The sequence below is a fragment of the Gopherus evgoodei genome, chromosome 7, assembly GCF_007399415.2.
Source record: "Gopherus evgoodei ecotype Sinaloan lineage chromosome 7, rGopEvg1_v1.p, whole genome shotgun sequence".
Taxonomy (NCBI): domain Eukaryota; kingdom Metazoa; phylum Chordata; order Testudines; family Testudinidae; genus Gopherus; species Gopherus evgoodei.
Genome location: NC_044328.1, coordinates 124298256 through 125334866, shown reverse-complemented (window position 1 = coordinate 125334866; position 1036611 = coordinate 124298256). Strand labels below are relative to the sequence as shown.

The following is a 1036611-nucleotide window of genomic DNA, read 5'->3' as shown; positions in this document are numbered from 1 at the left end:
GCCAAAACATTTCTCAAAAACAAATTTTTTGCACAAAATTACATTTCAATGGAATCATAGAATATCAGGGTTGGAAGGAACCTCACGAGGTATCTAGTCCAACCCCCTGGTCAACGCAGGACCAATCCCAACTAAGTCATCCTAGCCAGGACTTTGTCAAGCCTGACCTTAAAAACCTCTAAGGAGATTCCACCACCTCCCTAGGTAACCCATTCCAATGCTTCACCACCCTCCTAGTGAAAACATTGACCACCCCATTCCCTGTCTCCCTTTACCCTGCTACTTCCCTTTCCCCAAACTTCCTCTCTCCTGTAGTCATTCTTTTCTGGCTTTCTCCCCCTGAATTCTTTGTCATCCTGTTCGCTGTGAGAGTGACTTCTGTACACACTGCAAGCTGTTTGGGGGGCAGGGACTGTCTTTTGAATATGTGTGTACAATGGAGCTCTGAGGTCTGAATTAACTTCAGGTTGATACTACAGTACAAATAATTATGGGACATGGTAAATAACATACAGTAGTAATAGGTGAGTGCTGAGCGCTCTTATCTCTAGGCAAAGTCAGGGGGATTTCATGGCACTAGGCACCTTGCAAGACCAGACCCTAACTTTATGGCATTTCAGTGCCCTATATGAGGTACAGTATCAGAGGGGTGGCCGTGTTAGTCTGGATCTGTAAAAGCAGCAAAGAATCCTGTGGCACCTTATACACTAACAGACGTTTTGGAGCATGAGGTTTCGTGGGTGAATACCCACTTCATCGGATGCATGTCACCCACGAAAGCTCATGCTCCAAAACATCTGTTAGTCTATAAGGTGCCACAGGACTCTTTGCTGCTTGTATGAGGTACAGAATACCTAAAATGTCAATTTAAACCTGCCAAAAGAAAATCAGTATCAGAAAAATGATTTAAAACTGGAATCAATGTGCTATGGAAAATGCTTTCCAGGTTACCTGCAAATCATTTTTGGTTTAATTGCTTTTGCTGTAAGGTCTGGAGTGCCCTCAATTGTCTGGCTGGTTGGTACACGTGCAGTAGGTTTAAAACATTTTTTTTAAAGTAATCCAGACTTCTAGGGCTAAATTCCCTGCTGGCGTAGCTGCATTGAAATCAGTGAAATTGGTCACACTTAAGCAAGGGCGAATTTAGCCCTAATGTACAGGCTGTCCCTCTTGGCTCAGTTACTGGGAGCATATGGCAGGAATTGCAACAGATGGTTCAGTTTTTTAAAAATTGTGCAGTTCACTCTTATTTTAAAATGATGTGGGTCCAGATTCTCTGCTGTACCTCGCTGGGAGCAGCAGAACTGGGAAGCAATGACGGCTCCATGATCTTCTGCTCTAGTCCCAGCCTGGAGTCTGCTCTAACTTGTCCCAACTATTTGTGGTCCCCAAAGGTCCCTGTGTCAGTTGGGGATCATCAGAGCACACTGTGCTCCCTTCCCAGCCAGCACAACCTTTCCTGCCACCAACACACCACCTGCACTAGGGGCTACCAGGATGGAGGTGTACAAGCTTGCTGCAGAGTCCTCTGTGCCCAGGGAATCCCCACTGGGGACTTGTGGGTTGCTTCCCCAGCCTTTACAGTGCCTGGGTGGCACAAAGCACATTGGAGGACAGGCTTAGAACTCAAAACAACCTTGGCAAATTAGAAAATTGGTCTGAATTCAACAAGATGAATGTCAATAAAGACAAGTGCAAAGTACTTCACTTAGGAGGGAAAAATCAAATGCGCTGCTACAAAATGGGGCATGACTGGCTAGGCAGTAATGCTGCTGAAACTAGCATTTGGGATTCTAGAGGATCACGAATTGAATGTGAGCCAACAATGTGATGCAGCATGTTTAGTATTGAGAAAAAAGATTGAGTGGGGACCTGATAACAGTCTGCAAATATGTTTTATAATGAGCATGGAGATCAATTGTTCTCCATGTCCGCTGAAGGTAGGGCAAGAAGTAATGGGCTTAGTCTGCAGTTAGGGCAGTTTAGGTTAGATATTTGGGAAAACTTTCTAACTGTCAGGGTAGTTAAGCACTAGAACAGGCTTCCAGTGGAGGTGGTGGAATCCCTGTCACTGTTGGTTTTTAAGAACTGGTTGGACAAACATCTGTCAGGGCTGGTCTAGGTTAACTTGGTCCTGCCTCTGTACATGGGGCCAGACTAGATGACCTCTTGATGCCCCTTCCAGACCAACATGTCTATGGTTCTATGAAAAGGAGTTGAACAGTACCGAGAACATGTCCTCTGGTCCCAATGACCTGCCTACAGACCAAATTCACAACCAGTAGAACTCCACTAGTAACTAATAAGGTCAACATCTGCAGCACTCTACAAAGCTGGATTCTTCAACTGGCCCAGCACACCGAGGCCTGGCCTGCAGGGACGGACGGCGGGTGCGTGGCTCCCCTGGGCTCCCTCCACGGAGGACCCACCGCTCCCAAACTCTCAGGGGGAGACCCAGGGCCCCAGGCAGACTGGCCGGACCCCTTCTTACAAACTGCTGAGCCCTCTCAACTCCTAGTACCTTCAATGGGTTCTCTGCACCATACAAGGATCAGGCCCATCATAATCTGAGCCCAAGACTGGGATCCAGGAATCCTGGGGGCATTTACTGGGTCCTGTCACTGACTTCTTGTGCAACAGTGGGCAAGTGATGCCACTTTTCTGTCCCTCTTTTCTCCCATCTGTATAGAGGGGACATTTATCCTGCTTCCTCACATGGCCTTAAATGATTAGTGTTAGTGAGACCTGAAGAAGAGCTCTCTGTAAGCTCAAAAGCTGGTCTCTCTCACCAACAGATGTTGGGCTAATGAAAGCTATCTCACACACCTTGTCTCTCTAATATCGTGGGACCAGCATGGCTACAACACCATATACAATAGTGTTTCCAAAGCATTTGGGGCTCCTGAGATGAAAGGAGCTAGAGAAATATAGATTGTATGTTACATTCATGGCTATATTGCCAGCTCCCTTCTGCTACAAAAATCACATTGTGGCTACTTCCATTTGCACTGGGGCGATATTTCCCATCCTCTGGGGCTGGCCCCCTGAGGCCCTGGGAAGGGGGCATGGACCTACCTCTTAATTGTTCACTACTCTCAGCTTTCATTAAAGCCAGTCTCTAACTGTTATGGTTGGAAAGAAAAGCTTCCAAACGTGCCCTGAGTGTAGCCAGTGCAGAGGTGTCTGCCTGCCTTTGCAGAAAGCCTGAACAATAAGGCTGGGCTGTACATTTCAGTGGGTGCTAACTGAGATGCCAATGGTGATGCTTCAAACATTATATATTTTGTAGCTCAAAGCATGTAAGAAAAGAGAGAGGAAAGTGCATATTATGAAGATTTATAACAGCATGTCTCAAAAAGTGGGGTTTGCACCCCTTGGGCATGAAAGATTAGCTGGGGAGGGGGGAGGCGATCAAGAAATTAAAATCGGAGTTTGATTCTTGGCTTTGCCACAATGTCCCTGTGTGAGCCTGGGCAAGTCATTTAATCCATTTGCCTCAGTTTTCCATCAAGAGAATGGAGGTAGCCATCCTGCCTTACCTCAAAGCCCTCCTTTAAGGAGGCATTCATTAATGTTGGTGCGATGATCGGATACTACAGTGCTAACGGGGGGACTCAGAGAGATGGGCCCGGAGAACATCCGTGAGATGAAGTTTGGGAGCACTGTGCATTTTGGGAGGAAGAGGGAGCCAGGAGGCATCCCCTTACCAAACCTAGCCTAGGATGCTAGCATTTTGGGTCCTTTGGCAGTGACCGCGGCGGCCAGATCTTTGGCCGCTCCAGTTGTAGTCGGCATTTAGATGGAGGGACCTGGGGCAGGGGGCATGGAGAGGGCAGATTGCAGCAAGTAAGGGGGGGCGCAGCACGTGGGGAACCACTCACCGCCCCAGCTCACCTCTGCTCCGCCTCCTCCCCTGAGCATGCTGCCCCGCTCTGCTTTTCTCCCTCCCAGGCTTGCGGCGCCAAACAGCTGATTGGTGCTGCAAGCCTGGAAGGCAGGAGAAGTGGAGTGGCGACGGTGTGCTCGAGGAGGGGGGCGGAACAGAGATGAACTGGGGTGGGGAGCTGCTGCACAGCTCCCCGGACTGGGGGGAGCGCCTCAGGGTGGAGGGCAGGTGGAGAGATGCCACAGGGCTTGGGGGGGGGGCGGCCACAAGGTGGAAGTTTCGCCTAGGGCATGAAACATCCTTGCACCTGACCTGCCACCACCCCCGTCTCCTCATAAACCCTCTCTTTCCAGAGGGAAACGCCCTGGAGCTATCTACAGACGTGTCATCCTTCCATGGGTTATTCTGCAGAAGAGGATGAAATTTGAAGCGGTATTATTGTTTGGTGAGACAGACACCTCCAGCAATAGGCTCAGAAACAGAGCGGGTAGAATAATATTTGTCAGAGACAATATACTTGACAAAAATTGTTGGCTTTTTTTGTTATTTAAATTGTTCTACATGTTTTTGCCCCACATCATTCCACCAGCCCTTTGCAGAGCTGTCAATTCCAATTCCAGCTTGTCTCATTTTTAAGTCTATTCCCCTTTTTCCATAGCAAGCCGAGCTCTTGCTTCCTTTTGATGTTTCAGCCTGCTGGGATGTGCAAAGTGGCAGGATCCCTTCTCTATTGCACTGGTGTATACAATCAATGAGCTCCAGGGAAGGTTGAGGACAGTTCCTGCCTAAACTTTAATTACCAGGCTGGGTGGCTTTCAGTTACACGGCAAACATTACCGAAATCCCTTCTGGGTACAAATACTGCAGTATGCGCTATTACTTACCAGCTTTACCAAGCGAAACTGGAATGTGTTCAAGAGTCTTTTCTCCTGAGCAATTCAGGCAATGTTTCTTAATTCTGATTGGTCTGATACGTCGTATGGTATAGTTCCTATTCCCTGACTGGCAGAGCACGTTTCTTGCATGAAGTTTTGCAGAGCAAATGTAAAATTCTGTCTCTGCAAACATTTCTGGCAGCAAAAGTCAATGGCATGAAGATGCTTGGAAAGCCGACACACACGAGGGATGTGAACATACCTGATTTGTTTAGGGCTCGACTGTGCACTTATGTTGGCCCAGCCCTCAGAGTCACATTTCACTGCCTCAGACACATTGCCCCCCAGTGCTCTGGAGGAGCGTGAAGGACGTTATGCCCATTTAAGTGGTGCAGCGTACGAACGCTGTTCAGCTTCTGTGTGCAGGTGGCGGGGTGGGGATGCAGGCAGAATCGTGGCTCTGCCTACTCTGTGCCTTTCCGGACACCTGGCAAGACAGGGGAATAGCTAGAGTGCCATCTCTGAACTCCCCTGCAGTGGGCACTGGAATTCAGTCTGGCCTTTCAGGGCCAGTCTTCAGGGAAAATGGTGCCTGGGTGAACTTGTATTTTGGTGCCCCCAGTTCCCGCTGTCTCCCTGGGCTCCCCACAACCTGGCACTCATTCTCCCAAGCTCTTACTGCATCCCTGGCCCCGCTGCCTCCCCACCATTGCCCTGAACTCCCTTCTGTGTCCTCGCACCCCAGGCTTACCCTGCTTCTTGTCTTTTGACCATGATGTCTTCCTCCCCATCCCCCGACCACAGTGACCTGGGCGGTTGCCCACCCATAAGACTGGCCCTGCCTTTACAGGGCAATGCAAGGAACGAGAGGTTCCCGATTCCCTTCTGCTGCCCACCCCATACCATGCTTGTAAAATCTAGACTATCGCCTTTCAAATTTAGACAAATGTTCATGGAAAATTTCTCGTGTTATTCCCCCAGCTCTTCCCCTACTTCTCCCCAGGTGCTGTGCAGGGCCAATCCCTGGCCATCTGCAATCTGCCAGCAGCCCCACTGCAGTCAAATAAATTGCATGAACAAGGCCAGCAGAATGTGGCCTTTCTAGGGAACATTTAACATCAGCTGCTGCTGCTGCTGCTGTGACTAAATTACAAGGCAGCGGACCAGATCCTCAGCTGGAGAAAAAATCATCATAGCCCCTTTGTACTCACTAGAGCAATACTGGTTTATGCCAGCTGAAGATCTAACCCCCACAACAAGAGTTTACATCACAAATGATGCTGGAGTCAATGGTGGGCCCAGCTGCTGCTGTTCAGATTTTGCTTAGGCAGCCCTCTTGTGGCTCTTGACAGGGAGCGCTTCAGCTCAGGTGAATTACAGCCCTTCATTAATTCTGCAGCCATCTCCTAGCCCACTGATAATAACCCTCTGGCTGGTATTGTCTAAGCCCTTTTGACAACAAAAGGGGAGTTAGGAAACGAAATAAGTGTTTCTAAATGCCATGTCACTGAAGGACTGGGCTATAAAACAGGGATCTATTTTACGGCATTGTCTTCTGCTTATTAACCAAACCCTTTTCTTTGTGGCTAAATGTGCCCTCACTTGGGTCCTTTATTAGGGAGACAAAGTGATGCTTCCACTCTGGCCTGCAGACCTTACGGTTATTGAAAATAGAGATGATTATGCCTCCAGCCTTAGTTCAAGACAAGGATGGGGAATTTCAAGCTGTGCGGAGCAGAACAGCAACTCAAAACAAGATGAATCATGCCATAGTGCTTCGTTTACTTGAATTCATTTATTTATCGCACTGTGTAGGTTTTCTGCTGCATAGTCCATTAGCATTCTCATACTGGTAAAATGTATGTGGAATATTCACTGCACAGTTATTCTGTGATACACACACTTCGAATGTCTGAAAAAGCAGCAAAGTAAGCCTAGAGGCTCATCGAGAGCACTCTGTGTTCCATCCATACATGCTTGTTGTGCTCATTATCACAGCCCTCTGACTAACATATGAGCGTTGCTTTCCCACTTGTGTCACATTGCTGGGGTAGTTTGATTGAAACAGCTTTGAATAATTGTACAGCAGTTCCCTTCCTTGATCAATACAATAATTTGTAACTATCACATGCATTTTCATTGTCCTCCCACCCAGGAATGTAAAACTGGGCATTAGGTACACACTAAGGTATTTCTAAATAAGCCCCCTCCCTTTAACCTTTGCATTTTAGTGAGTTAGTTGCTAGGTAACTGACTAAGATTTATAGTCATCTATTGTTAATTTCAGAGGCTGTCTTCAGTTTCACCATAAATAGTATTTGGGAGTCAACTTCGCAACAGAGCGTAAGAAAACCAACCAGCCAGTTTTTACCACGTTGAGACAAACACACTCCATGCAGGTCAGAGCCAAGCAAAAACAGAAAAACTGCCCCCCCACCCCATCCCAAGGATTTGCATGGCCCCTCTGAACAGATCCCATAATATACCTACATTCAGTCAAATCTTCAGTGCCCTCTGGCACCAGCTCACAGAAGTGCTTGTATAGCTTAGCATCCAGGGTGCACTCGGTCTGACTGCATCCTGTTTACCACTCTACTGGTACCTCACCTCTCACATAAATACCCACCACTTGTTTTTACATTTCCTTGTCCTTTTAAGTTATTGCTCACTAATGAGGCAGAAATGACAGGGAACAGCTCGTCTGAGAATTGCATTCCTCTGCCATAAAGAATAGGCTATTCTGAATATAGCTAAATTTTGCATATGTTTCCTTGTGGGTTATGCTACTTGATGCATTTGTTTTAATTAGGGATTTAAAGCAAAGGTTAAATAAATACACAGAGATGGGTCAGCAAAGGGGGCTTCTTTAGCCATATGTTGGGAGTAATAAAAGGAAATGAATGCCCTGTACATAATTCTCTCCCTTTCCTGCAGTGACCTCTAGTGTGACCTAGCAGGACTACTTACTTGTAGTCTCCTCCGGTACTACCTTAGTGTTGGATCTTAACTGAAGCAGAAAGATCTGAGATTTGGAGAAATCCATAGGGATGGAAGCAAAGGTGAGAGGAACTATATTAAAGTATTTAGAACAGAGTTATGCTGATGTTCGCTTGGGAGTGCAATGGAAGAGCCAAAGTCACTTTATTCAGTGCCTCAAATTACTCTTGCAATTTTTTTAATCCTCTTGGCGGTTTTCCCTCTGCTCTCTGCCTGCCTATTAGGAATAAAACACAGTATGTTTTTCAAGGCAGTAACCAAATGTACTTAGCACACAGACTGTTCTCCCTGATTTTTTGGAAACTGTGGGAGTAACAGAAGGTAATACGCTACTCTAAGGAGGAGCTGTATTTCAGAAACTTTTTTTTCCTTTTGTACGTGTGACAAAGTGGGAATTTTTTGTAATAATCTTGTGAATCCTACTTGTGCTTCAGTTTCCCTATATAATGTGAATGGCCACCCAGTGGGGGATTCAAGAGTTAAGTCTGCTTTAGGGGGCTGCGCAGGGCATAAGAGGTGGGTGTTGCCTTGCTGTCTAGCTGTAATAAATGAGTCATTAAGGAACCAGATGGCACCTTCTGAAAACAATGCAATCCGTGCAGAAAAGAGACAACAGCTGGCCTCAGTGACCAGAACATGAACACCTAGGAAACCAGAATCCAAAGGAAGAAGGTTTCCCTCTGCCCTCTCAGCTGGGAAGCTGTCCAGAGACCAGCTCGAGAACAAAGGACTGAGAGGTGACACGCCAAGGATAAAGAATGAGCTTCTAGAAGAGCCTGGGACTGCCAAAGAGGTCAGAAAAGAGACAGAGCCTGAAACGTCGTCTGGTGGATTGCTATGGCTTGGCCAGATAGCCTGCGTCTTAATGCTGATTCCTCTATGCTAACTGAAGGACTTCCGACCTTGTGTTACACTTCACCGTTCTGCAAACACTTGCTACAGCACATCAGTCCCTGAAGAGTGCAGTCTCTAACCAGGCATCTCTTTCAATTGGACCAGGTGGGCTGAGCTCATGGCATGAAGGAGTGCTGAAGCCAGGTAAGGCTGCATGGCCTACCATGAAGGAAGAGTGGGACCCCTTGGGGATCCAGCACACTGAAGGGATTCCTCTAAAGCAGGGGTGGCCAACCTGAGCCTGAGAAGGAGCCAGAATTTGCCAGTGTATATTGCCAGAGTGCCCCAGTAATATGTCCGCAGCCCCCATCAGTGCTCCTTCCCCTGCTCCCAGCACCTCCTACCCACTGGCAGCCCCTCCTGATCAGCTGTTTTGTGGCATGCAGGAGGCTCTTGGGGGGAGGAGCAAGGGCACTGCAGGCTCGGGGAGGGGGCAGGAGGGGATGGAGTGGGGGCAGGGCCTCTGGCATAGGTTGAGCAGTGAGCACCCCCTGGCACACTGGAAAGTTGGCGCCTGTAGCTCCAGCCCCAGAGTCGGCGCCCGTACAAGGAGCCACATGTTAACTCTGAAAAGCCGCATGTGGGGGCATAGCTCCGACCCTGTGGATCCGCGGTGGTACTTTGGCCAAGACTTTCAGAAATATAGGAGCCTCAAGTTAGGCTCCTAAATCATTATTCCTGCTCGTAAATGAGTGATGTGACTTCAGTGGGAGCTACCTATAAGATTCAGGCCACTCAGGTGCTTAAATAAGGGCGTATGGTCTAGCTTCAAGCTCCCCATTTGGAAGCTCTTGGCCTACATTTTGTTGACATGCAATGCAGTGCAGTGCCGGGTTTTCAATCTATAATTTTTGTAAAACAATTTGAACATGTTTAGGTCACTTATATTCAGAAACGCAAAATATAAAAAATCAAAGGTGGGTTAGCTTGGAACTTGGTGTTTTCTGGGCTGTGAATTGAAACCTATTAACCAGTGGGCCTGACATCCAGTTCAAAGAAGTTCATAATGCAATAGTCATTAGATCCTGGTTATGAAGTTTACGTTACATTAGCATGTGAAGGCCCTAGTGTGCTAGGTGCTGTATATACACATAGCAAGAGACACTCTCTTCCCCAAAGACTTTACAGTCTGACTTGATGAGCCAGCCAAAGGGTAGGAGGGGAAACAGAGACTTACCCAGCTCAAGTGACTTACCCACATCACACAGGAATTCGGAGGCAGAGGTGGGAATAGCCCCATGGTCTCCTGACTTCCACGCCGGTGCCTTATCCACTAGACCAGTGGCTCTCAACCTTTCCAGACTACAGTACCCCCTTTCAGGAAACTGATTTGTCTTGGGTACCCCAAGTGTCACCTCACTTAAAAATGACTTGCTTACAAAATCAGACATAATACACAAGTGTCACAGCCACACTAGTACTGACAAATTGCTGACTTTCTCCTTTTTACCATATAATTATAAAATAAATCATGCCTCCCCCCGATTAAGAAACACTGCTATAACATAATATAAACAAGTCATTGTCTGTATGAAATTTTAGTTTGTACTGACTTTGCTAGTACTTTTTATGTAGCCTGTTATAAAACTAGGCAAGTATCTAGTTGAGTTGATGTACCTGCTAGAAGACCTCTGCGTACCCCCCGGGGTACACATACCCCTGGTTCAGAAGCACTGCACTCGACCATATATAAAAGACACAGAAAACTCATTCTGTTAAATGAAAAACCAAATCGTGAAATCAAAGTGCCCCAATTTATGTCACAGAATAAAATCTTCTCATACATCTTCCCCAGTACAGGAATAAACTCATTAAGGAGAAGGCAATTATCAGCCTAGTAAGGTCAGATAATTAAGAGGCCCTCCACGGTGCTAGCATGCATTCTTATTCATTTCAGTTACACCAACCACGGAAATGAACTAGCTCTGGAAAAACCTATAGTTTGTTTTCTATTACACAGCACAAATCTGTGGATGCCGATAGAGGTGTTGGAAGCACTTTCCTAAGATGATTGAAAGGGACTGGTGCAATTTGATCGGCAGAGTTTACAAATGCTAGTGTCATTTCAAAGGAAGGTATCAGAAACAAGTGCATGCTGGCCTAATAATTAGTTACATTTTCATCTTAGTTGGAAGAGGAAAAGTTACTTGGCTTGGAAACCAGCAGTACCATGAGTCATGACACTGCTTGATCCTGTTGTACAGCTTTTGTTGTTCTGAAAGATGTTTGTGTTTACAGAGTTATGATATATGGGGAAATCCATGAAGGAGGAAGAGTCAGCAGACCAGGCAAGAGGGAATGAAGGTGTCAGGGTTACCCCCAACTCTGAACTACTGATGTGGGGACCCGCATGAAAGCCCCTCTAAGCTTATATTCTACCAGCTTAGGTTAAAACTTCCTTTCCTTGTCCTTGGACAGTATTGCCACCACCACTAAGTGATTTATACATAAATTCAGGGAAGGGTCACTTGGAATCCCTATCCCCCCAAAATATCCCTCCAAGCCCCTTCACCCCCTTTCCTGGGGAGGCTTGAGAATAATATACCAACCAATTGCCTGAGCAATGTGGGCACAGACCAGACTCTTTATCTTCAGGTCACTGAAAATTAATCAGGTTATTTAAAAAAGAACATTATTATAAAGAAAAGAGTAAAAGACTCACACCTGCAAAATCAGGATGGAAGGTAACTTTACCAGGTAATAAAAAGATTTTAAACACAGAGGATTCCCCTCTGGCTCAACTTCACAGTTACAAAAACAGGAATAAAATTACCTCTGTAGCATAGGAAAATTCACAAACCAAAACAAAAGATAACCTAACGCATTTCCTTGCCCTACTTACAACTTCTGTGATTTTAGATGGATTATTCCAGGTATATTTTCAGAAGATGTTGGCTGCTTGGCTTCTCTCTCTGTCCAGAGAGAAAACAAAAACAAAAACAAAACAAGGAGAGAACAAATTCCTCCCCCGCCTCCAGATTTGAAAGTATCTTCTTTTCTCATTGGTCCTTCTGGTCAGATGCCAACTAGGTTATTTGAACTACTTACCCCCTCTTAGGTAAGGTGATTAAGTACAGCTGCCAAGGAGGGATTTTATGCTACCCTTCTCTCTGTATTTATGAGAGAAGGCAAATCTAAGACTTTCCCTAGAGGTGGAGTTGGGGGAGCCACATACATGGGAAATATCGTGGACGTAGTGGCAGATGTATTAATTGTGTTGTAGTAACAGCAAGAGGCTCTGTGAGCTGAAAGTTGTAGGAAAAGGACACTGTAGTCGCCACTCTTGTAGAGAAAAGTTCAAATTTATTTTCTTGTTCTTTGCTGGCATATTGAAGTCAATGAATTTGCACTCATTTACAGTGGCAGAGCATTTGGGGCATAGTGCACTTGGCTTATTACTTGTGAGTTCAGTTAAGCATTTGCAAGTTCAGCTGAAACAGCAACATTTCATTTGCATCTGAATTTATCTCACATAGGGCCAAATTTTCAAAGTCTGGCCCACGTAGCTATGTACATGCAGCTATATACGTCTAATGCACAACCGTTTCTGGTTGAATGGCCACATTGGGTAGATGTGCATGGAAGCCAGGTATGTGCAAATGAATGCGATCAATTGCATGCTCCTAACGTTGAAAATCTGGCCTATGTGTAAAGGTTTGGCATAATGTGAAGACTGTAGTACAAGAGACATGACATGTATTTATATGATGGCCACCAGCTTGGCCAACACCATGGAATGAAGCAGGGTGCTCCTGAAAAGCATGAACTGCCACAAGCTTGACCTCCAGCTCTCTAGCTGGAGCTATAAAAGACTCAGATCCTCTGGACTGGTCACAGAGGGAAGTTTGTAACACACACTCCCCAGTGGATTATATATATACCATACCTGATTAACCACGCTAACTCCTGGCTACTCACCTGACTGCTGTGACGAGATCCAAAGGCTGAATCTATGTGCTTTAAGCCTCCAAGTCCAGGCACTGCCCCTGCCTTGGGATCTCTCTGCACACGTTTGGGGTGCAGGACCTCTAGCCCGCTTTCCATCCTGACAGCTGATCCCTCCACAGTCCAACAATCTCAACCCTGGTACCAGTGCTGACTCCCAGATTTCCCCATTGCTTAAACACACCCACTCCCAGAACTCTGAGTCTACAGTGCAACTCCTCAAGGGCTGTAAGATAGCTGGAGTGAGCATGAGCATGCACACGCACACACACTTTGCACAGGATTCTAAAGCACCATTGCTCTTTCCTTAAGACCTAAAGCACAACAGAGACCCAGATCATTTAGAAAACAACAAACATCCTGCACACAATGACCCTCACCCTAGCTTACCCTTCCCTGAGGACCATCCGAGTTTAGGTAGGCAGGGTCCCCCATAGCTTCATGCCTCTACTTAGAGCGGGCAAAAATGGCAAAAGCTCTCAAATAGAGAAGCCCTCCATTTTATAAACTTGGTCAGGTGACTCCCAGCTCACCTTCCTCAGGTGATCACAGACCCCAACCAGGTGACTTCATTGCTGGGCAACTTCTCCCCTGACAAACTGTTTCTCTTTGGTGTGAACTAGGGTATTCTCTAGGTTGTTTGTATTTGACTAGAGGAGCTTTCCAATGCAAGGGCCCTCTGGTGTCAGTCTTGTATCACCACTCCTTGGAATTTCAGCCCAACACAGAGGTGAAAGGACAAGAGAGAATTTGCACCTTGGTAAAGACATGTACAGACAGTGCTTAAATTATGTGGAAAAGTAGGGGCCCCCTAAATGTCAAGTGGCTCACTTTAATTTAAACAGTAGTGGGAAGTAAGGGGGCCACAAGACAGAAATGAGATAGTCCCTAAAAGAAGGGGGCCCACCTCTTATCTCCACCCCTCAGTGAGAGTAATTAACCATTGGAACAATTAACCAAAGAATGTTGTGTATTCTCCATCACTGGCCATTTTTAAATCAAGTTTCGATGTTTTTCGAAAGCTCTGCTCTAGCACTTATTCTGGGGCAGTTCTCTGGCCTGTGTTCTACAGGAGGTCAGACTAGATGATCACGGAGGCTCCTTCTGGACCTTGGGATCTATGAAAATTCACTCCCACCCCCACTAATTCAAGCGCTGCATACAGAAAGTTCACAATCGCACACAGTATTTGTAAATTGTCAGGCCAGTATTCTTACATTTACCATTCAAAGGTGTAATCTGCACTATACGTTTCTGCATTTAAAAGTATTTCTGGAGACTAGGACTGTCATGGTATAATTCCCCACTCTGAACCTTAGTGTCCAAAAGACGGGGTACCAGCATGAATTCCTCTAAGCTCAACTACCAGCTTAGTACTGGTAGCGCTGCCACCAACCAGGAATTCCAGTGTCTGGTACACTCTGGTCCCCCCAAAACCTTGCCCAGGGACCCCCAAGACCCAGTCCCTCTGGATCTTAACACAAGGAAAGTAAACCCTTTCCCTCACCGTTGCCTCTCCCAGGCTTCCCCTCCCTGGGTTACCCTGGAAGATCACTGTGATTCAAACTCCTTGAATCTTAAAACAGAGAGGAAAATCCACCTTCCCTCCTCCTTCTCTCTCCCCCTCCCAGACTCTCCCTGAGAGAGACAGTAATCCTAACACAGAGAGAAAATTAACCTTTCTCCCCACCAATTCCCGGGTGGATCCAGACCCAGTCCCCTGGGGTCTCACCAGAATAAAAAAACAATCAGGTTCTTAAACAAGAAAAGCTTTTAATTAAAGAAAGAAAAAACAGTAAAAATTATCTTTGTAAATTTAAGATGGAATATGATACAGGGTCCTTCAGCTATAGACACTGGGAACACCCTCCCAGCCTAAGTATACAAGTACAAATTAAAATCCTTCCAGCCAAATACACATTTGAACTCCTTCCAGCCAAATACACATTTGCAAATAAAGAAAACAAACATAAACCTAACTCACTTTATCTACCTAGTCACTAGTCTGAACTTATAAGAGCCTGTATCGGAGAGATTGGAGAGAAACCTGGTTGCACATCTGGTCACTCTCAGAACCCAGAGTGAATAACAACCAAACACTAACAGCACACACACAAACTTCCCTCCCTCAAGATTTGAAAGTATCCTGTCCCTTGATTGGTCCTCGGGTCAGGTGACAGCCAGGCTCACTGTTCTTGTTAACCCTTTCCAGGCAAAAGAGATATGAAGCAGTTTTGTTCTATTAACTCTTATCTGTTTATGACAAGGACAATCTCCAGTACTGAGAAATGCTGGTGCCGAATCTGTGCGATTACTAAGTTTTTCCTGCTCAGACGTCTTTGCAAAATAGGGAATATTGGCACAGGTTAGTTCTTGCTGTTGGGTTGGCAAGGTGTTCCCATGAAATCAACCATCGTTCTCTGCTACACCAAGTGAGAGCAATTAAAGAGTTTTACTTAAAATATTCCCTTCTGTGTAGTGCAAAAAAACCCAGCAGTGACAGCAGCTTCAAAGAAGGTTAGCAGCTAGCAAGCCTGGATTAATATAGGACAATGAGGCAAAAACCTGATTAATGTAATTGTTCATCAGAAGTGTAGTTAAAGATTATAGAAGGATGATGAAAATGATGAACATATGAATGAACCCAAGTAATAATTTTTATTTAAGGAAGAATACATATATAACCCTACCCACAGTCACACACAGACACACAAGGACTTTGCATGCAGGGATTACTCTTTAGACATCTGGGTTTTGTCCCTAGCTTTCTTGTCAAAGACGAATACTTTTATACACCAACCACTAACAGATGCCTAATTAGTTGTAGTTTGATATCATTGTAGGCTCTGATTCAAGCCAGGCACGGATTTGAGCAAGTGAATAGACTTCACATGCTAAAAGGTTAGGCACACGCAAGTGCCTTGATAACACCAGGACCTTAATGGTGAAAATGGACAATCTTAAATCACAGCTTGCCACTTGCCTAATCAATGCTTCCATATGTGCACTGCACCCCATCTAGATTTTGTCTTAAAGGAACAGCTACTGGGTATAGGAATCAATGTTTACATTAGAGAGAAGTAAAATTTTAAACAGAGTTTGATACATGCTTATATATGATTTATTTTGGCTTTTAAGATGCAATCTGGAAAGAAATCTTTTGCACATTGATTCTATCGTATGTCCAAACATGGTCAAAATACCCTTCTCACAATACCTCATTTCAACTTCTTTTACGTGACATTTCACCAAAATCAACATGTTCCTGCAGAAAGTTTCAATTTCAACAAAACAATATTTCTGGTGGAAAAATGTTCTATTGGAAATTATTCAACTGACTAGACTATGAACATACCACAGTTTAAAATTAGCTCTAAGATGACTAAACTTATGCAAAAATGCAGCAGCTGGTCCAGTAAAATATATTACCTCACCCATCTTGTCACTCAGGAAAAATAGGGCCATTTTCAGAGACTGTTATGATTGTGACGTTTATGATGATTTTATGCAATAGCCTGAACCAGCCTCACTGAATTAATTAAATTTTACTGATCGAAGTTGCAGTACTGTAGGCGTTCTCTGTATTAAAAAGGCAAATATTTGTGTAGTATTGTGGGATTGTATGTAAAATCTCTAGGGAGGAGAGCAGACTAATGTAAACTCTGGGAAGTTATAAGCTTCAAAGGCCTATTTGAAACAATGTTAACTTTTAGAGTTAAATGGGTTTCCTAGGAAATACTTGGAAGGGAGTGTGGAAATGCAATTTTCCCACCTCCAGACTGAGCCCTTTGAAGCATCTCCCTGAGGAAGGGCCCTTTTGTCTGCTGACCACCTGTTACATGAGGAGGGATTGAAGACCCAAACAGTATAAAGAAGTGATCGAGGGCAAGTCTCCCTTAGAGATGCTAGTGACACAGCTTCAGCTACATGGCTGTAGCGCGGTAGTGTAGACACTTGCTACAGCAGTAGAACAGGAGAGGTTCTTCCATGGCTGCAGTAAATCCACCTCTCAGAGGTGGTTGCTAGGTTGATGGAAGAATTCTTCTGTCAGCCTAGTGCTGTCTACACCGGGGCTTTGGTTGGCTTAACTAAATTTCTCGGGGGGGCGTGTGATTTTTTTCCCACCCTTATGCAATGTGGCCAGATTGACCTAAGTTTCAGATGTAGAGCAGGCCTCACAGATTCATGGGTGTGCTCCTCACAGATTCATGGATGTGCTTGTTCTCACTCAAGGCAGTTTTGAGCTTGTAACCACAAAAAAACACTTGGTGGGGTTTGAAGGACTGTCAGCTGCCAGAGCCCTTGTTGACGCTGGGGTGATCTTTGAAAAACATACAGTAACACCTCACTTAACAGTGTAGTTATGTTCCTGAAAAATGTGACTTTAAGCAAAATGATGTTAAGTGAATCCAATTTCCCCATAAGAATGAATGTAATTGGAGGGGGTTAGGTTCCAGGGAATTTTTTTCACCAGACAAGAGACTACATATATATATGCACACACACAGTATAAGTTTTACACAAACAATTTAATACTGGTACACAGTGAGGATGATTGTGAAGCTTGGTTGAGGTGGTGGAGTTAGAGGGTGGGATATTTCCCAAAGAATGCCTAATTGCTAAATACTGAACTAGCAATTGGCTGAGCCCTCAAGGGTTAACTCTCATACTCTACAAGGCAGCAGGAATGGAGGGAGGGGAGACAGCATCGCAGACAGAGACACACACTGTGTGTATGTGTGAGAGAGAGATGTGCATTTCACCTTTAAGTACACTGCCTTGTTAATTAGATCAGCTTGCTGAGACTGCAGCTGCTGCCAGCAAGCTCCCTCCATCCTGAGTCCCGTTGTGTGTCCCCCCTGCTCTATGGAAGATGGGGTAAGTGGGGTGCAGGAGGACACCCTGATATTAGCCCATCTCTTTCACCCTTCCCCCTGCACAGAAAGCAGGAGTCTCAGGGAGCAGCTCCAAGGCAGAGGGCAGGAGCAGCACATGGCAGTAGGGGGAGGGATAGCTGCAATTGCTAGCCTGCTGACAGCTGCTGCACAGGGAACTTAGGGGAGTGGGGAGCTGATGGGGGGCTGCCGATCCATCCTGGTTCCAAGCCCCCACCAGCTAGCTGCAAGGGGCTGCTCTTCCTGCAAGCAGTGAACAGAGCAGGCGGCTGCCAAATGATGTTAGAAGGGAGCATTGCACAGCTTTAAAGAGCATGTTCCCTAATTGATCAGCAACGAAACAACATTAACTGGGACAGCTTTAAGTGAGGAGTTACTGTACTGGCATATGTGTAGGTTCTTCTATTGTTCTCCGTGTGTTTTCTCTGTATTGCTTTCACCTTAAGAATAAATGTGCTTGCTCAGAAAAGGGTATGTGGTAACTTTAGAGAAGGCAAAACAGGCCTGCTGAGGTAGACAACCTTATTGGGGTTATCACACTGTAGGCCGGGAGCTGTGCAGTCTGGAAATACCCTAGTCAGGATGCAGAATGAGACACGAATCTCTGCCCAAGAGCGGTGACGGCCGGGGAGCCGAAAGCCTGTGAGAGGGTGCCCTTGCTGGACCGCAAGAGGACATACAGGTACCGTTGCTCTGAATGGTGACAATGATCATCTTGTTTGAGCTCCTGGGTAGCACAGGCCAGAGAATCTCACCTAGGAATTTCTGCAATGGAGAGACTCACTGTCCCACACAATGCAGGTAAACACTCCTGAGTCCAACAAGATTTGAATGGACAAGAGTGTATCTTTTAGCCAGGGCGGCTCTAGGGGGGACCTTGTGGGGGGCTATAACCACCCCAACATTTGTCTTAGCCCCCCTGTAGCTATCCTGTAGCAGCCGCCGGTCTCCAGCTGCCCAGCTCTGAAGACAGAGCGGAGAGAGCAGCACCTTCTGGCCGGGCAGCCAGCTCCTGCAGCGAAGCCCAGGTAGTGGTGCTCGAGAGCAGCCCCTGGCCCATGTCCCCACCCACTGGGACACACCATCCATGACAGGTGGAGGGTCTGGGGCTCCCCACAGCAGCCTGGATTGACCCACTCCAGCCCAGGCTCCTGGGCCCTGCTCTCTGGGGTTGCTGTTCCCTGAGTGCCACGAGGCACTGCTTGTCCCAGATTGGGTCTCCCTGCCCAAGCAGCTCTTACCCTCCGTGAGCAGCCAGTGCCACGCACTGCCTGGCTCTGACTTCTGGCCTCTGTCCTGGCCAGGGGGTGGGGGCAGGGCCTTGGGGGTGCAGAGGAGGAGCAGGGCCTCCGGGGCACAGCCTCATGGTAAGGGGGGCTAAGGCCCACCTCAGCCCCACCACCACCAGGAAGAGGCTGGCACTACCCCTGTCTTTTAGACAGACCTTCAGTCTTGATGTAACAACTCCAACTATGTCCCTTGGTGAGTTGTCCCAAGTGTTAATTACCTTCACTGTTAACAAGTCATATTTCCAGTTTGAATTTCTGTGCTGTTGTCTGCTAGATAAAAGGGCCCCCTAATGAGAGAGATTGGAGGGGGAGGGATAGCTCAGTGGTTTGAGCATTGGCCTGCTAAACCCAGGGTTGTGAGTTCAATCCTTGAGGGGGCCACTTAGGGATCAGGGCAAAAAATTGATCCTGCTAGTGAAGGCAGGAGACTGGACTCAATGACCTTTCAAGGTCCCTTCCCATTCTAGGAGATTGGTATATCTCCAATTATTATTTATCTACAGTCCAACCGGGAGGGGCAGAAGCAGCCAAAGCAGGGATTTCTGCACTGGGTGGAGCGGGGAAGATGGGGCCCAGACAGAGCCTTCCCTCCCTCTGCACTGGTGTGGACCCAGAACTGTGCAGAGAAGGGCCCCCCACAACACCCACACACTCTGGGGGCAGTAGGACCCTGAAGGTGCTTTCCCTCTGCTCCCCAATTTGGCCTTGGGGATAAAATTGCAAAGAGGCCAGCTAGAGACACCATTTAGATTGTAAATTCTTCAGGGCCAGGACAGTGTGTTCCTGGGTTTGTACAGAGCCTAGCACAATGGGGCCCCATTCTTGGTTGTTCCTTAGATAGTACAATAATAAAGAAATAATATTAATAAGCTAAATAGTTCTGGCTCCTTAAGTCTTGCCCTTTAGCATATATCTACCCTTCCTCAAATCATTCTTGCAACTCTTTAACCTCTCGCCAATTGTCGGAAGTGAGCACACCACACCTGGTCACAGGATTCCAAGTAGTGATTTCCCTGATCTATAGAACATACTCCTCTCATTTAAAAGCAGGAAAAAGAAGCATTCACGCAGGAAGTGAACAGCTGCAAAGTAGCTGTGTTACACAAGAGATCAATGAAACCATGGCATGGATGAAATATTTATGTTTAACACATAGGCATAGAAGTGATACAGGAGTCATCCTGCTTGTCGACAAATTTTTAGCTGTGCACCAATTCTTTGAGAGCCAATCACAGATGATTTTGGGAAGTTTAAGATCTGGGGGTGAAATCCTGGCCCCATTGATGTCAATGGCAAAACTCCAATTGACTTCAACTGGGACGGTACTTCCTCTAGGTGTCTCCATGGCCCCATTGAAGTCAACGGCAATGTCGCATCCCTCCTCTGTGATGACAGCTTGCAGCAGCCTTTAGGGTATGGCAGGGCTTTTCCTTTTCTCTGCAGAGAGTCTGTTAACCCTTTCTTCCCCTTGCTGATGAAAAGGGCAGGGTACATCCACCCCATCATAGGCAGCTCTGTTATTAATCATTATTAATAGTGTTTGCTTTATCATAGCATCCTGGAGCACCAGTCATGGACCAAGTCCCCATTGTGGCAGATGCTGTGAAAACATATAACTAAAAGACAGTGCCTGTCTCACAGAGCTTACCATCTAAGTAAGCTTTGTCTCACTCTTATCCCCTGCCACCACATGCCAACCAGCCCCCAACCCAAACTCCTCTCAAGATGACCCTGCAAGGGATGGGACAGTCCAGAAGCAAGAGCTGGATTCTGCAAGGTGCTGAGCGCTGCAGCCCCTCCATCCAGCCAGGCACTGAAGCACACGCTTCACTTGTGGTAGTTTACTTCAATGAGACAACTTGTGCTCAAAAATAAGCAGGTGTGCAAGCGATGGTCTGGAGTCAGAGAGCTCAGCACCTACCAGATTTGAGCCCTAACAGCCTCAAGGGATAAGGAACATGCTGGTGCTTCCGGAGATGCCAACATGGTGGTCATCTTAGTGCATGTTCTGTATGAGACCCCGACATTGTTGTACACTCCCCGGCTAAGCAAACACATCTCAATTCCCTAAGAGAGGCGGAATGCTAATTTATACAGTAATATTTCCTACAAGGTATACACCAGTAGATTAAGGACCAGACATTCTCTAGGTCTTTTAACCAGCATTTCATGGGGGAATTCACAAAGACAATGGGAACAATTCACTAAGCAGGCAGGCTGCTTCACTCTGCTCTGCCTGAGGGGACAGAGCCTGCCCTATGCCTACCTCCTCAGAAGCACCCCAAAGCCCTGCCCCTCCATGCCAAACTTGCTGCAACAGGTTGCTTGACTACCCAGCTCAACCCTTCCTGGCAGTGATTTAAGTCTCTACCAGCTGCTCTGGGCACCCGAGCCAACCTGCCTATGCTGCCAGGGAGGGCACATGACTGCTCTTGCAGCTTCCCTTTGCTTTCCCATCAGAAGTCATTTTTCTGCGGGGAAGCAAAGAAATCTGCGGGAGACATGAATTCTGTGCACATGCAGTGATGCAGAATTCCCCCAGGAGTACACTACTAGTGGCAGCAGAGGCATGGCTTAGCTGTGCCAAGTGAATACCCACCAGTTTCAAGCAGGTTGGGGAATCTATTAGTGCTTGCCTACATAGAGCATTAGTCCCACCAGAAGGGTGTAAATTTTAGTCTGCACTAACAGGCTGCGAACTGGCCTGCATGGACCCTGCTGGCGTGCATTAAAAGTTCCCTACTGCACGTTAACATAGCCCTGTTTCTAACAGTTCTACGTTAAACAGCCCATAGGAATTTTTAGTGCATGCCAGCAGGGACCACATGGGCCAGTTAGTGAGTGACACAGTTCTGCAGACTAAAACATACACCCTTCTGGTGCAGACTAACACATCATACAGACAAACCCTAAGATATAGTATTCTTGGTGGAATGTATCATTGCTTGGTAACGTTCCTGTAGGATATTGTTATGAAATCTCCCTGCCTTGAACCCAATTTTATTTTGTGTTCAGACTTCCTTACATATTTAATATTCATCTAGCTTTTCATAGTGCTATATAAGGTACATCTATATCACCCAGTATCTGAGCCCCTCCCGACCCTTATCAGATGGATCCTCCTACACCCCTGTGAGGCAGGGCAGTACTATTATCCCCATTCTACAGACAGAGGATCTGAGGCACAGAAAAGTAAAGTGATTGACCCAAGGTCGCACAGGGAGTTTGTGGTAGAGCAGGAACTTGAAGCCAGTTCTCCCAAATCCCAGTGTAGTGTTCTAACTCCTGGACGATTCCCCCTTCCAAACAACATCCATTTTCGATTAACTCTTTAACTCAGCATGGGCCTTATTGAAGGTACTACTCTTTTTCCACCAGTGGAGGATGTGACACATAATATTTCACCTTATTCCTACCTTCTGAAACTTTTGATAATGTGGTATTACGTCTCCTATGTTTCCTTCATTCCTTTGCACTGAAGAATTCCAGCAATCAGAAGCTTGGGAAAAGAGATGTTAGTGGAACATTCACTTTGATCAGCAATGAATTATTTCCACGTGTACAAAGTATCCGGTCTCTAGAATAGCGCGCAGGTAGTGAGCCGCGATGATGGCAAAGAAAGACCACAAATGCATATGCTACAGAGCTTTTCATTTCCTTTTGGTGATAAGAAAAGAAAAAAATAACCTTGTACAGGAAAGTGCTTGGAAAAAAACAATTTTTAGAAAAATAATGGCATTGGTACAGCAAAAAATATAATTATATTTACTTCACAAGAACTAATATCTCAGTGGTCCCCACCTTTGTTTTCTAACTTATTTAAATCTACCAGTGATTCTAAAGATAAGTAACTATAAATAATTCCCTTACATTTTATTTCATAATTTTAGGTTTCTCCTGCCTCTGTTGCCAGTGGTTATTAAACGACATGGTAGAAAGGAATGCGTACAGGTCTAAATAATATTTCTTTTTTATAAATACTCATTCACTTCATTACAGAAAATAAAATCAGCCTGTACTGTCTAAACATTAATTGAGCACCATTGTTTTTCTCCTAAAGTTAGTGCAATTTTCCCTTTTTCCCTACAGGACAGAAGCTTTAATGATGAGTAGTTATCACAAAATCATAATTTCCTAGCTACTCTCCCTCTTCCCCCTCACCCTGTTTTTTTAAAATAAAACATACTTTGAAATGGTATTTTTGGCATTTTCTCAAAAAATATTGTGGGTGTCATTTCATTACAATTACTCATATACATACAACCCAGGTTGGTGATAAACTATTAGTCTGCCTGTCATATGACCACATCCTACTACTTGGTGAAATATAAAATGCAAAATGCATATGGGATAATGTATCTTCTTTTTGGATCCAAAATATTACATGCATGAATTCTTAGGCAGCATTTGACAAAGTAGGCGAACGCCAGAGTTTCTGAGTGGTGGTTTGGCATAATCTTGTTGACTTTAATAGAGCGATGCCAATTTATTCCCACTGGGGATCTGGCTAGAAATTTTCATTCTAAAACAGACCAAGTTTAAATGGCAGAATAAAGATGCTGATAATAGCCTAGCAAAGGCATGGATTACAAATCAGTGGACATGATCATGAACAGATTAGACCCAGCCCGGGATGGTCTAGTTAACAATTAGTCCTGCCTTAGTGCAGGGGAGTGAACTAGATGACCTATCGAGGTACCTTCCAACTCCATGTTTCTATGATCGTAGTTTATTGATACTATAGTTTTCAACAAACTGATTACATTTGCTCGCCTTAGTGATGGCTGAAGTATAATGCAGGTTAACAGGATCTCAAAAGGTTCTGAGGTTGGGTTTGGTAAGTATGTGCACCTCAATGTATAGGTATTTATCCAAATTTTTGGATATACTCTTTGGTTTCACACATTGATGAAAGTCCCATGATGTTCCCTTCCATACTGTTCCTGAGAGTTCCTGGCTTCTGATCACACCCGAAATAGTGAGAATGGGCAATATGCTCCTACGCGTAGTAAAACTGTAGGGAAAGAACTAGGGGTCAGAGTCGCCACCACACGATGTACTGGGTAGATGGTCTACATGTAACAGGCAGCAAGGCTGGTGACATACAGACAAAGACCACTTCTGCAGTCTTTACTCAGCCAAACTTTGACTCCAGTGGGAGCTATTCTTGAACAAGGACTACAGAATCAGTTGTGCCTGGATGGAAGAAACCCAAAGAGCACAGATGCCTTGCTGGGGAAGAGCAAAGCGGTGCACTAGTATATTAACCAGTGCGTGTAAGTGGGGCCGGGTGTTTGCACATACAAAGTGATCTGATTGAAACACCTTGTAAGTCTGAGATGAAGCTTACTCATCCACTCTTGTTTGCAGATGGCCCTGTATGTATAGAAATCCACGGAAGCCCTGCAGATGTCTGCTGATACTGAGTTACTGCGGCCCAGAACAGTAACTTATACATTGCCTGGTAAAATAGGATGTTTTTCCAGCGTGTCCTGGCTGCTCAATGACCCCTCCCACATTTTCACAGACCCCACTCCCAAGATGATGTTTAGAGGCTTGATGTCCCAAGGTGGCAGGAGCATAATGCGAAGTAGGTGGGTTTGGCTTACGATTTTGTGGCAGACTTTGCTATGCTTTTCAGCATACATGTCATGGGATCATATGGCCCAATCAGACTGTCTTGGACAAATCCAGCACCCCATATCCGGACAGAACCAGGAAGTTCCACAGCTGATGCAATTAGAATATACTAATTTAAAAAATGTAACCAAGATTTTGTGAGCCTTAAAAATGGGTTTCAAGTTTTGGACCCATTAGCAGGGTGAGATCCTAGGTTTGGTTAGACCTTAGTTTGTCTTAATTGGCTCATCGATCCATTCCCCCCTTTTATCTATGGTGGCACTGTATCTAACGGTCTAAAGCTACAGAGAATTAATACATACATTGTGGTAGCACCGAACCAGCAACTGTTAGCACTGGCCACAGAGGTCATATGAAATTAAGAATATACCTAAAAGATAGTGACTGATAATACAGCAAACACTCTATTCATTCTTCATATGTTCCCTTAGTGCTGTCTGCCTAATAAGTAAGTAAAAAAAACAAACAAAAAATCCCAACCTGCTCTATTTTCCTTATAAAAAGATTGTACTGAAATGCCAAAAATACCCCTATGCAAATTATGTAGCACCTTGAAAGGGCAAAGCAGCCTGTAACAAGAAGACAAATTACTGATTGAAAGTAAACAACTGAGTACAGTGACAATGAAGTATCACTTTTGTCATAATGCTACATATAATGTAGAGTACGTAAAATGCAGTGGTTTGACTGCAAGGTTTAACACAAAAAACAGTAAAAGCAGCCTTAATATAAACATTTTACGTACAAAAATATTAAATCAAAATAAATAATTCCAGCCATAAATATTATACTTTACATCATTAAGAATATACAATATCTATACATACACACTCACACACACACGCACACAAGTACAAAAGTAGAAGGCGGAGGTATTGCAACACTATCCTTCATCCATCTCATCTCCCTGCTTTCAGAAAACCTGAAATATACAAATAAGTTACATGGTTTAGTAATTGACTTCTCATATCAGAAAAGCGTGGAGCCAGAACTGCTTGAGGATACCAACTCGAAAATCAAATCTCCATCTGAAAATGTTATGTTATATCTGCGATTGTTACAGGTGGCACCTAAGGTTGCAAGAGCTGAAAAAGCAGAGAAAACATGCTTCTCCACCTCTTTCAGTTTGCATATGACAGTTCTGTATGTACAGTCAGTCTCACACTTTCCCTGAGCTTGACCTTGCTCCCATTCAAGAAAAATTGACAAATTCCCATGAAATTTAATGGTGCAGAATCAAGCAGTTTATGGTGTGATCCACTCTACACGGGATGGGGGAAGCCATCAAGGAACCACAACCGTAAGTGTAACCGGATCCTTGATTCTAAGGTGCAGCTGTTTCAGCCTGAGGACCAGGTGTGAGTTAGCGCAGGGGCTCTAATTGACCCCAGATGGCTATGGTACTCCAACTGAGAATGGATGGAGCACAGCTCTTGGTACTTCTGAGTAAAATCAGCTCGTCTCCAGTGTGGGGTCTTTTGGACAATATCTTAAAAATGGAGGCCCAGCCTACATGGAAAGGGGGGACTAAACTTTCAGTAGGTAATTTGAACATTAAAGACTGGACCCATGTGATTTACCATTGCACTTACCATGACTGCACGTGCAGATGAATATTTAGATGTCTAAATCCCCATTCTGCACATGTAATTTCAGTAGCTGTGTGTACAATCATGGAAAATGCAGGCATAAATGTAGATCCACAAATAAGCATGCCTTTTTGCATGTGGACCTTCTCTGAAAATTTGGTCCATATGATCACTGGTATTTTCTTCAAGTAGAGTGATTTGTCCCGGTGTCTAGGACATAAAGCAATTCCCTGCCTTGTGTTGTATGTGTCGGCTGGCAGTCCTCTCCATCCCAATGGTGGCTAAGTATCCGTGAAGTATGGTTGTTTGATAATCCCTTTGGATTATATACAAGTCAAATTTTAATACCAGTGGCGTTTAAATACTGGGTAACATTTTCAAAAGCACTTAAGTGACTTAGAAGCCCAAAGCCAAAGTCCCATTTTCAAAAGAAGGGTAACATTTTAAAAAATGCCTGAGTCCCAAGCAGACAGAATTCAAAGTGCCTAAATCTGGTTTGAAAATAGGACTCAAGAATGTTTTTCTTTAGCAATAAATTCCTGGAACCATTTCCTTTAGCACCAAAACAATGGGAACCTACCATTGCTACAACACTTGAACCTCGAGGCCTGTTCCAGATGACGGAGTGCACTTTCCACAGTAACCACCACATTTCCCTATGACTTTGGTACCATCCTGTGGGAAAAATCAAAGAAATGATGTCTCAAAACCATGTCACACCAGAGGAAATCAAATGCCGCCATTTCCAGATACCTGAGTCTGTGGGTGTTTTAATAATAAACCTGAAAAGTTTATTGGAAGGGAAAAAATCCCTCCCAAAAATCTATAATGATTTACAAACTAACAGCTCTTTTTCTCTTTGATGCAAATGTAAATACATTTATGGCTAATAGGTCAGATGCTGGCCCATCTGAATGCAGACAAAGTAGAGTATTTGTGAACTGCCAAATGAAATGACCCCCAAGGAGCAGGCCATTTGATGGGAAGTCCTTTAGGCCTGAGCTTTCTCCAACTTCCCCCACAGAGAGAACTTTCTCATGAGTGAATTACTTGGCTCCTCCCCTTGGATAAGAACACAGATTAGACATGAGAAACAAGAGAGCTGGAAAGAAACTGCACCTCTAATGTTACTGAGCACGTGAAGGGCAAAGAAAGATCTTTGCCGACACTACATCCAAGTGTTTATTTGGAGGGGAAATGCCTGGTGTGGCTCAGCAGATGAAAAGTGATGCTGTGGGAATGTGGAGTTTGCTAGATCTGGCTGCTATTCTCCCAAATTCCTACAGCACTCTCCATCCTTTCTTCGCTGTAGACCAGGGACGGTCAATTATTTTTTTGTCAAGGTCCAAATTTCTTGGTCAAGGTCCAGACTCCGGAGGAAAATAATAAAAAGCCAAATAACCCCACCACCAACCACTCACTACCTCAAGTAAATAAGAATGATTTCTGGGTCTGTTCAAAAGCGTCTGGCGGTCCAGATTTGGCTGACAGTCCACCTATCAACTACCCCTGCTGCAGCCCACTGACAGATGGTGAAAGACAGACAAGAATGAGAAGACCTTAGGCCTGAGTCTGATCTAGTTAAACCAGTGTAACCCCATCAGGTTCAATGGATCTACACCAGAGTAACTGAGATTTGAATTTGGCCCTCTCCACCTCGTTTGTCTACATAGCATGCCCCCCCTTGGTCCTTTGCACAAACAGACACTCTTCAGAGGGGAATTGTGCCTTGAATTACCTGACAATTGGACGTAAGTGCAGTGGAAGCCTGCACAGAGCACTTATTTTTAAGCGTATGAACTCTCTCCTGTGCTTGGTGCTATTGATCTGTGATTGTAGCAGACCACTCTCATCTCTGATTGGTGTTCTTCTCTCCTTCGGTTTGCTCTGGCACTTACACCCCAAGAAGGAAGCCAGGCAGGTTGCCAAGGGTGATTAAACTAAGCCATGTCCCTCAGGGCTTGTTTTAATTCTGCCAACCGTAATTGCCTCATTTGCCTCTCTCAGCACCTAACTCAATTGCGGGAGGTTTGCTGCTGAAGCTTCTCCTTCCTGAAGGGGAGCTGAATAGATCTGTCCCGGCCCCAACTCAGATCCAGGATTTGCGTCCTGAGCTCACTGGCAGCTAAAGCGGAGCAGAAGCAGCTGTTCCTCTCAGTATTAGGTACCAGTGATGTCATCAGGTGTTGCAAGAGATACAGAAAACCCTGAAACTGACCAGTCTCAGGCTGGATTCTGCTGGGCCCTGACATGGGTGCAGAGTGGGGCGCGGCACAAGGAGCTTCCTCCAGCACTGAGCTGCCTCCAAAAGGACCAGACAGAATTGCTAATCTTTCAGGAAAGAGAGGAGAGGGGCAAAGGGATGCAGAAGAAGAGGACAAGGGCATGGCTGGACTCCCCGGCACAAAGGTGAGAGCAGAGATTGCTTTGTTCCTATTACTCTAGGGGCACACAGTGCCCTCAGAGGAGCCGGAAGGGGCAGAGAAGAGGGAAAGCGATGCCTGCTCCCCCCGCACACTCCATCCACTGGTGAGCAGAGAGGGACTGGTGCACAGGAAGCACGGGCATGGTAGTGCCCCTTGTGCTGGGGGAGTTCAGGGAGGTATTCTGCCTCCTGGTGCTAGCCCTGGGACAGCACAGCGCCTCACCACCCCTCTGGATGAGCTCTAACCAGGCACAAAATTGACTGCCAGATCCAAACCCTCTCCCCCCGCCACCAAAATATAATCTTTAGCAAAGTGAGATAAAAAGGCCTAGAAAGAAACACTGACATATCACACCATTGTTATGAGAGTCCAAACTGACTAGCATCAGGAGAAAGCACCAGCTCAAACACCAGTGGCATTATCCTTATCGAAGAGCTCCTGAGTTTGGACAGCACCTAATACAACAAAATCGTAGACTTTAAAGGTCAGAAGGGACCATTATGATCATCTAGTCTGACAGGGTCCTGGGCCATAAGCATGGCTTCTAGGCACTATCACAATACAAATAATAAATGGTGTTATGCTGGATGGTGTGAATGGCTGCCATCAGGTGGGGCTCTGATCATGAAACCTGGTTAAATGGCAACTGGAAGAAGCAATTAATCTCCTTTTATATAGTGATAGCTAAAACAATAGAAGCCACTGCCCAAGGCATTGGGGTACATGGCAAGCCTGAGCAAGAATTAATTGACGGAAATAAGAAGGATTTCTTTGGCTCTGATTGCAAACACGGCACCAAGGGCTTGTTTGACACACCGTGTGTGTGTGTGTGTGTGTGTGTGTGTGTGTGTGTGAAGTGAACAGACTGTGAGAGAAGCAGTGGTGAGCATGACCCTGAGAAAGAGATCTGAGAGACAGAGTTCCTTGGGACACATGACTGCCTGGAGAGGCAGGCTTGGAAGCAAGGTAATTGCCTGCCATAGAGAAACAGGCGGTGGTGTACATTCTTTGTAAATAAACAGGATTGCATCAAAGAATATACCTGACTTGTATCTTCCATTCTTCCTAACGGAAGCAATCCTGCAAAGCCTCGATAACTGGCTAGCCATTTGGGCCACGGTGCAACAAGAATAATAATAACCAAGCCATAGAGCAGAAAAGTAATGCAAGGTATAAATGTTACATGCTTATGGTGACATGGGGTTGTAGATGGGGGCTCTCTGAGGCACTGACATCTGGATAATACCGCACACTGGAAATAATGACCAAAATGACTTCCAAAAGTTAGCACCGATTCTCAGAGTTCAAAGCATGATTAATATCTGGAGGGGGGAAGGTGTGAGAGGTGAATATCCACAGGGAACATCCACCTCCCATTTACCATGTGCTGCAAGCAATTCACACCGTGTTTGTGCAAGCCATGAAGGGCTCCATCGGATGAGATGTTGAGCACTGTGGCCCAGGTCCTGCCAGGCATGTAACTTTGATTTCAGTGAGATTGCTCTCACGCTGCTCGGCGCCTGGCTGGATGAAGCCCCAAATATAAAGTGGGAATCTGTAGTGAGCAGAGGGCTGATCCTCACGTTCTTATTCAGGGTGCTGGCTGGAAGTTTGAAAGGTGCCTATGAGAGTCACATGTCCAGTTCCTCTTGAAACCCGCAGAGGCTCCTCTGAAAACCTTAGCCATGAACTCTAAGAGGATGCAGCCAGAAGACATTACAGCCCAAGATTGACTCTTTTCCTTAGTTCTTTTCTTCCTCTCTGCTAGCTTCAGTCTTTATCTTTTCTCACTTCTCCCATCCTATCTTCTCACCTCATACCCTGACACCCTCTTCTCCCACTCTCTGCCACCCCTTCTGCCTCTTTCTCTTTCTAAGTAATACAGTTCAGGGCAATTGCACCTGTATTTCCACCTCTGTGGTCCCCCAAGGGCACCTACTCTAGGCTCCAGGCTCTTCAGCCATCACCTCTCTTGGGTGGAGACCCGTACCTCTCTCCCTCCTGACCAGGGATTTTCCAGACTGCATAGTTCGCTGCTTACACACATGCTAAGAAGCTTACCAGAGATCACCTTCCAACTCTAACAAGGGCTCTGGTTGGAGTTAGTCCTTCAAACCTCCCCAAGGGGTTTTTCTGTGGTTACAAGTTCATAACATGTATCAGAGGGGTAGCCGTGTTAGTCTGGATCTGTAAAAGCAGCAAAGAGTCCTGTGGCACCTTATAGACTAACATGCATGCATCTGACGAAGTGGGTATTCACCCACGAAAGCTCATGCTCCAATACATCTGTCAGTCTATAATGTGCCACAGGACTCTTTGCTGCTTTTAAAGTTCATAACAGCCTCAACTCAGAACAAGAAACTGACAGCACAGATCAGCCTGGGCCTTTGATCCCCAACCTTCGGAAACAGGTAATGAGCAGACAATAATCCCTTCCCCCGGGCCTGGCTTCAAAAGGTTGTGTTTTGACTAACCAGCAGATGGTATTTGTATTCACCTCCTCCTAGAGATTCCCAGGAATTCCGCATCATGCATATTGTCCCAAAAGATCATTCTTGTCTGCCACATCGTTCGATATAGCCCCTTGATCACCACAGCCCACAATAATGCAAAACCTCGGCATTCAATACATTGGACTCCAAAGATACTTAAACTTAATTCAGTAAGGTTTTCCAAGCATATTGCAGGAAATTGCGATGCCTGTCACAACCAGCATCTGATACTTACCAGGGATAAGCCAGCATCTAACCCTAATATCTACCTGTGCTAGACACAGATGGACAAACACTCACTGAGTGGGTCTTTAAGATTACCTGCTCTAGCAGCCAAAAGAGTTAAAGCAGCAAAGAATCCTGTGGCACCTTATAGACTAACAGACGTTTTGGAGCATGAGCTTTCGTGGGTGAATACCCACTTCCTCAGATGCATGTAATGGAAATATCCAGGGGCAGGTATATATATGTGTGCTAGCAAGCAAGCTAGAGATAACGAGGTCAGTTCAATCAGGGAGGATGAGGCCCTGTTCTAGCAGTTGAGGTGTGAAAACCAAGAGAGGAGAAACTGGTTCTGTAATTGGCAAGCCATTCACAGTCTTTGTTCAGTCCTGAGCTGATGGTGTCAAATTTGCAGAACAAAGACTGTGAATGGCTTGCCAATTACAGAACCAGTTTCTCCTCTCTTGGTTTTCACACCTCAACTGCTAGAACAGGGCCTCATCCCCCCTGATTGAACTGACCTCATTATCTCTAGCTTGCTTGCTAGCACACATATATATACCTGCCCCTGGATATTTCCATTACATGCATCTGAGGAAGTGGGTATTCACCCACGAAAGCTCATGCTCCAAAACGTCTGTTAGTCTATAAGGTGCCACAGGATTCTTTGCTGCTTTTACAGATCCAGACTAACACGGCTACCCTCTGATACAAAAGAGTTAAGCTGCTTGAGGGCAGGGACTGTCCTCTTCATTACGTTTGTGTACAGTGCCTAGTGAAATGGGATCCTGATTCTTGGCTGGAGCCTCTAAAAGCTCCTGCAAGCAAATAATAATAGCCACACCCCTATTATTGGTTTTACTGATTAATTTCATGACCAAGAGCAAATGTTATAGATAGAAAAGGCCAATGATGTCAAATTTTGCAGCCCTTACTCAGGCAAAGCTCCCAGCAAGAACTTTTCCTGAGGCATGGACACAGAATGTCCTGGTTCCACATCCTGTCTGGCACAGGCTCCTTGCAGAAGGATTCAGAAGCTAATTAAAGACACGTCTGCACCACAATGTTCATTGATTTTAGCTTCCCGATTAAACAGACCCATTAATTAATTGCAATAATTCAGATCAAGTTAAGTTTACTACACCTGTCCTACTCCAACACACACACACACACACACACACAAAGTTATGGGCTATGCTTCACATAACTAATGCCTTACGTTAGATTTTATTATGACGTGTTGTTAGAAGAATGATTCTATGCACCATAATGTGGCACATGGTAATTAGGTACCTCACATTAGCAGGTATAACCAGATTCAGAATTAATACGCTCATTCTCTTACTGAGGATTTTTGGATTTCCGACACTGCGTAATTTCCTTGCGAGATCCATTTTGCTGTTTCTGTTAGCGAAAGGCCTGTTTTGTAAAGGTCAATGCTAAAGCGACCCTAAAAAAACATAAAAACATATCGGTTATCACAAAGATGTACCTTCTGAAATGGCTCAAGCAAAAAACGCTCTGAGAGGGATGCACAAGGAACCTGAGACCCCAGATAACCCCAGAGCCATATTTAAATTATGTTATTCTTCATTGTTGCAAGCATGCTTCTGTAACAACATGCCACGGTGTCATTTTTCTAACAAGATCTTGCTGGCGAAGTTTTCAATTTTTCCAGGCCTTGAGAGTGATTAGTACATATTGTACAAATCACAGCATGACTCAGATTAAGAATTTCTTTCATCTGGGGCTTCAGAGGAGGGGGCTGCTTTTCCACCATTGGCCAGCTGAGGGCATTCTTGGCCTTCCCATTGCAAGCTGCAGAACCTGGTATGCTTCATCAGCTCCTGGAACATGGAACAAAACTGCATCCAAATCAACCTCACTTCATAGCTTTTTTTTCTCCCTTCTCACCTGCAGAGGGCATCCATGTCCTTATTTTGTCCTATCTTCGCCCGACCCCAACTTAAATAAAAATCAAAACTCTGTTTTGTTTGGTTTTTAGATATGCCCTTAACTTAACTGTCCTTTTTTCTTCCAGAAGCAAAAAAGGCTCACAAAATTAAGGGGTAAGTCTGCACTTGATGCCCATGCAAAACTCTCGTTGGCAAATGCCCACCTGACTTTGTGCTTTGAGATCCCCCTTTCCACCTAACCCAAAATCTGTGAACCTGCTGGCTGTTATCTCAGCCTGACCCGGAGTCCGAGATGGCTGCTCTGCTAGGAAAAGGCAGACTGCGGCTAGCTGTGCTCAATGTATTCGCTTCCTCGGGAATGTGAATTTCCAGTTAAATGCCAAGTATCTACTTAGGTGGATAGAAATCAACATTCCTGAATGTTCCTGAAGTAACAAGTCAATCCCTGAGACGTGGTGCGGTACAGAAAGACATCAGCTCCAAAAGTTGGAAGGCAAGGAACTGGAGAGACCTCTCTTCTGCTGTCAGCTTCCTGGACTCTTCACTAAACCTCACTCCCAGACCCTTCCCCTATGACTAAGGTCAGGAAACAAGTTCTTACTATCAGAATTGATCATTTGTTATTTTTACTCCAGAATTCAACAGTGTTTTAAGCTGGTTGTGATGGAAGCTGATAACACCTAGGAGGCAAAATGAGGCACCTGTAACATAATGTAAACTAGCTTTCTACTGACATATTGTATTTCAATATAGTGTATATCACGTCACATGCCAGGGTGAAGCTACTACATGCTAGCAGGAGTGGCAGAAGGGCCCTAAAAGTGTGTGTGTGGGGGGGCTACCAAATGGAGGCTCCGCCCTCGCACCACCCCTCCCCTCCCGAGGCCCCACCCGCACACCAACCCTTCCCCCATCCTTGCACCACGCTTTCCCCCTAAGATCCTGCCCCCCACTTGCTCCTCTCCAGCCTCTCCTTCCCATTGCTAGGTAAAAAGTGGGAGGGCCATGGCCCCTGGTCCCCCAGCATGCTAGAGCATTTCCAAATGTGCACAACCACACATTTCCACCTCACTGGGCCTATCCTTCCCTCCCTTTCCTCTGCAGGCAGCACAAACACCTCCACACTTGGCCCCTTTGCTCTCCTCTCTCCCTCTGCTGTGTGTGCCCCAACACCAGTGCACTGCTCCCCTGCGGTGGAGACCAGAAGATATCACAGACTTCAGTAGATTGATCGATTCTGCCTTCAGCGCCACCATCTTCCTTGCTAAACAGCTCTACTGCTCACTGGCTGCACTCGTGCTCACAGCCCCCCGGCCCCTTTTTTGCTTCTGACTCTCAACTTCCTCCTGCTTGCATTCTCTGCGGGAACAAGTGTGTTATCTGAAGATGCCTCTGTCCACTGCCTTCCACTTGCCTCAATCCTCTTCACACACCTTTCCCAGCACTGTCTTCTTCAACCTGATCTCCGACTTGAGGTGTGTCTCTCACTCCTCTCTCCTAAATCCCCTATATCCTTCCAACTCTGAACCTTCCTCTTCCATCCGCCCTCCCTCCTCGTTAACCACTCTCCCTTCGCCTTCAGATATGCCACATTCCCTCTGGCCCCCAAAACCTTCCTGCAAGCCTCGTGACAAGCCCATCTCCATCCTCCATTTTGCCTCTAGGCTTCTCAAGTGCATGATCGCTGTTTCTGCTCACCTGACTTCTCTCTCTTTAATCTGCTGTTTGGCTCTGTCCCCTTCCCAGCCACACCTCCTCTTTGGTTGCATTTTTCTTGGCTTGGCTGGTAAAGTTGTCCTCTCTCTCTATGCCTTAGCACTCTGTGACTGTGCTACTTTGATCTCCATCCTTGTTCTCCAGCCGCTCCTCTGCGCCTCTATCTCTAGTGCAGAAGTCCCTCAGGGTTCCCTGATTGGCTCTCCCCTTTTCTCTTTCAACGTCCAGCCTGTGGGCCCTCAGCCACTCTAACAGTTTGAAGCATCACTGGTATGCTGATGATTCACAGATCCACTGCTCCACCCCAGACCCGCTCCTGCAGTTCAGTTACATCACACATCTCTGACTGTCTCATACTGTGGCTTTCAACCCTGGGGGTCCACAGACTATGTCTAAGAGGTCTGAGAAAGGTTGTCGTTACCAGAGAACAGTGGTTTTCAACCTCTGGTCTGCACACCCCTGAGGGTCTGCAGACTATGGCTAAGATTTCCAAAGGGGTCTGCACCCCCATCCAACATTTTTAGGGGTCTGCAAATGAAAAAGGTTGACAACCACTGATCTAATAGCTTAACCTAGCAGAAGAATGGTTCAGAGCTTAAGGTGCTAGCTAGGGATTTGGGAGATCTAGGTTCAATTCCCTACTTCGCCACAGACTTCCTGGGCAAGTCATTTAGTCTCTTTGTGCCCCACCTGAAAAGTGGGGGTAACAGCACTGCCCTATCTCACAAGGCTGCTGAGAGGATAAATGCATTAAAAAAGCAAGGTGCATAGACACTCCTATCAGGAGCCAGATAGGTATCTTAGATCAATAGATCCCACCAGTGCAAACTGAATCAGGCAAAACCACCCCAATCTTTATTTTTTAAGCCTTGTTTCCCCTTTATTGTCAATTCTCTCTCTCCATGTTGGGCTGTTGGATCAGGCTTTATGGAATGTCTCTTTCTGAACCCTGCTGGTTGTCTCCCAATAACCCAATGGCTGTTTGCAGAACAGAAAGTACACTTTGTACAGACAAAAGAAAGTTTCAGACTGCTGAGATGGGAATGTGACGGTTGTTGGAGCTGGGCTGACGTGATCAAGAGTAATTAATAGAAAGTCTGAACATAATAAATGGAACCAGTCCCTAAGAAATGTTATTGTCAAATACCTGTGGGCATTTGGCTGCACTGTAGCAGTCCCCCGCAGTGGCATAAGGAACAGGTCGTCCATCGTGTGTCCGTGAAAACTGTAAATCAGTTGCTGAGAAAATTATTTGGTGAACAGCATAGAGAGGGCAGATGGGGAGAGAGAGAAATTTGAACATGTTATTTGCTAACCAGTACATCTAGGAAATTTGCTTTTATACGTTTATCTAGGGAGTTCAGCAAGATATTTTCTCTTAGCTCTGCAGCAGTAAAACCCAATTCAGCAGGATGCTTAAGAACATGTGTAAATTCCACACACAACTAACGCACTGGACAGAGTGGGATTCCTCACATATTGAAAGTTGTGCATATCTTCAAGTACTGTGATGAATTTGACTGTGTAGAAACAACAACTAACATGGACATAATGGTTTTATTCTCACAGCAGAAAATTTCCCAGTAATCTGAACCCACCAGTAACGCAAAACACATGAAATCTAAAGGGTATATTTTCCCTTAGACAAAACACAGTATTGGAACAGAACAAAACTGTTGTTTCAAAGTTAGAAGGGCTTAGTGAAAAATGCCAGCTGATTGATTTCAAATAATGTACAACTCAACAAAATCAGACTGGGATTTTCAAAGGAGACTATGGAGATTAAATGACCATTTCCTTTTGTATTTCGATGGGACTGGGGTGTATCATCACCTTAGGCTCCTTTGAAAATCTGAACCTCCTGGTTTCTATAACTCACAGGGGCGAGGATATTGCCAAGCTGCCTAGTAATTTGCAAAGGGAGTGATCATGTGAGACTGGTTTATCTGGTCAATTTAAAAATCTGCAATCTTTGTCCCCTCAACGCCAGTACTAATCCTATGTTGCATTTTTAAAATATTTACTGAAAGCTGATACTCAGCCAAAGTCTACCCTTAGATGTAGGTGTGTGGGTCTTCTCCTGGAGTCAATCTAAATGGGCCATCAGACAAGCACCCCCAGCTCACCCAGCGTCCATGGGCATGGCAGGCATAAGATTTATATGTCCCATCTCCTCCCACTGAAGCCAATAGCACAGCTCCCGTCACCTTCAACGGGAGTAAGTTTGGTTCCCTAGAGTTGGGTCAATGCCTACTGCAGTCAAGGGAAATACTCCTATTGACTTCAATGGCCCTTAAAGATCACAGAGTTCAGTTCCAACTGCACTAATGGGAGTTATATACTGGAGTGCTCTATGCAGGAATGAGCATCTCTGAATCCCTGGGGCCCCAACCTGCAGTTGCTGCTAATGGCATGTGTGAGTGAGAGAGAGAGACGCAGGGCCAGGCTCTCCAGGGCTATATGTGCCATTCGATTCCAATTTAATATAAAAATATCAACAAACCAACACATAAACCAGGCTGAGTTCACAGCAAGGTAACGGATAATTCAAAGGAATGAGAAAACTGTCATTATTCTGTGTTTTTAATCTGTCTCAAGGTGATATAGTTTAATCATTCCTAGTGCCCCTAAACTGCTTTTCAGGGTAAAGTTCTGATGATTTGGGGTGACCAGGTATAAAATGAAAGCAGGTCTTTCACAAGACAGCCCAAGAACAAGGCACACTGAATTCCCTCTCTCTGTCTGTACTTACAGCTCCATTTGGGTAAAATACCTTGTTTTTACTCACTTATTATCTGCATTGTGTTCAGGTCCAGCCTGACTTTGCTGAAGGCAGAAAAACCAGCTGCTGTGTAATCTTTCCTACACTGGCAGTCTTCTCGTCTGCTCCCGTTATACGGACATTCAGTCGGGTTATGTAATCTAAATCAAAAGAAAACCCTTTCTACTCGTGACAGGAAAAGATCGCCATGGAAAACAAAGCACCATGAAGCTCAGAGCCAAGAGATTGCTTACCTGTAGCCGTACACTTCAGAGAAATTCTCCGCATACCCACTGACAAGTGTCACATACTCTTTTGGGCTGTCAGTCTGCATCCCGGCACAATATATCTGAGAGTGACAGAGATCATAACTTTGTCAGGCACTGACTGTGAAAAGCATGTGACTAGAAAACTGATGGTGGGAAATGCGTAAGTGAAGAGTGCACACAAGATAATCTTGCAGCTCTAAGAAATGTGGAATAGGTTGCCGAAACACACCTTTAATATCCTTCCTTTTACTTTAAGGTAATATTCACCATCTTCAATGACACCTTTGAGTCTTTTAACATCTTGACAGCTGCTTGGTAATTCACCTGAAATGACACCAAAATAGTTGTAGTCAAGTAGTCATTGTAGATCACCATTCCTTCTGGGAGCACTTAGGGCCTGATCCCATGAAGCATCTAAATATGCTTAACTTTGAGCATGGGAGTGGTTCCAAGGAAACCACACACAGGTTCAGTGCTTTGCCGAATCAAGGGCCCGATGCGGGAAGTGCCAAGGACTGCAGCCCTCACGGAAGTCAACGGGAGCTGCAGGCACTTGGTGCCTCTCTGGCCCCACCGTAAGTGGAAAGCACCAATCCATAGACTTACAGTCATAGATGTTGTGACACGTCCTCCTCTCTTCCGGTTTTAAATCAGCATGGCACAAAGCGCTCGCCTGGTCATCATTGGTCAAGCATTGCACTGATCGGTGCATCACTCCAATGCCACAAGTCACCGAGCACTATCAAATAAAACACCGTAAGTACTGTGCCATTACTGGTGCTTACGGTGCGAGGCAGGTAAAATGCAGACCGTTGGTTGGTGAAAATCAGATTGCCAAGGCCCCAGCCCAGTATGGCACGTGAGCACACGCTGAACTTTAGACACACAAGGAGTCCCATAGTTTCAGTGGGACTACTCACCAGCCTTAAAGTGCTTTGCGGGATTGGGGCAGAAATGGTTCAAGGTAACCATATGCTCAAGCAAAGAGTCCCAGTGACTGCTCATTCCACTTGCTCAACCCAGTGGATTGACATTGTTTCGCACCAGCAGAGATGCATGACAGAGAAACATTCATTAGGGAGCCAAAATCCAAGCAAGTCTCTGCTTACGAATGTGAAGCTCTGCTCCAGGTCACAGAAAGGCCCCTTTGAACAAACATGGGTTTATGTATGATTTCATATGCAAACTGCGCAAGAGATCAGGTGAAATGGTAGCTACACCTGGGCTCTCTTTGAAACCCAAACTCAAAAGGAAACTCAGGGGTAAGAACTGAAACCAAAGGAAGTATTTACACCAGATCCTGTAAACGGAAACCATCCAGTTTTGCGCAGCTCAAGGCCTGAATTTTCAAAAGCCAAGAGTGATTTTGGATGCTCTCTATGTTTGGGTGCCCAACCTGAGACACCTTAAAAAGGACCAGTGCTCCCATTAAGTTTTAAAATTCAGGCCCATCTATGGTATCTCAGGATGGGCAGCCAGAATCACTAGTTCCTGTTGAAAATTTATTCCTAACCAGTGCACAGTCAGATGGCGAAAATGTTCTTCATGTGTTAGAACCAATCACAAATGATCAATTTGTGCCTGTCACAGTGGTCATTCTGTATCAGTCCCTAAACCATAACATTTCAATGGGAGCAGAGTGGGGCCCAAGCTTTGAACAAAGCTGAGAATTATTTCCACACTAAATTATTTTGAAAATCAAAGGCTGGCAAACCCATGGTAGTTTACAATGTTGATAAGGACAATAGGAGAAACCAACAGCCAAATTTTTACATTATGAAGGGTGTGTAACTCCCAAAAGGAATTCTAATAACGCAGACAAATTTCACAATGTTTTGCTTGACTCAATTCTCATAAAGATTTGATACATATCCTTATATGCCTGAGATGTGTTAATGAATCAAAGCCATTGGGGAACATAATGTGTCGAAGAATGGCAAAGTCTTCAAATGTGAATTGTCGTCTTTTAACTAAAATCTGATCTGGTGGTTTAGGACCCAGAAAAGGTTTGGCACTATAATAATTTTACACTGAAAGGCTAGATTCTTTTCACTGCTCTATCATAGCACTTGAAGTAAGGAGGGAAAGGAAAGTGTAATTCTTTGTGTGTTGCTCAAAATTTGTCCAAATTTTGGAGTATTGATTATTCACATATTAAGCCTTGAACATCCACATGAGTGAATTTCATTCCAAAACACACGGCCAACCATTGCTTTTGCTAGATCCCAGTCAAAAGATCACTTCCTCTTTTTTGCCCATCTGTGCAAAGGGTGCTGGGATATACAAGCTACCTGGGGTGGCAATAGTAAGACAAGCAGAGCACAAAGGGGAGCTGGGAGGAAGAGATCTGTGTCACGCAGTCTTGCTAAGACAGAAGGGGAGAGCAGAAAGGAAGGGCCGTAGGGTTCAGAGAACCATTGATGGTTCTGTCACCTGGCTTCAGCAGCAGTGCTGTGATCATCAGAGCTGTCAGCTGTTTGACAGCTGGGTGTGGGACCTTTGAGAACAGACTCATAGGCTAAAGCACCATTGCCTGAATGTGTGTTAACCAACGCATCAATTTCGGGCCAATGTTTTGACCTACTGGCTCAACTTCAAGCTTTCTCACCCCTTGGTAATACTGCCTCTCTCCAGGCACAACGCAACATTAAACTTACGCTTCCCCAGTTGCCAACTCGCCACGTTGCCAAAACTGGACATTCCCCAAGGTAGCATGTGTGGACATTTGGTGGCTGGGTGCCAGGGCAGTTGTCTGTATTCTGGTAACCGTACTCGTAATGGTCCTTCTCGGTGTAAATTTCACTGCATGAGACCAACCTTTGCTTATAGCCCTTGCCGCAGGTCACAGAGCACTGGGGAAATGAAGGAGTTTGGTTAACGTTGTGCATGGGCGCGCACAGCGTGTCTTTGACACAGGGAAAAAGGAAGGCTAGTTTGAATTTTATGCCTGTTATGGAGGCGGTGCGGGGGAAGGGATACTATATGCTTGTGCTCAGAATAATCAATAAATGACCAGTACACCTTAAAGCATAGTACTGAAGTGGCTGCTGATTATTGTAGTGGCCACTGGCAACCTACAAAGCCAAGTGCTAAAATTAGCTGTGGGTCACACTCTGACCCCCCTTACTCCCTCTGAATGGTAGCTCAGTTCACAAGTAGTCTCATTTGGACAGATCCTCGGCTAGTAGGTGGAATCCATGTGGGAATAAAAATGCTTCAAGTTATCAACCAGGACTGTACTGGAAACTGATCTTTACTTTTTAATATCCTCCCTTTTGTTCCTCTCTCCCACAGAGAAACTACACAGAAAGAAACAAACTAATGATTAGTATCCAGCACCATGCTGCCAGCACTAATTACTGCTCCAGTACACCAACCCAGGCTTTTCTTGGGGAGGAGGGGGCAAAGGAATGGTGCTCCTGTGTGGAAAGACTTGAGTTTTTTGGTGACATTTGCACCAAGCTGAGGATCAGCGTCACTCCATCCAAGCCAAAGGAACTCCATTGATTTGCTCCAGCTGAGGGTTTGGGTCTGGCGGTTCAGAGGGCACATTCAGACCCTGATCAGACTAATGATGTTGAGGGTCCCACTCCAATCATCAGAATGACAATCGCTGTGGTAGATTCCCTATCGTGCTCACCTCAGACCACTCCCCTGTAATCCAGATGTACTCGCAAGGCGGTAAATTGCAGCTCTCCCTATCAGAGGGGCGCTTGCTCGCATCACAATTCACGCTGTCCTCCTCTTGGTTATTCTGATTCACGCACACAACTTTCCGGTACCGGGACCCTTCCCCGCACGTTTTCATGCACTGCCAATAAATGAGAGAGGTCAGCACAGATGTCCCAGAACTTCATTTTAATTCACGTAGTGACGCAAAAACATTTCCCCAGGACAAATGATAAACTAGTGGTACTTATGAATGCTGTTGCTTTCTACTATTAGTTATTTGTATCAGAGGTAGCGACTAGCAGCCACAACTGAGCTCAAGACCCCACCATGCTAGGCACTGCACAAACTAATAAAGAGAAAGCGCCCAGGTCTTGCAGAGCAAACAATTACATAGTAGGGCTGCCAATTTTGGTTGGATGTATTCCTGGAGGTTTCATCACAGGACATAATTTTTAATTAAATATTCATATTTAATTCCTGGAGACTCCAGGCCAATCCTGCAGGGTTTGCAACCCTATTACATGAACAAGACAAAGGGTGGAAGGGGAAACAGAGGCACGAAGAGGTTGAATGACTTTCAAAGGGCCACACAGCTAGTCAGTGGAAGAGCTAGGTATATAACATAGGTTTTTGGATACCCAGTCCAGTGCCCTAATCACTCACTAGACCCTACCTGCCTCTTATTGTCTTTCTAACATGCCTATCTTATATCCAATTAATGTAAAATATGGTTTTGCTTCCTTTTGGCCACTCTTATTTTGAGACTAGGAATTGTTCAGGGGCTGCTCGCAGCCTGATGTAACAAGAGTTGGCAAGAGTCAATAGGGTGGAACTGATCAGTTTTTAAATGCTGGTGAATCCAATTTGTTCTTGGCTACCTTGCGCAACCCCTACGGAAGAATTAACTTCACTGTGGGTTTATGTATTTAGATTTAGCCAACAATATACTGAGGAGAATGGCAGGTAAGCGGCAAGGTAAGCAGGTAAGGTAAGAATGGCAGGTAAGTGAAGGGTAGACAGAATGTGCATGGAAAAATGAGGGGAAGATAAACTTGGGACTCTCGTTGATGGATTGGCTGGAGAATGCACATTTGAGGAGAGTTGGACATGTGATAAGAATAGGAGAAGACTGACCGGCAAAGAAAGCATTGGAGGAAAGGGACTGCAATGGAAGAAAGAAGATACAATGGAAAGACTCTGCCAAGAGACGACTGAAGAGAAAAGGACTTGAACTCCAGGGCCTATAACCATAGAGGTAGATTGACTTCTATATTTGGGGAGACAACTCCAGCCAGGCCAACGGGGCCGCTTGTGGGGGGCAAATTCTACACCTTTCTGAGACTTATAATTTGGACGAGCAATGCTCCCCCATAGCCCTCCCCAAACTATGTGCATGCCTATAACCTGTGCCATGAACCAGAAGGAGTGGCAAATAATCATGGGCACCTCTGACACCATGTAAACGGGGAAAAGGAGTTGAGAAGTGAAGTGAAGTGGGGTTTATGTATTTAGATTTATTAAAAAGCACCTATCACCAATATTAAAAAATAAAAAGTGATTTGTGTCCTACACAAAAGATGGGAGCCCAGAGAAGGACTCCGGAAGAAAGGTTCCTCAATGATTGCTCATTTTGAATAATAAGCTAGCTATGTACTGTACACATCTGGCACCCTTTACAACAATATTTCAGTGCTTCACAATCTTGAATATATTTATCCTTCCCACATCCTTGTGAGGCAGGGCAGGGCCATCACCCCCATTTTACAGAAGGGGAACTGAGGCACAGAGAGACTATGCAACTTGCTCAAAGTCTGTGGCAAAGCAAGGACTTGAACCCAGGTTGCCACTAGACAAGAGCCCTAACCTCTGGACCAGTCTTTGCCTACTGCCCTACAACCAAGCCCAGGAACCTTTGCAAAATACCCCAAAGCTCAGCAGACTTGGGCTTTGTTGGGCCAAAAGTAAGGGGAAGTGAGACTTCCAGAGTGAAGCAGAGCCATCGGGGGGGGAGCAAGTGGGGCAATTTGCCCCAGGCCACGGGCCCCACAGGGCCCCGTGAGCCCTGGCCCAGCAGCGGTCTGGGTCTGTGGTTGGCATTTCGGTAGCGGGGTCCCTTCAGTCGCTCCGGGTCTTTGGCCGGCATTTTGGCGGCGGGGGGCCCTTCAGTGCTGCCAAAGATGCTGATCGACTGAAGTGCCCCCCACCACTGAAATGCCACCGAAGACCCGGACCGCCGCCGGGTGAGTACAAGCGCCGCAGCTCCCCCACTTAATCCCAGACCCTCTGAGTCCTCTGGGCAGCACTGGAGTGAAGGGAGCCTGTCAGCTGACCCCTTTCTTTTAAACCTGGGGTCTGTCAGCTCCTCTGATTGCAAACGCCACGTCACCCCCGATGGAGAGGAGCTCTCTCTCTCTCTCTCTCTCACAGCCTGGGCCCAAATCACGGAGGGCTTCCTCAGTCAAAACCAACATTTTAGACTCCACTTAGAATCTGACTGGAAGCCGGTGCAGACCTGGGAGCATCAGCACAGCACGTTCACTGTCTGATGGTGCAATTTACGTTTCCAAAAGATCTGGAGGTGTAGCCCCCAGGGGGAGGCACTGCAGCCGTCTTGCCTTGAGGGGACCCAGGCGTGGCTCATTGGAGCAAGGTCCGCATTTCAAAGGAAAGGTCGTCCCCGGTTTCCCAAGCACTGGTGAAGAAAAAGCAGCCCTACTGAGACTGTTTGGACTGTGGGAGGGCAACTGAGAGCAGAACGGGAGCTCTTCATCAGCCAAAACACGCTAGGCAAACAGGTCCTGTGTACATGCTTTACCCACCCTTGGCTGGGCTCTGAAAATCCCTTGATCAATGGATGGAGAGGTTCACTACTGCTCCTGAAAGGGCCTTTCCAGACATGTTAAGGCCCAATCATTCAGCCCTCTCTGTGGCACTACTCCCATGAGTAAGGGCTGGAACAGCAAGCGCCTACTTTAACTAAGTTAAAGTAAGGGGAAAGGGCAGCTCCCCAGCCCATGCTAAAAGTAGAAGGAGAGCTCCCCTTCTCAACTTGGCTTGAGTAAAGCGGGCTCCCCTCTCTCCTCCTTGACTGGTGCCTTGAGAGGCACCACTGCTTCAATCTGGTTTAACCACTGCTGCTACAATGCACAATGCCAAGCCCAGCAAATGCTTTCTAAGCCTTCTGCAGCCACAGGAGGCAAACCGGACTCGTCTCCTTGTCCTCTGTTAGTGGAGAAACACTCTGGTCACAGGGTCGCGCTGAATTAGGGCATGGCTCCTTCCTGCACTCACACAGATAGAATGTGCTTTGAGAAGAGAACCTACCAAAAATATGGAAGGGTCAGAGCCATTGACAGCAGAAAGGTCAAAATAAAAAATTACCAGAAGCTGCTAAGCTTTCAGCTACCTGGAGTCGTTAACAGAACATTTCTTGAAATTATCATTGGATATAATGTGCAGGAATTGTCTTCCTCTAAGCAAATTCAATCGGACTGCACGCACACACACAAATCTACATGCCAAGTTACCTAGGTTTCATCCAGCTAGCTTCACCATTTGTACATCATTTTCAAGATCTCTGAACCAGTCACTGCTTTCCTATGAGCGAGATCTACCAAGTACACCTAGGCGATAGGCAGTACGATCAGAACCTTTTGTTTTTAATTAGCTATCAGAACCCAGACTGCAAATTATTTCTTGAGAAGGCTGAAATAAAATGTCAATAAGTAGAAGTGCTGTGGTTACGAGCAGCATAGCCCTTTGGATGCAGAGGGCTCGCAGCAAAAGCAAGTTAATGCTCAACATCAATAGTAAATAGTAATCATGCAAAACTGCAAACACCCCCACCCAGCAGCATTTATTTTGGAGGAGTCATTTAGCAGCTCTGAGGCAAGAGTCAATATTAAAAAATCTGCAGTCTGGCAAAAGACCCCATGGGCTACATGTGCTTTCAACCTTATTTACTCTCTTGTTGTAAGTCCCTAGAGTGGAAATTTCCCCTAGGTCTGAACTGAAATGTAGCACTCCTAAGGGGAACAGAATAATTTGCTTGACTGTGATTTCCCCAGAGAGCGAACCAAATGTGCTGTATTTGCCCTTCTCGGGTATCGCCTCATGGTATAAGGAGAGAACTCCTTTATGTTACATTTAAAAGTGGGTTACTGGCTTCCCTAAGCACAGTCAACAAAAAGCATTAATTGTCACCTTTCCAATGCAGCCATAGTGCTCCACTCTAACTAGGGAGCTTCTGCAGAAACCTGGATGAGGCGGGACAGCGAATAAGTTGTATGAATTTTAAGCTAGACTGATGCCAGCACCAGTAAATAAAGAGAAACTTCATATAATACCAGCAATAATACCACAAGCAACAGGTACTGGAAGCCCCCTTGCTAGCTGCAACATGTACTAGAAAAAGTTCAGACTGTCACATTGTCCAAGAGGAGGAAGAATCCTCAGACACGACTTCCAGTTTGCCCTTAGATGCCATGAGGAAAAGACAAAGTGACTGATAGATACAGTGACAGTATATTGCCATATTGTGCTATTAATTTTTAATTTGGGAGGAAAGAAGATCTTGCAGTTAAGATACATGGACTGAGACCCGGGAAATGAGATTCCAGTTCCTGGCTCTGCCACAGATTTCATGAGTGACCCTGGGCAAATCGCTTCATCTCTCAGTGCCTCAGTTGCTCACCTGTAAAATGAGGAACCTTGCCATGTACCCTAAAGGGCAAAAGACCTGGGCAAAGAGGAAGGGGAAGTAAGTCTAATGCATCTCCTGTCTTTCTTCTGTCTTGTCTATTTCAGTTCTGATTTGGCAAGATACTTAAGCAGGTGCTTAACTTTAAGCTCATGAACAGAGCTGGCCAAAAATTTTAACTTTTTTTCCCCCACCAAAAAAATTGCAGCTTTAGGTCAACTGAAGCATTTTGTGAATTCATGTCAAGCAAGCAAACAAAACAAAAAAAGTGAAAAACAAAATCAGAACCTTTTGTTTTGACATTTTTCAATGGGCATTCTGCCTAAGTTAGGACGGAAAATTTCCCCTGAAGTAACAAATGCCAGAAATACACAATTTCATATATATATGTATATTTGTAATTTCCATTCTTTTGCAGCATTCTTGCATAAGGATGAACATACAAATTCTTTCCCTCCCAATTTTGTGCTTTTCCTTTTGGTCCCACCTAGGGTGACCAGATGTCTCTATTGTATAGGGACAGTCCCGATATTTGAGGCTTTGTCTTATATAGGTGCCTATTTTCCCCCCATCCCCTGTCCTGATTTTTCACATTTGCTGTCTGGTCACCCTAGTCTCACCCCCATTTCGTCCTTGAAATTAACAGGCCTTTTCTACTGACATCCATTTCATGGAATCACTGAGTAGAAGGCCAGAAGGGAACATACAGCATGATCTCCCCTCAGGCCCGCCGACAGAAATTCCAGGCCCCAAAGCAGAACAGTTAGTGGGTCCCCTAGAAAGGGATGACTGAGGTTTGATTCATGCAGGACGGGCTGGAGCTGGGCCCCATGCTGCTGCTGGTCTGTGGCCACATGGGTGCAGAGCTGGACCACGTGCAGTGGTTGGTGCAGGCATCCACAAACCTGGACGTCGTCCGCTGACATTTGGGTGGTGCTGTGTGCCTGTGCTGGCTGGTGCCCAGTGAACTTCCGGCTGTGCTGCTGGGTGCGCTTTTCTGGCATGGCCAGGGCTTCCACCTGCCTGCCCGGCTGCCTTCACCGCCGCCGGTTTTTAGCCACCAACTCTGTGGATGCTCAGGGACTGGAGCACCCATGGGAAAAAATGGTGGGTGCTGAGCACCCCTACTGGCAGCCTCACTACCAGAACCTCCCCCTCCCCCCAGTGCCTCTGGCCCTTTGCCGGGCCCCGCTGATCAGCGCCTCCTCCTCCCTCCCAACAGCTACCGCCTGCCACAGATCAGCTGTTTCTTGGCATCTGGAGGCACTGGGGGGGAGAGGGGAAGAGCAAGGGTGCAGCATGTTCTGGGGGAGGGGGCGGAACTGGGCAGGGGCAGGAAGAGGCAAGACCTCGGGGGAAGGGTGGAGCGGGGTGGGGGCGGGGTCAGGGCAGAGCTGAGGGGGATCCCCCCACCCCCACAGATTAGAAACTTGGTGCTGGCCATGCACGCCTAGGAGCCCTGTGGCCTTTCCATGGGATTTAAAAGGGCCTGGGGCTCCCAGCTGCCACTACTGTGGCATCAGCCCCCCAGGCCCTTTTAAATCACCCAGGCCCCTGGGCAATTGCCCCCTTTCCCCCATCAGCAGGCCTGTCTCCCCTATATCAGAGGCCACCAACACCATCCAGCACCTGCCCACTCAATCCAACCACCTCAGCATCCTTGGTGCTGTAAGAAGCCAGAAGAGTTAATTAACTGATATAACAAGAGATGGTTTCCAGGATGTTCCCTATGGCTTTTCACTGGCAAGACTAGAGTGGTGTTCTAAAAAATTAAAAAGAGGAAGACTAAACAATGCTTGACAAACTCCCTGTAACAAATGAAATCAGAAAGTGAAGGGTGCTATAATGTTATTTTAGGTCATGCCATTCGTGTCAGTCTGGGTTTACTGCATTCCTTGTTCAGAGCATACTAAAGCAATCTGTGCCTCGGCCCTATGAATAACATGCAAGCTACAGTTATAGGTGGCAAGGATGTGATTTTGCTTTAACTGTACATCTGACAAAATAAAAACTACTCCAAGGACTTGGAAATGGATACAAAGCAACAAATTCGAAATGGGCAACGTCCGCAGTGGGTTTCAATTAGTGATTCTTCATGGGCAAGGAGGGTTTTCTCTCCCCCCTCTATCCCTAAAGCTTCCTTGGAATCCTACATGTCACATGCTTGAGATCTCCAGAGTGCACACAGTCTGGTGGGGAGCCCTTTAAGAAACCAATGTGAACATCTGCCTCCCACAAAAGTGGTAGGAAGAGGAGCAGGTCATTCTCTCCAGTGGCAAAAAGTGAGAGAGGGGACCACAGGTTGGAGAAGTTCCTTTAAGGGCTAATTATGTTGTTTGGTAAGTACTAAAACTGCATGCTGGTTGGTGATCTACTTTCCTTCTCGCTTGCACATGGGTTTAATGTGCCCTGTAGAAGAGAATGTGTTGTTTGGCCTTTTGCACAGCTCAGCCTTTTGCAAAATTTCTTTTCTGCTAACACACTTCTGTCTGAGGCAAACAGCTCATTGTCTATTCTGTTCTGCCTCTGTTTCTTACCTTACCTCAGTCTTGTAACTGCAGGGTAAGATCTTCAGCAGCAGTAAATTGGTATAGCTCCATTCAAGTCAATGGACCTATGTCACTTTACACCAGCTACAGATCTGATCCTCAAGGTTTCTAGTAGTCTTGGAATCATTCCTCCGCTGCACCCACATATGAATCTATCATCATTACAGCTTGCAAACATTAAGATTATGGCACAGCTAACAGAACAAAGTTGGTTAAATTTGTCTGTAACATAGTCCATAAGGCCAAGTACTACAGGGCCGTGAGGTATATACAATAATCCGTGATGCTGCAATGCGTGAGTGTACCGTAGAGTAATTAATCAAGGATGAGCTAATAAAAGAAAGAATGGAGTTGCTGCTTTGACCTTGAATCTTCTTGGTGCAGGTGAAACATTCCACAGCCTTTGCAAGACTAAAATTTTTTTATTTCCTCTGTGAATTTTTTTTCTTTATTTCTTGTATACAACCACAGAACGATAATAAAGAAAATGGGAGTTTTCGAGCACATCAATATTCTAAGCAGGTGACATAGTAAATGGGCAGCGCTAGATTGTCCTTTGCATTCTGAATAGCAGGGATCAGATTCTCATTTAAATTGAAGACCCCCTCTGGCAGCATAAACATGCCTTAAAGAATTTATTCCTGCTTTAAGACCCTTTTGCATTGCAAAAGCATTGTAAAGGGGCCTTAGTGTAAATGAACACCAGGCCCTAGATCGCTTAATGATTATTCTGCTCTCCTTATGGAATGGAATCTGCACCACTGCAGCCTTCATTACTAACCACAATGTACATAGGTTCAGGACATGGGCTCTGATCCTGCACCATTAAAGTCATTGGGAGCTTTGCCATTGATTTCAACAGGTCCTCAATGCGCACCAACCCCCCACTGATATCAATAAGGATTATGTGCCTGCAGCAGGAGGCAGAGCAAAAGGCACATTAAGCAGGTTGCCATTTGGATTGAAGAGGAGATTCATGAAAGGTTTGTTACACATGAGGATGCAAAGCAATTCTCCTCACAAAAGCAGCAGAATAAAACCCTGTACTTGAAGCTCTCTATGCTCAGAAATCTCTCAGCCATTGCTTACTATGAAATATCCAGCTCCAGGGGTCTCACTGAGAACGGAATGGCATTTAAAAAAAATCCCATAATTAAATATTGACAAATTTTAAAGTTATTTCTATTTTGCAGTGTTTGAAATAGACCCACAACTTTCATTTTGCTAGAAATCAGCAAAAATGTCTGCAACAAATGAAACATTTCAAAAAAGTCAGCAGGTTGTCAGATTTTTTTCAAAAAAATGCCATTTTTTGGACAATCCAACAGAAAAATTTCGAACAGTCCCACGCTCACCCTTTATCATCTCCTGGCCTGTTGTGTAACACAGGATTTCTTTTGGGAGCCATGCCTCTCCCCTCCCATTCACCACTGTACCACTTTGGGGAAACTACAGCAGAAAAGTAATGTTAGGAAGTTGTGTGTTTCAACGGTGTTAGAATGTAACGTAGCAGCTGGAAATAAGGGGGAGGAGCTAGTACCATGTGACCAGTCAATTGCCAATTGATTATGCCTTGAGAACCTCTGACATAGGCCATTTTAGAACAAAATTGGCTGTGTTCTCATTTCTAGTGTACATTTTGTGAACGGGGATTTATAGACAATCATATTTATCTTCAGAAAAATAATTTGGCATCATATTAAGCTTTCTACATTAATAATTGTCTTTGGGTCCTTCATGTTGGTGCATTAGAAGTCTAAATTCTGACTGCGGATGGCCTAAGAGGCATAAAAATCCTGCATTTAGATAATCAAATTGGCAACCTGAATATCCAAACGCCTATTTAGACAGCTGAAGAGTGGACGCTACATCCACTTGTAGGCCTTGGTAGACAGTAAGAATCCATAGCTTCCCTGCTGACCTTAGAAAGGCCTCTGGTTTCATCCTCATTTGCCCTTGCTATATTCACAGGGTCCAGCAGGTCTGTCATAATCTCTGCTATAACTATCATCATCCCACTTAGACACATTCTAGTAGGTTTACCACACGTAATGCTGAAATTCTAACAATGCCTGATACCGCATGTAACCTCAACAGACTTTGGTCATCGGCAAGCGGGACAGAGCCTAGGACCTCTTCAGCTTAGCATGAGCTAAAAGCCATAATGCTCTTAGCTAAGGCTGTAGAGCAGACTCAATAATCTCTCTCTAAGTGGTCTCGGTGCCACTAGATGGGACAGAACACCACACCCTGGAGGTGTGTGGGTTACACACGTACCGGTCATAGTAAGTGCACAAAGTGCAAGAGATCCGAGTGCATCTTGAATCTAGGTGTGTTTCAAAAATGGCGGACTGGTGGAGTAAGGAGAAGAACTTGTCATGTTGGATGGGGAGAGTTATCATGTTATGGGGGGGGAGCAGGGTGGAGGGAGTTTGGACAAGTATGCCAAAGGCACATAGATGACTATGTAGTGTGGGAGGTTACTTTCTAAATGCACAGCTTACACAGCTTCCTACAGCTCTGCAAACAGTGAAACTTAGCTCAAAAAAAGTAGTTACCAAATTATTACTTCAGTATGTGTACGGATGGGAGACTCCCGCCCAAAGTCAGCTACTAATGAACAGGACTAGCGGAGTGGAATCGGGTGCAGCGCCAGCAAAATTTGAAAAATACTGACTTTGCGCAGGTCCTACCAAAACATTCCACAGCACGCACATATAAAACTATACTATGCATCTTCTCACGCTCCAGTGCTTTCTTTGGTACTTTCTAAAAAACTGGCACAATCTGCACACAGATCGCTATTTAATTTATGCCACGCTTTTTTTTTTTGTGGCCATCCAAAGTTTTAAACTTAAATGCGTGCATGCACATACATACTCACACACACAAATACACACTCAGTCTGCATCAAGGCAAGCTCCAACCCTGCTTAGTGTAAACCCTGGCCATCTGACAATAATCTTTTGAACAAGCCAGCCATCTCCTAAGTCTCTCTTTAGTTCACACTTCACAGACTGAGTAATGTGATACTGGTAAACGTCAGGAAGAAGGTCTTACTTTGGTATGCTTTGAATACTGCTGAAGCTGCCCACTACGGGACCTTTTTACTTACAGCTTGCCATTCCTCCATTTCCCAGCTGTAACGGGGACATTCAGCAATGTAGCATTCCTGTTCAGAGACTGGTCTTGTGAATTGGTAACAGTCGGTCTCCCTGGCTGTTTTCTGAGTGCCCGTGTGGCAATAAACGTTTCTCTGCTGAATGCCTCCTCCACAGGACACGGAGCACTAAAAAGGGACAACAAAAAGTAAGTTGCAGCTTTCCTTATTTTCCTTGTGAAACTCTCCATTGCTATAGTGAACCTCTCTGATTTCAGACGAGGAAGGGAGCCGAGATACGGCTCTACTTCCAGTTCTGAAAGACATTTAACACTTGTCTGAGCTAGCAAGCAATAGCACCTAGACATTTAAAACTCTGACTCCTTTTGATGCAGAAAGTTCTTCTCCATGTAAGAAAACATTTTGCAGGGAATCTGAATGCACAGGGTGAAGTTCTGGCTCCAGTGAAGTCAATGGGAGTTTTGCCATTAACTTCAGTGGAGTCAGGGTTTCACCTATAAGATTTATACTGCAAAAATCTCTAAGGATAGCAGCATTGTTAAAAAAATCACAAGATGCTAGAGTCAGCAGGAATTGTATGCTACTCCTTGCACACTCCGTTCAATAGTTTAAATAAAGAAATCAAACTTTACAGAAACATCGTTCAGTAGACTGGTCAGCCTGTAATGAAAAGAAGCACGAATTATATAGCATAAGAACTAAAGCAATGAAGATTTGCAGGTAAGAGACTTCTGGAATTACTTTTAATTTTCATATACACCATAGCAAATTACTACATACTGCATATCCCCACAAACTATTTTTGTCAATTAATTGCTTTATTTTCACATATAGTAGCTTCATTATGGCATGAGCACATTTTTATTCACTTCTAGTCATATCATGAAAGCCTGATTTTAATCATGATCAAAATAAGTTTTTTCTGATTTTTGAATATTGATATCTACAGCTCACTGTTTTCAATAGCTTAATTTTTCCATACAAAAATACTTTCTGCTAACATCCCACAATATAATATTTTTAACTGGTACTTAACTTCACTGCTCTATGGATTCTTTATTGTTAGGTCCTAATATATAGTTTGTAAATGTGGAACAAGATTAATAAAGATTAGATAGAAGTGCGTATAACAGAAGTGCATAGTTGAAATGTAGATATTATGATTAACATTTTGCTTCATTAAAAATTAGTAGAAAAGACCTAATTAATATATGAGATATTGAGAAAACAAGTTCATAATACCACAAAAATAAGCCTTATTAAGTAATGGAATTAAGCAATTTATAATGTGCAAGGAATCCTCCTCCAAAACTTTAAAAAGTATTCTTCTGTAATGCAGTGTTTCCTTTACTATCTGAACACATCAGAAAGCAAAGGAGATTAAAAAAAAAACAACAAAACCCCCCACAAACCCCTGACTGTGAACATTCTCCTGGTTATAAATATTTAGGAAAGGCTGGTTTGTGTAACTTGGAAAAGTAGCACAACGCAGTTAGATTCCTATGATTTGTGATGTAAATACATCCCACATGCTGTAGTGCTTCTATTATGATTAATAACATGGTTTATCTTAAACATTCCACAAGGGAGAGTGAGCTGAATAGTAGAAACACAGTTGGAGAAACACATCCATTTTTAAATAACTTTTGCTCATAAACTTACCCACCTACAAAACACACATTTGCAAGACTGTTGCGATATTGACAGAAGGGGTTAAAGTTGCAGCTCTGTCCTAGAAGAGCCTGATCCTGCATTTGATATCGAATTGAACAGGAAAATGTTATACAACATAGTGAGCCAAAAAGGACAATGATGTCTAATTTTAGTAATGGGAGTTTATTGTATGTAAAGCTGTAATAACTGTACTCCAGTTTACTGTATGTAAAACTGTAATACTCCCAAGGACCCGACAGGGGCTTTTAAGCCGTGGACACAAGCCCCCAGGAAAAGATTTTGGCTAATTTAGGGGCTCACCTGGAATGAAACCCTGGCTCAATTGAAGTCAAGAGAAAAACTCCTGCTTAATTCAATGGAGCCAGGATCGCACCCATTTGTGAGCTTAAGTAAGGAAAAATCTTTTTCATCAACTTGACTGGGACCAGGCTTTCACTCCTGAGATCCCTGCTATACTGTCATGTTTATCCAGAACACATCCAAAAATCCCCAAAGATACAAGGCTTCAAAACAACTTCTTTGGCTTAATCAATAACAGAAGAGAAACTGCAGCCGCTGTTAGAACATTAACATTGGATGGATGTCATTTTTCTTACAAATCAGAACGACGTCATCTCTAAGGTTCTGAAAAGAAGGAAGTTGCGAGTTTATGGGCTAGAATTCTTTCAAAGGGGCTACCACACCTAGCGTTCAGAGCCAAAGGTGATTGAAGTCAATAGGAGTCAGTCCACTGACTTCAGTCTGCTTTGGATCAAGCCCCTAACCAGTATGCAGCCCTCTCACTCCGTGTATAACGTTTACATATTTGTCAAAGTACAGATAGGATTTTACAGCTGAGTTCCTAATAATAGAATGATGCACTATTATAAATGCCCATTTAGACAGAAACTCTGTCCTACAGCATTTTTAACAGTGATCATTGTTTTACCAATAACTCTGTTGATCTGAGAAGAGCAACTCTGATTTATACCTACTAGATATCTGGCCCTAAGAGCGTAATAAACCTGATACTACCGTTCTCCCCCTGTTCATGTAAGGATCAGGGCGTAGTTACTATGCTCATATATTTATCCTCTATGGGACAGAACAAACCTGCCACTTTTTTCACCATAGACCTCGATGTAGTTTAGCACAAATTCTCCACTGGCAACAGAGAAACACAACAGTAAAAATGGAACATATTAACTCCTGTTACGCACAAGTTTATCATTGAGAAAAATATAGGACCAGGTTTCGGCCTGAAATCTACATAAAGAAACAGACAATTTTCAGACTACAGAATAAGTATTGTTATTTTTAAGCTGTCAGATGTCTCGGGGCATTTCCTTAGTTAAAAACACAGATCCATTCATTACTGGAAGAGAAAAACCTTTTCAGATGAATGCATAAATTAACAAATATTTTGCTCTAGGAAGGAGGATTTATAATTATCTAGAAAAGAATTGCCCAGAATTTAAATACAAGCAGTCCAGATAATAGAAAACATACGGGACTGGAGCACTCTCTTATACTTCGTGCTGGCTAGTATTCATTATTAATCATTCACGTACCATTTCTAAAAGGAAAAGGAAACAGCCACGGGCACACACAACACAAACGGTGTATGTGTGGTGACAAAGAAAATGTACGTGTATTTTAAAACTCTGTCTTACATCTCACACAGTCTATTGCTGGTTTACCCACTACAGAAAAAGACAATCTCATGGTAGCATAGCACTGCGCTTATTTTTACAGCTGATAAGATCTACGAAAAAACAGAGTGCTTCCTTGATGGTATCCAAACAGTTCATAGCAAAAATTTCAAACAGCACATAGCTCATTTCACTCCTGATGTGGAAGGATCACACCAGCTCTCTGCTCTCTCTTTAACATGGAGTGTGAATGGTGGCCAGGTCTTGAAAAAGTGACAAAACGTCACTCTCCTTGAAAAAGGCATATACAACTGGCTGTAGTTTTGCCCATATTTATATTAATTAGGGACCTTATCCTGCAGTCCTAATTCAGGCCAAACGCCCCCTGGTTGTCGAAGCCAGTGAGCCATCTGAATATCAACTCCAGATACTTTCCTGCCACCGTGCCTGGGGCTGTATCCTGTATCTCTAAGGTCCTGCTCCAAAACCCATTGAAATCAACGACTGAACTGACTTCAGGACGCACTGGATCCAGAGTGCGATTGCTAATTTCTTCTGTTTTAGACTCCAGGCACATTAGATATGTGTTCAGCGTTACAGAACGCAGAGCTTTACTTTTTTGCTGTCAAGTTTCCAATCAGAAATCAATTTCTTAACTCATTTAACCATTTTAGTTACGTCTTTGAGCCCAAATAAAGAGCAGATATTTGAAAAACTCTGGGCCCAGGCTTTAGTTGGTGTAAATCGTTACAGCTGCATAGGCGTCAGTGAAGCTACATTGATTTACACCAGTGTGGGATCTGGCCAAGCTGACTTCAGTTGACCAGTTATACTATTTAGCAGGCTTCAGGATGTATCATACAGAGAAAGCATTTTAATCGCTGCTGTTCAGCAGTTTATAAACAAATCACTTGTACCTTCAAAAGTATTTATCATAAAAGGCACTTCTAGAAGTGTGACATGCATGGCACTATGGCATGACATTATTCAAGCCTTCTAACCGTTCCAGTTTTACTATATCAAACGTAGACAAACTCTGCCAATTTACTATATGGTGACTGGCTCTGTGTTACAGAGAGAATCTAAGGAAACAGGATCATAACATTATTATTTTTAAATGATCTATTTTGCTGTTATAAGATGCATTTTCATCTTTGCTTTTATAGCTAATGTTTAGGGCCAGATCCTCAGCTGGCCACGCTGGCAATGCTCTATAGTATATAAAGAATACAAATATTGTTTAATTGCCTAGTCATAACAGATGACTTTAGGCCATAAATCACCTCATATTCTCATTAAACTGAGCTTATTTCTCAAATTGAATGAAACAGAATCCTATCATGCAGCAGCATGTTTTGAATTTTAAAGCATTTATCTTTACCAATTAAAATTAGCATATTTTTAAGCAATCAACAGACCGTTGTGTTGGTACGTTGACTTTTATTAGCTACAAAATTTGCTTTCAGGAGCAGTCACTTTAAATAAAGTGCAGATCTGATATGATTAGACATTTTAATGGTCACGTGATTCTTGTAGGCTCATGGACAAAATTAAGGCCTCAGTAGTGCAAACAATAAGGCACTGTGCTTAACTTTAAATCTGGGAGGAGCCCCATTGAGTTCAACCGGGCTGCTCGCGTGCTTAACATTAACTACTTGTATATTTTTTGGAGGATCAGTGCCTAAACAACTAAACCTGTGTAATGAATATATGATTACCCCACTCTCCAAGAAAGAAACACAAATATTGTACAACACATATTCTACTTATTCTAAGAGGAGAATAAAATATCCAAGTCTGAAAATAATGATGGCTTTAATGCTTTTTAAATTTAATATTTGACATTTGATAAAAATGTATCTATTAATATTAATATTTGTCAACACAAATGCATGTATAGATGTGTTCATGTTTTATCTTTTAGGGAAGGATGCATACAGCAAGAATCTTAGGGTTTCATTTAGAAAGCAGAGAAAGATTGTGAATGAATATGACATTGTACAAGTTAAAAATTAATGTACTTATGGATCTTCAATAATTTGTCTGAGTTGCACATCATTAAGGTACATGCAAAATGGAGATTCAGAGGTAAAAATAAATCTGATTAAATAGGTTAAATTTGGTGTTATGAAAAATATGAAATTTTAGTTTCAAAACCCAAATTCCACTATCAGTATTAGCGAAAAAAGGATGAGAAAAGCAAACTGATATTTTTCATGCCTGAAATATTTCTCAATAGTTTAATATCTGGAAAGCAATGTAAATAAAGAATCAAAATGGATTAAAGTTATGGTCTGAGCAAACAGCATACTTGAAAAATCCAGACTTTCCTACTTTCCCGCAGCCTATGCACTAAGCATCTGATTTTGTACTGACCCAGAGGAAAACTGCTGTTACAGTATCAGAGGGGTAGCCATGTTAGTCTGGATCTGTAAAAGCAGCAGAGAGTCCTGTGGCACCTTATAGACTAACAGACGTATTGGAGCATGAGCTTTTGTGGGTGAATACCCACTTCGTCAGATGCTGTTACAGTGTAATGCGTTTGGAAGAACACAAAACTGAGCGAAAAGTAGGTTTTAAAATGAATAGCTCCTATAGATTTTCTCAACTTTAATAGGAAAATGATAAACAAACATTTTAATTTCATATGCCTCCAAATTCATCACAATTGTACTTGGGAGCCAACGTATTTAAAAAATAAGGAAGAAGGAGGAGAAGAGAGTCTGCTTACTCATACACAGCAATGCCTTTTCCAGCAGCAGTCCAAGAAATTTACAACAGTTGCTTTTTTGTTAGCAGTTGATCTCCTTTTTGTATCGAAAACAGTGCTAGGGCTTCAGCTGATATAGATAGTGCAGCTCCATAGGCTTATCTGGAGCTGTGCCGACCTACTCCAGCTGAGAATGTCACCCAGAACATTTATACTTTTATTGCAAAAGGACTGAAATTACGCTGGCGACCAGATAAGGAATATCTAATGGTGAAAAAGGTAAAATGTTGCATCTCACCTGTCCCCAGTCTCCCGTTTTCCACTTCGGACATCTGCCCCCTCTACACTTTCTTTGCACGTTCGGTTTAGCAAGGTGCTTGCAATAATCGTTCTCTAAGCGGTTTCCTTCCTTTGACAAGCAGTACACATTTCGGTGTTTATGTCCCCGTCCACAAGAAGCAGAACACTGGAAATAGAAAGCAATGAGACAGTTTTAATGCAGTTAGGGCTACATTGTTACATACATCCAATAACTAAATAGGGTATTTAAACTCAATGTAACAGGCCAAAAAGTATGCCCTCCGTCTCACCATGGTAGCCATTAATGATGAGGGGTTGTAACTGAGGACAGAATTTAGCCCATGAAAAATGTCCTCATTTGTATCATGTGTTGCATCTCTTTCTTTCTTGTAAAAGTCTTTCTAAGAAGAAAATACCAACAACAACATAAAGGAATAGGATAGAAATTGGCATTCAGCTGGCTAGATTCTTGGCTGATATAAGTCAGCATGACTCCAGTGACTTCAAAGGACCAAAGTCAACTTACAGCAACCGAGAATCTGGCCTTTAGTATGACACATTCTACCACTAAAAAAATTAAAGGGACAGAGTCCTTTTTGGGTAGCCATTGACTTATGTGCCAAGCGAGAGTAAAAGGCGAGTAAATCAGAAGAGCAACATACTACGCCCACTTTGCACAAATTAAAACGACTCCACAAGGAGTGAGGCAGTGGAGAAACAAATCCATAACCTTCCAAACGCCACATTTCTAAAGCTATGTTTGTTTTAATGTTATACTAAACAGTGCAGACTGATTTATTTTTTATTAAATAAATACTGAAATCGGGCAAGCTCCCACTTCAGATTTATATGTTTTGAAACCGACTCAGAAGAAGCCAAGACGACAGAGCATAAAGAATCAAAGCAAAAAGCAAAATCAGCGGGTAGGTGAGCTGTAAGCTTTGTAGTGAAGCAACTAATTTCAACCTTTTTCTGCAGGTTCATTGAACTTTTTCAAATGTGACCATTTCTGGCATGCCAACCCTAAGCAACTTCGCTTTGATTTCAGATTAGTCTCCTCCAAAAGATTTAGGACTCAAAAGGGGTCGGGAATCACGACAAGAATTTAATATGACAGTTTCTTGTTGAACAAACCCCTTACTCAGCATGATGCGCTGAGAGATTCAATTTCAATTTCTTCATTACATGTTAGGCAAGTCATTGCATGTTATATCACAACCATACTGATTTAATCCTTCAATGCAAGCACAGGATTTCTGCAATCTCTCGGTATAACAGTTCTCCTGTTTTCATTTTAGAATGGAATGAATGCAAGAAGATGGAGATAAATAATGTCTAATAGACCTTAGGATTCTTCCTTCCTTTTGATGACTCTTATCAGTGCTTTTACTAAGAAATAAATCAAGCCAAAAGTTTTCCCTCACCCTAAATTGGTAAATAAAAACACAAGGATTGTACATGCAGCAGCTTGGAGGTTACATTAGGTCTAGAAATTGGCCAGAGCCAACCCCCATCTATTATTATTTTAATTACAGCAGCTGGGTTCAATTATGTAGGACACCGTGCTGACTAGTCATCAGAGAGAGTTCCTGCTCTGAAAGGCTTACAAACTAAATAGACCAGATGAAAGTGGGGAGCAGGGGAGACAGTACATAAACAAAAAGTACAAACTGAGGCAAGGAGATATTTTAGGTCCCAGATCAGGGAAGCCTTTACACGCACGTTTAAGTGCTGCCCTGAATAGGGATTGTTCCCTGAAGCAGAGCCTAAATTACTTGCCCAAAGACACATAGGAGCTAGGAATTGAACCCCGATTTCCTGACTCCCAGTCTAGTGTCTTAAGAACATAAGAATGGCCACACTGGGTCAATCCAATGGTCCATCTAGCCCAGTGTCCTGACAGTGGACAATGCCAGACGCTTTAGAGGGAACGAACAGAACAGGGCAATTACCGAGTGATCCATCTCCCATCATCCACTCCCAGCTTCTGGCAGTCAGAGGCGTAGGGATATCCAGATCATGGGACTGCATTCCTAATTATCTTGGCTAATAGCCATTGATGGAGCTATCCTCCATGAACATATCTAATTCTTAACCAGTAGATCATGCAGATGCAGCATATGGGGAAATCCAGATCCAAACCATGTGCTTGGCCCCAGTCACTGTAACGTGTTACGTTAAAAGCCTGAAAGTAAACACACCAGTCTTTGAAGGCGTTCAGATCCATATTTGAACTCCGTATCTCAGGCCCAGCCCATTACTTTGTAAATTATTTGTTAGGATGACCAGCTGGCTGTTCAATTCTTATTCCTTTTGATCTATAGCTCCTTTCATCTCAAAGGATCCCAAACGGATGTGCAATCCACGGAGCAGATTTTTGGAATACTTACACAGATTACGTAGTAGTTACCGACGCTCATCTCATTGACTTCAGCTGAGTGTTACTCAACACGCGAAAAATTGCAGAAACTGGTACTGTGTAAACAGAGTATCCCCGAAACATGACATCCCTTGACATCGAATGAAGGACAGTCCACAGCACATTTGAAATGGGGGAATGGAAAGTTTGGCCAAAGCTATTAGGTTTAATCCTTACTCGTACAAAAAGAGCCATGGGATATTAATTGGTGTAACAGAGCAGATGTCCAGCACCCTGATTTTTAGCATCTCCGCCAGAAGACACCCTCCCCTCACCCCACATCAAAAATGGCATGGTGAACAATCTACCTTGGAAAGCTAAATAACCAAGTTGACCTCACTGGGAACTGAACCTGCGAGGCCAGGTATTCAAATGCTCATGTATTTGAGCAATCAGAGTGGGAGGAAGCCCTTGTGTGTGATTGGGAAAGGGGAAGCCAAGCACCATCTCAACTGTAAAGTAACACAGTCTACTATGGAGCACCCAAAGAACAGAGAAGATGACCCAAGATAGGATGCAGTGGTGCCTACACAGTGACCATAGTTAGGCTACCTCATTCCACCATGCTTTGCGTCAGTGGTGGGATTTGAGCAGGCTGAACTTTCTTCTGGATGAGTCAATCCACTGTGCCACCCAAGAGAAGACCATATGTATTTTCAGTTAGAAAAGAGTCTAAGTTTTCCTAAGAGTTTTGTTGACGTGTACTGTAGTTTCAAGGTCGGTCAAAAAATTGCTCAGCCTCACATTAAAAAACAAAGAGAAAACACAGTTCCTTCCTCCAACACAGTGATGTCTTAAAATTATGGAAATCCACAATCTTGACAAAATTTCAGACATCAGCCCAAAAAAAAAAAAGGTCAGAATTTTTTTCCAAAATTTTGTTTTGCTTTTTTGCCAGGCTTCAGAGCTGGTTAAAAAAAAAAAGTCAATGATATTTTTCATTGGAAACTCAGTGGCTTTTGTGAAAAATGTTCAAACAGCTCAACTTCAAAGCAAATGTAATTAAAAATAAATTGTGTCTGGGCAGCAAAGATTAAGAACATTCTCAAATATTGTTACAGCCAAATACCTTCTAATGTTTTCATTCGGTTACCGTCTTTGGACTAAATCCTGCCATTAATATTTAATACAAATTTCCACTATCTTCATTACACATTCCGCACCTGGAATGGAGGCGGACATGGCTCTCAAACCTAACAGTGAAAAATCAAATAAATTCCTAGACTTGATTAGTATTTTTCCCCAGTCAATGGAGAAATGTACATCTTTAATTTATAAATTTTCCTCCCATTCATTACATAGAGAGACTAATAACAATGCTCATGCATAGCACCTTTCTAGGGAGCTGAAAGTATTTGACAAATATTCAGTCTTACAAGAACTGTGGTACTGGTAGATACGGTGCCAGTGGTAAGTGTTTTTTTATCCTCATTTTACAGATTGATGAACAGAGAGATACAAGGTCCAATCCGGTGAGATGCTGTGAGCTCTTATAGAAGGTCAACACCTTACAGGATGAACTCCCATGTGAGCTGGGGTCACACATGCAATTCATTCACAGTACCAGGAAGAGTATCCAGAATATGTGACTCTAAGACCTATGCTCTACATGGGAAAAGAGTTAGAATCATAGACTCATAGGACTGGAAGGGACCTTGAGAGGTCATCTAGTCCAGTCCCCTGCACTCAAGGCACGACTAATCATCTAGACCACCCCGACTGGTGTTTGTCTAACCTGTTCTTAAAAATCTCCAATGCTGGAGATTCTACAACCTCCCTAGGCAATTTATTCCAGTGCTTAACCACCCTGACATGAAGTTTTTGCTAATGTCCAACCTAAACCTCCCTTGCTGCAATTTCTCTGCCTGTAGCACACAATAGTTCAGTCTCCTGTCGGCTGTAATATTTTAGTTATTGAGTTTAGTGCATGGGTGGCATGTGATATATGTGATCTGATCTGATGGCCCCTTCTGATCTTAAACTTGATGTCGCTAGGCGAGTTTCACACGCATTTACATGCACGTAGTTGCATTCTGACCTTAAGGTCTAGGAGTCTATGTACATTTAACTAATTTTGCTAATGCTTGAGTATAATTGGTATATTCTCAAGATGATGTTGTCTGGTACCAAACATTCTTCTGTTCTCCCTTTCTAGAACATAATTGAAAAAGAGACAGCTGTGCATAAACATTTTTTGATCTAAGCCATATTTGCTTTCATGTATATGTGAATTGTAAACTCTTTTACTCTTAAAAGGAACAATAGTAGGATGAACAATCAAATGAAACGAAGACTCTGAGGACTGAAATTCCCTTTGACAAGAGCACACATTGTGATGTTTTAAAAATTCTTTTTAGCTATTTCCAGTTTTTTTGGGGCACTATTTTTAAGCATATGTGATGCAGAAAAAAAGCTTAAGGATGTGCTTCACTTCTACTGTATGTGATTTATGGAGGTACACACCAAGGTGGTGCACTCTGACTCCTTTTATTTCTAACACTGGAAGAACTTTGCATGTCGATAACAGAATTTAGAATTCTTTTATAGCTGGAAACAACACGGTCCGCTTACATTTTATGCCAGTAACAGCTCCACGGTGAGGTAAGCTTTGACCTTGGCTTCTTTAAAACCTGTGAAGTTTACGGATGAAAACACTTCTTTTTTCTTGTTTTGTTTGTAGAAAATACTTCAAAGCAATGGGAAAAGGGGGGATTGAGACTCTCTTTTCATGGAATATCAGCCTGATCCAAAGATCATTTAAGTCAATAAAGAGACTGCTACTAACCAAAATTGGCTTTGGATCTGGCCCTAAATGTGCAGCAGAGGTATTGGATGGATGGTCTTATGCTAATTGGGTTTCTGGACTTAAGAGTTGTACTCTCAGACATGCTTCGTTAGTCTAACTCTGTTCTCACTGACATGCTTTTGTAGATTCAACCCTAACATCTTACAAACTGGGCAGATTGTCTGGTGTAACAAAGGAAACAACAACAAAATTAAACTTAAATCTTGCAGTCTCGCCTCATGCAAAACTTACATTAGCTATGGCTGGGTTTAAGAGAGTAGAAAGACTCCAGGAAGTTGATACCATGGGGTTTTTCATGTACTTCGGAGCTCAAATTAAATGGAGAATTCCCATTTGTCCGAGAGAAAGAATAGCCCAGAAAGTCAACCTGAGCTACTGCAATTAGTCAGCATAGGCAACTGCCACTGATATTGGACACTGACTGAGGACTGCAGAAGGCCCTACAAGCAAAACTGGGCTCTAGGTTGTACCAGCATAAAATGGAGTCACTCCCTTGAAGCAATGGGCACTCAGCACCTGGCGAGATTGGGCCCTTTGGTACCTATATGAACGTTTGAAACATATACTGACAGTGAACTTAGAAGTTCAAGTGAAGTTTTTCTTGGGTCTTTCAGAACTGACCCAAACCTTTACTCTCTGCCACGTGGGGCTTTGGAAGGTGGTAAAGATCCTCCCTCTCGCACCTACATGTGCTAGCCTGAGCTAGAGAGGTGCTTCAGAATAGCAACAAAGTCCCAATCCACTCCCAACAGGCTTAATTCACTGCCAGCTAGGGAATGTAACTTGGATCTTATCAGCACAAACTGATGGAACAGTGGTGCTATCTAGCAAAGCATTCCGTAGGCTGATTTCTAGTCAATTTCACTTTTGTTTGCTGTCAGTTTCAGCCTTCTGCTTCTCATGCAGGTTGCTGCAATGCTGGGGTTGACAAAATAAATGTCAAAAAGTGTTATTACTTTAAAAATAAACTGTGCCCACCACCTTAAAGGTGTAGTGAAACATTTCTATTGTTTATTGTTATCGTTATTCTTTAACATGTGTATAGCACTACAGTCATGCCTTCTGCTTTACACAGAGAACAAACAATCTCTTCCCAGAAAAGCTTAAAATCAATGTCCTGGGTGCATAGGTTTAATTTACTTCTATTTTTGGTGTGATTAATTATAGTAAGGCACCTAGAGTCTTGGAAAGGTGTCTATTTTAAAATAACAAACCTAAAATGTTCTACTTAAATTAAATAAAGGTTCTTATTAGTTGTTCCCATCAAGGTCAGTGAAGCTTTAACTCAGAATGTGAAGCAAAACGTTTCCTGAGATGCAATGCTCTGTTCCATTGTCCTGGCGCTGGCATTTTCATTTTCACAGAAATTTGCTTTCTATTTCAGACTTCAAGAATTATGAAGATTATTTCACTGTTACCAAGTATGTGTGAATTGCATCAGCTTATTCCTCACTGCATTTCCTATGTATAAAATCTGGAAGATAAGAAGCCACCTGCTTCATTAAGGCTCTTACAAAATGGAAAGTCTGCAATAGATTCCAAGATTTCTGATTGGCTTAGTGCATGAAAAGAACGGAATATATACCCACAAAGACCACCTAGGTTATAAAAGATTTCCACAAATTATAATCAGTTAGGACCAACTTCTGCATCTGGATATATGTGGATGATACCAGTGCAAGAACTGACCCTTATAATGTGCATACTTTATGCTGTCTGTATTTTGAAAATGGACAATTGGCTGTAACTACAGGGCAGAACTGACAACTCCCACCAAGAATCTGGCTAATTCTTCAGAGTAATAAAATTTTATAGAGTGCTGTCAAGGCCATTTTTACAGACACTGTGCAGCAGCCTTACAATTTGGGGAGTATTAAATGTAATGAATGCAAGCTGCAACAAAAGGGCTTCCTAAGATAATTATAATCAGTTACCTGAAGAAGGGAGGGAAAAATCAAGCTAAACACATCTTTATCAGATTTTGCAATGTGCAACTTTTCAAAGGCAATTAAAAACCCATTTCTGAAGGTTTACATTTTCACATTTTTAGGATCATACTAAAAGTAAACGCTCAGTCGTCCTACCCAAAAATCTTAGCTGAAACATGCTAGATGAAACAAAACAGAAAAACTAAGGAGGTTAATGTTTCTGCTTCATACAACGCAGTGTCATTTTACATTAGAGACTAAGCTACTGAAATTCAATGAGCCTCCTTAAATGCAGCTGTAACCAGATCATGGCAATCAAATAGCTACTGCACTTTGCTTCTGCATTGGTGCACGCAAACAGATCGGCTCACAGATACTGCTGGTGCTCTGCAAATGCGGTCCTATGAAGCACACAGCCTCATTTCTATTGTCAGGAGGAAGATATGTTAAGACCTATGCAAATATGTTAGCAAGATTAGCATGGATAGATTCTGGCCAGCTGGCTGCTCCATTGGACCACATGGATTTTTAAAAACATATTAAAGTCTTTACATGGCATTCAGCAACACCGAAACAACCTCCAAAAGTGGTGTTTGTACAAGGACTTAATAATTTCATAGGCCCTAATTCAGCAAAGTATGTAAGCACCTGCCTACATGAGTATTCCCATTGACGTCCATGGGTCTAGGCACTTGCTTAATTAGGGCTCTAGTTTTCATATAGAATGACCTCACCACGTTGGTGAAACTCCTGGTGCTAATGATTGCAGTGCTACTAGTGCATCTCTACTGCTGGTGTCCCTCTCTGGTGACAACTCAAAAGACATGTCAGCTATTTACAACTAACATGGGAAGAGTAATCTTTATATTAAAGAGACAGAGCTACTGAAGCCGGGACATAAACAAAAATTACTCCACAGCACCAGAGTCTACCAACATCCTCCCCTTCCCCCAAGCGATGTACACGGTAATACTTTCCTTTCCACCGACACTATAAGAGAAAAGAGGGAAGTGAAAAGTAAATGGACATTGGGATTTTTCTTGAATGGGATAAAATTAATATATTTGTTAAAGAAAATGCACATGCCTGCTACAGAACACCACGTTGTTTAACTAATAGTTTGTAGACGTGCTAGAGAACACTTCAGACCAGATTCTGCCTCCACTGAAGTCACGGGGTTTTCTTGAGGGTGACCCGGGCAGAACATGCCTATGTTTCCGTAAGGAACGTTACTGCCATGGACACAATAGTGTTGTATCATGTTTGGCTTTTCAGCCACATGAAAAGGTGGTTTTACAATAGACTGTTTGGCTTCTTTGTACTTCTGCCATCCAATCAGAAGTACAATGAGTAGAGCAGGTTGACATTTTCTGGTATTTGAATTTTTGAATCAGTTTTTTCATTTCAATGACAAAACCAAAAAATGGATGAAATGTTCACAATTTCTCCTCCTCCTCCATAGCTGCTGGAATTAGGAGTGTTGTGAGTGTTCCTGCACCCCTTGGCTTGAAGTGATTTCCATTAAACACAAGAGTTATAGTTTGGTTCAGTGGCTCTCAGCACCCCTACTAAAAAAAAAACTGTTTCAGCGCTCCTGTCCTCCTCCACCTCCTCACATTTTTTGACAAAACTCTAGTGATCAGTCCTGCTGACAAAAAAATTCATTGACTTCAAATGGAGCAGTACGCACTCAGAATTGCTGAAAATCAGGGCCTTTGGACACCACGCTGCCACAGCGGGACACATCTCCAGTTGGGGTATCTGACTACTTCCAGTGTGGGTAGACATACGCACGCTAGCTCTGCTTCAGGCAATCTGCTAAAATAGCAGTGGATTGGTGGCAGTGGGTAGTGGCATGGGCTAGCTGCCCCATACGTACCGAGGGTCTCCAAAGGGATTGTACCTGGGTGGCTAATTCAAGCTGCCGCCCCCACCTTCACAGCTATGCTGCTATTTTTCCCATGCTAGCCCAATCAGAACTAGCGAGTGTACATCTACTGGAGCTGGGAATTACACCTCCAGCTGCAATGGAGACGTACTCCAAGTGTGTAAAGACAGGAACCCATAATCTGAGGCACCTAAATTAGTTAGCACTGTGGAAAATTTTACCTTAGAATACTGTGCAATTTGTACAACAGAGATGGATATGTAGCTTATTTTACTGGTCCCTCAGGGTGTGTGTATACTGCACACTAAACCCGGGCTCTTAGGTCAAACACTCAGGACCCTACTGGGGGACTGGGTCAGAGCCAGCCAAGCCCTGCAAAATGATGCGAGTCAAAAGGTCTGTGTATGGACACGTTGGCATGGCTCTGACACCGGATCCAGTAACCATAAACCCAGGTTTATAAGGCAGTCTGGACGCTCAAGTGCAGGGTTGGAAACACTGAGTCCACGAGCCCAGATCCCATAAACTTGGGCTCACATTATGGGGCTATAAATAGCAGGGTAGATGTTCCAGCTGGAGCCTGGGCTCTGAAACCCAGCGAATGAGGCTGACCTGTGGTCTGAGACTTGCTGATGCAGGGTTTTATTTTGCAGTGTAGACGGACCCTTTGTGCACAGTGTAGCCATACCCTGAGAGATGGCCCTTGGTCAAAGAACTCTTTGGTGGGGACGTTGCGCTAACTCTTCAAAGACCTGAGCCAAAGCCCACTGAGTTCAGCGGAAAGATTCCCAGTGATGTCTTCACGCTTTGGATCAGGTTCCAACTGCACATATCTTGGGCAATAGGGAGCTCTGAGTACACCACAAGCCAGGAAAAAAAGTCACCTACTCATCTTTCTCCCTGCAGCAGCCAGGTCGTATTTGTAATAGCCCATATTTCCTTCTAAGGCTGTTCTGGACTATCTGTTCTGCACTGTCATTATATTCTGTGTTGTGATGTGCCACTGTTGCATATGTATCACTACATGCAGAATTTTCCCAGGTGTCCCATGGTCCAAGCTATTTAACTTCAAAAAATAATACCTCGTAATGACCTCGGGTTGCACTGATGCAGGCAGCATTACCGGCGCCATTTCCCCAGTGCATTAGCTACTGACGTACTTTCAGTCAACATGAGGCTTGCACGTTTTCCTTCCCTCTTCATCCTCCAGGACAAAGTGATATCTAAGTTACGTGAGCAAGTTGGTATGTGAAAGTGTAAAGGAGTCTGCGTGTCCAGGGAAGCGTGCTTGACATGCTGAGGAACTGAGTTGGTAGAGGGTGACCTAATTTAACAGACATCACATTTTTATAATGATTAAGTATTTGTACTACAGTAGTGCCTGGAGGCCCCAACTAAGACTGTGATTTTGTTATGCTCGGTGCTGTACAAACACATAGTAAGAGACAGCCCCTGTCTAGAAGAACTGACAATCTAAATAGGCAAGACAGAGAAAATAACTTGCTACAGGGATTTGGTAGCAGGGCTCCCTTAAAACAGAAAATATCTTGTTAGGACTTTATATTAAAATATATCATCGTTCACGTACTGTCCAGAGGCTAACATATGGTGCTTAGTATCTAGGAAATCATGCATGCAGCTAACCCACCTATTACTCTTTCTAATACTTCAGCAATGAGGAACCAACTACTATTGTAGTCTAGGTATTTATGTATAAATTTGCAACATGGGAAAAAAATATGTGCAGGCTTCAAATCACAGCCCAGGGATCCAGCTAGCTTGAAGGCATTGCGTTCTTCATCTCATCCATGGTCATTCCATTTCTGTGTTACTGCCCTTCATGGTTTCCTGCCATCTGGCACACTGTTCAATTGCTGTACAGGAATTCAGTGCTTTGGGAGACAAAATGTAACCTTGGGGATAAATGGCAACCATTGCTGGTTTGCTTCCTCCTGGCGGGTGGAATGAGGATTAGCTGAATATGCTGAAGTGAGTACCTCGCTCTCCGAAATAACTTCATGAACCATCAGCATTTGCCAACGCAACTGCTAAATATCCTTTTGATCAAGTTCATGCCAATGTGCTGCAGAGACCAGCAAATGTCCAGCTGATGGGAAGAGGGGATACTAAAGAACTAGTAAAGCACAACTTGCTATATAAGAAAGGAAGAAGAGTTTAATGCACTTGTCAATTACATCCTTCGTGCCCAAGGACTCTTGCTCCCTACCTGATTTCACTGCATATGCAAGAACTTTGTGTGGTTATATAACAAGTTGGAGGCAGCCACAGGAAGGGGTTTGAGTGAGAGGCTTGCTGCTCCTTGGAAGAAGGAAGGCAAAAATTCCTAATGTAGGAGCATGCAGGGGTCAGCAACCTTTCAGAAACCTTTCATTTATACGTGGTAATTTAAAGTTTTGCATGCCAGTAATACATTTTACATTTGCAGGGGCTGGTGGATGGAACCCCAGGCTGGCAGCAGGCTGAGCGGACCGGCAGCTGGGACCCCAGGCCAGCACCGAGCTGAGAGGCTCAGCCTACTGCCGGTCTGGGGTTTCGTCCACTGGCCCCCTGCCAGCTGGCCTGGGATTCCCCACTGCCGGCTCCGCTCAGCCTGCAGCTGGCCTGAGATTCCATCCATCCAGGCAGGCAGCAGGCTGAGCGGGGCCGGCGGTGGGGACCCCAGGCTGGCAGCAGCGTGCCACGTAAAATCAGCTTGCGTGCCACCTTTGGTGCACATGCCATAGGCTGCCGACCCCTGGGCTAGACTAAAAGAGAGCGTAGGACAAAGAGCAGTATGAGAGCATGCGTAGCTGATCAGCTCTGTTCCCAGACACAGATGTCATGGTATGACAAAGAAAATACTAGGGGAGCTAGAAGAACAGGAGTACTTGTGGCACCTTAGAGACTAACAAATTTATTTGAGCATACGCTTTTGTGGGCTACAGCCCACTTCATTGGATGCATAGACTGGAACACATAGTGAGGAGATATATATACACACAGAACATGAAAAGGTGAAAGTTGCCATACCAACTCTAAGAGGCTAATTAATTAGGATGATACTTCATCTAAAAAAACACCCAAGAATCTACGTGTTCAAACCAAATTAAATTATATGATGGTTCATTTAAATGCACTATCATCAGAGGGCCAGATACTGAGCATTGTCACTCCATTGACTTCCATGGAACTAGAAGGGGAGGTTTAGCCCCATACAGAATCAAGACTGGAAAAGTGCTGAATAAGGTGACGGTGATCCAGGAAAATACTTAAGCTTGTTTAAGCACTTCAATATTCCCCTTGAGTTCAGTGGGACTATTCACATGCTTCAAGTTAAGCAGACGTTCAAGTGCTTTGCTAGATCCGTTCCAGAGTGCTCAGCAGAAAAGCTAGCCTGAAAGAAGCCTCTCTCTAAGGCTCTGTCTGTGCTATCAGACTGCAGTCTGGGTTCGAAGTATGATGGATGTTAAATGCTGTTAGCCAGATTCTGGCTGTACGGTAGCGCAGTAGAGAACTATTTTGTTGGGGGGGATAGGGGGTGGGTAGACAGTCTGCGATGACTCATTCAGGTATGCTGCAGCAGCCAATCCACGAACCAGGACTGGGTCAGATGACCCCCCAAGCACCTATTTATTGCCACAGAAAGAGCAACAAATCAGTCTGTGCAGTGTCACCACTCAGCTGGGAACTCTCCCTCTGCCTCAGGGTGTTACCGAATGCCGAGCTCCCAAACTATTCCTGCTCCTGGCTCAGGTTTCCAGCCTGTTCTCACCAGCTGACCCTACACCAGCATCCACTTACCCAAACTGACTCCACCCCAGTCTCAGTGAGTCACCCAGCAACCTCCTGACAACCACCAACACTATGTCTACACTACTGCGGTAAGTCACACAACTCCAGACACATGAACAACATAGCTGAAGTCAATGTACCTTAAGTCAAGTTACCGTGGGGGGTCGAGGGGAGAAACTCTCCTGTTGACTTATTTTACTCTTCTCGTCGGGGGTAGAATATAGGGGTCAGCTGAGAGCGATTGGCTATCGATTTGGCATGTCTCCACTAGACCCACTAAATCGACCGCCGGTGGATCGATCTCAGAGCAGAGCATCGATCTGGGTTGTAGTGTAGACCTGTCCTAAGCCTTGCTCTTTGGAAGCAGCGTAAGATGCTGGATCACTGACAGAATTTCAGTTAAAAGAAGCCCATGGTCTGCAGGTGGATCTGCCAGCAGATAATGCAGTTGAAAAGGAGAACAGGTGTCATATTAACAGTCATTCATATTAACACAGTCACAGTCAGATAAACTGCTTGATTTTCTTAAGGAGCTTTTCAACAGAACATGAGCAAAGTGAAAACTACTACTTGACTTCGAATTGTGCTAAGGTCAATTCTATGCTGATGGTCTGAGTCGTGTCAAATGCCACAATCCCACCAATAATAAGATGTTCCGCAACAGTCTTTAAATGAGTATTTAAAAACCCTCAGAACATTTTTCCTGTATTCCTGTTGACAGAGTCTTAGAGAAGTAAATGGAAGAGTACTGTGACACTACAAACCACGACACAATCAGAACTCTTTGGGGTTTGCATGTGTGTGCACACAGCACCTTTTCACACAACTGTCTCTTCTCATCTAAGGAAAAATCATTTTAATACTGTGATAAAAGAGTAATTTTATCCATATTCAAATAATGGTATGAAATTAATTTCTTCAAACACTATAAGTACTTTCAACTGCTCATACTCTCCATTCCAGATAAAAATCAAATGAACACTGTATCAGGATTTCAGGATTAAAAACAATGGTCATTTATTACGCAGTAAACCAGTTTGTGTCTAAAAGTTAGATTTACTGTAACCACTTTAACTTTCAGTTCCTGGTGTTTTTTCCTTCTGGGAACTTTCCAAGATTATTTGTTTAAAATCAAGAAAATATACAGTGTATAAAGAACATGAAAATAGTGCCTCCAAAAATACATATGTCCGCAAAATTTCACAAATTGAAAGGTAAGGTTGCAACAGTAATTCTAATCCCTGTAACAAAGCTTCAAGGAAATCCTGGTCCAGCGACCACTTCCTTCTTTTGCATTCTTCGTTGCAAAATTCAGCCCTTATTCAAGTCAGCAATTAAGCATGTGCTTGACTCCTAATGAAGTCAACGGGGCCTTAAGCACATGCTTAAAGTTAAGTACATGCATTAAGTGTTTTGCTGAACTGGGGCCCTAAACTGTACATGTTTGTGAGACGCAAAACAATATTATAACTGATGTTTAGTTTGTATAGGGCCATATTGTGAGTGTAACCCCCTCTGGAATTAGTTGTTCCTGACATATTACTCTAAGCAACTCGCCCTTGGACTATAGCAGCAATCGCCATAGAGGCTCAGGACTCCCATTTCCCAGACTGCCTAGAGTGCAGGCTAGTGACAGAACAAGCTCGAAGCTACGACCAGAACCAAGCATTAGCCAGAGCTCAGATACAAAGGGTTGGGTTGTTGGAGTGAAGCAGAGACAGAACAAACATCACAGCCTGAGAGTCCCCATGAAACTTCCCATTCCTACCCAGAGGGAAATGAACTCTGGCGGTGGTCACTGGGTCACCGATGGGTGACAGCCCAGAAGAGACTAGCAACCCAGGAGGATGAGGAGCAATTCCAGGTTAGGTTACCAAGAGCCAGCATCATTTTCTCTGGGACTCCAGACTAGGGAGCCTCAGGACAATCCTACCCTTTTAGGGGCGAAGGCCTTGTAAGAAATCCCATGTAAGTTTATTTTGCTTGTGAGTTTTAAGCTGGCCAACAATCACAGTGCTGCATTCCCCAGTAAAGAACTGATTCTCCACTCGCACACTGCCCAGGCAAGTGCTAGGAGGGATTGGGCCCATAGGAAGTGCTGACAGGCGGAGAGTTTCAGGTATTGTTGCTATTTTATTATTCTAGTTACATCTATTCTTTCCTTGCCCCTTTATCCTCTTTGCCCTGGGCCTCATAAAGTCCCTTTATTATTGTGTTATTACTTTGGAGACTGCAATATTTATGTTATCCCTACATTCCTAGTATAGTACATGGTGTTAGATGTTTCCCCAAGGGACAGCACCCTCTGTATCCCTGGCTGAGGGAGGAGTCACATTGGGTGGAGGCACCAAGTGCCAGAATAAAGAACCCATGGCCCTAAAGGAAGAGGGAGAAGCCGCTCTAAGCAACAGGGAGAAGGCTTGAGTCAGGCCCCAGGGCTGCGTTCACATGGACTCAGGGATGGATTTGTGACTTTCCCCCTTACTCCACGAAGCCAAGACAGTAATTTGCTACTGGTGTGGGACTATAACAAAATTACCTCCCCCGCTGTGCTGGCGCAACTGTGCATGCTGGCAGAGCCTCGCACTTTGGCAGGAGTGGGGGAGGTGCTGATCCCTCCGTGCCTCTCCCTACCTGCTTTTATACAGGGTTCAGGGACTCTGTAACCTGCTGAACATGCTTTCTCCCTCTTTTCCAGGCAGAGAGCAATGATGTGTGGGATATGAAGGGATGTGCGGCACTGCACAGTAAATCACAAACTTGCCCGTAGGCTATAAAGAACTACCTTCAGATTACAGCAAGTGACCATTTCAGAACTAGCGGCTCCACACCAGAACCGGTGGCTTTTGCTCAAAGCTCTCTCAGTGGCAACACACCTTTTATCGTAACCATCATGACTATTATACCCAGCACTGCTGAGCATAAGGGACAAGACTTCACGAGGCGTTGTGCGCATGGCATTATGGTGCCTCGTCCCTGTTGTGGAGGGCTGAGCACTTGCAGCTCCAAGGCACAATGCCTGAGGCAAGCACCATGTCCGTGGAGAGGAATAAGGGGAATTGTTTTTCTTAAATGCCTGCATTAAAATCAAGTCACCTCTTCCCCAAACCACACAGACAACAAACCATCCATCTGTGCCACGCCAATACAACAGGAGCTTTTTTAATTTTAAGTTGTCATGTTTAATTGAGGTTACTTAAAAATCTTCTATTCTGCAGTGCGGTCACCTGATGGGCAGTGAACGCATTACACAAAAAAGCAAAAATAGGCACAACAATCTGAAAGTGACTGTGCTCTCTCATGGTCATTATGGGAGCAGCAACAAAAAGGAGGTGAATGGGCTTAACCTATTCTGAACTAGATGGCTTCTTCAGGCAAGGACTGTCCCTTAAGTAGGCCCAAAGCCAGGTTGGAGCCTTTGGGCACTCCCACAGTACAAATAACATAACATAAGAACGTCCACACTGGGTCAGAGCAAAGGTCCATTGTAGCAAATCCAGGATGAATGGCTACAAAGGAGGGGGGTAGTAATTAGTGTCAGGGGGTTAAAGGCCTCTCCCAATCCACCGAGGAGAGAGAACCATGGGGAAATAAGGTTCAGTTGGAAAAGGAGTTACCAGGGAACTAATTCGGTTCAGCTGGCTCCAACTGCTTGAGACCTTTTTAAACCCTCCCCGGCGTGGAAGGGGCGGGGGTGAGAGTGAGAGAGAGAGAGGCAGGGAAGCTGCCAGTAAGTGAGGTGCAGCAAGGCTCTGAACCCTTCCAGCAAGGAAGGCTGCACTCTGTCCCCAGAAGGGGAGAAAACCAGCACAGGGGACTGATTGAGGGAAGGAATAGCCAGACCCTGTGCTAGCTAGAAGGATGTGCTTTGCCCAAGCCTGTGTCTTCCAGGCTAAAAAGGACTGAGCTTGCTGAGGAGAAGAAGGTACTTTGCCACACAATCCAGTCCAGTATCCTGTCTTCCGACAGCAGCCAGTGCCAGGTGCCCCAGAGGGAATGAACAGAACAGGGAATCACTAAGTGATCCATCCCCTGTTGGCCATTCCCAGCTTCTGGCAAACAGAGGCTAGGGACACCATCCCTGCCCATCCTGGCTAATAGCCATTGACATATAGGAACTATTCCTTAAACAGCACCAAGCTGACCTCATCTAGAGGAAACCCCCGTATGATCTGTCTAATTAAGTTGCTCCAATCTGGTCTTGAAATGAAATGCTAGAGAAATCTGACAGTACTCTGAGGTGGTCCTACTGGAGTATGAAAACATTTAATATTTTTGTGATTGGGCAACTTTTTTTGGGACACACTTTTATGATACAAAACAACCTACCTAACCCCCGCCATAAAGCTCACTGAATCCATAAACGACCCTAACTGTAGCTGCAAAATGCTTGGGTTTCTATGCTTTTTGTAAAGGTTGGATTTGTGCTTCTTGCTCTATATGTATGATGACTGGAAGCTCAACATGGTGAAAGATGGGGGGCTGACCTAGGTGGTGAATCATGGCAGAAGACACTAGGTAAGGAAGCAGAAGACACACGTCAACTCCAAATAATGGAAACTTGTTGGGGAAGATGATATTAAGTATGAGGTTAGAAGATAGCAAGGAATCTTCTGTTGAGATTTGTTTAGGAGGAAACAGAAAAGGGAACAGTCGAAGAAGATTGGGAGTGGCTGTGTCCACGCATATGGAAGTCCAGAAAAAAAATTTGTTAGGGAACTGTATTTAAGAGCATAGTGATGAAATAATACACTGTTATCTACATTTCTCATTTCATCCCATGTCATTTCATAAGTTATGTACATCGAGTGATGGAATACACCCCTGTATTCAGACCCTACACATTATTGTAATAATCTTTGTACATAGCATGCCGTGTAAGGTATCATTTGAAAACTCATAATTACTGATCAGTAATATCCTGGTAAAATGCATGTAGCACCATTATGTGTAAAGTCATGAATATAAGCTGAAATCATGACTGAAATGTGTTTCCTAGATGAGTCTGGGGAGTGGCTAAACCTGTTTCTCAAAGACAAAGGGCAAGATGACACCCCAGCCAGGTGTCAACAAAGCTAATGGGCCAGCACCTGTCAAGTGGCCATTTTTTGGCAAGAAGAAGGGGTGAAGAGATCTGCATTGTAGCAAAGAAACAGCAGGAGGTCTCCTTCCTCTGCCAGACTGACTGTCTCTTGGTTCTCAGCTGGAAAAGCTTTTCAAAGAGGTAATGAATATATAAAACAGAGGGGCAAACACCCCACGACACCCCTTTCTCTCTCCCTGCCCATCTTATTTTCTGTGCCTAAGGAAACAGCTGTTGGACTCTGGGGAAGGGTCCTGACCTGCAAGTGTGGTCAGTAATGCTGTTGGAAGCATGTGGTGAGAAACTTTGATGTGAATCTAACATTGTTTGTCAAGTTAGGCACTCAAAGGCATTTTTATCTTTATTTTCTTGTAATCATTTCCGACTTTTATTCCCCATTGCTTGTACTCACTTTAAATACATCTCTCTGTAGTTAATAAACTTGTTTTATTGCTTTAACTAATCCAGTGTGTTTAAGTAGAAGCATCTGGCTAACTCCATTTGGGATGGCAAGTTGTATGTATATTATTCCCTTAAAGGAACAACAGACTTAATACATTTTAATTGTCCAGGAGAGGGTTGGACAGTACAAGACATAAGTTTTTGGGGGGAAATCTTGGATTGGGAGTGTGCTGGGATTACCTGGCAGAGGTAACTAAGGCTGGTAAAAGTCAGAGTGTAACCCAAGTGTGGCTGGCAGGTTGGAGTTACACACAAACACTCATGATGTGACTTACATGCTGGAAGACTGTTTGTGAGCTGTCCAGGTTGGGAGCTATACTAGTAAGGCATTGCTAGGCAACCCAGGTTGCAAGGCTGGGGTGACACAGCTCCCCACTAGTCTGGCTATCACTCCACTAGGTCACACACAGTACTGTTGAAATTCAGCCATCTCTGGGGTGCTTAGAGGTAGCTAACTGGCACATGGCAACTGCTAAACAGTGGGCAAGAGGCAAAGGGGGAATGTTGGTCAAGGACAACTGGATAAACTCCTAAGGTGGCACCTTCAAGAGCATTCAGCATTGGCCTAGCTCTGCTCCCAGTGAAGCCGATGGAAGATTTATTATGGACACTAATGGCAGCAGAGTTAGGCCTGCACTGAAAATCCCAGCCCTTTAAGCTCATGAAGACCACAGTGCTTTGAGCTGATGGTGTCAAGGTTTGAACCTAGGGCTCTAGTGAATCCAGATATTCCAGATCTGATTCCTATGCTATTAAACCAATCCTTTCGTATTTCAGGTAACGTGGCCAAGGTTTTGGAGGTGCTGGCACTTAGATTGACATGAACTGGAAATGCTGAAGGAAAAGGACCTCATGTCCAATACTTCTGTTCTGATCACCGAGGTGACAGTGAGATTTGACTCAGCTGTAAGTGGTGGTGGTTTGGGGTGATCTCCTCAGTTCTGGAATATACTGACAGGAAGCAAGTTTTGGTGGAGTCAACGACTGATGAGGCAGAAAGTGAGGAACAGGTTGAAGCATGAGAGGCACATGGAACAAGGTACCCTCTGCAGATGAGTGATGCCCAAGGCTGCATTTAAGGAGGTGAGGAAAGGGAAGAGGGCCCAACAACGGAACCCTGAGGACATCACAGTGAAGGAGTCCATGCCTCAGAGAGCTCACAGTCGAAATGGGCAGAAAATGACTTTCACAAAGGGAGAGGATGGCTTAGGAGATTGTGAATAGAATATGGAGCCTCTCACTTTATTTGCTGTGACTTCTTATGGAAATATTATGTTTTGTTAAGCCACCTACTTCTCAATGCATCCCTGAGCACACACTATAATACCACCCATCTATCTGGCAATGTTAAGGACCGTAGAACCTTATGTCTGTCTTTCCTCCGCTGCTACAGTATTTTGTCCCCACATGAAAGTGTCCACATACCGATCATTATTATTTCTATAGTGGCCGTGGAGGGAGGGAGGACATGACACTTTACAGAGCTGTAAAGTTCCCTGCTGTAAGGCGCGCACAGTCTGAGGAGACATCAAAGAGGCAAAGAACAGGGGAAGCAGTGCAAAGGGAGAGGGAATAAGCAGTTCTGTTGAATATATATCTCGTCAGTTTCAAGGGTGTTTTTGTTACAGCAAAAGTAAGCGTAAAGGATCATGCAGCACCTGGGTAATGTTGCTGTCATAGCAAATACATTTTCTGAGGAACAGAGGAGACTGGCAGAGCTATAGTCAACCAAACGTGCCTCTGGTTATCACTTAGTATGTCAGTTCTCAACATAAGAACAGCCATACTAGGTCAGACCATAGATCCATCTAGCCCAGCATCCTGTCTACCGACAGTGGCCAACGCCAGGTGCCCCAGAGGGAGTGAACCTAACAGGTAATGATCAAGTGATCTCTCTCCTGCCATCCATCTCCATCCTCTGACAACAGAGGCTAGGGACAGCATTCCTTACCCATCCTGGCTAATAGCCATTTATGGACTTAACCCCCATGAATTTATCCAGTTCTCTTTTAAACGCTGTTATAGTCCTAGCCTTCACAACTGCCTCAGACAAGGAGTTCCACAAGTTGACTGTGTGCTGCATGAAGAAGAACTTCCTTTTATTTGTTTTAAACCTGCTACCTATTAATTTCATTTGGTGACTCCTAGTTCTTGTATTATGGGAATAAGTAAATAACTTTTCCTTATCTACTTTCTCCACATCACTCATGATTTTATATACGTCTATCATATCCCCCCCTTAGTCTCCTCTGTTCCAAGCTGAAAAGTCCTAGCCTCTTTAATCTCTCCTCATACGGGACCCATTCCAAACCCTTAATCATTGTAATTGCCCTTCTCTGAACCTTTTCTAGTGCCAGGATATCTTTTTTGAGATGAGGCGACCACATCTGTACACAGTACTCAAGATGTGGGCATACCATCGAGTTATATAAGGGCAATAATATATTCTCCATCTTATTCTTATTCTCTTGCCGAAGCATAACTGCTAAGAACATTATCATTATCATGGCACTTAAAATAATGCTGTTCTCCAACCCATGTTTTAGGCAAAAGTGCCTAAAACACTTTTAAAAATCTGGCCCTAAATCCCTTTTGAACATTTCTGTTGGCTAAAGTCGTCTGATAATAATGATTGCTAAATAAGGAGGCCTGCTGGCAAAAATCACAAAGTAGATCATGTTGAAATTGATAATACTCTTCTAGAGTTATCTCAAATACAGTGCACGAGCCAAATTCAACACTGACTTACACCCCACTGCCAGGCAGCTCTGTGACTGTCACAAATGAAACTCAGGGGACTGCATTGGGTAAAATAACTGCTTCATTTGACCCTTTGTGTTTTCTAATCAGAAGAGACGTGAGCAGGTTGTGAAGCCTGTGATAAGTAATTCCTTCATTACACAGATCTCATATCAATGTACAGCTGTGCTATCTACTAGTGTACACTAATGCAATCATTTATTTTCTTGAAAAAAACATATATCCTGATTATTTACCCTCTAATCACTGTATGCCATTAATTTGAAGTGCTCTGTTTTAATAGGATTGTTTGCAGTGTTGTTGTATCCTCATGATTTGGCAAACCAAAGTCTAGATTATTGGTAGGCTTTTGATAAACTGTATGCAGCCAATCAGATGTTGTTTGCAAATGCCATTACAGGACTCAATGCCCGGACTGGTCTGCCCACATGGATCCAATGACAGAATGAGGGCCACAGTTGCTCCTGCAAGTATTTGACATATCCCCATTAAAATCGCTGAGTTCAATACTCATGCAGTGAGGGTATAAAAGAGACTCACCTCAATAAATACATAGCTATTACTAGTAGGTACTCTATGATTTGCCTACTCTTTCAAAAAACTGGCTTTCACAACTTTACTGTCCAATTTGCCACGACCTCTGTGTAAGGAACTCACATCAGTTTCATTGGGGATTCTATTCTCAAGAGGTGAAATTCTGATCCCACTGAAGTCAGTGGGAAAACTCCCATTGACTTCAACCGGATCAGGATTGCACCCAGTTAGTTTTTGGATACATGGATTCAAGGTTCTGAGGGTACTGATTCTTAGCGACCTAGTTTTTAGAAGTGTGTGAATGTTTCCCTTCACCATTTGCACGTACATAAAAAGTTGTTCTTTGTCAGCCAACTTCATTACGCATCTGAATGTTAAGAAAGTATTAGTTATCCCCAGTAACAGTCTTTATGTGTGTGTGTCCTAAAAGCAGGTCTATCAGATGGATGATAATTCCCCCAGTGCTTGAACACTAAATGTTCTTGAATAAACAAGGAGTTTGAAAGGTACCACATGGTTTTATGATTCTTTTGTTCCCCTGGAATGCACATTACAAAGGTAATGTTTGGTGCATTTACACCAGCCATGCCATCTGGTAATAGTATGATTTCACACACAGCTTTAAAAACTGTATATATAAAATCTCTATCTATCGGCTACATCCTGAAATGTTTAGGTCAGATAAAACTCAGCCCATCTGATTTCATAAAAGGACACTACAGAATCTGCCTGAGTAAGGACTGCAGGACTAAATATTAATAAAATGAACAGTCTAAGTTCTGATGTTTTACATAATACATTTCAGTCAATCATGCAAGAACACTATCCAATTAAATACTTGCATGAAATGACTCCTCTGTACATCATAGTCACAGTGAGAGGTCTTAGAGCAATAACATTATTGCAGAAGTAACTAAATGTCTTTCTAAATATAGTTTATATTACTTAGTATGAATGACTGATTTCCTTAGAGAAGCACTAAATAAATAATGATTTTTAAAAAAAACTGTTGACAGAAGATGTAATCTCACACCACCTATTCAGAAAATCTTGCCATCTTACAGCATTAAGTGTATTATTATAGTTTACCATAAGACTCAAGAAATTATACAAATTCATTTCTGATTACATTCTACTTGTCTTTAATTTTCACTGTTCAATGTTAACATTAAACGTAAATATATGCAATATTTATATAAAATTAAATAACAATATTGGAAAAATAAATACACTTTATTACATAAATACATAAATCCACACTGCTGAAAAGTTTCAGCTAATACTATACTCTTGTTTCAAAAGTGACCAATCGTATGGTAGAGACACTCCATCTGAACAGATGAAGTATGAACAGCTACCGAATGAAGTCTGCAATCAATGTCAGAACTAGAAGCAAGTGAGGTGATACAATAATAAAAATTGGACTCTCCCTACGACCTACTGTAGTAGCTCATGGTAATCTGAAAATGAGAGATAAATATACATTTATTATATTTTTCAGGAGAACCAAAACTTTGGTTCCTTGTTGAGCCCACAGATTATCATCCAGGTCCTCAAATACAGCTAGGGTGACCAGATGTCTCGATTTTATAGGGACAGTCACGATTTTTGGGTCTTTTTCTTATATAGGCCCCTATTACCCCCCATGCCCGCCTCGATTTTTCACATTTGCTGTCTGGTCACCCTAAATACAGCTCTGGAGTCACTTATGGCAGAGCTCGGGCAAACAACAGATAAGATACTCGACATGAAAAATCAAGACCCTACATAGGAACAATAGTGGCTCAGTTCTGAAAATCTTTCTCCAGCGGGAACTTTGCAAGAGAAAAGATGGTCGGAGTGGGTGACGCTACTACTGAATGCTTTGGTCACAAGATTCTCCACTGAAGAGTTAGGGCAAACATTAATTAACATAAGACTAAGAACACAGTTTACAGATGCATGCACCCCAGTGCTGCAAGATTGATTCTGCACACCTGACCCAGCTCATCGACACCTGGCATCAGTGGGAGGTTTAGCTGGGGAAGGAATGCAGGATGGAGTCCTGTCTACCAAACACTAGGGGGCAGATTCAGCTGTGATGTAAGCGGGCACAACTCCACTGAAATTGACAGTTACGCCAGAGCTGCGTACAGCCCTGTGGTCTGTTCCCGAAGATAATGCCAAATGCTGGATTACACCAAAAACCAACAGAAGAGTCTATCCATCTCTTTTGGGTCTTGCAAACATTCAAGCACATGAACTAGAAGTTAGCAGCAATTTTCAGTATGTAGTTGTGGGAGAAACCAACTGCACTGGGTACTGAGTAGTGCTCAGCTCATTCACTGTCAGCACCAACTCTCAGTATAAAAGTGATACATTAGCACCTCAAATTAAATATCTCAGATCACTGTCCCTTGTAACGATGAAGCACCATATAAATACTATTCAGCAATGTTATGGCTATCACATAATTCACTGAGGTATGAAAAAAATATTAGAAATGTTACCAAAAGCATCCACAGAAACTACAGTGCTGTTAAACTCCAGCAATGTGACTTTTAAAACCATAGTGTTAAGGAAGTCAATATATTACAAAAAGGCCTTTTTTTTTTAATAAAGTGCTTTCAAGTCAAATCACTTTAAAAAGCCTTCAGGTACGTTATAACAAAATATACAATACATTTTGACACGTGTTTGCATGTCATTTTAAAATGGTCACATCAAATGGTTTTTATTGTATCTAGTCAGTGTCTCAAGTCCCACACTCACTTCAGTGTAAGAGCTCCTGTTAGCAACCAGCACTAGAATTCCACCTGTCCTCAGGTGGAGAGGGCCTTTTATACAGGAAGTCAGTATTATTCTGTGGAGTTCACCCTGCAGAGCAGACAGATCCCAGGCTGGGCAGGGTAGAGTTTTAAGCTACAGGACACGATATAATGGTCCAGATCATCCCCTGCATTAGAGCCACTTTACACTGCTGGAGCTGTGGGCAGCTCACTCCAGTGCAGGAGAATCGTCCCAGTGGCACAGAGCCACATAACCACTCCTATTCCACTCCCCTCCCAGAGGTTGGAGAGGAAAGGTGACCTAACGTAAGGGGGCTTCCCTACTTCCTGTTGATCCTTGGCTGCCATAATAGTTCCACACGGGCAGCTAGTGTAATTGAGAGCAGTGGTTGGTGATTTGACCAACGATCAGAGAAATATGCAAGGGTAACTTAAAGCTGCTTTAAAGATGGCCCCTCATCAGTTGCACTGTGAGGTGAGAATAAAGGATGTTATATGTTATATGTATAAACACACATGTACATACATGGAAATACATATACATGTATATATGCATTATACTAACGTAGGAATGTGCATGTGTTTTCTTTATGGGTGTGTACACATTTATAAATTAATACACGCACTTATAAACACATGTACTTGCAAATGAGGGCAACTTAGCACCAAAATCCTCCCGTAACTACAGCTTTTTTTTTGGGCAGAGAAAACGCAACATGTGCACTAAGAAGTGCACAATAAAATATTAATATAAAATATAATCAAAACTTTCATTTAAATGTAAATGTACTGCTTAAAATGCCAGGTTTTAATTTGCATACAAAGAACTCAGTCATAACCAAGACTTGTAATGCATAGTGCCTGCAACGTAGTAAAATGTACAAAGTTGGTTATCTAGCAGAAAGTGCCTTTTAAATTAAAGGAGTTTACCTTGCTAACGTAAGCCCTTCCTGAATGTGTCACTTTGAATATACTGTAAATAATCTTCTTTAAGTGCAGTTTTATGACACAAAATATTAACACCTTGGCTTTAAGCATATTAGATTTGTTGTTATGGAACATTTAAAAAAGAGAGTCACAAAAATAAATATGTTATGGTCGTACCGAGCTCCATGGACCAGCATTCCAGGCTGCATCTCTAGGACAGTCCTGCATATTGCACTGCTCACGGTCTGGTGGTTTGTCGAGAATTTCACAGCTCAGATCGGGAAACCTTTCACCGTTAGGGCGCTGGCACACCACAAGCCTTGTTTTTGTTCCTGCACCACATGACTTTGTGCACTAGAGAAAGGAAACCAACAGAGAATGCAGTAGTTATAATATTAGTAATTTGCATATTGAACATTGTCTGAGCCAACTCCCATTGAAACCAACAAGAGTCTTTCCACCGATTTCAGGGTGGAGCACGACAGGCCTCATAAAAGGGTCTGTTTTTCTACATTTCAGAAGAGACCAGAGATTTCTGGGGGCCACTATTTTTGGGTGCTCAGAATAAGACACATTAAACAGGACCAATTTTTAGAAAGTGCTAAACACCAGCCCAGTGCTTTTGAAGATGTCTGAAGCTGGACACTAAACTCACTAGAGCCGGTTGACATAATTCAAATAAGTAGTTTCTCTCTCAAAAAATGGCCTTTTTAAAATAGAGTTTTCAAAATCTGCCATTGTCTGGAAAAGTTTCTGTAACATACTTAACTGAAAACATTATCAGACACTTTACAGAACAGTTTCAGCTCCCAAGAACTCGAGTTTCCGGAAATGAAACATTTTGCTAATCATTGCCAATATTTTTTTCTTTCCTTTTTCAACTCCCTGCCCCCCAATTGAAAACCTTGGCTTATGTCTTTAGAGAGACAGGAAAAGGTTCACTGGCTCTCACCTCTCCCCAGCTGCCATAAGCCCACTGAGGACAAGGGCCAGATTCACATGATCTCTGCTCAACAGGTTTTGCTTTCTCATCACAGTTACTTGCAGTATATCCGTTTTCATCCTGGCACACCACAGCCCGCCGCTGGAATCCCCCAGCACATGTACTAGAGCACTGCAAAACACAATGACCCGTAAAGTCCAGTTATTGCTTCGCTTTCACCGGCTCTCCTGAAGGACCATGAGCACACTCAGCTCTGGGAGTGCGTTCGCGCAATAGGCAGCGAAACTCCCACCTCTTGCCAAAGGAGCTAGAGTCGTTAGAAAAATGTAAAGTCTCTGGTATTAGCATAACTAACATCCTTTTACCTTTGCAGAAAAAAACCAGTGGGTGCTCAACACCCATTGGTAGCCCCACTGATCAGCTCTCTCCCCTCCCTCCCAGCGCCCTCCACCCGCCACAAATCAATTGTTCAGTGATGTGCAGGAGGCACTGGGAGGGAGGGGTGGAGCGAGGGCAGGCACACTTGGGGGAGGGGTGGGAAGAAGTGGGGGCAGGGCCTGGGCAGAGCGGGGATCGAGCAGCCCCAGCGAAATGAGGAAGCTGGCACCTGTGCTTTGCCGTCTACATAAATCAGGCAGAAAAGCCTGTTGTTACCATCAAATCCCCCACGACGCTTTAGGCCCCAGTTCAGCAAAGGAATTATGCCTGGGCATAACTAAGTGCCTGACCTATTCCATTGACTTCACTCACATATTTAAAATTCCTCCCACACCTCATCACCTTGCTGAAGTGGGACTTTAGCATGCACTGTTTCAAATCTGAGTTTCATTGTTTGTGTTCAGAGAAAAAATAAGTTAGCCTCAACTGGAGTACTGTGTCCAGTTCTGGGCACTGCAATTCAAGAAAGATGTGGAGAAATTGGAGAGGGTCCAGAGAAGAGCAACAAGATTGATTAAAGGTCTTGAGAACATGACCTGTGAAGGAAGGCTGAAAGAATTGGGTTTGTTTAGTTTGGAAAAGAGAAGACTGAGAGGGGACATGATAGCAGTTTTCAGGTATCTAAAAGGGTGTCATCAGGAGGAGGGAGAAAACTTGTTCACCTTAGCCTCCAATGATAGAACAAGAAGCAATGGGCTTAAACTGCAGCAAGGGAGGTTTAGGTTGGACATTAGGAAAAAGTTCCTAACTGTCAGGGTGGTTAAACACTGGAATAAATTGCCTAGGGAGGTTGTGGAATCTCCATCTCTGGAGATATTTAAGAGTAGGTTAGATAAATGTCTATCAGGGATGGTCGAGACAGTATTAGGTCCTGCCATAAGGGCAGGGGACTGGACTCGATGACCTCTCGAGGTCCCTTCCAGTCCTAGAATCTATGAAAGTCTCAGTTGTGTTTGGTCACTAACCCTTAGCAAGGAGCAGAGCTGCATTGCTCCAGGAGAAGACCAGGAACCACATGGTGACTCAAAGGCACTATCTGATCCCTAGTTAGTCCTTGACCTCAGGGGAAGTAATGCTGCCAGCCCTATGCCTGGCAGGTTACTTACCCTGCCGTGTCTTCTGGTGCTTTGAAGGAGCAGAGCTAACAATCTACCCATATGCATGGGCAGAGGAATAGATGGCCCATATAGGTAGTGAGTGCAGGGGAATGAGGTGGTACCTAATTGCACATTTGTGCGGGGGGAAAAGGAACGCAGGGTTCATAATTTGGCTTGAAGTAAATAAATTGACACTTACAGCACCCCATGGGCCAATTCTCCACTGGTTGCCTCCTGGTATGTGCGCAGGGCCAGCATTCTGATTTAGATTTTCCCCTGGGTGGGGTTTCGGTGGATGCTCCGGGTATGGGAAAGGGTGGATTGGCCTGCCGGAGTCATGGGTGTTCTGACAGGAAGAGACAGAGCAATCCTGGTCCATTGCCGGGAGATCATCTGGATCGCATTCACTTCTATCAACCACCTGGTCGCTGAAATTCAAGCAGACTACCTGCCGCGTTGCTTTACCTTGGCCGCATGTCACTGAACACTGCATTGACAAGTGGAAACGAAGACACTTATTTCCAGCCTGGAGAGATGCTTTTTAAAATGAAATCACTTGCTAATGAAAAGAAGTTGAAACACTTCAACTTCCTTGCCTTTCACCTGGATGACAGAGTACATGAGAAATATATGAACTAAATTGAAGGAACAGGCCATATAGATTATATTGTGGTAAGAACTGGATTTGCTTACAGAACTCCACTCCAGGGCTTTCCATTGTCCACACGGCGTTACGGAGCACACTTCTGTCGCTGAAGGCTTAGGGAGGTGAAAACAGGCGGCTTCATCAGCCACTGAGCCCTGATCATCACGACAGCTGACATATCTCATCCTAGTACCTTTCCCACATGTCATAGAGCACTAGGAAAGATCAACAAGTAGTTTAGTGAGAAGTCATCTCTTGTTGCGCGACATCACAGACTTTGGGATAAAAATCAAACCAACGATAACTAAAAATGTGTCATCTTATAAAATGTAACCATTGACCACACACTTACGGGTGTCCAAGATCCAAATCTCCATTGTGTCCTGTGAATGCTGGGCATAGATCTTTTCGTTTCTGGAGCAGCTGGATGGAGAGGACATGCTGCTATTTCACAGTCCTAGCAAACAAACGTATGAGAGGAAATGAAAAATATTGGATTATTGATTTGCAGATGCTCCAGTTAAGTAATTTCCCCAATGTGGTTAAGAAAAAAGGAAAAATATACAGTGCCCAACAATCTGTTATTACAAACTCTTCACTTCAATAGAAGCAGGTTCTGCTCTCAGGTCCTCATGACAGATCTGCAAAATTTGAAATCAATACATTGCAGGGGAAGAGGGGAACTGAACTGCATCCAGCTTTTGATTTGCCAGTATCCTCAAAATTACCAAACCTCACAATCATATGTCATCTGCATTTATGATGAAGAACTTTCAAAGAAAGGAGTTTTGGGGACAAGAGTAGATATTGTCACCAAGAAGGCATTAGGCGTTCCAACACCTAACAGTTTTCAATGGCCATTGGGCTCCTAACACCCTTAGGCACTACTGAAAAATACCAGCCAAACTAATTTTTTTAATCACATGAAAAAATTGGACCTGGAGCAAATGTACACAACATAAGTCACGTTGGTTTTGGAAAGAAAGAGATGAATTTTTAACCTTCCTCAAACATGTTCCAAATAAGGAACTGCCTGGTCAATGTCTTATGCCGCTTTCAATCAGGCTTTCACAAAGCAGTGTGGGTGAGAAGATGGAGCACTGAACTGGTACTCAGGAGCCATGGGTTCCATTCCTGCATCTGCCACTGGCCTGCTGGGTGACCTTGGGCAAGTCACTTCACCTCCCTATGCCTCAGTTTCCCCAATTGTGATCTAGAAACCCCCTTGTATTGGTGAGTGAAATGCTGAAATCTCTGCCAAATGTACCTTGACTGAAACAGAGAGTCCCGAGTGTATTAAATGTAATAAGGAATCCAAAATAACTGGAACAGAACATGGAGATGGAATGTGACCTTTACATATTGCCCATGAGGAAAAATGCTTCCATTTTGCGAACTACATACTTTTAGCATGTACTCTCCTCCTCCGAAGTAAGACACTGTATTCTGCACCTTTGCAGAACTTTTCCTATTGAATGGCATCCAGATACCATCCACACTGTGACACACAGAGAAGCTGGATTTGGATGTAGGACTAGACTGTGATTCTATCCTTCTGAACTGGAAGCTTGATAAACTGATTGGACAATCTCAGGAGTTCTGAGAGCCAGAATTGGTGAGGTCAGACAGGAGCCATCAGTATAATCTGAGCTGCTTCTTGTCTTAACTTCCTTAACATCTTTGGAATTACTGGAAAAGGAAGGAAAACCTACATCTTAAAACGACAAATGGTAGCTGTTTCTTCTGTGCAGGATTTACCAACACACGAAAGTAAGCTTCCTATATGGTCAGGGCGATGAACCAATCAATGGGATATAAAGCAGGAATAATTGAAGCTACCATACCAAATTTGGTGCATCAAATGTATTTGTAATAATTTCTGATCCAGGATCTGAACCTCTTTTCTTTTTTGGTATGAGGGGTACCCATTCTGTCACTTCTGGATTGATTACATCATCCCCTCTTGATGCATAGTGCTCTCACGAGATTAGTTACTAAAACGGAACTGCAAGGGAGGCAGAGATTGAAACTGAATGGTGTAACCATCCTCAATACGTGAAGAATCCACTGTCACCCAACCCTCCTGAAAAATAGACAGATGGGAACCAGAGCGAGGGAGGAAAAGGTATAGATCCTTGTAGATTAATCCAAGATCCTTGACTGTGGCATCAAATCGGATGCTTTTGCATATGTCCTGATTGGGAGTTTACCAAAGAGGATGATGGATCAGTTCTCTTCTTTTGATATCTCCATCTCATCTAGGATTGGTCAGAAGATCTCTTTTGATAAAAGTATCAGAAAAGTGATTCCTCTATCTCGTGGAAGAAGGGTGAGGACAAAACTGCTTCCTTCTAAATACTAATATGTCTATAAACTCAGTGATATAACAGTGGATCTTGAGCCTTTCAATAAGTGAAGACACTCATCCATTATAGTACTAAACAAACTGTCCATCGAATGGCAAATCTTCAATGGTCGCCTGTACTTCCTTAGGCAAATCTGATGCAGACACATTTCATAGTAATAATAGCTCTAGCCTCTGGACAGACACCAGTATCAGCAGTGTCCAGAGCATCCTGCAGTGTGGTTTTAGCAATTAAGTGACCTTCTTCACAGATTGATCTAAATTCATTTGTAATTTCTACAGGTATCTTGTTCTTAAAATCAGACAGAATGGCCCATTGAAGAGTATCATATTTAGACAGCATGGCTTGATAATTAGCTATCCTAACTTATAAACACTGAGGAATAAATTTTCCTTCCAAAGATGTCTAGTCTCCTTGATTCTCTTTCTTTGGGCGTTGACTTTCCTATTTGTTTTGATTTTGCATTTGCAGCAGTAACAACAAGTGAAGATGGAGTAGGAGGAGTATAAAAACACTCTAAACCCTTGACTAGTACTGGATATCTATGATCAGCACACTGCGAACTAGTGGAAACTGAGACAGGATCTTTTGCCAGATCTAAAATTCCTTCATTTATAGGTAGCGTGACTCTCCTCTGTGATGCTGGTTGTAAAGCACGGGCAAGTTATGTATACAGTAACTCGAGTTCTTCAAGATTGTACTAGGGGAGCTCCATGTCAGGATGTGTGTGTACAAGCATGCTCTTGATTGGAGCTTTTTTTTTTGGTCAGCAGTGCCCTAGGCATCCTTGTAGTCTGGTAGGAGGGCATACAGGGCGAGGAAGACCCTCCGCTGCTCCATTTTCTATTCATGAGCCAAGAGGCAAGGACAGCGGAGAAGGAGGGTGAGTAGTGGAGCACCCACAGGGACAAAACATCTCAAAAAAACCCTCCTGCTTCTCTACGGGTAAGTAACTGCTCCTTCTTCGAGTTATTGTCCCTGTGGGCAACATGTAGCCTGCCCACACTCACCAGCCACCGCAGCTTGCTGGGGACTGAGGACAGGGCCCTGCTGGCCAAGAGTCAGCATGCAGTGGGGGGCTGCGCTGATGGAGCAGCAGGGGGGGCAGCCGGCCCCATGCACTGCAGCTTTGCCTCGTCACCAGCCTTACACACCCATCCCTATTGCCGGCCACTGGACCCACAGGACCCACCAATACTGATTTTGGGGGGGCTGCGGGAGAAACAGATAATATGGGACAATTTGCCCGTTTTTAAGAAAAAGTCGGGACACCTGCAGGACGGCTTAAATACGGGACTGTCCCTTTAAAAATGGGACCTCTGGTCACCCTAGGCATGCTGCATAGTATAGAATTGACACTAGGAAGCTCACTGTGGCTTCGACGTCAAAAACAGAGCACGTGACAATTACAACAAGGCTGTACACATCCATTTCATGGCATACGTACACGTTCAATCCTCACCAGATCTGGCAGAAATACACACTGGAACCCCCTGCCCGCTGCCAGGTTTGCTATCAGAGAGCATTGGAGCAGAACAGGCATAGCCTACAAGCTCTGCTGCTCTTGCCTGAGATCTGCCAAAAACCACTCAAGCTGGCCACTGATGGGCCAGCTACACTGCAATTAAAACTCCGGGGCTGGTCCATGCCAGCTGAGTCAAGCTCACGGGGCTGTTTAACTGTGCTGTAGACATTCGGGGTCAAGCTGGAACCCAGGCTCTAGGACCCTGTGAGATGGAAGGGTCCCTGAACCAGGGCCGGCTCCAGGCACCAGCCCAGCAAGCAGCTGCTTGGGGTGGCCAACGGTGAGGGGCGGCAGGTCCGGGTCTTCGGTGGTGAGTCCCTCACTCCCTCTTGGAGTGAAGGACCAGCCGCCGAATTGCCGCTGAAGACTGAAGCGGTGGTGGTACAGCTGCAGATTGCGGCTTTTTTCTTCTTTTTACTGCTTGGGGAGGCAAAAACCCAGGAGCCGGCCCTGTCCCGAATGTCTGCACCTCAGTTAAAGAGCCCCACAGCTCAAGCCCTGTGAGCCAAGTCAACTGGCACAGGCCAGCCACAGGTGTCTAACTGCAGAGTAGACCTTACACCTTCAGCTGGTATAAATTAGCATTGTTCCACTGAAGTCAGTAAAGCTACGTTGATTTGCACCAGCTGAGCAGCTGGCCCAGGGATCTTCAAAAGAGTAGACCTTTGTATTGATTTACTAAGCCAGGGACAATTAATAAAGAGGAAAGGCATGCTTATTTTATCACTCTCACAAGAGGCAATGCCACGATGGGAACAAGAGATGAAGAGAAGTGTAACATTTACCTGTGTGTCTGTTGGCCGCGTAGCGGCATTACACGCATTGTCATCCACTACTGAGACATACGCACCGATGACACATTTCACTGCTCTCATTTGGTAGCCCTGCCCACATGTCATTGTGCACTGGGAGGGGGAAAAAAATAAGAAAGACGCGCACATGACTGAATAAAGATTTGACCTGGAAAATATTAAGTGGGGTAGTGTATTCGAAGAGCATCATTTCTTTCATAATATCCACCAAAAGTAAAAAAGCCTTTTTCTTCTACTTCGATCATTTCAACTTAAAAGTAGGTCAAAGTTAATTCACTGCTTCCGTCGGAATCCTGCATGCTTCATTTATCGTCTTCAAATATGGATGTATGAGTGTTTAAATGGATTTCCCATTCTGTGGGATATGAATTTAGTATAATCCCTGTCACATTGCTTTGCATGCAGACTGTGCAAACTTCCAGTAACATACCATGATCATGAATGAAAGGCATTATGCCGATCAGTAATTTGTGAGGTCTAGCTAACTTTTTTTTTAAATAACTAAATCATAAAAGTTACAGCTGCAATGGAAATCAAGATGACAGAATTCTCTGGAAGAAATGGGCACAGATTGCTTACTTTCCCCTCTGTGGAAATAAATTTGAAACACAACAAAAACTAAGGCAAAATTTTGAAAAAGGGCTGCAGAAAGTCAATGGGCACTGCACTTATGAAAATCAGGGCACTTCTTATTTAAAGGAGGTAATATTGCCTAGTGGATAGAGCACTGGCCTGGGATTCAGGGAATCTGGGCTCCAGTTCCAGCTCAGCTGTTGGATGACCTTGGCCAAGTCATGTCACCCCTCTGTGCCTCAGTTTCCCCATCTGTAAAATGAGGGTAGCAATACTAACCTCCTTTGTATAGTGCTTTGAGATGCCAAGCACTGTATCAGAGTGGGTATTACTATTATTTAGGTGTCTAAATATGGACTTCGTAGTCTAAGCTTGGAAACCCATTTTTGAAAATCTTGGCCAATCTATTAGAAACACAAATGAAATTTCGCATGGTCCTGCTACTGCTGTCAGCTCAACAACAGACCACTCATACCAGGAGCTGAAGGAAACAGAGTCTCTTACGTTACCTGTCCCCAAGGTCCTACTTGCCACGCTGCACACTCCTGTTGCTGACAGGTCTGCACAGAATTGGGCTTACTCTCCGGATCACAAAACCTGTCGTTTAGTCGATCTTCTCCAAACTGGCACCAAGTCTGGCGATGTTTGTGCCCTTTCCCACAGGTTACCAAGCACTGCAAGGAGCAAATCGCAGAGCCGGGGTCAGATCCTTAGCTGGTGTCAATGGAACTATGGCGATGGACAGCAGTGGAGAATCTGCCCGTGATATTAAAACCAGACCAGAAACCGCCACCAAACAATTGTTTGCTTAGAGGCGTGTCTTTAACTAGGAGGAGCTGGTTCACAGCACCGACTAGAGCTTAAAGAGAACTAGGGGGGGTCAAAAACAAACATACAGGGAGGGTTGAAAATAACTTCAAGTCAAAGAACATGGAGAAATATCAGGATTATTATTAATCATCCTTTTGGGTAAATCAATGTAATTAAGAATGTACAGTCCAACTCATACATGATCTACAGTGTAACTTTTCCTCTGCGTTGCTAACTTATGTGAGGTTGGCTTTCTAGAACTTCTTAAGAAGTGCCAGAAAGCAAAGGAGCAAATGACGGATGCTGTAGCATGAGGTCCAAAATGGGAGGTGTGCTGGGGAGAAAGGGTGCAGAAGCCCTTGCCTCCAAACCAAGCCAGTGCAGAAGGCAGCCATGATTTGTCTCCAAGGACCGAGGAGTCTGGAAGGCCACAGCCAAGCACTAGCCGGGCCTCAATGAGGACAGGAGTGCCGGCAACATCTCTTCAAAGATGTAACAAAGTGCTCCTCTTTCCATGTTCCCACCAGCCCAAGCTTTCCAAAGGCATCACAGCTCCAGGGACTGATGCTCTCTCTTCCTGCAGCATGTCTCATGTTCTTAGGCACCGGAGCAGGACCAAAGCCCAAAGTGTATTCACTGAGGGAGTTTTCCTCTGTCATCTCATTTATGTGACTCCTGAAATAACACGGCCCCTGGAGAAGTGAGTCCTGTTTAGACGAGCTACTGGGGTTTGCATTTGTGGAGCTAGGAAGCAGAATACCCTTCTCCATGAGTCCCGTCAAAGGTGACAAAGCAGCCCTGGAGCTGAAGTAATGCCTCATTTCCCTATTGTAGGCACATGCTTTCCAGAGAGAAAAAAGGCCAGTGAAGCTGGAGGCTTAGGACCAAAGACACTGCTTCCCCACTCCTCCCTCTATCCTGGCTCCCAACTTTTCTTGTGTGCGGGGGTGAAGAGAGTTCCTACAGAGCAGAGGGCTGATCCCCCAACGGGCATAGGACTTGGTGCAGCAGCTTTCACTCCTTTTTCACAGCAGAAACCCAGTGGTTCCAATGTGCCCCCTCTAAGGGAAAGGATCTGGTCTTTAGTAGCCGTTCATTAGTCATGGGTAAAGACAGGCACACCAGTGCAGGCTGACTACTAAGTGCAGTGCTGTACTCGGGTCGGTCCCAAGATATGAGACACACAAGGTGGGCGAGGGAATATATTTTATTGGACCAACATCTGTTGGTGAATGAGACAAGCTTTCAAGCTCCATGGAACTCTCCTTTCTTTGGTTTTAAAACACTAGACACTTACTTCTGACCAGTCACCTGTTTTCCACTGTGGACACAAGTAGTCACTACAGTGCTCTACAATGAGCTTCTCCTGCTGGCTGCATTTACTGTCATCCAGTACATCACTGAGGGTGTTAACGCAAATGGCTCGTCGTCTCCTTGTGCCACCACCACAACTTTTAGAGCACTGAAAGAAAGAGAAACTCAGTAAACACACATAGGAATTGTACTCTGGGCCAGGCCAATAGTCTATGTAGACCTGTTACCTGAACTAGATGCCCAGAAGGAGATGCAAGAACCCTCATAAAGAACAACTGCACAAAAGTGTCCCCATAGGGCAAGTTTCTTCCTAAGCCCAGGCAGCTTATGGCTGGTCTTGACCAGAAGTACAAAGGTTAGTATCCCTTATATATTCTTTTTTAAAATCTTACCAAGCACAGTAATATCTTGTGGCAATGAGTTCCACAGGTTTCATTATGGGTTGGGCCAAAAAAGAATTCCATTACAAGTTTTAAATTTGTTGCCTTTCAATTTCATTCAACTGGTGTCTCTTTGTACTTGTATCATGAGAAATGGTAAAAAGCAGTGGCCTGGTTTAACTTTTCAATACCAAACATTGTTTTCAGGACTTTGGAACTGTGCTCCGGCTCCACTCCAGCTCCAGGCAAAAACCTGCAGCTCCACGCTCAGCTCTGGGCTCTGCTCCAAAGCCCTGATTGTTTTACATCCTCTACCATTTATACCAAGGTGCGTTTACACTACTTGGGCACTTCACGTGGCCTCAAGATGTGTCAATGCCAAAGGAGTGTAAAGGGGCCTCAGTATAAATGAAGATCACGGTACACAGTATTTTAAAAAGTCAAGTTATTTATATTGCAGTCATGAAACAAAATCTTGTCTTTATTTCAGTCTGCATGCTAAGACCACACACAAACTCTTACTGATGGTGCTAGCAGCTGTATGTGCAGAGAAACATCAAGCTCTGTCTTACAGACATCGGAGGAATGCAGAAAGCAATGGCGGATGCGATACTGGGCAGCTTTGGATCCAGAGAACATGCTGAAAAATCAGCAGAAACGTCACTGTTTCCCAGTTCCATGTGCTGTTTATAGCTACCAGTTTCACAGAATAGGTCCTCCTGATGACGGATCCATGCAGGACTGACCGACTGTAGCGCACATCTAATGCGCTATTCCAGTACAGGGCTTCAAAGCAGCAGCAGAGTACTGCAGGACACTTTCCAAAGCCACTTTTATTACTAGCTTAGGCTGACCAAGTGCCTGCCCCACCCAAACATTTGACAGAGAGCTGCCAAGAATACATAGCCTGGAGATTTCTACTTGAAATAAGGGAAATTTCACCACTCAGGTGACATACTTACATCAGACCAGGCTGAATAACGCCATCCTCCTACATTACAGTCTCCAAAGCATTTTTCCCTAGTATTTGGCTTGGTTTGGCCATTGCAGAATCGGTCGTCGACTTTCTCTGTCTTCCCTTCTGACCTACTGTACTTTGTGCAGTAGACATCTAGCGTTCGGTATCCCAGCCCGCACTGCGCAGTGCACTCGCTCTTTCTAGCAATATGCCACCTGGGCACAAAAAGCCCCCCCCAAAAAAACCATCAGTAACTCGGCCAGTTTTATGCTATCTAAAATAGTAAGCCTGGAAGAGCACGGCAAATGCACCTGGTTTTGAGAGGAAAAGTAGAAGCAGAAAGGGTTGCTGCTTTTTAGTATCCTATGTGTATAATGCAGTTAGTATCACATTACATAAATAAGGCATGTACGTACTTTAATTACACAAGTTTTTAACTCATTACACCACCACCCAAAGCTTTGCATCTTCGAAGTGCTGTCTAAAGCATTAGCTAATTACTCCTTGCATCACTCTTGGGATGTACAAATGTATTATTGGCCCCTTTTTACAGATGGGAAAACCAAGGCAGTGAGTTTTAATGACCTACCCAAGGTCACAGATAGAGTCAGTGGCAGGGCAGGATTAGAATTCAGGGGTTCCTGGCTTCTAGGCCTGTGTTCAGACCCCCAGACTATGCCTCACCCTCAGAAAACCAAAAGCTTTCCAAAAACACGACATCAAATGCATTAGACTGTATGGGCATGAAGCATATATCAAACGTAATTCCATGGAGCAGAATGCTTTAGTAAAACTTTCAGCCCTCTGAAGTGGAACCGAGTGATTTGTGCACTGGTACAAGATAGAGTTCTATCAGGGATTAAAAAGCGCTTGCTCTCAGCTGGTGGGACTCTGGTCCTGGCGTTCGCCAGAGTGGCTTCTACTGCAGCGATGCAAAAATTAAGGCCATTTTAAGTGAGACCCTCAGGGTTTTTGTCCACCTTTCGGTTCTTGAACACATTTTCCTATCTACAGCCACATCCTCATGCTTTAGTCACCTTTCCTACCCTGAAGCTAGGAGATTCAACATCCTCCTTTAAGACTGAAATGGCAAGAATGCAATGTGTGTGGCATTCTCTCGAGAATACTCCAGAATCACCTCCATGCTGTTTCCAGGCTGGAGAGCTAAGGTCCAGATGTTGCTGCTGTGCCTGGACTTTTCCCATGTGGTTGCATTAAATTTATGTCCACATATATATGGTGCAGTTTTCACAAGGCACCAGAGGTCCAATTTTCACAGTTCCCATGGACTTTAGCTGGAGCTATAGGTGCTCTATGCTTTTGAAAAAAAAAAACACAGGCTCCAGATCTGCTTTCCAATGTTTCGATACCCGCCTCATGACTATAATAGATCTGTGCATGTGATGGGAGATTTTAATTCACACTATTAGGATTCCTCACTCCAGAGTTTGGGACTAAAACGTTTTCCATTATAAGGACTTGATATAAATATTAAATTATATCCCAGAGTGATGGATGGATGGCAGAAAAAGCATGGTTCAGTTGACGGGCCACTGGCTTGGGAAATTGGAGCCCTGAGTTGTATTCTTGGCTCTGCCACTGATCTGCTAGGTGATCCTGGGGAAACCCATTCACCTTTGTTTCCCAGCCTTTGTATTTACCTTGCAAACTCTTTGGGGGCAAGGTTAGTCTCTTAAAGAGCCGTTAATACAGATCCTAGCACAATGAACCCCAGACCAATAATAAATAATAATAATAATAATAAAGAAATGCATGTTTAGTCCTAAAGGCTTACTTTGATATTTGGTCATGAGCATTTGTGTTTATTCTCCCATCAATGTACTGAGGATACATGCAAGTAAATGACATTAATGTGATCTACACAGATATACTGCCCATGCGTCAGAGAGGGACTAGGCCCCAAGGCACTGAACGTTTTTCATAGCTATTGGGTAGAATCCTGCCTTTGCAGAGATGCACCTGCAGATCTGGGAGCAGAAGTTGGCCTTTCAAACTCTTTTGAGGGTGTTCTCCATGTTCCTCTTAAACATCCCCCATCCACACTCCCATCCGCTACACATACACACTCTTCTGGGTTTTATCCAAGCCCCCACACTAAGGATCATCCAATGGAGACATCATTTTTCCAAGTGAGGACTGCTAAACTGGTCTGCCTGTATCACTGCCTCTTCACCAGTTGTCCCCAAACCTGTAGGAGGTGCTTGTGGTTACTTCACTACAATTGCAGACTGGCAGGATATAACATGGTGAATGGGGCTTGATTACATGAGGTCCTGAGAGCCCACTTGGGACTTGAGGGCACTCAGCACCTCGCCCAAGCACCTTGCAGAATTAGGTCCACGGGAATTAATTAATGTTGACTGAAGTCAATGGAATGAGTCCCACTGACTTCAACAGTTATCGGATCAGAGCCCAGATTAGAGTCTCCTGTGTAAAAAATGCAGAGCTCCTTAACTTGGCCACAAAGCCAAACTCCAGCAGAGTAGCTAGGAAAATAAAATAAAGATCTAGAGCCAGTAGCTCCTGATGTACAGGTCAGTCTCAAATCTGTTATCACTTTCCTAACTTTGAGTGTTCCCCCCTCTGGAGCTTCCAAGCTGTTGAAATGGCAACTGAGTCACCTTTCAGCTGTTACAATGACAACCTGAGAGGACCATCACATTCTCAGTTGGCATCTAGATAAAAACTAAACTGGCCCAGCAGCAGCCACTTAACCCCCCCTCTGCCCTCAATTTAGTGGTGGCATCTCCATCCACAGAGGTTTTTAAGGGCCGGCTTGACAAAGACCTGGCTGGGATGATTTAGTTGGGCGCTGGCCCTACTTTCAGCAGGGGGTTGGACTAGATGACCTCCTGAGGTCTCTTCCAACCCTAATCTTCTGTGATTCTATGAAAAGTGTAAAAGTTAAACAGGTCTAGAAATAATGGTTCTTTCAGAAAGCTTCCCTCCCTCCCCCAAATCTTGTCAGAGGCAGTTGTTTGGCTAAGGCCCTTATCCAGCAAAACACTTCAGCACATGCTAACTTACAGCTCACGAATACTCCCGCTGACTCCAGTAGGACAACTCACATGCTTAAAGTTAAGCACATGCTTAAGTTGCTTTGCTGGATTTGGACCTACTTTTGTTTGTTTTTAACATTTGCAGACTGCTTCTCCTGGGAAGACAAGACCATCATGCAGTTCCCAGCCTCGTTGATCAAGTCAGGGTAGGACTCACAGGCTTTTGTCTCATGTTTCTACATTTTGCAGCATTGAATAAAGGACGTGCCCCTTGCAGTTAATGCTTCTTTCACCACAGAAAGGCAAGCTGAAGTGACGAGAGCAAAACACGTCCTGACTCCCTCCTACAAAGAAGCCAATGTGCACCATTAACTTGTGGCAGAATTTTCATAGAATATCAGGGTTGGAAGGGACCTCAGGAGGACCTCTAGTCCAATCCCCTGCTCAAAGCAGGACCAATCCCCAGACAGATTTTTGCCCCAGATCCCCAAGTGGTCCCCTCAAGGATTGAGCTCACAATGCTGGGATTAGCAGGCCAATGCTCAATCCACTGAGCTATCCCTCTCCTACATTACTCTGCAGAAGCCTACAAAAGCAATGTTATTGTCTGCTTCAACTAGCGTAGTTCACTGAGAAACAGGGAACCACAACAGGTAGTGAAAGGAAAGAAGACTAGGCAATCAATATATGGTGTAATGTATATACATGACTGAGTAGCATGCACCTTAATTCACATTCTGTGCTACAAGGCTCAGTTACTGGAGCAGGTTGGGGAATTCGATCACATCTTTGATCTGACACCATGAGTTGATCAGATTCTCTCGTACAAATGGGTTTCCTTTTTCTTTCCCCTAAACAGGAAAAAATACATTTTTAAACACATACAGGAAGTGATCCAATCTAGTCTCTCTTTCTGTTTTCAAAATAGCTTCTTAAAAATTCAGATTGTGCTCTGCAAATCTATTTGATCTAGGGGATCCACTACAGAGGTGAAATCTGCATCATGAACTCAAAAAAGATCCAGCTTATTTAGATGGACTTTAGTACAACTGGTGAATGAGAGAGAGAGGTAGTGTATAAGAACATAAGAATGGCCATACTGGGTCAGACCAAATGTCCATCTAGCCCAGTATCCCGACTTCTGACAGTGGCCAATGCCAGGTGTTTCAGAGGGAATGAAGAGAACAGGTAATCAAGCGATCCACCCCGCCACCCATCTAGAGGTACACAGAAGTACAGAGACAGATGCTCCTGAATGCTCACCCCAGCTCTGACATTGACTCCCGCTGCAGGTCTGGGAATGAGAAGGAAACTCTGTGCCTCAGTTTCCCCATTACAACACTGCCATACCTCATAAGGTTGTTGTGAGGCTCAGTGAATGAATGTATGTGAAGCGCTTTGAAGATGAGAAGCACCAGAAAAGTGCTAAACATTATCAGCTGGCATAAGGCAGCATAGATCATTCCACTACTACAGCTTATGGAAATGATCAAACTCATATAGGGTGACCAGATGTCCCGACTTTATAGAGACAGTCCTGATTTTTGGGTCTTTTTCTTATATAGGCTCCTATTACCCCCCCATCCCTGTCCCGATTTTTCACACTTGCTGTCTGGTCACCCTAAACTCATATGATAGAAGAAGCTCAGAGAAAACAAGTGAAAATGCATTTATTACCCAAAGTCCAGAAAATGCCGTGACTGATTTAAAATACTCTAAAGCACATACCTTGGCAAAGTTTACTGCAGGCTTGCCACGGGCCATAGATGTTCCAGTAATACTGCTGAGGTTTGTCTTCAATCGGGATATTGAATGTGTATCGAACATCAGGGTTATATAAATTACCCACTGATAGAATCTGGGGAAAACAAAGACACACACGGATAAACTAAAATCATCCAATCAATATCTGTGGTATTTTCACTCAAATAAAACCCAGCAGAGGTGCATTTGTGTGAAGGAAGTACACTGTACCTGAAGAATGATTTCTTGCTCAATGCGCTCCGTGGAATTAATCCTTTCGATTGTATTGTCTGAGCCACTGTATTCGATCACAGCATTCCCAACTTTGATTTCCCTTTTAAACATGCTGACGACAAAGTCTCCATTCAAGATGAAGGCTCCATGGCTGTTTGATAAGGCTGCGCAAAACAGGTACAAACAAAACCCCACACTCACATAAGTAACTCACGGACGCTGAAGCAATGTAGATCGAGCACTTGATTTGAGGTCCCATATACACACATTTTAAAATTATGGGGTCAGACCTCTGCTGGTGTAAACCGGTGGTGCCGCATTGGCTTCAGTGATTTCCCTCCCTGATTTCCAGTGGCGGAGGAGCTTGCCCATACGGTTTTGGAAACACCATGCTTGACATCAGTGGAAGCGGAGGGAGACTCCACATATTACAGGATCAGGCCCTTAGGCTGGAGTCATTGCCCCATGGTGGAGCCCAGCAGCCAGGCAGCAGGGTCAGGTGAGTCAAAGCAGTGATACAATTTTGCAGATTTTGAGACTTTTTTTGGTTAAAAATCCTTATTTTGAGCCCTGCAAAATGAGTTGTTTTTGGAGGCGGGGAGCCAGTAGCGTAGCTGGGGAGGGGGAAGTGGGACAGTGGCCGCTCCCTCACCAAGCATAAGTGGCACCTTTTTAATTTTACTCACCCGGGAGCGGAAAAATAAAAAAGGCGCCACCCGCTGCAGCACTTTTACTGATGGGGCGGCTCTCCAGGTCTTGGGCGGCACCTCGGCGGCGGGCCCTTCACTCGCTCCGGGTGTCCTGGGCGGCACCTCGGCGGCGGGCCCTTCACTCGCTCCGGGTGTCCTGGGCGGCACCTCGGCGGCGGGCCCTTCACTCGCTCCGGGTGGCTTGGGCGGCACCTCGGCGGCGGGCCCTTCACTCGCTCCGGGTGTCCTGGGCGGCACCTCGGCGGCGGGCCCTTCACTCGCTCCGGGTGTCCTGGGCGGCACCTCGGCGGCGGGCCCTTCACTCGCTCCGGGTGTCCTGGGCGGCACCTCGGCGGCGGGCCCTTCACTCGCTCCGGGTGTCTTGGGCGGCAACTCGGCGGCGGGCCCTTCACTCGCTCCGGGTGTCTTGGGCGGCACCTCGGCGGCGGGCCCTTCACTCGCTCCGGGTGGCTTGGGCGGCACCTCGGCGGCGGGCCCTTCACTCGCTCCGGGTGTCTTGGGCGGCACCTCGGCGGCGGGCCCTTCACTCGCTCCGGGTGTCTTGGGCGGCACCTCGGCGGCGGGCCCTTCACTCGCTCCGGGTGTCTTGGGCGGCACCTCGGCGGCGGGCCCTTCACTCGCTCCGGGTGTCTTGGGCGGCACCTCGGCGGCGGGCCCTTCACTCGCTCCGGGTGTCTTGGGCGGCACCTCGGCGGCGGGCCCTTCACTCGCTCCGGGTGTCTTGGGTGGCACTGAAGCTTCATTGCTGAAATGCTGCTGAAGACCTGCGGAGCGAGTAAAGGTCCCGCTGCCAAAGTGCCGCCGAAGACCCGGAGCGCCACACCATCAGTAAAAGCGCTGCAGTGGGTGGTGCCTATTTTTTTCCACTCTCTCTGTTCCCACCACCTGGCTATGCAACTGCAGGGAGCTGCTGTAGTTTTCAAAGGAGGGGATAGGGAGCAATAAGCAGGATAGGCCTTTTCTGGTTCCAGGCTGGGACTGAGAAGAGGAGCCTCCCTCTGTGGGAAGACGCCTCGGTTGTCCTAACTCACGTTAGCTGGGGGAACAGCTATGGCTTTCTGACAGCCTCCTGCATTGAGAGGATTTCAGGCCTGGGAACACTCTATCCCACAATAGTGTCTCTGATTTTAAATCAAGATTGGATGTGTGGCTACATGTTGACGGAAGTTTGGCTGTGCATGTGTGTGTTCCTTCTGTGTGCCACCACCCCAGCCCTGCGCAGACAGCTGGCATGGCAGATCTCGAGCAAATCGCCCAACGACCACAAGCTCCGTTAAGGGATGAAAGCAATCTGCTTTGATCTGTTTGCTATCACTTAAAATCTATCTTCCGTAGTCAATACATTTTTTTTGCTTTGTCGAAACCAGAGTGCCTTTGAGTGAAGTGTCTGAGGAAAAATCTCAGCTCTGTGAGCAAAGGCTGTTGCATATCTTTCCCACATTGAGGGTAAGGCAAACTTTATTAATGAGCTTACATTGTACAGATCCCTGTGCAGGGCAAGATGGCTAAATTTTGGGTTTATTATGCTCTAGTGCGGGGGGGTGTGAGCCTGGAGAGCTGGGAAATTGTCTGTCTGTCTGAGTGGCTTAGGTATAGGATTACTAGACAGCAAGTGTGAGAAATCGGGCAGGGGGTTGGGGGAAGGTGGAGGTAATAGGAGCCTATATAAGAAAAAGACCCAAAAATTGGGACATCTGGTCACCCTACTTAGGTACAGCACTGAGATAGCTCAGTTGGGTGTATGGCGCCACCTGCTGTCCTGCTGGGTGACAACAGGGCCTGGTGAGGCTGGCTGTGTCTCCAGCAAAGCGGTGTGAGAAAAGGGCCAGCCCAGCTCGGGGGTTAGAGGGGTGCAGCGGTCCCCCTGGGGGTGACAACCTGTCTGCACCCTGGAGGTGACAACCAATCACATGCTTTTCTGAAAGGTCTGCGCTAGGAATTATTTGGGGGCAATTCTCTGGCCTGCGTTACACAGGAGGTCAGACTCAATCACAATGGTCCCTGCTGGACTTGGAACCTATGAATTATTTAAAGATTATCTTGTAGATCCTCTGCCACTAAAACCCATTGGGTCTCTCAAGGAAGAGGAGCTGGAGGACAGCGGCAGTGACAATACAACTGCTGTGCCTGCAGCTGAGGACTGCTCCTGCTTATTGTGGTGTGCCACAGCTAGGGGACATTTACACTGCACACCCCTTATGGCGGTGCATAGAATAGAGACACTGCATGGCCCCCTAGCACAGATGCAAAACAGCTGTGTGGATGGTGAGACACTGTGTGAGCCAGTAGAGTAGAGACACCCCTGAACTCCTCAAGGATCTACCCTGCACCTGCACGGGTCTCTACACGCCCAAGCAGTGCCTCCCCCATCTACACAGCTATTTGTAGCAGTATCCCGCTGCCTGCCCACTGCTGGAGGTTTTCCTAGCCATACGGAACGCTGGAAACTTCCCTCCCAGCAGGGAACGACTCTGCCAGTGGGGAAAGGCTCCGGCAGCTCCCCATGGCGGGGAAAAGCTCTGGTGGTGGGAAGCTGCAGCGAGCTATTGGAGCCTTTCCCCATTGTCTCCCCGCTGCCAGAGCCCTTCACTGTCACGTGTAGCTCCACACTACAGGTAGGAGGCTTCTCCCTGTGGCGTGTAGCTACACAGACCCAACAGGCCACTGCCGGTGGGGTACAGGGTAGACAAAACCCTTCAGGGAAGGTGAAATTTCCAGCTCGAGTGAACATACCCATCCTAGCTCCGAACAAGAGAGTGTGCTAACACTAGATGTGTAGGTGGGGAGGCGCGAGCAATGAGAGGGGCTTGTCATGCTGAGTACAATCCTAGCAGAGGCCCTAGGTCCACAAACAGGGCAAGTAGCCCTTCCGGCTGCCATGGCTACACTGTGAGGTTTAGAATGTGAGGCAGGCAGAGCTAGCATGGGCATGCCTGGCTGCACGGGAAATCACAGCTTCCAGCTGCCGTATAGGCAGACCCTACGTTGGTCCCAGGCCTTTCAGAAGAAAGGCGGCCTGCTGGAGGTTGCTCCTAAAGACTGGGAACAGGCGGGGCAGCAAAGAGGTACGAGCTTGGTCTCTTTAAATGGTACACATAAACTGTACCTCAAATATTGCACAGATAGAGACAGGGGCTGGGCAAAGTTGTTTGCTGTAAAGGTTGTCAGATGGTAGAACCTTTGCATCCTGCATTTAGGTGCATCGGTAGGGTACGCTGCCTGGATTTCACCTTCCAATGGAGTTCAGCCAGCAGCATCTTTTTGTGTTTTATTCCAGGTCCTGAGGTATGCAAAAGCACTGACAGCTTAAAGCCTAACTGCTTTCTAAAAGGACCGGTTTCCTGCAAACAGCAATCTGCTGCACAACTTCACACTAATGCGATTAGGTAGCTAATTTCCTAAGTTAGTTTCCCCACCATTTCACCCATCACAGCTACATTACTACAAAGGCTCTCTACTGTAAAACCTAAAGCTACCATCAAAACATGGAAGGAGGGGTTGAAACATAACTAGGAAAGAGAATAAAGCAAATGATTGCTCAGCAGCTAACACGTACATGGCCAAAGGAAAATCTCAAAATGCAGGGTTCAGCCCCGACCGAATTCCTCCTACTGTGACTTAACACTATTAAGCAGCACTAAAACACATTAAAGGAATCCATTCCATTTAGTGCACCTTCCTACAACAATAGGGAGACCGGTTAGACATCACAGACTTGATGACAACATCAAATTCCTCCTAGATTGTTATGTAACTACTACAAGGTCCACAATCTCCAGGGCCTAAGATTTCACACAGTGAGCTGCGAAATGAGTGTTCACATGCACACTTTTCACTTGCTTTTATTCAGGCCTGATAGGAAAAGCTGTTTTCCTAGCAACATTCAGTTAAAGAAATCACAACTGGCCCAGACCTTATACTCTACGCTGCAACATTAAAGAAAATTTGACTTCATGCTTCTCAAGAAGATTAAAGCCCTCCAGAAAGAACTGAGAGGTTCTTCTGGGCACAGGGGCCTGGCCGGGGTAGACTGTTCTGAATACACAGCAGGGAACTATATACATGGAAGATTATTTTTCTAGGAAAGAGAAGAACAGGGAGGAATCTCTCCCTCTGGGGAAAGACAGAAAGTGTTTGGAAAGTTTTACAGTTCTCTTGGTAACAAAGCTTGCAGATTCATTCAGTTTTGCTTAATTAGACACTTGTAAACATGAATTCATAATGGACATAGCCACAAATTAATGGCAATATGTATATAAGGGCAAAATACCTTGAATGGTCCCAATCCTGGAATCAAATCCATACAGCAGGACCCTACTGGGGCACAGGGGTTCACCGGCATGGACCAACTGTCAGGAGTAGGGCCCAGGGCCCACTTGATTTTGCATTTCCTTTCCCTGCACTGTATTCTCATTGGCAAGATTCTCTAATGACTGCAAAGGAAATATTTTCTACATCTCAAACCATGCAGAACACCATCAGGCCACTGATTTTCTTTAGCATATCAGGCTAGCTTGAGCCCTCCAGGGCCTGCTGGACAGGAAGCGTGACTCAGAAAGTCACACCTCCCCCTGAGTCTCCTCTTGCTTTTAGCTCACTTTCCCCTTCAGGACTGCCCAGCCTGACTCTGCCAACTCACTTGTAGGGAAAGGGTGGCTCTACCCACTCACTTATGGGGCACAGAGTCTCTATTGTCTCTCCCCACTCCTGGAGTTATGCCATGCTGGGGGTGTTCCTTACACCCCACTCTTCCCTTGAGCATCTGTGTTAGGATACAGGACAATCTCTCCCATAGTAAATTGAGGCCTAAGTAGTGATACTACCAAAAAAAAAATCCATGGGTGAAATTAACTCCTGTACACAAGGCCTGTCCATCATGTGTGTCCTACTTTGAGGGCTTACGTGGAACTTAAGCGCTGCAGGGGTTACATGCCGGCCCTGTGCACAGGGATGAACTTCACCCCAAGTGAAGACAATATTCCACAGAATCATAGAATATCAGGGTTGGAAGGGACCTCAGGAGGTATCTAGTCCAACCCCCTGCTCAAAGCAGGACCAATCCCCAACTAAATCATCCCAGCCAGGGCTCTGCCAAGCCTGACCTTAAAAACCTCTAAGGAAGGAGATTCCACCACCTCCCTAGGTAACCCATTCCAGTGCTTCACCACCTTCCTAGTGAAATAGTGTTTCCTAATATCCAACCCAGACTTCCCTCACTGCAATGTGAGACCATTAACTCCTTGTTCTGTCATCTGCTACCACTGAGAACAGTCTAGATCCATCCTCTTTGGAACCCCCTTTCAGGGAGTTGAAAGCAGCTATCAAATCTCACCTCATTCTTCTCTTCTGCAGACTAAACAGTCCCAGTTCCCTCAACCTCTCCTCATAAGTCACGTGTTTAAAATAACACTAATCATTAAAGCCAACACACACAGAGTTATTTTTTTTAAATCTATTACAATAAAAAACAACCTAACAACAAAACCAGCCTGTTTTGACAAACTGATTATTCCGCCTTTGGAAAACAAGACAACGCCTATTGTCCAAAGAGGGATCCAGATAAATGCGAATGAACCACAGAGCTGCTGACCAACCCAAACAAAGGATGTGTGCAAAGGAAGAGAAACAGAGCCACAGTACGAGCACTCTGCAAATCAGCAGCAAAACTTCCTGGACTTCAATGTGGCCAGGATTTCACCTATCTCAGGATGAAATTCACAGCTGTGCAAAGGGCCAGCATGAATCCTATTGGGGGGAAACAGCAGGGCTGAAGTCGAAGACAGGCCTTACTGGGCATCTGCCCAGGTATCAAATTCACCCATAGGTGAATTCCCGCAGTGCTGGATTCTGCCATCCTTGCTGTCCTCACTCAAGCCATACTATTTCAGGAGCAAGTTACTGCTCTGCGTGAACTCGGGGTTAGAATCTTGCTGTCGTGTGTGCGCAATAGCTAAAGGTGAAGTTACCATTATAACATATCAGTTTAAATAAAACCAAGATGCTTAGGACCTGATTCTCGTTTACACTGCTCTGGCAGGGGTAAAGGGGAAATAGTGTAAATGAAGCTTAGGCCTGTTATCTCCCAGTGGAATAGTAAAATATATATATTTTGGAACAATCCCTAAAAATCTGTATAGAATTTCCATTGAAACCTTGTAAACATCTCTGTCTTTATACTCCAGCAAACGTAGCTTATGAAGAGATCTGTGTACTTGCTCTGGGACTCCGTAAATCAGAGCTCAATTCCTAGCTGTGTCACAGACTTCCTGAGTGACCTTGGGTGAATTACTTAATCTCCCTTACTTCCTACCTGTGGAAAGGGAATACTACTATTTCCTGATCTCACAGGGGCATTGTAAGGATAAAGTAATTAAAATTTGTTAGCCTCCCATGTACTACAGCAACAAGGACCTTATAAGTACCTAAACACAGATAGGAGAAGCAAAATTAAGGCTAGCTGAGAAATATTCCTTAGCTGAGAAAGGGCCACATAAAATAGCATGTGTCTCTACATTCTAATGGGCATTAAACTTACCAAGGTAGTTATCATCTTCTGGTTTCCCTGAGTAACTGTGCTGTCGCACATCAATATTTGTAGCACCAGCAGGTATGCGTACCACAGTGTTATAGCCTAAAAGATTGAGCAGAAAGTCAAGACTATTCCTCAGCCATTCCATTTACTTTTTATGGGAGGAGGGAAACATCTTTAAAGATTGTAAATGATCAGGCATTACACAAACCAAATTTTTCCTGGAAGGGCAGCATAAATAGTTACAGAATAGAATATACCAAAGCTAGAGGGATTTTGCAGCTTACATGCGTGTTTTCATAGACTGTATGTAGTTAATGCTTTTATAGGCTTGCATTTTTCTCTATAAGTTTTCTGGTGATAGAGTCTTACCATAATGCACTGTATTAAATGTGCCTGCAACAGTTTTGCATGAAGAATTATCGCCACCACAAACGCCACATTTGTCTCTCCTTGCCTTGGAATTTAGCACATGATCACAGCCAGCTTGCTATAAGAAAAAAAGTTAAAAACTAGATTGAACAAATATTAAATAGGACAGAATTTACAAATCTCCTAATTAAATCATATTAATCATCTGTGTACAAAGACCACCGCCAAACTATTTTTCCCCCCTTTTCCACATGTTTAGTTAATGTACAGTGTAACCATCTTACATTGAAGCTGTTTTTAAGCAGAGAGTCTCCAAAAAGCATGGACTCGTTATAATCAAACGTGGAATTTGCACACTGCAACATTATCACAATTTGGAATTTCTTTCCATAATAGTTTATTGTATCCTACTTCACTACTATTAACAATGGGTAGCAGTGTATGCTAGTGCCCCTTACTCCCAAACAAGGCTTAACATCAAGGGATCGTGTACTTGTGCCTGTGACTGTGCCACTGGTAGAAGAAGAAAAAGATGGCAATGTTATCCAGTTTAGAGATTGCCATGTGTACAAGGGAATCTCAGTTTGGGGAGTCACTGTGAATGGGTTGTTCTCAGATACAGGAGAATAGCATTACAATAATTGTGAAGAGGGGAAACAAATTCCAGCACGGTCAGACTTTCAAAAGAGCACAGGGCTAGATTTTTTATGTCCTTCCCACCCAAAATTGGGCTGAGATTTCAAGAGTGTTCAGCACCCAGAAACTGCAAGACTTGCGGACAGATTTTCAAAAGAGCTCAGTGTTGAGCTCTTTTGAAAATCTGGTGACTTATTAAAGTGCCAAAGTAGTTGCTGAGGTCTCTGAAATTTTCAGAGGGCTCAACACACACAACTAGAGCTGGATTTTCCAATCATAGGACACATGACCACAACAGCAAGACTTCTTTGATTTGCCTCGGGAAGAATCCACACTAGTACCCGTGAAGCCCAGATGTGGAAGTGGGATCGAGAACTGATCTTTTCAATAAAAACAAGAAAACAACCTAGTTAAACAGCGGAAGGAAATATTTACCCGACAAAGTCCTTGCACACAGATGTCATTTGTGTCTGGGCCACAAGGGGTGCCATCAACAACTCGGTCCCTGAGCTGATAGTAGGCTGTGTTTCCTGCTACCCTACAGAACAACTTGCACCGATCTTTCATTAAAACTGGAAAAGCAAAAGGTCACATTATTTTAATTCTACTCCTTTATGCAGCCATTGCAAAGAGGCTGACGTTAATTTCCTGACATACTCACTTCCACTGTACTTAGGAACCCAACGCACATTAGGAGGTAGACCGTTAATGTTAAAATGTTTCCCATCAAAGTCAGCGCACTGCTCATCTCGGAAGTCTTTCTTTACTTTAGAGCATGGTTCAGTGTTGCAGGATTTAAATTTCATTCGACGACCCACGCAATATTTCCCACCATTCTTGGGCCTGGAGAAAAAAAAAATCGCTTTAGTTCTAAGATGCAATGATCAACCACAAGCCTAAGATGCAATGCATCAACTGAGCCTCTATCTGAGTTCAATCTCACTCCCCCTAATATATCAACTTTTGGTACTTTTCATCCTCTGAGCCACTCAACCTCGCTCTCTCATCTCATGAAAGATGCTATTCAAAATGAGACTGGAGGCTAGGGAACCCATACGGTCATTCCTGCTGCAGCCAGGAAAACAGCTAGAATGGTACCCATTTTCCTTTCCCAGGGACTGCGTATGCTGCCTTGATTGCATGTGAGCACGTATGTTTCTCTTCCTGGGTTTGAGCCAGAGGGCTGGTAACAAGTGGCGGTGTTCTTATGATGATGTGGAGAGCTTGTATTTAACTATTATGTTGTTCTTTTATTCAGAGATTCGATAACACAGCAACCAGAGCCTGCAGCCATCCACAAGCTTTCCCCAGCCTTCCAAAAGGGAAGACGACTTTGGTCTCTGCTGCCACCCTCCACCTCATTACATAACAACAGGTGTTCTGCACTCACAGGGGTAGGGGAAGAAGCATAAACTTCTTCGGATCGCTCCCATGCTTGCGCATGATGGACCTGATTCAAAGCCTACTGAGCAAACAGGAGTTTTTCCACTGACTTCAGAGAGCCTCGGATCAAGTGCTTTGCTACCAGCCAGCGGTCCCACAATCACTTCCCTCTAACTAGTTCAGGACATTTATTATTTACAACACTTCTTCTGTTCCTGATGAAGAGCCTATATTTTGTTCTTGCATTTCCTTAAGAAAGATCTCAAAGTGACAGCTAAATACTGCAAGCAGTCAGGGAAAGGGGTTAAGAACAAAGACAAGGGAAAATAAAGATCTGGGCGGGAAAGGAGGAGTGAGGGAGAGAGAGCTGCACCCTACAGCTCATCACAACAAAGCCCTGATAATTTGCCACTTCCTCAACAGGCTAGTGGGATACCTGAAAGGCAGATAGATCTGGATACAAAACAGGACACAGCTCAAAGTGGGTTGGAATGCAGGCCTGAATATGGAGCTGCAAAGGGAAAACCTCAAACAACTTCAGAACTACTTTGGACTGAAAATCTAGTGAAACGATGCTCTCTGGTGAGATTTCCATTCATCTGCTTCTGGTTACAAATGAAACCTGGGAATGGTGGAGGCATTGGAGGCACACAAAAAATCCATAGGCGAGGGAGTCAGGGCAGGATGCTTAACAATCCTCAGACCCCAAAAAACAAGCAAGCAAAGCCCAGGGTCAGTTTGTTTCTATACAGCAGTTGGGAGGGCACTTGGCAGAAGACTTCATGGGTGGCAGTTCAGGGGCTCAGGAGAGATTGTACTTGGGCAGCTAGCCCGAGCCACCACCCACGCAGTCACGGCCATACTGTTATTTTTAGCATGCTACCGCAAGCAGACTAGCTAATGAATCAGTGTGTGCATATCTTTAAGGGAATCACCTCATTAGCATGGCAGACTCCACCCTCTTCTGAGGAGCACAGGGAGAGTGGGCAGAAAGAAAGTGTCCCAGGAGGAATGAATTCCCCCTCTGCCGCAGTCATTTTAAATTTTATGTTGGGAGAATCTACAGATAAAGATGGGACAATCCCTAGAGAGACATACACAGACCTTATCACCATAAGACTTTATAAGCATTGATGGCCCACAGCACCTTGCTGTGACAATTATTGTTTGCCTTCCTGGAGAGCCTAGGAGCCCTAGTTGATTCTGAGGAACTAAAACACCAACAACGTTTACCTTGCATAGCCAAGTAACAGCTTCTTCACATGGGTGAAAGTCTAGGCACCTCTTGTCAATTTCAATGGCAGAAAGTGAAATTGACAAGAGCCTTCCAGGTGGGCAGCTGTCATTTTGACTTTACTGATGGGGGGGGGAAAAAAAATTTCCCCGCAAAACTGAAATTTTTCCCACAGAAAGGGCACTTCCCATCAGGAAATCATTCCAGCAAACAGCTTTTGACCAGCTCTACTCATAACCTGCCACCCCAAAACCACTAGTCTCTTCTACATGAACCAAAGGAGACCTGCCAGTAGTAATGAGAGAATGAGCATTCCTGCTGTGACATTAGAGGGACTGATCAGAAAGCATTTTCAGGACAGGAACTCATTTTCAGACCTAGGAAGTCCCCTTTGGGATGAAGTTTATGGTGCTTATTGTCAGCTCAAAGGATAATATTTCCCGAAACTCTGGTAAAATTCTATCTGGCCACTTTTGAGGACTGAGCATGAGAAAGGATGTGACATGCCTTATAGAGCATGCAATCATCCAGTTTAAAAACAAACAAACAAACAAAAACACTTTTACAACTCCTACCCTTCATCATCGGCAGGATAATGGCTGGTCAGGACAGAAAATGTTTTTAGCATCCCCTCCCCAGAGGGAAAAAAAGGCTGAGTGGCACAACTATACAGTGCCCTCTAGAAGTTGGCCCCCATGGCAATCATCCTGCTTGCCCACTCCTAGAACTGGCCCCGATCACCTGCTTGTTAAATTTTCAAGCAAGCACCTTCATGTTTTCTTTTATGCTGCCTTCTTGCAGTATTCTTCCTCAAATCCCTCTTAAAACTCTTTTGCTGTGATGCCTACAGAAAACTCGACAATGGATAGGCCTTAAGAACAGCCATACTGGGTCAGATCTAAGGTCCATCTAGCCCAGTGTCCTGTCTTCCAACAGTGACCAGTGCCAGATGTCCCAGAGGAAATGAACAGAACAAGGAATCATCAAGTGATCCATCCCGTCGCCCATTCCCAGCTTTTGGCAAACAGAGGCTAGGGACACCATCCCTGCCTATCCTGGCTAATAGCCACTGATGGAACTGTAAAAGCAGCAAAGAGTCCTGTGGCACCTTATAGACTAACAGATGTATTGGAGCATGAGCTTTTGTGGGTGAATATCCATTTCGTCGGATGCATCCATTAAAGCTCATGCTCCAATACGTCTGTTAGTCTATGAGGTGCCACAGGACCCTTTGCTGCTTTTACAGATCCAGACTAACACAGCTACCCTCTGATAATTGATGAATCTATCTTCCAGGAACTTATCTAGTTCTTTTTTGAACCCTGTTATAGTCTTGACCTTCACAACATCCTCTGGCAAGGAGTTCCACAGGTTGACTGTGCGCTGTGTGAAGAAATACTTCCTTTTGTTTGTTTTAAACCTGCTGCCTATTAACTTCATTTAGTGACCCCTAGTTCTTGTGTTATGAAGAGAAAATAATGCTTCCTTATTTACATTCTCCACACCAGTGATTTTATAAACCTCTATCATATCTCCCACCCCCCACCCATCATCTCTTTTCCAAGCTGAAAAGTCCCTTAATTAATCTCTCTTCATACAGAAGCTGTTCCATACCCCTCATCATTTTTGTTGTCCTTTTCTGTACCTTTTCCTACTCCAATACATCTTTTTTGAGATGGGGCAACCAGATCTGCATGCAGTATTCAAGATGTGGGCATAGCAGGGACTTATATAAAGGCAATATAATATTTTCTGACTTATTATCTATCCCGTTCCTAATGAGAACCAACATTCTGTTGGCTTTTTTGACTGCTGCTGCACATTGAGTGGATGTTTTCAGAGAACTATCCACAATGAATCCAAGATCTCTTTCTTGTGTGGTCACAGCTAATATAGACCCCATCATTTTATATGTACAGTTGGGATTGTGTTTTTCAGTTTGCACTACTTTGCATTTATTAACATTGAATTTCACCTGCCATTTTGTTGTTCAGTCATCCAGTTTGGTAAGGTCCTTTTGTAACTCTTCACAGTCTGCTTTGGACTTAACTGTCTTGAGTAGTTTTGTATCATTTGCAAATTTTGCCACCTCACTGTTTACCCATTTTTCAAGATCATTTATGAATATGTTGAACAGCAATGACCCCGGTACAGACCCTGGGGGAAACCACCATTTACCTCTCTCCAGTCTGAAAACTGACCATTTATTCCTACCCATGGTTTCCTATCTTTTAGCCAGTTACCAATCCGGTTTTAACCAATTACAATCTTTTAACCAGAACAATGCTGACCAGTATTTCTGGTCATCTCCTTGTGCTCCCCGTCTGTCTGTTCTACCCACTTGTTGTCACCTGTCTTACATTTAAAACTGGAAGCTCTTTGGGACAGGGTTCTTCTTGTTCTGTGTTTGCACAGCACCTAGCAAAATTGGGTCTTGGTGTATGAGTGGGACTCCTAGGCACCACGATCATATAAATAAACAACAACAAAATAACGGGACACTGGAAAGAGCCCATTGGCAGATTAAGCTTTTGTGGGGCCCTGGGCCAGAGCAAGTGGGGGCCCCTCCCCACCCCTTCTGCCTGCAGTCCCCCCTCTGCCTCCTCCCACACTCCTACTGGGGAGCAAAGTCGGGGCTCAGGGACTTCCCCTGCTCCCTGGCAGGAGCGCTGGGTGGGTGGAGCTGGGCAGCCCCCGTGCCTGGATCCTGCACCTTCCCAGGAGTGCTGTGGGCGGAGCAGGTCAGCTGCAGGGATGCCTATTTTTCAGGGCCCCCGGGCACGGGCCGTGTTGGCCCAGTGGCTTATCCGCTTGCAGTTTGTTCTAGCCACTGTCTACAGCTGCAATTTAATCTTAAAGCTCCAAAAGGTGAAAAATTAGATTTAAGAGTAGAACTGTCAGATCACTCATTCCAATGTGGGTTTATTTGGTTGATAACACAATCAAATGTCGCTGCAGCTCTCCTTTATTTTCTGGTGTTACTGAAGGAAAGATACGACACTTTGAATGAAATCTGGGAGGAGCCAGTTTAGGTGACTCATGAAAAATAGTATCCATTAGCCAGAAGTGATGCAGAACAGAACATGCGCACACAGGGGCCGAGTTAACTTTCCTGAGAACTTTTGGGCATGGAAAATATCAGCCACCAGTCTCCATTAACTCACCTCTTTGCATTTACTACACTCTTTTTAGACCAGCCCATAACAGGGCAAGAACATTCCAAGTCGATAAATAGTGGCTGGGGCGGAAACGTTCTATCCTGCAGAGGGCAGTGTGACACAATCTCAGGGGAAGATTTGTAAAACTATAAATGGGAGACTGAGTGTAGACTGGAGCTTGGTGTCCATTTATGCCTCAAAAAACCCCTCCCCCTAAAATGACAGTAGCATCTGCTTCCCATTCAGGATGCCTATGAACAAAACAAATTGCAAGGGAAACTTTCCAAATTCAGATACATTCTGAGATTTCCCTAATGAGCCACAATACAAGAAAGTGAAACAAAAATAAATTGTGCAAACGTCAGAAGATCTTCAATGACTAGCATGACAACATGCAGCCTACCACTAAAAATACATCTTCCCGCATTTATAGCAATAATATTTAGCTCACATATAGTCTTTTTCTTCTGCAGATCTCAAAATACTTCATCAGTGGAAGCAGTCCCAGTAATATCTATTATACAGAGAGGGAAACTGAGGCACGGAAAGGCAAATGCACTTTCTTAGCAGGTCACTGGCAGAGCAGACATGGACACCAGGTTGCCTGCCTCCAAATCCAATGCCTCCCAGTCAACACTGCCTCGCTACTACTTATTACTCACTTTCATGCTCCCTTTTAAGATGAGTCAATAACTGACCATTATTATTATTTATTTGTATTACTGGAGTGCCTAGGAGTCCAGGGCATGGACCAGGACTCTACTGTGCTTGGTGCTGTACATACACAGAAGAAGAAAGACAATGCCTGCCCCAATCTAAGGATTAGACAAGAGACAATAAACACATCATTATAGACAGGCTGACAGGGAAGTATAAGGGAACAATGAGACAATATTGATCAGCATATCACATATCAGACACTCCATTCCCTACCCTGGGTCACTGAAGAAGAGATTATGGGTTGTTCTACTCATCTCTACATACCATTGTTAACACATGTATGGCGTATTTTTAGATAGATTAGGCAGGCAGGCATTTCATCTCAACCAACTACCACAAAAGAAATACAATGCATCGGTAGCTAAAAAGGCACCATTTTGCCTGTCAGTGATTGCCTCTCCTCAGTGAAATGAAGGTAGTTGTAACGTAGATCGCTTAATTCTTCTCTAGATAGAGAGAACTAGATTCTGGCTTTCGGCACAATTCTTTGCAAAGGGTGATGCTTAAAGTTGGCTTATTTTGGTTTGGTTTAACCTTGTTCTTAATCACCTGAAGCTCAAATCAATAGAACTGCAATTTACATCAATGTAATATAGTGTTCATCCAGCCTTTTGCACTGGGTAAGTAAATCAATTTAAAATCAACCCTTTAGCTAAAGCAGTACACTTAGACAAGCCCGGAAACACATTTCAGAGGAACTGTCTTCTCTGTCCTGTTTCCAAGGAGTTGTAATCTACTGCTGGCTACGAACACCAGTGACATTTTCTCACTTCCCACTCCCACACTGGCTCAGCTAATTATGGGTCCAACTGTTCTTTATCTTTGCTTTGGGTAGGAAGTGGGCAGATGAGTAGTCACACGTACTCCCATGTAGATGCCTCAGGAGAGGTCCCTTACTCGCTTATGCAGGCATAAAGTCTAAGTGAGAACCCAGCCCTCAAAGCAGGTAGCTAGACAGGGCCATATTGACCATCTTAGAGCATAATTCTTTGGAAAGAGAAATAAGAGGCACTCAGAACTGGGACAGATCCTCTACTTATGTAAATTGCATGGCTCCATTGACATCAATGGAGTTACCACAATTTAGATCCATATAGGATTGGACACATTGATCTTAAACCAGGAAATAAGAGCGGGGCTCTAGTTGTTGTAAACACATACCCATCATGCAAAGAGAGAAATACATTGCAGCTATGATACTTTAAAGCATAATGCTCCCATTATAACATATATCATTAACAGAAGCTGTATTTTTCATATTAAGGTAGTAAACAAGAACATGCAGGATTCTTGTCATATATAATACTAACCACTTCAACACCCATCTCCCATACAATTAGACCTCTATGCAATTACATTTTCCAGACATGATATTTGAGATTAGAGATAATATACTGCATACAAGAACCTACCATAAAACAAAGAATGCTAAAACTCACCATGAGCTGGCTGTCAGCTTTATACTTTGCTATTCATTTTCCCTTCTGCTAGTATTTGAGGCTTAAACACACTTACACTGATCTTTTTTTTCAAAACTAGCCCCAAACCACTCTGATAATTTTTGAGACACACTTCAAAAACTTTAACAGAGCCTGGTAAAACTGAGATGGCTGACCCTGACCAAGAAATCAGCTTCATATAAAATATTTTCAGGCACTGATTTTCATCAATAACATGTGACATTTTTAATGTCATGAAGAAATACTGGCATGTTAGCCATTCTCAACCAGCACGGTCGAATACTTTTTATGGACAGCCATCAACAAGTGGCAGATGATGGGAAATGAAGTAATTCATGAACACAAACCTGCTCATTCTATGCATAACCCTACCATTTCTGAAGCATCTGTACTAGCAGGTAACTTCTGTTGTGGACTGTTTCTCCAGTCTAGCAACATTTCCCTTCCAACCTTGCTCCACACACTCACAGCTAAATCCCTGCTAGAGATTCAAAGATCCTTCCATTTCAGTATGTGGCCTATTAAACCAAACTAGGAGACAGACCTGGGTTCTCATCTGTGCTCCCACGCTGACTTGTTTTGGACTATATAATGCACCCTATGTAAATATAAAGCTTTATTATTTTTCACATGTAGCTCTAAAGGCATCAGAGTGATTGTGTTCTGCTTCAGGAGAGCTGGACACAACCCCACTGTCCCGAGTTATTATACCAAGTCCACTTATGTATGTGCAACGCCTTTGTGGGCACAAGTGACATAATTTACATGTGCAACACTTGATGGTGCATACACAAAAGGGGTTCTGAGCATGCAAATTCTATTATATGCGTCCAGGTCACTGCATTTGCAAACGGGCACACAAACAGAGGTAATATACAGAAACACCCACAATGTTTTGCTCTAACGGGATTGATCATTTTACTGTTGCATGTTTCAAGCCAAGTGTTGCCCGCATACCATCTTCCTGACCAAATATTTCACTGTAGGGCTAGACTTCCACTTTACATGCATCAAAACCTGACCCACGAGGGCCGGGTCTTCGGTCTTTACCGACATGCAGTTCAATGCCCCAAACTCTGTGCACCCAATCACTTGTGCAGGCAAATGATGGGGTTTGCGCAGGTGTGTGAAGTGGAGTTTTGTACTCAAGTAAGACTGCCCAGAAATGTGGAAAGAGATGGCATGCACACCAACAGAGGCCACATTTTGAAAACCCGGCTCTGACAGATCTGACCACCCCTTTACCAAAAAAAGGCTGAACACATTTCAATGGGGAAAGGCTCCAAAGTATTTTAACTTGTAGCTCTATTACCAGCTAACCGTATTGCCAGCAGCTCGGCAGTTAAGCGGTTCAAAACATTTATTTGTAGATATGCTTGTGTGTCAACTCAGCCAGTTTTCAACAAATGTAGCTACTCTTGTGACAAACCAGAAATGCAGATCTGACTAGAACCACAGACAGGGATAACACAGACATCCAAACAGCCTTTCCTGCAAACGGGGCTCCCTGTGCTGATGATCTAACAGCTATGTTTTCTTCTGCTGTCACTACAACTATGCCTTTCTTTGACACAATGACCAGATACTGTCCGTGATATGCTGCAGCAGTTGGCTTTAGCTTTACCATCCTGCTGGATTTCCCAGGTGAAGGGTCTGGTCAGCTAATACATTCCTCTGAGTGCATGTCAAAACACAGTCTGCTTGCCTGTCGTAGGCTTACAGCTTCCTACTGTTCTACAAAGTGCTCAGCCATGTAGGTGTCAAAACACATTATAGACAGAGGCAGTAGCTGTACCCCAGCTAAGAGTTAGTGGGCTTTTTCCACTTTAAACGTTGGATTGGAGAGGATCTTCACTCAGCCAGTCTAATAGACTGTTTCATTGGCACACAAGGCGTCAACCTGCATGCTCATATAAAAAAGAGCTGCTTAAAAAGGTGAAGTCTTTTTTTTTTAATATACCAGGGCAAATAAAAAGTCATTTGGATCAGACTTCAGAAACTGGGGTTGTTTGTTGTTGTTTTCATCAGGGGTCATAACAGAGTCCAAACATTTGGGAATAAAACTGCTTTTCAGCTAGACTAGTGCTAGTTGATATTTTAGAAAAGAACGTTTTGAAAAGCGGGGGAGAGAGGATATGCAAAGGTCGGTTCTTTCTTTCTAACTTTATTCACTTGTATCACTCACGTGCACATCACAAAAATCTCATGAGGAGAACGAAGGTCCTTGCAGCCCACATCATATCATCACATTTAAATGGCAAAACAAGTCACCGTAAAACACATTTGGGCCAGTCGAAGACCAAAAAAAACCAACAACAACTCTGTGGAGACTTCATGGTGGGTTCTAGGGGAGGACAATGCCGGTTATAATGCTCTTGACAGAAATCAAGGAAAATAAGCACAAGTGACTGCACTCTGGGTGGGGTTTTCAAAAATGCATTAGGTTGTTAAGCACCCAGATTTTCAATGGGCGTTGTCACCTAACTCACTTAGGTGCTTTTGAAAATGCCACCCTACAATGTTTCTTAGGAAATACAAATACACACAATTTCACTTCTGAATTCCAGAAGGAGGTAGAATGGATGGGGCGAGGCTTGAGGTCCAGGAGGGTTCTTACCAGAGAATCTATCCATCCAGCTGCCTACTGCTCCATACCACCAGGAATGTATTTCACCAATGTTTGGCTGGATGACTACTTTGTGCAATCCTTTGCACACGTGGAATTATATTTTATCTGTGAAGAGCCATCCAGTTTCTGCATTGCTCGGTTGTTGCAAAACTGGTGGAGGCCGTCTGGAGTGAGAACGCTCTGATGCTTGTGTTTCTGGCATTATGCTCAGCATTATTTTAACGAACTTGTCAACGTCCAATTCCCTTGCCCTCAGCCTTTCCTTTACAGTGACATTTGCTCACGCAAACGGAGCGATCTCCATGTATCACTCTAATGTCAGTGTCCCTGGTCTAAACCTCCCTTCCTCAATTAACACTCATCTACCACAGACTTCAAAGAGCTGATAGCAGGTTTTGCAGAGTAATTCAGAAACTGACACAGACCCACTGCTAATGCCAATTTCCTTGGCAATAACCTTTCTGACTCTACCTGCAAGAAAGTGGAATGATTCCTGCCTTCAAGTGCTCACTCGACTCTTACTTTAAATTACTTTTTAAATTCGTGTTTTTGGCCAACTCAGCAGAACACTCTCTCCTGCCCTCAGCCACCTCTGCCCACTCCAAATCAGAGCCCGAAATGATCCCTTCCTCTCCTCCACACTCACAGTGACAGAGTGCAGGCAGTAAGGCAAAAACCCACCCAGTCACTGCATTAAACGGATTGTTTTCAAACCGGCTGCTAACATCCTACAGGTCACGTATTGATCCTATTGAAGTCAATGGCCACATTCCCTATGATTTCAAAGGGCACAAGAGTTTGCTTGACATGTTTATGATAAATATCTTTAAATGCCTTTTAAAAAAAACCAAAAGAAACAAAAAACAGGGTACAGATTTCCATAGAGCTTGTCTAGTCTGTGCCAGCTCATGTGTAAAAGCATAAAGAGGCTAAATGAATTGTTTGTGGAAGGAACTTGATTCATACAGTAGTCCTAGATGGACATTTGGTTGGTATCTTAAAACTCAGAGTTCCAGGACATTTGGAGCAGAGTCAGGCCAATGCTTTTGAGCAGCTCACCATCTCTTTTCAAATATTTAGATCTGGGTGGCCCAGTCAGTATTTGCTCAGTTTGGGCCCTCAATCCAGTGTCAATGTCACCACTCAAGCCATTTGTTTATCAAGAACAGCAGCAGGTTTGTCAGTGCTATTGTACTCACTCAGGCCTGTTGCATTCTCGAACCGCGGTTTTTATGCCACCACCACAGGTTCTTGAACAGCTTCCAAAGGGACTCCACGATCCCCATGCTCCATCGGTTACTGGCACCTCTCGCTCCTTGGGGACACACATGCCAAACTTGCAGTGCTGTACACAAAAGAGAGCATCACAGAACGACTCTTTTCCATTACAGAATATTGACGTTTTAGAGGACAGCAAACAAATTTCCCCCTCGGTTTTCAGCCCATGTTCATTTGTCTGTCTTTTCTCAATAGCTACATTCACAAGGAAAGGAACATGTTACAAAAGAAGCATTAACTTACTGTTCATCACACTGGCTGAAAAACTTGGGAAAACATTTTTAAACGCTAGAGTGCTTAAAATCCCCGGCGTCTCATCCTGCCCTCACTGAAATCAAGGGTGAAACACACAGGTCCCAATTCAGGAAACCACGACAGGCTTAGCTTACGCTTTAGGCACACGCGTACGTGCCTTTCTGACTTCAGGAATAATAAGAGCGAGTCACAGGGCGTTATACTGCTCTGCATGAGATTAGGGTGAAGCAGCAGGTTCAAAATTTCTGCATCCTTAAAAGGTGAAGACCAGACAGATTGCAGAGGCCAGAAGAGTGATTTATAGAGAAACGATAATAGCTGCACCAGCCAAAAAATACCCCCTGTTTACTGATCCTGAACTGTAAAGCAACACTCGTAGCGAGGACTTTTCAAAAAAAGCTACTTATCTGATTTTCTGGCTACAGGCTGAGAGCCACAATGCATCAGCACAAAGAGACAGATGATCAGGAATATAAAGAAAGAAAAATCTCCTGAACCGTAGAAACTGCCAGAATAAAGGTAAGGAAAACATAAGAAAAGTAGAGCAATAAAAACAAGTGGGGTTTCTCCACCCTCCAGAACACTTTTTCCACATCCCTTTACTTCCCCTAGCCTATTTCCATGTAAAGGTTTTGTTGGCATAGCGAAGTCAGGTCTGTGTGAGAAAAACAAAATCACTCCCCATAACCCACACAGCTGTGCCAGCAAAAGCCCTAGAGCAGATGCAGTTATACTGGCAAAAAAAGCCTTTTGTGGGAGCAGTTTATTTTGTCCAGGGAACTGGTCTAAGCGATCCTGGCAAAAGTACATCTTTTGCTGGTCTAAGCTGTGTCTCTCTCAGGAGGGTTTGCTGGTAGAGCTACAGGGGCATGGCAAACCCTCTCTAGTGTGGACACGGCCTGAGAAACAGAGTCAAATACACTGAATTCCACGGTGAAACGTCAAGGGGGCCAGGATTTCACCCCTAGTGAGTTTTGCATTGCCATAGCCCCTAGAAGCCCTACTCGGGGACCAGGACTCTACTGTGCTTTTTCACATGGAGGGTAATTAACCACTGACATAACTCGCCCAGGGAAGTGATAAATTCCTCCCACAATTGGTGCTGTTCACTGGAGACGGGATGTCTTTCTGAAAGACGTGCTCTGTCTAATCCAGCCACAAGTTACTGGGCCCAATAAATGCTCCCCTGCAGAAACTACTGGGTCAAATTCTACAGCCCGTGCTATGCAAGGGGTGAGACAAAGGGATCATAATGATCCCTTCTGGACTTCAAATCTATGAATGTGGCTATTTGCTACATCCTATTTTTACACTAAAAACAACACTCCAGAGCCTACAGTGGGGGGCATGGGAAAGGAAACAAAAGTGAAGGCTACTAGTTTGTGTGCTGCGCATCCTGTTGCCTTGGAGTACCGCCGGGGCGGGGGTGGGGGGGCTGAATAACGGATGCAGATCACCTAGGCTCCAACATCTAAGAAGAGTGGGATGAAATAGGGCCCTGAACCTGAAAACACTTATGTACGTGAGTAGCTTTACGCAATCAAGTAGTCCCAGGCCTTGTCTACACTACAGGAGGAGCTCGATCTAAGTTACACAACTTCAGCTACGTACCGCGGGGTCCATGCTACGCGATGTCAACCTGAGACGCTCTCCCATTGACTCCCCTTGCATGTCTTGTTCAGGTGGAGGACAGGAGTTGACCAGAGAGCGATCGGTGGTGATTTAGCAGGTCTTCACTAGACCCGCTAAATTGATGCTGATGCATCGATCGCCACATGTCCAACTCCTGATAAGTGTAGACAAGCCCCCAGTTACTCATGTAAAACAATTCACATTCGTAAGTGTTTGAAAGATTGCAAGCTAATAGCCTGATCAATGCATTTCTTATTTGGGAGTGCTTAAAGTATCTGAATGTTTAAAAAAATTCCACTTTATTGGCAATAGTGTTAAATGTGATTCTGGCTCAGCAGTCAATCCCTATTTATGGGAAATCAATCGGTTTCCCGCAGGTGCTTAATTGCTTTGGGGCCAAAAATGAATCAAACACCCTCCATCAACTTCGTCTGAGATCCATGGATTTTTCAGAGCCACTGCAACACGTACAACTATTCCTCTGACATCGCAACAGCTTCTTGAAACTCATGGATTTGGCACAAAATTCTTCTCAGAAAGTGATGGTCCCTGTTTTTGGGCATTTATAAAGGAATCAGCAAGGGGTTTCATCTTAACAGATGGGGCCTGTTTTCAGGGAATGCATATTTCAGACAGCAGGGAATGCTGGTACCTTCAAAATCACTATGATGCAATTTTTTTTGCTCTTTAAAAATGGCTGGTTAGTTTTATATCACATTTCAGGCACAATCAGAGCACTTTCCTAAAGCAAAAACCTACTAAAATCACTGTTTGTTCGCTGTCTGAGCAGTGCCTAGCACAATCTATGCCTAGGGCCGTTAGGTAATAATTATGCAGGAATAAAGACTGTAGGTGTATAATAAAAATGATCATACTTGGATTGAGAGTTTAATGACAGAAATACTAATAGTTTACACAAATACTTTGCAGACAATAACTCAGGAATCTTCATAAATAGCCTCATGAGGTTGCAGAAGCAATGTGACCATTCCCTTTTCTCAGATTATTTTTGACTGTTTAATCTGACTTCCTGGCTAGCTCTGGCCAGCAAATTCACCTAGAACAGGGGTGGCCAATCTGAGCCTGAGAAGGAGCCAGAATTTATCAATGTACATTGCCAAAGAGCCGCAGTAACACATCAGCAGTCCCCCATCAGTTTCTCCCTCCCCCTCACTCCCGCCCACCAGCAGCCCCACCGATCAGCGCCTTCCCCTTCCCACACACCTTCCGATCAGCTGTTTTGTGGCATGCAGGAGGCTCGGGGGGGGGGGAGCATGGCAGGCTTAGGGGAGGGGGAGGGGCCAGGAGGAAGGAGTGGAGGCTGGGGCAGGGCCTGGGGCAGAGCCAGGAGTTGAGCAGTGAGCACTGCCCTGGCACATTGGAAAGTTGGCACCTGTAGCTCCAGCCCGGGAGTCGGTGCCTATACAAGGAGCCGCATATTAACTTCTGAAGAGCCACATGTGGCTCCGGACACATGGGTAGGCCACCCCTAACCTAGAACATCCCGCCTCAACCCAGTTAGCTTGTGGATGAGGAAAGCGAGGCACGGAAAGCTCTTTGCACAAGCCCACAGATCCCAGGAATCCTCACTTCCCTGTTCTGTGCTCTGACCATCTGGGAAATCAAAGTTAAACCTAAAGAAAATGTAGGGCCCAATCCAACTCCCATTGAACATCAGTGGTGGTTGGATACGGCCTTTAAGATGGGGAGTTGTAAGCCTATCATAAAACAGGCCTCTCAATGAAAATGCTGACACACCCGTAACTACAGTGGCACTGTTCAAATATTTAGACAAATCACAAACCATTTATCAAATTAATGCTGTGTCAACAAACATTGCTAGATTACTGCTTAGGCTGGACTGGCACAAAAAGAAACCGAAACGGAATGGTCTCCATGGTAATGGAGTCAGAATTTGCTGATGCACCTAAGTTTCTCTGGCACGCTGGGCTCTGTTCATTTCATATTTAATTTGTGACTGATCTCTACAGCCACAAAGAACCTGTGGGGAGTTCCAACAATTTTTGCAGAATTATCCAGTAAAAACTCCATAGAAAAGCTCTGTAAAATCTCAAGAAAAAGCCTGAAAAGAGATTTCCCCTCTCACTGTCCCTGGCCAGGTTTTAGTCATCCTGAACGACTCATGTCTTCTCTCTCACCTGCACACACACATCCCGCACCACGCGCTGCAATAACGTGTGACCAAATCTTTCTCCGTTAGCAGGAACACTGCACACACACTGGCTAACTGTGCAGGATGAGGAGTGGAACTGGAGAAATATAGTCAGGTTTCTGAAGGGAGCTAGTTTAGTATGGCACCAAGGGCTCACAAATGCAGCCAGGGTTAGCTGCTACCACGCTAAACCTATATAAACACTGGCCTCTCCGCATGCTTAAGAGGGATCTCTTTCCTGCAGCGCCGCCTGCCTGCCCCTTGCTAATGAAGCAAGTTGGTCCTAGCTGCGTTTGGCTAGCTGCTCCCTATTGAGGATGGGGTCTATTTGCTGGATTCATTTGAAGATGCGCTTGTCCTCTAGTCTACAGCATGCCCTGGGTTTGCCTTCCTCTGCACATTTGATTACCAAGGGCCATATTGTTTAATAACAGCCTGCCGCAGTACAGCCTATTTTATTTAAAAGTATTATAACGTCTGTTTCTCCATTGCGAGCCCATTCCTGCCATCTGATGCATACATCACCGCCACTGACGTTTCGAGAGTTTAAGCACTGCAGGATGGGGCCCTATCCTAGTTGTTTTCAGAGGCACACAGTGTCAGTAGCTGTCAAAGGAAAGAGACACGTGGCATCAAGATCACAGTGCCGTTCCAGAGGAGAGACTTCCTGCAGAAATGTTGACTTCGGCAGTGAAGTATCCAGCCACACACAGGCTTGGCACTGATGACCCAGCGAAGCAGACTGAATAACTTACGAATATAGGCAACTAACAGAGCTCGACATGACTTACAAGCTTCACATCTGATGGCTATGGACACGGAACTCTGCCAGGAAATTACACTATTGATTGTGTTCAGAATTTCAGGATTTGTGGTCATAAATAGCACATCATTAAGGAAAGAAAGAAAGAAAGAGAGAGAGAGAGAAAGATGTTCCACTTTAATAAACAGCAAGATTAAATTAAGGAAATACAGTTGTGTTTCTTGGAAACATACTGTGAATATTCAAGTTGTGTAACTTTCATGTCTTTTTGTTTGTTTGTTATACATCTATGTTTAAATATTATTTTTATGTTTTGGAAACACATGAATTAAAAAACAGAAAAATATACAGTGCCTGCCAGAGTTTTCTTTCCTATGGGCCTGTGTCTTATGGAATGAGTGGAAGTGCTGTTGTTAATCCAGTTTTTGTCTGGACCAACTTCAAAATAACTTACACAGACAAATTCACGAAGGGAGATGGTGATGGTGGAGGAAGGCATTCTAACAGTCTACTTTCCTTTGTCTCTCCAAGAGACTCCTAGATAATTCACCCAATCCAGAGCCCAGGCATCAGTTGACTTGCTACTAAATAGATTGGCAGGAGGCAGACAAGTGTACCAAGACTTCACACATGCATAGGTTATCTGACTACCCACTGCCCTAAACAAGAAACCAAAAATCATGATTATGCCTCTACCGGTAGCAAAAAAAGGCAACCATAGTTGTTATTCTACGCTTTTTGAAATAGTTTCTAAAGCCGCTAGGTTAGCAGCCTCTTTTTTTTTGCATCGCTTATTTTAAAATCAGTGAAGCAATGATACTGTGAAACAAAAGTAAACAATCACCACAAGTATTCACCTAGCAAAGGCCAAAAAACAGAGGTTGGATTATTACTTGATTTAATTTGGTGTGGGCTTCAGTGCTCTCATATTCAAAATATGTGCAAGTTAATACTCCTCGGTTACATAAATAGCTTTGATTTAGGAATAAGATTTAAAGGTGGGGGATAAGATATCCGAGTTGTTTTAGCTCAGTTTGGACAGGAAAGCCCTTTGATTTCTAAAGAGATTTCCATTAAAAAAATGGCACTTTATTTTCCCTGCCAACCCATATATAACAGACTTTAAATAAGGCGACTTGAGGCCAAGCATTACTGAGAATGCAGGGCTGCTGGCCACATCATAGCTTAGTACTAAAATAGCTACTCATTCCAAAGAAATTAACTCCAGATTTTGTACATCAGTGTTTTGCAAGACACAGCAAAATACAGGGGAGGATTTTTATGCTGATCCAAACTTTGGAAGGGTAAATTAGACCAAAACGCAGAGATGCTCCCTCCTCCCACTTTTCTAGTGGGCCCTTTGGCCCAGATCCACAACGTGACTAAGACATTGTGATGCTCGGAGTCATGACATCTAATTTTTAGGTGCTTAGGAAGGAAAAAAAAAATCACAGGAACAACCACGCGACCCACACAACCTGAACTGGGTACCCAGACTCCCTATTCAATGAATGGGGAGAGAGGGGCACCTTAGAGTGTGATCCGCAAAAAGCCAGCATGCTAGGCAGGGACCCGCCAAGGGGAGATGCTGAGGAGAGGAGTGTATCCCAAACTCCATTGCCTTACGGGGATAGGCACCTAAACCTGGTCTGGGCCTGTCTATGCTAGTGATCCACAGCTGGGAACACTCTCCTGGACACTTAGGCATCTCACTCGTTCCTTGCAAGAATGAGTTAGGTGCCTCACTCCACACAAAGCAGCGGCAGTGGTGCCTGCTAGTTAGAGCACTCACCTGGGATGCAGAAGACCCAGGTTCAACTCCCCCCTCAGGCAGAAAAGGAGAAAGGATTTGAACAGGAGTCTCCCAGGAGAGCACTATGGGCTAGTCTGATGTGGGAGGGTCCTCCCTCAGTCTCTCCTGTTGAAGCTGTTCCACTGTGGCTAAATAGCGAAAGCATTACTGGGAGGGAGGGAGAGGCAGACAGAATATGCCCATTGGGGATTTGCTGGCTTACAAACAGAGGGTCCCCCCGGCACATAGCCAGACTTATGGACAATTGCCTTTAGATGTTTTTCAGACACCAGAGGCTTCAGCATCTGCCTCCATGTGGAAGAGCAGGTACTTGCCATGAACGTCCTTTGAGTCTCTGGGGGTGGTGTTAACACAGTGGTTTTATGCTACTGTGGCAGAGCAGCTGTTTGGCCCGTCTTTGGGCTCAGAACACCGCACCTGAAAGGCTGATTCCCACAATTTGTGCAGTTATTCAGTTGCTGGCTAGAGCAGAGGGGAAAAAAAAAAGAAAAGCACATGACTGGAGGAATGGGGGATGGTGGAGGTGGGGGGCACACTGGCCTGACTTCATTTTCAGGCACATATTTTGGGCTGAAGCGGTTTGGATGGTCTCTTTTTGCATCTGTGATTCATTAGGAATGTGACTGTCATTTCTGGATTTTGTTTTTAATTTTTTATTCCAATAAACACGAACAGATGGGATGATTCTAAAGCCAAGGGGTTCGGGCACCCAGATAGAAAGCAGTAAGCTGGGCCCACAGTCCAGTCTCCAGTGTTTATATACAGACAGAGCTTCACATCAGACTATCCCATAGCTCAGCAGTTCGGCATGATCCTGAGAGGTAGGAGACCCCTGTTCAAATCTTTTCTTCCCCTCTGCCTGGGGAGGAATTGAACCCAGGTAAGTGCTCTAATCACTAGGCTAAAAAAAAAAAAAAATCAGCTAAGCCGGTATCACCGCCAGCACCTCCTAGCTTTTGAAGGGGACTCAGTCCAGTAGGTTAACTCTGAGCAGGCAGCCCTACTGGACTGGGCTCCAGGGGTGAGACAGATACTCCTCTGCGTATTGCTTCATGCTTTGTGGCTTGCGCTGGGACTTGGGCGTCCATCCAGGTGCCTGAAGGGAAGCAGCCACATGCATGATCAGCGGCAGAAACTTTAGGGCCCAGGGAAGTTCTACCCCGAAAACTTGGATGCAAGTAAGTTGAGGCGCCTACAGGACTGGGTGGCAGCCGAGCGCGAGTTTTGTGGATTGCAGTGAAGACTAAAAGTGAGACTTAGGCCCAGATCTACAAAGGTGCCTTTCTCCCTGCTCACCTTCGTATGACTGGGCTACTTCCAGATTCCGCATTATGGGCCTTGTGATTTCTCACTATTTTTACCAGGACTGACCACGAAGATAGTTACTATTGGGATTAGTGCTCCCGCTCACCCACCCACGTTGAGCAGTCTAGGGTGACCAGATGTCCAGATTTTATAGGGACAGTCCCAATTTTGGGGTCTTTTTCTTATATATGCTCTTATTCCCCCATCCCAATTTTTCACATTTGCTGTCTGGTCACCCTAGAGCAGTCCCAATGAAGTCAGTGGGAGATAGCTTGTTGTTTTAACTTTAAATTTACCTGTCATTAATTCTTACCACGCCTGAGTGTAATACATCTTCTTTATTTACTACAATGCAATACAAACACACACAGTAGCAGATCTTATACACACACAGAGTAGTAAGGCATTATCTGTTAGTCTTATACTGTGAGCAATACCAAATGAAGTTGCTGAAAAGCAACTCATTTGGGATAGTAACTACACCCAGTAGTTTTTTCAAGATCAAGCCTGTATGTCTTTTAAAGGGTGAAATTCGCACTTATGCAGTGGGCCACCACAAGGTCTACACATCCCTGAAGTTCCACTTACGTCATCAAAATAGGGTTCAAACTGACCGCAATGATGCACAGGCCTTAGGCCGACTCTCTGACCAAGGGGGAACCTCAGGCAAAAGTGAATAAAATTGGTTAGAGCGGTAGACTGAGCCCACTGCCACACAGCTCCGAAGAGCAGTATAAAAGTGGGAATTTCACGGTTATTCCCATGACGTGCGTGGATGCATGAGAAGATGTACAATTTCTGTGCCTATGCTTTCTCATCAGAAAGAAAAAACAAAACGATACATTATGCCCATTGACTTGAATCATCACTTAGCAAAACATGTTGACTAGAAAGGTTTCAGAAATGCAGAAAATTTAATAATCTATTTATTTTATGAAAGTATATGGGTCAAATATAGCCTAAAAGCATTTTAATTAAAATGCATTTAAAAGATTGTGTATTAGACCAGGGATCGGTAACCTTTGGCCAGCAGCCCATCAGGGAAATCCACTGATGGGCCAGGACGGTTTTTTATCTGCAGCATCAGCAAGTTCAGTCAATTGCAGCTCCTATCCACCCTGGTTCGCTGCTCCAGGCCAATGGGGACTGCAGGAAGTGGCGGCCAGTGCATCCCTCGGCCAAAGCCACTTCCCGCAGCCCCCACTGGCCTGGAGCAGTGAACCGCGGCTAGTGGGAGCTGCAATGGGCCAAACGTGCAGACGCTGCAGGTAAACAAACTGCCCTGGCCCACCAGGGGCTTTCCCTGATGGGCCGCGTGACAGAGGTTGCTGATCCCTGTATTAGACAGTATTAGGGACAGCAAGTCTTCCAAGGCTATGACAACTATAACTATTACTGGTTATCCAGCATGTTACAAACGTAACTTTTTAAGACAAATCGTTGAAAACCATCAAGCTTACAGCTGCATGGGAAATGTTTTTGTTCTTACAAAAAATTCTGATAAAAGCTAAAAAGTTTTGGTTGAAATTTTTCTTCAAAATGGTTGGGTTCTCCTGGAAAAACTAAAATCCCATAAACTATCCCCCTGCCCTCCAGTTTTTGACACATGAACACTGAAAAATTGAGATCACAAACTGAAACATTTTGTTGAAATCAGACATTTCCCACAGACATTTCCATTTCTGGTGAAAAACAACTGTTAAAGAAAGTTTTAAATGAAACATTTTGACCAGCTCTGTATTCTACTCTGAAGTTGTCCAAGCTAAGAGCCAATTTTAAACATACTAATTACCAACTGCATATATTTAACTTCCTATGAATGGGAAAGGAAAACCTCCCAGAGTTTGCTCGAGTAATTCCATAAAAGTACAATTAGCTTTTCAAAAGGTAGAATGCATTTCAAACACACAATAATGGCAAACAGGAGATTATATCAGGAACAATTTAGAGGCATTTGAGAAAGGCATTTGCAGATGACATATTACTCCATTAATTCCAAGTTAGAGAGACTATCATACACTATCAGCACTGACAGGAACAGAACACATTACCTCCTACATCACAAGCCAGCATGATTATACTGTGCCACCATCAAAGCTATATAGAATTAGCCTTGGGTGAATTTCAGTTGTAAATTACACTCCATACAACTGAACTTCAGGGGATAAAAAAAGATTTTTGATTGATATATACAGTATGAGCCTTTTAACACCATTTTTATCTATAAGGGGATGAAACATCAGGTATTACAGACCTTTCCAGGTTCACACTCTGTCCCATCAGCCCAAGGTGTGTGTTGAGTACGACATCCTTTGTGAGATCCATCACTGCTGATGCACCAGAGGCGTCTGCACTGCATCTGCTTCATTTATTTAAATGATCATAGTATTAAGTAATGTCCGACTCGAGTGTGATGCACTCTGTTTATCACATGACATTTCACAATAGATTTGCCACCACTTACACAATGAATGTGTGCAATATAAAACAGGGCCGGGGAAGGGTGTGGGGGTGAGGGGGAGGGGAGTACTGAATAGCTATGGGGACATGGAGCCTTTCAGCTCTAAGATATATCAGTCCTGAACCTGGACGAGCGTGGGCAAACTTCTTCACATGTGTGGAGCCCACTTGAAATCAAGCTACCAGTAGAGCTGATTGGAAAATTTCTGTCAACAGGCGATTTTGACAAAACATGGGCTGCGCGTGTGCGTATTGGAACCAAAATCATGAAAAATCCCCCCTCCCCCCAGTCTCCTGCTACCAGTTCCAATCGAACCTAAGTTATGGTGGTGATCATAAGCTGTTCCCCTCTGGTAGCGTTTTGCTAGCCTATGTGAAATAGAACACAAAAATAGCCACTGGAATTGGCACTAACTGGTACCCAGGTGGGGAGTCTCAGCAAACAGCAGGGGACAATGTTTTTGCCTTTTACAAGCTGCTCAGTAGAACAGGAGTGAGGCATGCTGCAGGGCAGAGTGAGGAGTATTGTGTGATGCTTCTGTTTGATGGACAGAGGGCTTCTCTCTCCAGGGTAGTCATATGTTAAATAGCCCCTCTGTGGCTGGTCCACAGAGGACAGTTGCATTTTATAGCTCCCAGCTAATCATCTGGGGCCTGAATTTTCCAAAGGGACTAGTTATTCTGGGGTGCCTCTGTGTCTAGGTGCCCAACCTGATATACCTTGGAAGTTATGAGCACCCACCCTCTGAAAATTAAGCCTCTTTCAAGTGTCCCAAGTGGGACCCCTCCAGACTGAGGCTCTCAAAATCGCTAGTCACTCCTGAAAATGTGAGGAGATGGAGGCCCTGGAGTCAAACCCTGCCGATGGCCTACGGTAGTGGCTGTTATGGCGACGCCTTTTGCCACTGACAAAAATGAACAACCTGGGTACCAAACTATATGATAATGGGACTAACCCAGCAATGTTTTATTCCTATCGCATGTTACGAGCAAAACAAAGAGGTGGAAGAGCACTTACCATGTATGGGCAGACTTGAGAACCTGGTCCAAAAATTAACTCACATTGTTTATTAACATCATAAATTACTCCTGGGAGTTGCTGAGGCAAAGTGTAAGTCCTTGATACAGGCTCATCTAGTAAACATTCCCCATAACCAGTGCTTCAATAAAACAGAACAACAAGGTTAAACAGGGACTTGTCAGGCTAGAGCCCATTTCTTTTTAATGTATTCATCAATGCAGTATCTGTGTGCCACACAAAGGTTAACAAATTATTCCCCAAAGACTCCTGCACCAGACTGAAATATGACCATCACCCATTTTACACATACCCTGCTTACATGGTGTGCCCCAGATCCTTGCTTATAAACAGAACTGTGAAAAAAAAAACCAGATTGCCTTCCTCCCAGCCTGGGCCTTAACCCACAAGACCATCCTTTCTCCCTTGTTATTGGGTTGTCCTATTTAACATACACTACTTCAGCTACTGAGAAATACAGCACATTGCTTTGGGTACCAAGAGTGAGTGCAAACTGAAAGAGGAAATACTGAATATTCCCAAAACACAAGCAGTGTAAGAGCCACCTTGAGGGATACAAGCTCTCAAGTCTGACTGTACACAACATTGGTGGGAGCAGGTAAAGGCTCATACCAATGGGAGAAGAGGGCAGGCACAGGACATGTTCACTAAAAACTCTTCACTGTACGTCAGAAGAACTCTGAATGTTCAACTGACATCATGGGCACAGATCCTGGGCCACATTAGGGCAACTTTGTGCCATTCCGAGAGGTTGACGTGGCCTCAGAGCTACTTAATTAAGCTACCAGAGGGCTCCTTCTGCATAGGGGGACCCTAAAGAGGTGCAGTGCCTCTGTAGCAGCTGCTATGCTAACCCCTTCCCAGCTGCCCACATACGGAGTATGGCCAGAGGAAAGGTTGTGTGGCCAAGCCCCTTTCCCCCTTCATCCTGGGCATTCTCAGATGCCAGAATGGGCAGTCAGTGTAAACCAGAGCAACTTCAGGGCCTTTCTAATTTATTCCAGGGTCCAGGCTGGCTCCAGGTCAGCGCCAAGGCCTGCAGAGGTAGATTTCCTGGATTTTAGCAACTGCCTTCCTAGCTGGGCCAAGTGCTCCTAACATACAACTTGGTATCTGGGTCACAAAGCTTGGGAAACGCGCTGCTCGAGTTTAGCAGAGATGACGAGTTCCTTAAAAGTGATTTCCAGGGGGGTCAAGACTTAGCCTTCCCCATAGAGAAGCAACTCCTTGCCAGCTAATCATGAGACTGAACTGGCAGGGACTGAAACTCAGAAGCTGCATTTCTACACTATGTAAATGGGACACACACACATGCACCCCACTTCAGCTCCTTTCCAAATGATGCACACTTTGCTTTCAGTGTAACAAATGAGCTCTTTGAAGGAGGCTGTATATATAACAACACTGCGACATATATAATGTCTTACTCTAGAAACTCAGTAATGTATTTCCTACTACATTTTGACCACATCCAGGGGTTGGTATAGAAGTTCAGTGTTGGTGCCATGACATGTTGTTGATTTTTCCCTCCATCTTCTTTGCACTTATTATTGTCATCATGTGGCATGTTAAATCTACAAAAAGCAAAACAAGTCTAATGAAGTGCACATTAAAGACCACGCATACCGTACTTCAGCAGAAATAGAGTGTATAAAACATTTTGTCTCATTTTGAAACTGCTGGTCAATATTACAGATAAAGATAAAATTAGCCAAAATATTTGGAATAACCAATACACAGTAAGTGCTTTGGAACATTATAGGATTCTTGGAGTGTGCAGCCATTTGCAGCCAGAGTACACAAAAGCTTTCAACATCAGAAATCTAAGTGGCATTGTGGGTACTCCAGGTATTCTCAAGCCAAACACTTTGGGTAAAATTCAGATGCAGTTTTCTTTCTTGCTACCTGTAGCCATGACCCTGCAGGCATTCAGATCTCACAGGATTGGGCCCAATGTTATGCCAGTGACAAGTTTTCCCCAGCCAATCCAAACACTCAAAGACTTTGGCTGGGAATTTGAAAGTCAATAGGAATTCGGGACCTGACTCTCTTCGGCTCCTTCGTAAATCCCAGCCTTCCGCAAGCTGTGGTGAAGTTATAAAATATGAGCATCATTTTGGACTTACAAAGTTTGACACTGAGGCACTATCTGTACTGTGAATGGCTATTGGCGGCCAGTCACCAATACAAACCCCTAGTGCAGAGAGACACAGCTAACACAAATCGTGATTCGCACCAGTGCAGAATACCCGAGTTCCTAGTAAACAGCACTGATGCAAATTGTGTTTTACAGCAGTGTTGCTTGTGTTTTACAGCAGTGTTGCTTGTCTACTCTAGGAGTCTGCAAGCCATAGAATATCAGGGTTGGAAGGGATCTCAGGAAGTCATCTAGTCTAACCCCCTGCTCAAAGCAGGACCAATCCCCAGACAGATTTTTGCCCCAGATCTTTAAGTGGCCCTCTCAAGAATTGAATTCACAAACCCTGGGTTTAGCAGGCCAATGCTCAAACCACTGAGCTATTCCCCTCCTATTTTTTTTAAAGTCCCTAGTATAGTTAAGCCCTGAGCGTTCAATACCCTAGTAGCAGAAAGTTTCTAATGAAACTGAACTGTAGGTTTAGACATCTGGGGCCAAGTTTGTCCCTGATGTAGTTGCCTAAATGGAGTCACACCGGGGATGAACTTATATTTTATCTGGTAGGTTTACCAAATGCCATCAAGAATCAATATCAACATAAACCTGTCTGAGATTTGCAGCACACGCTCAACTGAAGAATGCTGCAAAAATGTCACTGACACAGAACATCTTAAGCGGCTTTGCTATTTGAAGCGGAAGAGGGGAAATGACTTGATGTGATCCAAAATTTGAAGGCTGATGAGTTTCTATTTCCATTAAGATTTCGTCCAGTGAGCCAAGTCTTCCCTCTGCCTCCCACACAGAGGCACTCCGGTTCAGGACCATCTCCTTGGGATGAAGTTTGTGAAATAAACTGCTGCAAGTTGGGGGTGGGGGGCTCAAACCTTGGGGATTGCCGTCAGGATATCAAATTAAAAAAATACAACTGCACTTAAATATACACGGCCCAAATGAAAAACCGTTTTAAGCAGCGAACGAGCTGTTCATTAGAACTCACCAATCCCACCTCTGAAGTCTCTGATCTAAAACACAGTATATTATTTTAATTGGTGACATAGCCATCAGATAGATGACACATCCTGCACTTGTAAGGCAAAGGACTAGGTGATCTAAGCCCATCTTTTTCGTCCCTACTTTCAACGATCAACTGGGGGCTCAACTCGATGTGGGGGCATCGGGAATCCTAGCTCCACAGATGGTCATGCTCATCCACATGAGCACGGCCTTGGTAGAAGCTGTCTCAGTCGAATGCCAATCGCACTAAGCGAAATTCATCCTCTGGCGTAACTACTCCATTGACTTCAGTAAAGTTACACGCCAGGGTAGGGTCTGTTCTGAGAAACGCGCAGTGGCAGGGGCCCTGAGGTTAGGTGGCAGAAGGGGAGAGGTTTGCCATGTTTACTCTGAGCTCTTCCATCATTGCAGCCCTGTGATGAGCGTGAGTGCGTGCCAGGTGAGCAAAGCATGCACCACGCCATAAAATGTGCTAGCTCCATAGGCCTTTGAGACCTTGGATCTGCTTGGAGACACCCTGCTGACTCCCACCTTCTGCCTTCAGAGGCGAGTTAGGCCTGAGAGGAAACGACAGTGCAGGAGAGGATACGTGTTCATTTGATTTGGGCAGGGGGATGGGAAGGGCAGCATCCTTTTCTCCCCTACTCAACTGCTACCCACAGCTGGGGACTCTCCCCACAGGTACCAATTTTCCTTAGCACCAGTGGGTGGTCATGCCCTCCCTTGCCCCCGCCCCAATTCTGGCCCCTTCCTGCCCCATTGGACCCCTCCCAAATCCTCATCCTGGCCCCGCCTCTTCCCTGAGTGCATCGCATTCCTCTTCCTCCCCCCACCCAGTGCTTGCTGCGCGAAACAGCTGTTTCGCGGCGCAAGCACTGGGAAGGAGGGGCAAGAAGCAGGACGCGGCAGTACATTCAAGAGAGGTGGCAGAGGCAGAGGTGAGCTGGGCAGGGGGGTGGGGAGGGGAGCTGCCAGTGGGTGCAGAGCACCCACCAATTTTTCCCCTTGGGTGCTCCAGCCCCGGAGCACTCACGGAGTCGGCACCTATGACTCTCTCTGACACACCCTCCCACCCATTCTGTGCTCCCCTGGGGCTGGGCCTTCTCTTGGCCACTCCATGCTGCTACCACTGGATCTGCCTTTCAGATGCTGCCTGCTGTTTTGCCTCCTTGTCCTTGCACTTCCTACCCAAGTATGCTCATTTCTTAGGCTCAGCTGTGCATTACAGAATCATAGAATATCAGGGTTGGAAGGGACCTCAAAGAGGTCATCTAGTCCAACCCTCTGCTCAAAGCAGGACCAATTCCCAACTAAATCATCCCAGCCAGGGCTTTGTCAAGCCAGGCCTTAAAAACCTCTAAGGAAGGAGATTCCACCACCTCCCTAAGTAACCCATCAATTCCATATAGCATATATCTTTGGCTATTTAAATGTAAACTTATTTGCATAAAAACATACACATGGCCAAGTTCATGCGCGATCGTAAAAGCAGTACTTAGTCCGTTATCTTCGCTAATTGAACAGCTTCTGTACGGATCACAAACAGTGCCCAGTTCAGCCAGACCTAGAAAGGCAAGGGCAGAACAAGAAGGGTTACAATAAAAAACAAAATACTGCTCAGAGTTAAGCACATATTAACATTGTCACCTCAAAGGAGTAAAACAAAAACAAAAATAGATGAAGCTTACCTAATGTATCACATTTGTCGTGAGCTCTACAAATATCCTGTCTGAAAGCAGAACAGACTTGACGCTTTTAATTTTCATGTACACGCAAGTTACAGTACAAATGCAAAAATAAAGAAAAAATAATTCAAAAGCAATTCTTGGTTCTCCAGCTGACATTCTCAAGCTGGTTTTGTCACATAAGCTGTTGGTGAACTGAACAAAGAGGTCTGATTCAACTGCCTATTTAAGTCAAATCGAGTTTTACCATTTGGTATTAGGCATTCAATGGCATTAGGAGCAGATCCTGGATACTACAATCAATCAATCAAAGATGCATTTAAACAGAGGGATAAATATTTACCATACTTCTTTTCATTGCTACACTACTTCCACAGTTGCAATCCAAACATTTATTGTCATTACTGGGCTTCCTCAAATCATTTATTTCTGATAATCACATGCATTACAAATTCCAACTGTGATACTCAAATGGCTACATTATTAATGAGAAAACTTAATATACCTGGTAACAAGTACAGCGGTATCATGTTTGGGTAGATTGTTTTCTTCAGGGTGGTTCTGGGAATGCTGCCATTGGCAAAAGTTTTTTAATGTTGTCTGGGCATTATAAGATATTGAAGGACCATCCTAGCCATAAAAAATATATATACAAAAATGTGTATTTTAGTTATTTATCTCAGTGTTCACTCCCTGTGGCAAACACAAAGTGGAAAAAATTCTTTCATTACCTGTTCATTATGTATCACGACTAATTTCACAATAACAATATTAATTAAATTTCCAATACTTGGGTCTTTATAGATAGAGGCTACCTGCATCAAAGAGAAATTTTCATAGTTAATGCTAGCTTCAAACAAAGAATCAAAGCAACACAAATTTGTCTTCTGTTCTCTGAATGAGCAGAGCATGGCAGCTCTTCGCTCTCTCAGTAGGTAGAATTTTAGCTAATGATCTGGTCATGAACATCATCTTGGTGCAAAACCTTGAGAGATTTAGCATCACGCCTTGAGCACAAAGATCCAGGGGCATTTGGAACCATTAAGTCTGTGTAACCCACCTCCTGGGTGTGGTGTTCTGTCCCATCTAGTGGCACCAAGACCACTTAGAAAGAAAGAGAGAGAGAGAGATTAATGAGTTTGCTCGGCAGCCTTAGCTAACAACCAGTTGGCTTTTAGCTCATGTGATAGAGGTTCATGCACTACACTCCAGAGGTCCCAGGTTCGATCTTGCCTGCTGACAACCGGGGTCTGTCAGCATTACACCTGCTCTTGAATGGGGTGAGAAAGCTAAAGAAGATGCCAGCAAAACCACCCTACCACTGCACACAAGCCAGAGTTGCCACTGGGACTCCTACTACCATAATGGAAAGTCAACTGATACTACCATTCTTCATAAGCTTTAAGCAGCAAAGAAAATTGGGTAACAACTCAACTTCTAAATCCTAGCATGTAGGAAGGGGGAGGGGATCCACCCTCATGACTGTGTACACTCGGAAGCCACATGTGGCAAGATTCTCATTCAGCTTGTACATCACACGGACCTGAGTGGGAAGGAGACTAGATCTCAAGGACAGCAGCATTAGGCTGTGGCAACCCTACTGCTGGAGACTTGGGGAACTGAAGGAGTGAACCACAGGAATAGTTAATTTGTGTGGTGGAGCCGGGGCTGGAAGAAGCCATCCAACAGGACTGGAAGAGTCTCTTGTGGGTTCTGACATTTTCTGTATTGAGGGAGGACATGACTGAAGTTTTGTCAATATGAGCCACATTCCATCTTTACCTAATCCTGACTTTAGTACAGAACTTGATGTACACAAGCTCTGAGTATCACACCCTCTTGGGATGGGATGAGTAAAATCCAAGGGGGAAATTCTTCCTCTATTTTGATACTTACTATTGACATTAATGTTAAGATATAGTGTTGCAGATTAGCTCCGTGGTAGGCAACCATTCTGCTGTCTGCCACCACCATGACCTCCACAAATCGAGGATAGGAGAGGAATCGCTTTGTTCTTCGGTGCATCTTGACATCACTTGTGTTCTCAGTCTTGTTGTTATATGTAGAAAATTGATTTCTTGCTATGCTATGTTTTAATACCTCCACGTCCGAGAACAGATTAATTCCTTGCCATTGTCTTCTCTGGTTTTTCCTCTTGCCCTTCCTGCGACTGTTTTCATGCCCTATGGTTTAAAAAAAGATGGATTCCTGATTGAATGCATTCAAAACCACACGTTTTCATGTTAGGAATACACTTTACTTCATACAACAGCTAGTAGCCTGTCTCCTGCACTCATTCAGATTTGTTCTAAGCAGCCATGCAAAACGAGGATTGCATGGAAAGCCACAGTTTAGCAAAGCACTTAAACATGTTCTTTACTTTAAAGACATGAGTAGTTCTATTGAAGTCAATGATGCTTAAAGCTAGACGTGTTCAATTGCGTTGCTGGACCAGGACCAGAGTAATCCAGTATGTAGGAAGAATTCATACTCAAAAATCAGCTAATTTTTTTTATATTTGTATCCAGGAATTTTAACTGTTCTGTCTGCGTACAGATTCCATGTGTGTTCAACGTGGCTATTAACCCACATAAGAGAATAAGGGCTATATCCTGCCTCTCTTACTCAGGCACAACTGAAGGACGGAATAAGGACTGCCAGATTTTGGCCCCAAAGACTGAAGTAATTACATGTGATTCATTTCTGTCTGTAACAATAGCATGGCTGTGCTTCAATTATTTTTTCCCTTCTTATTATTCTGTGCCACTGAAACAGTAAAGGTCATCTAATAACACAGCTGCCACTGACTAAAGAATAGAACACAGGAAGTTTCACATATACTGCTTTTGATATTCAATTAGGCACACCATAAAAAGGGACCTGGAAAGTATGTTAAAAGCTGATATGAAGATGACAAAGTGAGGAGGGTGCATGGGAAAAGAACACATATGGAACATGTACAATTAAGATTTACCATCTGATTACTACGTAATTATAGAATTATTTAAGTGTAAGAGCAAAATCACTGGTATTTGATACCATTTAAGTTTTAATCAGCTCATCAGAGGAAGTAGCTAATTGAATGTGATTCATCCAAGAGAAACAGTTCAGTACTGCTAAGTAACAAAGCCAAATCAGCACTGTTCATCTAACGGCCTATAGATCTCGTAGTCTTTGTAGCTTTCCTTTCATTTCATCATGCTGGTGAAAAATATCTCATTTCCTTATCTGACCCACTGAGAAGGGCACAGGAAGCAGAATATTAGGGAACAAAGGAACGCTCAGAGTGCAAACAAGATTTCAGCGATGGGGAACTTCTTGGCTATTTGACATGTGCCGTTTCCTTTTCGGATGTTTTAGTAATAAATTCCAAAAAACTGATTTTACAATGTTAATAAATAGCAGCAGCCAGCTAAGTGTATGACCCAATGACTGTTCAACTGAGAATGGATAATTTGCCTCCTCCATGGCAATACACGACATTCTAAAATTAAATGCTACCGTCAGAGCTGGCTCCAGGCACCAGCATCCCAAGCAGGTGCTTGGGGCGGCAATCTGCAAGGGGCGGCATTCCCTGTGTTTTTGCCCCCAAGCAGCGTGCCAAATTGCCGCCGCGGATGGCAGGGGCAGTCCGTGTGCCGGTAGGGCGGCACGTGCGTTTCTGTGGTGGCGGCAATTCGGTGGCAGCTTCTATGTTCAGCTGTCCGTGGCGGCTCAGCTTCTGTCTGAAGACAGAAGCTGCCTCCGAATTTCCACTGCTGCGGAAACTCACGTGCTGCCCTAACGGCGCACAGACTACCCCCGCCATCCGCGGCGGCAATTCGGTGCACTGCTTGGGGCGGTGAAAACAGTAGACACGGCCCTGGCTACCGGACAGCAAACAATACAGAACTCATATGAACGCCAGCCATGCTTCCTCATGTTTGGTGTGGACTACCTTATGACAGCTAACAATCCATGCATAACAGCTATTTGAGTAGGAAGCCTGAGAAAACCCATGGCATTCATATATAACTGGGTTGCTCTAATTATCCTGCACTAATCAGTGCTGTTAACTGGGCAGGATTCTGCTCTCATGGTAAACTAACTTCAGAGGCAGCATTGGCATACTCTTGATAAATCAGTACAGAAGCAGGGGGAGATGGATTAGCGTTCATGTTGCACTGCCTGTCAATACTCAGCCCGGACCAGGGAAGCTAATGATCCAACTAGAAGATCACATTAGGTGATGAAGCCTGGTCACATGCCACCTGCATCTGCTAAGAAGTAGTGCAGAAGCAGGCCAACTATACCTATATGTAATCCCCTTTTCTTTTCTAGTTTTGGGCCAAAAACCTTATAGCTGTAATTACAGCAGCTGTTTCTACTTACTGTGAGTGGATATGGAAACATTCCCAGCCTAGGGGGCAGCATACAGGCTTGACTGACTAGCAATGAATAGTTGCTATTTGAGCATCCTTGAGCAGTGGTTCTCAAACTTTTTTACTGGTGACCCCTTTCACACAGCAAGACTCTTAGTGCGACCCCCCTTATAAATTAAAAACACATTTTTATATATTTAACACCATTATAAATGCTGGAGGCAAAGCAGGGTTTAGGGTGGAGGCTGAGAGCTCACAAGCTCCCCATGTAACAGCCTCGTGACCCCTTGAGGGGTCCCAATCCCCAGTCTGAGAACCCCTGTCCTAGAGGGAGTGTAGGAAGTTGTTAACCATGCTCTCCAGCTATTCTGAAGCCAGTGTGGAAGTTTGCATTAAGGACAGACATTCTTGCATGTATACACGTACCCCTCAGTTAGGGCTTGGAAGCTCTTGACTAATCAGCAGTGAATTCTCTTGCCAGGGGTACAAAACTGGCAGCCAAGTTGAGCACCTGTTGGAGCAGGGGTGGGCAAACTATGATCTGTGGGCCAGATGCGGCCCACCAGCCATTTTAATCCAGTCCTCGAGCTCTCACTGTGGAGTGGGTCTGGGACTTGCCCTGCTCTGGTGCTGCAGCCGGGGAGCAGGGTCGGGGGCCATTTCATGTGGCCCCCAGAAGCAGTGGCATGGCCCCTTTCCAGCTATTACATGTAGGGGCAGCCAGGGTGCTCCACTTTGCACGCTGTCCCCACCCCAAGTGCCGCCCCTGCATCTCTCATTGGCCGGGAACTATGGCCAATGGGACCTGCAGGGGCAATGCCTGTGGACTGAGCAGCATGCAAATCCACCTGGCTGTTCCTCCAGGGCCGGCTTTAGGCCAATTCCACCAATTCCCCCGAATCGGGTCCCGCGCCTAAGAGGGCCCTGTGCCCAGTGAGAATCCCTTTCCTAACTAGAGGCGCCTTTCTAATTTTTACTCACCTGGTGGTGCTCCAGGTCTCGGCAGCACTTCGGCAACAGGTCCTTTGCTTGCTCTGGATCTTCAGCGGCACTTTGCCGGCAGGTCCTTCAGTGCCGCCGAAGACCTGGAGCGAGTGAAGGACCTGCTGCCGAAGACTCGGAGCACCGCCTGGTGAGTACAAGCCCCATGTGGTTTTTTACATGTTTTTTTTAAAATATAGTCCTACCTGCCGAGGCCCTGTCGAAACTGTTCGAATTGGGCCCCGCACTTCCTAAAGCTGGCCCTGCGCGCCTCCACATAGGAGCCGTAGAAGGGACATGCCATTGCTTCCGGGAGCCACTTGAGTAAGCACCGCCCAGAGCCTGCACCCCTGAGCCTCCTCCCGTGCCCCAATCCCCTGCCCCAGCCCTGATCCTCCTCCTACCCTCCAAACCCCTTGGTCCCAGTCTGGAGCACCCTCCTGCACCCTAAACTCCTCATTCCCAGCCCAACCCCAGAGCACACACCCCCAGCCGGAGCCCTCAGCCCTCTCCCGCAATCTGAACTCCTCATTTCTGGCCCCATCCCGGAGCCCACACCCCAACCAGAGACCTCACTCCCTCCCTCATCCCAACTCTAATTTTGTGAGCATTCATGGCCCACCATACAATTTCTATTCCCAGATGTGGCCCTCGGGACAGAAAGTTTGCCCACCCCGGAGTTGGATCCTGCCAAGCCAAGCCCTGCAGGGGGAAGACAGCACTGCCAGGTGTAACCCAGACCGAATGTGGGGTTGGCTCACAATATGGTTTCCTGTAATTTTACAAGTTAGCTGGACCTTACCGATCTGCAGCATTTCTATGGTCAAGTTCTGCAAGGTCCTTAGATCCAAAAAGGAAAAGAAGCGACTGGGGATGGATCACTTGATGACTCCCTGTTCTGTTCATTCACTCTGGGGCACCTGGCACTGGCCACTGTCGGAAGACAGGATACTGGGCTAGATGGACCCTTAATCCAGGGTTTCTCAAACAGGGATCGTCACTTGTATAGGGAAAGCTCCTGACGGGCTGGGCCAGTTTGTTTACCTGCCCTGTCCGCAGGTCCGGTCGATCGCGGCTCCCACTGGCCGTGGATCGCTGCTCTCGGAGCCAGTGGGAGCCATGATCGGCTGGACCTGAGGACGGGGCAGGTAAACAAACCGGCCCGGCCCACCAGGGGCTTTCCCTACACCAAGCAGCGACCCCCGTTTGAAAAACCCTGCCTTAGTCTGACCCAGTTAGGGTGACCGGATGTCCCGATTTTATAGGGACAGTCCTGATTTTGGGGTCTTTTTTTCTTATATAGGCTCCTATTACCCCCCGACCCCCGTCTAGATTTTTCACATGTGCTGTCTGATCACCCTAGATCCAGTAGGGCCATTCTTATGTTCTTAAGTAATTGTTCTTCCTCTAGCAATGAGTTACGGTTAAGGGGATAGGGAAGTTTGGTACTCGCTGCCTTACTCGTTATTGGAAGATGTAAGCTTACAAGTAAGTAAGTAGGGCAGTTGTATTTGTGTGACTATATAGAGGGCAGGGGAGGGTTGGCAGAGTTCATTTTTAAAATTTGGATGGAAAACAACAATACTTATGTTAAAGCTTTTTTATTTGTATCAATTTAAATTTTCACAGTTGCGCAAGGAAGTTATGAGTCATAAGTATTTGTTTTATTTTCATCTATTTTAAATGTTCACAGTTGCGGGAGCTTATGGGGCAAGGGGTCAAACAATTCTTTAATGATAGAGGAGGCTGAGATTCAAAAAGTTAGAGTTTTGTATCTGTTCAAACACAAATTGTCAAAATATACACAGTAAATAGCCTTAAAAATGAATCTCTCAGACTTTCTCAAGCAGCATTTTTATTGCTTTACCTATCTGTAAATTTCGATTCTCAATGGAAACATTTTGCCATGTGTGTGTGTGTGTTTGGTGAAATCATTGTTTACTGACATTTACGGATATACATCTAATCCTTTCATGTCTCTCTCTACAGGTGCACCAGAAAAGCACCAGTCAGTCATATTTATACACTGGGTATTCCAATCTCGTTACTGAGGGCTTGTACAGTGCTGCAGCTGCACAGCTATAATGCTTTAGTGAAGATGTTACTATGCCAACAGGAGAGGTTCTCCCATCAGCATAGCTAATCCACCCACCCAAGAGGTGTGAGCTATGTTGATGGGAGAAGTTCTCCCATCGAAGTAGTGCTGCGTGCATCGGGGGTTAAGTCGGTGTAACTACCCTCAAGCAACGTAATTGTAGTGATACATGTTTATAGTGTAGACCTGGCCTAAGAAACTAAACACAGTCTGACAGGGCAGCAACTGATTTAAAACCACTTGTGTACTTTGACAATAATGAACCGTTATCTTAACCCAGCCAGAAATGGGACACTTTTAATTTGCAAAAAAATAAAATAATAATATGAAACACTAACTGCAATATACTGCTCTCAAGCCATGCATAAAACTCCCAACAGCAATTGTGCGTACAAATTAAGAATGCCATATGGGTCTAAAGCTGTTGATATCTAACTTGTCACCATTAAGAAGGCCACCAAAGGGTAGAAATGTTGCATACCTCTTGAACAGATCTACATTCTCTAGTCTAATTAAGCAGAAATGAAAAACTCACACATCACCCAGAATACCATAAATTAATAGTGTGGGTCCAATAAAGGATATTACCTTACCCATCTTGTCTCTTGAATACTTTGGAGCCAACACTGCAAAAATCTAACTTAACAATGGCAAGCTTATTCTGATAACATGGAAAGCAATGAAAAACGCCTATATTTTGAGCTATAATAAGAGTGTGATGTTTTGCATTTGTCTACCACGTTGATACATCAACCGATAACAGGAAGCAAAATATCTGTCTGGCAATCTCTCAGTTCCTTGCAAATGACTAGAAAGCACCTACCTACCCATGACAGTAAATAGATGGGTTTAAGGAACAAGACATTGGCTTATTCACAATACAATCCAAGTCCCACTGACGAGATGGATTTTCAAGTGCCTGGCGTTTAAAGCCAAGCCACCACTAGATTAATAATTCAGGAATGAGCAAAGCTATCCTTTGTACAGCTTCAACAGTTGATATTCATTTAAACGTGGTCAAAGAACCAGTCTAACAATTTCCTAACACCGGATCTTTAAGCCACGTCTGTTTTTAATGATTGCTTCAGTTTAGCAACCACCCAGTACAGTACTTGATGGATCTAAACTCTAACAATTCATTTTCACTTGCAACAGGAAGGAAGAAATGAAGCCAACGGAAGGCTATAAACACCCAGTCCTAGAAATTTCATTCACACAAGCAAACAACATAGGTCTTGTACATAGCGCAGTCATTTACAGTGGTGCAAATTGGAGGTAAAATACCACCATCCTGTCTGACAGCACTTTACATTTACTTGGCACTCAGTTTGGCCAAAGGATGATTCAAAGACCATTGAAATTAAGTCAATGGGACTCTTTCCACTGAACTTAATGGACTTTGGACCAGACCCAAAGGCAATGGAGAATCAGGCCCTAGAGGAGTACTCCGACTGATTGCATTAGTAAGGGTGACAGGAGTGGACCTCGGGATTGCTTTTGAAATAGTAACAATTGTTATGCTAAAATCAAAAATTAAAAGAGTGATCACTTGTCCCTAATCCTTTCCACTTCCCCATTAACTTGTCCTTGGGACTAGAAAGCATTTTGCACAATTAAATAAGGCATGTGACAATGAAAGCAATCCCAGTTCAAGTTCATGGAAGCTGGGGTGGGGGGAGAGAAGCAGCTTCTTAGCTAACAGTATTAAAATTCCCTTCCAGGTTTAAAAAAAAAAAGTGCTTTTAAACTAACTTATTATCAAATGCAATTTGAATACATAGACCAGGTGTTTCTGTACTTAAAGACTCGCTGCTTGGTAGTTAGCCTATAAAGTCTCTATAACTACTCTGAGCCAGCGAAGCAGATGCTAAAGCTATAGTTAGGAAGTTAATTATTGCACGCTTTCATAAAGCTGAGCAAAATTTAACTGAGTTCCCTCAAGGCGGTTAAACACCTTGTGACTGGACTCCCTGGAACTGAAGTTGTTAGGGAGCGCTATAGGCAATTCACCCTTGCAGAATGGCTTTGCATATGTGCTTGGTTTCAATATACAGGCCTGATCCTGCTACCCACACTCACATGAACTCTCCGTGAAATCGCTGGAAACACACCTAGGAGTACTGGCTATAGAATCCAACCCCGTTGTTCTAACTCTCAATAGGAATTTTAACTCCGATTGCTACCAGTGACAATTATGCAAGGAAAGGAGAATAGACCCTCACAATGAACTTCAAAACAACACAGCAGTGTTTTAAACAGCCCTTATATGCTTTTATTTACCTCCCTTTAAAAACATCTAATTGTTTCAAAGTAGTGGTCCCCAACCTTTTTCGTCTGATGGGAGCCAGATGACAAGCCACGGAGGACGGTGGCGGCGGACGAGCGGCGGACAAGCATCCGCCGAAATTCCACCGACAAGCGGCAACGTCAATAGGTGTCACCACTGAAATGCCAACAAGTAGCATCATCCAGAGGTGTCGCCGCCGAAATACCGCCAAAAATCGGCGACGCCTCTGGATGACACAGCTTGTCGGCGGCATTTCAGTGGATGCTCGTTCACCGGCCAGTACGCGGGTGCACCGCATTGGGGACCCTTGTTTCAAAGAGTCTTTTCACTGACGTTCATGAAAGGTGCTAATGAGAACACAAGGGAAACAAAATTCCTCCCCCTGCCCAACACACAGGTACAAGGTGAGGAGCAGTAACACAAGCTTTGCAATATTGCTAATGTGCCTCAACCCTGACCTCGTGGGGCCATCGCTAGGAGTGAGAGGAACAGTTCAGATTCCATGCCAGCTGAGTCCTGGGCCTCGCTGAGGCCGCTAACAGGGGATGATGTTTTGATTGCGGTTTCTGTGATGTGGAGACCAGAATTAGAGGAAGACTCAGCATTTCATTTCACAAAAACAAGCACCGGCCACTGCCATTTTAGGAGGCCTCTGAACCAGTCACCTATAGATGGAAGAGGCTATAACTCTGATCCATCTATCCACTCCAGATTTCAAGAAACGTGCACACTTTTTTGACTGTAATTTATGAAGATTCCCAAGTCCACTGAGAAATCACATGCATGATGACAGGATAGTAGCTGTATTTACAGTCACAGTCTAGAAAAATATGGTGTTTACTGTATTTGGATTAAGCAAAATAAACAAAAAAATCCTACTTTATTCAAATGATGGGCATTCATTGAACTGTCCCAGAAGGCAAACTCAGATCCCATGAGGGAAGAGGACTGGACTCGATGACCTCTCGAGGTCCCTTCCAGTCCTAGAGTCTATGAATCTTTCCCTTTTAATGACATCAAGGCAAATTCTCTTTCTGTTACACACTGTGTAAATCTGGAGTTACTCTACTGTAGTCAATGGATTTATTCCAGATTTTTGCCAATGTAACCCAGAGCAGAATTTAGTTTTGGTGATGGAAGTTTGTTATGCTGCTAGGATGACAGCTGGAGACGGAGGAGTGAAAAGAGAGGGGAGCTGAGTGGCTTGCTTGGTAGCATATTCTGACAAATCAATCAATCCTAAAGGCAGAACTAATGTTAACTCCACAGGATGTTAACTCCACTTCCATGACTATGGATCCAGAGAACTGCAAATTGCTACAGTAGGATATAGAAAACAGCATTTATGGACTGAGGGGTGGGCGTTAAGATCAAAAACTAAATGGGAAATGAATAATTAAACCCAAACAAGAATCCAATGAAAAACAACATATTCTACGTTCATACATACGAGACAAAAATGATTGATAACTGTCTAATTACTACTTGCACTGCAAACCAAAGAAACTTCAAATACAAATCAATCTGAGCTTGCTTAACAGCATATACAGGTAAATTAGATCTAGAGTCTTTAACGGCAAAAAAATTCACTAAAAAGTTATATCTATAACTTACAGCGTTATGTGCAGACAAAACTGTAATACAGCAAAACCATACAACACAGCCCACTATTCACAGGCATGTTACAGCTGGGGGGAGGATGGAAATCCCATTTCACAAATGATTTGGAGATTTCAGCATTTGTTTTATTCCGATTAGGAACAAAACCAGAAAATTTCTAAATTCTCCACAAAGGCAAATTCTGAAAAAAACTTTGTTTCAATTTAACTTTTTTTATATAACATACAAGAATTTTGAAACAAAATGTCATTTCACACTGAAATATCGAACTGTGCCGTATATTGAGATGTCTGAGTACAGGACTAAGACCTCATGGCCCAAGTTCATCTCCTTGTTAATGGTCGTGGCTTATTTTGCCCCACTTGGAGCTTTTCAGTCTCTGCACCGACATATTTTGCAGGATGGCAAGACCAAGCCGTGCAATATTCTGACCATCAGAAACATCCAACCCAGAAGCATCTGCTCCAGGGACAGTTGCCCTGAATCCCGGGTTTTCTTCGTGAAATGTATCAAGCATGTGAACAGCTCAAAGCACAACACGTTTAATACCGCTCCTGCAAACACTGCATCTTCCTGTCTACGACGCTTGATTCCTGTGCTATGAATTCTTACGCACTCAAGCAGATTGCTGCAGGCAGTGGGCTAACTGCCAGCTATACTGGAGGAGGGTACCGGGTGGTGGGAGAGGGGGGTAATATAGACCTTCACAATTACCACAAATCCCCCCACCCCTTCTACAAAGCCCCAGCCAGGGCAAATTTGCTGACATCCCTCTCCCCAATCATTCCCCTTTCCAAATGTCTTGTATCTTCGCTCAAGCCCCTCCCCAAGGCTTCCCCAAGCCCATGTCCCTCCCAAAGACCCCCGTGCCTATATCCCCATCAGCCCCCTCCTCTCCTCACCAGACCCCCAAGGCTGAGTCACCTCCTCCACTTCTCCTCTCTCCTTCATGGGCGGGAAGCTGGAATGGGCAGGAGGCCCTGACTCAGTCGTTCCCGGAAGCCGGCTCAGCCCCCTGGCCTAGGCCGGCTCGGCACTCAGAGCCAGTGGGAGGGCAAAGGAGGGAAATTCAGCCCAGCCGGCTACTGAGAGCAGCCTTGTGGCCGCCCAGCCGGGGGACAGAGAAGTGCCCAGTGGGCCCAGCTGTCTCCTCCTAGTCCAACCCGGCCCACCAGCAGAGAAGCAATTGCTGAGTTGCACGAAGATGCAGCCTCAGGCTGTTCCCTCAGCTGTCTCCCTCCTCTCCAGAAATTGTCTCCACCTGCCCAGTAAAATTAAGCTGTGCAGGTGCCATTCTACTATTCCACTGCCCCGCTTCGTTCCCCTTCTTGGGCCTGCTATTAACCAATTGGTTCCTTTGGACTTCCCCTGAGAGTATGAGGAAGGGCCCAGCCTCCCCGAATTTCTCCTCTTCCGGATGTCTCTGCCCTGACACCCTTTCCTGTCCTTCCTGGTGGGCTGCAGTTCTGCTGTGCTGCCCGTCCAGGTCTTGCTACGCTGAGCTGTCACTCCAACCTCGAGTCACAAGGAGGCAGCGGTGGGTGGGCTGAGCAGAGAAGAAGCCATATGGGGCACAGAAGACTGCCTGCAGCAGTAACATGGCTCCAGCAATCTACGCTCCCAGGAGCCCAGCTTCTGTCTCAGTGCCGGGCAGCATGAGGTTGAAATCAGCAGGCAGCAGGGAAATGGAGAGTGTTTGGGGCCATAGGGGCACTCCTGCCAAAAATCACGAGTCAGGCCCCACACAGTCATAAAGGTTGGACTCTTTTTACAGACCTCCCAACAGTCTCGGGTTTCTCCGGACTGTCCCTCTTTGACCCCCATGTGCCCCTTGTCACAGTTAAAGCTGGGAACGTTTCCCACATTCAGGCCACCTGGGCAGGGAGACTGTGCAAAAGAGGCAGGTTGTCCCAGAGCCCCATTTGAGACAACCCCCAAACCCAGTGGTATTGCAACCTGGCGCATGGGGTCACAGCGCCACTCAGGTTTGGTTCAGCCACTCCTCTTTTTCAGTCTATGGAGGGGCAGCTGGGCCAAATTTGAATGACACTGCACCCTGCTTTAGCTACTAGAAGCATTGAGAGGTATGTTTTTATTTGCCTTTTGGGTTCATGTCAGGCTTTTCTTCTTCACAGCCACAAGGGCTAGAAGCTTGCTTCTGTAAGAAAGGAAAGCTGAGATTGCCACCTAGTCACATGACTCCAGTAGCTAGGGCTTTAAAACACACAGCCAATATTGTGAGACTCACAACAATACTGCAAACTAGAAACACAGACACAGAGACGGGAATGATTCCTGAGGGATGAGTGCCTGAGATGGGAGGCAGGGTAAGGCTGTGTCAGGTTGGGAGGGATCCTGCGGGATGTGGGAAGAGACATAATCTTGAGATATGGAGACAGAGGTAGGGGATCCTAGGAAAGGGGAGATTTGGACTCTGACAAGTTACATATAATCTCATTATCCAGAATCAAGTGTTCATTTAAAGATATTTCAATGGTGTACAAACCTCTCTCTCTCTCTCACACACACACACACACACACACACACACACGCCTTTTCAACGTATCTGGTGGTTAGCCACAGCCTGAGGCACATCCTAAAGTTGAACATGTCCCATCCCATCATAAAAATCTTACAATCAAATAGTGTGACCCCAGTTTCCCATCGCTCAAACACCAGTTTACAGTCTCTCCTGCACAAAGGAAATGGAAGACCCTCTACCCTCTCCTGTGACAAGGCCCCCACCAAGTCATTCCTCAGTCTGAGCCCCTCACCTATGGGTCCCCAGCCTCCCTAAATGCTTGTGAGGAAATATGCAGTAGGCCCATAAGCTTTAGAAATCCAGGCTCTGGTAGACTCAGGAGGGGCAGTCCCAGGCCAGTGGGAATGCCCTGGCTGCAGCTACAGCTGAGAGCGCCACCAGTAATCTCAGGGAGAGAGATGACAACAAAATGGATGATGGGAATGGAGGGTGCTCAGCACATTACAGGTGCTTGGCATCATCTAGGATCAGGCCCAAAATTAACAAAGGCTTAATTAGAACAGTGATCTGATAGCTCAGGCCATAGTACAAATGGCCCCAGGCTACGGTGACTCTCCAGTGTTGTGTTCAGCAGGAAAGGCCCATTAAAAGTTACTTTGAAAGTGTAATGTATTACAAATTACTCATTAATGGACCTGACAATCGGTGACATGTTACTGATTATTTCGGTCTCATGCGTGTCAGTTGCATGGCGAGACATATTTTGTACCATGACTCTTGTGGCATCATCATCATCAGAAAAGGACACTTTTTCAAGGAAAAAAAGGACCAAATGGAATCCACATAATATTAGGTCTACAGGTTACTTCTATGGAATAGGGTCTAGAACCACTTATGGTGTAAACGGATTGAATCCAATAGAGCTACACTGATTTACACCACTGAAGGAGCTGACCCATTTACTTTGGCCACCTTATCAATGCGATAACCACACATTCAACAGCCTATACCTTTGGGAATTGCAAGTATTCATCTGGCCAGAAGTCTGGGAAACGTGGGTGTCCTACAAGATAATAATGACACTCGGCATGACCGCAGCAAAAGCTGCCTCTCTGTTGAAGAGAGGAGCAAATAATTCACAGCTACTTTGCATTTCACCTGTCTCCTGGCTGGGAAAAAAACATCCACAATAGCTAAACAATCAAGCAGGAATTTAGAATGTTAAGTCGAAATACGCGGGTCAGAATTTGGGACTTCGCATTTGTGATACTTTCGCATTCGCTTTCAGGAGGTGCTAGAACATTCTACGCTCGAGAGTGGCTCCTAACGAGCACCGGTGCAAGTAAAGCTCGGGGACTGGTAAGGTTATGGAAACTGAACAGAAAAGGTTGCAACATAACCGCATTTCCTCTCCTCCTCCTATTAGTCCGTGTCTGCAGGGGACTCTGCTGTAGCAATTTCTGCCTGTTCTCCCACAGCTCAGGGCTCCTCTGGCCTGTACTAACCTGAGACCAGCTCTCATTTCTTACCACTATAATATGAAATAGCAGCACGGCCTTTTCCTGGCTCTCTTTCAAGGTGGGGAGGACTCTCATCTTCTTATCAGCATCGCACCAATGAGGTGAGTGCTGCTGTTCCATTGGAGAGTTTTGCCCCAGTGGATGCTTCTGCTTTAAACAAATGTCATTACAGGGCTAGGCCCAACATGACTTGCGACTGCCATCGGGTATGGCTACACTTCAAATTTCAAAGCGCTGCCGCGGTAGCGCTGCAGGAGCACTGCCACGGCAGCGCTTTGAAGTGTGAGTGTGGTCGGAGCGCCAGCGCTGGGAGCCGCTTCTACACCTCTACGGGTGTAGCTTGCAGTGCTGGGAGCCGCGTTCCCAGCACTGCGGCACTGATTACACTGAGGCTTTACAGCGCTGTATCTTGCAGCGCTCAGGGGGGTGTTTTTTCACACCCCTGAGCGCGAATGTTGCAGCGCTGTAAAGTGCCAGTGTAGCCATGGCCATCGAAAACCCACTGCCGCTATCTCCCAGTCCCGAGGCAAACGAGTGGAAGGGGACTACTATACCAGCAATGAAAGTGGGGACCACAGCCAGTGCTCACATTTGATCCTTGTTCCTAGATATGAGAAAAAACTGCTTGTCTGTTTCAGCCACAGCCAGAGCCTGTTATGCCAAATTGAAGGAAAAATGAGGTGTAGCCGGGGGAGTCTGGGTTTTTGCAGCTTCTTCAGGATTTGATAGCCCTGTAGTTTGTACTATAGCAAATCACCTACAATGTGTTGCTACCACTACATAAACTTTTCTTTCTTTCTTTCTTTTTAAATGTGAAGCTGGAAAGAAAACAGAGAAAGCATAATGAAAAGTCAGGTGGTAAGAGGACAGATAAAAGAACACAATTGGAACACAAAGGAGGAAAGAACAGAAACAGCTCGTTCAAAATATAACTCTTGCAAGGGGGTTGTTGTAAAAGATATAAAATTGGGAGTAAATAATAGGCAAGAACAATACAGAGAAAACAAAACACAACAGACAGGTAGAATTATAACAGAAAGCTCCAGACAAGCCACAAAAGAGTTGGAGCATGAATAGAGAATAGTAGCAAAAGATCAGAAATAAATTAACCAAAACTGACCAAACACACACCCCAGGAGAGATACAAGAGACGGAAAGAAAGGTAAGCAGCAAAAACCAGAGAAAGATGAAAAGAAAAACATGAGAGAGAAATAAAGAACCGTACAGCACAGCAGGGGTTGGCTTCCTATCCCTCACTTTCTGAAAACAACAAATCAAATTAACAACTTCAATAGAGACGGCAGGCTAGAAGGGGAAAGCCACAGATATAAGCACAACTAAGGAGTTTGTGTGACATGTACACACATACAGGTGTGTTTGGAAAAAAATGAGTATGTTAGAAGTCATGCTCATCCAACCCCCTCTGGAAATGGTATGGAACAGAATGAGAGATGAACCACAGTGGTTTATTTAGATATAGGGGAGGTTTCCTGTCAGTGAAGTAATAACCGTAGCTGGACTAAATCAAGACTGGATGTCTTTCTAAACAATATGCTCTAGTTCAACCAGAAGTTGTGGACTTGATGCAGAAATTATGGGTAAGGTTTCCTGGCTTGTGCCATGGACTAGATAGTCATAGTGCTCCCGTGACCATGAAATCTATGAATCTACACCAATCTGCGAGTGTACAGAGGTGAGCGCACAGTTATCATCAAGTCCATTGGACAATCTCTCAAGTGATTCTAATACGGATTCTTGTTCCTTTTGACAGCAGCAGAAGACCCCCCCCCTTCCATTGAGCTCAGGAAGCTCAGCTCTCCGCCTTCACTGAGCAGTCTCCCTTCTGGATTAAAATTACATTTTTTAAACTCTCAATCTCCACCTTGCTAATCGAGACTGCTTAAAAATCCAGTGGTAGTTGTAATACCTAGGGGAGAGTTTTGTGGGAATGCTCTGCTGGCATGAAGCAAGGAGAGTGAGCAGAGCTGCCGTGGACGGCTTGTCTACGTAGCACCCCCTAGTGGTATTTCACACCCACCCTGGCCAGTCTTCATTTTTTAAATGCTGTTCAAGTCAGTCTAGTTAGTTACTGTACCAGAGGCTGCATGGGTATAAATCAGGGGAGGAATCACCTCAGCAGGTCACCCCATGTTCAAGAAAGATTAATTTAAACTGGAACAGGAGCACGAAGAGCCTGTAGAATGATCAGGGGAATGGAAGGCCTCATCTAGGAGAGGAAAGTGGAAGAACTTGGCTTTAGCAATAAATAAATAAATCAATAAATCAGAGAGATAGGATTGCTCTCTATAAATACATGGGGAGGGAGGGGGAGAGGGTAAATACCAGGGAGGGCAAAGGGCTACATAAGCTAAAGGACAGCTTGGCACAAGAAAAAAAAATGGATATAAATGGGCCATGAACAAATTCAGGCTGGAAATCAGAAGAAGGTTTCTAATCATCAGAGGGCTGAGGTTCTAGAACAGCCTCCCAATAGGAGTTGTGGGGGCAACCAACTTAATTAGTTTTAAGAGAGAGCTGGACAAAATTTACGAGTGCGACTGTATGACAGGGTTGCTTGTGATGGTAGAAGGCAGCCCTGGGGCTCTCTTTCAGTTTATGTCTTATGCTCCTAAAGCTCATGCTTCAGGGTTTCAGCCAGCCACCTGCAGGGGTCAGGAAGAGATGTTTGGTTTTTATCTCCTTCCTCAGTAGCATCAGGAATGGCCACAGCTGGAGATGACATATTGGGTGGGATTGGCTCTGAGCTGGCACCAAGCATTCTCTCACTCAGGGGCTTGGCTGGTTAGTCCTAGCTCATATGCTCAGAGTCTAATTGATCAACAAATGTGGGTCAGGAAGGCATTTGTCCTCAGGTCAGTTTGGCAGTGACTTCGGGGGTTTTTCACCTTCCTCTGCAGCGTGTTGGTGTGGATCACTCACCAGGATTATTTGGGTAGATTTAATTTAATCATTTCCCTGATATTGTGGGTTGCATTGGACACTGGTGCCTCCTATTCTCTGGCACAGAAAAGTCTAGTCTTCTGAGGGCTGTGATACTTTGGTCTCCTTCTGGCTTTGAGGTTTAGCATGCATGGGCTGGGAGCTGTTGGTGGTCTGTGATACACGGGAGATCAGACTAGATCACCTTAAACGCTGGGACTCTATTGTGATGGCCAAAGGAAGGGAAGGGTTAGTGAGGGTACAAAGTCCGCCTCTTAACTCCCAAACTACTGTGGCAGGAAGCAAGACACAGAGAGAAGGATATGGGACAGGCCAAGAGTGAAAGAACAAGGAGAAGCTGCTATTAACAGCCTCATGACCTCAGCATAACTACAATAGTCTACTATACTGAACAACAGCAAAGCCTTGGCAACAGTTTGTTATAACACACATCATTAATCCATTAACCTGTATGGCAGAAGAGCTAGGGCATGTGGTCAGGAAAGCCCATATTGCATTGATCTAAAAAGCAGCTATAAGAAACTGCTAATTAAAATGTAGCAGAACCAAAAAGACAAATATGCCTGCATTCCCTAGCTGACCTGATCAAGTGAAAAGTAATAATAGTAATGATAAATGCTTCATGGAGATCACTGGAAATGAAAGACCCTACTTTATCCATCAATCATTGCTCGGGGGAAAAGCTTTTCTTAGACACTTGAGGATGTCTACAACTACTTCATTATATTAAGAACACACTTGGAAAACATTATGTTGTGTAGAAATCGTTTCGGTGCACAACAGCCTCTAAGAAAGAGAGATTTAATAAAGCCACAGTCTTGCAAAGGGGTCTGCCCATGCAAAGCTCATTGCAGATTTGGGGTCTAAGACTTTTCTGGAGTTGAATTTCCGCTTTTGGCGGATTTCCGTTTTCCCCATTAACTTGCAGTACAAATGGACTTTTCACATGTTGGCTGCAGCAACAGTATAAGTTTAATGTCATCTACAGATCCCAGGTACAATGCAACTGAGCTCATAAATTGTAATGAGATCATTTCCTTTCCCCCTGGCTTATGTGAACACGGCAGTTTGCCCAAAGGTGACTCCTAAAGATAAACTTGAGAAAAATGGAGCTGGGCTTTACTTTTTCCCTGAAGTAATCTGAGCTACTCTCTTGCCTCTAAGGCAGGGGTTCTCAAACTGGGGATCGGGACCCCTCAGGGGGTCATGAGGTTATTACATGGGGGGGTCGCGAGCTGTCAGCCTCCACCCCAAACCCTGCTTTGTCTCCAGCATTTATAATAATGTTAAATATATTAAAAAGTGTTTTAATGTATAAGGGGGGGTCGCACTCAGAGGCGTGCTATGTGAAAGGGGTCACCAGTACAAAAGTTTGAGAATCACTGCTCTAGAGGTGGTGAAGGTAAAAGAATATCGGTGAGCCAGTGGAGGGAAGTTCATATGGCCACTGACCACGCTGTGCTTTGCTATTTCAACGTCCACAGCTAACAACACAGCACCTGTCACCAGCACAAGATTCACTTAAAATTGTTGAACCGGAAATGGGGGAAGGGCAGAACCATGCTGCCTATTTTGGGTCCTTTGAACCTTATTATTTGGACAGAGCTTGAACTTATTGGGGCTTCTCCTTTTCCACACTGTGTGGAGCAATAAAGAATAAGCAGCAGAGGAAAAGGGGAAGCACAGCAGATTAGCAGAGGACAGAAAAAGACCTAGGCAATTATACAGAATAATACAGTGGGATGATTTCTTGTGAAAGCTAGTATAGCATGAACACCTGACCTGAAACTATTAGACGCATCACAAGGTTGAACAATATACGATCACTCCACAAAGGGAAAGACCCTAAATTGTATTCAGGGTCTTTCCATCTACCTTTGATTCAATAGGTTCCAAGATCTGCTGGTCCATTCCTCGAGGGGTTACTGGTGAATTGTGCCAGATTCTGTGTTTCTTTCCAACTGTTCTGAGTCTCCTGCATCTGATCTCAAAGAAGGGAGCAGAAACAGCTGGAAGAGAGAAACCAGAGTGGCATAGTCCAGCAGCAACCCTTGGAAGAACAAACAATAAAAGCCTTGTGAGATGTACTATTATTCCCCCAAATGTGTGTACACGTGTGTGTACCACCATTAAATCTCCCTTAGTCTTCGATCAGTGCCTTGGGACAGCTCCTTGAACCACTCTGTCACCATACCAGCTCTAACTATGTAGACAAAACCACTGCCTATACCCTCTCTCCCGCAATGAGCCACAAGTGTAAGATACAATGTAAATTCTGTACAACACTAATACAATACAAATGCATCACATAATAGTCCAAAGGAGATTCTCACTGTGTACAAGCTAATGCATACAAGCGGCCACATTCTGCCGCTCTTACATCAAATCATACCTTTACTCCATGAGTAACCCCACCTACTTGAAGAGTAACCATACCACTCAGCCTGAATAAAGTTGGCAGATTCATGCCCACAGTGTTTAGGTTGCAATATACCTCACAAGAGGCATCTGTAGGTTTAGTACACCAAGGAGTGGTGCCCAAACATGGGGAGAAAACAGGAGACCCAAGAAGTAAATTAATCAGTGAAAGCATTAAGTAACCTCTGGCAAGGAAGAGGAAAGGTTGGGAGAAGAGACAAGTCATTGCATTTTGGACCAGTTCAGGTAAGGAGAGATCGGGCCTAGAAAGACCACGATGGAAGGAATTATAGCAAGCAAGATGACAGAAGTTGAAGGCACATGTGAGTTTCAGCTGAAGTGCAGGAGAAATTGTGTATTTTAGGGCTTATGGTTAGGAAGGAAGAGAAGTAAGGTGGTACAGACACAGAAGCCATTTAAGGCACAAGAGCTCAGAGATGACTACTTTACCTCACAGTAGGCATGATTGGGATCAACGGTGGCAATGGTAGTGGTAGAATTTGGCCTCCGGTTGACCTTCTTAAGTTAGAAGTCAAAGACAAGATGTACCTCACCCGAACAATAGAAAAGACTATCCCCAAAGCAAAGAGCACCACACCTAGGGGTTCACAATAGCCCCTTCACTGCACACCCACGATTATTTCTAGCCCAAACAGTGCCAATGTCCCCTCCGATATCACGGTAAATGGTTTATAATTCAGCAATACAGAATCATGGAAGTGACTGTATGGGGAATAGTCAAACGAATACCTGAAGTATCGCAAGTGTGCCTTTCCCTTGGTGAGTCTTTTTGAGGTGCACTGTGTCTGTAGACCACATGTGGCTTATTGTGCTCTTCTTCGTACTCTTGTTCATCGGGCGATAGCAGCGGCTCCACAAAATAGTCCCCATTGTGAGACCTGAATGTGCCTAGCTGAGAGTGAAGAGAGAGACAAGTAGTCAGCTTCCAGTTGGAATATGCAAGAGACTAGGCCTACATAATTACCGTATAAAACAGACGTGGTAACATGCAGAAGTGTCTAGGGCATTTACACTTCCTTACAATGTTCAGTTTGGCAAGCAACCCCTACATCTGGGGTGGCTGAAAGCTATGGGCCCAATTCTGCTACCTTAAGTAGCACTTTACTCTGTATACTTTGCTCCCATTAAAACCAGGGAGATTATTCATGGTGTAAATTACTAGTCACCAGGAGTAAAATTCAGCCCTGTGTGAAGAGAGGACACATGTTAGACCCAGTTCTTCCTTCAGATATGTTTTCAAAATTACTCCTCATCTCAATGAGAGGTGCTGGAGTACATCTTAGGGCAGAGTTGGGCCCTATTACATTCTGCCCTCTCTGTTTCTCATATATAAGATATGCCAAGAGCAACTCTGAGCAGGGACAAGCTGAGCATGGCATCCAGTGGCTTGATCCGGGAAAGGAACTCACCTGGTGAAGCTACTGCCTAGGAGAGAATATCAAAGCTTCTAACCCATGTGACTGTGGAGCAGGCCATGGGGAAAAAACGCCACTCCCAAGCAAAAGTACACCATAAGACAAAAAGATAGAACCATAGAACCATATGGCTAGAAGGGACCACGAGGGTCAGCTAGTCTGTCCTCCTGCCAAGATGCTGGTACTAGAGCACCATCCCAGTTCTAAGCCACACAAGACACATATGCCCTGGCCTTGTGGAAAGTGTATCCACCTGCATCTCCGGGGACAGGTACGCTAGCGGCAGCCTGTCAGGGGCCGAAAGGGGGCAGGCAGCAGCTGCACCTGGTTCTCCCTGGGGAACCCCTTTAACCAGGAGGGTTGTAGGTGGAGGCTGCCCAGGAGATGGAAAGTATCAGCAAAGTGCCCAGGCGCTCTGGCCAGTGTCCCACAGGTCACCCCCCAGCTAGGATGGATCAGGATCATCCTTGGAAAGGCTCCCTGCTCATAACTCAGCTCCCTCCCCCCCAGGCAAGCTGAGGGCACTGTACTCAGAATTCTGCACGCCCCCCTGCAGTATGCTCCCTGAGCTGCCTCCATCCCTGGCTCATCCCAGCAGCTCAGGGGAAAGCAGCCAGAGAAGCCCTCCTCCCCCGCAAGCTTCCTGCACAGCTGTTTGTGTTGGCTCCTTCCCCCAGCTGGGAAGATGGAGAAGGCGTCTTGACATCTCCTCCGGCCTCCTTAAACCCCAGCAGACCTGGCTCAGGCTGGCAAAGTGCCTCGCACCTCCTTAAGGTCGTCCCCGGTAAGGGAGGGAGAGCTCTTAAGGCGGCACGCTTGACGGGTGGGGTGGGGGATTAGGGGAATTAAATCCTCCCCCCTCCATCTGGGGAGTGGTTCGCAACTGTGCCAGGCCTCGTCCTGCAGCCAGGGCACTGCCTGCTGCTGGGCTTCCTTGCAGCTCCCCTCCAGGGCCCGGCTCCTTCGCCTCCGCCCACCAAGGCTCAGCACAACCACAAACAGGGGACGTCGCTGGGAGCGCGCAGCCCCCGGGAAAGCACCGGAGGGGGGGGGGGGACTTGCAATGCGACTCCCCAGCAGCAGCAGCAGCTCGGCCACCCGGGTGAGTATGCGGGATCCCGGCTGCCTGCTCTGGAGGGTTCTTTTTTCCCACTGAATTGGCGGGGGGCGCAGCTTGCAGGACTGGCCCCCGCCCCCACTAGGGTGCCGTTTTGCCAGGACTGGGGACTGAAGGGGTTTGCCCCACGTGGAAATTTGGAGACCCCCCCCCAGCACGTGCAAGCTCTGCCGGGGTTTGGGGGGGGGCGCACCAGTGGCCCAGCACCCCCTGCCCGTCCCTCCACGTTGAGAGAGACGTGATTTAACACCCCCCCCCCCCCCGCTCTATTTAGGGCAGAGTTTCAGGCCAGACTTTTGCAACTCCTCCAAGTCAGCCCGGCGCAGGGTGAAAAACCAACCGGGCTGGCCTGGCCTGGCCTGGGGGTGAACTCGCTGTGGGCACGGAAAGGGGGCCCCGCTCCACCTTAACTGCGGCTGGCGTCCAGCCAGTGTGGCCAGCAGCCGCCGGCGTGACCCCACCTCCTTGCTTCCGCTCGGTGCTCCTGGCCACCGGCGTGTGAAAAAGCCCCTGCCCTGGCGAGCGCCGGAGAGAACGGGGCAGCCCCGGCAGAGGTTCCGGGCTGGGCGGACGCAGCCGTGGCCTTCAGTCCCTTCCAGTGCCACAGCCCCTGGCAGGGGAGAGCGCGGCGCTTTACCACCCTGAGCTGCTGGACATCCGCCACCCCACAGCAGGCGAGAGGACCGTGGCAAAGAACTCCGCATCGAGCTGCCTCGTGTAAACACAAACACCTGGGAGCCAAGGCTTGGAGAAGCTCAGACCTGGAAGTCCCCAGAGGCAGAGGGGACGGCACTTACCATGCCTGAACAGAGGCTGATGACCGCAGTGTGCTGGGGCTGGCCATTCACATGTCCTCGATAAAAACAGCGCTTTACGTCGCTGGCCTCCTCGCTGTAAAACCGGCTTTGGTTAACCCCCGGGGCTCCCAGGAGGCTGACCGTGAAACGTGGCGCGATAAATCCAGAATGGGCCGTGAGGTTGAACAGAAACTGCTCCCCGAAGGCGGAAAGCCGGTAGTGGGCCGAGGAGGAGTCGGTGGCCCAAGGGTCCGTGTCAGGATTAATACTGCGTCTCTTTCTTTTGAAGTGTTCGTGCGTGGGAAAGGGGGCTCCGAATTCGTTCACACGGGCGGGGGTGACAATCTCGAACTCGCGCAGTTTCCCCAACAGCTGGGCTGCAAACAGTAACACACACATGCCCGGTAAAGAACCGCTCTCGCGCTCAGGTCAGGCAAGATCTAGCTTTTTCACGCACACTTACCTTGGATGAAAGCAGCAAGGCCTGGCTGTCTAAAGTTGTATCTAGCAAGGGGGGAGGATATAGGTAGCTCTGCTTACAAAACAAATCAGTGCACCACTAGCTTGCCTGCACCAGGCACTGGTGGTGATGTAGTGGTACTGTATTTGCATTGCAGGAGCACCTAGAGACTAATCTAGACCAGGATCCCTACGGAGCTCGGTGCTGTACAAAAAAAAAAAAAGACAGTCCCTGCCTCTAGCAACCCACGAAGAATCCTTAGCTTTTCTATAAAGCCACCAGGGACTGCCAATTGCCCAAAGTCCTTCCTCCACTTAAAATGGGCTTCTAGACTCAGGTTATTTGGAGCTTCAGAAAGGTTTCAAGGAAAAGACGACCCTGTTCAGCAGCATTGTCCCCCTGTCCTGTGTGCACCGTGTTTTCCCAGCCTGAGAAAGGCACACAACTTTTTAAAGTTCTTGTAACTGGTGACTGAGGGCAAGCCAAGGGGAATCAATGAAACTGACACCGCAGAGTTGTAGAAATACCCCCTCCTCCCATGTTAAAACGAGGTCTCAGAAACAGCCCAAAGAACTGGAAACTTCCCCTGAAGGAGCTTTAGACGCCAAAAGCATCATCTTACCTTGTCTTGGATGCAGCTTCTGCTTCCTCGCTGCTGTGGTGGCTACATTCAAGACGTCGTGGAGAAAGAGTGTTCCTAATCCCAGTGCCCATAACACAAGCTGCATGGTGGTGCGAGTTGTTCCTTAGCAGAGAGCAGCCTTCCCCTCCCCCCTTTTAATTCCACCCCCGCCCCCGCCCCCACCCCTTGCTCCTGCTGCTGCTCGGAAAAAGAAAAACTTCAGAGCTCCCCCCCCCAACTTCACTTTATTAAAAGTGGGAACCGCTCGCATCCGATTTGTTCCCCCTGGGCTCTGCTGTGACCACAACTGCCAGCGGAGAGAAGATTAGCAGCAGCGGCAGGAGGAGGAGGAGGACTAATCGCGCACGGGGTATCGGATGCACCAGCATAGTGTAGTGAGAGGGGCTCGGGAACGAACAGGGAAGACCCTGCTGCGCTTTTGGTGGGCTGCTTTTTCCTCTCTCTCCCCCCCTTCTAGCTGGTGCCCTCGGAGGTCTTGGGAACCAGTTCAGGAGACCGGAGGGGGGCGGTCTCCGGCAAAGCAAATGCCCAGGGCCCGCCTCTATGGAGGAGGGCTCCTCCCTGCTTCCTTAGCATGTCACTTTCTTCCCTTCCAAGGAAGCATTGCTTCTGGGTTTCCAGGAGAAAAGACCTTGTCCGATTCAGTACCTAGGCCAGGACTCCTTTCCCGGGGCGGAGGGATGAAGGAGGGGGAGAGATTTACAATAAGCTGAACACTGCAGCAAGAATCACACTGTACTTTGTTCCCTGCTATGCACCTTTTTTCCCTTCTCAACTTAAAACTGCCTGATCAGAAGAATCTAATGATTCCTTGAGTCTTATTTGTTGTTCTGCACCTTTGTGACTTTGGATTTCTGAAAATATATGCAGCTCCTATAGACTTGGATCAGTTCATTCCTCCAGAAATGAATAGTTCATCTGAAAAAAACTCAGTATTAAATGCATTCAGAAGAGTGAGAATGAGAGAAATAAAAACAGCAAAATGAATGTGGCAACACCCAGACCTTGCAAACAAACTAATCTCTTTACTTTTGTTTATTGAAAGTACAAGAATTTTAAAAAATCAATTAACTTGCCACTTTCGATGCAAGGACAATTAAAATCAGTGATGTGACCCAGTTTTGTGTATAGTCAGTTTCATTTCCAGCAGCACCAAACATTACACCGACTCTTATTTTTTAATTCAAAATATTTCCATTGATCTTAAGTTTTATATAAAAATCTAGTTTAAATTGTGCTCCATATTTAAATTGAGGTGGTCCCTTTAATTTTTTCCCTGTTTTCAGGAAGGGGAAAAAACCTGTCAGATTTAAAGGCTTCTAATCAAATGAAAAAGCAAGTTACTTATGATCTCTCTAGCACTTTTAAACTACTTTACTCTCTGTGAACTTGGAGCAAAAGTCACCAGACTTTGCATAATGAATGTGAAGACCAACAAATTGTCCCATGCAAGGATATGCATGCTACGTCTCTTTAAATCTGTCACCTAGGCCAGCCAGGGGTGGGGAAACATTCTAGGCAGGTCTACAGTGAAGCTAAGGAATGGCTTTGTAGTTCTGATAAAGTTCCTTGTTCAGCATTAGAAGGCAGTGACCCTTTCTGCAGTTAGTTTAATTGTTGATGGCGTAGCAGGCTAGCAGAATGCAGACCTGTGTCAGAATAGCTGAACTGGAGTGTTCCTCCATGAATTGAATTGCCTCAGTCCTGCAGCTTTGCCTTATTTGCTTCTCTTTCTGTAAATTGCCTATGCAACATGCATCTGGATGTACCCACCGTTAATTGATTGTGCATGTACAAACAAGTTAAAATAAACCCTCAAAATAGGAAAGAGACCAAACCATTGTGAAGTAACTTCAAGCTGCTGGGCCCGCTTGGCGTTCCATGCAAACCCACTGTTTGTGCACGTTTTCGCCTGGCTTTTAGCAAAAGTGGGTCACCGCAAGTGGGTGGAGCCCCCACACTGGACCATGGACGTGTGGAGGCCTGAAAAGTCACCCCACGTGGGGCTAGTGTATGACCAAAAAGGGAATCCGAAAACAGCACTACCTTTAGTCCCAGCTTGAGGCTTCTCGCAGGCCCTGTCTGCTCAATTAGTGAGTCAGCAAAACCTGCTTAACCCTTCACAGCTTCACAGCAAGAGCAACACCTGCTAACCAAGTGTGGGGTGTCAGGCAAACACTGCCAGCCTGTGACAGTCACCATGTGAGTTTCCTGAATTCCCCCTGTGATTGCAGGAAACCACCATGCCTGTGAGTGACAATACATTTTCTTGGTATTGTGTCAGTCTGAGAGAAAACTCTTGGCCAGCAGCTTGGGACAAATGGAGGTGCTACCTGGGCAGGTAACAAAGGCTATGTCTTCACTGCAGCATTCACCTGGATATTGCTCTCGGCTCCACCACCTGCCCTGACAGGCTGACCAGATGTCCTGATTTTATAGGGACAGTCCTGATATTTGGGGCTTTGTCTTATATAGGCTATTACCCCCCACTCCCATCCCGATTTTTCACACTTGCTGTCTGGTCACCCAATGCCCTGAGTTATTGGTGCTTTCATCCCAGGTTAGCTGGCCCAGCTGGGGCTGTAGGCTGAAACCTGGGTGTTGCTTTCACTTGGGCTGGAAACCTGCCGTGGTGCCGTGAGGCTGCAGTTACTCATGTGCTGATAGCAGTGTTGGTTGTAGGGTATAAGTGAGACAAGGTGGGTGAGGTAATCACTCTTACTGGACCAACAAAAATATTACGTCCCCCCCGCCCCTGTTTATCTCAAGTGCTGATAGTCCTCCACTGTTGCCCCACAACTGCCCCCCTCCCTCCACTGCCCCCCTCATGTGCCCAGAAGGACAGTTTCTCCCACAGTTCACAGGGAAAGAATCACATAGCAGCACAAAGAACTCTCAGCCACACCCCTGGAAAAGTCCTAGGGTCGGTGACACACATGGGGGAATGCAGCACCAGCAAGGACTCAGGAACCAGAGTGCAGCTTTGTAGCTGGCTGCACACACCTAAATTAGGTGAACAGGTGGGGAAGTGGGGGCTTAGACCAGAGTGCTGATAACTCCACGTTCCCAGCATCTTACAATTCCTTCTCCCAAGACCAAGATAACGGGAGGCTGGTTGCAGGTGCTGAGTGACATCAGGCTGCCAGTCAGCAACACGAATAACGTCCTTGTGAAAAGGGGAGAGCCCTGCTGAGTACGGTTCCATTAGTGCTTTAATCAGAGATTGGGTCCGAAGTCACTATTATTGTATCACAGTAGTGGCTCAAGACCCCTTTCTCAACCTTTTTGATACCAGAGGCCGGCTTGTTGTCTTCTTAAACTCTGTCAGGGAGATCTCAGGGACTGGCGCCAGTCCATGGACTGGTTGTTGAGTAACACTGCTAGACAACACATAGTAAGAGAGAGTCCCTTGCTCAGAGGTTACGGTCTACATAAACAAGACACGAAGTGGGAGAAAAACAGTATTATTTCCATGTTACATATGGGAAACGGAGGTATGGAGACCTGCTAGGGTTTGTCTGTACAGAAACTCCGTGCACGGCAAGCCAGCATGTGAAGCTGCAGGGCACTAACTGGCTCTGTGGAGCCTGCTGCCGTGCACTAAACTTTCCATAGTATGTCAAACCCTACTGCAGAACTGCCAGGGTCCACATGGCCAGTTAGTGCACAACAAACTAGCGGCTGTAGAGTCACACTCCAGCTTCCCACGCAATAAGTTACCATGCAGACAAGCTCTTAATGATCTGACCCAAGTTGTACCATCCATGGCCGAGAGCTGGGAATAGAACCCAGAATTCCTAAATCCCAGTGCAGATCATTTACAACACAACCATCCATCCTCTCAGCCTAAACCCGTAGGAGGGACAGAAGCAGAGATGGTAAGATCTAGGCTTTGGAAATTAAGAGGGAAAGGTGAAGACACATATACACAAATTCATAGACTAAGGCCAAAAGGGACAATCATGATCATCAACTCTGACCTCCTCCCCATTGCAGGCCAAAGAACCTCACCCAACCACTCCTGAAACAGATATTAATAAGCCCCCACTTACTGAAGAATCTGAGCAGGAGACAGGGAAATTGGAAAGAGGAGCAATAAGGAAACTGGAAAAAGGGGGGGAAAATCAAGATTGTATCATAAATTCCTAAAGCAAATTATTTGCTCCCTTGGAGAATTTTATAATCCTTTGTTTTAGATTTTTGGGGTTAGAAATTGTAGGACACAATTTCAAAGGGACAACATTTTAAAACACATTCTAGCGGTGGTGTTAAAAATCACAATCTTGCATTACTGCTGTTCTAATCCATGCCAGTCCCCTTCCTGTTCAAAACAAGAAATGCCTCCCATGATGATACATTATTTTGAATTCAATTTCAATGTCATTTGAAAAAGCTAAATAATTTAACAGTAAAGTTCAAACAATACATGTTAATCATCCCAGATGATATGTGTTCTGTGCTTAAGCCAGTATACAGTCAGATGCAGACTGGCATTAAAGTTCCTCTCTCATTCTCGGAGGCGCGGTATTTGCCTATGTAAAATGTATTTTTATTGACATTTTGGATAATGTGAAATAAATTGTATATGGTTCATCATTCTGAATAGTTACTGCCATGGACTGGGAAGTACAACAGGAAAATCTTAGTATAAGTGAATAGATGCTCAACATCTGAAGGAACTAAGCCATAAATACAAACTCAGCAAAACACTTCCCTATCAGGGAGGATCTGTTACTACGTACAGTGTGCAAAGTCTCTGCACTCAAAGAAATAACTAAAGGCTGAAATCTACACAAGCAAAAATCCTGTGTGACAGAGGGAGTTTTGCCTACATAAATACGGCCAAAAAAGTCAAGCTGGGATTGCTTGATTTAGGGAGCGACAGAGCACTTAATCACAACACACAGACAGTACGGTATCTCAGGGAACAGACATAGGTTTAAGTAGAATACTCTTGGGGACACCAAACTTGCCTCTAGCTTTATAACTCTATTTTCACTGTCTTTTCTGGGTCTTATCTTTTTCTCTGTTGGGGTGACTGTGAGCCTAAGTAACTTTAATCTCTCTGGTCTCTGCTGTCCTGCTTGTCGGTATCAGCATTGTCTTCTTTTATCTGCTTCCACAGTGTGCTTGCCCAACTCTTATTCCACAAGGTGAAATGTTTTCCTTTGATGGTAGATCCTGGGTGCCACAAGATAACCAATGGCAGCAGCCAGGGTTTCCCTTCCTCTTGGGACCAGATTTAAATCCAGGAATGGAAGGCTCTCATTCCTCTTAACCAGCTCACTTGTTTCATAGCGTATCTTAAATTCTCTGTTATCGCATCCGCCCTCCACTGTTTTAGCAAAGATATTGCCCCTGTGCTCTCTTTTCTCTGAATTCAGTAACTTCTCCATGCAAAAACGGATATCCCTCCAAGGAGTATTTTCAGTCATTGTGCCAGAGCCTTTATTTAAAATCCGACAGCACCTGAACCTTTCCAGCCTGGCCAGGAAGTTGAACACCTGCAGGTTCTTGGCATGCACTTCATTTTCAAGCTTCTCTTCATTTCTCTGCCAGGCAAAAGCTTTTGATGGTGCACTGGTTAAAGGATTTAAATTCGTGGTCTAACTCCTCTGCGGGAGCCATTCCAGCTTCTGCTTTCTCCATTCAATTCACTGTTCTCCAAACTTGCCCTCACATAATGGACTAACCTGTGCCTGGTGTGGTGCACTGCCATGCTGGCTGAAGCAGGGCGATAGATCTAGGCACTTAGATGGCTGAAATCACTACAGTATCTGAGCAGCTCAGCCATTAATGGATTTTATCCTCAATGCCTGTACGAGGCTGGGAAGTATTAAACTCATTTTACAGATGGGGAACTGAGACACAGAAAGGTTAAATGACTTGCCTGTCACAGGAAGGCTGTAGCTAAGCTGGGTATCAAACCCTTGTCGCCTGAACACTAGTCCAGAGCTTTATCCTCTGACTAGACCATTCTTCTTATCAGCAAGAATTGTGCCTCTGGTAACAGAAGCTCCTCCTCCTCCCAGGAGCAAAGACGAATGATGCAACCTCCACAGTGAGATAGCTGCATGGGCTGATGGAAGAGGGCAGTAGTTTGATTCTGCCCTTTTCCTAGTAGGGGCTATTTTATACCACCCTCACCCCGGGGCATATGGAAAGAGCAGTCCTTGCTTTTCCTGGAACATGAGGGAGCAGAAAGGAAGTTTCTCCTACACCCTCCCCCTTGCAAAGTTCAGGAACAACCTGTGCCACTGTGTTTAATGCCTCCAGGTTTTCCCTCAGCAGAAGCTTGTGTATCGCATGGAGCCTGGAGGATTGCTTGATACTAGTAGGTTGGGGGTGAGAGTGGGAGAGGCAGGCTCAACGGTTATGAGATTGATGCAGAAAGTGGGTGAGGTTCTCCAGTCTGAATTCTGCTGGAGGTCAGGTGAGAGGATCCTAATAGTCCCTTCGGCCTTAAAATCTATCAATTTTGCAGGTCCAGTGCTGGCCCATCCCTCATTTTTTAAGGTTAGCTCTGAAGTACGTTTTCAGTATATTAATTATTTTGCTTATGCCTCCTTTAGTTTTGTTCACAGAAAGTTTGTACTTAGTTTGACCTAACTGCTGTATCTTGCCATTACATTACAGAGCTCAGGAGCAGAAAGCACATACAGATTCTATTTTAATGCCATGAAATGGGACAGAATTAAGGTTGCTGTGGGACACTTAATGCTGCATTTCCTGACTCTTGGGCAATTAAAACCTCAAACTAAACATTGCGTTAATTTATAGTCTGCATTTAACATGCTGTAAATTGAGCAGAATCTGAACACGTTTCTTTTGATTTTTGATATTACACATTCCAGGTGCCTTTGCAAAAGAAAGAAATAAAAAAATAAATACTGTCAAATTAAGAGTAAATATAGCAGATATTCCTTATCTCCGCCCCAGAAGACAACCTATGAATGCTGAAACTGATGCAGGTACAGAGTGTTTCCGCCCCAGAGCAGTGGTTTTCAGTATGTAGACCACAGATCTTTGGTGGGGTCCACAGACTGTCTAAGATTTCCAAAGGGGTTTGAACCTCCATCTGAAATTTTTTTAGGGGTCTGCAAATTAAAAAAGGTTGAAAACCACTGCCCAAGAGCTGTGTACTTTTCCAGTATTTCTTAACAGATGTTCCAATAAACTAATTCTCACAACTGTCCTGTGAGGTAGATATTACATGTATTATTGGCGCTTTAGAGATGGGGAAATGTAGTCAATCACTTGATTTGCCACAGGCCATGCAAAAAATGGTGCCATAACCCAATCTTGTGATCATTCCACTGGAACACCTCCCCTCCCATTCACATCTATATGCAGCACTGAACATACAAAGTGATGTTAGTGGGCCATCTGATTAAACATCACATTTTTATTTGAGTGATGTTTTCAGGCTTTTCCTGAAAACTTGGCCTTCCCCAACAATTATAAAATGGAAATAACTAGTCTTTTTTTAAAAAAAATCAAAACCAAGATACAGTACACATGCAAAAAACTCTTCTTCCGCAAATTGGCTTCTTTATACGCCATACATGACTTGAAGAAGAAGGTCACCTTTTACTCAATTGCTTTAAAATCTTCCTTCAGGAAATCATTAGCTATATTGTACTATATACAGAGTGTTATTAAATCTGCACTGATTATAAAACTATCAGAAAACAACTAATGGCTAAATGAGGGTAAACGCTTTAGGCTCAATCCAGCTTCCACTGGAAAATCAGTGGCAGCTGGATCGGATCCTTCATGTGCCTTCCTGTTGATATTTTACAGCACCACAGAAGGTTGAATAATATTCCCCTAGACAAGCGAATAGACCACTATTACCAGGTGCAATGGCTTGAAAGAACCATCTCTCTCCAGTATGGCTGCATCCTTTAGAGTTTATCACAGTAAAGCCGCATGTTTAAAAGGCAGGCCAAGTAGCTAAGGACCACAAATGGACTTTGGGGGAAATTTCTAACAGGAGCCCCACCAGACCTTAGAGCTACCTGAACTGCATAACTACCATGGCCTGAATGCATCTGTCTCAGAGCCAGCTTCTGGCATGTGGCAATCTTGCAGAAGCATGTAGCACCCCCGGCTTGGAGCATCTTCTTGGTGGCCAAAGCAGTGGCAGTAAAGTACATTTCCTCTGTAAGGCCCTGGTTCAGGAAAGCACTTACGCACGTGCTTAAATCCAATCCTGTTCAGCAAGGCACTGTAAGCATATGCTTACATCCCGTTGGCTTCAATGGGATTTAAGCACATATGTAAGTGCTTTGCCTAAGAGGTAGGCTTGCTTGAAGCAGGGATTAAGCTAGGGAGAAGATGGAAGAGGTGAGAGTGGCTGGAACCTCCTGGGAAGTGGAACCTTCTGGTGGGACAGCAAAACTGAGTCAGCTGGTACGACCTCAGTATTTCACACACTTCCTCTGAAAGCAGCATCAACTAGCAATAATCCCCCTAAAATTTGCTCCTCAAACTAGGTATAAGGAACTGCAGCTGGACATCTCCCTCATCCACAATAGCAATAGGCCTGTGTTCCTCAGATAGCGGGATGCAACTGGCAGGTGGGTGGTGAGGGCAGGACTGCCTCAGTTAAGAAAAACAAAACCAGGAAAATGGCATAGGTGAAATGGAAGTTCTCTCTCCCCCTCTCCAGCTGCTTCTGTTCCCCCCTTCTTCTCATGCCCCATACGTGCACACTGCTGTTGGGGAAGTAGCTGGTGCACTGCAGCACTGATGCTTAAACCAGCGCCTCCCAGTGGAGCAGAGTGGGATGGCAGTAGAAATGGACAACACCCCACTCTAAACCAGCCATAGCTTCTGGCTGCAGCTCCCCTGGAAAGCCTGCGGGCCTGAGATCAGCAAGGAACCCCAACTGGCATTTTGGAGTCTGGGTTGAAAGCAGTGGAGCAGCACTAAAGCAGACTCGTTTCACTAGCCCACAGTCTCTGGTGGAGTTTGCTGAACACGTCAGTCTGTCTGAGTGAGTAGCCCAGAGAACCAGGTTCAAATATTGGAAGCATAATCTTCTTTTAGAGCAATAAAGTTACCAAATACTTGATCATGAAAATAGGGTTCCAGGTGGTTTTGGAAGAATATTTAACAGAAGACCGCTCTGTTCCCTGAAAGGACCTAGGGAGTTTATATTTATAATGGTCTATTTCTTCAGAGGTTAAAAATGTATCAGTATTATCAGTTTTGATTAATCTAAAAAAGAGAGTTAGCAAGTAAACACATACATTCAGGAGGTTGTCTAAAATGAAATGGCCAGAGAGGAGTTTTCCTCCCGGTCTCCTAAGAGAGAATGGCTAGCATGATATTCCTCCCACAGTTTTATAATTACATAGTGATACATGAAAACTATCATGACAGTTCGCTGCAGGATTCTGTTTCGGAATCAGTTTGTTCCACAGATGAATTATTCATTGCATAAAGTAGTATAGGAAAAGCTGTTTTATTCGGCACTTCGCCAACCGGAATGCTCTGTAAACCGCCATTTCTGATCTTCATTGAAATTCCAGTTTATAGTCCGCTTGGCGTAGGGCCAGCATGGGGGTTGGAGTGCAGGAGGGGGTTTTGATACAGGCAGGGGCTCAGGGCAATGGGTTGGGCACAGGAGGGGTGCGGGGTGCCAGATCCAGGGGCACTCACCTCAGGCGGCTCCCCGCAAGCGGCGACCTGTCCTGGCTGCTCCTAGGCAGACATGCAGCTCCCATTGGCCGTGATTCACAGCCAATGGGAGCTGTGGAGCTAGTGCTTGGGGCAGTGTGCACAGCAACCTGCCGCACCTTCACCTAGGAGCAGCCGGGACAGGTTGCACTTGTGGGGAGTCAGTGAGGTGCACGGCCCCTGGATCTGGCACCCTGCACCCCCTCCCATACCTCAAGCCCCCTCCCACACCCAAACTACCTCCCAGAGCCCACCCCCCCTTGCACCCCAACCCCACACCCCACATCCCCTCCCGCTCCCAAACTCACTCCTTCTGAGTTAACTGGCATTTTTCACTTACCAGCACCCCCATTCCCCCAGCATGCTGGATAAAAAAGTTTTTATTGTAATTAATTTTAGCTATTTTACCTTCTTATCAGTATTGCTAACTCTAAGCACTGAAAAAATCATGAGTCAGGTTTAAAAAAATCATGATTTTTCTTTACAAAAAAGTGTGATCCATTTTGTTTGACTTTTTGCTTCTGAGCTTTTACAGTGCACATAGTGTCACCCACACACTTCCTGGGTCTGTCTCATCTAGTGGCACCAACACCGCTTAGAGAGAGATTAATGAGTCTGCCCTATAACCTTAGCTAAGGGCCAAGTGGGAATAAGGAAGGGTTGTTTACTACTTCTCATAACACAAGAACTAGGGGTCACCAAATGAAATTAATAGGCAGCAGGTTTAAAAAACACAAAAGGAAGTATTTCTTCACACAACGCATGGTCAACCTGTGGAACTCCTTGCCAGAGGATGTTGTGAAGGCCAAGACTATAACAGGGTTCAAAAAAGAACTGGATAGATTCATGGAGGATAGGTCCATCAATGGCTATTAGCCAGGATGAGCAGGAATGGCATCCCTAGCCTCTGTTTGCCAGAAGCTGGGAATGAGAGACAGGGGATGGAATACTTGATGATTCCCTGTTCTGTTCATTCCCTCTGGGGCACCTGTCACTGGTCACTGTCAGACGACAGGATACTGAGCTAGATGCACCTTTGGTCTGACCCAGTAGGGCCATTCTTATGTCACGCAGTAGAGGCTCATGCCTTTAGTTCCAGAAGTCCTAGATTTGATCCCACTCACGGTCAACCGGGCTCTGTCAGCGTTACAATAGCTCACGTTTTCAAGTTTTTCTCAGCAACCATGAAGTCTAGACTTATTTTTTCCAATGAAAGCTGAGCTTCTCACAATCACTTTAATCCAGGGACTGGGGCTTTCCTGAAAAAAAAAAACCCAAAACAAAAAACACCTCAATGTCATGAGATTCATGACAAAGTCCCAAGAGTTGGCAACAGTGAAGTGAAGGCAAAGGAAGCAACGATTTGCTTTGGAATCCAGCTGTTCCCAGTTTCTTTTTCATTGTATAATCTACCTGCTTTGCTTTTCAAAAATTAAGTAATAATAATCCAGAAGATGCCGGAGTGAAGACAACATAACTCTTGTAAACTACTCTGAAGTTAATAGATCAGTTGATTTACTGGACAAGGCTGATATAGTGTTGTTATTAATTATTTGATTGCAGTAGCACTGGGAATCCAAGTTGTGGGCCAGACCATCATGCTCGATGCTGTACAAAGTCTCTGCCCCAAACAGCTATCGTGTAGCCCTATTTTATATTGTGGAACTTGTGTGCTTTCATCCGATGAAGGGTTACTTAGAACTAACCATATGGTCATGTGTTGCACTTATCAAGGCACAGAGAATGTGTATATAATTACTGCATTATTTCCATCTAAAACATTTCATAACACAGCAACGAGAGCCTGCTGTCAGAAGCTGCTCCCAGCCCACGGTCCCCTCTGCAGTCCAAAGTCCCAAATTCCCAATTGGAGAAGGCCGACCTTGGTCTATGTAGCCACACCCCACAACCATGCACAATTCTGGCAGGTGCTTCACCCAGGCTGAAGGTTGGTATTGAGTTGTAGCCAGCTACTGGGATCAGCTGACCTCTCCATTAATTTTAAACAACCCGCTACCATACCTGCCATTTAGAACAGCGGTGTCCAACATGAGACCCTCAAGGGCAACTGAGTTACAAACGTTTACATATGGTGATTGAAAAATGGGCTCCAGGAGCATGATGCTTCAAGCTTACAAAAAAGGAAAGTGTTTGAATCAGCCTCATTGCTCCAGGGGTTGCTGCTTCCCCACATGCCTCCCCCTGCAGCCAGGTGCTCCAAACAACTACTCTCCCTTCTCTGTTCCAGCAGCTCAGCTGCGGGCCACCTGGTGCATCCCCGTTGAGAGCGAGGGAGAGGAGCTCTGGCTGCTTCCTGCCGGGCTGTGGGAGCTCCAAGGAGAGCAAGGCTGGAGCTCAACTGGCTCTGCCAGCTTAGAGAAATAGTTAAGGTATTGATTGCAACCCCTCGACCTTTTAAAAGGTGTTTGGCCCTCAGGCTGGACTCTTCTGCGTGAGAGCATTAGCCATTGTTTATTCTGGAGGATTCACCCTTTCTAAACATCACAGTGCCATTAAAAAAGGCTGAGGCGTTATCATTTGCAGCACAGTGGGTGGCATCAAGCTATTAAGGGAAACATTGAATGATCTACTAGGATTTTTTTCAGGGAGAAAAGGTTGGCTATTAGCTCCTCTTTATGGTGCAAAGGTAGCTTCCAGAGGCAGAGTGGACTGTCCAGCTAGAAGTTACACCAAGATGTAGATGCTTCCTGTATTCGCACAAATCTTCGTAGAGATCCCAAATACGTGCCATTGATGGCTGGTGTTAGAAGGACCATTTGACAAATCAAAAGCCATGCTCCTGAGGAGTGGTGACCTTCTGCATCCAGATCACTGTTCTTGGAGCAGAATTATCAGGTTCAATTGTCTTATAGCAGATTATACCTTGTGAGAGCCCGGGTTGCATACAGCTATAACTACAGCAAAGGTTGTGAAGGACAGAGCTTTTGGAATATTTGTCACTGACACCATCCTCACTCCATTCTTTGACAACTTCTTGTTTCCTGTACCTTCTATCCAGATATTCCTTTGGGTCACAGTCAAAACATGTACTCATTTTCCCTTTGCAGCCAATGCTCAGGTTAGCTGAGAGCTGTTTCTCTATCTAGGTGGACCTACACTATCACTTTCATAGATCAGAGTAAGCATTTCCTTCTGCTTCTATTAAAAACCATGTGAGGTGCATGGATCTCTCTTTGATCCAATTATACTTCTGCTTATTTTACAGCCAGTTAAAAACATGTAGTTTACAGCCAGTATACATGATCTGACAAAAATGATCTTCAGAGAGGGGGGAAAAACATGGATATAAAAAATAGAAAGCATAACACAATCCTGTCATTAGTTATCCAGCATCATTTGCTGCACAAATACTTTAAAAGTACCTACGGTAGTTTTCCTTTTCAGCTGTATGGTAGAAATGCTTTTTGACTAGTTACGTGATAACATGAAATACAAAATTTTCATCTGACATGAGTGTCTTTAATGAACCTCACTTTACAGCGTAAAGTGTCTTCAGGACTACGCAGGTCGGGCTACCACTGCCATTTACTAACGTAGGGGCCTCTTGCTATGCTAAATGCAATGAATCTGGTGGTCCCAGGTCCTGTGGCATAGCAGTGACAAAATAGTCACACAAATAATTCAGCAAGCTTATTTGGTAGCTGCTGTTTAGAGATGGAGACTGGAGTCTCCTTCAGTTATAAAAAAAAGGGAGATTCCCTTTGGTTTATGGCTGAGGTCAGTGGAAGGCCAGTGCGAGGAAGTTTGTATTGCAGCAATTTGTACCTTATCTTGTTTATAGATGTAAACAGAAGTTTTAAATTTCCATTACTGAAGCCGTCTACACAGACAAAGGGTTCAGTGGAGAGGGAAGTAGAGAAAGATGGGTAACTAATATATATCCTTAAGCATCTGTTGAGAAGTATAGTAAAAAGGTGTCATTTTTTTTGCAGTACGTGGAAGCGTTAGGACTTCATTGTAGTGAATCAAAAAGTAATCTCTCCTTAGCCTTCTATGCTCAGTCTGAGATCTCAGCAGTTCTCCAGGCATGGTAACTCGTAGCTCTCTATGGGCTTGATTCAAAGCCCACTGAGTCCTTCTGTTACTTTCAGTGAGGTTTAGATGAAGCCTTAATGCCCACACTGGCTAACAGCCTGCGGCACTTAATGTCACCATACGAGCTCTTCGCAAGCTTTCAGTGCTGGCATATGTACATTCTGCAAAAGCATTGTCAATGTGTTTGACTACATCAATCCCATGCCAACTCATTTCTGCATGTCCAATCTGTGGATAGGGGCCTTTCAAGATGAGAATTTGGCCCACTGAGTATGCCATCTAATTCACATGCATACTGTACAGTAGGAAATACATCTCTGACTCATTCTTTGTGACATGGGACCCAACTGGCATGCCCTCGAATGCGCCTGAAAAGGTGTGTGCTTACTCTTTTTCACCACCTTACACATTTGTGCCAGTTGGACCTATCTCTTGTTTCATTATTGAAGAATTCTAAGAGAACCAAGGAGGAGGTATTTTGGAATTATGAGCTTATTAAAAAAAAAACCTCTAAAAATACTCTACAGTTTTAGTAGCATACAGGCAAAAGTGCCAGAGAAATTCACTGATTTATTCCTGCTTTCACAATACTGATATAATTCAGTACTGGAGACAAAACATCAAGGGCACAGATTATCAGTGACTTCAGTCTAAAATTGGTTTAAGAAAGTAAGGCTAACAAAATAATCCCTAGTGATCACTTGTTTAAAATATGATATTTAAACATACTTTTAATCAATCAAAATAGATGAAATACAAAAGCAAATTCATTCTTACAGGATGTTAGAAGTGTGTTTAGGGTTAGGCTCTATAATAAGCACATTGGTAGAAAGTTTATTTTTAAAATCCCAATGCTTTAAAATAATGTATTGCTTTTCTCAAAATTAAAAGGCACACTACAAAATAGTTGTATTCAAACATCATTATGGGTAGTTTTCATGAGCATACAGCTCCCCTTTAATGTCTGCGTCTTTTATAATCCTCAGATTGTAACTAGTGAGACTGAAAATGACACTACTCACCTCTTTTAGAAATCGAACAGTCATATAACACTTTGAGTAACAATGGGGAAAAAACAAGGTAAATTGCAGTTTGCCTGCCATGGGGTTCTAGATATGTTGTCAACATAGAAATGATCTCCAGTTCACAAGTAACGCATTTTGGCAACTCCCTTGATACATCATTTCAAGTGCACTACATCAAACCCATCCCATGCATGGTCAGTTAAGTTAGCAGAAGTCAATGCAAACAGCAGAAGACCTGATGGATTTGAGGGACCTGTACTTAGCATAATTTGACTATCACAACATACCTCACAATGTTGTATTGGGCTCACCAGTTTGGAGAATTATGAGCAGAACAATAATAATCTAACTGTGAATCTCTAATAAGATTGTTGCTTCAAAGGCAAGTGTCCCCCATGTGGTCATGAGAGCTAAATGGAAGAAAGGTAAATGCACAAAAGTAGGCAAGAGACTCTATAGCAAGAATGCCATATGGTTACTGCCTGGGCAAATTGCAAGGATAAAGTTAGATTTCAAGCAGAGCATGGATGGTAGTTTGCCAGAGTAACAGCTATGGTATATGAGCAATGGGCTTAAATTGCAGCAAAGCCGGTTTAGGTTGGACATTAGGAGAAACTTCCTAACAGTCAGGGCGGTTAAGCACTGGAATAAATTGCCTAGAGAGGTTGTGGAATCTCCATCATGGGAGATTTTTAAGAGCAGGTTAGACAAACACTTGTCAGGAATGGTCTAGATAATACTTAGTCCTGCCTTGAGTGCAGGGGACTGGATTAGATGACCTCTTGACTCTATGACATAACCATCCCTGAGGGGCAGTACCACACAAGGAACTGAAGGCATCTAAGCAAATCCAAGGACACTGGTGCTCCATTTCTTGAGGGCACCCAAAATACTCTTAGTGCGGACAAAAGTAACACACCCCCATCCAATCACTGACAATTAAACACACCAGGATCAGCAAAAATATGCCCCAGCTCTGCAACTGAACAAGTCTTCATAGAAGGAACTGAAATGAAGGATAAGTGGCCATGTGATCAGAAAGGCATTGGCAGCTAAGAAACTTAAGACCACCCTGGCCCTCAAGTATAGTTCAGCTGGACCAGAGAATCAGTGCCTTGATCTTGAAAATCCTTGCAGTCTTAATATTGTCTTCCTCTGTTAACTGCTTTGAGATCTATTGATGAAAAGCGCTATACAAGAGTTACATATATATTAGTATTATCATTACTAACCGAATAGTTATAGAAGTGGAAACGTTCTTTTTCATGACACTATTTTAAATCAAGGTTTCCTGCCCAGTTCTGTGCATTCCGGAGTTTCAGACAGGACTAATCAATAAAAAGCAATATTTGGATTGAACAATTTAAGATTTGCTTATCCTGACTTAAACCCACATTTTCCTGGTTGTCTGTTTCAAACCTTTCAGAAATTCTCTGCTTGATAAATGTGGCCAGCCCTCTTATGCAAACTCCAGGAAGAAGTTTAGACACTAAGAACCTACATGTGTACATGACAGATTATTTCCTTTTGCCTGAAGGCCTTTGGAAGGTGCTTATCTGTGGCTCATTTGCCCCGTGCAGAGACAGAATGACATCACACTCAGAGACTGCTTAAATTGGTCTATTCATGTTTCTCTGTGTGATTAAAGAATCCCATTGAAAGAGTTTAAATGTTTAATATATTAATATGATTTTTAAACTATTCTTCTCCACCCCATCCCCGTGGCTGTAGATACTAATTACCTATATTTGATTGCACTGTTGGCCAAAAGAAGGCTATTGAAACATTAATTCAAAGACAGATAGGGAATATTTTCCAGAATTTAAAAAAAATATCAAATGCATTTTAAGTACTGATGAAGTCAAGCCATTCTGATATCTCAATATCTATTAATCAGAAAAAAATCCTTCACTGAATAGGTTGTTACTTTTTGTAAGGGATTTACTAGAGGAAAAATGGAGCTATATATTATTTGGATGTAGACTGTAGGGAGGATAAGCATGAGATCAGCTCAAAAACCAATCCAGGGGTTCTTGGCAAGCGTAGGACAAAGTGTGAGGTTTGCATTGTTTAACAGTCCGCAGTATTGCATGAATCCCAAATGATGTGCACAGTGATCTTTGAAAAGGACACAGGAAATCAGAGCTGTTGTTGAGTTAATGAAAATGAGAGGGGAAGAGGATTGAGAGGCAGGCCAGAGAGAGGGCTCAGTTTCCTGCCTCAGATGCATTTTATTAGGGGTACCCAGTTAGCATCATGCATAGGTTATGAACATGTATTAATTTGTAGGAGTTCTGTTTTAATTGGTCTGTGATTGCAGTTAGCTCGCTCTCTTTCTTAGTTCAAAACTGGGGAGAGTCAAGCTGACCTGTACTTTCAGCTCTCAGAGAAGCCTGAAAACTGGAACAGAGAAGCAGTTCAAATGCAAACACTGGCTACAGTAGACCTTTTTATAAATAGTTTAGAAGAACAGCACGATCTGTAGAAGCAGGGAATTTTCTTTTTGTTTTTTTCTTTCTACGGTGTGCTGCCTCAGTGTTTAGATTTGCTTTGCTACACACCAGCAGGCCTTGTGTTATAAAAGAGTAAAATCCAAATACAAGATTCAGCAAAGAACTTGCATCTGCTGAGGTTCCGTTGCAATCACTGTTTAAGCTCTTTGCTGAATTGGGGCCATTCTTCATCTGAACTCACCACCTGCAGTTGCCATTTTAGCACCCAACCCTACAAAGATTCACGACTAATCCTCCCTCACACTAGTAGTCCCATGATGCCACCAGAGCCAGACAGGACAGTGGAAAGGGAATCAAGGATGCAGCATCGCCAACTCCAAGTGTTCATGAGTTAGGCCCCCAGAAACCAAGACAGTCATGATACTTACAAAATAATGTTGGGTTCTTTTCATTTGCCTTTGGGATTTTGAGTCATTAGGGTTCATGTTTTCAAGCTTTTCACCACAGTTATGAGGACCAGAAACTTCTCTAACAAAATGAAAGCTGAGATTCTCATATGACCTGGCTGGAAGAAACCGTAACAATCACCAATAAAGTTTGCAGATGACACAAATTGAGAGATTGGTAAAGCAGGAGTTGGCAACCTCTGGCACGTGGCATGCCAAAGTAAGCACCCTGGCAGGCCGGGCCAGTTTATTTACCTGCCACATTGGCAGGTTCGGCCGATTGCGGCTCCCACTGGCCACAGCTCCAGGCCAATGGAGGAAGCGGGAAGTGGTGCGGGCCAAGGGATGTGCTGGCCGCAGCTTCCCACCTCCCCTGTTGGCCTGGGATGGCGAACCGTGGCCAGTGGGAGCCGCAATCGGCCAAACCTGCCAACGCTGCAGATAAACAAACTGGCCCGGCCTGCCAGGGTGCTTACCATAGCAAGCTGCATGCCAGAGGTTGCCGACCGCTATGGTAAAGAATGAAGACAACAGGGCATCAATTCAGCGCAATCTGGATTGCTTTGTCAACTGGGCGCAAGCAAACAATAGGCTTTTCAACATGGCGAAATGTAAATGTATACATCTAGGCATAAAGAATATAGCCATACTTACTGGATGGGGGACTCTAGCCCGAGCAGCAGCGACTCTGAAAAAGATTTGAGGGTTGTAGTGGATAATCAGCTGAACATGAGCTCTCAATGTGACTCTGTGGCCAAAAAAAGTTATTGCAATCCTGGGAAGCATAAATAGGGGAATCTCGAGTAGGAGTAGAGAGGTTGTTTTACCTCTGTATATGCACTGTTGCAACAAGTGCTGTTGTCCACAATTCAAGAAGGATTATTGAAAAACTGGAGAGGGTTCAGAGAGGAGCCATGACCATGAGTAAAAACACGCTCCTTCTACTGATAGACTTAAGGAGATTAGTCTATTTAGCTTCAAGAGCTAGTTAAGGGGTGACTTGATTACAGTCGATAAGTACCTATCTGGGGAACAAATATTTAATAATGGGCTCTTCAATCCAGCAGAGAAGGGTAGTGCCTGATTAAGGCTGCGATTCTGTCATTGAGGTCACGGAAGTCACAGACTCCGTGACTTTCCGTGACCTCCATGACTTTTGCAGCTGCAGTGGCCGGTGTGGATCCCAGGGCCACCAGAGCAGCTGGCCCTGGGGCCAGCCACATCAGGAGCTGTTGGAGCAGCCCCAGGGCCATCCACACCAGCTGCTGGTCAGGTGGTCCTGGGGCGGTTGGCTTCAAGGAGTGCCTGAGCAGTGGTCCCAGGGGCCTCAAAGCAGAGGTGTGGGGGAAGTCAGCCCCCAAGGCCAGTGCAGGGGCTAGCCATCAGCCCCCCGGCCCCCACAGCAACGATGTCCTGGGGCCCCCCAGAGCAGCAGTGCCCGGGGCCCCAGGAGCTGCTAAGTTTTAGTCATGGGTATGTATATAGTAAAAGTCATGGACAGGTCACAGGCCATGAATTTTTGTTTATTGCTCATGACCTGTCCATGACTTTTACTAAAAACACCCATGACTAAATCTTTGCCTTATGCATGATCGAATGGCTGCAACATGAAGCTAGACAAATTCAGACTGGAAATAAAGGATATATTTTTAACAGTGATAATAATTTATCGTTGGAACAATTTACCAAGGGTCGTGGTGGATTGTCCATCTTTGACTATTTTTAATCAAAATTGAATGTTTTTCTAAAAGATCTGCTCTAGGAAATATTTTGGGGAATTTCTATGGTCTGTGTTATACAGGAGGGCAGAGTAGATGATCTAAGGTCCCATCTTGCCTTAGAATCCATGAATCATACAGTCACATCACTCCAAGAGCTTGGGCTTTAAGAAAAACTGGAAATATAGTGGGACTTGCATAAAATCATGACAATGGGGAACACTGGGGCTGGTGTTCTAGCTAGCAGGTTTAATATGACATAGGGAGCTATACAGCTAAACAGGGCTAAGGTTGTCCCTGTGCCTTTCCCCCAATCCCAAGTTAACACTATTGCTTTGTTTTTAGATGTCTTTTAAAGAATGAATTAACTTCTTTTTAAAAATCTAGGTCAAAGTGTAGCTCTCACATTAAAAATAATAAAAGGTAGAGACTCATCAAAGGAAAAGGGTTTAGATTAATGTTAACTTTCACACTGCACATCCTTCAAACCTACTTTAAACACTCTAATGTGCAATCAAAAAATATACTCAACCGAGTAAATTCATTTTCTTAGCCTCTCTCATTTCCTGACTTTTGTGTCTTTAAACTGATAACCTTAACATTGCATCGACATGGGATTGAGGGGTTGTGTTGCACTTTTCTTTTGTTTTAAGAGAGGCATCACAAGGAAAACTAGCCATGGCCTTTCTTCAACTTGTACCTCCTCCCCTACCCCCAAATAAAATCTGGCAACACTAGAGTTTTCACCATCATGTGGCATTTGAATCACATTTCTCCTATGAGGAAATCAGTGGTAGCTCTAGAATATTGGCAAAGCTGATAGACATTTTTCAGATTTTGATTTGTCTGTTAGCTTTTTCTTCAAAAATTGGAATTTCAGCATCGAAATTGGATGTTTTAATCAAATATTATAGAGCTAGTTCAAATCTTTCAAAGTTCTGAAAATTTTCAAAATTAAAAAGTGTCAGGGAACATTTAAAACATTTTCATTTTTTACTGGTTTTTCAAACAGTTCTGTTATTTATGCCTTAAATTCATCCCTATTCTACTGTTAATCAGCCCACCCCCCATTTCATTCCACAAACACACCAAATTTCATTTGGATTCCTGTTGCATTTCAGATCATAGAATCATAGAAGATTAGAGTTGGAAGAGACCTCAGGAGGTCATCTAGTTCAACCGCCAGCTCAAAGCAGGACCAACACCAACTAAATCATGCCAGCCTCCCCCATTTAGGGTGACCAGATATCCCAATTTTATAGGGACAGTCCCGATTTTGGGATCTTTTTCTTATATAGGCTCCTATTACCCCCCACCCCATCCCGATTTTTCACACTTTCTGTCTGGTCACCCTACCCTCATTTCAACTTGAGACCATTTCTCCTTGTTCTGTCATCTGCCACCATTGAGAACAGCCGAGCTTCATCCTCTTTAGAACCACCCTTCAGGTAGCTAAAGGCTGCTATCAAATTCCGCCTCATTCTCCTCTTCTGCAGACTAAACAAGCCCAGTTCCCTCAGCCTTTCCTCGTAAGTCATGTCCTCCACTCCCCGATCATTTTTGTTGCCCTCCACTGGACTCTCTCAAATTTGTCCACATCCTTTCCGTAGCGGGGGCCCAAAACTGGACACAATACTCCAGATGTGGCCTCACCAGTGCCAAACAGAGGGGAATAATCTCTTCCCTTGATCTGCTGTCAATGCTCCTACTAATGCAGCCCAATATGCCATTAGCCTTCTTGGCAACAAGGGCACACTGCTGACTCATATCCAACTTCTCGTCCACTGTAATCCCCAGGTCCTTTTCTGCAGAATTGTCACTCACCCAGTTGGTCCCCAGCCAGTAGCAGTGCATGGGATTCTTCCATCCATTCTGTGTGGCCTAAGAGCAGAGCACACTCGAGTTCTGGCTTGGTTTCACGTATTACCAGTCCCATTCTATATTAGCTGAATGTCTGCCTGAGTTTCCCTCATATCAACAAACCTCACCGGCTCTTCTCACCCTCACCCTCATTGCTTCACATGTACCATAGATTTATTTGAGAGAGAGTCTGGCAATAAAGGAAACCCGCAAAGAGATGCACTTTTTTTTGGCACATCAAGACAGAGAATAAGAAGGGTTGAGTTTTACCTCGTCTGTCATTCTGAGTTGCCTTTATCTTTTCCCTCAAGCTAATGATACTGTGCTGCTGCTGTCTAATCTGTTTGGTACTGTGGAAGTTGTATTTATAGTCCAGTTACTATAATACTATTTATACTCTCGTACTAGAGTTACTAATTATAGTCCAGCAGCAGCACTCAGCTCCCCATTGTGCTAGGCACAAATGGCTAGTAAGAGACAATCCCTCTCCTTAAGAGATTGACAAGACAGATAAAGGCTGGGAGGGGAACCAGACCCAGAGAAGGGAAGTGATTGTGCCAAGGTCACACAGGAGCTCAGTGGGGGAGTTAGGACTGGAACCCAAAACTCCTGTCTCCCAGTCCATGCTGTCTCTCAAGCGTGTGAACCACGACAGGAGGAGGTTAACGTCATCCCCAAATCAAGAGGCCTCACTCTCCTTCCCTCTTCGCTGGTCACTGAATAAGAACCTGGGAATGAAGTGTGGGTTATCCCCATGGAAATGCATAGAGTACCGTCAGAGTACTTCAGCGCAGTGGTATCTTGAATGCTCATTACCAGGATGTCCCATGTTCACTCCATTGTTGTAAAAAAGAATAAAAAATGTCTAGGGCCAACCCTGCAAACGCCAGGGAATACAAGCTGGGTCATTCACTCCAGAGCTGGAGAATTCAGGACGTGGTTGTCATGAATCTAAATCAGATTCTTCATCAAGGCTATTACCTAAAGAGAGACCAAGAGACGTTCTCCTCCTTGCTCTAGCTCGCTAAAATGGCCTGTGCTGTCTATTGTCAAAAGACAGGGTCTCCCTCAATTCTAGCATGGATTAAAGCATCGTGGAGTGAGTGGCTGCTTCGCTACAGAGGTAACTGAGTCCTGGCAGGCGCACACAGACTGCCTTGCATCAGCAGCCAGCGCGGCAGCAGACCAGTACTGGGTGGCTCTAGAGGGGAAGTTCAGCAATGTTATGGGGCGGGGTCTTTACCCCTCCCAACAGCCCTAAAAAGACAACAGTGGTTTATTCTGGCAACATGTCGCTTGTTTGCTTTTCACAGCTGGGGCCTGATCCTGCCAAGGGCTCTGCATTTCTTGCAAAACATTCTCAACCACCAGGCATGTCTGGGGCTTCTGAAGGCCCCAGCACAGCTTCTTGGAGGATCAGGCCTACGGTGAGCAATGTCTTGGATGCGCCAAAATGCTCTGGAGACTGTTTTCTGCACAGCAGCCTATTGAAAATAATATCCAAATGCAGTGAAATTGGCAAACCAATCAGAGTACAGGGATTAGCATAAAGAATGGTAGGTCATGGCTATTGTTTGCTGATATGGAAATAACCCAAAAGTTGTCCCTTGAAATTCTCCATAAAGCCTCACATGTGATATAGGGAAAGCTGCTGCTCAAGGATTAGGAGGATATTTTCAGGACAGCTCGCTCTGCTCCCTCAGCCATGAGGCAGAAGTCTGAGTAGCAGTGATTAGATAATATAATGCAACATTAATAGTAACAGAAGCAGCCTAGTCTGGAAGACAGGAACTTCTGTGCCTTTTCCTAAAGGGAAACGTCCCTTCTCAGTGAGAGAGGAGAAGCAAGGAAGCATTCAAACAGTGGGTGGGGCACAGAAACAGAAGAGAGAACAGAAGCAAAAAGGAGGCAGGACGATGACAGAACAGATGAGAGGAAAGGGAAATCAAGCATTTCCATGTTTTATGGTACAGCTAGCATAGAACACAGAGATAGGAAGGACCTGCAAAGTCATCCAGCCCATGCCCTACCAGTGCAGGATTTTTGCCTTGAATGTATCCTGGAGTGTTTTGTCCAATCTAATTCCAAACGACTCAGGTGATGGACCTTCCAGCACTCCCCTGGACAGGATACACCCCAGCCTCGTGATCTCACTGCTAGGAAGTATTTACCGATGTTCAGCCTCCATTTTAACTTTGCTCAGATTCGTATGATTTTTCCTGGTCATACCTCCTCCTACTGCTGCAGGACTTGACAGCGTCTAGACGTTTCCCTTCCAAAAACCTTCTCCACTCCAAAAGCCCCTTTGCACCTGGGGCTGCTGCCGAGGCAGTGCAGAAGCTCCTTGAAGCAGGGGTATTCCTGTGGGGGCCCAACATAGGGTGCTCTATTCATTGCTGCAACGCCTCCTTGTGGCCACAGCTGGAGTTTAGCTCTGCCAGTCTGACACCCCTTCCTGCAGGTGCGCACTCCATCTGTCTCTCAGGACTTGACTGGTCCCTCTTCGTGGCTTGACCCTCTGGCCAGGTCACTGTAGTTTTCCCCTTCCAGGGCAGCGTGTACCAAAGTCTCTCTAGACCAACCGTTCTGGAAAGCCTTTCAATTCACTTCCCCTCGATGGTGCCACTTCCCCAGCGGCTGGTAAGGGAACCTGGGCCTGTCCTGTTCTCCAGTATCCTGCCCAGTGATCCTATAACCAGCAGCCAATGTCGGCACTGTCCCACCTCTTGCTGCTGTTTCCCTGGACTGCTTCCTACATTTTCCTCTGTCAGGCTCCTTCTCCATCCTCCTCTGGATATTCCTTTCCCTCCAGGCCAACCTCCCTTCTATCCCTAGCCTCAGAGAGAATGACTACAGACCTTGTTCCTGCAGCCCCTTTCTGCTTCCAACTACCTGGCTTTATAGAAGCTCTGCCTGTTTCTATCGAGGTGAGCGTCATCCTTTAATTAGTCCTAATTTCTTCCTGGCTCCTTCTCCAGGTACAGCTTAGGTTAATTGGCCCACCTAGCCATCTTAACACCTTCAGGGGCTGATGTGGGGTAAACACCCCATCACAGGGCCCATATATCTGCCCTGTGACCCCCTTGTGATTTCAAAGGGGCTTCAGGACAGTGATGAATAAGGCTCCTGTTTGCTGGAATCTGGACTCACTTCACATATGAGCAAACATCAGAGCCGCCATCTTGGTTGATACAATGAGCATTAGTTCTACAATGAGCAGCTACAGCTTGCTAAATAGCCAGGCTTGCTAACATGGGCTACAACAGAGTCATATCCTCTGAGGACTGGGCACAGTGTGTGTGTGTGGGATATGCAACATATACTGACTAATGGATTACCACTAAAAAGAGATATTGGGATCAATCCAAAGCCCATTGAAGTCAATGGAAAGGCTCCTAGTGACATCACTTGGCTTTGAATCAGTCCCATTAGAGAGAGCAGCTGGGGAAGTAAATAGTTTCTTCAGTGAAGGGAATGGTAATTTGTTGGTTAGGCCAAATACTTCACTGCAAAAAGTATAAATTGTTTATTAATAAAGGTTTTAAAGATCAGTTCCTGTTTTTAGAAAAAAAAAATCTCGCTAAGTAGATAGTCACAGCTGAGTTCCTGGAAGGAATAGAGGAGGGTTTCCTGGAAAGATAAACAAGTAAAACACTCAGATTTGATGTTTAAAAATATTAATTTGCAAATGAGAAGGTTCTTGGAGAATCTATCACTTTCATTTCAAATCTTCTCATACTGGTTGGTGCTTTCAGGAATAATCCTGCTTTGGCAAGGGAGGTAGAACAGGTATTTTAACAGGCCTTTCTTGTCTTACTTTTTGATTCCTGGTACAGAGCAATCTGAAAGTTTCCTCAATAAACAATTCTGCCCATGGCTAAGATGTTACCAGATAACTGTATCCACAATTGGACATTCAGAAGAAGGATGGTTAGGGCATGAGCCTGGTACTTAGAAAAAAAATTATATTCTGTGCTCTGCTGCAGACTCCCTGTGTAACATCAGGTAAGTCAGCTAGGCAAAGATTTTCAAAGGTTTTTTGGTGCCTGAAGAGACAGATAGGCACCTAATGGGATTTTAAAAATGCCTAGGTGCTTCACTCCCACTCAAGTCAATCAGAGTTCATTAGGCACTTAGGTGTTTGTGAAAATCCCACTAGGCGCTTAGTTATGTCTTTAAACACCTAAATAACTTTGAAAATCTGGGCTTCAGACTCTGTGCCTCTATTTCTCCATCTGTAAGATAGGAATAGTAGTAACTCCATTCCTCACAGGGACGAGGGAAAGATAAATATATTCAAGATTGTGAAGTGCTCAGATACCACAGTAATATGGGTCAAATAAATACCAAAAACACAACGGTACTTATTGATTTGATCTTTTGTATGATCTGAGGTCATATGAAATATTTTCCAACAGGTCCGTAGTAACAGAGCAGCATCATAACCATTGTCCTCATGTTATTAGGCATCACTACAAATGGTGGATCCCTGAAGCCCATTGGATTACTGTTTCCACTGGGAAGCTCTTTCGGAACTTGGGCCCCGGTCTTGCAAATGATTAACTTTGCACAAGTGAGTAGTGTCATTGGGAGGACGGGATTGCTTGCACAGATGCAGTTAAGCATGTGCACGAGTAGGATCAGGTTCTTGTAATCCATATCCTAAAGGCTATTAAACCAACACTCTACATACATTCATGTGCAAAATTAGACAAGAGAGTTTCAAAAAGCTGAAAGCGTGGCTAAACGTTAACACCTTTAGGCATGTGTTCACTAGCAAAAGTCTAGAGCTAGAAAACAGACGCACATCTCTGGTCCCACTGTCTAACCAGCCTGGCATGTGGCAGAAACACCTGGTCTTAGCAATAGTCATCAGAAGACAATTCTGGGCCCAGACCTGATATAGAAAACACACTCCGTTTTTGTGTTCTAGGATGATGACAACATTGTGCTATGCCTGAAATATCTTGCACGCATATGTTTTGTTTGTATACAAACCTGTACCCCACATCTGAAATACACTTGCATAGCATCATATTTGGCAAGAGAATACTTGCTAGAATTTCTTCTCTTGCACCAATTTTCTTTTGTATTTAAAGTGATTATTATTAGCAGAAAGTTCTGAAAGTTGTCTTTTGGGTAATGAAAGAAGATTTTCATACATTTTGTAAGAGGCAACCCACCATTCTCCATATTTACAATGAGATGAAGGAAAAGACAGTGTAATCATCTTTGGAAGCCTCATCGAGTTGTTCAACATCTTAGTCTTGTCATCAGCAGCCAAAAGATGACGTAGAGGAAGATATTTGAACTACAGAAGCATGTTTTCACAATGGTCTTTTGGGAAATACCTATTTTTAGCACATTAATAATGAAAATAGTACAGAATTGGAAATATATAAACACAAGCTGAAAATAAACCAGAAATGCATAAATAATCATAAGGAGAAGAAAGACACACATTGAAATCTCTGTTCCTGTTAACATAAAAGTCTGCAAAATATTATGGTGTCTTAAAGTTTAAGTCTACAGAGGGGGCCCGCCTCAATCTGTGGACTTGGGTCCCTGGTGGTGCAAATGGCAGGGGACAGTGTCAGAAGCCCTGTTGTGTTGATGAGCCTAAGAGCTGGTGAGTGCAGCCTATAAAGTGGACAAGGCCAGCAGGGGCTTGTGGTTCCAGAGATTCAGCATGTTCCCTTAGCAGCCTCCATGGGTGGGGTTCTATCTAGACACGGGCAGAACCTAAAACTGCTCTCATCTGTTAGAGTTGAGGGGATGGGAGCAGAGGGAGAACGTATGCCCTGAAAGGAGAGGAAACCCAAACAGAGTTACTTTTAGGCCCAGTAGGTTGAGTTTTACTGGCAATTGAATTGAGTTTTACTTCCTACGCAAGTTTTGTGTTTGTGGAAGGGCCCTAACATTCATTGAACTGAAGCTGTGTTTCTCTCTGCCCAGACTTGCCTCTTAGTTTGTATTTTAAACTATTGGGAGTAATTACTGAAAGTCAAATAGTACGTAACCCCCTAAATCACTAAAGTACTTATGAGACTTTTCCCAAGTGGTTTGACCAAGTTCATACTTCAAATGAATGACAAAGCCACCAGCATAACTCAGGGGTTTGTCACTAATTCAGTATTGGTGACTGCAAAGAAAATGCCTCTTCACTTTTAAAAACAATGCAGCTAATATTTTGAATCTAATTCAGGCATTGGTTGATGCCATCTTTATTTTTTTATTGGCCACCTAATACATCAGACTTTGCAGGAAGATGCTGCTACCAATGAGTCCTTTCCTATCTAGTCAAGAAATACTGGTTTTAAATGATCCATTGTTTTTACTCTATGGGATTCCCTGTCATAAGATCCCATTGAGGCTAAGAGATAAGTAGGTTTCAGGGGGAAAAAATTAGGAGAATTAGGAGCATCCTCCAGAGACATTTGAGTTAAGATTTTTTTAAAAAGTGTGTCAGAGATACAAATCCTCAAGTTTAATAAACCAGTCCACTGATCGATAGGTTAGAAAGACTCTTCCCCTCTGGAGAAATTATTCCTAATTGTCCATTACAGGATTTCTTGCACTTTCCTCTGAAGCTTAAGTTACTAACCACAGTCAGAAATGAAATACCAGGCTAGGTTATGATCTGGTATGGCAATGGTTATGTTCCTGTTTACAGCATGGGTTAAGAGAGAACATTAAATACAAAGGTAAAATTTAATTAAGTAGCAACCCCACGTAACTCTTATTGCCCAGACACCAACATTAGCCCATGAAAGAGATTGTAGGAGAACTAGAGCCACAGAATCATAAAGTTGTGATTCCCGGTGAAGAGCACAGCAAGAAATCCAGACACTGGCCCTTTTCTTGTCAAGCTTTGTCTTTACTGGCAATTAACATGGCAGCTGCTGCACCAAAAGCAGTAGTCAAAGCTAGCAGCCTGCCTGGCGATGAAGCTGGTGGCTGAGTGATAGCTGACATCAGTAGAGGAGATATCAATTTGTTAAATACACCAAAACAAGTTTGCTGCCGTTTTTTCTTTTTTTAAAGTCATACGTGAAAGTGAGGCCAGATGAAAGCTGACATTTCCTGGTCTGACAACAGATAGAATAACTGATCCAAAAATATTGCAGTGAGGAACTCACTGCCAGGTTTCTGTTTGGGTGGAGAATGAATGAATGAATGAACGAATGCAGTAGCTTCATGAAAGGAGATGTCGCATTACACTACTATACAGCGTTCCAAAGTATTGTAATTTGACTGCCTTCATCAAGTGAGGAAAGCGAAAACATCCACCTTGGCTGCCTTTCCGAAGAAGAGGGGCTCACTTGGCAAAGCCGAGAAAAGTGCTTTGGCTTCTTCCAGGTTGATCAGCTTCCGCAACCTCATGCAGGCTATCAGGTCTTGTGCTATCGTATAGCAAGGCCTTGAGACAGCGGAGAGCAGCACAACCAAGAATACAGAGAGAAATCTGGGTCTCTGTCAGTGGCTGGGACACAGGCAGACATGCCTACTGGCTGGAGCAGGAATCAAGAGCCCAGAGTCAGAGACCAGATGCCGGAGCCAAAGTCAGGAATCAGGGCCGAAGGTCAGCACCTGGTTTCCTGGAGTGAGGCAAGGCTGGTGACCTGCTGCTGTTGGGCTGAAGAGCTGGCCTGCTGACTCTGCCAACCAATTAGGCAGTGTAGCCAACCAAGTGGCTGACTACAGGTCAGCTGTGCTCATTAGGTTGCCCAGCGACTGACTCTACTGCAAGCCCTGTTTCCACACTGGCTCTGCCCAGGCTGCACTGGTGTACAGTGCCAGCAGCAGCTGGTTTCCCCACCCCGCTAGCCAGGGACCAGCCCCATGTATTCTTTTAGAACATGAACCCCCCCAGAAGCCCTCCCCCAACCCATTCCTCTACTCCTGATCCTGCAGCCACAGCATATTCACCATTAGATAGCTAGAAGGAAAGAGATTCTCTCCGTGCCTCCCAGGGAATTCAAGGGATAGTATATGGCTTCTCTTCAGAGGGCTACCAAATAGGACCGCTCTGCTTTCCAGTCCACAGAAAGGCTGCCTGACCTTCCAGCATCCAGGACATAGTCTCTCTCTGCCAGTGGCTGAATAATCAAACAGGGGCACATATTGTTTCATAGTCCTTTGTGTACCTCTGACACAGAGGGATCACCCAGCTCCAGGAAATCCATATATTCCATCCATCCAGACTGTGAACCCCTTCCTCATGCCAGTTAGCACTGACATGCCTGAGGAGTGCCCTGCACTCAAATTGCCCACCTACGAAAAATATTTATATTTTTAGACTAGACTACAGCATTGTGAAGTTTGTCAATACAAGTTATTCAAACAAATATTATTCAGCCAGCTTTCCGTTTCAGCCAGCTGTAGCCTCTCCATACTGTTGTATGATTGTGAAACTTGGGCACTGTGCCACTCAGTCTGGGCAAAGCTGGAGGGTTTCCACACAATATGCCAATGATGTATATTGGGCATGAAGTGGAATGACTTCATTTGTAATGCAGATGTTTACAGTCGCTCTGGTCTATAGACTACTGGGGCCATTGTCCACAGATGGTGTCTTACGCTTCTGGGACATGTTGCAAGGATGCCACAAGACAGTCCGGCAAACGCCGTTCTCCGGGTGGTTGGAACATGTGTGATAAAATAACACCAATCGCAGGTAGAGGCGGCCCAGAGGCAGCCCCCTATTACACGGGTTCATCAAGTCTGCTCTGATGTATTGTGGCCGCAAAGGAACAGACCAAATGGCGAACGATCACTATGGCTGACTGTCCAGCTAAGCATTGAAGAAGAAGCTTTTGGTTAAGGAGAAGCTGGTATTTTGATCTCCTACTTTTGGACAGTTTCTAGGGTTAAAAACAATTAGTTAGAAATGAGGTGAGAATAGTACCAGGAAGTCACTGCATTCTGTGGTTCACTTCATTGGCTGAAGTTAAAGGAAAGACTGATTGATTTCACCGGGCTTCAGATTGACCCCTATGGCCTAAATTTTCAGATGTGACTGGTGATTTTGGATGCCCAACTAGAAACACTGGAAAAAAACCCTGATTTTCAGAGGGCAGGTACTCAGCACTTTCTGAAAATCAGGGCCCTGTCAGGTGTTTCAAATTGGGCACCCAAAAACACAAGTCACTTTTGAAAATGTAGCCCATGAGACAGGCCAATTGTGCGTGTATAGGGCCAGATTTCCAAGACAGCTTACTTCCCAGCAGCTCTCACTGAAAAGAGGAGGGATGTTAAGAGCTTAAGCCAATCGCCATTAGAGATCAGGATGAAAATGAATCTACTGCAGGGTTCCTACATTTCCTTCTGAAACATCTGGTACAGACCAATGAGAGATTAGATACTAGACTAATGGACTCAGGAGCTGATCCAATATGGCAATATTTATCTAATAACGGGAGCTGCTAAGTAATGAACACTTCCAAAGGTCTGATCTGGATTTTTGAACTTCCATCAACTTCAATGGAAGCTTTGTTTATGGGAGGAACACAGATCACAACCAGTTCTGGACAAGGTGCTTAACGCTGGTGTTTGTTAATATCCACCACCTTCTAGACATGGGCAGATGCTCCTTTTTCCTAACTCCTCCTTCCTTCCCATTCTGCCCCAGGGTGGGTGCAATGTATTGGTTTACTTTTTGTCACCCTTTGCAATAATCTGGTTCCTCTTTATTTTTGTGCAGCAGTCTCAGGGCTCCAGATGAAGCACTTTGGCAATACAAGTGATTATTGTTAATTTATCAGCAGCCGATTTTGTCAGCCATTGATTCGATCTCACAACAGTTCCCTGCAAACCTTGGTTCTTTTAGTCGGCACAGGACTAATCATGCAACCTTTGATTCTGGTTTTGACCCACAGCAGTCACCAACCCATTCCCCAGGCAGCTAGGTTTAACTTCAGATTTACCACAGGCATAGGTGCCGACTCTGTGGTGCTCCAGGGCCGGAGCACTCATAGGGAAGTGACTGGCAGACAAGCTCTCCCCTCCTCACCCCCTCCCCCCAACTGAGCACACCGCATCCCTGCTCCTCCCCCTCCTTCCCAGCTCTTCCCGCCCCTCCCCGCTGCCTAACAGCTGTTTGGCGGCGCTTAGTACTTTCCGGGAGAGAGAGGGAGGAGCAGGGACACACTCCGGGAGGAGGCGGAGAAGAGGCAGGGCAGGGGCAGGGACTTGAGGAAAGGGGGTAGAATGTAGGGGGAAGGGGGTAGGGCTGAGGTGGGGAAAGTTAAGGTAGGGCAGGAACTTTGGGGAATGGGTGGAATAGGGGTGGGGCGAAGGCAGTGCAGGGGTGGGAAGAGGCGGGCCAGGGTTGGGGGGGTGGTTGAGCACCCACGGGGCAGATGGGAAGTTGGCACCTATGACCACAGCCTAGTCCAGTTTTGCCTTTATGGCCCTGCGCCAGCAAACAGACTTGCCACCTCCACAACTGATTTTCCCACATTGGGACATTAGCAGCTTTGAGTCTGCCAGAGGACTCCAGACCACACAAGTTTCACAAGATTTGGGGTTGCATTGAGGAAGCTTCATGTCCGCAGTATAGAATGGAATAACATACTATGAGCAATACTGCCATTTATACTCCCAAGTCCGGAAAGCTGTATAAAGGCCTAACTAACAAGCCCTGAGTCCTTATTCTCACAGCTTTTTTCTCTATTGCACCAATACTTACTTCACTAAATAATCAGTGCCAAAAATATTTATATATTTTAAGTGACACAAAACATTTCATGTGTCAAACTAGAAGTTACCCAGAAAGTTTCATATGGACCATCTGTATTTGCCACTCCATTATATACTTCCCTGAGTTCTGGGTCACAAATTCTATTTGTTTTCAAAAGCTGGCTAAAATATCATTTGGATTTCATCTTGCTGGCTTGGATACTGCACATTTGGCAGGGTAGGACTTCCTGGCTTTGCAGATGACATTTAGCAGCAGCAAGCAGAGAGCATTTAAGAGGAATACAACTTTTTAAGCAGTCTTTGGACACTGGGATGATTTTCAAAAGCCATGGCAAATACACTCAATACATCATTTGTTCTGTGTTACTCTAAAATATGTACATTCCCTGGGAAATATAAGTAAATCAGATTAAGCAAACAAATGTAAGTACTTGGTTAAGATTGGAAAATGGTTATTTATGAGGTAAATATGTACTTATACTGAATAGTAAACATCTCTCGTTTGACTGTAAAAATATCTGTTTTATGTAAGCACAGTTTTATCTAGTTGCTCTGGGCAATTGATTTCAAGTACATTTTTTTTAAATTAAAACAAAATCGCTCAGGCTTTGGTCTTATAATGTGGTTCTGATCCCACAATGACCTAAATGGGGCTTTATATGGGCATAGAGATCTGCCAAAAGAATTGATGCTTTGGATCCTGGTGAGAAACAGGACAGCTTATCTGCTGTTCCTGAAGATGCTGTTTGGTGGGTGTGCAACTGTGCATATACTTTTTCCTCTAAACGCTGCTTCTTCTTACAAAATGCTGGGTGATGCTGATCTTCTTAGCCTACCTGTCTCATAGGAATTCCATCTCAGATACTCCTTAGTCCTTTGCTTAACACAAAGCAGACAGAAATGCTAGCGCTCAATTTTCTACTGTGCTCATCTCTTGACTTGGGGGGCCTGGTGTGAGAATTCTCAGCACAGACATGTGGATCAGTGCTCTGGCTATTGACTTTTAGCTTTGATACCATCCCACATCATTAAATGTTTTTTTTTCCTTCTTCTTCTCTCATTTGGGGCTTAGACAGTGTCTTGACCTTTTCCTTTACTAAAATCCCTTGTCACCACTGCAAACGTACATCCAAAAGCAAAACCAAATCACACCAATATGGACACAGACAGTGCCTACTCTGTACTGAACACCAGCTCAGAGAGCAGACCAGAGCTCACGTAGTTGACAGTTCATACTCCAAACAGCCACTTACCTTAGCAATGCCCACAATTTCCACCTACTCTATTGCCAACAGAGAAATAACAATGTCCATTTTGTTTTCAGATGTGCCTTGTCTTGCTTTCAGCACTATGAGGAGAGTCAGAGAAGAACGAGGAAACTCCAATAAGTCTAGAGAAGGAAAAAAATCTCAGTAAGGTCAGAGTGGTGAACATCACAAACTTTGGCTGCTTATCTGAACCACATACATGTCCAAGCCTCACCAGGCCTCACCAGACCTGCAAAATCCCTCTCCCTGACAATGGGCTTCAGGACAGACCAGCCTCTGACACTCCACTATTACCTTTACATGATGGTATCATCTAAGGCGGATAATGTGGTCCCCTCCCACAGCATCTTTGGGAGTGCTCCCAGCAAGTAGGTCTAATGCCCCCTCACGCTATTCCAGGATGATCTTTTTGAGGGGTGGGGTATGGAGGTGGGAAGGGACAGCTGGTAAATGTGCTTCCCACCGAGGTACTCCTTGCTGCTGCTGAGTGATCAGGCTCTGTGGGCAGCTACAAGTCCCATACAACATTCTGAGCAGTTGCAAGTAGAAAGCCAGGCTCAGTTCCTGGGAAAGACACAGTACTTTTTTCCCAGTTGGCTCAGCAAGAAATACAGAATATACCCAACCCTCTGGACATGGCAGCTGACTTTCTTGAGCACACGGCATAGGGACTTAAACAACTACTGCAGAATCGTTGCAGGGAGATAGCATCAGCCCTGGGCCTATCACTATGCTGAGAGAGGTGGAGAGATCCAGATTATATTCCCGTCTTTGAAATCTTTCACTGATTTTAAAAAAAGATACAAAAAGCGGAAGCTCCAGCCATCAAAAACAGGCACATTGGCCCATGATCCTGCCAATACCTACACACAAAATGTTACACGCAAGCAATCCAGTGGAACCAGTGAGATGCAGAAGTGTCACAACAATTGGGTCCACGGTGCAGCTAATTTTGCACCAGTTTCTCCCACAGCTCTGCTTTAGCTGGAAATCTTACCAGACAGTCAGTTCCCACAAGGTTTCCAGACCAGAGAATTTGGAGGATGTGTCTCAGATAACTGAGTCTCTAAATTTTGACCATTGTTACCTTTTACAGGGATACACACTGGTTTGGGTCCTCTGGGATGAGGAATTTAGTCAGGAGAAAGTGTTCTTTTTACAAGAATCCTGCAACTGATATGACTGAGGGATCTGTTGCCCTCTGTAGTGTCAGCTATCTTCAAATTAAAGTTCCGCAAATCCATAATGGCCCAATAGATTCCAAGGCTGTAACAGCCCCTTCAATGTTCTGTGATAATAATCCATGAAGCAATGGCCGCTGCATTGACACAATAGACAGGACTGCTGTTCTCCGTTGTGTCAGTGATCCAGATATTACAGAGTTGTTCTCACATGGTTCCATGGAGACCTTTCCCTTTAAATAAAAAGTGAAAATACAAGTCAAATGTATTTGTGTTAAAATGTTGTTAAAGGTCGGCTCTAAAACCACACACGGAAACAGCCATACACAAAACCCCAGGACATTCTTACATTAGGGACTGCACTCAAATCTTCCAACTTATTGTACCCAGTTATCCTGGTACCTGTAGTAACCAGAGTTGATTTGAACTATTTCAATGAGACTTTTTTCAGCCTCAAAAGAGACTTTTTAAAAACATCAAACCCAAACATTTCTGCAGAAGATGTCCATGAAACATTGTTTGGCAAGTGAAGATTTTTCTTTTCTTTTTCATGTTTTTCCACAGAAAATATTTAGTATTTTCCAACCAGCTAGAACTGAATGGAATCTGATCTAGCTGGTAACTAAATTAGGGTGGGCTCTCTATAGAGCAGTATGGTGCCACTTTTGGTCCTAAGGTTCTGATGAATGCTGGATGTAAAGCAAGACACGTCTGGAAAAGATGTTACTGTGCCGGTTGTGTTGATTCCTTGAGGTCCAAATGTCACTCCTAAGAGTACTCTTCCTATAGTCAGCAAGCAAGAATTATGGCTTTGGTTATTTAGCTGACTGTGAGTAACTAAAATTGAGAAGAGCTCAGCTCTGAAAGATCAGGGAAGGGTAATCTAGTGGGTGAAGCACAGGCCTGGTAATTAAGATGGCTGGGTTCTATTCAGCTCTTTGCCCTGGACTTCTTGTCAGACCTTGGGCAAGCCTTTTGTTTCCCTGTCCGTAACATAGAAAAATTCATTAATTTTGGTAAAAGTCTTTGAGATCTTTGGCTGACAAGAATAGAAATGCAATGTATTAGTACAGTGCAGTGGATTGAGCAAAACGAACCATGCCTGTAGATAAGACAGATACTGGATTCAAATCCCTGAAATAGTTCTTCATAACAGGGCAAATTCAGGACTTTCCATTGATTTGCTTTAGAGGTCAAGTCAGACTTCTAACATTTTTCTAAAGAGAGAGGATTTGGGACCACAATTCCTAACCTTCTTGGAGTACCCACAAAAAGAAATAAAAATCCAGAAAACCCACCAACAATGTGTTAGCCTTTCAGTAGCTAGCTCAGTCACACTTTATAAATGTACCTTTAATACTGTTTATGAAGGGTGAGTAAGTGTTTATTAGGTGGTTAATCAATTGTTAGAAAGTCCAACAGGTTACTTGTTACTGTGGTTTATAACCACCTATAACACTTTCTACTGATTTGCTTAGAACCATCTACAGCATTCCTCATGCCTGTAATGGGCTTATATCATATAGTAACTCTCTGTCAACTCTTTCTAAATATATCCTTCATACAAAGTGTGGCCTCTGGCTGTAACACTTGCCACACAACCAAAAATAAATGGGGAGAGAGAGCAAAGAGTTAGGTCACTTAAGAAAAATTGTCACAACATATCGTTTATATTACGTATTCAGCACCGTGCCAACATGCTCATCGGCTTTTCTAATCAGGACCCAGGCTTTTTGTAATATGACCATGCTAATTCATCTTTGCAAGTGTCCTCTGTAGTTGGGATTTCGTATGTAGAAGGACGTGAACTGTCAGTCACTGGTATGGAAGGAAATGGGATGCATAAGAAGGAACAGAGGGTCTCTATGGCATTTTCACCAGGGATTACAACCCCTATGGCATATTGTAAACCGGACTGTAATGCTCTTACTTTTGTTTTAGTTTTTAAAGCCACATGTTGAACTTGCAGCCATACAAACCTCAGCATGTTTATGACATGGCACATTGTAGCAGGGTTGTTAGAGATACGCAAGGCCCTTGAGATTATCTAGCCATCGCCCCGGCTGTTCAATGTTTTGGCCGCTCTGGTTTGAAGTGAAGAGAGCAATAGAATTTTCATGGTCAGCACAGACTGAAATGTGAAGGGATCTGCTACACAACTGACTGCTTGTCTTCATCGCCTCTCTTTGTAAATTTCAGTGAACAAGGAGCTTACCTTTCTCTTGCAGCTTAGGAGCCAGAGAAGAGAATGCCTTGGAGGTGGTAGGACTCACACTCAGGGATCATAGGAGTGGGCTGATTCCCAAGATAGGGCGTTTCCCATAGGAAAGGCCTTTTCTGACTGTCTCTAGGTTTTCCCCTGCTCAGTCCCTCCAGACCAGTTTTGTGAATTGCCCCTATTATCAGATTCCACTAAATTCTCCCAAAGGAAAACTTGTTAGCTGTGCTACAGGAACTTCATCTCACCATTCATTCTTTTGGTGTCAGCATGAAGATTACTGCAGATGAATAGCAGCGGTGACCAATCAATGCAGCAACCATCAGAGAGAGAAGGGCTAAAACACGGATAACGGAGCAAAAGGATAGTGGTGATCGGAGCAGGGAATGGTATCCGGCCATGCATTTTTATTGTTTGCGTAGCCATTCTAAACACAAACGTCAGGCCAAAGCAAAGGAGATTCAGTGCTGCTGCAATCACATGTGATATTTTTCTGCAGCACAAACCTGCAATGCCACAAATAATCTGATTCGCTTTAAACAGCTGCTTGTTTTACAACTGGCAATGTCTTCCCTCTTGTGTCACCCTGGTGAGGATTTTCATGACTTGCTTTATTGTCCTTTAAAATACGATCAAACAAGGCTCTGAATAGCCTGTGTATCTTGGGCTGAAAAGCACATTTATGAAACCGGATGTACGGCAATAAACTGGGGGAAAGAAATCTGACCCATTTGCCCCATGGAAAGCCACTAAAACTCCATCAGCAGCTCATTTCCCTTCTCCAACAGGTGTAAGAACAAAAGATGTATTGTCATTAGCCAGCATATAGAATAAATAAAAAGAATATGGCCATGCTAGCTGATGTGTGTGTGATAGACTATTGTTTCATCTCCTGCCATTGCTAGGGTCTTGTGTGACGAGTTTAATCGGATTTGTCACAAAGTCAGCATTGTCTTCTGTAGCCATCTCATTGACCTCTCAGTATTTTTCTTGGTTGTCAGACTGAGTGCAATGTTTATCTTGTTATGCTATTTATACAGAGCACGCTATTTTTCCATACAGGAAATATCATGTGTCAAGCATCTGAAATTCCAAAGAAGCATGTGTGAAGGCTGCTCTTTACTCTGACGAATGATGGGACACTTTTGTAGAATGGTGAGAACTTTATATCATTATTAAGATCTTACCACTCAGTGTGAGATATTCAAACTCCTTATTCCCATATTCCCTCAAGAAATATATGGCAGACAGGCCCGGATTAACTAGTGTGCACTGGCATAGGGCCTCCTACCAAGCTTGGGACCCAAACAGGTTTAACCCATCATCATGGAAGGGTGGCTGGGCCAAATTTGAGTGGCGTGGGAGGTTGCACTCTGAGGTTTTACCCCATCTACATAGTGTGGTGAGAACTAATGGCCGGAGCTGGGCCAGGAGCCACTGGACTGTGAGTATGGGGCAGATTCACTTTCCAACCCCACCCCTCCTCAGGGCCCTGAATTCCACTCAGGGGCAGGATCTGATTTCCATAAATCCCAGTTGTCTTAGGTTTTGTGGCACTGTTCCATGTTCACCACAAAAAGTCCTGGCTCAGTTGAAGTGGCTCCTGTCATGTGGGGCTGGGCTCCCTGCACTGGGCATTGTAACCTGGGCCATGGTGCAAGGCATCACAACACCACGCAGGGCACCCCCCTTTATGACAGGGTGCTGGGGCCAAAATTGAATGAATGGCGTTGAGACCTGGAGCACCAGGGTAGGGGGTGACATGTGATGCCACTCCCTCAATTTTGGCTCTGGTGTCTTCCCATCATGGCGGGGGGGGGGGGGGCAGAGCCAGACCGGAGAGGTGCTGCCACCCCTGTGCATGAGGGATGGGGTGGCAGTGCCCAAAGTGGGGAGCCAAGCCTAGCCAGCCTTGCAGGACAGGAGCCACAGCTGTGAGATGAGTGAGGTAGAACAGGGCTTAATTTGTGCCAGGCCTTGCCAGAGCTGAGCCCCAGCACCTCTGGGCTTGGCAGTTCTCTTGAGCTTGAGCTGCAGCACTTCTTTCATTATAAATTAAGCACTGGGGTGGGGGGCTTCCTCTGTAACTGCCCCCCAACTGAAATCCCCCTTCTGGGGGCAAGATCCCATGGGACTCCCACACCAGGGGGGATGGGGGCTCCTCAATTTCCATAGTGAACGGGGCCCCAAAATTCTCTAATCTGGTCCTGACAGCAAAGCCAGGAACTGAACTCCTATCACCTGACTCCCACTCCAGAGCCAGGACCACCTTTCCTCCTGAAGAGCTGCAGAAATCAAGGCATCAGTTCAGCCTTCACAAAGACGTCCTGCGCACCTATTCACTCCAGTCACATGGCCTCTTTTCTGTTCCCTGTGTGGATGAGAGATCATTTTAAGAAACCCACCGCTGTGCTCCCTGCCTAGACATAGCTTCTGACCAGGAACACAGTGCTTACAGAAGCAATACAATGATAAGATTTTGATATTGCACTAGCTTTCTCCTACAATCTAAGCTACTTCCCGTATCCAAATTGGGGCTATTAAAACCAGAGGGAGTAGAATCAGGATCATGTATTTTCATCTGCCTACCCATGAGTTATTTCTGCCTTAATCTAGGCTCTATACAGTCTCTTCGGTTACTACGGCGATGGGTACCTTACAGCTGCGGATAATAATACATGAACTAATGCAATTTCTTGCCAGTGCAGTTTAATGAACACTTTCATGGCAGCTAGTCTGCTTCTCCCCAGCTATGCTAAATGAGCCCTTTAGGAAGTATCACCTCCCCTCAGAGCATGAACTTGAAAATGCACCCACACCAAGGCACAGTTTTCCGAGGCGCTGAGTCAGAGGGACTGGTGACAATACCAATAGGAGCAAGGATTTTAAGGGGAAAAAAGACCGAAAGAGGGAGATGAGACCTGCCCACCAAATGTGCAGAGCAGGGAACCCAGATCAGAGAGAAGGTTTTCGTGCAAATAATCTGCATGTAAGAAGGATTAATATTGCTCCACAGTAGACAAGCTCCTTTAACATTTTCCATCCAAAAAATGACACATTTCTTATAAGAACAGTGTAAAACCTTACACTGAATTTTGGAAACTGGGACCCCAGCAAGGAGCCGTGGCCTGACCATTGGTGTCAAGGGCTACCTGGATTAAGGATCATTTTCTTTATTCCTCATCCTTCCCTTGCTGTCCTATCGTAACTTCCTTGATAAAAAAGCCCAACTGTTAAACAGACTCTCTTCTTTCTGTGCCAGCACCAGTCCTCAATGGCTCCCATAGCTAGAGCAGAGCTCAAATGCTGTGCCGAGCTCTTCCTTAATCCCTCACACATGATTTAGTCAACACCAGTGGGGGAGAAGGAGCATAGAGGTTTTTCTTCCCCCCCTTCTTAGGTCAGAGAAAAGAGGTGAAATTCAATAATGCTACTATGTTGGAATACAATGGGAGCTCCTGCAAAGTGCTGGGAGGTTCAAATGCGGAGTGCAAAAATCGGGGTGGAGGGTTGTGGATGGCACGCCACGGTCATGCTCTCAGGCTACTCAAGCCCTCACCCTGAATCTTTTTCTGTTTGAAAGTCAGCACCGTTATGTTTAAAAGAAGCCAACTGGAAGATTTCATGTATCATCCTGCTGTTGCCATAGCATTAAAAAATATCTTAATGCCACTGCCACTGGAGAAGGCATTGTTAGAAAGCTCCCTCTTCATGAATCTCAGGCGATATCCTGTGTTTGGCCATACTGGATATGCCTATTTTAAAAGTGGATAGGGAAGATTTTAATTTCTTTAAAATGAATCTAAGCGAATATATTCTGGGGGGAACAAGACTAACCCGTTCAGTCTCTATCAGTCATAGACTTTTAGGGCTGGGAGGGACCTCAGGTGGTCAACTAGGTCACCCCTGCCCACACGGAGGCAGGACCAAGTATACCTAGAATGTATGTGTTTCCAGAAATCACTCTGAATAATTGCAGGTCCAGAATCTGCTCATGTTGAGTAACACCTCACTCCACTGACCTCACTGGGTGGAGGAGCTACTCAGACCAAGTACGGGTATTGGAATCTAGGCCTAAACAAGAGTGAGCAAGTGGGAGACTCCGGGGCTTGGAAGCGAGATATGGGAGGTACCATCTCCAGATGGCTGTTCCTAAATGATGTCCACGTGTGTCATCATCAAGGCCTGGTCTACACCTGAAACGGAGGTTGACCCAGTTACGTTGCTCAGAGGCATGAAAAATTCACACTCTGGAGAGACGTAGTTAAGCTGGTCTAAGCCCTGGTATAGACACCACTAAGTTGAAGGAATCTTGGTTTTCACACCTCAACTGCTAGAACAGGGCCTCATCCTCCCTGATTGAACTGACCTCGTTATCTCTAGCTTGCTTGCTAGCACACATATATATATACCTGCCCCTGGATATTTCCATTACATGCATCTGAGGAAGTGGGTATTGACCCACGAAAGCTCATGCTCCAAAACGTCTGTTAGTCTATAAGGTGCCACAGGATTCTTTGCTGCTTTTTCAGTCAACCTCGCTACCACTTCTCAAGGAGGAGGGATTTACTACAGCAAGAGAAAAACCCCTTCTGTTGCTCTAGCGCGTGCCTGCAGCACTGCAGCTGGGGTGCTTGTAACATAGCCATATCCCAAGGGACATTAGCCGAAACCATCCTCGCCTATGTAGCAATGCTGCACTGCACCTACCATGGAGAGTTTCTCCTTCCTGGGAGAATCTCCACATGGTATAGCTCCAACCTGGACCTCAGGGCCATTGAAGCATCTTGTAGCCCCAGGACTGAGTGAGTGTAATGACGGCTTAACACCACCTTTGTCCTCTCTTCCTCAGCTGCACCAGGAATTTACTACATGTTTGTGCAGTGGGTAGCAGCAAATGGTGTTCCAATCTCAGCAAGGACCTCTCAGTGCTGTGGATAATAAATGAGACAAGGGACGCAGGGGGGTACCAGCTCTTAAGGCCATAGTTACACGTGCTAAATAACAGAACAAGCTTTCCTCAGCCGCTCTCCTCTCCAGGCTGTATTTCAGATCTCTCTCCCCACAGCGCTAGATCACCTCATTTCTCAGAAGGACAGCTGGAAAAGGAAAAGGAACATGCAGAAGTCGGCGGTGTTTCCAAACCTTGGCTTTCCTACAGAAGCGACAAGCGTGGAGCCTGTCATACTCTCATAGACTAGAGAGATCTGCTGGAAATCCTGGGCCAGACACACAGATCCCCAAGAGCTTTTTTTAAAAAAAAATGAAAGGAGCCAAATGGAGGCTACAGAGCAAAACAGAAGCTACATTCTTCAGTGCTAATTCTGGGTAGGGGAGGTGGTTGGGCCACCTGACCACAGAGTATAACTCAATAAGGGGAGGATGAAAAGGTACTAAGAAAGAGAGAGAGGAAGCACTGTGCCGGGAAACATATGATGCCGTCCAAGCCTACACAGTGGACTCAGTATGCTAATGAATTAGTAACAATTTCTTATTACAGCAAATAGCCCTGTATAGAACAGGCAACCAAAGACAACTGGTCCTGGCTTGCAGTGACTGGAAGCTGTTGCCGATACAGTTGCATTACAGTCAGCCTCAAGACATTAAAGATCAATCAATTTTGGTAAGAAAGTCCGGGGCATTCATTTTAACCATTTTGATTTTGCTTCTGGTCAGCTTGTTCATTCTGATGATCTAACTGTATGGTAAATAACTTAAAATGCTATGTGTTTAACTTCCTTCCAAAAAGCAAAACACAGGATGGCTAGTGTGGCCTCTCTCAAAAAAAGAATTTTACAAGCACAGATTAGAGACCAGTTTTACAGATGCCTTTCTTGTGCTCAGAGGGTTGGCTGCTCCTGCTACAAGAAAAGGTCTTTTATTGCAATCACAGCAGAAATGTAAACATTTGAAATAAAGCTAAACAAGAGTTTAGTTGTTGAGGAAAGGGACAGTCATCCGTCAGCATTTGGCAAACAAACCATTCTTAAGAGTGGTTTTCTGCAACTCTGACCTTTATGTCCAGCAAGCAGATCAAATATTTTAGCCTCAATTCTTTTTTAACCCAATGCTCACAGCTTCTTACAGTACCTCCTGCTGGCTGGAATACAGAGCACCATTGACAGTTGCCTCAGGAAGCCTTGTGAAATTTGTTCTCCAGCTGGATAGTAGGAACAAGAAACCTAAGTGCCAAAGCCTGATCCCTTTGGAGTTTGCTACTGGGGGAGATTTTTCCAAGGCAAAGGTTTATTAGTTACCCAATTCTCATTGAAAAAAAAAATCTATACAAGTAGGATGCCTAACTCCTTGTCATGCCTTGGAAAAATCTACCTTTATGGCTTCAATGGCCCTAAATGTGAAATCCTACAGTTATAGGGTCAGTTTTATGCCAAGGTGTGTGCTGACAGGTCCCAGAGACTCCAGTGGAGTTCTGTGTGGAACTTGGCCCATGCAAAAATTGGCTCATAGAGAGCCAGAAGTCCAGATTTGCCCCAAGTTTTAAACATTTTCAGGGCTGCTTCTCTTCCACCAAATTCTTCTCGTACCTCAATGTGTGTTTGCAATGTGCTTAGCTGCCTGTGGGAGTGGCTTGCAGACCCAATCGCATTATGCATGTGGTCCGTATTCAACCAATAGCTAGTCTCACAACTCTACAAATCTCAACTGTGTTTTGATATTTCAAACATTCATACACCTGAACTTTTTCGATTGCTTTCTGTGTCTATGTTCTTAAAACCAAGTACACGCCCCTAATACCTGAGCAGAGGTGTTTGATCGATGTGTTTGCTCTTAGCAATCTGTGACTGACACACATGCACATGCACGCACATACAAGTCTGATAATTTTCTTCTCTTTTTTGAATCATGCCAGGCTTACATGCAGAAATAAAAAAAAAGCAGCCAGGTGACTAGAAAACCATTCTAAAATGAATATTGAAAAACTATTTGCATGAGTCAGTTAAACTTTAAATAATTCAGCACTGGAAGCCTGCCTAGCTGAGGTAGTGTGTTCGCTTTGGCAGGCTGCATGACTTACATTTTGCAATATCATTCCTGTTCTTTGTAATTTTGGTCTTATCAAAATTAACTGCTGAAATCAGCACAGCTATTACGTAAAAAAAAATAAAATGTTAGAAGTACTGTGATTCTTCTGTGAAAGTGAATCAAGGTTGCAAAGTCAAGCACTCAAATGCTAGGATATGCCTGAATCGGGGTTGCCTGCATAACCTTAATTTGGCCCCCTTCTTCATATGCATTATAATACAGTCTTCAGTTACATAAGAGTATATTAAAATTGGAGCGAGGGGACAGTCAGCTATCAAGATTCTATTTCTCCTGCAACTTGACATGGAGAGGAAGGATGGTACAATGGCTAGGGAGCTAGCCAGAGACTTGGGTTCAATTTCTTGCTTTGCCACAGATTTCTTGTGTGACCTTTGGCAAGTCACCTAGCCTCTGCGTACTTCAGTTTTCCCATCTGTAAAATGGGGATAAGAACGCTGTCCTGCCTCATAGGGATGTTGTGAAGCTAAATACATTACAGATTGTGAGGCACTCAAATACTGCAGTGATGGGGGCCAGATAATTCCCCTAGTTAGACTGAGGACAAGACTGGGCCCAATATGTCCTCTCACTCAGAGACATGTGAAGACTAGGATGATGTACAGGCATAATATTGCCTTTTCCTCAGCGCATGTGTCTGAAGACAGCATATAGCTGGGGTTTGGGATTCAATCAGCTGCTATCGCTTTATAAAGATGAGTAGACCATTCTGCAGTCACTGCACAGGGAATCACAACGAGCAGTATGTTCTAGCTTGGCCACCTTCTGAATGAAACCCCGCCCCAGACATTGACCTTAGGTTGAATCATTCCAAAACCAGAATTTCATAACTTGGGAAATTATTAGTTCCTCCATCTCCTTCCAGTTTTTCAAATGCCATCAAGAAAATTGGACAGAGGAACAACAACAACAGAACGTTCTGATGCAGCACAAAGTGTTCTGGAAAGCGACTTTTCTAGCTGTGATTTGGAATCCTCACTCCCTGGCATGGAAGGGAGGGAAAAGAAAGAGAGAACTCTACATTAGGGGCAAGATTATGTTATGCTGGACTGGGGAGGGGCTGCAGCAGTTCCCGGAGGCGTTATGCCTTTGAAAGGCATAATGATTTCACTAGGCACTGGGGGTGATGAAAAGCTGCTTTGGAATGGTGAAGCTTGTGCCCTTCCCTCCCCTGGTACACCTCTATTGGCATCTCTTGGCCATAGGCTCATGCCAACAAGTGACCCTCTCACTTGGGCTGCGATCATTATTACAGTAGCTCCAAGCGGGGTCAGGCCCCCACCATGCATAGGGTGACCAGATGTCCCGATTTTATAGGGACTGTCCCGATATTTGGGGCTTTTTCTTATATAGGCTCCTATTCCCCTCCCCACCCCTGTCCCGATTTTTCACACCTCCTGTCTGGTCACCCTAACTATGCAAAACATGAAGTAGGAGACAAGCTCCTCCCCAACAGACTTCTTAGTCTGCTCCTCTCCGTGTGCTCCTCAACCCTTTTACTCACATCGTGGCTATCCGCTGAGCAGGTATCCTCAACAGATGGTGTCCAAATGAGATCTTGCCATTCTAGCACACCCTAGCCATAATTTGGGCTTCAAGAATTGTTCTCAGAACCACAATTGGTTGTCTTTAAACTGTATGGCATTTCGGTACCAGCCTGTTTAAGTTCTTGTATATTTATCTCAAACACTGTCATCCATGTCAGTATTGACCTTGGCATGCAATCAGTATTGACCTTGGCATGCAATCACCAGTCTTGCCTTCGTCTTAAGGCAAGGACTCCTTGAACTTTGTGGTCTATGATAACAACTCCCTCTGCCTGCTCCTGTCAAGAGACAGATGGGGTTATGATCTTGGTCAGCGTGTGCCTTCTAAAGAAAGCCAGTCAGTCACGGAGATCTTACAAATACTCATATTTAGGTCTACTAGAACAACATGAAACATAATGAAAATACAGAGTAGGGCTCTTTCTAGTCTGGGCCAAATTTGTAAAGAAAAATTGTTACCAAAAATATAAAGAGAAGCTTTCCTGCCTTGCTAGAAATCAGCATGGTGTCATGACAAAAGCATGTGTCTTATTCCTAGGACAGTGTCCGCCTCACCCGTCAACTCTTAAGCTTAGTTTTAGAAAGTCTCTGATCAATGGAGGGGAAATTGTCTTGAGTGAACCAATTATCTATTTTCCAACCCACAGCACTCTGAAGTAGCATTAAGTCCTGTCATTCCTAGACTTTGACCCATTGTGTTACCGAAGTTATATTTGCCATTATGAGACACCTTCCGACCATTTGCCATAATCAGATCCATTATACAGATCTGTATGAACACAGAGTTCCTTTGAACTTCAAAAGAGTTTTACTTCTTTGATTACGACTTTATCAGCAGCACATAATCAAGTTACAGACAGACCCACTCAGAATTTAGTCTTAACTCTTTTTGACTGCAGACAGTTGCAGGTACGTAGCCAGCAAATGGCTTTTGTATTGTATCCAAGTTATTTATCAAGATAAACTGTCTCTACCTTTTTAGGAGACAGTCTTCCCTGTCAGGTGTGAAGGGTTAGCCTCTTGAGATATCAGAAGTCATCACAGCTAATAAAGTAGCTGCATCCCAGACTTTCCTGCAAGATGGACTTTCAACAACTACTCCACATATCACTTTGATCCTGATAACATTAAACATCAAGTATCCTCAGATGGGCGTTTGACCCCAAGTCCATGCAGCCTTTCAGAAGCATAGGCTCAAGCAGCGGTCCAGCAGAACTAGTCTAATACAATTTAAGATCAGGGACCATGAGTTTTCAGATATTTTTAAGTATAAGAATGCGTTTTCATTTGACTTCCACTGTCTGTTGCACTGAAGGCAGAAAGAGTTAAGCTTAGGGATAGAACGGGGAACCTGGATCTCAGCACAGTCCTGGCTGGGACAGGCGAGTCCCATATGTGGAAAAATATCAGAAAGGGGAACTGCCTGGTAGATGGACTGTGGAAGTAACTGACTGCCTAGCTACACTATTAATTAGTCGCTTTGTTTCACCAGCTGGTCTGGAAATATTGACAGGGCAATCCCAGAAAGCAGACAAAGTACACACCTTCTACACAGAAATAATGGGGGAAAGTAATTGCCCGTGTATCTCACTTTTATAGCTAGGTGCTCCCACCACTGTTAGTGCTATGAAAGCCATTTAAACAAAATGAAGCACGCATGGCCACTCCTTCACCACAGGACATTGCAGCCAGGACACTGCAGGCAGGCTACTCTCCCTGCATGACCCCTTCTAACTCCCACTACTGTTAGCTTCAACCTTCCACCCCATTTTGCTGTTCCCCATCTTCTACCTTTCCACTGTAATCCCTGACCCCTTCTCAGCAGATATGGAAGAACCTCCCATCTCTTCTCCCCAGCTAGAAGAAGGGGAGATGACATAGAGGCTCTCAGGAGACTTACTTTTGAGACATGCCAGTGTCAAATCCTCCAACAAACTAGTCATTCGGCAGCAACCTAAAAAGGTACAGAAAGACAAAGGCACAGGAATGTCTGAAACAAATGCTTCCGGAAATTCTAGCCATTTGTTGAGGCCTTTTCAAAATATGGGCTTAAGTAAGCATCACAAACTGTAATATATAATTCATTTATGGGGGGAAACACCCTTGTTTTCTGTCTGAACCTCATACAGATGTAGCTCTCTAGTTTGCAACAGATTTCAGCACAAAAATGTGGTGGTCTTCTTGCCAAATTTAGGCTTAGTGTGTTTCCAAGTACACAGGGCTTTGAGGGTGCTCAATCCATATTAGTCCTGCAGTACAACATGAATCCAGGGTTTAGATACTTGGGGTTAAACATCACTACAAATTGTTGTTTTATCAGTTGCAGCTGATGAAGAACAATGCTTGTTGTTGTTGTTCAAAGCCTTTCGATACAAAATGTTGCACATTTTCTAGAAGATGGACTGGGTAGGGAAGAGCTGGCAGACTAGATGATACTCTCATATTGGTGAGATGGACTTTTAATGAATCGTTTGAACAGATATCCAGGGTGATGTTAATATGACAGCTCAGCTATCAAGAGAAAACACATTAGTAGCACTGTGTGAATAACAGATTTTTAAGTTCACTGGTAATTCTGCAAAAACATTGCTTCAGGTCCAGTGAAACATGTAAAAATGTTGACCATTTTTTAAAGGTTTTTGTTTTTAAAAATTAAAGGAATTTTCAAAATGAGAAGTCATTTCAAACTAACAAAAAAATCTAAATGTTTTGCCTTTTCACTTCCTCCCCCACAACAAGTAATTCAGAAAAACCAGCGTGAACTTGCAAAACATTTTGGTATCACCAAATCCTCATTTTTCACTGAAAAAGGCTTTGTCTGAAAAATTTTGCCCAGCGCTTTGTGTTAACCTCAGCGAGTGTCTTTTATGAAGCCATGAAATGGCCTTTTTTTATGGGTGGGGAAGCCTGACATGGAACATGTTAATGTGAATCAGCTGCTTTCACCAAATTCCTGATTGGTTTGCTCACACCTGTAGATCAGCTCTGCCTGGGTCCTGCTCTGTGGAGCTGGCTGATCAGTGATGGCTCTTTCTCAGGGCCACTATTTCAATTCACCTTGCACAACACATCGAGGCTGCTATAAGAATTGACTGTTGCTCTTTTCAGTCCCATCAGTTCCACATTGCCTGCTCTGTATCTAGCTGAGAGGCATTCGGAGGCCATCTAGACCAGCAGTTCTCAAACTGTGGGTCGGGACCCCAAAGTGGGTCACGATTCCATGTTAATGGGGTCACCAGGGATGGCTTAAACTTGCTGGGCCCAGGGACGAAGCGCAAGGATTTCAGCCCTGGGCAGTGGGGCTCAGGTTACAGGCCTGAAGCTCCTTAAGATTCAGTTTGGGTCCCCCCAACCTGGGGTGATGGGGCTCAGGCTTTGGCCCCCTACCCAAGACGGCGGAGCTCAGGCAGGCTCAGGCTTCGGTCCCCACTCCTGGAGTCATGCAGTAATTTTTGTTGTCAAAAGGGGATCCCGGTGCAATGAAGTTTGAGAACTCCTGATCTAGCCCGATATTACTACACCACCGGGTGACAACAAATGGGATGATTTCTCACATGGCCCATGACTCTAGGATAGTATTGTTTCCAGTTATGTCTGCTCCTCCCCGCTACTAGCTGCAGCTGCTCCACAAGTCTAGCTCTTTTTCTATGACCTTTTACCATCTGAGCATGTATTTTCCCTTTTTCAGTGCTTGACTCCAGGTGTTTCTCTTCCTTCAACTGGCGCTCGGGCTGTGATGATGCAATAGGATAGGCTTTCTGTTGAAAGGCAATCGGATCACAGATTTTTGTTATTAAGCTTGTCATCCATAGCTGTTCTTAGAGACGGCAAGTGCAGGAAGATAAATCCGGAGGGTAAATTTTCTCCATTTTTTTCCCTAAGTGCACACTTTGTCTTCTTGTTGTCTTGTTGTTCAGTCCTCAGTGATACACCGAAACCCCAAGCTGCTACCTCTTGCTGATAGCAGACTAGCTGATACTTCAACTACATGAATTACAGTGACAGAGTTGGAGAGAGCAGAATCAGTTCTCTAAGTTACAGGGGAAGCTTATGTAATCAGTGCAGTGAATGAGAATGTCTGACATGAATATAAAATTCCTTCCTTGTGCAAAAAAAGTAAAATAAAATGAGTGATGTGCACTGGATTCACAGAGCCTCATGGTCATGTTTTCCAAAGGCGAGGGACTAGTACAGCCGTGTACACATGTATGTACTCTGACACTCATAGTGAAGACAATAGATGTTTTGTCATAGACAGCAATGTGTCCAGGATTTCAGCCATAGCATCAAAAATCTCTGCTTTGATAATTGACTATGTTTCCATAACAACCACTGTATACTCTGGAGAAAAACAGGTTATCGCATAATAAAGTCTGATGACTGCACTGACTTTTTTTAAAATGGTCATTATTATTATATATGTGTCCAGCATTTTTCTGACATTTTGACCAACCATGATTACAGAATAATAAAGATCTGTGCACACAAAGTGAGGTGATAACCAATTTCTATTCTATATTATGGCACACATCCAATAATGGCTTAAATTCTTAACTCTGTAAATTGTCATTTTTATGCAAAAGCTCTGTGGCTATAAAGTTGGCGTTTGCTCACAGTTGTGGACACAACTCCAGTGGAGCTGAATTCCAAAAGAACCCAAGAAGCATAAATTAAGGAAATATTATGCAGAATGCCAAGGTCATTTTAGTAATAAGTTTCTCTCCAGGCTGGATTGTAGGAGAAAGATAATCCCACAGGGAGGAGTGAGCACATGTACCAAGTAAATTCCTGATGTTGCATGGAAGCGCTTGGCTATGGTACAACTATGTCTAATAGCCCAAAGTAAAGCAGTTAGTGGGGAAAGATTGCTCCTAATCAAACTAAGCACTCTGCATAAGAGCTGAAATTAAAATCTTTTCCTTAATTGATATCCAGACCATGTAAATTCATTTGTCAGATGGGTAACTGAAAATTAAATTTAAGCTAACATAAATCCAAAAAAGCAAACATTTCATATAACTGCAAGAGATATTGCCTCTTAGCTTAGATTCTTTTGTGTTAAAGTCACACACAGTATGGGGGAATATATGAGAGGAACAAAGGGTAGAAAGGGTGTTTGGTGCCAACATGCCCTGCTCCCAATTGAACCTGTGTGCCCAGGAAAGACTTTCCAGATAACCAACGTGTAAATGAGGCTCATTGGTTTTGAAGGAGTATATTAGGGTGAGCCTGGGAGAAGCTGCTCTAAGCAGCTGCTCTCTTCAACAGCCAAAGAACTTGTGAGCAGAAATTGTCGCAGCATTAAATCTAGAGATAGTCAGAAAATAGATTTCAGAGTTGTAGCCATGTTAGTCTGTATCAGCAAAAACAATGAGTATGTGTGGCACCTTAGAGACTAACACATTTATTTGGCCGTAAGCTTTTGTGGGCTAAAACCCACTTCATCAGATGTATGGAGTAGAAAATACACTAGGAAGATATATATACATAGTACATGAAAAGATGGGAGTTGCCTTATCAATTCTAATGAGACAATTCAATTAAAGTGGGCTATTATGAGCAGAAGGAAAAATGACTTTTGTAGTGTCAATCAGGATTTTTCCTCCTGCTGATAATAGCCCACTTTAATTGAATAGTCTCATTAGAATTGGCAAGACAACTCCCATCTTTTCATGTACTATGTATACATACAATATATATATATTCCTACCGTATTTTCCACTCCATGCATTTGATGAAGTGGGTTCTAGCCCATGAAAGCTTATGCCCAAATACATTTGTTAGTCTCTAAGGTGTCACAAGTACTCCTCAGAAAATAGATGAATTTAAAAAAAAATCAACTTTTCAGCAAATTTTGGAAAACAAATATTTTGGTCCAAAACTAGTGACAGGAGGTTGTGTCATAGCAGAACCATGCCATGATGAGTCCTGGGAACTGCCTGCCAGAGAGCCTGGGTCATAGAGGAAAATGGAACTACAGTAGAACCTCAGAGTTATGAACACCTCAGGACTGGAGGTTGTTCGTAACTCTGAACAAAAATGTTATGGTGGTTCTTTCAAAATTGTTCAGCTGAACATTGACTTAATACAGCATTGAAGCTTTACTATGCAGAAGAAAAATAATGCTTTTAACCATCTTAATTTAAATGAAACAAACACAGAAACAGTTTCCTTACCTCGTCAAAAAAAATTTAAAACTTTCCCTTTATTTTTTTTTAAAGTTTACATTTAATACAGTACTGTATTTACTTTATTGGGGGGGTACCTTTTTGTTTTTGGTCTCTGCTGCTGCCTGATTGCATATTTCTGGTTCCCAGTGAGGTGCATGTGGTTGACTGGTCAGTTCGTAGCTCTGGTGTTCACAATGTATTAGGCACTGGAACTACAACTCCCATGATATATGGCAGTGCCATTTTGAATGAATATATTTCAGTTTTTAGGCTTTTTTTTTTTAAAAAAATCAAGGTTTTCCACAGAAAGGAGGGAATTTTCACACAAACAAAATGTTGTTTAATCAAAAACTAAATTTTCCATCCACAATTTGGATGGAAAATTTCCAACCAACCATAATAAAGACTCATTCATGGCTTCCACCCATTTATGGCCTGATTCAGACTGATAGTCACAAGAACAGGTCTCCCCAACCCTCACCTCCACCTTTTTTTAAAAAAAAAACTAGCCCAAGCAGAGCTTCCTGGGAGAAGTCCTAAGAATCTAAGCCAGTTTACACCAGCTGAGGGCCTAGCTTTTAAATTTACAAACGTAAAAACAAAAGTAGCATATGTAATTTTGCCTTGCAGTAGAAAAAAATTATTAGTGTTACTACAGGAATGTCCCCAGTGGGCAACGTCTCTGAGAAGAAATTTCAACCAGAATTCACTTAGAATCGCAGAAGGTGTGCTTTGACTTTGCTTGTTTTCAAACTACTAGACAACTACTGAACATGGGCAATTATGGAAGGACCAGATTTTCCCACCATTCCCAATCTCACTGCATTTTTTAACTGCTGAATGAAGTTCATAGTAGCATTGATCTCTTGGTTTGGGATTAACAATCAGTTCAGAAGAGTTTAATCTGCTTTGCTCTGAGCTCTCAGCTAAGAAACTGGTCATTAACTACTGTTAAAGAATTACTAAGTGGTTTCGAGGGTTTGTACCAGCAGCAATTAGAAATGTTATAGGCACGAACAATGGTCAGTTAATGGACCTTTCCAACTCTTGACAGGTACCAAGCAGGTATAAAAAAGGATACAGTATTTAGTAAGAAGTTCTATAAAATGACCTACCATAAAGGTTAAAATGTGTTTGTACAGCACCTAACACAATGAGGCCCAACCTGAATGAGTCCTAATAGTAAGTCATTCATTATTATACCCATTTACAAGTCTGAGGCCAAGTGAACAAACACATTTATAACCTCGGGAAAAAACTGCCACAAGTGCTGATTTGCATTTATATAAGCTTCATATTTAAAACTTCTTTCCAAAATATTTGAGAATTATTTAAAAGCGCCTAAAGTAAATTCTCTGCTCTTCAAGTTATCAGTCAAAGGGAAATGTTTCTGTAAGTGCCATCAAACAGCTGTTTTATATCTTAATTAAGGGATTGAGTTGTTATTGGTACTTTCAGAAAAATATATTTTACTGATAACTACAATGTAAATATTTATGCCTTAGTTATACAGTTGAAGAGAAATATTTCAGAAATATCTTAATCAGTTGTTACTCTACCTGCTAGCAGCATAACTAGTTTCATTAAGCATTGTGGGTATTAAGTAGAAATCAACATGCCAAAAGCAATCAAGAAACAGTCTACGTATCTAATATCTTATCCAAAAAGAGTCAGTTAACACTATTCCTCTACTCCTTCAAAAAAGTTTTTTATTACAGATGTGTTGAAACACAAATAATCTGCCAGTATTCACCCAGCTTTATAGTGTTGTCTGTGAATACTTATTCTAGCTTTTAAATGAGTCCATTTTTCAATTGTGTAGTTTTCTGAATATATTACATACAAATCTTCCTGCTATTAATTTCACAGAAGCACCGTCTTTTAAGTGAACATGAGAAAATACTAATGAAAGGAAGGTTTACATTTATAAAATTTGAGTAGAGCACTTGAAATTCTAAGCCCTGTTCCCACAAACACTTAGTCTTATATCTAATTCTGCTCATGTCAGAAGTCCCATTGTACTAAGTGGCACTAGACACACGAGTAAAGTTACATATTTTCAGGCTCAGGGCTCTAATTTTAAGACTTATTTTATCCAGGCCACAGTTCAGAAAAGCATTATGGCATGTGCTTAAATCCAGCCCTATTCTGGGGAACACTTAATCAGGTGCTTACAATTAAGCATGTTTTAAAGTCCCATTGAAGTCAAAGTTAAGCTTGACTGTTTTCCTGAAGAGGGATGGTGGGGCTCCAGTCACAACTGAAACGTAACAAGTGACCAACTTAAAACAGTCTGCTCACATTTTGAAAAATACAACAACATGATCAAGCACAAATGTTCTTACTAAAATCATTCTGCAAATAAAGAATGTGTTTGAAGAAGTGGTAAATTGATCATATTCCTCAGATTAAAAAAAGAGTGGAATTCAACCCAGTTCTGGTGACATGAAAATGATAGTCCTCTCACCGTGGGTGAAATGAGACCAGAAAATTAAAGAAAAAAATCTTTTAAAAATTTATGAACTACAAATTTGGTTGAAGGAGGGAGAGATTATTAAAGCAATGTTGATTTACTCCCTTACCCATAGAAAAATATTTTCCACCAAATCATCTCATGTTGAGAATAGTTTTGTCCCACACATTCAATATGCTTTCTCTCTCCAGTGGTTCTTCCCTTTCAGAGAAATAAATCTATAGAAAGATAAGAGAAAACGAATCAAAATTATTGTATTTGAGAGAGAAAAATCTATTTGTCACTATTTTATGTTCTAGTTAGCTGCATAAGAGCTGAAGACAATCTGTTCAATATGACTATGGGATGTATTAATCTAGAAGAGATCTTACCTCAGGAGACAAACTTGACCCAGTATTTGCAGTAGAAGGTCATTTAAATAGCCATACACTGATAAAACTTTTCCAATTACGTTATTCATTAAATATCTGTATATGTGTAATCCACATGATTAACTGTGCATGTGTAATCTACAAGATTAAGTGCCTAAGTGGATTAATTGTCATTGGCAACACAATTTGTACTCCTCAGCCACACATTTGTATTAATCTTTTACGCTCGCAAAGAAAAGACAGAATATTTTCTGATAAAGACCTTACAAGCATGGACTATGAAAAATAATTTTGAAGTCTTCCGCACCCATAACACCGGGGGCTGTGTCCTGACCTTCTTACAAAAGCAAAATTCCCATTGGCTCCAATGATGTCAATCAAATTATGACAGAGTCAGGAGTTGAAAAGGGCATTGGGCTCAATTCTGCATGGTAATGAACACTCTGGCCCCAGTCATGACTAGGCCCGTCATGAAACATTCAGAGCTGCTATAAGGAGGCGTAACTCCACTGAAGATAGTGGTGCTGCATCTATGAACAAGCAAGCCAACCTCAGACCCACCTATAAGCTATAGTTCCGCAGCAAACCAAAGAATGTTGTAGAGGCCAATGCTGCAGAAATTGCCTGCGCCTAGTGACTTAGATTGGAGGAGTTGGGCCATCTTTATCCAGTGGGGACCATATGGCCAGTGATTGGTTGCTGGACTGGGATGCTGCTAGGTATTTGTTTGAAGGGCTATTGTGCTCTATAACTTTACAGATATTAATATTTAAACAGTTCAATAAGGCTGTGGCCCACAACCAGGACCGGTGCTAGTATTTTTAGCACCCTAGGCGCACAGCCATTTTGCCTCCCCGCGCGCTGGTCCTGCGGCTCCGGTGGACCTGCTGCAGTCGTGCCTGCGGAGGGTCCCCTGGTCCGCGGTTCCGGTGGAGCTGCTGCAGTTGTGCCTGCGGGAGGTCCACTGGAGCCGCGGGAGCAGCGGACCGTCCACAGAAATGCCTGCAGCAGCTCCACTGGAGCCGCGGGACCAGCGGACCTTCCGCAGGCACGACTGCAGCAGGTCCACCAGAGCTGCCTGCCGCCCCCCCCCCCGGCAGAATGCCCCCCCCAATAATCCTGGCACCCTAGGCGATTGCCTAGGCCTCCTAAATGGAAGCGCCGGCCCTGCCCACAACTGAGCTATATCAAATGCATGGCTGTGTCCACCTCAAGAGATTGTGGTATGTGAAGCATTTGTATTCAGGCAAGGCATCCAAAACCCAGACAACACAAAATTACTCAAAAGAGTTAAGTCCAAATAGGACTACAAAGAATTACAAAGGGATCTAAAGTGGGTGACTGGGCAACAAAATGGCAGATGAAATTCAGTGTTGATAAGTGCAAAGTAACGCCTGTTGGAAACCATAATCCCAATTCTTCATACAAAATGATGGAGTCTAAATTAGCTGTTACCACTCAAAAAAGTTCTTGGAGTCATTGTGGAGAGTTCTCTGAAAACATCTGCTCAATGTGCAGTGGCAATCAAAAAAGGAAACAAAATTTTGGGAATCATTGGAAAAGGGACATATAAGACAGAAAATATCATAATGCCACTATATAAATCCCTGGTATGCCCACATCTTTAATTCTTGATTAGGGGTATGGAACAGCTGGCATATCAGAAGAGATTAAAGAGACGGGGACTTTTCAACTTAGAAAAGAGATGGGGAAGGGGGGAATTTGACAGATCTATGAAATCATGAATGGGGTGGAGAAGGTGAATAAGGAAGTGTTATTCACCTGTTCACATAATACAAGCATGAGGGGCACCCAATGAAATTAATGGGCAACAGGTTTCAAACAAAAATAAGGAAGTCCTTCTTCACATAATGCACAGTCAACCTGTGGAACTCATTGCCAGGAGATGTTGTGAAGGCCAAAACTATAACTGGGTTCAGAAAAGAATTAGATAAATTCCCAGAGGATAGGTCCATCAGAAGCTATTGGCCAAGGTAGTCAGGGATGCAACCCCATGTTCTATGGGTCCCTAAGCTTCTGACTGCCAGAAGCTTGGACTGGACGACAGAGGATGGATCACTCATCATTTCCCTGTTCTGTTCATTCCCTCTGAAGCATCTGGCACCAGCCACTGTCAGAAGATAAGGTATTGAGTCTATGTATCATTGGGTCTGATCCAGTATGGCCATTCTGACATTCTTAGGAGACATACACTGGCCAACTTTTGTGCCAGAGTAAGCCACTTGCCAGGCACCTGCAAATTCATAGACTTTGGTTGTGTGCTTAAGGCCACGTCCAGACTAGGAATTAAAATCGATTTTAGATACGCAACTTCAGCTACGAGAATAACGTAGCTGAAGTCGAATTTCTAAAATCGAGGTACTCACCAGTCTGGACGGGGCTCCATCGATGTCCGCGGCTCTCCGTGTCGATTCCGGAACTCCGTTCGGATTGATGGAGTTCCGGAATCGATGTAAGCGCGCTCGGGGATCGATACACCGCGTCCAGACTAGACACGATATATCGATCCCCGAGCAATCGATTTTAACCCGCCGATGCCGCGGGTTAGTCTGGACGAGGGCTATGATGCACGTTAAATATGGAGTAGACTGCTGGAGCTCTGATTGTCAAGAGCAAGGATCGTGTGTGTGTGTGTGTGTGTGCGTGCGCTTGCATTTATTTTCACATGGTGCTATGCTGCCCTGGTACTCCACTGTTACTTCAGTTCATGCATTCTACCTCCCAATTTCTGCATACAACCCCTGCAAGAAGAAAAAAAAATCAGTTGAGGATGCCTTTTCCTTGAATTGCCAGAAATGAAGCGTTGGAGAATGTTAAAAAGAGGCACCATGCCTACTGGGAAATAGCCAAGGCTGGTCCAAAATTTTGCAGTGAAACTTTTCCCTCGAAAGAAAAGCTAGATTTTTGACTAAAAACATTTTTTCTTTTTGGTGAAAAGTGTCTGCTTTCCTTGAACATTTCCAGTTTTCACTAGAAAACCAAAACTGAAAAAAATTGACTGAAAACTTGGTTTTGGCAATTGAAAATTTCAGATTTTAGCTGTGGGGGTGGGGGTATAAAAAGTAAAAAAAAAATTCCTGGGGGAGGGAAAAACATTTTCTAACTAGTTCTAGAAGTAACTTCATTACCAGATGACTGTTCAGTCGTTGCTTCTTGTTCTGCATACTATCTGGGGTGGACACCCCCCGCCGTTGACCTTCCCGCAAAGAATCTGGGTGCAGCTAGGTAACAAAAAGATATCAAACAAGCATTTGCCAGGTATATACAGCTCTATCTGTGCACAGCCGGTCCTTTTCTTGTAGATATGGAGGGCTTTCCACAAGAGTCCACAGCACAGTTGCAAGATTCCCTCTCTTTTCTCCTAGTTCCTTTTCATTCCATCTTGGTCTCCCCTTCTCAGATAGCTGGGATTTAGTTCTCTCCATACACTGGGCAGGGATGCTGAATGCTAATGCAGGCAAAACAAAAAGCTTGCTGCTGCCCCAGGCACTGATTTTTTTTTCCCAGATGGTTTCTTTGGGTACCAAACCAAACCTCTAATTCAAACTTTGTAGATACCAAGTTAATTGAATTCCATAGGGTATTATGGTTAGACCTGGATGTGTTAAGTGTTTCATTACACTTCCCTCTCTAGTCAGCCTTGATGTTTTGCAATATTAGCCATTGTTGACTTGAATAAAATAGCTATTGCCTAGACATAAGAAGTGAACATCTTTCATTTTCCCCTTTAATTTCAATAGCTTTACAGTAAGTGCTTAGTTTCTCTCATCTGATGTTAAGAGCACATTTAAATTATATATACTTCTCCCTATCTCCCTTTGTTGCCTTCACACCAAAGACTTTTTAACAAGTTCTAAAAAAATAACCAGACAATGCTATTGCAAGAAAATTCCACATCGTTGCAATTTTCGTTGCTTAAAAAAAAATGTAACTGATGAATGGCTGGATGGCTATTTTAAAAAAAGTCCTCACTTTTCATCTACATACACCAGCTCTGAAAATTATTGCAAGGAAATCATTTCTTTAAGTACTGTGTGATAAAGAATAACTTGAATAAAACAACTATTGTTGGTCAGGATTAAGATCAGACTGATGCTTCAAAAGAATACTCCTAGGGCTGCATGGATGGGCAAACACCATGAATGAATACATGAAGAGACTCGACCAAGTGCATTATTAGCTAGGCCATTCACTGAATGGCAGCTGATAAGATTTTCAATAACGTGGGCTCTGCTAGCAGTATAATGGTCTGTAATCTAAACATAATTAAAAGTGTTAACAATTTTGTAGCCTTTATCTGAACACATTTTTCCCACATGCTTTAAGTGACCGGGTCATAATCTAAAAACAAGCAGCTCTCTTGTTTTACACTATTAGTCTGGTGAGCTGTAACTTCTTTCTGTGCACAAAGGTCAATGTACCCCAGGCAACATCTCTTGTCAGTATCTTCCACAAATCCAGGATGCACTAAAACAAACACAGATGGATTACATGTTGTCTATTAGCTGGGCACTTCTTTTCCTTTCCTCAGATGCCAAAAAAATAATTAAAGACCCTTTGAGTGTGAGCCATAATAATACATGCATATTATTCAGCAATGATCCTGAGTTCAGTGAAAAAATTTAAGGTTTAAACTCATTTAACCAAAAATGTATTATGCAACTGTCATTTGTAAGTTGTATATTTATAGAGTTAAATAAAAGAAGGGCCAAATTCTGCATTCACTCATGGGGCAAATACAGCCTGGGGTTGAGGGGAGATTTTTCCAAAGAGCTCAGGTCAATTTTTGAAAGACTCTCCTCACCCAGAAACTCCCCTTGCGACACCAATGGGCAGATTTTCTGCTTTGCTGAGCTGTTTGGAAAATCTAGCTTGAAGACAGCAGTTTTAAAGTACTACAGTAAGCCATGTATTTCATTGTCATAAAATTTAGCAATGGAAATGAGGTCTTCATGTCAAATTACACAAAGCACCATCTTAATGCTAATGGAGTCACATAGGGCCTGACTGCGCTGGAAACATGCATGCATGCTACTCTCATTGACTTCAAGTCCCTGACTGATATTAATGGGAGTTGTGTCGACATATCACAGGGCAGAGCTTGGGACTACCCGTAACTACACAATGGTATGTGGGAGAACACTGAAGTTCCTAGGAGCAGAAAGGTTTGATTCTGCAGGCAATGAGGCCACTCCCAGGAGTAAAGATTGAGCCGCTTGCAGCCATTACTCAACCAAAAGTCCCCTTGGCGCTGGGGATGGAAGAGAGTATGAATTTCAGGATTGTACATTACGGCAAAATTTAAGTCTGTTCTTAAGATATTAAAATTTCTGTTTATGGCAGAGAAATTATTCTGTCATAATTGTATGATGAATCACAGGATACTTGAGATCCTAAAGGATCCATCGACACTGTGAACAACAAACTCAGATGTGCAGTTTGCACAGCACTTGGCCCAGCTCTGTCTCACCCACTTAGCTATGTTAAGAAAGATTTATCACTGGTTTCCGATATTTACTGACACACTGAGCTAGACCATAATCAACAGCAAAGCAAAACTAACCGCAGTCATGCTGAGAAGCGTATAGTGCATGTGAGCCATTAAACCTTGCTTTAGTATTACTTGAAGGATAATTACTAGCTCACTTGAATTTGCAAAAATTTCACAGGAGGCAGGATAACTGAATGTGTCATAAAACAATCAGAATAACTCAAATGTTAAATTCATGCTATAAAATTTACCCAACAGATGTTGAGGTTTGTACATTTCCCCTACCCTGCTAGTAACATTAAAACTGCTTTGGCTTTTTTTTTTAATTTGTGAGTGCCTGTGCTTCCTTTCCTTGTGAATGTACTGCATGGATTACATGTAGATCTGTACTGCAAGAAAAATGCAGATGTGAAAGGCACAAGGGAAGAATTCTGGTGATTTGCAAGAGATAAAGAATTTCAAATATGGTGGCCAAGAGACAGCACCTTTTAATGATCACATAAAAAACAGAAGCAGAAATGTAAGCATGTGAAATTATTCTCTGTTTCATAACACAGCAAAAGGCGAAGGCTTTCGACTTGCTTGCGTTCCTCTCCTGACATTGCCTTGTGAAATAGGGGCACCGAACCACCATAGCAGCTCTGCTGCCACCCACATCTGAGCTCCTGATGTAGCCAGGGAAAAGTGGGCTTGGCCATGGCAGCCTGAAACTCTAGCAATCCCCAGCTGCCTCTGTGGCCCCTGGGGGCCAGAGGCAGCAGCTCAAGCTTGGAGCAGCCTTCAGGCTGTGCTAATGTGCACTGGGGTGAGCAGCCTGGATGAGGCATGGTTCCTTTGCTGCCCCCTCCAGAGCAGCAGTGAGCCCAGCTTGGTCATAGCTAAGGCACTGGACCATAGTGCTGAAGTGATGACGACATCCTATATCAAGTTACAACCCATGATGCTGATGACAGCAGCAGTTCTGGAACTTTACACATTGGTCCAAACTGTAAATGCAGGAGCCGGAGCTGAACATCCCCAGAGTTTAGGAGTATCTGGCTTCTGGCTCTTTGAGAAGGAGTGACTGGTTTAGATGTTTATGTCACATTTGATTCTGGACTTCCCCAAAGTTGGGATCTTTGATTTAAATAGCGGCGCCTCTTTAAAACATTATGGAGAACAAAGAAGAGAAATATCATAGGAGCGAGACACCCTAAAAATTACATTTGGCCCTAAAAACACACCACATTTCCCCCCTTAAACGCTCATAAGTAATCATAGTCCAAAGCAGAGAGTTAGTAAAAGCAGTTCTTCAGACTTGACTTGAGGGAACAATGTTGTTGGAATAGTTAATGAATATTTACAGAAGTTTTGTAATAATTGCCACATTTACAGATGCTTAATTATGTGATGTAACATTCTCAAGATGGGTTTGGTGAAGCTGAAAGTCTGGAATCACTCCCCAGTTATTTATTTACTCTTCAGATCAGTATTTTACCAGAGGTCTTTCTGGAAGTTAAGCGGTGTCTAGAACTGGAACATTATGCTAGCAAGATAGTTTATAATAAAAGTGGATCATAAAACTAAAAATGCTTTTCCTCCTTCTTATATCGACATGCTTAACTCCTGGGAGAGGAGGGTGGTCCCTGCTTTAGACTGTGCAACCTTCTGCAAGTTACATAGAGCATCATTTTCAAAAGTGCCTTAAGTGACTTAGGAGCCCAAGTCTCATTTTCAAAAATGACTTAGAGCTGCATTTTAAAAGGTAGTCAGTAGCCTACAGAGACAGATAAGCATCTAGTGGTAATTTCAAAAGCCCCGAGGCACCTAACTCCCTTTCGTGAAAATCCCACCAGGCACCTATGGTTATATTTAGGTGCCAAAATACCTTTAAGAGTTGGCCTTAAGAGCCTGAAAGCAAGTAGGACGTAAGGTCCTCAGGCACTTGAGCCATTTCTGAAAATGTTACCCTTAGCCTCTGTTCTCTCATCTGTACAGTGGGGATAATAGCACTTCCTTACCTCCTGGGGCTCTTGGAAGGATAAATATAGTAAAAGCTGTGAAACTCAAATGCTATGGGGCCCAAGAAGGCACCTAATGGGAAGAACGTTAATGGGAGGCACACATATGTAGAAATAGAGTAGTCACTAATGGATGTAAATGTTAACCAACATATAGGGCTTAAATCCCATGTGTGACCCCGAATCCTGCTGCCAGATCCATGTGGATGAACTCCTCCAGCCAGGCAGACTGCCATGGAAGCGAGCTGGCCTCCACACAGACCCAGGAATCTCACCGCACAGATCTGATTGCACGATCGGTCAGGTTCTGCCTATGTAACTCTGAAGTGCTCAGACAAGAAAAAGATGAATGTGGTGCAAGTGCCTGGTTAGATTAGGTAGATCTGCCCTCTAGATTTATCATCTGGAACTCCAATCCCAGTTGCACAAGTGGCCCTTGCATACGATGGTCAGTTTTGCACATTTGCAATAAGGATGGTATTACTAGTGCATCCTAGGACAATCTCAACACTGTAGCCAATCGGCATATCTAGCATGGCACAATCTTTCTTGGAAGCACTATTGCTGGGCAGGCTAACTTGGAGCGGATTAGAAAAGACAATTGCATAGCCTGTGGTAAAGGTCAGATTGCATATGCTGTACTGTATGTATCTGGCAGCCTCGTAGAGGCAAATACATAATCAGAGAGGTATGCAATCTGTATGGAAAGTTCAGCCTAGATAGAATTACACCACCAGGATGCAAACGATAAGCAGTCATTTGCAAATGCCACATTAATAGATGACCGTTCTCTACCTACCCAGAGATTTATAAGCTAAAGCAGCAATTGCCTCTTTGAAAGAGTTCAAATATTAATTGTCCTCTCATCAAATGTACGTACAATATCCAAGAGTTACCTAAGCATCATTTCCATCCTTTCCTTTGGGGAAAGGAAAGCCAACTAAAAAGGATTGCTTTGTTCTTGTGCCAAAGACCTGCCACAGGGGAGAAGAAACTTCTGTTACTTCATCAAATGCTTGCTAAATAAGCTCCAACCGGCTAGGTGGCACAACAGGCAACATATCTGCCTTTTCTCTCTGCATATTTGGATCCAGGTCAGGATCAGGTGTTCCTGTCCAGTAGGCATGGACATCTTCTCATATGCCAAAACCACCCTGTATTGGGTACAGTCAGCAGCCCTCTCTCAGGGAAGCTGAAGGATTTGAGGTCTGCTGATTTGGCTGAGCTCTGGGCTGGATTGGTACGAGTGTCCAATGATTTCTGGAAGTGTGTTGTCTGAGAATAACCCGAGAACAGGCAGGAGGCATCAGAGGAGACTGGCAGAGTAGGAGGCAGGATGAATGTAGAAAAGTGCCCTGCAGACATTACAAGAGAAATTAAATGATGGGGCAAGTGGGGATTGAGGCACAGGTCAGCAGGCGAAGCAGAGCTGCATTTGGCAAAGATCCAGGCGAGGGGGTGCAAAGTGGCTCTTGTCCACCTTTGCATGCCCCAGATCCCCAGGGCAGCTGGCACAGAGGCAGTAGAGTGACTGGGAAATCAGTGCAAAGGCGAATCTGCCATGTGCCCCGCCAACCCCTGACACGGCCCTATCCTGAGAGGGGGAGAAGAAGAATGGAGAGGAGCCAGCTGTGTCGATTCTATGCCAGCCTGGTGTTCCCAGCTGTGCTGTTGGAGCAGCTTTGCAATGCTGATGGTGTTTTTGCTGGCGGAAGCGGGGAGAGGATATCAGATGTTTTCAATGAGCAGATTTGCCCAGCATTTTACCTAGAATAACAACCACCAAGGACATTTTATTGTGGTATTACTATAGAAGTACCATGGTCAAACAGGAACAATCCAACAGAAATAGAAAACTATTCTCCGAAGTCATCATCATGTTGAAATCCAGACTTCAAAGTGAGACAGAACATGTGCGAGCGTGATGAATTTTCACTCTTTTTGAACGAGTGTTATCAGCTTAAAGGAATAGCAAACAAGTATTCTCCTCAAATCTACCTTTAAAAATATATACAAGAGACAAAAACAAAAAAATCTGTGCTCCTTTTTGATTTCAGAGCTAGTTTTCTACAAGCCAACCTCATTGTGCATCTCCCAATTCTAATGAGAGCTTTTGCTTCGGTCAGAGAAATGGCCGAGGAGTTATAAGCCGATGAGCAGATGCACCAAATGAAGTCCCAACTGTAGGTCACTTCCCATCCTTGTCTTTGGTGCTTGTTTTATTTCCAAACATGGACAGATCTACTCAGAGTCCCAGCTAACCACCACGTGAACCTTTCCAACTTCAGCCACCCAGGAGGAGAGAAGATGCCACCTGTTCTGCTACAGTAGCATAATATTCCTTGTTACCCCTTTCCTTATAACTCCTCCCAGATCACACATGGGACCAGCAGGAACCTGGGAACTCCTTACATGCCCATGTACCTTTATACCTTGCCCCAGGAAGCCAGAACTCACTTCACAATCAGATTCATGCGAGTGAAACCTCTGAGCAGGAGCCATTCCTGCCCCACTCCCAGCAGCAGAATGCTGAACATCCCAAATGTAACCAGCAATGGCTGAGATCTGGTTACTTCTGGAAGCCCGGCTGGAAGGCTCAGCTAATGCAGCAAGTGATGCCGATTGCCCCTCATTGCATTTAAACATGGTGTCTCTTGACACAATAAGTAGCATGCTTGTAGACTACACATAGCCATTTCCTCTGATTTCAGCCAAAACACCCCTTTTTCCACTTGTAATTAAATAGAAGGTCAGGCAACACCCAAACATGACAGCCAGGAAGACTCCATAGAGTAAAACTCCGAACAGATACAAGCCCCCCCCCATTTTAGATAACAGCTTTGCTAAGGACCACATGATTGGATCGTTTTTACCCTGTGTCACGTCTCATGTCATTAATGCAGAATCAGGCCCTTTTCCTGCTGCCATTGACTTCAGTTAGTGAAGGATTGGGACCTGGACTTCTGTTTATAAGCCCAGGGTGGTTTTGTTGTCATCGACAGATTTCTTTATGTTAGTCCCTTGGCTGGTTATTGTTTGGATTCATGGATGGTTGCTCCAGATATATTCTGTGTCAGAGCCCACTTTGGCCCAAATCCTGCCACTTCTCTCTGACCCAACACTATGGGAGTGTTGCCATTAACTTCAGTGGGTGCAAGGTCAGATCCTACGATTTCACCTGCAGAAATATAGTGGAACTACTGGTGCAATACTGCTGTGCAGGCAGAGCATGGAGCGCAAGCAGGACTTTCCTCTGCACAGACGCACTGCATGCTAGCAGGTACGCAGGCAGAACCACCAGGTTGCGTGGGTAGATTGTTGACTATGGCACAATGTGAGGGAATCTAGAACCCTTACGCTGCTGTGGTACTTCTTCTCTGGATCTTTGCTTTCCCAGAACATAGGACATTTATAGTCAGACTTCGTGCTGTGCTGAGGATTAGTCCTTCAGTGGAATGCCACATGAGCCTATGACTCTGCCCAAGCTCATCCAGGATTGAAGATCTTGATGATTCAATATAAAAATCAATCCAGCTCAGCATTTCTAATGCTGAGTTCCATTGCTCAACTCAGCTGTAGGCCAAATACATGCTCAAAGTCGCATGACTTGTCTGCAAGGGACGTTGATTCCCCGTTATTTCTACACTCTGGCAACTGGGAATTCTGGAACTACAGATCAGTCACGGAATTCCCATGACCTCCTGAGCCCCATGAAATAAGCTCGACTGGTCTGGGTAGTTCTCAGAACCTCAAGATTGAATTTAGTCTTGATGCAAAATATGGATGAGTGCAAGGCTTTGGGCTGGGAACTGAGTGGGAAGAGGTGGGGTGTCCAGTATCTGCTTATAAATAAATAGAGACTTGCTTCTAGAGATTTTTTTAAAAAATCAACATTGAGTAGGAAGGGAGTGTGCATGCACACATCCCCAATTTCCCCTGACCCTGAGCTGAATTTTGAGATTTTACCAATCACAGCCACTTACCCCCACCCTCTCAAACAGCTGCTCTGGGGTAGCATTGTAAGCCAGCAGTCCAGTGGCTTTGCTCCACCCATGAGAGGTGTACTGGCAACAATTAAATAGAGGCCACTAAAGCAGTAGGGAAAGCTGCTCTTAGTGACCAAAGAAGGGCTGGGAGAGCATCAGAGAGAACCTTTCATTCATCTTGTTCTTGTATCTTGCCTAGTCATATTCGGTAGCCTTGATTAGCTTCTAGTGCCTGTACTATGGAAGCTTTAGCAAGATTGGAAAGCCATAATGTCTTGCAGCACATCTCTGCACATGGGGACATATTATAGACACCCGCAGATGTAGTATGTAACATTCACAAGACTTCTAATTACGTTTCCACTTGTCGTATTGGCTCATCTCTCAGCATCAAGCCATTCCTAAGACCAGCAGTTACTGGTTTTGTTGTTACTTCCCGTCCTCTGCTCATTTGGTGGCTTCACCCACCAGTTATGTCACCCTGTAATCTAGCTTGTGAACTCCTTGAGGCAAAGGTCGTGTCACATGCTCCTGTGCCTTACCAGTACACTCTAATTTAGCCAATTAAGAGGGAGGGCACCTGGGCCTGAAGCAGGGAAGGAAAGAGACCCCGGCTCCATGAGAATAGGGAGACAGGTCAGAAGCAGGAAGCTCTCCGAGAATCCTCTCGGAGGAGAGGCAGGGGGAACCTGCTGGGAGACCTTGAGAAGAGAGAGGCCTAGTGAGGGAGAGTCCCAGAGAGTCTGAGCAGACTGGTTCAGTCAGGAAGGGCAGGAGACAGCTGCCAGAGACCAGGGGCAGTGGAGCAGGTCCCATGGAGAAATAGAAGGTGGTTCCTGGGAGAAGGCAGGAGACCTGCAAGAGGGGCTGCTGGCTGGTATCCAAGCCAGGGCTGGATGACCGAAAAGGGCTGAAGGCAGGAGGAACAGCAACACAGTGAGCTGCCTTCTCTCTGTAAGCTGGAGCCAAGGGCTCAAAAGGGCTGAAGACAAGGGAGCACCAGAGGAATTTACTCACTGACATCTCCAGGGCTGGAGAGCTGGACCCCAAACAAGGAACAAGGAGAGGGCCAGGGGGAGTGAGCTGCTCTTCCCAGTGGGAACCTCCATGACCTCTCTTCTGGGAGATCATCTTTACACTCTACCTGGAAGAGCTTGGGTGGCAGTCACGGCAGGGGATGGAAGAGAATGGTCAAGATTTTCAGGTGTGGTGGAAGACATGGGAGTACTGCAAGGATGCTCCCCAGCCAGGAGACTGAGGGAAGTTCCTGCTGAAGAGAAGGCTTTCACTCCATCTGGATAAGCTGGGCTGGCTGTCCTGGTGCAAGGAGAGGGGAGGACTGCCAGAGAGTCCAGGTGTAGTCAATGGCACTAGTGTGATGCCTGGGGTGTTTTGGGACAAGGTGTTGTCTGATCTTACTGATTGTTTGCACGGGGATGAGAAATAAACTATATGTTTAGGACAGTTGTTTGGACTATCTTGTAATAAGACAACCCCAATGAGGGATATTATTGAGACAAGAAAGCCTGAAGTGGAGTTGTTTGCCTGTGAGGGGAAACTGAGGCAGACATACCTGTCACACCACAGCTTGCTGCAGGAAGGTGCTCCAGGCAGGCTGCCTTCTTAAAGATTGTACAGACACTTATGAAATACAAGGCCTAGCACCTTGGGACTATGAGCACCAACTGGTACCCTTCACTCCTGCTCCAGTACAAGGAATGAGAAATGTTTTTTTATATATTTGTATGTAGGAGACAGACTGTACCAATAGTAAACTGGAAAATGATGCCAAAAGGAACGATGTATTTAAGAGAAGTACCTAAGAAGCCAAGTGTGCAATGATCCCATGTGTCTCACAGTGAGCCCCCAGAACACAGAACGGAAAGACGGCAAAACTGGCACTGCTAGTGAAGCTGAGATGAACTTCCAATGCTGTCTCCTATAACGAGGTAATCAGTCATAGCTGACTTAATTACACTGCATTGGAGTGTACGTAGAATTTACCTTTATACCACCTGACAACCTTTAAAATAAGTCTTACAACATCTGAGTGGGATCCCTGTTTTACAGAGTCCAGAGCAGAGCCTGGATTAAAACATGGATGTTCCCGACACCTAGTTCTGTGCTCAGGATGACTAGATCACACATCTCACTCAGTCTGATACCTTCAACTCCCAACAATAGTGGCTAGTGAGGCCTCTGTATCCTGGCTTTCTTCTCATGAAGGCACAAGTTGTTGATAAAGTTCATCAATACAGCAAAACACCTGCCCTACATCAACCACACCATTCGGGGCTCATTCACCTGCACATCTACCAATGTGATATATGCCATCATGTGCCAGCAATGCCCCTCTGCCACGTACATTGGCCAAATGGACAGTCTCTATGCAAAAGAATAAATGGACACAAATCAGACGTCAAGAATTATAACATTCAAAAACCAGTCAGAGAACACTTCTACCTCCCTAGACACTCAACAACAGACTTAAAAGTGACAATTCGTCAACAAAAAAAAAACTTCAAAAACAGACTCCAACAAGAAACTGCAGAACTGGAATTAATTTGGAAACTGGATACCATCAAATTAGGCCTGAATAAAGACTGGGAGTGGATAAGTCATTACACAAACTAAAAACTAATTTCCCCATGCTAATTTCCCCCTCTACTGTTATTTACACCTTCTTGTCAACTGTTTGAAATGGGCCACCCTGATTACCACTACAAAAGTGATTTTTCTCCTGCTGATAATAGCCCACTTTAATTGAATTGTTTCGTTAGAATTGGTAAGGTAACCCCCATTTTTTCATTTACTATGTATATATATCTTCCTACTGTATTTTCCACTCCATGCAACTGATGAAGTGGATTTTAGTACACAAAAGCTTATGTCCAAATAAATTTGTTAGTCTCTAAGGTGCCACAAGTACGCCTCGTTGTTTTTACAAAACATTTAGTTTGAACAAGTGTTTCATTTCCAAGCTTCTGTCCTCTAAATTTTTTTTTAAAGGTACTTTCAAAACAGTTATTTTAAATCAAAAAGTCAAGTGTTTTGTTTCAAAAATGTCAGAACAAAACATATGTGGGGTTTTGTTGTTGTTGTTGTTGTTGTTTTTTACCAACACAGTTAGGTGAACTTGACACAAATTCGTGAACTATGCCGGTCAACCCGAATCTTTGCATTCTTTCACCCAGTTCTAGTTAACAGTCACGATCCTTCTGTTGGTTTCGCCATCAGTGGACAACTCTCTGGAGATCTTTTCTCTTCTTCGCGTGTGTGCTGGAGGGATGTTGCGTAGGATATTTTGCAAGAGTCAATAGGACGCCAGGGCAATACTTACAAAGTTACACAAAAATATGCAACGCTTACAGTTTGCATCTGGATTACAGTTTGTTCCCCTCCCCCCCGCAACACTCACAAATCAGAAATGGACTCGATGCAATTAGAACGCAAAAATCAGACATTTATATTGGCACCCGGAGGCCTGTGGCCAGAATTCAAGAATATGAAAAATTATGTGTGGAATTCACATGAGGGCATGAGGAACTCCTGTTGTAACCATAAAAAAATGTCCATGTAATTCCACAATTACAGCATATACAGAGCAGGAAAGATAAGGGGGGCAGTCTGGGGAAACTGAATGAAGACCAACAAGACAGAGCAAGAGGATGAGAGGGGATTGACTTGGGGAAGCCTTTAAAAATACTACAACTGATGAGATAAATGTCTTCAGCATTTCCCTCATCTATTACTATTTGTCTGTTTTATCCACGCTCAGATCTTTGGGGCAGATCCTCATCTGTTACAAATCAGTGAAGTTCCGCTGTACTTGGAGCTGCATTCACCCATTAACTTCTGTGTGTTTCATGGCATAACTGAAAGGAGAATATTGTTAGGTTTTAAGTAGAAGTGAGCGAGCAGGAAGGGTAGCATGTTGCCACTGTATACATGCTTCAGGTCAGGCACAAAATGCATAATTTCATTTTTCCCCTTTGTGGAAAAATGGGTAGAAGAGAACTGGGAAACTGGTACAAATATTTTTAGCTCTGTGGGCTTCGTTAGATTGGGAGTACTGATTAAATAACCAGGTTCCTAGACAACCTGCCAGTCTGGACGGGGGAAGTGAAAGCAAAATAAGTTAATGTAGGAATGTGAATGTTTGACAGGTCAAGACTGACCTCCAGTGAATAAATTTGGATTTATGGGGCCAGCTCCTCAGCTGGTGTAAATTGGCATAGCTATGTGGGGTGGAGAATCTGGCCCGCTACCTAATTTTCAGAGGAGATTATTATATATTAAAGTTTACCCTCTTTTGAAAGGACCAAAAGTTGTTCAGCAAGACGGCATCATATTTTCTTTTGTTCACTTGAGAATCAATAACAGCAACAGGCTGTTTGTTTGTTTGTTTGCAACAGAAGAAAAAATGTGTGTGATGCAAAACCACTCTCTCCATAAACAGCTTTCATGGACTATACTAATTGCTGCGCTTTCGGGCTGAAAATTCATTGTGGGTTATAGAAGCTAAGGGCAGAGCAGCAGTTACTATTTAGCTGAGACCTATTTAGATAGCTCAGGAATGAGTCATACAAATGACACCACTAAATAAGCTGGACATTCATCAAAATCAATCTGATCACAGACACCACAAGACCATGTTATCTTATTTCCAGACACTACATTTCCCCATATCTTCTGTCTGTCCTCCAGCCAGGATTCCTCACAATCTCTCTGTCTTCATTTTGGCCTTCTATGTATTTCTTTCTCTGTTTGAAACCCTATTCACTGCTATCCTCCAGGTAGCAGGGAGGAAAGAGAGGAGGGGCGAGTGATCAGAAAGTAACAATGCTGAAGTGATTATTGTAAAAAGCTACTAGTTGTTTGAAAGGGGATAGAAAGTTGTTGTTCCATACTCATTTTTGGCAACACTAGCTCCAGCTCAAACCTCTGAAAGCTGTGGGGGGAAAAACAACCACCATCACCACCAAATTTGTGAATTGGCTTAAGGAGACCTTGTACAAGGAGAAAAAAATAACCAAAGAGGAAAAATGCCTTGAGATGATCAGCATAACAGGGTAGGTTTATTTTGGGGTTGTTGTTTTCAGGGAAGTCTGGGGCCAATTCATTTTGACCATGTGCCCCCAAGCTTATGAAAAAATGTCACACAGGTAGATTCAAACTAGTTCAGGTATGTCTACACGAGCTGCAATCACACCCCACAACTGCATAGACCTACCCTACGTCCCATTCGTAATAATGCTCGGATGCTTATTTCTCTGACAAGGAGAGAAAGGCAAATGGTGACCTTGCTGCTATTCTACACTGTTCATATCTAGTTAACTGGTTCTAAATATGCGACAGTCCACCTTAGAAATCATGGGCTGGATCCTCTGCTGATATAAATGAGGGTAGCCCCAATGATATAGTTGGTGCTTAGTCATCTTACACTAGCTGAAGATTGGACCCAGCATATTCCCCATTGTACTATGAATATTGTTACATGTTTCATTTCTATTTACAGGGTCTGTACATATCTGATCAGCCCTTTTTCTCGCAGGAAGTCCATCAGCCATCTACTGCCATTTTATTAGGTAGCATATGTCCAGATGATTTCAATAAGGAAAGTTAAAAAAAATGCTGGTTTCCTGCTATTACAATAAAAACCACTTGGAAGGATTAATTTCAAGTAATAAATCTACTGCCCTTTATGCACATGTACTTTGTGAAAATGCACTGCTTCCTATCAGTTGCATAAAACAGCATGTCAGTTACATATATTAGAGTATATAAAAAACATAGTATGTCTCCTTGTTCTGTTGAATCCTGGTTATCTGACCGTATTTAACTCCCAAGCAGTATAATTCTGTGTAAAATAATGCACAATTACATGACTAAATACATATTATCAGTCAAGGTTGGTGTTAACGCACTGATTACAGTACCAGGTCTTTTGACAAACTGTGCATCATTTTTATATTGAGTTCTAACAGAACTGTAGACATCCTCCTCTTAGTGGTTTTAAATTTCTAACATCTCCTGAAGTTGATGGGTTAAGTAGGGTGTGCAGTTGTAGGCATCAGATTCTTTGTGGGTTTTAGAAGTTTGTTACATTGAAGTCTGGGGCAGTTACAGGAAGGCCATCTAATTTTGAAGGTACAATCCTATTACCCTCCATTATGTGCAAGCATTTTGTAATTATTCTGATATGGACCATATTCTAAGCATGGGATGCACAATATACTGGCATTTCACATCAAAGCTGCACTATACATGAGAAATTGTAGGTGATTAGGAAGAGGAGTGTGGAATGCAAAAAGAAAAAATGTGTCCAAGAGCATACATTCAAATTTAAAGGGGAGTTTATTTTAGCCATACTTGGACATCTCAGATGCTCTTTCTGTGAACATCTGAGTAATGGCATTTACTGATGTACATGCTTATGACAAGGATTTTGAACTTGGAAGTTCAAGAAAGCCCCTGCTCCTCAGAAGGGGTTTGGAGCATGGGTTACTGCCTTTAACACAATGGGAGATGCTGATTGCCAAACCCGACAGGACTCTGAAAGAAGGGCATGTAAATGCACCATACAGCAGGATATGTTTTCATACTATGCAAGCATTCATCTTCACTTTGTGTGAATGAGATGAGGAAAAGCAAGGTCTATTTCAGAGAGAGGAAGAATGTTCCCATTTTCATTATTTCCCTTCCCTGCTGTGCTGCTTCTCCTTAAATCTCCATCTATGGCTTCAATTCCTTCTCCCAGTTATAAAAGTGATGATCATTCATGTGCGACCAGTCACAACTAGCCAATTCAGATCTCACTTTGGATATGGAAGTCAAATGCATAGAGTGAACAGCTTGAGATTAATTCCAAGTGTGTGTGTGCGCCTGTGTGTGAGAGACAGAGAGAGATGGCCTGTCTGTCTCTCTTTGTCTATATAATTTGAAGTTACTCTATTTTGCTAATAAATTTGAGGACATTGCACTCTGCTCATTGTACGATCTGAGAATCATAACAGGAGCTAATTTAACTGAGTAAATTATTGGCTAGGAGTTAATCACGTAGCTCTCACATACAGAAAGTAATGAAATAAGGGCTAAAATATGCCAATCACAAACAAGCAATTGACATTTTAGCTTTTCAGTTAAGTCTCTCTCTATCAAAGGCCCCAATGCCACAATTCATTGCTGGCAAACAGACTGTTGCACTTTCATGGAGCCCCGTTGACTTCTTTGTCTCCATGCAGTGCACAGGCAAACTACAGTGCCCTATCAATGGCAAGCTTGGGGCCCTAGTTAATACATTTGCTCCTTTACAATGATCAGGAACTGCAGCTAAAATGAGAATTTGAGATCAGCCCCAACTGTGTGCGATATCTTGGGAAGTCCTGCTTTAATTAAGGAGAATTGGGTTAGATCATTGCATTTTTGTAGATTGCAGCTTTGAGCCATCCCTGTAGCGCTGGATGTTTGTGGTCTGCTCAGCTTCCTGTAGTTCAGTCACTTTTTGTTTAGCGTTTGCCACGGGAGATCTTGGCCACAACATCTGTGCATGTAACATCAAAGATTGACTTTAGTTTACATTCTGGCGAGATGAAGTAAATGCACGTTGTGTGTGTATGTGTGTATGTGTGTGTGTGAGCACGCGTGTTCATGGGTGTTTCTTAAATATTAATTTTGCTTTTGGGAAAAGAAATGTCAATGGTGGGTTTACAGCTCAGTGTCAAGAATTTTTTTTTTTATTTGACAGGCATCGTCCCTTTCCTGAGATGGGAAGTTGCGTGCTGAAGAACAGCTGAGATGTGTCTGTCTTTGTGCAAGGAAGATTATATGTTCATTTAGAAGTGATGTTTGGCCTACCAATAGAAGGTTGTCTTTTCTTCCCCCTTCATCTTTATAAATAGCACAAACATTTTCCTGGATAAAAATAATTATGGATAAGGCCATATTTAGACACAGGCACTAATAAATAATAATGCTTCTCTCTGATACTAGTAATCATTTATATTATCATAACACCTAGGACCAAACCAGGACTTCGCTGTGCTAGGTGCTGTACAAACAGAACAAAAAGATTGTCAGCTGTTTTGGGCAGGGACTATCGAAGTATAAGATGAAAAATGGACCGATACGGAAACCGACGGGGGAGTACAAGGAAACACAGCATGCTGGGCTGTGGTCTCAGCACACTGTTAGCAAACTCTTGTAGGCTTCATGGCCTGAAACTTTTAAGGAGGGCACTGTTAACATATAGCACCTATTCTTAGGGCCCCAGCTCCTGTAGTCAGACGATGAGATCAGTCTCAGTGTTCTTTGATAAAAATTGTCTTCAAGAAGGGAAGTATTGTCTAGTGGTTAGAACCCTCGCCTGGGATTTAGGAGACCCTGAGATCAATTCCAAATTCAGCTGCAGGCTTCTTGTGAGACCTTAGGCACATCATTTAGCCTCTCTCAGCTTCTGTTCTCCATTCCCCCCAATGGAGACAATAGCTGCACTCTATTCCACAGGGGTGGAGTGAGGAATAAAACATTGAACTGATTAGAACACATAGTGAGGGGAGACAATATACATCACCCTCAGGGATGCAGAGGAAAAGCTTGAAAGGCCATTGCCATGGCTAAGCAGTTATCTGAGTTCCCATTGCCCTCCCCTCCCCCCAATATTAGGCATTCTAGTATTTTTAACAATATTCTTATGTGCTATTGACACAGCTGTAGCATGCAAGCTGGGTGATAAGGCTATCAACCCATGATGCAGTGATATGGTATACTCCATTTAGTGGTAAATCACTATCTCCTGTCAATCAAGCCTTACGTTTTGAAACAGGAAATTCTGCTGAGCAAGGCTCTTATGGGAACAATATTCTGTCCCCACCTGGGTAGGCTCGAAGGGCTCTCGCTGCAAGAGTGCAATGATGTAGTGACTCGCCAGCGGCGCCTCTAGCTGGTCGTCCAGGGAATTAGCTCTCCAGCCTTTGGTACGCCCTCTGCAGGCCAATGTCCTGCTTGTCGCTACCCCCTGTGTCCCTCCCAGATCCTGGTGTCCCTTTTGCTTGGGGGCTGCCCCCTGGCAGTACCCACCCCCAGTCTTTGGGTCTCCCCTCCCAGGGAAACCCCCTATCCCTGCCTCCCCTCAGTATACGAATACTGCCAGTCACCATCTAGCCCCCGTTCACTGGGGGACTGCAGTGTACACACCATTCATCACTAGCAAAGGGGGGTTTGGACTTGCTGCCTTTGCCTACCCCAGGCTGCCCCTTTGTAGTCCCAGTACCTGTTCTGGCCTTTATCAAGGTCTGCAGCCTGGGGGTTCACCAGCCTGGAGCTCCCCAGCTTCTCTAGCCTTTCCCCAGCCCTGCTCCATGCTGGGTACCTTTGTCCACTCCCAGGCAGCCCGGCCCTTCTCCCTCAAGAGCTAGAGGGGGAGTCCTTCAGCTCCTGGCTTCCCTGGCCTTTATAAGGCCAGTTATGGTCTGATTGGGGCGTGGTTGTTTCCCCAATCAGCCGAGGTTTGCTGCTTTCCCCAGCAGCAGTCCTCTCGCAACCCCAGCCCTCTCCTAGTGCTGTTCTCAAGCACGTCAGGGCGGGAGCGGGTGACCACCCCGCTACAAAGAGAAACAAGCACGCGATGTAAAAATGTTTCATTTTATTCCCCTCTTCTCCCAACTGGGAGCATACCCGGGATGAAAAAAATATACTCCTGCCTCAGTCCATCCCTGACTGACTGAGGACAACAAATGCAGAGCGGGGGGAGGAGAGGAGGAATGAAAGTAGCAAAGCAAAACTGCGGCCATCTTGGGCTTCACACGGATAACTGTGCCATGCAGCATGGTTGCTCCAAGCGGCAGCAACAGCTGGGCTAGGACACAGATTCCCCCTGCTGCAGAAGGAAGGCCCCTTCACTCTGGAAGAGTATGACCAGATGTCCCAATTTTATAGTGACAGTCCCAATGTTGGGGCTTTTTCTTATATAGGTGCCAATTAGCCCCCCACTCCCTGTCCCGATTTTTCACACTTGCTATCTGGTCACCCTACTCTGGAGAGAAAGAAGAGTTTTCTCTTAGCATCAGACAGTCCACAAGACACAAGAAAGAAGCTCTGACTCCATCCAGAGAGTTAGCAGTACACACACAAGTTCAGGAGCCTCCATTTCTCCTTTCACCCCACCACAACTAGCCAGCATCAGCTAAAGTTTCTAGCAGTAACTTCAGCGTACGTTCAGCTCCCGGGGCTCTGTTATGAAACTCTGCTTTGACCAATCATAGGCACTCAACAATATTTAAATTAAAATATTGTTTCACACACTTTTTAAAGAGAGGTTCTGCTGGGCATAGCTGCAAAGCAAGGCCATGAGCCTTTCGTTTGGTCTCCATTAAGGCCAGTCTACATTTTCCAAAGTAAATGTTGCTCCTTCTCCCCCAATTATCTATATTATTACCTCCAATTATAGCTGTTAAATAGCTCAGGAATTGCCATTTTGTTCTTCCCCTGGAAACCCAGGGCAGGAATGATCACTGATTCAGCAGAGAGCACTGGCATTTTATTCATGCAGGGCTGAATACCTGCCTAGACAAAGAGCTGGTTAAAGACTAAATACAAAGAACCCCTTTGTGAGAGGCTAAGTTCAGCTAGAAGTATTAGTTCACTCCCACAGGAGGAGGGAATCAAACTTTTTTGCCTATAACCCTAATTGAGAGGCCACCAGTAATGGAGCCAAGTATTCGGGTGGCTGGAGAGGGGCCGAGGGAAAGAGAACAAGGAGTTGGAACTGCAAATGCACATGTCACTGAGAATAATGGACCTTGCTCCTCTTTCCACTGGAGTTAATGGCAAATCCCCCATTAAGCTTCAGAGTAGGATAAGGACTGTGATTGTAAGTATGAAACCAGAGCCATCTCTGGAATTATGGCTATTCCCACCCGATGACGAGCCGGCTCTAACTTGGTAAAACGCTGAGGCCCGGGGAATGGTGACAGGGACAGAAAATGCTTTCAAAGCGTATCATGGGAGCAAACAGACTGAAATTGGATTTGAATAAGAACAGAATTTAGAACTTGAAAACTTGCTAGAAATGTACTGTATTAAGTCATCTTGTCTAATCCCCCTGCTAATACAGAATACAAACAAACAACAGCATTGCCATTCTCGATCGGGCAAACAGCCAGTCTACTCCAGCATTCTGTCCCTGATGCAATTCAAGGAGTAAAATCCCTATAACAGACCCTACTGAAGGACATTTCTCATGCAGTTAGTGGCTGGTTTATAGCCTGAAGCTCAGTGGTCTTGATATATTTTTCCCTTTATTTTTTATTCATTCCTATTAACATTTTTTGACCTCTAGTAAGATCTTCGTCTCCGTATCATGTGGCAGTGAATTCCACAGATTAATCATCATTCACATAATAGATATTTACTTTCAATAGCTTTCAAACATGTTTTGTTTTCACTGGAAAACTCCTTGTTTTTGTAATATGAGAAGGGGTAAAAAAGGAGCATCTGACTGATCTTCTCTAAACCACACATTTGTGCCCTCTTGTTCAATTCCTTGTGGTGGTCTAACCCTACTCCCGTTGACTTCAATGAAACCAAGTTAATCTCTCCTCCTATAGAAGTCCATCTTCATTGCCCTTCTGCATTCTATTTCACCCATGGCTTTTTTAGGGTAGTTTTTTAAATTGTTCTGTACGAGTATTTTCCTCAAATGTTTTGTGTAGTGTGCAAATAATGGCAATTCTGCCCCTTTTGCAACATCTGTGGCCTTGATCATTAGAGCGTGTTTCCATTTACTCTGGCCGTACCTCTTTGCCAATGGTTGACAAGGAACGGATTGGAGCAGTGTATTCACCTACTTCCTACGCTGACTTTCATCACAGGCTACTAAGGGGGAACATGATACAATTCGACATGAACGAGACTTGGAAACAGTCTTGGAACTCAGGACTTGTGGCCGTTGCTAAGAGCTGTATAGCAGGTATAGCCAGTCCTGACTGTAAAAAGGAGTGCCAACAGGCCGGCCCACACTCCTCTCACAGGCTGCAACAAGAGTGTGAAGCTGAAGCATAGGAGGCGTTTAAGAAACCACTACTCTGCAGGTTTCAGAGTAGCAGCCGTGTTAGTCTCTAAGGTGCCACAAGTACTCCTGTTCTTTTTGCAGCTACAGACTAACACATTTCAGCATAAGTTTTCGTGGGCTACAGTGAATGGAACACTGTGTTCCATTCTATAATCTGAAGAAGTGGGCTGTAGCCCACGAAAGCTCATGCTGAAATAAATTTGTTAGTCTCTAAGGTGCCACAAGTACTCCCGTTCTTTTTGCACTACTCTGCAGTAGACTTAAACTTAAGCAAATCTGCCTTGATGGAGCACACGCCTCCATATGCTTCTAGTATTTTATTTGCAAGAAGTTCAAACTGCTGAGAGAGAGAGAGAGAGATCGATCATATGAGGTGTTCACGCTAAGGGTACCAATGTCAGAAGCAATGCCTTATCATATCAGGGTTGGAAGGGACCTCAGGAGAAAGGCTACAATAATAAGCTGGTAATATGCTTTTAAGTGGCATTTCGTTAAACGAGCTATTTAAGTAATTCAGTTTGGACACCAAAACGTGCAAATTTCATACATCATAAAGGCTGGCTTTCTGTTTGACTGTCTAACTAAACCAAAAGTGAATCTGGGTAGTGTTCTTAGCCAAATTGCCCTGTCATTTCTTAGATAAATTACCCTGTCGTTTTTTAAAAGGAGTCCGAGTAGGCACCGTTTGACGATTACTTGTTTCTGTAACTTGTAACGTAAAGGATTATAATGACTATAAAGCAGCTACACTAAGCAGATGGAGTGTTATAGTAAGGCAATAGAACATTAAACAGGCTATATTGTGTTGCTTTTATTATGAAGAGCATATAGCCAGAACACAGAACTGTGCTTGTGTCATATAGGCTCCCCGAACAACTTCTGCAAAGAAGCACCATAATATCTAATATACCAGCTGAAAAATCCAAATGTCTGGGTACTTGACTGGCTGAAGAAAAGGATTAATTCTTATGGGTTTGGGGTGGAATTTTCAAAAGCACTCAATGTTGGCCAAACTCTGCTCCCGCTGAAGTCAACAGTAAGACTCCACTAACTTCCAAAGAGCTACCCATGTGCTTGGAAGCTCAGCACCTCGGAACAAGTCTGCAGGATTAGGGTCTTAATGCGGAGATCAAGGAAAGCGTGGGGCAGTTTACAGCAAATGTTTTTACAGAGCAAGAAATCTTTGTTTCCAAGACAATCCACGCAATACCCACATCCTGCTGCCATCAGAGTCAAGACCAAATAGCATAAATAGGCCTCGAGAACATTGCAGAAAACATGCCTTGGCACGTGCTGTACGTCTAATCTGCCTGACATGATTGCTATCCATTTTTAGTCCTTTATGCTCTCCGCTCGACTTCGCTGCTGAAACTTGGCCCTGGCACCAAGAGTTTGGCATGTCCTGACTCCCAGTAGCAGGCAAGTTGTTTCAGGTTAATAGTGCTCGCTAAGAAGGGGGCACAACCCCATAAGGTTACTTACTTCTATAGCTCACTGAGCCCAGGAAGCTGCTCCTCTCCAGCCAAGGTCCAGCTGCTAGTGAGATCCTTCCAGGGTGCAAGGGCCCTTCCCCTCCCATTTCTCTTTTTATAGCCTCCTCTAACAAACTGTCTGCTCCTCCCACCCTGATTGCCAGCTTGCTCTGGACACAGGAGGGCCTCTCTCCCCCCTTGCAGGGAGCTGGGAACCCCTTTCTTCCTCCTGCTAGAGGATCACGGGGGGCTGGAGCACGTCCACCCCATCACACCTGTGTTCTAGCACAACTTCACATGCTCCCTGTATAGCTTAATCTGCATGCACAATAGTTGCCGATTTGGAGGGGCCTATGAGAATTCAAAGGGTTCGACAGGTTATGCCTAGCTAATCCAGGGCTCATTTAAAACTCTGCTATGCTGAAACAATGGGCCAAATCTAACATGATTCACCGCCTGGGCACCCCATTGCCTTCAAACACTTGCACCAGGGTGTAAATTGGGGGCGGGGGGCAGAATTTGGTCCAAAGTACCAAGTCACATGTTCTTGGGTTAATTAATGTTGCACTGAACAGCCTCCAGGGATATAGCTGGGGCGGAGGCCGGCACACACTTTGGATCTGGGTCCAGATTTCAAACATCCTAAAGCGCAGTGGCGCTTCCCCCTCAGCGGATACATATTCAGCAAGGCATTTAAACACAGGCATCCATTTAAGATTAAGTCCCGTTGGCTTAAGTGCCTGAACGGGGGCAACTGTATGCAAAATGGCACTAATGATCCCTCTACAGAATTTTGTTACAACACACACTCACATTTTTGTAACAGTCTTTGGAGGCGTCTGGATGAAAAACTCTCACTAAGCGTAATTTTTAATAGACATCTTGCTTCCATTAGGTAACTGGGTTTGTCTCATGATTGATTGATTAAAAATTCAGCACAGGAGAGTTAAAATAATAACAACAATCCCAGCCTGAACACGGCTTTCTCAGCCTAAGCCATTGCGGTAAACTGATGAGTATTCTCTCTTGCTGAAATCTAGCTGAAAGATTTTATTAGGTCATATTACAAAACTGTCTTCCTAAAGAATTAAATAAATTCATCTGCTCAGTGATAGCATGCATGACTGACATGCTGCACTCACCAACATCTTGAACGCAGCTGTGAACATCTGTGTTGGTGCCAATTAATCCGTGATAGTATCATTGAGGAGGGAGACAGAGAAACTAGCACAAAGCTCTATTCAATAACCAAAAAAAAAAGTCATGCAGGTGTTCTATGATTTTTTTGGGGCGGCTGCAGAACTGTGATGCTTGAGTCAAGGTGGCCAAAGTGTTGCTGAGTTATGAAAAACAACCAAGACTTTCACTGCATGCTACATTTGGCAGTGCAGATTGCATGCGTGTCTATCTGCAATGAAGTCAGTAGGTTTTCAGCATATGCATCATCACTTTTCTAAATCAGGGCCTTAATATTTATTTAAAAAACAGGGCTTAACCAGCAACAGGCACTGGTTGCTTTGTGAGCTTCGAACTAAACAAGTCTTTGGCGTTTTAAAGACAAATATGTGTAAACTTCAGCTTCCAAATAACATTTTAATACCCAGCTGATCCTTTATTTCAATATACAAATGATGATGTAATGTTGCCAGCATCACGGAAGGAATGCTGCAGAGAATACACATTGGGAAAAGCAAGGCAGTAGGCACAGAAAGCGCAGATGAAGAAGAACCAAAGAAGATTCAAATCTATTCACCAGAAACCTGGTATTCACCATTTTTCTCAATTCCACACAGACACGAGGGTGGTATTTTAATGATGGTGTGCCATGGGCAGAGAATAAACCTACTCCTGTTAATGCTAATACATAGTTAGAGCATTGCACAGATAAGGTACCCAAGCATATCCTTTCCCTCATAATACCAGAGCTGAGAAGGGACGTTCAAATAATTGGTAAGAGAAAAAGATCATTAGGATCATTGCTCAAAGGTACAAATCCTACTTGCCCAAACTGGATGCCAATTGAGTGATGAAATTATTTAAAGTGTATTTTTGTGGCCTTGATGAAAGCCATTTTAAAGTTACTCACAACGTGATCTAGAGCAGTGCAGGGCAGATATTCAGGAGGGTTTATGTGTGCAACTGCATGAGCAAAACTGGCATCCAAAGTTGGATGCTTAATTGGCTTATGCGGTTACCATGATTATACATGCAACTGTGCTGAACTGCAGGTGAAAATTAAGCACACAATTGCACACCTGCTTTTGCACGCCCACCCTTCTGAAAACCTGGACATAAATATTAACTGCTAAATGAGGTCAACTTGACATTTGATCCTCTTTAATCTGGTAACCAGACATTGGGTCACTCGGCAGAGCTTTGGACCAGACAAGCTCTAAACATTGGAAAGCACACTCCAACCCCACCCCCCCAAAGTCCCCCTTTGCCTTCCACCCCCCCTACTTCTCTCCCAGTTCAACCAGCTCCTTTTCCCTCTTCCCAATATTACTTGCCTCCTGCACCCCCCACCTCTTTCTTTGATCCTCAGCAGACTCTCTGGCGCCCAGCAGTTCTGCTACATTTGGTGATGTCGCACTGGGGAATCTCTGCAGGTCTGGTAATCTCTCTGCTGGCTTTGGGCCAGTTGCTATATTCAAACCTCAGAGTCTCTAGGGTTCCCTTAAATGATCTCTACTTCAAAATATATTGCTTCTCTTCTGACCTCAGGGAAGTCCCAGAACTCGTGAGATCTGAAGGCACTAGCCAGTCTGGCAGAGCAGGAACCAAGACTGTCAGGAACCCTCAGATGGATTTCAGAGCAGAAGTGAGCTTTCTGGAGGGTCGGGGAAAGGTTTATATAGACTTTTCAGACCCACAAAGAACTTGCGTTCAGTTCTTTTTGAATTATGGGCTGGATTTTGGACCATTTCCTATTTTTTCCCTGAACCAGTTCTTCTATTAACCTAGTGAAGCAAGTAGTCAGTTTATCCAATAAGCTACTTGTAATAGGTTTAGCCTGTAGATTTTCTAAAGCAAAAAGAAAAGGGTGTAATCTCTCCCCAGTGTTTTGCAGGTCTCTGTAGTAATGGTGTAGGGAATTTTGAAGCAGATAGCCTGCAAGAAATGTCGTCCCACTGGACAGCATTTGAAGAAAATCTGTTGGACTGGGAGAGACTAAACAATTTTTTGGTGTGTGATACCATCATATTGGAGTTCAGTTTATGATTAGTAGGTGAGGAAGTGAGACAGAGCCCTTACAGCTCTGGACAATGATACCCCAAGTACTGTATCTGGAGAGCAGCCTAAGCAAACAAGAGAATGGCATGATTAGATTAAACATTGCTACAATCTACATGTGCAGGAAGGGATATACAACCACAAAGGAGAGTTTCATGTCTCTTGGAAGTGGTAGGCAATCGGTTAAGCAAGGTAACTGATGTGAGAACTGTTGTGATGGTGCGTAGGTAATGGGAGATAGCATGGGGAGACAAAGAGAAAATGCGAGGCTCAGAGTCTGGGACGCACAAGGGAGTAATGCTGAAGATGAGATTTTCATATTAGAGAGTGAAGGACAGACATGGCTGAATGCAGAACAAGAGAGTCTTATTCTCTGAATTATTTACTAGCCTGGAATTTATCTAGCTAAGCCACTAGCCAGGGTTAAACTACACTTGCTTTAAAAACACTCATTTTTATTTAATGGGTTTTTTGTCTTAGTTTTCTAAGAAGCTTTTCTGCATTTAGGATCTGCTGTAGTCTCTGTCTGTTTGGGGAATGATTCCTACCAGCCATCCTGCAGCCTTTGCCCTGCCAAGCAGTAGAAGAGGGAATTCCACAGTGACATCATGGTCAAAGGCATCAACCAAAGGCATCCCTCAGAGTGTTCTTGGCTCTCCTGCTGCAAAACCCAGGAATAGACAAAGCTGACAGATGAGGGATTAGCTATGGGGCAGACATGAGATTTCTTGTTTTTGATGGCAGGATCGAAGGGGAGTACAGTATATTATGCAGTGCTTCTGCAAAAGGGTGGAAAATAGGATGAGGTGTTAGGGAGATATGATGAATATTTCCCTAACTTCCTTTGCAACATACAAGAGATTCCGCTTAATAGCAGTCCTGACATCAGCAACATGTGGTTGGGAACCATTCCCCTCCCATTAACTCCAACATTAATGGGATTCAGCTCTTGACAGCAGCAGGCCACTTACTAGCAACTTTTGGGGTGGGGGGGAACAGGCCCCACCTACAGGGAGGTTCCCAAGGCAGCTGCCCGAAAGGAAGCACTGGGATGCAATGGGGTGGGGGCTTTCTATGGGATTCGGGGGGGCCACGGGGCTGCACCATACCACTCCCTGGACTCCTGGGGCATCAGGCTTCAGCATGTACCAGCGCTTTTTTTCCTGGTTGCAGCCCCCTGGCAGGGTGGAGAGCACAGGGCGAGGTACAGGCAACCCTGCCTGGTACATCCCTTCGCATCTGATGGCCCCTTGCCTCCTCTACACCCACTCTGCATTCCCACAGATGAGCAGCAGCTGAGGAGCTGGGCCATGATTGAGAGTGTTTCTCTTTGGCCTTTCATGACTTTCAAAGGAAGTATTTTTAAGGGCCTGATGGAGGTATTACGATAAAGGTAATTTTTAAACAATTAATTGTCACATTTTGCTTAAAAAAAATCCCATTACAGTATACTGAGCACCCTGGACAAATTGAAGGTCTTCTAATATAGATAAGCATATGTGATAGAACTGGAAAGGAACTCCTGGGTCCTCAGGTCCTACTACTTTGCTTAGCAACATGGACTCAACATTATACTTTCTGAGCCTGATTCTGATCCCACATGACTTGTAGGGTGAGGGTTTCAAGAGTGCCTAATGGGAAGAGGAGGGACAAGTCATATTGGAATTCAGTTTTGATTTAAGAGCTGTAACTGCTGACTTTGATGAAGTTATTCCTGCTTTATACTGTTTGAACTTACGTCACCCCTATTGGCAGAGATCTAGTTTTGGCTCAAAGGCATCAAATGTTCAAGCCGTAATTACCTTACTATCCCTCATTGTCTGACTGATCTCACCATTCCTAAACGCAGTAAAGAACAGCTCTGTGTAAGCTCAAAAGCTTGTCTCTTTCACCATCCAAAGTTGGTCCAATACACAGTATTACATCACGTACCTTGTCTCTCTCTCACTGCTCCTAAACAGCCAAAATACATTTACTCTTCCGAAAGCATTAACTCATTATTCCTTCTTTTTAATAGCAATCGTCATTCACTTATGTCTTCCCCCAATTGAACAAGCTGTTCTGTTTGTGGGTTTAATCTGTTGACAGCTATCTGGAGCGTAGCAGTTTCGAAACACAATGATAATGTGATTGCTGCAGTAGCTTGTGATCATTTTGGTATAGCATTCGAACTAGCACCAAAGAAATGCTGCCTAATTAATAGTCTGATTGGCATTGTGTATATGAGACTTTCCCCGTGGACTTAATTTTTGTCTCTGCCATATTAATGCACATCTGTAAGAATGTGTTATTACTTACATCCAAGACACAGAAAAGATTTTCTACTTAAAACTATTCAGTGTGCCAAAAATTCTCCAAAAATTTAAGCCAACTGCTGCTGTTTAAATTGCTTTGTTAATCATCAAAGGCTACTTACAGCAGGGTTTGCCAAAGAAAATCATGGTCTACTTTCAGGACAAAAAAAAAATCTACAATAAAACATCATTTAGATATTTTAAAAACTGTTGACAGATGCTGCCAGCACAGCTGCACATAGAGGAAAAAGTTACCAGAAGGAAACAATAGGTTGGAGACTAAAATGGTATGATTCTCAATCCACCCTTCATGAATTCTGATATTCTTAGGAGAGCTAGACTTGAAACTAAAGTCTAGTATTCAAACATTCCCCAAACTTTGGGGTTGTTCAAAATCTAAACTGGAGCAGAACTGGAATTTTTCAAGTAGTCTCTATACGGATAACGGACAACTTCAAACCCCTGCTCACAAACAGTCAAACCTTTGAGTGTACAAAAGCTGCAACAGAATCTAAATTTTGCAGCATGGACCTATTTCCAGAATACACAAGGGTATATTGTGTGTGTACAGGTTTAACAAGGAGACACCTGTGAATTCAGATTTTTTTTTTCTAACAAACATGTTGACATAACTTAGGGTGCAACTTCACGCATGTCACTAGTCCTAGAAGTTGCACCTCTGAACTCAAGTCTATCCGAACATGACATCCCAGCTTTTGACAACATGGGTAGGCCAATGCTGTGATCTCATACTCTCGGCTGCTTCCACTGAGAAGCCAATGGACCAAATCCAGTCCTGGACACAGTCCAGAAATCTTGGGAGATTTCTGACACTCGAATATACCAAAAATGCAAAAAAGAAGGCATGGCCTAAAGGGTAAAGCCAGTAGCAGGGACTTCTGCAGCTATTAGCAACCGAATCAGAGCTCTAACAAGAAGACAATTTCAAACATCTGCCCTGCAACAAGCATTCATTTGAGCCATTGTATATGTTTACTGAGATGTCCTAGGGATTTGCTAGAGGAGATTGGGTCAGAGATCTTTGAATATGGTCAGGAACACGTTGCGTTGGCCAACGTGCATTAGTAAAGATTGGAGAGCAGTTGTGCTTGCTACACAAGATTAAGAGCTTAATCTGGCAAGGTGCTAAGCACCTTCAGCTCCCACTGAAGCCCATAAAAGCGTTCTGAATTTCACAGGCCCAAAATGTCCTTCCCCAAAGGAATCCTTCTGGACACACCTTCAGAGCTCCTCAGCTTCGGTTGAAGTTCATGGCACAGTGTGCCTCTCAATAGCACGTCTCAGATTCACAACCTTGTTGTGCAACTGGTATAGTAATGACAGCTTTCCCTGCTGCCCTAGCCAGCAAGGTGGGTTCTTCTCTGACGCGACAGTAGCTAGGTAGAGGCGTAGGGATACCCCTTATTTTTAATGGCTGTACATATCCAGGGAGATTTGATTTTGGAACTTTGGTCTCCTTTTCCCCAAACCCATGTGTTTTATACACTCTAAGCAGCCTTGTTTAATATGGAAAGTTGAATATCTTATAAAATAAAACCAGCTGTGCTGCTTCAGTATCATCCTGTGGCTCTGCTTTTTGTTTCTTTACTTAACCGGCATTGGGGTTTCCAAGCTGCTAACACTAGTCAATGGAGTTTATTAGACATAGTGTTTGTTGAACAATAACATTTTATATAGTGTGTCACTGCTTAGTTCCTTGGATACATTACACATTTCTGGCCTCTGTTTTTGCTCTCGTCGTTTTAGATGCATTTCACATCTGTGCACCAGAGACTATCATCCAAGGCCTGATTCTGCTCCCCGATACATCCTGTGGTTTGCAGAGTTATTCCTGACAGAAGCCAATACCAGCAAAAGAACAGAATCAGGCCTCCAAGGGTCAAATCAATATTGCTATGTGGCCCCTTTGCCCTAGCTTAGCTAGCACAAAGGGACTGTAGGGCAGAGAGAATAGCACCCTCACTCCAAGCAATATCCTCCCTGCAGCGTTCCCCTTTGTCCAGAGGCAGAGGCTGTTCCATCAGCTAAGGGCTGCTGCACTGGGTGTTCAGGCCAGACCAGAGTAGGAATGGAAGAGGTGTGACCAAGTCAGACTTGTCCACCAGTGATTTGGCACCTGCAGAGCCTCATAATCTCAGTACAGCCCATGATAAGAACGCCTCAACATTACTGAAATACAAATCATAATAAAAGCGGCAGAGAGTTTGGGCCAAGTTAAAACACTGACGAGAAAGCTGAGGGAAAAAAAGGGGGGGGGAGGGGGAAAAAAAGGGGATAGAGAATAAGACTGAGAATATATTATTGCCCTTATATAAATCCATGGTACGCCCACATCTTGAATACTGTTTACAGATGTGGTCTCCTCATCTCAAAAAAGATATTCTAGCACTAGAAAAGGTTCAGAAAAGGGCAACTAAAATGATTAGGGGTTCGGAGAGGGTCCCATTGCGGAGAGATTAAAGAGGCTAGGACTTTTCAGCTTGGAAAAAAGGAGACTAAGGGGGGATATGATAGAGGTATATATAATCATGAGTGATGTGGAGAAAGTGGATAAGGAAAAGTTATTTACTTATTCCCATAATACAAGGACTAGGGGTCACCAAATGAAATTAATGGGCAGTAAGTTTAAAACAAACAAAAGGAAGTTCTTCACACAGCGCACAGTCAACTTGTGGGACTCCTTGCCTGAGGAGGTTGTGAAGGCCAGGACTATGGCAGTATTTAACAGAGAACTGGATAATTTCATGGTGGTTAAGTCCATAAATGGCTATTAGCCAGGATGGGTAAGGAATGCTGTCCCTAGCCTCTGTTTGTCAGAGGGTGGAGATAGATAGCAGGAGAGAGATCACTTGATCATTGCCTGTTAGGTTCTCTCTCTCTCTGGGGCACCTGGCATTTGCCACTGTTGGTAGACAGATACTGGGCTAGATGGACCTTTGGTCTGACCCGGTACGGACGTTCTTATGTTCTTATAATTCCCTGCCTAGGGTGGAGTCAACTCTTCTCCAGCTACTGCTGCCCCATCCCTAGGGTGTAACACGAGGGTTCATAAAAATACTTCTTGAGAGTTTTGTTTCTTTTCCTCCGCTCTTTTGGAATGGACCAAATTGTACCAAATCTCAGATTTAAAGAGGTCTGGCCTAGAGGCTATTATGCCTGGATTTTACCCCTTCCTTCTTCCCTCCCCACCGGGTCTTCATCCCTGACTTTAAGTGATCCCAGTATCATGAGCACAGTATCATGCTAGAAATATATTCGGGATACTGACAAAGTCTAAACATTGCCAGCAAATCTAGTTAGTAGATGTTGGTTTGCTGCTTCCCTTCTTGATTATGGTCATATGTGGAAGTGTTTGGGTTTTTTTTGTTTTGTTTTTCTGGTGTTTTTTTTAACGGGAAAAGAAATTAATAAATTTGTCGATTTTAACTAAATCAGTGAAATCTCTCTGGGTGGATACAGTTCAGCGTGTATTGATTTAGCTTACGTTGGTATTGAGATATATATGGGCAAAGTACTTTTCTGTTCAGATGCATCATAATCTGTTACACCAGAGTGAGTCTGGAGTGACTCCACTGAGGTCCATAGAGTGAGTCTAGATTTAACTCTGGTGAAAGGGAGAGCAGAATGTGTTATATATTCTTTGCATAAAATTTGTTCTTTTTTTTAACTTACACACAATTTTTAAAAATTGAAAAATAAGGTCCCATTTTTAGAAAGATTTCTGAGTGTGACGTCATACAATGTGAGCAGTGCAATGGACATCGATGGGGTTATTTGCAGTGCATAAATTAAACATGTGAGTAAATTTTTGCAGCTACAGGGAATGAGGGAAAACAAAAATTCATCCCTACGGGGATTAGCAATCAGAAAGCACATTTATTAATAAATGTGTACTGCACTGATATATACAAGGCCATAAAAATGGAAACCATTGGAGACAGTTTCCCCACACTCATAATTACCTTGTTCTCAGAGGTATATCCATTGATATCCACTTACAAAACAACTTTTAACAGTAAGAGAATTTGTTTGGCATAAACTTCAAGAAACTAATGGGTAATGCAGAGAGAAATGCCTCTTTCCTCTTTTGTTAATTCTGGAATGCCATTCGTCACTGGAGAGGATCCATCACAGAAATTTACCCTTGGGCTAAAGTGGGAGGGGAGCTGGAGCTAACCCATCATGTCTTTATAAACCTTTTAGTCACACAAATGTGTTTTACAGATGTCCGCTGGTAATTTATTCAGCCTAGAAAAAATATGTAATAGCACAAAGTCAGGTGCTGGGTTTATATGAACAGCCGGCGGATTGCACAATATCACCACCACCTGCAGCCAGAATAGACAGTTGCAAATGCTCCCAGCTCTGATCTGGCTTTATTAGGACAAAGGACCCAATTCACTCCCACAGCAGAAGGTGCTGCCAACTCCATGCCTACAATGCCACCAAAGGCAGCTGCATATGAGAGAGGAATTCAGCCATCAGGAAGATCAGTGGCAGCACTGCCCCCATCCCCTCCTTGGGGGCTTCTCATTGGACACGTTTTGGCCAGGGATCTGAAAAAGTTCACCAGAGAAGTGCTTCCTGGAGAAGTTCTAAATCAGCATACCTCTAGCAGCCCTGTCCTTCTCCTTCCGACACTGGGCCTGCCAGTGTACAAACTGTGCCAGCTGGCTTCCTGCTCCCCAGAGAAGCAAGGTTGTGGTCAGCTTATATCAATGTTCCTCTTTCCCACCAGACTTTCTGCTGCCCTGGGTGCAAATTCTGGGTTCCACTGCTGGCCCTAGTAGAGTAAATTGGACCCACTGCCCTTATGCTCTGAACAAAGACTTGGACATAATTTTTAATAAGTATATTGGGAAATAAACTGAAATTCCCTTCATTTCATATTATAGTTCAATACCTTCATGTTACAAGACCATGGCCTTCAAATTAATAGCTCCTTTAATACTGTACTTCACCTGTAGCTGACGTAGTGTATGCTGTAACTACTCACGCTAGTGGACTTTCCTGTACAATTTTCTTCCTCCTAGCACATGGCATACATAATTTGGCACTATGCATTGAAAAGAGAAATTGGCTGTTCTTTCTTGGACCTCAATTATTGCTGGTTAAATCCTGGATGACCTACAAAGGGTCAGCAAAGATTGTGTGAATACTTCAAAGGGAAATGTTTACAGTTGTCCAAATAGTTAATTATCTATTTACCGCTCAACATGAGTAGTTACAGAATACGCTACACCCACTATAGTTGTAGTGGAAATACAGTATGAAGGAAGCCATTAATTTGAAGGCCACTTCCTTTGAACTTGCATGTAATTTGAGAACATAACTGTGACAGCCACCGAGGATGGCTATAGACTGGAAAAGGGGAATATTTTGGTCATATCTTAAGAAACCAGAAGAATTGGTTGACTTTCCTAGGTTCTTCTCTAGGTTCTGGTTTGCTTGACCTTTCAGCAAAGAATCCAGAGTCGTTGGGGGAGGAAACTTATTGGAAGATTAAGGAAATTGAAGAGTCTGCCAGAGCTGACGGATAGTTGCTGAGCACTGAGTCACCTTGCCGTAAGTTGAATTCAGACTCCTGGCGAGCAGGAGACGTTCCACAACACAGGCTGTGCAGGATTTCTCACGAAAGAGACAGCAAACAAAAAATGCTCAAAATAACAAAACAATGATCTCTGTGATAAAACAAGGAAGATGCAAGACAATGGAGTCTGCTAAAAAAAGCCCTGACTTTTTTTTAAAGCTAAAATCCCTTCTCCATGGGAGTTTGCAGGAAGTTGATATTAACTAACAAGAATTTAGAAAGAAAAGAAGAACAATGTCTTAGCAGAATTTGCTGCTGCCAAGTATGCACCTCTTCCCACTGCAGTCAACGAGAGTTTTGCCTTAGTTTTTCAAAGGGGGCAGATCTTGTGGATAATTCTTAATAGTATATCACCTGAGTGATTGCAGTCATTTCAAATGATTCCTAACAAACTCCTGACACTTCAAAATTGCTATTTCCCCCTGCGCGTGCCTATTCAAAACACAACTGGACCATTTCCCCCCGAATAGCCAATCTCTTGAAGATCATTCCTTCATACAGGAAATTATTGCACAGTCTAATCACATACATCTCCCTGCGCCAATTCTGCGCTTTTCATCAGTCTCTTGGCCAAGCCTGGTGTCTTTCTGCTTGCAATAATTAGCTGCAAAACTTTCAAGGACTTGGCCCCAGATCCTCAAAGATGTATGGGTGCCTAACGCCCAGAAGTCAGCCACCTAAACACCTTTGAGGATCTGAGCCTTGGCTCCTTTCCGTTGAACTGCATTGACACCAGTATTGCTCTTCTTATTGTTACGAGTGATCTTAAAAATGTTGTCCTTTGAAAAGCTAGGAGTTTTGCTGTCTTTGCTGCTCCTCCTTGATTCCAGGGCTGTACAAATAATGCAGTCTTGGCAACCCCTCCTTCAAACAACAGGGGCTAGGCCCCCCGAAATCATGATATCTTTGAATAAACATATTCTTTGGATTCTTTATATGGACTTTCCAGATTTTGAGCCTTTAGGGTTGATATTTTCAAGTTTTTCGCCACAACCACTAAGATCAGAAACTCACTTTTTTTTTAAATGAAAGTCGAGATGCTCATGAGAGCTACTTGAAATAAGGAGTGGGGATTTTGAGAAACTCACCACGTAGGGTGAGATTTGCATTAAAATCACAGGAATTGGCAATGCTATAAAAAACTTCCCAGCTGTAAAGCTGCCCACCATCAGCAATAATCAGCCTACACTTATGATGCGCAAGAGCTTGGCCTATGGCATTCTATCCTCTTCATAGCGGGACGGTGTCAGTCCTGCTCCAGCCGTGTCACTCTGCACATCTGTTCTTATGCTGCAGAGTCTGACTCCCTGTATGTGAAGCCGCTTGGCTCGCTGCCCTGAAGAGCCTCCTTCTGTCTCCAGGCAACGGAGTCTGTAAACATTTCAGATGTGTCTCTCCCCTTCTTCATGGAACAGGGGCATGAGCAGACTTTGCAGCAACTGCACACAAAAAAGAGGGGTGTGGGGGAGCAAGGAGAGGTCTCATTGAACATAAAGGGAGGAGAAATATTTGCAGCTCACTGGGGCTGGATTCTCACTGCTGCTGTAGGCTTAAAATGTTTTTCCTTTGCACAAACCAGCACCAGGAGAGGGGCTGTAAATTTTACCATAGCATTCCTCCTCTCCCCCACCCTGTAATTCTTGGGATTTTATACACAGTCAGTGGATTGGAGTGAACAGCTAAGGTGGGTAGTTACTTTCCTGCTTCTGTTAGCTGTTGACGGGTTTGCTTGGTTTGACATTTTTAATTTAAGTTGAATAATGAAGGAACAAGTATGAAGGCTGTGGTCTCCTTTGATTCTGGCTATTATAGCTGTAAAAAGCTGTAGTTGCTTTAGGAAACTAGACCCTGGATAGAACAGCACACATCTCAGCTGGCTGGTCATACCCCTGTCATTTCCTGGTGTGATACAAGTGTCTTAGGAAGTGGGTTCTGAACACTAGTCTGGCTAGGGAGTACATGAGCAACGTTATTCCTGCCCCATCTCCCTGTCCTGAGTCCCCCATGCCAGATTCCACAGACTTTTAACTCTTTCCCAGAATGCATTGTTAAATCAGGGCAAAACTGACACCAGCCAACACAAGAGATTTATTGTGGTATAGAAAGATGTTGCAGTTTCAAAGAATTAAAGGATTCAGAGGTGGGTCTGAGTTGGAAATATGCCAGGCCAGATTATGCTTTCAATAACATGAGGATCAGGGCCAGATTTAGGGGCAGACAACCCAGGCAACCACCTAGTGTACCAGGCTTAGGGGCGGGGGCACCAGGCTGGGGGTGTGGCAAGGTATTTAAAAGTTTAACAAATGGAAAGAGAAGCGCACCAAAGCCGCTCCCTTGGGGTGTCATTTGGTCTGAGGCTAGCCCTGAAGGGAATACATCTGGAGTAATGCCACTAAAGTCAATGGATTAATCCTGGATTTACCCCCACTGTAACTGCAGAATTTGGCCCTCTCCCTGCAAGTATCTCCAAATTACCCACAGCAATGTTGACAACACCCAAGCTATGATGTCATGCCTGGAAAAAGTGACCACATCACAGCCCAATCTTGGACACGTTTATTGTTGCAACCCCATTCCAATTATACGGTAGCACCTCAGAGTTATGAACTGACTGGTTAACCACACACCTCATTTGGAACTGGACGTAAGCAATCAGGCAACAGCAGAGATAAAAAAACCGCAAATACAGGTCAGTACTGTGTTAAACGTAAACTACTAAAAATAAAGGTAAAGCAGAACTTTCTTCTACACAGTAAAGTTTCAAAGCTGTACCAAGTCAGTGTTCAGTGGTAAACTTTTGAAAGAACCACCATAAGGCTTTGTTCAGAGTTACGAGCATTTCAGTGTTACGAACGACCCCCATTCCCGAGGTGCTTGTAACTCTGAGGTTCTCCTGTAGGCAGAGTAGATCAAGAGAGGCCTCCTGAATATGCAATATCTATATTGTTCAGAAGGGGCAGAGGGCAGCAAAAGATCCACTGTCCTGTGAGGGGTTTGGGGAACTCTTAACCCACAGTTTTTGAGACCACCAACTGTGAATGCAAGCAGTACTAAAACTCGCAAGCCTAGATTCATGCCCAGTGGAACTCCACTGGCTTCCATGCCATTACAGAGGGGCTGACCTGGGTCTCCTGTGAGGAATTACTATGTTTTTTTATACAGTACTTAATGGCATATGGCACTGGTCAGATAACCATGTGAATGCAGCCTGTGCCGGCTCTACCAGTCCAGAGACGGGGAAGGCAGCTTGCACCGCCCTGATGGAACATTGCAGTGGCACAGGATCACCAGGGTCTGACAACACCCCAGCCATCCCGACCCCACTCTTGCTACTTACCCACCCCTGAATACCTCTTGAAGGTGAAGAAAGGAAGGGAAGGGCATTGCCAGCTTTGAGACTCCTGTCGAGGGTCTCTTGTAGTGCCCAGTGTGACTGTTTTGCAACTTTTTTGTGCCATCTGTGCTGGTGCAGAAAAGTCATAAAGCAACGGTGAATGGGGCCCGAGGTCCCTGCCTTGAAGAGTTATCCAACTGAATGGGTTCTGCCCCTGTCCAGGGACTTGCTTGGAGAAAGCAAGTGTAGTGGGGTGGTCACCCACTCCCAGGCCTGAAAGGGTTAAAAGCCAGCCCTTGGGGAGGGCTGTGGCTGGGAGCCTTAGGCTTGGTGATTGGGAGGCAACCTCAGCTGTGGCCATGCCCCAAACAGACCCAGTGGGCCCTATAAAGGCCAGGGAAGCCAGAAGCTGACACACAGTCTGTTCTGGTTGTAGAGGGAGATGGGTCTGGCTGCGGGGGAGCTAGAGAAGGTACCTGGAGTGGAGCATGGCTGGGGGAAGGCTATGGGAGCTGGGGAGCTCCGACCTGGAAACCCCCTAGGCTGCGGCCTAATATAAGGCCAAACAGGTACTGGGGTAGCAGGGGACAGCCCAAAGCTAGGCAGAGGCAGCAGGTGATGAGTGGCTGACACTGCAGTCTGCCCCAGGGAGCGGGGGCTAGTTGATGACTGGCGGGAGCCTATGACTGAGGCGAGGTGGGGATAGGGGGTGGGGGTTCCTTAGGGAGAGGACACCCTGAGAGAGTGAGGGGTTACTGCCCGGGGGGAGTCCAAGGAAGGACGCGGGGGCCCAGCAGCCTGCAGAGGGTGCTCCAAGGCTGGAACAAGAGCTAATTCTCAGGACACCAGCAGGAGGTGCCGCAAGGGTAAGTCCCAATCCGCTACAGTTAGTCAGTGCCCACTCCATGTCCTGTTCCTATTACTTCTGTGCTGCAGGCTTCCTGGTTGGATCAACCCTGCAAATGATTAACACTATAAACTTCCAGTTCCAGTGCATTAAAACCAGGATTGCCACAAGTTATTGGAGCAGGACTAAGCCCTCTCTAGCACTGAGAGCATCAGTCCGGCCATGTTATTTCAAGGCCTCTGCTGCCCCATTCTGAATCCCACAAGTGTTTACTCCAGCAGGAGTTTCATAGAAACCAGTGGGAGCTTTGCACGAAGTAAGGCCATCAGCATTCGGCCCTGTGCGCCTTCTCCTGCAACCAGAACAAGGTATTTCAGTTACTCTTCACTCGCGTACCCAGGCTTCTTGCATGGCTGCGGGCACTGGGAATGAAGGGAAATGGTTGATGCGAAGATATTGTCATGTTTTCCCCTCGTCGCTTTTTGCTGACTCAGAAATATGAGAAGATAACAATGAACCATCAGCAACCGAATGACTAATCCTAGTGGCCTGCTGCAGCAATGGAACCTAGTTATGAGGCCTGCATACAGTACATACTAGCTCATTCCCCATTAAGATGGAGGATTGGTCTTGCTGTTGTGCTGCATCGCAGAAAACACTGCTGGAAAAATTATAGGCTTTTTAATTTCTCCGTATTGTAAAGAAAGTAAATTATCCCACTTGGGGAGGTTACACAACAGCATTTAGAGATTTTCCCCCCTCCTCTTAGCTTTAAAAAAAAAGGAAAGAAAGAAACAAAAGAAAAAGCCTTTATTGTCAAGGCTGAAATGGTTCAGACATATATATTTTTTTTTAATTCTTGACTCTTGCCAACTTTATGTGCCAAAAATGTGCTAGCAGTTATTAGAGCCTTAATGAAGTAAGTGGGGGAAAAGACACTTATACATGAAAAAGGCACTATTAATATAGAATAGCATGTGTTCGCAAAATGCTCATGAAACAACTCGCTTGCATGGGTGGAAACCAGGCCCATCTGTACCACACCACAGGGCTCTATCATTTGATTAAAGGGGATAATTCCATTAGGGGGTAGCAGTAGTAGGCTATTATCCTGTAGTGGAGCAGCCACCAGAGGGCATACAACACATACTGTGCTAGTGTGTCTTATGACAACGTTTAGCTTTCTCTCTCTCTCATTGGAGCCAGCCACCAACTCTCCCACTATTTGGCAGAGATTGGACCGGGGGACAGGTGTAACCAAAGGGTAGAAACCAAGATTGCAGGTCAGGGGCAGATCCTGGCCGCAGTCAAGTGACACCATTCACAGTAAAATAAATGTTACTCCTATCACATGACAAAGGTCAGTATCTAATGACACTACTTGATACTGCTAAATCTTCCCCTAGCTGAGCCTTATCTGTTTTCAAAGGGAGTCTGGATCAAGCCCTGAACCTTATGGCTTAAAGCAGGGGTAAGGCAACCTATGGTACGTGTGCCAAAGGCAGCATGTGAGCTGATTTTCAGTGGCACCCACACTGCCCGAGTCCTGGCCATCAGTCTGCGGGGATCTGCATTTTAATTTAATTTTAAATGAAGCTTCTTAAACATTTTAAAAACCTTATTTACTTTACATACAACAATAGTTTAGTTATATATTATAGACTTATAGAAAGAGACCTTCTAAAAATGTTAAAGTGTATTATTGGCACTTGGAACCTTAAATCAGAGTGAATAAATGAAGACTCGGCACACTGCTTCTGAAAGTTTGCTGACCCCTGGCTTAAGGCTTGGCTGGGAGACTGCCTCTCAGCCTGTACTGCTATTGCAGCAGAGATGGGCCTGTGGCGCCCTCAAGCTAAGAGTTCCCTAGTTTCATACGTTCACATATTGGAGGTGACTCTCTCAGTGGAGGGTCCTTAGCTCTGGAACCAGTTATCTTTGAGGTCTGACACAGCCAGAGTTTGTTGATCTTTAAGTCTGACTCCTTGCTCTGGCTTTTTAGGAAAGGGAGGAGGAGGAGTTATAGTCCAACACCCTGGCCTTTATTTATTTAGAGGGAGGGGGCTGAGGGACAGAAGGAAGTGTCGTTTTACTTTTGTATTCAAAAGACACAGTAGGCTACAAATGCAGACCCAAGGATTAGGCTGGATGCCTATTCTAGCATTAACAGGTCATAAAGTAAGTTCAGGTGCACATCAGTGCAACCTTATTATCCAATTTGTTCATGCAAATGCCAACTGCATGCCCAAAACTGGGCTTTCAGCTGCACACAAAGAAGGCTGTGCAAAGTTGCACACCCAAGATTTGTGCAAATTTTCTGGCCAGGTATTAGTTTAGTTGAAATAAATGGGCCAAAGTGTTAACATAACCCAGTCACTGTACAACATTAAACAGTGTTAAATAAAGGGCGGGGTTTAGTACAGAGACCTCGCCCTGTTTAGTCCCAAGGCAAACACATCATTAAAAATCCTTTTAATCCCTTTGTTTGACAGTCTCTTAGATGGTATCAAAGACAGTAATAACTGTCCTTCAGGGAAGAAAGGCGGGCTGAAGCTGGAGCTGTTACTGCTTCATCTCAGGAGGTATTTGGGATTCAGCTGGAGCTAGTAGAGGTGGCAATGTCATCTGGATCTTCTCTCTGGCTTGGTCAGGACATCTCTCAGGATCAGGATGGCAAGGGCCCAGAGTCCCAGGAAACAGTGTGTGGTGGGGGGGTGGCAGCCATGATGGTGAAGCTTGCTTCAGTAGCCTGTCATCTCCATCTGTTCTTCCTCTCCATTTGTTCTTTCTGTAATCCACTCCTCTTCCCCGCCCACACACACACTCAAGTCTCTTCCTATAAGGACCCAAAAAGGGAGTGATGGGGGGAACAGCCCATCCCCTCACTATTTCATCCACCAATCCATTTCCGTAGGGCCGTAACTTCATTCCTACATTATCTTCATCTCACATAGTCCTCAAACAATGGCTGTTTGGACTAATCCAGCTTGTCTGGTTTTCTTGCACATGTAATGTTCATCGTCGTAAACAACTTGACCTATTTTTTATTGTTACTGTAACATTGTATGAACTTTCACATGCTTTTTGCGATTGAGGTTAGGTAACTTGTTAGGCCCAGTAATCACAACGGGCTCCACCAACGGCCTTCTCCTATTGACAGCAATGGTAAAATTCTCATCGGTGAGAGCAGGATCACACAAAGAGAAAATGCCTAGTCTCTGTACATCAGACACACACTGCCCAACAGTCCTATTCATTGCTTATTCAGGTTGTAACTTACACTTTGTCTAGTACATTTCCTATTTTGTAAAAAAGCTATTCATAGAATCAGCTATTGAAACAGACCCGGGACATTACAAAATATATTTATGTTTAATCAAATGAAAGCTTTAGAAAGCAATTTTTCCTAGGGTGGCTTTGGACTAGTTCAGAGACTGTGATAAAGCCCGTCACTGTTTTCTGTTTCACCACGGAAATTGTGAAGTGTGCACGCATTTGCATGTGCGCGCTGCTCTGCATTTGGAGATTTGAACCCATAAAAAGGGAGAATGCCTATAGGATAACTGCTTTACCCTCTGTATGAATATCATGCGAGATGAAGAGTGGCTAACAGAGCAGACGCTCTCTAGAGTCAAAGGATCCAAGTTCACCAGCACTGGAAACATGATAATTGGGGAAGGAAACATAAAAACAAGTCTTCCCCAGGGGAAATGGATGGACACTCTTTCTCTCCAGGGGAAACAGAGGGGAAGGGCAGAGAAATGTACATAGAAGATCAGGCAGCAAGGTATAAATGAATGCTGAAACCTTCTCAAGTCCCAAATTGTTCATAATATTAACTTTCATTTTCACCACCCAACATTCATTCCCGTGAAAGACTCCAGTCCATTATCAGCCATGTAAATGTCTCTTTGTAATTTCCCTGTCTGCGCCGAAATGATCTTTGAGCTTTGATGTTTGGGTAAGACCAGAAAGGCCCTAAAATTTGGGATTAGCAAAGAGCTCTGTTTTTAGGAATGATTTAGAGCCTTCAGCATTAGCCCATTCTTTTCTGCAGCTGCGTCCAAGAGGGGCTCACTACAGTTTGAAAAGAAAGAGCAAGATAGAGACTTTCCATCTTAGCAAGGATATTTCATTTGATAGTGAAATCAGCCTTCTGAAAAATGAGACCTTCTAGGCACATCCCTTGGGCAATACTGCCCCAAAGAGGTTTCATCCAACATGGGAATTTTAAATACTATTTGCATATAGTACATTAAATGAGTATATTACAGTAGTGCCTAAATGCGGCAGCTTGGTGCTATGCAGATATACAGCAAAAGTCAATCCCTGTCTGGAAACATTTACAATTCTGGGTGCCAACACATCTGCAGGTGCACTGCAGGATCAGGGCCTCAGTTATAAGTGAATCTTTATAGAACAGCAATGCCACTTGCCATACATAAACTATTACAGGGCTGGGATCTGCCCCGGCCATCCATCATCAGGCTGCATTGCCAGGGCTTTATAAGGTCCCTGCATGAAGGCTCAGTCCTGGAAGATGCTCTATATGCTTTATAGGAATTGGTCTGAAATGTGCTCTGGACTGACTCTGGCTATACAAGGGCCTTGCCCAGTGGTTATTTCTGTTCATTATTAATTTGAGAAAAATGCAAAGTAAGTAGTTCTCCAGTGTTTGGCTAAACAACGGCAAACAGAAAATGGATTTTTTTTTAAAACTGATTTGTATTTTGGGGGAAGGGATGAGGCAAGGTTGAGCCTGTTTGTGTCAATTTCAAGCAGCTGCAGGGAAAAGTTGGAATTTTACAAGCTGTTAGCCCATGGTAATGTCTAATCATTGCTGGCATCTAAAAAAAACCCAGCGGGGAAGTTTAACTTTTAAACCCAACTACTGCATAGATGTGGTAACTATGTTTGGGAAGTTATACTTGGCACATCAATAGAGTGTGTAAAAACTGGCTCAACATATGGCTCTGTAACAGACCGTGAAAGCTCTAAAGGAAACTGTCAGGGATCATTGGGTCAGTGTTTGAGTGTAACTCCTACAATACATATTTGCACAATAAAATAATCATTCAAAAGGAGGCATTAGGTTTTACCAGCGCATTTATAATCTCTATTGTTTTCCAGCTGTCCCCAAATTATGTCATGACATTATCTTCTCCTTAAATATATAAATCCTGGATCAGCTCCTGCATCCTTTACTTACATGAACCTCAGCACCTCACTGGCTCAGGCCTCGACTGTGTAAAAGTACTTGGGTCCAATTCTGAGACCCTTACTCACCTGTGTAATCCTTACTCACACCAACAGCCCCAGTTACTTACTCGTGGGAGTAGGGATTGTGCTCACAAAAGTCATTGCTGAGTTGAAGTTGCCCATCACCTCAATGGAGCTTGAGGCCAAAATAAAATGCTCACAGCCCCGAGCTTGATTCTCAGCTGAGCCTAGAAAGTGCTAGGGGCAGGTAGGGTGGAGAGCTGCAGCTCCCCAATTCCATGGCAAGTTCTAAGCACAGGTTAGAGCACAGGCCAAAGAAAGCTGAGCAAGGCAGAGAGAGGCCAGCAGGAGTCTGGGTGAAGGTGTGCAGAGAATGAATGGTGCCGCACCGCAAGACCAGATGAGTGAACAGAGACACAGGAAGATTAATGAACATGTGGGGAAACTCAGCCATTCTTTACTAACTTATCACTTTGCATCTGATGTGTGACCTCCTATCTCATTGTGGTTTTAGTCACAACCTCCCCACATCAAGAATTCTCTTGCTGCTGCAAGGAGGATACCTCTGATGGCTTTTATTTTAGCTAGTGACCAAAGAATACCACGGTCTTCAGAAACAGCTCTCTTGTTCACAAAGGGAGATGTTCCAAACTGGGCCTCTGGAAGGGCATCATTTGATTCAATGCTTCTTAAAATGATTTGTTTGTTCAGCGGCTGGAAGCTGTTAGAAGTGCTCAAGATTTCATAGTTACAAACCCAGAGAACCACACACTATGCGTTCAGAGGCCGTGCGCACACGCACGCCTTCCAAATCAACATGTTCACTCCATGGAGATTTCACCAGGAGGGGTAGTGGAGGCACCAGTTTAAAACAAAAAGAAAGGACAACAGCAGCGAGTAGCTGGTAGTTCCCTCAGTTTCTCATCCAGTGCAATGCCAGGATTGAGTTGTATCAGACTATGTCAGCTCCCATAGCATGCTGAACCCAATTTTTTTTTTAAGATGAAAAACCATATCCTCAGTGGGTGTAAATCAGCAAAGCTCTACTGAAGTCTACCAATTTTTGCCTGCTGAGGATCTGGCACTAATTCAGAGTGGGTTTTAGGGAAGGTAGGGAAACAGGAACGGCACTGGGATGTCAAACTTGTAAATAAAGCAGTGCTCAATTAAGGAAAATAGGGACAGTAGAGAGTATGCTACAAAGCTCCCACCTGGTTTTTTTTTTGTTTTTTTTTACTCTTTTCCTTCAGAGGTAGAAAGGTCCAACAGAACATGGGAGGGATCCCACTAATAGAACTATCAATAGTCTTCAGAGAAGGCACTATCAAAACCTATGGGCTGGGTCATAACTTGACAGTCCGCTCTGAGCAAGGTCTGTGGCGTTTGGTGATAACTGATGCCAGGATCCTCTAGGGTATTTAGACTTTAACTGCCACTGAAATCAGTGGAAGTTGCTTGCAATAACTTGGCTTTATTCTGTCTGGTATCAACCAGCTGTGCGTAACGAGAACTTCTCAGTACTTTGCCCAGACTGTCTGTCTGGGATGCTCAGGTCTCAAAGGCACAGTCCCTGTTATCGCAGCGGTGGTGTGTAGCTGCTCTGCCGATCAGAGAATGAATCCTGTGACTTTAAGTCACAATTCCTCCTCTTGCTCTCAGGAGGGACATCTACTCTTGGAATGGAAGGTATCATTTCCGGCTTGGGAAGACATACCTACGCTAGCTCTGACTGAGCTAGTGCACTAAAAATGGAAGCATGGCCATGGTGGGGTGAGCGGTGGGAGGGACTAAACCCCTGAGTATATCCCTAACATCTTGGACGAACTCTCACTAGGGGTGGCTAACCCCTCCTGCCGCCACATCTATTTTTAGCTTGCTGCCTCAATCAGAGCTAGCGCAGGTCTGACCACCCAGCTGGAAATTACACCTCCAGCTTGAAGAGTAGATCTACCCTAAGTTACTTCACCCGTTTCCGTGCAGCAGCTTTCTTCCAGCTGTGAAGCCAGTCTGCTACGTGGGCCAGCAAGCAGAGCTATGGCTCCCCACCTCCTCCTTTCCTATTTGGTTACAATGGGGAATATCAGCCAGCTTTTCAAGTTGGAACCACAATGTAAGGAAGGGATATAACTTCCACTTATTCCTCTGTACAGCTGAGTGAAGACTATGACAGAGGCAATGCGGAGGAGGGAGGCTCACATGCCTCCCCAGATTTGCTGCATGGCTGTACTGATCATGCACACTGGACTGAGCATGCTCAGTAACACTACTGAAGCTGGCTGCCCTCACTTTGCTCTCCCTCCCCCAGCCACTATCGACAGGCATGGGTCATCTATCATTTAACAGCCACGATACACTTTCTATTTGGTGGTTGTTTGGGTTTTTTTTAATTCAGTAGAAAGGATGTGAAACTCTCTAGGATGGTTAAAAACATACCTCATACAAAGACTAGCATTTTCCATTAAATCCTACAGGACTTTTCTACAAGGGAAGCGGGTTGTAGGCAAAGTTAACCACTTGTAGCCATAATTCAAGCATTGAAATAAAATAAAGAGGCAGAAATGGAACAAGAAGAGTAAATATCTGGCAATGTAATACCTCTGCATTGTCTGTTCTGCAAAATGGTATATTTGGTCAGAAGTCACAGTGCCTAATCCCTGTCAAAGGGCCTAAATGAGATGGTTGACTTAGGGTATGTCTACATTACATTGTAAAACCAGGTGTGTGGGACCTGCATTTGTAGACTTGGTGTTTCCCATCCTGCACTTGAGCATCCACACTGCATTATAAATTTGGCTTTACAATTGCTGGACTTGGGTCTCTGTGCCATGCTAATACATCCATAACTGCACTGCGCAGACCTTGTGACTCAGGTCTGTGGCTTGAGCTGGGTCCACACTGCAAAAAGGACAGGGCTTGGACCTTAGTCACAGCAGGACTCGGATTCTGTCCCACTCACGGCTCAGGGTTGTAGGACCCAGGTCCTGAGGGCTTGCTGACCTGAATCAGACTGTGTGTGTGTGTATGGAAGAGGGGCTTTGGGTCAAACCTGAGTCAGAGCCCAGGCTTAGTGCACAGTGTAAACATGACTGACTGAAGCACCAGTGTTGCGAGGGTAAGTAAAGATTAAAGTTTCTTTACTGAGTCTATGCTTGTTCCAAGTTGCGGCGGAAAGGCCAGAACAACAATAACCAACCAGACTACATCCCAGAAGTTCTCAGCATTAACAGTGTGACTAGCCAAGTCCCAGAGAGTACCTACTGGCTAGGGCTAACCAACCCATCTTCTTACTCTCATCTCCTGTTTATGTCACTTATTCAGTTTCCTGCTGCCTTAATGGGCTACCCTGCTGCAACTACTGCAGTCATTGGTGGCCCTTGAAGACAAAAAGTGGTTCCTGGGTGTGTGTCCTTGGACTATAATTACCCTGAAAGAAGAGGGAGAAGTCAGCACCCCAAGAAAAACGCAGACAGCCTCTTCAGGTACTTAGCCCTCCTGTTCTAGTACCTTCCCTGCATCTGGTCTCTTTCTTTATTTCTCTCAACACTCTCAAATTACCAAAGTCTCCAGGACTTCAGGCAAAGTGAAAAGTACCTGGATTATCGTGAGTCAATTAATAATTCAGGCCACTTGTGGGGGAAGTGGGTGGGGGGAATCAGTCATTTCTACAGCAGGTCAAGTTTTTTTATATGCTTGATGAAAATGATCTGCAATTTTTTGGGTGTTGATTTTTTATCAGGATGGTTGAATTCCTTTGAAAACTCAGGTTTTTTATGCATTTCTCCACCAGCTCCAGTAATTTCTTGCACTTCACTAAGGGGGAAGTGGGTGCGTCAGGGCCATTGTTAGTGAGAAAAGAATGGAGCAGCATTTGGTGTGCAGGAGCTGCTGTGTGTATTGTATTTAATGCCACCTTATTTGGTAGCTGGACACTTTTCAAGGGCAGAGTGGAAGAGCCGAACGCTGAAATACCACAAGTCGTTCATGTACAGGGTGGGTAATACCCTACCCCCACAATACACCATGCTAAAAGTTCACTTGTTAAAACTAATGACTCTGAATATGACCTGGTTCTGCTGGGCAAGTTGAAATATGCAGGGCCATGCTTAACTGAGCATCGGTATCACATTCAGCTGTAGCCTAGCTGGCATATATTTAATCTCCTGTAATTAAACTCCTAAACAAGCCCATTTCAAGAGAGCTACAGTGCATAAACCAAATCAATGAATAATTTCCATAACCTTATTGCCAGCCCCAGATCTAGGTAGAGTTACACTCTGTGCAACAAGCTGTGGAACAGATAAAGACACAACTGACAAATAGAGAAAAACTAAAAAGAGAAATGTAAAAATTCAGCCATCAGATATGCAAGAACTTTCCTGTTTCTGAAACATAGTCTGGAAGAATACAGAGCTTATGGCTTAGCTATAACCTCTGATCCAAGACTAGTAACCAGGAAGCTTATTAGAAACCTCTGGTTAGAAGTAAAAATAAAATCACTGCTGGTAAAATCTGCAGGTGACACAAAGATTGGCAGAGTGGTAAATAATGAGGAGGACAGGGGAGTTACATAGACCTCTCTGGATTGCTTGGTAAACTTGGCCCATTCACACCATATTTGAATACAGCCAAATCAAAGTTACGCCTCTTGGAATAAGGAAGGTGGGCCATACCTGTGAATGGGGGACTGTATGCCAGAAAGCAGTGACTCGGAAAAGGATTTAGCGGACGAGCAACTGAGTATGAGTCCTAGTGCAAAGGGCACAAAGGGCTTAAGCAATCCTTGGAGGTATATACATGGAGTAGCGAATGCAAGGAGGAAAGTGATTTACTTTGGCGAGACTGATACTGGAGTCCTGCATCCAGTTCTGCTGGCCACACTCTAAAAAGGATGTTGCCAAATTGGAGAGAGTGCAGAAGAGAGCCTCACAAATTATACAAGGGCTGGAAGAAAATCCCCAGGTACTAAAGGGGTCTTTTCTCTAGCCAAGAAAAATGTAACAAGAACCAGTGGCTGGAAAGTGAAGCCAGACAGCTTCACATTAGAAATCAGGCACCCGTTTTTAATGGGGAAGGTGATTAACCAATGCAACATGGTGGATCCTTCATCCCTTGAAATCAAATCCAGACTAGCTGCCTTTCTAGAAGACATGCTTTAGCCAAGCACAAGTTACGAGGCTCACTACTGCCGTAACTGGGTGTAATTTAATGTCCTCTCTCATACAGGATGAGAGAGTAGATATTCTAACAGTCCTCTCTGGCCTTCAGCTTTGTAAACTGTGAAACATCATATGGCACGAATATGCTAAGATCTTTCCCCTAGGACTGGTTATGGGTCAGAGTCTACCAGCCCTGCTCCCAGCAAATCATCCCACAGGCCGCGAGCAGCCAAAGTATCGGCAAGGAAAGGTACTATGCTGTATGAGTGAGGATGGCTAAATCGGGACCTACGCAACCAGAAGTTGGCAGGATTTGCCTCTTCTTGTGAAAAAAAAAAATTGCTGTAAACTATCATTCACAACCACCAGGTGAACCACGAGCTGCACTGCGTCTGCGATATCTCCAGAGCAGCGCTTCAACGAGACGCTCCTCAGCACCCTTCTTCATTCTTCAAAGACGTTATTTTAATTGGATTAAGTTTGAAAATAGTGTTTCAGCTCTTCAGCATGTTCCAAGCGGCAAATTCTAACACCTTTACTCAGCAAGAATTTATTTATAACAACATTAAAGAGGCATCCATCTGCCATGGGTGCCCTTGGCACCATTTCAAAAAGAATAATTCACCCAAAGCAAAATGGATAGGAAGGGCCAGCAACACTTCAATTTCAGCCCCCCTGCCCACAAACTCTGTCTCCAGAAATCCACCTCTCTCTAGGCCGCACCCTTTTCAAAACTTCAGGCAAGCAGATGGGTCTTGCTGCATGCTCTGAAAGTCACCAGTCCTGGACTATTTCAGACCCAGGGCTGGAATCCCCAGCTGAGGCCCCATCACAAGAAGAGGTTCTAGAAATGATGTATAATGGCAAAATCAGCAGTCTCTGCTCTCCTCCAGTGAGCTCATAGGTGCTGGAACTAGGGGTGCTGCTGCACCCCCAGGCTTGAAGTGGTTTCCATCATATACAGCAGGGATCAGCAACCTTTGGCACGTGGCTTGCCAGGGTAAGCACCCTGGTGGGCCGGGCCTGTTTGTTTACCTGCTGCGTCAGCTGGTTCGGCCGATTGCGGCTCCCACTAGCCACTCCAGGCCAATAGGAGCTGCTGGAAGCGGCATGGGCCAAAGGATGTGCTGGCCATCACTTCCCACAGCCCCCATTGGCCTGGAGCAGTGAACCACGGCCAGTAGGAGCCGTGATCAGCCAAACCTGCGGACGTGGCAGGTAAACAAACTGGCCCGGCCTGCCAGGGAGCCACGTGCCAAAGGTTGTCGATCCCTGATTTCCAGGGTTTACAGTTTGGTTCGATGGCTATCAGCACCCCCACTATACAAATTGTTCCAGCACCCCTGAGTGAGCTGTATCACTCCGCTGTGCAGGAAGCCAGAGTCTTTACCTGTGTCTTTCCACATGGTAACACAACATGTGGCCATTGGGGTCATGTGGTTATCCAGATTGTCTCTATTTTTTCCCTTTATCTATCCCATGTGCTGTCTTTTTTTTCCTCCAAATGGAAACTTTGCTCCCATTTGTCAGTTCCCCTGGATTTCATTCCTGGATGAAAACATCTATGCATTATACATGCCCTTTTATCTTGCTGTTTGAACTGTGTTCTGCAGCTCTGTTTCAGTTTTACCACTCATTCATCAGCATGAAGTTAAACAATTACAAAACAATTTGGGTAGCTGGCAAGCGAGAAGGAGCAGTATCCATTTCTGCCCAGAGGGCTGGGGGGAAAGGTTTCAGAGGATAGCATTGCCTTTGTTTTGCATCTCGCAGGTGATGCCGTTGACACAAAGGTTACATCAAATTATGGGCCAAACCACTTGAGCTAGTCTCAGATTGCAGCAGCCTTTGGGAACTGCCATTTTGTACACACAGAAGATAAACAGATCCCTGCAATATCCACCCCCAGTCTGGACAGAGCTTATCCAGCTCCCAATCTCCCAGTAAACTGAAAGAAGGAGGCAGTGCTATGTTCCTACTGCTTGTGAACGGGCCATGCCCAGCACACTTTGCCAATGATCACTCCATCATGTAAAGTGAGGCAACACATAGGCAATTTGCATCAGTGTCACCCTCCAGCGGTTCCTTAAACAAACTCTACACAGGCTTTTCCTGCCCATTCACCTGGGAGTGTGTCTGAGACCCCCAGAGTGTCAGGATCCCAACAAGTGCCTGCAGGGCCAACCGTCAGGGCAGGGAAAAACCTGAGGCTAGGGTAGCAGAGGAGTTCAGAGTCAGGTCCTGGCCAGGATTAATACCAAGGGTCAGGGTCCATCCCCTGAGTAGCACCAGAGCTGTGCCCATCCAGAGAGGATCAGGTTGTTGACAACACTTTCTTTGGTACAGGGTTTGGCTTTTTTAAAAAGCTCTGAAAGTTTCAAGTGCAGTTTATCAGTTCATCATGTTCTTGGGGCTTGCAGCTGCAACTGACTTAAATGGTTTTAGGCTGGTATAGCAGCTGAGGATCTGGCCCTACAATGTTAATTTTGAAAGACTGTGACATTCGATTGGTGATCTGAAGAGATCTTCCTTCCATTCTCTGGACTTGGAAATTTAAGACGTGATATGGAGGATCAGCTGTCACCAAAATAAAACTTGGAGCTGGGCCCGAAATAAAGTCCTCTGACTTAAGCACCCAACCTTGGAAAAACTTTGGATTCATCAGCTTGGAAGCCATCAGTAATGAACCAAACCAAAACCCGACTTTAACATCCCCGAAACATTGAGCAAGTCCATATCTGAACTTACTGGCTTGGGCTCATTGCTAATCGAATCCCAAATCAATCTACCCAATGGAATGAGTCATGATGTTTCATCTCTGCTGGAGACTCTGCTGCAGGCTATGCTGGAGTCTGACGTGGCTATTAAAGTGGATCTGACTAACTTTTGTTACTGATTAAGGATTTTGCATTTGTTGTCCTAAAAACACCAAACTATAGTTTGTTTCGCTAATCTTGTCAAATATTTTGGTATTGTTTGTTTTGATTACAGATAAAGACACGCAATGGAGGAAAGGTCATGAAAGGAGAATTTTCCTAGTGCAGTTAACATAAATCTTGCCCATTGGAGGTGAACACCCCATTACCAAGAACATTTTAATAAAGAAAGCAGATCATACTGAAAACCCCACTGGACTTAAACTGGTCACAGGTCATTTAGAAATATCAACATGCACTTTGAAAATGTCTCCAGAAACCCCCAATGGACAAGTTGTCCTGATTCTATTTAACTATATTTTTGTAAAATTATTAGAAAGCCTCTGAGCTCTCCAGATTAAAAAAGGTCTAGCTATACTTAAACTACCTTGTTAGTAGCAATTGTTTAGCACTGCACAGCAACACAACAGATTGCGGTGAGAATTAAAGAAGAATATCCACATGAAGCTATGCTGGAAATACAGTTGCATAGAATATTAAATGCAAATAAGCACTGACATTAATGAATGGTTTAAAAACAGGAAAAAAGCAAAAATTAAGGTTCCAACAGCAATTTAATTCAGCCACATTGCTCATTCTGTGTATTTTAGTTATATATGTTATGAGAAACAATACAGCACGTTGTGTTATATATTTAACCAGAAAAAAACCCAGTGCAGATATTGCTATAAACATTCAACAATGCGGCTGACTTGAAAGCCTGATTCTTGCATTTCTTAACTCTTTTTGAAACTTTAGACATACAAATTTTTTCAATTTAATTTCCGTAAAAAAAGAAAAAGAATTTACCTGGTCTACATAAAAAAACCTGACTTAGTTAAACCAATGCAAAGCCCTGTGTGGACACTTCTAATTTGATTTAAAACTGGATTACAGCAGTTTAGTTTGCATTGGTAAATGTGCAGGTGCAAGCCAAACAAGTTAAGTGTGACCACATGGTGTCTGCAAAGGCATTAGTTCTTAATGAGGACTGTGCCCATGCCATGTTGCAAGTTTAAAATTTTAGATTGTTTTTGCTCTTCAAAACATTTGTCTTGTACTTAAACTGGGTAAAAGTAATGGTTTTAAACTCTCCCCTAAGTCAAAATTAATTAGAGAGTTTTTCCCTTCAATTTTTCTGAAAAATTCACTTTAATGTAGACACCAGGGATAGTCAATTTTAGTCCTGAAAGGTCAAACCTTCAGAAAGTGATGAGGTTGTGGACTTTATCAGTTTACTATGGAAACTGTTGTACAACTTTAGGCCCCAGATCTGACCATTTAGCCTGGAGTCAGCTTACAAATGTCAGGAGTCAGCCTCCATGCATCTGAAGAAATGGGTTTTTTACCCATGAAAGCTTATGCCCAAATAAATCTGTTAGTCTTTAAGGTGCCACCGGACTTCTTCTTGTTCTTACAAATGTTGTCCTCTGGGGTGGCTAATGCTCTTTCCATCTACCCCCATCGTGAAACATGGACTCTGATCCCTTCTGGAAATGTTTTAATCACAGCTGACTCTGTTTCAGTGACACAGCATTAGATCCATCTAGCCATGGAGGATTTGGATGCCTTCGGGCCCAGGCAATTAATGCAAAATCAATGGAGCGCCAAGCAGGCATAAGAGTCCACTGCATAGATCCAGTTACAGGATAGGGGCCTTACGCAATAGAAAGCCTTTCCATGGCTCTGCTGTGAGACCCAACACATAGTCTGAAAAGGTTAGGAGATATTTTGTTGACGTGAAAAAACTAACAATTGAATGAATGTGGAGGAAGCAGATATCCTTTGTAAGCTAGGCTCAGGGCACGTGTTGTACTTTGATGACTTCAGTGAACATAGTATGGGAATAAATGAGAATTCTTGCTTTTCTTCACTAGCGGTTAGGTTGTCCCTGCGCTTACAGGGAAATAAAGCCCCATAGTCCTGGATTCACCAAGGTACTTAGACACCTAGCCCCAGATTTAGATGCTTAAGTCCAATTTTTAGGCCTCACTGTCATCCACAAAATCCCTGATCAGGTACCGTCTAACCCTCTAGGTGCCTAAACTCATCTGATACCTAAATTTCCACTGCAGAAGCTCCGTAGGTGCCTACATTTCTCCTCTGGGGGTGTGCACTGTTGCTTCACACCTGTGGAGCCCAAACAAGGTGTTCCTCTTCAGTTAAATGATTGGGCCAGAGAAAGAGGGAGAATCACTCCATACAGCACTCACCTAAGAATTGCTTCATCCCTGTTCAAATCCCTTCTCGTCATAGGGCACAGGGGGAGCTGAACCTAGCAAGCCCCTGGTGAGTACTCTGCCCTCTGGGATAACAGAGACCCAGTGCTTACATGGTCAGCGCGATGTCCTGCCCCTTTAAATGTTTGAGCACTCTCCCCTCCCCAGTGCAAAGCCTTAGATTCAACTTTGCTGCCTGAACAATAAAGTGAGCCCAGCAGACTGCATCAACTCCTTCTGGGTCTGTGCCTGGCTCCAGAGAGGGGCTCTCAGCTGAGGAGTGCTAGCAGAGCTGGAGGACTCCATCCAGCCTGGATTGCGGTGACTGACTTCAAGAGAGGGGTGGGACTCATGACACACCCCTCTAATCAGCCTCTTCCATTGGCCAGCTCAGGCAGTTCCTCACCTACCATGCTGGCTTTTGTGGCTCACATGCCAAGGTTCCTGTCTCTCTCTTCATTCATTGTCTGGGGAAGCCTAAGCACCTAACTCAGGCTTTGTGGATCCCAGTGTTGTTCCAGTGATTTTCTAGGCTCCTAAAAGTTAGGTGTTGTGATGCTCAGCATTGTAACACCGAAGTCACTTTGTGGGTCTGGGCCTTACTGCTTCGCTTGGTTCCACACAGACTGGGACTCTGGCTTCAGTGGCAGGCGTGGGGTTACAACCCAGTATTCCCCATAGTATGGAAGCAGAAGGAGCTGTGACCTCACTCTCCAGTCAGAGTAGCGGGGTGGGAATAAGCTGCTCTCCAAGAAGGGGTGAAGCAATTGACTCACTTCCCTTGAGCAACTGCGCAGCAAGATAGGAATAGTGACCATAAGTCACAATTCATTCTCAGGTCTGCTGCCAGAGCAACGTTGCTACAAGGCGCACCTTGCTCAAAGGATAGAAAGTTACCATCTAGCCTCATGCAATGAACGTAACCCGTATTATTTTTAAGAAAGCTATTTTGCATTGTTCCAGATAGAGAACTCATCTTGGAAGTGGCAGCTTGCAAGCTGTGGCCAGAAGGTCACTTAAAGCGAGAAGGCTAGGCGTCATTTATCTGCCTCAGGAAATCTGTCCTATAGCCAGACGAGAACTACTACTATCTCATGCTCTCTGACGGGTATCTGATGGTCTGTTGCCTCCCACATGAGGAGTGCTCTGCAAACTATATCACATCTACAGTGTAACCGTATGTCTTTCGCTTTTGAGGATATGTTGCTCTCAGAGACAAAAACAAAGTATGCTTTGCTGGAGAGAAAAGTGGAAATATTTGTGTCCCTGGTTGGTCTCTGGAAATGCATATGTATTCCCTGATGCTCCTACTCAGCAAAGTCCTTACATACATACGTAACTTTAAGCACAGGAGTGATCACAACAATTGCTTGTTTGCTTAATGGGTAAATTGGGGCCACAAACAGGAAATGTTAATTCTGGAACTAAAATACAATTTTATATTTTGAAATTTCATATTTGCACAAAGCATTAAGTTTAGACTTGTATAAATATTTGCAATGTATGTCTTGTTTAAAAAGCAAACAAACACATTAGGTGTTTGAATTGCAACGTGATTCTAACAGTTTTCCATAAAGACTCAATCCACAACATCTACTAAAGTAGTTATCATTTTTGCCCCTTACCTGGTTATGTAAAAGCTGATCTATGCTGGATGAGTGTTTGTCTAGTAAATCTTTTGTCTTAGGGACAAATCCCAAGCACTTCCTGGGACTTGGCTTCACAAAGCCTAGGGTCAGTAATGAACGTTAAATGATTTTGCTCTTGCAGACATTATATGCTGAATTACTACTTTCCATATTAATGTATTTTAGTAAGCTTGATGCAAACTGTGAGATAGTTCTGACAAATGCACTGTTGATTCTAGATACCTGGGGTTGGAGCCTAGTCATACAACAGTTATTTTACTGCAATTCTATTTAACATTCCTTGGCCGATGTATCCAATCTTTAATTAAACAGCTGGAGGACACATGAGCAGATGAAAGTCTTGAAATCTGAAAAAAAAATACTAGATTTCTAATTCTGAAATGAATTTAGTAGTGGAAACATCTCCTTACTGTCTAATTTACTATATTACAGAGAGGGTTGAAAAACAATACTATAAATGATGATCCTAGATCATCTTCATAGTCTACTTTTTCCCAGTGCAGGATAAATACTGAGCCACTGTTTTGCCAAGAAACCTAATCATGGGTCATGTGACAGAGAAGATCTGGAGCAGAATCAATCCACTTTAACATTTTAAAGTACATAGGTTAAATAAAACTGATGGGAAACACACAGTCACTAGATTCTACAGTACATTTAAAAAAAGAGAAAATGGAATAACATTTTACAGAGAGGAAGTTTTTAAAAATTTAATTAAAGGAATATTTTAATGTGTAACAGTATAAAATATATATTGCAGTAGAAACAGCACTTTTTATTATATAAAGACACAGTGTTCCTCTGTCTAAAAACTTAAATTTAAATTGCAACAATGGCTCACCATCTTATTTGCAAAGCTAGACATGTATATTTCCTGTTTGTGCCAAATAGGCAAAATACCAGCTGGCTTAGGTTCCTAGTTAGAGGCGGGGAAATGTTTCATTTGCAGATCTAATTAAACATGAAAGCTTCTAAAAAGTGCCCTTTTTTAAAATTTCCTGATATTTGTTCTTGTACCCTGTTACACAATACCGCAGTTAATTTTAATGATTATTACAAAGAGTTAATTCACGTAATATCCAAAAACAAGTGATCATAAGTCACAAAAACAGTCTGATAGTATATATTTGGTTTTGGTAATATTCATCCTCCTATTTCTAAATCAAAAATATGCCTAAGTAAGTGATTGATCTATGCTCACAACTTGTGAAATGGAAACATTTCGGATGTTGCATGAAAGGTATCTATGCATATGTATTGTACAGTAAAAAAATCTATCATGCAACTTCTGCATTGATGGCATCTCATGCAACTCCTTTGATTTCAGTAAAGCTGAATAGGGACTAAGTCAATACAGAAGCTGGACCTGCCGTACATCTTTAGCCAAGACAATATTCACTATTTGCATAGTAATCAAATCAGGGAAACAGCTATGGATAGTACCTTGTAAATTTCATTTGCTTACAAAACTTCTATTTCACTGGATATACTACTTCAGGCAAAGGTAATGTTTCTCTCACAAATCACTCTCTATTATAAAAACTACAAAACTGAAGGAAGGGGACAAACAAATAATGGAATGTGCCTGAGCTAATTTTATTTCCTGATGAATTGCAAACCTGCCTTTGCATTCTTTCAAAATCTAGCACTGTGTGGATGGAGAATGCATGCAATGAGGAGGCTCCCATATATGTATGACCATTGGACTAGAATCATGCTTCATGCAGGGACGTCTGATTTTCTTTTAATGTGAACGGAATGTGTCCAAACATGACCTGTATGTCTGAGATACACAGAAAGGCTACTTTCTACCCTGGATTTCATAGAGGAGGACACGGCATTTGACCAGGATATGATGGGGAGCATCAAAGGTAGAATTCGTCTTAAAAGAACAAAACTACATCAATTCTACTTGAAAAATGTAGAAACATTTTTTAAAAAGTCGGCTGTCCATGTTAGAGCTGCCCCCAGGAAGGTTTAACTTTCAGAAGCAGAACTTACAGGGAGGAGCATTACAAGAACAGTCTCTAGATAAGGGGGAAGTTCTCTTGAATGCTTTATCCCATATTGTGATTTCAGCATCAGACAGACATGTCTTCATGGGCCAGTCATTTTCTGCACAGTAAACATATTGGGCAGAACCTCAGCTGGGATACATGGGTGTTGGTCCACTGACTTTGACGGAGTTGTGCCCCTTTAGACAAACTGTACAAATTAATTATGCAGCGACACTGCCAATATCCACTTATATTTGAGTTCCCTTGTCTTACTAGTATCAGAGGGGTAGTCATGTTAGTCTGGATCTGTGTCACTCTTTGTCACTTACTAGTGATCATCAGTCTCAGTACTGTAGTTACATTACTATGGGCCCCAAGACTATTTTTTGTCTTCCAAGCTAGCCCCATCATCTTATCACCCCTATTGTACTGCTGCACCAATCCGATTCATGGGTTTATGCTGGCAAGGCTTTGCAGAGTGGCAACTTTAACAAGCATTGGGAGCTCTGAACTCATTATCATGTTCTGTGTAATAACCAACACTATGGTAATACACCTCAGCAGAAGTTCTGTTATAGCTCAAGTAGGGTTCTCAAGCTGGGGGTCATGTCCCCTTGGGGGGGGAGGGTGCAAAGAGATGTCAGGGGATTGTGCCCCCCTCCTTCCCATATTGCTAGGTTAGACCCCAGTTAGATGAGAAGGGAGTTTGGGGTGAAGGGGTGTTCGTATGGAAAAGACTGAAAACCTTGAAATGTAGTTAAAATTAGTGGAGGGCTGTTCCATTATACAACTCAGCAAGGGGATCCCTTGTCTATCTCTGAACTCTGTGCTCAGTCACACAGTCTGCCACACTCCCCTTGCAAACATTTTGCTTCGTTCTCACTCTAGAGATAGGGAATCCAATTTGCTTGTCATAGGGGGGGAAACAAACACATGTAAGTAAATGCAAATAGGATTCTCATGACGTCTCACATAACACCTCCCAGGTGCCACTATCTCCAACAACCTGGCAGAAGCTTCATTGCTGTGAGGCTAGGATTTAAGAAGTACAGTAAACTTGTGTGGTCCTGCAGAAGCGCACGGTACGTGCAGCACCCTGACACAGCTGCTCCCAGATGCAGTGTACAGCCACGCTTATGGCTGGGCTTGGTATCTGGAAGAGGATTTTGTTTGTTTTTTTTTCCTCTTCCCTTTAGATTTGCTTTAACTTTAAAAGCAAATTACTGAAGGGTGCTGTTCATCACAAGCCTGGGGTGATTGTACTGTCAAGCCACTGCATATGTCTGGTTTGCATTGCATTCAAGAAACGGAGGGTGTAGCAACATCTAATAGATTGTATCTGAAGATCCTGGGAAACATTCAGCTTGCTACAGTATAAGTTGTTTTTTTTATTGTACTTATTTGCCTTTTATTCACATTGCTAGCTATGTGTCTACACGACCACTGCATTTAAGGCTTGTCATTAGCTCAGCACTTGATTTTACGAAGTAGGAAAGCTAGAGAGGTAAGAAATGGAAGCCAGTTTTCCACTCATTAGAAATGCAGTTTAAAGCCGAGCTGAGGCATTCCATTAGCAGTTCTTTAGTAACTAAACGCATGCAGGAAAACATGCCGTTTCCAGTCGTCACTTTGATATTGGCCATTAATTCCCTGCTCTCGGTTGACATGGTCTCTTAGCAACTTCCTGCCCTTTGCCCCTTTTCATTCTTGTTCCTGTTAGAGCACTTCCTTTTGTTGCCAGTCTCTCTCTCTTTCAGGGCTTCTTTAGAGGAAGATAATAAAAACCCTTCTGTAGATAGAAAGCACCAGATACAAATGGCTGCGAGTGCATATTTACGCTAATAGCACACCAGACCAAGGGAACAGGCTGTCCTGGGTTCTGGTTTCGAACTAGAGCATAAATCATTCAGGAAAAAAAAAATTACCATTCCAGAGAAGAAAGCAGAAATATAACAGCAGATGCGGCAGTACAAGGACCAGAGCCACATCGTAGAGGATTCAGCGATCTCCTTCGCTCTGCAGCGAAGGTTTTCCCTCTGAAGTGAAATAGGGGTGATTGCTTTTTAGATCATTTAAGCATGCAGTAGATTGAGACTGCAAAAATGAAGTGGCAAGTTAGGCTAAGATCCCTTAACATCGCTCTGACGAGGGCCTTACAGGATGGGGAAACAGCCCCCGAGAATCCCCACTACTCCATAGGCCTCCATAGGCAGTGTAGTGCTGGCATGAGGATTCAACATACCAACCCTGCTCTCAATACTCAGTGCCTGGTTGGAATGCACTGCACTATGCCTGATTCTAAGGGCCCAGAATACAGAGTGTGCCTGGCTCTGAACCAAGTGCAGGAATGGAGTAGATGGGAATCTGGCCGGGGTCTCCCACGCAATAGAAGGATGATAAGTTGGCAAGTATCGTGCTATCACAATCATTCAGTGCCCAATATCCGAAGAGGCTTTGTGGAAAAAAATCGGCTTTCGAATTTGCACACACATTTGGGTGTGCACAGAAACTGACATTGTCACTTGCAAAGAAGGATGTGAGTGAACAGATCCATGTCACTGCACACCTAACTGGAAAAGCAAACAAACTGCTTACTGCACACGAACATTTGTACATGCAAAGGCATGTTTTGGAGTTTTGCACATGACAACTTGTGGGCACGCATATTTTATAAAAAAACCCAAACCACTCACTTTGGCCTGCAGTTTCTATTTGGCTCTGATATGAGTGTGGAAAAGAAAATGTTTTGACAGATATCTTTCAACAGAATGAGGCTGATCTGTATACCAGTTTTTTAACATAGATTCATTATCAAGACTTTTAAAACCTATAAACAAAACCATTGCAACCAAAAGTAAAAATACACGTTTCAAGAAGTCTATCATTTTATGAACCAATTTAGCCCACATCTATTAAGAGCTTTTCTGTCAAAAGACTGGGAGTATTTTCTCCACTGTAATCATATCAGTCTGTATTCTAGGTTAATGAAGATGAATATTACTGCCAGATTTTGTTCTTTCCCTGCATTTAATCTAATGCCAGATGGTTCTGAAAGGGTATTAAAGCTCCTATGTTCATGACCTTCCTGAGGTTTTTATCATTAGAACTTCAGTATAATTCAAGGAAGGCTTTACCCGACCCTGACCATAAATTCCCCTAATGAGGAACTGAAGCCACAAAGCAAAATATTCTTGTTAATTCCAGTTTTTCCCTCTGTGACAAATAGGTGAGAATTTACAATAATGGGGAGCATTTTAAACAACATCAGTGAAAAACATGGAAATTAAAAGCCCAGGTCAACAGTTCAAGCTGCTTCAGGGGGTGGGAAACATAGCAAACAGATCCAGCATCTTTTATCGGGCCCGACATTCCAAGCTCATGTCACCCTCCTTCATGCTGAGTAATAGTTACTCTGGGAGTAAACCAAGGGGACTATTTGTGGAGCAAGCTAGGTAAAAGTGACAAAGGTGGGACCTTAATTATACCAAAGCATGGCACATCTACACAAGTACCTGTAGCTTCAGTAATTTGTCTCAGAAAGAGCAGCAAAGTCCCCAGAATATAAATCTGATGTATAAATTAAAGGCATGAAAACAGAACAAGTAAACCAAGACTTTGTGGACAATATGTATGTACTTAGATTTAATGGGGAAATTTTCATAGGCACAGATAGGCACCCATATCCCACTGATATTTACTGGGACTTGTGTCCCTAACTGTCTTTTGTGCCTTTTTAAAACTGCCCCTAGGTTAATGGGGAGCCCTTTTCTCCTTTAGTTGAGAGAAAACAGCTCTACTTTACCCTTAACATTGCAAAATATAATTTTTATATATTCATGAGTGTAGCGGGCAAAAAGGACTCATAATACACACAAAAAGCTCCCCTATATTAAAAGAACATTATTAAGGTTACAAAGTTGCACACGCATAAGTTAAGAAATGCGAGAATGGAGGTTGCCGGTGCTCTTCCTACTTTAAGGATGACTAGCAGGTTTCAGGCATGCCAATCAGAGACCTTTTATAAGCATTCCCCCCCCAAAAAAAAAAGAAAAAGAGAGAGGGGGAAGGACAGGCTTTTCTTTACAGTACTTTTGAAAACAAAAACAGTTTTACAAAACAAGGGAACTTAAAACAGTTCTGCCCCTGATGTGCCTCCATTAAAATAAAGTCCTCCAAAACATAGAAATAGGAAGGGCCAAACAGAAAGAGCAGAGTCTTTTTGTTATACTATTTGCCTAACATCTCCAGACTGGGTTACAGCCAATGGTAATCCAAATCATCTGAGAGGTAGCATGCTCTAGTGCCATGTTTCTCAACAACCAGTCTGTGGACCGGCACCAATCCCTGAGACTTCCCTAACACAGTTTAGGAAGGCTGGTCCCTGGTATCAAAAAGGTAGAGAAACAGTGATCTAGTGGGTATGGCACTGGACTGGGAGCTAGGAGACAGGTGTTCTCCTACCAGCTTTGCCACTAATCTGCTAGGTGAATTTGGGCAAATTACTTCTCCAACCAATGCCTCTGTTTTCCCTCCCACCCTTTCTCTAGTCTATTTAGATTGCAAATAATTTGGGGCATGCCCTGTCTTTTGCTATGCATGTGTACTGCACCTAGAACCCTGGTCTTCATAGAATATTAGGGTTGGAAGAGACCTCAGGAGGTCATCTAGTCCAACCCTCTGCTCAAAGCAGGACCAATCCCCAAATCCCTTAATGGCCCCCTCAAGGATTGAACTCACAACCCTGGGTTTAGCAGGCCTGTAAGCCTTCTGCCAGGCCGAATTGATGGCAACAAGGGCCAGGTTCAATACATAGGAGTCCCTTCCTTACAACGTAATGTAAAACCAGCTCGAGCCACCACCCAGTGACCTGGGAAAATCTTACACACACCCCTGGGCGCCTCGAAGAGGCAATACTTCCCCTCTCACAAGCACAGAGTCTCGGTGTAGCAGAAAAGGCTTAATTACATGAGATAAACAACAAGCATTAAATTGGGAAAACACCTCAGCTAGAGTTCATAGACCAAACTGTGAGCAAAGACCCATCCCAGGAAATTGGACCATGTCCTTTTCCCAGGACTCTTGAGTCCAGCAGCCCCCATATCACCCCAAGGCTCCAAAGTCCAATACCCCAAATGTCCCCCGCAGTCCCAAAGGTCCCACAATCCAAAAGTCTCTGTCTTGGGTCAGTGCAGCCCCGGGGTTCGAGAGTCTATCTGCAGAAGTCCCCCCCCAACCCCAGCCTGGGTAGAAAGGGGAACCTTACGTGGCCCAGGTCCAACTGCCCTGCCTCTCCGTGGGGTTTTGCTTCCGCCTTCTCCACGAACTGCTCCGCTCTACCAGCCACTCCACTCTGCTCCTCCAGCCGTCCTCACAAACTGCTCCGCTCTGCCAGCTGCTCTGCTCCACCAGCCATCCCGTGATCCACTCCAGCCGTCCCCACAAACTGCTCGACTCTGCTCGCTCCGTGGGACGCTCCACCCATCCCACAGCTGCTTCACTCTGCCAGCTGCTCTGCACCACCAGCCGTCCCCACAAACTGCTCGGCTCCACTCACTCTGTGGCTCCACAAACTGCTCCACTCCGCTCTGCCCCGCAGTATAGCTTCAGGCTCCCCCACTAGTTAGCACAGTACTCAGTGCTCTCAGCTCAGCAATTCCAGCTCTTCAGTGATTTCAGCTCACAGTAGGGGAGCCCCAGTGCTAGTGCACCATTAGCCCATAGTGAGTTCAGCTCAGTAACCTGTATCTACATAAGAACATAAGAACGGCTGTACTGGGTCAGACCAAAGGTCCATCTAGCCCAGTATCTGTCTACTGACAGTGGCCAATGCCAGATGCCCCAAAGGGAGTGAAGCTAACAGGCAATGATCAAGTGATCTCTCTCCTGCCATCCATCTCCATCCTCTGACAAACAGAGGCTAGGGACACCATTCTTTACCCTTCCTGGCTAATAGCCATTTATGGACTTAGCCACCATGAATTTATCCAGTTCCCTTTTAAATACTGTTATAGTCCTAGCCTTCACTACCTCCTCAGGTAAGGAGTTCCACAAGTTGACTGTGCACTGTGTGAAGAAGAACTTCCTTTTATTTGTTTTAAACCTGCTACCTATTAATTTCATTTGGTGACTCCTAGTTCTTGTATTATGGGAATAAGTAAATAACTTTTCCTTATCCACTTTCTCCACATCACTCATGATTTTATATACCTCCATCATATCCCCCCTTGGTCTCCTCTTTTCCAAGCTGAAGAGGCCTATCCTCTTTAATCTTTCCTCGTATGGGACCCTCCCCAAACCCCTAATCATTTTAGTTGCCCTTTTCTGAACCTTTTCTAGTGCTAGAATATCTTTTTTGAGGTGAGGAGACCACATCTGTACACAGTATTCGAGATGTGGGCGTACCATGGATTTATATAAGGGCAATAATATATTCTCAGTCTTATTCTCTATCCCCTTTTTAATGATTCCTAACATCCTGTTTGCTTTTTTGACCGCCTCTGCACACTGCATGGACATTTTCAGAGAACTATCCACGATGACGCCAAGATCTTTTTCCTGACTCATTGTAGCTAAATTAGCCCCCATCATACTGTATGTATAGTTAAGGTTATTTTTTCCAATGTGCATTACTTTACATTTATCCACTTTAAATTTCATTTGCCATTTTGTTGCCCAATCACTTAGTTTTGTGAGATCTTTTTGAAGTTATTCACAATCTGCTTTGGTCTTAACTTTCTTGAGTAGTTTAGTATCATCTGCAAACTTTGCCACCTCACTCTTTACCTCTTTCTCCAGATCATTTATGAATAAATTGAATAGGATTGGTCTTAGGACTGACTTTTGGGGAACATCACTAGTTACCTCTCTCCATTCTGAGAATTTACCATTAATTCCTACTCTTTGTTCCCTGTCTTTTAACCAGTTCTCAATCCATGAAAGGACCTTCCCTTTTATCCCATGACAGCTTAATTTATGTAAGAGGCTTTGGAGAGGGACCTTGTCAAAGGCTTTCTGGAAATCTAAGTACACTATGTTCACTGGACCCCTCTTGTCCACATGTTTGTTGACCCCTTCAAAGAACTCTAATAGATTAGTAAGACACGATTTCCCTTTATAGAAACCATGCTGACTATTGTTCAACAGTTTATGTTTTCCTATGTGTCTGACAATTTTATTCTTAACTATTGTTTCGACTAATTTGCCCGGTACTGACGTTAGACTTACCAGTCTGTAATTGCCGGGATCACCTCTAGAGCCCTTTTTAAATATTGGCATTACATTAGCTAACTTCCAGTCATTGGGTACTGAAGCCGATTTAAATCTGATGTTCTTATGTTCTCACAATCCAAAAGTTTCTGTCTAGGGTCAGTGCAATCCCAGAGTTCGAGAGTCTATCTGCAGAGGTCCGCCCCCCCAGCCCCCAAAGCCTGGGTAGAAAGGGGCACCTTACTTGGTCCAGGGCCAACTGTCTCTGTCCTGGGTCAGTGCAGCCCCAGGGTTCAAGAGTCTATCTGCAGAGGCCCCCCATTTGATTCTTAAGGGAATCAAAAACCAACTCTGATATTCCACAGTGGAGAGATGAGTAGGTGGAACTGGTTCTTCTGGCTCACACAAGGAGCCTACGCCACTAGGCACAGATACCTGTCCCCAGCCTCTCTCAATTCACTGGGTTTTGGAACCCATGTCCCTTGTCTAGCAAGTGCTATTTAGTTGATAGTGAAACCCTTTATCATAAAACAGTTTCGTAGTTCCTCATTTACTTAATCAAAGTGACAACACTTTATTCCTCCTGCCCCAATAACAAAGAAATTGGGGATCCCACAGCTGTGAAAGTAACCATTTTAGGCTGCCATGGGCTATGCTAGGTGGAGTGGGTGTGCCTATGCAAATACGATCAGCCTCTGAAATTCTTTTTCACACTCACCATAATTAACCACCAGATGTCAGGTTAGAGCTCATCCTGACTCTGCTTACAGGCCAATGCTCAAACCACTGAGCTATCCATCCCTCTAGGTCTTAGCTGGGACCTCTCGGTGCTACCATAATACACATAGAAACAGCTACCAGAAAAATACTTATTCTTGTTAAATACAAATATAAAGTGAATTATTTTCATTTGCAATTTGACTTTCAAACCAGTAATCAGACCCATTTCCATATCATTAAAAGACACTTCACTATTTTTTCTTTTTAGTCCTTCATTACATTGTGCCAATTGACCAGGAAAATCCATGAATTATTATTTTACATAACTAAATACTGGCACAGATAGATTACTGCAAATTAAAGGCTCCTCTGTGTTCTGGAAATAACCAGATAAAAAGGTCTATGATTAAACATCATGTCTGGAAAAACAAGTAGGGTGTGTTCCTTAAGCAGATCATTGGATGCTAGTAACATAACCTGAGCACCCAGTCAAGGTCTGCAAAAAACCAGCCACCCCAATTTAATCAGCAGAGTATGTTTTTGAACAGGAACATCTGATATAGGCAGGAATAGAATCACTGCCAACAGAAGAAACTAATGCATTCCTCTTAGACAAAGGTTAACTATGAATGAATATAAAAATACAAATGACACACATGGGAGCATGCGCTCACCTAGCCATAAAGTGGCTTTCAAATAGCTAGTAAACATTTTGAGATAGAATGGAATTGTCCAATGTCCCAAAATAAATGTTTTGAAATTAGCAAAATGAGAACTCAAATATGCACCATTTGCATAACAGACATGAACAACAGAAGCTGGAATCTGTAGCGATAGACCCTCACCTGGAATAAATAGGCACAGGTCCATTGACTTCAATGGTGCTACATTGATTCCAATATAATTTGTTGGTTTATCTTTTTTTCCTTGAAAAGCCGATGTTGATTTTTCCACACCTGACACACTTAGCCCAAGCTCATTAAGATACGTTTATATTTGTTAATTTTCTATCTGTCCCATTTTGTGTCACAGCTGTAGCCTCAGTGGTGTCTCTAATGGTGACAACAGATTTAGACATTTGAAAATCAGTTGCACATTATCAGTATTTATCCCTCAATTGTTTTAGGAAATATATCATCACTCTCTCAAGTTCCTCTTCACACAATGATCCCCTGTATTAAATTCCATCTGGGGGAGGATTTTCCCTTGTAGGTGGGTGGCTAGCTAAAGGATATTGATTCATTAACACCTGATGTTGGTTGCTTGAGTCACTCACGTTTATTTTTCCATCTCTTGTTCTGAGTCATCTCTAGTAATCCAGCCAGGTAACAAAGGAAAATCCAACAGAGTGACCTAGGACCAAATAAAATGTAATGACCTCTCTCATATACCTGCATCCCTTCCCCCATCTTTTTTTTAAGCAAGATTTTAAAAAATATCAGGATGATACCGCTGCCAAATAAAGAACAATGTCATATATTAAACTCTCCTTTGCAATAAACTTCTCTCTTCCTCCCAGATCTCCTCAAATTATCAGACCATCTGCAGTAAAGTTGCACTATTCATGCTTCTGATGCAACATTAAGGAGGGGAGGAATAGGCATCATTCAATTACTTTATGTGCTTTCTAGGCTTCATCTGAAGACCACTGAATAAAAGTCCACAGCAAACTCTCAGCAGCAGCAATTCTCATGTTTCTGTAACCAATAGATTTCAAGACTTCATCCAGACTGGTTTTATTATGACTTCAGCTGCCAGAACACTGGGGGATGGGATGCAATGGAAGGTGAACAGCTGTGTCTAGTCACAGCAGTAACAATTGATCCTCTCTTCTCCAGTAGCAGCAGTGTCATTATATTATTTTAAGGTATTATAAGCAATCCAGCATACATTTAATTGAAGTGAGTCACTGAGAGGAGTTGATTCCTTGTCAATTTCCACAGCATCATTCTACCAAAACATATTTCCTCTGAAATAAGTTGGTATGGGTGAACCAGTTTTGATAATTTGACCCAACCCTTCAATCAGAATTGGGACTGAATGAAACCAGAATTATTTTTTCAGCTTATAAAATGTGGTTAATTTTCAAATAAAACTTTTTTTTTTATGGTAGAACAGCACTTTTTGTTCCCGGTAGGACAGAAACCCTATGAGAAAATACCACTCTCTCATGGTATTTGTGAGCCATCTGAAACCAAGAAGTCTTGGAAATCTCATTGAGAAGAAAAGGTTGGTGGGGGTTTTTTGGTTTGTTTGTTTTGTTTTTTGGGGGGGCGAGATTTCCAATCTAAACAGGTGGAGATAAACTCAGATAAGCATCTGCATCAGATTTCCGAAACTTGCAAGGTTCATCTATCAATAGGAATGACGTTCTTTATTTTTATGGGCCTTTTCTCTCCTCTAGGTATCCATCTGCAAGTCTGATTAAAGGGAAGGGACTTGTGTAAATGAACAAAAAAGCAAATAGATCCACTAGTGAGCCGCCCTCACACTCAAGCCTGACAAATGCCAGATTTCCATAGGAAAGATTATTTTAATTAACCATCTAATTCTGGAGCACTGGTTTGAAATAACAGGGAATCTTCAAAAAGTCTAGGAATGCTGATGCTTTTCTCAGACAGCTGCAAGGAGAAAAGCAAGCAAACAAACAAAAACAAATACCATTTTGTTTCTGCTACTATATAGAAAATATTGCTGCAAAACAGCTCCCCAGTTTTTTCAGTAAATGCTTTATGCTGAAAAGAAACATACACCATCTGTGTCTTTCAGAACAGCTTTCTCAAATCACACCAGAGTTTATTACTTTAATGTACTGTATATTTCTTTTACTCTAGTTCTTTGATAGCGACTCAAGGTTAGTCAGTGTTGCTAAGTAGTTACAAGCTGCAATACTTTTGTTACATGTGAGTATTGTAACTGTGCATGGGTTAATACTTCACAAAGGCAGCAATTACTGACCACTAGTAATTACAATATAACTTTAAGAAGAACTATGTTATATTCTCATAACTTTATATTGCACTCATTTGCACCAGCCACATGAATATTTCACCATTACTGAAAGCCCAAATGAATAAAGACCTGGGCGAATCTACAGGAATACTGATACTTCTTTCAGGTAATGCACGTAAGCCATGAGCTTAGCTGTGATTCATTTCAGTTGCCATATTAAATGGCTAATAAATTAATTTATACCGCAGCATCTGCTTGCTGGACTATATACTGTAAGTGTTATGTGCTTTTACTGCCAGTCGGTATTTGTTGCTCAAAAGATATTTGTAATGTACCATCTGAATCTGTAACTCCTGAAACTGCCAGCGGGGAGCAGGTGATGGCACAGATACAGATATAATGGTATCCTTCAGGGGAAGTAGAAGATTCTGGAGCTTTGTAGTCAGCTGCTGAGGACTGGTTGCCACCATCCTTTGCTTCCTCTTAATATGGTTCTGAGATAATCATTGTGAACGCTGACCAGAAGTAGCTCAAGAGGGAGAGGTTACTCTGCTAAAGGTAGCAATTGCACCTTACCCCCTTTGGGAAAGATGGAAGACTGAGTTAAAGGAGCAGGCTTCTCAGTTGACATCTTATGGTCTCCTGCCTACTAAATTGCTACAGGAGATTCCTGGCAATATGGCCACATCATCCATGGGTAAAGGAAGAGAAATAAGGAAAAGAACCCTGCATAGATTCAGCCCAGGCAGTTTGAGAGGCTGTGTGGAAGAAGCTCTTAGAGAAACCTGAGGGGAAACGTGAACCTCTGGAAATTACAATGTCCTTGTCATGAGGGCTGTCTAGGTGAACCTCAAAGCCCAGTCTGGATTGCATGGAGGAGAATGCAGGCAGGCCCCAACCGAGACCTTGAGTCAGTAGATGACTCATTCATGTCCCAGACTCCAAAGTGGACTCCCTGAGGTCCCTGCAATGAGGAATGGGTCCTGTGCAGAAGATGGAGGGCCTCACAATATTTGCAAAGAGAGTAAAAGCAAGACAGAGTCCTAGGGATCAGTATCAATGGAGGAGTCAGAGATGTCTTCAAAACCAAGGAATTTGGACACAGCTCTTGTCACCGGGCAGGCTCCCTCCCAAACACCCCTTTGTGGCTAGGTGTGACTATGCAGTCACCCCACCTCAGTTTCCTCACTTCTCAGGGCTCTCATTCAAACTACCACAACAAATTCTTCTCTGGTGCAGAGCACCACTCCTTGGGGCTGGATTTATTAACATATCAAAATCATTCCTGAAATCAAACTTTCAAAAATCCCTACCTTATCCATACTCTGTGTCTCTTTCCCACTGGGGGTCTCCCACACTTTCCCTGTCTGAAACCCATTCCCCATGAAAACTCAGGCTTCCCATCCCAGGTGTGGCAGGCAGGGCTAATTATACAGGGCTGGTTTAAAGGATCTCAGTCCAAAAGGAAGGGCTGGAACCAAGTATGACCTTTCAGGCCAACAGTGTAAAGGCCCAGTGTACCAAACAACCATCCAGAGAACAGCCTTTTCTGAGGTGGCAGGTAAGTGAATCCAACTTTGGGGGGATGGAAGGGCACAAATCGCACCGCTTAGACATGTTCTTTTTCTCCAGGCCTTTTGTATTTGGTGCGATGACCCCAAAAGCAATGCAACGATGATCCACAAATCCAGAGTACATAAGGGCAAAGACATTACCCAAAATTACCCAGGTACCAAGAATCTACTGAAAATGTCTCACCCACAAGAGCAGCAAAGAGTCATGTGGCACTTTATAGACTAACAGACATATTGGAGCACGAGCTTTTGTGGGTGAATACCCACTTCATCTGATGCATGTCAACCACAAGAACAAATCTAACAGGAGATTTCTGGGTGAAAACCAATAAAGATTCTGTGGGCACGGAGCAAGGGTCCCTGTGCTGATAGCCAGCTTTGGAATATGAGGAACTGAAGAGGTTGGGGACAGTGTGTCTTCTTATAACTGCATCTCCTAATGTTTGATGAGGCGGGATTAATGAGACCACTTCTGAGGTCCTGATCATTACTGCATAGCTAGAAGATTCCTGAAGCTCAAGAGCCCTGGGCAACACATCCAACAAGTGAAAATATCCAGAGGTCACTGCAGGAACTAATTTCTTTTCCTATATAAATTAAATGAGGGTCCGAAACACATACCAATTTGTAGAACACATGTTGGTGAGCTCAGTAAATTCTGTCATTTTCAAGAAGAGTGATAAGTATAAAAATAAAAGCCTGATTACTAGTTCAGAGAAAAAATGGAAGTTCTTGTGGTTAGAATAATATATAGACGATGGTTAAAGAGGAACATCATCATCAAGTATTCTTGTAACCACATTTTCTTGTGATTCTTTTCTTTCTTGGTTGAGAGTAGGGATGGGTTATGGGCTGTGATGACAATTTAACATTTTGTGTTTGGTATCATCATTTGAAAAAGTGGAGTACAAAAGAATATGATAATTGGAAACAGGAGTTATTTTGGTACAAAGCAGGAATAAACTAAAACTTGTATTTTCTTCGCAGATCATGCAAATGAAAAATAAGCTTAAATTTGAAAAGTAATTCAAGGAAATACATTTTGATTTGTGCCATAAGCATTACTGGCTGGAGTTAACCAAATACTGCAGAATTTCAGGCCCAATGTCTGATCTCAGTGGAAATGATGTAACCCCACTGGGTGTCCGTAAGATTAAATTCCAGCTATAAGAGTTGAAGGAAGGGATGGAATTAAGGAAGGATATGTATGATCTGAGCCCAGATACCGATTGAGTTCAGTGGCAGTTTTGCCTGCATACAGACCAAAAGGTCAGGCCTATAATTACCGAAAAATCATTTTTATCCTTTCATTCTGTGGTAAGAGAAACTAAAGGAAAAACAAATACTTGTAACAACTTCAAAATGTTGGGCTTTGTCATTATTCTCTATTCAGTGTAAATAATCTTTCCTGAAGTTCTAAAGCTTCATTTACATGAAAATGTTTTTCAGTGAGGTAGCGTATATTTTAAGAATCACAGTTTAAAGCCCATAAAACAATGTATCAGTTTAGCACACTATGGATAATATTGTACATCTTTTCATTTAAAGCTGATGATATACTATACTTTTAATATACATATATTCTGTATACAAAAGAAACAGAATATGGCAACAACAATTGATAAATTTTGTTTTGTCTCTGGTATTTTCCTGATTTTGTTTTGTTGTATTTACATACTTTATTATGCAATTTGATTTTCCTATTTCTTTGGAAATAGACTATTTTGCCATGTGCAATAAACCAGCAAAACATTAGATACATTTTGGTAGTGTGACAATTATATGTTACTAAATTAATGTTCCGTCTTACCCTTACCATACATTCTAGTTCCTTTAAATGTATCTTCATAGCAACCAAACTAACCATAAATTAGTCACAATGCTATTACAGCTGAGCTTAATTTTAAGTCTCTCAGCAAGTTGTTACGGGTCCCTGGCCTAGGTCACTCCTGAGGAAATTTAAAAAAACTCTGGTATGATTTATGAATATTACTATATTATTAAGTAATACAAAAGTTCACAGAGACTACAAGCAAATATAAATCCATGGTTAGTTCAATTCCAATAAAAATTTAGTTTCTCATAGCACAATAAACATTTAAACCAATGTTTAATTATTCAGTTGTTTTATTCTGTAACTTACTACTTACTTTTGAAAAACTGAGCCAAGCAAAATCTCAGACCCAGTGTATTTTTGTTCAGATAAAGTTTGCTAGCAGTTAACATTATTTTGCATGGATTGCTTCCAATAGCAGTGCTTCTGTTGTATAGTAAGTGGAAGAAAGACACAGCAAATAAGATAATTCTCTCTCTCTCCTCCCCCCACATATCTGTTACAGATAGAGTGACCAATTAATGTACCCAGTGCATGGAGCTTATTTTTAAATTAAATTATCTATTTGGGGTGTTTTTTTTTAAATTTACTCAATGGACAGATTTTGAACAGTTCACTTCAAATATTCTATCCTCAGTATTCGAAATTCAAGCAGTTGTTCCGTTGTGATTGGTCATGTAAATCACATGGTATGTTTCTGTTCTGACTGAATGAGCATAACCTCTACAGGGCAGTGACCTATTTCTTTATTTGCGTAGCATCATACCTTATTCAGCAAGTTGTTCCTGTGCTATTGTTCACCAATTGACTTATAATTGGAAGAAAGAGTCAAAGAAGTTGCAACCTAGAATGAAGAAGCAGATAAATAGAATTAGGGAATTTTAGGTTGGTATTTGTACGAGATACCATGAAATATTCACAAATAACATTATCTGTGTCAAAGTCTGAAAGTGACTGACACTGTAGCTTCTCTCCCTTGGCTACTCTACTTGTAATGTTGGATGCTTCCTCTCTAATTCCTGACTATCTTTAGTTTGTAAACTAGGGTTACCTAGGGAGGTGGTGGGATCTCCATCCTTAGAGGTTTTTAAGGCCTGGCTTGAGAAAGCCCTGGCTGGGATGATTTAGTTGGTGTTGGTCCTGCTTTGAGCAGGGGATTGGACTAGATACCTCCTGAGGTCCCTTCCAACCCCAAACTTCTATCATTCAATGATTCCTTTGTTTCTTCTTCCTGTCTGGAAAATGCCCAGCACATTCTGGGCTTTACCAGGAACAAATGACAGCAACATGTACATTACTGTGTGCGTGACCGTAATTGCTGATCCAACTCTAGTCAATTTGTAAACCATTTACGAAAAACAAGGAATCACCCTAGCACTGTTGGGTGTAAAGTGAAGACTAATTAGGTGATATCAAGTCTAACATAATACACAATTTCCCCTGGTGCTGAATACATCCAGAATGTTCATTTTGCTCATTTCTCTCCGCTTTGACTCTAATGCACCCATTTCCTTGACTGTGCACAACCTCCCAGGTGTAGTGTACAGCAACCACTAACTGATCTATGCTATATGCAGAAACCCAGACTGGGTAATACCACTGAGGGCAGACTCGCAGCTGGTGTAAATTGTTAGAGTTGCATTGACTTCAGTGGAGATCTGACTGCTAACAACAACTGCTGATCTGCCCTCAGATTTGTATTCCGATACATTAAAGCACTGTATGATATAGCTGTCTTGTTTGAAGTGTGGGGGAATCCAATTTGCATGCTATTTTAAATATTGGTAAAATGTGGGCCTTTAGCTCTCCAAAAAAATCAGTCCAAGGAGTGGAGAGTATTAAAGCCACAGAAAATGTCAACTGCAAGAAATTCTGGGGGTGTGAAAAACCATTATGAGTTCATCTTGAAATTTAAAAGCGGAGTCTACATTTATTCCAAACAACGTTCAAGGAGGGCAACAGGGAAACTGAGTGCTGCCTCCCACTATTTACATACTTTAAGTGTCACATATAGGGCTGTAGGTTTGAGCACAGAAAGGCATCGCTTTGTTTGGTTTCTCATTGGCCTGCCTCTTCCCCCGGAATTCATCACAGAGCAATGTTCTCTTCTATGCAGCAAAAATGATGTGGCATTTTACTTCCTCTCTCCAAAGGGAATTTTAGCAGAAGTGACTTGTAGAGTATACAAGGGATGAATGTAAAGAAAAGCCATAGCTTGGGACTGCAAAGGATTTTGTCAGATGAGTTGATTAGGAAATGCTTCTGGCTTTTAAGCTGCAGAAACTTGTGGAAGTCAGTTAAGGGTGAACCCACAGACTTCTTGGGCTGATTTCGAGAAATGTTTGGGTTGAATCGTGCCTTTGTTAGGTTCAGAATAATGCTGTTGTGTTGTTGATAACAATCCTGACTAATATGAAGTCATGGCTTGTGAAATTGTTTGAAGGGCTGGAGTTTTGTAAATATTTCTTTTAATGCTGTTATCTAAGACCTCACTGAATAAGTGACTGGCAATTCAATGGATATCCCTATAAAACTACTTAGCGTATACCCTATGTGTTGTCACAGTTAATTTTGAAACTATTACATATGATACTGACAACAAACATGCAACTGGATTTTAAATCTTCTACACCAGGGGTTCTCAAACTGGGAGTTGGGACTCCTCAGGGGGTTGTGAGGTTATTACACGGGGGGGGGGGGTCACGAGCTGTTAGCCTTCACCCCAAACCCTGCTTTGCAGCCAGCATTTATAATGGTGTTAAATATATAAAAAACTGTTTTGAATTTATAAGGGGGGACGCACTCAGAGGCTTGCTATGTGAAAGGGGTCACCAGTACAGAAGTTTGAGAACCACTGTTCTACACAGTGGAAGGATATTATAAAAACGTCAGTGATGATATTTGGGAAAAATAAAAGTATATGCACATTAAAATGCCTCCTTAAAAGGTTAAACAGATAGATTAGTTTAAATCTTTTAACTGAGATTCAAGTAGTTTGAAGGAACTACTGAACTGCTGGCAACTTAAACTTGAACTTCATGCAAATTCTGAAGTTTGCCAAAATTGCTGCTTGGGCTAGAACTTGAAGTAACAAGATTGACTGAAAACTGCCAATAAGAGCAGTCTCTGGCAACCTCTGAAATGCAGCTGTAGATGCCTTTTCTGAGTTTGCTCTGAAGTTACAACATGCTTGCAGCAGCGTAGCAATAAACATCTGTATACAACAGGAGAATAAAACTAGCCAAACTAGCCGGAAAGCAACTCAACATCCTGAAAATCCCAAAACAATGTTAAACCCTGAGTGGAACTGTAGGCTGCTTGAGAAAAAAGGGTATTGGGGCTGAAACTAGGTCCAATCTGGTCTTGACTGTTGTTTAGGAAACTCCATAGAATGAGAAGAGATTAAGGTTTATTGGTTTGTTTTAAGACTGTGGTATCATTAGTTTGTGTGGCATTTCATAGAAAAGTCATACAGGGTCCCTGCCCTGAAGAGCATATAATCTAAGGCCCCAAGCCTGCAATCAGAGCCATGTGGGTAGCTCCTTGGGTATATATGAAAAGAATATTGAATACTGAAGTCACTAGGGATCCACATGGTAAAACCAGCTAAGCTACGTATGAAAAAGCCCTCACAGGATCTTTGTCAATTCCAGGCTTGCTCCAGCCACCACATAGTCTAGTATTTTGGCCAGTCTAGTTTTCTAATCTCTGAAATAAGTGAGTAGTCACTGCTTCTTCCCTTGGAAAAGTATTCTCCATCCCACCATCAGGAAGTCTTCCCTGATTTTTGGCCAACATTGAGATAACAAATGTTTAACTAGCAAGAAGAGACATGGAACCATAGCTGAAGGGGAGTGGGAATATAAAACAAGAAGAAAGGGACAGCTGGCTCTTGGGAGAACATACTGACAAAAGAATATATTGACTTCTTTTTTTCTATTGCACGTTTTGCTCTGTTTCTAGCGATGCTAAGTTGCATGAACATTAAAAATGGATAGATCAATAGACTTTCCTTAGGAAAAAAATGCACTGTAGTACAGTATCCTACAGTAATTATCCAAACAACTACATCTTGTAAGAGTGCTACTGTGGTCTTTGGGGTGACTGCTGTTGAATGCCATAGCATTTCTCTAAGGGTTTGCTCTGGCATCCAAAATACATAACCGTATCACGCAAAGCAGGTTTTATAGTTTCTGGCAGCAGAGAAGATTTAATTCTCTTCTTATTTACCCGGGTTTCAATCAGGACCAACTCAAATGACGTAAGCAGAATTACAATACCGTAAGCCCGATGTGTGTAAGGGGGGAATTGGACCACAGACACACAGTAGGCATGTTCAAAGTCTTAACAGATGTAACAGCATAGCTCCGCCAATACTAACATTACATCATCTTTCTAAAAGAGTCACTCCCATGCTTGTAGCATGACAGATAGATTTACACTGCTCCTCTTCCTCCTGATTTCTGTCTCTGACCTGGTTTCACAGTCATCCCAGTGGAAGACCACCAAAGACAGTAGCCCACTACTAGACTCGTTGGATCACTTGGAGATTATCCTCTATACAAAGGCAGCACCTAACCAATAGACACAGGCAGTTGTGCCTGAATTCAGGTACACTAGTGCATACATTTTTGTGCCGTGGCCTAGAACATAATTAATTTCTTTTCCTAGACCAGGCCCAAATGCACCTCTCCCTCAGATGTGCAGGCCCACGCAGGATCAGGCCATTCATCCATAAGGGTGTGTCTATCCTGCAAGCGGAGGTGGGATTGTAGCTCAGGTAGGCACACCCCTGCTAGCTTTAATCAAGCAAGCAAGGTAACAATATGAAGACATGGAGGCATGGGCTTCAGCAGAGGCTAGTGCCCACAGTACAAGCCCACCAAGGACCCTGGGTACATACTCAAGTGGTTAGCACGCTCTGAACCCCATGCTGCCCTGTCATCACTACTCTTGTTACCTAGGCTAGGTGAATTAAAGCTAGCATAGTATGTCTACCCACGCTGTACTCAAAGCTTCACTTGCAGTGTAGACATACCTTAAATATTCTAGGGAAACAGATCCATTCCCCCTGCTGGAGTAAGAGGCAGATATTTGACTCCTATGGTGATTTGCAGAGCTAAATTGGGATGCACGGTACACAACTCAATGACCTCAGGAATTATAAGAAACTTAACTAATGTTAGGACCTTAACTAGAATACAGAGTTATTGGAAGTTTGGACCCTCACCTGGTCATTTGAACTATACCGTCTGTTTCAATTGGCAAGCATCTCCGGGTAGGGACTGTCTTTCTCTTTAGTCATTGAACAGTATCAAGTACATTATTCACCCTCAATACAATACAAATAACGACAGCACCTAGCGAAAGGTCCAGGGACCATAATTCCTTTCAGAGTGGCCTGATGGAGGTCACTCACAGAGATTATGCAGTGACAGCCATCAGGCAGTCTGTTAGAGGTATCACACAGACTGTTTAGCAGAGACTAAACTGTCCAGACATGATACTGGAGTGGGCGTCAGAAGAGTTCAGGAACACCACATGGGGAAGGAAAGGGAAAGGCAAAAATGAACTGAAAGAGGGAGCACAATAAATTACTTCTTTAAAAAAGAGAATACTGCACATTTTGCCAAAATGTGATATGTGAAATCTATACATAAACACGAATGGTGCTATATATAGAATATGCAAATCAGGAAATATATACACACACACACTATAAAACACAAGCACACACACTACCAAACTAAATTTCTAAAAAGGTCTTAACTCTATGCATGTGCATCAAAATTTGCAGATATGCCTGGTTGTGTGCACAAAAGCCACATTTGTATGTGCATATTAGGGAGTTAGCAATTACTTGATATGAACTCACACATGCTGGGTTTCCAACACAAATAGGGCCATTGTGTGACTAAGGTGATGTATGCACACAATTACATGCAAACAAAAACTACAAAACAACATGTAACTAACATAACAAGTATCGGTCACTCCCATGTGGGTCACTCCCATCGGTCATCCCCTTAGTTTGTATGTTAGGCCTCCTTCCTCACCCTTTACCTATCCTTATGTCTTCGAGGCTGCAAGCTCTCTGAGGCAGGAATTCTCTCCTATTATGTTTGTAAAGTACCTAGGTCAATAGAGTCTCAGTTCTGTTGATGGCCCCTGGTACTACCATATTTTCCACTCTCAGCAGAAAAAAAGTCAGCTAAAGTCATGACCCTGGATGTAAACTCATGTGCATGGTATCCATGGTAGATTAATGATGGGAGCTAGTCAGCTGTCATTTTAGTTGTAACCAAAAGAAAAAAGAAGAATTTTCTGTTCTCTGACATGCAAAGAGGAATTTCAGCCATCTTGGTATTAATGTTGGTTAACAACCATGGTTTTCTTCTACAGTACAAACTAATGGGGAACAATATTAAGCCTTCAAGTTATTGCAAACAGCTAACGTAGTGACTATAATTTTTACCCCAGTCGTTCTTTATTCATTCCCAGTGGGAGGTTTGGGGGTGTTTTTTGGCAGGGGTAGCAATGTCCATGCCAATTATACAGGCATGATTTAGACCATGTGCTACTAGCTACAAAATTGAATTTATCCTCCATTTTTTCACTTCTCCTTTCACATTTTGCTTTCCCCAAGTAAAAAGCATTTTCAATGAGAGAAAATAATTTTCTCACTCTGGGATCTGATTCAAAGGTTACCAAAAATCAATGGGAATCTTTCCACTGACTTCAGTGGCCTTTGCATCATGTCTTAAGTTGGAACTAGGATGTGCAGAAGTACCAAGAATTACAAGATAATTGGTATGGGAGTGGAGGAAGTTACTGAATATTTTCAAACTTCCAAAGGTTTGATTTGAGTTTATTTAGAGCTTTGTAGGAAAGGTTGGGTCAGGTTTCATTTTACTGAGTCCAGTTTTGCCTAGTTCTTCTTTAAATATTAACACATCAAAATAGGAATCTTCCTGTGTGCATCGGGAGAAGGTGAAAACAGAACTAAAAAAGCTCATTCCTGAAATGAGACAATGATGCAGCTGCTTCACAATTCCCCAGGCTGACATAGTGCCCCATTTTAATGTACCCTACAGATATTTTAGTGTAAAACAATTACAAATGATAGTCATTTGTTGTTTATGTGCACATCATGTAGCTTGCTGAAAATCATACGACTGGAAGTGACCTTGAGAGGTCATCTAGTCCAGTCCCCTGCACTCATGGCAGGACTAAGTATTATCTAGACCATCCTTGACAGGTGTTTGTCCAACCTGCTCTTAAAAATCTCCAGTGATGGAGATTCCACAACCTCCCTAGGCAATTTAAGCAAAGTTCTTCATGATAACCTCTGGTATTTGCAGAGATTTCACTGCAAGCCACATGGCATCTAAAAACCTGACTTTTCTCCAACCCATTATGTATGCTGTTGCACTGACTTTCATTAGTTTAAATGACAAAGCATGGTGGGCACTTGAGTTACTTTTTAAGCCTCTAGTTATCTCAGAATGAAGAGTACATCACCATAGAAGCTAAAGGAGAGTTCTCAGTTTACACATAGTTCAACTAACTGGTTCTCCTGCCAGTTGCAGAGCTGTGTAGGTGAGGCATTTCATGGCAGTGGTTAGATAAGAATATTGACACATGTTGGAGGACTGCATTCCAGTGGCCACTGGCAAAATGTAAAATCTATTACAAAAAGATGTATGTGTGTGTGTGTGTTTTAGTAGGTTATTGGGTTCTAGAATCCCAAAGCAGATGTCACCATCATCTTTCATTTTCCATTACTAGGAGATAGATTGGCTCATGGCATTAAATACCAAAAAACACTCTTCAAGATTCTGAAGGGTCAGAAGCCAGAGGACCTGTGTGCATTCAAACCAGCTGAGGATCTGACTGTAAGAATTTGACAACCGGGAAACTTGGCTTTAAGTCTGCCACTTCCCCCTTCGCCGGTGCCCCTCTGCCTTGCTATTGTTTTAACTAGAGACTGGTGAACTTCCAAAGGTTTGTTGTTCAGTCAGTGCAGGCACCTATCCATAGACTTGATTCTGACTTTCCTTTCACCAGTGTCAATTGGGAACTACCCCACTGAGATTGGTGCCATTGCATCAATGTAAAACCAGAGCAAGATTCCAGTGACGCCCCTTGCGTCTGCAAAACTGTGTAGGCTCTCGCATGAGACTTCTGGTATTTCTAATTCCCATTCTAGCCACGCCAGAAATACCACAGGCTCAGCCTTTCTTGTGGTATTCCAGAATTTCTGTTCCTGCCCCAAAAGGACCCAAAGGGGGAAAGCACTTGGACAAAATATTTAGATTCTAAGAAAGGGTTTGGACTGAGTTTTATTCTTCCAAAAACAAACAAACAAAGGGTGACCTTTTAGAGGATCTAATTCTACCCCAGGCTTCAGAGGAAGGAGGATCCAGTTGTTAAGGATCCAGTGTGACTTAGGAAACCACTGCTCAATTGCCTATTCTGCCATAAACCTCCTATATGACCTTGGGCAAGTCACATACATCTACACTGCAGCTGTGAGTGTGTTTCCCAGCTTGGGCAGACAGAGTTGAGCTAGCATGGTAAAAACAGCAGTGTAGCCGGGGGCAACTCAGGTTAGACACCTACCTGCAGACCCAGGCTAGACCTGGGTAGACCAGGCTAGACCTGCAGACCCAGGCTATACTCTGTGCTAGTATGTGTCTACTTGAGCCAGAAAGCAGTCTCCCAGCTCCAGTGAACATAAGAACAGCTATACCAGGTCAGACCAATGGACTATCTAGCCCAGTATCTTGTCTTCCAAGAGTGGCCAATGCCAGGTGCTTCAGAGGCAATGAACAGAACAAGTGATCATGAAGTGATTCACCCCTGATGCCCATTCCCAGCTTCTGGCAACAGAGGCTAGGGACACTTCAGAGCATGATTTTGTATCCGTACCCATGTTGGCTAATAGCCATTGATGGACCGATCCTCCGTGAACTTATCCAGTTATTTTTTTAACTCTGTTATAGTCTTTGCTTTTCAACATCCTCTGGGACAGTGTTCCATAGGTTGACTGTCCGTTGTGAGAAGAATTACTTTCTTTTGTTTTTTTTAAACCTGCTGCCTATTAATTTCGTTGGTTGATCCCTAGTTCTTGTGTTACGAAAAGGAGTAAATAACACTTTCTTATTTACTTTCTCCACACCCATTATGATTTTATAAACCTCTATCCAATCTCCTCTTAGTCATTTCTTTTCCAAGCTGAAAAATCCCAGTCTTATTAATCTCTCTTCATATGGAAACTGTTCCTTACCCCAATTATTTTTGTTACCCTTTTCCGTACCTTCTCCAATATATCTCTTTTGAGATGGGACGACCGCATCTACAGGCACTATTCAATATGTGGGCATACAAGGGATTTATATAGAGACAATATGATATTTTGTCTTATTATCTATCCCTTTCCTAATGATTCCCAACATTCTGTTTGCTTTTTTGACCACTGCACAGAGTGGATGTTTTCAGAGAACTATCCACAATGAATCCAAGATCTCTTTCTTGAGTGGTAACAGCTAATTTAGACCCATCATTTTATATGTATAGTTGGGATTATGTTTTCCAGTGTGCATTACTTTGCATTTATCAGCATTGAATTTCATCTGTCATTTTATTGCCCAGTCACCCAGTTTTGTGAGACTGACTTACTCACTCTGGGTATGTCTATACTGCATACTAAGCCTGACCTCTGACTCAGGTTTGTGTCCAAGCCACCCTTCCATCCACACACACATCAGCAAGCCCTCAGGTCCCAGGTGCTAGGACCCTGCTAGGGGAGTGGATCAAAGCCCAAGTCCCACTGTGACTCATGTCCAAACCCCGACATTTTGCGGTGTGGATGCAGCTCAAGCCATGGGACAAGAGTCAGAAGATCTCTGTAGTGCAGGATGGACACATTAGCATGGCTGAGAGACCCAGGTACGCTAGCTGTAAGACCAGGTTTACAATGCAGCATGAACACGCATTGTGGAAACACTGAGTCCACAAGCCCTGGGTCTCAAGACCCAGGTTTACAATGCAGTGTAGACACATCCCCTGTACCTCAAATCCCCATGTGTACAATAGAGATAATAGCACTGCCTTACCTCCCTGGTGTTGTGAGGATAAATGGCCTGTAAGGTGTTCAGATGATATGGTTCAGGAGTCATATAATTCTACAAGATAGGCAGAAGCCAGTTTGTCCTTGCTGTACCCTGAGCTAAATGCTGTAGCTCTTCATCAGCTAAAATTCCCATACAACCAAGGAGGAAGGACTAAATAATGACTGCAAAATTTAGCCCTATGTGAGTTGCAGGCATGGGTGGGTGCATTTTGAATTGAATTGTTTCCTTCAAGTCAAGCCCTTAAAATTACTTTCCCAGCTTTGCTATTTAGCCTTCTCTTTCTTATTTGCAAGGCCAGCATGCAAATGTTCAAAGCATCTCCTTTCCTTTCTACCAAGTTCTCATTCTTGTTCACCTTTGAGTGGAGCAACATCAGTTGCTGTGGTTCCAGAACGCTCTCAGAAAATAGAAGCTGTCTCCTGACATCTATTTTAAAAACTGCATTTAGGAAATTTTTTCAGCCCTGAACATTTTGAAGATTATCATCATTCAAGTCACTTTCAAACGTGAAATGTTTTCCCATCTTGGAGAGATCATTCTAGAATACTGTCTTCTTTTAAATTAATCATTTCCCCTTGTGATTTAATTTCAAACACATTTTGGCTTTAAATTATTATTTTTCATTAGTGGAAAGCCAAAGCACTTTCAAAGTTAGCAGGCTATCAGTGATGTCTGTGCTGAATGAGAATACATATATACATTTTATGGCAGGGCTTGAAAGATTCCGAGTCTCTTCTATATAAATAATTCTGATTTCTAGGCTATTTTTAAGGAAATCAATATTTTTTAATGTTTCACTTTTCATGGAAACATCTCAATTTTTATTACACCTGATTTTCCCCTGTACATTAAAATGCCAAGGGAATGGTGCTCAAGTGTATGCTGTGATGTCTTAACTTGGGTTTTGATTTATATCCATTTTGTTGGCATATCATGACATACTTATTTCACATTGTTTTAAAGGCCCCGATGCAACCAAATTAAGCTTATGCTTAAGTGTTTTGCTGGATTAGGGGTCAATTGTGAGGTGTGGGGAAGTATTAGGGCATAAAATATCCTCTTTATTCCTTTACACAGGCATCCTGATTCATGAGATTAGAACACAGGTCTGCAGTGCCTGGGACAGCTGACAGTCCCACACTGCCACCAGGAGGCATTATATAGGCCTTTCCAATGAGCCCTGTGGAGACAAAGTACCACAGGGCATATCGCCCAAAACATCCAGAGGAACAGCACCCTACAGCCTTCTGAATGGCCCGTAAGCACTACTTAACCTTGGAGGGTGCCCCAGGAAGTTGGATGTAAGGCCTGCTGTGGCTCCAGATGGTACCTTGCTTTTGATCTCTGGTTTCCAACCCCCATCTGACCCTGACCCTTGTCCCCTGATTCCAGCCCGGTACTACCTCTGATCTCCGGTCTCTGACCCCAGCCTGACTCTTGCTTATCGATCCTGGCTCTAGTAATTACATAAATCACTGCTCACTGACTATGTGAACACTAGTCCAATTGTGACTGCTTGGCCAGACTGCCTACTACCTGGCCCTCACACTGAATAGGTGAGCAGGAAATAGGCATGTGAGGGTAGAGCATAGGAGGACACCTGATCCTGCTCCCCCATTGCAGTGGCCAGCTTAGGTGAGCCAGCACAGTGTGAGGCGCAAGCTATGGCAGGAATAGGGAGAGTGTAGCTTATTCCATCAGTGGAGCCAGGAGGAAGCCAAGGCTGAATTGTGACTGAATTAAATAAATCCCTATACCAACAGCAAGGTGATTTTGCTTGTTTTATTTGACATGTGGCATGTTAGAGCTGCTAGCAATGCTTTCCTTGAGCAGGGACAGGACAATAATGATTTTTTGTAACCAACTTTGATTATGGAGAATACATATTGTTAATCATTACAGCATGTGGTCATGCAGCCTTACCTTGCCAAGTTCCCATTTGAGTCAATTGGACAGTTATCCATAAAGACTGAATGCCCTTGTATTTGCTACTTGCTTCCTGCTTTTTAAGGAAGTTGGTCTGATCAGCTGAAGTCAATGAGAATTTGGTTCGAGCAGAGGGTGCAGAATCAGACCTTATTATAACATGTTGTAATAATTAACAATAAGGGCCAAATCCTGCTTGCCTCTCACACACAAGTAGCCCCATTGTAATCAATTAATAAGATGATACAGCTTTAAAGAGCATATTTCCCACATCACATATAAATAATATTTTCATGGTCATATTCAAGTTACCAGCAAGAATCAGGCTTTCTCCCCCTTTTATCCTGGATGATATAGAAATTGGAGCAAATGAAAACTTTTTCACTGGGTAAAAGACAAGGCAATCTTGGTTTTTTTTATGGGGGCGAGGAGGGAAATACTTAGGGCTAACAGGGGAACTGTCCAGAAGACATAAACCCCCCTCTTCAGAACAACAGCTTGTTAAAACTGCAGATTGCCACACTGAGAAAGAAAGAAGTGATATTACCCAATACCTACAGAGCCACATGCCTCAGTTTCCTCTTCGGAAAGATCATTGGCCCCCAAAAGAAAGCATCTGGCTCAGTGATGTTTTTCCATCTCAACACATCTGATACATCCAAGGCCATGTGATGTTTCTGCACTGTTAGTGTCACAAGAATCTTCACTACAGCCTCACTTGTGCAAACACACACTAGTTACAAACACCCATCATTGCACTCAAGAAGGCCTATGCATCACTGAAGTACCACTTACATCCAAATTTTGGAGGGCTTATTGCTGCCACTTTTGCTAGAGATGAAGTTCACCCCAAGGACCCAGTTCTGTACCACCAACAAACAATAACAATAACTAAAAAACAAATAATCTCTCACACTTTCTCAGAGATTTTTGGGAATTAGATTTAAATGGCCGGTGAAGAAATTCAAATGCTGTGTTCTGGCCCTGGAATTTAGATCCAGCGTTCTGGGATTAAATGTCCTAAACTAACCTCAGCTGTTTGGAATTACTTCATAATTTGGCTATGGCAGGTGAGGGGAAACAAACAAGAGAAGAATAAAGGACTTCCTCCCCAACCCCTACACGTGTGCATTTGACAAACATGGTTTCAATTTAGAAACACAAAGGTCCTCTCCAACATCAGGTTGTGGGATAAGAAAGGAATAAAAAGAGGAGGAAGAAAATAAGCCCCCTAAACCCTAATTTACCAAGGTACTGACTTCAAATAAAGCTGAGAAATCTTGGCAACATCTAACAGATGAGCAAGACTTTTGGGGTAGATTCACTAGGACACTGGGGTAGGTTTGTGGTGCTCTGAGAGACAGCTTTGAGTTGTCAAAGCAACAAGAACCTACCCCAGCATTCTCCTGGCCTTTAATTTTGTGTTTTTTATTCTTAGAAAGTACAGTACTTGGTATAATATGATTCTTTGACAACCTAGTCAAGATTCCAAGAAAGCAAAAAAATCTACCTTCAATTAGAGTTGGATAGGCACTATTTAAAGCTGGGCTGGGTTCCTCAGTAGATAAAGGATAACATTTGAAAAGGTGCCTAAGCCCCATTCTCAAAAGTCAATTGCTCCTAAGTGCATAAGTCAAAGTAAATGGGATTTAGGCTCCTAAATCATGTAAGCTCTTTGGAAGATGTTACTCATTTTTTTCTTCCCCTTGGCTGCAAGAGGCATACGGACAAATATGCTAGCATATATGCTGTAACTCTGATGCTTAAAAAAAGATAGAATAAGGTTATGGTTACAGACAGTCATTCCGAGTACTCACTATAACTTTCTAATATATATGACATTGACATAATATGCTCCAGGGCAGTTTGGATCACATTGAGTATAAAGCTTTTCCATTCCATCTGTAGGCTTCATGAACAGCAATCAACGTCTGAGACACACGTAGTAGCAATCAGGGGTGTTGAGTTTTGTTTCTGATTGACAGGGTTTGATATGCCACTCACCCCTGCGATGACATTAAAATTCCCAGACAAAAGCATTTCCTTTTGTGCCAGAAAGGGCAAACTCATGGCAAGATCTCACCGACAGGTTCCATGTTGGGCTGCTGCTGGCATCGCTTCCGTGGAACCACTGCAACAGAGCTCCCATAGGTTTTATCAAATGAACCACAAAGGACCACTTCTATAAATAACAGCACTGATGCACAAATGATAAGCAAAAAGATAACTAATTTCATTTCAGGAGTATTTACCTTTGAGTCATGTCTGCCATATATCACCAAAAGAAATTAAAGCTGTATTTATTTTCATAATGTAAAGTCCAGTGTCTGTGTGACAGAGCTTTGCTGAGGAACAGCCCCAAGCTCTTCCTGTCTAGAGTATGAAAAAAAAAATTGATCGGATGTAGTCTAAGAGGTTGCATTAGTGAATCTCTAGTAAAGGTGAGCAATGCCAGCCACCTGTCTCTTTTCTCACCGCTCTTCTCTTGGAAGAAAAAATCCCTTTAGGACACAGGGAGAAAGCAGAATGCATTGCTCTGTACCTCCCAATTCGATCCTCTTCTCTCTGCCACTCCACTCTGGCTTTCCTCCTCTCTCTCCTTCGCTCTAAATCCCACCCTCAGACAGCAATATAGCAAGAAGCCAAAACAGAGCCATTTAGTCATAATCATCTAGTCTGACCTCCTGCACATTGCAGGCCACAGAACCTCACCCACCCAACTCCTGAGATCGACTCGTAACCTCTGGCTGAGCTAGTGAAGTCCTGAAATCATGATTTAAAGACTTCAAGTTACAGAGAATCCACCATTCACGTTAGTTTAAACCAGTAAGTGACCACATGCTACAGAAGAAGGCAAAAAAGACCAGGGTCTCTGCCACTCTGACCGAGGATGAAATTCCTTTTCATCCCCAAATATGGCAATCGGTTAGACCCTGAACATTTCATTGAGACCCACCTGCCAGACACCTGGGAAAGAATTCACTGTAGTAACTCAGAGCCCTCCCCATCTAATGTCTTGTCTCTGGCCTTTGGAGATATTTGCTGCTAGTAGTCGCAGATTGGCTACACGCCATTGTAGGCAGTCTCCTCATACCATCCCCTCCATAAACTTGTCAAGCTCAGTCTTGAAACAAGTTAGGATTTTTTTGCCTCCACTGCTCCCCTTGGAAGGCTGGCGCAGAGTTTCACTCCTCTGGTGGTTAGAAACCTTCGTCTAAAGTATAAATGTGTTGATGGCCAGTTTACATCCATTTGTTCTTGATCAGATTTCTGCTCACCACACAACTACACCTAGTAGGGGTGCATAGGGGATGCATTGCCATCTTACTTCAAGAAGATTTTCTTTCCACTATGCTGCACTAGCAGGTCGGAGACGAGCATTCTATCACATCCGATTGAGGTATCTGCCTGGCTGCACCAATACACCATATTTAAATTAGAGGTGACAGGGTACAATGATTCAGACACTGAGATCATTTATGTTCATAAAGAGCTAGTCAAAAACTTCCAAATGAGACAATTGTTGAAAAACAGTCTTATCAGAAGAAAACAACAAAACTTCTCACCCTAAATTGCCAACTTTTCCCAAACTTTTTTATCCTTTGCATTGTGCTTAAACAATGTTTTAATTGAAACCATGATCTAAAACATTACCAGAGGGTTTTTTTGTTTTAATGAAAACTGGGTTTGTGGTTAACAAAATATTTCAATTACTATTTTATTAACGTGTTTGATTGACATTTTTATGGAGATTTTTAACAGGTCTCTTTTGAAACAACTTCAAAATTCTGAAATTTTTCACAACGTAGTTTGAGGCCAGAAGGAACCACCAGATCAGCTGATCTGACCTCCTGTATATCACAGGCCACCAACCCATCCAGCACCCCTCACTAAACTCAACAACCGAAGTGAGACCAAATTACAGCCCACGGGAAACTAGACTATTATTTGTCCCAGGCAGAGAACTGGAAGGGCTGAGGTGCACCAGTGATCAAGGCCTCGATAATGGCAGAGAAACGATTCAGTGAGATACATTCCGACAATGCTGGCAAGTGACCTGCACCCACACACTGCAGAGAAAGGCAAGAAAAAAACCTTCAAGATCACTGCTAATCTGACTTGGGGGGTTTCCCCAAGCCACATTTGGGGACCAGTTAGACCCTAAGTATGTGAGCAAGAACCAGCCAGCCAAGCACCTGTGACAGATAACACTCAGTGCCAGCTCAGAGTACTAGCCCTCCCTGCCCATTGTGCCATCTCCAACCATGGCCACCTCTGACACTTGAAAGGAAGGAGATTAAACCACCCCCCAATATATTGTAGGGGGAGCGGGAAATCCTTCCTGACCCCTGCCAGTGGCTGGCTGAAACATGAGCTTTAGGAACATAAGACATAAACCAGAAGTAAGCCCCAGGGCTGCTGAGACCCGACTCTTACTATCACAAGCAACCCCATCATACAACTACCCTCATGAGTTTGTCTAGCTCTCTCAAAAGGAGATACATTGTTTGCCCCCACAACTCCTACTGGGAGGCTGTTCCAGAACTTAACCCCTGTGATGGTTAGAAACCTTCTAATGTCCAGCCTGAATTTGTTCATGGTCAGTTTACATCTACACTGCCCCGACCCCCAATCCCTCCTCCAGCGCTATCTCTCTCCACCACTGCACAAGTAAAACACCCTCTGCAGTGCCTCTGTTTCTCTCCCCCTCCACCCTGCTTAAGTGGACTCAGCCCACTGTTACACTAGCAAAGGAGTGTCACAGTGTGCAAATTACACATCCAGTTCATGTACGCGACCCAGTCAATTATTTTGCTGACTGCTAAATCATTGCACTATCCCTTCTATGGCCAATGAAGGGAACTGGAAAAGTGCACTGCAACTGTGTGGATGTTAAAAGATCATAGCTCATGTCCTGAAACATTAATTGGGCCTGCAAGTACCTTGTGCTTCAGAACCTTTCTGCAAGAGAGAGGTATTTTCCTTTCGAGCAATCAACTTGAAGACAGTTACATGGCCCCAATACAAAATCCGGGGCTTTACAGAGATAGTGCTTTAGATTGCAGCTCCATATTTATACTGACACCATACATGTGAGTTAGCACTTGTAAAAATTATGAGGTCAGCAGCCTTTGAAGTACGGTACTCTGAAACCCTCTCATGGCAAAAATCACTCTCAAAATGGGACATGCTGAAAGTTAAACATGTAGTTAAGTGGGCCCTTATTTGGCTCTTGACACAATCCAGTAGTATTTAGGTCTGTGTGTGTTCAACAGAGATTGAGTAACCTCTTCTTTATAATCTGGGAGCTAAGAGTTTAGGAGCATCAGAACAGGGATACTGTACAGCAGATATGTTCTCCACTTCTGTTCTAGAAATGTTGGTCAAAAGGATGGTGACTAGCATTAAAACTGGTGATCATGAGTTTCTTTGCAATCAGCAAGAAGCCTAAAAGTGAACTTTAGGCCTTGTCTATGCTACAGGGAAAAGTCGATCTAAGCTACACAATTTGAGTTACGTGAATAGCGTAACTCAAGTCAACATAGCTTAGATCTACTTACTGCGGGGTCCACACTATGCTCTCCCATCGACTCCGCTTACTGGTCTCAATCCAGTGGAGTACAGGAGTCGACGGGAGAGCAATCTGCAGTCGACTTAGCAGGTCTTCACTAGACCTGCTAAATCAACTGCCGATGCATCAATCGCTGCAAGTCAATCCTCCAATAAGTGTAGACAATCCCTTATGCATATGTAATCTCTAACATTACTGCTGATGAAGTTTGTAACCTTTAGCAAGGAGACATGGGATCAATGGCTGCTTAAGATGCAGCTGCAGCAATCTAAATAGGAATGGCCTAGGAAGGGAGGTGTAAAAGATAATAGCAGACTATTTAAACCAGATGAAAGCTTTAAGGTAGGTTAGTGACCTTCAAAGAACTAGGTAACTAAGAAGGTACAGAAGGGCAGCAATGATATGTATATGCTTTGAACAAATATTACAAAACTTGTTGAAGGGGGTAGTAAATTAGGAACAAAGTAGAGCGTTATTAGATTAATGAAAAGGGAATTTACATGGGAACGTTGGGCTCTTTGGAAATGAAGCAGGCAGGGGAATGAGTTTAGTTTAACTCCTTTATTTCTGGACTTGAACCTTTTTTTGGTAGCACAAAGCACTCTGACTTTTGCTTGGTGTTTGTAGATCTGGAAATGTCTTATGACATGTGCAGGTCTCTGATATGCAGAAGATGAACAATGGAGGATCCAAGAGGTGCTGCTTAAATGGAAGTAAATATTAAAAATAGATTCTGGAGATTCACTAAGTACCTGTTCCTGTTGCCGTGGAAGACAATGTGAATTCTGGACTGGACTCAAAGCCCACTGAAGTCAATGGATGGACTCACTTTGACTTTAACATTATCATCATAATTATTAAGGTAGTGCCAAAAGGCCTCCACTGAGATCCGCATTGTGCTAGGTGCTGTACAACATAATAATAAGAGGCAGTTCCTGCTCCAATGAGCTTAACAGTCTAAATAGACAAGACAAAGGGTGTAAGGGGAAATGGATATATGGAGAAATTAAGTCACTTTCCTGAAGTCAATAGCAGGTCTGTGTCAGAGCTGAGAATAGAACCCAGATCTCCAGATTCCCAGTCCAGTGCCTGACCCAGTAAAGCATTCTGTATCTGGCTTTATAGATTTTGGATCAGACCCTTTACCATTAACTTCAATGAGAGCAGGGTTGGACCCTTTATTAACATCAGTATACTCAGAAATGATCACCATTCTTTTGAGTATAATAATCTTTCAAATTGGCTTTAAGTATTGTATTTAAAAATGAAACCTCCCCTGAACACTTAAATACAATATAAGCAGATTCTTCTACCAATAGCAACATTTCTTAAAAATTATATATTAGTCCCAAGCCTGCTACTTCAGTGGGAGTCAGACCTATTGCTATTCACATATTACCATATGTAAAAGCTATATATTATCATAGTATGTCATAGCAGTGATTCTGGGCAAGTTTAAAAAAAAAAGTATTATCTATAGAAGAGCAAACTTGATGGGGGGCTGGGCTGGGCTAAGTTCCCTCTAAGCTGTGCAGCTGCCTACTGAGCACCGCACAGGTCCTCAGGGTTCTGGCAGGGAGAGATGTGTCTCCTCCAGCCCCGACCCAGCCTGGCTCTGGACCTGCTATGGCTGGAGGACAGGCGCTCCTCCCTCAACCCAGCCCAGCCCCGAACCCTCATCCCAAGCCCCACCTCAGAGACCGCAGCCCCAGCCAGAGCCCTCACCCCACCATAACCCCTACCCTCTGCCCCAGTCCTATGCCTCTCATCACCAACCCCGAGCCTACACCTCCAACCCCAACCAGAACCCTCACCCCTTGCCCCAGCCCTGAGCTCCTCATCCCCAACCCCAGCCTTGAGCCCACACCCCCAGCCAGAGCCTTCACACCCCCCCCAATCCTCTGTCCCAGCCCTGAGCCCCCTCCCACACTCTAAATCCCTCGGCCCCAACCTGCCACATGAATTATGTTATGTGCACCAATATGGGGGTGATGTGTCACACATCACCCCCATATTGGTGCATATAAATTTCATTCTGCACGTGGGTGGGAAAAATTAGAGGGAACACTGGGTATGGTAAATGCCACTTAACTGGGACATGTTTAATGAGGATGGCTGCATTACTGCAACATTGCTCAAGGTACTGATTTTGCCTCATAATAAAATGAATTTTAGTGACTGCTTTGTAAGAAGGAAAGAATTACTTTAAATTCTATTTAGGGCCCAATCCTATACCCAGTGCAGTCAATGACACAACTCTTACTTAATTCAACGGATTAAGGATTGAGCAGTTCATACCAAGCTGATACACTGTCCTTAAACATGTGTATAAAATTCAAAACTTCCATCCTAACACAGAAGTTCCTCAATAAAGATTAAGGGCTTGTCTACATTAACAAACTGTTAATGTGCATCAGTAGGGTCCATGAAGACAGTTATAGTGCAGCAAGTTAGATTGGACAGCCTGGACCATATCGGCCAAGTGATTTCATTTTCACCTCCCACATCACAGAAAAACCATGATGTGGGAAAACGGGGACTTGCAGATTGGCAACCAGCCAATCGTATAGAGGGAATGGAAGTGTGGAGGCATTAGAGGTATATTTCAGCTTGTTGATCATGCAGAGATAGTTCCCATGCCACATCCTATGCAACCTCCTGGCCACAACAATATGACAACATATACAGCTAAAACCTTTCTTGACCTATCACTTGGACCCAGGTATCACGGGATTGTTAGACCCATCTGATGAACAGGGCATCACAGAGATGATCCACAAACTCTCCAGACCCATTTCTTTCTGCCTTTTCGATGAAATAGGATTCTGAGTCTTGAAGATATTACTAAAACCTGTGAGCATTTCTTTAAAGGCTGCACTAGGGTCAACTGTATTATGTAATGCCTCTATAGTTTTAGGTTTAATTCAAGCAAAAATTGCACTTAGAATGTGTTGGACTCTGCAAAGACTAAGATTAAAGCTCTTCCTTCAGACACGTGCTGGCTATAAAGGCACACTCCTGCACACGTGGGCTGAACATCTGCCAAAAGAAGTTGATACTAGAATTAAAATGATTTGGGGCTTTAGCAGTCAAACATCAGCTGAGAACTACATGTTAGGATACTTACCCACAAAGTTTGGGCTTTCATCTGCCCAGCAAATGATTTTACAGAGGTGGAAAAGTAAAGCAATGCACAAATTAGAACAGTGGTATTCTGACAGATCACCTTCTCTAACAGGGATCAGCTACATGAGTCTGAAGAACCATTTTTAGAAACATTTGGTTAAGGAACACCCAAAGACCCAATGGCTGCTCAAGACCTCCTTCCCCTTCCTCTGGACTTTTCCACCTTTTCCCCACCTTCTTTCACACTTCCCCACACTGCCTTGTCTGTGGGGTTCCCCCCACTAACTGTAAAGCACTCATTATTTTGATTATTGGTTTTACATATGTATGTTAATACTGCGCTAAATGTTATAGATGGTCATATTAAATTTATTCATTTCATTTTTGTTTTGCTTTCTTGCATTGTGATGGTTGCATTTTAAAGTTAAAATTAATATAAACCTTAATAAAAAAGAAAAAGTGAAACATGTTATTATTCAAGTCTGATTTCCCTCCTCTGCATACATTGAGAGCTTGGTATGAACAGGGCACAGCATTTATTTGAACTCTATAATTTCCATGTAATTATTGTTAGTAATGTTCTCTAATTCTCAGTGGGTTCCTAATGAATTCAAGAAGTCGTATGGTCTCCTTGAATTACTTGCTGTAATTTCCCACAGGTGTTAACTTGGATCTAATTGGAGGCTGGGCACTTGATTAAAACACCTTTCTATCTGTTATGTCTGTGTGTGTGTGATCTAGACACCAATGGTCTCATGTAAGCTTCTGTCCCAATAGACAAATCTTTCAGCTCTGGCAAAACTCTTTCTGCTGAAGAAACTAACAAGAATAAATCAGTATTTGTGGCTTGGTAGCACCTAAAGAACCCATTGTGTTAGGCGCTGGACATGTTCATAATAAGAGAGTCCCTGCCTCATAGAGCTTCCAATCTAAATAGACAAGACAGACAATAAGGGAGAGGAGAAATAAAGGCACAGAGAAGTGACATGACTTGGTCAAGGTCACATTGTAGGTCCAGATTGCAGGTTTGACTTTGGAATAAGCCCATGTGCATTATTTGATTCTATTTAAGAGACAAATTCAAGTACTCAGCAAAAAGTGTACCATTAGTAGGGGCATGACTTGCACAGACTGAAATTTACTTGCAAAAGAAAAGTTAGGTAGGCAAAAGGGAACATGCAGAGCTGAATGCCAATGTAAGTTGTGTGTCTTTTGCATATCGTGTAATGAAGAAATATTAAGGGAGCCATTTATCTTTGTACAAAATATTTTTTTTAATAATGCAGCCATTATTATCAGCTGGAGTGATCTGCTGCATAAGCTGTAGTTACGTCTGTTACCTTTGCCTGGATCTTAATAAGCAATATCTACCCAAGCTTTCAGAGAATATTCAGGGTGTTTGACTGACTATACAGCATTCCTTATTCACACTTTTTTCTTCTCTACCATTTCCATCATGACAAAAACATGTTGGTAGAAAGCAAATGCACATCGTACATACAGGAAACGTCTGAGTTTTCTACCTAGCTTACACAGGAAAGAGTATGCTCTCTCCAAAGAGGGCTCTTTGTGATTTAGGAATACCACCAAGAGTTGTATCTGCTGTGGCTTTCAACTGGTTTTCATTAGTGTGACTAAGAGTTTGTTCCTACCCTACCGTGGACAATGGCACTGTATGTCTACATTACTCAAATATGGACACTAAGTGACATCCATACGTTTCAATGTCAGTGAATTGGAACTCAATTTCCTTGTTATTTGTGATCATTGATGTTGCCATAGTTGTATATTTATTTTAGTTTGTTTATCTCTTGGCTAGGAAAAAAATGGAAGAATTAATCTATACAGAGACACTTCTAAACACTGCTGTAGATTCCCTTTTTATATTCTCTTGAATTCCTAAGCTCAGGAACAGGGCTGCCCAGAGAGGGGGGCAAGTGGAGCAATTTGCCCCAGGCCCTGGGCCTCGCAAGGGCCCCGCGAGCCCTGGTCCAGTGGCAGTCCGGGTCTTCACTGGCATTTTGGTGGCGGGGGGCCCTTCAGTGCTGCTGAAGACATGGAGCGACTGAAGGGTCCTCCACTGCCGAAATGCCACTGAAGACTCGGACTGCTGCCGGGTGAGTACAAGCGCTGCAGCTTCCCCGCTTTGCCCCAGGCCCCATGAATCCTCTGGGCGGCCCTGCTCAGGAGCTGGCAGTACCATCTTTCTTCTCCACAGCAAACCACCCAACGAAAAAAGCCCGACATAGGACAGACATAATGCAATGCCATATTTAAATATATAACAAAGAATTAAGCTGTGCACAAAATCACAGCAGTTGTTCATATTATATCGCTCAAGAGGTACATGTTGTCAAAGGGAACACCAATTGCACTGCAGAGTTCTATAAATACAAGAATATGGAGCCATCAGAAGATATTATGGCCCATTCCAGTCACTCAGCAGTTACTTCCAACATGCGAAGAGCACTTATATTTGCTGAAGAAGTATATAAGGTGGCTACCTCATCCATTATTCTGACAGAAAGGCCTGCAAGTTGGGTCTGGACTCCTCATCAGACTGACGATGTTTCATCTCCCTGATGTATTTCAAGTGTTGGCACCTTAATGCTCAAAAATCCCCAAACATCTCTACCAGGAAAGAAATTGCTCTCTCTCTCTCCTTTATTCTGCGAGTAGACCTTCTTAATCTTCTGAACTCACTGCCACGTACATCCTGCCACAAGAGACTGCCGCACATGCTTTCACTCAAGAATGGGAAATTTGTCTTCCTCATCTACAATGTCTCTTTTCCCGAAGACAGCATATCCAGCAGTCCTGATCCACCTTTGTTTTTGAGGTAATTTTTTTTCGTGGTGTTACCTCAGATTGTGAAGTTGGATTCCTTTCCTCCATATGGAAAAGTCTGGGATATAAAATTGCTTTCATGATACAGTTTTCGCTAGTATTGTTATAGCTCTGTGATAGCATGTTCTATATGTACTTATTATAGAATAGGTGTGTGTGTTCTTTCACAGTCCATTTTGGAGGCCTTCCCAATGGGTGGGCACCTGTGAGAAGAGGGAACAACCTGTTGGATTCAGCAGTGAATTGCTTCTGCAGACTGAACCCAATCACAATGAAGGATTACTGGACATGCAGTCCCTGAGAAGAAAAATATATATTTGTGGGGGACAAATGTCTCAAATGTAATGTTTTTGACCCTAGTTTTTGGACTGAAGAAATAAAAATAAAATAAGGAAAATCTCTTGAAACTTTGGAAAAAAGTGGGAAATATGGGCTTTAATTAATGGGCTACTCTATGGTATGTCTAATGAAGATATTAATAAAGCAGATTTGGCCCTCGACTAAACATTATAATCCTAGTCCCAAAGTACATGAAACTGCATGAAAGGACATGATGCCACTATAGCAAGAACATTGGCCTGCCAGTCACAACGTGCCCTTGTACTTTCACTTATCTTTGTTAACTTCTTGGAAATTTACATTCTAGAGGCTGCCTGCCACAGTACTGTGCAATACAATGGATTATATACTGATTTGCTGCAAATTAGTGCAAGGACATGGGAACCTTTTTCAGGATTTTCCACTCTCTGTTTATCTCCGTGTGATGTGCTGCAAAGGTTAATTTGCCCTTACTTATTTGTGTTACTGATCAACCTAGCATTTATAAATGTTAATCCATTCTTCACTGGCTTTAAAAATCACAGATCCAGGCTGTTGTGCTAAATAAAAGTTCCATTCCCTTCCTTGGCTTATTAAGTCTTGAGTGATATCCACAACCACTATATCCAAAAGTTAAAACTAGCATGAACTTGTTACTTACTGAACTTGAGAGAGAATTCTCATTCTCAAGTCATTATTCTCTATAAAGAATAGCTGTCATTTCCCTCTCCATTATTGTAATGGACAACATTGACAGGAATCAAGAATTTTGAAGGGCCAGTGGATATTCCAGCCTTGTATTTCAGGTGGAAATGCATTCAGCTTCATAATCAGACAGCTTCAACTACTCTAACACATAAGAAAATTGCTTTTCCCCCACAATAACACCTTCTGGGGGTGTCCAGTGCCCTAAAGCAATATGAGAAATAAGGCAAGATGTATTTTACTCATCAAATGGGTCTGCCAACCAACATGTCTTTAATTCAGTGTCTATGAACCTTTACAGTGTCCCTTTAAAAGAAAAGCTGCAATGATCACATAGAACTAGCATGATGCTAATTTATTTTGCTTTTATTTCACTTTCTTGAGAGTGGCAGTGTTCTTCCAGGTGTCCCAGGATCGAAACTGCCACTGTACATTGGCTAATGTTCAGATACATCACATTGGCTTTTATGTAAGGTAACAGTAGTGCCACACTCGTCATGCTTAATAACTTGTAAAACACTAGCACATAGCATCTGTCTGGAGCAAGCCTCCCAGCCTAGGAAGGCAGACTCGTGCTAGTGAGGTTTGAGGTAGCACACAAACAACTGCTCCCAACTGCAGTGTAGACATAGCCACAGAGGCCTCAATACAGACTTTGGCCCCATAGGCTAGACACTGCCAAACATACACTAAGAGACACTAGGGACCTATCCGGGAATGCGTACAATCTAAATAGACAAAAGTGGAAGAAGAGGAGTATTATAATCTCCATTTTACAGATGGGGAACTAAGACACAGAGAGGAAGTGATTTGAAAGAGGTCACACAGTAGCACTGGGAGTTGAACTGAGATCTCCTTAATTGCAATCCAGTGTTTTAACATAAAGACTGTCCTTTCTCTCTACAAGCTGGATCCAAAGACCCTGAGAGTCTTTCCATTGACTTCAGTGGACTTTGGATCTGGCCCTAAGTGAACATTGTATCTCCATGTGCAGAGTTATGACTTTTTTCTGATTAATTTAGTACAGCTTTACCCACAGATGCAGTTCATGTGGCCCTCTAGCTATCTCAGGCTCATTTCGGGACCAATCCTGCCAGGCCCTGAGCACTCCTGTGGGTATGGAGGACATCCAGCACCTCACAGGAGTGAGTCCTTAATCATGGTCATTGACACACACAAAATAAATTGTAGTAACTCATTCATAAAATTAATCAAGTGAAGTAAGGATTCTAATGTAACCTTACTAGATGTTCCATTAACAAAGTTAAAGAAACAAAAAATTGTTGTAGTAGATCTAATGAGCTCTTTAATCTTCCAGACAAAAGCAGAACAAAGTCCACCAGTTTTAAGATGTAATTAGCCAAATTCAAACTAGAAATAAAAGATTTAACTGTGAGAGTGATTAAAGCTTTGGAAACATTTACCAAGAATGTGGTGGCATCCCCATTGCTTGAGTCTTTAAATCAGGATTGGATGTCTTTATAAACACTGTACTCTTGTTCCACCATAAATTATGTAGCAATCACTGGATGAAATACTATGGCCAGTGTTATGCAGGACATCAGACTAGATGATCATAAAGTTCCTTTCTGAATTTAAAAATCTATGAATATCTAAAAATTAGGGCTGTCATTTAATCGCAGTTAACTCACACGATTAACTCAAAAAAATTAATCAGGATTAAAAAAATTAATCGCAACTAATCGCAGTTTTAATTGCTTGTTAAACTATAGAACACCAATTGTATTGTCAGTGTATACCAACCCATTTCCATTCACAAATGCACCATCCATTCTCAGACAAATTGCTCACTGTAAGGCACAGTTTACAATAGTAGGATGACATACTGGTGACCAGAACAAAATCCAAATGTTATAGGGAAAAAAAAGTCTAGTCCCTTCTGATTATATTTATGAGAAATGTTTTCTAGTTTCTTACTGGAAAATCTAAAATTCTCTTAATTCACCCTCCCTGCTACAGCAAAAGAGACAGACAACCAGTACTAACTGCATAACAATGTTAATCTCCAGGGTGAATCATGACAGGAGCTCAGGATGTTGCGTGTGTTTTTCTGCTATGGAGAAAGGCCTCTGAAAGACATCAGCATGAATTCTGGAGCCCTATACTAATTAGATCTGTTTTACTCACTTTACTCACTAGGTTTGGCACAAGGATATCCTGTAATTTGTAATTTAACTGAGAATAGTAAGGGACAGTCTAAATAAATACAAATCCAGACATGAGCAAGGTAACTAAAGCTGAAGAAACAAAGGAGCCCCATGAGAGAGGAAGGCCAAATAAAATCTGGTGTTACCATCTTCATGGAGGGTTCTTGCTAGTGGTTGTTCCTGCTTTAGTCATCTCCTGCAGTCTGTAGCCTGGCAGCCATTTTCAAGTCATTTTCTATTATGAAAACAATACTGGGATTATTTAAGAGTTTCCATTTTAACTTTTTACATTGGAAAATGGGTTAAAGTGCTGAAAGGACCACAAACTACCGCTGAAGTCATATGTTGGCACTTAGAGGAAGTAGAAGCAAAATTATAGGCCAGATCATTAGGCAAAAACAGGCTTCCGTGACTTCAAGTAGGACTGGGTGAAAATTTTCAGTTGAAACTGTTTTTCAATGGAAAAATGGGTTTTTGATTAAGCACATTTTTTTCTGAAAAGCATCAACTTTCCACAGAAAAAATTTGACCTTTTTTTAAACAAAAGCCCCCAGTCTCCTCAGTGACTGGATTGCCCTGCCAGACTATATGTCCCATGATGCATCACAGTGGTTCAACAAGAAGGCAGACCTGGTCCATCATGGGAGATGTAGTCCCACCAGAGAGCCCTGCCCATAGAGGAGAATGAGGACACAAGGCACCCAAACTATTACTCCCATAAGGCATAATGCAGTGGCATTTCTGAATCAAAACTTTTTGTTTTCAGCTGAAATTTTTCAAATTTTTGCTGAACAACTTTAACTTCAAATCAGTAGCAACACTTTACACCAACTGTGATCAATGGGGCCAGGCTGCTTCACTTCAGCTGTAGTCAAAAGGACTACACCACTTTACGTCAGCTGACAATCTGCTTCTATGATTTTTTTTTTTCATTCGCTCTTCCTTTTCTCCCTAACCCATTAGACTTAACATCTGTATATAGTATAGGTCTATTACTAGATGGAGATGGTAAAATTGCTAATGATGCAGAAATGGTAGAGGTGTTCGATAAATATTTATGTTCTGTATTTGGAAAGCATTTCATATGAGGATGGTGAAATGCTTTCCAGTCCATAAGCAACTGAGGAGGGTGCTAGAGGTTATCTATTAGGAATAAACATTTTTAAATGATCAGGCCTGGCTAATTTGCACCCCAGAGTCCTAAACCAGTTGCTGATATTATTTTATTTTAAAAAATCTCGGCACACTGAGGAAATTCCAAAAGACTAGAAGGGTGCTTACGTTGTGTCAATATTCAAAAAGGACATGCAGGATGACCCAGGTAAACATATAGCAATCACAGATAAAATAATAGGAAAGCTAAAAGGGTATTCAACTGATAAAGAATTAAAGGACAGGGATATAATTACTACCAGTCAACATAGTTTTATGGAAAATAGCTTGTCAGGCATATCTGGTTTCATTCTTTGATGAAATTACAGGTTGAGCTGATAATGGTAACTCCATAGATGTAATATACTAAGACTTTTGTAAGGCATTTCACTGCATACCACAAGACATTTTGATTAAGAATTAGGTCAATACAATATTGATAGAACATACATTACATGGATTAAGAACTGGCCAACAGACAGATTTCAAAAAGTAGTTGTCACTGTGGCATCATCATTGAATGGGAGGATTTGTAATGTGGTTCCACAGGGACTGGTACTGCTCTAACGGGTGACACAAAGATTGGCAGAATGATAAATGATGATTACAGGGCAATCATACAGAGCCATCTGAATTGCTTGGTAACCTGGGCCCATTCAAAAAAAATGTATTTGAATACTGTTAAATGCAAAAATTTATATAAGGAATGCAGCCTATACAGACAGGATGAAGGACCGCAGCCTGGAAAGCAGTGACTGTCCACTATGACCCTAAATCCTTTCCAAACAACAGAACATGAGCTCCCAGTATGATACTGTGGTAAAAGGAGCTCATGCAATCCTTGGATGTATACACAGGGGACTAGAAAGTAGGAAGGAGATTTTTACTTCTGTTTATGGCATTGACCATATACTGGGATACTGTATACAGTTCTGTGTGCCACATTTTAAAAAGACGCTAAAAAGTCTGGAGAGAGCACAGAAAAGAGCCACAAACATGATTCAAGGGCAGGGGGTAATTCCTTACAATGAGAAACTTAAAGAGCTCAGTCTATTTAGCACAGTGTTTCTCAAACTATTGGACTGGTGACCTCTTTCACATAGCAAACCTCTGAGTGCAACCCCCCTTATAAATTAAAAACACTTGCTTATGTATTTAACACCATTATAAATGCTGGAGGCAAAGCAGGGTTTGGGGTGGAGGATGACAGCTCGCGACACTCTGTGTAATAACCTCGCAATCCCCTGAAGGGTCCCAATCCCCAGTTTTGAGAACCCGCGGTTTAGCTTGTCAAAAAGAAGATGGAGGGGTGACTTGATTTCAGTGTGGAAGTAACTTCATGGGAGAAAATACAGGATACTAAGTGGCTCTTTAATCTAGCTGAAAAAGGCATATAAAAAACCCATGATTGCACATTGAAGCCAGACAAATTCAAATTAGGAATTAGGCACAACTGCTTATAAAAACAGTGAGAAAGATTAACCACTGGAAGAAATTAGCCAGGCAAGTGGTGGGTTTCTCCATCTCTCACAGTCTTCAAATCCAAACCGAATGCCTTTCTGGAAGATATGCCTTCGCCAAACACAAGTTATGCTTTAGTCAAAGATTATTGTGGCTCAATACAGGCGTAACTGGGTGAAATTTAATGGTCTGTGTTATGCAGGAGGTCAGATTAGATGATGTCATTCTCCCTTCTGGCCTTATACTATAAGGTTATCATTTTGGAATGATTTAAAAACTAGGAGCCAAGATAAAAAGACAGTTCTATTGTCCACTCATTAATTTCTTCTCCCCACTCATTTAACATAGAAACTGTGAGCCGTATTCATCAGCATCTTATTAGGACCCCTTTATGCTGGCTCCAGTGGTGAAAAGGGGCTCCAAAGCCAGTGTATCTGGCTACTGGGGAATTCCTTCCTGGTAGAGGGAATTCTTACAAGGTGCAAAGCTGAAAAAGTAGCTCCCTATGCCAGCCTCTTCAGATCCTAACTGTATGGGGCATGGCCAGGAAAAAGGAGGTACACATGGTAGCCTACTGCACTCGAGCTATTCCTGGCTGCCGTAATGAGCCTCAGGGGCTATAGGGAGCCAGGCCATATTAAAGCAGTCAATGCTTATCTGGAGCTGAAAATGTCAAATTTCATCCTAACCTGATCTGCAATTCAGCTCAGCTCTCCTGACAAGTGCATTGTTAAGAAATCAGCAAGGTGCTGGAACTAATCAAGATGCCTCAGCTAGCTGGATTCTTCACCTCATGTGTGGGATGGAGGAATGAAGAGACGAAAAACTAGCTGACAGCAGGGAAATGGAGAAGCTGTAGCACATATAGAACTAGCCCCGAAATAATCAGATTCCTAACTTCTTTATTTGTTCCTGGCCTGATTCCCATGCTGACCAGACAACTGTCTCCTCAGTACAATGCACAGCATCGCCTATTAATGTAATGAGGTGATGGATCACCCCAGTGCCTGCGTGTCCTGGATTTACGAAGAGACCTTAGTCCCTAAAAACCTGATCTGAAAAAATAAGGATTTTGGTTTTACTGCACAAGCAGTTTGAACATGTATGCTTGGGGGGGGAGGCAGGGGGACTGATTGTTTAGAAGCTTTTTCAAAACAATTGGTGTTTGATCCTCAGCTGGAGTAGATGGGGCTAGCTCCATTGAAATCAAAGCAATGCCCATTTACAGCAGCTGAGGAGCTGGTCAATCAAGTAGGAATAGGTTAACACTTGGACTGCATGTAAGTATAACTGAGAGGTAGGCACCTCTCCTGCAGGTAGTTTGGCATATCTCCTCTTCTTGGCAGAAGAAAATTGTTCAATACAAATAAAATCTCCTGCCCCTGTATAACACTTCCTGTCCCTTTCTCCTTGGCGTGTTCCCAGCATTTTTGTTCCTTCAGCAGTTGGTCAAACACTAAAATGCTGGTTTTTTAAATGTTCATAAGGCTTTTCATCTCCCTGTTTTCCTGTGAGGTTCCCAAAGAGAGCTTCGCTTGCAGGCACAATTCAGAGCACAAGTCTCAGACTTAGCAGGTAATTACTTAGTTAGAGTTTAGAGTGGTTTTTTTTTTCCATAAAAGAGCATGAAAGATATTTCTGAATTAGTACAGTATAAACTGGTTTATATTTTTTCTGTCAAATACAACTAGATGCAGCTTCTGCTGTCAGGTATTTTTGCACATCTCCAGTGGAAAGACAGTGAATATTGAGTGCACATAACCACAGGCAGCATATATGCCTTATAACCAACTAAATATTGAGGGCTGGGATCATCCCCTCTGCTTCCATCACTGAAGAGGGCACAGCCCAGGATCCTGGAGATGTGGAAGGAGAAACCCACATCTCGGTGGCATCATTCCTCCCTTCTCCTAATCCTATGGAAGCCTTTTGTGGGGTCTCCAAGTGTACGGAGGAGATGGGTGAGAAAAGTCATGGGGCCAGCAAGATGACTGCTTTTTCACCCCATGCACACTACACTGACTCCATCCCCCATAGGGCGTTGCTGAGGGCAGCCCCCAGGAAGAAAACTCAAGGGAGTTTAGTTCTTGTGGGATGTTCTCAAAGCTGTACCTGCTAGTGCACTGTCCAGTGGTAAACCAAAGTCTGAAATACATTAGCATGAAAAAAAAAATCATTGAATAATTTTGAACAAATACATTGTAGGGGACAGGGACATAAGTCTTTCACCACCTTTCACAGTCCCAAAAAGTTGACAACCCAAATCTATTCAGAATCATTCAGTTGTTATATGAAAAAAATGCCTACATTAGAGCTGTCCTTATTTCTACACATGGGCCAACAAATTAATAGTCTGCAAAAAACCACCCGCAAAATTACTAATGATGAGAGAGAAGGAGGAAGGATTTTGCCCACTTTTGTTCATGTGCCCATTTCATGATCATTGGAGCAATTACCTTAAATCAAGAAGCAGACTGTGCTTGCATTAAGCCAGGGTCCTGACCCAAGGCCAACTGATGTCAATAGGAATCTTTCCACTAGATGCAATGGAGATGAACTTTGTGTTATATTTCTCTCAGGCCCGGTGATCTGGTCATTTTGTTGGATTTTGCCCATTAGTAAGACTCAATTATCTCAGTGTTAAAGGGCAGAGCGTCACATTGGTAGGAACACCTGCTAACCACCCTCACCCCACCAAAAATAATAATAAAAACATTAAAGAATCCTGTGGCACCTTATAGACTAACAGACGTTTTGGAGCATGAGCTTTCGTGGGTGAATACCCACTTCATCAGATGCATTAGGTGGATGTTATCTAGGCTAGTATTTTCTAAGGGACCCTAGGGAACTAATGCCCAACTCCTGTTGAACTGGGCATCTTACTCTCATTTGTGCCTTTAGAAATCTCCTCCTTAAATGATGCCTAACTTAATTCATATAATATAATATGAGGCCATATTCATTCCTGGTGTGTCTTTTCTGAAGTGAGTGGAGACACAGCAGGGATTAGTTTTATCATTTTTTTAACCAAATTAATTAACTTTATAATATTAACCATTATAATCCTGATCCTGTAAAGATTTTATGCATGTGAGTATCCATATCAGACCGTAATCAATAGGAATACTTATATGCATTGTGACAAAGTTCCTCCTCTACCGTTGGTGGGTCCTGCGCTTACTGGCAGATTTGCTCACCTCACAGATTCACCCAGTGGGTCGGAAAAAGCCCAGAGACCTTCCCCTCTGGTAGAAGCCACAGTCCAGGTCAGTTCTTCCTGTGTTTGATCAGGAGTTGGGAGGTTTGGAAGGAACCCCGCCCTCTACTCCAGATTCCAGCCTAGGGCCCTGTTAACTGCAGTTGTCTAGAGTGCCTCCTGGTACAGTTGCATGACAGCTACAGCTCCCTGGGCTACTTCCCCATGGCCTCCTCCCAACACCTTCTTTGTCCTCACCACTGGATCTTCCTCCTGATGTCTGGTAACGCTTGTACTCCTCAGTCCTCCAGCAGTATGCTTACTCACTCTCAGCTTCTTGCACACGTCTTGCTCCCAGTTCCTCGCACGCACTTCCTCTCCTCTGGCTCCCTCTGGCCTTATTGGAGTGAGCCCTTTTATAGCATCAGAGGGGTCTTAATTAGAGTCAGATGCTTAACAGCCTCACCTGACTCTTAGCAGGTTAATTGGAGTCAGGTGCTCTCATTAGCCTGGAGCAGCCCCTGCTCTGGTCACTCTGGGAACAGAAAACTGCTTATCCAGTGGCCAGTATATCTCCCTTCTACTACTCTGCTGTTCCCAACTGGCCTGGGTCTATCACAGCATAAAATTACTCACAGGTCAGATTGGGCCCTTTATGTAGAGTAGAGGAGAACAATTTAAGCACGGTTTTTCATCACTATTACTTCGTTTTGCTGGGAAAAAGCAAGAGGAAGATTTGAATTACAATTTGATAGGCTACACTATATTAGACAGACTAATTCTTGTAACCTGCTGGTACCAGAAGCGGATGACTAAATCAAATATCTATTTTCCTCCTGTTTATTTATAAAATCCATTGCACTACTTATTCAATATTATGTTGACTGTCATTGTGTGAATTATACATTTTTTATTCTCTTTTGGAAACTGGACTAGTTGATATAGTACAGCATTTCTTTTTATCTCAGAAGAGCTTTAATCTCCAGTGGATCCTCAGCAAATGAAATGAGTCTTGTACCTGATCCATGGTTTGAATATATTTTACAAGAAGCAGTTCTGGAGTTATAATTCTGTAGTATAATGGCTATATTACTATTAGCTATCATGATATTATAATAAATTAATAAATGCTTGAAAACTTGGGGTAGAGATGGTATTTTGGCATTTTGCACTACATGGAAACATAGCACTTATCACACTGGACAAGACTACTCAACATTTATAGTTATTCATTCTAAGATAAGAGTAATCAATACTCATGCTTCAGGGAATAAACTGATTGCCTTCAGGGGTCAGGAAGGATTTATTATTTCCATTGACAGAATTGCACAGGAGTTAATAAAAATATTACAAACATCTAAATAAAACCAGAATGATATATTAACCCATGGAAAATATTAAAAGCAAATGTTAATCAGTCTAGAAGGCTCCACTGTACACATTTGGTGCAAACAATACTGTACATGTGTTTAATTACTACACCTGATTGTGAGCAAGAAATAAATCCCAGAGCTGATCTCAATCATTTTTCCAGATTATAGTAGTGAGCAGCATGGGGAAGATTTCCTTAACAATAGTCATGTGGTTAAAATGTATCATACCATAAAGCTGACAATTATAGTATGCTTACATATTTTGCTGTCTTAGTCTCAGGTCGTTCAGATACAAGACTATAGAAAAACAATCTTCATAAACATCTTATTTGGCATATAGACTTCAATATTTTCATGCCTAATGTTAGATTGCAGTGACGCTGATGGACAGTGGTCTAGTGGGTAAGGGACTGATATGGGTTCTGTTCCCCACTGTACCACTCATCTGCTGTGTGGCCTTGGGTTAATTGTTTCTCCTCCCCCAACCCCTTTGCTTTGTTTATTTAGAGTGTAAGCATTTTGGGGCAGGCATTGTCTACTGATTGGTGTATATACAGTGTCTAGCACAATGGAACCCCAGTCTCAGATGGCACCTTTAGATATGCAATATAAATAACATCTATTTAAACTTACGTTTAAAACATTTTCCAAGAGGCAAACAGTAAGAAAAGCCAAACTCATTCTATAAAGTAAGCTGGAGTACAGATGTACAAACAGGGCAGATTGGCAGAGGCCTGGGGGTTTTTCGCCTTCCTCTCAGCGTGGGCATGAGTCACTTGCTGGAGGATTCTCTGCACCTTGAAATCTCTAAACCATGATTTGAGGACTTCAATAGCTCAGACATAGGTTAGGGGGTTGATACAGGAGTAGGTGGGTGAGATTCTATGGCCTGCGTTGTGCAGGAGGTCAGACTAGACAACCATAATGGTCCCTTTTGACCTTAAAGTCTACAATTCTATAGAGAGATTCTATCTCATCATTATCTCTTGGGAAATATTTAATATTTCTGAAGATGAATCACCAGTATTCTTCTTTGCTGGTTCTGGTGCCTTTGCCTTTATCCTACCAACTAGAGTGATGAGATGTCCCATAGCACCTTTGTGAGAGAAGCAGGAGAGTCTATAGTCTAAAATGATCCTTTAAGAACAGATATTAAATTGTTCAGATCCCACATTTAAAAACAGTGGTATATTTTTCTCTCAACCCACTCAAAATCCTGTAAAATGGTTTTTAATAATTTATCCCATGCGGATGTATAGTCTAACCTTTTCATAATGACTTAACTTGCTATAGCATGTCCTTTTTATGAATAGTGGTATTAAGTTTGACAGTTGTCACAGTGGTATTGTTTCCTATTCATTTTCTTGGTGTATGCTCTGTAGACCTGGGAACTTGTCTGCCCAATATGCTTTTTATCACCATTCTCACTGTTATCTGCAGAGTCTCTAACTCCTCCACTACGATCCCTGTAATTATGGTGACTTCCTTAAGTAGTTCTCTGCCTCTTTATCCTTTGTTAAAACTAAAAGTCAAACATTGCTTTAGAAGTGGAGTTAGTGCTTGTGAAAGATGTTAGGCTCCAATTCAGGCCAGGCTCCCTCTTCAGAACAGCACTTAAGCAAGTGCTCAACTTTAAGCATGTGCTTAAACCCCACAGAAGTCAAGCGTGTTCTTAAGAAGTGTTCTGAATTGGGTCCTTTGGTCGAATGTAATACAGCACAGCTCAGACAGCGTCCATTTCCCCACGTTGCCCAGTCCTGTTTTGCATGACCACCACTAGGGGGCAGTGGCATTGGAACATTTTTTAGCACGAGGGTGCTGAAAGCCATTGAACAAAACTGTAAACCTTGTATATAATGGAAACCACTTCAAGCCAGGGGATGATGCTGCACCCCAAAGCCCCTAGTTTCAGCACCCCTGCTAAAAGACTAACTAAAAACAAACATTCATTGAATTAAAAGAGGGATGGACACATTTGGGTCAATTCATTATCCTCCTCCTGAAGCTTCAGAGATAAGCTTCTGCCAAGAAATTAAGCCCTAGACTTCATGACCCATTAGTCTGAGCTGGTACAGCAAATCCTATGTTCCCAGAGGTATCCAAGTCCAGGTATCAGAGACGTCAGGCACCAGTTATTAGCAGATTTGGGGAAGGTCTTGAATCTTAGGCTCCAGCCTGAGCTTGAATGTCTACATTGCTATTTTTAGCCCCACAGTGCATGCCTGAGTCTGTTGACCTGGGCTCTGAGTAGGGTGGCCAATGCCTGGCTTTCGACTGGAAAGTCCAGTTGAAAAGGGGACCTGACAGTGTCTGATCAGATCTTCTGACCGGAAACCCAAAGTCTGGTTACTGCAGAAGGGGAGGTGCTGGGTCATCCCCCCACCATCCCTACTTTGCTGCAGCAACCTCCTACCTGTGTCCGGCAGCTGCACCTCCCAACCATGGCTCCACAGGTGAGTCCCTCCTGACATGGGCAGGGGGGATGGGAGGGGAAAAGCAGTGAGTGATGGGGAGGAGAGGAGAAGGTGTGGATGGGAGCGGAGCCTCAGGGGGAAGAGGCGGGGCTTGTTTTTAAATATTACCAAGTTGGCAGCCCTAGCTCTGAGACTTGCTGCTGCAGGGTTTGATTGCTACAGGCTCGCACCAGATTAAAGTCCCACTTAAGACCTATTTGAGGCCAATGTCTTTAAATAGCCCTATAGAAGAAGTGAATTTCACCATTAGCTTCTCCCCTCCCCTTTTCTTTGTCTTCTAGTATTTTATATTCCTTCACTGATGAATATTATAGAGCCTGATTCAATTCCTATTAAAAGGTAAGGAAAGATTCTTATTGGCTTCAATGAGTTTTGTATCAGGGTCATCATGATTTATGCTCAAGCTCATCTCCTTCTGCAGTCTTAAAAGAAAACTGAGGAAAAGTATAGGCCCAATTCTCCAATTCTGAATGCCCTCAACTCCTTTAGAGCATGTGAATGGGAGTTCAGTGTGCTCAGGGCACCTAGCAGATTGGGCCCCGTTAGGGTTTTCATCTACCTTACTTATTTAAATGAAGCAGAAAATCTCCTCTGAATGCCATATAATTTAAGTCCTTGCCCTCCCTCCCTGAGAAATGGTGTAGGAAAAATATCTACTCTCAAGGCCTGACCTTGCCATATTTTTCCTGTGCTACCATCCGGCTCTAAGAGGAAATGTCCTCTAATAAATGTTGCTCCCAGAACTGTGCTGCTAACATGACTGATCTCACTAGTGATGGTGCTTATGTTAATAAGGATGTTAAAGGGAAAAGCTAGGATGGTTCTGTACAGAACAGAATAAATGCAGCCTTTGTCAAATAAAAAAAGAAAAAGAGAAAGTGGGAAGGTAAAGAGAGGTTATTTCTAATGAAGTATTAAAAATGGTGAGTGAAACCAAACTAAACTATAAATATTGCTGAAGAGCATCCCTAGCATGATACTACTATAAAACTCTCTTTTCATGGATTGTGTGAATATTGTATATTAGTCGTAGAATGGTGATGGGTTTCGATTTGGGGACAGTATTTAAAATCTGAATGAGGAGTATTTGAGAGAAAGATTAAGTGTCCAGTTTTCACCTTATCAAGTTTAGTTAGAGGTGGCTGGATCTATAAAGACCCATCTTGTTTACAGCTGGACAAAGAGGCTCTAGATGTATTTTAGTCTGTATGTATGGGTCAGATTTGACTACCAAAATATCACATGTTGTTCCTGTGAGATTTTGGCCCCACGTGGCAGAGCACAATTTATGACATCTGATGGGACGAGAACCAAGATTCTCATGGGATTTCCTCCAATCTAAGAAATTGAGCTATATCCAAGAAGTAGGTCCTTTCCAGTTTGGGATTTAATCTGGAGTGACTATCACAGAAGTGGATTCAGATCCAGGTATTTGAATCCAAATTTTTTCTCAAAACTCAGAACATTCAGATACGTCAGTCGGTTTGGGCTCTCTTTAGTTCTGCGTATGCAGCACCTGTATTTATCTGTGCAACCACTGGTAAATGTGCAAGCAAAGGCCAACATCAACATGGATAATATGGATTCATTTGCATTGTGACCTACTCTACATGTACAAATGCAGGTTTTGAATGTGCAAAATGGAGATGCACGCAAATTTTGCAGGAGCAGTTGTGGAACCCAACTGAAAATTCAGCTCTGGGAGTCTTTCCCTCCCCCCCCCCCTCCGATAAGAGTTATAATTTCTATTTTCCTCTATTAAAACTACAGTAGTTGCCATGGTTAAAATCCATTAAAATACAAACAAAGTAAAATTTTGTTCTGCCACATGCAGCAATGTATTATTTATCATCATCTCCTGACTAATGTTAATTTTTTTTTATTGATTCTCAGCATTTTCCTTTTTGTGGGAGAACATAGGTTTGGCAGGAGCTCAGCTACAGGCTAAGAAACACCCCTCAGAAACTATTTTAATCTGAAAACAGTTAAAGTTTGGATGAACAGGTTGAAACATATGTCCAATAGGCACTGAAGCAAATGCAGTTATATTTATAAATCTACAGAAAAGAACAAAGGGAAGGATTTATAAGTGGGTACAGGCCTTGAGTTTTCTGAAATAAAAGATGTGTTAATGTACTTCCTTGTTTTTCTAAAGGGTTATGAATTATACTGTATATATGTCTTGCAATAATGAGAAGTAATGACTGAACAAAAGGCTGTGGGTATATTATTTTTCTTGAAGAGGATAGAGCTGTATATGCCACGTACACTGTGTTCTTTTCACATGTCAACTCTGGGAACCATTTGCAATATTAGAGCTAGATGATACTGTATGTGTCGTGTGCTTAGGTGCCCTGCAAGGATGAGGCCCACACAAACATGGTGAATTAATTGGCTTTAATGAAGGCTAAGTGACACACTCGCAACGGGGACTCCAAGCGTTGCTGTCACTGGGATGGGGAACCCACCGCGCAAAAAGGCTCGGCCTGGTGCGGAGTCCAACTATGCAACCAATGGCCCCGCAGCAATTATAGCATCATGCTAATCCTATGCAAAGCAGCACATACATATGCAATTTGGGGCTATCAGCAATGGCTGCCCCCCTTGGCCTACGGCCAGAGGCTTTCTGCAGTTCCTCATAAACACCAGGGCTTCCCACACGAGGCAGTTCTAACTGGCTAGAAGCAGCATCTACTGGCAAACTATGTCCTATAATAACCTATCCTTGAGAAAGCGCAAAGCCCTAACTAGGCCATGACAAAGTCTTCCGGGGTCCCCTACAGTACACCATACAACAATCTACTCTGTTCAGGTACACTGGCCAAGACTGTCACTGTGGAGTTACACTGGTGAGAGCAAGAGGAGAAGTAGACCCTCAAACACTCACTGTCCCAATGCAGTACCTACAGTATCCGGCACAACCATGGTATCTTTCAGTACCTAGAATAGAAGAGAACGCGTCCAATGGTGCAAGACATGAGAAATAATTCTTTCCCATAAGCAAGACACAAGAAGTAATTCTTCCACTCTACTCCATGCTGATTACACCTGAACTGGAGTATTGTGTCTAGTTCTGGGCACCACATTTCGGGAAAGATGTGAATGAATGGGAGAGAGCCCAGAGAAGGGCAAAAAAAAAGATTAAAGGTCTAGAAAACATGACCTATGAGGGAAGGTTGAAAAAAAATGGTTTTTTTTAGTCTCTAGTAGAGAAGACTGAAGGCTGAGAGGGAACATGATAACAGTTTTTAAATACATAAAAGGTTGTTACAAGGAGGAAGGAGAAAAAAAATTTTCTTAACCTCTGAGGACAGGACAAAAAGCAATGGGTTTAAATTGCAGCAAGGGCTGTTTAGGTTGGATATTAGGAAAAATGTCCTGTCAAGGTGGTTAATCACTGGAATAAATTTACTAGGGAGGTTGAGGAAGCTCTCTTATTGGAGATATTTAAGAGCAGGTTAGACAAATGCCTGTCAGGGATGGTCTAGATAATACTTAGTCCTGTCATGAGTACAGGAGACTGAACTAGATGACCCAAGTCCTATGACTTTCCAGTCCTATGATTCTATGTTGATGGTAATCCATATCTAACTAAAGGTAATATGATTACAAGCCACATCCTGAGGTCCTTGAATTCAATGGGACTGTTCAAGTGAGTAACTAACACTTAAAGTGACTAATATGGACTGTAGAATCAGGTCTTCTGTTTTTGTTCAATGAGCCATTTCCCATTAACTTCCTTGCAAATCTGTCAGAATGAGGACTGAGTAAAATCCAAGAGCCAGTTTTCAATCTCCTTACTTATGTTGGATAATTCCATCAGTAATCCAGGTGGTTCCAAGGGGACTATGTCTGGAGTAAGGTATTATTCAGAATGAGCCAGGGTGTTGGGATAATTGAAATAAGAAATACAAAATGGAGTTTGTGACATGTGACTTCAGAACTCCATCCTTGTTTACCTCAGGGGAACTGACTCTAAGCTAGCCCCAACTGGTCCGGACTGGATTTTCCCGCCTTTGGGCTCGGGACATTCCATCTGTTTTCCCCTCCCAAATCCCTGAAGGTTCTATCACCTCAGACTTGCTTGGCATTGCTATTTGGAACAGTCCAATTTTTCCCACCTTAACATCTATAAAAGACCGACCCCTGTGTGGATGCGGGGCCATCCATCTGAGTGGCAGCCTGTGCGCGGTGCAGTACAGGTCTCATCCTGGTTCCGACCATATCAACGAGAGTGACACCTATCCCGAAGACACCGGAGAAGACCTTCACCATTTACCTTATTCTGCTGTTCCATCTCCGGAGAGCTTCTCTTCCACGGAGATCACCATCCATCCGCTGGACTCCTCAGAGTTCCTCCTTGACGGCTTTCCACTAGCCTGATGGGCCCTTGGCCAAGGGAGGAATATATCTGGGTCTGGGCTTTATGCCCCATTGGGTCACCGTCACTATGGTTATTGGTTGAAATAGTGGTTTGTGTTTGTGGTTTTCCCCCTTCCCTATCAATTGTATTCTTATCCCTAATACACATCTTGTTGCTTTCACCTTATTTACCTGTCTCCTCTTCATTATACATCACATGATACCTGGGGTATTGGTCCACTGGGTGATTAGATACCAGAGTGGATGGTATCTGCACTACTGACAAATAGTGGTATCCATTTTCTTTCCCTCTACCACACCTGATTTAGTCTAAGATTTACCTTTTTCCCCCTTTAAGGCAATAGGGGTGTAAGAACCTGGCCATAGGAGAGGAGTTCAGGAGTTGGCCGGTTGCCATCATGTAGATTTCAGGAATCCACAAGGACACTGAGTCCCTGAGAAAAAGGAACAAAACTCAGCCCTTCCCACTCAAAAATAAAGCTGCTTGATTGAGAGGAAATAATCCAGGTAGCCTGCTTCCTGGAAAACTGCTATGTTCTAATAGTAGCACTGAATTGTCCAAAGTGATTCAGCACATTGATGGGAACCCATTGTTAAAATTCTGCTATAAAAATAAAGGAAGGCTGGGGTGATTTCCTTGCCTTGGGTGGAATTCCCCTCCTTTCTCTATACTTATCCCTACAGAGATGGCTTATCCCTGCAGCTCAGAAATACACCTTTGGATTGGAGAAGCATGCATCTAATGGCTGATATTTAATAAAAAATACTCTTGGAGGAGGATATGCCTCCCTCATCCTGCTCCTGACCCTTGTCCTCCAGTTCCAAATTACTCCGGCCAAACCTGTGTTATATTAATAGACTCAGTATATTTGAAGAGCAAAGTATAAGTATTTCCAGCAAATGCACTTAGTAGACATCCGACTGCAAAGTGATGCTGCCTCTCTCCTTGGTTATGGTTAGAAGAACAAGTCACTAAGTGGGAAAGCAAATCTGTTCCCCATTTCCACTCGCTTCCTCTGCTTAAGTGCCTTCGCCCCTAGAAGATAGCTAAGCGTGCTTTGTTAAAATGTTGGCAGCACAAGCCCGATTCAACAGTAACCAAAAGATAAAGGGCATTTTACAGAGATTTCTTCTGTCAAACTTAGAGAGAGCATTCCTGTTACTTCTGTGATGTTCTGTATTCTCCCCACTGACTGCTGACTATTAGGCCCTGGAACTGACTGTCAAAAATCCAGCGTTTCATAGCAAGATCAAGTAGGAGAAGGTAGGCTGTGAAGTTTTTTTGATGGCAGGGAAAGTTATGACAAACGTGTGACAAATAATTAGATTTGTGTTCACATTTGATATAACCGAGATGTTTCCCAAGGGCACACAAAATAAAATCTTTCCCTAATGAACAGATTAAGTGAAAAATCCAATGGGCAAAATCCATCTCCCTAAACACCTGTGCAACTCAGTAAGCAATACATGTTTAATCCATTAGTTCAGTATGTCATGAGCCTCCTTCTACTGGCTGGTCCAAAAAGAGGATAAAACTCTTTTTACTGCTGCCAGTTAATGGAGTTACTTCCTTTAGCTCAGATACTAGCCAGAAATTGTGCAAGAAATTCAATCCCCACTTGACAAATTATTGGGGTAGGGAGTCTAACACATCTTGACATTAGGTTACACACATCATTGAGGACAGATTTTGGCCCATTATGCTCAGTTTTTGCAATGCTAAATCCAGGCATATTTACCTTGAGTGCATTGGATTTTTTCATCTGTAATTTGTTTGCATTGGAGGAAGAGACATTTGGACCCTTTGCTTTTTGATTGTTATGACCAGGGTCGGCTCCAGGCCCCAGCGCGCCAAGCGCGTGCTTGGGACGGCATGCCGCGGGGGACGCTCTGCTGGTTGCTGGTGGACCTCCGCTGGTCCTGCGGCTCCGGGACTTGGGGCAGCGAAATGGCTAGAGCCACCCCTGGTTATGACAGCTCTGATAAAGCTACCAAATTCCTGGTATTTCCCTGTGGCTACATCAATTTACAGTACAAAGGGACCAATCCTGCTACCACTGCAGTCAGCACCAACAGTCTCATTCATTTTAGTTGGAATAGGATTAACCCTCCCATAGTTTCTGAAACTACTTAAATTTGGGCCATCCAGATGAGAGCAGGAGTTGTGTATTGTTAACGCAATATTACTGGAGAAGGATAGGTTTTAATTTTACATTGAATGTTAGTTCTTTGAACTTTATGATTTAGTTTTTTTAAACCAGGGAGTTCTTGCAGGTTCAATAAAAGCATTGCATAAGCTGTAATGCACACACTGCACAATTATTTGGTGGAAAATTAAATCAAAAGAACCCAAGTCTACTTTACTTCTTTCCCATATCTTTTTGGAGAGAGAAGATTTTCATTTTTTAGTAATGCCACCAGCAGGGGTTTGGTTACCTGGTAGTTATTAATCCTCCTTTTAGTTTCTAGCATCACTCTTTATGTAGCGCACAATTCTGCCACTCTCACCCCAGATGAGTGGCAGGCTTTAATAGGGCTGCTTATGAAGAAAGATACTACTCAATAAGTGATGGTGTCCTAAATTATTTATATAAGAATAAAAATCGAGGGACTTCTAGAATGCAATCATGTGTATTCTTCTAATCAGTGTCTGAAGATCGATTCAAGTTGATGCAATTGAAGCACAAAAGTCCTGTTTGTCAGACCTCCGCCAAACACTGAAGAATGACTTGCTTTAAACTATTTACAAAAACTATTTGCCAAAGATGCAACTTATTTAAAAAGGAATGAAAAATCTAAATGCCATAAGTCAGTTTATCACTGAGCATGACTTATTTCATCTCTCCTTGAGGAAACCTATGGTATATAGTAGCATCGCTACAAATAATTTTTATGCTACTGGAGATAGATCTGAAATGAACAATGAAAAATATTCATTTATTATGATTTAATAACTGCACTTGTCTTAAAGTTAATGTTTTATTCCTAATTTTTTCTCCATGGCAGATACAGTCCCAATCAAGTTAGAGATGTGCTAAAAGAGTCACATGATTTTAAGTCAGGCTCCTCCTTTCACAGACTGAATTAAACCAATTTCATGAAGGACAGAGACCCAGGTCTGATTTATATAACACAAGGATATAATGTTATAACTAGCTGTTTGAAGCTCAGAAGCAAAAGAACAGGGGCGAATCCAGGAGCAAGATTTCAGCATGTTGCATGGGGAGTTAGCCCTCCCAGTAATTATAGCAACATACATTCAGCTCCCCCTACAGCATTATGAACGTTTACTCAGTGATAACGGTGATTCAAGGTTTACCATTAGCAAGGTAATGACAGCTGGGGCATGACTATGCAGTGCTAGTACAATTAGGTAAAAAACATCAGTGTGTTTTTTCCCTATACCCAATTTGGAGTGCAACAGTGGCCATGAAACAACATGACAGGTAATCATCCTAACATGAGTTTAAGGTGCAATCTTTGAGGAGAGCCAGCACTGCTGAATTAACCTCTTAGGCTAGCTTTAGAAAGATGATGTAAAGGGCTTTTCTAGTCTAGAGCTGGGCAATATTTTTTAACCAAAACTGTTTTTGGCAAAGAAATGCCGATTTGGCAACACAAACATTTCACAATTGTGTGTCAATTTCATTTTGGTCCAAAAAAACCCACGATCACCTTGAAAAACTTCCAAAAACATGAAAATATTTTCTTTTGACATTTTTGCAATGAAATGTTTTGATTTGTTTCAATTCAACATGGCTTTTCATTTAGAAATGTCCTGTAATTTATTTATACAAATGAGAAAATTATCAGACTCACTCGCAAATGTTTTGCTTCAGGTCAAATGAAATGTTTCATTTGATCCCAAATGAAATGTTTTCCAACTTTTCGATTGGCAGAAAAACGTTAACAATTTGGGGGGGGTTAGCCTGAAATTGCCAGCAACCCCCAAAATCTGTTATTCATCCAGCTCTCGGTCGGACTCAATATATTTGCACCATAATCATTATGTCTTTGTACAAACCTCCAATGTAAATAAAACAGGGTTTATCACACCTGTGCAAAAGAAAAACAGTATAGACAGGACCTAATTATAGTTATCAGGCAATATGACGTGTTTATAAGCACATAACAGATGTTTAAAAGTTCAGTTTTTAAATACTCTTGAAGCCTGTAGTAACACATCTACCTGTAACCCTGACTCGCAGTGAGTAGCATTTACTCATGTGAGTAGCCCTGTCATAGCCACCCATATACAAACTAATTGCATGAGTATGTTTGAGTTAACCCCTGGTGTTCCGCAAAATTGAAAAAATATGAGTAATGACAAAAATATGGTTACGTGCAGATATTTTCAGGATCTCAGCAATGCATGAAAACATCTACGAGGCCAAAATTTTGCCTACAGACATTCTTGTGAAATTCCCATCCATTGACATCAGGAGTTATATACATGACAGACTAAATTTGGCAGCTGGAAACTTAAGTGACTGGATCCATTAGCGCCTTGGAGGCCAAAGATCTAGTGCTAAGGACTGGCATCAAATGCAGCACATGTCTTGTCTATGCCTGTCCACATGGACTGTGTGGTGTTTGTTCTCATGGTGAGGTGACATTTTGAGGGATAAAAGAAATCAATCGAGGTTCGAGAAAGGGGAATGTACAACATGCTGTTTAAATTAAGTGTGATTAATTGCAGCTTGTAAACCTTTAAATAAAATACCACTAACAACATAGAAAGGTAATTGATCTGCTTGGATATGTACAAAACCATTAAAAACAAAGAAGTTTGTTATCACCTAACAAGTCCATGACTCGATAATTTTTTTCTAGGATTTGGGTGACTTTTGACTTTGTCTACTATGGATATAGGATTTCTCTAAACAAGCGTTTGTTAATCTACAAATTAGAACTTTTTTCTGGGATCTTAGAACAATTCATATCAGCATTAACTGCTAGGCACACCTTTCCTGCTGCCTTTAATGCAGGTTCTGTTATATTCTGCTATCGCACCCATCCTTGTGGTACTAGAATCAACTGCAACCTGTTCTATCAGGACTCTCTTGTGCCCAGATGTGCTAACTTCCTCTAGAAGTAACATACCACTTCACTGAATGGGTGATGAATGCCCCTATCTCAACTGAGTTGTAGTCCTTAGGGCAGGGAGGATGGAGAGTAGGCCATGACTGTTACATACCCCCATGTGCCAACCAGCCAAGCTGACCAGTTGCACTGGGGAAGTAACAGATTTCAACCCCACTTTTGCCATGATGCAACCACAAAGTCGTGGGAGGTTTTGTGCTTTGGGCTGGAAGCTCTGCAGCTAGTGCTGGTCATCCCAGAGCTTTAGGATGACACAGTCCCACAATGTCAAGTGCGTTTGCTGTTAGCATGGTTGAATGCAGCCCTAGTGTGGATGCCAGGTATAACAGCAAACCCACTAGATGTGTGAATACTGCAGGCAGATACACTGATTCATGTTAGCTACGCTCAAGCATACTACAATCAAGAAACTTTGACTGTGACCCAAACAGAAAAGGTTGATCCTGCACTAGCACTGGTTGATAATATACCAAATACACTCTGGCCTACTAGTTGTGTATTTATAGCATACTTCTAAATATTTAACTTGGATACATCATTTTAATGCCTAGGATTTTTGTTTATTACAAAGCAGATTCCTTCAGAAATGGAGGATCCCATATTTCCTTTTCTGATTGATCAGTCTTTACTAAGTTGACAACAACATATGTTTGAGTTCCACTTGCACAATAAAGTTCTTAGTCAGTGCTCATCTTCCATTATAATTAAATTTCAAAAGCCACATAACACACAGTGGGCCTATACTATTATACAGCAGATAGCCAATATAAGAATTGTGAATTGTCCATATCAGGACCCAGTTCTTCAGGATGCTGAATTTGTTCAACTGGGCTATAGGGAGCTGAGGATGCTGAATACTTGGCAAAGGGTACCCAGCACCCCAATTGGATCTATCCTTTAATCTGTATCACTATTCCTCCGTTTCAGCCTACTGCTAATAAACTATCACACAGGTTAAAGTCTACCCTAAAATCATCCTCTACTGATTCTTTGTAAGCTCTAAGATTCCTCTTAGCAAAAATGATCGGATATACCAACTGGGTTTTGTGCTCTGTGGTATGGAAAACCTCTACCACTGGACTGGCCGAGTGTGAAGCCTCTTTCTGTAGAAATGCATAACTTGTGATTCCAATGTATTATTTGACCTGTTTTGCCAGATCCCCATTGCTTCAGAGCACAGTAAGTACATTAATAATACTTAACAAAAGTGCCTCAAACTATTGTATTCTAGGTCAATGTTAATAACAAAGCACTTGAAAAGAAAACAATGCTGTTTAAGTTTGGTTCCTCTAAGCAAAATGGGGAGGTAAATCACCTGTTTTTGATCACACATTTAAACATTTGGCAAACTGGCTGAAATGGCTTTATCTAAACACAAATAGAGCATTAGCTCACACTGTAAACGAACTTTAATGAGCTTGGTGACATTTCTACACATGTAAATGATCATTCATGGAAAAAAGAAAATGTAATAGCTGGATCAGAGCTGTTAGAGTCACTATCATTATGCTAACGTTTAAATAAAAGGTGGAAGAAAAACAGATTGAGAAGAGAAAGCAAACAGAATGAGCACAGACAAACATGAAGCCTTGGAGCAGAGAAAATGGCCCAGGAGTTTTGAGGATGTAAAAGAATAGAGCAGTAGAAAGAAAGTAAAACAAGATCGGGCCAGAAGAGATGTCTATTTATCTAACACCCATCACCATTGCATCAGAGCACCTCACAAACCTTAGTGGATTTATCCTATAAACAAACCCGTGAGAGAGGAAAGTACTATGCTCATTTTACTGATGGGGAAACCAAGTCACAGAATATGACCCCATAGACAGAGGTAAAAAGCCTAGTAAGTCGTCATTCTCTCACCTATTGCCTGTCTTGTCTACTTAGATTGTACTTTAGGGCAGGCACTGTCTTTTTGGACTGTGTTTGTACAGTGCCTAGCACAAGATGGCCCTTGTCCATGAATGGGGCTGCTACACGCTCTGACAATAAATAATATTTAGACTGCAAGCCTCTTTTAGGGGTAGACTTTTGCTTACCTGTTGCATACCACACAGCTAGGTTGCTTGGGACTCCTAGGTGCTACTGTAATACAAATCATGTTCAAGTTATCTCAGGCAGTAGAAATTGAACTCAGCTTTCTGGAGTCAAGGCAAGTGTCTCAACCACAAGACCATTCTTCCCCCCTGCTCGAATATTAAGAGAGAGAGGAAGGAAAGGAGAGAGTACTGGAGCTGGAAGCAATGAGAGAGGGGGACAGAGGGAGAGGCAGAAGCATGTCCATGTCTTTCTATATAGGAAGCATTTCTATGGCCTCAGGTTCCACTGTATCTGAACAGAGGGCAGGTAACCAGGAAGGACTGATAAGCGTCTCTGAAAAAGAGCTAAAATCAAATTACATCACAGAACCCTTTCTAAGGGAATCCTGATACTCACACACCATCACAATGGGCACAGTATTAGTAATGAAGAGAACACCATGCTAAAATGAGCACGTCTCAGTTTTAATGACAATAATCACTGTAATTAATTGCAACAGATAAAGTAGTTCGGGAGGTGGGGTAGGGGTGCAGGGGGAGAACAATGCATTCCAAAAGTAGGTATTTTATTATCTCCCTCTTTTTAATGGCAAAACAGCTAGTGATTCGAGGAGTTCTAGGATATTTCCAACGGGACACTGGTAGAAGCTGGTCATGCCACCAAAAATTTAATTTTGAGGAATTTTTATAGACACTTTTTGAAACGTAAAGCAAAGTGCAATCAATTATCATCGAACTGCTGACAAACTGAAACACTCATTCTAATAAGCCGTTACACGGGGGTATTAACACAGAGAACACGTTGATTACCAGAACAATAATGTCACAAACCCAGGTTCCTATTACTTATAATGTCTGAGCCCAGATATGCAAGTGAAGACTACTCATGGGAGGAAGGGTCAGCAGCATCACAATCTCACCACATAGTGACATGGGAGATCAACAGTTTGCTCTTAAGAGGGAGTGTTGAGCATTCCTTCCCTCCCCCCACACAGCTCTACGTGTGCAAAGGGGAGCAAATGTGGGCAGTGACCATAATTTTTTCATTGTTAAATCAAAGATTAAGTTAAAGAGGACAAAGGAGGTTAAAAGAAGACCACGCATCAACAGCACACAGTTAAAAGACCCAAACACAAAAGTTGCCCCTCAGCTTGAATAGAAGAACAGGTTCTGAGTCCTAATGGGGTTAACTGAAGAAAAGCAAGATATTGATATTTTATGGGAAAATGTAAAAGTGTGCTACCTAGAAAGTGCAAAGACCATTCCAATACCAAGGAAATCTAAAAGGGAAGAATGATTAGTGATGCTGCTTGAACAGCAGTGAAAAAGAGAAGTGTAAACCAAAACTCATGAATGCTGAGATGTGAAGAGACAAAAAAGTGGCAAGAGGAATAAAGAGCTCTAGGTAAAAAGTAACAAAGAGTGCTAAAAGAGATAAAAGGGCATATATTGACTGAAAACATCCAGAGGCTGAAGATGCTAGCCAAAGAGGTGATTTTACAACCTTGTGTAAGACAATCAAACAGCTAAAAGAAAACTTGATAAGTATTGGAGGCCCTATTCAAGATGCAAGTGAAAAGACTCTTATAGTGCAGAAGAACAAAGGAAAACATGAGTGGAACATTTTCAGGCTGTTTTAAATCAATCAAACCCAAAGGAATTACTAGAAATCTACCACGAAAGCTTTATATTGACTTAGGAACAAGTTAGAAAAACCTATCTGTATGATGAAAAAGGTGAAGGCAGCTGGAAAGGATAATATTACTGAAGAGATTATTACAGCACATGATGAAACAGCCTTCCATACTTACCTTGTGTTTTGGTATAGACTATGGAATGAAGAAAAGAACCCAATCCAGTGGAAGAGAAGCCTCCTCATTAAAATTGCCAAAGAAGGGTGACCCTACCTACTGTGATAATTGAAGAGGAATCACATTAATCTCAGTGCCTGGGAGAATCATGTGCATCATCATCCTGGGGCCTATCAAGAAAGAAACAGACCTCTTAAGGGAGGAGCTAGCAGGTGTTAGGATGTTGAGATCATGTGTAGACCACACTGTTGTTCTCAGACATATTCTAGAGCACAGTGTGAAATGGCAAACCCCCCTGCCCCATGATAAATGTTATAGATTTGCTGAAGGCTACTGGCAGCATACACTGAGACAGTCTTTGGAGAGTTATGGAATACCAACAAAACTAAAAGTATCTAGATGATAGTGCCAAATGCAACTTCAGAGCTGGTGATCACATCAGCCAATGATTTGTAGTGATAACTGGACTAAAGCAAGGATGTATTATACCCCCACTATTGTTTCCACTGATCATTTAATATGTTATGAGGAAAATAACCCCAGAAGGCAACTGAGGAATTATATGGACAGATTATAAAGCACAACTGATTGCTTCATTTTTGCTGATGACATTGTCCAGCTTGGTTCAAAACTTCACTTAACGGAAGAAAAGACCCAGCTTTTGGCAGATGCAGCAAAACAAGCTGGTTTGTTTATCAAGTCAAAGACAAAATATATGACTACCAATGTCCCCAAAGTAACCCATTAGCATGGACAAAAAAACTCTAGTAGGAGTCAGTCATTTTACCTATCCAGGGAGTGAGATGTGCAGTGATGGTGCCACCATGTTAGATCTTGAGCAATGAATACTGAAAGCAGCAAACTACTTTCATAAACTTGAAAAGATTTGGAAAAGTAGCATAATTGGCAGCAGCACAAAAATACACATTTTTAACACTAGCATCATGTCTGCCCTCCTTTACGGAGAAGAGTCATGGACATCTACAATAGAAATTGATAACTCATTTCAAAGTAAATGCCAGTGGAAGATCTTCAGAAACCATTGGAAAGAGTTTCTGGCAGCGTCAGAAAGTCTAAGTAGAGCAAACCAATCTAAAGCATCAAATGCAGTAACGAGAAGATGATAATATTTTGGATATGCTTTAAGGATGCCACCAACACAACTTCCACAGCAAGTGATAATGTGGACACCACATGGAAAGAGAAAAAAATGGATAACCTCAAGAAACATTATGCAGAATAATAGAGAAAGAAGTCAGATCCATCAACATGACACTCAGAAGCCTGAAAAGACTAGCACAAGACCAAAATAAATAGCAGAAACTGTTGGACGCCCTGTGCACCCAAGGGTGCAGAGATATAAAGAAAAAGAATACAAGCATTCAGACACTGATTCTCCAGTGCCCTGTACCTTGGGCAATCATTGACACCAGTGCAAAGTGAGTGTGAAACACTACTAGCCTAATTTATGTCCAGTTAACACTCGTTTATTTGACCACGCAAGGCAAGGCTTAAGGGACACTCTAGTCTTGTGTTGTAATCAAACCCCCAAGCAATGGTCTGCATTTGTGTGTTTGTACTTGCCTATTTTTGTCAATAATTAAATATCCACAGTAAGCATTGCCAAAACAAAACACATTGATGCTTTTCCTTTCTTTAATGAATCCATAAAGGTTACACCATAAATAATTATTAATCAGTCAGCGAAGCAGTACTATTGCAAAGCCATTTGCCTTAAGCTTCCATGTATTGTATCTAACTGCCCCTAAATAGAATGGCATATCTGTTGGGGGGAGGTATGATTTAGTAATCAAATTTTTATCCCCCAAAACCTGCAGGATGGAATAGCAACCTTTCAGTCTCTGATCCTGAATCTACTTTAACTAATTATTAATGTAACTGATGCTTGCAGATGTTTAAATAATCTGGATTAATTTGTTACTTATCCTGCCTGACACTTTCTTAAAGTCAACTAAACTATGAAAGGGTTTCAGGCTGAACATTAAATACTTACCATTAAACAGGTTGAACTGGGACATCAAAGGGGCAGTTGTACAGTCCAATGGTGCAGAAGCAAACCTGAAAAGCAGGGGTGGGAAAAGAGCTCCAAGAGAGAACTGGGAGGGTACTGGAAGGACTGGGTTTAAGCAACCCTTGTCCTTTGCCATGGAGACTGCACCAGTAAACAGGACTGAAGTCAGTGCATACCTGGTCTCAGGGCCTGAATTATGAAGGAAAACCACTTCAGAGTCCTAGATGTTAGCATTAAGGAGTGTTTTATGGTATGCAACACAGAGAGAGGAACATTCTTTTTTTCATACAATGGATTAAGCTGTTTTGACCCCATTATGACTCCGCCTTGAACCATGATTAGCAAGGGTAGAACTGAACTATCAAATGAAACGGGCATCTAAAGGGGCCTTAGGGGTGGGGGAGTTGGGAATTGTAGTGAGATGTGAGACACAACTTCCATAATGGATGAAGAAACCATTTTAAGGCACAGTATCAGGGCCAGCCAACATGAGACACAAAAAGATGTCAGTAAGGATCAGAGATTACCATAGGAACAAGGACTGCAGTAGATCAGCCACAGCATAGGAATTTTGCTGAGCACTAGAGAGCATTAGAGGAGAAGATGAGACCAGATTATTTTGCAAGACAAAAAGCTCTGGCAAGGAGCAGTGCATACCCAGACAGCAGGTAGAGGGGGCTATGAAGAATGTTCTAATGAGACAGTTACCATGTGAAGGTTATTTTATTTACTTATTATTTACATAAAAGTGTGCGTGTGTCTGTTTATTTTGGGGCAGCCTGGCTAAAGAGTACTTGTGGGAGAACATAGGGTAGTTTTGCTTTATGCTTTCCCAAAAGGAATAACTGTATTGCCATGTTTTGGCGATCTCTTGCTCTATCCACAGACTCACTGTGCCGTACCATAGCAATAAACATGAATCAAGTTTCACATTGGTCATGTGTAAGATTCTCCTTTTGAGGTCACGTATTTCTGAACCATGCACAATGGGGAAAAAAAAAAGCGCCACAATCTAGCCCCATCACTTATTTCAGCTAACCCCTACAGTCTGGTACAGCAAGATGGGGTGCTGAGTACTCTGACCCCAGCCAACAAAACACTTAAGTACGTGCTTAGCTTTAAGGATGTGAGTAGCTGCAGTGGTTTCAATAGCACTACTCACAACTTGATAAAGACAAGCATGTGCATAAAGGTGTTGCTGGATCAGAGTGCTCACCACCTTGCAGAATCAATTGCTAGTCTGGGGTTCAGGAGAGGAAGCTCTGCGCTGGCTCACTGCATGATCCCGGGCAAGTGAAACTGTTCCTAACTTCTCCAATATGAGGATAATGGTGCTTATTTGTCCCTGGAAAACCCATTGAGTGGAAGGCTGAAAACCACAATCTGTAACCAGTCTCTCTTAGGGTTTTATGCCCCTTAGTACCAAAGGACCTTCCATATAAACTAGATTGGAAAAATAAATAGTAGCGGTCGTATTTAGAGCATTGCTAAACTCCATGGGACAGATTTTCAATCTCCCAGGAGTTAGGGGCATAACTTGCTTAGGGGCTTTTCAATGTCATTTCAATGTCATTTTTAATACATTTAAAAATCTGGCCCCATATGCAGACTGATTAGCTCCACAGCTATCCCCACCTGATCAGTGACAGCCATGTATTTCATTTTTCTCTCTTACATTTTATTCATTTTTTTTTCAGATGTTGGTTTCAATACAGATTGGAATAATTGTAATCTACTCTCCCAGCATTATAATGAACAATACTCAGCTTGTAATTAATTCCTTCCCTAGAGGACATATATAATTTATTAGGGACATTACATAATAAATAATTTTCCAACTCATGTATGACTATTTATAGTAGGATATAGCCAAACTTAGTTCTTTGTACCCAGGCAAAGTACAGAGGTAAAACTTAATACTCTGGAAGGCTTTTATATGATCTCCCATCCCACTTGGGTATGTTTTATTGATTTGTTTTTTCCTGAACACAAACAAAACTTTGAGGGCTCAATCCTGCAGTCTTGATTCAGGCAAAAATCCCAGTGAAGCCAGTGGGACTGAGTTAGAACTGGGCATTAAAACTTAATTAAAATTCAAATATCAGCTATGTTTGATGAAGAACATGAAGAATGGGCTAGGCTATATTTTTACTGTAATATCTTAAAACTTTGCCTCTCTCCTTAAACGGCATAGACTACTCCCCGCACCTCCCATCCCCAGTTCTAGAAGTTCTGCCTGTGTCTTAGCTCTGAAACTCAAACAATACTGACCCACTATGATTGATTGTATTTCATGACTTACACTGTCCTCTTTTTGTCATCATGGATTTTTCCTCTCTTCACAGAAATTTCCCCTTCCTACAAATTTCATTAACCTCTGTCTCCCTGTTGATTGTCCAATTTGTCTGACCTCCATTCTTCCCTGTATCATCCAGCACTGTTCTTCTTGTAAGAGAAGGTGGAAGGGGTCCAATTCTCTACCAACTCTGTTTCTCTTTGCACCTGACACTGCTTTTTGACCCCGATAGGCTTTTATATGCTTTTTTGCTCTACGCTTTTCAACGGGATTCTACTAACACCATCAGTTCTGTGTAAATATAGGAGAAAACCTCACAGGAACCACGTCCTCTCTCTCATTATTCTTTTACCTTTAATAAAATTCTCTCTCCTCCTCATTAGTTAAAGAGAGGGGGACACATTCTGTTCTGTTACACTAGTGAGAATCCACAGTAATGCCATGGACATCAATGGGCCCAACTCTTGGTTATGCCAAGGCTATTTTATGCTGCTCTGGCAGTGTAAATGGGCTTAATGTGTGTGGAAACGGACTATGGAGAATACCCCCTGGTCAGGAGAAGGTACCTGCAACCCATGCAATCACAGGGGGCCCCGAGATGGCATTACTTGTTCCTAGTGGCAAAGTCAATTGTAGTGGAGTTGGAATATGCCCCATCTGCGTGGAGGGCACCGTTTTGCTCTACAAAATGGCACCCTCCGTGCAGCATGACAGTGCATGTGAGGTCACACTGCATGGAGGATGCCATTTTGTATAGCAAAATAGTGTCTCGGCAGGCAAGGGCCCCAGAACTGAGCTTTGCAGGGCCCCTAAAGGACAAATGCTGCCACTGGTTAGGAGTCCTCTCTGCCCTGTGTAGAACTGGTATAAGAACTGGTTCTTCATTGGCTCTGCTCCCAGTTGCTCCCTTCCATGGAGGGAATGAATCAGAAGTGGGCTGGGGCATGGCTGGAGTGCTCTGCACTATGGCTGTATCCTGCTTCACATGACAATAGGGAGCCAAAGGAAACAGAGCATAAGTTAGAGCAGTCACAAAGCTGCTCTTACACGCAAGGCAAGGAAGGCACCTGAATGACCCACAATATGCAGAGCACAACAGTGGCTTAAAGCCACCAGTACTTCCCTCCCTGCACACTCCATTCCTTCCCCAAGTGCAGGAATGGAAGAACTGAGCATCCAACCTGATGGGTGCAATGGAGATAAAAACTTTGTTTCTGTAGAGTTACTCTTGATTTATCACCATTATAATGAACAGAATTTGGCCCAAAGTTATATGATTGATTAAACTCAGTCTCCTATGTGCTGCAATTCCAACTCCCAGGTGTTCAGGTCAAAACAAGAAGTGGCGTCAGTGCAGAGAGAAAGTCTTGGCTCTAGCATATAAAAAAAATCCGAACGCTTTCCAAATCTATAAATACACATAGTATTCCTGCAAAGGAGCAGAAAGAGAACGTCTTGTATTCTTACAGCTACAGTTTTATTAATACATTCCAGTTTTTCACCATCTCCCAGTAGGATAAGTAACACGACAAACAGAGGTAACCCTGCTAGAGACAATATATTTTGACATAAATTGCCATGATGTAGAGTTTAGAAATAGCTAAAAGAAATGTTCCAAATACATTGTTGCACTGTGTTATTAAGCACATTAATGCACGGTGAATTTCTGAGACAAGAATGACCACTGCAACTATTAATGCAAATATTGTCTAACACATGAATAGAAATTTCCATTTATAAAAATGAATTGAAAATGTGTATTTATATTACACCAACACATTCTCACAAAGGGATAAGTTTTCTACATAGAAAACACTATTTTAAAGATGTTTTTATTAAAAAATGTATTAGTACTATTTTCTCATTTTCCCTTTTTTGTAAACCCAAGATCCCTGAGTTAGATTGCACAGGCATCAGAGAGAGAGAAAACTTTAATAAATTTTAGAACTCTCTAAATATTATCTTAAGTAGCTTTTCTAGGGACAAGAATGTCAGTTTACCATAATGTTTAAATAACAATGCAGGCATATATTGCTTTGCTTCAAGTTTGTTATGATTCCTGAGCTTGTACACAAGTGTATGATTACGCATGCACACTCTTGAATCACATATGGACACATATCAGTGTGTCATTCCCACACACCTTGCACTGGGAGCAGTGCAGAGCCTTAGCAGTGAGCCAGACCTCTGATAGGAATTCTGGTGCAGCATTAAAATCCCCACCTCCCACATATGCCTGGTCCTCTCTGCCATGGTCTGTCCTACTCCCCGCAGACAGGACAGGTTATTAGCCCCATTTTACAGCTGGTGAACCGAGAGACTGTGAGATTAAGTGATTAACCCAAGGCCACATTGGAAACTTGTGGCAGAATCAGGTATCAAACCCAGCTCTCCTGGATCGAAGCCCAATGCCTCAAGCACAGGATAGCTTTCTGCAACATGGCAATAAAAGGTTTCCAGATAGGATAGTACAGCATGTAACGTACTGAATATGTAAAGGAGAAATATAAAGAGGGACGAGAAAACATAGTGAAGATCTTAGTTATAGAGAATGTTCTAGAAGTGGTGATGTACGTTTTGAAAGAATTCCAAGTTGTTTTCTAAAGATTCTTTTCTGCTAGCCACAAAGTTCTCCCACTCTCTTTTTCATGTGTTTGATTTTGAATCAAGATTGGTGATTTGTTTTATTACAGCAAAATTAAAGGATTTGTATATATATGTGTATGTATTTAAAGCATTGCCTTTGATAGGGCATTAGCTGCATGTGGCTACATGCCACACTGCTTGACTTAGATACATTGCTGTGGATTGAATTCCAGAATAATTTCACAGGCATTAAAGTGAATGCTTGCCCTTTTCTCCATGGAGGTGGCATTTATATTAGTACTTTGTATGCTTTTTTTTAAAGAAAACATAGATGCAGTATTGTTGGAACATGTGCCGAACTTTGTCAAAATGTTAAACATTTATTAGATTTTTTTTTAAACACCATTGTGGTAATCTGGTCATCGTGGATTTCAATAAACTTTTCCCTGCTCCATAAAAAGCAGAGAGCTTACGAGTAACAAATCACGCTCAAAGGACCCCGTGAGCAAAACAATATCTCATTTGTTCAGTAAGGCTTAAAATAAGAACATACTTATGCTAGAAAGAGCTGCACTCTTTTCTGCTGATTCATGAAAAAAACAATCAAGTTTACTGTTTACTAGAGATTGGCTCAAACCTCAACATCTGCCATGAGCACTCCAAATGTCAGGATGTTTGGATCTGGGATACTGATTCAGCTCATTATATATGGAGAAGATATATGCAAAATTTGCAACTGTTTAATCAACTTTTTTAAATTATGAATGTTTAAGAACATGGTTTGGATTAGAAAGTTTTTTTTGGGGGGGTGGGGGTTATATGTTTGTACAGTGCTCAGCACAATGGTATTTCTATGCAACACTGTGTAGATGCACCAAACAGTAATACAAATAGTAAACAGTAATACTAAATCCAGCTAGAAACTAGTTTCCTGCCTTGGATACTCAGCTTTTGTGCAACCACTGTCACAACGGATGTGGCACTGCTCCAAGATAACTGCTGCCAGTAGGAGGTTCAATATCTCCACTTGCACTTTCAAATTAATTTCAAAGCTTATTCTGGGGGAGCAGTGCTTCTTAGAGTATATCTTTGTAGCTTGGTTGAGGAAGGGCAAGAAGTCTGTGCTTTTCACATAGGTATTCAACATGGCAGGAGTTCAATGTAGCTCACCACAGGCACAGGTGGAGCTCCGGCATGTTTTGACAATGAAAGGTGCTGCCATCTCCTTGGTCATTATACTGAATGGTCATCATCCCATGCAGATCTAGACCAGTAGAGCTGCCTTTCCTTCTCCACCCACAGAGCTAAAGCTTCCCCCAGGCCATCTTGACTATTGCAGCCTTCTCCTTTTTAGCCACCACAAATGCCCTCCTTAAATCTCTTCAGCCACTACTGTAAAAATCATCTTTCTGCCTCATCATTCAACTATATCACCCTCCTCTTTGCACCCATTCACTGCCTCCCCTTTACACTTCACCAAGCGCAAACTACTTGTCTTTAATTTAAGGCCATTCCTGGCCTTTCCTCACCCCACTCTATCATCTCTTCCACACGACAGAGACAGACTCTTGCCTCTGCTCCAAACCAGTGATGCCACCGCTGATTGCCCATTTGCCTAATTTTCTCAACGAGCAACATTGTGGTTTTCCATGGCCACCCACGAGGCATTGAGGAAGCTCCCAGTTGCAAAGCTACCATCTTGTCTTTTAAGTCTCTTCTTAAAAACCACCTGTGCCGTGATGCCTACACAAAATCACTTGGGAACAGCAGGTGTGCTGTAACCCCTGCTTGTTACATTGCTCATGGCTATCTCACTCTTCCTGTGTGCTCTCTCTCTCTCTCTGCCTCTCATCTCTACCTGTTCTCTGACCATTTTTTGTTTTATGTTTGGCCAGGGCTTAGCACAAGTTTCCAGTGTAGCCTTGGGTTAATCACTTAATCTCACTGTCTCTCAGTTCACCATCTGTAAAATGGGGCTGATAACCTTTTCATAGATTCTACGACTGGAAGGGACCTCAAGAGGTCATCGAGTCCAGTCCCCTTTGTCTGTCCTGTCTATTTAGATTACAAGCTATTTTGGGGAAAGATTGTCTCATTAAAAGTGCCTAACACAAGAGGCCTTGGCCTCTAGGAAGCATTACAGTACACATAATAAGTAATAATGCTATACAAGAATGTAGAACCAACAAGATGACAGACAATAGTCAGAGTGGGCTCATATATTTGCTGTATTGTCTCAGAGCAAGATCCAAAGCAGGGCACTAATATCCCTGTACAAAAATCAGGTTCATATCCAACCCATTGACAACGTCACCTGAAGGCTGCTCAGTGGTCTGTGTGAAGTGAGTTGATGCTCTCAGTCCAGTTCAAAAATCAATAGTGTATTTGGTACCCAACAAGGACCCATCAGAGAGTCCATTCATTCAACTGGCATCCCTACTTATCCCTCCAAGTTTGAGACAACCAGAGGGATGCATGACAGCACAACATCCATTTTAGAAAGAATGAGTTCTACTAGAAATTGCATCCTGAGGCAAGTCAGTCAGAATCTAATTGCACGCTGCTATTTTATGTGCACTAGCTTGAGCAGAGCTAACATGTGTCTGGCTGCCTGCTCTGGGAAACACCTTTTAGCCGCTGTTTAGACATACCCTCGGACTCATGGGAGGGTCTATTTTTATTTTTTTACCTACTAACAAAATACCATTGAAAAAAGGCACAAAATGCTGTCATTTGTCTGAAAACACAAAGAAATTCTTTCCATTCTATTCCTTCCTACCTTAAGCAAAAGGGCAATGTGTCCAAACACATGGGCTCAATATGAGTTAGCCCTCCCCTACACTGAACAGCAGCAGGTTGTACAGAGTACATGGCTCAAAAGAAAGGTTGCCCAAACTGATCCTTATGGTGAGATTCCATTATATATAAATGAAAGTCTTGCATTACCTATAACTACCCTTCTACCACTGACTGCCTTTACTATTTAGTAACTAAATAAAACATCTTGCAGTTCAGCCACTATTGTATCATCTAACACAAAATGTCGACAATCAAAATTGCACAAAGGGAACATGACCGGTTGTTACATTTTATTGCTTGAAGGTTCGAAATTGAAGCTGGTCACCGGGGATAGAGCTTGACATGGTCTTTCGCTTGAGACACGCATGCATAATACATGGGCGACCTTTGGAGTGCTCAAAATGTCATGTCAAAGGCCACCACTTTCTTTCAGCTTACCCTGCATTGTAGGTTTTAATTGGAATGTTGTACGCAGGTGGCACCTGAAAGAACTGACTCATTTGAGCAGTCCTCCCATGGCTCCATTTATGGTCTTAAACAAGGTTTCAACGTTAAATAAGCAGGGAATGAAGTTACATTTTTACAAGATTTTCCAACATGTTAATACACTGAAAGTAGAGATGTTTTGGGCAACTGATTTATTAGGCATATGGTTATCACTGGGTTTAATTTGTCATGCTTCTTGAGGTGTAGTCTTTGCCTATTTGCTTTGCTCCTCTCGCTTTTATGGGCTGTATATTAAGCACCATTGTGAGTAAATAAGCTAAGTGAATTTTTTGTCAGCCTACCTTTTATCACTTTAGACATGAAATGACTCCCTGTTAGGAATTTAGGTGAGATTTGTCACAACAAACAGAAGGCCCCGGACAACGATTGTCTGTTAAGTGTCAGAAAAGTGCTATTTCGATGTTTTCTCTGCTTTCACTGTGACCCACCATAGAAAGATGCTGCCTTTTCCACTCATGGGGGCAGTGACAGGTCCTGTACAAACAGAATAGAAAAGACTGTCTCTCTCCCACAGTTGGGGCCTATAGCTGCTAATATATAACAAACAACTTAAGAAAATAAGTTCCAATTTAATGTGGCCAGAATTCTTTAACTATTAGCCACTTTCTGTATGGCCACATGAATTAAATCAGTCAAAACTATTGTCTGCTTACAGCAGATGACAAACACAGAGGTCCAACATTTGATCTTATTCATCCCTGCAAATGCCACTTCAGTTGCTTTTCTCCCCTCAGCTACATTAATCTTCCTTCTTAACTCAGTACCTAACCCTCCAAATCAATTTGAATACATATTGCTGGATCTTGATCATTTTCAGCAAAGCTCTTAATATGAATTATCAACATTAGAGGTGTAGGAGTTCGTTAGATCATACAGACCAACTCTCTACCTATGCAGGGTCGGTCTTCGCAGAACATTTTCTAGTGGGTTTGTTTCTAATCATAATTCTACAGACTCTAATGGCATGCAAATTGCAATTATATAATGCAAACAGTATTTCTGCCATCACATCTGGAATAGAAAAACTTACCATCCAAGTGCAAAACCCCTTCTTTTTCTGAAACAAAATTCTTATGTCATAGCATTATTTTAGGGATCAAAGAATAGGTTTGAATTTAAGATGTTCTGTCTAAATGTGTATTTCTTCCTACTTGCACCCAGACCATCACAAATACCTTATTTATACACACAGTTACCATAGAATGATTACATTCATTGCACTCCAAGTGTGCATGTGTGTGTGTGTTTTAACTGAAAAGTTAATCCAGTTCTACAGTTCTCCTTCTTATCTTTCCATAGACTTATTTTCTGTGCTCATATCCCAAGGTCAGACCTGGCCTAAGCAGGGTGACCAGATGTCCTGATATAATCATAACCATCCCAATATTAGGGGTTATGTCTTATATAGGCACTATTAATCCCCCTCCGCACCCCGTTCCTGATTTTTCACACTTGCTATCTAGTCAGCCTAGCCCTGAGCATTATATGAATTTATCCCTACCTTTTTTTTTCCTCCTTCACCACAGACCTTGACCTTCAACGTTCCCAAAGAAGTTAGTGTTTGGCTGATGATGTTAATGACTCAGCATCCTGTGAGTATAGTTCCAGGTCATTATTTTTATTAACGTGGACATTGCTAATTAAGTGAAGTCCCACATCACACTACTCTAGCAAATGTAATTTAATTTACTGGTGATATGCTAACAAACAGAAAAACAAATTTCAGGCATAAATGTCTCTTTTTTACAAGGATATACTGGCAGGCAGGACCAACTCTCACATGTTAAAAGTATGCACTTACATGCACTAATGTCAACCATAAAGCACATGAACTAATTATGTAAAAACAGGCTTGCTTTCTCTACAACCTAATCAGTTTTAATTCAATTCACCATAAAAGTATTTTCCACTGGGTACTTTTAAGCCCTTTCATATCCTTCTCTGAGGGAGACCATTATTATGCAGTCCAAGAGTTGCTGTCTACCCTAAAAAGAGCTAGGGCCTTTGCAAGACTTATCCAAGGGGAAAAAGTAGATACAATTGCATGCTTACTGACTTTGACCCAAGCGTTCAAAACGTGCAGACGGCATTAGCACTCAGATCATTCTAATGCATAAACTCATGTAAATTCTTCAATTAACCTGCCAATGTAATTTAACAATTCATTACGTGAATCCCAGAAGTAAACCGTGGTCACTTATAAAATGATCTCCCAAGACTGCAGTAACAGAACACATGTAGATGAAGACTTGTGACCAAGCCCAGGAGAGAGTCGCAACAAGGAACAGTCTTTCTACTGTTTGCCTAATCGTATAATTGTTTATATTACAGTAACACCTAGAGGTCCCAAGTGACTTCAGGGCCCTGTTGTGCTAGACACTGCACAGACGCGTGGGCTTACAGCCTAAACAGACAAGACAGATAAAGAGGGAGGATTATAATACCATTTGAAAAACTGATGCACAGAGATTAATGGTTTGATTCTGCACCATTGAATTGAATGGGAGTTTTACTCTACTTCAGTGGAAACTGAATCAGGGAAAATGGTTACAAACTAGCCCAAGGTGATACCAGGGCAGTGGTGGGAATGGAATGCTGATTTCCATAATTCCAGTCCAGTGCCTTAATTATAACACCATCCTTCCTGTCTGGCAGCTGTGAATTTTTGAAATGTCCTCTTCATCCCAAACTACAGATCTGATTTCACCTACTACATAATGGTCTGCTGACATTTTGGCTGCTCATTTCACCCACAATGATTGCTTCAGGGTACCTTTAGCAAAGTCAGTCTGGTTAATCTGCCCCTAGACCACCATTTGTACCGAGGTGCAATGAAACTCTTTCCAGATCATTTATTAGAGCAGAGAGACTTTGTTTGCATTCATGTGCATCCATGCATCTCTCCCCTAATTCTTTGTTTAAATGTGGATGCAGCCATTCCTCTGTGTCTACCCTTGCTCATGCTAACCAGAGCTGCAGCAGTCACTCTTACAGATTATAGAATGAGCCTAATACAATTTTAAAAATGTGTCTTTAACATATTTCCACTGCTATGGGGAAACTTTATGGAGCACAGTAGCCGGCAGTAGCTTTTTTGTACTACTAGCAGTGATTCATGTAATATTCACTGTTACGAACTAATACAATGGAAACCCGATATTCTGCCATGGTGAAGACCTGCAGAATTTTACAGGGATGAGACAAACAGAATTCTATAGAAATGTAATGGACGTCTATGGAAATCGCTTTAGAAACTAACCGAGAACATGATCTTATAGGCTACAGAAGGGATATGTGTCTCTATTAATTCTATAGGGAGGTCTTTCTACTGAAAGTTAGACATTGCTATTAAAATTTATTGGGCTTTTCTACAAAGGTGAACAGTTTGATTCCATGCAAAATGTGCATAAATAACAAAGAGTCAATAGAGGAAGGACACATGCTGACAGTTCATTGGAATAGTGAGGTGGTTCATTTATTATGTTGCTCTGGTTTATTATTTGTGTTAGGATAGCACCCAGAGGCCCCAACTGAGATCATGACCTCCTCTCTACAAAGAAAGGGACAATCCCTGCCCTGAAGAGATTACAATCTAAAGAGACAAGGCAGACACAAGGATGGGGGTGGGAAAGGATATAGATTGCACAGGAGCAGACTGAACAATGTGATCGTTTGCAAGCATCATGTTAGTCCCACAGTTTGTATTCTGTTTTGTTTTAAATGGGTGAGGGTCTGTTAGGAGAAGTTTAGCTAAAAGAAAAAACTAAGATGGCAGAGGGGAGACATTGGGAACATCTACAGGTGCACCCACAGGGGGAACTTTTAGTGTACATCCTATGAAGTCTACAAGGAGAGTTAGTGTGAAGCACCCTGAGCCGCCATAGATTCACACCCCAGCTTGCCATGCAGTGCACTCATGTAGACATGCCCACTGAAGGAGAGGAACAGTGCATCCTCTATAAAGTGTGGCCATCGGGGCAATAGGTTGTAAATACTGTATCCCACAGAGCAGAGGTGATGCACACAGAACTATATCTTATTATTCAATGCATTAGTATTAGCACAGTATTGCTTTTTTCCATGCCATCTGTGTTACAGGTTGGACTTTCAAAAGTGCTCAGCATTGGCCTAGCTCTGCTCATGTGAAAGTCAACGATAAAACTCCCACTGCTTCCAATGGGAGCAGAGCTGGGACACAGCTGAGAGCTTTGGTGTTGCTGTCATGGAATATAAAGTCTTCAGTTTTGTGTGGGTTTTGTTAACTTTTAAATAATTTCCCCAGATCACACCCATTAGACCTTGTCTCCATTTGAGTCAGTAGCGAAACCTTGTGGCTGCAACGGGAACAAGGCTGGACCCCTCGTATGGTGTGCATGATATAACCAGCTGTTTCATAGCACGGACTAGTTTTTCCATTGGGTGAGTTGTAAAACAGGAGATCTTCTGAAGCAATGCGGGTAGGAAGAGAAGGAGTTAGGCCCCAGTGGACCTTGGAAGGGTGTTGGGATGGAGGGAAATGAAGCCAAAGGAAGATCTAGAGAAGGAGGAATGGGAGTTGGGGTTCAGGCCAAACCTCGCTGTCAACAGTCCTGTTTGCACAGCCTGGTTTTGCTACCTTAGTTGCTTTACTTAAAATGACCATGTCCCAGCTTTAACTATAATAACAATTGCCCAGCCTGTCATGTGCACTTCAAAGGATACTGCAGGACAGATGTGGTGGGAGCTAGGCATGTCATTGCTCATGTTTAAAGATGGTAGGGAACAGGGCACCTCATGACTCCAGCTCAAGGAAGGGCTATTTGTAAAGAAACACCATGTACCACATAGCGTCAAATGGCTCCCCAGAACCTCAGGGGCAGAGTGGAAAAATAAATACCCACACTACATATACCCACTTGAAAATACCAGGCATATTCTCTCTTTTTCTCCTCAACATGACCAAGACACGTTTAAAGGAGGAACAGAGTAATTGGTTGCTCTCACCACGTTGAGGTTGCTTATGAAAACCTTCTCTAACCATATATTCAGAATTTCTATTCTAGTCTGGCCCTAGCCCTAAAACAGGGGAAATGATCATATATTGAAGAGAGAAAGAGAAGGAGAACAAAGAGAAAAGGATCTGACTTTCCACACCAATTTGAACAGTAAATAATGCCTTATTTTTAGCCCACTGGGGAGACAGTGGGTCTATTCTTGGGCCATACTGGGTCAGACCAAAGGTCCATCTAGCCCAGTATCCTGTCTTCCAACAATGGCCAATGCCATGTGCCCCAGAAAGGAATGCTTCCCTTTCCATAGGAAGCATTCAGGGGACTATATGAACCAAGCAGATGGTAATAGAATGTAAAGCATTTCACCTATATCTTATTGGTTCAAATGCAGAGTAGGCTTTTAGTGGGTGATAGTTATCACCACCCTAACCATGTGTGAAATGGGTTGCCAGTCTCCATTTACTTGGTCAAAAATTAGCAGATTTCATCAAAGTTCATCACAACTGGACCTAAGTGGCATCTTTATATTTGCAATCTCAGCCCAGTAAGAAAGGATGAATGGACACAGAAACTCACCTATATTTTTCTCCCTAAAGGTGACCAGAATCGGGTTTCAGCAGATCAGGCCAGTGAGGTGAAACAGTTATTGCTACAGCCCTTTAAGAAAGGCATGCTAAATATGTGGCTTCAATTTCCATTGCCATAATTTAGGCATTTTTTGTTAATATTGAAAGTTACTTTGAAACAGTATACTGGAGCACTATTCTGTCTTGTCACTGCTCGATATATAACATCCACAGGAAAAAACAAGTTTTGCATTTAGCACTTTCATATTTGTGTTACTTGCTAATGGCTTGTAGGGATATCTTAAACTGTAACTCACTCTCTCTGACCTATTTAAAAAAAGAAAAAGAAGACTTTTTTAAAAGAAATCTTGAAAGAAAGATGTGAATTAACTAGAGAATGAGTAATGCCATTCTAAGCTCAAAGGAATCATCTGATTTTCTTTTCAGGAACCATTTTAGTAAAGACTATACAGTAGGATAGCTGTATGGATAGCTCAGTGGTTTAAGCATTGGCATGCTAAACCCAGGGTTATGAATTCAATCCTCAAGGGGGCCAGGACAAAATCAGTACTTGGTCCTGCTAGTGAAGGCAAGGGGCTGGACTCAATGACTTTCAGGGTCCCTTTCAGTTCTATGAGATAGGTATATCTCCATATATTTAGTTAAGAAGCTCCTGCTTCTATTTCTTGGATTAACCATTACCTCTCTGTAAGGATGATGTGAAGTAGCGATACAGTTTTAGGCCTCAATCCTGCAAAATGTGCACATGTAAGTGAAGTCCCAATGAATTTACTAGGACTGCTCAGATGTGTGATGTCATTCACTTGTGTAAGCCCAGAATCTAGGTCAGAATGTCTGCTGTCTTTGACTGCTCTCATAGGCCAGCATAGTTTACAAATGACCCATGACAGATGAAGCAATAGTTAGAAGCATCAGTAGCAAATGTTCTATTCCAAGCTGCCTCTATTGTGACAAAGAAATTCTGAATCCTGATGCCAGAGCTGTGCAAGAGGCAAAACAAGGTTTCTTTGACATTTCTGATATTGTAAATTTTATTTCCTACTAAAGCACCCAGAGCTAGGGATAGGTGCTTGGCTATAAATAAAAAAAAATATTCGTGGACAGCACTAGTAGGAGCAAAACTGAAGGTAAAAGGTGGACTGCACAGCTTTAAAAATTAATAGTAGATTAAATTTAAAGGGACACTGAACTTGAAAATTACATTTCTGTCTGTATATTTTGTGTCTGCTATAGATACAAATAATGCCTCAGATTGATCTAAGTGAAATGTTAGTGAAAAGTTATTCTTTTTCAGTTTGCTGACAGTGCACTCTGTATACAGTCAATTTCACTGTTTCTCTTGCTAAATCACATTTGCTTTGCTCTTGCTGAAAATCCCTTAAATAAACAGAAAGCAGGCAAAACTTTACACAAATGTTTTTTAAAAATAAATTGAGGACATGCACTAACAGAAATGAATTTGTTTATAGCAGATTAAAAAAAAATCAAGTTGACACTCTCCCTTTAAGAATCCAAAATAATTTCAGATCCTGATTTTAGGTGGTTGTTTTTTTGCAGTGAGGTGGAACTATTCAAGACAGGGAAAGCACAATAGTGAAGATGCTGCAGAGCAAAGAAAAGATGGGGAAGTTTTGCTAGATGGAGACACAACGTGGCATTTTACTGGTGCCATTACAAGAGGCTGGTTGGGAGCAAACGTTCAGGCTAGAGAGCACTGAGAGGTTACGCAAGAGAATCAAGATGAAAACAAAGGGCATCAGAGAAAATCAAAGAGGTATTTAGAAAGGATCCAGATATCTTACCTAGAAACTGAAAGAAAGGAAAGGTGAATTGCAATATATAGTATGTTACCAGTTTGTTTGTAGCAAAGCAGAGCTGACAGAGACTGTCTGGAGGTGAAATAACCATTAGCCTGGCCAACTGGACTCAGTCAGTCTGGGATTCTTAGATAATTGGGTACTTTAGGGGGGCATCAGGAAGAGGTACAGGGAGAGGTGTGTTGCTCAGTGGTATCAGAGAGGCTGTGATTGCATATGCAAGGAAACTGCTTGGTTGCCAATTTAAAAAGAAAGAAAGAAAGAAAGAAAAGCTTCTCTCTTTTTTGTTTGTTTGTCTTTCTTAAGTATAGATAAGAGTGTTTAGGAGAGAAATGCCTTGATCTCCAGGTAAGAAATGGAGATATTTTGATTCTGCCATTGAAAAAGGATGGCGCACTAACTAAAAGGGGGATTAATGGCCTGACCCAAATCCCAGGTTTTGCATCAGGCCCCAAAGCCTTGATTCAGAAAAGCATGTAAGCAGGTGCTTAGTTTTAAGCAGGGGCTTAAATACTTTACTGAATTGAGGCCCAAATCTCTTAGCATGGCATGATACAAGTTATAGATAATGGGAATAGGTCAGAAAACAATTGAGCTCTCTCTTATTGCATTCAGACAAGCTAATAGTGTACTTAGCGGTTTATTATGGGAAGCAGTAGGGCACAATAGAGAAGGTATTGGACTGGGTCTCAGGAGACATAGGTTCTATCCTAGCTCTCCCCCCAGCCCACAGTCTTCAGCTCTGTGCCTCAGTTTCCCCATCTGTAAAATGGGGATAATGATACTTTCATTTGCACAGCACTTGGAAATGTAAAGATGAAAAACACCACATAAGAGCTAAGTAGGGTTATGAGCTATATTTGTTTCATGGGTGGCACATTATTTATGGTAGCATAACATATGTTTATGTAACAGAGAATATGGTGGTATACTATATGTTTATGTAACAGAATACATAGGTTCTATATATTAGAAATACTTTTAAAACAGTAATTAAATAATTTTCACCACACTCCTTTGAAGTAGGTATTATTAAACCCATTTTACCAATAGGAAAATCAAGGCAGATCGGTGAAAAGACTTCAACAAGGCCACAGATGGCAGAAGCAGGATCAGAATTCAGGATCCTCTTGCCTCCCAATCTTGTGCTCATTCCTTTAGACCAGATGACCTCTCAAGTGACCTGGATTTAACTGCCAGGCATGTAGGCATGCCTTGAAAGAGAGATGAAATTAGTGGAGAGCTTAACTTAGGGTGTCCCTACATTATAGCCACATAGCTACACCGGTGGTGCTGTAGCACCGTAGGGTAGACACTTCCTATATTGACAAAGGGAGCTATTCTGTCACTGTAGTTACTCTACCTCTCCAAGAGGCTATAGCTAGGTCAACAGAAGAATTCTTCTATCAGCTAAGCCGTGTCTGCATCGCGGGGGTTGGTCAACCTAACGAAAGGGCTTCTGGGACAACATTTTTCACAGCCCTGAGCAACATAGCTAGGTTGATCTAATGTTTAACTGTACACTAGGCTTTAGTTCTGGAAGCATTCTAAGTAAGGATAAAACCCTGAGGACTGAAAGGTGACAAACAGAACACCATCATTCTAAAAAGGCACATGGCTACCAAACCCTTAGATTATCAAAACGACATGAGAGAGAAGTGACAGAAGCAAAGGAGCACATAGTACATTGTGAGCAATTACAGCCTGATTAGCAATAATAACTACTGGAGAAAATCTAGGGTGAAAACCTGACCCTACTGAGGTCAATGGCAAAAATTACATTGACTTCAGTAGGGTCAGAATTTCACCCCGATCTCTACAGCTTTGTCTACACTCCAGAAGAGAATTGGTGTTAACAGCTTTTAACAATGGTTGCAGCTGAATTTGTGTCAAACATGGTCCAGCTGTCAAAGTAGTACACACAAGGAGAAACCATATTTAGCAAATGTTCAGCTAAGCACGGTTATTCCCTGCTCTGAGTAGGAAGTCACCATGGTGCGATCCTATAGTACAGATACAATGAATCAGAAACCATGAGTTCTGTAAGAACAGCATAGTTACTTGGACATTATCAGCATTCAGACAGTAATAAATTATCCAAAGTTGGGAGACTGGCAATGCAGAAATGGAGTGTATGATTAACAGGATGCAGATTCATATCAAAATGGTCAATGACAGACTGGAGAATAATGAAATCTGAGACGATCTGAGGTCCTTATCTCTCATATATTAAGCAATCAGGAGCTGTAAGCTCCTTAATTCTCCTTCCTATCATTTTTCTTTAATGTCTTCCTTTCCTGTTTGGGAGGATGAGGTAGGGCTTGATCCTGTGATTTATGTTTGCAGTCATCATCGGAATGTTTGCATCACTTTTTGTACTCTCTGTATCTGTTGCTTTTTCCATTTATAAATATACTAAGTAATTTCAATAAGATTGAAATTAACAAAGGAAAAATATTCAGAATGTATTTGGAAACACTTGGAGAGACACAGAACTTGGGTTAGATGCAGAAAACGTGGATTTATGAGAAGGAAGGCTAAATCCGTTAACACTGCAGGACTCACCAGAATTCAGGAAATGCACGTCTCCACTGTGGAAGGATGTAGCAGGCACATGCTTATCATTCGCTGAGTTGCTGCTTGATTCAAAACTGTGGCCAGGCACAAATACTCTCTGGCATGATTAAATCTTACTTGCCAGAGTAGCCCACTGATTTCATGAGATCCCTGGACTTAATCAAGTGCACAATTGCTCATTTGAGTGAAGTCTGAAGGATCAGACCCATCACCAGCAAAGTAAGAAGTCATCATGGCAGGGAGGTCACATAACCTGATAGACAGAAAACAGTCTCAAAAACAGGATACAGTGAGTGGTTACAAGTAAGAGCAACCGTAGCTAAAGGTTGTGACTAGGGAGAGATAAGACTTTGCTATAAGATCCTTTGTACTTTATTAGGATAAGAAAATAAAACACCAGACACCAAAGTTTGCTGATCATTTCAAAACTGAAGATAAAACAGATTATTAAGGAAGAAAAGACCTCCTGGGATTGCAATAAGACCAAAAAGTGATTAATAAATAAGAAACATGTGGGCTTAACTCTAGGCACATGCAAAACCGTGTTTGTGGGAATTGCATCAGAAAAGACTACAGTATAAAGTGGAAGAATCACAAAGCCATTACCACCACCAATAGCTGTGTTGTTTTTAAGGGTAAAAAAAACAAATCTTTGAAACCTTCAGACCAATCTACAAAGACAACCAGGGTGCAGGGTGTATTAACATGGGATGTTATACAAATCAGAGTAATACAACTGCTTTACAACCCACCAATGGCTCAGTTCTGATTGCCCTAGGAAGGATGTTACTATCTTAGAAGTAGGGCTCTTAACTTGGGGATCACAAGCAGATGTCAGAGTTGTGACCGCCCCACCTTTCCCATATTGCTAATTGCGGTGGGGGGTCTCAGCTAAACCCCTACATGGGAAAGGGCTGCTGAGGGTTTCCTATTATGGAAAAGAAGCCTTAGTAAGTGAAAAATTGAGAACCACTTCTCTGGGTAGGGAGAAAACAAAACACCAGGATGGTTTCAACTTTGCAGCTACTATATGTGCTTATGGGATAATGCTGGTTGGGCTTAACTGTAATGTGGTTGCCCCTGAACCAAAGCAATGTAAAGTATGAAACATTTTATGAAATGAAGCAAATGACCTGCTCACCCTAGAGAGAGGTTCAGGGAAAAAAGAAGAGACAGACTACAAGCTAGAACAGTACGAGAGACCTGGACATTCAAGCAGAATTCCTTTAGTTCAGGAATATGGAATTAGACACAAAGGGTAAATTGCCAAGTAAACCAATAGATAAAGATGAGTTTAAGACACATCTGAACATTGGTACGACAAGAGAGTGGATTAAAGACTTCAGGGCTAAGCCTTCAATGGGATCCACTTGTGAGGCCATGTGTCATTTTTGACAATTCTCTCTCTCTGGAAGTTGTACACCATCAAAGTCAAAATTACCCCCTACGGAAAACAAGGTGGGTGAGGTCATATCTTTTATTGGACCAACTTCTGCTGGTGAGACAGACAAGTTTTCACGGAGGTCCCCTTCAGGAAAAGGCAGGCAAAGATGCTCTGCCGGAAAGAGTAAACAGTCAGTGACAGCAAGTCTCTCTAGCCAACATGCTGCTTTGGCACCACGAACTGTAAAGTATCTTTTCACATTATTAGATCAGTTTTTATTGACCCCAAAGGGTCATTTTCATTCACTGACACACCAGTGTCAACTGAGAGGGCAGGAAAGAGACCAGATTACAGAGACCTGTACATTTCATTCTGACATCACCCTTCACAGGGACAAAATTCAGTCAGGGGAAACAGAAAAAAGAAAAGGAAAAGATCTAATCAGGAAAGTAAACAAATGGGAGAGTAACACTGGATGGGAAAGTCTTTTTAAAAAAGATCCAAGAAGCCTGATTCTCCCCTTGCTCATAGCTGTGTTACAATGGTGTGAGTCCATAGACTAGGCATTGATGGAGTTACTACTGATTTACACACGTCCAGTAATTTTACCAGCCCCAAACCAATTTGCACAGTGCTGGTAATTCTAACTGTTTGAGATAGTAATTAGAACTCAAGATGTCTCCCTGGCAGCAGCGAAAAAGAAATGATTTTGTTTTATCCAAAATATAGCTCTTTACCCATCAGAGGATGTCTTGTATTTAACATCTTCAGTGCATTATGGGCCAGCTCTCCAACTGATGTAATTCAGCATAGCACCACTGCAACCAGGAGAGAGATGCCAGGGTATATATAATCTGGGGTGAAATCCTGGCCCTACTGAAGTCAATGGCAAAAACGACATGGACTTTAGTGGGGTCAGAATTTCACCTCTGACTTCTATAGCTTTACTGCCCTTTGAAGTGTTGCTTGTGCACAAACACTATTTTATATATTCCTACATTACATTAAGACCACATGTTTGGCAAGTTTATGCAGGGTGTGAGACTGCCTACAATGGCATGTCAGATCTGCAACTGCTGGTAGCAAATATCTCCAACTGCCAGTCATGGGACACTAGATGAGAAGGGCTCTGAGTGACTACAAAGGATTCTTTCCCAGGTGTCTGGATGCTGGGTCTTACCCACCTGCTCAGGGTCTAACTGATCATCATATATGGGGTCAGGGCGGAATTTTCCCCCAGGTCAGATTGGAGGAGACCCTGGGGGCTTGTAAAAGGGTTCGGCCCTCTCTGGGGCGGCAGGAAACCAGACTGCCTTGCTACGTCCATCAGGTTATTTCGGAGGAACTAGCCTGGCTGCAGGGTTTCACGCCGCAGCAACAGCAGAGACCAACAAACAGCTTTAATCCGCAGACCCAGGCCCTAGTTCAGGGCAGGGCAGGGCAGTCGAGAGTCTCTGGGTCAGGCCCTTATTCAGGGGCTGAGCAAACAAATGAGTTCAGGAGGCCTAGGCCCTGGCTTCAAAAGGCCTGGGGAGAGGGGGAGACTGCCATCCACCCGTTGGGTGGCAGAGGGGACACAGGCCCACCCACTCCACTGCGTCCCAGGCCAGGGCCCTAGCAGCAATAGATGACCCGCTGCTGTGTCAGTCTGGATCCTGGCTGCAACACACTGACTTCGGCTCTGGGTGTGCTGAAGTCAAACTAGGGTTGGCTACCCCCGGGCTACTTCCTACCTCCCCCTTTGGAGGTACCTGCGTCTGGACCGTGTCCTCCACGGAATCAAGCACCATGGGCTCCTCAGGGTACTCGGCGAGCGGCAGGCTTGGCAGCTCCTTGGGGTAGCTTGCCACAGGCAGGCTTAACAGCTTCTCCAGGGTCTGGTCAGTCCTCGGGTCGATCGCAGACTGCAGGAGTCTCCCCACCGGGAGCTCAGCCACAGGCGTCTGGCTTTTCCAGTGGCCGGGCCTCCAGTGAGCTCTGAGGTTGGGCTCTTGTACTTGCTGTCCTGCGCCCTGACCTCTGAGGGACGGGAGAAAGCTTCACTGGCTCCTTCCACTTTGGCGTCCGGAGGGGCTTGTCCCTCTCCTGGGTGGCGGGGAACCAGACCACCTCACTACAGGGCTTTTCACCTTCCTCTGTAGCATGGGACATGGGTCCCTTCAGAGTTTAAACAAAGGTAAATGGCAGATTCTCTGTAACTTTAAGTCTTTAAACCATGATCCGAGGACTTCAGTAGCTCAGCCAGAGGTTAGGGGTCTGTTACAGGAGTAGGTGGGCAACGGTCTGTGACCTGCAATGTGCAGGAGGTTGGACCAGATGATCATGATGATTCCTTCTGACCTTAAATTCTAAAAGTCTATGAGTTTCATGATACCAGACAGACTTACAAGAGATGCCTCAAAGCACCCCACTATGGCATGGAACAAAGTCTGATTGAACAAAAAAAAATCCCTTCTATGCTTACAGATTTTTTTAAATCACTTTTAGGTTTCAGTGTGGCATGAGGTATGGGACCAAGATATCTGCCCACATTTAACAGCTACTATCTTGTTTAAATCTGTATCTACTTTATGCTGTCCTCTCACATAAAAATGCAAGGAAAGGAAAACCAGTGGCCTAATTCCACCATCCTGCAGATTTTAAAGAACACCAGAGGTTCTGGTGACCACAACCTCCTCCCCACTACTCCAGTCTGGAGGTTAGAAATCCATTGAAAGTTCATGAATGAACTTCATTTTTAAAATCATAAATAATTATTTTTGTAGGGGCTGGATGATACGATAGACTGAATTTCTAAATATATTAAGATTTAACGTACCACTGCTTTTATTAATAATTATCCTAAACTAGGAGTGTTGCCCTTGCTGGAACTTTGTATTGTCTTTATTGTCTATATTGTGTGGTTTTTATGTTGATGTTAGGCCCAAACCAAAAAAAACCCTCAACTGGGTAGAAGTTTTTAACCATATCCAAATTTCCTGGCTGGACCCTAGATATGTAAAGGACCAAACAAGAGCCTTGGCATATACATAAACTTAGTAAAAGTTCTGATTTAAATCTGAACTTTGCAGATCAGGCTCATCTCTGCCTTTCATATCTTTGCACAAATACATATAATTTTGTGCATGGCTAGGATCGCCTTGAATCTAATAGGCAGTTCAATCCTCTCTCTGCACCTTTTTGAGATGATCACTTGGGAAATCATTGTTGCATGCTGAACACTGGCATAAATCACATATTACTATTTACACAGAGAATTATAATAAATCAAATCCTATTTCAGAGGCAAAGGGGAGACCAGAGCTCTAATCCTCCAAAAGGACAGAGATTCCAACGTGCCTATGGACTTAAGAGCATTTATATTTATCTAGAACATATTTTACCAGGAAAAGTGAGATGTCCATATGTCATTGCCATGGAAGTCCTGGGGAATGGAATCTGTGTTGGCATAACGACAGATCCATTCTTAAAGGGAAATTGTAAAATATATTTCCTCGCTGGAAAAGAGGTTATTGTAAATAAAGCAGACTACTGTATATCATCTCCCACCCCAAGCAGACACTTTAAAGCACTCCTAAGAAATAGGACTGTTCAGACTCAGAATGTGAGTCAGTTCCTGGAAAGGGGTCTGGGAAATGCCAAGGATGACAGCAGCAGAAAAGCAGATTGCAATCCTCGTGTAATGGAAACAACAGAGCACGAGGAGGCTATACATCTCTATTGCTATTGCTGAAGCAAGTCAGGAGACACAGGCATTTGGCTGTCATCAACAATTGCAGGAAAACAATTCTGTTAATCACATTGTACTTCTGCTCAAAAAAAGAGAGATATTTGAGGAGTCTGGGCCAAATTCTGCTCTCAGCTATGCCAATGTAAATTTGGAGGAATCACATTAGATCAACAATTTTCAAAAACCTAGACTTTTACTTAGGTAAACCATGGTGTTGAGAAACATTCAAGTCAGAAGGTCGCCTAAAGAGACTCCTGTTGAATTAGCCTTTAGGCATCTCCCTCTTTCTCTATGGGCCGAATGCAAAACTCATTGAAGTCAATGGAAAAGCTCCCATTAGATCAGACTCTGTGGGTCTAATTCTGCCAATCTTACTCATGTTGAATCATAGCACATCCCACTGAATATAAGTTAAACTGGCAATGCTGGACCCGTGTATAGTAAAATACAAAATAGGTCTGACATGAAGTATTTCCTATACTGATTATTTGTTGGTAAAATTATGGATGAGCATTGCACTGAGTTACCAATCCACAATGCATGTCTGTTCCATATATCTTACTAGCAACATAAAGACATTTAGACCCTGATTCAGCAAAGCACTACAGCACATACCCCATTAATTTCAATTGGACTTAAGCATGTGCTTAACTTTAAGCACATGTATACATGCTTTGCTGAACTGAGGCCTTCAGTAGGTGATCATTCCCTCTCCTCATCCCCCAAAAAGACAAAATTACTTTGATATCACTCCAAATAACTAGAATTGTGGGAAGTTCTCTCAGTAAAATTGGAAATTATACAAATTGGCTTTGTTATAAAACTGAAACTCACACCAGGAGCATCAAAACAAACCTAGGCCCTGCTTCAAGGGAAACATGGGCCGATTTATGGTTTTGCATGAAAATCATGGGATATTTGTGTTGAGAAACTTTCAGAAGGGCTCAGAAGCAATCAGATATAACTCAGAGTGAATGCAAGGTGAAGGTGCAAATGAGCGAAAAACAAACAAAATATTTTCATGGGACCTTATGAGCTGAAACTGCAAATTTGACTGTCAGCATGAAAAGGACGTGAATGGTGATCAACAGGAAAATGACTTGCAAAAGTCTCTCTCTCAAGCATTCTAGACCCATTGGAGATAGAAAGTAGTAGTATATCCCATAATCAATAGACGTTTCCCTTGTTTTAGAATTATCTACAGCTTCTTAGCCCACAAAACCCATTTAATTAAACTTTGAATTTTTTTAATTTAACAATGCATTAGAAAAATAAAACAGAAACTATTCTTCAAAATGTTGATATTAAAATTCAAGTTGTGACTTGTTCTCCCCAGATATCACAGAACTGTCCAAAGGAAGATGTCATTTTAAAGCAAATCAGCCATTTAAATATCTGAGTATTTCCACTGGTAACTCATTAGAGAGTGAAACTCACCCTTGTGCAGAGGCTCAGCACAAGGTCTAAGCCCTTAATTCGCAAGTAAACAGTGAAAATAGGGCCTCTGTGACCCTTAAGCCTAGCGCTGATTGTCTGCAGTGATGGAAATTTTATCCTAGGATGTTTCATTTATTCTAAGATTTAATTTTATAACTAAGTCATAGCAATATGATTGCATTGGTGAAACGGTACTTGAGTTTGTGAGAGATTTAAGGCTACATATCTAAAGTCACAAACCATGAGAGGTTAAATATAGCTGTTGTGTATTTTTCATTTCTAAGACACTGCATTTCTCTGATCTAACCACCAGACCCACAACAATCAGCAGAAACATTTATTGCCCTAAAAATATATGCCTGCTAAGATGTGCTTTAGAAACTTACTCAGATTAAAAGCTATTTTTAAAATCTAAACTTTATTGCTTTATATATCACAATAACATGGGTTTGTCATAAACCTGTAGTACCCGTACTTTAAATAGACCCCTCTTTATTGCCTGTGTTACGCAGTAGTCACTTCAACAAACAATAAGGAAAGAACAGAGAGAGAGATAAATTAATGCTGAAGAAAAGGCCAGTCACATTCTTCTCTTAACACTCTTTCGTAATACTAATAAAAAGGGACAGCCAATAAAATTGCAAAGCAGCAAATTTAAACCTGATAAAGAGAAATCCTTTTTAACTTGACAGATAATTAAGCTTATGGAACTCACTGCCACAAGTTATTATGGTGCAAAAAGAGCTTTGCTGAATTCAAAAAATAACTAAATATTTACGTAATAAAAACAGGATAAAATGTTACAATGGGTATAAACTGTAATTGTTAAGGGCACAAGCCCACCTTTAAGTGATATGGGTTAGGAACAATCTTGGGGAGTTGTACGACTGCCCCAGTGGAGTTTCTTGTAACTGTTTTTGAAGCAGGTGGTACTGCCCATTGACAAATACAGGATAGTGGACTGGGTAGGTCACTGGTCTGATCTATTATGTCAATTCCTGTCCCTATGATTTGTTACTGCAGAAGTGGAAATGATCAATCCATTCTGCCCTGCAAGGATATTACACTATGGAGGCCCACACAAGAGAGAAAAACAGCTGAAAAATGATGCTGTATTTTGAGCGTGTACCTTTCCCAAGCTGCTCCATGCAGGTCAAACACTGTAGCATAAAAAAAAAAAAAAAAATACAACTCACCTTGTTCCTGAAGTAATAAGATAACAAAATTCAGCTCAGACCTCCTTCCCTGGCCAGACTACTCCTAGGATTCATACATCTGCTTAGCCATAACCTAGTTCCTCTCTCCAGAGAGCCACCTCCCTTCTCTTCTCTCCAGGTGGGGTCATCAGCCACCTCTCACTGAGTCAGCAGAACCCACTTACTCTTCTCCCTGCAGGATCAATACCTGCTAACAAGAGAAGTCTTACTGGCAAATGTTGCCTGCCTTTTACGTTTGCATATGGTACAGTTTGTAATCTAATATCTTATTATGTTACATTGAATGCTCTGCAGTTAGTTTCTTCGTGGACTTAGAAGAGGTGATCTCATTTTTAGGACCCTTGGGAGGACGCACTATTTCACTGATGAAAGATGAATACATACGTAGGTCTGTACAAGTCCCATGCAGACCATAAAGGTTCCAGGTAGGATTGAATACACAATACCTTGGATTGAAAAGAACACCCTAGCCCTGGGTAACAAAGCAAACACAATCATCCTGCACCAGGCCTATCTTCCTTCAGAGAGGCTCTGGCACCAAGCAGTTTCCAGCTGAGTCCTAGCCCCCGCTAGGCCTTTCTTCCAGGAGCTAGTATGAGAGACTTGCCCTCCCACCCAGCCTCTTCTCAAAGGTGCTGACCCTCTCCTTTTAACCCTCCCCTCTGCCCTGCCTCCAAACCTGCCAGTATTTGCAGGTGAAACAGGATGGGGCTGACTGAGCCTACAGCAGCTCAAGAACCCTTTCCTGGCCAATGGAGGCTTTGTACACCCCATCACAACCAGAGAAGGGACACTTCATGTCCTCAGCCCCTCTAAAAAGGCTTGTGCTTTGCTCCAATGGCCCTAAAATAAACATATGTACACATGCAACCGCCCAGCTAGTGGCAATTCTAGGGGGAAAATGAGCTGGACAGCTCAGGTGGCATATGAGTTAAATGCTAATTGGTGTGACACTAAAATGTAGGAATACGTTACACACATAAAATAGCATCCGCTGTGATAAACGAAGTGGTTTGATTGTCCTTACGGCATCTCCAGTAAGGTGCTCTCCAGCAACAAAATGCACCCCTGTGCCGAGGGCCAGCAAAAGTTCCACCTGCTACTTAAGACCTCAAAAGAGAGGTGCAGTTTTTCTGCTGAGAGGCGAATTTCATCCTAGAAGAGGAGACAGCTTGTATGATCTAACCTCAGACTACATTTAGATAAACATGTACAGGCAGTCCCTATTCATGCTATGCAACAATATGGCAAGAGAAGGGTCAGGGCAACTCTGCCTATTTGGCAGGAGTTCTTAAATATCCAATGCAATACCCTGACTTGATTTTTTCAGAACAGTAGGAAAACGGCAGACATATCCAGGTGTGCTTTTCTTACCCCACCCCAGTACTTAGTCTATTGTTAACTATACTTTGTAACCCATAGGGCTAGCTTGCCTTCATTATATTCAGCTATAATGCAAGGAACCTACAGGCCCGTACCCTATAAGACATTTGCGTCCGCAGTTTTAGCAGAAGGCTTGAGGCCTATGAACTTTGGCACTAATAAATGGCCCAACAGAACTCCCAAGTATTGGGGAGCTGAAAACAGAGTGTTTAAGGGGAATTTCCAACCACAGGAACATGAGTCCAACCACAAGAGTGCCATAGCAATGAATCAACATACATGATAATGACAGGAACCTCAGTTACATCCACAGATACCTCACCGCAAGATGGCCACGAACTGATGTCTATGATAACAAGTTGAGATCATTGATATACTAACCTGTAGGAGAAGGACACTCCAACTTTAGTAAGAGGAGGAAATACAAATAAGGAAAAGGGGCAAAACCCCAACTGCATATGCATTAGATATAGTGGCATAAGTGTAACATATTATAAAAGTTGCATCCTAAGGGCAGTAGGAGAAGATGTAGCCCATGGGAAGTGCCAGAATGATGGCCACTGGTGATGAGGGGAAAGGTGATGGTGATGAGGAAGATGATGGCTGACATTTCAGGTGGTCCTGTATGGGAAGATGTGAGTATATGGATGTGCAGATGTACATTCTGTAGTATCTCTAGATACCTTACTGAGCTGGAGTGTTTGTGACTGTGGTAAATGTATTAATAAACTATTCGTAAATATAGAAGAGTTCCTATTGTGTGAGTGTTGCAGCTGTGCACATCAGGGTTCCGAACTATACAATGATTTAAATAATACTGGGTCTAATCTTGGGACAAGAACCTGTCTACCCTCAAAGTGATAACTGGGGATTCTAAAGTAATCAGTATAATTAATACATAATCTCTAGCTCTGACTACAACTTCTCAGTCTCAGTGTATTTAACATTATTAACATTATTCTAATGTTCTTCTGTTTAACAGACAGAACTTTGCTCCCTAATTTCAGTTACCCCTCCTTTTGGGGGTGTCATGTCATCTGGTCCCATGAGAAACCATGAGAAATACATCAGGTACCAAAATCCACCACAGAAACATTCCAAACACCTTCCTAAAGTGCAGAGACTTAATACACACAGAATAATTCAGAAGGAGTACAGTACCCACACTTGAACTAGAGTCACTTAACTTCCAAAGTGAGTAAACTGAATGAATTTCTCCAATAGCTCACTCTGAAAGAGACCTCCTACAGCTAATCCACAGGTCATCAAAAATCCCACACAGCCTTATACAACCCCTGTGTCTCTGTCCTAAAAAGGACAAACACCCAATAATTTTGGAGTCATTAACCAAAGTGCAGAGAGATTACCTATTATACAACAGCTTTAGAAGGATATCAATTTCACAGTCTTTGATACATCACTCCAAAGAGCACGGGTCAGTAGATCTCATTATGCATGATAGGGTCAGAGGAAGCACTAATCAAGTTAGTTCCCAAGTTTTGGTACCATAGACTCTTGGAAATCCCCTTATTGGGGCACCATTAAACACAAGTAATATAGCTAGGCCCTAAAACTAAAACACCCCTCAAAATGCATTCACAGAGAAATTTCTAATGAAGTTTCGTTGTATGATTCACAAACAAAACTGGACTTGGAATGAGAAACCCATGTTTAGAGAAGTTTAGAAATGTTGACGTTAAAGAATCATCATGTTTTACATAACTCCCACTCCCTTTTCTAACAGATGAAGTGGAGCACAGAGTAACATATACTGACTTACAACATTGAAATAGAAAATGAAGAGTTGCTAATGGTAAGTTTAAGAGCTTTGATAGCTACATTTTTAATTATTTGTAATTATATTTAATGAAGGAGTACAGATGAGGTAAAACTTAGGACAAGTCCTTGCTGGAATAAGTGTGTGTAGTGGCTTGGAGGGGTTCCTCCTTCTCTGTGGCAGAGGAAGGCCATTCCACCTCACTATGCCACCTAGCGACTGAGAGCCAATCAATAAGGGATTAGCACCAATAACAGTCTGTAGCCAATCTAGCTGGGGCAGGCAGCAATACAGGCCATGCAATATCTGAGCAATATCTCCCTGGCTGAGGCAGAAGGCAAACAAATACAGGCCATAAAGCCTAAGGTGGATAGGCTGCCACAGGGGTGGGGTTGGCAGCAGGGGGTAGGGGATCCTGGGCCCACCCTACTCTACCAAGTCCCAGCCCAGGGCCCTCACTGTGGCACGGAATCCCATCATAGAGTCAATGGGGGTCCTGCCAAAACACGCTGACCGTGGCTTCAGCAAACACAACCAGACTAATGTCTGATTTCCCTGGGCTACTTCCTACTCCTACCTGGTTGTAGGGCTTTGTCGCTCATGTGCTCTCAGGCTCCTCAGGGTACTCTGCAGCCAGCAGTTCCTGCACGTCTCTGAGGTGTTTGCCGGGTGCCAGTTCCAGAAGCTCCTCCAGAGGCAGAGGTTGATACAGCTGAACTCCTGGTTCAGGGACCAGCAGCAAGGCAGCAGCATATGACTCCATCCTTGGTTCTCCAACTGAGCTGGAGGTCCCACCTTTTATACTTCCTGTTTGACCCCTCCACTTCTGGCACAAGGGGCAGGCCCAACCTGGCTTTGCCCATTAGGGGGCAGGGAGTGGTTCTTCTCTGTCTGTGTCAGAGGAAAGCAACTCCGCCTTGCTGCTGTGTGGTTTTGCAAATTCTTCTTTTAAATAGTATTGCTAATCTGCTTAAACTGCTATTGCCCATAGAACAAAGGCAACCTATTGTGTTGGAACATGTAAGTAAAAGATAGAAGCATGAAATGATGAATTAACCCTACCTTTTTCTGACAAGATCCAAGGCAGGGTGACACAAAACCAACATGACCAAGAAATGCAAATCCAGCAGGAAAAATACAGAAGTTGGGTAACTGAAGCTCATGCATGCGTAAAGTCTGGGTTACTGAAAATCAAAAAGGTTGATGTGATAAAAGCCATTGGCATAAAAGTTAAGTAATCTGCAATATAGAAATATTGAAAAGACCTAAGTGAGCATGAGCCCAAACTGGAGAAACATCAGACCAAAAACTGAAGAATGGGACTGAAGGACCAGACCTATGGGTCATGGAAGATGGAAGAACTTTCTGGTGCCCCAGAATGTGGTAACTTGGGCCCATTTACCAATCCAGTCTTGTCATTATTATTTGTCAGGTATAAATGTTTGTCCAGACATGATAAGTGATAATAATTCTGGCTGAAATAGTATAAATAAAGGCAAAAATTGATTAAACCTAAATTGGGTGGACTTGTGACTCCGTTTCCCAACTTTTACCCCCCAAACACTATTTCTCCTGATTTTCCCAGTTCTTGCTCTAGCCTCAGTGAGCAACAGAAATAGTGTCCTGCTCATCCATAATTGGAAAAAGGGGGAAGTGACTTAATTTTAGGGCCGGTTGAAATTTGTGTTTGCTTTTTTGTTTGCATTTCTGTCAAAATTTTCAGGAAAAACTGTCATTAACCCCCAACCTCTGCCCCCAGAACAAGATACTTTTTGTTTACAGTTTTCAGGGTGCAGGGGAGAATCAGGAAACCATGAAATTTTTCATTTTGTCAAACCCTCCATTTTCTACCCCAAAAAAAATTTTAAGGAAAACTTCCCATCAGCCCTGCTTTGAGATGTCTGCTGTTCTTTGTTGTTAGCTCTCTCTAGTTCCCACTATATTTAACATTATTAAAACTATCCTCTTCTGTCTATCCTACCTAATTTAGCCTTCCTCAGATTTAAGGCATTTGTAGAAACACAGGTACAAGACAGTCCCCTAAATTAGCTTCTCCAGTCTACAGCAAATAAACCAGCTGCTGCCCTTAGGAACAATGTAGAAATGCTTTCAATTGATATCAGGTCCATCCACTTTGGCTCAGACAGACTCTGATAATCTCCTTGGGGAAGAAGATCATGAAGAGTTGATGGCCACTGAACACAGAGTGCTGGCCCAAGTTTCTTTCTCTTCATCTTTCTGAGGTGACATTAGTCCTCTCTGGTATGGTCAATGGCAGGGTTGCTGTGTCCTTCAAGCTTGAAGAAGAATCTGACTGATTGTTTTCTGCCAGTGGATGTGCCCACTTTACCCAGAAGTATCACAAGGCTGCCTAGAATTAATCCCTTCTCACTCACACTTTCCATTAATGACATTCCAAGCTTGTGCATTCACTTACAGATGGAAACTCCAGATTGTTAACAAGGTAGCGCTAGAAAGTGTGGCAAGTTCAATATTCTTCACAGAGTAGGGTACAAAAGACAATAGCAGTAAAATGCAGGCTGTGAATACATTAACTACAGCAGCCACATAAAAGGACTGTCTCCTAATCATTTACCGGGGTAGGAGAGACCTTGATATCTATTGCATCACAGTTAGCAGAATCCATAACATGTTTCCTATCACCATAATGAGTTTCATCTTTGATTCTGGGGGTCCTTGCCACATTTGGTCATGATACAAAGTGTCTTGAGACCCTTTATGATTTTGTTAGTGTGAAAGTCCACAATCAAAATGATTAATAGAATTTAAAACAGCCATTTAGAAACAAGAAGTGATAAACAGGGAAACAGAAATTAACTGAAAATGAAGCAACTGACAGACAAAGTTTTCAATTAAAGTTTGAATAAAAAATTGCAAAGAATGAAAGTTTTCCAAAAAGTGTATTCACCAACAGAAAAAAAAGCCTAAATATAATGTGGAAAATATGTGACTATGACTAATTTGCTAATCTCCAAAGAAAACTACAAATCTGATTGCATTAATAAGATGTCACTTAGAATAAGGCACAAAACTCAGCCATATATTCATCCACAGTACCAGCCACACTGCTTTCTCTCATTGTAGAATATGGCCTGGATTTACCCATGGTTCTCAAGTTTCTGTCTAGGTTTATTCCAAACCTGAATCTCAAATGTAATGAAGAAAGGCTGAAAGAAAAGATCTGGCAACAACCCTTCAGGTGCTGTTAAAAAAGTGCTTTAATTATGAAGAGAGTGAACTTGGATATCTGTCAGCACTTTAATATAATGCCCATGACTGTGACCACACCGTTTAACTCCTTCCAATCAAATGGAAATGTCTATTCTGTAATATCACAGAAATTAGCTAACACAACTGTCTCGGAAAGGCATCCATATCATGGGATGGGCGAACTGGTTGGGGGGAAACTATTATCTGAACTGACTCCAATCATGGCTCCAATTCATCAATCAGAACAAGCCCAACCTGTTCTTTAAATTTTGGCTCAGTCTGAATGGAGAAATTAAGTCTTCTTTCAGTAGCTTTCCCTATAGACTGATCTCTTAGGCCCTATCATTAGGAACTTTTTTTAAAGAGTTTGAAACAAGCATCTCCGCTAAAGAACGAAAATTTCATAAGCAACATGACCTAACACTACATACACTATACCTCCCTCGCACGAGGCTCATTCTGTTGACCTGAATGGAGACGCACAGGGCTAGGGGCTGGCCTGTCTAGTCCTGTCAGCTTTATTGTATGTGCCAGTCTGTTAGAGCCCTTGCACTCGTGCAGTGTGAGAATTGGGGTACATGTGGAGAGGAATGCTAACCAATCTTCTCACCATGCCTTCTGTCTCCTTTCCCCACTGCATATCCAGACGGGGCCAGAAACAATTGAGGTTCACCCCTATAATGTGGAAAATAGCAGTGGAACACTGATCATTAGCCTCATTGTTGAGGGGAAAGCTCAGTAGATCAGCAACACCATGATATTGGGTTAGAGGTTGCTCAAAGGCAATGAGCCTCTCACTGCCTGCAGTTGTATTTTGGATCTGTGTCATAAACCTGATGCAGAAAAGAAACAATTAAATAAATTAAATCTAGGGACATATATTTCAACCGAATCTTTTTTGCAGATATTCTTCAATGTCCTCCTCTTATTCTTCACCTGTCTTTTCTTGGTTCAGCTGGGAAGCCGAGTCTTATTGTTTCATTTTTAACTATTACTCCTCTGTAAAATGAATGCCTTGTTCCACTATAATTCATTTCCACTCTTCTTAGGGATCTTACATCGTAATCTTGATTTTTGCAGGTGGAATACATTTGGAAGACAAATCACCAGTGCTACCTAATTTTAATCAGCCTTGGCTCTTTAGTAATCAATTGGAGCTCTCTCGCCTTTTCTTTATTGGGATAACAGAGATTTTTTGTTGCTGGATGAGTTTAGAGATTGCCTAGTTTCTGCATTACACACACGATCAGCAGAGCTGCACAGTTGCACAGTGGTGTCTCTACGTCTTCCTGTAGTAATGCCTAGAAAATGAAACATTCTGAGTGAAATTCTCTTTCTCCCCTCTCAGCACTGAGCAAATGGACCTTGTGTGTGGATTGAGGGGCATGGACAGAATCCACCCTAATCCCAGACAAAGCACTGGCCAGCCCACAGTCTCTCTCTGACACCTGTTCCATCTTCACAGCTGGCCATGACCCATTGAGAACTCCCTAAACAGGGGTTTGTGGCCACTGATTCCTGTGAATGCAGAATGATTGGCAAAGTCCCTGTCCCTGATGCTTCTCCTTGCTCCATTGAGATCAGCTCCTTCACATGCAGGAGGGTGTTTCTGCTCTCTCCCCTCCCAGACATGCTGCTGCTGTCTTGGGAGCTCTTTTAACTTCTAATATGCCAGGTGAATTTCACCACTGGGCATAGATGATCAGTATTGTTTCCAATTATTTCTCACCATACTTTCTCTCTTGAGACATACCAACTTTCCTGTCCAACCCACCTGAGGGAGACCTCCAGTTCTGGTAATATTTCTTTCTTCATGATTATCAAGAATGTCAATCCAAAGCTCCAGCTGGTTTTCTTTTATGAAATAGATGATGTGTCTGCAATATCACTCAGGTCTGTTTATATATTCACTACCCATTCGCTCTGGGAGTTCAGCTTTCATTTTTAAACTGGCAAGTGAAGATGGATTTATATTAGTTGAATTTCACTTATCAGTTCAGTTGGCTATGGATCAGGTTCTGAATGCTTAAGATAAATTCTCTGGGCCTGATTCTCACTGCCCCTAAAGTCCACTCTAATAAGAATCAGACCCATGGTGTCTTTATCACATTAGTGGTTCTGGGTACTTTGGAGAAAGAATGTTATGCTATCACCATGCTGAAGTTTAGGCAATCAGCTACTAGAAAGGGAAGAATGGGCTAGTGGTTAGGGTGCTAACTTAGGACTTGGGAGAAGTCCCAGGTTCACCACACACTTTGTGTAAACACATACAAGTCACATATTCTGTGGGTGTCAGTTCCCAACCTGTAAATGGGGATAATAGCATGTCCCTGCCTTACAGAGGGCTTGTGAGGATTCCCACATTAACAGTAAAAGATTGTGAGGTGCTCAGATATTGTGGTAATGAGTCCAGATAAGTACCACAGAGAGATACTACAATGACAGTGACCACATAAGCCCCTGGATAAACTGATGCTCAAGAACAAGACAGTCATCTTGTATTTTCCTACCAGTCACCATTTCTCCCCTGTTTATTCAGGAAAGAGTGAGGCAAAGAGGGAGCAAATATTTCAGGGAACAAGATACCTTTAAACAAGGGATATAATTTAATCGTGTATAAAACTGTGTTACAGCCTGAAAAGTGACAGTAAAAATGCATTGTTATTTCTGTGCTTCTTGTCACTCAGCAACTTCCTTGTCAAGTTTACTCAGTTAATAAAGAGATTTGTTTTCCCTTACTGGAAGCTCTGGGTGCTCAACCTGGGATCTGAAATTCAAGCTAGGTTTTTCTGGCTCATTGCCAGGGATGACAATTCTGCATCCAACCCTCTATGGGTTTTAGAAGGCAACAATCACCACATTACCTAGACGAGATCTCAGGTAACAACTATTGGTGATTGCAGCAAAGTGGCCACCCCATCATGTCCCCTAGTGGCTAATTGTGGCATTGCAGCAGCTGTGCCTCAGTTTCCCTCCTGTGTTCTTCAGCCTATTCTAGCTGTAGGAATGGCGTGATCCTCTAGTCAAGATCTCTTCAACAGCCTGCTCCCTCTCCCCCACCACACACTCTGAGCCACAAAGTCCTTTAACAAGTCCAATAGAAATATAGAATCAACTACATCGTCAACCCCAATCAGGCCCAGCTGGCTACCCCTCTCCCTTGCAGACAAGCCTCAGCTATAATGCAGTGTCTTTACATCTGTTCACAGGCTCCCCTGCCTTCCTCCACCCTGCAGTCTTGGCCTGGCACAGTTCTCTACCTTCCCAGGAGTTCAGGCATGTTGTCATCCCTCAGCAGTTCCTGATCTTTCCTCAGGCATCAGGCTCACTGTCTGCTTCTCTGCCCCTTTAGCATTCTTGGCCTTCTACCAGGCCCCTGCTAAAAGAGAGGGAACTCACTACATCCCCTCCTTTGGGTCTCTTCTCCCCACTGGCCTTTGGTAGCCTCTTTTAAGACTGTCCCTTCCACCTGACCACACCATCCTCAGGTGCAAAGAGGGAGATTATTAGCACTCCCAGGCTTCTTTAACCTTTGAGATGCCTAAGAATGTTTACACCTTGTCACTGCGATGCATGTTCTCACTCACTTTCTCACATTTGGATTGCATCTGCATTGGTAATGGGAGCAAAAACTTAGCTCTGTCAGAGAGAGAACCAGAGAGAATCTTGAAAACATATTGGAGAGAAGCAGATCAGTTGAGTCAAAAATTGCCATTTTTATGCTGTCACATTTCTAACCACAGCCATGCTGTCAGCCATATGTTTTATTTTAAGCAGACTGTGTTTACAACCAAAAGGCAGGATAGCATTTTGCCAGATTGAGTACAAACAGAAATAAATAGGTTGTACTGGGAGAACAACCAAAGTCATATGATTGACGACACTTCAATACAGTGAATATGCTGCAGTCACAAATGATGCATATGTTTCAAATATCCAGTGTAATATATTTCAATCCATACTGCTTGTCTTTTGCAGGGCCTTTGTTCTTCAAAGCACTCTACAAAGTGTAACTGATTTATCCTTACATCACCATGGTTAGGTAAGAAAGTGTCATTTTACATGTGAGAAAATTCAGCAGGAAGATTATGTGACTTGTCCAAGGTACAGAGGGTGTCAGTGTCAGAGTTGGGATTAAAACTCCAGAGCCCATGACTTCTATTCATGTGTTCAGGATGACCAGACCATATCTCTCTTCAATATCTGATGGAAAGTTGGTGTTTCTGGATATGATTTATATGGTACTTTTCAGTATGTGTGATAGGAACATCCTATACTATGATGTTTACGATGTATGCATTTCATTACGCAGCGTATGTGTTTCACTATATGATAAATGCATTTCAGTTTCACTATAAATAGATGGTATGAATTACGTCCCCAGTAACCTCTCATACAAAGCCTTTGTGGTTTAGCTCTAAATCATAAATCTGAGATGAACTGGACGCCAATGCAGTTGATCCAAAATAAATAAATAAAAGGTGGATGTTTCAACCTCTCACTTGAAAAGCTTGACACTCCATATGGACCAAAATATCTACGAGTTAATCTTCTCCATGCAAGACCTCAAACTACAATGCAACTTCAGCACTACATTTTGCCATTCAGTATATAATTTCACTCTATGTACACATTGCAAACATTAAAATATGTATACTTTTGAAAGTAGTGCAAGAGATTTAGCCACATCTTCCTTTAAAAGCCATCATTGTGCAGTATTTTGCACAGAATGAGGAAGTGGTAGGTTTTTTTTTAATTCTTAATTCATTTAAGTCTCTGAAATCCTCGCACTTCGTGTCTTGCGTCATAAAAAAAAAAAACATTTGCAGTTAATCTCCAAAATCACAAAGACAATACTAATCCATACACTTTAAAAAGAAAAATCTGACTAGACCTATTCTAAATAATGTCAAGTTTAGTGAATTAGCAGAGTAAATATTTTAATATATGGATCATACAGCTGCTGATTTACCAGTTGCTTTTGAATATTTCCTAAATCTTATAGTACCTGTGGATAGCTACTACTCATCAACTTCATTTTCACATTCCATTCATGGAAGATGTCTGGGTCAGTTACCTGCACTGCTTTGAAAATGTCAACCATTTACTTTCAAAAACAATTTTCAGAACTTAATAGCTTTTACTATATGAATGTAATAACTTCTCCTCATTTATATATAGCCAAACTCTACTCTCATTTATATCCATTCAACCAGAATGTCAACAATAGGTGTGTATGGCTGTCACTAAACTCGGGAGTGGGATGGATGGATGGATTTATATAAGCTTACTACTGCCCTAGACTCAGTAATTACTTAAAATATACAGTAGATCTAAGCATTATGAGTTGTATTTTTTTAAGCAGATGGATTAGCATTTTCTTTGTGAGCATGCACCAACTTTGTGATTTTGGAGATAAGTTAACCTAGAAATTCTAAAATGCCTGTTTGTTTGCTTTTTAGTAATGATGCAAGACACATTCTGGAAGGTTTCAGCTGCTTCTACAAAGGACTAAATAAAATAATCCTCCTCCCACTTCCTCAACCAGGGTAAAACACTGCACATGATTTATACTATCAGTTTACCATTTAACAGTTACCCACCACATCTCTAACAACTCCTCCACCACAAAAGCTACCAGTGCCAACTACCAAAAACCATGTACCATCCTCACTCACCAGTAGAGGCTCAGACTCACTGTCATTCAGTTGCTGGAGGGATCTGAAGTGTTGGCAATTGTGCATCACACTCTCTTGTGATGAATTTTTCACGAGGAAGGTAAATTCCCGGGTCTTGTCCTCATCACTGAATCCCATTAACTGGTGTGTCTTCCTTCATAAAACCAGTTCTCTGGCAGCGTCTAGCAAACAAACCTTAGCTGTCAAGATAGACTGTTAGGGTGCAGAACCATTCTCTCACGCAAAATAGTTGTGTTCCTGTTTATAAGTGTGATCCAGCTTGAGGGACCTGGATAAAGAGAGCTGTAGGGGAACCAGGATCCTTTTTTCAGCCTTGTGCCTTGAGTTGGCTAGAGTGATGGCATGTGCTCCCTTCCCTGATAGCTGACTGGGCTGCCTTCAGTGCTCTGACATACTGTGAATGAAGAAACCAGATCAGATCCTAATCTCACATCCCAATGGGCCAGTACTATCCATATGACCACTGCAGAATGACTTAGACTTAGTACCCATGGCATTCCAAGGAAGTGGAGAGGTTAAACCATCTCTGGAGTTTTTCTTGTAGAATTATGCTAGGTACTCTTGCTGAAGCTGTGCAGGCTGGAGGTGTACAGGTACCCCATGAAAATCACCACCCAAGGCTGTTTCCCATGCGATGTGTGCCAAAAGCCAGCTCCAAAAGTACTTTGTACAAAACTCAACATAGAGGACTCAGTGTGAGTTGTTTTGGTTGCACTATAAAGGGGAGATTTTCAAAGGCACGAATGGGAGTTAAGCATCTAATTCACACTGACTTTCAAGGGAAGTTGGCACCCTCCTCCATTTAACTGCCCTTCATGCCTTTAAAAATGTATCCCTGTATCTACACCAATATCTCAGATCATCCTCTCTCAGAGTGATAATTATTTATGATTCTCTTGAGTAGAAATGCATAACACTGTCACAAAGGAAAGGGAACTTATGGTAATCAGGCTAATTTCTGTGTCTTCACTTTTTTGAACTAAAAAGAATTTTGATGATAATTCATTAAATCAGTTGACAGGGTATCGTGCTGCCCTGTCTTGGAGAAGAATGGCACTTATTGCACATAACAATACAAAGATAGAAAGCTGGAGGGAATGAGCAGGGCCATCCTTAGGATTTATGGTGCCCTAGGCAGGAAAATTCAACTGGTGCCCCTGTGCCTGACTTGCTCCAAGCAACACAAACATAAGCTTACAATATTGGAAAACTTGCCACATGCATGTTATTAAAACCAATTTAACTTAATTAAGCACACTGTAATGCTGATGGACTAGCACTAAAGAAGTAGCACTATAGAAAAAATTTTGGTTTGACAGAATGATGCAAATATTATACTTTTTTTAATTTGTCAACATTTTGTTGGAAATTTCTATGAAGAGGTATTGAAACAAGGATTTGTTTTTAATTAAAAGCAATCTTTCTGGCTCTTTTGGCTGCAAAATCAGTAATAATGTCATCGTATGACAAAGACAAAGTGATGTCTTGTTCGATTGCAAGAATAGCAAGACCAGTCAAGCATTCCTGACTCATTGTAGAGCGGAGATAGTTTTTAATGAGCTTTAGTTTTGAGAAACTCTGTTCTCCTGATGCTACTGTTGCAGAAATTGTCAGTAGAATACAAGTGGCAATGTACACATTAAGATATATATATATATATATCAACAAGTTTGCTAGTATGAATAAACTGTACAATGTCCATCATTGATTTTGCATATGGCAACATTGATGACAGTGTACTCAATTCTTCATACAGTTCAAGTCCATTTAAATCAAAACTATCACTGTGCTTCAGGAGGCTCTCTAGGTTCTTGCACTTTGTCATTAGTTGCTCATTTTCCTATTTCGTTGAATTTAGTCCTGCTCAGCCTGCTGCCAGCTGAGTGAATGGAACCCCAGGCCGACAATGGGTTGAGTGGCTCAGCCGGGGTCTCAGCCGCCGGCCTGCTTAGCCCGCTGCCAGTCTGGTGTTCCTTGGGGGTCCCCAGGCCAGCAGTGGGTGCTGAGTGGGGCCAGTGGCCAGGACCCCAGCTGGCATTGGGGCAGCAGCCAGAACCCCAGAGCATCAAAAATCAGCTGGCATGCCACCTTTGGCACATGTGCCGTAGGTTGCCAACCCCTGCTCTATACAAGAGGTTCCCAAACCGGGGTTTGCAAACCCCTAGGGGTTCACAGAACATTACAGGGGGGTCGCCAGAAAAATTTCACTAATGGCGGCCAGAGGACCCCGGGCATTAGAGACAGCAGGTGGGACCCGGTTGCAGGGCAGACACCCAAGCCCCAGGGAGAGCGTGGCAGGGCAGTTTGGGGTAGCAGCCCAAGTTCCAGCAGTCAGAAAAGGAGCCAGCAGCCCAAACCCCAGCGTTCCGCGTGGGGCTTGTAGCCCAAGCCCCAGGGAGAGTGGAGCCGGGCAGTTGGGCTGGCAACCCAAGTCCTGGCAGTCAGCAAGGGTGCTGGCAGCCTGAACCTCAGTGCTCTGTGCAGGGCTGGCAGTCCGAGTAACTGGAAGGGTGGGGCTGGGCACTTGAGGCTGGCAGCCTGAGCCCTGCCCCCGTCAGCAGGGGAGCCGGCAGCCCAAACCCCAGCCTGAGCCCCAGGAAGAGTGGGCAGGCAGTTGAGACATTCATCACACTGAGGAAATTTAAACTTAAATCCCTGAAAATATTCATTTTTAGGAGGGGGTTCATGACATTTCACAATTTAGTAGAAGGGGTTCGCGGGCTGTTAAAGTTTGGGAACCACTGCTCTATACACTAGTAAGGAGATGAGCATATTACAGTTGTTGGAGGGCTCTATTTAGCAGTAACAGGGCTATAGGAAAGTCAGTCAACATTTTTTGTTTCTCTGATGAAAACTGGCCCACTCCCTTCCCCATACCAAACTTGTCACAAATAAATTCTCAACAACTTAATTTTCTGTTTCTGGCTAAGATACTGATTTTTTTTTTAAATTGAAATTGAATTCAGGATTGTTAGCAAGCATTTTTGACAAACAAATTTGTTAAATGACAATCTCAATGGCAACACAGTACTGCTTTCATGTTTGGCTCACCCCCAGCCTGCTGGTCCAACAGCTGCTGTAGAGGAGGAGATAGGTGGAAAACTGCAGGACCCCAAAATCCACGTCTTGGGGTGCAGAATGGCAACAGCAGCAGCAAACCCTCAGGTTCGATCACATGCCAATAGGCACCTCCGCCAGTCCAACGGACCATGGTGAAGTTAGCACACCATCTGATCTCAGGGACAGGGCACCCACGGAGCCACAGCAGCTCATCCTGCCCTGTGCATCTCCACCCAGGGAAGAGAAGCACTCCCCAGCTAGGGTGACCAGATCCAGATGTCCTGATTTTATAGGGTCAGTCCCGATATTTGGGGCTTAGTCTTATATAGGCACCAAGACCCTATATAAGAAAAAGACCCCAAAATTGGGACTGTCCCTATAAAAGTGGGACATCTACTCACCCTAGCCCAATCCCCTGTCCTGATTTTTTGCACATGCTATCTGGCTATCCCCAGCCGAGCCCTGTGCGACCATTCCAATCCTGGCTGCCTGCCAAGGAAGCAAGTTACTTTCACCTTCATTCCTCAGAAGGCAGCCAGGGAGGGGAGGCGGGAGATAGGGGTGCTCCGTGGGGGGAGGGAGAAAGGTGGGATGCAGGGTGGTAGAATGGATGTTATGGGGGACAACAAAGGATACTGCCAGAGCCACCGAGCCTACCTCACCTCACACCAGGGGAAAAGAGTCACACTCACAGGTGAGTTCCTTCCCCCACCCCTGCCCAGAGACCCCAGCAGCCAATCCCCTCTCTCAGACTGTGCTGCATTCGGCTCTCTCTAGGACCTTACATGCTCCACTGCTTCCCGTCTGTCTGGGCTCCCAGCAGAGCGGTGCCCCCAGACCTAGTGCTGCCCTAGGCGGCTGCCTATGGCTAAGGACGGCCTTGGGAATGAGCTGGCTTGGGGGGATTGGGAACAGGACACATGGCATTTTACCTTTCAGCCACTAGCTCATATCCAGTGGAGACTGATAGTGAGCATACTTTTTTTAACATCTGTCATTGTGCCATGGCTTATGTGGAATGAGTAAACTTCAGTCTCATTTCAAACCTCACTATTATAGACGGCGCCCAGGATGAAAATATCTTCCACCTCACTGCTATTGTGTCAGTATAGCCAGGGAAGAGAGGTGGTCTCTGAGGCCGGTAGGTTCAAGGCCATGTAGGGCTTTTTACAGAGCAAAACCAGCATCTTGAATTCTACCCAGAAAACAGTAGACAGCCCACACAAATCACAGAGTAATGGTGAAATATGCTCCTGGCAAGAGATATTGCTTAACAAGTCAGCTGTCGAATTCTGCACCAGCTTCACTTTCTGGACAGATTGAAGGAGTACCACATATAGAGTGCAAATCAGTGAACTAATCTCAAAGTGACAAAAGCGTCGGTTGAAGTAGCCAGGTCTGCATGTCCCAAAAGGAAATTGCAACCTCTTGGCCACAGATCAATGAAGAAAAGTTGTTCTGATCATTTGTTGTTACCTAATGATATAGTAGCAGCTGAGAATCTAACTAGATCCCTGGATTGTGAACTCAAACAATATGTGGGGACAAATGCTTAATCAGAGGGGCAGATACGGGGAAGGACAGCTCAGTGGTTTGAGCATTGGCCTGCTAAACCCAGGGTTGTGAGTTCAATCCTTAAGGGGGCAATTTGGGGATTGGTCTTGCTTTGAGCAGGGGATTGGACTAGGTGATCTTTTGAGGTCCCATCCAACCCTAATAATCTATGATTCTAATCTATGATATTATCCTCACTATATCTTCTTGTCACTTCCTCCAAGCAGGATCACATGGGTCTCATCTGGATGGGCCCACAACAGCCCAATCACATTAACCCTTCGATTCATGCTTCAACAAAATTCCCAACCAGCACTAACTGTGCCAGAATTCATCCTGTAGTATCATGCAGCCAGGAGCAACAGACTTCATCAAATCATGAATGCTGGGAACCTGCATTTGTTAGCATGATCCAAGACATAGTTATAGGCCAAACCAATGAAATTTAGACTATACATCTTGACTCAAGTTCATGCCTTACGTTGTATTTCTTCTCACCCTATAACCATTTATCCAATACAATGGGGATGATAGAACACAAGACCTTCCAAGTGGTCCCCTGCCATATGCCTCCACCTTTCCAAGACATTTTTTTAATCCTCTCAGCCACTCTTATCAGCACTTTTATTAGAAGTCTCAGTAGAGGAACCAAGCAGTGAATGGGCTTGGAGAGTGAATTAATGAAAAGATTTACAGCAGGGGACATTTCTGAAAAACTGCTTCAAAACAAAAATTATTACAAAATCTAACCAACTTTGGGTCAATGTGTCCCAGTTGCGAGTTGTTGATGTTCTAGTTTGTGGTATGATATTGTATTGTTTGCATTATTATCACCAGATGTAGTCTGAACATTATTCTTTGAAGTTCATGAGTGAAACATCTGATGTTCCAATAATCTTGGGGAAGAGAAGGAATAAAATATAAATTACGTTAAAATGCCAAAACCCACTCTTCAATTATTTTAACAAATGTTGTAAATATGTAAAATAAGAAGCCCTTTAGGAAAATAAATATTACCCATTATTTTTCTCTTTATTTGTGCATTTACTGTAGTACGATGTTGTCAAAATATAAATACAAATATATTCACTCTCTTGGAGCCTGGTTTGGTTTAAATTACCATAAATCCTAAAAAATTCATTGTTTCCTGGAATAAGGAATGTCCTGGGACATTTTCTTGAGTGGGCAAATAAATACTGTATTGCAATTCAAAATGCAATTAGATTATGTAATTTACAGTACAAGTTGGAAATATGTAGAAAAATGAAAAGGGATTTTCAGCAGTTGCAGTTTAATTAACATAAACAGTACAGCAAAAATGTCAAATATAGCAGAATCTTAAGAAAATAACCTTTACCATTTGATCAATGAGAACAATAACAAAGTGATGACTGCGGGGAAAAGATGTTAATTTAAAAAAATGTGCAAAGCTCAGTTGAGAAGCAAAGTATCCCCTTTGAATGACACAATAGAGAGAAGTTATCTAACATCAAAGCCAAATAACAGTCACCATCATTTAATTGACAGTTTACTGCTCTACTTAATCCCTCAGCCCTTTTTCATTAAGAACCTGACTCAACAGAAGACAGTTATTTCTGGTATTGCCTATGAACTAATAACATTTGTTATCAGCAATTTTACAACTTCCTGTGTTTAGGAACAAAGTGCCCTGAAAAATAAATGCTTCATTAGTTGTTCATATTTCTCTTAACTGTGCTGCCTCGTATTGCACTTAGTCAGCAAAACTAAAATAATTCAATCCAGTAATGTTTACTGCAGAAGAACAACAAAAATAATGTTAGCAGTGCGTTAGGTAGTGTTTCCATTTTTCTTCAAGGAAAAACAATCAAGGCTGTTAAATCAAAACTGAACCTGTCTTAACGGTAAGGCTACGGAATATAAATATACCCTCATTTTGGAGGACCTGGTAGATGAAATCCCATCTTACTTGCTGGGTGCCTTGCCAACAATAAACACAACGGTGAAAAAAAAAACAAGGGTGATGTCTTGGTAGGTGTCTACTACCTAACAAAAAGAAGAGGTGGATGAGGCTTTTTTTAAACAACCAACAAAATCATCCAAAACACAGGACTTGGTGATGAGGTGGGAATTCAACTATTGAGACATATGTCAGGGAAATAACAGGGCACAGATTATCCAACAAGTTCTTAGAATGCTTTGGAGACAACTTTTTATTACATAAGATGGAGAAAGTGACTAGGGGAATGGCTAGTCGATATTTGACTCTGAAAAACAGGGAGGAACCAGTTGAGAGTTTGATAGTGGAAGACTGCTTGGGTGAAAGAGCTGATGAAACGATAAGAGTTCATGATTCTAAGGACATGTAGGAGGGAAAACAGCAGAATAAAGACAATGAACTTCAAGAAGGCAGACTTTAGCAAAGTTGGATAACTGGTAGGCAAGATCTCATGGGAAGCAAGTCTGAGGGAAGAAGGAGTTCAAGAAAGTTGGCAGTTTTTTAAAGAGACATTGTTACAGGCACAAAAGCAAACTACACCAATGCACAGGAAAGATAGGAAGTATGGTAAGAGACCACCTTGGCTTAACCAGGAGATCTTAACATCCTGAAACTCAAAAAAGAGAGTCATAAAAAAAGTGGAAACTAGGTCAAGTTATAAAGGTTGAATATAAAAAACATAAGTATGTAGGGACAAAATTTGAAAGGCCAAGGCAAAAAAACAAGATTAAACTAGCTAGGGACATAAAAGGTAACAAGAAAGTATTTTACAAATACCTGGAAAGCAAGACAAAGATCAAGGACAGGGTAAGCCCATTATTCAAAGATAACAATAGAAAACATAGCAATGGCCAAAGTGTTACTGCCCGTTTTGTTTTAGTTTTCACCAAAAAAAGTTAGCAGTGATTGGACAACTAATAAAGTGAACATCAGCGTAAATGGGTAGGATCTGGCACTACTATAGGAAAAGAAAAAGTTAAGAAATACTTAGACAAGTCAGCAGGGCCTGATGAAATACATCCTAGAATAGTTAAGGAACTGAGTCATTAGAGGTTATCTTTGAAAACTCAAGGAGGATCGGAGCAATCTCAGAGGACTGGTAAAGGACAAATATAGTAGCTATTTATAAAAAGGTGAATAAGGACAACTCAGGGAATTATAGGCAAGTCAGCTTAACTTCAGTAAGATAATGAAAGATAATGGAGCAAACAATCAAACAATTTGGAAAAATCTAGAAGAAAATAAGGTAAGTAACAATCAACATGGATTTGTCAAGAACAAATCATGTTAAACCAACCAAATAACCTTTTTTGACAGGGTAACAAGCCTTAAGGAAAGGGGGGAAGCTGTAGATGTAATAGATCTCAACTTTAGGAAGGCTTTTGATACTGTCTCATGTGACTCTCTCATAAAAAAAATTATATAAAATTATATATTATTATATATTATATAATTATAATATATATATAAAATTATATATAATTATATATTAATAACGTGGATGCAGAACTGGTTGGAAAAGCATAATCAGAGTATAGTCATCAATGGTTCACAATCCAGCTGGAAGGCCATATTGAGGGAGGTCCTCCAGGGATCTGTCCTAGGTTCTGTTCTGTTCAATATCTTCATCAATGACTTAAATAAAGAGCATAAACAGTACACTTATAATGTCTGTGGATGATACCAAGTTGGGAGGGGTCACAAACACTTTGGGCAACAGGATTAGAATTCAAAATGATCTTGGCAAACTGGAGAAATGGTCTGAAATATATAGAATGAAATTCAATAGGAACAAACGCAAAGTACTACACTTAGGAAGGAAGAATCAATTGCACAAATACAAAATGGGAAATAACTGCCTGTGAAGGAGTACTGCAGAAAAGAATCTGGGGGTCATAGTGGATCTCATACAAAGTATGAGTCAACACTGTTGCAAAAAAAGCACACATCATTCTGGGATGTATTAGCAGGAGTGTAATAAACAAGACATGAGTAGTAATTCTTCTACTCTATTCAGCGTGGATAAGGCCTCAGCTAGAGTATTGTGTCCAGTTCTGGGCACCATACTTTGAGAAAAATGTGGACAAATTGGAGAAAGTCCAGAGGACAGCAACAAAAATGATTAAAGGCCTGGAAAACATGACGAAAGAGGAAAGATTGAAAAAAAATGGGTTTCTTTAGTCTGGAGAAGAGAAAACAGAGGGGACATGATAACAGTCTTCAAGTATGCAAACGTTGTTACAAAGAGGAGGGTGATAAATTGTTTTCCTTAACTTCTGATAGGACAAGTAGTAATGGGCTTAAATTGTAACAAAGGAAATTTAGCTTAACCATTAGGAAAAGCATTCTAATTGTAAGATAGTTAAGCACTGGAAAAAATTACCTAGGGAGGTTGTGGAATCTCCATTACTGAATCATAGTAAATTAGGGTTGGAAGAGACCTCAGGAGGTCATCTAATCTAATCCCCTGCTCAAAGCAGGACCAACACCAACTAAATCATCCAAGCCAGGGCTTTGTCAAGCCAGGCCTTGAAAAACCTCTAAGGATGGAAATTCCACCACCTCCCTAGGTAACCCATTCCAGTGTTTCGCCACCCTCCTAGTGAAATAGTGTTTCCTAACATCCAACCTAGACCTGCCCTCCACTGCAGCTTGAGACCATTGCTTCTTGTTCTCTCATCTGCCACCACTGAGAACAGCCTAGCTCCATCCTCTTTGGAACCCCTCTTCAGATAGTTGAAGGCTGCTATCAAATCCCCCCTCACTCTTCTCTTCTGCAGACTAAATAAGCCCAGTTCCCTCAACCTCTTCTCGGAAGTCATCTACCCGAGCCCCCTAATCATTTTCATTGCCCTCCACTGGACTCTCCAATTTGTCCACAACCTTTCTATAGTGAGGCAACCAAAACTGGATGCAATACGCCAGGTGTGGCCTCACTAGTGCTGAATACAGGGGAATAATCGCTTCCTTCAACCTGCTGGCAATGCTACTACTAATGCAGCCCATATGCCATTAGCCTTCTTGGCAACAAGGACACACTGTTGACTCATATCCAGTTTATCATCCACCGTAATCCCCAGGTCATTTTCTGCAGAACTGCTGAACCAGTCGGTCCCCAGCCTATAATGGTGCATGGGATTCTTCCTTTCTAAGTCCAGGATTCTGCACTTGTCCTTGTTGAACCTCAAATTTTTTTGGCCAAATCCTCCAATTTGTCTAGGTTACTGTGGACCATATCCCTACCCTCCAGCATATCTACTTCTCCCCCCAGTTTAGTGTCATCCACGAACTTGCTGAGAGTGCAATCCAACTCATTATCCAGATCACTAATGAAGATGTTGAACAAAACTGGCCCCAGGACCAACCTCTGGGGCACTCCGCTTGATACTGGCTGCCAACTAGACATTGAACCGTTGATCACTACTCACTGAGCCCAATCATCTAGCCAGCTTTCTATCCCCTTATAGTCCATTCATCCAATCCATACTACTATAACTTGCTGGGAAGAATATTGTGGAAGACTATCAAAAGTTTTGCTACACTCAAGCTATATCACATCCACCACTTTCCCCATATCCACAGAACCAGTTATCTCATCATAGAAGACAATCAGGTTTGTCAGGCATGACTTGCCCTTGGTGAATCCATGTTGATTGTTCCTGATCACCTTCCTCTCCTCCAAGTGCTTCAAAATGGATTCCTTGAGGACCTGCTCCATGATTTTTCCAGGAACAGAGGTGAGGCTGACAGGTCTGTAGTTTCCCAGGTTCTCCTTCTTCCCAGGCACTACATTTGCCTTTTTCCAGGCATCCAGCCCTCCCTGCATCGCCATGAGTTTTCAAAGATAACGGCCAGTGGCTCTGCAATCACATCAGCCAACTCGCTTGGATGCATTAGATCTGGACCCATGGACTTGTGCATGTCCAGCTTTTCTAAATAGTCTTTAACCTGCTCTTTCACCACTGAGGGCTGCTCACCCCCTCTCCATACTGTGCTGCCCAGTGCAGCAGTCTGGGAACTGACCTTGTCTGTGAAGACCGAGGCAAAAATATCATGGACTACTTCAGCTTTTTCCACATCATATGTCACTAGGTTACCTCCCCCATTCAGTAAGGGTCCCACAGTTTCACTGCAGGTTTTTAAGAACAAGTGGAACAAAAACCTGTCAGGGATGATCTATATAATACTTAGTCCTGCCCCAGTGCGGGGACTTGACTAGACGACCTACCAAGGTCCCTTCCAGTTGCACATTTCTACAATTTCTATTATTTTCCAGTTTTATGCTTAAACTGGAATGATGGAGCAGAGAATCAGACCTAGCATTTCTTTATAGTTATGGGAACCGTCACCACCTTGGGTTTCTTCTTCGAGTGCTTGCTCATATCCATTCCAATTAGGTGTGCGCGCACTGCGTGCACGTTCGTTGGAAGATTTTTATCCTAGTAACACTCGGTGGGTCAGCTGGGCACCCCCTGGAATGGCGCCGCTATAGCGCCGGATATATACCCCTGCAGACCCAACTGCCCCCAGTTCCTTCTTACCGCCCGCATCAGTCATTGGAACAGTGGAGTGCGGTTTTACTGACCTCCACCTCCATAGCTACTCGTAGTTCTCTAGTTATTTTTGTGTGTATATAGTTCAAAGTTATATAGTTTTAGTTAATTTTTATCGTGCATAGTTAGTGTATAGTTAAAAGGGGTTCGGGGATTATCCCCTTCCCCGCACCCAGTGCCGGGGCCCATGCCCGGTTCACCAGGTTTCAAACCATGCTCGGCCTGTCATAAGCCGATGCCGACAGGAGATCCACACGACTCCTGCCTTAAGTGCCTCAGGGAATCTCACTTGACAGATAAGTGTCGCATTTGCAAGGCTTTTAAGCCGAGAACAAAAAAGGAGTGGGACTTTCAGCTAAAGCAGCTCCTCATGGAGGCAGCTCTTACCCCTCCGCCTTCAGCACCGAGCGCTGGTCAATCGGCAGGCAGAAGCACCTCCTCGGCACCGGACCGTGCCGGTACTGCCAAGGCCTCTTGGCACCAGCTTTCGCCGGCACCGAAGTCAACTCGGCACCGCTCCCTCTCCCCGAGGTCGAGAAAGCCTAAGACTCCTGCTGCTTCCATGCCACCTGCACCACAGCCAGAGAGCTTGTCTAAGTCGGATCGCCCGGCACCGACACCTGCCGGGGCACCGACAACGTCGGCACCGGTCGATTCTGGTCCCACAACGGCTGTTGAGTCCGGTGCCTGTCAGCTCCCCGGCGTGAGCCGTGGTTGAGCTTACTATTCCATCCATGCCGGAGACGTTCTCAATGGTGAGGGATCTGATTCCCATGATAGAGTCGACGCTGCCTCAACCCCTGGCACCGCCGGTGCGGGTAATACAGTCTATCGGCAAGCCTGCCTTGATAAGACCATCCTCTGTTGGCACAGCAGAGCGGCACTGTTCACAATCACGGTCCCGCAGACGTTCTAGGTCCCGTCGGCGCTCCCGCTCCCGACGCCGCTCTCAGTCCTGGCACCATTCTCCTCCTCGGTACCGGTCACACTCGTGGCACCATTCAGTATCCCATTCGCTGGCCTGCTACTCTCAGCACCGTTCCAGCTCCCGGCACTGCTCCAGGCACCATGACTCCCATAGCCACTCCCGACGTCGAGCCTCGAGATCTCGGTCAACCTCCCGGCACCGCTCCAGTCACAGGTCCCAATCTCGTTTGCGGTACCGGTATGCCTCCCGGTACCAGTCCTCGGTGTTGAGTACAGCTAGAGACAGAGACTCTGCCCAGGGCTTTTCAGCCCCTCCATGGCCATCCAGACATGCATCAGTGTCGTCCCACATGGACAGCTCTTATGCACAGGACCGCGATTCTGATGTGCCCACCAGAGTCTTCCAGGCCCAGGACCAAGGACCCCATCAGTGGTCTTTCTGGACACCTTGGGCATACTGCCAGGCCCAAGGCGTACCAGTAGTTCCGTCCCGCTCTCTGTCTCAGAGCACCGAGTGCCAGAAGCGACTGCTACGGAGGAATCCCCAGTTCACCCACCGGACTCCCAGTTTCCACTGGAACAGGAGGTCGCCCAAGAGCAAGAGGCCACACAGGACCCGCTCGTCACCGGCATCTCCTCTTCCTCTTCTCCAGATGAGGCGGTGGCAGGAACATCCTCCTCGGGCCCTCTTCCAATCAACCTGAGAGCCCATCAGGACCTCCTAAGGAGGGTAGCACTCAATATGAACCTCCAGGTGGAGGAGGTCCCGGAGGTAGAGGACCTGGTAGTGGACATTCTATCAGCGGATGCCCTCACTAGAGTGGCCCTACCGTTTATTCAGACCATCCAGGCCAATGCTGTTACTATATGGCAGTCTCCAGCCTCTATCCCTCCTGCGGCCAGGGGAGTCGAGCGTAAATACATGGTGCCCTCTAAAGGGTATGAATACTTGTATGTCCATCCTGCTCACTAGTCATCCGGTCTGTTAATGAAAGGGAACGCCATGGCCAGCAGGCGCCAGCCCCGAAATCGAAGAAGGCTAGGCGAATGGACTTACTCAGCTGCAAAGTGTACTCGGCAGGTGCCCTACAGCTCCGGGTGACAAATCAACAAGCCTTGCTTACCCGCTATAATTATAACAGCTGGGTGGTGGTGGGTAAGTTTATGGAGCTTCTCCCTCAAGACTCCCGCTAAGAGTTCTCTGTCCTCTTGGAGAAAGGGAAAAAGGTGGCCAGAACTTCTCTCCAGGCCTCGTTGGATGCAGCCGACTCAGCAGCCAGGACTCTGGTCTCGGATGTTGCCATGAGGAGCATCTCATGGCTTCAGGTTTCAAGCCTCCCACCGGAGCTGCAGTATACCATTCAGGACTTGCCATTTGATGGTAAAGGCCTCTTCTCGGAAAAGACTGACCCCAGGCTGCAAAGCCTGAAGGACAACAGGGTCATAATGTGATCTCTCGGCATGCATACGCCGGTGACCCAACGCAGGCCTTTCCATCCCCAGCCTCACCACCCATACTCTGCACCTAGACAAAGACAGGACTTTGGCAGGTGGCGTGGCCGAGATGGTCACAGACAACCATCAGGACCCCAAGGGGGCCAAAATCAAGGCCCCTCGAAACCACCACCGGGACCAAAGATGAACTTTTGAAGGTGCGCCCGAGGGCGGCATACCAGTTACAGGCCAGGATCCCTCTCCTCCCTTCTCCAACCATCTCTCCTACTTCCTCCCAGCGTGGTCCCAGTTAACTTCAGATAGCTGGGTCCTACGCACGGAGGAGTATGGGTACCACCTCCAATTTATTTCAACCCCGCCCTCCCACCCTCCAACCCTGTCCCTCTTCAGGGACCCCTCTCACGAGCAATTCCTCTTACAAGAGGTGCGGATGCTTCTCGCCATGGGAGCTATAGAGGAGGTACCAATGGACAAAAGGGGCAAGGGGTTTTACTCCCATTATTTCCTAATCTCCAAGTCGAAGGGAGGTCTCAGACCTATCCTAGACCTGCGAGGACTCAACCAGTTTATGATAAAGTTGAAGTTCCTCATGGTATCCCTGGGGACCATTATCCCATTATCCGTCCTTGGATCCTGGAGACTGGTATGCCGCCCTCGACATGAAGGATGCGTACTTTCACATCGCCATTTTTCCTCCTCACAGGAGATACCTCCACTTTTAGCCAACCGTCAGCACTTCCAGTTTACGGGATCAATCTCAGATGCTTTCCTGATGCCGTGAAAGAGCCAGCTCCTTTATGCCTTCCCACCATTCCCGATGGTTCACAAGGTCCTGCTAAAACTCCACAGGGACAGAGCACACATCATCATGATCGCTCCAGCATGGCCCAGGCAGCACTGGTACACCATGTTACTCGACCTGTCGATAGCCAACCCAATTACCCTGCCACTCCACCCAGACCTCATAACTCAGGACCATGGCAGACTTCGCCAGTCGGACCTGCAGGCCCTTCACCTCACAGTGTGGCTGCTGAGTGGCTAAACCAGTCAGAGTTACGTTGCTCTGCATCAGTACGACAAGTTCTCCTGGGTAGCAGGAAACCTTCCACCCAGTCAACGTATCTGGCCAAGTGGAAGCGTTTCTCCTGCTGGTGCGAAACACATAATCTTACTCCCACTGAGGTCTCAATTCCCTCTATTTTGGACTACCTCTGGTCTCTCAAACAGCAGGGCCTAGCAGTATCATCACAGAGGGTACACTTGACAGCCATCTCTACCTTCCACCCAGGCGAAGGTGGCCGTTCCCTGTTCTCACACCCTATTGTTTCGAGGTTCCTCAAGGGCTTGGAGCGCTTATACCCCCAAGTACGCCACCCAGCCCTGACCTGGGACCTCAATGTGGTTTTAACCAGACTTATGTCTCCCCCATTCGAGCCGTTAGCAACCTGCTCACTACTATACCTGTCTTGGAAGATGGCTTTACTCATAGCCATTACATCAGCCAGACGAGTCTCCAAGCTTAGGGCTCTTACGGTGGATCTGCCATATACTGTGTTCCACAAGGACAAGGTGCAGTTGCGACCACACCCAGCATTCCTCCCTAAGGTGGTTTCGGCCTTTCATGTTAACCAGGACATCTTTCTCCCGGTCTTCTTCCCGAAGCCACACTCAATGCAATGGGAGCAACAATTGCACTCCCTGGACGTCTGTAGAGCGCTTGCATTTTATATAGAGCAGACCAAAACCTTTAGTAAAACGCCCCAACTCTTTGTTGCGGTAGCAGACCGAATGAAAGGCCTACCTGTTTCCTCTCAGAGGATCTCATCTCGGGTGACGGCGTGCATCCGCACTTGTTATGATTTGGCTCATATTTCCCCAAGCCACATCACCGCGCATTCTACCAGGGCTCAGGCTCCATCTGCCACCTTCCTGGCTCATGTACCTATCCAGGAGATATGTCGAGCAGTTACCTGGTCCTTGGTCCACACCTTTGCTTCACATTATGCTCTGGTTCAACAGTCCAGAGATGTTGCAGCCCTTGGCTCAGCAGTTTTGCATTCTGCAACATGTCACTCCGACCCCACCGCCTAGGAAGGCTTGGGAATCACCTAATTGGAATGGATATGAGCAAGCACTCGAAGAAGAAAAGACAGTTACTCACTTTTGTAACTGTTGTTCTTTGAGATGTGTTGCTCATGTCCATTCCAAATCCGCCCTCCTTCCCCAATGTTGGAGAAGCCGGCAAGAAGGAACTGAGGGGCGGTTGGGTCGGCAAGGGTATATATCCAGTGCCATAGCGGCGCCACTCCAGGGGGCGCCCATCCGAAACCATCGAGTGTTGCTAGGGTAAAAATCTTCCGACGAACGTGCATGCGGCGCGCGCACACCTAATTGGAATGGATATGAGCAACACATCTCGAAGAACAACAGTTGCAAAGGTGAGTAACCGTCTTTTCCTATGCCCTGGACTCTCATAACTGCTGCCACCACCAAGCATTGCACTTGGATGAAATACCCCACTAGTTGAATTCTAACCCTACTGAAGTCAATGGCAAAACTCCCATGGACTTCAGTGGGGCCAGGATTTCACCCCCTCTACAAAGAGACAAATTGCACATCTTAAAACACTTTATTCCAGCCTTCACATAACTCACAGATAGGCTTGAAGTGGTCACAGAGCCTTTGGCTTTTGCACTGGAGTGAATTTCAAGCATGGCTAGAATCAAGAATGCTCTTTATGTATTTCACTGTTATGTCTCAGTGTCTTGAGTCAAGAGGCTGCCCAGTAACTTGGGACATGACACACAGACTCCTGATGTCTAGGAGAGAGAGCAGGACACATCAGTGGGGGAAGAGTGAGGGTAGACAGATTGGAGAAATGGTGTGATGCATTATTAACTGAAATGTTTAGGGGCTAGGCATTTAGCTTGTATGAATTCCAGAATGACACAGGACTCAAAAGATTTTGATCTGGGCTATTTAGCAGGTCCTCAGGACTTTGTTTTAACGCAGCCATCATTGAGACCCCTGTCCTTGCAAGCCTTCCTCATTGTTCAACTTCCACCAACTTCAGTTCGGGTTCAGTGAAGGGTTTGCGGAAGCAGGTTCTAAAAATGGATGCAAGGAATCACATTCACAGGCCAGGAAGCAGATGCCTCTGGGAATGGTTCTGCTCAGCTACCATTGTGCCTGAAGAGGGATTATGCAAGAAATAAACCGTCACTTTAAAAATATGTAAACTGATAAAAACAGGCCTGGCTTTGATGCTCTCGCTGCAAGATCCATTTCAGCTGAATCAGGAACATTCAAGCAGCTCTGCTCTTTCACTGCAGTGACATTGCAAGGTCTGCAGAAATACTTTTGCCTATTATTCTAGGGAGCACAAAATTAGTGAAGCACACATTTTGCATCTACAGAGCACAATGTAACATCTCTGAAACCACTCAGAGATTCCCCAATGGAATAGATGGTTCCCTTAATAGTATGTAGGATATATGTGCAAGTTATGTTTGCCACTAGGATTGTTTGAGTCACTACAAAAAAAAAGGTGGAGTTCCAGGTTGGGAAGTGCTCAGAATACAATATGCACCTAGTACAGACTCCCACTAGGAACGGCAGCCTAATTTAAGGTATGAAAGAAAGGAAAGTCAAGCTTAGTGATGCAAAATGTTATCATCACTTCTACCATAACCACTCTAGTATGACAGTATTTAGGATTGAATAACGTTTGTAATGCTAACACTTTTACTTTGGATAAAATAACTGCACATTTTCTAGTGGCCTGTAAGGCATATTTGCTGAAGGGTATTTCAGCTAAGCAGGGGGGAATTGGGTTTTGGTTTGGTTTTTGGCAAATTTAGCACCAATTGAAAAATTGAGCTTTCTAGATTTTGAACAGAACTTGTCACTTTTGAGATTCCACTCGGCACTAGTTTTGCTTGCAAGTTCCTGGCTACTCCTTATATTTAAAATGTTGTTTCAGTAATAATCTCAGATGCAGGGCAAACACAAATCTTTACAGTTTGCATGCATAGCTTTCCATTGGGTTAAAAATTCACAGCTATGTTTGTATTTATAAGATTTCCTTTTAGAAGCAATGGCCAAACCACCAAAAAAGTTGATGAAACTCAATATTTAGGGGCAGGGGATGCAAATGTGTGAAAGACAGAGAGTGTAAGGATTAGCTGTGTGAAACCTAATTTCACTAATTTGAAAACCAGTGAATGATCCAGGCTGGTATGTGTCAATGTTTCATTCAGGTTTGTAGTCAGAAAAAAAAAGCCTCTCCTATCACGTGAAGAGAGTAACAAAGATATTATTAAATTACTATGCTTCTCACCATTAAACATCTACAATCACCATCCCACAGCAGAACGGGAACCGTCCTTTCATCATTTTCATCTCGTGGAGTTACATGGAAAAGGATAAATAGGCACATTGTGACCTTTTCTACACTGGGGAATCTGGGTCATGCTAAAACACAATCTTAGGAAGTCGTGTTGACCGACATGATGTTAAAATGTGACTTGTCACTCAGGGCATCTCTTCCAAGCAAAGAAAAAGCCACAGCAGCAAGTCTCAGAGTCTGGGTCAACTGACTCAGGCTCAAAGAGATTACACTGTGGGGCTAAAAATAGTGGTGTAGATGTTTGGGCTAGACCCAGGTGTTTGGGTTGGGTTGGCCCAGGCTCTGAGGAACATTGCCATGGCTTTTTTCTTGTTTTTGTAGACAAGGGCATATAGGGATAAGCAATCTGCTGGTTAACACAATGTATTTTCCTACTGTGGAGAAGGCAAAGGACTGGAGAGTGTTGTAGGTGAATGAAAATCATGGTGCAGATCCTGGCAAGAAACTTCACTTGCATTACATTGGGCTTCCGTCCCGTTCAATTTTGTTTCTTTCTTGCACTCCTCTTCCTTGATTTCATGCTATCCCTTCTCTCCGGTGTGCTCCTTCCCCTGTACCAAGGCTGCTTCTTGGGTCTGATCCTCCCTCCCTCTTATACTGGCACAGAGTAACTGCACTGAAGTTGATGGAGCTATGCTGATTGAAGGCCAATGTAATTGGAGGAGTTCAGGATCCATCTTGTTATTTCCTTGTCATGCCTCAGCAGTAGCCAAGGTTCATTGAAACGGTCTCAAATGTGGAGCTGGGCAGGAAACGGATTTTCTGTTTGCCAGGAAATTCCATGATTTCAAAACAAAACAAAAAAAATCTGTTCCAAAACAAAACACATTATGAAATTTCCCAAAAAATGGAATTCTGAAAAAAAAATCATTCAGGGGTCAATCAAGATATTTTGTTTTGATTAAATCAAACCATGTTGTTCCAATTTTGACCCATGTGTATTTGTTTATATAAAAAAAAACAAATTAATTTCCTTTTGAAAAATTGCTTCCAAGCACGAAACATTCCATTCCAAAAATACTGAAACATTCCATTTGGAATTATTGAAACCCCTTTTTTCATTTTTTTTCCTAACTCAAATTTCATCAAAATCAATATTTTCCAAAATGTTTCAATTTTGAAGCAAATGGCATTTGCCATTGAAAAGCTCTTTCAGTAAAACATTTCCCGCTAGCTACCTAAATCTCAATCTCTGAAGCCTTTCGGGCTGCTATGTATTGACTGGGCTGCCTTTCAGCTCATTTCTCTACCGCTCCCTATTTCTATGACCCATCTGTGCAGAGTATTTCAGATTAGTCCTGGCAACAACACAGGAATCAGAGATGTAGAGGGAACAAAGACAGGAAACTTTCAACCTTTCTTCTGCTCCAACAGGACACTCAAGTTTCAGAGCTTTCCTTCTCTTGTTGACGGCATCCTTCCTTCCCTCTCCTCTGGGTTACCCTCTCTCATCTCTGCGACTTTCTTTTCTTTCTTCTTTGACAGTTTTGCGTTGCCCTTCTGTGAGGTCCCTTTGCTTGCTATTCTGTTTTCTCTTTTCATTTCTCTTTCTTTGATCAAGTTCTTTATCATTTTCTTTTCCCCTTTTTTCTTTATGCTTTGATTTCTCCCTCTTGTTTGCAACTGATATACCATTTTCTATTTTTTTCTGTTCTTGATTGCCTTCTTTTCAATGTTAGTTTTGGTCTCTGTGTGTGCTTTTGATCTTTAATTTTCTAGGCCAATAGTTACAGTTACAACCCTTGCTTTCAGCTACAGCCCCATTAATGTCAAAATATGTCGACAGGTTTGGATTGGTATAAATCAGAGAAGAATATGGGCCTTTTCCTTTACTTCTCTGTTCTGTTCCCCTTGGACTTTCCTGCATTGTTGTTTATTTTCCTGAGTCCACTATTCTTTGTTCATGTGTTAGTTTTATAATGTGAGCTTTTTAAGGGCTCATCATCACTTTTTCAGTTAAATGTGGCATTTTCTCCCATTTGAGTCATTGCTTTAAAAAAACAAAACAAAACTGTGACTCAGCCATATGCTACATACTGATTAATGCCAAGTGATAGATTCTTTCCAAAGTGATTTGCCAGCTTTGATGGAGTAGGAACAGGGTATGTCAACATGAGAGTTCAACAAATGCATGAACCAAGCAAGCTTCGTAAGCCGTGCTGCCAAAGGGGAACGGCATTGCTGAAGCCTGAGAAAAAGATGAACCAAGGGTCAGGTCCCGTAAGGCTTGATGTAATTCCAGTACGGCCACACTGTTCATGGGAATTACAACCACGAAGTACTCACCCTACTGATGCACTAGATGATGACAAAAGCACTAGGGAATGTACCGTAGAGACCAATCCTGCACTGGCATGGTGGATTAGATGAGCTAAGAAGTCTCTCTCATATCTAAATGGCCTTTTAGTACAGCTCACACAGTTCTCCTCCCCTGTCCCCCCCTCCCAGCCTTAGTCTGTAGTATATTGAGTGTTTCGCCAGGGCTTTATTTAAGACGTGCTGGATGATGCTACTGTGGTGATTAGCTAGATATTCTGCTTTTTATTATTTGTACTGTGATAGTGCCTCAAGGGCCCAGTCAGAGATCACGGCCCCAGCGTACTAGGCTCTGTACACGAAATAACAAATAGATTCTCCCTACCCCAAAGAGCCTGCAGTCTAAGCATATGACAAGAGACAACAGGTGTTACAATGGGCACGGGTGGGGTGGGGTGGTGACCACAGTACGTTATGGAGATGATTACTTCCCAGGCATATAATGCTTCATGCAGATGTAAACAAGAAACTTAAGAAACATTAAAGCATTCCAATGCCATACTCAGCAGAGAAGCAGCCCACCAGTCATCGCAAAACAACTTGCCTGATATTAACATTTTTATATTTTAATTTTCATTCAGTTAGTTCCTTTTTACTTTTAATTTTAAAAGTGATAAAGGGACTTGGTTTAAAGTCACAATGCACTTTTAATTTTAAAAGATCTACAAAAGCCTTCACACGCGTCTCTTTCCCAGTGGATTTCTCTAGATTACGCCAGCTGGCACCAATCAGTTGTCTGCTTACGCTGGAGTCTAAAATGCAACAGAATATACAATACTAAACAATCAAAATGATTACTTCTTTGCTCCTAAGCCCTGGAAGCACATGTGCTTTCCCAGATGGTTAGATTAGAGTGGGGGAATGCCCTTTCCTTCTCAGCAAAGAAAAAAAAGAGCTATTTGTGAAATGACCAACGATTAATGTGTCAAATTCAGTGTTTCAGCTAATGGGAAATTTCCGATCGCATCATGGGGAAGAGAGAACAGATTAACTCAGTCACTGGGATTATAACCAGGCAGAAGATCAGGAAAGATATGGATGAATAAGTGTTTGCCCCGTCACACATCCCAAGGTAACTGCAATTCTGACCTCAGTGAGGGCACCCCACTTAGGTCTCAGAGTCTATGATAGTCTCTGAATATCCCTTGTGTCCATAAAACCTATGTTATCAACCTTTAAATGCTATGAGCTGGGGATTGTATTCTAGCTCCCTGGGCAATTAATTAGAGGGGTTTCCTGAAGGAATAAAATCACTGAAGCAGGGGGCAGCAATTAATGCAAATATCTAGACAGGTAATCAAGTCTGAGGAAGCCTCTCCCGCTGGGGGAAATGGCATAGACTGGTTTATGAAGGCTAACAGAGAACAGAAAACTATATAAAGTGATCAGCCTGACAGAGGGAGGGAATTCAGGAACTGACATGACACTGTGACTGAGGGGGACAGAACCTATGGAAAGAGATTGAAGTATTTTGTTCCTGTCAGGATCTCTGGGTGAGAGATGGGTGACTGTTCGGTAAGCTAAGACCTACCTATAAGCCGGTTACTGGTCTTAAGATCTGTTGTTTTTTTTTCTGTAATGCTTTTGTTCTGAATATCTAATACTTTGCTTTCTGAAGGCTGGCAGGTCACTGGTTAACACTGTCACTGCCCCTGAAAGACAGGAGCTCTGCGGGCATGGAACTAAACTCGGACCAGGTAAGATAATCACAGTGAATTTCAACTTCTTCTTCGAGTGATTGCTCACATCCATTCCAGTTAGGTGTGCGCGCCGCGCATGCACGTTCGTCGGAAACTTTTTTACCCTAGCAACTCCAGTGGGCCGGCAGGTCGCCCCCTAGAGTGGCGCCGCCATGGCGCCTGATATATACCCCTGCCGGCCCACCCGCTCCTCAGTTCCTTCTTACTGCCGTGTCGGTCGTTGGAACTGTGGAGCACAGCTTTGCTGTCTTCCACGTCCCTAGTTCTCCTTTGTTGTACTGTTTATAGTTGTAGTTAGTAGTTAAGTGTAGTTAGTTAAGTAGTAATATAGTAAATAGTTGTAAATAATAGTGTAAATATTTGTTAGCCGGTTTGGGCCGTAGCCCTTCCCGGCACCCGGCACCGGGCCCATGCCTGGTTCGCCGGGCTTCAAGCAATGCGTGGCCTGTAAGAAGCCGATGCCGACCAGCGATCACGACGTGTGCCTAAAGTGCCTGGGGGAATCACACATCTCGGACAAGTGCCGCATTTGTAAGGCTTTTAAGCCTAGGACAAAGAAGGAGAGAGACCAGAGACTGAGGACTCTCCTTATGGAAGCGGCACTCGACCCAGCAGCTTCACAGACCATCACCTCTACACCGGCACCGAACCGAGCCGGCACCGGAAAGACTCCCCGGCACCGACCTTCCCTGGCACCGGGTCCCGAAGCAAGGCCCTCGAAGTCTGCAACTCCGTCCAGGCAGACTCGAGTGGAGCGCCCAGCACCTGCCTCTGCCGCGGCACCACCGACAGGGATCCCGTCGACTCCGGGCCCGGAGGGTCCGTCGAGTCCGGTCCCGCCTAGCTCCCCCATAAGATCTGGGGTTGAGCTATTGGTCCCATCGACGCCGGAGACCTTCGCCTCGGCACGGGACCTAATTGCCCTGACTGAGCCAACTCAGCCTCCACCCCCGGTACCTCCGGTGCAGGTTGTGTCCAGAGGCAAACCGATGATGAAAGCGCCGTCTCGGGACTCACACTCGCTGTCAAGGTCCCATCACCGTGGTCGCTCCAGATCCCGGCGCCGCTCGCAGTCCCGGCACCGCTCCCCTCGGCGGTACCGGTCGCACTCGCGGCACCGGTCGTCCTCCAGGCAGTCCTGGTCTGGCTCTAGTCATCGATACCGGCACCGGGACTCTAGGAGCCGTTCCCGCCGTCGATCAGCTCCCCGGTCGACCTCCCGGCACCGAGTCGGCGGCCGGTACCGGTCCCGATCCCGGCACCGAGTCAGCAGCCGGTACCGGTCCCGATCCCGGCACCGAGTCCAAGACAGACCCCGGTCCCAATCCCGGCACCGGTATGACTCCCGGTACCGGTCCCCGGCACCGAGAACATCTTCGGTGCCAGGACGAGGAGATTCTTACCAGCCGCGGTCGGCCCCTCCATGGCCTTCCAGACAGCCGTCTGTGTCGTCGCAGGCGGACAGTGTTTATGCACTGGGCACAGACAGGCAAGCGGCCCTTTTTCAAGACCCTCCTCAACAGGACCAGGGACCGCAGCAGTGGGGGTCCTGGACACCCTGAGCGTATCACCAAGCCCAGGGCCCCCAACAGCTTCCTCCTAGGCCTGCGACGACGGAGCACAGGGTGCCGGAGGCGTCGCTGTCTCGCCCCCCGCCTCCCCGGACGGAGAGGACAGGTCAAAACAGCAAGACCCTGAGCTCCCTCCGGAGTCAGAGGCAAGGGCTCAGACAGACCCCCCGCTGGACACTCTCTTGCCAGGGGTCTCCTCATCATCTTCTCCCGATGAGGCTGTGGCAGGCACCTCTTCCTCTAGCCCTCCTCCACTAGATCTCAGGGCACATCAGGACCTCCTCAGGCGCGTAGCACAGAACTTGAGCCTGTAAGCTGAGGAGGTCTCCGAGATCGAGGATCCCGTCGTCAGCATCCTCTCCTCTGATGCTCCCACCAGGGTCGCCCTGCCCTTTATTCGGACGATCCAGGCCAACGCCAATACGATCTGGCAATCGCCGGCCTCCATCCCCCCTACTGCACAGGGCGTCGAGCGGAAGTACATGGCCCCCTCCAAGGGCTATGAGAACCTCCACGTTCACCCGACACCGTGCTCCCTCGTGGTGCAGTCGGTGAATGAGAGGGAGCGTCATGGACAAGAAGCCCCAGCTCCCAAATCCAAGGAGGCCAGGCGTATGGACCTCCTCGGCCACAAGGTCTATTCGGTGGGGGCCCTTCAGCTCAGGGTGTCCAACCAGCAAGCCCTTCTTAGCCGCTACGCCTTTAACTCTTGGGTGGCAGCGGATAATTTTAAAGAGCTGTTGCCACAGGAGGCGCATCAAGAATTTGCGGCAATTCTTGACGAGGGCAAGAAGGTTGCAAGAACCTTGTTGCAGGCCTCCTTGGACGCTGCAGACTCGGCTACTCATACCCTCGCTTCGGGGGTGACAATGCGCCACATCTCCTGGCTTCAGGTTTCTGGCCTTCCACCAGAGCTCCAATACACCATCCAGGACCTCCCGTTCGAAGGCCAGGGCCTGTTCTAGGAGAAGACAGACCCCAGACTAAAAAGTCTGAAGGACAATCGGGTCATTATACGCTCCCTTGGGATGCACATGCCCGGGACACAACGCAGACCCTTCCGGCCGCAACAACAGCAGCAGCGCCGGCAGTACCCCCAGTTCCGCCAGCGGCAGGACCTCAATAGGCGCCGCGGCAGAAATGGAAGGCGCAGACAGTCGGGGAATCAAGGGGGGCAGAACCAAAGCTCCTCTAAAGCCCCACCTGGACCCAAACCTTCGTTTTGAAGGTGCGCCCGAGGGCGTAGTACCAGTTTCCCCCAAGGATCCTTCCCCCCCGTTTTCCAACCGCCTTTCGTTTTTCCTCCAGGCGTGGAACCAAATAACATCGGACCGCTGGGACTTACGCACGGTGCAGACGGGATACCGTCTGCAGTTTATGTCTTTTCCTCCCTCCCGCCCCCCACCCTCATCCCTCTTCAGGGACCCCTCTCACGAGCAATTCCTCCGCCAGGAGGTGCAGACGCTCCTCGACAAAGGAGTCATAGAGGCGGTTCCGGAGAACGAGAAGGGCAAGGGGTTTTATTCCCGCTACTTTCTGATCCCCAAGGCCAAGAGAGGCCTCAGATCCATTCTCGACCTGCGGGAACTCAACAAATATCTGGTGAAGTTGGAGTTCCGCATGGTATCCCTGGGGACCATTATCCCATCTCTGGATCCTGGAGACTGGTATGCCGCCCTCGACATGCAGGACGCTTATTTTCATATCGCCATATGGCCACACCACAGATGTTTCCTTCGGTTCGTGGTCAACCGCCATCACTACCAATTCGCGGTCCTCCCGTTTGGCCTCTCTACGGCCCCGAGGGTATTCACCAAATGCATGGCTGTCGTTGTCGCACATCTTCAACGCAGTCGCATTCACGTGTTCCCTTACCTCGACGATTGGCTGATTCAGGGCACCTCAGAGCTGCAGGTCCACAGCCACGTCCGCAGGATCACTGGCCTGTTTACTACCTTGGGCCTCATGATCAACGTGGACAAGTCCACTCTGCTCCCCTTGCAGAGAGTAGAGTTCATTGGGGCCGTCCTGGACTCCACCTTGGCCAGGGCCCTTCTACCGTTGCCCAGGTTCCAGTCGCTGTCAACCATCGTTCAGGGCTTGCTGGCGGCCCCCCTGACCTCTATAAGGACATGCCTAACCCTGTTAGGCCACATGGCGGCTTGCACGTTAGCTCCGCATGAGGCCCCTCCAATCTTGGCTCATCGCACAATCCGGCCGGCCAGACAGTCACTAGACACGCTTGTCACAATCCCCCAGGGGGTGTTGGATTCCCTCGGCTGGTGGCTAGACCAGTCCGTCGTGTGTGCGGGGCTCCCATTTCACCCACCCCAGCCCTCGGTGTCCCTAACAACGGATGCCTCAGATCTCGGCTGGGGGGCCCACCTGGGAACCCTGAGGACACAGGGCCTGTGGTCCCTGCAGGAGGTGGATCTACACATCAACATGCGGGAGTTGAGAGCGGTCCGCCTTGCTTGTCAAACGTTCTGTCACCAGCTTCGAGGTTGTTGTGTCGCGGTATTCATCGACAACACGACGACCATGTACTATATCAACAAGCAAGGCAGCACCAGATCCTCTCCCCTATGTCACGAGGCGATGCAACTCTGGGACTTTTGTATAGCCCACTCCATTCACCTCATGGCTTCCTTCCTCCCCGGAGTACAGAACACGCTGGCGGACAGCCTGAGCACATCCTTCCTCTCGCACGAGTGGTCCCTCTGCCCGGACGTCGCCTCTCGATCTTCCAGTGGTGGGGTTGTCCCCGTGTGGACCTCTTCGCGTCCGGGGGGAAGAGGAAATGCCAGGCGTTCTGCTCCTTTCAGGGCCGGGAACCCGGGTCTATAGCGGACGCCTTCCTTATTCCGTGGACGACCCACTTGTTCTACGCGTTCCCTCCGTTCCCACTAGTCCATAAGCTCGTTCTGAAGGTGCGCAGGGACAGGGCCCGCGTGATTATGGTAGCCCCAGTGTGGCCCAGGCAGCATTGGTACCCCTTGTTGCTGGACCTGGCCATAGCCAACCCAGTCCCCCTGCCCCTTCACCTGGACCTGATCACCCAGGACCACAGTACTCTCTGTCACCCGGACCTCCAGTCGCTGCACCTACCAGCGTGGCTCCTGCGTGGCTGACCGGATCCGAGTTACGCTGCTCTACCCCAGTACGTGAGGTACTCTTGGGCAGCAGGAAGCCTTCCACTAGAGCGACGTACTTGGCCAAGTGGAAGCGTTTCTCCTGTTGGTGCACGGAGAGGGGTTTCCTCCCTATGAAAGTTTTGGTCGCCAATATATTGGACTATATTTGGTCCCTCAAGCAACAGGGCCTGGCGATATCGTCCCTTCGGGTTCACCTGGCGGCTATCTCCACCTTTCACCCGGGTGGGGATGGCCGCTCCATTTTCTCTCACTCGACGGTGACTAGATTCCTTAAGGGGCTGGAACGTCTATAGCCCAACGTCCGACCCCCTGCCCCTACCTGGGATCTTAACCTGGTTCTGACTCGGCCCCCCTTTGAGCCGTTAGCGACTTGCTCCCTACTCTATCTTTCTTGGAAGACTGCCTTTCTAGTAGCCATTACCTCAGTTAGACGGGTGTCGGAACTCCGGGCGCTCACGGTAGATCCCCCGTATACGGTCTTCCATAAAGATAAGTTGCAGCTGAGACCGCACCCTGCCTTTCTCCCCATGGTGGTCTCAGCCTTTCACGTCAACCAGGAAATCTTCCTCCCGGTTTTTTTCCCGAAGCCTCATTCCTCACGCGGGGAGCAACAACTCCACTCGCTTGATGTCCGTCGGGCTCTCGCGTTTTATGTGGAGAGGACCAAACTCTTCCGCAAATCCCCCCAGCTTTTCGTGGCAGTAGCGGACCACGTTAAGGGGCTTCCCATTTCCTCGCAGAGGTTATCCTCGTGGGTAACGTCCTGTATGTGGGGAAGGAGGGCGGGTGTGGAATGCATATGAGCAACACATCTCGAAGAACAACAGTTACAAAGGTGAGTAACCATCTTTTCTTCTTCGAGTGATTGCTCATATCCATTCCAGTTAGGTGAATCCCAAGCCTTACCTAGGCGGTGGGGTTGGAGTGAGAAGTCGCGGCATGGAGCACTGCAGAGCCGAAGGCCGCATCCTCTGTGGACTGCTGGACCAGGGCGTAGTGGGCAGCAAAGGTGTGGACCGATGACCAGGTCGCTGCCCGACAGATCTCCTGGATGGGCACGCGGGCGAGGAAAGCCAACGACGACGCCTGCGCCCTGGTAGAGTGCCTTGGCTAGTATGAACTGGAAAAAACTATTTGTGAACTCTGGATTTCTTGATTCCATCCAGGTGTGAAGTGGATGTGTCAAGTTTACAGACTTCTGAAGCAGAGGCAGAGCGGTTTGGATTTCCTGGTCAAGGTGTTGGCTGAGCTGTGGGAAAGAATGAGGCGGGCAGAAGTTCATTCTCATGGTGTAGTGTGGAGGGTGATGGGAAGGCTGAAGGGTAATGGAAGGATGATTCTTGTCGTCCAAGGCATTGAGACCTGTGCTAGTTGAAGCACTGCTGGGCTCTCCTGAACAGCCACAGCTGCTCTCCTATTGCTTAACCTGTGAGAGAAGAAAGAAATGGTGGAAGCAGTGAGGAGTGAATCCAGCCTTCAATGGACTCCAGAACCTGCTGACTGAAGCAACACAGGGAACTGCTCCACTATTGCCATGCCGGTGAGACAGAGGGAACAATGTTTTGTTATGAGTTCTGAAGAACATGGATTGAGTTTAAGGAGGCCATGGTCTCCAGCAGATAGATCATCGGCCTGGGAATCAGAAAACTTGGCTTCTGTTCCCAGCTCAGCCACCAAACTGCTGTGACCCTCTTTCTGCTCGGTATCTCCTCCTGCCCTCTGTCTGTCTTGCCTCTTTAGATTGTATGTGCTGCAGGGCAGGGGCCTTCTTTCATGTGTCTGTACAGCCCCATCTCAAGTAGGGTTATAGGTATTGCTAAACAAACAATGATGATAATAGTAAGAGGATACGGAAAGAAACCTCCCTGACTAAATTTGCCGGCACCAGAGTTTCAGGTTCTCTCTGCTAACATTTCTCTGCAAGTCCCATGTTTTGAAGTGTTTGAACTTCCTCTCATCAACGCAGCTCAGTCTCTGCCCAAAGAAAGTGACTTTTGTAACATGCGGAGCTGTTTTATATTTGCACAAGACCCTCACTCTGCTGCAAGTTGAAATGAAGGAGGGGGCTGCATAAGGATAGCAAGTAGAGATTCTTCACTGTGCCCCAGCTTATCTTTGCTTCTAATGACCTATAGGCGGCAATAGCGAGTAGGACATAACTGAGAGCAGTCTTTAAGTTGCGATAATTTGCACTAGAGACACTAGGAATCCGGGGACCACAAAGGAGACTGAAAGCCAGCTTTCTCTGCCCCTTTCTCATATTCCTGCTGCCCTGAACTTAGCAACAGAGCAGCTCTGAACTGATAGATTGGCCTATTCTGGAAACTGAGAAAGTGTTCTGTACCACAGCTCAGAAATGACAATGAGATAGCAGAATTTGAAGAACTATGACTGTAAAGTTTTTGACAGGTGTTTTTAGTGATCATATCCTCAGAACTTACTGCTGTAGCTATCACTCGAGCTCTCACACCAGCTGTACAAGCCTTTTATGCTTTATTTTGCATTTTGTGTTTCCAAATAATACATAAGAATGCAAGTAAATACAAACCCTCTTCACCCCCAACCCTCCCCCTTCCTTTACCCATAATGCCATAGAGCAGAGCTCATATACTGCTTTCTGGAGGATCAGGTATGGATGCTGGAACTAGGGGTGCTGCCGCACTCCCTGGCTTGAAGCGGTTTCCATCATATATAGGGTTTATAGTTTGGTTCAATGGCTCCTGGCACCCCCACTATACAAATTGTTCCAGCACTCCTGGGATTAGGTTTTGAATTGCTTCTAATGCTGAGAAAGATTGTAGCCTTTAAAAGCCTGGGCAATTCATGTTAGAACACCCTTTAAAAACAAAAGAGCTCCCTCTGCAGCTCTAACAAGATTCTCAAGCCTTACATCATGCGAATTCACAAATTAAAAGCAGTGCCCCTGCAGATGCAGAGAAAGAGTGGATGCTCTTTGCATTTCCTCCTTGTCAGTCTGAATGATACTTGTGCCACCAACAAACAGAGGCTTAACAAGTGCCTCTCTGCATTGTACGGCATCCTCTTCACATTTGCAGAAGAGGTTCCTCTAGTTTCCTTACTCGGGGGTAATTAACAGAAGAAATATATTACCATCAGCTGGTGTTTCTCAGGGATTTTCTCAGGTTTTGATTGGTGCGGCCCTTCGGATATGTTCCAGCAGTTAAATTCCCTTGGGCCTCCTCCTCCTTTTGCAACTCTGGCAAGACTAATGCACACGGCTGTCCAAGTCCCGTAATTCTTCCTTGACACAATTTGTTTTCCCTGAACATTCGGCCCCTACTTGGACCTCAGCGAACATTTACGACTTAGTCACGTCACTGCTCAAGGACGCTGCCCTGATACTTGCCTAATGTACAACTCCTCCGTGAGTGGCTTGTTTATAAGAGCTTCAAATGATGCACAAAGTGATTAAACACACACGGCTGAGCACACTGAGTGCAGAGCATTGCTATTAAAAATAGCATGGACTGCATCACTGTGTTCGTTCTGAACTACAAAATTCAGGTGCTCACTCTGGTGCCCGTGGGAACATTCATTCATGATGTTATATATCAGCGGCTGAGGCTGAGGTTGTTGGGTTGGTTTTTTTTAACTCTTTGTTATTCCAGAGATACGCAAGGCTGGGTTCGTCATTCCAACAGTGCATCACTGTGAGCCGACATCGGGACGGCACCAGAGGGAGAAAAAGGTGGCTCTAATCTACACCTTGGTGCCACCAGTATTCTGACCCTAGCCCAGGGCCTGCCCTCCCCTGACACAAATTAAAGGAGTTTTGGGGCTCTTCCACAACAGAGAATATCTAGAGATCAGTGTGCTCTCTCCTTACCCCCTTTGCTCGTGGTTCGGAGCCTTTGTGCCCTAGACAAAGAAACAGGAGTCAGGGCCAACCACCAACTCTCCACTTCTCTCCCCTTGAGGCTTCTTCCTTTGCTCTGTTATGGGTCATGAATTCCTCTCCAAGGTATGGTCCTCTCCCAGGGTCCAGGCTGTCTCACCAAACCATCATCTCCTCCCCCACACACACACTTGGTGTCCCTTATCCAGACATCTAGTTGCCTCTTTAGGCCTCTTCATAGGCCCTTCCATTGGTTTCTTCTAAACGTTCTCCAAGACCTTCCCAGACCAAAGCTACTGCCCCTATCTTAATGTCTCTCTCAGGAGAGAAGACTTGCTGCAGATCTTGAGCCTTCCTTCTTTTAAGGGAAGGGCTGTTTTATATCCTCTGGCACTTCTTCCCAACATTCTTTGCTGTGAGGCCTAACACTCCCATCAACCCTGGGAACTACTCCTCCCAGAATTCCTTTGTTTTGAACTGAAGCTGAGAACAGGTCGGTGCTGGGTCTGCACTGCCATCAGGACCATTCTGTGGTCCTCATTACCACATAGCTTGAACGGTTCTACTCAATTAAGGGCCACCAGATTTAGCTGTTAATTACACTGCTGTCAATTTGAGGTAATCCCACTGGCGTAAAGAGAGTTACTCCAAATTCACTCTAGTGCTCATGAGCAAAATTTGGTCCAAAACATCTCCATCTTAGAGATAGAAAAGCATGCTTTACATGTTGCAATCACTCTCTGAGAGCAAGGCAACTACTCTTTCATTCAGATCTGGCTAATAAGAAATTCCCTAGAAAATCTCCTAGAAAGGACCAATACCCAGATGTACCCTGTATCTCACTACACCCTCTGAGTCTCTGCAAACCCACACATAGGAATGACAACAAGTATTTCTAGATTTATAAATTCCAAGTGCAGTTGTCTAGCTTCCCACTCCTGCATTATCCTTTTATGAGCGGAGACACTGAAGTTAATGTAACCTCATGGCTACCCCCATTCTCACAGAACATAGATGTTTGCCGTGCAGTGTCATAGAACTCTGAGGTTATGAGTATTAGTGCCTAGAAGCAGGGATGGTGTCCATTTTGTACTGCAAAATGTTATCCATACGCTGCTATGGAACAATAAGCCCATGTAGCTACCTTCTCATGGATGCCTATGAACACACTAGAAAGCTAACACTTCTGGCAGACAGTGCCCTTGGATATCAAATAGCTGATAAAAAGCTGATGACAGCAGACTTTTTATTTTACTATTGCAATAATACTAGTGTAGGAGGAAAAAACACTTTTTCCTGGACTGCTCTTTAAGAAACACTATGCCAGATTGGAGTAATATTTTTGTTGGGTTTTCCACTTTTCCTGAACATATGGAATTCCTCTTTGTTATTTATATATTTTGGACGTACAATGAATAGGCTAGTGATAGTTATTCACTAGGTAGTTATAAGACATCGGCCAATAATTTCATTTCCAGAGTTGTAGGAAACCAGCACAGATGTAGAAAATAACACAATTTAGTATTTATGAAGTGCCAGTTTTCTATAAAACATGAGAATCTGGTTATCATCACAGCTATTCATTAAAATTCAAACACTTACAGACTGTATAACAATCCTTAAAACTAACATTTTGGAAACCTAACACTTAAGGGGCAAGTCCTACATATCTCACTCACCCAAGACTGCTGTTGAAGTCACTGGGAGTTTTAGGATGTGCAATGTGATTTTTCCCTCAAGAACACAGACTAAGAACAGCCAAATGTCTCCTCAGGATTCACTGGAAATATGTGCCCATGTCCATTAACAGCATACAATAGAATACAGCAATGGCTATTGTTGTGCAACTGATTGCAACGTATTACAAGGGAAATCTGTATGCATTAGGAAGGATGACAGAAGAGGCTTCAACAATGATTAAAAAGTAAACTCTTCTACCACTACTGTCAATTCGTCCATGAGAAACGTAAAACTTATTTTCCTCCCGATTTTAGCAGTGAAAATATTTTAGTGTCTCGGCTGAAGTACAATAGAATGGAACTTTTAATGCGGTGGGGGGATTTTTGTTTTGTGTGTTAAAATTATTGCTTTAACATTGGAACTCATTGCCACAAAGATTGATTCCAAGCTCTCACTGGGATTCTAAAGTCATTGGGACTATGCACATGCCTAATTGCGTTGCTGAAACAGGGCCTTGTATCTAACATCCACTGTTACATTAAATAGGATTAACAAAAAAAAGGGGGAGGTATAAACACTTGTGTTACAGGGTATACGACAGCCACTCACTGAGGGAGGTTGAGAAGGAATTTCCCCAGCGAATTCGTAATTCCATAATTATCCATGTTCCTTGCACCTTCCTTTGAAGCATCTGGAATTGGCCACAGTTGAAGACAGGATACCAAGCCAACTGGACCACTAGTCTGATCTGATATGGCAAGTGCTCACTTGCTCTCTATACTAGCAATGAACATAAATAATAAAAACAGATTTCAGTAATAGATGTCACCACCGTTATTTTCTCTTATATGGGATTCTCCTTCCTGGGTTGTGTCATAAACAGATAGCTAAGGGTTAATGTCTCTTTCACCTGGAAAGAAGTAACCTGAAACACCTGACCAGAGGACCAATCAGGAAACAAGACTTTTTAAAATCTGGGTGGAGGGAAGTTTGTGTCTGAGTTCTTTGTCTTGTGCCTGTCTCTCTCTCGGCTATGAGAGAATTTCTGTTTCCTGCCTTTCTAATCTCCTGTTTCCCAGTTGTAAGTACAAAGAGATTGTTTTTTTTTCTTTTGTATTTACATGTGTGTAGTTGCTGGAGTGTTTTAAATTGTGTTCTTTTGAATAAGGCTGTTTATTCATATTTCTTTTAAGCAATTGACTCTGTATTTGTCACCTTAATACAAAGAGACCATTTTTATGTATTTTTCTTTCTTTTTACATAAAGCTTTCTTTTTAAGACCTGTTGGAGTTTTTCTTTAGTGGGGAACTCCAGGGAACTGAGTCTGTGCTCACCAGGGAATTGGTGGGAGGAAGAAGTCAGGGGGATATCTGTGTGTGTTAGATTTACTAGCCTGATTTTGCATTCCCTCTGGGTGAAGAGGGAAGTACTTGTGTTTCCAGGACTGGAAATAGGAGAGGGTGGAGTCCCTCTGTTTAGATTCACGGAGCTTGCTTCTGTGTATCTCTCCAGGAACCCAGGGAGGGAACACCTGGAGGGGGGAAGGGAAATGGTTTATTCCCCTTTGTTGTGAGACTCAAGGAATTTGGGTCTTGGGGTCCCCAGGGAAGGTTTTTGGGGGGACCAGAGTGCCCCAAAACACTCTAATTTTTTGGGTGGTGGCAGCTTTACCAGGTCCAAGCTGGTAACTAAGCTTGGAGATTTTCATGCTAAACCCCATATTTTGGACGCTAAGGTCCAAATCTGGCAATAGGTTATGACATGGTGGCAGCGTTTGTGGGAAAGATAGAATCCAGAAGCCAGTAGAAACATTATATTTTTCTTTTCTCTGCTAGGGGCTTTTAAGCAGAGAGAAACAGTTTGGTTTTAAATGACAGGTTGTCTGTCTGATAACTATGCTCTATTCACAATAATCATTCCCACATCATTTTTTAATATGAAATTCAGCAGAATTAGTGAAACTTAGCTCTCTACCTCATGCATCCCAGCCAGGCTGCGTTGAGCGCAAGAGCTAAGGTAAAAGGTAAGGTAGCAGAGATAGGTAAAAGGTAAAGATAGCTTTAAACTATCTTTATGGAGCCCAGGTTAAGTGAGCACACCCCCCAGGGCCACTCTAGCATAAGTCCAAACTGCAATGGCGGGTGATGTTGGAGGGAGGTAAGGAATCACTGGGTCTCCAGCCAGAAGGCAACATGAGGTAGCAGTGATGAAAGGCATTCTTTAGGCAAGGGCTAGGGAGAGCTCATAGCAAAATAGACCTAGGAACTGCAAAAAAAACCAACCAAAAAACAAAAAAAAACCCTCATGTAGGAGTGAGCATAAGCTAGCTTTCTGCTGTACCAACATACATAGAGGAGCACATGGTAAACCAGACCCTACCATTTCTCTGGCATTGTTTTGGAAGAGGGTGAATGAGTCCTGTGGTGACTAGTGGGACCCTCTGCAGGCTGAGCGAGCTTGAAGAGAACAGGTGAACCACTGGATCCTTCTCCGGAACCAGCTTCAAGCCTTTGGAGGCTTCCTGTTGATTACAATTAGGAGGTCTTTTGGCAATGTTGAACCTCATTTCCTGCACGTGCTGGAGTGTGTTTCTGCATTGAACCAGAAGCAAATGAGCACAAATGAATATTTGCTAAGGCAGGAGACTTGTTTTCTACCTGCTCCTGCACATATCTTGGTTGAGCTATCATGTGTGTCTGTGCATGCTCGGGGCAATGCCAGGCACATGGATAGTTGCCATATGTTCCTATGTGTATGCTTGCATGCACTTCTGTATGTATACTAATCTGCTTGGTCCTCCAATGTATATTCCAACAGTGCTTGGAGCTTTTTCATCTCAATGTCACACCAGGATTTAATGCTCAAAGCTGATTTCCTATGTGCTTGATCTGTATTTTGGCTATTCTGGGAGGCTTCATAGCATTCCCCTATGTATATTTTGGCAATGTCATTGGCTGGTTTACTGCCTGTCCCTATATTATGTAAATTAGTAATGTGGAGTATGGGATTTGAATGCTTTTGATTTCATCCCTCTTGCACATCTGGATGCAGGACAAAAAGTATTTAAAGGGGAAGGAAAGCAATCATTATTTTGGCTTCCTAATGTCAACTGGGGAATCCAAAGTCCCGGGTTGGAGGAAGGGGAGAGTTGTTTTGTCATTGGACTTGGTAATATAATGATTGACATTTTGAGACAACAGTTTTATGTGGCTGCCTAGTTCCACATCTACTTTAAACACCAATCAATAGTCACAACAATTTGTTGCAGTGAAAAATGAAGCAATTGTTACCCCACGATTACAAAAGTTCATACCACCTGCTTTCATTTCATGAAGTTCAACCTATTCTGCAATTTTTCAGTGAGATTTTGCAGGTTGCCTCATGCCCATGGTCTCCATAAGCATTTTATGGAGGCTTTTTACACAAGGCAAAAACAGAAGCAGGACAGAAGTAGCTTTCTCTGGAGAGATTTGGCAACCGACAGTAGGCTCACTACAAACGTACCCATTCCAGTTCAGCTATTAGAGACTAGTAGAGAATTTGGAAGAGAGACTTTCTGCTAATGAGATCCTGCTTTTGTTGTCATGAAAAGTGCAAACATAAGGCAAAACCCAGCAAATGTTTAATCTGGTAAAAATGAAAGTTTTTAAAGTGACTTTTGTGTCAGTTTTATCAGCACTGCAATTACAGGGAGATTTTCAAAGGTGCCCAACTCCTCCAAGAACTAGTCATCTAGCTTCAATTTGTGCCTTTGAAAATATTCCCTTAGAGTCTGCGGAGCACCATTCCCCTAAACAGGAGTAATTACCTGTGACTTGGCACAAATACAGTTATTACAGAAAACTAGGGTTGCTTTAGCTTATCTCTCCAGCTTTGTTCTACGGAGACACTTCTGTGCTGTTGCAGGCTCTGTGCAATTCCCCCGAGACATCCACAAACCATAAGCAACTTTTGCTTCAACCCACCTGATTCTTATTTTCCCTTTCCATAAATCTCCAAAATTACTTTATGATATCTGGGACTTATAACAGATGGGCCACGTGCCAGATGGAATACAATGGAAGGAAATGAAAGATAAAATGATTGGGCAGGAGTTGAACAGGAGATTAAATTACTCCCAAGTGGTTTGGATATGAAAGAGGATCTTCATTTTGGGGAGGGAAAAGTAAGATTCTCAAGACTGATTTTGGGTGGGGAAGAACTATAGATAAGATATTTACTATCTATTTCTGCTACATGCGAATGTATTTTAAGCACTTTCTCTGTTCTATTCTTATACCCCACTGTTCTCTCTCTGGTTGACCAATGTTGGTAACACTAATAAAACTATTTAGTAGCAGGATGGGCAAAGCAGGTCTCAATAAAAGAAAAATGCAGCATGGTCTTTTGAAAAAAAAAAAAAGTCTGAGGCTGGCAGTCAGGTTCTTCTGAGTTTCAAACCCAGTTTGGGCATTTACCCATGGCCTTGCTTTGACCAAACCCAGTTAGGCTGGATTCTTCACCCACCGGAGAATCCTGCCACCAGCATGCCCTTATGCTGAATGAGGGTGGAGAGAGAAGGTACCGGCTAATACAAGAGTGGTCTCTGCCAGTTGCATGCTTCCCTTCATGGGGGAATTATCCGCTAGATATTTCAGGCCAACCTAAGTCCACTTTGAGCCACAAGAGCTTTGCAAAGTGGATTTAGCAGACGAAAGAATTTGGCTCAATACCTCTCTGAACCTGAGCTTCTCCTTCTGTGACACTGCAAGGACTAAATAGTTTGCTCAGCACATCGAGCACATAAATGCTGAGTAGTACAATTGAGAGGAAATAGAAAGAACTCAAGGAGACTCCAATTTTTGTATCGTGTTTTTCTCACTGCATCTGAACTTCCTGGTTTAGGATGGAAATGAAGCCGGGAAATACCACTAGAAACGGTATTGTTTTTCTAGCATAAAGGTAAATGGGAAAGGTGCTACAAATTTCTGGAGAAAGCTCCATCTTCTGATATTTCCCAGGAAGATCAGAAGAGCCCAGACACATTTTTATGCATGTAGTTAAATCTTCCGTGGCCTGTCCCATCACCACCATAAGCTAAATGCTGCATTCAAAGTGTTGCTTTTGTAGCTAAGGACTTTAAATGTGGGGCCAAATTCTGACTAGGCCTGCAAGCATGCACATTCCAAAACCACCATGCAAACCTCTGCCCTTTCTGGAAAAAAAACTGTTCAAAAAAGTCACAGGGAAAACATGCCACAGGCCTTCGATGAGAGGAGCCAAAGTGGAGCATAACAGGATGGCTAGTAGAGACCCAATCAGCACATGTTGCTCCTTGTACCAAAGGATGGGCCTCTCCAGCTATATGATTCCTGCTTTTGGAAGTAGAATGAATGATGGAGTTGTGTTTAAGTTAGGATAAGCATTCACATTGATTAGTCAGCCAGTGGTCTATGACCACGGCTCATGCTAATTCACACTGTGTTATTGTTTTCTAATGCTCCTCCTGTCTGTCTGTCTGTCCACTGTATTCACTTGTTGTCTCTTGCCTTTTACTCACTCTTGCAGTGAGAGTTCTTCAGGGCAGAAACTCTTTTTTCTAATGTTTGAACGGTGCCTAGCACAATGGGGTCCTGGTCTCTACATGCTATAGTAAGAGAAAGAATAAACAACAACACAAAGCTTGCTTTTGTAACATGCGTGTGCCCCAATGAGATGGTAAGCCACTTTTCCCTTATTAACCAAAATTTCCTCCCTATTTGCCAGAAAGCTAAATTAACTCGTTCAGCTCTTCTGTCTTTTAAATCACACAGATAAAAGCACTACAGAAAACTGGCTACCTGATTTGGACATTAATCTAATGGATGGTTTCTATATTTAGGTTTTCTATAGGCAATTAAATACGTAAGAGGAAATTTTCTGGAAAATGGTTCAGTGACCTATTTCTGCTGGTTTAGGTATCACACTTCTGACCGTGCACATATATCCTTTGCACAGATGTTTTTAATTAACAAACTACAAATCCAGAACTTTAAGCTTGAACTTCAATGTGTGTAGAATACATCATGTCTCATAATAGTCTAATAAACTCCTCTGGTTGACAAATATACAGTCTGATCTTAAGAATTCTATTCTCTCTGGCTCAGGAAAAGAATTAGCTCTTGATTCCCTGAAGCCAAAATCAGGACGCAATACTTCCAGAGTTCCTAAATTTGTGTTTCCTTAGTCTCTTTACTGGTCTCAACTTCAGTCTGTGTCTAGAAAAGTCCATTTCTACAGTCCTTCAGCCCCAAATCCTGGATGCATTAGAACCTTTGAATGCCAATAAAGAACTCAGCTAATGACTCCTGATGCTGGTGTAACCCTTCTGCCAGGTGCAGTCGGCTGCAACAAGGGTTGGGTTCAATATCTAGGGGTTCCTCTTAACAATACAAAATAGAACTGGGTCAAGCCCCCACCCAGTAATCTGGGAAAATTAAACACCACCCTGGGCACCTCTAAGAGGCAATACTTGCCCTCTTGCACGCACAGAGTCTGTTTATAACAAAGAAAACTTTTAATGACAAGGGGGAAAGAACCCAGCATTGCAGCACGAAAGTCCAACAAACAATGTTCCTTTAACTACCCACAGACAGTTGCCGTCCTTGGTCAGCGAAGACCCAGAGTTCAGAGGAGCATTCATGTGAGTAGGTGTGTTTATGCAAATACAGTCTATTCCTGAAATCTTTTCCCCTCAACTCATTACTAGGTGTCAGGGGAGGGCTCATTCTGACCCTGCCTGCACTGCTATAACCTGAACTAGTGGCATGCTCCTTCTTAGGGTTTGTCTAATCTAGAAAGGAGTTGACAATTTATAGTTCAAGCAGTAGTGTGGATGCAGTTACATTGATATAAACATTTTTATGCTGGTTTGGGAGCCAAAATAAGCCATGCTGGTCTCCAAAATATTTATATGTGGCGTAACTGCATCTACACTACATAACATCGGACCGTTGGGTCTTGCGTACGGTGCAGGCCAGTTATCGCCTGCAGTTCTCTTCGCCTCCCCCCCCGCCACCCACCATCCCCATCCCTCTTCAGGGACCCCTCTCACGAGCAATTCCTCCGTCAGGAGGTGCACATGCTCCTCGTCAAGGGAGCCATAGAGGAGGTTCCAGAGAGCGAGAAGGGCAAGGGGGTTTATTCCCGCTGCTTTCTAATCCCCAAGTCCAAGGGCGGCCTCAGGCCCATCCTCGACCTGCGGGAACTCAACAAGTATATGGTGAAGTTGAAGTTCCGTATGGTATCCCTTGGAACCATCATCCCATCCCTGGATCCCGGAGACTAGTACGCCGCCCTCGACATGCAGGATGCTTACTTCCACATATCCATTGCCCCCCAGCACAGACGTTTCCTCCGCTTTGTAGTCGACCGCCAACATTATCAATTTGCGGTCCTCCCGTTTGGCCTCTCTACGGCCCCGAGGGTGTTTACGAAATGCATGGCAGTCGTCATCGCACACCTTCGGCGTTGCCGCATTCACCTATTCCCCTATCTGGACGACTGGCTGATCCGAGGCACATCGGAACCACAGGTCCGCGACCACGTCCGCAGAATCAGCAGCCTCTTTGCTGCCTTGGGCCTCATCATCAACGTGGACAAGTCTACTCTGCTCCCCACACAGAGGATAGAGTTCATCGGGGCCATTCTGGACTCTACCCTGGCCAGAGCCTTGCTACCCTTGCCCAGGTTCCAGTCACTGTTGGCCATCATTCTGCGCTTGCAGGCGGCCCCGCTGACCTCTCTACGAACATGTCTGGCCCTCCTAGGCCATATGGCAGCCTCCGCATGACGGCATATGCCCGACTCCGCATGAGGCCTCTTCAATCTTGGCTCATCGCGCAGTACCGGCCAGCCAGACATTCATTGGACACAGTCGTCACCGTCCCTCAGAGGGTACTGGACTCCCTTCGGTGGTGGCTGGACCAGTCCGTAGTCTGTGCGGGGCTCCCGTTTCATCCGCCCCAGCCCTCGGCATCCCTGACTACAGACGCCTCAGATCTGGGCTGGGGGGCACACTGCGGCGCCCAGAGAACTCAGGGCTTGTGGACCCCTCAGGAGATGGACCTCCATATCAACATACGAGAGTTGAGAGCGGTCCGTCTTGCTTGTCAAGCGTTTGTCTATCTCCTTCGAGGTCGTCGTGTCGCGGTGTTTACCGACAACACGACGACCATGTTTTACATCAACAAGCAGGGCGGCACCAGGTCCTCTCCCCTGTGTCTCGAGGCAATGCGCCTCTGGGAGTTTTGCATAGCCCATACCGTTCACCTTTCCGCCTCCTATCTCCCGGGAGTGCGGAACACTCTAGCGGATCGACTGAGCAGATCCTTCCGTTCGCACGAGTGGTCCCTCCGTCCAGACGTTGCCCTCTCACTCTTCCAGAGGTGGGGTCGTCCCCGGATGGACCTCTTCACGTCCAGGGAGAACAGGAAGTGTCGAGCATTCTGCTCCTTCCAGGGTCGGGAGCCAGGGTCTCTAGCAGATGCATTCCTGATCCCATGGACAACCCACCTGTTTTACGCATTCCCTCCCGTTCCGCTGATACACAGGGTTCTCTTCAAGGTGCGCAGAGACAGAGCTCGGGTGATTCTCATAGCTCCAGCATGGGCCAGACAGCATTGGTACCCCATGTTGCTGGACCTCTCAGTAGCCAACCCAGTTGCCCTGCCCCTTCATCTGGACCTGATCACCCAGGACCACAGCAGGCTCTGTCACCCGGACCTTCCGTCTCTGCACCTTACAACATGGCTCCTGCGTGGTTGACGGGCTCCGAGTTACGCTGCTCTACCCCGGTTAGGGAGGTTCTCCTGGGCAGTAGAAAGCCTTTCACCAGGGCTACTTACTCAGCTAAGTGGAAGCGTTTCTCCTGTTGGTGTTCGGAGAAAGGTCTTCACCCTATGGAGACTCCCGTCACCACTATTTTAGACTACATCTGGTCCCTCAAGACCCAGGGTCTGGCGTTGTTGTCCCTCCGGGTCCACATCGCGGCCATCTCCGCGTTTCATCCTGGAGTGGACGGATGTTCCGTCTTCTCCCACCCTATGGTGGTGAGATTCCTTAAGGGACTGGAGCGTCTCTATCCACAAATCCGCCCTCCTGCCCCTTCATGGGATCTCAGCCTGGTCCTAACTCGGCTCATGGGTCCTCCATTCGAGCCATTAGCTACTTGCTCCCTGCTCTACCTCTCGTGGAAGACCGCCTTCCTAGTGGCCATTACCTCAGCTAGACGAGTGTCAGAACTACAGGCCCTCACAGTAGACCCCCCGTATACCGTCTTCCATAAAGACAAGGTGCAGCTGAGGCCACACCCTGCCTTTCTTCCCAAGGTGGTCTCAGCTTTCCACGTTAACCAAGAGATCTTCCTCCCCATCTTTCTTCCAAAGCCCCATTCGTCCCGCAGGGAGCAACAGCTCCACTCGCTAGACGTCCGTCGGGCACTAGCATTTTATGTGGACAGGACCAAGCCATTCCACAAGTCCCCCCAGTTATTCGTGGCGGTAACGGACCAAGTCAAGGGGCTGCCGATTTCCTCGCAGAGGATATCTTCCTGGGTCACCTCCTGCATCAGGACCTGCTACGACCTGGCCCACGTTCCGACGGGCCGTGTGACTGCTCACTCCACCAGAGCACAGGCATCATCGCTGGCTTTCCTTGCCCGCGTGCCAATCCTAGAGATTTGTAGGGCGGCGACCTGGTCATCAGTCCACACATTCGCTTCCAATTACGCCCTGGTTCAGCAGTCCAGGGATGATGCGGCCTTTGGCTCTGCAGTAATCCAGGCCGTGACCTCTCACTCCGACCCCACCGCCTAGGTAAGGCTTGGGAATCACCTAACTGGAATGGTTATGAGCAATCACTCGAAGAAGAAAAGACGGTTACTCACCTTTGTAACTGTTGTTCTTCGAGATGTGTTGCTCATATCCATTCCACACCCGCCCTCCTTCCCCACTGTCGGAGTAGCCGGCAAGAAGGAACTGAGGAGCGGGCGGGCCGGCAGGGGTATATATCTAGTGCCATAGTGGCGCCACTCTAGGGGGCGACCTGCCGGCCCACTGGAGTTGCTAGGGTAAAAAGTTTCCGGCAAACGTGCATGCGCGGCGCGTACACCTACGTGGAATGGATATGAGCAACACATCTCGAAGAACAACAGTTACAGAGGTGAGTAACCGTCTTTTGCCTTTGACTTCACTTGCAGCCGTGAACGTTCAGTGTTGCTGAAAATGGGGCCCTGAATAGAAACCACAGGAATTCTCCAATTGTTGCTTAAATTTCTTGCTTAGATACATTAGGTGATTGATTCAAAGGTAGGCTCGCTACATTGCAGGGGGTCAGGAAGAATTCCCTGCAATGGGAAGGTGAGTCTGAAACAGTGGGATTACTGCCTACATCAAATCATGACTCACTGCTGCACTGATTTTGGTCCTATCCTCCCCACAGTCTGCCTTAATGCCATTTACTTGTTCTCAGCTTGAGCAGTGGGTTGGAAACCAGCAAAGGAATTGTTGGTTGAGCCAGGAGTATGTATCTAGGTAGGGGCAGTGAGGGAATCAGCTTCAAACAGCAGTGGGGAGTTGGCCGGCAGAAGCACAAAGGTAGGTAAAAAGAACAGAAGCAGAAGGGATGGGGCAGGTTGGGCTTTTTTCCAGGAGTTTAGGATGTTTTGGGTGATGGAATCCATTCCAAAAAGATCATTTTGCACTAGCTTAGTTGCAAAAAAAAACTCATCTTCCTCTTACCTAAAATGTAAGCTCAGAGTGAGTAATTTCCTAATAATCCAGTAGACCAATTATTTTGCTTCCCATCCAGCTTTCATACTCTGCTGGCGGTTTTATTTGGAGACTGCAGAGTTATTCTGCATTGTGAGGTTTTGGGGGGGCGGTAATTTCTCTCTTTCATTAATTCTGGTAACCAAAGTTGAACGCCAACAAAAAACAGTTCAATGAAGTTCTCCCTAGCGCCAGTGGGTGTCAGGGTGACCTTCAGCTGACATAGAAACTAACATTCATTTTCCTTACAACCTGCTATAAAAAATAATAAAATAGAGCCATTACTATTAATCTTCTCAGAATGATCATTGAGTGATAGAGCCTATTTAAAAAGTTAAGGTTATTGTTCCTTAGCTCAGAGGCAAAATTCCAAGAATACATATATTACTTTCTATTCAAAGTCAAAAACTTTACCAACAAAATATATTTGCATCCATGCTGAGAGATAAGAATCCAGGATAAAGATGAGGTTTCTTTGCAGAGTAGTGGGTGTATAGATGCCGTATAAAAGGTGACTATGCCATGCTGAAAAATTGAGTGCCAGCCCTGCCACTTCTCTGACCTTCTAATCATAATTACTTTTCACATAACCACCGTTATCAATCTTCTGGGGAGAATTGTGGTTTATATCATCTCAGCAATGTCTTTTGTATGTGCTACGATGACAGACATATTGACTGCTTGGTGCCTTCGACTACATTTCCAAACTTTCTGCAAAGTAGTTGGTAATAACCAATAGCATTTGCTTTTTGGTGCTTTTGTAAAGTTACCCTACAAGTCTAGCTTCCTTTCACAGCAAAAGGATAACTCTGTTATACAAAACTGTCAAGTAATAAATTCTCAAGGGGCTTTTGACCTAACATTATGCAAATTGATGATACCCCCAAGAAGAAATGGGGAACATATGCTCAAAACTATTCCAGACAGGGAGGAATGTTAAGTGTAAAAGATAAATTAAAATATTGTTTAAGAGAATATTAGTAATGAATTTGCACCAGAGTATTAATTCATATTAAGTAAACAGAGCATGTATGGTACATAATTAATTTATCTGTTGATACTGGCAAATGTCTATTCTTATCTGTTCAAGTGTTCTCCTGGCGGTATTGCAGACAGTGCTTTGGTTCAAGCAATTGTCTACTATAAATGAGATTTGATTCATTAATAGCTGAAACTACAGGGGAAAATGACTAAAGAATGAAAGATGATGTTATGTTTCTATGCAACAGCTTTCAAATGAACTCACACAGAAACATGATAAAAGACAAAAATACGACATCACCCATGGGCAAGCATAGTTCACAAAATGGTCACTCCATATTCGAACTCTCAGTCCTCCTCCTCAAAGGATACCTGCACAACACCTTCAAAAGATGAGCCTGGGAGCTTAAATTCATAATTTTGTATGACAGTAAAAATCATGGATTCAATAAAGACATTTGATTTATGGCTCATGACAAGAATCTGTAACCTACTAACGCTCTTTTTTCCCGGGGCTGCAGAAGTTAACTGCCCACTGCAATATATTAACTCCTATTGCTTAACAACCTGTTCCACCTTGGATTTAGCTGTGACCCCTTGAGCATATTCCCAAACCTGACAAAGAGTTCTGTGTGAGTTCAAACACATGTCTCTTTCACCAACAGAAGTTGGTCCAATAAAAGATACTGCTTTGCCCACCTTCTCTGTAGAACATCCTGGGACCAACACGGCTACAAAACCACTGCAAACAACAAAGGAAGAAAGTCCGTCAATACAGACTAGAATTATATCCCCTGGATGGTTTTTTCCCCATTGTCCCTCACTGTTTTACTGAAGTAACAAATGCTGATTGATCTGACCCCTTCCATCTCTCTAGGTTTCCTCAGCTACATATGATTCTTTTCCCATTTACTGGCACAAACCAGGCAGAATTTCACTGAAATCAGTTCTAAAACCGATGTGAGTGAGATCAGGATCAGCCCCTTGTTGTTTGTGGCAAGCTGCAGGACACCTGTATTCTGGAACCAGATAATGTCCCAAGGAGCAGCAAGCTCCAACCATATGAAGCTTCTCCACACTAGAAAGCCTGTAAATCCACATCACTCACATTTCCTCACAACCTGAACCTTGCCATGGATTTATAAGTTACTTTTAGGTGATTTTTCCCCCTCAAAGGAATACATCCTGACTAACACCTGATTCAGATGCAGCATACTGGTTTTGATTTAATCTTGATTAATTATTTTTGTCCAGGCACTCAAAGCCCACTCATCAGGGGCACTGATTTATGGTGTATGGTATGAAATGGCTGGGTTCTATTAGGAAGATTTACAATTACAAGTCTGAAGCACTGTGTACTAGGATTTCACTAGTAACTCTCAGCGTCCAACATGTGAATGAGAAGGCAGATTCTGTTCTGAAAATAGTTAAATACATACTACAGTGGCGTTGGCCTTAACACTGACCCTGTTTACTACGTCATCCCTTCTTAGCAGCCTTGAGAAAATAATACGGCTTTGTACATTAGAGCCAGTTTAAATATTTCTAAATTCACAGTTTTGAGGAATTTTGCACCAATTTCAAATTTTGACACACACTCCTGTTAAGAGGATAAAAGTTTCTGGATGGGTCAAAAAATTAAATTTCTACCCAGAACAACTCCACAGCTGGCACTGCTTATTAAACCTACGGCAAAAGAAGAAGTGGAGATTAACTGGGCCTCAGAGTGTCAGTTTGGTCCCTGCTCCACTCTCTGGGGAGTAACAAAGAGTCTTGTGGCACCTTATAGATTAACACACATTCTGGAGCATGAGCTTTCGTGAGTGAATACCCACTTCGTCGGAGGCATGTAGTGGAAATTTCCTGCGGCAGGTATATATAAGCAAGCAAGAAGCAGGCTAGAAATAACGAAGTTAGTTCAATCAGGGAGGGTGAGGCCCTCTTCTAGCAGCTGAGGTGTGAAAACCAAGAGAGGAGAAACTGGTTTTGTAGTTGGCAAGCCATTCACAGTCTTTGTTTAATCCTGAGCGGATGGTGTCAAATTTGCAGATGAACTGAAGCTCAGCAGTTTCTCTTTGAAGTCTGGTCCTGAAGTTTTTTTGCTGCAGGATGGCCACCTTAAGGTCTGCTAATAGCGTGGCCAGGGAGGTTGAAGTGTTCTCCTACAGGTTTTTGTATATTGCCATTCCTGATATCTGATGTGTGTCCATTTATCCTTTTCCATAGAGACTGTCCAGTTTGGCCAATGTACATAGCAGAGGGGCATTGCTGGCATATGATGGCATATATTACATTGGTGGACGTGCAGGTGAATGAACCGGTGATGGTGTGGCTGATCTCAGGGGAGTGCTGCCTCTTCCCCAGTGCTACCTGATCCTTTGATTGCTTGATTTTTGATCCCCTTGATGGCTTTACTTTCATTTTCTTTTCTCTTTCAAAAAACACAACACAGCAGCATCTCTGCTTTTTCTCTCAGTTGCTGAAAGAGTTTAAACATCCCAGTGAAAATGGCTCTTTTTATTTTTCAAGATGTTATTAAACTGTAAGGATTGTGTGTACCAGTAAAAGCCAGTGGAATGGCTGGTGAAAGGCCAAGCCCGCAGGTCAAAGACATTTCTGGCGCTCATTCAATCTAAGCCAGCTCCAAACAGATGCCAAACAATGGAAAATATAGTCCTTTATGATGCAACTTATTTTATCTTGCAACTAACCTATTTTCACTTATTCAATAAGAAAGTTAGATCAACTGCCTTAAGTCCATTGCCCACTTAAAATGCAATCAGAAGTAACAGGTCTTTTCATTTATAATGTCATTCAAACGCTTAGCATGTGCAAACTTGCTCAAGGAATCTATCCATTCATGGTTTGACGTAGCAGTATCCAAATGTAGCCCACTAGAGAAGCATACGGTCAGGTTTTCAGGACCCTGAGGTTGGCACCTAATTTGCACAATAGCCCAGCAACTGAAGTACTCACAACCCCAAACTCATTCCTGGTTCACCTCCACTGAAGCTGATGGAGTTGCACTAGATACTGTTGCTCTTTTTGATGCAAGTGGCTAATCAAAGATCAGGGCTCTGGTGATATTGGAAGTGGAAACTGGTGGCATCTGGTATTTTCTTTGATGTAATCTTATTTATAAAGAAGATACAACATCCTGTTTTTTCTGAACACAGGAGGAACCAAGAAGAAAAGAAGGAGTTTCTTTACTTATAGCTCAAAGCCTCAGAGTTTTTTAGGATCTGGTGATGGCTCTCTTAACTTTTTGCAGGGGAACACTGCTCACTGGCTACTGCTTTGCTTTCTCGATTTTTGCCTCTGCCTTTCTCTCCATTTAGTCTGTTCTCAGTCCTGTGTGTTTTGCTTAAACACACGCACACGCCTTGGTCCACTCAGTCCAAACTCCTGGGGGATTTCACAAGCCTCTTTTGTCTCAGGTGGAGGTCTGCTGATTAACTCATCCTGATTTTTATGGGAAGAGGTTTTGAAATGTGGATACACCAAGCCAAGAGCCTTTTTCAATTCTGAAAATGCTAAATCACACCTTGCTGAAATGATTTCCTTTTCTTTTACTATTTACAGCTTATCTGAAATATTCAGCAAATGAACAGGGGTCAGTTCCTGTTGCAGATCCACAAGAGCATTAGCAGCTAAGATTCCCCCAATATCACGGCCCCCAAACTGGTTTCAGCCACTCTACATATTTACCTTGCTGGAAAGGTACTACAGCATACAGCTGTTATAATGCCCTGGGGGCAGGACCACTTGTTCACTGCAAACCATTTGCCTACAAATCATTTATTTCACCTCAGCCAGCTCTTTCAAGGGAATTTCCACAGACTGAATTTTTAAGGCACTGACCACTCAATTGTTGACCATAATTAAGGCTGTCAGTCACGGAGGCCACAGATTCCCAGATTTTACATGACCTCTATGGCTTCAGCCCTGGGTGGTGAGGCTCCAGCTTATGTGATTAATTGTTTATTGCCCACGTCCTGTCCATGAATTTACTAAAAATACCTGTGACAAAATCTTAGCCTTAAACATAATGAAATCCAAACTAATTGTTAGCCCATCCATGGTTTCAGCCACCCAAACTTCGTCCTTGAATTTCAGAGGTCTAGTCTTCAAACCCAATTTTTGGACAGGTGCCTTTGCCCCAAGTTTTTGTCTCCATTTGAAACCCATTAAGTGATTCCATTTGGGGTTCCCAATACCCCTGCCTTTTTAGCATGTCTGGTTTAAAAACTGTTGTTTGAGCCTGGGTCAACCACCACTGTACATTTGACAGGTCCTATTACAAATTCAGTCGCCAAATGCCCATTTACTGTTGTTCAACTGCCCAGATCTAAACAAAAGCCATGTGGCAGATCCTTGCAGGTCCTTTCATCAAACGTTGCCCCTTCAGCTTGGTGCTCCCCAGTTTCCTAAAAACTTCCTTAAATTTATAACAATCCTTCTTATGGCCAATCTTTTGTAATAGGTGGGTCTTAACTCCAGTGTTCTGAATAAACTCCAGTTCTGGTAATTACATGCTGCCTAAGTAAATTGAATCCATTATTCTTTGTTTCCTTTTCTAAATTGCTGTGCGGCATTGTGTTGTTGAACAGTTACTTTGTTTCACCTGAGAAATAATGGCATTTCACTGATGTATGAAATGGAGCCTAGTGTGTAATCTGTACATCAGTTAGTGCAGCACTTTTACATTATTCTTAATTAAGTACTAGATCATGACCTTGTAAATGAATTGATTCATAACTGCTTTTGTACTAATGAGCAAACACCACAAAGTACTTGTGACCCAGCCAAAGGCAGAAGATACTTGAGCATGGCCTAGTAAACTTGTTCTAGCACGAGCTTGTCCCAGCAATCTTGTTCTAGCAAGACCTAAGATCACCTGACAGACTCGCCTAAAGACATCCCAATATAGTCAATGAACACCCAGAACTTCAATCTTTATCTCCGATGATCCACTGAACACTTTTTAGGTCCAGCCAGTGCTAGCTGTAACCCTATTTCTCTTTAGGATTTGAGTTTGTCTTTTTTTAAATGGTTCATTCATGGCTTTGCCACAAACCCAGCACAGAAGGCAGCATGTTTTTGCACTGTCGTGACAATCTGCCTCCCAGTTTCCACCCTGCTCTGGTAGGTGAACGTGCCCTGCATCAGTCCCATACCTGGCATAGCATCTGTCCCATGGTGCAGAGCACAACCATGGCTTTCGGGGCTAAGGTGGAGGGAGGAACCAAGAGTTCACCCACTCATCTGCACAAGGTGGAAATAGATGCCTGGGTAGGTACTACCTCCCTCCCTCCCACTCCATACTGCTACCTCCTAAGCCAACTCAGAAAACCAAGTAAGCACCTCACACCATCTTTTATCTCCTAGGTGAGCATGCAAAATAGCCCCTGACCTGGCCCTTGATTTGCAGGGATTTGGTATAGGCTGGGGAAAAAAAGCAATAGAAAAGGTTATATAAAAAATTATGCATGCTGTTGGCATTTTGTGTAATTTGTAATCCGAAACAGAGAAATGCTGGTTTAACAACCACATGTGCATCTCATTCTGAAAAAAGAAAAACAAAACTCTCCACTCTTATTAAAGAAGCCACAAAGGGAGTATTAGCTACAAATTAGCAGTGTGTACTGTAGACTGAGAAGAGAGAACGGTTTTCTAAAACAGTAACATTTCTTAGATTAGGAGACTGACCAAATAAAGAAGCTAAACATCTGAGAACTGGTCACAGGTCACTCCGAACCAAACAAGGCATCAACATTTTTTTTTTTAACATAAATCGCAGTATTTGAAGGAGAGTCCTGGCAGATATTAACTGCAAAGTCCTCTCTGGCAGGTTTGGAGTGGGGTGGGGGAGGGAAACTATTACTGAATTACAATTTCCAATGCATTGAACCATGAAATGCTATGCAATTTATTTATGTCACTGATCATTTTACAATACAAAACAATAGAACAGAATCCAGAAGGAGACCCATGCAACCGCCCAGAATGACTAAAGAGGAGACCTTGGACTGCAGCTAAAGAAAGACAGCTTTTCATTTTGCAGTTTTATCCATTATGGTTTTTATATAGATATTTTCTATTGTGTATCTTTTTACATGCAGCACATTCGTGTGCATGCTTGGCTACAAGGGTGGGTGACCCACTGCGCAACACTATAAACCCACCTGTGCGCCCCACCCTTTCCCACACTGTGGCTTTTGTGAGGTCTGGTGACAAATCCAGCACAATTCTCTTCACATCCTCCCTTCCCATTTTCTCCCTAGCTTTCTTCCCTCCATTCCCAGAAAAGGAGGGTGGCATCCACCCAGAGATTAGATTGTAATAGAAGACATTTAAAAGGCCAGTAGAGTTGGTGGAAATTCACTGAATGATCTACCCTCCCTCCCCCAATTCCAGAGATTAGTCTTATTTTGAAAGCAGAAATTTTCATTAATTTGGAAATTTTCCAATTTGACAAAATGAAAAATTGTCATTTTGGCCCAGTTGCCTCAGGACCCTCCACCCTTTTCCCATGACAAAAGGGGAGAAAGGAGGCGAGAAGCAAAATGAATTTTAAAAAATTGGAATTTTTCATAAAAATTCTCATGAAAAGATTTAAACAAGTGGGGAAATGGTCCTTTTCTAATGCTGTGAAATGGAAAGGCCATTGAAAAAACAGGAAAACCTTCAACCAGGTTACTTTTGTAGTTAGTTAACTACAGTACATGTTATTGTAACTTCCTCCGTGGGAAGAGTATAAACAGAGCTATTAAGGCTTTGCAACCAAAAAAAACCAAAACGCACAGGCAGACACTCTGTGCAGCAATTTAATTTTCAGGCATAACAGCCTCTAAGCTTGATCATAGACTGTGTGCACGTTCGTGTAGTCAAATTCCCTTTGGTCAGAGGCAGTTTGAACTGGGAATCTGGCATTCGTAGGACTTATCTTTTGTTTACAGTGAGATAAAAGCTAAGAGGAATGTCAGCCCAGCAGGGCAAAACTGTTGGCTTGCAGCACCCCCTGCTGGATCTCACAACAGTGCAACAGGAGGAAGTGATCGTTCACATGCACTTGTGCATGTTTTGCCATGGATTTTAAGGCCAGAAAGGACCATTATATCAACTAGGCTGATCTTACATCATGGAACCCACAAGCCATGGAACTTCATCCAAGTTATTCCTGTAGTGAGACGAATAATTTGTGCTTGGCTGAAGCATATCTTCCAGAAGACTTTATGAGACAGAGACTCCCCCTTTCCCATGGTAGTTTATTCGAAAGGTTAATTGCTTTCACTGCTAACAATGTGGGCCTAATTTCTAATATGTATGTGTCTGGCTTCAACTGCCAGCCATTGGTGGTTGTTATGCCTTTCTCCACCAGATTAAAAAACCCATTAATACCCAATATTCTCTCCCCATAAAAGCACTTACTCATCAAATTCAAAGGACCTTTTGATAAAGCTCATCTGTTTCGTTTAAGTCTCTCACTGTAAGGCCTATTTTCCAGCCCTCACTTCATTTTGGTGGATCTTTTCAGTACTCTCTCCAATTTTTCAATGCCCTTTTAGAAATGCGGACATCAGAACTGCACACAATATTCCTGTATTGGTCTCACTAATGACATATTCAGAGGTGAAATCACTTCCGTACTTCTCCCTACTGCTGGATTTGTACATCAGAGGATTGCACTGGTCCTTTTTTGCCACAGCATTGCACTGTGAAGACCTGTGTCAATGGCAATTGAAAATAGGTCCACACAGATGTGGCTTTCAGGTGCTGCACAAGCATATTTCCTCAGCAGAACCAAAATCCCTCATGCAGTGAGGGTTCCTGCTCTAAACTAAACATCAAATTAACATGTCATAGTTTAAAACATTATATATAGGAAGAAACGTAGTGTCTGATGTTTCCCCTTTTTTCACAAAAATTCATAACAAAGCTGAGAGAATAATGCTATAGTATTTTCTATTACAGCATAATCCCCTGTGCCTTTAAGATGTCAGATGAAGGGCAAGTGTCCCTGGTGGCAAATTCTCCCTCCACATACAAAGGAGCTTACCTTCTGGTCACAGCAATTGCTCACATGGTGTTGTCTCAGAGGAGACTGTTTCTCAGAGGAGACTGTTTCTGCCTTCAAATGAAGCCTCTTTGAGTTCTCCCTCTGGCTCTACCTGACTTTCTAGACAAGGGAAAAGCAGTAGCTACATTAGGAGACTTCTTTCCACCAACCCCAGTCCAGTTTCTACCTACTAGTGCATCAACTTCTCATCTTTGAAAGGCCTCAGAGAGACAACTGAGATGAAGACCAACTCTGCACCTCAGACCTAGATCCATTCAACCACCCTTTCCTTTGATCAAGACCAAGGCAGAAGACCAACATCAGATGAGCAGAAAGTCCCACATTTTTGCAGGCTTCCTGGAGCACTTCCCCATGCATGAGAAGAAATTTTGAACTTTTAGTTCAAGGAACTCTTAGGCTAAATCTTAAAGCCAAAGCCGATTGCCCAGTCATATAGATACAAGAAGTTACTATGCTCTTCAACTAACAGTATTGCATGTCCTCACAAGCAACGAGAACCCATTTTCAACTTCCAAGTCAGCATAACAGGGTTTCACTGAATGCACTTAAAAAAAAATTAAACTTCAGTGTATCATCATATCATTTTCTTTGCAGTTAGATAATTAATATGGTAAACACTAGCTGAACTGGCTTAATGTTATAGTTACATATGTACATAAATATATTGCACAGTGCATAACATATGGTAGCGTTCAGTCAGTCAACACAAACAGCTGGATCAACAGCTGAAGCTGGCAACTGCAGTGAAGTGGGCTCATCACTAATAATTGGTATTGCCATAGAAACCGTGTCCCTGCAACAACTCTCATTATAGGCATATGTTATAAGGCTGTGGAAATAAAGTAAAACCGGGAATAAAGAATATGGTATATTGCTTTAAATAATTTCAGATGCTATAAAGACTGTCTCCATTACTTCCTTAATGTTGTATGCTGCTGCAGCCTATTGGCAAAGTTTCAGAGGCCTGGCCTAATTATGAGCAAATCGGGAGACCTTAAACAGGTGAGCAAGGTGGCACTATGTGGAGCTATAACTCATTCAGGCACTTCAAAGGGACGCTGGAAACTCTAACAATGTCTACATCTGTGGTAAGCACAGAGGAAGGCAGGCCTCCAAAGATCTGGAGCATTGCATCCAGGTACCAGAGGGCTGTGGCTGTAGACCAACCAAGGTACATTCTGTTTAAGTCCATGCTTATGGCGGAAACCAGTTGGATTGTTTATTAGTTGCTATTAATTATTATTAATATAATATATGGAGATATACCTATCTCATAGAACTGGATGGGACCCTGAAAGGTCATTGAGTCCAGCCCCCCGCCTTCACTAGCAGGACCAAGTACTGATTTTTACCCCACATCCCTAAGTGACCCCCTCAAGGACTGAACTTACAACCTTGAGTTTAGTAGGCCAATGCGCAAACCACTGAGCTATCCCTCCCCCCAATTATTATTATTAATTATTATTATTATTAAAACTTGCACACTGAGTCCGGAATAAAGCCTTGAAGAAAAACTTAGCTTAGTAAAAGATGTCTGTGGCTGACTCATTCCCTCCAGCTGATGATTCATAAGAAATACCAGTGCAAGTTCCTAAAAAGCCTAAATAGCTTCTACGACTTTGTATTGGGAGTTATAGCCAAAGAGCAAAGTACTGAAAGTAAAGTTTCAGTCCACCAAGTTGTGATATGTTCCATTGCTATTGTTATGGCAGTTAATCCTTGATCTACTGCAGCTGGTTTGAAGAACCTTAGCAGTTTATTAAGTGTTCTAGATTCTGCACTATGTGTCCTGAATTAATCTGTGGCTATCCATATGGTTTGTACGTAGAATAATCCAGTATCACTCTTTAGTACTCAGAATTCCATTCCCTTTTCATTCATAAGATCAGAATTCCTTTTGAATTTCCAGGGGTTTTCAGCAAATATCAGTCTTGGATTTGGCACCCAACTACTTGATATGGATTGAGTGAAGTCTTGACCTCTGTAGCCCTTGTGGCTACCTCTCTTGGCACCGCTCCCCAACACACACACAACTCTATCCATTTTAGGATTTTATAACATTGTAGTACGAGCCGGTTCTGAGAGTGTGTGGGGTCGGTCGATGCTATGCCCGGCTCATGAGACAGCTCATGGTGTCCGACACCATCAGGTGGTCCAGAGACATTCATACCAAACACATCACCGGACACCACCAATACGACACCGAGTAATCGAGACAGCCGACCAGGGAAATAACCCAATTCCTTCCCTGACAGACCAAGGGACGCACCCCACCGATGTACCTATCCGCTCCACCGATACTGACTTGGATTCCTTATTCATTCCATGGGTGGTGTACCTGAGCCCACTTATCCACTGACACTTAAAAACCCTTGCACCCCAATCTGGGTCTATGCTGGTTATGCGATATGTATGTGTCATAAACAGATAGTTACGGGTTAATAGAACAGGAGTACTTCATGTCTCTTTTGACTGGAAAGGGTTAACAAGTTCAGTAAGCCTGGCTGTCACCTGACCAGAGGACCAATCAGGGGACAGGATACTTTCAAATCTTGAGGGAGAGAAGTTTTTGTGTGCGCTGTTAGTGTTTGGTTGTTATTCACTCTGGGGGCTCAGAGGGACCAGACGTGCAACCAGGTTTCTCTCCAATCTCTCTGATACAGTCTCTTATATGTCCAGAATAGTGAGTGCTAGGTGATAAGGCGAGTTAGGCTTATGTTTGTTTTCTTTATTTGCAAATGTGTATTTGGCTGGGAGGAGTTCAAATTTGTATTTTGCTGAAAGGATTTTAATTTGTACTTGTATACTTAGGTTGGGAGGGTATTTCCAGTGTCTATAGCTGAAAGACCCTGTAACATAGTCCATCTTAAATTTACAAAGATAATTTTTTACTGTTTTCCCCTCTTTAATTAAAAGCTTTTCTTGTTTAAGAACCTGATTGTTTTTTTATTCTGGTGAGACCCCAGGGGACTGGGTCTGGATCCACCAGAGAATTGGTGGGGAGAAAGGAGAGAAGGGGGAGAGAAAGGTTAATTTTCTCTCTGTGTTAGGATCACTGTCTCCTTCTCAGGGAGAGTCTGAGAGGAGGAGAGAAGGGGGAGGAAGGGGAATTTCCTCTCTGTTTTAGGATTCAAGGAGTTTGAATCACAGTGATCTTCCAGGGTAACCCAGGGAGGGGAAGCCTGGGAGAGGCAACGGTGAGGGAAAGGGTTTACTTTCCTTGTGTTAAGATCCAGAGGGTCTGGGTCTTGGGGGTCCCTGGGCAAGGTTTTGGGGGGGACCAGAGTGTACCAGGCACTGGAATTCCTGGTTGGTGGCAGCGCTACAAGTACTAAACTGGTAACTGAGCTTAGAGGAATTCATGCTGGTACCCATCTTTTGGACGCTAAGGTTCAGAGTGGGGAATTATACCATGACAGTATGTATCTTTTCATCCTTGCAAACGACATCTGTAACTCCCCATAACCCAAGCCTGACCCCAGATGTACAGTACCTTCCCTCTCAACCTGTGTATATTTCATTTCAAACATTTACTTAATAAAATTTTTAAATCTGAGCACCTTTCACCATTGTGTTGTCTCCCTTGCTTTACTCAGTAATCCCATTCCACCAACCCTCAGTCATCAACCTCACTGACTGCCTTCTTTCCTCATTCGAAGTTTGTCTCAAAGATCTATGAGTTTCTCTCCATTACTTAGACCTACTGCTACAAAAGTTTAAAGTTGCCGTATGTTTGATGGATCAATGTAGCCTGCACCATACATTAAGTATTCTGAAAACAGGACGAGGAAGTGATGGATGGAAGTATAAGGTATTTTGTTGTTCTGAAGAGTCCTGTCAAGTTGTAAAAAGTCCTGTATGTATACTAAAGTTGTATTTTCATTATGGCATAAGATTTTAACATTGCTCTTAGCAATACTTTAGAAAACATGTAGAAACAAAAAACACACAAGCATTACAAATCATGGGTGCATCTTGCATAGAAAGTGCAGATAGGTCACCTTAAGGTTCTTCAGTTAATATTCTTGGTAAAATTCAGTGTACACATGGACATTCTGCTTATTCTTCCTCCTGGAAAGACATCCATGTGGGGCACTGGAACAATTTTTATAGTGGGAGCTCTGAGAGCCATGGAACCAAACTGTAAGCCCTATATAATTGGAACTACTTCAAACTGGGGGTGCGGCACTACTCCCTGCACCCTTAGTTTCAGCATATGCTCATCTTGACCTCCTCAGCGAGAATGATATGATAAAGTTTAAAATGCAGATCACTACCACACTCATTAGTCTCCCAGGTATACCTGGGAAAGTTTCAAAGAGATGCTGTAGCTTTAAATGATAAGTCTTCTGCAGTGCCGATACTAAGTGTTAAAAAATAATCATGTCAGGCCTCAAAAAATTTAAAAGACTGGCTATAAAAGCCATGAACCTTAAAAAACAATTAAAAAATAAGATGTAAAACGTAATACATGTTGGCTTCTTTTTATTTCCCTTCTGGATTTGGAGCACACAGAGAATGATATTTTCAAATTTTTCTCTGCAAACATGAGGGTTAGATGCCTTCTTTTAAAAAAAATGAAAGCTGAGGCCTGAAGAACCAAATATCACGAGCAGAAACAAATCCTTCAGCTATCATGTTAGCTACCACGGTACCAAGAAAGAGTTACCGGCAATCTTCAAACAGAACATACCAGAATAGAAGCTGGAATAGTACAAACCCTTCGGAAAGTCTTTATCCTGGTGATGTATGCAGACAAGAGAGCCTACAGTTGCTTTCAGAACAATCACACATGGATGCAGTTTGATCCACGCTGCAGTGTATGAAACACGGATGACTGTAGCATCTTTTTCAGGATTATCATCATGCAAAGAGCGAAAACAAAGTTGGGGGTGCTGAATGGACTGAAGGTAATTATTCCAACACCTGTAAAAAAGAGAATTAGCGCTAATAAAAAGTAGAGCAGAGCAATGAATGATATTTTCTAGAAGAGAAGCTGTATTTAGGGTTGAGAGACAGGAGTCAAGAATGGTCACACAACCAGCAATGACTGCAATTCTGCTTGGACTTCTGCTTTGTAAATCAGTTTGCCTTTAAAAATACTTTACTTAGCATCACACCAAGAGAAAATATACACCAGGCAATGTCTCTCTCACTAACAGAAGCCAGTCCAATAAAAGATATTACCTCATGCACCTTAACAGTCTAAAATAATCACATCAATAAATATAATAATATAATACCTAGTTTTTATATCAGCCATTCAGTTATATCCTCGCCTTTATCAGATACGAGGTAGAACCTGTTAAATAGTCTGATGCATTGTTGCAATGTAAGAAGGAAAAAAGTACCAAATGAGCTGTGGGAGGAGGAGGTAGGATAAAGAAGGTATAGTAATTCCTCACGTAACGTTGTAGTTATGTTCCTGAAAAACGTGACTTTAAGTGAAACAATGTTAAGCAAATCCAATTTCTTCATAAGAATTAATGTAAATAGGGAGGTTAGGTTCCAGGGATTTTTTTTTTTTGCCAGATAAAAGGCATTATATATATTTTAAACAAGCAATTTAATACAGGTACTGTACTATAGTTGGGAGGTGCCCCCGCCTTACCCCACACAGGCACAGCCCACTGGCACTGGAGATAAGGCAGGCAAGGAGGCTGAAGGTGCTGTGGGCTAGGAGAAGCACCTGGCACAGCAGTGGCAGCTTCCCCTACTCTGCAAGCGCCAGGGGTGGGGGGCTCAACCCTCAGCCCACCCACTTCCCCCCCTTCTCCCAAACTCCCATCCTTGACCTGCCTCTTCTCCCCCTCCACATCCTCCCCTTTTACTTCCCAGTCCTGGCTCCCCCTCCCGCCACTCCCCTCCCCTCTCTTCTAAACACAGCTAGCCAACTGATTGCCCCGGGCAGGAGGGAGGAGGGAGAGGGAGCCTTCACGCTGAGCCCTCACTCCTCCCCCCTCCCTCCTGCCTGGGGCAATCAGCTGGCTGGCGGTGTTGGGGAGGCAGGGAAGGGAGTGGGGATCCTGCGCGCCGAGTCCTCGCTCCTCCCCCCTCCATCCTGCAAGCCATCTGATTGCCCTGGGCAGGCGGTGGGGAGGAGGGGGAAAGCACTAATCCAAAAGGGTCTGCCGGCGGGCGAGAGGCGCTGTGGGAAGGGGGCGGGTGTAGGGATTCTGCTAGCTGTGGAGAAAGCAAGCAGGAAACAACGTAAGAGTGGAGCATTGCACAACGTTAAATGAGCATGTTCCCTAATTGATCAGCAACAAAACAATGAAATAATATTAACCAGGATGACCTAAAGTGAGGAGTTCCTGTACAGGAATGAGCAAAGGGAGATATTTACGAGTCTCAGATGAAACACTGCTGCACAAGTGGACAAATTCTAAGGCTGTCCATTGGCCACTTGCTCGCTAAGATATCTTCCTGGTACTTTTTGCAAGTATGAACCTTGGTTTCTTAGCATTATCTAAACTCCCCCTTTTAGTTTCAATTGGACCCAGTATCCTCCTGAGCTTCTTTGCCTAAGTTGTGTAATGTTAGTGTGTGCACTGCATAGCAGAAGTGGTTATATTTTAGTTGTGAGTGAATTGATTCTGTACAATGGTTTGTCAAGTGCTATTGGATACTTTAGGATGGAAGATGCTATCTACAAGCAATGTATTATTAATATTTTTATAGCACTGCCTGCAAATGATGGTTACTAAGAGACAAATACTATGCTGAGAGATATGAATGTAAGCAACAATTTAGGGTCTAATTCAACTCCCATGGGCTCCCAACAGGAGTCTTTCTGCGGACTTTAATAGGAGGTGAATTGGGCATTTAGAGAATGTAATGGGATTTTCACTGCAGTAATGGCACACAGGAGATTTCAAGCAATGAGAGCGGATACCAACAAGTCACTGAAAAGGAAAATCCTCCGAGTAGCAAAGACACGGAATGAAAAAAAGACACTTTACCCATAGAAAAAAAGAAAAGAAAAGAATTCACACAAGAGAAAGGTTTAAAGAATCAGCAGCTAATGGCCAGCGATGACATGAAAGTTGGATTATACCAAGACAAGTCAGGAGGTTGGTTTCAGTGGGGTTGGGCGCGGTGGAAGTCAGGGCTGAATTCGGTACACGGGGTTCAAAATGAGGAATTTGGATAACCCATATCGCATCCCATGTAGGAGATGGAAAGGAAAAAGTGAAACACACAGGGTTTGTGCCAGGAGCTCTTTGCTGAGCTCTTACTCTAACATATAAAAGCATTAGAGAGGTAACATGTTCCAGTGGCTAGTGCATTGGACTGGGATTCAGAAGACCTGAGTTCTAGATTGTGATCTGAATTCCATTCTTGGTGCCTTTGTCTTGTCTTCTTAGATTGTAAACTCACTGGGACAGGGGCTGTCTCTTACTATGTGTACGTACAGTACTCACCACAACACTGCCCCAAAGCTCTGTTGGGGCCTCCAGCCACTGCAATCATACTAATATTGCTAAGTACCCTCCATTTACATCCTTGGTCATTTTTTATTTTAAAAAAGATACAGAGAACTAAGATCAGCATAAACCAAGATGTGCTGCTAATTGCATCTATTAAGAGCATTTTATGTTTGGAGAGGTAGTGGGGGGAATTTATAGAAAAACTGCTTAAAACAGCATTTGCCGTTTCAAAGATTTCTTTGAGGAACAGTCTTTGGACTCAAACTGCTTAGGGAAATTACTGTTCACCATAGCACAAGAGACAATATACCACAACCTCCTCCCCTCTAAAAAAGTTAGAACTATTCCCCTATGTTTTTGTTGTCCTTTGTCAGGGGCAAGAAAAGGGCCAGTCTTCTTTTTCCAATTAAAAAAAAAAATCTGTGAAATCAAAAAACTCAAGTAGCCAGATCCTCAACTAGTGTAAATAGACCCCACAGGAGTCACACCAAATTTACACCAGTTGAGGATCTGGCCCTTAATCTCTGGAAAATACAAATTGCTCTGTTACTTCAACAGCACACAAATAAATGCAGAACAAAGTTAAAGGGACAAAGAAAAACAATGCAGTGTCTTTTCCTGATGAATTGCTGTTGGAAGTGACTTTACCAACAATGGTCTATTCCTAACTCACTCACAACCAAACATTTACTCAGAGGAGGTCAACAGAATTGTAGCCACTTCGGATGTATGAACAGTCCACAGACTAGTAATGCTTACTATTTAGCTTTCCTTAAGACAGCCTTTAAAAAAAATCCTTAACATGGTTTCTCATCAATTTCTTAAAAGAGTTTGCACCACAAGACAGCAGTGTTAATAAAGCTGAAAGGAGAGAGAGATTCTGTGACAAACCAGGGAGAATATTCTGTTCACATCATACAGAAAGAATATTACCGGAGTACCAGATCCAAGTTCAGATCCACTTACAGAGCATGCCAAATCATGTGGATAAGTTTATGTATGCAGGACCTTGTGATAGGAAAGTGATTCAGTCATGTCAACACTAAATTTTCCACTATACACAGAAGCTAAAGGCTGAATTTACATTTAGGTTCTTTTCATCCACAGGATATACAGCTGCTAAGAAAAGATCATTTAAATCAGAACACAAGACATCAGTTTCTCAGCAAGTCAAAGCATCGCATATCAGTAGGGGAGGTATAACACAACAAACTGGCAGGTGGAGAAAGTATACATCAGTGATTTGACAGAAACAATGTGCTAGCACTGAGGAGTAGAAAGGAGGAGAAAGGAAACAATGTTAATTCAAAGAGAATTCAATATCCACTCAGATAGCAAATCACTTTTGTAAGTTTCTACTTTTGTTCAGCAAATGGGGTTTTGTTCTCCCACTAGAGAGTGGAACAACTGTGTTACCCAGAATGGCAGATTTCATGGAAGGTATGTTCTGGTCCATCCAATTCAATATATAATTTCTGCAAATTCTAAATTCCTAGAACTGCAGAGGCCTTTAAAGAATGTCATATGATTGACAAATGCAAAAAAAAAATTTACAATATTTGATTAATAAGCAAGAAGGTGGATTGCAGAGAATTGAAATTTCAAGGTACCAAAAATAATTTTCAGAGCAGCCCTGGGAGGTGGGCAATTATTATTACCTCCATTCTACAGATGGGGAAACTGATGCACAGAATGATTAACTGACTTTCCAGAGGCCCAGAAGAAGATAATCTCAGAGAACAGATCCTTGAGTTCCTGACTCTCAAGCTGTCTAACGACAACACACTTTCTCTTAAGCTAAAGAAGATACAGCAATACGCATAATATCATATGTTTGCTGGCCACTACAAAATTTGTGATCTGACATGATTTTCAGCTTAACATCCACACTTTATCACCCGGGATTTGGGTGATCAGATGTGGCAATAAGAGGAGATGGCTTTTGTCTTAACAAACAAATTAAAAAATAAATATTTAAACAACCTAGGGAAAAAATGCTAAGACTGGGGAAAATATGTTTTAGACATTAAGCCATTTATTTTCAGTTTCTTGGATGAAGAAATGAAAACTAGCTCATCTTAAAACTCCACAGATATGATGATTTTATCTAGCACCAGCTGAGCCTTAATAATTCATTAGGATCTAGAACTGGTTCACCTGCCACTGTGCCATAGGACCTACCATCACACTAACAATTTGATATTGAGTTTCTCGAGAACATTCAGCAGAAGTGAAAGCTGCAGGAGGAGCAGACTACTGGGTACTTGCAACTCAATACATGTTAAGCTTCGACTCCCAGGCAAATATTGCGCTCCATCAAACCCAGTTGTTGTTAGCCTCAGAAACATTTATAATGGCTGGCAATTAGCGGTTCCTAAATAAGAATTTAATGTAGATTAAGATACAATTGCATGTCAATTTATTTAAATGCAGATTGATTATTTCAAATGTGTTTGGCGAAAATTAACAACTCATGTCTGTAATATAAACACATGGCTAATTATAAAGTCAAGCAGCCTCTATTAATGTTTCTAATGATTAATTTGTATTCAAAGAACATAAAAATAATCAACTTACTAAGGCTTCCATTGTAGTGATGACTGATGGGGCGCTCTGTTCGTAAGGCAGTCACCCGGCTCGCAGATAGATAAAGAAGGAATTGCAGAAGCTGGCCTTGCTCCCTGAGGGAAAGTACCAAGACCTGAAATTGACAACACAGCTCAATACTAGAGCAGTGGTTCTCAACCACAGCTCCCGGGCCCCCTGGCAGGGCTACCAAGCAGAGTTGGCATTAGACTTAATGGGGCCCCCAGCAGAAAGCTGAAGCCCCACTGCCTGGGGTTGAAGCCCGGGGCCCTGAGCCTTGCCACTCAGGATTGAAGCTGAAGCCTGAGCAACTTAGCTTCACGGGGCCCCCTGTGGCGTGGGGCCCCAGGCAACTGCCCTGCTTGCTACCCCTTAACGCCAGCCCTGGCTTTTATATGCAGAAAAACAGTTGTGGCACAGATGGGCCCTGGAGTTTTTACAGCACGTTGGAGAGCCCGCAGAAGGAAAAAGGTTGAGAACCCCTGTACTAGAGGGTAACAGAAGAGCTGAAGGAGAAAGAGTCGAAATAACAACAATAAAGGCTCAGAACCCAGAAGGCAAATGAAGAGATCAACAATGTATTAATCTTAAAAGTCTCGTGATTTTGAAGTCAGTCTTTTGTGACCTGACTCATGAGCTTTGAGCGCCCAAGACTGGCAATATCACACAGTGAAGGGTATAGTATAAGAACCAGAGGAGAAGAATGAAAAGTCAGAAGAGGGTTTGTTTTTTGTTTGGTGGGGGTTTATAATTCATTTAAATGTGTTTGGGACTTAACACAGGGGAAGACAACTGTGGAAAGGGGCAGCTGAGACATCTATGGGTTGCAGAGTAAATGGTAAGTGTGCAGTAAGAGTGAACCCCAGGACCCATTTAAAATCTAGGCTCCTCGGGCATCTTTATGCCTTAGAACTTGTCTACAAGGTGCGCTAGTCTGCACAGATGGGTGTAAATTCCAGTGCGTGTTAGTGCACAATACACTAACTGGCCTGCATGAACCCTGCTAGCATGCACAAAAAGTTCCCTCGAACATGTTAACGAAGCCCTCTTCCAAACAGTACCACATTCACATGCATGAGGGAATTTTTAGTGCACCCCAGCAGGGCCACCTTAGGCCAGTCAGCACACACTAGAATTTACACACCTCTGCCATGGACTAACGCACCATGAAGACAAGCCCTAAGTGTACTGGAGAACCAGTGGGATTCAGTGAGAGGCGGGTCTCCCCTCCTGAACATGTGGGATAAACACCAGGTCACTGCGCTGGGGAGTTTACAGGCTCACTTTAAATTAATCCTTACAAGTAGCTCTGATTGCCCCATGGAGCACACAAGAAGAGTTCAATAAATGTCCATTGGTTATTCAGGATTTGTGATGAGGATTAACAATGGGCTGCATTCACCACAGGTATTGAGTCAGCAAATTGATTCAGCGGGGTGATGTCACTGGCGTACGCCCATCTTCAGGATCTCTCTCTCTTAGGGCACGTCCACGCTTAGAGTGCTACAGAGATACAGCGGGTACAGCTGTGCCATCGCAAGGTAAAATGTACTGAGCCTGACGTACCAGAACGCGCTGGTTTTCATGGAAAGCAGACCAATTAACATTTTCATTCCTTCTGCCAGTTTCAAGAACTCTATTTACAATTCCACATCGTTGTAGCAGCTCATTGTCGGATCATTGCCAAAAGACAAAAGTGAACATGCGGGCCTTGCTGGCCTGAAGAGCAGTTTCAGAGTAAACTTGGACAAGTCTGGATCTCTGGGGCAGTAGCATGGTTCCTAGCACTGAGACAGAAAAGTCAGCCTTTCCCAACAAAATGAAGGGATGTGCCATGAAAATATTTTACTGTAAGTAAAAGTTAAATGTTGTAACGAGGGCCTTAGTCCTATGATGTGTTCTAGGTGCACGTGATGAAGTACGTTTTGTATTCCATGCAGGGAACTGCCCCACAACCCTCTTTGTCAGCTGTTGCAGTGGTGGGTATTGAATTTGTTCCCAAAATACCATGTCAAAACCACTAATGGTTTGGACTCCCCTGAGCTCCTGTTGTGCCAGGATTGCTCATTATTGTTACAATGCTTAATTAGCTCCAGCTGCCTTTCCCCCACCATGCTCAGCGGCTGGTCCAGGAGGTACATTTTTCAAAGGTGTCAATGCCTCTCAGTGGGGGTAGAGTATCTGAAGAGCAGGAAGCCGGGTGTTTAAATACTTAATTGGAGAAAGCAAATCTTTCAGTGGAATGTATATTTCACTTCCTCTTCTGGGGTTGCGCTCAGTTCCAGTTCTCTCCCTTAGACACTAAAGAATTGCTTTGGGGAGAAAGATAGCTTTCCCTGTCTCCGCACTCAGGGCAAATGATAAAGTGAGATTTAACATGGAACAGGGCAAGCTAAACATTGGAGGGGAAATGAGCCGCAAATCTATTCTTACGAGGTTTTCCCCATCAGAAAATGCTCATTAGACAGAATCAAAATGTTTTATGGGAATATGGCAATTCCATCAAAACTTTCAATGGAAGCTAGGCAGGTTTCTATCAGGTCTCCTACCAGCATGCCTGCCTCCCTCCCACACTGACACGCTCCCTGGATTTCCAGGCTCCCTGGCCTGCCTGGCTCCCACAGCTCTTAGTTACCCAGTCTCTTCAGGCTGCTGTGCTCCTTGGCTAGCAGACTCCCTGCGCTGCTGCTGAGCAGGCAAATGGGCTACCCAGTTCACCAGCTGTCTGACTGACTGACTGGCTGGCTGGACAACCAGGGAACTGGCTCAGAAATTTTTCAGTAAATAAATCCTGTAATATTTCTCTGAAACAGGATTTTTTTTAAATCTGTTCTGTGGGAAATTTTGCATTTCCAAATTTTTCATTCTGAATCAGAATAAAGTGTTTTTTTAGAAATCCAAGATTACCTATGGACCAGAAATTCCAGTTCTCACCCAGCTCTATTTAGGATTGACATGTTTCTATTAGGAACAGCTGATTAGTACTATTATTACTTAAATCAGAAGCAGGACCACTGGACGATAAGGGTGCTAAAGGAGCACTTGAAGAAAAGGCCATTGTAGAGAAGCTAAATGAATTCTTTGCATCGATCTGCACTGCAAAAGATGTGAAGGAAATTCCCATACCTGCGCTATTCTTTTTATGTGACAAATCTGAGGAACTGCCCAGATGGAGATGTCAGTAGAGACAGTTTTGGAATAAATTAATAAATTAAACAGTAATAAGTCACCAGGACCAGCTGGTATTCACCCAAGAGTTATGAAAGAACTCAAATATGAAATTGCAGAACTACTAACTGTGGTATGTGACCTATCATTTAAATCAACTTCTGTACCAGATGATTGGAGGATAGCTAACGTGATGCCAATTTTTAAAAAAAGTTCCAGAGGTGATCCTGGCAATTACAAGCCAGGAAGCCTAACTTCAGTACCAGCGAAATTGGTTGAAATGATAGCAAAGAACAGAACTATCAGACGCATAGACGAATGTGATTTGTTGGGGAAGAATCAACATGTAAAGGGAAATCATGCCTCACTAATCTATTAGAATTCTTTGAGAGGGTCAACAGACGCGTGGACAAGGGTGATCCAGCGGATATAGCATACCCAGACTTTCAGAAAGCCTTTGACAAGGTTCCTCACCAAAGGCTCTTAAGCAAAATAAGCAGCTATGGGATAAGAGGGAAGGTCCTCTCATGGATCAGTAACTCATTAAAAGACAAGGAAGCAAAGGGTAGGAATAAATGGTCAGTTTTCATAATGGAAAGAGGTAAATAGTGGTATCCGCCAGGAATCTGTACTGGGGCCAGTGCTGTTCAAGATATTCATAAATGATCTGGAAAAAGGGCTAAACAGTGAGGTGGCATAATTGGCAGATGATACAAAATTACTCAAGACAGTTAAATTCAAAGCAGATTGAGGAGAGTTACAAGAGGATCTCACAAAACTGAGTGACTGGGCAACAACATAACAGATGAAATTCAGTGTTGATAAATGCAAAGTAATGCACCTTGGAAAACAATTCTAACTATACATGCAGAAAGGTGGGGTCTAACTTTACTGTTACCACTCAAGGAAGAAGTCTTGGAGTCACTATGGATAGTTCTCTGAAAATATCCACTCAATATAAAATGACAGTCAAAAAAAGTCAACAGAATGTTAGGAACCATTAGGAAAGGGATAGAAAATATCACAATGCCACTATATAAATCCATGGGACACCCACACCTTGACTATTGTATGCATTACCCCATCTCAAAAAAGATTTATTAGAATTGGAAAAGGTACAGAGAAGGGCAACAAAAATTATTAGGGATACGGAATAGCTTCCATATGAAGAGCCATTAAAAAGCCTGGGACTTTTCAGCTTGGAAAAGAGATGACTAAGAGGGGATTTGAAAGAGGTCTATAAAATCTTGATTGGTTTGGAGAAAAAGTGTTATTTACCCATTCACATAACATGACAGGGGATGGCTCATTCAATGATTTCCCTGTTCTATTCATCCCCTCTAAAGCACCTGGCACTGGCCGCTGTCAGAAGACAGGATGCTGGGCTGGATGGACCGTTGGTTAGACCAGTTTTTGTCTGTCTATTCTTATGTTAGCAATTAAAAACCCCAATTGGGGATAGGGTCTCATTGTACTAGGGACTGAACCCCCACCCCAAAAATACCCACAAAGAAACACTTGCCCCAAAGAGTTCACAAAGCAAAATCCAGACCCTTGGTAACACTAGACAAACAAGCTGTCAGAGTGAGAGAGACTGAGGCAAGAGAATGGGATAAAAAGGGCATAGCAGAGACCTGTGTGTATGAATAAATTAGTTGCAGATGTGGTCTTAGTAGACCCCAGTCTAACAAATGGCACACAGGCTTCGCACAGAGTAAGAAGCAAGCAGAAGAAGCAGGTCGTCTACAGTCATCATAAATTTGGCTACTTTGTCTGCTCCATTCTTTAACAAGCAGTGTTTTTATTGCTGTTGAGAAGTGCTGTAGTAAGACATATTCTGGAAAACGAAGCCTTTGTTCATTCAAACACGTAATGTGTGGGCAAGAGCAGAGTAAATTTCTCCAGGATTCTGTCTCAGCACTGGGCAGCCTCCTCTGGAGGCGGAAGGAGATGTCTATTTGCATGCCCATTCAATCCTTCGCCTTTCTGCTGTGAATACTCAGAAAAGGCGGTGGCTTGTGAAGTAAAGACTGCTCTGTTAGGAACTGTACTGAGATCACTAAACTCCTTTCTCAGGCTGGTAACTTTCAGTCATAACTAACCTGGACTGGATTTTGACCAGAGACCCAGAAATAAAAGGCTTTGTTTCCTATCATCAGTCCCTTGAGTTATCCAAACCTCTCTCTCTGAAGTTAGATGTTCATCTACCAATAGTTTACACCTACAGTAAAATGTGTCTCAATGTACCCGGTGCAATAATCGATAGTGAGACATGTTACCATGTGGGACTGTCATTCTACCGGTATAATGTTCGCAATGTACAACGTGTCTTTGCCAACTCTTAATAGCTAGTTAATAGACTTATGCCTCACACAAAGCTGCTTGTCTCCCACACCCCCAGCTGCTGCCAGGAGAAAAGATTATCCAGAATGAAGGAACTTTAGGACCTCCTTAGCAGACTTGTTTTACTGACCAGCTAGCAGCCCTCAGAGTCTGATCTCCACAACTTGCCACTGATTTACTCTGCACCTCAGGCAAATCACTGAACATTTCTGGCTCAGTTTCCCTTTCTGTAAAAGAGGAAGTATAAACAGTGCTGACCTTTCAGAGATATTGCGCAGGTTAACGATAACCATACATCCTGGTTTCACGTAGGATATCTCAGGAATGTCTTTTGATATTTGAAATGTGCTTTCTAATGGGGGGGGTCATTTCATTTATCAGAACATTTGGGTTTTTATAAATGTTAGCTCTTGATCCATTATTCTTCCAATTGGAACGTGCGCTGTGTTTACCGGGAGCAAACAGTCCAGCGAAATGAGTGATCAATGTAACAGTGTTTGGAGCGAAGAAAAATGCTTAATAAGTCTAGATGCTGTCAACGCTTGGGGGCAGGAGGGTGGTAGGTTGCTCAAACATAAATGTTAATGATGCTTGTTCACGGTTTCATTACCAACAATTTAAGCATGAAATCACTGGGAAAAATAATACCTTCTCTTCTACAAGATGCACGTCTCGCATAGAAGCTGCAGTAGCAACACAAGCCCGGTTTGTAAACAAAGCGAGCTTTCGTCTTTGGATGATGATATCATGACTTGTAAAAACCACCACCACCAAAGTGCCCTGGACTTCCCGCAGAAGGAGAGTTCCATAAAGGAAGTGAACCCCCTTTATATTTTTTTCCCTGGCATGCCAGCTGCTGACCTCTGAGCTGAATTCCCATTAACAGACCACCAGAAAAACATCGCCAGGGAACGTGATCCTCTGGAAGTGGTCAGGGCATAGCAGTCATGTTCAGATTGCCCTACTATTAAACTGCAGTGATTACATGCCTCTAAGAAAGTGGAAGCAAACAGCCAATGGATGCTACACCACAGAGGGCAAAGGGTAGCTTTTGATGTCTGAAACACAGTACATATGATAGCTACCACAGAGACCATTTCACAGGGTAATTTGTAAATGCAAAGTTGCTGGTTTCAGTGGAACGTTTTGCAGGCGTGAGCAGTATGAACTACAAAGGGGTAAAATAGCTCTGAACCAGAGACATTATGAAGTTGTATACCTAGGTTATAACTGGACATCTATAGAGCCCATTCTCAAGCTAACATGTTAAGAAAAAGGTGTTTGAGTCAAAGTGCCCATCAGGGGATCGCAAAGGCAGGTGTAAAATGAGAGTGGAGAGCATTTTAAATGCCTCCACATCCCTTTGCACAGGTGTCAGGGATTACACAAGAGATGGGCTAGTGGAAAATCAGGCCCAACGGATTTAAATTGGGAGGATAGCCCTGTGCTTCTGCAGCAGCCAAGACCCTGTGGTTGAGAGGATCAAAACAAGGCAGGGAATTGAGTCACATATTGAAAGGAAGGATGAGCTTGTGGTTCGGGCACTGGACTTGGATTTGGGAGATGTCTGATCAGTTTTCTGTTCTGCCACAGATTTCCTGGGTGGTCTTGGGCATGAACACATTCCCTCTGCACTTCAGTTCTTTATGTCTGTAATGTGTTGTGTGGCTGTTGGCTGAAAGCTGCTATATAAATACAAAGTATAATTAATCCAATAAGCTTCTCAAATCCCTGGCACTATCTCAAGACAAGTTATCTGGGGCCAAAACTGAAGACTGAATTAAGGGACCAGTTAAATTTGGGGTCTCTCTCTGAATTCTAACCACAATTCTGTGTGGGTTTGTGTGACGAAGTGGGAATATTTTTAATGTTTTCTCTGAATACTGTGTGGGTGCCTCAGTTTCCCCTATGCAGTTCTTAAGTATCTAGGTGGTGGGATAAGGTGTGTGATTGTTGCAGAGCCCTAGAGGGCCAGTGTGATGGTGTCTGCACAGAGAATGGCTGTCGCCCTGTCTCCTGGCAACTGATGGCCTGGGTTCCTCCTCTGCAAAGGTGCCAACTGAAGGTGTTGGCGAATGAAGAGATCAGGTGGCCTCCTAGCCCAGGAAAGAGACAAAGGCCAGAGGAGAGGCTGGAGAATTTCAGTGTGGAGCTGTCTGGGGAAATGGAGCAGGGTCCAGATGGGACTCTGGTCTCCCTGGCCCCAAGATGGACCTGACTTAGGGCTCCTGTTCTCTGTACCTACAAGCTCTGTTTTGGATTGTGTGCCTGTCGTCTAATAAACCTTCTGTTTTACTGCCTGGTTGAGAGTCACGTCTGACTGTGGAATTGGGGTGCAGGCCCCTCTGGCTTTCCCAGAAGCTCTGCCTGTGTGGACTCACTGTGGGAAGTGCATGGTGGAGAAGGGGATGCTGAATGCTTCAAGGTCAGACCCCGGAAGGTGGAAACTGTGGAAGCTTTACGCCCTGGAGACAGTCTGCTCACAGAGAGGAGGCTCCCCTAGAGTCCTGACTGGCTTCATATGGAGTAGTTCCAGAACATTGCACGGTGACTCCATGACAGTTTGTGTGGCTTGGATTGTGGGAGCAATACTGTTGGTTTCTGAGGGCTCAGAGCTTTACGGATGAGAGGAGAGAACTGGACTGGACTCAGGAGGCAGAGATTTTGTTCCCTGCTCTGCCCCTCTGTCATAAACAGATAGCTAAGGGTTAATGTTCTTTTACCTGGAAAGGAGTAACCTGAAACACCTGACCAGAGGACCAATCAGGAAACAAGACTTTTTCAAATCTGGGTGGAGGGAAGTTTTTGTGTGAGTCCTTTGTCTTGTGTCTGTCCCTCTCGGCTATGGGAAGGATTTTTCTGTCTCCTGCTTTTCTAATCTTCTGTTTCCAAGTTGTAAGTACAAAGATAGGTTTGGGTTTTTTGTATTTACATGTGTGTAGTTGCTGGAATGTGTTAAATTGTATTCTTTGTGGATAAGGCTGTTTATTCATATTTCTTTTAAGCAATTGACCCTGTATTTGTCACCTTAATACAGAGAGACCATTTTCATGTATTTTTTCTTTCTTTTTACATAAAGCTTTCTTTTTAAGACCTGTTGGAGTTTCTCTTTAGTGGGGAACACCACGGAATTGAGTCTGTAGCTCACCAGGGAGTTGGTGGGAGGAAGAAGTCAGGGGGACATCTGTGTGTGTTAGATTTACTAGCCTGACTTTGCATACCCTCTGGCTGAAGGGGGAAGTACTCGTATTTCCAGGACTGGAAACTGGGAGGGTGGAGTCCCTCTGTTTAGATTCACGGAGATTGCTCTGTGTATCTCTCCAGGAACCCAGGGAGGGAACACCTGGAGGGGGAAGGGAAATGGTTTATTCCCCTTTGTTGTGAGACTCAAGGAATTTGGGTCTTGGGGTCCCCAGGGAAGGTTGCTGGGGGGACCAGAGTGCCCCAAAACACTAATTTTTTGGGTGGTGGCAGCTTTACCAGGTCCAAGCTGGTAACTAAGCTTGGAGGTTTTCATGCTAACACCCATATTTTGGACGCTAAGGTCCAAATCTGGGAATATGTTATGACACCCTCATCTGCAGGGTGGCCTTGGCTAAGTCTCGATGTCTTGGTTCCCCTATCACCTCTTCTCTGTCTTGGCTATTTAGGTGGGAAGTATTTGGGGCATTGCCTATTGCAGTGGGATCCCGATCTCAGCTGGGGCCTTCAGACGGTGCCATAATGCAAAGAATAATCAATAAATAAGCAGTGGGGTAACCTCGCAAGTTGGGAAGGTTCCGTTTGGTTGTGATGAGCCCATAAAAGTTTGGATATGAATATTCCTATTTATTTGAACCTGAGTGCTTCTGTGTCTTCCCCCTGCTTCCTTGTGATGACTGGAACAAGCCAGGTCAGCATTAGAAAGGGTTTGCCAGTACAGCTATACTGACACAGCTCCTCCTAGGGGAGATGCAGCTTTCACTAGTTTCCCAAGCAAAATAAACTATACTAGCACAAGCTCTTCCTGGCTTATATAACTGTGTCTACACTAGGGCTTATACTGGCATGGCTATGTCAGTAAAATATCACACCTCTAGCTAACAAAGGTCTGTAAGTATAGACCATATCTTGGACTGCCTATCCTTGATCCATGTATCCATACACCAAGAAAAGAATGAAATATTTATGCACTATATTTATTTAATGAGAAGTCATGCTAGGATTCTGCATCCTGAATGAGCCAATGGCTCTTAGAAAGAAAGAGAGAAAGAGAGAAAGAAAGAAAGAAAAACATAGGCACAGCAGCCCTTACCTTCCTGGCTGTCTCCAGTGGAAAGTCCGGTTCACGGAAGACTCAGTCTAGCAACGTCCCTTGCAGCAGCTACTTCCGCTCCTGAAGGGGAAAGGCCAGGCAGTGATACTTCTTCAGGAGCAAAATCAGCAATCAGCCCTCCGCAGCCTTTTCTTAAAAGCATTATCAGGCCAGGATTTCCCTCTGAATACAATACGGAAGCTGCAACAACCAGCTCTCTCAATCACAGCAACCCAGAACAGCCCCAATTCCTAGAGAACAAGCCTTTCTGTGAATACCGGCAGCCCAATGGCCTTCTCCGTCACCAACCAAGCCCAAACAGATTTAGGGCATCACAGCTCAGTTGCCCATTCAGAGCAGAAATCAGGTGTGCTGTGGAGTCAGGGTATTTACTCGATGTCATTTACTTATTGGCATGATGTACACAGTCTAGTTTCCTTGAACAGAGGTGTCACCAAAGGGCACACAAACAAACATTGTCCTGTCCCATTGCCCTGTCCCTAGAAGCAGCCATCTTGGACCTCTGTGTCGCTGTCTGGCCTCACGCAATTCTCACAGTGAAATAAACCATTATCTCCTGCTGCCCCAGTCTGGAGCTTTACACTTGAGAAACCATCTGAGCTCAAAGCTCCTCATCTGAGGCTACTCTCCTTTCATGCAGCCACTTCACAATAGAAAACAGCCTCAGATCTTTAACTGCCAGACAAAGAAGACTGCTTTAACCTGCAGTCTCCATAACAGGGGTCTGGGTGCTTGTACTTCTATGATCGCTAAAGGGCCAACCATTGGCACCTTTCAGCAGAACAGTATTTAACACTTTAATGGAGGTCTCTCACCCCCTTTTGCTTGCTGGCCCTCTCTAGACTTTGACTCTTGGTGACCATCATTACATAATGGCTGATTGGGACCCTCATGAATGCCAGGTGGCGTCCTCACAAAACTCAAAGAGCTGATTGTGCTGGTGAGAGATACAGGTGCCAGAAAACCAACCTCAGGTTTTTCACATGGTAGCCCAATATGATGACCACCTAAGTACCCACAAGGGAAGAAATTACCCTTCCTGAAAAAAAAAAAGACTACAGACTAATTGGTGTGTCCCTGCTATTGGATTCTATGGGATGGTTAAAAGATCACCTAAAGAGAATAAAATTAAGTTAAATTATATAGGTTTTTTAGAAACAATGATTTAGAACCCTATTGAATCCCTCTAGGTTTCATGCAAAATACATTCTACAGGACCTTTCAGTGCAGATGACACTAAACTGAGAGGAGTGGTAGATACGCTGGAGGGTAGGGATAGGATACAGAGAGACCTAGACAAATTAGAGGATTGGGTCAAAAGAACACAGATGAGGTTCAACAAGGACAAGTGCAGGAAGAATCCCATGCACTGTTACAGACTAGGGACTGAATGGCTAGTCAGCAGTTCTGCAGAAAAGAACTTAGGGGTTACAGTGGACCAGAAGCTGATGATATGAGATGACAGTGTGCCCTTGTTGCCAAGAAGGCTAACAGCATTTTGGGCTGTATAAATAGAGGCATTGCCAGCAGATCGAGGGACGTGATCATTCCCCTCTATTCAACATTGGTGAGGCCTCAGTTTTGGGCTGCACACTACAAGGAGGATGTGGAAAAATTGGGAAGAGTCCAGTAGAGGGCAACAAAAATGATTAGGGGACTGGAGCACATGACTTAAGAGGAGAGGCTGAGGGAACTGGGATTATTTAGTCTGCAGAAGAGAAGAATTGGGGGGGGGGATTTGATAGCTGCTTTCAAATACCTGAAAGGGGGTTCTAAAGAGGATGGAGTTAGACTGTTCTCAGTGGTACCAGATGACAGAACAAGGAGTAAAGGTCTCAAGTTGCAGGGGGAGAGGTTTAGGTTAGATATTAGGAAAAAAACTTTTTCACTAGGAGGGTGGTGAAACACTGGAATGGGTTACCTGGGGAGGTGGTGGAATCTCCTTCCTTAGAGGTTTTTAAGGTCAGGCTTGACAAAGTCCTGGCTGAGATGATTTAGTTGGGGATTAGGTCCTGCTTTGAGGAGGGGGTTGGACTAGAACCTCCTGAGGTCCTTTCCAACCCTGATATTCTGTGTTTACAAATGAGCGCACCCTCTCTAGATGTTATGTCTGGCCACTTGCTACCAGTTTGATTGGGCATCTTTTACAGTCACAGTTGAGGTATTTCAAAGCTGCATGAGTTTCTGATTATTCGAGATTCAATGTTCCTAGAAATAATTACTTTTTTTTTTAATTACATAGTCTCTTATAGCATGCCAACGATACAGGAAAATGTCTTCTATCTGTCCTGTACGTAACGTTACACAACACTGGTAATTCAGTCGGGAGGGGAAATAAATGTTTCCGCCATTTTAAAACTTGTAATTGTCTTTTATAAGTGCAATAAATGAGGCAAACAAGGTCCGTGCTTATAGTGACATAATCGCCTCCCAGATGATTTGAGGCACCCAGGCATGAATACGACACACCATAGCCGCATGCTCTTTGGTAGATTATTGCCAATGACCATTCCATTTAGCACCGGGGAATGGATGAGCTGTGGGAAGGTTTTATGTTTTAAGTGGCAGTGCTTTGCAGTTGCAATACTATTTCTGCAGTCACTGTGGAAGCACCATAGGACATTGCAAAGCAGGGGACAACCTGTATCCTTCTGGGAGATAATGTGTAAGAAACCTTAATGGGCTTACCCTGGAGGGCCTTTTTTACCCTGAAGGTATTCAAGCTACTAATTAATTCATTCCTATCAAAACAAAGTATTTACATGCATCAGAAAATGGTGCCTGAGGCCTTGATCCTGCAGTGGGATCTCTACTGTTCTGCCAGTGCTGACTTCAATGGCACACTGCCCAGGTCTCTGTCAGCTGGCCCCATTTCAGGTTAGGAGCACTGCGTGTCTGGAAGAGATTTAAATTCAAAGATGCATTAGGCTGTGGGTGAGAAGAAACCTCACCAATGCAAAAGGAACCTGCTTCCATTCACGTTATGGTACAAGTGCTGTACAGTGACATGCTGTGTGAAATATGCTAGTTACCAGTTGAATTAGTTCTTTCTTGATGGACATGGACCTCGTCCCTGGTAGAATACATTTCTCTCGCTCTAGGCCATTGTATACAACTCTCACCAATCTAGTTCCAAGCATGTCTTTTATAGTTCTTATCGGTTATTGCTCAACAAAGGCTTCTAACGCCAATGAAAGGCTCTTTCAGAGACATTACTGCAAGGTTTGGAGGTCTCTGGCTAGGTCTAGTCAGGGACTTTACAGATGTTTTTACCGCCTGGGTCTACAGCTGGGAGGTGCTGCCAGCTGCCTTGCGGTGAATAGGCTAATTCCCTGTAGGAGACTGGCCAGAATGTAATGGTATTATACATTTTCACCTGCACATCCACCAATGTAATATACGCCATCATATGCCAGCAATGCCCCTCTGCTATGTACATCGGCCAAACTGGACAATCGCTACGGAAAAGGATAAATGGACAGAAATCAGACATTAGGAATGGCAATATACAAAAACCTGTAGGAGAACACTTCAACCTCCCTGGCCACACTATAGCAGATCTTAAGGTGGCCATCCTGCAGCAAAAAAACTTCAGGACCAGACTTCAAAGAAAAACTGCTGAGCTTCAGTTCATCTGCAAATTTGACACCATCAGCTCAGGATTGAACAAAGACTGTGAATGGCTTGCCAACTACAGAACCAGTTTCTCCTCTCTTGGTTTTCACACCTCAACTGCTAGAACAGGGCCTCATCCTCCCTGACTGAACTGACCTCGTTATCTCTAGCTTGCTTGCTAGCATATATATACCTGCCCCTGGAAATTTCCACTACATGCATCCGACGAAGTGGGTATCCGCCCACGAAAGCTCATGCTCCAAAACGTCTGTTAGTCTATAAGGTGCCACAGGATTCTTTGCTGCTTTTACATTTTCTAATGCATTCTCTAGCTAGACATTTACAGAGAACTCAACAGGATGAGCAGCATAATCTAATATTTAGGAAGTGAATATTTTCTACAAGTATCAGGCTAACTCTCACTGTGGGTGGAGGAACCCACCCATGTGGGACAGCATTCCAGATCAGGGCCCAAACACACACAGTTGCCCAATGGCTAATATCACAAAAATGCAAAGCCAGCATCTCAATGGAAAATGAAGGTCATGAGACGGGATATCCTGCCTCTTCCATTACTCACACTGAAGAGAGACACTAGCTTTTTCCCCCGGCACTGGCATAGCTGTCTGACCACAAACAGTACATAAATCTAATCAGCCATGGAGTGCTGTCATGCTAATAGGAACTTTATGAGGATTAATTCAACATAACGCTGCCCTCTTGTGGCTCATCACATAAGGGGCCTTTGCAGTTAGATTTTTTGTTTTTAATTAATAGGGAGGGGGGCAGAAGCTACAAAACCAACTGTTGAAGCCTTTCAGAGAACAGTTTCCCTGATCTTTCACACCGATAGGGTGAAGAGTCTCCAATTCTAAGATTGAGCTTGTGGCCTGCAGTCTGTGAAAGGCTTACAGCAGAGGAAGCCAGTTCAGCCTTAATGGGGAAACCTAAAAAGGTAGACAAGACTATGATCAAAACTAGTAACAGAAGGAGGGGGAAAATGTAACAAAAATAGAAATGTAGTCAACGCAGGGAAACAACGGAAGAGATAATGAAAGGGAAACAGATCTACTAAAGTATGCTTTCCTCCCTGGGCTTTTTTGAAGCCTGGGTTAATGTGAATTATAGTCAGGAACTGACATTAATTAATGGTATGTTAAAAATTTAGTTCCTTTGGAACTGCATGTCCTAGCCACATAGAAGAAATTATTTCATAGTGATTAATGTTCATTCTAGATATAACTGTGGCGAGGGCAGCAATCATATGAAGTAGGATGTTGGAGTTTTCCCCTCTATGCAGAAAATAGTTTTCAATAAAATATAGGGAATAAATATGTGCTTGCTATTGATGAGATATATATTTAGGGTTTAATTATACTTCTGAAGAGAGAAGCCATGGTAGGGATGCCTCCGATAGAGAGAATGCCTCCAGGGCTACCTGCTATGCCTTTGAAAAAAAAAATAGCCAGTAGCGTCCAGCTGCATTCATCTCTAATGTGCAGGAGGGTAATAACAAGCCTTCCTCCCCCGAAGCCAGCCCAAACTCATCAATGCTGAGGATGACGGCTGAGGCAGCACTAGGCAACACTGCCCTTTTGCAGTCACCAGCACACACAGCCAAGCTATGGCTGCCACCTGGAACACGCATGCTGCCCCCTCTCCCCCACTAGAGATTAACGCAGATGGTGCAGCACTTTAGACCCAGATTCTTACTCTCACTGAGTGCCACTAAATTCAATGAGAACACACTAGAGTAAGGGCTGGTGACTGAAGCCCGATTTGCACAACCTAGAACTTAAGACTGTAAACTCTGCCGGGGCATTTGATCTGTAGCCGCACTCTGCATATGTATGGCACAATACAAACGACGATGATTGTATCTGGTCCGCAGAAATGTCAGACATCAGTTTTGTTTTCATTCCAGTATTGTGTTGGACAGTGTTTACTATACATCAGGGATGGCGAATGGGGTTTAAAACCTTATTTTAAGAAGTCAATGGATATGAGTGAAGGAACAATGACATGGAAGCCAAAATGCATCCAGCACACACTGGAAGAATATCGAATGCCACCTGCATAGGAAAAAGGGAACTGACATGAATACAATAAAAAGATTATTTTGCTAGCACACACGCTGACTCTGTCTTGGTTATTGCTGTTAAGCAGGGTTACTTAAGTTGGTAGTAATAGGAACGAGAGGAAGAGGGGAAGCAGAGGAACAGAGAAAGAAAGATGGAGATTAGAAAAGTGGATAAGCAGAAAAAGATCAATTGGTGCTGTAGCTACATGTCTGAGATTTACATGCTCTGGGCTCAGTTCAGCAATACCTTGCTAACCAGCAGAGCACTTGAGCATATGCTCAACTTTAAGCAAGTGCTTAAATCCCTTTGACTCCATGTGCTTAACTGCTTTGATGAACTGGGGAAGATTTAGGGACATGCTCAAATGCGTTGCTGCAATTGGTCCAACGATAAGATTCTTTGTAGAAGCATCCAAGACACAGGTGTTCATTCAGAATGGGAAAGGACCATGTAAGCATTTTTACAGATATTGGACAATGTATTCGTGTGCCAGAAGTCAATAGAGCTACCCTAAACTACAGCAACCCAGGAACTGGTCCCAAATACATTTATTGTAATAAAATAAAGCAAAAGGAATAAAAAAAGATAGTCCAAAGCAGACCAAAATGAGCAATCAGACATGTTCTGCACCTCTGACTGAGCCAGTTTTCTCACTGCTCTGCTCACCAGGGAGTAGGACAGCTCCAGGTTTTTTGCAGTTGGTGTGAAGAGAGCAGCAGTCTTCCTCAGACTTCATCTAGAGCCAACATTAACAATTTCCCCATGGTCAGGAAAAGGTGGAAATTTGGGAACTCCTTCAAATAGTAATTCAAATATAACGAGTGATTTATTGGCAATTCTCTCACTGTTATATTCTATATAGGTTCTTATTCAACACATTACTGTAATACTGAAGCACCCTTCAGTTGTATTAAGCAATGGAATAGCACGTCCGTTGACTTATTGTTTGTTTTAGTGTGTGCAGTGAAATGCCTTATTCAGGTGGGGCTTTAGAGTTTGGTTTGTTTTTTTTTTTTTTAATAGATTTAATATTTATGTTAGAGAAGGCAAGGTCACAGAAATGACCCTGGCACCCAGAGCAGAAGGTGGCTAGGTTTGTGATGGGCCTTTGTTCCCGGGGTTGTTCATTCGAGAGTCATCGACTAACTCCCCATAAAACTCTGTCTTCTGCACAGACAAGCTGTGGAGTGAAGTTGTCAACATGGAGGTTTAGGTGCTTGTATATATACTTGGGCCAGGCCGGGGCTCAGGGTAGACACGGCATGTTGCAAATTCCTGCCTCTATTTTTTCTAAATAAAACATTCATACGGGGAAGGACAGGTATATTTTGAGCAGGATACTGACATTTCAGTGTTGACATCTCTGCTAAATATACAGACTCAAACTCCCTAGGAAAGAAGATCAAGCTTTATTTTAAGGCTTTTAATATGTACAATTTAAAAACAAAAGGATCAGGGCCCAAGATTGAGGCCGGTAGGCACTACAGTAATGCAAGTAAACGATAATGATTATGTAGGGCGCCCCAGTGGAAGCACAAGACATTAGTGCTCAGTTATCTGCACTGGGTGTCTATTTGTCTACCAGGAGGAATCTAAAATGTTACTTTTGACCTAGTGAGCAAAGCCCTGAAAGACTTGCCTAACTTGAGAGACCCCATCTTTCCCCATACCACACTGCTGTAGCTGCCATCAGCGGAATGCCCCCAAATGGAGTCTCCTCCATTTAAAAGAGAGGGTAGACAATACATTTCATGATCCCAACAAGGGCAATCAGGGTCAAGGGTCAGAACAGGGGCAAATCTGAGGTTAGGAATAGCCAAGAAGTTCGTAGTCAGGTCCAGGCCAGGGTCAGAGTCCGATTCAGGAGGCAAAGTCCAAAACAAGCCAAGGTCAAACCAGGAATTCAAGAGCAATGAGCAGGAACCATCGTGGCAGCTACAAAAGATCTGTTGCCTGAATGCCTGAATGTTGTATTTATGATAGGCAGGAAGCCAGTCAGGGGCCATGGGGTGGCTGTCTATCAAACCCTTGAGGCGGAACTTCTCATGGTGTGTGTCAACTGTGGGTCACGAGAAGTGGAGTACAAGTTGGTGTGATGCTGTATGATCAGAATATAACCATGTCATTAAAATTGCCACGGTTAGATAATTGTAACAAATCTTGTACAAATGTCAGTCATGTAAGGTGACAATGGAAAAGTTATGATTTGCTGAGTATGATTATCCTATTTATATGCATGTATCATCTTTGTACCTAAAGTTATGAATATTGACTATATACCTGTATTTTAATTGTGTTTGCTCCTGGGATAACACTCACAAGGTAATTTACATTGAGTCTACCCGAAAATATGGGTAATGGCTACTCCTAAGAGTCATCAAAGCATGCAAGGGCATATGACTTGCTCAGGAGACCCTGGACTCCATCTTGTGCCTGTAATTTTCCACAAACTAAGATTGATGGCATTCCCTCCACCCAGGAGAAAGTATATAAGACCCTGGAAGCATCTCCATTTTGCCTCTTTCCTGCTTTGGACTATGGACTTATACTAAAAGCAGCATTACAACCAGTGGACTCAGGACCTTCCAATTTTTTGGAAGTTACCAGAGACCTTACAAGCCAGTAGTTTATTCCATCACTGCTTCAAGAACTTTGCAATGAGTCTATGGATTTGTTTTCCTTGACCATTATAACTCTCTCCTCTTTCTTTTCTCTTATAAATAAACCTTTAGATATTAGATACTAAAGGATGGGCAACAGCGTGATTATTGGGTGAGATCTGAATTATATCTTCACCTGGCTATGTGGCTGATGTTTTGGGATTGAATGAACACTTTATTTGATTCAATTGGTTTTCAATAACCACTCCTCATAAAGTCTAGTATCTGGGGGGTGAAATAAAGGCAAGAATGCCCAGGGAGCCTGCATTTCCGACTTCTTGTTAACCAGAGTGATGAGACCGGAGTTTACTTTTGTTGCTGGTTTAGTAAATCTTATGAGAGAATAACCACCAGCGTGGGAGTGAGTCTTCCCTATTTCTCAGCAGTTTGTCCTTAATCTGATTTTCTCATCTGCAGCCCACTGAGGCACAGTGAGAGATGGCTATAGTTGCTGCGAGCAGCAGCCTGGTAACTCTACACGCCTGGGTTCTAGACCCATGGGGCTTTACAGTACACTTTTAGGGTAGAGGATGTCTCTCAACCATATCCTGGTACAGGGACTCAGTTGGCCCTTGGCCTGCAGATGAGATGGCAAGGCAAATAATTCAATAATAAAAAACTCTCTGTTGAACTCCCCATGTTTGTTTTGATAGTGGAGGAATGGGTGTTAATCTCTAACCTCGCCAAAGATTCCTAAGGCAGCCCCATGGTTGGAGGTCCTCGTATCTGTCCTCATAACTTTGTCTTCTTTTTATGACGTCTATATTAAACATATTAGAAAGTTTGGCATCTATGAGAGCTCTGCGAGGAGTAAATGCCTGATCATTCAAACTGCTGAGCTGTTCGTGGAAGTTACTCAACACATCCTGGGGGGACATTTGGCAATTAACTGGACACAAGGATTTGATCTCTGATGTTATTCTGGATCACTGAGCATCCAACATTCCAGGTCAGTCAACATGCTGATTCCCTGATTTGTCATTTAAAAACAAAACAAACAAGCCTCAAGATTATCACAAACTATGCAACAAAAAAAATCACACACACCCTAATGTTCAGCTAGAACATATGCATCCAGAAATTGCTCCACCTACAGCAAAAGTCTCCTTATACTGGTTGGTTTATCTGAAATAAGAGAGATCACTTTGCTGTAGCAAGTGTCTGCCAAATTGGTCAGGAATCATTTCATAGAATATCAGGGTTGGAAGGGACCTCAGGAGGTATCTAGTCCAACCCCCTGCTCAGAGCAGGACCAATCCCCAACTAAATCATCCCAGCCAGGGCTTTGTGAAGCCTGACCTTAAAAACCTCTAAAGGAGGAGATTCCATCACCTCCCTAGGTAACCCATTCCAGTGCTTTACCACCTCCTAGTGAAAAAGTTTTTCCTAATATCCAACCTAAACCTCCCCACTGCAACTGTGACCATTACTCCTTGTTCTGTCATCTACCACTGAGACCAGTCTAGATCCATCCTCTTTGGAACCCCCTTTCAGGTAGTTGAAAGAAGCTATCATATCCCCCCTCATTCTTCTCTTCTGCAGACTAAATAATCCCAGTTCCATAGCCTCTCCTCATGAGTCATGTGCTTCAGCCCCCTAATCATTTTTGTTGCCCTCTGTTGAACTCTTTCCAATTTTTCCACATCCTTCTTGTGGTGTGGGGCCCAAAACTGGACACAGTACTCCAGATGAGGTCTCATCAATGTTGAAAGAGAGGAGTGATCATGTCCTTGATCTGCTGGCAATGCTCCTACTTATACAGCCCAAAAAGCCATTAGCCTTCTTGGTAACAAAGGCACACTGTTTACTCATATCCAGCTTCTTATCCACTGTAACCCCTAAGTTCTTTTCTGCAGAACTGCTGCAGAGCCATTCAGTCCCTAGTCTGTAGCAGTGCATAGAATTCTTCCTGCACTTGTCCTTATTGAACCACCTCATCCGATTTCTTTTGGCCCAATCCTCTAATTTGTCTAGGTCCCTCTGTATCCTATCCCTACCCTCCAGCATATCTACCACTCCTCCCAGTTTAGTGTCATCTGCAAACTTGCTGAGGGTGCAGTCCAAGCCAACCTCCAGATTATTAATGAAGATATTGAACAAAACTGGCCCCAGGGCCGACTCTTGGGGCACTCCGCTTGATTTACTATAGCAAGAGAAATGATCCATCTGTAAAGCTTTGATTACTTGAAAGAAATAGACGTACTCACATCACATATGTTCCAGACTCCCCATTACCAGTTACAGCAGTTTAAAGTCTTACTACGTGACAATAGCAATAAGCATATACACTTGCAGACTTTCATGTTTTCAAAGGATCATTAATCATTTCCTTATGTACAGCAAGTTTTCCAACAGTCAAATGTTCTTTGGTGTCTACGTTTACTTATAACATTTATATCAGCTTCTCAGCTATCTGAACTAACTTGGAAACAGCTGGTTTGCCTGCTAAGAAAAACAAAGCTATTCAGAAAAATGGGTAAGGGGAAAAAAACACAATAAATTGGAAATGCTCAGGAAATACAGACCCTACATTACATATGTGCAATCAAAAAGATCAGAGATCTGCACTAACTCATAACAATATACAATGTGTTTTTTTGTTTGGTTTGGGATTTTTTTGCTGCAGAATATAATGTGAGGCTAAGCATGCAAATGGCTTTTTGGAAATGGGCAATGACAAAGATTGATTAATATCAGTTGACAGCCTGCTCTAGAGCTTCATAGCAGGAAAGGCAATGATTGATTTGCCAAATGTAGAGCATGTACTGTAGATAATAAATCTACATCTGAGCTCAATCCAATTTCATAAGTATGAACTAAGGGCCAGATTTTTAAAGATATTTAAGACACTTGAAGATATTTTAGCCACCTAATTCCCATTGGAAAATCCTGATAGGCTTCCATCTGCATCTGTAGGCACCTAAATACCTTAAAAAAATCTGGTCCTAACTGCCTACGGATGAGTCTACTATTGAGATTGGGAGTAGAAAGATTATGTACAGAACTGTAAAACAAAATGCAGTAACATTGTGTAGCTCATGCTTACTGGTCAAAAGAAAGGCAATGTAATTGTTTTCTAAATTCAGATAGAGCGATGACTATTATCCTAGCATCACCGTGGGTTCAATGATACTCTTGCCATGGATTGAGTAGCCGAGGGTCATGTTAGATTACAGTAATTTAAGTTATGATTGCGTGAGTTCCAGGTGATCACCAAATACACTCTAGCTAACAAAACTATCCAATCATGTAGGTTTGCCTTTTCACTGAAAAGCCTGCCACTGAAAAGCAAGTTATATATCCTGCCATGGGGAGTCACCAGAAAACTGGGTTTGCAAACATAAATCCTGAAAGTTTTAGGTCAGTGTATATGATTCTATACAAAAAAAACATGAGTCTCAGAGGTTAAAAAATGCTCAACACCAACAATGCCCATGGAGAATAATGGGTCAGTTAGGCTCTGAAGACAAGCTAACCCATTATCTTTTCAACAGGAGCTGCTTGAGCCTGAGGACTGTTGAAAATCTGGCCCAGCAGCTGCAGTGTTCTAAGATTATAGGGAAAGAGAAGAAAGAACAACTGGACTAAATATAGTACATTTGTAAGTACCTTGAACCTTAGAAAAGCTAAAGCCATTTATAATTGTTTATGCCCCATTTATAATCATTATCTACTGCATTATAGGCTTTCAAGGAGAGATGATGATGGAGATGGCTAACAAGGTCTTGTCTGCCCTAGAATGGGATCATGGGTGAAGAATCGAGTTTGCTACCATGATGTTGGCCAATCTGTTTAGAAGAGGCCAAGTACTGTTCAGTACCACATCAGCTAATTGCCATCAAACCTTGCTGCTAATCAAACCAGAACCTCGAAAGCTTATGTTCTTTCTCATGACTACCTACAGCCTGCTAGAGCCACTGGCTTTGAAGTGGAACATACCAACTCAAATGTAATCTGCAACGTGATCATTTGAAATCAGCTGACCCAATTATGGAAGGAAGCCTTCAGGTAGACTAAATGTAAACATTTTTACATAACATGGGATTTGTGAAGAAGTGGACAAACATTTGACTACAGGAGTCTTGTAGCTTACTGGGCTTCATTGCAAATACAACGACTGTCCCTGTCACTAGCAGTGTCTTTCAATCACAAACAGCACTATACTTTCTCCAGTTGGCATAGCTCAAATAGAATCCAGCAGGTGATTAATGCCTGGAGAAAAAAAATGTCTCTCTCACCTTCTCAAGGGTCCTTCACAAGGGATCAGAGTTCAGAGGGTTAGAAACCTTCATTTTTTAGAGTTTGCATTGAATTTGCCAAGATCTTTCCTAACAGAAACCTCTTTTTCCCTCCTCCAAGGATTATACAGTGAAAACGTATAGCATTCACAACCAACATTTTTTCCTGGCTACAGGAACTTTGTACTAAAGATAGAAACCCTTTCAGAGCACAAGCCCCCTTAACTAAGGGGATTTATGAAGAAATGTCCCCTAAGGGTAAGTTATCCCATAACCACCTAGTGCAGGAATTCCTTCAACTTCCACAGAAGCACCTATTACTGGCCATCGTTGGGAACCAATGTCTGTATGAAATGGACCCAGTCTGGCAATTCCTACATTCCTGTGTAAGAGCTACACCATAGAGAGAGTGACAGCTGTTCTAAGATAAATTTTGTTTATGATGAGGAGCTTAGCATGCTAGTGGCCAAGTTTAGCATTTAACAAAAGGCAAGGTTGTATTGCACTTGACAAAACTAGCCACAGAGCCTAGGAAGGTGACTCTAGAGCCCAAATCAGTCATCGTATACCCATTCACACACCATCTGTAGAAGTTAGCTACATTGGTCCTCTGTGAAAGAATTGAAAGTCCAGGTCCTCGAATCAATTCAACTAAGAGAGGAGCTAAGTTCCGATGCTCAACCATTCCTAAGGCTCACAGCTGAGAAAAAGCATTAGGTTTCAATACAAATTCACCTCGTCTAGTAACAATCTATACAGGTGGCTCCTGGTCCATGCATTTATTAAAGAAGTGTCTGAAAGGTACACACATTTAATGTGAGGCAAGATAGTCATAGAGAAAAACCGAGTGATGGTGGTACTTATCCTGAAGCTCACTACTGAAATAGAATATGCTGAGGGTTTTCTTAACTGTACCTGCCAATATTTGCCAAGTGCATCCATTTGCAGGTGCATTTACAAGTGCAGGGTATTTGCTCATGCAAACAGGTGATCAAGCCTTGCTATCATATAATTTGCATAGAGAAGTTGACAATTAAATTTGCTGTCCTCCTTAATCTCTTTTACAGGATGGGATAGTAATTTGATGATCAAATGATGGGCAGATACTTAAACAGCAAAATGACACTATATCGGGTGTTGCAAGGATGAATTAGCCTGACTTGATTCTAAACAATTTTTAGTACTGAAGTCACATTTTTAGCGGTGAGCTTGTGAACCCCTGCCCTCCCCTCCTCTCCCCTTCTGTATGCAGTCACTCAAACAGAATAATCCTATTGAATTCAGTAGGGTTGCTATTGTTTATAGTGACCACTTTGCGGCACTGATGATAATCAGCTGGTGAGAGTATGAACACAAAGCTTTTTGAAACTGAACGCCAAGACGTTAAAAGCTTTTTATTCACGGGATGAAGCTGAAGTGATTATAGATGTTGATATAGCTTCTGACACCAATAATGATCATAAATAGCATTTAATATTAGCTCATGATGAAAGGCTACATGACAGGGAGCACTAATCCCCAGGCACCACGAAAACTCACAAAAGCCCCAATTTCCCTTACTCTGAAGTGAAATGATTGAAAAGGCCAAGCACGACCTCCATTACATTATTTTATAAACTAGATACATTCGTTTTGAAAAATCCCTAAAGGATCATTTTTTGTTCTTTTTCCCCCTCCCATCGTGGTTTTGTTAGGGACTAATTTTGACTAAAACCAGGTGATGGTGGGAAGTTTAGTTATGGAAAGATCATATTTTAGATAGTCAGACTCTACTGTGAAGTAGCATATTGGAAGGCGATTGGTGATGAGGTTGTTATAAGAACCTATACATAACAGAAGTGGGGTTGGTGGCTCTCTTCAAAATTTTAATGAAAAACAAAATTTTCCATGAACAATGTAACAAATTGGATGAATGCAGGTATCTCTCTGAGACCGTTACATCAACGATATCAGTGTTGTCTGTGGGCTTGGAAGGATTATATTATATCAGTAAAACAAAACGTCTATTTCACCACATACACACAAACTGATGAAAAAAATATTTCCATCAATAGTGATTGAGAGGCAAAATAAGAAAAATGCTGATTGAAAACCTAGAGCTTGATTTAAGGATATTTACTTTGTATATTTTGACACACTGCATTGACAGTTTGTGTGTTAACAGCTATAAAGCTTTCACATTTTGGAATCTCAAAGTCTATTGCCATTCAGTAATTGTCTGTCTATCCCTTCATAATTTCCCGCAACCCTGAAAATGTAAATGGATAAAAACAATTTAAAATGCTTAAAAATAAACCAGTATTATTCATCAAAATTACAAACAAAACAAAACTGAATTCTGCCAGGCCTAGTTATCTGCATCTGTGAAAGCTAGAGATTTTAGTCGAAATCCAGGTGGGAGGTTTATCAAGTTTCCCCAGGAACTATAGCCAGGACACCTCCTAGGACAGGTAAACAACTCCAAAGTGGTACTGTCTCTGAGGATTTTTGCATATACTGAGTTAGACTGACTTATAGAAGCCCAGGGGACAAAGAAAGATTTTTGATATGAAGGCTGTATTTCAGCTGACTAAGGGGGGTTCTTGCTCTAAACACTGACATGAACCTTTAACCAAGAGGGCAAGCTCTTCTGGAAGGATTGTAAACTTATTAATCCCCCCTGTGGAAGATGGGTGACCTCCAAAAAGCTTAATTTGTATTTAGACCTTTTATTGTTTTATATATTTTCTCTATAGTGCTTTTGTCTTTAACTAAATGTCTTTGCTTTATGAAGGCTGTCTGGTCACTGATGAACCACTATACTTGTTTCTGGTGGAGAAGAGCAAAACTGAAAGTGATGAGTTAAAGTCAGATCTACTGAAATAATCAATAGTGAATTGCAGGGGGAGGTGGGGAGAGAGGGAGACTGTGACCCTAAATCCCCCACCTGTAGGGAGAGATTCATGGGAGTCTGCCTACAGAAAGGTGATGGCTCGAGGTGGGACACCTACAGGGGGCATTCCTTCCTTCAGTGGACTATGGAGGGGTCAGAGGTGCAGTTACCCCAAAACAGTAACAGATGTTTATTGGTGTCTTTTCAGCCAGCTCACATTGTAAGTGACCTGTACCGGGAGACTTTGGCAAACCAGTAGAGCGCCTAAAACCACTATGGCTTATTGTTAAAGGTGGCCCAGACAGCAAGCTGCAAATTGGCTATTCAGCAATCTCAGCTTGACCAAGGCAGGAAGGGGTGGCGTTGGATGCCACAGCAAGGGCAGCTTGACCCCGCATCCTTCCTGATAAGAATTGTGTTGAAGTTGCTGATACATGCATTTTAAAAGAGCAGGATGTACCCTCAGGAATGTCTATTGAGGTCTCAAGATTACAGACTGAAAAAAACCACACCTGGTAAATCAATAATCAAAAGAAACCTCTTGCTTGATCATTAAAACTGTTTACTTAAGGTTTCTTTAAGGGATGTTTCAATCTATTACTAATGTATAAATAAGGGGAAAAAGTTTGAGATAGTTGGACTTGTTTGGGGAATCTTTTGGACTCTCTTTGGACTCTCCCTCTGGATACATCTTGCAGTCCTCACCGGCAGACAGAAGATTTGGCCACCAGAAGCCCGCCGCTGTGTCACTCGAAAGCCACACTCAGCTTTGGTAATTATCAAGGGTTGGGGGTGTTTTACCAATCTTGTTGCAGGTGTGTGTAAGTGCTTGAGACTAGTAAAGTTTAGCTTTAAGTGAAAGCACTCTTGTGTTGTACTGTTTGTGCCAGCCATCTATCGGTCGGACGGCCGTGTCTCCCCTGATTTATTTCCTGACACCTGCTCTCACAGAGTAAAAGTTACCAAGAGCTTTGGGTTGAAAGAACCTCAGGTAACATGACCAACATCATGATCCACTATGGATTGCAGCATAGAATGAAGGACACGCGTCAGATCCATGATACTCCCTTTGTATGATGCAAGAGGTTGAGGAAATTCTGGAAGCTACTTTCTTAAAAAACACACACACACACACACACACACACACACACACACACACACACACACACACCCTCTGCAGGAACTTTGGTTATTTGTGGATGCATACAGCTGTTTGTTAAACTACATTGTGGCCAGTGGGTTGATCCTTAAAGTGAATGGACCACACTTTACATTAAGGGTACACTTCCCAATAGTATATAAAAGGTTAATCAGTGATTAACAGAGGTTATAAGCATGTTGCAAACATGCATAGGATGTGTCAGTGATGGTTATAAGCAATATCGCTTGGACTTTTACACTCACAGCTGGTCAAGAAGTTCTTGACAAAACAGATTTCCATGAGACATTCTCAGGTCCAGGATGTAGAGGAGTGGGGAGAAGAGAAAGACAGAGTCCCCCTCCCACCCCGACTAGCCAATAACCCAATAGTTAGGGCACTCACCTGGGATGTAGAAGACCCTCATTCAAGTCCCGGTTCTGCCTGATTCAGAATCCAAGCTTCCAGAGTCCGGTGATTCATAAGACTCTCAGCTTTTACTAATAAAAACTGACTAGCCTTCAGAGTTGCGAGTATACCGCTGAAGGTCCAGAAGACAGATTTAAAAGAATCCCAAACTTTTTATTTTAAAAAAAATCACTAATGTAAAAGCTTTTTATAATTTTTAAGGCCTCTCTCATGATTTTTGAGCTCTTGGGGTTAGCTATACAAGATTTGCTATCATTCTCTGCCCCGAGGGAATGACTTAGGGAAACTCTATGGTGGTACTGCTAGAGAGAAGATAATCCACAGCTTGGTCAAACTGAATAGATTTGAATCCTCCTTTTTCCCCCATCTGCCACAGTGCTGAGTAATACCAACTTAGATTGTCTCTAGTTCAGAGGATGACGTTATGCCCCACCAGATAACAAAGTAAAATCAACTTTCCTCACAAATCCCATTATTTCCTTTGATATCCTGCTGGAATATAAATCGACAAATTCAGCAGAGACAGGAGCCCAACAGCAGTCTGCAGACTCCAGTCACGTTAACTCTAGCCTGCAGAACAAGACCATCTGGATTACTCTGAATTACTCAGACAGAGCAGCAACTCTGCCTCTCATAAACCCTTGTTCTTCAGATCAAAGATATTTGATCGACAGCTAATTAAAAGATACACTAGCCAGCCATAAAGCACTAGACTAACCTTTCAAGTAGACAACTCAATTTGCAATTAAAAAATGTCTTAATTGTTAAACTTCCAGACTTCAGCAACAATACAGCCAGTCTTGAAGCAAGATACTGACTGGTGAGAGCTGCAACTCATTTGCCTTTTAAGACTCTATATCAGAAGAAAGGCAAGATGGTGGTTTAGGCAGCACCTGGATGATTTTCAAGATCCTTGTAACTCCCTTTCCCACACACAGAAGATTCCCTAATGGAACTGGGGCTACTCTCACCTTTCTTCAGGAAAACACTCCTGGGAGTGGGGGGTGGGGGTCGAGGAAGGTACCAATAATTCAACTCACAATATACTTTTACTGACCTCATAAATTTTAAGGCCAGAAGGGACCATCATGATCATCTAGTCTGACCTCCTGCACGTGGCAGGCCACAGAACCTCACCCCCTTGCACTCCTGTAATAGACCCATAACTTCTGGCTGAATTACTGAAGTCCTCAAATCATGATTTAAAGACACCGAGTTACAGATCTGCCAGGCACTTGTAAATATTGTAGCTTGGAATCTCTTTCTCAGGCTTTGTCATCACTGCCTAACAATTCAGCATTTTTACAGTGCGATAACTATCATGTGTTAGTTACCTTGCTTCGAAATCCCAATGGAGACAAGGCACCTGTCGTTTTTAACTCCAAGGTGTCTAGACTCGGTGAGCTCCATAATCATGCCAGGTTTGAGCTGGTCTAGTTTACCTGTGGTAAAACTACAGGTGCTATATCTTCACTAGGATTTTCCAGCAGGATAGGGAACGCACATTAATTAACCCATGGTAAAAACACACTTTTTTTACAGTGAAGATAAAGGCCTACACAAGAGTTTGAGAAGTGTTTATACATAGCCCCACCCTCCACATCCATACACGCTTACTGATACCACTCCTATCCATTCATTTACAAGCAAAACAAAACTAAAAACTCCCTGACACTCCTGAGGGCCTGCTCCTGCGTTGTGCTCCACCTGGGCAGCTGCAGTATCCAGACTGATCACAGTGCTGGAGCCAGGCCCAAGAAAGCGAAAAACACTAACAACAAAGACACACATTTAAATACCTGCGCCAACACTGGAATGGAAGGCCGGCAGTCCCCTACAAACTCCTAGAGCCAGTGCTCAATTTCTAATATTTCACTGGACAGACTGATTGTTCTTTCATATATTCTGTGCTTGTAAGTATTTGTCTCCAGTGACCCTCCTCACTTCACGCTCTTGTATTTTTTTGGCTACTGTGAGGTTGGTTTACATTAAAACTCCAGTATTTACAGTAGCCAACTACATCTAGGAGGACCAAGCAATAAAGCATCGTCAACATAGCAAAATGGCTTCCTATCTCTTTGGAGTCCTTGGTTAGTTTCAAGCTATATGAGAGACTAATCTTTTTTTGTTATACCCCTAAGGGTTTGTCTACACAGTGCAGCAACGCACTCTACCGGGGGCATGATATGCAGCGAGTTCTAACATGTTGGGCTCTAACTGCCCCATGTAGATGCTGGTGGAGTGCTCTAAAAAGGACTGTTAAAGTGAACTAGGTACCTTTCAGAGCCCACCAACAGGGTCTACACAAGGCAGTTAGAGTGCAACACATTGGCACATTCTCAAATCACACCCCTACAGAGCGCTTTGCTTCGCTGGATAGACAAGCCCTGATGGTCTGATTTTGCCTCCTTTACTTGGTCTTAATAGTCTCATTGACATCAATAGCTCTACTTGTGGTGTAAGATACTACCCAGCCCAAGTAAGGAGGGCAGAATCTGTCCCTAAGCCAATACAATTGAAGTTCCACTAGCCGCTGAGCTAGGATGCTCCATGTACACTCATTTCAATACTGAAATGTCAACAACAAAAACACCAACGTAAGTGGTCCAAATATCTGGGAAGAGAGGGAGCTCTGTGGTACGTTAACTTTGCATTCACAACCAATAAGGCTGTGGCCAAAGTGCCACCGGGTTTGGATTTACAGTGGATGATTCCTTCCTTGTGAGACATGCAAATGAAATCAGCTAACCTCTGGCTGTGCTTACTCATTCTGATGGAAGCCTCAAGCCGCCATTTTTCATTGAAGTGGTGCCACAAAAAGTATTTTGAATCCCAGTTACCAAGGGACTGTGGCACAGCAATGTGTTCATATCGAGGATCAGCCCATGCTAGAGAGTCCATGGTTAGGACTGCTGAGGACAAGAGACTAATAGCTTAACAAAATTATTTTTAAAAAGTGGATCAGAAACACGGCTGATCGGGCAACGAAGACTGGCATTCAAACATACCCAAAGCAAATACCACATTTGTAGCCTGTAGAAAGCCCAACAGCTATGTATACAGTGCACTGTTCCTGAGTGGTACTGAGCCTCCACAACTCCCATTGGTCATTAGTGCTCAGTAGCTCTCAGGAACAGGCCTTTTCAAAGGAGATTAAGGTACATCTTTCACTTCAGCATTACCTTGGGGGATTGGCACCTGGGTTGGCACTACTCTGGCTCTGAACAGCCACACTGGAAAACCACACTCAAGTTACTGTGTCCTGATTGGTGCGGCCCCCACCTGTGTGTCTCACTAGAACTTCTGGGAGCACATCACATAGTTCTTAGTGGTAAATGGAGCCATTCTCTGATATTTTCCCAGGGAATTTTGGGAGAGTTTGGCTGTCCTTCCGGGCAGTCAGTGGGAACTGTGGGAAGGCATTGGAGGACTAGCAGCACTCGAGTGTTTTAGCCTGCTTCCGCAGGGAACAGCAGGTTGCACTGGTCCTACAAACCCCAGTAACTGCACTTAGCTATTCACATGTACAGGCAATTTCGCTTGTTATCAACCCCTCGGTTGCCAGCAAAAAGTTGCCACTCTTCAACAGCTGTTAATAAGGAGAAGGTTGGTTTGTGAGGCTGCAGTCAGGAGGAAACATTGGGAAGTGCCTCTCCTGTCTGCAGCACTGCAAACCTGCCTGTGGGGATGGCAGCAGCAGCGAGGGGTCTGCAGCCCAAATGCCAGGTATTTTTACAAGGAGTGGGGGCACTGGGGCCCTGTGGGTCTGCACTATACCTCTCACTGTGCTGCCCCGGGTCGGGAACTCAGCCTGGTCCAGCACTTCCATCCCTGGGTGCAGCCCCATGACCGGGCACGGCCTACAGAGTGCAGGGAGAGGTACTGTGCACCTCCAACATCTGGGCTGCAGCCCATATCCTGCTACTGCCCTTCCCACAACCCCTTACCTCCTGTGCTGTCCCTGGGCAAAGACAGGGTTGTGGGGCTACAGCCCCAGAAGGAAGAGCTTGGATGGGCTGAACACCAGTCACAGACAGGTTGGTCCCTGTGTTTCCTTCCACGGCTGCAGCCTCAAAAACCTCTTCGTAGCTGGAAGCTTTCTCCCACACAATGTTGTTAATGAGCAGCATGCCATGGCCAATATCCAAACACCACTAACATGAAAGCGAATGGGGCAGGATTGGCTCCTGGCAAAATGTTCCTATTAACTGGAAGTTGTCAATCTGCAGGTTACTGTTAAGCAGACTACGCAAAGCTAGCCCCAGTGACTTCACACAAGCACCCAGAAACAATCTAAATTAGGCACCATCTTCAAAGCCCTGCCTGGCCTGGATCCAGGATTGTCCAAAGCTCCGGGACAAAGACTGATCAACAACTTTGCTCCTCTGACACAATGGAGCACTCAACAATAAAACTAAAACTCATCTGTGCAGAAAACAGAACTTTCTCCGGGGGCTGCAGAATGAACTCCCCAAACAACTAAGGACTTTCACAGATCTCCCCACCTTCCGCATAGCATACAAGGAACAGTTCTGTGATCGAACCTTCATATATAGCAACAGGTATATTTACAGTTCTTTAAAAATACCCTACCAAAACAAGACACTGGATGCACATGTTTCTCCCTCTGGGAGGAGGATGAGATAACAAACCACATGTTTGTTTTCTGTGTAGTCACATAGCTTAATGAACTTCTGGAAGGCACTCAAGTACTATCAGGAATAGTATCCCCGATAATGTCACGGATAACCTAGTGGCTGAACTTTGTGACTTTGTCTTCATCCACAACTATTTCAAATTTGGGGACAATATACCTTCAAATCAGCAGTACTGCTATGGGTACCCGCATGGCCCCACAGTATGCCAACATCTTTATGGCTGACTTAGAACAATGCTTCCTTAGCTCTCGTCCCCTAAAGCCCCTACTCTACTTGCACTACATTGATGACATCTTCATCATCTGGACCCATGGAAAAGAAGCCCTTGAGAAATTCCACCATGATTTTAACAATTTCCATCCCACCATCAACCTCAGCCTAGACCAATCCACTCAAGCAGTCCATTTCCTAGACACTACTGTGCTAATAAGCGATGGTCACATAAACACCAGCCTATACCGGAAACCCACTGACTGCTATACTTACCTACATGCCTCCAACTTACATCCAGGATACACCACTCAATCCATTGTCTACGGCCAAGCTCTAAGATACAACCGCATTTGCTCCAATCCCTCAGACAGAGATAAACATCTACAAGATCTCTATCAAGCATTCTTAAAACTACAATACTCACCTTCTGAAGTGAAAAAACAGATTGACAGAGCCAGAAGAGTACTCAGAAGCCACCTACTACAGGACAGGCCCAACAAAGAAAACAACAGAATGCCACTAGCCATCACCTACAACCCCCAACTAAAACCTCTCCAGCACATCATCAGAGATCTACAACCTATCCTGAAAGGTGACCCCTCACTCTCACAGATCTTGGGAGACAGGCCAGTCCTCACTTACAGACAGCCTCCCAACCCGAAGCAAATACTCACCAGCAACCGCACACCATACAACATAAACACTAACCCAGGAACCTATCCTTGCAACAAAGCCCGATGCCAGCTCTCTCCATGTATCTATTCAAGTGACACCATCATAGGACCTAATCACATCAGCCAAGCCATCAGGGGCCCCTCTGCCATGTACATTGGCCAAACCGGACAGTCTCTGCACAAAAGAATAAATGGACACAAATCTGACATCAGGAATCATAACATTCAAAAACCGGTGTGAGAACACTTCAACCTCTCCAACCACTCAGTGACAGACTTGAAGGTGGCAATTTTGCAATAAAAAAAACTTCAAAAACAGACTCCAAAGAGAGACTGCTGAACTCGAATTAATATGCAAATTAGATAAAATTAACTTAGGTTTAAACAGAGACAGGGAATGGTTGGGTCATTACACTAATTGAATCTATTTCCCTATATTAAGTTCTCCTCACACCTTCTACGGGTCATCTCGATTTTCATTTCAAAAGGGTTTTTTTCTCCTGCTGATGATAGCTCATCTCAATCGATTAGACTCTTCCTGTTGGTGTCCATACTTCCACCTTTTCATGTTCTCTGTATGTATAAATATCTCCTGTCTGTGTGTTCCGTTCTATGCATCCGAAGAAGTGAGCTGTAGCTCACGAAAGCTCATGCTGCAATAAATGTGTTAGTCTCTAAGGTGCCAGAAGTATTCCTGTTCTTTCTTCAAGTACTGTGGTGATGACTGCAATATAAAGAACTATAGAGAAGAGAACCACATTTGCAGTCCAGCCGTGCACCAACCATTACTGACCTATCCCATCTACAGCTACACCCAACATTAGTGCCACATTGAAATACTAGGAGCAATATCCTGGCCCCATTGAAGCCAATGGAAAAAAATTCCTATTGACTTCAGTAACTCCAGGATTTTATCCTACGGCTTAAATCCTATCTCAGACCAGTTGTCTCTTGATATCACTCCTTTGACGTCATTGAAGGGCATCCTGACTTACACCAGTCCTAGACCAGAATCTTATCACCAGCTACCCTAATCATCTGTAGCCAACAGTCTGTCCGGACATTAAAAGGTTTATCTGTGCCTATTGCAGCCCCTCCAAGAATAATTGCTTTCCAAGTGGAGATACATGTTTTTACCACTGGAAAACCTCTCCCTCTGTACAGCATGCTGTTCAGTTTGATGAGCCATCCATCTGCCACTAGAGAAAACTCAGGAAGTCTGCTCTTGTCTGCCAATGTTGCTGCTCTTTCTGGAGTAATAATAAAGGTTTGAGCTGTGAATTCAGTATACGTTGACAACTGGTCTTTTTTGAAATTTTATTAGAATTTAAGGTGATCTCTGATTAGCCTTCTGAAAAATTCCAGTGTTACTCCACAGCAACAAAACAAAAGAATAAGTTTGCAACAATGATACTGCAATGTCTCAGTGTAATAGGTTATTTGGTTTGGGAAGCCAGGCTTTCCTTTTATGTTTCATTGCACTTCAGACAGATTTATGAAAATGTTCTGAAAATGGAAACCTAAACCCAGAGTCTGAGGTGCAAATAGTCACAAACAATAGAATTGTCTTCAGCTGCATTAATACCCTTTGTGCATTTGCTCTCTGTGAATATTCTTGAGATTAGAAATTTTAGGCTAACATTAAAAATCTGAATCTAATTTTAAGCAAAAATAGAAAAAAAAATCCACAGAAAGCTAAATCAGAACTCAAGAATAGGAGTATTCACCCTGGAAATATGGAGTCTAAGGGTTATCCTCACTCAGTCAAAGAAGAGAACTATACCACAGGAACTAACACGTTTAGCAACCTGCATGGAACTTTGAGGGAGGCTCACAGCTTGCAGGAGGGAAGCGTTTGAAGGAGGCATCAAGAAGTCAGTCTGTGTGCACATGTTTAGAACACGAGATGTAAAATGCAGCATCTTTATGAATAGTTCTTTTAATAAAGAGCCAGTTTAGTTTTACAGGGATGGAGTTCTCTCATGTTATTACCCAGCACACAGTGCACTAACAAATCAGCACACCTGAAATACTCATAAACAGGCTGCAGATCATTCACAGAATGTGAATAATTGCAAATAATGAATAAAGCTGAGAAAAATCTCAATCTGAACATCACAGACATTCATGAACTGGAAGAAAGGTTACATCCACTTAGGGCTAGGTTGTGATTTGAACTGTATGTCTGTGCACAGGAATCATAGAATAACAGGGTTGGAAGGGACCTCAGGAGGTCACCTATTCCAACTCCCTGTTCAAAGAAGGACCAATCCCCAACTAAATCATCCCAGCCAGGGCTTTGTCAATCCTGACCTTAAAAACCTCTAAAGAAGGAGATTCCACCACCTCCCTAGGGAACCCATTCCAGTGCTTCGCCACCCTCCTAGTGAAAAAGTTTTTTCCTAATATTCAATCTAAACCTCCCCCACTGCAACTTGAGACCATTACTCCTTGTTCTGTCATCAGGTACCACTGAGAACAGTCTAGATCCATCCTCTTTGGAACCCCCTTTCAGGTAGTTGAAAGCAGCTATCAAATCCCCTCCTCATTCTTCTCTTCTGCAGACTAAATAACCCCAGTTCCCTCAGCCTCTCCTCATAAGTCATGTGCTCCAGCCCCCTGATCATTTTTATTGCCCTCCACTGGACTCTCTCCCATTTTTCCACATCCTTCTTGTAGTGTATAATATATAGAATGTGTCGAGTGTATCAATTAATAAACTATCTTTCTACTTCTTCCTGGGTTACCCAGACCATACAGGAACAGGAGGGTGTTGTAGCAGCTCTTTGCTCCCTTATGGAGTACCTGAGTGGGTAGGAGTAGGGGAAATGACTCAGTCCCTCTACTTATTGACCAGTGCAGCCGACTCAGTCACCATGGGTTGGTAACATAATTTGTTGCTTGTTTAGGCCAGAAGCAAATTATCTCCCTGGCACAAGGAGGAAGCAGGAGAGGAACTTTGCCGCAGAGCTGTGTCTCCTTGTCACACTGACTCCTGGTGCTATTCCTAGGGCACTGCAAAGTACACATTACTCCCTGCTCAGAGCTGTGCCTAAACCTGCTCTCTAGCTCTTCATACATTTTCCTGTGAACTATCACAGAGCTCTACCCAGTTTTTGTAAACCCTCAGAGTTTCCTTTCAATAACTTTACAGGAGGGGCTGGGGGCAGAGGGAACACAAAACACATCAGCATTTTATCTCAGTGTTTTAGATTTGTTTGCTGACTCATTTTGCATTTTTGCTTGCACCAGCCTTGAAATTAAGTTATTGGAGAACAATGATCATTAAGTGATGGCGCTTGCTTTCTTTCTCTGTGCCTTAGCAACAGTGATTTCAGGCTCCTGTTGCCATAACAACTACGGCATGTACATCAAGGTCACTAAGCCCACTTTGCTTTTTGCCTGTAGCTATGTCTCTGATACCTTAGATGCCTCATTTTTTTTATTGTAGCTTTCATAAAGGATGACCAGTTAGAAAATACACTTCTTCCTCTTATGTGTAAACAAACATATGAAGATGAGTATTTACTGAGCCAAGGGAAACGGACAAGAAATTTACAGGAAAGATTCATTCAGGTTTTTAACATAAAAATCTCCTATGTAGGTATCTGATTCAAAAGATTTGGCATGCAAAGAAGAGCTGACTTAGCAGGGAAATTGCACAGCTCTATCCTATACAGATAGGAAAAAGCAGATGATTAGTTGAGGAACACAGATTTAGGATTAGTTTCTGTCCCTACTTCTAATTGCCAAGAAAGTCAATAAACCAGGAGAGCTTTGAATTGGGAAACCAAGTTAGCGCAGGATTGGAATCTAAACGTCAAGTGGGTCAGATCCTCAGCGGGCACACAGCACCAATGGAGTCGATAGAGCTAGGTCGATTTACATCTGCTGAAGAGATTTAATACCTGCTAACTGCCCATTGTGAGACATCTTCCTGCAATCAACAGGAAGTGGAACGGAACGTAAGCCATCACTCACTAAGATGGTTGCCAAATAAGATATCAAACTCTGAAGCAGTCCCATAGAAGATAATGGAAATATTTTCATTGAGTTCAACAATGCTGAGATGCCGTATAAAAGAGGGGTGACCATTTATAATATTACTGATGCCATTATTACATTGCTGCACCAAATCTTGTACAAAAGATACCATGTGAGGAGTCAGTGGGAAAGTTACAATCTATCAGGTATGAGTATCCTAGTTAAATCCATGTATCATCACTGAATCTGAAGTTATGAATATTGGCGAGGCATCTGTATCTCAGCTGTGTTTGTTCTTGGGGTGACACCCACCAGGTACTTTCCATCCAGTCTCGCCAGCCCATCGAGAATGGACTATTCAAGCTTGATTTGCTATTAAGAAGAATCAACTTTCCAGTTAGCTCTTCCTGAGGATGCCTCAGACAACAAGGAACCAATGGCCATTCCTGCGATTCTGCAAAACACATAAGGGCATGTGAGGCTGACATGTGACCTTGGACACCATCTTTATCAGTAGCTTTCCATACACAGGGGCTGTGGGCTTCGTTTGTGACAGTAACTTTCCATGCACATTGCAGAGAATATAAAAGACACCTGAGACATCTCCATTTCACCTTATTCCTGCTCCAAGTCTTTGAATTGTGGATTTACAACTAAAAGGAACATCTTGAACCATGGACTGAGGACCTTCCCTCTTTGGGAAGTTACCAGGGACCTTACAAGCCAGCAGTCTATTCCATTACTGCTACAAACCTGACCTAAGGAGTTTGCAATCATTTGCATGCAACCCTTTATAACTCCATTCTTTCCTTTTAGTAATAAATCTTTAATTAATTTACTAAGGATTGGGTAACAGTATGATATTTGGGTAAGATCTGAGATAGACCTTGACCTGAGAGTAAGTGTCTGATCCCTTGGGATTGGTAGAACCTCATATATGATGAATTTAGTTTACAGAAACCTCTCACTTTATTAGAGTAATTTTTCTGGATGGGAACTAAGGGCTGGAATGCTGAAAGGGGACTGTGTTTGACTTCTTGTCAACTCAGTTTGGTATTACAGAAGCTCTTTTGCTGCTGGTTTGGTGAACCTAATTATACAATTAACCACAGTTTTGGGGGGTTGTCTGCCCTGTTTCTTGCAGCCTGCTCTGAGAGTGGCTTAAAAATTCATTTAAAGGATTTTAGTGGATAAGTGCTTGGCTCCAGAGTGTTTATACCAAGTACTGTAGCTCCTGTCATAATAAAGAATTTGTTCCTACTAAACAGTTGCTTTTAGAAACTGAGTTGTGTGCATCTGTTTAACAGATCAACTAAAGTCACTCCCTGGGGAGAGCTGAAGCTTGTATGTTACCACAGCAACTTTGTCAGACAGATGAAGGGATAGAGGAGGAAATAACTGATCTTCATCTGAACTACCTAAAAAACTGCATGAACACTCCCTTCCAGCTCCCTAATTACTTCAACCAATGAGGGCCTCGTCCAGACTAGGGGAGGAAAATCGATCTTAGATACGCAACTTCAGCTACGTGAATAACGTAGCTGAAGTCGAATATCTAAGATCGAATTACTCACCCATCCAGACGGCGTGGGATCGATGTCCGCGGCTCTCCGTGTCGATTCCGGAACTCCGTTCGGGTTGATGGAGTTCCGGAATCGATGTAAGCGCGCTCGGGGATCGATACATCGCATCTAGACTAGACGCGATATATCGATCCCCGAGCAATCTATTTTAACCCGCCGATACGGCGGGGTAGTCTGGACGTGGGCTGACTGACAGATTTTGCTTTTCACCTCTCAATGGTATGCCAAAAGATACCCCCTCAAAAAAAAAGACAAAAAGCAATTTTACAGGTTCTCTCAGTGGATTTGAAAGTGGTGATTTATTAGTAGAGTTGGACAAAGATTTCTGAATTGCAACAAAAATATCAATTCTTGAGAAAAAAGCACTTGAAAAAATGTTGAAAAATGTTTTGAGGGGAATTTCAACGAAAATTTCACAACAAAGACAGCAAAATTGTTTGAAACTTTTTCCTCTCTGTTTTTCAACTAGCTGTGACTATTCCTGGTTTTTTTTAAAAACCATTTGTACTGAAGGAGGATCTACAGGCCTCAACTAAGATTAAGGCCCCATTATGCTCGTACTACACCGGGCAAGAAAAAACCCTGTCTCAAAGAGCTTTCCAACCTAGACAGACAAGACAGCGGGTGGAAGAAAGGAAGTATTATTATCCCAATTTTACCTCTGGGGAACAATGATAGGGCGAGATTACGTGTCGTGCCCAAGGTCACTCAGAAGTCTGTGGCAGAGGTGGGAATTCACTGGACTACAACTCAAGAGATTTAACCATAACATCATCTTTCATTTGAATTTTCCTACGAAATTCCATGCCCTACACAGGGCTGAATAAAAAAATGAGTTTTGACTGAGAAATGTTTTAACAATACTGCAGAAGAAAAATATATCCCTTGGAAAGTTAGAATGCAAAGAGGCTTCGGCAGCAATATTGCCATGGTCATTTATAGGCAGGTGCAGAAATATGATTCCCACAATACCTAACTATGGAATTTAGGACACGCTGACCCATTGTCTGGACTTGGGCATGTTGCACTGTTAAAGGAATATTGTAATGGCTATCAGCCCCCAAAACAATGCATTTAAATATCCTGCTGTTCAGAAAACTGGAGTTAGCAGGAAGAAAGTATGGATTGAACTAGATGCACATTACCAACCAGAAGGTATCCAGCAACCTATGTTTTGTGGTAGGATAACGTAGAAGAGTTGTAGCCACCTGCAGTTCCCATTTAGGGGAACTGAATACTGCATAGAAGAGGGAACACTTAGTACAAATAGGGCTAGGTCTTCAAATGCATAGTTCTATTGAAGTCTCTGGTGTTGTATCAGCTCACACTGGGTGAAGATATGGTCCATACAGGTTAGGTGATCATGAGATCAGGAGTTTGATGGCTAATGTCCTTTGTGACTGGAATGCAACAGAGATATTTTTCCAGTAGGTTACAATTTGTTAACTGACATTCAGTCCTGGCAGGAGCGGCGCCAGGGTTTTTGGCGCCCTAGGCGGGGGTCCTTCCGTGATCCCGATTGTTGACGGCAATTCTGCGGCGGGGAGGTCCTTCCACGGCTCCCGGTCTTTTGGGCACTTTGGCAGCGGGTCCCGGAGCGAGTGAAGGACCTGCCGCAGAATTGTCGCCGAAGACCTGGAGCGTGGAAGGACCCCCCACCGCCGAATTGCAGCCGAGGGTGGCAAAATGCTGCCCCCCCAAATCCTAGCATCCTCGGCGACTGCCTAAGTCACCTAAATGGAAGCGCCGGCCCTGAGTCCTGGGGAAATTCTGTACTGAATTTTGTGAACTCTTGGAGTGGGTTCTGATGATCCTTTCTACCTGATACCTAATAAAGTCATTTTAAACTAAACAAAAACACACAAAACTTACGGAGATTTTGATGCTAATAAATCACAAAGATTGCAATGAGCTGACAGCGGAGTGATGCTTTCCATAAGCAAGTTGATACGGGAGACAGAACCCACAATACATTTTTCTAAACACATGGGCATTGGGGATTTTCAAAAAGGGACCAAGTTAGATGCTTAACTGCCACTGCCATGAATATGAACCACCCTTCCTCTACTATCAGATTAAACCTTACAATGCTTCTATCTGTCAGCCAAGACAAGTCTACAGTGTTGGCTTCTGTTGCAACAGCTACCAGAGGGTTAAAACTCAGAAGAACAAGTCAAACAACATCAAAATCCAGCAAAGACCCACACAGAAGAAGTAGCTGAATTAAATCCCCCTTTATTTTGCACATGCAAGAGAGAGTGGTGTGAAATCTACCAATATAGCTTTACACTTTGCTTCTGCTGCTAAAAAAATCCCAGCAGCCACCAGTACTGCCTGCAGCATCAATAAACCTTTGTTTAGACACATATTTCAAACACATTGTTTGCATAACAATGAAAATATAGGGAAGGCAAAAATGAATGTGTTGCTGTAACTGGTTTGTGGAAGAAACTTTCTAAAGTGGCAGCTATTATAAAACATTTATAACCAATTGGATGCATATTACTGGATGTGAAGTAAAAAGAATCTGTGTATACTTATTGAAAGGAGAGACGGGAATATTTTAAATCTGGAGGGACTCTAAATTACAACCAGTGAATTTATAATTTTCAGAATTATTTGCCTTTGACACACAGGATTTGTTGGTCTCCGGTCAATAGTGCTGTGCTGAATTACAGCCACTGAGGATCTGTCTCAGAACCCTGGTTGTTATTCAGTTTTTATATTGTGGTAGTGCCCACGTATCGTGGTGGCCCCACTGAGCTAAACACTGTATACACCAGTGGTTCTCAACCCACAGCTGGTGGGCCACTTGTGGCCCAATCAGCACACAGCTGCAGCCCATGTGACATCCTCAGGGTCATATGGGTAGTGCCAACCTGGGGAACTCTTTGCCAGAGGATGTTGTGAAGGCCAAGACTATAACAGGGTTCAAAAAAGAACTAGATAAGTTCCTGGAGGATAGGTCCATCAATGGCTGTTAGCCAGGATGGACAGGGATGGTGTCCCTACCTCTGTTTCCCAGAAGCGGGGAATGGGCAACAGGGGATGGATCACTTGATGATTCCCTGTTCTGTTCATTCCTCTGGGGCACCTGGCACTGGCCGCTATTGGAAGACAGGATACTGGGCTAGATGGACCTTTGGTCTGACCCAGTATGGATGTTCTTATGTTATTTGTTGTGTGGATGTGGCCCATATAACACACAGAGTGCTGCATATGCAGCCTACAAGGGTAAATAGGTTGAGAATCACTGGTTCAGACAGAAGGCCACAGCCCCTTCCAGAAGAACTTATAGTCTAAAGGAGAAAGGTGGATGAGACAACCCAGTGGTCTGGGGCAGGGGGAGACAAAGTGAGAAAAATAAAAGCAGGGGCTCAGTTCTTAGCCAGTCAGGAGCAATGGTTATAACTCAAGACCTGCCTAACCAGTTCTCTGTACGCATGTAAACAAAGAAAAAAAAACTGTACAGAGCTAACATAGCAGTAACCGCTGCAGTCAATGGATAGAGACTCCTTAAAACAAATTATTCTGCACCAAGGAACACTTCTTTGTTAATGATGACTCTTTCTTTGAGCAAGGAACAAAACTGTCTAAGGTTCACACAAAGAAATAAAAAACCCAATTTTTCATAGCAAAACGAAACTCTTCAGGAGGGAATGTCACCAACAGAAGGGAAAACCCCTCTCATTAGCAGGTCGAATCTTGGTCACCTTGTGCAAAACTCCCTTCCACTTTGAAGGAGAGTTTGGCATGAGCAAAAAAGGCAAGGAAGGTAACGAAACTCCACTGGAGGGAGTACAGCAGTCAGACAATTGCTGGCACCAGCAATTCTAATCTCCGACGAAATGGAGGTGAGTGTGTGGCTGCCACAGACCCCGACTAGCGCTACAAGCACGCATCCCAGGACAAAATGTTGCCATTTCAGAGAATTCTGGGCAATAACGTTTGTTTCTTCACGTACAGTGGCCAGTCAGTCATTTTAAATGGCAACTCTCTAAAACGTGTCATGGAGCGTAGGTTGTGGTGCGAAGATTCCAATACGTAACCGGGTAGTTGGTTTAAATCAGTGGTTCGAAAGACCTGTGTAAAGTCTGTCAGCTCTGCTCCCAGGCATTTCAGAGCAGTGCTCTATCTACTCATCCCAGGCAAATCAATAATAGGAGGGATGATTGCGGATACATCACACAGTCTGCCAGGGAGTCAGGTACAAGGGGAGAATCTGAACAGTTGGGCAGCACAGTGTTCCCAGGGTTGATATGAAGCCCTTAGACAAAAGGTTTCATTTTAATTTTTTCAAGCCTGTAAAAGTTTCATAGGCCCTGGCTTTATATAATATTCCCCAATGAACACCGGAGCCCTCACCCCTGCCGCAGCCTGGAGTCCCCTGTCCCACTCTGAACCCCTCATTTCTGGCAGCACCCCAGAACCCCCCCCACTGGAACCCTCCCCCACCTGCACCCCAGACCCCTGCCCCAGCCCTGATCCCCCTGCAGCCTCCAAACGCCTTGGTCCCAGCCTGGAGCCCCCTCCTGCACCCCAGAGCCCAGACCCCAGCCGGAGCTCTCACCCCCTCTTGCATCCCAACCCACTGCCTCAGCCCAGAGCCCCCTCCCAAGCCCTGAACTCCTTATTTCTGGCCCCACCCCAGAACCCTCCCCAACCAGAGCCCTCACTCCCTCTTGCACCCCAACCCCCTAAGCCAGCCCGGTGAAAATGAGTGCGAGAGTGAGGGTGGGGAGAGCAAGTGACAGAGGGAGGGGAGATGGAGTGAGTGGGGAAGGGGCTCAAAGAACGGGCAGAGCAGGGACAGGACCTTACCTCAGAGGAGGGCTGGGCAAGGGGTAGGGCAATGGTGTTCGGTTTTGTGCGAGTATAAAGCCGGCAACCCTAGTTATGAAGAAAAAACCCAGGCCCTATTACAAAACCTGTCTAGTTGCAGGTTCACTGTCCCATACATGAACTGGGCAAGTACAGGGCTGATGTTACAAAAACACGAGCCCTCCTATGCACCAAGTATTCACTTAAACACATTCCCGAAAGGTAGTACCAGAACACCCCAATGCAAGCTTATGGTATAAACACTCCCCCTCCCCACGAAGACGATAAAGGCGCACTCATCCCTCCTAAAGAGAAGGTCAGGATGATGGATAGAGATGTTTTGATCAAACCCACAGGTGCCAGGTAAAGGGTGGTAACTAACCATGTCAGAGGGACAACACGTAACTTGTTTGTATCGGTGTATAAAAGAGGGGTCACATACAGGTGTCTTTGTCCAATCTAGGGGGGAGTGGAAAGTCCTGCCATTCCCTGAGCTGGTCCAGTGCCACGGGTGTTCACGTGCTAATGTAACTGTAGATAGATATTGATCCAGGGAACTGGGACCATGCTTTGTTGGCAATAAACATGGCCAGGTGCCTTTGACACTGAACTGAATCTGTGTTCCGCTTAGGCAGTTTAATCGAAGTCTGCACCAAAGCTGGCGCTGCACACAGAGAGAACACCCACCCCCCAGCCAACAACAACTGTATTCACAACTCCGGCCCTAAGCAAAACTTCGCGGTGTGCCCAGTCTGGGTTAGCAGTGCATGACATTAGGAAAGGTCCCTAGCTATAGAAATATAGTCAATAAGTCCTCAACTATCTATATTTTGTTGTTTCATCGTGGTCTATAGAAGCTCTCAACAGCTCAATGAAATAAAATGGCCCCCAATATTTAAGACAGCTGGAGAGGATCTATTTATGAGAATAATGGCAGTTCAGCATCATGAGGTGTGTGGCTGCCTCAGTTTCCCCTTCTGAAAAATAGAGTTAGTGTTTGCATCTTTGTAAAGTGCTTTGAGATCTATGGATTTAAAGCACTGTACAAGAGCTAGGTATTTTGGTTCTACATCCTTTCCTATGTTGAAACAATTCTGTTTTATTAGCGTTGGCCTTGTTTTGGACAATGACTGACCCTCATGCCATGTTGTGCCAATAAGTTGTGATTGTTTTGCATATCTTCCCGAAAACACCATCTTTGTACAATTCGTTTTTTAAAAGTGATAAATCCAATGGTTAGAGTCTCATTGCTGGATAGTGGAGAAAAAAAATGGATGGGAACCACAATATCTGAAAAACAAGACTGTCTCAGTGGGGCTTTTATGCTCTCTGGATCCGGCACAGAGGGAATCCCGTGATGCACACTGACCAGTAGGTTACATATGCACCACTTGAGGGGTAGGGTGGTAGACTTTTGTACAGGGCTGAATTTCACCCTGAGAAGATTTTTAAAGAAAGCCAGACATATTTGTTCCTTTCTGTAGACTGCAGCCACCTAGCAATCCACGGTATTGTTATGAAACTCCCCAATGGTTCAATTTTTGCGTCACTTTTCCCCTTGAAAAGAAACATAAATAGGAGCAGTGAAATTCTAGAGATTCTAGCACAGCCGGGAAAGATTTCACAGAAGATGACCAAGTTTGTGATTAATTGAAAATCTGACAAGTCTCACCCAGAAAGGCAATGAAATTAATCTTATCACTTATTTGAAATCAGGTGGTGCTGCGGTGACCTCCGCAGCCAATGAGGTGAAGATAAATGAAGCCATGTCCTGGCAAGCCTGTTATAAAAGGTAGAACATCTGGTGTTTGACAGCTAGACTCAAGTCTCAAATTATGCTCAAGTCTCAAGCTCGCTGCCCAGTTGTTGTGTGTGGGATCAGCTTCTCAGCCCTGCCCAGTGGAATGGAAAATAGCATGTTGAATGGCCCACTGCAGAAATCTTCTGGTCATGAAGAACTCATTACGTTAGCACTGAAGTGATTTCTCAAAGGTTTGTATAGCAGCCACTGGCTTCCTCCGTACAACAGATTCAGCTGTGATGCTTCAAGTGAACACTTACAAATTACCATTATAATCTTCTTATCAGTACGCTTCATCTACACCAGCCAGCTCCTGGCCACTGAAGTGAAAGCCAAGCTATACAATTCTTCTTGACCTCTATTATACACTGTCAGCCATCCAGATGTGATCCCATGAATTAAGCAGGTACTGATACTCTTAAACAGTGATGAAAGAGGCGTTATATGTGGGAAGAGTCGCTGGAAGCAATGCAGCCTTGCTTTATGTAATCTTAACTCCACCCGTGGAACAAAATATTAAAACTTTCTTGCCTGATCCTGCAAAGTGCGGAGCAGAGCGCACAGAGCACCTTGAAGAATCGGACTGCTTATTTGCAATCAGCTGAATCTCGCACAGCTTCTGACCCAGTGTAATTCGGTGTGGGTCTGGTTGTATTTTCCAACCAACTGGAGGTTGAACGCTACCCATTTAACAAGCACTGCTAAGCCGTATCTGTCATAAACAGATAGCTAAGGGTTAACGTCTCTTTCACCTGGAAAGAAGTATCTGAACCACCTGACCAGAGGACCAATCAGGAAACAGGATTTTTTTTCAACTCTGGGTGGAGGGAATTTTGTGTCTGAGTCTTTGTCTGTCTGCCTGCTTTTCTCTCAGCTTTGAGAAGTGATTTCTGTTTTCTAATCTTCTGTTTCCAAGTTGTGAGTACCAAACATGGTTTTGTTGTTTTTGTATTTACATGTCTATAGTGGCTGGAGTGCTTTGATTTGTATTCTTTTTGAATAAGGCTGTTTATTCAATATTCTTTTAAGCAATTGACCCTGTATTTGTCACCTTAATACAGAGAGACTATTTGTATGTATTTTTCTTTCTTTTTTATATAAAGCTTTCTTTTAAGACCTGTTGGAGTTTTTCTTTAGTGGGGAACTTCAGGGAAATTGAGTCTGTACTCACCAGGGAATTGGTGGGAGGAAGAAATCAGGGGGAGATCTGTGTGTGTTGGATTTGCTAGCCTGATTTTGCATTCCCTCTGGGTGAAGAGGAAAGTGCTTTTGTTTCCAGGACTGGAATTACAGAGGGTGGACTCCCTCTGTTTAGATTCACAGAGCTTGTGTCTGTGTATCTCTCCAGGAACACCTGGAGGGGGGAAGGGAAAAAGGATTATTTCCCTTTGTTGTGAGACTCGAGGGTTTGGGTCTTGGGGTCCCCAGAGAAGATTTTTCAGGGGGACCAGAGTGCCCCAAAACACTCTAATTTTTTGGGTGGTGGCAGCCGTACCAAGTCCAAGCTGGTAACTAAGCTTGGAAGTTTTCATGCTAACCCCCATATTTTGGACGCTAAGGTCCAAATCTGGGACTAAGTTATGACATGAGTGGCAGCGTAGTGGGAAAGATAGAATCCAGAAGCCAGTAGGAATGTGTCTCTGTCCTGTTGACATTTTTGCTGGGTGCCCAGCAGGTTAGCAGGGCAGAGAGAATCTTATGGAGTTGAGATCTTGCAAAAATCAAAATGACTTGAGTGAGGTCTTGAAGTTTGAAGGACAGTCCAAGTTCATTAATTCCCCTCTGTAATGTAGAGCCATATTCTTTCCTGCAATTTTTAAGAACAAAAACGTTTTTCAAGCCAGAAGGGAAGCCTTAGCTAGGTACCACATTAGAACAGATCAGATGCCCAAAAGCCAAGCTGACACAATTTTTCACTTCTCTCCCCTTCTCCTAACTTCCACTTGAGTCCCCCTCTCTCTTTTTAATCCTACTCACTGTCACTTTCAGCTTGCACGCTGATTTTTTCCACTGGATTCCGCCCCCCCCCCCCCTTCTCCCAGTATGCTCCATTTCTTCAGCCCCGACCCCAGTTACATTGGAGTTTGAACTTCCAAACCCATAATGTTCCAGCAGAAACAAAATTAGTCAAAACAAGCTCACCCATCACCAGCTTTTAATGGCTTGGGCTTTCAGGGTTGGGGTCTTGGCATGTATTCTGATGATAATGAACATGTAGCAGAAGAGCAACTGAGTGTGCTCCCGTGTCTGGTTTGCCAGTGAGCTTTTCTGCAGTGAGAGACATAAAACATCTACAGTTCAACCAATGCCAGCAATGTCAAGCAGCATTTATATACTGTGCACATTTCCCCGAAGCAGGGAAAGCCCCAACCCCTCCTTATGAGTCTTAAAGTCAACCAGTAATTGCATTTTTATATCATTAATCACCTTTTATCATTACTTTTCAATTTGTTGGAGTCAAATGTCATATTCTCCACTGCTAGCCGGCTTGCTCTGCTTCTAGCTGAGCATTAATTAAATGGACAGCATGGACTTTATTATGTATTTAAGGCATAGATAAAAATAAAGGACCTTTCTTTCTCCAGGTTCTAATAATAGCCCAAACCAGTACTCTCCTATTAGTACTTGTCAGGACTCTAGGAATATGATGACAGACGCTGCTCAATTTGAGTGTTTAATCAGAGTATATACACCAGGAAGGCAAAATATCCACACTTCCCATTTACTGCACATAGAGCAATGAATGTAAGTGGAAATAGGCTATTTTAAAATTTAATCAGGCAGCATGCTGAAGCAGAGTCCCTCATTGCTCTTAGACCCAGAAGCTGCATGCTAAGAAGTGATGAACTTAAAAAAAAATTACCCACAAAAAAGGCTGTTTTAGCAAACTGCATACATTTCCACAAAGACCTGAGCATACTGAATAACATTTCCAGAGGTGCAGGAAACAGCACTAAGCCAGGAGAAAACGAAAGAGAAATATAAGGAATTAAGTAGTTGAAGACTAACAAGCCATCCAGTGATATCTGCACAGTAGAGGGGTTGGGAGTGTTATCCACAGGAGATATTGACATTTTGGACAGTATGGGAAATCAAAGGGGTACCAGGGAGCTAGAAGACCTTTAAGATAAAGCTGCTTGTTTCAAAGGAGACCCATTCAGGTGTAATGCGACCCCTCGCTCCCTTAAGCAGGCTACTTATATCATGGAAACAACTGCTCCCAGACCACCACTCCGCCGCCTTCTCCTCCTGGGCAGGAAGATGGTAGGCAGAGGGGGAATCCTGCATGCTGAGAGGAATAAACTAAACCAAGCAAAGGGCCAATACAGCTTATTTCCCCCCTGGGGTAAGGGGGAAGCAGGGAATCAAATGTTACTCATAATTGTTAGTCATAATTTGGTTCCTGGTCTGCTCCTATGGAGCACAACACCTTCTTCAGTCCCAAGCGAGACATCCACTCCACTCTAGTCAGGGTGACCAGACAGCAAGTGTAAAAACTTGGGATGGGGCGGGGCGGGGGGGTAATAGGTGCCTATATAAGAAAAAGCCTTGAAAATCAAGACTGTCCCTATAAAATCAGGACATCTGGTCACCCTAACTCTAGCAGACCTCAAGATATACATAGTAAGAGACCACCTGGGCCCTGGAAAAGCTTACCATATCAATGGACAAGACACACAGAGGAAGCATTAGTATTCTCATAGAACTGCTGTGGACTTGAGATGGGGAGATTAAGTGATTTGCCCACGGTCACACAAGAAATCTGTAGCAGAGCTAGGAATTGAATCCTGGCCTGCTGAGTCCCAATTCAGGGCCTTCACCATAAAACTGTTCTTTATCCACCAAACACACCAGCTAGACAGATGCTATCTCATTGTATTTTTCTATCTAATCTCCTCTTCAATTCTTCTTTAACGCTGAGTGAGTCTGTGCTATCAAACAGTCTTCTACATATTTGCATACCAGCAGCCTGATAAAGGAAGGAAATTAAAAACACATTATCTCAATCTGCAGTTATCCAACTTTAGCAGCAGGCAAGGGCTGCAGAGTTAGTCATCACATTTTTAAAGCCTAATTACTACAGATAAAAATATCTGGGTAACATTTTTTCCCCCTCATTTGTGGACAGAGAGAAAGAAGTTCCTTTGAGAAAGTTGGCCATTACAGGCCAAAATTCATCAGTGCAGTTACACCTGGGAGGAACTTGGTCCTTTGTGGTTCCTAGACGATCCAAGTTACTTAGCCAGGAGAAGTTGAAATGCGCCACAACGTGCAGCCCAACATCATCTTACGGGGTCTAGTGTGAAGATGGGGTTTCGTTTATCCCTCGGCTCAGTGCAGGGGATTCAATGGGGGTGCACTGGTGATTTGGAGTTTAGCCTTCCAACCAAGCCAGTACGAGTGCTCCCTTTCCGCGCACATAAACGTCCACATCAAATGAAAAACCACAGTCTTCCCCGTCTAGTCTCTTGCTGGTCTCAGCCCTTCACCAAGGGCCTGTCCGTCTTCTCTCCTCTCTAGGGTGAAACAATACTTTCTTCTCATTGGGCCACACCTTGTTGCCTCGTCCTCTTCCTTGGCTGCAGTTTTCCCTATCATCTCTAGGCGGCAGCATAGGTGAGTCCAATCCCCGCCTTTACTCCAGGCTTCGTCCTTGGGACCCTATACCTGCAGCACCAGGCAACTTTGTTTCTTGGGGCAACTTTTGACAATGCCACTCGCCTAGGCTTTCTATCTCCAACTCTCTCACCAGCTTCTTTCCAACAGCCCATCTTAGGCACCTTCCCTGAGTCACTGTGCTGCAGTTCCCAGGCTCTTCCTGAGTCTTTCCCGGACCGAGCACAGCACTTGCTTTATATAGTCCTGCACCATTTCCCAGCAGGGTTTGTTCCAGTTTGGTCACATGATCCTTCCGGGGAACTACGAGTCCCAGAATGCCTACCCTTAAAGGGCCAGCATTTGAAGCAGCAATGTACTGGCCCTGGCCTGCCCTTAAAGGGACAGCATACCAAAGGGTCGAAGGCCACTATTACTATTCTGATTCGGACTTTGACGTGCAAAATCTTTTGCTCCCCTTGTCTTCCATTCAGCTCCCTGTGCTTTGAAGCAGAGATCCTTAGAAACAGCAAAGAGACAGGAATTGAGGGGGAATGCTCCTTGGATGCATTTCCTATCCAAGCGCACAGGATAGATTGGGGGGACTCCAACCAGTAGGACCTGAAGCAGCCAAAGCAGAGACTATTTCAAAATGGGGTTCACCCCTCCCCTCCACTCCAGAACTGTGTGGGGAAAAGCCCCCCCCCAACACACACACACACTCTGGGGGCACTAAGACCCAGGCAGTGCACCTTCCTTCTCCCCAACCATGTGAGCTTCAGGTACAACTAAAGAGAACATCCAGCGAGAGCCTCCACGTGGTAGGAACAAAGGCAGGCAAACCAGGGACCTGTGACCATTCCAGTCCAAATTATGGGACCTCCTTTGATTCTCTCCCTCCCGCCTTGCTTGGTGGTTTCCTCTAGCCCTTCCTCTGCCCCTCCTGCACAGCCCCTTCATCTAAGCTTCACTACAGACCTGCCAGTCCTACCTTGCTCCTCCTCTGCCCTGTTGCATTCAACCCCTCCCCTACAGCAGAGCCCCACCTCACTAAACCCAGCCCCACAACAAAACAGAAAAATAAAACCGTGGAACAAACATGCTGTTTTCTGCCATGACACTGTTCACTCTGCCTGCTAAACCTCTTCCCCTCACTCCCCCCAACCCTGTGTCTTTCGATTTATTTTGATTGTAAGCCTTGGTGTCTCCATGTCCAGCATCCTTTTGTAATATGGGAACGATGGCAGTGGGCTGTTACATCTGAAGCTGGAATCAAATGAACATCAGCAGATCGCCAGAAGCAGCCCAGCGGTTCCATGGCAGAGAGAGCACACACCCAGACGCAATGAAATCAAATTGGGCGCTGAGCAGATCATTGAGACGGGCTTCAAAGGGCTGCACCTAGTCACTTGACAGATACAGCTGCCGGCTGCTAAATTATTCCCAGTGAATTAACAGACAAAACTACCAGCACTTGTACAGGCCCGTCAGAGTTAATACTTTATGACATCTAGAAGTAATTATTATGGAACAATTCCTTCTCTCTCTCCGGGAGAAGATTCCGGTGACATCCTCCAAAGCCCTTCCTAACTCAGTACAAAACCCCGGGACGCTCCCCAAGGACTTACTGACTGCATTTTTTGCATTAACCTTCCACTAAGAATCAGTTCTGGTTCCATAGAGGTGTTTTCTAAGTTGCTCTGTGCCATACTCACCAAGTCAAAAATATGTTCCCACCCACAACGACCGTTCTTACAATTCACCCTAGCCAATGCCTTAAAAGATGCACAGCAGGGGTTCTCTAGCTGGGCAATGGGAGCAGATGTCCTGATGTCGTGACCACCCTGCTCTAGATTGTAAATGGGATGGAGTTCCAGCATAGAAAGAGTGGTTGTGGGTTGGAGATATTGAGAGACCACTAATGTAAAGGATCATACTCTAACTTTCTGGTAGACCACCTACATTGCATTGGTCCTACTCCAGCCATGACATTGGGCCAAACCTCTACCTCCTAGTCACAGAACTTTATTGCAAGAAGCTAGGCCAGACTTTGTCACCGCACAACCTTCCTAATGCTGCCACATGCTAGAGCCTACCTTCCTCTCAGAGGCCTCTCTCCTTGGGGCCACTTCATAGAATTGGAAATGGCTTCTTTTCATCCTCTTCCCTTCTGGTAAGAGAGGAGTTTTCTACAAATCAGCAGGCTGGTTAATAAACATGGCACAGGCTGTTTAAATAAACAGCACACTTCTTCGCTCTGTACCCCTCAAACAGAAATACTCCTCCTGTTCCCTTTGTCTGTTTCTCTCTCCTACTGCAACAGCACCAGAACAAACAACAGAGCCAAGTAATATCTCTGAGAACAAACATGCCAGTTTTACTCTGAACACACACACAAATACCCTCCAGCTTGGGTTAGAAGAATATATAAATCCTTTAGCAACTAATTCCCAAGCACAGCAAGACAAAGAGAGTTAAAAGACTCAAAACACCTGAGCAAGCAAAACACGCTCTTATCCCTCGTGAACGTAAATACCATGAGAAATCTCACTTGCTTTTCAAACTGGCAAGACAGCCATAACGTATTACCTGCCATAACTGTGACGATCGTGCTTGTAGTCTGCACCTCATCCTACCTGGCAGAGTCAGACCTCCTTCTAGCACCCCAAGATAAACAGTCTGATGCTTGATTAAGGATTTCGGTTATAACATTCTGGGAAGTGTCAGATTCAGTGACACCATAGATTCAAACCCCGCCACAGATATCATGACCCCCCTCCCCCATCACTCTATAGTGTTAATAATAAAAGTGCCTTTTTTTTTTTTTTTTGGAGAAACTGCTAGGGGATGACTCCACTGTCATTGCCCAGTGTACCTCTCGTTAGAACAGGGTCTTACATACAAAGGCTCAAGGGAAACTTAGAATGGCAGCTCCTATGTTTGCTACACAGCGACTGCACAGTTTGCATTTAATTCTTTCCTTTGTAAATTGCCCATGTTAAAGGCATGAGGTGTCCCTATTAGCACGCTCCCCCTGTTGCCTTTTGGTCTCTGACTGCACAAGATACGGTTTCTACATTGTCCTGCGACACGCTGGCTGCTTGGCCGTTTCACAAAACTGCAGCCCGCCAGCCAGGTGGGGAGTAGCCAGGGTGCTGCAGGTCAGTACAGACAGAGGGACATGGGCTGAGCTGCGTGCTGGAGCTTGCATAGAAGCTGCCCGCACTGCTCCTAGTGCCAAGTAATCATTTTTAACCCTCACATGACAGAGCGGTACGTCCTGATGAGCTGGAGCTGGCCCATGCGTGTCCCTTGTTGGCAGACGGAGCCATGAAGCCCCATGAAGGAGAATCTTGATTTTCATTTGGGAAAAATAAGTTTCTAGATTTCTTACTTGCAAGGAGCCTTAAAACTCGAATGGATGTAAACAAATGTGACAACGGCCGGAAGGAACAAGCAGCTGAATATTCCAGTTCTGCAGCTGGAAGTTTTGGGGGGACCTAAGGAGCCCTCTACACCCAGGTCCATTAAGTTTGGGGTGTATCCCAAAGGTTCACCTTGCTAATGCTTCCCTCAGACCTCAGTGGTGCTACAGTGGTGAACAGCCACGTGCGTTCACAAGTCTGCCTCTAGTGCTAAGGTCAGCTCTGTCTATTGAAGGTTCCAGTCTTCTCTTAGCTGCTCCACACTCCGGCATGCTTGTCTGCCATTCACACAGGCCATAGTAGCTGGTGTGTATTCTGGGCTCCCCCTCTCCCCTAAGATTCCAGCATAGGGATGCACTCCCCCCCAACCCCTACCTGCTGGCTGCTTCAGTGGTGCATGAGGCAAAAAGGCCAAAATGCTGCTGCCATAAGACCTGCACCTGCTGCAGCCCATCTGTCTTCCTCTTCCTCACTCTCAGCCTGGTGTCTGAGTAGGTGTTATGCCAAGGGAGTCTGGAGCCCATTTCTTCTGACCCCACCCCCCAGCAGAGACACCTGCTCCACTCCTACCCACCCAGAGACAACGTGCTCCCCCCATCCCTTAAAGGAGATCACCAGCCCCAACGGCAATGCATTTCCCCCTCTGACCACCCCAGCTCAGTAACACCAGGGACCACCACTGCCAGCAGATTGCCTGCTGGATGCCATTGCTGCGACTGTCTGGGAGCAGAGATACCAAGTGAAAGCTGCAGGGGCTGCCAGGGATTTGGTGTGGGTGTGGGTGGAACAGGAATAGGGTTCATGTGCAGGGCAGGGGGGTGAAAGACAAACTGGGGATAGGGAAGAGTGGATTAATTCAGCTCCTGATTGCAATGAACTGCACAGATTCACTTTTGGAGGAGGGGGGCTGAAAGTGTGGAATTAATGTATTAAGGTGGGAGAGTGTGACATGATAGGGAATTGACTGGGGAGAAAGAACGTGAGAAAAAGAGTGCGTGTGAGACAGAGAATATGAAATAGATGGGGTTATTTGTGAGAAGCTGGTGAATGGGAACACAGAATATTTTATCCAATAAAATCACAGATCACTGACTGGAGTGAAAAACTTGCAAGTTGCTGTTTGTTAGAAATACAATACTAAGCACAAATCACCCAAACCTCTATAACCACCAGTCACACTAGCCATGTCTTGCACTAACCACATCCAGAGTATCTCAGTGCTAATGCTTTGAGTATGCGGGTGGTAAAGCGTCCTTGGATTTTATGCAGTTATTATCTGACTCTCCATTTACAGAGTGTTTCTAACCATCTTTCGTCTCCTTTCCTGGCTGGAGACCCTGGGCTGTTTTGCCACCAGCTTCAGCTCTAAATCAATGCCACTTTCAGAGCTCTCTCACATCAGCCTAATTTCCCTACCCAACACACACACACACACACACACACACACCACACCACGGTGGCTGGTGAAAGCCTGGATACATCAAATATAGATCACACAGAGTGACTCTGCAGTGTGAACTTCTCCACTGTATCTGCAGGCTATCAAGTGACTCAGTTCAGGGCAAAGAGACTGAGTGGGTGGTCAGAAAGCTCATTTCAACAGTATACAACAGATTATGGATGTTTCAAGTATTTCCTCTAAATGAAATGCTTTGGAGAACAGCCTTTGCAGCCTATGAAGCATAACACATGAATTCTTACTACTTTTACACTACAACACTCACCGATATACTATCTTCCTTCTACTGCTCCACTCAGCCAAAAAAAAATCTCTTGCATGCTTAATTCTCTTCCCCCCACCAGCCTTCGGATCACACAGTTGGTAAATTGCCATAACTGTCTTCAGACTAGCAATTTGTCCACCATGACAGTATTGAAACAAACTCAATCTGCTAACCGCAAGGGAAAGGGACATGAGAAAACATCACGCTTTGAAAAAACAAGTCGAGCTGGCGGTTTTGCTAGCCTGGTACCCAGCGTCAGTGCATTCTCCTGTCTGTCTTTGGAAATGTTGAAATTAGGGCACACGTTTTGATTTTGATGAAGGCTTTCAAAGGCAAAAACATGAGTTTAAGCCCCAGCTCCAACTGATTTCATGTTTTTGAAACTCTCCTCCTGGGCAGTGTTTCCCACTACTTGTTTACGGGCCATTTATCGGTATAACTATTTGTTGGTGTCAGCACATTATGATTCATTTAGTCTTGGGCCATCAAAATTTGTGAACTTCCCAAAACAGCTTCTGATTAAGGGCTCTGTCCTGAAGGGTGCTGAGCAACCTGCAATGGAACTGCTCATGTGCTTCAAAATAAGATGGATTATTCTCCTCCTTACATCAATATAACCCCACTGACTTCAATGGAATCGCTCCTGATTTACACCACTGTCATCAAAAGGAGGCTCAAGCCCTTAAATGCCACCAAAGATCTCTTCCATTTTCCCTGATTGAGAGCAGACCTCGAGCCAGCTCCAGGTTCATGTCACAGTTATCACACAACTGGTGGAGTCTGACCTAGTTTTAACCCTGCTGAATAAGCAAACAAACAAAATCAGTGGGAGAAAGAAATTGCAGAAACAGTTCAGGGTTTTCTCTCCATCGTACGTGGTGCTTCTTATCAGCAGGGTCACTGCTTAATATTTAGGGCTATTTCTTTCCTATTGCATTTAAAGTGCCATCACAAGAGCCCAACCTGCAGAAAAGGGGTGGCTCAAGGAAGGAGCTGTGCTCAAGGAATCCCTGCTCCCCACTTGCCTCGCTGAAGATAGTGATTTGCTGCTAGCTGACTTATGCCATCAATACATTGCTCACGTCCCCAGGCCAGTGACAGGGGAAGTAGAGTCCTGGGTTTGCCTATGGCTAACCCTCTTGCTCCATCAAGAGTTGTAACCAAATGAGTAGCCTACATAAGGACTGTCAGTCCTGAGTGCGGGGGAGGAATGGGGCAGGAGATTATTAGCCTCTCTTTCCCTGTGTACAGAAAGTTAAAGTCAAAATATTTCAAATTTTCAAAATTTTGACAAAAATATTTGCATATTTGCTGTTTTCCAATCAGCCTAGAGAGTGGTCAATGTTTTTCAAAATGTTACCTGTCTCTTTGTTCTCACCTTTGTCTTAGGGGGCCAAATGCTACCGATATTGAAATAAAAATGTTTCTTGCATAATTAGTTTTACTCTCATTTCAATATCTTCAATGCCATTAGCATTTGGGAGTTATTTCAGTGCTTTCTCCACCCTAGAACTGCACATAATTTTATTACAGTTTTTGTTTTTTCCCTTTACCATTTTATATTCTTTCAAATATCGGATTTCTTTCCTTTGCGCCAGAACACACAATACTTGCTTCTCTGCGAAAGGAGAATTCCAGAGCCACTGAACATGCTTGTTATGTCTTGCTGAGACCTTAATTTCAGCGTTCTATGGGGAAATTTTGCTTTCCACCAACTGGAAATGGGCTAATCACCGTTTGCTGTGTGCTATAGGCTTGAGTCTTCTCTAACAGTGTATCATGGTACCTGACATGGTAATGACAACCTGTGAATCTAAAGACGTTTGAGCTGTTAAGTTGTGGAATGTAATGACAGGCTGGAATGTGACTGATGCCCCAAAGGGGACTATGGACAATATTGTCCCCTCTTTAGACTCTTGGTTCTGGTGAATCCAATAGAGGCGTGAATGGGAAACTAATGAATTAAGGGACTGGGAAACTCCTGCAAATCCTGTGATTTAAAGTTGTCAGTACGAACCAGGCTAAGGTCAGTAATCATAGAATATCAGGGCTGAAAGGGACCTCGGGAGGTATCTAGTCCAACCCCCTGCTCAAAGCGATGACCTAACAGTTGTTAGTCCATCAAGGAACAAGCATATGGGTAAGTGAAAGGACTTGATAATGTCAATCTGGCTCTTCGTAAAAAGGCAACCATACCACAAAGCCAACCCTATAAAAAGAGATAGCACTTGGCAGGCTCAACCAGAAGGGCCAGAGATTGAACAGACATGTAAACTAAGTTACCTTCTCACCCCACGAGCATGGTGTCTCCAGGTCTGGGTTGAGATGCATTGGGGAGGTAGCACTGGGGAATTTACACCACTGTTGCCAATGCTTTGAGGATAAATATCACCCTGCACCTTTCACCAACCACAAAATTCAGACTTAAATGAGCCCAAGGCAGGGAAAAGAAAGTCGTAGCAGTGGTCGTGCAAGTGGGTGAGGGATTAATCAACTCTTTACATCAAGGTTGTAAGTCTAAGGTGCAGATCCACCACATGGTTTAGAAAACATACAGTAAAAGTCGTTTTAATGAAGCTGAGAGGTTTCTGAAGAGAAACATTTGAAAGGGAAACAAGGGCTCCTGTAATCTCTATATAGTGCTGTGAGACACCCAGGATCCTTTTCTTTCTTCTCAGTTCATTATTCATCCTGGAGAGGTGAAGTGGCCATGAGGGAAGGCTAGATGCACAGGAGAACGAACCACCAAAGGAACAGCATGCTTCCTTTTTGAGAACATTTCTCAAGGTGGGTGTGATTTTTCTTCCCTGGAGTTGTGCAAAATAGGATTAAGGCTTTTGAAATATGGGCCATAAGACCCTTTACTGAATGTGCCACAGCAACAAGGCAGACCAGTGAGTGGCTATTAACATATTAACACATCATATATACACACAGCAGTTATGGGAGATGGCCAGGAAATTCAAATCTACGTGTAGAATTCGGAATGAAAATCAAAATGTAGAAACCACTTGGAAGAGAAGGTCAGTTCAACACATTAGGCTACACAAGAAAATAAGTTCCCTCAAGTTAGACTAATTCCCATCCAACAGAACATGTAATCTGTTAAATGCAGCCGAAGAAGCTAGGAAAGACGACAAGAATGGCACCTCTTGGGCCTGAAGAATTTAGTAATGGTATTAAGAATTATTACAAGGGTTCAAATTAGCAGTGCACAGAAGTCACTGACATCTGGCAGCTCATACATAGTGAGTCTCAGTTCAGTTTTTAGTGGGCAAGCGTGCATATAACAACCCAAGATCAGGGACAAGGACAAGAAAACTACAGAAATCATTAACCATAAACCCCTGGTTTTGGTACTACTAAAAGAGAATTGAGACATAATGGCAGAGTATTCTCTGCTCCTACTCACCTTCTGACTCAAATTCAGGAATGCACTTAAGCACATGCCTAACTCCCACTGGCTTCAATGGGACTTGGGGACATGCTTAAATGCTTTCTGAAATAGGAATAATTTCTGAAGCAGGGCTTCTCTGCATAAAGGACTTCGATTTCTAGTTATCCCAAATGTATTTTCCTTCAGTCTTCAAACAGGCACATGAAATAAAAGAGTTAATGAGACTTGGCATAATTCCATGTTAATGAAAAACTTTTCATAATTTTTACAAAATTGGAAATTAGCTTTAGTTTCTGATCATCTGAAATACAGGAACTGCCTAGTTCAGCTTTTCTACAATTTTCTAGGGCTTACGGAGTTTATTTTGCTGCAGAATTGTTGACATAATGCTGCTTTGATGAATGCAGCCCCAAATCTCGCAGTACGCTGCCATAGTATGAGACCTTGGAGAAATGAGAGGTTCTGAGAGAATGAATCATCATGGTTTGCAATAAAAAATGATAAAGACAAAGAACGTGCTGAAATGAAGGGATTGGCTGCAGGCCACTTTATCAAAAGGGATATGAAGAGAAAAAAAAAACCCACACAAGGTTAGTAGCGATGGGAGATTAAGTACCTGGACAAACAGAAATACACAAAGCAGAAAACAAATATAAAACCACATGTAGAAAGCCAACCCTTCTCCAGGCTAGAAATAAGAACAAAACATGTGGTTATTTTCTGTGACCCTTAAGAGCACTGAATGATAGGGGCCACACAAGTTTGCTGTGAAATTTGTTTAAAAAAAAAATCATGCTTTCCCCCAAACTGTTACTATGATCGATCTCTTTTGAAAATGAAATGAAGGGAAAGACAAGTAAAGCACAAAGTCTAAGTTCAACATTTGTGTATGTCTATTTTTTGACCTACTAAAAGAGAGAATCCCCCTCCCCTTTTTAAGAAGACATATTAAGGCAAAATTTATGAGCATTACGCAGCAGTAACCTTGATTTATATATAAATATATGGTCACCGAGCAGCATCAGAAAAAGGATCTACTATGGGTAAGCTATACTTGATAACTGGTGACTTGACTAAGGAGAATCAGCTCAGCAAATGGGTGTCCTACATCAGTACCACAAACTTTTGCAAGAAATCACAAGTAGTGGAACAGAGCTAAAAGCATAAAATCAGGGTTAAAACAGATCACACAAATATTTATCTATAAATATGCATGGGTACGCGGCAAAAATATTTGAGTGGATGCTACTTTCATCCCAAATTCACTTTCTATCATGTTCTTCTGCACCAGATACGGACTGGTCACAGAACTTGCTTATACAGACCACATGTGTTCATCCTCAGATATTTTAACTCTCTGCCAGGTATGGTTGTGATTCGTTTAAATAAGGTATTTTACACACAGTGCCACCTAGTGGCTGAAGAGTATCATACAGATTACCTCTCCAAGTTCTAGTCTGAGCCTTTACAATATTAACACTATCACACTGTCTGTGAAGTTCAGTAGTATCAATCTGTTAAGTGTCTCTGAATCATACTTGTTTTCTAATTAAAACAACCCAAACACATAACAAGTTGGTCATCTGGCTATCTATTAATGACAATAATGGGCTGCGGTCTGTCTGGAATCCTTGAATCATCATCTTGTTCTGCATCGTCCATCTGTAGACTTTACTCCATTGATTGTTCTTGCTGAGAAACAAACTGTAGATGTCAACGGTTTCCGTTGACCTCTCCACTGTCTGTTTCAATCACATATGATCTGGGCACTGAATTCACCACAGCTGGAGTTGTCCATCCTTTTTCTTCATCCAGTCTGACATGAACATGGTCACTGGATTCTAGACCTGCCAGTTCTCTTAACTGAGCAATGTCTGTTGTAAAAGTTTTCATAAACTCTCTTAGCCTTTTTATCTGATTTGGCCATGATCTTTATGTCTGGCCACTTTGGAAATAGGGTCTTTTCCAAATATGGAACAGTAGTTCTGAGTTGCCTTCCCATCAGGAATATCAGGACTATATCCAGTAACTGCTACTGATGGAGATCTGTAACTCAGACGAGCGAGGAATGGATCTTCCTGCTGTAGGATTTTCTTGGCTCCCGGTACAGCTCTCGCACCCTCTCCATTTGCTTGTGGATAACGTGGGCTGCCAGTAGTATGATCAGAATCATATTTCATTCAGAATGACTTAAATTCTAATTCAGTGAATTGTGGTCCATTGTCCATTGCTAGTTGTTCTGGAATACCAAAGTGAGAAAAATGCACTTCAGTTTCTCAGTAACACTGCAACATGTGATGTCTTTCAAGTACATTATTTCTAGATAGCTGGTTGACCAGGTAATGATGTTCTCTGAATCTGCGTAAATCTGCAGATAATCTCTTCTAAGGTCTCTCTGAGAGAGGTGTTTGTACACTCAGCATTGTCTGAAGTTGATCTGTAGTGGATCTCATTTCAAAAGTCCAGTATTATCAAATCTTCTTTCGAGTTCTTTCACCTTTCTCCATAGACCCATCCTGGTTGCCACCATGCTGCAGCTGAGAAAGTTATTGGTCTTTGATCCTTTGATCACATGCACTCTGAATGCATAGCTTTTGTCCTTGTAAGTTCTTTTTGTAGTCAAGTGACCGAGACAGCTCATAATACCTCCAGGGCTAGTTAGAGCTGTCAGGTAACAAACTCTGGGAGGAGCTGAAAGTGACTGTAAGTCCCTTGGTGAGAGAGAGAAACTTTTGAGAGAGACAGAGCTCTTTTTCAGGAGCTCTGTGCAGCTCGAACGTGTGTCTGTCTTACCATAAATAATCAGTTTCACTCTCTGAGCAGACTCTGTGTCATCACAGGAAACAAGGGCTCTTGAATGTCTGTAATCAGTCAACTCCCTGACAGCTTTGGTGCAGCGAATGGCCACAAAATGTCCATATTCCATGCATATGTTACACCATGCGCCTCTGGCTGGACATGCGTCATCTCTTGGGATATGACTTTTTTCCACACCTTGAACACGTAGGCTGGAATTTGGCCCTCTTAGTCTGGAAGTTCTCTTTTCGCCTCAGGTGTTTTATGATAATAACTTTTAATATTCAAGTGTCTGTTTACAGTTTCTAAGCTAAATTCTGATTTTTTAGGCTTGTCCAGTTGCTCTAGGTTTTGCTGTCTCACCACCTCAGAATGCTTTGCTCCCTGTATAGTTATGGTTAGGGTTAAATCTATCTTCAGTTGTAGCTGCTGTGAAATGTTTTTATTTGCTAATTCAAAAACTAGACTGTCTTTGATAGGTTTGTTTTGCATTTTCAAAAATCCCAATTTTCAGCCAACGTATTAAGAGGTTTTATCAAACATTCAACATTTTCCCCTAGTTCTTGAGCTCTCTATGAAAAACTGTTTTCAACAAACCACATTTCTCAGGGGCATAAAGTATGCATCAATCATAGTCAGAACCCCTTCATAGTCATCTTTCTAACAGCCTTCAATAAAGTCAAAGGATTTAAAGATATGTTCTGCTTGCTTCTCCATAGCATAAATTAAAGAAGATTCCTGTATATCTCGAGCTCCTTTGTGGAGTTTGTTTGCAATGCAAAATCTTGCAAAATACTGTTTCCAGCCTCTCCATTGGGAAGGTTTGTCAAAGCTGAATTTCTTTGGGGCATTGAAGAGTGGCATGTTGATGAGATCCTACAACTTTTGTTGCTTTGTTACTTCTGTCTGTCACCTTTGTTAATGTTTTCCTTCTGTTTCTGTTCTTAGTTTACTCCTGACACCATGCCATGTTCTTTTCTACCACCAGATATGGACTGTTCCTGGTGCTTCCTTCTGAGCAAGATACATACCAGATGTGTTCATCATAAGATCCTTTAATGCCCTGCCTGGTATGAGGTTTGTTTAAGCGAGGTATTTTACACACAGCACCACCTAGTGGCCGAACAGTATAATACAATGTAGTGTTCCATTATTACACCTTCCTGTGCTGTTTGTGGTAACACCTCGGAGGGCCCAATCCCTATCAACTCCTCTCTCTGGGAAGGGGTGGCTGCACTGCTTCTCAATTGCTCTTGTAATTGGGGAAGCTCTCATTACACACTCCATAGTCTTCAGAGGGTTAAAATCAGACTTGGGCTGCACAAGAAGCGAGCTGGTCTCTTATGTAGACAGGATTCAAACCATACAGAGACTGATAGATCAATATCACTACCATGATTCACATCCAGAAGCTAATAGGATGCCAGTACAATCTGAAGCTTATCCTCTGGCAGTAGTTCTTAACCTTTTTCTTATCAAGACCCATCAAGATTCCCCTCTAATCTAGCTGGGAGTCCCCCACCCCCTGAGCAACATGAGAAGGGCAGCATGATAATGTCCTATGGCGAAGTCCACTGCCTTCCAAAAGAGCAGAAGCTTCCCAGTTTTCTTAGAGTGTAACTTCACACAGCATGTTACACTCGTGCAGTTTGGAGATCACAAAGGTGGGTAATTGTGGACCACATCAGAGAGAAATGATCACTATTGCTAAATGGAGAAGAAGAAAGGTGCTTTTTGCTCCCCAAAGCAAACCGGAGACTCCAGAAGCAAAGAGAGATCTGGAAGAACTTAACAATAATGGGGACAAGCACCACCAAACAACTCTCTAGTTGCTTCCGCAACCAACCAGTGTTTTCTCCATCTCATCTGGAATGAGTCACAGCCAGCTTTGCTCCGACATCTGTCAATGTTCTCACTCTCTGAAAGACCAGTGCCAACTCAAGCAATCTTATTCACACCTACAGTCAACACCAGCAGATTTGCAGGGACCAACACATCCTCTGGTAATGGCACAAGGTATCAGTTACATCAAGGTTACTTCTGAAGGGCCAGAGGGAGGGGTAGGGCAAAGAGAAGGATAATATGAAAAACATAGATGGAATGAAATTAAAGGAATAGCAAGTGAGGGAAAAATTCAGCATCTAGGCCAGAGATGATTTCAGGAGGAAAAGACTCTTCGACCCAGGGATACATGGTTGTTATGAACATGTTTATGTTAGCAGGTGGAGTTCCATCCTGCACTGACTAGAATCTACACACATCAGGCCAGATGTTTAGCTGGTATAAACTGAAGTCAATGGAGTGAATCTGATTTACATCAGCCAAGAATGTGGCTCAAGGATGTAATTCAAACTTACCCTACCTGTGATTTATCTTTGACTTCATCGTTGTTGTTCAAGATAACAGCGAACTTCATTTTGGGGTTTTCTCCCCAGAGCTCTCTCTGTTCCTGGTCCTAGTTCCCACTGAATCATATGTCCTAAAAAGTTCTTATAAGAAGCTGGCATAGGCTGAATGATCTAAGTCCATCAAAATCCTTGCCGCTATGCAAGAGATAAGACAACTACCCCTTTAGATTTCAGCTATGTCTTATGGCTCATGCAAGTATTCTGATCGAAGTAATTTCACATCACATATAACAAATGGAGTGAACGTTAGGCTGGAGTATCCTTTGCCATAGTAGCCTACTCTGTTAGTCTCCAATTCAGCAAATCATCCCTGATCAGCAAAATTCTAAGCACATACTTAAGCCTCATTGACTTTAACGGGATTGAAGCACTTGCTTAAGCGATTTGATGAATTAGGACCTTAACTGCTGGTGGATAATATCTAGTTATAAACGTCAATAGTCATAAAAAAGGGTATTGGAAGGGAGATAAAATGTCTCAGGGTTCAAGGTAATCACTGCCAGAATGAAACCTTAACGAGAAGCAGATTATCCCACATCTGCCCACTGTAGCCGCACTGGTAGATATGCATTAGCTCTGCTCCAGCCGGTGTGTTGAAAACAGCAGTGAGGCCGCTCTGCTTGGGTGGCAGTTCGGGCTAGACACACGAGTATGTATCCGGGGCGTAGGCAGGTTTGCACTTGCCTGAGCTGGTATTCATGCTGCAGCAGCCACGCGGTTACTTTTAGCAAGCTAGCTTGAGCGGAGCTAATGTGTCTCTGATTACTCAGTGGAAAGCATGCTCCCAGCTGTGTAGACATATTGGGGTGGGGGGTGGGAGGGAGGAGAGTGTTGCACCTTCCTCTGAATCATCTGGTGCTGGTCTCTGTCAGAGACACGGTACTGGAAGAGTACACAGTATGAGCCAGCCTGGCAATTCCTATGTTCCTGTTCACAGACAAAAATAAATTAAGATATCGTGAAGGTGGAGAATAGATACATTAGTAATTTAATGGTAAAAAAAATTGCAGAGTTGTTGTAATTATCCAAACCCCCCCCCCCCCCAAAACAACCATGTATAGACCCAGGAAATTCTGAGTTATGGTCATCTTAAAAGAAATCCAAACAAGTTAAGAATCGCACAGTTAAGGCACTCCAAGCACCTTAATTCTACCTTTTACTGACATTGTGCAGTTACGATTAAGGCATTTGAGTGTTTTATGGACTCAGATTAGATTCCATTTATTTGTAGATAGTATTTTTTTCTTCAATTCTTCTCCCCTCGTGTCACTGCTACAGGGAAGAGTCTCTCATTTCTCATGAACAGGTATTCACAACTCAAAGGGGGAAATACTCAGCCCAGTTCCGGCTCCTTTACTCTGGATAAAATGGGCTGAAGCAGCAGAAAGGGTTTCAAAAGCACTGTATCTGGTTGGTGTAGGATTCTTCCGGGGCAGAAACTGAGGAAGATGCTCTAAAGTTATCCTCCAAGGAGCCCTCAAAAAGCCCTGGCATTGGGGAGGGGTATGTGCGCTGGAAGCCAGGGCTGTCTAAAATATACTAGGGACTGCAGAACAGTCCAGGATTGGGAGGACATAAACTCACTCCTGAGCTGCCAGTTCTGTGCTGCGCCTCTTAGACGAGCAGCACAGAACCTCACCCAAACTCCACCATCAAAACATATAATTTGAAACATAAGAATGCCCATACTGGGTCAGACCAAAGGTCCATCTTGTCTTCCGACAGTGGCCAATAGCAGGTGCCCCAGAAGGAATGAGCAGAACAGGTAATCAAGTGACCCATCCCCTGTTGCCCATTCCCAGCTACTGGCAAACAGAGGCTAGGGACACCATTCCTGCCTGTCCTGACTACTAGCCACTGATGGACCTATCCTCCATGAGTGTATCTAGTTCTTTTTTGAACCCTATTGTAATCTTGGCCTTCACAACAACATCCTCTGGCAAGGAGTTCCACAGGTTGACTGTACATTGTGTGAAAAAAAAACCCTTCCTTTTGTTTAAAACCTGCTCCTTATTAATTTGGTGCCCTCTTGTTCTTGTGTTATGAGAAGGAGTAAATAACACTTCCTTATCTACTTTCTCCACACCAGTCATGATTTTATATAAACTTCATCTGCAATCTCAGTTGGGGAGATTATGACTGCGAGGGAACTAAGGATCAACCATTCTGCCATTTCCAGAGAGGAGTCTCGCTCTCACAGTGCATCCCATGCTTCCCAGAGAGAACTTCATTTTCCAATGCTGTCAAAACAGATATGTTCCATAAGCAATAACATTTCTTAAAATCACTTGCAGAGCTGCAGGCAGCAAAAGTACAATATGTATTTTGGTTTTTGTTCCTGGTATATAAACTTCGGAGCAGAAAGCACACAAGCATACTAATCCCATGCAGGTAAATCTGGCAAACAAAACTTTCAGAAAAAGAATTAGTTTAAATACAGACAAAAAATTGCACCACAACTTGATCCTATAATTTCAGCTCCTGGGCTACTAAAAACACAACAGTTGAAATCTAGTCTCTGCTGCCAGTGTTGCTTTCTGTAGCATAAGCCATTGAATATTCATGTGCTATTAAAGAGCAGCCATCACACTAAAATTCGCCTTACACTGTGTTCCCAGAGGTACTGTTTTTTGTGTATGAAATAGCTTACTATGGCACTTTACAGCCTCTTAAGTGGGCACATAGGAAATAATGCGAAGGAATTAACACCATGTTAAAAAATCACTGGAATAAAATCAAACTTATGAGTTTTCAGACCAAATGTCCAACAAATAAATTGGGGGTGGATTTTTTTGTTTTGTTTTTAGTTCCTAAGATCATTTCCTACAAATATTAAAAATATGAAACCCCAGAATACCTAACAGTCATACATTTACAGATGATACCAGCAAGATATAAATAGTGTCTACTTCTTGGTGAGATTTATGAAAACCAGTTAAATTGCACACATTACAAGCCATTTATAAATGCTATTCAGCAGACGAAGGAGCCAGGAGCCAGTACTGAAAGCTTGCTTTTAACAAAAACACATATCATTTAGGAGGGGAGTAACATCTATAATTACCGCTTTAGTAACAAAATAAGCAAAACGCAGCAGATGGACTGAACACAAGACCACGATTAAACAAAACAGACATTTGTAGGAATGGAAGTTCAAGCCGAGAATGAATTCAGAAGGCAAGCCTTACAAAAGCAGCAACAACAACAAAAAAAGCTTAGCTAATCTAAAAGTTGCTAGCAACGGCAAAATAACATTCAGAAATAACTTACTACTACCTAACTTGGTGAACAGTCCCACTGAAATCAATAGTGCTGCTCGTGAAATTAGATACTAATCAACATGAGTAAGGGTGGTAGAATTGAATCCAGTGCTGGGTTATTGATTGGTCTATTACTGACACTGGAGACCCAACAGAATACTGCCACCACCACTAAAAATGAGGTAAACTGGCACAATAGCAATCCCAGTTTCCAGTGCTTTTTTGCTCACTGCTCTATAAACTTTCCAGAGTTTCAGCATGCAAGAAACATATGCCAATTAATCCTTCGAGCAGATTCAAAACTGAGTTGTAATAAACTGTAACGTCTCTGCTCCCAGTTTGATAACATACAGTCTAAAAAGGATTTCTATTCATTTTTGTTGAAAAAGGAGGAATTTTAAGGTCTAGATACTCAACTGTTGGCAACTGACAGAGCTAAACCACTATGGCAGCTGAGGATCTGACCCTCCCCGTGTTCACGGAAGTGGCACACATTGGATTACCCATAGCAAAACATACTGAGCCAGCTTTTGTCCACTGAATTTCAGCGTATGCTAATGCCAAGGACTAAATGTATGGGTAATTAATTATTCTAGCATTTATTAACACTTCTATACTAAGTAGCCTTTAAGCCAATCATATTGACCTGCTCCGTTTAGGTTATTTAAGCTGTCTTATTACATAAAAATGTTGTAGACATACAGTAGAAACAATAAAAGATACAAATTGAGAAGCAGTAATTACAGAATGCATACATTTACAATAGAATTATACAGTAAAAAGTCATAAAAAGTCACAAAAGGTCTGAACTTAAAAAAAACAACACAAATTTGGGTATTTTGTTTCTACCCTAACATTCTTTTAGACATCAATTACGCAGCTGCAAAACCTGCCTGAAGATAGACTGAAAATACCAAAAAAAATTGTCATTCTCTAATCAAGACATTTGCACTATCAGCAGGTTAGCTGAAGTATGGTGAAGTATACAGTAAGGCGCTGGCTTAATGATACAGTTTTTAATATAAATCTGGTTTTGCAATCCTTACTTAACAGTCTTTATACAATATTTCCACAGCTAAGTAAGAGTTGAAAGAATTATGGCCTCATTGACTAATATTTTAGAGGTCTCTATAAAAGTATTCAGACAGGCATGAGCAGTGTCTGTATTTTTGTGATTTTACAGTATTACATTTGACACTGCATTATGATGATGAATGACGTCAAACCCCAGGAAAACACCAAAGCCACATTTATCTAAAATCTTAGCTCTTGATAATTTGGGGGAATAGATTTTATCTTGTACAACTGGAATCACAATTTCATTTTTGCCAACAAGTCAAAATGAGTTAACCTTGGAAATAAACATCTACCGTTAAATAATTTAGACAATTTTGGGTAACTAGAAGGGTGTGGCTCTCTTAATCTTACCACTATACTCATCTGCATACTTTGTATAGAAAACTTTATTTGATAATAAAAATAGCATTCACAGACTTTCTCCTTCTTTGTTGCTACATCATATACATTGTGTCTGTTCCAAGGAAAGAAGCTTGTACTGGGTAAGTCCACGTCTACTTATACTAATGTTATGTATAAACCCAATAATTCAAATAAAGCTATGAACAATGTAGTATGTAGATATGCATAGTGTTTTATAAAAAAGATTGGCCCACATACTGCTTTTTCATCAAGACAGAAAAGAGCATTATGTCTCTAGCACATTGCAAGAAATGATGATTGAAGAACAGACTGCATACAAGTGCTGAATAATACACGAGCAGGCCCACCATGAAGAAAGAAATGAGATCCAAACCAACAAAAGCTTTAGAATTACTTATATAGTCTCCCATTTGAAAACAGCTTTACATACCTGATTCAGTTTACATTAAAATATATTCCCATGAATCAATTTGTTCCATTTTCAGAAATATAAACACTTATCACATTCCTGACAGCTAAATTTCATCATAATTCTCTTTTATACAAGAAAAAGGCAACAGTTTTATTTTTTTTCCAACAGGCTCTATTAATTACAATTTAAACTCTGTACACACGATTGGCCATCTTCTCTTTTTTTGTTGTTGTTGTTTTTTTTTTACAGTACCATGGCAACAACAGTGATAGACTTGCAATGTTTTTGTGTTCGTATGGAAAATGTGGAACAGTATACATGTATACACCAATGCACTGTAAAAAGCAGCAGTTTACTTTAGTGGTCCAACAGTAATGGCAAACCTTTTGGCTCAGCTAGGCAGTAATCCATTAAAATCTTATCCAATACTACAGCAGACTTACCACACAACTTGCAAACTTAAAAATACAGCTTTGAAACTTGCATTTTTTTCCTTTTGCTGCTGTTTGTAGATTCTAAATTACAGCATAACCAGCATCTAGGCTTTCACAACCAGACCCTTCTTCTGATTGCCTCTGTCCTTATGTGCCTCTGACAGGTCTCTCATTTTTTCGTCTCAGTAGGAATGAACCAGTAAAATAAAACTTGAATCTATCTATCTATCTATGTATAGACACAAAGATTTCCAATTTGGCAAAATACGAAAAGCCCACGGGTTTAGCCTGAGCAGAAGGAATAAATCTGCCCTGTGAAGCGACAGCTCATTCCCCTCAAACTTCACTGTCTTTACCCCAGTATCCCAATGCACTACTCTTCTGCAAGGCAGACCAAACAATACTGGACAGGCTCAGATTTCTGTCCATATACTTCCAGTAGTTGAGTAGGGCTCCGGGGGCACATTCTTAACGGAATATCGTAAGTGTTGCTGAGATTAGCGAGAGAGATTGAGAGTCAACCTTTGTGTGTTACACAGATATGGCCGCTACCAGTCTTTTGCCTTCACACATCCTTGAGAGGGGGCCTAAATGTACAAACTGCTCATGGAACAAACGATAAATTCCTTATCATAAGTCATCTTGTGCTGTGTGGGTTTTTGTATAAATATCCTTCATTGAAACAACAGTCTCTTCAAACAGTTCTTGTCGTTTTAGGAACTTTTTTTTTTTTTTTTTTTCCCTTTTTTCATTCCTTCAGCAGGAGTTCTCCAATCCAATTGATATGCACATTTTAATTCCTTCTTTACCCTTTATAAAAAAAAATCCTCTAACTATCTTATATTATTGGCTGTCCCCATTTAATTATGGGAGAGAAGGGGAAGTGGCCTGATAGAGGAATTAATCTCAAGAAATCTACAGAATATGCAGAAACAAAATTTGTATAATCCTTTAGGACCATTTGGCAAGTAACTTAAAGAAAAATACACTTAAAAATACTTTCTTTAATATTATACATCAGGCACAACATTTTGTATATATTTTTGTTATAAGATTTCATCTGCGTAAAACGTTTGTTGCTATTCATAGGATCAGCAGGTATCTGATATTTCATCATATAAGAAACTAAGATAATTTCAGCTTTATTACCCTCTTCTTAGAGCCTTCAGCACTATATAAAGGCTGGAATGTGGCTCTGTGCATCAGATGAGTACCTCAGATGCTGAGATCAGTGCTGCACTCTTTGTAGGGTTTCCTTCTCTGTTCAGGGGGGTGTCTTTTGTTGGTATCATATTTCAAACTGTGTTCTTCCCTCTCTCTGTGGCTGACTCGCTCATCCTTGATCCTTTTGTCTGGTGACCTCTCCCTTCTTCCGTCAGTTGACTTTGCCCTCCGTTCAGGTGAGCTCTCTCTTCTCTTCTCTGGTGATTTTCTTTGATCCATTAGTCTTTCAAGTGACCTCCTTCGCCTGCTTGGCGACCCATCCCTTCTGTGAGTTGGTGACCTTTCTCTTCGCCTTTCGGGAGAAAGGTCTCTCCTTCTCTCATGTCTCTCCCTCCTCTCCAAAGTATTGTCAGCACTTCTTGTCCCTTCCCTCCTTTTTTCAGGAGATTTCATTTTTTGTCCATTTACCACCGTTCTCTCTGGTTGTCTATCTCGTCTCCTTCCTGGTGACCTGTCCTTTTTTCTACCTGTTACACTATCATTGTTTTGAGAAGTTCCATTCCAAGTGTGGTGTTCATTGGATTGTCTGCTAAACTCTCTGCTGCCTTTTGGATCTTTAACATATATCCGCTTGTCCCCATGTTGTGATGATTTGTGAAGATCTGGTGGATAACTGGACTCCAATGATGGGTGTTGTCGTCGGTCAGATGGCACGTTTTTCATTTCCGATATATTTTGTGAACCTGTGGCGGGACTGTTCCTGTCACTGCTGGGGTCTGGAAGAAAAACAACAACAGCAAATTGTTTGGTACAAATGGCTTATTCCAGTTCTGACACCATTTATGATTCTTCAGACTTCATTAGTGCCAAAAGCAAACAACTGTTAAAGCAGTCAGCAGAAGACTAACTGAAGCATTTGTTAATTTAAGTGTAACTGCAAACAGTGAGATTAGTATTGGTGCTTCTCTTTATTAGCTCTATTTTAGTCCAAGCGGCTCTCATCTTTATGCTCGGCGCATCATGGGAGATTTTATATTTTCCCTCGATCCAATTTATAATGCTTAGATTAAAATAAGTGGTTTCTACTGAAAAAAAGGAAGGTTTGCAGTTTTTAAAAGGATGTTGCTCCCAAAAAGAAGGGCCTTTTAGGAAATGATTATCACTTTTTAAAATTATTTTTAAAGAAATGCCTTCTTAGAAAGAGTTATAGTCTGTGTGACGTTTCATTAAATGACTACAAGTATAAAATAATATAACTGATCGGTATGGTTTGAACCTATAGCACCGTATTTTAATGAGACTATAAATTATGTAATTTCCATTTTTCAAGAACTTCAAATGTGTTACTAAATCTCATTTAGTCCTATTACATTATGAAATAGTAGTGGGATAGTTTTGCTTTCACCACAATTTAAATGACAATAGAAGTTATGATCTTTTCTTATTAAAAAAATGGAAAGATATTCTAATACATAGGATGAGTTTGATTTAACACCTAATTCTCCTGTTAATTATTTCACTGCCATAAAACAGATCTGAACGACCTTCATACGCCAAATTGCAAAGCAAAGAAGCTGTGCTGCTGCTAAGCTAAAATTACTCACATCATTCGTAACTGATGCGTATGAATGATTTATTACATTTATGGCAAAACATTGAAGTAGTTGCACTGACTCAATGCGAGATGCAGATTTTTTACTTTTTTTTTTTTTTTTTTTTTTTAAAGAACTCTGCTAATGTTAAATAAGTACTTAGCACACGTCCTGAATTCCAGTGTGGAGAGTCATCTACTTTAAGTACAGTAGATGGTCTTGATGACAATGACTGAAGAGCTAACAAACCACTTTGCAATCCAGAATCTTTTTTCCCCACTCTCCCACAACACACATGCTAAATACTCAAAAGTTTCCTTTTTCTTGTGTGCAAGCTCTTTTATTTAAACTTCTCTCATCAATTTTTTTTGTGCACGGGCCATTATTTTTATGAGTTACGGATGAAAAACACTGTGGCAACGCATGGGAGTTTATTTGGTTTGATTTTTAAATTCTAGGTGTGGAAGGACCACCCCATTTTTCCACAGCTTTTTTGTAATCTGGCTATTGCACAAGGTAAGAGCAAGGCTTCAAACATGTTTGGGTAGTGTACTTACAATTCAAAGAACACGGGGGGCTCAGAATGAATTGCTGTACATATAAAAATATAGCAAAGCGGAAAGCAATATGAGGGAATTAGGCCACAGCACAGAAACACCTAATATTGATTTTAGCTACAAACCGTAGTTTGATTATGGCCCGTAAGGTAGAAGCAAGGCTCCCCGAGCTTGTCATTTCTCATACATGCAGCGATATTAGGAGGTATCATCGCTGAGGAAGGAAGAGCCCAGCACCAAGAAAAGTAAGAGAGAGAGAAAGAGAAAAGTAGAAAATTTAGATTCCCCGTAACAAAAATGAAAGAAAAAATATCTACATATTTTATCTTAGGATAAAGAAAGTTTATTTTTCCAGTATGATTGTCTAGGCATCACCCAAGAGTAAGGCTGCAAAGATGACAGTTGTTATTATAGTGACATAATTAGACATCTAAAAGGTGATTCAGTAACCCAGACAACGGATGCATCAATTTTAAAAGACAGTTGGGACAGCGACACAGAATGTCATAGAAAAACCATTAACAATCAAACACCAACAAAAAAATAAAGTCCACCAAAGACCACAACATTAAAAATAAGTACAAAGCTCATTACAAAAATATACAGCCTCAGATAGGAGCACTTTCCAATCAATTCTGAAAGATACTGGAACTTCACATTATTCAAGTAATCACTTGCGAATGAAGAAATTAAGCCCAAAATGTTACAAATGTGTATGCGTGTAAATATATATATATATATATAATGTGTGTGTGTGTGTGTGTGTGTATTTAATTATTTATAACAAGTGCAGCCGCTGCATGTTAAATACTTGCTTGAAAACTATATATTTAGCAGTTTAATGTATTATTAGCCAAAACAAAACTAGTATTGGATTTTCAGCCTCAGTGCAGCAGACATATGCTTTAAGAAGTGAAGCTCGCAATTTACAGGACATTTACGACGTCTAGCATATGATACAGTACTGTAGATTGAAAGGAGTAGGAAAAGACAAAAGTAGAAAAAACATTACATAATTTCAGTTCTATTGTTCAACCTTCTGGTGGGCAGTTTATATTACATGGTACAGTAAATTAAAAAACCTAGTTCATGAATTGTGCGGAATGTTGTTTTTTGTTTTGTTTTTAGGTAATGTAGTGAAAGACTTAGAACTTACTGACACAACAAAATCCCAGATAAGGGGGAAAAAAGTATAAAGAACATCCCTTCAAATATCAGTTTCTATAGAAACTTCAAAGAACTTTGGTTGGGAGTAGCCCTACATTGAGGGCATAGTTTTCAAAAATTATCTAAAATAAATAAGGCATAATAATAATATTAAACAGAACACTATGCTAAGCCACTCACTACTCTCACTAATCAGCTCCAACAGACAGGTATAGAAAAGGACTTCTACTGCAAACATCAACAGAAAAGGAAAAGTAGCACCTTTCCCTCAAGACAGGTTCTAGAAACCTTTTCATAACCTCCTAACCTTTTCAGAATTTACAAATTAATGACCTGATACCAACAGATATTTTAAGAGGGGAAAAGGACCCGGAAGGGCCAAATTCACCTATTTTTGCATAAACGTTTTGAAATAACTTTATAAATATTTACATATTAGCTGAAGGCAAAACCCATTAGCTTTCTTGCATTCATGCCCAAGGATACAGAAAAACTAAGGAAAAAGCCCAACAATAAATTACTGATTCAAAATAATTCAGGATTCCCTTTTTTTTTATTTGGTATTGATTAGAGGAAGAGAGTTATTTTGAGATAATTCAACTGCTGAGAGAAAGTTTGGCACAGCTCAGTAAAACTCCTTGTTTGGTTGGACAAGACAATACGGTTTTTGGTTCTGATCACCAAAAATACTGCTTTGATGGTCTTGCCTTACACACTGTGCCCAAGTCCGTGGAAGCAAGCAAAGGATGAAACGTGTAGAAAATTCAGCACAAGCGAGGCAATTAACCATATGTTGCAAAGGTTGGCAAGACACTGGTGAGAAAGGAAAACAAAAAGCATCCCTGCTTCAGCTCTTGAGACAAATCATTCATGGAGTGATGCCAGGAAAGAAAGGAATGTTTTCATAGTTTGACCCACCATATTCTGGTACAGAGCCATCTCCACGTTTCAGAAACAGGCGGACTCTGCGGCCACCATTTTTAATCAGTTCAATGGCACGAGCATGCTTCATGTTCTTGGTAGTTTCCCCATTGATCTCTAGAATTTCATCACCAATCTGTCAACATGACGAAAGAGCAGAATCTAGGATTAAAATCAGGCCTTCAGCAGAAGAATGAGTATATCACTTAAGGGAACATAGTATTTAACATATTGGTTTATGTCTAGGAACTTTTCTCACTTGAATGTACATGCATGGCCTGAGTCAGTTAGCCTAGTTTAGAAATTCAAGAACTGATCAGGAAAGGAAAACAAAGATTGTGGAATAGACCATTGGCACTTTGGCTACAGTGGAACTATGTTGAGTTACATCAGCTATCTGGTGCTATAGGTTTACCCTTTAAAAAAATCTTTCTAAATATTAACATTTCTTACATTACTTTTTGGAAGAAGAGAATACACTGGTTGTACAGGTATTAAACAAACAGCATCACAGGTGTGCATGCTGTCTGCAGACCTAAAAAAAAAATGAAAGACCTCTTCTCTGAGAACCTCTCAGTCAATCCCATGAAGATTTTTGCATATGCTTAATTGCTGGAATGAATGGGACTGCTGACAACCTACAGTTAAATTAGACCTACCACAGCAAGGTATTGCACACACAGGGTCGGTAGAGGTAGCACGTGACATCCTGGGTTACAACAGTGACAAATTATGCAATACTTTAGTAACTCACTAGTGAGTGCATGTTATGCAGGCTCCTCTCAGTACCTCACCCGTAGAGCATTTAAGTCTGTTACATGCCCAGCTAGGAAATTTGAGCTCAAACTGTAGCAGCTCATACTTTCAGCTCTAGAGGTTCCTGGTTCAGTTGCCAGTGTGTTGGCCAAGATGGCAGCTTATCACACTTTCTTTCATGCATGACCTTGCTACATATTTTGAAGAAAACTGAAACATTAACATATGGGGATAATGTCTTGTGTAAGGGCTGCAATTTGGTCAGCAACTGATGAGCTTCAAAAGACGGGGGTCAAATAGAAGCCAACATATGGAGCAAGTGCAGCTTCTGACAGAAGCGAGCTACGGACAGGTTGTTAAGCAAGATAACAGAGATTAAAAGGAGCTACTGCCTTTTTCTCATGTCTTTTCATTTTGTTGCAAATAGATTCCCCCCTGCTGTCCCCAACTCTCTTTTTGTACTTACCCTCATCTTTCCACACCTCTCAGCTGGACCATCCTCAGCCAACCGCAATACATAGAGATCCATATTATACTCTCGGCCACCTCGCAGGCTAAAGCCAAATCCTTTGGATCCTCTTTCCAGTTCAACGGTGTAAAAATCTTGGTCCTGCTGGAGGGAAGACAATTTGTACAGAACTGAACAAGAAGTTGAACTCTGTACTGTTGCCGGGCCTGGCAAATATTAACAATGGACACTAAATCGTCCTAATAAAATATATATCTACATACAAGACAAAGGCTTCTCGTTGCTCCTAAAGACCCAAACTGTGATTCAAAGGTGTTTGTTAATGGTCTGCAAAGAGCTGTTTGGTCCCCTGGTGCTAACTACTCCTTCTTGTTAGACGCTGGCACATTCTATTCAAGACTACTGAAAAGGCATGCAATTCTTCTCTCTACAGCAGAGGAATTGCTGTATTACCACAAAGATGCTTAGCAATCAGTAATGAGAATGGTTATCACTGCAGTTGCCAGTGGGAGGGGAAGTATCCATGAGATAATCTCTCTGTTATTAGCTGTGGCCAATACTATGATAAACCCAAAGAACCCATGCTATATCCCTCTTATCAAACTTTGATTTCTTTTCTCTTTTGTCCTCTGAATCTGTCATTTGGTGCACAGTAACACCTTCAGGCTAGCCTCCTCAGAGAACACACTCCAGTAAACAAACACATAAATTATTACTGTCTTAACATATTTAGTTGTCTTTGTTTTTAATTCTGATGCAGCTCTGTGTTTGAAGTGTTTGTCATATGAAACAACATCAACGCATATCAAACTCTAATCAGTGATCCCTCTTTCGCAGACAAACTGGAGGAGGGAATCTAGCCTCACAAGAGAAATTTCTAGGGAGAACACTTTAAGCACAACCCTTGAGCAGACTGGAACCACATTTGCATGGTCATCCAAGCAAATCAGAAAGACATCCCTTACCTGTGCTGCTGGAGGCGGTTTGAAATCAAACTGGGATTCCTGTTTTGGTTTTGTGTTGTTCCTGTTGAAATGAATGAGACAGAGGAAGAGCGGGGGGGATAAAAAAACAATTCATGGGAAATGAAGATGACTCAGAAGTAACCAAAGAAATAGCACCATCAACATGCTCGCCTCAAAGAAAATTAGCTGACCTGGGCTCCTGGAGTATCTGCTGAGGAGTATGTGTGGTTGTAATCGTAGCAATTTTTTCAGCGTTGGTCAATAAAGTAGCATTGGAGGATTCTGTAAAACAAAATGGTGTTTCTTGTGAGAAAAGATCTTAAATCAGATAATTCATTCAGAGACAAATCTATGCTTTGCAATGGGATTTCACTGGGAAGTATCAAACACATTTTTAAGAATGTGCCTGAGAGGGAAACGCTCTGGCTCATCTTTAATAAACCCAGCAATTGAAAGGAGAATTTTGTTACTAGGTAGCGATTAAGTATTTATCTCAACACACACTGTGCAATGATTGCCCCAAACCCCTTAAATATATAGAAAGCCTTTGATAAAGAAAATAATATAGGAAAATAAAGATGATAGAATTTCTCTCAGCTTTCTATAAATGCAGCCACATGCAACAGCACTGCACCTATACATCTGCAAGGGCTTTTAACCAAAAGTTGCACATTGGAATTTTACATGAGGTTGACAGTCCTCTTTGCTTGACTTTTCTAGTGGTTGCCTTAGATACAGAAGATTCCACTACAGCCTAACCCTGTGATCCTTATAACAGGAAGTCTTTTAAACACTAACGTGTCACTGCTGTTACTGTATTCTGTGCGCTTTCAATAACAAAGAAAATTCTTGAATGTTCAAGACATTATCTCTAACTCCATTACCAGTGAAAAATCAAGAGGTTGGGGATGGGACACCTGAATCAGAAATAACTGGTAAATGTAAATTGTGTACAGCAAGATGTCCCACTAAAGTAATGAATTTTATATTTTTATGTAAATTGGATTTACTCTCCAGTAACCAAATTTCATTAGCATTTTCATTAATCTCAAGGAAATTCTGAGAGCAGTAATTGTGAAAAGGCACACAAGTAAATCAGAAAAATATTCAGGAAGTTTGGGCTAGATGTGTTCCATTATCAACCTCGCTATTGAGAGCTAACGTTAATCTTTTTTTAAAGTATAGGCTAATTAAGGATCATGGAATGTTTTGTTGCTTGATCAGCAACACATATGCCAAATCTTAATTACTTCAAAAGTCAGAAGAGCATTTGGGTTATTTTTTATAGAAACACTAAAATAGTCCATAAACCACAATGTAGTCAATACTGTCTCCATCTGAATCTGTACCTTTAAAGTTTTTGTTATGGGATATACCGAATAAAGGCCTAATCTAAAATTTATTGATGACATTGGCAGTTTTCTATTGATTTAACACATTGGACGTGATCAAAAACATGTCTCCACATCTCTCTCTAATATTTAACCAATTGTGCTGTTCAAAAACTTATTGTTCATTAAAATACGGTCTATTGCACATTCTATGCTCAGTGTAATACATTCCCTTGGAGTGGCGTAACTTGTACCAGACACACACAAAAACTGAAGGTGAGATTTCCAAAGTCCTCAGCATTGGTCGAACTCTGCTCTAAGGGAAGCACAGAACTGGAAGGGACCTCAAGAGTCCAGTCCCCTGCACTCACGACAGGACTAAGTACTGTTTAGCCCATCCCTGACAGATGTTTTGGGTTTTATGGGGTTTTACACTGACTTCAATAGGAGCAGTTAGGTCAATTGTGATCCAACCCAATACCCTGATCTGAATGCCCACTAATTTTCTGGGAGGAAGGGCTGGAGTCTGAGCCCATTTTGGGAAGAGGCTTGGAATATGAATTTTGCAAGTGGAAGAAAAGATAGATTTGCAGCTAAGTCATAAAAATGAGAGACTTGGTTCCTATTTTCTGCGCTGCTACAGATTTTCTTAATAGCTTTGGGCCAGACACAAACGAGAAAGACTGGGGGCAAAAAAGGAGCCATACACTCAGATACAAATACACTTGAAGCACGGTGAGTGTTTGGAATCTGGATCGAAATTAGGCCCTTTGCAATGTTACGTGTCCATGATCACAGATCCTATGCATTCTCTGTAAGTGTATGTTATACTGAGCCTTACTGAAAGTGGGATGGACAGCTTTAGAAACTATAGGATGCACTCTGAATTCACTATTGACGAAAGTTAAGGGATGAGCTCAAGAAACACTCGTACACAGAGAGAAATTCCCTCCTATCTACACGATTACAGTCACCAGTAAGTGAAAAGGACTTGAAAATCTTTCAACTCCTCCTTGCTTGGCCATTTTGGAAAGCGCTCACTTGGAAGTCTGCAGAAGTGAGTATTTTCGAGGAAAAGGCATCTTTAAAGTGGTTCTAATAGATGGAACCAGTTGTACACTCTGAAAGATGACATTTGATATTTATGTTTATATGAGAGCAAGTGCTGAGAGTTTCAATGACATTTGATTGGGAAATCACAACAAATTAATATAGCCACCATTTACGATTGTTATGATTTCTGAAGCTAATCTAAACAAACACGTTGAGCACAGAAATCACCAAAAGCACTGGGAACACATGATATTCAATACAAATGGAAGCCTGTTCCCTGTAGTCAAGAGCAGTGATAACTGTTGATTCAATGAATACAGCAGTAATATCTAGGATTACCTTTACAGAAAATCTCGGTCTTAAAAAGACTTCTCCCCTACTGTAGGTAGTTATTGTCTTACCAATAATAAATACAGAGTACTTATATACTAAGTTCCCCATAAGCTGCAAGGCCATGCAGCAGCATATTTAGCACCATGCAGGTGCTCAGGAAACCCGCCCAGCTGGGACCAGCTGCGGCCGCGGAGGGGCGTCCCAGACCTGCCGCAGCCGGGCTTCCCCTCCCCCGACCCGTACCCAGGCCTGGCCTGGACCTGCTGCGGCCGAGGGAGGGGAGCCTTTCCCCCCAGCCCAGGTGCTGTTGTGGGGAGACAGAGCAGGGGAGTCTCTCTCCCGCCATAGCCCCGGGAGCACCCTCCTGCACTCCAAACCCCTCATCCCTGGCCATACCCCAGAGCCTGGATCCCCTGCACCCCAACCCTCTGCCGCAGCCCTGAGCCCCTCATCCCCAGCCCCACCCTGGAGCCCTCCCCCCCACACACCTCAACCCTCTGCCGCAGCCCTGAGCCCCTCATCCCCAGCCCCACTCTGGAGCCCTCCCCCCCACACACCTCAACCCTCTGCCCAGCCCTGAGCCCCTCATCCCCAGCCCCACTCTGGAGCCCTCCCCCCCACACACCTCAACCCTCTGCCCCAGCCCTGAGCCCCTCATCCCCAGCCCCACCCTGGAGCCCTCACCCCCCCCCACCTCAACCCTCTGCAGCCCTGAGCCCCTCCCCAGCCCCACCCTGGAGCCCTCCCCCCCCCACACACACCTCAACCCTCTGCCGCAGCCTGAGCCCCTCATCCCAGCCCCACCCTGGAGCCCCCCCCCACCTCAACCCTCTGCCCCAGCCCTGAGCCCCTCATCCCCAGCCCCACCCTGGAGCCCTCCCCCCCACACACCTCAACCCTCTGCCCCAGCCCTGAGCCCCTCATCCCCAGCCCCACCTGGAGCCCTCCCCCCCCACACACCTCAACCCTCTGCCCCAGCCCTGAGCCCCTCATCCCCAGCCCACCTGGAGCCCTCCCCCCCCCCCACCTCAACCCTCTGCCGCAGCCCTGAGCCCCTCATCCCCAGCCCCACCCTGGAGCCCCCCCCCACCTCAACCCTCTGCCGCAGCCCTGAGCCCCTCATCCCCAGCCCCACCCTGGAGCCCCCCCCCCCCACACAACCCTCTGCCCAGCCCTGAGCCCCTCATCCCCAGCCCCACCCTGGAGCCCTCCCCCCCCACACCTCAACCCTCTGCCCAGCCCTGAGCCCCATCCCCAGCCCCACCCTGGAGCCCTCCCCCCCCCACCTCAACCCTCTGCCCAGCCCTGAGCCCCTCATCCCCAGCCCCACCCTGGAGCCCTCACCCCCCCCACACACCTCAACCCTCTGCCCCAGCCCTGAGCCCCTCATCCCCGGATCGCCCCCTGGAGCTTCACAACACCATCTAACCATTCCGCTGCTGCACCCCACTCCCACCCTGGATCCCCCCACCTCAACCCTCTGCCGCAGCCCTCCCCTCATCCCCAGCCCCACCTTGGAGCCCTCACCCCCCCACACACACCTCAACCTCGTCCCAGCCCTGAGCCCTCATCCCCAGCCCCACCTTGGAGCCCTCACCCCCCCACACACCTCAACCCTCTGTCCCAGCTCTGAGCCCCTCATCCCCAGCCCCACCCGGAGCCCTCCCCCCCAACACCTCAACCCCTCTGCCCCCTCCCTGAGCCCCTCATCCCCAGCCCCCTCTGGAGCCCCTCACCACCCCCCCCCACACTCAACCCTGTCCCAGCTCTAGAGCCCCCTCCAACACTCCAGACCCCTTGGCCCCGCCCCCACACCACATGATTTTATTATGTGCACTAATATGGAGGTGATGTGTCACACATCTCCTCCGTATTGGTGCACATAAAATCCATTCCACACGTGTGGGGAAAATTAGAGAACACTGCTTAAAGCGTGATTTTTATCCAAGGCATATCCTCCCCTTGCTGGCAAGGTGAAGGCCACTGAATACCCGGAGGTATTCTTAGAAATCATTAGCATGAATGCAGTGGGCGTGGGTAACAATACCAGTGAACAGTGAGAGTCTAGCACGGACCCTGGGTATCATTGAGCTCGCGATCCCGCTCTGAGGCCTATGCTGCATTGGCATCACTTCTAGCGTTACCTGCACTAGCTGGATTCACACTAGCTCAGGTCGGCGAGCCCATGAACAGCTTCTGCTGTGTAGACATATCCCACGTCGTTCTAAAAATGGCATACCTCCCCCGGCTGGATGGGAGGCCTGAGGGCTATTTTCATTCCTCTGAAGGGCTACAATCTGAAGTAACCCTGATCTAACATGGCTGAGCTTATTGATTATGTTAACCTTGTCTGCACTGACTCTCAGTTTGCTAATGAACTTTCATTCAGAGATTCATCAATGTTAAGGTAAGAAGGGACCATTATGAACATCTAGTCTGACTTCCTGTATAAACACAGGCCAGAGAATTTCATCCAGCAATTCCTGCCCCAGGCCTTCATTGTTTCTGGTTGAGCTAGAGCTTTAGAGAGACATTCAAACTTGATGTAAAGAATTTGAGTCACACAGAATCCACCAAGTCATTAGGTAAGTTGTTCCAATGATTAATTATCTTCACTTTTAAAAAATGTGTAGGTATGTTAAAAATTCTAGTCTGAATTTGACTAGCTTCGGCTTTAAGTCCAAGTTAACACCAAACAAATAAAACCGCTGGTTCTCCAATCACTCTAAGGTCTTCTTTCCTGCCTGGACTTGTTTGCATTACACTTCTGTCTTCTAGTATTTCCCCTGGTGACTTCGAGGGAAGTTCCCTATAATGCCAGGTTGCATTAATGGAAGGCATGTGCCTCAACTAGAAGAAGAGTGATTTGAAGATGATGGCTGGAAGTTTTTTCTGGAAGTGTATCTAATGCTGGGATTGTATTTTATTGCATTGGTTTATTTATTTTAAACTATAGGACACCTCGTAACAGATGTCCCTTTCCCCAATAACTGAGTGGGTGTGGTTTGAGAGAGGCTGAGGAAAGTAAAGTAAAACGAACTGTACTGTTGGGGGTGATGCTGTCTGGAGCCAGCCAGCCAGCCTCTGCGCAGAACACACACTCCTGCTTGTGGGCACTGATGCATTAAAGAACTGTTGTTTATTTAAGACAACATGGTCTGTCTAATTCACTTGCGCATCCCTGAGGCTACAATCTGCTCCCAAAATAAACTGTTTCTAAATTGTACTGAATTCAAACAGCATAAAAGCCACATATACCTTCCACTGCCTTTTGGTATGACATGGAGACTGGGTACAAACAGAATACAATAACCTTGTTCCTTAGGAGGTCAAGCGAAGAATACCAAGTAGATCAACAATACATCTTAGGTACTGATGACATTCTATGACACGGTTTTGAGTCTATTTTAGACCATACTAGCATAAGAGTTAGTAATTGTCAACAGATGTGCAGTATTTTTACTAACTTTTTATAAAAAGACTCAAGATACAAGGCGAGCATCCTCTCTGAATAATTTCTACTGCCCTCCCTGCTTTGAAATGAGAAGAGACATCTATCTAATTGACTTAAAGGTTGTCTAGTTTTACTAATTTCTGTAAGAACCACTATATCAGTTGCTAAAAGGCTGTTTGCAAATTTTTACAGATCTCCTCAAATCACCTTTAAGAACAGAGATTGCTCTCTCAACTGCCACCATCAGAAAGCTTTGCTAAGTCAAGCTAACTCAACAGGTACCAACCAACACTTCAAGTTCAGGCTCAGGGATGAAACAGACAGACATTGCTTCCAGTTTTGTTCTCATACAAACTTATTCCCCATGTACTAAACATTTCCCCCTAACCTGTAAAGATTTATGCATACGACTGGCTGGATATACTGTAGCAGTCCCACTGCCTTCTCAGCCAGTTTCAGTGGGAGTACTCAGGAAGGTGTAAAGTTAAGACCATGCAGGATCAGGGCTTAAATTAGTAAAGATCAAAATAACTATCTAAATATGGGTCAAATTCTGCCCTTGGATAGATATGTGCAACTCCCATGGACCTCAATAGGCACTATACAAGTATTTATGAGACAGAACTTATCTACATATATACATACATACAGATGCTTTTTAATCATTTCTTGGCTTGGACACTAGTGCACCTCGGTCCCTCTTATTCTCTGCCCATAGTGCAGCGTAGTATAGTCTCCCCTGTGGGCTGTGATACTTTGGTCTCATTTTCGTTGCTGGGCTCAGTGTGCAGGCGCTGGATGTTGTTGGTGGCCTGTGATATCCAGGGTGGTCAGACTAGATGGGCTTGTTGGCCCTTCTGGCCTTAAACTGTAGGACTCTCTCAGAGGCCCTAGGATCACACAGTAAAAATAACTTTAAAAAGTTTTCATTTCATTAGTAAGTGATGCCAACACTTGTGATCTTCTCATGATCTTTGGCTGCGGAGAAAAGCTTGAAAATATGACCCCTAAAGGCTCCAGATCCAGAAGGCAGATGAAAAGAACCCAACATGGATTTTTTAAAAAACCTCATGATTTTATAGCAAATGCAAATCTCTCCTTTTTGGGGGTGGTGGGGAGGAGAGGGGCTGCACCATGACTGTTGAATGCTTGCTGAGTAAAACTGACAAATTACCTTGAACTGCAAAGTGAAAGTTAAACAAAGGCCTGAATTCTGCAGTGACACCAGTGTAAAGATCATTCCCTTCTTACTTGGCACTCCTTTGTCTTTCTTTCCTTTCAGCGTGGAAAGCCTTCAGCACAGCCTTAGCTGTGCATTGCCTGCGCGTCTTTCTCCCCAGCTTAACTAGCATTAACATGGTATATTGTGTCTCCCATAATCCTCTTATGTGTGTTTGGGTGCACATGGCTGGCATGTTTCCGACACACACACACTGACTGGCTGAGTACGTGTGTGGTAGAGGAAATCCTCTCTTACTTGAAGATGCTTAAACCATTCAAGATTTTTATAACTCAGATGTCAACGTCTCTCAATTTTTATTCCGTTGCCGGAACAAGGTAATGAACCACTTTTCTCTAGGTCTCTATTCAACATTGGCACATACAGGCCAGTTCAGAGTCCAGCCTATCTGATTTATAGTCATTTCATTATTCACGAATACTCAATTCACTGGAAGCTGCAGAGGATCACACAGAGTTTGACCTGCTGCATAGCAATATAAGGAAAAAGCCCTGAAATGTACATAATATCTCTTCCTAAATATAAGTGGTTTATAAAGACAGATATGTTCTGGTCTTCATCAGTTTACTGTAACTACAAGCACTGTAATCAGGCTTCTGGGTAAGGCATGAATTTATGGTTCGAGGTTGTGCTGTCAAAGGAGTTTTGGAGTATGTCTACACTGCAAAGAAAACCTGTGGTGCTGAGTCTGAGGTGCGGTATGGCTAAAAAGAGCAGTTTAGACATTCCAGTGGAGTTGGGAGCCTCCCGGTTCTGAAATCTGTAAGAGCGGGGAGGGTCTTGGAAGCTAGGGTCCAGCCCAATAGGGAACACCTGCTCAGCTATTTTTAGCCCTGCAGCCCGAGCACTCTGACCTGGGCTGAGGACATTTCGGTGCTATGGGTTTTTCTTTGCACTGTAGACATACCCTTAGAGAATTAGGCACCACTGAATTTTTCCACTGGAAACTGGACATGTGACTCCTTTATGCTCCTTTGAAAATCTCTGGCTCAATTCATAATTTCTCTCCAGCTCTCTAAAAATATTCACTGCCATAAACTGTCTGTTCCATAGATACAGAGTTCAACATAGCTTGTGTGATAGACACCGAAGCGTAAGTGACAGCACAATGTTTCCAGTCAGACTGTGGAGTGAAAAAAACCTCATGTTAATAGTTTTCATTGCAATGGGCTATCTTATTTGAGCCAATATTCCCTTAATTGCACTCTTTCTCCATTTAATTGAGTTTTCTGGACTGCAAATAATATATTGCATGATTCTCAAAACGCTCATTAGAATTGAATCAGGACGTCAAATATTATAAACATTGATTCAGCTTGACATGAACAGGAGGAGAATTTAGACCGCAGCCCCAATCCAGAGCATACAATTTACTGTGAATCAATAAAATATAAGGGATTCAGAACCATAATGATTTATCCTACTATAGAAATATCCCTAACATTATGCCTTGTTCTTAATGGTAGGTCAGGGATAGGTTTGGGAAAGTTTTTCCCAATTCAATCCTAGGGCTTGGCTGCGTGAACACTTAGTTTGCAGCAACCAGGGGTGTGTAACTCTACCCCATGCACAGTGTGTGTAGATCCTGCTGTCTCTCACTAACAGTTCCTTAGCCCCTAGCTGGGTACATTTACACCACAGCTTGCCACAAACTAAGCGTTTTGTGTTGCTAAGGCCCCGGGCACGGTGCACATCCATTCATTGTTTTTAACCAGCTATGACCAGGGCTAGCCCCAGCTATCAGCCACATTAAGTAATTCCCAGGACAATAAAATTTCGGGGCAATGAAACCCCATCTAGGCGTCACTCCTGAAGCAATAGTTGTGAGCACCTCAAGAAACCAAAATCACTGAGCCAACGCATTTCAAACTGCACTGAGATAATTCCTAAAGCATCGTGCCCCGAATAAAAACAAAGCTTCTTTCAAACGGCTTAAATCGTGACAATGTGTTGATCCCTTTCTGTGATCTCTTTTGCATATAGCCTGCTTGTGTATATGTAAAACCTCAGGGACTCCATGCCTACAGGGCATGAATCCTCTCCCAAATTTTCTAACGCAGCATTATCACTGCAAAAATCAAATAAAGTTTCAAAATCCACAAAGATGTGGGTCTCATTTACGGAAGGTAGTTATAAAGAGACAGTTGAATGAATGCAGGAGGAGGGGATTTTAATTTCTGACCAGACTTTGGCACCTCGTGGGTTTTTTTTTTGTTTGTTTTTTTAAAAAAGCTGATTTCCAGTATAGGAAGGGGAGCAGGGCAGGAGAGACATGGTTGTATGATGGTGGCACAACTTCTTAATGCTAACTCCCAGTCTGGTGGGTTGAGAATGGAAACCTGCCACGTCTGTGCAACTCAAAGTGACATGAAAAGCCAAAGAGAAATAAAACATTTGATAAGACAGAAATGAGCATATACTTTACCATCCCTGGAATGATGCGCAGACTAAACAGTGTTTCCTGCTTCTTTAATTAAGTGACGATATCTGAATGCGATTTGTTGGTGATGGAACATCCATTAACAGCCAAGATCCGGTCTCCTACTTTCAGCTTGCCACAGCGGTCTGCAGGGCTCCCCTCAATTATCCGACCTATTTGTGAGGCATGCCCACACATGCATTTCCTGCTTTTGTATTGGTTTGTTTTTGTTTTTAATTGTTTACATACATGGGACAGCGGTGAAGGGGCGAAAAGGAGAAAAAGGGTTTGAAAGGGGAAAAGAGAAGTTAAGGGTTAATTAATTAATGCATCAAGCAAAAGTTATTAAAGGATAGCATTGCTGCCACTGTTCAAAACATTGGCATCAACTATACGAGTGCAAAGTGCTTCACCTGAACGGTTACAAGAATGTGTTTCATATAGTTAGATAGCTAATCCACCAAAACTCTGACCAGTGATTTGGTTACAAATGGTGGGATTTTTGAGGAGACTATACTGCACTCAGCAGTCCAAAAATAACCTGACTGAGGTTTTATTTTTGTACTGCAACCTTGAAACTGCTGGTAGAAAACACAACCTTGCTGCTTGTAGATTACATCAGTCAGCATCTCTCGTCTTTATCTCAGCCAGCTGCTGTTCAAGCTTCTGCCAATGTTTTGTTTCTTTCTCAATTTAGAAAGATAATCACTCCTATGCCTGTAAGGAGTGTGACTCCCCTTTTAACCACAGAGATCTATTCTATCAATGCTGCACGGGTAAGCAATAGGCATTGTTTCTTCCATAGTGAACAAAGGAAGCACTAGGCAAGGCGCAGGACCACTAGAGATGGGCCAAGCCTGACATACCTGACCTGCTCGATACCACCAACCTCCTCATAATCATTTGTTAACTCTTCCCATTTTATGATCTTAAAGGGCATAGGGTTGTGGGTGGGGAAGGGGGAAGACAGGAGGGAAATGAGGCACTCCTGATTTAAATAGCTCTAAAACCACAGGCAGAACAATCCAAATATCTAAGAGAGAGGACACAGCAAGAGCATTTTGTGAGGAATGCATTACAGACTCAGAAATGTCTTCCCACAGCACACAATCACTTGACCTTGTGAGCACCACTGAAATCAATGTGATTGGAGGATACTCAACATCTTGTAGAACTGAGGCTACAGGAGACAGAATTCAGGTCAAACCAACCATCTAGCTTCTGAAACTGCAGACAAGCCCAGACATGCAACATGTGATAAGTGGAGCATGAGGACTGTGAGGCACTCAGTGACAACTCTGTACTGGAATACATTCATCCCCCAAAAGGCAGTTCTGCATATATGCTGTAATCATTTATTTTATTAGTAGTTTTAGAGATATATGCGGCTACATAGGTTACAGTACCAAAAAGACCATAAAGAAGAAAGGGCTAAAAAAACGGGGGGATATGACAAGGTGGGAAATGAACGCTGATCACCAGCAGTAAGGATTATTATAAATGGGATGGTATTCTCAATAGTGAGCAAATTCCTCTCTCATACAGACAATCACTGGACTGCTCATTTCAATGTATGTTTTGTGGGCATTTAAAATCAGAAATTCAGTTTTCAGTCTACCCTATTTACTGATCATCAGATGACTGAGCTCAGATGACCAAGGAAGCTTTTGAATCAGTTTTGGCCCATCTCTGAAGACCCAACCCATTTGAGAGGTCCAAAAAACTACACGTACAAGGCAAGCACTGCATAGCTCAGGACAAGCATCTCATGCAGAATATTAGGAAACAGTTCAGTGTACTCAAAAATTCAAGGAAAAGTCAAAGGTCAAAACATATCACTGTGAAAACTCTACAGAAATTATATAACAGCAGCTTTCATTTTGCTAACATTTCTGGTGCAAGTAACAACTTTTTACATCATGACAAAATTCTTTATCGGAGAAAAAAGTACAGTATATCTCACATCTAATAATGTCTATTTTACCATATATTTTAAATACTTCAAGTACATAAAATCTCTCTCCATATTTCAGTTTACACTTTAATAGATTACTGTGTTTGGTATAAAATGTCTAGGCCCAAATTGTACTGAGTTTTGAGTATTTGACGTTACTGAGGGACGCATGGGGTTGCCCTCCTCCAAAAGGAGCTTGGGATGGACTGTACCAGAGAAACTGTCTTCATGACCTCTTTGTTCCCCTAGAATTTCCATCTGTAGCAGCCTCTTACCATTGCTACGAATGACTACTCTCGCAAGAATCCTGTAGTTAGAGGCACCATCACTCTGCTAGGTGCTTTCACTACTGTTAGCAATGGTGGGCAAATTTCTAGGGAGAAAAGGCTAGTACAGATATAAGCCAGGAGAGGCACTTCTCCATTGCAGGTTGCATAGGCTGGTACAGTCTACTTGGCCTGGTTGCCCACCCTGCTTACACCGGGTCGTGATGGAAGAAGTAGGAGCTACCGCTCTTGCCTCTTCTTTTCCACCTCCCTAGTTCTTTTTTTTGGGGATGTGTCCTGGGAGTGCACATGCAGAGGCGGGTAGTTTCTATACTCCTCTGAGCACAGAAGCCAATATTGCCATGGACTCATGCTGGGTATTTATTTCCATCATAACCTTCCTTCCATGCTACATCTCCACATAAATGCCATCCCCATGCTCTGTCATTGCTTTAGTTAATTGTTGTTTTCAAAAATACCCTCTTTAGCTATGCAGAAAGAATTACATCTTCCTGGCAAGAATCAAATGGCTCGGAAGGGGTTCTTCAAAGATGCATGCAGGTGCACCTATACTGACCCACGTCCCACACTGGCCTCTCTTAAGAAAGCACAGGTGACCAAATTCATTATAGCAGCATACAGGACAGAGTCATGTCAGCTGCTCCTTTTCCACCATTCAAATGAAGTGTCTGTCTGGAGAAGGAGGCAGCAGGAGCTTAAGGAGATGAGCTATCTTTTTGATTTTATGGAGACCACTAACATTTTAGCAGTTTCCAGATATCAGCTTGCTCATCCCCCTATGGTGAGCCAAGAACATCCCTACGAATCGAAAGAAAAGCTAATCAGTGTAACAGTTGCTATTTTTAAATGAACTGAATCTCCACTGACAACAGGGGGCAAGATTTCAATCATTCAGTTATTTACATCCTGCAATATCGTTCGCTCCTTCTTCACAGGTTCCCCCTGCTATTTGATGGACCAGCACAATCCAACCCAGGGCACGTGGTTAACACAACGCTGCAAACTAACCCTGGAGTGCACCCAAGGAGTACCAGTCATTGGCACTGGTGGTGGGGTGTTTACAATATCCCTCTGTGTTTTTTAATTCACTGTTGAGCAAAACCCAGGAGGCAAACACCTACTAATGCTCAGCATTCAATTAAGTTATTAATTACAAAAATCAAGGCTTGTTCATCAATTTTAAATTATTTAGATCCTAGCTACTCTTGACTGCACCACAGCATTCAAACTTTTGTCATCTCATTGAAGGTGCTTGGACAATTCCCAAGACTTACCAAAAGTTGTCCCTGCCTCGGGCCTGCTAACTGAGGACACGATCACAAAGCCAAAGCCTTCATTTTCTCCCCGGCGGATTTCGACATCGTACGGCTGCACCACTGCGCTGACCACGCCGCTTCCCCCGCCCCCGCCACTGCCAATGCCACTGGTGCTGCCGCTGCCCGAGCTCACAGTGTTTAAGGAGTTCTGGCTTCCCTGCGGGGTCCGCTTTTCCTCCGTCAGGGAAGCTGGCTGGTTGCTGCTGTGGTGTGAAGAGGCTGGAGAAGGGACTTCGTTCTCTGCTTTTGGAACTGCAGAAGAAATGCAGGAGTCTCACTGAATTGTCTGCAGAGCACACTATTTTTAGTATTACAAATGTTCGGTGACAGAAAAACATGCCTATGATAAATGGCAGAACAGGTCTATTTTTCTGTGAGTGGGTGAATGGAAATATTTACTTAATGACTGAGTACAAGGTGCACAATCAGCTGCCGCCACTGGTTTGAAACAAGACTGAAAACACACACGCGTGGCAGACGTGCAAATGCTTGCATGTGGATGCAGTAGCACAACTAAGGCTTTGTCTTCACAGAGAAGTTGCACCCATTTAACTACAGGAATGATGTTGCACTGAGTTAAACCAGTGCAACTTTGTGTGTATGGATAGTCTACACTGTTTTAAATCTGGTTTACATTGGTTCAGCTTGTCCCTGTTAAATACCACCCTGCTGGAGCAATAGATCCAGCAGGGGTCAATTTATGGCATCTAGTGAAGACGTGATAAATCAACCACCGAGCACTTTTCCGTCGACTCAGGTACTCCACTGGACTGAGAGGCGCAGGCAGAATTGACGGAGGAGCATCAGCAGTCGACTTACCGCAGTGAAGACACCGCGGTGAGCAGATCTAAGTACGTTGACTTCAGCTACGTTATTCATGTAGCTGAAGTTGCATAACTTAGATCGATTCCCCCCCCAACCCCCGTGCAGTGTAGACCAGGCTTTAGAGTCTTGCTAACACACACTTGTTTCCAGTGCGTAATACTGAATAGTAATATTGAAAGAGCACATCTGCCACAGTAAGTGCTTTGTGATGGGATCATCTCACTGTTGCATGCTCGTACAGCGCCTTGTACAAAGAGATGTAGTCTAGACACTACAACAGTACAGATCATGAACAAGAGAAGCTGTAGGTGGTGTTACAACAAAAACTAATGATCATTAAACAACATCTTAACAAATAAAGCCAGACAGAAAATGTGCTTTTGAACATCGTTACCCATCAAGAGACCAAGACAAAGGCACTGGACAAATATTGGATATAAAGGCAAAAATGCAAACATCACCCTGTGCAAATCCTAGACTCTAACAATCTCAAATCCTCTTGACCCAAGGGTAAGAGGAGCAGTAGGGAACCAAAAGCTCAGACACAATATAATCAAATCTTTTTATGCCAGTTTCTAGCCTGGATTAAAAAATTAACAAAAATCCCCACCTCTATAAAACCAACCCTCTATTACAGGATCTACAATGGTAACGTCAACCCCACAGTATTTACTCTCGTGTTGAAGGCTGTTACAGCAAATAATTTATGCTCCACTTGCACTACACTGTTGAAAGTATTAGTTAAGAAATAAGCACATATTTCACCTTGCCTGCAAGAAGCCTATCTGTGGTTCAATGTATAAGAACAAGGGGCGGTTTTAGAGAGGCTGTGAAAGTCTTAACTACTTTTGTGTGTTTATTTCTCAATCTGAAGGTTACTTTGATGCTCCTTTAAGCTTAAATACCTCACTCCCTATTCTGCTGACACCTCAGTTTGAAGGTCTATTTCACATCTTCTCTGTCTAGAAATGGCCCCAGACCAAATACCAAACCTAAACTCCCTGAGCTTTGGGTGCAGATGGAGCAAAATCTCAGTGCTACCAGTCAACAGGAGTGATACATAAACCAACTATCAATCAGAAGGCTCTTCATCATGAGCTTGCTAGCTGCATTGTCATTTTCTTTGACAACACCACATTTTGACAGATTTGCTCCTGTTTTTCCCTCACCCAAGCATGTTCAGTGGCAGGAATAGTTGTATTTTCATCTTGGATCAATTGGGAACACCTTAGCTTTTGAATATGGTGCTTACAAAATGAAAAAAGAGAGAAGAGTTTCAAACAGCTCTACTTTGCATCAGTCTTCAACAGTCTCTCAAGGACAAACTGAAGGGATGTGCTTAGAGGAAAACATGGTCCAAGGGCAAGGGAACTGGGCCTTTGGAGACCTGTATGGAAATCCTGCGTGTGACCCTGATCAAGTGATTTTCCCTCTCTGTACCTCTGTCCCTCCACTCTGCCCCCCTTCTGTCTTGTCTATTTAGATTGTAAGTTCCTCAGGGCAGGGACAGGCTCTTACTGGGCGTCAGCATCGTGAAGCTACCAAATCCACTTCTACCCCGATATAATGTGACCCGATATAACACAAATTTGGATATAACGTGGTTAAAGCAGCACTCGGGGGGCGAGGGGGAGGGAGGCGGGGCGGGGCTGCTCACTCTGGTGGATCAAAGCAAGTTTGATACAACGCAGTTTCACCTATAACGTGGTAAGATTTTTTGGCTCCTGAGGACAGCGTTATATCGGGGTAGAGGTGTACATATAAGTAATGATAACAACAACGATTCGTGTTAGTGAACGGCTTTAACAGGAACCTGAACAAGGACTGAAGAGGTCCAGGCTGCTTACAAACAGAGAATCTTGATTCATGTTTAACTAGAAAGAAACCTATATTTAAACTACATTTCAACAGCCAAAATATAAAATAAAATAAAAATCAACACAAAGGGTAAAATAATATCTGCGTCCATATCGGTAGTTTCATTTTTGCAAGAATATTATGAGAAGGAGCTTTTGATCGTTAGCAAGCAGATCACAGGACACAGATTGAAAATAATAAGAGCTGTGCCCACCTGGTCACATGGCAACATACCTGTGTATACCACTTTGCGCCTTACAGTTAGATTGACATGACCTGCTTGGCAGCCTGTTGCATAAGCTGGACTACCAGCTGGTGAGATTTTCCGACAACAGGTGTTCCGTCCACACAGATCAGCTCATCTCCAGATCTTAGACGACCGTCGGCATCAGCAGCGCCTACTGGTACAATGTGACCAATGTAAATCTGATGAATTAAAAAAAAAACGAAGAGAGAGAGAGAGATGTTGAATGAGCATGTACCCACCCATCAGACAGACAGACAGCTGGAAATCACAGGAGAGCAGAAATGAGATTTGGAACCTCAGTCTGAGTGTGACCCAAATCAACAGCATCGAAAGACAGTAACATGTGTCAGGTGTTCTGTACAGTGGCCTCTAGTAAGTTACAGCCCAGGTGTTAATAGACACCTATCCACCTCATGAAATCATCATGAAAACTACTAGCATATTCTGTTTCTACTATTACTATACCATAACTTTGTATCAGATCCCTCAACCTCTACTGATAATGCACTATGAGAGAAATGCTTTATAAAAATGCTCTATAATACAATAGAAAGATGATTAATAGTATGATCAGTCCTGCCAGGAAAGCCAAGAGGTGAACTGAGACTGAATTATCCTCTGACCTCTCCCTGGAGTCCTTGAGTCCGAGTCCTCTCTCATGCACACCAATTTCAGTTTAGCCCTATTGAGCTCACAGGGAGTTATTCCAATTTACTGTGGCATGAGAGAAAAACATGCTCCATAAATGGGCATAAATGTGACAAGACAGAATAAAGAAATTTATATTGCCACTTTCTACGTGTGACCTGCTCAGTGAATAGACAAGAGCATTAGGTGCTCTTAGTCTGGCACCTTTCACGGGTACTAGATTCATGTTTAAGAGGCCAGCGAATGTGTGTGTTGCAAGTGCGGGAGACTGCTCAAAGTTCAAAAACAACAACAGAAACCATATTGGAAGATCTCTCTCGATCAAGATGCATAGGGGGGGTGGATAATCTAGGGGTTTGGTTTGGCCTGGAATACAGATAAGGACCAACAGTGAAGTTCAGAGCTCCCCTCAAATTTTAGGGGTATTTGGATGTATGGTGTTAGCTTAGGCCTATCTCTCATTTTAACAGAGATGCTGTTTGCACAGCACTGCATGTGTTTTTGCAGTGATTCTGGAAGGTAACACTGGTTAACATAAATCCACTTTTTAAAAAGCACTTACAGGTTCTCCAGGCTCATTTCCACCTAGAATCCTAAACCCAAAGCCCGTTTCCTTTCGCCATAGAAAGATATCCTGTTCTTGATAATCTGGAACTGAAGGAAAGGAGGAAAGGAATTATTGTTACTTCTAATAGAAAAGCACAGATTTACACCAAATCCCCCCGAGACCTCTCAATTTTGTACTACTAGAAGTGATGAAACTTTGAGATAGAAGATGCACTAACAGCCCAGTTGTGCCTTCCTCACTCACAGGGAATAGCACCCTATTACATATGCTGTCCCACTGACAGCTCACGTGGTCAGATATAGCTCATCATGAGTAAGGATGGCACAAGTGGGCTTTGCAAGGCAAAACAGATAGGAGCCACTTTGCAACGATGAACTAAACAATGATCTACAGTACCTGCATCACTGTGAGCCTTTGGATGAAAGCAAATTCATTCCAAAAGAGTTCCCCAATCAACGCTCAAATTACACACCTATGGAACTTGATCCCAACTTGTGGGGCTCTCTCCCTCAGCCTCCTTCTCTTGGTTTGACTGTAGGAGGCGGTGATTAGACCTGCTGTATTTATTAGCTGTGCTGCTCTGGCACTCATGTTTTTTAAAGAGGCTCCGTGTTTGGGAACATCCCATGAGTTGTTTCCAGACTTCAATGTATAACTAAAAATGTTCACAGGTTTAATTTGTAAATTACTGCTAGGAATCTGAGGGTTTCTATTTCAATAGCAGGCAGACAATTGTGAATCACTGTTTGCTTAGCATTGTGATATTAGAACTCATTAATATGACAATCAGTAATAAATCCTACTCTTAATCGTTGGTAAATACACTTCTGTCACTGCTAAGTGATTATCTACAATAGACAATAACTCCATTAGCAACATAATACCATTGCTTTTGTTTTTGTAAGAGAAAAAAGAAACAAGAGGTCTGTATTATGACTTCTGCAGTCATAATTATCTTTTCTACAGCAGTTTCTTATCTGATCTGATCTGCTGACAATGCTTTAAATAACCTGGGGTCATATCCTCAGTTGGTGTACATCAGAAAAGTAAGGTAGCTGATTTACAGCAGCTACAGATGTGATCCTCTATATTTAAAAAGATATAAAACTGTAAACCAGACAAAGACAGTTGGAAATGCAGAAGAAGCCAACTATGACTACTCATTAGTATGGAAAACCACCGACACTTCTACAATGAATATTGCATACACTGAGGTAGTAACCTTGAAGTGCAGTTGAACAAAGATGCTTTATATTAACTTATTCATGCTTTCTTCCTTCTCTCTGATTTAAATGTGAAATTAATTGCTATCATTAAATGATATCAGAAGACAACTTCAGGTTCATTTAATATTTTATTGGTTAGTAACTATAACATAGATTAATTTTGTAATATACTCCCGCTAATTTATAATAGTATTATTCCTTTATAGACCAACTGCCTATATCTTTAGTAAAGAAATCACTTTCAATTTTCCTCTTTTGAGCTATTCAACTTTACTGCTACAAAAATGATTAATTTTGTTAACAGTCTATAATTATATCTAATATAAAATTAATTGTATAAATACATACATGTATCCAGGATGCACTTTTATAATCAAACTAAAGCTGGATTCAATATCTAAGAGGAGGGGAACCATTTGTTGTCTTCATTTAGGGCCTTGGCCAAAGCCTCTTGAAGTCAATGAGAATCTTTTCCTTGGCTTCAGTAGGGTTTGGGTTGGGCTCTTACTGCATTTTATGATGTCTGTGTCTGTCGTACAAAAAGGGTTGGTTCTAATCAAATGGTGTCTTTTTCCTTTGGCTTCAGATTACTTATAATATTAGCTCTTTCAAAATTCAACAATAAATTTAAAATGTAATATGACTGGAAGGGTGGAAATGAAATGAACAGGTGAACGTAAGTCATAAGCATGTGATTTGACATTTCCATTCACACCATTTTACAGCCAATGATTTCTACATCTTTTTACACAATATTGTCTCATTTTAGCTGCTTTGTGGTAATAAATTAAGCTTTAGGCCTAGATATATTATCTCACTCTAAGCTATAACCTAATTTTCCTGTAAATATAATTACAGAATAATAAGGCTACAAACATGCTGGAAGTCAGTAATTTTGATTAGTTAAGAATAGCTGGCTGAGGCTATTTGCTCTATGAAGGACATTCTGTATAACAACAGAATTTAGACAATAAATTAATTGGTGTTTGTCACTGTGTGTGTTAGTCCAGGCATGAAAAAAACAGACACATACGAAAGGTTCTCTCCAATGTTTCTCAAGCTTTTCGGCAGAGATTGGCCAAGCCAATTAGAGTGCATGCCCTGCCTGTCAGAAACAAAATAGCTTCCACAGAGATCTTCAGCATGGGCCATTTTCTCAGCATCTCTTAATATGTTCACATTTATCAACCTACAGTGTCACCAACTGTTGCCTTATGTTCCTTGTTCAGATAGAATCTACTCTATTAATGGTCAGCAGGGGTAATGCAAGGCTGGGCTTTAACTAGAGCTTCACATGAGAGCAATGAAACATGCAGTTTAAAACTGAACTGTATCTAGCACATTTCCAAAATGCAGTCAGTGTGACAGATCTTAAAGGACCAAAAGAAGATGGAACAACACACACACACACAAACGATGGATACAAAAGAAACAGAACTCCTTTTACAGCTTCTGGCATCAGCTTGCCAATTAGATTTTTTACTGGCATAGTCCAGTCTGCTAACAAAAAAACTGTCCATCTCACTGGCTTAATATATCGTACTTAATGTATGACTTTAACACACAGTATGATTGTGTTTTGGAGAATGAACCCCAGTCCTCTCCTTACGGTTTAGGAGAAACCATTTTCCTTACAAATTAAAACAAAACTAAATGCTACTTTGGGCCTTTGACTCTTAAATTTTCACAATGAGGACCGGCGGGATGCATTTGTGAGGCTTCTGTCTCACAGCCCTGCCTTCATTCCCCAGTGTGTTTCTAAAGTAGTGACCTTAGCATAAGCTCAGATGGCTAAAGTCTCCTTTTAAGGGTAACCATTTTGAGTAGCACTGAAAAAGTCGTAAAAAGAGTTGTGTAGGGATTATGAGAAGGAATTGAACCAGCAGCTTAGAGTGACTCCATTCAGTCAACAAGACATGGCAGGGTAGGTGCATGGAGCGCAACCAGAGAGTGTGGGGTTTTAACACAAATATCTAAGATCTGCTGCTTGCCAACGGAGAGCTAAACCATCGCCTCCCTTGGTGATGAGTTGTTCTCAAGTGCAGAGTAGCAAGAACACCAAACAAGAAGAAAGACAAGACAGAAATAAAGTTCTCAGCTCATCCTTACATTCTCCAAAATTCGTGGAATTGATTTCTCTCTCTCTCTCACCCTTGCTCACTCCAGCTGCAGGCGAAGGTGACATAGCTGCAATATTAATTTTTACAATTTTGCAAAGCTTAATGTATCCCCTTGCTTGTTAAATTCATTTTAATTTACTTTTGACTGATATGGATTCAGTTAGGCTTTCACATGTATTATTGCAAAGGTCATAGCTGCTATGGATTAAAGCAGAACCCGCTGGTCTATTGAATTTGATATATCTGAATACTAGTTTTTGTCACAGTGTACACATCTGTCTGGAAATACTTTAAAAACAGATTTTTACAAAACACCATTACAGCTCACATAACACAATGTCCACTGTCATGAGACAGCTCCTGTATTCAGTTTCTGCAGGATATAAATCTAATCTCCAGCATTAGAAGAGACTATAAACATATGAAAGTGAACACTGAAATTTTATTCATATACCGGTGCTTTATTAGAGTTCATTTTAATTAAGTGTTACTCTGTAACCTCTAACCTCTATGCTTACCCGTTGGGTAAAAATCTATTGTCCACTGCAACAACAACTTAAACAAAATAAGGAACATGAAAATACACTTGGCAGAATCAGTTGGATCATCTAGGAGTCAACACTCTTAGTATTGATAATGTACTCAGCTAGGCACAAAAGTTTTAAGGCCCTGATTCAGCAAGGTGACTTAAGTATATATCTAATTTTCAATACATAAGTAATCCCATTGAAGCCAATAGGACTACTGCAGTGTTGAAAACTGTGACTTGATGCCAATCTCATGACACTTTATATTCTTCTTAAAGCCCCAGCTTTAAGAAGTGATTACATTATAATCTCAGAGTTTTTTTCCATTAATTTTCCAGTGCTCCTGGTGAAGGAAAATAGCTTGAAAAAAAGACTTGGGCGCTTCCTCAAACCAGAAGACAAACGAAAAGAACCCAAAAGATACTGTTTATTTTAAAAAACAAAACCCAAAACACTTGAGACTTTAGAACGCTTGGGGTTGCTAAGAATACTGCTACTCATGTGCTTAAAGTCAGTCAAGTGCTTCAGTACCTTGCTATCAAGGGACTAGTTTGTGACAGACCCTTAGCAAAGTGCACCCACAAATCAGCTTTGTAAATAGATCTTCTCTGCAGCCGTTTCAGCTCATACAGCATGCTGTAAATATTAAGATCCTTTTAAACAAGACATTCTCTAAGGGTATGGGCACATCTGTGTGTCCAAATGTATGAATATAACTGTTTGTTTCATATTAATCTAATGACAGAGAACATAGCCCTACAGAAGGCCCTTTTACTAGACTATTGTCTTTAAAGCCAGTCTGATCAGAAGACAGTTGGCAATTTCCTGATTGTATTGTTTTACAGCGGGGTAGCTAATACTTTTTTATTCTATTTAATTGCTGCCGAGTGAATGCTACCTACTGTGTCTGCTTTGTTTTTTCTTTTTAATTAGATTTCGAAAAAAAATTTATACATTATGTGCATGAAAACAAAATTCAAATACTAATGATAAGTAGAGTATTTTAAAAAGCTTTAAGATTATTCTATAGTGCTCTCCTTTACTTTTAATTAAACGTTTAATCCCTTCAAAGAGATTCATTAACACATCTGCAATTCAGATTAATTAATTTTGTCACTGCTGTTTTGACAGATGGCCATATGTACGATATGGTATTTGCAAAGCAATCAGGCCACATGAGAAAAATGTGACAACAGATTGTGCTAATCTTCAAGGAAGTTTAATAATAAATTGAAATATAAAAAGCATATTATAAAAATATATTTTCAATAAAAGGGCATAAGATGTTAGAATTGTGGCATTGATAACCCTTCAAAATTACTCCTCCTTCCATTGAGCGCTCTCTACCCATATCATTTCTGGATCTTGCAAAGGATCCATTTTTCTAACGCAAGGTACATTCTCCCCTCAGATACACACACAACTTCCATTAGCAATAATGGAGTTTTAATCATAAAGGAGATCACCCTGCTAAAACTTAGCAAAAGTAAGTGATAAATTACCACCACCACCACTAAATGATCTGGTTTCAGGACTCACTCCTTCACTCTCCATTCTTTAAGGGCTTGATCCTCCAAAGTTAGGGTGACTAGATAGCATATGTGAAAAATCGGGACGGGGGTGGAGGGTAATAGGTGCCTATATAAGAAAAAGCGCTGAATATCAGGACTGTCCCTATAAAATCGGGACATCTGGTCACCCTGTCCAAAGTGCCCTGCCTTTGGGCCATGATGCAACGAAGCACTTAAGCTCAGCCTTAACTTCAAGCATATGAATAGCCCCATTGGCTTTAATATCTGAAGTTAAGCTTTGTTGAACTGGGAGCAGAGCACTCATCATCCATATCCAGGGTCAGTGAGAGTAAAGTGGGCTTCACATAAGAACATTAGTTCATATGTATTAAATAGAGTCGCAGTTCCCTGCAACTAATTAAGTTCCAAGGAACTAATTAAGATTCTTAGGTGAAGGCTGTCACCTTGGGCTGACTGGATTATTTTATGTACGTAACTGAGTATTTCTATGGTTCTCCTTACCATAGTATCTGAGTCTCATGAAGCCACCAGATGAGTGTTTGTGACGAACAGAGAAGCTTAAGGACGAAAGCTTGAAGGGCATGATGGGGGGACAGGAGGCAGCATGTACAGAAAGGACTCTCAGAAGGAAGAAACGAGGAAAAGAGAATTCGAGAACAAACAAGGAGGGAACCTCAGAAACAAGCCGATGGACAGAGTTGAGGACTGACCTCTGAAAGGCTTGTGCTGTCCCCCTCCTGTTACACAGATGGAAGAACAAACTGGGAAATGCTCGCGGCTATGCTGGAATGAGTGAATGAATGAGGGTAGCATTCCTTGCATCCATTTGCAGGTGGACAGGGAGGGGCAGGGTACTTACCCTGCTCGGCCTCAGATTTCAGCCTGGAGGCAGGTGTTAATGCTGCTGAGCTAATACTAATGACTAATTAGTATGAGGTCCACAGTTAATGACAACTGATCTAAATAGCTCCAGGGGGCCAAAGACAATGACAGCACAGTTCCTAATGCAGCCATGTTGAAGGGAGAAGAGGGAAGCTAATGCAGCCAGGTTAGGCTGGCTAGTGTCCCTACAGAATGGCTTCTACCTCTGCAATTCTGGCAGAGTGGTCCTGCCGGATTGGAAAACCACCTTACCCCTCTTTCCTAATGATCTCTTGAATACTCAACTGAGGTAATTTCAATCACCTAGGGCCCCACTGTTCAAGTGGGCCAAGAAGAGGACTGTCTGGCCAAGGAAAGAACCAGGCCTGCAGAACCAGAAAAACTATGTCAGATCCTTAGAAGGGAAAGAGAGAAAGACAGAGAAGCCCAAACGCACGAAGACACATTGCTGAGGCATCCAATCCAGAGAGATATTTCTGCAGCCAAGAAACCTGTCACGCATGATTTCTTTTTTGGGTTTTTTTCCCCATGCCATAAGATTTAAAAATGATTCAATTGGTTGGAAAAACCAACCCAACTGCTGTATGTTCTGGAGTAATGTATATTTTATATTGTCCGTATGAACTTACATTTAGCATGTTATGAAGATTTTGTGCAAGAAGATCATCCTTTATGTAAATAAAAACAAAATCTAGAATGTGCTCCTTTGGCACAAACTGTTTCAAGCTCTCTTGTCCCTAATTAAAAGAATAATATTGTCTGAAAGTACATCTACTATGCTTCAAATATTGCTCTGAGAAGTTTTTAGAGGTTCTTCTCTCTTAGGCATTGTGATTAAATTGAGGCAAACATGTTTATTTTCATTGCGGAGAAGTAACCAACTGAAACCAATTTTATACTCTTGGAGTGGAGTCAAACCCTGCTCAACTATTAGCCGAGTGCATGTATTAATAATTAAAATAAATGCACTCACTGCATGCATTTGGTTTTGTGTATTGTTAGGGTAGTATATGCTGATAAAGACAGAGACAGTCCAGCAGTATTCCCGCCTAACAGGAGTGAGATGGGAATGCATTTCACCTGAGTTTTGGCAAACAAATTTTTCTTTCACTGACTGTAGCTCCCTTTTATAGTAACTTTGACCTGTGACCCCTGACCTGATCCTACCAAAGGTATAAGATAAGCTTACTCATATGTATGTGTGTGTGTGTGATTTGCTGTGAGTGATGCTAACATCGTTGAAATGCAAGTAGGAAAACATACAAAAAATATTAACATTAAGATAGGCTTGGCATCAGGCTGAGGCCTAGCAGATATAGGTTTGTTAGCGTAAGAGGCATAAGTCTTAAGCACAATTAAGTGACCTACGGTAAAAGCAAGAAGAGTTTTTGTCAAACAAGTTTCAGAGGGGTAGCTGTGCTAGTCTGTATCAGCAAAACCAATGAGGAGTCCTTGTGGCACCTTAGAGACTAACAAATTTATTTTGAAATGGATCACCTTGTTTACACTGGCCTCATTGGCACTACAAAAATGATTTCCACCCTTTCTTGTCAACTGTTGAGAATAGACCATGTCCACCTTAATTGAATTGGCCTCATTAGCACTGATCCCCCACTTGGTAAGGCAATTCCCATCTTTCCATATGCTGTGTATTTATACCTCCCTACTGTATGTTCCACTCCATGCATCAGATGAAGTAGGTTTTAGCCTATGAAAGTTTATGCCCAAATAAATCTGTTAGTCTCTAAGGTGCCACAAGGACTCCTCCTTGTTTTTGTCAAAAACAAGTTAGTAGGAGGGAACAAAATAATGAAATCTTAATGGAATTTGGCGTGGGGGGGGGGGTCGGGGGATTAAGCAACATTTACCTCTGTGGCTAACCAGGTTGAGGCATTGGAATTATTCACAAATACATTGATGCATATAGCTATGTCAATAATCAGACCACCAGTTATGATTCCTTGGAAGGCCCCATACAGGCAAAAGACAAAGGCTTAATCACATACAGTAACAGATACATTAATGTGTAAAAAATGTGTATCAACATTGATGCGTGTATGTTTTCTGGCAGCTTCACTGGAATTACATAATAGGCAACAGCCAAAACTGTCATTGCCACTGCCACTGATGGTGACCTGCCATGTCTCTGTTTTCATGTCCATGATGTGCATATGTCAACTCTGTGGATTGCTTTGCACTTTACTTCTATTTAATGCTCTGTATTTTTCATTTGGGGATGGTTTCGGTTCTTAAGATTTTTAGGTCTCTGTGTGTACCCAACCAATCTCAAACTCAATCTGAATAAAATTTTCTGAAGTAGTCGTTAGAATGATAAACCTGTTATTTGCAAAACAGTAATTTGAATTGGTCGAAGCTATATAACCAAGCAGCATTAACTTGCTCTGAGAACTTTTGAGATATTTTCAGGGGCAGTTGGGCAACTATCTCTGCTTCACGTCTTTGAAAGTCTCTTTAATGCCTGATTTGAAAATAAATAAAAAAGGGATGAAAAGAAGGACCTCAATACTTATGGGGGAGGGATAGCTCAGTGGTTTGAGCATTGGCCTGCTAAACCCAGGGTTGTGAGCTCAATCCTTGAGGGGCCATTTAGGGAACTGGGGTAAAAATCTGTCTGGGAATTGGTCCTGCTTTGAGCAGGGGGTTGGACTAGATGATCTCCTGAGGTCCCTTCCAACCCTGATATTCTATGAAAATATTGTACTGGTTTTGAACAGCGTTATGGTCTAAACCCACTAATCAGAGGCAATAAAAGATTATTCTTCATCCAAGCCAAAATTGATTCTTTGTTAACATAAACTAGGCATAATCTGCAGCTTTTCCCCAGAGCTTCATTTACATGTATCAATTTAACCAACTGAAAGCCCTATATTTTCAACAACAATTTAAGAGATTCAATTCCTATAGATGAAAATCAAAGAGTGGCTGCCAGAACTGTAGCCCTAGCAACCACTCCTGTTCAATACTCACGTCGGCTTTCATACATGCTCCTGGACTGGGCCCAGATTTTGAATGGATCTGGCTTTTTCTGTCCAGAGCTGTCCGGCTGCTCCACAGCTGGTGCTTCAGTGGCAGGGTAGTCGGGAAGCACCTGAGTGGTATGGATGGGTGAAGCCGTGTGCGTGCTACGGTGGCTAGAGACGCTATGCTGGGAACTGTTTTGGCTGTCTTTCCTTTCAAGTGGTTGCTGGACGTAAGAAAGCAAGTGGAAAGAGAAAGAACAGAAGGTTATTGGTCTCTGAGTGGGTGTTTTCCGTCATTCTTTCCCTCCTCCTTTGTTCACTGTTTCTGCACGCAAACAAATATATACCCCACATTTTGGTGGCCATCACTTCCAGTTAATGCTGAGTGCAGAAAATTTCCCCGAGACACATTTTAACAGACAGACTGGCATGTAAAATGGAAAGTGATTAATCACAAAAAACATCCAGCCTTCCATGTCTCACCACAAAACAAATCAAAATTTCATTATAGGATACTAGTTTCAATATCTTTTTCCCCCTCTGTGTTAAACTACAAGTATATGTATTCAGATAACTTTAAGGATTTAACATAAACTCACAAAAGCAAGGACAAAAAATATCAGTACTCAGACTGAAAAACCATTCTTAACTGCATTACAGACCTTGACATGCGAAATCACACCTCATTCACAGATCTTTGAAATCCTCAAGTCTTAATGAGTTGGTTGGAAACAGAGTTCAAGGCAATTAAGATGCAAGATTTGAACCTCATAGCATTACATTAGATCCTTAACATTACCTAAAAATATTTACTTGTAATTTAATGTACATGTTTTAAGCAAGTATATTAAAACAAAGAAAAAAGTTTCTACTTAAATTCAGGGCTCATTCTACCCAGCGTATCAAAAGATCTGACTTGTCAATATTTAGCTACATTGAGTATGTTGTTCTTAACTCACATTCACATAATTGGCTACAATAATGTACGCAGATTAACAAGAGTCACATTTGCGTTGCAAGAATTCATGCTACTAAATATGCAGTAAAAATGTTTTGGAAAAGTTACCAAGAATGGACAGTAAATATGTTTAAAACAATGCTCACTGTATTCTCTTGTTTCCACATTACAAAGGGCCTTGTTGCCATTAATTGATTGGCAAATGTCAAATCTCACATTAAAAAGTAAAGCCAATTTTCACTTTTAAGTCTGTGAAAGGTTAATTCCTATTTATGTTTAATTCCTATGAAAGGTTTCACCAGAGAGATCAAAGACGAAAAGGCCATGGGAACCGAACTATATTCTCATCTAGAAGTGCAACTTTAAAGCACATTGGTGCACCAATGTAGGAAACATGCAATGCCATTGTCTGTCTTGTATGCTTCTTTTATAGCTAACCAGATTCCTTCAATTTCTAATGCTATTTATCTGGTTTCTCTTCTAGGAACCAAGGGCCTGATCCAAAGCCCATGGAAGTCAATAGAAAGACCCACATTGGCTTGGATCAGACTAGTGATTAATTTGTAACGAAAGAGGTGCTGGGGCTCAAGCAATTTTTTTACATTCATTACTGATGCAGCAAGCCCAGCGGTGCTGGGGCTCTGAACTGCCCGGCCCAGAGGTGCCGGGAGGCTCGGAACTGCCCGGCCCAGAGGTGCCGGGGCACTTAACTGCCAGGCCCAGAGGTGCTGGAGCTCAGCATGGCACAAATTAGGAACTGGATCAGACCCTATAAATTCACTTCACAAACAAAGTAAAACAAAGATGTGCCTTCAGCGCACCCCCAATATGCATAGCATTGTAGCCCATGTCTGTAAAGAACCGCCCAAATTACGCTGATACTGTCCAGGATGTGGGACCATCCCATTGTCATTATCTGCAAGACAGCAGCACACAGAGTCCATAAGCAAGATCAAGGCCTCCTGGCTTTCCGCGGTATACAGATACATTGTAAGAGAAACCACTGCCTCCAAGAGCTTGCAATATAAACAAGCGAGGCAGAGACACATGATGGGAGGGGAAACAGAGGCACAGGGGTCGCCAGGGCTGACATTAAACTTGCTGGGGCCCAGGGCCGAAGCCAAAGCCTGAGGGTTCCAGCCCTGGGTGATGGGGCTCGGGTTAAGGCTTTGGCCCCCCGACCCGCGGCAGTGGGGCTCGGGCAGGCTCAGGCTTCGGTCCCCGCTCCTGGAGTCATGTAGTCGTTTTTGTTTTCAGAAGGTGGGCTGCGGTGCAATGAAGTTTAAGAACCCCTGCTTTAACTGGTGTCTCCACTGACGTGAATAATAAATTAACTGTGTACTTTAAAGTAATTTTCAACAGAGCATGCCTGCTGTGACTGCCCAGCAACTAGTTTTTAAACACAAATATCCGAACCAATTTCAAACATTTTTTTCCCTTTTTCTAAGTGGCAAAAGAAGCTAATTCACATACAGCCTTACTTGCCTACAAAATCCCAGGTTTTAAAGTAAGCCATTTTAAGACAGAGCTCCGCAAACAGCCTCTGAGCTGTGGATGCCCACTCCTTAAACAACAGTTTTATAAGTAAAAAAGTCATTTTTGTAGCATGTTTTGTTGTTGCTGTTGTTTTATTTTGTGGCAAATGATTAAACAACAAAAGCACCTTGTGAGCATAGTATACCTGGTTTTAAACCAGTGTGATTGAATATATCTGATTTAAAGAACCTTGATAATAGGGACTACAACAGAAAATTGTATTAAAGTCTTAGCTAACACTTGTAAACACAAGAACAAGGCACTAATACTATCTACCTGGATAATAATCTTTTCTTTAGATGAGGAAGTTAAAAAAAACCTCATTTTGCTTATTATATGAAAAATGTAAACAATTTAAAACTAGCAATTCTAGAGTTCTAATCTGTATTTTGGATCTAACTGAAACTTTCTGTATGTCCTAGGCAAAACAAACAAGCAAGCAAGCAAAACAAAACAAAACAAAATAAACAAACAAAAACCAAAGAACTCCCAACCCCACATAAACCTTTCATTAAGCTGGAGTTACTACTGTAAATTTGCACAAGAAGGAAAAGTCCTGCAGCAACAAAACAACTTTAGAAAGCCAGGAATCTCTAAGATGAGGGTGCTCTTTAAAATAAAACAGAAATAAAAAAGCCTGGAAATGCACAGTTAAGGTCACCCAATCAGCCACAAATCTGCCGTGACAGATTAACAAACATTTGGAGACAACCCTATTTTCAAACAATGCAGGTCTTTACCACATCAGTGATGCTGAAAATCCTGAAGGGATCTAACTGAACTATTTCACTCGTGTTGATAGACTGAGGGCATGTCTACACTACAAAATGAAATCGACCCAACTCACAATGGCATACAGCCGCTGCAGTAATTACATTCCTTGTGTGTGCTATGCTTTGCTCCTTGTATCGGTGATGCAGGAGCGCTAGCACCGATTTTACTGTCAGTGTGGGGCATTGTGGGACAGTTTCTGAAAGGCAGCAACAGTCCATGTAAGCAATGCAGTGGCACTCACACTGCACGGATCTAACTGCATCTACATTGATTCTATGCCTCTTGTGGAGGTGGATTTATTAAGTTGGTATAGTGGGTGAGTTATATCTGCGGGAGCAACGTTTTAGTGTAGACGCTTACAGAGTTAGGTAGATGTAAGGCTGCTTAGTTGACATAACTGTGTAGTGGAGCGTATCTTAACCAAGAAGCACCAATCGCTGCAGCAAAGTATTTTTGCCATCTTTAGCACTGTTTGCTGTTGCTGGATAAAGAGCAAGCTTTTACATCTCTCCACTAAGGGAAGAAAAAACAAATGCACAAATACAAAGTGGGGGATAACTGATGTGGCAGCAGCATGGCGAGAAGGATCTGGGAGTTGGGGTGGATCACAACCTCAACATGAGTTCAACAATGTGATTCTGTTGGGAAAAAAAAAAAGGCAAATGAAATTTTGGGTTGCATTAAGAGATGCATAGCATGCAATTCACGGGATGCGATAGTACTGCTCTACTTCAAGCACGGCTGGAGTACCGTGTCCAATTTTGGTCACCAATGTATAGAAATAATGTAGAGAAACTGGAAAGGATCCAGAGGTGAGCCACAAAGATGATCAAAGGGATGGAATGCAAGCTATATGAGCAAAGGCTGACGGAACTGGGTACGTTTAGTTCAGAAAAGAGGAGATTAAGGGAGGGACATGATAGTTGTCTTCAAATACTTGAAAGGCTGTCATAAAAATATGGAGAAAGTTGTTCTCTCTTGCCACAGAGGGCAGGACAAATGTATCCCAGTTACCATCTCTAGGCCCTGCCCTGCCTCTTCCCACCCCTGCTCCATCTCATTCCATACCTTCCCCCAGCACGCCCCACCCTTGCTCCTCCTTCCCCAGTGGAATAACCGTGGAACAGCTGATCGCGGCAGGGAGGAGGCGTTGGGGGGGGGACACTGATTGATGGGGGCGCCGATGGGCAGGAGGGAGGGAGAGGTTGGGAGAGGGGAAGGAGCTGATTGAGGGGGCCACCAGCCCTGGAGCACCAACGGAGTCAGTGCCTATGCCTGAGAGAGAGAGTGCAAAGGCAGAGCCCTTTGGGCACAGGACTTGCTGGAAAAGCCGGCTTGGAAATAGTGAGCATAGAAACAGCCTGATATTGTTTTTTTCCCTACTGTGTTCAGGGAAACAGGACTGCACGAACATATTTTGTTAATGAACAAGATTGTGCCAAAGAAACATTTGACTCATATCATCTATTTCTCCTCCTAACAGAAAGAGGCTGGCCCACCCCTAAATACTGGCTAACTGCTTGGGCCAAAAGGGAGCAGTAGTTTGTGGCGAGAGGTTGTGAATATGAACAATTATAAGGCTGGGAAATTCAGAAAAGCTCAGCTTCTATATAGGCACCTTAACAATGATAACACTTTCAAAAGAGCTCAGCACCCAGAAAGCTTAGCTGCCCTGAGGACTGATCATATATTTTGGTGCCTAGATTAGAACTGAAGTCTCTTTGGAAAATCTGGCCCCAGTTTGGGTGCTAAGAAGAGCTGCCTAGAAAACGTCCTTTTCCCCAAGTGGGATATTTTGATATAAACCAAAAAATGTTAGCTTTCATCAAAGTTTTCTGGGAAAATGTTTACTTTTCAGCCAAAAATATCAAGAAACCCAAAACAGAAAAATGTCAGCCCCAAACTGACAACAACTGAAAATTTTTCATGTTTCGTCTGAAAATGTATACTTTTGGGTGTTTGGATGAAAAATCAGAACATTGTCAAAGAAAGCAAACATTTTCTGTGAACATTTTCGTTTACTCGAAAACCCAATATTCTGCTGAAATACAGTTTTACTGGAAACTTCAACCCTAGAGCAGAATACTTTAAATCTGGCACTCAGCACTTTTACAACTTTGTGCCGTCAAGCTCAGCTGAAAAGCTCTCGCTTTAAAAGGTAAATAAACACAAAATATTCCACAATGCACATGTATATGGTTAAATATTACACAGCCATATATTCTAAAACAAAATCATTCAACGTCATTTCCTCCTTCATTTACCTACTAAGACTTATGTTCTGGCTCTCTAGGCCAGGGGGTCTCAAACTGGGGGTCGGGACCCCTCAGGGGTCATGAGGTTGTTACATGGGGGGTAGCGAGCTGCCACTCCAAACCCCGCTTTGCCTCCAGCATTTATAATGGTGTTAAATCTACAAAAAGTGTTTTTAATTTATAAGGTGGGGTCGCAGTCAGAGGCTTGCTGTGTGAAAGGGGTCACCAGTACAAACGCTTGGGAACCACTGCTCCAGGCCTATGTCCCCTCCCCTTTTGCTCCCGCCCCCTTTGCTACATCTGATAATATTAGTTCATCTGAGGCTATGTCTACACTACAGGATAAATTTGAATTAGCTTAAACCGATTTTATAAAACAGATATTATAAAGTCGATGGTGCGCGTCCACACTAGGCACATTAATTCGGTGGTGTGTGTCCATGGTCTGAGGCTAGCGTTGATTTCTAGAGCGGTGCACTGTGGGTAGCTACTGTAAAATAATGAGGCCAATAACATCTATTTGTGTCCACACTAACCCTAATTCGATATAGTAATATCGATTTTAGCGTTACTCTCGTTTTGTAGGAGTACAGAAATCGATTTAAAGAGCCCTTTAAATCGATATAAAGGACAGGTGTAGCGTTAAATCGATTTAACGCTGTTAAAATCGGATTAACAGCGTAGTGTAGACCAGGCCTAAAAGAGCGTAAGGAAGTCATCTCCCTGCTCTGGTGTGGTCTTAGTCATTACATTAGCTGCTGCAGCACCCTGAACTCACATCAGGTGAGACTTAAAAACTAATAATGAGATATGAAAAGCCTTCCAGTGCACCTTCAGAAATGCATTTGTGCTTTTCTCTGTCTGCATGTGTATTCTCTTGGAGCCAGACACTGCATGTGCAATACCAATGGTCCTGGCCACAACAAAACTCCCAGGGGGCTCAAATTTTGTCTACTAAGAGTGAGTCTGGCAAAGTTAGGCAGATATGGCTGGATGGGAGTAGCTTGTAGAGGACAACCAGCTATAAAGCCAGGGCATGTCTGAGAAGGAAGCAGACACTGACACTAGCTAGCTGGGAGAGTGGGGGAAGAGGAATGTATCTGGGACTGGAGAGGGGCTTCATTAGGCTGCAGAGAAGGAAGGGAAGGGATCAGCAGTGAGCTGGGCGAAGGAGGAGTAGGAGGGGATTGAAGATCTGAACTTGAGTTTACTCTGTAATGCAGTACAAAAAACAACATGGGCTTGGTTTAAGATCAGTCTACCAACAAAAGGGCTGACTGCATGTGGCTTATTTAATAGCAGCTACCTTATTAACCAAGAAGTAAATTTTGTTTCAAAGGCCTCTTGGAGAACCGTGAAGGTGAAGACAACAACAGGGGCTACATTAATGCCCCATTTTACACAGGTGCCGCTGCACTAGCTCACATAGGGGCACCTGGGAAAAAGACTTTGGGCCTTGGCATTTGTGCCAGGAGGCTGTGATGTTTGCATCATCACACTGCCCGGGCAACCTCTAAGTGTGCCAAACAGTCAAGCCCTGGAAATCCTGCAGGGCAGTTTCAAGGCAGAACCTCAGGGAAGTCCTCTTCCTCCCTTGCCCCTAGTCATGGAATGGTCTGTATCAACTGGAATGGCTGGGACTCGACACCAGTGCAGTTATATTCTGAAACCTCCTCCTCCACTCCCACATCACACAAATTAAACACAGAACCCGTATTTTATTAACCATAAAAAGGAAGTTAAAGGGAGTTATCTTAACAATATAAGTAAAATACTTAAAGAGATTGTATTCTGTAGGCTGGTCATTCCCCTTCTTTTCCTGTAAGTGTGACTGTTAGACTTCCATATACTCTAAAATAACTGCCACGATATATCAAGCTAAGATACTATTGTCCACTAGTTGCTGGTGCAAACACTCTGTTTAATACCTAAACAGAGGAAGAAGACTGTTTTTATTGGATTCTTCCTCTTCCGATGGAACAGCACTGCCTGGGGCTGTGGTGAAAAATATCGAAGGACTATGCAAAAAGGTAAGAGAGCCTTCAGGAGTGTAACACACAAGGAATCTGGTTGCTTTCAGTGAACGAAATGGTTTCTCTGTGAGCAAATTCCATGGGGGAAAAAATAACCTACAGCTGGGGACTAGTAAATTCGCTGAAGACTCCAGACCTACACCTGTTTGTAAACAGTCTCTTTGTTCATACAGAGAGGATTATCTCTAAATGAATTTAGGAGTCTCACAGATTTAAAATGCTTCTAATGAATTATTGTTCACTTGGCAGGCGTTTAGCACAGCATCAGATTAATAAGGAGATGATGCTACCTTACGTGATTCTGTGAGGGCACCTGTTTTCAAAAATCAAAGTTCATTCATCATATGACGGTTTAATGAATAAAAGGTTATAAATGTCTAACATCAATTCAATTATTCCTTCTCTGACAGGGGAAAAAATACAGCGGCAAAAAATAATCTGCTTGGCTTGTACATTTTTACACACTTATTTCTATTTTACTAAAGGTTGAATTAATTTTTGACTATGACACAGAAGTAAATGCATACGGTCTGACATTTCTGTGATTTGAGTGAGAGCACAAACTGCACTTCTCCCTCTTAACATTAATGCAAACTGACAATGGTATAGGCCTGAAGTCATGTGACTTTAATCAGCACTGCTCTAAGCCATCAGAATCACATTAATTATTTCAGGGCTATCTTTTTGGATGAACAGAGAACTTGCATTAAAAGCAGGAGATTCTGCTCATCTTCTTAACAAACCTCTTACTGAGCTTTACCGAAAGGTGGATTGTCAGCAAGCTGCAGCTATTGGTGCCCACAACAGACCGTCAGTGAACTTTCACAGTGTCTTATAGTATTGCAAAGACCTCACTCATGTGACTTTCCCAAAGCTATTGGGAAATAAGCCTACCTTCTTCACTACCCCTTCAAATAAATGGAAAGTTTCCCCTTGTAAATATCTAATTTCCTGTAAAATATTCATCCCTTTTCCAGGCTCATAAACATCACGTTATTTTTGTTCCACTAGACTAGGAGCAGAGCTTTAATGACACTTTAGACCATAGCTTCTAAGCTATTAGCTAACATGTCAACCAGCTAACGGTTCTACAGGGAGACAAGATTAGAAAGGATAGGAAAATATTGATTTTTTTCTTCTCTTGCCCTTTTTTTTTTTTTAAATAAGGATCCCACACCTGCAGTACAATGCTGCTAAAGCCAAGCTAAACGACAAAAGACACCCTACACACAATCAAGATATTTCCAGTGCTGGGGCAGCTAACAGTATCCGCTGGAAACTGTAAATATGCATGATTTGTCTTTCTGTAAATACACATGCTTTAATATTTCATAAAATCATTCAGCAGCTGGTGCATGAGAAAGATCAGGGAGTAAATGCAAAAGGTCAGAGTTTATGGCCACCGCTGACAGGAATTGCTTGCTGGAAAGAAGGTGGAGTGTCCCATCTTTCCAAAGGAAAACAATGGCTTTTGGGGAGATTTAGGGGAGGAGGTAACGGAGGAGAAGCTCACTCAGCGGGGAAGATGATCAGTAAACCTCTAGCTTTATTTGCCAACAAGCTCCCTTTCTGTTCTGAATTCTCTCAATTCACTATGCAGCACAAGCTGTGCAAGGCACTCCGTGTTGGAACAGAAAGACAACTTAAAACAACCAACACCCCACATTAAGGAAAAAAAAAAATCAAAACCCCTCACACAAAACAGTAGGTGAGAAGGTACTTACCGACTTTGGGCTCTTCTTTGGGACTGGCAATCCTGAAAAAAGGCAACAAGGAAAAAATAAACATTAGCGTATAAATGTTACTTTCCTTTAAGAAAAAATCCCTAGGTGTATCATCTGAATGTAGCCATCTGCAGAGTTATGTCAGATTTCGCTCTAGCATTGGAGTTACAGTCTGTTCATATCGAATCAAAGAGGAGAGAGAGAGAGAGAGATCTGCATTAGCTATGCTGACTTGTGCTGCAGCAGCCTGGAGGCTGGGGAAAGAAATTCACAGACCTCAGTGGCCTGGGAAATTGAACACTTGGACAGAATCTCAAATGCTCCCCTGGATTAAGAGAGACTTAGCTTACAATTAAGCCAAGGATATTTCCTTTTGACGCGATTGGCTTGTCAATATTTCAGACCAATCAGAACCGCAAAAGAGAAACAGGTTGATTTTTTAAAAAGTCTCTCTCTAGAAATAGATTTTTAAAAGCAAATTTGTATTGGCTTAGATGAGAGGCTCAGGCTGGCAAAGCAAAACAAAAGCACAAAGAGGGATAATCTTTATCCCTAAAAGGGATCATTGACAAATATGGATGTTACTGAAAAAATATACAAGTTTTCTTCAAGTCCACCCTAGATACACAGCTATATGATCAATTTCAGACTGCTGTAGCTTGCAGATAAAATACTCAGAATGTCTTGACCCTGATGTGCACCTAGTGGGCTGAGATGAAAGGTTCAGTTAGTTCTGGATGATGGGAATTTTTGGGGATGATCAATGATCATGATCAAAATGCAAAGAAAAACAATTTAAAGCACGCAGTAGAAGAGAGAAGGGTGATTTTGCCATTTGAAGCCAGCCCCTTAGTTGGTATGATGAGCTCACAGACATGGGAGATCTCAAGACCAATTTCTGTTGACTTCCTCTATCAGTGCACAATGGCCAATGGCAACGAGCTGTTAACTTGTTGGAGATGACCTAAGATATAGGAAAGGCTATTCTGAGCAGATAGATCAAAGAGAAAAAGAAATTATTTTCAATAAAAAAAAAGTCTCTCGCCTCAAATCTGTTTCCTTATGTGGCATTCCAGAAAAAATAAATATAAAACCAAAACACAGATTACACTGGTCAGTAATTCGGACACTCAAAATCTGCTTTCATCTTTAGGATGCGATTTATGTGGCATTTATGCAGCATTATGTTTCCTACTTTATACACTTGGTTGCACTAAAAAACATGCTCCTGTTTAACTTTTATACAGGAAGTAAAACAAGTTATGCAACTGAAATATGAACTGTTATAGCAAGAAGCTCATCTTATGATAATTTGCAAGGTACCATCTCTAAATATGAAATGTCCACAATTACAAATGATAAACAGTAATTGCTTACCGCCTGCTGTCAGACTTGTATGTAAATAAGACTGCATAATACCAAATGCTGTAGTCGGGTTTTAAATTAATTGTTTTCAACGATCGGGGAGCATTAGTGCTCTAGACATTATCGTGTTTGGTGCATTATCAGCAAATAACTAAGACCCTCTAGGGCAGTGATTGATTGTTGGCTAGTGGAACATCAAAACTGTTTACACTAAACAAATAAGATTGCAGCTTTGTTCTTCTGCAGACATTGCCTGCATTCATGTAACACACAAAGAATAAAGAACCAACAGTTTTCATGGCGTCACATTTGCAATAAGCAGTTTATCACATATATATTCGCATTGTTTGCAAGAGACATTCTTTCTGATTAAACGGATACATCACCCACACACACACCTACACACCAGAGTTGGCACTCTAGCAATCCAGTTGTTCTCCAAAAGTTAAAACTGTAGATGAACTGTAGGTTTAAAGTGAACTAGAGATTTAGTTTATTGCACCAGGGTCACTACATGTTAAAACTTAATGAATATGAACTTCTGAACAAACCTCTCCTTCAAAATTTGTCGTTAATTTCAGCTGCTACAATCCAAAAAGATCGAAAATGGCTGAGAAATGATGGAAAATACACACAAGGCCATTGTTTGACAGGCCCTCCAAAGGCTCATGAATCTTCTTGTGTCACTGCTCTATGTCAGATTTTGCTACAGAGCAAACAATATTTGACTTTTTACCAAAACAAACAACTGTACATGTTCAAAACACATCAGTAACTTTTGCTGGGTCAAAATCGGGTGATAACTTGCATTAATACTTTGCTGTAAAAATTTGTTTATTTTAAATCAAGACCTAATTTAAAATCCGAGTTCCTGCAGTTGTGGGCCAAACTTGGAGATAACAGACCCCAGTTTCTAACATGCATTCCCAGCTGAAGGAAAGGATACAGTATAGAGCAATAAGACACATCTGCACGCAAAGACAACTCCTGTGGGGGCTGTTACTAGTGAGAACACACTCACTGAGGGGGAAAACTAATGGCACAAAGTAACTTGGCAGTGTAACTTTTAGCCAGTTGCCACTACTCATCAAATTCAGGATGGGAAAGACCAAAGGTGCTACTGGGCTGGTGAGTGATTTATGTAAAGCTGGTGATAGAATCATAGAATATTAGGGTTGGAAGGGACCTCAGGAGGTCATCTAGTCCAACCCCCTGCTCAAAGCAGGACCAATCCCCAGACAGATTTTTGCCCCAGATCCCTAAACAGCCCACTCAAGGATTGAACTCACAACCCTGGGTTTAGCAGGCCAAGGCTCAAACCACTGAGCTCTCCCTCCCAACCCCTAGCAGATATACATCTGCCTCTGAAACACACATTGCTACAACTGGCATCTTGGTTGGAAATCTCAGAAGAGAGGACAAGGACTTAAAAGGCACAAAGAATGAACTACCTGTTTCTCTCTACAGACGTCATAGCAGGTCATGGTGGAATCCATGCACTGGGGTGGCATGGGAAAGTCTGTACTGCCACTGTCTAGGCTGTACCAGCTCTGTGGTTAAATACAGACATTTAGGGCCAGACTTTTAAAAGGTACTTAGGCCCCTACGGAGATTTTTTAAAGTATCGAGGTGTCTAACTGCCATTGATTTCAAAGTCCACTAGACAACCAAATACCTTTTAAAATCTGTCCCTTGGGCAACAAGGCTGACATCTTTCACACGCACTAAATCCACCTAAAATGTATTTAATTAAAAAAGGCTCAATACACTATCAAAATATTTTTTGGGAAAGTGCATTCAAATAGCAAAAGAGGGGCTGTTGCCATCAGTTAGCGGTGGTTAAAACAAAACAGCACACCTGGGACACACACTCCATATGACCTAGATAAGTGTTTCTCAACCTTTTTGATACCATGGACTGGTTTACTGCTTTCCTAAACTGTGTCAGGAGATCTCAGGGACCAGTGTCAGTCCACAGCCTGGTCGTTGAGAAACACTGACCTAGAGCCCCTCCCATGGGCAAGAATCCTCATAGAGAATGCTTACAAATGTGACTCAGATTAAATCAATCAGAAAACACAAATTACTCCCCTGTAAAAAGCCAATGTAATTTAGCAACTGCTTAATGGCAAAATACCAGTGATCACTGCGCAATCTTTAAATACAAAAAGGGATTGTATTCTGAATTCACACAGAGTCACCAAGAACAGATACATACACGATTGGTAAAAAAAACCTAACCAAATGCATGGATCTAAATTAAGCCAGTTATCAGTGAGATTATCACAGTTATCTTAACAAAAAGCTCTCATTTTCTTCCCCAGAACTCCCTAAAGCTCTATGTACAGCTGGCCACATCCATCTGCTAGATTATATTTTGGAACATAGGGAGAAAAATGCTAATTGCTCAGCAAGTTTTGTACCACAATTTCACTATCTAGAGCAACCTTCCTATGAAACCCTGTGAAGGAGACATTGTAACTCATGGATTAGACACAGAGTTTTAATTAAATATTAGCTGGTATGTTTAGTCTGTTTTAAAACTGCATCATTTTTTTTCTTGCTTTATTTCAAATCTAGAAAGCACTGACAAAAAACAGTTATGCAAGCCATATACTGTGTGAAATCAACCCCAAATTCTGCTGTTTCTAGTATACAAAGTCTCCAAATTCTAAATATCCATGTTCACTAAACATATGCAAAATGCAAGGCTTCACACACTGCAGTCTGGTAGGGTTCTGGTGTCCCCTGAAACATAAGAGACAAAAAGGGCCACTAGAGGGCTCACAAACTATTTAAAGGGACATTACCCAATTCCTGTATATTACTACTCCTGGGGGAATTTTGTGCCACTGTGCATACGCAGAATTCACGTTCCCCGCAGATTTCTTTGTTCCCTTGCAGAAAATGGCTTTCTGACGGGGAAGCTGCAAGAGCAATCACGCACCACTCCCTAGCTGTGCGGGTACATTGTTTCAGGTACCCGCAGCAGCCGGCGGAGAGGTAAATCACCGCAGGGCTGGGGACCACCTAGCCAGTGGCTCCTACCCTGAGCTGGCATCAGCTGCTAATCCTGGCTAGGCTGGAGACAGGAGAGGACGAGACTTCCTCTTCCCCTGCAAGGAGTGGCTGGGGCTATGTCCGACCTACCCCCAGAAATCTCCCCCAGCTGCAGGAAGCTTAGCATCCTCCCCTGCTTCCTGCCCCCATTGCTCCTCATCTGTGGGCAGATGGGTCACTGTACAGGGAGCAGCTCCCCCAACATCTGGAGCCTCCTGGCACCCAGACCACCACCACTGAGCTCCCTACACCCAAAACCCCACCCTGACTAGCCCCATGCCCTTGAATCTCCACATCCAGATCCCTAAACCACTGACTCTCAACTAGCTGCACCCAGACCCCGGCACCAAGCCCCACTCCTCCAACACACAGATCCCCCTGCTGAGATCCCCACACCCAAACCTCTCCGCTGAGCCCCAACCACCTTCTCTTGGAACCCCCTGAAAAATCCCATTGCCCCTGCAACTGGAACCCTCTCAATGAGCCTCTGTGCATCCAGATCCCCCATACCCAAATCCCCCCACTGAGCTACCTGCACTTAGATTGTTCCACACTGAGATCCTGCCTGGTTACACCTGCCTGTCCCACACCTAGTGCACCTGGCGCAGAGCCCCAGGGTGTTTCTGGGGCAGGCCTGGGCCTTGTGCTGTGTCAGGGTTGGGTGCAGCCTCATCCCTGAGTCCATGTCCTGGGGGTGGGGGATGGAGAGGCTGCAGGGTGATCCCATCTTCATACTGCCAGTGGCCTGTGCTCCCCACTACCATGCTGGAGCCTCCGCATTTATTTACTGACAATTAAAACTTGCAGAATTTTAAAATATTGTGCACAGCATTTTTAACTTTTTGGCACTGAATGCCCTCAGGAGTAATATTACAGAAAGATCATACACTACTCCACAGTCACGTGCGTAAGAGCCAAGGGGGTCAAAAGTACTGAATGATTTCAGTTCCAAGAGGATTTCAGCTGATACTGAGAGTGTTCGTCAGCACTTGGCAGGACGGGGTCTTCGAACAAGAAGTGGCAAACTGACTGGTAGTCACTGAATCATAGAATATCAGGGTTGGAAGGGACCTCAGGAGGTTATCTAGTCCAACTGCCCAAAGCAGGACCAATCCCCAACTAAATCATCCCAGTCAGAGCTTTGTCAAGCCAGGCCTTAAAAACCTCTAAGGAAGGAGATGCCACCACCTCCCTCGGTAACCCATTCCAGTGCTTCACACCACCTTCCTAGTGAAAAAGTTTTTCCTAATATCCAACCTAAACCTCCCCCACTGCAACTTGAGACCATTATTCCTTGTTCTGTCATCTGGTACCACTGAGAACAGTCTAGATCCATCCTCTTTGGAACCCCCTTTCAGGTTCAAAAGCAGCTAATCAAATCCCTCCTCATTCTTCTCTTCTGTAGACTAAATAATCCCAGTTCCCTCAGCCTCTCCTTGTAAATCATGTGCTCCAGCCCCCTAATCATTTTTGCTGCCCTCCACTGGACTCTTTCCAATTTTTACACATCCTTCTTGTAGTGCGGGGCCCAAAACTGGACACAGTACTGCAAATGAGGTCTCACCAATGCCGAATAGAGGGGAATGATCACGTCCCTCGATCTGCTGGCAATGCTCCTACTGATACAGCCCAAAATGCTGTTAGCCTTCTTGCCAACAAGGGCACACTGTTGACTCAAATCCAGCTTCTCATCTACTGTGACCCCTAGGTCCTTTTCTGCAGAACTGCTGCCTAGCCATTTGGTCCCTAGTCTGTAGCAGTGCATGGAATTCTTCCGTCCTAAGTGCAGGCCTCTGCAATTGTCCTTGTTGAACCTCATCAGATTTCTTTTGGTTCAATCCTCTAATTTCTCTAGGTCTCTCTGTATCCTATCTCTACCTTCCAGCATATCTACCACTCCTCCCAGTTCAGTGTCATCTGCAAACTTGCGGAGGGTGCAGTTCACACCATCCTCCAGGTCATTAATGAAGATATTGAACAAAGCCGGCCCCAGGACCGACCCTTGGGGCACTCTACTTGATACCGGCTGCCAACTAGACATGGAGCTATTGATTACAACCTGTTGAGCCCAATGATCTAGCCAGCTTACTTCCACCTTATAGTCCAATCATCCAGACCATACTACTTTAACTTGCTGGCAAGAATACTGTGGGAGACCATATCAAAAGCTTTGCTAAAGTCAAGGAATAATACGTCCACTGCTTTCCCCTCATCCACAGAGCCAGTTATCTCATCACAGAGGTAATGAGGTTAGTGAGGCATGACCTGCCCTGGGTGAATCCATGCTGACTGTTCCTGATCACTTTCTTCTCCTCTAAGTGCTTCAGAATTGATTCCTTGAGGACCTGCTCCATGATTTTCCAGGGACTGAGGTGAGGCTGACTGGCCTATGAGTCAATGTTTGGTTTTCATTTCCAATCAGAACAGCCTGAGAGATGTTTGAAAAAAACAGCAAAGCAAAAGGTAGATGAACTGGGTTGAAAAGGTCAAGAGTTGGTTTCGCCATTATTTTGGCTAGAGCACAGAATGCAGGACAGCAGAAAATTAGCAGGAAATTAATAAAAACACAAGAAAATCATTAAGGATTGTGGCAGTGGGCTAACATTTACTGGGGAAAAATAGCTGCATGAAAAAATAATAAGTCCACTGGATACTGTTTTTTTACACTGTGCTGAATAAAAACTAGAAAGGGTATCATCCACCAAGACACATAATTGGCAAGAGGTGCAGAGAAATACTGGAGCCAGAGGTAAAGGCCAACTTACCCAGCAGCACATATCAATCTCTATGTTTTCTGAGTGAAAAACAAGGAGCTCTAAATAATTAACAGTAATGGCCATTAATGTTGTTGGGGAAAATAATAATTCTGTATAAACCATTGCCAAAAGATGTTTAATGAAGGATGCATACTATTTTTAAAAATTGATGGGAGCTGCTCTTTTTCAGATTGAAAAAAACCACCCACATAGTAACTGAAAAAAAGAAAGCACAAGTCTGCGTACAACCATAAACAGTACCATCAAGAAAAAAACCCAATCCTGTGACAGTATAAAACTTTTCTGCTTGTCATAGTGATCTTCATTATAATAGCGTTACTGCACTAGCATAAAGATAAGCTATGCAAGACTAGCTTTAAGCCAAAGAATAATTTGCACCGAAGGAATGCAGGCCTGCTATAAATCAAAGGTTGGTGATTAGCAAACAAAATGAACAATGCTCCAGTTCTAAAATACTAATGCTTGAGAAACGTGTTTTTTAGGAGCCCAAATGTAGGTATTATTAACCCACTGGCACGAGCAAACAGAGTTCCCAAAAACCACACCACAATGCATAGTATATTATTGCCATCGACAAGAGTTTCAGTCCCAGTGGACTTTAAGAAGTTAAATCATATCCTCAATTATTATTCGCTCCTGTTTTGGATGCTAAACAAATTACCAATAATTTGAATTTTGATTCTGTGGTCATACTTTCAAGGTCTCAAATAAGAACTTATATTAGAAGTAATAAGAAAGATGTGAAATGTTAATAAAATGCTAACTGATTATCCAAATATATCAATGCAACTGTGTAACAAGATATGTATCACTTAAGTAGTCATTAACCATTAATAAAGATGACATTACAGTAATCAGATAGCTTGAGAGATTGGTAATTACATAAAGAGTCACCATTTCATGACCAAAGCAGTTTCACCCACTCTTATGATTTTATTGAAAATTTCATTAAATTAAGTCTTTTTCTTAAAGCCCTAGCCCCTGGATTCATGTGTTTCTGTGCGATTCTCAGCATTCATTAAAAAAAACCCAGTATTTCTAGTCCTGGTTGTGAAGAAAAGCCTGAGAACATGAACCTTAAAGCCTCCAATACAAGTAGTAAACTAAAGTGAGGCCTTTTTAAAAATAAAATTGATGATTTGTAGGCCATTCTCGTGATTTTTGGTGCATGACTCAGATGTTCTGATCAATTGGGGCAGACAACGCTGCCAGAGGTTGCCGCCGTCTGAAGGCTCTTCACTGAACGAACGGCAATGAATTCAGCGTCTCAACTCAATTTCCAATGCACAGTTCTCTGAGTATAAGTCCCAGCACCATAACAACAGGCACGCCTGCTGGCAGGTCAAGCAGAAAGGCCAAGTACTCAGTGAGCATGGACGCTGAACTACCTCCGACCGTTCGAAGGGATGCCCTCCGGGTTAAGCACTGAGGCACATTGGAGTGCACAAAAAACATGTTCTGCTGTTGTCAGTGTTGCATTCGTTCTGATCACAGGCAATTTTTTATCTCCGGGGCTTTTATAGCACTATTAAAAAGGTATAAATTAACAGCCCAATAATGTTCCGTTTGGGACAAGCTCTCTTCTTTTGTGTGTGTACAACAGCCAGCACAATGGGCCTTTGGGCATAACTGTGTTATTAGTACCAATAAACAACGTTTTCAATAATCAGCTGATATATCAAGTGGGATGCCTTTTCCAGCCACTGAAAGGTAAGCAGGCGGATTGTGATTGAACACAATAGAGTTATACCCACTTTCAGGAGGGCTGAATGTATTAAAATTCAAATCTACATTTACTCTAAAATAAATGAGGGGCTAAACAGAACTCTTTCAATCATTGGATTCAAAGCATTCCCTAAAATCCGAACCCTTTAGACACAGAGGGGAGTTAACTAGTCCTAGAACGCAGAGTTTATTTGTCTCTTCCACTTCTATTGTTCTACGATTCTGTCACTGAAAATATATCCCTGCTGGTTCCTCCATGTACCACAGTGCACCTGACCTCTTGTGACAGCTTGGGCCTGCCACTTCCCCGCCCTGGAACTCGGCCTCCCCTCCCACGCTTCATCTGCCTTGTTTATCGAGAGGGTGAGCTCTGCAAGGCAGGGACTGTCTCTCACGGTGGGTATGCCTGCCCTGCCTTCTTAGCACACCTAACCTGACTCCCATCCACATCCCAAAACTCCAGCTCAAGTTAAGTGGGATCTTGAGCTTGAGGTAGCTGGTCTATCATGGGGGTGAGCTGGAGCTCAATTACCTCTAAAGCTCTAGAAATGCCATGGGAATTCAGCGCCTAGCACAAATGGGCCCTGATCCCAACTGGGGCCTCTAAGCATTACTGTCATATAAATAATAAGAAATAAAAATAACAGTACTAAGAGCAGCCTCCGAGCATTCAGTTACCCCCCCCACACATACACACACAGAGGGTGCACCGTGGTCTGGACGGGGAAAGAAAAGAATCACACTAAGAACATGAAGGTGTATCTGCAGTTAAACTTAGAATGAAGAGGTACAGAACTGCCAAGTGCTAGGGTATTTATTATACTGCATAGTTGGTCTCAAAATAAAAACACAATCAAATAAAACTCAAACAATTAGGAGAGACTAACTGTCCCTGTCAACTTTTACTGACCCACGACTGCTGTTAAGGGACTATTACTCTCCATTGAATCAAATATACCAATAAACAGAGCCCTCTTCCTTGAAGCCAGGCACCTCATTAATTCTGTTATTGTTGATATTATGATGTTTAACCAGTTTCACCGCAGCCTTTTCACCCAGCCTGGATGTGGCCAAGAACTACGTTAAACACAAACTTGTAGACACTGAAGCTGCCCCACAAGCTCAGCACACAAAGGTAGGAGGAAAGAGTTTGGTTTTAGAAGTTAGAATAAAATGTGCTGCATTCCCCTAGCTTATTATTCCAAGTCTGCCCGATTTGCTGGTATGCGAGAAATGTTGAGGGAACCGTGAGGCACGTCTCTAGTTAAATTGGCATCGTTTAATGCATCGTATAAGGTTCTGCTGTGCCACCTTGTGTTACATCGCATCACATCTGATATAAAACAACGGTGCACGGCTTGACTGGCTCCAACACTGCAAGTTCAACAATTACGAAAAAAACTTTCAAACTCCATAAAACCTTAAAAATGCCATAGTTTTAGTAATTCTTTTCTTAAGCCAGCCCCATCTTTTCATCTGACAAGGGCCCATTCCCTTCTGAAAGTTAAAATAGTTCACACAGTGAGAGGATTTCAGGCAATTTGCTGCTAGGAAATCCTTTGATTTTTCTTGATGATTTATAACTGATCTGAACTCTTCCATACACCATGACAGTTGCATTCCTGAGTCTCACATACAGTACACTACTATGTACAAGTTTAGGAAATCATTTTAGCCCTTAAAAAAGGAGTTTTGTGATGAAACACCATGAACTGTATCAGTTACTGACTTTTATGCTATCCTAATATTCAAAGTGACTTGAGATCAGATGATGTACACATCTATGAGGAACAAACAGTCTAACACTGATGTGTCACACTATTGTAAGAATGAACGGTAACTGATGTAACACTAATATTTGCCTTAAATACAAACTACATGGGCATTTATCAGTTTGCTCCACTCCACTTCATGCTCAAATAGTAGCAATACTAGATACATTGATTATAGGTAGTGGAGATAAAAACAATGCTATGTTTTAAATGACTAATGGATTAATCTTGGGTAGTTTTATACACCATACCATCAGAAACTGGAGAGTCCTATAGGCAATGATAATGCATACATATCAGTGTTTCCAATTCTCACAATTTTGTCACGAGTGTTGTGGTATTTGGTGATTCTCTTAAAGCTCCAGCTCCTGGAGTCAGGTGATTACGTAAGATTCTCAGCTTTTACTACAAAAAAGTTTCTAGCTGACAGGCCTACAGCAAAAAAAGCTTGAAAATAAGAAGCCCGAAAGCTCCAAAACATAGCAAAAAGAATCCTCACATTTAATATTTTAAAAATCTCATGAAATTAAGTATATTTCTTGATTTGTAGGGACCTGGCTCATGATTCTAGAATGCCTAGGGCTGGCAATACTGACTTTTGTTTCTAGTACTAGATTCCCATTTGATTTGGATTACTTTCATTTAGCCATTCACACAAGAGTTTCTAAGTCAAGTGACATGATTTAGCTTCCTCTCTCTCTCTCACATGAATGAATTAGCAGCAATTTTAATCTAAACTGAGGCCCAGTCTCTTTGTTTGTGAGTGTAATTTGTGCCTGCAAATGCCCTTTTAGTGCCAATATTAGTAACTATACATCAAGACAATTTGATATGCAACTATTAAAACCTGAACACACACTTCATTGCAGACATTGAAAGACCGGGTGAAATCCTGGCCTGAAGTAAACTGAAGTTTTGCCATTCAGTGGGGACAGGATTTCACCCTCTGTGTTTTTTGTGGATGCAAGCTGTGGCCACAAAATGGATAAATATTATTAATGCGAAGAACTGATTTAAAAAGTTAGCTGAGGCTTATTTTTGTCGCAAAAGAGAAAACAAGTTCCTGTCGGGCTGTTTACACACCAATTACTGGAAATCAGTGCACCATGCTGCATAGCAATATAGAGCGCTGTCCCAAAAAGGCACATCTGATGCTCACTTGCCGCTTAGACAGAAGAGATAACTTTCACTCTGAATGTGAAAAACACACCCATACCAAAATGTTCATATGAAATATGAACAGGCCTGGCAGAATTCAATTTTTATTTTTTTAAATAATTTCAAAAGGATAATACTCTGATGTTTATTTTTAAGCTTTTTATTTTTATCAATTGTCACAGTTGGCCAAAATTATGGTTTTAAACTTTTTTTTTTAAATCTATTGAAAGTTTCATGGTTATGAGACATGATGGGAGAGCTCAGACAACTATTATTTAATGACACTAGGTATTGAAATTCAAAAAGTTAAAGCTTTCTAACCATTATAACACAAACGGTCAACGTCACATTTCAAAATATACCAAGTAAATATTCTTAAGTCAAACGTTAGTAAGTTCTCAAGCAGATTTTTCTTACTTAACTATAAATTGCTATCATCATCGATGGAAACATTTTGTCATCGGTTTGTGCGTGTACCTTGAAATCGACGTTTGCCAACATTTACTGATAAAAATCAAATCCTTCCAAGCCTATCTAACGCTCAACTTTTTCCTAACTTTTCATTTAATCTATTCTTCTGATTTTAGCCAGTTCCTGTTTCTGTTACTCTGTAAACTAGTTATGACCATGGTAAGAAACTGAGAAAATGTGATATTTAAACTTCCTTTAAAGTCTCACCAAGTTTGTGAGCCTTGTTAGAATTTAATTCCACTCAATGGAGAGAAGAGAATGGGCAAAAAGACGACCAGATACTTTGAGAAAGAGAAGTCACCATTCCCAGATTTAAATGTTCCTTCAGAACTGCTATTTCTCCACTAATCAAGTAATCCATGAAAAACAGGAAGTGTATGTTAAAATTATATTAACTCTGGGCCAGTGCTTTAACTTGCCCCCTAATTTATTTTTACTACAGAAAAAATTCCAGTGTGAGAGAATGTTCATGAAATTTAATGTGTATTTTTCAATGCAATTTTCAGACCAGCTCTAATTTTCTCTCATTTGATTTCTTCCTTCCCACACAAATTTCTCTAAAGGAAACAGTAACTTGAAATAGCACATGAAGTTAACTGATTTATTACATATTATTTAATTGAATTAAATTAATTTAATTTAATTAAATGAGGAAAACACCTTGTAATACAGAATCTTAACTATCAAAGTCAGTTTAGTATACTTCTATTTTTAATCATGCTACAATTCTGACACATATTTACACCATTTTCCACCTTATCTTTGGGACTTATAAGCTATCAAACATAAGCCATCACAATCTATTCATGGATAGCATTATTCATGCTAAAGCACCATGGAGCATTACCTTGTATATTTGCAAATAGCTTATACAGAGATAAGGTGTTGGTGAAGGATCCAAAGAACTGGTTTCAAGGAAGATGACTGAATACAAGTGAGTGGGAAGCTCTGGTTGTTTTATCCATGACAGAGGGTTAGGAGAGAGAAGCCAAGGAGAAGAGAGGACTCCTGAGATGGGATTTGAAAAGAGGTAGGGTCAGTCAGGCATGCCATATGGCAAGAACATCAGGCTGATTTCCAAGGACCAGGAATTAGAGATGTTTCTGATGAGGGAAGAAACTGCCGCAGTTTGGGCTAATGGTAGTTTGGTCAGTTGGGAAGTAAGGGAGACTAATTATAATTGAAGGAATTACAACACTCAAGATGAGACTAGGGGAGGACATGAGGTAGGGCGTTTTGAAGGATGTGATATTTACTACTGGATTGCAACGAACACCCATGATTTAAAAGTAGGTTAGATAAATGTCTGTCAGGGATGGTCTAGACAGTATTTGGTCCTGCCATGAGGGCAGGGGACTGGACTCGATGACCTCTTGAGGTCCCTTCCAGTCCTAGAGTCTATGAATTTGTGGAAAAAAAAAACAAAAAAAACAGGAGAAAATTATTTCCATTAGCAAAATAGTCAGGTATGCTAAGATACAAACTGTCGCTTCAAAAAGTATTCAGGGCCACACATTTAATAAAAGCAGGGAGTTCAACAAGGCAGATACACTGCCCTGCTCCCCACCCAGAAAATAAAAATAAATCACTGGGAATGCAGATTAAGAGACATTCATAATGTTAGGCCCTTATCCTGCAATCAGACCACCACAGGCAGATCTTTGCATTCATGAACAAGCTATGTTGACATTGACTTCAATCGGGCTCCATTTGCCTCTAAAGGTCCATCTGAATGTATGCAACTGCAGGACTAAGTCCTCAGGCTGTGTGAAATACCCTTACCTTGCAACAAAGAAAAAATAAATGAAAATGCTGTTTGAAAGAGCAACCCTGTCTTCCCCTTTCTGAAGCCCTGGCACATGCACAGACATACTATGGTAACAGTCATATAGTTTTCGGGTTGTGATCTTGTCCTGAATGCGATCTGGATTCTCTCTCGATTCAGCAGCTGTTATAACCATTTGAAATTTTCTGGCAGCTAGACACTTAAGCAGCATGACTTTTGAATCACTCTTCATCGCAAGCCTAAAGGGCAAACAGAAGTGAGCGGCTTGTTCAACAGAGTTCAAGTCTCTGGCAATAGCTAATTGCAGGCAGCTATAATTATGATGGTTTCGCATCATTAGGGAAAGCGGCTAAAAAGCAGATATAATACTAATGATGTGAGATTAGATATTGCTTTTCGTTTGGGTCCATTAAATGATCTTTCTCCAGTGCTAGTGATAAGTTGGGTAAGGTGAAGAGATTTCTTATTCTGTGAGGGGACTGTTGCTAAGCAACATGTACCCAGCCACTTAGTTGGTTTAAAGGCATGAAACTAAAAGGTGTGGAACACCCTGAACTCCTGTGGAAGTCAGTAGGAATTGAGGTCACTCAGTACCTTGCACAATCCTGGGCCAAAGGAGTAGCACTATTGGTTGAGGATTCAGCCAAAGACTTTGCTGTTGCCATTGATTTTACAGGGAAGGCACTCCATTATTATGGTGATAGGTGGCAGTATAAAACTCTAAGACAGATAGATAAATGTTGGTTATACAGTTCCCTGCTGTAACCTTCAAAATCTTCTGCCTATCCTCAGCTGGCTCTGAAACCCCAGCCAGACCGCCTCAAAAGATTGGTCTTCCTTTCTCAGGCAGCTCTCCGTCTCCAATTAGAAGTGAATTTGGTGCTAGTAATGACTATTTAGAAACTGAAAATCTCTGTTTATCTACTCATGAAGTTAAGCTGAGCATTAACCCTTGTCTTGGAGTAGGGCAGAAGGATGCATTTTTGAGAGGTGTACGTAGATCAGACTCCAGATCCATTTTATCATTGGCTTTTACACCAACCAGGGTACAGATAAGGACCAATTGGGACAGCTGTGTGGAGGGGGATGCCTGTTCAGTCAGAACTACAAAAAAACCCCACTCAGCAATAAGTTATGGAATACCAGGCAGATGGCAACAACTTTTGGTAACTACATACCCAGCTATATAAGAACCAGTGATCCGAAGGTGAAAGATTTGTATCTTGCTTTGAACCCCCTAACCTGAGGTCATTCTAAAACTAGGAATAATAAATCAGACAAATATTCTCTCAGAGTTGGATATTAGGTCTTATTTACACAGGAAATTAACTAGAACAGCTATTTTAACAATTAACGGAACAGAGAGTCCACACAGAGAGCTATTCCGGAATAGCTTATTCCAGTCAATTTCCTCATGTAGATAAGGCCTTAATGAAAAGGGATTCCATGCAATTAGGGTGACCAGACAGCAAGTATGAAAAATCGGGATGAGGGTGTGGGGGTATTAGGAGCTTATACAAGAAAAAGACTCAAAAATCGGGACTGTCCCTATAAAATCGGGACATCCGGTCACTCTATATGGAATAAACATTTTGAGTATTGAATCAACTTTGAAGCACCAAATACAAGGAAAGAATTTCATTTGTTTGAAAGCTTCAATATTAATAGTACAACGTCAGGTTATAAATAACATTTAAACTAAAAATGTCCTATATACTTACTATTTGATTATTAACAATATTTCAAGATTACTGAAACTGAAATAATTTGTACAATTGTAGGCCACGATCCTGCAAAGACTCACAGTTGACTTTGGACTAGATAAGTAGTAGAGCTTGTATAGTTTTTGAATTCCCTGAAGCATGAAAAGTGGAGAGAGACTAGTGAATTTCACTTTTGTTTCTCTGTAGATTCACTTTCAGTTCTTGTGCATATGCAGAATACTGCAATGTGCAAATACTGCAAGATAATGCTAAAATTCTATGGGAATAGGTGTTTCAATTTCATATTTTTTTTACAAAGTGTCCTGTATTTCCTCTCTCAAAACAACTGCAAGACTTGGTTGGCACAACCCATCTAATTTCTGGAAGTCAAAGCTTCAGCTGAAGCTACATTACAGTAAATATTTTACAAGTCGCTCTCCATGGCTATGTGCTTTGCATTTCAACAACTACGTGTAATTGTCGGGAGTGCACCAGTGGCTTCAAGCTGACTGAGCTTTTCACATAGATTACACATCTCTTTCTGATATTTTTCTGCCTGATTAGTAATCACTACTTACAAATCCTTTGGACAGTTCTGAACACGAGCGTCAATGTGATGGGGATGATTCCAGCAAAGCCTGACTGAATGCAAATGTTATGTTAATAAAACAATGCCTGACGGCAAGCTCTCCTAGCACTCTCTTCACTGGACACCAGAGGGAGGAGGAGGAGGAGGAAAGGACAGCCAGCAGAGAGACCTAGAGAAGAACCACTTCAAGAGGCATGAAGGATCTTATCACAGAATGGAGCCAAGTACACTTCTGGAATCAGATCAAAATAAATAGCTGCATGTTGTCTAGGGCAGGCACTTCCGATAAAGGAATTGGCAGAGGTAATGCAAGGTAAAGTTACTGCAGAGAGGATCAAAGTCCATTGGATCTAAACACCATAGACACAGTGCATCCTAGCTAATTACATTCTCCAACTTTTAAACCAGACACCCTGTTTTCCACATTGTAGCTAGTCTCATGCTTATACAGTAACTCCTCACTTAATGTTGTCGTTATGTTCCTGAAAAACGCGACTTTAAGTGAAACGATGTTAAGTGAATCCAATTTCCCCATAAGAATTCATGTAAAGGGGGGGGAGGGTTAGGTTCCAAGGACATTTTTTTCACCAGACAGAAATATATATATGTGAAAACACACACACAGGAGTATACATTTTAAACAAACAATTTAATACTGTTCACAGCTATGATGATTATGAAGCTTGGTTGAGGTGGAGAAGTTAGAGGGTGTAAGAGGGTGGGATATTTCCCAGGGAATGCCTTGCTGCTAAATCAGTGGTTCTCAATCTTTTGCACTGGTGACCCCTTTCACACAGCAAGGTTCCGAGTGTGACCCCCCCTTCCTATAAATTAAAAATACATTTTTATATATTTAACACCATTTTAAATCCTGGAGGCAAAGCAGGGTTTGGGGTGGAGGCTGGCAGCTTGTGACCCCCCCAGGTAATAACCTCATGATCCCCTGGGGGGTCCCACCCCCGTTTGAGAACCCCTGTGCTAAATGATGAACTAGCACTGGGTTGAACCCTCAAGGGTTAACACATTGTTGTTAATGTAGCCTCTCACTCTACAAGGCAGGAATGGAGGGGAGGGGAGACAGCATGGCAGACAGAGACAGACACACCCTGTGTGTGTGAGACAGAGATACACACTGCCCCTTTAAGTAAGCTGACCCACTCTTAAGTTCATTGTCTTTTTAAGTGGATCAGGAAGTTGAGAGAGCAGCTGCTGCTCCAGGCTCTCTCTCTCTCCCTCCCTGTTCCCACCCTGCCTCCATGTCCCCAGCCTGCTCTATATGGAGAAGAAGGGGTAAGTGGGATGTAGGAGTGGGGGAAGGGGGACACCCTGACATTAGCCGCCCCTTTCTCTCCCCCCAACAGCAAGCAGGAGGCTCGGGGAGCAGAGGGCAAGAGCAGAGGGGGGGAGGGATAGCTGCAATTGCTAGCTGGCTTACAGCTGCTGCACAGGGAATTTACGGGAGCTGTGCGCGGGGGGTGGGGGGGCGCTAGTTCACCCTGGTTCCAAGCCCCCACCAGCTAGCTGCAACAGGCTGCTCTACCTGCAAGCAGTGGGCAAAGCAGGCGGCTGCCAAACAACTTTAGAGGGAGCATTGCACAACTTTAAACAAGCATGTTCCCTAATTGATCAGCAACATAACAAGGTTAACTGGGATGACTTCAAGTGAGGAATTACTGTATCATAGAATATCAGGGTTGGAAGGGACCTCAGGAGATCATCTAGTCCAACCCCCTGCTCAAAGGAGAACCAATCCCCAGACAGATTTTTGTCCCAGATCCCTCAAGGATTGAACTCAAACCACTGAGCTATCCCTCCTCCCCTATATTTTGCTAAATTTCTGTACCATGATTAGCAACCTCTCAGGGTAACTTCATTTTGATGTGGAGATAAGCTCATTTTAATTATTTATTGGGCATCAGGATCACAACAAATTCAAGCTTCTGTACCATGACAACCTGCAACTCAGAATTGCAAATACAATGCAATTAGATACAAATGCCAAGACAACTAGGCCTCTAGATACAGGGATACGTCAGGAGATTGGAACAAAATTTGAGACACTTATAGCAACTCCACAGCTATCTGTGTTCATCAATCAATCCGCATGCTGGAAAAGATGAGGTAGAAAAGAGATTCATTAATATTAGCAGTAGACTGACCACTTACTTTCCCATTAAAACTCAATACCTTGATTTCCTCATCAAACCGTCTCATTATACCCCAGCGGCAAAAGAAGGATGATTGAACGTTGGCCACAGTTCGACTAACTAATGTACAGTGGTAACAGAGATATTTATGTTCTTTCCAGGAAGATTAATAATATCTGCTGTTTCCTTTCCAGCTGTAGTTGGAGAAACTTTCTACCAAATACATAAATCAAACATGAGATTAAGGTGTATTTTAAAGGCTTTCAATATTAGAGTGATTTTAAATTACTCAGATTCTGCAGATACCAGTAATAAAACTAGAGAACTCGTCTTAATATATTCCATTCCTTACTTTTTAATTTACTATAAAAATATAAAATTCAATAAAATTTTTGAGGTGGAAGGGAAGGAAAGTATTCATTTCACTACAGCCCTCATTCATTGCTCAATCTGTGCACTAGAATCTTTGGCTTGAGTTCACAAGAGATGAATCTGAGAAACCTGACAGGTGCCAGGATTTTCAGAAATGGATGAGCACCCACCATCTCAACACTGGCCTCCACAAGGTGTCAAGACAAGCAACCGCAAAATCACCAATCACCTTGGAAAATGTAGGTCCTGCTAATAACTGTCCCACCTCCTGTCCTGGCAAACTCAAAACATGCAAAGTAAGATCCCAATCTTGCAAGCCAAAGAGACTTTGCAAGGGGATGAAAGGACTTCGTGTGTTAGCAGGGGCCTTAATTTACACCCTTATGTTGAGCACGTTCTTTACCAGGGGCTGATTAAAGGGAAACAACTGGAGAGCTGAAATGCAAATGAAATCAAGTATAGCAACACACATTGGCCACCCCTCTTTCACTTGCCACGTGTATGGTGGCAGGGCCATCCAGTACACCTTTTTGGAAGCTACTTGTTCCCCACTGACATTCCCTAGCCCCTGCTGGCTTGATGCTGACTCCACTACAAACCATTTGGAAAGCTGGTAGAGAAGTATTCCTGTGCCAGATGTTCCCCACAGCTTGGCTAGGAGGCAGCATTCAGCACATATTTACGGTCTTAACTCTGTGCTTATTTTAGCTCTGCAGCTCATCTCTGACAGCTTGACCCTGCCCGGTATAGGAATCAATGGCGGCGCAGATATGCACAACATAAAAAGTGGTGTGTGGTGCAGGGAGCACAGAGGACACTGGCTTTCTATGAGCACCTAGCTCAAGTCCCGGTAGCAGTGACGCTGCAGCGGCATGGGGCTGTACAAATCGGCCTGGAACCCTGGGTAATTCCACACAGGGCTCGTCCCCACTGAAGCCCAGGCTGCTGCAGCTTCACTGCTCCAGGACCTGAGCTAGCGAGACGAAAGCTGACTCAGGTCGGTCTCCACAAGTTGCAAAGCATCCCAGTGATTGCAGTGTAGTCAACCCCCCTAAGAAGGCAACAACAGCTGCTGTGCAGTCACCAAGTGACTCTGGCCTCCTAGCAGCAGTGAGACCTACAAGGGGAATGTCTCATTAGCGTACCTCTCCTCATTACACTTTGCCTTGCACTTATGGAATTAGAAGCCCAAGTGTACGCTCTCCCATACACACTCACTACACCCAGAACCATTTTTACCATGTTTTATTCTTTCCACTAGGCATTTGGTGGTCAAACAGCATCTCATCAACATCTTCTCCTCCGGCTCATCCCTCTTTGCCTTGTGCTTATATATCCATAAACCCATGGAAGCCCCACACATGCGCCCTCTCCTCTCGCACGTTGCTCCCCTCCACTTTTTTTTTTTTTTTTTTTAAACATATAAGCACAGCAGGAGCTTGTGACTTACTATTGCTCAGTGGAGGTTGTCCCAGCACCTTTCTGGGACACTGTGCTTTGCCAAGACACAAAAAAAGAGGTGAAACTTCATCAGGATCGCTAAACTCCTAACAGATGTCAACTGAGCATGCTCAGAAGTAATTTTTCAATTGCTTAAAACTTTCTGAGTTAAATTTTTTTTTTTGTCCCATCCCACATCCGGAGAAGGGCTGGTCCTGCAACGAGGACTATGCACATTCAAAGTTCGGCGGGTGATTTTCCCTGGATATTTTTGAGTTACTGTTGAGCTTTAAAAAAAATAAAAAAATAGAAGACTATGGATTATTTCTGCCCTCTTCACTTTCCAAAAAACCACCAAAGAATTCCCCACAATTTTTTTCGAAATCCAAAGAAAGTTTCAGTCCCAGAGGCACTCTTTTACCAGTATATGAAAACAGGGGTTATGATCTAAATCCTGATTTAATCAGAACACTTGCTATCAAAAGACACAGATAGATATTAATATTACATATAAATGTTATGTATGATGCATCTATACACATACATTTCCTGCCGCAACAAAAATGGATTAATATGTTTTTTTAATATATGATATGTAATAAGAGAAAACTGTGAGGGGTGGTCAATTTCTACATCTTATAACTTGGGTTGGTTACAAAGATTTAGGATTGCAAGCCTTCCAGATAAAACTACTTTAAAAAAAAACAACCCTAAGACATACCTCCTCGTTGCACAAGTAATGTGACTTCACTTCCTTTAGGACATTCAATCAGCATATCCACGACTTGGTTGTGAGTGAGGTTTTGCACATTCTTCTTATTCACTTCAACGATAAGATCCCCTTCTTTTAGGCCTCGGCACCTGGGGCTGTCTACAATTTGTTTCACTCTTTGGCCCCCACCACCAGGACTGTCTGCTATAGTAAAACCAAAGCCCATGGGCCCTTTCACTATATGTACAGTTATGAGTTCAGGCTGTGTTGCTATAGAAGAAGCCAAAGAGACAGTATCGTTGGGGTAACCATGGGATCCATTTGAAGACACTTCAGCTGGACTACTTGGCCGTTGCTCCTTCAAGCCATTTACTTTCCCCGTTTTACTACTGTGGCTTGCTGGAGAATCATAATTTTCCTGCCCGTTTACAATGATCGGTTCTTTATCTAGAATTGCCACAGATGTCACCAGGCTTGTGTTGGGGTCATCGGGGTCAAAGGGCAGAGGGTAACCTCGACACAATTCAAGATCCACACTGGCACCGATGGGAATGGACTGGAAGATTTTTACAACTTGAGCATGTGTATGTCCCAGCACACAGGTATCATTCACGCTGACTATAACATCTCCTATGGATGAAACGAAAAACAACAACCAAAAAAAACAACATACACTGTCAATTCATTGCTTTAATACCCCAATCTCTTTTCAGAACATTAACAATGGACTCTTCTCAACACTGAACAATGGGTATCACTCTGCTTCCATGCTGATAGACTTGTACCGGCATAAACATCTGCACAGATACTTTATCTAAATACTCGTGCCTCTCAGCAAAGGACAAGAGTAGCTGTGCTGAGGTGAGTGACAGCAATCTGTATCTAAAAGAGTCACTGAATAATTTTGTACATACAAAAGTGTTTTGGAAAGGAAAATAGAACTTGGCTTATTAAAAAAACAAAAAAAAACAAAAAACAAAAAACCAAGCAAAATGACAATATATAGCCCATTTAACAGTTTTTGCAAAGCTCAGCTCTTGCTATTACACACACTAATACAGCTGACATATGACAGAAACACAATGGAGATCACATGAAGAATAAAAACGGAATGATTGCAGCTAGAGACTGCACAAATATGGTGCAATGGCATCTCAGACGTAAATGCCTCACGCCTAAGTACTGATTAAGTTATGATTTGTTTTACACTGCAGCTGCAAGGCAGGGCCGTTTAAAGCAGTGATGCTCAACCAGTGGCTCCAGAGGCATGGGTCACGTCACAATTGTCTCTTCCTGCTCTGTCCAGTCAGAACAAAAAACCCACCCCCATTATTTCCTGTAGCGTTTGGCATAGGCAATGCACTAATGTCACTACTGAAAAAACAGACATGGCTCAGGATGTCTCCAGGCATGAAAAGCAGCAGGAGGGACTGGGCAGAACAGCCCTTTCCCCACTTCTTGGTAGTAGCTAGGAAGAAGGGGCGAGATGAAAAGGAATCACAGAGAGGTGCAAAATAAGCCACATAATACCTTTGAAGTGTTTTCCTCCTTAGGAGCTGTCAATGCATCCCAAAGTGCCTATTGCCACGCAGTGTCAGGTGGCTCTCTGGGACTACACTAGAAACTAAAGCGGTTCCTCATTTCCCTAAGGTTTAGCATCAATGGCTTAGCAGTCAGAGCAGACCACTGGACACGACAGCTCTTGAGATCTGGTATCGGCACTGCCAATAACTTGCTACAAGACCTTCAGAAAGTCCCTCGGCTGGTCTGTGTTCCAGTTTCCCCGCTTACAAAATGGGACAATTGAGAACCTCAGATAACAGCAGCTGTTAAGCGCAAAGTGGGGTGTGTGTTTTAATTTTTGTCCCCAGAGCGTCATTACCTGTCTCCATTTTGCCATCCAGGGCAGCAGGGCCATCAAGCACCAAACTCTTGATTTGGAGAAATTCATCCGGTTCGTCCCCTCCGACCACAGTGAAGCCGAACCCCCTGCTGCTTTTCCTCAGCTTGGTGTGGATGAACTTCCCTTTCAACTCTGAAGGATTTCGCGTGAAAAATGGTTTTCCTGTTTAGGAAGTTTTGAAAGTCCATAAATATGCTAGAAAAATATTCTATCCCTTTTTCCTTCCCCAGCCCATGCTAGCAATTTTATGGACAGATACACTTGTGTGTATGCACAGAAGAGAATGGGACAGATCTGCAATTTTACTCCAGTTTACTAGCTTCTTACTCCACTCCTCTGACTTCACTTGGACCACTCATGGAGTCAAGTGCTACATGTGAGTAATGGTATCAGAACCTGGCCCACTGCTTTTTGATTGTGGGTGTCCATCTCAAGGCAGAGTATATATTTTAATTTTTAAAACAGACGCAGTAACGTGCATAGGCTACTGATGGTGGGAAATGGAATACACAGACAATCTGGATATATTTACTAGCTCTTTCTCCTGAGACAGTTTAGGAAGCACAAAAACACGTGTAATAGCAAATGTCATATCTTTAAAAACCAATGGACGAAATGAGAGCTCATGAAAGTGAGGCACTTGCAACCCACTTGTCTTAGGGAGCAGGTTCTGTGCTAAGCGGGCTTTCATGGCTCTGCCAGTGCTTTTCAAACCTGGCTGGCAACACCTCCACTATCTCAGCACTGGTCATTTCTTGAGCAGTTCTAGAGACTGCGCAAATGACTGCCAGGGCAGGCTGCTGCGGGAATTACTGGGTGAACGGAAAGCTAAACAAGTTTTTGACCATATTACTTTGTCCTTAAGGCCCCTGACCCCCTCATCCCCACCCCGGTCTTTCATCCCTAACTGCACCAAAAGTAAAGCAAGCTTTGTGAAGGGATCTCGCTTCCTTGAGTATAATCCCCTACCCTGCAGCCTCCTCTATATATTAACTGCAATGTTCTTCAGATGCTGCCCTGCTCAACCAAAGCAGTCTCTGACTCATGCTCCTCTCCAGACTCTGCCTGATGTGCATGAAACAGTATCGACAGTGGTGCATGGGAACCACAAAAGGAATCACAGGGCCAGACTGGCTGTGCCGAAAGGGCATTATCCATGCTCCCTGGGAGCATGCTATGGAGTGAAGAGAGTTTTAAAAGTTTAATAAATAAATAAAACGTCCTATGGTGGTAGGGTTCATGTAAAAGACACTGCATGGGTTCTGAAAAGTAGTCACATTGCCTGCTCTGCTGCCAAGAGATCAAACATTTCCGCACTTGTGACTGTTTTTTACCCAGGTCCCTAGAGGGAAAAAGCTGTACCACTGAGACCCCTGGTGACAACTCTAGGATTGCCAGGGCTCGATGTGCATTATAATCAGAAGGCTGGCATGCATTCAAGAACTCATCACCAAGTTTCTACTCCAAAAGGCAGATCTCTAGGGTGCTATTTGCTTTGCGAGATGTGACCCCCCCCCAACTATGTTTCGGGTGTACAAAAAGTGTTCTCCCCCCAGAAAATGTTAGCAGGATGTGAGGTAATGACTTGCCTCACAGCCTCTTTGAAAAGCAAGAACATGATTCTTGGGTATACTAATACATAGTGCCAATAGCAGCATTTTTATGCTCTCTTGGTTGCAATGGGAGGTGAGGGGGGTCCATTTTTTTAACTTTCAATGAACGTTATAACTGGATGCCGAAAGACAAATCTACACACCAAGCTGCCGAATGGCAGCTGCTGCTCTTCCGGGCTCTGTGCAACACTCCCAGACAGCAGAGCCTGAAATGAAAGAGGGGGCAACTCAGCTGATCTCTCCCAAAGAAAGGGAGCAAGCGTGAGAGTGAAATAATTGCCGCGAGTGAGAGAGGAGGCATGAGTGTGAGCGAGCGAGAGGAGGCAAGTGCAAGCGAGGGCACACGCTGTGAGGAAGCGTGCTGGTGAACATCTGTCCAAGTGACCAGGAGGCTAGAGCTTTCACGTAATGTCACCAGAGCAGGAGGCGCTGATCAGCTGAGTAAAGGTCCCCAAAGTAACCCTAAACCCTTACGTTTAAAGTAAATTTAAGAGGATAAGAGCTAAAAACCGACTACATACAGGCAGGGCTGGCTTTAGGCCTATTCCACCAATTCTCCCGAATCGGACCCCGCACCCAGTGAGAATCCCTTCCCTGGCTAGAGGCGCCTTTTTAATTTTTATGCACTTGGCAGTGCTCCGGGTCTTCAGCAGCACTTCGGCAGCAGGTCCTTTGCTTGCTCTGGGTCTTCGGTGGCACTTCAGCGGCGGGTCCTTCAGTGCCGCCAAAGACCTGGAGCAAGTGAAGGACCCGCCACCGAAGTGCCACTGAAGACTCGGAGCACCGCCCAGTGAGTACAAGCCCCACATGTTTTTTCACATGTGGTTTTTTTTTTCAGTCATCCCTGCCGGGGCCCTGTTGAAACTGGTCGAATTGGGTCCCGCACTTCCTAAAGCCGGCCCTACACACAGAGTCAAAGCACAGCATTCTACCTCTCATGCCCCACATGGGAGGTAAAGTCCGTATTAAAAATATATATATATATATTTTTAAAACAATAGGTTTTGGCCACTTTATGCCGCTCCAGTTGTGTAGAGGGCGTGCAAAGGCTCTGCCGCGGGCCATGGGAGAACTTCCACTGGAGTAGGAGAATGGCAAGGCTACTGGATATCACCCTACGTTGCTCCCCACCACTGCCCCCAGAACAGAAGGAAATGGGAGATTCTGGGCTATCCCAGACTGCAGCACGGTGCATAGGGATCCAGAGTAAGGGTGCCTGCACCTGGTGCATTCCCCGCCACATGGCACGACCGGTGAGAAGCAGTACAGAATCCATCACAATGGATGGACAGCTGTTTCTTCTTTTCACTTGAATCCACTCTACCCGTTCCAGGACGGCATATTTTTGCTTTGACAAATACACCCTATTTAGTCTTAAAAAAAATATCATGACAAAAATACAGTTCTCATGATAGATTCAATATTCTCTTCTTGCTCGCTGCTTATAATATAAGCTGCAGAGCACAGAAACAATGGCTCAGAATTGCTTATTTATTTTTTCCCCACATTTAAATAAGTTTGAAGCTAACATTTTAATTAAAAATCTGCCACGAAGCGTTAATTACTGAAACAATTATATTGACAGACTGATGCAGTCATTGGAAAGATTTCTATTGACTTCAGAAATGGGCAGGGATGGAGTCCCTAGCCTTTTTTTTTTTTTTTTTTTTTTTTTTGCCAGAAGCTGGGAATAGCCAACCGTGGACGGATCACTTGATGATTCCCTGTTCTGTTGGCTCAGCTACATTCCACATGATCAGTTCCCCGTCAATATGCAGCAGCTTGGATAGCCTTTGCTTTGTTCTTAAAGCATAAGGGAGAGATGTGATGTTGATGGTTCTATTGGGTAGTATGGTTGCTGTTGTCTAACATGATTCACTGTCCTGTGGTTCTGCTGGATCCCTTGTTCCTCCTGGAGCTTCAGATAATGATGATTCCCAACTCCCACTGACCAAGAAGCTGCACCAGACCTCACCTCCGCCCTCCAATGGCTTTCCCTCTGCAAGTCTGGGCGACTGCATTATATTCTAATTGCCCTCGGGTTGCATCTGCTTTGCAGCATGGCTCACCCTGTTCTGCAGGGACGATTACCTAACACCTGCAGCACACTGCACTACCTATTTATTTGAGTCAGAGAATGATTTACAGTGCTAGCGACAAACCTGCAAGGCTTGAGCTCAAGTTACACACAATTAAGGCTGCTAGGGGACTCTGGCTGTTGATACTTGGACTTAGTTAATCCATGCCGGCTGTGTAAGGGGAAGGCTCTCACCTGGGGATTTTGCTTTGAGCTCTAGCAAGTTTCAGATCACGCTGCAGCCCTTTTATGAAGTCCTTTATGTTGCTCCGAGCATTTATCTTCCTTTCCGGTGGGATGGTTCTGACAAGCCACTTTTCCAGGAGTAGCGGGACATACACAGAATGTTGCGCAAGCATTGAAATGGCATCAGTAAATAAGGTCCTGACCCTGCAAACACTTTTGCACTTGCTTCCCTTTAAGCACAGCAGCAGTTCTCTTCTTTTAAATGGAAGCATGTGCATGAGGATTTGCAGAAGTGGAGCTGATGTTTGTGTGTTTTATGGAGCGCACTTTGCTTCAGTTGCAATAGGCATTATGATAGTTGCCTACACAGGAAAAATTTGTAGAGGCTCCAGGAACGCATTGAATTTTATCTCATGGAGTTTCCACTTAATAGTCCCAACGGTGGGATATGATTTTTCCTTCCAAGCCCTCAGTTACTGAGATATCTAGACTGTCAGTACCCCTGCCCCCCTCTCTGAGTAGCACAGCTCCCTCATCAGCCACGTTACAATGGTCTCCCCAAAACGTTTCTGGCATGAAAAGCTTCACAACACAGAAGTAAAAGGAAACACTGACCGACTCACCTCTCTGCTGGGACCCTCTCCTGGCAAGTCTAAACGTGAGACACTCAAGTGGCTATTTGTGCCGGAACGTGAGCAAGCCTCACAGAGCTAATGAGCACTTCAGAAATAGTGTGCTGTGAAACTGTGGCAAACACAATAGGCATTGTTTTGGCATCAGAAAGTATTGACCAGTTCTAGGACAATGGCGTCAAACAATTTTAATTTGCACGACTCTCTCAGCCTACTTGCTCATGTTATACACTAGCTTTGGCAGCAGTAACATCCAACCACATACCCCCTATCCCATTTCTGACCTGATCATATTATAACATAAAATATCGTTAGCCTGCATTATGATAAGAACCACACTTTATCCTTGGTAGATTTGTTTCCTGTCCATACAGGCAAGAAAATAACACCAGCCAAACTTGTTCTAACATAGTTCAACCACACAGTATTGCAAGAAGGGGCTGAGTTCTACAGGCATTTGCACACACCCATTATATCCTACTTTAAACAATTTGCTTTTAATCTGTTAAAATTCTAATTCATATTTTCAGTATCTTTTGAAAGACCTGAACTGCGCGCAAGAAAGGTTTTCAGAAATCCGCTCTCTAAGAGGCATCTCATTCCCACTTTCATTTTTGTCCTCTTCTGTGTAAGACCCACAGTTCTCAAAGTCTAGAGAAATTCAGGAAATTGGTGCTGTGTGTTCTCACTCCACTACTATGGAAGGTCCTGTTTCTGAAGAAATGTGGAGGCAAAATTAGTTTCATTATAATGGAAAAACCTTATTGGATGTTACCTTGCACTGGTGCTTCTCGAACTGGTTCTTGGGTGTTTGGAGCATGGTTTGGAACAGCCAGTGGACCAAGAGATGGATGCTCTTCTGTCCATTCTAGAGACAGAAAAAATACAAAACATAACTATAATGGAACAAAATCACCCACCTGGGTAGGACTAAACCTTCTAGAAAAGCGAGGAGAGGACTGAAAAGTGGAGGAGGCCATGTTGGTTATGTGGATTTGCATTGTGAGTTCCGAGGGATGTAGCCAATCAAAGTGTCATGCAGAAACTTCATAGCACACCTGCATTCTAAATGGCTGAGACTATTTCATTTCAGTGCTACTGCTGCATTACATGATTTTTAATAATCCAAAAATGTGTCAGAATAATGAAATAACGGACTGATTTGGAACATATTTGCAGCGCCCAAGAATTTACTCTTAGCATAATTTAAAAAGCAGTTTAATTCGTATTTAATACTACTCCCTAGTCTCTCTTTAAGTTTTATTAGTATCAGGCCAAATATCAAAATGACCCCTTGGAAAAAAAAATCATAGTTCAAACTCACAAGTCGATTTTTATAATTCCTGGGGAGCAAGCAAGCTTGCTTTGCAACCGATCAATCTTTCAGAATTAAGTTAAGAGTAGCTAAAAAATTCTCCCCATTTCAGAGATTCGAAGCCATTAAGTGCTAATATATTTGATCATTTCTCTTTTGCCTCGTGCTATTCAGTCTTCTAGTAAGAGCACAAACTACGTGCCCCTTTATATCTCATTGTGTGTATAATCCACCCCTTAAAATCACAGGGATCACAATGTAAGTATTTTAATGAAGGACCACTATGTCCACGCGGGGTTGTAAACTCAAGGGAGCGCATATTCTGTTAACAAATCTTTCGAGCATAATGCTCTCCACGGGGGCCAACCTTCTGGTTGTTCTTGCTGCTGCTCAAGCTGTTTTTTCCGTTTCGCTTCCAGAACTGGATTCTCATATTGTGTCTTCCTGTTAATGTGGCTGGAGAAGAAAGAGAGCAATAAATTAGGAAACATTTTGTGTGGCAAACAAAAATGACAGCCAGACTTGAAATTCCCGAGACAAAGGGGGCAAAAAAAGTGAACAGCCAGGCATATGGCGAAGCACTCACCAACTTGTGCCAAATGCTCATTTAGGAAAACAAGCACAACTTATCTGCTGTGACATCTTGAGCGGGAATGGCTAATTCTCTCAACTACAATAAGAAGCAGTTTAACTGTGAAAATGAGATTAAGGCAGAAAGGATGCCCTGTCTGACTACATGTTAAAAGACAGACCTACATCATCCCTGCTTTAATCAGATTCCCAGAGGTGCAGTCATTCCCCAGCTCAGGGAAGTTTAAAAAAAAAATCTGGTAACACTGCAGATCTGGGCAGCAAGACAGATTGAATGAAGGGGAATGTGTGACCTTGGCACAAGAAGTATTTTCAATTAGCAACCATTAAATAATCTGGTTTGAAACCAACATAAATCAACCCAAGTCTGCTACAAAATAAGCTTACTTACCTGTAAATGTGTGTGGAAACTCCTAATGTCTATGCATCATGCATTGCACCAGATGGATAAAGTTAACCCTTTTGTGAAACCCATAAAAAAAATGACAGCGCCACAAAATTGCTAAAGAACTGCTAATCTGTTGAAGCCATTAAAGTTCTGCTGGAATTTACAAGACCTGTGAATTAGACAGCTTCTTAATGGAGTCATAGATTCAGTAGAAAAAGTATTAACCTGTGTGTTGAACACAATATTCAGGCGTGTTGAACTCCCTCCCTCTCTCACACACACAGCTGTATCTGAGCCATCTTTATTGCACTCCTGATCTTGAGATACCTTGTCCATGCAATTTAGCAGAGTCACAAAACTGCTTTAACTTCCTCTATAATATGTGAGGGACATTCTACAAGTCAGAGTGCATTGTGTTCCACCACAGGCCAGGAACACACCCATGCCTATCACCCGCTATATCAGACGTAACATCTACACATTCAGACTAGAAACAAGGGGCAGATGTTTAAAAGGGAGGGTACTCAACCATAGGAACAACTTAATTGGGGATATGATAGAGTCTCTATCACTTGAAGTCTTTCAATCAAGACTGGATGGATACCTTTTTCAGAGATCTGTTCTAGCTCAGACAGAAGGGCTTGATACAAAAATTAATCCGTGTGATTTTCTGCCCTGTGTTTTACAGGAGATCAGACCAGGTGATCCCAGTCTTCCTTTCGGGCCTTAAAAATTTATGCTGAGGGTGAAGGGGACCTGCTATTCCAGTTTCATGGTAGGTTATAATTTCCCTATACCAGGGCAATTCTCAGCTGCCCTCTGCTTTGATGGCACAAGGTGAGCCTAGCAAGAGGTGTTGACTGCAAACAGTCATTAGCAATTTTATGAAAATGATAACAGAACTGTGAAAAAGACCAATCCAGCACTGAGCTACGATGTGCTGCACTTACTGTAGGCAATCAATCGTATTGCAAACCTCAATAAGTTCTATTTCAAAAGAGGCTGGCATGGTATGGACTCAATATTTCAGGTTTATTCTGAATCACAGGCCCAGCTGAAATCACCTGCAGAGCTGCACTCTGCTGGATCATCAGTTGTTTTTAATACTTGGAGAACTGATGACAAAGGTAGGAAAAGCATGGTGATTTTTATGTGTCTGACCAGCATGAAAACATTAGCCAATTGTGGAGACATATCACCATGGATAGTCTTCACTTGATTGGTTCTACTGAGAAACTGTTAGCAAAATACACCTATTGGAAGAAACAATACAAAATAGTGAAAATCTGTATCAGAAACTTCAGTACATCAATATACTGATTCAGGTGCAATTTTCACACAAGTCATAGGGATGATTTCAGTTACTCTTTACACAATGGCATCTCTTTGCATAAAACCTACTGAGATGAATATCTTAAAAATCCTAATGCGTGGAGACAAAACACGTATATCCAATTTCTCTAATGATTATCTGTGAATTTCAAGCATCAGTTGTTTTAAGCACCTAGTCAGTGTTAATTATATTTGGTTAAAACTCAACTACAGTCCAGTACAAAAGTTTACCATTAAGAAAATGTGTTCTGCTATCTGGAAATCCTTTCCACAGTTCCATAGTTACCGTCAATCAAAACAGCTGTTTGCCAATAACTGCAGAACATTAACTACAGAGTTCCACTCAGAATTGTCTTCATTGGGTTCACAAAAAGGATACTTATTTTTTTAAAATAAGCCTGATGCTAGACTGTTGATTTAATGATTCTAATAAGCATATGAAAACAAATTCATGCATTCTATAAGAGACTGTCAATTTAATGTATCAGTGGAAGGCTGTGAAGAATTTAATGGTTTCCAAAAAATGGTATCAGTTAAGTTTTTCATGAAATGAAAATCATGCAGTGTAACAGAACACAAGTGTGTTTGTGTAAGAGAGAGAAATCTATTTTATACCTGTATTAGTAGATGATAGATATTAAATAAAATGGTCTTTTATATCACATTGTTGTTATAGTCCTATTTAATCTCACACTAAGGAATGGCCCGAAATTAATGGGCATGCATATGCAAAGAGGCATTGGAAATGCTGGAAAGAGACCTCTTGGCATGACATTTAATAGATGAAAAATACCCCCGATATCTCTGGCAAATAAATGTCAGGCCTTAATTATACAGTTTGCTAAACCTTGGTTCCCAAGGCACAGATGGTGGGGTCAAAAATGAGCCAAAGCAGATAGAATCTGTATTCCATGTCTATTCTGAAGGCTAACCTAAGCCATCCTAACAGACAGGAGTGTACTCATAATTAAAAATTCATTTTATAGGGTCAGTGATGAAACAAAATCGAGTTCTCCGATTTCCCAAGAGAGCGATCTGTCATGTAGATAAAGAGGAAGCTGTTCAAATTCTGGAGATAGTTACATTAAACTCAGAATTCTTTACAATACAATACAAGAACCTTTATGGTTACTATTTGATTACACAAGCACTGTCATTTTTCATTTCTTGTTGGGTTTTTTTTAATTGAAACGGTAATCTGCTTTACGAGAGCATATTTTGATCACACTGCTTTACTAAGGAAATTGCTAAATTAATCACATACTCATTCTACCTTTGAATAAATGGATCTCAGCTAAAAAGAATTCTGTCTTTGCCAAGAATGGGTCTCAGGCATCTAGAGATCAGTACTCTTCCTGGCCTTTACTTCTAGTTATGCATTCATTAAGGAATTCAGGCCACTGAACGTTAAGACTCTGAGGTTTCCCAATGCTCCAATCCCAGTAGGCCTCTTCCCTATATAAGACCACATGCAGAATACAGCTGAACAAGCCCTTTCAGTGTATCCCTACACTTGGAGCTAGGGTGTGTGATTTCCAGCTTGAGGAGACATACTCGTGCAAAACCGGTAGCAGCGTAAGCTGCAGGGGCATAGGCAGTGGATTGGGCTCGGTGCCTGAGTACACACCCATGAGGTCTGGATGCATTTGTACTCAGAATGGCTAGCCCATGCCGCCACTGACGCTGCCACCGGGTTGCTATTTTGAGTGCACTAGCTTGATGAGAGCTAAAAGAAGTGCATCTCCTCAAGCTGGGAAGCACACCCCTGGCTCTATGTGTAGAACAGTTCATTAATGAACTTTGATCTGGTACCGTTTCAAAGAGGACTAAATCGAAGTTCAATCACCAACTGTTAATCCGCGTCAGCAAGGTAAAATGGACTGTTAATCCACAGCAGGGTAGCGTGCGGTGGATAGCTTGCCACAAACTAAACGCTCATGTCGGCAAGCCCTACGTGTACTGCACTCCTGTTTAGGTCACATCCTGTAATGCTGAGCCACGGCCAGCCACCAGGGGGTGCAGAAGAGCAACGTATGATGTGCCTTCCTTCCTGAGACCAAGAATATTAACTCTTCCCTTCCAGCACCTGGAGAAGTACGAGTCTTTCGGTTGCTTGGCCTGTGCATTCTGATAGCACTGCGAGCTACAAACAAAGCAATCAGGGTGGGTGACTGTCTTACATCACGCGTGACTAGCATTCTTAGCTTATTCGTATCGCTTTTTTGGTGGTGGTAGTGGTGGAGGCAAATACCACTACCCCCAGCTGTGAGTCATTCAGTTCCAATGAATGATACAAAGATACAGCAAATTCAGCTGGAAAAAGTTCTTATCTATTTGACACTGAAAACAGAAACGTCAAGCAACACTTACTCTACATAGTAGACTCCATATACAGGATCTTCAATCTTTTCCCAACCAGCAGGCAATTCTGGGGACGGGACAAAAGGTATATGAATGCCTTAAAGATATAGTTTTCAGACAGGCATCGCCGTTTCACCTGGTTTACAGAATTCCACATCGGCTCATATTCCCACTTACAGAATAACTATCAGGAAAGAGAATCATCACAGCAATCATTTCCGTATCAGTACATAGTCTAATGAGCACAAATATTACTGTTGCCTTACCAGGAGCGGGGTTAACAAACCTGTGGAAAGCAGTTACCTCTGCTCATTGCCTATAGTTTTAGCAGGTCAATTTTTTGTTGCATTTTATTATTTAGATTCCTGGGTTAAATGAACAATCATGCACTCTTTGTTTAAGAGTCTCTAGGAGGTGCCTCTCTCTAGCTGTTTTGGTTTGGGAAAAGTACACCTTTTTCTATTCCTCTGCTAAGTATTTGCAGTAACCGTGCTTAAATACATTTCAGCATTTACCATGATTTCTACGTTAGCACCCAAATGTCCCCCTCAGGACCTGGGGCCCATTATGCTAGATGCTATGCAAACACAAATGTACTTCCCTGTAGAACGCTTGATATAAAAGCATGTAATGCCATAATCACATGTAACATCATTTTCTTTTTTCTTTTTTTAATTAGAACAGTTACTAAAAACAGGTCTGAAGATGAAATTAGCATTTGGAACTCTATCCCCACTTTGTGCCTGCAGATTTTCTAGACTGGAGGCATATGGTACTTCTTTAACCACAATCAGTGAACATCTTAACCTCTGACGATAGGACAAGCAGTAATGGGCTTAAACTGCAGCAAGGGAGATTTAGGTTGGACGTTAGGAAAAACTTCCTGTCGAGGTGGTTAAGCACTGGAATAAATTGCCTAGGTAGGTTGTAGAATCTCCATCATTGTCTAAACCTGCTCTTAAAAACCTCTAAACACCTGTCAGAGATGGTCTAGATAATACTTAGTCCTGCCATAAATGCAGGGGACTGGACTAGATGACCTCTCGAGGTCCCTTTCAGTCCTATGATTCTATGATCACTTCAGCATAGTAGTGAGGGTTATTTGAACTCTATGCATTACTCAAGGGCCTGATCCTACTCCCACTGAATCAAACAAAGTTCCCAATGGCTTTAGGTCCTGAGGTACTACAAGGGCCAGCCCACAACATTTTGGCACCTGAGGCGGGGAGCTCAAATGACGTCCCCATCCCCCTCGCTTGGGCCAAAACTTTGAAAGGGACCGACCACGCCAGGGGCGGGTAGAGGAGGCTGGTGGAGGTGGTGCCTCCCCAAATAGTTAGGCGCGGCCCCGACAACAATGCTCCCCCTCCTGGGCCCCTGACTTCCTCCAGCACAGCACTCCACCATCTCTGTGCATCTGGAGCAGAGAGAATACATATGCACCAGCAACAGACACAATTTTCTACACTCTGGGTCCTAGTGGCGCCCCACCCACAGTCTGGCACCTCAGTTCGCCTCATGGTAACAGGGCCATCCGGGGGGGGGGGGGGCAAGAGGGGCAATTTGCCCCAGGCCCCAGGCTCCACAGGGGCCCCCACGAGAGTTTTTCGGGACCCCTGGAGCGGGGTCCTTCACTCGCTCAGGGGCCCCAGAAAACTCTTGCGGGGCCGGGCCCCGGAGCTTCTTCCGTTCCCGGTCTTTCCTGGTGGGGGAGTCCTTCCGCTCCGGGGCGGAAGGACCCCCCGCCATTGCATTACTGCCAAAGCGGGACCTGCCGCCGAAGTGCAACTCGGTCTTCGGCGGTAATTCGGCGGCGGGGGGCCCTTCCGTTCTGGGACCCGCCGCCGAAGTGCCCTGAAGGCCCGCGGCAGGGGCCCCCCGCCACCGAATTACCGCCGAAGAGTGGGCTGCACTTCGGCGGCGGGTCCCGCTTCGGCGGTAATTCGCCGGTGGGGGGCCCCCGCCGCGGGTCTTCGGGGCACTTCAGCGGCGGGTCCCAGAATGGAAGGGCCCCCCGCCGCTGAACAGGGCCGGCTCTAGACATTTCGCTGCGCGGGGGGCCCCCTGCCGCTTGCTGGTCCCACGGCTCTGGTGGACCTCCCGCAGGCATGGCTGCGGAGGGTCCGCTGGTCCTGCGGCTCCGGTGGACCTCCCGCATGCATGTCTGCGGATGCTCCACCGGAGCTGCGGGACCAGCGGACCCTCCGCAGGCACGCCTGCGGGAGGTCCACTGGAGCCGCCTGCCGCTGATGGCCCCAGGCCCCCGGAATCCTCTGGGTGGCCCTGAATGGTAAGGCCAGCCCTGGGTACTACACAAGTTACTTTAAAGAAAGAACCGCCACCATACAATAAGCATGCATATGAAGACTATTAAAATACCCCAATGAGAAAGAATTCCTCATAAAAGCAGCACTTATTGACAAGTTGACATGACCAATGGGAAATAATCTGTGTTTATTCATTATGGAATGCAAAGATTTATTTTTATTAATGGTATCAGTTGCGTAGCCAATACAATCAAGCAGTGGCCCATTAATCAGAATAACATAACTGTACTGTTCAGTATTTACTGACATCAGCTACACTGCCATAAAGGCACAAATAATTTCAGACTGAAAATAAGGAGAAGTCATACAAACACATATGGGGTAATTACTCAGAGTTTATGTTTGCATTCAGAATTGGCTGAACATCAGAGAAATTAATTTTGTGGGTTTTGCTCCACAAGTCCCTTTTTTGCAAATAAAAGCCATGTTTTCCCCCTATTCTTTATTTTTATACTTATCAGGTTTAAGCATCTTTGGATTCCTTGAGACATAAGCAACCAAATGCAAGCCAGTGCTAACTTTGGGGTATGAAACCACTTTGCAAAAGAGATCTGCTCAGAAGATTTTATGCCTACCAAATGAATGGGTTTGAACATTCCTCTACAAAGCACAGAAGTAATGTCAATATTAAAATGGAAGTGCAAAACTAAAGGCCAGATCCTGGAAGTCCTTACTCAGTTGAAACTCCCACTGATTTGAATGATGGAAAGGGTGGGATTTAGTCAAAAAGTTTCAAACAATTAAAGATCTAACACAGAGAAGAATCAAAAGAGTCAAAAGTATTGGCTGACGTTTCATTCTTAATTTATTCCATTGTGGAAGCAGAGGGCTGTGGAGGCCAGATTGGAATGAGAGACTAAAGTAGAGCACCAAAACAAGAGTTAAAGTTGAAGTTGGAGAGTAATGTTTGTTGGCTACGCTTTGTGTGTCACAACCTTAAATAATGTTTATTTTATTTTCAAATCTCATGCTATTGTTTCTGGCCAGTGTCATTGCCTTATCTTTATTTAAAATGTTTTTAGTATTAATATTTCATTTTTATTTTCTGTAAAAGAAAAGAACATTTACGGAAGGTCACAAAACAAGGACCTTGGAATTACTCCACTGACATTCCAGGCTATTGGATAAATACTTCTTTAAGCAGTTTTAAATTTAACAAAACACATTTCTACATGTGTTGAAAACCAACAAGATAAGAACTGATGCTTTGGAGCCATAAGTAGTCTATCCACATCCAGGAATCTAATAAGTCTTTTGAAATGCTCTAAAGCACAATGTTACTCTGCATTAGTAGCACCCACTTTGCAAAGTCCAATATCTGGGTTGTTTTAAATGCCCCCCTCCCCCACCTCCACCCATCTTCAAGATGAGTCAGAGAAATTAGATCATAGAATATAGCTTCGACCCAGGAAAGGAATCCCCATTCCTGCAGTCCCATATGGTTCTATGAGGGGACACTCGTATGGACCCCCATGGAGGATTATAATCTAATATTAATTCAGAACAAGAGCAACAACCTATTCATTTGGCTTTAAGTGCCCAACTTATATTTTTAAGCATGGTGTCAAAACCCGTTCCTAGCTGAGAGTCTGTTCGTCAGTGTTCCAACCTACAATAGTGATAAATCCCTGAAAATAAGGAAAAACCACCAGCCCAGATTGAGTTTCCTTGCCCCTCTGCACCCATGTAAGACTCTAGCCCTGAGACCTCTTGCTGGAGCATTCCACCCTTTACGAGTCATAGCTCATAAATGCCAATGGACCTACACTAGAAAACTAAGTCCTGAAATTCACCAGAGCTTGACTGATCATAGTCATTTTGGAGGTCAAGCTCAGAGATTTTTACCAGCCTGCAATTTATTCTGCAGTCTCCGATATTGCTACTACTGGTTGAACTGCACAGAAGTGAATTACAGGTCTCAGTGTTCCTAGTGTAGACAAGACTAGTAGGAGTTGCCCATGTGTAACAGTGTTAAATCTTTCCCTAAGTGTTTAATTTCTATCCTAAAATAGCACTGTTCTGTTAAAACAGAGGTCATCTATATTACTACCTATTAAATCAGTTTCTTTAGAAAATATAAGAGAAATACAAAATATTGTGAAAGTTTCAAGTTGATTTCTATTTAAATTTTCTCACATTTAGAAAACAAATGTTAAACTTTAGTTAAACTAGGTGCGTTAATCTCTGGCACAAACAAATTTATACTAACCACTGGTGTTCCTATTGTACTGGAGATTTTGTTGATATGTTTTGACAATACTTCACTGACCTTGCTGGCACTGACTGAACCACTGCAAATGTTAAACTTCCTTCTTGTAATGGTTGTAAACCCCTGTAGTATTTATATGGACCCCGATTTTACAAACACTTGTCCATACTACTGTGAGGAGTCCCAAGGATATCAAACTACTCATTAGTAAAGTTAAGCACATGTGTGAGTTGGTGCAGGATCAGGGCCATGGTTATCAACCAATCGTCTTCCCTGAATCTACTACGCCTGTCCATCCTTCCCTTAAAGTTAGCCTCTGTGCTGAAGGGTAATACAAGGAGTAAACATTTAAGTTTAGTTGTTACCCATAATCTTGTTATTTTATACTATTATTACTTCATCTTTACTGTTTTTGAGAGATTTTAATTAAAAATACATTTAGGTTCAGCTGTCTTCATGCACTTATTCTTGATGTTATTTTAGTCTGTGAAAGATTACCAGCCATCGCAATGGAAACCTTAGCACTGTGAGTTGTGCCAACACCTGCTACAGGAATTGATAAATTATTCCTTTATGTAATCTCTTTCCAAGTGTTGCACTAAAAGGAGTTAGGTTCTAAACATTATTCCAGCCGCACTAACCCCATGGGCAGCTTCTTGCATAGCTTTTTAAAAAGCAGTCAATATTTATTGATGGCTTCTGGCATATCAATCACACAGAAATAGGATGCAGTCTACACTTTCAAGTAATTACGGAAACCAGAGATTAATTCCACTGTAATATAATCAGCTACCATACAAAGCTATAAATTTCTTTAAAGCAATGAATGACCTAAGGAAAATACAGTCACATATAACATACTCATCCCTTTCAGCTCTCAAAATGGACTAGAATGTGGAGCAGAAATAACGGTCTAATAGTTCTCTGCACTATAATTACAGACTGAACTAACTAATGCTAAATGAGATTAGATATTATGATTGCATTCTTCAAAAACACTTAGAAACTATCACTAGACCTCACCATCTAAAATCAATTTATTCTTGATTTATAACATCAACTCCTGGGGCAAAATTTCTGCTGTTTCATTGACAAACTTAGCAAAAACATTCTGTGGGATATTTTTAACCAGTTTTCCAAATTTCACTTAGCTTCTCTAATCTGGAAAGCTGGGTACTAATCCTGAGAAGTCTTATATATGTGTTTACCCTTCACATAACTTGGAAGTCAATGGACCTACTCACTGGCTGAAATCCAGACCCCACTGAAGTCAATGGCAAAACTCCATTGACTTCATCAGGGTGAAAATTAAAACCCAATGAGCATAAGGGTAAACATGTTCTCAAGCCTTTGCAAGACTGAGGTCTTGCTTTGTTTCTCTTCTTTGGGATCCAATACCATAAGAACTATGCCTTAAGATTCCACATAATGGGGGGGAAAAAATCTATTTTCAGTGCCAAAAATCCTGATACATTTTGTTACTGAATTAGGCCTTGTTGAAATTAAAAACTTGAAAGATGCAAAAATGACACAGAGGAGAGGTCAAGCAATGAGAGGCTAACACTGGTACAGTCAGTCACATAGCAAAATGAGAGATGGATGATTTACCTAGTTCACTGTCCAGTTCCTCCGTGTGTACCCCTTCTTCTCCAAGGGAAGAGCAGTAAATGAGATAGAAAAAATTAAAAGAAAATTTCAGATACCAACAGCAAGCAAGATATTGCTATAGTAAACAGAAGAACCAACACCAATTTTGCACAGACCAAACTCTCAGTTTATCACATCTTAGTGATCAGAGTATTTATGGATCTTGATGTGGGTCATGAAAGAATAGGTTCTTGCACTGTTAAAATAATTGTGCATCAGCTACTTTCATGCCAACATTTGATTAGACCAAGTGATAAACAAATTTGCATGATCATCATTTTTATGGCAAAACATTCCTCTCAGATGCATATGGCTATATATTTATCAGGAGACCAAAGCTGAGTGCAGATCTGAGAGAAACTCTTTGCCCTTAAATAGGATGTCACTTAGAACCCAGGTCAGTGAGGTATTTAAATAAACATCTAAATGGAATACATAGGTAGCTCTCCTGACTTAATTGGGACTACCTTATGCACTTAAGTTAAGCATGTGCTTAAGTGCCTTGCTCAGATGGGGCCTAAGGCTCCAATCCCGCAAAACAGATGCACAGTAAAGATCCTGACACCCAGATGGAGCTGCATTAGCTTCGAAGAGACCTCATTTTCATCAGTTAACAATGACAGATGATTACGGTATCGCTTAGCTTATGAATAATACTGCAGTCAGAAAATGAAAGTTGATGACACAACTAGAATGCAGATGGTAAAACAAGATGGGACGTAACAGAAGAGTATTCGCTATGTTAATAAATGACACACAAGAGATACAATACCATTAAATTGCTGTTGATAACTATGACACTGAAGAAATACTTTATGTGCTCTAATTTACCCATGAACTGTTTGTATTATAGTAGGCTAGCATAAGTGGTTAGACATTTGTGTGTAAAATGCTAATAAGCATTTTCTTCATATGATAAACAATAGAAAACTTTCAGGGATCTGTACCCTGCCATGGAAAGAATACAACACAGCTAAAATTCAAAACAAGTTTGAAAAGATGTATAACACTCAAAGTATTTACTTTATCCACTGTACACATGATGTGACCAAGCCTGAAAACAGACATGCAACTTTACTCCTGGGAGTGGCCCCAGAGCTTTCAGTGGAGCTACTCACATGAGTAATCTTCTGTCCACTCTGGCTGGATCAGACTGTCATTTGGGATTTGCAATGTTATTTTACCTTTTCTTCACACCTAGGAGCTTTTATTGAACTATAAAGAAAGACTAGAACAGCGAAGTAGAAGTGTGCGGTGCACTAAATGCACCTTGGACATAATGAGTTTTACTACTTGCTGTTAGAAAAATAATAATTCATTAGCAAATAGAGGCAGAAATGATAAAATGAGCTGAAAGTAAGGAGCTGCTAAACAAAGACACAGCTACTTTTTACAAAGAGATTACACAGTTATAAATTAACTGTCCCAATTACACAAGCTGTTCAGATACCCATTTTTTAATTCAAAGGGATGAGGATATAAGAGAACGGCAGACTCTGGCATGTGGTATCAGAATGTAGGGGATTCTTTGGTAAGTCATCCTGATTCTTGTTTCCTGACCCTGTATGAAAGTGCAGGGTGTTTCCTGCTGACTCTCAGTGGCAGGTGCATCTTGTTAACTTCAGCCAGATTATAAACAGGAGTTGGAGCCGTGCTCTGAAGAGGAAGTTAGGACAGAGGAGTGCTTCAAGGAAAACTCTAGCCTCAGCCAGGAGAAAGCTTAGGCTGCTGTTTATGTTCTATTTTAAATTGTTTCTCCGAGGTCCCAGTGATGTACCTATTTTTAGACCCTAGTCCTGCAAAGGGATCAACCCGGGATGAAGGATCTCTGTGCCTGGAGTCCTACAACCTTTGCAAGATCTAGTCTCGGACAGAAGAGGCCAAAATTTCAAAGGGCTCTCAAGCAGGCCTCTAAAAACTGAATGCACAGTGTCTTGTCTAAAATTTGTACAATCACAAGACATCTTGTATTTTGCGAGCATTCAAGTCCATTAGCCACATGTACAACTACCTCGTATCCTCAAGTAAAAGTGGTTTGTTCAGTCAAATCAAGGCATTATATGTGAAAAAAACTCAGACGTGAAAAAAAATGGAGGTCAACAATTTACAAGATTGTAACAGCAACTTAGAAGTGACTTCTGAAACAATGAGGTCCATTCCCTTCCTAAGTAAGATAATACCCCTAAAGCATAGGAGCCTGACTAACAAATAGCTTGAGCGAGAAAGTGATTGATCATAATCTCCAAATTAACTTTAGGATAATAATTCAGATCCTCTAAAATGCTCATGGCTAGCACTGTGCCAGTTAAAATGCCATTGTTTTCCTGTTTTGTTTTTTTGGGTATGTGTTAAAGGTAAATGGACCAAAATGTGTGTGTATATTTTCACAAATATTTTACTGGCCTTTATTATTCTTTGCAAGTTTTAAAGGTAAACTTAACTGAAATACCTCCTCTTCCAGTCACATATTGGGATGCTTGATTTATTTATGTGCCTTCAAACTGGCTTGCATTTTCAACATCTCAAGGAATGCAAAATGATATTTGTTCAAATTAAGTGATAAAAATCCATGATTTCAAATATAATTTCTCTTTAGCAATGATAATCAGAATGTAACATTCAAAAGGTAAGCAATACATTAACCTTTTAATTCTACCCAAATGAGAAATAATGTCCTTTGGAGCCACTTAAAACATACTAACCACAACATAAGGCAATGGGCCATGCGGAGTACCATTTACTCTGTGCCTGCACAGGCGTGCTAGTTAGCACATGCATTCAAAGAATCTTGGTCTCATTCTGCAACAATGAACATTCAAATTCTTTTGTGCAAAAATGGATGCCTCCTAGTTCTAGTACTTCTGCGATTGTTTGACTTGAGATCATTTGAAAATCATGATGATTCACCTTACGTATGTGTTCATATTGGTTATCTCTGTGCATTTCCTGTTCTTTATTTTACATTTTGCAATCATAGTATTGTTTTTTTGGGAAAAAATCTATTTACCTAAATTAGAGCAAACACACTAAGTTTTAGTTCACTATTTTCAGTCCCTTACCATCATCTTCACATTCTTCTAGTGGCTTCTGCTGTTTGTTCAGGCACCGTGGGTCTAGCCAAGATGTTGTTTTAGTATTATGGCTGCAAACCAGAAATGGAAATATGACCTTTGTTAATAAATCGAGCTAAAGTACCAGTGACAGAAAAACATGTGCCCTCCTATTATTCAACTGAGCTGAAAGCATATTTTTATTTCAGAAGGAATATAACAATGTTATGTTTTATAAAACAGGCTAGCAAGTCAGGAGACTTTCAGCATTGACAGAAAAAAATCTGAGATTTTAAAAATAGTCACCACTAGAAGTCAGAAATTCATGTGTAAGGCCACAGGAGTAACTATAGCAGAGACGGGCAAACTTTCATTTACACTCTGGATCACATTTTAATGTGGAGGCTAACTCATGGACTCATCTACCATTGACAGCTGGCTGGGAAATGAGTTATTTCCTCAGGAAAATTTTCAACTTTTTTTTTTATTTTCAGCTACATTTTTCTTTGAAATTTGTTGGGTTTTGACAGAAAACATCAATCAGAACAGATACTTCCAGTGAAAATGTTCCTATTAAGAGGAAAAACTTTTCTATCAAAATCTGTGATGGAAATCGTGACCAGCGCAACTTCCAACTCTTTCTATTCATGAGTCCACGGACCTGCTCCTGACTTCGGTCCCAAGGATGAAGATTGTGTGTATGTCCTCTTTAAATATACTTTGTAGTGATTCTTTTCTCCTAATTTTCATTTGTGTCATAGAACAAGGGGTAACAATCTCTTAAATCTATAAACTAGTCCTGGTGCTTGATGCATTCTTCTGCATAATATCTAACCTGGAGAGACTAGTCTTCTAAACCTGAAATTTGTCTAGCTTAGCCTTTGGCTCTGCTTAATGGTTCTTACTTCTAATGTCATATCAAAACTGATCACTCCACATTCAAGGTTCTCAAAGAGGTTTAACAAACTTTAACTAGGCCTCACAACACTCCTTGTGAACGAAGAAATAATGTAATGAGGACTATGCTCCTTTCAGGACAAACAGCCAACCAGTATGACTCCATGTCTGACTTATTCTTGTGTCTGACTGCTGCAGTAAAAGGTCCTTGATGTCACCCATTTCGTTATGCCTTCCCATTGCAGAAGGAACACATTCAGAGAGTTTGTGCATTTCAGAGAGTTTCTGATGAATTCATTGGTCGTGGTTTGGGTTTCTCAGACTAGTAAATTGAACTCTAGCAAAACAAGGCAAATCATCAATAATAAAGCAGAGGGGCTCCTCCAATGTATAATAAGTTTGTGGTTTGCTAGGGAAAATGGTGGTGATATGGATGGGTACAGTATTTGCATATTTTTAGCAAGTGTCAGTCTGGTAGGTCATTCCCAATGACAGGAGAATTCCATAAGCCAGGGTTTCTCAAACAGGGGTCACCACTTGTGTAGGGAAAGCCCCTGGCGGGCCGGGCCAGTGTGTTGACCTACCGCCTCCATCCGCAGGTCTGGCCCATCGCAGCTCCCACTGGTCGTGGATCGTTGCTCCGGGCCGATGGGAGCTTCCAGCAGCTCGCAGTGATCCGTGGCCAGTGGGAGCCGCGATCGCCTGGACCTGCAGACGGGGCAGGTCAACACACCAGCCTGGCCCGGCCCGCCAGGGGCTTTACCTACACAAGTGGCAACCCCTGTTTGAGAAACCCTGCCATAAGCTCATTAGCTTAAGCATACAACATTTATCTAATCCTCCTCCATCGGATAAACTCAGGAGAACAAACTTTTGTGCTCTTTGCAATATTCCCTGGTTTTGTTTGGATAGGCCATATTATAAAAGCAGCCTTTCACATGGAATTTCTGCTCCTGACCCTGTAACCAGTGAGGTGTATAAAATCATTGGGCGGGATTTGTTTTCTTTTTCTAAAGTTACGCTGAAACTCAGTTGAACTGCAGGCAAAAGCTGAGATCATTATTATTTGTTATGAACTGAATCACACCCATCCTCTCTCTTCTCCCTGCTTTATGGCATAACTTGCAACAGCATTAAAGAATCAAGTATGCACATAGAAGTAAGACAGATCCAGAAATAAGTTATAGTGGACACGTACATGATTTTAACAACAGAAACATCCTTCTCCTACCTAGTTTTTGTCAAAAAAGGTCTAAGAAGTTTTTAAAGACCATTTGGAAATTCAGAGCTTTCGCTCATTAGGAGACTGCATAAACATGTAATAAATCACTCTGCCTCCAAAAAGCGTTTCAAAGAATGAAGGTAGTAGCACAAAATCACCATTCAGATACAACTGAGGGCAGAGCACCATGTTTAGTATAATGAACATATCTTGGTTCAAACTGAAACACAAATAGGATGACTACTGCTATATCCTCAGAATACTGGGCATTCTGGTACTTCTGGAAATGACCTGGGCCTATCCCAGAAGCATGACCTCACCCCCTCTAGCATAATCTTGCACATACAGTGTATGCGAGGCCATGCTGCACAGAGGATGCCATTTTGAAGTGCCTGCCAGTCTGCCCCTGCCGGTGGCGTGACCTCCTAAGAATCTCTCTCAAAGGACACGATCACTTCAGTTCTAGACAGAGGATCACAGTCACTCCACCAGCAAATAATGTAGCATAACTCCTTTAAATCAAAGTCAGTTTGGCAGTTATCTTACCCACAGAAAATAGTTGGGGTTTTTAACATGTCAAAGCAGAGGTTCTGGTCTAAGTACTATATAAAGGAAAAGCCAGCTTTGTATCTGGATGTACTGTATTTGGTCTGTAGATAGAGGGCCTCAGTTTCCATTACTACAATATTCTAACCTTTAGAACCAAATTCCAATTCCTTGCTCCATACCCATAAAGACAGATAAGAGATTTGTTTAGCTTCTTGTTTTCAGGCTACAAACACTATTTGCACTCTTCTGATGACAAGCTAATTCTGTCGGCGGAATCTCTCGTATTAGCGGGTCTTGTTTTAGCAGCTGCTCAAGTCTTAATAAGTCTCTTTAAGTACAATTAGAGACTATTACTTATGATATAAAAAATCAATATTGCGACTACCTTAAAGTGGCTGACACTACAAAGCTGTCCAGCAAAAAGCATCCACAACGCTATGTCTTCCTGGCTCTTCCAAATACTGTGTGCCAAATTCTGCTCTGAGTTATGCCCTGTGCAAGCCCACTGGAGCATGTCAGCATCCAATTTGGACCCTTCTCTTTAATGAGAACAGCAGTGAACCAAGTTAACTCCCTGGCTCTGCTACTGACTGAGCAAGGGGTTGGAGGAATTTTCCCCTGACCATTCTGATGTACATAGGCAGACCCTGAAAGTGAGTTCTTAACTCCTTTCAGTTAGCTTTCATCTCAAACTAAAAAGCTAACCAATATTTTTAACTGCCTGTGGCTCTTGTAAATATTTTTGTAAAAAACTACAGTTGCTCTGCAAATTTATTGGATCTCCAACACCTTTGAACTCTGGAAGAGTTTGGCTGCTTGGTCCACTCAGAAAATGCCCAAGCAGGAGCATTGCAACAATGTCTTATAACTGGTCAAGATCTTTTAGTTCTTAAAAGCAACTGTAGACATTAAATACACATGGTTTGTATGTACATTTACAGACAGAGATTTTATACACACACACACACACACACACACACACACACACACACACACACACACACACACACACACACACACACACACACACACAAACAAAATATGAGCTTTACTCTATAAAATAGACTTCTCCATTCTCGGTATAGGCCATCTCCCAGTTTTCAGGTAGAGGACCTAGGTTTTCCTCTGCAGAAGGAGGTAGGTATTGAGGGAGCTTCTGAGATGGTTCCGTGGTGGGAATGGCGGTGATGCTATTATTCACAGGAGGTGGCGCTGTTTCTCTTATACTATGTATATTGTGCTCGTCTTGGTCACCAGAATCTGCTGCAGAATCACAAAAAAGATTATTGGTAATCACACTCAAATATTTGTACCACTTTTTCTTCCTTGTTCATTTGTTTGCGTCCATACCTGCATTGGTATTGGTTCCAAAGACTCACCTTACCTTTCAAAGCACAGGACTTGGGAAACAGATAGTGAGTTTTCCTGTAACTATTCCCTCTGAAGCCCCAATCCTGCAAACTGGAGCTGCTGAAGTAACTGCGTTCAGCGGGGCTCTGAAAGGGTGCAGGGGCCCACCCACAAAGAACTGCTTATGGGATTGAGGCCAAAGAGAATAAGATTTCCTTTCAGCAGAAAGATTGATTGGGAGAGTTTCAGAATTGCCTAAGGTACCTTGCAACACAAGCGCCATAGAAAGTCAATGATGTGGTGGCGTTCTTTCATATTAAACAATTTCATACTGAGCAATTATAATAATTCATTTCAATGTTTTATAATCGAGGTGTGAGATCCTGCCGTAAGTGGCAGCTTACAGCACTCTGTTCTGCCCCCATCCATAGGGTTTTACAATGCTGTTCATCTCCAGAGCCAGGTAAAATCTATAGCAATAGTACAGTCCCTAACGACGGTGGCATGGTTCTCCTCTCTCTTGAGGAAAACTCTCTGCTTGCAGTATACAGGGGGCAGAGGAGAGAGGGAATAGGGGGTTATTGGATCCTTGCAGACCCTAACCCGCCCTCCAAAATAGCAACAGTGTATGGTCTCTGCAGCAACTCCTCACATCCTTAGGCGCTGCTCCACGCAAACTGGATCTCTGCTCCTAATTACACAACGGAGACTCTAGATACATAGCTATGTTGGCATAGCCCAGTAGCGTAGGCTTGGCCTGCACCCACAGAAGGGGTTTTCCTGTGAATGTACAAACACTAACTCCCTGAGCAAGGCAATGTCTACACATAAGCAATAGAGTGGCACAGCTGCAGCTACGCCTCTGTAGTGGAGACACTTCCTGTAGTGACTACCGTCACTGCAGTAAATTTACCCTCTCAAGAGGCAGTAGCTAGGCCAGCAGAATTGCTCTGTCATCTTAGCTGTGTCTACAGTGGTGCAAACATTTTAACAGCCCTGAGTGATACAACTAGGTCAGCCTAAATTTTAGGTGTAGACCAGGCCTAAGTTAGCTATGTCAAGGGAACTCTTCTGTTGGCACCTCCACTGGGAGCTTAGGTCAGCAGAAGTTTTTTCACACTCCGACTGACATAGCTACACTGAGATAACTTTACAGCGTAAACCAGACCTTAGTTTAGAGATGTTATAAACACTGCTGTGTCTTGGGACTGGTCTACACTAGAAAAGTAGATGGACCCAGCAATGTCATGATGGGGGGTGTGTGAAAAATCCACACCCCTGAATGACAAAGTTAAGCTGACCTACGTCCCCATGTAGACAGGGCTAGGTCAACCGTTGACCTAGTTACTGCCTCTCGGGAAGCTGGATTTACTACAGCAACAGGAGAACCCCTCCTGTTGTTGTAGTATCTATACCACAGTAGGCTGCATATGCATCTCTCTGTGTGTTATGTGGCCGCATGGAAACAATATATATACTACCTGTATAACTCTGAGGATGTCACGGGGCTGCAGCTGTGTGCTGACTGGCCCACAAACAGCCTGTGGGGTGAGAACCACCGGTCTATACTGAAGCGCTACAGTGGCGCAGCAGCAGCCCTGAAGCTGTGCCGCTATAGGCTGCAAAGTGTCGACATAGCTTAGTAAGGGGAACAGGGCTGTCCCTAGGGGGATGCGGGGCCCAGGACAGAAGTGACATCATTTCTGGGACCAACCACATCAGGGGCAGGTAAAGGAGGCTAGTGGAGGTGGTGCCTCCCCAAATAGCCAGGCGCGGCCCCAACAACAATGCTCCCCCTCCTGGGCCCCACTTTGGCGGGGCTGCTGGGCTCCAGGGGGCTGGAGCCATGCCTCCCACCTTCCTGGGGCTGGGCGCACTCTCCCATGGGTGGAAGGGGCGGGGCTGGGGGTAGCCGCCCCCAGTGAGTGGTTCACCCGTCACTGATGCAGCACTGGCCAATCACGCCAACCCACGGGGCCCTCAAAGTGCGGGGCCTGGAGCAGTTGCCCCGATTCGCCGTCCCCTAGGGACAACTCTGCAAGGGAGCTTTGCTTCTTGAAGGGAGGTGGAAATCCACAACAGTCTTCCAAAACCAGAGCTACTGGACACTTAAAAACCCAGGTCTTTGCCATGGTGGACCTCTGCCTGCTGTTTCTGTGAACGAGAAAGGCACTGATATAATATTTTCTAAACCAGGAAAATAAAACTATGACCAAGATTAGTTCAACGCCCTCACTGTCTGCTTCCTGCATTAGCTCCTTCAAATATTTTAAAGTAGAGTTTGGCAAGATTAAGAAACTAAAATATGACTCATCCCCCTCCAGATCATTAGTGTAAACATGCCAAAGCTTGAAAACACAAGTCTAAGACAGACCCTCTGCAGAACAGGGAGAATATTAATATGGTTAGCAGAATTATCCCTGGCATGAAATAAGCATGAAAAAAAGTCTTTTGACCTGGGTGGGCCAATGCTCTTCTTTCCAGATTTTGTGCTCATTTGCTGGAGACAAGGGGTCAAAGTCTGATCTCACAATGACAGATTATTTGTATCTTTCATTAATTCGCAGAGTAGAAAACACTAGTCAGAGGGAATATATATCTCCTGTCTCCGTAAAAGGCAAAACAGTGAGTTTCTTAGTTAAACTGTTCTAGTCAGGGCTAGTTCCCATTAGAAAGGAGATTAATTAGATCTCAGAATGGCCTTTTCCCAACAACAGGTCCTGTGAGGGTGGGATAGGGTGGGAGATGTAAAGTAGGGAGTTTTGCAAACGGGGTGTGGAGCTGGGATAAGGGTTCCAAACCGCAAGGAAGATTTACCTTCAAAAGGATAGCTCAATGGTTTGAGAACGGGCCTACTAAACTCAGGGTTATGAGTTCAATCCTTGAGGGGACCATTTGGGGATTGGTCCTGCTTTGAGCAAAGGGTTGGACTAGATCAGGGGTTCTCAAACTGGGGGCTGGGACCCCTCAGGGGGTCACGTGGTTATTACATGGGGGGTCACAAGCTGTCAGCCTCCACCGCAAAGCTCGCTTTGCCACCAGCATTTATAATGGTGTTAAATATATAAAAGAGTGTTTTTAACCTGGGGGGGGGGGGGTTTGCACTCAGAGGCTTGGTATGTGAAAGGGGTCACCAGTACAGAAGTCTGGACTAGATGACCTCTTGAGGTCCCCCTGATATTCTATGTTCTATGAACTTTTGGGGCTGGTAAAAAGCAAAGATGGAACAAACAAACTGAACACAATCCTGAAAAATATCTGGGAACTTCATCTGGGAGGAGTAGGTAAGAGGGGGTGCCTGGTAAAAGGAGGAGCCAGGCATATCAAAGGGACTTAATGGGCTGGGAAAGAGACTCAGAGAATCAACAGGACTAAGGAAAAAAACAGACACAAGAGGATGCACCGCTGAGATACTGCCTGGCTAACAGGTTGAGAAGTTGTTGACCAAGGAGATCAAAAAGAACAGATGCTTTTCCGAAGAAAGCCATTACAGAGTCGTAGATTCTAAGATCTGGTCTATACTACAGACTTACATTGCTATAACTATGTCGCTCAGGGATGTGAAAAATCCATGCCCCCGAGTGATGTAAGTACACTGACTCAACCCTCAGTGTAGCAGGAGAAATTTTCCCCGTCAACATAGTTACAGCCAGATTAACTATGCTGATACGAGAGCTCTCTCTCGTCGGCATAGAGCATCTTTACTGACACACTATAGCGGTGCAGCAGAACCGATGCAGTGTTTTAAGTGTAGATCTGCCCTTTGACCAGAAGGGATCATTGTGAGCATCTAGTCTAATCCCTTACATAACAAGGGCCATAGAACTCCTGTCCATTACAAGGAAGCCTGTGTACCTAGCCGGACGAGTCTGTCAAATGCCAAGCCTGACGTATTGTAAGCTCCTTGGGATCTTTTTGTTCAGTGACTCTCAGCACCCCCACTTTAAAAATTGTTCCAGTGCCCCTGTGTCACTGGGGCTTCCAGATGTTACTGAAATATGAATAATAGTAATTAATTGTGAATATCACTTGTTTTGTTAATCTGAACTTTCTTCCCTGTTTTTAATTAATCTTGTGTTTAATGGTCGTAGACAGTTGATTTGGGGAATATTTCGTGCAAACCAGGCCCAAGAGAAAGCCTCTTCAGTGGAGAGAGAATTAAGGGAAATGAATGTCTGGAGACTTCTGCCACATCTTGGGTTTCTTGGTCAAGGAGGGCATGGATCAAAGAATCCTCCTCCATAAGGCTTGCTCTTTCCAGGGCTGTAGTCTGCCCCAGTACTACTGTTTCTGTTCATTTGCTCTAGTGCTCACTACAAGTGCTTCCCAAACACTTAAGAAGGATGGACCCTGCTCCAAGCAGCCCACAAGTAGACAGAGGACAAGGGAATAACAGCTGGCAATTTCAATACAATTATGTACAAATGCACAGAAAATGCCTGTGGGCTGAAACACCTTTCACACAGGTGTAACTCCAGTGACTTCAACCAAGTGACTCATGATGTGCAGTGATGAGAGTGGGATCAGGACCCGATCCAACAACACGGATAGAGTGAAAACAGCAGCAAAACCTCATGTTCTATGTGTCAATGCTACAATTTCTGATTATACTGACAGCTACTTTCTTTGGATGCTCTTAAAAAGAAAAAGAAAACAATGAAAAGTAAGTGCAGGAGCATTTATAAACCCTCAGTTAACTTCTGTGTTTCTGAAACAATAGTAACTGTAAAGATCTTAGTTGGCTTCTCTGTTTCTGCTCTGTTCCAGTAATGCTGTGGGTGCTGACTCAGCTTTAAAACGCAACATTAGGCTGAACAAAGATCAAGGAAAGAATGGTCACAGGCATCTCTCCAGTGACTACCTCTTGCCATCCCATACAGAAAGTGGCGGCATGTCCTCCCATGGATATCTATCTGCAGGTGCAAATGTTTCAGCAGACCTGACAACCAGGCTTCTACACATGGAAGGAACTTGCAGTGGTAAATAGAATGTGCTGCACTGGCAGAAGGACTTACATACTTTTGAAATCTGGTCCCTAAGTGCTAACACCAATGAGAGTTAGGTGCACAGCTTTTGAAAATCCCACCATGAACATGTTTCATCACCTAAGTAACTTTGAAAATCTAGCCGTTAGAGCCAGATCTTCAGCTGGTGGAAATCAACAGCACAGCTCCTCTGAAATAACAGGCTCTAGGACAACTGACACCAACTGAGAATCTTGCCCATAGTTTGGAAAGAAACTAGGTGGTGGTGTTGATTAAGCAGAGGAATGTGAGCCAAGGGCTTCTGAGCTCTAGCCTTGGCTCTTTCACCAACCTGCTACATAATCCCATGCCAATCACTTCAGGCCTGATTTTCAGAGACACTGAGGGCTTGCACTGCACATGAAGCGCAACCATCTCTGAAATGAGGCAATTGACTTCTCTCTGCTTCAGGTTTCCTGGTTGTGAAAATGGGAATAACCCCGTTCACTGCTTCCACGCTTCACGGGAGCATTGAGCGGAGTAATTAACACTTGCACAGTGACTGAAGGGGTATGAAGCCCTATATAAATCACAAGGACGCTACTTGAAAGTTCTGGGCGACCAAGATACAGGACGAAGGTTTTAATCCTAAGGGTTTGAGCCAGTTCCCATTGTCCTCAGTGGAATCTAGACAGAGCCATTTAGTCTCTTGTTCTGAGCCTACCAGCAGTGAGCAGCGGGGTGGTCAGCCTCAGGCAGGGGACAGCTTTCACACAATGCTCCTGGTTCTCTTGGCCATGGGGCAGCACCATAGTTTCATGCAGTTTAAGGGCACAAGGGACTGTTAGATCATGTAGTCTGACCTCCTGCATTTCACAAGCCCTCAAGGCAACCCGGGGGGGGGGCGGGAGTTTTGGGGGAATAGAGTGTGCCCCAGACACTGGAATTCTGGGTGGTGGCAGTATACCAGAGCTAAGCTAGTAATTAGGCTTAGAAGCATCCATGCAGGTCCCCACATTTGTACCCTAAAGCTCAGAGTGGGGAAAGAAACCTTGACACCCCTTAACAGGCACAGGACATTTTAGGAAGTGAAACTCCAGGACTTCTTAAGCAGACCAAGTTTGCTTTCACATCTCATTGCCACTCTTTGGGCCAGCCCCAGCCTGCTGGAGGATGTACCACAGGGAACAGAAGAAGGAGTAAACTGTAAGTGCTTGAGGAGACCTTGGTGTAGGTAAGAAATGTGGCCAACTATTAAAAGAAAAAAAGTGAAGAGGGAACAATTTGTTTCAAACGTATCCAACTTGCTCCACAGAGCCCAGGTTACAATGGTTAGACGTGTCAGTGGTAACGAACACTGCCTTGACTTTTTCCAGCCTGGCTGAAAATCAAGCGAAAATGGCAGAGGGAAAAGTCACAGTTGGAAGTGAGGATCTACGCAGATTTGGCTTCCTACACGTTGTTCACAATATTTCAAGATGACAACGAGTTTCAGATTTTCATTAAAACGTTTTACAACAGCAGCTGCTTTTTATAGTTCACAGGAAAAGGTTCAGAATGTTTACATGCTCTCCAATACTACATCACGTCTCTTTACGAACCAGCTTCAACCTCTTCAAGAGCAAAATGACCACTGTGATGCTTATAAGGATTTAAAATCATTTCTTTTACTTTCCACTAGGTGTTGTCCAATCATTCTGAACACACACTCCTGTCAGGTGGGCTCCAGCTCGTTTGGAATTGATGGAGTCATCTAGATCTACCCTAATGCAATTGAGAGTAAAATCTGGCCCACTGAATTCAGCGGACACTATTTAAAGGAACATGAATGTACCTCAAATGACAAATGTGCCCCATCCTGTACAATAGTGGAGAAATTCTCAATTACTCTACACAGCAAGAGATGTCTACTCAGAAATCCCAGCTACTTCCCATTTTAGAGGCATCTATGATTATGTAAGACTGTAAAACAAAGTGACTACATGAGGTTCTGAAGAAAATACACTACTTCTCTCTGTGCTGTTTAATCGGACTCTGACCCGCATTAACATAAGATATCAAAAGGGAAAAGATTCAATGAATTTTCTTAAAATGAAGATAGATTAGAAAATTCTATGTGGTCTTCACAGATAAAGTCTATGAGTCGATGGCATAATTCTACTCTGAACTCTCAAAAAAGAAATACTTTAGTTAACCATAATGCTTCCTCATTTAGCAAATTAGCTATGTTGAGTATAGTGACTGGTTAAGGGTGGGGGGAAATGGAATCAAGGGCTATATAACTTTGTATGGGAAACAGATACACATCTAGGTTAATCCCTGTCATTTTTAAACTATTCTGTGAGCTAGGGGAAATGTGTTATTAACAGAAGACAGTAGAAATACTTCTAACCCAGATTACAATGTGGTTCAATCCAGAACTGGCAGCATTGCAGGGCTCCTATTGAGAAGGGGGAAAAATGCAGCGCATCCTATAATATGGACAAGAATATTTTTTGCTTTACCTGTAAAGCTACTATTCATTTCAGGGACGTCATCCTCATCCTCATTCTCATTCTCTGTATGCACTATGCCAGCATTTTGCATATCATTATAAGACTTGGTTCGTTTTGGAGTCGACTGCTTGAAGTTGGACTGAAGATTTTGCAAAGCATCAGTGTTAATCACTTTCCCACTGACAGGTTGGCTGGGAGGCTTGGGTGTTCCATAATAGTTACCTAGGCAATAGAAACACATTTGCATGTTCAAAAAAGTAGATTTTAAGCTGCAAGATTTTTTATTCTTCTTCTTATTCCAGCAAAACCTCTTTCTCCCCGCAAAAGAGAAAAAAAAAGTTCTTGTTTTTCAAACTATATTTCACTTCTAGAATAGACTAGAAAGATTTATTTCCTTTTAATTTATTCATGTTGAATTTAAAAGTAGAAGCGAGGGTTGCATTGTTTAGGTGCACCGAGCATACAAGGACTAAAACAAAGGCAGCTGTGGTGAATAGCAAAACTTCATCTCATTACATTTGAATTTCAATTAGTGGCCTTTTTATATGTATTCATCACATAATGCTGTGTCAGATTTAGAATGAGCCCTGCAGAAAATAAAAAATTCATTACTGCTATCACCAGATAAGTGATGAAAAACTGGGATGACCTGCTTTAATAGAAGAGTTCTTTTGGGTGGCTGTTGCGTTTTTGAAAAAATAATCTCTTTCTAAAGGAACACTTTGTCAAAGGAAAACACCAAGTGCCACCTGTTTTCTTCAAAGAAAAATTTCAGCTGTTGAGGTCAGTTAGGTTAGAAGTGAACTAGTGAAATCTTTAAATCAAGACTCTTAGGGGCAAATATCACCCTTGCCTTGCTTATACCCACATGCAGCTCCCAGGGACAATTTTGATCCTTTCGGTGAAGTCCCATTTTATGGCAGGTTCGTTCTAGCCTGGATAGCAATCTTCACAATGAAATATTTCAGCATTTCCACTCTACTTCACTTTGCAGTAGCACTTATGAACCCCTGTCATTTAGACCCAATTGCGCTAGGTGCTGTATGAACACAGAGCAAAAAGACAGTCCCAAAGAATCTATGATTTAAGTAAATTTATGATATTCAGAATACAGTTTATATTACTTGTGATTATAAGCAAACAAATCTATATTTAAAATATTAGTTATCCATACCAGTTTCAACAATTCTTACATAATTTTAATTTCTGCCCTTGGGCCACAGAAATGGACTTCAAACATTGTCCATTTAAATACAGCCTTTTATTCTCAGGGATCCCAAAGCAGTTTCAAAAATACATTTCTACCTCTCCACCTCCATGTTTATATATGCACATGATTTATATCAGCCATAATTCTTTTCAAAATTCTACTCTGAAAACACACAGGTAAATTTGATTACATTATGCTTTATATCTTCAGCTAACTAGATTACATGTAAAGAAATAACGAGACAATGATTTGTCATAAAAGTTTTATCAGAATCCAAACCTTGCTGACAAAACCCTTTTAGTGCACCATACCATCCTATATACTGTATATTCTCTCCCTCTAATACATAGAGACATTCAGAGTACACAATGTGTGTGTATATACAGATACACACAAAATGCAGATTATCCCAAATAAATACACATGAAACCTGTATACTACACCAAACCATCATGTACTGTATATATGCCATATACATTACAAACACACGCACAAACTCCTGCCTATAGGAGAATGTGTTTTATGTGTTTAAAATTAATAAATGAGTTACACACAGATGTAGACAAACCTGCTGTACGCACAGCTAAAAAGCAGTAATCCCTAGGTTTGCAGTAGAACAGGCAGTTATTTTACAACGTCCAGTTACAGCTCACTAGAGCTTGATGTGGAAATCACATACATTATGAATTTTAATCCATAAAACGTAACATTTATCTGAACGGTCATTTGAGTGGTTGAATCAATCTTCTCCTTTCAAGCTTCTACTCTAGTCCAGCCCTGAAGCTCTATTTCCATTGGCCTTCGGGGTGAATTAAGACAGGAATCATGTCCGAGCAGTCAGAGGGTTGTGTGCAGGAAGGAGAGTGAAAAACCAAGCAAACACCCGTGGGCCCTGTGAAGGGCATGGGGATAGATTGGGGCAACAGGGAGTGAGAAAGAGTCCAACCAGGAGAAAGGATCAGCTGAGTTCATCAGAGAGGGCCTGCAAAAGAAAGGCTAGCTTCTGCTGCTAAGCAAATCCCAGTTTGCCTTCTCGGCTTACCCTGCACAAAGATCTTACCCATCGCACTGCCGTCTTAGAGTACAAGGACTAGGATTCAAAATTGACAGTTTCTGGAAATCAGAGGGAATCCCTTCTCAGAGCATTTAGCGATGTAGAAACACTATGAGCTTCATTCTTGGTAAGCTCCATTCAAGTGTCTATAAAGGATCAAGGAGTCAACTCCGTAGATCACTGCAATGTTCAGCATTACCTTTCTGTTTTATTTTTCATTTCAGAATCTTAAATGTACACAGATGCATAATTTATAGGGAGAAGGAAATGACTTCCTCTGGAAAGAGCCCCTAATGGGGATGTCGAATCTTACAGCAGGTGCAGTCTCTGCTAGAGAAATGATTCTTACGTTCTATCTGCTGCAGGAATATTTTATGGAGGAGGAGGAGTAATGTGAGAGAGAAAGGAGGGGGAACATAAAAGAGGTAGGAAGAAAAGTTAATCTATCTTACTCTATTCTGTACTTCTCCACAGATTCAGTATTACTTGGTTATTTCTCTTTTATGCTCTGTGTATTTTACAAGGATACTAACAGGTGATTACAAAGATAAACGAATGTATAAAGCACATGGGTAGCAATTCAGCTTCTGTGTGTGGCCTGAACACAGATACTTTGTCCAGCATTTATTTCAGCGATTTTGTAAGCTGTTAGACCTACAAATATGCAATACATATGAAGTTTTAGACAAAGGGTACATAGGTGTGTAATGGGGACAGAATTTTGATAATCTTGGTAAGTATGTAACACAGATGTGCTAAAGAGGTCTCTTGGGGACCCCTTTGTTAAAATTCCACCACCAAATTCAAGGAAAGGCTAGGATGATTTCTCCCTGCCTCTGATGAGTTCATCTCCCTCTCAGATCTTCCGGTAATAATTTAGACCAATGGTTCTTAACCTGCGGCCCAACCGGCACACAGCTGCAGCCCATGTGACATCCTCAGGGCCAGACAGGCAGTGTGTATATATATGGTTTGGATGCGGCCACATAACACAGAGAGCTGCTTGTGTGACTCACAATGGTAATTAGATTGAGAACCACTGGATTTAGAGAGAGTGCTCATAAAAATATGAGTAGTGGCAATCACTTTCTAAAAAATATCAGGCAAAAATGTCTCAAGTTTGACAACCGAAGTCTCTAGTCACTTAGTCAGTATTTTTTTTAATTATTTTTTGCTTTTGGAATATATCATATTGAATCAACACATTTGTTTTTTCCCCCAAGGGAGAATATTACCAAAGTTCCCTAAAAACATCTTTAATTCCCCTCTTACTTCCAATTACCTAAATTACTCATCTACTCATATTTTTCAAGCTATATGTTTCAATGTCCGCACAGTAGAACCTCAGAGTTCCAAACACCAGATTTACGAATTGACCAGTCAACCACACCCCTCATTTGGAACTAGAAGTACACAGTCAGGCAGCAACAGTGTCGCCCCTCCTCCCCCAAATAAATAAATCAGCAAATACAGTACAGCACTGTGTTAAACATAAACTACTAAAAAAAAAAAAAAAAAAAGGTAAAGCAGCATTTTTCTTCTTCATAGTCAAGTTTCAAAGTTGTATTAACGTCCATGTTCAGTTGTAAACTTGAAAGAACCACCATAACATCTTGTTCAGAAGTACGAACATTTCAAAGTCACGAACAACCTCCATTATGGGAGGTGTTTGTAACTGCAAGGTTCATATGTATTTCAATGTGGCAATCTATTTAGACTGCCTGTTTAACTTAAAATGGATGGTCCTTGGGGTAGGAACTGATTCTTTTTCTGTGTTTTGCCAGGGCACTTTGAAGATAAAAACTCACCATGAATAAAAATCTCAAACTGTGGAAATGCCATACCACAGCCTGGCTCCCAGGACATCAACTGGAGATGACTAGACTCAATGGAAATGTTCTTGTGCGTCTCAAATTCGTGTTTGCTGCATTCAAATAAGTATATTTCTCTACGCTGCTCAGTTCATTTGGAAGGTGCTGCAACAGAGCACTGGATGAATGGGCCACAGGGCTCCTGGTACAGCCTTTGGCTCTTTAATAATGGATGCAGTAACTAAAGCTCACGTTTGCTCCCATGCGTGTACTCCACCAGAAATGGCATCTAGAGCTTCCAGACTCATGGGTACAGAAACAGGGGAGACATGCAGTCAATGAAAGGGTTCTCTGCACCATTAGGCAGGAAGGCTGAGAGGGAGATACCAGCTGATTTGTGGGGGCAGGAAGTTATTTTGTGGCATCTGCCAGGTTTTCCCTTTTCAAACAAAACGAGCAACATTTGGTATAATTGTCATCTCCTGAAAGTGTGTAAACATTGAAGCTGGGCTGCCACCATTTAACTTCCAACACAATCAAGCAACAACCCAAAACAAACATTGTCTTTTGTCACTGATTGTAATTAGCAGCAGTTTGGCCTTGATTTTGATCAATGTAAAAAACGAACATGTCAATACTGAATGTAGCTCTCTCATATCTGCTCACAGGTCTCACATTTTAAAAAAAATCTGAAGCTATATCAAGTACTTTCTCTGTTCTTTTGAGATTCCTCTTTTTAAAATTCTTCTTACTGTTTATTTTTTACAGAGCTGGTTGAATAGTTTTTAAAATATCCCTCATTTCATGATCAAAATTTAAAATACTTTTTTGGTTTGCTGTTCTTTGGGTGGAAAGTCACATCACTTCCTATTAATGAGTATTTGGACTACCATAAGGAAGTCAGTCTTGAAAGCCTCAAAAAGCTTAGTACAAATGATCATCCATTCAGAAATTTCTATTGGAATTTTGAGTATTTGCTATTTGTTGTTTTTTCAACTTCTGTATCAATTATTTCAAATCAACCAATCAAGAAGAGGCAACACCACCCTCTGTTTTAGCAACTCAGCCACACACCAGGAATAACAAACAGTGAAAAGTCAAAGCAAAGCATTTATGAACCACCCATAAGCTGGAAATTATTTGTTTAAAGTATCCTGCTAATAAACAAAGAATGTATACATGAAAAGGCAATTTAGCATTGGTCTGTGAGAAATTTATGAACCAAAATGGGCTAAATTCATAACAAATATAATCTGTACTGAATCGTCCACTCAGCTCTAATTATTAACATCATCTTACTCTTACAGCACACAACACCCATTATCCCAAAGGATCCTAAAGCATGTTACAAACAACATACAGTAGTGATGGCCTGACTTTCAGAGGTGCTGTGCTCCTACAGAAATCAGTAGGAGATCTGCAGTGCCACCAGCACCTCTGAAAATTATGTCTGTAGTTCTGAATTCACTGACTCCTATAGCAAAGCATAATTTTGCAATGATAAAAGAAAAGCCCTCTCTTTGCAATGAGGAGCTAACACTTCAGAGGACACATACTATCTTCAAAACTCCAGTATTGTGCTTTGACAATGTTTCTACTAATGGCTTATGTCTTAAAAAGCAGTCTCTGTTGCATTCTATATTAATTCAAAATGGCATTCTGAGGAAGAAATGTAGATAAATACGAAAATTAAGCAAGGTCTTGACATGCAGAATCAAAATGTAATTATTAATGTAATTTGTTTTTTGAGCCGTGCCTCTTTTGTCCGTTCTCCAGAAGAACCAAAACGATTGACCCTTAATTTCACTGAAAGTGGCTCTGTTCATCTAATCCAATGAGAGTGCTTGTGTCTGATTAGCACAAGACGAATTGATTCCTGGAAGTGGAGATAGGGTTACAGTGTTTTAGCTGTTCACTTCCCAGACTGTATTTGGCTACGGATTTCTACGTTTAGATGTCAGATCTGGCTGCTGTCTGCAGGAATCACCTAACTGCAACCCACATTGATTAGCAATTGCCTTGAGGACATTCAGAGTATCCAGGCAACCAAGAGGCGGCCAGAGATGTAGCATCTGGAACGGGAAGCAAAGCACAGCATGGTTTTGCAGTCAGCAATGAAAGAGAGCACTGAGAAATTAAATTACAATGTATGTAAATCAAATCTCCTTTATATTTCTGATTCTCTTGAGATGGTTCAAAATGGGCTAGCTGAGAGATCAGTCTGGATGTTTTGTTGGGAATTAGCCAAAATGTTACAATAGGCATATTTTAATTTATGGCTTAAATTCTTGGGTAACAACCAAGAATCTTGCATTATGATCTCATTGGCCAAATAGGCTGGGATTTTCATTGGGGCTTAATGAATACAGGGACATGGACACCAAACTCCCTTAGGCTCCATGAAAAACCTAGACATAATAAATAACTTCAAAATCGTTTTCTACCATGTGGATGTATCAAAATCATCACCATTACGGTGAACGACAGCTAACAGAAAATCATTAGCTATCACTCCAACCACATGGCTATTGTTCAATCTGTATATAGCTGCATACAAACAGATTTAATGCAGACAAAAAATTAAACAAAGATATTCACAGAACTAAAACCCACTTCCCCAGTTATGCTTTAACACTGCAGCATAGTTTGTTGGGGGGCGGGGAGGAAGGAAGAGTCTGACCGTAACAGGCAAGCAGGGATATCTTGGCTCCACCGGCTGTGGCTGACTCTGTGAATTCAAGATTCTTTCCTGAAGTCAGGCAGGGACCATTAATGTTAACATCACATTGGAGTATCTGTTGTACACACACAATCTGATATGTATATACAAACACAGGTGCATACATATAGGTATATATAAATACACACCCAAAATTGCTGTGAATTGCTATACACACCATATGCTCTAGCTAACGTGAACCCACAAAAAGCAAGGAACAGCACATATGTTCTACTACTCCTGCCACACACACTTCCCTTAGCATGACAACTAGCATACAATACAGACTATTCATCTCAGCTTTATTGCTGAGCCTTTTCGCACATAACCCCTTACCAGATTATCATTTCCTCAACATGGTCATGCGTGTTTGGTGCGCTAGATGGTTATGTTGGACGAGGGTAGTTTGGAGGATTGTGTACACAAGGTGGTTCTGAGGGGGGTGGAAGGCTGGTGTCTAGGAGGTCAGAGAGCATGGGCTGTAGTATGTGGCTGTTGTAGTGGAAAGGGGTAAGGAGCACGCTCGCAGACGGAAGCATCGAAGGTATGCACTATTAGGTGGCTTACCCTTTCACTTCCTTGCTCTTAGGGCTAGGTGTCAGGTATGTTGTGTGCATAGCAACCCTAATGGCTTCATAACAAAATTTTTGTGTATTATTTCATACAGGTTCTTTGAATGCTTCGGTGTAAGCTGGAAGTTGGATGAGGTGGAGGTAAGGGCCAGACCTCTGACACACAGAAGTACAACTGCAGCAGAAGATATTTTGTCTTTTAGTAGCCACATGTGAGTCCTTCCTTGCTGCAAGATAAAATGTGCCAGAAAGCCTAGCTTACAATTGATAATATTTCATGTGTGTTCAGCACCCATTAATGAGGCTTGAACGTGTCCAGCTCCTATCAACAACCGCTCCTGTATTCTCAACCTCCATTGATCAGGCTTGTGCACATAGCACATACTGTGTCCATAACAGCTAAAAATAACCCTAAATCTTACATTCAAGCGCCCCCTCAAAAAAAAAGAACAAAACCCCTCTGTCCTTTATGCTAGAAATCCTCAGGATCAACTTTGCTACCAAGTTTTGGGTCAACAGGCAATGATTTTAAGAGACAGCTGTCCACAATGAAGAGTAGCGCTACCGAGAAAAAAGTTTAGCCGGAGACAAAGATATCCTATTAAAAATGTATGAACCATACAAAAAATCCATAGAAAATTCAAAGGGCATAAAAATTAACCTTCTATGAAATTTCACACCACTTGTCTACCTATATATTGAGAAAAACAGGAATTTATGTTCCATTTTAGAATGCAACTAACTACACTCTTCTTTTTTACCAGAGAAAAGGAAAAGAAAAGCATGAAGTCAAGGGGGGTGGGAATCTTTCCACAATATGTAGATGTTAATAAGTGGATCTTTGACATGATACACTGTAGTGCTCTAAAGGAGCCATTATGATTTATTGAGTCAATCCGTAGTACGTAGACCTTAATAAGCGGATCTTATCTTATTAAGTGGAACATGTTTTTCTGCCACATGTGCATCCACAGCATCTGCCACCCCAGTCTTCTGATCTTTCTCTTCATGTTTTGCATACCATGGTCACTGCACTCATTTCGGGGCTGTACAAAGTTGGTGAGACCCACAGAATGCAAATCAACAAGAAACTAGAACAAAAAAAAGCAACTGTTCTATAGAAACAGATGGAGGAGGAGGGCCAGTGGACAGAAATATGCAGAACACACACATCAGAAATATTAGGTAAAATGGAAGTTTCTTGGAATTCAAGTGGTGGTCTCTGAATGCATCCTGGGACTTTTGCTGCTATTCTAGCTGGACCGTTAAGGTAGCTGATTACAGTCATTAAGTACTTGTAATCAAGGTCCCTGTCTAAAGTAGCCAGTTTAATATTATATATGCTAATAAGTCACCCATTACTTTAAGTGATGAAACTAATGAGGATTACTTATTACTTTTCTTGGCACTCTCACAACGCCAGTCCCGAGAATGAAAGGATGATGCCTTGACAATAATGCTCTATAATTTAACAACCCTTCCCACATTACAGCACTTTTTCAGCTGAGGATCACTAAGTGCTTTACAAGCATTCATTAATGAAGCTGCATAACACCACAGTGACACTTGGCAGTCACCCACTTCCCACCCCCTGACTTCCCCTCTCAGAACCCCTGGCCCATTCACACACACTCCGCACCTTGTCCCCTAACGGTCCCCCTGGGACCCCACCTCCGATCCAATCTCCCCTGCTCCCTGTTCCCTGACTGCCCTTCCGACTCCTATCTATATCCCCACTTCCTGACAGGCCCCCCAGGACTCCCACTCCCAAACCTCCCTGTTCCCCATGCCCTGACCGCCCCCCCAGAACCTCTGCCCCAATCAACTGTCCCCTCGTCCCTGACTGCCCCCCAGGACTCCCCGCTCCCTTACCCAACCCCTCACTCCTCCAGGATCCCTTACCAGCAGCAGCTCGCAGCCGCGACACCCAGCCAGAGCCAACTGCGCTCCTCATGCTGCCCAGCGGGAGCAGTGGGTCAGAGTGCGGCCTGCGTGGCAGCAGGGGAGGGGCCGGGGACTAGGTTCCCCGGCTGGGAGCTCAGGGGCCGGGCACGATGGTCCCGCAGGCTGGATGTGGCCCGTGGGCTGTAGTTTGTCCACGTCTGCTCTAAATGGACTTTTCCTTTCTGAATGTATCACCATAGGGTGATGGCATTACATTTCACATTGGATCACCATTCCACCCAGCATGCACACACTACAGAATCTCCCAGTGTCAGAGCAGTGCTACCAACTCTTGCCATTTTAAAGTGCATCTGATGGTACTGGATGTTTTACTTCCAGGTCCAGCACCTGAAGTCAGATTACTGGAGAATCTCAGCTTTCATTAAAAATAATGTCGAAGAGAAAAAGCTTTAAAAGTAAAGCCTGGTTTCTGTTAACCACCAAAACAAGAAGGCAAATTGAAAGAACCCAACACTTATTAAAATCTTCTGATTTTGGAACGTTTTGGTTTGGCATCACTTTTGGAGGAGATTCAGAATGTAAATGGGCTGGTGCAGCACTCTCCCATGGGGGAAAAGGTAGCAGCCCCCTGAACCATTTGGAAGTAACTGCCATACCCACTCTGCTTCAAAGAGAAAGCTTTTTGCAGTACAAAACCACAAGCCATATTGTCCTTAACTCAGGAGCTAGGCTACACATTCTTGAGTGCTATCGACTGACAATTATCAGTTGACTATTTACATCTACACCGACAGAGCACTCTCATAAGGGGCTGCATCCAATCCAATCTCCCAGCCTTCTGTGGCTCCACCTTCAGTTCTTTTCTCTTTTTAAAGCGGAATCCACAATGGACTCAATATCCTATGTGTTACCCTTCCTCTTATCACTCCAGTGGCCTGTTTTAGAATCCTCCTTTCCAGCCACTCTTGTCCTCAATAAGCTAAGTGCAAGAGAGCTTTTAAAATGATGTCAATTTTCACAAGGCTTCACTGCTTCTTTTGGCCTCGCCCTCACTGTCAACTTTCCAAGTGCTACCTTAGCAAAGGGGAGGGAAGGTGGCGACGGTTTCTCTTCAATTTCTGAAATAAAGACCTCTGAGACCTCTGAGAGAGAAGAGCAACAAGAATGATTAAAGGTCTTGAGAACATGACCTATGAAGGAAGGCTGAAGGAATTGGGTTTGTTTAGTTTGGAAAAGAGAAGACTGAGAGGGGACATGATAGCAGTTTTCAGGTATCTAAAAGGGTGTCATCAGGAGGAGGGAGAAAACTTGTTCGCCTTAGCCTCCAATGATAGAACAAGAAGCAATGGGCTTAAACTGCAGCAAGGGAGATTTAGGTTGGACATTAGGAAAAAGTTCTTAACTGTCAGAGTAGTTAAACACTGGAATAGATTGCCTAGGGAAGTTGTGGAATCTCCATCTCTGGAGATATTTAAGAGTAGGTTAGATAAATGTCTATTAGGGATGGTCTAGACAGTATTTGGTCCTGCCATGAGGGCAGGGGACTGGACTCGATGACCTCTCGAGATCCCTTCCAGTCCTAGAGTCTATGAGATGTAGCAGGGCAGAGGCGTAATGTGCATGTAGAAGTAAAATTGGGGTCTGCAGTGGTATCCAGCAATAAACACACCACTAGACGACTTGATAAACCTTCAGAAGGCAAACTCATCTTCTAATGTCAAAACACTCTCTATACTTCCTAGACTGTACTTCGATTAGACCACCAGAGAAACTACCAAAACATAGCCTGGAAATGCATAACACAAGTAGGCACTGCATTTTTACTAATTTAGAATGTTTCTACCTTTGCGTGATTCTTTCAAAAGTCCTGTAAACTCTGCTCAGAGTGGAGTGCTAGCTTATCAAACCCAACAAAATCATAGAGCTAACATGCCAATTGAACTTCAGTCACACAGTTCTTCATTGCATACCATTCCCCCTTCCATTATGTTTAGGTTGTCTAATTAGCTGATAAGCTCTCCAGGGCAAGAACTCAAGTCTTTTTTTCCTCTCTGAAAACCATCTAGAGCAATACATTCTTATTATTCTAAGATGATGAAGACAAAGAGCATCAAAGTTGATTTAGTTGGGGATTGGTCCTGCTTTGAGCAGGCGGTTGGACTAGATGACCTCCTGAAGTCCCTTCCAACCCTGATATTCTATGAAGGTGATAGCTATGTTAGTCTCCAGTAAACGTATGTGAGACTGAGTTTTTTTTGAGTTTTACCTTCTTCTTTCATATGGCTGGTGTTTCACCTGAAGTTGATGGAGCCAAATAGCTACATCAGGAGTAGCAGAAAATGAGTTCTATGACCCCAGTTTACAGTACGACATTATTGGCAGTTTCAGGAGAATTCTAACCTCCACACTGATAATATATGCAAATCAGGAGTAGGGTAGGTAAAGAAGAGGAAAGGTAAAGGAAGAAGAAAGTTGACTTAGAATGAAAAGCTGGATGAATAACCCAAGTATCAGAAGGATTTAACTTTGTCTTTGCTATTTATTTTTTTTAACAGAATCTGTTATGATCACAACATTGACTTCTAATTACATCACTGACTGGATCAAAATCAAGATCAACACTGGTCAAACCAAATGTAAAGTATGTTTAACAACAAACAACAACAACAACAACAAACCCGTAAACAAATCTCACAAAGTCAGAAAAATCATTCCCTGGACTGTTATTTATTGCATATTACAGTGGAATTGTATGTATCAAGATTCACACATCTCTATTATCATAATTATTTCTTTATTCTCATGGATTTTCCTTTGGAGAGTACAATGGATTTTCACATGTGCCAAGAACCAGAAAATCCAGTTGACATCAATGGGAGATGAGGCTGTTCAAACTCCTGAAAATGAGATGCCAAAATTCCACATGCCTCTGCTATACCAACCAATATTAAATTTCCCTGTATCATCAGAAAATGATGAAAACAGCAGCAATATTCTTTTGAACTGGAAAAAAATATCTAAAATAGACATAGTATATGTTTTATCAGTTTAACATATAAACATGTGTACTGTGAAATGGCCACATTTAAACTGCCCTAGCTGAGCACACCATTAACTGAAAACTAATTTCCAGAGACTGTCCCAAGAGCCGGCTTAGAGACAGGTACTCATTTTCCCTTTCAAAGTGGAAAGGTCAAAAGAGGACTGGGATGTGATAGGAAAGCAGTTCAACTAATCTATTTTGAGCATCATGACAAGGAAAACTAATTGAGTGTTATAGTTAGACATAGGAAAAGAAAAAAAGCTCACTTCGGGGTAGTTTAGCTATTGGAATATTAGCAGTGATGCTAATTAACTCACAGCAGCGGAAGAGTGAAACCAAACTATAAAATTAGTAACATCATGCAATGCTAAACCCATAAAGATTTGACATTGCAATCATTTCGCCCGGTGCAGCTGTAGGTGAAGATTCAAGTGCAATGTTTAAAGGTGACGCTACAAAGGAGTATAAAAAGCTTGGGTTTAAAAAAAATTCAGGATTTTATTATACATCCTAAAGAAGCAAAAAAGATGCAAAAAAAAAAGACATTGTGGGCCTACTTTAAGCAGATAATTAGCCGTACTTCGGATTTCTTTTGCACATATTTTGCATTAGTTCCTTAAGGGCTGCAAAATAAGTATGTCTTCACCCACTTCCCTACTTATGTCAGGATCCATTTGGCAGTGTTGATCCGCCCAGCAGATGGCAATATAGCTTGAGCATGGTTTTATCTCCTTGTTGCTCTTGTTGTTTCTTTGACAGTGCATCACCTTCATTGATGTTGTAAGATGATGAAGCACTGCTCTAAAAATAATGGCATGCATCTCACTTATACCAAGGCCTCTTTACACAGCTCTGTAAGTCTAAAGGGGCACTAAAGAAAGTATAAATATAACTTGTGCCCCCTTCAAGGCCCTGTGATGCGGCCAGAGTGGTGTAAAGGCACCATAGTGGAAATGAGAATCAGGCCCAGTGTTTAGAACACTAACTTATGGCCGGAAAACAGCAGTTATTTACTCACAGTTCTTAGGTCATCATGCCAAAACAATGGCTATCGTTTTTTATTTGTGAATTTCTCTCTGACGGAATCATGCTTATACTGTAGTCAGCACATACACAAGTAGAATCTGGAAGGCTTTCCCCCTAACTGCTATAGTCTCCTAAAAGTGAACTCCCAGGACTCTGGGAGTGAAAGTCAGCACAAGATCATTGGAACCACACAACTTCCCTACCATTTCTCATTATAGCAAATCAGCCTCAGGAGCATAATCAGATATGTTCCTGATGGAGAACTTGATGAGAGAGAGAGACATAAACGGAGATGAGAGGGGAAGGAAACTGAGAAACAAGGGTTTGGTAAGGTGCATCAGAGGCTTTATGACAGCACATATCCGATTGGGACAGAACTCAGAGTGGACCAATCCTATGGAAATAATGCTCTCCAGGGGACTGGGAGCACCTCAAATCATTTTTAGCAGCATTTTTGTCTGGTCAAAGGACCTGTAGAGAGGGTGAGGTCTCCTTGGAGAAGGGAAATAAAATCAATTCCAGAAAACCATCCTGAAAAGGAACAAGTCTTTAAATGGACAGGGGCAGAGACTGAAACAAAGAGCTGGATGATGAAGGATGCACAAGTGGGAGGATAAGAGAAAATGAAAGGAGGAGCGAGGCTAGAGGACACTAGAAAAATAAGCCAGCGGTGTGTAAACTTTTCTGGTCATCTTCCATTAGTATTTCATTTTCTCATATGGTTTTATTTTCAGGGACAGCATGTTCTCATGGCTACCACTATAAGCGATTTCAACAGCCACGATACTGACTGGGGTTACTCAGAACCAGACAGTAAATGATTGGTGGGGTGGTCATCGAACGATGACTTTATTTTCATCCATGACCCAAAACAACAGAGTACATTTCACTCACTTAGATGGTCACGTGATTACTCATCTGACCTCTGCTGGGTAACATAACTAGACTGTCACCCCAACCAGCATCAGATGTGCTCCTGGACAACTTTCTACATAGTCAACATAGACCATCACGCGTCTATGTCAGCCTTCACCTGCCCATTGTGAGAAGCTTCAAGAAAAGCTGAACTTTCAGGAAACCTAACTAGAAGTTCAGTGAAACCCTAGAATGAAGTATCGTTACCATTTCCTGGCTTTCCATCCCAATCAACAAAGCCTACAACCTTTTCTGTGGAGCCACCTTCAAGGATGTGTGTGTGTCCATTTCATGAGGCTATCGCTCTGTTTAAATTCCTTGTTTAAATGCTAAATGTTCAAAACTATTGAAGTGGTACAAACAGTTTGGAGAGCCAGTTATTGCTGACCACTTAATACAGCCCTTAGATGCTAGAAGACGAGCAAGATGGGAGGAAACAACAGGGAATATGAATTTCACCCATTCCTGCCAGAAATCATGGAAACTTCTGCCTTGACTTGGCTCGGCACAACCCCCACCAGTGCTGCCCTGTCCTCCTGTCACCCCAAACCAAGGGGCTAGCCACTTGCTTCAGACTGCAAAAGTTCCCCTGAATAAGCTCATAAAACAGCAGAGTCACAATGACGTAATCCACTTAATCGGTGTGTAGGAACACTCACAAGCACTGAATTAGACACTGTACTTAGCAACATCAAACCTGGAATGGCGACAGGCTACAACAACATTTTACCAGAGTTCCTGAAACACCTTGGAACCAAGACCTGTCACTGGCTATCCAAATTCCTGATACAGGTTGTTAATGAGGGTAACCTGCGAAGGATCTGGAGGATGTCAAAAGTGATCGCCTTTTTAAAATCGCTTTTTCCCGCATTGTGTGAGAAAGGACCCAGACCAATCTCTCTGCTATCTATTGTCTTCAAAGTCCTGAGCAGCTTATCCTTCAGTGTATATCTCAGAGGTGGAGACTGCTCTCCGTGTTGACCAAGCTGGCTTCGGGAAGAATCAAAGCACATGAGATCAAGTCCTAGCCCTTGTTACATATATAAAAAACAGGTTTCAACAAAACCTGAAGACAGGAGCTGTTTTCTTAGACCTGACAGCGGCCTATGATACAGTATGGCACACTGGTCTTCTGGTAAAATTATCAAGAGTTCTCTTAGCATGGGTTGAATGTCTACTTGTGAACTTCCACTTTGTGATAGGCATTTTCAGGTATATAGTGGAGATTGCCTTCTCCATGCATTTGTTCAACCCAACGGCTTATCCCAAAGCTACATGTTTGCGCTCCCCCTGTTCAATCTGTACACAAATGGCCTGCCACTGACTCAGTCACGCTAGTCTACCTATGCAGACGATATCTGCTGCAGTGCCCCGTTGTGCTCTTTCACCGGATTGGAGAACATCTTGAACACCGACCTGGCCAAGATGGCAGCCTACTGTAGCAGTTTGCACCTTCAAACAAGTGTGACTAAGACAGTTTCAAGCGTCTTCCAATTCCAAAATTCAAGTGTCCTCCTCAAAAGGAAAATGACAAACACGAGACAAAACCGGCTTACCTTGGGGTCACACCACCTTTTTTTGACTTTCCATAACCATCTAGAAAAGACTGCTGGCAAAGTCAGGACCAGGAATAATCTAATCAGCAAATTAGCCTGCTCAACATGGGGTGTAGGCACAGATACTTTGTACCCTAACTCTGGCATTGTGCTATTTCTCAGAGAAATACTGTGCCCATGTGTGGGGCATTCGCCTCATGCTAGATTGGCTGACATCAAACTGAACTCAACCATGAGTATCATCACAAGCACCCTGCGCCCCACTCCTATCCCATGGCTACCAGTTCTGGTGCCACCTGCCCCCCCCCCACACATTAATTGCAAAGAGTCTACAGCCAGACTGATGGAAAAGCTACGTGTCAGTTCAGGTCTTCCACTGTTCACAGACATTTTCAGTCACCCCAGATCACAACTTATGTCAAAGCGTCCACTGTGGTCTCAACTGCTAGACTGAAATCTGTCAGCAGTAACCCTATGGCGTGATGAATGGCCAGCTAAAAACATCTGGAATGGTTTCCTTGTCGCTGATCTAACAGTTTGACTGCTGGGATTTCACCTGCCACGTCACCTTTGGACATATTCCTTGGCCAGTTTGGAATCTGTTCAACAATCTCTACACATGGGGTCTGCACAACGACCCATTTTGTCACTCTGACCTTCGTCAGTCAATGGTGCATATTGTTGACCAGTGTCAAGTGACTAGATTTCATGGTGGCCTTAAGACCCTTCATTGTGCTGATGAAAATGCTATTGGGTGACTTGGCATCCACTTCAAATGCTACAAGAGGATGGCTACCGATGTAATTTTATATGATAGGTAACTGGACTACAAGCAGAAAGAAAAACTTAATACCACAGCGATGTAGGAATTCTCTATATTTCAAAGTAAGTGTATTAGGGTTGGTCTCTAATGCAAAGAAAATGAACTGTGTCTTCGCTAGGATAAAAGGTGTGTGAACACAAGTTAACCAACTGGAGACAAAATCCTGGCATAGTTTGTAGTTTTCACACAATTTATCAGATCAAGTTAAAAACTAGACTTCCCCCATAGCCTAACTTGACATGCTAATTTGTGTGAAAACCATGTACTGCCTTGCCTTCACTGCGATTTTATCTTGAGTTAGCTAACTAGAGTTAAGAATAGACCATGTTTTCCTTAATGAAGACAAAATCTAAGAAGCAGATAAAGTCACTGGCCTCCACATCATTATATTGACTATATAAGTCTCTCCTTCAGCTTATGTTACTGAACCAGCTCCCCGCTATGCCATACCTTCATATGTTCCTACTTCAAGAAGAGTTCCACTCTGCTCAAGGTCCAGAAACTCCTGCACAGTCAGGAAGTTATAGTCCACACCAGGCACTTCTCCTTCTCGTGGAGGACGGGTTGTGCCTAAATGGAGAAAGCTACAAGTTAGTGCAACATCAATATTATCAGGAATTAAATGAGACATTGAAACATCTTCCATGGAAATAATAGTATCAGGAAATTAATTCTCCCATGTGAGCTATGTGGAAAGAAACCTTGAGAGTCAGTTAGCATGAATTCTAGAATTTACAGACCAACATAAATACTGCCCTGGAAACCAGCTTACACACTGGGTATTTCTAATGAACTGTTTCCGTCACCTTTTTTACTTTACTTTGCTGGAGCAGTGTAAAGGGGCTAAAATGTAACTGAGAATTAGACCGTATGTCTTTCCTCATCTAGTGTAACCATCAGATGTCATCCGGGACCAGCGGACACTCGTGAATACAATGCATAGTAAATGATTTATCATGTAACTTACACACTGAACACAAACACACAGATAAGGAGGGGAATAAATTATTTAATAAAATGAAGATCAGGGAACTTCGGGATTCATTTCAAACCTCCCCATAATTTCTTTATTCCTACCTTCCTCCTGAGACTATTTATTAACCATTTTTCCCCTTCTGTTTTTTATGATGGCAAAACTGCAGCTAGTGGTTTACTGTACTGGCTGGCTTTTTTACGTGACAATTGTATCTTTGCCATAATTCCTCTGAGCCATTTAGATGGATTTGTGTGTTCCATTTCAGTGTTCTTAATTTCCTGAAAAAGTTCAAGTTAAAAAAAAAAACCCACAGATGTGCTTGTTATCAGCAGGACTGTCTGTGACACGCATTGAATGCATTAAAAATGCTGAGCCGTAGTGTAAAAAGAAAAACATTACATCAGCTAGATAACATTTGTCACCTCGCATCAGTCTCCAATAACGAACGTACAGAAATAAAAACAACACACGTTAGGGTGCCCTATTTGGGGGAAGGTTTAAAAAAAACAAACCAACAACTCTCTGTGTTATTGTCTAGCACAAAGATTGTTCTCAGATGTTTGTGCTGCTATCCATCCTGCCCTGAATCTGAGCAAGTGTTACTGACTGCGATTCAGAAAGAAAGACGGAAGGGAAACCCCGCCTCCTCCTTTCTTGTAGCAGAACGGCAGACTTGCCGGCTGGACACACGCCTGGCAGATGGCATTTCAAAGAGTTTTCATGAACCATCTGGGATGTGTACAATGATTACAAACCACACTTACAACAAAGCCAGAAGGGTTTCTTCTCAACAGGAAAAAAAAAAAAAAAATTCCCTGTCTCAGGAAGGGCATGCTAAAAATAACCAGTGTCTTCCATTCTGAGATTGTATATGGCCTAGACACAAATGCATGACTAATTTGCAGCATGTATGTTAGAGATTACCCCCAACACCTTCCCAGCCAGGAACCTATCACCGTAATGTTCTGCTGATGAATCTGAAATAGTAATTAGGATCCTTGTTATTAATGGGATTTAATTATGTGCACAGCATAGGACTTTGCTTTACATTTGTCATAAACAGATAGCTAAGGGTTAATGTCTCTTTCACCTGAAACACCTGACCAGAGAACCAATCAGGAAACCGGATTTTTTCAACTTGGGTGGAGGGAAGTGTGTGTCTGAGTCTTTTGTCTGTTTGCCTGCTTCTCTGAGCTTTGGAGAAGTACTTTTTATTTTCTAGTCTTCTGTTTCTAAGTGTAAGGACAAAGAGATCAGATAGTAAGTTCTATGGTTTCTTTTCTTTGGTATTTGCATGAATGTAAGTGCTGGAGTGCTTTAATTTGTATTCTTTTTGAATAAGGCTGTTTATTCAATATTCTTTTAAGCAATTGACCCTGTGTTGTATCATCTTAATACAGAGAGACCATTTGTATTTTTTCTTTCTTTTTTATATAAAGTTTTCTTTTAAGACCTGTTGGAGTTTTTCTTTACTTCAGGGAAATTAAGTCTGTACTCACCAGGGAATTGGTGGGAGGAAGAAATCAAGGGGAGAGCTGTGTGTTGGATTGCTAGCCTGATTTTGCATTTCCTCTGGGTGAAGAGGAAAGTGCTTTTGTTCCAGGATTGGGAACGGAGAGGGGGACTCACTCTGCGTAGTTTCACAGAGCTTGTGTCTGTGTATCTCTCCAGGAGCACCTGGAGGGGGGAAGGGAATCAGGATTATTTCCCTTTGTTGTGAGACTCAAGGGATTTGGGTCTTGTGGTCCCCAGGGAAGGTTTTTCAGGGGGACCAGAGTGCCCCAAAACACTCTAATTTTTTGGGTGGTGGCAGCAGTACCAGGTCCAAGCTGGTAACTAAGCTTGGAGGTTTTCATGCTAACCCCCAAATTTTGGACGCTAAGGTCCAGAATCTGGGAATAAGGTTATGTCAACATTCCATTTCATCATCTTTAGAGTGCGATGGTCTTTGCTGGGAGAAGACTTGGAGGATCATGGTCCACTTCATCAGAGCAGAGCAGCACTAATGGCAGATTAGAACATGGCTAATGGCAGAACTAATTAAACACACTGAGCTTTGTCAGCTACCCTGGCCAGAGTGAGATGTTCAGCTTGAAAACAGGAGACAATCATATTTAAATATGTTAACCTGGCTGCCATATTTGCACTGAAATATTTAGCAGTATCAAATGTTACTACCATTAGATAGTAATTTAGCTAATTAATTTGTATTATGCCCTGCTGTGAGACTTGCTCAGAATTGCTAATGCTGCAACAAGAAGGCACCGAAGAAAAGGCTGGGTGATTATGGACTCTTTGCATGCATTTTATGGTTCATAAATTTTTACGATACTTGGCAAAAGTGCTCCCTGTTGTATGAAGGTAGGTAGTGACCTTACATTCATAATCTAACCACTTCTACCTTTTCTTCTGTAGCCATAAAGAGAGACTACATCAGCACTCAAGTTTGCACTATCAACTTCTCATGGAGGTAGGGGAGGAGGGAGAGCTGAGAACGTATTTAAAAATTTTATGATGATAAAAAAAGTGAACAGTACAGAGTTTAAGCACAGAAGTTTCTGGTTATCAAGGAATAACATACAGATTACACTGCTCTACAGCCAAAATGCTTCTGAAATAAATGTAGTCCAACTTTACTAATTCTGGGTCACTGAGAACGAAAATGATGCTTAAAATTGTTGATTGGCTCTAGTTTATAAGATATGCTATTGGATCAGTATATATGACCCTTGACTTGGGAATGGCGGAGGATAAGTGAGTTATAAAGGGAAGGGATCTCAATTTAAACCAGAAATGACTAAAATACATCTTTGACTGGATCTATGAATAAATCTATGACTGGGTTTGGACAGTACTTGCTTTTTAGGCAAAACAATGAATGATGCAATCTGAAGCTGGTATTGCGCCATACATGATATGAATTGCATCATGTTATTCCTAGAAGTCATGGATGATGCAATCATAACGAAGCTTACGTCACTCTGCTGAACAAATTGCCCTATATCAGCTCTAGAAATCATACAGTGTCGTGCTCTCTTCTTTGTCAGTGTTTGATTTTGCAAAGGGACACATTTCTGTTTAGCCACAGTGAGCAGAGATGCCTCGTACTTGTGTGAACAGTGCAGATAACTTCTGTTATGTTTGTGGTGAAGTGACTTTTGCATCACAAAAGCGCAGTATAACCACTATGGTTAAGAAAGCCTATCACTTTTATTCTGAATGCAAAATTGGAGATCAGGACAAGAGGTGGGCCCCACACATATGCTGCAACACTTGTGCAACAAATCTTCGCCAGTGGTTGAACAGGAAAAGGAAATTATGCCTTTTTCAGTGCCAATGATTTGGAGAGAGCCAACAGATCATACCAGCAATTGTTACTTCTGCATGGCGCCTCCAGTTGGGAAAGGTGTGTCAAAGAAGAAAAAGTGGACTGTGCATTATACAAACATTCCATCAGCTATACGCCCAGTACCCCACAGAGAAGGACTGCCGGTTCCTGATGCACCAGAATCATTCTCACTTGAGTCAGACGATGAAGAGGAAGAGGATGAAATTTCTGGTCCTGAACCATCGATGTCACAGGACCCACATTTTCTCCCATCCTCCTCCTCTGAACCGCACCTCATAACACAAGGTGAACTGAATGACCTTGTCAGGGATTTGGAACTACCCAAGAGTAAGGCAGAGCTGTTGGGCTCCAGACTACAGCAGTGGAATCTCCTGGCAGGCTATCAATGCTTGCAGACTATTGCTGGACAGTGACAAGAGATGCTCCATTTACTGAATACAAGAGACGAGCCAAGAAGCGCCCAGTAGACACTGAATAGGACTAAACTATGTATATAATAGTTTTTTGCCTTTTGTTTCATAATACATTTTATTTATATAACCCTTTTGCTCATTTTTAAAGTGGTACATAAACAGGTGAGGTGAAATAGTATCATGTACAGCAACCATAAACACATGAAAAGACCTAGGTTTACAATTTATGATTAAAACTCTACTATCTACACAATATACATAGACACGAAATGTAAAAACTTAAATATCTTAGAAACAGTAGCCAGTTGTTTTAATTGTCATATTTGAATTCAGCACATCAAAATACATAATAAATATCACATTTTATCTCTGAAGCAGACGACTTCTCAAAAATTGTAGACCAGTGTTATCGAGGGTGCAAAGTTTGGTTTAAGATCGAGTGGCATAAGAAATACATCATCTGCAATATCCTCAATTGGAGGTAAAAGGTTGATGGCTCAAAGTACAAACACTGAGATACGGATACTAGAACGCTAATCTGCCTACCATGGTTCTGAATTCAGAAATGTAACAGTGTCCATTATAAAGACAAATTGATATCGCCATTATATTGCCTATCGAACAACTGTGCTGACAATGATCCAACATAAGCCTAAAGGATAGCATGGTCAAATTGCTAATATGAGATTCAGAGGCTGTTTATCTCCTTATCAATCTACCAGGGCCTCATGTTAAGTTGTTAAAAGCCTTTGACACCCTGCTGCTAAATTAATCAGAATCTTACTTATTGTAATCCAAGCATAAGACTTCAAATTACCTTCTTGTTAGAAGAAAACAATTCTCTAGCAAGGTAGTGCAATAATTGCACCTAATCAGTCGCCAGCAAATCATTTAGGGGTTGATTTTCAAAAGTGCTGCACACCCTCACCTCCCATTGACAGCTGTAATTTTCGTAATCTCCTCACCCACTCCTCTTGGTTGCAGTTTAGAATCCAACAGAGCACAGGGGCATACACCACGTGTTTCTTAAAACCATATAATTTGCAGGAAAATAGCTTTACATTCACTGCCTTCTAAGAAGAGGCTGCACTCAGGCTTCATTTAAAACCCCAGGGCTGACACCTAATTAGAGACTTGCGTACTCAGACTGTATATTAAGTTTCACAACACAGTTGTGCTACATTTTTTCTCCATATTTATACAAAGGGTGTTTGGACCTTGTCAAACAGTCTGTAGCAAAAAGTATGAAGTAAGATGCATGAACAGTAGCATCAGATTGAAAAGATAAAAAAGCTAAGTTTTATGGCTGGAGTTTTATGAAATATCTTTCAGAGACTGCTTAGAAGCAGCAACATCATTCTAGTATGTGTTCTGGAGGCATCCCAGAAGGTTTTATAGCATTTGTTGAAGGAGTATGCCCCTGGGAAAATTTTCAACAACCAGGGGGAAACAAATGTTGTTTAAAGGTCACCACCCTCTTCTCTCATGTCATTAGATAATTTGGGAAGTCTATTTAGTCTCTTTTGCATCTGTCATTTAAATCACCAGATAAACGAAAAGCAGGGCAAGCTCTGCAGGCCTGCTGATGGCAACAAGAAAAGCAAACAGACAGAAACAACCTGTTCTGTCTCCAGAGAAGACACTCGATCCATTGCCAGGCTTGAACAAGAATTGCTCATTTATGGTATACAATTAAAAAAAGCCTAATCTATAAACAGTACATTAATACAAAATTAAGTGCAACATTTCCATTAACAATTTTGTGCACGGTATTCTTCAGTAGGGTCAATTTAGGTATTATCCAAATAGATACTACTGGCATTTTCTTTAAGAAGGTCTGCATGGAGTTAAGTCTTGGATAGTCTTATGGTATTCACATATTTCTTTTGTCCAGCAATGTATGGTTGTACCCTGACAACTGACTCTGTAAAAATGGCATTGTAGGGTTCATGTTTGTTACAGACCAAATTTACACAGTTTATAAATAGATTTTTTTTCTAACTCTCCGCTTAGTAAACTCATCATGAGATTTGAAAGTTAAGATAAGCGCATTGGAGGTGTGTTAAAAATGCAGTTAAATTACAAGTCAGGTGTTCAATGGAGTAGCAGAGGTGCAAGTTAGGGGAGAATATGGTCTTATTTTAGAAATGCATTCAGAGCTCTGTAAGTGACGCACAAACAGGAACAGAATCCAGCTCACACTTGGCTTTTCAGAAGCATTCAGCGTTGGCCTAACTTTGTTCTTATTGACGTTAACAGCAAAACTCTCTGGCTTTAATGCGAGTAGAGTTAAGTCAATGCTGAGTGCTTTTGTAAACCCCATCTGATTTTAGCAACTGTTAGTTATCTACAAGAAAAGGAATGATGCCAATCATCAGCCTCTCATAAATGACAGTGAATTTCTTTTTGACACGGTATCCAATCATATCATTCCTTTTCTTTCCTCTCAAAGTAGTAATAATAATACCACTGTGACATTTCACTCCTTATTCTTTATGGAAATAAGCTTATGATATGAATACAACATAATTGAGATGTACTTTATGCAAGATGAGTATCTGAAGTTAGGAGGGGGGAGGGATAGCTCACTGGCTTGAGCATTGGCCTGCTAAACCCAGGGTTGCGAGTTCAATCCTTAAGGGGCCATTTAAACTGGGGTAAAAATCTGTCTGGGGATTGGTCCTGCTTTGAGCAGGCGGTTGGACTAGATGACCTCCTGAGGTCCCTTCCAACCCTGATATTCTATGAAATACTGACTATCTATCTGTATTTCAGCTATGCTACTTTGGGTGATGCCCACTGCTAACGCTTCAGGTGCAACAATGGAAAAGCTGGAGAAGGGAGATGACCCATCAGCAAGAACAATGGACTGTGAAAAGGCTTGGCCTTCCTGTGGAGGCTTCATATTGCCACTGACTCATGGACACTGTGATCCTACAGAGTCAGGTGGTCTTGTCACCTGATACTAAACATTACCTGGGACTTCTTGTAACTTTCCACTGGAAGGGGCTTCAAGTTTGGGAAACAAAGGATTCCTGCCTCGTGTAAATCCTATTCAAGGGTGGAGGAGGAAGGCAAACGGGTCTCCTCCTCTCCATGGCCTGTCTGCCCAAGAAAAAAAAAACTGGTAAAACCACCTAAAGGGAAGGCAAGCAGGGAGTCTAGACTAAGAGGGGTCCAATTTGAAAAGAAATATAACTGGAACTCGGAACCACTGAAACTTTGCAAATGGCCTAAAATAACATTTAGGATGAGAATTTACATTTTGTAACCTATTTCTTAAGTATATTGAGCTTAGCTTGCGTATGGTCAGTAATCTGCTTTGTTCTGTCTGTTCTCTCTTATATTCACTTACAATTTACTTTTTGTAGTTAATAAACTTATTGTTTGTTGAGAATATAAACCTGTTTGTTTAATTTCTGACTGGGGGGGAGGGGCAAGAAGTTGTGCATATCTCCCTCCACATTGAGGGAGGGGGCAAATTACATAAAACCTTTGGGTTTGTACGGCCCTTAAAGGAGTGGGCACCAGAATGTTGGGGTGAGTGGCGAAAGCTGAATCTTTCCAGAGCACATCTCTCTCTGTGCAGCTGGGTGTGGTCCTGTCTGTGTGCTTGGCTGGAAGAGGTTTGTGAACCTAACCTAACAAGACCATGTAAAGTGGACCCAGGCTGGCAGAACAGCCTGATTCAGGGGCACCTGAGCACATCCGGTGACACCCCAAAGCGCCCAAACCTGTCACAACCACCACCACCCACAGAGCTCTTGTACTGTGCTTTACATCAGTGGATATCAAAGTGTTTTACAATGGAGGTCAGCATCATTATGCCTAGTTTACAGATGTATCACCTTTTGAATCCACCTTTGAGCATCTTTCCAGCCAAGCTGCACATCCCCAAGGTGACATCAACAGTAATTGAAAAAAAGCAGCAGCTTAGAATGTTCAAACCCTCAAAGTAAGACATTATTTTTGTCCCTTTTAATCTGTTTTAGGTATTTATTTGTCCCCCATCGCCATAGTATCCGAGTGTCACAATTTTAAATGTATTTATCCTCCCTACACCTCCGTGAGGTAGGAAAGAGCTGTTATTTCCACTGTACAGATGGGAAACTGAGGCACAGAAAGACTAAAGCCACGTCTACACTTGTGGCAGCGTGCAGAGTACGCATAGGTACGCACTCTAGTGAAAGGCAGGTTGTGTTTACACTGTAGCATGTAGCTCTCCGCAACAGTAAAAGGCTCTGACAAGGGGGGTAGCCGTAGAAGAAAGGAATGGGCAACGGGACTGCTAATATTAGCAGTCAAGTATCAGAGGGGTAGCTGTGTTAGTCTGGATCTGTAAAAGCAGCAAAGAATCCTGTGGCACCTTATAGACTAACGTCTGTTAGTCTATAAGGTGCCACAGGATTCTTTGCTAATATTAGCAGTGTAGCCACAAGAGGCCTTGGGTGTGTAGAGATCCGTGTAGGGTACATACACACAGCATTCAGGCCTGTAGGGCACTCTACTTGCCCCAGCAGTGCCTCATCGTCTATGTTGCTATTTATACCTGTGCTAACTGGGCATGCAGCGTCTGTACTCTACCCGAAACCTATCCTGACTTGCCCAAAATCACACAGAGAGGCAGAACCCAGATCTCCAAGGTAGACCTCTAACCTCTGAACCATCCCCCCTCCATCCTTAACACCTGAACACTGTCTCACTTGTGAGGTGCAAATGTTCATGGCAACATTGCAGTAGACTCAACAAACGCTGCCACATGAACTTCCATAAACTTTCTCCCCTAAACGGATTAGATTATGATTCATGAGACAAGTAATTCTCATATCTCTTCACATAGAAACACTCCAGTAGGATGTTGCCTTCATTCAATGATCATTATTAGCAACCCTTGTTACCAAGTTCATTTTGTGGCTGAGTTGGCTGCTGGATAACATGGAGAGTAAAATACTTGCCATCTCAAAAGGCTCTGTGGGAATCTTGTTAATTAACACTAATGATGAGGACACCCATGGGGAATGGCTGAATTTCATGAATTTGTGAAGAAAGGCCCAATCCTGGGCCCACTAAACTCAAGAATATAGCACCTGCTAATTTAAATGGTGCATGACCAGGCAGTGCATAAACTGTTGATGAAAAAGCAAGGACAATGCAATACAAAATGTACTTTGTTCATTGATTTGTGGAGTGGAGTTTAGCTGTCATTATTTACGTTATTCTCCATAATACACTAGTTAATGTACTAGAGAATATTTTCATAACCAATCAAGCCTTAGTAATGGGACCTCATTACAGTGCCCTGTTATTAAGGCTTTGCTAGGAAGCAAGGCAAGACTGCACTTTTTGTGTGCACGAATTATGGGGAGAGTGGATTAGCAAAATGTGAATTAACAAGGTGATTCTTTAGATCGCTACAGGAATATTTCATGTATTCTCCCATATATACAACTTAAACATTCTTGATAATGCAACAGTTACAACAAAGAAATGCTTTCTTCAGAAATAAATCTTTTCTGTGTAGTATTTTTTTCATTTTCTTTTAAGTGAGAACTATATATTTTGGAAAAATCCTGAAGACAGATAGATGTATGAGTATGCTAAGCATACACCATATTCTTCGCTCTATATCTTTGGATGCGGTCTCATAATCTGGTTATTTATAATACTGAAAATCCCCAGCTGACTCTTAGATACTCCCCTCTGACATGTACTGCCATGCGTTGGTCATATCAGCCCTTGTCTGAGCACACACATGTAGGATGTAAAAGGCTGGACTGACTTCTAGAAACAGACATAACGCTGATTGTTTTATTATATATGCTTATCCTTCCATCCATATAAACCTAAACACGAAAGACCAAGAAGTGGCCAGTCCCCTTTTACACCCCTGCAACCGCTACTCGCATCCTGTGTAGAACTGCAGTAAGGGATGCAGAGCTACTACATCCCTGCCACCAGTTGCAAAAGGGCAGCGGGAAAGGGCTAGGAGTGAAAGGAGTCACGGATGCATCTCCCCCGCCCCCTCCAAAGCACACTGGCCAGCATAGCAGTATCAGGGGACTGGAGAGCCAACTCTGAGCCATTTATAGATCTGGAGCTATTTACTTCCTAACGGAGAACTGGACAGGAGACTGCAACTGAATCACCCTCCCAGCTACTCTTGGGGCAGTGTATTGCCCCTTGCTTTAGTCTTATAACTACCTGGGATTATATCACAGGGTTGCCTGTGATACCAAGGGACTGAACTCCATGGCCAGGAGGTCCCTTCCAGTCCTAAGTGTATGTCTACACGGCAAAGACAGAAAACAACAGTTCGCGACAGCGAGTCTCAGTGCCCAGGTCTACAGGCTCGGGCTCATGGTATACTGCTAAAAATGGCAGCACAGATGTTTCGGCTTGGCCTCTGAAACCAGCCCATCTCCTCGGACTTCATTGCCTGAGCAACAGCCCACGCCCGAAGGTCTGCACTTGGGCTCTGAGACTCGCTGCCTTGGGTGTGTTTTTTGCCGTGTAGACAAATTGCATGAGACTTATGGTGATTGGTCTTTTACACACACACCACAACAGGTATGCTTTATTTCCTCCTATTAAAGACAATAAATTACCTAGAGCTGCAGTGACTCTTTTGTCCTTATCGGTTTTTTTCAGGAAGAAATTTGAAGGACGTGTATATTTGCCTCTCCATATAATGCAGAGAGCTCTCCAAAAGAGAAAGAGGGTAAAAATCAAACCTGGCAGTTTCATAAGCTCACTTTCACGGAGAAAGAGATCGACAAACTAGTTATATATACGAGAGTCATCCCCCAAGAGAAATAAAACATCCACCGGCTCTCGTTCCCACTGTGCTGAATGACTAAACTTAAGTGTAAGCAGAAGCAAAAAAACAGGGAAAATTAGTGGTCTTGAGGAGGCACAGTACCAGAAGTCAGCCAATTTCCCATTAGCTATTAGATCTTTATCTGCTGGGTACCATGTTTAAGGTACGAGCAGGTAATAGTGCAGCATGACAAGACTGTAGCAAAATAATGTGCTTAACTTAGAAACGGGGAAGAACGGGTGTCAAGACTCAATTTGATAGAGAATAGAAGGATGTGTGTGCTGGAAACTCTTGTAAAGAAATCACAGGACATAAAGCAGAGACAGAAGGTAAAGTAATGCAAGTATTGGTCAGGCAAGCCGAGGAGACTAGCTTTCCAGGAGCACTTAAAGGATTGTGTGTTATTCAAGAACACTTTTCATCCTATATAAACTCCTGACGGTGTCTCACAATTTGTGGGAAGATGCAAGATGGAATCTGGAGGTGGAAGCCCAGTGAAAGACAACTCAGGTTTATTTAAACTATTAAATAAATATTAATAAACCCTTTGGGTAACACGTGACTGTGTAGCCAAGATAAGGACCTCTCCATCTACCAGTTAAATCAGTGGGAGTCTTTCCATTAATTTTAGCAAGAGCTGGGGCCTCAAAAACGGAGCAGGTACACAAGCCAATGTCACATTTGAGTAAAAAAGACCCCTCTTCATATATACAGGCTGCGAAAAATGGGGTCCTCAAGCTTGGGTATGATATGTTGGTTTCCCTAAAAAGCCAGGTATCTCACTATCAACATCGATCGAAGTCTTTAGGGATGTACTGAGAATTGACCCTGCACTCAACACACTCTTGAAAGAGGACCCAAAATAGGTTAAAGTGTTTGTATTTGTTTTGATGGCATTCTAAGAAAACTTTATCTTAAGACTTCATTCGAAAACCATTTTAGGTTTATATGTGATGACACTTCCCACAGGTACCTAGGGCTGTGAGGCACTTTGCCATCATCTGTCCTGAGCGTGAGGAAGCCCTGTCTGTGCCAACCGGGGGTCAGCTCGCCAGCTCCATCGAGCAACCCAAGCACTCCCCTCTATACCTTGCCACCCCTGCTGTTTCTTTATGATAGGCATATTCCAACCATCAAGCCCTACGAGAATCACCTATAGCGTCCAGCTCCTATTTCACTGGACTCTCGCAGTATGCACAGACTCACTACTTCCAAAGAAACAGTACACCCCAGCTAATCTTTGATCACCACTCTGCTTAACACATGCTCAGTGAAATCAAGAGATTTATTTAACATATAGAGATTCAAAGTAGCAGCAAGTATTGCAAACCAATGGTTACATATAAAATAAAATCATAATATGCATTCTACAGCCTAGACTTACTGAACATGATACTCCCATGTCTCATAAAGCATTGCCCACCAGCGCTTTACAGCCAGGCTGGCTGTGACCCAATTTTCATGAGACAACCAGTCTGTCAGCATACCTCCTCGCCGAAAGATAAAATCATGTCCCCTTTCCTCTTTTTAGGTAGTTATAGTCTGTTACAGGGGTAGGCAACCTGTGGCATGTGAGCTGATTTTCAGTGGCACTCACACTGCCCAGGTCCTGGCCACTGGTCCAGGGGGCTCTGCAGTATAATTTAATTTTAAATGAAGCTTCTCAAATATTTTAAAAACCTTATTTACTTTAATACAACAATAGTTTAGTTATATATTATAGACTTATAGAAACAGACCTTCTAATTACATTTAAATGTATTACTGGCACATGAAACCTTAAATCAGAGTGAATAAATGAAGACTCAGCGCATCACCTCTGAAAGGTTGCTGACCCCTGGTCTATTTTCTCTTACCCCAGGAGTCCCCTCTTCAGAGACTTATTTTGGAGTACCTTTGTCTTTGTCCTCAGACTCACACGTGGCCCAGCGAGGAGAAACAGCCTGTCTCCACAGATGTCCATCGTTCTATATGCGGATTGAGTCAGCCCTGAGGCTCCCCTCAACTCAGGTGACAAGCTTTAAGCTTTAACAGTTTTAGCACCTAATATTTTTACATTTCTTAAACTATTTTCCATACAAATATGTTGCAGTGATTATGACGACCAGTGGGCTAATGGCTCATGGAAGAGACATCACATGCCATCTTTTGGTGAGCTATCATGCATATATCTGATACAGGGGAATTGCCACCCTGTACATAGCCACACTATGTCTTCTGCCAACTGGCACCAAAAGGGTCTCTGGGTCACCTGTGTACACATACATATGCTTACACGCACATGCACACACAGAAAAGTATTCTGGAAATTAAAGATCTAGTAATAAAGAGGAAATTGAATTATTTCAGCCTCCTCAACAAACATTACTCATCTCCCTTGCTGTTTTTCTTTTACTTTTGGAAAAATTCAGATATTCAGCAAAATGTGGACCACTTTTCATCAGGTGTGGTACAGAATACTCCCATTGACTTCAACTGTGCTTGTATCAGGCCCTTAACATGCTGTCCAATGTCTCCATAAAACAACTCACCTAACAGTATGAACCTCTAACAGGAGCCACTCATTAGTCTCTTCCCTGTCTGGTTCCATCACAAGTGGAAGGATTAATGTAAAATATTTTCGGTTAAATACTGAGACACTGCCTGAAGACCAATATGGTGACCTCATGTTCTCTGACCACGAGATTTTTTACACAATAGCATCCTGATATGTTTTTATACGGCCTCAATGCTATTATTTAAAGCAGGTCTTTCACTGAGTAGTGAATGCTGGCAGTATCTTCTCCCCAATACATTTTCTCCCATTGCCTGTAGCTGTGAAAAACTATAGACTTAATGGACTTCCAACTGTGATAATGTCATCACACTCTTACACACCCATGTGTCTCCTGTGACACTCCAATTTTCAGCAAGACAGAAGTATGCTCACTACCAGTCCCTTCATTCAGGTGGGTCTGGTTCACAAACAAATCATGGCTCAGCTTAGATGCTCTGCAGCTTCATATTCAAAACAGTTAAAAGGAACTGACCAACAAATGAGGGACGTTATGCATTTTAAGTATAACAAGGGTGCAGACATATGCAGTTATGTAGCCATCTGGAGTTAGTTACATTAAAATTCAAGGGGAGGGTTAGAACATGCTGATAACATACCCATTTGGGATTTTATTCCCAATAGGCTCAATCTCTCCTTTAATCTAATTTGACGTTACCCACCCCCTTTCTATAATTTATCAGTACATTTTTATGCATAGCATGGTTTTACTTCTTCATGGGTTCCAATATTTTAGTTGGTTTTATATTTTCTTCTCGTTCACTTTGCCTAGCAACCTGATCACGTTAAAATTCAAGATGATGCAAAATGTGAATCTGGATTTTGAACACATTGAAGTTTAGTGGTGTTTGGATTTAGGGTCCAGCTCTAGTTATCGCATGCAGCTTTTAAATCACCTAAAAAAAAAAAAAAAAAAAAAAAGAGGAATCGTTCATCCATTTACTGTTCAACTGATATCGAAGTTACTGAAACCAGACACATATCCTTAATTGTAAATTAAATATCCCTTTTCCTCAGCATGATGAAATCCTCATCTTCCTATTACTGGTGTGTGAAATAGGACACAGAAGAAAGCCTGAATTACACTACGGCCTCCATTTACTGAGAAGTTTTCTGACGTAGGAAGAATTTTGGTTAGATGGTCTATAATTCCAGGGTTTCTTTTCAAGTCAACGCAAACCATCATAGTATGGAACAGAAATAGTTTTTTTTGATTATAGTTTTGTTTGTTACACATTAACAGCAATCAGCGAGACTCATGAATTTCACTTGATGATAGCCATGAAATAATTTACTTGAATTTCTGTAGCACTGTCCTGATCCAGGAAAACACTTTAGTTCTGTGTTAGGAAATTCAACATGATGTTTAGAGTTTTGCTTCATTTAATCCTTTTCCTCCTAGTTACTTCCCTTCTCTCTGATTAAACCTTTCTAATGTTTGCAGACATTTAACATTATCCCCTCTCTGCAAAATCATTCTTTGGCTAAGCCATACATACAGCCTTTTTAGGATCTTCTTACAAGACATTTTTCTCAAAGCCCTTAATATTAGATACAATTCTCAAAACACCTGCCAGTACATCAATCTCTTTCTATTTGGGTGCCCAGAAATGAACATGATAGTCCACAAGAGCTTCCTCTGGTGCCATGATGAGGTTGGCTCTCATTTGCCATGTGCATCCAATACTTGTATGCTCTGTGAATAGGTACGAGGTTCCTTAGGATCATCTGTAGTCACAGGTTTGAAACCAGCCCAAGGAGATAGCAACAAAAATCATCATTATGCAATGATGGTTTCAGGGCCTAATTTAAATGAATTGCTGCTTGTCCCAGTCGAATTCTAAGTGAACAGATGCACACATTACAAAAACCAACAACGCGTCTAAGGACCTATCTGCTGTCTGTGCTGTCACAGAGGCAGGGATTTAATTTTCATAAACACCATTATTTCTCAGCTGAGACACAGCCCCTCCAAATTAGAATCAAAACACATTTGGTAGAGGTGTTCTGCGAAAAGCTTGCCTGAGCACATTGCGTCTGATGGATGAACAGAAACCAGCTTCCAAGGCTATCAAAACTCAATAAATTGACAGCTCCCTCCGCCCTCTTCCCCCTCCAAGCTCCCCCGAAAATATGAAGTCATACCTGTGCTTCTTGAAATCATTACTATGAGATTTATTTAAAATACCAAAACAGTATCTGACTTAAAAGAGATTATTAGTGGAATATAAAAGTTTTTTGTCTCTCCTGTGGCACATAAGGCTTTATCAAAAAATAAATTTTAAAGCTAAGCTCAGACATTTATTTTCAAAGTGGGAGACATTTATCCCTCAACAGCTATTTCTGGTCCTCCAAATGACTGATGCAGGAGAAATCATTTTACCAGATGGAGGCTGATAAGAAGAATTAATAGGTACCCTCTTTGGGCACAATCCTGAACACACTTATTGAACTTTAAGCACATGAATAGTTCCATTGACTTCAAGGGCCTGTTAACATACTTAAAGTTAAGCAGATGCTTAAATATTTTCAGGATTAGTGCCTATATGCAATAAGCACATTTTGGCTATGTTAGAGAATTTGTTTCTGCTCTAATAAGAACCCAGACTAACAACTCACAAAAGATGTTTCTTAGGATTTGAAATTCTAGGCAAGAGGGTGGTGGTGTATGTTTAGTGAATTCAACAACAAAAGACAATAAAGCTCAAACATTCAGCAACATGACTGGTCAAATGTCACTTCATGAGATAAATAACTGGAAATTTCTGTTACTTGAGAAAAACACCTCCCATCTCAATAAGCAAGTGTTTTATAATTGTGAAAATTTCGATTCTGGAGCAAAATTCCATGCCAAACGTTGGATTCCACAGTTTCAGAATCAAGGAATGTACAAGGCCCTAGGGCTACAGTATCACTTATGTGTTTGTAATTAAATATAAAAAGCTACCTACCTACCTAGATACCTATCTGGCACCTATTATCATAGTATCCAAGTACTTCAAAATCTGCACCTCTCGATGAGGTAGGGAAGTGCTGTTATGTCCATTTTACAGATGGGGAATTGAGGCACAGAGACACACGGTCTAAACCCAAAGTCACACAGGAAGTTTGTGAAGGAGCAGGGAATTAAACGTGAGTCTCCTAAGTTCAAGACTCTACAGTTATTGTTGTGAGAAGTGGGTTCAAGGCACTCCACAGTGACAGATTCACAAGAAAAGGAATTTCTAATAGAACTGCTGACTCAGCCTTTACTTACAGGAGCAAAAACCCACCGCTAAACAACAGGTGACCACACAGTAAAATATATCAGCTAAACAGGCTCTTGGGACAATATTGAAGATCACAAACCAGCTAAGCCACACTTTTCACCATTGATGACATCAGCAATTTGCCTGTAAAATAAATTACAGCCTTGTGCAGGAATAATCCATTATTCTATATATTTTTAGCAATTACCATTGAAACTAGTAAAATTCCAAAAGAAAGATTTGATGAAATAATATTGAAAGAATTTCTAAATCCAGCTGATTCACTGGCACCCTCCTCATTCAGATCACTTCGTTCCTCTGCAGGAAGTTATACTATGAAACATTATCTACAGGATTTCTCTTGCCATGATTTCAGTTCAGTTTGTGCTATGCGTTACACTTTCTAGATGGATGAGTCACATTAATTATTATTTTTCACTCTGACTGTTAAGCCAAATTAGGCAGCTTTTTGAGGTGAAGAGGAAAACACAATTATTAATGCCTCTAAACATTTGTTCTGGAAAAAACAGATGTAGACGGGGGGGAAAAACTTTGCTGATAGTCTCAGAAAATGTTTTGGCCCGACATTTGTTATTCAGATACTAAGCAGTACCTTTCACACACTGCAGCTCCTTTTATTTTATTTGTAACACTCTAGATTGTAAGCTCCTTGGTGCACAGATCATCTTATGGTTCTGTGATTCTACAGCTGCTCCATGATTGGGCCCCTAGGTGCTCTGGTATTACAGATGCTACTACTACTAATAGAGTGATTCTCTCTGAGCTAGCTTGATGCACTCCAGATACATATATTTAATCCTGTACTTTGAAATTTATTCACTAATTAATTTTTTCCTAGGGTTTTTTTTTGTTTTTTTTTAAAGGGAGCCATGTTTAGAATTTTAATTATACAGAGAGAAGGGAAAAAAACCAGGAGTGATTTGGGTTTCATTTTATCCAACCCCCACAAATTCAGGACTGTGGAAGGGGCAATTCCAAGATAGAACCATTGTTACCTTAAATCCATCAATTCTCCTCTCCCCTCTGTCAGAAGTTCCATAGCCATTATTCAGAGAACGGGAGTTGATTTCCTGGATCATACCGCCTCTTTGTTGCTTAATGGGATTCTCATTTATTATTTAAAAGAATTGAAACTGGATCTTCCCTTGAGATCTGTGTAAATTCAGACTTTAAGTGAATTTGTCCAACCTGTATAATTGATTCAGTCTCTCCTGGACTATGGTAGTACTCATCGGGAGTAAGGCTGGAAGAACTGAGCTCTTAGTGTATAATTAATGTAACAATCAGCAAAGATTTAATCTAGGTTCAGGATTTTACTACACACAGAATAAAATGCTCAGATATGAATTTATACTTCAAAACACAGACTTTTAAACATCTAACTTTCTGATATGCTTTTCTAGTTAGTGAAAATCTTATCATAAACAGAAGCAAACATTTTCTGCAGCCCGCATCAATGTCACTCAGCAGAGAGGGTTCATAGTTAATGATGCTAGCTGTGACTCTTGCTCATCAGATGGCAAAATATACCTTGTCCCTCGAGGACAAATAAATGACTTAGTGATATATTCCCCTTGTCCTCCTTCCTCCCCCTCACCCCCGATTTGTGTAATTTCCACTGTTGTCACTGGGATTTGGGGGTGTGGATGGGAGAAGACGCTCAATAATACTCAAGTGTGAAAAATATCTAAGGGCTGTTTTAAGATACTATTTCATATGGTTTTTACCTTATGCGTCTGTTCTGTCTTGAGGCTGCAGCTACAGATTTTGAGATTTGAATTTACAAAAGAGAAAAGGAGGAAAAAAAAGTAATTAAATTGGGCCAATATAAATCCATAACAGGCTACAAGGGATCAAACGTGTGAGTTGTTTTTGTTTGTTTGCTAACCCTGGGAGATTTTAAATAACTGTTTTCTCAACCTTTCAGCACATACTCTCTCTCTTCTTGGATCAGACCACCCACCAAATCTTAAACTATATCCAGTTACTGCACAACTGAAAACACGTTGTTTGTCAAATACTAATTTGATGTATTGTTTATTAAAGGGCCACATTTTCCAAGGAACTTGGCTTATATTTAAAGATCTAAGTAAGGGTCAGATTTTCAATGGTGCCCAGCATCCACTTATAGAACAATTGTTAAGGGAACCAAAATGCTGAGGTTTCTTCTTATTTCGGTGCCTCAATCTGGCCCCAGTTGCAGTGTTGCCAAGCCTGAGCATTGAGGCAGCTCTCCTCCCTGCCTCCCCAAATCATGAGATGTTCTTTTAAAACAAAAGTTTTTAAGCTAATCACACTTTCAATGGTACTTCTGTTTTAACCTCTAGAGCAGAGGTGGGCAAAATACAGCCCGCTGGACCCTCCTGCCCGTCCCCTGAGCTCTTGGCCTGGGAAGCTCACCCCCGGCCCATCCACCGCTACCCCCTGCTCCCCGTGGCCTCAGCTTGCTCCGCTACCGGCACAATGCTCTGGGGGTGGAGCTGCAAGCTCCTGGGGCAGCACAGCTGCAGAGCTGGCCTGATTCGGTGCTCTGTGCTGTGCGGTGCATGGCTGGCTCCAGTCGAGCGGGGCGGCTGTAGCGCTGCCATCCACCAGTGCTCCAGGCAGAGCGGTAAGGGGGCAGGGAGTGGGGGGGTGGGGGTGTTGGATAGAAGGCAGGGGAGTTCGGGGTGCTGGTCAGAGGACAGGGGTGTGGATAGCGGTCGGGGTGGTCAAAGGGCGGGGAACATTGGGGATGAATGGGGGCAGGGGTCCTGGGGGGAGGGGGCAGTCAGGAAGGAGAGGGGGGTTGGATGGGGCAGTGGGGGGCAGTCAGGGGACAGGGAGGGGTGGATGGGGCACAGCGTCCCCTAACCGGCCCTCCACACAATTTTGGAAACCCAATATGACCCCCAGGCCAAAAAGTTTACCTGCCTCTGAGCTAGAGTATATTCGGGTCACATTTTCAACCTTTTCTCTCTAACCATGAGGAATAGAAACTCACCAAATACAGAAAAACAGCAAATATTGTGAAACTCGAAATAAAGTAATGAAAGTTAACAACATCCTAATTGTGTTATAGGAACTGATAAAGGAGGATAAAGTGTGTTATGTCAGAAGTCTACATGTTTTACCACAGAATGATGTGCTGGTAGAGTAGTAAACAATAATAAGTCAAATTGTAATGGTTCCTCTGTTTAGAGTTATGAAATGTGTTGATTACAGTTCATGGTGGGTTTACATAAGCGAAGGCAGACCTTGCAAGGCTGCTTTTTTTAAAAGTTGTACTGACTATGGTATGTGATAATTTATACATGCAGGGCTCCACAGTGAGTCACACACCGCAGGATAAAGTTTGAAATATTTGTAAAGTGTAGAATTTGGATAAAGATGAAAATATGGAGACCGGCTCTCTGCTGGTCTCCAGTGAGACACATTTGCAGCTTTTTTGTTTAAGCAAAGAGCTGGTTCAGGGATTCCTCCCATGCCTTTTCTTAAAATAAAAATGAGCACCAGATGTTAATATCATTCTGGTGTAAAGAGTGCACAGGACTGGACGCTGCTCTACAGATCTTGAGGCCCTCGCAGAGTTTATCCTCTCCATGGAGCCTGACACACTTCAATAGGACTCCTAGTTCCCTACCTCCAGTACACATCCCTTTCACTCTACCTATGCCCCCCTCCTCACAAACACACACTTTAATCCTCCTCACATCTGGCTCCTCCTCACAGCAGCCGCGAGAGCACCACAGTCTAGCGTCAGCAGTAAAGAAGTCTATATTTAAACAAACTCACTGTAAATGTCATTCCATATACCCTTGGAAACAGCTGTGTATGAACACAGCCAGGGCACAAAAACTGGTTGGGCTGGGAAAGAGAAATTAAAAAACCTCAAATGACCGTATTCTACAGTTTTAAAGCACACACATTTCTGTGATACGCTCTGCTCCTCCCTGGCCCAAGGTATTGGGAGACAGAGCCTCTTCTGCCAGTTATGTATTTGGTAGATAATGGCCCAAATTTGGAGTTCATAGGCCAAGGCATGTGGGAAACAGGATGAGCCAAAACCATTAGAAAATCGTTAAAATCAACCATATAGACATATAAAACTAAGTCAACCTCCCACCCTCACTCACACTGCCAGATTTTAAAGCTCTGCTTTTCTTTCTTTCTACCTTGGGATTAGATCAGCAGTTCTCAAACTGTGGGTCGCGACCCCATTTTCATTGGGTTTCCAGGGCTGGCTTTAGACTTGCTGGGGTCCAGGGCTGAAGCCCGGGCCTCAGGGCTTTAGCCCTGGATGGCGGAGCTCAGATTATAGGCTCCCTGCCTGGGGCTGAAGCCCTTGGTCTTCAGCTTTGGCCTCCCAAGGGCAGCACAGCTTGTGTGGGCTCAGGCTTCAGTCCCCCCTACCCTCCTGGGGTCATGTGGTAATTTTTGTTGTCAGAAGGGGGTTGCGGTGTAATGAAGTTTGAGAACCCCTGGATTAGATGTTGCACCTGAAATTCCAGGGGACTGGCTTCTTTCTGGAGAAGTTAAGGGAGGTAATGTTTGAAAAATCAGGCTCTAGGAAGCTAGCTTCAGCCTTCACAATGGAGCAGTGAGCACTGCCCCCATATCATTATGAAAAGGCTCTACAGTGACCAGAAATTTGAAGGGAAGTTCAGATCCACATTTTAGATTCTTAACCCTGCGATTCACATAAATTCTGAAAGCCAATGGCCTCATTTTGGGCAGGGGGGTGGGGTGGAGGAGAAGTGTCATTGTTTGGTTTGTTTTTGTTTGATTTCTGTGCAGGTGTTTTGTTTTTAACTCTCACCTTGGAATCAGTAAATTGTCCAAATGAAAGAACCAGTTTTTCCCCAAATGCTCAGAGCAGTGTAGAATCCATGTGGCTTTTTGCTGAAGATTGAATGTGCCACTTTTACATATTTTTGGGAGAAAATGACCATACATCACTCACAACACAGGGCTAAGGTCTGCAGGACCCTCAGCAGATGCCTTACCTGAGATCTTATTATTTTAGGGGTTTCTAGAACTCATATCACTGAGGCATCTAGATGCTTAGATATTATTAGGAATATAACTTGTTAGTGTCAAGTATCAGAGGGGTAGCCGTGTTAGTCTGGATCTGTAAAAGCAGCAAAGAATCCTGTGGCACCTTATAGACTAACAAGACGTTTTGGAGCACGAGTTTTCATGGGTGAATACCCACTTCGTCGGATGCATGCACCCAACAAAGTGGGTATTCACCCACGAAAGCTCATTTTCCAAAACGTCTGTTAGTCTATAAGGTGCCACAGGACTCTTTGCAACTTGTTAGTGGTTTATTTTCCTCTACTTATACATACATACATGAAGGGAGAGAAAAGGTAGATATCTACAAATCAAAGTTTGCCAGAGAATACAAGAGGATTCGATTTCTCTGCCCAGGCTGCTACACATAATCTGAGTTATCCACATCTCTGAAAGCAAACCTGATTTGTATGCTGAAAACGTCACACATCATGTATCTAGCTGTGGTAGGTTAACAAACTTGGGTGTTGCTCACACATAATGCTCACACATTATGCACATCATTGCAAAAAAAACACCGCACAAACAAAAAAAATTTACTCTTTAAAGAGACTCTCCTTCAGCAAGTTTAGCCTCATTGTAAGTGCAGGTACCCCCCTTGCTTCCCATACATAGCTCTCCTCTACCTGCCCTGAGCTGCAGGGCTTTTCAGATGGCACAATGCTGATTTTGTGTAACATAAATGAGGGCTCTTTTACATGGCTCACTCGTTTCAATTATAGCTGAAGCCCAGAAGCATAGGGAGTGCATCATGGGACAGCAGAGCACTAAAGTTGTGTCATCATCTTCCAGGCACTAGCAGCTTTTATTAAGGTCTTGTACAAATCTTCTCCTGCCCTAGGCTCCTCTCCTCAAGCATCTCCATGACAGAAAGCAGGCTGGATAATACATAATTACCTTTGTGAAATTACATGCATACCTGGTGGTTTTCCCTTCGAACATTTATTCTCTCCAGCTTAGTGGAAACAAACAAGACATCGCTGCACTAGTTTAGCTTCCATAAATACACAGACGAGTAGCAGTTGGGTGGAATATGAATACATCAGTCCTTCAAGGCTCTGTTATCTATTGCTTCTAAATTATAGCAACCACTGTAAGCACCAGAGGTGATAATGAAGCATAGGCCAATGTGTCAAAACTCATACAGTACATTACATTCATCACTTTGGTACTTCATTGGCATTACTTTGATAACCAGTAGAGCCTGGAGGGAGGTGTGGGGAAGTGGCACCATCTGAGACTTCAGGGGGACTGGGTAGGTGCTATCCAGAGACGAGAGGATCAAACATTAAAGGAATGCTTCAAACACCACCGGGCTGGTGACAAACTGCTAAATCCCAGAGATATCTAAGTTAACACCAAACTCCCACCCTCAATTCATGGTGTTGCAAATATGGAGGGGGGAGGCAGAGTGGAAGAGATGGGAAAGGGCGAAAATAAAGGAAAACAACTGTGGAAAAAAAGCCAATCTTCTACACATGAAATTAGGCACCACGTTCATAACTGAATAAATATACATTTAAGACTTCTCACAAAATATTATTAGCTTGTTAATTATAGAGTTTTAAATGCTTGATGCACTATAGCAGCTCTATAGGAGTTATTACTGTATTTACAATTGGTAAATATAAAGTATATTTTGGCACATTTTCTATATTCTGAAACCTGCATCTATTTTTATTGCAGTACACCTAGAGAATCCAATTAGGATTCGAGTCCTGAGCAGGATACCTAGAAGTTCATTCACGTCCGTAAAGTTAATAGAATAAAAATGATGGCCAAGATTTTTAAAAGCGACTAATCGGTTTGGGTGCCCAATTTGAGATGCCATAAAGGCATCTGGTTTTCTAAAGAGCTGTACTCCTTTCTGCCCTCGGAAAACCAAGCCCCTTAAAGGTGCCTCAAGTTTAGGATGACTAGATATCCCAATATTAGGGGCTTTGTCTTATACACACAATTATACCCCTCACTTACACTAGGAAAAAAATACTGTCCCAATTTTTCATACTTGCTATCTGGTCACCCTACTCAAGTTCAACACCAAAACCAAACCAAACCGGAGCTGTTAGTTACCATTAAGCTGACTGAAAAACAGTGAGTACTGTGGCAAGGCACCTTCTCAGTCTCCCCAGCCTCTGCTGCTTTTCGCCCTGGTGAGACAGGCTCAGGTAATACAGTCCCCCTTGGGACACAGGGGACGTCTCCTCCCCGTATCTCCACCAGTCCTATTTAGAGTATTTTTTTTACTCCCTTGTGGGAGAGAGTACTGCCTCCCCTCCTGGTGAGACTCGCTGTCTTGCTGCTCCTACACTCCTGGCAGCAGGGCTCCTCCTCTCTCTGCTCTGCCCCCCTCCTTCCTCAAAGGGAACGGTTTAAAAAGGTCTCAGGCAGGCCTAAGTTGGAATCAGCTGATACTAATTAACCTCAGGTAGCTCCCCCCAGCTGATTCTAATTGCTACCTTGGTAACCCTTTCTCAGTTGAGTAGCCTCCCATTTGATAAAAAGTAGGGCCTTTTAACTCTCTGGGACTGATTCCTACCTCTCCCTTGCATCTGTCTGTCCTGAGTTTACCACAGTACGTTTTGTGAAAAAATGTAATTTTCCTTGAAGCTTTCTGACCTTTGAGTCGAAAAACAAAAATCTAAAAATAAAGGGTTGGGTTTTTTCCCTCAAGTTTTGGAATTCGTTCCACCTCCTTTTCCTCCCTTTATTTTCTGTCTTTTTCTCCCTCTATTTTTTTTTTAAATTTCCTTGTTTTTAGTGGTGAAAACGGGTAAAAGAAAGGAAAAGAAAGGGTGTGAAAAGGACTTTTTTGGGGAGTCACAAAAAAGTTTTAACTGCAAAACTTCAACTAGCTCTAGCTACCATTAAAAATACATAGCAGATTTTGATAAGCGTAACAAACCATTCTCAAACATCATGATCATATTCATCCCATAAAATAAGTAAACTAGATAGACAGCACTGCCAACAGGTTATTAATCTTACATACCTTTCCCTAGATTAGGAAAATGCAACTAACTCACTCAGATGAGCTTCGAATTTGTCAAAACAAACTACATGAGTCAACATTTAATGCAACAGAAAGAAATGTAAGTGAATATTTGTACACACCTGGGCACTGTGAAATAAATACAAAGACTCTGTAGCATATACCCTGCAAACACTTAATGTACAAAGACAGGGAACACCACACAGCCTTTCACATAGGGATGAAACTGACTAACTGGGAGAGATAACAAGATAAATGGATCAGATTTAGTTCCAGACAGCTGTCCCCTAGCAATACCAAATAGAATGCTTTCCAGGAGCACAGTTATATGCTGGGACCTGAGACGCCACATATGTTAATACAAACCCGATCTTCTTCAGCGTTAGTAAAGAAACTTTCAATGGAATTGAAAATAGATGGAAATACATTAACCAGAACAGCAGAGTGAAGTCTAGGAATGAAATCTTGGCCTTGCTGATATCAATGGCAAAACTCTCATTGACTTCAGGGAATCTATTGGGTGTCTGGGAAGTCATTGACTTCAGGGAAGCCAGGATTTCACCTACAAGTTCAAACTGCTAGCTACGGGGTGGATTACCACCCTCCCTTACACTGAGTAGAATCCCATTTCTTTCAATAGGGCTACTCAGTGTGAGAAAGGATGGTAGACTGTAGGCATGTGTTCCTTTCTGTCTTTCCTAGCCATCTGCAATCAATCACAAAGAGCCCTTGGAGAAACCCTAACCACCTGTCAGCCCAACAGGCACAAACCAAACAATGTTCCTTTCAGACTACCTTTAACAAGCAACAGTTTTGAAGGGCTGTGACCCTGGAATACTATATAAGCCTCCCAGCTCTTTTCAGTTAATAACTGTATACCACTTCCCCTACCATGTGACAGTTCAGAAAAATACAAACAGTTGCTGGTTGGCTCCCCATTTGTTTAATTCCTCAGGGTATTAGCAATATATATTTAAAGTTACTGAAATTAAAATAAATCTACAATGCATGTCAGCTTCAAGCTTACGTGATAATCACAATCATTCACAAATTCTAACTCCAGCTCCTGAACATATGCCATGCTACTGATTTAATTTCTGTAGGAAAACAAATACATAAATAAGCAAGCTGTTTACTGTTTATAATGGTCTGTTGATGAAATAAACAAACACCTCCCAATACATAAAGGATTCTCTGTACTTTGTTAATTTTTTTAAGTACAGACTCACGCAAAGCAAGAAGGCCATGTCTGCATCTAAAATTTTGCAGCGCTGGTTGTTACAGCTGTATTAGTACAGCTGTATAGGGCCAGCGCTGCAGAGTGGACACACTTACAGCAACCAGCGCTGCAAGTGGTGTTAGATGTGGCCACACTGCAGCGCTGTTGGGCGGCTTCAAGGGGGGTTCGGGGAACGCGAGAGCAAACCGGGAAAGGAGACCAGCTTCGCCGCGGTTTGCTCTCGCGTTCCCCGAACCCCCCTGCAAACCGCAGGGAAGGAGACCTGCTTGCTCGGGGTTCGGGGAACGAGAGAGCAAACCGGGAAAGGAGACCAGCTTCGCCGCAGTTTGCTCTCGCGTTCCCCGAACCACCCTGCAAACCGCAGGGAAGGAGACCTGCTTGTTCGGGGAACGCGAGAGCAAACCGGGGAAGGAGACCAGCTTCGCCGCGGTTTGCTCTCGCGTTCCCCGAACCACCCAGCAAACCGCAGGGAAGGAGACCTGCTTGCTCGGGGTTCGGGGAACGCGAGAGCAAGCTGGGGAAGGAGACCAGTTTGATTACCAGAGGCTTCCTCAGGTATGCTGGGATACCTGCTTATTCCACGGAGGTCAAGAAAAGCGCTGGTAAGTGTCTACACTTGATTACCAGCGCTGGATCACCAGCGCTGGATCCTCTACACCCGAGACAAAACGGGAGTACGGCCAGCGCTGCAAACAGGGAGTTGCAGCACTGGTGGTGCCCTGCAGATGTGTACACCTCCTAAGTTGCAGCGCTGTAACTCCCTCACCAGCGCTGCAACTTTCTGATGTAGACAAGCCCGAAGAAACTCCTGTAGCAGAAATATATCTGGAACTAAGTGGACACCAATTAACTAGCAGAACACAGACATGGTATGAAAAACTAATGAAGAGGGGAGGGTGGGGGGGAATCCATTCTAAGAATGAAACTGTTTAAAAGTTTGGCATCTACTCTTGTCAGATACTAAGAGAAAAAGATAACATAACTACCGTCTTGTTCACTAGCTGAAACCCCTCTCCCACCCACTGCTAGAATCACAGTATCACAATTTTTAAAACCTTATTTCAAACCCCTCCCCTGCATTTTTCCCTTCTTTCTTTTTGTTAACCTGTGATTGGATGACTTGGTTTACCATTAAAGATGATCACATCTTGCTCACACAAATTCCTAATGCAGATTACTTGGTTAATCTACTCTGGCTGTGTCAGGAGGTGCTGACATCTTTGTATTTGCATGGTTTAAAATGGCTGCAGAAGCTCAGGTTTTCCATAAGTTATTGAACATAAAATAACAGAGCATCCTAGAAATGACTATTGCCTCCTTGCATATCATTTTTAAATTTAACAAAGCCAAAGTAATTACTCTCATGAGCAACCTCCAGTGAAATGTTCTGCCCCTACTAGTAATGTACTGTATGCTATGGAGTAATTATGCTACCAAGCTGTCAGGGCTTCCTTATCTGCATGCAAATTAGTTCATATGCTATACGTCTGCTATAATGACAGTATTAAAACAAGAATTTTGTAATGAAGCGATCGTCTTTATGGCAACATAGTACAATTACTTGATTAACATAATGTGTCTCTCTCTATCTACTCATCAATGCCTGTAGTTGCTCCCAAACGGAAAAAGGCATAGCCAAAATTCACATCCTTCCATATTGCCAAAACTCTCTACTTCCCTTCTTCTCATATCTTTAAATAAATACATGAACAAGAATGTGAATTTCTAAACTACCTCTGTATAATACCATTCCCTCATTGTTCCTGTGGAAACACTGCATCAAATGTCATTAAGTGTGACTAGGTGAATAAATATTCCCACAATGCTCCAAAGGTTAGGAGATAAAACAGTAATAATCAAATCAGCAGCTGTTTGCTCCCAGCCTTGACATCAATCATCAACTGCTGTTGACTAGCTACTGTGAGCATCACAGACAAAAGACAGAGAAAGGAGGAGGGGAAATGCACCAGATCTGCAGTCTCACATTTAAAACAAATAAAAGTAAAAACATATTTTTTAAAAAAAAAAGGGGGGGGGAGGAAATCAGTGAATGGGCATTTAAATCACGTCAACATTATGATTTCTTCCTTGAAAAGGCTAGCATTCCCCGCCTCCACAATCATCAGCTTTTGAGCTCTCCCAATGGGCTAGGACAGAATGCAAATGTAATATCATAAATCTTCTCTCTGTTTCTATGGTTTTCCAGGGCTGTAATATCCAGGGAGCAGCATCCTCTCATTTCTGACACATGCAGCAACATTTCATAATGCATCAGCATCATGAATGGGAGATCTGCCTTCAGTTCTCAGTGCCGTTTGAAATGTTTGTATAAGGAAACAGTCATTTTTGGGTTACAGATCCTTTCCAATTTGGTTTTCCAGTGAATTATGCAATTCACTGCAAAGCTGATTTACAGTAATTAGCTTCTAAAAATAAAATCAATACAGGACTTGACTAATTTCCCTGCGCCGTTTTATGGAGTCTTTTCTTATTACATATTCAGTAACAGTTCTGTAGTTTTACTTTTTTTTTTTTTGACAAATAAAGAAGAAAAACTAGTGACAGCCCTAACCATTCAAATAAAAATTTACATCCATCTCTCAAATGAGGGCTTCACTTTTAGAAGTGTTTTTAATAACTCCAGCTCACACAGCCACATTTTAAAAGCTGCAAGGTATTTCTTCTTTCCCAGGACCAGTCCAGTGACTTGAACGCAGGACATTCTGTCCGAATTGAACCTTCTCCAAGCTGGTCTACAAAAATTAGGTTGGGAATCTTGCAATATCATACTTTCCAGTGAAACATATATTTAGTTTCTGATGCCACAGGGTACCAGGAAATGTGTAAGTTAAACATATTTTCAATTTTCGTTTTTAAAGTGAAAGTTTTTCTAACCACAAAAAAAGGTTCAGTTTGGGCTTGGTTACAATTTTAATACTTTACACTTAATGCATATATCATCTTTCATCCAATTATCTCCAGGCCACTTACAAACAATATAGCCTCACAAAGCCATTGGTATGTAGGTGAGAACTATTCTTATTCCCGTTTTAGAGATGAATAAACTGAGAACAAGAAAGGCTAAAAGTGACTTGCCACAGAAACAGATCAGTGTTTCAGATCCCAGGAGGCATCAACAGATCCCAGGAGTTCTGATTAAGTACCACAGACTCCTATTCTAAACACTCCTTTTTGGATGAAAGTTTTGTTCTTATCTAAACAGGTTAATCTATCACTACCCACTACTCTGCCTTCTTATAATCAGAATTAGAATTTTTTTCTAGCCTCAGAGTTCACACAGCTATAAACCCAAAAGTGTAAAGTTCGGATAGCAGCTCCATTCAGAGATCCTTAGAAAATAATTTTGGTAACTTTTCTTAATCCATTGTGATGACCAGGGCCGGCTCCAGGCACCAGCAGAGCAAACTCGTGCTTGGGGCGGGAGATTCCAAGGGGCGGCATTCCCACAGGGTTCCCCCCCCCCTTCGCCGCTCTGGCCACCCTATAGGGGGCAGCAGTGCGGAGGAGGGGAGTGCCCTGCTGGGAGCGGTGCCAGGTCTGTAGCAAGCCCGGAAGGGTTTTGTTTTTTTCCCTTCGCTGCTCTGGCCAGCCCACAAATTTGTTTTTTGTTTTCCCCCTCCCCTACTTCACTGCTCCGGCCACCCGCTTGGGGCAGCAAAAAAAGCCAGAGCCGGCTCTGCTGATGACCCCAATTTCAGGATTTATAAGAAGCCTCAAGTATATTATCAATGGCAGAATCATACAGTAAGGCAACCAGGTTTGAGGATAGCTACGTGCCAGGCGAAGAAGGAGTTAAACTGAATTAGAATTAGAAGGTGAGAGACATGAGCTGTCAAATAACAGATCAATCAAAAGATTTAGGAGTGTGTCATCTCATTTTCATGTTTTGTTATCTTTCAGAGAAGCACTAAGTATTGATGCACCAACTAATTGTTAAGCAAAATCTGACACTATAACACATGAATCAACAAATCAGCGAATCAGGCAAGCAATGGAATTAAATTCCTCCCTTTACAAAGTTTCTTTTGTTTCTGCCAATACAGCCTATAATCTGATGGGGTTTTGGCAGAACAATGGAAAAGAAGGTGGAATCAACCTTGGCTTTTGCGGGAAAAGAAGAAATATCAGAACATACCCACAACTACCCACAAAACCCTTTGCATTCCCTGACGCATCTGGTGAAGATAATACAATACAGACCAGGTTTTCACAGGAGCTCAGCTCACATTTAGTTTCTGGGTGGGATTTTCAAAAGCATTCAAACAACTTAGGCACATAAGTTCTATTGAAAGCAATGGGAATTGTGCACCTATCTCATGCGGGTGCTTTTAAAAATCCCACTGAAGTGGCCACATTTCAAAAGTGCTCAGAACCATCAGCTCCCTGAGCAGCTCCTATTGTCAACATGAAAACACGGTCCTATAGATATTTCTTTTTTTTATAGATTTCCTCGTGACCACCACTCATTGAAGTCAATGGAAGAATTCCTTCTGGCTTCACTATGGTGTGGATCAGGTTCTAGGTACCTAGCCATCAACTTTTCCTCAGGTGACTATGGGTCCTTGGCATCGATTCCACCGCTCCACCTCATCTCCACTGTCCTTCTATTCTCTACATCTTTCTTCTCTCTTTACATGGGCTGGGCATCTTCAGTTTACTACTGATGTTCCTCATCTATTCGGGGCTCTCCAAATTCACTCTCAGGGCTTGTCTACATCAGAAAGTTGCAGCGCTGGTGAGGGAGTTACAGCGCTGCAACTTTGAAGGTGTACACATCTGCAGGGCACCACCAGCGCTGCAACTCCCTGTTTGCAGCGCTGGCCGTACTCCCGTTTTGTCTCGGGTGTAGAGGATCCAGCGCTGGTGATCCAGCGCTGGTAATCCAATGTAGACACTTACCAGCGCTTTTCTTGACCTCCGTGGAAGGAGGAAGCCTCTGGTAATCAAGCTGGTCTCCTTTCCCGGTTTGCTCTCTCGTTCCCGGAACCCCGAGCAAGCAGGTCTCCTTCCCTGTGGTTTGCAGGGTGGTTCGGGGAACGCGAGAGCAAACCGCAGCGAAGCTGGTCTCCTTTCCCGGTTTGCTCTCTCGTTCCCGGAACCCCGAGCAAGCAGGTCTCCTTCCCTGCGGTTTGCTGGGTGGCTCCGGGAACGCGAGAGCAAACCGCGGCGAAGCTGGTCTCCTTTCCCGGTTTTCTCTCGCGTTCCCGGAACCCCCCTTGAAGCCGCCCAACAGCGCTGCAGTGTGGCCACATCTAACACCACTTGCAGCGCTGGTTGCTGTAAGTGTGGCCACTCTGCAGCGCTGGCCCTATACAGCTGTACTAATACAGCTGTAACAACCAGCGCTGCAAAATTTTAGATGTAGACATGGCCTCAGTGCTATATGGCCTTTAAAATCCATCCTGCTGATCACCTTACCCTACCAATCACAATTAGAATGCCATAGGCCAGGGGTTCTCAACCTTTTTCAAACTCAAAAACTCCAGGGCCTGGTGTGGGGCCTTGAGCAGTGGGCGGGGGGCCCTCCATAGGTGTAGTTTGATTTCTATTGCGGGGGGCAGGATTCAGTGGGGCTTGGGCTGGTTCTGCATGGTGAAGTCCGGGGAGCAAGCATCACCTCCAACCCCTGACTCTCCCAGCAGGCCACCCAGCCTGTCTGGTTGAGGGGCAGGAAACCAAAAATTATAACTCAAGGGCGGAGGGGCCTTCATCTCAAAAAGTTTGAAGACTTTTCAGGGTGCAGGGAGGGGGAAGCAAGGGGCTGTGCGCCGGCAGAGGGGAGCTCAGGTGCAGGGAGGGATTAACTAGGCCCCCTGGATCCCCAGTTGAGAACTGCTGCTATAGGCAAACCATGTTCGCTGTATGTCAGATTCTCCCTGTTAATATTTGCACGATAAATTACAAATCAATACTTTATATAATAGCCACATAGTGCCCTCAGATCAAACCTTCCTAATCCTCAGGGCTTTTTCCAGTAATTGATCATATTCACTCCATAAAGCTGACAACCTAAGACTATGGTTGGTACCTTTACAATACCATATAAACCACACACACAGAGACCATTTCTCTTAATAGGCAGAACAGTTCTGAGGGCAACCATTTTCTTATAGCTGTTTAAAAGTTTGCTGAATTTTCTTTAGATAAATAGATAAGCTTTCTGCATTATCTCCCATATTTGCCCCTACAAGGGATACTACAATTAGCAAGGAAACTATTGATTTAAGTAAGGAAACAAATGGTAAGTTTTAAATGGCAACCAGTACATTGGCCACATAATGCATGGTATATTAAGTCTTCCATTAAAATAAAACTATCAGCTAATTTTGGCTTAGACTTTGGACTACTATCTTTTTAATTGTTCAAAACAAACTCCCAAGTGAATGCCTTTCCCTCCTATTCATGTTCCATGTCATTTTGCACAGCAAATCCTTACGTATTTCCCAGGTTTATATAAAGTTGGCATTCATTTTAAAAATTTCTCTCTCTCCCGGTAATGATTTAGGTCAACACAGGAAGGTAATGCCAACATGGCCCAAACCAGGAAGCGTTGGACTCTTATAAGAAACTGATATCAACTTAAAGCCAGGGGTCAAAGTAACGGTGAAGACTTACCGGTACGGAGGCCGGCTCCTGCCCCTGGAAGGGGTGGGATCTCGGGTGGAAGGAGGTGTGTGTGTCAACATCCCCCTGCCAGCCCATCCACGCGCTGCCCCGGGCCCTTTTACACTGCAGGCCTGGGGCAGCTGTCCTTCGCCCCACCCCTGAGGGGGGGAGGGCAAAAGGGGCAGTGACATTAAAGCTGAGGAAAGTTCCAAGCCCCATTGCAACTTAAGACCATTGCTCCTTGTTCTGTCATCTGCCACCACTGAGAACAGCCGAGCTCCATCCTCTTTGGAACCTCCCTTCAGGTAGTTGAAAGCAGCTATCAAATCCCCCCGCACTCTTCCTTCTGCAGACTAAATAACCCCAGTTCCCTCAGCCTCTCTTCATAAATCACATGTCCCAGCCCCTTAATCATTTTTGTTGCCCTCCACTGGACTCTCTCCAATTTGTCCACATCCCTTCTGGAGTGGGAGGGCCCAAAACTGGACGTAGTACTCCAGGTGTGGCCACACCAGTGCCGAATAGAAGGGAATAATCACTTCCCTCGATCTGCTGGCAGTGCTCCTACTAATGCAGCCCAATATGCTGGCAACAAGGAAACACTGTTGACTCATATCCAGCTTCTCGTCCACTGTAATCCCCAGGTCCTTTTCTGCAGAACTGCAGCTTAGCTAGTTGGTCCCCAGCCTGTAGCAGTGCATGGGATTCTTCCATCCTAAGCAAAGTCCTTTGCCGCGGCAGTGCTTTAAAGTCAGCTGGGTATGGACCGGTACCAGTGGCCACTTTTTACCGGTGTGCCATACCAGCTTACTTTCACCTCCTGCTTAAGGCTGTAACAATCTTTAAAACAATTGATCTATCAGGTGCCTGCATCGCTGGAGACAGTGTCTCTGAACCACTAAGACAACACTGCTCCTCAAAAATACACAGATAAAGCTCAGGGGGATGGGGAGCAGAAACACATGAGAACTGGAGCCAAAGCATTGTCACTGAAGGGGACCTGGCTGTGGAATGAACTTCCAGAGTAAAGGATCACTTTTAAGAAATGCTGCCCAGCCTTGACAGAATGACAGTTACAGTACCAACAACTCTCCTCCTGACTAAAAGAAATAGCTCCATCCCTATAACCTGGAGAGACAAAAGCGCCAGATACTCCATGAAAAGTCCACTATTGCCAATCTATTTTGTATGAGAGGCACTCAGATACCATAGTGATGGGCAGCAGTACACAACTGTAGATACTCAGCTAGGTTAGACCCCACGTTGGCATGTTCTTCCAGAAAAAACAATCCCTGGAGATAAAGATGTCTGCAGTGGAAATACACAGAAGGGTCAGACAAGCAGTCAAAGGGGCTCTCTAGAATATACAGAGAAGCCACCCAGCCAAAAGGATCCCCATATATAATGGTCTGCACTGATGATCCACTCCATTTCTACTTCCAGACCAGAAAAAATCCCTCTACAGCTCTTGCTATAACTCGGCAGCCAGGTTATTATGTGATTGTCGGTTATATTTAAAAAAAATTCCCCCATCACTGCAATAAGAATTTGGAAAACAAAACACAGAAAGCACCTGCAGGGTGTGACTTCTTAGACGGGAATATTAATGGAGCTATGTGCTAAGAATTCTCTTCTGGGTTTTGTGCACATATACAATTATTTTTTAAAAATAAAAATACACAGGTATATAATTTTCTTGTGCTCTAATATCAGAAAGTGAAGCAAACACCTGTAGCAGACACATTCTGAACACTTATTCATGCATCTACACATTAATTATTCAGGATTTAAAAAAAACTAGGTCAAATACAATGGTTAAGCAGACCTGGAAGGTTTAAACCAGGATCATTCTTTGATCCAGTCACAATTTGGGCTGCAAAACTGGTTGGGGAGGAGCCATGCAGGCTCCTCTCAGAGCAAATCGGTCTAAATCCTTCTTCATAGTGGACTCCAAATCATGCAGACGTCAACCATATTTAAACAGCTTCCAGTCCAGATCCAACACTGGCCGCGGTTCGCTGCTCCAGGCCAATGGGGCGGTGGGAAGTGGAGTGGGCCAAGGGATGTGCTGGCCGCCCTTCTTGCAGCCCCCATTGGCCTGGAGCAGCGAATCACGGCATTACCTGGGAGACGCAATTGGCCAAACCTGCCAATGCGTCAGGTAAACAAACCAGCCTGGCCCGCCAAGGGCTTTCCCTGAACAAGCTGTGTCCCTAGTTTGAGAACCACTGCTATAAGACACACTGGTTATGAGACTCATGTTAGAGCTTTGGTAGCTACTGGGAACATCATCACTCCCTGAGCAAAGCACAATTAAATTACAGTAACTCCTCACCTAACGTTGTAGCTATGTTCCTGAAAAATGTGACTTTAAGCGAAATGATGTTAAGCGAACCCAATTTCCCCATAAGAATTAATGTAAATGAGGGGGTTAGATTCCAGGGAATTTTTTTTCACCAGACAAAAGATTACACACACACACACACACACACACACACACACACAACCACCCCAAGTTTTAAACAAACAATTTAATACTGGTACACAGTGATGATGATTGTGAAGCTTGGTTGAGGTGGAGGACACAGAAGGTTGGATATTTCCCTTACTGCTAAATGATGTACTAGCAATTGGCTGAGCCCTCAAGGGTTAACTCTCTCACTACAAGGCAGCAGGAATGAAGGGAGATATGCGCATTTCACCTTTAAGTACGCTGCCTTATTAATTAAGTTTGCTAAGACTGCAGCTGCTGCAAACTCCCTCCGTCCTGAGCCCTGGTGTGTCCCCCCTGCTCTATGGAAGATCAGGTAAGCCGGGTGCAGGAGCAGGGGGGAGGGGGATACCCTGACATTAGCCCTCCCCTTCTTTCCTCCCCCTAAGTTCCTTGTGCAGCAGCTGCCTGCAGTTCAGCTGTGTCCCCCCTCCACAGCAAGCAAGAGTCTTGGGGAGAGCTCCAAGGCAGAGGGCAGGAGCAACACATGGCAGTGGGGGGGAGGGACACAGCTAAACTGCAGGCAGCTGCTGCACAGGGAACTTAGGGGAGTGGGGAGCTGATGGGGGGCTGTCGGTCCACCCTGGTTCCAATCCCCCACCAGCTAGCTGCAAGGGGCTGCTCTTCCTGCAAGCAGTGGACAAAGCAGGCAGCTGCCAAACGATTAGAAGGGAGCATTGCACAGCTTTAAACACGCACATTGATCAGCAAGGTAACAACAAAACAACCTTAACCGGGATGACTAAGTGAGGAGTTAGAAGTGAAAGCCAATCCCAAACTAAGAGTGCAATGGCTCACTTCAGCTGTATGAGGCTTGACAAGAGCCACAGTAAGTGACTCACGGGTTTTATTCTCCCGCTAGTTTCACCAACTGATTGGAAAATTAAATATCCAGTATCCTCAAAGCAACACCATCCATAAGAAACCATCATCATTTCTAGGGCCTGAGAACCTTGAGCGTGTCCTTTTTAGAGCAGAACAGCTGTTCAGTTGATGGGTATCCTGACCCACCGGGGAAAGAAGCAGCCTCCTCTACTATAAAACGATTCCTTTTTCTGCTTTTCAAGCATTCTTAATTTGTGCACTGTTTGCAAGAGTCCTATAGAGGAAACAGCCACACGGACACAGGAAAGGTTGTTAGGCTGAAGAATTGCTCTGCTGTGTCCTTGTTTCATATCCAAGGTACTTATGTTCAAAAAGAGCAGGGAAATTTACAATGCATATCAACCTCGCCTGCTTTCAGAAATTAAAAACAATTATGAGATGTTCTGAAAGATTTTTCAGAAACAAACTAATATGTACTAGCAGTGCTATCTGGATATCAGGACACCTGGGTTCTGCTACCAGCTCCACGACTGACTCATTTGGCTGTGGACTAGTCATACAGGGTCTGATTTTCTGAACTGTGGAAAACCCGCAATTCCAACAGTGGCCAAAGGGACTAAGGTTACTCAGGGTATGTCTACATCTACAATTTTGCAGTGCTGGTTGTTACAGCTGTATTAGTACAGCTGTATAGGGCCAGCGCTGCAGAGTGGACACACTTACAGCAACCAGCGCTGCAAGTGGCGTTAGATGTGGCCACACTGCAGCGCTGTTGGGCGGCTTCAAGGGGGGTTCGGGGAACGCAAGAGCAAACCGGGAAAGGAGACCAGCTTCGCCGCGGTTTGCTCTCGCGTTCCCCGAACCCCCTCCCCGCAAGCAGGTCTCCTTCCCCGCGGTTTGCTCTCGCGTTCCCCGAACCGCCGTGCAAGCAGGTCTCCTTCCCCGCAGTTTGCTCTCGCGTTCCCCGAACCCCCCTGCAAACCACGGGGAAGGAGACCCGCTTGGGGGGGGATTCGGAGAACACCGGAGCAAACCGCGGGGAAGGAGACCTGCTTGATTACCAGAGAGGTATCCTCAGGTATGCTGGGATACCTGCTTATTCCACGGAGATCAAGAAAAGCGCTGGTAAGTGTCTACACTTGATTACCAGCGCTGGATCACCAGCGCTGGATCCTCTACACCCGAGACAAAACGGGAGTACGGCCAGCGCTGCAAACAGGGAGTTGCAGCGCTGGTGATGCCCTGCAGATGTGTACACCTCCTAAGTTGCAGCGCTGTAACCCCCTCACCAGCGCTGCAACTTTGTGATGTAGACAAGCCCTCAGTGTATCAGTGTACCTACCTCTAGCTTAGGTAGAATAATAATCAGCTCCTTCAAAGGCCTTTTGTGAGGCTTCCTTTAATACTTTGAAAGTCCTTTGAGATCCTCAGATGAAAGGTACATGTAATGCTAATAATGTTTAATTAGAAATAGGAAGCAGTGTGGCCTAGTGGATAGAGACTTAGCTTCTATTCCCAGAACTTCTACTGACATGCTGGATGACCTGGGGCAAGTCACTTACCCTCTCTGTGCCTCCTTCTCACCATCTGTAAAGTGGGGATAACGATACTTACCTCCTTTGTAAAATGCTTTGAGATCGACTGATGAAAAGTGTTACACAAAAGCTGGGTATTATTATCATCATCATGATTTTTTTCTACAACCTTAGATACATGTGCAGCATCCTGCAATGTTCATTTCATCCTTGTATATTCACACTTTTACTGTACTAATGCCCCAACATTACTTTGCTTCTCTCTCACAGCTACACAGTTTAATAGTTATGGCAACAGCCACATACCAGACAACTTCTTTATGATCAGCAGCATGGACTTTCTTAGATACAACACAAGGATTGAGGCAGTTGACAACAGACCTGACTCAAAACAGTCAGCCTATATCAGCCAGCAAGTTTTCACTATTTAGACTTGACCTATGGTATGCTGTGTAAAAATAGTTACTTAGCACTTTTTATAAAAATTAATGTCATGGTTTTCTAGTATATACAGAATACCAGATGACGGTGCACATGTATATTTATAAGGTTGTGTAAGTATTGCATTTTAATGGAGTTACAATATGATTATAATTAAAACTACATGATAATACAGACAGAGTTAAAGTTGTGCATACAAGCTAAGGTCTCGATGTTGCAAAGTCTAACATACTGTCATGGTATAATTCCCCACTCTGAATGAATCTTAGCGTCCAAAAGACGGGGTACCAGCAGGAATTCCTCTAAGCTCAATTACCAGCTTAGTACTGGTAGCGCTGCCACCAACCAGGAATTCCAGTGCCTGGTACACTCTGGTCCCCCCAAAACCTTGCCCGGGGACCCCCAAGACCCAGACCCTCTGGATCTTAACACAAGGAAAGTAAACCCTTTCCCTCACCATTGCCTCTCCCAGGCTTCCCCTCCCTGGGTTACCCTGGAAGATCACTGTGATTCAAACTCCTAGAATCTTAAAACAGAGAGGAAAATCCACCTTCCCTCTCCTTCTCTCTCCCCCTCCCAGACTCTCCCTGAGAGAGAAAGTAATCCTAACACAGAGAGAAAATTAACCTCTCTCTCCCCCTTCCCTCCTTTCTCCCCACCAATTCCCTGGTGGATCCAGACCCAGTCCCCTGGGGTCTCACCAGAATAAAAAAACCAATCAGGCTCTTAAACAAGAAAAGCTTTTAATTAAAGAAAGAAAAAAACAGTAAAAATTATCTTTGTAAATTTAAGATGGAATATGTTACAGAGTCTTTCAGCTATAGACACTGGGAATACCCTCCCAGCCTAAGTATACAAGTACAAAGTAAAATCCTTTCAACAAAATACAAATTTGAACTCCTTCCAGCCAAATACACATTTGCAAATAAAGAAAACAAACATAAGCCTAACTCGCCTTATCACCTAGTACTTACTATTTTGAATCTATAAGAACCTGTATCAGGGAGATTGGAGAGAAACCTGGTTGCATGTCTGGTCACTCTCAGAACCCAGAGAGAACAACAGCCAAACACTAACAGCACACACAAAAACTTCCCTCCCTCAAGATTTGAAAGTATCCTGTCCCCTGATTGGTCCTCTGGTCAGGTGACAGCCAGGCTCACTGATCTTGTTAACCCTTTACAGGCAAAAAAGATATGAAGTACTTTTGTTCTATTAACTCTTACTTATCTGTTTAGGACACATACATTTAAATTTAAGCATTCTGAACAGTCCCAATGAAGGCATTCAGAGTATTCACAGTGGGACAGTTGAGCACATGCTTAAGTTTTTGCAGAATTAGGGCCCAAACGTGGTCATCCCCTGAATTTTCAGTGCTTAATCATAGCATTCGCTTGAAATAATTTTTTATGGAATTAGCCTTATCCCCTAAAGAAAGAAAGCTTTTGATAAGGAGATTCCAGAAGACTGGAAGGGGGCAAATATAGTGCCCATCTATAAAAAGGGAAATAAAAACAATCCAGGAAACTACAGACCAGTTAGTTTAACTTCTGTGCCAGGGAAGATAATGGAGCAGATAATTAAAGAAATCATCTGCAAACACTTGGAAGGTGGTAAGGTGATAGGGAATAGCCAGCATGGATTTGTAAAGAACAAATCGTATCAGCCTAATCTGATAGTATTCTTTGATAGGATAATGAGCCTTGTGGATAAGGGAGAAGCAGTGGATGTGATATACCTAGACTTTAGTAAGGCATTTGATACGGTCTCGCATGATATTCTTATAGACAAACTAGGAAAGTACAATTTAGATGGGGCTACTATAAGTTGGGTGCGTAACTGGCTGGATAACTGCACTCAGAGAGTAGTTATTAATGGCTCCCAATCCTGCTGGAAAGGTATAACAAGTGGGGTTCCGCAGGGGTCTGTTTTGAGACCGGCTCTGTTCAATATCTTCATCAATGATTTAGATGTTGGCATAGAAAGTACGCTTATTAAGTTTGCGGACGATACCAAACTGGGAGGGATTGCAACTGCTTTGGAGGACAGGGTCAAAATTCAAAACGATCTGGACAAATTGGAGAAATGGTCTGAGGTAAACAGGATGAAGTTCAATAAAGATAAATGCAAAGTGCTCCACCTAGGAAGGAACAATCAGTTTCACACATACAGAATGGGAGGAGACTGTCTAGGAAGGAGTATGGCAGAAAGAGATCTAGGGGTCATAGTGGACCACAAGCTTAATATGAGTCAACAGTGTGATACTGTTGCAAAAAAAGCAAACGTGATTCTGGGATGCATTAACAGGTGTGTTGTAAACAAGACACGAGAAGTCATTCTTCCGTTTTACTTTGCGCTGGTTAGGCCTCAACTGGAGTATTGTGTCCAGTTCTGGGCAGCGCATTTCAAGAAAGATGTGGAGAAACTGGAGAGGGTCCAGAGAAGAGCAACGAGAATGATTAAAGGTCTTGAGAACATGACCTATGAAGGAAGGCTGAAGGAATTGGGTTTGTTTTGGAAAAGAGAAGACTGAGAGGGGACATGATAGCAGTTTTCAGGTATCTAAAAGGGTGTCATCAGGAGGAGGGAGAAAACTTGTTCACCTTAGCCTCCAATGATAGAACAAGAAGCAATGGGCTTAAACTGCAGCAAGGGAGATTTAGGTTGGACATTAGGAAAAAGTTCCTAACCGTCAAGGTAGTTAAACACTGGAATAAATTGCCTCGGGAGGTTGTGGAATCTCCATCTCTGGAGATATTTAAGAGTAGATTAGATAAATGTCTATTAGGGATGGTCCAGACAGTATTTGGTCCTGCCATGAGGGCAGGGGACTGGACTCGATGACCTCTCGAGGTCCCTTCCAGTCCTAGAGTCTATGAATCTATGAATCTAGTGCAAAAAGTTGAAGCTGTATCAACCTCCCAGTACTTCACATAGGAAAACGTCACACAGGCAGAGCATACCATGGTTTTCAAATGTTGGAAACTTTACAAGATGGATGCATGAAATACTCCAGATACAGCAGCAGAGTGAAAGAAAGAATGGCTCTTCCGGGGCCGTTCATCATCATTCATTATCCACCTTCACTAAGGGGAAGATTTTTCAGAGGTACAAAAGGCAGTTCAGCACCCAACGCCTATTGGCTTTCAGTGGGAACTGGGCATCTAAGCATCATTTGATGTTATTGTCTGTGCAACTCAACTTGGCTCTACACAGACGCCTGGTTTCTCCTAGCTGCACATTTCACAAGAGAAAAAACTTGTGCGTGAATGGGTGAGATTTTCAAAGGCTTAGAAATTGCTCAGATCAAATGCAAATTTTATCACTGCAGCAGCCTAGCCCCAATCCAGCAGAGCACGTCAGCACAAGCTCAATTTTCAACACCTAGGAATTTCCACAGAAATCAGTGGGATTACACAGCTGCTTAAAATTAAGCATGTGTTCAAGTGCCCTCTCAGACTGAGACCTATGAGTATGTCTAGGCCAGGATAAATGATTAGGATGAGGTTGAGGTTAGCTGACGTGTGGTAGCTAACCTTGACCTTTCTACTACTCTAGATGAAGATTATTGCCTTTTACCCTGAGCTAGGTCCCTCCTCAAATTGACCTCAACAAGTTAAATCAAGGTGTTTGTCTGCATCTAAAGCTGGCTGGAGTATAAGTGGGCCGGTGTAAAGTGAGAATTTTGTTTCATATTTGTAGTGTATTTGTACCACATGCTTAAACGACCCACTCAACTGCAAGGCCAACAGGAATTTGTAGAAAAATCTGACCTCTTCAACTAAGATTGGCAGCTCATTAACTCTTCATATCCCAGCCTTTCCAGAATGGGACACTTTGTTTTCTTTTCAGCCTTCGGGTGCTAGTGACCCCCATACTTGCTGTGTTACCAGAAACTAGCAGAACTTCATTGAAAGTGACATCATTCTAGAACACAGGTTGGCAACCTTTCAGAAGTGGTGTGCCGAGTCTTCATTTATTCACTCTAATTTAAGGTTTCGTGTGCTGGTAATACATTTTAATGTTTTTAGAAGATCTCTTTCCATAAGTCTATAATATATAATTAAAGTATTGTGTATGTAAAGTAAATATGGTTTTTTAAAATGTTTAAGAAACTTCATTTAAAGTTAAATTAAAATGCAGAGTCCCCCAGACCGGGGCCAGGACCCGGGCGGTGTGAATGCCAGTGAAAATCAGCTCACATGCTGCCTTCGGTTGCCTATCCCTGTCCTAGAACAATCAGTGACAGTCAATAGTTTACCTGTTTTTCAGGTACCTCTGTAAATCAGGATTTATTTACAGGTTTGCAAAATAGGCTGTACCTACCAACAGTTGTACCTACTCTACAGCTGTACCTACCAACAATGCCACATTAGTAACGATATTGTAGCTGAGATTAATATAGTCAACACTTCTAACAATGCAAGTTCAAGCAGAAAAGTGAGAGAGAAAGCCGGCCTGAAATCTGGTGTTGGGAATCCACTCCTCAAGCTACCAGGGGTTGGCCCAGGGCAAAGCTATCTACTGAGGGATGGAGCAAAGGCTTTGCTCTCCCACCATACCCTGTGTGAGGTGATCAATGCAGCAGCTTTTATAGCACCGGTGTGCCGTGTGCTAATTCTCTAGACAGGCGAGGAGGCAACATATTATTGCATTGCAATTAAAAAATAACAAGGAAAAATGCCAAGAGTAAAGAGGCAGGGAAAACCCTAATCTCCCTATAGCACAAGAAATGAGAAAGCAAAGCCCTGCTGTGCGACAGCATTTCTTTGTACCTTTTATTTTGCTGCTTGTGAGATGACAGGCGGACAATGATAAGTTCAATTCACCATGAGCCTGAATGTGCCTGTTACTCTTCCGACAACAAGGAAGCCAGATGGGAACCCTGTGAATTCCTACCACCAAACTGTAAGGCAGTTTTAAACACTAATTAGTATGGGACCCAACAGAGTCAGTACACTCTCTTAACTACCTCAAATATCCCGTATTACATAGATTGCTATTCCATATCAGATAATGTCAGCTCACACTTTAATAAATTCATCTACTACTGGTGACTCTTCACCCTTCTAACATATACATTATTCTTTCCTCCTCCTGGAGTAGTGCTGATATCCTACGAACAGCTATACTCATTCAGATCAATGGTCCATCCAGACCAGTGGTTCTCAACCACTGGGGTACATGTACCCACGGGGGTACTTAGAGGTCTTCTAGGGGGTACAGCAACTCATCTAGATATCTGCCTAGTCTTTCAACAAGCTACATAAAAAACACTAGCAAAGTCAGCACAAACTAAAATTTCATACAGACAATGACTTATTTATACTGCTCTATATGCTATACACTGAAATGTAAGTACAATATCTTTATTCCAATTTTATTTATTATATAATTATCTGGTAAAAATGAGACAGGAAGCAACTTTTCAGTAATAGTTTGCTGTGACAATTGTATGTTTGATTTTGTAAGCAAGTAGTTTTTAAGTGAGGTGAAATTTGGAGGAGGAGGGTACACAAGACAAATCAGACTCCTGAAAGGGGTACGGTGGTCTAGAAAGATAGAGAGTCACTGATCTAGACCAATATCCTGTCTTCGACAGCAACCAGTGCCAAACGCTTCAGAAGAAATTAACAGAACAGGGTAATTTATTGAGCAATCCGTTCTGTCATCCAGTCCCAGCATCTGGCAGTCAGAGGTTTAGGGCAAGGGTTCCCAATGCGCAGCAGTATCTAAATGCACCCACATCCTGGCCGGCAGTCAAGCATTCGCTGAAATGCCGCCGAATTTCTGCAGCGACGCCTCTCGATGACATTGCTTGTCGCCAACAAGCGGCGTCATCGAGAGGCATCACTGCCGAAATGCCGCAGAAATTCGGCGGCATTTTGGTGGATGCTCGACCGCCGCCACAGTCCTCGTCTGTCGCCTGCCAGATGAAAAGGTTGGGGACCACTGATTTAGGGATAAACAGAGGAAGGGGTTGCATCCCTCGCCATCTTGGCTTATAGCCATTGATGGACCTCTCCTCCATGAATTTATCTAATTAACCCTTTTGGGAACTTGGTTATAATTTTGACCTGCACAACATCTCCTGGCAATGAGTTCTACAAGTTGACTGTGTGTTGCGTGAAGAAGTACTTCTTTGTGTTTGTTTTAAACTTGCTGCCTATTAATTTCATTGAGTGGCCTCTAGTTCTTGTATTATGTGAAGGGGTAAAACACACTTCCCTATTCACTTTCTCCACACCAGTCATGATTTTATAGCCCTCTATCATATCCCTGCCTTGGTCATCTCTGGTCTAACTGAACAGCCCCAGTCTTTTTCATCTCTCCTCATACGGAAACTTTTCCATACCCCTCATCAATTTTGTTGCCTCTCTCTGTAACTTTTCCAATTCTAATATGTCTTTTTTGAGATGGGGTGACCAGAACTGCACGCAGTATTTAATATGTGGGCATAACATAGATTTATAGAGTGACATTATGATATTTTTCGCTATATTGTCTATCCCTTTCCTAATGATTCCTAACGTTCTGTTCGCTTTTTTGACTGCTACTGCACATTGAGAAGAACTATCCATGATGACTCCAAGATTTCTTTCTTGAGTAGTAACAACTAATTTAGATCACACCATTTTGTATACATAGTTGGGACTATTTTTTCTAATGTTCATTATCTTGCACTTATCAACATTGAATTTCATCTGCCATTTTATTGCCTAAACATCCAGTTTAAAGACATCCCTTTGTAACTCTTCACAGTCTGCTTCGGACTTAACTACCTTGACTAAGTTTGTAGTGTCTACAAATTTTGTCACCTCACTGGTTCACCCCTTTTCCAGGTCATCTATGAATATGGTGAATCGCACAATAGGTCCCAGTACAGATACTTCAGGGACCTCGCTGTTTATATCTCTCCTTGTGGAAACTGACTATTTATGCCTACCCCTTTGTTTCCTATCTTTTAAGCAGCTACTGATGTATTGGAGGACTTTCCCTCTTATCCCATAATCATTTAGTTTGCTTAGGAGTCTTTGGTGAGGGACCTTGTCAAAGACTTTCTGAAAATCCAAGTAGAATATATTGACTGGATCTCCCTTGTCGACATGCTTGAGACATCCTCAAAGAATTCTAGCATATTGATGAAACATGATTTTGTCATCCAAGCATTTACGCTGCGAAGACAACAACTACCTCATTAAGAATATAAGGTAGCACTTAATCCTACTTAAGTTTGTGGGTGGCAGGGATGGGCCAGATGACCTTTTAGCTTCCTTCCAGCTATACCTTTAATGAGCTTGTATGATTATCCCTTTTCCCAACTTTGCTCAGGACTCTCTTTTTCTACAAAAAAAATCACAACAGGTAGGCCGCATGCATGCTGAGACCACTGCCAGATCATGCAGGCCAGTATTATCTCACTGTTACCTTGGACACTCCCATTTGTCTGTATCCACCTGTCTTATATTTAAATTAAAAATTCTTTGGAGTATGGAGTATATTTCTGTTCTGTGTTTGTACATGGCCTAACACAATGGGGTTCTGGTCCATGATTGTGACGCTTAGGTGGACAGTAATACATAATAACAACGCAGGTTAGAGAGGGCTTTAAAAAACTGCTCTCCAATATGCAGATGTCCTGCTCTAACTTAAGATTTATGCCATGCTAAAACCACTTTTAAAGGAAAAAATACAAAACATGCGCCTGACCCTGCAATCATCACACACACAGGCAATCCTTATTCACTTGAGCAGCCTCAGAATTACACAGGTCATTCCCAGCAAGTGCTGAGAAACACTGTTATCTGAACCACCACCATGGATTCTGTATACTCCAACGTATTACAGAAAAGATATTTTAGAAATCTCAGCAAATTTCAAAAATATATCAGAACTAGTTTTTGTATTCCTTCATCTGAGTTAAAGGCTGAAAGGAAGCAACCAGCTTGAAAATCTGACAGTTCGGCCCCTTTCAAGGCGAGAGACATGGCCCTCCCGTTGGGAAGCTGGGTATCTCACCATTCCAGTGGCAAAGGCTCCTGTTTCTCCAGACCTGTGTGAAATTGAACTTTAAACCTCTGCCATATTTAGATCTAGAAAAGTTGTCCCTGGTGCAGGGTTAATCTCACCTAGCCCAGGCCTGGGTAATTCTGCAGGTAAGAAGAGGAACCATTTCACTGGGAGGTTGCTTAAAAGCTCTCAGAGGGCTGGAGTATTAGAACAAGTATTCGAGGAAATGGGTCACTGAGCAGAGAGCAGGTGAGCAGTTCAAAAGTGCATCTGATGTGCTCACCACACAGGAGGAGGCAAGGATATGTTGTATGGGTTTTAACAAGGATGCAACTTTATAAGTCAAATTTTACTTCCAATGTTCCTGTCGGGGGGACAGCTCAGTGCTGTCACTAGCAATCCATTGATCCTTTGCCAATTCTTGGGGGCATCGCAGAGAGAGCCAATAATCACACTAAGAGGTTCTCTGGGCACCCAGAGCCTCCATTTTGGGAGCTGAGGTGAGAGGGACTCTTGACCTCCGTCCAATACTGCCATCAAGTGGGGTAGTGTCCCAGCCCCTGGTTCCCATTTGTCTCCAGCAAAGACACATTGCCCTCATCTCAAAAGGAGAGTCCCTAGAATGCCCCTTAAGTTTCCTTTTTGGATCTGGAGCCTAAATCAGCAAGTTCCCGCACTAGGAACCTGCCAAAAATTGTGATAACTAAACGACTCTCACAGAGGTCCACACAGTGATCTCCGAGAGGGGGAGAATTCCAACCGTCTAATTGCCCCAAACCCAACCCTTAGGTTTCGCTGAAAAAAAAAACCCCAAACCAATCTGGTGGAGTGGGGAAAAAGTCCTTCCCAGCCCCAAAGCAGTGACTAGCATAGCCTGCAGCAACCTAGATAAGGGTGATGGAATGGGTTGATCAGCAAACAGGAAGTGGCCCTGAGCATACGGCTCTTATCGTAGTCCCTAATACGCCATCTCATGAGACATCTAGCCAACCCAGGAAGGTCTGCATGGGCTGGACTTCATGTCCTTTCTGCCCTCTGCTGTCACAGAAGCCACCAAAACTCATCCCTCCCTAGGTTCTGGGACCTCAACTCTATTTATCAGATTGGCTTTCACCTTCACTTATGTGGCATACAACACATACCATAATGTATACTACACTGTTCCCTCCTCTTCCACTGAATCCAAAAGCCAGTATATATAGGCCACATCTTTTGACACCCAAGTAACCGATGTTCTATCCATGTTTAGTGTTAATTTTTTACTAACAAAGAGAGTGAGCTTTGAGAAGCATGGAACATAGACTGGGTCACACCACAGCCCTTAAAAAAAAAAATCCACTCTTCAAAAGCGCTGCAGCCACTTCAATGTTCGGAGGGTTTCAAGCGGTAAGTGAACCAGGAGGGAAGCCAGTGGCTCTATTTAGCACAAATTATACACTGTTCATTTGCCACTAAACAGAAAGTGGGGAAGGAAAATAAAATCAATCAAGGGATGCTGCAAATTTCATAAAAATGCAAGGACTTGCAGAGACTGTATGGGTAGTGCCACCTGTACCTCTCAAATTTCAGGCAACATCTTTCCAGTGGAGACTACATGCCCATTCCCATGTGCATACCTGCAAAGCTTCAGAATATGCCAATATATTAAGGCATATCAAAGCAACATTGGGGAGATACTCTGCCGCCACTGAAATTCCATGGCAATTGAGCATTTAATTGACTTACACGCCTTTGACAATCCCAGCCTCTCTGGAAGAGGCTAGAAGTGGAAAGAACTATTAAAGTTGTCTGCCCTTTCTCTTTTCTGTTAAGGTCGTGAGATCTTCACAGCAAGAACTCTCTGTCACTATGTGTTTTCCCATAGTACAATGGACTCTATTCCTGGTTGACACACAGGCAGTAGCATCATACAAAGATAAATAATAATAAAAAAGATCAAGTAAACCTCTAATTACAATACTTTGCACTCCTCTAGGGCATTTAGTCTCTAAGTCAGGGGTCCCCAACGCGGGACATCTAAATGCGCCAGCGTCCTGGCCGGCGGTTGAGCATTTGCTGAAATACGACAGCATATCGGCGGCGATGCCTCTCGATGACGCCGCTTGCCGCTGACAAGTGGCATCATCTAGAGGCATTTCAGCGGATGCTCGACCGCCGCCACGGTCCTTCGTCTGGCGCCTGCCGTACAAAAAGGTTGAGGACCACTGCTCTAAGTATAGTAATTAATCTTTATTACACTCCTGTGAGGTAAGTCTAATTGTGCCCATTTTGCAGACATTTCTGTATGTTTCAAGACACGTTAAAATAACTTGCTCAAATTCATACAAGTTGGTGGGTGGCACCCAGTTCTGTGCTCTAACTGCTTCCCCCATGTTGTTTTTTTGCGAAGAAACTTTTTAAAAAGTGTATGGCTCTCCCACTGCAGTTTCTGCAGCACAAAGCTCTGAGGCAGCTGTATTTTAATCTAACTTTATTATAAGTGGCATTAGCTACAGCGGGACTTACTATAAGCTGGTTCTACTGTAACTTTTTTTTTTTAAATCTCATCTCTCCCCTTTCCTTCTTCTGCATAGAAAATTAGCCTTGGAGTTTAAAGGGGCAAGAAAAGCCGAAAAGCATCCTAGCATATCAGACAGGTTTGTCCTGAACTCTGCCTCGTCTATTCATCAGACAGCTTGGAGAAACTGGACTTCTGGAAAATGAGGTACTGTAAATACTCATTCATAGGCTGAATATTTTTAGTAAAGAAGCAACGCATCAGAGAGCGGGGGTTGGCTTATAAATGGGTCGACACCAAAATTTGATGATTTTAAACTCTATGGAATCATTGAATATCTAATACAATGTCGTTTTGTTTACCTAGAGTTCCTGCAGGCATGGAGCCCCTCAGCTCCCTGTGACCGCGGTTTGCCGTTCCCAACCAATGGGAGCTGCAGGAAGTGGCACCCTATGGGAGCTGAGGGGCCCTGTGCCCGTGAATGCTCCAGGTAAGCAAAATCTCCAGGCCTGCTATGGCTTAACCTAACAGGCCAGGAACCCAAGTTTGCCAACCCCTGAAATATAGGGTCGGCTTATGAAAGGGTCATATAGTTTTTGCTATTTGTACCTATCCATCTTGGGATGTCGGCTTATAAACGAACAGGCTAATGAACGAGTATATACAGTAATCATTAAAAAAAACCCAAATATGCTCTTGGCCTGAATTGTAACTTACATTCTTGTGATAATGAAGATAATAATGCTTGGCTTCAAAGAGCTACTATAACCTGGTATCATTCTCCACTATCCCGTAACCAACACTTCACCTAACAAGATTAACATATAAAAACTAGGTAATGCCAGAAAGCTATATATTTACACAATAAATTAGCCACTTGCCTTTCATTGTGCTCTGTGCAGTTCATAGGATTTCCTTTCTCGATCAAATTATGTCTACATACTGTCTGCCTTCAGATGTAAAACCATCAGTAACATTTCCACAGAGTCACCTCAAGTGAATCTCTGATAACGTACAGGATCAAAAGGTTTTCTTTCCTCCTGTTTTTGCAACCAGTGTTTAAACGTTAGGAGCCCCAGGACACTATCAAAGGCTTATCTGGCTAATAACAAAGCTTGTGAGGAAACATGTACAACCACATACTGTATATAAAGAACAGGGAAGTGTTCCCAGACACTTACTTAATACGAAGGAATAGATTACGCTTGTATCTCTAGTAGTCAACCTACAGCTGTTTAGCACATGAAAGAAAGACCATGCAGGTAAATAAGCACCTTATTTTCTTTAACAAAGGCTCTGTAACATATATACAAATTGAGTTTCTATATATAGACATTGAATCTCACTCTCTCATTACCTCTTTGAATGTTCAGAGCATTTTGTCTTTTGCAAGGTGGGTGAGGGGGGTAATTGCATCCCATTATTTCAAAGACTACATCATTAATGTCTCAGACACCATTATCTCTCTTACAGTCTGGCTAAGTTGAGAGTGGTCATGTTATTATTTATTTCGACTTTGGGAGGCTCAAATAATATGCCAATGGGGCCCATTTTAGCCGGTAAGTAGAGAGAGATTTCAAGCTTTGGCATTAAACAGAAAAGGTATATTTAAATAACCTCAGACAGGGAGAACCTTTGAGGCAAAAGAAAGTTTCTGAATTGTTTGGACATGAAGAAACAAACAAACACTCTAGTTTAAAGGTTCTTTTCGTTCTGGTTTTTTTTCAGGACTTGTGACAGCCAGAAGGCTAGACATCTTGCTGTGGCCTTGGACTAGTTACTTCATTGCTCTGCTTTGGTTTTCCCATCAGCGAAATGGAGATAATACTACTCAGCCATGTACCTCACAGCACTGTTGAAAGGATGAATTGGCTCTTACTATAAAGTGCTCTGGACATGCTATGTGCTATGGGACAGATTTTCAGAAGTGCTGAGCACCCCCAGCTTCCACTGATTTCAGAGACTTGGATAAGTATTCAACACCCCTGGAATTCAGACTCTGTATAAATGCTTTATTACTGTTCAGCAGAACTGGATGATAGCAGCAGCAATATACTTATGTGGAATTTTTCATCTTTAAAGCAGTTAATAAGCTTGAACATAATTAACCCTCACAACATCCTGTGAGCATTTTTATCCTCATTTTACAGAAAGGGCAAACTAAGTCAGATAGGATCAACAACTTGCTCAAAGCAATAGACAGAATCAGAACTCACATATTCCAGGTTCATTATGGAGACTTTTGTCAGAGACTCCATAGTCCCAGCTCTGCTGGGCTTTTCACTTAGAGCAGGGTTTAAATCCTTCTATTTCACAGTTCAGTAACTAAGTTTAGTCTCCAAATGTAACACAATTACTGTTCAGAGGAAAACTGAATTTTGTACTACTATTATTTTGAAATGGGTAAAACAGTCACTAACGTTTACAGAGAAAACAGCTAATAATCAGTCACTTTTGAAATTTTGCTCATTTGTTTTGGTTTTGGCACTCTGATAGCTAAATAACCAGTCACCACAAAATCAAAACCAAACACACACACACACACACACACACACACACACACACACACTCTCTCTTTCTCACATTTATTAAGCACAAGCCACTTCTAGAACAGAAAACTAAGCAGAAAACCAAGATGTGATTCATCTGCTTTGTGATATTTCCATTGACAACCAAGGAAAGCTGGCAAATCTCTCAGAAACCACAATGTGAAAGGCCTGCTGTATGCTTGAGATGTAGGGTAGAGTAGTTCCACTAGACTAGGGATGGAGGGGCCATGCTGGGACAAACTTTCATCCCTAGAGATTGGTTTGCATTTTTGGAAGTAATGGAACTAGAAATAAACTTATGCTCTAATGTCCAAAGAATTAACCAGAACATACACTTTTCAACCAGACCTGACAGAATTCTCTCTCAAAATGTTCAAAGCTTCACAGTGAATAAACAAAGATGGTGTCTTATTACCAACCTGTTTCTGACATTTAAACTTTTTAAAATAAAGTTGCGATCCTTTCTCAAAAGTCAAGTCCATCTCCCCCCGCCCCATCTCCAAAAGGGGGGGGGGGACCTTGTCCAATTAAAAACAAACTTTGAAAGAAAAAACCTGTAACATCAATTCACGGGAGAAACATTAGGTAAAAAAGCAGTTTTTGAAAAAGTTCTGATGGGGAGGGGACCTGCTTATAATGGAAAACTAGTTTATAATTTATAAATATGACTATGAAAACACTACCAATACGCCATTGTGTATGAAAAAATATATATATAAAAACCCATTACTGACTCATTTAATCATCAAGGACTTCTTTGAGACTGTTAGAGTTTACTGTTTAAACTGCTGTTTAAAAAGCATGCTGATTCACAGCATGGATAATTCATTCCTATGCTGCTACAGAGATTCGTGGAGTGTATATCTATATCTATATCTATATCTATAGATATAGATATAGATATATAAAGTGATCTTGTGTGCACAGTGGTGGATTTTTCCCCACTGGGATGAAGAACCAGTTAAATCCATTTTCAAAATAACAAATTCTTAATTTACTGGAGTCTAGAACCAAAATAATAAAAAAAAAACCCATTTTGGCACTTTCATACTTTACACATTAATAGACCCAGTTATGAATAAATGCTAGAGCTGTAGCTGGTTGTTCTGGGAGTGTTCAGGACAGCAACTTTGGGAAGAGAGAGAGAGAGAGAGAGAGAGAGAGAGAGAGAGAGAGAGAGAGAGAGAGAGAGAGAGAGAGAGAGAGAGTGTTGCATTAACAAGAGGTGACACCTCATTTCTGCCTCTATACTAGGGTGTGTCACTTATTTATACTGGAAAACTGATCCATTTTTCAAGGGATTAACAAACAAAGAGGAGTGGTGCTTCTTTGGATCCAAAATCAATGAGCATCGAGCACAATAGGATGCTGGCCCATTCCTGGGCTTCCAAGGCATTACACCAATACAAATAAATACCAACAATCCTGTTGATGTGGAAATTTCTCTCTCCATCAACCAGTGATTTGAGCACTGGGCCTGGATAATCTTGCTCCAGAAAAGTGGTTTGCAACCTTTTTACATTTGCAGATCCCTAAAAAATTACAAAGAGGTGTGGAGCCCTTTGGAAATTCAACCTGTGGTCCACGGATCCCTACTGTAGAAGTCTTAGGCCATAGCTACATACAGTGGTGCAGTTGTACCGATACAGTGTGTGTGGTGAAGATACTCTGTGAGAGCTCTCCTGTTAAGAAAGAAATCCATCTCTGTGAGCGGCAGAATCTGCGTCACCAGGAAAAGCTCTCCCATGACATAGTGCTGTGCACACAAGCGCTTATGCCGGTGTAACTCTGTCGCTTGGGGGGGGGTGGCATCTTACTCACACGGAGTGACATCTATTATGGCAGCATAAACTGTAGTGTAGATGTAGGTTTAGACTGAAAATTGGCTGAATGGAATTCAGCTGTAAATGTTGCATGGGCTCTGCCCAGCATTTGATGTAGGAGAAAGGGCGCTAAACTGTGGGCTTCTATGGTAACGACAACACTTCCGGGTTTTGACCTGGTGGTAGGGGTATTCACATGCTTTAGGGTATGTCTACATCTACAATTTTGCAGCGCTGGTTGTTACAGCTATATTAGTACAGCTGTATAGGGCCAGCGCTGCAGAGTGGTCACACTTACAGCAACCAGCGCTGCAAGTGGTGTTAGATGTGGCCACACTGCAGCGCTGTTGGGCGGCTTCAAGAGGGGTTAGGGGAACGCGAGAACAAACCGCGGGGAAGCAGGTCTCCTTCCCCGTGGTTTGCTCCAGTGTTCCCTGAACACCCCCCCCCCAAGCAGGTCTCCTTCCCCGCGGTTTGTTCTTGCGTTCCCCGAACCCCCGTGCAAGCAGGTCTCCTTCCCAGCGGTTTGCTCCGGTGTTTTTTGAACCCCCCGTGCAAGCAGATCTCCTTCCCTGCGGTGTGCTGTCGTGTTCCCCGAACCCCCCTGCAAGCAGGTCTCCTTCCCAGCGGTTTGCTCCGGTGTTTTTTGAACCCCCGTGCAAGCAGATCTCCTTCCTCGCGGTGTGCTGTCGCGTTCCCCGAACCCCCCTGCAAACCGCGGGGAAGGAGATCTGCTTGCACGGGGGTTAGGGGAACGCGAGAGCAAACCGCGGGGAAGGAGACCTGCTTCCCCGCGGTTTGCTCTCACGTTCCCCGAACCCCCCTGCAAACCGCGGGGAAGGAGACCTGCTTGATTACCAGAGAGGCTTCCTCTGGTATGCTGGGATATCTGTTTATTCCACGGAGGTCAAGAAAAACGCTGGTGAGTGTTTACACCTGATGACCAGTGCTGGATCACCAGCGCTGGATCCTCTACACCCGAGTTTCAACGGTTGTACGGCCAGCGCTGCAAACAGGGAGTTGCAGCGCTGGTGATGCCCTGCAGATGTGTACACCTCCTAAGTTGCAGCGCTATAATTCCCTCACCAGCGCTGCAACTTTGTGGTGTAGACAAGGCCTTAGATTGATCAGAAAAACGGAAGTGCCTTTTCCGGGATCTGAAACTTTATTTTCGTCGTCACCTTTCGCGGACCTCTTAGATATAGTCCATGGACCCCTGAGGGTCTGCAGACCACAGGTTGAAAACCACTGCTCTAGAAACTCATTTAAATTGACTGATATACTAGATACCTTTGATAGAACATGGTCTGCTTGAACTCCGTACTCAGTAATAAACTCTTTGGTTCTCTCTCTCTCTGTTTGATTTATTGTACCACTATGGTATTGTGTATTAATTCTTATTGCATCTAACTCTATGAGTTTCATAATTACTTGGCTGCATTTTAGAGTTTTTTTCTTTGAATTAAATATTGCCTTTTCAAAGCTATGCCAGAAAAAAAATATTAAATTAAAATTGAGAACTAATTTGAGTAAACTTTTGGAAACACAAGTGGCATTTTAACTGAACCTCTTACTTGGCAAAAATAAAATCCCAAGCATAAGCAGAACATTACTTTGAACACATTTTATGCAAAGCTTATCTAAATGTGGGTAGTTACATCTCACTTCGCAATCCACATACTCACTTTACAATCTTCATCCACTGAATTTTAGTTATCAACTTACACAATTATTAACGCTTGTACACAGCACAAAGGTCCTCATTCAGCAAAATACTTAAGCACGTGCTTAAATACTTTGAACTGGGTCTAAACGTGCACACAACATCTAAGAGATTACTAAAGTTATTACTAAAGGCAGAAACCGTCAGATAGGAATATGCTTATGCAACATTAGAACCTGAAGCTCACTGAAGTTAAATGAACCTTTGTAATCTTAAGGCTGGAACCTTCTGTACAGCAAGCGCAGCCTTTCCAGCAGCCTTCTTCTCTAACTCCCTCTCCAGTGTCTTCCAGGCAGTCAACTAGCTTGCTCTGCCTTTCCAACATTGCAGGTCCTGCTGCTGGATCCTCCTCACCTGGATTCTTGGGGGAGGCAGTCAGCAGATGCCAGACATATGTCACATCACTATGTACACATTCTCTTCTTTTCTCCATACCCATGGTCTCTGCTAGAAGGTGCAAAGTCCCAATGCTCATCTCCCATTGCACAAATATTAATCATACTGTGCATCATTGCTTTTTCATTTCATCTCCTCCTCCCATGTTCCTGTTTGGTCCTCTGCTCTCCATGCACATGCTATCTGGTTCCATTCTCCCCTGGGCATTCTTGTCCAGCCACCTCGACTCCTATGTTCCTATTCCTGGACATATTGCTTGGCTGCCTTCCCTTCCTTCTCATTCTCCTCTGCGTACTGAAATATCGAACTCTACCTCCAATGCCACTGGGGGCTCCAGTCCTTGACTCTAATTATCTCTTTTCCTGTAGATGGTCCCTTGTAAGGGAAGCCAACAGCATACTGATCACTTTGAAAATGAAAAGTTTGGGGCTGGCAGACACAACGATTTCAATTCTATTTCAACTCTAAGTTTCTCAGGTTACCACTGGCTTATTCATAAACAGGAGGTTAAATTGCCAGTGCCACGAGGTCCCAGTCTTAGCGGCCCCACTGGAACCAGGATAACAATAGCCATGGTTGCAGGATTTTAGTGCAATGTCCCTGTCTGTTATGGACAGTGATTATTTTCACTGAGAATCAAGTTTTAAAAGAGGTACAGACTGTGTAGAGGGAAAGCCAAGAAGCCTGATTTGGTTAGCATGGTTCTTAAAGAAATCCCTGTCTAGGACCAGGGAAATGGGGTGGTACTGTGCTAACAGAATGAGTGTTTAAATGTCCTTGCTACCAGCACAGTTTCCAACCATATGTGTGTAGCTAGGGCCTGTTAAAGGAGAACCGAGCCAGAGCTAGAGTAGAACCTAATTCAGTTTCTCTCCATATGTACAGCACAGGTGTGCTAATTGCTCATGGAGCTCAGCACAGATTTTCAAGATAGAACCAGTCCATGCTTGCTTTACACGAAAAATTGGAGAGGACTGAGTCTTCTACAGCACCCACTTTGAAGGTGTGCTGCTTCTTTTGGTGTTGTATTTCTACCTAAGCTAGTATTACATGGGACAATTCCCAGACTCAGGAAGATACTGCTGGTGCTTCTCATTGCTCCTGAGATCCACAGAGAGGACAATTTATGGCGCAAAGTCAGTGACTGATGGAATTTTCATCTCTCTTTTACGCATTATTATTATAATGGTACTTCTCTCATCAAGGTCTCTCAAACAGGGCCAGCTTCAAGGTTTTTGCTGCCCCAAGCGGCGAAAAAAATAAAATAAGTGCCTGCTCCACCGTGCCATTTTCTTCTTCGGCGGCATTTTGGCACCAGATCCTTCCCTCCGAGAGAGACTGAGGGACCCGCCACCGAATTGCCGCCTAAGAGCCAGACATGCCACTCCTTCCCCTTGGCCGCCCCAAGCACTTGCTTGCAGAGCTGGTGCCTGGAGCTGGCGCTGTTGTACAAGAAGTAGGAGAATGTAAGTTTAGCCATTTTATTTTGCATCAGAATGAAACTTATCAGACAAGATTTTAGGCCACACTTCTTTTAAAACAAAAAAGAACAAAAAACAAAAACAACCCTACAAATTTTAAACAGTTTCAGATAAATTTGTACCCCGCCCTCTTAAAAGCAGTTTAACTTTATATTCAATTTCACTGCGCCTTTCTGCCTTCTCCTTAACAAAGGAGAGGGGAAATCAAACGTAAAACTGTTAAAATAACAGTCAACTCAAAGTGGGAAAAGTGATGAAATTCCAATTGCACATGGCTTTCCAGCCTTAACTCAAACTGTTGTACTTACTAGTATACTGCACCACATTAGATACAGTACAAACATAGAAACGACAACTCTTGTCCTTGAATGATTATCGTTTAAAGACACAAGATGGAGCAACAAAGCACAAGGAAATGAACCTGGCAAAGAACTGGCCCAGCTTTGTTACTTACATGGATTGTAATGTTTGTAAATTAATGTAGAGGCAGAGGTGGGGAATATGGGAACAGGAAAAGAACAGAAAGAGGAGGAATAGTTAACTGTCTAGTCATGATCATCAAGCATCACAGCACACACGGCATCATCATGCAGTACCAAGTAGCTATTTGTATGTAATAAATTACATGCTTTTATCATACTGCATTTCTAGGACATATTGGTCTAATAAATGGAAATTAGCAGACCTACACTGGATGGGCAAACCATAAATAAAAAGACAGAACAACAATACAAAGCCCAAGGGATACAGCGTATATTATGAACTAAATCTTTCTGTGTGACTGCATCACAGTATGTGTTTCTGTATACTGATGAGTTATTTATCATAGCCTGACAACTTGGAGCAAAATAGCTGCTGTTATAAGACGACGATTTGAAACAGACGGTGTCAACAGATCTGAATTACCTTACAATGATCTTTACCTTATAATGCCCCAAGATAATTCCTTTGAGCTCACACTCTGGATAAAAATAAATACTGCGTGCTAAAGGATTTATCAGTGTAGAAAATTGTTAAAGTATCATAGGACAAAACTGCTGTGCTAGCAAAATCAGATAGATGGTCAGATAGATGAGGGCTGTACTCATCAGTTAGCATAAATATAAGGGCAAACTGCCATCCCAAAACCAGTGTCTGGCATGCTCCTGCGAATATAAAACTACTAAATTTTCATCATGAAACCTGATCCAAATTACTGAGATAACATTCCCTCCAACAAAAGCCCAGACAATTGTCTTCATTAATCACAGCTTACAAATATTTTAATTCCAGAAACTTGGAGAGGTTTTAGAGGGAATGTGCTTGTTCCATGTGAGAAGGCAGCTCTGATCAGCAGGGCCTGGTTTAATATTTTATGATAGTGATCTGCAGGGTATGCAGTGCAATTCTGATGGCTTGCACTGCCCTACGTTCCCTGAATCCTCAATATTGTTCGCAATTGCTTCATGAGAAAAAAAAAAAAAAAGGTTTAGTTCCAGCAGGACAACACTGACTGACTGAGCTCTCATTGCTTCACCTAATGCAAATGAAGCATCCATTAGACAGCGACTGGAAATGCTTTTCTACTTGGCCTTTTCAGAAAAAAACAATACCAGATATTTACATATAAATAACATTTTAAAGAAGAATGAAACTGATTTCCCATGCGTGATGTTTATTTATCAAGTCTTTTTATTATAGCAGCTAAAATACAAACTAGGGAGCAGGATCCCTGCTCAATCTATATCTCCGGGTCATCAGTACTGGTTCAACGCATTAACATTAAAATGACATTAAAACACAGTGTGAGCAATGGAAATCCATGATGAGAGCAAAATACAGTTTTCTTGATCCAGAATGTGCAATTCATGGTTTTCTCTACGGTATGCCTTTCCACTCAGGTCTCTGAACAAACACTTTACTGAAAAGAAGAGTTATGGCAACGACAGCAGGCGTGTATCTTTCCCACATACTGTATAGGGGCTATCAGTGTCTATCCAAAACAAAGAACACTCCAGATACCATATAAATACTAGCATAATACCAACCTCTGCTACTTTAAAGAAATCCAATAGGCAAGAATACCGTTCTCTAAAACCAGAGTTATAAAGAAACTCAGATAGTGCTGTTGTTCTGTTCCAAGGCAGGGTGAGACTCACTCATGTTTCTGTTCTAGTGTCTTTGATAACATAGGATTCAAAACTCCCACACTTTAACAGATAAAAGGGATATCCTTTCATGAAGTCAGCCATAAGGAAACAGAGGAGGAGGAGGCTTGTGTGCATTCAGAGGGAGGGGAATACCGATAACCTCCATCTCTTAGCCCATGTCCAGACAAACCCGCCGTATTGGCGGGTTAAAATCGATTGCTTGGGGATCGTTATATCGCGTCTAGTCTAGACGCGATATATCGATCCCCGAGCACGCTTACATCGATTCCGGAACTCCACCAACCCGAACGGAGTTCCGGAATCGACACGGAGAGCCGCGGACATCAATCCCGCGCCGTCTGGACGGGTGAGTAATTCAATCTTAGATATTCGACTTCAGCTACGTTATTCACGTAGCTGAAGTTGCGTATCTAAGATCGATTTTCCTCCCCTAGTCTGGACGAGGCCTTAATGGAGTTTTACTCTATGATAGGAACCATTTTTGTAGACAGTGAAATGTAACAGATGGTATCACGAGTTATCTGGTTAAGTTGTGGAATTTAAGCAGAGCAGCACGCTACATGACAGACCTTCTTTATGTACAATTATAACTGCAAATCTACGGAGGTTGTTTTTTTTTTCAGGCACCAACAGGTAATTTTGAATAGAGCACTTTGGAAAGCGAGCTTGTGTTACAATGCAATTGTGATGGGATGGTGCCATGACTATCTTGCCCTACAGGACCCCGGAAGAGATGCCCTCTGACAGTTTCTTGCATGTGGGGTCCGAGTCAACCTAATCAGCAGAACATCAGCTTACAGACTGGTCTGTATCTCATGTTATCCATACACAAACATGTGTAAGGCAAACAAAAGAGAAATACTTTAAAAGCAACGTGGTCAAATGGGAAATCACTCCTCTGTCTGAAAGTCTGGTGCCTGCCTAGGCTTACTAAAACTGAAAAGAGTTTGTGAGGAGGAATATTTTATTCATTTTATTTATTTTTCTCAACTTTTTATTTTCTGTTGGGTATTTTCTGCCTTTCTATATAGTCAATTTCATTGTTTCTCATGCCTTGCCAGTTGGTTTCCCCCTTGGTAAACAAGGAGGCAGAAAATACATGCAAAAATTAAAGGAATTTAAAAGGGAAATAAAACTCAAGAGTTGCTATTTAACACAAGATCTATCAGACACAGGATTTTTTTTGTTAAGTCAATTAAAAATTATATTAAACCACCAAGAAAATGATGTGTTTTCAGCTGCAGATGGTATTAGATAAATACAAATGTCTTACACATACCTAGGAATCCAATGTTGTACACTGGACAATCCATATCCAGTTTTAAGTTCCATTCTTTAATTTATTCAAATTTCTTTTAATAAAAAGTCTATTTCAGTTGCTTGTACAAATATTTTAAAATGTATAAAACTAAGGATTAAAAAAAAAAAAAGTCACATGCCCATCTCCATCAGCCCCAATCCACAAAATAATGTCAATAACCTCCACTCTCTCATTAAACTATATCCCTCAGCAGAACACAAGAAAATAGAGTAGTCCTGCAGCATCCCTGAAGGTCAAAAAATCTGGGCATTGATGGAAGAAGGGAAGAAAGGATGTTGTCACAGCCAAGGATCCCCCGCTTCCCCAGAAAATATTTGGCACCAGTCCATTCTCTTTGGAAAAGAGGGCTTTGACTTGGACCATCATCACTGACCACAACTGAAACAGGTAGCACACAGAGGGCTTGTCTACATCAGAAAGTTGCAGCGCTGGTGAGGGAGTTACAGCGCTGCAACTTTGAAGGTGTACACATCTGCAGGGCACCACCAGCGCTGCAACTCCCTGTTTGCAGCGCTGGCCGTACTCCCGTTTTGTCTCGGGTGTAGAGGATCCAGCGCTGGTGATCCAGCGCTGGTAATCCAATGTAGACACTTACCAGCGCTTTTCTTGACCTCCGTGGAAGGAGGAAGCCTCTGGTAATCAAGCTGGTCTCCTTTCCCGGTTTGCTCTCTCGTTCCCGGAACCCCGAGCAAGCAGGTCTCCTTCCCTGCGGTTTGCTGGGTGGCTCCGGGAACGCGAGAGCAAACCGCGGCGAAGCTGGTCTCCTTTCCCGGTTTGCTCTCTCGTTCCCCGAACCCCCGAGCAAGCAGGTCTCCTTCCCTGCGGTTTGCAGGGTGGTTCGGGGAACGCGAGAGCAAACCGCGGCGAAGCTGGTCTCCTTTCCCGGTTTGCTCTCTCGTTCCCCGAACCCCCGAGCAAGCAGGTCTCCTTCCCTGCGGTTTGCAGGGTGGTTCGCGGAACGCGAGAGCAAACCGCGGCGAAGCTGGTCTCCTTTCCCGGTTTGCTCTCTCGTTCCCGGAACCCCGAGCAAGCAGGTCTCCTTCCCTGCGGTTTGCAGGGGGGTTCGGGGAACGCGAGAGTAAACCGCGGCGAAGCTGGTCTCCTTCCCCGGTTTGCTCTCGCGTTCCCGGAACCCCCCTTGAAGCCGCCCAACAGCGCTGCAGTGTGGCCACATCTAACACCACTTGCAGCGCTGGTTGCTGTAAGTGTGGCCACTCTGCAGCGCTGGCCCTATACAGCTGTACTAATACAGCTGTAACAACCAGCGCTGCAAAATTTTAGATGTAGACATGGCCAGAGAGAGGTGGTATTTATCTCAGGCAGCCACTTCTCCAGCCGTTTATTTAGGGCTTTACAGCTAATCAGACACCAAATATAAAACTGGCTCTTAGAGACACCCACAAACCCAAAGAAGCTGAAGTTCTCACATAAGCCACTCTGTACGATGACAATCAACCTGTAAAATGCCTGAAAGTATAATTTATATTTTCAGGAGCGAGCTTCCTACCAAAGATGAGGGGCTTGAAACAGAGACAAGGAGCATCAGCACAAGACCATGCAGAGAACTACAGAAGGGGTTCATACTGGTGTAGCTACACTGGTGCAAAACCCCCCAAGTAATCAAGATCTATTCAGCGAAGTATGACATCAGATACACAAGAAATCTTAGACTTCATAAAGTGAGGACCTACAATTTCCTACCAGCAAAGGCCTGACTTAAAATCCCCCATATTTAAAATCCCCCCACAGAATTTGGTTTGATAAATTAACAGCTACTCATAAAAAAGCTTCATTCCAAAGGAGACCTTTCTCCTTATTTGTGGTTAGAAGAGTTGTTCCACAGATACACAGCCAGCAGCAACAGATCTCAAATTAACAGTCATTCCTCTACTGTGCCAGAACTGTAGTCTACCCTTGGCACCTAGCGGCGACAATCCTTCCACAAATAATTTAAACGCTAAACAAAGATGCATTTGGGTTTGAAGCCTGGCCTGGAAAGTAGCAAAAATATTCAGAGTGACTGTATTCAGAAGTCACAGGCAGATATTCCTAAAATATTGGTAGCCTGGTAATTAACAAATCTTGCAGTGAGGGTTAATGGTACATCTTCTAATACTGTCTTCAAAGAGAAGTAAAGCACACAGAGTATTTCTTAAAAAGACACTCGATCAGATCACTGCCATTGTACAAAACTAGTAGTTTCTTACAGAAACTCAGAGCTATTTCAAGCGAGAGTGAACTGGAGAGGCAGAGAAAGAGAGACTTGTCAGTAAAGAGGGTTAATCCCTGCAGGTAATACACATTCAGCTAAATTGTGCAACATTTTCCAGTCTGCAGATTCTGAATCCCATTTAACATCTTTCTCACATTGTAAGCAGCCGCATTTTAGCCCCTCTATTCTGGGAGGCTGATTCTGCAGGCAGTGGGCAGTTAACAACTGCTGGTGCTCTCCAGTGAAGCCCTGGGGGTGAGGGTAGGGGGGAGGAAAGCTGCACAATAGAGCATGACACAAAAGGCCATCCTTTTCATCCTTTCTGCTTCTCCATTTTCTCCAGCTGAGCCAGAGCTTTATTCAAACAACACTTAAAAAAACATAATAGCAAATGGGGGAGGGAGGAGAGAAATCTAACATCTCATTAACCAGAACCAGCCAAATTTGGGGGATAGGGGCAATCAACCCTCATCTCCCCCCTTCCAAGTAAACCCTTTAAAACAGCTCCTGCTTTCCCCCACCCACCAAAATGAAAGCTGCAGATGGCTGATATATTTTTCCTTTCCTTCAGAAAATGCTGCAAAGGGCCTGACACCGAAAGGAGCCCCTACCATTCTCAGCAAGAGCCAGTACCATGTAGATAATCACATGAAAAACATGGCTGGCTGGTGCATCGACAGATACAAACCAGAAATACCGGACTGAGCTTTATTTAGATTACAGCTAAATTTAAAAAAAAACAAGGGGGGAGGGTGTGCCCGTGTAACATGGCTGCAGTTTTAAAACCATTACGCCTGCCAGCTTGAAGAGAATAGCAAAAATATTTGCCTGCACTAAAGGTAGCTGTTCCTGACATCCTCACAGAATAGTCCATTCATTCATCCATCCATCCATCCATCCGTCATTCTGACCAGGAAGGGCAAAACACAGGAAAAGAACTAAAATAGTTTACCTGATTCAGTGCAACTTCATGGGAGCAAGAGGTAGAAAATCCGGAGGAAATGTAGGAAGAAAAAAAAAATCTGCTTGGATCCCTTTTTTCAGTCCACAGTCTCATCTACATGCATCTGAGCAAGCACTTACCAGCAGCTGCTTCTTTTATCAAGCCCACAAGCACAGCAAATTAGCTGTCCTGCCAGTGAGACAGTTCAGTCAATGTGAGCTATTCACACTCCAGCTCTTGTGTGAGGCAAGCTTCTCCTGTCCCTATGTCCCCCTGGTGAGTACCCGCCCACCTCCACATGGCCTTTGGATAAACAAGGCTTTCACATCACCCACAGAGAAAATCACATGATCCTGACAATCAACAGTCTGGGGGAAATATATATATATATAGAGAGAGAGAGAGATACACACACATACACACTCTAGGATCCTGAAGGCGTTACCCAGAGCGAGAGACAGAAATGAGGGTAGGAAGGAAAAGCACAAGGAAAGAAACAGGTTTGCTTTAAAGAAAATTCCCCTGGTTCACAAAAGAAATGAAAAGGTCTGGGGAGAAGGGTAACCTCTTCCAAACTCTCTGCACCTTTAACTTTGTGGGGAATCTTCTCCTAAAAGAGCAGAAAATTAGAATTCCTAGTGAACAATAAATCTGATGCAGGCCAGAGTAATCTGACATAGTAAAAAATATTTACCAGCAGCCAGCACATCCTTAGTGTATCTGCAGCTTCGCACTGAATCCTGGGTTCTTCCTTCATCATTCTCAAGAAAACATGAAATAATTTTACTTGGGGTAAAAAATAAAGGCTTTGATTTTTTTCCAGTGGGTTAAATAAACAAAATATATAGGGAAAAAAAGCATACGCTAAAAATAACTACACTAACTGCTCTGTGACAACCAGTTATGGGAAGCTTCTGAGCAGAGCTTGTGTTTTTCGTGAATGCAAAAAAAACCCACAAAATTAAATGAAAAGCTCACTCTACAGAAGCGGTTCCTACAGCTCTTGTCCCATGCTGCTGGGCCTAGCTCCCCTCTCCAGTGTTGCAACCTGAGGCACATGGTTGCAACTCTGCTCAGGTTTGGCCTGGCCTTGATGGAGAATAGGGTGAGCATCTTTTCAGAAAGCAAAAAAAAGCAGGACCACGCAGGAGCCCCGTCCCCTTATCTGGCCCCACCCCTGCTCCTCCTCTTCCCTCTCCCTCTGAGGCCCTGCCTCCTGGTCAGGCTGGAGCTGTCCAGGGAGCCCAGGCCGTTGTGGGGAGACCCGGACCTTCCACTTGTCCAGGGTGGGGTGCCCAGGATTAGCCCCCGGCCCATGTCCCCACCCCCCAGGACATGCCGCACAGGGCAGGTGGATCTTCCTATTGCCAAGTGCTGGTTTCTGGCCTCACGGGGGGAAAGGAGAAGCAGGGGGCGGGGCCCCATGGCAACAGGGGCTATGCCCACCGCACCACCCTCCCACTGGGAAGAGGGTAGTGCTGTCTCTGGGTAGGTGGAGTGTGGTTCCGCTTGGACTCCGAGACAGTCATTCCATCCAGGCCCAGGACCTGAACTCTGCATTTTGGGATTGTCCTACCCAATTCAGGATGGGTGATCACCTTAACAGAGGGGCAGCCAGGCTAAACTTGAGCAGTGCTGTGACCCGGTGCCCCAGGTTGCATCGCCCATAGCTGGGAGCCAGGACGAGCCCTGAAGCACAGAAGCTACCACTGTGGTGTGGTCTCACTCGGCAACCATCCACCACCCCAGGACCTCTCACCTCATTGGGGTCTCACTCTGCAATCCCCCAGGCATGAATAAAAATGAAAGAACACAACATTCGTGAAAAATAAAACAAAAAATTAATAAAAATCAGAAGAATGTCATGGCTTATTACTTATCAGACACTAAGGTTCTTCCGTCATAGATTCCTAGGCACCACCACTGTGATCACCTTTATAGTCTGACTCCTGTGCAACTCAGGCCAGAGAACTCCCCCAGAAAACTTTCTGGAGCAGATCCTTCAGAAAAAAAACATCCAATCTTGATTTTAAAATAGTCAGTGGTGGAGAATCCACAACGACTCTTAGTGTTGTTACAATGTTAATTACTCACACTGTTGAAAATAATGATGCCTTACCTCCGGTCTGAATTTGTCTAGTTTCAACTTTCAGCCTTCGGATAGTGCTATATCTTTCTCTGCTAGACTGAAAAGTGCATTGTTAATTTGTTCCCCCTGTAGGTACTTATACAGACTGTAATCAAGTCATACTTTCACCTTCTCTTTGTTAAGCTACACAGATTGAGCTCTTTCAGTCGATCACTACAATCCATATTTTCGAATCCCTTAATCATTCTCTTGGCTCTTCTCTGAACCCTCTCCAATTTATCAACATCATCCTTGAATTGCAAACACTAGAACTGGACATAGTATTTCAGCAGTGGTCACACCAGTGTCAAATACAGAGGTAAAATAACCTCCTTTCATCTACTTGAGATTCATGAATCCAAGGATTGCATTTCCCCTTTTGGTCACAGCATTGCACTGTTCATATGATTTATCCACCACGATCCCCAAATCCTTTTTGAGAGTCACTGCTTCTCAGGACAGATTCACTCATATGGTAAGCATGGCATATTTCCTTTGTCCATAGATGCATATATTTACATTTAATCATATTAAAACAAATATTATTTGCTTGCATCCAATTTATCAAGCAATCCACATCGCTCTGTATTACTGAGTGAACCTCGTTATTATTTACCCCTCCTTCAATTTTTGTGTCATCTGCAAGCTTTATCAGTGATTATTTTATGTCTTCTATCAGTTCATTGATGAACATGTTAAATTATATAGGTCCAAGAACTGATCTCTGAGGGACCCCACTGGAAACACAACCACTCAATAATGATTCTCTGTCTATAATTATTTTTGAGACCTACTAGCTAGCCAGCTTTTAATCCATTTAATGTGTGCTGTTAATTTTATACTGTTGTCATTTTTATTTTATTCAAAATGTTGTGCAGAACCAAGTCAGATGCCTTACAGAGCTGGCCAAGCAGAGAGCGGCAGCTGTTGGTCAGACACCCAGCTCTGAAGGCAGCACCCCGCCAGCAGCAGTGCAGAAATAAGTGTGGTAATACCATACCATGCCATCCGTACTTCTGCACTGCTGCCTTCAGGGCTGGGCAGCCAGAGCGTGGCGGCTGCTAACTGAGGGCCCAGCTCTGCAGCATGGTATGACAATACCATATCTTGCCATCCGTACTTCTGCACTGCTGCTAGCAGCAGCTCTGCCTTCAGAGCTGGGATCCCGGCCAGCAACCGCTGCTCTCCAGCTGCCCAACTCTGAAGGCAGCGCTGCCACAAACAGCAGCACAGAAATAAGGGTAGCTGTACTGCAAACACCCACACACACAATAACTTTATGGCCTCCCCACAGCTCCTTTTTGGGTCAGGACCCCTACAATGACATTTCAGATATAAATAGCTGAAACAAAATTGATGATTTTTACAATATTATGACCGTGAAATTGACCAAAATGGACCTTGAATTTGGTAGGTCCCTCCTCATGTTGATGTAAAAGGAAAGGGAAGATAGGACTGAAGCCACTTCCCATCCCTCAGACTCCATTAGCAGGACACAACAGGGAAAGAACTCCATCCCTAACTTCTCAGGCAACCATTTTGAGCAGAGGCTTGGACACTGAGGCTGAAGGAGATGGGGCTTGAAACACCTTCCTTCCCTCCATAGACCATCAGACCTGCACATTTGTTAAAAAAGCTGAACAGAGACAGAGCTGAGGTTTCTCCTCAGCAGAAGCCAAACCCTGAAATGCCAGACATGTGCCCAGTGCTACCAGAAGCTGAGCACCTGATGAAGTGCTAATGCCCTCAACTGCCAGTGTCTTTTACCTGAGACCTCTCAAGACTGGGTCTCTCCTAAGTACCTACAATTTTCATTTACTTCAGAGAAATTCCAGGTACTCAGCACCTCTCAGGATCTGGCCCTAGGACTCAAGCAGCCCACAGTGCCTGGTTAGGATTCGCACAGTGTTTGTGAAGCTCTGTTCAAAAGCCAGCAGAAACAAAAGGACATGGATCAAGTATGCATGATGCACAGATATAAGGGTCATACAAGAAATATACAATGGCCTTTACTGGTGACTATCTTTACAAATTCATTGGATTAAGCCTGGAATAAGTAATCTGTGCATATCTAACATCATCTCTGTACAATCTTTGCATTTTGCCAATATGAGTTCCTAAAATTTTGTGCATTTGGAGATGAATTTTCTCAGAAATGTTCCCAAAGCTGGATGTTTTTTGTATATTTCAGGGTGAAAATTACTCAAATGAACCTGACGATTTTATGGGGAGTAGGAGTTTATTTTAACATTTTTGTATGACCTTAGGTGCAAAATCGGATTTTAAAAAATTTCCCAATATCTGCATAGAATTTGCCATACTGGATCACAGCATTGGCCTACCTACCTTGGTCTGGTGGCCAATGGCTAATATATCATCAGAAAGCAAGCCCAATCCACCTCTCACCCACCCACATGCTAATTGTGTCTGTATGCACCTGGCTGATTGTGAAATACTGTACATAGGCAAAAATTCCTTCCCAACTCCCATATGTCATATTAAAGCTTGAAGCATAAGTATCTAGGTGCTCCTATATCATGGTGATTGGCGTGGTACAGTAATTAAAATGTATAGATTTTAGATCTCACATTGTTGCTATAAATGTAACCAATAGTCCTAAAATTATCCTGGCCCCTCCTCTCAGTATTTACTACTGTGGTCCAGCCTCTCTCAGATTGTGACTATGTTGCATCAAGTATATCACCTGGTTTGTTCTCAATGCGCTGGTCTAATATTGCAGACTGTCTCCTTGTTCTCACATGATTAGAGAGGGTGAAAAGCAGGAAAGGGCTGATCAGTTTTCCTGTGTTAAGTAGTTTTTGGCACAGTCATGCCTTCCCTATAAACAATCAGCCCTAGAACACGAAAACCCCTACAAAGTGATTAAAAATAAGCCTGATTTAATCTGTATCAGTGATGCACAGACAATAATATTATTAATGCGTGTTTTTGCTTTTGACTAGCTGGAGGGCAATACTCACTTCGCACTAAACGGGGACACTGATGAGCAATCACATGTCTTTGAAGGTGTATTAGTCGTCAGTGACGTGTGTGGTTATGTTAATAGTGGTTCATACTTTAATGCACTGGTGAAACATGACACTAAGGCACACAAACTGATATAATGTAATATGATAACCATACTGATGCACAGGGCCAGATTAACACAGGGGCTTTAGGGGCTGCAGCCCAGGGCCTCAGGCTAAGCAGGGGGCCCCGCAGGCCAGATGCGGTTCACTGCTTCTTTTCGTCCAGCCCGCAGCAAGTCTCCATGTCCCAGGCTGGACACTGATCCCCGAGCCTTGGCACCCACCCCCAGTTCCATGGGGCATGCCCCTGTGGTCCCTAGGCAAGGGGCGTTCAGGGAATCTCTGCACGTTGCCCCCACCCCTGCACCGGCTCCGCAGCAGCTCCCATTGGCCGGGAAGTGCGGCCAATGCAGGCACAGGCAGTGTGTACCATGCAAAGCAGCCTGGCCCTTCCGCCTAGGGGCTGCCCATGCCGGCTACCTCGGGGAGCAGAGAAGCGCGGAGGCAGGCCAGGCAAGGATCCTGCCTCAACCCTGCTGTATCGCCGACCAGGAGCCGCCCGAGATAAGGGCCTCTGGGCCAGAGCCTGCATCCCAATCCCAAAGCCTGACTCAAGCCCGGAGCCCCACTCCTACACCCAAACTCCCTATCAGGCCCCGCACCCCCCACCTGCACCCCAACCCCATCTCAGCCCCGAGTCCACACCCCAAACCTCCAACTGCACCTCAACCCCCATCTCATCCCTGGCCCTACCTCCACCCCCAGCTGGAGCTGCACCCCAAACACCTGGCCCAGCCCTGAGCCCACTCCCACACTCAGACCCCCCAGGAGCCCCACAAAATCTAATAGCTCCAGGCCCACAGGAGAGTTAATCTGGCCCTGCTGATACACAAACAAATATTACTCAAATCTAAGAGGTAAAATTGGCGTGGCTCCATTGAGATCAGTCGAGATATGCTGACTTACACCAGCCGAGGATCCTCTGATACCACGTGCACTTTTATTCCAGCGTGCGGCCAAACTCTGCACCGTGACGTCATGTGATACTTCCATTGCATGTCCCATACATGTCTTAGGGCAGAATTTAGGCCTTATACTATACGTTTTTTAAATCGACAATGAATAGTCTCTAAAGATGTGGCACTTACCACAGACTTACCTGTATATGCCAAGCATGTTAAGGGCAACATCTTCAGCTGGTGTAAATCAACGGGGCTACACTGATTTACAACAACTGAGGATCTGGTCCTAATGGTTTTATTTGCTGCCCTACCAAAAGGCATTACTTTCAACCAACATTTGGTAAACTGTAGGGGGAAAGGCACAGGTTCAGAAAACAAAACGAGTGGCGTATTTCTTGCTGTAAAGTTAAACGGGAACCCAAGTGGTTTGACATTTTCTTTTCAGAAAGACAAGAATTGACAAATACAAAAAGAACACCAAGTTGGCTTTTCCCCTCCATCTTCAGCTCTTGGTGAAATTATTTTTAAAAATAGAAAAGTGCAAACACTGTCATATTTTAAAAAGCTAATGAGTGATGGTGTGAAGTGTTTCTTCAGAAATAATGATGGGGTTTAATTTTTTTCTGGGCTTGAACTCCACCATGACAAGACGACATTAAACTATTCAGTACATTTTAGCCCATCCACTTTTAACCCTCAGGTTCAATCTGTTAATCCATCCTCAGACTTGCAGCTCCCCACAATCAAAGAGCTCTCTTATGAAAACTAAGGACAGTCATGAAGTTGTACCTAAAACTAAAGAACCAAACTTAAGCCTACAGTCTTGCAATTCTATTTGCCACTTAAAAGCTTATAGGAGGAACGTGAGCTTCCATGCAGAATGGTTGTAAACCTGTGGCCATAACCCTGTTAACTTTGCACTGTAGTGCTGCTGAAAATGAAGGACATCTGGCAGTAAACTACATATCCACAGCAGGCTTAATTAATAACAGTAAAACAACATCTGATCCTAGTCACCAAATTGCAATAAATTCTGTCACTGCCTTTCAGAAATATGGGATTCCCAGAGACCAGCAGAATATCTCACCCCTGAAGGGTAATTATCATCGGTCTTACTATAAGTATAGAAAACTCAGAAGCTTTATGGGTAACAAGGTCTTTATGGAAGGGAAAGTCCAACTGGTTTCACCAATTATGGATGGGATTCTGTTTACTGAGGAATTTTTAGTTAATTTATGAAGCGAACACAATACTTCACTGAAAATATATTAGAGTAGCTGGTTTGCTGAGACCACTGCTTTTTATGCTCACCAGTATCATCTCCTTGTTTCTTTATCCCATCAGTTTGGTGTATCCAGCTGTTGTCTATCATTCTACGCTTAGATTGTGAGACCAGATATAATCTACAGACCAGGGACTATATCTATGTTGCTTCCAGGAGTAGTGCAGAGCCAGGGCGGGTAGAGAGGCTGCCTCAGACCCACTGCACCGCCAGACTTTTAGTAGCCTAAAATCTCCCGGATTGGCTTCAGTAGCCTCCGGGAGATCGAGCCCGATTCCGGGAGACTCCCGGCCAAACCCAGAGGGTTGGCAACCCTACTACTGTCATACAATTTTTATTAACTATTATTACGTACTCTACAGTTGGTTGAAATTCTTTAGAAAAAAATAAGTTGCTCTTTTGAGTTAAAGCTATTTTCATTAAGTGAAACAGAACGGAGCAGTCTGATGTTCATACCTATTCCTAATTTCTGATTAGTTTAATCACTCAATACATAAGTTTTTTCTTTCATTTTTCATATCCTCCGTTCAGTTTGCTATGCTGAGCATCATATACTAAAGAGCTCACTGGTAGAGTCTGCAAATCTGCACATATCTGTTTTATATCATAGCTACCTGTATCCGTGTTTGCAGATCGGATGAGGATACATATTTTGTATCCACGCAGTCCTCCACTCACTGGTTTAGCCAGCTTTGATGAAATAATACTAATGCTGAGTCCTTATAGCGAGTATTTTAATCCACAGATCTCAAAGCACTTGACAAAGGAGCTCAGTAACATTATTCACAAGGAAACAAAAGTGCAAAAAAAGATTAAGTGATTTGTCCAAGCAAGGCAGTGGCAGAATTGGGAATTGAATCCAGGTCTCTAGAGTTTCTGTTCAATGATTTATTCACTAAAATACAGTGCCTCTCTACAGAAAATCTCAGCCATTCTCTGCAGTAATATGACGGATCGAACTGAGGAGTTGAAGGGTCTGCACAGTGAAACATGGATTATAAAGATGCACTTATGGTCTGTTTCAACTCCATAATGCCAACAACAATCTTTCTATGCAGTATAATGGGAACTGAATCAGGCCCTCGAAACTTCCTCCCTGCACCTAGAAATTCTCTTTTTAGATACAAACCCATGAAATAATCCTGCTTAACTATATACAAAAATACAAAGATTAGGACTAAGGCAAAAAGCATATGATCCAATTCTCCCCTCAGCTAGGCAATCACAGATCCAATTAACTGTATAGGAGAGCAAAACTGAGCCATCTTGTGTTTGTTTAGATAAATAAATAAACAAACAAATAAAACCCCGAGGGCAGGATTCTCTTTAAGGAAAGAACCTCTCCATTAATATAGTTTAAAAGGATGGTCTCACCCTCCTACCAGTTACGCCTGCTAAAATTATCCCTACCTACACCCAAAACCAAGAAGACTGGTCGACAGCTACATGCCCAACACGATTATATCAAACAACAGACATCCTTAGTAACGCAGGCTGAGTTGCAAGGTATGGTTCAGTAAGCCATTCATATAGTAGAACAAACGTGACTTGGGTTCGAATACTGAATCCCAAGAAATGCAAACAAAGACAGCTGCTTTCATACTGTCATTTTTAAAATTAGAGCATGTCTGTACACTTCTAGTATGGTAACAGAAGCCGATTACTTGCACATGGTAGAAAAAGTAGTTGCAGGGAACTAAATGAGGCTCGTATTATTATTATGAGCTCTGAAGCTGTACCTGGGAGCCTCATGGACTAGGACCCCACTGTGTTAGGTGCTGTACAAACACAAAAGAAAAGGCTGTTCCCTGCTCCAAAGAACTTACAGTCTAACCCAGGGACTGGCAATCTTTGGCAGGCAGCTCGCCAGGCTAAGCCCCCTGGGGGGCCGGGCCAGTTTATCTGCCGCATCCGCAGGTTCGGCCTATCACAGCTCCCACTGGCCAATGGCAAGCACATTCCTCGCTCCGTGATGCTTCCCGCAGCCTCCATTGGCCTGGAACAGCGAACCACGGCCAGTGGGAGCCGTGATCGGCCGAACCTGCAGACACAGCAGATAAACCAACCAGCCTGGCCTGCCAGGATGCTTACCCTAGCGAGCCGCATGCCAAAGGTTGCCAATCCCTCGTCTAACCTGTAGTAATCCATACCCTCTACCTATTTACAACTGTTGCATTTAGTCATCATTAAAACCAGAAATGCACTTGCTTAATTCAGGTGATCGAAACCCCACCTGCAACACGTTACAGGAAATTCTACCTCATCTTCTGCTGATCATGAGAACGCCTAGAACAGAACCCAGAGGGTGTTAAAAGCCTATTGATAAGGGAACTTCCTGAAGAGGTGCAAAATAAACCTCCAATGGGATTAAACTAAACAATGTCTACATACAGTTCTTAAATTGTTGTGTCAGACCTCCAGAGTGACATATGATTTAATTTACTAAAACCAAAACTTTGAGGAGCTATGACTAGGAATCCAAGCACTAAAATCATAGAATTGAACCGAGATGAGAAGTCTGTGTGGTGTTTGCAACCCAAACTTTGGAGTATTTTGTCAGAGTTTGATAGCTAAAAGTTAATATGGAGTAAAAACCAAAGGTCAGACTGACTCGCTTTGTTTCTCTCCACTTGGAGAGCGAAACTAACAAAGCAAATAATATATATAGTGAAAAATAAATTAGAGTTTTAAAAATATTGCTGTTTTAACAATCTAAAGTTACATAAATAAGGCAAATGGATTTTTGCTTTGTTAAATTTTATTTTTAAGCCGACTATAAACATAGTAACAATATTCAGCTTGAAAGAGAAGTACGGGGGGGCATACATTGTCTCCTGTTGGCATAGTGTCTTCACCAGATGTGCTGCAGTGGCACAGCTGTATTGGTATCACTGCGCTGCTGCAGTGCTGTACGTATGGACAGACCCTTAATAAGGAATTCCTGCTTTGTTACTGGTCGCTCTTGCTAATCACAATGGGCCGTGAAATGTAACCTGTTTTCATTTTGGCAATCCCTTCATTATTTAGGTTGGCATTTCCAGAGGAGTCAGAGGATGTTTTGCTTCCAGGTATTCAATAAATACCACCACCCAGCTCTTCTATAAGGTGCAGTACATCTCAAAGCATTTTGCACACAGGATTAGTCCTCATTTTACACATAGGGAAACTGAGGCACAGAGTGATGAGGTATCTTGCCCAAGGTGAGCTCAAAGGCTAGTAGCTTGGAACAAAAACCAGATCTCCTAGTCCCAGCCCAGTGATCTATCCACTAGGTCACACTGCTCAATAAGGGGTGTCTCACTCCCTTATGCTGCTTTGAAAATCCCAACTGTAGTTAATGGCATCTTTTTGAAACATGGAGTGACGTGGGAAGTCTCTGTGAGAACTTTCATAAATTGCAATACTTTGATCATAATTTGCATAGACAACTGAAATCAAAATAAGTTTGCCTGCTTCCTAGCACTGTTTAAATGTTTTTGTATTTATCTTTTCATTATATGAAAAAAACCGGAATTCGTAAATAGCACAAATCCCTCCCACAGAAGAAGATCTCTGTACGTATTGTTTCTGTTCATACAGTGAAAGCTAAGTTAAACAAGTTATTATATTTTTTTCTCTGATTTTGAGCCTAACTAGTCTCAGCTCTACCTGATAATTTCAGGGGATAATAGAAAGACAAAGTCTTTCCCCAGTTTTCCATGTGGAAGTGCCAACCTGAGCTAAGGCTGTCAGAAAGCCCAGGCCAGTACCCCTATTTAGATGTAACCCCCACACACACTCAAAGCATCATGACTGCAGGTGGCTAAGGAGAGCAGCAAGGGGCATCACACCTAGGGAGGACCCAACAGGACATCAAAAGCCTATACCCTTCATCATAGCATGCGTCTTGTAGAGGTTTTGTAGAGGTCTTGTATGAATACAAGAAATTGGGAATGGTAGCTTTTGTTACAACAGCTAAATAAGGGTGATGAATTTAGCTACACTCTAGGATTCTTACTTATGCCTTGATTCTTGTATTGATTGCCCTTTACAATACTGAATAGCCATGATTGAAGCAATAATTAAGACAGCAACTCATATTTAGCAACTGTTCCTGTATTATAATAAATTATTGGGTTAGCCTGTTTGAAGCATCCATCTCACACAGAAAAATCCCATCTAACACTGAAATTCTGTCACAGATATTACCAGAAAATTAAAATAAAATCATTCATTTTTCTGTCATAGCACATTAGAGAATTAACTACTGCACAAGAACAATTACTTAGAATGGCAGAGGGAAATTTTGACTGGCGCATCAAAACAATGAGGGTATTCAGATCACAAAATAAAATTCTGCTGAAACCTAGGGCATGTGTTATGGGAGAAGAGCTCTTATTAAACTGTGAAAACTAGCCTACTGCACAGCTTTCATTATAGAGCTCTGGAACTCACAGATGAGTGTTCAACCCAATAAGCGATACATTAATTGGTTCATTTTTCTCACTGTTTCCACTCAGTTCATATCTGCCCTCCTAAAAGGCTTTATGCAGATGTCAGTAAGCAACGCAACCATGCACAGAAGAGGAAACGGCTCCCATGTCTTCCAACTTGTTTCTAGCCTATCAATTAGGAAGAGAGTTAAAATACAGAGGCAAAGATGCATTGTGGTCAGACAACACATTTCAAGATGCTATGAATACAGAAACACACACATCTTTAGGAAAGCTTAAAAGTGCTTTTGGCTTCTAAGGCACAGAATAAAACACTCAGGGGCAGATCCTTGCCTGGCATAAATAAGCATAGCTCCACTGACTTCAATTCACACTGGCTGAAGATTTTATCCTCCTTCCCCCATATGTTCAAATGCGAAATAAAGAAGGAAGAGAGAAAATGTTGAGACAAAAAATAAAATCAAGGAAGATGCAGCATGTGTGATATTGCATGTCTTCACTGAACAAAGCGTGATTCATAGATGTCTCTATTTCCACTGCCATTTTGCGCAATTATTTTAGGCTTATTTCCACATTTAATTTGATATTTCAGAAGAAGACTGTGGGAGCAGTCTAGACAATTTAAGTGACATTATGGTGAATGAAATGGAAATATCTCACCACAGAAACCTGAGAAATAGAGTGATGGTTCTCAAAACTGAGTACTATCTGTCTACCCAAGGAGATTAGCTCTCTGAACTTCATTCTGAGATTAAATGCGCACTACTGCATGAATGTAAGGCAATTCCTCATATTTTGTAAAAATTGTCAGGCAATCAAAAAGCTTTATTTGGTTTTCATTGTGATTGCAAAATTTAGTGCTTTAAAACAGAAGATTGTCAAAAGGCTTTTCAAGTATGCTATAATGTTAACATAATCAAAGCACCTTTCAGAAGATGAACTCACTTGCTTATAATGACCAAGTGACATAATAATGGAAAATATTCAAAGATTTTGAATGGAAATAGAAGAGAATACACCAAAAATGGAAAGAGTAGCACAGAACTACATGGAACCTAAAAGTATCCTTGTGTGTCCCTCAAAATAATGGACCTCTCAACGGGCTGGACCTGCCAAATAGTTATACCATTCTAAACACCATGATAAGAAAAAAAATATGATTAAAAGAACTGTTGTGAAGGCATATGTCTACAGGTAGAGTTTCCTGATGCAATAACGTTATTTAAGGATGTCTTACTTTGGAGGCGGTGATTTTGAGATTCACAGGAACCACTGCCCAACTGCTATGTTCCACCATTTTTAGACGTACTTAAATAGAGTAAATACCTTAACTAAGTACACTGCCAAACTATTTCAGCTGAAAGACCTCTGAAGAGTAACAACTTAAAACCAGTTGTTTTCAAGACTCCATTGTGAAATCTACAAGGCAACATATAATATCTGGCTACATACAACAGGCTTAGACTGTGGTAGTACAAATAATAACTACTAGTACTTATTTTATTCTACGTACTTTTCACATCCAAGAACTGGAAACCATGTATTTGGTGTTTGTTATTACCACTTCAAGCCAGGGGGTGTGGTAGCTCCCCCAGCACCCCTAGTTCTAGCATCTCTGGTCTTCCATGGTCTTTCACAGCCATGGATTCTATAATTCCAAACTAAGGATTCTGTTGGTGTAGAACCACAAAAATCTACATGTTTCCCTATTGCAGAATTTGCTACACCATTGTCATTAGAAAAACTGTTCATGATAGCCCTAAGTAGCATAACAAATATAGAGTAAAATGTATTTAAGTGCACAATTTGAAACTGAAAGCCCATTGAAAAAGCAATGAATACTCTCCAATAATGCCAAATGAAACAGCATGGCTCTGCCAGCCAGCATACGAACCAAACATTTATGCTCAGCTTTTGGCTTTAAGTGAAAACGTGCTCAGGGAACTACAACTCCCAAAATACTTTGCAGAATATTTAAGTCAATGGGTCAGCAAGTAGCCAAAGCTGGCCCTCCAGCAGAATATAAAAGAAATGAGGAAACCATTGTCATATGGACAACAAGGGTAGGCAAACAAAATAGTAGTAAGCATCTCATTTTCCTATAAATTTCATTAGATTTGTGTAATTTTGTTGTTTGTTTTTTAGTACACATGTCTTATCTCATATGTTCAATAGCAGTTAATTTCAGATCACGGTGCCTCTTCATATTCTCCAGCAACAACAGAACACTTTCTATAAAATGGAGCTATCTTAAAATGGAGGTATGTATGGGGGGGGCCTGAAGTGACTGCTTCTCCACTCTCCTTCCGAGACATTCACAATTTAGGGGTGGGAATACTCTTGTAACTTCATACTGCCCCAAGAAACACAGGTGATATTGGTGGCCCTTTGTCCCAGAAAGGCAATTGTGCCCATTTATGTCAGATCTTGACCATGCTATGCTCACTCTTGTCTTTGGCACCATTAGTTTAGATTCTGCAGTGCACTCACTCCATGTGGGCCAACCTCAAGACCATTCAAAAGCAGAGCGTAGCTTGTATTGCTTGGCAGCATTACTCGCAGGAAGCAATATTGTGCCAGCTCTCCACAGGCACACTTGTTTCCTACTAATTTCCAGCTACAACTGGAAAGGAGATGTAAGCCCTGTATGTGTTATCTCCTGGAGTTGTGAGCTGTGACCTCAGTCTGGGGAGGGCAGATCCATGTTTTCTTGGGGAGGGCAGATCCATGTTTTGTTTATTAAAAGTGGTGTGATGCTGTTATGCAATACATATGCACCTGGAGACATGCTAACTGGTCACATTTATAAGTTAAATTATCTACACTGAATGAATGATTTAAGTGGACTATGAAATGGATTCATTCAGGTAAGACAGGAATGGTATGTGAACTGGTGAAAACTACAATACGGAAAATATTTCTTGTTATTAGTAGTCAGATTATTGCTGATGAAAGAGTTCATTAAAAGCTACTTAATGGCTCTTCTCTCTGGAATCTTCACAAATTTAACAAATTTAAGGGTGGGATTATCAAAAGTGTGCGGAATTGGGCTCCCTCTGCTCTCATTGGTACCACTCATACAACTCCCCTGGATTTCAATGGGAGTAGAGTTAAACCTATACTGGGCACATTTGAAAATTCCACCCCGAGTTTCAAACACACTATTAAGTTGATGTACTTTGGTTAAAACAAAAATGAACGTGCAGTTACCATCAAGATAAAGTCCTCAATTCTGTGCCCACCTAGTAGGTCAGAGACAGAAATCAATAGCCCTTCCACCCATTCCTGCAAAATGCATTAAAAAAACATAATGGTTACAATAAAAACAAGAGAACCTCTCTGAATAAAATGAGTCTGACTCTCTTTCCTGCCTCTGTGCTGCCCAAGCCTTACTCTGAAAAGCAAGACCCTGTTCTCCATGCAAATAAAGTCCATTATGTCAGCACTATTAAACTTAATGGTTTCATAAAGTTAGTGAGCATCTGGAACTATTGATATGGTTTCAGTTTATAGACACTTCGGTGTGTTTTCCCTACACACAAACTGGTGTAGCATTTCAGCCACTGTTTTTTTGCTTTGATTTAACATTTTATTATAGCTTTATTCCTTGCAAAGTGAGTTTACTGGTACTGAATTTACTCTGGTTTTAATTTTTAAATATGGTCTTTTAAGGACATCTTCTCATTCAGCCAACAACTTGTCTTATTCTTATTCTGATACATTGGAATAAAAAAAGAGTTCACATTAGCCATATATTTAGTTGCTTCTCTCACCTCCTCCCTCTCGCCCCCGCCCCACTCTCCTTCCACACAAACCCTGCCTGTGGACAGCCTCACTTTTAGTGGGCAAACAAGTGGTATAATGCAGATTCTACAGTATGTCTGCTGACTTGTGTGGCCTCCAGAATAGAATGCATCTTTATCATTTCAGACTAACATGTTGCTAACAGATATTAGGCACCCTGATACCATGGTAATGAGAGAGGGCTAGATTAAAATTAGATGGATGATAGATTAAGGGCCAGAATCTCAGCTAGCGGAAACTGCTGGAACTCCACTGAAGTCAATGGAACTATGCTGATTTATGCCAGCTGTGAATGTGGCCCCGAGTCCTTGGCACGGCTTCATGCTTGTTATGTAATACAATTTTAAAAATAAAACATCTTCAAGCTCACGTGCACTGCTGAAATCCAAGCAGCCTATATAGAAATAAATGACATTCATAAATTCAGTTTACAGTTCAAATGGCACGACTCTCACCAATGTCATTTCTGGCCAACAATCTCAGCCCCTTAAAACATTTTAGATTCACAAATGAGATCCAAACCGAACTGAACTAAAAAGGGGCCTTTGTGTTTCCCGAAAATTGAAAAGGAACAGCAAAGTTCCATTTTTAAGGATTACCCAGCCTCCGCCTCACACAGAATTCAGATTGTTTCGCAATAATGCTGATTGGAAACACTGACTTATCTAGATTTTGAATGTGTGCTGGTTTTTATCTGTAATAAACAGGGCATAAAGCCAAGATTTCTGCTAGGAGCATCCTGGTTAAAGACTCCTCATGAAAACACACGCAGTGCTTTGAAGCGGGCAGCATAAGTCAAGTCTTCCTCACTATAGCCCCAACTGAGCAAAGTGGCTTGGACAACACACGTGCTTACAGCTGGTCACCTGCTTAACTGCATTGCTCAACAGGACATCTGCTATACCTTGGTCTGAAAGCTGGTCTTGATTACATCTCTTGGTTCCCCACTATCATCACTACTCTTTGTTATGAGACAAAAGCCATTCCTCCATGTACCACTGAGGCTCTCAAATGTTGCTCCAATTGAAATCAGTGAAAAAACTCCCAGTGACTGAATGGTGGAGAACTGGCCTTAACTCTTCCTAAAGAAGTTGGTGCACTGGATGGAGTTAAATCTCATGCAAGTCCTCAAAATACAGCTGAAGAGGAACTAAAATGATGAGAGGGGCTTGATGAATTTCACCCAGAATCCTTAAATCCTGATAGTAAAGGTGTGCTATATTTGTTTTTCTCAGAGAAAGAAAAGAGGATAAAAATCTATTAAAATGAATCAGTTGTAATAGGGTAAATGAGAATATTACATTTATTTGGATTGGATATTATATATCAAACCATTTCAAGAACATTTGGTCTATTTTTAAAGATTTTCCACTTAGTCACAGCAAACCTTAAATTGTCCAGCAGCTTGCTAAGTATAAATATGTTTATCCAAGCTTGCAACCTGACATCAGTGTAGCTACACTGAGCTATGCCAACCGAGGATCGAATTATGAGTAGCTTCTCTTATGATACATGAGGGTGTATATTTTTTTCCTCCAGCCAAAATCCAGAAAACAGTTTACCCAAACTTTTCCCCTTAAGATGTATAGATTTAAAGGGCTGAAGGAATCATTATGACCATCTAGTCCGACCTGCTGCCTAATGCAGCCCATTGATTTCATGCAGTAATTCCTGCTTTAAGATCATAACCTCTGTTTGAGCTATGGTGTATCTTTCAGAAACCTACCCAAACTTAGTTAAAACTTTTCAAGTGATGTAGAACCCACCACACTCCTTAGAAAGTTGTGGGAGTTTTGGTTTTATTTTTATTTTCAAATTCAGATTTGTTTCATGGACAGGTAAGAATTTTTACCTCATTTTAGTTTATCCAGAAAGAGTAGTGTTGTGAAAATTCCTTATTTATATGGGTGATGTGCTTTAGAGATGACAATCACTTTGTTATTAACTGGAGTGGTTTATTCATCGCTTGTGGTTTATTCATCGCTCATACAAATAATTCCACGTAAGATGTCTCCAAACACATAACAAAACAAAGAGAAACAAAATAAGCAACTTCTAATATTGTAACATGTATCTATCAATGGAACAGGTAATAAACTATTAATAAACCTGTCAATTAGCTCCAACTCAACCAAGCTAACAGACAAAACCCATCCCAACAAGCAAAACCCACAGTCAGGAAAATGTCAAAGTAAATAAACGAGAGTCGTTCAGTAAGCTCTATATCTGACAAACACGCACCCGCTTGTGAGTAAAGGGGCTTCAGAGCTGAGGATGTTCCACTAAGAATGTCCTCTCTACACCCCAACCTTAGACAATAAGGCACTGATCCAATGCCCTTTGAAGTCAAGGGGAGCAACCTATCAAAAGGTAAGTGACATCTCCATCACATACATAGTTTGAATTTGTGGTTCTATGAAATTCTGAGTATGTTCCCCCCAACATGGCTAAATTAAAAACAGCTTCACCATTAAAATTATTTATGGTCACAAATTTGTACCGGGACTGTACCATATAATTCAAAAATAGCACTGCTGGCAGCATTTCCCCCATTGCCAAAATCAAAGCTGTTAACTACCTACTAAAAATATTCCATGGTAAAACTGCAGAGTTATAACCATTGTGAAACTGTTTCCTGCATGTTCTCCGTAGCTATCTTTCCAACACTAATATCTCTTGCCCAATTAAAAAAAGGTATGACAAACCAAAAAGACGTGCGTCTGCATTAAAAATTAACTGCCTGTAAAATTATATATTTTTTTAATTACAGGCTTTTTTTTGCACCAGATCTGAAGAGCTCTGTGGAGCTTGAAAGCTTGTCTCTCTCATCAACAGAAGTTGGTCCAATAAAACATATTACCTCACCCACCTTGTGTCTCCCAGTCATTTTTTTTTTTTTGGCAGGAATATGGCTTCTTGTGGCCACGCTTCTCCAACTTACAAATGGCTCTAATGATCTGTGACCTATTTGGTGGAATACATGCGCCTGGGTATACAAATGAATAAAACAAACATCATGAAGTAATTGTGCTCTGGAACAGTTTAAAATCATGACGAAAAGTTCAGCATCGTGACCCTACTCACTAACTATTGCTTTTAGGCTCTCCAGCTTATAAAGAGAACCAATTTACGGTCATTTCAAAAGTGATCATGTGACCTGACTATTTGAATACCAGCTGAGCTGTGGACCCTGGAAAATTAGGTTTTCAACAGGGTGCCCAGACTCAGTGGTGGTATCAAATGCTGCTAGATTAAACAGTAAGGAGAAACAAAAGCAGTGAGCAAAAGGCAAAGTCCTTTTCCTGGATGTTTTTATTCATTTTAAATCTTAAACAAACCATCGACTTCCACAGCTTTCCTTCTCAGGGTCTGAAGGATCCCACAATTGTGACACACCAGAAGTGCTGTTTTTGTAGCATGGATAAATAATTTTCATGGCAGTCCTGACTACTCTCTCTAGCTATGTATAAACTGCTAACAGCTGCAGTAAAAGGCATGGGGCCCTTACATCCTTATCAAATTGCGCCGACTTGATGGACTGGGAAGAGATTCATATGTACGTGTCAGTTTTCTCTTCCCTTTACCAAGCACTTGCTTATAAGACACTGGCTGGGCCTTAACGCAAATCCAAGATCTGAATGCACTTACATGGTAGGGGAATTTAGATCTAGAGCTATACTTTACGGTTTGGGGCCACCATTAGCAAAAAACGATATAATGGCAAGCTTCCCTTGCAATTCATACATTTTTTTCCAAAGGTGAAATTTCACTTAGCTATGACTTTGCAGGAAAAAGTATGGTATATCCAGAAAGTTTTTCAAAACTGGTAAATTTATAAAATGTCAGGATTCCACCATTTTGATGACAAACATGTTGTATAAGAAACCACGTGGAAAACAATCTTTGTGACACTTACTTTCCCCTGGTTCTAACTTGTACTTCTGGAAAACCATAGTTCCATTATATCTTATATGTACCCATCTATCATAGGTATTTATTTGCCTCCCCACCATCAAGATAAAATGATCATCTGACAATGTGTTTATCCTGACAACACCTCTGTGGGGTAGAGAAAAGCTATTACTCCTACTTTACAGATGGGGAACTGAGGCATAGACAGACTATGTGACTTGTCCAAGGTCTCACAAGTTTATAGCAGAGCAGTGAATCTAGCCTGAATCTCTCAAATCCCAGACTGGCTCCCTAATCACTGGATCAACCTTCTGCTCTAGGCAGAGAAGATGGACAGGAGCAGTAGCCAAAAGCCAGTCTACAGTTAGTTACACTACATCTTGCAGCATCTTCTCCATCAAATTTTGCACCCAAAGAAACATTAAATGGAAAATACCATGATGAGTAAATTAAGTACCCAGATTTCAAAACAACGTAAAAGTTCACTCCTACACCCACATTTTATACCTAAATCAGTCATCTTGCGTGTCCATACAGTACTCAACGATATGAATGAACCTATATATATAATTATATGCACACAGAGATAAATATTGTCTGGAAAAAAATATTAGGAAGAAACAATGAAGCAGTTTGGCTCATCTTCCAATTTATTGAAGGCAGGCAAACTATATTTTTGAGATAAGCTCCAGGACAAATGGCAAGAAATACAGCCTATTCATAATTTCTGGGATTCTTTTTAGAGAAAGCTCACACTTCTTTCTTCTCCGAAACAGATAAGCATTTGAACATAATGGCCATGAAAATGATGTGGCCAGAAGCATACACTCTGCCAAGAACTTGATATTATGTTATCGAAGCACCTCTAAGTCCCTAAGACAGACAAATGGCACTTACAAGCATCACTGGTTTTATTTCATTTTATTTCTGACTAGCATTTTTTTATTTCATGCTGCATTCATTGAAAAACTTCTTTGCAGTCTCAACACGAGCTTAGTTTCAACACCTGAGTACACAACAGAGCTGCCTTCTGATGTTATGCACAACAATGAAAGTCAGCTTTCCAAAGCCTCATATACAGTCGACAGAAAAGGACATATCTTCCCATATTTATTTTCCCTCCCCCCGCAGGAAAATCTCCAGTAAAGGCTGAACTCAAATAATTACATAGTAATTTTCATCCATATATCTCAATGAGCTTTAAAAAGGACAAGTATCATCTTCACTTTACAGCGGGAGACACAAAGTCAGAGAAAGGTGAAATTTCAGTATTATTTGTATTACAGTGATATGTGAAGATTCCAGCTGAGACCAGGCCTCATTGTATTAGATGCACTACAAAACACATTGCCTCGAGTGTCCTGCCCCACAGAGTCTAAGGCCCCATCCTGTAACTGACAATGAGGATGGAGCCCCTGAGCCACTGACTTCACCGGGGCTCAGCATGAAGGCAGGATCTGCTTGAAGCACTCAGACCCTTAGAATAGACTCTTTGGATGGAGCAACGACGGACAGAGCAATTAAATGACTTGATTTAAGTCACAAAGGATGTCAGCAGCAGAGCCATGAACTGAACCTAGATCTCTTGAGCCTCATACCAGTGCCCTACACAGCCGATATTCCTTCCTCTCAAAATGCCTTGTCCACACCAGTGGGAGAGCTGGGAACAGAATACAGCTCTCCCCACTGCTGCCAGGTCCAGAGGATAGAAGAAAGAGTAATGGTTAACGCCTTCCTTAACCATATGCCTCCCGTCTCCACCCTAGGATCTTTGGGAGGGATTGCAAATCTGTTCCACTCAGCAATTAAAAGATCCAGGAGGTGTCTGTCGTGTAGCTATTTTCTATTACTAAATTGCAATGGCTATTGTTAGCAGGGGTCAGATGCAGCACAATGTGAAAGATATACCCATTATTTAATATCAGGATGTATTTCGGGTGCTGACAGCCCATTAAACCTACTATGATACAGTATGTCGACACTCAATTACCAAGATTCAGAATTCACAGTCAGCCTGTCACAGTACCTAAAAGTTCACAAGCAGAGCAGAGCAAACCTTTCTTCATGTAACCCCATGCTGGTGAGGTTTGGAAGATGGGAACTTTTCTAGTTCTGCTGTTGCATTAAAAGGGGGTTGGGCAGTCCATATGTCCCCCACAGACAATACCAGAGCCTGGGATGAGGGATGCAAGCCTACTTTGGCTAAGAACCTAGCACTTATCTAGACTTTTCATCAGTAGCTCTCAAAGCACTTCACACTGGAACTCAGGATCATTATCTCCCTATTATTTTATCAGTGGGGAAACTGAGGCACAAAGAGGTGCACTGACTTGCCCAATATCACCCAGTATGCCAGTGGAAGAGCCAGGAACAGTACCCAGGTATCCTGAGTCTAAGGGTCTATCCACTAGGCCACATTGCCTATACTGAGGGAGGACACTAGTGCTTCAGGACACCAGCATCTGGTCAAGTTGTTGATTAAATAAAGAAACTAATCAGGTTCACACAACTTTGCTTTGCGTTTTTGGGTCCATACAAGCAAATATAGAAGCATAAAGACAGAGCTGTCAAAACTCAGCTAACCAAACTGATACTGTTCACTGAAACCCATCATAAATTAAACAGACAGTTTTCAAATGGTCCTTATCACAAATACCTTGACATTATATATTTGAGCTCCCTCCTCAGAATAAAGCCAAAAGAAATTGATGAGGGGAGGGCAATTGCATTTTTTATATATATTATATATAATATATATATATATATATACACACACACACACACACACACACACACGTGTGTGTGTGCACGCGCGCACATATACACACACATACATACACACACATACGATCATAAATGGGTGCTCTGCAGTTGGTGGTATGTTAGCACAATGACAAAACAGCACAAAGTGGAAGTGAAAACTCTATTTGGGGATGGAAAGCCCTCAAGCCACAATGCTCCTGTATGTTTTGCTAGTTATTTAGGTGACTGGATAAGCAACAAAAACAAACAAAGAAGAAAGCAAACTAATAGAATGTAAATGTAAAAAATAAAATCAGAATCAAAAGCACACCTCCTTCCCCAAAGAGAGATTTTACCCAAAAAGGGAGAAATACCACAGACGCCATGAAATCCACTAGGGACTTGGCTATTGTTACCAATTTTGTGGGGAAGGATCTCAGATACTTTGGTGCTCCTAAGATTAATTTGAATGTGTACTTGTAAGCATAGGCATAGTTTGACTTCTATATTTTGGGGGTAGCTCCAATTAGGCCAACAGGGCCACTTGTGGGGGAGGGGTAAATTCCACTCCTTGCTAAGGCTTGAAGTTGGGGCAACACCCTTCCTGCCCCTGCACCCCCAAACTATGCCCATGCATGTAAGAGAACTTAAAAAAAAAACAGGAGAATTATATGGGCAAAACAATTAAAAACAGATGAATATTTGTGTTGTAAGCATCAGCATGAAAATGAGATGATTAGGAAATTATGTATAGAATATAGCCCAATACTCTCTGAAATTATCATGAATCTTAAATGCGTGTGAAGTATCAACCACTGGCTGGGAAATCGCATGAATTGATCAAACTCTGATTTTAAAATCTCTCCCCACCTCGATTCAAGAATATCAGGGGTTAAATTTTAGAAGGTCAATACGCATAGCTTCTCTGTCCTCTCAATGGGTGGCTTTACTCCTATCACTCCTCCTGCCAAAAAGGTTGACCTAGCAGTATTACACGGTGCAGATAAAGCTGAAGATACCAACATCAACACCATCTGGCGTAAAAGTGTTGTTCTGACACAAAAAGATAAGTGGGAGTTATTTAAAAAAAAACCCTCTCCTTATTTCGGTAAACTCATGCTATTGTGGAAATTCTTCCCACTTGAAATACTGTAAGTGTTGGGAAAGCAGATTGCCGAAGCTTTTTGTTTCTTTTAAGGAGAGGGATAGAGCAAATCTGATGCAGCGGTAGAAGGAAAAAGTATTAGGGAACAGTTACCATAAAACCTCATTATGAAAGCACCCATGTGAGCCATCGGTTTGGAGTGTTAGTGTATAAAGAGTTTCTGTTATAAAGGTGATGTCTGGAGTATGGCTTAGTGCAGTGGGCCACTTTTTAACTTCCCTAAGAATGTTACAATAGGCAGCTATTTAATAAGGGCAAATTCTGTGGCTGCTAAAGAAGCAGGGCGGCAGATAATTCACCAGGAGTTAGTTACTTCTAAATATTGTACTTAGCCAACCCCACTGAGATAATGACATGCCATTTACCAGTTTTCCCTTCCAGATGATATAAGCTAGAGCAGTGGTTCTCAACCAGGGGCATGTATAACAGGGTTTAAAAGAGAACTAGATAAATTCATGGAGGTTAAGTCCATTAATGGCTATTAGCCACAATGGGTAAGGAATGGTGTCCCTAGCCTCTGTTTCTCAGAGTGTGGAGATGGATGGCAGGAGAGAGATCACTTGATCATTACCTGTTAGGTTCATTCCCTCTGGGGCACCTGACACTGGTCACTGTCGGTAGACAGGATACTAGGCTGGATGGACCTTTGGTCTGACCCAGTGTGGCCGTTCTTATGGTCTTAAAAGGTCTTTTAGGGGCTACATGAACTCATTTAGATATTTGCCTAGTTTTACACCAGGCTACATAAAAAGCACTAGCAAAATCGGTACAAATTAAAATTTCATACAAACAATTAATTGTTTATACTGCTCTTTATACTATACACTGAAATATAAGTATAATATTTATATTCTAATTGATTTATTTTATAATTATATGGTAAAAATGAGAAAATAAGCAATTTTTCAGTACTAGTGTGGCTGTGATACTTTTGTAATTTTATATATGATTTTGAAAGCAAGTTGTTTTTAAGTGAGGTGAAACTTGGGATACGCAAGACAAATCAGACCCTTGAAAAGGGTACAGTAGTCTGGAAAGGTTCAGAGCCACTGAGAGAGGGTATCTTCCTTCAGGGGAAAAAGACCTGTCATTAATAAAAGTCCTTCAGTTTAAAGATCTCTCAACAGTGACAAAATGACATTTGCAGCTGACGATGCAAGGATCTCTCTACACATAACATTCGAGACAACATCAGAATCTTTCCTTTCTTAAGCATTTAAGGCCCATGTATGTTAGGCGCAGCTAGCAGCAATGCCTAAAGCAAAGGTTCCTGAACACTTTCCATTACAAGCCCCTGTTTCCAGTCACTTATAAAACTCAGCCAAACTAACCACTGTGGCTGAAATGCTTTCTCTCTGCCTCACGCTTCATTTATTTATTTATTCTGAGTTAAGTATAAACAGTCTAGCCATTTCCAAGAATGTGGTTAGGGAACAATGACAGTATTGCCAATGTTAAAAAAAAATTCTAAGCATATCACTGAAGAACTTAAATACTTCTATTATTTGAAGTACGGACTAGATATTTTGTAAAGGCATAGAGATATTTTGCAGAGCACCACAGTCCTATCCCTTTCTTAGAAAGCAGGCAAATACCATCCCCCCCAGTTGGGGTTACCTCTGAAATCCTGCAGAAATGCAAATAGAACCCTCTCTTTGATATGACGGACCTCAGCCTCATATACTTATCCACACTGCCTTTTGGAACAAAGGTGCCAAATACACATGTTTAGCAAATTACTCATAGAAAGGATTGATATGGTTCCACAGGAGGGAGTTGTTTTGTTACCAAAAAAAAAAAAACAAAAAAAACCCCCCCACACACCTTAGGGACACTACATACTCATAAGTTAGAAAATGACAATTAAGGCTGCTTACGCAACTTTAATTTGTCCCGGTTGTACATATACGCATTACGATACAATCCTTACATGGTCACATACTATTTGTTTTACAAGCCTCATCTTATATAGTGTGCAAGATAGGGAAAAACAAACAAAAAAAAGGCATAGGAGAAAGGTGTTCTCTTGTGTTTAAGGAACTAGACTGGGTATCCAGGACAGCTGGATTCTAACCCTGGTCTGACAGAGCCTTCCTGTGTGACAAACCTATCCTAATGGATATGTGCAAGGGAGGTTGAAGAGGTGACTTTATGCATGGCATTTCCTAACTTTGGTGCACAACACTCTGGATCCTCAACGTTCTCTTGGCAGCCCTGTATATGTATATACAGCCTATGTATATATGTCCCAAGCAATGTTTTACTCTCTCTCTCTAATTGGAATATTCAAAAATTACTTACCACAGAAGAAAGTCTACTTCAGCTTTGAGGCAGTACTCATATTAGCAAACATACTGTTGCAAACAGACACTATCCATTAAGTTTAACTTCTATGATGAGATAATGGGCTCTGTGGAAGAGGGGAAAGCAGTGGACATGTTATTTCTTGACTTCAGCAAAGTTTTTGATATGGTCTCCCACAGTATTCTTGCAAGCAAGTTAAAGAAGTATGGGCTGGATGAATCGACTATAAGGCGGATAGAAAGCTGACTAGATCATTGGGCTCAACGGGTAGTGATCAACGGCTCCATGTCTAGTTGGCAGCCGGTATCAAGCAGAGTGCCCCAAAGGTCGGTCCTGGGGCCGGTTTTGTTCAATATCTTTATTAACAATCTGGAGGATGGCGTGGACTGCACCTTCAGCAAGTTTGCAAATTATGCTAAACTGCGAGGAGTGGTAAATATGATGGAGAGTAGGGATAGGATACAGAGGGACCTAGACAAATTAGAGGATTGAGACAAAAGAAATCTGATGAGATTCAACAAGAACAAATGCAGAGTCCTGAATTTAGGAAGGAACAATCCCCTGCACTGCTACAGACTAGGGACCGAATGGCTAGGCAGCAGTGCTGCAGAAAAGGACCTAGGGGTTACAGTGGATGAGAAGCTGGATATAAGTCAACAGTGTGCCCTTGTTGCCAAGAAGGCTAACGGTATTTTGGGCTGTATCAGTAGGAGCATTGCCAGCAGATCGAGGGATGTGATCATTCCCCTCTATTCAGCATTGGTGAGGCTTCATCTGGAGTACTGTGTCCAGTTTTGGGCCCCACACTACAAGGAGGACGTGGAAAAATTGGAAGGAGTCCAGCGGAGGGCAACAAAAATGATTAGGGGGCTGGAGCACATGACTTATGAGGAGAGGCTGAAGGAACTGGGATTATTTAGTCTGCAGAAGAGAAGAATGAAGGGGATTTGATAGCTGCTTTCAACTACCTGAAGGGGGGTTCCAAAGAGGATGGAGCTAGGCTGTTCTCAGTGGTACCAGATGACAGAACAAGGAGTAAAAGTCTCAAGTTGCAGTGCGGGAGCTTTAGGTGGGATACTAGGAAAAACTTTTTCACTAGGAGGGTGGTGAAGCACTGGAATGGGTTACCTAGGGAGGTGGTGCAATCTCCTCCCTTAGAGATTTTTACGGTCAGGCTTGACAAAGCCCTGGCTGGGCTGATTTAGTTGGGGATTAGGCCCTGCTTTGAGCAGGGGGTTGGACTCCTGAGGTCCCTCTCAACCCTGATATTCTATGATTCTATGATAAAAGGTTTGATTTAGATTTGTGAAGGAATATTCCAGATGAAAGAACTGAAGTCATAAAAAAAAGGGGAACTGGACCAATTGTTCAGTACCCTAATGGTTTAGGACGGCATTTTCAACAGCCCTGGAAATATTGTTGTAAATCTGTTCTCAGTGAAGTCAAAGCTAAAAGTTCCCATTGACTTTAACAGGAGCAAATGCAGGCCTAGACTGAGCAATTTCAAAAAAGCAACCCTGAGAGTCCATTGGTCCTTCTCAGGACTCCAAATCAGTCAGCCTTTGTTTTCAAATGGTGTCCTGTGACATTCCTCTATTTCAGTTATGCTGATACAGCTCTTCAAAGAAGAGGGAGAAGAAACCAATTTGCAATGGCCCCATTTCCCTCAAAATGTTGAAGCAGCAACTAATGCAAGGCATTGACTGGAAACATCTATCAGTCGGGGAGTGTGCGGTTAATTGGTTATGTGGTAACAAGCAGCTGCTACTGCAAAGTGTGTGAGCGCGAGCAGAGCAATTCGAGAGCCAGGAGTGTCCTTTGGCCTGGATTGTACTGAAGAACCATAAACAAGAAGAAAGATGAATAAAGAGACATCACTAAAGCTTACTCGCCAAGACCTTTTAAAAAAGTCAGAATACCCTTAGACTTCGCAGACATCCAAGACTGCTGAACTAATAGAACTATAATACATATGACATTATTAGAGAGATAAATGGGGGGAAGAAAATCTGATAAAGGCACTACCAATCAAATAATTACCGGATAGTCTGAAGATAAAATGAAATTACAAGTTTTGTGCCATGCCACAGTAATAAAAAGAAAATATAAAACTTCAAAGTAATTAGAATGGTACGCTCAAGTTTCATGTTCAATTATCCAGATATATTTAAATCATGAACTCTCTCTAATTGAGTAACTAATTGGCTTAAGGGACAGGTAACAGAGCTTCTATCATTTTTCAACTGTTCAATTTCAGATCAGGTTGTGGTTTGGTGGCCTCAGTCCAGCTTGTCAATCGTTTTGGTGAGCTCAGTTTAGTTCCCTGCGTTTGGTGAGCTCAGATAGTTTGGCCCTATCACAAAAAGCACCTCTGCAGTAGGCATTTTGGGGTACCTTTGTTGGCAGTCTGAGAAGAGAAGAAAAAGATTTAATGAACACAGAGTCTGAACTGTCTTGTCAACTGTAAAGGTGAGACACTCCTAATGAGAGGTCAAAACACACTAACCTTATATTCACTAGGAAAAAGTTATGATTTTAATACGTGTTAAAATCCTAGTGTAAGAAAGGACAAATTGTAGGATTTTACACATGTAACTGATCATGATTTACCCTGTAGGCTTTACCTAGAACAGCTAACATGTTAAAACGACAACTTACCTTGTCTACACTAAGATTTCAACATGTGTTAACATGCATTACCTAACATGTTAAAACACCCTTTCTCTCAGTACAGACATGGCCACTGATGGCAGCACTGGCAGAAGCTTACACTGCAGCTACCCATGTCACACCTATTCCGTGAACAGAGAAAGGGTTTGAGTCTCCAAGACACCATATTGCACATTTCCCAAGCACTGGACTCAACTGGACCAAATTTAAAGGAAAAAGGATAAGATCTTTTTCAGCCATTGTTGGCCAGGTTTACCAAGAGTTTACATTCTGGTGCAGTATTATTAGCACACCATCAACTTTGTGACCGATTTTTAATCAATATGCGGTACTGCAATGCTGAAAAAACTGCATCATCATTAGTACCATATACAGCTCACCATGCATTGTGATTAACACAACAGATTAGCACCAGAAAATGTCCTGAATGCCAACAGTTTGTAAAGGGACCAAAGGCTCCTGATAAGACTCATTATATATGAGAGACAGAGAGAGAGAGAGAGAAAAATTGTAATTGGCAATAAACTGTGAAATCAGCTTTTAAAAAGTCTTGGTTTGGGGGTTTTCCCTGAATCCCATCTGATTTTTAAACAGTTATAGACAATGCCATTGCATTAATAAAACCCCACCGAAGATTTAATAAAATTCAGAGACTTAAGATATCACTGGGATGTGAATATAAAAGTTTTCATTTGGAGAGGAAAATAAGAAAATAGTTGATGGTGCTTACAGTATACAGGGTACCAACAGTGGTGTAATTTCTTGTCTGAGCAGAGAAAGGAACAACTTACTTTCTCAATTTAAGGTAGGATATATACAGGAACATTCTGATTATTGACATATACATTGTCAACCTAGTATTCTTTTCTCATTTCAATACTGCAAATTGTGACACTGTATATCCATAATTTAGTGGAATACAGCTCACACTGGGCTGACCCTGTGGCTTTTATCAGGCCCACATATACAAACCTCAAAACTTTTCAGTAAAGTAAACATAGACATTATAAGTAATATACAAATTGATTTGTTTAGTGTTCTCTCATTCTGCGATTCAGGGACTGTCCTGGGAAAAGGGGTGAATGGGAGAAATCAACACAAGATTCCATAATCTCTCCTCTTGTAGCGTGATTCAAAACAACACCCTTCCCACCAGGTCTGAAACAGGTTCCCATAGGAAACTGGCTGTGAGATTAATTGGCTCAAAGGAAAAATGAAAACCTGCCTCTCTTAGATCATCTAGGGCCAGTTTTTTCAGAAGTCAGCATCCACAACTGGGCCAGGATTTCCAAAAATAGCTCCCGTTGTTCTTTTCCATAGGAAGTCTCACAGGGCCAAAGCTGGAACTTCTGATTTAATTATGTAGAATATCATTTCCTTAGTCCATTTAAAAGTCACAGTATAATAATTACTCTGAATTATATCTAATTAAGGCTACTTTAACCCATGTTCTGGATCTCCCTATGGCTCTGACTACCAGATGCTGGGACTGGATGACAGCATCACTAGATAGTTGCCCCATTGTGTTCATTCCCTCTGAAGCATCTGGCACCATCCACTTTTGGAAGACAGGATAGAAGGACCATTAGTCAGGTCTAGTGTAGCCATTCTTATGCACCTATAGTCACCACTACCAGTTCCACCTATAATTAATGGGGAATTGGAACTGACATTTTTGAGGCTCTATTGGAATGCTTATGATTTCTTCCTTCTTTTTTAAATTCCAAATAGGGTGAGAGTAGGTGTCGGTGTTTCCCTTACAAAATGTTACCTGTATACAATAACGCAGAAGACCTGAAAAAAAATTGTAAATGTGTTCTGAAGATACGCCACACAGACACAGAAGATCCAGGCTCAAATGAAGCAAAATAGGTCAAATGTGGTTGTTGGGCTGTTGTTTTTTAATCTTCATTTTACTACTCCATGTTCTGCATTCCAGGAAGAAGAAATCAAAGGCACATATTTAACAGAGGAAAAAGGACATGCGATCTTTTCTATTTGGCCCACCGATCTGACAGTGTGATGAAATTCTAATAGATATTAACATGGTGGAGGGGGGAGGATATCTTGCTTATATATGCAGAAGAGCAACAGCAGCTCAGGATCAGCTGCCGTCAGACCATGCAGGATTAACACAGTGAACCAGTCATCACACTTACTAGAATATTCAAGAGCAAAATATTCAGAGGATTCCAGGATGAGATTTAGTGAAATTTGACAGAAAACAGCATCATATTTTAAACATGTTTCCTTGAACACAGCAGCATCCGATAGACCTCAGCAAAAGAGATAAGATGCATTATTTTCAGGAGCATGTATGCATAATTATTTTCCAGATGCAATGTCTTGAAGTGGATGGAAGGCTGTTAAAAAGACATCAACACATGACCTTTAAAGTGAAAGCAAGAGCCTTACCTATAGTATTTGAAGTTTTAAATGACTGAAATCCAATGTAAGCTTTATTACTGTCAGATGTGGAGTCAAGAGCCCTACACCATTTAATCAGCTTGTGTTGCTGAATTAATGGTTTGCATTGTTGCTTCTTCCTTCCAAGATACTTTGAATGCTATGACAGTTTTGTTATTGCCAGAGGTTGTTAGTAATGGTGAAAGCGACATGCGAAGACTCAAATTATGAATCTGATTACCAACATAAGCAGAACACATTAAAAAGGAATAAATGTGAATCTACAGAGTCAACATTGCTTTTTTTCATGGGCACATATACTGTATAACTATTTAGTGGAAATATGCATGTGGCTGGTAGGAGAGAAATATGTACCCTACTGTTTGAGTTAGGTTTTGACTTATTCATGTTAGCAAATAGTTACTCACATGAGTAATCCACTCGAAGTCACATGAGTGCACCAGCATTAATAAGGGGTTTGCAGTGCGAGCCTTTGTTAATGTAACTATAATAGTGAAGACAGCAGTAGAGGTAGGGTGACCAGACAGCAAGTGTGAAAAATCAGAACAGGGACCGGGGGGGTAATAGGTGACTATATCAGAAAAAGCCACAAATATCAGGACTGTCCCTATAAAATCAGTACATCTGGTCACCCTAAGTAGAGGAAACTAGTCCTGAGATGACTCTGGATTTTGCCAATTACTACTCTTCAGCTGTAGGGTATAAAATAGAGTATATGACAACATGCAGATACCGCTGTTCTCTGAATATGTGCCCTTAAAACGGATGCAAATCAACTCAATGTTAAACTGAGCTCCATGTGTTTGCTGAATTTATGCATTTGTGTGTGTGTGTAACAAGGGTTTATTAATCTCTTGAGAAGCTGCTGCTTTAGACTGGGATCCTTTTTGGTGTTAAATATATAACTGAACTTGCAAATGACTCCTGTTTTAGTCACACAAACTAATATTCAAGTAGCTAACCCTTGGGAGAACAATACATAAATAGTAACCGATAACATGACACGGGTGGGAGTTGGATGATGTTCTGTAACCCAATCCACTTCATTTTGCTTCTGCATCAATTGGTTGAAAATAACCTAGACAGGTAGGAATAACCTAAAGTAACTACCAACCAATGGCTGGCTTCTCAGCAGCCTGTGTGAAATGAATCCGTGGTCTCAGCCAGTCTCCTATTAGGCACGACACTTGTCCACATGACTGAGGAGCCATGAATCCTAAATCCTCTCACACACACACACACACACACACACACCCCATCCATTTACCCACAGGGCAGGGACAGAAGAAGGGGCAGCTGCATCTGCCATGACCAAGCCTTTAGCAGTCCTGTGGGCAAACACAGTACTTCACTCCCCACCACTACTTACACATGAATACAAAAAAAAAAAAAAGGCAACAGGAGCCTAACCTGCAAATTCCACTGGGCCTCAAATCCCGAGAAGAAATACAAAACCTTCAGCATCTAACAATTAAGTTTGTCACCAGCTAGATTAGTTCTAAAAGCAAATATTCCATTTTCCCTGAAAGAAGTAGTGTGTCATTTTATGAATAAAGGAACAAAGACCCTTTCACTGTGCTGATAAATATAGTATCCCCTGTCACAAACAGGACTGGAACCTGACAGAAATCAGAATAAAATGAGGGTATTTTAATAGATCTCCCTTTAAACAAAATATAATGCAACAATTATTTGGCATACTTTGTTTTTCTCTTGGCGTCCCCAGGTATTATGCTAGCTAACATGTCTGTAATTGCTTAGAGATGCTATTTTGCTATTTGGTTTCTGGTGGAGTAAAGAAAAATACCTTAAAACAGGATATTTAGCTAATGCATAGTAACAGGAAACAAACAGGCACAGAAAGATCTGTCATTTAATAAGACCCTTATAGGTCTTGTTTAGTCCAGACTGCACAGTTATATCAGTTCATTCATAAGCGATGCAATTACTGAGGGAGGCTACACTATGCCCCTTTTAAGACTCTCATCACCAAATTTCCACAAATAACAGACCGTGCCCTCTCCTCTCCTGGCATCCTCTGTCTGTGGCACACCATATGCTAATGACCCAGTGTCTCCCGATGCTGTTCACCTCGTGGTTCCAGCATGTGCCCATTTTAATGGTATTCATGGACATTTTGAAAAGAAAGGGTGCAGCATGGCCTCACTGCCCCTTTAAGGAGTGCCCAGCCTCTATGGTAAGAAAACTGGTCAAGCTCAGAGTCAGGCACTCAGAACAGGTGCTCTAGCCTAGCTGCGTGCAGCTGTCTAGAGTGGAGATGCAAGCTCCTCTTTCTAACCAGTAAGCACCAGTCAGCATGTACCTCTTCCATTCTCCCACACACATTCCCTCCCCATCAAAACAGGCTCTCATTCTGTCTGTACATTCATGGCTGAAATAAAAATGTGTGCTAATTTTTTGTTCTCGTGTTTTGTTTTTTTACTTTCGACATGCAGTGATCTCTGTAGAACAACTGCCTTTATAAACACAATTACCGCATGCATACACACATCAGAAGGTTTTCCCCCTTCTCCTTTTGCTAAGCTGCAGGCAGAACAATGCTGAAACATACATTTAGCAACACCTGCTGCACCGCATTAATATGCACAGGAATGTATTGACGTTTTCCCCCTTGAACACTGAGGCTGCATTGTTCTTTACAATCCATCAGTGGCTCACTTCCCTCCCCCCCACCCCCGCCAACAAGACCCCTTTTTCAACATGTCCTTTTTTGAAAGCACGGACTGACGCTCACATTTTGGAATGCACTTCATTAAAATGTAGCTGCCCAATTCCAACCTGCAATGCGGAGGCAATACAAAGCAAGCGCCACGCTTCCTCCTGCATTTCTTTCAAAAGTCCCATTGTTCGGAAAGCATCTGGTCCTGATCTCAGCCTATTCGTGCCCATTGACCCCTCTTTTCATAGCATAACCGTTCAAGAATGGGCCTCACGTAAAGCCTGCTTGATGAATTAAAAAGCAGCACTAGCCATCTGTCCTCTCGGGCTGAGCTCAGACTGTGCAGCTACTCCCCCTCAGCCTCCCCAATCTCGCTATCCCCCTCCATTATACACATAACCTGAAGCTGATAAACCCCTGGGTTTGCGCAGTAAACACTGACACAGCTCATCATACTTGCTGTTTTACATTGATTACGCTAGCGTCTAGGGGGGAAAAATGCATTAGAATGTTCTCACTTGCCTGAGTCCTTCGAAATTCAAGCACAAATACAACATTAATCCTTCCTTTGTGAGGTCTTGTCTTAAAGTCGTGCTATGTAATGATCCTCAGCACTGCAGCAGAGGGGAATACAAAAATGCAGGGATCAGAAGCAGGGGGAGGACAGGGCTTACTTGCATCAGGGTTTCTGCCACATGACAAAAGGTTTGAGAGGGAACAATAAGCTGGCAGGAGCAGGTGACAGTGCAAAAGGGGAAATGCAGAAGCCTGCCTTTTATATTACTGGTGACATTTCTAACACATGACAACAATTTCCATCTGTATTTAAGCTGGGAGTGTGAGAAAAGAGCATTACATCACGACTGCTCGATCGGAGGGGCTGTGGAATATGTAGGCCAAGGGGATTAAAAAGCACCTGTGTATGCTGGAAATCTGAAATACCAGTCAACAGATTTCCTCTCCCCCTTTTCATTTGTCTGTCACTTTCACTAGAGCATGCCCAGGGAAGTGGTGAAATGGTACTGTCCGCCTTCGCAAGGCACCAGAATGGGGGGAAATTATTATATCTAATCTATCTACCTCTCTATAGCTCTTTGTAGGCATTCTAAGACAAAATACAGAGTCAGTCTCTCTCTCTGTATCTCTTTCTGCAGTGGTCTCAAGTGTCTGTTACTGCACTGACTTTCCTCTCTTAAATCTACTGGGAATTTCAATGGCAACACCAAGATTTTCTTCTTTTAAGCCAAGCATATGTCTGTACATTTTAAATAGTAAACATCAAGAGTAGAGACCAGAAGATATTTTGGGGAGAACGAGATACTGTTTTGACTGCTTCAGTGCCAGCAGGTAGGTGTATGTCTGGGACTCTCAGCACTTCCCATAAAATAGTATTGCGTGGGTGAGACACAAAAATCCCAGTGGATTTTAGCTTCACAAGGAAGTCTACCTGCTAACAGTTCAGAGGCTGCTTTGCAGGGCTAGCCCCTGGCCTGTGCTGGGATTGAATTTGGATTGCTGAGGTTGTACCTCACATCTGGGCCAGGCACAAATTCGGAATACTACAGAAAGTCTGCGAAGTCCCTCCAAGAAGGAAGCATGGTGTCCTCAAGCAATCCCACTGGGCAAACACAACATTGCATCCATGGGCCAGCTTCATCCTACAGTGACAGGTGCTCAATCAAGGACAAATAGGCAGACTTCTGGCCAAGAGAACTGCTGCAATAGGAGGGCTTTGTGGGTGTAGACTGGCAGGAGAAAATAAGCAAGGCAAGAGGATACTTGCTTCCTTCCAAAGTAAATCCTATTTTGCTGACAATTACACCCCTAGCCTACAGCAGAGTCCATGCTACACAAATTATAGGTAGCCATAAAGTCTGGTGCATACAATCGGAAAACCAGCTGCTTTAGCAAGCAAACGTTTTAAACCACATGTACGTCTGGCATGCGCTATTCACAATGTAACTTGTCACAGTTATTGACCTTTGCAGTCCGAGACCTGCCCGTATATTACACATGTGCGCGCACAAGAGCAAGTCAGAAGGACAGAGCATCCCTTCATTGCACTGTTTTACTGATATACAGACAACACGAAGGCCACACCACTAACTAATGGTAGTTGCAGAAAGATGTGTATCCTGACCGAAACTGCACTTGGACTGTTACACGAGGCAGGATGGTTGAGTAGAAAATGTCTCCAACTGCAAGAATGAGCCCTATCTCAACTTTAAGAAACAAACACATTAAAAGAAAAGAGAGACAGAGAGAAAGGTTTGATTATATATTTTTCAAGTCTTTTTAGGTTTACAGGAACATAAAAAAAATTCAGAGTCCTGAACAAGCCACCTGGGCCAGTTTCCTCACTTTTTATGGGTTCCTTGTTGAAAAAAAAATCTTCTCTCAAGATTCCTCTCTCATATCTTTCAACCACAGCCTCACTAAATTACAACTGCCTCCAGTTAAATCTCTTGTGAGTAGCAGTAGCTCTTCTGGGAGCAAAAAAAAATCCAAAATCTGGAACTAGACTGGATTTAGAATACTAGCTATGGTACATTTAAGAGTGAAAAAATATACATAGCATTTTATTCCTTCTCCCCCACACACATAAAACTAAAACTATTGCATAAACCAAATTAAAATGCTTTCAGCAGATCATACTCCAATCAGGCAGCACCAAAGTGGAAACACAGTGAAAAAGTCTTTTCATAAAGAGAAACAAATGGAGCATTTTACTTTTTTTTTTCCATAAAGGCAGCTTCCCAATCATCTATGAAAACTCTTCCATACGATTCGGAAAAAACAAAGTCCGTAACAATATAAATCACTTATTTTTATCTGAGGTTTGAAGATTTTTTTTTCCTACAAAAACCCCCAAAACAAAACCACCCACAAAAATCGAATGAAACACACACACACACACACACACACACACACACACACGGAATGAAAACAACTGTGTCTGTGAAAGGAAACCAAGATCTAAAGTAATCAATTTCTCAGAGCTCCTGTGGGCCCAAAAGCAAGTTATTCCGATGGTTAGGAAAGATAGAAAATGTGGCAAAAGACCACCTTGGCTTACCCTTGAGATCTTGCAGGACCTACAAAATAAAAAGGCATCATATAAAAAATGGAAACTAGGTCAGATCACAAAGGATGAATATAGGCAAATAACCCAGGAATGCAGAGGCAAGATTAGACAAGCAAAGGCACAAAATGAGCTCAAACTAGCTATGGGAATAAAGGGAAACAAGAAGACTTTTTATCAATACATTAGAAGCAAGAGGAAGACTAAGGACAGGGTAGGCCCACTGCTCAATGAGGAGGGGGGAACAGTAACGGGAGACTTGGAAATGGCAGAGATGCTTAATGACTTCTTTGTTTCGGTCTTCACTGAGAAGTCTGAAGGAATGTCTAGTATAGTGAATGCTTACGAGAAGAGGGTAGGTTTAGAAGAGAAAATAACGAAAGAGCAAGTAAAAATCACTTAGAAAAGTTAGATGCCTGCAAGTCACCAGGGCCTGATGAAATGCATCCTAGAATACTCAAGGAGTTAATAGAAGAGGTATCTGAGCCTCTAGCTATTATCTTTGGGAAATCATGGGAGACGGGGGAGATTCCAGAAGACTGGAAGGGGGCAAATATAGTGCCCATCTATAAAAAGGGAAATAAAAACAACCCAGGAAATTACAGACCTGTTAGTTTAACTTCTGTGCCAGGGAAGATAATGGAGCAGGTAATCAAAGGCATCATCTGCAAACACTTGGAAGGTGGTAAGGTAATAGGGAATAGCCAGCATGGATTTGTAAAGAACAAATCGTGTCAAACCAATCTGATAGCGTTCTTTGATAGGATAACGAGCCTTGTGGATAAGGGAGAAGCGGTGGATGTGATATACCTAGACTTTAGTAAGGCATTTGATACGGTCTCGCATGATATTCTTATAGATAAGCTAGGAAAGTACAACTTAGATGGGGCTACTATAAGGTGGGTGCATAACTGGCTGCATAACCGTACTCAGAGAGTAGTTGTTAATGGCTCCCAATCCTGCTGGAAAGGTATAACAAGTGGGGTTCCGCAGGGGTCTGTTTTGGGGCCGGTTCTGTTCAATATCTTCATCAACGATTTAGATGTTGGCATAGAAAGTACGCTTATTAAGTTTGCGGATGATACCAAACTGGGAGGGATTGCAACTGCTTTGGAGGACAGGGTCAAAATTCAAAATGATCTGGACAAGTTGGAGAAATGGTCTGAGGTAAACAGGATGAAGTTCAATAAAGATAAATGCAAAGTGCTCCACTTAGGAAGGAACAATCAGTTTCACACATACAGAATGGGAAGAGACTGTCTAGGAAGAAGTATGGCAGAAAGAGATCTAGGGGTCATAGTGGACCACAAGCTTAATATGAGTCAACAGTGTGATACTGTTGCAAAAAAAGCAAACGTGATTCTGGGATGCATAAACAGGTGTGTTGTAAACAAGACACGAGAAGTCATTCTTCCGCTTTACTCTGCGCTGGTTAGGCCTCAACTGGAGTATTGTGTCCAGTTCTGGGCACCGCATTTTAAGAAAGATGTGGAGAAATTGGAGAGGGTCCAGAGAAGAGCAACAAGAATGATTAAAGGTCTTGAGAACATGACCTATGAAGGAAGGCTGAAGGAATTGGGTTTGTTTAGTTTGGAAAAGAGAAGACTGAGAGGGGACCTGATAGCAGTTTTCAGGTATCTAAAAGGGTGTCATCAGGAGGAGGGAGAAAACTTGTTCACGTTAGCCTCTAATGATAGAACAAGAAACAATGGGCTTAAACTGCAGCAAGGGAGATTTAGGTTGGACATTAGGAAAAAGTTCCTAACTGTCAGGGTAGTTAAACACTGGAATAGATTGCCTAGGGAAGTTGTGGAATCTCCATCGCTGGAGATATTTAAGAGTAGGTTAGATAAATGTCTATCAGGGATGGTCTAGACAGTATTTGGTCCTGCCATGAGGGCAGGGGACTGGACTCGATGACCTCAAGAGGTCCCTTCCAGTCCTAGAGTCTATGAGTCTCCAACAAAAGCTGGAGAATGTTTTCTAAGTTTATTTGGCCCTTCGTGTTTTGAATGTTAGCCTTCATAAATAACGTTTCATGAGCTTTACAATGATATCCTTCCTTTTGCATTTGCACTGTGGGATTTTTTACACAAAATGTATAATCTATCACTGAAAGAGAAAAAACAACAAAAACAAGTAGTTGAGGCTCAATTCAACACAGTTCTGAGCACTCACTCCTACTGAAGTGCATGGATTCCACATCCATCGCATCAGCCCCTTTATATTCGTACATTTCTAAGTGCTATTTTCAGCACCAAACTTAAAAAAAAACCCCATTTTTGTGCCTACTAACAGGGACAGGAATATTTAACGAATGTGGGGGTCTAAAGTCCAACAAAATAATTAATGAGCACCAAATTTACACCAATAGTATAGTAGCTGTTTTGTCATATGCCAAAGAATTTTATACCTTTTCTTCTGCAGAAAGTCAAAGGCAAGTTATAAATCATTTCAATATGTGGAAAAGGATCTTGTCCTTATGGTAACCCCAACTTCTCACCATGAAACAAGAGCATCTTGAGATGAGATTTTACAGCTGGGTTTTAACTCACATAGCACTGGAAGTGTGAGATAGAGCATTCTTTTAGGTAGGAACAAACTTCTTTGACAGACCCCCTTAGTCTTTTCATCAGTACGTTTTGGAACCAATTCACTTACCAGGTGGGAACAGCAAATGGGGAACAAACTGTGAATTCACATAAATGTAAACTCAGCAAGATGTGGAAATAAAACCCAGATGGGTGCACTTTAGATTAAGGGTCAGCGTTTTAACATCACCTTCCACTTTTCCATTCTGATAGGTGATGTAGAACAATCACCTCCTTCTTGAGACAGGACTCAAATTAAACCATGAATCACTAAGAAAAACACACAGGCAAGCAATATCTCCAAGTAAGTCTCCAGGCTAATCAAGAATCTACAGTTACTGTGCTAAGTTGCTGCTTGTGGTTTGTGCCTCTTTACAACTAAGATTTGGGAGCAGAAGTAGTTTCTCTATGGGGAGATAGAGCTAAAAAATTTCTTCACATTCAAAATCTTACATGTGTAGGGTCACTGTTAAAGTGTTACTTTCTGCTTTTATATTTCATCAGGCTCTGTCCAATGGGCAGCTGTCACATACATGTCATTCCATAAAGTCAACTTTGGGACTCATCTATGTTACCATATTCCCCAACATGCTCCTGCAGACAGCGCGCACAGCCGTCTGCCTCTTACATCTGCTAGCAGAAGCCAAGAACATCACTACCTCCAAGAGCTGCATCCCACACTAAGCATCATATAGCGCTAGCCACTGGAATACCTACGGAATTGCAGACTGTATTTGCATGAACATCAGATGAATGTTTGATTAATGCAGTCACAACTAATAGCAAAGGAATTCATAATGTTTTACCCACTCACTGGGGAAGTGCTACCTGAAAGCCAAGGTCTCTCTCAGGAAGGAAATAATTCTTGTAAGGAGAAGTTCATTTACAGAAGAAACAAAATATAACCATAGATGAGGTAAATGAAGATGTGAACAACTTGAAATGCTAGGTGAAGAGACACTGAATGGCATGTAGTAACTGAAAGATGGCTATCACCTTCAAAACATGTTGAAAGTTGTTTATCAGATCAGAGTTAAAAATAAGTAGAGAAATCTAATAGGGTTATAATACTGAATTTACCATTTTAATGTCATTATCGATGCTCTTTAATGCTGGTACATTACAAAATGTCTATCCAAGTAATTCTCTTGTGCAGTTAGTTATACAATATCATATCCGCAACTTTTTCTACAAAACAGTAAGCATTTTGGGAGCAGGACAAGAGGGGGTAATATTAGAAAACACTACAGTGAAACGATTTGAAAAACACAGAAGTGAAAAAATGGGCAAAATATTAATGAACATTATCGGAACACTATATTCCTCAAAGATCCCACTCTATTATCTTGTCTTCATATTTTAGTGCTCCCATTAACAGGATTCCACCATAAGTCTCACAATATTGGCTGTTTTTCTTAATGCCCCAGTGCCTGGCAGTAAGAGATTCTATGAGAATCTCAGCATTTTTTTTAAAGCTTCCAGTCTCCATGCAGAAAACAGCCAGGACACCCTAAAGCCTCAAACTAGCAGCCAAATAAAAAGAACCCAAAATATATTTTTTTAAATAATCATGGTTTTTACACCAATTTCATGTTTTTGGGGGCTGACTCGTGACCTTTGGATGCTAAGGGCTGACACTACTGCATTTATATCCATCTCTTCTGTCAATCTCCAGAATTTGAAAAGATGTCTAGAGGGGCAGGGCTTTGTTTGTTTTGAAGTATTTGCCCCGATTCGTAAATACTATCGAGAACAGGCTCCAAATGCTACAAAGAACATCTGCATAATTTTGAGCATATGACTATTCCACTAAGTTGTGTAAAGTTAAGTAGACGTGTAAGTTTTCACAGGATCAGAGCTCATGTCACCCCAAAGCATGATTATGTAATTTTTTCCAACCGGTTTAGACATATTGGTATGTGAGACAGCTAAATTCTACATTTCTTTATTAGGTTGTGAAGGAAAAAGCTCCAGCATTTGTCTGCAAGTCATAAATTGGGAGTGAATTTATTTCTGACACACAGTTAAAAATGCAGTTAAACTTTCTTTTAAAACCTCCTAAGGTGCAGATCATAAAGAACAAAAAGCAGATCAAAATCCTATGGCCAGTGGCATTCTAGGGATCCCCTGCTGTCTTTCCCCCCTTTGCCCTGCACAGACACAGCAGGTCCATGCTGAAATATATGCACAGATACTTGCAAGACATCAGTATCCAGCCAATTATTTAATAATACACATCTCATTTTCAAGACATATAATCCCTTCTAAGAGCCATTTATTACACATTCCCACTTAAATAGTAATTTTCACAACCATCAGTGAAATAGATGTGTTCACTCTTAAATTGCTAATTAGGTGTGGTCTGGGACATTACAAAGCCCTTTAAAAAGATATCAGGGAACTCTACTGTTTCCCTTAAACAAATCTACTCTGGCAACCACCCAGGAATCTTGACTTCATAACTCAAGGCCCTCATTATTCAGGAGGACATGATATATCCAGAACATTATGATTAATAAGAGATTTATTTCCCTTTCCATGGGGATAGAACTAGAAATATTTCCTGTAAGGTGGAGGTGGGGGAAGGGGCGCTGGCTATATTCACTGACTTCGATTAAAAAAAAAAATCAATGAATGAATGAATTTACAAAGATATTATTTCTAATATGCAGTAGGGCTCCAAAAAGCAAGTACCTTGGAACCTGAAAGTTATTTCACACGAATATGTCGCTAGCTTCCTTTGCACTGAAATAAAATGCCACTACTTTACAAGAATAATACAGTGTGCTATTCACAGAGAAGCAAGAAAGTAATGACAGAACAAGCAGGAATGGTTTCAAGTTGAAGTGGGGGAGGTCTAGGTTGGATATTAGGAGAGACTATTTCACTAGGAGGTTGGTGAAGCACTGGATTGGGTTACCTAGGGAGGTGGTGGAATCTCCATCCTTAGAGGTTTTTAAAGCCCGGCTTGACAAAGCCCTGGCAGGGATGATTTAGTTGGGATTAGTCCTGCTTTGAGCAGGGGTTGGACTAGATACCTCCTGAGGTCCCTTCCAACCCTGATATTCTATGATTCTATTAAAGGGTAATATTTTGTTGATAGATTTGCCACAGTTCATTTCCAAAGACTCACCATGGTTTTTCAATTTTTTGCTTAAGTCAATTTGAAGGGGCACCCTCAAACTCAGCATGAGTCTGCATCTACCGTACCCTTTCTATTCTGCCAAAGCACAAGTGTAGCCAAATCTGTGGCTGATAAAAACAACTCGAGCACTTCCACTGGAAGGAAAACATTCTTATATATTTGGCATTTCATTTACAAAACTGGACTTCAGAAGTAAAATGAGAGAGCTGTTTGTGTGACTCCTGTAGTCTACAACAATACTTTCAAAATAAAGAAATGGGACAGTTCTGTGTGACATCTTTAGGGTCACTAGGTAGTTGTACGAAAAAGAACTTGCGTGCTGGAGTTTTCTGCCACCTTCTGACTAAACAGCAGTATATTCATATTTCTTGGACTGGGGGACTTTTCCAGTAATTCTTTGTCTGAACAAGTTTATCATGACCCACTCAATTGTTACTAACGTTCAAGCTGAGCTAAAGAAGAGCGTTAAAGAATATCTACCCTCTTTTCACTTTTCATTTTATTCTAAATATGGACCACTCATTCCAGTGGATTGTTTCATCGTGGTGGAACACAGAGCAAATTCTACTCAATATGGCTATAAACCTTCAACACCTGTTTTGTAGTTAGAACAGAGAAACCAAACATTTGTTTGATGAAATGAAAACCCATGACATGTCAGCCATCATGAAAGACACACTTGGGGCATTGAGACACAACATGAAAAATCTGGATGTACGTTCACTTTACCCAAATGGTTGGCTATATTACCTCTGACCCAATGTCTCCAATCAACACTGTGCTCAGATTTACCATTGCTGGGCTTCGTACCTTGCTGGGTATGTTGGGGTTCTTTTCTTCCATAGTTTAAACTGTGAAGTGGGTAAAAACATGGGACTACCTTAGCTGACAACCAAGATGCCTTCTAAAGTAACCCATAGATCTCTCTAGATCCCACGTTTGAACAAACAGTAGCAACTGAGCCAGAATTTACAGACTCTCTGTGCCTTTCTGCAGATTTGCAGCCTTAAAATCTTTCAGAATTTAGAGCGCCTGTACAGTCTGTCTGTGTTACCTGAACAGCCACTTCAGACGCCCTACAGATGTACAAAGCAATCACGTGAAACTACAGCACCCAAAACGAAAAAGGCAACACAAAGTACACCAGGTATTAATAAAGAAAAAGGAAACCAGACAGGAGATCTCTTCCTGCACGTCTTACCCATATCTTGCTTGGGAAATGGCATGGGAGAGTCTTATGAGGCCGAACCACGAAGAGTCTGCATTTCTGCTTTGGACTGTATTGGTTTCTGATGCTTCTTGTAGTTTCAGTACTGTGTCTCTTTGAAATAAAAAAAGCTACATCTAAACAAAAAGGCACATAGATGGAGAAATATTAGCCATCCTACAAGCTCTTATTTCCAAACCTAAAGAACCTCCAACAGTTCCATTGGTTTAAAATGTATATGGATTTAAAAGTAGAGGCCAGATGGAAAAATGTCTGAGGGCCCTCCGATTAAACAGAGACAATGGTATATATAAATAAACTAACCTACACAAACGTTGCTCATGTAGCTCAAAATTGGATATTACTGCTTCTATAAGTTAATATTTGCAATAATTCTCTCCCAGAAAATTTTAGCCTACAGAAGAATATTCAGGGTGCCAGCAATGCACTGTTCAGAAATATGGTGACAAGAATATTCTGAATGGACTAGGGGGTTTTTCAGTATATCTGTTGTGCAATACTATAGAAAAACCCATTGTAATTTATTCATGCTGAGTGAACATATTCAAGGACACTGAAAAAGTGCTCTGAAAACAGGCTAAACAATACTCTCCAGAGAATGCAATAGGATGAAACTGAACTTTACAGACATTGATAGGTGATAAGGATACAGTGAAAAATTTCAACTTTTTTGTAAATTGATTTATAGCTAGGACAAATACTTGAAATAATTAATTACCTTTTCTGTGCTAGGGCACCTTGTTCACACCATGCTCAAAAGAATGCTTTCATAATCATGGACACTGCAACTTTTTTTATTACAGAGTAGAATTAAATGCGTATATACAATAGTAAAGGCATCAAAAAGCATTTAGATAATAAGCAACGCCACACTTCTTGAAGGCTTTTGATAATTCAAAGAACATTTGCTTATATAAACCTCTGACTTACTGCTTATGAAAGAAAATAACGGACTGTCAGCAATTCTGTTTATCTTAAAAAAACAGCAGCTAAAATAAATCAGAAAGTGCTACTCTATGAACCCTAGTATATAACAAATATGTCTACTCATATTATACAGGTCTTTTCACGTGATTCCAAGAATTGGCTGATGCACACAACTGGCAATATATAAATCATAATGAATATTCATTTTAAGAAAAATCAGCTGAATTGTCGTTAAATCCAGACTAATTAGAGCCTACAAGAGGGTTTGCTTGTATTTCTACCAGTTCATTTTCATGTGTCTTCTTTTCTGAAATACTGTGGGTTTCTCTGGTGCTAATGAATGCAAAGGATTTCATCAGTTACCCCTAGATATCACCAGGCAGCTGCTCTGCAAGTTTTGCCAACAGACTGCCCAAAGCCTGGCCCATCTAGCCCTACTCACCACTGATCAGAAAAAGCCAATGTTGCCTAATGTAGTGATTTATTTTGTGATGGGAATCTAATCCCCCATGGATATTTAATGTGCCAAACTCATTTTCGCTTGTAAAATTATTTTAAATCCAGGCTTGAACCTAGGGTTTCTACCAGTGAAATATGTACCACATACAAGGAAGAAAATGCACAGAGTTGTAATTATTAAATAAGTACATTCAACTACCATTAAGCCCAAGAACTGAACGTGGCCCTCTATATCCATTTCATAATGTATCTCCTCTGATGTGACATCACAATTTCTTGCTTTGTGTTATTGACCTTCCTTTAAAACTTCGAAATCTCCTTTCACAGATGTGAGGAACTCTTGGAATGGGGGCCCTCTTTCTCAAGTTTCCCACAAAAAATTAAGAGAGCTTGAACAAACCAGACGACTGGATGTCACATACTGTTGGTTTTCAAAGTCTCTTTAGAATTCCATACAACTCTTATTCCAATGTCTTTTTAACTATTGCTTTCCATTTCAATATGGCACTTTCACGGTCAACTGTAGCAAATGGAGCTGGTACTCTGGGATTCAAAACAAAGGAAAAAACTGAACTCTGGGTGGCTTGGCTGCTGCAGGGTGCATGACCAGAAGAGCTGTAACAGACCGATCTAACCTTAAGTGAGCCAGCCAATTTATCCCCCCCCAGTACGCGTTTATTTTGGGGAACTGACAACTACAGAACAAAGTTAAAGAACCCAGAAGGGTTTAAAAGAGCCCTCCAGGAAAAATTTGCTATGCAAAGAGCGAGCCTAGTCTAAATCTCTGCCCTAAGAAAGCCATCATACTGACCTTGGGTGTCTCTGTATCTACAGCAAAAACATCTACAGCCTGACTTTTTTTTTTTTTTTAAAGTCAGTGGACAAAAGGACAAGACAAGCATTATTAAATCCAAGGGTAACAGAATGGGAACTAATGCAGAATTTACAAGAACTGGGAAGTAAGTGATTGCTGACCTGTGTTATTCAATTTTGCATCAGGTACATTGCTTTGGCATGTTGTACTAGCTAAAAACAAAAACAACAACAAGGCAGATTCAGGCTGCCAGGCCTCCTAAACGTAGATCTCACTGCCTGAATGACTCTGAAGATACAGAAGACCCCCAGAGTAGCAAAGGAATCAAATGAATAGGACCAGGACACAAATACCAAACAGAGTCTGTCTGGAGGTAACAACATCTTTCTTATTCTCCTTGGTCCATTGTGAAAAGGGAGCTGCTATCAGATCTCTTAGAATAAGTAACTAGGACAAATGGCCAGTCCAGCTTGTTTATTTTAAACCAGCCCATTTCAGCATCATTTTAAGATGGAGATGACCTTGTCCACCCAGCCTCCTGTATTTAGACTTGTTCTATTGTCAGGTCATCATCGAACCGACGGACTACACACACCTATTATAACATTAAAGTATGTCACTACTGGGTATTCTTGTCAATTGATACAGTGCAAATATATTCCAGATGAAAACTACTTGGAAACACTAATTCAGAATGCAATGTTCTGGGCAGGTTCTCAGGTTTACTCTGAACCAGCCATGTTTTCTACAGAGTAACTCTTTACGGCTGTCCTTTCAGAAATGATATGATAATGTCAACCAATTAGCATAGCCCAATGCTACTTTTAGGGGGAGAGTGATATTTCCAGGAACAACAATAGTCTGTCAAAAATACCATAGGAGGTTAACCAGCCTGAGGGCCTCCAGTCTCCTCCAAACCCAGACATATCCCAAAGCCAAGTCAACACTATGGACTTTTGCTGACATAGTTATGTCCATCAGGAGTGCGAAGAGGTATAAATCTGATGAACATAGCTGTACTGGCAGAATTCCCTAGTGTAGATGCAGTTATATACTGGTAGAGATTGTTTTGCTTGTGGGTAGGTGAACCTAGAATAAGCTTAAGTCAACAAACGCACAATTCTGCAGGGATAAGTTGCACCCACACTAGGAAAACTCCGCTGGTGTAGTAGCAAAGCCTTTCTAGACACAGACCTGGCCCAAAATTGCTGAACTGTCTCCAGTACAGTATTCACACTCTCTGCCAGGAGCAATAAAGCCATTGACTAGTCCAGAAATATTGCATTTCTTCTGATAGCCTTAATGAACCCATACAAGGTCAGAAACCAAAAAGGATGCAATGCCTCAGAGTCAGGCAGGCATACAGGAACTACTAGAGACTGTCAGCGTTCTAGACACCTGAATCACCCAACATAACATGGGTCTATAGTCTAGCTTTGGCAAGGGATACTATGCCTAGGGCAGGGGTTCTCAAACTGGGGCTGGGACCCCTCAGGGGGTCACGAGGTCATTACATGGGGGGTTGCGAGCTGTCAACCTCCACCCCAAACCCTGCTTGTCTCCAGCATTTATAATGGTGTTAAATGTATAAAAAAGGGGTCATATTCAGAGGCTTGCGATGTGAAAGGGGTCGCCAGTAAAAAAGTTTGAGACCCACTGGCCTAGGGAATGATGAGTGCAGTCTAGGGTGACCAGATGTCCCAATTTTATAGGGAAAGTCCCAATTTGGGGGTCTTTTTCTTATATAGGCTTCTATTACCCCCCACTCCCTGTCCCGATTTTTCACATTTGCTGTCTGGTCACCCTAGTGCAGTTATTTATCTGAGTGAGTGAAGAAAGGATCCTAGCTCAAGTATCTTAAGGTTGCTGCCTTCTCAGAAGTGAAGAACCCTCCCCCCACCCCACAACACCTCAGAGCTGTCATACTATATAGTGATGAAGTATATAAATATCAATGACTGGCATTACGAATGAACTAATTGGTTCAGCTGACATGAGAACTGGCTTGGTTTCTAAACTACACCTTTTTTTTTTTTTTATAAATAAGGTTTGTGTAGAGTAAGTGATGTGTCATGTCTCCTGCATCCTATCTGGCTCTAGCCTTCAATGATTAAGTTGGGCCCAGGGTATCTAGAAAGCTAATCTTGCATGTTTGGGTGTACCAGTAATATCAGTCCTTAGATCACACGAAATCTGAATTCAGAGGCCCAAGGCTCACAGGAAGGCTTATCAGATCTGCTGTTCACGATAACCTTAGCAGAAAATAGAGGCTGGAGTAGGCAGAAGGAAATTGAAGGCAGAGGTTTTGTTAGAGAGAGGCTGGTAACACCTGAGGCAGGGAAGGAAGTAAAGAGCAGAGTGTTTGTTATAGAGGTTGACCACAAATCTGGCATAGCTTTAGGAAAGGTCATGGCTACCTGGCTCTTACCATCAGCTCCCGAGGTAACATTTAGGCGTGCATTTACAGATTTCCTTTTAAAAAGCCCAGTTGGCACCCTGGCTATTTTATTAAGAATTAAACATAAAAATAACTATATGGGCTGTGCGTGTGTGCATGCACACACGGTTTTATACACTGCACTTTAAATTTGAGTTTATTTCACTATTTCAAGGTCCAGTTTCTTTACAAAGTAGTCCCTATGCTCAGTGGGTCACTTGCAAAGCCATCTGATCTCTGAATTCTGGCTTCGCTCTTTAAGTGCGATTGTTATTTCACATTCCCAAAAAAACGCAACGAGAGCTGCACCTCTCCGCTCCTCTATCCCTGTGTCTTCATAAGGAAAAGAGATGTGGTCTTACCTGGAGTTAGCTAACTACAGTCCTTGGGAAAATGAGACAGTATGTAGTTTTCACAACAGTAGCAGGTTGAACTAAAGACTAGTCTTCCCCATTGGATTTAGCTCAACCTGCTAACTTATGTCGAAACTACCAACTGCCTGGTCTTGACTAGGGTTTTACCTCAAATTAATTGACTCGACTTACTATGATTCTTTCTATTATGCAAGGAGAGGCAGTCATGGACCAGGACCCCAATGGGCTCGGCACTGCAAACACACAAAACACACAGTTCCTGTCCTAAAGAACTGACCATTTAAGTACAAAACAAGAGACAACAGATGGATACAGGCAGATGGGGAAGTACAAGGAAATAGTGAGACAATACCGATCCGCAGGACAGGCAATGTTCATTCAAAACCACACCTTTTCTCCTCCTGAAAACAAAGCTTTTCATTTAGTTTTGTTGGATGGTTTGTAACCTGAAAAGTCTGCAGTAGTTTTAAGAGCTGTTGTTTGACAAGCAATGTGGTAAATAAAAGCCCATCATTTTTCCTTTAGAGCATAACTTGCAGTCTGTGCACAGCTGAACCACAAGGGTTTGGTATGAACCTCCTAAGATTTAGAGGAAAGAGCCAGTTTACACTTCCTTCTCCATTGTACATTAATCAATCATCACTTCATGTATTCCTCCTGATACTAGCAACAATCAGCAGTAAGCAGTCCAAGCATGCTCAGTTTGAGTGACCTTGTGTGCTTGTAGCATGTTTACCAGATAATCAGCAGGGAATTCCATTTTCAAAATACAAGACTTCATAATCCATTAGCACTAGAGATTGGTCCAGAGCTCTGGATTTACTGGTTACATGTACCAAGGAATAAAAGTATGTGAGTATGCAACTAGATTAATCTCTGGACCTGTAAAAGCATCCCAAACCACCATGCATACCGCAGGTTCATTCAAATTCACACATGTACATGTTAAACATCATATCAAAAACAGACTCATCTCCTTTCCACAGCACACAGAGGAAAAATGTTACCTGATGTATAGCTCTGCGAGGACAGGGATACACAATAAATAACCTCTCCTTGCAGATTTTTCTATTTGTTACATAATTGGAACATGATTACAGATGTTCTTATTAAACGCCAGAACAAAACATCTCTCCGTTATTTTTAAAAGGCAGAAATCACTCTATCCCTTTCCTCCCTGCTACTCCAATTCTAAAACAAAGCACAGTAAGTTTAAATTCAAGCAGTTTAACTCACAGTCAAGTTCAATAAATCTGAGAAACAAATCAACAGAAAGAGTTTCAAAATGTAACCTTAGCAACACAGAAAATGCTTCAATAGAACTTCTGCACATATTCTTTATTTGCTGTGTCTGAAATTGGAATACAAGTCAAAAGAAATACATGGGCAGAAGGATATTAGCATCAGGACTCTGAAGCCATTGAGCCTAAAATTGCATTCATTCACATTCCTAGAAGGCATCTTGTTCAGTAGTCCTTTAAAAACTGCAGCCAGGCAAATTACAAGCATAAAGACTAATCACATTTTGGATTGACAAACTGGAAAAGGGAAGCGTTCAATAGGATCAGTGTTTATTCATTATGCCTGTGCATAGCATTTCAAAGAGTACTTCAGTCCCTCCTTTCCACTGATGAAATAAGACTAATGCAGCCATAAGAACATAAGAATGGCCCTACTGGGTCAGACCATGGGTCTATCTAGCCCAGTATCCTGTCTACTGACAGTGGCCAGTGCCAGGTGCCCCAGAGAGAATGAATAAAAACAGGTAATCATCAAGTGATCCATCCCCTGTCACCCATTCCTAGCTTCTGGCAAAAAGTGGCTAGGGACACTATTCCTGCACATCCTGGCTAATATAGTGTGTGCAGATGAATTTATCTAGTTCTTTTTTGAACCATGTTATAGTCTTGGCCTTCACAACATCCTCTGGCAAGGAGTTCCACAGGTTGACTGTGCGTTGCGTGAAGAAATTATTTGTTTTAAATCTGTTGCCTCTTAATTTCATTTGGTGACCCCTAGTTTTTGTGTTAAGAGAAGTAGTAAACAACACTTCCTTATCTACTTTCTCTATACCAGTCATGATTTAATCACATCTCCCCTTAGCCATCTCTTTTCTAAGCTGAAAAGTCCCAGTCTTATTAGTTTCTCCTCATACAGAAGCCATTCCATACACCTAATCATTTTTGTTGCCTTTTTTGAATTTTTTCCAATTCCAATATATCTTTTTTGAGGTGGGGTGACCACATCTGCACACAGTATTCGAGAAGTGGGCATACCATGTATTTATATAGAGGCAACATGATATTTTCTGTCCTATTGTCTATCCCTTTATTAATTATTCCCAGCATTCTGTTCGTTTTTTGACTGCCGCTGCACACTGAGTGGATGTTTTCAGAGAACTATCCACAATCACCCCAAGATCTCTTTCTTGAGCGGTAACAGCTAATTTAGACCCCATCAATTTATGTGTATAGTTGGGATTATTATTCTTTCCAATGTGCATTACTTTGCATTTATCAACATTAAATTTCATCTGCAATTTTGTTGCCCAGTCACCCAGTTTTCAAATTGGTGATACACAGCTATTGTCATTAAAGGAGTCAAAGTTTGTCAAACAGTTGTCACACAATGGTATCCATTACTCCAGCCAAGTATTTCATATATAACCCTTAAGAAAGAAATGGGCACGTTATCCCAGATACCATTACATGAGAACCGTTGGCAAGTGTCAACTTTTTGATAACCACTATCACTTAATATTTCAGTAAGTCTCTGCAGTAGATAAATCAGCTGCTGTTCCTGTAAAGATGAGTAAGCCTCAAAATGTTTGTCAACTCATTTAAATACTTCAAGATTTAGATGTTTGCTTAAATTTTAACCACACCCCTTAGGAGAGCTGCCATTACCTTTCCAGTGTGTCCTGAGTGTATTTAGATTGATAGGAAGCATCTTTGGCTGTAATATGGTCCCCGAGCGAAGGCAGGAAGTGACACATGGGGGGCATTCCCTAAACTCCAAAAAGGTCAGGTTCAGTTTGAGCTTGGAGCAAAGATTCAGGTAATTTATTATACACTTCTCCTGAATCTTTAATGAGCAAAAATACCTTTCTGAACTGAGGGGGAAGGAAAGAGTTTTCAATTAGCTTTTAAAAAAACAACAAAGGACTTCTCTTTTCTTTTTTCATCCAGATTGACAATTGCATGAAAAGGGAGGTTTGTTTCTAAAGAGTTTGTCTGTTCCTGTTGCTTATTTCCTCCTTCAGTTCAGGATGATCCCTCATTAGTGACATCATCCCATTTCTACAGCAACAAGCAATGATGCCATAAAAAGGTTTGCAATTGCACAAGTCAAATAAACATCAGGAGCAAATCAATTTGAAGAAAGAAAGATCCTGTTCTTATTCAAGCAATTTAACAACCAGAAAAGGGGGAGGGGGGAGCGCACAGGACACAGACTATCTGATGTTAACACAGAACTGTTTCTGTGTCAAGTGTTTGTCCACGCTTTATGTAAGGCATCAACCAACCTGTAAATGCTATGTAGATAGCTGCTACATGATGGAACTCTGACATGCAGCAAGACAGGGTGCAACCAGCAAATCAGAACCCCAGGATGAAGTGGTTTCACTACCAAACCCGCTCTTTTCCTCACTCATTCCCCAGCATCTCACTTCCTTTCCCATCAACTGTACATTTATTTTCAAACTTTTTCCCATCACAATCCATTCTGGAACTACCATCCACTTTGTACCTTATCTCAGCCAATCCACAGAACCAGGCATATCATCTTCTCCGCTGTCACCAACACGAGAGCCCCATAGCCGTAAATCAGGTCTCCCCTATAGCAGTTCACAGCACCACTGACAGTTTACTACCAAAAGGATTTAATTTTATCACATGAACTTCACTGGGGGAATTTTTCATTACTTACAAGGCACAGCATGGCGATAAAGGTTATCTCTAATTGTCTGCTGCAGCTCGTGGTCTGGAGATCCTTTCTGAAACCTCTGGTTGAGATAATGCCTCAGATCTTTGTTCAGTCTACTTCCTGCAAAGAGAAAACAGCTATTTTTAAAAAAGCTACAAATAACCCCCAATACATTACCAAAACAAGACACTCCAGAACACAGGCTTCTATCTCTGGGAAGAGGATGAGAAGACCAACACCATGGGACAGATGTCAAGTCACCATGTTTAATATCAGAGGGGTACCCGCGTTAGTCTGGATCTGTAAAAGCAGCAAAGAGTCCTGTGGCACCTTATAGACTAACAGATGTATTGGAGCATGAGCTTTCATGGGATACATCTGACAAAGTGGGTATTCACCCATGAAAGCTCATGCTCCAATACATCTGTTAGTCTATAAGGTGCCACAGAACTCTGATGTTTAATATCAGGGCAAAGAATCCTGTGGCACCTTATAGACTAACAGACGTTTTGGAGCATGAGCTTTTGTGGGTGAATACCCACTTCTTCGGCTACCCCTCTGATACTTGATGTTTAATATGTTACTAGAAGGAGCTCAGAGACTATAGTGATGAACAAGGAATAAAAACCTATATAGAACAGAAAAATAATTCTCTCTCAAAAAAAAAAAAAAAGTTGATGAGAAGTTCCTAACCTGCTCTATTCCCAGCTACACAGAGAAATGGAAGGAAAGGAAATCTATTTCTTGCTGTGCACAGCTAAGAGGTGCTCATTCAGGCAGTAGCAGTTAGAGCTGGGCAGGAAATGGCTTTCCAGTCCCAGGAAAATACGTCCCATCACGAATCCGCATAAAGAATTAAAATCTTGAAGATGTTGGCTGATTGATATTCAAAACAAAAACATTCAGGCCGGGTCAATCAAAACATTTTATTTCAATTTAGACCTGTGTTTTATTTGATTATCATTTAAATTTCTAAATGAAAAGTCATTTGAGTCAAAACCTAGAAATTTTCTTTTAGAAAATGTCCTGATGTCTCATTGCAGTTGGGCAGGGAGAAAAAAACTTGAGCTGGTGATTCTATCTAGCAAGCAGAAACAACAGAGGGAACCCCATTGGTCCAAACAGTTGAACGAGCGGGGGGATGGGAATATCCTATGTGCATAATGTCGTTCCATAAAGTTTTATAACAAAATTGTTAGTATCAGAATAGTTTTTAAAACTCTAAACAGAATTATTTCAATAAAACAAACAATTTAATGTGATCTTCTCCAAACAACATTGATGGTTTTTAAAAAGGTAGAAGCAGCAGAGATATTACAGCAAGGAAAATTCTCTAGAGTCAGCACACACAGTTATAAGGAATATGAATCAGATATGGCTTTTTTGCCTACACATGGCTATAAAGCAATATAAGTATAAACTTTCTAATAATATAGTCATTCACAGACTGGCAGGAACTTAATGTACTGTAGTTAAATCTGATTATGAAACACTTAATTTAGAAAAGACCATCTTCTCTATAGTTGTAAGGAGCTCTACTCTATCAGAGAATTGTGGTATTAACAACTGCTCTCGGAGGCGGAAAACAGCCATTGTTATTAATTCTGTTGAGGTCCCACTAATGAGCTTCCAGGAGGATACTGAATTAGTACCATATTTTGGTTTAGGTTTTAAACATTTTTATACACTGCTTTATCATGTATTCATTTATTTGTTTCCATCTCACTGTCAGCAAAGATCAAACATGTTCATTGTAGAAGCATCTAAAACCAGTAAGCCCAAACTAATGAAGATAACATTGTATCATTATACTTTCCTTACTGGTTCTGGGAACATCCCTCACCATGCCGAGCAGTGGATCACCACCCAATTTTCTTAAAAATAGTTTCCAGTCACTATGAAGTTAAAAGTGATTTCCTGTGGGATGGCTTACTTGGAGGTGGCTAACTTTTCACTGTGGCAATTCAACCTTCAGAAGCGACCTGCTCAATTCTGCGTATTTGATAGTAAGGGGTATTTCCTTCTCTTACTTCTAAAGGCAGATTTTGCAGGAGTCAAAGGATGTCATACCCTGAAAGGATGAATCACTGAATTTTTCATCTTTTAATTCAACAGCTAGTCCTTATTTTCCCCTCACAAGACAATTTTAAACAAGGTTATGAATCAGCAAGAAACAAACATCCTAAACGTATTTTGCATATAATGTAAGAAAGTATTCCATTAAGGAAATTAATGCTGCGAACTGCATGCATTAAAAAAATATAGGTTGTCTTCTGACATGTATTATGTATTCAGTTATTTGTGTTGCAGTAGTCAAGGCCTTGTTGTGCTAGGACTTCCTAGCTATGTAACTTATAATTCATGCATGATACCCCTCCTTCTAGAATTGGTCAAAGTTTTGGAATGATTTTTTTCCATAGAAATACCTTTTTTTCAAATGTTGATTTCCCTGTAATTTCTTTTTATCAAAAATTATATTGAAATGTATTTAAAATTTTCATTTGTGATATATTATATTCAGAATCAGATTTAAGCCATTTTCAAAAATGAATTTTTAGTTTTAAAATTTCACCACGTGACTTAACTGACCAAAAAGATTTAAAAATTTATTGCAAAAATGAGGAAAAAAATTAATTTTAAAATGGGGGAGAGGGTTTGTAATTTTCTCCTTAATTTTTTAACTAGCTCGCCAGCATGCTGTGAATCTCTCAGATTGTTGCTTTTCCTTCCAGGAAGCTGATGAAGTGGGTTCTAGCCCATGAAAGCTTATGCCCAAACAAATGTGTTAGTCTTTAAGGTGCCACAAGGACTCATTATTTTTGCCGATACAGACTAACGTGGCTACCATTCCGAAACCTTTCCGAAAACTGTCACCTAATATACATTTTGAAACTTGAGTTTCTACTCAACTCAAGGGTCTAGGATTTTTTTTTTTACCTTTAAATAGTTTTTCCTGAACTTTGGACTAAACAAAGGAAACTTGGGTTACATGTCATCTTGGGTTTTGTTTGGTTACTTATGTTCTTGCAAATCCAGAGTTCAATGGTTTTCTTTCCAGTGATGTTACACTTTGGAAGCCAAATGATAGTCGTTCAGTGAGAAAAACAAACTCAAACAGTGAAATAGAAAATAACTCAGTGGGTGGAATAATATTGCTCATTCTTGTTTGTTCCCAGCAACAATAAATTAACATGTGTGTGTCTGTGTCCTGACTGTGCTGCTCTCTCTCCACTATAATGTTTGCTTTTAAACATGTTTCTTTCAATCCTGATTTCCTGTCTCACTCGGTGTTTCTCAAAGTTATTTAATAGCAGAGTCACTAACAAACATTGATCTTTCAAAAACCGTAAATTTCCTCACATTAGCAATGGATCTATTCCAGTCACAGTCACAAACTGCTACATAGGAGCAAATAGGTAAAGGAAAAGCTTCTCTTTCCTTGTATAAAAATATCCATCTACTCCAAACAGCCTCAATGAGAATTTGTGCTATTCTGTTGGGGCCAAATCCTGCTCACCTTACTCCCACAAGTAGCTCCAATGAAGCAAACAGACTAAACTGCAAAAGTGAAATAAGCAGGCTTTGCATCTTTGGGAAGAAACTTCAACCATTACCGTTGCAGAGCAGCAAGCCCCTGTTCCCACCATGCTTTAGACATTCCAGACTCCAAACGTGTGATATATATCCAGCAGACATTTGAGTTTTTAAATCATTTTATGTTCATGCATTCTGGGGTCCAAATGATATTATAACAGCTTTGCACTTCTAAAGTAATTACTGAAGATGTTTTCTCCCCATTTATTCTCCAAGACGGCTATAGATAATTCAGGTCATCAGCTGTATTCTGACAGAGCCTAGTACCATTCGTGCTAGGAAAAGCCATGGCCAGGGTACAGCGGTCTCTGACCTACATTACGTATCTCACATAAACAGGTTTACATGCTAGTTCATAGTCTCAATTTATTTTTAAGCAGAAACGTGATGACTACTGAGTGCTGTTTCACACTGGTTAATGCAGGGGTGGCCAACCTGTGGCCCCGGAGCCGTATGCGGCTCTTCAGAAGTTAATATGCAGCTCTTTGTACAGGCACCGATTCCGGGACCGGAGCTACAGGCGCCAACTTTCAAATGTGCCAGGGGGGCTCACTGCTCAACCCCTGGCTTTGCCCCAGGCCCTGCCCTCACTCCACCCCTTCCCGCCCCCCTCCCTTGAGCCTGCCTTGCCCTTGCTCCTCCCCCCCAGCCTCCTGCATGCCATGAAAACAGCTGATTCGGAGGGGGAGGGAGGGGGAGGTGCTAATCCGCACGGCTGCCTGTGAGCAGAAGACTCTGGGAGCCATGGAGGCGGAGCGCTGATGGGGGCTGCTGACATATTACTGTAGCTCTCTGGGAATGTATGTTGGTAAATTTGGGCGCCTTCTCGGGCTCAGGTTGGTCACCTCTGGGTTAATGGCTCTGAACTAGAAAGTCCATATTTCATCTGTGTATCACAACACAATTCCACTCTTTAGCGATATTTCTTTTTTAAGAAGCTCTCTAGCAACAGGATTTCCTGCGGTCATCCAAAGGCAGTTTCAAAATAACAGTGCCATGAAGCAAGCGGAGGTTAATGGGCCTTACTACAAGGATAACAGTGCAATGAAGGTCATCTAGATTAAGACTCATTCTCTCTCACAGCCTAATGACTATATCGAGAGGGAAAGCAAACTTTGCCTCTTGTAAAAGTTTACATTTTGGGTTTGCAGGATGAAGGTATTAGTCAAACTGGTTTCTAATGGGGGTTGGGGGAAGAGAAGAGAAATTGGAAGGGCAGGGACCGTTTGTTTGCCTCTTGTAAAAGTTTACATTTTGGGTTTGCAGGATGAAGGTATTAGTCAAACTGGTTTCTAATGGGGGTTGGGGGAAGAGAAGAGAAATTGGAAGGGCAGGGATCGTTTGTTTGTTTTTTTAAATGGGTTTGTACAGCACCTACACCAAGATAGAATCCTGAACCACGAGTAAGGTCCCAGGCTGTTCTCACAATGCAAATAATAAATGGAAATCACCATCAACTGATGGTGGGGACCATTAATAGTGGATTTTGCCTGTATTCTAGAACTAAGGTTGTTTGTGATGGACAAATATTTTGTTAATATTTGCAAGAATTTCTATTCTGCTTCTGTACCTATGAATGCAATCATTCTCATGGCAAGGTCCACTAAGCAGCAACCCATCTCTGGACCCAGAATGGGGGCTGAATGCTCCTAACCATATCATCATCAAATGTTCCTAATTCCAGTAGCTGTTAGACAAATGATAATATTTTGTGCTATATCATTTCATTCTACTCCATCCTGGTCTTCCAGCTGCTAACCAAAAGTGATTATAAATAATGGGGCTATAAAAGACATTCAATAATTAGAACACTCACTGGTCATATGCCAGTAATGACAAAAGAGAGTGATTTATGTAAGTCAAGTATGTCACATCTGCCAGCCCAGAGTTTTGTTACTGATGTGGCTTTAAGGGCATAGCTTAACACTGTTCTAACAGCCATTTGTCATGAGGGACAGAGAAAAAGAGATGGAGACAAGAGAAATGAAACATAGCATTACTGGTTATTTTTAAGCAAAAGAAGAATCAAATAAATCTAACAGTGACTTTCTACTTTCCTAATTTAGAGTATCCTCTGAGGTCAAAGTAAGAGGTGAGTCTGATATACTGGCTGGCTCGCTTTCATCATCCGTTTGCAAAAGCCTAAGTAAGATCATGGAGTGAAAGACCTGCCATCTGAACGTAGCTTCCGAAAGTCTATATAATTTGTGTTCTTTTTGTCAGCCACTCACAAAGTAAAGGCATCATATAAATCCACCGTATTTTGGTAAACTGTTTGCTGCTACATTTTATTAGTGCAAGAAAACTTAAGCCAGTCTTTTATTCCTTGGATAAATAAAGAAATATTTATCTGAGCCCTGCTGAGAGCTGGCTTTACATTTAACATAACTTGACAGAGATCTGATTTGATTGCCTCCATATTTGTTTCTTAAAGTGCTAAAATGAGATCTTGGCGGCAATGCACAAACAAAATCCTGCCCAAACCCCAGATTGATGGAAACAAACCAGTGCACCCATATCATCACCTATCATTGCAGGTGTTTGCTTCATTAGCCATATGGACTAGAGTAAATTGGCAATAGGCCCTGACCTGTGAGTTCATATTGGTTCACTGTTGGGAATGCCATGAGCCAACTAAGGGCTTGTCTACATCACAAAGTTGCAGCGCTGGTGAGGGGGTTACAGCGCTGCAACTTAGAAGGTGTACACATCTGCAGGGCATCACCAGCGCTGCAACTCCCTGTTTGCAGCGCTGGCCGTACTCCCGTTTTGTCTCGGGTGTAGAGGATCCAGCGCTGGTAATCAAGTGTAGACACTTACCAGCGCTTTTCTTGATCTCCGTGGAATAAGCAGGTATCCCAGCATACCTGAGGATACCTCTCTGGTAATCAAGCATGTCTCCTTCCCCGCGGTGTGCTCTCGCGTTCCCCGAACCCCCGTGCAAGCAGGTCTCCTTCCCCGCAGTGTGCTCTCGCGTTCCCCGAACCCCCGTGCAAGCAGGTCTCCTTCCCCGCGGTTTGCAGGGGGGTTCGGGGAACGCGAGAGCAAACCGCGGGGAAGGAGACCTGCTTGCGGGGAGGGGGTTCGGGGAACACGAGAGCAAACCGTGGGGAAGGCGACCTGCTTGCACGGGGGTTCGGGGAACGCGAGAGCAAACCGCGGGGAAGGAGATCTGCTTGCAGGGGGGTTCGGGGAACACTGGAGCAACCCGGGGAAGGAGACCTGCTTCCCCGCGGTTTGCTCTCGCGTTCCCCGAACCACTCTTGAAGCCGCTCAACAGCGCTGCAGTGTGGCCACATCTAACACCACTTGCAGCGCTGGTTGCTGTAAGTGTGGCCACTCTGCAGCGCTGGCCCTATACAGCTGTACTAATACAGCTGTAACAACCAGCGCTGCAAAATTGTAGATGTAGACATACCCTAAGGTCTTGATCCCACAGGCTCGAACATTCAGGCAGGCTCTGTGCGAGCACAGGAAGCATGCTTGGAACAGGTGAACTGTAGGACCAAAGCCTACATGCCTCCCTTACTATACATCTTAATACATATATCGCTACGATCAGTTTAATTTAAATGACCTACTTACCTTTCCCTGGGGAAAAGTTAACTAATCATACAATTTTTCCCCCCAATGTTTATTCTTTTTATTTAAAAAAGATCCAGTGCAAAATCCTTTTAGCTCATGATCTCCCACGTGCATTTGCTATGGCTGAAAACTATAATAAGCCACAGAGCTGCACTCCACAGAAGAGCACAAAGTAACAGAATCAGCTACCTCTGCAGTAATAAAACTCAGCTTTGAGGAGGCACAGTGAAGTTTCCAACAGCACAACAGCTGCTGAATCAGCAGAGAGCATTTCAGTGTAGATCATAATTTTTGACTGGAGAATGAATAACACCTGTTACTTTATTACTAACAGAAATTTTTATAAATATTATTTTAGGTGTCGTTTGTGAATCTGAAGGAAATCTATTCACTCAAAACTTTTCAACGCTGTTCAAAATCAAGAACAGGCAATAGTTTTCTTGGCACAGTATATTTTGGTATCTCTCTTATCCTATAAGGCATATACGGGTGAATGACCCGGCACTAGAATAGTAATTCAGAATTTGCTGTTTCAGAAATACTCTTTTAACAGTTCATAAATCCACAGTAAATCCATCGTATGCACTTTTACACTCCTGCATTGCATTTAGAATGTTCCACCTTATATTATGCACATTAAGGATTTGTTCAATATCTAGCCAAAGTTTAAAAAGTCAAGTTAAAAGGACTAGACAACACACACGCTTTCAAGTAAGAAGAAGAAAAGCACAAACGTTGCCACGACTGGCTTGACAATCTGAGGGGTCTGGATACACACACATCTCATCCCAGCTGTTTTCAGAGGCATTTCCAGTATGTATGATGATACAGGTCAGCCAATTGAAAACCCGGGCTTCTCACAATCAGCCCCTGTTCTGATCTCTGGGTAGTCCATCCCCACTACATTGCTTCAGAGTTGGATAAAAACTACAGCTAACCTCCCCAGCACTCCCTAACCTCAGTATTTCGCCATGCCTTTTCATCTGCCAGGGCACGCTGGAGCGTGGGTTCCAACAGTACGTGTGATGGGTCTGCTAACAGCAACCACATTGTGGCAAGAAAAGAGAAAATGGAGAACAGCAAGGATCTGAACAGAAGCAGTGGCAGAAGGACTGCAGAAGAGAAATGGATAGAAGGGTGGAATAAATCAAGACCATAAGATTTAACTAGGCATTAGGACTGCTAAGATAGGACATCAGCCACTCGAAGACCACATCAACCAAGTCCAGGTGGTAGAGCCTAAGAGAATGTGTAGGTTGAGTGCCAGTGGTCTCAGACACAGAGGCACTTCACTGGTCTAAATCCCCCTTGCCCCTGTACACAAGCCCACGTTGGATGGGAGACATATTCACACCAGAATTCTGGGGTCATTGGAAGAGCAAGCAGGGGCAGCAAGGGGAAGGAGACAAATCAGAGTCTGGGCCTGTTCTCTGTCTTTTCAGAGAATAACTCTGGGGAGGAGGGAGAAGTATTTTTCCCCCAGAAGGCCAAGAAGACGTCCCAGTAAAAAAAAAACAAACCAATGGAAGTAGCCAGGGAGCCATGGTGGGGGAAGGGGAGACAATGGAAAATGAATGGGACCCTTAATTGGTAACTTCTTGGAGAGGGGGAAGAGATGGACAACAGAAAGGATCCCTCTCATTAGAGAGAAAGGAGGCAGTTGATCCAAGACATGGACTCTGGATGGAGGACCTCCCCAAAGAAAAGGTAGAGACGTCTGGAATAGATTGATGGTCTCCTACATCTTGCCCTGGAATTCTCCTTCTGAGTTAGAATTGGCTGGGTTCCTCTGTTCCCGGTATTGGCAGAGGGGTTGCTGAAGCATGGCACATGCATCCAGTACTGCGCTGTCTCTGGTCCGGTTTCCACTCATCCGGGCTACAAAGTCACCACAGCAGGTGGCAGGAGATTTCCATGCAAATTTATCCTATATCGAAGGAATGAGTGAGGTAGAATAGAAAGGGCATTTGGGGCCTCCCGTAGCTCCACATAGGCTCTGGAGCTCCAGTGATGGTGAATAAAGATGGTGCTCCTGCAGAAAAGGTGGTAGCTGCAATTGTCCCAGCAAGAGACAAAGAACAGAAGTAAGATCTGCTGCCAAGCAGAGGGGATGGTGCCTCTGGACTGGCCGTCCCCTACCTGCATGGCATTAATGGAGAGATACCCACACTATGGGCTCGTGGTACATGTATCACAGAAGAAGTAACCTACATTTGTTACACCTTGAGACACTCCTATGTAAAGTACAAGCGAGTTTTCAGTAGTATCCGGGGAGGTTTTCCTTGAGGATAGCTTAAATTATCTGGACATAAAAATCATCATAAGGGTTGTGAGGTTAACTATATCATTTATTTTAATGGCTTTCAGTGGCACTCAGCTACCTTTTCCTCACTCATACCAATTCCTGAAAAATGTTGCATGTTACCCGCATTTGGCTCGGTTTCTTTTTTGCTTTCTCTCTTTGAAGAATCCACATCAAACACTCGGGAGAGGCAAGGGGTGTGTGTGTGTGTGTGTGTGTGTGTGTGTGTGTGTGTGTGTGTGTGTGTGTGTGTGTGTGAGAGAGAGAGAGATATTGTGTGTGTGTGCGCGCGCGCATGCGCGCACACATGTGCTAGGCTTTCAACCTCTGGTTGTAATTGACACCAAAGAGTGAGGTGAGCAGAGTGGAGAAAAAGGGGCCTGCTGGGATTGAAATTAAAATATCTAGGACAAATCATAATATGGAATCAGAAAGAGCTACATGTAGATTACAAAGTCCAGAAGACAGCTGTGGGAGACTGAAATACTATAAGATGCACCGGAATTGTTTACAATTTGAATTGGGCTATACCCCTGACAATTACTGTAGAAGATCCTACTACAACCAGGCCATTGGCATCAAGTTCATTTAGGCCTATCAAGCTGCAACATCAAGTCATGTCCATAGGGACTTCCTATTGGAGATATCCTCAAGTCAAAAGCCAGAATCAGAAACCCATGCTCCTCCCAAACCTTGAGGAAATTAATATCCAGATCTGAACTCTGAAATGCAGGACCACTTCTCACTTGAATACATTTTGTCTGACACACAAAGGCACAGCTGTAGAGGGGATATTTGTTACCATACAGTCTAACAAGAAAAAGCAATTAGTATGAAATAGTCATTAGTGGCAAGAGTTGCTGATGTTGCTATGTGAGTTTAAAAAGAACTCCTACATATCAAAAGTGAGTGCAGAATGAAATCTGTGCAATATCATAGTCCAGTACGTAAACTCATTCCATGTGAGACTGTACAGAATTCTAGCTGAGCATTTCACTCTGACCCCATCATTCACCAGGCCATCAATGAACACATCCTAATATACATGAACTTTTCACTACTAGCCCATAGCTTCTGATAATACCTTTCCAGAGAAAACAAACTGTATCAGAGCCAGCCATGCATGCATAGCATTTTTCACAGATATCTAATTTGTAATGTTTTCCACGGAGCTCAAGCAAGTCTTCAGCATGAAGCAAACCTGGTGGAGGGATTGCTCCATTTTCTTTGTTTTGATCCACAGCAGCCAGAAGAGTTTACTTTCCTTGCTTGTCTGGAAAAGAGACTGTTATCCAGATAAGGTCTGGAAGGCAATAGATGCAAAAGGGAAAAAAAATTAGGCTGAAAAAAGAATAGCTTGAGTCTTTGAGTTAACACGAACGACCTGTTTGCGAGATTTAGCTACACACGTCTGTGTGTCTCCTGACAGAAGCTACCGTATGTTCTAAAACTAGGATATAATGTGAGAGCTGCAAAAGCCAAATCAGCTTGGGGAGACAGACGGCATTGCTAAGCTTTAGCAGAACAAGCCCTAACAAAACAATATGTCAAAGAAGTCCTTTTCCAAAACAGAGATGGAAAAATATTTTCAAAATCTGTTAGCCTTCGCTCAAATTAGCATACGACTCTTCCAGAAAATGGGGCGGGGGGAGATACGTGCCAGTATTATCTGAGTCTGAGCGGTCATTTTTCTTTTTTTCAGCTCCATCTCAAACCTTGCACCACCAATCAGTCACTTCCCATTAGTCAGTTACTACTACTTCTTGATTGGCTGGAGCAAGTTAACCTGGCCAGGAAATGTAAGTTCATAGAAACATAAGGCTGGAAGGGATGTAGCCCATTCCCTCTCAATATGGGGATTCCTCATCTTAGGATACTAATTAGAGCCAGGGTGGCCACTCACGTATTCCTAGAATACCAGGATATTCTGGGGTACTCCTGGGCACAGCATGGGCCTACCCTGCTGGCGTGACCTCACATGCACAGTGCGTATGAGGTCACACTACATGGAAGAAACCATTATCAGGAGTGTGCTGCTCCAGCCCCACTGGCATGGTCATGCCTGCAAGCACGGAATGACGTGCTCTTCAAAATGGCATTTCCTGTCCAATATAAACGAAACCTGTTTTGTCTCAGTACTAGATGGAGGACAAACCACCCAAAGAGAGTGCTGCCGGGTTTAAAACCAGACAACTGGCCTGCCTAACCACAGTTTCATAGTAGTTCCTTCTGTCTTCATTGGATCATGGGTATGCATCAACATTAATAGCCTCGTTTTCAGAGTTGCTCAATACCTGCAGCTCCCACTGACGTCTAGTGGAGTGCAGGCATTTAGAACTTTTGAAAAATCAGGCCAGAAAATGTATATGGTTATCAATATGACTGGTTAAAATATGGGTTTCTGCCTAAGCAAAAACTTTTCATGAGAGTGTTTGCTTTCCACAGAAAATGTTGACTTTTTGTCCCCTTCCTGGCCCCCACCCCCAAAAAAACCTATATCCAACCCCACAAAAATTTCAATTAGCAAATATCCCCACAGATCCTCAGAGGAGTTACAGCTCAAGAGCTTCATGACTCCTTTCTCCTCCAGGGCTGGGCTCTCTGGCTGGACTATATCTCCCATGACACACTGTGATCATGTGATCCCCAGAGCAAGAAAGAAGAAAAGTTTCAGTGTTATTTTTTGCCAAAAACCAGAATTTTCGGGGGTGGAAGGGTAGAGAAAGAGGTGGAAGTGGGAGAAGAAGAAAACAATTTTCTGGTCTGCGCTAGTGATTAAAATAAAACCAGCAACAAGGCTGGAATTATCTGGAAATAATTTCAAGTCCTGATCCTGTCCCATTAGCTTCAAAAGGTGCAAATTTAAACATACAGTAATGGGACACTTCAACCTGCCTAATTTAAAATTACATTACTGGGCAGCACAAGTACAGTATCTAGAAGAATGGTCAATCAGAGATCTGAATGCTAAGTTGAACAGTCCTGAACTAGACAAATCAACCCAGCAAATTTTTCCATTGTTCAAAGGATCAAGAGCTTTAGAAACTGTAATTACATCAAGAGGAGCTTCCATGTGAAGGTACTGATGCTAGGAAGTGTGAAATTAAACACACAATAGCTCTCTCTGTTCGCAGGTGATAGGAACGGAATTCCAAATTTGTCTCCAAACATTAATAGCTTGCTATCCCTGCCAAGAGTCCAGAAGGGATGAACTTGTAGGAACTTTAATACTGTATTATGTATTCCACTAGAATAACAAATTGTCAAAAAAGTTTATGACAACAATGTAAACATCACTGTGAACTAGTTCACTGTTGATTATTTTAGCAAAAACATTCAGATTCTCTTGGATTATGACCATTTCTCACTCCTCCACTCTATTGTGACCCAGGACTATATATTTGCCATATTACAAGCCATGTAATAACATTCTCTTTTCAGTGCTGAAACATTGATCCACTCATAAAAAATGGAGTTAATCTATTTAAGCTATTACTATGCAACATAAATCCGACACTCCATCTAAGGCAGTGAAAAAAAGATATTGCACATAAAGTTTATTAAACTTTATAACAAATTACTTTTTCCCTTGATGTTGCAGTCTTGTTTTCTTAATGGGTTTTGCTCTCCCAGTATCATGCTTCTGTCATCCTCCCTCTTTCCTCCACAACAAATGTTCACGTTACAAATGGTAACATTACATTTCCAAAAAGGAAATAAAGGTTTTTATGCAATATATAGCAAAAATGTATTTCTAAAGACAATGGACACATTTCAATTTACTAGTGCAGAGTAAGAAATTGTTAAAAGTAAAATATTTTGTGGTGGCTAAAGACTCCAATCACAAAGAAACAGGGTTGCTGACCATAGTACAAGTAGTTCTTTCAGATGTAAAGCTGAGCAGTCTGAAATTGAATAAGGATAGAGCCTTTTTTGATAACAACATACCAGTGGATTAATGGAGAGGAAACTTGGTCTTATGGTTAAGGCACTGGGCTATGACACAAGAGTAGGGTTGGTCAGAAATTAAAAATGCTGATTTGTTGAAATCAAATGTTTTGTGAGAAGGTGTTAAGTGCCATTAAACTTTTGCCAAGACCAGGCAGGCATCTATGGAAACCTACATATTTTCCTGCCAGCTTGCCCTCCTCCCAAGATCCACAGCAGTCTGTTTGATGGATTCCAAAGAGGATGGATCTAGACTAGATGACAGAACAAGGAGTACTGGTCTCAAGTTGCAGTGGAGAAGCTTTAGGCTGGATATTAGGAAAAACTTTTTCACTAGGAGGGTGGTGAAGCACTGGAATGGGTTACCTAGGGAGGTGGTGGAATCTCCTTCCTTAGAGGCTTTTAAGGTCAGGCAAAGCCCTGGCTGGGATGATTTAGTTGGTGTTGGTCCTACTTTGAGCAGGGGGGTGGACTAGATGACCTCCTGAGGTCCCTTCCAACCCTAATATTGTATGATTCTATGGGCTGGGGCTTCCAGGGTCCCAAGTACTATTCAGTGGACTGCTGTGAAGCCAGAACTCCTGGGAGCTCATAATTTTGCAGACTTCCAGTTCTATTAAAACTGTTGAGTTTGGGATTTTCAGCCTAACTTGGGAAATGCTGCTACTAATTCTTTTCCAGAATGCCTTTTGCTTGTCAGAGAGATAATATGGTAGAACTTGCAAACGTTGAAATATTCAGTGCCACACAAGGTTTCCGTTCACAAAACTTTTCTCACATGGCCCATTAATTCACTCAGTGAAGTCTGAAATGCCCTGTCAGCTATCCATGCCTCCAGTTAGTTAATCAATCAAAGCCAGGTCCCAAGGATGCCCTCACTGGAAAGTGGAAGATCAAGCCGAGTCAGGAAACTCTTTTCCAGCCCTCACAACAGGAGGAAGATTCCTTTCCAATGCTATGGTCTGTAACAGCAATCTTGATGGCTTTCTAGCATGTCCACAAAGAATGGCTTTTGAGAACGATTAATAACAAAGGCAAAAGATGAGGCATTTTATCAAGCTCTGCTTATTGCTTCATACTCTGCAAAGGTTATTCCGTAAACATATCCGGCCATATCTGTGGATGTCCTTTTATTGATTAAAAGCAGCTTTCCATCGACTCAGGAGATTTCATCCAAAGTCCTGCCAGAATATTGTCTCCATACACAATAAAAGAGCTTTACTTTTCCTAACATTAAAACCACCACAATTGAACACATGCTGCAATTTTACTTTTAATTGAAAATTATGATAACAACAAACAACAACAACAACAACAGGGAATGACAGATAATATATGGAACAATGACAAACAGTATAAATGCTTTAACAGTGTTACACCCTGAGAGGGAACAGAGAATCTGCTCTTTGGCATGGTGGGGATTAAACGCCATCTTTGGGTTCAGTTAGCTGCACCCCATTATATCTGTGGCCCATACCAGACCTGTGGTGGGGAGAAAAGAAGGGAGCCTGGTTCAGTTAGGGGCTGACTGGCGAGGAAGCAGGAGCTCTCTGCCTGCCTACCTGAAGGGATAGATCACCTAACATATTGAGCTTTGAGACTTTTCTTCCTTCCCAAATCAAGAGTGAAAAAATCTGAGATAAACTCGGTGTCAGGGGCAGATTATGGGTGGTCAGACCTAGTAGTCGGAGCCAGAGTCTGCAGTCCTGAGGCAGGAGTGTAGAGGCAGTGGGGCCAGGAGACTGGAATGTCAGAAGCAGGTGACAAACTGGAGATCAGAGCCATGAATTGGGAACCAGAGCCAGACCTGGTCAGGATATCAGAATGTCAGAGGCAGGAACCACAAATCAGATGCCAGGAAATGAAGCCAGGTAAGTGGGAACAGGAAGCACAAGGGCATGCGGTCCAGGGCAGCGTGCAGCCATCTTGTTTGGTCAACCTCCTGTTCCTGCAGCTGGCTAAAGTACACCCAGCAGGCTACTCAGCTACTCTGGGACTCTGCCCATCAGACATGAGGGGAAGAGCCTCACACAGGGTCTGGGCTTTGTGGGTCCCAGGTAAGCTATCGTCAACAGGCTGCCAGGTGGAGGCCTTTGAATTTACTGGACTGGTATTTTTCTTTGGTCTTATTTCGTACAAGAGCCTATTTGACAGCTTTAAATGTCAATTGTGCCTTCTTATTGTTCTGAAGTATGACGAATGACTTCTCGGATAACTACGTTTTTATAAGGAAGCTTGGTATACTGGACCAGTTCAATTCTTTTTGCAATATACTGTTTCTACGCAGCTCCATTCAATGCACCGTACTCTCAATATCTCTTTCAACAGATTGTTGGGCTCAACGGGTAGTGATCAACGACTCCATGTCTGGTTGGAAGCTGGTATCAAGCGAAGTGCCCCAGGGTCGGCCCTGGGGCCAGTTTTATTCAACATCTTTATTAATGATCTGGATGATGGGATGAATTGCACCCTCAGCAAGTTCACAGATGACACTAAGGTGGGGGGAGAGGTAGATATGCTGGAGTGTAGGGATAGGGTCCAGAGTGACCTAGACAAATTGGAGTATTGGACCAAAAGAAATTTGATGAGGTTCAACAAGGACAAGTGCAGAGTTCTGAACTTAGGAAGGAAGAATCCCACACACCGCTACAGGCTGGGGACCGACTGGCTAAGCAGCAGTTCTGCAGAAAAGTACTTAGGGGTTACAGTGGACGAGAGTGAATATGAGTCAGCAGTGTGCCCTTGTTGCCAAGAAGGCCAACGGCATATTGGGCTGTATTAGTAGGAGCACTGCCAGCAGATTGAGGGAAGCGATTATTCCCCTCTATTTGGCACCGGTGAGGCCACACCTGGAGTACTGTGCCCAGTTTTGGTCCCCCCACTACAAAAGGGATGTGGACAAATTGGAAAGAGTCCAGTGGAGGACAACAGAGATGATTAGGGAGCTGGGGCACATGACTTACAAGGAGAGGCTGGGGGAACTGAGGTTATTTAGTCTGCAGAAGAGAAGAGTGAGGGGGGATTTGATAGCAACCTTCAATTACCTGAAGTGGGGTTCCAAAGAGGATGCAGCTAGGCTGTTCCCAGTGGTTGCAGATGACAGAACAAGGAGTAATGGTCTCAAGTTGCAGTGGAGAAGGTTTAGGTTGGATATTAGGAAACACTATTTCACTAGGAGGGTGGTGAAGCACTGGAATGGGTTACCTAAGGAGGTGGTGGAATCTCCATCAGAGGTTTTTAAGGCCCGGCCTGACAAACCCCTGGCTGGGATGATTTAATTGCTGTTGGTCCTGCTTTGAGCAGGGGATTGGACTATATGACCTCTTGAGGTCTCTTCCAACCCTGATTTTCTATGATTCTATGAACTATACAGACTCCATTATTTCTTTCAAGCCAGGTACTTTTGAAGTTGCTCTATAAACAACGTGTCCAGATGTGCTTACATCACCAGCCCCATGATTATCAGATTTGCCTACTCAAACAGCTGTTGACTATTATTAGTTTGCCATCCTGTTTGAAATAACTTGACTTTCTCAGGATCAGTGGGAAAATATTCTTGTTAGGAACATAAGCCAAGGTTCTGTCTAATACTAATAATGTATTTGTCCATGTAGACAGGACAGATAATGAAAAAGAAGCTGGCATTTCACATGATCTACAAAGTACAGCTTTTCTGCTTTAGGATCTCTGTCAGTGAGGATATGACAACTACTGGACACAATCTCTCATTCTTTAAGGCCTGAAAATAACTAGGTAGACTATAAACTATATCTCCTGTTGTCTCAATTATCATCCAGAGGATTGAAGCATGAGATAGTGCTACACCACAAAACGAATATTTATGTCTTATTTAAGTGAGATCAAAACACACATTGAACTCCCTTTTTGCTCATATACTTAAAATGATACATCTGTCTGATGAGTTATATTCGACTTACAGTATATACTCGCTCATAAGCCGGTTCGTTTATAAGCCGACTCCTCCCCAAGATGGATAAGTAAAAATGGAAATTTTTTATAATCTGTTCATAAGCCGACCCTATAATTCAGAGATCAGGAAACTTTGGCTCCTGGGCCATCAGGATAAGCCGCTGGTGGGTCGAGACGGTTTGTTTACCTCGATTGTCTGTGGGAATGGAGGTAAACCTAAGTAAACCAAGTGTCCTGGCACGCCAACTGCTTAACCTGACAGGGGGGCGGGGACAGCAACTGGTGGGGAAATTTCGCGGGGGGAGAAGCTGGGAGTCAGGGGAGTAAACCCTGTGACCATCCCCCACATGACCCCACCCCTAGCCTGGGACCCCCACACTCTCCCCATCCCATCCCTTCCCACCTTATCTGGGGAGGGCCAGGGGAGGATGTCTCTGGCCTGGCTGGAGCTGCTCCAATAAGCTGGGCAGCGTGGCCTGAGCGTGCTCTGGCGGGCTGAGCAGTGTGGCCACAGCCTGCTCTGGGGGGCTAGGCTGGGCTGGGCAGGGCTGCGGGACCGGGCTGGGCGGCACTGCCACAGCCTGCTCTGGGGGGTGGGGCTAAGCAGCACGGCTGCAGCCTGCCAGCCCTAGAGCTGCAGCTACTTCGGAGGCTGGGGGGAGCAGCGTGGCCAGAAGTGGAGAGACTCTGGCCCCGTCTCTTCCCTTCTGGCTCTGCTGCGTCTCCCTGCTCCCTCTGCTGGGAGCAGGGCCGGTTTTAACACGTGCAGGGCCCGATTAGAAAGAGCTGCCGCTGAAATGCTGCCAAAGCCAGCAGCAGCGATTGAGCTGCCGCCGAAGATAGCAGCGGCAATTCGGCGGCAGCTGTTTCCGGTGACACTTCGGCGGAGGGTGCGGGGCCCCTCTTCCGGACACTGCAAGGCCCTCTTAGGCACAGAGCCCAATTCCTGGGAATCGGTGGAATCACCCTAAAGCCGGCCCTGGTTGCAGAGAGGGGCTGTGTCCCACCTCTCCCTGTCTACAAGCTGACCCCCGTCTCTGGTGCTTCCTTTTTTTACTAAAACAAACTGGCCTTATGAACAAATCTATATGGTAGCAGAAAGTAATCTTTCATAGTTTGCCTACATCTGCTGTGCTCGAATAGAAAACCTCTTTCTCTCCTTCCTTTTATGTCATTTGCTAAAAAGTGAAAAATGTCTCCTGCTTAGAACAGCATGCAAGGCTGTTGTTAAAGCTCTTTGTAAAACTCCTTTATTGCCTACAGCACAGACTCATACCAGTGTGAAGGCACAACCAGCGGGGGGCTCTCTACTATGATTCAACTCATCTGCATTCTAGCAGCAAGAGAGCCCACTATCTGAAGAAAAAGGTGTAAGTCTCTAGGAAGGAAAAAAAGAAAAAAAAAAGTTTCTCAGATGGTGGCACACAGAACTGTGACTTCATTGCAGTTCAACGAGCATTGGGGAAGATAAAAGTGTGTTCACGCTACTTCTTATTAATGAAAACAAATATAAGAAACAGGTCCAATCACTCAGAAGTTATTTCAAAAGTATCGGTCGGAATTGTAAAACAATGTTCAACAGCAATGCTGAATTTTAACTCACAAGTTATTCCATCCTGGAGTACCGGTACTGATCTTACAGGCTTCTGCAAACAAAACAAAACTGAGCGGTTTTTTTTCCCTACTTTTCTTTTAAAGCAGAGAATGAGGTTCTTTTCTCTTTCTTCTTGTCTGCTCTGAAACCATGGTTAACGATTTAAAAAATAACTAATAAAATGGGAAAATCGTATCCCACAGAAAAAGGCATCACCTTTGGGAAGTTTTATTTCAAATCTCAGTTTCAAGACAATCTATCCTGTAACAACAAGTATATGATAGAGAAGATAAATGCAGTTCTGTAAATCCGAAAAAATTTAGTTACCTAGAGACATCAAAAAAGGGGCACTGAGTGGTGTATTAAGAGAATTTTTTGTTTGTTTTTAATAGGAAGGTTGAAACAGACAGCTATCATTTTGAAACTTCATTGCCTCAGACATTTTAAGTCTGCTTTAACAAATGATGCCAATGTTCCAGGTTGGGTTTTGCTCTGTTTAGGTTACCCTTATGGTTTCCCACGAAGACCAAAGGCAGCACCCAGGTTTTCCATCACATTTATTCTACAGCCAAATTTGTATGCTTCTAACAACCATCCCACAAAAGACTAGCAATCATTTTCATAACTGCATTCCAAATAAAACAGAATGTATAATTTTGGATTTGCAGCTCAAAATCTGATCAGGGCGGATTAATTTTCTGCACACAAGAAATGCTTAAGATCTTAAAACATTCATCATATGTAACAAATGTCTATCTCTTATAAGCCTAGGGTCTCTAACAGGCAAGGCAAATCTGCAGAGCGTTTATTGATGAGTGGTGAAGATTAACAAGATTTTTTAAAAATATGCCTCCATTAACACACAAGTGACAAACTGTCAGGCAGAGATTATCATGTGCTACATATGTTTGTAGGACACCTAGCGTAATGAGGCCTCCAACCTGGTTGGCCTCCAAATGTTATAACATAAATATCAAGTAATGATAATAAAGGAAACTAAGGCACAATCACCATAGGGAATATCATGGGCATTTTTCAAGATTGCAAATTGTAAATGGGGCAGAGCATTTTAGAGGCATCAGGCTTTGTAAGATGCCAGACGAGTTTGAGATAGGCACTAACAACATCCATTGTTGGTCCTACTAGAAGTACCTAACATTTACTGGGTTACGTAGGCCAGACATACAGACACACACAGGTGCATGCACATACCTTGTCCACACTGAAGGTGGTGTGTTGGGTACGTTTCACTGCACGCTGCAGTAAAAAGCAGGCTGCATTCACACTGCGGTGTGTAGCCACACGCAATGAAAGGCTCTGGTGGGGGGGAGAAAGCAAGGGGGGGGGGAGTTCCCAAAACTGTCACAGACTTTTCCCCCTGCCAAAGTCTTTCCTTATGATGGGGAAAGGCTCCGGCAGCAAGATACAACACTGCTAAAAATGACAGGGTGCGGGGTGGAGGGTATCATCATTTGGTGTGTAGAGAACTGTGTAGGGTATATACCCTAAGCCTCTGGTGTGTCTTTATTCACCTTCACTGCTATTTATACCCATGCCAGGGGATGTGCAGCGTATGTACTCTATACAACACCATAAGTGGTGTGTAGTATAGACACACACGCCAAGCATAGAGAGTGTGTATGATAAAGCTTTCCCCCACCACATAACAGCAGCTACATAAAATAAATATAATCCACCTAAAAGAACACCCGCAAAAAAAAAAAATCAAACCCCCTACCCCCAAAAAAAGAATTGGTCTCATGGAACCAAGCTAGGAGAATGATGAGTTAGATTTTACGGTGATACTGCTGGGAATGCATCTGACAAATTGATCATACTGGTTAGCTGATCAGTAATTCTGCCAGTCAGACATCAAATAAGGCTCAGGAACACAACCTCCAGGGCAACAGCTCTAAATCAGTGCTTAATAAAACGATGGACTTGTTCTGCAAACCATTCTTGTCCATGAGAATTCTTCGGTACTAAATAAAAGTGGAGTTCAGAATCCAAAATGTAGATACGACTCACTTGACAGTGACCACCAAAGAGTAGAAGAGAACAGAATACTAAACACAAGGGCTACATTGCCATCTTCGCTTCCTGCCTCAATACAGGAGACTGGACAAGATGACCAACTGAGGTCCCTTCTAGCCCTACACGGCTATGATTGCTAATCAAAATACAGCTCTAAAGAGCTCGTTAACATGCTGAAAAATGAACCAGACATTCCTGAAAAGATGTGAGGCATATGAACCTTAACCAACCTAGCAGGAGTCTGAGAAATACCGCACACCAAAACTGTTGTTCATATCCATCTTTCAGCATATGGCAGCCAGTAGAAATAAATCTTGACAAAAAGGAATTCATATAAAATATCAAATAATGTTGCCAAACCCTACTACTTATCTACCAAATATGTTAAATAGTTTCTAAAGAGACCCATACTTCTTCCTCTATAGAACTTTTAAATAACTACCGCACAGAGGGTGCTTGAAGTTTAGTTATAAATGTCACTGGTCTGGTTAAAACACCGGTATTTCAATCATCAGATTTAATTTTGAAAGGATTTCAGCAGCTTTACTGTCCTGCATATGTGAATAACTCCATTCTTAAATAAATTATATGCTATTACTCGCCTCTTGCATAATTTGCATGCAGAATACAGTAAGATACACAAAACAGTGCATTTGTCTTAGTCCACCCTATCAGAATTTCTTTCACCTCGGAATCGCAGGGGCAAAGTATTTCAGCAGCTCCAAATCATCTGTCCTCTCTACCTTGGCTTTTGAAATACTTCAGTTTCCACAAATGACATGGCAGATTATGGTATATTTATTACAAAAGACTCAGGTTAAATGCTGGAAAGATCTTTTAACACTGACACAAACGTTGGACAACTTATATTCAAAGATCTGCACTGGGGGTTCTCCCTTTCATTTCAGCTCAATTGCTTTGAGCAAAATCTTTTGGTACTCTGAACAATCCAGTATACACCGGGCAAAGAAGTCACTTAGAAAGAGTCAAGATCTTTACTGCTGTCTAAAGATCACAAAGATTAAACTTGGAACATTACACACACACATAGTTGTCCATTGTTCATTTGCAATCAAGATTTGCTTTAACATTTTGGGAGGTGATCTGAGAGAGAGGGGAATGCCAGTCTTCAAAAGGGAGAACAGTAAAAAATATCTAAAAGATTTAGAGTTTGATTATCCTCTCATTTCTATGCATGTAACTCCTTAATGTCATGATCTCTGTATAAACTAGTGGAGAGTTGGGGAGATAGTGTAAGATGCCTGCACTAAAACATGCTATAGCTATAAAGTAAGAAAAAAGCTTTCCTGAACTTCTGCTGATAATTCGTCAAAATGGGTTTTCCCTCATCCCAGGGGTGGCTCTACGTATTTTGCCGCCCCAAGCACAGCAGTCAGGCGGCTTTTGAAGGCATGCCTGCGGAAGGCCCGCTGGTAACGTGCCTTCGGTGTACCCTCCGCCAAATTGCCGCCGAAACCTTGGGACCGATGGACCTCCTGCAGGCATGCCGCTGAAGGCAGCCTGACTGCTGCCCTCAGGGCAACCAGCAGGCCGCCCCCCGCGGCTTGCCGCCCCAGGCACTCGCTTGGTGTGCTGGTGCCTAGAGCCTCCCCTGCCCCCTCCTTTGAATTTTATAATTTAAAACTATGAAAAGTCCTCTAACTCCACCCCCTTCTTTTGTGTCTTGGTAAACATACTGAGATGGTTGAAATTGTTCAGAGCAAATTGAAAACCGATCCTTCCTCTCCACACATTAATCCTTTCAATTCCGCAAGAAACACAATAAAGCATTTTAAAAACAAAATTCACACGTTTTACTCCAGCTCTTTCACAGAATCAAACCAAAGCAGCAGTCTTGACATTTAGCAAATCCTTGATTCCAGATCAGATTCCCAATTAGATGCTGGAGGAAACATTGTCGAAGTTATAGTTCAAAGGTAGTGGGCATCATATTGTTGTGGTGCACTAAACAGAGAAAGAATGAATACAGGAACCATTCCAGGTCATCAATTACATCATTTCATAAGGAAGAATATTTAAGAGAAATGTAAGAATGAACCAATGGGTTTTTAGAAACAGACTTCAGTGTATATTGTTAAATGACAGAAGATGGTGGCAAAATCACCAGGAAAATGAAACGAGCAGCATCTCACTCGTGTCATGATGCCGCTGCAATTCAGCCTGCCCTGTAGCATGCTGTGTTATTAGAGGTTCAAGAGAGCTAAAGTGAACTATTACAGTTCCTACAGTCTTGCTGAGATCTACAGTTATGGTCATAATATACTGCCATGCAGCCATCACTGTGTGCCCTTGTTAACATGTGATAAAATGGTCTGCAACGCAGAGAAACAAAGCTGTTTATTTGGCATTCATTGGCATTCACTGACCACACATTTTTGGAGGAAGGTGAGTATCAGAAGGAAAGTGAGATGGAAAGAGTGATTGTGAAACAGAGGTGTATGAGCATGATAACGACAAAGCATGACCTTTAAAGATAGGAAATACTCTGATATCACTCTTCAGAAGCAAAGCAACGTGTGAGATTTTTCTCAACAGCCCTAAAATGAAGCTAACAAATCTCCCTAAGGGAGAGGGCCAGGGATGTGTTTATAAGATAGTTGCCATAAAACACTTCTAGAAATATGAAAGACTATAATTTACACATACACAGGACATGGAACTGAGATCCACTCTAGGAGTCTTGGAGCAGAGATTTGTGAAGTGATTTGTTAAGAGATTTGTAAACCCTAAGTAGAATTTAAAAAGACGGTGTACTTTAAGAAACAAGACTTTACATGAGTAGCTTCAACTGGACATTTATTCGAGTTTTTAAACAATAAAAGGAAGGGAAAACACCACCTACCAAGTGCAATACTTTTTCAAAGCTCTCCCCACACTAGCCAGCACTTGAAGTCCAACGTGCAACAAAAGTAAGACTCAAGGCAGTGTTGCCTAATGGATACAGCACTAGATAGACTCAGAAGGCATGGGTTCTAATCCTGGTTTGACAACTGACCTGCTGTGACCTTGGCCATATTAGCGCATCTCAGTGTGCCTTTGTTTCCCCTCCCATGCTGTACTATTTCAGTTGTAAGCACTTTGGGGCAGGATCTGTCTTTCACCAGCATTTGTAAAGTGCCTAGCAATGTAGGACCCTGGTCTCTGTTTGGGCTTTAAGGAGCTAATGCAGTGCATGTAATATTAATACATAAATGTTTAAGGCATATACGAAGTGCCACCCCCACTTTAGCATTTAGATCCCAAATAAAATCACAGATTTGTCTTTATCATAATAACCCCTTGAAGAGGTAACCAGATGATCCATAACTGAATAAGTAGACGTTTAAACACATCCTACTGCATGCGCTCTCACATGATTAGCCAGAAACAATTTAATTGTGCATGTACACATTTGTACCAGATTGATAACCTATTCGCTTTGCTGTCTGGAATCTAGAATAACCTTCAAGAACAAATGACACCTCTATTACCTTGTGTATAGAATAAAATTATTCCTTGTTAGCAAAGTTATGAAAATGCACCTTTCTAAGGATACAGTTTTCAGTACACGTTGCACCATCACAATTAAAGCAATGTGGTAAAATGATGAAGTAAAAGCAAAAAACCAAAAGTAACAGATCAGGGCATAAAGCATAACCATACGCCTGGGAGCTCATACCACAAAAAAACAAAAACAAAAAAAAACACTACGATCCCCAACAAAATTGTTCCCAAGAAACAGAACATAATCCATTATAAGAACGAAGAACAAAGTACAATGGCTTTATATGATTATGTCCTATTCCATAAACCATATTCAAGGTCATAAATCAAAGTAAAAAAAACCCCCATACTACTATACCAAAGGTTGTAGAAAATTATTAATACAAGGTTGAAACAGTTGGTTCACGCCATATGATGTAAATCACAACTATGCACTAGCAAAACACTGCTACAGTACTGAGTTAAAGTCCCAGCAATCTTTTATTTACAGGCTGGTTTATGATATTCCACATCACAGTACCTGAGTATTTGACATACATTTTAAGGAGGGAAATATTCTCACCAGTTTACATATGGGGAACCTAAGCCATACTAAGTGACTTGCCCAAGGTCACACAGGCAGAACTGGGAACAGAACTCAGATCTCTAGAGTCCTGTCCAACATCTTAACCACAGGAGCATCCTTCCTCTCTTCGTGCCAAAAGAGAACTCAGTGAATGGCACATCTAGCCATACAGTCCGTCTCACGATAAATTAGGAACTGTTAAGGGCAGAGACCATTACTGTAACATTCTGTGAACATATTATTCCATTTAGACACGATCCGCTGGCTCAGGTTTTGTCAGACAACAGGATAATGATTCATCATGCAATAAATTATTTCAAGACCAAAGAACAGGAAAGTGTATTACAATGCACAGGCTGACTATGAACATCTTAAAATCTGTCAACAAATGAAGCTCAAAGAACAGCTATGAAACCACACAGTGTGGAGCAGCAGGGAACTGATACAACTTTTAGATAATGTTTTCACCTCCTAGCTCAGAGAGCTGATGGTATGGCATGAAGTTGAAAGTAACTGTAAATTTAGTATTTCTCATGATTGAAACGCACACAAACCCAGAGGTCTCAGGGCCAAAACAGCGCTGTCAGCCAGCGACAGAAATGGGACTGAAGCACATTGTTACCAAGGTCAATATGTAGCTAAAGAGGAAATATTTTAGAAGAACAGAGGTATAGTGAGTGTGTAGTGGGGGATGGGGTGAATTGGGGTATAGCTCTTTTTTGCAGAAATAAAAACAACTACTCAGACTCTGCCTGCATATAAGCTAATAAAAGAAACTAAATTTAAATCAAAACCTACATTTGTCCTCCAAATACTTAAAAATTAAATGTTTAAAGCAGTGTTTTTCTCCCTTTGAAGTGAATGGGAAAGAAAGAATCTCTCTCCATCTGATTCAGCAACTTAATGAGAGAGGAGGACACCACCCACGAAATATGGTCACAAACATTCACCGTCATAGCAATCAGGAGCGGCGCCAGGGTTTCTGATGCCCTAGGTGGACAGCCATTTCGTCGCCCCCCCACGGGTCCGGTGGACCTACCGCAGTCATGCCGGCGGACGGTCTGCTGGTCTAAAGGCTCCGGTGGACCTGCCGCAGGCATGACTGTGGTAGGTCCGCCGGAGCCTTTAGACCAGCGCACCGTCCGCCGGCATGACTGCGGCAGCTCCACCGCAGCCTTTCCAGAAGCGTACCGTCCACCAGCATGACTGCGGTAGGTCCATCGGACCCGCGTGCCGCCCCCCCCCCCGGCAAAATAGCACCCCCCAAAAATTCTGGCAGCCTAGGCCATTGCCTAGGTCATCTAAATGGTAGCGTCGGCCCTGATAGCAATATTGGGACTTCTGCTGGTATTTCTTTAGTATTACACGCCTTTAAAACAGATGGACTCCATGCAAGAGCCCGTCACAACTGCAGGCCCAGAAGTTCAGAGACCAGTCTCCCTTTGATCCCCCTTGAACAGGGGATGAGAGTGGGAGAGCACTGATAACCCAATCCTGACAGGCCTTAAATCATTATCCCAATATAGAGAACTCAGTGGCATTATAATAATAAATGCACAAAATATTTGCTTCCACTTCAGATCAACATTTTCAGATGGGTTGGTTGTGTTTAAAAATAAATGGCTTTGTCAATTTGCAATTATAAAATAGGTCAAGAAGGATCTGCACTTACTGAGACAAAATGATTCCCACCTACAACTCTCTCTCTCGCACCAATATGGCTTGCAGCATCTTTTTATTTATAAAGCAAACTGTCCGACTCCTGGATTATGAATCATTCAAGCGCTCAGTTTCCCATATCACGCGCACTTCATTGTAAGCAAGATGGTTAGTGCTACAGAAATGTGGCAACGTGTGCTTTGGTTAATATTCAAATTTACTTTCTGTTGCAAGGGGAGAATTGGTGTTCTCTCAAACTAAAGGCTTGAACAGCTCTGTAATTTCTGGTCCCAAGGAAATCAGGTTATAATGTTAGACTAGCATAGTTCTGTTCCACTGGCACCTATTCACGCTAGCAAAAACACTGACCATTTTACTCTTCTCTTGACCTACCATTACTTATACATCAGATGCTGTCTTTAGTATTCTTCTCATGGCACTTATAAGTATTTTGAGCTCTTTGATAGCTCATTGACAGAGCTATTTCATCAGAGCTATCATCTAAAAATGTTCTTAATTTTTGTTTTAACACACAAAACTTACTGCAAAGCCGACCTAAATATTAATAAGCCACTTAGAACAGGCACCTCAAAGTGAACTAATCTCTACAGATTATGTGTTCAAAGCAAAATCCTCTTGAATTGCCCAGTGGATGAGACAGCAGCATAAGAATACAGAGATATTACTGGTAAGTAAGGGGAAATATCTGGCAATTTTTTACCTTTTCTTTTGTCTTCTCTAGCAAATGTTTTGCCCCACGTACTTTGATAGGATTTGCAATTTATAAGTATTAATTAGTTTTTAAGATTTCATTTCACAATAGAATCACAGTGTATCGAAATGGACAGACTAATGTTCCACCCTGAATTTAGCAGCCATGTTTTGTTCCATAGGATCCTTTCTGAATCTCTGAAATACTCAGAAGCAGATGTCAGTCTTTTCGACTTTGCATTTGCCAGAGTGAGCCCTTTGGAGCTTCCGAAATATACTACTGCAATGCTCTTCTGTCGAGGGATCCATTCACAGATAGTGGCAAACTCCTCCTGGCTGTCCTGGGGACTTGCTCTGCTAGGCATTGCGCCCTCTTCTGGTGGGGTCTATCTTGTCATCCTCTTGCCCTGTGGACCCCTCTCGCACCAGGAACCACAACCTCCTCTTTGTGACTTGGCTCTCCGGGCAGGTCAATACATGGGTCCCCCCTTCCAGTGTGGTAGCAAAGTCTTTCTAAGACAGATCATCCCAGGCAGTCCATTGTCCTCTGCCCAGGCTGAGCCACATCCTAGTGGCTGATAGGGGAACTCACACCCGCCCTCTACTCTGGGTTCCCTCTGGGGGCTTCTAATCAGCAGCCAAGGTCTGCACTCCTATTCCTTGCTGCTTTTTCCCTGAGCCTTCTCCCACCTTCCTGGCTTCCCCGCTCTCTGGCTTTGCCAGCCTCCCTCCTTCCAGGCAGTAACTCTGGACTACCCTCTATGGGCCCAACACACCTCCCTTCATCCAGGGAGTGACTGCAGACTACTCCCCTTCTGTTCTCTGCTCTTGGGCTTTATACAGGCTCCTCCTGTTCCTGCCCAGCTGAGCCTTGTGGCTAATTAATCTCTGCTCCTTGGCGCCTCCTCCTGGTGCAGACTGGGCAGTTAATTGGCCCACCTGGCCATCTTAACCCCTCCCGGTCTTGGGTGGGATGGACACCCCATCACATCTTCCTTTAGACGTTGCCCTCTGTAAGCCATCCATATGTTGTCAGATGCCTACCGGTGTGGTGCTCTGCTCTGTTCAATGTTGATATCACTTGGCTGCGTGCATGTGTTCCCTCTGTGTGCTGTCCCAGCTCTTCAAAGATAGCTGACACAGCAGACCCGAAGAGAACCCCCAATGACCACAGAGTCTAGTAAGGTATGAAGGCACATCGGCCAGGTTTATTGTCAAACGAAGGACAATGATAGTTCCCCCTAGATTTTTACTCTAGTACAGGGCATACTACTAATATGTGCCCCCTGGCAGTGGACTCAGCTCAGTCAGTGGCGGGACTTTCCACTGCCCCCTCGGCGGGACAAAGACACCGCCTCAGGGAAACATTCTTACACACAGGTACAAACAAGTTACACATCACTCCTGACGTATTGAGATACAACCCCTTTACGTAGTAAGGTGCCGCCTCTCACCTTGCACATATTGGTTCGAACAAAACAACTCTATCCATCATATTACCCTTTTGCCCCTGTCATTGGGATGGGTCAGCTTGTTCCTTGTTATCTGTGGAATGTTCCAGTATAGAGTGTTCTAGTACCATGTTTATGCTTCAATACACTATGTGGATATATGTTTATGCAACATCAGCCCTTTTCTTGCCAGCTTCTGTGAGCAGGGCCTGTCTCGGGCTCACAGCTTAACTTTGCTTTAAGTTAGCAAAGTCTTGACCATTACTTTAGTTCAGGCCTCAGGCCTCTGATACCAAGGTTTATATCTCAGGGCCTCCTCTTACTACACCATAGACTGTGGACACCACAAATTGTGGCACCATGATATCTCAAAGATCCTTTCCTATTAGAGGCAGTGACACCAACTGCCAGAGCAGGCTGGAGGGAAAAGGCATTTTCCACAGGTCCACAAGCATCACAGAAGAAGCAGTAGCCTGCAGTTCCACTTGGATCAGATCCCTCCTGCTTCATGGTGATCCTCCCAGATGTCCTACCCCAGCTGTAAAGACACAACAGAGCAGAACTCCCTCCTGCACCTAAAACATGCAGAAGTTCATCTTTGCCTCTTCACACTTCGGAAAGCCCATGGAATCAGACTCATCACTCTCTGTGTGACATAGATGTATGGTTCTGCAGCAGAGATAAATGAATGGTTCCGTTGCTACAGAAAGCACAGCATTATGTGTCAAAGATATGGCTTGCATTCCCAGTTCTGCCAAGTGACTGACCTAGGTTAACTCATTTATGCATCATTGACTCAGTTTCCCCATGGGAAATGAGGGGAAAGAATGACCACTCTACCTGACAGGGCTGTAGAGAAAATTCATTACTTCTGACAAGGTGCTTTTGAGGTCCTGTCGTGGGAAATACTGTAGAAGTGATGTACTCTAACATATGCTGCATTTATTACTGGAGTTTGCTGCTGGTAATACCAGGTACTTCACTAACACAAAGGAAAGCACAGTCCTCTCCCCAAAGAGCTTAATTAGAAAGAAATGACTCAAGTATAACATTTAAAGGATCTTAGACTTTTTAAAATAAATGGAAATAGTGTCGCTAAAACTAATGTTATATGGTCTGTAGCAAATAAGGTATATAAGAAAGCTTTAAGCATTCAGATGCCATGGTGATGGGTGCACTATAAGAGCCATTTTATATCAGTACAAGGAATCCCTTCTCCTAAACATCACTGCAACAACAGCTATAGAGAAACAGATCAAATGGTCAGTATGTGGAGCCCAGGTCTTTAAACAAGGTTTGTGTTCCCTGAAAACCCGCCCACAATTATTTTGGGGTGAATGAACTCTGATGACGAATCACTTTCAGACAGTCTCTGGACCTCCAGGAACATAGCTGTACTGTGAATGTGTGTATCACAAGAAACCACACCTGTATGGTGTGGCACGCATAAGTTAGTGTGTATGTATGTCAATCCTTTTTTTTTTTTAAATGTCAGTGTCAATTTTTTTGTTTAAAAACCAGCTGGAACGCCTGGGTTATTTTACTGTGCCCTGTGCCTTTAAGGATTGGTGCTTTGTTAAAGAGGTCAAAGAGGACTCAGCCAAGGTGAAGAGGGTGTGGTCCCAGGAGTTGTATGCTTAGAGACTCAAAAGCATTGCTCATCAATCCTAAAAAAAATTCGATCCCCCTTGAAGTCTCAAAGGATGTATTTTTTTTTTAATATCCCTCTCCATACTTATATCTTATTTAGAAAGTCCCAAAATGTTCCTTCCACAGGAAGACTGTTTCAATTTTCAAGCCATGCCCCTCTTTTATTATTTTGGACTGCAATGAGAAAAAAACTCTCTCGAATACAATGGAAATATTTGTTCATGCTGAAACACCAAACTGCTTTATAGCTATAGTACACATAGGAGTGATCTGACCAAATCTTCACCTCAATCTCTCATTTACAGCCTTCCGTTTGTATTTCTATTAATTAACACCAGGATTACAGTTAACTTCCCTAGCCTGAAAAAATACACTTGATATTCTCATAATTTCCTTTTATTAAAAGATATAGAATACTTAAAAAGTTTTCATTCACTGACTAAACTTAGAGCCCATCAAAAACCACCTTTCAAACAGGTTACATTCATGTAAATACTTCAAAGTGACACAAAAGTGAAAGGAAAAACAATAAAATAAAAATAGTCCTCTGACAAATACCCCTAAAAAACCCACTTCATTTTCCATTCTTTCACTTTCTGGTCAAGACATGGACATCTTCAGTTCCAAACCACCTTAGTACTTCTCATCTGGTGCAGAGGAAAAACTGAGAAATGACAAGATGGACACCCTATCCTCCAAGGATGCTCCCACATACTTTCCTGCGCTGAGAATGGAGTGATCAATTGTCTAGAAGCCTGGGGGAGGAGGAAATAGGTAGGGAGTGAAAATTGGATTCCCATCATTCAACCCACTAGGCAAGTCATGACACAACCAATTTTAAAGTGTTACCATTTTCATAGCAAAATGTGAGGGTGAAGTTATGAGACAATGCTCTCAATCCACTTGCTGTTGAAGACATTGGTTCAAAACAAAATAGGTAACGAAAGAAATACCTTTGGTGAGGTCTGTCTAGACAGGACAGCTTTCTACTTAAACGAAAACTACTATACGACACATTTCAAAATAAATAATATCCTCTCGCTTTGGAGAGGCCCAAGATCGAAAGAGCCAAGCTATCACCTGTCAGGCCTGAAATGAATTAATAGCATTGTGTCAGAAAGTGCAATATAGGACTTGCGTTTATTATGCATGGCATGGCAGCCTTCACTGTTTCTCACACTCATGAGCGCTTAAACCTAAACCCAAACTATACACTAATAATTCACTTTACATAAAAACAATGATTGTTGCATCTTTGATGCATACAATATAAAAAACCTGCAGACTTTGGTTATGAAACATGCTAACTCAGAATCTTAAATTATTAAATCCAATCAACAAAAAATAATTGATTTACTTGGCATTCATAAAATGTTCTTATAGCATTTACATAGTAAATGCAGAAGCATTTCTAAGAATGTAGCTAAAGCCTTGCCTTAAAAATTCTAAGACCTGTCCAAACTTATTGCCAAATATCTGCTATGATGTGCAAGAAAGCTAATGGAAATTAATAAAACAGCTTGCACAAGTTTGGAATTTAAGTATCTGTATTTGATGGTGTAAATACTTAAATAGGAAATTTAAAAAACTGGCAGTGCATCTGTAGCTTAAATGATAAATCCTCCCCCGCCCTTTTTTTTTTTTGCATTTGTTTACTAAATAAATGTAAGGCTTACAAGAATATATCTGTGGGACTTGGTCAATGTAATGATTTTTAATTTTTTGGTGGGCTGTGCCAGTGAGTTTTATTATAAGAAAATGAATCATTTGTTGTTATTTTTCTAGGTTACAAAGAGAAAAATCATCAATATTCTTCAAATCAATAAAGAAATTTTTCATTTCAATGAAAATAGACAAATCGTTATAAGTAGTATTCTGTAGCAAAGAACCACCATTTTAGACATTTAATAACCATAAAACTGTTCTCCCACTGTTTGCATTTGTGTTCTCCAAATACAACAGTTACAGCAAAGTAAAGTCTTTCCATAAAATTTCTCCAGCCACTTATCAAAAATACTACTTTTTGGTTTGTAAATCAATTGTGAGTTTGTGCAGATTTGAATATTCGTCTCCTAGAGTGCCCCAGAAATTCAAGTTATATGAACTAAAACTTGGATCATTCTATCTTATATAAACAGTTGTTAAAACTTCAATGCTTCTGAATCACAAGTCTTACAGAAACAAAGACATTTATATTCTAAAGCAGTATCTGTAAAGTGTTCAATAATCATACCATGAAACAAAATTTTATAAGATAAAGGAATCTTTATTAACTGGGGGAGTAAGTCTATTTAAATTTCTTGCTCCTAATAAGCATCAATGCTGAATGTGACCCAATGGTGCATACAGTGTTATTGTAGCCATATTGTTCCCAGGATATTATAGAGTGGGTGGGTAGCATATTTTATTGGACCAACTTCTGCTGGTGAGAGAGAAAAGCTTTCAAGCATATACTGAGCTCTTCTTCAGGTCTAGGAAATTAAGAGAGTCACTGCTAAATGCAAGGTGGAACTTATGCTAAACACATTTAACTCTAAGCATGTCTGTAGTCCCAATTACTTCAGAGAGATCTAGTGGACATAACATTGGACTGGGAGTCCTGAAGCTGGGATTCTATATCCTGCCACACAACCTGGGGCTAGTCACATCATTTCTCTGTGCCTCTGTTTCATCTCCCATCCTTCTTGTTCCTTTAGACCGTGAACTCTTTTGGGAAAGGGTGGTCTCTTAGGGCCTTTCTACACTACAAAATTATGTCAACCTAACTCATGTCAGCATACAGCCACCACAGTTACTAAACAGTTTATGTGTGCACAAACGGCTCCCTGGCTTGGGGGTACACATCCTCACCAGGAGCAATTCTATCGATTGTATTGTCAGTTTGGGGCACTGTGGGATGGCTCCTAAAAGCTAGTGACAGTCAACATAAGCAACATAGTGCCTACACGAACACTGCGTCAACCTAATTACAAGGACTGACCCTACGCCTCTCGGGAAAGTGGTGTTACAAAATCAGATTAGAGAGGCACTTACTTCAGCAGGAGTCAAATTTAAGCGAAGACACTTTCAGAGCTAGGGCGACACAAGGCAGTTTACATCAACTTAACTGTGTAGTGCAGACCAGGCCTCAGTATCTCATTTGGTTGGAGTCTCTAAGCGCAATTCGGGGGTAGCTCCAGGCACCAGAGCAGCAAGCGCATGCCTGGGGTGGCAAGCTGGGGGGGCAGCCTGCCAGTCACTGTGAGGGTGGCAGTCAGGCAGCCTTCAGTGGCATGCCTGGTGCAGGAGGTCTGCCAGTCCCGCGGCTTCGGCGGCAATTCAGCAGGTACGCCGAAGGTGCGGGACCGGCAGATCACCCGCAAAAACGCCACCGAATCCACGTGGTCAGCGGACCGTCCGCAGGCGTGCCGCCAAAGGCTGCCTGACTGCCACGCTTGGGGCGGCAAAAAAAAAAGTACAGCCGCCCCTGGCGAAATTTTAATACAAATAAACAAAGGCTGATTTGGAAAGTGCTCTGTTGGCTCCTCTTTTGTCTGTCTTCTAAACTTAAAACAATACATTACGGTTATTCTTATTGTTTGCATTGCAGCAACATCCAAAAGGTTCAAATACATAAAGACTTGGCCACTCCCCGAAGAGCTTACAGTCTTCAGGGAAGTGAGTGGATTACTCTTTGGCAGCCATCTTGAGGGAAAATGTATTTGAAAAGCTTGCAGGATTTAACTTCTGCTCTCTCACAGCTCTTGAGCCTTTCCTTACATTTTGAACTGCCACCAAAAGCCAACATCATAGGAACAGCATAATTCTTCCTTGCTATGAGACAAAGATGGCATGGCCGGCAAAGAGCAAGCCCAGGGGAATCCCTTCTCTCTGCCTTAAAGTATTCAAGGGATGAGCTGTTTTTATGCCTGTGCAGTAGGTATGATATATTACCCATGGATAATCAATAAAGCCCTTCCCATTTAATACAGGCAGCTAAAATCTCTGTCATTAAAAATCTACTTTATAGATGCAACATGGAAGATAGGAAAACCCATCGCTAGCAGCGGCCTCAGAGTGTGAAACAAAGACATAGGTGTCATGGACACGAATGTACGTGGATCGCAGGCAGCTAGGAGTCTGTGCAGGCAATGCTCTAGGACCCTAGAGATACCTGTGGAGTTGTTGCTACCACTCTAGATGAGTGATGTTGTCTGTGCTCTGGGCTCACTAGACATACGCCCACACAACCGCAGCTACAGTGGCACAGCTATGGCGCTGCCCTGCTGTAGTGCAGACGCTTCCGACATCGACAGAAGGGGCTTTCCATCAATGTAGGTAATCCACCTCTCCAAGAGGCGGTAGCTAGGCAGGAAAAAATTTTCTGTTGACTTAGTCATGTCTTCAGCCTAAGACAAATCAACCTAACTACGTCACATGGGGAGTGAAATTTTTCACAGCCCTGAACGATGTAGCTAGGTCAATATACTTTTTAAGGTGTAGACCTCAGCCAGGCTTGTCAGTGAGTAAATAATAATACCTATCTCTTTTCATCAGTAGATCTCAAAGTGCTTTGCAAAGGAAGTCAGTCTCATTATCCTGATTTTAAAGATGGGGAAACTGAAGCACACAGAGGCAGTGAATTGTCCAAGATCATCCAGCAGGCCAGTGACAGAGCTAGGAATAGAACCCAGGTCTCCTGACCCACTCTCCAGTGCTCTATCCACTAAGCCCGTGGTTCTCAACGAAAGGTAGACATACCCCTGGTTGTACGCAGAGGTCTTCCAGCGGAGACATCAACTCATCTAGATATTTTCCTAGTTTTACGACAAGCTACATAAAAAGCACTAGCGAAGTCAGGACAAACTAAAATTTCATATAGTCAATGACTTCTGTTTACTGCTCTATATACCAGCGGTAGCCAAGCTGCAAGCCCACCTACCAGACTGGGGCGGGGGAAGCTCAGGCTTCTGCCCTGTGGTGAGGCTAGGGAACTATAGGCTTTTGCCCTGCAGGAGGTGGCTGCCAGGGCTTGGGGCTTCAGTCCCAGTCTTCTGAAGGCCCGAGCACCAGCCCTATGGGAGGTGCCTATTGAAGTTCCAAGCCCCCCTATCTGCCACAGAGCAGAAGCCTGAGCAGGTGCACCCAGCTCTCAAACTTCTGAAGATTATCGTATGCAGCTCGGAGGATCAGTAAGTTTGCCCACCCCGCTATATACTATACACTGAAATATATGTACAATATTTATATTCCAAATTGATGTATTTTATAATATGGTAAAAAGGAGAAAGTCAGCAATTTCTCACTACTAGTGTGGCTGTGACACCTGTGTATTTTTATATCTGATTTTGTAAGCAAGTCGTTTTTAAGGGAAGTGTAACTTGGAGAACACAAGACAAATCAGAGTCCTGAAAGGAGGACAGTAGTCTGGAAAGGTTGAGAGCCACAAAACTATCTCCTACTGAGGCAACATCCATGCCCATTTCGGTTCCCAGGGAACACTGTTGGGGTGGGACCCCTCCCCTGTTCACACTAAATCAGCCTTGGCTTTGTCTTAGATGATTAGAGGTGAGTGAGGCTGGGAGGACAACAGCTTGACGGCATGCAGGGGTTCAGTGGGGAAGGAGGCTAGATAGGGTGGAAAGTGGGAGTGAACAGGCTGCAGTACCAGTGCTGGCAGCTACAGAAAAATCAAGAGACTATATTGCTGCCTATCCGCAAATGGGATCAAACCTTAGCAGCAAAGAGAAAAGCTTATTACTATGGTTATTGCTGCTATTTCTAGACAACGTGAAGGGCTGTTTAGGGCTTTCATTAGGGAGTTTGCAGACTCCATGGCAAACATATTGTTAGTAATTACAGGCGCATTCTGCCACTTGAATGTTTTCAGCAGGGACAGCTCTAGCTTTTTTGCCGCCCCAAGCACGACAGTCAGGCAGCCTTCGGTGGCTTGCCTGCAGGAGGTCCCCAGTCCCGCGGATTGAACGTACCCGGCGCCAAACTGCCGCTGAATCCACGGGACCGGCGGACCTCCCGCAGGCAAGCCACCGAAGGCTGCCTGATTGCTGCCCTTCAGGGACCGGCAGGGCGTCCCCTGCAGCTTGCTGCCCCAGGCACGCGCTTGGAGCACTGGTGCCTGAAGCCACCGCTGGTTTTTGGCAACTGAACTGTCAGAAAATATTTGACAGAAAAATGTCTCTGCATCATTAATGCCATCAAGGAGGATATTCTGGTCCAAAAAAGGTCTGAAGTGCAAAATGCCTCAGCTTTTATACCTGAATCTTCTTCAGCTCATGTATTTCTAACCCTAAACCCTCCTTCCAACAAAGAGACTCTCTTAGCACTTCCCAAGCCAAATAACGTGAGATTTTCACGTGTGCTACCAGTTCTCCCTCTTCTTCTTCTCTTTGGGTAACAAAAATCATAGTTGCTTACACATGCCCAGTTTCCTCTCCTCCCAAACGGATCTTCATTTCTTGCAAGTAGCCCTCTGTGCCTGGATGACCTTCCTCGACTCATTCATTACTAAAGCCCCTACACTTACCCCCTTCTAATCCTTTAGAACAGTGGTTCTCAGCCCAGTCAGCACACAGCTGCAGTCTATGTGACATCCTCAAGGCCATACAGGTCATATATATATATTGTATGGATGTGGCCCATGTAACACAGAGAGAGCTGCATATGTGGCCCCCACAGTAAACAGGTTGAGGACCACTGCTTGAGATCTTCTAAGCAAGTGGCCTACGTTTTCAGAAGAGCTGTGCACCCAGCAGGTCCCAGCTGCTCCATCTTCGATGCTTTTGAAAATCAGAGAGCCTGAATAAGGATTTTGGTGACATGTTTGAAAATGTTGGCCTGAAAATTCACTTGCAAAGTAAGAGTCAAATGATTTGATGCGCCTCCTGAATCCAACTGGCTATTTAAATAAAACATTTTAATGCATATTCCTTTTATATTTCAGTGCTTCTATTTCATTATACTCATTTTCCTTATTAAAGAAAAAGTTCATTTATCATTTCATCTCTACCTTTAAAAAGTGACTAAATAAAGTTTTTGAAGCTACAACACACATACACACACACCCCACATTAGGTATCTCCAGCTCTTTTCAATTTAATAGCTTTTAATTACAACAAAACCATTTTATAGCGGCACTGACACACTTCTGAACATCAGCAGAACGTCACTCAAAATAACCAATTCAAGTCATAATGAAACTGCTCATCTTTATTTTTACGTGCTGGTCATGCAGCCCTTTCACCTTAATCTTGTTGTTTAATTTCTCCTTGGCTATGTACGTTCTTGTAGACTAACAGCAATTTTCCTCTAATGAGTGTGTGCGTTGGGCATGAATTTTAGGAGATGTAATCAACTAAGAACACATTCATCTCCATGAATAGGTTTTTAAAACTGGAAATATGAATTTTAATGTGCTGTATATCTTATCTACAGCACTTATACCGTGTAATGAGAATTGCACATAGGAAAAACAGTAATTTACCTACTGTAATTTAAACTTTATATATTGTTAAATGATTTTCATGTTAATAAAGACCATTAGAACATTGAAGGGGATAGAAAAAGCTATAGTGCTTTTTGCACCTGCATATCTAGCAATTTTTTAATACACATGATATTAATTAAACTTGCACCAAATGTCTTCAAGCAAACTGACATTACTATTTATACCCATATTCTGCCTTCATAGGTCCAGATTTTTTAAAAAAATGTTTAGACACTGCTGCCCTCAGTGTCATAACGCCTAGCTGATTTAGAATCCAAAAATTCATTTTCAAGTGTGATTTAGGCACCCCGAAGTCTAAATTCCAACAACAGCTGACGGAATTTAAACTCCCAACTGCCTCAAATGATTTTGAAATGAGATTTAGGCTCCTAGATCAGCTAGGCATTGAGATGCTGAGCTCAGCAACTTCTATGTCTAGGAATAAAGACAAAAGACTGATTATGTCTATGGGGAAACCCCCTCAGCATCTCTTCACTGAGGAGACATCATGGAGTGTGTGGAGGTTGTCATGAAAAACTGGTCCCTGGGAAGCCAGCCAACTGTGCCACGGACCGAACTGGGGGAAAATCCTACTTTGTTAGAAAGGAAAGGAAACTACTAATCACCGTAGACCATTTGTTTCCCACCACTCTTTCTTGTTTCTAGTAGAATCTCTATTCTCCTTATATAAAACCTTATTGTGTTTCATTATAAGTGCTGCGTGTGTAACAGGAGTAGAGGTTTAAGGTAAAACTGGGGTACCCTGCTCTTCTGGGGGCAGAGGATCTGGGATTTCTGTGAGTAGCCAGGGTCAGGGGCAGGATATCACAGGGGAATGATTCAAAGGAACTTGGAGACTGGGGGGCACCTATTGTTAGTCTGCAAGGGGAAGACAGGGCTGGCATCGCCCAGAGGAGAGGGCTTGAGTGGCTGACAGGCTAGTGGTGTTAGGGAGCTAACACCCAACTACCACAAGCAAGATGCCCTCACATTGGAGGCACAGAGTCACAAGGCAACTCATGGTTGCAGGTATCCTGAGAACCATCACAGATAGCCTTGTGGTTAAGGGACAGGGCTGGGACTCGGACAATCTGGATTCAGTCTCCGGCTCTGTCAAACTTCTTGATGACCTTGGCCAGGACAGGTAATTTCTTTGTGGTTCTGTTGCCCATCTGTAAAATGGGAACAACACTATCTCTTCCAGATCTGGACTCTATTAGTCTGTAAGCACTTTGGGGCAGGTACTCTTATTATGCATCCACTGATCATCTAGCGCAGTGGCTAGTGTGACCACTTTCACATAGCAAGCCTCTGAGTGTGACCCCTTACAAATTAAAAACACTTTTTTATATATTTAACACCATTATAAATGCTGGAGGCAAAGCGGGGTTTGGGGTGGAGGATGGCAGCTTGCGACCCCCCATGTAATAGCCTCGTGACCCACTGAGGGATCCCGACCCCCAGTCTGAGAACCGTTGATCTAGCACGACGATGCATCGCTCTCACTCAGGCACCTTAGGCACGGCTGTAAAACCAATCGTAACATGTCAGGAAGTTCATTTCTAGGTTAATTCATTCAGAACATTTCTAGATCTGCAGCCCATCTTGAGAAGGATGGGGGCGGGAGGGGGAACTATACAAGTGAAAACCATCAACTCTTTCTCCTTCACCACTCCAAATGTTTTAAGCAAATCAGAAATTTTGGCTGGTGTCTGAACTAATTTGAGGGTAGGGAGTACAAAACTAGTTTGTTTTGCTTTCACTGAATGTGTATCTGTAATCATTAAGAATTCATAACTGTGTGGTTGGAGGGAAAAGTGGCACCTCACTACAAGTTTAGAGGCGCTTAAGGAAAAGTTAAGTGTAAGTAAGTGTGTGAATAAGCTCCTAAGATGGTTAAACATTTATGAATGTATTCCAAAACATGTAACAATGGCATATATTTAGATCTACATAGAACACAATTAAATGTAGTTTCTCTAGAACAGTAAAAGAACCAACATTTTAAATGCACAGTGGTAACTGAAAACTATACCAAAATTGTATTTTTAAGCAACAATGGTTTGAATAGAAATGCAAAAATTTATAAAAACAACAAGGAGTCCGGTGGAACCTGAAAGACAAACAGATTTATTTCAACATAAATTTTCGTGGGTAAAAAACCCACTTCATCAGTTGCATTTGAAGAAGTGGGTTTTTTAACCCACAGAAGCTTATGCCCAAATAAATCTGTTAGTCTTTAAGGTGCCACCAGACTCCTCGTTGTTGTTGTGGATACAGACTAATACGGCTAACCCGATACTTGACATATTTTACAGTTTATATTAATCAACTGAAATATTCCCTTTTTTCCTTATTTCTGTTTCCTATCTAAGATCCAGGTTAGAGTTCCTCTCTCCTATTGCTTTAAGGGAGCAGTTTTCAAAAAGCACCGAGTGTTGGCCTTTTGACTTCAGCAGGGCCAATGCGAAAAGTGCTTTTGAAAATCCTTCTTTTACCAATGGCTTTAATTTGGAATAGGAAGAAATCTCATTGTGCACAAGGGACAGTGCCTGACCACTCATTTTAGGCTCTACTTTGTGTGTTAGTATTTTCGGCAGAGATTTTTCAAACCCATCTGAGTCTCTCTCTTCACTAGAAAAAAGGTATGCCCCTAACTCAAGGTCAGCTCCTAGTAAAGACAAGGCAGTTTGTAGTTTTTACATCACTTAGCAAGTCAAGCGAAACCCTAGGCTCCCTCGTCTTTAACTTGACCTGTTAACTCATGTGAAAACTACCATCTGCCTTGTCTTCACTAGGATTTGATCTTGACTTGGCCAACTCGAGTTAAGAACATTCCTTTTTTTTCCCCTCCTAGTGAGGACATGGCTTAAGAGATTTGGACACTCAGAGTCAGATTTTTAAAAGGACCTCAGTGATTTGGACACACTACTCGCATTGACCTTCAATTGGATTTGTGCTTCTATGTCATTGCAGGATGGCCTATCTGGAAAACTTACATTGGAACAGCTACATCTCTCAGGGAGATGTAGCTATGCTGCCCTAACCCACAGTACAGACAGAGCTAGATTGAGGAAGAGAATTTTTCCATCGACCTAGCTACCACCTCTCAGGAAGGTGGATTAACTACAGCAATGGGAGAACCCCTCCTGTTACTGCAAAGAGGCGCAGCCGCAGCGCTGCATGTGTTCCCCTGTAGTATTTCAAGCTAGTCACAAGTCTTACGTTTTTTGAAATCTCACCTGACATTCCCAATTAAATCCCTTCTTTTTATTCTTACTACCACTACTAATATGAAGTTGTGGGGGTTTTGGAACAATGGTACAAAATTATATATATGAAAAACTTTACAAAATCCAAATCCTTGACTGCTAAAATCAACCACCCCCAACCCTCTTCTGTGGTAGTCTGTACCTCTCACTTGCATGTGTGTGTTTTGCTTTAGATAAGAGACTTTTTTTTCCTGAGTCTCATGAAATGTATTCTGTTTTGTTACCAGCCTTATAAAACAAAAGATGCTCACACAATACAATTTGTGCTACATCAGCACAAATGGTTTTCATTGGCTGGAAAGTTTGTAACCTCTAACCTTGGGCCAATAGCAGACAAGCAGTTCTTCCCTTCACATCAAAAGTATTCCCTGATTCAATCAACACAATACCTTAACCGCACAAAAGATACCACAAGTGGAGGAAATCCAGCATCATATGCACATACCTCTAGCTGAGGAAATCTATCGTCAGTGCCATGTGATCACTTCATCCATCAATAGGAGTAACATAATGCTGCGACTCAAAGAGCCCACAAAAGATTGTTCACCCACTACCTTCCCAACAACAATAAAAACACCTTGCTTAGTTCTCTCAACAATGTACAAGGCAAATATTTGAAAAGGAGAAGACAAATCCTCATGGGACTAAAGACAAACACAGATATGAGTTATGATCAAATATTAAAAAATATTAAAGCACCATATTTTTTTTTAGATTCTTGCAGAAATACTTTGTATGTTATCAGACAACTACTGTACCTTTTAAAAAAACCACCCAGTTCATTCATACCAATAAATCTGACAAACACTGGTAGGCAAATTAAATGGCAAGTCACCCTGATAGAGGTCTTCAGTGAGAAAAAATAAAATTGATATTGTAAGTAGAAAATCATTTGAACAATTTTAATTGAGTTCTCCAAATTGATAGAGATTCCCTTCATTATCAAAACAATGCCTACTCTTCTTAGCTGTTACCAATTTTGGGAAAATTACAGCAGAGACAGACTTTCTACTGTTCTACACCCAGAGATCAGATGTGGGGATAACATTCTGTGACCCCAGTCATGTTTTAAAGTTACTTTGCAATTTTTAGTTTATTGCCATCGGGTTTTAGCAAAAAACCCTCTTCAGTTTTCAGAAACACATAACTCTTTGTTCAGAACCTTGTGATAGGTTTAACTGGCTGTTCTGTTGGTGTTTTAGCTACGTTAGCTGTGCGCTTGCTGAGTACACTGCTTTGAAGAAAAGACATCTGTAACTAAAGGGAAATAGCTGATTAAGTGTTTTCCAGTAAACCAGCCTGCTATTATTTATCTTTATAAATAACTTCTCAGAGACTGAGAAACCCAGCAACATGGGCTTCTAACAAACAAATGTCAGCCATGTTTAGGCTTTACACAGTGCTCTTAGTTATTACATTGCTTATCACCGGACTTTCACATTTAAAATAAGGCAATTCAACAGGCCTTATGATGCAGATCACAGTTGCGGATCACACTATAATTAGGTGGCGGGTGGGAGGGAATATTTTGCTCAAATTAGATCAGCTCGTTGGTAGCGTGTAGGCACATAATTAGGACAAGCAAGGTGTTGCTGCTGCTGAGCATGAAACTAGAAAACTCATACACCACAAAATCAAATTAGAAGAGCAGACAGATTACCTGAAAGCCTCTGGCCTGACAGCTTGAAGCTCTTATCTAAGCAGCAGGAGCAGCACCACAAGGGCTGGCTAATATTTCTGGCACCTCTGCCATGATGGAGGACTAGCTAGAAGCTTTTGCATAAGAAGGGACTCCATCCTCACTTGGTAGCATCTGTAGTTTTTCCTGCAGGTGCTGAAAGCCATGGCCATGGCAAAGCACACGTAATGTCTGTGTATTTCCAAACAGCGTTGGGAAAAGCCGCTGAACAGAGAAACAATGCATTGTTAGGTTTCTGTCTATTTACTCTCAAAGGAAGTACTCCAACAACAATTTCTGGACCTGGAGGAGTTACAAGTCTGCCAAAGTTGTAAACAATAGCAGAGATCCCATTTAACAGATTGCCAAGAAGGTTCTGTCTTCTTCTGCTTCCTAGGACTCAGTTTCTCTCTCTCAGTCTGTGTGTCACTGAAATTAAACTTTGTCTCAGTGGGGGCCTTTTCTTCTGGACCTGAGTTTTCTATATGGCTTCTTGTCTTCATCCCATGCAGTGAAAGGATGCTTCAGTGTGGGTGGAAGTGGGTGAGGGGGGCAGAGAAGCAGCCTGCAGGCGCCACAAAGACCATTAAAGAAATCAAATCAGGAAGAAAGTGAGGAAAGGGCTCGACAGGAGCGCTTGTAGATGAATGAGCCACTTCTTTTTGGTCTGCGGACTGAAGCTTTTGCAAACGCAACACATGGCGCTCATGTGGGTTTCCCCTAAACACTTCTATGGGGATCACTGACTGGATAGGTCTTTTGCAGCAGTCACAAGGCTTGAAGCCCAGGGATCGGGGCATGTCCCATCCCTAGGCTAAGTCCCATACGGGACTAACTAATTCTAACTTAACACGAAGGGAACTAAACTATACAACTTTCAACAGTACAGTCACTGCCGGTAAGAACGAACTGAGAGAGGGAGGGAGGAGCCAGCAGCGCCCCGTATGCTAGTGAATAAATGCACCACTCCAGAGGATGCCAGAGCTGGTCCCCTATGGATACCACTGAGGGACAAACATCTGACACCGGTGCATGTGGTGAAAACATACCCAAAGAAGAACATACAGATAAGTTGTACTGTACACTAACCTAAGAAAGATAGCTAGAGACTCCTCAACTGTTTGTAGGCAGCTCTTTCTCTCTCCTCATAATGGAGGCATGCAGGGGAAAATTCACTGCGTCTGCAGAAAGGCTGGATGATAAGACTCTATGAAAGTGGGGTATGGGGCAGCTGGGGAGACTAAATTCACACCTATGGGCCTCTCTTATCCATTTGGGGGAACGGTGGTCAAAGGCCATCAGTATCTGCTACACAGAGGACTGGGACCACTGGATCACATAAAGGCACATCTGCTCAATCCCTCCTGAAGTGCTCTCCTGTGGCACTACAAGTGCACCTGCCTCGGTTTCCCCTTGGTCCTGTCAGTAAAGGAACACAGTCTCTCAGTGTCCAAGTCAAAAGCCCTGCCTCTAGGCATAATTTAGTCCTGTACATGTTCAATAGCCTCCAGAGTCCTTGTGATAAAACCGTTTTCCCCATGCTCACCCCGGGGATGTCATCTCCAGCTCACCTATCTGAGAGCCCACCTCCAATCTGTTCCCAGACTCCTTCTGCCCTTGCCCAGGGCTCTGCTCTCCAGACCATCCACCGGAGAGCTCCCTGGTTCATTTCATTCTTGAGACTCTTCTCTGGTCTCAAGGGACCAATCACCCTTGACAACTCCCAATGCAGCCTTCACACTAATCTATGCAGGGACAGCACAGTGACCTCCCTGTTGTGTTCTGGAACCCTTGCACATCCCCAGCATGAGTCTTAGGTGCTACAGTAGGCCTGGGTGAATTTCACCATCAGGGAAGAAGAACTCAGCTCTCTGCAGTATTTAGACACCATTGCATCCAACACAGAAGGCACGCTGGGCCCAGCCAAAAGCCTTGTACTTAAGGCATTTTCCTCTTCTCTCCCCAATAATGCCTCTTGCCAGAGACTTATGGCCAGCTTCAAACAATTCCTCTGAGGTGGCAGAAATGCACCCACAGATTCCGCCACTCTCTGAAGCAGAGTTAAGAGTAGGAAACACTGAGGTTCGGTGGCTGAGTGCAGCATATCCAGTGCCAGGTGCTGGAAAGACAACCTTTCCTACTGGGGCATCTGCCAGTTTCTTTGGCTGACTGCCGCTCTTCCCATCAGGGCTAGTAAATGTGAGCACAAAGAAAACATCATTTTAAGCAAAAGGCAAATTAAGCCACTTGTGAGTTTAAAACATCGAACTGTGAGGCTGTCCTGTTTAATGCAGAATCCGGATATGGTGACTGCAGAAGCCAAACGGTCTGTAATGTGCCATTTAAATAGAGCAAACGTCAATTTGTGACACTTACGCCCTTAACCCCCTGAGCAGGTAAAAGATTGCCTTACAGTATGGTTCACTAGATTTTTGTGCCTCAAGTTAATTGATTGGCAGGCAATAAATGCTGGTTCTTGACCCTAGGGATTAGCTTTTACAAATGTGTTAACTACCTCAAGTTAACTGGCAACCAATTAACTCACGATACAAAAGCCTAGTGAAGACAAGCCCCTTAATCCCCTGACTTTCAGATCAAGTTAAACCTGGAGGAGGAGCCTTCGGCTTTAATCACTATCACTTTTAGGGCATGCTACACTACAATAGTGTGTCTTGGCTAGAGTTTTAGCCAAAGTGTTGATTAGATCAAGTGAGATAAAAAACATTTAACATCACATCTTCAAATCCTAGGTTATGTCTATACTATGGGTCCCTGCACTGATGAAAGGTCTCCTGTCTAGCCACTCTATGCTGGTGGGAGAGAGCTCTCCTGCCGGCACAATTAAACTAATCCCAACAAGCGGTGATAACTATGTCGGCAGGAAACGCTCTCCAGCCAACATAGTGCTGTCCATACCGGTACTTTTGCCAGTGAAACTTATGTCGATCAGGGGTGCAGCTAAAGTTTTGCCACCCAAAGTGCTAGTGCAGACAAAGCCCTAGTCCAAAAAAGGCCTGTGTTTTTTGAAAAGTGTACTGGTTGAAGTCAGTGGGTGTTCTTAGTGTAGGCACAGTTGGGCGAATCCTTTAGAAAACCCAATCCTCTCCTGCTAAAAACGAAATAATTTGGAAAAACTGATTTATTTCCCACTACTTGTATTATGTATTTACTATGTACAACTCCCTCAGTTTAGATACCCTCTCACGTTAGTTCAGGCAATAGCCTAAACAGAGACTACCATCAAAAATAGAACATTTAATTTGTCTCACACACACACACACACACACACACACACACACACACACACACACAGGTCTGGATAAATCTTGCAATCTTATCAATCAGTTACTACGGGGGGAGAGGGAGGAAGAGACCACTTTTCACTACATATTTCTCTAAAAAATAAATCACCTCCAAATGGATTGCTACATTCATGCAAGAGTAAATTACCACCATTATAATTAAGAATTAATAACCTTCCAGGATCAGAGGCTGCAATTCTGAATTAGCTCACTGAAAAATTATGAAAGGAGGCTTTTTGCTGTATAATAAAATGAAATACAGAATATTCCTACAAGACACAGTGTATGAAAATCTAATAACGAGGACTGAAAATAAAAACCATAGCTGCTTATCCTTTCTGTGGTGCAAACTTGAGAATTTTAGAGCAACCTCTATGCCTATTTCCATGTTGTCTTTGTTTGCACTGCAACATTATTGGACCTTTTCTGGATCAGGATTAACCATGAACGACAAATAAAACTATAATACCAAACAACGTATTTCAGCAGAATAAACCTCGTTATCTCACATTTTCATGCTGTGTTCTATACATAAAAACTGTGAAACATCAGCTACAAGGTTTAAAAAAAAATTAATAAAAAGGCAGCTTCTACTGCATACCAAAGAAAGACAATGTTCTTTACTGGGTGGTCTAAACAAATCTGATAGATTCTCATTAGGAAATTCTATGAAGCACAGTTACTTTTAACCAGAACGTCTGTGGCTGGAAATGCAGTGGAAGTAGGATGCTTCTTAAGGAGCAACTTCAGGTTTCGTATTCCAAGGGCTGGTTGGATATGCCTACTTTAAAAAGGAGATGGGTGAGTCTGAACTCAGGAATGCAAATACAAAGATGACCTCACCCTCAACTAGTAGACTGTCTGCCTGAAATGGAGGAATTTAAAAAGGAATTTTGTTCAGTTTATGTGTGACATCCCCACGAGCAAACTTAACAAGCAAACGCCAAATTATCGGACACCTCTTTACCAAATCCCAACCCCCACCTGAAACAATTCCAGTGAGACTCCGCATATTCATGAGGAAATTCCTTCTGCCTTCAACAGATAAAGAAACACTACAAAAAAAACATGAATGTCCCTCACAGGTCAATACATAGCCTTAATTACCACATCAGCAACATTAAAAAAATATTCAGCAACACACATCCATGGATTACATGCGTGGCACATTTGTTGAAGGATGTAGGATGTCATCTATAAGATTTTTGTTGTTGAATTCAGTGAAGTTATTTTAGCAGAGTATTTGGCCCTAAGCCTTCCAGTCATTAGGTAAAATATGAGGGAAAAGGGCGGGGGGGGGGCAGATTTGTCTCAAAGATTCTTATTTTTTTAGTATAAATTAATGACATTACTGTTTTTGTTCACTAAGTATGAAATAAAAAGACAAACATCTGCAACCTCACCCCAACAAGTGCCCCAATATAATCATAGCTTCGGTCAACATAGCTAATGTTTGGGAAGTCAGGTGTTCTGACACTGCAAAAAAACTCCTCCTGTCAGCGTTAGGGTGACCCAAAAAATGAGCAGTTTTTGACCACTGCTAACTGGGCCGTTGACGGTCCAATTGGCAGTGCCACGCAGCGGGGCTGGCAGGCTCCCTGCTAGCCTTCGCGCCTCATGGCTCTCGGGAAGCAGTCGGCATGTCTCCCCTTCGGCTCCTACACGGAGGGGCAGTCAGGGGGCTCTGCACGCTTCCCCTGCCCCAAGTGCCACCCCCGCAGCTTCCATTGGCTGGGAACCACTGCCAATGGGAGCTGCAGGAGGGGCACCTGCGGACATGGCAGCTTCGTGCACAGAGTCGCCTGGGCACATGTCTGCGTAAGAGCCAGAGGGGGGACATGCCACTGCTTCCAGGAGCTGCTTGAGGTAAATGCCATCCAGAGCCTGTACCCTTTGACCTCTTCCCTGGCCCCAACCCCAGCCCCGATCCCTCTCCTGCCCACCAACCCCTTCGACCCCAGCCCAGAGCACCCTCCTGCACTCCAAAGCCTTCATCCCCACCCCCTCCCATTCCCTAGCCCTCTTAGCCAGCCTGGTGAAAATGAGCAAGTGAGTGAGTGTGGGGAGCGTGAGTGACAGAGAGAGGGGAAATGGAGTGAGTGGGAGTGGGGCCTTGGAGAAGGGGCAGGGCATGGGCAGGGTCTTGGAGAAGAAGTGGGGCAGTGAGGAGGGGCAAAGGTGTTCAGATTTTGTGCAAGTAGAAAGTTGTCAACCCTAGCAAGCATCTGCACTAGCGCAGTGGCTCTCCACCTTTCTAGACCACTGTACCCCTTTCAGGAGTCAGATCTGTCTTGTGCACCTCCAAGTTGCACCTCACTTAAAAACTACTTGCTTACAAAAATCAGACATAAAAATACAAGTGTGTCAAAAAAAAATTGCTGAAAAATTGCTGACTTTCTCATTTTGTCTGTATGAAATTTCTGTACGTACTGACTTCGCTAGTGCTTTTTATGTAGCCTGTTATAAAACTAGGCAAATATCTAGCTGAGTTGATGTGCTCCCTGGAAGACCTCTGCGTACCCTCATGGGTACGTGGGCCCTTGGCTGAGAACCACTGTCGTGTATACAGAGCACTAGCGTAGGCACAGTTATGCTGGCACAGAAGCGCTTTTATCAGTATAGCTTATTTTGTTGAGGCGTCATTTACTCTTAAAAGCTTTGCCAGCATAACTATGTCTGTTGGGAGTGTAAAAAATTAATCACATCCCTAACAAATTGCAACAAGGTGACTGTCCATTTAAGAGTAATAAGAGACTAATGGTCAGTCAACACCTGTTCTATGGGGTCCCCCTTTAAGACGTAGGGAATGAGAGGCTAGCCATTGGAAGAGAGGAGGGTGGCCCTGGGGAATATATTTAGGGTGAGTGGAACACACATACTACTCTTTCTCTAAGGGCATGAGACCAGGAGCTTCCTAGAGCAGGCAGAGCAGGGCCCCCCTCTCTTGCAGCCAATGGGGACAACTCTGGGAAGATAACTGTATATATTCTGTCCCTTCCCTCCAAACAAGGCAGACATCAGCAGGAGGAAGGACTGCCCACTGAATCCTCCTCACCTGGGGGTGAGAGGACTGGTTTGAGGAGGGGGGGGAAGGGCCAGCTGGAGGAGAAACTCGCAGAGGCTTGATAGCTGGCCTAAATTACAACTTCTGCTCCAAAGAAAAGAGCGGTTTCCAGCCAATGGGAGCTGCGGAGCTGGCACTGGGGGTGAGAGCAGAGCACGGAGCTTCCCTGATCGCCTCTGCTCCTAGGGGCCACAGGGACATGCCAGTCATTTCCAGGAGCTGCACGGAGCCGATCGGGTTTCTAACGGCTTGGCAACCCTAGCTTCCCCCCGCAGCAGGACAAGACGGTGCTTGCATCTCAAGCCTGCCAGGGGAGGGGGCGAGGAAGCTTCCAGCCTGCAGCACGGAGACTTGCCACAGGCCAGATGAAATGAAGCAGTGGGCCGGATTCTGATCTAGAGTGACCAGATAGCAAGTATGAAATATCGGGACGGGGGGGAGGGAGGAAATAGGCACCTATGTAAGACAAAGTCCCAAATAACGGTACTTCCCCTATAAAATCGGGACAACTGGAAACCCTAGTCTCATCCCTGTTTTATAGATGGGGAAAATGAGGCACAGAGAAGAAAGTGACATTACACAATCAACGCATTACACTAACATTTCTATGACATTGGGTAGAATGTGTCTTATAATTGTATTGCAATGTGTCTAGAGCTGTGACAGTTGTGTTGTGTCATGTTAAATGTGGGAAGATGGGCTATGAATGAGTCCATCTAAGTTAAAGAGAATTTACTGGATTAGTTTCAAGACTCTGAGAAGTTCTTGAAAGAACTGTTTCAGACTTGACCAGAGAGAAAACATTCAGAAATCTAGCTACAACTGCACAGACTACAGCTGCCTTCCTACAGCGCTCCCAGGTTGGACACACACATTTTCATACGGAAGAGTTTTGCTGATGATTGGTTTTCACTGCAGAAGTAACCAGAGGCTTTCCAGGGTATTAGACAGTTTGTATCATAGCTAACAGTAAATGGACTGATTTTCCCATCTTTCAGGGTGTGGGGGGGAAGGGGGGTGTCCATCCCACATTGCATTTGCTACAATAGGATCAGAGAGAATGGAAACCTCTGGTGTACTATACCAGCAAAGCCCCGCTCGTGAAGATGCAACTTAGATCAGCAAAGCTGCACTTTCTGTTGATACAGTAAAACCACTTGCCACGAGTGAAGCAAGCTGTAAAAGCACAATTTTGCTGACATAACTGGGTCTACCCCGGGGACGTCTGTGAGGTCAGCTGTGTTGGTCAGGGATCACACCTTCACAGCACTGGCCAACATAGCTGTGCCGGCAGAAGTCCCTTGTGTAGACCTGATCTAAGCAATAAAGGGTAAAGAAAATCTCTGGGCTCGTCTACATGAACATTCAGTTTGTGTAAGCTGGGGTGTGAATCTAGCCTGCTGCAGACAAGCTGTTCATATGGGACCCTGCTGATGCACACTAACAGTTGGATAGTGCTCTTTAATTGACCCTGCTTTGAAATGAAAGTAGATTAAAGCACACTATCAAATGGTCTGTGCTCATTAGCAGGGGCTGTATGGACAGTAAGTGCACAGCAGGCTAGCCATGGGTACATGCACACCCCAGCTTGCTGCAAATGACATGTTTGTGTAGATTGAGGGAAGTGATTATTCCCCTCTATTCAGTACTGGTGAAGCCACATCTGAAGTATAGCATTCAATTTTGTGCCTCCCCAATCCACACCAACACTCCCCATAGAAAGGATGTGGACAAATTGGAGACAGACCAGTGGAGGGCAACGAAAATGATCAGGGGGCTGGAGCACATGACTTATGAGGAGACGCTGAGGGAACTGGGCTTGTTTAGTCTGCAGAAGAGAAGAGTGAGGGGGGATTTGATAGCAACCTTCAACTACCTGAAGGGAGGTTCCAAAGAGGATGGAGCTAGGCTGTTCTCATTGGTGGCAGATAACAGAACAAGGAGTAATGGTCTCAAGTTGCAGTAGGGGAGACTTAGTTTTTCCTAATATCTAACCTATTTCACTAGGAGGGTGGTGAAGCACTGGAATGGGTTACCTAGGGTGGTGGTGGAATATCCTTCCTTAGAGGTTTTTAAGGCCTGGCTTGACAAAGCCCTGGCTGGGATGATTTAGTTGGGGATTGGTCCTGCTTTGAGCAGGGGGTTGGACTAGATGACCTCCTGAGGTCCCTTCCAACCCTAAACTTCTATGATTCTATCTTTGCAGGGGTGGAAACTTGAAATCTCGCATTACATATACTTGAGAAATCGTGTGGGTGGGTGGTAGAGAAGGAATTTTATACTGGCCCCAGTAATGAGAATTGCCTTCTTAATTCCAGTTCCTGATCTTAGGTGCTGGTCTACACTACGGGAAGGGATCGATCTAAGATACGCAACTTCAGCTACATGAATAACGTAGCTGAAGTCGCAGTATCTTAGATCGAGTTACCTACCGTCCTCACGGCACGGGATCGACGTCTGCAGCTCCCCCTGTCGACTCCAATACCGCCGTTCGCATTGGTGGAGCTCCGGAGTCGACAGGAGCGCGTTCGGGGATCGATATATCGCATCTAGATGAGACGCGATATCGATCCCTGAGAAATCGATTGCTACCCGCCAATATGGCCGGTAGTGAAGATGTACCCTTAATGTTATTCAGTACTGTTGTTGTTTTCTATGCTGTATGCAGTCTTCTACTTCTCTGCAAATCTATGGTTCAGTGGACATCGATATAGAGTTGAAGTAAATATATTTTTCTACAAATTAAGTTACCTAGCCATACACAGTATAATGTAGACCTGCTTGTGAGGAATGCAGACTCTGTGCATGAAGCCTATTCCACTCTAATATCAGCAGCTGCAGCCCTGCTACTGAACGACAGTATGTGCCTCCTCTGTGTGGTGTTTAAGGCCTCCATGGAGTACTGTGGTATTTACTGTCTAAAGGTCCTCTTACCTAATGAAGGTTGTGATGATGTGGATTACAGAACAGCAACAACCACCATATAAATAATGAAGCATGGCATTCAAGGATCTTTGCAAGAGCCTGGGCACATCAATCTGTTTTTTTCTTGCTATGACTCAGATGATGACAGAATATTCTCTTCGAAGATTGGCTGTGGTAGCACTTGGTATGCAGTGGCTGTGGGCACAGCAGATCTAAAGGAGTTCATCCAATACTGATATGCCTCCAGTAAAATATAAAATCCTATTCCACAAAGATTTTTTTTTTTTAAACTTCTCTCCTTGATGTCTCATCCCAGCCCCAAAGGTCTCTGGCCTGAATCCTGAGAGGGTGGAAGTAGAGAATTAAACAACTAGCCCTGAATCTTCTCCATGATAGGTAACAATATTTTTGTAAATTAACATTTTCTCAGAAACCACAGAAATGTCAAGCTGGAAGGGACCTTAAGAGGCTGTCTAGTTCAGCCCCCTACACTAAGCTAAGACCAGGTATACCTAGACCATCCCCGACAGGTGCTTGTCTAATCTATTCCTAAAAACTGCCAATGATGGGGATTCCACAAACCTCCTGTTCTTGTGCTTAACTATCCTCATTATTAGAAATTTTTTTCCCTTCTAATATCTAACTTATATCTCCCTCTTGTTGCTGCAGATTAAGCTTCATATTTCTCATCTTACCTTCAATGGACACAGAGAACAATTTATCCTTGTCCTCTTTAGAACAGCCCTGAGTCTTCTTTTCTCAAGACTAAACATGCTCAATGGGTTTTAACCTTCCCTGATATGTCTAAACCTTTTTAATCACTTTTGTTGCTCTCCTCTGGACTCTCTTCATTTGTCCACTTTAAGGAAAAAGTGTGGCCCCCAGAACTGGAGACCATACAGTTCAACATGGTCAAAACGTGAGACACATCACACAATGCTCGGGACTATTCATAATTCATTTATTTAAAATTCAGTTCAAAACAAAATCAAAGGTGAATTTGACTGCAATTGAAATTTATGTAACTACACAATAACAGTGTATTCATGTGCTATTATTTTAATTTGCTACATCTTACTTCAGTACATTGGTATGTTGTGGCTTTAAAGCAAAATACTTTCAACTTAAAACATCCATTTGATGTGATGAAAAATGCAATAATAAAAATGTAATTTTAACTATACAGCAGCTGTCATCCTGAAGGTTCTCAAAACACATTTCCAAATGATGTATTTCTTTCAGGGTCTCATACTGCACTCACCATCACAGCATATTAAAAACACAAATGTACAGCATGCACACACCCCACGACTGAAATGGAAGATGGCAGCCAATAAGCACCCATTCAAATGCACAACAATGAAGATGGAGAAAGCTAGGCCAGATGGATAACCGCTATAGGAGAGTGCTCTGGGATCTTTAATGCCACCATAGAGCAGATAGATTCTATTTTTTAAGCTTAAAGTTCTCCATAGTTTCAAAATAATTAACCATTTTCCAGACTACATTGTATTTGTTTCACACAAGCTGACCAACACTAGGGAAGATGCTCCCACGGTTAGGAAACTAGCTTACGACTTAGGAGACTTTGGTTCAGTTCCCTTAACCTCTCTGTGTTTTAGTTCCCCATCTGTAAAATGGTGATAACACTTCCCTACCTCAGGAGTAAATTGTCAGGATTAATATATTAAAGACAGGTAGGCTCTTTGAGATCTACTAATGAAAATCATGATAGCAGAAATAGGGATTATTATTCCGCTAACCACTAATCGTACAAGGTTTTCCTCTCCTGGAGTCTCTCCTACAACTGTTTCTATTAATTCATCCTCGGGATAGAAGGGTAACATATAGTTGGGTTACTCCCCACCACACCCCTCATTTGATTTTAATTAAAAATACAATAAATAAGACAGAGTTCTTCAAGGGCACTAAAAAGGAAAGACCGTTCACAAAAATCAATAAAGGCAATATTATGACTCCCTAAAGGAAGCTTAATCACTGGCAGCAGATCTGCTTTAATACAGGAAAAATATCAAACTATCAGGATGCTCAAGCATGACCCACTTAGGAAATTCATGTAATTATTTCAATTCAATTGCATCATCTCTGGTGTCCTTTCCTCCCTATTTTGAAGGTCCCAAATTATGCTGCCAAATTTGGCAGTTTCAGCCTTTTGATGGCCACTGTATGGCCAAAATTGAAACACTGCTGCCAGGAGCTGAAGATTTGGGAAGATCCACAACCTGGGAAGCTCAGGACTGTCAGTACCAGATAGAGACTAGGCAGAGATAACCAATGAGCAGACATCAACCATTTGGTTGACTTTTTGTGGTCCTCCCTTGTAGTCTCCTCCCAGGAGTCAAGTACATCATCTTGCAGTGAGTCAAATTTTGGCTGGGTCATGCTGTTTAGTAGTGAATAAGGGTATCCTCACCCATGATGCAAGCACAGATAAGGTCTGAACTTTGCTTGAACTGCCAGAACCTGTATGGCTGATTCAGCCGGCTCAATATTCTTATGGCTTCCTCTAGAAAAGTACTACAGGCTCAGAGATGTGCAAAGCAAATAGAGCTTTTGGTATCTGGCAAAAGGTCAGGCAAAAGGTCAGCCCCAAAATTTAATTCAGAAGTGTCCACCGGGTTTTGAGAATGGAGAATTGGTGTATTGCACATGTGAGTTCTCTACCCTTCTGGTTTCCCATAGGAGCGGATTATGTAACGTTGGAATCACCTAAGCTTATTTAACTGAGGCAACTTCAGCATAGACTCTGACTATTATTCTTGTAAATCAGCTTGGGGTCTCATCACCTACTTCACAACATGAGACTGGAAGTCTACACACTTTGGCGGACATCTTTCAGTCTTATTTTGGGACGGAAAATAGGTAGTGGGAAGAGAGATGATAGTCTTCATTGCCATTGTCACATCATCCCCTCCTTCAAGACAGAGTCAGGGCTTAGCTTTGCTCTTAGTCTTTAGGAGATGGAGCAGAGCACAGGCCTTGCTGATACAGGGCTTGCAGGGTACATGGCAATCAGAAAGTGTGACTGCAGCACATGTAGACATATCCAAGGCAACTTCCATCTAGCTAGATCACAGCTAGCTCAAGTAACAACAGCAGTGCAGAGATGGCAGCACAGGCTAGCCCAGAGGCAGATTAAGCTTCTGTGGGACCCTGGACCAGATCAAGTGGGGGGCCGTCCCCTCCCTGTCCACCCCCACTGCTGGGGAAATGGGGTCAGGATGTGGGGGCTTGGACATGAGCTAGCCTCCCAAGTATGTAGCCCAGGGTCCTGTACATGGAAACTAGCCCATGCTGCTGCCCTCCAGCTTGCAGACCCACTGTCGTCGTTACTCAAGCTATCTTTGATCTGCCTCTATCACAGCTAGCTCAGGTTTTCTAAACATGCTACAGATCACACCTCCTGTCCCGACTACAGTGACATGCTCTCAGTGTGGAAACTAGTTCCCCTTTTTGCTCAGGTTTGTTGACTTTAGTGGCATGGTACATCTGCTAGTCATGGGGTTGGATGGGATGTGCCCTCATGACTGGATGGTTAAAGGCTCAAAACTTGTTCTGAAGTTTTCCCTCTTTAGGGGGATGCTGGTAATTTACAGTTGGGGAATAACTGTGTCGGCTGCCCATTGTAGTCAATACATTTCCAAAAAGACTAGTCATTTTGTGGGCTTCACTCTCATGAATTTAAGGCATCTTGATAGGGACTGATTTTCAGAGAGTAGATGCTCATCATTTCCCTGTAAGGTGTCTCATATCGGCCACCCAAATCACTACTCACTTTAGACAACTTAAACTGATAGCGTGAACATTTGATATTGCGTGTAAAGAGATGCAAATGCACCCAGAGGCCTGGGTATATAATCCTTAAAAAAAAAAAATTACTGAGATTACTACATAAAATCTATGTTTAACGTTTCAGACTTTGAAAGCATCTGCAGAACAAAACGTGGTTTGGAAATTACACTAAGAAGCTTCCAAGAATCTTCAAAGCTCCCCAGCTGCTTATTCTAGTATGGACCATTTTATTTCAATGATAAAGAACTTCTCTGCTCTTGAGACAAAATGGTACAAAAGATGGGCCCTGTTAAATCCTCTAACCATGACACAGTTGCAGCTGGTACATAATACATTCGTTTTGATCTTTGGCTCTTCCAGTGACCTAAAATAGCAAGTCTGACATAACTTTGGACCAGTGCACAGATGGCTGAATCTGAAATTCAATGCTGTCTGGCATAGAATCAAGCTTCAAATGTTTGAAATTGGAAGAAGAAAATTTGGTTTGAACTCAGATGTGTCCCTCTGTTATCAACAAAACCATCCTAAACTATATTTCCCTGGAGTGTAAATTACATTGTATATCACACACATATAAAAAAATCTTCTCTCACACACTTTTTATGACCTAGAGTATTCTCAAACAGCTGGAGATAAATTAAGAAAAATTTTAAACAATGAATCTTTCTAATTTCTTGGGCCTGCATCAGATAGAGTGAATGTATGCAGTTCTTTAAGAATTGCCAGTTGGAGAGGAAATAAATGTTGCAAGCCAGAGGTTAGATCAAACCTTGTAGCTGTACTCTTCAAAAATCCACACACAAAATAAACTCTGCCATCTTGACACAAAAATAAGATGCTTTTGAGATTGTGCAGATGTTCAAAGTATGATAATTTTTACAGAAGGGGGCTGTGTTTATGGTAATACACGTTCCGGGGCTTGTTAAAATGCTTTAAACATGAAAAATAACTTAGAGAAATTAAACTTCTCTGCAACTCACTTGATCAATCAAGCGGAAACAATAATACCTGCAATGTTTCCAAAAGCTATCAGCAGACCGCAAAACAAGAGGTCTCAGCATTCACCTTGCCTATACAAAGAGATTAAAAGCAACAACAAATAGAAAGCTCTATATGAAATGCCCAGAATGTTTACTTCCACAAAACTATAGTCTCCAGTAATTACTGACACCAATAAGCAAGGTCTACACTAACAGCTCTTGGTTGGCCACTAGAATACCTAAAGAAATATAGACACCATAGTCAATTTCCAGAATGGGAAAACACCGACAGATTGTCTCACAGAGAGGCGTTTGTATTCATCTAATTAATTAATGCGCTACTGCAACCAGTTCTACCCATCACAATTACATGAGTCATAAGAGCAAGAAAAAAGGACCAATGGACTATGTCAATATTAATGAGGTCAGATTTTTGGCTTGGAAGTGTTTTAAACAATGGCTGCCAACATACCTCCTCTTCAGCAGTCACTCTAGAAGCATCTGACACCCACAGAATACTTAGATCACAATTATTTGGTGTTCTGACCAAGATGTGGTATTGAAATAGAATGTGGACTATCCCGTGATACCACACAGAGTTCAGAAGCCTATGACTGTCATGAGATAGCTGATTACACACAAAAATGCTGATTGCATCCCACTCCTTAGTTGGACCCCTGAAAGCCTGTAGTCCAGATAATGGTGCTAGACTTATCAAAGACTCCCTTCAATTAATCATTAATAATGCCCAGCTCTCACTGAAATCAACAGCAATAGCTTTACTGATTTCAAAAGGGAGAAGGAGTTGACTGTCTATAGGCCTCATGTAAAGCCCAGAGGAATACAGAGTAGGAGTTGAGAGGTTATATTATATGGCAGTGGTATAACTGCTACTGGAATACTGTGTCCAGGTCTGATGTCCACAACTTAAGGAGTATTCGTATAGCTAGGGGTTAAGTTTCTAACATAGGTGGTGCATTTCTAACCCATGTTAAAAACTTAACACCTAGATGTATGAATTCTTGTAATAAATAGTAAGTACTACAAATAATTACATATTAGGACCAAAGATATCCCCAGGTCAGTGGAAATGGGGATAAGTGTAAAATGTGGTTTTATCAAGCAAAAAAATGGATAGTAATAAAATGATCTTTATTTACTATACAGGAAACTGGGTACTAAAGCAGGAGCATGCTGCCAATAAATAATAAGAATAAGATGGAAAAATTTAGTGGCATTAAAAAACAAGGAAGAAATACAGTAAAGATTTGAAGGAATTTAGCCCAAGCTAAACCAGCCAAGCTGAATTCTTAATGTTTTTTATTTGTTGTTTTTTGTTTTTTTTTAATTTAAAGTTGCCCTTCCTTTTACCTTGCCTTTAATAAGACCCATTTAGATAAGAGATCCTTGAACTCCACAATCTTTGTCTGTCTTGAAGTTCAGTGGGAACAGTAAATTTAGTATATGCTATTAACTCTGAAGCAGGACCCGTATGTCTGGGTTTAAATGAAAAATTGCAAAAGTATCTTTCCAAAAGAAACATGCCTTAAAATGTGTATTTAATGTGCAGATTAAAGTGAACTGGCCCCTGCTGCCAGCTCTGGGGGGGGGGAAATGAGAAATCCGACTAAGCAGTTTTGAGCACATTAATGTAGATACTACAAGGAACTCTTTCGCTTGCACTCATAGCCAGGACTTAGAACTTGGGCAGAATTTATGGGTTTTATTTACAAGTAGCATAATTAAGAAGGCTAATCAGCAAACTAAATTGCTGGTTTGCATATCTAGGCTTGAATTGTTCCTTAACATTATTACCCTGGTTCTGATGGCTTGAGGGTTGGTACTGCTAAATAAAAAACAGGGGAATGCTTGGTAAATAATTAAATTGTGCAGTCAAATCGGCAGCATGGCTCCCTGAAAGAAAAGATTCTTACTTAACTTCAAGGAGAGAACTATTTCAGTGAACAAGAATTGAAATTGCTTCCACTCTTTCATCTGGTCAACAGATTTCTAAACCTACTCCGACATGCATTTCCGGCATAGGCTTTTTATTACAGGAAATCAAGATGATTCAACATTTTCAGTAATGACTTTGGAACATGATACTTGTAATATCTACCCTTATGAATTTCTTAAGAGTCATGGGCAAGTCATTTTGACTACCTGCAACATGTCTGGGATTTCAGGGTAATCATGTGGCCAAAAAGAACCATGCTACATTGGTATCGAAGAGTCATGAAATGACATTTGTGCATCAGTCTATGTGAATTTGCATTGCCAGCTGCAGTACAGTAGAACCTCAGAGTTACAAACAGCTTGGGAGGTTGTTCGTAACTCTGAAATGTTCATAACTCTTAACGTTATATTTGTTCTTTCAAAAGTTTACAACTGAACAATGACTTAATACAGCTTTGAAACTTTATTGTGCAGAAGAAAAATGCTGTTCTTTAATCATCTTAATTTAAATGAAACAAGTACAGAAAGAATTTCCTTTTCAATTTTTTTTAAACTTCCCTTTTTTGTTTTTTTTAGTATTTATTTTAACGCTGTACTGTCTTTTTATGTGTGTCTCTCTGCTGCAGCCTGATTGCATACTTCCAGTTCCAAATGAGGTGTGTGATTGACTGGTCAGTTTGTAACTCTAGCGTTCATAGCTCTCAGGTTATCTACTGTACTATCAACCTGGGATTCTCTGAACCTAATGGGTCTAATACCATCATCTGCATTACTGCAAAGCTACTGACTTCAACAGAGCTCATCCTAATTTACACAAGTTTGAATGAAATGAGAATCCAGTCCATAGCTGTGTAAGGACTCTCCCACACAAATGTGAAGGAAACTGTGTCAGGTCTCATCTTTCAGTCACATGCTCCTAGCATACAGCAGAAGTCAGTCTCTCTCTCTCTCTCTCTCTGACTTTAGTGTACCCTCAGTATGTTAAGGTACTTTATAAAGGTACACTGAGCAATCAACAATAAATACAAATACTATAAATGCATTTGATACATTTTAAAGATAATCTTTGAGCTTGCATAAAACAAAACACACCTATGAAGGTACAGTTTAAAATTCAACAAGATTGTTTAAATTTGCGACCATTCCTCACACACAAAGCACGATATTACAAAGTGAAGATGTGATCGGTAAAAGAGAAATCTTGACAGAGTTACCTTGCTGAGGCTTAGTTAAATGTTTTGATTGATTCTAATTCCTAGAAAAGGAAGATCCTCATCAGCTGCTACGGAAAACAGACATAAATCATTCTTGTATTGAAACAAAAACAAAAACTAGAACAAGTTTTCCTTAAATTTTAGATTATTATCTTTAGATTATGTCCGAGACCAATGCAGGTTCGAGTAAGGATTTGATTGAGAGGAAAATTAAAACAAGAACAGATTGTAATTCAAAACCAAGTGGTTGTTTATTAATGGGGAATGAGTTGCAACTTGGGCTGGGGAGGAGCGCTTTTACCAACTAACAATATTATCAAAGCATGAATATACACACAACTTGAAACAAGAGAAACGACAAGTCATCAACCAAAAATATCACCAGAGCAGCAATATATACAACTTGAAACAGTCTATTTACATCCAACAAGAAACCAAGCAGTCTATAATACTGCTTACTAAAATCCAGAACAGATACACAAAACTAAGTAAACTGTGCGCACATTAACCGAATATTGTAAAACACAACAATTAACCACAATAGCAATCAATACAACAATTCAACTCTCATATACTATATACACAGCGTGGTATCAAGTAAGGGAGGGGAAAAAAGAAGTTAAACAAACAGAGTATTTACAGCACACTCCAGGCGCAGCTGACTAGTAGTACAGACACCAAGGGCATGACGAATTGGCGGGAAAATAATCCAAAAAAGAAAGCAAATCGACAGAGGAGACCCTGGCTGAAAGGGTGATCAGGCCTTAGAGCTAACCCGCGGACACTCCTGCAGATTTTGGTGCGAGACTTAGTTTTATTCAAAGATTCTTACTCGTGTCAGCATCTGATTGGTCCCTAGCTCCTCCACCAACCAGGTTCCAAGCTGGTGCCCTCTACGTCAATGGGAGCTGCACCCGGCACACTACTTTTGCACACAGCCCTATGCTTTTGCACACAGCACCAACTTGACCTTTTGACCGACAGAAGGTTCGAGAACAGGCACACTGGTATTTTTGCACATCGCACTAGCCTGACCCTTAGGTGACCAGGAAAAGAGCGGGAATAGGCACACGGCACTATAATGTTGCACACCGCACTATGGTGGCATCAGTGTGACCTTTTGACCGACAATTGGCCAAATAGGCGCCATGTTATAGCATAGGCTTTAGGGCTGCAACAGATTATATCCATTGGTATTTAATTCAATAACCCTGTTGCATAAGACATTATAAATTAAATGTTCTTTTATCACTAAAGGTAAGTTTTAATTCCTGTATATTTCACTTATCAAATCATCTTCCAGAGATCAAAATGTTACCTTTATCTTAAACATTTTCCCTCTGCAGATTTAATATATAATGTTACAGTTTTTCATATAAATCAATTTGCCTTGTGTGATATGCTTTCTAAGCCTTATGGGTTATTCCATGAATGCAAACTTCTAGATTCCAGAGGCATCTTAGCAGTTAAAATACCAGTAATGACAGACATCTCTGCTATATTTTACAAAAATTATATGCATTCAGTGGGGGGGGGTCCCCCTTGGTCAGGGTTTTCTGGCAAAGTAGAATGGAAGATGAGCACATGTGTTTCAGACATTCCACTTCTACATCTACATTCATATATCTATCCACACTCTTCCAATTTGCAACAGTTGAGCAATGCTATACACAGAATAGCCCCAGCTTTGGCAATGCACTGAACACCAGTTTAAAAACATGTGCAGGTGCACACACACAGCTTTGCGTGTGAATGAAGTGCAATTTGTATTCTGTACTCATTGACTACATACTGAAAGATGCTCAAAGGAGAGCAGAGAGTCTAGTTTTCTCTTCATGAAGCAACTGCAGTGCAGGGAGCAGCAAAACATGCTCTCCTTCCAACATGCCTCCAAACTAAAAGGATCATCCATGAGACAGTTTTCTATCTCAGGGTCCACGCCAGATGCGAAGATGCTTTGTGTTATATGGACATATGTTCACTGGGAACTACACTGACACCAATCTCATTTCACATGGGCCATCCAACCTGGACTGGAATTGTACCCATACCTTGATATCTGAATCCTCTTCATCCCATATCAGTGGCCCAAACCAGTTGGATCCTCGGTATTTTTAACATTTAGCATCATAAGATGCAGCACTGATAGCTTGATGTTAATGGATGAAAAAGGACACTTCCTGATTAAGTTTAGTATTTAAGAATGGCATTCATTTCTTATACCTTATTTCACAGATTATCCACACTGAAATCCCAATGCCTTCAACCTTCAGGGAAATCTGAATCTCTAAACAGACTGAAATATTACAAAACCCAGGGAATTTGCTTAAAAGATTTATTGCTGGTTAGTTCTCTTAGTCTTGAACTCTGATATATAAAAAACATTCTTAATGCATTGTCACAATCTGTACTTAAGGCCAAAATACCAATAATAATAATAATAATAATAAGTAATATTTTGATAAGCAACAGCATGTGAACTGATACATGTAAAAGGAGAAAAATTATGATGATCACTGCGAATAAGTCTTATTTAAAGATAAGGCTTGAATAGAGCTCAGCAGCAGAAGTGTTAGGATTTCTGACTCCCTAGGGATGGTATGCATGATTTTTAATTAAGTTCTCTGCTAATCCTCAAGAACAGAGTTTCAATCTATCCAATTTATTTGGAAACAGGAGTTGTATATGAACAAGGAAAGAAGCATACCAATTCTAAGTTTAAGGAAGGTTACCATAACATTAAATCTTGGCTGAAAGCAAGTTATATTTTTGTCAAATTTTATTCATTTATGGTGGTAAGAATTGTTGCTGCAGACTGAGAGAGAGATGTAGTAAGGCAGGTTGCGCCAAGTCAAACAATATTTTTCTCCTCTTCATTTCTGAAAGGTAATAAAGTCAAGCAACTACTATCAGAGGATTGATGACTATGGCGCTTGACAGTTTCACATGGTTGCAATATATTTTACTATCCCCAAACAGCTTTTAACAACTTGAATAGGTCTAAAAAATAAGTTATGTGAATGAGATATTTTTGCCTATGACAAGAAGGTTTCATATGCCTCTGAAGTTAACCTGAGCTACTCAGCATGCCTGGAATGTAACTTTATTTAAGGAAGCAAAATAGACTCCTCATATGCTCTACATTAAATATAGTAAAAGGGAAGCTATTTCTTCTGGGATGGTGAACCTTTGTTTGGTATAATAAATTTCTCTGTATTTCAAGGCGTCGTCGCCAGCAACGGGTAACCATTCCTCCTCTATACAGACAAGTCAGTTCAGGAAACTTCTCCTGTATGGAGCCTGTTACTCTGACTTGACCTGTCAGCTCTCAGGTGGCAAGATGACTCATTGCCTGCTCTTTTAAAAAGCGTGTGTGCAGGGGAACCAGTAGGGTCAAACACGCCCACACAGCACACACAGAGAGAGGCTATAAAGGGAAAGAAAAACAGGAAGTGATTTAGTAGGCTATTGTCTTTTGAGACTTGTTAAATTGTCGTGTTTGATATATTATACACATACCCACACCACCGTATTAGAGTTAACACTGCACGTGTTTTTTTTCCCCCTTACAATAGAAAAACATTAAAAATCTAGGAAATCTCCACCAAAGGCAACATTAACATCCCAACTTATCTCAATGCACAAGCCTTGCCACATCAACATCCTAACACCTCAGACTTTTCCACAGCCACACTCTCCCTCACTACACCCACACTGCACGCGTTCAGTTCTCCAAAACTCAGACATACAGTCTACACTCCACCCACGGCGATATGTGTTGCTTTTACTCAAAGTCTGTTGTTACTACTTCGCAAATCTGAGATGGTGTTTTCACTGGGTATTTGAGTACGATTTGGAGCAGCTGGAGAGGTTCTTTGTGGGTGGCCATATGTTGAAGGGAGTGAGTTTGTTGTATGGTTGAAGGGTCTGAATGTGGGGGTTGGGTTAGACTTGGGGGAATACAACCTAGATGGAGCTACCATAAGGTGGGTGCATAACTGGTTGGAAAACCGTTCCCAGAGAGTATTTATCAGTGGTTCACAGTCAAGCTGCAAGGGCATATTAAAAAGTGGGGTCCCACAGGGATGGGTTCTGGGTCAAGTTCTGTTCAATATCTTAATCAATAATTTAGGTAATGGCATAGAGACACCAAGCTGGAAGGGTTTGCAAGTGTTTTGGAGGATAGGATTAAAATTCAAAATGATCTGGAGAAACTGGAGCAATGATCTGAAGTAAACAGGATGAAATTCAATAAGGAGAAATGCAAAGTACACCACTTAGGAAGGAACAATCAGATGCACACATACAAAATGGGAAATGACTGCCTAGGAAGGAATACTGCAGAGAGGGATCTGGGGGTCACATGGATCACAAGCTAAATGTGAATCAACAGTGTAGCACTATTGCAAAGAAAAAGCAAACATAATTCTGAGATGTATTAGCAGGAGTGTTGTAAGCAAGACATGAGAAGTAATTCTTCCGCTCTATTCCATATTGATTAGGCCTCAACTGGAGTATTGTGTCCAATTCTGGGCACCACATTCAGGAGACAAATAGGAGAAAGTCCACAGAAGAGCAACAAAAATTACTAAAAGTCTAGAAAACATGACCTCTGAGGGAAGATTGAAAAAATTGGGTTTGTTTAGTCTGAAAAGACAAGACTGAAGGAGGGGACATGATAACAGTTTTTAAGTACATAAAAGGTTGTTACAAAGAGGAGGGAGAAAAATTGTTCTCCTTACACTCTGAGGATAGGACAAGCAGCAATGGACTTAAATAGCAGCAAGGGAGGTTTAGGTTGGACATTAGGAAAAACTTTCCAACTGTCAGGGTGGTTAAGCACTGGAATAAATTGCATAGGGAGGTTGTGGAATCTCCATCACTGGAGATTTTTAAGAGTAGGTTAGACAAACATCTGTCAGGGATAGTCTAGATAATACTTAGTCCTGCCATGAGTACGGGGGATGATTCTATGATTTACTTGCCATGTCAGACTGCAATATCATATACCTATTCATCAAAGAGGTTATTACTCTAAGTATTGATACTGGAGAATTTATAGTCTTGCTAGGTACTGATACCCTATGGATTGCATCTGGGTGACTGGGCAACAAAATGGCAGATGAAATTCAGTGTTGATAAATAGAAAGTAATGCATATTGGGGAAAAAAAATCTCAACTATACGTATATAATAATGGGCTCTAAATTAGCTGTTATCAATCAAGAATAAGATCTTAGAGTCACCATGGATAGTTTGCTGAAAATTTCAGCTCAGCATGTTTCAACAGCTGACAGAATGATAGGAACTATTAAGACCAGAATAGATAAGACAGAAAATATCATAATGCCACTATATGAATCCATAGTATGCCCACACCTTGAATACTGAGTGCAGTTTTGCTCACTCCCATCTAAAAGCACATAGAAGAACTAGAAAGGCTCAGAGAAGGACAACAATGATCAAGGCTATGGAACAGCCTCCATATGAAGAGAGACTAAAACGATTAGGACCATTCAGCTTAGAAAAGTGATGACTAAGGGGGTAGAAGCTATACAATCATTACTGGTGGGGGAAAAAGTGAATAGCAAAGTGTTATTTACTCTCTCTCTCAATACAAGAACTGAGGAAGTACTTTTTCATACAACACACAAACAACCTGTCACGTAGTGATGGTCGAAAGTATAACTGGGTTCAAAAAAGAACTGGATAAATTCATAGAGGAAAGCTCCATCAATGGCTATTAGCTAAGATTGTCAGGGATGCAGTCCTAAACCTCTGACTGCCAGAAGCCAGCAGGGATCACGGCAACTGCCCTGGTCTGTACACTTCTGCTGGAGCCCTGGTACTGGCTGCTGCTGGAGATGGGATACTGGGCTAGAGGGACCACTGGTCTGACCCAATATGGCTGTTCTTAACCTTATTAATCTAAGGCAAAAAAGTCAGGAGAGTTACAGTACATGAAGCCCAGTTTAAAACAGATACATTTGCTGTTTTCCTTCACAAGATTCTTCAAGTTCACAGATCTGTTTCAACTGCTTTAGAGAAAAGGTTTCCTGGAGACTGCTCTTCAGACATCTATGATTTCTGGTTCTATTACATTCTTATTTCCAGGGCCTGCTGCTTGTTTTTACTAGGGTGGCTTCCACGGGTTGTTCTACTATTTTAATGCAATATCACCCTCTCGCCTTTTCCCACCCCCACCCCTCCACTTCTGCACAAGCAAGAAAGAAAGCTGCAGTGATCACCATGGAAACTAGCCTGAGAATTTAAAAAAAAAAAAAAAATCCACATTCCCAGTCCAAAGCTAGTACACTGCCACCCACTGGGTACTTTGGTTAAAGAGTCTCAAAGTACAAAGTGACAATGCTTAATGCAAGCAAATCAAATTATCATTACCGCTGGCTAAATTTAGTTTCAAATATATATATTATCATCATGTTCAAATTATTCTGTCTTCATTTGGCAGCATTCTTGCTTTACCACTGAGATCACATTTGTGGAATTCAAGGTTAATACATGCAGCCTGTCTTTGCTACCTTTACAACACAGAAGACATCTCATGTTTGCATGCAAGTGTAATAAGCAATATACATACTCATGCGGTATACATTGTTTCACAATCTGAACAGACTTTAGTCATTGCCACAGAACAGAGAGATGGGTATCTGGGGAAAACCACACTGATATAATAATACAGGGAATTTGCTGATGGATTTTCATCCCTGGTCATGCCAATAATTTACTGCTTTCTTCTGTGAGGTATGAAGTATACAAGAGGATTATAGGATTTCATAGAGCTTGCTTTTTTGATACACGATGCCCAGTTACCAGCCAGTGATCACAAATGCCAGATTCCACTTTATGCACACTTCCACAGTGGGGATAGCTCAGTGGTTTGAGCATTGACCGCTAAACCCAGGGTTGTGAGCTCAATCCTTGAGAGAGGGATCTGGGGCAAAAATCTGTCTGGGGATTGGTCCTGCTTTGAGCAGGGGGTTGGACTAGATGACCTCCTGAGGTCCCTTCCAATCCTGATATTCTATGAAATCATCTTTCCCCTCCCCGCCTTTTGCACTGTGGATGCAAGAACCAAAAGGGATAGAGTATAAAAGGGGGAGAGAATTATAAAAGTGAAGGAGAGAGGGCAAGTGGCCAAGACAATATTGTTTTGTACACACCTCTTGAAATAGATGTGTTCTCTGAGACACACTGGCAAGATCATTAGAATAATGTTAACTTTTTGACATGGGCATATCACTTACAAACAGTTGAGGAAATTTAAAGTACTTAACATATGAGCACACGCAGACACACAAACATCCCTAAATCCTGAAAAAGAATGGTAGTTTTTGAAGTGGTTTAAGAAACATTTTTCAGACTCACTGCAGTATAACGTAGCAGCTCTCGAGCACAAATGTCTAAAAAAAAGTATGCAGACTTGATTTGTTCCTTATTGTTACTACATGTTCCAGCAGCTCACAATTTGAAATACAATTTTAATCAAGCAAACAGCTGAGATTTCTGCAATTTCGGTCTGGCATTTTTCTACTTCATCTTAGAGTGCTGAAAACAGATCAGATGTTTGTTTCCTGCACGACTCATATTTTTATTTCTTTTCCTCTGCATGGGTTTTACAAACCCAACACACACTCTCTTACACTTTAAATTGACACTTCAGAAATGAATCTGATTTAGCATTTTTATCAGGCACAAGCCGTGCAGGAGAACACTTTCAAGTAGTAGATAATTACAGCAATGAAATATTTATGGAAATCCATTATGGCAAAAGACTGGGTTTTATTCCAGGATTTGGGGCATTTTAAGAAACAAAGTAAGAAATCAAGTTTAGGCTTTATATGTAATTTCAGTTTAGCTTTACTCATTTAGGAAATTAAACAACCATAATGCTGCCATTCTTGTTGAAACCCACAGCTCAGTTCATGACAACTTTTCATCAGCATGAAAGCATGTTCTCTGGAATGGTAGTCAAAGCATGAAGAGGCATATAAATATTTAGCATATCTGGCACATAAATACCTTCCAATGCCGGCTAAAGAAGTGCCATGCAAATGCCTGTTCTCACTTTCTGGTGATATTGTAAATAAGAAACATGCTACATTATCTCCAGTAAATGTAAACAAACTTGTTTCTCTGAGCAATTGGCTGAAGAAGTAGTATGACTGAGTGGACTTGTAGGTTCTAAAGTTTTACCTTGTTTTGTTATGGAATGCAGTTATGTAACAACAATAAATAAAATCTACATTTCCAAGTTGCACTTTTACGATAAAGAGATTGCACTACAGTACTAGTATGAGGTGAACTGAAAAATACTATTTCTTTTGTCATTTTGCAAATATTGTAATCAGAAGTAATTAAAGGTGTACACTTCATATTCTGTGTTGTAATTTAAATCAATATATTTGAAAATGTTAAAAAACATCCAAAATATTTAATAAATTTAAATTGCTATTCTATTGTTTAACTGTGCGATTAAAACTGCAATTAATCGCTATTAATTTATTTTAATCGTGATTAATTTTTTGAGTTAATCACGAGTTAACTGCAACCCTAAAATATATATATATATATATATATATTTTAAAACATCCAAAAATATTCATAATAAATTTAAATTGGTATTCTATTATTGTTTTAATAGTGCCATTAAAACTGTGATTAATCGTGACTATTTTTTAAAATCTAGTTAACTTGTTTTGCGTTAATCGTTCGAGATAACTGATTAATTGACAGCCCTAGTTTGGTATATATACAGAATGATGGGTCTTCATAAAGAAATATGAATTATATGGCCAGCAGAGTCCACTATGATCATCTGTCATAACCTCTGCATAATACTGGCCATAGGACCATATTGATTTCTGACTGAACTAAAGTATTCATTAACTGAATCAACATTCATAACACTGAACGTTGCTATTGGTTACATGGGAGGTTGTATGGGCTCTTTCCTTTTGTGAACTGCAAATTTTCAGTGCCTCATTCTCCTCTCACTAGTACTGATGTAAATTTGGAGTTACATCACTATAGACCTGGTAGGGGAGAAATACAAGGCTCTCACCGGCTACGACTATGCATAAGCATGGCCATATTGAGTCAGCCCAATGGTCCATCTAGCCCAGTCCCATCTTCCAACCGTGGCTAGTGCCAGATGCTTCAAAGGGAAAGAACAGAATAGGGCACTTATCAAAATGTGTCCATGTGACTTCTGGCAAGTCAGAGGCTTAGGAACACCCACAGCATGGGGTTGCATCCCTGACCATCTTGGCTAATAGCCACTGATGGGCCTATCCTCCATGAACATTTACATACAGTACTTTAGAAGCTTAGGATGAAATGCCAGCCATGCCCAGAGAGGCCAAGTAATCATTATCTCCCGTGAGTGGAATGCAAAGGGTTTGGGGAACTGAAATCTATTCTCTCCACACACTTCTATACCCACCTGAGCAAGGCAGCCACAGAGTGGAAAAACAATTTCATCTGTGCTACAGCACCTGTGGGGGTTTGAGGCCATTTTCAAAAGTAAACGCAGTGCCCACAGCGCCTCCCCAGGGCGTCCTTCACACCAACTGACACGAGGAGGTCCTCTAATGGTAGGCAGTGGATGAGGAACCTGCATAGCCGTACCACTATGTTTCCTCCACCCCCATCCCATCCAACACCCAAGCAGCTTAAGTGCCACGGAGGGCCTTGCCCTTGCGTTCTGTACCACAGATGAATTTCATCCATCGTTAAACAGCAGTGCTTTATTTCCCGGCCCCCTTCTCTTGCATGAAAATGAACACCCCACCCCCCCATATATCTCTAAATATATCAAACAGGCTAAACTAGTCATTAACAGAGTAGACACTGAAGTCAGCTTCTACTAATTGGGTTCCGTCATAACACGAGAACCGCTATGAAGATGACAGCAACAAGCAGCCAGCTGTAGCCAGAAGAACATTCACATGCCTGAATAAAAACATTTGGATCCTTAAATCAGAGACCATGACAGCGGCACGATATTCAAGAAGGATGTTAAGAAACTGGAGAGGGTTCACAGAAGAGCCACAGGAATGATAAAGGGGTTTGAAAATGTGCCTAATCGTGATAGAGTCAAGGAGCTCGATCTATTCAGCTTAACAAAGAGAAGCTTAATAAGTCTGTAAATAGCTACAGGGGGAACAAATATTGAATAATGGGCTCTTCAATCTAGCAGCGAAAGGTCTAATGCAATCCAACGGCTGGAAGTTGAAGCTAGACAAATTCAGACAGTAAATAAAGTGTACATTTTTAAGAGTGAGAGTAATTAACCACTCGAACACTTTACCAAGGGTTGTGGTGGATTCTCCATCACCGACAATTTTTAAATCAAAATTGGATGTTTATCTATAAAATATGCTCTATTAATTATTTTGGGGAAGTCCTATGGTCTGTGTAATCCAGGAAGCCAGACTAATTTATCACAATGGTTCTTTCTAGCCTCAGAAAAGTGGTCCCCCAACTGCGGGGAGCACCACAATTGGGAGGCATGGAGTAATGTTTGTGGGGACATCACACGGCCCAGGCCAGTCCCCTGGGCCAGGGGGGAGGAAGCGCCACCCAGCCCGGCTCCGGCTCGGGGGGGGGGAGGGGAAGAGGGGGAGGAAGAGCAGACAGGTTCTTATGCGGGGGGAGGAGGGGAGCAATGGAAAAAGTTTGGGAAACACGGCCTTCGAATCTATGAAAACCAGATTATACAGAAAGTTCATTGTAGAGTTGCCAATCATGGGTACTAAAAAAGCACCTGGGGAAAAAGTAGCAAACATTTGAAATGAGGTTCCTTCGCCATAGCCTGGGCATGGCAAGGCAAGGCAGAGCAAGAAATGATGACATCTGTAAAAGACTGAAATTGCAGTGCATCAATACAGTACTCAAAAGGCCTCAACGACGACGGTTTGGTCATGTTGTTAGAAAGACCCCATACATGGCTTAAAATCATTCTCAAAGGAAGAGTGCATGGCGAGAGAAGTCCTGGACATCCAAAGAGACGGTGGTACAACATAGTATATAAAACCATCCAGGCCTTATCCAACCATTGCGTTGGGAAAAGAAGATCATGACGATCACACGCGCACACGAAAGAAGAACGAACCCACTGTCACTCCACTCATAGTGCAGACATTTACTTGTCCCATCTGCTCTGGTTATCTGACAGTCCTTTTAATTAGTACACAAAGGGCTCCTCCACCACCTCTGACTTCCCTCATGGCCATAAAAAGGGCCACATATTTGGCATCTGCTCAATTGCTGTCTAAGAGCAAAGGCCAATACCAAGTCATTGGGGTGGATATGATGAACAATTTGTTGTTGCTGTTTTTCGAAGGGATGTCATAAATAAACAGTGGGATAGCTGTGATCACAGCTCAGGTCCTCATTGCTGTAAGCTCGGGTGAGTCATTTTTGGCATTTTGATTTAGATGAAATTGCCTTTGAAAGATCAGTAAGACTTAGAAAACTTAGCACTGGAGCAGAAGCCGACATGATTAGGTCACAAATTCCCTGACATTCCACAGAATGCAGCTGATAGTCATAGTACTATGTGACTGAGAAAACCAGGGTTAAAAATAAAAGCAAAAATTGCAAATTAACCCATAAAAAACATCATAATCATAAGCAAACGTGTCTATACTTAACAGCCTGTCCTTCTGTAAGAGCAAAAAAACGCATCCTTTTCATCACACTGTAATGACTGGTCCTCCAAACAAGAGATTTAAAAAATCAATTCTGATTATATTAGAGTATTTCACAAACCTACAAGCAGCACTTTGAAGTTAGCGAACTGAGCATTTAAAAGATCCCTCTAATACTGTAGTATTTTTGTACACTTGAAAAAAGTTGTAACTAAAAGCTATTCAGGTTTTTATGCAATTTCTTTATCATCTCCTAGTTAACAAATTCAGTACAATAATATCCCTACTAAAATACATTTATGAGACACCATCTTTAGAGATATCAAAACGAACTTCCACAAATGATACAGTCTCTGAAAAAATTGCACATGTGAATTAGAGTTTCTTCCAGTTCTATAGATCTTAATGGTTCTAGTAGTATTCCCCAGAGATATTTCTGGAACTGATCCTATCTCTAAAGGCAGAATGAACTTTAAGTGTGCCCCGTCTGCAATATATAAACCAATTAAAGGTAAAGAGGTTAATGCAATCTCCAAAATAGGACTAAGTTAACAAAGGTAGCATGGGAATCTAAAACCCAGGAACAACATTTATATTTATAAAAGTTTAGAGAGGGGACAAATGCAAATCTATATATGATCTTAGCCATGAGGCTGAGAAGCCACTCACAATCTATATAGAATTATGATAGTACTTAGCACTTAAATAGCATTTGACATGCTCAATGCTTTTCACAGACATTAAAAATCAATCAATCCTCAATATCCCACGTGGAAGGAAAACTTATACCCAATAGACAGATGAGGAAAACGGACACATAGGATCAGATCCTGAATTGAGGATGTAAAACACAGTCTGAACACCTTGCCCAATGCCACACAACAAGCCAGTGATACAGCTGGGGTTAGAATTCTGGAATTCCTGCTACCAATCTTACCAGCTCCCAGCCTTGTGAGCATTCTCTCGCTCTGAGGCTGTTGAATCTCCAGGAGAGAGATTTGGGCTGACACTGACACACAAATTATTGTTTTAGGCAGCTGTCTATATACAATACACCGGCCAGGCCAAACACCTCCCCCCTACTTACAACACCAAACTCACTTTAAAATGAAAAAGCTATGGACAAGGTGTTAATTACACACATAATATACTGTAAATCAATGTGTGTCCTGAACAGATAGCCAGGAGACGTGGTTTCCTTAGCAACAACCACCACCACTGCACTGAAGCTTCTAGAGTAATTTATCCCTAAATCCTGAGTCCCTCTGAGGGCTTGGCTACACTCGAAATTTCAAAGCACTGCCGCGGCAGCGCTTTGAAGTGTGAGTGTGGTCCCAGCACTGCACATACTCCACCTCCCCATGGGGATTAGCTTGCAGTGCTGCGGCACTGTTTACACTGAGGCTTTACAGCGCTGTATCTTGCAGCGCTCAGGGGGGTGTTTTTTTCACACCTCTGAGCGAGAAAGTTGCAGCGCTGTAAAGTGCCAGTGTAGCCAGGGCCTCACTAATGTGGTTCTTGCTTTGGCTTGCAGGCAGAATCAAACATCCAAGTATTACACAGGGCATGAGCCACCTATCGCAACTCCCGCTTGCAATTACCTTTACAGTGCTGTCTGAGGGTTACAGGGATGGCCTAGATCAGCGGTTCACTAACTGCAGGTCGGGACTCCAAAGTGGGTCAGGGCCCCGTTCTAATGTTGTCACCAGAGCTGGCATTCGACCTCCTGGGGCCCAGGGCTGATGCCCAAGTGCCACTGCCCGGCACCGAAACCCAAGCCCCTTCAGACCTGGGCAGCAGGATACAGGCTTCAGCTTCAGACCCGTGTGGCAGGGGTCAGGTTACAGACCCCTGACCTGGGATTGAAACCCTTGGGCTTTTCCCCTGCCAAGATAATATTTATTTCTGCCTTGACTGCAGAAGATTGGACTAGAAGACTCCTCGAGGTCTGTCCCAGTCCTAAGAATCTATGATGTTAAAGATACAGTAGGCAAAATTCACTTCCAGTCATTCCGGATGTACCTGGTAAGTACAGTTTAAGGGCCCCACCTATTTGCTATGGAAGTAAAGGACAATTCACTTAGAGCCCAGTGGAAGTCAGGCTCTTAAAAAGGGAGAGCTGGATACAACCAGCAGAAGGAGACCTATAAGGCGGCAAGGTTTGAGATCACTACAGCAAATCCCTCCCGCACAACTTGGAAAACAAAGCATCAAAAGCTCAGTACTGACTTCCTGGATGAACTGAAGCAAGAGGTCCCACTGACCACACAACAGTGAACTGCTGAAACATGAAATTGAGATGCCGTGGTGTATACCACCATCCAAGACATCAACTTATGCTTCAGCCCTTCAAAATCCAGGTGCACTTGGCCTCTCAGAAGGAAGAAGGGACCTTGCATCACAGAATAAATTTAGCACTTTTTGGCCTGATGGAGGCTGTTGCAATGTGACTGTTTATTGGGGGAGGGAAGCGAACGGGCAGTAAATTGTTTTGAACCTGCACGCAGGTCTCCACTTAATCACTGTAACCACAAGATGGCCTTCGGACTCAAGCACCGCGTGGGAGTCACATCTAGATTCTATTACTGTCTTGCATTCTATACCAAGACCTGAACAGAGGTGAAGGGATTTACCCAAGGGCATATGCAGTTTCAGGTTCCCCTTCTGTGAAATCCAGGTAATATTCTCCTGCTTGCAAGAGTGCTGATAGGATTAGCTAAAACTTCTGTGAAGTGCTCAGAAATCATTACGTGGAAGGTGCTACAGAGCTGCAGAAAACTCTTAGGATAACAAAGCTCTCCCCTTTTATTCAGATATATTACCTATATCTGGGATGGGCAAACTACATTCCGGGCACCACATCCAGCCCTTCAGACGTTTTAATCCAGCCCTCAAGCTCCCGCTGGGGTGCGGTGTTTGCACCACACTGTGTGTGCCATGGCTCTGCGTAGTTCCCGGAAGCTGCAGCATGTCCCCCCTCAGCCTCGTATGTGCAGGGGCAGCCAAGGGGCTCCACACACTGTCCCCCTCCAAGCAGCACCCCTGCAGCTCCTATTGGCAGGTAACTATGGCCAATGGGAGCTGCAGAGGTGGTGCTTGCACAGAGGGCATGGCACAGAGCCGCCTGGCCATGTCTCCAGGTATGAGCTGGAGGGGGGACATACCGCTGCTTCTGGGAGCTCCTTGAGGTAGAGGGCCACCCGGAGCCTGCACCCTCAAGTCCCTTTTGAGCCCCAGTCCCCTGCCCCAGCCCTGATCCCCCTCCTGCCCTCCAAACCCCTCGGTCCCAGCCCAGAGCACCCTCCTGCACCTCCAACCCCTCATCCCCATCCATACCCACTCCCACCCCGGAACTCCCAATTTTGTGAGCATTCATGGTCTGACATACAATTTCCATACCCAGATATGGCCCTCGGCCAAAAGGTTTGCCTACCGCTGGCCTAGACAGTGGTCCCATCTTGCTGCTCTAGTGAAAAAATTCAAGGTCCAACTGTATGTTTTGAAAAGAAGAAGAGAGAACCCTGGTGTCCTAGCCAATAGTCCCTCTTCACTACACACAAAGTTCTAACCTCCAAGGCTGAGTGTGAACAATTGCTCTGATGAGACAGCTGTTAAATTTTGCCCACAACCATGCCACCAAATGCTGGCTAACTCATGGCTTTCTAGAAAGTTCTTTAGAGAACCTTGACGACAGAAAGGTGCTATTAAAAACATTCTGTTCTCAGTGAAGAGTTGCCAAAGATTAATGAAAAACTTGGCTGCCTTCAACCCTCAGTATATCTGCTAGTCTGGGACTTTTTTTTCAAAGCTGGTTTATAGCTAAACTCCTAATTGCTTTCAGAAAAGGTAGGTGTTAGCAAACAGCTGAGCTTCACCTCTTCGGCAGGTAGTAATTAAGAAAGCAAAGGCACTTTCATTTGGATAAAATGACCTTTTCACAGGCTACATTCATTCCAGCCCCAAAGTAGAAATGCAGTGCAAATAATGCATTAAACATGAATCATTACTTAGGAATAACTTGTGTGGTCTCAAAAAAAAATGGTTAAGGAACTACCGCTGAGACAGAAAAATTCTAGATTGGAAGTTATGTCCTTGATAACAGGGTACCATCACATTATATTTTCTATGTTTTAGATTAGTTAACATGAAGTAGGTAGATTAGACAGGCAGTGCATTAGAACAGCCTAGGAACATCACCAGAAAGAAAACGTCTCAAAACGTCAATCTAGGGGAGGGAAAAAACAGAGAATGAGATTTGGGAAAAATGCACTTTGTCCATTTTAAATACAATTCTTATAACCATCTAATTGAGAAGCTCTACTATCTCGATGTTTTGGATACAGGGCTTGAAATTTGGTGGCAGGAGGGGGGAGCAGTTTATAAGCCATTGCAAAAATCTCAGTTTGCACATGCTCACTAGACCTGTTAAGAGTTGTTAAAGTTTTGCTACTAAATTCTCAGAATTTTCTGTCTGCACTGAGCATGCTCCATCCTCCAATAGCTGCCACAAGCCAGCTGGACGGCACTGAGACATCCCCACTACACATCTGGGCATACTCCACTCCGAGGCTACAGAGGTCTTTCCCTGCAATTGCAGCCTATAGAAGCCGGGAGCAGCTGCATCACCTGGAACTGGAATTAAGACCCCAGAAACTCTCCATTCTCTTCCAGCTGGTGCCCAGGCCATGTGGAGGGGAAGGAGGAAACAGCATGCCAGAAATGCAGAGGGGTGAGGACCCAGCTTCAGCAGTGGTGACGGGGTATGGGTGAGGGAAGTGGGGCTGACTCAGATTGGGAGCCAGTGGAGGAAGCTGGAATGGGGAAGGGGCTGAGGGCCGGGGAGAGGGTGATTTGGGACCAGTCAACAAGAAGATGGCACAAGGAGCCTATAAGAATAGAACAGGACTGGCAGCTGGCATGAGGGAAAGACTGGGATTCATTGAGAAGGCCAGTGGAAAGACCAGGACTGGCTGGGTAATGAGACTGCAACAGAAATGAAGTGCCTGGAGGGTGGAAACAGGGGGCTGGGTGAGGAGACAGAGGTGGAAATGAGATGGGCATTAGTAATATGGTTAATAATCATAATAACAATGATGCCTGTTTCTGCACTTTTCATCAGTAGATCCTGAAGCACTCCACAATCTTTTAATTATATTTCTCCTCCTTAACCTGTGAGTTAGGGCAGAGCTATTATCCCTGTTTTACAGATGGGGAACTGAGGCCCAGTGAGACTAAGTGACTTGTTCAAGGTCATGCAGGAAGTCCTAGTGAACAAAGAATTGAATCCAGCTCTTCCACGTCTTAGGCGAGAAGATGAGAGAAACAACCTGCACATGGAGCTTTACGTTTAGGAGAGCAGGTGGGTTTCTCTCTTCTTAATCACCAGCATTAGTTTATCTCTGCAACCTTTACAGCAGTGGTTCTCAACCAGGGATATGTGTACCCCTGGGGATACACAGATCTTCCAATGGGTACATCGACTCAGCAAGATATTTACCTAGTTTTCCAACAGGCTACATACAAAGCACTAGCGAAGTCAGAACAAAACTAAAATTTCATACAATGACTTCTTTATATACTAGACACTGAAACACAAGTACAAGATGTATATTCCAATGGATTTATTTTATAATATCTAGTAAAAATGAAAAAAATTCAGCAATTTTTCAGTAACAGTGTTTTGTATTTTTATGTCTGATTATGTAAGCAAGGCATTTTTAAATGAGGTGAAACACAAAAGACAAATCAGACTCCTGAAAGGGGTACAGTACTCTGGAAAGGTTGAGAGCCACTGCTTTACAGCACCTGGTTTCCTGGATTAGAAGTGGCGTTTTCTTCTGGCTTGGTTTTTGAGACTTGTTCTGAACATGCTTCACTGTGCATATGTGTGCGTGCACCGTCAGCCTAAGCAGTGTTAGCAGAACAACCCCTGATCGAAAGAAAACTTTTGGGCCCCAATTCAAAGCCCTCTGAAGTCCATGAAAGGTCTTTAATAGGCTTTGAATGCATTTCCAAGAGCAATCTCCAACCTTAAAATAGAATAAAGACAGGCATCCTGTACTCAAATGTTCCTATTGGTTTGAGCAGGGTGTTGTTATGACCCACAGGTGGTGCTTCACTCACTCAACAAGAGCAATTTATCAGTCTGTCAGAGGATTGACATATTAGATGAGTATTTCATTTCATCAGAGAAATGACTTTTTATATCTGTCTGGTGTAGGTATATACATATATTGCAAATAAGGAAAGAGATATACATACAAAACCACACCTTTTATACATTGTATATGTTTACATATGCATCATAATTCTAGTCCCTGAATCACAATAAATTACATTTTAAAAACCCAGTGAAGATACAACATAATGGTATATAGGAAATTTTCTTTAGTTCAAAATGATTCTAAAGTAAAGACTAGGAATTCCACATTCTAATCCTAGATTCAGTGCATGGAAGAGGAGCATCACCAGCTGCAAAAACAACTGATACAACATGAAATACAAATATCTGGAGCAAAATCTCAAACCCATTCAGACAGACAGAGGTCACAGCATCTGGAAGAGGTTGCAGCTGGTCTTAGAGAACAATCAAACATCTGGATGACATGGTCCATTGTCAACAGAAGAAAGTCAAACAAATGGTTGAAAAGATTGAAATACTGAAGAAAAAGATCATGCAAAAGGAGTTCTTTATAATGCAGCTTCTAGAAAAAAATCTCTTTCCTAGAATGTGAGAATAAAGAATTACAAGACAGGTTGGACTACTTAATGGAAACCCAGCCAAGGACTAATGTAGAAACAAGAGAGATCGGCATGGGATGTGATCTTCCATCCAATAGTACAAACATCGACAGCAGAAGGTCTCCTGAAACTTCAAGAACTGTGAGGACATACACCCCATTCAAGAGAGTCCTGGAGTTTACTGTGAAGAATAATACATCTTAAACATACAAGTCAGTGCATTCCTTACAAATAAGCAAGTGCCTTTTGCAGCTGATAAGAATTAAGCTAAGCAGCCACAGAGAAGACTAGCAGCCAAGAGTTTTGCGCAATATTTTCTGTGTGCAGCTTTTTAGTAGCTCCATATCTGAAGTTGCTACTGACATTAATGTTTTGCATGGGGTTGTGGAAGAAGAGCAGAGTGAAAATGCAATATGTATTGCTTCTCGAGAGGAAGCTGTATAGTACCATTTGTCATATTTCAACAAAATAAAGCCCATATTTGTACTCCCTGGAGATTAAATGTAATCGAAGGTATTCATTATTTACCACTGCATTATTATTGGTGTTTGTATTCTTTATTCAGCATATAATGAAGCCTAAAAACGTGGACCAAACTGAAGTCAGAGGAGTTGACTGGTTGTGACTGAGACGAATCTGACCCATTTAATTATAGCATCTACACACAGGGGCCCTCATTCCTCTCTAATTCATACTTGAGTACATCAGGAATAATTTTAGCAAAAGCAACAGGCAAAATCATTAAAATGTGTAAACTGGTATCGCTCTGTCGAGTTCAGTGGAGCTACACCAAATCTACACCAGCTGAGGATCTGACCTACTAGAATTACATCACTGTAAAAACTGGTTGCAGGTAAAAAAATAAGGCCCATGGTGCCCAAAACGATATTTATATAAGACATACAATTAAGATCCAATGATTTTTCTGCAGAAGAATTTGTGATAATGCAAAAAAAGCCTTTTTTTAAAAAAAAATCCAAGAACAGCTGATCTTTATTAAGTTATTTCTTTTGAATTGTTACCCTTTTAAAAAAAAAGTTAGATAATGTACTAGTTAGAATATACATTGGCCTTCCAGCTGATTTACACCTCCACTTTCATCTGATCTAGGCTTTATCACCTCAAGAATAAGGAGCTTCCCAGTGCATTTCACAAACAAAACACTCACCCAATATTCTTTGACTAGAAACCGTGCAGTTGAATTGAGTATGTAGAGTTGAAATGGTATGTAAGAATATATTCTGTTGGGTACCTGGTTTCTACTTGGTAAAGAAAATAATTCCCCAATATGCTTCCATTCCTTACACATGGAAATTGTATTTTGAATTTGAAGAGTGAAGGTCCCAATGAACTTGGGTCTGTCAGTATGCAAATATGAATGAATAATGTTAATATTTCACAATGCCTACACATCTGTTCAGAAATGAACTTTCATATGAAACCTAACTCTGCTCTGGATAACTGAACTACAGGCACTTATTTCTATTCTAATTATTGGCTATTCAAAACCCTGGAATATTTTTAGATGAACTGAGGTCTACGGGCTATTGAAGCCAACTGGAATCTTGAAATGAGAACTGGTCCGGGCCTTAATTTTGTAAGTACACACCCTCACCTTTCTTTTCAGTGCAACCAGAAGCCTGTTCACAGGAAATTAGTCTTAGATTTTAGCCCAACCCAGAACAGTAACATGAACAAATTTTAAAACAGAAGCTTAATTGTAATACATTTCACTTTAAAATTTGTACTATTATTGTGAATCATCATCTCCTCTAGAACGTGACAGATAATTCCATAGGCATTTCCTCTTCCTCAGAGGTACAGCTAGAGAAATCTGGCTTTAACCTCTTTGAGGATGAATATCTCCTCCTCCTCGTTATGCTAAGGAAAGAAATCCCTGCTGCCTGACACTGTCAGGGTGGGAATCAAGCCATAGATGAAGCATCGCAAGGCAACTTGCAAATCACCACAATTACCACACAATCGAGTTGATCCAGGTTCAGTACTAACTTTTGGAATGAAATGACAGTAAGTTTCACTGATCATCCATGTCAATCTAAATCATTGTACACGTTTGGGGTTTCCTCTTACCTATGAAATTGATTAAACAAACAGCAACAGTGCCTTGCTGGCCTTACGGTAAGTGAATAGTTAATTAGATCATTAAATAACTAAGACTCACAGTTATCAGCCAAGACACTGGTAGCCATTTTCAACATGCCTTAATTTAGAATTCAACACAAGACAACAACACAGAGTAAGAGAAGCCTACATTTCAAGTCAAGAATTTCACTGGTGTCCAATTGTACAGCATGACAGGCTCATTGTTATTCTTTTTACTACCGCAATATCGGTTACAAGTGCGTTAGAATATACAGCACCAACAGAAATAACTACACTGCTGGGCTGCATGGCCTCCATCCCACACACTATCCAAGACATACTCAGGCACTGCACAATCTAGAATAAAGGAGGTGCTAGTAAGCAGTAGGACCAGTGTGAGAGACCAGGGATAAGAAACATACAGTTCCTTTACAGTCAAAGTGCAGCTTGCAGAGCCCCCACGTTTCCCCATTCTCCACCTATCAGACAGGGCGGGGGAAAGCTTTCTGCCCTGTGGAAAGGGGGTCTAAGGTCTTTAGCCCTGAACCCTAGCAGGTGCTGCCCCGCGGGACAGGTTGTGTCTTTGTGACTCTGAAACTTCTGAAAGTTATCATACGCAGCTAAGAGGGTCAGTAATTTTGGCCACCTCTGCTCTATGCTGACTGGAGAAGTCCCTCATCGGCATAATAAAATCACCTCCACGAGTGGCAGAAGCAATGTCCTCCTGACACAGCGCTGTGCATATGAGGGCTTATATCGGTGTAACTTGTACTGCTCAAGGGGATGGTTTCTCCATACCCCTGAGCGACATCACTTATGTCAGCATAGGCTGTCATGGAGACATAGCCAGAGTTAGATCATGACACAATCATAGAATATTAGGGACCAATCCTCAACTAAACCAACCCAGCCAGCAGGACGGGCGCTAGTGTTTTTAGCGCACTAGGCGCACGACTATTTCGCCGCCCCGCGGGCTGGCCTGCGGAGAGGTTCCGCTGGTCCGCGGCTCCGGTGGAGCTGCCGCAGCCGTGCCTGCAGGAGGTCCACCAGAGCCACGGGAGCAGCGGACTGTCTGCACGAATGCCTGCAGCAGCTCCACTGGAGCTGCAGGACCAGGGGACCCTTCGCAGGCACAACTGCGGCAGGTCCACCGGAGTCGCCTGCCGCTCCCCCCCGCAAAATGCCGCCCCCTCCTAATCCTGGCGCCCTAGGCGATTGCCTAGGCCGCCTAAATGGAAGCACCGGCCCTGCCTTCAAGCCTGACCTTAAAATCCTCTAAGGAAGGAGATTGCACCATCTCCCTAGATAGCCCATTGCAGTGCTTCATCACCCCCATAGTGAAAAAGTTTCTTAATATTCAACCTAAACCTCCCCCACTGCAACTTGAGACCACTGCTTCTTGTTCTGTCATCTGCCACCACTGAGAACAGGCCAAAGGTCTGACTATCCCAGTCTAAACCCCAAGCCTATAACCATTTATACAGGAGAGTTGCTATATGCAAATAAGTGGCCCCACTGACCTCATCTGCATGAAGTTACACATGTCAATGTTTGTAAGATTGGAGAGCAAATCATATAGGCTTAAATCCCTCTGACTTCAATGGGACTAGTCATGCTTCGAGTTAACCACGTGATTTTTAAGTGTTTTACTGAATCAGGTCCTAAATTGCTGTGCCATTTATCTTGTCTGCGCACATCAGGAAGCAAAGGAAAATAAGTAACACCATAGGCTAAAAGATACAGGGATACTCCACAGTAGATAGAGCACGGACTGGGTTCTAGTCCCTGCTCTGCCACCAGCCAGCTGGGGACATTCGTCACTTTTTATGCCTCAGTTTCCTCATCCATAAAATGGGGATATTGATATAAACCTCTTTTGTGAAGTGCTATGAGAGCTACTGATAAAAAGTGCTAGGTATTACTATTACTATTGTATACTGGTGTCAGTTCTGCTGCATCTGTGCCTCACTGTAACCATAGTAACAGACAGAAGGAGGGAGAAAAGAGGTAACCTAGAATTTACTGAAGTCAGATTTTTGGATTATTTGTTTCTGACAAAAAATATTTTCTTTTTTTTGGAGGGGGGGCGGGAAGGGAAAAATGTCACTCTCTCGTTATACAAGCCCTTCCTCAAGGAGCCGTAATGAAAAGACTCAGTTTTAGACTCCCAGTAGCTGCCTTGCTACAACGGATTATTACTTTTCTATGGCATAGCTACAAGAACCAGATCACATTTCAAGCATTCAATTTCTCTCCTGTGTAATGAATGGGAATCATGTAGATTGCCTTCATTTAATTTAGCCTAGAAATTCAGCCTTATCGATTGCAATCTGTAGACTTCCTAATAATAGGAAACTGGAAGCAGCACTTACTCTTTTTTGAGTCACTTACCACACAGACAGATAGGGAGAAGCGATAAAGTGAAAAAAGAGAGTTGAATGCTATCCAGGATCATGGCTGGTGTTTTTTCCTAGATGTTACACAATGAGACTGCTGAAGTATGTTGTACTGGGGTTGGAGAAACATTCATGTAATCACTTGTACGCTTAATAACAGAAATTTATAAAATGTGAATCACAGTATCAGAAGTATCATTTAAACACCTATAACAGAATCAGAGTTTTTCATAAAACTATGTTCTCTTCTTTCCACCTGCAACCCCCCCCACACGAGAGCGGGCTACATCCAACTGCTATGTGGGCCAGCATTTCACATTCAAACACCTCATGCTATAAGACAAGATCAATATTAACTTAAAAAAAATCCAGAACATACAAGTGTAGATCCTCAGCCCCACACACTGTCCTGTTTGCACAACAGGAGAATCCTCCGGAGGTACAAAGCTGGCTCTGACACACCTGCTTCTGGCCCTCTAACCCAGTGGTTCTCAAACTGGGGTCGACGCTTGTGTAGGGAGTGCCAACCCCAGTTTGAGAAACACTGCTTTAACCCCTGGGCGAATTCCAGGACCTGGCACATCTGAGGTGACAGTCTGTCCTGTCCTTGAAAGTTTTGAGGAACCGGTTCTATTAATACACCCCTGCCACCAGCTTTTTCCACTTCAGGTCCCTCAGTACCACAGCCCCTTTCTGGTCCCTTTTTAAACAGGAGCAGTCAGAATAGTACATCAGACTCCTCCCTCAATACTGCTTGTACACAACTAAAATGTAGCCAGCAGTTCTCACAGTCCATGCCCGCCTCTTTCTGGGACCTTGCATGACTTCCATAAGCTTTTCAGTTGATGGGGATGCCTGCTGTTCCTCTCTTTATTTGGAAAAAGTCATGCTCCTAAGCCACATCTTTTTGTTCCTGTACTGATCTTCAAGGGACCCCATATGCTCACTTCTGGGTAAAATCCTGGCCTCACTCAAGTCAATGGCAAAACTCCCACTGATTTCAATGGTGCCATGATTTCATCTCTCTGGGCTAAGCAACTTCAACCTTGCACTCTAGGCTCAAATCACTATGCAGATTAGGAACACTTTTGCCCCAGCAATTCTATTTCAACACATGAATGTAGTCAGGGTTATGCTATGCTCAAAAGAAATAGCCATTCTAGCTGTCACACTAAAGCTTGTCCTCCATTTAAATATCGATTGAAGGTGATTTAAAAAGTTCATCCTTTCTTCTCTGCTATCAAGATGTAGTTTTCAGAATTGAAAGATATTTTTCTGATCCCAGGCCATGTCAATATGTGCTGGCTTTGAGTTTAAAGAGGAATCAAAAGAAGAGAGAAACCATTAGGTGGTTTGTACAAAGCACCAATGACTGTTCTTGGAAGACTAGAATGCTGCAGTATTTTTCACACACACAGAAGCATTTCTGAACTTGCTTTTAGAAAACAATGGCTAACTCTAGAAAGTGACACACATTTTGTATTCCTTTTTAGCCAACTATCCTATTGCCAACCATAAGCATTCAAAAAATGGTGTGTCCAAAAAATATCACGTGATTGGCCTAAATGATGAGATTTAAAATATATGTAGGGACCTTTTAATCTGCCTTATGGTTTGGAATCCTTTAAGGGTCACATTTTCAAGATTTTTTCTGCACATATGAGAGCTAGAAACAACCTTTTATTAAATGCAAGGTAAGTGTCTCACATAATCACATGACTCTGAGAGCTGGAACTTTAAGAAAAAACACCAAATAATGCAAGAGTTGGGAACACTGAAGATGCTTGGCTTTTGTGTAATTTGCAAAAAAACCCACAAAGGCAGGTTTAATTTTAGATTAAGAAAATGTCAGTTTCAAAGTAGACTCCCTCCGGTAGATTATTTTTACATCATGCAGGTATAAAGATAGAGATACAGAAGCACATGAATGGAGAGAGCTTATGGCTCACAAGTGAATTTAGATCACCATCATCATGCAACACAGAACATGTAGAAATTTGAGGAGCTTAAGTGGCTATTGTTCAGTGGAAGGCAGGAGAATATTTTCAGAGCATGTGTGTTCCTTCATTTGAAAAATGCTACAGGAAAAATGTATTGTTTTCTCATTTCTTCCTAGATCATGTCACCTGCCAGAACAGGAGTTTAATCAAAAGGCACATACCATTGTAAATAATCCTGCTGTCAGCTACGTTTTTTGCTAGCAGCTAAAATACATTTTAAAAACATGCATCTAATTGCCTCTTAAGAGTAAATTTATAATCTAGTGGTCGATTTGCACTACAAGAAGAACTGAAGGCTCACTGCTTCTTTTGCTTCTGTAACCTATGCACATCCCATCAGTGTAATACTGACAAGGAAGCCAATTTCTTAATGCTGAAGCAGAGTAATATGCCCTCTTAGGATAAAGGGAACAAACACAATCAACCTGTCCTGGCTAACACATGCTTTGCTTTACTATAATGCTCCTATTCATCTTTTTCTCCTAGTTCTCCTTTCTTATTTTTAAACAATGCTGTTAAATTCTCAGAACCAAAGGAAGATTTAAAAGGTACAATTGCCCCATGTAACTTGCTCCTGGTCTTGCTGAAGTCAATAGGAGCTCAGCCATTGATTTCAAAAGGGCCAGGATTTCAGACTAATCTTTCGGGGGTAATATTCTCTGTTTTCTGGAACATGTACTCTCCTTTTTAACAAACCTACAGAGGAACTGTATTATTAACTGCAGATTATGGATATATTAATTTTTAAAGATTTAGATTTTCCCAGTCTATAAGTGTTCATGAATTATGCCTAACAAAACAAAAACCACTGTTCTGTGCAACTCCGATTTATTAGACTTCTTTCAATTTTATATTTTACCAAAAAGATTATTCTCCTATTGTTTTACTTCCATGGGCATTGTGTCCAGTGCACAATTAGGGATCATATACAGTAACCCAGAAGGTTTTCTGTCCTTCCAATGGTGACACCTTAATACTATGGGGTTTTAAAAAAAATGTATAAAGGAGCTTTTCTTGACTTTGTTAGCAATGCCTGAGACATAACCTAGCATTTAGAATGAGGTGATGTCATCAATGGTAATTAGCAAAGATACATCTTGAATGAAATTTAATGGATTGCTGCTTGAAACAAGGAGGTGTTACACACACACACACACATACACACACACACACAGTGACACTGCTGTTCTCCTATGGAGGATCTTCGAGGACAAGGAAAAGAATTTGGCAAAATAAACCCCAGCTCTGAGTGCTTCTGAAAAAGGGATTGAATCCATTTGAAGTTCACAAACTAGGTTGAGACATAGTCACCAAGTCATTTAACACAGCTCTATTGTCTTCTAAACATTCTTCACCACATTAAGAAGGAATAAAATACCTTACTTACAATCAGAGCCCCTAATTTTGGAGGCTACAATACTTTGCATGACTTGGCAGCTTACAAATGAATGCAAGGAGACAGCATCCCATCAAGTCCCTTAGGCAGTCTTGCTTAACAGAATGCAATTTCTTACCTGAAAAACATAAATAAGCAACATTTTATTCTGCATATATTAATATCTTATTTAGCAGCTTAAACCACATGTGAAATCAGTTCTTTCTACTGAGCATGCAGGGACGGCTGTGTCACTTGTTTAGAATGTTTTTTTTTTAAATCAACTTGTAATTTCTAATTAAAACAGTTTCAGATGTAAATATTTATATCATAGGGGGAGACGTGATTAACATTTTCACTGAAGATACGAACTTGTAGCAAAACATTTTCCCAATAATTCCCTGCAATTAATGAGGCTACAATTATGCATTTATATCAGAAACCATCATAAAACTGGATATACTTGTACAGCCCATGCCCAGCCTCACCCAACCACACCAACCTAGCTGGTCCAAATCACAGGCTATCATTAACATGAAATACATAGCATCTGCTTTCCCCCACTTCTGGCAGTTCCTCAGTATAACTGCCTGAATGAATGTAACTTTGGCTGATCAATCAACTGCTGTATATGAACTCCACTGAAGAGCTACTTGTGAAAAAGTTTTCAGTATAAATCTGGACAAGCTGATGAGCTTGGAATGATTTGAGACACGGGGGGAGGGAAGTGGAAGTCTATAAAACTTGCCACAAAGTCCACAACTAAAGCAGTAGATCGAATGGTTAAATTAATAAATGTTTTACTAATCTTGTACAACGTCAACAAGGACTTAACCATAACCCAGAAATGCCATAAAGAAAGGAAGAATCAAAACAACACAAAGGCATTTCACGGAAAGACCTTCAAGAGCTAAAAAAGCAAAACCAAACAATTAAATGGGAGCAACTGGTGAAATATTAAATAAGCACAGTTCAGGTGGTGTGTGCCCCTACACAGAGCCGTTGCCACCTGACAATAAGGGCCTGAAGCACAGCCTATGGAAGCCCGTAGGCCAAACTCCTATTAACTTCAAAGAGCTGTGAATCAGGTTCTCAGTACAAGGATGAGGAGTCTTTAGATACAGTGGAGGCACTAGTCACCTGAAAGGGACAAGGAACACCACTCGATGAACAAGCCAATAGAGTACACCAGGTGCGTGGGAGCCGATGCACACCCTGCAAAGGACACAGCATGGGAGACACTACTTTGCACCTCAGGAGGAGTTGTGCCTGCCTCAGACACTGTTGTGGTGGTGCTTAAAGCTTTACTGGAGCCATGGGCATGTAACAAATCTTATGGTTTGCACCAGAAATGGCGATGTCGAAGATGGAAAATCATGAAACAAGAAGTACATGAATGTATGCAGGACTCTCTCCTTGGTAAGTATTTCATATAATGTGTCCTCTCTCCTCAACTCTGTGCAGTTTCCTGTCTTTCATTTTTTTAAGTATGGATTTTGTCTTTTAATTATGCAAAGATGGCCAGGCTTCCTGGATAGGAGCTTTGCTTTAAACTGAAACAAAGACGGATCTTATCAATCTATCCAAAGTACGTCTAAGGCTCCTATCACTGAAGTATCTCATCTTCCTTCTCTTTATGCAGCAGCTTTCCCATATTTATTAAATAAACTAACAATACTCAGCCACATTGCAATGAGACTGGAGACAGTTTTTAGATAGCTTTGTAAGTGGTGACGCATGTTATCTCTGCAAGAAATTAACTAGATGTCTTCTCCTTGGGGATCATTTTTAAGACAAATTTTCCATATTATACTTGGGGAGGAGGGAACGACTCTTTATTAAATGAGGCATTTCAACCAAATCTTATATCGCATGTGCCTGGATCTTGAATGTTTTTATCAAGCTCAAGCCAATTGCACATCCTGAGGTCTGGTCTTTTCATTTTCACAGCAGGTTTGCAGCAGAATACAATACAGGAATATATATCAAACTGTATAAAAATGACACCACACTCTTCGGTGCTGCCTTGCAGCATGTCACACATACTGCCTTTGTTGGTTGCCTGAAGTAGGGTGATAAAATCGGTTGTATTTGCCAAACAAGCAGTTGCTCATGGCTGAGACAAACCAGTTGTGCTCCCTGCTGGGCAACGAGAGCATAAGCAGATGGAGAGGAAAGAACATTTGCAGACTTTGGGCACGGCTAAAATCTATCACTGGAGGAAGGGGCTGGCTTCAGAAAAAAACATCATGTCTCACAGCCCTGCTTTGATGTGCTGCTTTTCAGTGCAAGATTCCAAATATAAAGACACAGCTTAAGATTCTTCACTGACCTTAACAGAAAAATTGGCACAGTTCTTAAATGCCTGCTGTAAGGATCATTCAAGAAGAAAGGGAATGGCCAATATGTTTCTAAAATGCATCCCAAGAGCAAGGCTATCAAAACTGTGTTCAGCAGGAGAGATAAGCACTAAATTTTTACAGTTCAGTCTGAGACAGGGGCGCTGGAACTATTTTTATAGTGTGGGTGCCGAGAGACATTGAACCAAACTGTAAACCCTGCATATAATGGAAACCACTTCAAGCCGAGGGAGGCGATGCCTATGAACCTGGACAGATGACAAAAGATTGCTACCATGGTCACCAGGAACATGAGCCTCTGCATTCACAGCTGTGCTGCATGCTGGAAATTCTTATACTGGGCTGTACCGGTTTGCTGAGCAACTGCTGCTTCTCCCCACCTGCTAATCTTACAGCCTACAATTCCTGTATTTTATATACACATAAATGCTGCAGGCTCCTCAGCACTTCACTTTGATTCCCTCAGATGCCATTGTGAAATACTCATCCTGCTCCACATCACAAGATATTCTTTTTTATACCACTTTGCACAATTCCCTCCAGTCCCTGCTGAAGTTCTTAATCTTATGAAGCAGACAACCAAGCCTCCCGGTTAGGGTCGGCTGGCCCAGAAGCATGCCTGCCAGCTGTTTGCTACTGATAATCAGAATACAAACACAGTTAGCAAAACAACTAGAGAAACAGACTATCCGACAAACTATCAGGCATTGTCATGGCATAAAGTCCATTCTTTATCCAATTCAGTAAAGTATTATGACAGAGACCACTGCTGCTTGGCTGCTCTCACTAAGATTTAACTGCTGGTTTCTACTTATGGGTTACGCAGGGGGGTGTAAATTGGTGAGTTTGAACCACAATATGTCTGGCTCTTGCAGATACGCTGTCAGCCTAAAGTTTAACTTGATCCTGGGTTATGTGAAGAGCAAACTAACCATCCATCCCTGCCCCCAGTTTGCAGGCGATTTCTGAAGGGACTTAAATTGAGGTTTGGCAGGCATACAGCAACAGAGCTGGACCAGCAGATGCTGAGCTCTTGATGGGAATTAAATATGCTCATAACCTCTCAAGATCATACTTTTAGCCATTAGTGTAGATTGGGGCCTTTTGCCTCTCCCCGCCATCCCCAATTTTTAAAAAAGCAAATTCCTTCTCAAAGAACATCTGGTAACCAACATGTAATGCAGCATATTTGTCTGTTTTCACAGACACCATTAAAAGTGTTGCTAACACAGGATGTAATGTGGGACTTCATCCTGCACCATTAGACTATCACAAGCAGCCCATCTAATGCAGTTTGGAGAGGCACAATAGTGCATGAACCACAATGTGTCAACTCCACTACAAATTCACTGAAAGTCTGTGCGATTGCATCCACACAGTTATAGGACAGGGAACACATTTTATGTGGGATTAATCTACATGAGGTTTGGAAAGCAGCATTACTCATAGCAGTGAAGCCACAAGAGAATTATGGGGTCCTTTCCAAGGAGTATTACTAATAAAATCTTAGTACCGCAACAGACCAGCATGTATTCTGTGTATGCCACATATTTTGCAGAAAGAGTATTTGAGAGAGCTTTTAAAACTTTTTCTGAATACTTTTTTTTATAGTCCTCTGACTGCAAATCCGAAGTGCACAGATCTGAGAAAAGGAAAATTAATTGTAAAAAGTGTAGAATCACAAAAATTATGCTTACATTTGTGCGTGGGCACAAGAGCACATCAGGGTTGCCAGGTATCTAGTTTTTAACCAGAACATCAGTTGAAAGCGGAACCTTGCGGCTCTGGTCAGCAATACTGACCAAGCCATTAAAAGTCCGGTTGGCCCACCCTGGGGCACGGGAAGGGGTGCAGGTGCTGCTGGGCAGCCAACCTGTGGCAGGGGATTAGACTCAGGGTGGCGCTCACATCAGGTGCCTCCCAGAAAGCAGCGACTCCACAGATCTCACTGGTCAGGTACTGCCGCCACTGGGAGCTGCGGGGGCACAACTGTCACTCAAGGGCAGCGTGCAGACCCCTTGGCCACGTCTCCGCTTAGGAGCCTCAGGGACAACTTCCCAGGAGGTGCCTCAGCCCATAGCCACCTCCCACATCCTGAACTCCTCATTTCTTGCTCCACCTCAGCACCTGCACCCCCAAATCAGAGCCCTCACCCCCTCCTGCACCCCAACCCTCTGCCCAAGTCTGGAGCCCCCCCTCCCACATCCTGAACCCCTCATTTATGGCCCCCCACTCTGAAGCTCACACCCCCCACCCAGAACCTGTACCCCCTCGCACTTCCCAACCCCCTGCCCCAACTTCGTGGCCTGGAGCTCGCATCCTGAACCTCCTCCTGCACCCCAACCCCCTGCCCCACATGGTGAAAGTGCACAAGTGAGCATGGGTGGGGGAGAGCAAGCGACAGAAGGAGGACTGAGTGAGGACAGGGCCGCAGATAAGAGGTATGGCAGGGGTGGGGAAAGGGTGTTCAGTTTTCTGCAAATAGAAAGTTGGTAACCCTAACACACACACACACACACACACACACACACACACACGCTCCTATAGCATGTAGGAATTTAAGGTCTGATCTTTTCAGGGAAGAAGCAAATAGAAATATAGAAATCTGTTTCTACTAATGACACAGAACCCCCATTACTAACTACCCAGGGTGGTATTCTGGGACTGAACATTACCCATAATGCACCTCAGGCCACTAATTTTCATGTAAAGGGAAATTCCACATTTGCCGAAAAAGAGGAAATCATTTCTATTCAGACTGCAAACTCCTTGGGGCAGGGACCTTTTCTTGTTCTGAGTTTGTACAGCACCTAACACAATGGATCCTGGTTCATAACTAGGGCTCCTAGGAATGGCAGTGGTGGTGATAATGACAAAGCAGGGAGGTAACATGGTCTAGTAGGCAAGGCATTGGCTTGGGTGTCCCAGTTTTGCCACTGACCTGCTGTGTGAACTTGGGGAAGTCACTACATTCCTCTGTTTTCCCTCCAAATCTTTGCCTTTGTGTTGTTCCGATTACATTATTAGGTCTCTGAGATAGGGACTGTCTTTCATTGCCTAACGGAGTCCTAATCTCCCTTGGGACCGCTGAACGCTACTATAATACAATAATTAATATGGCTCTTTGTAACTGTCAAAAATGGTGACTCTTAAAAAAAAATGCTTCCCAGTAGTTTTCAGTTAAATAATCAAGTTAACACTCACATACTAGATTTTTTTTTCTTTTTAACCACCACACACATTGGCTTAAACTGCAAACAATCAAATTCCAAAATCATTCAAAAGGGATATTTGAATGCGTAAGCTGTGTTTTCCCAGACCCTTTCTAGTTCCTTGGTGAGGGACACGGTACAAAAACCAGCCTGCTGACGAATTTAGTGTTTACACCACAAACTCAGTAATAAAAACAATGCTTTAAAAAGAACACAAAATACTGTAATACATTTGTGATGGCAGATAAAAATGAGCATTAGAAATAGCAACAGGATCCAAAACGAAATTATTAAGCAGCCATATGTTTGTATTCAAAGATCACATGACTACAGCCACCATAGTTTCTATATGTAACTGTCACCCTAATAATTAATTTCAGTACTATTGCCACAGCCAAAAGTTATTAATCTCTATAAATTAATGGTATACAATGTAATGAAAGATGAAAAAAATTCCATCTTTTCAAAATCTTACCTTCCCCACCCCACACCTACAGTGTGTAGACTTATTTAAAGTCTCCAGTATCCAGACTTATTTAAAAATCCCATGTTATTTTAGCAGCAGTAGCTTTATACTAGCAGCTTTTCAAACAAAGTCGCATAGGGAGGAAATGAGTTTCCTAATATCCACTTCTTTCCAAGGCCAAAAAATATCATGACCAAATAAATCTTGATTGCAACCGTAGCTGCAGAGTAGTGCTGATAAAATACTAAGCCGCAGAAGAGGATGCCAAAATCTTAAACCAATAACGTACTCACAAGGCTGGAAACAAATGTAGAACGGTCCAAGGAGAGCAGCAAATTTCACATACATGCAATTCAAATTATCAACCAGGCATTCTGGATAGCAAGTGTTTGTTCAGCTGTTTGAGTGCAACATTGACCAGTAAATGATCTCAATTACCTGGGTTTCCTATGAACTCTGAAAACATTTTGCATTGACAATTTCCACACCAAGAGGTTCCAAATGTTTGGCGAAATCACGTTTTGTTTCATTGCCACCAGACTGCTATGCTGTACCATGCATCCTGTCCGTCCATCCTGACCTCAGCATTCAGGCCTAGACTGTGCAGAGCAGGTAGCAATGTTGCAGCTCCAAATAACTCTTGGATGTTTAACGAAGTAATTGAGGACTGTCTAAGATGGGCAATGTTCAGATCTGCTGAGCACCTACAGCTCAGGTCAAAGTCAAGGGAGGCCATGCTGAAAGGCACTTCAAGAGTTACTGGTAATTACTGGATATTTCACCACAGCAGAAAGTAGCCCAGACACTGGTCACTTTCAGTTGACTACTAGTGAAATACTTATCCCTGTTTCAACCACGTAATTCTTGATGTAATCCTTGCTCCTGTTCGCACCACAACAGGAGGTGCTCAGTCCCTTAGGAAATTAGGACTTGAAAAATGCTTCTCTCTCTGTTGGGAAATGCTCACGTGTGTTGGGTGTGTGCACAACAGTTAATTTACCATCCACCGCAGGACTTGGGGGGAAATTCCTTGCCCAGAGAGAGGAGAAATGTTGACCAGGTGAGCGTTCAAGTCAAGCAGCCATTGCCTCCTTTCCTGAAGGGAAGGGAGCTGCCGGGAGAATAAAAGGAACAGAATAGCTCAAGCACTGCTCCTTTAACAGGAGAAGAGAGGAGGATGGGAAATCAGGAAGCAGTGTAGCTGTTGGGTTGCAGCAGTGGAGGTGCAAAGCCAGCATTACAGCAATGTCTGTCACAGCAACTATGGGACCAGTCTAACAGGGAATTATGTAACCCTTCCTAAGCACCGTTCGGACAGACATCTTTCTACGGACATGAATTGCAAAGAGAGAGAGATATTGAGACAGAAGAATCATCTCTATTGGCACAATTCACGGAGCCTTCCTGCGTGGAATGTTAAGATGTCAGGAATGGAATTTCTTAGCACTAAGCCAAGTTTTGACAAAGCAATAAAAACTATATGTGAATTTCAAGGCTAGTGAAAGATGTCCAAGTGACAGCCCTGAAGATTCATGCCAACTGCTGATCAACCAAAAGGAGTCGGGAGGGGCCTTCATCTCTAACAGAGGGATCACCCATCTCTGGGGCTGAGAGGGGAATTCAGCCTCCAGGACCTTTCTACTCAAGGCCTCTTTATTAAGCTGCCCATTGGTGCACTTGTGGTGATGGACTTTGTGATACGTAGAGTCCTGGGTGGATTAAAAAATGTGTATCCGCATCTGATCCGCAATCTGCAAAAATTATCTGTGGATTTGCAGGGCTCTACTTACCGTGGCCGTGGCCGGGCCCAGGCTCCGAGCCCACTCACCCCCATTCCAGCCTGAGCCAGGTTGGGGAGAGCCACGCTAGCAGTGGTGGGGAACTGGGTCCCCTCCACCTACCCTGGTCTGGATTGTCACCGGCAACACAAAAAAAGGCTCTATATGCTAGAACTATCAGCCTCACCCAACTACTCAGTAACCATGACAAAAAGAACTGGAAATCTTCATTCTATTAACAAACCAGTTAGCATGCATAACTAAGGGAGCAACATATGAATGAGCAAATCGAGGCCTACAGATCCACTGCTAGGGGAATAAAAATCCCCATCACTGCATAAAAATCTAGGAATATGCTGTCAAAGTGAGCAAGAACAAAGTACTGGTGCTAGTACATCTCCGAGGGTTGCCATTCTGGGTACCCATTACGGGTTTATATTTACATTATACATTTTTATTGTATTCTGCACAGAGTAATTGTAACACTATGATCCTACCCTTTAACCAGTTTTTATAGGAAATATAAAGGCTGAAAAACTGTAGCGGTACTATTCAAGACATCCACGTTTTGCCATCTCAAAAGAATGGCATGTTACAGAGCCATGAAAAAGAGAAAATGATTGCAGTATTAACCTGCAATAATTACATTAATATAGAGAAAGTAGCACCAGAGAAACTATGGAGGGGAAGATACTAAAATGTCTTTGTCTAGTTAAAGCACCAGCATAACCTTTCAGAGAATATAACTGCAATGTACATGAAGGACACAATCAATTATTTCAGAGTTCGTGATTACCACCTGGCCTTATTTAAACGGGCACCGGTTATCACACTTTTTTGTCCAGAGTCCAAAAATATAAGGGATATAAAGTGTAGGTATAAAGTTTTAACATTATTTGTTATAGCTCTTTCTAGAGTATCTGTCATCTCCTGGGATTAAGAAACTGAAGGTTCGTCTACTCTTGGGAGTTTACTGGAATAAATATTTTGGTATAAAGCCCCCATGTGGTCATTCCGTATCCAAAGTGGAAAAAAGGTACTCTAGAGTAAGTGTCCACATCACTAATCTGGAATATTTCAGTAAATTTTCAAGTATACACAAGCCCAAGCAAGACTAGAGTCAGCAAGTTTTCAAACCCTCAGTTACTGAATGTAAGACAGGGTGCCCACTCCATTGGAAAAGGCAACTTTTCACTCATCATTTCTTCTGCCATCTCAAAAACTGTCCAGGAATGGAAGCTAGGTATCTGGCCAACCCCTAAAGAAGTCAGGCAGCATGGGGTCATCCATAGCACTACCTCCACTAGAAGACAATGTTACGTAAGGGAGGGAAAGGGGGATAAAGGTCTGTTTGAAAGAAGGCGGCGCAGAAGACAAAGGTGTGCCACTTGGTGGATAGGCCAATCACAAGCATGCAGTCCCATAGCAGAAGTTTTGTTCTCCATTACTGTTCCACTCAAATTCCAGAGATACTTGGATTTTTCTGTTTATGAAACTCCACAGGAAGGGACACATACTCCAATGCAGCTCCTTCAGAAAACAAAGTTTCTCAAAAGCCAAATCTATAGTGCAGATTGTCAAACAGATAGCTAAGGGTTAATGTCTCTTTCACCTGGAAAGGAGTAACTGAAACACCTGACCAGAGGACCAATCAGGAAACAAGACTTTTTCAAATCTGGGTGGAGGGAAGTTTTGGGGTCTGAGTTCTTTGTCTTGTGTCTGTGCCCTCTCGGCTCTGAGAGTGATCTCTCTCTATCTCCAGCTTTCTAATCTTCGGTTTCCAAGTTGTAAGTACAAAGATAGTAAGACAATAGGTTTATATTGTTTTCTTTTGTATTTACATATGTGTAGTTGCTGGAGTGTATTCTTTTTGGATAAGGCTGTTTATTCATTTTTTCTTTTAAGCAATTGACCCTGTATATTTTCACCGTTATACAGAGACTATTTTTAATGTCTTTTTCTTTCTTTTTATAAAGCTTTCTTTTTAAGACCTGTTGGAGTTTTTCTTTAGTGGGGTCTCCAGGGAATTGAGTCTGCAGCTCACCAGGGAATTGGTGGGAGGAAGAAGTCAGGGGGGAAAATCTCTTTGTGTTAGATTTACTAAGCCTGACTTTGCATACCCTCTGGGTGAGGGGGGAAGAGAGATTAGCTCTCTCGATACTTGTGTTTCCAGGACTGGAAACAGGGAGGGTGGATTCCCTCTGTTTAGATTCACGGAGCTTGCTTCTGTATATCTCTCCAGGAACCCAGGGAGGGAACACCTGGAGAGGAGGAGGGGGAAGGGAAATGGTTTATTCCCCTTTGTTGTGAGACTCAAGGAATCTGAGTCTTGGGGTCCCCCAGGGAAGGTTTTGGGGAGACCACAGTGAGCTAGGCACTGTATAAATCCCTGGCTGGTGGCAGCGTTATCAGGTCCAAGCTCATAAGCTTGGAGGTTTTCATGCTAACACCCATATTTTGGACACTAAGGTCCAGATCTGGGAAAAAATGTTATGACAGATGCTGACAGATTTTGATTTCACATCAGTGTGAATTCATAATTCGAATGAAGACCTCTGATCCTAAAATTTACCTTGTCACGTCTGTGCAACCATCTTCTCCGAGGACTAAGGCACTATGTTACACGACCAGTTCTTCTGACATTTTACCACCCTGATCCTCAGATGAGTAATGAAAGTTTTGAAGACTCTGTTACCCTAGCACCTAATTAAATGGCTTGTGCTTTCTGAATGAAAACATATGCTCACTCTTTCTGGGGATTCACTGAGTTTATTACATATTTTTATGGAGAGGATAAATTTTTCAGCCCTGTTTGCATCTCTTTTGAAAAAGCACTGGAAAAAACTGCTCCAGGACAAAAACACCACAGCAATTTCTGCCCAGAGAACAAAACCAAAGAAGATCCTCAAAAGAGAACAGATGTTAAACACAACCCTGCTGGAATTTCTCTCTGCTTCTCCTAGAAAGGGACCAAAGAACAACTAATCCTACTTATACATGCTTTATTCACTCATTGATTACATCAGACATAAAGCTCTCAGAATGTTTGACACCTAGTCAGGCCTTCTGGTCTAACCCTTAACCTCGTGGAGTGTATTTTTCAAGTAGAGCACAAAATATAAACTAAACTCTGAACTCTCAGCAATGAAGGCTTCTGTCCCAGGCTTGGCTAGATTCATTTTATACTTAGATTGTAAGTTTTGGAGGGCAGGGACCCTCTTTTTGTTCTGTGTTTACACAGCAACTAGAACACAGGGTCTTGGTGCATGATTGGAGCTCACAGGCACAACAATAATGCAAACAACAACAGGTTCTGTTCTGGTTGATTCTTTTCCTGACTTAGATGTTCTCCCTGCCACTGCATTTTGGGGTCTGATTTAAAATGGGGGGGGGGGTTGTTTTTAATTCTGACAAAATGACACTGCACTAACTGTCTACTTTTGCCTAGTACCCAGTGGTTAATCGTTGCAATATAGAACGTTATGCAGATAATGATACAATACCAGGGGTTCTCAAACTGGGAGTCGTGACCCCTCAGGAGGTTGCAAGGTGGTTACATGGGGGCCATGAGCTGTCAGCCCTCTGGGGCTGACTACCCTGATCCCCCATTAAATTAAATTAAACCACCACCCCCTGTTTTTAATTTATTGGAGAGGGGTCACACTCAGAGGCTTTGCTGTATGAAAGAGGTCACCAATACAAAAAGTTTGAAAACCATTGCACAATATGGTATTTATGAAGCAGTTATCAGCAGAATAATTTGTACAGGAGCTACATTAAATGTGACATCCTTCAAAATTCAAGTAACTAAAAACTCTGGCACCTTATGCCTTTAATGGAAAGTGCTTGCAGAACACCTCAGACTCCTATTCCAAGGGGTGTAAGTAGAGTAAAGCAAAAGCAGGGGGAAAACCTCTGGCAATTTGATGAAAGAGTGCAGACAAATCTACGGTTTATGTGATGACTGCCATCTCTGGGGCCACATGGGAGATTGAACTGGGGACCTCCAGAGCTAAAAGCATGTGTTACTACAGCAGAGGGGAGGGATAGCTCAGTGGTTTGAGCATTGGCCTGCTAAACCCAGGGTTGTGAGCTCAATCCTTGAGGGGGCCATCTAGGAATCTGGGACAAAAATTTGTCAGGGACACTACCTGGACTTGACCTTTCATGGTCCCTTCCAGATCTATAAGATAGATAAATATAATATAGATATATACTTATTAATTAGCATAAGCTAAAGAGAGACGAGGCTCTGCAACTGTGGTTGTAACAATTTACAGCCTCTGTAGATTGACACAGGGGAACAGAAATACTGCCTTCTACTGTATATCAAGGATCAATGGCTCCACTTCCAGAAGCTAGCTGTCCACGACACAATGGACGGTGTGATGTATATGGGAAGGCAACATTTGTTTTTACCTACTTATCTCAGCCTATATAAAAATCCTGAGCATCATCTAATACTCAGAAAACACAATTCAAAGGAACCCCAGCCCACATAAAATCTTCAGCCTGACAATTACATACTAAAGAAACAGCCCATTGGTAAAATGCAACAAAAGTTCAGACCAAATTCAGCTTCATCTGACCATATTAAGAACCACAATAAGAGAGGGGATACGGTCATCTCAGTCACTGGGAAACTCCAGCTTTCCTCTTGTAAAGGTGGCAAATCGTAGTCAATACAGTTTATATAGTTCTGTGCCTGGAGATGTCTGAAAATCTGTAAGAGGCTGAGTGAGGCTGACAGGAATCACTCGTCTCCTCTTACTTGTCTGATGAAAAATCATTTTTAAGATTTTAACTTAAAGTATGAATCCGCAGTAGCAAGCTGTCAAGTTTTCTTGTTGGAAAACTAGGTCTGTCGCCCAATGCATGCTGCAGTTGGGATCAATTGTTAGGGCTGGGTGGTCACATCTGAGAGAGGATACAGAAAACTGACACTTGGGCATATTCAGAACTATTTAGGGGATAGGTAGTGCTCAGAATCCACATTGATGAGGGCAGTAAGAACCTGAACAGAACAAAAAAAGATGCAAGCTTTACTGACTCCAATTCCAGACAGGCAGGCAAAGCTTACCTGGCCTAACCATAAAGGAGCCTCTCCAATGTTCACAAAAGATCATCTCTGCTGAGCATCCAATTTCCAATAGTCCCTCGGGTTTAACTTGGCTTAAGTTTCACTACATTAAGCACACAGCACGTTCCTTAGAGGCAGGAGAGCTCATCTTATTAAGAAAGGACACTTCTTACCTGGTCACTCTCCAGGGACTGATATGGGGATATATATACTTCCAACTAGGTGGACTAATTTTTAACTAAGCCCAGTGAGTTTTAGTTAACTAAAAGACGTTGCAGGTTTAGTGGGCACTGATGAGCAATCTTAGTGCCTCACAGAAAACACTCAACACCACGTAGGATCAGGCTGTGTTTTTAAAAAGACAGCCCAAGAAATAGTGTCATGAGACAATCTTCCATTCTCTCTCACCAACTGTTGAGTCCTCTCACTAACTAGCTAGAAATGAGTCCTGAATGTACAACATGGAAATACCAAGAGGCTAGCAATAACTGAAGACGACCTTGCCTTCTCAAAACAGCAGGTGATAGGATTTTAAATCTGTTTGCTCTATTTCATCACCCCTCATGGATTATTAGTCTTCAAACCACTGAATACAACTGAGGTGTACACAAAGGGAGAAGCAACATATAAACAATGGACTGAACATGAATGGAAACTGCCCTTTTCTCCTTTAATATTTGCAAGATGACCAAAAAATTGGTCATAGAATCACCATCTTCTTGCTGGTCTCCCCTCACCGTATTCCTCAAGTGACTGGATTTCCAGCAGGATTTAGAATGCTGTCCCTTGCAGGTCAATATGAAAGCCATGTAGGAAGTTATAATCATAATTATAGAGCGTTTATCTAAGTACCAAATGTCATTATTTATCAATGCAGTCTACTAGCATTGTTGGGTAAGCAGCACTTCAGAGTGCTCTGGGTTAGGCTAGCAATGCATGGTTCAGTCACAGCTCAGTGTTGAAGTATTTCACTTTACTTTTAAGACAGAAATCATGCATCTCTCTCTGCGGGTGGTTTGCACTGGCAGCCTTTCTGAATTTCTTCTCTTTCTTCAGTTCTTCCCCCCCCTGCCCATACCCTTGGAATCTGAAATTCAAAATAGCTGCTAAGGAACACTCAAGTCAAGACATCCCATCTATCAGCAAGTGACCTCTGCGGCAGCTCATTCATTCTCTACTAACTAGCTTCACTCACAAATCTCATTACAGTGCAAGAACAGCACAAAAGGCAGGTGAAAATGAGAGTGCTCTAGAGGAAAGTGTTGAATTCACAGAAGGAAGACATCACTTTAGAAAAGGAACATTTTCATAGCTACATGAAGGGTAAAAACTTCACTAATACAAATGCTACAAAGCCCTGAAGTGTTACAATGCCTTCAAATCACTAACTACAGTACCAGTGCTGGGGTGCCTAAAACTTTGTTTGACGGCGTTGCATCGATCCAACAGTAGCATCTAATCTGCATTAAAATTAACAGACTGCAACATCTTTTTCAGTATTGTACTGCACTTCCTCCTCCAAATTACAAGCTGCTGTCACCTGACCTAACAGGAAATCTCTATAAACTGTTAGGTTTTCAGGGCCCCGGCAGTTCTGAATCCATCCGGTCCAGTTCATTACAATACCATGCTAGTCAATATCGCCCCTCCAAATAAATCAAAAATTGTAAAAGGCAGTCAATAAGAGTCACAAAACCTCTGTTCCCCCAAAATCTGCAGCATTCGCTTACTGCCAGCTCAACATTCATCTTGCAAAGACCGTAGTGTTTAGAAAGCTGTTAACTGTCAAATTTCTACCGTAACTGTTACTGGTTCAAGGGCAGACTCAATTACCCAATAACCTTCTGTCACATGAAGTGGAAATGAGGGACGAGGTGACCACCTTCACATAAAGAAAACCTTTTAGAAGAAGATGGAATGCAGTCGCTAATGCCAGTAGGCCTGCCATGACACATTAAAAGCATCAGTAATGAGCCTATTTGCTTTAATAAAGTTGAAGCGTTTGCTCTATTTGTAGATAAAACCACCCGTCCTAATCAAACTGCAGTGAGGGAAAGCAGTTTCTGGAAAAATGACTCATTCCTGGAGTTACACATAATGAGCGATATTGTTTTATTCATCTCCACTAAAGAATGCTGGACACGCATGAGGGAAGGTCCCAATTTAGCAGGGCACTTAAGCACATGTCTAAGTACCTGAGTAATCCCATTCAAGTCAGCAGTTTGGTACATGCTTACAAACCTTGCTGAATCGGAGCCTAAAGAGCTTCGCATTTAAGATTTCAAATCCTGAGAAACAGTCATCTGAAATTAAATGAAGTATCATTCTGCACCTGTAGTAACTTTCCCCACTCCACAGACAAGTGCATGATGGTTCAATTCTATAAGTAACTTAAAAAGACAAACTCTCAAATTATCTTTAAGAAACCAAAAAGTAACGAGAGTTCTTATTGACTGAGGAATAAAACCTCCCTCTCAGTCTCCAAGGGAAAGAGAAACAAAAGCTCTCAGAGACTTATCCCAAGAGCCATCCATGAGTTTCCATCCAGCACACTTACTTTGAAGTGGTCACTGCTAATGATCATAAATCATTTGCAACTTTAACTCCAGTTAAGTATTAGGACAATCATTACTGGGGATGTTGTGAAGGCCAAGATTATAATGGAGTTCAAAAAAGAACTAGAGAAGTAGATGGAGGGTAGAGAAGTAGATGGAGAGTAGCAATGGCTATTAGTCAAGGTGGTCAGGAATGCAACCCTATGCTCTGTGCATCCCTAGCCCCTGTTTGCCAGAAGCTGGGAATGGGCTACAGAGGATGGATCACTTGATGATTCCTTGTTCTGTTCATTCCCTCTGGGGCACCTGGCATTGGCCACTGTTTGAAGACAGGATATTGGGCTAGATGGACTTTTAGTCTGACCCAGTGTGGCCGTTCTTATGTTATTTACTGGCCATCCTACCTATTTGTTTTTAAATTTGACCTACTATTACAAAATCCAAGGTGGAAGACAGACATCATTACCTAGAATTGACTTGACTGTCAAGGCTTTATGGGGTGGGGGTGCTCATAAATGTATGTATGTATGATCTAATTGGAATAGGGTTTTGCTACATATACCATGTAACATATCTATGTAAAGGTTATGTTCATCCTAGTTGTATGCAGGCACCATTTGTGTGTTCAAAGTTATGAACATTGGCTGTATAATTGCTTGATTTCTAAGTAGCCTTAGTTAAAACATTTGGTCACTTCTTGGGAAAGGAATGGGCAAATTAAGTGCTCAATCCAGAAGCACTTAACAGACAAAAAAAGCTTGGAAGGCTAAAATCCACATAAGAAGTCTTCCTTGAGACATACAAGATACCATGTGTAAATTGGCTTCTGCCTGTAAAGACTGAGTCATGCATGGACATGTGACTTGCCCAGGTGACTCCAGAACTCCATCTTGGAGCTGGACTTTGCAAAGAAGTGAGGAAGGGGGTCTCTACCCACAAGAGAAAGTCTATTTAAACCCATGAGAGACCGCTCCACTTTGTCTTCAGCTGGCTAAAGAAGGAGCCTCTCTACCCCCTCCAGGGCACTGAAGGGAAACTGGAACAAAGGACAGTGTGCAAGGGGTATGAGTGATTGCTGTAGCCAGGCTAAAAGGAGATTAGCCTGTAAGAGGGAGCATTCTGGAACTGGTGAGGAACTTATCTGTATTTAGTTTGATTAGACATAGATTTGGACATTTTATTTTCTTTTGCTTGGTGACTTACTTTGTTCTGTCTGTTACTACTTGGAACCACTTAAATCCTACTTTCTGTATTTAATAAAATCACTTTCTACTTTTTAATTAACTCAGAGTATGTATTAATACCTGGGAAAGCAAACAGCTGTGCATATCTCTCTATCAGTGTTATAGAGGGCGAACAATTTATGAGTTTATCCTGCATAAGCTTTATGCAGGGTAAAAGGGATTTATTTGGGTTTAGACCCCATTGGGAGTTGGGCATCTGAGTGCTAAAGACCAGCACACTTCTGTTAGCTGCTTTCAGGTAAACCTGCAGCTTTGGCGCAGGTAATTCAGACCCTGGGTCTTTGTTGGAGCAGACAGGAGTGTCTGTCTCGGCAAAACAGGGTGCTAGAGTCCTGAGCTGGCAGGGAAAACAGGAATAGAAGTAGTCTTGGCACATCGGGTGGCAGCTCCCAGGGGGGTTTCTGTGATCCAGCCCATCACAGTACAACATCTGACTGCAAAAATACATGCAGTAAAGAAAGATATTCCTCCAGATTAGAGTGGCAAAGAAGCAAATTTAAGTCTTAAAGAGAAGACATTCTCTCTAAGCAAACAGTATGCATTATTTCAGCATTCTACTATTACTTACGGACCCTTCTATGGAGGGTGACAGAGGATGTTTAGCCCATCTAAAAGCAACTTATGAAAGTGTATGAAGATAATTAATAAGCTGTTATACATAACAGCAATCCACAGTGTCACCCTTGTTCCCTGCTCCCCACAAGACAGCCTTGATTTTTGCAGCCTTAATCCTCTTTGGCTCCTTTACTATTCACAAATTCAGCTCCTTTCACGGCCCTGCTTTTGAGGAAAAATGGCAAGCAGCATCAAGGAGTTTCTAAAAGCTTTTGTTCTAATCATGACAATTTTTCCAATTTGCAAGACACCTAGATGGCACCAAGCTACTTCTTTTTTGTGGGAAAGATCAGGGCAGAGGGAAGGTAAATATCAGTTCTCTCATGCCTGTGGAAATGAGAGTTCACCTTTAGAGAAACCCTGGTGAGTTTCTCTGCTTTGCTCCCTCTTCATGAGAGACAGGCTTGATGTTCAATCAGTAAGGCCTGCCATTCTGAAATCTCTCGTCGAAATTACTGAAACACAGCAGGCTACTTTTATCATTTTAAATTATGGGGATAATGAGTTCTAGGTTCAGAGTGCAAGAGATTCAGCTTTTGTCTGGACTATTTTATCAGGGGATGAGTGGGAATGATTCTTACCCTCTTCCTGTATTTTCACATTTCCTCTTGACTGTCTATTTTCATACTAGGGGAAGGAATACTGAAGGACTTAGGGCTTGTCTACATCAGAAAGTTGCAGCGCTGGTGAGGGAGTTACAGCGCTGCAACTTAGGAGGTGTACACATCTGCAGGGCACCACCAGCGCTGCAACTCCCTGTTTGCAGCGCTGGCCGTACTCCCGTTTTGTCTCGGGTGTAGAGGATCCAGCGCTGGTGATCCAGCGCTGGTAATCAAGTATAGACACTTACCAGCGCTTTTCTTGACCTCCGTGGAATAAGCAGGTATCCCAGCATACCTGAGGAAGCCTCTGGTAATCAAGCTGGTCTCCTTCCCCGGCTTGCTCTCATGTTCCCCGAACCCCGAGCAAGCAGGTCTCCTTCCCTGAGGTTTGCTGGGTGGTTCCGGGAATGCGAGAGCAAACCGCGGCGAAGCTGGTCTCCTTTCCCGGTTTGCTCTCTCGTTCCCCGAACCCCGAGCAAGCAGGTCTCCTTCCCTGCGGTTTGCAGGGTGGTTCGGGGAACGCGAGAGCAAACCGCGGCGAAGCTGGTCTCCTTTCCCGGTTTGCTCTCTCGTTCCCCGAACCCCGAGCAAGCAGGTCTCCTTCCCTGCGGTTTGCAGGGTGGTTCGGGGAACGCGAGAGCAAACCGCGGCGAAGCTGGTCTCCTTTCCCGGTTTGCTCTCGCGTTCCCCGAACCAGCAGGTCTCCTTCCCTGCGGTTTGCAGGGTGATTCGGGGAACGCGAGAGCAAACCGCGGCGAAGCTGGTCTCCTTTCCCGGTTTGCTCTCTCGTTCCCCGAACCCCCCTTGAAGCCGCCCAACAGCGCTGCAGTGTGGCCACATCTAACACCACTTGCAGCGCTGGTTGCTGTAAGTGTGGCCACTCTGCAGCGCTGGCCCTATACAGCTGTACTAATACAGCTGTAACAACCAGCGCTGCAAAATTTTAGATGTAGACATGGCCTTAGATTCTCTCCTCCCTGGTAGATATTATGGAAGTGTGCAGCCAGTCTACCTTCACATTACTCCCCACAAAAGAGGTGCACAGGTTTTGGTCACAGCCCTGAACTTCTCAAGCTCCCTTGTTTGCCCAGCTATGAAAGCTATGCCCAGTAGATCACAGCCTGTATTTTTCCTGGATTGCCAGCAGCGGCAGGTTTGCTGTGCTGAGATACAGACTGCTAGTAGGTCTGAGCTGTACAAGCTGCTTTCGTAGACGCATTCACATGCACTTATTTCCTCATAAAAAGGTAGCTTCCTAACACATCAGGTTCCCCCGCCTTCCCATCATTAGGGTTTCCCTCAACTGAACTTGAACTAGAGATATAGCTCCATTGCATTTCAGTCATCCTGCCTCCATTCTGGAGACTGAACATCGGACCACTGCGATGATTTAACTGTGCCCAGATCCTGTCCACAAAGCCTATCAACATAAGCTACTGTGATGCTCTCATAGGAAGCCTCAGCCACAGAATGACTTCCAGATGGCCCCTTTTCCTGGCCTTGATTTTCCGCACACTTAATGCTACTTGTTTTGTCCCTGATCAGCCTGGGTGAGGCCTCAAACAATAAAGTGGTTCCACTTTATAGCATTTTGCACAATCTCTCAGAGATCTGGCCTTCCTCCAGGCACTCACTACATTCAAAAGCAACACTGCATCCTCTCTGGCCACATCGCCAGGATGGACAAAAACACCCTTCCACTGCGCTCTCTAACTCTCCACCAACATGTGAAGGGATGGATGCACACTTTGACGCTAGCTGGCACCACCCATGGATTTACAGGATTGAGCCAGATCTGGGAACTTTATTCCACAATGCCTCGTAGGATGCTATCAACCATAGTCACTCTGGCTGGCACAAAGGTCCTCAATAGATTCTGCACACTTGATGAGGAGGTGATGGCCTCACCAGCACACCTCGGGACCTTCTGAAAGGTTGTCTTCGCTCAGAATTGAAGCCAGACAGCTACTTTCTGGTACTGATTTCTTATAAGTAGAAGGAACAGAGTTCCTCACTAGTTGAGGCCTGCAAGAGAATTCTACATAGAGGACACTCGCTAGAGTTTGGTTGTTCCTTTTTTGTTCGGTTTGCCTTGCTCCCACAGATGTAAGACCCCCTTAGGAAAGGAAGACCGAGGAAAAATATCAATGTATTTCATTAAACTATGCTGAGAAAATAATGCTACAACTGTGCCCCCAAGACAGTAAAGTCTCTTCCTGAAATACCTCAACAGCTATTAAGTACGTTTTGAGTCACCTACCCATCCACCGTAAAGTAGGTGCAAACTGAACTGCCACTGCCTGCAAAACTAGAAGGTAGAAATTTGGGAAGGAAACTGGATGGGTGAACTTTATGGTGAGTAACCTGTAATCTTTGTTTCAATGATACTCAGACTTCAAAGAAGGTCACAATTAGAGCTAGTTAAAAAAATAAGTTTTTCCACTGGAAAATGTCATTTAATAGAAACTGAAACTTTGCATGTAAACTTGTTGATTTCAACAGTGTTTTGATAAGGTCAAAACTAAATGTTTCAACTTTTTCCGAATGTTTTTGTTTCAAAACAATTACGTTTTAAATAGAAAATTTAAAAAGGTAAAATCTGAATGAATCACTTGGATTAACCCCCAAATTTTTCTTGTTAAGAAAATTTGTGGGAAATTGACTTTTTTCATTTCAGTTTGGAATGAAAATGAATTTTGAAATGCTGAAACTTCCCACGGAATGGAAAATGTTTTGACTAGCTGTAATCACAACCCTCAAGATAAGAAATAGGCTTTAAAGAGAAAACTCATTCAAATGCTGAAACTTCAGCTTGGCTTCAGCAGTGTTGCCAGCTCTCACAATTTTATAATTAATGCTTATCTTAAAGCCTCAATTTGCTGGAGTTGTGTGAATCTCAGCTTGCTTTTTTATCTCTTTAAATGAAAGATTTTAGCCTCTAGTGATTGTGCAGAAAAGCTTGAAAATGTGCCCAGAGTGTGGCTGAAGGGGTTAAGAACCAGAAGGCAAATAAAAAGAACCCAAAATGTATTCATTTTTAAAACTCAAGATTTTCAAGCTAATTTTGGGAGGATGGGCCTGTCTCGTGTTTTTCTTAGCATTTGGAGCTGGCAGTATCACTGACATCAAGCCACTGTGACTGGAGAATTCAGTTTTTTGAAGGTCTAGCCTACACATCCATTTTAGTAATACCATATAACGATGTTGGTAATGGGGTGGGTTTTTTTAGCCAGTATTGCTATATCACTAGGGGAAACTGTACCAGACGCAGGTTAGGGGTTTGTTACAGGAGTGGGTGAGTGAGATTCTGTGGCCTGTGTTGTGCAGGAGGTCAGACTAGACGATCATAATGGTCCCTTCTGATCTTAAAGTCTGTGATTCTGTGAAGGCACTACAGTTAAAGCAGCACAACTTGTGTATTTAGACAAGGCCCAAGATGCTTACATTGTATGGTACACCACACTGCTGTATTGACTTAGTCGGCAATACAAGTGTGCAGCATGTCCTCCATTCAACAATCCATCCCTATTCAGCAACGCGCTTCAGCAGCATATCTTTAACTTTAAGCTCATGTTTAAATACCATTGACTTCAGTGGGACTTAGGCCATGTCTACATCTAAAATTTTGCAGCGCTGGTTGTTACAGCTGTATTAGTACAGCTGTATAGGGCCAGCGCTGCAGAGTGGCCACACTTACAGCAACCAGCGCTGCAAGTGGTGTTAGATGTGGCCACACTGCAGCGCTGTTGGGCGGCTTCAAGGGGGGTTCCGGGACGAGAGAGCAAACCGGGAAAGGAAACCAGCTTCCCCGCGGTTTGCTCTCTCGGTCCTGGAGCCAGCCAGCAAACCGCAGGGAAGGAGACCTGCTTGCTCGGGGTTCCGGGACCGAGAGAGCAAACCGGGAATGCCGCGGTTTGCTCTCTCGGTCCCGGAGCCAGCCAGCAAACCGCAGGGAAGGAGACCTGCTTGCTCGGGGTTCCGGGACCGAGAGAGCAAACCGCGGCGAAGCTGGTTTCCTTTCCCGGTTTGCTCTCTCGGTCCCGGAACCCCGAGCAAGCAGGTCTCCTTCCCTGCGGTTTGCTGGCTGGCTCCGGGACCGAAAGAGCAAACCGGGAAAGGAAACCAGCTTCCCCGCGGTTTGCTCTCTCGGTCCCGGAGCCAGCCAGCAAACCGCAGGGAAGGAGACCTGCTTGCTCGGGGTTCCGGGACCGAGAGAGCAAACCGGGAACGCCGCGGTTTGCTCTCTCGGTCCCGGAGCCAGCCAGCAAACCGCAGGGAAGGAGACCTGCTTGCTCGGGGTTCCGGGACCGAGAGAGCAAACCGCGGCGAAGCTGGTTTCCTTTCCCGGTTTGCTCTCTCGGTCCCGGAACCCCGAGCAAGCAGGTCTCCTTCCCTGCGGTTTGCTGGCTGGCTCCGGGACCGAGAGAGCAAACCGCGGCGTTCCCGGTTTGCTCTCTCGGTCCCGGAACCCCGAGCAAGCAGGTCTCCTTCCCTGCGGTTTGCTGGGTGGCTCCGGGACCGAGAGAGCAAACCGGGAAAGGAAACCAGCTTGATTACCAGAGGCTTCCTCCTTCCACGGAGGTCAAGAAAAGCGCTGGTAACTGTCTACATTGGATTACCAGCGCTGGATCACCAGCGCTGGATCCTCTACACCCGAGACAAAACGGGAGTACGGCCAGCGCTGCAAACAGGGAGTTGCAGCGCTGGTGGTGCCCTGCAGATGTGTACACCTTCAAAGTTGCAGCGCTGTAACTCCCTCACCAGCGCTGCAACTTTCTGATGTAGACAAGCCCTTTATCACGTTTAAATGCTTTGCTCAAATGGTGTGTTGAACCAGAGCCCAAGGTAATCAGACCTATTGAGCACAGCTAATCTTTGGACGATTCACTCTACACACAAAAAGGTTTTAGAGAATGGTTTCTACTTTCAAAGCCAAGTGCCTCTTTCCCTCGCAGCTATTAGCCGATTTCTAAATTTACAGTTAAAGACATACCAATAACTCTGCTTCTTGACCATGTCTTTTGAAAACTAGGGTGGGATTGAACAATGACATCTTGGTCCATGATCAAAGCTCCTAGGCACTATGATAATACAAATAAATAAGAATACGTCTGGTGACAAACGTAGAACATTCCTGAGAAAAGCGAGGCTAGGACTAGATTGTCTCTGATTCTTTCCTTATTCATTCTACAGGGATTCAGCAGGACACATTCACACGGCCTGCGGAATGTTTGAGGTCATCATTTTACTTTAGTAACATGTCTACTCTCTGAAAATGTTAGCGGTACAATAATATTGCTGACTAAGCTCAGCTTTTTGAAGGAACTGAACTCTCCATTAAACTGCTCAGCTGGTATAGCCGGAGATGGTTTTTGCTAGAACCATAAATCCAAGAGCAAACCCCAAGGAAGGCATTACAGATGAAACGAGAGCTGTGAAACCTGAAGAGACAGGGTAGAGAGGAAACCAAAATATTACCTGTGTGCCATTCTGTTCTTGGAGCTCAAAATGAACAGGAAATAAAATCTCAGTACCACATGATATATACATAAATTAATGTCATACCAGCCTCCTAGTAATAGAAAACACGCATCAGAGATTAGCAGAATAGCCTAAAACGTAATCGACATTATCTTATTAATCAGCTAACATCATTTTTGTTCAACACTAACAAACATTTCACACCAGGGTATGAAAATAAAAAAGCATGTCTGTCCAGTGCAATGGCTTATTTTAAAAGCATTTTTATAAAGAGATGATCTCAAGAATAAATATATAAACCCGCACATCCATGGCAATTTTATTATTTTGCAAGAATCTTTAATTTTGTCAGCAGGGATGCAAGCGCTTTGGGCACACATACCACTAAAATAATTGAAGGCAGCTTTCGCCCATCAGAATGGGAACAAAAATTATAACAACAATGAAAGCTGGTGCCCCTCAGTGTAACCACAGATTTAATATAAAACATGTTTCGATGCTGCCTACGGCTAGAAGCAAATGAAAGACACTTGTGCGATTAGTTAACAAGCGGTCATTTAATCTCATCTGACAAACCCTTCTTTTTATTTCTAGTTATTTTGCTTACACAATGTTCGGTTGTCTTGTACATATGTGGATAACGTTCTGTATGGATAAGGCAAGTCGCCTTCCCAGAAAAAGCTTAGCCTGGCTCCATCTATAGTCACATACATTTCCCTTGATTTCTGCCAGAAGACCCAGCAAATGCAAATCAAAACATCATCAGGATGCACAATAGTCACCATAAAAAAAATTAGCATTTACCAAAATATCACCAAAGCTACCACATTTAGGCTCCCCAACTTGGCAAAATACATAAGCATGTACCTAAATCTGAGCACGTTCATAAATCCCTGGGATTTAAGATCATGCTATCTCAAATCAAAGCTTTTACCATGTGCTTAAATCCGTTCCTACTCAGGCAAACACTTCAAAATAGGACTTGATGAATAGGGATGCGCTTTAGCACACGCTTAGAAGCTCTGTTGCATCAGCACCTTATTTCATGTGACAAGTAGAGGGAAACTGTGATAATTCACTCTGTGGTAAACTTTGTTTTATTCAGAGCATGTAGATGGGGCTAATCCCAAATCTAGGTATGTGAAGTGCTAGTTCTCATAACTATAATCTTGGCAAAACCCTTACTCAAATGCTAACTAACCAGAGTCTAAAAATAGATCATTACCACCAATTTAAAAGAAAACCTAACCCCCTATTCTAGTCTCAGTTTGTGAGTGTTTTTACATGCCAGAGTTAAATAATTTGCATTATATACATTTAAAACTACATCTACTGAAAAGGGAATTTTGGGGTTGAATTATGCCTTTCCAGTGCAGTTCATAAGATAAAGCAGCAAAAATCTTTTTACCTCCCCCCTGCCACAACTAATCACTTAATAAAAAAATACTCAAAGGTACTTTTAAGGCCAGAGAATGTACATGGTCGTTTGGTTTCTAGCCACTGACTTTTAAATGGATTGCACTAAGCAGTGTAAAAGTTCTTAAAATCTACAAGAGTACTACGTTTCTGAGCCTCTCTTGCATCTCAACTATTAAATTTATGCTTCAGCACACATTACTGCAGATATGACCTCTTCTATCGTGAGCCAGTGATGTTACCATTATTAATGCAATCAGTCTTGTTCTCCAAATGTATATGAACAAATTGATTTATTTCACCATTTCAAGTAGGCTTAAGAAAGTCCCAATTAGCCTCTGGAAAAGTTTAGACTCAGGCATAAAGGTCAGAGGAAGTTTGTTTGTTTGTTTTTAAGTTGACCTAAGATGAAATGATTCATGGTTTTCCCCCCATATTACATTTGCATGAGAGTTCCATACCTCAGTCGCTGCTGGGTAAATACATGCTCAGCCTGGTGAACAAGAAAGCAAATCACACTGATTTCCAAAGCTATAACCTTACATTTGGTTGTTGGAACCAATTTAGTAAAGCACTTCAGCACAGGTTTAATTTTAAGATTTTTGTAATCCCATCCCTAATCAACAGAGATGCGCAATTAGGCAGATGCTTATGTTCCACACTCAAGCACATGCTTATGTGCTGCAATGAATCGGGGCCTTCAAGCCCAACAATTACACAATACTCAGTGGAATTATTTTTTCTGCGTTCCAGTAATATCCAGAAGCTCTAAGCATAGATCAGATGTCTTTCTACCTTTGAGAATCTTCTTCAGTATTAATGTTCCTGGTAGGATAAATTCTTTCCCTTCTGGGATCAAGCAGTATGGACTTTTGGAGACATAGCTTAAAAACTTTTAGTTTCATAAAGGAAAATTGTTTCCCGAAAAATCTGAAACAAGAAACGCTCTGGCCATATCTGCAGCAAGGAAGTCAGAGAATCATAGGTTTGAAGGTCAGAAGAGTCTCTATTGTGATCATCTAGTCGGTATATAAAAGACAGACCATCCTGTACATAAAAGGCCCTAGAATTTCATCCAATGATTCCTGCATCTAGTTCAGCAACTTGGTTAACTAGAAAAATACCTTTTAGAAAAATGCGGTGGGTGAGGTACTATCTTTCATTGAGGCAACTTCTGTTGGTGAGAGACACAAAGCTCTTGAGCCACTTAGAGCTCTTCTTCAAACATCCAATCTTGATTTAAAATCTCTAAGCGATGAAGTGATCTCTCATTATCCAATTCACCACCAGTAAAAAGATCATGGATAACATGGGACATCCTTGTCTCACACCCGTCCAGTTTGCTGTTAAGTCATATTTTCACAGAAGCTGTGAATGATGTTCACACATTTCTGAGGGATTCCACAGTGCCATTCTAGTCTAATCCAATCTCAAAACATGTCACCAAAATCTGGTATGCTGCATTTAGATATGAGCTGCTTCTCAATCACGACTGCTCTCACACATCTCTGCTGGGTACTGCACATTTTCAGTGTTCAGACAATTGTTTTCTTTCCCCTTTCAGGTCTTAAAATGAACATCTCTCTGCAGTCCAATTAATTCAGATGCCTCACTGAATATATATACACTGTACACTCATTGTTGGTATTGCCACAATGCAACTGCCCACACAAAGCAAAGCAATATGCTTTAACACCTCTACTTGAAAAGCTGTTAGTGTTTCTTTCTACCCCCGCCAAAATCCTACCCCTTAAACACTGTAATTTAGAGTATAACATCAGGACGGAGGTGTACCGTTTCAGCCAAGATGAGCTATGGGACAAAAATCAGAAAAAAGGAAAATGTAATTTTTTTTCAAATTATGAACACAAAATGTCTGTCTCATTTAAGCTATCATAGGAAACCCATGTAACTACATTACATACGTTTCAGAGGGGAAGCCGTGTTAGTCTGTATCAGCAAAAAGAACGAGGAATCCTTGTGGCACCTTAGAGATTAACAGATTTATTTGAGCATAAATTGGACTGGTAATACGAATACAGCTTTAATTTGCAGAAGCTACAGTTCACCACAAGAGGGCACTTTATAAAAGCCTAATGTTGCAAACATGTACCATAACAGCCGCTATTCATGAGGACAAAGGAGGGAAGTAGGGAGTGAAGACATATATACAGTGCAAGAATTTATGCTGACCTAGCTGACAAAACACAAAAACATATGCACTCAGGTCAGAGAGACAACACAGAAAACCCATTTGACAGGTTTATGGTTTCCTTATCTGAGCATTCTGTTTAATCAATATCAGGCTACATGCAAAATTTCATGCAGTATCATCAAAGCATTTAGTTCTCTTAGAGAACTGTGCTATCAGTTTCTAACAACTCTTGATGAAAAAAGACTGGTCAGCTACAGTTTAAAAATCTACATTTTTCTCTCTCCTTTACTGAGTGCATTGTAAGTGGTCAACTTGCACTCAGAACTAAGAAATCTAGCCTATTCCATCCAATAGAAGAATGGATTGTGATCTTTTAAAAGCATGCACAAGTTTAGTGGATGGCAAGCTATATATCAGACCTTTGATTGCTTGGCTTGTGACCAAATACAGAACTGGTTAAGAGTTAAAAAAGTCAAATCCAACTACATTTAATACAGAATTAAATCTAGTCTAAAATTCTGCAGGCTGGTTTAAAAATTGTGGACACAACATATTTTAAATTAAACTCTTTAGATTAACAGTTGTATCAGTCGTTCCCCTTTGGGTATACAGAGGTCTTCTAAGGGGTACATCAACTCATCTAGATACTCGTTGAATTTTACAACAGGCTACATAAAAACCACTAGGAAAGTCAGTACAGACTAAAATTTCATACAATGATTTGCTTATACTGCTGTATATACAAGACACTGAAATGGAAGTACAGTATTTATATTCCAAGTAAGCAATGTTTCAGTACTAGAGTGGCTGTGACACTTTTGTATTTTTATGTCTGACTTTGTAAGCAAGTTGTTTTTAAGTGAGGTGAAATTTGGATACCACAGTAATGGGACTATTAGAAATACATAATAAATAATAATAATACAGAGTATATGAGTCTATAAAGGAGAACATATCTATAAAGTTATCACCCCTTCCCATCAAGCCATCTAAGTAACATACCCAATAGTTTAAAATTACACAGTTCAAATAATTTGGTCTGTTGCATTTGCAGAGGTAAGTGTTACATAAAATTGCATGCAGTCAAGGTGAACTTTAGCAGGCTTCTCAAAACTCCCTGGCTCTCTCCCACTTCCTCACCATCATTCATCTTCTGTCAAGCACTCCCAGCATTTTCCTTTCCTTTCAGATTTAACTGACCACAACCTATTTCAGCGTAAAGTCAGCGGATGGCAGGCTGACGGCCAAATGGGCATGCACCTGTTTTGCTGCACGTATAACATTTAGCACTGGTAGCATTTTGGTTTTCCACGTTTTCAAAACTGGGCCAGTCTCAATCCTGAGTCAACAATGGCTGAAGCCACTGGTGGAAGTACATGTTCCCAGCCAGTAAATGCCCTAGGAGTGAGTGGCACTAGCTGACCAGGGTGCACAGCCCTGGTAGGAAGTAGTGGTCTGAGCCAAAGGCCACTGAAGCCAAAGTCCTGGGAGTTTTTCTACTGACTTCGGTGGACTTTGGATCAGAGCACAGATGCACAACCTCACTGCAGACTCGGCTTATTGGCTCCTGTTTAGCCCTGGATGTAAGGTAAAGCTGCCACTGCCCAGCAGAACCAGTGGGCAGGGAAGCAATGTAAACATGGCCTGTCCACCCTAGAGGGAGCATCCTCCAGACTCCAGCCCTTGCTGATGCATGTGTTTGGGCCATGAACTAATTTATATTAACACCATCCTTTTGAGGTGGTATCTATCCAGCACCTTGACCAAATCAGCTTCTGCAAATGGAACAGGAAGCTTATAGGACTATCTCTTGGCTTTAAACTGAAAAGCAGTATGGGCTAGTGGCAGCAGTAGTGTATGGACAATTAAATCCCTGCTCTGCCACTGGCCTGTCATGTGACCCTAGGCAAGTCATTTAATCTCTCTGAATCTTTCCTCTCACACACTCTTTGTCCACCCTGTCTATGTCAACGTAACCTCTTCCAGGCAGGCATGAGTGTTTGAGTCCCTAGCACAATGCAGCCCAATCTCAGGTAGGGCCTCTAGGCACTACTGTAATATATAATTATTCTACATTATCGTGACCCCTTTTAAATGCTTACAGTAATTTCCTGGGGGGTCTCCTCGAGGGTGTGTTCTGGATATTCACTTGCTGACGCTCAAAGTTACAGTTTGACCACAAGTATGAGCATGTAGAACACTTACGTGTGTGGACCAAATTCTGTCATTGACTATAATGCCACTATCGTTTGAAAGTCCCTGCCCCCAAGTTTGCCATCCAGGTCTACAGCTTGTGCCTAACTAGCAAAAATAATGCTTTCACCATATGGTACTCAACAGCTCACAATTATGATGTATTCTGTCTCGCAATCACTTATTTCATCTATGAAACGCCATTTAACGTGCATTATCTTTTTTTTTAAAGCTCTCTAACAGCATTTTGTTAACTTTGCAAGGAATTTCTTGGCAAGCAATTGCTGCCACTATTTGAGTTAGAAAAGGGATGCTAAATGTATTGGCCGTTTCAGAGCCAATAACAGTGTCAATTAATTTGGTGTATGTGTTGCATAAACAAACACTTTGTTTTTTAAACAGTTTGTGTATTGCTCTGTAGTAATACCGCGCTCTAACAGCTGTCATGTTCTAGCCCAGACACAGAGGGTATGTTAGGGTGGTAGTGGTGATTAGGGTGGTAGTGAATGGTAGTGGAGTAGGCAGTTATACTTAGTAGCTGACATAATTTCATTCCTTTCAGTGGGATCCTGGTAGTAAGCACTACATCAGGTAGTAAATTTTTACAAAGATCAGGCTCTATGCAAAGTGCTTTGGGAAGCTAGATGATTTTAAAACCTACGTACACCTCTACCCCGATACAACGCTGTACTCAGGAGCCAAAAAATCTTACTGTGTTATAGGTGAAACCGCGTTATAATCAAACTTGCTTTGATCTGCCAGAGCATGCAGCCCCACTCCCACAGAGCACTGCTTTTCCGCGTTATATCCGAGGTCGTGTTATATCGAGGTAGAGGTGTATATTAAAAATGTTTATAGAACTCCAAGCAAGTTTCCTGTTTGTAGCCTCATTCATTACAACACAAGGACTGACAGCTCCTCTGGCCATGTCTACATCTAAAATTTTGCAGCGCTGGTTGTTACAGCTGTATTAGTACAGCTGTATAGGGCCAGCGCTGCAGAGTGGCCACACTTACAGCAACCAGCGCTGCAAGTGGTGTTAGATGTGGCCACACTGCAGCGCTGTTGGGCGGCTTCAAGGGGGGTTCCGGGAACGCGAGAGCAAACCGGGAAAGGAGACCAGCTTCGCCGCGGTTTGCTCTCGCGTTCCCGGAGCCACCCAGCAAACCGCAGGGAAGGAGACCTGCTTGCTCGGGGCTCCGGGAACACGAGAGCAAACCGGGAAAGGAGACCAGCTTCGCTGCGGTTTGCTCTCGCGTTCCCGGAGCCACCCTGCAAACCGCAGGGAAGGAGACCTGCTTGCTCGGGGTTCCGGGAACGAGAGAGCAAACCGGGAAAGGAGACCAGCTTGATTACCAGAGGCTTCCTCCTTCCACGGAGGTCAAGAAAAGCGCTGGTAAGTGTCTACATTAGATTACCAGCGCTGGATCCTCTACACCCGAGACAAAACGGGAGTACGGCCAGCGCTGCAAACAGGGAGTTGCAGCGCTGGTGATGCCCTGCAGATGTGTACACCTTCAAAGTTGCAGCGCTGTAACTCCCTCACCAGCGCTGCAACTTTCTGATGTAGACAAGCCCTCTCTCTCAGGAGGGGAAAGAGAAGCATAGAAGGAGATAGCTTAGTCATTCAGGGAACAGGCATCCTTACATTTACAAAGCAAACGTTTGGGGTGAAGTACTTAGCTGAAATGATGCCAGATTTAGCAACAAAGCCTTATTCCCAGGAGCCAGGTTGATACTGGCTCCAGAGGGAGCCACTGCCTTATGTTTGTGGTCAACGGCAGCAGCTGTACTGCTAAAAAGCTGCAGATTAAAAGGCACAGGGGTATGATGGGGTTGGTTGGCTGGTTTTTAATTTCGCTTAGAACAACAACTTCCCTGGCAGCAAATAGCAACAAGTGTGTGTATTGTTCTGCTGGGATTTAAATGAAACAGCCTGTATTAGAAAGGGATACACAGACTCAACTCTTGCTGTAAGTTACTGGGGTTTCCTACTGTAAAAAAAACCCCCGCCCGAGGATGGTGCAGTGTGAACGTACTCTTGATGCAGTAAGCTAGAGAATGGTAAAGGAAACGTCTCCCGCAAAAGACAATTGAGTGGAAAAAATGGAGACTAGCAAACAGCTGGGGCTAAAAGACAAGAGCAACCACTACTTGATTCTATGTAATAGGCTGGATGATTTCATTTAGCCGAGTAAGGGAGTACGGTCCGCGTCATCCATCTGCTCGACCCACCCAAATCTTGGGCCCTCTGTGAACAGCTCCTGCTCTCTAGATGCTCACAGTGGCGGTGAGTGGTCAGGGAATGAGCAGACAGGAGAGTGATCAGAGACCTGGATCTGCCCACTTAGTTGCTGGACAGAATAGGTGGCCAGGCACAAGGAGGGAAGTAAGTTACTTCCCCTCCTGGTCTCCCTTTGCAGGAACTGCACCCCAAAGTTGTGAGCAAGTCATATGCATTTCCAGAAGCCCTAGTAGGGAGGTGAAGAGTATTCTTTGTCCCTTGGTCTGGGTGCATGTAAAAGGTATGGTGTGGCTCCTTTTAAACATAACATCTGAAGCAGAAAGCATCTCTCTTCATCCCTTCTCACTAGTCAAATGCAGAAGGCTGGGTTAGTTACAAGCAGATACAGGAAAAATATTTTTTCCTCTATTGCAGTGGCCCAAGAAGGGCTGCCAAATAGAATCAGAGTTGTGATTTTGTCTGAATAGCAGCAGACAGCCTCTGCAAGTAGAATCCAAATCCCAAAGCCAGGCCTTCCAGGAGGGCAAAGCCTATAGCTTTCAGTGTAGCAAGAGAGCACATTTTGTAGATAATAAAGCAAATGCACGTGCAGGGCTGGCTCCAGCTTTTCTACCGCTCCAAACGGCAAAAACATAGGAGCGGCGACACTTCGACCGCAGCTCAACGATGCCACTTCTTCTGCGGCAGTTCGGTGGCGAGTCCTCCCTCTCTTCCTCTTCGGTGGCAATCTGGCGGCAGCTCAAAGAGGAGAAGAGGGACCCGCCGCAGAATTTCCGCCAAAGACTTGGACATGCCGCTCCAATACCAGACGGAGCACCGCCCCAAACACCTGCTTGCTACGCTGGTGCCCGGAGCCGGCCCTGTGCACATGATTAAGTTGCAGTTGATTCTGATGAGACGCTCACAGAGACTGGTTACAGGCAAATTCTGAATGTGAAATTCCTAACAAGTGTATCAGATTTTAAAAACAAGATTGTTCCAATAGGCCTCCAGGTCTGAATATATGTAAATTGTTACCTGACAAGGTGGCAGCAAGGGGGTCTCAAGAATATGTTGCATTGTTCCTGGGTTTTGTAGGACCAATAAAACGTTTTTGCATTGCAAATGCTGTTCTCTACATGAGCCCTTGAAGACTGTTGCACAGTGGATATTCTGCCATGAACTAGGCTTGCAGCCATCCTTTGCACCCATGTACGTGAGGACAGACTGAGTCTTTTCTTTTTAGAGCTTTTTTAAAAATATGTATTTCACTGCAAGTGTCCTCTGTACTGGTTAATTTGTGCGAGGGCTGAGTCCTGGCACCTCTAGACTTGGCCGTTCAGAGCTCCAGCACCTCTGGGTCTGGCACATCAGTTATGAAAGTAAAAAAAAGATTATTGGGTCCCAGCACCTAATGGCTTGAACCCTGGCACCCATTTCATTACAAATTAAGCACTGGTCCTCTGGATAAATTCAAGACTTTGGTTTCTATCCGAGGTTTATTAACACACACACAAAAAGGGGGAGGAGAGAGAACACATGCAAACTTGATAACCATGAAGCCAGCAGTCTCTACCCATGAAAACCCCCATGAGGTAACAATCAGCGGGAAACTCTGGAAATTAACCCTTACTGTCTTCCTCTTCCCCCTCGGGTGGGCAGCTGTGGTCTGGGAAGGAAAACAAGGCTGCACTTTCATGAAGCCAGCCCTATTTAGTTCTCCCTTTGCTCCATCAACCTCATTGGCTTTCCCCCAAAACACATGCCCACAACCTATTCCCTTCTCTTAGGAGGAAGGAAACAGCATTATCTCTTCAGCAGTGAAAGCTTGTCTCTCACCAAGAGACATTGGTCCAGTAACAGATTTAAAATTTTTATTAAAGCTAATGTTAAAAAATTATATAGTACACAGGTTAAGAAGAGAGTGTCTGTACATCTGGGTATAGTGCTTAGATTATCCACAAATACAAAGTTTCTTTTAAAAGTTATAAGATACATATAGTGCATAATCAGCAATAACCCAAATTTAGGTGAATAAATTTAACAATCTGAATACTCGGGTACATCACTCATGAAAACTTGTACAGAATTGGTTGTGGATAGCAAAATATATCAGTGAGTGGAGATTGTCCATCAGCAATTGAGAATTAGGTTGATTGTCCATTTAAACAATCCAATCCATCAGGGAAGTATTTCAGTTACTTTCCTTACTGCTCTTCTCATCTGCACTCCAAGCTCATCCCTCCCGGTATTGCCAATGTCCAGTGATGTGTTCTATGTAGATGTCCTTCAACCAACTGGTGGCATCCGACACCATGAGTTGCCACATCAGCCGAGCGTAACGTTGACTGATTCAGTATTCCCTCAATGCTCACTCATTACTGGGATCCCAAGCTCCCAGGGCTCCGATGATCAGCATGTGAGCCTGGACCTCGCAGCCCCAAGCTCTCAAGGTGTCGGTCAGAGGGGCATATTTCTACAGCTTTCGAGACTGGGCATCGCGGAAGGCCAGGGTCCAGTTTTCAAAAGGAAACTGAGACATCCAACATGATGATCTACTTCCGGTCCTTGTTGATGACAACTATGTCCAGTTGCAGGTCGCTGTCAGTTCCAGGGATGGCAGAGTTCATAGCAACCTTCCCTATCGGTGGCGGGATGGCTCTGACTAGGCAATTCTGGATGGCGTCGTGTTGCAGCTGCCAGGCTCTGGAATGGGGCGTGCAGCTACACAGGATGTGGGGTAGCGTCTCGTTGGCATAACTGCACTTCCTGCATCGCTTGTCCCAGTTCCCATGGTGGACGACTCCGTTCAGCAGTTGAGACAGGCCCTGTGGATGAATCTCCAGGAAATCGGATGAAGCTGTCCCCAATGAGGAAGTGGTTGCTGGTATCCCTTTTGCACTTCACCTGGAATGCCTTTCCCTGGTCCAACTTCCGTTTCCCACCCAACTTGTCTCTCCATAAGCTGTCTGTTATGTAAAGTGACTGCTCCCTGCGCTCCATCCACAACTTTGTGCTTGGCGTGAGTTGCTCGCAGCCAGATACCTTTTCACAGGTAGAGATACACATACAGGCCTCCAAGTCTTTGCAGGGGCTACTATTCCCTCACGCACACATGTGTCTGTGCCCAGTCCCCCATCCTCAGGTCTCTTCTGCCAGCATAAAGTTCATAGAAGAGTACAATCTCAATTCACAGTTCCCTTTAAAAAAACAAACACACACACACACACACACACACACACACACCACACCTGTCAACAGCACCATTATACTTGATTTCAAAACAGTGCTGTGATAAAAATGTCAGCTGGTTGGTGATGGCTGGGAGGGCACCAAGACTAATTACATAATGATAAATATTTTCAGAAGAATTTTCTTAGAAAGCCAACCAATACAAAACTAGCTGAATGTATTTAACATGTGATATCAGAGAAAACCAAAAAAGTGTGTGCGCGTGTGTGTGTTTCAATGAATACCTATTTTTTGCACAAACCATCTAGCTACAGACAGCAAAAAAAAACGTAAATGAAGGACTGACTACAGAAATTCAAATCCTTATGACTAGGCTAGAGGGTCGTTTGGAAAAAAAACTTTTATTAATGCCTTTTACATGCTTGTTATGTCAAGATTACTGGCAGAAGAAAGGCTGCTTGCAAAGATAAATTTTCCCTCAAAGTACAACAAAATGTGTTTCTAGAAACAAAACACAGATTAAGAGCAAGTTTTCCTTCTGCCACCCAAGTGCTGCAGAACTTGCACTCCATAAAAGATAAAATATGCAAAATTAAGGGCAATCGAATGGTCCAGAGACTAAAAATATAAAAAGCTTTACTTGACATTTTAACCTTGGCTGCTTTCTTATTTATGGTGTTTAATGTCATTTGAAGAAAAAAAATAAAAAGAATACAACTTAGCTGTGTGTGTCCTGGTTGAAGAGTATATGCCCAGCATGATTTCTGCCAAATGCACAGCATTTTTACGAAAACAGTGTCTGATTAAGCTTCTCCTCCTGCCTCTAATAGATCTGTGTATATTTCTCCCTTGACCAAGAGCCAGATTAGTTATCCATTCCAAGGGTTAATGCTCTTGAAAGCCTTATTATGACAGCAGCCTGCTTTGAGCTATTAGGCATGAACTTAAAGGTATGACAAAACTACAGTATATTATGCCAATAACACATACAATAGTGAGATAAGATGGTATCTCATCATCTGTGTTAACTTGATGGTAGCACAGAAAACTGCGTAAGAACTATGAATCACCTGTCCTCCAGTGTAATGGAGGTATGACATCCAAGCTTAGCTGCCCATGAACCAAAACAGGGAAGAGGAATCCTCCACTGCAGGGATCCAGTTTCAGATCCCACTACTGATGCTGTAAGATGACAGGCTGCTACAGGGAACATATCTCCCATCTGAAGTTTACCATCTATACTCCTGAGACAGGCAAATGCGGTCTGAAAGATTCTAAGCCTGAGCCTCAGGCTGCCAGTGAATTTCCACAATGTTATTTTATTGGCTGACTGACAGCATTTGGGGGGGAGCGGGTGAATGTGATGGGGGGGGCGGGGAAGAGAGAGATAGAGATTCCTCACTGTACTGTTTGAGTCAACCCTTCATTTAAAAAACAGCCGTTTTATTAGAGCAGACTTCCGATTGTCAGTTCACACTTTGGGGATTATATTTAACTTTTCACTCATTCTCCTCTTTCATACATTTAAATAATTAATACTAGGTGACAGGCAGACAGATAAAAACTTGCCTGTGTCTAAATGCACTAGGAGTCACATTAACCCTAGGGGTAAAATGTTTTAATGTGCAATGAAAGACAAATCAGCTATTTAGGCTAGGCACAATCATTCCTCCTTAAATGAGGGGGCTTGTTCTAAAGGAGCAGTTCTCAGCCACGTATATTAAACTGATTATGGGCTTTGCTGCTGAACTCAATATGCACAACCCATCACCGGGCCAGAACTGCATGCCTGCAGGGAGCTCTGTAGGGCCTTGTGCCCAAAACAGGTTTGCACTCCTGCTAGACTCAATGCAGCTGTGTAGGAGCAAGATGGATTGCATTCTGCCTCATGCATTATCAGCCAGACTGTCAGCTGAATTCTAATGGAGGAATCCTTGCTGTTGGGCATTAATTTAAGGAGCAAAAAAAAGACAACGCTTAATCAGACTCTTGTTAGGGGTCCAATCCTTCATTCCTTGCTTAGTCACAATCCTCAGGGACCTTAACGGGAGTTTTGAATATGCTGGGAAAGCAGGCTTGGGATCTAAATTTGCAGCATTAAGAGCCTAGATAGTTGTCGTCTGAGTTTTAAGCACAGTAAGTCTGATGAACAAATATGGATTCAGTCAAGGTCTTTTCTACAGAATCACTTTTCTAACTGTAACTGGATTTTCAAGGGTGAGAGCCAACGATCCGTACTAATAACTTTGTCCTTCCACAGAGTCGAAGATCTCAAACCATTTTATTTTATTTTACAAACATTAATGGATTAAACCTCACAACATCCTTGTGACATAGCACAGGGTTGTTATCTTCACTTTACGCATAAAAGAAACTGAGGCACAGAGAAGTGAAAGGACTTGTTCAGGGTCGTGCCGGGAGTCTTGGCCAGCCAGTATCAGAAACCAGATCTCTGGACTCTCAGACACGCATTACTCACAATCGATGCTGCACAGAATCACTAGTGGTGGTAATAATTTTCTTTGTTTATCTGTTCCTCTGCAGCGTGTCTCTGAGGAATAAGCTAAGCCTGGAAAAATCTAGTGAACGGCGACAGCCCTGCAACACAACTCCAATGGTAACAGCCTCTAAGTTTTCAGAACCAAGAGCTGAAAGAGATAAACACTGGATAGCTAGCACTAATGAAGCTACGAAAAAAGCCTGTAGTGGAGTAACGGGATGTTATTTTATAAGGATTTGGGATAAAGACTGTTACGGAAAAGCTTTCCAAATTACAATAATATATGTAAAGACAACTGCTACCTTGCTAGTCTGCTTGTTTAAAGCTTTATCGGTAATTAGTTGACACAGGGAGGCAGAAAGAGACTTAAGAAAAGAAACTAAAGCGTTCTTTGTTTTAAATATTAACATTTATCTGCTAATTTGGATAGAGGACCGCTCTTGCATCATGTACCAGAGAACTGAAGAACAGAAACTTTCCGCTTTGTTTATGCTGCACATTAGGCTGTTTGCAAACTGCAATTCGAGGCATATACAGGAGGCATAAATATGAGGAACACTTCCTCGGGCCTTTGATTAAAATGCTGATAAGCCTTCGGGTCTAGTAGTGTGAAACTAGGTTATGGGGCCCTAAATTGAGGCATTCAAGTGAGAACGTTTTGCCCTACAAGCATATGAGCTGTGGCTTTGCAGGTCACGCACAGGTCAGGCAAGTTTAATCTGCTGTAATGCAGTCCTGATTGTGCTCTGACAACGCAATTCAACGTTGACTTCCAGGATCATTGGCACAGAGGCTGCTAAAATCCCTCACACGCTGTATACTCCATCTTCAGGCTCACCACGGCCAGAACATTCAATCACACCATTTGGGCAATGATTCTGCAGTAAGGTCTACAGAAAAAAGGAGCCAAATTAGATTTTTTGCAGATGGGAGGGAGAGAGGGGAAGGTTGCAGGGGTAGTTTGAAAGAGGATCATGGGGCAGTTTGATTTCTCTCATTTGTAACATACTTCAGAATGCATGCCATGTGTTTTTGAAGGCTGAACAGACTCTACACACTTAGAACATGGTTATTTGCACTTGAAGGCAGATTCATCACCATTTCAGTTCCTGATTTATAAAGCAGGAGAAATTCACTAGATGAAGAAAACAATAAAACTTCCTTAGGACAAACTAAGGGCTAAGCTAACTCCCATTCTGACTGGATACTATAATCTCTTTATTCCAGCTTTCCCTTTATAAAAGGCTGCAGACACAGTTCAGCACATTCTCTGCCCGTTCAGTAAAACCCTCTCCAAAGGGCAGACAAGCCAACTATTCTCAAAACAACAACTGGACACGTTTTCTTATTAACTGCCTCTTCCAATTTGCGGATACGGTATCGGTGAGATGGAAGGCAATGTCACCAATTCCATTATGGAGAGCTAGCAGACCAGCTCATCCTTTGGGAGAGAAGTGCCCAGTTTATGTTGGAGGGAGGAATCTTAATTCTAAGGGCTTGTCTACACTACAGAGTTGCAGCGCTGGTGAGGGGGTTACAGCGCTGCAACTTAGGATGTGTACACACCTGCACGGCACTACCAGCGCTGCAACTCCCTGTTTGCAGCGCTGGCCGTACACCCGGTCGAGCCTCGGGTGTAGAGGATCCAGCGCTGGATCACCAGCGCTGGTCATCAGGTGTAGACGCTCACCAGCGTTTTTGTTGACCTCCGTGGCATAAGCAGGTATCCCAGCATACCTGAAGAAGCCTCTCTGGTAATCAAGCAAACTCCACTGCCCTGTGCTCACCTGACCCCTCCTTTAAATGCCCCGGGAAATATAAAAATCCCCTTCCTGTTTGCTCAGCCAGGTGTGGAGTGCAATTAATCTATCAATCACTCAGCGACCATGCCTCCACGCACCAAACGAGCCCCAGCATGGACCAATGCAGAGCTGCAGGACCTCATTAGTGTTTGGGGTGAGGAGGCTGTGCAAACACAGCTGCGCTCCAGAAGGAGAAATTATGATACATATGGGCAGATATCGCAGTCCTTGATGAGAAGGGGCCATGAACGGGACGCCTTGCAGTGCAGGGTAAAAATTAAAGAGCTGAGGAGTGCGTACTGCAAAGCCCGTGAGGGAAATCGCCGCGCAGGAGCTGCCCACACGACCTGCCGTTTTTACAAGGAGCTGGATGCCATACTTGGGTGTGACCCCACCGCGAATCCTAGGAGCACGATGGAGAGTTCAGAGCAGGGAGAAGTGGGGGATGTTGTAGAGGACGGAGACAGTGAGGCTACTGGCGTGGAGGGAGACACCCCGGAGTCCCAGGACACATGCAGCCAGGATCTCTTCTCAAGCCCGGAGGAGGCTAGCCAGTCGCAGCAGCTGGAAGCTGATGTTGAGGAGGAAGCCGAGGATCATGCTCAGGGTAAGTAGATTTCTGTGTTTTGGGAGAGGAGGATTTTGGTTATGGCTGCCTGCATGCATGCCTAAACGTGGAATAGCCCATTGATTTGATCTATCATGTCTCTGTAATCTGCCTCGGTAATCTCTTGAAATGTTTCTGCAAGAGCGTTTGCAATTTGCTTTCTCAAATTGATCGGGAGAGCCACCGTGGTCCCTGTCCCGGTCAGGCTAACTCGTCCGATTCACTGTGCAGCAAGGGGTGGGGGGACCATGGCTGCACACAGGCAAGCTGCATAGGGGCCAGGGCGGTATCCACATTCCTGTAGAAGACCCTCCCTCTCTTCCCAGGTAACACGCAGCAGTGATATGTCTGGCAGTAGGAAACCCTGTTGAGAGTTTAGGGGTAATTGAGTGCAGGGCACCAGATTCGCGGTTCCCCAGCCCATGGCGCTCTGTTTTCCCCCCCACTCCCCTCCCAGCACGTAGGCAGCCCCGCGGTGTGCTCCCGTGTTTCCCACCCCCCTCCCAGCACGTAGGCAGCCACGCGGTGTGCTCCGGTGTTCCCCGGTCCCCCCTCCAAGCAGGTATCCTTCCCTGCGTTGTGCTCTGGTGTTCCCCGACCCCCATCCAAGCAGGCACCCAGCCCCGCGGTGTGCTCCGATGTTCCCTGACCCCCCCTCCAAGCAGGCACCCAGCCCCGCGGTGTGCTCCGGGGTTCCCCGACCCCCATCCAAGCAGGCAGCCAGCCCCGCGGTGTGCTCCGGTGTTTCCCGACCCCCCCCCCCTCCAAGCAGGCACCCAGTCCTGCGGTGTGCTCCGGTGTTCCCCAACCCCCCTCCTCCAAGCAGGCATCCAGCCCCGCAGTGTGCTCCGGTGTTCCCCGACCCCCCCCCTCCAAGCAGGCATCCAGCCCCGCGGTGTGCTCCGGTGTTCCCCGACCCCCATCCAAGCAGGCATCCAGCACTGCGTTTCCACCCCACCCCCCCACCGTCAGGACGGCGTGAACGCGGACCAAAGAAACACTCCCCCACCCCAAGCAGCTAGCTCACCACCTTCCTGTTCACTACTGTCCCTTCTTCAGGACACCAGCTACTCCCTGTACCCATTGCTGATAAAGCCCAGTGACCGAGCGGTCAATTCCCACTCCCAAGGGGAAATCGGGGCAAAACCACTCACCCCATTTCTCGCCATGACTTAGCTTGCCTGCCCTCTCTGTGTTATGTGAGGTATGTGAGAAGGATGCTACCAAAAGTCTCAAAAGTCCTTCAAACTGTGATAATAAACAATGATGCCTCTGTGTATTACATGGTTCTATCTCTGTTTTCTAGGGACCTTGACTACTGCAGCCGTATCACCGGCCTCACGTAGGTTGCAGAACTTGAGACGGAATCCTAGGAAATCGAAAGGGGAATTGATCAAGTCTGTTATAAGCCACTACAACAGAGAAAGTAGGAATACAGAGGAATGGAGAGAGAAGACGTATGAATGGAGAAGCAGTGTACATGAATGGAGAAAGAGTGTACATGAATGGAGGCAAACAGAAAGCAGGAGAAAGGAATTGTCTGCCAAAAAAACCACAAAGCAGATGATAAGCCTCCTGTCTCGCCAAACTGAGTCTTTCGAGTCTCTTGTAGCCATGCAGACAAATATGTACCATGGTACCCACAGCCCTCCCAAAGCCCTCTTCCTTGTTCCCCAGTCTTTCCACAAAACAGCTTTCTCCAGCAGCCAGTTCCATATTATCCCCAGCTGCCCCCAACACCTATAAGATCACCTACCAGCCCTGATAACTATAATTCTTACCCTGTTCACTCCACCCCCACTGTTCTGCAGCATAGTAATGCTGAAGTGCAGCAGACAGGGAATATTGATCAAAATAGGACATATTAAAACCTGTAAATGTACAGTCCACCACCCCTACCCCCTTGCCTGTTATGTACTGTTTGTTGAATAAAGTTTTTTCTTTCTATTTCTTTCACTACGTTTTATTGTTGCTGGAAGTGGGAAATATTACACAGCAAGGTAAAGCAAAGCACATCAAATGCATCAAACATTACTGTTGGCTCTCAGCATCAAATTGCTCCCTTAAAGCATCCCTAATCCTTGAAGCCCTTTCCTGGGCCTCCTTATTAGCCCTGCTCTCTGGTTGAGCAAACTCATCCCCCAGGCGTCGAACCTCAGAGGTCCATTCCTCACTGAATCTTTCACCCTTCCCTTCACAAATATTATGGAGGGTGCAGCACACGGATATAACTGCGGTGATGCTGCTTTCCATCAAATCTAGCTTCCCATAAAGACAGCGCCAGCAAGCTTTCAAACAGCCAAAAGCCCACTCCACAGTCATTCTGCACTGGCTCAGCCTGTAGTTGAACCGGTCCTTGCTCCTGTCAAGCTTCCCTGTATATGGTTTCATGAGCCATGGCATTAAGGGGTAAGCGGGGTCTCCAAGGATCACAGTGGGCATTTCCACGTCCCCTACTGTGATCTTGCGGTCTGGGAAAAAAGTCCCGGCCCTCAGCCTCCTGAACAGGGCACTGTTCCGAAATATGCGTGCATCATGCACCTTTCCAGGCCATCCTGAGTAAATGTCAGTGAAACACCAACGGTGATCCACAAGCGCTTGCAGAACCACAGAGAAATACCCCTTGCAATTAACATACTCTGATGCCAGGTGGGGTGGTGACAAAATAGGAATATGAGTCCCATCTATTGCCCCTCCACAGCTAGGGAACCCCATTTCTGCAAAGCCATCCACAATGTCCTGCACGTTCCCAAGAGTCACGGTTCTTCTTAGCAGGGTGAGATTAATGGCCCTGCAAACTTGCATCAGCACCATTCCAACGGTAGACTTTCCCACTCCAAACTGGTTCACCACCAATCTGAAGCAGTCTGGAGTTGCCAGCTTCCAGATTGCAATAGCCACCCGCTTCTCCACAGGCAGGGCAGCTCTAAATCTCATGTCCCTGCGCCGCAGGGTGGGGGCGAGCTCAGCACACAGTACCATGAAAGTGGCATTTCTCATCCAAAAGTTCTGCAGCCACTGCTCGTCATCCCAGGATTGCAGGACGATGTGATCCCACCACTGAGTGCTGGTTTCCCGAGCCCAAACGCGCCGGTCCAGGGAGCTGAGCACGTCTGTTACTGCCACAAGCAATGTACTGTCTTCACAGTGAGGCGATTCAATATCATCGTCTGACTCCTCACTCTCACTGTCACTCTCATTTTGCAGCTGAAGGAATAGCTCCACTGCCAAGCACGATGTGCTGGCAACATTCATCAATAAGGTCGTCAGCTGCTCAGGATCCATTTATAAAAAAAAATCGCAGCAAAAGCGCTGTACAGTCACAATGCAGCCACACTGCTCCGAATGTGTAGCAAAGCACCACGGGGCGTTGGAACAGGAACAGGAAGCGGAAAGACAATCACACTTCCTTCCCCTTCCCACAAGCCACAGCACCGATATGGGACGAGGTGCTCTGTGGGATAGCCGCCCACAATGCACCACTCCCAACAGCGCTGCAGAGTGGCCACATTTAACACCACTTGCAGCGTGTGGCCACTCTGCAGCGCTGGCCCTATACAGCTGTACTAACACAGCTGTAACAACCAGCGCTGCAAAATTGCAGATGTAGACATACCCTTAGTAACAGTATCACACACACACACGGGTTCTAGTCCCACCTCTGCCATGCTATACGACCTGGGATTTTTGTTTGCTACAGCTACGGGTTAAAAGTCACGTTTGTAGAACATGCAGAGTTTGTATGTTTGCAGCCTTCATGGAGGGTAACACCAGCCTCTTCTCTCGCAGGATAATAAAAATAAAACAAACTTCTAGGAGGAAAGCTGCAGTAACTGACAAGTGCAAGCTCAAGCATTTTAGGGCATTTTGCAGAGGTCATCATTTTGCCCAGGCTGAGAAACGACTGGTAAAAAGATGGGGGGAGAGACCCTTTCCATAATAGTCTTCCACTAAACCCCAGAGAGCACCCAAAATGAAAGGTCTATATTTTATTTAGGAATAAACAGATATATAGTGACGTGATATGGGAGCCAGCAGACCACAAAAAAAAAAATAAGCAGTATAATAAACGTGGCTTATATTTTAGTCTGTCTGACCCAGACTCATACAGCTGAGAGGGAAAGCCTCAACGATACCATATGCCTAATGACTTAATTCTTCACTTACAGTCAAGTGTCACGGACAAATTTTTTTAAAAAATAAATACTATCACACTCTTTTTTTTAAAAGCCCAAGAACCACACCACAACACTAAATTCGCAATCTATGCATCTTTCCGCAGCCCCCACAACATCCTTCCGGATTGTTTAAGGGAACGTAGGAAAATAAAAATTCAGCTCATGGCTCCAGCTGAAGAAAGGATCTTAAACATGAACATGTTGGAAGTTACCAGTGAAGAATGCCAGACTTTTAAGTTATATTCCTTCTTCTGTTCCACATCGTGTGAGCAAGCCTCTTTTAAATGTGACGTGATCAGCAGCACCATGATTGCTGACATGGCTGCAGGCCCAGCTAAGGGCAATTATATACTTTCTGGATGATGAGTACCTGAATGACAGCCACTGAGCTAACAAGGTAACTGGAGAGAACACAAGAGCAGGAAACAGGAAGCCAGGGGCAGCTCAGAAGGAGAGCTTGGGCTACAGGGAAGACCATCCTTCCTGTAAGCTTGTGTTGCACAGTACTGCTATGTAAGACGGGAATAAAGGCACACCTTGGTCAAAGACAAACAACACCGTGTGTGTTCATGACTGTAAAACCATCTGAACCAGACAGGCAGTGAGGTTCACTGGGTAGCAATGGAGATACCCTGTGACCCTAAGCCTCTTCCTGCTAAGAGAGGATGTGTTAGTAGCTCCAGCACCCCCAGCCTCCATTAAGGACCATTAATCAAAAACACATTTGTGGAAGACAGTGGATGGCTAGTTATAGGAGAGAAAAATATACTTTATTTTATTCTACTGCAAGGTTCTAGGGATTATCAACATGCAATGATAAAGGTATTCAGACGCATTCAAAATACCTTTATGAAGTCCAACAGCGGGGAAAACATGGATTTGAAGGAGTTTGCTACAAATGCTCCAGAAACCTGCAATAATGCCCTCTGAATATGCAATGGAACAGAATGGGACTGAATGGAGCTATGCTAGTTTGAACTGTTGTGTGATTAGAATTAGGCCCTGGATATTGAAAAAACAGCATATCCGATGCCTTTGCATTATTGATTGGAGATGCTGCTAAGGTACATACAGAAACTTGAAAAGTAGAGACGTCTAGGGCAGCTGATCTTTGGATCTACCTCCCTTCATGTATCTGGCCACTTGTAAGGGAAAGCCAATTTTCTGAACTCATTAAGGTGTCTACTTACTTTAAAATACTTCCTAACAGTGCATCATCACCGCTCTAAGATTGCACTACTTATTTGTTCCAATAACGTCTCCTCCACCTTGCTCAAAAAAACTGCATAATAAAACCAACCTGAATGAAGCTCACTTACTAAAAGCGGCAAGTAACGCAACAAGAACATAAGCATATTTCTTCCTTGTGGTAAACTAGATATTTGCCTAGTTTTGCAATAGGCGACCTAAAAAGCACTAGCGAAGTCAGTACAAACTAAAATTTCATACAATGACTTGTTTATATTATATACTGAAATGGAAGTACAATGTTTCTATTCCAATTGATTTATTTTATAATTATATAGTAAAAATGAGAAAGGAAGCAGTGTTTCAGTAATAGCATCCTTGTGGTAATGTCTGTGTAACGGTGGCAGCAGGTGGAATGCAGATGCTGTCGATACAGAGGCTTTTTCTTTCAAATCAGTGAAAGGAAATGCAAGCCAGGACCTCCTCATATTTTCAGATTTCATTTTATTTTTAAAAAGCAAGGAACTCTTAATCCCGCTGATTGATGTGTACCATAAGGGCCATCCAGTGAAGATTTTTCAAAGATACAAAAGGCCAGCTCGGTGCTCAATTTCCAGTGACTTTTGAAGTCATCTTTGAAAAACTTCCCACTATCAACTATTTAATGGCACCTCTGGCCAACAATACCTAGAACTTGTCGGTCATTCTTTGTCTGGTAATACCCAAATTCCCCACGTGACACTGGGGCACCACAATGCTAGGCATCTCACACACACACACACACACACACACACACACACACACACACACACCCTCTGCAACAAGATACTTACAAAGCAGTCAAGCCAGACAAAGGTGGGAGGAAGGAAATATTTTCCCCATTTTATAGATAAGGCAGACAGAGATGAAGTGACTGGCCCAAGGTTCTGCAGGAAGTCTGTAACAAAGCCATAGATTCACACCAGAGCTTCTAATGCTTTAAAGCCAACACCAAGACCCACTACTCTCTCCCCCGATATTTTCTGAACCAACAGTGTAAGTGTGCCCCTTTTTGCCCGTGATGCCCGCAGACAGTCTGCTAGGAGTAGATAGTAACAGCAATCCATCCTCTGCATCAGCACACAACTAGTTCAAGCAATCTCCGAGTTCCCCTAGTGCCCTTTAAAGAGAAAAAAGCCAAACATACAGCATTTACAGATCTGCAAGAAGTGGCAGTGGTGATGATACGCATGTTTTGCTGCTCATCGTTTGATTTGACTTTATAAGACAAACAAAAGTGAAAGGGCCATTGGATTGGACAATAGATTGCTAACTGCCCTGAAAACTTAATGGATTGGCTGTGACAGTGAAGCTTTTGGCTGGTTTTAGCATTCAGAAAGATGAATATAAATTTGATGAAATACAGATAATATAACTTCATATTCTTTCTGATCAAATTAATTTTAAGTCTCAGATGTGAAAAGTTTCTGGAAGCTGACTGACTGCAAAATGCACAACCTTCCAACTCCAGGGGAAATCTGGAGTCCAATTTGTCACAGGTCAGCAACAAATATCAGTGACAATTCCTTTCACTTCATTGGCCTGGGCATTTCTTCAACCATATCACTGATATACAAATCAAACCAGGTCTAATACTCATTTCCGTAGTCCTTCACTAGCTATCACCTTTGTTTTGAACAGTGTCTATCCAGTTCTCGTATTTATTTTGGACCCTATCCCATAATTAGTTATAGGATGTGCTTTTTCAGTACTGGACATTCTTGTACGCATGCATTCATAGACTTTAAGGTCAGAAAGGACCATTCTGATCATCTAGTCTGACCTCCTGCATAATGCAGGCCACAGAACCTTACCCACCCATCCATTTCTATAACAAACCCCTAACCTATGTCTGAGTTATTGTATGCTTTCAACTCCAACCATCCCACCTCCCCTCCCAACACCCATGTGTTACTCATGTGACATGGTAGAGGGAAGAGTGCATTTTTCTATACAACCATTGTAAGTACGTGCTACACTTTGTAGGATAAGACACACAAAAGTAACCTAAAAAAACTTCTAGAGTTTCTTGATCTGGACATTTACTTCTGTTTTCCCATTGATCCACTGCCTCTGTAATGTGTGTGTATAGTTGACCTTGACTTGCAAATGACCTTGAGAATCCAGTTCACCAAGCTGGTGCTGCATGGTGCTCATTAGATGTTAAAATGAGCACTCAGAAGGAACCTGTCATTCTGCTGTTGAACACTTCTAACCAAAAAACAGATGGAGAGCAAGAGAGGATGGTTTTGGAGGAAGCCATGTGTTCTGCCCCTTGAAAAGTTTCTTTGACAAAAACAGGGGAAGTCAACTAGAAGATGAAAATAATAATGGGCAAACAAGAATTACTCCCCACTGCCTCCTGGGCAACAGAGGAGAAAACTGGATCAAGAGGCCACACAAGCTTGGTCCCATGATTACAAACAAAATGAAGAGGGTAAAGAATAATGTTTAAGAAGAACAAGAAGTCACAGCCTGCCCAAGGATGACAGGTACTTTGCTAAATACCTATATTGTTCCAACATAGAGACAGCAGAAGAAACCACAACATTCAGCTAGATCCTTAAACTCCTCATCCATAAGCATGAAGTTATTAAGTCCATCTACGAGATTTATAGATATGCAAACATGAACAGGGTCCTAACTAGCCTCTTTGCCAAAAAAAAAGTAGGGTGGGGTGGTAAGAAAGGCTCAGTACTCTAAGTCAGTGGTTCTCAACCAGAGGTACGTGTACTCTTGGGGGTACGCAGAGGTCTTCCAGGGATTCATCAACTCAACTAGATATTTGCCTAGTTTTGTAACAGGCTACCTAAAAAGCACTAGCAAAGTCAGTACAAACTAAAATTTCATACAATGACTTGTTTATACTATATACTGAAATGGGAGTACAATGTTTATATTCCAATCGATTTTATAATTATATAGAAAAAATGAGAAAGGAAGCAATGTTTCAGTAATAGCATGCTGTGACACTTATATATTTTTATGTCTGATTTTGTAAGCAAGTGGTTTTTTAGTGAGTTGAAACTTGGGGATACACAAGACAAATCAGACTCCTGAAAGGGGTACACTAGTCTGGAACGGTTAAAAGACTCTGCTGTAAGTCATACAATCTGTTTATACTTATGACCCTTTTTGGTGCTCAAAGCTACCTAACTCCCCTCATCCAAGTTATTGGAGGAGAAAGTATAGCAGCAGAGAGGAACTCTCTCATTAATTGCTATTCTTCTCCAAGACTGGAAGCAGCAGGCTCCAGGTCATTGCAGAACAACACCGAGACCAGAGGATAGCCTCCTAACAGCACATTTCACTCTCCTGCTGTCATCAAATGACATCTCTTCATTCCCCTCACTGTCACTGCTTAGCATCTTGCCCTTGGTCCTTCTGCAGCACTGACAGCTGTGTACCTGATCTGCATAGGTATGGACACAAAATGTAAACAAAAACCATTGAGACTTCTCACATGTCTACCCCTCTTCTTAAAAAAAAACCACACACAACCCAGCCAACTAAACCACTTTAAAACTTTTCAGTCAGGAAAGTATGTGGGGTGGGGGACATACCACAGTAACCTACTTTTGTTTCTAAAAAGGAAAAAACGAGAAGATAGTTAATAGACTAAACTCTCTCCCTTCGCCATTTTGGGCCACTGTCCAGAATTCAGGGAGTGCCATGAGCCTGTAACACAATATCTTAAAAGCAAAAGAAGTGGCTTTAAATTAATAGTAGTATCTTTTTGCAGCTTATGACTAGGGCACTTTGAGATGGCATCAGGACTCAGATAGCGCAGAACACATGGCAGAACAGAAGCGGTTTCGTTTCACTGCATCTGAGAACTTCCAGCATGAGCCAAGTCCACTCTAAGTTTGTTGCTGATGTAGTTTAGATTTCATTTGGGGCTTGTGTGGTCTTATCAAGGTCCAAAGCAAATAATTTTAGTATCTTACTACTGCCTTCCTCGTTAAAACAAATTGAGTGCACTATACAATGTGCACCACAAAAAATTCAATAAAAATATTAATTAGGACAAGCTGCCACTTTGTCAGGTTAACGCAGGAAATTTACTCTTGGTTATGATCCTACAACAATAACGCCAGCACACATTCAGGGCTAGCACTAAAAGAAAAACAGACGCTCTCAGAAATGGCCATAGAAAAATATAGAAAAGTTAACAGACTTGCATATGAATATGCCTGTTAGCAAGAACACATCTATCTGCCATTCTGAGCAAATGCACCATGCCGTCAACATATGTTTGTTTTTACATCCTTACACACCCTTGTTCCCATAATATAAGAACTAGGGGCCACCGAATGAAATTAATGGACAGCAGGTTTAAAACAAATAAAAGGAAGTTCTTCTTCACACAGCACACGGTCAACCTTTGGAACTCCTTGCCTGAGGAGGTTGTGAAGGCTAGGACTATAACAGCGTGTAAAAGGGAACTGGATAAATTCAGGGAGGTTAAGTCCATTAATGGCTATTAGCCAGGATGGGTAAGGAATGGTGTCCCTGGCCTCTGTTTGTCAGAGGGTGGTGATGGACGGCAGGAAAGAGATCACTTGATCATTGCCTGTTAGGTTCACTCCCTCTGGGGCACCTGGTATTGGTCACTGTCAGCAGACAGGATACTGGGCTGGATGGACCGTTGGTCTGACCCAGTATGGCCATTCTTATGTTCTTAATTGATCCCATACATTTACTACAGTTCTCTGCTATTCTAAGGACAGAGGGGGAAAAATATGGTAACATCAGAGACCTCTGACAGCATCTACTGTACGCATCTCACCTCTGAATCTCAACCAGCTGAGATGTAAAACAGCTTGCTGGTCGGTTAGCTTGCTTACCAGGCCGAGCCAAGTCACAAAAGTAACCAGGCAGGAGGAAAAATGCTCCCACCCATACCCAGCCTGCAAACATACTCGGAGGCACAAACGCAATGGGGGCTTTCGGACACTAGAAAAGAGTAAGCATCATTTGAGATGAAAACAGACGTATGGACTGCAGACATAGGGCCTCGAGGCACAGAGCAAACACTCTGGGGATGAAGAAGAAATGGCCACAGCAGATATGTTTTAGAGAAACGGACAGCAGACATTCTTGAGAATGGTCCCGCCGCACCGAGAAAAACTAGTGAAGTCAAGATGGGACTTGAGATAACTAGAAAGCCAAACTATGGGCGGAGGTTTGGAGTGATTTTCAATTAACCTAGTGCTCACAGCATCAACACATTATTGATAGCGGAACTACAGGCCAGTATCAATAGCAACTGAAATCACTGGCTGTCTTTCCACAGGCTCCAACAGGCTAGACCAAGCCTTTATGTTTACACTGGGTAAACTTCACATAAAATATCCTAATTTCTGGATGTCTTGAGGCTCACTCCCCCTTTCTTCCAGAAACAACAACTCGTCTCCACCCAAGGTAAAGAATGTATTAATGCCGGGCTTTCCCAGCTCTACCATGTGCATTATAGCGCTCTTGCACAATCTCACAGACTTAAATGATGCCTGGAAATGCTCGATTATAAGCCCATGTTTATCAGAATTAACTAATACAATGGCATTCTTTGTTAGGTGGCTTCAGACTTGGAGTATAGGTTAATTTATCTCTGCACATTTCCTAGTCCCCATTTTTGCTCTTTTTCTCAGGTACTTCACACCAATTAATTCAAAACATTGCCACCTTCTTCCAAAATTTACCTCTACTTTAATAGGTTAATGGGGCTATACATATTTTTAAATACTCAGTGACACGATCACCTTACCCTCCATTGATACCTGGGGCGCCAACCTCTTGGTGAGAGGACGCAACATGCCATGGCAGTCACATGGCCACAGTAGAGCATGGGAGATGATATCTAGGTGGGAGATGCCTGGTCCTGCAGCTAAAGCCCCGAGCCCCCGGCATATCCCCCTGCATAGAAAGGAGAGGGGGAATGAGGGGGGAGAGGAACATGGTGACCTGTGGGAAATACTCTGAAAATTTAAGCCCTGCTTTCATGGAGAGAGTCTCCATGAAGGTATCAGCTCCTAACTCCCATGTTGTTCTAATGACAGCTGGTCAAAAAACTCTGTAGTTACTAAAAAACACCATTAAAAAAAACCCTCCCTTTTTCTACAAAACCCAAAATGAAACATTTTATATTCTCCCAGCCCCTGTTCTTTCTTCCCCTCCATTCCCCCCCCCCCGCCCCCCAAGTCATGAGCAAGTGAGAGCAAGGGTTTATAATCAAAGCATCACCATGAACTTAACACTAAAGTAGTAGTTACCAGTGTAAGTAACAATTTAATTTCCAATTCAGTGTGTTGGTACGGATGGGGGGGAAACAGGACACAATGTAAACCTGCTCAGTCCTTAAAATAATCCCATTGTATCCACCACCCACTGTTGCCTAAGTCAACAGTTTTTCCTCAAGAAGAGACATGGATTAGGCAGAAAGCACTTTGATTTATTTTATTTTTCCATGCACAAGGCAGATACATGATCCAATTTGCACCAATAGCAGCAGCTACATTGGGAGACAGTGGAGAGTAAGTTAATAGCAAGAGCATGAGGAAAAATAGCAACAGCTGTAGACCAATTAAAAAGAACTCTCACAGGCATTCACAGTCCCTCACAGTTTACTCAAAACAAATCCATTTCCTTGAAAACTCCAGGACCTTCAGCACAAATTCACTGCTCTCTTAAGGATTTTCTAAAATAAGCACCACATTTCATAATTCTCAGTTTGCTTTCAATTCACAGGATAAATAAGAATGCAAATAAAGATGGTTTGACTAGAACGTTCCACCCAGGATCTCCACGCACTTTGGAAACACTCATGAATTAAGTCTCAGTACACCTGGAAGCTATTATCCTTCTGTCTGCAAAGTTACTAGTTATATGGCCCTCATTGCTGTAGTACCCGAGTACCACACAAATCAATAATTAATGGCTTTTATCCACACAATACCCCTGTGAGATAGAGAAGCATCAATCCCATTTTATCGATGGGGGAACCAACACACAGAGTAGATCAAGTAATTTGCCCAAAGTCACACTGACGACATGTGGGGAAAACTCTTGTCAGATGAAAGGGCATCGCAGTCTTCATGCCCAATCTATCACTGGCCGCTTTGCTGAGACTGGACAAATCAAAGATACCCAAATACGGCGGTGGATTTTGAGATGACACCTCCCACTCCAGGACCTGATCACCAGACTTCACACTCCTTTTACAGTATGAAACTTACTCATAACTTTCTCCATCCAGTCTCACTCCCCCATTCAGGTGTTGATTCAGAGACCTCAGCACGTCAGCAAGGTTTAACTTTCACAATTACTGCTCCCAGCAGAACAAGGCCCCAAGCCCCTGTGGGAGCTTGGGTGCTACCGTTAATGTTTACAATGAAAATAATTTTCTGAACTACAGAAATATTATAAACACATCTTGGGCGATAGAGCCATTGACTATGACATTACAATTATCTAGAACTTTCTTTCTACTATGATGATACAATTAAGAGAAGAACAAAAGACCCCCGATTTTGTATTACTTTTGGGGATACCAAAATATAACAGTGAATTAGAGCACTGTTTTTCAAATCTCATCCATGCTCCAGAGCTAAGTTCCCTCTAAGCTGCGTGGCTGCGCAGCAGCCTATTAAGCACTGCAAAGGCACTCAGGGCCGTGGTAGGGAAGAGATGCCACTCCCCCAGCCCTGCACCTGCTGCAGCAGGGAGAGGCATTTTCCCAACCCATCTCCAGCCCCAACCCAGGGCCAGCGGAGAGGTGCCCCTCTCGTCCCAAACCAGCCCTGGCCTTGCTGCAGCCGGCAAAGGGATGCCCCTCTGCAAGAAAGGCGCCCCTTTCCGGATCCCAACCCTCTGCTCCAGATCTAAGCCCCCTCCCACACGCCAAACCCCTGGGCCCCACCCATGCCACATACATTTTTGCTATGTGCACCAACATAGACTCATAGACTCTAGGACTGGAAGGGACCTCGAGAGGTCATCGAGTCCAGTCCCCTGCCCTCATGGCAGGACCAAATACTGTCTAGACCATCCCTAACAGACATTTATCTAACCTACTCTTAAATATCTCCAGAGATGGAGATTCCACAACTTCCTTAGGCAATCTATTCCAGTGTTTAACTACCCTGACAGTTAGGAACTTTTTCCTAATGTCCAACCTAAATCTCCCTTGCTGCAGTTTAAGCCCATTGCTTCTTGTTCTATCATTGGAGGCTAAGGTGAACAAGTTTTCTCCCTCCTCCTGATGACACCCTTTAGATACCTGAAAACTGCTATCCTGTCCCCTCTCAGTCTTCTCTTTTCCAAACTAAACAAACCCAATTCCTTCAGCCTTCCTTCATAGGTCATGTTCTCAAGACCTTTAATCATTCTTGTTGCTCTTCTCTGGACCCTCTCCAGTTTCTCCACATCTTTCTTGAAATGCGATGCCCAGAACTGGACACAATACTCCAGTTGAGGCCTAACCAGCGCAGAGTAAAGCGGAAGAATGACTTCTCGTGTCTTGTTACATGTCACACACCATTTCCATTTTGGTGCATACAACAAAATTCATGTCTGCACATGCATGGGAAAAATTAGAGGGAACACGGCTCCAGACAATGGCTGGCTCCTTTCCCCAGAACACGCCATCATAGACCTTATACCAAAGTCATCTCTCCAAGAGAAGTTGCCGAGTATGCAAAATCTCACTTAGGTGCAAAGTGTATCAACTCAGGGAAAGCAGCCAATCTTTATCATCCAGATAAGATTCTTTCAAGGTCCATTGTTAACATGTGCTGGGCTGGTTTACAGTACAGCAAAATTTGTCTCTCCAAGAAAGAAAAGCGATTCCAGCCAATGAAAGTTGGTTTGGTTATAAAAGAAAGAAAAGCTCTGTGCGTTGCTCTCCCCAGTAAACATGCTACAAGAAAATTCAAGTCTCGTGATGTTAGTAAGTGAGAAAAAGCAGTGGATAGTGTAGTTCTACATATTACTGAAGGTAACCTGGGTAGAATTTTGGAAGGGATAGGAAACCTCATGCTTCTCGGTTTAAACCAATTGCTAACTATGAGAGATCACAATGACAGCTAATGTGGGGAGCAGATTTATCCCACATCTCCCCATCGTAGGGATCTTGATTCTTCCTGTGAAGCATCTGATACTGGCTGCTGTCAGACTGGACCAGATAGACCTTGGGTCTGATCCACTTTTTGTTCCCAGGAGTGGTAAAACAGATCTCTGGGGCTGGGTACAAAGGACCCCTGCATGTAGGAAGGGAAACATCTTTCTATACCTTTTAATGATTCAAAATGAGTGAACTGAAACATGGCTCTTCCTATCCCTTTAAGAAATTAATTTTTGAACAAGCAGCACTGGAATTTAGCCACTTGCTGGAGCCTGTACTAGAGAGAGTTGTGCGACTAAATCCCAATGTTGAAAATCTGCCACTTAACGTCAGTTAGAAGGGTTACATTTTTTTAGATGCACCCTAATGACTTTAGACAACTTGAACTAAAAGCAGCCCAGATGGGGATGGGGAACTCCAATTGACACAAAGGAGAGAATGTAGTCCACATGAGTTCAACATACAGCTGAATGAGTAGAACCCGGGATCGCCAGCTATTTAATGGGGGTAACTAAACTAATCATTAAATATATTCATACTTCTAGGAAAAGTGTTTTGGTATATTCAATGCTTGAGGTCCATCAATCCTATAGTGTCTCTGATCCTTTATTATAGGCACTCTCATACACAACACTACAGATTTAGGCAACTCTTACAAACTCTTTAAACTAATTTATGCAAGGTTCTTTAACTGTGACCCTGCCAACCGGATGAATTATAACCATTTTTAATTACTACAGCACGAAAAAAAAACCAGCATATTAAATATCCAGAAAGCTATTTTAGAGTCTCTCTGTACTGTCAGAAATAAATCAGTCCAAATATTCCCAAATTTCATCTTTCAAAAAAGCTGATAATCACATGCTCATAAAAAAATAAATGTTCAACTAGAGTCAGATTTGTAATATATTAATTAACATAATTTTTGTCTGCAGTGACAACAGGCCATCTGCTACGCTGGCATCAAGAGAATCTAGGGGTTTCAAGTCAATTTAAGCCAATTCTTGTTCTGCATGGTTGGTTTGCATCTGAAAATCAAGCTGGAGAGTTCCTCATCATTTCCGATAAGCACTTCCTGGCAGACAGCTAACAAACTTTTAATTTGTTGACTCTGTACTCCCTATCAACCGCCTGATGTGGTTTGGGTTGCCTCAAGCATCTCATTTTTAAAAGGTGGCAACAGCATTAAAAATCTCTGCCACTGAATGATCTAAGTCGAAGCAAACAAACCCTGAGCTCTGGTTTTGCTTTGACTCCTTGGTGCACCAGACTGGTCTGTTCTTTTAAAGCAAAAGCGGTTTGAAATGTACAGGCCTAAATCTCTAGAGTACCATGTGCACACTGTTCCGGTCGCAAGCCATAAACACAGGCCTATACACCCTAAATAAAGGCCTTTCCCCACTTCCTGCACACACAACCCCTCGTGCCAGGTTCTTTGCAAGACAGTGAGGGTTAATTATTACACACTCAATTTTAATAAACATCCATTCATTAATTGAAAAGGGATAACATTAAGGTTGCCAACCCACACTACACATTTGAACCTGCCTTGACAGTGAACCTATCTAGTGGGGTTTTGTCTTCTGAAATTCAAGAAGGGACTGAGCTAACCCACAGTCCAGCTGGAAATTTCAATGGAAGGGCAATGTGTGAATAACTATATGACTTAAAAAAAAAAAACCAAAAAAAAAAACAAACCAATGAATGTACATGGGCTAATACATTGCATCACCAATGCCCAATCAAAGCATTCGTTGAAAAAAAACCTGGAATCCAGAATGCATGCAACCCATCTCTTTGGTAATAATTCCTTGCCAATACAAGTCAAACCACGGCCAGGACGTTGGCTCCAGAACAGCACATTCTAACTATCATATGCTCATAAAATTCCATTGAGAAGACACAGTTTTTTTCAAGCCTTAAGATGCAAGTTCACAAACATGCACTATTGAATTCTGTCAATATGACGGACGAAGGTCTCACGCACTCTGATTATTATCTAACAATTTGGAGAAAACCAGTTCGAGATGAATTTTAGAATTCCTCATTACACTATTGGAATATGCGGCCAGCTTTGCCGCATAGGCTGAAGAGGCAATATCACTGCAAGCCGAGAAATGGTGTAGGTTATTGTGGGCTGGCAATGACATGTTTGCTAGTTTGCAAGGAACAGAACCCATAGAGCTAGACCTGTGTGAACAGCTTCTCTCAATGCAAGAGTCTCACTACTAAAGTAGGTGAAAAACTCACACACGTTCTGTTGGAAGCTGGGGGAAAAAAGCTTTGATTTAAAAGAAAGAAGGGAGTATATCTCACCATTCTAAGACACTGTCTTTGAAGACCTCTTCCAACACATAGCAAAATGAGACACTTCCCCCATAAAAACACTGCATACTTTGGCACACCACAAATGCTGCAAAATTGGCACTCAACCAAGATACGAATGTGCCAAAGACCTCAACTTAAGGCAGAGAGCAAGCATGCACACATAATTAAATTGTTCTGGGCCTTAGGTTTCATTTTTTTAAAAAACACCGCAGTACATAGTATTTGCCTTCATTTTACTGAACAAAAAATGCCAGGAACTGAAGTCTATTAAAAGTTCTTGACTGATTGAAGCAAATTTTGTGTTTCTTTGACTTCAACTTACAAATAAAGCCCTTGGACTAAGGTTTTGGCTTCAGGTCTCGAGCATCTCCCTCTAAACTCAAATGCTGATTTAGACATATACATTTAATTTGTTCAAGAAGGTACATGTGCACATGGAAAGTCATTTCTGTCTGTCATGACAGTTTTCAAGGTTGCAGTTAAAACCTGAAGCAGGTGGAGGAGAATGCAAGGAACCTATGGGGAGTGTTTTAATATTACTCTCATACAGTTTTAAATTGTGGCAGTGTTTCAACACACATCTTCTGAGATTTATAAGTAAAATTAATAAAGTTGTTTGTAATTGAAACCTGATAGCCAAGGTTTTAGAGAAAGAGCCATTACTAAATTAACTAGAAAAATAACTCCTGACTTTCATGATGCTAGCTCTGGACAAGGCATGGCCTGACAGCTAAGTGGCAGCTTCCTCTGCTGTGTTATAACTGATAAGCTCTTTGCAAGTCTCAACTGTTTTACAGACACAGAATCTTGACAGGTTGAAGCTCTTTTCCCAATTTTGAACACACTGTTAGAGCGGGGCGTATATCAGACAAAACACACTCACATGACTCTGGAGCAATGCTACAGGGCCTCTGTGCTTCTCAGAGGATGGGGGAGACCGCTCTTAAATTAATCAGAGAAGAATTTTGACACAGAGAGAGGGGCATTCCTCCTCCACCACCCCCGAGGCGAAGTCTACACTCGAGACAAGTTCTCAGGACAAGGAACCAAGATCCAGGTCTCACACATGGCAGTGAAAACCACCACCACTAAGCAAAGGTTTTGTTATCAAACTATTGAAATCTTCATCGCAAGAAGGTGTATATTTTGGCTTAACTACTGTAAGTCAGATATAATGAAGTAACCAACTTAATATAAAATGGCTTACATGCCCTCTACATCTTGCTGGGAGCATATTAATCTGGTACTTTCTGGATACCTACGGTCATGCTACTCGCTGAGATGAATGAACAATTAATACTCTCATTACCTTACTTTGCTGGCAAGCAGGAAGGCCTGTGTTTATGAAATTCAGCTACCCAGCAAGAAGAGCAGAGGACACCTTGTCCCTATAGAATCCCCTACTGGCTGACTTGTGACAGTGTCACTGGACTGCATGAATGAATGGTGTCCCTTGCCTCTGTTTGTCAGAGGGTGGATATGGATGGCAGGAGAAAGATCACTTCATCATTACCTGTTAGGTTCACTCCCTCCCTCTGGGGCACCTGGCATTGGCCACTGTTGGTAGACAGGATACTGGGCTGGATGGACCTTTGGTCTGACCCAGTATGGCCATTCTTATGTTCTTATGTAATGCTGTCTGCATGAAGCAAAGTGTTATCTAGAGCAAAGAGTAAAGAAAGCCACATGAAGAGAGAAGGAAACAATTTGCAACCTCTCAGCGAAGACATGCACTGATATATTAAGTTGAAAGGAGAAAAGGCATGAGGCATAAAGCAGCACAAGGCCACACTGGATTCCAAATAATTTCTACCAGTTGTAAGCAATTTGTTCTGGGCAGCACAGTAACACACATGCAGCAAATGCTGAACAGAGAGCTGTTAAACCCATCAAACTGGTACAAAGTGCAGTGCAGGAATTTCATTCTGTTCTGCCGTGGAAGATCATTTGTGTTTTATCAACTGACTGCAGAGATTCAAGTGTTTTTATAAAGAGAGAGGTTAGTGATCACTGGGATAAAGACCACATCTGTGTTCCAAGAAGTGCACCGGATCTACTTGTCTTGCAGCTTTTCATTCCTGGCTTTGAGTTCCCACTCACCAAACCCTCCTTCCCCTGAACTCTTACCCCATGTCTCATCTTACACCTTTGACTTGTCACAATGTAAATTCTTGAGGGAGAGGAATGTGACATGTAGTCAATCCCTGAGTAGACTGACCGCGCTGTAGGCCTGGTTATTAATAATAAATTCAACCCAGACCAACAGTGAAATTCTCTACTCTCCAATGCCAAAAACACTTCACAAATAACTATGATAAAGGTCCTTTATAGGAACTCGGTACCTGGAAACAGATCATTGAGTGAAGCGCATTAATATCTTTGACTATGGTATTTAACTTTCATTAAAAGAAATATTTGCAACAAACAGGACATTTTTATGTTACACGAGACAGATTATCAAGGAAACCTCAACCATTTAAATGTAAATGAGAACATTCATATTTGATAAGTATTTATAGTCCAGTATCTGGCAGATGATTTAAAAGATTTCTATTTACCATTTTTGCACCCACCAAACCATATATATTTTCACCATGCATTCATGCAGAATGCATAGGCTCTGCTCTAGCATCCAACTGCCTTTCCCCTCCTCCAGATTACACTAATCCTCTTGTTTGTTCCTGCTTTAATTAAATGATACCATCTTCAAGTCACTCTAGTGCACAGATATCAGCAGATAAAACTGATTAAGGAAAACCCACTCAGAAGAATATGCTGTACCATAATAACTAGCATTCAAACACCAAAATCCAATCCCAAATTATTTAACGAGCATCACAAAGATAAATCTATGGCTTGGAATTTTTCAGCCAACCTAAGTGTGGAAAACTGATCATCAGACCCAAAAGTTTAATTAGAGAGCAGGGAAGCTCACCAATAAATGAAACTGGTTCATACCAGAGGGTAACCCATACATAAAAAAAACAAGCAGCAGCAATTTGGTCATTCCCATCTTGTTGATGAAGTGTATCCATTTATTCACATTTCTTCCATCTTCAACAACCGCACAATTTAGTTTCATTAATAGCTTCACCAATTACAGATGTTGCACTGCATGTACTCATTAGTGTTCTAGATCATATTTTATTAATTCTATATAGACCGTTGTCATGCTCATGTATCAGGTATTCCTGAGGGAATTCTGCACCAAGAAATAAAAAATTCTGCTCATGATATTTTAAAATTCTGCATATTTTGTCAAAATACATCACACCATTTTCAATTATTTGCTGACAAATATTTTGAATTAAATGACCAAAATAATTGAAAATGGTGTGATTATATTTTTATTGTGTTACTTTGTTATTTTGACAAATAAAATAAGCAGAACTTTGCAGAATTTTAAAATTTTGAGGTGCAGAACTCCCTCAAGAGTACCAGGGTTCTGCGTGGCACAATCTGGGTGCGGCCACCTCATTGTAGGTCTAGGTGTGGAGGGAGTCTGGGTGTATGGGGGCTTGGTGTGGGGTTCAGGGGGAATGGGAAGCTGCAGGGGAGTCCAGGGGGGAATGGGAAGCTGCAGGGGAGTCCAGGTGAAAGTGGTTACGGCTCACTGTGGGGGGAGGGACTGGGGACGTGGGGCTTGGTGGGAGGAGGGGAGAAAGGATGCAGCTATTGGGGCTCAGTGGGGTGGGGGTCCAGGTGTAGGGGGCTCCTGATGCAGGGGGTGAGGCTCAGGGGGCTTTGTGCAGGGAAGGGAAGGGAAGGGAAAGGAAGAGGGAGAGAGAACTTCATCTCAGTCCTCTTCTCTTTCTTCCCCCCACTCCACCCCACCCAGCGAGGACTAACGTCCCTGGGTAGCCAAGGCATCCCCAGACCCCACTCCTCTCAGTGATTTACCTCTCCCCCCAGGTGACAGAACAGACATGTCTGAGCTGCTGGGGAGGGGTGAGCACTGGTGCAGCTTCCCCACAGAAACCATTTCCTGCAAGGAAGCAAAGAGAATCTGCAGGAGGCATTTTTCTGCTGCGCCGCAGTCACAGAGAATTCCCCCAGTTGTAAGGTTCGGGCTTAAGCCAAGCTCTTAACTAATGGGTGTTAGGAGTAAAATGTATTTGGGGGCAGGTTTTCCTGCACCTTCCCCTAATGCAGCTGATCGTAACAACTGATTGAGATAGGATAAGGGACAAGGTGAGTGTGACACAGCATGACAATTGATGTGTCCTTGGGGGGGGGGGGGGAAGCCACTCAAAGTCATTCTCACCACCATTTTAAGGGTGGGGAGGGGATACTGTACAATCATATAGCACACTAGGTCTGCACCACTCTCTCATTTCCTAATTATATGGAAGATTTTATATTGGGGGTTTAACAGAAGGGCCTGCTTTCCCTTTTTTTTGCATAGCAGTGTAAATCAGAGGCAATTCTTTTGAAGGCAGTGGACTTTACACTAGCCTGAGAGGAGAATCACACCATAACCTTGGAAGATGTTGATAGGTCCTTTAAAAGGCCTTGATGGATGTTGATGTATTATCCAGGAAACTAGAATAAAGAACTCTCCGTAATTTCTGTATTCTGTCCTTCTTCTAAGACATGATTAATTACACAAAAACCCTTGAGGAACCAGTCACTGCAACGGTTCAACCACCAGGTGATAGTCAATGTCCCAAGGCAATCATACGGTCTTTTTGGTTTAAGAAACCAATTGATCAATTAGCATTTATTTGCAAGAAATAGTGTGGCCATCAATTTGTCCTGAAGTTATTGTTCTGATAACAGGCAAAACCTTTGAAGAGTCAAATAAATTCAGTTTGGTAGGCAAAACAAACAAACAAAACAGGTGAGAAGTAAATAAATATGCTGAAAAATTATCTTAGACACAAGGAAAAGGCACAACACGTGACAATATTTAAGGATAGGATTTTCAAAATTAGGCCCACGTTCTTTCTAAACAGCAGCATTTTTTCCATCATCCCTAGGACAGCACCTTATGGAACCAAGCAGGTTGGTTTTATATTAAATCCTATATACACCTCTTAAATATAAGATTTGCAAATGTAATTTTGTTTAAGCTCCCTAACATTAGGGCCTTTTACGAAAAGGAGGTTAGACACCTGAATTCAACCATTTGCAAAACTAGTAGCAGGCATAGCACCTGAGACAATGTCTCCCAGCCAGTTGTTCTGGTTTTACAATCACATTTCCCTGCTTTTTAAAAACAGTTCTCCCTCCTGCTGCTGTGTGAAAGACCCACAAACACAAACAAACAATCTGGGAAGATGACTGTCTTTTCATTCTGTATTCCTACAACACCTATCACAATGGGGTCCTGGTCCAGGACTAGGGCTCTGAGGTGCTACAGTAAAACAAATAAATAAAATTATAGAGAAACAATTAAACACACTGGCAACTCTTCAATCAAAAAGAAGAAATAGAAAAACTTTCACCTATACACATCAGAGGTGCTACCTGTAACAATTATGCTACATGTTCTTATAGGTAATAGAGTATGTTAAAAAAAAAAAGTTTCATATCATGTGATTTCTAAGTTGATGGCAACCCTTTCAAAACTTAAAGCTTATGAATTAAAATATTGATAACCAGACAAAGGATGAATATGCTAGCAATGAAATTACATAGAGACCATATATGTTTAAACATGCTCAGCTACTGGAATATGAATTCAAGCCTTGTTGATTTCAGCAGCTGGTCATTTATTTGGAAGTCACTGCGTTTCACAAGATTCACTACCATTGGAGCAGAACCTGCAACAGGTTGCTCACCAAGTCACCACTCATCTAAAAGGAGGTCAAAAGAAGATGAGGTTTTGTAGCTGTGCTTTAACTTTCCCCTTTTTAAGAAAGCGTTTGCAAGTGAGAGAGAATACAGAACCGTAGAGTGTTCCTTTGCGCCAATCCTTCCCTCTCGCCACACTCTCTTGTTGAAAGAACATTCCCATCCCCTGGTCTAGAAATTCAAAGCACCCTCTGAAAGCCCAACATGTACTCTGTCTCCTCCAGCTGGCTCCACGAACTACTCCCTAGCATAGGAAGTCAAGGCACAAGCCAATTGCAAGCACAAAATAAATCCCTTCCAAACCCATATTTCTTTAATCTATTGCTTTTTGCAGCCGTCTTAAATGCACAGATGTTACTTTGATAGAACAATGTATATTATTGTTGTTTTCCTTCACATATTTAAAAACAGCCAAACCTCTGTTTTCTACACATAATTAGCTATCACATCTGTTCCTCATCCAGACCACACCACTTCATCTAATGCAGATTAGTAATAAAGCCCACTAAGTGTCAGTTTAATAAATTGATGTGCTCCAAATGTGCTTAATCCTCAAGGAAACAAATCTGATAACAAAACTGCATCCATTGACAGTGATTACTAAGGACTGGCTAAATTCACAGGCTAACTGTTACCCTAAATAAACTGCATATCACACAATGTCATATTAATATCACACAGATACAGCTATATTTGTAGCACTTGTTAATACAACAACATGCATACAGAACACACGCTATATTTCCCACCCATAAAGACAGATATAAGCCAGACACATGAAATTCAAAACACCCATTGTCAGTGTTCTGATTTTCAGCATGCAGTTTATATCGGTTTAAAATTCATGTTGGGTTTCATGCTGTGGTTGACAATAATATATGGCGCAGCAGGACCGAAATCTTAATTTCTGGAGCACTGGGCAGCACAGACCATCATATTATGATGCAGAAAGAGTTAAATCAGCCCTCGGCAAAGGCCCTCTGCCACTAAAGGCAGCATCTATGGCTAATGGGAGAAATCCACCACTTATCACTGAACAGCGTGTACTCAGATTTGTCAACTCCTACAGGAAGTTTTACCTCTGCATCACAAAAGTCAGCATGTTAAATTGCACACATGAAAGACAGTGAAAAGTCCTTTTCATTTTATATTCAGGATGCACAAAGAAATCCCACTGGAGCATGGATCTATGCATTAAGATTTACAGTTAGAATTTATTTCAATTTTTGCAGAAAGTGTTTCATCTGCAATCCTGCTTTTGCAGACAAGTCATTCAACAGTAATTACGAGTCAGGAGCACTGAAACAGAAGAATGGTCAGTGGAGCTTTATGTTGGTTTGTTTTGCTTAATTTCACAGAAAGGTAAACTTATCAATATTAATCCATACTTATTCCCAAACTAACAACGTGCTGGTTGCTTACATGTGCCCCTACTTATGTCTATATCTTTTTCAAATGATTCTGAAATTCAAAAAAAACTTACTCCAATTGCCTCCTACTACAAAGCAATCTTAGCTATTGTTGCGGCAATAAAGAGACAGAGTTGGCAGTGACAAACACAGAACCAGGTTTTGCTACGTTTTTTAAATTGTAATCCTTCCCCACTAGGCTTTTCTGTGGAACTATACGTGCATTTGAGTAAATTGGCTGCATCAAGTCTAAGGGTTCTATTTTGAACTTAAGCACAGACCCGAGTAAAGGGCTGAGATGTAAGCTCTACCACCCCAGGAGAGGTAAATCAGAGACAAAATGCCTCCCAGCATACAGGCAACTGAATCTGGTGAAGAATTGGAGTAGCTTAAAGACACAGTATCACAGGTAACCTCAAGCGATACTGAGGCGAGGAGGATGCTGACAAAGACATAAATAAAAGGGCAATTAAAGACAGGCCAAGATGTTTATTAACACACTGAGCAATACTGTCTTCATTGAGGTACCAGTTAGAAATTTTCAGCTGAAAGCTCATCTCTTTTCAAAGATCGAAGTTGATTATTTGATTTTTGAATATTCAGAAACAAAACAACAGGACAGGAGATGGGGCAAAGGGGGCATACAATGGTCAATGGATGGTACTGGTACATTTCCAGAGAAGAGCTGCCACTTTCACTCAATGGTTTTACCACGACGGTTTGTTATATCTCAGCCTCACAGGAAAGCAACTCATTACGAACTGATTTATGGAGGAAGTGCTCAATACAGGGCACACAGTATGATCAGGAAAATAGCAAATTCCTCTGCAGAGGTGACATTTAATAGTTTTGGCATTTTATAGTAGCCTTAACTGTGCTACAGGAGAGGCAGGGAATACATGCTTAATCAGAAGGACAATTTACACTCACTCTTGTATCTCTTACCTTATTGTACGAGGCCCCATGGCCTACACTCGTTTTTTGAAGCAGTATGAGCACATTTTATGCCCTATAGAAAGATGCGAACACATTTCAGAAAAAACTCATTGTAGATGGGACCTGAGCATTTAGCTTCGAGCTGCAAGGATGTTCACTGTGAGAAATATTCAGGTCACAGTGGAAAGTGCTCCCTTTAAATTCTCTTCTTCCCAACAGGGCAAGACACAATGACCAACCGTTCCTCCTTATTTTCAGCCAGAAGCATTCTCTGTTTTCACTCCTCTGATTCTCAGGTGTGAAATTGTAATTCCCACAGAACCTGGTCGTCAGCGGGTGGGACTGAACCCAAGACCTCTGAAGTTTAGTATGTGAGCCTCTACAACATGAGCTAAAAGCCATGGGGCTCTTAGCCACGGCTGTAGCAAACTCAGTCTTTAGCAGGCATGATACCACTAGAGGGGCACAGAGCACCACACCAAGTAGGCATGGGTTACGTACATCCCCTAGCTGAGGCAGCATTTCCAGAGCTTCAGAGACTCCCCAGTTGAGATCCTGGATGAGGTTGGGAGGTATCTAGGATGCTGACCATCGCTCCAGCCATGAGGAGCGGGGGTTGCTGTGCTGAGGAAAGAAGAGATCTACCCTTTGCTCTGCCTATCCAAAAGCCTCCATCAGGTAGCAACTTCTTCTCTACAAGTAACTCCAATGCCTTGAGGTGCTGCTCAGAGATTTCCCAAGGAGCTGTAATGTGAAACTGACTCAGATTCTTGACAGTTTCAATGTTATCCCCTGTTTACTCTGCTGGTAAAGCTGTGAGCAGCAGACCCAATGGTGGAGCTTCCCGTCTGCCTCAGAAGGTACACTATTCACCTAAATGTACCAAGTGCGAACTGAACGATCGTCGTCTCCATAAGGGACAGAAGCTTTTCTTAACAGTTTTTAAACAAAAGCTTCAATTCTCCAGAAATGAATGGCTTAGTCTCCCCTCCCCCATATTCTCCAGTGGATTCTTCCAAGAGAACAGCAGCAAGTGGATTTTCCATGCCCAGATTTGAGAGATTTGGGATAGACTGGACAAAGAACAACAAACAAGACACCTGCCAACATACATGCTAACCTGACCTTTAAAAAATAATGCATTTGTATGTGCGTGTTGCTATGACCCAGCTATTAAACTACTAATATAAATCAATGTTATTAAAGGAAAAAAGTTTCCATGATTGTGCTCTGGAGGTTTAACTGAACTCCATGAAAATGATTAACCTTTTAAAAAAAAAAAAAAAAAATCAATACTCAAGGTGAGTCATTTGAAATTAAAAAATAATCTTAACTCTCATCACCCAACACTGGGTTTGGGGCAAGGGAAATCAGCATTTCAGACTGTGACATCAAAACTCAAGAACTTTCAGCATCTCCATACTGAATACACATCATGCGTTCTAGCTACATATGCAAGCCATCATCACTCTGAGTACATTTAAAATACTTGATTAAAAAGCTTTTGCTTTGGAGGTCTAAGTGGCAACTTTAATTTAAAACTGTCCTTAAAAGGTAATGTGCATTTGCAGAACCAAACAATTTATTAGTGAAAATATACAGTTACTTGATCACATTATCCTAGTGATTAAAATACATCAACTACATCCTGATTTTTAATCACAAGATATTAAGAATTATAGGCTTTGATCTTGTTGATAACTACTATTATGCAACAATGAACTGTTTCAACAGTAATAAACCACACATCCTAGCCAGGGAACAAATAATTATATCATGTAGGCACAACACTTTGAAATCACAGTGAGAAGAAGAAGAAGAAGAAGGAGGATTTGCGGCTCTCTCATTCCAGTGATGCTAACAGCACAATAAATCCACGACAGATGTTTGTACACGCCAACAAAGAGATTGGTAATAGCTTGCCGAAGCCCTGTCTACACTACAGAACTGCAGTGTTGCGAGCTGCAGTGTGAATTTGTCACATAGTGAGGCGCACACGCACACACAAAAAGATACGCACATCTGTGTGTGCATTTTTAAACATGTAGCATAGCCCTCCTCTAGAACACTGGCAGTACTGTGTATTCAAAGTGCTCAATATACAGCTGAAAGTAAAACGCAAACCAAACTTTTAGTATTTACTCACAGTCAAATATGTGGCAATCAACTGCATGTTATCCATTACGAAAAACGGATTTCCTCACCTCTTTTTTCAGTGCAGTGCCATGTGGGCAGAATATACTAAAAGCCTGAGTTTGTGATGACTAAAAACTGTAATGTCAATGCTTTTCTTTTCTAAAAGAAAAGGAAAGAAAGGACTAAATGGGAAAAACAAACTGTTTTAAGTCCTTAGCCTACCTGGTTTTTACTGTCACTACTGCAATGGTCTAGGCAGTCTTAGGATGCTCGCCTATGGACTGCAAATCTACTTTAGCAGGGAAACACATTTAGTCTCTCCCCAGGGACCCATTACTGTGCAGCTTATGATAATGGGGCACTTCAAAAAGTCTGATAGCCACCCTCTAAGTATATTTTCAATTATTCATTTTAATTAAAGTGGCACAGTCGGCCACACACAAAAATTGGTGTTTTGCCTTATTAAATCTAGCCAACTTTTCTATTAACTGATATGGGTTGTCTATTTTTAAAGCTCAGAGTTTAAATTAGCACCCAAAGACGACGGAACTTCATTTGTACTTTGTCAGGTGACAGTGGTATTGCTCAGACGTCCTAATCTAATTGGACGGTACAGTGTGTCAGTTCTTTTGAGTTCAGCTTTGCCAGATTCTAACTCTCTGATGAGATTTTGAATTAAATTTGGTTACGACTTCTTCATCTAGGAAATTTTTCAAAAGAGGCTGATTTATGGTACACCCCTGGCTTTCCAAATAGCAGAGACCATGAATGAACTCTGCACACTCTTGTATGACCCCTTTTTGAACACACCCACCACAGACTAGCTCGAATTAGTTAACCTCCTGACCAATTCTGAATTTTACTCACTAGTGAAAAAGGGGGAGATTTTCAAAGTGTAATGGGCAGGAAGACAACTCTTACTGAAAGGCATTGGGAGTTGGGCAAAATACAGGCTGTATCTCCCCTACTATCCTTTGAAATCCAAACCTGATAAATGAAGGCACATTTTCAATGGCAAAAGATCTGCCTTTAGCCTGTTCAGTTTTTAAAGTAAGATAAAATTGCACAATTACTTCCATTTTTTCAATTCAGCTAACCAAACTGAACAAGCTCAACATCGTGAGCCCTAAAAACTGACACAATTATCATAGTTTTAAAAACCACACAGATCTTTTGGGTTCTTTAAATCAGGGGTTCTCAGATTTTTGTACTGGTGACCCCTTTCACACAGCAAGCTTCCGAGTGCAACACCCCCTTATATGTTAAAAACACTTTTTTTTATGTTTAACACCATTATAAATGCTGGAGGCAAAGTGTGGGTTGGGGTGGAGGCTGACAGCTTGTGACCCCCCTTGTAATAACCTCATGACCCCCTGAGGGGTTCTGACCCCCCCAGTTTGAGAACCCCTGCTTTAGATCTTTCCTCTTCAGTCTTTAAGCTGACCAGGAACATATCCTGTGCCTGCCGCTTTGTGAAATTCACTGCAAAGTTCTGGAAATTTTAATTTATGGGAGATGGTGGTATCTCAATTACCACTCTAGGCCCTATTATGTAAAATGCATCAGTGCACTAAGATGGTGAACTTGGATGTGTAATCTAATTTAAAACAAAACTGTGCTGTCTGACATAGCTATCCCACTACGTAACTACCCGGCTGCAGAGTTTGGTATGGTCACCTTCAAAACGGAGCATAAAGAAAAATCAATGTAACAGAGTATCTTCGGCTGGGCATCACCTGCATCAATCTAGTCCTATTTTATCTGCAAGTAATGACATAACTCAATACCACTGAATAAAGTAATCATTTGCACTTCTGGAACATTTTCAGAGATCACTGAACTCCTAACAAGTTGTTCTTTTGTTACACACGAGAAAAATCCTGACTCACAGTGAAACATTACACCAGTATGTTTGTTTTTTAAAGTCAGAGGTCAATACAAACGAAAAAAAGTCTGAAAACCAGGAAAAGTTAGATGAAACTATCCAGCTTGTGTTATGCAAGAAGTCACACAATATGATCTAATGGTGTAATCTATGAAACACGTTAACCAGTCAAGATTTCATAGATAGAACATGTAGATACTGATGTAAACAATACCATTTTAGAGACCTCAAGTTAATAGTCCATTTTGTGTTATTTTCAAACAAAAAAACTTAACTTTTTTTCAAAATTCATGGTTTTGATAGAGAGATGCCAAGAAACGTAACAGTAAATAAATAACATTCAGTTTTCTTGTTTCAGAAATCAAGATTTGTTCATCCCTCAAGGCAAATATGGACTTTGGTTGTGCTTCAATCAGAACTTATTTTTCTGGTCATTATAGAAGAGATTTCCAAAGGCTCAGGTGGATGCTAAGTGCCTCAACGTTACCAACTCTCATAATAACTAGTATTTTTCTGACAATCCCCTTTGCAATGAAACCTGACAATGGAAAGACTGCTGGTGTGCCGAGACTAGTACCTATCATGCTGACCAGTATCTCATTGTATCCTTATACTCCCCCATTGGTCTGTTTGCATCTATCATCTCTTGACTTACTGTATGTGCAGATTGTAAATTCCTTGACACAGTTTGCACAGCACCTAACACAGTGGGTCCCTGGTCCATGACTAGGGCTGTTATGTGCTATAATACAAATAATACACACATAGTTGTATGGTTATGTCGAATCTCAGCTTTATGTCTCTTGCTAATTTCCTTCGATTCTCAATGCATCTCCTGCATACCTGCCAAGCTTTCCAAGATGCACGCCAAATGTCAGGAAGGAGAATACCATTTAGAGATAGTTTAAAATAAAAATAGATGCACTGCATCATTTTATCAAGTTGGCGAGCAGGCTTAGACAGACTAGACAGCCTCATGCCTTTTGACTAGTGCCATTTTTCAAATGGAATACCATTTGTCATTCACAGAATATCTTACGTTCAATATGATCAACTCTGCTGGAAAAGGGGAGGGGAGGAGAGGGAAGTGACCACCAAAACCCCATAATTTTATAATCCAGAAGACATCCTCCAGCAGATGATAGTAATTTATAAAGACAGATCAGAGTTTGGGCCTACACTACCGTATTTACATGGTGTGGTCCATCTACTTCTATTTTCTTCCTCACTTTCAGACTTTTCCTTATGTACCTGTGACATTGCACAGAGTGCAATCTGAACTGTTGTGTCACCTTAGCTGTCCAGCCTGAGATGGCTTTTACAGTGCTTTGCTGTCAGAACAGCAACCCAGCCAGGCTCTGTTCACTCAGAGCCACCAGCGCGCAAAGTCACTCCCAGCTCATTACATGAATGCTATGCCCAACCATCCATGAATAGACACAGGACGACAACTGTATATCTGTCAGTCCCAGCCTTGTCCCGCAGAAATGTGCATTTGGTACTGTTCAATAGCTCACTGTTCAATAGTCATACAGGCTCATAATTAGTTTGTCATTCCAACAAAGGGTACTGAATATGCATCTGCCTTGTTGTCTCAAGTAGAGGCTTCCCACACACTTCAATTAAATAAGTTGGTTTAAATAAAACAAACAAATTTATTAACTAAAAAAAAAAAGATAACATTTATAATCACTAAAATCTAAGGCATAAACACTGGAATTGGTTACAAAAGAAGTAAAAGTAGAAAACTGCAAAATAATTCCTTAACTTAAATTCCTTAATAAGATTTGAAGCAAACATTCACACCACACCAGATGCTGCAGGCAATTTATAGAATTGGACCTGCTTTTCTAACCTTGTAACATGCTACAGTAAAATCATTATTATATAGTAGAACCTCATAACTTTACAAAATTGCCACACACATTTTACCAGAATAATAATGTTCAGCAGATTATGAGTGTTCAAATGATATCTCACAAAGTATAGTTCATACACAATATATCAATCATACAACAAGGTGAACACTGGGTACAGGGCATCACATGGGATACAGTGTGCAACGGTTACACCAAAGTCCTTTAAAAAAAAGAAAATAATAGGTATTTCTGCCTGGAAATTAAACAGAACATCAGACCTGTCTTTATTTCTAGCAAAGCTTTGATGTAATGGACTTCATTTATTGTGCTTGCTTTTTCAATTACATCTTAACAATTTACATAATAGCAGTTGATCATCACTCGCAGATGCTCTATCTCTCTCACTCCCATACATTCAGATAAAAGGAGGACATAAGTATGCGTTGAGGCATAAGCCTTTTGTCTTATGATCAAACCTAGTCTCCTGGGTCTCATTAATTCTAACCATGCTGACTACACTCCACCTCACGTTCCCTTTCCCACTCTGTAGCCTGACTAACAGCTTATTCTGCACACCATGTATCCGAGTAGAATCTTATAAGCCTGGTTTATATAGTGAACAATTAATTTTAAAAAATTCACCCTCCAAGACCACTGCCAGAAACCAGAACTGTCCAGCCAGGTTCATTTTCATTCCGAACAGAACATCTTGTCAAGTTGGGCTATGATGCATCTTTCTATGGTCCATGCCACTTCGCTCTACATCATTTACTACCATTTTATAAAAATAACTGATCATGCCACTTTTACAGCTTGTGCTATTCATTCTTCATTAAATACATCTCTTGGAAAAAGCCATTTATTCTAGCAGGAATGTCAGGCATTTATTATTCGCAACAGACAGCGGACTATAACGTTGACGAATGTCTATAACAATCGGTAAAACACTTATTGGTATTTCAGGCTTTGGGCTTAATTTCTAACATACTGACAGGGCACTGTGACAAAAAAATATTCCTCTGCACTTGAGCAGCAATTATGCATGTTATTCAGTGGCCTCCAGCTAACACGAGTTGCAGCACTAGATGGAAATAAACAGTTACCTACCTTCTCTTACTGCTGTTCTTCAAGATGCGTTGATCATGTCCATTCCATTCCAGGTGTGAGCGCACCCATGTGCGTAGTTGGAGACTTTTGTCTTCAAGGTATCAGCCACGCTCATGTGTCAGTATATCAGGCACCACTGGCCCTATGCCCTGTTAGTTCCTCCAACAGAGGGGCAGAAGGGCAGGTAATGAAATGGACATGAGCAACACGTCTCAAAAGAACATCAGTTATGAAAGGCAGGTAACTGTTTTTAGTTCTTCGAGTGCTTTTTCATGTGGATTCCATTCTAGGTGACTCACAAACAACGTCAACAGAGGCTGGCTCGGAGTTCATGGTCTTGCAGCTTGCAGCATTGCTGTGCCAAAGCCAGCATCATCTCGAGCTTGCTGGGTAAGCGCATGAGACGTGAAGGTGCGGACAGATGACCAAGTACCAACCATACAGATCTCTTGGATTGGCACCTGTGCCAGGGAAGGCTGCTGATGATGCTTGTGCCCTAGTTGAGTGTGCCATCACGATCGCCTGTGGAGGCACCTTCACAGCTCATAGCAGTAGCAGATTCAGGCCATAATCCAGGACAATGTCCTCTGAACAGACACTGGGCGACCTTTCATTCTGTCGGCCACCGCAAGAAAACTGTGTTGACTCACAGAACGGCTTTTTTCTATGTCTGTAGAAGCCCAGCACCATCCTGATGTCCAAAGTGTGTAGCCTGCATTACTCACCTGACACATGAGGCTTCGGAAAGAAGATGGGCAAGTATATGCCCTGGCCAGCATGAAACTGGGAACGAGCTTGAGCAGAAATGACAGGTGCTGTCACAGCTGGACCTTGTAGAAGACCGTATAGGGCGGCTCCGAAGTAAATGCCCTGATCTTGGACAGCCTGTGTGCTGATATTAACAAGACCAGGAATGAAACCTTGAAGGAGAGAGCAAGAAGCCAGAGATGAGGGATGGGAGGGATGGGAGGGAGAGAGGCAGCCGAAAATTGAGGGTATAGCCCTGAGATACTATGTCCAGCATCCAGCGAGTGGAGGAAGGGTGGCGACAACTAAAACTTGTGTCTCTATCCCTTCTCCTTGGAGACCCTTCATGAGGCTGCTACGGCCTTGACGGTGGGGGTGGCTGGAACTGATTCTGTACAGACTGGTAGTGCAACATGGGCAGGGGTAGAGACTGAGAGGATGTTGAACAAGACGTCCGCCTGGTCGGCCATCTCCTCCGCCTCTAGGCCAAAGTTCTCGGCCACCCATCAAAGAAGCGCCTGGTGTTCTTTAAACCTGTTCGGCGGATTGGCCCTCAGTGGTAGCACAATTGCCTCGTCCGGGGATGAAGACGATGACTGTACCACTGGAGGAGTCCCCAGGGTGTCATCCCCCATGGGGGAGGGAGGTTTAGGGGTGAGTGCAGTCTCCTCTACCCGGGCCTCTGAGCACGACTCATGCACCACCAACTGTTGCTCTGAGGTGGCGGCAGATGAGCAGTGCGAAGGGGGAATCGTCATGATCAGCACGCCCCATGCACTCCAATAAGGCCACTGCGCTGGCCACTGTCCATGCTGCCATAGATATCGACGCGGCCTCAAGTGCCCAATCGTGCCAGTGGACACTGCATGAGGGGCTGAACTGTCCTTCCATGCTGGAGAAATCCCCTTCTGGTGCCTGCATCTGCCGGCTGATCGTCACTGACAGAGACCAGTGCCTGGAGTGAGAGGATCCGTGCCAGTATTGAGGGGGCCTGGGGAGAGAGGGAGAGGACCAGAGTCACGACAGAGAGTGCTCCCACGAGGCAGGCGACCGAGATCTGCGCAGAGAGGATGACCAGCGGGAAGGTAAACGGTGCCAGTAGTACACAGACCGGTGCCTCCCCTTAGGTGACCCGCGTCAAGATGGAGGGAACCACGATCACAGTACTGGTGACCGAGGGCGAGCCCCAGAGGATCTGGGCTGTGACTCTGTGGCATGGAGGTGGAGGCACATCCAGAGTGGCCGGGCAACCCAGACTGGGTCCTTTGCCTGATGCCCCCATGCCTTTCTTGCCCAGTGGCGGGGAGCCGTGCTTCTTAGTTTTCTTTCTGCACACTGGCGATGGGGAGCGGTGCTGGGGATTCACTGCACGCCGGGGCCGAGGCATCAGGAGTCGAGTCTTGGCAGGATTGCTCAGAAGCCGGATGGAGGGCAGCCGCCATGAGGAGGGTCTGCAAACGAATATCCCGCTGAGTCCTGGGTTGAAAATGTTTAAAAATACAACCCTTGTCCTTCAAGTGTGATTCCCCCAAGCACTTGAGGCAGCTGCTGTGAGAGTCACTTACACGCATAGGCCTGTCTCAGCCCGTGCAGGGCTTAAACTCTGGGCATGTCCAGCCTGGGGTGAAGTTCCCGCTGGGACTCTAACTACTATAAAACAAGCTATTTACAAGGCCCTAAGGATTGAAGTCAGAAGAGACAAAACCGCAAGCCCTTGCTATGCAAAGAAAGGCGCTCCGACTAACCACTATGGGTGATAAGAAGGAACAGAGGGCATAGGGCCGGCGGCACCTGATACCGATGCATGAGCATGGCACTCAAGGATACCCTAAGAATACCACTAAGGCAAAAATCTTCGACTGCTCACGTGGGCGCATGCACACCTAGAATGGAATTGATATGAGCAACACATCTCAGAAGAAGAAGGAATGTTCTGATCCACAGCAGAAGTGTTTTGTTTTGTGTTTCATTAACATTTTATGTTTCTTATTACATCCATTTCCAAGCCAAATTTTTAAAAGGAGACCCCAGAAATTATCTAGGAAATTCCACCATGATAGGCACCATCTATACTCAACTCTGCAGTCCACTCGGAAAGCAACAAACAAGGACAGTACGTTGCTTTGAGTTTAAGTCACAGACCCAGGTGACTAAGAAAAAGCCACTGGTCCTCACAAACAAACTCACTGCCTTATACCCTTTTCTCCATAAATGAATTCAGAGTGGTTCCAAGGAAAATTCAACTACTCCCACTGTATTATGGTAAACCTCTTTCCTCCTTGCCATCAATTGCCTTCTCTGCATTTGAAGAAGAAAAAAATAAATAAATACTGGATTTGTGTTTTCTGGGGAACAAATATTCAATAAAGGGCTCTTCAATCAGCAGAGAAAGGTATAACATGAGCCAATGGCTGGAAGTTGAAACTAGAAAAATTCAGACTGGGAATAAGGCATAAGTTTTTAACTATCAGAGTAAATAACCACTGGAACAATTTACCAAAAGTCATGGTGGATTCTCCATTACTGCTCATTTTTAAATCAAGACTGGACTGTTTTAAAAAGATGTACTCTGTAAATTATTTGGGGGAAATTCTGTGGTCTGTTTTTTGTAGGTCTCTTAATTTTTAGATCCCTGAAGATCTCCTGGTTAAGCCAGGATGGTCTCTTGCCATACCTCCTATCGTTCCTACACAGTGGGATAGTTTGCTCTTGTGCCCTTAATAATGAATAATAATAATGAAATAATGAAAAACCGCCAACTGTCTTCAATTGTTTTTCCCCTTAGACTTGCTTCCCATGGGATCTGACCTACCAACTCCCTGAGTTTGCTGAAATCTGCCTTTTTGAAATCCATTCTTTATTTTGCCATTCTCCCTCCTACCATTCCTTAAAATCATGAAGTCTATCATTTGGTGATCACTTTTACCCAAGCTGCCTTCCACTTTCAAATTCTCAACCAGCTCCTCCCCATTTGTCAAAATCATCTCTAGAACAGCCACTCCCTTAGTAGCTTTCTCCACCTTCTGAAATAAAAAACTGTCTCCAATACACTTTGAGATCTTGTATAATGGGCCTATTGATTACGGGTCAGTAGCAGAGCAGTGTGGAGAAACTTGGAGCACACTGACACTGCGACGAGCCGCATTTGTCCTTCATTATCACACGTGCTACACCAATAGTATTTAAAGTAGAAAATAACAGTGAGCAAGCGGTACCAAAAAAAGCCTAGAAGCCAAGAGAAGCAGAAAATAATGTGTTTTCCTAAAATAAGTGCATATTAGTTTTCTGACAGTTTCATTGTTATATTCTGCTTACTGGCTGTCAGAAAGTTTACAAAAAAAAGAGTAGACAGCTCCTCTTGTGACTACAGCCCAAAGGAATGTTGTTGGCTTTAGCAATTTAATAGCCTGTTCCTATCAGCAGCAGCATTTAAAATACGTCTCCTTACTAGTGAATTTATCTACCAAACCCAACACTGGCATAGATGCTAGTTGTACATTTTTCACCCCGTAGAGGCCTCGTATCAGATCATTATTCACTCCCATCAGTACCTTCCATATTTTTTATTTTCTTTGGTTTCCATCGCTGGGATTGCAAATATGATGATGAAAACAGACATTGCTTTGCCTTTTCTAAAACCTTTTATAAAAAGCCATCGCCTCTAGAAACAAGGCCTTTATCTCCACCAGAACAATGTTTAATTGGTGACAGTCGGCAATATCTATTCACCAGAGACAGCAAGACTGGAACTCCTCTTTAAAGTTTCCAAACTTGTTGGTGCAAGAACGGAAAATATGCACAGGCAGAGAAAAGGTTTCAAATAAATGTGTTTTTAGAATATTTTTAAGTAGTATTGTTCACACATACTTTCTGTAATGGATTTTCAATACACCTCGCCTTTAAATAAGAAGTCCCTTGTACATTAGGATCTGTCTTCACTGCTCACTTAACCTGAGCTCCTGTTCAGGAGTTGCCCCAACCTCCACTCCCATTTGCACACAAAACCCTCTGACCCAAGTTTGGGGACGCTTCCAACCTGGGCTAGCTGGCCCAGCCTGAGGCAAAGGCTAAACCCTGAGCGAGGCTTTCACGCAGGCTGGTAACCCACTCACTTTATGGAGGGGATACAGGATAAATCACTCCAGTGCTAATAGTTCTCCAATGCCTTCCCACAATTCCCCGTGTGCCCAGAAGAGCAGACAATTTATTCCCTACTTCACTAGGAAAGCAAACAGAGCAGCTCAGCTTACTGCAAAGCAACCATGAATATGCACCAGAAGCCCCAGCGACACACATGGGTGAGTGCAGCACCACTGTGCACACAATAAGTGGAGTGTGGTTTTGCACTGATCACACCTGGATTAGGCTATCCTAGCTACTGATCACCCATGTTAACCTTACAGTGACTACATACACCTTACTTAGCACTGAAAGTTATTGCTCATTTTTAAATGCCCACATTAGTACTGTTGTACTATAATTGCTCATTTGCTCAGATCATTTTATATCAGAGGGGTAGCCGTGTTAGTCTGGATCTGTAAAAGCAGCAAAGAATCCTGTGGCACCTTATAGACTAACAGATGTTTTGGAGCATGAGCTTTCGTGGGTGAATACCCACTTCCTCAGATGCATGAGGAAGTAGGTATTCACCCACGAAAGCTCATGCTCCAACACATCTGTTAGTCTATAAGGTGCCACAGGAATCATTTTATATTTTCACTAGATGAGTAAGTTAGCTTTTCCCAGTCCCATCAACTGGGCAAAAGGTAGGCAAGTATATTGTGTACCTACAGCACTCAGTTTTCATGCTTGCTTTGCGGGGCTATCCTACTATGCTGTCTGTAAGTGCAGAATAGCTATTTTGTAGAATTGGCTCTGTTAGGGCTGTGTAAATGTTTTGCATTGAAATGACGTAAACTCTAAACTAGCCCAGGTGCTGTAAATCAAAGAACAGACCACTGGCCTCCACTCAGAGGGCCAGGGTCCAAACATCGGCCATCCTGGAAAAGAAGGTTGACAAAAAGCTAGTATCATTGGGTTCCCATCCTACTTCAGAGCAGGGGTATTCCTCTCCTGGCTCCATTTTTCTTCATGTAAAATGAAGAGAACCATATGCAGAGGGGCCAGGGGAAGGAGAAGCAAGGGGAGAATAGGCACAATTAAAACAATACAAATGTAAACTCTACCCAGGGCATAAATTTATTCTGGTATTTACACTACGCCCATCACCATGGTACCTAAGCACCTTCTAGTAGCACTGGACATGACTGACCGACACCTCTCTCGCATAGTTCTTTCCTTCCAGCTCTCTTCCTCCTTGCCAATAAGAATATTTTACTAAAAATCCACAAAGGTATTATTTACAAATGCTCTGCTTTGCAAGGGGAAGTGGAAGAAACATGGCTTGCACTCTGAACTCAGCATGGGATAGTTTGTGGTCAATCCTGTGGTAACTCCCTCTTGGGCCAGCCTCGCTTATGGGGAGCTCTGCTAGCCTAGATACACAGAAGACTGCAAACCCCTTTGGACAGACAGTCTTTCTACTTGAATAACTTTTAAAACAAAAAGGAGGACCAGTTTTGCAATCTCAAAACAAAAAACAAAAAAACAGATTCATGAACCTTTAGCTCTTCAAGATAAAATGCTCTGTGTACCTTTAAAAAACACCAAGCTATTATTACTGCCATTATGTTACCACTTTAGGTCTACCCTGTAAACACTACTGGGAACTATCTCACTGAAGTGACCAGGCCTACACCCACTAGTCAGCACTACGTCCTTTGTAAGTGTATGCAGGGATCACTCTTCCAGCTGGGCTAGGTCTACACTGAGAAGTGGCACCCTTAGAATTAGTAATAGCAGTTAGGGATGTGTCTTTTAATGGCATTTTTATAATCAGCAAATGCTCTAGAGTGGATGCAGATGCATTTTTATGCCAGTATAACTGCATCTGTTCTAAGGCTTTCGCCAGTATAGCTTACTTGACTCAGGGAACTGATTTAAGTTATGCAAAAAATTCTCTTGCCAGCGTAAGCCGTACTGGCAAACTTTTTCTAATGTAGATTAGGTCGAGATGAATTATTTTCCCTATTCATGTTTTCTCCATCACCCCACCCCATCCAATCTGTCCTCAAAGAAGATATAAAATGCTCAGAAGCACCAAACAGAGAGAATGACTCTGCACAGGTTAAGTTAGCAAGATATAAAACTCACTCCCAAGAAATAAATCTAATGGGTCCAAAATTTCTTAAACCAATCAATAGTTTAATAGTGTGGACAGAGTGCGAGGGAATGTATCAAACCACAGCAGTACCAAAAGGAATTAAAGATAGCCATCTAGGAATTGGAACTATTAGCTTTCCGCACAATTACATAGGAGACCAATTGTAGCTCTGTCCAAAATGTAAACATCTTTATAGACAGCATCAAGGAAACAGGGCAGGAGAAGCAGGGTATCAAAACTAAAAAGCTTTCACACCAATAAATGTAATCACTAAGCAACTATTAGCCAGTCTGAAAAGAAAATGAAAGAATAATGAAGGGCTCTATGGGTCTCAATTGCAGTAAAATCGTCCATATTTATTTTTGTTTTTACTAAGCCTTCATAAATATTATGGTCCTGATTTTATTGGCAGTGGGAGGGAGGATTTGATGGGATACATTTAGTCTTGGACTTCCAAGACAGCTTTTCCTCGATGACAACTGCCAAGGAATGACAGCATGGCTATTGTACCCCAACCAGGGGACAACACTCGGAACATGAAAATCAAGCTATGGGCTGGGGATTATTTTTTTTCCTCTCCTCTGTTCTGGTCATTTTGTACTAGTTTTAATTCCAAAATGAGTAATAAGAGCAGAAGACTTTCAGAGTAAAGCACAAATAATACAACTGCACTTCTGTTTTTTTGTTAGGCCTTGATTTTGAGCACAGTCCTTGCGATGCAGGACCCAGTTTATCTGGGAAGACTGGGATGTACAATATATTTCTGTGGATAGGAGGGAGAGAGTTTTCAAGTAAGGTGAGCATGTTAGGAGACATTGCCTAAAATAAAACAAAGTTTTCTCTCAGAAACAAAGGGATCTGCTGTAATAAACACACAACATCAGACAATTATAGATTATTACAATATCGAGCTCTCATGTAGCACTTTTCAGCAGATCTCTAAGCACTTTGCAAAGGTGGTAACAGTATTATCACCACCACCATTTCACAGATTGGGAAACTGAGGCAGAAAGGGGCAGTGACATTCCCAAGGTCACGTGATAGCTCAATGCCAAATCCAGGGGAAAACATCTAGGTCTTCCAAGTCCCAGCTAGTGAGCTACCTACTAGGCAAGACTACTTCCCTCCCACCTTTCACGCTGAAGAATCCACAAACACTTTACAAAATTATAGCCCAGTCCCTGCAAATGATTAAATATGTGGTAAACTCTACTCAGCAGTCCCATGGACTTCAATGAAACTTCTCCTGGAAATGTTTTCTACAGAATCAGCTTCTTAAACTGAAATACAGGCTGTAAGAATCATTTCACCCATCACTGACAAACATCCACTTCCTCCAAGTTGAAATGTGCAAATGGTTCAGCAGCATGCAGCAATATTAGGCAACCATTTTAGGCAGGAGGTGTAAAAGAATATCCTGTTGAAACTGCAGGGGGAATATAATAACAATCCAGTTGGAAAACGAATAGGACATTTGTATTAACAACCCTATTCCACCAATGGCTGGGACATTGTTTTTATGTCCTATCCACAGTGCTGCAAACTCATGCCATTTTAAATCACAAATATTCCTTTTTTAAAAACAAAAAACAAAAAAAAGAACACAAAAAAACCCACACACACCTCAGATCAGGGAATCAGATAATTCCATGATAATTACGTCCTTTCATTATATCATATATACAGTACATGCCTAGCGATCCTGGTTGTTAAACTTTTTCCATACATGAATCCTAAAAGCTCAAAACCTCTCAACATTTTTGTATTTAAATCTCATTGAAAATCATCAGTCAGGGCCATGAAAACAAACACTTGGCAACGGCAACAGTGTATCCAAAAAAGGATATTCAAAACAGACCTCTCCAGTTTGGAACTGACTCAAGACTCCTTATCGAGTCACCAACACAATTCCTGTCAGTATCTACTGTAGGAGTTCGTTGGGTATTTCCCATCCATCCCCACCCTAGCTGGCTTGAGAGCCCATGGGATCGCATCATAAAGCAGCATTGTTAGAATATAGATTTTCAGGCCTGCCTGTAAAGGCCTAGACTTAAAGAACTTAGGTGTATTTTTATCACTTAGCTAGTTACAGGGGTATAAAAGCAAAGAATCAAAATCAGTCTGCCTGAGTATGGGCCTTCTCTCCCTAGGATAGGCGGAGGCCTGGTTCTTAGCCTAAGGCCTTTGGCGAAGCAACAGGGGCAGCCATAAGCCGGGAAGCGAACGGTCACATCCTCACATTCCAAACCAGTTGCGTTGAAATAAGGTGATGCTGCACTGTTAGGAAGACAATCCTGTCCTGATAGTGCCCATCACCATCAGATAAAGAAACAGATCTTACGATAGGTAAAGAACACTTGGTTTGATAGCATCCTGTCTGGCAATGGGTGTGGCTGTGACTTTTCTATTGTTAATTTGTCTGGTTCGCTAATTGTCTCCGTGCGCTGTATCATTAATTTTGCTAGGTGTAAGTCAATGAGGGGGTAGTGAGATATAATTGGTTAAAGAATTATGTAACAATATGTTAGGACTGGTTAGTTAAATTTCAGTAAAATGATTGGTTAAGGTATAGCTAAGAATATTACTATATAAACTGGGGTCAAACAGGAAGCAGGGGGAAGAGAAATTGGAATCATGTTTGCTAAGGGGGGAAAAACGGGAACAGAATAGGGAACGGGGAAAAGGGACACAGACAAGGCTCTGCGGTGTCAGAGCTGGGAAGGCGGACGCGGGGTAAACGTTCTGTGGCATCAGAGCTGGGAACAACACACTGGGGAACAGACTATCGGCATATAGAGATAAGCCCGACTGGCATGAAGGGCTTTGGAATATGCTTGCTTGGAAACTATCCCCAATAAACATCGCATTGTTTGCACTCGGACTTCTGGTCTTCTCCTTTCTGTCTACGTGACAAGAATCAGGGGACAGGGTAAAGGGTAAGCCTTTTAATTAGTATGCATGCACACTATTATTTAAATACATATAAGTCACACACACACACACACACACACACACACACACACACACAGAGTTTGTCAACTTTCTGAGACAAAGACTGTTTGCAGGCTTGGAAGAACTTGATTTTTTCATCGTTTTGACCGAAAATATCAATGTATTTATAAGAAGTTTTCTACTTTCATGGATTCACATTTTCAGAGTTGCAAGAAATTTGGGGTGAGAGGGACAATTATTTCAATTTTTGTTATCGGAAATATTTTTTTCCATCTGTTTGTGTGTGCCCAGTGAAACTGATGATTATTGACATTTACAGACAAAAACTGAATCCTTTCAAGCCTGTTTGTTTACATGCTTCTACAGTACCTAGTGCTATGAAACCCTGATCCTGTATGAATGTCTCTCACAAATTTCTCCTTTCAAAAGGTAACTCTGATTCAGAAAAGCCATCAAACGATGTAACTCTCTTCAGATATTTGCTATTGAGTCAAATTGTAAATGACAGCTATAAAATAAAATTACTCATACTTGTAAAATGATGGGTGAGGAGACAGACAGAAAGACTAACGATACATTTCCAGTGTTGCATAAGCTGCAACTCTGAGTTGTCAACACTGGAGTCGTGAATCATATACACCTTTATTACGGTGATATTAGTCAGACACTGTACTCAGTTCAAAACAATTATATTTCCTTGTAAGAGGCGTCCTTTCTTCCACGTAAGCTGTCATTACCACTTATACAGGTCACAATTAACTCAGACGCATCAATAAGGATTTAATAGCTATCTAAGAATGCAGGTTTGAAACACCTTTCGAGTTTCGCAAGAAAAATAATATTGGATCTCTATCATTCAGTTGTCTGAACTCGGTACCAGATCTTTCATGATTAATGGCAACCAAATGGATTATATTTGGATACCACCGTATTCTTAAAACAGCAACTATGAAAGCCTTCAACAGTCAATAAAATGATCCGGTAAAGTTATGACTGCATTGTATTCTTGAGCATGTGTAACTAGGCAATTCACCAGCTGACCTGTTAGTTATACCTCAAAACACACCCACAAAGCTTTAGACTATTACAGGCCCAAATCCTAGAATTTCTTTTCCCTTTTCAGTCACATTCATCAGTGAGTAGGCTATTAGAGACATCACCAGTGTCTGGAAAAACTATTTTAGACTCCCTGCTGGCTCATATAATGTACATGCTTAAAGGCAGTTTTTGCTTCCCTTTCTGGTTATGAAGGAAAAAAGGCCGATCCCTAATGAAACATTCTAAAAAATGAATCTAGTTATTTTGTTACATTTGGTGGTTATTAGAATTCACAACAGCATATGCAGTAATAAACACATTTCCTTAAAAACCAGCCGCAACTAAGCTGAAGCAACATGCTCTGCCTCAGAGAATTCACAAGTCATTTACAGGCAAAGAATCAGACTTTAATTCTTCTATATTATGACCTTTAAAGTCAACCTGAAAAAAAAATATCACAATTTATGAAGTTATCTCAAGGCAAAAAGGCATGCAAATGTATCAGGACAGTAAGAGTGTAATAACTGTTGAATTCTGTGCAACTATTATAATGAAATTAAGTCTTTCTGGATTTCCACTGCAGCTCTGGCAATATGCCACCATACTGTGCTGTTGGTGGAAATGCAAACCTGCTATCCACTCTAACAGAATAAGCCTGATCAGTTACTGAATTATGAATGTTCTAGATTTGGTCAAATATTTTAGACAGGTATTTTCACATTGGCATCCAAATATTCTGCATTTTGCAGCCATCACTTTTGGCAGGATTGACTTCAGGTTTTTTCCAGGGCTCCTTTTCTGGGATTTTTCTTCAAATTGTAGATAGTGGAAATACTGAACAATCTCTTTTCATGGTAACAGAGATGTACAGTAACTCCTCACTTTAAGTCATCCCGGTTAATGATGTTTCGTTGCTGATCAATTAGGGAACATGCTCATTTAAAGTTGTGCAATGCTCCACTCTTACATTGTTTGAGAGCCTGCTTTCTCCACAGCTGGCAACCTCCCTATGTCACCCTCTCCCTCAAGCGCCTCCGGCCCCCACGGATCAGTGCCTTCTCCGCCCCACCCATGGCAATCAGCTGGCTTGCGGCATTTCAAGGTCAGGGGGGAAGGAGGAGGAGCGAGGAGTTAGCACGCAGGCTTCCCCTCCCTCCCCAACACCGCAAGCCAGCTGATTGCCCTGGCCAGGAGGGATGGGGGGAGGGAGGGAGAGCCTGTGCTCGAAGTCCTCACTCCTTCCCCATACCTCCTGCCCCCTAAACACCACAAGCCAGCTGACTGCCCCAGGCAGGAGGGAGGGGAGAGGAGCGAAGACTCAGCACGCCTCCCCTCTGCCCTCCCGCCCCTGGTGCTTGCAGAGTAGGAGAAGCTACCGCTGCTGTGCAACGTGCTTCTCCTAGCCCACAGCACCTTCAGCCTCCTTGTCTGCCTCATCTCCAGTGCCAGTGGGGTGTGCCTGTGTGGGGTACGGCAGGGGCACCTCCCAACTATAGTATGGTACAGTATGTTTGTAAACACACAGCATGTGCACACTACTCCCACCCCCCCAGCGTAGTATTAAAGTGCTTGTTTAAAATGTATTTAATGCCTTTAGCCTGGCAATAAAAATTCCCTCAAACTTAACCCCCCCGCCCCATTTACACGAATTCTTATGGCGAAATTGGATTCGCTTAACATCGTTTCACTTAAAGTCGCATTTTTCAGGAACATAAACGACAACGTTAAGTGAGGAATTACTGTATTTACACACAAAACGTGGAGTCCATGCTCTTCAGCTATCTGCAAACGTCCATGACATAGTAACAACAAATAAAAGCTTGTGACATTTTAGCTCCACACCAGGAAAAACAAGAATTCTGCTAGAATCATTGAAGTCAGATCCCTTTGATGTATCTCTCGGGTTCTAAATTTCCTGTCTGTAGACTGCTGCGCTGGTATTAAAAAACAAAATCTCACTGTCAAACAATACTAAGGCAATAAATTCTCAAAGTAAACCGGAGACAGACTTCAGATTTCATTGGTCAAGAAATTTGCAGTCTAAAAGACCGTGTTTGGGTCTAGTTATTTACCAGATCCAGCAACTGTAACAGATATTAAAGCTAAGATAATACTGTATTCTACTCCTCCTCCTCCTCCTCCTCTTCCTCAATTTCCTTTGACAGACCGCCTCATCCTAATAGTAAATGTGCAGACACACTGACAAACACACAAAGAGAAACTGTGATTCACTATATGGCGACACAGCTGATCAAGCCACACCAAAAAAAAAAAAAAGGGAAATGTTCAATCGCCAACACAGTCAGGTTAAACCTACTCTTCTTTTGGCCTTATTTAAATGTACAATTGGTGTCAGACTTCCACATGGTTTTGGCAAGGTGATCTACTATACTATCTACTTCATCTCCTATTTAAGGGCTACGTAAGCTCAGAACCTTCTGCACTCCATAAATAGGTGTTACCAGGAAAAAAAAAATCACCATCATGAGTGGTATTTCAATATCTACATAATTTAGAGAGGAAGCATGACCTAGCAGATAGGGCCATGAACTGGGACTCTGAAGCCCTGGATTCTATTTCCAAACTCGGTCACTGACCTGCTATATGATCTAGAATAAATCACACACTCTCTCTGGCTAAGAATTTTTTTTTTAAACGTGTGTACCTCAAGATAGGCTCCTAAATCCATATTTAGGCACCTATTTAAGCAGCCAGATTTTCAAGAATACTGAGCACCCAAGCATTTCCACTGCTACAGCAGTAGCTGTTGTGCATTCACAAACTTTTGAAAAATAATCAAGTCATTTACTAAATTTTAAGTTCCTTCGGGCAAGGACCATATTTTCCCTCCTCTGTCTGTAGCACAACTAGCACACCCTGGTCCGTGATTGGAGCTCCTAGGCCCTACAATAATACAAATAAATTATAACAGGCTTACAAGTTCATACTTAGGCACTTAACTTTAGGCACTCATTTCTGGGAGTCTTGCATCCCTATGACTAAGTTTTCTCATCTGTAAAACAGGACTAATACTCCCCCACCTCACAGGGATCCTGCAAATAAAAAAGGATTCAAGTTTATGAGGCGCTCCAAAACTAAACTATTTTGATGGACAGCACGTATAACTACATAGATAGATAGTGATGACTATGGAGCTGTAAGTACCTTGCATTATAAGGCTATGGCTACATTTGGAATTTCAAAGCGCTGCCCCGGCAGCGCTGCGGGAGCGCTGCCACGGCAGCGCTTTGAAGTGTGAGTGTAGTCAGAGCGGCAGCGCTGGGAGAGAGCTCTCCCAGCGCTGCATGTAAACCACATCCCTTACGGGTGTAGCGTGCAGCGCTGGGAGCCGCGCTCCCAGCGCTGCTGCCCTGATTACACTGACGCTTTACAGCGCTGTATCTTGCAGCGCTCAGGGGGGTGTTTTTTCACACCCCAGTTGCAACGCTGTAAAGTGTGAGTGTAGCCAAGGCCTAAGCAGAGGAAAGTATCTGGAGTGTTCAGTGTTTGGTGCTTATAGTGTGAACAACAGAGACTCAGTCACTTTCAGTGGGTAATTACTTTCTAAATGGGCTTCAGCGCAAATAAACTTGTGAGCTAATAAACTACTACTAAAAAAGAAAACAACCTCTAGAATTAATCTAATGCCATTATTAATAGAGAAATACAACCAGAGAAATATTTGCTTAAAATAGATATTCAGTAGTGCTACAAAGAATAAGGTTTTCCGATGCAGCCTGTGTAATATCCCAAAATTAAAAGCGGGAGTCCTGAGAACTGCAGTTTATAGATGCCTCCCAGTGTTATCCAATTATACAATGCCCAGGGGATTCGTTTTATAATCAAAATTGAGCAGAATTCAAATATAATGGGTTATTAAAGACTAAAAGACTCTAAATTTTCCTCCTCCTTAAGGGAAATGGGTGAAGTTTCTTTCACAATATGCTTAAAGTATAATGCCACCGTTCTTTCTTTTTTTTTTTTTAAGTAAATAGATTATTAATAACCCTCTCCTCCTTTGACAGTTGTTCTTAAGAAGCTAGAAAACAAGAGGTTTCCCAACTACTTCAGTCTTCTCCATTTAGCTAATATGGATTTTCTTAGTCTGGTCTTTCCTCAGAGGGCATGTCTACACTACAGCTGGGAACCAGCCTCCTATCCCGAGTAGACCAACATGCGCATGCTCACAATGTCCATGCTACTATTTCTGAGTGCCAGCTCAAGCAGAGGTAGCCTGTATCTGTCTACCTGGGCTGAGAGGTTCTTTCCCAGCTGCTGGGTAGACAGAACAACATATTCCTGTCTCTAGGGTTGTGATCTTGTCAGCACAGCCCTGCATGGATACAAAAATGTGGATCCGACCCGCATCCGCCAGGCTTAACCCATGATCTGACCCCCGATCTGCTAGCCATCTTTTACCTGTATCAGCACCTGCAGCAGCAAACCATTTCACAAGGGCTAGCAACTGGTGGGGGGGGAGGTGGAGGGGCGTCTTGAAGGGAAGAGGCAGTGCAAGAGTGGGGACTAGGGGTATGGGGCAGCATTGTAGGTGAGGAGAAGGGGCGGCGCAGAAGCGGGGGAAGGGATGGCACATCACGTGCTGCTCCCGGGGGCTCGTGAGTGATGACACACGGCAGCAGCAGTGCATGATGCACCACAGTAGGGTGGGGCCCCGGGCCCCACCCACTCCAATCCCTATTGCCAGGAGTGGATCGTGCTGCCCAGGAGCTGGTGGGTCAGGCCAGGAATGGGAGTGCAGCCAGTACTGCTACGCCGGGCCATGGTGGAGACGCTGGCACAGTCCAAGGGATCAGAGCTGCTGGACAGGAAGCGGCTGGACTGGCTGCTACCTGCTGGCCCCGAGCACATTGCACCCCCTGGCCTGCCTGAGCCCAGCGCTGAGGGTCCTGCGCTGCCAGTGAATAGAGCCCTGTGCGATTATATCTGCATCCGATCCACTATCTGCAAAAATGGCCCCCTAATATGAAGTGGATATTCACAGATTTGCAGGGCTCTACTTGTCAGTTCTAGCAAGCTAAGCCAAACCAGGGCTGGTCAGTACATATATATGGTGTGGGGATAGAGACACAGGTGTCCACTGAACTGTAAGGTGACATTCAGAGTCAGTACCAGCAGCGTTTCAGCATGGCTCTGAGCAGGAGAAGGAGAAAATGTAAACCTTAGGTCCTTAACCACTCCAAAACATTTCCAAGACATTAAAGACCATTTTGGACGTTTCAGTTTAAGTCTTCTCCCAATATTTATAGCTCATAGATTCATATAGATTGAAGGGCATAAGGAACCAAGGTGGTAAACTAAGCTGGCCTCCCTCTATGCAACAGAGGCCATAGATTTCACTCGATAATTCCTCTGCATGAAGTCCATAATGTCTGGTTGGGCTAGAGCATCATTTTGCAAAAAAAGACATCCATTCTTGATTTAAAAAGACTTCAAGTGACAGAGTGCAACATGTTTCTTTGTAAATTGTTTTTATGGTTAATTAATTACCTTCACTCCTAAGAAATTGTGCTCTATTTCCAGACATACTATTACTAATTAAAAGAAAAGTACTGTTTATTAATTTTAAGTCATTTTTAATAATTAATTATAGAAGAACTCGGTAATAAGAATTCCATTTATATATTTGATCAAGTAGACCATAAAAATGAAATGCTAGCTTCCTGAAGTGATGGGGAAAAAATGTTTAAAAGATTAATACCCAATGGTCATCTATATGGTTCCAGGCACGAGCTTCTTCCATATGTACCTATTATAAAAGATGGCTATTTTAAAGATATTGCATCAGTTTCACCTTACTCCAGCAAAGCTTTAAATATATATATCTTAAGACAAGTGATCAGTGCAGAGGGGGATGTGGTAATACAGGATACTACTATGCTTTTAGCCTCTGATATATCTTGTGGCAATGAGTTCCCCTGGCTGATTAGGCACTGAGTAAAGAAGTGCTTCCTTTCTTTAGGTTTAAATTTGTTGCCCTTCACTTTTGTCAAATGTCCCCTTTGTATTAGGGGAAAGGGCAAACACGAGCATACAACTTCCCTACCATTAAATTCTTTGGTAAACTTCTACCTTGCCCCTTTGTCTCCTCTCTAAACAAATCTCTCCTGTATGGAAGTTTTTTCCTATGCCTCTAATCACACAATTTGACCAAGGCAGCTAATTTTCAAGTTGGATTGTGATTCTTTGTGTTATGAATCCAGTCTTTCCCTAAATATTGTATGGATTGATATATAAATTTGAACTACGCTATCACAAAGACTATTATTTAGAAAGACCAGCACATCTCCTTGAAGTGGTCAGCTACATACTCCGGGAACAACTAAAGCCCTCTCAACTCAGTTTTTCATATTGCCACCATAACCAGGCAAAGCTGGAGTGTTTTCATTCCAAATTACCTCTTGAATGGCAAAACCCTCTGGAATATCTGTATTTTCTATCCACAGAGTCTAAGAAAAGGCTGCAAACCAAACAAAAACCCAAACAACAAAAGCCGTGGTTGCTGTATGTTGGGTATCCAGTCTCATTTAATCCACCTTAGCATGGACAGGTGGATAAGGGTACAAAGGAATTTGTATCTGGCTGCAATCTTCAGACATACAAAACCAGAAAACTATCAGATCTGGCAAAGTCTTGGATCAGCAGGAAGCTGGAACACCACTTGAATGTTTCTGGAAAAGTGCAGAGAGAAGAGAGAGGACATCTGATCGCTCACATCCCCCCACCTTCCAATATTTAATAAAGGGGAGGCAGTAACCCCATGTCCATCCCATTGTTTCTCTCTCCCTTTAACGACCTTTAACAGCCTTTTCTGCTGCCATGTTCACCTTCAAAATGTGAACAGGTCGCTACAGCTGAATGCCTGTTAGAGTGACAAATCTGGGACCCCAGTGACGCCAGTGAAACCTGGAGCATTGTGGGGAATCTCTGCTCTCACCTTCAATCAATCTTCAGCTGTGGAGCACTGACAAAACTGCTGCTGCAAGCTGCCTCCTGTCTGCTGGTAGCTGAACCAGCTCCACTACTGGGCTGCCAGATTGGCCGCTGGCCACAAGAAAAGCAGAGAAACAAAAAGGAGCTGGCTCATCTGTTACAGCGCAGAGAGAGCGCGCAAGCACGGGAGAGCACGCACATGTGCTGTTTGCCTCCTCTCACCATCAGCAGCACAGTTAGGAGAGAGAGAATGGAAGCCACATGGAAAGTGGACAAAAACCAACACCCCAGTCTCTCCCCTCTTTCAAGCCCAGAAGAGAAGGCTGCACCAATGCGTGGAGCGGTGTGCTTCTAAGGGTATGTCTACACCACCCACGTTACAGCACGGCCGCGCTATGACGTGGGCGCTATAGACATGTTTTATTGCAGGGGGAAGAGCGCTCCTGGCGATAAAAAGCCCACCCTACGCTCCCAGTGATAAAGCGCTGACTATACTGGTGCTTTTTAGCGCTGAAAAGCACCAGTATAGACAGCAGGGTGGCAGTACAGACACAACCTAAGAGGAGGAAGGAGAGAATGTGTTGTAGAGAAAGGGAAAGAGGCAACGTAACACAGGGCTGCCCAGAGGATTCAGGGGGCCTGGGGCAAAGCAATTTCAGGGGCCCCTTCCATAAAAAACTACTCGAATCGGGCCCCACACTTCCTAAAGCCAGCCCTGCAAGCGGCCAATAGCCAGCTAGGCACACAAGACATCAAAGTTAAACTCAAGCACGGAATATGGTGTTAGAAGACAATCAAGTCCAGCATTGAGCCCAGTGACTTTATGGGCAGGCAGTCATATAATTCTACTGGCCAAGTTAACTCATTTCCCAAGAGGTACCAGTTAGCACAAATACAACAGTCTGGCAAACTGTACACACACTAAACACTTCCACTTTGTTTGTTTTAAGTTCTTCACAGGAGGCCTTATCCTAAGTCCATGCAAGTTCATGAATGGGAGTTTTTCCACTAAAAGAAGGGTTTGAACTGGGCCCTGTAACCCAGTTTCACTTTGCCAATGCAGAATTAGGTCTAAAGGAAGCTAAAACAAGCTCAGTACTGGCCTTTATGCAAATCACCTGAGTGCAGGAAGAGTTTGCTTATTTTTATTTGCATCTCAGGGCTTGTCTACATCACAAAGTTGCAGCGCTGGTGAGGGGGTTACAGCGCTGCAACTTAGGAGGTGTACACATCTGCAGGGCATCACCAGCGCTGCAACTCCCTGTTTGCAGCGCTGGCCGTACTCCCGTTTTGTCTCGGGTGTAGAGGATCCAGCGCTGGTAATCAAGTGTAGACACTTACCAGCGCTTTTCTTGACCTCCGTGGAATAAGCAGGTATCCCAGCATACCTGAAGAAGCCTCTGGTAATCAAGCAGGTCTCCTTCCCCGGTTTGCTCTCGCGTTCCCCGAACCCCCGAGCAAGCAGGTCTCCTTCCCTGCGGTTTGCAGGGGGGTTCGGTGAACGCGAGAGCAAACCGCAGCGAAGCTGGTCTCCTTCCCCGGTTTGCTCTCGCGTTCCCCAAACCCCCCTTGAAGCCGCCCAACAGCGCTGCAGTGTGGCCACATCTAACACCACTTGCAGCGCTGGTTGCTGTAAGTGTGGCCACTCTGCAGCGCTGGCCCTATACAGCTGTACTAATACAGCTGTAACAACCAGCGCTGCAAAATTGTAGATGTAGACATACCCTCAGATGTTTGGAAGTATAACGCAAGAGAAGGGTATACGAGCTTCTGTTGAGTCTTATGGGGAAAAAAACTCACTCTCCTTAATCTTCGTAAATAGAAAGGACAGAGCCTGAGGCAACTGTGTTAAAGATTTCAGGATCAAGTCCCTTAAAACAGATGAGGGGGAAGGGAGGACTGAATATGTGATCAGCCTTTGCAGTTTCACAAGGCATCTCTAGAGCATGCCTCTGCAACTTGCATCATTTCAAATTCCTGCTCTAACATGCTTGCCCCATACGGAAATAAACTCCATAGAAGAACCTAGAATAGATAGCAACCATGTCGATTTTTTTTTTAAACATAGGAATTTTCAGACTAGCTCAGACTCGTGGTCCACAGTCCAGTCTGCTTCAGAGGAATCTGCTTCAGAGGAAGGTGTAATAGCCCCAGACTCCAAGGAGCAGATTGTAGGTCTCACCCCAATTTCTAACTCTTAGATTGGCTTAAGCTCTGAAGCATTAACTGCCCCCCCCTTTTTTCCGTCCATCCGTCCACCTAGAAGAAGTGACAAATTAAAACCCCAAAAAAATGTCCAAGCACCCCAATATAAATCACTGAACTATTTTCAATTTGTGTATCTAACTAGGTTTTTGTTGAAACTACACTGTGGAAGTACCTTGGCATATCATCCCTCAGACAGACAGACGGCTTCCCCTCACTGTTCAGCATCTGCTAACTTACCACATGACACCCAACAGAGGCAGAGCAGCGAATTATGCAGTAGCTAGGCAAAGATATGGTCGTCTCATCAGAATAGGTACATGTAAATAAACATCTGCCTGGCTGATCCAAGGGAAGAAACCATCTTAAAGCAGGCTGTTCTATCCAAACAAAAAAACTAAAAAAAAAACCCCAAACAAACCAGAACCACATTTTTCATATTCAGTTTAACAGGAGTGTCCTTATTATGGGCATTGTAGAGCATTCATCACAAGTTGTAACGGCACCGAAGAATTAAGGATCAGAGAGGAGGCTCAGAGCTTCCGCACAGATTTAGGAGGCTATTATGATGTTAGGAATTAAAATTTCCTCCAACAAAGACGCTGAGCCTGAAGAAAGCTTTTCGTCTCCATAACAGCAGTTTTTAAAAATCCCAACAAAGAATCTAGATACAAATGCTCTCTCTACTCCCAGTGTCCCTCTTGCTATTATCAGAGGAACTGCTTAATCCAAATTTGTTGTGACTGTAAAATGCAGGCAGTTAATAGTTGAAACCAAAATTGAGTCATTCAGCTAGTGAACATCTCAACCAGGACTTCTGCCAAATTACCCTCCACGTTCAACATTAAAAACAAAAAATTTGCTACTTAGCTTTGAACATTTTCTTCTAAATACTTTTTGCCAATCAAACTGGAGAGTGCATACTGCAATTGTACTTGACTTTAGGCCAAAACAAATGACCAGCAGCCAACTAATGTTTCACTAACTCCAGAGAAATTCCTTACTGATCCTTGTCTGCTTACAAGGCCATGAAATGTTCTGTATCGCTTTAAAAAGCGCTTCTCAGGCCCCAGATAGGAATGCTGAAGGTACAGCGTTAGTCTGCAATGGGCTTGCACAAGCAGCAGGTAGGGGAAAGCATGACCTTACAGGGGCTTTTGTTAAGGCAGCACACAGGCATTCATTTCAAAAGTCAAGTCTTATCGGCTGTGCATCAGAAGGCTAAAAACCTAGAGCTCGCTCTCGCAAATGTGGCTCATTCAGAAATTAGTCTGCTGGATGTAAATGGGTTTAAAAGGTTAATACAATACAAGCTAGAGAAACAAACCTAAGACACAGAGGACTCCGCCATGAGGCCTGCTAAACTGCCTCTGCACCTTTCCCTTCTCACAGATGTAACTCGGATAACATGTCTACCTTGCTGTGGTTATTTCTTCCACGAGCCAATGAAAACTAAACATGCCGTCACAGACCCATTATTATTATTATTACGGAAACATCTAGGGACCCTGCTGTGTTGGCTGCTGTCCATATCCATAGCAAGAGAAAGCCCCCCCGCCCTGAACTGCTTACAGCCAAAGAGAGGAATTATCACCCCCACTTTACAGATGGTGAAATGAGGCACACAGTAACTTGCACAAGGCCTTTGGGAGATGTGGGAACCCATAAATCCTAGTTCAATGCCTCAACCATAAGACCATCCTTCCCCTCAACCTGTTATTACAACAAACAAACAAACAAACAGGGAACTGCAAGGAAGCACAGTCACTTGGGATCCCTGTGCATTTGTGTCTAATTGTTTATTTGTATTCCCACCTCCTCAGGACAGCAGTCATGCCCTATTCTGCAACTTTTACAGCATCTAGTGCACATACATCTAAATCTCCTTATATTTAGTATATTTAAAAAAACAACCCACACATGGCATGTGCTTAGGGCTTGTCTACATCAGAAAGTTGCAGCGCTGGTGAGGGAGTTACAGCGCTGCAACTTTGAAGGTGTACACATCTGCAGGGCACCACCAGCGCTGCAACTCCCTGTTTGCAGCGCTGGCCGTACTCCCGTTTTGTCTCGGGTGTAGAGGATCCAGCGCTGGTGATCCAGCGCTGGTAATCCAATGTAGACAGTTACCAGCGCTTTTCTTGACCTCCGGGAAGGAGGAAGCCTCTGGTAATCAAGCTGGTTTCCTTTCCCGGTTTGCTCTCTCGGTCCCGGAGCCACCCAGCAAACCGCAGGGAAGGAGACCTGCTTGCTCGGGGTTCCGGGACCGAGAGAGCAAACCGGGAAAGGAGACCAGCTTCGCCACGGTTTGCTCTCTCGGTCCCGGAGCCAGCCAGCAAACCGCAGGGAAGGAGACCTGCTTGCTCGGGGTTCCGGGACCGAGAGAGCAAACCGGGAACGCCGCGGTTTGCTCTCGCGTTCCCGGAGCCAGCCAGCAAACCGCAGGGAAGGAGACCTGCTTGCTCGGGGTTCCGGGACCGAGAGAGCAAACCGCGGCGAAGCTGGTTTCCTTTCCCGGTTTGCTCTCTCGGTCCCGGAACCCCGAGCAAGCAGGTCTCCTTCCCTGCGGTTTGCTGGGTGGCTCCGGGACCGAGAGAGCAAACCGCGGCGTTCCCGGTTTGCTCTCTCGGTCCCGGAACCCCGAGCAAGCAGGTCTCCTTCCCTGCGGTTTGCTGGCTGGCTCCGGGAACGCGAGAGCAAACCGCGGCGTTCCCGGTTTGCTCTCTCGGTCCCGGAACCCCGAGCAAGCAGGTCTCCTTCCCTGCGGTTTGCTGGCTGGCTCCGGGACCGAGAGAGCAAACCGCGGGGAAGCTGGTTTCCTTTCCCGGTTTGCTCTCTCGTCCCGGAACCCCCCTTGAAGCCGCCCAACAGCGCTGCAGTGTGGCCACATCTAACACCACTTGCAGCGCTGGTTGCTGTAAGTGTGGCCACTCTGCAGCGCTGGCCCTATACAGCTGTACTAATACAGCTGTAACAACCAGCGCTGCAAAATTTTAGATGTAGACATGGCCTTAGACTCTTCCTAATCACAGCGTGCACTATTGTGATTACTGCACCATGCTACAGATGGGTTGACTAGAAAGGATCCATGGCATTTAGATGTCAAACGCCCCCTTAAAATCCAGGGTTTTCAGATCCAGGACTTCAGTTTAAGCCCGTAATACAAATGCAGCTGCAGAATTTGATTCTGGATCCAAGTTTAGATTTTAAACCCTAATATTTAGTGTTGCTTGAAGTGGGGTGTCTTTTGGACCAATTTCTTTAGTAACAAGGAGAGAACAGAATCACACACACACCCCTGAAACTCTCTTGGACAATCAATGGATATTTTCAGACCAATACATGGGGCATTATGAACAAATTTAAGAGAATCTGTGCACTACAGAAACTGCTTTAAAAAAAACTGTCCCAGGAGTGAATGAATGTGAATGGTTGGATATACAACGATGATTCATAGAATCAAACTGTCGCTCTAACTGGTGTACTAATGCAACGCTGTATCAAGCAAATATAAGTACAACGCCAATTTTTAAATAAAAAGCTAATGTAATTAGTAAAAAGCTAGTTTGCAAAGTGAGTGAGACTAGCAACTTTCCAGCTGGCAAAAGGAGAATCTCAAGTTTAAAAAAAAAAAAAAGTGGAATGGAAAGCAGTAAACACAATAAATAGTCTAGGCTTTTCTAATTTATATATTTGAAGTGTGTTCACCCATTGATCTATTGCAAATAGAACTTAACTTGATATGAAAAAAATCACTGGAAGTCTTGGCAGATTAGTAAGTGTCATATCAAATTAGACCCTTAACTATACTATCTGAGGAACGTACAAATGCATCATATTCTTAATATATTCTCTGCCTTCCAGACATGAATAGGTCAGAACAGCACAGAGACATAGGCAGCAACAGCAGAAAAGTAGAAACCCATCATACACACTTTTGGAGACAATTTGAGGATAGAGGGTTTTTTTTTTGTTTTTTTTTTAACAGTTAAACTCATTTACAGAATAGGGCTTGGGGAATGGCTAACAGCACAAGATGATAAGCAATTTACTCTATCAAGGGAAAGCAGCTTTGTACTTTCTACTGCACTCTCTGGATAGCAACAACGCTGAGATTCTAATCATAGATGGCAGCATGCAACACGGGTCTTGAAAAAAACTTTCCTGTTCTGCCTGCGTGCAAACATACTGGGGTGGTTTCAGGTTACTGGGGAGCTGAACTGAGCATTGTGGAATAGGGGCCATCCCTACGGTTGTGTTGCTTTGTTGTCTGAAGATCACATAAAAGAAAATCCGGGGTTCAGCAAAATACAGAACTTTGCAAAGTAATGTAATTAACCTACCTACCAGCGAGGCCTTGGCATCAGTATGTAACCATCTCCCCACCCACCTGCATCAGATTCCTAGCCCAGGTAACGGAGATGGTGGGGGGGGCCATATGTCCCACAGAAAACATGTCCAGAACCTGACTGTGTGTTTGCAGAGGGAATTTGAAGAAAGAAAGAAAGAAAGAGAGGTTTTCCTTTAATCAGGAGAAGGGGGAACAAATCTGCATTGTACAAGCCAAGTCAGGGATAAACTGTGAGATGAGTAAGAAGGATTCTCTCACTAAGGTGTCGGGAGGACTCATTCATCACTGTTATTTGTACTGCTTGACTATAAGCTCTCCTGGGCATGGACCATCTGTGTTGTGCATTTGTACAGCACCTGGCACAGTGGAACTGTGGCCACTAGGCACTACCACAAGACAAAATACAATTATAATAAATGGACACAAGTGCCGGACTCATGCTGGGTGCTGCACGAACCTGTACAAAGATGTGGCTCCAAAGAGGTGTTTTTATGTTTGTAAAGCTGTGCAACACTCAGGATTGTCTTGAATTCTCCCGCACCACTGCTGCTTTCCGTGCAAGTAGGCCTGGTGGAGATGCAGGACAGGCACAGCAATGCTGGAAGAATGGAGAATACCCAAAAACAAGTTGCAATATTCCACTTCAGCTTAAGTTACTGTCGCCCAAGAGCGCTTGAAGATGGCTCCAGAGCACGAACAGTTAACAACAGACTATCTTTCCAGGGTGGGGGAAAGCCTTCATGACCTAGGGACAGATTTGGCAGCCTTGTCAGAACACACATGCAGATCAACCACTTCAATCTTACTTAAGGAGTAACTTTCCATCCTGCATTCCTTCCTGTGGTGGGAGGGTCCACAAAGAGGCCACCTAGCACAAAGTAGCTGGTGCACATGAATTATCTTCCTTTGCATTCCCTTCCCTACACCAGGGTGCCATATTCTACCCTGTTATCTTAGGGAAGACTTGCAGCATCAGCATTTATGCTGGAAGATCTACAGCTCTCATTATTTCACTCTCACCTTGTTACATTTCTATCCCACTCAGGCATTGCTGCAGCAAAATGCCCGCTCTGCTTGCATGAGACAGATGCTCCTGTTCTCAGATTGCCCCAGGTCTGGAGGCTATCATGAAGGACGTGACCGAAATGCACTGGTGCTACAGTCGTTTTCTTGATTATTTTTTTTTATTTATTAAAGACGACACAATTTCAGCTATATTTAAAACTATAAAGGCACAGCTTCTCATCACTGGTCACTTGGGAACCGTTTGCAATGCTTTACAAGAGGATAGTTTTATTTTTCCTCCTCCTTTTAGCATTTATAAACCACTCCTCCAAGGCTATGCAAAATATAATCAATCAACACCTCCCAGTAGGTCATCATTCATCCCTGCCTCTTACAGGAAGAAAACAGAACACAAAGAAATGTGGAGAAGAGAGACGCTAGGGTCACAGTTCAGCAAGAAGAGCTATGTAGCTTGAAAACTTGTCTCTTTCACAACAGACGTTGGTCCAATAAAAGATATTACCTCACCTACCTCCTCTCAGTTCAGCACGGTATTTAAGCATAAGTAATTCTATTAACTTCAGTGGAATTTACTCACCTGCTTAAAATTAGGCAGGTATTAATGGCTTCATTCAGCAATATACTTAAATGACCTATGAAAATGAAGAGGTGTAACACCAGAGCCAGGCTAGAATTCAGGAATTCTTAACATGTGTGGCCTATCCAATCTTCCCTTTAACTTCTATGCCATCAAAATCCTTGATACAAAAACCCTATCTTCATTTACTCCCTACTGCATTGAGAAATCTATTTTAAAATTATATAGGTATCACAAGTGCTTTTAAATATCATGGCATGATCAAGCCTAAAAAAAACAAACCAAAGTATCGACTAATTTGAATATTCATTAAGTGACAGATGATTAAAAAAGAAACCTTAAAGAATTTACTTATCGCCCTCTTCAGAAAAATGCTAAAAGATCATGACATACTGCTTGAAATAGCAGTTGCTCGTATTCTTTAATATTACATCAAGAAAACAAAATGATCCACTCCTAAAGAAAAAAAGAGAAGAAACTAACTAAAATATTTATAGTATATATGGTCACAGTGGGTTAATTTGCATTTTAAAGGAAAACTGGATGCATACAAAACTAATGTTTTATTGCTATTTCTTGAAGATACACAAACGCATGATCTATACATATTAAGCCAAGAGTACCTTGTAAACAACTCTAATGGTATAAGCAAACATGATCTTAAGTAACAAAATGGTTTTATACTAAAAAAAAAAAAAAAATTTTTTTTTATTGTTATGGCCTCACATACTCCATTTTATCTGGCAGTAGCTAAATTAACGTTCAGGAGCCACAAACAATAATTATCTATAGCAAGCATGAAAGAAAGTCATGGTGAGGAAACAAAACTAATCTAATTATCAATGTACTTGATGCAAACACACACACACACACACACACACACACACACACACACACACACACACACACACCTTATTAGCCATATAGCAAAAGCCCAGTGTGCCTCCCTTTCAAATAATTACACAGCAAAAACAGAGGTTACAATTTTACTGCTTCCAGATAAGCACAAAAACTGAGGAGACTGGAAAAGAAAACAGCATCTCATGGCAAGATCTGCTGCCTGGAAATTTCATTTCCAGAGAACAAGTTAAGTGAAGGCTGATGCGAGACCCAGGTACGCTCTGAAGCCTGGCTGATTGATTGGAAGTCCACAGCCTGGCAGCTGGCTAGATTAAGAACTTAATTTCAAATACTACAAAATATAGAAACTGACTGGCCAAGATGGCTCCCTAACACTTGGACCCAAACAGAGAGTGAACAAAGCAGCCTCAGAAGAGTTTTCAGCCGAGAGTGACAGTCACTTAAAAAAAAAAAGAGAGAGAGTGAAATACACCTTTAATTATGTTAGATTCATTCATTCCTAGCCCATGTTTTTATTTCCTTCTTACACAGAAGAACAAAGTTCTCACTCCTTTACTTAGTTACAACTTGCGAGACAATCCTGAGCGTTCCTTACCTGTTTCGTTTTCTCATCCCCTATTCCATTTTGAGATCCACAGCCAGAGCACACTCAAAGGACTGAAAGAGGGCGTGATCACAAACCCCTGTCTGTTTCATACCTGCATGAGGGACACTGAGCATGCTCAAAAAGTTACTTACTGGCCAGCTTTTCAAGTAAAGGGGGCACGGGGGGGAAATCCCTTCCTTGTGAGCAGATTACAGATGGCACTTTACTGGATATCCTCTGCACAGTAGCCATTTCAAAGTGTTTACCAAAGAGTGGAAAGCGAGACATCGCTGTGGTGGGCACACAGGTGAAATTGCATAATGGTGGATTTTATTATTTTTATTTGTTTCATTTTCATAATAGGCTACTCAGACGAAGCTTTAAAACTCTGTGGGAATTTACGGTAGTTAATTTACTTCAAGATGTACCAATGACAACACAGATGCACAGAGACGCTGATGTATGGATCCCTCCCCTCCAATCACTGTACTGCATGGCCTCAGTCGCCCAGAAACTATCCAGTCTAACTGAACTCAGAACTTAGACAGGTTTTTCCCCCTCCCCGCCCCCCGATTGTATTCATCACACTGTCACTAAATGTGTACATAATAGTGAAATTTGGGTAGATGGCTAAAGACAGGTAGTGTTAAGAAGAACACAAAGTATCAGTGAGGAGAAGGCTTGGGGGACGCAGGCAGCTGGTAGATCTGCAAGGGGGTACACAATAAGAAAAGTCTGGGAACCTCGGAGTTACACTCCAAACCAAAAAGCATGTAAACTGCATATAGCAACATCTAATTTAAATGACTGGTGGGAAATAAACTGACGTAAAGAATGATGGTCCTGTGACGCAAGGCAGACTCGGGAGATCCAGGTTCAATTTCCAGCGTGCCACAGATTCCCTGCCTGACCACCTAGGAGTCATTGAATTGCTCTGTGCCTCAGTCCCTGTCTGCAAAATAGGGAGAACGATACTTGCTTTATCCCACCCCTCACCTGTCTCATCTAAACTTTTTGTAGCAGGTTCTGTCTTTTGCTAGGTGTTTGTACAGCATCGAGCACAAGGAGGACCTGACCCCAGTTAAGGCAGTCTCACCTCAAAGTCTTATTATATTATTTACATGATAGAAAACAGAACCTAGAAAAACTAAATAAAGATGAGTGCCCAAGAGGTTGTCAGGAGACTCTGCCATCCCTATCAAATACCAAGGAAGAGAACGAAAGAAATTGGGTACAGGAAGTAATATTTCCTGGTAGAGAAATGGCAGGCCTGAATGATGAAAATGTTCACACGTAGCCATCTGGTACTTTCACCCAGTTGTAAGCATGCATTTTGTCATGAGCTATTGGTTCTCAGAGGCAGTCCCATGATGGCATAAGAACTCTCACAGCTGAAACTGATTGTGTTCCATCTGCCTTCCCAAGTCAACACAGTATTCTGTTCTTTGTAACTTCTGCCCAAAGCAGCAGAGCACCAATCGGCATGCTTTGCCAGGACATCAGAGGCACTGGGACATTTCTATGAATTAATATATCAAGTTATTTCTCAAAATCATTCTGCTTACTCATTCACAGCCGTGGTGCCAACTGGGCCAGACATTTAGGAACTAGACCAAGGTTTTTGTAGGTTCATGCACACCCTCCTTGCTAGGAGCTGGAAACTTACAGAAGTTTATGGCTCACTGACACTCAATCTCAGTTCATATCCAGCTAAAGAAATCTCTCTTCTCCACATTGTCCATATCATAACCATAATTCTCCCTTCTCTTATTTAAATCTGTAATGGCACCACTTCACTGCGGAAGACATGTTGAGATATGATGTGCATGAAAGAAGTGATGCAAAACAGTGTTACAACATTGTCTGTCTGGATCCCAGTTATACTCCAGCAGAAATCACATAAAACCATGCCGCTCTCCAGACCGAAATAAGCACCGTATTTACAATGGGAAGGGCACTGCAAATTTATAGCCAGGGCCCATTGTCACTCTAGCCAGCACGTGACCCTGTACTCATGATAAACCCATTAGCGTCAGGATTCCCCCCATGCTCAGCAGCGTTGCAGGCCCAGGTTCTGTGAGCTGGGCCAGTTTGTTAGGATTTTAGTGCTTGTTAAACTGGAGGATGACATATTGCTCGATGAAAGCCATATTAGCTGTTGTATCTACAGTAGCAGCTGGAGTCCGCAACAGAAATAATAAAATAATGCTTCACACCTAGCCCTTACCATCAGTAGATCTCAAAGGACTTTACAAAGATCAGTGTTATCACCCCCACTTTACAGAGGGGAAACTTAGGCACAGAGCAGTGAAGTGACTTGCTCAGGGTCACCCAGCAGGCTAGTGATGGAGCTGGGAATAAAACACAGGTTTCCTTTAGCGCTTTTCCAGTGCTTTTTCCACTAGGCCATACTGCCTTCCAGGCCTCACTATGCTAAGCACTGTACACACCCACAGCGAGAGAGTCCCTGCCCTGAAAAGCCTGCAATCGAGAGATAAGACAGAGTGAGAGGGGAAACAGGAAGAGCGAGATGAGTTGCTCACACTGCAGGCCATTGGTGGAGCCAGGACTAGAACCCGAGTCCCAGTCTACTGCCCTCCCCACTGGACCACAGAGTCAGTTTTTAATGTAAGTTGCTATCAACACTATCTAGGGTTGCCGGGTGCCCAGTTTCCAGCCAGAACACCCGGTCGAAAAGGGACCCTGGCAGCTTTGGCCAGCACCGCCGACCGGGCCATTAAAAGTCTGCTCGGTGATGCTGCAGGTCTACGGCAAGTTAGTCTCTACCTGTCCTGGCACTGCGCTGTTCCCCAGAAGCGGCCAGCAGGTCCGGCTACTGGGGGCGATGGGGAGCAAAGGGCTCCGTGCACTGCCCCAACCCCGAGCACTGGCTCTGCACTCCCATTGGTCGGGAACTGTGGCTAATGGGTGCTTGGAGGGGGGGGGGGGGAAGCCTGCAGGTGAGAGCAGCGCATGGAGCCTCCTGTCCTGCCCCACCTCCACCTAGGAGCCGGACCTGCTGGCTGCTTCCAGGGTACAGTGCGGAGCCAGGACAGGCAGGGAGCCTGCCTTAGCCGCACTGCCTGGGAATCGCCAAAGGTAAGCCCAAGCCCCAACCTCCTGCCCCAGCCCTGAGCCCTTCCCACCCCTCAAGCCCAGAGCCCTCTCCTGCACCCCCAAGCTCTCATCCCCAGCCAGAGCCCTCACCCCCTCCTACACCTCAACCCCAGCCCTGTGAAAGTGAGTGAGGGTGGGGGAGAGCAAGTTCCTGGGGGAGGGAGAATGTAGTGAGTGGGGTCTGGGGGAAAGGGGCGGGGCTAGGGTGTTCAGTTTTGTGCAATTAGAAAGTTAGCAGCCCTAACACTAGCCAAACCCTACCCCAGGTAGCTGCACACTGAAGTATGTATGTGCTACTGTGGATAACATACATCTGATAAACCCTTAGTACTTACAGAGTGCTGAACTGGCAGTACCAGGAAAGACAAGTGAATTACGGAGGCCTGCCTCCCAGCATCATGGGGTTAACCCTGAAAACGTCTTACCAGTAATAACTGTAGCAGAAACATCAGGCCTGCTTGCTAGATTGAAATGGCACTCACATAAGCCTTTGGAAAAAAACAATTATTGACCTATATCTTTTCAGAGTCAATAGCCTGAAAACGTTTGGCTATAAATTCTAAATACAGAACATGGGGCGACCTGTTTCTGCCACTGCTCTTTACTCGATAAAACAACAGCTTGCCAGGGCTGAGTTTGCAGACTGCTAGACTAAAAAGGATTAGGAGCCAAATGTTATTATAAAGCTCACACTATGATATGGTCGAAAAGGCCATTTCATCCCAAGCTCCTATTTTCAATGGCCTATAACTTTTTCAGCAAAAAAGTCTTTTGCCTGAAATTTCTCTCAGATAGTTTCAGCCCCGAGGGAAATTCTTAGAGAAAGTCTGAAGAAGATCCATTCAGCTATTTGGATTATCAGAGAAGGCATGGAAAACTACACATTTCTCCAGTTTGAGAATGTTATTCAGACAGACACTTACCTTTTACACTCAGCTAACCAAAAATGTTGGGGAGTTTAAAAATTTCAGACTTCATACACACAGTTCCAAAGAGGACTGTCTAGTGTGCAGAGTTTGATTTTTAAAATAGTAAAAGAAAGAAGTTATGTTGTAAACAAATGCAAACACGACACTGAGCAGGCACAGGGTACCAATTCCCTTACTGGCTCCAACTCAGCATACGGTACTCATTGATTTTAAGAAGACATCCCAGGCCTAGGGTCTACGCTAGAAAGTTGCACTGCTTTAACTACACTGGTGTAATTAAGCAGTACAACTTCTCTATGACTGACAGTTATATCAGGGTAAAGGTGCTTTATCCCAGTATAGCTATTCCCATATTGGAAGGGAAATCAATGCTGGTAAAATGCACCTTTATACAGATATAATTATGTCCCTATTAGGGATTTTACCAGGATAACTATTTTGATAAAAATGTCTCACTTCAAAAATAGTTATACTGGTAAAACGAAGTGTACACCAGACCTTGATGGCCAAATTAGGCATGTGCCGAATTTGAAGTAAATGAATAGCCCCCGACTACTCTGCTGCTTAAGTGCCTTGCTGAATGGAGGCCTGAATAAGTACAAACTTATTCACCATTCTCTGCTCCCAGCAATTCCTCCTTACACTGTTCTTAACTCCAGTTCCTCCACCTGCCTTAAAGATGGTCCCAAACCAGAACTCAGCAAGTCTCCTAGAACCTACAGTTCCACATTTTTTGCAACTTTCTAGGGACTGATGAACTCTGGAGCACCAGTTCACAAGACATGAAGGGTCTGAACTGCTTGTGCTATGATAACGTTTACAGTGTTGATATTTAGATCTTAAAAGACAGGAAATATAGGGCCGTGATTATAACTGCGCATCTTTGTTGGAAAGTCCGATGGAGGGGGTGCAGAAGGGGTGCGGGGTACAGGCTCTGGCCTGGCGCCGCGTACCTAGAGCGGATCTGGGGTGGCAGTGCTGCGCATCGCGGCCAGAGCAAGCTCCCTGCCTGCCTGCCCTGTTTGAGACCCTTGGTCTAGGTTGACTTGGTCCATTCTCCTCCTGTACTGAGGGAGGGGTAGATGACCTGGTCAGGTCCCTTCCAGCCCTACATTTATACGCCCTATATTTACTTTTTGCACCCAAGATATGGAGAATGACTCTCAAGAGTCCCCTAGGATTTGTAAGAATTTCAGACCAGAATAAGCATTAGTGATGCTCTTGAAGCCAGTGGGACCCCTCACAGGTGCAAGAATCCATGCTGTCTGATCCCCCCCACAGGATTGGTGCCTTAGACACGCCGCGGGAGAGAGAGTGTGCTACTGACTATTGCCTCTGTTTGTTGTTAAAACCAGGAACCTTAAGTTTTACAGTTTTCTCAACCAGAACCTATGAAAACTAAGTTCGTTGCTATTTACTATGCACAGTCCTTTAGTCAGGACACAACATGCATGTTATTAGAGGAGCATTATTTACTCTTTAGGTTTCTACTTGTCAAATTGCTCAAATACACTTAGTTGTTACACGCAAAACTGAGATCTACCATTTCACCTTCTGTAGCTGTTCCCATTTTTGTGTAAATTAGAGAGGTGACCTATCCGTGGCTCCTTAACTCTATGTAAAACACTCAAGACTTCCAAAAATACAGGGGGAATATGCCAAGTGGAGCCTGAACAGTAAGTTCAGTTATAGCCTCCCTTGTTCACAGCTTAATGCAACTGACCGCTTACGCAACACCAAAGCAGAAGAATGGAACAATCCAAATGATAAATAACCACATCACAAGGTCGTGGCAATTTAAAGGAAATTTCGATGTTACTTTTAAAGAGGCAGCATTAAGAAAGCCATCAACTTTCCAGAGAGCCAAGCAGCAGAGACTGAAATTCAAGGTCTAGAGGATGATTAAATACAAGTGACTTCAATTACACATTCCACTTGCTGAAAGCTAAACTATTTAAAATATGCTGTCCATTATCCATTTTCTCTTTGACACTGATTACTTGTCACTAAACAATTAGCAGCATTTTCTTGAAGGTACAAAACTCAAATACAAAACTAAAAGTGTGTAAATCAGAGATAATCAGAAGGTTTAAGTTATAAATACAGAAAAGAAAAAAAAACACACTTATATTCACCAGTTATTTCTGAAAATATTTTAAAAAGGAGCCAAAGGGGATGGTCTCTTACCTGGAAATGTGTTTGCTTTGTTTTAGATCCACCAATCTATTCGCTAAGTGGGAAGCAGAGCCAGTTTCGACTGGTTTTTCAATGGATCCTGAGTCAGGCATTTGCTGAATTGTTAGATGGCTTGAGACAATCTAGAGACTTCATTAATTATGGTGCACAGGGCTCTGCATCCAACGGCGGCATTAGCCGACATATGAATAGCTAGTCTGTCTTTCCTTGATAAATACAGGCAATAACTTCTGTGCGGCTACCTTTCAGATTTCAAAGACAGGTAGCTTGACAGAGCACATCTCCTGGAGAGGTGTCATGGCACTTTACCAGAGGGGTGAGCTTTGTCACACCCATTTTGCAGATGAGGAGAGCAAGGCACAGAGAGATCCCTAAAGTCACAGGTGCAGAATGCGCCACTCCCAATCGTAGGCCACCCACTGGCCTTACAGCATGCTTGGTCCCACATGCAAATTTTGCTTATCCCATTTTCACAGATGTGATATGGGGCCAATCATCAACATCTCCAAGCTGTGGCTACGGCAAGACAACTGCGGTGGCCTTTAGGCCACAGATTATCCCAACCCAGGATATCAAGTTATTGGCGTGGGTAGAGGGCAGAAACGGTGCTGGCTGTGCTAGCAAATGCAAATGGAGCACAGTGCTTTGTCCCTGTGCTGAGATCCTTGCTCCGCTCCACCCCGCCCTTCCTCCGAAGGCATGATACAAATCTCCTTATCTCTTACCTGGCACTCTTCATCCATCAATCTCCAAGCACTTTGCAAAGGAGGTAAGCATCTTTTGTGCTGATTGAGGAGGAGAGGGGATGTCTGTACCACTTATGCGTTCGTTAAGAAACTGCTGTGTTGTTGGATGACTAGTTAGCCATTTGCTATCCCAGACCAGGGAAAATGGACAGCCATTAACATGGCTAGCTCCCATTCAAAAGGGAGCACCGTAGGACAATGGTTAGGCTGCTGGAATGCTGAGCCATTGCCTAAAATGCTGACCAATATAGTCTCCTTGTTTCCTTGCACCCCCCTCTCAATCTGTTTGTATCCCTCCCCGTAGATTGAAATGCTCATGGGGGCTGTAAGAGGAGAACTGTCGCCTCCTGGGCATGCCTGGTGGCTGACTGTGGCTCTAAAAGGGTCTACTCAGTCCTACATCTCCCAGAATTAGGAACTTCTTCTACAAAAGGCCCTGGCTAGGAGAGGTAGGGGAACCCAAGCCCACTGTGACATTCCCCTGGTGTTATCTGGACCGGTGATCTGCTCGGCCTCTCCAATCCTTGACTCTGGGAGTCAGTCTTATCCTGCTCTGCTGTGAGAACCTCCACTCCTGGGCTGTTCACGCACAGCCTCTGGCATGGAAGCTGCTCCCAGCTAGGTGAGTGAGCACTTTTGGCCAGCCGCTGCTTGGATTGTGCAACCGAATGACATTATCCAATATCTCCAGACACAACCCTAGGAACCTCTGTCTTGCAGAGGCCAGTTATGCCCACTGGACGCTGCAACCTTATATGAGTTCGTCAAGTTAACAAAGAAATAGACATATACCAGGCTTGTTATCCCAAGAGGAGTCTCTGACACACTTCTAACCAAACGCACTGCTTCAGGTAGAACAAACAAACAGATTTATTAACTACAAAAGATGGATTTTAAGTCAAAGCACAACATGTTAGATTTGGTCAAATGAAGTAAAAGCAAAAACACATTCCTAGCTGATCTTAACACTTCCAGTGCCCTTACAAACTTAGATGCTTCTCACCAGAGGCTGCCTGGTTACCCTTCAGCCAGTCTCTCCTCTTTGATCAGCACTCAAGTCACTTGGTGGTGGTATCTGTTGATGGACGAAAGAGAGAGGAAGAGCATGGCAAACACCTCTCCCTTTTATGATGTCTTTGCTTCCCTCATGGCTTTGCCCCCCTCCCCTCCTGGGTCAGGTGAGCATTACCTCATCACAGTCCCAAACTGACTCACTCAAGAGTCCAACAGATCCTTTGTTGCTGTCTAGGCCAGCATCCTTTGTTCCTTTGAGGCTGGGCTGCCTTTGTCCCATACGTGCCCTGATGAGGTGTGAACTGCCCCTCTGCTCTGGAGAGTTTTGCTTGGGCTTGTTTTAAGCCATGAGGAGACATTTTCAGTCTCATAACTATATACATGAAATTACAACCTGTAACAGTACTATAACAACAATGCTCAGTGCTTCATGAGTCTTCTTGGTATACAAGTCCAAGAAGAAACCAGGCCCCTGGCCACCAGATCAAACAAAGCACAATTCGGCAGGGGCTGATCCAAGTCGGTTTAAGGGTATGGCTACATTTGGAATTTCGGAGCGCTGCCGTGGCAGCGCTTTGAAGTGTGAGTGTAGTCGGAGCGGCAGCGCTGGGAGACAGCTCTCCCAGCGCTGCATGTAAACCACATCCCTTATGTTTAAACCACAACCCACATCCCTTAGCTCCCAGCGCTGCTGCCCTGATTACACTGACGCTTTACAGCGCTGTATCTTGCAGCGCTCAGGGGGGTGTTTTTTCACACCCCAGTTGCAGCGCTGTAAAGTGTGAGTGTAGCCAAGCCCTAAGTCACTGAAGGCCGCTAGAGGCAGCTGCGCTGGCAGGGTGCAGGAGGGGCGTTGCCCAAGTAGCAATGCCTGGAGGCATGACACTTGCCTGAGTTCAGGGGAGCGTTCTCTGGAGCCGACTTCCTACACCTTTCAGAAGAATCCCGTGCTCATCCCAGCACAAAAGTCCCCAGTGCACAGCAGCCCAGTCACCCCTCCACCCTGATGAACACTCAGAGCTGCTAGCAGCATTAACAGCCACGTTATGGCCACTCCTGTGCAAGGACAGTAGATAGGGGACAGCAAAGGAGGCTAAGGAGGGGCTCCTTCCAGTTGGCCTGGGCACTCTGTCTGCTGTTTCCGCATCTATATAATGAGCATAAGGCTGCACCTCATAAGAGCAGCAGGGGAGCAGATATTCTTGGTGAAGCTTTCTGGAGGTATCAAGCACCATATGAAGGTCAGGATTATTTATGGTCCTGTCCCTTGGCCTGAAGTAAGGTGGTTGGCTCACCACCTCCGAACATAATGGGTGGACCTGCAAGGGCTAAACCCAGCCAACATAGACAGCGGCACCGTGTGGCGTTCTCCTGACAGAAAAAAAAAAAAAAAAAAAAGCTCTGAGCAATCTAGTTTATTCTCCCCTGAAGTTTGCCAGTCAGACAATAAAATATTGATTATGCTGCTTCACAGAGCTAAGAGAAAGACTAATTAAGAGCAGAGATCTTGGGAAAGGAATTTCCAGATAAGATTTTTCATTAGGATGAAGAAACTCAACAAAAGTAAGGAGAGACCAAAACAACCCACCCCTGTATCTGCACCACACACTGTGCCATGTAGTCACAGGTAGTTAAAAACGTTTGCTCAGTGTCCACCACGGCCATGCAGCAGAGAATCTGGCTGGGAGTTTAAGGGGAGGAGGGAAAGGGAAGTGAAGCACAAACAGAAATGGTGATTCATGATAACAACAAAACTGAGATCAGACACTTTTCATCATTATAAATAAAAACCAACCACCACTACGAGTCCACAGCAACTGAAGGGAGGAAAACATCAAGGGAGTAAAACAGGCTCAGATGCATTCACAGCTGTCGCTTGCATTATATCCCAACACGTGCAAACAAGATTTTAAGAAGTTTGAGACAGCAGCAATTTCTTGCCATCTGCATCCATCCCTGATGTTTTGGTGGCCAACCTAGGGGTGGAATTCTTGTCTAAAAGCCACAAGGCAGCCTGAAACAAGACCACTGGCTTTGACCTCTCTCCCCAAGAACACTGAAGACAAGAGACCCCCAGCGCAGTGGGAGTGGAGACAACCAGTAGAGCTTACAAACCCAAACAAACACCACACACCAAACCAACATGCTGGGAGTGTCAGGCGGATGGGTAAAAAGCAGCAGTGAGAAAAGTCAGCCAGCAGCTAATGAAGATTAGATGCAAAAACTGAAGCACAGAGTGCCCCCTTTACATCCTCATTTGAATAATGGAGTGAAAGGATTTCAGCTCTTGCACTGCCTCGTAGGGAACCCCCACCAAGGGACATCAGCATGCATGTCCCTAGCCGATGGAAACTAACCCCCCATCAAAACATGGCTACGTGGCTTAGGATTGCCATGGAATCACAAGTCCCTCCAGACGGGTTCCCAACCTTACTGTTATTTCCTACCAAGCCCCTGATTGATAATCACCGCTCAGCAGCTAATTTACATGCAATGCTGCCACTCTGCGCTACTGCACTTTTAAAAGTTTCGCACCATTTAACAGGAGCAGAAACACAAATCAATCCCCTTGTTCCTCACAACCGTGGTCTTACAGCACTGAATTTCTCAGGGGCCTGGATAAAAGCTAACCAATGATGCCACCTGAGAAGTAAAGCAGACTAAACAGACAACTGCCCAGTTCAGAATGTGGCTCCTTTATGAGCCGGGCACAGTCTGGATCCCACTCACAGGGGGTCCTGCAACTAGTTCCGCAACTCTGAAGTCTTCAAATTAATTATTTCTCCACTAGGGGGCAGAGAGACAATTTCTCCTAAGTGAAAATCCAAGTGCAAGAATGACTAATAACTTTACCAAACCCCATTACATAAGCTTAGAGTAACAAAAGCAAAATAAACCTACATTAGACAGGGGTTCAAACTCCTCAGGTGCTGTGATGCTCTCAGATGCCTTTGACATGCACAGATTCATAGATTTTAAAGGGCAGAAGGGACTACTGTGGTCATCTAGGCTGAGCTAGAAATTCTTGCTTCAAGCCCATAACCATAAAGGGTGAAAACGGCTTTTAGAAAGACACCCAAAGCAACAGAGAATCCATCATATCCCTCAGTTAGATCTTCCAATTGCTGATCGCTCCCAGTGCGAAAAGCGCACCTTATTTCCACTGTGAATTGATCTAGCTCCAGTTTCAAGTCACTGATCTCCTCATGCCTTTGTTAGCGTAAAGGAGCCCTCCACTATCAGAAAGCTTCTCCCCAGGAGATACTTTTAGGCCATGTCTACATCTAAAATTTTGCAGCGCTGGTTGTTACAGCTGTATTAGTACAGCTGTATAGGGCCAGCGCTGCAGAGTGGCCACACTTACAGCAACCAGCGCTGCAAGTGGTGTTAGATGTGGCCACACTGCAGCGCTGTTGGGCGGCTTCAAGGGGGGTTCGGGGAACGCGAGAGCAAACCGGGAAAGGAGACCAGCTTCGCCGCGGTTTGCTCTCGTGTTCCCCGAACCACCCTGCAAACCGCAGGGAAGGAGACCTGCTTGCTCGGGGTTCCGGGAACGAGAGAGCAAACCGGGAAAGGAGACCAGCTTCGCCGCGGTTTGCTCTCGCGTTCCCCGAACCACCCTGCAAACCGCAGGGAAGGAGACCTGCTTGCACGGGGTTCCGGGAACGCGAGAGCAAGCCGGGGAAGGAGACCAGCTTGATTACCAGAGGCTTCCTCCTTCCACGGAGGTCAAGAAAAGCGCTGGTAAGTGTCTACATTGGATTACCAGCGCTGGATCACCAGCGCTGGATCCTCTACACCCGAGACAAAACGAGAGTACGGCCAGCGCTGCAAACAGGGAGTTGCAGCGCTGCTGATGCCCTGCAGATGTGTACACCTTCAAAGTTGCAGCGCTGTAACTCCCTCACCAGCACTGCAACTTTCTGATGTAGACAAGCCCTTAGACTGTAATCAAATTACCTCTTGACCTTCGGGCTTAGTAAATTAAATAAATTGAGCTTCTGAAGTCTCTTGTTCTAAGGCAGCTTTTCCAGACCTCAAGTCACTCTTGTACTTCTTTATCGAATCTTTTGTATCAATAGAAGATTGACTAAGACTAGGTCAGGTGACTCCTTAGCAAATTACTTACCAAGAAACAGTTTTTGATCATAAAAAGGTATTACTACCTTCATGGTGAGTCGACAGCAGTAAACATACAGTTACACAAACCCATCTTAGCCAAGTGCCCTGTATCACCGAAGGTAATAATTTTACAAAGCATGCAGCTGCAGGATGCACTGTTTAAGGAGACACCAGTTTGTAGTCTAGCCCTTTAAAAAAAGAAACACGTAAGTTTTAAATATGACAGTTTTGCCCAAGTTTCCCTTGCCAATTTCTGTAATTTTATAAAATCACTTCTTTTTGGGTCAGTGCTCTCCAGTATATGCAAAGTGCACATTAATTTAACACACAAAAAACCTCACAAAGTGCTGCCCTGAAACCTGCAAAATTCATACCCAATCTACAACCTCTTGGAGTTTCGCTTGGGCCCCCATCGCTGAATTGGCCGTCGCTTACACAATATTTGTACACTAACTGGCAGACTTGGCTTAAACAGAGCCAAGATTTTTGCTAGTGGGAGAAGAAGGACAATGAAATAATTCTGTGCAGGTGTTTCCTCCCATTAGCAAGTGTTTACTTCTGCAGATTAACACAGCTACATTGTTATGAATCAGGCTTTAGGCTATTAGATGGAGTTCAAAGGTGGAATGTAACAGGAGAAACCTAGGAATGTTGTTCAGTACCTAGCCTCTAGCACTGAATGCATTTTAACAAATGGGTCGTTGTTTTGGGGCTGCTGTTTCTTTTCCCTCCCTCCCCTCTATCAGCCCTAGTTAAGAGGATTTTTCCAACCCTAAAGTACAAGAAGCTCAAGCCTCAGGAAACAATACACGATACAGCAGAAAATGACCAGCAGAGAGAACACTGGACGCTGCCTATAGTGTATGCAGCGCAGGACATCTAGAAGAGTGGTGGTCTATAGAGAGGTACCACAAGGTTATATCTACACAGGACTACATTAATGCCAACTGGGGACCTTTTAATCCACACCCACAGCATCCGCACGAGGGAGTTACAGTGCAGCACTTTGGTGCGCACTGCTATTCACACCCCTGCAGTGCGAACTGCATGGCAATGTAGACAAGCTCTTAGATTGCACATGGATCATCGCAGGGAGATATTGACATGATGATCTTGTCTGTGCAAATTCCAACAGGGTTCGGAGGATGTGTTAGAGACAAATGTGTGGTTTGGCTAAGAAAAGATTAAGTCACCTGAAGGATGAGACCACCAGAGAGGGACAAGATCTATTTGGACAGGTGGAGTAAGAGAGGAAAAGGGATGGAATCATCATCATCCATGATATCCCTTCCCGCCCTTGGCTCAGGGACAGGGGCAGTAGAGGGAGCAGCTGAGCAAATGTGTGTTTTATCATCCCTAGCTTCTATACAGAGTCTACATTATAGGAGTCAAGGTGCTCAGAACAAGTGCCTAGGCTCCTATGTCCATATTTAGGCACCCACACAAGTGGCCTGGTTTTCAAAAGTGCTGAGCATCCAGAAGCTCTCACTAAAACTAATGGGAATTCATTGGTGTTGAGAACCAGTTAAAAATCAAGCCCCCAATTCAGTTTCTAACTATGGATTTAAGAACCAAACTTGTAGGCACTTATTCTTGAAAATCTTGGTCCTATCACAGCTTACGTCTTCTAGCAACCCAAGTTTCATTTGAAGTGTCCTCATGTGCCATATCCCAGAACATCATGTGGAAAATAAAGTCACAAGTCCATTAGTTCTTAATGGCTATAAAACATGAAAAAAAAAGTTGGCGTTATCTCCACTTTGAAAGGCAGGCAGGGGCGGCTCTAGACATTTCGCTGCCCCAAGCACGGCGTCATGCCGTGGGGAGCACTCTGCCACTTGCCGGTCCTGCGGCTCCAGTGGACCTCCTACAGGCACGCTTGCGAGAGGTCCACCGGAGCCGCAGGACCAGCGGACCCTCTGCAGGCATGCCACCGAAGGCACCCTGCCTGCCGCCCTCCCAGCGACCGGCAGGGCACCCCCCATGGCATGCCACCCCAACCACACGCTTGGCGTGCTGGGGCCTGGAGCCACCCCTGAAGGCAGGTCACGCATGCTCCCATTCAGCTCTGCTTCACCTATTTCAAAATAAATAGGATAGAGCCTTTTCGCCCGCACACTCTGTTCTTTAGGGAGCTTCCTATACCCTTCTGTATTTTAAATTTGCTTCCATTGATTTCTTTCATTCTTCATTTGGAACAAAACAAGTGGAATCCAGCACTTTGCTCTCTCTCCCTGGTATCTTCTGATGATTAGATTTAAGGAATGTCAATTTCAAACAACTTCCATCCCTCTCCCCAGTCAACGAAACTAAGAATGACATCCAAATCCTTCTCTGTGGTGTTGCCCAATCACAAATACATGGTAAAAACGAAAGCACAATTACACTGAGACGGAGAACAAGGGACTGTAACATGCCCCAAATCAGCATGTTAATCATTATAGGACCCCCTCTGTCTAGCTAAACAAGCAATACTGATCAAAACCACTAACGGGAACTGACATAGAATAGTTCTCTTCCGAAATATTAACTCCCACCAAGAGCAGCTGTGTTTACCAGGTACAAGGAGGAGGGCTTAAAGCTGCATAATATGCTACAAAACATTGGTTCAAGGGTGTTAGCTGTTTCTTGGTGCTCTGTCAGTTTCATAGGCTTCCCTTCATGAGAGTAATACTATACGTATTGAAGTCTTAGTGATGGAGGCCTTGTACACACAGCAAGATTTGCCACCAAACCATCCGGGTGCAGTAACTTATACTAGACCACCCAAAACACTTCTATGCTGACATACCTGGGTCCATGCTAGGTGTCTTCCCAGTAGAGAAAAGTCACCATCCTGACCAATATTGCTACATGAGCAAAAGTTTCTAGTCTAGTTTCTAGGGCATGAGAAGATGCTGCAGACTAGCAGCATGCCAATAAGTAAAAACAGCAAAGAATCCTGTGGCACCTTATAGACTAACAGACATTTTGGAGCATGAGCTTTCGTGGGTGGACGTGCAGGTGAATGAACTGGTTAGGGTGCGGCTGATCTGGTTAACCAATGTAATATACGCCATCATATGCCAGCAATGCCCCTCTGCTATGTACATCGGCCAAACTGGACAGTCTCTACGGAAAAGGATAAATGGACACAAATCAGATATTAGGAATGGCAATATACAAAAACCTGTAGAACACTTCAACCTCCCTGGCCACACTATAGCAGACCTTAAGGTGGCCATCCTGCAGCAAAAAAATTTCAGGACCAGACTTCAAAGAGAAACTGCTGAGCTTCAGTTCATCTGCAAATTTGACACCATCAGCTCAGGACTGAACAAAGACTGTGAATGGCTTGCCAATTACAGAACCAGTTTCTCCTCACTTGGTTTTCACACCTCAACTGCTAGAACAGGGTCTCATCCTCCCGGATTGAACTAACCTCATTATCTCTAGCTTGCTTGCTAGCATATATATATACCTGCCCCTGGAAATTTCCACTACATGCATCTGACGAAGTGGGTATCCACCCACGAAAGCTCATGCTCCAAAACGTCTGTTAGTCTATAAGGTGCCACAGGATTCTTTGCTGCTTTTACAGATCCAGACTAACACGGCTACCCCTCTGATACATGCCAATAAGTGAAGCCCTCTACTAGTCTTAGTCTAAGGTAGGGGTGGGCAAACTTTTTGGCTCCGGCCCGGGGGCAGGCTCTGGGGTGGAGCTGGGGATGAACTGTTTGGGGTGCAGGAGGGTGCTCTGGGCTGGGATCAAAGGGTTCAAAGGGTGCGGGGGGATCAGAGCTGGGGCAGGGGATTGGGGCATGGGGAGAGGCCCAGGAGGTGCAGGCTTTGGGCAGTACCTACCTCAAGTGGCTCCCAGCAGCAGCAGCAGCAGCAGCAGCATGTCCCTTCTCGGGCTCCTACGCGGAGGTGCGGCCAGGCGGCTCTGCGCACTGCTCTGCCCGCAGGCACTGCCCCTGCAGCTCCCATTGGAGCGCCAGAGGGGGCCATTGGAGCGTGTAGCAGCCGTAGCAGGGCCATGCAGCTGCTTCCGCAAGCCACGTAGAGCGGCCCCCGACGCTGCTCGCTGGTTAGAGCGCCAGAGCAGGACAAGCCCCGACCTCGCTCCCCAGCGGGAGCTCGAAGGCTGGCAGGACAGATCCTTTCCACTGGCTGTAGTTTGCCCAGCCCAGTCTAAGGTTTCCATTAGAATGAAGACACTCATCTACTTTCTGGCTCTTAATTGGCTGACTGGCATCAATTTAGAGACTTACTACCGGAACTGACGTGTGTTACAGCAGCTCATAGGGGCCCCACTCAGGGATCAGCACTAGACACTGGATGTGAAATAGAGTGCCTACCCCAAAAAGCTCCCAATCTCAGCATGCCTGGTTTCAGCTCCAGCAGATGCCATGAATTCATCAGCATCTTTGCAAGGAGCTGGAGTGATCCTAAATAACTATTAAACTATCCTCTCTTGTAAATATTCCAGAAAGTGCTCAGAAGACTCAGCCTACTGGGGTAAGAACCTGTCTCTCCAATAACAGAGGTGTTTGGAGGATGGGGGGTTAAATCAACCTCCAAAAGAAGTAGCCATTGCTAGTTCCAAATGGATTATTACATGTTTTCTCTGGGACATGGGTGAAATATCAGATGAGCTACACCGAAAATACAGACTTGCCTGCAATCAGAGAGATAACCCCTTTTAGCAGGGGGCAAAGTTGCTATCTTTAAGGCCACCACATATATTTTTCTATAGCTTTTGTTCTGTTACAGGATTTGTACTGCATGGTTGTATCAATCATGCAGGATGCAGGCACAGTAAGGGAGAGTAAGAGAAATGCAGTTTTGTGCAATTACCAAAAAAAAAAAAAGTGAATGAATAAATATGGGCTTGTCTACACTTAAAATGCTGCAGCACCACCGCTGTAGTGCTTCAGTGTAGACAGTACTTACGCCTGTAGGAGAGATTCTCCTGTCAAGGTAGGAAATTCACCTCGCCAACAGGCTGTAGCTAGGCTGATGGAAGAATTCTTCCATTGACCTAGTGCTGTCTACACGGGGACTTAGGTTGGCTTAATCACTCTGCTCGGGGGGTGTGGATTTATCACATCCCCGAGCGATGCAGTTATGCCAATCTAATTTTGTAGCATAGATCAGACTATAACTGCAAAGTCCAGCAGTAGTTTGTGGCTACTGCAAGAGGTTTCTCGACATCACTGTAGCAAATCCACGCAGTAGCTAGGACAACAGAATAATTCTTCCACAGTGCCTATGCCAGGGCTTAGGGTGGCTTACTTTTTCACACCCCTTAGCAACGTAGCTAGGTCAACCTAAATTTTGGGTGTAGACCAGGCCAAAGAGACACTGATTTATTACACATTGCCTTGGACGCATGGGAGGCCATCAGGGAAGAAGAGAGGAATTTTTGGCTCTAAAACATCTTGCCTGAAATTCTGAAACCCAAATGAGTCTTTCAGAGCCCCATTACCTCCACTTGTGCTGCATCTCCAATAAGGGGTCATTTGAAGGGGCTGTTGTTGCTGAGGCTGTCACTGGAGCTCCCCCATATTCCCATAATACTGATATCAAACTAGGGCTGTGCGGGGACAGAGGAGGGTTGAGGGGAAACAGACCCAAATCCCTGTGTACCCTGAAAGCAGGATCTCTCAGATCCCAGGCTAGTGCCCCAATCATGATGTCATCCTTCCTCTCAGACAGTCTCTTACCATGGGAATTTATAACGCTGCCCACTATGGGGCCCTACATCTCAGCTGGAGTCTCTAGTCTTTACCCTCATACGTTGAGAAATAAAAAATTTTAACTATGTGCATCTTCTATTCCGTTCATAAAGTCTAAAAAGGAAAAAAGCATGAGGAGGATCCTGCAAACAACCGCTCCCAGAACGAGTGGCACCCAGAAAGGAAAAGCAACATGCAATGCTAAAGAAAACCCTGCTGCAGTGGTAAGAACAACAGATCTAAGCCTTCCACTGTGGCAAATGAGGCCTTCAAAACCAGACTGTCAAAAACATGATGTTCAAAACTTTGCTGTGTTAAATTTATTATTTTTACCAGCCCTGTGCAACAAAACATATTTGAACTTTAATCAATTCCTGACAGGCTTATATAAACATTATAGGAATTTTGTCCACTGGTGTATTTCTTTCTCTCAAGGCTGTAATAAATATGTCAGTTGCAAACCCCATTAGCTCTTTCTCTATCATCTTGCTGTCTCAAGTCACTGCCTTTATAGTGGCAATACAAATCCCTTTAGGCCTCCACAGTCGTTTTTACACACAGAGTAATTAAAGGCTAGGCACATTGTCATGTTTTAATTCAACGAAGAAAAAGGTACTTTTCAGCTCTGCCGAATACTGCTGAGCGGGTCCCACACTGATATTATCAGAGTGGAGTTCCTGGCGTTATGTTGGTGGATTTCCTGGTTTATTAGTCAAAGGGGAATGTCCAGATGAAAACAACTGGGCTCTTATCCTAGTTATAAAAGGAGAAAACAATCCCTTTAAGCGGTACCCATGGAAATTCACAATTTGAGGAGGGATTACGGTGTCAGAAATAGCCCCACCATTTTTTCCCCCTTCCTCTTCTCCACTTCAAGCATCTGTTTTGTGCTCCCCTCCCGATCCTCTCCCCCCACATTCTACCATTCCCCCTCGATTTCATCTGAGGCACTGCAAGTTTACACTAGCAATTAGACTTGTCACTGTGAAAATACACCTGCGCCTGCTTCAGTGATTCAAGCCTCAATAAAATAGCATTTTTGAATGTCAGAACTACAGGCAGCAGTGTTCTACAGGACACTGTGATTTTTCAGGAACTGACCCATGGTCTCGCTCAGTAAATTCTCCAAAAATCCCCAACTTTAACTGAGGATAAGAAGATGGATTGTGACTGATGCTAACTGGACTACCGCCTAGGCTGAAGATAGAGTCTTGCAATGAAAAGAGCAAGATAAGTGACCGGGGGGGAGGGGTATCGTGTACTGTGTTTAAATTTAAGTCAGACTCTAATCTGGAGTTAACCAGTTATGTCGATGGTTGAAACATGAAGCAGTTTACTGAACTCAAAGTGCTTTACGTATGTTCTAGTTAATCTGTAATTTTTTAAAATTACAGATTAACTAGAACATACGTAAAGCACTTTACTGAACTCAAACTGCTTCATGTTTCAAAAGGTCCTATACTCAGACAGACAGTCTCCTCCTCCGCTCCTTACCATTCAAGAATGATGCAAGTAGTTCCTCCCAAAAGCAAATGGCATCATAAGAAGTAAATTCATGCCATCTGAAAAGCGTACGTAGTGTTTTAATATTGCGTTGTGATCACTTCAGTGATTTAAGACTTAGAACCAGAGGAGCTTTAGACAGCTCTCATGTGAGCACTGCAGGAAAAGCACACAGACCACGCACCAGCAGGTTTCCATTTTCATAACAAGAACCTAATAAAGCAGGTGGAGTGCGCCCCACTCAAGAGGGTACCCCACTAGAACAATAACCATTGCAGTTAAGCACAGCACCCTGCAGCAGGTTTCTCATAAAGGGTGGTTTGCACATAAAATCTACAGCTGGTCAGACATTTTCCAGCAAAGCTGTTCCTGCAGGAACATATCCATTTTGACAAAATTTAATTTAACGGGGGGGGGGAAAGAATGAAACAAAGCATTTCTATAAGGTTGAAACGTCTCATTTTGCCTTATCAGAATGTAATGTTTCTATTTGTTATTTTGAAATGTTATGTTGCAAATTATAATAAAAAGTCAAAATTGGAATGAAACATTTTCTGTTTATCAAAATGGAGTGTTAACCTAAAATGATTTTTTTTCCCCTAGAGGTGTCTTTTCACCCAAAATTAACAAAAAATTGCTTCTGATTTGGAACTACCACCAAATTTCAGAATTTCCCATGGAACAGAAAATCCAAGTTTCAACCAGCTTGAGAAAAATCCTCTTATAAAACTGACATTTGATAAATGAACACAGATGTATATTTTAACCCACTCATCACTTACATATGGGGCTGGCAGTTTCTCCTTAGTGTTCTAGCAGTTCCAGCTTACTGTCTTTGTAATGGATGCTCACATACAGGATTCTACGAATCATTATCAAATGAGTGCATTATCCTCTCTCTGTCTTTGGTCTTTTTAGAGTATAAACTCCGAGGCAGGAATCATGTCTTTTTAAAAAAAAAAAAATTTAACTACAATGCCTAGCACATTGTAGATTCTACTAAGACTTTGTCTATACTAAAAACCTAAAATTGATTTTAAAATTGCTTTAAATAAGCTGGTGCAAACCCATAATGTAGATGCACTTAATTTATCTCACGATAGTAACTTACCAATGCAAGTTAAACCAACCTAAGCAAGAATTAAACCAGTTTACCTGTGTCTACGTGAGGGTTTGTATCAGCTTAACTAGAGCAATTTTTAAATTGATTTAAACTGCTACGCTTTACTAGTGCAGACAATGTCCAAGTTTCATTGTATTAAAGGCTACTCAGACAAGTAAAGTAAATCCACAGCTGGTTTATTACAGCTGCCATCTTTGGCCAACACAGGGACTGAAGTGAGTACCTCTAGAGCAGGGGTCTCAAACTCAAATGACCAGGAGGGCCACATGACGACTAGTACATTGGCCTGAGAGCCGCATTACTGACACCTCCCCCACTGCCTCTCGCGGCCACGTCCCCACTCCACTCCTTCCATGAGGCCCTGCCCCACCTCTTCTCACCCCTTCCCTGCCCCCATTCCAACCCCTTCCCCGAAATTCCCACCCCAACGCCACCCCCTCCCTGCCCCCAGGGGGTGCAGGAGGGATGAGGGATGCGGCAGGGGGCTCAGAGCAGGGAGTTGGGGTGTGAGGTGCAGGAGGGTGTGGCAGGGGGCCCAGGGCAGTGGGTTGGGGTGTGGGGTGCAGGAGGGGTGAGAGGTGCAGCAGGGGTCAGGGCAGGGAATTTGGATGCAGGAGGGGTGCGGGTGCAGCAGAGGGCTCAGGGCAGGGGGGCAGGGTATAGGGAATGGCAGGGGGGTCAAGGCAGGCGGAGGAGGAGAAGGAGGAATGTGGCAGGGGGTCGGGGTGCAGCAAGGGGCTCAGGGCAATGGGATGGGGGGCAATGGGAGGGGTTCGGGGGGCAGGCTCTGGCCCAGTGCGCACCAGGGGCAGGGCAGGCTCCCTGCTGTCTGCCCTGCCCCCGCGCCGCTCTGGGAAGCGGCTGGAACGTGGGCCAGCAGAGGCGCGGGGGTGTGTGTTGAGGTTGCTTCAGGCACCACCCCTGGCATCTCCATTGGCCGGGAACAGGGAACTGCGGCCAATGGGAGCTGCTGGGGGCGGTGCCTGAAGCAACAAAAACACACACCCCTGCGCCTCTCCTCCCCCAGGTTCTTTCTGCTTCCTGGAGCAGCGGGGGGGCAGGACAGGCAGGCAGGGAGCCTGCTCTGCCCCCGCTGCACGCCAGGCCAGAGCCGCTCTAGGTAAACACTGGGAGAGGGTGGGAGGTCCACAAGGAGCTCCTGGGCCGTGTTTTTGAGACCCCTGCTCTAGAGCTAAACACATTAACCTCTACAGCGTGAGTCAAAGAGCCATTCTGCAGCACAGCAGGGCTGGACCAAACTCTGATCCTCTACAGATGGGGCACACAGAGGAGAGTGAACATTTTGGATGTGACAGATCAGCATGCATCTCTGCCTAAAGATTTCCCAGTGCGAGTTTGGAAAAACAAGGTTGGGGTGAAGTTTGAATAAGATCATTTTAAACCTGCATTTTCATATTCTTTATGAAGTTTCCCCCATAGAGACATCTCTGCTCCATAAAGCTCCAAAATTAATCTCAGCACTCTTAGCCATCCAGTTACGATGCCTTTCTACAGCAGCAAGTTTTCTTCACTAAGATTTTCAAGGCCTGAACTTCCCATCTTGAAAGTTAACCACAGGTTTCAAAACTTTTGCAGCAACGATAGGCTACACAAATATGCAATCCAGAGACTATAAGAATCACTACTCATGTGCACTGATCCATAGAGACAGCAAGGGAAAAACCTGTAAAATTCATCTGACAGGGTGAAAAATGAAAGCCAAGTGAAACAATGCAATCTGTCAAAAGAAAAAACAAACAAGAAACCCTCTGGAAAAAAAACGAACAAAAAAAACCCACAGCTCGAGTGAAAGTTTCTATTAAGCAACAACTGGTACACTGTTTTCTGGAGGATAACCAGGTAGGTATATAGTTGCCAGACGGCACACTGGATATACTTTAAAAAGGTATCCAGGAAGTATCTAATTTAGCAAAGAACCTAAACACAGATAGTGACTCATTTCCACCTCGCATTGAAAAAAAAGAGTTGTCAAAAAGTTTACACAGCTCCTATTTTGCTTGCCAACAGGCTGCAAAGTATTTGCACCCCACAAGTTCTCTTTCAGGTTTCACCTCTTCCCTCTGGGCTACTTCCATTTAAGAAGAATTCGATCTATATCGCCTGACCCTGCACCATATGCCCGTCCCACATAACAACATGCAGAATGCGGAGCTAAGGAAATCCCTGTCTGTTGGGCATTATTTGGAAGGCAGTTTTTCCCCCAAGTTGGCAAGGCTTCACGAGAGCTTCTTAGAGTGAGAACGCAGGTTGAGCTCTGGGGAATGCCACTGACTCCTCATCAGCCAAATAAAATTTACTATGTTAGCCATGCAGCATAGGGAACTCTGGGAGCTTTGGCATCTCTGAATGGGAGCACTCGATCATTTCAGCTGGAATGTAATTCTCCCTAGCATTGTTATTTTTTTGTAGCTACCATCTCTGACAGTACATATCCACTGTAATACAGTGCATCCAGAGCATGAGGACTGATAAATCTACAGCATAAGTATTCAGCAAAGCTAAAATTGAACTATAAAGCAGAAATATGAACTGAACACCAGCAAGGCAGGAAGGAGAATATGGTCTTCTCAGCAGAATCAGATATCAGAAGTCTCCATTTAAAACCACCACTACAAAATACACGGTAATGAACAGTCCCTCCCTGGCAGGGATATGGACTGGCTGGCCCATTACAAGGCTCCCTCAGCACAAAAGCTCATTGTGTGGATGCAGTCATATTAGTATACACACCTTTATACGGTTATAGCTATTCCCTAAGAGAGGAATAAGTTATACTTGTATACGGCACCTTCACATAACTAACTATGTCCACATTAGTGTAATTATATTGACTGAGCAGAGTGGTAATGAATCACTCCCTTAACTGACATAATTACACTGGCACAACATCTGTCTATAGAATAGGCTTAAATGGGGGCTTAATGTTGTTTAAGTCCCTTGAGGAAAGAAGGTCTGCAGACAATCCCACAAAACTAAGGCCTGATCTACTCTACAAAGTATTGCTGGCATGGCCATCCTGGCTAGGAGTGTGAAAAGGCACATACGCACAACTGGCGAAATCCCTGGTGTAGATGCAACTATACCAACAGAAGAGTACTTTTGTCGGCGTGGCTAATGTCCTTCCAGGAAGTGGAGTAGCTTTCCCTGCAGAAAGGCTCCTGTCAGCATATGCTCTCTCCCAAGTAGGGGGCTTTGTTTGGCACAGCTATACCAGCCTCAAGGCTCTGTAGTGTAGACAAGCCCCAACAAATAGGCAGCTTCCAGAATATGATCTTGTTCCCCCTTCCCCCCCCCGCACACACACACACACAAAACCCCCATTTTCTCCTTCTTCTAGCTTTCCCTCATATACCTCTTGCATCTTCTTCCACCCACTGTACCACCACATTCCAACCCTATCGCCCAAGCTGTTCCACACACCAGAGGAGCTCCCATCGCTTCCACCTTCCCTTCAGTTACTGCTCTCCTCTGGCCATTCTCCCTCCACTCCTTTGTGTTTCACGGGCCCTTCCTCAGTGAGTAAAGAGGCAACGCCACCTTCAGTGCACTTGGCACAAGAGCGCTAAGCTGAGCTGCTTCAGCACAACTCACAGGCACTTCCCAGAGAGAGGAAAGAGGGAAAAAATAAGCGTAAAAGTAGAGACACCCTGCCTCCAACTGGCAGGCCACCCGCTTGGTTCAACCACAAGCAACAGCACACAGAGCAAACCCGGTGCCGACAATGGGTCCCTGCTGTTCCAGGCTGGAACGACAGAAAATACTGGCTCGCTCTCTCCTATGTTGACATGGATCAGAGCAGAGACTGCAGTGAAAAGAGTCACTCTGAAGGGGAAAGACTGGCAGACTTAGGGAAACTGGTGTGGCTGAGAATCACTGCAGTGTGCCATGCAGTACATTTTTCATCAGGATCATAAAGATCAACCTGGCACAAAGAGTACAGAAAATCCATTAACCTGGTAAGAGTCTGCTCAAGTTTCTGAAAAATGTAACAGTTACCACACAGGGTGTTTTGAATGGAGCGACAGCTTGTAATTAGCTTAGGTGGGACATCCTAATTATCAGAGGCCTGAGGAAACATTTTTTTGTGCAAGAGAGAGGGGATTTATAGTTCTCTTTTGATAAACTCATTACATGCGGTCATAAATGAATGACCAAAACACTTCACAATTTTCTCACGACCTAAAGATGCATATAATAATAGGCAAGCCAAACATGAGGACAAAGCCAGAGTCCTCGGTCTCCCACAGACTGTTCATAAGCAGAAGACATCTGCGCAAGTGTGCCAAGGAATACTACTAATAAGGAAACAGTAGCTAAACACATTAAACACATTTAATAAATGACTGAATTTGAATGTTTATAAAACCCTATCTTCCAAAGACCTCAATCCACTTTAAAAATGCAAATTAAAATGAGGGAAGCAAGCAATTATATATATGAAAATATAAGTAGCATCCAAAATATGCTAGGTTCTTTAGACGGATTTTAATTTCTATAATCCAGTGGTCATCTTGGCGTGCAAGAGTCTGATCTTGCAAGAGACTCCATTAAAATCAGACCTCTATCCCTCCACAGAGACCCCTAATGGTAATGGGGCCCCATGTGTACTCCGAGACCAACCTGCACAAACCTATTTGCAGGATTTAGGACTGCAGAGAAACAAGACAGACCAAAAAAAAAAAAAAAAAGAGAGAGAAGAGAAAAAATGCAAACAATGGGTTAGTTTATCGTGCTTGGAGGACGCTTCCCTAATTTGTACCCCTACTCTTAACACATATATATGCACAACCTTTTCCAATTTTAACCTGCAATGTTTTTAATTTTTTTTCTATTTATTATGGAAATGAAGTTGCCTTTTTTTAAAAATTGTTTCCCCATAATTATAAGCCTTCATGTTCTCATTAGCACTTCTGTAATACCGATTCCTAGGGTGGGCATACTTATCTGTATGGAAGCACTTATACCACTGTAGTTTATGTAAATTTGGGAACGGCATAATCTCCATACCAGTATATGGGCTAAGATATACCAGTATAACTGCATTGACCCTACAGCTTACTCGGTATAACTATAATAGGCAGCAAAAATCATAACCATGAGAGTATAACCTTACTAGTGGCCTCAGAGGCCAATCATGCAGTAAACCTTCAACTCCTAATTCATTTTGTCCTGAGCTAAATTATCAAGGCGGATGGCTGTTGAGGTGCAAAAACTTTAGTCAAACTCAACAGTTTCTTCCACCTTCCTCACAAGCCTGGTACACAAGTATGCTACACATGGCTTTGCAGATTCACGTCTGCCATGATCACACCGCCCTAAGTGACAAAACAGGAGAAAGTACAGGCTTTGTTTAACAGGAGATCTCTGAGCAGATCTCCTTATAACAAGCATAGCAGAGTCTGTCAGAGAAGCTAGCAGATTAGGAACATCAGCCCAGCAAAGGTTTAGCATTTTAGTCCTTTCCTGGCACTCTCCCCCTAGTACATAAAACCCTGAAAACCAGCAAGAAAGACTCTGTGCAAGCTCTCTTCACACGCTGCCCACCAAACAGCACGTTTTGAAATATACTGAGTGTCTGAAACATCTGTCTGGAATCAACAGTACGCTGTCTCATCATGAGGAAGACTGAAAATGTTTTAGTCACAGGGGAACCTGTAGCCAGCACCACTGGAGTCTAAGCACTGGTGGCAATGATAATCAAAGAAAGCTCTGGGTAGCTTTAAACTTGAATTAGAATCACGACAACTCAGTCTGACTCATTCAAGCAGCTTGTCACAACAATAAGAGAGGTTGCTTTGTAAGATTCTAGAAAAATCCATTCACCTATGGCCTGCAAAGAAAGGAATCGGTGCGTAAATTAGTGATTAATGCATTAGACCAGGACACGAGAGAATCACATTTATTCCTGGTTCTCACACTGACCCCAGAAAAGTCCCTAGGGATCTAAAGGAATTAGGTGCCTAAGCCTGGAAAGCCAAAATCTCAGCCAAACTTCTCTATGACCCAGTTTCTTCAACTGTAAAATGGGGCAGTGTAGCAGGGTGGACCCCTGCTCCTGCCCTGAAGGGGTTAAAAACAGCCCTGGCAAGGGGCTGTGGCTGGAGAAAGCAGCCTTTAGGCTGGGCTGATTGGGGAAGTGGCGGCAGCTACGGCCACACCCCAAACTGAGCAACCGGTCCTCATAAGAAGGCCGGAGGAGCTCGAAGCAGTCAGTCTCTCTCTAGCCGTAGAGGGAGATGGGCCTGGCTGCCGGGAGCTAGAGACAAAGTACCCGAGGAGAGCAGGGGAGCTCTAGCCTAGAAAGCCCCAAGCTGAGGCCTAGCATTAGGCTAAAAGGTACTGGGAGCTGCAGAGGGCAGCCCAGGGGTAGTCTAGGGCAGCAGGTCCAAACCCCATTGCCTATGATGAGTGGCTGATACTGCAGTTTGCCCCAGTGAACGGAGGCGAGATGGAGACTGGGCAGTAGCCATCTACTGAAGCAAAGTGGAGATAGAGGGTGAGTGTGCCCTGGGAAGGGGAAACCCTCAGAGAAAGGGGTGACTGCTTGGGGGCAGCACTCCACATAAAAGGGCACTGGGTCCAGGGAGGGACACGGGGCCAGAGGACAGGTGGATCACCGGCCTGCAGAGGGCGCTCCGGAGCTGGAACCGAGCTAATTCCCAGAAGTAACCAGCAGGAGGCGCCGCAGGGGTGAGTCTACACGTCTACAGGCAGATACTAAATTTACAAGGTAGTTCTGCACCTTAGTTCATTAGTATTTGCAGATTGCTTGGGGGTGGATCTATAGATGGAAGGGTTTATAATATTACAAAGCACAAAAATGGTTTTAAAGCAAAATGAGTGAGTTAATACATCAAAAACAGTCTCCAACATTTTCTTAGAAATTAGAAAAGAAACCTCTGTACATTATAAAATGTAATTTGAAGATTTATTTAAGGGACAGTAAAGGAACGGTCGTGCTTAAATGGCCGAATGGGACACTGCCAATGTCCTTTCTCCAGCAATGGCCAATACTAATGGAGAAGCTTCAGGAGGTAGCTCAACTCTTACTTCCACACTCAACGTAACATACCTGATCAACTATGGCAGCAGGGAAAAGTATTGCATGTGCTACTCCTGGGGGAATTCTGTGCCAAAAAAACTTAAAATTCTGTGCACAATATTTTAAAATTCTGCAAATTTTATTTGTCACATTAACAATACATAATCACACCAGTTTAAATTATTTTGGTAATTTATTTCAAAATACCTGTCAGCAAGTATGTCTATAACAATAGACACACACAAAAATCCTCCCCTGAATAGAAAGTTAAAGAAACCCCTATGCCAACCTAGTTCCTGTTTCTTTAGCTCTCCCCACCCTCCAGGCCCAGCCAGGGGGCCAGATACCTGCATCCCCCTCCCCCACAGGAGCCCAGCCACAGAGACTCCCTTGCCCAGATACCCACATCCCCTCCATACCAGAGCCCAGCTGCAGGTTCCCACACCCCCATTCCAGACACCCATCCCCCTCCCCTCCAGACCCTAGCCATGGGGGTCTCCCCTTGCTCAGATACCTGCACCCCTCCCCACTAAAGCCCAGACATTCACCCCTCTACCCCCCAGAGCACAGGGATCCAGAGCCTGATGCTGGGTTCCAGACTTGCACAGAGTTTCCTGCACATCAATGTCTCCTCCCCTCAAGGTGTGCAGGGAACTCATAGACTCAAGGACTGGAAGGGACCTCGAGAGGTCATCGAGTCCAGTCCCCTGCCCTCATGGCAGGACCAAAAACTGTCTAGACCATCCCTAATAGACATTTATCTAACCTACTCTTAAATATCTCCAGAGATGAAGATTCCACAACTTCCCTAGGCAATCTATTCCAGTGTTTAACTACCCTGACAGTTAGGAACTTTTTCCTAATGTCCAACCTAAATCTCCCTTGCTGCAGTTTAAGCCCATTGCTTCTTGTTCTATCATTGGAGGCTAAGGTGAACAAGTTTTCTCCCTCCTCCTGATGACACCCTTTTAGATACCTGAAAACTGCTATCCTGTCCCCTCTCAGTCTTCTCTTTTCCAAACTAAACAAACCCAATTCCTTCAGCCTTCCTTCATAGGTCATGTTCTCAAGACCTTTAATCATTCTTGTTGCTCTTCTCTGGACCCTCTCCAATTTCTCCACATCTTTCTTGAAATGCGGTGCCCAGAACTGGACACAATACTCCAGTTGAGGCCTAACCAGCGCAGAGTAAAGCGGAAGAATGACTTCTCATGTCTTGTTTACAACACACCTGTTAATGCATCCCAGAATCACGTTTGCTTTTTTTGCAACAGTATCACACTGTTGACTCATATTAAGCTTGTGGTCTACTATGACCCCTAGATCTCTTTCTGCCATACTCCTTCCTAGACAGTCTCTTCCCATTGTGTATGTGTGAAACTGATTGTTCCTTCCTAGGTGGAGCACTTTGCATTTATCTTTATTGAACTTCATCCTGTTTACCTCAGACCATTTCTCCAATTTGTCCAGATCATTTTGAATTTTGACCCTGTCCTCCAAAGCAGTTGCAATCCCTCCCAGTTTGGTATCGTCCGCAAACTTAATAAGCGTACTTTCTATGCCAACATCTAAATCGTTGATGAAGATATTGAACAGAACCGGTCCCAAAACAGACCCCTGCGGAACCCCACTTGTTATACCTTTCCAGCAGGATTGGGAGCCATTAACAACTACTCTCTGAGTACGGTTATCCAGCCAGTTATGCACCCACCTTATAGTAGCCCAATCTAAATTGTACTTTCCTAGTTTATCTATAAGAATATCATGCGAGACTGTATCAAATGCCTTACTAAAGTCTAGGTATATCACATCCACCGCTTCTCCCTTATCCACAAGGTTCGTTATCCTATCAAAGAATGCTATCAGATTAGTTTGACACGATTTGTTCTTTACAAATCCATGCTGGCTATTCCCTATCACCTTACCACCTTCCAAGTGTTTGCAGATGATTTCTTTGATTACCTGCTCCATTATCTTCCCTGGCACAGAAGTTAAACTAACTGGTCTGTAGTTTCCTGGGTTGTTTTTATTTCCCTTTTTATAGATGGGCACTATATTTGCCCCTTCCAGTCCTCTGGAATCTCCCCCGTCTCCCATGATTTCCCAAAGATAATAGCTAGAGGCTCAGATACCTCTTCTATTAACTCCTTGAGTATTCTAGGATGCATTTCATCAGGCCCTGGTGACTTGCAGGCATCTAACTTTTCTAAGTGATTGTTTACTTGCTCTTTTCTTATTTTCTCTTCTAAACCTACCCTCTTCCCGTAAGCATTCACTATACTAGACATTCCTTCAGACTTCTCGGTGAAGACTGAAACAAAGAAGTCATTAAGCATCTCTGCCATTTCCAAGTCTCCCATTACTGTTTCCCCCTCTTCATTGAGCAGTGGGCCTACCCTGTCCTTAGTCTTCCTCTTGCTTCTAATGTATTGATAAAAAGTCTTCTTGTTTCCCTTTATTCCCATAGCTAGTTTGAGTTCATTTTGTGCCTTTGCTTTTCTAATCTTGCCTCTGCATTCCTGTGTTATTTGCCTATATTCATCCTTCGTGATCTGACCTAGTTTCCATTTTTTATATGACGCCTTTTTATTTTGTAGGTCACGCAAAGATCTCAAGGGTAAGCCAAGGTGGTCTTTTGCCACATTTTCTATCTTTCCTAACCATCGGAATAACTTGCTTTTGGGCCCTTAATAGCGTCCCTTTGAAAAACTGCCAACTTTCCTCAGTTGTTTTTCCCCTCAGTCTTAATTCCCATGGGACCATACCTATTAGCTCTCTGAGCTTACCAAAATCTGCCTTCCTGAAATCCATTGTCTCTATTCTGCTGTACTCCCTTCTACCGTTCCTTAGAATTGCAAATTCTATGATTTCATGATCACTTTCACCCAAGCTTCCTTCTACTTTCAAATTCTCAACAAGTTCCTCCCTATTTGTTAAAATCAAGTCTAGAACAGCTTCCCCCCTAGTAGCTTTTTCAACTTTCTGAAATAAAAAATTGTCTGCAATGCGGTCCAGGAACTTATTGGATAGTCTGTGCCTGCAACTTCCAGGAACCTTCTAGCTCCTCTCTTGTTTCCTTCTATGTGCAATCTGGGCCCTGCTGACTGTCAGCAGCACTGCAGCCCATTTCTGTGGGGGAAAGAAAATTCTGTGCCAAAAACATTAATTTCTGCAAAATTCTGCATTGCGCAGTGGCGCCGAATTCCCCCAATAGTAATGTGCGTGCATGCATGCATGCACGTTTCTTCTCCGCTCCCCAACTAGCCATCTATTTATGCCCTGAAACATACTGGAAGCAGATAGCAGCCTCTGTCATTTATATTCTGGTGCACAGAAGGTATCACAATGGCTAGAATTCTGGATATATTCATATTAAAATAAATGTCTCGCATTTCTTGGGATAGTTTATTTTTCCATATATGTAGGATTTAACATCACCTCTTCTTTCTTATTGACTTGAAATTTTATAGCCTCGATATCTTTATTTTAAATTGAATATATTTGTTCGTTTTATGCATCTTAGAGCATAGAGTATTTTCTCCTGACTGTCACAGTTCTGAGAAGATAAATAACTGGAGAGCAGTTGTCACATACATCATGTTTGGCAATACAGAGCTTCGTTAATATAGACATAAATGGGGACATCTTTACTCTATTTTCATTCTCCACTCAACATGAAATCAAACAAAATGAAAAGTGAGGATATATCAGAAACAGCAGAGATAGAAAACTAGAGCACATAAAGCTTTATATTTCTTCTCTGAATTCACAGGAATCCAAGGGGCCCAATGTTGTCAATATAAATTTGTATTTTCCCCCCTCAACAAAAGGCAGCTAAGGAGTGAGTTTCTGAGATAAATACAACATTCCTCCTTCTCAACAAGCCTTTTTAAAGTTCAGGTTGTTTTCTCTGTTACACTTTGACAGAGTTTGTCGGGTAAGAGAGGAATATTTTCCCAACGAGGTAATGTATAGGTCATAGAACATGTTTGCATTGACAATTGCAAATACCATATTTCATGAATCCCTGGACTCATCTGAAGTGTACATCCTCCACAGTAAATGTAGCTCAGTTGTACCTAAAACGCACGTCAAAGTCTAAAATTCAGCTGCAGATCAACTACTTACAGTCAGCAAAGCCTATTGGCCTAAGTTTTCAGATGTGATGAGCGACTTGGGTTCCTGAATAAAGACACCTTTAAAGGGGCCTAGTTTTCATAAAGTGCTGATCACCCACCCTCTGAAGAAACAGACCCTTCTAAAATCCATCTCATGTCTGGACACAAAAAGAGCCAATCAATATCACCAACCACTTTGAACCTGAAATTTAGGCCACTGGTTTCACCAGCACTTGCGGGTTCTCCACCATGTCTGTGCAGATACAAATGCAAACACATAGAAGGTGGCTATCTTCCTTCTCTTTGGCACCAGTTCTCACACACTCCTCTTCCTCCTTCATTGTTCCCCAATTGTTCCCCAGTGGGAACAACCGATTATAGATAATTGTGCTTGGGAAAAAACAGATCGCTGAAACCAACTGGAGCAATGAGAGAGATGACATTGGGTTTGTACTGGCAAGAGCAAAGGACAACGGGCCAGTGGTGGACCTGACAAGAAAGAGGCAGGGCAGGGCTCACCAGCTACTAGCTGGATTGCCGCCAGTTTAGCCATTGTTTTTCTTTGCAAGTTGAAATCATTCACAGCTGTTTAGACCCAAAATTTGCTTGTTGCAGGCACGCCCCAAGTGACCACTTGAAGTCCACACATGCAGCTTCAACTAGAATGCTGTTTGACCTTTAAAGACAGTCGCCAGCAGCCACAATATTTTTGCTGGGCCTTTCGTAGTCACAACATTTCGCAATCTCTTCTTCTGGTAGCATCCTACCATAGCCATTGGACAAGCAGCAACTCCAGAGTGACTGACAGGAGGAGCTGTTTCAAAGTGGAGAGGAAGAGAGAGCAAATAGCAGTAGTGAGAAATATTAGCTAGGACGATGCTACCGGATTTCAAAATGATGAATACGACTGAGAATGGTAGAAAAGCGAAGGAAGAATCAGTGCAATTAACCCAAGAACAGTAGCAAACTCAGAAATTTTTAATTTATGTAGAGCATTTGAGGCATGTAGTGCAGACACTCCAAGCCCTTGCCTCTATGATAGATGTACCAGTTAACTTAAGGTGTGAGTTTAAACTGATTTTTTCAATTAAGCTGGTGCAAAGTCCAGTGTGGATGCTCTTATTTCATAATACCACCTAGCTCTTAGACAGCAATTTTCATCAAAAGATCTCGAAGTACTTTACAAAGCAGGTCAGTATAATCATCCCCTTTTTCAGATGGGGAAACTGAGGCACAGAAAGAGGACATGGCTTATCCATGGCAGGCCAGTGGCAGAGCTGGGAAATGAACCGTGGTCTCCTAAGTTGCAGGCCAGTGCTTCATCCACTATGGGGAACAGGTTTAAGTCACATTCAAATAAGCCACTCAGACTAAAACAAGGACATCCACACAAGGTTTGCACTAGTTTAAAAAACAGCAAACTAAAATCAGCACCATTTTTTCACGTGGGTCTGATTTCAGAGTGCTGGTTGCAGAGGAATTAAAGACAAGAACTCGGAAAGGCTTTAGAACTTTTCAAGTTCATTAAGAAGTTGCTTGGTGGCCTCCAGCCACTTCCTAACACATGAGAGCACATTTGGAAAGGGGGTGTTCCCTAGAACAGCAGTTCTCAACAGTGGGTCCGCGAACCCTTTCATGAGGGCCACTTGGTCCTGTGGCTAAAATCCAGAGCCCAAGCCCCAGCATCGCCTGCAGGAGTTGAAGCCCCAATCCCCAGCACCCTCTGCAGGGCTGAAATCGGGAACAGTTGGGCTGAATTCCAGAGCTCCAAGCCCTGGTGCTCCCCATGGGGCACAAGCCCTGAGCCCAATGGCAGAGTTTGGGGGGGGGGGGACAGGGATGCTGCCCTCTCCACACACACACACACACACCCCTACACACCCCTGCCCTGAAACTGCAAAGCAAGAACAGGGCAGACCCAGGGCAACTAGACACACAAACACCCTTCTCTCCCCACCCCTGGGAAGGCCGTCAGGGAGTGCAGGACAGCTGCTGCTCTCTGGCTGGTGCAGGAGGTTGAAGTTGCTCCTCAGCTCCCAGCTCCCTTTGCTCCCACAGAGGCAGTTGGTAAGAGCTGCCTGGGCAGGGGGAACCTGCTTCATGGCTGGCAGAGCCCTGGGGGAACAGGGACTGCAGGGGAGCCCTCCGGGCACAGCCTTGAACTACCCCCCTGCCTGCACAAAGTCCTTAGCTACCCCTCACCCTGCAGCCTGAGCTACCCCTGTGAGTGAGCTGAGCCCCTTCCCTTTAAGTTAGAATTTTTGGTTTTGTGCCCCATCCCCCCCGCACCCAGACAGGCTGGGTGGCCTGCTGAGGGGAGTCAGGGAATGGAGGTGGCGCTCCCTCCCCAGACCCCGCCATGCAGAGCTGGCTGGAGCCCCGCTGGCCCTTGCCCACCCAAAATAGAAGTCAAACAACACCTATGCCCGAGCCCCCTCCTGCCCTAGAGCCCCCGCTCCCCCACTGGACCTGGAGTTTCTATAGCACATTGTGGGGGGCCTTGGAAAGGAAAAGGTTGAGAACCCGTGCCCTGGAACATTTATCCAGACCCTTTTAGGCAAAAAAGGAATTTCACTTCACTCTGGGTACTTTTTATTTAAAACTAGGTGGTCGTCCTTCCCTTCACCTCGTGCCCGCCCCGCCCCGCCCCCCCGCCCCGCATTCCTTTTAAATAAATAAATTTAAAAAAAACCCACACACACTTAGAACTTCAAGACAATCTAAAAGCGAACCCTCTCAGTTATTTAGGGCTGCCAAAAATGAAAGCAAAGGAAGCCACAATGCACAAGTTCACCTCTGATCAGGCTATAGAAAACAATGATCTTGTCATGGATACCAATAGACGAAAACCAGAAATGGTCTGTATATATCATGTCACATTCCTGTATCACTAAAACACAAACATTGAAACTGACAATCCTTGTTAATAATAGCATGTTATGTAACCTGGAATAGTTCTTCTCTACTGAAGCTGAGCAAGTGGACTAAGAAGGTCCTGTATTAATAAAAGAACAAATCTGATTGAACTTGCAAACACGAAAAGCCACCAGCTCTTAATGCAAAAATTTAAAAATGGGCCAGAACCATGCCCCTTGCATCCAATCACAAACTGAAACCTAGATCCTGATCTGAAGGTTGTGACTTGGATCTATTTCTCAAAAGAATCCATCAAAATTAATTCTTTCAGAAAGTGCTGATCTTGGAAAGCTTTAGATATAGTTAAAGAAAAAAAACGTTTACACGCTCTTAAACATCAGAGCAACAAGAATGGGTTAAACTATTCCCAGGCTAAAGCCATCAGTTACAGCACCGGGCTAACACACACAGACATGTTTACAAGCCCCAGGAGTGAGAAGTTTACAAGAGAGGTGCCAGCGCAAGTTGATCTGTAGCCTTGAGATTTATGAGCACGAAGGCACACCTTCCTGTCTCTACAGACGACCCATCTTTTACATGTCATTTTAACCTTACACATCACTGTTAATTTGAAACCTATGACTCACGATTCCTGTTTTCCACCACATTCAAACCAATATTGCAAGGAAACTCTTGGGGTTTTTTCGCTATAGCTTAGCTGTAGGATGAGAACAGGAAGGACAGGAAGAGGTAAAAAAAAACTAAACAAAACAAACCAACCAACCATTCTGTTAACCTTTGTCTGATTATTTAAGAATGATACATTTCAGGATATCCATGTTTCATAGGTTACAAGACACACACCACTCTCAAATGGTAGAGAATTCAAGTGTTCAGCTAAACCATTACTGAATTTTTAATCGATTCAGAGCAAAAGGTTTTAAAAGAGAACAGCAACAGACCTTGTATGCCATGAACACATCAAGATGTGTTAAATGTGCACTGGGCACAGGTAACAGGGACACCACCCACTGGCTAGTTTAACAGATTGGGTATGGAAGCTTTACATGCATGAAAAGGCAGCTGATAGCCCTGCTGGCATTCTCCCCACTTATCTAAGCCATCTATAGTAGAACAAAAGTGCTCCCAAGCAAGTTTCAAATTCCAGACTTAAATAATAAGTTGCCTCAGTGATGAAGCAGACTTGCTGTAGGTATCAAAGGCTGACAACACCCCAAGCTGTCCTTCTGGGAGGCCGTTCTTTGGCTTACACACTGTTTACATGTGGTTGCCAAGGTTGGAAGCTTTTTAAATACTCTGCCTATTTAAACAGCTCTGAAGCAATAGGGCTTCACAGGTGAAAACCAGTCAAACAGGCCTATCAGGGAAGAGAGGCGGGGGGGGGGGGAGAAGAGTGAGAGATCCAGATCAGATGTTCATAGCTAGCTTCAGTGTTATGAGTGAGTGGCTAATTTTGCACAGGCGTCAGATAAGACCTGCTAAAACAATAGCATCCTGGGGGCTTGATCTTGTGAGGTGTCCAGTGCTTCTTGCTTTCAGCTAAACAGCCCCTCCATCATCACTCAGGTTAGGAGCTATGGATCAGGCCTTGGAGCAGCTTTTAAATGGACAGTTTATTGCTTTGTTCCATTTCAAATGCAACCAAGTACAGAGCCTGAGCTGAGATGGAAAAATATTGTGTGGGAGAAAGGGAGACAAGTGAGTTTACACAGAACAATGGGGCCCTGATCACCGCTGGGGCCCAATGCAACTGTAATGCTAAAAATAAAAAATAAATAAATAAAAACCATCAGTATTTGGTACTTATATAGCAATAGCGCAAAAGGCCCTAATCCAAATAGGAGCTCCATTGTTTTTCACATAGGGCAGTCCCGATCCCACAAATCACAGCTCAGTGAATTCATTGGGGAAGGGTCCAACCACTTGCAGAATCAGAACTTCAGAGCCACAAGCATTAACTAATTAAGTAGCATCAATCAAAACTCCTAATTAACATAGAAAACTAGAGACAAGCAAGGAGAAAATGCCTAAACTGCTGAACCACAATAATGAAGGTAAACACCCCATGCTCCTTTAAAGGTCTCAGTCTGTCAGCAGCTATTGCTTTCTGAGCACCATCACCTTTTCTGAAGCAACATTTTAGTCCTATAATAATTCCTATAAAAACTGACATTCATTCATTTCCTCTAGGAAACAACCGCTATTTCTCTCTCTCTCATGAGCACAACACTCAAGTCGCCAGGAGAGGGATAAGGTCAGGAGAAAACGCCTGGATTTCAGTCTTCAGGGAATAATTCCAATAGAAAACATTTGCAATATTCTTGGTATTAAATGCTTTTGGCAAAGACCAAATTTGTTAAAGTTTCATTTTTGTTTTTTAAACCTCTGAAGTCATCTGTTTCCCAGAGCCGTTTTCAGAGACGGTATTGTGGGAAAGGAGAGATTTCACATAAAAGAAGCCAACATAACTAAATGGTAGACTGGGGCGAGGATTCAGATATTGCATGCTGACCAGTTATTATACACAGAGGTGTAGTTAAATACCTATTTTAGACAAGCTATTATTGCCCCTACACTGGAGGTTTATATCACCCAACTTGCTGGAATTACTCATGCCTTGGTTCAGATCCACAGTTTGCGTGAGGAAAAATAAATGTACATTCAAAGCAAATGTATAGAAGATCTTGATTTAGCTGAACCTCATTGTCACGCGCAGAAAGTTTATCCCAAGATTTTGTAGCTGTTTTGCTATAAATCCTAGTGCTTCCAGAAGAAGCTGAAAAGAAACTCATTTAATCATCCATCCGATATTTACATTTATTTTCTCCCCCAATACAAATCAATTTTTATGTTAGTTGGTTTTCTTCCCTACCTTCCCTGATTCTGCAGATGATAAATTTCTACCTCAAATATTATAAAGGAAGCACCTAGTCCGTTAAAATGTCAATTTTAGGTAGCAGCTCTGCTGTGAAGATCTCAGCAAAGTAGCATACCATTTTTATTAACATCTTCAGTTCTTCTTGCCAGAGAAGAGTCCCCTGTGTTCTTGGAAATCAGAACTGACAAAACGGGCTACTACAGAGTAAGAAAGGCACCGGGGCCAAAAGGAGCCCAGGAAGCCTAGGCTATGTCTCCCCAGCAAATAAAAGGGTGACTGGTGCAGGTAAGTATACCAAACACTAGCTTTAATCTAGCTAACACAGATAACACTTAGTGGTGAAGACATGGCAACACAGCCTTCACCGTGCCCTGGCAGATTTGTATTCTGGCATTCAGCCGACGCTGAAGTCTGTGCCACTACATGTTCCCTGTGATGGTTACCCTTGTTAGCTAGGTTAAAGCGATCATGAGTATGCCAACCTTCAATCACACCTTCATTCGGGGTGTAGATGTCCTCCGAGAATCCAGCAAGCCACAACCATCCCTAAAGCAGCCAGGTCAGGGCAAGCCAGTAGCGGGGAAGATATGCAAAAGCCACAACCGTGCTATTCAGTGGTGGGACCAAACCTTATATTTCCTTTACTTAGATTTGCACCTCTCTTCCCCCTTTCTCTACGTCTTACGTTCCAAGGAACGCAAAACACTAAGCAAAACTCAACCAAAAACCAAAAGTTTAAACATCAGTGCCCCCCAAGCCACCCGTGGCACACTGAAAATTCACCAACAAATCCCCTTGATCAAGTAAGATGGTTCCATGACAAAGGTTTCACCCATGCTAAGAGACATTAGGTTTTTATTATTAGGAATTGCTTGTTTACTGTTCTGCTATTAGTCTAGATGGGAGATTAAATACAAGCAAACATGATGGTAAGAACCTTTTCATGGCTTTTTTTTTTAAATGAGGTAAACCTATGTATCATAGATGCATCTCTTGAGCTCTTGGCAAGTTACCAGAAAGGTGACACAGTTTGAGTGTCCTCTGCACTAAGGTTTGCCTGACAGCAGCCACTCTAGAGACAGCTCAGGACAGCACCAGCAGTAGTCCTCTGGTTTTGACAGACTCTTCAGCAAGTAGTCTTTAAATCTTTATTATTGTAAACCTGGATGTCCTTGTTAGCCAGATAGGCATCCAAATCCCTTCTTGAATCCTGTTCACTGTCACTATGTGGCAATGAATTCCACAAACTAATGTGTGAAAAAGCATTCCTTGTTATTTTCAAATTTACTACCTTTCCCTCTCATTGAAACACACACACACACACACACACACATACACACACACACACGAATGCAAGAATTATGGTTCAGCAGCAACACTAAAGAAACTGCACTGGGAGCACACAACATTTTCTACTAAAGTTTTTTAATCTGGTTAAATTGGTACCTTAATAGATTACATAGAAAGAGAGAAACACACTCACCCAGCTGGGCTAACAAAGCAGCAGAAATTAACTTTCACATTTCCAACTTCTTCAGGTGACCTGAAGCAGAGCTCTGTGTAGCTCAAAAGCTTGTCTCGCCCACCCAGAGAAGTTGGTCCAATAAAAGATGTTACCTCACCCACTTTGTCTCCCTAATACCCTGGGACTAACATGGCTACAACACTGCACGGGACAATAATAAAGCTGGACAGTACGTTCATTAGACTTGCAGGGATATATTCCAATATTTCTGAGCATATCTGCCTTTTTCAGCCAAGTATGAGAGTTTTGTAATTTGTGCACCTAACAAATAAGCTTGGGCAAATTCTGAACAAGATACACCAGCTAGACTCAAGAGTTTTCACAAGCCTGCCTACCCCCGTTCCCCAAGCAATGGGAAGACGTCCTCTGCAGGCAGCTTGCAACCCACTCCTTTAATGTTAACTCCTCTGGAAAAACTCATGCTACATACATATACATTTCATGGATTGTTCCCAAAAACACCACAGCGCATAGCCATGCCTCAGCAGGAGACAGCAGATTTGTTATGTTTCTCAACATATTTCTTGAGTGGCTCTTACATACTTTTCAGAAGTGAAGTCTGGAATGATAGGGCTTACTGGAATCTCAGTACAAAAAAGCTGCTTGTATTCTATATTTATTCATCAATAAAAGTCTCAGGTCACTCTTCAGTTTCTTGCTATTTACACTGAAAGGTTTTTTGCTTGGGAGAAAAAGAGCTAACCAAGCCAGCAACCAGTATTACCATTAACCCACTTTTCCTCCCCAATAATTTAGCAGTGCAACTTTTTTTCCAATCCATTTTGCAAAATGAAACTTTAAGTGCAAGTGGAAATTGAAATAATGGAGTTCTAGCTTTTTACTTTAAAAAAGAAAACCTCAAAGACCGCAAAAGGCTTAAAGAATAACACTGGGGGTCTTTTAGTTTTATAAGTCAAGCCACAAACACTAGTCAAAGAAACAAAACATCTAACCTCCCTCTTCAAAGAGAAGAAAATTCAGCATCATCAGTGAATTGCCTATTGCTCTTCCTCACTGCATCTAGATTTTGAAACACACGTGACCCAATGTTAGAAGGCCTCCGCAAAGTCTCAGCACCGAAGGATGTTAACAACGACCTCCCGACAGGTTATGTGGTTGAAATTGTGTTAGTATAAATACATGCATCGAGAGAGCTGCATGCTACATATATTCTTCACTCACGATGGGTTCACATTCATCTTGTCACAACTGATCACACAAGAATTTCCACACGCTTTGGCCAGAAATACAAGATATTCCTGCCAGGGCTTTTAATATTCTCTCTCCCACCCGCCCCCAAACCCACACAGATCTGGTGTATCACAGTGCTGGCTGCATACCCTTGATCATTAAATAATTTAGGTCAGACCTCCATGAAGTATCAATGCTTAAAGTTAGGGCCTGTATTAACTGCAGAGTTAGGCTGGGCTTTCCAGCCACATTCCAAACCTTCGCATGCTAGTTTAGTGGAGATTTCAACCCAGGCTAGCTGGCCCATCATGGGGGTACAGCCGGGCTCTGCTTTCACTGGGGCTGGTAACCTACCCATTGTAAGGCTCCATGGGACTAGAACCTGGGTCTGTGGAGCCTGGCACAGCTGATGTTCCCACATTGCCCCCGGGGAGGCCACGCAGAGCCACGTCCAAAGAGCGCTGTGGAGATCAGGTGCCGCAGGAAGTACAAACCAAAAGGGACCGAAGCCTCTGATTGGCTCATGCATACTATTTAACTCTGGAGGGTGCCCCAGCAAGTTGCCTGGGCAACTACACCGACTTTTGTTCTGCTGTGACTCTGGTCTATACCTCGCTTTCTCACCTCCAGTCTCTTACCCCAGCTTGACTCTTGCTTACAGCCCAATAGTACCTCTGACCTCCAGTCTCCGACCCCAGTCTGATTCTTGCTTATCGATCCCGGCTCTACCAACTACTCCGATCCCTGCTCACTGGCCAACTCACGGCCACCCTTCATTTGTGTACACCAGCCCAGCCAAGACCGCTAGGCCGGACTGCCTACTCCCCGGTCCCTTACCACCACTTTGCAGACTTGAGGGCTGGATAATTCTCCAATGCCTTCCCACAGTTCTCATGTGCCCAGAAGCACAGACAAATTCTCCCACAATTCACTGGGAAAGAAGCAGAGAGGCTCAGCTTACCTCAGCGCTAAGAATCATGAGATGAGCCAAGAAGTCTTAATGAGATACACAGGGAAGCATGGCACCAGTGAAGACGCAGTGACTCAGGAATGGCTTTTCAGTGTCGGTGCTCGCAGTGGGGCTAGGCTAAGCTATTTCACCCAGGCTAACTCTGCAGTGACGACAGATCCCGACAGGCCAGACGGCTCCATATTTAAGACATTTGGAAGCAGATCTTGAGAATAAAGATTGAAAGCTAAGAAAGCCCTAGAGCCCTAAATCTAACGACACCCTTTACCACATGCTTTCCTAGATCAGGGCCAAGCAGATTCACAAAGCAATCTGATGTGGCTCATGATTGACACCTGATGCATGAGAGCAACTTTGCAGAAAGGCATGTAGTCTTGTCTGCAGGGGCCTTTTTCAGCAGCTCTCGCACTAGCTTGGCCAGGGCACAGGTGCTTTTACTGCCACATTTACCATGGACGTCCATGGTAAAGGAACCATATATTTTAGCCCAAGTACAGACCTGCGATCAAGTGCAGCTTCTTAAGCTGAGGAGAACACTGGTTTGGGCTGAGTCACAAAAGGAAGTCATCTTTTGAACTCTGATATTTTGGCTCTGCCGGCCAGTTCTACAGCTGTTTATGATCTTTGCTTACACTGCACACAGTAAGTCTATTGTCTTGGTTAATAACTCCTTCCCTAAACACTAATAGTCACATGACAGACAGCGCTTCCACACCATTTTGGGGATGTAATAGAAGGAAACACAGTGTTACATGGTAAACCAATGCAGTTTATAGCACGAAGCAATGCTGGATTTCAGCACTGCAGCAACTTGCTCAGCTTTGCAACAAAATGGTTCATAATCAGCACTTTTAATAATCAGTGCTTTTACCTTCTAAATATAGACTGTGCTTCCCCTTTTGGGAAACAGAAAAAACACTGCAGAGAAGAGCAGTTTCAAGCAGAAGCTGTCACTGAAGCAGAAAGTTTGGAAACCACCTGAGATATCAGCTGTGACACTTATTCCACCAGATTGTTTAATCTACCAAATAGAGTACATGCTTTTCAATAAACTGTTAAATGCTTTACTTTTCTGCCCATTCTATCTGCTCTTATCTTAATCCGGAAACTCTTAATAGAACAACATTCTGTTCATCTGTTGTAGCGTCCATCCATCACTGAATTAGGTTACGCGCCAACTAACAACTGCTCTGCTGCCTGCCTGAAGAGGAGGAACAGATTCTTCAATTTTTCAGGGGCATAATAGAGAAAATTTTCTAAGCTATGAAGGAAGGAAGAGAGTTTACTCAGAAGGGTGGTGGAGCGGAAGCCCAAGAAAAGTGTCTTAAGAAAAGGCTCAGAAAAACAGCAGCAAGGTGGAATGTTGCAGACCTTGGACACTGATTAGAAGAGGGTCCCTCAACTGGAAGGTGGAGTAGAGGGCGAGCCTATGTTCCCCAACCATCCACTGGGGAAGTGCCACAGTGAGAGCCATAGATTTGAAGGTATCTGGGATGGTTCTTCCCACGAGACTGATACCCCAGAAGGGGGAGAACACAGTGACTCAGCCAGAGGGTCACGTCATGAGAAGAGAGCACCCCGAGTCACAACAAGAGAAAGGCTGCAGAGCGTGTGAACAAGCAACAGAAGGGGGCTTTGGACATGGAAGGAGCTACTTCCCAGAGCAGCCAGAAGGAGGCACTCTAGCAGTGAGTGTACCCTTTGACAGAAAAATAAAAACGCCATCCATTCTACACAGAACTCCATTAAAAAACTGGAAAGGAAGGAAATGTTTGCAAACTGAAAAAGAATAAAAATTCACTCAAAGAAAAAAAAATTAGTTTATCATCATCATCATCATCATCTAAATTGTAGCTATTGCAAACAATTATTCAGGTATAAGGTAGTTAAGAAGATAGCCAACAACTTTAGGGTAAACTGTGCATTAAATATTATTCCACCGTGCAGGCTACAAGCTGCCATGGTTCAGCCAGTGTTGAAGTGGTGGAATGGTCTATTCCAGCCAAAGGCAGTAAATACATTTCTCTGTCCTAGTCAAGAGACTAGGCCGGTTATTGGGAAGTGTGTGTTTCACCAATTACGAAACTAATGAAAATGTTACGTCAGGTCACTGGGCTAGAAAACAATTATTTCACTTCCCAATGTTAAATGAGAGATGGAACCACAACTTCATTAGTATGCAAATTACAAAGGACGGCTTTGAACTGGCAGGTACCCAAAATTAATGTACTTCTCTCTGAGGCAAGGCAGATGAATATCATCTTGTAAAAATCCAATCCACCAATAGGAAAAAAGCCAGGATACACAGCAATGAACAGTAGGTATCCAACTCCGCTGCAGCAAAATAAAGCTCTCCAATAGCATGGCATCATAACTTTAGAACGGGTCGAAAGGTCCTGCTGCAGTGCTTAAGCCAGCGTCTCTAACTGTTAGAGACTAAGATGGGCACTTCATTGGGGCAGGTTACCCCACATTTGCCTACTGCAGGGCTCTTGAATCCGAGCATCCCCTGAGGCTTCCAGAGCTAGCCACATTCAGAGATAGGATACTGGACTGGATAGACCATGGGTCTGAGGCTGTAGGACAATTCCTAGGAGCGTCCGGACTGGGCTACTGAGTATTAGAAGTGGCACCTAGTAAATTCATCCCAGTTATTTTAATATAATATGTTGTAGCTACAAGCTTTTTCCAGTCGTTCACCTTTTCAGGGAATGCTGTCACGGCCACCCAGCTATCTGACAACAGGGCCGTCTGCATTCACCCATAGATCTCTCTGCTCCTGGGGAACAGGAGGTATCCAACTTGCACTTGGTTGCTCACATGGCTATCTGATGGGCTCTGACTTGGGACTAGCCACACGGACTCTCTTCAAGTCACGAAGGAGGTTAAGTCCATATGCAGATTTTACAAGGTACAATCCATCTCGTTTCTAGAATGCACACTTACAAGACCATTACGTCTCGACTACCATCCATACTAGAACGTGTCACATGCTGTCAAGGAAGAACTGAAAACAAAACCTGCAATCCTGATATACGGCTTATTACATCTTGAGCAGTCCAGAACACTGACCCAACTTTTACAGCTTTCAGGACCTACATCTTAGTTACCTTCACTTGGACAACTGCCTCCCTGTAAAAGGGAGCAGAGAAGCATTTGGCCTCCAAAGGAGTGTATGAACATAGTCCAGAATATGTACGCTAAGCTGTAACATTTCTTATTGATGCAAATCAGTCAGCTCTCATTTCCTGGAGCCATATGATGTAAAACATCTTGGTAATACCAGGAATACAAAAATAAAATATTTATATATAAAAATATACAGACACACACTTATGTTTTGTGTTCCTTAGGTCACCTGAAATCACTAGGTCTGTAACTCGTCTCTTTGTCTGCCTGGTTTGACATGTTTGTTTACTGATGCTATTCCCAAATACTCAATCATCTGATAGCCACTGTTTTGGTTTGGCCCAGTCATACCAATTCCTTTACTCTCAGAGGGTGTTTACTTGCATGCCAGGTCTGCTTTCCCTCTTTGAAGGCATCCAGCCACTAAGTGATACCCAGGTGGAAGTGAAATGATCTCCAACCGGGAAGTGGGTATCTTGCTACAGAACTCCTTCTAGGCACATCTATAACCCCTTGACAACACTATCAAAAGTTGGAGGGTTTAAATAGTCTCTTTAAACACACACCTCACCTCTATTGGTAAGCTGGCTAGATAGTTGATTAGATCAACGTGGTTGCTTTGCCATGGTTAATGCACCCATCACATGTTATTACAGTAGTTAAAAATGTAAATCAATCAAGAGTGTTCCTCCTCGCCGTAACAAAGCCCAGAAGGCTTCAGACTGGGAGTAGGGCTGGAGGGAGCGTTATCGTTTTTGCAGTTGCAGTGAGCTCTATTTATATAAAACACACACATTGTTTCTGTTGCAAGCATGCACACAGGAATTATCTCCTCTCTCTCTTTCTGTCCTTGAGACACAGCTTGCCAGCTTGTTCTACTTCAAATTGTGACACAGTTTCCCTACTTGAAGCAAGGGTGGACAAGGCTGAACTTCAAAAAAATGACCCTAAAACTAGAATTTTTAAATCTTACTAAGCCCGGATTCCCAGTGCCTGCATCCTAATATGACTACAGTGGAGGAAAAAGGCAAAATATCAAACTCAATCTCATTTGGGCACTGCTAACAGTTCTCGGTGGGGGCACAGTCTCCATTTAAGCTCCATGAAGCTAACGGAAGTTGTGTGAAAGGAAAGGAGATAGAACATACACTACCAACCCAAACTGGATCAGAGCCAGAAGCCTGAAGATGCAGGTTTTTCTCCACTCACCTTCTCTGGGCCATATATCTCTAAGCAATCCAGGAGTCAGATTTTCTAAAGTGGTCAGCATCAAGCACCTCCCTCCCAGGAGAGGGATGAGAGCAGACTACTTTTCAAATTTAGCACCATATGTGGACACTGCACACTTTTGAAAATCTGGCCAGGAGGTTTTACCAAAAGAGAGTTTCTCTCTTCTCACTGTACTTGGTTTACATTTTGATTTGGTTTTTCACAGCTATTTCTTTACCTGTATGTGTGGGGAGTTTTATATATAATTTTATTAAGCCTTGTATTTAAAACTTGTGTTCTCATGTTTTTAATTACATTTCTGTATTTATTTCCTGGGCAATTTAGACTACCTTTATTTAAAATCAGTATCTAGGGCTGTATTCCCTCTGCTGAGTAAGACTCAAAACATATTCATTTCCTTATGATGGATGATGTTGATTAGATTGTATTCTCTTTGAAGTGCCCGTAGTATCTAGATGGTTTACACCTCTTTTGGAGTTTTACCTTCTGCACAACCTTTCAAGGGAGTAATGTTGCTCCGATGGCAGGCAAAGCTCCCACGGATCAAGCCCTCAGCAAAGGAACACACGTGCAGGAGTGGTTTGGGCGCTTTCCTACCACCACACATTCAGCAATGCAAAATGTACAGGCTAAACTGGTTTCATTGCTGAATCCTGGATGCACTGAAAACCAATCTGAGTTTTTACTAGACACTGGGGATAAAACCAAGCGACTTAAAACATTTTGGCTCTGGTTGCATTAATGCAGCATTATTTTTTGCCGCAGCATCCACTGCATGCCAGGTGCTTTCCAAACTCTTAAGGAGGACAGCTCTGCTCCCTGGAGTCTACAATCTAAAGGATATCGGTTGGGAAGGGAGACAATAGGCAATTTCCATACAAATCAGTTAGGTACACTGTAAGCAGTATGGCAGAAGCGGGTCTTTAAGAGAGAGTGAAATGTGGGCAGTTTAGGGGCCTTGGAGAGGAGTTCAGGGTGATCATACCATTGGGGCTGCAATGACATAGGCATAGAGACAACTGTATGAAAAACTGGCGAATGGGCAGATGAGTTTGGCTGAGTAGACAGCACAGGAAGATAAAAAACAGCATGACGCAGGAGGATAAGCAGGAAGGCGCGGGATTCTGTAAGATCTTTGAAGGTGGTGACAGGAGCATTCAGGGCCGCTCAGAGGATTCAAGGGGCCTGGGGCAAAGCAATTTCGGGGGCCCTTTCCATAAAAAAAATTGCAATACTATATTCTCATGGAGGCCCCTGTGGGGCTCGGGGCCTGGGGCAAATTGTCCCACTTGCCGCCAGCCCCCGCCCCTCCGCACGGCCCTGGGAGCATTAAAATGTGTTGTCTTACTGGATGAGAAGTCAAATGGAGGGATACAAAAAAGGGAAGGTGCATGATCTAGCCAATGGGCATGGAAGAGGAATTCAGCATCAGCACTGTGTATGGACATAAGGGGAGTGCCGTGCGTGTGTGGGACCAGAGAGGAGGATGTTACATCTGGCCTTTTGAGCAACTAGTTTAATACTTGAAGTGACAGGTGCAATTGCCCATTCCATTTTCATTTTGGAATCACTCTCCTTCTGAATGCAGGGCCAAGGTTCTCAGTGAGCGGTGACTAGTCAGAGGCCTGATTTTGAAGAATGCAGGGCACTCAGTATCCAGCGAATATCAGCGCATTCCAACTGAAGTTAGTCAACGGGAGCTGCTGGGAGCTCAAACTTTTCAAAAGACAAGCCACTTCCCTGGATGCCTAAATATGGGCTTAGGAACTTAATTTTAATCACACATTTTTGAAAGTCCTGGCCTCATATAGTGATTTTACTGTAACACACAGTTCAAACTCACCTTCAAGATGGTTTTGAAAACAGCTGTGTAATGTATGCAGGGCATAAGTCTTCACTAGATGGCTTTCAGAATGGATTGGGGTATTGATCAGCAAGCATTCTTTACCAGCAGGTCTGAACACCCTTTCCTTAGTGTCCAGCGAAGAACAAGTTACAAGAACAACTAACCGAAGAACGACATTTACGCTAAATTGGAGGGGTAGATTAAGTGGAGGAAAAAGACTGTTACAGGTTATGACACTTCATAGTTACTGCTTAGCTGCACAGAAAGATCCCATGAGAACAGTGCCCAACTATAGCTGACGAGTCACCACTTGTGTCTTAAGAAATTCCTAAATATCACTATTAGAGAGACGAGGTAGGTGAAGCGACATCTTTTATTGGATCAGCTTACACAGAGCTGTTCACTATTGCGCATGTGTGTGTGTGTGTGTGTGTTTGTGTGTTTGTGTTCGTTCATTCAAGGTGGCCAAGATTTTGAGGAGAGTGACTGGCAGTTCTGGGGGCCCACCTTGACACACCTTAAAAGATCTGATTTTCAGGAGGGTGGCTGTTCAGCACTCTCTGAAAATCAGGCCCCTTTAAAAGTTTCTCACATCAAACAGTCAAAAACTAAGACCCTCACTAGTCACTTTGAACATTTTGGCTGTATATGCTTTCTACCAATTCTTCAGGCCTCTCAATAGTTCATCTTGGAGAGTCAGCAGCATTATTTTAACTGCTACATTCTGTCAATAACAAAACCATGGAAGTCATTATGGAACCACCATAGCAATATTCACTGGGGCAGGGTGCTGTAACTCCTATCGACAAGCAATTTGCGTTCTTTTTTCTTGCTAATAAATATTTTCTTTGCTATGCCACTGGTCTGCCTGCCTTGAGAAACTGATATGCAGGTTTAACCTAGCTGGTGAAGCATAATGGCCAGTGCTGAAACATATTTAAAAGAACTGTTCTAAACAAGTGAAATCAATAGTGAATCCATTTCACTATGTTTGCTACCTACAAATGGATTTTTTCATTTGCTAGCTTATGCCAATGCTGTTTTTAAAAAGAAAGAACCAGATAATTTTACATTCACCATAAGTAGATTTATTTAAAATGATGCAAGAACATCAAGTCAGAGCACAAATCAACCAATTCCTTTCTGCGGTGAATGCACGAGTCCTGAAATTCAATCTCCGCTATAAGGCTTGACCAACAAGCCCAAACTTTTGCCCACTTGGATTTCCAATTTTTCTGAAATGCAAAACAGGCTACACATACACACCACGCACCCCACGGAAACTTTGAAAATTAAAACCCGCCCGATTATCCTGCCATAATATAACAGATGCAAGAAACAGCCCTTGGCCACATTTTGCTTATGCCTCATGACCTCAATGTTTTGACTCAACAATTGTGTTTTCTGCCAATTCAGTTGCAACTCAGCCCTTCGTCTCAGAGGGAAAGATTATGCTATAAAAGGAGCATTTTGTTTAATCCAAACATCTAATGAAAAACGGTGCTGGTGGTTGAAATCAGTTTCCTTTAGGAGGAGCTGGCTGTAATCTCTTTGGGACTTGTGGTTTTAGCTATTCTTATTGTTCATTGCAGTTTCTGTTTTTCCTCCAAGCAGCGTAACCCAGCAACCCAGAAGAAGCTGTGATTAAACTTCTTTGGAGATACAGGATGTCATAGCAATGCAAGCTGGCTCTTCCCTGAAGAGAATCATAAATCTCAATTGCTCCGTCTTTATTACACAGCCATCTCACAGCACCAGAAGGGGTCTAAGTGAGAGTCACATACACTGAAATTCTCTTTCCTTCCCTACTCCTAAAGAACAGTTTGGTTGTAGGCTTGTAACTCTCAGACTGGAGATCAGAGTTAGAAGCGACCAGAAATGGCACACTTCTCAGAGCCTAGTCAATTATCCCTTTTCCTTGACACTCACAGAAATGGCTTAATTGAATAAACACCTTATTAGCTGGCTTTTCCTAATGAGCTGATATAGCACCTACAAGCGTCAACTGTCAGAAAATACAAAAGCCTATCGCTTGAGAAGGGAAGAAATATCTGTACACATCTAGATTTTAAATAAAGTGATAGGTTCACTTAAAAATAAAATCCATGAAATAAAGTCAGTGACAATACTGACAGATCCAAGACAGAAACGCTACTAAGAATAGCTATTTTTCAAATATCTTATCAGCACTCTAAAAAACAAAGGGCTGGAAACAGAGGTTAACACACACCTTCTCAGCCAGGCAACCCATCAGAAACAAACTCCAGGCACTTGAGGACATGACAGAAGTACAGCACACCATCCCTTCTGCATACTAAGCTCTTGGCAGTCAGCAGGGTATTGAAATTTACAAGAAGCCTCCCTCCCAGAAGAATGGCAAGACATGCTTGCTGGCACCTGTGTCCCAAAGCAAAGCTGGTAGATCTAATTTTACACCTCCCAGCCTTGACAGGATCCCTTTAGCAAAACAGTTATGCATTGTAAGAAACTGGGCTCTGTTCAGTTCAGAGATACATGGCAACTCATGCCTGTGTACCTTAAAAAATTATAACCAATTACTGTACCAATATGAGACAATGGACCAGATCCTCAATTGGTGTAAACCAATGCGACTCCAGTGCATACCAGTTGAGAAACCGGTACCAGATGTGGCTGGACTGTATTATTCTGAACCAAGCACCTTTGGGCAAGATCATGAAGAACTATCCCCAGGTTTGGGAAGTAGAGCTTGTTTTAAGACAATAATCAGAATTTTTAAGACCTCCTGGATTTCTGGACTGGTCAGCTGTCCGGTAAGCAGGAGGTTAATTGAGATACAGAAGCAGGGATCTGTAATGTAATCACCACCTGACAGTTTGTAATCATCGCCTGCTCTTCTTTGCCAAGCTGGCCAGGGTTTGCATAAACTTATTGTTCTGGGACAATCTCAGCTTTCCTTTGAACAGCTGTTTAATAAATGAATAATAACCACAGCCTGGAGGTGCAGGTGCTTATTTTAATCTCTGGTAGATATTTTAAATTACTGGTTTTGTTATCTCATGTATTTATTAAAATCCCTACTGCAGAGCTTCCATTAACATGAAGTCCCCCCGGTCTTAGATGAGCTCTGCGTGCTAGTCAAGAACGATGCTGCCAGATCAGGGCACTATTTGACAAGGCCTCTGAAACAGCCCCCTTCCAAGTCTCCTGGCAATCTCTCTCCTACAATGCTGGACTCAGGTTTCCCAACTGCTCCATGGCAGGAAGCGGCATGATTTACATGGCAATAGCACTCAGGAATCCCCCCTCAGCTTTGGCCCCAGAGTGCCAGGCACTGCATAATCACTCAAGAAGAGCCAGCCCCTGACTTGAAAAGCTAACCCTCCGAAGAGAGGGGTAAAGGCTACGAGATGCAAGCAGTGTGATTAGAGTGATGATAGGGGTGGCTTGTTATTCAAAGGGTGCGAGGGGGTGGGAAGAGACTGTTGTATTTATTTTACAATTATTTCCCCTTTACATTTAAAAACAGCGGCCAAAGCAAACATTTTGCTTTGTTTGGATTGCTTTACCTCCAACCACATGCCTGCTTCAGACACAGGGCTGCCAGCTGAACTCTCCCACCAAAACCCCACCTGCTTCTTGTTCAACCACCCACCCAAAAGCCTTCCCTTCCCAGGTCCTGTTCTGAGCGTCAGGAGTTGCTGAGAATTCCCCTGATGGTGGCAAAGGTGAAAGAACTGCCCCCCCCCCACACCCATGAAATCAATAGGAGCTGCTGAGTGCTCAGCACTTTGGGTTGGGAGGGGGAGGAGAGATTTATCTAGGTGGCTCAACATGAACTGAACTATGGACACTATGAGGGGAGATATTCAAAAAGTAGCTAAGGCTTTTAGGAGCAAAAGGCCCATTGAAAGTCGGGTGCTTTTGAAAGTCTCCTCACACGTTTTAAAAATATTGTTTGCAAACAGGGGAGGGGGGGCGCAGAGAGGGACAAGTTTGAACAAACAACCCCCCCACCCCCCCACCACACACAGTTCCTGAATGTTAGATAAGGAATCTTAAAATTGTACACAAGGGAACGCCTGGATTTCTGTTTCCCTCTAAGCCAGCATGACAGTGGAAGCTGCCTTGTTTTAAGGGAGGGGGGGTGGGGAGGGAGCCCATCAACAGAGCACACAACTATAAAAAGGCACAATTGTTTTTTCCGAAACCAACAGCAGCGGAGCAGAAGAAAAAACAAAACCATGCAGCTCTGAAGAGTCCAATGGCAGATGGGAAACGGACATCTTTATTCAGCCACACCATTCTGTCTGGGAAATAATCCTTTAGGAACCAGTTATCAGTACTTAATGACTAGTTTTGTGACTTACAGGCCCCCACAGTGAAAGAGGGTGGCTGAGGTTAGCACGCTGCTGTAATCAAATTTAAAGGGGATTATAATCATTATAAACTAATCAGAGCTGTACTATATATTTTTAATTAGCAGCTACTGCATGGTTGAAGCATTAGACCCTCCCAGCTGTTTGCTAGTTAATGCTGCTAACAGCACACCGAATAAAACACAGGACAAGCACTGTTAGATTGGAAGTATATTAGGGAAATAAAAATTTGCTTTAAAAAATACTACACACTGTAAAAGCCTTATTATAGGTTATTCAAGTGCTGGAATGCAGAAAAAGGATTTTAGCCTATAAACTCTTGTATTAAACCTCACACTTACTGTAAATGATACCCTTTTTGTATGTTGCCATTATCTTGTATATATTATTCCTTCAAACCACATGAAAGTCATCTGTAAATTCTCCAGTATTTGATATAAACTGGTAGTGTTTGTTTGTTTATTGCACGTCTACAAAAGAGCGTATTTCTGCAGAGCCTTAAAAAAGGTAATTCGCTACATAAATCGAGTCTAAATTAAATTTGTCGTCATCTGGATTTTCGTATAACACCACACTTGAATCCAAGATTTCCAAGTACAGAAACAGATCTTCGTGGTTTTTGCAACCACCTCTGTTCAGACTGTTGTTTTGAAATTATTCTTCAGTTGCATTTTAAGTGAGAACCTTTCCACACGGTCACAGAGACAGGAAGGGACAACAGTCCCATCAGAAACCGTTTTGTTTCAAAATAAAAAAAGTAAAACCAAAACCATCGGCTAGCTCAACTGGTGAAAGACGGTCCTGTTGAACGGTTTTCAATTATAAATAGGCCGATCAGTCCTGGAACATGGTGGCTTGCCAGAAAGCTACTCTGTAATATCCATATTTGGCAGAAATCTATAAAAACCCAAACTAACAAGGCAATTGGTCTTGTCTTCAAATACATTCTACAAGTTTCAAACGTGAGAGCCGTTTCCTTCCTTAAACCCAACCGTGCCCCAATAAGAGAGAGGGGATCCGAGATACAATATCACTGTTTGGTCTCATAATGAATTGTGGTGGCAAAGTTGCACCTGAGCATAGAATTGCTTCCCATCCTTATCTCCTCCACCTTGCTGCTCCCACTATAAAGCGTCCCAAATGGCACCTGATGGTGGGGAACTTCTTCAAAAGCGTGCCCTGTTCACCTCTCTCAAGTTCCTGCATACCACAGGCATGGGAACTCTTTCCACGGCATCTTTCCATCTAAGGAAGAATCTTGTCCACTTCTTCACACATATACATCTACTCCTAAAACCTGGAGATCCACTGCTTAACGCATAGTTTGAAGTCAACAAAACTGTTTACATTTACAGGCATCCATATTACAGCTGTTTGCAGAGCCCACTCTAAAAATGCTCCCTAGTCTCCACGTCCGTATATCGAATTTTAGACCCTCCGTACAAAAACCAGAATCTGAGTTTGTCTACTTCCACTACTCATTAAGCCAGCAGAGCATGACATCTTAAATTATTTCACACTTTGGAACCACTTATAAATTCTACATGAGGGTCGTTAACGTTTTAATGGGAGGTACATTACTCAGTAAAATTTTGCCAGTTACTTCCAAGCTGTTTTGCCCTCTAACACCTCATTTGAGTCCAGACCACAACCCCACATTTGGCTGCCACTCACAGCACTTTCACCTGCCCCTCAATAGACTATTGACATGAACCCATTTGTCGTCACTTTCCGTGTTTTCTTTAGCTCACGCTGAAAAATAAGGGCTTTTAAGAGCGAGATCAGCAGCAAGGAAAGAAACAGTGAAAAGTGGAGTAGAATGAAGAATGCACAGTATTGCCCTACGCAAAGGGTCCAGGAGCTGATGTATTAAACATCACTACAATACAAAGCATGCTAGCTACAGGAGATACCACCTCCCCTCAGACCCTGTGCATGTAGTGCCTGCCAGAAAGATCATTCCTTGGAATACAGACAACTTCCCTGAAGTTGCTGAGAATGCATAAAGAGGCAACAGGGAGGAAGGATGGCCTTGGGGTTCTGGCACAGGACTGGGAGAACTTAATTCTTCCTATTCCCCACTTTGCCACAGGCTTTCTGCATGACATTGAGAGAGTCACTTATTCCTCATTATTAAGGCTAAGGTTTTGTCACAGCTAATTTTCATAAGAGTAACAGACAGGTCATGGGCAATAGTGAAAAATTCACAGAAACCCATGACCTGTCCCTGACTTACTAAAAATATTCATGACAAAATGGGGAGCCTGGGCAGCTACTGGCAGGCTGGAAACTCCAGGGTTCTGAGGAGGCGGAGAGCTGCGGGGGTCCCCTCTGCAGTTCCAAGGGTTCCCCCTACCACCCACAAGGAGCTTCAGGGGTTCCCCTGCTGCCACACCCGCCTGGGGCAGCTCCCAGCTGGCACTGGCTGAAGTCACAAAGGTCTTTGGAAGTCAGATATACTGTGACTTCTGTAACATCCGTGACTAAATTGCAGCCTTACTCATTACTCCCCCCCCCCCCCGATCTGTAAAATGGGGCAATATCTTTGAGGGCTTCCAAGATTCAATTCTTTAATATTTAGAGGCTTGAGATCTTGCTGCAGAAGAAAAAGATTTCCTTAGATGCATCCATCCATTCCCAGTACAGTCATTTCCTTGGAAACACACATAACATGGCCCCAGGTTAAACAGATACTATCTATTAAAAGAAGACCATTTCTAATAGACCCTTTGAGCATCAGATATCCCCAAATAACAACATCTCCCTCTCCTCACCTATCTCTTGGCGAGTCTATATTGTCTTTTCGTTTCTGGAATCCCCTTTGACTTTAAAACATAACACGTCAGTATGGACCAGGCCAGACTCAGCTACTTTGGAGTAAACCAGCCTTTTAAGGTGATTAGCATTCAATTCAACCTGGCAGGTTTGTGTGTTACATGAATTGTGGGAACCAGTCAACAGCAGGGAAATGTTAAACTTTTCCACCATTTCTCTCTGGTACAGCTCCACTGGGTGCTTGCTAGCAAGGATGGGAGCTCTGGCATACACAGGGAGCCTAGCTACAGCCACCATTTTAAAATACCACACAAGCTAGCTTTGCTCAGGAGCAGGGCTAAGTTTAAATCAGTGAAGGCAGGGCCTCAATGAGAGCCAGAACAGCCAAAATTTTAACAGGAGACACCGCAAGCTAAGTCATAAGGAGAGAGACATTTATTATGACACCAACTGAGATAATAAGAGATGCACAGTATAATAAAAGGATTTCTGCCGACCTGTGGCACCGAGCTTTACTGAGGCATACAAATAATGGATTAATTCATTACTTGTAATGTGGAATAATTACAAAGTCCTGGCGCTTTGGCTTCATCTCACCGTGCCCTTCCCTCACCTGCCCTAAGCTGGGGTTTTCACCTGTGAGACAATTATAGCACTATTAGAGATGTTCGAGGCAAGATTATAGATAAGTCTGCAGGCCTGAACAATGCCAAGCCCCTGCACTCGACAGAGTGGTCTAAATGACCCATCTATGCTTTTTCAAACAGGCTGTACATTTTCACAGCACTGCGTAGGGTCTGAAGCTGTGAGACTCCCATTACAGCTAAACAGGACTTAACTGCCAAAATGGGACTTAGTCTGGCTAAATCCCCAAGCCTCTCTTGAAAACTACAGTTAAGTGCTTCAGCTGCTTGCTTGTCAAAATCCGACCTCCACAATTCCAGGTCAAATATGAAGATCTGACTGGCAGGAACATGGGGGAAAGCAGATCCCACTAGCAACTGCAGAAAGCCCAGCATTGGAGAAGCCTTACACGGTCTGTCTCAACACTAGCTATTACAATGGCTGTGCCATTTGCAGCAGTCCACACGGTTATTTGACTTTTCAGTCCTGACCTATCAGTTATTTGGAAAGCACTAATTAATGAATCAACCCTGCTACTGCTTTCTGGGATGCAGCTACTGGTAGACTGTGTAGTTGTAGCTGTGTTGGTCCCAGGATATCAGAGAGACAAGATGGGTGAGGCAATATTGGTCCAATAAAACATATTACTTCTCCTATCTTGTCTCTCTCTTGCTGGACTGTCACATTACTTCTAACTATGGCAATCCACAGCTGAAGTGCACCTGCCAGGACAGTAAGCTTTGGAGCGACTTGAAAAGTTGGCATGAACTATTTATTTACAAAGAACTAAAAATTCAGCTTAGTTTTAAAATAGCAGTCAACACCCGGCGACCAGAGGATCACATTCTTCTGTGTCTTTCCTCCCTTCAGAAGTCTCTCTTTTCTCAGAAGCTTCCCAGATGGTCTAACAGAGGCAAAATAAAATCTATTTGCAGATCAAGGGTTTGAAGAATTAAAAGGACTATGCTCACCATGAACGAAGAGTGATTGCTTCACACGATTGTACTCCTTTACTTCATTTGAGAGTTTACACTTCAGCTGGAACCAACTATTCCCATTTGCCATCAGCCGGGCATATTAGTTTCCACTGTACTTCATGCAATCTTAAATAAGGTAACTGCAGGATGCTACAGTATGCTTGAGAAGAGAGGTGTATGTATTTGCCATTTTATTATGCACATTTCTCTTTGAGCACAAGAGGAAACTATAAGGTTTCGGTTTTGCAAAGCTCTAGGCTAAACCAACATCCTGTAAAACTATAGGGTTTAAACACAGGAACACTTCACTTCCAAACCACAAATAAGCATGGATTTGAATTAGCTGGTCCAAAAAAAATATTCATTTTAAAAAGTCATAAAATTAACAGTGAGGTTGGCTCATCTCCATCTATACCTAGGAATTTTGACCTTCTATGTTGTGCTGTCAAACCACAAAACCAGTCCAATACATGCACAACAAGATACAGAAGCACCAAAGAAATATATATTTGACACTGTGAAGCAATAGAGCAAGTTATTGTCACTGGACATAGGTAGATATTAAGCCTTTGCAACAAAATTTCCAGTTGTCCAGCGTGGAGTACGGGATCAGGCCCCAAGTTCTTAGACTTTGTAAGACTATTCCCAGCCCTGTTTACTGAAACAATAAGAGTATGTTCTATTTCTTCATTTTATTCATCATTTAGGTCTCCAGATGCCAATAAAATTCATTTTGAAGTTTAGAAAAAAAATTCTCACCTTATCATAAATTGGTTAAAATATTTCATTTATCCTTCAACATTACACGCAGAGGGGAAACCCTGCTGTATTAGTACCATTACTTGCAAACTTTTCCTTAACAAGTTTGAATCTTTCTGAATTAACTTGGGTTTGCCTGGTCATGCAAGGCAATATTACAACTGGGTTGATTTAAAGTCATCTTTTGTTTGTTTTTATCCCGTTTCAAAATTCTATCATGGTCATTTTCAATATGAAAAATAACTAAACAGGGTGCAACAAGCCACTCTAGCTTCTGACTTCTCTTGCATCAATGACTTCATTGCTTAGGAGCATGCGACATCCTGAACAAGTGTTCTGTGTTTGTACAGCACCTTGCACAGTGGGGTCCTGGCCCATGTCCAGAGCTCCTAGGTGCTATGGTAATACACATAAATAATTCATAAATTGCAATTGTAAATTACAAAAAGAGACTGACACTGACGACCCAATGGTACATTTAGAGAAAAAGCTCAGCACCCAGGCTTGAAAAAAATCTAACTCCCAACTGCAGGTCTTGAGGTCTTTTGAAAATTCCAGCTTAAATTACTTGAACTGTCTCTAGGAGTCATTGTCTGTTAGTCATCTTGTTTTTATTTATGTGAGTTGTATAGAATTCAGATCTCTCTCACACTCACCCAGACACACACCGAACTTCTCCAATATTTAAAATCTAGACATTTGATGGCTTACTTCTGTCCTAAGTGTTTGGGAGACAGCCTTAAACTAGTAAGACACAGGACTGTTACAGCAAAGCCTTCCTTCCACTTAGTGCAAAAGGTTCTGAGGCTCAAAACAGAGGCAGTAAAATTTAAAGACGTCGTAGTTCATAAGGTTACCATTGGTGCATTGCCATTACTTTATTTAGTTAATGGAAGTTTTACAGGTTACGTCATACTGTACTTAGAACTACATTGTTCCGGACAAAATTTAAAAAATTCATATAGTACAGGGTAAAAAACCATTATAAATGTTATATGCATCTTTTAATTCCGGAGAGTAGCTCAGGCTGACCTAAAAAAGGTTTGTTAATTATGAAGGCAATACTTAGGCACTCACTACTTCCAGCCACTTAAAACACTTCCTTGTGGAGTCAGATGAAAGATCTCGGTTATCCAGTAGTTCACATTTTCAAATTTTGGAAGCCATATTGAGCTCACATACTGCCATCTTGGTCAACACCAGGGACTGAAATGGGAACCTCCAGAGCCAAGTTACAGACACTCCTGCTTTCGAGCTAAAGAACAAGATGCAGATATCAAACATATAGTGAAGTGTGGGACCAGTCCAGTGGTCTACCTAAAAGCACTGCTGTTGTAGGGTGACTCTCCCTCGAGTACCCTCCAGCATGAGGTCACAGCACAACAGGTATGCTCAGCCTCAGTTTCCCTTTCAGTCTGCCTGTGAAAGGAATGTAGTCTCTCAGTGTCTGATATAGTGCCAGCCTCATCATGTTATGGATTTGCATACACCAGTGCAGTATCTCCCCCAAAGCCTTGTAATAGAACCAGTCTCCAATATCCACAGGAAAACATATAGAGATATAACAGGTTTCCATTCCCCTCTGCCGGGACATCACAAATCACCCACCCCAGAGTCAACAGTAGCACTTGGTTCCCAGTTTTTTGCCACGATTCAGGGCCCCACTCTCCAGCCTGTGTGACCTGCCTACTTGATGCCCTACATTCAGCTCTTTGCCCAGTAGATTTCCCACTCCAGCAGCGTTCCGCTCCTCAAGGCCTCTCTGCCTAAGAGTCCCGCCCTTCCTCCAGGGACCCACTCCCCTGCAACAACCCTCTTGCTTCCAGCTTGGTGGGAAGCCGGGCCTGGATCTTCCCCTTTTTCCTAGAGGCCAAAGCCCGAGCTTCCTGCTCATCACCAAGCCCCAACTCTGGTCAATTTCACCAACAATCCTGCTCAGCTTCCATCCAAACGCAGCTCTCTCCTCTGGGTCTCCTGAAGCTCTCCCATGCAACACCTGCCGCCTTTCCTTGCTGCTCCCTGACTCAATCGTGGGAAGCTCTCCTGCACCCCGCATCTGACTCTTCTCAGGCTCTGACTCTCCCTGTCTCCTTCCCTGTAGGGCCCAGGTGCCCATGCACGCCCAACTGGGGTTTAACTGGTCAGTCACGGCCTCTTCTCTCTTAGAAGGCCAGAGTCACTCTGGGACAACTGCCAATGCAATTAACCAGAGTTAGAGGCTTTGCACGCTCAGCTAGCGTAGCACCACAGACTTGGATGAAGCTATGCTTTTACACCAGCTGAGAACTTAACCCCATCTCTTTGCAACTGCTAAAAAACGCAATGGTAACACAATGGTAATGGACCAATGGAGATGAGGTAGCAACTCAACACTGCAACGATCCCCTATGAGAGCCTCAGAAAAGTTCTGATAAGGGGTGGAAAATGGGACAAAGGTCAATCAAAACATGGGATCTTTGAAGGAGGCACAATGTGGGTGCTGGGATCCTAATGGCTCCATGAACATTTCCCCAAAGGAAATTAGTGTTGGTGTTAGCCAAGATTTTCGTTTTGCTACAATTTTCATTCTACTTAAAATTTTATGAGAGAGTTTTCCTTAAACTTAAATGCTACTCGCTTTGGCTCATACATGCCTGGGACCACCACACTGAACCCTGCCTAACAAACACACACACATCCCCCCACGTGTTAATGGAGACCATTCCAGTCACTTAGGCATTGATTACAATCGGCCTAGCAGTAGGTTCCAGACAGGCCTGCAGAGTGCATATTCTGTCTACCATGGCGGGTGCTGGCCCTGCTGGGACTTACCATGACAGTAGCAAAGAATCTAAAGGTATCCCTAACTTAAAGGCTGATCCAAAGCCCGCTGAAATGAATGGGAGGATGTCCATTCATTTCATTGGGTTTCAGGGCAGGCCTGTGGGGACAGATTTTCAAGATGAGAACCTGGCCGTGAGCTAACAGCCATAACTGAAGCTGGAGTTTCCAACATGCACTTTGTGACACTAGTGGCCAGTTTTCCAAGGGAGACCAGCACCCAATATTCTGAGATCTTCAGAAACATCCCCACTTGTTTTGGTGCCTAAATGGGAGCTGAACTCTTCTGAAAGTCCGTTCTCCACCATAGGCACAGAGCTCCTTTGAAAATTCTGGCTTTAACAGAGGCCCGTATGCTCACTCTTTCAGGGAGCACTGGGAACAATGGCTGCAGATATAAAAAGTAGATCCCACCTTGTGGAAGACTCAGCAAGACAAATCTTCGTGCTGTCACACACACACACGCATGCACAGCTCTAATGGCTTCTTCCCATTATTATAAACGGTGCTACTTAGGAAAGTATTCCAGCCTCAGATACGGCTTGCTGCTTGCACATTTTACAGGCACTTCTGCTTTCACCTGGCCTAAAAAAATTAGAACAAATGCACTGTGCTGGGCTCCCTTTGTATCAAGAAAGAGGAATTTGTACCTCGAGTAGAACATTAACTTCAGTGCTTCGCTCGGGAGCAGAGTACTGTACTTTCGTCTGGAATGCAATTAAGGGGGAGGAGGGTGAGAAGTGCTTTCAGAGTAAATACTGCATTACAGCAAGATAGTCTCCATTTTCAGTCACAAAAGTGAAAATGAAGGGCAACAAAAACAGTCCATTCCTGATCAGGGCCGGCTTTAGAAACTGCGGGGTCCGATTCGAATACCCGGCGGAGGTCCACGTCTTCGGCAGCAGGGGGTCCTTCACTTGCTCCGGACCCCCCGCCGCCAAAGAGCCACTGAAGACCCGGACCGCCATCGGGTATGTAAAAAAAAATTAAAAAGGTGCCTAAGGCGCGGGGCCCGATTCCGGGGAAACGGCCTAAAGCCATCCCTCATCATATGCTGCTGGAGATAATATTAGCAGAGAGAGGCACAAACATGGTCCACGGATAAAAACAAAACACAATTATCAGTTTGTTATATAAAAGGGGAAGTTGGTTTCACAATAGGTGACTGCAGGGTATTCAGCATGCACTAATTTTATTAGCCAGACACACAGACCACAATACAGATTTAATATTAATTAAAAATATATTATGTCTGGTATTATTGAGCTTCACAGCATTCAAAAGAGGATTTGGCGTTTATATGGATAACAAGAATATCCAGAGGCATAATCGCATATTAAAAAACCCTCATGCTTCTGGTCATAAGCCAGCCTTCAAGAAGTGGGAGGGATCAGGAGGAAACTTTCCCTGGAATAGATTCTCTCATACCAACCTTATTCAGGATTCCTTTACACCTTCCTCTGAAGGATCCTGTATTAGCCGGGGTCTGTGACAGGTTACTCAACTAGATAGACTGCTGATCTGATAAGACAATTCCTACATCATGGAAAACAATATTATTTCAGTATGATTTAGATTCCAGGATTACTCATTAACATTAAGGAGAGTTTGAACACGTTACAATTAGCACATCAGAACAATCCTGCCAAAAATAAAGGACTCATAGCACATTAAAGGAACAGAATTATATTGAGAGAGAAATGGGTAAAAATAGATGTGTCAGGACACAACAAGCCTTCAAGTTATAGAAAAGGCATCTGGAACATCCTCAAATTTCCTCTTGACTGCTGCCTATCTCAGTATTAATTCTTCTTGAGCAAAAGCATTTTCAAGTTGAACAAGAAGGTACAGCCTACTCACTTTGTTCTTTTTTCTGACCTTCCAAATGGCGTGAGATTAATCTAAATCCTTGTCTTCTCAGACATGGGCCCAAGTTTGTAGCCAGCAAGCTCAGAACAGCATGGGGCCTCGTTCTTGCAATTAACATGGATAGACCTAAGGTCTTGATTCTGCAACAAAGCATAGACTTGCCTGCATTGCCAGGGATGTGACAATTCACACACTTACACTGGAAGATGGACAGGAACTTGCTACCATTAGGATCATTTCCCTGTAGTCTACATTAGGACTGGAAGTTGCAGCTCTCAAGATGTACCCCAGCTTTCCATTCCCAGCTTGCTGGGCATTTTTTTGGCCGAGATACCCAGTGCCCAATTCATCCCTGCCCTGTACCTTGTGCAAGCTCTTGTGCCAGTGAGTGCACAGTGGATCTAAATATGCAGTCAAATCACAAAGGGAACATTTACACACACCCCCGAACACAAAGATACAGGGCAATGATGAATTGGACCACCCTCCTGAAGGTAAAAGGAAGACACTGCTACTTTGCACCTCATGGGTGTGCTGTGTGAAGTATGAATTAGATATTATTTGCACAGAACTGTGAAAATGCAAGACACTGCACACAAGTAACATCAACCTCTGCTTGTCTACAGTGAACAAATTCCCTTTAAAACAACCCACATAGCATTTTATGCAAAAGGAATATAGAAGCAAAATTCATACAGCCTGAAATGAATGACTAGCAGCCTGATTCCCCATTGAATTTTGGTTCCTTTCACTCACACTGTGGCCTTGGTTCTTTCACTGACCCTAGAAAGGTAGGCTTTATAATCCATCCCTAAGTGGACGCAGATCACAAAATATGCTGCTTTAATTAATGCTTAACACTTATATAACCCTTTTCATCCCTAGCTCTCAAAGCCCTGTACAAAGAGGTCAGCATCATTATCCCTGTTGTACAAAAGGGGAAACTGAGGCAGAAAGAGACAATGACTTGCCCAGCAGACCAGTGGCAGAGCCAAGAATGGAACGCTGGTGTCTTGAGTCCCAGTTCACTGCTCTATACACTAGGCCACACTAAATCCTCTCCACCCACCACCACTGCCTTTCAAGCACCAGGGTGCTAGGTACCGTACATACATATAGTGACAGAGTCCCAAAAAGCTTGAAATGTAGAGACAAGATAAGAAAAAGAGTGAGGAAACAGGCACAAGAAAGGGAACCGGGTTTTTGAAGATCAGACAGCAGGGTAAGTGCATGTCTGGAAATAAATATTTTTTAAAATATTTTAAAACAGTAGATATTATCATTACAATAATCATGTCAACCCATACTGCTTTGCATATTGTATCTGTCCAAATAAATGTACTTCTAGCAAGTGGTAACTTTCAGGTAATAACTGAAAACATTTAGGCAAAAGAATCGTTGCACTTTCAAAAGCATTAATGCCATTTATCACTTAAATGTTTTAAAAGGACATTATGACTATTCGGGCATATACACAGACTTTTCATCTTAAATTATAGATTTCCCAACACTTTGAGCATCACATCTGAACACTGAGGACCTTAAAATTCTGCACTGTCTTTTCCCTATGGTTCCCAAAGAATGAATGAACCATATAGAAATTTGACTTAATGTCTACACTACACTTTTATTTTTTAAAAAGTCCAACAGAAAATTCAGGGGAACAAACAGGAGCAGCTGTGTGTGAAAATTACATGAAGTGTGAGCCTGAGGACACAGAAACACTAAGTCAAGTGCACAAATGCCTTCCACGTGTTCTGGATGGAAAGAAGCTGAATTTTTTAAAAGACAAACATGGAAACTGCTTTGAGCAATTTGTCATTTTCAATAGCAGCTCTGGAGCGAGAGAGAGATTTAGACAAGTTAAACAACTTCCTGCTAAAGTTGCTGCATGCAATACTCAAATACCACTCGTGGCCCTTTATATAAATGATATTTATGTTTAAGCCATATGGCAAGACTTTGAAATGTTGTTCAAAGTTTGACTCTACCTATTAGGAGGAAGTGCCAAGTCTGAAGACGGAAAAGGACACCCCCACCCCCACCACAACACCCTACTCCATTTTTAATCTAAATTCCAGGCAGAAGAGTTGGACAAAAACTCAAATTAAAAAGGTGCAAATATTTATCATTTACTTAGTGACAGAAAAATCCTTTAGAAATGGATGTAGTTTTCTCCAAAGGCCCAAAAGTTAGAACTTAATACAACCCATCGTGCCTAGAAGATATTACCAGACATAACATATGAAAGATCATCCAGCAACAGGTTAATGACCGAGCACTTCTCTTCTGCAGAATTTGAGCTTTCACTTTTAAAACAAACCTTTCCAGTTCTTATGATTGCAAAGAAAGTCGTCTGAATGTAAATTGGTGCAGTGCTTGTCTCAGGCTAGCTAGCTGCATTCACAATAATTCTACGATCTTATTTACACTAGTGAAACAGAGCAAAATATTCCCCATTGCTGCTACTACTGGTTCAATCACACATTGGAAGCCCTAGTGTAGACAAGTTTCTGGCAATGTCCAGCACTGTCAGAGCAGATTTAAGCCAGCAGCCACGGGACAGTTCTTTGTGCTAGGCCTCCTGCCAATTCCTAATGCCAGCGAGATGTTCTTGCTCAAATTCCCTAGCATAGACAGGGCCTGAAAGCAGAGTGAAATGGACTCATTCATCTCGGACTGCTGCTCAACCAAATGATGGATGACAATTTAAAACAGATCAACAGTGGTAGCTACTCAACTACCCCAGTACTGTAGGTGGAGCTTGAATATCTCAAATTTTTAACCATCTAACTCAATGTTTGTCAAACTTGGGATGCCGCTTGTGTAGGGAAAGGCCTCTGGTGGGCCAGGCTGGTTTGTTTACCTGCCCCATCCGCAGGTCTAGCCGATCGCGGCTCCCACTGACCGCGGATCGCTGTTCTAGGCCAAACCCCAAGCTCTGGAAGGTAAATTATATGGTATCTCATCCTTCATTTAAAAAATTAAATAAATAAATAAAATAAAACCTCTCTTACCCTCTCGGTAGTGGAGAAAAGCTTGAAAACACACCATTTAAGGGTACTCTAAAGGCTTAAAAACCAAAAGGCAATTAAAAAGAACCAATATTTAAAATCTCCTGGCTTTTAAACCAGTCTCATGATTTATGAATGCTTGGGTTTGGTAATACAGACTGTTTGTAGAGTATATAAATTAGTATTTTAAAAGATGTTTTTAAACTCAAGATAAGCCAGAGCACAGATATGCTCCCAGACTTGGCATTTTCAAACCTCTCCTGGGGTTTAGCTTAATGAACTTAAGCAGACCCTAAATCTCAGTTAAATGCATAAAGCAGCATTCTACACCAGAACAATATGGCTGTGAGTTTCACATGAGCTATTCTATATCCTTGGGGAAGAGGGGTCATTAAGTCTGCCACATGCTTTTGAGTACTGTTAAAATGTGGTTCTTTCCCAGCTTCAGTGCAGGCTAAATTATGTTCTAAGAAGATTGGTGTATTGCAACTGGTTCCCTTGACGCAGTAAGATCAACTACATTGTTGTACCAATTATATTAGACCAGTAAAAACCAGCAGGATCTTATTAAAGGGGACAAGGCAAAGATGCCACATTTATTATGATAACAATTTATGACTAATAACTAATATCTTAATTCTTATACACACACACACACATATACACATTCACACACACACACACACACTCATCAGGTGTTCTGCAGCTGCTGCATAGTTACCAGTCCTGAAGATAGCTTAAGTTCATAGCTTGATTTTGTAGCTTGGGTTCGTAGCTTGTGGCAGCTAACTGGCCAGGAAAGCTGGGTACAAGGACAAGCTGGATCTCTGTTGGGCAGGCACTGATGTCCTTCCATGTTGGCAGCAGAATGTTACCCAGAGTCTCTCATCTCACCTTTCTTTTTTATAGGCTTTTAGTTTGGATTCAAAGTCTGTAGGTCTTGCTGTGTCATGCTGCCTCTGGGTTTAGAGTGATCACCCATCAATTGCAGGCGTGACTTTCAGCCTTGGACCTGGCTTTGATCTTCCTTCTGTTGTTCTGTTGTCCTTTTCTTTTTAGGGTGGATGCTTCTTACTTTGTTTAGGGCTGTTGTCTAGGTCTTCAGCCGTTGGTATTTGAACTCTCTCTCATCAGGACAGGCTGGGGCTGGAGGTTGATTCCATCATTCATACATACCTCATTCACACATCTAAACTAAAACTAATAAGATTACAGCAGGGTTTGAAAAAATGAAGGTTGGACGAAGCTTTTACAAAATGGAGTGAGTGTTTTAAAATGGGGTTTGAATTACAATATGGAACAGAAGTTACAGTATAGGCAAGTGTAGTGAATGGTGAACAGAAGTTACATTAATAAAGTGAACAATTGAAAACAATTTCATTTATCAGTCCTACAACATGACAGCCATAATGTTTTCTTTCGTGAACTCTTATTAAAACTAAAACAGGGGGGAGGCCAGTCTCATCTCTCCCTGTTAAATAAAAGCTTGTTCTGTGATCCCATAATGATGTGTTACAACCATCACAGGTAGCAGGACCAGTGAGCAAGTCAGGGTCTAGAGGCTTTAGATTCACTGTCTCCTTGAGAAGCTGAAGAAAGGAAATGCTACTCCGACAAATGAGGTGTTTACTCAAGATCTAGAGAGGCGAGATTCAAAACTGAACAAATAAAAGCCGACAACAGGGTCCCAAGAACAGACCACCATTTTGCACACACAGGTTAGAGGTTACGGTAAAATCCTGGCTCCAGTGAAATCAATGGCCAAACTCACATCAGCTACAATGGGGCCAGAATTTCAACCTAAGGATTTCTCAGATACATGTTTTAAACACTTGGAAAACCAAAAGTATCTTAGAAACTCCAAAACAGAGATCCCCAGATTAACGTGTGGTGATGCCATAACACTTCCATCTTTATTATTTTATTACCTGGGACCCACAATAGCAGTACCTAGAGATCCCAATCAAGGACCAGGGACCCAGGGGTCTTGTGCAGTCCCTGCACAAGAGAACTTAAAATGCAGGCTTATGACAAGTCATAGCAGGTGGCTAAAGAAGAGAAGGGGAAAAAAAGGCACCATAAAATTAATGAAAGGAGTGTGTTTTTGCATACCAACAGTAGTCTCAGTTCTTCGCCTGCCTAGCTGTGGTCAGGTAGCAGTACTCTATGAGATATTTCCAAAACCTTGCAGAATTCGACTGCAGGAACAGAATTTTCTATTAAGTTTGATAGGTCTGTTCAAAAACCCTATGGAAAGTTTTCATTTGCTGGTACATTTCATAAGAACTTTCAATAAAGTGGGGTGGGGGAAGCTGGGGTGCATGGGGCAGAGGGAAGATTCTGAAAGCTGAAAGATTGCTTTATAAACTTGAATCAAACACCTTACAAGAACAAGATTTTGTGCCAGTTCAGAAACAGCGCTGCAGTTAACACTGGAAAAATAAATACTGTATTCCCAGCCCGACGTAAGACACCACGATGGTTGCCACCAATACAGATGAGGTTATAACAAATGAGAGAACACCACCAAGCACAGAGATAGAATCACTCACCATGACAAGCTAGTCAAGTAGCCAACATTTTGTTATGTGTTTCGACTGCTTCCTCCAGGAACAAAGGGACTAATGTACAAGAGTTGCTATTGTCATAGTTATTGTATTGTTATGGAGCAAACAATGGTTGTGGTGTGTCATATTTCCTGATGTACTAGCACCTGTTCCGCAGTCCTCAGACGAACCCTGGATATCTGTATTTCTCTCAGCTACTCTGCTGTGATCTACATCCACTTTTTGTTCAGCAGATATAAGAGAGGCTCGTTTCACTTTAGCTTAAGCCACATTACATGTCTCCATGCAGGGTTTTGCACCAGTTAAATCTCTTTAAAACTGATTTAGTTTAAGTCAAACCAGTGACACTTTTTCCATATAAACAAAGTCTTAGCGGTTGTGACATTTTGCTCAACTATTCTGCAAACAGCAACGTTCTCATAAAAACGATACATTCCTGCACCGTGCTTAAAGCACCTCTTCCACCCAAAGAGACTCTATAAAGTATTAGCACAGAGGTAGGCAACCTATGGCACGTACGCCGAAGATTGCACGCGAACTGATTTTCAGTGGCACTCACACTGCCCAGGTCCTGGCCACTGATCCGGGAGGCTCTGCATTTTAATTTAATTTTAAATGAAGCTTCAACATTTTAAAATCTTATTTACTTTACATACATCAATAGTTTAGTTATATATTATAGACTTCTAGAAAAAGACCTTCTAAAACCATTAAAATGTATGACCGGCACACAAAACATTAAATCAGAGTGAATAAATGAAGACTCGGCACAGCACTTCTGAAAGGTTGCCAACTCCTGTATTAGCACATGCTTAATTTAAACATGAGTGATCCCGCTGAGTTCAATGGGACTAGCCTCATACTTAATGTCTTTGCAGGATCAGACTTCACGTATTCACTGCTTACTAACTTATGACATGACCAAGATGTCAACGTAATATAGCTACGATCAGAACTAGGTAAACAAGGACAGAGTTTAGGTCCTTGTAGATATATCTACTAATTTATCAGCGCATACGACAAGATCTATTAAATTCAAGAGAACAAAATAATAAAATAAAAAACTGCAGCATCCTTGAAAGACTCTTCTACCAGAATTGGAACATTTTCCCAGTAAATAGTACAAACATGCAGTGAAAAATGTTATGTTCAAAGTGACAGATCAAGCGGGAAACCTCTAACTGAGTAGGGGAGCCTGAGGATGGGGAAGAGCATAGTCCATTTAGGTCACTGCTTTATATATTTTAAGCATATTCAAGTACATTGGACAACAACATGTCCCATGGTTAAGGCACCGGACTGGGAGTCAGGACATGTGGATTCCTGGCTCTGCCACAGGCTTCTTGGCCAAGTCTCTTAACCTCTGTGTCTCATTACCCTCCCCCACCCCATCTAAAAGACAGGGATAACATCACCATCCTTCTTTCAGCCATGGTCTATTTAGATATCATAGAACCTCAGAATTATGAACACAAGAGTTATGAACTGACCAGTCAACCACACACCTCATTTGCAACCAGAAGTACACAATCAAGCAGTAGCAGAGAGACACACACAAAGTAAACAAAAGTGCATTTTTGGTGATTGTTATAACCTTAATACATATTCTTCACAACTCAGAGATAGATGTGTACTTTCTAAAAATGAAACCTACACTATACATTTTTAAACAGTGATTTATTTTGAAAACTTTTCAGATTAGTTTTACAACTGTATTAGAAAATGAATGATTGTTTGGTTATTTCATTTACCAAAGGTAATTGAAGCAGATATTTATGAAGTCATTGGGAGGTGAACTATCTCCAGTTCAACACGTTAATCATTAATATCTGTAGGATTTTCTTGTCATGCTGTATTACCAAAACCAGACAGACATTTAAATTGTTTTATTTAAGTAAAACAACGTTAAGTATTCTGAATTTTTTTCTTCAACAGCAAAACCTACAATTTTAGCTCTCAGGTCAAGGACTGACTCTTACAATTGTCTAACACCAGGGGGTCCCGATTGTGATTGGGACCTCTCGTCGCTATTGTAATACAAATTTAGCCCCTCCCCTGCCATAAAACATTCAGTATGATTTCACCCCCTCTTCATTCCCACACCACAATCCTCAAAATAATAAAATAAATAATAATCAAATCAGCTGTTACAATTCACCTTTCATCTAAGTTTGCCATTACATAAACTATATTTAACTTTATGGCCTCTAAAATTCCAGAGACTTGTGTGCATAGTGAAGTTAGTTACCTGTCAAAAGATAATGTTGATAGGTGTGCTCTCTTACCAGTAATGACTCACAAGAATCATAAAAAGATCTCACTAGCAGTTGCCAGATAGCACCAGTGAGAAAGAACGTGAAACTCGTTTTAAACACCAAGCTGCACTACGCCACATAACTCTGCTTACAACATTAGCTTCATTTAAAGCGACTGAAGTCTAATGCATGTGCAGCCTTTTAAAAGTCATGTGTTCCTCTAGATTACTTACAGGCCAAGTGTTATTAAAGCTGTTTTGCCAAGACAATCCCACATGCAAGTATAGTACTGAAATGTCTTTAAAGGACTGGGGACCACCCAAGTCTCATTATGAAGTAACATGGGTGTAAGCCAGTGGCTTTCAACCTATTTTCCATCATGGGCCGCGGCTGCATTCACACAATATATATACTACCTGTATGGCCCTGAGGATGTCACATGGGCCACAGCTGTGTGCTGATTGGGCCGTGGGTTGAGAACTACTGGTATAAACTCTTGCTTGTTCATAAGTGTTTTTGATTTCCTCACACTTTTTAAACAATGCTTCAACTTCAGGGTGGCCAACTTCTGCCATTTGATTGTGGATCTCCTGATATTTCATCTCTCAAAACCCCCAACTCTTGGGAGTCATGTCGACCTCTCACCCTTCCTTCCAAAAGTTTCTAGCACCCATTGCTGCAGAGAAAGTTTGAGCCTTTGAATAAAAAGAACTCAGTTTATTATTTTTATAATCTCCTGGAGAAGGTTAGGGGGAGGGGTCAAACTCATGATTTCGGAATACTTGGGATAGGCACTGCAACATTTTCTTCTACTCCTGGATTCTACGTATGGGCCATACTTTGGCGGGGCTGTGGTTGCCCTGCATTACCATCACCAAGGGAGCTCTAGCATAGACAAGACTCCCGTGAGCATCGGGATTCTTAAAATCATGTCTTGTAACCCTGCTCAGAGAAGTTCTGTGCCTCTCACACACACATACATACTTACAGAAACCAAAGAAAGAGGGAGAACATTACTAGGACTTAACATTCCAGCTCTGTATCTGTTATGGAAAGATTACACAGTGTCACAGGAGGTTCAGAAAGCTCATCTTTTATATCCGTGCCGATAATCCCTACATTAGGCGAGAAGACAATACCTTTTCTACATACAATTAAAAAAAGAAGTATATGATCATTACCCACAGAAGGAGAAGGGAAAAAAAGTTCAGGCTTTTAGAGAGTTTAGTGAATAATATAGCACTTGAGGGTGTTGGGGAGAAGCAGGAAAAATCGCTAATCAGTAGATTTGGATGTACTGTTATTATACAACTTTGATGTCTTTCTACAGAAATCAAATTTGTAGTCCTAGCAAGCTTTGTTAGACTCAACCTGACATGGAAAAAATAAAAGAACTAATCTTAATTTTAAAAGTAAAACAATTAGCCATTCCCACGCTGAATGTGTAGCTTTTAATCTGTCGAACCCTAAGAATTACACTGCTGTCCTGCTGCAAAGAATTAGTGCAAATTAACAAGGTATTTCATATTAGTCACTTCAGTGTTCAAGCTGAACACGAAAATATATATGCTGCTTTTTCTCGACTAGAGATTTTATATTTGACCGATATCCCCAGATCTCAAAAAAAAAAAAAAAAAAAAGAGTTCTTTGGGAAAGGAAAAGGGTGGAGGAAAACAAAAATGATGAACTCACACATTTTGGATTATGTAGCGGACTGATAAACTTGTAACAGAGCTGTCACACAAGTAGCATTCTCCCAACCCAAAGAGGAATTCTCAACAGCAACACATTACCCAACGGAGCTTCTGCTGGGGCTGACAACAGCTCCAAATATGGACAAGCCATATATTTATCTAACACAGCTACTGACATGCTATTTTACAGTGGCATAGTGCTGAAAATCCCGCTGGCTGCATATACAGTCTCCAGAAGGGAGAGCTGCGGACATTCCATGCTCCATCTTCCTATGCGTCTCTGCTACTGCAAAGCCATCCTTTTCAATTACATTTGGGTAAGAGTCAATTTCCACTATAAAGTGTGCCCTGCTGCGAAACAGCACTTCAGCTTTCACAACCCCAATCCTGCTCCCTCTAAAGTCAATGGCAGAACGCCCACTGATTTCAGCACGCACACACCAATCTTGCTCCACCGCACAATAACTCTTCTAGCCAAATCCTAACTGCATGTGTGGATAAGTAGGAGAGCTCATTCTGTAACAGCTTATACAGCTAGTTTCATTTTATGCACAGAATAAAGCAGGATATTCATAGCAAAATAATCAGATTTATAGCTGATCTATAGAAATACACACACGCACTCATTTAGCATGCCTGCTTTGAGCAATGAGCCCAGTTCACCTGGATCGTTAGGGTTCAGAGGGACTGTCTTAGTCATTATTAATTAGAATTGTGTCCTTGTTTCCCATAGAACCAGAAATGAGACTCTCCAGCAACCTCTTTCCACCTTCACAAAGCATCTTGTCCTTGCACTGTGGCTGCCTCCTCTGATTCCATATCCATATCAGACACAGTTCCTGGTCCCAACATTAGCAGCACGAAGGTTAGTAAGTGCGTCAGGGATTTCAGGTGTCTGGAAGATGATCCCTCACCTCCACTCCAATGTTTCTAGGAAACTTACTCCACTATCTGCCACTCAGTCATACATCCTTCGGGCAGCTAGCCATCCCTTTCCTAGCACCGAGCTCTCAGTTAATTGTTCCTCTCCAGTTATGAACTGCTACAATGTCCTTCACCACCCTCCAAAACCATCCCAAGTTCCCCGACCCCATCAAGGACAAAATTTCCCCCAAGGAAAGTTACACATATTCTCTTGTGTCCGCTCACTCTTCTCTCCTCAAGCCCTGCTACTCACAATCATCTCAAGAAGGGTCTCACTGGGGAGAGCATTCTGAAATCTGAGCACTCAGCTCTCTCACTTAGTTGGGGGTATACTTACACACAAAAGTTTAGATGTTAGTTATTTTACATACTTGTAAATTTGCACCAGTGACCATTTAATGCAAGCAACTCTACTAACACAGAAGCAGAAGTTGAAAAGCAATGTTATTTAAAGTACATGTCAATATTTGTTTGGGAGATGGGGTGGGGTTGGAAGGGGAAGAAAGGGATTTATTTTAATAAATGTTTTCTTTTCATAAATGTCTAAGTTAAATATCCAGAGAGATGATTTTTAAGTCACTTGCATGAAGGAAATAAAGAAATTTCAAAAAAGTGATAGTAAAATGCTAAGATGAAGATTCCAAAATTGTAAAACAATAATCCAAAACACTGCAAGTTTGTCAAGTGTTAGCAAACCATGGAAAACTGATAATTTCTTCCTATACATTGCAACTCTATGTGCCTCTGTTCTGCTGTTTGTTCTGACTAAATCCAGGTTTTAAATAAAAGGGTGGGCCTAAATGTGTGTGTCAAAGTGTATGAAGACTGTACATTTAGCATGATCTTCAGATCCTACAGTGAGCTGCACTCCTGGGTTTAATGGACTAGCCTCCATCATCACGTCTAACAACGTCTTTAACTCTGGATTTTTTTTTTTTTTTAAGTTGTGATACAAGCCACCTCAAATATAAAACTAGGAACTGTTTTGAGTCAAATGCCAAGTCTGTGAAAACGTAGCCAAAAACACTAGGATCTGCAGGAAAAACTGATTTAGTTTCTTCAAAACACCATCCTAATAAATGCAACTTTCAAAGACTGGTGGTTAAGAATATTTATATTATTGCTAACACAAAACAGAAGAAAGAAGTCGTTTCAGAGTAAAAGCTGACAAAGGTAGAGTCAGGAACTAGCACAGAGAATGTTGCTGATATTCCAGCTTCCAGTGGCCAAAAAATTCAGGAAGCCATTTGAAGTGTCAGTGCATAGAGGATAGATGGTGTCTCTGACCTTTACAGACTGAACGCTGGATCTTGCTGAAGATATCCCAGCTGCCCTGAGCCATGCAATTCCCAGAAGTCTGTGAAGGATGTTACCACCTAGCCTGTCCATAAAGGGAAAACCATACCAGCTCAGTGGCAGACAGCTACCACAGTCATTTGGAAGTGGAGAATTCATGCCCATCCCCCCCAACCTTCCACCATTTTCAGGTCACGTATCTTCCCCTCCTTGTCATAGGCTGCCAATCAAGTAGGTGCCACGGCACAGCTTGGATCGTCTTCCTTCACTTGTGGCCATGGGTTAATGAGGTGCAGACAAACTCTGTGTGTTGGTATTTAGAAACAGCACTGCTTGCCTCCACTAGATCACTGCAGGGGAACCACAATACTCCAGACACCAAGCGCTGCAAAGATGTTGTTTGAATAGCAAGAAAGTCACTAAGCCTAGAGAAGCACCTAATGACCTTCCCCAAAAGAAAAAATTAACAGCTAGTCCAGGTTCTCTGTTCCTGGGAAGGGACAGTCCAACCCAGCACGCAACAGCTGAAAGAGGTGGCAGAGGATTTCCTCCACATACCAAGAACTAGTCACCAAGACTGAAGAGCCGAGCAGTATTTCTATGCTTCAACAGCCGCAGAAACTCCTCACATCCTGGGTGTAATTAATACATTTCTCCAAGAGGAGGTAGTTAAGTCGATGGAAGAACAGCCACCCCTACAGTGGAGGGTAGGTCAACTTAACTACATGGCACAGGACATGACATTTTTCACAGCCCTGATTGACGTAGGTAGATAAATAAGTTTTAGTTGTAGATCAGGCCTGAAACAAAGTGAAAGCCAAGCCATCAAGGTAGGGGAATGTTTGAGGGGGAAAGAAAAAGGGATGATGATTGCTTAAAATTATTTTTCTGGTCTCACACATTCAGTGATGCCCTAAAAGCTATTGTTGTACAACTGATGCTACCAGTGGCAGGCCAAAGGGCACATGCAACATCTTTACATGACACACTGGTGTCAATCTAGTCCAGTATCCATGGTGCAGGTGGTCTCTCAACACTCAGCTTCTGGGTGGTGACAGAAGACATAATTAAAGAAACAATAGGCATGAACTCGGAGCAAATCGCAGTATATCCCTACCCAGAGACAGCATGTGCAAGGCTAAAAGGAACCCACTTCTCCACACATGTATTGGAGTATACACTTTCTAAGCATTGGTCATTCAAGCTACAGCACTCTAGGTAAAGCAAACTTTTCCTCCATTTCTTCATTTTGCTTCTGCAAATTCATGGCACTCGCTCACACAAGCCAGATTTCCCCACGTTTTCAATCAAGAGACCCGAACCATTTAGCTGTGACTATGAGAACTGAGCATTTCCTTTAACATATGCGTCTCAAATGTAGGAGCTTCCAGCAAACCAGAGGAAGCATAAAACCACCTCTTAACTCATTCCTTAAGATATAAGCAAACACACCCTCCATCTGGAAGAAAGAAGAGAATTAACTTATTTGAAAAGAACTATTTTAAAATCTTGACTTCTTCACTGATTTACAGACTGAGGGTATGGCTACATTTGGAATTTCAAAGCGCTGCCACGGCAGCGCTTTGAAGTGTGAGTGTAGTCAGAGAGGCAGCGCTGGGAGAGAGCTCTCCCAGCGCTGCATGTAAACCACATCCCTTACGGATGTAGCGTGCAGCGCTGGGAGCTGCCCTGATTACACTGACGCTTTACAGCGCTGTATCTTGCAACGCTCAGGGGGGTGTTTTTTCACACCCCAGTTGCAGTGCTGTAAAGTGTGAGTGTAGCCAAGGCCTTAGACTAGGCTGTGGGGCATGTTCATTCCACCCCCTCACCCACTCTGATACATGGCTGAGTCTCAGAAGACAAGTGGCTGAATGCAGATTTCATGCAAGTTAGAATACAGCTCTTCTGTTCAGCACTATTCTATCGCACCGATGCAAACGTTGGCTTTATTTAGGCCAGGTGCACTTTTAGCCTGAATGAGACCCTCTGAGCGACAATTTTATTTCCTTTACATCTGCGTTCAATATTTTTAACTGAATTAAGGCTGCAGACATGTATCCAGAACTTGTAAGTTTTAGAAAATAAAAAAACGAAAAGACAGGAAATTCAATGTTAAAATTGTGTCGTGTCAGGAAAAAACAGTGAAATGCAGCATGATGGTGCACAGGTCACATACCCTAAGCAAGCTGAACTCCACCTTTCAATCCCCACCACCTTCTGTATAAGGCCAACATGTCAAGATTGGGAAGATAAATTACCACATTGCAGCTAGTAGTTGACATGTTAACCATGGAAATTAGTTAGGGAAGTGGATTGGACGGAGGAACTTGTGGATTTAAATGCAGAGGAGGCCTGGAATTACTTTAAGTCGCAGCTGCGGAAATTGTCGGAAGCCTGCATCCCAAGAAAGGGGAAAAAAACCATGGGCAGGAGTTGTAGGCCAAGCTGGATGAGCAAGCAACTCAGAGAGGGGATTAGGAGAAAGCAGAAATCTTACAGGGAGTGGAAGAAAGGCGGGATTAGCAAGGGAAGCTACCTTGGTGAGGTCAGAACATGTAGGGATAGAGTGAGGAAGGCTAAAAGCCGCATTGAACTGGACCTTGCAAAGGGAATCAAAACCAATAGTAAAAGGTTCTACAGCCACATAAATAAGAAGAAAACAAAGAAAGAAGAAGTGGGGCCGCTATACACTGAGGATGGAATGGAGGTTAAGAATAACCTAGGCATGGCCCAATATCTAAATAAGTACTTTGCCTCAGTTTTTAATAAGACTAGTGAGGAGTTTAGCGATGATGGAGGGATGATAAACAGGAATGTGGATATGGAGGTGGATATTACCGCAACTGAGGTAGAGGCCAAACTTGAACAGCTTAATGGGACAAAATCGGAGGGCCCGGACAATCTCCATCCGAGGATATTAAAGGAACTGGCGCGTGAAATTGCGAGCCCGTTAGCGAGAATTTTTAAGCAATCGATAAACTCGGGGGTTGTGCCGTACGACTGGAGAATTGCTAACGTAGTTCCTATTTTTAAGAAAGGGAATAAAAGTGATCCGGGTAATTACAGGCCTGTTAGCTTGACATCTGTAGTATGTAAAGTCTTGGAAAAAATTTTAAGGGAGAAAGTAGTTAAGGACATAGAGGTCAATGGTAATTGGGACAAATTGCAACATGGATTTACTAAAGGTAGATCGTGCCAAACCAATCTGATCTCCTTCTTTGAGAAGGTGACGGATTACTGAGATAAAGGAAATGCAGTAGATCTAATTTACCTCGATTTCAGTAAGGCATTTGACACGGTTCCACATGGGGAACTGTTAGTTAAATTGGAAAAGATGGAGATGAATATCAAAGTTGTAAGGTGGATAAGGAACTGGTTAAAGGGGAGACTCCAGCGGGTCGTATTGAAGGGTGAACTGTCAGGCTGGAAGGAGGTTACTAGTGGAGTCCCTCAAGGATCGGTTTTGGGACCGATCTTATTTAACCTTTTTATTACTGACCTTGGCACAAAGAGTGGGAATGTGCTAATAAAGTTTGCGGATGACACAAAGCTGGGGGGTATTGCTAACACGGAGAAGGACAGGGATACTATTCAGAAAGATCTGGACCACCTTGTAAACTGGAGTATTAGTAATAGGATGAAATACAATAGTGAAAAGTGCAAGGTCATGCACTTAGGGATTAATAATAAGAATTTTGGATATACGTTGGGGGCGCATCAGTTGGAAGCGACGGAGGAGGAGAAGGACCTTGGGGTATTGGTTGATAGCAGGATGACTATGAGCCGCCAATGTGATATGGCTGTTCTAAAATCGCATTTGCTTTTTTAGGATGCATCAGGCGAGGTATTTCCAGCAACCATAAGGAGGTGTTAGTACCGTTATATAAGGCGCTGGTGAGACCCCATCTGGAATATTGTGTGCAGTTCTGGTGTCCCATGTTCAAGAAGGATGAATTCAAACTGGAACAGGTTCAGAGACGGAGTACTAGGATGATCCGAGGAATGGAAAACCTGCCTTATGAAAGGAGACTCAAAGAGCTTGGCTTGTTTAGCCTGGCCAAAAGAAGGCTGCGGGGGGATATGCTTGCTCTATATAAATATATCAGGGGGGTTAACGTTAGGGAGGGAGAGGAATTATTTAAGTTTAGTACTAATGTAGGCACGAGGACGAATGGGTACAAACTGGATATTAGGAGGTTTAGACTTGAAATTAGACGAAGGTTTCTAACCATTAGAGGAGTGAAGTTCTGGAACAGCCTTCCGAGGGAAGTAGTGGGGGCAAAAGACTTATCAAGCTTTGTCTTAAAGCCAGATAAGTATATGGAGGGGATGTTATGATAGGATAGTTTAATTTGGGCAATTGATCTTGGATTATCACCAGATAAGTCTGCTCAATGGTCTGCGGGGAGATGTTGGATGGGATGGGAACTGAGTTACTGCAGAGAATTCCTTCTTGGGTGCTGGCTGGTGAGTCTTGCCCACATGCTCAGGGTTTAGCTGATCGCCATATTTGGGGTCAGGAAGGAATTTTCCTCCAGGGCGGATTGGCAGGGGCCCTGGAGGTTTTTCGCCTTCCCCTGCAGCGCGGAGCACGGGTCGCTTGCTGGTGGATTCTCTGCAGCTTGAGGTCTTCAAACCAATTTTGAGGATTTCAATAACTCGGTCCTGGGTTAGGGGTTGTTATAAAAGAGGACGGGTAGGGTTCTGTGGCCTGCCTTGTGCAGGAGGTCAGACTAGATGATCATATTGGTCCCTTCTGACCTATGAGACACCTTAGCTCTGCAGCAGCTCCAGGTGACATTCTGGCTTGGAAGGTCTAACCTGGCCATTCTTAGGGTTCGCACCTTCTAGCCAGGAAAAAATGGAGTAAGCTCTGCCCATGGCCGTGTCTGAGCCCCTATCACGACATGCATCGCAACTGTCAAACCACATCCATTCTGTCCGAGCTGGGGTCTTCTGTTATTAGATCAGTCTTAATGAATATACTGGATTTATGGCTTATTATTAGGCCTGCAGCAGTGTCAACTGGCCACTTCACTTTGAATGATCTCCTACAACACTGTGCTAACTACTTATGCTAAACAATCTGTCCCACATTGCATTTAGCTGTGACACCAGAGTACCTTTCCCAGCCCTAAAGAAGAGCAGCGTAAGCTCAAAAATTTCCCTTTCCCCAACAGAATTTGGGTCCAATAAGAGACATTACTTCACGCAACTAGTCCCTCTATCATTAGGTCTCTTACAGTAATGCACAGGGGACAAGAATCCAGCCCCACCATGCTATAGGCACTGAGCAAACAGCATGAAACAATCCCTGCCCCAAAGAGCTGACAATCATTCTAAAGAGACAAGCAGACAGGGCAGCGGGAACATACAAGCAGAATAATCAGTGCAATGATGGCAAGTGTCACATAATTTAAATTGTTTCACCGGGGTCACATTAAAAGGCGATTAGCTAGATGAAGAGACAAACAAAGGGACAACGAGCGTTGGAGAGAGGAGGAAAGGGGTGGGAAGGACTGCAGCATACAGCCAATCTACACAAGGGCGAGAAGTGAGAACTACAGAAAGGAGGACAGCAGTAGTGTTCTTTGGTCCCTGCTTAAAATTGCATTCTCTAACTGCTCCTGTCTCTGTGGAAGGCAGCTTGGCCAAGATGCAGGGGCAGATGATTGTACCTAACCATAATATTTACACAAGATGGCACTGTCTTCCTGTGACACAGGTAAATATTAACCCTGTTTCACAGCTGGAAAAGCAGTCACAGAGAGTTTAAAGGGACTTGAATGGGAGTCTAGTATAGGGCTGTGAAAAACAAGGCTGTAACCCTTTCTCTGGCACTGATTCACCGTGTAGCATCGGACACCAGATAAACTCTAATCCTTAAATTTTCCCACCTGTGGAATGGAGTTACTACAAGCCGAACTCTCAAGGAGTTCGTGAGCTTAATTCCTGTAAAACACTATGTGATCCCTGGGGAAAGAAAGCAACCCTAAGGGCACTGCAGCATTATTAAGGCTACACAGGCTATGTCCACACTTGCAATTAGACACTCCCAACTGGCCTGGCCTGCTGACTCAGTTTCACCACAGCTCAGGCTAAGGGGCTGTTTAATGGCAGTGTAGATGTTTGAGCTTGGGTAGCTCCAGCCCAAGCATATACACTGTGATTAAGCAGCCCTTTAGCTCAAGCCAGCTGCAAGTGTCTAACTGCAGTGCAGGTCTAGCCTCAGTGTTACAGAGTTGGAAGGAGGTCCTGATTCCAGTGTTCTGCTCAGCCCAGCATCTACACTGCCCAAGGAGCCCTCCCCTCTCCAGCACAGGCTTTCAGGCCTCTGCACTTCTCTAGTAAATTCCATAGGGCTTCTGACAGAGCATGTTCATAGAATATCAAGGTTGGAAGGGACCTCAGGAGGTCATCTAGTCCAATCCCCTGCTCAATGCAGGACCAAATTCCCAGACAGATTTACTCCAGTTCCCTAAATGGCCCCCTCAAGGATTGAACTTACAACCCTGGGTGTAGCAGGCCAATGCTCAAACCACTGAGCTATCCCCCCTCCCCCCGTTGTCCTTGGCCAGCAAACAACCTAACAAGTTTGCTGGGCTGAAGGCTAACAAACAGTTTGTGAAACCTGCTGGAAATTGAAGCAGGCCCCAAATGGTACCAAGACTGCAAGTAACCACCAACCTATGCTTTCCCAAGCTAATCCCACGCACGAGATCTATTCACAGCCTCTATCATAAAATAAGTTTGGACTTTGTAAACCAAGATTTTGGAGATATATAGTCTTCCACTCAAAAAAGAAGGAAGTGTTTTTCAAAGTTTGTTATGAGTGCCACATCTTGGAATGGCTTGGCAAACACACCTTAAATTTGGCCAAAGTTATCCTTCAGCAGAAGTGCTCCAGATTTGATACATGTGACCCAAGGACCATTTTTTGAGGAACTGGGTGGAGAAGTGTGTATGGATGTGATCAAAACAGGTCTGAGAATGGAAGACCGGTTGCAACTTCAAGTGTGACAAGATTAGCAACCCAATCACACATATCCCTATATTTTATTTCTTTAGCAATAAGACACTCACGTTTTGGCCATCAAACTTGCTGAATGTAGTCCTTAAAGTTATTGAAGAGTTATACAGCAGGTGCATTTCATGTTGCACATTTAGCCAACTATGGCAAAAGTGCTTCCGGTCTGAGTGGCTAAAGTAAAAATTCAGCCTAAAAAACCCACTAGAACTTAATATCTTATAATCGCAATAATTTTGAAACATTGCTTGCAATTAAGCTGTAATTGTGGTTTAAATGTACTGCAATACAACGGCCCATAAAGAGAGAGCCTAGAGTCTCATCACATAATGGGCTGAAAGATTCAACTTACTGTGAAAAACATAATACAATTTTATGACATTAAAGGCTCATATTAACTCTTTAAAATGTTAATAATGGCAGGGCTGTTAAATTAAGACTGTGACTGAATAACTCTGGGATGCTAACCCACTCTTTATAGGACGACAACATAAAAGTATGTGCCTGGATGCATAGCTAATCATTTTGCCACAAGCAGGTCCATTTTCACATTCTAAATCCTAACAAATGCTTACAGCGTGTAAGCTTGATCGTGATAAAAAAACCTGATCTTCACTACAGTGATACTTTAATACACAAAACAGTCTACATTTCACGTGTGTGCTAAGAGCAATAATATTTTAGATGCGCAGAATTTCTGATCAACTCATGGACAGGGACTGCATCTTCACTGATTTTATGCTTGGATAGCAGCTAGCGCATTGTGAGTGCTATTGCAGTATAAATGGTGAATGTAATCTCGAAGTCCAAAATAGATGCCGAACTCAAAAATGCCAGTATGAAATTTTTGATCAGTACAAATTTATGTTGTTCTCCGTACTTCAGATTCCAGTACTTAAACTTTAAGGATGTGGGTCAAACTGGAAATGTCCAGGGAATTGTGAACATGTTTTTGTTTGACATTTTGTTAAGTGCTGAAACAACAAGACAAAAAGAAAAAACCCCAAACCTTTATCAGAATCAAAGAGAGATCATGTGATATAACAAGGAAGTAAATTCTTACTAGCGGCAACAGTTTTATAAACTCATTTTCATTTACCTAAAAACAGGCAGACGAGAGTCCAAAATAAACATGGGATGCAAATATTTTTACATTTTACAGAATTATGCATCAGTGCCAGCCATGGGTTCTGTAACCTACCTATCAAATGTTTAATGTTACCTATTAACCAACCTGACACCCTGCTTTCCCAGAGTATGTAAAACCACTCTACACACAAATTCATAGAGGCATCAATTTTTTTATATTTGTTGATGTTTTACACAAAAAATAATTGGAAGATACCACATCCTTCACAGGCCCCTTTTAGGGAAATGATGTCAGAACATACGCTCATGCAAACAATCTTTAAATGGGCTATTCTATTCACATAAACAGATTCCAACACTTCATGGCTTGTTAGTTGTAATTAATGCCAGCGCTCCATAGAAATTTACTGTCAACTCACCATGTTTTAGAATTTCTCTCAGGGTCAAGGTAAAGTTTTAAAAGAAACAAACATACATGACAGTAGATGATAAACCATAGTCACTACTATTTGGGAATGAATGTCTGCCCTTGTTTACCTTACACTTGGCTTTAAAAAAAAAAATTCCCCTCTCCCTCCCTACTGACTTCCGAGTAACCCAAAAACATTACTCATGTAAACTGATCCTCATGTACCATAACTTCAGCCGGTAGTCGTTAAGAAAAAAATTAAAACCAATTTCTTGTAAAAAGTGCACAGAGAACTTAGTTTTCTTCAACAACCTTTTCGTTTACAGTGACAAGGAGGACTTGAACAACTTGACATATGCCATCTAATCAAAGAGTTTAAAAAAAAAATCTGACATCTTGAAATATCCCCCAATTTCTGTATTTCCAGAGAAAAGAAGAAAAAACATCCTATTTTAAATGAAAGGCACACAACTAATCGGTTATGGAGAAGTTGTTAACTTGTCCATTGTCAAGAACAAATGCTAAACCCCTGTTTTTTGTTGTGCCAGGCTCTCTCAATCAGGATATGTAAACAGCAACAAGAGAGAGAAATTAAAAACCATAACACCATTCTGTCAAGTATTGTCTATTTATCCAATGGATAAAATTGCAAGTCTATTGCAGGAAGCTACAATATTAAGCATGGACAGTGGAAATCAAGATATTATGCTAATGCAAGTCTTATATTACCAAATATGTGATATTAAAATGAATGGGAGAAGGAGAGACAAGGTGGGTGAGCTAATATCTTTTATCAGATCAACTTCTGTTGGTGACAGACAAGCTTTCAAGCTTACACAGAGCTCTTCTTCAGGAGAAGTAGCATCAGTTTTGCACTCTTTACTTAGATCAAACTAAGTGGTCCATACGACTATATTTATTAATTCAAAGTAGAGTTGATCATCAGTTTGTTTGAAACTGAAACAGGAAGGGAACGTGGTCAATTTTAAAAACAACGCTACACTTCAGACTTCAGAAAATATTTTCTATTGTTTTGATTCTTCACTGTTACCTTTACTGGCCTAACTCTGACAGCACTGAAAGGTACTCAGTCAAGTTCCAGGAGCCCTTTTTCTCCCAAAGCAAGAGATTATAAAATTATGCTTTTAAAAAGTAATACAAAAAAGCACCTATGGGATAAAGTTGTTCACTTATTCCATATTAAAAGGACAAGGGAAATTAAAAACACACATAAATCCCATATGAACAGTTACTTCTATTACCTCATAAAAAATTACTCCAATTAGCTGTATTCTTATATGACCCCCAAATCACCATAGTATCCAAGTGCCCATTCAAACTGAATACTCAGTACAGAAAAGGAAGAGAGTTAAAGAAAGGAGTTTGCATTTTGAATTGTTACCCTATAAAGCTTGGCTTTAAGAAGAAGAGAGAGAGTGTGTTTAACCTACAAAACCTTCATTTCACAGTTGTTTTTTGTTTGTGTGTTTGTTTTAACTGCAAGATCACATCAGTTATTTTCTCTGCTCAAGCCTGCAGAGATGACTGACTTATTTATAGTAAACTTCCTGTTTTTCCAGCCTTGTAAATGTCATACAAAGCAGACAAGCCAATAAAGTATGTAAGTTTCCAGGTTAAGTTTGTCACAAAACTTCAGCATCAGTTAGGCAGGCACCAGGGACTGAGGAGAAGGAGGGGAAATAGAATCAGACAGTTAAAATATGTTTACACTCATTCACTTAACACTGTACTTTGTAGCATGTTTTAGTAACATGCAACTCTTGCTGAATATGATCACTTAAAAATTACATTAAAAGAGAAACTGCTACTGGAAACCGACATAGAAATCATGCATTTTAAATAAAAATCTAATTCTTCCAAGTCTATCCGTAAAGGTTGGTAATCATCCATTTCACCATATACAGTATATACCAAACCAATGAAATTTTATTTCCATCAATAACAGAAGTGTACAGAAAGGCAAGGAAAGAAAAATGCTGCTTGAGAACTTACTGGAGTTTGATGTAGGGATATTTACTTTGTATATTTTGACATGTGATATCGATAATTTGTGTTTTAATTATTATAAAGCTTTAACTTTTTGCATCTTCGTGTCAACAGTCATTAACTACTGTCTGATTCCTCTCTTCCCCACTGCGTGACACTCCCCCATATTTTCCTGCAACTGCAAAAGTTTAAATAAATAAAATAAATAAATTTTGGTAAAAAATAAATGCTTAAAACCCATAATTCTACACAACTGTGAAAATCTTGAATTATTATTGTGATTGTCAAAACAAATAGTTCTTATGTAAACAATCCTTAAAACCCCATTTCTTTATGTTTATTTACTCTATGCATTTCACTCAGCCAGGAAAATGAAAATCAATTTTACTTTGTTCATAGTAAATTTCACTTCCAGGTTTTCAGGGCTGCAGTCTTTGTGCTGCAAATACAGCAGGAGAAAGACGACAATTGCTCCCACTACAATTAAAAAAAAAAAAAAGAAGAAGAAGAAGGAGGGGGAGAGGGGAACATTTCTATTGATTTTAGGTTTTATAAATTATCTTACTCTGATACTTCTTTATGTAACATGTGGGGATGTTTAGAACAGACATTCCATTTTCAAAAGGAAGCAGAGGTTTATTACGGTGACAACTCAAGACTACACATTACATAACGCAGCACATGGAACAGAATACTATTCTTCCTATAATTTCCTTTGACAATGGAAGTTTGAATAATGTCCATAGAACAAGTGCATGGAATTCCAAACTAGCTTTTAGTAGGGTGAGCAGACAGAAGTTTAGAGGAGAGCTCTGCTTATTTACAAAAAGGGCATCAACCAAACAAAGACAAGATTAATTTTCTTTTTGGGTCAAGTAAATAGGTTGTTGCCTACACATCAACTACACAAAACATCGCTGCATTTGCCAAACACAGCAAATCCCTCTGCTTGGGGATGTGTACATGTTTGTGCAGTAATAAAACTTTCCCCTAAAGAATCTACTGAATTATCCTACCAGAACTTCCCTTCCTGTCTCCATTGATAGATGACCCTGGTGTGCTAGGCCACCCTGCAAACCTACAGGTGTTCCAATATAATCCTGTTTATTTCAAAATCCTGGGTATTCAAATAACCTTAACAGCTGCTGCAACAGAAACAGTTTCCTGGCACTAAATTCAGGTCCCACACTGGAAACTACAAACCTATTATCTCGGCCTGCTGTGCTAACCTGTTAAAGGTGAAGTGGGCTTTTCACATGGGAAGACTCTTGCTTCTGTCTTCCATAGCCTCATTTGAGAGCGCTCTCATACAACCCCTTCACCTCCCTTCCGCAGGGCTCAAAGTGATGCAGAAATGACCTACTGCTAAGAGTGAAAGCAAGGCTAAAATAACCATTCCAAGTTACAGCTTTTCCCTTCCCCATGCACACTCCCTGCCAACCCTTTGACAAGCTAAGGAAGGCAACTGGCAATCACATGCTTATACTTTTTAACAAGACTCTAGTCATAATCCAGCAGTGCAACCAAATGCTACACGTCTATGGGATGCACCCCTGCTGCAGGAGTAAATCTTCCAGGAAATTCCTCCAGGTCCAGTGAAATGAAATATTTGTTTTGTTCACTAACAGAATTAGCGAACAGATCCAAGCATTTCACTCCACAACTGCTGAGCCTCCACAACTGCCTGTAGCTAGGGGGTTCGGGGCACTTAAAAGAAGGTCCTAAGGGAATTGCTCATTGCGCTTAAGGCAGGCCAGACTTGAAGGTAGTAAACCTTAAAGATTTATTTCCCTGTGAAAACAGGGCTCTGATTGCACAGGGGAACCTAAATGATGTCCAGTTACAGTCTTTCCATCGAAGGGAGAAAGGTGTTTCAGAGGTCATGTCGTGACCCTTGATGACAGATAGAAAATGAACCATTTGTATTGCCTTTAACCACACCAATAAGCTGCCCCTGCCTGGCGTTTTCCATTTGATCTCTGTGATCAAACACTGCCCCAAGAAGGAGAAGGGGGGGGGCTGTTCACCTTTGTTGCATGTTCTGATGCAGGAAGGGGGGGGCACAACTCTGGTGCAAACATTTCCTCCCCGCCGAAGTCAATGTTTTGCCACTCAGCGAGACCGGCAGAGCTAGAGTCCCAGCGTTTGCCACTGGCCCCACCTGGCCTCCATGGCAGGACCGCGTTAATCCGGGGGGTGAGGCTCTGCCCTTTAGGAGCGCTCGCAAAGTCGGAGAGAACCAACGCTTCCCCGGCTGCGTGAAGCCGTGTCCCGGTCCGCCCTCGCAGCCAGCCTCGCCTCCGGTCCGGTCCGGTCCGCAGCCCGGGCACTGCGCGCCAGGAGCCGGCCGGGAGAGAGGCCGCTCAGCCGGCAGGTGGGAAGCTTCGCCGGCCCAGAAGTTAGGTCCCGCTTGGAAAAACTTGACACCCGCTAGCAAGCCGGCGCCCAGCCCGCCCGGGGCAGGGAGGAGGAGAGGCCGGGGCAGTCCAGCGGCACAGCCAGAGCAATGACAGCGGAGCCCCCGAGTGCCCCCCGGCTCCCTCTGGCCGCCCCCTTACCTTGTCTCACGGCTTTGACCGAGATGGGCTCCGTGCAGCTCCGGATCACTTCCAGCACGTCGTAGCGGGGCAAGCCGGACACGCGGACCCCCTGCACCTCCAGCAGCAGCTCCCCGGGGCTGAGTCCCCCTTCTTCGCCCCCGGCCAGCACCGGCGGGCCGCCCTCCTCCGCCGCCCCCAGGTAGGGGAACTGCCCGTGCTCCGCGCCCCCGAGCAGGGGCAGCCCCGGCTGGCCGCCGGCCGCCCGCCGGGCCGAGCACTGGTGCACCCGGCTGCTCCAGTGGTTCTTCTTCTGGATCACTTTGGACATGGCGCCGCCGGTCCCCCCCAGCCCAGACAACCCAGCGGATGCAAAACAGGTGGCCCGGCGAGGCGAGCCTGGCTTGGCGCACAACTTCCCCGGCCGCTCAAGCCATCCTCCGCCCAACTTCGCCCCGGCTCCTCCCGCCTGGCTCCGGGTCGGGTCCGCTCCGCCCGACCGGGCTGCTCCCGTCCCCGGGCTGCGCGGAGCCCGCTCGGCAGGAAGCGGCCGCGGCCCCTTTAAGCCGCTACAAAGACGCCGCTTGTTTGGTTACATTTCAGCCCGTCCCGTTCCAGCCGGGAGCCCGGGGAGCCGCCCGCGCAGGCGCCCTGCGCACGCTTCCCCCCTCCCCCCCGGCCCGGGAGCGACCCGGCTCGCTGAGCGCGCGCTTGCCCGCTAGGCTGGTGCGGGAGCGCGGGCGGGGGAACTGGTTGGGGTGCAAAGGGGGGAAGGGAAGGAGGAGCTGGGTTGGAGAATGGGGTGCAGGGGAGCAGTGTAGCGGGGTGGAGGGGAGGGAGCTGGGTTAGGGCAGCGGGGGGAGGGAGATGGGTTGGGGAGTGGGGTGCAGGGGAACACAGTTGCAGGGTGGAGGGTGGGAGAGGATTAGGGAGCTAGATTTGGGGAGCAGAGGGAATAGGGGAGCAAAGGGGAAGGAACTGGGGTGCAGGGGAAGAGGAGGAGCACGGGGCAAGGAGCTGCCCTGAAGGATGGGGAAGGTGGGGAGCTGAGATGGTGGGGAGGGAGCCAAGATGGGGTACAAGGAGGAGAGGGGGTGAGTTGGGATGTGGAAGGAGCTGGGTTCGAAGTAGAGGAGCAGAGGCAAGAAACAGCAATGGGGGGTGGAGGATGGGGTTGAGCTAGGATGGGGGAGCACAAAATGAGGAAGAAGCACGGGGAAAGGAGGATGGGGATGGGGAGAAAAGGCTGCCCGGTACTTGTTCAGGGGTGAGGTGGAGGAAGGGAAAACATCCTGTCCACGTTGCTGGTGCCTGGACAGAGACGCTGGGGAACAAATTACTGTTGCAAGAAGATGGGGGGAGGGAGCTAGAGAGAGATGCTGCTTGTGTGTTGCATGGAAAGGGGAAGAGGAAAGATGTCCGAGAAATGCAAGTGTGAAGCCCCCAATTGAGGGTGGAGGAGAGGGGCACGGCTGCCAAGTGTGGCTCCGTGGGTGACATTCCTTGCGGGTGCAAACAAGCCAGCATTTCCCCCCAAGTAGCTCTCCCTTCCCCCCCCCTCCCCCCGACAGTGTGATTTGCAGCAATTCTCAAACATCATTGCATCACGACCCGCTTTGGACAACAAAAACTACTACATGTCCCCAGAAGCAGGGACCAATGGCTGAGCACCACCACCCTGTGGGCGGGGGAGGGTTTCAAAGCCGAAGCCCTCAGGCTTTGCCTTCAGCCCTAGGCTGCAAGGCTTGGGCTTCAGCTTTGGCCCTGGGCCCCAGCAAGTCTAACACCAGCCCCAGCGACCCCGCTAAAATGGGGTCATGACCCACCTTGAGGTCCCGACCCACAGTTTGAGAACCTCTGGATTATAGCATTCATGTTAATGTTACTTCCCAGTGCAACAAGAGTCTAGGGGGTTGAGTGGGAACTGAGAAGTGGGAGGGAGCCTGGGGGGTTGCTATGGGGAGAGGAGCTAGTGGCGAGAACTTGACAGGAGGTGGTTCAGCTGATCCATGGGTGGTTAAGACGAGCTCCTAGAGCAGCCTCCTCTATTCTTCATCTTCATTAGCCTCCCTTCTTCTGGCCCTGTCTCTTATCTTTTCCCCATGCTATTCACCAATCAACTCATACCAGCTCTGCCCCTGCGTGTCCTCCCTTTCTTGGGCATTGAGGCAGCTGGCCACATCTACCTTCCCCTCCTGACTGCTCCATGCAAACTTGGCTCCAGCCAGGGGATCAGCAAGAGTGGAAGAAGAGACAGCTTGGCTATCTGCTGTCCCAAGAGTACATGGCAGCCAGGGGGAGAAACTGTGAGCAAATCCCTGCTGGGTGCACGACAATATTTTTGGCAATGTCCATCTTTTTCACAGCTGGTCCAAGTCTTTCCCTTTTTGAATTGCTCAAACTGCAACTAGTTCATAGTTTCCTTCATTAGTTACAATAAGTGGAGCTGGTAACCAGGTTGCCTAACTCTTTCCATTATAAGACCCTGCTTTCAGTTGCTTATAACTTTTCCAAACTTTAACTGTTCTAGCTGAAGTCTTCCAGGCTGGGTGTGTTCCTCTGGCTGATTTATTGATTTATTTTAGTTCCAGCAGAAACAACTCAGCCCTTTCACAGAATGAGTTTAGGGAAAAATTTAAAATGTTTTGACTGAAGCTATAACATGTCCATGCTACAGAGCTGAAATGTGGTAGGGTTCTTGCCCTGGTTTCACCATTGTGCCTTTTACTGCCCTAGAGAAAACCCGCCAAAATTTGGCTAAGTTGATGACCTCTGAAAATCACAGTTCACGCATGTGAAGTAGAGGTTTGTTGGAGGCTGGCACTAAATGAGGCTGGGGTCCTATAGAAAAAATACAATGTAATCATGTAATTAAAGACTGTTTCATGAGGCACACACACAGAGGGACAAATTAAGGTTGCGCAGGCATCCTTAATTCTGGCATTTCTGACTTTACAACCTTAATAATGTTCTTTTGACATAGGTTTTTCAATGTACTTTATTGTTTGAGAGATTACGACAAATGACTTCTTGAACCAATTCCTTAAGAAAAGCCTGCATCCTGCTCTTCCACAGAAAGGCATTGACAATCCCACACCAACATCTCCCTACTAGATTTTTACCACTAAGAAGGACATGGGCCTAATGCTTTGCATGGGCCAAAGTTCTGCAAGCATCTCCAGAATGCCATTAACTGACCCAAGCTGAAACTTGAGCAGAAAAAAAAAATGGCAGTTGTCCTTTCCCAGACGACCTCTGCTCTCCCTGAAGCTGAAAGCCTATCTGAATTCAGACAGATGTAGTGAGTGAGAAGATATATTTTATCAGACCAACTTCTGTTGGGTGAGAGAGACAAGCTTTTGAGCTACACCAACTCTTCCCCAGCAATCCATGCAGTCTTACCCATGACTGAAGCCGGAACAGCAAGAAATGCTCAATTTGGTTCCTGCAGCACCCACAGCATTGCTACTGATCGGGATTCTGGGGTTGAAACAAATAAGCCCTTCTTTGCTTCCTGCTCAGACACCTGTAATATGTTACATTACAGTGTGCCAGATGTTTGCCACCAGCCCTCTAGCTATCTCCCCTCACAATTCATCTCTCTCTGGCTATTTCTGTACCAAGGTGATCTGTGAAGCTGGACTATAAGAAGGTATGTGGGAACCAGCGTTCTGACAGGTATGGACAGAAGATCACTACCGTGCCTATGGCAGAGTCATCTGTTGCTGACTGCTACTGCTTAGAGATATCTGAACCCAAACTTGTTTCACTAACCTCCAAAGACAGCCCAATGAACCAGATGCTCTGCTTCAGCATGAAGTTTGTGTTCTGCTATCAAAGTGCAGGAGGCAATAGTTGGTCTGGGTAAAGGGTATTGCCTCTAATCTTCCCACTTCTGCTCCTTTCCCCCAAATATAGATCTGGAGTATGGCCATTTCGTAAAAGGGGTAGAATGCACTTTGGAGCATGATTATTATTTGTATTACAGTAGTGTTTAAATCCCTTGTTGAGTGGGGGCCCCATTGTGCTAGGTGATGTACAGACATATAAATAAAAAACAATCTGTACTCCAATAGCATAATAATCTAAATAGACCAGTCAGACAAAGAGTCCAAACAACTTGCCTGAGACAGGACAGTGGAAAGACCAGAAATAAAACCCAGGTCTCCTGAGTCCCGGTCCAGTGGCCTTTCAATGCCCATATTCACCCTCTCCCAAGGACTGGGGATCCAGACCAAAATATGGGTTGTACAGCACCTCGGAATGTGCTGCAATGGACTGAAGATGGGAACAGGGGAGTGGAAATGTTCAGTGGGGCAGTCAATGTTGTGACCAAATTTCCAAAAATAACCTCAAATCACCACCTAGGCTTTTCAGTCCATTACTTTTTTGTTTGTCCATTTCCATCTCTTCAAGCTTTCTCCCAGCCTCTTCTAACTTGGAATTTTTATTACAGAGATCTGCTGCTGCTCCATGTTTGACCTGAAAGCTGGTGACACTCCAGTGTCTTAGCCTTCCAAGAACAACTGCCTAGCGTCTGCTAATCTGCTGTATCTGTCCCTCCAGATGGCTGTCCAGCTACCAGTCAGAAGGCCATGACATGTCTCTCCGTCCTGTGGGTTGTGCAGTAGAGCTGAATCACTGACCAAGCTGACTAAATTCCCCAGGGATCGAACGCTAAGTCGGTCTGCTAAACACAAGACACAGCAGCGTAGCTAGGAGAGAAGGGTTTATAGTTTATTTGTGGGATTTTCTGCATGGCTGTTAATCAGAAATAAGACCCAACTGATAGAATTCATGCAACAAGTCTGAGTCTGCCAGTGGGAAAAGACTGGGCTTCTTCTGGGAACAGAGTATAGGTTATTGCCAGCGTTATTGATTCACATGATTTGCTTTGTGACAGCCCTGCCCCGGCTGAACTCATCTGGGCTCCACATGAATATCACATGAGTTGTGGCTGCCCATCTGAGAGAACCACTGATGTCTCATGGAAAATTTTTGAAAAACTGTGTAGAAACAATTCTGCTACTATATTATATAGTATAGGACAGATAGTAGGGGGAAGGGAGGGGTTGTTTTCCTACTAATGCTATAATACGGTAAAGTAAATGGGTGGTGTTCCCATTCTGCTCCTCACACAGTACACTTGTGCGCTGTATTCCCTCTCTTCTCAGGGCGGCACTTACTGTTAACTTAAATAACAATACAGTAGATATAAGCGTCAGCTTTCTCTGTTCACTCTGCTGGTGACTTTCAAGCCTTTTATCCTCCTTAGCTGGAACCAATAAGGCTCACTTGGTCTGGCTCTCGGCGTGATTCAGGAGACTAGTCTGGATCTCTCTGCCGAGTCCTATATACTAACATCAGCTGTAGCCAATAGGATTTTAATGTTGTTCTCATTCTGGACACTCAGAAATCCACTGTTGCAGCAAGAAGGGGCACTCCAAATACTTAGCCCCTACTATTTAAGCAGAAGGAAAATCTTGGTCAGCTATTAACAGTGTGGAGCCCATGACACACAGTAGAGCAGTTTTGAAGTTGTCCATCAGAATCACTTAAACACTATCCAGTTAGCTCTGTTGCATGAGAACCCTTCTTAGCAGTCTGGCTAAGAGCACGTGGAACTGTAATATCCAGTATGCCCTTTCAGGAGACTGCCACTGGCTGGCTGGTTCCTGTAAATGAAGTAAATCCAGTGCTCCTCTACCAGGACAGGTGCTCCCATTTGGCCCTTTAAGAGGGCAGGGCAGCACCCAGGGACTGTAAAGGATCAGGGAGAGACCCAGTGGAGAGAGTCCCAGTGAGTCAGAGCAGAGACTGGCTGTCAGGGGCAGGTAAGGAGCAGAGATCAGGGGGAATGGAGAGGCTCTCAGAAGGAAGCAAAAAGTGTTTCCTGCCGGAAGGTTGAAAGCCAGGGAAGCAGTAAGAGAGGTTCGCTGACTGGCATCCCAAGCTGGACAACCAGGGTCAGACAGCCGGAGAGGGCTGAAAGTGGGAGGAGGAGGAGGAACGGCAGCAGGAGCAGAGGGAGTTACCTGCTGGCTGTAAGATGGAGACCCAGAGCCAAGGAGAGGGTTGAAGTCACGGGGGCAGCAGAAGAGCTTACCTGCTGGCATATGCAGGACTGGAGACTGGACCCAGAGGAACCAGGAGAGGACCAGAGGGAGTGAGGGATGCTCCCCAGCAGAGAGAGGTGGTGAGGGGTCCTGCTGGAAGGGCTGGGGTGGCTGTCCTGGTAGAAGCACACAGGAGGACTAACATCTGGGTGTGGTTGAAGGCGCCAGCATGTGGTATGTGGGGCATCAAAGGAACAAGATGTTTTGAGTTTTAATGACTGCTGGCACTGGGGTGAGAAATGGACTACATGTTTAGGGCTTGTGGTCTGGACCATTTACATAATGTTTTAAAATAATCCAGCCCCAAGAAAGGTATTATTGTGTCAAGAGAGCCTGACGTGAAATGATTGAGGATGCTGATCAGGGAAACTGAGGCAGGTATGCCTGCCAGGCCGGGACCTGCTGCGGGAGGATGCTCCAGCCAGATCTGCCTGATGACAGAGACCATAACCTGCCTTTGCAGGAGACAGGACCTGATGATGTAATAGGCCTTTTCCATCTCTAACTACTGCAATTCTAACACTACTTTATTTCTTGCAAGGGACATTAAGCCCTTGATAAACATTAATTAATGAAGCTTCACAGTTCCCATGGGACAGTTGAATGATGGCACTGGGGCAGCGAGGTGCTCAGCAGTTTCTTGTCTCAGGGTTGGTTCCAACATGCAGCTACTGAGGCCTCATCTCACCAGGGACAAGTTGACAAGCTTGCGCCCTGTTTACAAGCTCAAGAGCCCCATGTTGTGTTGTGCAACCTGCTGCATGCTGGCTCAGGGCTCTCTGGTGATCATTAGAGCCTTATTAGCATGGGGAATTAGGCTGGAGTAGCAATAATACGTTGCACTGCAGCAGCTCCTTCCCGCACAGGCTCTCAAAGAGCTTTACAGATCTGAACTGGGTCTCTCAGCACTCCAGGAAAATAGCTATGGAGGCTCCTGCCTGTTCCTCATTGCTTGAGTGAACTGCCAGCTGTAAGGAAATCTACAGCTGCGCTTCCCTGTTCCCTTCCTGCAGTGGTGGGATTGCACAGAGGTTTCAGGCAGATGATAGGGAGATGGGCACATAGTTAGTCTTGGACCTCCCAGTGAGGTGTTCCCCCAAACGTTGTCAAACTAGGTTATGATTTCCATGTCCATTTAGATATGTTTAACCCAACTTTATATTTACTTACTGCCACGTGTACCTTTGCCCATGGCTTGTCTGGCTGCCTGGCCTTAGTCCGTGATCTGTGCGGGACAGGGATTGTGCTTTCTTTTCTGTTTCTCAAGTGCAAGGTGGGCACTACTGGAAATAAACAGCAGTTCTCTTGAACAGGCTATGGTCAGGTGTTTTAGCAAATGTTGTCCAGTCCACATCAGCATTTCCACTGTGTGTCTTGGGTCTAAATGAACCCAAAGAGTCAAAATTCAGCCAAAACCACATCATTTTCCCCCTAATTTGAATGTAAAATGACAGAAAACCATGGCGTTTTGCTTGTGTTGGGGTGAAAACTGTGTTCAGCTGCTGAATTTGTCATGGTTTCTACTTACAACTATTAATTCCAAAGGGTTTGCTTCATGTTCTAAGCTCCCAGACCAGAGGTTAGTGGAGATCAAGGAGAAGCTTATCTGTGATCATTTATATGAACAAAATATAGAATTTTTAGTAACAGCATGATTCATTTTTAATTTCCCATCTAAAACACACATTCTTTTGTTACCATCACCTTTGGGGTCTTCAGAAGCTGGTCCTTATGGAAAGTGAATGAAGGGAGATTTCCGAGCTCACTAGTAAGGTTCATCCATCACATCACAGCTGTTCATACGGTGATTTCTGTTCCATTGGTGCTACTAGTAACCACTAGAACATCATTTTACCTTTATGCTGCCCAATCAAAAGTCACTACCTATAGAAACCCATCTAACTTGTATCAGAGAGCAGATTCTTAGTGGTGTCAGAATGTCGTACGGTTACCTACATCCAAACATGTACAGAAACAATATAGCTTTATAGTAATAATAACAAATTTGCTGCATAAGGAAACAAACCAACTACAGCCTTAGTTTGTTCCAGTTGTGCTGAGCCCCTGGGCCAAGCCCCATTGGCTTCATGGGTGAAATGCTGGATTGTGACCTAAACCTTTATTATGACAAACACGGCTGTTTGTTTATAATGTAAAATCTCACGACTTAAGCCAAGTACAGGCTGCTGCAAGCAGGCACTGCCAAAGCTGACACACAGATCTGCGAGTGAACCTCCATCCCAACTTGCAACACCCCTGTTATTCTAATCAAAAGTCTTTCTCAAGCAAAATTGCAACATTTTGTGGCATGGAGACGAACAGAGTCATTGGGTGAGTGTAGCAGGGTGGACCCCTGCTCCTGCCCAGAAGGGGTTAAAAACAGCCCTGAGAGGGGGCTGTGGCTGGGGAAAGCAGCCTTTAGGCTGCTTTGATTGGGGAAGTGGCTGCAGCTGGGGCCACGCCCCAAACGGAGCAACAGGGCCTTATAGGAGGGCCAGGGAAGCCAGAAGAAAACAGTCTCTCTCTGACTGGAGAACTTGGGAACTCACCCAGGGGACCTAAAGGAAGGCAGGGCTGGGGAAAGGCCTTACGAGCAGGGAAGCCCTAGGCCAGCAACTCCCCAGGCTATAGGGCCTAGTTCTAGGCCTCCTAGGTACTGGACTTGCAGAGGGGCAGCTGGAGGGTGGGTAAAGGCAGCCAGTCCAAACCCCATTGCCTGTGATGAGTGGCTGATACTGCAGTCTGCCCCAGCGAACGGGGGCTAGATGGAGACTGGGCAGTAGCCATCTACTGAGGCAAAATGGGGATAGAGGGTAGGGGTCCCCCAGGAAGGGGAAAGCCACAGAGAAAGAAGTGACTGCTTGGGGACAGCATTCCATTCAAAAGGGCACCGGGTCCAGGGAGGGACACGGGGCCAGAGGACAGGCAGATCACTGGCCTGCCGAGGGCGCTCCGGGCCGGGAAACTGAGCTGATTCCCCGAAGTAACCAGCAGGAGGCACCGTGGGTTTGAGTCCTCATATACAGTGACCAAGGGACTGTAATAAAAAGCCAAGTACTTCGTGAAAGGACCCACTGGGTCACCTTCCCCTTAAATTTATTTCAACAATATTTTTTTAGATATAACCCTTCTGCCAGTGATTTCACTGTGTAGCAGGGAACCTCTGTACCACTGTGTCTACACTGGCTTTCATTGCAACATGGCCCCACAGAAAGTCTAAGATTTAGCCCTGCTCCTCTGGGGTTTCAGTTCTAGTAATCACTGAACAGAACCACTGATGCTCAACTGAGTCCAACCAGCTCTGTTTTTATACACTAGAAAGGGAAGGACCCCATGGTATGTAGAACTTTTTACACAGCACCTACACTTCCCTAGCTTGGGCAGTAGGATTTGGCATCCCTCCCCACTGCTTAGCAAGTGAGGTTGAGATGCCACCCTCAATCAGGGCAGGCTAAGTACAGTTCTGCTGCCCTTTATCCATACAATAAGGATAACAACCGTTCACTAGTAGCTCAGCATACAACACCGACGTGAATTGTAACCCCAAACCAGTCAAAAAGTGATCACATGGGCAATGCAGCTCTGTTCGCTGAATACCTAGGCAGAGGAGGTGTGTCTATGCAAATACTATCTGCTCCTGAAATCTTCTCCACTGGCGTGTCACTAGATGTCAGGGTAGAGCTCCTTCAGACCCTGGTTACGTATACAATAGCATTTAAAGTTGAAGATCAATCTCATAATCATATGAAGACACTCCAGGATGTGTTTTATGGGGCCATTAATACACTTCTTTGGTGGTTAAAGTCATCGGAAGCATGAATTAATGGCCCCATAAAACATACCCTGTCATGTCTTATGGCTTAAATAACACACAATACACGCTGTATTTTGGGATTGTTCTTGAGTGCCTCATGCAAGTGTAAGGTGACAGAACAAAGAGTTGTAGCCAGCTGGCAACAGATATAATCTGCTAGGAATGCTGTGCCTGAAAAGTTTTACAGCAATTGTGAAATAGAAATTATTATTATTAAGGAACAGATTTTTAAATATCCCTAACGAATTTAGAAGCATGAGTCCATTGACCTTCATTAGTCTCCCCCTTATAAGTGTGTCACTTTAAAGGCCATATTATTGCCATGGGTGTGGCCTTATTGGCAACCACAAAATTCGGTCTATTTCTAACATTTTAAAGCTATTGAGGGGATAGGGCACTACCTATTGGTTACAGTAAAGATCGGATTTAGTTTGCAAGTGTGCCTCGCATTACAGCTTTCTCATGACAGCCTGGCTGTGAGCTCTTGATTCAAAGCCAAGGCACTCAGTAGGTTTCTACTCAAGTTTACTGGGTTCTACTATTAATGAGAGTGAGGGTCTGGAGCACTAATGGGGCATTTCCACCTTATTTTTTTAAGTACATTTTTAAATAATAAAAAAAAACCCTTGACATTTCTACCTCGTAAGGTTCTCTTCCAGGGTGGGCTCTCCCAAAGTTCAGATTCCTCCCTTTCTTGTGATATAAATACCCTTTCCAAGTGAGCATGCAACTCTCCTCACCATGTTTTCCTGGGTCCACAGTAGTTGACATGGTTATCTCCTCCCTGCAATCTGAGCACAGCTAGCTCCTTGGACCTTCCTTCTTGTATACATAATAAGCTGGGCCTGCTAGGGTAAGATGCCCCAGCTGCATCTCCACCAGAGCTACTTGACCCATGCCTGTCTGGTTCCCTGCAGACCTGACAGGGAAAAGGGAGGTCTGGGCTCCGGTTTTACCTGGATAACTCCAGCCCAACTGTCTATGGGCCTCACACTCATCCAGTCCCAAAGCCTCATCCCATGTAGTCAGTCAGTGTGTGTGCGCGTGTTTCTCTCTCTCACACACACGCAGGTGGGACCAGAGAGCAATGCTGGGTACTGCTTCTCCATCGCACCTCCTGGGGACTAGGAAACAGCCTCCACTAATACCCTCCCTGTTTTGTTTGGTTTTTTTAAAGGCACATCATCCTGCATGGAGGACAGTGGGGTTGCATGTGGGTCTTCCCTTCCACAGAGGGGAACTATTAGAGCTTGGGTGAGACGTTCTGCCTTGGCCGCAAACTGCTCTTAGTAGATTTAGGGAACAGAGCTGATTTGGCCAGACAGGAGGCTAGAGGTTTCTGATGCTGCTGTAGCACATGCCACTACAGTGAGAGACACATCAAGTTGCAAGTGGTAGGAAGAGGGAAGGCTGTTTCCTCCAAACCTATGAGATAGACATTGGCTGTGCTGCCGCCGTAATAAAGGTTCCTCTGGACAACTCATTTATCAGTAAGCGTTAGACCCTACAACCTTGCCACCCCAGTGTCTGGGCCTGACTCTCCACTCTGTTTCACTAGGTCTAACCTGATGCAACTCCACTCAGTGGAGTTACAAGGGCAAACATATGTAGGATCAGGCTCACGTCTCACCCTTGCCTCCTCTGTCTTCTGCTGCATCTCGGTAAGAGAACATTAATGCTGTTTCCTCTTCCTCTGGCCCTGCTGCCCATTTCTCTCTTTTTCAACCCACCACTTGCTCCAATTCAAGCCTGCTGACCTAGATAGTTTTCACGGCACAGCATCAGCTGTGGGAGACAGATGATCGTCCACCTAGGGTATTTTTGCGGTTAAGTAGCCAGAATCGTGCCATAAAGAAGATGCAAAGTTCGATCCTGTCAAAAGCCTTGTCTGGAATCAGAGTAGCAGCCGTGTTAGTCTATATCTGTGAAAAGAACAGGAGTACTTGTGGCACCTTAGAAACTAACAAATTTCTTTGAGCATAAGCTTTTGTGGGCTACATCCCACTTCATCGGATGCATAGAATGGAACATATAGTGAGGAGATACATATACATACAGAGAACATGAAAAGGTGGAAGTTGCCCAACTAACTCTAAGAGGCTAATTAATTAAGATGAACTGTTGTCAGCAGGAGAAAAAAACCCTTTTGTAATAATAATCAAGATAGCCCATTTAAGACAGTTTGACAAGATACTTAACATGTCAGGAATAGATTCAGTGTGTGTAATAGCTCAGCCATTCCCAGGCTCTATTTAAGCCTAAATTGATAGTATCTAGTTTGCATATCAATTCAAGTTCAGCAGTTTCTTGTTGGAGTCTGTTTTTGAAGCTTTTCTGTTGCAAAATTGCCACCTTTAAATCTGCTACTGAATGGCCAGAGAGGTTGAAGTGTTCTCATACTGGTTTTTGAATGTTATGATTCCTGATGTCAGATTTGGGTCCATTTATTCTTTTACTTAAGACTGTCCGGTTTGGCCAATGTACATGGCAGAGGGGCATTGCTGGCACATGGTGGCATATATCACATTGGTAGATGTGCAGGTCTGGAATGTGATACATGCCTGTCTTACATATAGAAAGCTGGCTGGGCAATGCTCAGAGAGGATCTATGGGCCCAAGCCCTAGCTGTGACTGGGCTTCACTAACCTCTGCATAAAAATGACACCCCAGCCAACAAACAAGGAATAGCTTCTGGGGGGAGGGGGGTGAGGGAGGGAGGAAATGCAAATAAAAACGACTGAACTGAGCCACAATGTGTTGAAGGGAGCAGAAGCACTGGCTGCACTAGGAGCACTTCTAATACACTGCCTGGATTGGAAGCAGCAGATATTAGAAAGAGACCCCTGTCCCTGAATGCTGATATGGGGCTAACTATAGACCTACATGCTGCCCTCTACTTCCATGGGCAGGGAGGAGCTTGCGCTCACCCATGAGCTGCACAGGTTGCAGAAGTTGGGATGATGTGGGAAACAAGCTGTGCTTCACTGTATGGCCCTTGCCTCCTTCAGCCATAGATCTCGGCTGTGCAAGATACTGCAGACTGAAGGTGGAAATGAGCATAACTCTACTGACGTCAGGGGACCTATGTCCATTCACTCCAGCTGAGGATCTGGATCTCATCGTGGGTCTGTAAAGCCAGAGGTTCCCATTGTTGGGGCTGTACAGGGAGCTGAAGAAGAACATGACGGTCCAGATGTGCTGTCAAGGGATGCAGGGAGCTAGTAGAGGGAAGCCAGGCAGCAGCATAAAGGCAAGGCCCTGTCTTCCAGAGGACTGGAAAAGAGCAAATATAGTGCCCATCTATAAAAAGCGAGTGGGATATAAGGACAACCCAGGGAATTACAGACCTGTCAGCTTAACTTCAGTGCCCGGAAAGATAATGGAGCAAATAATTAAGCAATCGATTTGCAAGCACCTAGAAGATAATAAGTTGATAAATAACAGTATTGATTTGTCAAGAACAAATTGGGTCAGACTAACCTAATAGCTTTCTTTGACAGGATAACAAGCCTTGTGGATAGTGGGGAAGCAGTAGATGTGGTATATCTTGACTTTAGTAAAGCTTTTGATACTGTCTTGCATGACCTTCTCATAAACAAACTAGGGAAATACAACCTAGATGGAGCTACTATAAAGTGGGTGCATAATGGTTGGAAAACTGTTCCCAGAGAGTAGCTATTAGTAGTTCTCAGTCTTGCTGGAAGGGCATATCAAGTGGTGTCCTGAATGGATCAGTTCTGGGTCCGATTCTGTACAATATCTTCATCAGTGATTTAGATAATGGCATACAGAGTACACTTATAAAGTTTGCGAATGATCCAAGCTGGGAGGGGTTGCAAATACTTTGGAGGATAGGATTAAAATTCAAAATGAACTGGGCAAACTGGAGAAATGCTCTGAAGTAAATAGGATGAAATTCAGTATGGACAAATGCAAAGTACTGCACTTAGGTAGGAATAATCAGTTGCACACGTAGAGAACGGGAAAGAACTGACTAGGAAGGAGTACTGAAGAAAGAGATCTGGGGATCATAGTGTGCCACAAACTAAATAAGAGTCAATAGCATAAAATCATTGAAAGAAAAGCTAACATCACTGTGGGATATATTAGCAGGAGTGTTGTAAGCAAGACGCGAGAAGTAATTCTCCCACTCTACTCCGCGCTGATTAGGCCTCAACTGGAGTATTTTGTCCAGTTCTGGGGCACCACATTTCAGAAAAGATGTGGACAAATTGGAGAAAGTCCAGCAAAGAGCAACAAAAATGATCAAAGGTTTAGAAAATCTGATCTGTGAGGGAAGATTGAAAAAATTGGGTTTGTTTAGTCTGAAAAGAGAAGACTAAGTGGGAGGGGGATGATAACAGTTTTGCAAGTACATAACACGTTATTACAAGGAGGAGGAAGAAAAATTGTTCTTCTTAACCTCTGAGGATAGAACAAGAAGCAGCAGGCTTAAATTGCAGTAATGGAGGTTTAGGTTGGACATTAGGAAGAACTTTGTAACTGTCAGGGTTGTTAAGCACTGGAATAAATTGCCCAGGGAGGTTATGGAGTCTGCATCATTGGAGATTTTTAAGAGCAGGTGGGACAAACACCTGTCAGGGATGGTCTAGATCAGTGGTTCTCAAACTTTTGTACTAGTGACCCCTGTCAAATAGAAAGCCTCTGAGTGCAACCCCCCCCCCTTATAAATTAAAAAACATGTTTTTACATATTTAACACCATTATAAATGGTGGATGCAAAGTGGGGTTTGGGGTGGAGCGGGACAGCTTTTGACTCCCCTGTAATAACCTTGAGACCCCCTGGAGGGTCCCAACCCCCCAGTTTGAGAATTCCTGATCTAGATAATAGTTAGTCCTGCCATGAGTGCAGCGGACTGGACTAGATGATCTCTCAAAGTCCCTTCCAGTCCTATGATTCTGTGTAAGACACGGGAGGTAACTGTCCTGCTGTACTTGGCACTAGTGAGGCCACAGCTGAAGTCCTGTGTCCGGTTCTGGGCACCACACTTTAGGAAAGATGTGGACAAATAGGGGAGAGTCCAGAGGAGAGCAATGAAAATGATCAAAGGTTTAAAAAATCTGACCAGTGACAAAAGGTTAAAAAACTGGGCATATTTAGTCTTGAGAAAAGAAGACTGAGGAGGGACCTGATACAGTCTTCAAATCTGCTAAGGGCTGGTATAAAGAGGAGGAGAATCAATTGTTCTCCATGTCCAATGAAGGTGCAACAAGAAGTAATAGTCTTAATCTGCAGCAAAGGAGATTGAGGGTAGATGCTAGGAAAATCTAACTCCCAGGGGAGTTAAGCACTGGAACAGGCGTCCAAGGGAAGTTGTGGAATTACCATCACTGGAGGTTTTTAAGAACAGGTTGGACAAACACCTGTCAGGGATGATCTAAGTTGACTTGGTCCTGCCTCAGCTCAGGGGCCTGAACTTGATGGCTTCTCGAGGTCCCTTCCAGCCCTACGTTGCTATGATTGTGTGAATCGTCAGCTGGTATAACTCAGTGTAGTTCTGTTGGCTTCTGAGGAGCTACTCTGATTTCTACCAGCTGAGGATCTTTGGCCTCTTGTTTTTTGATTGAAAATAAAACTGACCATAGAGACTCTAGCCTTCCCAGGGTTAAAATCAAAATGATAGCTGGGATTCAGTGGGTCTCCTCTGGGACAATGCACAGCACTGTACTTTGTCCACTAGCTCAATTATGCATTTTTTGGCAGTTAGTGGTGTATTACTATATACATTAGTACCATGACTGTTCTGAACATTAATGGCAAAACAATGTGGAGAATAAAGAATGGGAATCCCTTCCCTCCCGCCCCACCCAGGAACTATGGGTAGAGGGAAGATGTTTTGTGCATGCCCAATAAGTGAAATTTGCCCAAGCACCACTGGCCTGATTACAAAGAAGTAACATTAAAAAAACAAAGCGATGATGAGAGAACAAAGTGACAAGGATAAGAAAGGATTTCCCCAAAGCCTTATCATTCTTTGTACAACACTGATAAGCTCTTGGGGGGGGGGGTCTCTCCAACTACAACAGCAATATGCAGCAGGGCCCTGTTCCTGAAAATGTTCATTCACCTGCTTAACTTGACACACATGAGCAGAGCCATTGATTTCAGTGAGATTACTCATGTGCGTGAAGTTAAGCACATACAAAAGCGTTTGCAGGATCGAGGCCTATTTAGACACCTGGAAAGCTTCAAGAACCATTCTGCAATCTGGAAATTATATTAATGTGGGTTTGTTTTTTAATTTACTGAAATGGGGAAATGTATCTCGCTGTCTGATGCTACTAGCCTCATGGAAAATTTACTTCATCATCACATTTCTGATTTGGCCTTGTTTCCACTGCAGGCCCAGAATAGGAGACCGTTCACACAAGCTTAATCCAGCGGAAAAGAAAATTATCTTCCCAGTTCGCACAGAATGCTTCAGGAAATACAATCTTGACTGAACAAACGCCGTTTCACTGACATAGGCCGGTAGTACATGTTTATGCCTAGATGCCCCGGCTGAGATCAGTGGCTTATTGTGCTAGCACTGTCCAAACACACACTGAGACAGTCCTTGCCCCAAACAGCTAACAGTGTAAGAGCATGTCTACACTAGAGCTGGAGGTGTAATATCCAGCTCAGGGAGACCTAGCTGTGCCAGCTTTGGTCGAGCTAGGGTGCTAAAAAGAGCCGTGGAGTTGCAGCTGCTCAGGAAATGGAATGAGTTACCCACTCCGAGTACAGTCCTGTCTGAAACCCAAAGTGCATACTCCAGAACTCTTACTTCCCAGCTCAGTGCCCTAGCCAGTAGATCATGTTGTCTCCATAATTGTTTTTTAATTCTTTCCCAAGAGAAATAACCCCAAAATGAAGTCTCTCGCTGCATAATCTGCCAGACTATCCTGTGTTCTAAATTAAATGAGGTCTTAAGGAAACATCATGGGAACAGTTATAGGGCTTGTAAATTGTATGTGAGCTAATTTATTGCTGCAGCATTGCTTGTTTCACAGTTTCCTGGCATCATGAACAATATTATTGGCCAGATCCTAAAATTACTCTGATTTACAGCACCTGAGGATCTAACTCCATATTCCAATTCAAGGTTACGCAGGTATCAAAGTGAACATGATGTATTCTGGCCCCTACCATTGCATTTACGGGAAGCTAAGTTTGATTGTCAAGAAGAGACATTAATGCATGGACTAGAGTGAGGTGGTACAAGAGCATTAAACACAAGTGGTAGCAGCAGAGCATGCAAGGATTACAGCACAAGCAAAGCATGAGCCTATTTCAGTGGTCCCCAAACTTTTTAAATTGGCCCCCCTTGCCCACAATGTAGTTTGCCTGCATCCTCCTGGGAGCCACAGTTGGGAGCTGGGGAGTGGGGCTGTGGTGAAGGCTGAGAGCAGAGCCATAGCTAGGGTTGGAGACGGGGCCAGGAGCCAGGCTGTGGTCAGGAGCCGGGGGCTGATGACCAGGGCTGGGGTCTGAGCCGCAGGCAGGGCCAGGGGCTGGGGTCGGGGCGGGGGCTGAAGCGGAGTTGGGGGCAGAGCACTTCCCCCCCGCCCTCCCTCCCCGTCGAGCCTGACCCAACCCCTACTGGGCCCCCACAAACATTCCTCCACAGGGGACCACTGGTCTACTTACTGTGAAGAAATATTTACAACCTCTCCTCAACTCTGATGCCTTGTCATTAGGCAGCTGGTGTACTGTGACCACTGCCTTTCATGCTGTCCAGTTTTGTTCCATTGTTTCCTTGTACCCCCTGGCCTGTTGTCTCATGTCTTACAGTTATACTGTAAGGAAACAGTAATTATTAATGGAATGATGTCAGATTGGAGGGAGGTCTCAAGTGGGGTTCCTCAGGGATCTATTCTGGGTCCAGTGTTATTTAACAGCTCTAGTAAGACCTGGATGCTGTTACCCCAAATTGGGCCGCCTGGTAAGCTTAGGGAGGACTAATGACCTGCCAGAGTTTGGCAGAAAGCAGCAGGTTTATTATACTGACAGCTAAGCTCAAAGAAGGGGCAGAGTGTCATACTTACACTCGCATACTCACGCTCCCAGGACAAGATGTAAGAATTCTTCAAGGTAAGTGTCCCACAGCACAGTGATGGAAGGTGCAATGAGGATAAGTCTTCCAGAGGCACGATGGAATGCAACGGCAAACCACTGGCCAGGCAGTCTGGGCGAAGGGCTTTTACTGGAGGTACAAGTTTGTGAGTGCACTGCAGAGCACATTGTCCCCCCTCCCCTTTTAAGGACCTGCTCCTCATGGCCTGCGACTAGAGATGACTTGGCTGCACCTGGTTTGTCACACTCCACCTCCGGCAGTGTCCATGCAGCGTCCATGCATTGGGTGTGTGAGCACTGCCTAATTATTGTCCTGGACACCTGGTCTACCTGGGAGCTCTTTTGATCTTCCAGCTGTTCAAGCAGCCCATCCATCCCACAAGCATTCCAGGAGGGAGGAGGATGGGGAAAGCCACTTCACAGGTATTCAGAGAGGGAGAGGAGACAAAAGGCGGGGGAGGTGTAACAGGCCTTTTGAACACACAGGTGATATGTTGCTCCTACAACAGATGTAAGAATAGAGAGCACACAGATCAGACTTGCAGATGACACAAAGCTAGAGGGAAGGATAGAGGTAAACTTCAAAAGGATCTTTATACTGGAGAACTGGGCTACAGACAACAAAATGAAATTAATCAAAGACAAATGTAAGGTGTTACACTTAGGGAAGAAAACCCAAATGCACAAATATGGAATGGGGATAACTGGATTGGCAGCAGTACTGCGGAGAAGGATCTGGGCATTGTGGTGGATCACAACCTCAACATCAGCCATGTCATGCTGTTGCAAAACCCCCAAAAACAAAATGCAATTTTGTGTTGCATTACCAGAGGCATAGCTTGCAAATTGTAGGAGATGCTACTACCACTCTACTCGGTGCTGGTTAGCCCTCAGCTAGTACTGTGTCCAGTTTCACTCACCAAAGTACAGAAAGGATGGACAGACGTGGGAAAGGATCCAGAGGTGAGCTGCCCACCAGGAGTCATTTGCCTTGCATGGCAACTTTTATTAGTTCCAGACACCATAGCATGTAATGGTAAATTAAGGCAAACTGATATATGACTCTCTGTAAAATGAAGAACAGTAGCCACAAGGACCTTGCCATGGCAGGGAGATCAGGAGGAACAGAGACTAAGGCTCAGAATCATGACGTGCCAGATACTTTTAGTTCCACTGAATATGACAGGAATTGGATTGAAGGAACATTAACCAAAAATAATAATAAAAAAATAGGTATAAGGTTCACTTTGAACTCAATCCAGTCTCAGCATGTGGATAATTTATAAAAGCACATTGATACCCAAACCAAGGCTCAGTTCCTAGATGATTCAGCATCGGCACTAAAATAAAACATGAACAGAAAAATCTGCCTGGAAATTCCAGTAAAATTCTACATTAACAGAAAAGCCTGAGCCCAAGGAGGGATGGAAATTCAGAGTTAAGGATCAAGCCTTTAATATCTCGTCACCACAGGACATCATCTTTAATGTTACCCAGCTGCATGCTCTTGTGCTTGGAGTTTGGATCCTCGCCCCTGAGCCTTCACAGACTGAAGCCACGGACATTATGTCATTTTTACGGGCTAGGCTGTGCCTCAGACTACACGCCCGTGCGGGAGCATAAGGGGAACTCTGCGGCAGGGCCGTCCTTAGGCATACGCAGCATATGTGGCAGCACCAGCCCCGGCGACCAGCCCTATCCCTCGGCTGGGCCCCCCTGCAAGGGGCAGGGCCGTCCCTAGGGAGGTGTGGGGCCTCGGACAACTCCCTCTTCCGTGCCTCTTACCTTTCCCCCCTACTCTGCCCCCAGCCTGCCCCCATTCAACCTCTTCTCCCAGTGCACCCTGCACTCACCGGCAGCGGCGGGAAGCAGAGCAACCCACCCCCAGCCCGCTCTACTCTGCCAGCTCCCAGCCACGGCGCTCCGCTTCCCGCCGCCAGTGAGTGTGGGGCAAGGATCGCCCCCGAGCAACATGGCTGGGGCTGGGGCGAGGGAAGCGGAGCGGGGTGCTCTCAGCCCCCTGTTAATGCCTGGGCCACTCTGGGCCTGTGGAGCCCCCAAAAGTGTCCCCCCACAGCTCCTGCCTCCCATAACCTGAGGGGGGAGGCCTTGGGCCCCACACAGGCCCCTGCAGGGGTGCTGAGTAGGGCACCCAAATGGCTAGGGGCGGCTGCTGCCAGGGACCACGTGGAGCTGGGGGAGTTCCTAGAGGAGTTGGAGCATACTGGGGGGAGGAGAAAACATGAGAGTTTAGAGGAGGGGGGTCCGGGGTGAGGAATGGAAGGGTGGATTTTGGAGGCAGGGGAAAATATGGAATTTGTGCATTTTGGGGGAGGTCTGAATGGGTCTTTTCTTTTCTTTTCTTTTCTTTTCTTTTCTTTTCGTACAGGAGGATAGGGAAGTATCCAACTGCTGGATTCCTTTTGCAGGGGATGAAGGATGCTGATGTCAGTGACCGGGGTGCAATACCTCTGAGGAAACCCCTTGTTAAAATGCTGGCAGCCCAACACTGTTGTTCCTCTTGCAGTGGCTGTCAGGGTGGAGTTTACAGCAGATCTAGTTCCAGTAGTGGGAAAACCAATACAGCCTCTACAGGCAAAAACTGGTCCGGGGGGAGACACAAAAATCAGGGGACTAGTGGTTGTGGGCGTATGGGGCCCCACTGCTCAGCTTGGGGGTTTAGAGGTGGGGAGCTTGAAAACGGTTTGGTTTTCAGAAGAATCATAGTAAGAAACTCTTTAAACATCTGTTGCAAAGGTAACCCGTGCAATGAGAACCGCTTGTAACCTAGGGCCTGATCCAAAGTCCACTGTAGTGAATGGAAATTCTTCACTGGTTCTGGACCAGGCCCATAATTATTTTAAAAGGATGGGAAACATAATTTTGACATTTAAAATAGAGCAGAGGTGATGAGAGAGACAGCAGTGAGTTCAACCTGCTGGTCCCTGGATGAGAGTGAAAAAAGCCGAGGCCCCAACCCCAACCCAAGTCAATACGGCCTCACTCACACATTGGACTGGGGCCAAACTGCATATAAGAAAGAAAAGTATCAATTCCACGCCTGTGTTTGACATGAGCTACTTTCTCAGCAACCCAAAGATGGGCTATTTGTTCATTCATCCTGACCTCAGGCCATTACTCTAAATGTTGGTTTCGGCGCCACATTGAGCTGTTTCCTCTGTGCAAGTTCCGCAGAGACAAATCAACATTCTTGCAGGGTAATAAATGTTTTTCTGAATGGATTTCAAAGGGAAGGTGGCTATGAAGGGGAACTAGAAGCAGAATGCCTGAAGGATCAGAAAAGCAGTGCACAGCATTAACCTGCAGGGAGTGTTCTCATTGGACAAGATTCAGTTCTTCTGGAAGCACTTTCCATGGGACAGCATGTTCCCCACTCCCAATCTTTAGTCATTTGAGTCTCACAATGCCCACTTCTGCTCACAGGTCTGAGTGAGCCTGGCAATTTTGAACTGACCATTTCATAGATTTGGATGCACAGACTTTAAGAATATGGCTACACTTACATTTCAAAGCACTGCAGCGGCAGCCCTTTGAAGTTTCGAGTGTGGTCGCAGCGCCAGCGCTGCACGTACTCCACATCCTCTACGGGTGTAGCTTGCAGCGCTGGGAGCCGCGCTCCCAGCGCTGCGGCACTGTTTACATTGAGGCTTTACAGCGCTGTATCTTGCAGCTCTCAGGAGGGTGTTTTTTCACACCCCTGAGAGCGAAAGTTGCAGCGCTGTAAAGCGCCAGTGTAGCCATGGCCTAAGGGCAGAAGGGGCCATGATGATCACCTGGCTGGGTAGTCCTGTTTCCTGCCTCCTCAATCTCTTTAGTTTCCCAGGTGGTGTCTGGCAAGGAGCTACTTTTCACAGCATAATTTAAAGAGGCTGCTTGGCCCCAACAGGATCAGATCCCTGCATCCTTTACCTATCCTACAATGCAGTAGTCATGCTACTACATCTCAATTAATTAATAGAATATCAGGAGGTCATCTAGACCAATCCCCAGACACATTTTTGCCCTAGATCCCTAAATGGCCCCTTGAAGGATTGAACTCACAAGCCTAGGTTTAGCAGGCAAATGCCCAAACCACTGAGCTCATCCCTGTCCTACATTCCTCTCCAGAAACAGTCATTAAATCCCCTTTGGATCGAAAACCAGATGCCTATCACAGCACAACATAGTTCAATTTGTGTATTCAAGAAGGCTAGAGCAGGGTTTCTCAAACAGATGTTGCTGCTTGTGTAAGCAGAGTCAGGATGAGCTCTACCCTGACATCTGGTGGAAAGAATTTCAGAGAGTGTATTTGCATAGGCACGCCTACCCCATCCCAGGCTGCCGAGCTGTGGGACTGCTTTGTGACAGAAATAACTCAACCTCAGTTGAGTGGTACTTGCTAGACAAGGGACATGGTTTGCAACTCCCAGTGAATGGAGAGAGGCTGGGGACAGGTATCTGTGCCTGGTGGTGCAGTCTCCTTTTGGTGCCAGAAGCACCAGTTCCACCCCCTCTCTCCACTGTGGAATGTCAGAGTTGATTTTTTATTCCCTTAAGAATCTAGATACAGGTTACTGAGCTGAACTCACTTTGGGCTAATGGTGCACTAGCACTGGGGCTCCCCTACTAAGAGCTGAGATCACCAAGAGTTGAAATCACTAAAGAGCTGAAATTACTGAGCTGAGAGCACTGAGTACTGTGCTAACTAGTGGGGGAGCCTGAAGCTATACTGTGGATCAGAGCACCTGGTGGAGTGGAGCAGTTTGTGGGGACGGCTGGAGCGGATCACGGGACAGCTGGTGGAGCAGAGCAGCTGGCAGAGCGGAGTAGCTGTGGGACGGGGGGAGCGGCCCACAGAGCGAGCGGAGCCAAGGAGTTTGCAGGGAGAACTGGAGCAGCTCATGGAGCAGAGCAGCTTGTGGAGCGGAGCAGTTTGTGAGGAAGGCTGGAGGAGCAGAGTGGAGCGGCTGGTGAAGCGGAGCAGTTCGTGGAGAAGGCAGAAGCAGAACCCACGAAGAGGCAGGGCAGTTGGCCCCGGACCACGTAAGGTGCCCCTTTCTACCCAGGCTGGGGGGAGGGACTTCTACAGATAAACTCTCGAACTCTGGGGTGGCATTGACCAGAGACTTTTGGGTTGTTGGACTTTGGGGTGATTGGACTTAAAACCCTAAGGGGAAAAAGGGCAGTGCCAAACGTACTTGGAGGTGGGTTTTGTTTATGGTTTGTGTTATAACCCTGTTTGTGGTGTTTCTCCAATGGGATGCCGCATTGATTCCTTCCTTTATTAAAAAGATTTTGCTACATTCAGACTCCGTGCTTGCGAGAGGGGAAGTATTGCCTCCTAGAGGCGCCCAGGAGGGTGTGGTATGTAAGTGTTCCAGGTCACTGGGTGGGGGCTCAAGCCGGTTATGCATTGTATTACTGAAACAGAACCCCTGGATACTGAACCCGGCCCTTGTTGCTGCCAACTAAGAGGGGCAGAAGGGTTACACTTGCGTAGGGAAAGCGCCTGGTGGGCCAGTGTGAGCCCCATCTGCAGATCCAGCCGATCGCGGCTCCCACTTGCCGCGGATTGCTGCTCTGGGCCAATGGGAGCTGCTGGAAGCAGCGTGGGCTGAGGGACTTACTGGCCGCCGCTTCCAGCAGCTCCCATTGACCTGGAGCAGTTATTAGCGGCCAGTGGGAGCTGTGATCAGCCGGACCTGTAGATGGGGAGGTAAA

General features: G+C 43.2%; 2 protein-coding genes and 1 long non-coding RNA gene across 4 annotated transcripts; 1 reads left to right on the top strand and 2 right to left on the bottom strand.

Annotated features, from left to right (window-relative positions):
• Window positions 1-22490: 22490 nt before the first annotated feature.
• ADAMTS9 (ADAM metallopeptidase with thrombospondin type 1 motif 9) lies at window positions 22491-166444 on the bottom strand. Of its 2 annotated transcripts, none has more exons than XM_030569560.1 (40): window positions 161937-166444; window positions 160855-161231; window positions 158255-158417; window positions 138676-138962; window positions 137511-137594; window positions 137285-137409; window positions 136783-136823; window positions 136553-136658; window positions 133371-133517; window positions 131923-132064; window positions 130699-130806; window positions 120425-120570; window positions 109303-109484; window positions 109077-109213; window positions 108006-108123; window positions 107640-107735; window positions 100392-100558; window positions 100146-100275; window positions 99142-99268; window positions 95402-95612; window positions 94043-94207; window positions 92445-92609; window positions 91336-91455; window positions 87012-87116; window positions 86707-86874; window positions 86213-86500; window positions 84488-84649; window positions 83713-83889; window positions 58167-58334; window positions 51848-52021; window positions 41453-41623; window positions 40470-40664; window positions 38419-38551; window positions 38042-38136; window positions 37798-37892; window positions 37571-37704; window positions 35930-36021; window positions 32496-32600; window positions 26591-26685; window positions 22491-25343 (listed from the first exon to the last, which is right to left on the bottom strand). In XM_030569560.1, exons 1-39 carry the CDS (start codon window positions 162040-162042, stop codon window positions 26596-26598), a joined length of 5802 nt encoding a protein of 1933 aa, XP_030425420.1. In that variant the 5' UTR covers window positions 162043-166444; the 3' UTR covers window positions 22491-25343; window positions 26591-26595. The 2 variants fall into 2 exon arrangements, with proteins under 2 accessions (XP_030425420.1, XP_030425421.1); XM_030569561.1 differs by having other exon boundaries at window positions 130699-130803.
• LOC115654785 lies at window positions 51933-62272 on the top strand. Its single transcript, XR_004001264.1, has 3 exons — window positions 51933-52041; window positions 52488-52573; window positions 62027-62272. It is a non-coding gene; the product is annotated as an uncharacterized LOC115654785 (long non-coding RNA).
• A 343485-nt stretch (window positions 166445-509929) lies between the features above and the next one.
• Window positions 509930-1013433, bottom strand: MAGI1 (membrane associated guanylate kinase, WW and PDZ domain containing 1). The gene is given in 27 exon segments (XM_030568462.1): window positions 509930-512337; window positions 515796-515934; window positions 517021-517164; window positions 517989-518049; window positions 518180-518270; window position 526307; window positions 527825-527994; window positions 527997-528026; window positions 531334-531627; window positions 534292-534336; window positions 534339-534483; window positions 535515-535606; window positions 538856-538933; window positions 544796-545012; window positions 554069-554100; window positions 575155-575775; window positions 577028-577210; window positions 582332-582424; window positions 583239-583327; window positions 587553-587610; window positions 593688-593723; window positions 596786-596868; window positions 600497-600707; window positions 608263-608475; window positions 625338-625457; window positions 741102-741218; window positions 1012905-1013433. Coding segments are annotated over 27 exon segments (4398 nt in total). The 5' UTR covers window positions 1013215-1013433; the 3' UTR covers window positions 509930-511612.
• Window positions 1013434-1036611: the final 23178 nt, after the last annotated feature.

Coding starts and splice junctions, on each gene's coding strand:
- ADAMTS9 (XM_030569560.1), bottom strand. CDS start 162,042: ATGCAGCTTGTGTTATGGGCACTGGGATTAGGAACACTCTTTCTCCAC. Junction 161,232..161,936: donor GAAGCTGCATCCAAGACAAG/GTAAGATGATGC, acceptor TACTGTTTGCAG/CCCAGCTGTTGGGGAAACTG. Junction 99,269..100,145: donor CTGCAGTAAACTTTGCCAAG/GTATGTGCTTTA, acceptor TTTCCTGTTTAG/GGGAAAGAAAAAGGAAACCC.